The sequence below is a fragment of the Phascolarctos cinereus genome, unplaced genomic scaffold (genome assembly GCF_003287225.1).
Source record: "Phascolarctos cinereus isolate Bilbo 61053 unplaced genomic scaffold, phaCin_HiC Scaffold_9;HRSCAF=440, whole genome shotgun sequence".
NCBI lineage: Eukaryota > Metazoa > Chordata > Mammalia > Diprotodontia > Phascolarctidae > Phascolarctos > Phascolarctos cinereus.
The window spans coordinates 85,421,879-86,575,311 of NW_027556402.1; the positions used below are offsets into that span (position 1 = coordinate 85,421,879).

General features: G+C 38.3%; 3 protein-coding genes, 2 long non-coding RNA genes and 6 pseudogenes across 9 annotated transcripts; 6 read left to right on the top strand and 5 right to left on the bottom strand.

Moving 5' to 3' along the window:
• Nucleotides 1-7,498: 7,498 nt before the first annotated feature.
• SH3RF1 (SH3 domain containing ring finger 1) lies at nucleotides 7,499-226,169 on the top strand. Its single transcript, XM_020997840.2, is given in 14 exon segments — nucleotides 7,499-7,917; nucleotides 10,170-10,644; nucleotides 151,658-151,852; nucleotides 151,854-151,934; nucleotides 153,855-153,950; nucleotides 171,214-171,267; nucleotides 171,270-171,524; nucleotides 180,675-180,785; nucleotides 192,075-192,226; nucleotides 196,894-197,064; nucleotides 201,766-202,025; nucleotides 205,115-205,452; nucleotides 212,393-212,730; nucleotides 223,263-226,169. Coding segments are annotated over 13 exon segments (2,604 nt in total). The 5' UTR covers nucleotides 7,499-7,917; nucleotides 10,170-10,260; the 3' UTR covers nucleotides 223,432-226,169.
• A 108,083-nt stretch (nucleotides 226,170-334,252) lies between these two features.
• On the top strand, nucleotides 334,253-349,240 carry CBR4 (carbonyl reductase 4). 2 transcript variants are annotated; one of them, XM_078148102.1, is made up of 5 exons: nucleotides 334,274-334,589; nucleotides 342,274-342,395; nucleotides 343,170-343,306; nucleotides 346,224-346,358; nucleotides 348,954-349,240. In XM_078148102.1, the coding sequence occupies exons 1-5, from the start codon at nucleotides 334,449-334,451 to the stop codon at nucleotides 349,130-349,132; spliced, it is 714 nt and encodes a 237-aa protein (XP_078004228.1). In that variant the 5' UTR covers nucleotides 334,274-334,448; the 3' UTR covers nucleotides 349,133-349,240. The 2 variants fall into 2 exon arrangements, with proteins under 2 accessions (XP_078004229.1, XP_078004228.1); XM_078148103.1 differs by lacking the exon at nucleotides 346,224-346,358 and having other exon boundaries at nucleotides 334,253-334,589.
• A 20,060-nt stretch (nucleotides 349,241-369,300) lies between these two features.
• Nucleotides 369,301-373,419, bottom strand: LOC144455440 (ketosamine-3-kinase pseudogene; annotated as a pseudogene).
• A 7,858-nt stretch (nucleotides 373,420-381,277) lies between these two features.
• On the bottom strand, nucleotides 381,278-926,976 carry PALLD (palladin, cytoskeletal associated protein). 3 transcript variants are annotated; one of them, XM_020997845.2, is made up of 22 exons: nucleotides 926,839-926,976; nucleotides 901,318-902,364; nucleotides 689,522-689,700; nucleotides 676,091-676,157; nucleotides 672,008-672,113; nucleotides 668,757-668,831; nucleotides 665,398-665,539; nucleotides 663,961-663,984; nucleotides 637,601-637,720; nucleotides 633,494-633,836; nucleotides 442,540-443,232; nucleotides 421,848-421,983; nucleotides 418,219-418,317; nucleotides 417,249-417,302; nucleotides 415,578-415,799; nucleotides 408,476-408,625; nucleotides 395,969-396,063; nucleotides 392,393-392,525; nucleotides 388,334-388,541; nucleotides 385,635-385,800; nucleotides 384,971-385,104; nucleotides 381,278-383,496 (listed from the first exon to the last, which is right to left on the bottom strand). In XM_020997845.2, the coding sequence occupies exons 2-22, from the start codon at nucleotides 902,250-902,252 to the stop codon at nucleotides 383,324-383,326; spliced, it is 4,254 nt and encodes a 1,417-aa protein (XP_020853504.1). In that variant the 5' UTR covers nucleotides 902,253-902,364; nucleotides 926,839-926,976; the 3' UTR covers nucleotides 381,278-383,323. The 3 variants fall into 3 exon arrangements, with proteins under 3 accessions (XP_020853504.1, XP_020853505.1, XP_078004440.1); XM_020997846.2 differs by lacking the exon at nucleotides 417,249-417,302; XM_078148314.1 differs by lacking the exons at nucleotides 633,494-633,836; nucleotides 637,601-637,720; nucleotides 663,961-663,984; ... (5 more) ...; nucleotides 901,318-902,364; nucleotides 926,839-926,976 and adding an exon at nucleotides 502,956-503,085.
• Nucleotides 388,539-414,668, top strand: LOC110215993 (uncharacterized). The gene is made up of 3 exons (XR_002326663.2): nucleotides 388,539-388,770; nucleotides 413,238-413,291; nucleotides 414,210-414,668. It is a non-coding gene; the product is annotated as an uncharacterized LOC110215993 (long non-coding RNA).
• On the top strand, nucleotides 488,221-493,488 carry LOC110215980 (large ribosomal subunit protein eL13 pseudogene; annotated as a pseudogene).
• A 24,018-nt stretch (nucleotides 926,977-950,994) lies between the features above and the next one.
• On the bottom strand, nucleotides 950,995-951,781 carry LOC110215965 (ribose-5-phosphate isomerase pseudogene; annotated as a pseudogene).
• A 120,786-nt stretch (nucleotides 951,782-1,072,567) lies between these two features.
• LOC110216015 (PWWP domain-containing protein 2A-like) lies at nucleotides 1,072,568-1,082,716 on the bottom strand (annotated as a pseudogene).
• A 2,343-nt stretch (nucleotides 1,082,717-1,085,059) lies between these two features.
• The window catches only part of LOC144455441 (serine/threonine-protein kinase PAK 5-like), a 209,307-nt pseudogene continuing 140,933 nt past the window's right edge, over nucleotides 1,085,060-1,153,433 (bottom strand).
• Nucleotides 1,113,818-1,139,625, top strand: LOC110216049 (cytochrome P450 4V2-like; annotated as a pseudogene). The gene is made up of 9 exons (XR_013484039.1): nucleotides 1,113,818-1,114,593; nucleotides 1,118,788-1,118,900; nucleotides 1,125,699-1,125,784; nucleotides 1,126,934-1,127,124; nucleotides 1,127,504-1,127,573; nucleotides 1,134,225-1,134,351; nucleotides 1,136,463-1,136,642; nucleotides 1,138,572-1,138,674; nucleotides 1,139,594-1,139,625. The product of XR_013484039.1 is annotated as a cytochrome P450 4V2-like (transcript).
• On the top strand, nucleotides 1,139,798-1,143,314 carry LOC144454121 (uncharacterized). Its single transcript, XR_013483816.1, has 2 exons — nucleotides 1,139,798-1,139,999; nucleotides 1,143,037-1,143,314. It is a non-coding gene; the product is annotated as an uncharacterized LOC144454121 (long non-coding RNA).

A 1,153,433-nucleotide genomic window follows, 5' to 3' on the forward strand; every position in this document is an offset into this window, starting at 1 on the left:
CCACAAATTAAGGGGAAATGAATTGAGTTTTAGCTATCTGTTATCCTAGTAGTTTAACTTCATCTTAAAATAATTGATTAGTGGTGATTTATTAGGCAAGCTAAAAGTAATTAATATCCATAAAAAGTCATATGAAACTTATTAAAACTTATCAAGGAATCTTGATTAATTTGTAACATTTTGGTGGTATACCTGCAGACTGCAGAACAATACACCCAAAGTAAGCAAAGGGTGACACCCTCTGTACCCTTTCAGAGGTAATTATAAATCTATGAGACTGAAAGGCTTGTTGACTGAAAAGCTTGTTAAAACTTGGGCATTAATAAGGAAAGTTTGGTAGTAGTAGGACAACTGCAAAGTTTATCATCCATACAATAAATTATTTTTGTCTGGGAATATTTCTGACTAACAAGTTTAATAGTGTGATGAACAAAATTTGGCACATGGTAAGAAACATTCCTCCTTAAAGGATCATAATAGGGAAAATGGGAAATACTGATTTAATAAGACAACCATACCCAAATTCAAGCTCAAAACAAAGTTAATTATAGTTCTAAGAGTCTTTTACCTCAAGCAGTAAGTTTCACTGATTATGGCTTAAAGCCAGATACAGTTAATTATTTTCATAGAAGTGCAATAATCAATAAAGATTTACTAGGACTCACATGTATAAGAAATTTTACTTAACATCCTTTCTTTCCCACATTTAAACCTGTCTTGGTGAAAAAGCCAGTTACTAGAAAACATTTATATAAAGCTGCAATTTCTCAGTAAGCTAAATGAATTGTTTAGGAACTCAATAACATAAACAAATTCTTCTCTCAGAGCAGACGACCTTGACACAGTTGGTAGGAGCTTTTGGCAAGCTTACAAAGTTAAGGGAATTGCCTTGTGTCCCTCCTTTTCACTCAGAAGTAATTAAGAATTCTAGGTCTTAGCTTTAAAACAGTAACTTCAAATAACTTAGTTAACAATTTTGGTAATTTTCATGAGTGATAGTTAAATTATTTTAGCTCTAAGCTGTTCTTTTAATCATAGGTAAAGATAGAAATACCTGATTTTCTAAATGATAGTTATAAAACATCACAGAACAAGATTAACCGGACTTGATAAAATAATTTAGCTGGATTTACACAGTTATTTCACTACCTTTCAGTTTCTTTAGATTGTGTTCCAATAATTTAAAAACTTTTCTTTTTGATTTGAAGAGGAAAACTGTTCTCCTTATCTCCTCCTTCTTTCTCCCCCACCCCAACCTGGCCAGGGTTGGAATTCGAGAGAAAGGAAGAGAATATTTTTCAACATAATCTTTCAATCTTAAACCCAAAGCTTTGGCCAGAGCTTTAGAATGCAAAAAAGAAAGAGAATTTTTTCTCCAAAAGTTTCCAAATCTTTTACTCTCAAACCATCTATTCCTGCTATTCATGCAAACAGATTATACTATTCTTTCCACCCATACTTTTCTTATTCCTGTATGTTTAAACTTTCTTGCCTTTTATCAGATTATATAACCTAAGTAATGAAGAACTTTTTCTCCCATTCTCTCCCCCATCCACTCACTCCGGGAAATGCGGCTGGTATTAGGAAGAGGGAAGGGGAGAAAGTCACTAACAGCATTTCAAAATCCAGTTGCAGCCCTTGGCTGCCTGGCAGTAAAAGATTAAACAGATCACAGACATTAATCACAGACCATCATTCACACAGACACAGACAAACAGAAAAAAAATGACAGGGAGAATCCAAAAGTGAGAAACTTGTCAGAAATTCCCTACCAAACGAAATAATACTATTTTTATTTTATCTTTTCTTTTCATGGTATTCTAAAACCAGGCAAAATCTTTCTTAAGGTTTTGGTTTTCATAAAAGGAAACCTCTTCACTTTGTAATGCTCCACAATGTCTACAATATGGTGCTGTGACTACACGTTTCTTTTCTACTTCCCCTTGGGGATTTTTGAAATTCCTCATGGCACATGGCGGAAGCTTCTTTTGTTCTCACAGCTCCTACAAGCCCATTTTTATAAGATTATAGATAGTGAAAGTACCCAGAGGAACTGATTTTGGGCCTTTGGTGTTATAAAATTCTGTCGATTGTTCTCCCACTATTTTCCATTGTTCTAAATCTAAACTCCCTTCTCTGGGGTGCCACGGAGATTTTATATCAACAATATCTAGCAACTCTCTTATTTTCTTAGGAGTCACCGAGCACCCCTGTTCCTCGATCACTTTATATATTACTCTAACATTCTGTTCCTTATCTGAGAGTTTACCTAGATTTTGCCTCATGATAAGACTTTATCTTACCTCTCCGTAGTTTTGTGCCACGGGATATGATTCGGAGACCTCTCACAAGGAGGCTGCCTGGCTCCAACAGACCTCGGTGTCTTGATGTGGGTGTCGTGTTTTCTTGGTCCAGATGTTTCCCGACTGTTTCATGTAGCTGTCTTACTCTCCGTATCTTCTTCACGGCAGCAGTGCAGCCCCACGTTGGGCGCCAGTTTGTTGTGTACAACTAGCTCACTTGGCTATAGAGCCTACATAGGGCCTAGGATTTCCCAATCACCTGATGAATCAAGACCAGCTTGATTTTCTATCTTGAATGCGCATTGATGAGGCGGGAGACAAGATGGAAGCAACTCCGTTTATTTTTAGCAAAGCACTTACTTATACAGTAAAATAACAGGAACTCTTTCTCAAGTTACAACGACATATAGCCCATGCTGTGCTCAACCACAGTACATGCAAGTCCCGTGCACTTATCTGACTCCAATCCCAGAATAGACTGCTAATGACCATACAATAACTAGGGAGTTAAAGATTGTAAAGATCCATACAATGGAGCACCGCACCAGGCGACCTTTGCTCACAGATAGTCACCAGAGAGGGGCCTCTGCCCATCAGTGAGACCTCATGAACAGCCTGTGGCCCTCTACATCCTTACAGATCCCCAACACTTCCACGGCATAACTGGGCTAGCAAGGTCTGCACGTGTGGAAGTATGACAGAGAAGGGTCACTGTGTAGCTTATCAACATGTTTTTCTTTCTATAAATTTACAAAAATTGTTTTTGATATCTTTTGTCGAACATCACCTTCATATCCCAATATAATCTTTCCCTCCACTCCTTCCAGGGAGCCATCCCTTATGATAAGTCAGTCAGTAACAAAGCATTTATTAAGCACTTACTATGTGCCAACAAAAGAAGAAAGAGAAGTGGGGAAAGGCAGTTCAGCCAAACTAAGCAACTGACTAAATCACCCACAATCCGGGATCCATCTCTGCATAAAGTAGGAGAGCTAAGTTCCGTTCTCTTCCCCCCAGGACAACGTCAGTTACCATAACTAAGCACCATTCAGTTTTGTTTTCATTGTTGTTTTTCCTTCTACAATGGTGCAGTTGTTGAGTATATTGTCTTCTTAGTTCACATCACCTTACTGTGCACTAGTTCCTATGCCTTGCCACACATCTCAGAATTCTTCACAGTCCTCATTTCTTACAGTATAGCAATCTTCTATTTATGTGCATGGTGCATAACTTGTTCAGATGTTTCTTAACTGATGAATGACTTTATTTTTGGTTCTTTAAAACAACAAAATCACATCAACATGATTTAGTTAGTATCTATGCAATACCTGTATGCGGATTATTTTTTTGTTTATAGAATCAGACATAGAGACCAGTTGGAACAACCCCTTCATTTTACAGAAGAGGAAACTGAGATTGAGGGAAGTGACATGCCCCAGGTAGTCACAGAGGCAATATTTGAATCCAAGTCCTCTGACTCTGACTCCAGTGTCCTTTCCACTGTACCATGCCGTATATATACTCACGATAGTTTAGTCTAATGAAAAGAATGGGCATTCAGAGACTGGGGCTCCATTTCAGAGCGCATAACCTAATCTGTCTCTCTTTTTTTTTCCATCTGTAAAATGAGGATAATTATATCTGTTCTTACCTACTACTTCACAGAGATGTGAAGATAATATCTATTAAAGTGCTTTGAAGTCTTGGGAGGAAAGGAACTAAGTGAATCTCAGCCACCAATAGCAGCAGGTCACACAATGAGGCACCATCTTAAAGATATACAATCCTTTAAGTAAATCATACCATGGTCAGAAAAATAAGTTGATACTTTTCTTCATGTTCAATCTGTAGGAAAGAAGGGAAGGGAAATCTCATCCTGTGTCTCCCCCTTCCCTAGTTTTCCCTTTGGGTTATGAGACTGTGAGATCCTGGAGAGCTGGGACTGTCACCTTACTTTATATCACCAGATCTTAGCACTGTGCCTGCTACATAGTAGGTGCTTAATAATTGCTTATTTCTTTCCTTCCTTTTTCCTAACTGGGGGAGCTAAGTTTCAATCTATCCAATTATCTCCAAGAAATTAGCTTCCTTCATCTCTGGCAATAAATCACTTTTACAAACTGTTTATTGATTTCTGACTAACTTTTAGGAAGAAAAAAAGTATTGATCCAAATTTAGATTAAAAAGAGAATAAGCCATCTTCTACTATAAATCTGGTTCTGGGGTGACCTTTAACAGAAGCTGGCTCCTCCTGTTGTCAGTCAAAAAACAGTTATTACACAACTAGTATGTTCCAGGTACTGTACTAAGCACTGGGGTAAAGAAGAAGCAAAAAAAAAAAGTCCCTGCCCTCAAGTCACTGACAATCTAACTGGGAGACAAGCAACCAAATATGCACAAATAAGCTATATACAAGGTAAAAAGGAAATAATCGCAAGAGGTATGGCACTATATACACCGATGGGGATGAAGTCTCAAGGCCACACATAGCCCTCAAGGTCCTCAAGTACTACCCCCGGACCAAATCCACACTTCACGGAACAAATCTTAATAAAAGGATTTGTTCTGTAAAACTTAGATTCAGTCAAAAAGCTGAAAGCCATATGTGGCCTTGAGGCTGAAGGTTCCCCATTCCTGCAAGGGGTAGGGAAAGGCGTCCTGTAGATTTCAGTTGGGACTTAAAGAAATCCGGGGAAGCCAGTAGGCAGAGATGAGGAAGGAAGAGTTATTCCAGATACGGGGGAAGGCAGAGAAAATTCCTGAAGCCAGGAACAGTGTCACTAGATGGAAGCCAGTGTCACTAAATGGAAGATGGTATGGAGAGGAGTAAGGTGAAAAAGACTGGAAAGGTAGGAGAGGGCTAGGTTATGAAGGGCTTTTAATGCCAGAGAAAGGACTTTATATTTGATTCTGAACGCCACAGGTAATCCCTAGAGTTGATTGATCGGCAGTGGTGGCGGTGTGACTAGGTAGGACGTGCACTTTAGGAAAATCACTTGGGTGGCTGAGTGGATTGGAGTGGCTCTTTTCCTAGTCTCTGTACTCCACTATTTAATCCTTAATTCATGGGATGCTGATTCCGAAAAGTCCTTGGGTTGAGCAATCCCAAACAGAATCGTTCTGTTTTGAAGTTGATAGGATGAAGGAATCCCCTTCTCCCTCGTCCCCAACTCCTGCCTCCGTACTAAAGGCTATTTGCCCATTCATTTGCGCATCCCCTCCCCGCCTCCTTCTCTTGCGCTGGATGGGGAGGCGGTCTAACAGGTGTGTTCAGGGGGCCACCTAAAACAAAGAATGCAGAAAGCTGCTTCCTTGGCTTGGAAGCAACGGAACCTGTTTGCCAGATTCCCTCCTCGTCCCGTCCTTCCCCCCCCCCACTGTACTGGTCGGAACTCTACACTTTCTGGGCCGCATGGAAGGGCGTACCTTTCACGTTTCTGGTTTTTAACCCCACAGATGCCGCTTGTGTACCTGTATAGATCCAAGATCCTCCACCCCAGGTGTGTATTTGTGCTTATGCGTGCCCCTGCGCGCGCGCGCCTGTGCGCGTATGCGTGCGCGTGTTAGATGGGGAAGTAAATGGATGGGAAGGAAAGGTTGAGGGTGGGGGTGTGGCCCCAGGAATACTGCAGCGAGCAAGGGCTCTAGGAACTAACTGGTTTATATTAAAATAGTGTGCCACGTTTCCTCCTCGCTGACCAATGGAGTCACTCTTTCCCCCTCCCCCTTCCCCCCCTCAGTTTCCTGGGGGCCGGACAATTTAAGACCGCCCAGCAAGGCTGGAATTAGACTCCCATCTCGCTCTTTAGGGCGGCTCCCGACAGTCCTCCCACTATCCAAACCTAGGAGTCTAGCAGATCAGCTCCTGGGCTCTTGCAGGAAGAGGGGCTGGTGCGGCCCGTTGATGGTCCCTAGGCATTCCACGGTCTCCTGGCATCTGTCCGAAGGCATTGACTTATCTCGCTTCCACCTCTGCCTTTGCACCGCTGGGTCCTTCTGCAGACAGCCTTCTTCCAAATCTATATTGGGATCCTCACCCTAAAGCCTTTAGCGTAGAACTTCTCCCTACCATTCCAAGGCATGGTGGTGTCTCTGAACCGGGCCCTCCAGACACGCTGGAGTCCTTCAAGACTCAGCTTAAAGATGCTTTTTCCGATCTCACCGTTGCTAGTGTCTTCTCTCTGAAATCACCTCCCATTTATGTCTTGCATATATATCTTGCATATATGTAGTGATTTGCATGTTGTCTCCCATATTAAAATGTGAGCTTGCTGAAGGCACGTCTTTGCTTTTCTTTGTATCCCCTGATACAGAATCTGGCACACACTTGTTGACTGAGGGACATGCCAGAGTCCTTCAAGACTCAGCTCATATCTCACCTTCTACAAGAGGCCACCTCCTGATTCTCACCCCCTACTGCTAGTGACATCCTCTAAGACATCCCAGTGTATGTATCTAGTTTGTATGTAATTATTATTGTCTCAAATCCCATCTTCTGCAAGAGGCCTTTCCAGGTCCCTCCTGCATCCCCCCTGCTGACGCCTTTCCTCCGGGATTACATTCCATCTATTCTGTATCTATTAAGTGCCTACCTAGTCCTTTGCATGTTTTTCTACCATTACAGCGTGAGCTCCTTGAGATCTCTTGGCTTTTCTTTGTATCTTTAGGGCTTAGCCCAATGCTTGGCACACAGGAAGAGCTTAATGACTAAGGGTTAAGTCAGAGTCCTTATAGACTTTCCCAGTCCCCCCCCATACCTTGTATGTATATATTGCCCCCATTCCGTTGTATATATCTAGTATGTACATAGTTGTTTGCATGTAGTCCTCATTAGAAAGTGAACTGCTTGAGGGCAGGAACCCCTGTTTATACTTTCCTTTGTATCCTCAGCGCTTAGCATGTAGTTAGCACTTAATAAATGTTCATTGACTAGCCTGCTTGAAAATTCTCGCCCTGAACTGTCCCTTGGGTTCAGAGTCTTTGAAATGGCCTATGCATCCTAAGATTAGCCGGGTTGGGTAAGCTGCACCATCCTGAACCCCTCCAATTTTCTTCCCTGTAGGGGGAAGGCAGAAGCCTGCTCTGCTGGAGGGGCGGGGAGCGGCAGGAGGGGCAGCAGTAGCGGCGGCTGCAGCTGGCGAGCTGCCCCCCACCCCCCACCCGGGCCGCGCTAGGCGCCGAGGGGAGGCGCTGTGTGCTCACGGCCAGGCGGGGCTGGCCTCCGGGCTCTTGGTGCCCCGGCGCTGAGGTGCTGCCTCCTCCCTTCTCCCTTCTTCTTGGTTGGGAAAGTGGGAGGTGGCGCGCGCGCGGGCGTGTGTATGTGTGGGTGGGTGCAGGGGGCGCAGCAGAGTCTCCGCTGTGCCACCGCGTCGTCAGAGACAGACAGACAGACAGACAGACAGACGCACACACACAGAGAGGCAGCGGGGCTGGGGCGGCATCAGCTGCATCTGCTGTTGCCGTCGCACCCCCCTTCCCTCCACCGCTGCTGCTGCAGTGTCCGCGAACAAAGAGGAGGAGGCAGCTCCAGACCTGGAGCAGGGGGCCCCTGGACCCTGGACCCTGGCTCCTCCAGCCCCCCTTGGCCACGGAGGAGCCACGCAGGAACGAGATGGTGGGTACCTTCTCTGTTGTTCTCTCCCCGCCTCGTTCCCTCTCCCGCTCTTTCCCCGAGCCCCGCTCTCTCTTTCACCGGGTGCGGGGCGGAGATGTCTCTCCTTCCCGGGAGAGCAGGAGAACCAGCTCGCTTTGCCGGCTGGGTCCCTGTGGGTGCCCGGGGATTCAAGAGGGAATTGGCGAGGTCTGGGATCTGCTGCAGGGCTTCCGTGGCTCGGGCGCCAGACTTGGGGACGGGATCCTCCCTGGGATTGACTAGCTTCCACCCGATCACCAGGACCCCCCCACCGGGAGAAATCTGTTTCTGTGGGGACTGGTATCTCTTTATTTCTCCCGCCCCTTTCTTTCTCTAATAGGTTTTTCTTGTTTTGCCCTCTCATGCCGAGCTTAGTTTCCCAACTTAAGGCTACGCATTTATTTTTAAGCCTTGAAAACTTCCAGAGATCTCTCTAGCGCGTGCGTGTGTGTGTGTGTGTGTGTGTGTGTGTGTGTGTGTGTGTGTGTGTGTGCTGCCCCAACCGAAAGGCGCGAGCACAGTGGATTCTATTTAATAAAACCCATATTCCGTGGCTAGTTTCCTCTATACCCACTTCCCCCATTCCCTTGCCTTGGCTGCGTTAGCCCTTGACCTTTCCCACTTGGAAGTGGCCACGCTATGCCCCAAACAACCTTGCTTGTGGGCTGTGTCTGGAGAAAGACAGAGATATGGATGGGTTGCCTCTATATAGTATGTCTCTCCTATATTGAGTCAGAGTTAATAATCCGTAGAGATTGTCTCTTTTTGGCGTGAGGGAAGTGAGGAGATGAAGGTGGGTAATGACCTTTTTTTACTGAGTGGTCAAATTTCCTATTCTGCCAGCAGCTTTCTGGGCAAAGATTTCCTATTGTCACATTCACAATTATTTTTGCCTGTTGTCTTGAATGGAATTAGGGCAGGCGGTTTAAACAAACAAAAAATCTATGTACTTGAGAGTTTATGAATGACTGCTCAGGAGGTGGAGATTGGTGTAAATTACTGCTGCTTTTATATTTTAGAAACTTTCAAGTCAGCCTTTTTAGGGATATCTTTGAATTTGGTCATAGAATCCACAGTTGGAAGGTACCTTATAATCATCTAAGTTCCAGCCCCTTATTTTACAACACTGATTTTGCTTTCTTTTTTATAAGAAATATTACATCACCTCATTTTTAAGACCAGATAAGAAACAATTGATTTGCAGAGTTGCATATTGACTGGGTGTTAACTGGTGTTGGATTCACTAGGACCTGGGTTCAAGTTCAGTCTCTGCTACATACTGTCTTGCTCCTAAAGCAAGTTACATAGCCTCTCAGTATTCCAGGCAAACCTCTAAGACTAAAAGTTACAGACAAGTGGAAGATCTGCATCAGGGGAGGGAGTTTCCATCTTAGGAGTTCCCTTACTCATGAAGAAACATATCTGATACTGGAGCCAGTTTGCCACAAGTGATCACAAGCAGCAAAATTTATTAAACTCTAAAGTGTTTTGAAAATTGGGGCTTTGTTGGATGTTAACAGTAATTTAAGGTAAAGAAAACTTTAAATTGGCTTCTGTTTAGCTTTGCATTTGAGCCAAGTACGGCAGTTAACAATACTCTGATGGTCAAAGAAATTATCTTTATTTACTTTCATAAATTGCATTTATTACAGAAATCCCTCTGTAATAAGCACTTAATGACTATTACAAAACAGTATACTTCTAAATAGCTTTAGGGATTATTTTTGAATTGTGTAGAAATCTTTTAAAAAATGATTGACTCACCAGTGTAGGAACAGTGTTCGGGAGCAAAGCAGACTCTATTAAAAATATTTTTGAATATTTTGGTTCTTGGCCATTGTTCTATAGATCCATGTGTTGCTCAGGTTGGAAGGGACTTAGAGATCATCTGATCTGATGCTCTTATTTTGCAGATGAGGAAACTGAGGCTGGGGAAAGCCAATGAGGTTCCCAGGACCATAGTGATTTATTAATTTTAAATTAAACTAATAATGTAGTGATTCACCATAATTTAAAGTCAGCTTCTTTTATTCAGTTAAATTTCTTACAAAGTAAACACTTGACTAGTGAAGGAAAGTAAGCTTGTTAGAGCTAGGACATAAGTCCAGATCTTTGGACCATAGTGTTCTTTCTACTATGTTATGATGCTTATCAGTGAACTCATTTTAAAATTATTTCTCCAGATCGAAACATTAATTATGTATTTTTCTTTTTTCCCTACCCACCAATTCCAGAGGAGACTCTGAACAGGCATGGATGTTACGTGAATCACTTGAAGGGAGGTGAACAGCTATGAAGGCTTCTTTCTCAGTAAATTAGATAAAAATGGATGAATCTGCCTTGTTGGATCTGTTGGAATGTCCTGTGTGTTTAGAACGACTCGATGCCTCTGCAAAGGTCTTGCCTTGCCAGCACACATTTTGCAAACGCTGTTTGCTGGGGATTGTTGGTTCTCGAAATGAACTGAGATGTCCAGAATGCAGGACTTTGGTGGGCTGCGGAGTTGAGGAGCTACCCAGTAACATCCTGTTGGTTAGGCTGTTGGATGGAATCAAGCAGAGACCTCGGAAATCGGGCACCAGTATCGGGATTAACTGCACAAATGCTCTGAGGGCCCAGGGCAGTGCTGTTGTGAATTGTAATTCAAAAGAGCCTCAAGGGTCCCAAGGTGGACAGCAACGGGTGCAGGCCAGGAGCCCCCCAGTCCGAGTAAGTAGCCAAGAAACAACTGGTTGGTGAATCACATTAAGTGCATGGAGGACTGGATTTCTCTCTTTGCTTCCATGTATTCATTACTAGTACTTAAGAAAACAAGTGCTTTTGGAACTGGTGGTAAATTATCTGTTTCAAAATATCTCGATATTCTGTGTGTTCCTGGTTAAAGTAAGTTTTTTGGGGACAATTACCAAATTATTCAAATGTAATTTAGAAGATGGCAACTTGTGGTGATATGTAAAATGTTGGTTAGGGGTGATTGTGGTTTATTTTTTTGCCCTCACACTGATTATTTATGTCCAGGATGGAAAATCAGCCCAGTGGCATCATTTTTTTGCTTCTGGTTGTGGTGGTGTTTGGCTTTATGAAAGCATGCTACTGTATTTGCTGGTAGGAGGAGTTCTCAGCAGACCATAGCCACAGGTAGGTCAGTTTTGTTGCCATGGCAGCAAAAGGTCATTCTGGATTGTGGAAAATCTAATCGAGTGGGGTTTTGTTTTTGTTTTTGTTTTTTTACTGGGAGTGCAATGACATTAATTTAGTAAGATCCTTTATTAGAGATTGGATGTGGGCCTGAGTTGGGACTGGAAAAAAATTTTAAGGGTAACGTGTAATATGACTGCTCACCACCACTTGAAATCAGTGAACAGGTATTTATTAAACACCCACTGTGTGCCAAGCAGAGGCAGATGGATGACTCAGTGGATAGAGTGCTAGACCTCCAGTCAGGAAGACCTGAATTCAAATCCAGCCTCAGACACTTAATAGCTGTATGACCCTGGGCAAGTCACTTAACCTCTGTTTGCCTTAATCCACTGCAGAAGGAAATGGCAAACCACTTAAGTATCTTTGCCAAGAAAACCCCATGGCATACTCTGGCCACTGGCGTCATAAAGAGTCAAACACAATTGAACAGCAATGATGTGCCAAGCACTATGTTAGCCACTAGGAACGTAAAGGTGAAAGTGAGATTGTGCCTGCCTTTAATGAGCTTATGATCTGAGGGGATATAGGGGAGACTTGCATAAAGTACTGGGGTTTGGAGGTAAATTACCTGAAATTGAATCTGGGTTTGGCCACATGATCCAGTGTGACCTTGAGGAAGTCACCCTCTTTGTGCCTCAGTTTTCTTATATAAATTGAGAGTGTCTGACTAGATGACTTGTAACCTTATGCAATTTGATACAAAATAGATACAAAATAATTTGGGGGGAAGTTCTTGTGGGTTGGGCACCAGAAAGGCTTTAGGTAGAAGGTAGTGCTTAGCTCAGCCTCAATCTATTTTAATCAAATAGACTTCTTAGGAATAATCTATTTTATTAGGTAAGATCAGAAGTCAGGTCATGATATTATCTTGTAATAAGAATATAATATCCTTATACTATGTTGTGGTTTTTTCTCTCTTGCTCCTATTTTTCTTCTTTTTTTTGGAAAAGTAGGAAAAGTAGTTGTCAAGTAAATAGTTGCATTGTCATGGAGGAAGCTATTTTGGACATTGGCTAATTGTCCTGAATCCAGTTTTAATTAGTAGTTAATCTTGCTTAGAATATTTTTTCATCAGTTCATAGGATCTTAGATTTAGATCTAAGGGATCTTAGAGCTCCTTGAGTACAGCTATCTGATTTTGCTATTGAGCAAACTGAAGACCAGAGAGGGTTAGTGACTTGCCCAGTGTCACACAGGTGATAGGTGTGATAGAGTAAGTTCTTAGTGAGCATTTATAAACTCCCACTTAAGGGGCAGCTAGGTGTCACAGTGGATAGAGCACTGGCCCTAAAGTCAGGACAACCTGAGTTCAAATCCGCCTCAGACCAAACACTTGACATGTACTAGCTGTGTGACCCTGGGCAATTCACTTAACCCCAATTGCCTAAAAAAATAAAATAAACTCACACTTGAAGGTTTATAAGGCCTTTTCCTCCCAATAATCCTGTTAGGTAAGTAGTACAATTTTTTAAATCACTGTTTTACATATGAAACAACTGAGGCTCAGAGAGATGTAATGTCTTGACCCAAGTTTACGTAGGTATTAAATATCAGAGTAGACTTGATTTCTTCCTTTTTTTTTTTAAGGCAGTTGTGGTCAAGTGACTTGCCCAAGGTCACACAGCTAGTAAGTGTCGAGTGTTTGGTCTGAGGCCAGATTTGAACTCAGGTTGTCCTGACTTTAGGGCCGGTGCTCCATCTGCTGCACCACCTAGCTGCCCCAATTCCAGGTCTCTCTACTGGAACTCCTGTACTTTTCCCCCTACCAGTGCCAATGTCTATTATTATAACCTTCCACTGAAAAATAATGTGCTTTGTAGTTTTTTTGTAGTTTCCTTTGACTTAGTACAGGAATTCTTCATCTTGCAGGCATTAGATAATACACCTAGAGTGGATGAAGTGCAGCTGGGATGACTGCAGCTGGGATGATGTGTCTGTTACAAACACTAGGTTGCCTCTATATCCATCCCCCAGGGGATGGCCCAAGTTTAGAAAACTGATCCTTTGAACCCATCACTGGCAGACCATTTGATGGTCTTTTCTTTTGATTCACATTTAAAGATTTTTTCTTCAAGAGAGGGAGTGCTCTGAGAGGGTGATCCTTTTCAGTATTTGGAGCCCATGTGCTATGGATTAAATAAATACACAGGTCCCCTCAGCACTCTTCTTGGCCTTTGTTTATTTCCTGGACTCTTTTAAGAAACATTCCAAAGGAAACAGGGCATGGGAAATTTCACTCATGAATATTTTAACCGGAGAACCAGTCATCACATTGATCATTTCTGAGACACCTGACCCAGGTCGGCTTCCTTTAATGACAAGGGAGATTTGCTTCTTTGGAAAGGTTTTGTTTCATTTTTAATTAGACTAGAAGGATAGCTTCTGGCTGTCAATAGAAAGTATCTTTGTTGTTGACACATCACTTTACATGTTAGGAGGAATGCTCTGAGTGTTTGATCATTGGTAAAAAGAATTTGGAGGAGAGGGCTGAAGTATTCAACTCAACAGCCCTAAGATTTAGAGTTAATAATTTACAGCCTTGGTTTTCTTTGTAGGGGAGGAATCTGCTACCTACCTTTATTGATCTAGAGCTCAAAAAGACCTCAGAGGTCCTTTAGTCTAACCCCTTTATTTTGAAGATGAGGAAGTGGAGACTTACGGTGGTGAAGAGACTTGCCTGAGGTAACACTGGCAGAAAAGTGGTTGAACAGGTATTCAAATCCGAGTCCTTTGACTCTAAAGGAAGCATTCCTTCCAACTCTGCCTTGTTATCTCCCTACATAATCCACCCACACAATTCTTGAGTTTTTGAGCTGCTAAGGTATTTCAGGTATGCATCGCTATGTAAACAGTTGTTAGTATTTATGGCTGTAATACCGATAGTATTTTCCTAGATTTTACAGTTTTCTTATTTTATTACTGTCTTACTGGGAAGAGAATAGCAAAGGATCTGTGATTTCATCAACATAGGGAACTCCTGGTGTGGGAATTCCCTCCTGCAGAGCAGTTCAGAACCATATATAACAGTAAATAAATTCTATGGAGTTACTTGGTGCACATAGAGTTAAAATGACTTGTTTAGTGTCACAGAGGTAATAAGTGTCAGAGGTGATACCAGAACCCAAGGTCTTCCTGATTCCAAACCCAAGTGTTCTATTTAATATATTTACTTGTGATTTCTTTGCATGGAGAAAAATTATTTTTTTTTCTTTCAAATTTTTTTGTTTGTTTTTATTAAATTTTTTTTGAAGTTCACTGATCATCACAAAAACCCAGTAAATGCAACTAAAGATAAAAACAAAATGTCCAACCGAGATCTCAGAACCCAGAGCCATGGGGAGGCGTGACACCGCGCTGCACGGTGCACACATAGGGCAGAGTGACGCAGGCATGCAGCAGACAGCTGTGGACAGAAACAAGAGGAGAAGGAGAGTGTGTGTGTAAGACGATGGGGGGAGAGGGCAGGTGTTCTATCAACCGCTGGACAATGACAGTGTTGAGCAGGTTGGCCTCCTTCAAGGTCTGGAAAGCTCATGGCTGCCGTCGCTGGCCGGGCATCGACAATGAAAAGCTGGATATCGTGGATCCTGTGATGGTGGTTAAACTTCTGTACCAGTCTCCCGCCATTAGCAAGCCGGATTTGAGTATTGGTCCTGGGCTCTGACTCATCAGTTGCTGTGGAAGAACTGCTTTGGCTTCATTTTCTGCCTTCTGGGCTGGAGAGCTTGTGTTCAATAGCTGAGGGGTAGTGCTGCCCAGTTTCTGACCCTCGCCAGTGAATGCTTTGAAGGCTCCTTTGGGTTTTACAAAGTCCTCATCTCGATGGTCCTCCATGGCCAAGTTGACCTGTCCCCCACGTGATAACCTTCGTAGCTCTGTAGGTACTTCCCCACTGCGGATAGACTCCAGAAACTGGGCTTTAGATGGGTCTTGGTAGCTTTTCAGCTCACCACTGTCCAGGCTGAGTCCACTCGGAGAAAAATTGTTTTTTAAGAAACCCAGCTTATCTTGCTGCTTACTGTAATTTGGGTACTGTAGAGGTGGGTAAAATGGGAATAAAATATGTCGTTTATATTGAAGTAGAATTTACCCCGAGGTGGCATAGCAGATAGAACACTAGACGGGGAAAAGCCAAATTCAAATCCTCCCTCATATGCACTTACTGTGTGACTCTGGGGAAAGTCATTTAACTTCTCTGTACTTCAGTTTCCTCATCTGTAAAATGAAGATGTTGAACTTGATGGCTTCTAAGGTCTCTTCCAGCTCTAAATGTGTGTCTGATGATGCTAAATACTTCTTAAAAGGACAGCCTCTTCTGCTTAAAATAACTCTTCATTAGCAGTTAATGATACCTTTTACACTCAGAATAAATAGTGGTAAAAATACATTCTATTTGATGCATGTTTTCTAAGCATTTAAAAAAAACATATTTGTCTAGGAGATAATTCCTGAGAAAGAAAGAAATCACAGTTTGTGGATGGTACTGAGGTCGGCATACCACATTGAGAGTGTGTTTTACACACACACACACACACACACACACACACACATTCTTTTTCTTTAGCAGATTGAATGAGAAAGTGGCCATAATGACTGCCAAGCATTTATCCTTGTTAGTGATATATTTTTAAATGACAGTACTGTGCAGCATGCATTTTGCCACATGTTTTGGCACAGCTGAAAGTGATAACACATGGAACGTTGTTTTAATTTATTAGTTATGTCCTATTATGTACCAGTAGACTCGGGATCATGTGGCTTCCTTCTGCCCTGAGCTGAGGCAGAGTGAGTATTATCAGCAGATCTGAACATTTCCAATATGTTCTGCATATCTTGTTTCCAGAATTTGACTTACTAGCTCAGTCCAGAGACAGAATGAAGAGGGCTAAGGGTGATGGCTGCCTTGCCTCAGTCAGCTTTGGAAGCTTTCATTCTTGCCCTTAGGCGGAGAATTACATTGACTTGGTTTTAGGCTGAGAACTGACACCTGCATGGGCCTCAAGAGAAGGATGATCTTTGCTTATCCAGTCCTTTCCCTATCTTCTGTGTAATGGAAAGAGGACTGCCTTGGAGTGATCAGCCATGGGTTTTAATACTGCCTCTGTCAATTTCTGTGATCTTGGGCAGGTGCCTCAGTTTCCTCAAAACAAAAGGTTTGATGAGCTCTAAGGTTGATGAACTTAATCTAAGGGTCCTTCCAGCTCTAAACTTATATGATGCATTAGACAGAGTGTTGATCTTGAAGTGAGGAAAACGTTGACCCTGGTCAAGTCATTTAACCTTTGTCAGCATCAGTTTCCTTATCTGCAAAATGGGGGCACCAACCTCATACAGTTGTGGATCAGATGTGATAACGCATGTATGATCTACAGTGAACATACTGAGATGAAGCCTGGAGAAGGCATTGTGGATAGACATCTGGGCTTGTAGTCAGAAAGATCTGGGTTCAAAACCTGCCTCAGGGATTTTCTTACTGTGTGACCCTAGGTAAGTAATTTAACTACTACGTGCCTGTCAAGCTTTTGATCGCTTTCAGCCTGCCCTTCTGTATCTTATCATTACTGTTGAAAAATATTATGCTCTCAATCTTCTTGTGTCTTTGGAGCTCGAGTTCATTGGATTCAGGGTCAAATGAGACCTTGGAGATCACCTGGTAGAAAGATGTCAGACTCATGGCCCATCTGGGACCAGCAGGGAGGGATCCATTTCTATCTGAGCTCCACACAACTGTTCTAATCTAACCTTCTTGTTTTACAGATGAGGAAACTGAGTCCTGGGGAAAGTTAAAGGACATAGTCAAAAGTCTCACAGATAGTAAGATGTAGAATTAGGGTTCAGCTCCAGCTCCATGGACTGTGTGGTCTGCCCCAAAAGTCTTAGTGCAGTTTGTAAGCTTTCATGGGTTGGAGCTTTAATAATTTAAAACTGCCCTAAGAATTTGAAGACAGTGTAGAATAAGTATAGCTGTGCTTTTTGACTGTCCCACTGTGATAATTAACTGGCCTTGACTTCTTTCATTCCACAAGTATTGATTGCTGGGGTTGGAGGCAGGAAGACTCATCTTTGGGGTTCAAATCTGGCCTCAGATGCTTAACCTTGTTTGCTTCAGTTTCCTCATCTGTAAAATGGGCTGGAGAAGGAAATGGCAAGCCCCTTTAGTATCTTTGCAAGAAAACCCCTGAAAAAGGGGTCATGAGAAGTTAGATATGACTGTTTAACAACAACAAAAAACTAGTAAGGATCAGAAATTTCTTGGTTCTGGGGGAAGGGTGTGAGTAATGTAGTCCTTACCTTTCAAGGAGTTTACACATTAATATTTAAAGAATAATTCAGTAGTAAAGTATGTAAGACAACAAGAGGAGAGGTATTAGGAGGATATGACTGGGATGGTGAATTTGAAAGCATTAAACGTGGAGTGTGTGGGACCTAAATTTGAATCCCTCCTCTTCTCCCTATGACCTCTGTGACCTCGGGCAGGTTACCTAATCCATTTGGCTTCAGTTTTTCATCTGTAAAATGAGAAGGTTGGAATTAGATCAGCGACATGATTGTGAATGTGAAACAACCTGCTTTCCAAAATGCACAGGACACGCATTTAAGTTTAATCTGCATCATTAACATTTTTCCATCATTTTCTTAAATCTAGACAGTCACAAAACCAGAAATCAAGCATTCTTTTGTAGCATTTGCCAATTTTCAAGATGTAAATGCTCACACTGAAAATTTAACAATTGACTCTCAGGAGGAGCTGTCTCCAGCACACCCTGGGCCAGATGACAGTCAGAAGCTCTTTCAACGCTAAGTCTGTGGTTAAAGGCCAAGTAAGTGTTACAGTCAGCAATGATAACAGGGATTCATAACACAGATTGTGGTGATGGAGGACTTAGAAAGCGTGTTCCTCTCAACAGCTCTGTGACGTAGGTAAATATGAATATTATTATCCCCATTCTGTAGATGAGGTCACTGATCAAAATGATCGTCTCACATATGGATGCTAGGATTTTCAAGAGTAAATGATCAATTAAGGGGCAGCTAGATGGCACAGTGGATAGAGCTCTAACCTTGAAGTCAGGAGGACCTGAGTTCAAATTTGGCCTCAGACACTTGACACTTACTACCTCTGTGACCCTGAGCAAGTCACTTAACCCCGATTGCCTCACAAAAAAAAAAAAACGAAAGGAAAGGAAAGGAAAAAAAAGAAAAAGTGAGACCAAGATCTGGACTTTGAAAGATGGGATTTGGATAGGTCGAGGAGAGTTGGGGAGGCAGTTGGAACAGAGGTGAAGATGGTATTTTGCTCCCAGCTCTTAGAATCCTGCCTTTCCTCTATAGCCTACTGTAGCTTCTTAGCCTTTCATCTTAAATTACATTTGCCAATTCCATTCCACAAGGCAATGGAATTAAAAATGGCTACTCTGTACCAATGAAAAAAATGAGTGATACCCTAAAAAGAGAAATCCTCTTTCTCATTCTTACCCTCTGACTGCCCTTAAAGCTTAGGAATGTATGTAGCCGTCAGTGCCAGGACAAGAAGAAGGCAGTGTTTTGTTTCATGAATGGTGGCATATGGGTATGTGTAAATATAGCCATCTTAAAGATAGATGTGTGAGCGAGCTCTTCAGTGGAAGCTGGAAGGGAACGGAGGTGCCATTTCAGATGGATGACAGCAGCGGTAGGCAGTAAATTACTTGAGTTGTGAAACAGGGAAAAAAGTAAGCAGTAGGAGGGCTCGAAAATGAAATTTTCAGCTGTGTTGAATATAGTGCAGAAAGGCAAGGTCTGTCAAGCTTTAACATTTTTCTGTTACCCTAAGGAAATAATAAATATCCTAAAATACTTTTTTAAAAAAATCCCCCTCCCCCAGTGCTTTTTTTTTTTCACTGCTAGAGGTCCAGTAATTCATGAGGGAGTGCAGATTTTTGTTATTTTTATTGCTTAATTAGCAACTGTCTTCAAGTAATAAGGAATCACTTTTATCCTTTTATAACTTAGAAGTGAGTCTAATTTTAAGTTTGCAGAAGAGACTTCTCTGTTCAGTCATTTCCTTTTAATAGGCTTATGCTTGACTGCTTCTGGGAGCTGGGATTCGTGTGGGTATGGGGAGATGGCTAGATGGGGACAGTGGTCAGAGTGCTAGAAGACCTGACTTTGAATGCTGCCTCAGATGCTTACTAGCTGCATGGACAAGTTGCTGAATTGGCCTCAGGTTCCTCATTAATAAAAGCAGATAGTGATAGCTCCTACCTTGTTGGGTTGTTGTGATCATCAAAGTGCTTTGCAAACCTGAAAGCATCCTCTAAAAGCTCACTCACACATCTGCCTTTAAGATGGTTATATTTGTATACACATTTCTGATCTCACTGATGTGCGCAGACCCCTCCTTTGATATAGATTGCAACCCATCTATTCCTGCCTGGCCTGGTAGACTCTTGCTCATTTCTTCCCTCCCATAAGTTCACCAGGGGAGGTCCGTCCAAAATGCAAGGGCACTTTCTTTTCCCATCAGTGAGGATACTAATGCAGTACTTGGCTATCTCCTGATTTTCCTTCAGCAATCACCATGTGATCCTATCATTTTTTTCACTCATAAATTTCACTGATAGCGTCTTGACTGTGTACCACTTCTGTTTTGTAATGTACTATTTGTGGCAGCCCCTTCCATGAACTTCTTTGTGGCCCTACTGATTGGACAAATCTCCTCCACTCACTGGGCAGTTTAGTGAGTGGTGGGGGAGGACAGTTCTCATTTGGGGGCCAGCTTTCTGATGATGAGTCTCAGGACTTAGCTAGTTTGCTCCTCAGGGAAAAGACATACTATTTGTTCCCAGCGCTACACTTTGGGCCTTTCCAGGTTGATATGGCGGCATCACTTCTGAGAACACAAAGTCCTCTCAATGCCATGATGAGGGAAGAGCCATATCTAAGGTTTAATATATGTGAGGCATTTCACAGTACTTTTAGAGAGTGATCACAATTACTCTTTCAAAGACCAGTTCTATTTTAAAATGTTTAATATGTAGGTTTTTAACCTTTTTTTTTTGTCATGGATCCTCTTTGGCAATTTGGAGAAGCCTCTGTACCCCCTTTCTAGAATACTGTTTTTAAATGCATAAAATACATACAATTATAGTATATCGAAGAAGAATTATCAAAATATTCTTTTTTAAAAGTTCATGCATTTCAGGTTAAGATCCCCTGATTTGTGGTCCATTCCACATTCTTGCAGGGGAGGGTCAAGGGAGTCTGGGTCTCCTTATCTCACTCACACAAGCTGGAAATGCTTTCTCGCCTCACAGATCTAACCCCATTGCTGATCTTAAAGGAAGCTCTGATCTGCTCTGTTTCCAGCTGGGGCCAGTTCACCTCTCTTTAGGCAGCCTATGGGCACCTAGCTCCCAGGGGCTTACTATATTGGTGCTGGACCTAGTGAACTGTAGCTCATAAGGCCCAGGCTCCAAGGATCCACCAGGCTGAGTCTCCTGAGTAGCAGGAATTATAGGCCACACCCTTCTCAACTCACTTATTTTACAGATAAAGGAACTAAGTGCCAGTATCTTGTTCAAGGACACACAGTAAGTAAATCAGTAGCACAACTGGAATTTTCAAATCCAGCTTCAGCTCTTAGGGATGGATAACTACTTATATAGGTATTGTAGAGGAGATTTTCCTTCTGGTATAGGTTTGATTAGATGGGCCATGAAGGCCCTCCTGTTTCTGGGGTTTAGCTCTGCCTTCCATTTTACTTTTCTCCCACTACTTCTCCAATATCCAGCTGCACTCTGAGGAAATAAAGAGTTTTGTGGGGTGAGGAGAGAGAGGTAATTTTGGATTAAGGAGCACTTTGGGAAATAGGAAAGGCCTCCGGGATTAAGACAGCATGAAGGTACCAGAGGTCTTAGGGACAGAAGCACAGAAAGGGACTTGGGAGACAGAATTCACTTATCTCAAATTGGGGAAGAAACTCTCCTCCCTACCCCCATTTCTTCCTGTTCTTTCTTCTGCACTACTGGGCCCTCTACTAATAGGTTTCAGAACTCTGGCTAATAAATTAATGAAGATTAATTATATATTAAGTAAGCTTTTATGGGTCAGTCTGGGAGCTTAATTCCCATTAATACTTCTTTTTTGGGGGGTGAGGGGTGGGAAAATCTTCTGAGTACCAAATCCATTAATGAACTTTTGGGTGACAGCTCATTGGAAAATTGAGGAGTTCCTTGTTGTATGAAATGTATATTTTACTTATAGCAGCAAAAATAAAACTAGCTGTGTTAAGTTACATGTTATATATGTGAGAATCTTTTTTTCTTTAGTTTTTCTTTTAAATGAAATGTAGGAATAGATAATGTAATTCAAATGATCTGAACCGTAAGTCTTTCAGCTTGGTTCCTCTTTAGCTTTCAGAAGCTTTAGAGTGGACTCTTATTAATGGATGACGGATAGGGTTTGGAGTATTCTGAAGGTTAATTTTAGGGAAGGCAAACATATGTTCCTACTGTTGGTGAGAGAGACTTTTAGATCTTGTGTTATATTTTTATGGTTTTTATTGTTGAGAGATTTTTTTCTTCCCTGGATGACACTGAGAGGATCATAGTTCTTGAAGAAGGCATGATAAATTCCTGGTCCAGTTATTTATGTATTGAATATTCCTGTATTTAGAGAAACTCATGATCTTTCTTATAAGTGGGAAAGTGTATGTCTAATTATCGCATTCTCCAGCAAACACTGTATGTAAGATTTGGGGAATGAAAGGACAGTAATCTATTTTACCTCATTCTCAAGAGCCTAAATGTTTTAATCTACACAGAGTGCAGACTCATCATTTTGGCTTATCAAAAATAATTCTCCATAAGAAAGTATAAAGTAAGAAAGGAATTTGATGAAAGGTAGTCGTCTACTATATTTTTTAAGCATCTAGAAAAGTAGATTCCCAATCTTAATTGCTGCACACGTTTCAGTATCTCAGAGTTTTCTTAGCCAGAAAGTTTTTTCTCGTATTAAATACAAATCCCCATGGCTTCAGTTTAATCACATTTCCTCTTGTTCTGTTCGTGGTGGAAAAGAAGAGCTTGATCATATTCTATCCTTTCATGTCTGCAAAAATTCATATTAAGATTCTATCTCTCATCTCTTCTTTAGGCTAAATAACTCTTATTTTTCTTTCACATTTCCTCTTAGGACCTATAATCGTTTTGTTTGCCGTCCCTTGGACCCTCTCCAACTCTCTGCACATCTTGTTTAAGTTTCAGTCTGGTAGAGCTCCCAGGACTATAATGAAGTTCTGACCAAGGTTTAGGATTGTGGAAGGATTATCCCACTGCTCCCTTGTACTACCCCACTTCTTTTTATATCTTAATGTCATATGTGTGGCACAGTGGAAAGAACCTTGGATTTGGAATTGGAAGTCTTGAGTTTGAGTCCTGACACTTCTCAGACTGTAAGCTACATCAGCCTTAATGTCCCTATCTAAAAAATGGGTGGGTGGGTAGGAGAAATAATGTTTCCACTATTTATTTCACTGGGTTATTTACCCCTTTGTAAAGCTTAAAGCATCAGATGAATATGAGTTATCCCATTATTGTTATTATTATTATTATGTACTTTTTGAACAACTTTACTACATTGATGACTTATTCCAAGAGCTAGAAAGGACCCCAGGAGTCAGCTAGCCTAACCTGAATTGGAACAGCAAATCCCTATACAGCATCTCAAATATTTGGTCATCCTGCTCCCACAGGAAGACCTCCAGTGAGCAGGAACTCATTACTCCTTGAAGCTGCCCATTGCATTTTTGAACATTCCTCTATATTAGGAAGATTTTTCCTTACATTGAGCTGAAATTTGTCTCTCTGCGCCTTTCTTTCATTGCTCCCAATTCTGCCTTCTGGGTCCAAGAAAAACACATCTAATCCCTCTTACACATGACAGCTATCAAAGACCTGAGAACAGCTATCACATTTCCCCTTCGGTCTTCCTTTCTTTAGTCTAAATATTTCTGGTTCTTTGCACCTGTTCTCATAAGGGCATACTTTCAAGCCTCTGAAGAATCCTGGTCTTTCTCCTTTGTCCACTCTCCAGCTCATCAAAGCCCTTCCTGAAATGTGGCAGATAGGGCTGAACAGAATTCTGTAGATCTGGTCTGACTTGAGCCAAGGACGCTGAGATTTTGGACACTTCTTTTAGGAATTTAGCCCATGGTCACATTAGTTATATATTTTTTTTCTGGCACCCATTTACAGAGTTTGTAGTTCTCTAAAACCTCAAAATTTTTTTCCCACACAAACTGTCGCCTTAGCCATACCTCTCTCATCCTGTATTTATGAAGTTGATTTTTTGAACCCAAGTGGTGGATTTTACATTTATCCACATTGAGCTTTATCTGTTAGGTTTAGTCTGTCATTTAGGCCTCTTCAGAGATTTTTGCATCCTGATTCTCTTCTGAAGGGTGTTAGGTATCCTTTTATGGACTCATATTTGTTTGGAACCATGTATACATACACACATATGTATTTACACATATGTACATAAAATGCACAATCCCTCTATACACACATGATATAGTTGTTTATATCATGTGTATTTATATATACGTAAACATGTATAGGTATATCATAATATGTGCATATGTATTTATGTATATGTAAATATACAAACACAACATGTATGTGTATTTGTAAGCAGATTTTTGTGTGTGTATGTATACATGTGTATAATATATAAGAATATATACGTGTATGTGTAGATACATACGTGTAAAATTTGTACAAATCCAGATTTTTATATGTCATGTGTTTGGGAAGTTCATTTTTCGTGATCATGTTCCTGGCCTTGTGTTGCCTGGGGTCCTTCTCATGGCTGGGTCAAGCTATCATCATCACTGATGTGGACTGAAAACATTCTGCATCATAGTAAGTGATCTCGTGAATTGTGCATTGCCGACCCCCACCCCTGCCAACCCCAACTATGTAGACATTTACCTGGGGAACCCTCTTTCTGGTGATAAGCCTCTGTGAACCTCAAGGCTCACACTTGAAGCTATTTGGAGTTGGCATAGGACTTACTAGAGCTTGTACTACCTGACTCGACATAGTTTATGAATACTCAGTGCCCCCTCCATGCTAAGATGATTCATTGGAAAAGAATTTATTGGACAGTCTTGTCTATTCAGCAGATATTTGGAACTGTTTGGCCTCATAGACACTGCCTTTATCTTCTGATGCACTTATGCTCATCGCCATGGATTTTACTTTCTTTTTTGTTTGTTTATTTACAGTTTAATAGACATCTTGTTTATTTTATACCAGTCATTGCCCATCATGCCCCTAACACAGCCCTCTTGTTACAGAAAAAATAATTGAGCAAAACTGAAAATAATTGACCAGAAAAACTCCTTGTATGACATTGTATGCAACATTTTGTGCGTGTAGTTCCCCACCTTTTTGCAAAGACGAAGGAAGTATGTAAGTATGTTTCCTTGCCTATTCTCTGGGACCACAGATTTTTTATCATTTTATTGTAAGCAGTTTATTAATGCGCTTGTTAATTTAATTTTTCTAAGTAATTTTAAGTTCTTTGAAGATAGGCACTATAGGATGCAACACAGTAAAACAGTGGGTATAGCACTGGAAAAAGAGAACTTGGGTACAAATCACACTTGGGTCCCATGGGATCATCAGTAAATCACAACCTCCATGGGCTTCAGTTTCCTCATCTGTAAAATCAGGCAGGCCTCCTCCCAGCTCATGATCTTCTAATAGTATTTCAATCTTCAGTGGAACTGGCACTTGGTCCTAACTCTATAAAAACACAATTCATAGGCTTTTTCCCATTCTAATTGGTCACAGTCACTTTGAATTCATGACCTGTTTTTGGTAGGGTATTTGGGGGCAGTTGGGTGGTTGAGACTGGGCTTGGATTCAGGAAGACCTGTGTGACTTGAGATATTCTCTGTGTGACCCTGGGCAAGTGACTATTCTTCTGTCTGTCTCGGTTTCCTCAATAGTGGAAAATAATAATAGCACCTACCTGCCAGGGTTATTATGAGGAGAAAAATGAAATAATGTTTGTAAAGCACTTAGAACAGTGCCTGGCACACAATAAGTGCTGTAGAAATGTTAGTTATTATTATTGAATATAATTATGTATTCTATTATGATAATTATAATATACTTATTCATTATATAATATATAATTATACAGTTATATAATGGTAAGATTTTAAACCTTTTACATAAATATTAGCTATTATTATTAACTAGCTGTGTTTCCCTGGGCATTTCAGACTTTCCTCTGCCTCAGTTTCCTCAGCTGTAGAATGGTGAAAATAATAATAGCATCTATTTCTTAAGGTTGTTGTGAAGTTCAAATGAGATAACATCTGTGAAGCACTTAGCACAGTGCCTGGCACACAGTAGATACTTAATAAAACTTTTTTTAACATCTACAATTAATTTAGTATCTAGAATTTAACTGTAGTCTCCTTTTCATTGTCTAGCTCTTGATGAAAAGCTTCATCTTCCAAGTCCCATTGGAATGGTAGCTAACCTGTCAGTAGATCCTTTCTAATTATTCTTCTTGAGTGTTACTTTTGAATTTTTCCATGTGGTCTAAACCATCCAGCTTTTAAACAAGGGTGCCATATGGAATTTAGAAAAATCTTATTAAAGTCAAGACATTTTATGTCTGACATCTCCTTCTTATCTATCAAGTACACCACATGGTCAGTGCAGAAAATGAGATAAACTTGACAAGGCATGCTCTTCCTAATGCGATTTTGACTTTTTTTTTCTTTTTTTTACTGAATAGCTGGTGAATCCCTTGCTTTACTTTTACCCTTGAAAGATCACACAGGTATCACACAGGTACCAGAGTTGGGATTTGAATCCAGGTCCTCTGACCACAAATACAGTTTCTTTTCTATTTTGTCCAGTAGAATACAAACTCATTGAGGACAGGGACTGTTTTGGTTTTGTCTTCGTAGCCCCAGCAATTAGCACATACTTCCTCTCACCTAGTAGGTGCTTAATAAATGCCCATTGAACTTGAATCTGTTTAGTTATACCACTGGCCTTGGTCTTTGGGTCGGTCCATTTTGTCTATGCAGCAAATGGCTTCCGGGAGAATCTTGCCACTGAGGAAAATATGATGTAGTTAACAATGGCATCATTAAATTCTAGAGACATCATGTATTTATAAAATAAAATTAAGCCTACTGGCCGTGCATGTAAAGGGATGGAGGAATAAGAAAAATAGAAAAGGAAAATCATATGGTTCCTTTGCCTCCAGATGTCTCCTTCACCCCCTCCCCTCCAAAAAAAAAAAAATCACAGTGACCTAAGGTTCCATACATTCTGTATCTGTAAGACAAGGAAGAACAGGGTGTAGGGAGTTTGAGGTAACAGAATGTAGCATCAGTAAATTGGTCCCAAGAAGCCCTCTATAAATTTTTGTATCAGACTGCTGGCCATAAAAATGAGAGGGGGAAACAGAAGGTTATCAGCTTTATTTCCCTGTTCAGCTTACTCCTTAAGATACTTAATCCATAAGATAGTTTTGAATTCTTATAGAAATATTAGTGGGAAAATGAATGTTAAAATTTTTTATATGTAATTGAGAAATATTTAATGAAATAAATATATTTAAAATATTAAGGTAGAAGAATCTTTAGAATTTAGAATACTCCTTTACTTCCTTTAGAAGAGACAAGCTTTCTAATACAGACAAAAATATCAATAGAGGACTCAACTTTTTGTCATAGAGTAAACAGCATGGGAGAAAAGGAAATTCAAGGAAATGACTTTTTTTGTTGTTCTGAACCCGTGATTTTATTACTGTAAGGAGCTCTTAGTGAAGAAAAAGCAGTGCTAACTGATTCCTGTCAGCAGTCTGTCTGCCAGGTTGTCATCTTAGTGGCTTAGGCAGTAACATGGCTTAGATAGACGGCAGGACTTAGACTCAGGAAGAATTGAGTTTGAATCCTGCCTTAGGCTTTTAGCTGTATTAGCCTGGTAAAGTCACTTAACCTCTCTCAGTCTCAGTTTCCACATCTGCAAAATTGGGATAATAAGAGGGTTGCTATGAGCACATTGGCACCTTTTTTGCAACTTAAGGAGTTGTATGCGTCGAAACAGTCCTTAAACACAGGGCTCTTGATTGACTTTCTATCCGCTACTATGTCATGATCTCTGAGGGACAATTTAGTATGGTTTAGTTTAATTTAAAACAATTTTTTAAAATGTCACTGAATAATTTCAAGAATGAGAATGTCATTTGAATTTGGCAAATTTATATCTATTTTATTTTCCCTCTTTCACCGTAAGCATCATCTTTCCTTTGGAGCCCAAAATTTGTAGCAGCCATGCCCTAGATGATCCAGGATTCATGGCTGGGCAATTAGACACTAACCACCTTTCTCTTTCTCTGTTGCTTTAGGGTGAGGAGAATATCAATTTGAGTTTTTGACACTAGACTAATTTAAAAGTTGCCATGAAATTGCTTTTTAAAACTTTTTGTCCTTTGGACATTATGTTTTTGGATCAACAGTAGTAGTAGTAGTAGTAGTAGTAGTAGTAGTAGTAGTAGTAGTAGTAGTAGTAGTAGTAGTAGTAGTAGTAGTAGTGGTAGTAGTAGTAGTGTGGTGGTAGTAGTAGTAGTAGTAGTAGTAATTGTTGTTGTTGTAATGTTGGTGGTGGTAGTGGATGGTGGTAGCAGTAGTGGTGGTAGCAGTGGTAGTGGTTATGATGATAATAACGACAATAGCTAGAGATTTAAAGTTTGCTATGCACTTTACTTAGGCTATCTCAAGTCACAATACCCCTGGGAAGTAGATGCCCAAGGATGGGTAATTATTGACCAGTACTCTGAAAAGCAAAGTTACTGCGTTCACTCGGGGCTAACAGGATGTCACTACATCTCTTAAAGGAGGGAAGCACAATTTTAGCAGCTTAGTGGGAGAAGACTTATGAATGGGTTTTTTCTGTCCCTTGGGGGTAGTCTTTGCCTTGGACTCATTGTTTGTGAAAGGACGGCAGTAATAAACTTCAATCAACTGGAAAACTCTGCAGACATGGCCTAAAAATGTGAAAATGTAGAATTTATTTGGAACATAGTAGGTTTGGCTTGAAGTATGTGTTTAATCTCATCTCACTTTACACACACACACAAGTATATACACATGCACTCTTACTCTTCTTAAGCTTGTTTGTGGGCAACATAGCACAATCATTATTTATAAAGCTATATCAACCATAGCTTACAGTCTCCTACTGGCAAATGCACTTGTTAGGTACAAATGTATTCGATCAAAGGTCACGTGAACAGCATTTAAAAGAGAACAGTGACTATTTAAATGTTTTCCTTACTGTGTGTGCCACAAATATCATCGCAAATAGTAGTGATAATAAAGTAAACAGAAGAATGCAACTACCTCCAGTGGTCTGTGTAGCCCTGAATCATGGAGGGAAAATTGGGGCTTTATTCTCAGACAGATTGTGTTTCATTGTGAGGGTAGCCACTTTGTTCCATGTCACTGACGTGGCATTTCTTACAGGTGAGATCACTCCACACTGCTTAGATCCAGCCTCTTTCACAAAAAGGCCCACTCCCATTGCATTCCATTTCTCACCTTTGGTAAAATACAGTTTAAATGTACCTGTGCATTAAGAGCTTTTTGAGGGCTAAGGCTAACCATACAGGCTTTGTAAACCATGAATGGACAATAAAAGACAGTAGGCTTCTGTTTTTGAAATAGCTTGTTATGGACAAAAGGACTATTCACTCCTACCTGATTTTCAAATTGTTATAATAAAGAAAAGGAAGGCTGGTCACCCTGTTCTGTATATAGCTGTGAAAGCATGAACCTAAGAAAACTGGAGTTGACAGTTTCAGTGATGCCCCATGATGATAAAAGTCACTAGAGGATGAGTGCTGTCAGAGACCTTTTTATTTGATTTCTTTAAATAGGATGCCTTTTAAGAGCATGATTCCCCTTCATTTTTGAGACTTGGAGGGTGAACAAACTTGAAGAACGTGATGAAAATACCAGATTTGTTGGCTTGGCATAGGCAGGGTATCACTACTCTGAAAACTTATTTTGAATAGATATGGGTAAGAATGTTTCCCTGATAGAGTATAAGCTTATTGAAGATAGTAATTGCTCCATTGTTGTGGGCCAAGAAAGACTGCCTGATGCATAGTAAGTAATAAATGATCATTCATTCATTGATGAATTGCTTTGTTCTCTGAACCTTTACATTAGCAAGGAGAATATAGTATCCTGAACTCGGGACTTCCAGTGTAAGAATTGTCTTTGCTACTTCGGCAGTTCGATTTATTACCTGCCTACTCTGATGCCTACCTGCCAAAACACTGTGTATAACCTACTGCTGAGCAATGCTGATGTTTCTTGCCAACCCACTAGTTGCTTTAAAACATTTGACATGCCCAGGGCCACATAGCGAGTAAGGTCAGAGATGGAATGAAATCAGGTCTTCCTGGCTTCCTGCCCACTGCTCTAACCATTACACTTTATTGCTTTATTACTCATTATTTATAAACACAACTAATTTGGTGGTTAAGTGTTCTCTTTTTAGAAACAATTGAAAGAACAGCTTAAACTTTAATATTCTTTTTCTTTATGAACTTCATCTGGCTTTTTCCCCTGGAGATTAATTCTTCTTAAAATGGCTTTTCTATTGGCAGCAGCAAAAATATTTTAAGGGAGCTTGTAGAGATCAGACTTATTTAGCTAATGAAATACTTTAAACTAGTCCTGGGGACTCAGGAGTACAAGTCTAGGCAAGGGAGGTGTTTCAAAGGACTCTCTGGTTCAATTTTGGACTCATGGAGTCTGACCTAGAGCTTGTTTGAGGCACCATATTAATTTTAGAGTCTGTTCTAGGGTAGACATGATGGTACTAGGAAGGGGTGGAATATAGTTGGACTGGGCCTGCTGTGGAGTTGTCCAAACCTCTGTATTAGCCCTGGTCCAGGTAAGGGGGAGGCCCGTTGCAATCCATTTGGCCTCTCCTAAGAAAGGCCTTCTGGCTTCCTTCAGGTCCCTCTGGATCAGCGGTTGCATAAAGCCTCTAGGCAAAAGGGTATGAGACATCCTATCCCCAGCATTCCACATGGGTTATTGACCTTGCCATTAAATCCTAGCAAGGAAAGAAGTCAGCCTTTTCATTGTTACATGTAAGGCTTTTTCTCTAAGTTTGTGAAACAAATTACAATTCTTATTTAACAAGCAATCTGGAGTTTTTTGGAGGGTAGGGCCAGACCTGTGATTTCGTCAGCATGGAAAATTCTGGTTACAGAAACACCCTTCACCTACACCTATTAGCAGAGAGGTTGTAAATTATGTCTCTGAGGACATTAAGAGATTGGCAGCTAGGTGGGGCAGTAGATAGAGTGCTGGGCCTGGAGTCAGAAGACCTGAGTTCAGTCTAGCCTCAGGTACCTACTAGCTGTGTGACCCTAGGCAAGTCACTTAACCCTGTTTGCCTCAGTTTCCTCATCTGTAAAATGAGCTGGAGAAGAAAATGGCAAACTACTCTAGGATCTTTGCCAAGAAAACCCCAGATGGGGTCACAAAGAGTTGGAAATGACTGAAATGACTAAACAGCAGAATTGAGAGATTGTCACTTGCCCATTTTTACATAGTTGGTCCCTGGTAAAGAGGTGGGCTCTCTCTCTACTTCACCAGTGATGTCAGACTCAACAAGAATCCCCGTGGGCCAGATATTGACTTAGTTTTAAAGTGTGATGTTATCTATGTTTTATTGCACTTTTACATATTTTGTTAAAAATTTCACAATTACATTTTAATCTGGTTTTGCTTGGGGGGGGGTTATCCAGAGCGGGGAGGAACTGTGTTTCAATTGATATTTTTGTACTATACCAGTCTTCCTTTCTCAAATGAGCCTGTGCCTGTGAAAGTATCCTCTTCTAAAGGCCTACTCTTGTGTGTGGAGGTGGCCCGAATCATTGGATCATAGATTTAGAGATGGAAAGGACCTCAAACTCCATCTAGTCTACTCTCCCCCTTCTTTTATAGATGAGGACATTGCAGCCGAAGGTTAGGTGACTTACCCTAGATCACAGAGGTAAGATTTGAACCCAGAGCCCTTTGACTCCAGAGCTAGTGCTCCTTCCACTGAACTGTGCTACAGCTTTCTCATTTTACAGATGAGGAAGCCACGTCTCAGGTTAAATGACTTTTCTAGAGTCTCAGAGAATTTGAAGGCTGGTGTTCTCTTCACTATTTGTACTGCTTCTCAACAGACCATGTATGCAGTGCACTGTAAGCTCTGATAAACTTTTCCATTGTGGAAGAGTTTCAAACAGAGGTGTCAAAATCTCCCATCTGTGGGATCCGGGTTAAAATGTAACTGGGAAAATATTTAACAAAATAAATAAAAATACAGTTGAACATAGATAATGTTAATAGATGGTTTCTCTAAGTCAGCATGCAACCAGTAGAGATCCTTATATACTTGCAGTGTTCCTCAGTTTCTATTTGAGTTTTACAACACTGGTTTTAGAGTATGGATCTAGTGACTAGATATTGTCTGCCCATTAAAGACCAGCCTGCAGAAATGGATAAAGGCTCGTCCCTAGAAGCTTGGTCACCAGATTGATGAATTGGGGGAGGAATGGCGAGGGAAAGGGGGAGACAAGTAATTTATGAAATATGGATGGAGTATAGTCTCAGCTAATGAAGGGAATACCATTGCCAATTACATTTTTGATATTTCCAACATGTATGACTATGTATATTCATACATTTATACACATACGTGTGTGTGCATACATACTGTCTTGTCAGTCAACCAGCAAGCATCAGAAACAAAAATGAAACTTATATTCTATCAGCACATCAAGGATCTGTGGTTTCAGTGGAGTGATTAATTCCTCCATTGACACAAACCACATCCTTTCTCTGACTGGGTGGACAGTAGAACTTGAACTCAGGGTCATCTCTGTGCTATTGTGAGAGTCAAGGGATTGCTTTCTCTTTCTCTTTCTCTCTTTCTCTCTCTTTCCCTCCTGTCCTTCCTTCCCTCCTTGTCACTTCCTTCCTTTCTCTCCTCTCTCCTCCTTTCCCTTCCCCTCCTTTCCTTTCCTTCCCTTCCTCCCCTCTCCCCTCTCCTTTTTCCTTTCTGTCTCTTTCTCTGTCTTTCATTTTTCTAGAAAATTAGACATGTAGCATGGTCTCAAGCTCTTATCTGTGTAACTCTTTTTAGATTTGGACACAATTACTTAACCCACAGTATCTATACCCTTTGGCAAATTTACTTTTTCGGGTGTTTTAAGATAGCTTTTAATGATTTTACAGAAAAGAACACTTAAAAATATATTTTATTAAACTCTAGTAGTTAACATAATCTAAGTAGGAGAAACTGAGATTGACCATTCCTGACACAACTCAAGATATGGGCAGGACAAAGCTTTTTGATCTGGTCTGCTTCATGACCCCAAGAAATCGTTCTGTCTTTAAAGGTCCTTTTTCTCCTAACCGGTACTACCTAATGAACCTCCTCAGCCTGCTCATTGTTTTGTAAGGATTAATGAGAGCAAAACACTTTTCCCTTTGAGCCCTACTCTCTGCTAGAGATGGAGACTTGGTGTCCTAAAAGTCTTGATTCAGCTTGAAGCTTTAAACAGCACTAAGACATTTGAGACATCTTCTATGTTACAAGTAAAATAATTTGAAATATACCTGTTCTGAGACCTATAAACAGGACTACAGTCACAGCATCTCGGAAGTGACACCAGCCATGCTTAAATGTAGATATGCTTTCTTTGGCTTGTTGAGTCTGGCAGAGGAAGTAACAGCTCACTGAGAATTTTCCACCCTTTCCCCCACAGCCCCGTGAGAGGCTGATAGGTGAAGGAAGCCTTGGTGTTCTTTTACACTAAGTGCCTGAGAAACGTTATCCTGATCCTTTGTAGTTTCTTGGTAGCAGGTGGGGTTTCTGTGCACAAGGAGAGGAAAGTTATATTCATTGAATGATTTTACAGGAATCCCAGTGAGGAAAAGCCCTCTCCCAAAGTAGATCCACATCTCTGTGTCTGCAGTGCTCTGTGGCTGCTACTTAGAGCTAATAATCCTTGTCCAACATATAAATGGCCTGGAAATAAGCCCTTGTTCCATCTCAGTTACTGCTTTTCTTGTCTCACTCCCCTTGAATCATCCTCCCTTCCCCTCTGTCCCCCAAAGCTTATGTAGCCCTTTATCTCTCCTGGTGGGTGCTCCTGAAATTCCCTTTTTCATTTCTTGTCCCACCCTTCTACGCCCAGTCCCACCACCATTCCCACCACCATTCCTCAGGGCCACAAGAAAGTACCACACAACTAATCATCAGTCATTTAGTAAACACTTCTTATGTACTGGGCACTCTGCCAAGTGCTGGGGCTACAAAGTAAAAGGGAAAATAGCCACTGCCCTTAAGGAGCTGGCATTCTGATGGAAAGAAAAGAAAAATACTTTTTCCTCTAAGATAAATACAAAGTACATATGGATAACCTTAGAGGAAAAGGTATTAGCAGCAGTCAGGAAGAGGATACCAGAATGGGACCTATATAACTATGACATACTTCTATAGCTATATAATATAATTACATATATATATACACATATATATATAAATATATATAATATGATATACTTTCATAAGTATAAGTGGGACCTATCTAAATCCAGGCAGAAATTACATTCCATCTTAGAGGCTCATCCAGGTTGTCAGTCTCTTTTTTAAGTATATTCTCCTGTCTTAAAGTACCTTTAAGCCTTTTCCTACAATGAGCCTTAGGGCAGGGGTTCTTAACATTTTTATGCCATGGACTGCTTTGGCGCTCTGGCCTTAACAACAACAACAACAACAACAATAATAATAATGACAGCTAGCACCTATGTAGTGCTTTAATGTTTGCAAAATGCTTTTCAGATATCTCCTTTTATCTCTACAACAACCCTAAGAGGTAGATGTTATAATTATCCCCTTATTACTGGGGAAAACTGGAGCGGACAGAAGTTAAGTGACATGCCAGGATCACATAACTAGTGAATGTCTGAGGCCAGACTTGGGCTCTGGTCTTCCTGACTCCAGATCCAGTGCTCCTTCTGTTGCCCCTTGATCCCTTCCCCAAAAATATGTATTTTATGGTCTTAAAATACATAGAATTACAAAGGAAACCAACTATATTGATATACAGTCCGCAAAATCTTAAAGAAAACAAGCTCTTGGACCCCAGGTTGAGAATCTTTGCTTATAGGGCTCTTGGTTGTTAGGTCAGACATTCTTTTAGATTCTTCTCTCTCTGGCTTCCTGTTGCCCAAATTCTGTTTCACCATAGTCAGTAGGATTTTTCTAACCTGACCCTCTCAAGCCTGAGAAATCACTTCCTTGCCTCACCTCTCCATAACTGCCATTTACTATATTATCTAGCCCCCAAGTAAAGCCCCTTTCTTTGTTGTATCATTGGTTTCTAACCTTTCTTTTGCCTCTATCATTGAACATCTCCCCCACCCCCCCCACCCCATCCTCTTCCCCCCACGTAGGCTCTGGTTGCTATTGGTCTCTTTCCAGCCACCTGTGTCAGAAATTGGGTGCATTTTAGGAGCATTTATACTTTTGCCTTCAATTCTGTCCCAACTCCGGCCTATTAAATAGCTCCCCATTGACACCATGGGATCACATATCATCTTCTGACCAGGAGTTCTGAGGCTCTCCACAGGTTCTCCTCTCCTTACCTGAATCTGCCTGCTCTCATCCTGCACTCTCTACACTGGTTCAGCTTTCTTCCTTTTTGCTTCCTGGAAAACTCAGGCTCCATTTTCAGTCTTTGTCCTGGAAAATCCAGATACTTGGAACATCTTCCCTTCTCCCAGGTGACTGTTTTGTAATCTTTAAATTGGAACCCAGTGTGGCTACTAAGTTGTGTTTGATTTTGTGCGTAAAAACAGAAAGCAGAGTTAATTTAATAGCTTTCCTTCCCGACGCATAAACAGAGTGAAATGCTCACTTTTCCCACCTTCATTTTTAGGTTACTATAGGAACATTTAGTGAAATTTTCACTTTTAATGGAGAATTGTTTTATACGGGGAAGGAGTTTGGATAGGGTTCCTTCTAAGGGTAAATACAAGTTAGCTGATTTCGTATTAATGGAATAGACCAGGACTCAGGGGTGGGGAACCTGTGACCTCTGTGAAGTTTGGATTCAGTCAAAGGGCCGTGCTTGAGGACCACATGTGGCCTTGAGGCTGCAGTTTCCCCACCCCTGGACCAGGTTAATATCAGTTTTTTCCAATCCTAAAATGAAAATTGAAAAATTAAATTTGTTCTTTACTAATTTGATTGGTAGGAAGTAAGGAACAAAGGATTGCAAGCAGTGTTTTTAAAATCAGCTGTAATTAATTGCCTGTGTAAATGCATCAACCAAAATTGGGAAGCAATTAGTCTAATTATGTTGAAAATATAGTTGCTTGCTGAAATAGATAATGACGCCCCTCCTGCCCAGCCAGGCACCCTCCCCAGACATGTAGGGATTTCTTTGACACTAAGCATGACCTATTCAGTTTCTATGAATCACAGCAGTATGTCAAAATACCGAAGAGCTGAATTTGTACATACCCGTGGTTTCTTCGCATTTACTTAAATATTTACATGTCTCCCTGTCCCCCAATAAAGTATAAGCTTCTTGAGGGCAGGGCTAACAGTTTCATTGTCGTTTTTGTATCTCCAGCACCCAGCACAATTTCTGACACATGGCAGGTTTTTAAAGATGCTTGTTGAACTGAATATATACGTTAAAAGGAATGGTAATGTTTAACCTAGAAAAGACTTTGGAGTATGTGGGGGAACCTGATCGCTGTACTCAAGTATTTGAAGACTGTCAAGTGGAGGAAGTCTTGCTCTGATGGCCATAGAGGACAGATACAGGAGCAGTGGGTGGAAGATATAGCAAGAAGCAAATTTAAGCTTGGTGTCTAAATTTTCTCACAATTACTGATGTTTGAAAATGGAATGAGATAGTTTGAGAATTGGTAGATTTTCCCTCCTTGGAGGTTTGAAGACCTCCAAGCAGAAAGTGATGACCACTTGTTGGACAGTGATTCTTTTGGTATGTGGGTTAGACTAGACAGTTGTTGTTATTCCTTCCAACTCAAATTCTGTGATAAAATAGCTGGCTATTTGGGGGGGAAAGACAGTATTGTTCTTTTCGCCAAGTTTATTTAAAATATTTTTGGTTAGCTAGGCTTTCTTTTATTAAATGAATAAGTGCCTTTCCCTTCTGGTTTGAAATAAGATCACTGAAGTTCAGTCCTGTAGTGAAGATTGTAACCATTTTTAGTTTCAAATTATAATCTCAATAAGAATTTACATTCACATTCACATTTCAGGGTTTATAGACTGCTTTTTTTCTTTTTAGTACAGAGAGTAGATGCCCTGAGTGATTTATAACCTTGTAATTTTCCAACTATGTGTCATCATGTTTCATTTCTGGGCCTCAGTTTTCCCCATCAATAAAATGCTTACTTTGTGCCAAGTATTGTGCCCACCAGCTCTTGAAATATAAAGGAAAAGGGGGAAATAATTCCTTTCCCTCAAGGAGCTTATTACGTTTTAATAGACCTGTTGGTCTTAAATCTTAGGTATATAGTGCATGCCTTACTGTCTCTTTATTATTTTACAGATGAAGAAACCAAGGTTCACAAAGGCTAATTGGGAATGTATTTTATAACCACTACAATACTTAAAATTAGAATGAATGGTCACCTTGTCGGGTTTAGGTGTCTCAGAAAGTTAAGATAGAAGTGTTGCCTGCAGCTCTGCAGAAGTTTTTTGTCAAGTCTTAAGCCCCTTAAACTTCAAATGGATATCAAGTTCCTGCCAAAGTTGTGGTTTTCTTTCCAACGAAGGGGACCAAACAGACTTTCATAAAGGAGAGTGAACATAGATGTTTATGAATGACTCCTTCCCTCCATTAAAAATTAATATGACTAATTTTTCTATTCATTATTTTAGCTTTTATTGGCAGAATCCATCCAAGGTGGTCTTATATAAATATTCCCATGTTAACTTTCCTCCGGTTCCTGCTAGCATTAAAAGCGATTTACAAATTATATTTCCTTTTTATAGTGTATATCTGTCCTATAGTCAGAAGGCTCCAGGTTTCATTACAGACCCACCACAGTATGTCTTTTTTTTCCTTCTAATATATTTCTGTAATTCGTGTCCAAAGTGCTTTTAGGTTTGAAAAGTGCTTTACATATATGATCTTATTTGGGCCTCATAACAGTGCTGTAAGGTAGGTTCTACAGTTATAATTATCCTTATTTTACAAATGAAGAAACAGAGGTTCGGCAATATTAAGTCACCGTGTCAGAGGTGGGATTTGAACCTAGGCTGGCTTTACTCTTGGTCCATCAAGCTAGCCATAACATCATGCTGGCCCCATTGATTACAAAGTACAATATTCTGTTCACGTGACTGCATCTCACAGAGACCAGTAGGGAAAGATATTTAATCCTTCACATCAACCGAGGTGCTTGCTAAAATTATGCCAACAAGAACTTTGCTCTCTGGATCATTAGGTTGTTATTTGTGACACCAATTACTCTCTGAGATCTCCAGCTCAAGCCTCAATTAGTGATCAAAAACCCAGCACATTCTGTTCCCACCACCAAAAACCTCAAGTACAGATATGGTGAACTCATTCACTGCATCCAGCAGTTATTATCTGGATAATTCAGGTCAAAATAATTTGCTATTGAGAAATAAGAGCTTTTTTTGGCCCTAATCATTAGATCTAATCAAAGACCATGTCTTTGTAGCTTATTTGTCAACACAGCTTGAATTCAGTATTCAGACATTACAAGCAGAGACACACAGGCCCATACAGAGGTTGGTTTGGGAAGGGGGTAGGGAAGGGGTGGGTAGGGGAGGGTTTCCTATTTCATTTCCTGGCCTGAATTGTCATCCCCTCCCTTTTGGTCCACCTTGATACAAGTTTCATTTGAAAAAGTTTATTGTCACCTTAATCTCTACTTTAAAATGAACTACTCTTCTTAATTGAGGTTAACATGAGTAGATTTATTTTTAATCAATAAAAGCTTATGTCGTTTAGTTCTCAGTGACACAACCAGAAGAAGAAAAGACTAATTATTTTAATGGGAGTGTATTGAATGCCAGTCATCTCATTATGGACAAATTTCTGATTGTACTGGTCTGTTTATTCAGCTGCAGGTGCGTCTCTGCATCACAGGGGCCAATTTAGATTAAAATGTTGCTTCGATTTTTGTGTAACCTTTACAAAAAAAAAATAGGGAGGTCTCCTCTCCTATTTGTTATTGTTTTAGCATTTCTTTTCGACTCATGCCAGAGGCTGTGATTTTTTTTTTCTTCCAGTGTTATTTCTTAGGGTTAAAAAAATTAAATTGTTAAGTAAAAAACACACCCACAAGGAAATGAATATGAGTTACTAGAAGTGCTGGTAGGGGTTTGGTGAAAGCCAGCCCTAGGCAGGTTCCTTATTGTATCCCTCTAAATATATGCCAAATTTGCATTTTATGCTAGGGGGGATTTTGTTAGACCTGCTTCTCTCACCAGTTTATATTAATTGTTCTTTCGGGTAAAATAAGGCTAACTAGGTGTCTCTTGCTTCTTTCTCTTTAGTCTGGTGTTCATATTGGCTTGACACAGACTGACAAGCTTAGACTATTAACTTATAGAATGGGTGCATTTGAGAATGAGTGCCACCCTGGCCTCTATCACACTGAATTCTTGAGCCCTCCAAAGGATTCATTGTGAAAGACTAGACTAGGTTGGGGGTGGGGTGAGGAAGGGGGAAGGAGTAATGGAGGGAGGGATCTGCTGTGTGGTGGGCTTTAAAAACAACAACAACTTGAGAGGAACTTTTATAAAAGCAGCAGGAAGTACTTACTGAATCAGCACTGGCCCATTGTGTGGAGGAGTTTGCAGATTTTTAATTAAGCTCTGAATGCCTGCAGTTCTCAATTCCCATGGAAAATGTAAAAGTTGTAGTGTATAAAGAGGAAAAATAGAAACTGGGTAGAAAGCTAATGAAAGAAAGAAGACCGGGTACCTAAAATGATATAATCAGAAACACTGAAATGGAGGATGCCTCATGCTTTTTTCTTTCTCTCTTTTCTTTGAGAGGAAAAAAAACCCAACTTACTCCGGGCAACTTTGAGACTAGTGAAAAGGGTGGCCAGGGCATAATGAGAGCATGTAAAAGCCTGTTCCTAAATCAGAAACGAGTAGGCATGCGGGCCAAAACCTCATTTACTACTCCTTAGTCTGTTGCCCTAGAGACAGACCTAACATATTGACTTTGGCAGCACTGGCCCATGCTTGCCATGGCTGCAGTTATTGAAATTAAAAAAAAAATTTTGCTATTTTTTAAAGTTTATTTTCAAAGTTACTGTAATCGTTTTATGCAGTGTTTATGTCTGTTGGGAAGAAATTGATGGTCTACTCATTCTTCCTAAAAATGCATTGAAGAAGACAAGTCTTTTTTTAAATGATTTGTTATTTTACAATTTAAAAAAAATATCTAGGAGTGGAATATGGAAATAAGAACATGACTTCTTAAAAAGCAAAAACAAGATGTATTTAAAAGAATAATTTACATTTCAGCTATGAGCTGATGCATTCAGTGAGGTGTCACAGTGGGATGTAGAGAACAGAAAATTAATGTTAATCCAGGGTATGCCTAAGACATTTTTATCCCTAAGATCTCCATGTTTTATGATGTTTTTACTTCAAGGATCCATGATTATGTGAGTTGGGTACACCCTTTCTTGAATGCAGACTGAAGTTCCTCAGTGCCTTAGAAAATAGTCACTGTAAGTCATTGTGACCAAAAAATTTGTTAGTTTATAGTCAAGCTTGATGATAAACTGTTTATTTACCTAGGCTGCTCCTCTGATAATGGATATGCAGCCCATCCCTGAGTGCATACTCAAATCTTAGAAGCTTAGTATAACCTGCCAGGCAGAGTTGATAGCCTACAAGCACCCAGGGTCTCTTCCACTCCACAAGGCCCTGGAGTAAGCAAGGCTTCTAGGATTGCAAGGCAGAGTGAATAGAGCTCCTGACTTGGATCCACAAAATACTAGGTTGCAATGTTGCTTCAGCCATTCACCCTCTCTTTGTCTCAGTTGCTTCTTTTTCAAAATGGGGCTAATAGCATCTACCTCACAGGTTTTGTTGAGGTAATATGTATAAAATGCCATGCAAACTTTAAAATGCTATACAAATTTCAATTGTTTGAATTCTTTTCTCATTTAAAAGAAGGAAATGGCTTTCAGCTCATTTCCATCAGCATCCTTCGTTGCCTCTTGTCATTTTGAAGTAGTACTGAAAAATACATTCTACAAATTTTCATTAAAAAACGTGAACAAGCATGAAGGCATTTCTGAGGTGAAAGAATGCAGTGGAGAAAATGGTTTAATTAGCAGCATCCTAAACCAGTCTCAAAACACTCCACTTGGCCTGCTTTTTTGCTAAACCCAGAAACTTCAACTGAAGAAGATCCTGGCTGGGCAAAAAGTTCAATATCTGTCCATCTTCTGTTCAGGGTAATTTGGGGAGCAAGTGTTTAATATCTTTAAACTGGTTTACCCTTAGGCCTAGCTTGATGGGATTAAGCAGCTTTACCTTTGTGAGGTGCTAGAAGTTAATGCTGATGATTGAAGTCATTTTCAGGCAGAGGATTTTCTGTCATGCACTTTGGGGGTACAGTTTGTAGGATTTTTACCTTCTCAGTGTAAAACAAAGCCTTTTCATTAAAAGAGAAACTCCTTTGATTTAGAATTTGTAGGTCTGTCTTTCATCTTTATGTTTTTTCATCATCTCTCCTTCAGATCCTACTCAGTTTTGAAGCCAGTTGCCAGGTGGTCTTAAGCTGCTTCTTTGACCTGGCTTGAGTTTTTGTTGTTTTCCAAGCTTCATTTTCTACTGTCCAACTCTTGTTAATAGAGTTAAGATTTGGTCCCTTAAGACTGGAGTCTGGGAAGTCTCCAACTTGACTAAAATATACTATTTCTGGTCTTACAGGTGGTTGCCAGTTTTCCATTATTCACAGAAAACACTTTGTCTCTAGAGTCCAAGGTACTGTTACTGAACTGACATTTTAATGGAATGTCAGTGTGAACGTTGTTGTTTTTGTTTTTTAAATAGGCGTGTTTCCTTTTTGTTGTTGATATACTGATGGAGCACCTCAATTTTAGGCAGTATTTCAAAAGTACCAGGAACACTGGAAATTCGTTTCTGCTTTGGATAGCTCAGGTATACTTGTGTAGAGAGAGCTGGGGACCTGAGTCAAAGCATATTGTTTGGTCTACTGCTGAAGCTACTTTACTCCTAATACTTTAATTTCAATGGATCATAATTTTAAAAACAAACAACAAGCAGACCTTCTACCCCCCTCACCTTCTTGCTTCTGCCCCCTCCCCCAACTTGGGGATGAAAATTTATTCTATTTAATTTAGCCTAAGGGTAAATGGTTTTCTCATCAATAAGTTGTTTTTAAAATTAAAACCATTTTTCTTACATTTAGTCAATGCTACTTTACATGATTTTAAAACTCTAAGTTCATTTCCATTTTAAAATAGTCTTGAGGAGAAGTTTAAATTCTTGACCCCCCCCCCAGCAAAAGGTCAAAACAATGACCCTTACTTAAAAATCACAAAGTAAACACATTTCCAGGAGGGAACCCCTCTCATTCCCTTTCTTTCTGTCGATCCGCCTACAAGAGTTTACTAACTGTGAATGAGGCTCTGTGCTAAGCACCAAGAATGCTAATACCTGCCATCTAGGAACTTATATTCTCAAAGACTGAGGGCTCTCCTGTTGCAGTGCTTGGGATTCTTTTGAGATTCTTGGGCAGTAGTTACTCTCACTGCCAATATAAATGGATCAACTCTACTTTTGAGTATAGACTCTCAAGTGTAAGGTGGTTGCCTTTTTCGTAGTTGCACCTCCCAGGTGCCATGCTAAGACTGCAAGGACACGTTTACCTTTAGTTTAAAGAGCTTGTGGCCTGCTGTTCTCACTGGAGATCATGAAGTTTGTTTCTACTTGGCAGTTTCTGGTGGTGTTTCATCTGTTCTAGTGGGCTGTATAATTAACAGCTCAGTCATTCTTCACCTTTTGTAGAACAAGGTTGTTTTTCATGTAGGATGAGGTTATTGCCAAATGAAAAACAGCGTGCACAAGTCATTTACTCAGATTTGGGGTTGGGGGACCTAGTTTCAGTTTCAGCCCCAGCTATTTTGGTCATAAACCTGTAGAGTTCTTCACCTGTCTGGCCCTGGGTTTCTCCATCAGTGAGGCCAGTGGATGCATCTTTTTTTGTCTCAGCCCCTCTGGCAGTCTGGTAAAGTCTATGGACTTTTTCTCAGAGTAGTGGTTTTAAATAATTGAAGGAAATGCAGAATTTCAGTTAGAGGATAATGAAAATAACAGTAATTCCCACCCCCACCCCCCCAATCCAAGTTCAAGGTCCCCTTGAAATCTATCCACTGACCCTTTGGGGAAACTTCAAGTTAAGAACATGTAGACTATATGATCTCTGAGGTTCTGTTTAGTCACCCTAAGTTCCATGAGATTCAAAGCTGTTGTTTATGCATATTAGCCCTTCCACCTTATTCTGTATACCACTATAGCTGTTGAGTGCTTAGAGAGTTTTCAGCTTTAGAGCAGTCCTCCCCCCCCCCAGCTATTGAGTGGTTAGAGTTTTCAGGTTTAGATCAATCCTACACATATGCACCCACCCACAACCCACACCCACCCATGCCATCACCACCATGGACACGTGGCCAAATATAGGAAAATTGGACAGCTTTAGCCTATTAGTCTATAGATACAGGCAGGGCTTAGATAAAGAATTAACTTTAAACAATGGCTTTAATAAAAACAAGAATCATATAAATATACCAACAGCAGTGTCTAAAATTGAATATTCCCAGATGTCTGTTAAATTTTATGATCCCTTTTATTTCAGTATTCTCATTATCTTCTTATTGTTTCCCTTTCTGGTACTTGACCTCTCTAATGCCAACTTTCTGGGGAGAAGGCATATGGGCATATTCTGTTTTCAATATGCCTGTCTCATTTACTTGGTGTATTAATAAAAGCTTCCATTTTGCAAAGAGATGAGAAACATTTGCCTCCTGATGGGCAGAATCTTGGTAGACAACAGGGATATGCTTATAGTGGACGTCTGCAGATTGGAACAGGCAGTACATGAAATGGGAGGGCTGTGAAAGCCTAGCTTGTTGTGGGAGAAAGACAAGGGGCGGAGTTGGGAATAATGGCAAAGACTGATGATTATTACTTAAATGGACCAAATGTGCCCAAATCTACACTACTACCTAACTTATACAGTACCAGACTTCAGCAGCTGGCCAAGGTCTTTGCAGAGCTATTAAGCAGTCATTTTTGAGAATTCATGGAAGAGTGATGTGGTATCTGGGGACTGGGAAAAGTCAAGTGAATTAGAAAAAAGGTGGGGGACGCAACCTGAAGAGAGATTATCTTTGAAATTATTTGCCTGTCAGTTTCTTTTTGTTTTGCTATGGCAATCAGGGTTTAAGTGACTTGCCCAGAGTCACACAGCTAGTAAGTGTCAAGTATCTGAGGGCTGGATTTGAACTCAGGTCTTCCTGACTCCAAAGCCGGAGCACCTGGATGCCACAGCACTTGTGCTTTTTAAGAGAGTCACCAGTATAGTGAAAAGAATACTGGGCCCTGGAGTCAGGAGAGATGTGAGTACTGTCTAGCCATATGACCATGGACAAGTTATTTGTCCTCTCTGAAGCCTCAGTTTTCTCATCTGTAAAATGGTGAATAATATTTGGGTCATGGTATCTCTTTTAGATATTTCATAAAGAAGACACTTTGTAAAGTGTTGTATAAACGTGAGCTATTATTGAAGAGGTCTAGGACTTTTGGGGTGCTGCTAGGACCCCAAAATCACGGTACCAGGCCCTGCCTGAAAGAATTCAACTCAAATCTTCAGCCAGAGGAAAAGTTTATTAGTGATAAAACACTTAGGGCCAGGTGACACCGGTAAAGACTGCGGGAATGAGAGGTTCTCAGCCTTGTGGGCCTGAGATTGTCAGCATCTGAATGAGGGCCAAGGTGGATCTTAAATACTAAAGTAACTTTGGGTGGCCGGGAGAAGGGGGTTGGAAAAGGGTCTAGGTGAGAATTCTAATTGGGGAGGTCTGAGAGATTGAATAGACAATGGGAATAGCTAATGGAGGGAACTGGAAGGCAGAAATTTGAAAGGCATCTGCACAAAATCAAAGGCTGGGACTAGGACTTTCAAAAGGAGATAAGGGGAGTGGATAAGGAACAGTTTGAGACCAGAGAAGGCCTTTCTGGGGCCTATAGACAAAAGGGAGCCAGATTCTTTTAGGGCACATCTGAATAAGATTAAAAGGTAAGGCTAAGGCTTTCAAAGGGAGATGAGGGTCTGGGGCCTGTGAGTCAGATTCCCTTTGGGGCAAAGGGCGAAGATCTTGGCTTGGGCCCCGCCCCCATCATTATGCTTAGGGTTGGAAATAGATGCTATTGTTGGGGCTAGGACATCCTGTCTTCACCTACTCTGTTAAGGCAGAGATAATATTGGGTTTTACTTTCTCAGTGGGCTAGAAGAATGTACTAGTGGCATCCGTAACCACTTAACTTGGAGAGTGAGTTAGCCTTAGTTGAGGGATGGGGAAAGAATAAATAGAAATTGTCTGGATCAGCTGAACTCTGTAGAACTGATTGAGTCTAACCCAGTGTACTCTATAGCCTCGGTTCTCAATGTCAGCAACTTGTAGGAAATGTTCCCCTTGATAGAGAGACCGTGTTGCATTCTTCATGTCACAGCTCTCTCTGCCTCTCCTCAAAAACTTTCAGTGACTGCCTGTTTCTTATGGAGACAAAATACAGTGTCCCAAAAGTTTTATTGTAGTTTTAAGCTATTAAAAGCTTTATCTATTGAATTGCATCAAGTCTTTTGGGATACCCTGTATAGACTTTGTTTTCAAGGCTCTTTGTAGCCTGGCTGCAAGCTACCTTTCCAGTTTTTATTTCATACTACTTCCCTTTAAAGAAAAAATACAGGTTGCGTGAAACTATTCAAGGTTTAAAACTGCACTAAGACTTTTGGGACATACTTGTGGCTTATATTCTAGACAAATTGGATTATTGTTTTCCATCCCATTCCCATTCTGCCATTTCCCATATCATGTCCAATAAAATATCATAACTAATATAATAGACATTTGATAAATTGGGGCAAAATTATGAGCCCCATCTACCAAAATGACCTGAGTTTTCCTCATAGCTGTACCACTTAAGCATAAAGGCAGAGAATTATCTCCTATTGAAGACTGGGTCCAGGCTTCTCTCCCTTTCACCCCCTCTTCTCCTAGAGTGGTACCCTTTTTGCTTTAGCCCAACTCATCCATCATTTAGATGCTCAACCAGACTTTCTCATACACTACCACTCAACATTTCTGGGCCTTAGTTTCCTCAGTTGTAGCATGAGGAAGTTGTACTGGATGACCCTGAAGAAGATCCCTTCCAAGCTCTAAATCTGTGATTCTTCCATCCATTCTTTGCTAGTGTGAAGGTGAAGGCACACAAGAATTTCAACTGATGCAGTTAAGGTGTCTTCCAAGTGTAGTCACTTAGATTTGAACAAGGTTCAGACTCTGGATTTTTCTGCTGTTGGCCACAGGTAATGGATTACACAGGTTTCAAAGGCTCAGTAGACCTGTCCAGGTACAACCTGTTATCACTCCCCTTGAATTAGGAGGTTTTTCCTCCCTTCTACAGCCTTTCTGCTGATCTTTCCACTTCTACCCTTCAGTCTCCAGGCCCAGCCACTGCCTTTTGTTCTCAGCTTGGTCTCTGGAGGAGGATTGTTCTTTGTTCTCTGACTGCTATATCCTCTCTCTAGCCTTTGACAGAAGCCCTTTTTAGAGGATGTTATTTTTCCTGTCTGGATTAAAGCATACTGTATGCATCCTTTTCCTTCCTTTTCTATACCTGGCCTGCTGTTAGTGGGCTCTGTCTGGAGCTCCTGCCTTTGTAACCACAGTTCTTCCCAGCAGGAATCTCATGCTCCTGTCATCCCTGTGGCTTCTGTCTTTGTGCCCCTTCTTGCCAGAGGCTGTCATCCTTAGATTTTTTACATCTCCTTTTTAGTGCTTCACAACTCTTTCCCCTGGAAAGATCCTCCTCTGAGGATCATGAATTGAAATCTCTGAGAAACTTTAGGAATCATCCAGTTTAACCCATTCATTTTAAAGATAAGGAAGCTATGGTTCAGGGAACTGAATCTGGAAGTCACACATTTAGTAAATGACCAAGCTGAGATTTGAACGTGTGTCTCCTGTCTCCCAAACTACTACAACTTCCTACTACAAATGCTACACCTTCCCTCCACTAAATATCTGGTATGATCTGGGACTTTCAGATCTTGAATCTGGGATGTTTACACTGCTGCATTTTAAACGTATTTGCAACCCCCATTTGTATACTAATGGGTATCACTTCAAAGTGTTCTCCCTCAGATACTTGCTAGCTATGGGACCTGGGCAAACTACTTATCTCAGTCTTAGTTTCCTCATATGTAAAAAATATCACCAACTTCACAAAGTTGTTGTGAGTATCAAATGAGATAATATATAAATGCTCCTCAAAGCACTACATAAATGTTTGCTATTATTATATATAAAATACTTTGCAAACTTGAAAATACTATGCAAATGTTAGCTATTATAATTTGCATGGATTCCACTATAATTTGCATGGATTCTACCAGCCCTCCATACGCTGCCCTTAAATTCACAATCCCTTTATAATATATGTGTGTACATATGTATGTATATATGTGTATGTTATATCTATCTATACACACACACATACATACAGAGAGAGAAAGAAAGAAGTTTGTTTCACAGGTGAAACAAATACCCCTCCTATAAAGGGATGTTGTAAAGGGAGATCTATCTATCTATCTGTCTATCTATCTATCTATCTATCTATCTATCTATCTATCTATCTATCTATCTATCTATCTATATGTATATGTATTTGACATTTGTATGTATATATGTTTATGTATATACATGTATGTGTTTTTATATATGCTTATATACACATACATATATATCCCTTTATAACATTCCTATATAGGAGGGGGAGTCTTTTTTTCACCTGTGAATCAGATTTCTCCCCTCTTTTATTTAAAGTCCTCCTTACTTTTCCCCATTAAGATAATTTCTGATAAGGGGTGCAGAAACCTTCCTGAAACACTGATCTCTTAAAAATTCTGGTGGTTCCTATAAATTCCCATGGGCATGTAAAGTCTTCCTACTCCTTAAAATTTGTTGTATTTCTCCTCCACGTAAATACAGGGACCACAGCGAAATTAATCTTGAGTATGTGTCAGGGTCGGGGCTTCTTGAGTCCAAGCATGACCCTCTTTGGAGCTCCACTGCATGTCTGGGGACATTTTGCATTGCGATTTCACACCAGAAAGCTCCTCTTCAGTCTGGTGACCTTTTCCCCAGCTATTGGATGTCAGGTGTGTATTCATTTAGTAGACATTATTGTACATACCTTGAAGCCAATTGGCACTGGGTGCTTTGGTTCCTTGTGCTGAATCTCTTGTTTGCTGTCTGGCAGTTTAAATATTTTCATTGAGAAGGGAGTGTACAAGTATGCAGAATGGAGGACAGGAACAGAAACAAAAAGGGGGGGACCCTTTAGATTCAGTCCTTTTGTGTCCCTTTTTTAATTCTTTCTGTTCTTTCCCATTCTTTCTCTCTTTCTCAATCATTTGCTTTTTCTTACTTTCTCTTCCTTTTTTCTCCCTTCCTTCCTTCCTGCTTCTTTTTTATCTCTGTGTCTCTTCCTCTGTCAGTCACTTTTTTCTTGTCCTTCCTTTCCTTTGGTCCTTGAATTACTCAGGTATGGCTTCTGACTACCAGTTATTGGGTGCCTTATGAACCAAAAGTTATATTTAGATTCTTTATTCCTTTGAATATAAAGACCAATGACTCCATCATGTCAGCTTTGAGTAAACTTGTCTGATAGTATCAAGGTAGCCTTCAAGGCTTGTCTCTAATGTTGCTTCCTACGAGAGCCCTTCCTACTTTCTCCACTCCCCCCCCCCAACCTTGTTAGCACTCCTTTGAGCCCCCAAAGTAATGTTATTTATTTTGTGTATACTTCACATTTATTTATCACTGTATATGTTTTTCTCTTCATATAATGTAAATTCTCTGAGGGCAGAGACTGTTTAGTTTTTGTATTTGTATCCTTAGTACTTAGCACAGTGCCTAGGACATCACAGGCACCTAATAAATGCTACCTGAATTGAATTAGGAAATTTAATTGCTAAATTTAAATGTTAAATGTACTGGAGAATATAAGATGTTACTTCCCATAGTATTGTCCATTACTATGGAGAGGAAACATCCTGGAATGGAACCAGTTAGTCAATCAACAAGTATTATGGGCCTACCATGTGTTAGACACTTTGGTGGGTGCTGAGGATTCGAAGACAAACCTTTGTCCTCAAGGAACTACCGTTTTATCCAAGGAAACACAAACACATAGAAATAGAGACAGAATTTATGCAGAGTGCAATAGAATCCTATTGCAGCATAATTCGTGATCATGTGGGACTTGTTAAATCACATGCCAAATCACTTCCCCCCAAACTAAATAAGTGTGTGCAGAAAAAGACTAATTTGTCATTAACCTGTTTCCTCCTTAATGCTTCCATTATAACAGAATGTCACTTTACTGACAAGCCAGATTTTCATGCTAGGCCATTGTTTTTGCATTGACAAAAGGGCATTTGGTGTCCTTGGTCAGACCTTCTTCTCAAGATTGGAGCAATGTTTTGGACCCGGTAGAATGTAAGTTTTGTGAGGGCAGGAACTCTTTAGGATTTGTCTTTGTGTGCCCAGTGCTTTGCACAGTGCCCAGTCTGTAGCAAATGCTCAATAAATACTTCTTGAATGGAATAGAATTGGCCTTGCTTGTGCAATTGTCTCCAATTGGAGACATGGACTTAAAATGGCATCATTAACTAAAGGCATTCATTTGTAAGTTGGTAGACTGCATTTTCCCCTGGTCTCATGCTAGCCCAGACACCTGTTTTATTTAACTGATAAAATACCTGAACTCAGAGACTGTTTGTAACTGCTCTGGTGGCTTAGTAGACAGAGCCTTGATTTGGGAGTCTGGAGATCTGGTTTCACATTCACACTCTGCTGCTTACCTGTATGACTTTGGGCAGGCCTCTTGACTTCCCTGGCTCACAGTTCCCTCATCATCTGTAATATGAAGACATTGGACTAATGTGTTCCCTTCACCCTTTGATTCTATATATTGTAGAGGTCAAGATGGTGTGTAATGATATTTTTATGGGAAAAAGCACTCTAAGTTATAACTTGTGAATGCAGAACTGACCTCTCAGTCACTCTCCCACCTCCCAAGTGGTGGGAGCAGTCACCTTCAGCTTCAAGCTGTTGGTGATGGCTCCTGTAGGTATTTTTATCTCTCTCTTATAGATGAGGAAAGCAAGGGTCAGAAGTCATCATCTAGATAGGCAATGTTGGAGTTCATGGTTTGAACCTACACTTATCTCCAAGCTCATAATTCTTGCCACTCTAACAGTGGTAAAAGGTAGGGGCAGAAGGTCTGCTAGGGAGCTGTGGAGAGCTGGGGTGGGGGTGGAGTAGAGGGGGTGGTTCTTGTCTGTCCAAATAGCTTGGTTTCCTCTTTTCTTTTGCTACCAGAAGTTAGCCTAGCTATTTCCATTTTACTTCTGACCAGGATTTTTTCTTTCTCTGGCCCACTCTGGAATAATCTCCCTTTTGAGCTTTTTATGGGATTTTTATTGCTTCTGAGAAAGAGGATACAGATTGGGAGCAAAATTTCTCCAACTTTGTCACTTACCTTGTGTCTTTTTCAGGTGGACCTTGTGGGGAAAGACAAAGTAGGATGACTATATTTAATGATAAAAGAATCGGGTTATGGTGAGATAAAGGATATATATTTTGCAAAGCCTTTAAAATAACTTTTTTTTTTCTTGAAATGGAATTGACCCTAAATCTGAGACATATAGGTTACACACACACACACACACACACACACACACACACACACACACACACACACACACACACACACACAGAGTTAATGGCAGGTCTTTGTATACTAAAGTAAGATTTAAAGGGGAAAATTGGGTTCAGGTTGTCCTGAGCATTTCACTCTAAGAGTAGGGATTACCCCTTGGGTTTGGAGGTAAAAAGATGAGGCAGAGGCTACAGGGAGGAAGCACTCATGGGGTTCATTCTTCTCTCCCTGCTTCCTTTTACCCATGGTGGTTGTAGCTGTTGCCCTGGACATTGAACAGTAGTAAGTGCTTAATACCTATTTGTTGAATTGAGTTGGAAGAAGAGTCTAGGTGGAGGTTGAGAGACCAGTCCTAGGCAGGAGCCAGACCAAAGCAGGAACCTGTATAAGAGAATTCCAAGGACCTAGATTCAAATCCTTTCTCTGTAACCTGTGGAACTTTGGACATATCATTTAACCTCTCTGGGCCTCAGTTTCCTCATTTGTAAAATGAGGAGTCTGGACTGCTGGCCTCTAGGATCCCTTTTACCTCTAAATCTATGATCCTATATGAGACCGTAGCAATTTAAAGGACATGTAGGTCAGAGCAATCAAATATAGCTGTTTTTATAGCCTAATTTTGGGTAAGAATAAATGACTTAACTAAATCCAATGTATGAAGGTTGGGATTTAAAAACAGAACTCAGTGGCTGATTTTGAGTTTGACCGAATTCTCTTTTTTCTGTCCTGTAAGATTGTTTTCTGTAAGAAGGTTCCCTATTGTTTGACAAATATAGGTAGAATTTTGTTTTAATGGATTACCATTACTCATTCTATTTCCATGGTCTAGACAACAACTCACACAGCTTTGCTGATTGGATTGCAGCAAATTCTGTAAAACACAGTATCTCATATAACATACATTCACAAGTCCCTGTGCACTTAGCATTAATCATTTTAACAATGAGTTTATCTAGTTATCACAATATTTATAGTAATAGTATTTAAATAAAAGTAAAATATTTTAACTCTTTTTTTTTGGCTAGGCAGTGGGGTTAAGTGACTTGCCCAGGGTCACACAGATAGTAAGTGTTATGTGTCTGAGGCCAGATTTGAACTCAGGTCCTTCTGAATCCAGGGCCGGTGCTCTATCCGCTGTGCCACCTACCTGCCCCCAATATTTTAACTATTTAAATTAGATGTTGACCTTGCAAATAGGTATTTAATAAGTGTTTATATAGTTAAACTCAGCACATTTTGATGTGCTTGTGACTACATTGGTAACAATACTTTAAAATTTAGCTTCAACTTGTACTTGCTCTTCTTTCCTTCCTTTCCTTCTTTCCTTTCTTTCTCCTTCCCTATCCCTCCATCCCTCTCTCCTTCCTTCCTTCCTTCCTTCCTTCCTTCCTTCCTTCCTTCCTTCCTTCCTTCCTTCCTTCCTTCCTCTCTCTCTCTCTCTCTCTCTCTTTCTTTTTTTCTTTCTTTCTTTCTTTCTTTCTCCTTCCCTGTTCCTCCCTCTCTCCTAGGTTCCCTTCCTTCCATATAGGAAGCAACAGGACTGTGTTGGCACACTGTCTGAGGGCTTGGCATAGAGTCTGGTAGTTCTGTGATTCCTGCCGTAAGACAGGAATTATAGTGTACCTTGGACAAAGCTACTATCTACTACTCACAGAAACTATTCTAGCCTTTTCTCCTCAAATATCTTATATACTTCCCATTCTCCCTGCCTTCCTTCTTTAAATTCATTGAGAAAATTGAGGCCAGTTCGAATATATTCTCTCTTTGATCCTGAGACCCTTTGCTATCATCCTCTGCTCTTTCCTTCTTTTCTCCATTCTCTGATAATGAGGTGGCCCTTCTCCTTGTCCAAGCGTCTTCAATATGTACTTTTGAGCCCATTTCTTCTGCCTTCTCAAATAGATTACTTCTCCCATCATCTCCTTTCTATAAACATCAATTTTCCTCAGTCTACTTGTGTGTACCCTTCTGATTTCATAGATGCCTAAGTCTTTCCCACCTTCATCCTTAACCTACCATCCCTTCAAGCTAATGTCCTCCCTTTCACAGTCAATTCCAAGGGAGGTGGGGGAAATGGTTTATACTCATCTTTCAATACTTTTCAGTACTTCACAATCTGGTTTGGACCTTATCTTGCAACTGACACTGTTCTCTCTAAATTTATCAAAGATCTCTTAATTGACAGATCCAGTGTTGTTTTTTCCCCCTCAGTTCCCATCCTTCTTTACCTCCTTGCTGCATTTTTGGCACTGTTGACCACCCTGTCCTCCTGGTTACTCTTCCTTCTTTGTGCCTCTGGCAGTGGGTGCACCTTGTTTTGGATCTTCTTTGTCTTCTTTCTCTGTACTTTTTCAGTGACTTCCTCATCTCTTGTGGGTTTCATTATGATCTCTTTGCAGATGACTCATAGATCTATATCTCGAGCTCCAGTGTCTGCTGAGTTCAGTCCTCCATTACTATTTGCTTATTGCACATATCAAGTTGTTATGTTCTGGAGACATCTTAAACTCAACATTTCCAAGACAGAACCCATCCACTCCCATAAACTCACACTTCTACTGATCTACTCTATTTATAGAGTATTTACTGATACTCTATTTCTGTGGAAGGCAACACCATTCTTCCAGCCCCCAAAGTTTGTAACATAGGGATTATTCTGGACACCTGACTTGCCTTCACCACACATATCTAGCCCTACATTATCTCTTGCATCTGACCCCTTCTGTCTACTTATATAGTCACAGTCTCAGTTAAAACCCTCATTGCCTCTTGCCTGGATTATTACAATGGTCTCCTAATTGGTCTTCCTGCCTAAAGCCTTTTCCCATTCCAGTCTCAACTCCACACAGCGGCCAAAGTGATTTTCTTTAAGTATCAGTTGACCTACTCCATAAACTTCCAATGATTTCCTTTTGCCTCTAGGACAACATATAAACTCCTCTGTTTAGCTTTTAAAGTCCTTCACAACCTGCCACCAGGCTGTCTTTCCAGACTCCTTGTATGCTACTTCCCGTCCTGCACACTATGGTCCAGTCAGACAGGCATTTTCTCTGTTCCTTACACACAGCACTCCATCTCCTATCTCAGCCTTTGCCCTGGTAGGTAATGCCTAGAATGTACTCCTTCATGATTTTTTTTCCTCTTAGAGTCCTCATGTTTCCTTCAAGGTTCAGCTCAAGCACCATCTTCTACCTGAAACCTTTCCTGAGCATTTCAAATGTTAGTACCCTTCCTTCCTAACTGTGTACTGAGCTATCATGTATTTACATTTTGTATTTATTATGTGAGTCCTTATTATCTATTGTGTATGTCTACATGTACTATATATGATACTATTCGGGGTACTGTATTTACATACATATCTATCTTTCTATATCTCCTTCAGTAAACTGCAAGGTCTTTGAGAGCACAGGTTGTTTTGTTATTTTTGTATCCTCTTCACCTATCAGAGTTCCTGGCATACAGTAGTCATTTAATAAATGCTTGTTGATTGATAGAAGCAGTTGGTAAAAAAAACAGACAACTGGACTTAAAGTCAGGAGATCGGAGTTTGGATGCTGATCCAGATAGCCTTGTGATTATGGTCAAATCAGTTAATCTCTCAGAGCCTCAGTTTCCTCTACCTGTATAGGCATAATAATAGTGGTAATATTTACCCCCCAAACTGGTGTGAAGGAAGAACTTTGCAAGCTTTTGTATGTAGATGTTTGTTATTATTATCCCAGGCCAGTGTAGGTCAGAGAAGATGGTTAGACAGTGAAGCCTAAGGGGCAGGATACGTAAAAAGAGAAAGCTGAGATCAGGGTTATTTCTGGACTACTGGAGAGAGGTTGTCTTATCAGGATGGAGGACATTTGGTAACTTGGAGAGATGGAGAATGTGATTAATAGCAGCTCGAGGGCAGGGGGGGAAAAAGCAACCCAAAAAACCTAGAGAAATTGCTAGGGAAAAAAAAAAACCTCTCGACTTACCTGGAAGCTAGATTTTCAATTGTATTCCTTAATGAAATGTCAGTTCCTGGAGGGTAGAACTGACAAGCATTAAAGAATGATGGTGCTGGAGAATAATATAGTGAGGAAAGCGGTTGGCAGATTAAATCGCTCATTATTGAGAGACTATGGAGAAAATTAGTTACTGTCTTACCTGCTTCAGTCCTTCAGGGATCTATGGCACTTCCATCTCTCAGATGTAATCCTTCTCTGCCTTCATAGACTATGTCAGGAGACAAGTGGCTAGCATAGTTGCTGGAGGGTTGGAATTGGGGTCAAGAGAATGAGCCTAAAATCTGTCCCAAACTATGGGTGTGGGACTGAGGGCAATCATTTAACCTTTCCTAGCCTCAGTTTCCTCACCTATAAAATGGGGATAATACCTTCCCATAGTATTTACCTTGCAAGGTTGTTGTGATTCTCAAATGAGATAAGGTATATAAAGCTCTCTGCAACCCTTAAATCAATTAATCTATTTGTTAGATATCAGTTATTATTATTATTATTGTCATCATCATCATTATTATTGTTTTTATTACCCCAGAAGGATAGTAATTTTGTTGTCTTTGTACTTCTAGTACTGAGCCTAGTGCCTTGCACTTTTGTCATTTCTTAACAAATATTTGTCAAATTAAATTGTATTGGATTGAGCTTTCTGTGGCTGAAGGGATCACTACCTGGTGGGACCCCCCCCCCCCCCCCCCCCCCGCCTTTTGTGGTGATGAATCTGTCTGAAGTGCTTTGTAGACTTCAAAGTGCTATACTATATAAGTACCAGCTATCTTTTGGATAACAGACACATAGCCAGTCAAGAAACTTATACTTGAAGCGTCTCTCATCTGGTAGACTTTTCTTTTTCATAGCCTTCCATCATGCCATAAATGAGGCATCAGAGTGGTATCCAATGGCATAGTCATCATTCCTCAGAATCCCAGCTGCAACTCTGATCTCATCTATGAGCAAGTTCCTCTGCTGCTGTGAGGGGTGCGGTGGGGGTGGAGGGGTTTTATGACTTTTCTCCATATCATAATTTTGTCACATGAGGACCACCTAGGAGCCCTAGATGGCCTTCCTTTCTTTTTCTACACTGTCTCATCCCTCTAAATACATAATTTCAATGTATTCAGAAGCCAAACAACCAAAGACAATAAAAATTTTAAAAATTGTGTTTTTTTAAACCAATACTTGAAATAATAATTGATGTCCCTTTTTTGCATTTTTTGACTGTTTGCCGCGAGGGATCTGGGAAGACATCTTGGAGGAGGTAACATATGAATTGGGATTGGTGGGGCAGGTGGGAATTAGAGAAGTTAGGGCCCACAGGAGGTGAAATAACATTTGTGCCAGGTGGAGGGAGCAGCATGAGTCAGAGGCATGGAGGTGAGAATGCTTGGGTTGTGTCCCAGGAATAGGAAGTAGTCTAGTCTGAGGCCCAAAGTAGTAGCAGAGACATCTATAGCCCTTGTTGTTGATGAACAACTGGGCTTTGGAGACAAGAGAAAGACCCAAAAGGCCACATAGAATATGTGACTGAGCAAGGACCATTTCTCTCCTTTGTGATAGATAAGTTTTGTCCACTGTTTTTTCTTAGTGAATATTAAGGAGTACAAATTGGCCTTGTTTGTACAGCACACCCTCTTCTTCATAAAAGAGGTTCGTTGTACTTGCTTTTCTATTTTAAAACTCAAAATAGATTGTTCTATGGATTCTTTTTTAGGCAACTATAGAATTTTAATTGAAAAACAAGGTAAAAAGCTGTATTTATTTTAGAATAAACTTCCTATCCCTTCAGAGTGATGTTTTCTCTGTCTTGATTGCATGTCAGTGGATAAAGGTAACCTTTGGCTAACTGAGTGGGCAAATGAACACCTTTGAAATCTCTTTCGTCCATCTCAATGTTGCTTATAAATTGTTATTGGTGAGCTCAGACACTTTGTTTCCTCAGACATTTAGAATGGGGTGCAGTATCAAAGTAGACTCAGTGTTCTGTTTATTTTTGCATAGACCTTTTATGTTTTGCTGAGCCTAGCCCCATTGAGAATCCTGTAACATTAAACAGTTCTGCATGTAAGTGAGCTTGCCCATACAGCTTCTGGTCAGTTTCAGTGGTGTCCAACTTTTTATGACCCAGTTGGGGTTTTCTTGGCAAAGATCCTGGAGTGGTTTGTCATTTCCTTCACCATATTGTAATTTTGAGGAAACCGAGGCAAACAGGGCTCAGTGACTTGCCCAGGGTCACACAGCTAGTAAGTATCTGAGGCTAAATTTGAACTGGGGTCTTCCTGACTTAAGCCCCAGTGCTTTATCCACCGCACTTGTCCATATACAATCAATTAAAAACCAAAGGTCATTATCAGATTTGGGTTGTGTCAGAGAGTATGTAATCATAGTTGCTTGCATCTTCACTTTTCAAAGATTTGGAGCTAGAAGGGACCTTGGAAGTAATTTAGTTTAATTTTCATTTTATAGATGAGGAAACTGAGTCTGGGAGAAATTAAGTGATAAGATGTTTCATATAGGAGTCATTGACAACAATACCAGGACCAAAACCCAGCCCTCCTCCTAAGGGCTTTACTGTCCTTTTTATGAACTTCTCAAAGGTTAGGCCTGGTCTCCCCTTCCTGGTGCTTTTATAATTAGTAGAGGCTCCCCCTTCCCCCCAGCTTCTTAAACTCTGAAGTTAAATGAGGGATAGGCACTTATAGTCAGCACCTTAGATTAGGACAGTTAACAGATCTCCATATCTGTGACTAGAAATTTATAAGAGTTGGATAATATTAAATTTTAGATGATTTTTTGGGGGGGGTCTGGGCAATGGGGTTAAGTGACTTGCCCAGGGTCACATAGCTAATGGTATCTGTCTGACGTCTGATTTGAACTCAGGTTACCTATCTACTGAGCTACCTAGCTGCCCCTAAATTTTAGATGATTTAAAAAAAATTGTTTGGGGCTTTTAAATGAGTTTCTTACATTTGAATATTGGCGTGTCTGGTGTTTTGAGGGATTTATTTGACAAAAAAATCATGTAACTACTGATCTTTAGACTCTCTAAGACTTTTTTTAAATCTCAGTTGACATCTAGTTTATGTTTTTCTTTTTTATATATAATTTATTTATTTTTACTTTTCAACATTCACTTCCATAATATTTTGAGTTTTGCATTTTTTCCCTCCCCCTTTCTTCCCCCCTCCCCAAGATGGTATGCAGTCTGATTTTCACATTAGCTAAGATGTAAAGAAGAATTAGAACTGAGAGGAACCACAAGAAAGAAGAAACAAAAGAAAACAACAAAAGAAAAGGAAAACGAATAGTATGCTTCCATCTGCATTCAGACTCCAAAGTTCTCTGGATGTGTTTAGCATTTTCCATCATGAGTCTTTTGGAGTTGTCTTAGATACTTTCATTGCTGAGAAGAGCTAAGTATATCCAGATCAGCCATTGCACAATGTGGCTATTACTATGTACTGTGTTCTGGTTCTCCTTATTTCACTCAGCATCAGTTCATATAAGTCTTTCTAGGTTTTTCTGCTCATCATTTCTTATAGCACAATAGTATTCCATTACATTCATATACCACAACTTGTTCAGCCATTCCCTCATTGATGGATATCCCCCCAGTTTCTAATTCTTTGCCACCACAAAAAGAGCTACTCTAAATATTTTTGTACATGTGAGTCCTTTTCCCGTTTTTAATGATCTTTTTGGGATATAGCCCTAGAAATGCTATTCCTGGGTCAAAGGGTATGCATGTTTTTATAGCCCTCTGGACATGGTTCCAAATTGCTCTCTAGAATGGTTGGATCAATTCACAACTCCACCAGTAATGCATTAGTGTTCCAGTTTTCCCACATCTTCTTCAGCAGTTATCATTTTCCTGTTTTTCATGTTGGCCAATCTGATATGTGTGATGTGGTACCTCAGAGTTGTTTTGATTTTCATTTCTCTAATCAATAGTGATTTAGTGCACTTTTTCATATGACTATAGATAGCTTTAATAGCTTTCTCTGAAAACTGCCTATTCATATCCTTTGACTTATCAATTGGGGAATGAGTTGTATTCTCATAAATTTGACTCAATTTTCTCTATATTTTGGAAATGAGGCCTTTATCAGAAACATTGGTTATAAAAATTGTTTCCCAGCTTTCTGCTTCCCTTCTAATTTTTCTTGCATTGGCTTTGTTTGTGCAAAAAAATCTTCAATTTAATGTAATCAAAATTATCCACTTGGCATTTCATAATGTTCTTTATCTCTTGTTTTTTCATAAATTCTTCCCTTCTCTGTAGATCTTCCTTTCTCTGTAAACTATTCCTTGCTCTTCTAGTTTGCGTTTAGTATCAGTCTTTATATCTAAATCACGTACCCATTTTGACTTTTATCTTGGTGTAAAGTTCTCTTAAGACATTTTTCCCTGATCCCTGCAAACCTTGACAGTAGTGTTCCAGCCTAAGGGAGCTTGGAACTTCCCAGGATCAAGGGAGGTGATGGGGCATTTGGGTTCCAAAAGGCTTTCTCATAGACTATAAGCAAAGCAGGTTCAGGGAGCAAGGCATTTGGGCAGAGTCTGTGAAAATAAGTGAGTAAACTGAACAGCAAGATAAGATAACTTACAAAATGCTGAGTGGAGTAGATGTTGCTTGTCCAGTGAGTTAAGCTGTGGTTGATTAATCTAGCTGTTCTTTTTGTGGTTGTATATTTAAAGAGCAAATAAAACTGCATGTTTATTCAGCATGCTTATTAATTTGAGAGGAAATTACAAGAAATGGGAGACTGGTTTTTCTTATTTCGAAAATGATTCTTCTGATTGCTATTCATTTTGTCTGTGGAAAGTGATTTAATTTTGATGTGCAAAGCCTATGTAGAATAAAAATTACCTCACATCCAGCATTCCCTTTTGCACCAGCTGTCTCCCTGGACATGAGCCTGAATGGGCCTCCCCTTCATCTCTGACCTCATAGACTTCCTCTCTTCCTTCAAGATGTTACTCAAACACCACTTTCTATATGAAACCTTTTCTGGCCTCACAATGGCTATATTTATTCTCTTTATTATGTATGTACCTACAGATATCCTTGTGGTTTCCCCAGTTAGAATTAAGCTCCTTGATCAGAAGGATTGTTTCCTTCATTGAATTTGTATCTCTAGCACTGAGCACAGTGCCTGGTGCACAGTAGGTACTTAATAAATACTTGGTTGATGGATAAGTCATTCACCAAATTTGTGTGGAAATTTAAAAAAATCTTCTTTCATAAGTGTGAGATCATTGTAAAAGATAACATCATGGAAATGAGTCAATTTTCATATTGTTTATTTAGAAATTGAAATATTTTGACTTACTTTTAGTTTAAATGACAGTAGATGACAATTGAGCTCTGCCCTGGGTCCTCTCTTTTCTCTATTAGTGATCTCAGCTTCCTTAGATGCAAATATTTTCCTTCTGTGCAATTCACTTCCTCGTTGACATATATAGCCTCCATCTCTATCCAGAGTTCCAGTTCCACATCTCCAGCTACCCACTGAACATCTCTACTTGGATGCCCCATATGTGTCTCACCTAAATATATCCCAAACCACTCATTTTTGCCCTTACTCCCACTGTAAGCCTCCCTTGCTTCTGAAAGCTTCCCAGGAATGCAACATAAGACCTTCTTTGTCATTTCATCATTATTCTTGGTCATCTCCCTGCCCTATATCCAGTCGTGTCTGATTTACTTATCTACTTCCTCAGCACCATTCACATACGTAGATTTCTCTTTACTCTGTTACAACCATTCAAATCCAGAGTCTCATTACCTCTCTCCAGAAATTACTGCAAAAGCTTTCTAATTGTCTCATTGTTCTTCAACCCATCTTCAGCAAGACGTTCTTAAAGCGCTGGTCTGACCAAGCCACTCCCAATCCAATCTTATCCAGTCCAATAAACATTCTTTAAGCATCCACCTCAGTACCGGTCTGTGTGCTAAGCTATTGAGATGCAATTAATTAGAAACAATCTAAAGGGGGAAGCAACATACAAAAAGAGGAAGGAGGCAGGGGGAGGGGAAGGACAAACAGGTGCAGGACACAAGGGAGCAGCTAGTTCCATGGAGTTGAAACCTGGCAGGGCAGTAGGTAAAAAGTGGAGTGATCCAAGAGTTCAGTTTTTGCCCTCTATAAAGGAAGGCATTAGGAGGAGTTTGAATTAGCAATATGGTGGTGAGTTTAGAAGTTTTGAGCTTATCTTGGGAGGGGCATTTCATTTTTTGGAGTTGAAATCAGTCTGGGCAGCAGATATAAGACGGAATGACTCCTCTGTTCAAGAAGCTCTATGTGAGCTTCCTGAGGGCTGGGACCACACAGTGCCTGGCACATGGCAAGTGCTAAATCAGTGTTGTTGATTAATTATTTGATGGGCACCTGTAGTTAACTGCATAGAAGCATTAAAACTTCTGGAAAGCTGTCCAATTGTGAAATGTGTTAATGTGATGAAATAGCAGCACATGTACAAGGTTACACCTGCATATTGAAGAGTGGGTTATGGACAAGACCAAGTACCTAATAGTCTTGTCTAGAGTCAGCATTGAAATGAGATTCAGTAATTGTTAAGCCACTTTAATGTTAAGGAGCCCTTTTCTGGCTGGAAGAATAAATCCAGTTTTGTTATCTGTTAAAGGCCATTTCTGGTTTCTGCTCTCCAGAACACCTAACATTATTTTCAACTGTGTAGCATTTTAACATAAGTTTCTTTAAAATACAGAGTTACAAAGTTGATAAGAACCTTCTATGAAAGTACTTAATATATTTAATTTGTAGAAAATAAATAAAAATGGAGAAATCCAAAAAGGCCTGAATATTTTCTTGGTGTTTAGGTGAATGTATGTATGTGTATATGTGTAAAGTATACGTATATGTATATAAATGATGTGTCTACTTAATATATCTGTCATTATAGAGGCACTCAAACCTGTTTAGGTGGCTACCTGTTTTTGAAAATCGCCTGCTTAAAGTAGCAGAATTTTTGTTAACTCAAATTGTACTTCTGTTAGGAGGAGTTCATTTTAGATTGTCTTTCAAGGATGGGTGGCTTGATTTCACTGTAATTTATGAAGCAAAGTAATGAAATAGCCTTTTAAAGAAAAGCAGCAGTTGAACATGCATTACAGTACTTTTATAGGAAATAAAATTCTTAATAAAATTCAGATCAGGCTTCCGGGACTCAGGGTTGGCACAAGACATTAGAAGTTATATGGGTCCCATCAGGTCATTTCAGGACTATTATTTCATATCCACTTCTGTAGAATTTTTTATCTTTTATTATGAATTTAGTAAACATCAGCAAGCGTGAATCTTTTAGTATATAAAGAACCAAAAAAGAGAATTGTATATAAAACTAGGAATCTCTGAACTTCTGTTACGAGCAGTTTTTAAAAACTGCATATTAAGTTTGAGAGGCAGTGTGGCTGGCCTAGTGGCTAGAGACCAGAAAAATGGAAGCCTAAGTTCGATCCTGCCTTTGACACATACTATGTGATCCTGATCATGTCATTTAATTTCTCACTTCTATGGGTAACTCTCTAAAATGGTAAGTTGTAGAGAAGGTGCATTGGTAGAGAGAGGGAGATAGATCCCTATAGCAATGAAATAAATCTATTCACTATCCTTATCCCTATATTGAGTTTAGGGACAGCTTAGGTGGCACAGTGAGTTCTGGGGCCTGGAATCAGGAAAACCTGAATTCAAATTAGGCATTATACACTTACTAGCAGTGTGACCCTGGGCAAGTCACTTAGCTTTGTTTGCCTTAGTTTCCTGATCTGTAAAATGAGCTAGAGAAGGAAATGGCAAACCACTCCAGTATCTTTGCCAAGAAAATCCCATATGGGGTCACAAAGAGTTGGACGTGACTGAACAATAACAATAACATATTAGTTTTAACACAGTAATCACAAAATTGCACTGTTTGTGTCCCTTTTTGAATTTTTTTAGGTATATTTTAAAAAATATCTTATTTTTGCTTTTTTCCTTTTTCTTTTTTTCACTGCTAATGTACCCTTTCTAAACTTTCCTGTGTGGTAAACCAGTGGAGTCAAGCAAAACAAATTAACACATGGACTATGTTTGAAATGATAACAATAGCTAGCATTTATATAGTAAGGTTTGCACGAGGTTTACAAATATCTCATTTCATCCCCACAACCCCCCATGAAGTAGGTGCTGTTATTATCGTTTTACAGATGAGGAAACTGAGGCAAGCAGCTTAAATGACTTGCCCAAGGTCACACAACTAGTAAGTGTCTGACCTCAGGTCTTACTGACTCCAGAGGCACTATCTGTGGCTCTGCCTAGTTGTCTTTCTGCAATTCTAGTCCAACATTTCTCTGCCAAAAGGTGGGAAACCTACTTTATCATCAGGCTTCTGGAGCCATGATTGGTCATTGCTTTTATCAGTTCTCAGATCTTTCAAAGTTTTTTTTTCCCATTTCATTGCTATGGTCATTATGTATATTGTTCTCATCTGTTTTTTTTCCTCAAAAAAAGTTTCATTGTTGTTTTCTTTTAAACACAACTAACACTCCTCAATTATCCTCCCACCCAGCAGGACCCTTCCCTGTAACAAGGTGCAGTTAATAAAAAACACATCAACCCATTGTCTGTTTCTGGTAAGATTACCTTTCCTCCCCTCCTAGCAGTTAGAATTTGAATTCAGATCCTCTGATTCTAAATTTAGTACTAGATCAAGCTACCTGCTGTTACAAAATAGTGTCCACGAGTGTCTTGAGTGGATGCTTTTAAGGGGATCCTTTAAACTCTGCCTCATCACTTGAGAAGTTTCTGTTGGAAATCCAGCATGACTGAATCTTTTTTTTTTTTTAGGCAGTTGAGGTTTAGTGACTTACCCAGGGTCACACAGCTAGTAAGTGTCAAGTGTTTGGTCTGAGGCCGGATTTGAACTCAGGTGCTCCTGACTTCAGGGCCAGTGATCTATCCCCTGCACTGATACGCTTTTCATGAGGGATGCTCTGGCATTTTAGTATCCTAAGAATCCTATACTTCCCCATCATAATTACAGTAACCCCATTACTATGGTTTTTTTTTTTCTTCAGAATTATGATTCAGATTTTAAGCAAAGTAGCAGCAGTATGTTGCTCTAGACTTTAGACTATGTAGTGAAACAAATTCCTCTGCCACACTTTACATCTGTTAAGGAGGAGACTGCATTTTGGGGTGTGTAGCCAAGAGGATGATCTCCATAAATTATATTTTCTAGGTCTGACTTAGTAGAAGATGGGATATTTAGTGATGGGCATACACTTTTAAAGTCCTTTCTTCTCCTGAGCTTATGATCTTTCTTTATGGACAGTACCATTTTATATCAGTTTCCTCATCTGTAAAATGGGGATTAGTAATAACACTTACCTCTTAGGATTGTAATGAAGATCAAATGAGATAATAATTACAAAGCACTTAGCAAGTGCCTGGCACATAGCAAGCATTATACAAATGTTAGTTATTATTGTTATTAATTATTATTATATTCTGTGAGAGCATCAGATGTGTAGATTATTTGGAAAAAAGTTCACTGATGAGGTAGTCAAGTGACTTTTTTTCCTATTCCCATTTTCCTTTTGGAAAATGATTAAGCATTAGTTATTTTTTAAAAAAGTTTTTAGCCCAGCTGGATAAGGGAAATACTTCTTGTGTGGTTCTGTAGTGGGATATGACTGATGAGCTGATCACTTCTAGGCAATTACTAAAAGCTTGTGGTGCCACCAATATCTCTGACCCTGTATGAGGCAAGTGATGTGGATAAAGCCTCACCAGCTCCAATTTTACAATCTAAGACGAGTAATATCAGGGCAGTGAATTCTAAAAAAGAAATTTGCTCACACAGACACAGCTGTGTGCTCTGCAGAATCTAGATAGAGCCCAGTGGCAAGAGAGAGGAGACAAATGATGTGAGCATGGGAAATAACATGGAAGAATATCAATCATTTGTTTAATCCATTTAATCCACTTTTTATCCACCACCCTTATGTTCTTCTCCATTCAGATTTAGGTATAAGGTTTAGATACTCATAAAAAAAGGGAACTGGCTAATTAAGTAAACACCCAACACCTCCCCTTCTTCTACTTCTATTCCTGCCTCCCACCGCCACCAGCTTTTTATCATGATGTAGGTGGAAAGAATAGCTGTGCAACAAGGGGCAGCCACCAGCTCTTTATCATGATGTAGGTGGAAAGAACAGCTATGCAACAAGGGGCAAATCATTTAACTTCTCTCTGGCCCTCAATTTCCTAAGCTGTAAATTGGGGTTAATAATCCTTAGAATGATGTACTTTACAGTATTGTTATAAGGAAGGTACTTTATCAACCTTAAAAACACTATATAAATATGAATTAATGTGATAGATGGGTCTATGATTGCATCAATGTGGAAATTCTCCCCAAAGATGCAGATCTCTGCCTATCCAATCTATGAAACTCTAGTTAATTCCTCCCATTGGGTCCAGTAGGGACCTTACAATGTAGGGTTCTTAACCTCTTTTTATGTACTGGTCTACTTTGGCAGTCAGGTGAAGCCTTTGGACCCCTTCTTAGAATAACATTTTTAAGCATAGTCAGTCAATAAACATTTATTAAGCACTAATTAGGACATGGGAGTCCAGTCAGTTCATCTGCAAACATTCATTAAGTGCCTACTATGCATCAGACACTGTTAAGTGCTGAGATGCAAAGAAGACAAAAAGGCCAGCCAGCCTACTTTGAGCCTTGCTTTCTTCCTTTTTGTCCAGAGCTGTGATTTCTTCAGAATGGAAGACTGACTCCTCACGAAGAAGCTGCTGTCTTAGAGAGTTGTTTGGGGTCACTGAAACATCAAATGACTTGCCCATCCATAGTCACACAGCCAGTAATCTGAAGCACGACTTATTTGACCCTTTGTCTTTTGGACTTCAAGGCCACTCCTTCATTCACAATGCCTCATTGCTTTACTCAGATTTAATTGTTAGAGCAGTAAAAAATATAACTTAAAGAAAGCCTGTTTTGTGAATATTATGTTGGGCATAGAGTTAAGAAGACATGGATTCTTATCTTTGGGCTGACAGTTATGAGATATGCGATCCTGAGGTTAATCACTTAACCTTTACTCTGGGCATCAGTTTCCTTAATTGTATAACGGTAAAAAATAATAACATGGTTGTCAATACTGAGACTTTATGAAGTGTTATAGAAATGTCAGTAGTTATTATTATTATTGTTGTTGTTGTTATTTCCAGTTTCTCTTTTCCAGTTCAGTTCCAAACTGTTGTTGTTGAGTTGTTTTTCAGTTATGTCCGACTCTTCCTGACCCCATTTGGGGTTTTCTTGGCAAAGATACCAGAGTGGTTTCCCATTTCCTTTTCCAGCTCATTTTACAGATGATGAAACTGAGGCAAACAGGGTTAAGTGACTTGCTCAGGATCACACAGCTAGTAAGTGTCTGAGGCCAGATTTGAACCAGCAAGATGAGTCTTCCTGACTCCTGGCACCCTATTCATTGTGCCGCCTAGCTACCCTAATTCCAAATTAGTCTCCCTTTAAAAAAAAATCTTTGAATATCATTAAAATGTACTACCTACCTCAGAGGGCTATTATAAGGAAAGTGATTTATAATCATTAAACTACTATGTAAATATGATCTTCTGTTCCATCTAGATATTAAAATATACTAGAGAATCTATTTAAAAGAATCTTAAGGCAATTTATTTTCTTTAAAATTAATAATTAATCTCTAACTTAACCTGTTTTCCTTACTCTAGACTTTTCATTATTGTGTTTGCTTAAAGCAGAGTTTCCCTGTATTTACACAACTAACAGCCAGGGAAGAGGTGAATCTCAGTAATGATACAGGCTGGTCATAATAATCCTAAACCAGAAACCCAATTAGAAGGACTGTGCAGCAGTAGCAGCAAACATTGATATATTGCCTACTGGTATAGAGAAGAGCCCTGTGTTAAGTGTTGAAACTAGGTTTCCAGAGGGGCAGCTAGGTGGCTCAGTGGATAGAGCTCTGGCCTTGGAGTTAAAATCTGCCCTCGGAGTTAAAATCTGCCCTCAGACATGTAACACTTACTAGCTGTGTGACCCCGGGCAAGTCGCTTAACCCCGATTGCCTTACCAGGCAAAAAAAAAAAAGGGAAACTAGGTTTCCAGGCCTCAGACACCCTAGAGCATGGGATTCTTAACCTTTTTTATGTACTGGACCACTTTGGCAGTCTGGTAAAGCATTTGGACCCCTTCTTAGAATAACAATTTTAAGCACAGTCAATAAACATTTATTAATCGCTTGTTATTGTTGTTTCTTTGTTTCAGTTGTGTCTGACTCTTTGTAACCCCTTTGGGGATTTTCTTGGCAAAGATACTGGAGAGATTTGCCATTTCTTTCTCCAGCTTGTTTTACAGATGGGGACACTGAGGCAAACAGGGGTAAGTGACTTGCCCAGGGTCACACAGCTAATAAGTGTCTGAGGCTGGATTTGAACTCAAGAGTTTCTGACACCAGGCCTGGCACTGTATCCACTGTGCCACCTAGAACCTACTATGAGCTTGGTGCTGAGGATACAAAGAAAAGCCAGACAGCTCTTGCCTTCGAGGAGCCCACCAGGGCAACAACATGCAAATAACTATGTGTAAACAAGACATAAATATTCAACAGAGAGAAGGCACTCGAATTATGAGAGGTTGGGAAAGGCTTCCTGTAGAAGGTGAGATTTTAGCTGGGATTTGAAGGAAGCTGGGAGGCACAGATGAGGAGGGGAGAGCAGAGTAGTCCAAGCATGAGGGGGCAGCCAATGAAAAGTCCTAGAGTCCAGAGATGGAGTGTCTTGTTGGAGGAGGCTTGAGGAGGCTGGTGTCACTAGATCTATGGGTACATGGGGGTATGAGAAAGGATGTAAGGTGTAAGATGGCTGAAAAGGTGTGTGTATGGGTGGCAAGTTCTGAAGACCAATTAGATAAAAGAAACAGTTGTATATGAGGAAAAAAAAGCCCCACCAAGTGCACAGACTCCAGCTTGAGGACCTGTGCCGCAAAGGCTGTTAACTGGCAAAAATGAATCCCCCTCAGATCAGGAAAGTGTTGGAACATCTGGGGAAGCAGGTATTTTGATCATACTTTCCCAGCCCTTGCCAGCTCTTTTCAGGTATGGTGCCATTTATGGGCTCCAAATCCACCTGAAACAGAGATTAGCATCTTAAAATGTTTTGAAGAAAATAGCAAAGCTAAAAAGAAAACAGCTTTCTTCAGTTTCTAGGAACACATCCTGTAACCTATCGTTAGAAAAAGTTTCAAAGACATTTGTCTCTAAGGCTTTGAAGTGCTGATGTAAGACATCCTCAGTGATTTCAAGATGTGATTCTGAGCATTTTTGAAATTTGAGATTAATTTGGCATAAATTTAAGTTTAACTCATATTTAAGCTGTAAATATTAATGAAGTCAGTTAATTTAAGCATTTGGGGATAAATTATGTCCTTGCTTCTTCACTCGAGGATAAAATATTAATGGCAGAATAGTCAGTTTAATCAATTTGTCACCCAGTGGTTTAATCCCCCACATGTGGTTATAAAATTTTAACATACTGTGGGAGCTTGAACCTGTATCCAAAGTTGTGGTGTATTTATTTTTGTCTGTTTAGATTTTTATTTTCCTCCCACGATAAAAACAATACTAATTTTTACTGTAACTGATTGAGTAAATGGTTTTGCCATTGAATGGGCAGCTTTCAGTCTTTTCTCTGTAGTCTCATCATCCCTATTATACTATAAGTCTCCTTTTCATGATTTACTTTTCTCAGATATAAAAAAGTAGCATCATAGCACTTAGACTTGGGAGTTTAGAGATAATTCAGTCTAGCCCCTCCTTTTCTACAGATGAAGAAACTGAGGCCCAGAGGCCAAGCTTTTCTTTTCCAGGCTGTCTATATTAAGTGCTTTCATTAAACCATTTTTATTACTCATCATTCACTATTAAGATATGTAGGGGTTTTTTGTAATCAGATATGAACCAAACAGACATAATTTCAGTGAAAGGCAGAATAATTATTTTTAAGAATTTAGGTCTAACACATAACTCTCAAAGTGATATACAAAATCCAAACCATGTGGAGTTTGTTAAATTCTCTTTAAATCAGTGACATAAAATATGATGCTATTTCTCATTAATGTCGGTTTTGTAGAAATCTTGAAAGGTTCTTTGTTCTGTTACCAAAGCCGTTCAGCCCCTCACTTCATTACTGCCTCATTCAGCCGTTTTAAATGGTTTTAACTACCTTCTTCATTTTACCCTTCCTCTACCTTCTCTCTTTCTTGTTCCATCTAAGATAGATGCTGGCAATATGTCCATGTCCTCCCTGGTATGGATGGAATTTTTACACTAAGGAAGGTCCTGCCTTTAGTGACTGCTTCTGTGTGATGGGAGTATTGATAACTGGCTAGATAGAATTATCTGCCCTTCTCGGGACACTGTGAACTTGCCTCTTCTTAGGACTGGATGTTTGGGGGCAGCAAGCTGGGAAGTGTTTCTAGCCTATCTGCCTAAAGTCTACAGAGGACAAGGATTTTCTCTGTCATTCCATCCTGCTTGAGAACAGTCAGCTAAGTTTGACAGTTAAGCTCAGAATGCAAGGTGTTACAGAGTGACCTCACAAAATTGGGTTTTCTCATTTGAACTCATGCAGGGGGACTGTAAGGGGCAGGAAGGAACAAACATGCACCATAAAAGTTAAAATATACTGTGCTTGAGACTTGTTAATGTAAACTTTCTCACTTTTAATTGTAAAAGGCCTTTCAGAAGGTGAAAGATTAACAAGGGAAGTAATAAACCTGACTGAAACTTGCTCTCTAAATGCTTTTCCAGTTTGATTTGAACCAGAGCACTTACGATTGGGTTAATAATACGAAAAAAAAAATGCCAAGTCTAATGGTATTGCCTAATTGGGTCAAATCCTAGTATCTTAAATAAATGTTGGGAAGCTGATAAAGTGTCCAGGAGATTCAGTAATATGTGACTTTGCTGCTCATAATAATCAGTGTTGCTAGCTGACTGGCAAAATGTATTTTGACTTAGTAGGGAAAAAATACCAAACCTTTATAAAGCAAACAGAGCAGAGACTGACATGATAATGCCTAGCCATAATAAATGAAAAATGAAAACATTTTCTTTTGTGGGAAAAAAAAGTAGAGATATGCTTGAATCAGTCTGTGATCTCATTGTTACGGCCATAAGTTTTCTGTGGAGGGCTCCCCCAACATATTGATGTCTTGCTCAGTTTTTCTTGATGTCACAAGGATAGCAGTAGTGTATATGGGCTGCTGGTTGGTCATCCATTTTTATTTCTTTGTGACCTTTTCTGTCCATATACTTACTTTATGATGACTTTCACATTGTTTCTCCTTCATCATGTCTTTTTTTGAACATGTTGTAGCCTGTTTGTACCCACTATTCACCTCCTCATTGTGCTTTGAAAGGATATTGGTATTAAAAAAGTGAGTCTCCAAATTTGCAAAATGCTAAATCTTATAGTTGACTTTCTTTAGAACCCATCCATCCTTCATAGTAATTATATAACCTCAGTGGGTTTCATAGCAAGTGGTTCTGAAGTTGGGTTAGCTTTCTTTGAGGTATGGCACGGTAGAAAAATGACTCTGGAGTTGGGGACCTGGGTTTAGATCCCGTCTCAGATACCTACTACCTGTATGACCTTGGACAAATCAGTCAATCTCCCTGGACCTTAGTTTCCTTCCTTCTTCAGATGGATTGGGCCAAGTCTAATTTAGTGGTTTTAGATAGACAAGACACATATCTGCAACATAAAAATCTGTGTGATTTGAGAAGTTTCTTTAGTCTGATTCAGTACAGGCTTTTGGGCAAAGAAATTGTATCTCTTCATGGAGAAGAAATGTGGAGGGAAGCCTAAGTGAGACCATTTCCTAAGAGCCTGCAGTATTACTTGCGTGAATATATTGGGCTGTATGGCTTCCGGTGGCCCTTTTAGCTTTAGATATGTACTCTTAGGATCTAGTATTATGATAGGACCACTATGTATTTGTGTTCTCCCTTCCAATCCCTCCCCCAACTTGAGTGAGGCTTGTTTTCCCCTTAAAGGTGAAATAGCTGTCCCTCAGACTCGATCAGCAGGAGGGGACGAGGTTCAAACTACCTCATATTTGATTTGTCTTCCTGGTAGTCTCTGGCCTCATCCAAATGACTTCCTGGTTACCTGGGAACATAATGAACCCCACCTATGTGGAGTTAGGATGATGTCCCAAGACCCTGTGAGTTACCATACCCTGCCCTGCTGACCAGATGAATTTCCATATGGGAAGGAGGAGGACCACATCTACTCTAGTTAAGTAGTGGAGTGGTCTTGTTTAAAATCCTTCTTCTATTATGGCTAAGTAAACCTTTTGTTAATTGTTGAATGACTTACCTCATTTTGTTCTAGTATTGAACTTGAACTAACAAGGGGCCTATTTTAGTCTCATTTCTAACAAGTATATACATTGAAACTGTAGTCACAGAGAATGATATCCAGTTTCAAAGGGATGAAGCAGCCCCCTTCCTTTTCTCTTGTCCCACTGACAAAATACTTCTTTTTTCTTCAGTGGATCAGTGATTTCATCTGTGTGTATTTCTTTCAGTAGTGTAGCTCACACCTCTCATCACGTGCTCTTCTTGTCCATGGTTTTCCATGATTCCTCCATACGGGAACCACCCAACATGTGCTTCTCTTCATTCTTTTAATCATGCAGACAACATAATGTAAAAAAAAATTGCTTGTCAACCCTTCCAGGGAGGAGAATGCATCTTAAATAATTTACCAGCGATAATCTATAGGAAGATATAGTGGGTTGAGTGCTGGACTGGAGTCAGGGAAAACTAAGTTCAATTCTTGTCTTTGACCCTTGTCCAGGTACAGGTCACTAAATCTCATTAAACCTGTTTCCTCACATATAAAAAGGAGACAATAATACAACTTTAGTCATGACCCCACAGGGTTGTTAGAAAGCTCATGTGACATAAGATATGTACAAATATTTTGAAAACCTTAAGGAACCATGTAAACGCTAGATGAAAATAATAGCTCGCATTTATAAAATGCTTTAAAGATTTGTGATGTGTTTTGCATATTATGTCAGTGGACCCTCACAATAACCCTGTGAGAGGGAGGTGGTATTATTATTCTTATTAGGCAGCTAGTAGTGAAGTGGATACAGACTGGGCTTTGGGTCAGAAGCCTTGAGTTCAAATCCAGTCTCAGATGCTTACTAGCTAAGTGACCCATTTAACTTCTGCCTCAGTTTCTTCAACTGCACAATGGGGATAATAATATCACTTGTCTCACAGGGTTGTTCGGAAGATCCAATGGGATAATGTTTGTAAAATAACTGGCACATAGAAGGCACTTAATAAATGCTTGTTCTCTTCTTTTCCCTTTCATTTTTGAAGTAAGGAAACTGAGACCAAGAGAAGCTAAATGCCTTCGCCCAGGGTCACACAGTTAGTAGGTGTCTAAGGTCACATTTGAACTGCCTTCCTGGCTCCAAGCCCAATTTTTTATCTACTGTGGCACCTAAGAAAGCATGATATGAATGTAAAAAGTAAAAATTTCATATGTGTATGTTCCCGAATTCCGTTTTTGAATGTATATTTTCCCTGAAGTTTCCCATTTTTCTCAAAATATGGTTCTTACTCTAACTGAACATGACTTGCCTCAAGTTATATACTATATTTGCTTGGTGGGAGACCTGAAACAGCAAGTGTGGGAATTTTCTCTTTTGGTTGCTGTGGAAACCGGGTCTTGAAAGTAGTTCCAAACCCATGGCTGGTGCATGAGGGCACAGCTGGTTGATTGCCTGGCGTGATTCATCAGAAAGACCTATTTTTTGCTATTCACGTGCTGCACTTGGATACCCTACTTGGAGTTCCATTCAGAATAGCGTCAGAAGCTCAGAGTTGAGAGAGTTGGAGATCTGGCCCCCTCTCTGACACTATGTCAGAAATGTTCTTTCTCCTTAGATTTCACGTAATGCTTTGCTTTGTATCTCTTTGGCGTACTTATTGTGTAATATCATTTCTTACTATTATTGATATCTGTTCTATACGTCTGGGTCTTACTTAAGCTTTATATCTTCCCCAGGGCCTAGCCTGGGCAGCTTGGTGTTACAGTGGGTAGAGTGCTGGATTTAGGGTCAGGAAGATAAGAGTTCAAATGCTGATGCAAACACTAGCTGTGTGACCTGGAACAAGTCACCTAACCTCCCATACCTTCAGTTTTCTCCTCCGTAAAATGGGCAGCTTAGAGAAGATCTGCGTTCAAATGGGGCTTCAGACACTTATTAAATGTATGACCCTGGACAAGTCCCTTAACTTCTGTCTGGCTCAGTTTCCTCAACTGTAAAATGAGGATAATAATAGCACCTACTTCTGAGGTTTAATGTGAGGATCAAATGTGATAATATTTGAAAAGAACTTAATATCACATCTGACACATGGTAGGTGCTATATAAACGCTTATTCCCTTCCACTTACCCTTCTTTCTTTCTCCTTACCCTACAGTGGGGGGCAATGACAGCATCTACATTACAGAGTTATTATAAGGATCAAATGAGAAACAAATTTAAAGTACTTGGCAAACCTTAAAAGACTATATAAATGTTAGCTATTGTTATCAGCCCAGGGCCCTGCACATGGGATTTAATAAATGTTTGTTGAATTGAATTGATCTAAATCCTTGACTTTCAAGAAAAATGATTTGTAAAAAATCATTACCTGACTCATTTTATACTTAATTTCTTCTTTTGATTTCATTTAAGATTTTGCTTGCTCACTAGAGAACAGAGAATAATATTGTATCAGCAAATTGAAATACATACATATATGTTATTAGTGAGCTCTCATCAGTGATTAACCACCTGTCACCTTGCTGCTATGAAAGTTATTCTGTATTTACAATAGCTTGGGGTTTTAACTGAATTGCCTGCTTTAAGCTTATTTTACATTTGCCAAGCTTTAGCTCTTAATTAAGCGCTGTATCTTGCCCTCAAATTAATAAGGATTTAGATCATAAGTTCTTAATTTGGGGTCTGTGACCTTGTTTTCTGAATATTTTGATAATTGCATTTCAATATATATTTAATTTCCTTTGTAATACTGTGTATTTTATGCATGTAAAAACATTATTCTGAGAAAGGTTTCTTAAACTTCACTAGACTGCCAAAAGGGTACATCAGACTTAAGAACCCGCAATTTAGAATATGTGAAAATATATAATGTTATTCACATAAATTGTAGGAGAGGTGTTTTAAATGTACTGGTTTCCATTCTAGTTTCCATCATTTTACACTCAAGTTTTTAGGCCCTTTTATCCATTAGACAGGAGAGTTCACAGAGAAATTACTCAACCCCCTTTCAGGGCCCATGATGCAAGGCCTACAGTGAATTGTGCTGAGATTTTGTGGGTCACTTGTTTGACAAGCCACTGGAGCTGAGCATGGTAAAAGCCAAGCCTGCTGAAACAGAGTGCTTAGGTTGGTGGATGGTTTACAGGGTTGTGAATTTCTAAGTCTAAGGCCAGCCACAAGTGGTCCCTTGGAACCAGTGAATGTTTTCTCTTATTTCTCTCCCTTCCACTCCTAATCTATTCTCTTAAAAAAAAAAAAAAGGGTGTGTGTGTGTGTGTGTGTGTGTGTGTGTGTGTGTGTGTATTAGGAAAAAAGATTAGGGTAGAGCAGAGAAGATCAGCCAAGAAGCATGAATGAAGGATGAAAAATCAATTCATGTGGTTCCTTCATTTGAAATAGACAACAGTTGGGGTAGATTTTTAATCATATACAAGTTATGAAACAAAATGTTATTGAAATGGATTTTTTTCTCTTTTCAGTCTCAAGTGTGTGAAGAATTAATTTTTCATTTAGAACACTGAGATTATTCTCCTAACTTTTGAAAAAGCCTTGGGGGTAGTTAAGAAGGGAAACTCTGCCAGTTCAACTACAATTAGTACAAAAGATGGCAAATTGTTGGCCTTCAATGCAGTTTTCAACTAAATGTGCTTCTTTATCGGATTAGTTGCTTTCATTTTTCATTTATCGTAGAAATTTTTTATGTTTAAATATTTGAAACTTTAAAAATTTCTCTCTTTTGTTTTTATCACTGTCATTTCCAAATTTATTTTTCTCTCCTTCTTTGGCAAGCCATCCCTTGGAACAGAGAGGGAGAAAAAAGAGAGGGAAAAATAGAAATATTTTAAAAGTGACTTTTTAATGTTCTGTAATTGCCATATTGGTATGGATATAGATTGATTGTTCCCCTAAAATCTCTTCAATAGGGAAGAATATAGGTATACCCTGTACAGAGGGGGAAGGGCATTAAACTTAGGAGGCAGGAGACATGAGTTCGAGTGCTGACTCTAACCCAAATGGCATGACCATAATTCATTTCATCTCTCTGAGCCTCAGTTTCCTTATGAAAAATGAGGACAATGGTACCTGTACTACCTGCATTGTTGGCTTATTGCACAGAAAGAATTATCAGTGGAATAACATAAGGTGTTATTTTTGTCCAGACCTGTGATTTCATCAGTGTAGAGAGCTACTTGGTGAGAAAGTTCTCTCTGCCAATGCAGATCGGCAACTCACCCCTGATTTGTGGTCCGAGAAAGTAACTTGCCTGGGGTCACATTGCTAATAATTCTCAGAGGGAGGATTGAATCCAGGTCTTTAATCCAAGGCTAGCTGTCTATCCAAAGGACTCCTACCTTTGGTTTTTATCATTTCCTTGCTAATGCAGATTTATTTTGAGTTTTTGAACATTTCTTTCATTTAAGAGAAGGATATTCCATTCATCCTTCATCATCACGGCTCTCATCTTTGTCATGTTCATTGTTCTTTTCTTGCTGATTTTCTCTCCTTTTCCTATTAGCCATAGTCTTTCCTTTGAAAGGCAGTGTTTTTGAAACCTGGCAATAGATATTATTTCCCAGCAGTTAACATCCATTTATTTGCACAGGAGATCTTCAGACAGCTTATTAATTTTTCTGCCTAAGGTCAGAATATGCCCTATAGACAAAAGCCCATCAGAATCCTGCTTTTGAAGACTTGTTCAGAACCACTGTTGTCTGTAGCAGTTCTGGCATAATTGGTAATCACCAGTTTATCATTATTTTGTTTGTATGTACGTGTATATACATACCCCTACATAATGCATGGTGTACATTAGATGTGTATGTTATATAGAATGTATAATATGTATATTATATATAGTTATAATATATTTATTAGTGTATATTATAGGTAATGTGTATTATGTTATATACATGCATTTTATATGTGTGTGCACGACAACCTGAACTGTCACAAATGATTAATCTTTATATATACAGACACATATGTGTGTATGTGCATGTGTCCAATAGCACCTACCTATCTACCTGAGGAGTTGTGAGGATAAAATTTTATATACATTTTAACAGCAAAGTGAAATTAACATTTGCTTCAGTTAATGAATGTTGGCAGCAAACATGATTCTGAGAAGGGTCCCATAAGCTTCACCATAATGTTCATGGTAGGGGGGTTAACAAAAAAAGATTAAAAACTCCTAATCTAGTACAGCCAGATCCTTAGTACATTCTCTTTAAGAAAGGAACCAATCAGGCAGCTAGGTGGCACAGTGGATAGAGCACCTGGAGTCAGGAGGACCCAAGTTCAGATGTGGCCTAAGACACATAGCACTCACCAGCGGTGTGCCTCTGGGCAAGTCACTTAACCTCAATTGCCTTACCCCAGGGGAAAAAAAAAGGGTTGGTTAGGGAGGAAGGGGAGAGTTAGCTTCTCATTTCTCTCAGATACTTGACACTAGCTGTGTGATCCTGGGCAAGTCATTTAACCTCGATTGCCTCACCAAAAAGCAAAAAAAAGGAAGCAATCCAACCTCTGTCATGAAGCGCCTTGGTCTTCCATCTGACCAGCTTCTCAGGCTCTGACCTGGCCTTATTGATTGTTCGTTCCTCTGTCTGTGCTCCCATTTACCCGGCTTTGGTTCTCAACTCTGACTTTCTCCGTTGCCTGTTTCCACTTGCATCCTGCATTGGCTCATAACCTGATTTTGTCTCATCCCTGGCTTGGCTCTTTTCCCAAGTGTTGGCCGGCCTTATCTACTTTAATGCTTGGCCATGAGGCTTGACTCTACTGCTTAATTCCCGTATAATGATAAAACATAGGATCATAGATTTAGAACTGGAAGAGACCTTATACATCGTCCAATCCAAGTCTTCATTTTGCCAGTGACAAAACTGAGGCTCAGAGAGACTTGGATTTGCCCAAGGCCACAGAGCTAAAAAGTATCAGACAAGATTTGAACCCAGTTCTTCCTGACTCCAATTTCAGCACTCTCTCCACTGAACCTCTTTAAATCAGTTCAGTTCCATTCAGCAAACATTATCCATTCAGTCAATTAATTAATTAATTAGATTCAGTTCCACAAGCACATAGTGTTGCTATGTGCCAGCCACCATGTTGGGCAATGGAAATTTCAAGATAAAAATGAAAACCTTACCACGGTATAGTGTTGGGAATTGTTGGATCAAGCTCTGGTTTGTCCTGGCTGTTCTTGGCACAAGCCAAGCATGGGCCTGTTTGAAACATCACACGTTCTAAGAGCAGTTTAGCTCTCATCTTCCATTGACACCTCATATAAGTTAGGAATGATACCTCTTTTTTATTATGATTTCTCCAATGACCACAATTGTGTTTATTTCTGGATTTAGCTTTTTACTATTATTACGATGGGCAAGAGACCAGGAGAGCTTTGTTAATAAGTTATGCCTTCCTAGGCAAAGAATAGCTAGGACCAGGTCAGACCAGAGTCTCCGTAGGCATTCATCTAAGGACAGGAGTCTTTGACAGACTCTGTGCTCTGTATTTCTTTGCTGATGTTTGTAGGGCTGTGTGAGAACTGCTGATTCTATTTTGGGGAAAACATGGTCACTTCTGAGCATGAGAAATTGGAACATCACTACAAAAATAAATTCAACCTTTCCTTTTCCTATTTTTAAGTGGTATGTAGTTAGTGAAAGGAAAATCATTTGATTGAACAATTTGGTGAGTGAATTTCCATTCGGCAGCTGATCTTTCTGGAGCTTTTTAATGAGGTAAAGACCTTTGGTAACAAGCTAGTTAAAGTCCTGTTACTCTTTGATAGCTGATAAAACTAAAGCACATGCCTCATATTCTTAAAGATTATTCCAGTCACAAATAGATCACATATAGATTATGATCTATAAGGTCACAATCACATATAGATTATGATCTATAAGGTCATAAAGGAACACAGTCCTTAGTCTGAATCAGTCACGGTGTATATGGTCCTTCGGACTTTGGAGCTTTACCTTATTTGTTGTTTGTTGCTTCTTGGATCCAGGTTTGGTTAGATAGTATCTCATTATGATAACATGCTATGAAATAAGAGTATTAGTGGAGGGACTTCTTTGATGGAATGGAAATAGGCCCATACCGGTGATTTGCTTGATCTAAGGAACTCTTGGGTGAGGAAACTATACCGATGCAGGTCAACTCTGCAATTTATAGCTACAGAGAGTTGCTTGGAATGACTTGCTCAAGGACCTACAGTCAGTTATGTGTCAGGGGCAGGAAGTAAACCCAGCTACCCTTGGTTTCAAGGCCAGCTTTCTCTATCCCTTACACCATGCTACCTCTCTGAAATGCTTTAAAGGACACCAAAAATTAGATGGATGTTTGTATGTCATTCAAGATACTGGTTTTTTAGGTTATCTCTTCCTATTAAAAAGGCATAAATAACTAGGGAGAATAAAGGAGAAGATAGATTTCGCTTAATATGACTGTCTCTATCTACTTTAGAATCCCATGTAAAATCCTTCATTTTGTGTTCGCACACACATTCTGCTACTTCACATTTTTCTTAGGAGAAAGAAATGCATCCATTATGATACTAATACCAATGCATTTCTCTCTTAAGCTTTCCGTTCCAAGAATAGCCCTTGCATTTTGAGATATAGCTTCTTTAAGAACAGAAAGAAAAGCGTACAGAAGAAAATGAGGCCCTAGTGAGTCACAGTAGGTTATAAAAGGATGAATGAAATTCCTCTGGAAAACAAAGTAGGCGGCAAGGGCAGAGGTCATTTAAACTCTGGACAGTCAGTGTTATTGCTTGTGGGAAAAAAAATGGACAGCTAATGAAGAAAAAGTATTTTCCTTTAAGCTAAGAAGTTCTTCTGATACCTCTAATGAGCCAACATGGCATAAATCTTTTTGCAACTAAATGAGATCCTTTTAATTTAAGTGATGCATAGGCATAGGATCCCAGGCAAATGAGCTCCTCAGTCTGTGTTCCCCATGTTTATTGTCAGCTATGGCTGTTGTCTTTGGGGTAAATGCCTCTGGTGCTCACATTAATTCTAGATCTGGGGCCTGCTCAGCGGGAGGGTTTGCTCCTTCTGTGCCCTTTTGGAAAGTGGCACCTGTATAAACAGTCTTGTCTTTTTTGTTCTAATCAAATTAATCATGGTGCCTTTTAACTCAGTGGACAACAAGTTAAGGAGAAGTTAGCCCCAAAATGAATGTCTTCCACAGAGCCAATTTAGTTAGATGTAGGTCAAATCCTCAAGGGCTGTTGGATTCATTTACCTGACAAAGCTCTCTCCACCTGTTACCTCAGAGTCCTATGCCCTAGAGTTAGGAGGGTCCATTGATAGGTTGATCAAATTTACATGCTCTGTATTTTAATACTTTATGATCTAAAGACATAACTGTGAGACTTCTCTTCTTTCAATTGTTGTTCATTGTTCTTTTTCGAAGAGGACCAGTGACATTACAGGTGATGTCCTGTGAGTGAATTGGATTCAAGTGAGGCAGAGTTGCATAAAGTCATAAGTCTTACTCTCTCTTCTAGAGAGTTCAGTGCCAGGACAAAAGTCAAGATGTCTTGTTGATGGCCTGGGATGCAGATGACATTGGCATCTTTGATGTGTGACCAAACTCTAAGTTGCCCCATAGTGCCTACTTCAGCCACCTTCATAGCCATTGGAACATATTGTTCTCATTAGCTGATCTGCCAAGATGGTTTTACTGGAGTATGGCCACTGTGCATGCTGCAGTTTACATTTCTGGTTTATGAGTTAGAATCTGATCCTAAGCAGTTCCAATTTACCATTATGACCTTCCCAGGTAGTGTTTTGAAGTAAGAGTTCTAGTTTTGGAATCAGAGGACCTGGATTCAAATGTTATCTCTTCTACATACTACCCTGAGTGACCTTGGACAAGTCACTTAACCTCCTGGTCTCAATTTCCTCATCTGTTTTATGAGATGTTAGACTAGACAAGTTTCTTCTGGTTCTAAATCTTTGATCCTAATCTTTTCCTACTTTTTTCCCTTTTCTACCTTCTCTTTTCCTTTTCTTCCTTTTTCCCTTTCTTTTTCTTCTTTCTTTACCCTTTTTCTTTGATGCCACTAAACGCTTCAACACAAAGGATGGAAAAGAGGGAAACAAGATCCATAAACCATCAATCAGAGAGCCATTTGGCTAATGGAATATAGTAGTTTTGGGGAAAAGAAGAATTTCATTGCCGTTTACTGAGAAAGGTGACAGCAAAATGGTACCTACTGAATGTGAAGGTGGCTGTAAAATGAGAGTAATATGAATAATCTCTTTTACAAGCTGGTTGTTAAACAATTCAACACATTGATTTAGCACCAGCTATGTGCTTCGTGGGCAACTAGGTGGTACTGCAGATAGAATACCTGACCTGGAGTCAGGAAGATGTTAAATTCAAATCTGGCCTCAGTAGAAAGTCACTTAACCCTATTTGCCTCAGTTTCTTCATCTGTAAAATGAGCTGGAAAAAGATGGGTGGACAGTAGGCTGAGGTGACTTGGAGGTATGGGTGCCCCAGGCTAATGCCAGGGACCTGGGCCATGTGGAAGGTGTCTAGAAGGAATTAAGGTGGGAAACGATCGAGGGCCATCCAGACAATGAAGGCCTGGGCTAGGTTAGAGGTAAGGGAGAATGAGAGTTTTGGGGTTTGGGTGTAGGCCACAATGAAAGGCCAGTTGAAACAATTATAGCCTCAGGCAAAAACTAGAGACTTAGCCTTGTGGGAAAGTTCAGGGTTGGTCTGGGTTTCCAGGGCCTGTAAGGCATTACCTCCATTCCCCCAATTGCACTTAAAAGTCTTGGTAGACGTCCTTGACCCTCCCTTCTACACCCCAGATTTTATCTGATTTGTCCCCAGATACTGTTGTTTCTTCTTTCTTAGATTCTCTACTGTTACCATTCAAGTTACTCATCACTTCACATCTCCTAAATGTTCTCTCTGGATCTCAGGATCATACTCCCCTCCAAACCAACCCCTATACAAGTGCTAGATTAATCATCCTCATACGAGCTCTTAACTCAGTTGCTGTGGAAAGAAGCTAGAGCTTTATCAGGGATTGTGCAGACTAACCAAGGGTTTCATGAAGCTTTCCTGGACTATTTATTCTCTTCTGCATGGGTCTTGCCTTTCTCTGAATGGCTGTTGAGTAGCCATGGTCAGTATCACAAAGTTGAGCATTTTAATTTCTAAACAATTATTTTATGCAATTCCGTTGTCTCCCCAGTTAGATTTTAAGCTACTTCGAGAGGAGGTCTTTTGTTTCATGCTCTTTTTGTTCCCCACAGTACTTAGTAAATGACCTAGCTAAACTCCAGAGGCCTATATATCTTGAAAAGGCAAGTTTGGAAGGTTTACTACAGTGGATATGTAGTTTGTAGCCTATAATCTGTAATATATAGTATGTTTCTTTTCTGTTTAGTAAGCAGGTGTGACAGCAAATCTACCAGATGGAAAAACCCAATAAAAATATAGAAGTGGGAAAGCTTTGGTGATTTATTCGAGGTGATCAACTCCACTATCAGTACTGCTGCTACTAATATTATTATTTTCTGTTTGCAGTTTTACAGTTCTAAATTCTCTTGGATAGCTGCAAGTGGAGTAGGCTATGTTGTCCTATTCTCCACCCTCCACCCCCACCCCCCACCTTCCCTGGAAGGCAGCAATTGGTTTAATGGATAGAATGCAAGGCCTAGAGTTCAAATCTAGCCCCAGACACTTAATAGTTGTGTGACCCTGGCCAAGTCACTTCACCTCTGTTTGCCTCAGTTTCCTCAATTGTAAAATGGTCATAATTATAGCACCTACTTCCAGAGGTTATTGTGAGGATTAAATGAGTTATTATTTGTAAAAAACAAACAAAAACATTTAGCACAGTGCCTGGCATATAGTAGGTTCAATATAAATGCTTATTCCCTTTCCTTCTTTCTCTCCACCCCCTAATCCTTTACAGATGAAAAATTTAGGCCTTCAAGAGGAATAGACTCACCAAAAGTTATACAACTTCTAAGTGTAAGAATTGGGATTAGTACACACATCTTGATTCTCTGAGTGTATATACTTATTCAAATATAGTTTGCTGCCTCCCCATTATAATTTATCTTTGTTTTATATACATATATACACCCATGCTATTTATATGATATATGAGGTAGAAAGACTTAAGTATTTAAAATATGGCTAGAAGTATAAATGTTCCCCATGGACTATGATAGCTTTTAGGAAAGTTACTGTATTTGATAACTCCTTTGGATAAGGTTTGGTGTGAGAGTTTGTGTATTTAAGAAGTTCAAAGCATGCTTTTAAAAATTATTTTTATGAATTCTGGAAAAGATGGCAAGAAAGAAATGCCTTTGCTATTCCTCCTTTCTGTTTTTCCTTTTTCTTTTTTTCTGGATCAGTGGTTTCTTTCTTTGTCAGTTTTTGATGTTGGTAAATGCCAAGAATGAGAAAGGAATAATGTATTAGTTAAGTCCTGAATGTCTGTCATTGAAGATCTGATCACAGCAACTGCTTATATTACCAAGTTAAAAATCACACTCTTAAGGCTTTTCAGAAAGGTGGACATTTGTAAACACATAGAACCAGACAGTTTAAACCAGCCTGTGGCTCTTGTGTCATACTTTCTTTTTTATTACCTTCTTTAAGGTGGTGTTTGACATACTTGGAAAGGGACCCTTGTTTTAAAATTTCATTTTTTTCCCAAAATCATAATAGTTGGTGGCATAAAGAAAGTAATTTACTAGTGGGTTTAAGTTATACTTATTTCTGTCTTCTGGGGAGAGGTGGTCTTGTAGAAACAGAAAACAGATTTTATGATACAAATCTGAACAATTTTTCAAATAGAGACTCAGTTCATTTCTGTATTTGTCAAAACCCATACATCTGGTGTTAATTTCAGTCTGATTCATCAGTCCTTTGAATCCCTAACACACCAGCAGTATGTACAGACATCACTTTCTGGCATCAAATTTCCCACTGCTGTTGCCAGCTGAAGGAATATGATAATCCTGAATTTGAATCTGGTTTCAAAACATTGTCAAAATGTTAAGATTTTGGATTTAATGGGGAGTAAATAGGCCATTCAGTGGGGTATTTGTCATGATATTTTAAATGGGACTTGTGCTGATATTCCCATATTGATCTGTCAACACACTGAATAATTCTGGCTTGCCAGTGGATTACCTGTTTAATATATTTATTCCCACTTTGCCTTCTTTTTTCTAATGACCAATTAACTCATGAAAAGGAAATTCAGGCCTCTCATTTACCACGAGACCCATTAAGGAAGCAAGTCAGCCTCTAGACATTAGTGATGATAGGAAAATGCCAGATAACAAAATTAAGTATAGGTCCAGACTCTGCACTGGAGGAAATTGAAATTCAGGGTGATTAAACAAGGTTGGGCTTTATTCGTGCAAAGCAGTTGTGTATTCAGTAAACGACTTCCTAGGGTATGTGGCAAGGGGTGTCATTGATTAAAGTAGAGGTGTGTCTTGCAAATTTGAAATCAAATACACTTACTGTATTGAATGAACAGTTATCTGAGTGGGGAAGAAGGCATTTTACAAAAGTTGGAAACTATTTCTTCATCACTGTTTTTGAGCTGTGTGGGTTTGGTTTAAAAAAAAAAAGAATCTGGTTGTTCTTTTGACTTACCTAATCCCATTTAATAGCCTGGCATGAAATTTTATTCTTTTTCCTTAGGGCTTAAATGAAAGGAATATATGGAGTTTTGAAATGAAAGTACTAGATTTTTTTTTTAATTTTGATTTATCAACAATCACTTCCATAAGCTTTTCAGTTTTAAATTTTCTCTCTCTCTTTTTTTTTGGGTTAGGCAATGGGGTGAAGTGACTTGCCCAAGGTCACACAGCTAGTAAGTGTTATTATGTGTCTGAGGCTGGATTTGAACTCAGGTCCTCCTGAATCCACTGCGCCACCTAGCTGCCCCTTGAGTTTTAAATTTTCTCCCCCTCCCTTCCCACCTCCCTCCCCAAGATGGCATGCAATCTGATATACACTATACATATATATATGCCTATTAAACATATTTTCACATTAGTGAGGTTGTAAGTAAGAATTCGAACCAATAGGAGGAACCGCCAGAAAGAGGAAAGAAAACACAACAGAAGGAAAAAAAATAGCAAATAGTATGCTTCAATCTGCATTTGAACTCCATAGTTCTTTCTCTGGATGTGTTATAGCATTTTCCATGAGGAGACCTTTGTCTTAGATTCTTGTATTGCTGAGAAGGGTTAAGTTTATCAATATTATTCATTGCATAACGTGGCTGTTATTGTGTACAAAGTTCTCTTGGTTCTGCTCACTTCACTCAGCATCAGACCATACAAGTCTTACCAGGTTTTTCTAAAGTCAGCCTGTTCATCATTTCTTATAGCACAATAGTACCTCCATTACATTCATGCACCGCGACCTGTTCAGCCATTCTCCAATTGATAGGCATCCTCTCAATTTCTAATTCTTTTCTACCACAAAAAAGAGCTGCTATAAATATTTTTGTACATGTGGGTCCTTTTCCCATTTTTATGATCTCTTTGGGATAGAGACCTAGAAGTGGTATTCTTGGGTCAAAGAGTAGGCACATTTTTATAGCCCTCTGGACATAGTTCCAAATTGCTCTCCAGAATGGTTGGATCAGTTCACAACTCTACCAACAATGCATTGGCATTCCAGTTTTCCCACATCTTCTCCAACATTTAACATTTTCCTGTTTTTAGCCAATCTGATATGTGTGATATGGTACCTCAGAGTTGTTTAGATGTGCATGTCTCTAATCAATAGTAATTTAGAGCATTTTTTCATATGACCGTAGATGGCTTTAATTTCTTCATCTGAGAACTGCCTGTTCATATCCTTTGACCATCTATCAATTGGGGAATGACTTGTATTCTTATAAATTGGACTTAATTCTCTACATATTTTAGAAATGAGGCATTTATCAGAGATACTGGTTGTAAAAATTCTTTCCCAGTTTTCTACTTTCTTTCTAATCTTGGTTGCATTGGCTTTGTGCAAAACCTTTTCAATTTAATGCAATCAAGTTACCCATTTTGCATTTTGTAATGTTCTCTATCTCTTGTTTGGTCACGAATTCTTCTGTTCTCCATAAATCTGATAGGCAAACTATTCTTTGCTCTCCCAGTTTGCTTACAGTATCAGCCTTTATAAATCATGAACCCATCTTGACTTTATTTTGGTGTGTGGTGTGAGATTTGGGTCTATGCCTAGTTTCTGCCATACTCCTTTCCAGTTTTCCTAGCAGTTTTTGTCAAACCAGTGAGTTCTTATCCCAGAAGCTGGGGTCTTTGGGTTTATCAAATAATAGATTACTATAGTCATTGACTACTGTGTCTTGCATACCTAACCTATTCTACTCTGTTTCTTAGCCGGTACCAAGCAGTTTTCATGATTGCTTCTTTATAACACAATTTAAGATCTGAGATGGCTAGGTCACCTTCCCCTGCATTTCTTTTCTTTAGTTCCCTTGAACCTTTTGTTCTTCCAAATGAATCTTACTGTTTTTTCTAACTCTATAAAATAATTTTTTGGTAGTTTGGTATGGCGCTGAATAAGTAAATTATCTTAGGTAGATTGTCATTTTTGTTATATTAGCTTGGCCTACTCATGAGCAACTGAGGTTTTTGCAATTATTTAGATCTGACTTTATTTGTGTGTGAAAAGTGTTTTGTAATTATGTTCATGGAGCTCCTGGGTTTGTTTCAGGAGTTCGACTCCTAAATATTTTATAATGTCTACAGTAACCTGAAATGGAATTTCTCTTTCTATCTCTTGCAGTTGGGCATTGTTGGTAATGTATAGAAATGCCGATGATTTATGTGGGTTTATTTTATAGCCTGCAACTTTGCTAAAGTTATTTATTATTTCAAGTAGTTTTTTGCTTGATTCTCTAGGATTCTCTAAGTATATCAGCATATCATCTGCAAAGAGTGATTGTTTTGTTTCTTCTTTGCCTATTTGAATACTTTCACTTTCTTTTTCTTCTCTCTTGCTAAAGCGAACGTTTCCAGTATGATATTGAACAGTAGTGGTGATAATGGACATCCAAATTTCACCCCGATCTTATTGGAAATGCTTCTAGCTTGTCCCCATTACATATGATGCTTGCTGAAGGTTTTAGGTAAACGCTATGTATTGTTTTAAGGAAGATTCCATTTATTCCTATGCTCTTGTGTTTTTAATAGGAATGGGTATTATATTTTGTCAAAAGCTTTTTCTTCAAGGTGCAAGATTTTGTGAAGTCTAAGATCCAGTCCATTTGGGTGAATATGGAAACACAAGGCAGGGAATGATATTGATGTACCTTAAATTTCTTCCATCTTCAAATGAGAATTCTGTGAAGATACAAAACCAATTAGACCAGTGGTTCTTTTGGAGAAAATACAAGTACAAAATGTTTTGGACTAAAGTAGCATTGTTAAAAAGCTGACTTTGCACATTTCCTATTCACTCAAATAGGAAGTTTTCAGTGGATAGCAATTTTATGGAAAAGCTAGGAATGAAGCTTAGTATTCCTTCCTGCCTTTCTTCTCAGCCGAGAAGGCATTTTACTTTTTTTTTCGGCAGTTGGGTTTAAGTGACTTGTCCAGGGTCACACAGCTAGTAAGTGTCAAGTGTTTGGTCTAAGACCAGATTTGAACTTAGGTCCTTCTCACTTCAGGGCCAGTGCTCTATCTACTGTGCTACCTAGCTGCCCCTGGAGAAGGCATTTTTCAAAACTAACACCCACTGATACAAATATTGCACTTTCTTACTAGAAAGGATGACTTCTACATCTTAGGGAGCAAAACATTTCTAAGGGTTCACTTTCTAAACATTTGAAGTTTTGAATATTCTAATATATCTGATTTAAAGTATAAATTGTTTTTGTCATCCAGTCATTTTCAGTCATTTTTGACTCTTCATGACTTCATTTGTGGTTTTCTTGGTAACAATACTGAAGTGGTTTTCCATTTCCTTCTACAGCTCATTTTACAGATGAGGAAATTGAGGCAAGCAAGATTAAGTGAGTTAACCAGGGTCACACAGCCAGTAAGTGTCTGGGGCTAGATTTGAACTCAGGAGGATGAATCTTCCCAACTCCATGCGGGGCTCTGGCTACTAAGTTACCTGTCTGCCCCCAAAGCATAAATTTTGATTTATTTAAAGTATATTTACAGCATGATTTAAATTTAAAGTATAAGTGTTTAATTTATTTCATTAGTGTCCTAAATGGATTGGGATTTAGTTGTATCAAGACTACCTCTCTACTTGTTATAAATTGTTGGATTTTTCCCAAAGCATTAGGCAATAAAAAGAGGGGGTGTGTGTGTGTGTGTGTGTGTGTACACACGTATGCCTTGTGAATTTGAGTGGTTCTATGAATCGGAAGTCCTCTTGGTTCACATTCATATCTGACAAGAATTTATGTGACTCCATGTGTGCAAGGCACCAGGATGGAAAGTTGAAATGAGACACAGACTCTTTCCTCCAGGAGTTTACAGTGTAGTTAGAATTGCAATCTACTTGTAGCAGGCCTTGTATCTGGCATTCATGCCCAGGATAAGGAGCAGGGGCTTTATTTTTATTTTGAATTTTTTTGTAAGAGAGCCGTTCAGAAGTTTTGAAGTGTCAAACAGAGTCTGTTCTAAGAAAGAGATGAACGAGGGTAGCTGGGTGATGCAGTGGATAGAGAACCAGCCCTGGAGTCAAGAGGACCTGAATTCAAATGTGACCTCAGATATATAACACTCACTAGCGTGTGACTCTGGGTGAGTCACCTAACCCCAATTGCCTTACAGAGAGAGAGAGAGAGAGAGAGAGAAAATTGGGGGGGGGGTGTCCAAGGTTTAGTTTCTCTCGAGCTGGCTTGACATGCATTGCAAGGGAGTTCAGTCCAAAACTGGCCCCTAAGGGGACCAGAACTGTCTTGATTTGGGATTTTGGGGTGCATGATTATGCCAATCAACCTTGATTGGTAGACATACTGGAAGGTAGGCTATATTAAAATGAGGTCTTGAGTACATGACTTTAGGTCATTTAATCTTTGTCAACAGGGGCTGCTATCACTTGCCTTCCAGACAAAGGAAATACCACCCCCAGTCTTGGGATTCTGTCTCAACCCAAACCTGATAAAACCAATTCAGCCTGGGTTAGAGTTTGACCAGGAAAAGAAGATTCAATGCAATCTCATCAGTAATGTCCTTCTGAAGAACTTTGGACAGAAAGCTGGGGGAGGCTGGAAGCTCTGAGTCTCCAAGACACAGATTACCAAGAGAAATCATTTTTCACAGAAGTGACCAGATATAATCAAAAGTGTGCATTAGGAAGACTAATCTTGGTTTAGAATGGTTTAGAAGAAGAGAGCCTGAGTCAGGAAGGGAGATGGGTCTCATTTAGGGAGTTAGTGTCCCAGCAGAGAAATAAAAAAGGCCTGAAGAAAGAGGATTGAGGAGGAAGCCGTCCTCCATTGTTAAATGCTTCAAAGAAGTTAAGGAAGATTATTAATTGTAAGAAAGGCTGTTGGATTTGGAAATTATTATTGTCAGTAACCTTTATGAAAGTAGTTTCAGTAAAGTAATAGGGCATCCCAGATTAGAGTGAGTTGGTGAAAAGCAAGTGAAGCAATAATATAGATTAGGGCCATCGAATTCAGAGCTAGAAGGAACTTGGAGACTGTAAAGATTCTTAAGTTTCGATATATCACAGGTCAGCATAAGAAATTAAATGGGAATTTGTGGGAAGTTTTGTGGAAGCTGCAGACAACACAGAAAAAGTTTAGAAACTCAGAAATGCACTAAATATATTTATAGTATTGTATAATGTCAGCATATTTTATCTTTTAATACCATAATAATTCAGACTTCTTCTCTGGTACAAAGGGAGGGCCAAAAATTTTTATGCATATTTTCTAGATTGACGGGGTACTGCACCCCAATTCCTGCTACACCCGTAATCCCTGCTATGTGGAAGTGATAACTGTATAGTGAAATCAAAATGGGAAAATTGTTTAAAATATCAAAATCAAAACATTAAAATAGAGAAATTGAAATCAAAATATTAAAAAAGAAGTCCGCTGATTAATCCATAGTAAGGAGCTATCTAGTCCAGTTTCCTCATTTAACATAGGCGTAAACTGAAGTCCAGAGGAAGAATCAACAGAATTTGAGAGTTGGAAAGGGACACTAATCCAATCCAGTGATTCTCAAACCTTTTTAGTCTTAGGATTCCTTTTTATTCTTAAAAATTATTGAGGACTCCAAGGAGCATTTGTTTATATGGGTTATATCTGTTAATACTTAACATATTAGAAATTACAACTGATAAAATTTTAAAATATTTATCCATTTCAAAATAACAGTAATAAACCATAGCTTCTTAGTTACCTTTATAGTAAAGACTCTGTCTTACTTTTTAAAGAGCTTACTTAGAATCCTTGCACATAGTACTCAGGCTACATTCCCTCGATTTGCCTTGGAGGACAAAAAAGCAAACGTGGTCTTATGATTTCAAATGGAAAAGAGGAAGCAGCAGCATCAGAAGGCAATGTCAGAACATTCTGTTTGTGAATCATAGCCTGTTGCCATGGAAACAATGATGGCATTCTGTAAAATACTGAATCATAATTTCATATTTTTTTTAAAAAAAAGGCTGTAAAAGGAGATAAAATGCTGAGAAACATCATGCCAGCGTCCTGATTTCAGAAGGATGGGTCAGCAGCGTGAGATGTGAATACCTGGTCTCCAAGTAGCATTCCTTTTTTTTGTTTTGTTTTGTTTTGTTTTTAGGCAGTTGGGGTCAAGTGACTTGCCCAGGGTCACACAGCTAGTGTCATCTTTGGTCTGAGTACAGATTTGAACTCAAGTCCTCCTGACTCCAGGGCCGATGCTCTATCCACTGTGCCACCTAGCTGCCCTTTCCAAGTAGCATTCCTGAAACACCAACATTACATTTTTCTTTTAACTCTCGTCTTGTTAACATTTTAAGAACTTGTTGAAAGTAAAATAATTCCCGTGTGTGCGTGTGTTTTTAGTTTAGGAAATATTGTTTTTCACAGATTCCTTCCACACCTCTCCTGGCTCCCCCTTTCCTTTATTCCCAACTGAGCCAAGGTTCTTGGTTTTTGCATTAGTAGCTTCTTCCAGGTCTTAAGTCTTAAGGATTGGCTTATATTCATTGTTGTAGCTGCCACTGAGCAGAATGGGCAAAGATAAATGATGACTTCAAAGAGGAAAACAACATTATTTTCTCTGTAGGAACCATCATTTGATTTTAAAATGCTAGCATTCCTCTTACTCTTTAGTTTATGGACTTTAAACAAATTCTTGCAAAAAAATTAATTGTCTATTTAAAGAATAATAATAGGATCATAGATTGTGTGTTAGAAGGGATTTTAGAGATCATATACTTCTCTTTGGCTCCTCCTACTATACATTATGTGTTGCTTAACCCACATGAAAAGATCAAGAAAAAAAATGAGTTTGATTTTTTCCCAAAGAAAGCCTGTTATCTCAGAAAAGTCACAATTATTTAAACATTCAGTATTACTGTGATGCAGTAAAAATAAAAATTAAACAGTCCGTCTGCCCTCAAGGAGCTTACCTTCCCCTGGATGCTCTAATATTAATCATGTCAGTTTGTTCTCATATATACTTAAATTGGCATCATATGCACTACTGATATATCAGGGTTTGCCTCAGCTAGTGGGACAGGCTTATGACACTTTTCTACTGCCTGGGTAGGGCAGGCCTCTACAGTGGCCAGAGAATTGTCTCCTTCCCTTCTTCCTCTTATCCCATAGCTCTGGTGTTGCCTGTCACTGCTCCCACCCACCGGAAATGCCTCCAGTTTGGATCCAGCTGCTCTTATTTATTCTCTTGGGCTTCTGATTATATCCCAAGCAAAGCAATTTAATTAGATTCGAAGGAAAGTATGGTAATTTCATCAAATATTTCCAAAGTTAATATAAACTTCTCATCAACATTTTCACAATAACTGTAACTTATCATTTCCACTACTCATTCCCCTTCCTCCACCCCCTACCATCCCCAGGGTGGATTTCAAGTTCTCTCTCTTAAACTCTCCAGCTGCTTCTGAGCTGTGGGAGAGCAAACCCATAAGTTCAGAGGCTTATCTTAAAAATTCCTGGCTTTCTCTTTAGCAAGAGTGGGAATGATCGCAATCAGTCCTGGAATGGGGGCAGTACTAGATGTGGGTGCCTTGCAGAAGTTTCAGTGATTCTTCTAGATGTAGCTGCTGGCTGAATGATACTTCAGCACCAACCTTGTCCTGCTTTTCCTCTGGGGTCCAGTCAACTCTAGTTTTCCCTGCTGTTCCCATCTTCAGCCTTCCTAGGCATGGGAATATAAAACCTCATAGTTGGAGGGAACCTTTCTGTTCCAAAAGGGTGAGTGTCTAAGAAGGCTTCCAGAGTCTGTGGAATGAGAGGGAAATATAGGAGCCTGAATATTTATATTCCCAAGCTGGAGGAATCTTTAGGGTGGTTAGTATGACCATTAACCTTCCAGGCTCCCCATTTTCCTCTTCCCTCTCAATTTAATCTTGGTGAGTACCTACCTCTTTGGTAGTTTCTTCCCAGCCAACCTATCCAGATCATGCCATAACAAAGCCACACTGGGAATGTTCCAATAATAATGGAATCTTATGTTTAGAGATGGAATGTATTTCAGAGGTCATCAAGTCTAACCTTTTCATTTTGCAGAGGAGCAGATTGAGGCTCAGAAAGGTCACACAGCTAGTAAATCTATGAGTCAGGCTTCAGTCTCAGATCTTCCTCTGCCCCCAAGTCTGTCACTGGAGTTCACTGGGAAAACACCATCCAGACACACACCTTATACTGTTGTGTAATTCACAATTGATATGATATATTTTAAAAACTTAGGTTAATATATCAAGAAGCATTTATTAAAGACCTACTTAATTCTAGGCACTTTGCTAAGCACAGGGGATACAAAGCAAAACAATTCCTTTCCCTCCCTTCATGGAGCTTACATTCAAGTGGGGGAGATAACATGAATACATGTAATTGTTTTTTTAATTTTTAGGCAGTTGGGGTTAAGTGACTTGCCCACGGTCACAGAGCTAGTGTCAAGTGTTTGGTCTGAGGGCAGATTTGAACTCAGGTCCTCTTGACTTCAGCGTTGGTGTTGTATCCACTACAATTTTTTAAAAGGTAGTTATGGGAGAGAAAACAGTAGCATCTGGGAGAGCACAAAAGGCTTCCTGTATAAGCCTTGAGTTGAGTCTTGAGGGAAACCAGGAATTCCAAGAAGAGAGAGAGAATTCTAGGCATCTCTCTCTCTCTCTCTCTCTCTCTCTCTCTCTCTCTCTCTCTCTCTCTCTCTCTCATATATCCAATTATGAGGGGCTCTAGGGATACAATTCCAATGAATCAAACGATCGGTATTCCAAGCTTACATTTGCCTGGGGGAGACCACGTGTGTGTGTGTGTGTGTGTGTGTGTGTGTGTGTGTGTACATATAAACATATAGATGCAGATAAATACAAAGTAGTTACATAGAAGGTAGTTAGGGAAAGAAGACACTAATAATTGCCAAATCTTGCCATTTCTACCTTCGTAACATCTCTCAGATCTGACCCCTTCTCTTCCCTCAAATAGCTACCTCTAGGCAATCATCATTTCTCAACTAGATTTTTCAACAGCTTGGTCTCTCTGCCTTAAGTCTTTAATTATACAGTCAATTTTATACACTGATGCCAAAGTAATTTTCCTTAAGTGCAGATCTAACCACGTGACTTCCCTGTTTGATCAACTCCAGTGGCTTCCAGTTGCCTTGAGGATTCCATATAAACTGTTCTGTTTATCTTCTGAAGCATCATACCGGCCTGGTCCAACCTATCTTTCTAGCCACATTAGATGTTATTCTCTCTTCCCCCCCCCCCCACTGTGTGATGTAGCCAAACTGGTCTTTTCTCTATTGTTCACGTCTCCCATCCCTTATATCTGGAATACATTTCCAGATCCTTACCTCAGTCTCAAGGTCCCCTTCTCTCAGAGATGAAGCTGAATCTTCTGCATGAAGCCTTTCATGATTCCCCTGCTAGCGTCCTCCTTAACCACCTTGTATTGAACTATTTTGTGCATACTTGCATTTTTTGGTTTCTGTTTATACTCTGTATGTATGTGTGTCCATATGCATTTGTTGTGTCCCCCATTACAACATAAGCTTCTTGAGAGAAGGGGTTGTTTGATTCATTGTTTTTTATGAGTAGGTGCTTAAGAAACACTTGTTGCTTGTGTGATTGGTTGGAGTGTGGAGAGGGTAGAGGTAGGGAAGTCAGATAAAAAACTCTTACAAGGTTTAGGTGATATGGACCTCAACAAGGGAAATAGCTGTGAGTGGACGGGAGGGGACATACTCTCATAGAAGTAGAAACAAAATTTGGCACCTACTTGGACATGTGGGATGAGTGAGAATGAGAAGTTAAGTGAGATTGCCATTTTGAGATTATTGACTAGGAAAAGAGGAAAATAAGAGGAAAGTTCAGTAGAGGGCCTAATTTTTGGGAAAAGATCAGTTCTGTTTTGGGCATGTTAAGACTGAGATTCCTAAAGGACATAGAAACAGCCAGTGGGGCCATTGGGCAATTGCTGATGTAGGCCTGAAGCTTAGGATAAAGATTAGTATCTCTACAGGGAAAAATATGAATGCATGTAATAATGGTAGCTAACATTTATATATAGTTATTTATGGCTTACAAGGTCTTTATATGCATTACCCCATTTGTTTAGTAATGTCCATAGTATAAATTTTGAAATATACGTTGATTTTGCATGACGCTGTAGAAATTGTAGCATTATTAGATTTAAAAATTTTAATGACCAAAATGTTGACTGCATCACTAGAAAAATGAATAATTATTTTCAGTTCGTGGCATTGAAAGAGAGAACCAATAAAAATGACTGGCTGGGTTGATAGTCTTCCTTATGTCAATACCCTAAGAATTCATTCTTTCCATTATGGTTTGAAAACTGCCATAATCTGAAAATCAGCTTCTGGAAAATAGGAAAGTAAATGAAGGGCTGGACCGGGGGACTTTGTTTTAGACCTTTTCATAAGGAAATTCACCTTTTTCTCCTAGCCCAGCAGATTGACAATACTGGCAGAAAATTATCTGAGATAATTTATTATCTGAGATCATTTAGACCAATAGGTTTAAAAAAAAAAGAATCTTTATGAAATCCTTTCATTCTTCCTAATTAGAAAAAAATCGAGTTTTGAGTTCTAGTTTTATAAATCATAATCAAGAGTTTGTAATCTCAGTGGTGTTATATTGGCAGAGGAAGGAGAAACATTTAAATGTCATGCACGGGTGTGTATATGTTTAAAATACTAAGTATGATAAAAGTTAGAGTTTTGATTAAGATGAATGTTGTGTTGAGGGGTCACCAGCTAAAACCTCAATTTTTTTTCATACTCAGTATTTTAAACACGTATGTATCTCTAGTCCAGGGAGTCTTAACCTGGGGTCCTTGAACTTTTAAAAAAATTTTTAAAATTTTATATTTTGCTAACTGTATTATAATTAGTTGATTTCCTTTGAAATACAGTATATTTTATTTTATGCATTTAAAAACCAGGCTTTGCCAGATTGCCCAAATATTCCATAACACAAAAAAAGATAAAAGACTCTTGCTTTATACAGGTACATTCATGTACATACAAATATATAATTAATATTTTCAGTATGTATGCTATTTGCCCAACTACAAAGGAGAAATATGTCATTTCTTTATTATAATCGCTCTACTTCTGTCCCTCTGTGTTTTTTTTTAAAGCTAATTTTAGGTAATAGCCTGGCATTTCATTCTTGCCATGAGTTTATTTTATTGGATTAGACTGTAATGTCAATGAATTATTCCTTATTCATTTTGTTCCTCCCTTCTATTGGGAACAAGGTGTATAGTTAGATATAGATAGATTTATAGTGTGTAGATAGAAGTAGGTGAAAAGTATCAGTTTTGGATATCAGTCTTAGCATATAAATATTTTACATTTAAATTAAACAATATTTTACATAGCAGAGGGGAATGAGCAAAGAGTCTCAGAATACAGAGGACCTGAATTCAAATTCTAGCTTTGATACTTCTTATCTATGTGATGGTAAGTTACTTAACTTCCTTGGAACCTCTATTTCTTCATCTGTAAAATTAAGGATTTGGACACAGGGGTAGGGAACCTGCTGCCTTGAGATCACATGTGGCGTCCTAGGGCCTCAAGTGCAACCCTTTGACTGAATCTAAATTTCACAGAACAAATCCCCTTAATGAAAAGATTTCTTCTGTGAAGTTTGGATTCAGTCGTAGGGCTGTACCTGAGGACCTAGAGGGCCACATATGGCTTTAAGGTTGCAAGTTTTCCACCCCTGGTTGGAGTATATGACCTCCAAATTTCCTACAGATCTATATCTATGCTCCCTTGAGGGCAAGGGAGTGTGTTTTTGTTTTTGGTTTTGTTTTTGTATCCCTAGAGCTTAGCACAATGCCTGGCACATAGTAGGAGTTTAATAAATGTTTGTGGACTGACTATGATACTTTAAACCTAAAGAAGCCAAACTAGCCTCTCTCTCTCTTTGAAAGATCTATAGCTCCCTTTCCGGTGGGGAAGAATTTGTGTTTTACCTGATCAGACATGAGGCTAACCATTGGAATTCTTGTGAAAAAATGCCTTTCTTTCTTTTCTTCCTTTTTGTGATTTATTTGGGCAAGGATTTTATTTTTACGGAAGATGTTACACAGGTGATCTAGGAAATGGAAATTCTCTGAATTACCAGTAGAGATAAGGGTCAACAGCAAGCTGGTTCTCATATACTTATCATCCCTGAATTCTTCAGCTGTCTCATTTCTGAATCACCTATTTCCAGGACTGTGTTGAGGAGGGGAAAACTTCAGCTGACTCAGCTTTGACTTCTGCTGCTTGTGGCTTCACACTTGTGGCATGAACCAATAAATGCCCCAGGACTTGAAAGATGAATGATTAAATGTGGCTGAAAAGCACGGCAGAATATCAGCTATTAGGTGCTGACATTTTTATTGTCTTACGACGTCTGACTAATTGCAAGCAGTACTCTCTCAATTGATTTGGAGGGTTTGGTTGCATCAACTGGAAATAGATTGGAGAAAACCAAAATGTGCTTCATTGTAGACATCTGGAAAAGCTTTTACTTAGCTGGTAAGAGTATACTCTCTTCACAACAGCTGTTTAAACCAAAGCAATTTTTGCTAGAATAAGACAGTTTAATTGCATCCCCAGAAATGTATTTTTTTTGGCTCTGCTACCATATCTTAACTGTGGAAAAAATGTCAAGGTGTCTACATAATTCCATTGAAAAAGTCAGTTACAAGTGATACATTGATAAACTATTTCCTTAGCCCTATAGCCACCAAAAAGTTAGAGAAGAAAAGAGCATGTGTTTAACAGTCTGCTGAAAATTTGAAGCACATAAAAATATTGATGCAGGGAACATGGAAGAAAACTATTTTGCTAATTTTGGCTACTTCTATACACAAAGCCATTCATTTAGTGTTTCTTCAACCATGGCAGAGAGTTTTAAATGGTTAAATCAGCCTGAAAAGCTGTAAAAAACCCCTTAATTTAAAGATTTCAAATGGAGACTTTTAGATGTGGGCTATTACTCTGATTTCCTGTGATAAATATGGGACTTGTCTTTTGAATGGAGAGAAAATGGTTCGATGTGGGTAGCTTTGCCAACTTTGCATGGATTCTTCTGTTTTTATTGCTGGATTTTGTTTTGAACGTCAGGAAATAAGTTTCTTCAACCCTAAAATGAGGGGGTTGGACTAGATGACCTCTAAGGCCCCTTCCCCCTTGAAATCTCTAGTGTTCTGAAGTCTGACTTTGTGAGCATGACAGTGGGTAGCTCCATCAGATTAATGACTGAAATGTGAAGATGATGTGATCTTTGTTAACTCAAAGGAGGAAGGAGGAGGCACAGCATGCCCTGAAATGGGAACAGATATTTGCTTGTGTTCCGTATTTCCAGCTCCAAGTTCTTTTTAAAGAGACAGAATTTTATTTAGAGTAAAATTTCTATGTCACCTGAAGAATAAAAGACTCTTGGGGAAAATATCTTTATGGAAACACTTTATTCATTGTATCTAGATCTTACCTCGTACAAATTTGCTTTAATACAGCTTATAGATCTTAGATGCCTTAAGAGGTAATCAAAGATCTTGAAATTTTATTTGGAAAAATAAGACCTGTTTGCTTGACCTTTGTTCTGAAGGCTGTTTTGCATATTATGTGAACTGGTGATTTCAATCCTGGAGACAGTGGTTCTGAAAGTGATAAGAAGGTAGAGGGGCGCTTATTGGCCAGTGCTCTTTGTAGGACCCAGATTTCCCATGTGTGATGGTTACAAGTCTTGGAATGCTGCATTCCCCAACAACCTGAAATTAATCATCATCTTAAGGGCAATGGGAACATGGCACACACAAAGGGCAGTACAGGAGCATGGAATGTGTGAGCAGACTGCAACACCTTATGCTGTTGGTCAGCAAGCATTTATTAAGCACTTCCTATGTGCTAGACCTTGTACTAAGTGCTAGGGATATAAAGAAAGGCAAAAACACCTTGCCCTTCCTTTAAGGAGACCATGTTCTAATGGAGGAGGCCACATACAAAAAACTGTGCACATATATAATGTATATAGTGAAAATAGGAAGTCATCTCTGAGGAAAGGCATTAGCAGTAGAGGCATCATTTAACGAGTGCCATCTGAGAAAAGAATGACCTCAAAAGAAGATGGCCTAGTCAGGGAATGAGAGTGAGGGATGGTTCATGCACACATCATGTCCACTAATGTCAGGGTAATTCAAGGAAGCCTCCCCTGAATATCGGGTCATTCCCTGTGTGTTTGGTCAGGTTTGGTCAAATATGGTGAGGTTTAGATGGGCAAATGTCACAAATGAGTTCATGGAGCGACTGTGCATACTAAATAAACTCATTAAAACTTAGAAATTAGAAGGTAGAAATCTAGTTTCTAGTAGTCCTGACAAATTAAGATATGTAAGAAAAATAAAACCCTTATGTATGTATATATGTATGTATTTATTTATTTTGCAGGATACATGTGAAGCTTGAACTTTTAAAGGAATGTATTCATTTTGGGTTAGAGATAGAACCATACATAGGCATAAAGATCCAGATTAAAGATCAAGGCACAGCTCCCCTCATATGGATTTAGCACTAAGATAATTTAGGTCTTAAAATAATACTTTGAATTTCTGTACATTATACTGCTTTGGAGTGGGTTTTTTTTTTAGATTTTGTCAGAAATTTAGCATCGTTCCCTTAAAAGATGAGAAAATAGATGAATTTAAAGTGTTTAATTTTAAAGTTTCAAAATATCAAATATGGTTTTTCTAACTTTTTGGCACTATAAAGTATTTCTTTGTGGGAACATATGTTACCCAGAATTATCTTGTATTCATTTTATTTTATATTCATTTTTTGAAGAACTTCTTAGATGAAGTTATATAAGTAATAAATACCTCTCTTAACTCTTTTGAGTGGGATTGTGGAATGAGGGAAAGCATGCTGGTCTTTGTGCTAGGAAGAGCAAAGCTACAAGTCCTGTTTCTGATACATACTGATCGTGTGACCCTGGACACTTCATTTACCTCCTTGATACAGGCAGCTCTCTTAAGGCTTCAGTTGCAGAGAAGGTACTGATCAGCTTTGGTAGAAGGGGTCTCTCATCTGGGAATTCTCTTTCTCAATAAAATATCAAGGCTGGGCCCTATTCATATGAAGTCTTTTAAAAATTATTTTTAAACAGTTTTGTTTGTAAATCACCTTTTGTTTTCAGATTAAAACCATTTCTTCACCTCCACACATACTTATCTAACCTTCCCTTTAAAAAAGAAAAACAGATAAGCAGCACCAACCAGCACAGTGGCCACCTCTAACAGTCGATGTGGCATTAAGCACCTCTACTGAGGGGAGGGAGATGCGTTTGATTATCTGTCTTCTGGGTCCATTATTGATTATTAGAGTTATTCAGTTAGTTCCATGTGAATGTTCTTTTTGTTTAGCTGTATTTCTGTACCCAATATTCAGAAGAGGAGACAGGTGCTGACGTAGTGGGGTAGGAGTGGGGATGGGGTGGAATAAATCCCTTAATGTTATTTAGTAAGGAAAAAAAGTAATTTTGAGTAGAGTGACTTGAAAAAGATAGGACAGTTAACCTACTAACTTTAGTCATTTCCCCTATTCTGTTGAGTGATTTTACTCTAAAAGTTTTCTTTTATGAGAGCTGGCGTTGCCTTCTTACCCACTGCACTACTGATGTTGTGGTCCCTTTAAAATAATAAGGAAGGTACAAGCACAGAAGATATCATAGAGATCACATGTCCTAAGCACTTTATTTTTCTGATGAAGAAACTAAGCCTTCAGAACATCAATGACTTAAGTGCCCAAGGTCACATAGGAGTTAAGTGGCAGACCCAGGCTTGAACCTAGGCCTGCTGGCTCCAGATCCAATATTCTACCAAAACACCAGGCTAAGCTTTTAATTGAGAGGGAAAAAACAGCAACTTTTCTGTTTGCTCTGCATTTCCTAAATTGTTTCTCTTGATTTGAAGGGTTTTGAGTGAAAATTCACAATACACCCTTCCCCTAACAGCATTGATGCTTGTCTCTTAGCCATCCACAGTCACTTTGAATCACTGACGGTCAGTGATGGCCCTTCTGCAGCCTGCAAGTATGGATACAATGAGAGAGGCCTATCTCCAATCTCCAGCAGAGCTCTGGGAATTTCTGCCCTTGAAAACTTCTTTCTTAAAGGCAGACCACCTTTGGTCACTTGGGAGAGGTTCAGATACAGGAGGTCTTGGTTCTTCTGTCGAAAAACTTAATATTTAAAAGGAATACACACACATATTTAAAAGGAATATATATTACCTATTTAAAAGGAGTGCACATATATACACACACACAAACACACAAGTATTAAAGGAATAGCAAGTTGTACATAATAGATTTGCAGTTTCATATGCAGTCTTTTAAAATTATATTATGTTATAGAAATGCTTGTTTTATTCCATAAATTAAAAATAAAATACATTTTTAAAAACTGTGCTCCAGGGCCCATCATGAAAAGGGTTTCAGCAGTACACAGAACTTGAGAGGCAGCAAACATACAGACCTTCCTGCACAAGAGCAAGCCTGCCTGCCCCAGCTTGTTTTCTGTTTTGTCCAGTCTAAAGCCATACTTCTCAAGACATCATTTAGGCTGTATTCCCCTTAGGGCATGGATTTTGTCTTTGTAGGCTCAGCCCAATGTCAGACCCTCCTGTCAGTGTTCAATAAATAATAGCGCTGTTATATCTCAGGCATTTAGAAGGTTCTGAATCCTTTCTCCATTAGCCTTCAATATCCCCAGATGGTTATCTCCTCTTTTACTTTTTCTTTTTCTTCTTTTCCTTCCCCCCCCTTTTTTTCTTGAGGCGGGGGAGCCTCATAGCCCACTGTTAATTGATGGTTGCTGTGGTCCTCAGCTTTAACTCATATGCTTTGAAAAGTATTGTATTGTTAAATCCAGAAGGATCAGAGCTCATCATGTGGTTTTTGTGAAACCTTAAAATTTAACTTCAGCTGTTGATGTTTAGGCCTTTAACATGGTAACTTGGACCAGTTTGGGTTTATGAGTGGCTGATATGCCTAGTATTAATGAATAGCATAGGGAAGTCAGACATTCAGTTCAAGAAACATTTATTAAGTGTCTACTTTGGGTAAGGTATGGTGTTTTTTTGAAGGATAAATCAGTGAATTACAGGGTTCTTAGGATTCAGGCACAAAATGGGTTCCAAGATGTGTCATGTGGCCACATCAAAACCTTCTTCCTGGCCTTTTGCAGTAGTTTCTCACTCTCCTCCAATCTGTACTTGGCACTGCTGCCAAATTAATATTTCGTATGCATATAATCTTTCACATCACTGAAAAACTCGAGAATGTTTAATGATTCTCCATTACTTAACGCCCACAGCAAAAAAAACATAAACAAAACCTTGACCTGACATTGAAAGCTCCCTCTGATAGAACACCAGTTTGCCTTTCTAGTCTTATCACTTACTATTCATCCCCTAATGAATTTATTACACACTATAGCCAAATGGGAGTACTGTTTATCCTTCAAACATATCTTGAACTTTTCTACCTTCTTGTGAAGTAATCTCTCAATCATAGGATTTCATATGTATCTTCTTCATCTGAGTAGCTGCCTTATAAATCTTCCTAAATTGTATGCTCCTTGAGGGCAGAGTCAGTGCTTCAAATTTACCATTGCATCTCTACCCCTTATTTGCAAAGTTCACTGCAAAGGGGATACATAAATAAAAGTTGGTCAGAATAAGTGAATCTGTAAGCTCTGTGGAGATTTTATGATATTCTTTGTCTTTTAGCAGCCTATGCTCCCCTTAAGTGAATCCATTTCGTCGTTAGTCCAAGGTTGCTCCCTGATCAACTCCAACCATCCTCTCATGTGAGTCATCAGATGACAGAAGCTTTCACAACTTTAACAAGAGAAATGCACCCCAAATCAGCAGGCAGTCTGCTGATTTCATCTTTTTAGGCAGATGAGCTTCATCATGTCACAGAAATCCTCTGGGAAGTGAAATATTTGATCCCTCCAGTTCATCATTCTAATCTCCTTAGTAAAAATGAGCAGTTCTGTCATAACACATCTGCCTCTTTTAAAGTGGCAGTTTAGTGTAGTGAAAAAAACGCTGTAGTTAAGAGACAGAAGACCTGGCCTCTAATTCCACCTCTGCATTTTGCTACTGATGTGAAATGGAAGCTCCAGGAGATTGGAGACTGGAAAGGGAGAGATATAGGGGAGATTACCAAGGGCAAATTTCCATCACTTCATGCCTTGCCTTGCCTTTGTATTGTGTTTTACTGTACACAAAATAATTTTATATGTGTATCTTATATGAATTTTATCATCACTTTGTAGTGTAGATGGTCCCAGTTTACAATGCAAAAAACTGACACTTAGAGTCATACTATCTTTGCTCATAGTCACATTAGAACTCCCATCTGATTCCCCTGAACATAGAGTTGGCCTAATTGTGATGAGATAGAAGGTTGGGTAGCTCTGAGATGCACACTCAACAGCCAGGGTACTACCTTCTCATATTCTTCTTAGCCTGGATAAGTGAGTTTCATTGCATTGTTTTTTTGGGGGGAGATGGTGAGGGTGGGGGTAATGAAGCAGGGATCAGAAACATTTCATTTGTTCATAGTTCAGTGTGATATGTAAAGTTAGGAGGTTAGAGTAGATAGAGCATGGAAGATTTTTACTGGTCTACAAAACTTTTATTACAAGTCTTTACTTCTCAAAATCCATAAAGTTTAAAAACAGACTCCTCCTGCTCCTGCCATCTCCTCCTCCTGCCCTCCTGGAGCCAGGGAGAACTACAAGCTGAATTAATGAAGAAGAATAGAAGGGTGAAACAATCTCAAGTGATGAATTTAGCTGTCTTACCAGTCTGTCTTGGGTTGGGAAATGACCATTAAATGATCTGACATTAAAGTTTTCATAGAGCTGGACAGTTCTCTCATTTGACCCTCACCACAGTCCTGTGATATAGGTGGTGTTGTTATTTTATAAACTAAAGCTCAGAGAAGTCCTTTGGCTAGAGTCACACTGCTAGGAAGCGCCATAGGCCCACTCTGCTTGACAAGAGCCAATTGTTAAATTTTCGGTGTGAGCATTTGTACCTTAAAAATCTGCAGGTGCTACAAATCAGAGCTTGACATTGTTTTTTTTTATTGTTTAGACTTAATAAAGCAGTGAAATGTTAGTGTGTCCTACATCCATCCATCCATCCATCCATCTATCTATCCATCCATCCATCCATTTTTAGAGAGCTGGTTGTTACACATTCACCAGCCACCAGCAGACCCCTGGATTCAAACTGTTGAGCATTTACACTGCACTAGAAAAGCTCCCTTCTAGCTCTAGAATTCTGTGACTGTGACCTATGCCCCCAAACATATAAAGGAATGTACTTTGCCTTTCATTTTGAGAATTAAACACTCTTGTTAGAAGTGTCTAAGAACACTCAGGCTCCTGAGAGAAATATCCCTGATTGCTAGGGTTGGCCTACATTTCAGATTTAATTTATTTTACAAAGAGAAGAACATAACACCTCCTTGGTCTCTGGAGAGGGGGTAGAAGGGAGGAAAGGAAGGAGTAGCTGGTAGAAGAAACTCATCCTCTGGCTAAGGCTAGGAATGATAATCACTAGTTGTGACTTGTGAAGAATTTTGTTTTTATGTTGAAGTTTAAGAAGTGAGGGGGGGAAGATCTGGAGTGGGTAGTTTTATGCGCTGATAAATCTGACGTAAATGAATGTCTTTTTTCTTGTGACATAAAACACCATGCATATTTAAAATCTTTTGCAACTTAAAAAGAATTGGAACTAGCCAGAGGCTTGTCCAGAAGGATCAGAATCCTGGCTGCACAGTGAGTTCCTTATTACCCATTACATTTGTATGCCTCTGTCTGTGTTTCATTCTGTCTCAGTTTGTCTCCTTTCCCCTACTTCTCCTTTTCCTTCCTCCCTGTGCCCTTTCTTCTCTTCTCTTCTCCTGCTCCTTTCTCCTCCCCTCATCTCAATACATGTATGAATGGAGCTGGTGACAGCTAGTTCATCAGAGTAGTTAGAATTTCTCCAGTTATAGTGGCAGTCCATTAAGCCAGCGGTGCTTATTATTCTAACTGGATAATTATGTAATGTCAACAATTCAGATGAACTGGAGGATCAGTATTTATGCACGTATAGCTTGGAGCTAGAGTCCTAGACACTCCAGTATGAGCACATTTTTCCTCTGCAGAGATTTTCCATTTAACCTTTTTCCACTTGGGAAGGAATATGTAGAGTAGGAGAAAAGAGTGGCTGTTTTGGTGTTAAAAAAAACAGAAACAAAACCCAGGCTCCAGTCTCATCTCCCAGCTCTGCTATTCACTGATTGTGGGAGTGTGTAACGTATTATCTGTAAAGTGGTGATAGAGGTGCTTGCACTGCCTACTTTGGGGAGTAGTTTGTGAAGATCAAATAAAATTCTCTGTTTTACAGTGCTTCTTAACCTGGAGCCATGAACTTAAAAATCAAATTTTGATAACTAAATTTTGATATAATTTGTTTTCTTTATAACCCTATACATTTTTATACATTTAAAAACATGATTTACAGAAGGCATCCATTGGCTTCCCATGACTGTCAGAGGGGTCCTTGATACAGAAAAGGTTAAGAATCCTTCCCTTATGAATCTCAGCTTTTCTTCAAAGGTATTCATCCCTTTCTCAACAGAAAGTGCTGCCGATGACCTGTGACCTTGAGCAAGTTACAAGCTCTCTGGCCCTCATTTCCCCATCCCTGCTAGCTCTTCGTTTTTGAAACTATGAATCCAGAGAATGGAATGGAAAGGGCCATTTAAACAATGAATTCTGTAAAGGATGAAATATATTACTTCCCCCATTTCCCCACCCCCAATCATGGTAGCAAGATGGAGATTACAGGTTTTTAATGTCAGATGTTTATTTAAAAAAAGATTAAATTGAATGATATATCAGTGATTGTGACATTAAAAAACATAAAAGACACCAATAAAACATTTTTTTAAAAGAATGAGTTCACGTCCTCTTAGCCTATTGTTCGAAACCGTTGGCAGCTGTAAGGGATGGCCTATGGAGTCTTCTCTGTCTCGGGGCGCCTTCCGTTTGTTTTTTGTTGGGCCTCCGAGGGAGGGCCAGGCTAGCTGGGACCACGAGTTGGGGGGGGTAGAGGGAGAGGGGAATGTCAGGGGTTAGGAGCAGGAGTCGGGCGCCCTCCAGGGGGCACTGCGCCCCTCCCTGGGGTCTCGAGGCAGCCCTGTACCCCCGAACCTATGATGGGCCCATCTGCTTCTCTAGAAGCAGAGCTGGAAGGGACCTTAATCTCTTACCCAACCTCATACTATGGATGGAGGAACTAAGGCCAAGCAGGAATTTTGACTTGCAAAACAGATTTGAACCCATGCCCTCCGACTCAAAATCCGGTGCTCTTTCCCACTGTACGACCTAGAAGGAAATCTGGAATTCAGTCAACAACCGTATTTACTATGGGCCAGGCACCATGCTAAGTGCTGGGGATACAAAGGCCAAAACTCCCTGTCCTCAAGGAACTCACATTCTAATAACACATAAGGAACTGTGTACATAAAACATAGAGACCGAATGGATGGAAGGCAAATCTCTGGTTTAGATCATTTTTCTTAAATGGTCCTGGAAGGGGAAAAAATGGAAAAGGACTTTTCACTTATGGCCAGCAGTGGAAATGCTGACTGTCTGGGGGCTTATTCTCAGATAATGAGTTCATCTGCTTCTTGCATGTAGTGAATTCATTGAGCAGCTATTAATTGCAGTGAAGCTTATATACAGGTGACTGGGTGTGTCCTCTTGATGGAAACCAGCTATGTGAACAAGACCACTGTATTGAAAGAGTGCAAGTGTTAATTTGAATGACTGTTTAATGTTTGCAAAAATGGGTTTGTTTTTAGACTAGGCTTATTTCTTAATGTTTGGTAGAAAGGATATATAGAAATGGTAATGTGCCTTACTGATGAAGAAAAGCAAGGTCACTTGAATCATCCTGGTTTTTTTTTCTTTCTTTTGAATGTCATTACTTTAAGACAAATAAAATTTTATTAAATATTAAAAAAAAAAAGGAATGAGTTCAGACCTGTACTTTGCTTTTACTCTTCTCTCCCCACCATGTTCCCATCATGCTGGTGTTCTGACCTTGGCTGAATTTTTCAGCTCTTAAGAATTTCCTCTTATTTCTAGTCTCCCTCTGTAGAGTACATGTGGTTAAGATTTATACAGGTTTGTATAAGCATTTGATCCAAACCCTTTGATGCAATCGCACCTTCCTCCAAGAGGCTTAGTACAGAATGGAAATATAAGGGATATGCGTTAAGATGGTAATCCGCTGTGATCACCCAGATTTCTGGTAGTCCTTGTGGTAGGTAGAATGGATCTTGGGGAAGAATGCACATTTCTGACGATACATTTTTTTCAAAAGGATAGCCAGCTAACTGTTTGAAATGGAATTCCAGAAAACGGATTCAGAATCAACCTTGTAGTACGTGGGAAGTGTATGTCAAAGAACAAGTTAAAGTGAACAGTGGGATTTAATTTATCCCAAGTGTGCAGTGCTCTTCGTGCTGGTGGGTTTGTCAGTGCCTGGCACAGAGTAAGTGCTTAATAAATGCTTGATGACCAACTGTCTATGCTGGGGTGAATTTGCTGGTGGCATCCTGTATGTTAGGAAGTTTGGGGAGTCCCTTTAGAATGAAAATCCTGGTGAAGATCACTTCTTTCTGGAGGGTAGTCTGGGGCTTGAATTCTGGAATCTATTGATGGCTTCCTTTTGGTTAAATTTTGAAAAATTGCTTTGAATATAGGTGAAATGTACAGATAGAAAGGAATTGTTATGTAGAAGTTTGTTTAAAATTGCCAGAGTATTCCTAATTGAATTAAGTATCAATGAACTAATAGTATGACCTTCCTTTTGCTTAGAATAGCAATAGCTAACATTTATAGAGGACATTACAAATGTGAATTTCATTTGAGTTTCACAACAACTCTTTGAAATGTGTAATGCAGGTACCGTCGCCCACATTTTACAGAAAGGAAACTTGGGTTCAGAGAGGTAAGTAATTTGCTAAGGGTCAAGACTAGCTAGTGTAACAAGTTGCATTTGAATCCAGGGGTCTTCCTGTTCCAGATCCGTTGTTCTTTGCACTCTGTTACAAGCCCCTTTCTGACCCTTAAGGAATTATGAGGATATATGACTTTTTTTTGGTTTTCATGTTTAGTGTTTGTTTGCATATATCTATCTATACTTCTGTGAGTATGCATTCAGTACACGTGTTTAATTTATTTTCAAGGTACCCATAAACACAAATTCATGGTCAAAATATAACTTGGGAAGGGAACAAGCTTATCTTATTTGATCCCCACAAACAACCCTCTGTGGTCCTGTTATAACCCAGTATACAGATGAGGAAACTGAGGCTGTCAGTGTCTGAATATGAATTTGAACTCGGGTCTTTCTGACTCTAAGCCCAACACACTATCCACTGTGTGTAGTGCAGAGCTCTGTGCCATTCACAGGAGGCCCTTTTTAAGTGGTGATCTGTTAACATTCTCTGAAGGTTGAGTTGTTCAAACAGTTAGCAAATAGCCCTTGTATTTGGACTATATCAGGAGTATCTAAATCACCTTTGTTTTTTGCTTTATCACATTATGTTTTAGACTTATAGAAATAGAGCCTGACTTATAGGTGCCTTCTGCTTTTTCATTTTCTTAAATTACATGTTGACATATATGGTAGTTACACATTTATTTGACATTCAGTGAAATAATAGGATTTTCAGTGTTACATTTTAAACATTTTACTGTTTTTCTATTCTTCCAGGAGTTCTTCTTAGCTTAGTTAATGATTTATCATTTAATTAGATGGGGAAGAAAATCTCTTTGTGTGTATGTAACAAGTGGATGGTTATGAAATGATAATCCCTTAGGCTATAGTAGGCTGAGGAAAGCTTCAGGAAAAGACCTACATTTTTAAAAGAAATTAAAATGAAGAGAACAAGGAGAAGAGCATACCCCTAATAAATTGTACCCATGTGCCCAGCCATCATTGGCCATATGTAGGAGGAAAATAAAATCTATTGCTTTAAGGGTGCTATGTGCAGTTACTCCATACCTAAGGTTCAGGGTAGTATCTTATGGTCCCTTAAACTTGGATCAGCTAGGTTTATTTTGTTGATAATTGAATGTTGGCATTCAACCTCTTTGCTCTCATTAGGAGATTTTAAAGATACTATCTAAATATATATAATATATATTGTACACATATTACTTAATACATTTATGTTGAATATTATATCTGATACATGCATAGACACATCTATCTGTCTATCTATCTATCTATCTGTCTATCTATCTATCTATCTATCTATCTATCTATCTATCTATCTATCTATGTAAAAGAGCTGGAAAAGGAAATGGTAAACCACTCTAGTATCTCTGCCAAGAAACCCCAAAAAGAGGTCGCAAAAAGTTGGACACAACTAAACAACAATACTTTATTATGGAGAATCTTGGCAATTTCTTCATAGACCTGGAGCTGGTGGGAACTGTAGAAGTCATCTAATCCTAACCCCTCATACATTTTAGAAAGTTCTTATCAAATTGAACCAAAATCTGCTCTTCATAATTTCTACCCATTAATTCTGACTCTTTCCCCAGGAGTGATTCAGAGTAAAATAAGTTCTTTCTCTTATAGCCAAGGATATTTGAAGTGACTTATCATATCACCAGGCTGAGTCCCTGACTCATTCTTCATGGTACGTGGTATCCACACCCTTCATCTTTCTGTTTGCCTTCCACTGGACATGCCTCATTGTCAATAATGTCCTTTTAAAAATATTACCTCCAGAACCTGGATTAAGTGCTCTCTGTGTTCCCACCAGTGCCAACTACAGTTGGACTATGACCTCCCTTCACTTGAGCACTTCATTGAAATCCTGTAATTCTGTGAGAGTAACATAACCTAAGGTTTTAGTGGTCTACATTGAGTTTATGGTCAGCCAAATTCCCCACTAATCTTCCCTGTAACTTTGTTTGATCCAGGTCTCTCTCCTGTCTTACATTTCTCCATTTGATGTTTTCAATCTCCATATAAAACTTTTGCCTTTTATCTCTGTTAAATTTTATCTTGTTTGGACTCATCTTCTTGCCTATAGAGGCTCTTTTGAATCTTTTTTCTGTTATCCAATGCATTATATTCACTTTCTAACTTTGTATAATTTGCCAATGTGATATGTCTTTTTATCATTGATAAAAGTGGCAAATAAGATAGGGCCCAAATAGAACTCTGTTTCATCCCTCTAGAGACTTTTCTTCAGGTTATAATTAGGTGGGCTGTTAATTAGCACTCTTTGAAGGTTGAGTTGTTCAGTTAGAAATCTACCCAAATGAAACTATTCTCCAACCCATATTTCTCCATCTTATTTACAAGAATTTCTTGAGTTTCATGCTGTGACTCTGGGTAAGTTCAAATCTCGTTTCTAGCTAAATGCTTTTTTTTTTTAAACTTTCAAATCTGAGCCACCCTTATTTGGAGAGCATTCCATATTTTCTTCGGACACTGTGACCAAGGGCTGCTTATGAAACCATGACTTTTACCCCTGACTTAGATTTGGGGGTAGCCTATGAGTTAGCCCCAAATTCTTACTTTTGATCAGTAGATTTTCGTTGATGAAACTACAAGAGCTCACAGCCCTTTATTTAAAAATAAAACCATAACTTCTGAGTGGTTAGATAACTTATAATTCAGGATTGCAGTGTGAATTCTTTAGTTAAAATCATCGGTGGGTTTCGTTGAAGATTTCTTAGGAGAATTTTTTGTATTTCACAAATTCAGGAATTTGTATCCTCAACCTTGCAGATTCCCTTTGAGTATATATTACTGTGAAGTCCTGTGATATCCTACTGCACAGGGTTAGGAGATTATAGTCATGCACTCCACTAGTGAGATTCTTGTGATACCCTGAGAAGTCTGGAAGCCTGGAAGGAGAGAGAATTCACATGCCCTCCTTTTTCAAAAGGTAGAGTCAGTTTGTGAATGTTACCTTTGCCAACTTAAGAGAGCTCAACATTTATCTAAACTCTTTTTTAAATAAAAAGTTTAGGATATATGATCTGTGTAATTGTGTATATGAGGGAGAGAGAGAAAGAGAGAGAGAGAGAGAGAGAGAGAGAGAGAGAGAGAGAGAGAGAGAGAGAGAGAGAGAGAGAGAGAGAGAGAGAGAGAGAGAGAGAGAGAGAGAGAAAACAGGGAATAAAATACCCAATTCATCCCAATAGGCCTGGTGTATTGTTCAGCAAGGTTCCAATGTTAAAGTGATTTCATCCATGTGACACATGATTGCCCCTTGAATTGTAGCAGGAGCCAACAATTGAGTGCAGCTGAATGCCCCAGGCAGTGGTGGCAGACTGAGGACAGAGAATGGGGATGGCAGGGTGGGGAAAGGTTAGAGGCAGTTGTCAGGGTCTTTCCTCCTGGTGCTTGACCTGCATTCTTTCCCTTGATCCCTTTGCATGTACCAGGTGCAGTGGTAGCAAATGCTGGGGGAAGACAGAGCTCTGTTCCCTGAACTCTTGGATAATGCTAGCTCCATGGGGGTTGGAGGGGCTCCCTGCAGGGGACAACTCACTCAGACTTCCCTGGGAGTCCAGGATGAATCTTTGGTTTGCTCCTCAGAACAGTGTTGAAGCCCACAACCACACACAGACAGCCAGCTTGGAGAGAGAATGGAGGAGGTAGGGGCAGGGGTGGCAAAGAGGAAAATCTAACAAGATGAAATTTAACAGAGATAAAAGTAAAGTTTTGCATTTAAGTTGAAAACACCGAATAGGCCATTACAGGGTAAAGGAGAACTGAATCAAACAAGTCATGGAAAAAATATATGAGGATTTCAATTCACCGCACAATCAATATTAGTCAATAGAATTTTAGGCTGAATTGATACCACAGAATCTTAAAGTTCCTTCCTACCATTAGTTAATATATGGTTAGTTGTCGTCCTTTGTTCTGGAAGAGGCCCAAAATGATATCACTGTGCTGGAGCCAAGTTTGGAGTTTCTGACTGTGGCTGATCAGACCAATATTATTATATATTTAATTAACCTAATTAATATATAGCATGTACTAGAATGTCAAAATAGTAATAATTTATCACCATAGTATTGGTGCTCTGGTAATAATGTGAAAGCCCCCATAATAAATCATTGTCTTGTCCATCATTAAGATCTTTGAATTTTGAAAGAAAGCTGATTATTAAGTTCTGTTTCTCTTAATCTGGTAGTTGTGATTCTTATAGTTTCATAGGGAATGTTAGAGATCAGCTACTCCAAGCCCCTCATTTGACGGATGAGATAACTAACTTTTTCGATGAATTCACACAAAGAATAAGTAGCAGAGCCGGGACTCTAATGAAGACTCTTGCTGACTCCGATTTCAGTGGCTCTCTCCACTATAACCCCTTGTCCGCCATATCTTAAGAAGGTGTAAGGGTTTTTACATCACAGAGGTATAATGAAATATGTAATTATTATAATTGTATTCTTTCTGCCCTGAGGGAACAGATGAAATAGAGGTACTACCTGTTAGAGCCTTCTTAATGGATAAAGGATAAATGGATAAATGAAAATACACATAGGCCATGGAAAAGATGGAACATAGTAAATGCAAACATATGTATTTCTCCATGTTATTTAAAACAGGTCTGTACTTAGGTGACCTTAAATGTATGTATACATCTAAAAACACCTTTATTCTACTAATTGAAGCTTTGGAAAGGGTGATATTAGTTGTGAGGCCTATATCTCCCTGGTTGGTGAAATGATATAACCCTTGATGGTCTTTTTTCTTTTCTTCTCTTTTTTTTTGGCTAGGCAGTGGGGTTAAGTAACTTGTCCCCAGGGTCACACAGCTAGTAAGTGTTATGTGTCTGAGGCCGGATTTGGACTCAGGTCCTCCTGAATCCAGGGCTGGTGCTCTATCCACTGCGCCACCTAGCTGCCCGGCTTGATGCTCTTTTTTGGAATACTATTACTACCTGTGAGTAGTAGTAGCTGCCCCAATGGGGACCCAGCTGGCCAGTTCCAGTTGGACAATGCAGCTCCTTCCTTCTTTCCTTCCCTCTTTTCCTTCCTTCCTTCATTCCTTCTTTCCCCCTCTCCCTCCTTCCTCTCCTTGTCCACATACAGTATCATACACTTACCTGTGGATACTCTGCCCAAAGGAATATAAATTTTGATCTCTGAAACCCAGCAAGGTATCTTGGCGTTTACAGGCTAGATTTCTTTCCCCAGACCAAACCTCACTTGGTAATTGTTTGGGCCCCAGTGGCTCAGAGTGAGTATAAATAGCAGTTGTTTTCTGTTTTGGCCAGAAACCCTGAGAGTCTTCGCATCCCAGATGGATTTTTTTGACCAAATGGTCAAAAAAAAAAGAGGTCATTCCTTGCCTCATTTCTTACCTATCCTTAATCACTGAATGGGTGTTGCCTCAGTCAAAGTGAGACCTAGGAAAGACCTTAACTACACTGCATCCAGGACATCTCCGGTCATCCTGATATGTATCTTGCCTTTAAACCCAGATTGCTCCTGAGGAGAAAGTGAGGCTGGAGACTTTGTATAGCCCTTCCTCACTTAAATCCAATTGACTTGCAAGTCATGGCATCACTTCCCTGATGTCATGGTCCTTTTTGAGAATGAAGGACAAACAACATTACTATTAAGTATACCACCCTTCGCCCTGAAAAGAAGGCCACTTTAGTAACACATGTGTATAGCCAAGCAAAACAGATCATCATGTAGGAATTAGAAACGTGATTAGTAGAGATTGGGTTTTGACTAGTGTCTTATACCATGTATCATAATAAACTCCAAATGGATGCATGTCACATTGTTATGTTTTAAAAAAAAACAGTAACAGAAGGGAAGGAGAGTCTTAGCCCTCTTATTTTATAGGTCATATGGTTTGCCCAGAGCACGCAGATGCCACAGCTGTATCACTGATGTTTGAACTCAAGGCCTTTGATTTGAAACCCAGCCCTCTTTCCACTGTGGTATATAGTCAGTCCACAGTACAGCACAGATCTTGATCTTGAAGAGCTTATCGTTTGTTGGAGAAAGGGAAGGGAAAGACACAAAGGAGAATGTAGTACATGCAAAGGAAAGGTCTGCGCAAACTGCTGTAAAAAATGTGAGGAAGGAGAAATCATTTTCAGCTAGGAGTGTGGGGAATAGACATATGGGGTAAAACTCAGGAAAGAGACAGGCAGGAGAGGGGAGGAATAGCCTAGTTTAGCTAGTATGTAGAATGTAGTACTGACTTCACAAAAGAAACAGGACCTGAGTTGGGCCTTGAAGGAAGGGAAGTACTTCAGTAAGAGAGAAAGGGCAAAGCATTTCAGGATGGTGGGATAGCATAAGTAAAACCAAAGAAATGAGAGAAGATACAATGAGGGAGGGGAATAGTTCAGTTTAGCTGGAACCTAGAATGTATGAATAAGAAGAAACAATACTTTACATGTATGTGGTTCTTCCAGGTTTGCCAAACACTTTGCATATAGTATCTTATTTGTTCATCACAACAACTCTTTAAGATAACTGCTGTTATTTTCCTGTATTAAAGATGAGGAAATGAAGGCTCCAGTTAATGTACTGTCAACTTCCCATGGCTTGTAAGTTCAAGTTCCAAACCACAGTCTTCCTTTTTCCAAATCTAGTGCCACTGCACAAAGCCTCATTGAATTGTTGTCTAGTCATTTCACTTGTGTCTGACTCTTCATGACCCCATTTGGGGTTTTCTTGGCAAAGATACTGGAGTGGTGTGCCATTTCCTTCTCTAGCTCATTTTACAGATAAGGAAACTGAAGCAGAGTTAAATGACTTGCCTAGGGTCACACACCTAGTAAGTGTCTGAAGCCAGATTTGAACTCAGGAAGATGAGTCTTAGGACTTTAGGTCAGGCACGTTATCCACTGCCCCCCACCTAACTGCCCACATTGCCTTGATATGAGACTAAAAAAGTAGTTTGGATCTGTATTTATTGTGGAAGATTTTGAACATTGGGTTCAGGAGGCACTGAAGATTTATGAGTAGATGACCACAAGCAGTGCATTAAGAGGGAGGCAGCATGGAGTACTGCCTGTGTAGTCAGGTGACTTGGGTTCAGATCCCCCCAGCTCTTGACTGCTTGCTACCTATTTGACCTTGAGTAAATCACTTAAGTTCTTGGACCTCTGTTCCTCATTTATAAAATGAGGAAATTGGACTAGATAACTTTTAAGGCCTCCTCTAACTCTAATTCCATGATCCTGACTGTAAAGTTTGCAGCTGGATAACCAGAAGAATGAAATGGAGCAGAGCCACCAAGCTTGCTGCAGAGACATGTTTAAGTTCATATAGCCTAGGGTAACTGGGGATAGCACAGTGTTGGGAGTTTGGGGAAGGGAGAAGCAAGGAGGTAATACTAATAAATGTGGCTAAGAAAAATTCTGATTTCATGGGGGTCAATTTTTTTTTTGAATCTTGAAAGTTCTTTGGAATATTACCTTCATCTATTCTAGTATCATTCATTAAAGAAACCAGTTATTTCATGTTGCATTAACCAGTGTTCACAATACTTTGGTGAGGTAAATAGTAGTATTATTGTAGTTATTTTCTATATACAAAGGTATATGCGAGGTATAAAGGCTGACTTTGAACCCAGTTAATTGGTCACCCATGGATGATAAACCTGTTTTAACAAGCAACAAACCAGACCAGATTGCCATGTTTTGATGAACAAAGTAACTTCTCCCCAGTGAAACATTTCTATGAAATTTGTTCTTTCCTAAGAAAAAGGCCCCATATGTGAAAAAAAATATGTTCTGAGCAAAAAACTGAAAACAAAGTAGGTGCCCCATTGGTTGGGGAATGGCTAGACTAACTGTAATACGTGAATATAATGGGATGTTATTGAGCTGTAAGAAATTCTGAAAAGGATGGAAAAGACCTGGGGAGACTTGTATGAATTGATGCAGATCAAGAGGAGTAGAACACTCCTATTGGTTTTAATTTTTACTTACAACTTCACTAATGTGAAAATATGTTTAATGGGTATGTAAATGTAAAGCCTATATCAGATTGTGCGTCGTCTTGGGGAGGGTGGGGGGGGAGGAAGGGGGAGAAACATTTTCAACTCAAAAGCATATGGAAGTGATTGTTGATAAATCAAAATAAGTTAATAAAAAAAAAAGAGGAGTAGAACAGGGTACACAGTAGCCACAGTAAGGTAAAGGAAAAAAGAATTATGAACAGTGACCTCAGACACCTGATGGTGGAGCATGTCGCCCTCCTCTTAGCAGAGAAGTGGTGGATCTCTCAGTCAGCTGCTAATTTCATCCCCAGTCGCATCTCACCTAATTTATTGGAACAGCTTCCTCATATCCCTTCCTCCAATCTTTCTTTCCTCCAGACCATCCTCCACATTGCTGCCAAAATGACCTGACCATCTCATTCCCTATTCAGTCAATTCTAGTGGCTTCCTATTCACTCGAGGATAAAATATAAATTCCTCCTTTTAGTTTTTAAAACCATAAACAGCCTGGCCCCAGCCTATCTTTCCTGCCTCACAGCACGTTACTCTCCCACACACCACACTCCAGCCAAATTGTCCTTCTCTATATTCCTTAAGTGCAATACTCCCTCTCCTATTTCTTTGCCTTTATGCTGGCTGACCCCCAGGGCTGGTAAGCACACCCTATTTAACACTCCTTCCTTTTAGAATCCCTCTCTTTAAGGTGCTGCTCTCACATAAGGTCTTTCACCCATTCCCAGGCTACCTTCTAGCTAATTACTTTTATATTTATTCCTTTTACATTTATTCTGTGCAAACGTGTATGTGCTCCTCTTTGTGAGTATGGATCATTTCTCTTCATTGTAATTCTATTCCCTCAGACCTCATAGAGTACCTAGCACAGAGTAGGTGCTTAACAAATATTTGTTGATTGATTATATTGGTTTGTTCAATTGCATTTTTTTTTTGTTAAAATGGAGAATGTTTTTGGGGAGAGTAGTTACCTGGAAGTGTCAGCAGTACTTAAAAAGCATCAATAAAACATGTATTTTCTCATTCACTTTAGTGGAGATATGGGGGATGGTAGGACAAGGGGTAGCCTTTTGTCCTATGGACCCTCCCTGTGGTTTCATTTCAGGGTATCAAGGTGGCCACTGTTTTTGTTTCCGTCGCTCTGTCAACATCAACTGTTATTTTGTGATTTTAAAAAATTCTTCTGACTTCTTAATGTTGTTTGTCTCATTAACATGTTTTCTTCTTGTCTTTCTCTGTGTCTGTGTCTCACTAAGTCTCTTGGCCATTCTGTCCCTTGGGGGGCCATTATAGCCAACCCTGTTACTGGTTTGCTGCCTCTCCCAAAAGCTTTGGGTATGTGAAAATACCCGGTCACCTGTATGTATTCCTCTGTTGTCTTTGAGAGGGAAGCAGTGTGGTGTACTGGGAAGCGTGTTTGACCCGAAGTCCAAAGAGACCACCAGGTATTTGAAAGAATGGCACCAGGGAAGGATTGGATTTGTTCTTTGTAACCTTAAAGTATGGAACTAGGAGCACTGAGAGAGAGTTGAAGACATAGATTTATACTTGCAAACAACGTGCAGCTCCTTCTAAAATTGAATGGACTGACCTGAGAAGTCCATAGATTTATTGGGGTTTACCATTAGAGGTCTGCAAATGAAGGCTGGATGACTATTTGTTAGGTACATAGAGTCATATATTTAGAGCTGAGAGGGACCCTTGAGGTCACCAGATCCACACCTCATTTTGTACATGAGGACACTGAAGCCCAGAGAGGTTAAGAGACTTGTCTGAGCAAAGGCACTCTGAGGTCATACTAAGTCAGCAAGTGTCTAAACAGGACCTTCTGACACCAAGTCCAGCACTTAATTCACTAAGCCACTGAGCTCTAGTAGAGATTTTTTTCAGGTGAAGTTCTGACAAGATGGCTTCCAAGGTCCCTTCCAGCTCTGGGATTTTGTGATTTATTAAAAAAAAAATAAAGGAATGAAGAACTTTGTTCTTTCAGATGGATGTATTTTCCTGTTCACAAGAAATTCTTATCCAAAATACTTGGTGTTTTTGTTGTGGTGGTGGTGGTGGTTGGTTTTTTTTCCCCCCTTAATGTAGGTGGCAGACATCTCTAACTGTCAGAGAATCAGGGCTACCTGCAATTTGTTCATTTTAGTTCTCAGGGTATACAGCGTGAAAACAATCTGTTTGTTATTATGCAACATACAGTTAGTTATTAATAAAAACCTGCCTTTCATGTCTTCAAATGGGTTCCTACCCAGCTTTTGTTCTTTTTATATAGATACATTCTGATAGGATGGGAAAAACAAAAACCAGTGTGATTGTGTGTGTGTGTGTGTGTGTGTGCGTGCGCATGCGCGCGCACACACACACTCATGCCTTGTGAGTTTGAGTGGTTCTATGAATTGGAAGTCCTCTTGGTTCACATTCATATCTGACAAGAATTTAAGTGACTCCATGTGTGCAAGGCACCACGATGGAAAGTTGAAATGAGAACAGACTCTTTCCTCCAGGAGTTTACAGTGTAGTTAGAATTGCAGTCTACTTGTGGAAGGCCTTCTATTCATGCCCAGGATAAGGAGCAGGGGCTTTATAGATGTCTTGTAATCCAGATGAAGAGTAAGTTGCTTGAGGCCAGGGACTAATTTCTTTTGTCTTGGTATCCCCACTCGCTAGCACAATCTTGACACCTAGTAGGGTCTTAATATATATTTATTGATTGATGAACTTATAGGGAAAATAAAAACAAAACCCATTACCTGTTTGTGACTATATTATTCTTTTTTGTTACAAACACTCAGACAAACCATTATTTTGCCGTTATTTTGAGGACAGTGAAAAAATAATAACCCAAGGTTCCCACAGTTCTGCTAGTGAGGATGCCCTTCCTGTTAAAGCTTGTGCCTTTGTTTGGGAAGGTATTGTGCACAAATAAAGATGATGCAGATTAGCCTGTGTTAGGGGCAGAGAGAATTCATTTTCAGCTGAGGAGATCTGGGAAGGCTTTAGCTTTCTTATTTCATGAAAAGTCAATTTAGTAGTAGAATTTTTATCTTAATCATGGAATTATTTTGCCATTCAACTATAACTCCCAGTGAAGTGCTCTCTTGGTGATAGTTTAACAAAAGAAATTTCAGAGCGGCCCCACCAAGAGCTCTCAATGACAGCCATTTTGCGTTTAGGAACTAGGACTTATTTCCATGATTTTCTTTAAGTATCTCTTTCCAATTGAATCAGAGATTCAGATTCTCATGACAGAAATTTGAAGTAGACTGTGCTTTTAGTCTCTTGTTCTTATTTTTTGGGTAGCTGAGTTTCAAAGCAAGTACAATTTTTTTTTTTGCTGGTGAATAGATTTCTTTGTAATCAATGCCCTTGACTCCACCCTATAGGCTCTATAAGGTTGCTTTTATATTCTTGTAAAAGATTCTGTTTCAAAGGGAAAGGATGTTTTGCTGAAGTAATGTGACTCAGTCTTCACTGTATATTTGTGATATTAAATCGACCAGTGGTCAATCCCTTTGAACAATAGTATATATGTGTTATATATGACTTTTCATGCAACAAGCAAAAATAATGAAGTGAGAGGCAACATAATGGGATGAAAAGACACACATTTTAGGAAGAAGTCTATCATTTTATTACAAAAAATCTTTAAAGAAATGAAAAATAATTTCTCAAAAAGGAAACTACACATTAGCTCCCCCCCCAGAACCTTCACACTTTCTGACCCAGTCAGTACAAGTAAAAGACACCAATTAGTCAGGAAGAAAAAGAAAATGAAACCCTATTGAGGACTTTGTTGGCACCTGTGGTACTTAACCAGGAGATTGGGGCTCATAGGCCTCTTGAGTGAGGTATGTAGATGTATTTTATTCCTTGGCATGGAGGAAGCAACAGGGTGAACCGGCAAACACACACACACAAATGCCAAGATCATTGCTTTAGAAATGGAAAGAATCTCAGAGGACATCTAGTCCAATGCTCTCATTTTACAGTGGAGGTAACTGAGACCCAGAGAAGTTCACTGATTTGCCCAAAGTCACACAAATAGTAATTGACAGAACATGGATTTTAGCATAGATCATCTGATTCCAAATCAAGCATTCTTTCTAGTATATCAGGAATTACCAGAGGATAAACATACCTGATCTCTCCTATTAGTAAGTGGTGGTTTCACATGCACCATCCTGGGCTTAGGTTAGAGTGAATAGGTTACCCCCCTTAAATTACGTTCCAAAACACTGTAAGTATGGAAAATAATAATTCTGCCTTCAAGAATAGGATCCACTAACAGGAAGCTAGATGGTATAGAATAATGAGTGTGACATGGGTACAGAGGCAAAATCTCTCATCCTTCAAAAAATTCTTCTCAACTGTGGATTAGCATCAGGGGGACAAAGAAAGTCTACCCAATGAGATAGTGTGACTTATTCTTTTGTATTCCTTATTTTACCTTATATCAGTTTATCTGTGTGGGCTCCAAGGGTAATGGCTAAAGGGGATGGCCTAGTTTGCTTACTCAAAAAAAAAAAAAGAAAGAAAGAAAGAGAGAAAAGGGGATGGGAAGACCCTTGGGGTTTCTGGCCAGAGCAAGAACAATTGCTATTTCTCAGAGCCTTCAAAACCCGAACAATGACCAAGTGAGGCTTGGGCTGGGACTTCTTATTAACCAGTCAGTGAAAGCCAGAGTGATTTGGGTTTAAGGCATGGTCAAGGAGCTCCATTTAAATCTCAATGGGCTTTATCAAAGCTTAGTTTTCTAGAACTCAGATTCAAGAAATCATAAATGAAACTACCTGGGACAAAAGAGTTAAAAGTCCCAGTTTTGAAAAAAAATGATAGATTGTTTTTCCTCTTCTCTACTTATTTATTATATCCCCCAAACTCCAAGACATCTTGTGAGCCTTCAGTTATTAAAATTTATATTCCATGTAATTTATTTTTTTTATTAATTAAGTTTTCAACATTCACTTCCATAACATTTTGAATTCCAAATTTTCTCCACCTTTCCCCCCTCCTGTACCCCAAGATAACGTGCATTCTGAATACATATATATATATATGTATACATGTAAATAGGCAAATGGAAAAGGAGGTCCAAAAGCTCACTGAAGAAAATAATTCCTTAGAAATTAGAATGGAGCAAATGAAAACTAATGATCCTATGAGAAATCAAGAAATTATAAAACAAGACCAAAAGAATGAAAAAATAGAAGACAATGTGAAGTATCTCCTTGGAAAAATAAGTGAACAGGAAAATAGATCCAGGAGAGGTAATTTAAAAATTGTTGGGCTACTTGAAAGCCAGATCAAAAAAAGAGCCTGTCATCTTTCAAGAAATTATCAAGGAAAACTGCCCTGATATTCTAGAACTAAACATTGAAAGAATCCACCGATCTTCCTGAAAGAGATCCCCAAAGGAAAACACCCAGGAATATTATAGCCAAATTCCAGAGTTCCCAGGTCAAGGAGAAACTATTGCAAGTAGCCAGAAAGAAACAATTCAAATACTGTGAAAACAGAATCAGGGTAACACAAGATTTAGCAGTTAAAAGCTGCTACACATTAAGGAATTGGAGGGCTTGGAATATGATATTCCAGAGGTCAAGGAAGTTAGGATTAAAACCAAGAATCACCTACCCAGCAAAACTGAGTGTAATCAATGAAGGGGAAAAATTAATATTCAGTGAAATAGAAGACTTTCAAGCATTCTTGATGAAAAGACCAGAGCTAAATAGAAAATTTGACTTTCAAATTTGACTTTGACTTTCAAAGACTCAAGAGAAGCATGAAAAGATAAATAGGAAAGAGTGTAAGGGACTTATTAAAGTTGAACTGTTTACATTCCTGCATGGAAAGATCTTATTTGTAACTCATGAGACCTTTCTCAGGGTTAAGGTAATTGGAGGGAATATAAATATATGTGTGTGTGTGTGTGTGTGTGTGTGTATGTATATGTATATAGACAGAGGGCACAGGGTGAGTTTAATATGAAGGGATGATACCTAAAAAATAAAATTAAGGGGTGAGAGAGGATTGTGCTGGGAGATGGAGAAAGGGTAAGGTATAATAGGGTATATTATTTCACATAAATGAGGCAAGAAAAAGCTTTTATAGTGGAGTGGAAGAGGGGGGAGGTGAGGGGGAATGAATGAATCTTACTTTCATTGGATTTGGCTTAAGGAGGGAATAACATACACACTCAATGGAAAAATCTGTCTTACCCTACAAGAAAGTAGGGGAAAGGGGATGGGGGTGGGGATGATAGAAGGGAGGGTAGATTGGGGGACAGGGTAATCAGAAGCAAACACTTTTGAGGAGGGACAGGGTCAAAAGAGAGAATAAAATGGGGGGGGATACAGGCAAGATAGGATGGAAGAAAATATAGTTAGTTTTTGTGTGACTATTACTTTATGACATGACTATTATGAAAGTGTTTTGCCTGACTGCACATGTATAACCTGTATTGAGTTGCTTGCCTTCTCAATGAGGGTGGGTGGGAAAGAAGGAAGGGAGAGAATTTGGAATTCAAAGTTTTAAAACAGAATGCTAAAAAGTGTTTTTACATGCAGCTGGGAAATATGATAAACAGGCAGTGGGGTATAGAAATCTATCCTACCCTACAGGAAAATAGAAGGGGAAGGGGATAAGAGAGAGGGGGCAGTGATAGAAGGGAGGGTAGATTAGGGGAAGGAGTATTCAGAATGCACGCTATCTTGGGGTACAGGAGGGGGGAAAGGTGGAGAAAATTTGGAATTCAAAATGTTATGGAAGTGAATGTTGAAAACTTAATTAATAAAAAAAAAAATTAAAACAAATGGGAGGAACCATGAGGAAGAAGAAAACAAATAAAAAAAAAGAGAACAAATAGTATGTTCTTATCTGCATTCAGACGCCTTAGTTCTTTCTCTGGATGTGGATAGCATTTTCCATCATGAGCCTTTTAGAGTTGGCTTAGATCCTTGCATTGATGAGAAAAGCTAAGTCTATGAAAGTCAGTCATCACGCATTATGGCTGTTACTCTGTACAATGTTCTCCTGGTTCTGCTCACTTCACTCAGCATCAACTTATTTGATGATGTTTTTCTGAAGTCCACTTCCTCGTCATTTCTTATAGCATAATGAGTATTCCATTATATTCATATACCACAATTTGTTCAGACATTCCCCACTTGATGGATTTCCCCTCAATTTCCAATTCTTTGCCACCACAAAAAGAGCTGCTATAAATATTTTTGTACATATGGGTCATTTTCCTGTTTTTATGATCTAGAAGTAGTATTACTAGGTCAAATGTACTTCATTCTCAGAGGTCCAATGACATTAGGATGCTAGTGTCTTGACTTGCAAGTGAATTGGATTTAAGTGAGGCAAGGCTGTGCAAATCACCCCTATTTTCATAAGGAAGGGGAGCATCAGAGAAAGATAAGGGTTTTGGGAGGGAGAAGGATAAATACAAAACCATAATTCCTTGTGGAATATTGAAAGTTTTACCAAGATGACAAAAGAGAGAAATGGTAAATGTTGGAGTCAAGAAAGAAATGCAGCAAAGATTCATTTATTTATTTATTTATTTTGGTGAGGCAGTTGGAGTTAAGTGACTTGCCCAGGCTCACACAACTAGTAAGTATCATGTGTCTGAGGTCGCATTTGAACTCAGGTCCTCCTGACTCTAGGGCCAGTGCTCTATCTACTGTGCCACCTACCTGCCCCTCAAAACTAATTTTCTAATAGAATTAAAACTAATAGAATACTAATTCACTGTTGGGAGAATTGTGAAAGTGGTCCGATGATTTCATAATCTGTAAAACAGTTTGGAATTATGCTAGGAAAAAACTATACATAATCCCTTTGGCCTGGTAATAACATTACTACTTGGCATGTCAAAGATAGAAGAAAAGGTTCCATAATATGCCAAAATAATTATAGTGGCCCTTTATATATAGCTGCAAAGAAATAAAGTGCGTACCCATAGATTGGAGAATGACCAGACAAATCATGGAATATAATTGTGCCTTAAGAAATGAATCAGAAGAATATAGGGAACTTGTAAGAACTGATGCAGAGTAAAAGGAACAGAACCAGGAGAAAAACTAAGGAGATGGTATCATATAGAGGAAAAACTTCTGTGTCTAGAATGAAAGATCTTGGATTCAAATGCACCTCTGTTCAATTACTGTCTAGATGTTTTTGGTCAAGTCACTATGTTTCAGTTTTCTTATCTGTAAAATCAAAGTGTTGAATTTGATGGCTTGTCAAGTCACTTTTAGCTGTGAATCTGTGATCCTGTAATGTATACCATCACCACAGTGCTATGATGGAAAACTGTCTTGAAAGGCATCAGAACTTTGACCAATTGTGCCTTTAAAGAACTGTTGGCAAAGCCTGCCTCTCTCTTCTTAGCAGAGGTGGTAGACTAGGTGTGGAATGAGGCATATGTTGGCTTGTTCTGCCTCTTTGTTACAACGCATAAGTATATCTAGTGCATGGGCCATATGTACAGTATGTTTGCAAGGAGAAGTTCTGTGTGGCTGAGGAGGAAATATCAAAGAAACGTCTTTTTAAAAAAAGATAAAGAAAAAGAAAGTTGGTGGACGACCTTGGAGCACATCAGAGAGCGGGAAAAGATTGTGAGAATATGCCCGTTAGACAAAACCAAACCTAAGAGTCTCTCTTATGTCTTAAAAAGCTTTCCAGTGAGAGATTTCATAACCCACTCCAAAATCTAACAACCCTCAGTATTGGGAAATACTTTATCTGCCTTAAATAATTCACTTTACTTGAACTTGTTCCCTACTGTGCATCCTAAAATGGATGTGGAAACCAGCCGATCACCTTCTTCTGTGAAAGAGTCCTCCATTATAGTTGAAGATTTATTTTCATGCCCCTGGATTGGGGTAGAAAGAGAGAGGGGGGGAGCCTGACTGGGGAGAGAGTGGTGGTAGATAGAACAACATAGTTTCTTCAACTATTTCTCATTCGCTGTATTTTCCAACCCTTGAATCATTTTTGTGGCTTTTCACTGAATTCTCTCCAAGTTCCCTATATCCTTTAATTACAGGACTCAGAACATAATATTCTGTGAACCTAGCTTCCTGGTAAGGATCTAGGCAGTGCTGAGAATGGTGGGTAAAGTTACCTTACATTTGGTCTTTGACTATTTGTATAGTCAAATGCTATGCAAATTTTTTTAGCATGTATTATCCAGTCAAACTGGGCCTTCTTATTGTTCCTCATCCACAGTACTTCTGCCTGCTATCTTTTCTTGTCTTTGAACTTACAACTTCCCTGTGAGGTGGGTGTTCTGTATTATCCACATTTTGCAAATGAGGAAATAGAGCTTGAGAGAGGCTAAAGTGACTTGCCCAGGGTCGTAAATACAGCTAATAAGTATCAGAGGCAATTGTTGAACAAAGTTCTTCTACAGTCCTGGGAGGTCGGTGCTATTAACATTCCCATTTCACAGGTGAGGAAACTAAGATAGAGGTCAAATGACTGTCTAGGATCACACAGGGTCTGAAAAATGCTTACAGATCACTTCAGGATATAGACATCATTAAATGGGACTATTGGATAATAAAGAGGAATCTGGATAGATCACTGGGCCTAGACCTGAGTTCAAATTGGCCTCAGATACTTAAATCACTTAACCACTGCATGCTTCAGTTTCCTCAGCTGTAAAAGGGGATAGGACGTACCTCCCAAGATTGTTGTGAGGATCAAATGAGAAAATATTTATAAAGTGCTTAATACAGTACCTGGCACATAGTAGGACCTTAACAGATCTTATTTGTTTTTCCTTCGTTCCTTCCTTCCCTCCTTCCTTCCCTCCTTCCTTCCTTTCCTCTCTCCCTCCCTCATTCCTCCCTCCCTCCCTCCCTTCCTTCCTTCCTTCCTTCCTTGTACTCAGAGTTCATCAGTTCCTTCTCTGGAGGTACATAGCATTTTTTCATCATGAGTCCTTTGGAATTGTCTTGAATCATTGTATTGATCAGAGTAGTCAGGTCTTTCGCAGTTGATGATCGTTACAACATTGCTGATACTATACACAAAGATCTCTCAATTCTTCTCACTCACTTTGTATCAGTTCATATAGGTTTTGCCATGGTTTTTGAAACCATCCTTCTTGTCATTTCTTATAGCACAATATTGTGCTATAAGAAGTAGTACTATACATCACAGTCATGTGCCAGAACTTGTTCAGTCATTCCAATTGATGGCCATCCCTTCAGTTTCCCATTCTTTGCCACCACAAAATAAATAAATAATTACATAAATATTTTTTGTATGTACAGGTCCTTTTCCTTTTTATTTTATCTCTTTGGGATACATACCTAGTAGTGGTATTGCTGGTTCAAAGGATACGCACAGTTTTATAGCACTAGTTCCAAATTGTTCTCCAGAATGGTTGGACCAGTTTACAATTCCACCAACATTTTCATCTATTTATTTATTTATTTATTTATTTATCTATCTATCTATTTATTTATTTAATTTATTTTTAGTTTTCAACATTCATTTCCACAAGATTTTTAGTTCCAAGTTTTCTCGCCATCTCTCCCCTCCCCCCACTCCATGCTGGCATGTATTCTGATTACCCCTTCCCCCAATCTGCCTTCCCTTCTATCATATGTACCCCATCTCTTATCCCCTTCCCTTTCTATTTTCCTATAGGCCAGGATAGATTTCTATACTCCATTACCTATATATCTTATTTCCTAGTTGCATGTAAAAACAATTTTTCACATTTGTTTTTAAAACTTTGAGTTCCAAACTCTCTCCCTTCCTCCTTCCCCATACACCCTCATTAAGAAGACAGCAATTAGATGTAGGTTATATATGTGTAGTCATGCAAAACACTTCCATAATAGTCATGTTGTGAAAGACTAACTATATTTCCCTCCAGCCTATCTTGTTCTGTTCTCTCCTTTGGCCCTGTCCCTCCTCAAAAATATTTGCTTCTGATTACCCCCTCCTCCAATCTGCCCTCCTGTCTATCTCCCCCCACTCCCATCGCCTTTCCTCCTACTTTCCTGTAGGGTACCCAGTTGAGCGTACATGTTACTCCTTCTTTAAGCCAAATCCAGTAAGAGTAAGATTCATTCATTCCCTCTCACCTCCCTCCTTTTCCCCTCCACTGTAAAAGCTTTTTCTTGCCTCTTTTATGTGAGATAATTTACCAATTCTACCTCCCCCTTTCTTCTTCTCCCAGGACATTCCTCTCTCACTCCTTAATTTTATTTTTTAGGTATCAACTCACCCTGTGCCCTCTATCTATATATTCCCTCCAACTACCCTAATACTGAGATAGTTCTCATGGGTTACAAATATCATTTTTCCATGTAGGAATATAAGCAGTTCCACTTTAATAAGTCCCTTATGATTTCTCTTTCCTGTTTACTTTTTCATGCTTCTCTTGAATCTTGTATTTGAAAGTCAGATTTTCTATTCAGCTCTGATCTTTTCATCAAGAATGCTTGAAAGTCCTGTATTTCATTGAATGTTAGTTTTTCCCCTTCATTGATTACACTCGGTTTTGCTGGGTAGGTGATTCTTAGTTTTAATCCTAACTCCTGACTAATCTCTGGGAACCAATACTGTGGAATAAGCAGTAAGTTGCTGTCAGCCTTCCTTATTGACCTTGAAAAACCCAGAAAATACTGCCCCAGGAAAAATCCTGGAATAGTGCAGCCAGCAGAAAGACAAAGTGCAGCAGTTTAGCTTGGGAGGCTAGGGGGATTAATGGGAAAGGTCCCTCTTGCTGCGGCTAAAGGTGACCAGTACAGGATGGGAGTCATCCTGGCAAGCCCTACCTCAGCAAATCCGTGGGAGATCCTTAGCCCTAGGATGGTGGAGCAGGCAAGCGCTAACACCAGGCCCCTCAATGTGTCTTGGCACAGCCAGGGAAAGCTGCAGATGCCAGCGTAGAGGACCACTATGTGTGCAGGTCGACCTACCCATGCTCTAGCACAGCCCCAGGGGAGGAGGCGACTTCCAGTGGCCAGACCACTTCCACCCCACAAGCTTCAGTGTAACCCTGAGGAAACATAGAAAAACCCTAACTGGCCTGGGCACACACCAGCCACCACCACCAGCTCCAGCTCAGCACCAGGTAAGCTACCAGACTATAGCCTCCAGCTGCCAGAGTCCCCAGCATGAGAAGCATGGGACAGTGCCCCCTGTGCCCCAGAAGCAAAGATCACCTTTAAAAGCCAGGGGGAAAAAAGCAACAAAGAAAAACAAAGATCATAGATTCTTACTGTGGGGACAGGAAAAATCAAAACACAAATTCAGGAGAGGACAACATTGTCAGTATACTTACATCTGAAACCTCAAAGAGGAATATGGACTGGTCTCAAGCCCAAAAAGCCTTCATGGAAGAGCTCAAGAAGGATTTTAAAAGTCAAATAAAAGAGGTAGAAGAAAACTTGAACAATTCCTTTAAAAATACAGTTGACAAAATGGGAAAAGAAGGTACGCTGAAGAAAACAACTCCTTAAAAAGTAGAATTGATAAAATGGAAAAGGAGGTACAAAAAAACCTAACTGAAGAAAACAATTCGTTTTGGGCAAGTGGAAGTTAATGTCTCTATGAGACATCAAAAATCAGTCAAAATCAAAACAGTTCTCTCTGCTTTGACCTCTAGAGTATCATATTCTGAGCCCTCTGATCCTTTAATGTAGAAACTGGTAAATCTTGTGTTATCCTGATTGTTTCCACAATATTTGAAATGTTTTTTTCCTGGCTGTTTGTAATATTTTATCTTTATTCCTGGGAGTTTTCCTTTTGGGATCTCTGTTAGGAGGTAATCGGTGGATTCTTTCAATTTCTGTTTTACCCTCTGGTTCTAGAATGTCAGGGCAGTTTTCCTCGACAATTTCTTGAAAGATTGATGTCTAGGCCCCCCCCCCCTTTTTTTTTTTGATCTGGCTTTCAAGTAGCCCAACAGTTTTTAAATTATCTCTCCTTAATCTATTTTCCAGGTCAGTTGTTTTTCCAAGGAGATATACTCTTTTGCCATTTGGTCTAGTCTATTTTTTAAGGCATTATTTTCTTCAGTGCTTTATTGAGTCTCCTTTAGCAAGCCATTGACTTGTTTTTCATGATTTTCTTACATCACTCTCATTTTTCTTCCCAATTTTTCCTCTACTTCTCTTACTTGCTTTTCAAAATCCTTTTTCAGCACTTCTGTGGCCTGAGACCAATTCATATTTGTCTTGGAGGCTTTGGATGTAGGAGCTTTGACTTTGTTGTCTTCTGGTTGTATATTTTGATCTTCTTTGTCACCAAAGTAAGATTCTATAGCCTGAGTTTTTTCTGCTCTTTGCTCATTTCCCCAGCCAGTTACTTGATTTAACTCTTTGTTAAGGTAGGGCTCTGCTTCCAGTGTGGAGGGTGTGCTATACCAAGCTTCAGAGGTTTTGTGCAGCTGTTTTCAGAGATACTTGTAGGGACCTGAAAATTTTCAGTTCTTCCAAGGTGGTATGATCAAAGGAGAGGCGTTTACTCCTTTCTTGGCCTGTGCTCTGGTCTGTGAGTGACCACAAGCACTCTTTTCTGCCTTGGAACTATGAGGAAAATTCCTTCTCCATCACTGCCAGAAGTTCTGCTGTGCCCATGCTCCTCCTCACCCCAGGACTGGCACCCAGATCCAAGTAAGGGCAAAGCAAGAGAATCCTGCCTCAGTGCCAGCAAAGAGATCCCTGTAATCTCCTTCTGATCAGCTGCTGTTGCCACTGTGCTGGGGCCTGGGCTGGCCTGTGCTCCTCTTTCACTACTGACCTTCTAAGTTGTCATTAGCATTTGTGGGTTGAGAAGTCTGGAAACTGCCACAGCAGCCAGTGATTCAGTCCCCTGAGGCCTGCTCTGGGTTTGTTGGGGCCCAGTCTGTGCCTGCCCTGCTCCTCTCCCAGCCTGGTACAACAGACCTTACTTGTCAACTCGTCAACCATCCAGGTTGTCTTGGGCTAGAAATTTGTTTCACTCTGTCTTTTTGTGGGTTCTGCTGCTCTAGAATTGGTTTAAAGTCATTTTTACATGTATTTGGAGGGGTTTGGGGGCGAGCCCAAGTGAGTCCTTGCTTTTTACTCTGCCATTTTCTCCAACAACCTTTTATAAGTGTAATTATATTTTCACATTCCCTCCTACATTGTCATTTCTGGTAAATGTGAAGTGGTACCTCAAAGCTGTTTTAAGTTGCATTTTTCTAATCAATAATGATTTAGAGCATTTTTGCATATGACTGTAGATAGCTTTGATTTTTTCTGAAAACTCCCTGTTCATATCCTTTGACCATTATTGATTGGGGAATGACCTTTATTTTTATAAATTTGACTCAGTTTCATATGTTTTTGAGAAATAAGGCCTTTATCATAGAAATTTGCTGTAAAAATTTTTTATATTACGTCGCCTAGGTACCTGTTAGTAAAATGTAGTTTCCTTGATTGTCTCTTTTAATTAAGTCTGTTTTTGCTTTTGCTTTGTCTGAGTTCATGATTGCTACTCCTGCCTTTTTTACTTTACCTGATGCATAATAAATTTTGCTACAGCCCCTTATTTTGACTCTGTGTAGGTCTTTCTATTTCAAGTGTGTCCCTTATGAAACAAAACATAGATTCTGGTTTCTGATGCATTTTGCTATTCACTTCTGTTTTATGGATGAGTTCATCCCATTGACATTCATAGTTATTATTACTAACTGTGCATTTCCCTCCATCCTATTTTCTTCTGTTTATCTTTCTCTCTCACTGTCCTTTTATCCTGTTTCTCCTCAGAAGTCTCTATTTTGCTTTTGATTACTGCCTCCCTTTATCACTTTCTTTTTTATCTTATTCCATTCTACCCATCAGTCTCTTTCCCCCTACCTCTTGTCTTTCCTTATTGGGTAAGATTTGTATATACAACTGAGTGTGTATAAATGTTTTTCCCTCTTTGAGTGAGAGAAATTGAACTAATTTTGAGCATTACACACCACTACCCCCCCCTTCATTTTTCCTTCTACTGTAAAAGTTTTTCCTTCTGTGCCTCTTTTATGTGAGAAAATTCTTCCCATTCTACCTCTCTCTTCCTCCTTCTTTCAGTGCATCCCTCTTTCTCATCCCTTCATTTTTTTGGAGATCATCCCAACATAATCAACTTACATCTATGTCTTCTGTCTCTATAAACTCCTTCTAACTGCCCTAATTATGATAAAGTTGTTATGAGTTAAATGTATCATCTTCCTATAAAGGAATGTAAACTTTATTGAATCCCTTATGATTTCTCTTTCATGTTTACCTTTTTATGCTTCTCTTGAATCTTGTGTTCAAATGTCAGATTTTCTATTTAGCTCTGGTCTCTTTATCAGGAATGCTTGAAAGGTTTCTATTTTATTGTATGTCCCTTCTTCCCCCTGAAGGATTGTACTCAGGTGATTCTTGGTGGTAATCCTTGCTTCTTTGCCTTCTGCAATAACTTACTCTAAGCCCTCTGCTACTTTAATGTGAAAGCTGCTAAATCTTTTGTGATCCTGACTGTGGCTCCTTAATATTTGAATTGTTTCTTTCTGGCTGCTTGCATTATTTTCTTCTTGATGGAGTAGCTCTGGAATTTGACTTATAATATTCCTGGGAGTTTTCATTTTGGGATTTCTTTCAAGAGGGCATTGTTGGATTCTTTCACTTTCTGTTTTCCCCTTTGGATCTAAGCTATCAGGGTAGTTTCCCTTGATAATTTATTGAAATGTGATGTCTAGGCTTTTTTTTTTTTCATTTTTATCATGGCTTTCAGGTAGTCCAGTAATTCTTAAATTATCTCTCCTTGATCTATTTTCCAGGTCATTTGTTTTTCTGATGAGATAGTTCACATTTTCTTCTATTTTTCATTCTTTTGACTTTGTTTTATTATTCCTTGGTTTCTCATGGAGTCGTTTGCTTCTGCTTGCTTGCCCAATTCTAATTTTCAAGGAAATTTTTTCTTTAGTGACTTTTTGTTTCTCTTTTTCCATTTTGGCAGTTCTGCTTTTTAAAGAGTTCTTTTTTTCAGTGAATATTTGTGCCTCTTTTACCATTAGGCTAATTCTATTTTTTAAGGTGTTGTTTTCTTTAATATTTTTTGTGTCTCTTTTACCAAGATGTTAATTAATTCTCCGTTCATATACATATATTTATTTTTTTGCATCCTCATTTCTTCCCCCAATTTTTCGTCTAGGAATTCTTGTTGGGCTTGGGTCCAATTAGCTTTTTTTTTTTTTTGAGGCTTTGTAGCAGCTTTCACATTGTTGTTTTCTTCTGCGTTTGTGTCTTAGTCTTCCCTGCCATGGTAGTAACTTTTTATGGTCAAGTTCTTTTTTGTTTTTTGCTTATTTTCCATTGCATTTCTTGCCTTTATGTTAAAGTCAGGCTCTGCTCACCTGAACCAACAAAAGGTCAGGTTGCGACATTTATCCAGACTTGCTGTTTTCAAAGCTAGTTCTGGGTGTCTGCAAGTTTTTAGTAATTCCAAGGTAGAGAGATCAGGGAGGGGTGCATTCACTACTCTCCTGATCTGTGATCTGGTGTTTACTCAGGAAGGTCTCCTGTTCCTCTTTATCCTGTAAGTGCTAAAACTCCTCTTGGACTGGGAACTATGATAACCAAGGCCTCTGCTCCCTTGTGACTGGCCATAAACAGTCCTCTCTACCTGGGAACTGCAACATACAGCAGTAGAGTTGACAGTCAATGGTGATTGCACCCGGTGTCAGCAGAGGGTCCCCTGTAATCTCTTTTTGACCAGTTCTCTGACCCCCTTACCGTTTTTGTGCTGGGACCTCCCGAAGCTGCTGCTGCAGCTTTTCCTTTGGCCGCTTCCCAGGCTCTAGTGTCACAGAGCTATCCTACTGACCTTGTAGATTGTCTTAGTCTGGATAAATGTCTCAACCTGACCTTTTGTTGGCTGTGCCACTCCAAAATTTGATTTGAGGTGTTATTTTAATCTTTGGAGGGGAATATTGGAAGAGTTCTTCTGGTTATTGCCTCTAATCCACCATCTTAGCTCCACCAGGCTCAGCTTCTGAGAACTCATAGAAGGATAGGGAAGGTTTTCAGGATAGAGGTCAGCATTGTTGCCTGTATCTAGGGAAAAGCCAAACTGATTATTCTGGAATTATTCAAAATAATAGTTTTAATTTTTCAACCTGTCAGTTTAATTTCTGTAGATGTAAAACAAAGAAAGAATATTCTCAAATTAGATATCTCAACACCTCAAAGTAATATCCGCTTTTCTTATCTGTAAAATGGAGATAATAATGCCAGTAGTACAGTAGTAGTTTCTTCACTTATCCATTCCAGTTAGCATTTAAGTGGCTGCTATGAGAGGTTCAGCAAGTGCTCAAATGAGTCAGTATATCTAAAGTGCTTTGAACATTTCAAAGTAGCCTATAAACAGTTATTTTTTATGATTATTGTTGAACTTTTCTTTTCCAGTTTATGAATGCATTTTTGTTTATCTTTCCTAAAGGACTTGAAAGGGATGATATACCAATGTTAATTTGGACTTTGAATGCTTGGTGCTGGTCATCTCTCCTAATACTAACATTTGATGACTTTTGTCTAAGGACCTACAGGTAGTAAACACTGGAGGCAGAATTTGAACTCGCATCTTCTCACTTTGTAGCCGGTGGTAACCTTTGCATTGTACCGTTTCACCTCTAGACCTTAATCACTTAGTTACACATGTGTATATCATGGGAGAATAAAACTGTGATCAAAGAGAACTGTTAAAATATATTCAATCAAACTATATACATGATAATTAGGAAACAGTTAACAGAGAGGCAGGGCACTAGAATTAAAATGGTTTGGGGAAGGCTGCTGGTAAGAGCTGGAGTTTTAGTTGAGGCTTAAAGGAAACCAGGAAAATCAGTAGGTAGAGAGAGAAGGGAGAGTGTTTGGAGAAGGAAAGAATGCCAGAGAGAATAATTCCAGTTGGAAGATAGCCAGGAGGCCAGTGTCTCTGAATTGGGGAGTACATGGTCGTGGAGTAAGGTATGAGAAGACTGTTAAGATAGAAAGGGTTGGGTTGTGAAGGGCTTTGAATGCCACACGCAGAGCGTTTTGTATTTGATCCTGCAGGCAATAGGGAGCTACACTCTCTGAAGCTAGATACCATCTTTATAAACTCAGAATCTCCCAAAGTCCAGTGCTCTGCACACAGTAGGGCATTCAGTAAATGGCTTGTTGGTTTGGATTGAATTGAAGTTGATGCCATGCTTGGGTATTGTTGTTGAATTGTGTCCAACTCTTAATGACCTCGTATGAGATTTTCTTGACAAAGATGCTGGAGTAGTTTGCCATTTCCTTCTTCAGTGTTAAGACAAACAGGCTAAGTGGCTTGCCCATGGTCACATGGCTAGTGAGTGTCTGGGGCCAGATTTGAACTCGGGTCTGACTCTAGGTCCAATGTTCTATCCAGTGAACCATCTAGCTGCCTCATGCTTGGTATTATTTATTACTTATTTGTATTTGAGGAATTCAGACATCTATGTTGTAAATTTTTTCCCTTTTTTTTGCAAGTGTAGAAATTCAGTCGACTCCTTGAAGTAATAAAGTTAGTTTGAATATTTATCAGAATCATCAGTTTTGCTTTTTTTTAAATCCAGGCACAATGCTGACTGAGTTCTGAGAGGTGGTAATTCCTATTCATATAGAACCTTGTCCAGCAGACTGTCCTGCTGTCGCTAAGTTGCTGTCTAAGTTAATTTACATTTATGAGGCAGAAAACTGGGCTTTTGTGCAATTTGAAGCTTGGCTTGTCAGTATTTCACTATGGACTCTGTGTTGTCAGTGCATATTGTTTTCTTTCTAAAAATTTATAATTCCTTCATGGTTTTACTTAGATGCTCCATTCTTAAGGCTTTCCAAGGAGAAAATGATGTTATAAACCTTGTGACTGTTTCCTCACAATAGCAAGAGAGGTTAGACAAATATTAGTTTGTTTTAGTTGGTAGAGAAGCAGTAGTGATCTTTATAGAATGCCTCCATGGGCTTACTGCTAGCCCTTTTAGCACTGGCCCTGCATCGTCTTCACACCAATAGGAGAATCCGGTGAAGAGTGGGGTAGAAAGCAGGGATTGGCTTTCAGTGGGGTATTTTATTGAAGGAGGATGTGGCAGTGAACATGGAAGCCTGGAATAGCTGAAACAGAGATCAAGAAGAATAAGGATGAATAAAGAAAAGACAGATTGCTTTTTTGAGCCTCCTTGTAATTTAATTCTTTAATGGGTCTGTGAAATCCTTGAAATGGGTACTTCCTCCCATAGTCAAGATCTGTCAAGATCATAGCTTATCCTTTGCAAGTCATGCCCATGTTTTCACATGGATCTTCAACGGAGAGTTCAACCAAAATGGGTGGCCTGGCTCAAGGCCTTTGGACATTTCCTGAGTGCGGTGGAGCATATGTGGTCCTTCTTGAGGCACGAGTGGTCTTTCTGTGTCTTCAGTCACATGTCTCACTAATGACATCTTTTATACCTCTTCTGGTACTTGGTTCTTTGTTGGTAATGGGCTTTAGCCTACTTAGACCCACCATTCTCCATTATCCTTTTAGTTATCCACAATTTTAATTCTAAAGAGACCATAGTGTGTTATGATTCTTAGATATATAGCATCACCGTAACACCAATGGTGTTTTTAAAAAATTGGAGGTTTAGTTTAGTTTAATTAAAATTAGACATTAAAATAACATATACAATATCCCAGATGCAATTCAGCTTTCTTTCTTCTTTCTATTCAGTTCTCAGCCCAGAGAATTGTCAGACTGTGGTATGTATCTAGGTTATATGGACCATTCATAAATGCTAGAGGAATTGCTTGTGTGTTCAGTGTTTGGGGTTAGGGGAAAGGACAGCCCACCTTCCCTTATCTGACTTCCAAATAATAGAAGAAATGTTAAAAAAAAAAAAAGGAAAAAGAAAAGCCAGTAATTTAAAGAGAGGCTGAGTTGATACTTATCAGATGGAACCCCCAGTATTCTGTTCAACAAATGTTGAATGGATGGTGGGATTATGAGCTCAGCAGTCCTTTCATATGTTCAGTACCTTTGGCCTACTTTGTGCTGTAGCTAATCTGATCTATTCCTGATACCTTGAATGTCCTAATCCATAGTCTTACCTGTTGAATTTCTAGCAACTCATGTGCCATCTCCTCTGTGACACCTTTCTTGGTCCTCTTGGTTGGTAAGATTTTCCCTGCAGGATCTCACACAGAGCTTTAATGTATTTATTGTGGAACATGTGTCATCATAATATGTCTTCATCCTGATGCAGGAAAAGGAATTTATTTTTGGTGGCAGGGGTCTAACAGCAGTTCTGCCATTTTGGCAAGTTACTTAACTTCTGGGCTGCCATATCAACCTCTTTAAAATGAGGGGATTGGACTTGGTGACTCCTGAAGTCCCCTCTTGTTCTAAATTTATTATCTTATTACCTATGTCTTTTCTAGACTATAAACCCAATGAAGGTAGGGCCTTCTCTAAGCTTTTTGTCATTACCCTAGAGGCTTAAAAAATATTTGTTAAATGAAAGTCATAAAAATGTATGAGATCAAATACTTCTCATTTAAATCTCTTCTGTTGGGGTTGGTGGAGGAAGAGATGAAATCACACGTGGATTCCTGGTTCCCAGGGCTGGATTTGGAATTAAAGAGTCTGAGAGGTAGAATCCCAGCTCTGCTCTCTGAGACGCTATGCAAATAGAGTAACCTCTCTACTTCAGTGTTTCAAATGTAAAATGAAGTGGAAGACTTTCAAGGTCTTTTTCAGTTCTAAATCTGTGACCTTATGATCTGAAAGAACAGTTAGATCCTAGAAGCCACTGGATTATAGCTGTGATTGTATTTCATGTAAAGTTAGAGACTTGTCTGCTTTCTGCTTTAGAACTTTCTGTGAAACAATTATGTGCATACTTTGAGGAGAGTAATTCTCATTTCAAACCTCTTTTGCTGGCTATTAAAGAATCAATACTTTCGTGGAATTCTCTCATTTTTATCTTCTTTCATTATAGTATACTAGTAATGAATAGCCAATAGATTTCCCTTTGTACGAAAGAACGTATTTTAAAATCTTTTACCTTTTCAGAGGCAATTAGGTGGTATAGTGGATAGAACCGTGGGCCTGGAGTCAGGAAGACCTGAGTTCAAATCCAGCCTCAAACACTTACTAGCTGAGTGACTCTGGGCAAGTCATGTCACCTCTGTCTGCCTCAGTTTCCTCTTCTGTAAAATGATGATAATACTACTGCTACCTCCCATGGTTGTTATGGAGACAAAATGAGATAATACCTGTAAATTGTTATATAAATGCTAGCTATTATTATTAGCTCTACAAATTTCCCCTTTTCCTACCTCCTTTTGTGTGTTGTCTCCATGTTTAGATTATAAGATCCTTGAGGACAGGGATTAACCTTTTTTTTTTTTAATTGTATCCCCAGCACTTGGCACAGGTACCTGGCACAGAATAGGATTGGATTGGATTACAACCAAGCCTGGATTACTTCAGTAGCCTTGGAAAACCAAGGTGAATCCAGACAGGATTTAGTGCTTATGTAGTTGGAAATATCACCTCAGTTAAAAATCAGCACTATTAAATTAAATTAAATTATATCAAAGGAATTTAGAGCTGGAGGTCCAGCCCCTCCATCCTCTAGATAAGAGCACTGAGCCCCAGAGAAGTGAAATAACTTGTTTAAGGTCATGGAGTAAATAGAAAAAAAATCTGATTTTGATGCCAGGTCCTATTCCTCCAAATTCAGCCATATTCTACTATCTTTTCTCAATTCTACCACATTTCATCGTTCTGAATAAAGGCCACCTCCTTAAAGTGAGATTCGAGATCCCTGCGAAAGGAAAAACGTGTAGTGCAGGAATCCACTGAAAAGTAGCACTGGTTATAGGCCACACTTCATTCTTATATGTGCTAGATTGGAGGAAATGAGGCTTATGTTCAGGCCAACATGGTATTTCCCCCCACAGTCATTACCACAGTAACCAGATGTATTTGGGGAAGAAAATCTCAATTTTCTTTCACTAGTCTATTCTTGAACTCTTCCCTTCTATCACGGAGTGATAGGCAATGCTCGAAAGAACTTGGAGTGAAAGAGGCTGCCTTGCATATGAATCTGAGCATTGGAATTTGGAGGCTATAACGCAGATTGACAATGAAGTATATTTTATTTACTGGTAAGAATCCTAGATGGATCATCAGATTCATTCCAGCAGATCTTGCAATGCATCAGCCTCCCACTAATGGGACTTACTGAGACTAGGACTTATTTGTAATTCAGAACGTTTATTTTAAAATATTTGTGTTGGTATAGGTTTCCTATGCATATCTTAAAAAATATTATTTAGAGATTTTAGTGCCTATCACAGAAAAATACATTCATGCATATTTTATGGAATAGTGGCATTGGTGGCATAACAGATAGAGAAGATGAGGGGCTTTGGTGTCACGAGGATTTGTGTTTCAATCCTGACTCTGACACCTACTAGCTTTGTGATCTTGGGCAAGTCACTGAATTTCTGTGGGTCATATGAAAGATGGCAGTAGCAGCTGTTTGTTTTTGTCAAGAACAGGATGGGAGATAAAGAGATGGGTTGTTATATTACAGCATGAGAGTTTCCTGGGAGTATGAATTGTTTGAGAGAAGCAAGGTGACATAGTAGGTAAAGTCCGTGGAGTTAGAAAAACCTGTGTTCAAGTCCTGTTTCTGAGACATACCAGCTCTGTGATCATGGGCCAGTCAATCAGTTGGCAAGCATTATCAAGTGCCTAACTTGTGCCAGGTGCAGCTAGGTGGTGCAGTGGATAGAGCGCTGAGCCTGGAGTCAGGAAGAGGAATTCAAATCCAGTCTTGGATACTTCCTAGTCACTTAACCCTGTTTGCCTCAGTTTCCTCATCTTTCAAATGAGCTGGAGGAGGAAGTGGCAAACCACTCCAGTATCTTTGCCAAGAAAACCCCAAATGGGGTCATGAAGAGTCTAACAGGGGTGAAATGACAACAACAATTACACAACTGTTCCAGGTGCTCTGAATACAAAGAAAGGCAAAAGACAGCCCTTGTTCTCCGGGAGCTCACAGTCTAGTAGGGGAAGATGATATGCAGACAATTATGTGTAAATAAGATGCATGCAAGGTAAATTGGAGATAATCAGCAGAGGGAAGGCACTGGCATTAAGGGGAATAGGGAGAGGCTTCTTGCAGAAGGTGGGGATGTTAGCTGGGACTTGAAGGGAAGCAAAGGAACCCAAGGGGGTGGCGATGAGGCGGGAGAGAATTCCAGGTATGGGAAACAGCAAGTGAAAATGACTAGAGTCAATCAGGAGACTGCAGGGAACAACAAGGGAGTCACGGTCCCTAGCTTGCAGGGTATTGGAGGTGTAAGGAAACATGAAAAGTAGGAAAAGGCCAGGTTACAGAGGGCTTTAAAAACCAAACTGAGGATTTAGTAGTTGTTCCTGGAGGCAATAGGGAGCCACTGAAATTGATTGAGTGGGGATGGGGGTGGGGTTGACATGGTCAACCTTGAACTTTAGGAAGATTAGTTTAATAGGTGAATGGAGGATGAACTAGAGTGAGGAGAGACTTGAGGCAGGGACCTCAATCAACAAGCCATTGCAGTAGTCCAGGTGGGAGGTGATGAGGGCTTGCACCAGGGTTGGAATAGTTTTAGAGAAGACAAGGGGATGTATGTGAGAAATGCTGTGAGGGTAGCAGCAACAGTAACATTGAATATGGGAAGTGAGAGGCAACAAGGACTTGAAGATGACACCTAGTTCTCTTGACAGTAATGGAGAAAGTGAGGAAGAAGGTGGGGCAGGTGGGGCTGGAAGCTAATGAATTCAGTTTTGAACATGTTGAGTTTGAAATGTTTATGAGTCATTCAGTTCAAAATATCCAGTAGTCATTCAGAGGTACAAGTCTGGAGGTCAGGGCTAGACAAATAAATCTAGTGGATATGATAGTTTAAATTCAAACAAAGGAACTGATGAGATCACCAAGTCAAATAGTATAGAGGGAGAAAAGGTCCCAGGATAGAACCTTGAGGGGCACCCATGGTTCGTGGGCATGTCTGAATGAAGATCTAGTAAAGGAGACTGAGAAGGAGCAGTCAGACAGAGGTAGGAGGAGGACCAGGAAGGAGTAGTATCACAAAAATCTAGAGAGAAGAATGTCCATTAGTACCAAGGATAAGAGATAGATCCATAGTGTCAGAGTCAGCAGAAAGGTCCCAAGGGATGAGAATTGAGAAAAGTCCATTACATTTGGCAGTGAAGAGATTACTGGTAACTCAGGAAGGAACGCTTTCAGTTGCCAGACTGCCTAGAGAGTTGAGAAGGAAGTGAGAGGAAAGTATATGGAGGTATCAGTTGTAGAAGGCCTCTCAAGGAGTTTAGCCCAGCAAGGGAGAAGTGAGATAAGATGATTGCTAACGTCGGAGGATGGATCAAGTTAGAGTTTTTGGAGGATGGGGGAGATGTGGGCATGTTTGTAGGCAGTAGGGAAGGAGATGGAAGGCAGGGAGACTTTGCAGATAAGTGAAAGAGCATGATAGTGGGGGAAATTTGCTGGACAAGATGCCATTGAAAGGGATCCCCAGGGCAGGCAGAGACCAGTTACTTAATCCTTCAGTGCCCCAGGCAGTTGTCTAATGATAAAGAAACATATTTTTAAGCTGTCACTGGAGTGAGTTTCCACAGGGAGAATTCATCACATGAATGAACCAAAAAAACCCCTAAGCATTTATTATGGAGCCATTCCATACTCGGTTCACGCTTATCTTCCTGTGATTCTTTTTATTATTCCTATAGATAATTTCTTATGGCACAAAACATTTCTGTTATGTTAACAAACCACAACGTAGTTGTTTCCAAGTCTGATACTTTCTTAAATATGTTAGAGAAGGGACTCTTGTTTCTGGTATGGATAAAATTAAGTGATTTCCACCTTGGAGATTCTGTGATCCTGGGGAAATGAGATGGGCTTATTGTCATTACTTTTTAAAAAATAAGTAATATAACTAGTATTTATTTAAAGTCTTCTCTATTATAAAATCTTACAAATCGCGAATGTCTGATACACCAAACTTTTTTTTATTATCATTATTAAGAACTTAAGCAACTTTGTAAAACCTGAATGAATGTTAAATTCTCTTTACAACTCAAATATTTCTCTTTCAAACTTGAGACTAAGAATTTTGACTAGTGCTGGCTGGGTAAATGACAGATGCAGACCAGTAGGTAAGCTGCAGTGATAGGCTTCTCCTCCTCCCTCCCACCCCTTTCTCCGATTTTTTTTTTCTCCCTCCTCTTTTAAGCCTCTCTTTCATGTGTAGCCAAGTGAAAGACTCAGAGCAAAATATAAACTCTGGCTCAGCACATCTTGGGGCCTGGAGGCTGATGAGAGAGTTTAGAGGCCAGGAAACAGCCTGGGAAGACAGCCTGCAGGCACAGGGCAATAAGGCCCCAAGGCGGCTTTGGCTCTCAGATCTTTTGATGGAGGAGATGAATGTGAAGATAGTGCCCTGGTGGGCTGTGATGTATAATGCCCCGAAGAATAGTGAGGGGGGTGCTATCCAAACCAAGGGTCGAAGGACAAGGCATTTGTTTTATTGCTTTTCAGAGTAGGTTCACCATTCATCTTTAATCATTGGCTGCCCCAGATCGAATAAGGACTTCCTCCCCCTGAACTTTGTTGGTTTTAGGTTTTTTTTTTTAATTATACAGTAGAATCCATTTTTTTTTTAATGTGGAAATGTTCCTTTTAGATCCTTGACAGAATCTGGCTTCTTGGATTCTGACTCTTATGGTTTAATTGCAAAAGGAAAATTGCGGGAAAAGGGAGCCAGGTGTTTGAGTGTGGATTCACTTTCCGTGGCCTCTGTGATCCACTGTATGTTTCAGAATTGATTTTTGCCATACCCTCAATTGGCCAGCCAGCATTAATTACTGAGTGGGTGATAGTCACTGGAAGGACATGAACCCAGGCCAAGGAGAATCCTAGTGTTGTTGTAATAAACAATATTGTCCTCCACTATTCATCCTATCAAGAATACTTACTATATTTTTTTATATAGCTCATAATTTATCTTGGAAAAACAGGCCACCAGATTCTGGATGTGATTGTGTTCAGGGAATAAGCACTAATCTTCAAATGTCACACCAGTTTGTAAAGGAAAACCAGGTTGCAGTTCTTTGTAGCCCTGCAGATGTCCTTCAAAGATCAGCTCAGGAGAGGAAGATCCATGTGGGGTAGTGGGTGGGACTTGGAGTCTGGAAGACCTGGGTTCAGATCTCACTATAGACACTTCCAGTTGTATGACCATTTATAAAATACTGAGGTAAAGCAAACAAACAAACAAAACTTGCTGTGTGTTTTAAAATATTAAATACTTCTAGGAATATTGTCTGAGTTGTGGTGAAGTAAACGTTTTCAGGGTGTCATTGTGGCACTAATTCCTTCAGGACACAACCTCAGCTGTAGTTTACTTATCTGTATAATGAGGGTAATAAATGTACTAGCTATCTGACAGAATTTGTTGTGAGACTCACACTGGAAGGGGGAAAATGCTTAATAAATAATTCAGGAATGATCTCCCCTCCCCCACTCCCTTCCTTTTCTTCCCCCCCCCCTTTTTCCTGGATGATGTCAGTCAGCTTCTACATGTCAAGCATAGTGCTAAGGACAGGCGATACAAAAGGACAAAAACCAATCCGTTTCTTGAAAGGAGCTCACCGTCTAATTGGGAGACAACTTGCAAACGATATATAGAAGGAATAGTCTCAAAGGGAAGGCGCTGAGATTAATGTTTCTAGCAGAAGTTGGGACTTTAGCTGAGATATGGTGGAAGCCTGGGAAGTTAGGAGGTGAAGATGGGAAAGGAGAGTACCAGTCACAGACAATAGCCAGGGAAAATGCTTGGATTTCGAGAGGGAGTGTTATGTGTCAAGAACAATGAAGAGGCCATTGTCACTGAATTGCAGAGTTTTCTTTGCTGTTGAGCTCTGCCAATGACCATTGGCAATTACTACACAGTTCATACTCTTTACTCCTTTTGGATCTTTTCTGAGAAGTTTAATATAAGTTTTTGCATAAAGTAGGCTAGATATAACTAATGAAGATGGAGAAGGACTGGGGGAACTGGCCATCAGGTTGGACAAAATTATTTGTTACTAGGTTTGTGAAATATTTTAATTATCTTTTTTCCCCCTTTTTTGGGGGGGCAATGCAATCACTTTATTGTTTTTTATTTAATTTTTTTATTAATTTATTTTGAATCATCAACAATCACTTCCATAAGCTTTTGAGTTTTAAATTTTTCTCCCCCTCTCTTCCCACCTCCCTCCCCTAAAGGCTTGCAGTCTGATATAGGCTATACATATACATTCATGCTAAACATATTTTCACATTAATGATGTTGGAAGTAAGAATTAGAACCAATAGTAGGAACAACCAGAAAGAGGAAACAAAACACAACAGAAGAAAAAAAACAGCAAATGGTATGCTTCAATCCGCATTCAAACTCCATAATTCTTTATTCTTTGTGGATTGCATTTTCCATCATGAGACCTTTGGAGATGTCTTAGATCTTTGTATTGCTGAGAAGGTTTAAGTTTATCAATATAGTCATCGCACAACGTGGCTGTCATTGTGTACAACATTCTCTTGGTTCTGCTCACTTCACTCAGCATCAGACATGCAAGTCTTTCCAAGTTTTTCTGAAGTCAGCTTGTTCATCATTTCTTATAGCACAATAGTATTCCATTACATTCATATACCACAACTTCCAATTCTTGGCCACCACAAAAAGAACTGCTATAAATATTTTTGTACATGTGGATCCTTTTCGCATTTGTATGATCTCTCTGGGATATAGCCCTAGAAGTCCTGGGTCAAAATATGCAAGAGTATGCATATTTTTATAGCTCTTTGGGCATGGTTCCAAATTGCTCTCCAGAATGGTTGGATCAGTTCGCAACTCCACCAACAATGTATTAGTGTTCCAATTTTCCTGCATCTTTTCCAACATTTATCATTTTCCTGTTTTACCATGTTGGCCAATGTGATAGGTGTCATGTGGTACCTCGGAGTTGTTTTGATTTTCATTTCTCTAATCAATAACTGTTTAGAGCATTTTTTCATATGACTATAGATGGCTTTAATTTCTTCATCTGAGAACTGCCTGTTCATATCCTTTGACTATTTATCAATTGGGGAATGACTTGTGCTCTTATAAATTTGAATTAATTCTCTATATATTTTAGAAATGAGGCCCTTATCAGAGATTTCCCAGTTTTCTACATTTCTTCTAATCTTGGTTGCATTGGCTTTGTGCAAAAACTTTTCACTTTAATGTAATCAAAGTTATCCATTTTGCATTTTGTAATGTTCTCTATCTCCTGTTTGGTCAGAATACTTCTGTTCTGCATTAATCTGATAGGTAAACTATTCTTTGCTGTCCCAGTTTGCTTACAGTATCAGCCTTTATATCTAAATCACAAACCCATTTTGACTTTATTTTGGTATATGGTGTGACATTTTGGTCTATGCCTAATTCCTGCCATACTCCTTTCCAGTTTTCCCAGCAGTTTTGTCAAATAGTGAGTTCTTATCCCAGAAGCTGGGGTCTTTGGGTTTATCAAATAATAGATTACTGTAGTCATTGACTACTGTGTCTTGCATACTTAACCTATTCCACTGATCCACCACTCCGTTTCTTAGCCAATACCAAGCAGTTTTGATCATTGCTGCTTTATAATACAATTTAAGATCTGGAATGGCTACGCCACCTTCCCCTGCATTTCTTTTCATTAGTGCCCTTGATGTTCTGGACCTTTTGTTCTTCCAAATGAATCTTGTTATTATTTTTTCTAACTCTATAAAATAATTTTTGATAGTTTGATTGGTATGGCACTGAATAAGTAAATTAGCTTAGGTAGAATTGTCATTTTTGTTATATTAGCTCGGCTTACCCATGAGCAACTGATGTTTTTCTAGTTATTTAGACCTGACTTTATTTGTGTGAAAATGTTTTGTAATTTTGCTAATTTAATTTTCTGTAGGCTTGTGTATTAGCCGTTGTCAAAATAAGTTATGTCCACATCTGAAATGTCAGCTGCTACTAAGTGGTGTTTGACAATGAATTTCTAATTTTTTTTCTGAAATCATTCATACCTAAAAAATGTATGTTTTAAAATGCTAAGTACTTCTAGAAATATTGTCTGAGTTGTGATGAAGTAAACATATTTTCAGAGTGTCATTGTGGCATAAATTCCTTCCAGACAGAACTTCATGTGAGAGGATTAGCTATGGTGATGTCATATCCCATATAGTCAACAGTTAATAAGCACCTACTGTCTTACCAGGCACTTCACTAGATACTGGGGATACAAAAATTATACTATGTTATGATTAAAACAGTCTTATTAATGAAAGTTACAAGAATCTATTTATTCCACAGTATTTGAAAACTTGTCTTCTACCACAGGTTTTGTTGCATACTCTGTTGATGAAAACAAAAACAAAACAACTGATTTTTAACTTGACTTCATGGACTATTTTCCTACTTAACCATCTGTGGACACAACCAGAGGTGGAGCTGTACACAGGAAAGAGTGATGGTTTTGGCATCATAGGACCTGGGTGCAAATAAAGGTTCAGCTACTTCTCAGGCCCTCAGTTTCCTCATCTGTAAGTTGAGAGGTTTTGACTTAATGGCCTCCCATTCTGAATCTGGGCTCCTATGCTCTCCAAGAAGAAATGATAGACTTCTACATCATAATAGACTAACAGTGCAGAATGCTTCAGACCAGAAATGTCAAGACTAAATGAGGAATATTACCAACATTTACCAAATCCTTGTTTGACTTGTTCTTCAAATCCCAGGATAGAACTAAGAGATTTGAAAGAGAAAAAAATAGAAGTGAGTGTTACATTTACACAGCAGGCTGTAACTTAGGGAGGTCATTTCCCTAAGAAATAGTACAATCTGAAAATATAAATGATTTCTGACTTATGGATGGATGACCCATATTTGTTTTTGAGGGAATCTAGGAAAGTTCAAAGCACGTATTTAATCTTTTAAGATCAGTGTTACTGAGGGCCAGGATCCCCTCCGACCAGTGCCAGCATCAGAGATAGGATCCCTTACTGAGCTAGGTAACCTTGACCCAGTGTTGTGCTTCCTATAGTATAGGATATATACATCCATCCTTGGGGCAGCATGGTACATCGGAAAAACTTGATTTGGAGTTAGAGGACCTCTGTTCAAGTTGTTCCTCTGTGTGAACTTGGACAAATTACTTTGTCTTACTGTGCCTTAGTTTTCTCATCTGTAAAGTGAAATAATGGATTTGATGGGCTCTAAGGTCCCTTTAAGCTGAATGATGCCATGAATGCATAAGGTAGGATTATATCTATATATCTCTATATCAATACTTTCTCAAGTTGTAGCCTTTTGTCATGGCATTGTCTGTGTCTGTCATTAGGCTGCTCTGACCATCTCTTAAATCCTATTCTAGAAAAACCTAAGAACACAAAAGAATGAGTCACCAGATTGTTGTTCATCCTTCGTTTTCAGAGCAGCCCGGTAACATTACAGATGATGTCTTGACTTGTGCATGAATTAGGTTTAAGTGAGGCAGAGTTGCACAGTCATCAACCTCACTTTCTCTTCCCAAGTCATCAAAGTCCAGTGACAAGACAAAAGTCAGGATGACCTTGGTGTCTTTGATGTCTAGCCAAGCTCTAAGCACCCCACAGCACCTGCTTCAGCTGCCTTCATGGCGGCTGGAACAAATCGTTCTCATCTGCCCATTCCACTGAGGGAAATCTTTACATGCTTGGGTTAGGTATCCCCCTAACTCACTGACAGGTTTGAGGTCTATCTTTTACATTCAACCTTGTTTAGCCCATCTACTGAGATGGTTTTACTGGGGTGTGGCCACTGCACATGCTATAGCTTCTTAGAGCCACAGGTGAGAGTTGAGTGTCAGGTAGAGAACAAAGGTGGATGAGCAGCCCTGAAAAGAGCTTGGGAAGCACTCACACCAGAGAGGCTACTGCTCCTGAACATCCATACACCTTCACCAGATTAGGCCATTATTATATAATTATTATATAGATAGATAGATAGATATAGATATTATATAATTATATAATGAGACCAAATCAAATAAGAATATCAAGAAAAATGGCAGAATTTGTAGATTCATAGGAATAAAAACTCAAATTTGATTTTATAGTGTTGGACTTGGAGTCAGAAAAATCCTAGTTTTAATGCCACCTCAGACACTAGCTGTGGGACCCTGGTAAGACATCTAACCTTTCCCAGCAGCTGTTTCTTCATCTGCAAAATGGAGATAATAATAGCACCTAACTCACAGTATTGTTATGGATTAAATGAGAGAACATGTAAGGTACTTTACAGACCTTAAAGCACCAGATAAATACTAGCTATTGTTATCTAAAGCTATAATCCTGTGATAACTGCAGAAGCCCTGGTAAGGGTAGACCTGGACCTGTGATTTCATTGGTATGAGGGATGGGAAAAGAAGGGGAATAAGCATTTATATAGCACCTACTACGTTCCAGGCACTGTGGTAAGTGCTTTACAGAGATTGATCTGCAAGGTAGGTGCTATTATTATTATCCGCATGTTACAGTGGAGAAAACTGAGGCAAACTGAGGTGACTTCCCCAGGGTCACAGTAAGAGTTTAAGGCTGGATTTGAACTCACGTCCTCCTGACCAATGCTATATCTACTGCATCACCTAGCTGTTTCCTAGATTTGAGTTTGAAATACCTAGATTCAAAATATAGCTTTGCAGGAAATTACTTGTATGATCTTCGGTAAATCACATCACTCTGTGTGGACCTCATTTCCTTATCTGTAAAACAAGGGGGTTAGACTGGTTGATCTATAAACACCTTTTTGCTCTAAGTCCTTTTCCTGTGACTTAGGAACGAAAGTACAGCTTTAGGAATCTCACAGAACCTTGGATAGGACCCAACCTAATGAAATTGGTGTATTGCATTGAAAAGAGTGCTGGATTTGAAGTCAGAAGACCCAGGTTCAAATTTCCACTGTGCTTTTACTGAAAGCCACTCAGCCTTAGTTGAGGGCCTTATTGCCTCATCTGTTAAATGAGAGGGGACTCAATGACCCCTAAGTTGCCTTTCAGCTCTAAAGCTATGATGCTGAGTGATGGCGTTGGTATCTTTGGCTTCATCTTATTGTTTCACTCACTAGCTAATCACAAGAACTCATGGGTAGGACCTAGCAGGAGGCACCAGTAGGCTAAAAAAAGTATCCACCTTCAGGCCAGGGCTTGTGCTATCATTGCCTGTGGGCTAGACAAGGGGACTCAGTCCAGGGTGTGGGAAGAGACCCAGCAGACTATGATACTGGACATCCGAAACTATCAGCTCACATAGAGACTGTCTGTTAGAAATTCTTTGCTGTAGGGGGCGGAGCCAAGATGGTGGCATGAGAGCAGTGACTTGCTTGAGCTCTGCCCCAAACCCCTCCAAATACCTATTAAAAAAATGGCTCTAAACAAATTCTGAAGCAGCAGAACCCACAAAAAGACAGAGTGAAGCAAATTTCCAGCCCAAGACAACCTGGATGGTTGATCAGAAAGGTACATGGCACTGGGCTGTGAGAGGAGCACAGTGTGGCATGGGTATGCAGGCTGCAGCGAACTTGGAGCAGGCCTCAGAGGACTGAATCACGGGCAGCTGTGGCAGTTTTCAGACTTCTCAACCCACGTATGCCAGATACGACTTAGAAGGTCAGTGGGAAAAGTCTGTTTCTGCAGTGAGAGAGTGGTGGTCTCAGGTCCATTCCTAGAGGCTGCCTCCTGAGCTTCTGGCTGAGGGGGAGTCCAGTGGCTGATCAGAGGGAGATTGCAGGGTTCTCTTTGCCAGTGCTGAGGCAGGAATCTCTTGCTTTGTGCATGCTTGGATCTGGGTCACAGTTCTGGGCGGCGGGTGCTGGGGTGAGGAGGAGCACTGGTGGTGGAGGTTGTAGTGGCTGTGAAGAGGAACCTCTCCTCACAGTTACAGGACAGAAAGGACTGTTTGTGGTCACTAATAGAGCAGAGCACAGGCCAGGAAAGGAGTAAATACCTCCCTTATCATACCTCCTTGGAAGAACTGAAAATTTACAGGTCCCTAAAAGTATCTCTGAAAATAGCTGTACAAGCTCCCAAAACTTGGGAAAGTACATTCTCCACATTGGAAGCAGACTCTTACCTTCACAAAGAGTTTAAAACTCGAGTAATTGGCTGGGATCATGAGCAAGCAGCGCAAAAAAGTCAGACTATATTATCTTACTTTGGTGACAAAGAAGATCAAAACATACAACCAGAAGGAGACAACAAAGTCAAAGCTCCTACATCCAAAGCCTCCAAGAAAAATATGAATCAGTCCCAGGCCTTGGAAGAGCTCAAGATGGATTTTGAGAAGCAAGTAAGAGAAGTAGAGGAAAAACTGGGAAGAGAAATGAGAATGATGCAAGAAAATCATGAAAAAAGTCAACTGCTTGCTGAAGGAGACCCAAAAAATTAAAAAAAAAATTCTTTGGGTTAAGCATTTGGTCTTCTATTTTGGAGAAGTAATAAAATGAAAAATCTCCTTTAAGTTTTTTTTTCTTTCAAAGGTCTTTACACATTACAGTGATTTGCCGTTTGTCCTCTGGGAAATTGATGACTAAGTAGCAGCTTTACAGGAATCATGCTTCAGATTTCCAAGCTAAACTTCTCAACTAGACAACCTCTTCCTGTATTGTTTTGAGATTGTCATATTCACTCATTTTGGTTATTTACAAAATGGAGTCCTTTAAGATGAAATTGTCTATAGGACACTATAGAGGTATGAAACATGCTAATAAAAGCCATGAAACAAAGCAGCCACTGTTAGTGTCACTGATAGTGGCATATCAGTGTCAAAATGCTCACATCTTCGGGAAATCTGACTTGAAAGATTCATATTGTTAATGACTTGTGGAAGAGGGATCAGACTTGTTTTCCTTAGCATTAGGAGGCAAAACTAAGATGAACAGGGAGTTTTGATTCAGTATGAAGAAAAACTTCCCAATAATTAGAGCTGTCCAAATAGGAAGAACTGCCTTGGAAGACTGAGGATTCCCTGTCATCGGAAGAGAAGCAACAACTCGTTGGAGAATTTGTAGACGAAATTTATGGTTTACCTGTGTGTTCAGCTCAATGACCTCCAAGATCACTTTCCATCTGAGGCTTTGTGGTTCTCAGTGTGAATAAAGACCAAAGAAATATCAATCCATTTTTTCATGTTGTCTACTCCCTTAGAATGTGAGCTCCCTGAGAGCAGGGACCATATTTTTAACCTTTCTTTGCGTCAGTAATGGTTAACACAGTTCCTGGCACTTAAGTGCTTAATAAATGCTCCTTGTCTGCTTCACCTCCTTAACAGCTATAAAATGAATCAGTTGTGCTTTTATATTTTTATATGATAGGAAAAGCTAACATTTTTTTATATATATATATATATATATATATATTATAATATAAATATAGTAAATATAATGTATTAACATTATTTCAATACTCTTGGGAAGTGGGTCCCATTATTACCCCCATGTTATACGTAAGGAAACTGAGGCAGGTTGCCTTGACCAGTGTCACCCAGGCTAGTAAGTCTGAAGCTAAATTTGAACTCATATCTTTCTGACTCCATGATCACAAGGTAGCCAGATGGCATTATGGATAAAACATTGGACCTTGAAGTTCTGAGTTCAAATTTCACCTTAGATATTTAGTAGCTGTGAGACCCTGGGCAAGTAACTCAACCTGCGTATGCCTTAGTTTCCTCTTCTGTAAAAGGTGGGTAATAATAATAATACCCACCTCTCATGGTTATTGTGAGGATCAAATGAAATAATGTTAAGTGCTTTGCAAACCTTAAAGTGCTATAGGAAGGGTCACTGTTATTATTCATACAACTCTGATTCTGGTTTCTGTGTTAATTATTATTAATATTGATTAGAGCTATTAATATCAGCTCAAGTCATTATGTCATAATATTATTTGCCTTTTATAATAGTTTTATACCTGGGAGTGACTGTTCTTTAAGTGTAGTTAGTTTTGGAAATAGAAAGTTAGACAGAAGCACGTCTAGATTTCATTGTTGTTGTTAATACCACTTTGGCTGTTATTTTACTTCAAAATTTATCAGTGACATACATGAGTTTCAGTCATTTGACTTGTGGTTTCTTTCCTCAGAGCTCGAAAGTGTCTATTTCAAGGCTTTACTTTTTTTTCTAATTTTTTCAAAAAAAAGTTTTAAATGTATTTGTTTATTTTTAGCATTCAGCATTCGCTTTTATAAGATTTTGAGTTCTAAATTCCCCACCACCACCCCTCACCTCCCCAAGACAGCATGCAATCTGATGTAGGCTGTACATGTGTGATAATATTAAACATATTTCTACATTACTCATGTTATAAAAGAAGAATCAGAACAAAAGGGAAAAACCATGGGGAAAAAAACCCAACCAAAATAAAGAGAAAATAACATGGTCCAATCAGCATTCAGACTCCATAATTATTTCTCTGGATGTGGATAGCATTTTCCATCGTGAATCTTCTGGAATTGTCTTAGATCCTTGCTCAGAAGAGTTAAGTCTAACAAAGTCGGTTGTCACTGTGTACAGTGCTTTCTTGGTTCAGTTCACTTTGTTCGTCGTCAGTTCGTGCACATCAGTTCATACACGTCTTCCCAGGTTTTTCTGAAGTCTGTCTGTTCGCCATTTCTAATAAAACAGCAGTATTCCATTATATTCATATGCCACAAGTTGTTCAGCCATTTCCCAGTTGTTGGGCATCCCCCTCAATTTCCAATTCTTTGCCGCCACAAAAAGAGCTGCTATAAGTGTTTTTGTACCTGTGGGTCCTTTTCCCATTTCTATGATCTCTTTGGGATACAGCCCTAGAAGTGGTATTGCTGGGTCAAAGGGTATGCACATTTTTTTTTATTAATTTATTTTGATTTATCAACAATCACTTCCACATGCTTTTGAGTTAAAAATTTTTCTCCCCCTTCCTCCCCCCCACCCTCCCCAAGACGGCACACAATCTGATATAGGCTTTACATTTACATACCCATTAAACGTATTTTCACATTAGTGAAGCTGTAAGTAAAAATTAAAACCACTAGGAGGAACCATCAGAAAGATGAAACAAAACTCAACAGAAGGTAAAAATAAGTGATGGCGATTCAACTTCCATAGTTCTTTCTTTGGATGTGGACAGCATTTTCCATCCTGAGGCCTCTGGAAATCTCTTAGATCCTCGTAATGCTGAGAAGGGTTCAGTTTAACAGTCTTACTCATTGCATAACGTGGCTGTTATTGTGTACGAAGTCTTCTTGGTTCTGCTCACTTCACTCAGCATCAGACCATATAAGTCTTTCCAGGTTTTTCTGAAGTCATCCTGTTCATCATTTCTTATGGTACAATAGTATTCCATTACATTCATATACCACAACTTGCTCAGCCATTCCCCAATTGATGGGCATCCTCTCAATTTCCAATTCTTGGCCACCACAAAAAGAGCTGCTATGAATATTTTTGTACATGTGGGTCCTTTTCCTATTTGTTTGATCTCTTTGGGATATAGCCCTAGAAGTGCTATTGCTGGATCAAAGGGTATGCACATTTTGGGCATAGTTCTAAATTGCTCTCCAAAATGGTTGGATCATTTCACAACTCCACCAACAATACATTAGAGTTCCAATTTTCCCACATCTCCAACATTTATCATTTTCCTGTTTTGTCATGTTAGCCAATCTGATTGGTATGATGTACCTCAGAATTGTTTTGATTTGCAGTTCCCTAAGCAATAGTGGTTTGGAGTATTTTTCATATGACTATAGATAGTTTTAATTTCTTCAATACACCATTTATCAATTGGGTAATGACTTATATTCTTATAGATTTGACTCAGTTCTTTATATACTTTAGGATTGAGGTAAGGCCTTACTTTCTAAAGTACTGTTGGTGAGTATTCACATTTGCAGGCTTTTTTTCTCTCTGTGTTCTAGCATTAAAAACTCAGTCATGGTTTTCTTTCTTTTTAAGGGTGTACCTCAGTTACCATGTGCCAAAGCATTATACAACTATGAGGGAAAAGAGCCGGGAGATCTTAACTTCACCAAAGGTGACATCATCATTCTACGTCGACAAGTGGATGAAAATTGGTATCATGGAGAAGTCAACGGGATTCATGGATTTTTTCCCACTAATTTTGTGCAGATTATTAAACCTTTACCTCAGCCCCCCCCCTCAGTGCAAAGCACTTTATGACTTTGAAGTGAGAGACAAGGAAGCTGACAAAGACTGTCTGCCATTTGCAAAGGTAAACTTTCTCAGTTGGACATTTCTTTCTTTTTTTTTTAAAGTTATTGTTGCTTTGTGTTTTTAAACTACAGTCCTTAAACCATAGAACCTTGTAATTCACCCCCCCAACTACCTACTCCCCGCCAAAGAAACAAAGACATTTAAGCAAAACTAATATATATCACTATTATGTTTGTCAGAGTATACACCATTCCACATCCATAGTCTTCCACCTCTCAGTTGGGATATTGGAGGTGGGTTTTAATCATCAGTTAAGTAGAGTTCATTAGAGTTCAACTGCCTTTCACTGTTGTTCTATTTCCTCCCTATTTGGTTGACAAGGGTATGACTGAATGGGATAGATTCACGGCCATTTGTACTTCCTTCCTACTTCCTTGTACTGCCATTTTTTTTTACAAACCACTTTCTAACTTTAAATAGGTTCTTAATTTTTTAAAAAATAATAGTCAATAGAGAAGCAGCATGACGAAGCAAATAGAACCAGCCTCAGAGTTTCGAAAACATATCCTAGGCTGTGTGATCCTAAGTAAGACCCTTAACCTCTCAGTGCCCCTCAGGTGACTCTAAATTTCAGAGTAGTTGACAACCAGCATTGATGAGTTTCCTCATGGGGAGTTCTAATGAAATCACATGTGATCTGACAAAGAGTAATTATCATTTACCAAAAGCAGTTTTGTTCACGGGGCAGCTAGGTGGCGCAGTGGATAGAGCACTGGGTTTAGAATCAGAAAGACTCATTTTCATGAGTTAGAATCCAGCCTCAGACATTTAGCTATGTGACCTGGGGCAAGTCACTTAACTCTCTTTGCCTCAGTTTCTTCATTTGTAAAATGAGCTGAAGAAGGAAATAGCAAACCACTCCGGTATCTTTGCCAAGAAAATCCCAACTAGGGTCACAAAAACATTAACTTTTCTTCACAAACTATGAAGTGCCAATTAAAAAAAATCTCGAGTGGTTTTTTTTTTGTTTTTTCATTTATAATAAAAATTATATCTCTCCCCCAGAAAAAAACTCCCAGACCCTTCCCTTCAAGAGTGTATATGTCATGCCAGGATATGAAAAGTTGAATGAACTAGTGGGATTCCTAAGTTAAAGTCTGCTTCTGTGATTAAAAGGATACACAGTACCAGGAAAGTTGTCTGTTGAGTAGGCATTTTTAAGATGCATGTCACCTTTGTACATAAAGTTTGTAAAGCAATAGAAGCATTTAGTTTCATCTAAGAAAAGGTTTCTGTAAGAAAAGTTTGAGAGTCAATGTGACACTAACCTAGTCCCTTCCTATCTTTCCAGTCTTTTCATACCTTACTCCTCTTCACATACTCAGTGATTCAGTAACATTTACTTCCTAGATGTTTCTCTCACTAGACATCTATAGATTTGGGGTATTTTCTCTGGCTTCCACATACCTGTAACCTGCACTCTCCTCAGCTCTGCTACTCGGACTTCTTTCAAACAAACCCCAGCTAAAATCCTACCCTCTACAAGAAGCCTTTTCCTCTTTAATGCTAATGCCTTCCGTCTGTGGATTATCTCCAATTTATCCTGTAAAATCTTGTTGCTACATAGTAATCTCTCCTTTAGGTTCTGAGCTCCTTTAGAGCTTTTGCCAGCCTTTTGCCTCTATTTATATCCCCAGCACTTAGCATAGTGCCTGGCGTATCATAGGCTCTTAATAAATGCTTGTTAACTAAGTAACTGTCTGACTAAGATTCTATAAACTGAAGGGGGTGGGGGTAGAGATAGATTTCAACATCCTAATTATATAATATTGCAGCCAAGCTTCTTCACAAGGGTGCATATACAGACATACCCATCATTGAGTTTTTATTCACGTAGTCTGAAATTGTCAAAGGGCACAAATTAAGTAACGAGTCTTCATTAGAATGTGGAGACATCATCATTTTGGTATTCCTACAGGATGATGTCCTGACGGTAATTCGGAGAGTGGATGAAAATTGGGCTGAAGGGATGCTGTCCGACAAGATTGGGATATTCCCTATTTCATATGTTGAGGTAAGTTAAGCTGCAGCAACTTTGAGAAGACCAGTGATGGACCTGAGAAATAGACTTTAATTGTGAAATTTCAGTATTGGTCATGACTCCTAGCCCTCTCCCTCCCAAAGAGTGAACTACACCTTAATCTTATTTTACAGAAGGTCTAATTGTGAGATTGCTGAATGCTGAAATTTCATATGCTGTTTCCCACCCCTCCACATCCCCAAATTCATTATTTATTTATTAGCATTCTTTTCTTCTTAAATTTTGAGTTCCAAATTCTCTCTCTCCCTCCCACACTCCCCCCAGTAAGAAGCCAAGCAATATAATATCAATTTTGTATGTAAAATCATGCAAAACATATTTCCATATATTACCCATATTGAAAAAAGGTAAAAAAATATATATATTTCAGTTTACGTTCAGAGTTCATCAGTAGTTCATCTGGGGTAGTTGCCAGGTGTTTCAGAGTTGATCATTATTACAACATTTCTGTTTTTGTGCTCAGTGATCACCTGGTTCTTCTCACTTCATTTTGTATCAATTCGTGTTTTTCCAAGATCATCCCCTGCATCGATTTCTTTTTTTTTAATTTAAAAAATTTTTTTTCTCCCTCGTAATTTCTTATAGCATAATAGTACTCCTTCACATTCACATACCACAACTAGTTCAGCCATTCTCCTCCAATAAGTGTCGCAGGTTGGATTTGCACTCAGTACTTAATGATTTTAAGTCAAATGCTATATACACTCTGCTACCTAGCTGACTCTTTTCCATAAGAAGTTATGATTGTCTTTTTAAAAAAAATTTTATTTTCAACATTCATTTTTTTAAAAATATTGAGTTCCAAATTTTCTCCCTTCAGCCTCTCCTGTACCCACTAAGAAGGCAAGAAATATGATATAAATTATATGTGTGAAATCATGTAAAACATATGAATGAACCTTTTAAAAAATATGTGAGGGCCATATTTTCATGGCTCTTTGGGAGTGGTTGTGGAGGTGAGACAGAGGAGGCGATCTAGTTGATGCAAAGACAAATGATATCAGTAAAATCTATTTTTAAAAATATGTGAGGGGTCCCCAGTCCTACTGTAGCAGCTCATTGTGTCTCTTACAATATCTGTAAAACATTTAGCAAAGAGCCTGGTATGTAGTAGGTGTTAAACAAATGCCTGTTCCTTTTCGTTTTCCTTTCCCTTTCCCCTCTTAGGGATTTCACTATCATCAGTGCTTCCATCTCTGACTGACCTTAAAGTGTTTCTTCCCACAGAAAGAGGGACTATAATAGAATAATAGGACCACAGATTTTAGAGCCATAAGGGAACTGAAGAGATTAATTAGTTCAACCCCTATGTTTTTATGGATAAGAGAACTGACAGGCCAGACAGAAGACCCCTAATATGTGTCATCAGAGGATTTTAGAACTTAGAACAATTAGGTCCATAGAAATGAACTAGTCCAATACCTGTTTTCAAAATGAGGAAAAGGAGAAGAGAAATTACTTTCTGTTCTGGCTAGTAAGTAGGAGAACTGGGTTTAAGTTGGGCTGTATTTTTATTCCCAGAATTTAGCAACAGTGCCTGGTAAACAGTAAGGGCTTAATATTTAAATGCTTTATCTAATCTAATCTTTTTACTCCCCACTGCCTGGTCAAATATGTGACAAGAGCATGCTAATTCTAAATTCTAGGGCCTGAACCATGCCGGGATGCTGATTGATTGATTAAATGACTGATGGTAGAAACTTCAGGAGCATGGCTGGTTTGGAAGCCATTATGTCAGCTAGAGCCTCTAGGAGGACTGCAAATTAAAGGCTGTTATGTGTCGGGCCTGGTTCGGGCTGGTTCCGTGACTCGGGCTTGGGATTGGAATGAAATTAGACCCTTGTGCACTATATAACCTTTAAAACAAGAAAGGTCACTCAGTAATGGCATAGAAAGGATATTCAGCAAAGATACAGTGTTAGTTCATTTGGGTGTAGCTCTGCTTATCTCTACATTTGGCACAATGGCATTGTTGAGATTTTCCTGGCCAAAGGAGCACTGACTACTTATGCCCTGAACTTTAATGCCTTAGTCAACCAGGAAGCCATGTCAGCGAATAAGTCCCTGTTACTTGATGCCATACGATGGATGACACCTTGGGATTTGCATTTGTTCAGAAGTGATTGATTGATCAAATTTGACCTTATAAATTAGCTTCTATGAAATGAAAGTGGATGCCAAAGGAATGGTCTGTGTTTTTCTTAAACCTAAGGACTAAGAAGTTTTCATAGCCAGTGTTCATCTTATGATTGCTTACAAAACATCAACAGTCATGCTCCAAGTATTAGTTTCCAATTAGATACATCATAATAATCATGCTGCACTGCTAATCATAGATCATTTGATTGGAGGACAAATGCCCTCAAGCTCCTTGAATCCTGTATCTTGTAAGCAAGAGAGACAGCGTTACCACATTCTTTTTCCTAGCGATGTGACCACAAGCAAATCATTTAACCTCTCTGTTCCTCAGTTTCCTCTTCTGTAAAACGAGGGGGAGGAACAAACTAGATAAACATTTGCAAAGGGGGAATGAATTATTTTCATTCATATCTTAAATAAAATAAATTTATTTTTAAAAAAAGTTTTAAAAACTTAATAAAATTGGATTAGTAAACTTTGCTTTATTACTTTATTGATTGATTGAATGACTTATGGTAGATACTTCAGGAGGATTGGTATAGCATTTGGAAGCCATTACGTGATCTAGAACCACAGAAGAACTTCAAGTTAAGGGCTCTTTTGGGTCAGTCCTCGCTCAGGTTTGTCTGATGGATCAGGTTTAGGATTGGAATGATGTTTGGTATTTATATACTATATAGCCTATTCAAAATAATAAATAGGGTATGTTATTTTGAAGTAATTCATTTAAACCTACTAAAGCACATATGAGATCTTTGCAGACAAAATAAAGAAATTTCATTGATAGAAATAGGGAAGATCTGGGCAAATGAAGGGATGTGCCATATACTTGGTACATCAGTGAGTTGCCATCCTAATTCTAACCTGTACCCTCCCAATAGAATGTAAATTTTTTGAAGGCAGAGACTATTTCATTGTCCTCCCCTCCCCTAACCCCCATCACATGTTCAAAGACCAACACATCGTGTAGCACATAGCAGTCACTTAATAGATGCTGATGGAATTAAATTGAAGTGAACACAATTATTTCAGCTAAGAAGTTCTGTCATTTCATGCTCTTGTTTAGCCCCCCTGTATACCACTCCAACAGCACTGCGGAGCTCCTTTGTCATTGTCCTATTATAGACCTTAATCGAGCTTCTACCAGTATGCTGGCATAATTAAGAAAAGTTGTTTTCCATAATGATGTTTTATGTCTCAGAAGCTCCTCTAGAAAGATCTTTAAGCATCCTCCAAGTCAGGGATTCTTAACCTTGGGTTCTGTGAACTTGGTTTTTCAGTATTTTGATAACTATATTTCAAAATAATTGATTTCCTTTGTAAGCCTAAGTATCTTATTTTAGGCATTTAAAAACCATTATTCTGAGAAGGGGTCCAGAGACTTCTCCTGACTGGCAAAGAGGTTCATGACACACAAAAAATTAAGAACCCTCTTTCTGTATATGTATGTTTTGGGATCTTTTAAAGACTACTTCAAAGCTTTTGCAAAACTGGTCATTCTAGAGCTGAGAGGACATTTTAATTTGCATTTAATTAGCGCGTTATAAGAGGTGAAACCTTGTGACATGGAACAAAATATTCTGGTATTTTATGTTACAGTGGAATTTTGATAATTTAAAAAGATTGGTTGGAATGTATCTATCAAGATGGGCTTGAATAATCATTTTTGGTTATTTAGAGTATATTTAAATATTCATTTCACATTAAATGTGTGACTTCCCAAACTGAGCATGGGCAGTGACTCAGAATCCCCCTCTTTTTTTTTTCTTTCATTTTGCATAGGCTTTATTGGAGTCATTCGGGGTATAATTGTCTCTAATTTGCATATATACAAGCTTGTCTTATCCCCAATCAGAGTGCATTGTGTTTTGAGGGAATAGAGAGTTAGGCTAGGGGGCTTGGAGACCAACCTTGTTGCACAGGCGTATGGAAAAGCAGTGAATGAAATAAATTCACGTCAACAACCCAGAACTCTTTCTAATGATCACTGTATACCTATAAAGGTAAACAGTGGAGCACCCACAGTACTTTTGCAAAAGTTTACAAACCATAGTCTCATTTTTCCTTTGTAGTCAATCCTCAACATTTAGAAGCATTGAGTTTATATGCCAAGCGTAGTTTAAGTGCTGGGGATACAAAGAAAGGCAAAAAATCACAGAGAGCGAAATTTTAGCTCTTCTGTCTAAAGGAGCAAAACATACATGGTATTTGAAAGACAATTCTTAATTTCCCCATCCTTTTTATCCCAAATATCCTTTTTTGCAAGCTTCTGAAAATTAAAAAGCAGTTTGTCCTCATAGCCAATATTCAGTTTGCCTCCTGCAGTGTTGAGAACTCCCAAGGTTTTCATAGCAAATCAGTTTGTCCACACCCATGGAAAAGTGACTCAAAGCCTGTATTCACCTTGAATTACGGCCATGCCCTTTAGGGGTTTCGTTTTGCTGAAATCATCTTCCCTCCTTTGAAAATCACCACCCAAAAAATTTATATCCAGTAGGCTGGGGTTTCGTTATATCACTCGTGTATTCCAGTAGTTGTGCCAGGGAAAATTCTGAGAATTTAGTGGTCATATTTGAAAGCATGGCTAAGCATCAGACTAATGCTGAAGACCTGTCCTCACTTGCTAGGTGTTATCAATTTCATGCTAATATTTGCTTTGTGATACATCAGAGGAGGCTGCTCTGTTTTTGTTACCCTGCCCCAAACCAGAGAGATATATGCAGGTCTATTCAAACCTTTCATTTGGGGCCATTTGCTCAGACTTGAGATAGGCAGAGTAAGCAAGTCCCTGTCTAGGCAGGAATTACTATAATTCTATCACACTTCTTTTCATTTATAGGCAGTAACACAGAGGCCCCTATTCCCATAGGGGCCATAATATAAAGGCTATGGCTAATGACCAAATGTAACTAATCTGCTTAAATAGCAACTAGATCTTGTAGGGAGTAGTGAGGGCTCTCTTTCTGCCTAATTAAGAATATTGCCCCTCTCACGAAGGAGAGGAGAAACTAAACCAGTGTGTCTGCTGCCTTGCTCTGAAGTTCTGTACAGCTGGGGTTTTTACCCAGTCAGGCCAGGTAGATGGGATCAACTATTGCTGTTCAGCCAGCTGGGAAATTTCCCTGATCCCAGACCTCTGGACACTGCTTGGTCATGAGGGGGAGGAGAGTGGAGGTACTGCAGATTAAATTAAAAAGTGTATTATAAACACATATTTGGGGGGGGGAGTTGGGGAGGAGTGAAAAGATCGCCAGAGCAAGTTTAATTCTGATTGATGAAAAAATTAAGGATCTGGAAGCACAGTTCCTCCCTCAGTGATAAGAAAGGTAGGCAACCAGGTAGTCATGTAGGGCAATGTGGTCATAGTCAAATAGAAAGAGGGGGCCGCTAAACCAAATATAAGATTCCTGCAGGCTGTATGCTGTCTTAGAAAACCACATTTTAACATTATCTGTGTCTTATTGTATTTTTTAAAATTGTGTTAACTGTTTCCCAATTACATTTTTAGATGGCTTGGGGACACTTAGGAGTGTTGCAGTAGGGAATAGAATGCCAGACTTTGGAGACAGGAAGACCTGAGTTCAACTCTTTATGTTAGCTGCCTTTCCCAGTCTCCTCATTTTGAGAAATAGGGATAATTAGACTACCTCATAAGATTATTGTGAGGATTAAATGAGATAATGCATCTAAGGTGCTTTGCGAAACTTAAAAGCACTGTATAAATGTTAGCTCTTAAGTTTTGTCAGGCTCAGTCTACAGACTGAATGCTTTTGCTTAATTCTTTTTCTTTGTGACAAGAGGGTTCAATCTGGAGGGGGAGTGGGGAATGATGATTATGTAAAGACAAAAAGTTATGTAATTTAAGGATAGTGAGTGAACTTGTGATTTCATACTTACACTAGTTCAGGTCAGTGTGTCTCAGGGAGATTGTGACTGTAAGGATTATACAGTTTGTGGCCAAGGTATAATTCAAACCCTGACTCTACATAAATTTTAATTTCTTTATACCTTGGTTTCTTCATATGTAAAAAATGAGAGAGTTGTATTTGATGGCCCTCTAAGGTCTAAATCCAGCTCTGAATCTAGGCTTCCATGACTGTACATAAATAGACATAGTTTACAAACCAAAAAATATCTACTATATCAGACATAATCTTGCTATATTATAAGAGAAATCCATTTTTTAAAAATGGAGCCTTCCACTAAATCCTAAATCCCTCTTAAGTGGTCAGATTTTAATGAATAGGGATTTTTTTTTTTTAAACAGTGAAGAAAGAAAAAGCATACCTATGGCTGCCCAGGTTGTGTTAAAAGTCCAACAACTCCTGTTTTTTTGAAAATATTTAACCATTTCACCATTTAGTTAGAATTTTCCTTCTCTCTCCCTTTCTACCCCTTGCCTTCTCTCCCACTGTTTCTCAAACTAGATCCTTCATCTCCCAACACTGGCTGTTTTCACTATCTAACACCCCCCACCCCACCCCATCCCTGAAACTCTCTCCTTCCTTATCTCCACCTCCTGGCTTCCTTCAGACCTTAGTTAAAACGACACCTTCAGCAAGAAGCCCCATCCGCCTTAGTGTTTACCCTGAATACATCTGGTTAGTACATAACTGTTTCTTCCTTTAGACTGTGAGCTCCTGGATGGCAAAGGCTGTCTGTGTGTCTGTCTTTTGCCTTTCTTTGTTTCCTTGGTGCTTAGCATGGTGCCTGACACGTGGTAGGTGTTTAATAGATGATTGTTACATGACTGCCTGGTTGATTCCTAGATCAGCTTAAGAGAAAAATGTTTTACTTCTTAAATCATATGACTTTCATCATACTGAAGAAAGCATTCCTTTTTTACTCCCCCCCCTTTTTTTTCACCACTATCATACAGATTAATGAAGTTAGTTCAACCTTGCCTAATGGTCCAACCTATATTAGTCTGTAAATGACTCCCCAGTCAAACAAACCATCCATTCTTTTGTACTGCTCAAAGGCAAATCAGGCTACCTGCCACTATTCTTTTTGCATGCCCCCCCCCCCATAGACACTAAGCTTCTGTCATATGATGTTTAAGTTATTTAGGTTATATACTGGTGATTCTTCTGGAATATCATCTTCTTGATCCAAAACTTTTTGTTGCTTTCTGGAATTAGTAAAGGGAGAAGGAAAAAAATAAGATTGGTCTTTTCATAAAAAAAATTGTTAGATTGAATTGTCTAAATTAAAGTTTAATCAGCCTTTACTTTGAGTATTCTTTCTCTATAAAATGTAGGTATGATATTCAATTGAGAGAATCTAAAGCCAGCTTCAGTAAACTCATTTATATTAACAGAAGGGGATCATGAGTAGGTCTGAAGAGAATGCTGATAATTCCTAATACTCTTAACTTTATACCTTATAAAATTTGATCAGCTTGACACATTTATATATTAGAGGATGATTTTTGGTGCTGGAGGCTTTATTCCATGTTGGAAATTTGCATACTTTCAGAATTTTATCCTCAGATTACTCATCCTTGTAATTTTTAGGCACTTAGGCTGAAACCACCAAAAATAGCTCTATCTTCTCCCCAGGAACAATGGTTTAAAGTGTAGCTTGAGGTAGTGCTGGTAGTTGAATTGAAAACAGGGCATTTGAAATAAGTAAAGTATCCCCTATCACAGAGCTAGAGCTGGAAGGGACCTCAGAGGGTATTTAATCTGACCCCATTATCCTATAGGTAAAGAAACTAAAGCCAGGGAGGTTAAGGGACTTGACTTGAGGTCAGTCACATAAGTAGACATAAGAGATAGGATTTGAACCTTGGTTTCCTGACTCTAGAGCTAAAGTCTGTATACTAGTTTTAAATAACCTGGGGTCTGTAATTTTTTCTGTTCATTTTGATTATTATATTTCAGTATAATTTGTTTTCTTTATTATCTATGTATTTTCTGTATTTAAAAGTATTCTGATATGAAAGGAACTACCAGACTGCCAAAGGGGTTCAAAACAAGAATTCTTATTTTATCCTATCTGGCCTCTCTTGCTTCTTACTGGCCTATTGCTACCTTAGAGTTTCCTTTTGTTTAATTTTTATTAATTTGTTTGTTTTAAAAGTTTCATTTATGGGGCAGCTAGGTGGTGCAGTGGATAGAGCACTGGCCCTGAAGTCAGGAGGACCTGAGTTCAAATGCGTCCTCAGACCAAACACTTGATACTTGCTAGCTGTGTGACCCTGGGCAAGTCACTTAACCCCAATTGGCCCCCCCCAAAAAAGTTTCATTTATGACATTTGTTTCTACATCATAGTCATTTCAAGAGGTACCCTTCCTACCACTACCACCCAAATTTCTCTTTTAACAAAGAAAAAGAGTTTTATTAACAAGATCAGCTGACAGCAGGACAGCATCTAGCATTGTAGGCAACATTAAACACCCTTATTCCCCTATCCTCGATGAAATTTCCCTTTGTTCTAAATCAGATTATTTTAATTTCATTACAAGGAATTTGTATGACCAAGATTTAGTTAGTGCTTTTCAAGTATCTCCCTGGGTAAAGATGTAGGACCCATACTTGGAGTCATTTTCACAACCCAAGAAAGATGCAGAGCCTGTTCATTAAGTACTCGTGAAAATCTGACCAGGGAGTAGACCTTTAGGATTTAGTGGAAGGCTGTATTTTTAATAGCTTATAAAACAACAAGATTGTGGCTCGTGTTGTGTATGATCTTAGGATCCTAGATTTAGAGTTGGAAGGGACCCCATAGGCCATCAATTACAACTTTCTCATTTTTTACATATGAAGAAACCAAGGCACAAAAGTTTAAGCAAATTGCCCAGGATTTGAAGTCTCATCTTCCTTTCTCTCAGTCTAGGGCTGTACCCACTACACCATAATGCCTGCCTCTTCAGTGTCATATACCTTTAAAAAGGAATGTGAAGGGTGCAGATGATAGGTGAGTTCACTTTAGTCATAAAGCCCGAGTAAAGCCAATGTGCATAACAGTTCCCCTTTGCCTGCTGAACAAATCCTGAAATCAGCCTGGAATTTCAAACTGTACAGCATCTCACAGCATAGTGTGGAGCTCTCCTCCAAAGCTTTTCCTGAACCAGCCAAATTGGCTGACTCATTTACTCTTCTTCAAGCACACCTTCTTTGCCACATCTTGACTCTTGCCATTCCTTCCATGGGAAACTCCCCCTTCTCTAAGTCCTGCCCATACTTTGAAGCCCAGCTCAAACGCACCATCTTTGTTCCACAAATATTTACTGAGCTTCTATATCTATTACCTGTGGGAGGTTTTAGCCCCCCGTTTGGGAGAGCCTTCTTCTGGTATAATCACTTTGTTCATTCTAATTACTCTTCTCCAGAAGGAGACTCTTCTATTATACATGAAGCCTGGGTATTCTTTTGTCTTCTTGGCCATCTAAGAACAAAAACCACATTACCAAAATTACATCTAGGAATAAGAGATTGTTAAGAGGCACAGCTTGTGCCAGTGTTTCTAGAGGTTAGCCCTGGAGCCTTTACTGCAAAGGAGTACAATGGAAAGCATTTTAACCATACATACATACATACTCTGACCCTCAAAAACTCAAAAGCTCATTCACCTTTAAAATTCTGATCATGTCCTTCTTCCCATCAAAAACATTCAGTGGTTTTCTCTTTGCCTACCAAATAAAATTCTTGATCCTTGCATTCAAGGCATTCAGCAGGGTAACTTAAAACTATAACAAGTTGGTGCAATAGATAAAGCATTGGACCTCGGGGCAGTTAGATTTGAGTTCAAATTTAGCCTCAAATACTTAATAGCTGTGTGACCCTGGGCAAGTCATTTAACTTCTGCCTACCTCAGTTTCCCCAACAGTAAAATAGATTTAATAATAGCACTGACCTCATAGGGTTGATGTGAGAATTAAGTGAGATAATAGTTATCAAGTTCTTAGCACAGTGCCTGGCACATAGGAGGTGTTTAATAAATGCTTCTTTCTTTCCCCTTCTCTTTCCAACTTTATCTTATACCACTTCTCTTGAAATATACTGTGGTATAGCCAAACTGGATTACTTTCCATCCCCCATTCTTTTCTGGCAGTCTCTCATCTTTCCTTTTGCCATCCCTCACATCTGAAATGGATTCTTCTTCCTTCCCCTTCTTCTTGTCTATTGCATTCCTTTGCTTCTTTTTTTCTTTTTCCTTCCTTCGCTTCTTTTAAGGCCCAACTCTGGTGCTAACTTCCAGATGAAGCCTTCCCTGGAAGCTCTTCAGTGAAAGTGATCTTACTCTTCTTAAATTTCTGAGCCTCTCTTGTGCATTTCTGCCCTGCTCTTTTTCACATTCTCTCCTGAACTCTACTTACTACAGAGTTCACGGTGCATCTACCTTTGTCTTCTCTGTACCTAGTATAATGCCTTGCATGTCCTAAATGCTAACTTGTATTTCATGCAGTTCAATTCAAAAAATATTCAACTTGTCTTTTTAAGAGAAATTCCATACCAAACATTTTTGGTTCTGGAAATGTTTAATTTCAGCTTACAAAGGGCACACAAACACACAAAGCATACAAACATGATGATTCTTATTGTGCAGGGCCATAAAGCATCCCAAAATGATCTGTCACAATGGAAGCTGGCCTTGCTAACTGATTAATTCTAGGAGAGAGGAACTCTTTTGTCTATATTCAGACTCACAGGTGTGTTTATGTTCTCAATAACCTAGAATTATCAGCAGTGACTCATTCTGAGTCAAGTCTTTTGCAAAGGGCTTTTATGAAGGAGGGGCATTGGGATACAAAGCACCATTCTAAATGCTAAAAGTAAAGTCCATTTTTTGCAACAGCGCAGAGACTTTTAACTTTGATCCTAGCTCTTCGTCATTATCAAACTTAGCTCACCAGATGTATCCACGGAGGCATTTTGGGCTACTGAGCTACTTTGTAGGTGATGAGTGAGCCAGCACTAGTGAGGTAGCCACTTAAAGGACCCATTACTGTGCTCAAACATTTATAAATGGAGTTAATCCAAATTCCATTTAGCTCTCAAATCCTTGGTTTTTCATTTTTGCTAAAGCTCAAGGGTCTCATCAAAAGAAACATCTTTTAGTTTGAATGCAATTACTGCCACTGAGGGGTCATTACCATGTGTAATGTTGAGCCCCTTAGAGCGAGGGTTCTTAACCTTGGGAACCATGGATAGATTTCAGGGGGTCCTTGACCTTGAATGGGGAAAATGGCACCTTTATTTCAATATAACTGGTTTTCTTTGTAATCCCATGTATTTTACATTATTCATTTTAAAACATTTGGAGAAGAGGTCCACAGATTTTACCTGCCAAAGGGGTCCATGACACAAAAAAGATTGAGAACCCCACCCTGATAGAAAGCAACTCCCCACCTCCTTTCAGGAATTCTGAAGACATCTGGAAAGCTCAGCAAAGCCACACTATTAATAGTTAGTTGCACGTGGAACCTATGAGGTATATAACATATTCTGCAAACCTCAAAACTCTAGGTAAATATATCATCATCATCATCATCATCATCATCATCAATCATCATCATTATCATCATTATTATCATTATCACAAAATTACTGATTTTGAGCTAGAAGTGATTTAGACTTTAGAGGTGATTAAATCCACCCCCTTTATTTTATAAATGTAAAAATGTGTTCCCTACAATGAAGCAACGTACCCAGGGTCACACAGATAGTAAATGGTAGAGCTGAGATTCAGATCCAGGTCCTCTGAATCTGATGCTCTTTCCTCTGAGGTTATGGGGGGGAGAAGGATGGTTAAAGAATGATGATGGTCTTTTTATAAAGAGGCTATACACATATAGTTTTTGTTCTTTTGTTTTGGTCTGGACTTGTGATATCAGCAGAGGGACTTTCCAGTATGAATGTATTCCAAGCATATTAATTTCTCTTCCCCAACCTGATAAGAAAGTTTAAACTGAAATTTGAGGGGGAGGGAGTAAAAAGTTCCAGGAAAAAATGAAAACTCAGATATGTGTGAGGACATTAAAAAACTGGAGCACATCCAGGATAACCTAGGTTATTTGAGTATTTGAAACCAAATCATCTGAAGACCAGTTGAGGAGCCCTGAGATTGTTTAGACTGAAGAAGAGAAACCTTACAGTGAATATGATAGCTGTCTTTAAATATCCAAAAGCCTGTCAGGTAGAAGGAAGACTATCGCAGGGTGTTAGATGTAGAAGACACCTTTAGAGATCACCTACTTCAGCCCACTCAGATGGATGAAGAAACGGAGCCCAGAAATGTAAATTGACTTGTCCACAAGTCACACAAACCACCTGTGGCAGAGCCAGGATTGAACCAAGGTTTTCCATTATTATTGTGCTGATCCAAAGGGGAGAACTAGGAAAAGCAAAACAAACAAACAAACAAAAAAACCCAACCAGATTTATTTATTTTATTGGCTCAGAATAAGGGGCAGCAGGGTGGTTCAGTGGGTAGTGTGCAGTGCCTGGAGTCTGGAAGACTCCTCTTTGTGAGTTCAAATCCAGCCTCAGACACTTTCTAGCTGTGTGACCCTGGGCAAGTCATTTCACCCTGTTGGCCTCAGTTTCCTCATCTGTAAAATGAGCTGGAGAAGGAAATGTCAAATCACTCCAGTATCTTTGCTAAGAAAACCCCAAATGGGACACAAGTCGGACATGACTGAAAACGGCATAGTTGACAAAGAGTAACTTTCTCATTATTAGGAGGGTCCAACAGTGAAATGAGTGGTTTCAAAAAGTAGTACATTTCCCATCATTGGAACCTTTTTCCTCTATTCACTAGTCTACAATTAGACCTCATCTCCCAGGCTTACAGCAGATGGCCTAGACTTCTATTTCATTGAGATCAAGATCGCCCAACAAAAGTTCTGTCAAAATACCTCTTCCATTTCTCAGAACTTGTATTATCTTCACCTATTCTCCTTTCCTTCCTACAAAGATGGCTTTATTCCTTGCTGAGGATAATTTCCCTGGCCATGTCCTTAATTATCAATAATCCAAATTTCTTAATCTTTTTTTGCATCATTGCCCATTTGGCAATCTAATAAAACCTTATGGATTCCTCAGAATAATGTTTTTAAATGCACAAAATAAAATACATAGAAATACAAAGGAAACCAATTATATTAAATTTTGATTATCAAAATGTTAAAAAAAAAATTCATGCTTAACCGCAGGTTAAGAACCCCTGTTCTAGTACCTTGCTACATTAATCATCCTCACACTCATTCCTCTTGATTTTTTCCACTATACTGTCACTTTCCCATCTCCCTATAGACATTCTCTCTAAGCCTAAAAAATACCTTCCTATGACCTTTGCACCTCATCGAGACATCACCATCTCATCTCTCTCTTACATTTGACCACAAAGACTAAAAAAAGTCTATACTCTCTGTCTCTGTATTCTGACAACCACTCTTTATAATCTGGAGTCTGTGTGTACCATCGTTAATGAATCTGGTCTCTTATCAAAGACGGCATCACATCATCTAAAGGTCCTTTGCTCAATCCTCATCCTCCTTGACCTCTCCAGAACATTTGGCAGTACTGACCATCCCTGCTTTCACCTTTTTTGCCTTGTCTTGGTTCTCTTCCTGTCTTTCTAATGACTCCTCCCCTCTGATTTTCCAGCATTGTCTACTCTTCTTGACACTTTAACATGAGTACTCCCTAAGGTTTTTGACACAAGCACTCCCTCAGGTTTTTTTAGACTCTCCTCGCTTCTCACTCTTCAGTCTCCCCCTTACCAATTTCATTTCTTATCCTTTCAACAGTTATTTCCAAGCAGATTACTCTAGGACTCATATTTGTTAGCTTTCACAGTACATCTTGAACTAAGTGTTACACTAGTGTATTTTAAGTTCAGTGTGTCACATATGGAGCTTATTGGTTTTCCCTTTAAACCTGCTGTTCCTAACTTCATTGGTTCTGTCAGTGGTTGCCATCAACTTTATCTCCCATGCTTGAAACCTTGGAGTTTTCTTTTGTTGCCCCCTTCTTTTCACATCTCCTATGTGATAGGATGATAGCTCTAGATCTTGAAGGGACCACAGAAGCCACCTAATTCAACTCCCTCATTTTACAGAGAAGGAAACTGAGGCTCACGATGTTTAAGTGATTTGCCTTCGGTCATGACACAAGTTGTAAACATTAGGGGTAGCATTTGAACTCAAGTCCTTGCATTTCAGAGTCAGTGTCCATGCTGCCTCCCTAAGTCCACTTAATTTTTTCTTTACAACATCTCTCAATCTGTTCTCCTTTCTTTATCCCCACTGCTACAGTCCTTGTATAAGTCTTCATTGCTGCCTGTCTGGACCACCAATTTTCCATTCTCTCTTCACTCTAATCCATCCTTTACACTGTTGCCATAAAATGCAAATGCCTTCACATGGCATTCAATACTCCTACAATCTAGGAGTGTTCCTTCATTTCACTGTACTTCTTACCAACCAAAATACTCTTTGAGTTGAATTGAATTCTGTCCTAGCCAAATCAGTCCCATTGACCTGCAAATGAAAGTAATTAAAGCATTAGCAGATGCTGTTGCTTAGCCATTTTTCATTATCTTTGAGAGTTTGTTGGAACAGCTCAGGAAAGTATTGAGGCCTGAAAAAATGGAAATGTACTGTTCATCTTTGAAAAAGAATGACCCTGCTAATTATAGACCAGCTGGGTCAGCTGAATTTTAATACCTGGGGAGATTCTAGAACAAATCATTAATCAATTTGCAATTACCTAGAAGAGAGCTGGGTACGGAGCAGTAATTAGCATAACTTTGTGAAAAGAGAATTGTGGCAGACCAAGTTCATTTCCTTATGCTATTTACTGACAGCCTTTTGATTCTGTTCGACAAGGCATCTTCATCAAGACGCTAGGAAGACTGGGACTAATCCTTCCTTTCATGGATGGGTGAAGGCTCTCCATTGATTATTCTTCATCATCCCCACCATCATCATCCTTGGAAGCAGTTATTAAGTGGGGTATACATAATACTGTGATGAGGGTTTGTCAGTTTTGGTTTTGAAAGGTTCTTTTATCTTACATTAAAATATGTTGTGTCAGGGAATATTTTAATTTTTTTGATTCTTCATCTTTTATTTCACATGGTTCTAAGTTTGCCTTTTTATAAGATTAAAATAGCTATATGTTGGATTTTTTCCTTACTGCTTTATCTACCTGCTCAACAGAATTACAAGTTGTTGTAATGTTTGAGGATTTCAGGAATTTTTCTCCTGCCACCTGGCCTAAAACAAAAAACTCTTATTATTTACTTTTCTGCTTATGATGATTCCATTCCGAACACCTAAAGTATATGTAAGGCAGGAGACACCAGCCTTTGGCTCCTTGTAATCTTGGTTTTCTTCTGGTTATTTGCTTAAGAATGCTATAGGAAGTCCCCATCAGTGAGCCCTGAAATGTATGTTTGACCCTGTGCTGTTTTGAAAATTGAACGTGACTCAAGACAACTGATATAGGAACCTGAAAAAAGGATAAGCCTCAGACATATAGCTGTGTGAACTTGGGCCAGTCACTTAACTTCTGTATCTCAGTTTCCTCATCTATAAAATGGGGGTAATAATAATAAGGTCATTGTGAGGCATAAATGAGATAATAATTGTAAAGAGCTTTCTAAACCTTAAAGCACTGTATTCATTCACTATGTTCATTGCTTCTGCTGTATTATTATTATTATTATTCATGCCATTTTATCTCTGGGTTTCCTGTTCTATAATATATGGAGAGTAATTAACTATAAAAGGAAGATGCTTTTCATTAAGAATATCACTGCACTTTTGCCCATTCCAAAAGTCACCAACTTAGCTTTTGAGGCCTGATTTCTAGGGCTTTGTGGTAAGCTAAAATATAGCTCCTGTGAAAAGTAGAGTTTAAAAAATAGTTTAAAAGAGAGGACCACTGGTTATATGTTGCACCACAGAAATAGTGTCAGTGTTTATATCCAATGAAACCTCAGCCTTGATGGAAAATTATTTCAATGGGAAAGTATTTGTAGGTGTGTGTATGTATGTGAGCAGGTAGCTAGGTAGTCCATTTGGTAGAGCACTGGGTCTGGAGTCAGGAAAACCTGAGTTCAAATGTGGCCTCATACACTTATTACCTGTGTGACCCTGGGTAAGTCACTTAACCCTGTTTGCCTCAGTTTGTTCATCAGTAAAATGAGCTAGAAAAGGAAATGACAAACCACTCCATTATCTTTGCCAAGAAATCCCCAAATGGAATCACAAAGAGTCAGACACATCTGAAATAATTGAACAATAACAAATGTGTATATGAATGCCTTGTGCTAGGCCTTTAAAGTTTAAATGAAGGTGAGAAGCAGCATGGTAGAGGCAGTATGGTACAGCAGAAAGAATTCTGGCTTTATAGTTGGAAGACTTGGGTTTGAATCTCACCTCCACCATTTATTGTCACTGAGTCAGTCATTCAGCCTCAGTTTCCTTATTTGTAAAATGAAGGGTTTGGCCTGATGGCCTCCCAGGTATCTTCCAGGTCTCAATGTATGACAAGATTATAGAGGGCTTCAGAGTCAGGAAGACCTGGGTCAGTCTCACCTCTGATAGAGGCTGCTAAGTGGCACCATGCATAGAGCCCTGGGGCAGGAAGAGCTGAGTTCAAATCCAGCATTAGACAATTATTGGTGTGTGGCCTTGAGCAAGTTATTTAACCTCTGCCTCAGTTCCCTCATCTTTAAAATAGGGATAATAATGCCACCTACTTCTCAGGTTGTTGAAAATTGAATGAAGTAATATTTGTGAAGCACTTAGCCCAGCGTCTGGCACATTGTATAGACACTAAATAAATGCTTCTTGTTGTTGTTATTGATACATACTATCTGGATGACTGTGGCAAATCCCTTAACCTTGAAGTACCCCCAGGCCAATCTGTAAGACCGTAAGTTACCGAACAGTTACAGCTGGTGTTGGAAAAGGGTTACCTTCCCTGGGAGCTCTCTAAACCAAAAAAAATTATAACAATAATCTCTTGTGAGATTACACAGTCTAAGAAAGCACAACAAGGCAGTTTGTTATGAATAAATACATCTCAGCGTACCTGTAAGGTTTTTCTAAACTCGCATCTGTTGGTGGTCTTACAGTTTAACTCAGCAGCGAAGCAACTGATAGAACTGGACAAGGCTTTATTGTCAGGTCCAGTACTGACTCTGGAGAAGGCCCCTCAGGAGCAGTCCACAGCAGTGCAGTGGCCCCAAAGCCCAGCGACACCAAGAAGAACACCAAGAAGCGGCACTCCTTCACCTCCCTCACCATGGCTAACAAGTCTTCCCAGGCTACTCAGAACCGCCATTCCATGGAGATCAGTCCTCCTGTCCTCATCAGTTCCAGCAATCCCACTGCTGCAGCTCGAATCAGCGAATTGACAGGACTTTCCTGTAGTGCTCCTTCTCAGGTAAATGAATCATCTGAGGTTGGAGGGTAGGGGGACATACGGAGACTCTTGCACTGAAAACAAACCCTGTTCTCTTCCTAATAATAGGTGGTCATTTGGAAGTACAGTAGTGCTCTTAAGGCAAAATGGGATCATGGCTCCGTTATTTATTTTTTATCTGAACTAAAATTTCCTTGGTATAGCAAACTTGCAATAAGGAACCCCCACCGTTATAAATAAACATCTTCATTGCAAATTGGGCAGTACCATAGATGGAGCTTGAACCCATATCTTCCTGGATCTGAGTCTGACTCTCTATTCACTATGCTGCCTTGTCTCTCCCTGGTCCATTTTGCATGTGGGAAAGCAGAGGTTAGAGGGAAACTAACCTGAGTGTCTTTACCCAAGACCACCCAAGCAGTCCTTAGGAGAGGAAACATCTTGCCAACCCAGCCATTTGGGCCAAATTTCCCCCATAAGGATGGTTTGGAAAAGTTTGCCAAGTAAAACTTTGCTTTTATCCAGTCTTAGGATGCTGTGGTTGAAATGCTTTTTTATAAAGCTTTCAATTGCCTGTATTTATATAAGCCTACCTTCCTCTTTTAGTCTTTTCAGTAAGTATTACAGAAGAGGCAAAATAAGGTGAAGAAAGAGTTCTTTTAAAGGACCCACACCCAAATAGGCTTAAAAGATCTCAGATACCTCTCAGTTCACTAAGACTTGATGATTCTATAAGTGTCCTTCTCCTGTGTGCTGGTGCACTAATCATGATACCCCTCGAGATCATGAGCACCTGCTGTTTGAGAAAATACAGTCATGTCAGTGTTGGGTGTTATTTTCCATCTCTGTTGAAATGCTTCCTTTTCCAACAACCACTTTCATTTGCTTTCTTGCCCTTCCAGCTCTGTGCATTGTTGTGTGGCACAGACTTATTTAGCTTCTGAACAGTCTCTTATCTGTGATCTCATGGATTTCAGGAACTCCCAGTGAGGAAATTCCCTCTACTAATTGATCAGCACTTGCTTTTACAACTTGGAGTCTGAGAATTGCCTGGGAGGCTCTGAGAGGTTAAGTTTCATGCCCAGGGTCACATAACTAATTTGTGTCAGAGAGATCATCTTAACCCAGGTCTTCCTAACTCTGAGGCTGGAGCTCTGTTCATGACTGCCACTTGATGGGTCTTTTAGTAGGGCTAAGGCATTTCTAAGCCAGTCATTCCATTGAGCAAACATTTGTAAAGCCCCTACTCTGTGTACAGTGTGCCCACTTTGTTTTATGAAACACCCACTTCCCCTCTTGGAGCTTCTTGGATAGATTTTGGGGGATCCATGAACATAGGTGAGAAAAAATTACGTCTTTAATATAATTGGTTTCCTATGTAATCTTATTTTTTTATGCATTTAAAAACATTATTCTGAAAAGGGGTTCATAGGCTTCACTAGACTGCTGAAGGGATCCATGACACAAACAAGGTTTAAAAAAACAAAACAAAACTTTATTTATGTAGAGGAAAAAGACATGGGCTTGAAAACTTAATAGGAACAGGACAAAACATATAAAATATGTAGTAAAAAGAAACATGTTTATATTCCTTTGTTCAGCACAGTTTGAATCCAGGCTTTGCCACTTATTAGGTTACATGACTTTGGGCAAATGAGTCTCAATCTCCTCACCTCTGTAATGTGGGAATGAAAATAATTCTTTCTAATGCCCATACTTCAGGCCTCAATGGCATTGTTTGTGAGGGAAGCTCCATGAGCTGTCCAGGGCTGTGTACACATGATCTGCTGCTCTATTTGTATCCTGGGGTTTGAGATGAGATGCAGATCTGTATCCAACAGGCTTTTCTTTCAGGAAATGGATCTGAAAGGGCCATAGCACCAAGTCCCCTACCCCACCAGAGGCTGCTGTCCTTTGAAGGTAACCTTATCCTAAGAAGAAACAACCTTTAGCTCCTAGTTAGCCCCCCGGCCCAAGTCCTTCTTACCCCTGCACAAGGAAATAGGCTTGTGTGTCCCAGTGGAAAAACCTAGATTCAAATCCTTCCCCTGAGGTTACCAGTGTGATCCTGAATGAGCCACTTAACCTCTGTTTCCTCCTCTACAAAATGAAGAGGTTCTCTGTCAGTCTGAGATCCCCATAAAAAAGATATTTTTAATGAGATCTATAATGTATGATCAGATACACGAGGTTTATCCCTCCAGCATTCTTCTGTTTACTATGCTATGCTATGTTGAGAGGATTTTCTTGAATGCTAGGTGGTGCATTGGATAGAGTGGCAGGGCTGGAGGCAGGAAGACCTAAGTTCAAATCTAGCCCCAGATATTTAGTAATTGTGTGACCCTGGGGCAAGTCATTTGCTTTATTTTCACCATTCCTAAAATGGGGATAATAATAGCACCTACTTCCCAGGGTGGTTGTGAGAATCAAATGAGTTAATAATTTTAAAGTGCTTACCACAATGCCCGATAATCAATATTTTTAAAGTGCCTACTGTGTGCCAGGCATTGTGCTAAGTGCTTTACAATTATTAATTTCTATTTTTATCTATTTTCTATATCTATTATCTTATTTCTGTATAAATATTAACTGTTATTACTCCACTGCTTATTTTTATAGTGTTAAGAACAGGTGTGTAAGTTTTCTCCCTCCAGGTTATGACTGTGGTGAAATCTGTCTCTCGATGGAGATGTTCGTAGAATCCCAGGATTTGAGCTAGAAAGGACCCTAAAGATCAGCCCTGTTGCCTTACAGATGAAAAAACTAAGGACCAGAAGTGACTGGCCCTCACTCACCTGGGTAGTAGAGGTCAGAATTTTGCCTGGAAGGCATTTCACGTTCTATTCTCAATCAGATCACTTGATGTTTTCACTTGAAAGTCCCCCTTAGCACTTAACAACAGCCTTTCTTACCCCTCCCCCACACGCCGTGAATCATCACCTCCTCTTCTTCCAGGTTGGCACCTCAAATACAAAAGTAATTCATTACCATGTTAAAGACTGCTTCCACCATCTGACCCTGGGGAGGCCTAACGTTGTCTTCCTTAAAACTTTGGAAATTTATCACAGCAACCTTTGCCCCTTTGGACATAGGCAAGGGTGAGAAATTCCCCCACCCTGGCTTGTTCAAAGGGATGTCTGTGGTCTGAAAAGAACAGAAACCCAAATAATAATGGCTTAGTGATATTTATTCTTATATGTTTCTCATCTTATGGTGTTAAATATGCAGAGAAATGAGAGTACTGATTATTAGATATTGATCCATATAACTTTCCTTTGATATGGAAGGAAAACATGATTGTAGAGTACTTTATTTACTTATCGTTTTTCTGCTCTACCTTCTGCTAAGGTCCTACTTTGATGCCTCATCATGGTATTAAGGAGACCTTTGGGTTTTCAGGGTCTATATCATGGACAATGCACTCTGAAAGGCCCTGCTGAGATCAGAAGGCTTCAATGGTTGGTCATTTAAGGACTAGCCTGAGTATGTGAGAAAAGCTTATCACCAGGTTGGAGTTAGGCTGACAGATTTTTTTGGCCACAGTAAACTGTATCCTATGGTGCATTTTGGATCAGTGGAGTAGAGTATGTGTACCAATAAAATCACAAATCCTTGAAATACTAAAACATGATATATTAGCCATCACTATCCCTTCCACCTTTCCTGCTTCCACATAAGGGTTGAGATGGCTGTTGTTGAGTAACACTTATCTCTCTAGATTTTCTTTCATAACCATATGGAGTCTTATTTGAGACCTTGAAGGCATGCAATCACATCACCTCTCTGGGACAAAACTCCCACATCTGTAAGATGAGGATGGATCCTCTAAGGTTCCTTCTAATTCTGCATCTGTGAACCAAGATCGAAATTACACTGGATTTAATAGAAATGATCTTGTTGTCTCTAGAGACTCCACATGCATGTGCTGTTTATCTTACTGATGTCATTATTTAGCTGCTCTGTTGGCCTCCTAAACAAGTGATAACTGACATTGATGTAGCATTTTTAAGATCTGCTAACTGCTTTATACACATGATTTCATCTGAGACGCACAGCATCTTTGTGAGGAAGGTATAGCACATATTAAAAATCCCTGTTTCATAGATGAAGAAACTGAAGCCTGGTAAGAAGGTCCTGGCCCCACATGTAGTAAATGTTGAACCTAGGTCTTCCTGACCCCAAATCCAGCATTCCATCCATGATGCCATGCTTCTGAAATGGGCCTCATTGAATGCATATTATGTGCCTCACCTAGATATGTTTCTCTGTTTCTTTGTTCTAGTGTCTTTATTCATTGCTTCTGGTGTTTATTTTAAAATATTTGTATGAATGATTCATTTTTCTATGTGTATTTGGAGGCTGTTGTGCTTGGCTGCTGTTCAGTGAAAGATCAATTTCACAAACATAAATAAAGATATTTGTTTGTAAGATGTGTCATCCAGGTGAGTCAACAGAACAGGTGTGCACAGGTGTTTGTGACTGACAAGCTGTGTAGAAGGGATTTGGATTAGATGATCTCCAAGGCACCTTCTGGAGCTATAATTTTATGATTCTGTGGTAAACCTGTGGTAATAGATAAAAATAGCAACACAGTACAATGGATTTGGAGTCCAAAGGCCTGAATCTGAATCTTGTGTCTGCGCCTTACTAGATGTGTAATATTGATAGGTTACCACACCCTTCTAGTGCTATTTTACCCCTAAGATCCCTTCTAGGTCAAAATCCTAGAATGGGAGCTCACATATACTTTTTAGAACTCTTCCTTATAACAGTGAGAGAGATGTACGATCACCTCCAGTTTATAGATGCAGATGCAGAGGTTCCATGATTTATCTAAGGCTAGTAAGTGGCAGAACTGACACTCAGGTCTGTGTTTTTGAAAGAAACTAAGTCCAGCACTCACGATCTTTCCATTGCAACACATAATTAGTGGTTTTTGCCTGTTCACTAACCTCCTCTGTACAAGAACCTCACACACCAATGATTGACCTTGACCTCAGCTAGAAAGATGAGTCATTAATATTAGGCTTATTAGGACTGAGGGTATTTTCACTAGCCTCAGGGAGTGCAGAGAGCCTTCCATCTTCCTCATTCAACCTCCCTTTCACGTTGTCCTAGCCTAATCACCCTAATTTGTTGCATCAGGCAAAAGAAATGGGGCGGAGTAGAAGATCAACACTTTCCTTCCCAAGATAATAATATTAATTAGATTGATGTGCTGGTTAGTTTTGTAGAATAGCTCCTAGTGCCACCCCCCCATTTTTTATTTGTAATAAAGGATGTCTCTCCAACTAGGTATATATTTGGAAATGAAAATGTTATAAAACTAAAAATACCAATCATTTTAAAAATAATTTAATTATTTTCAGCCCACATTCTTTGTCTCTTTACTAGCATTCTCTTTATATAAGATTAAATAGATAATATTTGCAAAGTGCTTAGCACAGTGCCTGATATACAGTAGGTACTTCTAATAAAATACTTGTTTTCTTCCTTCCAGTTGTCAGTCTCCCACTTTTCCAATGATTAGGTTTTGGACATAATGACTGTTAAGAGTTGAAAGGGACCTGAGAGATCATCTAGTCCAGAGGTTCTTAATTTGGGTGTCATGATCGCCTTTGGGCAGTCAAGGAAGCCTGAAGAATAGTGCTTTTGCAGAATAATACTTTTAAATTCATGAAATAAGATGTGTAGGATCATAAAGGGAAACCAGTAATAGTGAAATACAGTTATCAAAAGATTAGAAAAAAAATTTCATGGACCCCAGATTGAGAAGTCTTGATCTAGTCCAACATTCTCATTTTACAGATGAATAATTGAAGGTTCAAGAGGCTAAGTGATTTGCTCAAGGTCACACAGGTAATAAATGACAAAGCTGATGCCAGGATATTCCTGGTTGTTTATTAATAGGTCCTGGGGGAGAGTCTAGGGTTCAGAGTGATGCACGGCTGTTTGGGCTGCGGTCCAAGGCCTGCAATTAACAGCACTCACTGCTTTTTGGCCCTCCTGGTCAGCACCTGTTCTCATTTTATCCCTGTAGTAAACATGGCTTCATTTCTCAATACAGGGCGTCCCAAAAGTCTTAGTGCAATTTTAATGGGATACTCTGTATTTGAAGCATGGAAGGAAGAGTAAATGAATGAATGAGCAGAAACTTTTCTAGTTAGAAAGTGGAAAATCATTGGGTTCAGTCTTTGAAAGGAAAATAGTTCACAACATGTGCTTTCCAAGAAAAGCTAATTGGACACAGGGTGTGTGTGTGTGTGTGTCTGTGTCTGTGTGTGTGTCTGTGTGCATGTCTATGTCTGTGTCTTTGCACAAGAAATATAGGAATAGTTGGAAATCTTACATTCCCTCAGAGGTACTTTAGTAGAAAATACTATAATAGAAGACAGTTAATTTTAGCTGTTCATTTAGAGTATCTTTAATATTTTTAAATCCACTTGCAGTGATGGGGTTTTCTGCACTGATAGTATATTAATACTTTTCAGCCTTAAAACCTATACATGTCCCAAAAGTCTTAGTGAAGTTTTGAAGTTTTAAGCTTTAATGGCTTAAAATTTCACTAAGATACCCTGGATTGATATGACCTGCTCCTGATGGGCTTCTGCTGTTGCTACTGCTACTGCTACTACTATTATACCAGAATTCATAGCAGTACCTAGAATATTGGAAAAATAAATGAAATAACTGTGGGTTTTGCCATAGAACTAACTGTTTTACTCAATAGCCTTTTTTCTTTTCTCACATAGATTATCTATCTGACCTATGGAAAATGTGTTATATTAGAATTTCCTTGTGTATGCGGTTGTCATTCTTCTTAGCCTGCCATTGTTTCCTTAGGGGGAAAAATTCCTCAAAATTCAATTTGGCATTTATCGAGAGCTTATTGAGTATAAGACAACATGCTAGGTTGTGGATACAATGGAGAGTCAGGGGACTTTGATCTAAAACTCAGCACTGATGTTTATTAGCTATGTGTCTTTAGGCAAGTTACCTAATTTCCTTGAGCCTCAGTTTCTCCAAGAGGAAAATGAGAAGTTTGGACTGGATGGCCTTGGAGGGGTTCCTTCAACTCTGTAATCCTTTGAAATAGCCTCTGCCTTCCTGGAGTTTACATTCTATTAAGGGGAGCACAAGCTCCCCTTAGTACATAAAAGGTCATTTGAGAGAAGAGAAAGTGCCAACAAAAGGGATTTGGGAAGGCTTCTGAGAAGAGGTGGTAAGTGAGCTGAGCCTTGAAGGAAGAGAAGAACTCACCAGCAGAGTTCTGTCTTCAGTTATGTAAAGACAATTTTGTAGTTGCATCCATATAATTTGCATGTGTATCTTGGTAGAAAGACTCCCAAATATTTTATATGTTCTATAGTTATCTTGAATGGAATTTCTCTGTCTCTTCCTAATAGGTATTGTTGGTAATATACAGAAATGCTATTGTTCATATGGCTTTATTGTACATCCTATAATTTTAGTTAATTTTAGTTAATTTTATGCTTGATTCATTAGGCTCCATTCTCTAGATAGATCGGGGTTCTTGATCATTTTTTCAGAAATGGACCCCATTTGACAGTCTGGTGAAGTCTGTGGACCCCTTCTCAAAATAATGTTCTTCTTCTTCCTTCTCCTCCTCCTCCTCCTTCATCGGGGTTAAGTGACTTGCCCAAGGTCACACAGTACGTGTCAAGTGTTTGGTCTGAGGCCAGATTTGAACTCAGGTCCTCCTGACTTCAGGGCCGATGCTCTATCCACTGCGCCACCTAGCTGCCCCAAAATAATGTTTTTAAATGCACAAAATAAAATACACAGGATTACAAATTAATTCCAATGTAGATATCAAAATATTTTTTGAAGCAAGTTCATGGACTCTAGATGAAGAACCCCTAAGATATATACCATCATATCATCTATAAAAAGTGATAGTTTTGTTTCCTCTTTGCTTTGATTTATTCTCTCAGTGTCTTTTACTTTTCTTATGTCTATAGCTAGGATTTCTTGTGTTATATTAAATAGTAAGGAAGGGAATGAACAAACATTTATTAAGTGCCTTCAGTGTGCCAGGCAGTGTACTAAGTGCTTTACAAACACTATCTCATTTGTTAACAGTAGTGGTAATAATGGGCATCCAAATTTCTTACCTCTGTGAGAGGCAGAATTTAGGAGGGTAGGTCATTTCTGACATGGGGGAAATCACCTGTTTGAATGCACAGAAGCAAACTATATCCCTTATCCTAACTATGAGGGAAGGACCTTTTCATTTAAAGAGAAATGGAATAGACACCTTTCCCAGCTTCAAGGCATCAGGTTGTGATCTGCAGCTTGAGTGGAACTGATTAAGTGTCTAGGCACTGGACATTGGAGTGAATGGGTCCTTCCCAGTGCGAGCGTTTCTGCTTGTATTGGTGCTGCTGACAAGGAACCTTTGAAGACAGATGCTTTGGCTGGACGTTGTCTCCCTAAGGCCTTGAAAAGTAATCACTTTCTGGAGGCATGTTGAGCTGACTGCATCTTAATCACAGGTGGAAGTTAGGGGTGGGGGTGAAGGAAATGATTGTCAAAGAGTGAAATGCCTTGTGAATGAAACCCAGATTTGACTTAGTGATAGCCTATGGAAGCTGAATCCTCAACAAGGTTTGAAGGGAGCTTGTGTGCAAATGATTGGGCTATTGAATCTGAGAAGCTGGTCCCGTGAAGAGCATCTTCCAAAAAGAATAAAGTTCTTGTATTGCTTCTTGTTGCTGTGAAAGCCAAGGGCCTAGAGTATTCAGCAAACCAGGAGCCATATCTCCTGCCTTTTACTGGTCAGCACAAAGAGAAGGAAAATACATACTGTCTTTTAAAATAAGAGAGGCCGCATATTAAACACTGCATGATTTGTTTCTCTGGAGGCTATGCCAAGACAATGTGTTTGTTACATGAAATTCACAGTCCAGGAGGGACTCAGAGGCCATCTAGCCTAACCCTTTCATTTTACACATGAAGAAACTGAGACCTAAAGAGGTAACATGACTTACCCAAGATCCCACAGGTCAGTAGATAGCACAGCTGGGATTTGACTGCACATTCAGAGCTCATTCCACTGTGACTACGCTACTTTTTCTTTCCAGGCTCATCATGCATTAAATTCATGGTTGGTTTTCTAATAACCCTTTTCATATATATTTTTCTTGACAGGTTCACATCAGTACCACTGGGCTAATTGTGACCCCACCTCCGAGCAGCCCAGTCACAACCGGACCTTCATTCACCTTTCCATCAGATGTTCCCTTCCAAGCTGCCCTCGGAGTAAGTATCATATGTTCCTCCCATCCTTAATGATTTTGTCCTTAGCTGTTTATCAGACCCATCTGTTGGCATTAATTTGGTTTTCTTAACTTCTAAGAAGCCCTAGTTTATTACTGATGCTTGTTCCTTTAGGTGGAAGCCTCACCAGCCATATCTTTCATCTATAGTGTTAGTCATCTAGAGTATTATTTCTGCCAGTTTTGCAGTTGAACTTGAAAAGTCTCTCCTGAAGTGTGCCAGTTTTTCACCTTCCTTTTAATATTAAACAAGCTTATACCTAACTGTATATCCTGTGCTGTGATGGTATAATAATAATAATAATAATAATAATAATAATACTGAAACACACCAGCCAAAATGGACTGTTTGTCAGATACATCATGTCCCATATAGGCTCCATGCTGAATACCATTTGCCCAGCTGCATCCATCCAGCATGACCTTCAAGGCCCGACTTAAATGCTTTCAATTCAATAAGTCTCTCTTGATGTCCCTAGCTGGAATAAATCTCTTTCTTTTCTGAACTAACTTTATCCATTCATTGATTCGTCAAGTGTATTTTTAAGCATCTGTTATAGGCAGACAGTGGAAGTGAAAGCCAATTTAGACAATCTAATTACTCTCATGGAGCTTACAGTCTGATGGTCTCAGAAAAAATACATATACATTCACATTCTGTTGTTTATTATAGTTAGGCAAGTACGTGTCTAATCTTTCCTACTACACTATAACAGTTGAGACTAGTGGTTGGTAAGTTAGGCAGCTGCCTACTTTTTATAAATAGAGGATAGAAAATGGACCTCAGAGAGCTAAGGATCATCTCCATACCATAATGATGATGATGATGAATATAACAATTATATTAATAATTTGAAATTATATATTAATATAAATATTATGAATTGCTATTATATGTTAATATAAATAATAGTTATAACAGTAGTAGTAGTAGTAGTAGTAGTAGTAATAATAATAATAATAATAGGATAAGGGATAGACCTCTGACTTCATTGATAAAGGGAGCCCCTAGATGAGGAAACTCCATCTACCGGTGCAGATCATCACTTTCCCTGCAATTTATAATAATAGCCAACATTTACATAGCACTTACTATGTACATTACAATTATTATTTCCTTTGATCTTTACAAAAACGTTGGGCAGTAGATATTATTATACCCATTTTACAGATGGAGGGCACTGAAGTAGACTAGTCAGTGTCTGAAGCCAGACTCTCCACCTTGCCACCTAGTGGCAGCTTTAGCATCTAGAGAAGGGAATTGATTTGCTCAGGATCGCACAAGTAGTATAGACAGCTCTGGGGCTTGAGCCCAGATCTCGCTGACTCCAAAGCCAGTGCCTCTTGGCGCTACATGAAACTGCCTCTCACTTTAATGCCAAAGAATTCCCTCTGTTTAGTGCAACACAATACAACGAGTGTTTATTTAGCATTTGCTCGCTGCTTATATTGTACTGGGAATGCAAAGGTGAGAATAAAAACAATTTATCCCCTCAAAGAGCTCATATTCTGCGTTTTGTTGTTGTTCAGTTATTTCAGTTGTATCTGATCTTCCTGATCCCATTTGGAGTTTTCTTGGCAAAGATTCTCGAGTGATTTGCCATTCCCTTCTCCAGTTCATTTTACAGATGAGCAAACTGAGGCCAACAGGGTGAAGTGACTTACGCAGGGTCCAGAGCTAGTAAGTGTCTGAGACCCGATTCGAACTCATGGAGATGAATCTTCCTGACTGCAGGCCCTGCACTCTATCCACTGTGCCACCTAGCTGCCAGATAGTCTACTTACACAGCTAGGAAAAGCTAAATATATAGAAGATAAATGTAGAGTATTAGGGAAGGGGGTCAACAACTGGAGGGATCAGGAGCGAACTTATGTAAGAGATGGCACTTGGGATTCCAAGTAGTAGGAGAAGGAGAACATTCCAGGTGTGGCAAATCTGGAGCATGTCAATATTTATTTTGTGACAAGTCATGTTGTTCTAGTTGTTGTTCAGTCCTGTCTGACTCTTCGTGACCCTATAGATCATATTGGTCATGAGATTTTCTTGGCAAAAATACTGGAGTGGTTGGCCATTTCCTTCTCCAGTAGAGTAAGGCAAACAGAGGTGAAGTGACTTGCCCAGGGTCACACAGCTAGTGAGTGTCTGAGGCTGGTTTTGAACTCAGGTTTTCCTGAGGCCCAGTGCTCTATCTGCTGAGCCTCCTAGCTGCTGTGACAAGTCATGTCACACGTTAAAATGAATCCTCGAAGTCAGAGTATAGCAATGTGAAAACAACTCACTTTCCAACCCTTGCAAAGGGGACACAAATGCCTTGTCTACCTGTGGACAATGTAGTGGAGTGATACTGAATCTCATTCTTCTTTGCAGTACTTACAGTGAATAGTACAGTAATAATAATTATTATTATTAATAGCTAGTAATAGCTAGTTAAGCTATTACTTTTGTAATTACTATTGTAATGTAATAGCTAGTCAAGAACTATGTGTTGTAATGACTGAATAACTTTGTTGAAGGTAGCCAGGATGGGCAAGTTGCTCCATACATACTAACTCAGGATTAGTTGAAGGAACTGGAGATGTTTACCTGGAGAAAAAAAAGACTTAGCCGGGTCTTGATAACTACCTTCAAGGATGTGAAGGAATATTGTATGGAAAAGGGATTGGGCATATTTTGTAGGACATGACTGAAGAAGAACAGCAGAAAGCAGAACATAAGCCCTTTAAGGGGATGGATTGGGACCCCAAAGGGCAGATTTAGGAGCCATGTTTGAAAGTTACAGAGAGGCAGATTTAGGTTTGTTTAAACGAAAAACTCCTAGCAATTAGAGCTATCCAAGAGCGTGACATATTTGGTTCTGGGCATCGTGGCTTAAATAAAACATTGATAAGCTGGAGAGTGACTATGAAAGGCCAAGCAAGAGGGTCTTGAGTCTGTGTCATCAGATGATAAGTTGAAGGAACTAAGCGTGTATAGCATCAAGGAGGACCTGAAGGATTGTCACTGGAGAATATGTTAGACTTGTTCTCTTTGGCCCCAGGAGGCAGAGCCAGGGTGGAGGCTGCTAAGAGGACAAGTTAGGCTTGATATAAAATTAAGGAAAAATTTCCCAGCCTTGAGAGCTGTCCCCAAAGTGTAATGTGCTGCCTCAAGAGGTGGAGGGATCTCCGCTACTTGTAGGTCCTGAGAACAGGCTGAATCGCCACTTCTGGGATGTGTGAATGAGCTGCATGGGAATTGGCAGATTTAGCCTCATTTGAGTTCTCTAAGTGGAGATTGAATGACCCTTCTTTGGGGATAGTATAGTGAGGATTCCTTGTCAGGTACAGAGTAAATTAGACAGCCTGTTAAGTTCTTCCTAGTTCTGAGATTTTGTGACTCTGTAATGCCAAGGAGATCAGTGGCATGAGATAATAATGTATTTTCTTTACATTTCTTGTTGTCTTCAGCCTGATTTCTTGTAGGCCTCACCTTTATTTCTTTTGACCTACCAGTCTCCTGCTTTTTTAGGTTGTTTTGTTTCTTTTTGTTTTTATGCCATTTCCCTTTAGCCACTATCACCCCAAATTCTCCTTTGTAACAATGAAAAATATTTAAACAAAACCAACCCAAGAACTATATTTGACAGTGCTTGACATATATAGATGGATGAACTGTATAGGCTGGGATCACCATTGTTTGTTTATTTTTTTTAGTTTTCAACATTCACTTCCATAAAATTTTGAGTTCCAGATTTTCTCTCCGTCTCTCCCCTCCCTCCACCCCAAGACAGTGTGCAATTGATGACATATGCATTCATATTGAACCTATTTTCACATTAGTCATGTTGTAAAGAAGAATTAGAACCAATGGGAGGAACCACAAGAAACAAGAAACAAAAGAAAAAAGAGAGAGAGAGAGCAAATAATGTGCTTCAATCTATATTCAGACTGCAGAGTCCTTTTTCTGGATGTGGACAGCATTTTCCAACATGAGTCCTGTGGAGTTGTCTTGGATCCTTGCATTGCTTAAGAAGAGATGAGTCTATCAAGGTTAATCATCACACAACATGGCTGTTACTGTGTACAGTGTTTCCTGATTCAGCTCACTTCACTCAGCATCAGTTCATTCAAGTCTTTCTAGGTTTTTCTGAAGTCAGCCTGCTCATCATTCCTTGTAGCACAATAGTATTCCATGACATTCATATACTACAACTTGTTCAGCCATTCCCCAGTTAATGGGCATCCCTTCAATTTCCAATTCTTGGCCACCACAAAAAGAACTGCTACAAATATTTTTGTACATATGGGTCCTTTTCCCATTTGTATTTTCTCTTTGAAATACAGACCTAGAAGTGACCCAGCAATAGCTGGGTCAAAGGGTTTTTATAGCCCTTTGGGCATAGTTCCAAATTGTTCTCCAGAACTGATCCAGGATCAGTTCACAACTCCACCAACAATGCATTAATGTTCCAGTTTTCCCACATCTTCTTCAGCATTTGTCATTTTCCTGTTTTGTCATGTTAGCCAATCTGATAGGTGTGATATGGTAACTCAGAATTGTTTTGATTTTCATTTCTCTAATCAGTAGTGATTTAGAGCATTTTTTTCATATGACTTTATGATAGCTTTAAATTCTTCATCTGAAAACTACCTGTTCATATCCTCTGACCATTTATCAGTTGGGGAATGAATTGTACTCTTATAAATTTGACTCAGTTCTCCATATATAAACTGGTTTTAAAAATTCGTTCCTAGTTTTCTGCTTCCCTCCTAATTTGATTGCGTTGGCTTTGTTTGTGCAAAAACTTTTCAGTTTAATTTAATCAAAATTATGGAATTGACATTGTCGAAGGAGACATTCACACTGAAGAGATTGCTTGAGCATGGATGAAATAGAGAAGAAAAAAAGGGAGGGAATTCAGGGGACATACAGAGGAGACACAAAAGAGGAAGAGAACAAGAAAAAAACCCTAAGTAGTGAAAAACAAGCAAGCACAACTTTAGAAAACAAAGAAATAATTGGCAGCATCTTAATTTCTTGAAATAAAAGGAAGCTGTTGTCAGGGTCTCAGAAAGCTGGGGAGAATCAATTTTTCATTGTGCCCAAGGCAAGGGGTGAATGCTTTAACAACTGGTCCTGAGACAATCATCATATTTGTTTTTAACTCTCAGAGGGATAAATTAGGCATTCTCCTATTAAAAAAAAGTGAAATTTGCTCTGATTAGATGTGGAAAAGAAACTTCAGGAAATTCTCTGGCATCTTACAGCTACAGTTGTTTATAGGACAGCTACTTGGTAAAGGAAATGTGGTAGTGCTTTTCATTCCTTTGGGAAAACATGAAGTACAATTGAGATTGAGTGAGACATGATTCCCATGAAAATGGGGTCGAAAAGGATATTTTGTCCAGAGACCAGTTCCATGAAAACCCTCCTCTCTGATTTCCTAGGTTGGAGGAGGGGAGAACAGAAAACTCTTCTCCCATCTTCCTTTCCCTGTAAACCTCTATCCCCAGCATCTAGCTGATTGATGCTTCTGTTGTGAGTGGCCCACCACACATGGAAAATACTAATTTCATTTCCTAAAGTGAAGGGGGAAAAGACTGTAATTTTTCTGATCTTGGAATAATTAATTAACAGAAAAAGCACAGAGGTGGCTGAGCTTCAATTCCCAGAGATTAAAATCTAAAAAATAAATATATGTCAAGCCATTTGTAATCATGAATTTACCCTAGGACAGATTGGTGAAAGTAAAGTCCTAGCACAGGATGGGTCCAGGAATTGGTTTACAGCAGATCATTTACTCTTAGGATTAGCTACTCAAGGCTGCGTGCTGGCCAGGTAAGGGGAGAGTTTATGAGTTAGTGTGAATACTATGACAGTAGCAGTCATTGAAACACTAAATTCAGTTTGGCTGGGATAGTAGACACATGTGCCTGACGTTATCTCAGGGGGGACAGATGACTGGAAGGCAAGGTTTCTGAAAACTTCACGTAAGCGTTTTGGATTGCAATGGAATGATCCAAGTTTCATTTACCCTGGATATCACATATTAATGCTATCAGGTGGTATGTTTAGAATGGGAAAGGTCTCTCAAGACTTATAATTTTATAGCTAGCACTTATATATAACACTTCAGGGTTTGCGAAGTGCTTTGCCGAAATTTCATTTTATCCGCACAATAATCCTGAGTAGGTGCTATTGTTATCCTCATTTTACAGATAAGGAAACTAAGGTGGATATAGGTTAGGTGACTCTCTCGGGGTCACATAGCTAGTAAGTGTCTGAGGCTGAATTTGAACTTGGGTCTTCCGTACTCCAAGCCTTGTACTGTAGCAACTACACCGTCTTGATGCTTTGAAGATATTTTGCTTTTCTTCGCTTGAAGTCTCCAAAGACCTCTAGTTTTCCGTTAGTGGAAGATGTTGCAAAGGGGGTTGTTATTTAGCTGGGATTGGGTTTAGCATCTGTAATGCCATGTCCAGTGAAAGTCTTGGGGGCTGGTTCCCTTAAGGAAAGACTTATGTCTGGTTGTGCAGCTTTTTAGACTGCAGATGCGATCAGAATGTGGACTGAAAATTATTTCTAGTATTTTTCAGAATTTGAGCTTGTTGTATATGTTTTACATAGGAGGTGGCTGTGAGAGTTCTTTTAAAGTAGACACCAGGAAGAATTGCCAACATTGCTTGTTAATAGATTTTGCTGGACCAATAAAGCAGTGGGTTTTATTGGACCAGAAATCTCCATGGTGGGTAATTTCTCAAGCTTCTCTCCATTTAGTAGGACTTAATCTATTTATTAGAGAAGTGATATTTTCAGAACGGTTTTTTTTCTTCACCTGTGCCTTTATTTGAATCCCTAGAAATATTTGTTTCATAGGTTTTCATGGCCAAAGAATGGCAACTAGGTGGCGCTGCAGATAGACTACCTGGCCTGGAATCAGGAAGATGTGAGTTCAAATGTGGTCTCTGATACTTACTAACTGCGTGACCCTGGGCAAGTCACTTAACCCCATTTGCCTCAGTTTCCTCATCTGTGAAATGAGTTGGAAAAGGAAATGGCAAACCACTCAATATCTTTGCCAGGAAAACCCCAAATGGAGTCATGAAGAGTTGGACACAACTGAAAAACAGCTGAACAATAGCAGCTAAAGAAATATTCACTGAGTTCACTAGGCCACCCTAGTAGTGAGGGGCATCTGTGTACTTAGAATGATCCTCAGAAAGCAGACTCAGTCTGTTCGTCATGGTGAGTGGGAACAGGCTGCAATAAATATAATTATGGACTTATGAAAAAGATCTAGAATAAAAGGATTTCATTATGAACATAAAAGAAGATGGTCTGTCCATGCAGTGTGAGTGAGGAACAAGCTGATGGAAAACTCATATGCTCCCATGATATCCTCATAATAGACAGCACATTGGGTAGACCTCCTTCTGGCAGAGTTTTGGGAAAACTTAGACTAGAATTGCCCAAGATGGTAATTCATGAATGACTGATGATATGTTTCCTTGAAGGGTATTCCAATATGAAAGAAATCCCAGTTCCATTGGCTCATTTGAGTGTACAGTATTATATTAAATGTGTTTAATAAAATTCGACAGCTTTAAAAGTGTTTTATTTTTGAAGTTTTAGAAACTTCTTCTTATTGTTGGTAAAGGGTGCTTGGGCTGGTGGTAGCTATAAAGTGAGTTTTGCATCCTTAAAGGGAATTCTTACACGGTTGAAATCCCAGCTCCATTGGTGCATTTGCGTATAGAGTATTATGTTAAATGTGCTTAGTGAAATTTGATATCTTTCACAATGTCGTATTAGTGGTCCTTGGAAATTATTAAAGTTGTTTCTGATTGTTAATAAAGGGTGCTTGGGTTGGTGGGAGCTGTAAAATGAGAGGGCTCTGGATCAACTGTGATGAAGCCAGCACACTATTGTAAGATGCTTTGTGAAGAGTTCAGATCTGAGGCAGCTAGGTGACGCAGTGGATAGAGAACTGATCCTGGAGTCAGGAGGACCTGAGTTCAAATCCAGCCTCAGACACATAACACTTACTAGCTGTGTGAACGTGGGCAAGTCACTTAACCCCACTGCCTGGCCCAAACAAATAAATAAATAAATCGAGCAAATAAATAAATAAATGGGGGGGGCGGTGGCGCAGCTTCATGGTGCAGTGGATAGAGCACTGGCCTTGAAGTCAGGAGGACCGGAGTTCAAATGCGGCCTCAGACCAAACACTTGACACTTAACTAGCTGTGTGACCCTGGGCAAGTCACTTTAACTCCAATTGCCTTAAAAAAAAAAGGAGTTCAGATCTTTGGGGATAGTGTATTATCTGAAGATCAATATTACTATATCACCTTGTGAACTCCCATTTCACCAGATAATTTGGGTTTGCCAATGGTCATTTACAAAACAAGTCATGGCATTTCATAGTCTATTATCTTCCTTGGGCACCATCATTTTATAATATCTACTAACCCAGAATCCTACTTCACATATCTACGTCTGTCTGGCTTAAGCCCAGCTCAACTGCTTCCACCTATACAAGCCTTTTCTTTACTCCTCCCCCCACTTGGTAATCCTGCCCCACCAAAATCCTTTGTTTTTACTTTATTAATGCTTTGTGTTTACTTATAAGCCTTCATGTTGTTTCACCTCAATGAAAAATATAAGCTACCTAAAGGCAGGGCCTTAGGGTTTTTTGACTCAGTGTCTCCAGTACCCCATAGGCATTTAATAAACATTTGCCTAATTTAATAAGATCATAGAACTGCAAATAGAAAGGCACCTTCAAGATTATGCATTCAACTTTCCACCCAATACAAGAATCCTTTGTATCACATGCCAGATAGGTGGCCAGTCAGCCACTCTTGGCTTAAATGCTTTCAGTGACAGGGAGTTCACTATTTTTCTATACTATTCTTACCATTTTTTTTTTCAAAAAAGCTTTAGTCATTATTTAATTCTTCTTTCTCTTCAGCCAAAAAAAAATGCCTTCCCTTATATTCTACTTGCTGGTCCTAATTCTGCCTTCTAGAGCCTCAGAGAATGATTCTTACTCCTCTTCCATGTAACAGCGTGGACCGTTATGTCTGTCTCTATACCTATGCCTCTATCCCCAAAACATCATTTGTGCATGTCAGAAAAGTCCAGTGTTATTAATAATTTATAAAGCATTCAAATACAGAAGAGTAATGCTGTAGTTACACTCTTGGGGACCAATTTCCAACCTGTCGGAACAACTGGAATACATCCTTATGCTCTCCCTTATCCCCCATCCGGTCACTGTTTGCGTAGTTACTATACACCTAGTGTTTGCTTTACATATATGCATTTGATATAAATGATTCAGTGTGCTTCTGCATGTCTTGGAGAGATTCTGAGAAGCTCAGAGATGGAAGGGTCCTGAGAGGTCCAACCTACCTCCCACCTACATTATTGATTTATGATATTTCCATATACACAATGATTTTCATTCACTTCAACACTAAATTAGAACTCTGCCTGTGTTTTGATTTGGATTTCACTGGATTAGAGCTAGCTCTTAGGTGACCTGTCATTATTTGGGTACATGGCATGTTCTGCTTTTGTCCTCAGTTAACAACCTGCTTTGAGAACTGAAAAATTTTAATGAAAGTAAGATCATAGGAGAATCAGATTTTAAACTATAATAGGACCTGAAAGGCCACACCTTATTTTGCAGATGAAAAAAACTGAAGCCAAGAGACATTAAAAGACTTAACCCAGGATTACCTGGGTAGCAAATGACTCTAAATCTAGCATTCTTTCCTAAACACCCATTTTATAGTTTTCTTATTGATCTTAATCTCTGTTCAGTCTGGGCTTGTTTATCTTCTCCTCCTCAGGCCATTGGTACTGTTCCCCTCCCCTAGATCTGGGTAGGAAGATATTTCCTAATTCAGCATTTTCCTGGGGGCTGTCTCCTTCCCTCCACTTTCTGTTTTGTCTCTGTTAGGAGTCAGATGGAGTGGGAGAGTGACCCTAGGCAGCTTACAGGTTTGGGGAGGTACTAAAAGCTTCAAGAGAACCGGATTCCAAAGCAGTGACTCACGTTCTGTCTGCCAGTTGGTGTAGTAAGAGTGTGAGAAAACTTTTCTCCGGAAAGGAGTGAAATTCTGTGAACAGCCCTGGTGCTTTCCTGGCCCCTGTTAGCACTGTTCTGCTCATGATCTGGTTTGTTCATTTTGTGCTTCGTAACAACTGGCATAAAGCTGCTGTGGCAGGGGTAGGGGAAGACTAACTACAAGTCACTTTGGCTTGAAATTAAAAATAATGTGTGAAACAGTTGCAGCATATGTCTAGAAATCCGAGCTCTTTCCCACCCAGCTTTGGGAACCACGTGTGTGCATCGACAAGCTTGCGAAGTCACTGCTTGATGAAATTTAAATTCTGATTCCAAGAACTAAAAATGAGATGGCTGTTTGTGAACTGTGGCTAGAAATTAATGGTTTGTTTTTATAATCATGCTGATGTATAGGAGCCAATTTATGCTTTCTTTAGGCCCTTCTTTATTTTTACCTCTCTTTTGAATCATTTCTTCCCCCGCTAGTGGTTCAAAGATGGTTTGGGGCTGACTGCTTTTGTGAGCCTGCTTTCCCAGGAGTGTCACTATACAGACCCTAAAGAATGATCTGGGGTTTTATAGATCAGAAGGTAACAATTGCCCCATTGATTTTCAAAAGGAATGGAATCCTGCAGGCTGGGCCCCCATTAGGCCGTGCCCATAAAAGAACCAGCAGCTTTTCACTGGTATACTTGTTAAAGATTACCAACCTTGATAGTGCTGATTTTCAAAAGCTGGCAAAGTTAAAAATAATTAGAAATGGCAACAATAGCCCAGTGGCTGTGTCCTGCTTTTATTTATGCTCATTGTAGGGTAGGCATCAAAGCAATTGTAGATTAAGTCCTATCAAGCAGTGGGGTATTAGAGCTGCCCCTTTAAAAGGTAGTTGGATTCTGCTCCAGGGGCTTATTTGAAAATGCTGTTTACCTTCAAAATCACCTGTGGCCCTTTCAATTTTTCCCCCTTCCCCTGCTGAAGTGAGATTACTTACCTGTTTGCTAAAAAGGCATGTGGGCCTTAAAGGAGAATCAAAAAGAGAGCAACAAAAAAGTAGAATTGTACAGTCAGCCCTTCCCAGGAAGCAGCCTCACAATTCAGCACCATGAGGAAGGCTCCATTAAAATGTTTACCCCTGATTTGTGGTTCCTTTTTTCCCCCACTCATTCACCCATCCTCAATAATTTTATTTCTCTGTATTTCCTCCCCAATACTAGAATATGAATCCTCCTCTACCCCCACCCCCTCTTCTGGCTGCCACTGTCGTCGCCCCACCATCTTCAGCTGCTGTGGCATCTGGAGTCGGACAGAGACCTGCAGGATCTGCTGACCAAATTGCACATTTACGGCCCCAGACTCGACCCAGTGTGTAAGTGGCCATCACAGCCAGCCAACCATGAAATATTTGTTTAAAATTAGGCCCGCAGTGTGGGGAAGATAGTTAAGGGGTAGGAGGAAGACTTGGCTATGGCTTGGGGACAGGCAGATGCCCAGTTCACTGGGTGGTTTGAGATTCAGGCTGTCCAAGATCTCTGAAAGGTTTCATGTAATCGTATATCTAATCGGGAAACAGCAGTGATCAAGTCTGTCTGATACTTAACCTCTCTGGAGGCCCTTCGTGTCAGGTACCACCATGGGTTAGGTCACAGTCCAGACAGCCTTTTGTTGCATTGGCTGCTCCTGCCTCTCCTGCCCACACACCTTCATTTTCATTTTCTGCTGTATTGGGATGCTGATGGACTTGGAAATAGTCCATCCAAGTATTCCATAACCAAGAGAATTAGTTGCAGGGAGGCACTGCTAGGGAAAGGGACTGAACATTAAGGAACAGTGGCTTGTCAAGATTGTTGTGACCAGATGCTGGGCTACAGCTGGATTTTGTGGAGTCTTCCAACAAGTTGAGTTAACAGCGTTTATAAAACACTACTTGCCAAGCATTATATTGAGTGGTGGGGATACAAAGAAAGGGCAAAAAATGCAATCCTTGCCTTTGGGGAGTTCACAGTCTAGTGGTGGAAACAATATGCAGACCAGTATACACAAACAAGATATACACAGGATAGATTGGAGGTGATCTCTGAGGGAAGGTGCTAGCATTTAGGAGGACTGGGAAAGGCTTCTTGGAGCTTTGGGGTTTTGGCAGAGACTTGAATGGAGCTAGGAGGTGGAAATGAGGAAGGAGAGAGTTCTAGGCTTGGGGGCAGCCAGTGAAGATGCTTGGAGTCAGGAATGGAGAGTCGTATATAAGGAATGATCAGGAGGCTAATGCATATGGATCATAGAGTATATATATGGAGAGGAATCAGGTGTAACAAGACTGGAAAGGTAGGAAGGGGCCAGGTGATGAAGGGCTTTAAAAGCCAAACAGTGGATTTTATATTTCATCCTGGAGACAATAGAAAGCAATTGGAATTTAGTGTGACTGTTGTAAAAGGCTAAGTAACTAATATTTTGCCTGCCTACTAGTAGCAGTTTGTGACCTTCCCTTTGTGACCAAGTGACTTAACCTGTATTTGCCTCAGTTTCCTCATCTGTAAAAGGGGGATAGTAATAGCAACCTGCTTCCCAGGGTTGTTTTGAGGATCAAAGGAGATAATAAAGTACACACAGTATAAGCACCATATAAATGTTAGCTATTATCATCATCATCATCATCATCATCATCATTGTTATGAAGGATGTTAAGTATGAAACTATAAAGTTTGTGTTTTATCCTGAAGACATTAAAAGATTTTTTAGTGGGGGAATGACATGGACAAACCTGTGCTTTAAGGAAGATTAAAGCAAAAGGGGTGCAGGATGGGCTAGAGAGTGGCTGGGACTGGAAGTAGTGAGTACCATTTAGAGGTGATTGCCAGGTAAGCAGTGATGGGAACCTGAAACAAGGTGGTGGCTGTTTGAGTTCAAGTAGGGAAAAAAGGGACAAGTGTAGGTGATTTTGAGGAGTCTACAAGTCTAGGCAACTGACAGGATATGGGGATGACAGAGAACAGAGTCAAGAATGAGAGTTTGAGAATCTGGGAAACTGGAAGGACAGTGGTACTTTCAAGAGAAATAGGGAAGTTTAGAGGAAATAATAATACTGCTACTAATAATAGCTGATATTTATATAGGATTTACTGTGGGCCCAGTTACTGTGCCAGGTGTTTTACAATTTTTATCTCACTTGATCCTCACAGCAGCCATGAGAGAGGTATTATTGCCTCCATTTTACAGATGGGGAAGCTGAGGCAAACGGGTTAAACAGCTTGCCCAAGGGCAGCATTTGAGACTAAATTTAAATGAGTCTTCCTGCCTCCAGGCCCAGTGCACTGCTTACTGTGCTACTTAGCTGCCCCAAGGAAAGGCACAGTTTAGCAGGGGGAAAACACAATTTGCTCCATTTTAGATGTGGGTGAAGACTAGGAGGAGAAATATCTAGTACTTGGTGCTATGGTACTGTAGTTCAGGAGAGAGATTAGGGAAGATAGATAGATAGATAGATAGATAGATAGATAGATAGATAGATAGATAGATAGTGACATACATGCATATAGACGCTTACATATGTACATACAGATAAATACATATATGCATGGATACAGGTAGATACATACAGAGAGATGCATGTATGTATGCATAATATAGACAAGTAGATACACATGTGCATATACACACATATATATATGTATTGTATATCTCCATATGTGTATATCTATATGTATGTAGGGGTGCCCACATGTGTGAATAATGGGGACTGATGAGATCTCCAAGAAGACTGTAGAGAGAAAAGTCAAGATAAGAGCTCAGGATATGGTTTTTGTAATAGGAAAGAAGGGATTTGACACGAGAAATGGGCCAAGGATAATTGAGGGAGTGGGGGGATAAGAAGTTTGGCATTACGAGTTCTCAGATTGTAATATAATGCTGTAATTACCAAAACAACATGATATTTGCTGACCCTCCCCATCCCCTTAGAATCTAAGTAAATTTATACATCAGAATTCTCTCTAAACTATAGCTCATTAGTCCCTGCCATTATGTTTAATTTTTTTTACCAGTCAGCCACAGAACACACTGAGTTGACAACAAAGGAATTTTAATTAATAGCAATATAAATAAATAAAAAGGGCAGCTAGGTAGTACAGTAGATAGTGTTGGACTTGGGGGCAAGTCTCCTTCTCCACTTCTTTTTTACCTGCCTTATCCTCTACTGACTGTGCTTCAGTATCTCAGTTCATCCATTACCTGTCCTATGATCAGAAACCCATTTTAGTTTTTAGGCCTCATTCTCTCTAGCTTAGGTAAATCTTCTCATGGTTCTACTTCCTTAAATAGAAAAGGAATTGAAAGAGATACTATGATAAGGAAAACTCATTTAACCTCACACTATCACGCCCTCTGGTCTTTGTAAAATAGTAACTGCTTTACTAACTAGAGAATTCTGAAAGATGCTGTGACTTGTGTCTCACTTCCCAGCAACAACACATCTCAAACTGATCTTTTTCTCTATCTCTCTATACTCAATAAAAAATAGAAAAGGTGATCAATGGACTTCATAGATTAAGCAAGCTTTGGAAGAAAACATATATGATAAGCGAGGCTTTGGGAAACCCAAGATCACAGTACTGGGGAAAGAACTCTTTATACTGTGAGAACTGTTAGTATTGGCGGGTATCAGTTTGGTGGAAAATAGGTAAATGTGAGCAAAGTAATCTTGCAACATGGGATATTTTGTTTATCAATATGCACTCTCTTTCCATGCCTCCTTTCCTTTTTAGATCCAGCTTAACATAGGAAACAAATTCTACTGAAGTCTCTGTATGTTTGTCCATTGAGTTAGCAACCACCATATGCTGTTCCTCCTGATAGTAACTGACACCACATATCTCCATTTGGAGTTAGAGTCTATTTCTCACAAGTGCCTTTTGGGCAGCTAGATTTGCCCAGGGGGATAGCTACTCCCTGAGAGCAACCTTGGCCTTCTTAGAGGCTGAATGAATTCTTTCACGACACTAGAGAACCCTCTGGTATGCCAGCTTCTCAAACAGTGGGAAAGTCTAGTTCAGTAATTCTTATCAGGAAGTTATTCAGCAGTTTTCATGGTTCCTAGACAAGCCATCAAAACTCTTTCACCTGACAGGATTTCCTGGCTCCATTTTGAGATTTAAAGCTTTTATCAAGTAGCTACATTTGGTTAAAAACTCAGCATCTCTAGGGAAAATTCAGGAGTATCCTGGAGATTTTCATAGGGTTTAGTCATAATTCATCCACGTTGTTTGTAATCTAATGTAGCACGTTGTGTTTTCACCGGGTCCACATTAAAATCATATATGACGAAGACAGTATAGTTTTGCATTTGCTGGTAAAGTAACTGTTCAAAGGTAAAGAGGTGCTTGGTAATTTTAGCTAAGCTGAAAATTCTGCTTAAAATGGTCATGGCTAGACTGAAGTTTAAAGAGGATTTTTAGAACATGTATAACCTAGAGAATGTAAATTTCTCTAGAAATGTCCAGAATGTCACAAGAGCTTCTTTCTCTCAGAAAACAACATAAGACACTGGAAGTATTCAAAGGAGGAAAACAAATGTGCTAAATATTGTAGAAAGGTCCTTTATAGACATTAAAGAACTACTGTATTTTGATATTGGGGTAGGTTTGAGTCCCTGTAATTCTAGACAACCATCCCAAAATATGGACCTCACTCTTTGTCCCTAAAATGGGTTTTCTGTCTGATGTGGGGGAATTGAATCTATACTTTGCCTGTCTTCAGGCTACAGAATCACATGTATGTTGCCAAATGTACCAATAGAAGTCCCCAAATTATAGATATATTTTGCTGATTCCTGCATCTTCTCTTCTTAAAAAAAGATTGGCATATATTTGAAGATTTGACAAATTAGATATATTTCAGATAAAACATGAAATTGTAAATGTTTGAATTAGGGGGTCATAGAAATTTCTTTATTGTCCTAGCTTTAATTACTGAATAAAAAGAATCAAACATTTCTAATATTATTTCTTTTAAACAATCTGATAACCTCTCTTTCCCCCCTAGGTATGTTGCTATTTATCCATATACACCCCGGAAAGAGGATGAATTGGAGCTGAGAAAGGGGGAGATGTTTCTAGTGTTTGAACGATGTCAGGATGGCTGGTTCAAAGGGACTTCTATGCACACAAGCAAGATAGGAGTTTTTCCTGGAAACTATGTAGCACCAGTCACAAGGTACGGTGTTAAACTGATGGTTTCAAAACTTCTAAACAATAGCTTTTTTTTTTCATTCACTGGCTGTATCACATTCTTAGTTATGGCATTCCTGCCATGCTTACATAGGACGGGGTGAGTTCTTATGACACTTTGGTTCAGAGAACTTCCAAATGAGGAAACGTTGTATGGGTGGGCATTTTCTCTGCAACTTAAAGTCACAGAGTTCCCTCAAGCACTGAGAGGTTGAGGGATTTGCCCAGTCACCCAGCCAGCCATATGTGGCCGCAGAATCTATCATCTGTTTTTCTGTTGACAATTTATACAACACAAGTTCTTTCTCTTTCAGTGTTTCTGCACAGATTCTTTTCACATGAGTATCTGAAGATTATCTGTGGATACATAGATCTGGCCTCATTAATGGACTGCTTTTCAGATTACATGCCTTGGTTTACACATAAGTAAATTTAAATGTGTCCTTTTTCAGTTGTCATTTAAATCCAACCTCCAGAAATTTTATAAGTAAGGGTCATAAATGTCAAATTAAAGATGGTGAGTGGCAAAGTGAAGATTTGAATCCCATTTCACTTTGTTTCATTCTTTTTATTTGTGTTCCCAGTGTGAAATACAGTGGCGCTGCAGTACACAGTGGGTGCTTTATAAATGCTTGTTGATTAGTTAACTCCAAATCTAGCACAGTTTCCTCTCTCCCACACAATAGACCGTAATTTGTTAAGCAATTCCTTAATCGCTGGATGTAGGTCTATGGTTTGTTGCTATTCTGAATAACACTGCTAAAAGATAATTTATTTCATTTAACAGGTATTTCAGTATGTACTCTAGGCCTACCAGACACAGGGTTAAAACATTGTGGGGGATGCAAAAGAACTGTGTAACAGTGTCCATACCCTGAGTATATTACTTATACTCTTAGGATCATAAAGTCTGAGATAGAATGGAAGAGATCTCCAAGAGCACAAGAAGAGAGTCTTAAACAGTGGAGAACAGTTAGAGAACCACAGTACAGAAAGGTTATAATTAAGGGTCAGATGAGAAACAGTAGCATTTTCCATCATCAGTCCTCAGAAATCGTGGTTGATCTTTTCTTCCCCAGAGTTCTTAATTAGTGTTTACTAAGCACCTACTATATGCTAAGGATAGAAAGACAAAAGTGAAACCATCCCTTCCCTCAAGAAGTTTAGATTCTATCAGGGGAAATACCATATACATATAAGGATTCCAGACTGGATGGGTAAAGAAAAATTATGGAGGGCCTGGAAAGACAGGTAGAAAAGTTTGAATTTGTTATACCAGGAATTAGGGAATCACTGTAACTTTTTGAGTCATTGTAATTTCCTAAGCTGAAAAAGGATTTAGTGATTTGGTCTTTCTTTGGTTCAGAATGTACTTCAAAATTATGCAGTGCCTAAGGGTCAGCATTATTTTGAGTTCACTATTTTTTAGCTCAGTAAAGGTAAATTGTTCTATTATTATCATCATCCACTAAAGACATGTTCTGGTGTGTCTCATCTTGGAAGTAACCATGGGGTTTTGGCCATGGGTTTATGCCAAAGGAAGGATAAACTCTGACAAGGCCTAGCAAGCTGAAAAGGCTTTGTCTACAGGCCTGATCAGTCAGTCAACCAGCTTTTATTAAGAACTTACTGTATGCCAGGTACTGAACTAAGGAGTGGGGGGTAGATACAAAGACAAAAATATGGTCCCTGCTCTCAAGGAGCTCACATTCTAAGGGTGAAAAGAAGAGTTACACTTATGTTCCTCCAAAATATGTACAGTACATATGGGAGGTCATATCAGAGAGACAGAACTTAGCAGTATGGAGAGGAGAGGAGAAAGAGGAAGTGAAAACCAGAAACACCTCTTCCAGAAGGTGTGATTTGAGCTGAGTCTTAAAGGAAGCCAGAGAAGATAAAAGGTAGAGGTGAATGGGGAGAGCATTCTAGGCATGGAAGGACCTCCAGTACAAAAACCTGGAGTGGGGAGATGTTTTGTTTGGAGAATGTTTTGTTCAAGGAACTAAAGTAGGTAGGTCTGTATAGTCATAGAATACATGGAGGGGAATATAGAGTAATAACACTGGAAATGTAGACACCCTGTATGTCTTCTCATCCACAGATCAGATTTTTAAGCTGAGAGAGCCTCATAACCCAAAAGTTCACCAGGGTGACTGTATTTTTGGCAATAGTAACCATATATATACTAGGTGTTGGAGGGTTGCAATCAACCTGAATTGAAAGAATAAAACAATAGTAGCTAGCACTTAGAGTAACTTAATAGATATTAATATAATATAATAACATGGCATATTAATTATAGTTAATTATATTAATAATATCAAAAACTTCTTATTATAATTATATTAACAATATTAATACTTAATATTTTTAATATTCTATGATGATCATATAATATACATTGTAAATCATATATATGATTTTATGTATCTTATATAATTTTATATTACTAAGTTGACATATTAAGTTAACATATTAATGTAATATATTAATATTATATAATAATCATAATATGATTGATAAAATTATATAATGATACTAATATATTCATACATACTCTACATTAACTTAACATTATATAAAACTTAATAGTAGCTAGTGCTTTAAGGCATGCAAAGGTCTTTACATATGCTGTCTCCTTTGATTCCCCACAATTCCAGGGAATAGGTGCTTTTAATTATCTTTATTTTACACACACGAGGAAACCAAGGCTGAGAGTACGTTAAATGACCTGCGAGGGTCACACATCTGGCAGATATCTGAGGCAGGATTTGCACTAGGGTCTTCCTGAAACAGTCAAGCACTCTGTGCACTGCAGAATACAACACTGATGAAATCAAAGAATTTTTCATGTGTCAAATAGAAGTAATCATGTAAGCTTATTAGAGTAAATAAAAGTGATGGTGAGCCTTGGCATATAATATGGCTGGGTTGTGAGGGGTGTGGTGGGTTGGAGAGGGACGTAGACTTATGAAATACCACACCTGAATGTTACTATCTTTATGTGACTGTGGGCACTTAGTTCCCTCATCTTCAAAGTGGAATTAATGATGGAGATAATCTCCAACAGTTGTTATAAGGTTTAAATGGGATAATGAATATAAGGTGCTTTGAAAATTCTAAGGCAGTCTCTGAATTGGCTATTCTTCTTTATCCCGTTGTTCTTATCTTTTCCTGTGGCATTTGGATAGAAATAATCTTGGATAGTTCACTCTACTTTTCCATCTTCCTTCTCCCTCTTCCTCCTCTGCCTTCCTAAATCTTCGTCCTCCTTCTCTTCCTTTTCCTCCCCTTCCTCATCCTATTTCTCCATGTTGTTATTATTATTATTAATGATTACCTGGAAGGTTATCATGTGTACTAAGACTTTGACTAGGTTGACATTCAATTTATTTTTTATCTGTTCCTGTGAGTTTGGAGGACTCCCAATTTGGAAGCTTTCTGTACCAATAAAGAACTCTTCCATAAGAATTCTTAAAGTCTTAGAGAATTGCCTGGGGCACTGAGAGGTCTTAAACCCAGGTCATCCTGACACCAATTTTCTAGCCACTGAAACAGCCTGCCTTTCTTACTGTCAAATATCATGATGATGATGATGATGATGATGATTTATTTGGAGGCAATTGTGGCACAGTGGAGCACTGGAATCGGAATCAGGAAGACCTGAATTCAAATGGCCTCAGACACTTATTCGCTTAACCTTTGTTTGCTTTAGTTTCCTCAACTGTAAAATGAAGACAGTAATAGCACCTACCTCTCCAGGTGTGGGGATCAAATTTGTATTTGTAAAAAAAAACATTTAGCACAGTACCTAGCACATAGTAGATACTATATAAATGTTTTATGAATGTTTTTCCCTTCCTCTTACCTCTTTACCTACTACTTTACCCTATCAGGACTCTTTCTGGTACATGGCATTACACTGTCTTCCTGTCTTTGCCTAGTCTCCTTTCAATTTCTACTTCTTCTCATCCCTAGCTCCCTTCAAGACTATGCTGAGTAGCTACCATGTCTGCAAAGCCTTTCCTTTTCCTCCAGCTCTCCTCTCAGCCTCTGAAATTGGGGGAGGGGGCGTGCACATGCGCACATATACAAACATTCATTTATGTGTATATCATACTATATTTTTCCTGTATGTTATATATAGTATTACATATCTACTGTATCATATAAATATAGTATTATATTTGCTATATATACCACATAAATATACAATATACTATATATATATTTCCTACATTTAGGTTATATTTACTTAACTCTGTACATGTTGTTTCTTCTCAGTAGAATGCAAGCTTTTTGAAGGCAGGTTTTTTGTTTGTTTGGTTTTGCTTTTGTTTTTTGACTGGGCAGTGGGGTTAAGTGACTTGCCCAGGGTCACACATCTAGTAAATGTTATGTGTCTCAGGTCGGATTTGAATTCAGGTCCTCCTGAATCCAGGGCCGGTGCTCCATACACCGCGTCACCTAGCTGCCCTAGAAGACAGGTTTTGTGTCTCAATCCCAGCACTCATCATAGTGCCTGGCATGTAATAGATACTTAGTAGATATTTGAGTTAAGTCGACTTGTGCAAATCAAGATTTATACTTGAGATCATTCTGTGTACAATTATTTACGTGAACAGGCCTTCCTCAACATTTATTTCCCTTTCCTTACTATTTAAATGTTATTTGTCTATTTTAACAGATCTGTGACAAGTGCTTCCCAGGGGAAAGTCTCTGTGTCTACTGCTGGCCAGTTGGGTCGCGTGGTGACCATGGTCAGTCCCTCCACTGCCACAGGGCCTTCCCAGAAACTCCAGGGTAATGGCATAGCAGGGAGTCCCAACGTGGGGCCCGCCGTAGAGGTGTCAGCGGCCCATATCCAGACAAGTCCGCAGGCCAAGGTTCTGATGCCCATCATCAGACAGATGACTGTCAATCAAGCTCGAAATGCTGTCCGTACAGGTAAAGAGAGAGCTGTGAGGGGCTTCATCACAATGGCCTGTCTGTCTGACAGTCATCAGAACACCCTCCCACTCCCATACGTGACCTTTAGAAATGTCCATGTGACCTTTAAGTCATGAATAACATTAGGAGGTAGAGACAGAGACAAGTCAATCAAATGGACTTCCACCTCGCCTCGCTTGGACTTATGCCAGGCATATATACATCAGTAACAGACTGACCGACAGATCTGAGACCCTAGAGGTATCAGACTGCTGTGACCTGGAGCTCAGACATCATTTTGTCTCCTGTCCCATCATACTCACTCCTCCCTGCTTCGTCAGGACTGAGCTTCCAATCAGTTTGCTGACTCTCTAGTGTGTATTTTTTCATGAATCTAGACCCAAGCTTGATTTGTATGCTAGCAGTGCAATCAGAGGCAGATTACTTCATCTCTCTGGGCCTTAGTCATCATCTGTAAATTGAGGGTGTTAGACTAGATGATTTTTTTTTTAAACAGTGTAGCCTTCCCCTCTAAGGGTAAGGGGAAAGGGGTTTAGAAGAAGGGTGCAAGCATTTTAGTACCTACTGTGTGCCAGACACTGTGCTGCTAAGTACTTTACAGATATCCCATGTGCATTTTTTAAAGAATAGATTACATAAAAGATAAAACTATTACCTCTCAAGGTTACTTTCCATCTCCTCTGTATATATCTTGTATGCATTTATTTACAAGTTGTCTCTCCCATTAGAATGTAGGCTTCTTGAGGGCTGGGACTTTTGGTGCTTTGTAAGCCCTTTATCCCCCAGAACTTAGTATGATGCTGGCACATAGTTGACATTTAATTAATGCTTATTGATTGACTGATTGATTGATTGAAAGTCCTATCTAGCTTAAAGTCCAGTGATCCTATGATTCTAACATAGGGGACAGGGATTGAACCTGTGGCTTCCTTGGTCTGGGGAATTCCCAAGTGAGGAAAATCTCTCTCCCATAATAGCCAAGAGAGATTAAGTGATTTACCCAGGGTCACCCAGATAGTATGCATCAGAAGGGGGACTTGAACCCAGGTCTTACTGACTCCAAGGCTAGCTCTCAATCCATAATGCCGGACTGTCTCTCATGATTCTGATACATGAATTACAAAAGAAATCGGTCTCCCCACCTTGTTATCTACCCTGCATCAAGAGAAGTCCTTACCACTGCCCAAGAGTGCTAGGGCCTACCAATGGGGCAAAACAAAACTTTTGAGTGCCGCTGAATAGCCGAAGTGTTAGAGTAAATAATGAAAGGTTTAAAAAGAATTGAAAAGAGGAAGAGTGGAAACCAGAGAACCATGCATTTAGTTGGGCAGTATATCAGCAATCTGTGAATTCATTGGTCTGGAAACTCCTGCCACCTGCATGTGTGCAAGCTGATTATACCTTAAAGTTTTAGAGACTTGCCCAGAGAGTGTTGGACTTGCTTGATAGTTGATAAGTATCAGAAATGTGTTTTGAAAGAGTTGATGGGACTTAAAAAGGGGAAGGACTGACCCAAGATCCCATAGTTAGTACCTATCAGACATATGTGGGCTTTCAGAGAGTGACCAGAGATGGAAGGAAGAAAATGTAGCAGGAGAAAGATGAAGTGACTGAGGAAACAAAGGTTCAAACTTGCAAGCATATTGATTTATTAAGCAATGCATGGCAATTGCCTAACAAAGCAGAAGCAGACCTCCTCAGTTTAGGCCTGGAATTCAAATACAGCAGGAGACAAACTTTTATACACTGAAAACCATCGGGGCAGCTAGGTGGCACAGTGGATAGAGCCTTGGAGTCAGGAGGACCTGAGTTCATTTATGCGACCTCAGACGCTTGATACTTCATAGCTGTGTGACCTTGGGCAAGTCACTCAACCCCAATTGCCTCACCAAAAAGCAAAAACAAAACAAAACAAAACCCAATCAAATAAGGCCAATTAATTAAAAGGAAACTACATTTGGTAATCTGATTTCTAATTGGGTCAAAGACTAGAAACTTTCCAAATTGAGAAGGGGAGAGCAAATAGGTGAAATTCCCCAAATTCAGAAAAAGAGGTATCCCACTCCCCCCAAAATGTTTTTGAAAAATCAAAGGAACATAGGAAATAATAAATGATTGATCAGTACAGGGCCAGTTTTTAGATAAGACATATGGGTTACTTGAGATACACAAATACAAGAAAATTCCTTGCACCAATCTTTGGATCCATCTTGGTTTCTGGTCAGCATAACCTAGGTCCTTAGTAAAGGGCCTCTAAGCAATAGGTAGAGGTGGTCCAGCCTCTTAGCCATGCAGGCCTAGGTTCAAACAATGCAATAACCTTTTGTCCCAAATCCCACAATTGAATAGAGTTTTCTTACAACACAGAAGTTGGATGAGACCCATAATTGAATAGAAAGGGAACTGAGCTAGCTCCAAAATTGAGTCACAAGATGGAGTCAGCTCAGCTCCCACAATTAGCCACTTGCTGTCCCAATCCCCCAGTTCCCTCAAAGGGGAAAAGAGTAAGCTTTTATTAAGCGCCTACTATGTGCCCAGCACTGTGCTAAGCTCTTTACAAATATTATCTCATTTGATCTTCACAACAGCTGTGGGAGGTAAGTGCTCTTATTATTTTCATTTTTACCATGAGGAAACTGAAGTGAAGCAGAGGTTAAGGGACTTAACACTGAGTCACACAGTTAGTAAGTGTCTGAAGTAGATTTGAACTCAGGTCTTTCTGATTTTCTGGCCCAGTGCTTGGAATACAATGCTATCTCTCTTGGTTAATAAGATGCCATAAAAAGTTGTCTCCAGTGGCACTGGTATCATGAAAATCCTACCCACCTTCCAGAGCATTGGACGTTAGCTGGACAGAGGGCCCCTGGATAAGTTAAAAAAAAAAAATCTGACCTCTAATTGGAAATACTCTTCCTAGTATTTGACTGAGACAAGACACTTTTGAAGCCCCCACCATAGAGCCTTATCGTGGTAAACAAAATAGCAAGCTTTTATCATGTTCTGTTACAATGGAGTGACTCATCCTGACAAGTAATGTTTATTAGAAAATTAACGTTTTGATTTGTGTTCCTTCCCCTCTCTACTAGTTGCTGTTCACAGCCAGGAACGCCCCACAGCTGCGGTAACGCCCATCCAGGTGCAGAATTCAGCCTGCCTTGGCCCTGCAACTGTCATGCTACCCCATCAGCAACCTCAGCCTCCGATTCCGAGCTCTGCTGCCTATGTCGCTGCTGCTGTCAGTCTCAGCCGGCCAACTGTGCCACTGGCCTGTGCAGCACCTACTTCCGTGAACTCCCCTGACATCCCTGCCACATCTCTGGAGACAGAACTGAGTGGTCAGGCAGGGACAGCCCTCCCTTCTCCTGAGAATGCATTATCTGCTGGTGCAAGTAGTCTGGCCACCAAATCAGACAAGGATAGCAAGGTGGGACCAGCATCCTCTTTCTCTCTCTTGTAGTGTCCCATGGTCAAGGACTGATTAGTTGAATCACTTATTTCTCTCTTCCTTTTCCCTTTTTTTTTTCCTGTTTGTTTCTCACTGCTCATCTTATTGGAAAATATTTCAGATTTATAGTTAGTCAGAGGTCATAAGGTTAAATTCTGATTCTGCTACATACCTGTCATGTGACACATTTTCCTTATCAGCAAAATGAAGGAGGTGGGCTAGGTGATCTTTGGTCTTAATGCAAAGTCAGCCTCATGGAGCCAATCCAGTGCAATCCAACAAGCATTTATGTGAGTTTATTTAAAACAGTCCCTGCCCTCAAGGAGCTTATATTCTACTCTTAAACATACATGATAGTATGAATGAGACAGTGTGTGTGTTGTACACACAGGACATGGGGGGTAGATAAATACAGAGGAAGTGATAACAGCAAAATGGGATCAGTCCAGTGACTCTTAATGAGCATTTCACAAGTTTACCCCAGTAGTATAGCTCACATCATATCAGCCTCAGGGCACAATTGAACTCTCAGCCATCTGGTTCCTTGCTAATGTACATGGATCTGTTTAAATTGTTAGGTATACCTGTAAACAGTAGTTTATGAGAGACTAAACCTTGCAGCCTACCTAAAAAGTTAATATTTAATTGTCAGGTTAACATGAAAGTTTATGAATAGAGCAGATCAGTATTGGTTTATAATTAACTGCATGAAGCAAAGTCCCAAGACTGATAGTTCATACTATATGAATACTTTTTAAAGAAGATTTATTGTTATAGCTTAAATTTGGAGGTTTGGAAAAAGCATTTCAACGTCTGTTGTTGCTGACTGGTGAAACCTAATATTGGCTTTCTAGTGACTTACCCTTGCAATGGAGACTATTTCAGAAAGCCAAAAGAAGCCCAGCCTTCAACAACTCCCTGGGTCTTCCATGATGTCGATTTCTTCTGGCATGGAATCTCTCCATGAGACATTTTCACCCAGATGCTTTTCAGTTCTCCCAGTCCTTTGTCCCTCGCCATCTAAAGCTGTCCTCTTGTCCCCATGACATATGTCACTGCTTTAATTCTCCTAAGGAAAGCCCACCCAGGCTGCCAAGTCATCACTGTCCCTCCCATGCCCCTATTAGCAGCTGTTCTTCAGACAGGGCATGTCTTGAGGATCTGGATTTTATATATGAGGAGGATGACTCTTCCAATTTGTTAGATGAGCAGAGTTTCTAGAGAAGGTGCCTTCTAGAGAATTATGGAGGGCACATACTTGATAAACAGAATAGAATGGATGGGCCTAAATGGACCTAAAGATAGTTTTGTTTGTTTGTTTGTTTTTTCCCTAAATCTAACATTAAAAAATGTAAATGGGAATTGAATTTAAAAAGACTGATGATCTCTGTTCAAATTTAGCAAATTTTAAATCCCTAGATCACCATCCTTGAGAAAAGGGACAAATTTTTTTATGTTAATAGGAAGTGCTGGCAATACCGGGCCATTCCCCCATCTATTCTGACAAAGCCTCCAGTTCTCTTTTGATGCTGTTCTTGGAGTCTGAAGGGGTTAAAATAGGTTTTTAAAAATCCATCTTAAAAGTTCATCAAGACCAAGGGAGAAGCGATGGGGGAGTGGTTCTTCTTCTTCTTCTTTTTTGTAATTTTATTTTATTTTTTTTGTTACATTTTAAGTTCTGAACTGTCTCCTAACCTCCCTTCCCACCCTGCACTAGAGAAGACCAGCATTTTGACGTGTATATATGTGTGTGCATGTGTAGGCATATATGTATGTGTGTGTAAAACCATACTGTGCATATAATTCTTTTTATCAGTTCTTTCTCTGGAGGTAGATAGTTCTTTTGTAGTTAATTTGAGTTTTAATAATACTCAGAATAACATAGTCTTTCACAGCTATTCTTCGAACAGTATTCCTGTTACTGTATACAATGTTCTCTTTGTTCTGCTCATTTCACTCTTTATTATTTCATTCAGGTCTTTCCATGTTTTCCTAAAAGCAACCTGCCCATCATTTCTTACCACACAGTAGTATTCTAGGGGGAGTGGTTCTTAACTTTTTCTGTGTCATAGACTCCTGGGGCAGTGTGGTGAAGCTAGAATAATGTTTTTACGTGCATAAAATGAAATACTGAGAATTATAAGGAAATCAAATTATATTGAAATATAGTTATCAAAATATTTTTTTAAAATTCATGGACCCCAAGGAAAGACCCCTCCCTTGATCTAGCTCAGTCTCATTTTACAGGGGGTAAGATTTTCATTGAACTGAATTGGCTACATTCTTCACTCAAATTTGAGAATTCTTGATCGTTTGGTGATCAGTTTCAGTGTAGAAACAGCAGTCCATGACTCCGGATTTCTGTCTTCTAGTTTTTCAACGTAGCTTGAAAGGAAGAAAGAAAATAAGAGAGAAAAATCAATAGTCCTATAAAATGCTATTGCTATTAACACTGATGTTAACAGTTTGAATTGGGGAAGGAAGAACAGGGACTTGGTAAAATGAGAGGTTTGGAGGGGCTGACTTCAGTTTTCATGCTGCCCTTTTTCCTTAGCTAATTGAAAGTTTGCTGTATTGGTATTCAATATTCCTCTTTAATGCATGGAAGGTACTTCCTCCCTAATGCTACTTTCTGTCCTTAATAGTTATTTTCATCTCAAATGCCAGTCACACCATTAAATCTCCTGCAGAAAAAACTTGCCTGAAAAAACATTATTTCATCTAGAAATAATTTCCTGAGAAATCCACAGAGGAACTAGAATTAGGAGGGCTCATTAAAAAAGATTTGTCCTCCTTTTCAAGGATAATGATCTAAGAGTTTAGAATTTACTTTGAACAGAGATCAGTCTTTTAAAATTCAGCTCCCATTTACATTTTCTAGTGTTGGATTTAGGGAGGAAACACACACATACACCCCAAAACTAAAAGTGCCCCTTAGTCATTTAATGAATTATAAATAGCTCAGTTTCTAAGACCATCTCTCCAGAGCAGCCCATTGCTCTGATAATAATGCCGAGTTAAAAGCCTGGGCCCTTGAGAACAAACACCACGTTTTTTCTATGACGTTCTTCATCCTATTCTGTATGTCCTGTGGCCCTTCAATATTGGTTCATGATAACAGGTCGCCTTAGAAGTCACTAAAGGAAGCCAGGCATAATTTGTATAATCATTGAAGATGCACCAAGCTGTCCCTCTCTATAGTCACTGGGCTTTGAATCTCCCCTAGCTAGCTGATGTCTTCCAAGGGCCCAGAACCAAACTTGTGAGAGATGGGTTTAACAGAGGTGTCAGTTTCCTGATGGGACATGCTGTGGTGCTAGGTGGATTGGTTGGGGATTAGAGCTGACTTTCCTCCCATTTAAGTAGTGATGGGAAGCTGCTGAGGTGAGTGGGCTTTGAAGTATAGGCAGCTATTTCACATATGTCTTGCCCAGCACCTGTTTTAAGCCCTGCGGACCTGAAGAACAGTGCCACAAGAGGGGCTTTGGCAGAATAGGTGGGGACCAGCGTTGCCTCTTAACATAAAAGGTCTACAGATCTCTTCTCTACTAGGCTGGGGGTAGTACCCTTTCTATGAACATTTAGGCTCGTTAATCAGCATTTGTCTATTCATTCATTCATTCATTCATTCATTTAGCATAAGCACATGGAGCAGCTACTGTGTTCAAGGCACTGTGTCAGAGGCTGTGGGAGTGACACATTGGAAGGCCTGACCCCTACCATCCCTGACCTTACGGTCTAAGGAGAGTTAAGACAAGTACACAAACAGCTACATCTCAAAGCAGAATGTGTTTTGGCTTGAAGAGTGCTGACCAAGAGCTCCAGGGATGGTGAAGTCACCCCTACTTGGGCTGATCAACATTTCAATCCAATCACCTTTTATTCAGAAAGCACCTACTGAGTGCCTAGCACTGTGCTAGTCCCCAGAATAACACAAAGATGACTGACATATAGCCCCAGTCCTCAAGGAACTTATAGACTAGATAAGTAAATAAGCCTGATAGACAAGTAAATAAAATACAAAATAGGTAAGACCTGAATTCAAATGTGGTCTCAGACAATTACTAACTGTATGATCCTGGGCAAATCACGTAACTTCTCTGTGCCTCCTTTTCCTCCATGGTAAAAAGGGGAAAAATAAGAGTACCTAGGTCTCAGGGTTCGTATTGAAGATAAAACAAGATCATACTTGTAAAGCTCTTTGCAATCTTTGAAACACTATATAAATGCTACCTGTTATCATTATTAACATCATCATTATTATGTAAATGCATAATCACATCTAATGTATTTGATCCTGGAGGTAATAGGGAGCCATAGGGGTTTATGAGTAGAGGGAAACTACTTGGATAGCTGACTGAATGATATATTGGAGAAGGGAGAGACTCGAGTCAGAAAGACAATCTAGAAAAGCCTGTTGCAATAGCCTGGGCATGAAGTAATGAGGGTTTATATTTATATAACGGTGATGGGAATGGGGAGAAGGGGGTTTAGATAGGAGAAATGTTGTGAAGGCTAAAATAAAATGACAGGATTTGACAACAGATGGAGTAATGCGAGCTAAGTACCTGTGAGGAATTGAGTATGACACCTGAATTGTAACTATGAATGATTTGGGAAGATGATGGTCCCTTAACAGTAATAGGAAAGTTGGGAAGAGGGAAGGATTGGGAGTGAGGGGGAGGTATTGAGTTCTGTTTTGGCCATACTGCATTTGAGGTGCATTATATTTATAAGCACTTAGTGTCGTATAAGTGCTTATAAGCACTTATGAGTATATTATATCATATGAGTATAAGCACTCATAATATCCAAAATGCAGTTAGTGATGAAGGACAAGAGCTAAGCAGAGAAGTTAAGGCTATATAAAGAGATCTGGGAACCATTTTCCGAGAAAATCATTGAACCCTTGAGAACTAATGAGTTAAATAAATGAAAAAGTATAGAGGAAGAAGAGAGTCCAGTTCAGAGACTTGGGCATGACGTGGAAGACTATTAAGTAAAAGAAACTGACTAACTCAGTCACACATCCCATATCTTTCAGAGGGACATTCTGCTGCCCTGCAATGCCTCTAATTAAAAAAAAATGGGAAAGGCAACTAATCATCTGGTTTATGGCTCACTTCCCTAATTAGAAAGATGAAAATGAAAGTTTTATTGTTTTTATTTTAATTCATTCATTTTAATCCAGGCAGTTTATGGGTTATGCATGATACGGTTTTTAATATTTTGCTTCCATATTTAATTTTGTCATTGTTTATATTTTTAAAAAGAATTAATAAATAATATAATCCAGGCAGCGACCTTATAAAAGCAAAAAGTTGCTTGTCCTGGTTTGACACTTCACTGTCAGTGTCTGTGAATGACAGAGCCAAGGGGTTATATTGTTCAGGTTTAGTAATAATAGCAAACTGTCGGGCACACCTTATGATAGGAGATAGAATGAGCATGGACAAAAGAAATCCATTGCTAATCTAAAAATACCTCCATCCTCAACAAGCCTGTAATGAGTGCTACTGCCATGACCGGTTTGTATTTCTGCTATCCTGTTCCCTTTGGAAGAATCTTTTTTTTGGGGGGGAGGGTGAGGCAATCGGGATTAAGTGACTTGCTCAGGGTCACACAGCTCATAAGTGTCATATGTCTGAGGCAGAATTTGAACTCGGGTCCTCCTGACTCCAAGGCCAGAAGTTTATCCACTGCACCCACCTAGCTGCCCCATCCTTTGGAAGAATCTAATGAACATTGGACAGAGTGTCAAAGAAATTAGATTTGATAGAGAAATGGAGAGAACTTAATGGAAAAATATGTGGAATATACATGTTTTAAATATCTGTGAACATTAACATTCTTAAAAACTGATGGTATTCTAGGTTGTAATCAATCAGAAGATCAGTTACCACACATTTATTAAGCACTTCTCTGTGTGCCAGAGAAGTTATAATTAAATTCAGAAAGACAGAAATTTTCAGTATCACATTTATAGATCCCCAAAAGGCCAAATGAGAAGTAAACAGTACAAATAGGATCAAGTACATGCAAGCCAATGTGGAATTTTACAATGACTTAGTGAATAATGCCTCAATTAAGGAGTACTTCCTAGGAATGAGAATCTAATGAGTAACCAGATGGCCAAAATCAGGAGAAAGGAGATGCAAAGGACATGGAAAAATCCCACAAAAAGACCATCAGTCTCTTGATAATTGATGTGTTTAAAACTAAATTAAACGTGGAGAGAGAGGGAAAGGGAGAGATCAGGGGCAAATAAATGACAAGATATATACATATATATTATATGTATACCACTATCTTGTGTGTGTGTGTGTATATACATATATATTACATACACACACACACACACACACACACACACACACACACACACACACACACGGAATGGGAACTAGAGAGAGTAGCAAATCCTGTAAGTCAGTATGATATGGTGGAAAATGCTGGAATTGGAGTCGGAGGACCTAGGTTCAAATCTCACCTCTGACATTGCCCCATGTGCCCTTTGGCAAGTCACTTAAACTTAGGCCTAATTTTCTTCATCTGGAAAGGGAGGGGATTGGACCAAATAAGCTCTGAGGTCTTTTCCAGCTCTCAATTTATAATTTTTTTTTGTTTTGTTATTGTTATATTGGTCATATCCAACTCTGTGTAACTCCATTTGGGGTTTTCTTGACAAAAGATACTGCAGTGCTTTGCTATTTCCTTCTCCAGCTCATTTTACATATGAGGAAACTGAGTCCAAAAAGGTGAAGTGACTTGCCCAGGGTCACACAGCTAGTAAGTGTTTGAGGCTGGATTTGAGCCCAGGGGGCCTAGCATTCTATCCACTGTTCCACCTAGCTGCCCTCAATGTATAATCCTATTATGCAAATATAATGCCAGACTAAAACTAATATGTCTGTTACAGAAGGAAAGGAGAAGTCTGCTGAAGTTGCTTTCTGGTGCCTCCACCAAACGGAAACCTCGAGCTTCTCCTCCAGCCTCCCCAACTCTGGAAGTGGAACAGGGTACAGCAGAGCTGGCCCTGCAGGGGGCCATGGGACCTGAGCTCCCCCCAGGAGGCAGTCATGGCAGGGCTGGGTCCTGTCCCGTGGATGGGGACAGCCCAACGTCAGCAGTCCTAGAGGCGCTTCACAGAAAGACGAGCTCACTGGATGCCAGCGTTCCCATCGCTCCACCCCCAAGGCAGCCCTGCTCTTCCTTGGGTCCTGTCCTGAATGAGTCGAGGCCTGTTGTCTGTGAAAGGTGAGTTTGTTACTCCAGAAGAAAGAGAATAAGCAGTTATTAAGTGTCTACTTACAGGGGTGGGGAACCTGTGGCCTCAAGGCCCTCAAGTGTAGCCCTTTAAATCCAAACTTCACAGAACAAATCTCCCTTAATAAAAGGATTTGTTCTGTAAAACTTGGATTCAGTCAAAAGGCCGCATCCAAGGACCTAGAAGGCCACGTGTGGCCTTGAGCTGCAGGTTCTGCACCTTGCTATGTACCAGGCACTTTACAAATATTTTCTGATTTGACCCTTACAATAACCTGGGGAGGTAGGTTGCTACTATTGTCCCCATTTTGCAGTTGAGGAAACTGAGGCAGACAGGTTAAGCAATTTGCCCCAGGTAACACAGCTAGTAAGTATCCTGAGGCTGGATTTGAACTCAGATCTTCCCAACTACTGACCTAGTGTTCTATTCACTGCACCACTTAGTTGCCTCTAGTAGCTGATAAAGAAGCGGTTTGGTTTATTTTGTTTTGTCCATTTTTTTTTCAATTAGCAAACTTTTACTTTCTTTCCCTCCTACCTTTCCACTCACTGGGGGAAAAAAAATAAAAAGCAACGTTTTAAAACAAATTCACAAAGTCAAGCAAAACAAATTCAGAGAAGTGCTTTGTAAGCCTCAAGGTGCCATATCAATCTGAGATTGTTAGGATTGTTACCCATAGCTTTTGCCTGGGGTATAAGGAGTAGCCATGGTTTGTATCAGTACCTACTCATTAGGAAGCAGCTGAAGACTTTTGCCAACCTGGAACGTTCCGTTTCAGTTATTTCTCTGCCAGAAGCATGTGGCTGACTTGCCATGGTTTCCCAGAGAATTTTATCTCCTCCCCCTGACCCAGTGATTGGGTTCAGTTATACTCAGAAGAAAATAAGGGCTGTTGGAACCACTCTGAGCTTGATTCATAGCTACAAGAATGAACAGTTTTCTTTTGACATAGCCACTAGTTGCACCAGAGTATGTTGGGAGATGAATTATTTTTAGGAAGACAAATATCCTCTACCAAGGACATATAAACTCCAAAATGAAATATTGTTGTTGCCCAGTGGGGGAAAAGCCAGCATTCTCTGATACCCTGAAAATAGGCACAACATTTACTGGAACACAAATACGCTCACCATATGTTGAGCTGTCATCTGTTGAGTTGCCTTTTGAAATTTTCTTTCCTCAGTACCTGCTTTTTTCATCAGGTATACATTCCTCATATGTGTAAAATTCACCTGTGGGAGTTCAGTATTCCTCTTTTATTGGTTCCAAATTATTTTCAGGCCTGTGGAATTATGAGAGGTATATTTATAAAAATAACTAGTATTTGTAGTATAAGTAATAATAATAACATTTATGTAGCACTTTAAGGTTTGCGAAGTTCAAATTTATTGTTGTCTAATCATTTTTCGGTCATGACTGATTCTTTGTGACCCCATTTGGGATTTTCTTGGCAAAGTTGCTTTAGTGGTTTTCCATTTCCTTCTCCAGCTCATTTTACAGATGAGGAAACTGAGGCAAATAAGGTTAAGTGACTTGCCTAGGACCACATAGCTAGTAAGTGTCTGAGGTCAGATTTGAACTCGAGTCTTTTTGACTCTAGGCCGGCACTCTATCTGTGCCACCTGTCTACCCTACTTTACAAATATTGTGTCGTTTTATCCTCATAACAACCTTGGGAGGTAGGAGCTATTATTATCTCCATTTTGCAGCTGAAGAAACTGAGGCAAAAAGAGGTTAAGTGACTTGTTCAGGTCACATGGCTACTAAGTGACTGAGGCAGGATTTGAACTCAGGTTTTTCTGACTCCAGCCCCAGCACACTATCTACCAGGATACCTAGTTGCCAATGTATAGTACATTGAGGTTTCCAAAATATTTCACATACATTGTCTCATTTGATCTTTGTGACAACCCTGTGAGGTACCAGGTGTTGTAGGATCATAAGTGTAGAGCTTTAATGGACCCCAGAGGCCATATGGTCCCGCTTCTTCATTTTACAGCTGAGGATATCAGTCAATCAACAAACATTATCAAATGCCTACCCTGTGTCAAGTGTTGTGCTAAGATAAAAAACCCCAGCCACTTCCCTCAAGGAGTCTCTGCTCTATTAAGAGAAACAACTATGTGTGTGTGTGTGTGTGTGTGTGTGTGTCTGTATGTATGTGTATAGTAAGTATAACATATACTGTTTTATGATAAGTATTGAGAGATAATTATTTCTCTCTTGTATTAATAGCTAATATTGAATTAGGACCAGGGTTTTTCCCCTTTTCTACTTCCTCTTCTAGAAATCAACCAGTCTGGGAAATCTTGGGCAAAGACTTAGCCTTTGCTAAGATCTAATCAAAGACAGTAAAAGAAATTCTAAATTTAGACAGATGGATGGATTCCTGCTCATTGTGTTTATTCAGACAGGTCTGGGAAAATGTGGATCCTCCCTGTTGTCAGACAGGTGATGTGGAAATTGATAAATCTTTTGACCAGTGTTTGGGTGCTCAGTGTCACATACCCCAAAACCCTCATTGTAATATAGCCCACCTCTTATTGTAGTACTCATTCTTTCTCATTAACTGTTAACCAATCAGAGTTAATTGCCACTCTTGGGAGCACCCACTCTTCCAAGGGCATATAAACTGTGAGCCATTAGAGGTCTTTGGCAATCAAGAGTGCCACTGACCTCTTTTATTAATAACATACTACCATTATTAATAAAAATGTTTAATTACCTAGAAACTGTCTCTTGAACTTTTTAAATGTCACAGTATAACTATGTATGTATAATAAAGTATAATTATAGCTGATAACTAGCATTTATAGATAAAGAAACTGAGGCACAGAGTTGAATAATACAACCTTTGCCCAAAGTCACACAACTAGTAAATGTCGGAGGCTGTATTTGAACTCAGATCTTCCTAATTGCAGACCCACTGCCCTATCTAGCTGCCTCATATAAATATATATATGTATATATATATATATATATGCAAAATATAGTCAAAATAAATATAATTTTACTGTGTGTTTGTATTTGTACTATATGAAGAGTGTGGTTCTTTGTTCAAAGGCACCCAACTTAATAGTGATTTGCCCATCCCCTTAATGGATCAGAGGACACAGGAACGTGTATGTGTATTTGGGCTGAAGGCAACAACTGACCATAGCTGTTTTATGGGCCTCCTGTTCCGAAGCATAAATCTGCGGAAAAGAGCTTGAAGGAAAAGTGCCAGCCGCCTGTGTGACTTGTTAAGTCGGGGTAGTGATTTACTAACATGTCTTCGATGGTATTCAGAGCGAGCAGTGTGATAGAGGGATGGGTGTAAGTCTAACCCTTGTAAAAACAATGGCCAAAAAGAGCATTATCTTCCAGTGTTCTTTCCCAGCAGGCAGAAATTTTGCCTATTTCCCTGATATATTATGCTTTTAATGGAACTCAGTGCAAGTCTACCCTGACTTTTTACTTTGCTGCTCGTCTCATCCCTTCTGTCTTCTGAGGACAAATCCTCTTGTTCCTGAACTGGCTGTGTCTTGTGGACATTCCCATTTGGCTGTGGGGAGTTTGTCTTTGTTTCATTCCTCGGCATTGGTCCATGCTATGTCTTTAACAACCTGGGATCATTGCTTCTTTTTTCTCTATTTTTTGTGGTTGTTTTAGGTGGTATGTTCCCATGCCCAGAAATCTCCTTGGATTCTGAGTAGCTCAAGCACAAATTCCTGTCCCCTTCCTCTTCTCCGTTTGCTTTTTTTGTTGCCAGATGTCCTGGATCTCTGCACTGCCTACATTTCATCCTATTTCCTCTCTTACCAACTCATGTCTGATATCAAGTCCCTGCTGTTTCAGTGTGCTGAGATGTAGAAATCTGTTACTCAGATAGGCAGTGGGGGAGACTGAGAGTCTCATCAGATGAGACACATAAATAATTTAATTATTGAACAGATGGTCATAGGCACAATTTAATTCATGGGCAAAATTTTTATATGACTATTTCCTTTTCTAGAGTGGCAAAGAGGACATTAGGGAAAATTCCTGCCCAATTTCCCGTAAAAAAAAAATATGTCCATTCAGTGGAGGATCTTTAAATAATATTGCTTTAATAAGTAACTTTTCAAACTTCATTCATACAATGATGATAATGAGCTTTAGCCGGGTGTTCGTTCTGCCTTACTGGACAAGACACCTGGGAAAATGTGGTGGGGAAAGGAACACTATAAACTGGTTGGGGGTGGGCCATTCTGGCAAACAGAAAGTTATGTATAATGATATTGGATTTAAATTTTTCAGAGAAATTTTGTTGTTGTTCAGTTCTTTCAGTCATATACAACCCTTTTTGACTCATTGGCAAAGATACTGGAGTGGTTTGCCATTTCATTCTCTAGTGGATCCATTTTGTCAGGCAGTCAGAGATTAAGTGACTTGCCCAGGGTCACACAGCTAGGGAAGTGTCTGAGAATGGATTTGAACTCAGGTCTTCCTTACTCCAGACCCAGTGCCTCTGGCTGCCTTTAACTGTTTCAAAGAAATAGAATATATGTTATAAAATGTTCTTACCACTAAAACCAAGGGAAGACAAAATTCAAGATTGGCATGATGATTTAGGAGGTGTTTACAAAGCAGCACGTATGGTTCAGTGGAAAGAATGCTAGATTCCAAGTCAGAGAATGTGGGTCAAAGCTGGGCCTTGCAAATTGAAGGAGGTTGTACTAGATGATTTCCAAAGTCCCTTCCAGCTCTAGATCTGAGCTCTTATGGCCTTGAAACCTAGGATATGATTCTATAATATTTCAAGGCCTCAGTATCATCAATATGCATATCAATTAGCATTATTTTAGCAAAGTATGGAATGCTAATGAATAGTTCTAATTGATAGAATTATAGAAAACAGAATTTGTCATATAATTCCTAGTACAATAAAAGACAATACATATAATTGTCATAACTAACTGACATACATATGGAATTTTAGGCTTGTCAAAGAGCATTGCATACATTATTTCAAAACAAGCCTATGTAGTAGGTAGGGTCATTATCCCCATTTTATGGATGAGGAAAACTAAGGCTCAGAGAGGCTAATTGATTTTCTCAGGGTCACAGCTACTAAAGTGTCTGAAGTAAGATTCAAACCCAGGTCTTTCTGACTCCATGTCTAGTGCTCTATATGCTATACTGTGCTGTGCTTGCTTGCTCTCTCTCCACCTCCTTCCCCCCCTTTTTCTTTTTTGATGACACAGTCAGGGTAAAGTGACTTGCCCAGGGTCATACAGCTAGTGTGTTAAGTGTCTGAGGCTGGATTTGAACTCAGGTCCTCCTGACTCCAAGGCCAGAGCTCTATCCACTGCACCACCTAGCTGCCTCTTCTCTTTCTCTTTTTCCCTACCTCCCCCCCCCATATTTAGATGTATGTTTGTATACAATACATGCATGTATGTGTGTATATATGTGTGTGTGTGTGTGTTATATATATATATATATATATATATATATATATATATATATATATATATATATATATAGGCATATATACACGTGCTGTATGTATGCATCATATGATATATGTTAACATGTATACATTATTGTATCTGATACCTATATGGTACTTTGAGGTTTACAAAGAACTTTTCTTACAGATACCTCTATGAGGTTAAAATTATGATTATCTTTTATTTTACTGACGGTGAAACAGAGCCTTAGAGAGGAAAGGTAACTTACTAAAGATCACACAGCTATTAAGTGGAATTCCAGCCCAGATCTCTGCTGATTCTAGGCTTTCCCCACTGTGACACACTGAATGAATAGATGGCTAGACAAAAGGATAATGAGAAAGAGTCTAATGTTTCCTCTTAGGTACACTCATCCCATAAGGCTAAGGTAAACAGGAAATGACTAAAGGAGGTGGCTCAGTCAATGAATTGAGAGGCAGGCACAAGGTGTAAAGGCTTAACCAATCTCATAATAAGGAAAGATGAACCTTGAAATGTGTTTGTGTCAGCTGAGAATTCTCAGAGTAACAAAAGGATTCCTTTGTGTTTGCCAAGGAGTCTGAGGGAAAAAGGCCTGAAATTGTTCTGTATCCCAAAGGCAGAAAAATGGAAAATTGATTAAAGCATAAAAGAGGACATTTGGACTTTTTAAAGAGGTATTGAGAAGAAGTAATTTAGAGAGTTGAAATGAGAGAAAGCTGAAACAAAATACTGTGGAACAAAGACAAAAAGGGGAAAAATTAGTTTTTACAGATTTACTTAGAAATAATTTTAAAACTTTATTTATTTTGTAGAAAATCATAAGGTGTCTAAAGGGTCGCCATACATAACAAATCTCAAACTCACATCCCTCCAAGTCTGCCTTTTAAATTTGGAAAGAACCTGTGTCTTTATGAGGAATTAAGCTAGAACTCTTGGGAATGTACAAATTGGTTAGAGATAGATTTACAGAGCGGCAGTCATGCTTAACCAGCATGAGTAATTTCTTTGAGGCAGTGACAATGAAATGACTGGGTCCAGCAATGGACATGATTTACTTGGACTTCAAGCAGGTTATAAAGTGAGTTAGTGCGGTATTGCCAGGGAAATCCTTAATTAGATATCAGATTGCCTTGGTAACCAGCTGAAACAGTAAATGGTTACAGAGCAAGCCAATAAGAAATGACAGGCTTGGGGACTTCCCCAGAGCTGGATGGAGGGCTTCTTTGGTATGTATATCCTGAATGAAGAAAAAGAAAAGTGTGTGGACCTACAGAGAAGATAAATATTAACTAACTTGTGAATACCAGAATGGTCAAAATAGTGATGTGAAAGAGAGGGGATGTCATCGTAGGAAGGAATAAGAAATTATATGCCAGAAGGAAAAATGTCTATAAACCATTTAACTCAAAACTAGATAGACTTAGCCCAAACCACTGAAAGATCAACTCAGGATTTTTAGAAGACATTTATTTCTTCATGAGACTTGCTATCTGTTTCAAGCCATCATGGGACTGTGCTCTGGTGGTGGCTAAAAAACATTTGGGCAAACCTTTTGAAGAAAAAAATAATAATGCTATTGTCTTTGTAGGTGGGTGAGTCTGGGAAACTGGTAACCACCTTTTTTTGTGACAGGGGGAGTCTTGTCTTTTAGCTACTATTGATCACCAAATCACACTTATGATTTTCTACTCTGTGAAAGCCATGTAACCTGACATCTTAAAAAGAGGTCAATTCTCTTGAAACGTGCAAGCATTATTAGAACGAGGCAAGATGGGACTGGAAGAATGTGAAGGGCCTTTGCAGCTGTGCCCACACAGCTGGTTGTCGGTCTGCAAACAACCAGCCTGCCAAAAACACAATCCTTATAATGTGGCATAACCGCTTATTTCCTTTTTTCCTGTCTTGTCATCTGCAGAAGGAAACAGTTGCCCTTCTTTACGTAATTCTTGATAATTTTCAGATCTTTTATGGAACAAGTAGAAGTTCCACAGTAGAAAAGAGCACTAGACTAGTTATTACATCAGTCATTTGAGTCTTGGCTATATCATTTATTAGTTACTTGGTCTTGGGCAAATTGCTTAACTTTGCTTTGCTTTAGAGTCCTTATTTGTAAAATGGGAAGAATAAAACTTGTACTGTCTGTCTTCATAGGCTTCTTATGGGGATCAAATGAGAAAATGTATGTGAAAATTCTTTGTAACTATAAAATTCTTTATAACTATAAAGAATTATACAAAATACAAGGTATGATTATTTAGTAGCCGGTCTCTCAACTTTCTCTTTCCCAGGGCAAATAATTACAGTTCAAGCCTTTCTCCAGAACACCCTTTTTCAGTCCTTTAATCATTCTCTAATTCTGCTAAATAGTTCCCAGGTTCCCTCCATCTCCCTCCATTTGAACAGGCAACATCAAATCATTAGTCCTGGTATTTAAGTCTGAAACCATTAGCATATAGAGACCTTAAGATCATCCAGTCCAACCCCCATAATTTTACAAGTCAGGAAAGAGAAGCCCAGGGAGAGAAGCTTTGCCTTGTATCATACAGCTAGTAACAGGCAGTGACAGATCTTGAATCCAGGTCCTCTCATTCCATTCCTTGTTTTCTTAACACTCTCTCATGTTGCCACAGTGTTTATAGATACTTAGGATCTATAAAGGAAAATGCTTGTGAATTGTAGCTTTCAGTTGGGTGCCTTTCAGATTTTTTCTTAATTTTTAAGAGTCTATGAAGGAAAATTCTACTTTAAAAGTAAGCAAAATAAATGTACATATCTAAGTGTAAGATTTCTATCCTTTTTAGGTTGAGGGTTGGACTAGATAATCTCTATGGTCTTTTCCAGTTCTTTAAAAAAAATTTAAATTGATTTTATCATTCTGTAAATATAAGCAAGTTCTTAAAACTAGAAGTAGCTAAGGAAATCAAAAGATATTTTACTGGCATACAGCGAACTATTTCAAATTTTTTTTTTGTTCCAAGTAAAATTTCAGAAGGAGCCTTCTTACCCTCTTTAGTTACGTGCACACGCACTCATGCTCACACTTGCGCGCGCACACACACAGAGACGTATACAACTTCTGCCATCATCCCATTTCGTAAGTTACTTGATAGTTTTTACAACTTTGGAGAAAATAAAGGGAGGCAGCTATTAGAGGCTGTCTCCCTTTTGATGACTAGCTTGTTCTCTGTTGCTTTTTGTCCTCCCACATGCTGTCTAGAGCCCCATAAATAATTAACTCTCAGTAAGCAAGGTGCCATGGAAAGAACCTTGGGTTGTTGGATATTTATAGCATTGGACAAGTCACTTAATCTTTCTAGGTCTCAGTTTCCTCATCAGTAAAATGGGATTGTACTAGAGGACTTCTGATGTCCCTTACAGCTCTAAATTTATGATCCAAAGAAAAATAACATGTTAAGCTGATGGGTAGCTGCAGTCAATCTAGAGGATTTAGCTGAAATGCAGGTATCATGTACATATGCCATTTTGTCCAGCCTTTGAGTAGTACTCTTATAATGAATATAGGTCATAGAATCATGACCTTAGAGTTCAGCTCCCTCATGTTACAAATGAGGATATTAAGAGAGGTAAATAAAGTCATTTGGCTAGTTATCACATGGGTCATGTTCTTCCCCAGTTCTTCTGAGTCCAGATCAAGATCTTTTTCCGTTCTGTTAGCCTGCCTCTTTGGTCAAATTTATGAGTCCATAGAGTAAGGAGAATAATATGGTTCTAGCCTATGATTCAAGGATGAGCTCTTGAGGCCTTTTTAGACTCTGGGCTCAAAATTTTTGCATGCATTCTCTGAGCATCTTATGCCTATCTTGGGGCCATTTTAAATGGACAGTCTGGTTTGATGCTCCTGATGTAGTCATTTCTTTAACTGAACTATGGTTTTATGTAATGCACATTGATGGGGCTCAAATCCTCTTAAAAAACAAAACAAAAGAGGTTTCTTAATCAGCAAACATTTAATTAAGTGCCTGCTGTGAGTTAGATATTGTGCTGCTGAGGACACACTTACAAAGAACAAAACAACTCACCCAGCTTCTATTTTAAGAGGTTTCATTTCTTAAGGGCATTATAGTGCCAGAAAGACCAGAAAGTTGGAATTAGCTGTGCTTGCCTTTTCTCGGGCTGTAACATTCTACACCTTGAGTGAGTGGTATCCGTGAGGATATAAAGGGTTTTTTTCTGTCTTGAGGGGAAAAAAAAGAGAAAGAAAAAACTCAATCCTTCCCCCCATCCCCTTTCCCTTTACAAATGACTGTCTCCCTTAGAAATAACTTGGGGTGAGTGTACATTGATGGCAGATTTTCTGTTCTTAATAACCTTTCATGGAAATGGCAAAGGGAAGGCAAGGGAAAAATAAATCTTTCATAAGGTGAATGGGGTAGAAACATTTTAGGAAAGCATGAAAAGGGTGGAAGTGGTAAAGGCACTAGGGCATCTAGGCCAGCTGCCTTATCCCTAACTATAGCTGCTGCTGTATTTCTGCCAGAACAGGCCAAGGAGAAGGAGGGCAAGACTCTCTGTATATATTGTACCAACAAGGCAGAGAAGCCAGTTACATAGGTGGGCTACTGTGCACATGTGAACTTTATTTTTGAGATAGTGTTATGTAGCCCTGGCTTCCCTGAGCATGCTTACTTTTAAAATGGAGCTAGATTTGAAGGGCTTTGAGCATGCCCCTTTGTCTGACATGGAACCTGCTGTGTGCCCTACCATGAATGAGAGTGGCCTCCTTTAATTGGCTGTCTGTGTCTTTAAAACTGGAAAGACCTATTAAGTTCATGGAGTCTGTGCTGCTCAGCTGAAAGATAACATAAAGATTCCTACTTTTAAAGACAGGCTGCCAATCAAAGGTAATGGACACAGCAGGCTCCACGCTAGACAAATAGGGCATGTTCAGAGAAGCCCAGGCTACAATTCTGTATACTCTATGAACAGCTTCATTCCCCCTTCTCATTCAGATATTTCTTGGAGCTCACAGACTCTGTGGAGTCTCCAGTTTTCAAGCTCCCTGCTTTGAAGGAAGCTTGACAAAAATGTCTCCGTCTTTCTTACAGGCACCGAGTGGTGGTTTCTTATCCTCCTCAGAGCGAGGCCGAGCTGGAGCTCAAGGAAGGAGACATTGTCTTTGTCCACAAGAAACGAGAGGATGGCTGGTTTAAGGGCACGCTGCAGCGCAATGGGAAGACTGGCCTTTTCCCAGGGAGCTTTGTGGAAAACATCTGAGAAGATGTAACTGTACTTAGAAAGCTGCAAATCCCATTACCTAATGAAAGAGCACAATGATCTTAGAGAGCACAGTCATCCATTTTCAGATGATCAAGGATAGAAACAGACTCCCAATAGCAAGCACGATTGCAGCATCAGCCAAAGATGATGGTGGCTTCATCTGTGGCCTTCTCCCTTTGGATTCTGATGTGTGATATGTGCCTTGTACTGTCTGATTTCTTCTACAAAACACACCTTTTTCTTTTTAAATTTGCAATGAAAATGGACAATTGTTTACAAGGCTGTAACTAATTTATTTGATTTTTTAAACTTGAATTCATGTTATAGACAAATTCTTGGGATCATGATTTTAACAGATTATTAATTTATGAAATGATAGCTAAGGAGAAGCTGGATTCTCTCCTGATGAGCAAGTGATTCTTTTGGACAGAGAGTACATTTCTGTTTCTTCCTTTTAAACTGTATGTGGCAGATTGTAACTTGTCTTTTTGAAAAGGGGTCAGTGTTGTGATGATGATAGTGTATTGATTAAGTCTCAGCAGGTAAAATACCATACTTTGTGCCCTAAGATAGAAACAGTGGTTATCTCCTTTGCCTCTCCCCTTTCTGAAATGACAGTCACATCCCAAACAATGCAATATTCCTGGAGGACTGAAGACTTAACAACCAAATCCACACCAACAAGGGTGTAGAAAAAAGGGAGAGAACCCAAGAAAGGAGCAGAAAGAGATTCCTGCTCAATCTCATTTGCTCTGGACATTTTGCCATGCAGGTTTTCAATCTAATTTTGTGGTTGGGAGTATGTTCACAGAACAGTTGTCATAATCAGGGAACTGTGAAGGAGAATTAAGCACAGCACTCAACAGAAAACCTTATCAAAGCACATTTGTAGAATCATAGAATGTTAAGAGCACTCATCTCATCAAACCCTTTCCCCCTCCCAGTTAACAGATAAGGAAACTGATGGAGAAGAGTGACTTTTTTTAAGGTCCTAAAGTCAATTAGTGGCAGAAGTAGGAGTAGAACCATGGTGTCCTGACTCCCAATCCAATGGGATAATGAATGAATGAATGAATGAATGAATGAATGAATGAATGAATGAAAAGACATTTATTAAGTGCTTACTATGGGCCAGACTTTGTGATAAGCCCAGGGAACACAAATACAAAATTCTCCTACTTGGTTTTATAAGAATAGCAGCAGCTTAGTCCCTTGGGTTAGAAATTAAGTAAAATTAAAACCATACTCAATGTCTAAGAATGGCTATTAAATATAATTTGCCCTTTCCCCCCTAAGTAATCTGCATGACCAGAAGATGTTAAAAATATGGTTGAGCAGTAATGGTAGTGGTTTACTTGTCTTAAAGTGAAAAAAAGAAAATTTAAAAGGCTGTTGGGCACTGTGAAAAGTTGACTAAGTTTTTAACCATGGAAACTTTAATCCATTGGGATTACCTCTCTCCCCCCACTGTCTTGCATGTATTACTGAATTCCCACGGTAATATAAATGGTGCATGGTGTGTGTATTTCATTGTCATTTCCTGTTGTGGCTAGTTTGCACTCAGAGTGGCCCCCTAGGGACCCTTAAGAATGCCCTTAAGAAATGAAACCTCTTAAATACTCTAAGACTATTCTTCTCGCCACTCCAAAGTCACTGCTGTGACCATATTTCTGACTGAACTCTGACTCAATGGGGAGGTGCCCATAATCCATTAAGTTGCATCGTCAGTGAGAATGCACCTTTAGCATCTGTCCATCTGGCTGGTGTGACACCTGGGCTCAGTGATACCCATTGTGTTCCGTTAGAGCCTGGACGAGCTCAGCATCAGCAAATGCGCCCACACCTTATGACCCTGGCAAGGATCTGGCTAGCCATCTCTTTTTTCTCTCTCTCCCTTTGATATCAGTGGTCTTCTCTGTTGCTCTCATTTTGATGCTTGTCATAAAGCGCAAAGAATTGGGATAGGCCTAAAGACATAAGGAGTGAGGGAAATCTCATGGTTGTGAATGACAACGTTGTCATGGTTTTCTAATGGAAAATGCCTTTTAATTTTTTTTTTTTATTCTTAAGAATTTCAGCTGGGAAGATAAAGAAATCTAATTTTCAAAAAAGGCTTCTTGAGGCATCAAGAAGTGCAAGTGAGTCTTAAAAATCTAGAGCAAGAGTTGAGAACAAAACCATTCCTAAATTCATCATTTTTAATGAAATGCTGTATATTCTGTTCTGTGTTTTAAATATTTTAAAAAATAGTTTACTTGGATATTCATGTAATATATAAAGGTTTTGTGAAATGAACTTTAGCTAGGAAAAAGCTGTTGTCAGCTTTCATAAACATATAGGTTGACACCAATGTGTCATAATATTTTTTATTTTGGGGAAATTAGCACATTTTATAAAATAAGATTTTAAAAAAGGCAAAAAGACTACTGCAGGTTAAAATTCTTTTTTCTACCTGTCCGTTTTCTCCATATCTTAAGCTATGTGACTAAGGTACCTCTGTGAATAGTTTTCATGGTGTAAAGTCAGTTAAGATATCTGTTAATAGTTCTGTTAGCTGATGTATTGTATGGCTTTTCTATCAGCTTTTTTGAAGATAGTAGAGTGAAGTTTTGAAACAAGAGTTTGTCACACAACAGTGCAGCAATGATACGATGACAATTTTTCCAGTCTTTCCATGTGAACTTGGGGGAGATGGATCCAAGTGTCTAAGATTAAAATTTGATGTTCAGTCTTTATGCTTGTCTTGTTTTATTTCGCAGTGTTACTTCTTTTTTAAATCAGAGGCATAGGGATTGCGGGTATAGCTTCAAGCTATTACCGATTCCTGGAAGAACCTAAAGTGGCTTAACTTCTCAGGGCTCTTGGCAACTCTGTAAAGACTGCAAGTTGCAAAGAAGGTGCCATCCTGCACTGGTAAAGGGAATTTCCCCATCTGGGACCATTGAAATCATGCATCCAATGTCTATCTCAGTCTTAAACAGAAGATCATAGAATCTTTGATCTAGGCTGGAAGGGACCTCAGAGATCATCTCATTCATCTCCCTCACAGATAGGAGGTGGGAGACAGAGAAAAAAGATTTCTGTTAAAAAAAAATATGTATTATAAAAAATAGAATGGGGATACTTTTAGATAAATCACAATATTATTAGTTTTGCTTAATTGTTTTACTTTGTTCAAGAGACCTCTCATTGGGGAGGAGAGGGTGTAAGCAAATTGTTTGTAATGTAAAAACACATCAATAAAACTTAAAAAAAAACCAGCCTAGGAAAATTGTCACTTGTCCAAGGTCACACAGGTAACAAACATCTGGAAGAAGATCTGAACACAGCTAGAACTCCAGACTCATTAATTTTCATTGTACCATGCTGTTTTATGATCATAAAATAATGGATTTTTTAGTGGGAAAGGCCCTCTGATACTATCTATTGATTAAGGGTTAGAATTGGAAGTGTGCTGAAGTTGGTTCATACTAGCCCACAGGGCAGATTATTAAATTTTCAGTGTGAGAATTTAAATCTGCCTTTGAAATCAGCACATGCGACGAAGGACTTGAATTGTTTTGTTAATTATCTAGACTTAAAATGATGGCTGAAATATTAAATAATACAAATTAGACTTAAAAGCCTGTTGTTCATTTTCAGAGATCCTGTTGTTAAACATTTACCAGCACACTCCTGGTAAGAATTCATTTCTAAGAAGAGCCTTTCTTACGTTTTAAACTGTGGCACAAGTTTCTGACTACATGCTACTTAAAACCAGTCAATAAACATCAAATGCCTACTATGAACTAGGCTTTGTGCTAAGCCCTCGGGATACAAAGAAAGGTAAAAAATAGTCCCTGTCCTCAAGGAGCTCACAGTGTAATGAGGGAGACAATATAAGCAACTATGGACAAAGTGGAAAGCATCAACAGAGGGAAGGCACTACAATTTAGGGGAAATCAGGAAAGACTTCTTGTAGAAGGTAAAAATTTAGCTAAGACAAAAAAGACCATTTTCAAACCAAAAGGAAAATTTTTTTAAAAACAGTATCTCATAAGGATCAACATTATTGGGAGAAAGAAATCTGCACAGGAGGGGACAGCCTTTTAGGATGTTAAGGTAGAGCTTTAATAATGACTTAAGAGCTGGCAAGGTTGTGTGCCAAGGGTCCAGTCAACTGGGGAGACAGTGGGAGGCTGGGCAGTGACAGTCACAGATGGTGAGGAAGAAGGCTGTGGCCTGTCAACTAGCCCAGGGAAAAAAAAAGCTTTAACCTGTAGGCTTGCTAACCCCTGGTTTACAGATGAAGGCTCCCATGTCTTTTGCAGCTCTCAGTGATTTGAGGATTTGGTTTCGAATTAGAAATACAGCCCTGCTCAGCTGTACTCATTTCTCATCTGCACGTCTGCATTGGCACTTTAAAAGTCATGTCCAAGTGCAGTCTGACATAGGCATTCTTCCAAACCCACTCGGCACACAGGTAAGGAAAATCACCATAAAGCTGAGCAGTGGAACTTACTGCATTAACCTGATAAACCTTTCCCCAAGATGAGACCAAGAGGAGAAACTGCACAGAAGAGGCAGAATTAAAAGGTGTCATCAGAGACATGGCTAAAGAGAGAGGGCTGCCTGTCATGTAGCAAAAACACAGGATAACTGATGTCTGTGTGCTACGTTTTTTTGTCTACAATGTCCAAAGACCTAGAGGTAGGCCCAGCATATTGGGTGGACTCCCTATAATGGATGTTTAGGACATAGCCATGAAGGAAGGGAGGGAGAGAGGGAGGAAGAGAAGGAAAAGAAAGAGAGAAGGAAGGAAAAAAGGAAAGTAGGAAGTGTATTTATGAAGTGTTTACCGTTGAGGCTTAGAGTTGGGAGAGCTGGTTCAGGTATGAAGGAATTCACTTAGGCCTTCTCTGTAACTACTGGGAGCTTTATTGATGCAAAAGCAGCAGACTAGCAACTTAAAGAGAGATAAGGCTTGTTTTATAAGGACAGGATGGGGGCAATGGTTGCTTACAAGATAATTTCAGAAGTTTCTATGGGGGTTAAAGATTAGAGGCAGGTCAAGGAAGGATTTTATGACATAGAATGAAGGAGATGAAGAGAATATGGTTTAAGAGTTTAAGGACAGGGCATGAGGGCACAGGTTAAAAATTAAAGGACATGGGGAACATAGGATAAGGGACACAAAAGCAATTCTTTTGGTACAGGTTCAAGATAAAGGGGCTTTCCCCCTTTAGGATGTCTTTCGAGTTATGGAATAAGGTGGGGTTTCACAAAGTACTGGAAAAGCAACATTAATATTCTCTTAACCCTTAGGGCACTGCGTGTCTCCTAATCATTTACTATATGTCAAGCAATGTGCTAAATGTTGGCATACCAATACCAAATAGAAAATTGATACAGTCCCTGCCCTCAAGGAGTTTATATCCAATGGGAAACACAGTACATATATGGAAGTGGTGGCCAGGAAGATGTTGTCATGGTATGTGAATCCCAAAGATGGTGAATGGAAAGGGTGTGCCTATTGACACACCCTTCCCATTGCCATAGCTAGTGTTGATTTAATTCAAGTTCTCTGAGCAAGAGGTAGAAAGAGAATGAGCAGAGAAGGGAATGCAGGGCAGAAAATAGGGTAAAGATGAGTCTGCATGTCTTGAGGGAGTGCACAGTTTCAAGTCGAGTCACACAAAAGAGAGACATGAATGGGTCACAACGTGTTCCCCCAGTGGTACTAACTGATGAGGTGTAGATTGTAGGGGTGCTGGGGACCCTGAGATCACGATACTTGCGTCCTGTCCAAATGAATTCAACCCAAGTCTTTCAGCCAAAGACAAAGTTTTATTAGAGATAAACCATATTCTTAAGGAATCTGAACATTAGTGACACACATAAGGACGAGTGGGCATGAGGAAATCTCAGCGTTTAAATGGGGGCCAGGATGAATCTTATATACAGCCAAGTAATTTTGGGGTGTTTAGAGGAAGAGCTGGGAAGGGGATCTGGGTGACTAGGGGAGGAGTTTAGGGAGACCGGGAGTGTCTGGGAGGTTACTTGGAATAGACAATGAAGGGCTAGGCTTTATTAGGGTGACAAAGAACTGGAAGGAAGAGGTCCAGTGGGGTCTGGATAAGATCAAAGGTGGGAAATATACTGGGATCAAAGACTAGGCTTCTTCATTTAGGAGATCAAAGGGAGATAAGGCCTTCAGAATTCATCCATCCATCAGAATAAGAATAAGAGATAAGGAAAAGCCAGTTGAATGGAGTATAGCCTCAGGCAACTGTTTGAGACCAGAGTGAGGTCGAAGAAAGTTTAAGGGTTTTCTGGGGCCCATAGACAAATGGGACCCAAATTCTTTTGGGGGCAAGAGACAAAAGTCTCGGCTTGGGCCCATACCCCATCACTAACCACATGATGACATTTGGAAATGATTCCAGCTGATTCCAGGATTTACCTCCCAGTGCTTCTTCCAGGGTCAAGATGTGAAAGTGCTTTGTAACCATAAATGCTACACCTAGTATAATTTTCAATGGGTTTCCCAAGGTATGGACTCTATGTTATTCCTTTGAACATTCCTAGACTTCCTTTTTCTTAAAAAAAAAAAAAGCATTAATCTCTTGTTCTTACATCACTTTATTTCCAAACCTATCAGTCCTCCCTTCCTGTCCTAGTGACCTTCTAGCAAAGAATTAAAAAAAAAAAAAGGCAAACATAGTTCAGCAAAAACAACCAATATATGAACATAATCCAACAGTATATGCCAGGGGTGGGGAACCTGCGACCTGGAGGCCACATGTGGCCTTCTAGGTCTTTGGGTATGGGCCTTTTGACTGCGTCTTAAGTTTTACAGAACAAATCCTTTTATTAAGGGGATTTGTTCTGTAAAGTTTGGATTCAGTCAAAGGGCTATACTTGAGGACCTAGAGGAACACATGTAGCAATATCTTAGCCATAGCTTCCTACTTCTGTAAAAAAGGTAGATTTATTTTCTCAACTTGTCTCCCTGATCCTGTTTCTTGGAAATTATGATTAAATGCCCTTAGGTCTCTTTTGTTTCCTTGTATTTCTATCCATTTATTTTCTTGTTTTTTTTGTTTTTTGGTTGGGCAATGGGGATTAAGTGACTTGCCCAGGGTCACACAGCTAGTGTTATGTGTCTGAAGCCAGATTTGAACTCAGGTCCTCCTAAATCCAGGGCCGGTGTTCTATCCACTGCACCACCTAGCTGCCCCTTCCATTTACTTTCTTGAAGGGTATATTATTTTCCTGGTTCTGTTTACTTCCCTCTCTATCTGTTCATATAAATCTCCCCATGATTCTCTGAATTGTTTCTATCATTGTAGCACAATAATATTCTAAAGAGCTGCCAGCAGGGGCAGTCTCTTCCATTCCTCTCCCCTAGTCTGATCCCAATCTATCCAGACCTCATCTGGGACTGCTGGGTGGCAAAAGCATCTACAATCCTTCTTGTGATGTGGAAGACCACTAGGTTTTACCTTCTGACCTTCAGTTACCCCCTCCAAACCTCTGGAAAATTCCATTTGACTTGCCTATGTATCCCAAGAATCTTAGACCTTTCTATCCTCCCTCCAACTGAATTCCTTTTTTAAAAAAATTTGATTAAAAAGATTATTTTCAAATCTACATTGTCTCTCTTTTTTCCAGCCCCCTCCTCCACCCACCAAGAAGGCCAGAGAGGTAGGGCAGGGACTGTCTTGATCTTTCTATTTGTATTCCCTGCACTTAGTCTAGTGCTTGGCACACAGTAAGTTCTTAATAAATGCTTTTCACTCATTCAACTCCAACATCTGTCTGTCTCATTTACCTCCATGGCCTGTTTCCCTGTTTACAAAGTAAGGATAATAATCCCTTCACAACCCTTCTCTCAGGGTTGCACTCTGAGAATAGCACTTTGTTAAACCTTAAAATGTGACAGACAAACTAGTCTTATTCTTAACCTACTGGAGAGCACCCAAATGAAGTGTGAGAGTAGTGATTCAGGTAGGTGCCAGTTCTTAACATATCTGAGGTAGCCAGGAGGTACGGTGGATAGAGCATTAGTCCTAGAGTCCAAGAGACCTTTGTTCAAATCTGACCTTGGATACTGTGAAGGGAATTATGATTTTCATAATAATCGATATGATATGTATACACATATCGATTACTTTGAAAATCACAATTCTCTTCACAATACTTACTAGCTGTGTGACCCTGGGCAACTCACTTAACATTTGTCTGCCTTAGTTTCCTCACTTATGAAATGTGGATAATACTAGCACCCACCTCTCAAGTTGTCGTAAAGCACTTAGCACAGCTTGAATATAGAAGGCACTTAATAAATGTTTGTTCCATTTCTTCCCCATATTGAGGGTTGGATTTTTTGCCAGTTTTTTTTTCCCCTCTCCCTATCTAAGGAAGAAAAAGAAGTTTAGGTGCTTAATTAGAATGTAAAATTATAGATCACTGGAAAAAGGTCATCTCAAGTTCAGGGCAGTGCTGTGTCACTGTGTCACTGAAGCCATTTTCATTTCTTTGCCAAGTGAAAATTAAAATCTTAATGGAATGACTTCCTGATTTTTTTTTGAAGCATTCAAGGCAGTTACAAGACATAGAATGAGACCTTCCTCAAACACATTTCCTTATCAGTTATGCCACAAAAGCATATTAAATAATTCCCCTAAAGACAGGAACTTATGGGGGGGTGGAGTAAGAGTGAATGCCTCGGCCATGATTCACCTCTTTTATCATTGCCAACTTGGATGTCTTGCCTATCTTCATTCTTTTACTGCCTTTTCACCCCAGCCTGGAAACCCCCATTCTGACTCGAGATCCCATTTTGCTTGTTACACAATCCCCATGTCCCCTTGCTGGAAGTCTAAGGAAGAGAAAGCCCTTCGAAGAGGAGCCCAAAAAGAGCAGCAAGGGATGTTTCCACAGCTCTTAGCCCAACCAAAAATCCATCCTCCTGACTCACTAGGATCCATTCCCTATAGCCAATCATCTTTGACACAGCTCCCTGGGGTGTACTGGTAAATGTTTAACAAAAGACTTCCTGAAAAAAAATGTATATATGTTCATGACACACAGTTTAATCCATATTATTGGTATTTTCTCTATCACTTGCTCAAGTCTACACCAGTGATGATGAGATAGAAAAAGTACTTGAGGCAGATGGAGCAAGCAGGATGCAGGAGATATGAGATAAAATGCAGGGTGTGACCAACCTAGAAAAGTGATCAAAGAAGACTATGCATTGAAGCCCCTCACCATCGACCTACTGTGTGCTTTTGCAAAGCACCCCCAATTCCAGAACAACTCTTCCCTTCTGCTTTCCTGTTCTCTTTGCTTATCCGTAAGATAAAGGTACCTTCAGACTACCTGATATCCCAGGCATTTTGGAGCCGTGATTGCTCCTCCCATTCTCTTGTCCCCTTTCCCCTTATTCCATAAAATTGTATTTAAACTAGACATGTAACCCCAATAACTGCCTTTGTCTCCTACAGGAAACAGGGTGTACTCTGCTTCCTTAGGGGAGTAGGACCTATGCTCTGTCTCTCCCATGTGGAAGCAGGCCCACTCCAATAAATGCTTTTCTTTAAGTTGGAGACTGTCCAAGTGAATTCTTTCAGGACAATAGGAACTGCACATCTATTCCTCATCATTTCAGGTGGTGCCCCAACATTCTTGAGGTGCATCCTGAACTCATCAATGTCAAACTTAAATAGAAACAAGGCCATTAAACCATGCTATGAAGATTTCTGAAGGCCATGTATTGACTTAGTTTTCTAAAGTAATATTATTTATGTTTTATTATATTTTTATTAATTTTGTTAACTCGTTCTCAAAGACATATTAATCTGGTTCAGACAGCACTTAAAGGGAAGCAGGCTGCTTGTTTGATACCACTGGTCTAGACAGTCCAGCACTTCTTACTAGTGTGACTTTAGAGAAGTGACTTTGCCTCCCTAGATGTGAATTTCCTCATCTGTAAACAATGGGGTTGGACTGGATGGCCTCAGAGGGTTCTTCTGCCTTTAGATCATCATTCCTGTGAGTCTATTATATAACTACCACTGTACAGCTACTTGTGTCACTGGCACAAGTCTGCCATCTCTCAGGTAAGAGTAGAAAGTTATGCCTCAGGAAACCTGGAGTGTCAATGAGGGCAAAGAAACTACTCCGTCAGCCCTGACTGGGTTAGAAGCTCAGTAACCCAGGGAGGAAATGTGGGGGTGTGAGAAGCTGTCTGCCTTCCCCTCCCAGCTCAGGCTCCAGATATAGCAGGGAATGCATGCTGTACTGGGGCAGCAGTTGTGGGTTCTCTGTGATGTGGTGATGGTGGCAGGAATCAAAGCCAGACTCAACGTTCTGTCCTTTTAACTGAGATTTTTGTTTCCTGTGATTTATGGACTCACTGAGAGAGATTTGTGGGATTGGCATATTATCAGTCAGTCCCTATAATAAAGCTAAAGTGAATGGAGCTTTTTAAGAAGAATGTGTGTCCAAAGTAATGCTTAACACAAGAAAAGCTGTAATAATCTCCTCTGCTATCTACAACTCACCCAGTGGCTTAACCTTGAGGGGAATAAGAGTTCAAATGTTTTTGGAAGTTCAGCATTCAGCCCAGGGTCCTGGAACATTCCTGGTGCCAGGACACATAAGATTTTTCTTTGTACTTTCTTCTTTAAAAGACAAACTTTCTCCTTTGATTCTCATTTGAAGTAGGTGTTATTATTATCCCCATTTTACAGAACAAGGAAACCAAGGGGACAAAGATTAAGTGATCACACAGCCAGTAAGTATCTGAGGCAGTATTTGAACTCAGGCTTACCTGATTTCAAGTTTTAACATCTAGCCACCGTTATTTAGCAATTCAGCACCCACCACCAAATTTGTTTCAAATGCCTCTCATCCCTCCAACCCTTCACCCCTGACTCCCATATATTTCCTTTCTTCTTTTCAACCCCCTCTGACTGGGGCCAAGTGGAGAACCACCAGGTCATCCACGTGGCCCAACTGTGAGTGCACTTATCTGGACTATGGACTTCCAGGACCAACATGGAAAATATTCAGCTGCTTCTCCTTATCTGGCCCATTGCTTTAGCTTCAACTTTACCACTGGGTGTCAAATGCTGGTTCATTTGTCAGGGGCAGGGAGAGACACACAGAGAAAGACAGTGAGAAACAGAAAGAGAGGAAAGAAAGAAACACAGAGAGAGAGGCATGGAGAAACAGACAGAGAAAGAGAGAACCACAGAAAGAGAGGATCCTTGAAGAAAAACTACCTGGCAAACACATGTAACACATATGCCCTCTACTTTATTGTAACCATCAATTAGCAAGCATTTACTGGGAATTTGCTGGGTACTGTGGGGGATAGAGAAGTAGTTTGTGAATCACGGTTCCTGCTCTTAGTAAGCTTACAATTAGGTTAAGGAATTACGATAGTAATAGCTATAATTTACATAGCACTTTAAGGTTTGCAAAGCATTTTATAAATATTATCTCATGTTGTTCTCACAACAGCTCTGAAAGGTAGATGTTGTTATTGTTTCTACTTTACAGATGAGGAAGCTGAAGTAAAGAAGTTAAGTGATTAAGAGGTTAAGCCCAGGGTCACACAGCTAGTAAGTACCTAAGGGTGGATTTGAATTCAGTCTCCCTTATTCAAGTCCAGTTCTGTCTACACTGTGCCATGTAGTCACCTCAACATAACACCCAAAATGAGCGTGGATAATAAGGACTAATGATAATGAAGCACCCAATTGTGTGGTATATATTATACATGCTATAGAAGTTCCCAAGTAATAATTTATTCAATTCATGGCAGCAGTAGAGAAGGAAGAAGGCTTCCTGAATGAAGTCGGTCTTCTGGAGGACGTGTGTGATCTGGATATGCAAATGGAAAAGGACTCAAACAACCAAAGAAGGGTCTACCATGGGCAAGGCTAGTCTTGAGGGCTACAGTTACAAAGAGAAGTAGTTCCTGCTCTGAAGGAATCTAGCTGGGTAGACTATTTGTACATAGATAGGGCCATACAAAATGTATGCAACATGGTTTGGGAGGTAGATGCTAGCCACTGAGGAGAACTGGAAAGGCCTCATATAGAAGGGGATGCTTGAGCTGAGCCTTGAGAGAAACAAGGGCTTCTGAGAACAAAGGCGAGGGGGGAGTGCACTCCAGAGAAGGGTTTCTAAATAAAGAGAGCCACATGAACAAGATCAGATGGGCAGGAAGGAGCCAGGTTCTTTTTTTTTTTTTTGCCAGGGAGGGGGCAGTGAGGACAGTGGACTGACCAGCAGAAAACACAAGGTGGGTGTGCTCAGATTATGGAGGGCCTCGAAAGCCATCATCTGAGTTTAGACATCATTTGGTCAGAAATCAAGAAGCAGTGGGTTTTCTAATAGAATGGTACAGTGGAAACACCACTGACGCCAGAGTCAGAATTTTCAAATTTTGACTCTGCTGTTTACTACCTCTGTGACCTTGGGCAAGTCACAAACCCCCAGCTCATGTTTCCTTTTCTATAAAATTGAGAGTTTGGATTAAATGGTTTCTCAGGTTCCTTCCAGCTCCAAAGCAATTATTCTATAAATTCTGATCAAAGCATTTTTTAGAAAGGTTAGTATAGGATAAACGCGATTCACATCGAGGACACTAGCTGGGACTCTGCAGTATTCAGTTATCATAAAATAAATGTAATTCAGGCATCATAAAATAAGTGACATTTATATACCCTTTCACATATAGTATCTCCCGTAATTCTTATAACAGACTTATACGGTTGTGTTATACAAGTATTATTACCCACTTTTGCAAATGGGGAAACTGAAAGAGGCAATTAAGTTGTTTTTCATTTGAATTTAATTTAACATCATTTCACTCTTTGTTTTCCTTTATTCTACATTTTTTGTGTATAATGCTAGTGGATCTCTTAGAAGGATGTTTACCCTGGGCCTGCTGACTGTGCCTTTTATACAATTCTCATTAAGCACTCACTCAACTAGTAAGTGCCAGAAGGAGGATTTAAAACTAGGTCTCTCCCTGACTGCTTTCCCATAACTCTTTGCACTATATTACATTGCTCTCTTAAGAAGGAGATGATACAGCCAGCATTAGCAGGAACAATGGGAATAGACAGAAAGGCATGGGTGCCAAAGATATTTTGAAGGAAGACTTGAGGACTCAGTGGATATATGAATTAGAGAGAGATGAGTCAAAGATGACTGAAGTTTCAAATCTGGGTGCCTAGAACAATGAAAGTACCACTGAAAAAATATGGAAGAGGGAAGGAAGGGATTTATTTTATTTTATTTTATTAACATTAAATTCATTTTTATTTATCAACAATCACTTCCATAAGCTTTTGAGTTTTACATTTTTTCCCCCTCCCTCCCCAAGATGGCGCACAATCTGATATAGGCTATACATATACATTCCTATTATACATATTTTCACATTAGTAATGTTGTAAGGAAGAATTAGGACCAACAGAAGGAACCACAAGAACGAGGAAACAAAACAAAACAGAAGGGGAAAAAAAGAGCAAATAGTATGCTTCAATCTGCATTTAAACTCCATAGTTCTTTCTTTGGATGTGAATAGCATTTTCCATTATGAGACTTTTGGAGATGTCTTCGATCCTTGCATTGCTCAGAAGGGCTAAATCTAACATAGTTAGTCATCGCACAATGTGGCTATTACTGTGTGCATTGTTCTCCTTGTTCTGCTCACTTCACTCAGCATCAGTCCATACAAGTCTTTCCAGGTTTTTCTGAAGTCAGCCTGCTCATCATTTCTTATAGCACAATAGTATTCCATTACATTCATGTATCACATTTTGTTCAGCCATTCCCCAATTGATGGGCATCCTCTCAATTTCCAGTTCTTGGCCACCACAAAAAGAGCTGCTGTAAATATTTTTGTACATGTGGGTCCTTTTCCCATTTATATGATCTCTCTGGAATATAGCCCTAGAAGTCTATTGCTGGGTCAAAGGGTATACACATTTTTATAGCCCTTTGAGCATAGTTGCAAATTGCTCTCTAAAATGGTTGGATCATTTCATAACTCCACCAACAATGCATTAGAGTTCCAGTTTTCCCACATCTTCTCCAACATTTATCATTTTCCTGTTTTATCATGTTGGCCAATCTGATAGGTGTTATATGGTACCTCAGAATTGTTTTGATTTGCATTTCTCTAATCAATAGTGATTTAGAGCATTTTTTCACATGACTATAGATGGCTTTAATTTCTTCATCTGAGGGAAGGGATTTGTTTTAAGAGAAAGGTTGTGAGTTTAATTTGGGATATGTTTAGTTTAATGGAATCACAGAGCAAACAAGTAGAACTAGTAAATAGGAAATTGGACACACAGGACTGAAGCTCAGATAAGAGCATATAGTTCTATGGATGGATGCAGATTTGGGATGCGACAGCCTAAAGACAATAGTTGAAAGCTCAAGAATGGTTGAGCTGTGAAAGGGAGGGAGAAAAAGAGAGAGAGAGAGAGAGAATATGTGAGTAAGACAAGGAGAGATAAGAAATTGCATTTAGAGAATATCCCCAGGAAGAGGAAAACTATCAGGACATCTGTTGAAGTGATAAGAACTAGGGTCTGATAATGCCATGGAAAGGAAGAGAGAGGAGTTTCAAGAAAATGGGGGTGTGATTAACAGTGTCAATGGAGCAGAAAGGTTAGGAAGGAGGTGGACCGAGAAGAGGCCATTGGATTTCTCAGTCCCTCTTCTTCATGCTCACCAAAAACAGATTTATTCCCTGAATGGAGGACTAGATTTAAGGTTATGAGTGATCTCTGTACCAGATTAGCCCTGGAACTGAACCATGTAATTCTTGGGACTCCCCCTGATTTCCCTGCCATTGAAAACAATATCCCCCATTCATCAAGGAACTTGCAAATATCTTGAAGACCTGATACAGAATTGAAACGAAATTGCTGTGTTGCTGTAATGATGTAATTGTGCAGTGATAAATCCTGCTGGCAGTTCATATGGGAATTGACGTATCAAAAGAGTGCCTTTAAAACCACATAAAAATCTCATCAAACACAGCATGACATCTGATGGCTAAATATGACATTGTTTTCCTTTACACTGAGCTTTTTGTGTAAAATAAAAGTGGATGTCTTAGGAGAACATTCATCCTGTGCCTGCCAACTGTGTCTTTCATGCAGTTGTCTTTAGGGAGCTTATGCCTTGGTTTGAGCAGCAATTTCAGCGAGAGCTTGCTGCTAAGCTGGCTTACGTGCCTTCCCCATTAGCGTCTGACTTCATGTTGTGGCTGCTCGTTCCCTTTATTCAGCTTTTTCCATCTCTGATCATTTTCTCTCCCTTTTTTTTCTTATTAAAGCCTGCCCTCAGGGCAAAAAGCCACAGAGGTTGAGGAAATAAAACAGTGGTACCTTTATTTATTCATTATTTGTAGTGCTTGAAATGGCTCTTAATTGAGTCTGCTGGTTGACTCTAGAGGACGTAGGTTGAAGAAACATACTGGGTGACTTTAACCCGCATATTTTTCCTGACAAGAAGAGTGGACAATCTGTTCATTTTTCTTCGCTGGAGGGAATAAGGGCAGAAGACGTTTGTGAAGAAGTAACATGTCTGTAGAAGATCAGATCAGATAGCAGACAGGACCAAATGAGAGAGCCAGTTTCTTGTGGGTTGGGATTATGTACTCCCAGGTGCCACATGGCAGAGTGTGTCCCATTCGCTCAAAGCTTGTAACCTAACGTTATGTTGTGGTATTGCCCTCTCCGTGTGCATGGGGAAATGGGATTAAAACAGCAAAGATCTGGATCTGTGTTTCCCAGGGAGTCATGCCCCAGCTCACTCCTCGAGTCTCAGCTTCTTGCTGTGGGTTAGTAGATTGTGACACTCAGTTTAGAAACAGGAAGGAGGCTCTTTGCAGGGGCCCTGGGAAGGGCCTGCCTGGAGTGGACTTCCTCACAGGCTCAATGCCCTAGAGGTTCTAACAGAAAATGGGAATGAAAATACTTGTTTTATGCTCCCTCACAAAGCTTTTGTGTAGGTTTAGAGGAGGTCGTTTATGGGAAAAGTTTCAACATAAACATAAGCTATAGCAAAAGAGGGGGAGGGGTGTGGAAGGTGGTGTAGGGATAGAAATAGAATAAAGGAACCATGTTTGAATCACTGCAAAATCCTGGGGAAATCACTAACCTCTCTGAGCCTCAGCTTAAGTAGGTCTCAATGGCAACTGAAAGGAGGAAGCTAAGAAATGAGAGGTATAATGAGCAAGTGGCGATGGGTTTCTACTCCAGGGTGCCATTTTCTGGGAAGCAGTGCTCTTTCTCCACAAAGGGGTTCTTCACCAGCAATGTGCCACCAGTGAAATTCCCCCCTGCCTTTTTTTGTCCCTGGGCCACTGTCCCCAGCCCTGAGTATCCCTTTTCTCAGACCTGCTCTTCTTCACTACCAAGGTGACTTCGTGGGGACTGGAGCAGGAAGAGGACAACAGTCTGCATCTGGGAGAGGGACTCGTACTGATGCTGACTCGTTTGGCTACTGGTTTAGTTTGCTGGAGCTTGTGAACTTGCATTTTCAGTTTTCTTCTCCCTGATGCCCATTTCTCCCTAGGTTTTCATGACGCTGCTCTCTCCTGCTTCTCCTCCTCCCTGGCTGACCACTCAGTCTCTTTTGTTGAATCTTGATCCAGGTCTATAGGAGTCTGCCAAGGCTCTGTCCTAGGCCTTTTTCTCTTATTCCTCTATATCCTTTTTGTTTGGTGATCTCATCTCATCTGCCCCCCTTCCTTCGATCATCATCTCAATGCAGATATCTCTCAGATCACTTGTCTTCTCCTGACCTCCAGACTCCTATCCCCAACTGCTTACTGGACATCTCAAACTAGATGTCACATAGACATAAACTCACTATGTCCAAAATGGAATTCGGTATCTTTCCTCCCCAAACCCTCTGCCCTTCCTAACATCCCATTTCTATCTAGGACATTACTATTCTTCTAGCCACGTAGGCTTGCAACTTAGGTCTCATCTTCCATAGTCAATCTAGTGCCAAGGCCTGCTGATTTTCTACCTTTGTAATACCTCTTGTACATGCTTCCTTCTCTGACATTGGTACCACCCTGGTGCAGGTTCTAGTACTCCACACCTGAACTGATCAAGAGCCTACTGGCTGTTCATCTGAAATCTCTCCATTCTTCTCATCCTCCACTTAGCTGTGAAAGCAGTCTTCCTAAAGCACAAGTCTGACCATATCACTTCCATTCAATAGACTTCAATGGCTCCCTATTACCTCCAGGATCATATATCAAATCCTCGGTTTGGCCTTTAAAGGCTTTCAGAATAATCTGGTCTCTTCACACCTTTCCAATCTTATTAGACCTCACATCCCCACCATATACTCTGTGATCCAGTGACATTGGCTTCCTCATTGTTCTTATACAAGATACTCCATGTCTTGACTCCATTCATTTTCACTGGGTTTCCCCCATGCCTGGAATGTTCTCCCTCTTTGATTTCTCCCAAGTGTCAGCTAAAATCATTCTCCAAGAAGCCTTTCCAGGTCTTCCTTTATGCTAGCACCTTCCTTCTGATAATCTCCAAATTTTCCTGCATACACATACACACACACACACACACACACACATACACACACACACACACAGAATTTCTACATAATTGTATGCATGTTGTTTCCCCTATTAGAATGTATGCTCCTTGAGGGTGGAAATTTTTTTTTTATCTTTTTTTGTTTCTCCAGAGAGGTGGTGCAGTGGACAGAGCTCTGGACCTGGAATCACAAAGACCTGAGTTCAAATCCAGCCTCAGACACTTAGTAGCTACGTGACCCTGAGTGAGTCACTTAACCTCTGTGTGCCTCAGTTTCCTCAACTATAAAATGGGGATAATAATAGCACCCTACCTCCAAGGATTATTAGGAGGATCAAAGATAGTACCATAAAGCACTTAGTGCCTGACACATAGTAGGCATTTAATAAATGTTTGATGACTTGACTTGACTTTATATCTGACCAGAGCAGACTGCTCTTGTCACATTGCTAGGTCTGGAAGCACCTGGCAAACAGTGGCAATTGTGACATGTGCTGGCCTCCAGCAACTGTCTCAGAGTCTCTGTCTGTCCTTCAACTGACTTGGTCCCAGGGGCCAAAAAATTCCTCTGTAAGGAATACAATTTTGTCATAGTTTCAAGAATTTCTAGAGATTGCTCTACCTGATGGCCTTGTTTTAACTAGCGTTAGAATCTCCTACAGGACAAACAGACATCATCATTGTCATCCTTTCAGAGAAGACAGCAGCTCATGTTTGTATACAGAAGGATTCAGTCCTGGAGACACTTTCTCCTATCTTGGTATGATGAGATTTGCTTTTCCTAATTTGTAGAAGAAACTGTCAGATACATTATCTCATTTGATTCTGGGTATTGCAAGTATTATTATTCTCATTGTACAAATGAAGAAACTAAGGCTCAGAGAAAGTTACAAAAGCAGTGGCCTCGTAGTGAGGGGATCTGGGTCCTAGGTTCAACTCTGACACTAAATTGCTGGGACCTTGGGCAAATCACTTAAACTCTCTGAATCTGGAAAGTGATAGAGATGATCTCTAACATTCCTTCCAGTTCTAAAATTCTGGAATCTATGTTTTACTATTTGCTCCAAGCCCCAGTGTAAATAAATGGCAAAGCTAGAATTCTGGAACAAGAGACTAAGTCCTTTGCCTAAAGTCTAGTGCTCCTCAAATTCCTACTTTTGCACTTTTCTACTTGGAAGAAAGGAATTACCCTTGGAGATCCTCTCTCCTATCTTGGCACCATGTGATTTGCTTGGCTTATTTTGTAGCAAAAGTTCAATCCTTATTTCTGCCGCGAAAAAATCAGATTAAACAGCTCATTTCTTACATAAAACTCAAATAATTAGAGTGTGTTTTTATTGCTTGAAACTACTAGGGGAGAACCAAATTAGAAATTCTGAAAACCAGAGGCAAGATTAATAAAATTGAAATTAAGAAAACTATTTAGATTAACTTTTGGTTACTTTGATTTAAAAAAAAAAACCAAATTAACAATATCAAAAATGAAAAGGGTGAATTTACCACCAATGAAGAAGAAATTAAAACAATAATAGAGGTTATTTTGGCCAACTGTATGCCAATAAATCTGACAATCTAAGTGAAATATATGAATATTTATAAGAATATAAATTGTCCAGATTAACAGAAGAGGAAAAAAATACTTAAATAACTCCATTTCAGAAAAAGAAATTGAACAAGTCATTAATGAACTCCTTAAGGAAAAATCTCCAGGGCCAGATGGATTTACCAGTGAATTCTATGAAACATTTAAAGAACAATTCATTCCAATACTTTATAAACTATTTGGAAAAATAGGCAAAGAAGGAGTCTTACCAAATTCTTTTTATGATAGAAATATGTAAACCAGGAAGAGCCAAAACAGAGAAAAAATTATAGATCAATTTCTCTAATAAATATAGATGCAAACATTTTAAATAAAATATTAGCAGAGATTACAGAAACTTATCACGAAGATGATACACTATTTCCAGGTGGGATTTATGCCAAGAATGCAGCAGGGCTGGTTCAATATTAGGAAAATTATCTGCATAATACATCATATCAATAAAAAAATTAACAGAAATCATATGATTATCTCAATAGATGCAGAAAAAGCTTTTGACAAAATATGATACCAATTCCTAGTAAAAACAATAGACAGCATAGGAATAAATGGAGTTTTCCTTAAAATGATAAGTAGCATCTATCTAAAACCATCAGCAAGCATTATATGTAATGGGGATAAGCTAGAAGCATTCTAATAAGATCAGAGATGAAACAAGATGTCCATTACCACCACTGTTATTCAATATCGTACTAGAAATGTTAGCTTTAGCTATAAGAGAAGAAAAAGAAATTGAAGGAATAGGCAATAGGAATAGGCAATGAAAAAAAACTATCACTCTTTGCAGATGATGTGATGGTATACTTAGGAAATTCTAGAGAATCAACTAAAAAACTGCTTGAAATAATTAGCAATTTTAGCAAAGTTGCAAGATATAAAATAAACCCACATAAATCATCTGCATTTCTATATATTACTAACAAAGCCCAGCAGCAAGAGAAATTCCATTTAAAGTAACTGTAGACAGTATAAAATATTTGGGAGTCTACCTGCCAAGACAAACCCACAAACTATATGAACACAATTACAAAACACTTTTCACACAAATAAAGGCAGCTCTAAATAATTGGAAAAATATCAGTTGCTTATGGGTAGACCAAGTTAATATAATAAAAATAACAGTTCTGCCTAAACTAATTTGCTTATTCGTTGCCATACCAATCAAACTATCAAAAATTATTTTATAGTGCTAGAAAAAATAATAACAAAATTCATCTGGAAGAACAAAAGGTCCATAATATCAAGGGAATTAATCAAAAGAAATACAAGGGAAGGTGGCCTGTCCATACCAGATCTAAAACTGTATTATAAAGTAGCAACCATCAAAACTACTTGGTACTGGTTAAGAAATAGAGGGGTGGATCAGTGGAATAGGTTAGATACACACAACACAGTAGTCAATGACCATAGCAGTCTACTGTTTGATAACCCAAAGACTTCAGCTTCTGGGATAAGAACTCACTGTTTGACAAAAACTGCTGGAAAACTGGAAAACAGTATGGCAGAAACTAGGTATACACCAACATCTTACATCGTATACCAAGATAAGGTCAAAATGGGTACATGATTTAGACATAAAGAGTGAAACTATAAGCAAATTAGGAGAGCAAGGAATAGTTTACTTGTCAGATCTATGGAGAAGGGAAAAATTTATGACCAAACAAGAGACACAGAACATTATGAAATGCAAAATGGATAATTTTTATTACATTAAATTGAAAAGTTTTTACACAAAGCCAATGCAACCAAGATTAGAAGGGAAGCAGAAATCTGGGAAACTATTTTTATAGCCAGTGTCTCTGATAAAGGCCTCATTTCTAAAATATATGGAGAACTGAGTCACATCTATAAGAATACAAATTATTCCCCAATTGATAAGTGGTCAAAGGATATGAACAGGCAGTTTTCAAATGGAGAAATTAAAGCTATCAATAATCATATGAAAAAATACTTGAAATCACTATTGATTAGAGAAATACAAATTAAAACAAACTCTGAGGTACCACATCACACCTATCAAATTGGCTAACATGACAAAACAGGAAAATGATGAATGTTGGAGAAGATGTGGGAAAATTAGAACACTAATGCTTTGTTGGTGGAGTTGTAAACTGATACAGCCATTCTGGGGAGTAATTTAGAACTATGCCCAAAGGTCTATAAAACTGTGCATACCCTTTGATCCAGCAGTCTTCTAGGTCTCTACAGCAAAGAGATCATAAAAAAGGGAAAAGGATTCACATGTACAAAAATATTTATAGCAGCTCTTTTTGTGGTGGCCAAGAATTGGAAATTGAAGGGATGCCCATCAGTTGGGGAATGGCTGAACAGGTTGTGGTATATGAATGTAATGGAATAGTATTGTTCCATAAAAAATGGTGAGCAGGCAGATTTCAGAAAAAACCTGGAAGGACTTGCATGAACTGATACTGAGTTAAGTGAGCTGAACCAGGAGAACATTGTACACAGTAACAGCATCATTGTACGATGACCGACTGTGTTAGATTTAGCCCTTCTGAGCAATGCAGTGATCTAAGACAACTCCAAAAGACTCATGATGGAAAATGCTAACCACATCCAGAGAAAGAACTATGGAGTCTGAATGCAGATCGAAGCATACTGTTTTCTCTTTTTTGTTGTTGTTTTTTGTTTTTTCTTTCTCGTGGTTTTGCCTTTTATTCTGATACTTCTCTCACAACTTAACAGATAAATGAGCCCAATAGTGAAGCAGCAGGGGTTTGGGACCCTCATTGCAGAAGGCAGGCCTGCAGGTAACCCCAAGGCAAGACTTTGAGGCTCTAATAAGGGACAAAGTACACCACCTAAGTGTTGGCACCCTGTAACAAAATTCCGTCACCCCACCCTGGTTACAACTCTGGCAATCTGAGCATTTTAAAGAATTAAACAGATTTTGTTGTTCAGGAACTAACATCTATATAGAGATCACATTGATGTATCCAAAGAAGTTAAGAGCATTCAAGGAAAGGTGACTGGAGGAATACCGATCAAATAAAGAAATGAAATATAAAAGATAAACACCTTCTATACAGTGAGTGGCCAGGGAAAGTGCTCCCTTCTCTCTACCAGAGTACTGTCTTCTGTGGAGATTAGCTAAGAAGATAAAAATAAAAAATAACCACAGTTTTGAGTTCAAATTGCTGGTTTGCAGTTCAGGCTTGTTTTGTAGGATTGCTGAAAATAAGGGTCTAGAATGAAATTGTTCCCTAGGCTCAAGCCCTTCTTCCTCGTGAGTTCTGTCTTTCCCATGTGCCCTATGCTTTCATTTTACACTCTCCTTTTGTGGCAGTTTTGCCCTCTTAACCCATCTTCTTGCCTAAATATTTTTGCAAGCCTCAAACTGAGAAATCACGCAAAGAGCACTTCAGACTTTAAAGTGGCAATTTCTACTTGAATCAGGATTCTCAAGCTGATGGTTTCATAGAGACAATTCAGGATAAGTATGTCATTGATGGGGTAGGCCAAGAAAATCCTATAAAATTTTAACAAGTGAGAATAAAAGACCATATTTAACAATGCTTGAATGAAACTCAGTTTGTAATAGAACCACCTTTCTCCAAGAGCTGCTTAATGATGTTCTAAGGAAAGTGTAATCAATCTGAGAAGAAAATTTTGTTGATGAGACAATCCATTTGGCATGCACTCTTAGGGAAATAGGCTTAGAGATTTGGTTTAGGTATTTGGTATTGACAAAGGATGAGGCTAGAGGACCCCAAAAGGACACTATTTATTCCTGCCAGAGGCCGGAATCTACCTCGATGATGTGTAACTACATGCTTTGACAGTGAGGGAATGTGCCTTTAAAAAAAAACAAACAAGCATATCAAAACATTCAATTCAGCAAACATTTATTAAATACCTGGTATGAGTATGGCAGTGTTGTAGGCTCTGAGTTTACAAGGGCAAAGATAGATGAGTCCTTGCCTTCAAAAGGAAGTTACATTCTAATGGGGGAATACAATCTTCACACAGATAAGTAAAGTATGCAGAATATAAAAATAAAGTACTTTTTTTAGGGGGTGGGTGGGAAGGAAGATTAATCACTGGGACAATCAGGATGGGTCTTATGTAGGAGATGACATCTGTTGCTGACCCTTGATTGGAATTTGTTAGAAGTGTTACAACTTAGGAGTTTTGTTTTTCAAAGGGCTACCAATTTCCAATTCTTGGCCACCACTAAAAGAGCTGCTATAAATATTTTTGTACATGTGAGTCCTTTTCCCTTTTTTATGATCTCTTTGGGAGAGACCTAGAAGATTTCTGGATCAAAGAGTATACACAGTTTTACAGACCTTTGAGCATAGTTTCAAATTACTCTCCAGAATGATTGGATCAATTTACAACTCCACCAACAATGCATTAGTGTTCCAATTTTCCCGTATCTTCTCCAACATTTATCATTTTCCTGTTTTGTCATGTTAGCCAATGTGATAGGTTTGATGTGGTATCTCAGAGTTGTTTTAATTTGCATTTCTTCAATCAATAGTGATTTAGAGTATTTTTTCATATGATTAGGTAGGGGCCAAAATTAAAATAGGCTGAACTTCTTTGGGCCACAGATAGGTTAGACTAGAGACAGACTGATGATGGTTGATTGCCATGGGTCAAATGACAAATAGGCAAAAGTGCACAGTGGCAATCCTACATTTTTCATGGACTGCCCAAAATCCTTTGGCAGGCCAATTGCAGCCCGTGGGCTGTATGTTGTGCAGGCCTGACCTAGACTATTTTGACAGCCTTCTGATTGCTCTTCCTCCGCAAGTCTCTGTCCCCATTCCAATTCATCTTCCACATAGTTTTCCTAAAGTATAGGTCCCACCATGTCACCTCCCACCTCAATAAACTTCAGTGATTCTCTGTTACCACTAGAATAAAATAGAAATACATATCTGGCATTTAAAGCCTTCACAATCTGGCCCCTTCATATCACTAGTCTTCTTGCACATGATTCCTTTCCATGCACTCTGTGGATCAGCCACACTGGTTCCACAGATGTTCCTCATACAGTGTTCCATCTTCCATCTCTGGACCTTTGCACTGGCTGTCCTCCCTGCCCAAGATGCTCTTCCTTCTCATTTCCTTTCAGAATCCCTAACTTCCTTCATATGCCATCTTCTTAAGGAGGCCTTTCTGTGTTCCCTCAGCTTCCCTCAGTTCCCTCAGCTACAGCCTGGCTCTCTCAGATAACCCCTCATCTACTCTGTATACATTTTGTCTATTTATGTACATGTTGCTTCCCCCATTCAAATGTAATGTTTTTGTTTTTGGTACCCCCAATGATTAGCATAATGTTTAGCTTATAGTAGTCACTGAATAAATGCTTGTCAATTTATTGATTGAAACTAATCCTCTTGGGAGATACAGTATTTACTCAAATGGTACTGTTTTGGTTCAAACCATTTAGGGAACTCCTCTCACAGAGTTGTAGCATATTCAACTCCAACTATAGTAGCATATTCAACTACAGTGAGTTCAAATGGAACTGGGAATATCTTTTCTCTCCAATAGTGGCAAATCTTTATCCTTCGAGAGTAGATTTTTCAGAAATAATCCCATCATTCAAATCCAAGTCTGATGATAAGAAGAGGGAAGATTGAGCAAGCTGGTCAATACAATTTTTGCTAAGAACCAAACTGTAGCTATTAAGTAATTAAACTAGTTTTCTTATTTAGCTTTCACTGAAGAAAATTCCAAAAGAAGAGTTTTTAAAATGTTTTAAACAATGACATCAGTGCTGGAACAAGTGTACAACCAACCCAGGTAGTAATTTTGAAGAACAACACTCATTTGGATTGTCTAAGTTTTGGAGTGTTTCTTTAAAATACAGTTATCCCTCCCACATCACGGGGGTTAGGAATGTAGTGCCCCCACGATCTGGAAGATCCGCATGACATATTTTGGCCCTCCCTTTATACCAGAGAAGAAGTCTGAATTTTTTTTCTTTTTCTTTTATGGAGTGTTTATAGTACCTTAGTGTAAATTTCGGGGTAAATATTTGGTCACAGACTATATGTAGGTCAATGTTAAGTAAAAATATATTTTCCATGTTATCTGCAGCTTCTGCAAAACTGCCCCAAAATTTTTGCTTAATTTCTTATGCTGACCCATGACATATTGAAACCTTGATGGGGAAAGTCACAATGTGGAAGGAATAATCATATTTTTATTAGAGCCATATTTCAGTGAAAGAAGACAACTCAACCCTATTCTTCCCCTTTCCCTCCCCTGTTTTCCTCATCTTCATCTTTTGTCTTATTGATCTTTTTGGTTTTATATCATGGTCATTTCCTGATATAATGCCATTCATAGAACCATCATTTGAAATAAAGGGAAAAAAAATTAGACAAAGCTAACCAACAGAGCTTGAAGTCCTATTCAGTGTATTCTCTCAGAGACAAAACCAGATTTGATAACATGAAATCATCAGTAAGAGTCATTTACTGTAATGAAAACAGGGTAGCAAGGTAAATCAAGGGCAATGAGATGAGCAGCCACATTCTGGGTACTCAAACAACATGCCTCTCCAAACCACATGCCTCCTGGAAGCAATAGTCCATTCCCCATTTATTTACCTCTGCATCCCAATCTAGCTGGAGCAGGATACGGTCAGTCTAAAGCCAAGGCTTGGGTCTTACAGCCTGGAATTACCAGCTGTCTTTCTATTAAAGCAAATTCCATCCTATTTCACCACAGTAGCAAATCTTGAGAGTACTGGTTTCTTTATGGGGATTCCAGATGAACCATTCTCACTGAGCACTCAAATAAACCTCTCTCAGGATAACAACTAATAATGCGTATAGTGCTACTGCTGTATCTACACTAGCACTGACTTGTAGATGCTTACAATCTTTTCTTATCTTTCTGTGTTCAATTCCAAAAGGCTTTTCCCCCTTGCACTTTCCCCACACCTCTTGTCTTGAGAATTTTTCATATTGCAAACTCATGTACAGCCTTCTGGGAGATAAGAGTTCTTTTTTTCCCAACCCCCCTGAAAATGAATTTCTGCTCAAACATGTTTACTTGCACAGAGAAATCTTTTCTAATATGATAGGTTCTACCAAAACTTGGGCCCCACTGGTAAAATTTTCAATAGCCAAGTGTCACCTCCCTGCTACATATGAAGTATTGGAGTAGGCTCTAGTGGAAGATATTAATGATACAAGAAAGAATGAATGAATGAAAATAAAAAACGCTTTTATGATTGTGATCTAGATCTATCTGGAATTCAAACAATATGACCCTTTCTAGAGAATAATTGTCATCCCTTCCTGAGTGATAGAAGCAGTGTGCTACAAAGGAAAGAGCACTGATTGTCAGAGTTCAATCCTGTTCGACCTTGGACAAATCACTGAAACTCCATGAGCTTCTGCTGCTGCAACTATAAAATGAGGGATTTGAAATTAATGGCCACCGGAGTTTTGTACACTTCTTGTACACCTTAGGGCCCCATGATCTTTAAAAATTAGATTTACATCACAGCATAGTGCCCATTACAAATTAAGTGCTTAATAAATCCTTATTGATTGATTGAATAACAATTTAGTCATTTTAGATGTCAGGAAGCTAGAAATAATGCTCACTCCCCTCCCTACACTGGACCAAGCAGAGCAACTTGGCCAAATTCTATGATATTAGGCCACCAAGCAATGGCCTGATATCTGTTTGGCTAGGGAGATGGAAGAATAAAGAAGCAATACATAATCCAGCAAGTATTTATTGATCATCTTTTATTTACCTCTTATCTAACTCTGGGGTACTTGTTATATTGGATACAAATATAAAAATTCTCTTTTCACCTTACTGCCTATTTCTGGAACCACTCAGGGAGTAGACTTATCTTCATTTGCCAAACTCTTCCTTTTCTAGAGCTGTGAAAAGCAGCCCAGAATTATTTGCATAACCCAGCCCAATTTCCCCAGAGGAAGTGGGAAGTAGAGAGATCAATGGGAAAAAAGTAAGAGTACCTTTTAAAATTCCCCTGAAAAGATTGAGGTGTTGACCAAGCAGGAGTTGAGGCTATTATATGAGCTGTTTAATGAGAGTCAGATCTTGGAGATAATTAGCATCATCTACTAAAGACTAGTAAACTAGAGGGGAGCAACTTGGTAGGGAGCCAGAATGAAACAGAGACGAAAGAAGGGAAAACTGCTGGGGAATAATGACAAGAGAAGCTGGCAAAGAAACAATGTTGCAGGGAGCTAGAGAGAAAAGTAATTATTGCTAGAGAAGGAGTAAACCTTAAATCCTTTCTCCTTACTGGGGCCTATTCTAGGTCATACTATAAGTTACAAAGACTATAAAGGTCCCTGGAAGGGAATTAATGGTCCATCAGAAAAGCCTATTGTTTGATATTATTATTATAATAGCAAACTGCTATTGTTTGACATGCTGGCTCTTTCTGTGTCCTTCACTGGTGAAAATAAAACTGTTCTATACTTTGAAGCCTTGTGAGTCTTAGTGCTTATTAGGTGAGTTGATGAGCACCCTTAGGGGAATGCAAGATACTAAAGATCCCAGCTTCCCCCCTTCCCCAATTGGGAGTAGTAATGAGTCATACTAATGAGAAGTCTCCAGGGCCTTTGTGCCTAGAGAAAATTTAGTGTTGGGGTGGTGTGAAGCAGCTTTTTGTGGCCAGAGGCATCTGTTCTCTTTCTACTCTTTTGGAAAAGTAGAGTTGTTTACAGGTCACTATAAGCATTTGCCCAAATCCCTCAAGTGCAGTTTAACTGAGGCCCTGGCCTAATAGTGCTTTGATTTGTAAGGCTTTACAACATAATATAAAACATCTCTCTTCGAAAGAGATTTTCCACACTCATGGGCGATTTGATCTTGGTTGTTCTGATGCTTTACTGTGCTTTCTCTTCCTTTTTGTGCTATAACATTGCGGCTGAGGGTTGTTTATCAGTGATGTGTTTCTGTGCAGACAAGGCTGGATTTTATAAATTTAATAAACAACAATCACTCGGCTAGGCCTTGAGAGGCAAACAAACTTGATCAGACTGGAGGGGTCTCATTGATGGAGGGAACTGCTGCAATTATGCTTCAGGGTACCATTTAGTTGCCTGGAAGAGTTAATGGCTTTTAGTTGCTACCAGGGATGAACTCACCAAAACTGGCTGTCTTATGGAATACCATCACTCCCTCGGTGCCTACATTGGAGCTCAACAGAGAAATAAGAAGCAGCTGCTTTACTACTTCCTTTTCCTTCTGACCCACAGCAAAAAGGAAAAACCACAAGGTAGCTCAAAGTGTTCAAGGTGGCCTCAATGTATGACAAACTTCTTCATGTAATCAGTGACATCAGATTGTCAATAGCAATATTTAAATGTTAAATTTAAAAAAGAGTGTGAAATTTAAAGTGAGAGGCTCTGGATTTAATTCCCAGCACTGTCTTCTTCCTACATGTGTGACCTTGGATAAGATCTGGGACTGTTCTGGGACTCAGTTTTCTCATCTGTAAAATGAGAGTTCTAGATTAGGTGATTCCAAAAGCTCCTTTCTAGCTGCTAATCTATGATCCTTTGATCTCATGAACCTTTTCTCTTCTGTCCTTTTTTCCTCCTCTTTTCTTTTCTGTCCCTCTCAAATCATATAAAATTTGGTGACAGAATTTTAAAATCTGGATTCAATGAAAAGTTGAAGGTTTAAAAAAATTTCAATTGATGCTTTTTGTTTTTAAAATCATATTAATTTCCAAATACATTTATTTACATCATGTTCATTTCTTGCTCCCTTCCCCCAGAGAGTCCCTCCCTTATAATACAGATTTTTTTAAAAGAAAGTTTAAAAAAAAGTCAGTTCATCAAAACCACTCAGAACCATATCACATATGATAGTATATGTGTGTATGTATGCATGTATGTATGTAATGTTTCATATCCATAGCCCCTACCTCTGGAACGAATGAAAGGAGGTTATTATTTTGTTTTTTACATAGCTATAATAACCCCAGGCTTTTAATGACTCTTTGTCCTTCTTACATTTTTCTTCTCAACCAACTTGTTTCAAAGTGTCCAGTAAAGCCAGAGCAAATAAAATGCTGGAAATACTACTGGTTTGCAGTCATCTGGCTGAAAAAAATTATCCATGTCTTCAACCTCAGAACCAGCGGTGTTAAGTCAGTGATGAGGGGGAGGGATGAGGCTGCCATGTTAATTTTCTGAGTCTAACAAATGAGAATGTCATAACATAAAGAAACACCTGATAAAAGTATCTCCACCCACCAGATTAAATGCTGTTGTTAAAACCTCTTTCGTTGACAATAAATGTTCATTACAATGGCCCATTTTGACCCTTCTTTAGGGCATGCCCTCCTTGGGTATTACAGCCTTCAAAGAAACCAGTAGACAAAGTGCAGATTCCCATAGATAAAATTGTCTAGATTCCCTTAGATAAAATAGAAAAAGGAGTAGGAAAAGGAGAATAGACTTTTTTAAAAGATATGGATGAAAAGGCTTAACCTAAAAGCCTTTTTACTTTTCTCATTTACTCATGAAATGTATTGAATAACATTTTGTTTCATTGATTAGTGTTCTCCCTCTCTCTTTCCCTCTTCCCATCCTCTTCCTTCTCTGCCTCTTCCTGCCTTTCTCTGTTTGCTTCTATATCTCTTCTTTTTCTCCCCCTCCTCCTTCATTTTCTTTCTCTCCTTCTACTTCTCTTCCTTTCCCTCATTCCCTCTTTCTTTTTTTTATAAATTAGTTTATTTTTAGTTTCCAACATTCACTTCCACAAGTTTTGAGTTCAAAATTTATATCTCCCCTCCCCCCACCCCAAGACAGTGTGCATTCTGAATACCCTTTCCCCTGATCTACCCTCCCTTCTATTACCCCCCCTCACCATTCTCTTATCCCTTTCCTTTCCTATTTTCCTATAGGGCAGGATAGATTTCTATACCCAATTGTCTGTATTGCCTTATTTCCAAGTTGCATGTAAAAACAATTTTTAACATTTCTTTTTAAAACTTTGGGTTCCAAATCCTCTCCCTTCCTCCCTCCCCAGCCACGCTCGTTGAGAACGCAAGCAACTCAATACAGGTTATACATGTGTAGTCATGCAAAACACTTCCATAATAGCCATGTTGTGAAAAACTACCTATATCTCCTTTTATCCTATCCCACCTTCCATTTAGTCTAGTCTCTCCTTTGACCCTGTCCCTCCTCAAAAGTGTTTGCTTCTGATTACCCCCTCCTCCAGTCTGCCCTCCCTTCTGTCATCTCCCACTCTCTTATTTCCTTCCCCTCTATTTTCCTATAGGGTAAGATAGATTTCCATACCTAATTGAGTGTGTACGTTATTCCCTCTTTAAGCCAGTTCTGATGAGAGTAAGATTCATTCATTCCCTCTCACTTCCCCCCTGTTGTCCTCCATTGTAAAAGTATTTTCTTGCCTCTTTTATATGAGATAATTTACCCCATTCTACCCTCCCTTTCTTCTTCTCTCCCAGTATAATCCGTTCTCACCCCTTGATTTTATTCTCCAGATATATCAACACTTCATACTTCAACTGTGCCCTCTGTCTATATATATTCCCTCCAACTACCCTAATACTGAGAAAGGCCTCATCAGTTACAAGTATCATCTTTCCATGTAGAAATGTAAACAGTTCAACTTTAATAAGTCCCTTATGCTTTCTCTTTCCTGTTTACCTTTTCATGCTTCTCTTGCATCTTGTATTTGGAAGTAAAATTTTCTATTTGGCTCTGATTTTTTCATCATGAACGTTTGAAAGTCTTCTATTTCACCGAATATACATTTCTTCCCCTGAAGGATTATACTCAGTTTTGCTGGGTAGGTGATTCTTGGTTTTAATCCTAGCTCTTTTGACCTCTGAAATATTATACTCCAAGCCCTCCAATTCCTTGATGTAGAAGCTGCTAAATCTTGTGTTATCCTGATTATGTTTCCACAATACTGGGATTGTTTCTTTCTGGCTGCTTGCAATATTTTTTCCTTGACCTGGGAACTCTGGAATTTGGCTACAATATTCCTAAGCATTTTCCTTTGGGGATCTCTTTCAGGAGGTGATTGGTTTACTCTTTCAATTTCTATTTTACCCTCTGTTTCTAGAGTATCGAGGCAGTTTTCCTTGATAATTTCTTGAAAGATGATGTCAAGATGATGTTTTATGATTTCTTGATTTCTCATAGAGTCATTAGTTTCCATTTGCTCCATTCTAATTTTTAAGGAATTATTTTCTTCAGTGAGCTTTTGGACTTCCTTTTCCATTTGGCCGATTTTGCCTTTTAAGGCATTCTTCTCCTCATTGGCTTTTTGGACTTCCTTTGCCATTTGGGTTAAGCTATTTTCAAAGGTGTTATTTTCTTCAGTATTTTTTTGTTATTTGTTATTTTCTTCAGTATTTTTTGGGGTCTCTTAGCAAGCTGTTGACTTGTTTTTCATGATTTTCTTGCATCACTGTCATTTTTCTTCCCAGTTTTTCCTCTATTTTTCTTACTTGCTTCTCAAAATCCCTTTTGAGCTCTTCCATGGCCTGGGATCAATTCATATTTTTCTTGGAGGCTTTGGATGTAGGAGCTTTGACTTTGTTGTCTTCTTCTGGTTGTATGTTTTGATCTTCTTTGTCACCAAAGAAAGATTCTATGATCTGAGTCTTTTTGCACTGTTTGTTCACGTTCCCAGCCAATTACTTGACTATTACATTCTTTGTTAAGGTAGGAGTCTGCTTCCAATGTGGAGAATGTACTGTCCCAAACTTCAGAGGTTTTGTGCAGCTGTTTTCAGAGATACTTCTAGAGACGTGTAAATTTTCAGTTCTTCCAAAGTGGTATGTTTAAAGGAGAGATGTTTACTCCTTTCTTGGCCTGTGCTCTGGTCTGTGAGTGACCACAAGCACTCTTTTCTGCCTTAGAACTGTGAGGAGGATTTTCTCTTCACTACCACCACAGGCTCTACCATGCCACCACTCCTGCTTGCCCCAGAACCACCACCCAGGACTGTGACCCAGATTCAAGTATGGGCAAAGCAAGAGAATCCTGCCTCAGTGTCAGCAAAGAGATCCCTGCAATCCCCCTCTGATCAGCTGCTCAATTCCCCCTCTGTTTTCTGTGGGTCAAGAGCTCTGGAAGCAGCCACTACCCTGGGGCTGTGTCAGTACTGGGGCCGGACCACACTTCTCTCTCACCCAGGTCCAACAGACCTTTCCTACTGACTTTCTAAGTTGTCTTTGGTTTTTGTGGGTTAAGAAGTCTGGAAACTGCCACAACTCCCCTTGATTCACCCCTGAGGCCTGCTCCCAGTTCTCTGAGGCCCTGTCTTTGCTTGCATGGCCCATGCTGAACTGTGCTCCTCTCCTAGGCATCGCAATAGACCTTTCCCATCAACCTTCCAGGTTGTCTTGGGCTGGAAATTTGTTTCACCCTGTCTTTTTGTAGGTTCTGCTGCTCTAGAATTTGTTTAGAGCCATATTTTACAGGTATTTGGAGGGGTTTGGGGTGGGGAGCTCACTCAAGTCACTGTTTTTAATCTGCCATCTTGGCACCCCCCCCCGCCTCCTTCCAGGAGGTTAATTTTCCCAGTTCTTCTTTTGAGCCAAGTTCGGTTATTATAATTACACAGCCCAACCTCCAGCTGTTGATTCTACACATTTAACTTTATTATTAGCTAATACTGGCAGAGGCTCATCTTGGAAAGACTGCAATTTTCTGTACCATATGAGCAAGATAAAACGAGGGAGAAGTAGTGTTGCTTTAGTTTTGTAAGGTTCTGGATTTCATTTGATACTGACTGGATCATAAGGCTTCTGGCCACTCAGCAGTTTCCTTATACACATCCTGTGAAGAAAAGATACTGTAATAGTGAATTATAATTATGAGATACTTTTAAATAATACTCTTTGGGTTTCCCATTCGTAAGTCTTCATTCTCTTTTTATTATTTCATTTAATGATAAATTTTGATCCCTCAAGCTCTATTTCCTCCTTGTGTTGCCAGTCATAGGTGTGCATAAATGGTGGTTAGAGACGGGGGGTGAGGAAGACAAAAAACACAAAGAGAATTAGAGTATGACACTGAATCATACCTATTTCCTTTTCACTTAACTATTAATAAATGAACGTTTATTAAGCACCTACTATGTGCCAGGCACTATGCTAAGCACTGAATGAACATTAACCTCATCCAGTGCTAAGGAATCCACTTTCTACACATTATAGAATTTCAGCATCTGATTCAACTCAATTTATCAAGCACTTATAAACTCTCTACTGCATGCCAAGCATTATGCTGGTTCAGGGAAAGGAGAGGGGGAATAAAAGGCCCCTGCCCTCATGGAACTTACAAAGTAGCAGGGGAATATGACATTACACAATAAAAGGTGCAAAGGACTATGTGAGATCCAAAGGGGAGAAAAAGAAGAGAATCCAAGAAGGTTGCATGAAGCAGGTGGTGTTTGAAAGAGGTTTTCTAGTAATTCTGCCATTTGTATGCCTTTGGACAAATCATTCTGCTTCTCTGTGACTCATTTTCCATGTGTGTAAAATGAGGGAGCTGAATTAGATGGCCTGTAGGGCTCTTCCAGATGAGAAATTCTAGAATCATGTTAATGATTTTCACTCCAAATGGAGGCAAGGAAGAGGCATTTCAAACAAAAGCAACAGAATAAAGAAAGTCGTGGCTGGAGGAAATCATGGGGGATAGCAAAAAATTCAGTCTGACCAGAACATAGGGCATGTGGAGGAGTTAAAGCTAAAAAGAAAAGTTGGTGCCAGATTGTAGAAAGCCTTGAATGGCAATACTAAAAGCTTCACAAATTGTTAGTGGAAGATTTTAAAATGCTACAGCCTAGCTGATTGAGTCAGGTGTCTAGCTGATAAGCAATGGTGTGCTGAAGCCAATTGATAACAGCTCTAGGATTGTTAAAACTTCAGTGTGAGCATTTACACCTCAGGAATTGGCAAACACAATAGATGAGGGCTTGATTTACTGTTTTGTTAGCTGTCTACACTTAAGAAAATGTTGATTGGGGGCAGAGCCAAGATGGCAGATTAAAAACAGTGACTTGAGTGAGCTCCCCACCCCAAACCCCTCCAAATACCTGTAAAATATGGCTCTAAACAAATTCTAGAGCAGCAGAACCTACAAAAAGACAGGGTGAAACAAATTTCCAGCCCAAGACAACCTGGAAGGTTGATGGGAAAGGTCTATTGCGATGCCTAGGAGAGGAGCACAGTTCAGCATGGGCCATGCAAGCAAAGACAGGGCCTCAGAGAACTGGGAGCAGGCCTCAGGGGTGAATCAAGGGGAGTTGTGGCAGTTTCCAGACTTCTTAACCCACAAAAACCAAAGACAACTTAGAAAGTCAGTAGGAAAGGTCTGTTGGACCTGGGTGAGAGAGAAGTGTGGTCCGGCCCCAGTACTGACACAGCCCCAGGGTAGTGGCTGCTTCCAGAGCTCTTGACCCACAGAAAACAGAGGGGGAATTGAGCAGCTGATCAGAGGGGGATTGCAGGGATCTCTTTGCTGACACTGAGGCAGGATTCTCTTGCTTTGCCCATACTTGAATCTGGGTCACAGTCCTGGGTGGTGGTTCTGGGGCAAGCAGGAGTGGTGGCATGGTAGAGCCTGTGGTGGTAGTGAAGAGAAAATCCTCCTCACAGTTCTAAGGCAGAAAAGAGTGCTTGTGGTCACTCACAGACCAGAGCACAGGCCAAGAAAGGAGTAAACATCTCTCCTTTAAACATACCACTTTGGAAGAACTGAAAATTTACACGTCTCTAGAAGTATCTCTGAAAACAGCTGCACAAAACCTCTGAAGTTTGGGACAGTACATTCTCCACATTGGAAGCAGACTCCTACCTTAACAAAGAATGTAATAGTCAAGTAATTGGCTGGGAACGTGAACAAACAGTGCAAAAAGACTCAGATCATAGAATCTTTCTTTGGTGACAAAGAAGATCAAAACATACAACCAGAAGAAGACAACAAAGTCAAAGCTCCTACATCCAAAGCCTCCAAGAAAAATATGAATTGATCCCAGGCCATGGAAGAGCTCAAAAGGGATTTTGAGAAGCAAGTAAGAAAAATAGAGGAAAAACTGGGAAGAAAAATGACAGTGATGCAAGAAAATCATGAAAAACAAGTCAACAGCTTGCTAAGAGACCCCAAAAAATACTGAAGAAAATAACAAATAACAAAAAAATACTGAAGAAAATAACACCTTTGAAAATAGCTTAACCCAAATGGCAAAGGAAGTCCAAAAAGCCAATGAGGAGAAGAATGCCTTAAAAGGCAAAATCGGCCAAATGGAAAAGGAAGTCCAAAAGCTCACTGAAGAAAATAATTCCTTAAAAATTAGAATGGAGCAAATGGAAACTAATGACTCTATGAGAAATCAAGAAATCATAAAACATCATCTTGACATCATCTTTCAAGAAATTATCAAGGAAAACTGCCTCGATACTCTAGAAACAGAGGGTAAAATAGAAATTGAAAGAGTAAACCAATCACCTCCTGAAAGAGATCCCCAAAGGAAAATGCTTAGGAATATTGTAGCCAAATTCCAGAGTTCCCAGGTCAAGGAGAAAATATTGTAGGCAGTCAGAAAGAAACAATTCCAGTATTGTGGAAGCACAATCAGGATAACACAAGATTTAGCAGCTTCTACACTAAGGAGTGGAGGGCTTGAAATATGGTATTCCAAAGGTCAAACAGCTAGGATTAAAATCAAGAATCACCTACCCAGCTAAACTGTGTGTAATCATTGAGGGGAAAAAATGTATATTCGGTGAAATAGAGGACTTTCAAACATTCTTGATGAAAAGATCAGAGCTGAATAGAAAATTTGACTTCCAGATACAAGACTCAAGAGAAGCATGAAAACAGGAAAGAGAAATCATAAGGGACTTATTTAAGTTGAACTGTTTACATTCCTACATGGAAAGATGATGTTTGTAACTGATGAGATCTTTCTCAGTATTAGGGTAGTTGGAGGAGGGAAAAAAAAAAACCAGATATATATACACACACATACATACATACACGCACACACAGACACACGCACACACAAATATATAGACAGAGGGCACAAGGTGAGTTGAAGATGAAGGGATGATATCTTAAAAATAAAAATTATGGGGTGAGAGAGGATTATACTGGAAGAAGGAGAAAGGGAGAGGTAGAATAGAGTAAATTATATCACATAAAAGAGGCAAGAAAAAGCTTTCACAGTGGAGGGGAAGAGGGGGGAGATGAGAGTGAGTGAACCTTACTCTCATCAGAATAGGCTCAAAGAGGGAATAATATACACACTCAGTTGGGTATAAAAATCTATCTTGCCCTATAGTAAAGTAGGGAGGAAAGGGATAAGAGAAGGAGGGGGGTCATAGATGGGAGGGCAACTTGGGAGAGGAGGTAGTGAGAAGCAAACACTTTTGAGAAGGGACAGCGTCAAAGGAGAGAACAGAATGGGGGGGGCAGTGTCGGGTTCGAATGAAGGGAAATATAGTTTGTTTTTCACAACATGGCTATTATGGAAGTGTTTTGCATGACTACAAATGTATAACCTGTATCAATGAGGGTGGGTAGGGAGGGGGAAAGGAAGAGAATTTGGAACCCAACGTTTTAAAAACAAATGTTAAAAATTGTTTTTATATGCAACTGCGAGATAAGATATACAGGCAATGGGGTATAGAAATCTATCCTGTCCTACAGGAAAATAGTAGGGGAAGGGGATAAGGGAAGCTGTGGGGTGTGATAGAAGGGAGGGCAGATTGGAAGAAGGGGTGTTCAGAATGCATGTCATCTTGGGGTGGAGAGAAGGGGGAGATAGGGAGAAAATTTGGCACTCAAAATCTTGTGGAGGTAAATGTTGAAAACTAAAAATAAATAAATAAATATTTTAAAAAAGAAAATGTTTATTAAACTTAAAAGTAGGTCATTCGTTTTCAGAGAGCCAGCTGTTGAACATTTACCAACACATCTCCTCCTTGCTGGAGCTAGTGCTGGAACACTTGCATGATGTTTTTTATACTATTAAAAGATCAATTGATACTCTTCAGAAATTACATTTTTCCCGGGGGAAGTGAGAAGGGAAATCCTTTTTAGAAATCTTAATATTTAGTGAAGATTTCCACATTAATGAATGATTTGGTCACTCTTTGGCTTTTAAAGACCTTTATAACCTGGCCACTTCCTACCTTTCTACCCTCCACCTACTGTTTGGGTGACACTGGTGTCTTTGCTGTTTCTCACATATCATGCTCTATCTCGCAACTCAGAGTGTTTTCATTGGCTGTTCTCATACCTGAAACTCTTTCCCTCCTAACGTCTGAGTCCTGGCTTCTCTGAAGTCCTAGTTAAAGTGCCCCCCCTTTTTTGTGAGACAGTTGGGGTTAAGTGACTTGCCCAGAGTCACAGAATTAGTGAGTGTTATGTGTCTGAGGTCGGATTTGGACTCAGGTCCTCCTGAATCCAGGACCAGTGTTTTATCCACTGTGCCACCCAGTTGCCCGTAAAGTGCCCCTTTTGCAAGAAGCCTTTCCCAATCCCCCTTAATACTAGTGCTCTAATACTCTGATACTATCCCTGCTTTATCCTGTATATATCTTGCTTATCCATAGTTGTTTGTGTCTTGTCTCTCCATGAGACAGAGGTCCTTGAGGGCAGGGACGTTTTTTTCCCTTTCTTTTTATGTCTAGTGCTTAACATAGTCTCTGGCATATAGTAGGTGCTTAATAATTTCTGCTTGTCTAACAATCACGAGTATCATGAATGCTAGGAACTAACTCTTAAATAGCCCTTTAGGGCTTACGAAGCACTTTCTTCATCATAACCCTGTGAGGCAGATGTGGTAAATATTATTATTCCTGTTTCTAGATGAGGAAACTGACATTCTAAGTGCAGAAGTGACTTGTTAATAGTCCCACTACTAGTAAATGTCAGATGTAGGATTCAAACCCAGGTCTCCTGATGTCACACATAGCATTCAAATACAGGCCTCAAATGTGTTGCCTCCTCAAGGCTACTGCCTAAATGAATGGACTGGCCAGGTAGGAGGCGTATTATGAATGGACACAACATTTTGGCAAAGGGAGGAGAGAGCCCAGGGACTCTTAGAAGTATGTCTATCAGGTAAGTATGTCAGATGTAGACTTCTTGAGGACAGGGATAATCTTGTTTTTGTCTTTGTGACTCTAATCTTTAGCATCGTGTTTGTCACATGGGTAACATTCAGTAAGTGCTCATTGAATGGAGGAATGAATGGATGAAGGTAAAGACAGCCAGGAAAAGGATAGGTATTCACAGTTAGGGAAACTGAGACCCACCATGTAACAATTTCCCCAAGGCCACACTGGGACCTAGTGACAGAAAAAAGCATGGTAGTCCTCAACTCTACAATAAAAGACCTCAAAAGCCCTTATTAAGTTACAATACTATGCCATAGACACCAGGCCAGGGAGCTAAAGATATGGGCTGTCAGGTGGGTTTTTAACTGACTTGGGCATTGAGGGAAATAATCATTTCACTTATCTCCCAGAGTGAAATTGAGAATTTTGCTCCTTGGGGTAATGGAGCAGACTTGAGGAAGTCTGGTTTCAGTGGCATGCCAGGAGCTGAATGTTACATTTCGTTCATTACAGGGAGTCCTGGCATCTTTGGGTGGCCAATTTGATCAGCTCCATCCACATAGCCTGTCTTAATGATGGGTTTTTTTCCCTGCAAAGCAGCTTGTGCTGGTGGGGGGAAGAACAAAAGGCATAGGAAGGAAAAACTAAGAGACTCTGAAACAGCTTCTGATTGTGCAGTGGGGGGGAAAAGGGGGAGAGCTGCCCATCAACTGTCTGCTGGGGCTGGCAGCGAGGTGGTTGGCAGGAGAAGATAATCCCCAGGAGCTGGCAGGCATTGTCCTCAAAAGCTATGTGATCTGACAGATACAGGCAGAACTCTGGCGGGGGAACAAAAAGGAAACTAGATATGAAGCCCCAAGAAAAATGAATTTGATTTTTCCCAGTTCAGAGCTAAGTTGTTGGGTTGGAAGCCAACAGAAGCTTTTCATGGGAAATAGGCGGAAATGGTCCCTCTATTCTGGAGTGGATGGAGTGTGAATGATACAGTCACTATTTTCAAAAGCTAAAAAGTCAGCAGCAGATTTGCTGCAGTCTGTTGAAAAATACTTTATCCAAGATTTGGATTGGGGTTCAGGTCAGAAGAAATACCAACTTTTTCTCTTATCGTGATTACCTCTCCTTGCAGAAATTGAAAGCTCTTACTTAGATCCCTACATGCACATTTCTGTGAAGGAGGATAAACTGTGGATTTGAAGAAATCCTCCTAAAGCTCTGATTGACTGCAATACTGCTGGCCCTGCAATTCTGGCAATGTGTATGTAATCAGCATAGCCTGTGTTTCTTAAACTGTGGACTTTCTTGAGTAAGGGTGTGTGGTAAAGGGGGAAGAATGAAAGTAAGAATTTAAATCAGAAGTAGAGGATGCTAGTCTGTTTCAAGTTAAACTAAGTGAGCCAACCTACAGTGAGGTACATAGAGTTGTAATTTGAAATTACTTAAGAATAGTGATTAAACAGTACATGATCTTTGACCCAGTGATAACATTATTAGAGATATACCTCCCATCCCCCCAACCCAAAAAAGATCAGAAACAGAAAGAAAGGTTAAATACATACCAGAATATTAATAGCAGCATTTTTTTTAAATCAGAGCAAAGAACTGGAAATAAAATGTCAGTTAGAAGAAGAATGGCTAAATAAATTGGTATCTGAATATAATGGAATATCACGGCATCTTGAGAAATTATGATGATAGGAACTTTAGAAAAATGCCTGTATGAAGTGATGCAGAGTAAAATGAGGAGAATCAGAATAATATATACAATAAGTACAATAATATTATCAACTAATAACATAGTTATTATTTGACATAAGTACAATACCAAGAACATAATAATATAATAATAATGAAATAAAAATATGAAAAGGGAAGTCAAATGCTGCATAACTATAATAACTTTTAGAACAGATGATGAAAGCTGTCTCCTTCCTCTTGGAAGACAGGTGAGAGACTACAGGTTAAGATTTTGCATGCATTGTCAAAAAGCCTCTATATTGATTTCGTTTAATTATTTTATCCTTCCTACATGCAATGGTTTGATTCCCCAGGACAGGGAAGAGCTTATAACTAGAAATTATTGTTTGTAAAAGCAAAAAGTATTTATTATTTTTTTTGTCTTTTGCTTTTACTTAACAGTTATTTCTGGTTATATTTCCCTCTCCCTCCTAGGAGATCTCTTGTGGCAAAGAAAGGCAGAAAACACAGGAGGCTGTACACAACCCTGGACAGGGGTGGGGAACCTGAGGCCTCTAGGCCCCACATGGCACTCTAGGTCCTCGAGTTCGGCCCTTTGACTGAGTCAAACCTCACAGAACAAATCCTCTTAATAAAAGGATTTCTTCTGTAAAACTTGGACTCAGTCAAAAGGCCATACCCAAGGATCAGGAAGGCCACATATGGCCTCAAAGCCTGACCTTAGGCATTCCCCTAGGTATGGTAGTGATGGTTCCGAAGGCTATACCAAATCAAATCACTTCCCTAAAAAGCATTAGACCTAAAAGAGACAATGATTCTGACTGTATGATCTGGGGTGTTATTCATTTTTCATTCTCAAAGGGACCGAATAACATCAAGAAAGTGATGTCTTGATTTACAGTGAATTAGAAGTAAGACGAAGCTGTGCAGAGTCATCAACCTCACTCTCTCCTTAGAGTTATCAAAGTCCAGCAGCAAGACATAGGTCAGGATGACTGGCGATGGCCCAGCTGTACTCCACACCTGGAATGCTGTCTCTCCTCATCTACACCCACTCTCTTCTCACAGTTAAGGGACAGAATATGGAAGGAAGCAGGAAGTGATTCAGTTCTCTTTGCTCCAAGAAAATGTATTTATTATCATGAGAGAACTGAGCTCACTGTCCTCAGCACTTTATCAGTGACACCTGAGTCTTGCATGTGACCTTAAAATGATCACTCTAGGCATTGAGTCATGGTCTACTATATGGAGAAAAGACTTGGTGCCTTCTTTGCTCACTCTTCAATTTAACCCTTAGTGAGACCTTTGACTATGTAGAAAAGGGTACCCTAAAGACGACATTCCCTTGTCTCCTGACTTGATCCAGCCTCACGATTTTAGCAGTCCTTGATTAGCATCCAACTTTGATATCCTAAGTCCATCATTTAGAACAAGATTTCAGCTTTTGCCAGCTGAGCCTCTTACTCATTGTAGCTTTGGCTTAACCAGAGCTGATTAATTTACAAATATTTTCTTCCCATAGCATTATGGGAATCTAGATGTTACAGTTGATAGAGCACTGGGCCTGCAGTCAAGAAGATCGGAGTTCAAATTCAGCCTCAGACATTTAGTAGCTGTGTAACCCTGGACAAATCACTTAACCTCTGCTGCCCCAATTTCCTGGGGATGATAAAAATAGCACCAACTTCCCAGGGTTGTTGTGAGAATCAAATGACCTAGCATTTAGGATGGTGTATAGCACATAGTAGGCACTTAATAAATGCTTGTTCCCTTTCTTCCTTCCCATAAACCCTGCCATTGTTTCCCAGTTATTCCAGTTAATATTTGTTTTGAATTATACTTTAAGGTGACTCTGAGGAAGTCCCTGTCCCAAATTTCTCTTCATCAGTCTATCATGTGAAGATTGGGGCAACTTCCATCCAAGCCAGTCAGTTTCCCTGTCACATATGGGGTACCAAAGCCCAAAGGGACTCTAAAAAATTAAGTCTGAACATAAAGAAAGATAAATTGAAGAACCCAAAGAAATATGGGAAAACATGAATGAAGTGATATAGAGTAAGGAGAACAGAACCAAAACAATAATATCTAGGCCAAGATGGCGGAGTGGAAAGGAGTCACTCTCACTCTCCCCTATCAACCTCTGAAAACCCAGAAAATATCACACCAGAAAAAAGCCCTGGAACAACTGAACTAGAAGAAAGATGGGGAGCAGCAGTGCAGCAGCGCAGCAAACAGGTCTCCCAGTGCCTCAGTAAAAATAAGGGAAGCAACACTACAAAGGGCCCCAGGCAGATAAGCACCCTGCAGCATTCACCTGAAAGGAGCTGAACAAAGTAACCTAAAGTCTTCCCAAAGCCCCAGCTTTGCTATTTCCAACCCAACATCAGGTAAGCTGTCAGAACTCCAGGAAGAGATCCTGAAGCCCAGGTGGTAGATCAGGCAAACTCCAACACCTGGACCTCCAAATGCCTCAGTGAGGGCGGAGGAACTGGTGGAAACCAGCTCAGAAAACAACCAGGTGCCTCAGCACTCTACCACAAAGGAATCTCCCAGTGCATTGGCAGAAACGAGGGAGGCAACATTGCAAGGGGCCCCAGGCAGATAAACACCCTGCAGCACCCATCTAAAAGGAGTTGAAGAAAGCTAAAGGAAAGGAAAAGCAGGCAACCTAGAATTGCCTGAAAGTGCCTTGCTGATTCCAGCCCAACCCAAGGTAAGCTGCCAAAACCCTACAGCCTCCAATTGCCAACATAAGAGGCCCCAGCACATAAAGAAAGTGACCAAGACCTAGGCTCCCAACACAAAAGGCTTGGATCAGTGCCCTCTGTTCCCCATCAGGAGAGTTCAATCTCTTTAAAGGCCAGGGAATAAAGACACACCATGAGTTAAAAGAAACGTACCATAGATTCATATTATGAGAAGAGTGGAGATCAAGACAGAAATTCTGAAGAGGACAACATTGTCAACAAACCCACATCTGCAACGTCAAAAGGGAATATGAACTGGTCTGAAGCCCAAAAAGCCTTCTTACAAGAGCTTAAGAAGGATTTTAAAAGTCTAATGAGAGAGGTAGAAGAGTGCTTAAACAATACAATTGGCCAATTGGGAAAAAAGTACACTGAAGTAAACAAGTCCCTAAAAAACACAATTGGCCAATTGAAGAAGGAAATACAAAAACTAACAGAAGAAAACAATCTGTTAAAAACTAGAATTGGACAAATGGAAACGAATGACTCTATGAGAGAGCAAGAATCAGTTAAACAGAAACCAAAAAATGAAAAAATAGATGAAAACCTAAAATACCTCATCGGTAAAACAACCAGCCTGGAAAATCAATTCAGGAGAGACAATTTAAAACACATTTGAAAAAGAGTGACACATACACGGTAAAGGTAAAAGGCTGGAGCAGAATATAGTATGCTTCAGCTGAAGTAAAAAAAAAGCAGGGGTAGCAATCCTCATCTCAGACAAAGCAAAAGTAAAAATAGATCTAATCAAAAGAGATAAAGAAGGAAACTATATCCTGCTAAAAGGCACCATAGACAATGAAGTAATATCATTACTAAACATATATGCACCAAATGGTATAGCATCCAAATTCTTAGAGGAGAAGTTCAGGGAGTTACAGGAAGAAATAGACAGCAAAACTATACTAGTGGGGGACCTGAACCTCCCCCTCTCTGCACTAGATAAATCTAACCACAAAATAAACAAGAAAGAAGTTAAGGAGGTGAATAGAACATTAGAAAAGTTAGGTATGATAGACCTCTGGAGAAAACTGAATGGGGATAGAAAGGAATATACTTTTTTCTCGGCAGTACATGGCACATACACAAAAATTGACCATGTACTAGGGCATAAAAACCTCACAATCCAATGCAGAAAGGCAGAAATATTAAATGCATCCTTTTCAGATCATGATGCAATAAAAATTATATGTAATAAAGGGCCATAGAAAGATAGACTAAAAAATAATTGGAAACTAAATAATCTAATCCTAAAAAATGATTAGGTCAAACAACAAGTCATAGAAACAATCAATAATTTCATTCAAGAGAATGACAATAATGAGACAACATACCAAACCTATGGGATACAGCGAAAGCAGTTCTTAGGGGAAGTTTTATATCTCTAAATGCTTACATAAATAAAATAGAAAAAGAGGAGATTAATGAATTGGGCATACAACTAAAAAACTAGAAAAAGAACAAATTAAAAATCCTCAACTAAACACCAAATTAGAAATATTGAAAACCAAAGGAAAAATTAAAAAATTGAAATTAAGAAAACTATTGAACTAATAAATAAAACTAAGAGCTGGTTTTATAAAAAAACAATAAAATAGAAACCTTTGGTTAATTTAATTAAAAAAAGAAAGAAGAAAACCAAATTACTAGTATCAAGAATGAAAAGGGTGAAGCTACCACCAAGGAAGAGGAAATTAAAACAATAATTAGGAATTATTTTGCCCAACTATATGCCAACAAATTTGACAATCTTAGTGAAATGGATACATATTTACAAAAATATAAATTGCCCAGATTAACAGAAGAGGAAGTAAAATACTTAAATAACCCCATCTCAGAAAAAGAAATTGAACAAGCCATTGATGAACTCCCTAGGAAAAAATCTCCAGGGCCAGATGGATTTACATGTGAATTCTATCAAACATTTAAAGAACAATTAATTCCAATACTATATAGACTATTTGGGAAAATAGGTGAAGAAGGAGTCTTACCAAATTCTTTTTATGATACAAATATGGTGTTGATACCTAAACCAGGAAGAGTCAAAATAGAGAAAGAAAATTATAGACCAATTTCTCTAATGAATATAGATGCAAAAATTTTAAACAAAATACTAGCAAATAGATTGCAGCAACTTATCACAAGAATAATACACTATGACCAGGTAGGATTTATACCAGGAATGCAGGGTTGGTTCAATATTAGGAAAACTATCAGCATCATTGAGCATATCAACACCAAAACCAACAGAAACCACATGATCATCTCAATAGATGCAGAAAAAGCTTTTGGCAAACTACACCCATTCTAAAAACACTAGAAAGCATAGGTATAAATGGAGTCTTCCTTAAAATAATAAATAGCATCTATCTAAAACCTTCAGCAAGCATTATATGTAATGGGGACAGGCTAGAAGCATTTCCAATAAGATCGGGGGTGAAACAAGGATGTCCATTATCACCACTGTTATTCAATATTGTACTGGAAACATTAGCTTTAGCAATAAGAGAAGAAAAAGAAATTGAAGGCATTAGAATAGGCAAAGAAGAAACAAAGCTATCACTCTTTGCAGATGACATGATGATATACTTAGAGAATCCTAGAGAATCAAGTAAAAAACTACTTGAAATAATAAACAACTTTAGCAAAGTTGCAGGCTATAAAATAAACCCACATAAATCATCAGCCTTTCTATATATTACCAACAAAGCCCAACAGCAAGAGATAGAAAGAGAAATCCCATTTAAACTTACTGTAGACATTATAAAATATTTAGGAGTCTACCTCCTGAAACAAACCCAGGAACTCTATGAACACAATTACAAAACACTTTTCACACAAATAAAATCAGATCTAAATAATTGGAAAAACATCAGTTGCTCATGGGTAGGATGAGCTAATATAAATAAAAATGACAATCCTACCTAAGGTGATTTACTTGTTCAGTGCCATACCAATCAAACTACCAAAAATAATTTTATAGAGTTAGAAAAATAATAACAAGATTCATTTGGAGAACAAAAGGTCCAGAATATCAAAGGAACTAATGAAAAGAAATGCAGGGGAAGGTGGCCTAGCAATTCCAGATCTTAAATTGTATTATAAAGCAGCAATCATCAAAACTGCTTGGTACTGGCTAAGAAATAGAGGTGGATCAGTGGAATAGGTTAAATATGCAAGACACAGTAGTCAATGACTATAGTAATCTATTATTTGATAAACCCAAAGAACCCAGCCTCTGGGATAAGAACCCACTCTTTGAAAAAAACGTGCTGGGAAAACTGGAAAGGAGTATGGCAGAAACTAGGCATAGACCCAAATCTCACACCATATACCAAAATAAAGTCAAAATGGGTTCATGACTTAGATATAAAGGCTGATACTATAAAACTGGGAGAACAAGGAATAGTTTACCTATCAGATCTATGGAGAACCAAAGAATTCATGACCAAACAGGAGATAGAGAACATTATAAAAAGCAAAATGGATAACTTTGATTACATTAAATTGAAAAGTTTTTGCACAAACAAAGCCAATGCAACTAAGATTAGAAGGAAGGTAGAAAATTGGGAAATATTTTTTACAACCAGTCTCTCTGATAAGGACCTCATTTCTAAAATATATAGAGAATTAAAACAAATTTATAAGAATACAAGCCATTCCCCAATTGATAAATGGTCAAAGGATATGAACAGACAGTTCTCAGATGAAGAAATTAAAGCCATCTATAGTCATATGAAAAAATGCTCTAAATCATTATTGATTAGAGAAATGCAAATCAAAACAACTCTGAGGTACCACATCACACCTATCAGATTGGCCAACATGACAAAACAGGAAAATGATAAATGTTGGAGAAGATGTGGGAAAATTGGAACACTAATACATTGTTGGTGGAGTTGTGAAATGATCCAACCATTTTGGAGAACAATTTGGAACTATGCCCAAAGGGCTATAAAAATGTGCATACCCTTTGATCCAGCAATAGCACTTCTAGGGCTATATCCCAAAGAGATCATACAAATGGGAAAAGGACCCACCTGTACAAAAATATTCATAGCAGCTCTTTTTGTGGTGGCAAAGAATTGGAAATTGAGAGGATGCCCATCAATTGGGGAATAGCTGAGCAAGTTGTGGTATATGAATGTAATGGAATACTATTGTGCTATAAGAAATGATGAACAGGCTGACTTCAGAAAAACCTGGAAAGACTTGTATGGTCTGATGCTGAGTGAAGTGAGCAGAACCAAGAGAACTTTGTACACAATAACAGCCACATTGTGCGATGACTAATATTGATAAACTTAACCCTTCTCAGCATTACAAGGATCTAAGACATCTCCAGAGGCCTCGTGATGGAAAATGCTATCCACATCCAAAGAAAGAACTATGGAAGTTGAATCACTATCATTTTTTTTCCTCCTCTGTTGAGTTTTGTTTCCTCTTTCTGATGGTTCCTCCTATGGGTTTTAATTTTACTTACAACTTCACTAATGTGAAAATATATTTAATAGGAATGTAACTGTATAGCCTATATCAGATTGTGTGCCATCTTGAGGAGGGCGGTGTGGAGGGAGGGGGAGAAAAATTTTAAACTCAAAAGCATATGGAAGTGGGGCAGCTAGGTGATGCAGTGGATAAAGCACTGGCCCTGGATTCAGGAGTACCTGAGTTCAAATCCGGCCTCAGACACATAACACTTCCTAGCTGTGTGACCTTGGGCAAGTCACTTAACCCCATTGCCTATCTAAAAAAACAAACAAAAAAAGCATATGGAAGTGATTGTTGATAAATCAAAATAAACTAATGAAATTTTTTTAAAAAGAATACTATCTATACTGACTCCAGCTGTTTAAGCAAAGACAGCAAAGGCAACACAACCTAGGTCAAATGCAATGGACACAGAATGTTTCCTGAAGGCAGAGACTATTTCCTTTTTGTCATTGTGTCAAATGACAAAAAGCAATCTACTGCTTGGGGCAGCTAGGTGGTGTAGTGGATAGAGAGCTGAACTCAAATCCAGCCTCAGACGCTTACTAGCTGTGTGGCCCTGGGCAAGTCACTGAACCCCTATTTGCCTCAGTTCCTCATCTATAAAATGGGAGAAGGAAATTACAAACTGCTCCAGTATCTTTGTTAAGAATACACCATGGACAAGCTCATGGAGTCACAAAGAATCAGAAGTGACTGAACAATATGATATTTAGTTGTTGTTCAGTTGTTTATAGTGCTATCCGACTCTTCATGACCTCATTTTGGATTTTGTTGGCAAAGATATTGAAGTGGTTTGCCATTTCCTTCTCCAGCTCATTTTACAGATGAAGAAAATGAGGCAAACAGGGTTAATGATAGGTGCATAATAAATGTTTGTTAAAATGAACCAAATTTAATTTAATTGGCTCCTTAATAAAATAAAGCACACTTTTTTCTTTTTTAACTAATAAAGTTATTTTTTTTTTAAAAAAGGGTAAATTACAAAAGTACACTAGTTGGTATGTACTATGAGTCCCAATCTTTCTTTTAGACTGTTTTGCTTAATGGTGTTTGGAAATATCCTTTGTTGGTGGTTTATGTGTTTATTTAGATTTATCTGCTGTCATAACAAAAGTAATCAATTAACAAGAAAAAAGACAGACCTTAAGTCAGAAGTCACAGAGAGGTAACCAAAGGCTCTGGTAATCCATTAAGAGACATTTTTAGAGTATTGTGTTAACCCTGAAATTTTTATAACAAAGCATTTATAAATAATATCTCTTTTAACAACTGTCTACACTTTCAGGAAGCGGTGTGGTACAGGTGAAAGAATACCAAATTTGGAGTACATGTGTGCTACATGTGTGACCTTGGGTAAATCATTTAACTTTTGAGGGGCCTCAGTTTCCACACTGGTAAAATGAGAGTGTTGAACTAGATAATATACCTTTAGCTCTAACTCTATGATCAATCAATTAATCAATGCTTATTAAGTGCCTACTATATGACAGGCACTGTGTTAAGATATCTTTTCATCTGCTTGTTGAAGATCAGTTCTTCAGTTTACTGAGGATATTGCACATGTATCTTTGATCTAAATGTGGAAAGTGGAAAAGGCAATGGGGACCATTTTCTTGAGTTGCTGTCTTGAATTCCAATCACCCTTCAACACTTAAAACTCAATTTGTCTAAAACAAAATTCATCATCTTTCCCTGACTCCAGCCCCACCTCTTGACTTACCCCATTCTTTTAAGAAAGAGAAGAGTATTACCATTTTCTCAGCCAGCTCGTTTCAAAACCTTGGATTCATCTTCTAACTCTGTTCTCTTTAATTTCTATATCTAGACTCCCAAATCTATATCTTGAGTCTGAAACTATCTCCAGAGTTCTAGTCCTATATCACCAACTGCTTCCTGGGCATATCAATCAGTCAACAAGCATTTATTAACACCTATATTCTAGGCACTATGGTAGAATACAAATACCAAAGCTATCTACCTGGATGTCCCGTTGGCATCTCAAAAATCAACAAGTGCAAAACAGAGTCATTAGCTTGTTCTCTAAGCCTGCCCTTCCTCCCACGTTTCTCTATTTAGGCTGAGGGCACAATAATCCTTCCAGTCACTCAGATTCATAATTTTGGAGCCAACACTGACCTTTTCCTGTCTCTGCTCCATCAATACCCAATAATTTATCAAGTCTTACCAATTCTACATTCACAACATCTCTCATATCCCTCCTCTCTTACCTAGACTAATAATAATAGCTCATTATTGTATTATATTAATATTATATTATCATATAACATATATAATACATAGAATATTATATTAATATAATATATTGTTTTATATTAATACAGCATTAAAGATATATATGTATGTGTATATAATGTATGATAAATATAAAATATATTTATATATATTATCATAATGTTATTTATGTGATGATTAATACATTGTATATGTATATGTAATCTAGTTTAATCCTTATAACAATGTCATGAAGTAGGTGCTATTAGTATCATTATTTTTACAGATAAGAAAATTGTGGGTAGAAGAAATTAAGTGACTTACCTAGGGTCATGCAGCCAGCAAGTGCTTAAAACAAGGCTTTTTCTTGACTTCAGGGACAGTGATTTTATCACTACAACATACTTTCTTGCCATTGCAACAGCTTCCTAATTTATCTCCTTTCTTCCAATCTCTTCTGTCCATACAGCTCCATGTTGTTGTTTAGTCATTTCAGTTGCATCTGACTCTTAATGACTCCATTTGGGGTTTTCTTGGCAAAGATACTGGAGTGATTTGCCATTTCCTTCTCCAATTCATTTCATGAATGAGGAAACTGAGGCAAATAGGGTTAAGTGACTTGCCCAGGGTAACATAGCTAGTAAGTTTTTGAGGCCAGATTTGAAGTCAGGTCTTCCTGACTCTAGGCCTGGCACTCTATTCACTCCACCACCTAGCTGCCCTCATACAGTTCCATACATACATAAATAAATATTCCTATAACACACATTTGACCATGTCACTCCCCTACTCCAAAATCTTCAATAATTCCCTACTACCCTTGGAATAAAATGCCAACTTCTTAGCCTGGTATGTAAAACCAAAGAAGTCTGACTTCTACCGACTGTTTCAAGCATTTCATTTCAGTTCCAATTACAGTGTATACTCTAGCTTAATTGGCCTGCTAGTTGCTCCCTAAACTCAACTTTCCAATCTCCCACCTCCATGCCTTTGTACCAGGGTTCCCGTGGCATGCATTTCTATCTCACCTCTGCCTCTTGGAATCTCTGGCTTCTTTTAAGGCTCACCTCAGGTGCCACCACATACACCAAGCCTTCCTTAATTCCCCTTTGGTATTAGTACTCTATACCTCTTCAAATTACCTTGTATCTACTTATCTGTGTACATTTAGTATCCCTCCCAGGATATTATGAGTTTCTTAAAGGCCAGGATGATTTAATTTTTTCTTTGAATTGACAGCCTCTGGCATAAGGCCTTGCACATAGTAGGCACATCATAAACGCTTGTCAAATTGAATTATCACTGAGTCCTATCAGTCCTTCTTCTGAAATATCTCTCTCATTCATCTATCCCTTCTCTTCCATTTACTGCCATCACCCTAGTTCAGGCTATTCTTACACCACATCTGAATACCGAGAGGTGTATGGAGTAATGAGTAGTGAACTGACTTCTAGGACCCAGTCCTGCTATGTCATTCTGAGCAAATCACTTGCTTTCAATATTCTGGGTAACTCTCTAAGGCTCTATGTTGCTGAGAAAGGACCAACCTATATTGGTGGAGGGAGTTTCCTTATTTGAGCATCCCATATACCAAAGGTTTCTGTTCCTCTTCAGATTTTCCCAAGGCACATTTTATTGGTCTCTCCTGTGCCCTTATCACATTCTAGGTTGTATTACACTAATCTGTTTTTATGTGATAGAGTCATAGAATTTAGAGCTAGAAAGAACCTTAGCCAGACTCATTAACTTTACTGATGAGGAAATTGAGGTCAAAGGAGATTAAGAAAGTGTCTAACGTAAAAACTGGTAAATAGCAGAGCAGGGATTCAAACCCAGGTCTTCCAATTCTAAATCCAGAGTTCATTCCACTACATGACATTCCCCCTGATATACGTTCCTTAACATCAGGAATCACATTATCTTTGTGTCTCCCAGTGTCTAAGACAAAAGCTTAAGCACCACAGGTGTTTTGTTTTGTTTTGTTTCAAAGACTTGGTCTCCTCATCTTGCCCATGCTGCAAATGCAGTTGTCACTGCTGGGTCTGATCCTACTACTGATGAGCATGGAAGCCTTGATATGATCTATTTTTTTCAGCCTGGGCTGGTTTACCCATCCTTAGGTAGCCTGGTGGCCTTCTGCTTCCATGGGCTCTTCATACTGGTGCCAGGGTTAATGTGGACACCCAACTAGCGTCACTCAGAACTCCTGAGCTCAAGAGATCCATCAGCCTCAGCCTCCCTGTAGAAGGAATTACAGGTATGTGCTACCCACCCAGGTCCTTAAAATAATCTTTTTTAAAAAATTTAAACTGAATGACTTCCCACCCCCCACACACACCTTCCACCCCATTAAACCTCAAGTCCAGTCAAATAGGCCTTGTACTTTCCGCTTTCTACACTCTTGCTCATTCTATTTACTCACTTTAGAATGCCCTCTTCCTCATTTATAGAAATCTCACCCATCTTTTGAGATGTACATTTAAATCCCACCATTTGCATGAGGCTTTCCCTGAGCTCCCTGAAGGCAGGAACTCTATCTTATATGCATTGCCATTTCTGCCACAGTGCCTTTCACAGTCCATTTGGCATGTGCCAAATAGATATTTATAAGAAAATAATCAATGAATTAAATGAATAAGTTCAAATCAAAACAAGGGAGAAAGCACCTATCTGCTTTCCCCTCTACCTGTTTCAAATGCAGAAACAATGCCCAAGAAGCCCCAGCATTTTGGGAGGGAGTTAGAAAACCTGCTATCTGCTAGTTAGTTACTAAAGAATAAAATAGTTCTTTCTTGAATTTTTATGACAACTTTTTAGAGATTTGGAAGTAATTTTATTCTATCATTTCATCGAATTACACTAGAACCAACCTAACATTGATGACCATGTAGAGACATAGCTAGGAATTTTGATACCCCTGGGAAATTCAATTTGGGAGTATGGTGGTGACATTGGAGTTAGAGAGAGAAAAGATCCTTATGGACAAAAGTGGGATCTGGAAGATGGGTGGGATTGTTTTTGTGGCACCTCATGGTATAGGGCCCTATACCAGAGAGTAAGGTATTATTGGGATATTAACACCATGGATTAAAGTTCTAGTTGCCTCACCTTAGTTATGGTTCTATTCCCATGTATTAAGGCAATCACTTCAGAGAAAGAGATTTTGGCCAAATACCTCTCTTTGGCATTGTGAGACTCAAGGAGAAAAATGAATAAAGGGATATACAAATGCTAAATATGGTATGATTTTTTTTCAAGACACTTGAAAAGAATGAATGCTCTTCTCTGCCCTATTCCCAGGAAGTAGCTTAGCAACCTTATTTCATCCACGGCTACAATGGAACACTCAAGTGATTTCCTAAACACTCAGCTAATACGTGGTACAGCTGCCTTTAGAAATCACCTTTCTTCACCTAGATAGCCCACTACAGCCTAACATTCGTTCTTCTCCTGAAGGGAAGGAGGTATAATTTCCATACATTTCCAACATTGCTATATCCCTGTTGTCTGTTTTTCACTTTCACCCCCCACAAAGCAGTTTTCTTCTCTTACATAAGTCAGTGAAACTTTTATTTAAGATTTAACTTTTTGGTGACCCTACACAAATATTGGCAGAAATTCTTGGAACGGATGACATTGTAATTGGTCTTTTGGGGAAGATCCATTGTGGGATAAGATTTCACACTGTTCATTTTTCCAGATGGGCCTTGGTCTCCAGAGTGGTCATTCCAAGGACCTTTTCTCAGCATTGATTTCATTCCAAGAAATAAAAATAGTAGCTTAAGGCCTGATTGCCTCACAAAAAGCTTCTCAATCTTGGTGCACAATGGGAAGAGGTGCAGCTGGGAAACAGGATGAAATTCTGATGCCTACAGTGACAGGAGAAAAACTGCTGGTCTATGTAAAGTGGAGGATGGGAGAACAGAGAATGCTGGCCTGAGGAGCCTGGGGTGGGAGGTAATGGAAAGAGGAAGGAGATCTCCTCCAAATGCAATATCTACTATTTACATGCCCTGAGTGGCAAGAAGTCAGAGCTTTACAAAGCAATGTGTCCTTCATGATCTGGTTAATAAGTGGCCAATTATTCATGTATCTTAGCTTTAGCACCCAGTAGAGCTAGTTCACTCCAGGGGTTAGGACCACGTACTAATGAAGACATGGTTCTAGGCTTGAACATCATTACACCGGCCAGTTAACCTGGAGCTATTCCATGACTACAGACTGTACATTGACCTGAATGCCTAAGGTTAGCTTCAGTATGAGACAGTAGATACATCCATCACTTTACCTGCATTGAGTGTGGTTCTGTGGCATTATTCTTATCAAAGACACGTTTACTTAGGAAGGACAATATAGATTTTCTTTGATTCTTTTAAAAAATTAATACCTATTTTATTGATGCTTTTTTGACATCACTCTCCTTTACCAATGTTGCCTCTCCATCACCATATCCTTCCCCACACCTCCACCCCTACCCCTGTCCCATCTCACTTCTGTGAATATGGTTACACAGAACAAACCGGCAAACCATTGGCTGTGTCTGACAATGTATATCTCATCAAGAGGTATGCCAGAAGTAGCACACCCCTTGTGTGCTTGGAACTAGATTGTTAAATTTTCAGTATGAGCATTTACATCTGGGGAATAGACAAATGCTGCAAATGAGGGCTTGACTTATTGTTTTGTTGGTCATGTAGACTTGGAAAGTAACACAAAATTTGAACAGTACAGATTAAAATTAGAAGTGTTGTTTGTATATTTTGTTTGACAGAAAGCTGGAGGTTAAACATTTACTAGAACACTACTGGCCTCATCCTACATCTTTCATCCACTTCTACAGTCTACTACCTCCTCTGCTGTGGGGAGGCATGCTTCTCCATGTGGAATTTCTCTCCTAAATATTAGTACTTTTTCTCCAGGACAAATTAATGTTAGCACCATTTTAATCTAACTAACTTTGGAAATCTACCAAAACATCTCATTTATGATGTAAATGAGTGAAATAACAAGAAGAGTCTACACATAGATCTTTTAGGCATTAAAAAAAAAAGAGCCTAGAATTATACTGGGATTCAATATAGGAAAATGTAGATCTGCGGAAAAATGGTTTCCAGTTTTATTAAGTACCTACTTATATGCTAGGCATTTTTAGACACTGTACATACAAAGATGAGGTGCCAAAGTGAATATATTGCTAGTCTTTGATTTGGGAAGAGCTGACTTGAAATCCTACCTCAGACACTAACTATATGACCCTAGACAAGTCATTTAGCATTCTCAGTCTCAATTTCCTCATCTATAAAATGGGGGAGGGGACTTTTCAGCCTCTAGGTTCCCTTCTAGTTCTAAAATGAATGATTTATAAATAGTCCCTTCTCTCAAAGAGCTTAGATTCTACTGGGGGAAATTGTTTTTGTTGTTCAGTTGCTTCAGTCATATTTGACTCTCTGTGACTCAATTTGGGGTTTTCTTGGCAAAGACAATGGAGCAGTTTTCCATTTCCTTCTCCGGCTCATTTGACAGATGAGGAAACTGAAGCAAACAGGGGTGAGTGACTTGCCCAGGGTCACATAGCTAGTAAGTGTCTGGGGCTGAATTTGAACTCAGGAAGATAAGTCTTCCTGATTCCATGCCCAGCGCTATCTATTGAGCCTTGGGGAAATAATATGTATATAGAAAATAAAGTTTATATCTATACACACACACAGGGGCTTCTAGGTGGCGCAGTGCGGGGCAGCTAGGTGGTGCAGTGGATAGAGCACTGGCCCTGAAGTCAGGAGGTCCTCAGGTCAAATCTGGCCTCAGACCAAACACTTAACACTTACTAGCTGTGTGACCCTGGGCAAGTCACTTAACCCCAATTGCCTAAAAAATAAAAATAAAAAAAATATACACACACACATAAATGTATACACACTTATATGTTTACACATGCATATATCTATGTATATGTGTATATATAATTTCTACACATAGGTAGATATGTACATATATAGTATTATTCTCAGTGCTTCCCCTCAGCCAGCCCCCTTCTGAAAAATTCTTCAGAAGGACATTACTAATAATAAGATTGTACTGATTCTTCTCCTAGTCAAACTCTAACCCTAAACTCTAGGCCTAAATTGATTTAATCTGCTCAGGTTTGGGTGGAAAAAGATTCTTCTGCCTAGATGGCCCAAGGCTGATAGTGGTCTGCTTGGAGGGTGGTCTGAGAGAACAGGTATTTCCTCTGTCCAGAGGTAGAATGATGTGATATCAGGGGATTTCCTAAGTCTGGGGAGTGGGGAGGGGTTGGTCTGTTATGTCTGAAACAAGATAGCTTAGGGAGTTGACGTCTATAGCTTGACCTCTGGATTGCGTATAGTAACTGTGGGTATCAGTATTTGATAGTTCTGCTGGTACAAACAGTGCTGTTCATACAAGGGAAATTTTACAGAGGTCAGCTTGTTCTTGTAACAGAGAGATAGTTTGCCTCACTGGGCCAACTTATGAGTCACTGCCAGAGATAGGATCCTTGGGCTGGAGGGAAAACTGTCAGGGATAGTGTTTCTGAGGCCAGGGAGAAATTGGGGTCCAAGCACAGGAACCCAAGTGCCACATTCAGAAGGACGTGGAACTAAAGAATAACTCGGAATTTTGACAAGTCTAATTGTAATTCTAAACTGGTTTATCTTAAAAACAAACTAGGCCTAAAAAGCCAACAAGGAAATTAAATCTGTGCACACTCTATCTTGTCATTCCATGTTTCTGTGTCTCTATGACTGTCATGTTTCATATTTATGGTGAAAGATTTAAAATGAAGGACAGAAAAACTTCTAAGGAACTTTTAAGGTCTGTAATTAGAGAGAACATTGGGAAAGAACTCCCACCTTAGGCCTTCAATGGGAGATGAAGACTTTTTTTGAGTGGGTCCCAACACTGGCCAAGTTGGGATACAAGAATAAAGTTAGATAATAAATAATAGAATTAAAAAGCAGGGTGAGAACCTCCCAGAAGTTAGTTGGGAAGTGGAATCAGTTAGCAGCAGCTTTTAGACTGATAAGAATCTAAACAAGGCAAGGGCTGCGAGAGAAAAAAAGCTGAGAGTTTGAATTCAGGTTTAATTAGATCATAAAGCTAAAGTCTGTAGATTATGTTTAAATTAAATCTAGAAAACTGTCTTTGTACCCCTTCTGCCAGTGTATATGGTATCAGGGCAATGTGTTTAAAACTACAAAAATAAAGGTTTTTCTGTCTTTTAAGCCATCACTTTAGCATTTCAGTGATTTGTTAAAATGCTTATTAACATTGCAAAAGCCATTTGTGAAGAGTGTGGGAGAAATACAGCTCTCTTGATTTGTAGATTGTTAGGCATTAATTCTCTCCAGATTCTAAAAGGTGAAGACAAGTGGGACGAATTGGGGTAAGTATGATTTTTAATTTGGAATGTAAAGGAAAGTGGAGGGAATCTGAGTAATGGCTTCAAAAGATTAGCAAAGAAAAATACAGGTTGGAGTGAAAATATGAAGGATAGAGAAAAAAACTGGTTTGGGGACAGAAGGAATTATATCCACCTGCTTTTCAGGATAAATCTATAGAAAGGTCTTGTTGACTAACATTACATAAATATTGGCTATGGTAAGGATATTGGTTATTGTGATTTGTGATTATTATACAAAATCTTAAAATTAAATTATCACTACATGTCTTTTTAAGGGAATCTATAATTTATGGATAATATTTCCTTTTAAAGGGCCAAGAGTATTACACTTCAAAAAAAATTAAAATGTTTATCATTAGCCATTGTAAATCCAGATTTGATTTGATTTAAATCAAAATCTGTCCTGAAGGAACAAGAATAGCATCTGAGAGTGCTCTTCCTATCAGGATTAAGCAAAAAAAGATATTGTAATTTGGCATTAAGAAATTTATTAACTGTATGGTCCCGAGAAAGTTCTATTTAGCTCAGTTTATCTGTAAGGGAATAATAATGGAATCTACTTCCCAGGGATGTTGTGAAGATCATGTGATCGTAAGTAAAGTGCTTGGCACACTGCTTGGTGTAGGGCAAATGCTATCTGAATGTTAACTGTTTAAATGTAATTACTTAAATTAAAGTCATCTAATTGGTAATGAATTGGTTTTATTTCAAGTTTAAATACATGATAATTGTTTATGGTATTGTTATATTTCTAAATTTCCTTATACTGTGTAATTTGGTAACAATTGTATCACCTATGTTGTTAGAAGAGAAAATTATAATCTTATAATTTATATTATTTAATTAAATTAATTAATTTAATCTTATAATCAAGATGTTGTTAGATTAAGAATTATACTCTCAGAGAAGAAGAAAAAAAGAATGGGTCAGGAAGCTGTTCGGTCATTCTATCTGACCATTTATTCTGAAGTACTATAATTTAAGAAATCATAAACTTCAAGTTTTGTCTATATTTTAGAAGGGAAGTTTCAGCTAAAATTATTTGGCTCTCACTTATGAAATTAAGACTGTTAGCTATTTGGAGTTATTGTTTAAATCGAGTATTTACAAAAGTATTTTTGTGAAAGGGATCTGGGTAATTATGCAAAGAAAAGACCTTCTAAAATCTCCTTTAATTTTTATCCTGTGCAAGAGGTTTTGTGTTATGGAATTCTTACTGAGTAAATGGGTCCTCATTGTAAACACCTTTTTGACTACAGAATTTAGGTATCTAGGCATTTTGTGGTGGTTAAGAATTAACAACATCAGGATAAATTTAAGCTGTTTTTAAGAAAGGGAAATACTTTTATGAAGAAATGTTTTGCAGAATCTTTTGGGTGATTTTTAGAAGGCCTCTTAAATTTCCATTTGCAAGCTAATTTGTTACAGTAATAATTTGGTATTGATGACAATTATGTCCAAACCTACTGTGAATTTTGAGTTTCATTCCTAGATTGTTGTGTCTGTGGACTGGGTCCTTTAAAGAATGTGTCCTTAAATGGGTCCTTTTAGAGAAATAAGAATCAGAGTCAGCAGCTCAATGGGAGATAATGAACTGTTAAGTGGGGAAGATCTTGCTGTTTAGATCTGAATTCATTCCATGGCTTAAACAAGGGTTAAAATTAGTACTTAAACTTATTACATGTATAAGATTCAATTCCTGAAGTGTCTCATTCTTTCAAATTAAATATGGTCAGAGAAGGACAAATAAGCTTGAGATAAAGAGATGCAAATCTATTAGAGTAATAACTTATGATCTTAACAGGAAATTCGATTTTACTTATGTTTTTTTTCAATCAGGAACCAGTATATGTATAGGAATGTAAACAAACTACTTAAGACTCACCTTAAGATGTTCCCAACCAATGTGAGGTTATAGTCACATATCTGAAACTCTGATTACTATAACTTGCTATTCAAGACTTCGTGGGACTGTTAACTGACTGTTATTCTGAGTCTGACTCCAGGTATAATTATCAGGTAATGCTACTGAGCCACTGATCCATGATGCCAGCAACCCTGTAGGGTCTATGAACTGCAGTTGAGAGAATGACTATTCTGCATGAACTGAGGGGGATTCTCCTGACTTAATTTCCCCACTATGACACCTGGCAGACTTTAAGCCTGGCTCAATGCACTTGGCCATTTGCATCACTTTTGCCTGGAATGTCCCTATACTTTTATGGCAATTTTCTATAATCAAAAAGTTTTGTAAGCACAATATTAAATCTATTAAACAACATATTGATATTGGAACATCTAAGGTTATTATAGTAAGATGGAAGTATAAGATTAAGCTATTTGGCCTAGAATTTTAGCCCAAACAACTAAGCATATTAGCCTTGATATCTGTTATTAGTATCTATTCCTGTATAAGTTAGGGTCCTTTAATTCCTCATAATGGTATGGGGATAGTTAGGTCAAGTACTTGTGAACCAGGACATTATTCTGTTACTTAGTTAATATCATACCTGTCTGTTTTGTTACACTTAGTTAATGTTAAAAAGAAGAATGGTATATAGTCTGTCTTGTAAATGCCTTAAAAGCAGCATCCACTTTAATTAGGGGTTATTTATTTGAACATGACCAGAAGTTGGAATTGTTTTATTACTTGAGATGTACTTTTTGAAATTGATTACTCAATGCATTATGTATGTATTGGAGTCTGTTATTAATTCCTTAGTGGAATCTCAGCCTCCTGATGGGGGAATGAATAATGAATTAATGCAAAGTATAAAAACTGGGTTTTAATTTTTCCGTTTTTTTTTTTTTGCAATTGGGGTTAAGTGACTTACCCAGGGTCACACAGCTAGTAAATGTCAAGTGTTTGGTCTGAGATTGAATTTGAACTCAGGTCCTCCTGACTTCAGGGCTGGTGCTCTATCTACTGCATCACCTAGCTGCCCGTTTCTTTTTCTTAATATGAGTTTCTTAGACATCGACATGAAAATTGGCCAAGGTTCTAATTTCGATTTTATAATAATAGACACATAATGGTTGAGTTAACTTTCAATATTTGACCTGATTATTGGCAAAGTAATTTAAAATTGTGTTAAGATCAATTTTGTAGGAGATTTTAACAAAAAAAGAGGATCTCTCTACAAGCAGTCTTGAGCAGATGGTCTGCTGGAGCCTATTTGAACCACACTTTCATCAGAGGACTTCATTGGATGATATTCCAAGTACCTGACAGCTGTGTGGGATGGGACTTCTGAGCTTTGAATGGACAATTTTGTTCCTTGTTTGCCCTTTCCCTTTGTGAATGCCCCCTTTTGATCTGTCAGTGTGTCAATCACTTTCTCCCTTTCCTCCCTTCCCATATTGTTCCCAAAACTGTTGATGAAGTGCTGAGCATCTCAGTTAGTGATTCATTGAGAAGGCTACTCCTCTCATAGGAATCAGATAGGGGAATGTGAAAAATGATTCTCAGACCTTCCAAGCCCTCAGGCAGCCCGCTTCTGAAAAGTTCTTCAGGAGGACATTACTAATAATAAGATTGCATTGAGTCTTCTCCTGCTCAAACTCCAACCCAGGCCTGAATTGATTTAATCTGCTCAGGTTTGGGTGAAGAAAGATTCTTCTGCCTAGATGGCCCAAGGCTGACAGTGGTCTGCTTGGAGGGTGGTCTGAAAGAACAGGTATTTCCTCTGTCCAGGAGGTAGAATGATGGCGGGTGGATATCAGCCCCTGTTGAAAAGGTATTGAACCAGGATTAAGTGACCTAAGTCACTTGTTCAAACCCTTCATTTTAATATAGCCCACCTCCCAGTGTGTTGACCAATCAGAGTTGATTGGCACCCCTTGGGAACACCTATTCTTTGAAGGTCATATAACACTGTACTCCCAAATCTCTAGTTCTGGATTGTAACTCCTGTGCAATGCATGTCAAGTTAGGTTGAGAGAAATAAAATGTGGACACACCCTGATTGGCTTGTCTCTTTCTTAGAACAAATTCTGGGTTTGGGGTTAACAATAGCACTGTTTTGGAAAAGCCTAAATCCTTCCATACTTATTCCTAGACACAGTGTGTAGTGGGGCTGGAATGAGGTTGTTAGAGGATAATCATACTGCTTCCCTAAGCTTGATATAATATTGAGACAGGATCTTTGTGCAATGCTGCCCTTTTGTAATCTGTTTGGTTAGCTACTCTAGCAGATTTGACCATCCCAGTGTTAAAACTGACAAGGAGAAAATCAGACTTTGTTTTTTATGTCACACATGAATTAGCAATTGCTTGGCAGCCAGCTAAAATTCATAATATCACCATTGTTAAGACTCAGCAGCTGTGGACATCATGCTGATCTAAGTGTGCTGTCCCTGTGCCTCCCTCCCTGGCTCCTAGCTATCTAGTAAACTACCTTCTATGTTTCCTGTTGGTGGCAACCTTATAGGTAGAGAATAGAGGTCAGTGAGAGAAAACGCTCAAAATGAATCTCCCTACTCTTATGAGGATTCATTGTTAGAAATACTAAATGGTGTTCTTTGCTACTGCTACCAGTGAAAATTGGCTCCAGTTGAAACATCTACATTGGCAGAGACCTGAAGAGACACCCTGCTTCTAGCAGCTGTCCTTTTGCAAGGGATACAATTAACCAAAACATATTACAAAATGGCTCCTTTGCACTAAGATCCTGTCTCAATATTATACTGTCTGTAATATAAGTTAATATGGTATGATATAGCATAATGTATGATATGATGTAATATAAACACTATCATATCATAGAATATACGTGATATGTGACGCTTTTATTAAGTTGTATTGTCCCTCTGCAAGGAACAAATTTGTAAGCAGAAAAATGTCCTTTTCTCCAGAATAAAAGAATCATCAATTAGTGTGAATTTGATAATATCCAATCCTGTGAAAGCATAAATCTACAGGAGTCTCAAATACCTGGTGCTTAGGCAACATTCCCCAGACAAGTATAAGTGGCAAATGTTTAACAAAATAAAAATACAGCATAACATAGATGATGTCAATATGTGGTTTTCCCAGTCAATATGTAGCCTACAAAAATCTTTTTATATGATTTATGGCTCTGATTTTTATTTGAGTTCAAAAGCACTGCTCTAGACATTTAGAAATAGCCCTACACCAGCCATCTTTGTATATTCATTTACAGTTCCCTTACTAACAACAGTCTTTGTAAGGATGAGAATAAGTCATCACTTTTGTCATTGAGCACACTTTACATTAGCACAGGATCTTAAACAGTGGATCCTCACACCTGTGGATCATCTGACAATAGTATTCAACCCTTCCTCAGCCCAGCAAGACATCATAAAGCACAGGTCTGGGGGAAGCAATTCTCTGCTGGAACTGTGCCTTGGTGCTCCTGGTAGCTGGAGGCCAAAACTTTTTTTCTCCTTGTCTTCAAGAAGTGACACGATGGGGAAGCAGAAACTGCTGCTGTGCTTTGTAAACAATACCTCAGGAACACAGATAGTCCTTTCCCTTTGCAAGGAATGAAGTCTGGGAAATGGGATGGGAAGCCTCCCCACCCTGTGTCAGTCAACCTTGAAGAGATTTCCCCTCAAGGTTTATTTGACCTTTTTCTTCCTGACCCATAGGTCAAAGCCTTATGAATTTTAACTGGCTGCCAAGTAATTGCTAATTCATCCATGACTTTGGCATAAAAAAAATGAAACGTAAAAAGAAAACAAACCCAACAGTTCACTAGGGAAAACAAAACCTTATGTGAGAACAGTTCCATGACTGCTGAAGGGATTTCTGAAGGGACAAAAGGGATTTGTAAATAAATATACTATTTTTCTGCAGCAAGTTCCCTGCCAGAGTTTTCCATTCCAAGAAGAAATTGAAAAATAGCAGGATTTACTTAAGTTTGTAAATCTTTTCTGCTGATTAGAAGGCAGCATTGCTACTGATTGAAAAAAAACTTACAATTTTAAAACTGGCCAGGCTTATTTTCATAATTTAGGGTCATAAACATAGAGCTGAAAGAGAACTGAGGGGTCCTTTGGTCCAACCCCCTTATTTTATAGATGGGGAAACAGAACCAGAAAGGTGAAGGAACTTGGGTGAATTCCCATAGGTAGTAAGTAGCAGGACCATGATTCAAACCTGATCCTTTTGCTTTATGTCCTGAGCTTTTTTCATTACTGCCTCAATTAGGTCACAAGGCAAAATGGTATGAGCAGAGATACTGAGGGGATGAGGCATAAGAATTCTGTTATAAGATTTGCTTTTGATAGATTGCTATATACTATAGATATGCATGTACTTTTGAAATATGCATGTGTTATATCCTGTATGTAGTTATCTTGTTGTCATTATAGCTGTAGTATCCTTTCAGGTGATATTCTATATAGCGCCATGTGTACTACAAGTACTGGTTTTTTTGTTTGTTTGTTTTGGTGAGATCAGGGTTAAGTGACTTGCTCAAGGTCACACAGCTAGTTAAGTGTCTGAGGCTGGACTTGAACTCAGGTCCTTTTGACTCCAAGGGGCCAGAGCTCTATTCACTGCACCACCTAGCTGCCCCCACTGCATGTGCTGTTAACATGCATTTGTCTTATTTCAGTTTTCTTTAATATAAATTTATTTATTTTTAGTTTTCAATATTTACTTCCACAAGATTTTGAGTTCCAAATTTTCACCCCATCTCGCCCCTTCCCCCATCCCAAGATGGCATGCATTCTGAATATCCCTTCCCCTAGTCTGCCCTCTCTTCTATCTCTCCCCCCCCCCTTCTCTTATCCCCTTCCCCTTCTATTTTCCTGTAGGGCAGGATAGACTTCTATACCCCATTTCCTGTATTTCTTATTTCCCAGTTGCATGTGAAAACATTTTTTTAAACATATGTTTTTAAAACTTTGGGTTCCAAATTTTCTCTCTTCCTCCTTCCCAACCCACCCTCACTGAAAAGGCAAGCAACTCAACATAGGTTATACTTGTGCAGTTATGCAAAACACTTCCATAGTAGACTTGTAAAAAACTAACTCTATTTCCCTTAATCCTATCCTGCACTCCCATTTATTCTATTCTTTCTTTTGACCCTGTCCCTCCTCAGAAATATTTGCTTCTGATTACCCTCTTTCCCAATCTGCCTCCTCTCTTTCATCCCCCTGCTCTCCTGTCCCCTTCTCTCCCTATTTTCCTGTAAGGTAAGACAGGTTTCCATACCCAACTGAATGTGTATGTTATTCCCTCCTTAAGCCAAATCCCATGAGATTCACTCATTCCCTCTCATCTTCCCCCATTTCCCCTGCACTGTAACAGCCTTTTCTTTTCTGCTTTTTTGTGAGATAATTTACCCCATTCTACCTCTCCCTTTCTTCTTCTCCTAGTATAATCCTCTCTCATCCCTTAATTTTATTCTCCAGATATGACCCCTTAATCTTCAACTCACCCTGTGCGCTCTATCTATCTATCTATCTATCTATCTATCTACATACATATAATTTTTTCCCTCCAACTACCCTAACACTGACAAAGGTCTCATGAGTTAAAAATATCATCTTTCCATGCAGGAATGTAAACAGTTCAACCTTAATAAGTCTCTTATGATTTCTCTTCCCTGTTTACCTCTTCATGTTCCACTTGAGTCTTGTATTTGAAAGTCAAATTTTCTATTCAGCTCTGGTCTTTTTTTTTTAAAGTTTAAATTAATTTATTGGATACTTAAGTCTAAGTTATGTAGACAGCTAGGTGGTGCAGTGGATACAGTTCTGGGCCTAGAGTCAGGAAGACCTGCATTTCAAATCCAGCCTCAGACATCTAATAGCTTCATGACCCTGGGCGAGTCATTTAAACACTGCCTGCCTCAAAATTCTGAGCTGTGAAATGAGGATCATAAAAGCATCTACCTTTCAGAGTTGTTGAGAGGATCAAATGAGATAATATTTGCAATGTGCTTAGCATAGTGCTTACCACATAGTCATCATTTAATGAATGCTTGTTCCCTTCTGTTTCTCTTCTCTAAAAGTGCTCTTTTTTGTATTCCAGAAGTAGAGAGCCTTGGGATATTGACATCACTGCTGTTATAATAATAATTACCCTTAGATGGTGACCTACTGTCTTTGTGTAGCAAATCCCTATCTGATGGATATTTCAGCAGAAGGTCCATAAATTCTTCATTTTCTCCTCTTTGATAATATTCTCCTATCCTTCCTCTCTCTGCCTCACTCCCTCCTACCACTGACTCCTAACACTGCTGCAAGAGAAGGGTTTAGGGATGGTATAACAGGTTGTAAAGAGAGAACATCTGGAACAGCTGCCGTTGAGAACACAAAGAATCAGAGACCTTTCATGTAGCAATAATGATCTGGTTGAAATTCATCAACATGAATTTGTATTAGACAACTAGCCTCCCTATTCTCATAGTCTGTCATCCCTGCTCTGACTCAACTTTATAGCTCCAACACTATATTTTATTTATTTATTTTGGCTAGGCAGTAGGGTTAAATGACTTGCCCAGGGTCTCACAGCTAGTGAGTGTTTTGTGTCTGAAACCAGATTTGAACTCAGGTCCTCCTGAGTGCAGGGCCAGTGCTCTATCCACTGTGCCACCTAGCTGCCCCCCCCGCTTTTTTGTGAGGCAATTGGGGTTAAGTGACTTGCCCAGTGTCACACAGCTAGTAAGTGTCAAGTCTCTGGTCTGAGATGGGATTTAACTCAGGTCCTCCTGACTCCAGGGCTGGTGCTCTATCCATTGCTCCACTTAGCTGTGCCTAGCTCCAACCCTTTAGTTGATCAGTTATGCATTACCTTCCACTTCTGAATCACTTGCTAGTTTTCCCAGTATCTATTCATGTCCTGTCAACACTAAATACTGAATCAGTCTCACCACTTGCTGCCTTTGCTTCTACTCCTAAATGGTTGACTACTCTCCCAAGAAGGCACAGAACCCTGGTCCCTGTTGTCTACTACAAATTCATGCCAAAGAACTTCAACCAGATTCCCACTGTTATATAAAAATCCTCTTATTCTTCACTTTCTCAAAGGCAGCTGCTTCAAATGTTCTCTCTCCACAACCTGTCATACCATCCCTAACCTCTTTTCTCATGGCAGGTGCCTTCACTTTCTACTTTCTTGAAAAAAAAATAAGGTTACCACTTGCAAGCTCCTTTTTTTCTCCCTCACCATACCACAGACCTCCTGTCTGTCTTTACCAACCCACTCTTCCTTTGCACCAATTGTTGAGGAAAAAGTGGTTCTCCTCCCTGCCAAAGCTAAGAACTCTACTTGTAACATTTATCTCATGCCCTCCAGTCTCAATGGAGCTTTACTTACACATTTTCATGGACAGTGACAATGACAATGATAATCTTTGTCTCTCAGTCTTTCTGTCTCTATTCTCTTTTCATATACAATCTTTTTTTATCTACCCTCTCCTTTTTTTTCCTTTTTTTTTTTTTTATTTTTTTTAAACATGTGTTCTTAAAACTTTAGGTTCCAAATTTTCTCTCTTTCTCCCTCCCCACCCACCCTCATTGAAAAGACAAGCAACTCAACATAGGTTATACATGTGCAGTTATGCAAAACACTTCCATAGTAGACATATTGTGAAGAACTCTATTTCCCTTAATCTTATCCTGCCCCCCAATTTATTCTTCTATTCTTTCTTTTGACCCTGTTCCTCCTCAGAAGTATTTGCTTCTGATTATCCCCTTTCCCAATCTGCCCTCCTCTCTATCATCCGCCTGCTCTCCTGTCCCCTTCTCCCCCTATTTTCCTGTAGGGTAAGATAGATTTCCACACCCAGTTGAGTGTGTATGTTATTCCCTCCTTAAGCCAAATCCTATGAGAATAAGATTCACTCATTCCCTCTTATCTTCCTCTGTTTCCCCTCCACTGTAACAGCCTTTTCTTTTCTGCTTTTTTGTGAGATAATTTACCCCATTCTACCTCTCCCTTTCTTCTCCTAGTATAATCCTCTCTCATCCCTTAATTTTATTCTCCAGATATGACCCCTTAATCTTCAACTCACCCTGTGCCCTCTATCTATCTATCTATCTATCTATCTATCTATCTATCTATCTACATACATATAATTTTTCCTCCAACTACCCTAATACTGACAAAGTCTCATGAGTTATAAATATCATCTTTCCATGCAGGAATGTAAACAGTTCAAATTTAATAAGTCTCTTATGATTTCTCTTTCCTGTTTACCTCTTCATGTTCCACTTGAGTCTTGTATTTGAAAGTCAAATTTTCTATTCAGCTCTGGTCTTTTCATCAAGAATGCTTGAAAGTCCTCTATTTCACTGAATGACCATTTTTTCCCTTGAAGGATTATACTCAGTTTTGCTGGGTAGGTGATTCTTGGCTGTAATCCTATCTCCTTGGCCCTCCGGAACATTATATTCCATGCCCTAAGCTCCTTTAATGTAGAAGCTGCTAAATCTTGTGTTATCCTGATTGTGTTTCCACATACTTGAATTGTTTTTCTGGCAGCTTGTAATATTTTCTCCTTGACCTGGGAACTCTGGAATTTGGCTACAATATTCCTAGGAGTTTTCCTTTGGGGATCTCTTTCAGGAGGAGATCGGTGGATTCTTTCAATTTCTATTTTGCCCTCTGGTTCTAAAATATCAGGGCAGTTTTCCTTGATAATTTCTTGAAAGATGATGTCTAGGCTCTTTTTTTGATCATGGCTTTCAGATAGTCCAATAATTTTTAAATTCTCTCTCCTGGATCTATTTTCCAGGTCAGTTGTTTTTCCAATGAGATATTTCACACTGTTTTCTATTTTTTCATTCTTTTGGATTTGTTTTATAGTGTCTTGATTTCTCATAAAGTCATTAGCTTCCAATTGCTCCATTCTAATTTTTAAAGAAGTATTTTCTTCAGTAAGCTTTTGGACTTCCTTTTCCATTTGGCCAATTTTTCTTTTTAGGGCATTCTTCTCCTCATTGGCTTTTTGGACCTCTTTTTCCATTTGGGTTAGGCTATTTTTTAAGGTGTTATTTTCTTCAGTGTTTTTTTGGGTCTCCTTTAGCAACTTGTTTTTCATGTTTTTCATGCATCACTCTCATTTTTCTTCCCAGTTTTTCCTCTATTTCCCTTACTTGCTTCTCAAAATCCCTTTTGAGCTCTTCCAAGGCCTGGGACTGATTCATATTTTTCTTGGAGGCTTTGGATGTAGGAGCTTTGACTTTGTTGTCTTCTTCTGGTTGTATGTTTTGATCTTCTTTGTCACCAAAGTAAGATAATATAGTCTGACTCTTTTTGAGCTGCTTGCTCATGATCCCAGCCAATTACTTGAGTTTTAAACTCTTTGTTAAGGTAAGAGTCTGCTTCCAATGTGGAGAATGTACTGTCCCAAGCTTTGGGGGTTTATATAGCTGTTTTCAGAGATACTTGTAGGGACCTGTAAATTTTCAGTTCTTGCAAGGTGGTATGATAAGGGGTAAGGTGTTTACCCCCTTTCCTGGCCTGTGCTCTGGTCTGTTAGTGACCACAAGCCCTCTTTTCTGTCCTGGAACTGTTAGGAAGATTTTTTCTCCAAGCCACTACAAGCTCCACCTTGCCAGTGCTCCTCCTTGCCTCAGGACCACCGCCCAGAACTGTGACCCAGATCTAAGCACGGGCAAAGCAAGAGATTCCTGCCTCAGCACTGGCATAGAGATCCCTGCAATCCCTCTCTGATCAGCCACTGGATTCCCCCTCAGTCTGTGGGCCAGAAGCTCATGAGGCAGCTGCCCCACCAGGGCCGCGCTCTCGGGGAACTGGAGTTGAGATCCCACATTCCTCTCTCAGCACTGCAGAAACATACTTTTCACACTGACCTTCTAAGTTGTCTTTGGCCTTCCTAGATTGAGAAGTCTGGAAGCCGCCATAGCTGCCTGCAATTCAGTCCTCTGAAGCCTGCTCCAGGTTTGCTGCGGCCTGTTTACCCATGCCGCACTGTGCTCCTCTTCCCACCCAGCATGATATACCTTTCTGATCAACCATCCAGGTTGTCTTGGGCTGGAAGTTTGTTTCACTCTGTCTTTCTGTGGGTTCTGCTGCTTTAGAATTTGTTTAGAGCCATTTTGTATAGGTATTGGAGGGGTTTGGGGGAGAGCTCAAATAAGTCACTGCTTTCACTCTGCCATCTTGGCTCTGCCCCCAAGAACTCTATTTCAGTTTTAATGGTACTTAAGGTTGGTTATCTGAGGGGTCAGGAAAATCACCCATGTTTCAAAGCAGTGATATTTGTATTCATGCTGTACAGTTACAAGTTTTGGACTTGCCCCAAATGACCTTTGCAGGGGACTGCAAAGTTTTAGCCCAGGGGAGGAACATAAGCCCAATCTCAAAGCCCATTGGTATGGGACTCTCTCTTCATTGGTGGAAGATGAATGGACTATGTGAAAGGCAGCATGAAATTGGTGAGAGTGGGTCTCTGTGTGTCTTTGGGCTCTGCAGTCACTTTTTTGGACTTATGGCTTTTACTTTCAAGAAAGAAGGTAGAAATATGTCAATCCAACTTCAGGTTGCTGAAAGAAAAGTCTCTGGAGAAGAAGCCAACATGAGAGGAGGTGGCAGCCTCCATCATGACCCTATCCCCAGTTGGTACACCAGAGACTTCAGGGAATCTTCCTTTGGGTGAGATCCAAGACTCTTCATTGAGCTGTTACCTTGTGCTCAGTGAGAGACCTCTTCACTCTGTATTGTCTGGTATATATTCTCTGATTTCTGTTTCCTATTGAATTGGTTAAACGAATTTCTTTGCTTTTTGCAAAAAAAAAAAAAAATTAAGCAAATAAATAAAAGAAGAGAAAAGAAAGAAAAGAAAAAGAAAAAAATGAAAAAGATCAAATTGAAAAAACAAACAATGAAAACCCTTAACTTTGTTTTGCAACAATATGAAGGAAAAAAAGAGAGATCAGAACAGGGGTGATGAGATGAAATAGAGAACATTTGATGAACCAGAGGTCTTGGTGAGGAAAAATTTCTTTAGGCCCATTTCCTAGGGCCAGTGACAGGAGTTTTGAAGAGCCTATGAATACTTTTTCTTGTTCTCTCCAACCTGAGTTTTTCCTTGACTCTAATTAATCTCAAGTTCATTTGTTTTTCCTTTCTTTTAGACCAAGAGTTCTTAACTTGGGGTTCACAGACACCCTTGCCCAAAGGGTTTGTGGATAGATTTCAGGGGAGTGTCCATGAACTTAGATAGGAAAAAAATTATATTTTAATTTTCACTAACCTGTAAATGAATTTTAGCATTTCCTTCAATTATTTAGAAACATTATTCCAGAAGAGGCCCATAGGCTTCACCAAACTGCCAAAGGGGTCAATGAATGAAAAAGAAGCTAAAAATCCCTGTTTTAGACCATGCCTATTACAAAGATGGCATAACATCCCAATCATTTTTTAATGATGTTATTTATAGTTTAATTAGGAAATCTAGATCTTTCCAGAGCTATAACTCCCAATTCTTCTGTCTTCAACAAAATCACCATAAAAGGCATGTGGTAAGTAGGAGAAATACCTAGGACTTTGGAGCACAGCTAAGGTTGTGCTGGTAAATTTTTAACGAGTGGTTTTCTGAAAAACAGAATGTACATGGGACATACTTATGCATTTAATTTGTATTATTAAAATTTTCTCCATTATTTTTTTAAATCTAGACCAGGGGTAGGGAACCTGTGTCCTTAAGGCTACATGTAGCCTTCTAGGTCTTTAAATGTGGCCTTTTGACTGAATCTAAATTTTACAGAACAAATCCTTTTATTTTTATGAATATATTTTTGTTCATCTTTTATATTTTTATTTTATTTTTAGAATGAATGTACTTTAAATACCAAGGAATAAAATAAGTTTCAGTGAAATAATCCTCCAGATTGACCAGCACAATTAGAACATAAGCCATAAGGGCTAAACTGATGGCTGATATGCTCATTATTTAGTTCTAACTTCCCCAGACTCACTGGTAGCACTACCACATGAGGCTGGTTGGCAAAAGTTTATGGGGGTCCAGTACACCAGTCTGTTATCAGCTTTTGACAACAGTGCACTATGTTTCTGTTTGAAGTGTAAGTGATAGTATTTTTTAACTCCATCTGCTTAACAGCCCATCATGTCAAAGAAGACCAAGAGAACACTGGAGAAAAAAAAAACAGATTTTTTAAAGAGGATTGGGAATTGCAATATTATCTTGTTTCTGCTAAAGATATGATGATTTTCTTACTTTGTGATACTGCAATATTAACATTAAAGAAATTCACTCATTAAAGAAATAACACTCACAAAGACTACAAATACTTTAAATTGAAAGGAGAGGCACAAAAGGTTGTATTACAGAAATTAAAAGATGAAAAGCAAAAGCAAATACAATTTTTTCAAGCATCAGTAAGACCTGGAAATAATGCTGTATAAAGTAGCTTACATACTCAGGAAAAAAGGGAAGCCATTCAGCAATGTAGAAATTGTGAAAGAATACATTGTCAAAGTTGTAGGATGCTTAGACCCTGATAACGTTTAGAAGTACAAATAACTGCCTCTTTCAGGGACAACTATACTGATCAGCAGCATGAATTAACCTTCGACTTAACAGCACAACTTGATGCAATATTTCAAAAGGAAGATATATATTACTTAATCATTTTGGATAAATCAACTGATGCTACTGACGGCACAGGTTTTATACTTCATTCAGGTCATAACAGAAGATTTTCTTTACTACGAAGAGTTACTTGCTTTGGGCACTCTTACAAACATACCATGGGGGATAGATATCTTCAACAACTTTCAAGATAAATTTCACGAAGTTGGACTGAATTTGGTAAATTTAGTGAGTATATATACAGATGGTGCACCTGCCAAGACAGGAAAACATGAAGGATTATTTGCATGAACAAAAAAAGTATTAACAGATCCAGATGCTCTCATTTCTTTTCATTATTTCTTGCATCAGTGAAATCTCTGTGCTAAAGCTACTATTTTAAGTGACGCTTTGCAATAAGCTATAAGTTTTGTTAACTATATTCGTGCAAATGCAACACTATGTTGTCAGTTTCATAACATGTTAAAGTTGAACAATGAAGTATTCAATGTAGATGTGTTGCATCATTCTAAAGTGTGTTGGCTTTTGCAGGGACAGGTATTAGCCAAAATTTTATCTTTGCAAGAACAGATATTTAAACTTTATGAAGAACAGAATCAGCAATGGGAATTATTGAAAGATTTCTTTAGGAATGCTGCTTTTCTGTGTGATATCATGTCAAATCAAAATGACCTGAATATTTCTTTGCAAAGTAAAACTGTCTATATATAATGTAGGGCAAAAAATCCAAGCATTTTGAAAAAAAGCTATCTTTTTTTCAAAACACTTCTTCCAAAGGAAATTTCAGATGAACATTTTCCCCAGTTAGCAAAGGTCACTGATGAAGAGGATGTCATATGTGAATCATTTGAAGAATATGCAGCATTTATAGACCTATTAATCTGAGAATACAATGAAAGGTTCACTGACTTTGAGAATTATGACATCACACTCAAATTCGCATGTCGGCCTTACCTAGTTGATATCACCAAGGCACCTAAAGAACCAAAGATGGAATTGATCGAGCTTTCAGTAGATGACATTTTAAAGTCATTGTTTGATGCTAAGAAATATTCAATTAAAATATGGAAAAATGCAGTCGAATACTCACAGCCTTTGGCAATTTTACACCTAAAAAATGCTTTCTTGCTTTTCAACCACTTCTTGTTGCAAATCTACATTCTTCCACCTAACCCAAATCAAGATGCCCTTAAGGTCACAAATGACATAGCTATCTAGGAGGTCAACTGAAACTTTGACCTCCTTGCTAGAACCAAATATCCAAATGCTTTCCAACAAAAAGCAGATAAAACAAAGTCATTAAAAGGTTAGTCATACAATTACCAAATAGTTTTCCTTTTTTGAAATTACTAAGTACATAGTAGTAAAATTTTTACAAAATAGTGTACATTTTTAAGTACATCTAATTGAAGTTTCTTGAATGCGGCATTATTTGATTACAGCTAAATATTAACTCGGCCTTCAAACATGAAAAGGCTCCCCACCCCTGATCTAGACAATCAACAGAATAATAAATGAAGCCCTGATTTGTAGCATTTACCTTTTTCTAAGGTGTAAATACTCACAATGAAAATTTAAGAATTGGTTCTCCTGAGCTAGTTTGATCTGGCTTCAGCATACTTTGAACAGAGATGGATAAAGACAGAATCTCTCAATCAGCGACCCTGGCCCTTGTGAGCAGAGTACCCAGGACTCTGTAAGGTCACTTTTAAGGTGATCACACAAGGGGAGGGAGTAGGTGGGGCAAGGTCAAAACAATTCGTCTAAGGTGTAGCAATTGGCAAGGAAGATGCAATTTGGTAGCTTCCTTTTTTAATTAATTATTCTTGTTAAGAGGAAGGTAAATTAAATTGTTTATACATGCTAAAGAAATTCAAATCTTGAGAGCACTCTGTAAATTCTGGAATTTCAGGGCAAAGCCCAAATTGCCTTACCCTAGTTACAGTGGCTGTGGAAATTCCTTGTAGTTTGGTGCACACACAGAAACACAGAAACAGTCTTATGAGGCTGATGGAGCTATTACACATAGCAAGTGCACATGACAACCCTAGCATGACAATCTAGGATCTTAGGTTGCAAAAATGTTCTATTTTTCTAAAAGTTCTACAGAGCATGTCAAGTTTAACTCTGCAATTTAATAAATTCCTGGGGAAGCTTGGGGAGGGGTGGATGATTGATATTTGCCAACACTTTCACAAATTTTGCATACTGATCAGAGCCTTGATTAGAATGAACACCTTTCCACATACCTTGCCTGTGAGTAGAATCTGCTTTCTAACATCAACTAGGAAGTCTCCACAGGGACTAGGTTTGTGCTGAAAAATTCTAAAGGGTTACAGAAAAGTTTAGGCTTAGCCACACATCTCATATTTAACTCTAAATCAGGGGTGGGGAACATGTGGCCTTGAAGCCATATGTGGCCCTCTAGGTCCTCAAGGACAGCCCTTTAACTGAATCCAAACTTCACAGAACAAATACCATTAATAAAAGGATTTGTTTTGTAAAACTTGAACTCAGGCTACATCCAAGGACCTAGAAGGCCACATATGGCCTTGAAGTGAAAGGTTCCCCACTCCTGTCCTAAATATAAAACCCTCATGTCTGTAGGAGTTCAAACACATATTTAGGGGAATAAGCAAGTGCTTAGGACTATGGACAGTAAATGTTTAATGAGGGAACCAGATATGCCCTTAAAAATTATTTTTTTCTAACGAGTGGAAGAGCAGCACACTCTCTGATCCAGTTCTTCCATCTCTCAGGCATCCAGACCCTGTGCGTAGCTGTCTGGCTCTTACTTTGGTTGTCCTTTCTTTCATTCCTTTTCTAAGCTCCTTTCCTCTTGGATCAGAGTATCAGACTGTCATTCTTTTTCTAGTTTCTTTTTCTAATGTAGAATGAATGTGGATCAACCTTAAGGTGCAATACTAGTTATCTGTCAGAACGAATCATTCTCAGTGGCTACAGGAGGTATTGTGGAAGCAAATGCAAAATTACAGAAGTTCTCCCCTTATGTTGTTTTCATGGGACCAAGCCAACAGCCTGTGGCTGGTTAGCTTAGTCAGTTGGAGCCCTGGGCTAAGAAAGCCAACATGATGGATGCAGTCTCTAAGTAGGCCAGCAAGGAAGTTTTGCTCTGTTCTGGTGTAATGACATGAGTTCTTGACTTGGAATTGAGAGAAAACTGGGTTTGAATGCTGTCTCTGGAACTTACTAGCTATGTGAACATGGTAAGTCACTTGATCTCCCTAAATCTGTTTCCTCATCTGTAAAAGGGGGCTAACAATGTCTGTAGATGTGATGTGTCATAAGGGATAGCAAGCTGACCTTGTGGAGAGTCCCAGCTGAAGCGAATGCTGGCTACATGGTTGGGGCAAAGTCCCTTAACCTCTTAGTGTCTCAAACAGTGACGACTGTAAGTTACTGATGAGTTACTGATCTGCTCAATACCAGTGAAATCATAGGCTATATGTATTGTAATTATGTGATATGTTATATTATTTTGTGTTATATTGTTATAGATTATATTATGTTACATTGATGGGGGCAGGGCCCAAGACAAGATTTTTGCCTTAGACCCAAAAGGAATCTGGCTCCCACTTGTCTACAGACCCCAGCTCTTATCTCCCCTTGAAAGCCCTAGCTTACCTTTAGATCTTATTCAGATGCACCTTCAACCCTTGACCTGAATAGAATCTGGCTCCTGTTGGTCTACAGGACCCAGAAAACCCTTAAACCTTCAAGTTTCCTAATGGACTCCCCTCATCTCCCTTTGAAAGCCTTAGCCCAACCTTTTAATCTTATTCAGATATGGCTCCCTTTTGTCTATAGGCCCCAGAAAGGCCTTCCTTTATCTTCTTTTGAAAGTCCTAGCCCCACCTTGATTTTGTGCAGATGCCTTTCAAGCTTCTGCCTTCCTGTTCCCTCCATTAGCTATTGCCATTGTCTATTCAATCTCTCAGACCTCCCCAATTAGAATTCTTACCTAGACCCTTTTCCAACCCCCTTCTCTGGCCACCCAAAGTTACTTTAGTATTTAAGATCCACCTTGGCCCTCAATCAGATGCTGACAATCTCAGGCCCACAAGGCTGAGAACCTCTCATTCCCGCAGTCTTTACTGGTGTCACCTGGCCCTAAGTGTTTTATCACTAATAAACTTTTCCTCTGGCTGAAGAAGATTTGAGTTGAATTCTTTCAGACAGGGCCCGGTACCGCGATCTTGGGGTCCCAGCACCCCAAAAGTCCTAGACCTCTTCAACATTATATATTATTATATATTATACTATACTTGCTATGTTTTACTATATTATGTTAAATATTAATCATATTATGTTACACTGTGTTATACTATAATATGTTATATTATACTATATTATGTTATATATCAATTATATTTGTTACATTATGTTGTACCATACTATTTTATGTTATACTATATTATGTTATGTTATACTATATCATGTTATGTTATATTTTATGTGTGTGTGGTTATAGTGCCTACCTTGCAAGACTGATATAAGGCTAAAATGAGGAAATGTATATAAGGCACTTTGTAAACTTTAAAAAATATAATCAGCTGTTAATATCATTACTTCTTTTCTTGATCACAGAGTACATGCCCAAACCTGTCCAACTCTGCTTCAAATAAATCCTATTAGTTGAAGGTAGAGGAGCAGAATGGGAAATTTTGATGAATTAATTCCCACCTATCATCACTTGTGGTCAGTAGATCAGTAAGTTTATCTTCCTGTAAAAGAGAAACAGACAGCCATCCTTCAGGAATGAGCTGAAAAACCTCCTCTTACTATGTATGCTCTGGCCTGTTTTAATAGAAAGTGACCATGAAATACACTGCTGAAATAATCTGCTCTTAGGAAAACACTGTCCACTCTTACACGCTCCCAGCGTGTTCTTCCCTGAAATGGAAGCTTGTCCTTAGAGAAACAAAGGCTACATGTCTCCAGACATTGTTTGCATTTTCACAGGATAAGATTGGCTGGATCTTATGTCATTGGACAGAACTGGTTTTCTAACCATTATTCATTTTTTTCCCCTACGGTAAAGTACTGCCTCTTTCATATATGAACTGTTTAGTTTCTGAAAGGGGCAGAAAAAAAACATTTGTGTAAGGAAAACTGATAAAATCAACTTGTGATAGATGATATAGATAGATAGATAGATAGATAGATAGATAGATAGATAGACAGATAGATAGCTAGAAAGAAAGAAAGAAAAAACATCTATTAAGCAGCACTTACTATAGGCAAGGCATTGTGCTAAACACTGAGGAAGAAAAAAATAGCCTCTTATATAAAACGTTGATGAAAGACACAGACTGCTTGGAGGAACAGATAGAGAACTGCCCCTCAGAGGAATGTACTAAGAGGGCCTATTTAAAGGCAGAACAATGATTAAGGTGATGATGAGTAGAAGGGATTATGGTTCATCTGCTCATTTGCATGTGACTCTTTTTTGAGTTTCAAAGTTTAGAACTGGCAAAATTGCAAATCAAATAATTGCTTGGTGACTATGAGAAGATTCTATAAGGACAGTGTGTTCAAACCTGACAGAAATATAAATGTTTTGAGTTTTACCTCATAAGGTAAAGATGATGTTCTGGAGGCTCTGGTTTGAGGCATTAGAAGGTATTAAGAAGCCAGTAAGAGGAACTTTGAGAAGAAGCTCTAAAAAGAGATAGAAGAAAACAGGAGAGTAAGCTGAGTATATGAGGAATACTCTGAGTCATAAGAAGTAGGGGACAGAATATATAGGTTTCCAGCTGAAAAAGATGACTTTTCAGCTGCTCTGACGGAGCTTCCTGATTAGAAGATAGGCACCACTTTGCCAACTGGCTGAAGAAAAGTTGGAGCAGTTGTTGAATACTCATAGGGAAGAGATAAGAATCCTGCTGCTATCTGAAGAGATATTGAGGCTTATTACTCTTTAATGTCATCTACAGTCGGAAAGGAAACCTCTCATTATGCCTGTATTAGCTTCTATTGTTTCTCTTGTTTGAGAGAGGAAAAAAGAGAGGGAGAGACAGACTTTGTATATGCTTTGCTGGGAACTGTGTTTTGCTGTATGTAATAAGAGGCTTGGATCTGATGTGAACAAAGCAGAATTTCTTACTATTTGTAGGTCTGGAGTTCGGCAGTTCTTTGCCTTGGGGAAACTACTTGTCACTGAAAAAAGCCTGAAACATTTTCTTTGCACTCTATCAAGGCTGGTTGTGTGCTAAAAGGGCTTGTCACATCTTGATTGGTTTGAAAGCAGAAGAGGAACTGCTTTTCCTAGCAGAAAAGCATTGAGGAGTCAAAAGGGAACAGCTAGCAGAGTAGTTTCATATGGTACAGATGTTAGTGATGGGACTAAGGACATGAAGGCCAGTAGTCCAGAGTTGTGAACAGCCTTGGGAGCATAGGCTTCCTGATAGGTTTCAATAAGTATATATATGCCCACTTTTCTTCATGAACACTGTATTCAGTGGCGGAAAAGTGTGATGTAGGTTAATGTGTAGACATATTTTGATCATTCCTGATTTTGGTTTTTATTAAGTAAAATTTATTATTGTTTTTGCTTTTGCCTTCTAATGAACAAATGTTGTGATTCTTATTGTTTTTATCTTATCATTAAGTACATATTTTATGTTTGAGGGAATGGTGTCCAACATCTCATACCATACACCAAGATAAGGTCAAAATGGATACATGATTTAGACATAAAGGGTGATATCATAAGCAAGTTAGGGAAGCAAGGCAAAAATTACCTGTCAGATCTATGGATAAGGGAACAGTTTATGACCAAACAAGAGATAGAGAGGATCACAGGAAGCAAAATGGATAATTTTGATTACATGAAATTTAAAAGTTTTTGCACAAATAAAACCAAGTAACCAAAATTATAAGGAAAGCAGGAAACTGGGAAAACATTTTTAAGCTATAATTTTACACCTATCAGATTGGCTGAAATGCCTGAAGGGCAAAGTGACAAATGTTGGAAGGGATGTAGAAAAATTGGGACACTGATTCACTGTTGGTAGAGTTGTGAACTGATCCAACTATCTGAGAGAGCAATCTGGAATTATGTCCAAAGAGTTATTAAACTGCTGACAGCCTTTGACCCAGCAATACCACTACTAGGTCTATTTCCAAAGATGATTAGGAAAAAATGAAAAGAACCTATGTGTTCTAAAATATTTATAGTAACTCTCTTTGTGGTGGCAAAGAACTGGAGATTGTGGGGGTGCCCATCAATTGGGGAACAGCTGAACAAGCTGTAGTATACAATTGTGATGGAATATTACTGTGCTATAAGAAATGATAAGCTTGTTGACTGTAGAAAAGCATGGATAGACTCGCAGGAAATAACGAAGAGTGAAATGAGCAGAAGCAAGAGAATGGTGCATACAGAAATGGCAATATTGTTTTAAAGACAATTCTGAGCAACTAAGTCATTTAGATACCCAAATTAACTACAAAGGACCTATGAAGGAAGACATTATCTGCATCTAGAGAAAGAACTGATAAATAGAAGATTGTATAGAATGATTTTACATCTAATGGTAGCCTGGGGGGGGGAGTAAAAAAAGTTATATAACTTTATTTTATATATATATATATATTATATATATATATATATATATATATATATATATATTTAATTTTGTTGTATGATTTATTTATTTATTTATTTATTTATTTTAAGGCAATTGGTGTTAAGTGACTTGCCCAGGGTCACACAGCTAGTAAGTGTCAAGTGTTTGGCCAGATTTGAACTTAGGTCCTCCTGACTTCAGGGCGGGTGCTCTATCTACTGTGTCATCTAGCTGCCCCACTTTATTATATATTTAAAAGGAATAGCAAGTTGTACATACTAAATCTGCTTTGCAAACATCTTTTTTTATTTTACTATGTTATGGAAATACTTGTGTTGTTTCATAAATTAAAAATAAAATTAATTGACTAAAACCACTTTTACAGCAAGTTTCTCTGATAAAAGCCTCATTTCTCAGCCAAATTTATAAAATAAGAGCTACTTCCCAACTGATAAATGGTCAAAGGATATCAACAGGCAATTTTTAGAAGAAATCTATGCTATTAATAGTCATATTTTAAAATGCTCTAAATCACTATTGATTAGAGAAATGCACATTAAAACAACTCTGAGATATCACTTTAAATCTATCATGTTAGCTAACATGAAAGAAAAGGGAAATGACAAATGCTGGAGGGGATGTGGAAAAATAGGTACAACAAAGCATTGTTGGTAAAGTTGTGAAGTTGTCTGGAGAACAATTAGAAATGATGCCCTAAGGGCTACAAAACTATATACCCTTTGACCCAGCAACACCACTACTAGGTCTGTATCTTAAAGACATTTTTTAAAAAGTAAAAGGACCTGTGTATAAAATATTTATAGGAATAGCTCTTTTTTGTGGTGGTAAAGAATCAGAAATTGACATGGGTAATGGTTGAACAAGTGGTATATGATTATGATGGAATATTATTGTGCTATAAGAAATAATGAGCAGGATGGTTTCAGAAAAACCTATTGTTTTTAGGAATACTGTTAAGTGTTTTGAAAGACTTATATGAACTGATGCAAAGTGAAGTGAGCAGAACCAGGAGAACACTGTACACATCAACAACAATAATTATAACTGATTAACTGTGAAATAATTAGCTACTCTGATCAGTGCAATACTCTAAGATAATTCCAAAGGATTCACAATGAAAAATGTTATCCACATCCAGGAAGAAAACTTTAGTGCAGACTGAAGCACACTTTTTTCACTTACTTTATTTTTCTTGCCTTTTTTTGCAACATGGCTAATATGGAAATATATTTTGCATGACTTCACATGTATAATTGATATCATATTGCTTGCCTTCTCAATGGATGGAGGAGGTGATAGAGGGAGGGAGTATTTGGAACTTAAAATTAAAAAAAAAAAGAATGTTAAAGTATATCTATCAATAGATAGATCTAAATATATATGGTGTTATGGTAACTGACTCCATGGAAATGGAAAGCTCACTGGTGGGAGCTCTAGGGCCAGAGAGACAAATAATAATAATATACAACAGGATTATCTCTAGTACCCTGAAAGAGAGTAGAAAGTTGTATCTCCTTGGTCAAGGCTGTGAATGGCTCCTTCATTCCAGAAAAATCCACACACCTTCCCTCAGGAGTTCAGGCTGGGGATGAGTGAGTAAATCCAGAGAAACAGAAGAAGGGTAAGAGTGCCATTTTGGATTCTATGCCAGGGTGAGTTGGTTCAGTGCTTTGCTTATGCCACAGCAGCATATTGTCTACACCTAGATTCTAGTTTGAGAGGCTTCATGGAAATGTGAATAGGGAATCATCCTGGAAATCAGGAGGATTTAGTTTCAGATCCTGCCCCTGACACATACTGGCTATGTGACCGCATATAAGTTACTTAGCTTCTCAGTGACTCATGCAGCTCTCTGAGACTATAAGTTATAGACAGAGGATCCCTATTCAAAAGCAGTTTTCAGTTTATGATTCTTGAATGTTTATTTAAAAAGGACATAAAATTGGTAAGTAATGGGAAGGAGAGCCTAATTGATGAAAATACTAGATGATGAGCTGTAAGAAAGCAAAGTAAAAATTGGTGATCAAATGATGGTCAAAAAACAATTCATCATTAAAAATAGGATAAGAATCTTTATATATAGAGATATGTACATATCCATGAAAGGTATTAATATTAAGGTATTAAGTTCTTCAACATTTATCTAATCTAATGAGAATCTTTGATTAATCTAAGCACTGATGTATAGATTATCAGAATTTTTAAAATTTCTGGACATTCCTTGCACATAATTTTTTTCTTGCAACCTTTCATAGTAGAAGTAATAGTAACACAAGGCAAGAATGGTTTTTCAATTATGACAACAATAGTTTTTATTTTTGCAGAGAGATACATAAGATAAGATACATAATAAGGTCCTAAGGATGCTGACATTTTTGTACTACACTGAATATAGTTGCAAACAACAGCACAGAAGGCATTGGCCATTCTAAAAATAGGCCAGAACATGCCAAGTTCACTATGTGCCTTTCATAGTTCCTGGATTTGTCCTAGTACTTGATGCTCTTAGTATCTGCCCTGGCCTGGTTCATCATCCCCTTTTAAAAATTCTATTTAATAAACAGTATTTATTCTATTTACTATTTAATAAATAGAATTTATTCTATTTATTATCTAATAATAGAATAAATAAATACATTCTCTCATAAGAGAAAATGTAAGCTCTTTGGGGGGCAGGTACTGTTTCATTTCTGTCTTTGTATCCCTAGTACTTAGCACAATACTTGATATTTAGAAACTAATTATTGATTGATTAATTGCTAGATGAGTCTCATCCCATAAATTTCAGTGATATCTATGATGTTGGATTTTTCTTCTTGTCTCAGTATCTCTAGTTCTCTTTGTTTGTTACTCATAATTTATGTATTTATATTGTCTTCTAATCTCTGATTGAGAGCCTCCATCTGCTGGTTGAAAATGTCTATCCTCTATTATCTATCCAGCTCAGCTTTACCTGCTATCATCCCTATCTTCCTCTGGTTTCCTCTTTCACAGTGCCCTCTGAAAGCCTCTTTATATCAGTAATAGACTTCCTTCATCCTAGTTCTCTTCTTTTCGCACTCTTTTCATCTTTTGGCATTCACTGGAACCTGGCTCTCCTCTTAAGATACTACATCTTTGTTAACCTCTTTAAAGTCGATTGTTTTTTCTCCAATCTTAACACCCAAGTAACACACAGTGGGCCAGGAGAATTCTCTTTCTCCAAGAAGCAGTTCTTGCTCCCCATTGATCTGTCCTTTGCCACTACTACTTAGCTATCTCTCCTGTACTTGTCCAGATCCTTTTGTTATCTACTAATCTCCAGGTCACCCTTCGATCCTGTAGAGACTTTGAGGCCTCACAGTCTTCCTTTATATCCCAATATCTGTCTTGGTGATTTCAATATTTGCTGATAACCATCTGACATTCTGGTCTCTCACTTCCTCAACCTCTTTAACTTCCATGACTTCCATCTCCAAGATCCTATATTCTGATACTTCTCTATCTGATCACAATTTTGAACTTATATGTGGGAGCACTGCTTCCTTCCTTCCTGAACCTGTTTTTTGTCCTCCCTGAGACTTCTAATTCCTCAGTCCATCCCTATTCTCTTAGTCCATCAATTGTGTTCTGGCCTCATCTAATCTCAATCAGTTCAATAAGCTATTAGATATCCACCCTTGAATACATTGTCCCCTTAACCTTTTGCTGTTTACATACTGCTATTCCTCATACCTGGATTACCCTGTCCTGCTCCTTCTCTGCTCCTTTTCCTAACACCTGGAGGAGATCATGAAATCATGGAGCTGGGACCACTATAAAATTCCCTTTACCCACTTTATCTGAGTTCCCACTTTTATTCACCTGTTTGATTCTCTATAATGGCTATTCAACCTTTGCTTCCTTCAAACTCCCAAAGCTACATTCACCCCTTGTTTCTCAGTAGATGACCTCACTTCATATTTTACTGAGAAAATCAGGGCCATCTATCATAAGCTCTTTTAGCCTCTCTTCCATAACCCCAAACCTCTTTATATTTCACTGTTCTTTTTTTTTTTTTTGGTGAGGCAATGGGGTTAAATGACTTGCCCAGGGTCACACAGCTAGTAAGTGTTATATGTCTGAGGCTGGATTTGAACTCAAGTCCTCCTGACTCCAGGGCTGGTGCTCTATCCACTGCACCACCTAGCTGCCCCACATTTCATTATTCTTTCCTCCTATTATCCAGTCCCAGAGAGAGAGGTAAACTTTTTCTTTACCAAGGGTAACCACTCTACTTATGCCCTTGATTCTACCTCATCTCTTTTGGAAGTCTATCCCATGGATCAATCTCTTTCCTTTCATCATCAATTTCTCCCTAGTGATTAGTTCCTTCTCCACTACCTACAAATATGCTTAGTTTTCTCCTAACCATGAAAACCTTCACTTGTTCCTATTGATGGAGTACAGGCCCAAGCCAATATCTTTGCCCCTTACCCCAAAAAGATCCCATTTATTTGAGGGGGCAACAGGCCCAAGATGGGCCCTGAGAAAACCCCTTCTTGAGCTTTCCTTGAACTCTCTTACTTGGTCAAGGAAGTCTCCGGCAGTTGTCTGAGGCTATAATCTTATCAACTGGCCTTTCCTTATTGCCTATGCCAAATCTCCCATTTCTTTGTTAGGGGTGACCCCTCCATTTCCTATCCTTGATCCTATCTAGACTCCATTCTACCTCCCAGGCACTCCCATCAAGATCTTAGACCCCTCCTCCAGTCACTCCAGTTCACTGTCCCTTTTCCCAGACCCCTCCTCCAGTTACCTCAAACTACTTGGCCACTCCACATCCATAGTCTTTCTGTACATAAGGTCCATCTTGTCTCCATTAAGGTGCTGAAATTCTTTAAGAGTCTAGCCAAGGGTTTAGATTCTTAAAATCTGGCCTGCTTTCATTACCAATGCAAATACTTACATTCCTTAAGAGTCTGGCCAATATGGCGGATCTTTAATAAACCTTGTCTTTGGCTGAAAGAAGGTTTGGGTCAAATTCATTTGGGCAAGACCTGCATGTCTTGGAGTCCCAGCATTCCTAAACCTCTAAACCTCAACACTACCATCCCTTCAAGTTAATTCTCTTCTGCCTCTCCTCACTTTTATTGCTTATAAAGTATTTTATTGTATTCTTGTCTCTACTTTTTCACATCCCAATGACTCTTTAGTCCTTTGCAAACCAGATTCCAGCTCTACTGAAACAACTCTCTCAGAGGTTACTAATGATGTGTTAATTCCAAAATGCAATGGCTTTTCCTCATTCCTCATTCTCTTGACCCTTTCTACAGATTTCAGCATTGTTGACCACACCCATCTTAGACACTTTCTTCTCTGACACTAATTGCTTCTGTTTCTCCTCCTCATTATGTTACTCTTCCCATTAGTTTCCTTTACTGATTTATTATTCATTTTCCAGCCCCTAAGGGTTGCTATCAGCAAAGGTTCTGTCCTAGGCCTTCTTTTTCTCTTTTTTATACCCTTTTTCCTGGGGATTTCATAAGCTCTCATGACTATACAAATGACTCCTTATCTATATATCACAACCTAACCTAGCTCCTACACTATAGTCTAGCATCTCCAACTTCCTCTAAGGCAACTTCATTTTATCACATTCAAAACTTATGTTTCCCTCCTCTTCAAAACCTCCCCTTCCTCAAAACTCTATTTCTAGTGAGAACCTCACAACAATGTCAAAAATTCAAAGCAAATTTTGACTCTTCCTTTCCTTCACCAGTCCCACCCTGCCAATATTCAATCAGTTGCTAAATCTTGTCATATCTCCCTCTATACCTTCACTCACATCTGTCTGTCATCTCCTTCTCATAGTGCCACCACCCCTTTTCAGGGACTCCCTTTGTCTGGACTTGAAATAGCTCTTTGTCTTCCTCCCTAGTCTCTCTCCTCTCCAATAAAACGTACAATTTCAATGTACATCCAACCATGTCACTCCCCAGACCAAAAATCTGTGGCTCCTTATTATGCATAGGATTTAATAAAAGCTTTTAGCGCTGTTTTGCACAAGCTCATTCTAACCTGTTTTCTACGTTGTCTTAGTTTATTTTACTCCCTGTCATCTACAATATGTTCTATCCATACTGAATTATTACCTCTTCTCTTATTTTGTCTTGATATCCTGCCTTCATGCATCTGCACAGACTGGACCTGGATTTCGTGCCTTCCTCATTACTATTTGTTGAAATTTTTTCTTTCTCCAAAGTGTAGTTTAGGCACTACTTTCCTATGAAACCTTTTTCCAGACTCCTTGCTGAAAATGTTCTCTTCTGTCTTAGATGGCTCATATCCTTCTCAGTAGTATAGGTATCCCCATAGGAGGCAGCAACTACACTTTTTCCATTTTTCTGAGGACTGTTTCTTGTTACAGTTATTGTTGTAAATAATAGCAAATTCCAAAGCTTTGGGTGAAAAAAAAAATGACAGATCTTTCAACGATTATATTCTTTTGGAATATCAACAGTAGAATGCTTCTTTTCTCCAATGAAACTGAACTCCTGTCTGATGTCCTTAGGTGTTATTTTAAATGTTCTAATCTAACAATGAAAAGAGGTCAATAGAACTCCTGGAGGCCAGGTGACACAGAGGGCCTCTGTTCTTTAAAATAACCCCACAATCAACTAGAGAGACCATCAAGATGGGCTCATGAGATTTTGTTTTAGTTATGCTGCCTGAAAGATAACAATACTTAGTTCTTTTCTGTTATTCTTCAGAGGAGCTCAAGGGGGCTTCACAGACAAATAATAATTATCCCAACATCATTTAGGAGTGACAAGTTACTCTTGCTCTCATTCTTCAGAAGGGTAAACTGAGGTTAGGTGATTTTCTGTTCTTAGCAGGATCTTCAGTTATTTACATTTCATCATAGCCAAAAGATTTTTTTTTATAAATCTTTTTTTCCCAATGTAAGGGTAATTGTTTGCTTTGTGAACAGTGAAAAGGAAACCACTTAATAAAAGGCTATGATAGACAGACAGACTCTTAAAGCCATCTCTTTCCTACAATCATTTTAAAAGGCCTTTTTGTATGTGGGTTTGCTTCTAGGTCTATCTTAGTTTTCTCACCAGAAGAATTCTGAAAGTGAGGAACTGGAAAGACAGATAAGCAATCTAGGCTAAGCCTAATAGGGTCAAGTAAGAGAGGCCAGGAACGGGACAAGTCAGGTAGCTGATTCCACACAGACTACGTAGAAGTATATAACTCAGGGATGATCCAGAGGCCACAACAGAAAACAGGGGCTGAATCTGTGACAGGATTTGAGTAAAATCAGTCATCTAAGCCACCTGCTATTGGACCTATCCCCCAGCTTATGGAGTCAGTTGGACATAAATATTTCAGATTTTTTTAAAAAATCCCATCAGTAGATGATACTCAGTAGCAAAAGCTCAAACTCCAGCCTTGCTGACTCATCAAATTTTTGTTTGCAATTCATAACAATTTTTTTTCCTTCTGTGGTAAATTCAGTACACCAGGGCAATCCGCTAAGGAATCAGATTAGGAAACACCATTGCACTTTGCCGCCTTTTTGAAAAATGTATTAATACCTTGTGTGTTTACATCACCTTCACTTCTAAATATATCTCTTTTCCCTTCCCTACCTAGCAAGCCCTCTTTCATACCAAAGAATAAAAAAAAAGTTCAGGACAGCCAACCAACACACCAACACAGCAAAAAGATAGCTATCTCTAGATGATAGAGATAGATTAAAAATAGATAGCTAAATGTTTAGATAGCTAGACAAAGCATTTATTAAGCATCTGTTATATGCCAGGCACTGTGTTAAGTGCTGGAGATAGCAAAATATTCTAAAGGAGTTTACATTTTAGTAGGAAAAGACAAAATACAAAAGGGAGCTGGAAAGGGACAAGGCAGCTGATGAATTAAGCAGGAAGTGAAGTAAGCAACATGGCTGGAGCTCCCCCAGTTATTATGGTAGTCAGGGCAAGGACTCACTCATCACTGAGGTCTAAGGGCACATGCAATAATCCACACCTGTTGTCCCCCCTACTTCTGGCTTCTCAAACTTTTAATGAAATGGTTTTATTCTAGAATTTGGAGCACAGGTCTACACAGCCATGCTTCTGAATTTCTAACAGGGTAGACAGGAAAACCCTTGAGAAATCCAAAATATATGTTCCCAAAGGTTCCTCTGTATCTCACTAGAATTTTAAGATCTTGTTATTTCTCAGACATGTGAATTCTTGGGTTCCAAGATGACATGTGCCACTGCATTCCTTTTCTCAAAACATTCCACCACATGACAATCATCAGTGGTTGGCAGTATCTAGAGGAGGATTGTTTCTGCTAACCCCCTGATGGAGGAAGATGCAGAAACTGGCTCTTTTTTTTTTTAAATTAAGCTGTTACCAGTTTGATTATTTAGAATGAGTCTGTCAGTTTAACCAAAGGATTGGCCAATTCTGTCAAAAAACTGTCTTGGCTGACCACACCCACTTCTCACCCCCCCCCCCCCCCCCCCCGCATTAAATTGTCTGGCTATTGAAAGGAAGCAATCAAATTCAATGGTTATGTTGCCAGCGTGTAGGCAGGAGTTCAGTTAAGAAAATCAGGAGGGGCTTTCTTGTAACTATAGGGTCTAGTTGTGGGCAATGCACTGCATCAGGCAAGAGCCCCATGGGGGAAATGTAGGCCCTACAATATGGCAATTTGTAAGCTAGTATGAAAAGCAGTGCTTTTATTAAGGAGTGCCTTAGGCCTGAACAGGTCAACCACTGCAGAAAAGTAAATTTAAAAGCAAGAGATAGTATTCCCAGGGAAAGGGGATTCAATACAGAAATTATGTAGTGGCTCCTTTTGTAACCTGGAACAATTAGGCATCAGAAAGTAAGATAGCCTTTGTGTATATGTGGATTCTGAATAGAGCAGGTGTAAGGAAGCTGAACAGTTCTTCTAGGCTCTTTATTTTCTGGGTGCTTGTCGCTGATCAGATGAACCAAAACCCTTGAAATGCAAAGATTTCATGTGATGTGGAGGCTGAATAATTGGATTTTTAGATGATATTACTCTTGCTAGATTCTACCCAGATATACTTCCTGGGGTATTTTCTGTCAAAGAAGGGGGAAAAAAAAATCTCTTCCCCTTTTGAGGTTAGAGGAAAGATAAGAGACATTCTCTTGAATGAAGGTGGGAGGTTTGGAGAAAAAAAAATCTTCTCATCCTCTAACCAATTTCTATTCTATAGGCTATAAGAAAGGGTTGAAGGAGTTGTGGGGGGAGGTGAATGAGACTACTTATTCTGTTTGTCTGACAGAAAGAAATATGAACTTAGACGTTAGTAGATCATCATCATTAAGCATTTGTAGGTGATACAGAAAACTCACGGGAACAAGAGAAGGAAGGGAGGAAGGGAGCAGTATGGACAGGCACAATGGACTTGATGTCAGGACAGACCTGGGTTCAAGTTCCACCTCACATACTTACTAGACCCTGGACAAGTACTTAATCTCTTAGTTACTCAATTTCCTTATCTGTAAAATAAAAATATTCAACAAAATGACCTTTCTAGCTCTAAATATACAATCCAAGTAAGGCAAAGGGGAAAAGAAAAGTAGAGGGTTTATTTATTAGTTTACCTAGAGAAAGATTAATGTTTTGATAAATTTGTAAAGAATGTCCTATCTTCCCTACCTTCCCTATTACTGTAGAGGGCAACACTATCCTCCCAGTCCCTCAGGCTCACAACCTAGGTGTCTTCCTAGACTTCTTACTACTTCTCACCCCTTCCTCCCCCTCCAATATGTTGCCGCGTCTTGTCAGTTTCACCTATACAATATCTCTCAAATATGCTCCTTTAGACCCGCATCATATCATGCCTGGACTATTACAATAGCCTTCTGGGGAGTTCGCTTGCTTCAAGTCTCTCCCCACTCCATCCATCCTCCATTCAGCTACTAAAGCAACTTTGCTAAAATGCAGGTCTGATCATGTCACTCAATAAACTCCTTATCACCTCCAGGATCAAATACAAAATGCTCCGTTTGGCATTCAAAGCCCATAAGCTAGCCCTTCCTACCTTTCTAGTCTTCTTACATTTTATTTGCTGATAGGCCCTCTTCAATCCAGTGACACTGACCTCGTGGCTGTTGCCCAAACAAGACATTCTATTTCTTGGCTCCAGGCATTTTCTCCAGCTGTCCCCCCATGCGGAGAACACTCACCCTCCTCCTCCAACTACTGACCTCCCTGGCTTCTTTTAAGTCTCAACTAAATTCTCAACCACTTTCTACAGGAAGCCTTCTCCAATCCCTTTTTAACTTCAGTGCCTTTCCTTTGTTAATTATTTCCTATTTACCTGTATATAGCTTGCTTGGTATATATTTGTTTACATGTTGTCTCCTCCATTAGAGGGCTGTTTTTGCCTCTTTCTGTATCCCCAGTGCTTTAGCATAGTGCCTGGCAAATAATGGTCACCTAATAAATGTTTATTGATTGAATTATTGACTGGGGTGGGGAGAATTTAATAAAGAGACTGAGTACAAGAGTTGGGGAATGTGACATCTACTCTAATTTGCAGGAAGAGGAAGATGTGAGAACATCAAAAGGTCAGAAAAAGAGCAAAAAATCTCCCTGCATAGAGAAGCCAGGCTATTCTTTGTTGCAAAATATTTTAATCACTTGTATAAACTAAAAAGTAAATTTGAGGCAGTATGTTACATTTAAATGTGTCTGAACAGGTAAATCTACTCGCACCTGAAGAAGGAAGTCCCATTTGTCTGAATATAAATCTTTTTCCAGCTAACTCCTTCTTGGTAGATAGTGCCAAGTACACATCGCCAGAATGTGCCCCTGAAGGACGTTGCCAGATGGGCTCTACCACAGTCATTGACAGGATGGCAAGGCTGCCAAAGCATATATGCACATTCTAGTTGGAGCAATTGCCCAGTCACACATCTTTAAATCTATCCAAAAGTACTGGCTGGCAGTTGGACCCAGTTACTGGCTCTAAAGATTGAGTGAAATCACCCATTTTAGGGCTTTACTAGGGGGTGTCAGACATCTCTTTGGGTGCCACCAAGGAAAATAAAAAATGTGTGTGGATGCCAATGACACTGGCATCAATCGTCAGTGGAAAAGGAAGAGAGAAGAGAAAGAAAGGGAAGGGTTGATGTACAAATGTGTTTGGGGATGTTACTTCTGCATATCACTCATCAGGGTGTGGATGTGACAATGCTATGTGACAGCACTGGAGTCAGTTTAAACTGGGAGGGGCTGTGAGAAATAGCTAGCTTTCATTTCCACAAAAGTCAATCTACTGGTTAGGTGGAAGTTCAACAAAGGAAGCCATAAAACAGAATAAGAAAACACTCTTAGTGGCTAAATCGGCCCAAAGCTGGTTCTGAGGTTAGGTATAGATTAACCTCAAAAGGGGTGTTCTCAAATAAGAGCCTGGGTCCCTGAACTGTGGGGAGTGGAAGATGTAATTAGAGGCAGAGAAATTAGGCGCTTTTCGGCTGTAACCTCTATAGTACCCAGCCAATGGGGAAACAAGGGACAGAAATTCAAATCCAGAATAGGAAATAAAAAGGCGTGTATCTGTCGGATATGTGTGCTCCCACATGTGGGACATCCAGCCTTCCCAGGCTGTTAATAAAGTTTCTTCTTGGTTCAAACAATGGCTTCGTGGAATTCATGGTAAAGCTAACAGTTGATAAGGGCAAGATGAAATAAGAAAGAGAAGATAAAGATGTGTGGAGATGGGGAATGGCTGGGTGCCACCAACACTATGTCGTGTGCCACCCAAGGCCACCCTACTGGCCAAAGTCCAAGGCAAGAGCCACAAACTGTGCCCAGGGCAAGCAGTATGTAATTCATTTTCAATTAAAGGATGGGACATAGCTGCAGCAGTGAGAAGGTCCCATGAAGGTGGGTGACTGACAGACTCCCGGAAAAACTACTAGAGAAATCTGGGAAAAGAACAGAGGAGCCTCTTCTCAGGTAGCTTCTTATTTCAGCTAATTATTCTTGTTATTTAGTTGCTGGGTTCTGTTTGTTTGTTTTTTTCCACTGCTAACACTTTAAATTCAGTGCCTTGGCATAAAGCTCTGAGGATGCCACCCTAGTTTTGCTCTACTGGGGGCACAGGTTGCTTATTCCTGTTTTAAACTACTCAAGTGGAATTAGTGCATATTATCTACATCTCATTAAAACCATGCAAAGAGGAAAAAAAAAAGAACCGTGTGAAATTCCACATTTTTCCACTTAGGCCAAATCCATATGGGAGTTTGAGTCACTTTGGCAACAAGAATGCTTTACAACCAGGAACAAACATGATAACCATTGCTTTACATAATTGTGTTACCATAGTTTCCTTGTCCAGGGTGAGCTAAAGTGCTTTTTTTTCCCAGTCTTCCTTTTCTCACAGATGTGCTTGATGAAACCACTGACTGATCCCAGGGGGAAGCCAGGTTTCAAACATAGCTGTAGCAGGCTGTGTAACTGTATTATAATGAACTGAGGCTGTCATTGGGTTTGAGATCTGTTTTAAACACTGCTAAGGAGGTGGTGAACAGAGAGTCCATGAAGAACACTGAGCTTGTCTATATCACCTGACTCAGTCGGAGAAGATGGAGATGCAATTATTCGACTTGTCTGAGCTTTCATGGGATGAGAGAGATCCACTCAGTCTTCTACTTTAATTCAATGGGAGGGCTTTTAAAAATCCCAAATTCCAGTATATCATTAAAAGCTGTGCATTTTTTATTATGTTCCACCAGCTAAAATTTCCCCTAATTTAATATTGTGTTTGATTCTCTGAACTATTTATGATGTGATCCAAATGGGCTAAGTGGGGTTTTGGACATCTTCAAAAAGAACTGAAAGCTTTTGATAACTTTCCCAAAGATGTATATTTGTTGATGCTAAAGGAATTAAAATTTGAAGCAAGCCATCACGTTAAAATGTCACTCCACTTCTCCTGCAGCCTACTTTGTGTCTCATTAAGCCAGTTGACTAGGTGTATTTAGACAATTCTGATCCTGATTTACTGCACTAATGCTCAATCCTTGAGGGGAATTGAAGGGTAGGGGGAGGGACACAACAATGAAGTCTTCTGTTTTCCCAGCAAAGACAGATGAAGTCCTCAGCCTCACAGCGTTAAACACAGAAGTGGAGTGAGGCAATGGCGGTAAAGCATTTTCACTGCTGTTATGAGATGAGATATAAAATGAGATGTATTTGTGGCAAACTGATAGAGAAAACTGAGTCCTGGGAATTGATGCCTTGGAAAGCCTTCTGAGTCTGCCAGGAGGTACTGGGGAGTACATGACTCACACCACAAACTGCAAAACGGTTGGAAAGGTGAAGAAAAGCCAACTGGGTTTTGACGTGAAGTTTGGCTAAAGGAATAAAGCAGTTTGCATGACATGAGTTACAATCACTACCACGGTCTTCTCCTGACCCGGTCACTGTTAACAGCCATATTCTCCGTGCCCTGAAATTGGTTCCATCATTCAGCCCATTGCCATTTTTTTTCCCAGGAAGCCCTTATTTTACAGGTATGATATCAAAGCTCCAATAAAACTTTTTCCTCCAATTTTAATACTTGTTTGTTCATTTCAAAGAAAAGTAATGGCTTAGATTATTGCATATAATAAAAACTGACTGATATATTGGCATTGCATTTGATAATGTAGAAATCCCAAAATTATATTTCCAGCTAGTGGTAGAAACTGGGAGGATGTGGTGTTGAGGGCCGATCTTAAGAGTCTGATAAGGGTTTAAGATCCAAGGCAGAGTTTGACCTCTGCTCAGGCTTTCACCCCAAAGGGCTCAGGGATTAAGTGGTACGGCTCCCCAATTCCTTCCTGATAAAGAGGTCTCTGAGACATCCCTTCTCTCTTTTTGAATCTTAGATTTACGTATTTACTCCTCTATGCAGGTGGCGCCAAGGCGCCTGGGAAAACCTTGGAATCTACAGCCCAATCTAGGAACCCTGATAAGGAGGAAATTCATGATTGTTACATCCTCAGCAGATGTTCTGGGGAGTATCTCATGGGGAGGACTCTTTGAAGTTAGGCTAGATCTTCCCTATATATTCTGTGCCCTCAGATGAATAAACTGAGTCAGTAAATAAGTTATTTCACGCCTCTCCGTTCGGTGTACAATCTGGTTGCGGGCAACAATGTGGCAAATTGTACTCCAAAATTGAGCACGAAGCAAATTCAGTTTTGGTGGTGGTGGTAGTGGTGGGGGGTGAGTGGGTGTGTTGTTTGTTTTTTTGGCAAGTGGAGTGGGGTTGACCATGCAGAAGACAGTAAAATGGGAAAGGAGGGACATAGGAATGCAGAGAATAATCTCTATCCTTGAGAGTCCTGTGGAGATGGTTGTACCCCACCACCTCTTTCCACAGGACCACAAGACAAGACTCAAAGATGGTGGTCACTGTGAGGAAGAAGAATAGAAGTGCCCTTCCACAGAAGAAGCATGCCCTCCTGGAAGGGAAACATATCTTCCCTGGAAGTTGCCACCCTGGAGCAAAACCCCATTTACTCAGTGCTAGTTATAGCTGTGAGATGTGGTCCATGTAGCTGTAGGACCACCTGGCTCCAATATGTATTTGCATTCCTATGTTCAACAGCATCTAATGTGCACAACACCATATCAGGCATACTGGATAGTACAGGGGACAGAGAGGAAATTACTGAATAATCCCTGCCTTGTTACAAGGGTTCCCTGGTTCAGGTTACATATAAAAAGAAAGAAATATGAGCTTCAGAAGTTCACTAGCCCTTATTGTATGAGGGTTTGACTCCCATCATCTGGAATTCTTAGTTCCTGATCTCTGATCAACAACTGGAAAAGCCCTTCAGATTTGTGATACCAGTACAGAATGTATGATACCACACCAGGATTTTATAAAAGTACTTCATTCCTCCCTTTGCTTCCAGGCAGACTTGAAGGTCCCTGCTTAGACATCCCAACAGCCTATTCTCTCAAAAACCTGATTCTCTCTCAACCTAATGATTCAACTTGATAGCTACAAACACTTATTAAATACCTACTGTGTACAGAGAGCACTGAGCAGGGCTGGTGTGATGGGTGAAATTGTAAATAACTAAGGAAACAAAGGTTTGAGCTTCTGAGCATATTGAACCATTAAGCAATGCATATTAATTGCATAACAAATCAGGACCAGGCCCCCTCAGATTAGCTCTTGGCCCTGAATAGAGGGGGAGATAGATTTTTATGCAATAAAAGAAAACAATTAACAGGATATAAACTAGGATATGAGATTAGATAATCTGATTTCTAATTGGAGGAAAGATTAAGGGCTTTCCAAATTGCAAAGGGAAGAGAAAACAGGTGCAATTCCCTGAAATCAGGGAAAGGGGTATCCCACTCCCTCAAAGTGTCTGTAAACAATCAAAGGAGCATGGAAATAGTAACTAATAGATCAGTACAAGGGCAGTTTTCAGATGATACATACAGGTTGCTTGAGATGTATAACTGTGAGAAAATTCCTTACATCAATCTTGGATCTGATTGGATTTCTAGTCAGCATGACCTAGGCTGTTAGGGGTCTCTAAGCAATATGTAGAGATGGTCCAGCCTCCTATCCACTCAGGGTCAGGTTCAAACAATGCAATAAAGTTTGCTCCCAATTCTTATAACTGAATAAAGTTTTCTCACAAGACAGAAGTTGGACTAGACTTGTAATTGAATAGAAAGGGAACTGAGCTAGCTCCAGAATTGAGTCACAAGATGGAGTCAGTGTATTTCACCCAAATCCCACAATTCCCACACTGGGAAAGACAGAAAATTTAAATTAGACTAAATCCTGCCCTCGTGGACTATATATTCTAGATTCAGATGAACAATAAAACACAGATAGCTATTTTACATAATATCATAAGTGCATTAGTTACAAAATGAAGCGCATGAGAGCCAGTAGATGAGAGGTGTCAAACAAGTTTCCTAAACATGCCTCCCAAAATGTAATTGGTAAATATTTAACAAAATAAATAAAATACAATAAAATGTAGATGTTAATGTTTAGTTTTCTAAGTCAATATGCAGGCAGCAGAGCTCCCTATGGATGCAAAGTAGTAGGCAAAGTGCTAGAGTTAGGAAGAGTTGCGTTCAAGCCCTACTGCTGACATACACCAAGGGTGTGACTATGGGTAAGCCATTTAACATTTCTATTCCCTATGCAACTTTAAAGTTTATCTGCTAAGTTATCAAACTATTATGATAGATTTTACAAGAGGAAGTTTCCAGCCTCTGGAATTAGTTCACTTATTGATATGTCTGAGGAAGATGACAGAGATGGTTATTAACAGAGGGTTAGGAATGGTTTCATGGAAGAGTTGCTGTCTGAGGTGGGCTTTAAAGAATGGGCAAGAGTTCAGCAGGCCTTTTCTAAAGTGATAGTGATTGAGCAGAAAGGCTGCTTGTCAAGACACAGTCTCTCTGGACCTCGTTTCTCCAGCAATGTATTAGCCCCAAAATCACCTATAAAGTCCCTTCTGCTATAACATTCCATGATTTACAGCAAGTCAAAATGGATTACATTTACAAGCACGATTCATTATATGATTTAGGAAAATTGCTTGACAGTTTTTTACTTGAGCTTTTTTATCTGTAAAATAGGTTTATCATCTTCATTAAACATTTATAGTGCTTGTTTACTACCTCCCTTCGACGTTTCTACACAGGTAAAGTCTAGTAAAATGAACATCACAGCTAGCCTTGAAGGGACAAAGAAATCACAAAATGATACCCTATAGCTCAGGGTTTGGGGTGAGGTGAAAGGGGAGAAGGGGCTGTTCTACCCACTTTGCTTTCGCCAAAATGGAGGTGGTGCAGTATTCTGGGCTATTTTATGTATATAAGTCTTTACTTTTTTTTCCCTCAGCCTTATATATGGTAGGACTTATAAACCTGGGATCTGTGAATTTGTTAATATTTTGATAACCGTATTTCAATATAATTTATTTCTTTGGTAATCCTGTATAGTTTACATATTTAAATACATTAAATGCAGTCTGGTAAGGTATTTATAGGCTTTACCAGACTGCTAAAGGAATTCATGACACACACAAAAAGGTTAAGGATCTCTGAAAGTTCACTTCTCCCCCTCTTCTCCTTCCCCTTCTAGCTGCCTCCCTAATTCTCTGCTCCATTGAAACCTGATACATAAGATCTCATGTGATTAACCCAATTCGTATGTTTCACTCAAAGGGTAGTGTAAGACAAAATCTTATTCTACCATGTATTTATAGCTTCCTTTGGAATTCATTTTGTTTTTATCCAGAAGATTTCTAAGAATAATATGCTTTTATTTCAAAGAATAATGTCTGGTAAGATTTAGACTATATTAATATATTGTGGGTAAGGTGAAATAGGATGATAAAATATAATTAACTCAGTCTGACACACTTCATTTCAATGAAAGGTTTGACACAAACTGCTGGATCCCAGCCACAAGTTCCCTTCAAACCACCAAATTGTACACTGCATTGTTCCCGTTTGGCTCTCCTATAGTTATTATAGAGCCAGCCTTGGCACTACAGAGCAAAATTTTTCCTTTTAGATTTTCAATAATAATAAAATAGCCCAGAAATCAAGAATAAAAGGAAAGATACTATTCAACTAAAGATTAGTATAAAAATGAGTATAATTTTAATTAATTAATTAATCATACTCATCTTAAGTGAAATTAAGAAAAAATAATTTGGTTCCAGTACAAAGGAGCTTATAAACATTCTGAGAGAGAAAGAGAAAGAGAAACCACCACCTCTGCCCGTTATCTATCACATTAGTTCAGACGACTGTAAAATACACTGTAGTTTTAGCTGCTAGTCTCTGGATCATCTACTTTTATGAGACATTAAAAATGGCAGAATAGTCCAGAGAGGTTTCTGGCCTATGAGAGGTTTATACTATTTAATAAGCTTGTGATTGGTGACATAACAGGTCAATAGTTTGTCTGAAATATGCAGGAAAATAAAAAAAGGGTCCATAATGACTATCTAGGTGGCACAGTGGGTAAATCATGGTCTTGGAATCAGGAATATTGCAGCTAAAATCTGGCCACAGATGCTTACCAGCTGTGTGACGCTGGACAAGTCACTTAACCTCAGCCTGCTGGTTTCCTTACGTGCAAAATCAGGATAATAATAAAACCTATCTTCCAGGGTTGTTGTGAGGATCAAATGAGATAATTATCTGTAAAGCTCTTTGCAAACCTTGAAGTGCTAAACAAATGCTAGCTATTATTATTATCTGTGCGCTGTGCCTCTGAAAAATGAGATGCTACCAACTTCCCCCACAGCATAAAGATATACTGTATGTCAGTGAAGTAATACTGTATTTTCTATTAAAGTAGGTCAGACAATACGTATCTTGAGGTAACTGGTACCAATTCATTTAAAAAAAACTTTTTTTTTTTGGTATAGATGAGCAGATTGTTTCTCCTTTCCTATTGCTGGCCACAGAGTATTTACTTTCTAGGTCCTTAGGAATCACCTATCATATACTATATGTGTGAAAATTAATCATGTTCTGCCTTGTGATGTTTCTCATGGTGTTGTCCTGTATTATTTAACTCTAGTATTGGTGGGAGGAGAAAGTGAGGCTGGTGACCTTGCACAGCTCTCCCTCACTTAAATCCAATTCACTTATAAGTCATGGCATCACCTTCTGGATGTCATAGTCCTCTTCAAGAACAAAGGACAAACCACAACTTGTATTGCTATATAACTTTTTGTTGGAGTCCACTACTTGGACTAAAAGGGGTTCATAGAAGATGAACCACATGACACTGAAAGGAATGGGACTATTTATTTGGGGCATTTGTGAACAAGCCTACAAAGGAAGGCCATGTGGATTAAGTGGAAAAAGACAAGGGAGATGAAGGAAGGAATGATGAGGAAGGGCACTAGAACAATCTCCTGGGACCCTCAGACTGAGTCCTGAAATAACACCTCCAAAGTAGGGCAACCCATCACTCTCCTTAAAAGAGTCTAAGATTAACATTTTCAAACTAGGATACTCTGTTTATCCCTCACACAGGGATTAGGACCAACACCTCCAAAGTACACTTGGATAGGAAAGGGGAACATCAGGAACCTCAGATATGATAGTCTAGACCATGTCTGGAAGAAGGAGTCCATGATGGTTTAGAATTCCTGGGCCCTTGCTTCAGGCAGCTCTGAGAATTTTGAGCTTAAGGTGGTTAGCTCAGTTCAGGGATCATGGTCACTTTGGGGATCAAGGAATTTCCTGGATCGAGGCTGCTTACGTGTTCTATAGGAAGGAAAGGGATTGAAGGAGAATTTGACTGGCTTTTTACCCCTGAAATAAGAGTCAAAGAGCTACCTAGCTTCCAGAAAATCACAATTAGAGCACTTTCAAAATGTAAGGAGGGGGAGAGGATTCCAGAAATAGGGCAAGGGAAAAAGAAGAGGATTCCAGGTAGGAGAGGGGGAATGGCTAGAAAATAATATTTTGGACAAAAATGTCTAGCTCAAGGGGGAGAATTCTTAACCAAGCAAGTTATAAAATAGATGATTTCACTCATATGAAATTGAAAAGCTTTTTCTTATACCAAAACAATAGTTCATATAAGAAAGGAAAGCATGAATTGAGGAAAAAAACTTTAAATGAAGTATCCCCAATGACGGTTTGATATCTGAGGGATATAAGGGATCAACATAGTATGCTCAAAAGAACTGCAAGCTATTAGCAAGGATATGAAATCTGGCTCCACACTACCACTAACAGGAGAAATTCAAATCAAAACAACTCAGTTTTCGCTTCATATCTAGTAGTGACAAAAAATGGAAAAAGCCAATGAAGAATGGAATATGGAAAGACAGACACACTAATACACTGCTGGTGGAGCCATGAATTGGTCCCATCATTAAAGAAAGCAATTTTGAAATTATGCAAAAGAAAAAAGTGACTAATATGCCCACATCTTTAGACTCAGAGATTTCTTAGAAAAATGCCTCATATAAATAAAAATATGCATAGTAATATTCTTTGTGGTAAGAAAGAATTGGAAACAAAATAGATGCTCATTGATTGAGAAATGGCTAAACAAATTGTGATATATGAAGACAATGGAATATTGCTAAACCATAAGAAATAATGACTATGAAGAATTCAGAGAAGTATGGAAAGACATATGATGTGATTTAGAATGAAGTAAGCAGAACCAGGAATATACATCTACATTCTGTGACTACAATAATTTAGATGGAAAAACCAAAAATATGAAGCTGACATATGATGTAATGACCAAGCTTGGTCTCAGAAAAGAGATTAAAAATTTACCTCTTTTATTCTTTGCAGAATTGGGGTGTGAATTGTATATGTGCGACACTACGTGTGATTTCATATATGCATTTGAGTGTGGAAATATTGCATATACTGAGTTTTGTTGTATTGCTTTTTTCTTTTCCTTTTTCATTCTTTGTTACAAAGGACGCCTCACTGGATAGGAAAGGGGAGAGAGATATACTCAAAAATGAAGGTCATGTAAAAAGAAAAAATATCCAAAAAAAAATTTTTTTTTAAAAAGAGGAATAAAGAAATGACACTCATAAAGGTTCTACAGCACTTTTTTGTGTCTTGATGTGCAGTCTCTTTACATGTAGACACCATATATCATTCTTTTTTGAACCTGCCAGAAAGCCTAGCATTTGCCTAATACAAATGAGGCACTCACTCAAAAATATTTTTAGATTTGGCTGATTTTTCTGCTTTAAGCATTGTTTAATACCTATGACCTTGCTAATAAAAGCTTTCAGAGCCATTAGTGAAAACAAAAGGATTATTAGATTGTGAATATGACTTTTATCACTATTTTGCCTCAAATCTATCACCATGTGCTAAAAAGGCTACATAGAACATAAAAAGTTTGTACTCTATATTGAAGGTTTTTACCTCTACAAAAATGACGTATATTCACATACATTCAAATAGTCTCTAGAATTGTCATTGCATTACAGGTGATACCAGGAGATATTAGCTCATAGAATTGAGACTCTGAAGTGTTTTGAAGTTATTTTTGTTGTTTATAGTGTGTCCACTTATCAATATCACCCTCCCCCCATATATACAATGAACCTTCCTTTATAACAAAGAAAATCAGTTAAACAAAACAAACTATCTCCAGAAGTGCACCTGGTAGCATATACAACATTCTGCCTCTGTAGTCTAAACATCTCTACCTGGAGAAGGGAAATATATTTCATTATTGGTCATCAGGAACTAAAACTGATCATGGCATTTAATATGAATTCTAATGTCTTTCAGTATTGTTTACATTTACATTGATGCACCTAGGTGGCTCAGAGGATAGAGTGCTGGGCCTGGAGTCAGGAAGACTCCACTTTCTGAGCTCAAATCTGGCCTCAGAAACTCACTAGCTGCATTACCCTAGGTAAGTCACTTAACCCTGTTTCTCTCAGGTCCTCATACATAAAATGAGCTGGAGAAGGAAATGGCAAACCACTCCAGTATCTCTGCCAAGAAGACCCCCCAAAAGGGTATATGACTGAAATGACTAAATAACAACAAACAACATTTACATTATGAGTATCATTCCACCTCACAGGGCACACTCCTCTTATATGTGGGATCCCTGAAAAGCTATCCCAGGTCAGAGACAACTCTCTGGGTTCTTCATCCAAAAACCATAACATACCAGCCCTCACTGATTTGATGACCTTTACTAGAAACCAAGGGGGGTTCTGCTTCCGGGAGCCAAGATGATAGAGTAAGAAGTAAGTTGCTCTCATCCTTCCTTATTGACCTCTGAAAGCCCAGAAACTGTTGCCCCAGGAAAAATCCTGGAACAGCTGAGCCAACAGAAAAACAGGGTACGGCAGTCTGCTAGCCTAGGAAACTTGGGGGATTAATAGGAATGACCTGTCTCACTTGTAGGGAAGGGGAGGAGTACAGGATGGGAGCCACCCCAGCAAGCCAGCAGCAAGCCAGCAGCAAGTCCCACCTTGGTAAACCAGGGAGAGATCCTGAGCCCCAGGGTGGTGGAGCAGAATGCCCCTCCAAGTGCCTCAGCACAGGCAGGGGAACCAGTAGCCAATAGCTCGGAAAACCACCATGTGCATCAGCGTTCTCTAGCACCCAAATCTCCCAGTGCTTCAGCACAGCTCCAGGAGGCACAGCCGGCAGACATCCTACAGCAGACAAACATTCGAGTGCAAGGCCTAGGTGAGCAGGAGACAAACATTCAAGTGCAAGGCCTGGGCGAGCAGGCATCCCCCAGGGGTCACACTCCCTACCCCGACCCCAAGAGCTCCAATGTTGCTGACCCCAGCTCAGGATTAGGTAAGCTGCCAGATCCCTACAGTCTCCAGCTGGCAGCACCTGAAGCCCCAGCACACAAAGCAGGTCCAGAGCTTCCAGCACAAAAAGCTTGGGTCAGTGCCCCCTGCACTACAGCAAGACAGCTCAACTCTAAAAGCCAGGAATTAGGCAAATACCAAGAGCAAAAAGCAGAAACGGACAATGACAATAGATTCTTCTTATGGGGAAAGGGAAGATCAAGGCATAAATTCAGAAGAGGACACTGTCATTATACCCACATCCAAAAATCTCAAAGGGGAATATGAACTGGTCTCAAGCTCAAAAAGCCTTCTTGGGAGAGCTCAAGAAGGATTTTAAAAGTCATTTAAGAGAGGTAGAAGAAAAACTGGGAAAAGAAATGAGAGGTATGCAAGAGAGAGTCAATAGCTTGGAAAAGGAAGGACAAAAATTGACAGTAGAAAACAAGTCCTTAAAAAGCAGAATTGGCGAAATGGAAAAGGAGAAACAAAAACTCACTGAAGAGAACTTAAAAAGTAAAATGGGCTAAATGGAAAAGGAGGTACAAAATCTACTAGAAGAAAACAATTTGTTAAAAATTAGAATTGGGCAAGTGGAAGCTAATGACTATGAGATATGAAGAATCAGTCAAACAGGAACAAAAGAATGAAAAAATAGAAACATTTTTTCAGTTTGGCATGAGAATATGAATTCTGGTCTCTTGATCTACTCATAGCTATCTGGAGGCCCATAAATATTTCTCACTGTTCTTCCAGGAAAAGAAAGTTATTTCTCTCGCTACCAGTGGTGACTCATTCTTATCCTTAATACCATTTGGTTTCTGATTCATTTCAACAAAAGACCCATATTGCCCTCTCCATCACTTCCTTTTCTACTTCTCAATAGTTTTAGACCAACTAATGGTTTCATAGAGCCAGACATTTACAGATTTGATATGGATCGTTGTGCTCAGTTATTCTAAAAGAGGAAAATACCAGGTTAGCAAAAACATACATTCTGTTTAAAACACGCTAGCTTAAAATAATGATAATTATAGCTAATGTGTATATGGTGCTTTAGGGTTTGCAAATTCTTCTATTTAGAATCTGTCTGGGACATTTTCCAATTCCAGAATTATCTAGTTTTTCTTGAAGGAGACAGATAAAGTCTCCTAATTTATTAGTGAGGCAGAGTGGTATTTGGAAAGGGTCTTTGGGTCTGGAGTTACTATCTGTGTTAGTTGGGGTAAGTCACTTGAACTCAACCTCAGTTTTATCATCCACAAAATGGGGATAACAATGCTTTTACTTCTAGATAGGACCTTGTTTAATGTAAAGTGTTTTCTAAACTTTAACATGATAAGTAAAAGTATTTAAGCCTAAAGCGTTAAACTATTATTATTGACAGAGAATTCCTCCCATTTAGACTCTTTGTAAGTATTTTATAGTCCAGGAGACCTCTGAATCCCACCTCTGAAGCTTACTACTTGAGTTACTTTGGGTAAGTCACAAAACCTTCCTGAGCCTCATTTATCTCATGTCATATACCTAGATAAGCTCCTAGATAAGATATAAAATGTCTTACCATAAACAAATTATAGGAGCAAGGAAGAAAATACTTTTCAGAGCTATGGGAAGAGTTTATTACAAAACAAGGGTTAGAGAAGGTAAAATGGGCCATTTTGATTTTCTTTGATAAAAGTGCCATATTGAAGATATATAGGGAATTGGTTCAAATTTATAAGATTAGCAGTCATTCCTCAATTGATAAACGGTCAAAATACATGAATAGGCAGTTTTAAAAGAAGGAAACCTAAGCTACCAAACACTAGATTTTAAAAAAGCTCTAAATCACTAATGATGAGGAAAATGCAAATTAACTCTTGAGGTTCCCAGCTCACCCATCAAATTGGCAATAATGACAAAAAGAGAAATGGCAGTCAGAGACTGGCAGGAAAATAGGCACATTGATGCACTGTTGCTAGAATTCTGAACTGGTACAGGCATTCTGGAAAGCAATTTGGAATTATGCCCGTAAAGTCATTAAACTGGGCATACTTCTTGACCAAAACCTACAACTTGTACTAGGTTTGTACCCCAAAGAGATCAAAAAAAAAAAAAGAAAGAACCCATATTTACAAAAATACTTATAAAAACTTTTTGTTATAGTAAAGAATTGGTAACTAAGGTGTCCATCAACTGCAGGAGCAGCTGAGCAAATTATGGTATATGAATGTAATGGAATATTATTGCAATTCATACCAAATAAAAAAACACTGGGAAGACATCCATGAGTGATACCGAGTACAGTGAGCAGAACCAGGAGAAAAAATATGTACAATAAGAACATTGTAAAGAAAATGACTCTTTAGAACAGTGGTGTCAAACTCAAAATATAAATGGGGGCCACTAATCCATACATAAGGATGTCAGTGGACAACATATTGATTTAGTTTTAAAATGTAATGTTATCTAAGATTTGTTGTATTTTTATTTATTTAGTTAAATATTTCCCAATTACATTTTAATTTGGCTTGGCCTGCCCTGGAGGCTGTGTGTTTGACACCTTGGCTCTAGAGTACTAATAATGAAGCATGGTACCAATCTCCTGACAATGAGGTGAAGAGTTCAAGATACAGAAAGAGGCATAGTTTTTTGGACATAGCCAATGAGAGAATTTGTTTGCTTGACTATGCATGTTTGTTATAAGAACTTTTCTTTCTTTCTGTACGTGCATATATAAAAATGTGTGTGTGTATATATATATATAGACAGATAGACAGATAGATAGATAGATAGATACATAAAACAGTGTGTATGTATGTGTGTATACATGTCTATATGTACATATGTTATGTATGTGTAAGTTGGGGTAAGTCACTTACCCCACCAGCAAGAAAAAATGGAAAGGTCAATGCAACAACAACATAGATCAAATATTTAGGCATTGAGTTATCCAGATACACAAGATCTACACAAATACAGCTTCAACATTATTTTTAATATGTATCAAAGCAAAAAAATAAACAAATGGTGTTAATATAATATTAATAATCAAAATGATGTTAACTCTGAACATATTAATACTTTTTTCATTGAACATATTTTACTCAATACTATAAATAGATCATTTTATAGATTTAGTTTTAAAATTAAAGTAATTCATATAGACACATAAATATGAAGAACTATGAAAAAATACACTTGGGATGATCAGACTCAGCTGGTTCTCAGGTCACATCTTCTGAAGATTCAGTTTCCCTACACGACTTTTCAGTGTTTCATGAGGCAATGTTGCTAACAATCTTTTGTCATCCTCCTCTGTAGTAATGTTTTACACACGAAGCTGTATTTTAAATTCATGTTGCCCTTAACTGCTATAGCAAGTAGAATAAGTATTTACTGGCTAACAGTTTCTGAGGTTTTTCAGCCTCCACGTTGTGGTGTCTTTTGCATCAGTATCACTTCTGTAACAGCTGTAAATAGAGCAAATGTTTTGACTTTTGTCACTCTTCCATTTTTCAGTGTTAATAACTCATGTATGTAATTCAAGCTGGAGTTACTATAATTACACTCACCTTTATCCTATCCCTCTACTTTAATTAAGTACACAAATTGATATTGAGATGACTATGCTGTTTGTAACCAGTAATTTCTTTTCTGTTCAAATATAGTCAATGTCATTCTCTTTTGGTGACATTGGTCGATGCTCTCCACACCTAGCACCAATTCTATTCTTAAAGTTATACATATTTATGTTGCACAGGTAAGAGGCTTCAGAGTAGTCTACAAGTTATTAGCTTTTTTATATCCTGATCCCCAACTATATTTTCCAAAGTAATTTTTGCCCACTTTTCTTGTGCGCAACTTGACATTGAAAGCAATGAGTATCAAGGTAAGTGTTATAATTGGGAGGTTCTAGTGAAGTTCTTTGTAGAATTTCATCCTGTGGATGCTGGGGGAGTCAGAAGAGAGTTGGGTTTGAATCTCATCTCTGTTGGGTGACCACTGAAATGTCACTTAACTTCTGGGCCTCAGTTTCCTCATCTATAAAATTGGGCAGTAATACCTTTGGTACCTCCCTCCTCATTAGGTAATCAAGTAAAATAATATATGTAAAGCATTTTGTAAACCTCAGTGTTATACAAATTCCAGCTAATATTATCCCCTTCATTGGAGTCTGCTTACACTGATAGTGTACCCTAGAAGGTCCCACAAAATATTCCTTGCTCCCTTTGGGTGCATAATGAAACCAACCACTTGCCTGAGAACTTGTGAGTCACCTTTCCATGCTTTTTTGTCTTCTAGTATTTTTGTTCTATTTATAGCAAAAATGGTAGTATGACTATGGCTTAGCTCCCGCAGTGGTGTATTGCCTTGTGGGTTGTTGGATAGCTATTGCACACAAAGAATATTAATAAATGATATAAGAGCTGGGAAATTCATAGCCACTCTCTGTTCCCTTTCTAAGCCACTGACCCTGAGGGGCGGAGGAAGGCTGTACAATACTGAGGGGCATTTTGTATTTTCATGTTTTATGGGTCACTATGAGGAGGAAAATATGTGTTAGCTGGTGGTCAGTCTTTTAGATACAGTCTTTTGCAAGAATCATATTCAAAGCTTTTTCCAGTTTGAAGAAGCATACTGGGTTTTAGATCCTTGGCATAACCTTTAAGAACTGGGGCCACAAGATCCTACAGCAGAAGTCAGTTACATTTTTTTTAAAATGTAAAAACTATTCTTAGCTCACTGGCCGTATAAAATGTGTTATGGACTATAGTTGGCCCATTGGCCTTGGTTTACTAACTTCGGTCTAGAAGACTGATGATGAACTATGCTATCAACTTCTTGGCAGGGAGGTAATGATTCAAAGTGCAAAATGAGACATGCATTTTTTAGACATTGCCAATGTCAGGATTTTTTTTGCTTAACTATGCCTATTTGTTACAAGGGTTTTCTTTTTTTTTTTTTTCCAATTTTGAAGGAAAAGAAAGGGAAGAGGGTCACTGATACAATTTTTTAAAATGTACAGAAGACAACAGGCCATGTTGTTCTTGTTCGTCCTTTGTTCTCGAAGAGGACCAATAACATCAGGTCAGCTTAGAAAGTTAACACGTTGAATTTATTATATACTTAGAAGGAAAAACAAGCTGTATATAATAGAGATTTAGTTTCATGTGCAATCTTTTTCTAGTCTACTTTGTATGTAGAAATACTCATTTTATTTGGTGTTTAAGTTCAGAAGTTTCCAAAAGTTAAAACAAAATAACAATGGCCACCTCTAAGCTATGAGGATATACAGGATGGGGCTTCTGTTATAAAATTATATTCTTTTTAATATTAATGCCCATCACAGTGCATGGTATCAAATGGATTCTCAATCAATATTTAATGATAATTACTGTCTTATTATAAAATATTTCCTCTTCAGGTCAGCATCAAAAGCTTCAATTACAACTAAAGCAATTGTGAAAAGTACAAAGCACTCAGAATTAGCTGTCAATTAATTTACATAGCAACCTTTTTCTCACAAAAGAAACTTTTCTAAAGTAAGACAATTTACTGCTTTAGTGTTTTTTGTTTTTTTAATTTTGGTCTCTTGTTTTTACATCACCTAATTTCCTCCCTATATCCCTTTCCCCAACACCTCCAAGAAAGTCATCCCACATAACAAAGAATTTCCTGCTTTAGGTTTAAATTAAAAAAAAAAAAGAGAGGGGAAGACGATTTAGTGATGAGAATCCTGTTACAAAAGTGACATTTAGGGTGAGGAAAGAAGGCTAAGGAAGGTTCATCCTGGTTGCTTACTCAGCTATACTGCTATACACAGTGGACCCTTTTTAATTTACAGAGTTTTCACTTAATTTTCAAGGGACTAGTGAGAAGCTTCCCATGTCAGTTTTTCTTCCAACTAATATAGAGATAATGGCTGATAGGGTGTGAAGAGTGTATCTTCAGTTAGGGCAGTAACCTGGATAGGGTGAGAGGAAAGGAATGAATAATAATAACCTTAGGGTTTTCACCAGATTATGGGACTAAGAAAAGCACCAACTCGACAGTTTCCTGTATATACAGAGGGATAAAAATTGCAAAAGCTAAAAGATTTTCACTGTCACCTCTTATCTTAGGTTAATGACCTCCCAGACACATGGAATAATTGCATAAAAACTATGTTCTTCAGCTATAACTACGTAAATTTCGGGGAGAGGATCAGGTAGGGGGTGGGGAAGGGAGCTACTCTAGAAAAAGGTGAGGAAACTGTTTTGTAAAACTTAAAAGTAATACATAAATCTGAGCCATTATTGTTTTTGCTGGGTAATTGGCAGAAGCAGCCCAGCTAGTTAGAGGTTTTAAGTGTGCTAAAGATGTCCTAAAAGCTGGGTCCACAAGGTCTGTCCATCTTTGTTGTCATCTCTTCCAGAATAAACAGGATAACGATTATCTCATATCCACTATAGCTACAAATGACTCAAAAAACAAGGGAAAGAAGTTAAGTTCTACACCACAGTGATTTTTAGTATTATCTCTTGTGAATTACAAAGCTTAAAGCACATATTTTTTAAATTTTGCTCTAACATTCTTAGATGCTCGGAAAAACAATGCTCAGGAGTTTCCCAAGCTCAAGAGTTTGAAACACACATGTTATTTGTTAGGTCTGCATCACCAGGTGGTTCATCCTCTCACAAAATGTGAATTCTCCAGATGATAACAGGCAGCACTTACATCGTTTGCAAAAGTGCTTTACACAGGTTCATCTCATTTGGTCCTTACAACAACAAAGTGAGGTAGGGGCTTTATTATTCTCGTTTTACACAAAAGGAAAGTGACTTACCTAATTAGTGTTTGAAGGATTTGAATTCAGGTCTTCCTGACCCCAAGTCCAGTTTCACTTTGACTTCAAATCAGGTGCTCTTTCCAGTATACTCCAGGTCACTCCACTCTTGGCTCTTTATCTTTCCCCTCCTCTCAAATCTTTTCCCCAGCTTTCCCATTCAAGACTTCTATGAAACATTGCCTGCTTGAAGGATGATGAATATGGGGGCTTACTTATTGAGTAGAAAATTGCTGCTATTCTGTACTGTATATTGTAAGTAAGGTGAATTTTAGTGTGAGTAAAGATTTTGTTATTCTTTTTAGATAATAGTTTTAGGATCCTAGATATTTCCCACGAATTATGGTTGAAACCATCTCCACCATGCTTGCATTGTGAGATATAGGGATAACATGATGCATGCTTGTGCTGTGCTAGATCATGATATTGCTAAAGTTAACTTGTGGGCTTAATGTTGGCAAGATGCTTTGTCTGCTGCCCTATAAAGCAAATGGGCACTGGTCAGTGAGGGGGGACCCCATTTTGGGATTTGGGTAATACATGGAAGAATGAATGTACCTGCTTGGTCAGCCCTCCTCATCAAGACTTGGGCGGAATCTGTGTTTACCTCAACCAGCCCCCACTGGGGCTTTGGGGATGAGGAGTTGTACTCCTATTCTCACTGGCTCCTGAGAAAAGTGTGCTCAGGAAATGCTGCAGGAGTTGGCGCTCCCAGTATCAGCAACCCTATTGAGAAGACTAGACTAGAATAAAGTAAGCTTACTTAATCCTCCGAAGTTGCCAAAAGTGAACCTGTGCTAGAATACCTGTTAGTGTTAGGAGCACTCCTGTGTTCTCCTACCCAACAAATGGTGTTATCTGTGAAACACATATTCAGCACTTTTACTTTCTAACTGGTATTCTCTCTTAAACATTAGATAGAATATGTTCCTAATCTTGCTGTAAATGCCTTGGGAGCAGGAATTGGACCTTTGGAAAAGAAATAAAACAATAACTAATATTTCCATAATTCTTTAAGGCAGGAGTTTTTGACCTGGAGGTCTATGAACTTAAAAAAAAAATATAAAAACTGCATTACAAGATAACCAAAATCCTATGTATTTTGTTTGGTACAATGTTCTGACAGTAGGATCTATAGCTTTTGCAAGAATGCCAAAGCAGGGCACAAAGAAGGGTAAGAATCCCTACTTTAAGGTTTCAAAGCTTTTCTCACAACAATCCTGAGAGTACTATTAGCTCACGTTACAGAGGTAGGTATTTTTATACACACATGTATATGTACGTATGTATGGACACACATGTATGTCTGTATATATGTATGTTGTTCAGTTGTCTGACTCTTCATGACCCTGTGGGCCAACTGTCCATGGAGTTTTCTTGGCAAAGATACTGGAGCAGTTTGCCATTTCCTTCTCCAATTTTATGCAGCCAGGGATTGACTTGCCCAGGTTCACACGGCTAGTGAGTGTCTGAAGTCAAATTTGAACTCTAATCTTTCTGATTCCAGGCATAGTGCTCTATCCACTGTCCCACCTACAACAAATGTGTATGTGTGTACATATGCGATCAGCAGAAATAGAGGTTCAAATCCTGTCTCTGACACTTAATAACTTTAATTTTAATTAAGTTACAAATATAGTATATGTATATATGATTATGACATACATATAATATGCATTATATATTATATATTATACATCTTTAAGACATAAGTACTATTGTATTTTTATATAAGACACATAAGTACTATTGTATTTTTTATATAATACACATAAGTACTATTATATAATATACATGATATAATGCAATACTATATATACATGTGTGTATATATATAATATTCATATGTATTTGTCACTTAGTTAAAATTAAAGTTAAGCATCAGAGACAGGATTTGAATCATTATCTCTGCTGGCCACAAGTTCAGGTTTCTTACTCCTGACCTTTCTACTTCTGGACATTTATTTTAATCCTGGTGCATGTTCTTATCCCTTTTGGTCTGTATTATTGACATAGCAGATGATGACTTGTTAAAATAGATAAATAAATAATTCACATTCATATTGTTTGCTGTTTTACAGATGCCTTCCTCACAGCAACTTTGTTCTTCAAAAGGTGAAAACTTTTATCCTCGTTTTACAGATGAGGAAACTGAAGTTCAGAAAAGGGTGCTTCAAATTCTTGGGGAAAAGGTCAAATTCGCTGTGGAATTTGGATAATGATATCTATGATTATGATAGTTATTATGGGGACATATATAGCGTTTTCTCTGTGCCAGGGAGTGTGCCCAGTGCTCTACAACTGATAGCAGCGACAACTTCTTCCCCTCTGAATGAGGTCATGGTCATCTCAGTATAGTGCCTGCGAGGCTAAAGATGGGGAAACCCTACGTTTACTTTCATAGTAGCAGCTTCCGGTCACTGCTTCCAAACTCGGCTCTAGCTCCCTAACGACAAGAATTGATGCCCTGCCCCGCCCCGCCCCGCCCCGCCCCAGATAAAAGACTACACATCCCATCATGCCACGCTCTCGCCCCCAGCTTGACTACATGTCCCGGCATGCAGCGCAGTCCCTTTCTCCTAGCAGGGCCGCTTCCTTCTCCACCTTGGAGAAGTCTTATTAGACCCGAGCCCGTATGCATGTAGGAAGCGGGAGCACGGCGGAGACAACGTCATCGCGCTGACGTAAGGGTGGGGCCTTGACCTTGCTTTTGACTTTTCATTCGCTGCTCTCCCTCCTGGGGCCGCCCAGCGCTCCGGAGCTCTGCCTCCTTCCCTCCGTTTGGCTCAGTTCTGGTCAGCTCAGCCCTCCATGGAGAAGGTTGGTGTCGTTTTCGGCGGCTCTCGGGGCATCGGCAAGGCGGTGGCCCAGTTAATGGCTGAGAAGGGGTACCGGCTGGCAATCGCGAGCAGGGACTTGGAGGTCGCCAAAGCCGCCGCTAGGAACCTCGGGGGGTAGGTATGGTGGGGGCTGAGTGCACGTGGGTCACGCGCCCGAGGGCAGAGAGGGCGGGGCGTACAACTAACTGGTCGCGCTTCACCTCCTGACCTCTGACCCCAGGCTGCCCCGCCCTCCTGCCCTGGACTTCTTATGCACCATGTGATAATGAAGCGCCTACTGTGTAGGCTGGTCATTTACCTCCTGTAACAAACATACCTCTTTTTCTGGAAGAGGCTGCCCTCCTCCCATACCTGCGCCCTTGGACTCATCTTTTGATTCCAGAACTCTTTCCGTTATTACAATCAAGACACAGGTCCTGTTCTCTTCCCTCTTCTTCACCTCTTTCCCCCACAACCAGTCCGAGTCTTGTCCAGAACATCTCTGGGGTTCGATCCAATAAACATTAAATGCCAACAAAGTGCCAGGTACTGTGCTAAGCCCTAGGGATCCAGTTAATTGAAAGACAATCCCGGCCCTCAAGGAGCTTACAATATAAAACGGAAACAACACACAAAAAGGAGCAGGAAAGATGTCTCCTCCATCCAGACCACAACTGCCTTGATTCAGACCCTTACCTTCTCTTTCCTGGACTGTTATAATAGCTTCCTGGTTGGTCTCCCAGCATCTAGCTTTTTTTCCTTCTTCCCTACACAGCTGCCAAATTGATGCCCCTGAAGCACAGGTCACTCTTCTGCACAGGAAACTCAAGCGGCTCGTAAGAGCTTCTACGATAAAATACAAACTTTTCTTATTTTTCTGTTTCTCATTTAAAGCTTTTCATAATCGGGCTTCAACTTTTCTTTCCAGAGGGGTTTCCATTGGAAGTGGTGAACCTCATTCAGCCATGTGCCCTCCCCTGCTTCCACCCTTTTGCACAGGTTGTATTCTCTGCCAGCAGTGTTTTTCCCCTTATCTATTCTTGGAATCCCTAGTTCCCTTCACAGTTCAGCTCAGGGACCACCAGAGGCAGTTCAGCTTGGATCCTGAGCTCCTTTGAAGGCAGGGATTATTTTCATTTTTATCATCTCATTTTAGGAGCCAACCACAGGGCCTGGCATATAGTAAGTTTGATATGTCCTTTTTGAATTGAAGGCACTGTGCTCAGAGTTGGGGATATAGAAATAATAAAAAATGACCCACCTAGTGCGGTCAGGGAGCTTACATTCATCACTGTTGGGGAATCCTTCCTGTGAAATCAGTGCGACAGTTTAGAGAGTGGAGAGGGAGATGTATTTAGAGCAGGAGGGGGGAAATCTGTGACCTGGAGGCCACATGTGGCCCTCTAGGTCCTCAGATTTGGCAGTTTGACTGAATCCAAACTTCACAGAAGAAATCCCCATAATAAAAGGATCTGTTCTATAAAGCTTGGATTCCCTTTTGAAGGCTGCACCAAAGGACCTAGAAGGCCACATGTGGCCTCAGGTCAGAAGGTTTCCCTACCCCTGATTTAGAGGATACAATTTGCCATTTCAACACTTGAGAGAGTCAGGTTGGTGTAGTAATAGGGGCAGCTAGGTGGCCTAATGCACAGGGTCAGGAACCTTGAGTCAGGAAGACCTGAGTTCAAATATTGCTTCAGACATTTAGCTGGGTGACCCTGGGTAAGTCACGTAACTGCTATCTGCCTCAGTTTCCTCAAATGTAAATCTAGTCAATAACAGCATGTTAGCTGTTCATCAAGGCAGTGTAATAGAAAGTGTAATTAGATTTGGAGGTAAGAACTGTGTTCATAGCTTGACTGCTACTAACTGTTATTCTGGACCTCTTTCATCTGGTTGAAGATAATCTGTACAGACCCTTGTACCTCTACATTCTGTGATTGTAACATTCACAGAGTATTTATAGCGAGAGAAGTTCAGATTTTAACTGCTAATTCATTTTGTACTTTTGGTGCTTTACTCACAATACATATATATCTTATGTGAAGATAGTGCAAGATAGTAAGAAGATATGTAAATTGAGGCCCCTAAAGATTGAGTGATTTACTCTAGGTCACACAGCTAATAAAAATCAGAATCAGGGTTCCTCCCCAGATCTCCAGAATTTAAGTCCAGAGTTCTTTCCATTATACTGTAATTACTGTATAGGCCCTGCCCTCACAAAGTTTAGAAGGGGAATAAAATTGGCCCAAAGATTAATAGGGTACACTGTAATGTATGGTAATTATATTAGAGATGAAAAATAGTATGATGTGTCAGTTTTAAGAGGGAAATCAAGATCTGTACCATACCAAACTACCAAAAAATTGTAGAGCTAGAAAAAATAAAAACAGAATTTATCTGGAAGAACAAAAGATCAAGAACATCAAGGGAATTAATGAAAACAAATGTAAAGGAAAGTGGCCTACCTGTAGCAGATCTCAGACTATATTATAAAGCAGTAATCATCAAAACTATCTGGTATTAGCTAAGACATAAGAATGGTAGATCAGTGGAATAGATTAGGTACACAAGATTCCGCAGTAAATGACCATAATAATACAGTGTTTGATAAAACCAAAGACCCCAGTTTTGGGGATAGTAACTCACTACTTGACAAAAACTTCTGGGAAAACTGGAAAGCGGTATGGCAGAAACTAGGTTTACCATATACCAAGATAAGATCAAAGTGGGTGCATGATTAAAACATAAAGTGTGATACCATAAGCAAATTAGGAGAACAAGGAATAGTTTACCTGTCAGATCAATGGAGAAGGGAAGAATTTATGACCAGGTGAAATAGAGAGCATTACTAGATATAAAATGGACAATTTTGATTTAAAATGCTTTACACAAACAAAAACAATGGACTCAAGATTAGAAGGAAAGCAAAAAGCTAGAAAATAATTTTTATAGCAAGTGTCTTGGATAAAGGCCTCATTTCTCAAAAACATAGAGAACTGATTCAAATTTATAAGAATACAAGTCATTCCCCAATTGATAAGTGGTCAAAGGATATGACCAGACAGTTTTCAAATGAAGAAATCAAAGCTATCTATAGTCATATGAAAAAATGCTCTAAATCAGTATTGATTAAAGAAATGCAAATTAAAACACCTCTGTGCTACCACCTCACCCTTACCACATTGACTAATATGACAGAAAAGGAAAATAATAAATGTTGGAGGAGATGTAGGGAAATTGAGACCCTAATTCACTATTGGTAGAGTTGTGAACTGATCCAACCATTCTGGAGAGCAATTTGGAACAATGCCCAAAGGGTAGTCAAATTGTGCATACCCTTTGTTTTAGAAGTACCACTAATAGGTCTGAATCCCAGAGATTTAAAAATGGGGGGGGGCTGGGGAGAGAATGGACGTATTTGTACAAAAATATTTATAGCGGCTCTTTTTGTAGTGGCAAAAAGTTAGAAATTGAGTGGTTGCCAATTGGGGAATGGCTGAACAAGTTGTGATATGTGATTGTCATGGAATATTCCCGCTATAAAAAATGATGAGTAAGCAGATTTCAGAAAAGCCTAGAAAGACTTATATGAACTGATGCAAAGTAAAGTGAGCAGAACCAAGAGAATATTGTATATAGCAATAGCATATGATGATCAACAGTGGATGACTTAGCTCTTCTCAGTAATACAATGATCTGAGACAGTTCCAAAGGACTAATGGTGAAAAATGCTGTCCACCTCTAAAGAAAGAACTGATGGAGTCAGAATGCAGATAAAAGCAAACTATTTTTCACTTTCTGTATTTTTTCCTAATTTTTTTTTCCTTTGGGTCTGTATCTTCTTTCACAACATATTGAATATGGTAATTTTTTGCATGATTGAACATGTACAGTGTATATCAAATTGCTCACTGTTTTGGGGGGAGGGTGAGGGAGAGAGAGAGAAAATTTGGAACTCAAATTTTTAAGTGTAACAAGAAAAATTAAAAAAATTGAAAAAGAAAATGTAGGGTAGAAAATAATAATGGTAATTTTTTTTAAATAAAGAAAAGAGGGAAATCATGGAAGACTTCATGTAGAAGGTGGTTTCTACATAAGGACAATTGAATCAGGTTTTAAAGAATAGGGAGAAATTTAAGGGGGAAGGGAAGCCATCTATTCTAGATATAGGAATTAGCATGACCAAAACATGGCAGAAAAGTACTAGTTGTTTTTAGAGTCACATGATGAAGCAGTGGATAGAGAATCAGAAAGATCTGAGTCAAATCACACTTACTAGCAGTGTGACCCTAGACAGGTCACTTAGCCTCTGCCTTAGTTTCTCCCACTGTAAAATGGGGGTAACAGTAACACTTAACTCCTAGGTAGATTGTGGGAATCAAATGAAATAATATTTTTAAAGCTCTTAACATGATGCCTGACACATAGACAAAAGTGCTCGTTTCCTTTTCTTCAAGACACCGAGGAATCCAATGTGGTTGGAGCTTGGAGAACCTAGGTGAAATTTGTGTATAGACCTTTTTGTATTGTCATGTCAACTTCAATGTCGCGTACAAAATTAGTGTTTGCTGTATTGAAGTGTTTATTGACCGATGTGGCCATCTGAAGAGACAGGAGGGGGGAAGAGTGTGCTAGAGCTAGGAAATCTCCAAGTTGGCAAGGACCGCAGAGGTAATCCAGTTTATCCCCTATCTGAACAGAAACCCCCTCTACAACAACCCAAGCAAGCTTAAAAGACCTCTTTATTTCTAGCCAAAATCTGTCTCCCAAAAACTTCCACACGTTGCTCGGAGAGATAATGCATGTAAGCTGTAAAGCTCTTTATAAATGTGAGTTATGATTCTGATTATTACTCCTGGTTCTGCTTGCTGGAGCCAGGCAAAACAACTCCAGTCCCTCCCTCTCTCAACCATGACCAGTCCTTTAGATTCTTTTTTTTTTTTTAAATTTTTAGGCAATTGGAGTGAAATGACTTGCCCAGGGTCACACAGCTAGTAAGTGTCAAGTGGTTTGGTCTAATATCAGATTTGAACTCAGGTCCTCCTGATTTCAGGGCCAGTGGTCTATCCACTGCACCACCTAGCTGCCCCCAGCCCTTAGATTCTTGAAGATAGCTCTTATGTCCATCTTAAGTCTTTTCTCCTCCAGGCTAAATAGAGACAGACACAAAAGACATTTGAAAGATTAGTGAAGAAAAAATGAGAGTGAAAGGCATAGACAAACAGGTAGAGACATATGCATGACCAAGAAAGAGGCAGAGAGAAACAGAGTAAAAAAGAAGAAAAGACAGAAAGCCATGGTAAGCTGGTCTTTAGTTGAATATTTAGGTGGTTGTTGTCTGCTTGTTTTAATCATGTCTTACTCTTTGTCACCACTTTTGTGATTTTCTTGGCAAAGATACTGGAGTGGTTTGCCATTTCCTTCTACAGCTCATTTGATAGATGAGGAAACTGAGGCAAACAGAATAAAATTACTTCTCCAGGGTCACACAGCTAGTAAGTATCTTAGACTAGATTTGAACTCAGGTCTTCCTGATTCCAGGCTTGATGCTCTATCCACTGCACCACCTCGCTGTCCCCAATTAAAATGCTGACATCTTGAGTGAGGATGAATTAAGCCAAGAGCAGTCTAGTTTATGGACTAATGGGGTTTAGTTTATCTAGTTATTTTGACTGCTAAGTGAGATGATGGCTTCTCCAAAGAGATACATTTTGGTAGGAAAGGAGAGATAAGATTGGTGAAGAGCGGGCATGTGGAATGTGGGTGGAGGGAAGGTAGCCGCAAGAGGATCCTGGGAGAATATGGTGGCAAGAGGGAGAGAGAGAGAGAGAGCACAGAAGTAGGTGTAGAGAATGATCCAGGGAACTGGGGAGGATGAAGACTGGACTTTAGTCTCAACTTTACCTTTGACTTGGGGCAAAATATGGTATATCTCAGAGCCACAGTTTCCTCATCTTTAAATGAAAAGATTGGCAATGTCATATTGACCTTTGTTTTCAACAAAATAGTCACTGCAATTCAGCATAATAAATAAGTAAACAGACCTTCTGTAAGACTAAATAAATACTATTTCTTGCACATGTATGTATTGCTGTCTGTAAAACATGTAGATGCCGTCGTGGTGAATAATGAACAAACTACAAACTCATTTGAAAGTATTGCTGAATTTGTAGCTTTTTGTTATGTGTTTCCTTAGTCATAAAACAGTATTTATTCAATTAAATGATATTTTGAGATATTCACTCGTTGCCTTGAAACAAGTACCCAGCAGCATCTATGGCCTATAATGGTCCAATCAGTCAGTCAATTGACTTCTTTTTATTTTGTCAGTTAATTTTTTGACTACTATATTTTGTCTTATAAGTACTGGGGATACAAAGACAAGAATGAAACAATTACTTTTCAAGGCCCCTACATTCTAATGGGGAGATAGCAAGTACATAGATAAATATATACAGAATAAATAGGTAATTAGGGAGAGAGGGCACTGGCAGTTTGAGGGAATCAGGAAAAGCTTCATGAAGAAGGTGGTGAGGTAAGGAAGGAGGGCCTCCTAGGCATGGGGGCTAGCCAGTATAGAGATAGAGGAGAACCTCACGTGTGAAGAACAGAGAGAAGCCAGTTTGGCTGGATTTAAGTGCCCAAGAGTAATGTACAATAAGGCTGGAAAGATATGTTGGGACCATGTTATAAAAGGCTATAGAAATTACACAGGAGTTTGCTGATTGCAGAGATGCTGTGGAGCCATGCGAATAGTAGAGTTGGGGGTCACCTTACCAGAGGCCTGATCTTTGGGGCTTAAGGGAAGTTACCTTGGCCATAGTGTGGAGGATGTACTGTAGTAGGGAGAGATTCAAGGCAGGGAGACCACTTAGGCTGTTGTAGCAATCCAAGGGACAGGTGTAATAGCCTGAACTAAGGTGTTGATCATGTGATTAAGGAGGAGGGGGTTGGATGTAAAAGATGTTGTGGATGTAGAAACAGCAAAATTTGACAGCAGACTGAATACGGGGGAAGAGGGAGAATGAGGAGTTGAGTAGAATACTGATCACAAAGCTGTGGCACAAGAAGGATGATGCCTTCAGTAGAAATAGGGAAGTCTGGAAGAGGGGTGAGTTTAGAGGGAGAAAGACATTGAGTTCTGCTTTGGATATTTTAAGTTTGAGATTTGTCTCACGTCCAGCTGAAACTTCAGTCCGGTAGGTTAACGGCTAGAGACGTAGGACTGAAGTACAGGAGGTGGTCCTAAATTCTTTAACTGAGTATGGGAAATTCAAAAATAACTATTACATTTTGATATGTTGAGTCATTTTTGTTGCCCTTAAACTCCATTTTTAGTATGTAAAAGAGAATTTTTTAATTGGTTGGAATTTTTTGAGTAAATTATTTACCTAAATTCTCCCCAAGCTTATTACCAACAACGCTAAGATAAGTTTCATGAGGGCAGAGTAGTGTCTCAATTGGTTCCTCCAGGATCTAAATGAGTACTTTTAGCATCACTTGGTGGAACTAGACATAAATTTAGAAAAATCTAGCTTATACATTAAAATATTATGATACAGAATATAAAAGTAGTAATAATAATTGTTATAAGTTGAGTACAATGGAACCAAGATGTCTAATTAGCTAAGATTATAAAATTAACTTTAATGATCTCTTAGTTTACCAGAAAGTACCATATCTTTTAAAAATATGCCTTATGATGAAGCAGAGACCGTGGATAGTGGTACCTTTAAGAGTTTCCCTTTTAAAAACATTGAAATACTTCAAAACTACAGAATGTTATCTTCAAAATGTCACTTTATGTTTGTGTAGGAAATCACTTGGCTCTTCGCTGTGATGTTGCTAAAGAGCAAGACATTCAAAGTGCATTTGCAGAGATGGAGAAAAAATTAGGTCGTGTTAATTTTTTGGTAAATGCAGCTGGCATAAACAGGTTAGTCTTTGATTTCTTTCAGAATCTAATATGTGCTTGGTACATGTTATTTGTACATTTAACATAAGTTTGATTTTGAATTAACAGTACATCTAATTCAAAACTTTGAATGTTGACATAGTGAAATTTTGATTATCCATGTTGATCATTTGTTGTCAGTTGCTCAGTTTGGCTTCTGTTCCACCATCACCTTCGGCATGCCCTGCCTAGAATAAACTCATCATCAGGATAATAATAATAATAATCATCACCAGGAAACTGATCATCATGGAGATTGTTTCAGCTTGGCTACTCACACCCTGTTGATACACTCAGTTGCTTTGGCCCCTCTGATTGGAAGGCTGCAGGGTGGAACAATAGCCTCCCTTTCTAGAGGGCTCAAAGTGTCAGCCATCTCTTCATTTGTTACCAGCTGCTCTGCCTGACTTGATTCCACCATCATTTTCCTCAGTCCCAGCTGAGTACCTTCTGGTGTTTTGCACCCCTGCCCTTTTCAGTTTCCTTTTGTGTAGATCTCCCCTCTAGATTGTAAGCTCCTTGGGAGAAGGGACTGTCTTATTCTTATTTGTATCATCAGTGCTTAGCACAGTGCATGGCACATAGTAGGTACTTAATAGAAGCTTGTTTCCTCTTTTCTTCCTCTCTCTACAGGGTAATGTAATCAAGTTCTAGCTATACTATCTAGATGACCAACATTGGAAGCTCTTATTTGAGAGTTATAAACCCTGAGTGAATCATATTTTACAGAAAAATTTTGTCTCTTGTTCTTTTTAGGGATGCCTTATTACTAAGAACAAAAACTGAAGATATGATATCCCAACTTCACACTAACCTCTTAGGATCCATGCTAACATGTAAAGCTGCTTTGAAGAATATGATTCAACAACAGGGAGGCTCTATTGTTAATATAGGTGGGCTTATTCATTTTGAAATACCACACATTACAAGAAAGTTTGAATCCTCACCCCTTTGATTTGAAGTAAATTTTTACATAGTTAGGCCTAAAGCTCATTTTTGTACTCTTTATGCAAGTAGAAGTTTGATAAATTAATAGTATAAGATTTGTAGGTCGTTTTTAGACTATTTCAAAATACAAATAAAAGGTAATATTGTTCAGAGAGCACCTTTTTTTACGTTATAATGGTAGTGAGAAACTTCTAGTGTATGGGGCAAGTTATCAAGCAGGAATATCATGAACACAAATTAATAACCCAAATCCAACAATGTGTGGGCTTTGAAATGCTATTACCTTGACAGTTGTAAAAAAAAATAGTAATGCCCTTCTCATAGGTGTTCCGAAAGTCTTAGCGCAGCTCTAATCTCTGATCCTGTGATCTCTCCCTACTCTGTTCCTATTATATCCTATCTCAGTTCCTGTCCTAGGCATAGTATTTGCAAAAACAAAAACACGGACAAATATTTATTAGACAACTGATTTGTATAATAAGGGACTGGGGAATACAAAGATTAACATAATGATTAATATAGTATGTTCCCTCAAGGAGCTTATAGGCCAGAAATGAAATAATATAATTTGTTGTTTTTATTGAATGGAATTTTTAAATTTTCTATTAATATTAGATTTTGGTGATTGGGACATTTTATATTTTTTCTTCTCATTAGTTTTCTTTTTCTCTCCTTCAGCATTTACTAGTACTTTAAATAATAGGCACCTAATCAGTGGTAGGTGAATAAATGTCAAATAATAAAGGTTAGGTTTCCTTTTTCCTTGGCCCTTGGACCATTTTCTGTGATTAGTGACTCTGGATAGAAAAACATGTTTTCTGCCTTTGCTTTAGAAAGATCTGTCTATATAGATATATATACAGTTGAAATAAATCCTTCATATCCAAATAAACCAGATCATCTGGAGACCCTGATAGGCAATACAAGTTATAATAGGTCCTTGGAAGTAATTGCTTCTTCTTAAAATATACTGCATTTCTTAAAAATATATAATTCAGATTTCCTATCTCTTGACATGTCTTGGCTGTGCGACCATCGGCCTGTCATTTAACCTGTCAGTCACCGTGAACCATTCTCTGAGACTTTAATTTGCAAATGGATTGCTGATCTGCACTGTTAGAGGGAATTTCCTTACCAGGAGTTCCAAACATTAATGAAATGACAGATCTGACCAAAACAACCTGAACAAAAGCTTAATGAACTCATATTAACCAATCCAAACTGAGATTTTTATGTTGATATAAGCCAGTTTCTACATCTAGAATTCCAGATGCATTAAAACTTCTTTAATTTTATAATTAAAGGCATTTTAATTAAACAATTAAATATTATAATTAAGAAAGAAAGGTATAACAGTAGATAGCACTGGGTCTGAAGTCAGGGAAATCTGAGTTCAAATTTGGCATCAGTACTTAGTTCCTATGTGATCCTGGTGATCCATTTAACTTGTCTGCCTTGTTTTTCTCAGCTGTAAAATGGGGGTGATAATAGTACCGACCTCCCAGGGTTGTTGTATCAGATGAGGTATCTGTAAAGTGCTTGGCATAATAGATACTTAATAAATCTATTGTCCCTTCCTTCCTTCCTGTCAAGAAAACCTGGGTTTGAATCTTGCCTCTGGTAACACTGCTATATGAACATGGGTTTTTGTAGGAAGTTTCTACGCTACCAAAATGACAAGACAGTTGCTAGTATGAACATACAATTAGTTAATCATCCAGTCTTTCACATCTATCTACCCCAGGCTGTCCTTCCTAGAATTTTTATTGTGTCAGCACTTTGTACTTAGAGACAGCACTTACGAGTAGCCTTCTTTTACCTTTTGAATCAAATCTCTGTAGCCCAGTTCTTTTCCTTCTTTCAAACCTCCATTATCCATACATTGGTGCCCCGCATTAAGCTTAAAATTCACTGCAACTTTTTCTCAAGTCTTTTTTCACACAGTCTGTTGTCTAAGCAACGTACTTACATAGCTGATGTTTTTGAACCTAAGTGTAAGACTTTAATATTTCTGTGTATTAAATTTCGTCTTATTAGGTTTGGAGCTTTGTTCTTTGCAGATATTTTAGAACTTGATTATGTTGCCCAGTTTATTATCTATTCCTCCCACCTGTTCAATCTTAAATAGGACAGGTCTAGGACATAGGAAGAGCGGTTACGTAGTTCCTTCTTGGTTGATACTGATTCATTAAAACACTACTCTTTGGTTCTTTTATTTTTATTGTCCTTCAGTTCAACTAATTGTTTTCTCATATTTTCCCACATTTCTCCTTTTTTGGCCTCAAGGATTGTAGGGCCATAGACATAGAACTGGGAAAGACCTTAGGGTCATCTGATTCAATCCTTCATTTTACAGATGAAGACACACTGAGACCTAGAAAGTTAAGTAGCTTGCTTAAGGTTGTTAACATCCTCCCCCTCCAAGGCAGTGCTTTTTCCATTCCAGCATACTGAGAGACTTAACAAGAGAGCTAATAGTATTTGGCTTAAAGTGATTGGCCAGTTATTCCCTTAGGTTCTGCTAAAAGGCAGAGCTATCTTTTTGTCAACCTCTGTCTCCATGGAAGTCGTTTACTGTCAGCTGTAGCTTTGTGGTCTCTGTTGTCCTTGCAGTCAGCTAATAAGTGAAACCATGAGAGTAAACATGAGCTTAGCAAGTAAAGTATTGGCCCAATAGAGCTGCCAATATTTACTTTAGAGCTGAATTGGACTCTCAGTTAATACTATTCCTAATGGGAAAAGTATTAGGATTTCTAAATGTTAAAGATACTCTAAAAATTCTGAAGTTTTCCACTTGTAGGTTAACTGAATTGACAAATGAATCATTAATTTTTAAAAAATATTTTCTTTCTGTTTGTGCAGGAAGTGTTGTTGGTTTAAAAGGAAATCCTGGCCAATGTGTTTACAGTGCTAGCAAAGGAGGATTAGTTGGTTTCTCTCGTTCTCTTGCTAAAGAAGTAGCAAGAAAGAAAATTCGAGTGAATGTCATTGCCCCAGGTCAGTGTAAGTTTTATGGATATCACACACACACACACACACACACACACACACACACACACACAAATGGTAATGGGAAGAAAAATACCTTGTACCTTTTTTCTTTCAGTCATTTTTTTTTAATCTTTGGAGGAATGTTCTATGTTTCTAGGAAGTGATGCTGATAAATAGAGTCTCCTTCAGATTTATTTTTATGGCATGAAAATATATAGGTTCTTTTGTTTTTGTCTTGATTTTTGTCTGCTCTCAGTTTTCCAGGTACTGGACATCTGATTTTTTTTTTTGTTGGTAAGGCAGTGGGGTTAAGTGACTTGCCCAGGGTCACACGGCTAGTAAGTGTTATGTGTCTGAGGCCAGATTTGAACTCAGGTTCTCCTGAATCCAGGGTCGGTGCTGTATCCACTGTGCCACCTAGCTGCCCTACTGATTTTTTTTTTATTAGACCTCTCAGTTTCTTTCTTTTTTCTACTAATACTTTCTTTTTAAAATGCTTATTCTTCTGTATTGACTGTACTGTATTGATGACTGTAAAGATAATATAACTTATAAAAAGTCCTTTTTATGGCTTATTAGGAAGTATACAAAGATTGGTAAAAGATTAAACTTTTGATGGAAGTTGATATTTCAGTGTAATTGTGTCACTTAGTCAAAAATATTTTGTTCTCAACTACTAAAGATAGTTGATATTGAGTGTATCAGATGTATAGGACAGCTATTGTTTTACCCACTGATTAGATTAGTATGAGGGAATAGACTTGTACTACTTTTCCTGTAGGAATTAAGGAATTCAACCATTCCTTAAAGGTTTAAGATTGAAGAGTGAAACTAGTACTCAGGATAGCATTTTAGTTGTTAAACTGGTAGGCCATAAGAGATTATTTGAAATGTTGTGTTTGTGGGGTAGAGTTCCCTAATTTTTATATATGTTTCTATTGGGTTAATCCGAATGTATATTATTTAGTGAGTAATGGGTCAGAATGATTAGTCTTTATAAGTGAGCTCATTCAGTAGATGCATTGCTACCATCTTGGTACTGCCTTCATTGCATTATCCTAAACAGGAAGGTTTATGTGTACTTCTGAAATCAAGCTGATTTTAGGATTAGATTAGACAAAATAGAATCAACAAAAAAAATTTACCCAAAGTCATATATAATATTACACTTCAGACAAATGAGTGATTGTGGATTATTGGCTGTTATAAATTAACTGTATTATTGTTTTTTGAAATTTTGGGGAAATCGATATGAACGTGAATTATTATTTACTAAAAATTGACTAATTATAAATCCATTATATGCTTTTCTCTGCTACTCTAAGAACATCTTCTATGATCTCAGGAGGTTAGTGGGTTCTCTGGAGATCGTTCCCTAATATTTGTTGCATATTTTATAATACTAATATTGCTGAGTACCAAGAAGTTCTGTACAAAACATGGGATTTGAGGGGCAGCCAGGTGGCTCAGTGGATAGACCACCGGCTCTGGATTCAGGAGGACCTGAGTTCAAATTTGGCCTCAGACACATAACACTTACTAGCTGTGTGACCATGGGCAAGTCACTTAACCCCATTGCCTAATGACCAAAACAAAGAAAAGAAAAAGACAAAACATGGGATTTGATTAGGAAAGTAGCTGAGGGTCTTCCTCTCCCAGTTTTTTTGTTTGTTTGTTTGTTTTATTAAAAGGGCCATCCCTTGACTCACTTCTTAAAGAGGCCTATTCACTGAATGGGCGTTGCCTCACTCAGGGTCTCCCATTGCATCCTGGGCCAGTTCCAGTTGTCCTGATGAATATCTGGCCACTGGACCCAGATGACTCTGGAGGAGAAAGTAAAGCTGGTGACCTTGCACAGCCCTCCCTCACTAAAAGCAAAGTCAGTTGCAAGTCGTCATCATCTGCTTGATGTCATGGGCTTCTTAGAGAACAAAGTACAAACACAACAAAACAACAACAACAAAAAGAAATGAAGTCATTTTGTTAAGAATTATTTAGTGTTCCCATATGTAAAGGCCCATTCTAATTTTATAAGATCCTTACTGCTTTCTGATTTCTTTTTTAGATATAATCATGTATCTGTGGAATGAGTATTTAAAATCTATTTAAATAAAGACTGAGCTTTGTTCTGCATAAAGATTTACTTTCCTGGAGTCTGTTCTTTTTCATAGTATGCATTTTTGTTCAGATTAGGTTGTGCAGTGCGTCAAGTTACAATTATTGCTTTAGTTGATGCTTCAGTTCAGAACGTGTGTTTTTGGAAACTGTTTTGTCTAATTCATTAAGTTACTTCATTATGAACTTTTAACTCTCCATGTTGAGACAAACAACATCACAACCAGTTATGATCAGAAGATTTTTTTTTTCTTTTATGGCATCGAAAGAATTGCATCAAGTTAGCCCACCAAATCTTTGTCATGTCTGATTCTGTTGCTGTCATAAAGACATAGGCTTATTTTGTAGCATGTAAATCTGTGGGTTTCCTGAACTTCTCTAATATGGAACTAATTAATTTTCATTAAGTACAATTTAAATTCATATCTTAGTAGACACAATTCAACTAAATAACACAAACATTTCTTTCTTTTTTTTGTTTTAAAGGACTTATCCACACAGATATGACAAAAGGGATGAAAGAAGAACAGTTAAAGAAAAATATTCCGCTTGGGAGATTTGGAGAACCTAGTGACGTAGCACAGGCTGTTGTTTTTCTTCTAGAATCTCCTTATATTACAGGACATGTTCTGATTGTTGATGGTGGATTACAGCTTGTTTTATAAAGTGGGCACTATTCAGTAATAATAGTGTTTTGAATTAAGATTATTTTTAATTTTGTTAGCAACTACTGACTCATACCTGAATGAATGATAATTAAACCCATAAAATAACTTGTTATTCCTTATTTTCAAAGTTCATTTGATGGTGTTTATGTGATCAAGTATGATCTAAAGGGACAGTGTTTGATCAGTAGCGCTTTCCACACTGTGCAGGTGTGAAATCAGTTCTTTGGTTGTCTTTTGTGCCATGAAATGCATAATTTGCATTTTCCAAAGGATGAAACCTTTACTGAGTTATATATAGGATTACGTTTACTGGGTTATCTGTGCATTTTTTTTTCAGCCAAAGACAAGGTTTATTAGGACATTTCTCATATTGGGCAGATTCTTAAGGGGTCTGAGCATTAGTAAGCTATTGGTTAGATTATAAGAATCTGAGCGGTGGCTAGATTTTTAAGAGTCTGAGCAGTGGCTAGATTTTAGGAATGTAAGCCCTGTTTGTGCATTTAAATGAGAGAGAACATATTTTTTAATCTTTTTTATTGACACCTTTTTTTCCTACATCCCATTCATTTTCAAATATGTCCCTCCCCCCATCCACTGAGCCATTCTTTGCAACAACAAATTTTTTTAAAAAGTGGAGGGAAAGTATGTCCAACCAACCATATCCATGCAACATGCCACACTCAGTTCCCTGTCTCTGCAATGAAATGAAAGGTGGCTGTATTTTCTTAACTTTTTAGAGCCACGTTTACTCATTATAATTGATACAGGATTCAATTTTGAGAAAATATGGTTTCTAGTAGTTATCTTTTTTTTCATACAATATTTGACTTTTCTTACAGTTAACCATTTTGGATGTTGCCAGAATAAGAAAGTAAAAAGCATATCTTGCATCTAGATTATTACCCTGACTGATGCCATTTTAGGAAGGAAGGAAACAAGCATTCATTAAGTGCCTACTATGTGCCAGGAACTGTGCTGAGGACTTTACAAATTGTGTCTCATTTGATTTTCATAACAGCAGCCCTGGAGCTAGGTGTTACTATAATTCCCTTTTTATAGTTTTGGAAATGAGGCAGAGGTGAAGGGACTTGCCCAGGGTCTCTCAACTAGAAAGTGTCTGAAGCCACATTTGAACTCAGGTCTTTGTGACTTTACCTATTAGAATTTTGTTAACTTTTTTTTTTCAATCAAATTCTACAGTAAGGAGAGAGCCCCTTGTGTACCATCTTCACCCAGTGAGCTGAATTCCACCCCCAATCCCCCTTCCTGCTTTTGGAGAATGACTAATTCTTCAGCCTCAAAGAGTTTTAAGGACCACAGGAGGTAATATTTGCAAAGCACTTTCAGGCAGCTGAATATTCCTAGGTCTGCCCATCATGTACCACTCCAGAAGCTCTGCTAAAGGCAGTCGCACTTGGCTTTTGAATACTTCTGTCCCCAAGGCTCTGCCCCTCCAGTTCTACAGGCCTTTCTGCCTCTTCTTCCCTTCTTCCTGAAGAGCCCTCCTCAGCCCTCCAACTAAGCCTGCCTCACTGTCCCTTCTGGGGCGCCACTGTTACACCTGAGGGGGTGTCAGCTCTAAGGATACTTGGCAATATTGAGAAAGTAGAAAAGATTAATTTTTGGTGCATTTTGATCTCCCATCCTGCACCCCTGCCTCAGTTTCCTCTCCCACCGCCCCAGACATATGGTGCCTTCATGCTGCCCTCTGTGTTTGGGGAAAGCAGTTAACAACATCAGATAGGCTATATCTATAGTGAAAGGTATTCATCAAGCAGGCCACAATGTTCCTTTTGTGAATGCCTAGAAAATACAGAGATGAAAAGAGGAGGAATAGTATTTATACAGCACTTTAAAATTTACAAAGCGCTTCCCATGCTATTTGCTCCTCACAACAAGGCTGTAAGGAAAACAAAGGCTGAGAGAAATTAAGTGACTCGACCAGGTTCACACAGCAAGCTATTGTCTGAGGGAGGATTTGAACCCAGGTTTCCTGCTTCAAAGTCCAGTGGTTTGTCCATATGAGTTAGGAGTTTTCAGATCTAGTTCAGGTTTTATCATTAACGACTGGCATGACCTTTAGCAAATAAGTAGGTGTAGTTCTAGAATTCCTTTTTTTTAATATAAATTTATTTATTTTTAGTTTTCAACATTCACTTCCACAAGATTTTGAGTTCCAAATTTTCACCCCATCTCCCCCTCCCCCCCCAAGATGGCATGCATTCTGAATATCCCTTCCCCTAGTCTGTCCTCTCTTCTATCTCTCTCCCCTCCTCTTATCCCCTTCCCCTTCTATTTTCCTGTAGGGCAGGATAGACTTCTATACCCCATTTCCTGTATTTCTTATTTCCCAGTAGCATGTGAAAACATTTTTTTAAACATACATTTTTAAAACTTTAGGTTTCAAATTTTCTGTCTTCCTCCCTCTCCACCCACCCTCATTGAAAAGGCAAGCAACTCAGTATAGGTTGTACATGTACAGTTATGCAAAACACTTCCATAGTAGATGTTGTGAAAAACTAACTTATTCCTTAATCCTATCCTGCCTCCATTTATTCTATTCTTTCTTTTGACCCTGTCCCTCAGAAGTATTACTTCTGATTACCCCTTTCCCAATCTGCCTCCTCTCTATCATCCCTGCTCTCTTGTCCCTTCTCCCTTTTCCTGTAGGGTAAACAGATTTCCATACCCAATTGAATGTGTATGTTATTCCTCCTTAAGCCAAATCCTATGAGAATAAGATTCACTCATTCCCTCTCACCTTCCCCCATTTCCCCTCCACTGTAAGAGACTTTTCTTTCTGGTTTTTTTTTTTGTGAGATAATTTATCCCATTCTACCTCTCCCTTTCTTCTTCTCTGAGTATAATTCTCTCTCATCCCTTAACTTTATTCTCCAGATATAATCTTTAGCTCACCCTGTGCCCTCTATCTATCTACATATACATATGTATAATTTTTTTCCTCCAACTACCCTACTGACAAAGGTCTCATGAGTTATAAATATCATTTTCCATGCAGGAATGTAAACAGTTCAATCTTAATAAGTCTCTTATGATTTCTCTTTCCTGTTTACCTCTTCATGTTCCACTTGAGTCCTGTATTTGAAAGTCAAAATTTTCTATTCAGCTCTGAAAGTCCTCTATTTCACTGAATGACCGTTTTTTTCTTCCTGAAGGATTATACTCAGTTTTGCTGGGTAGGTGATTCTTGGTTGTAATCCTATCTCCTTTGCCCTCTGGAATATTATATTCCATGCCCTGTGGTCCTTTAATGTAGAAACTGCCAAATCTTGTGTTATCCTGATTGTGTTTCCACAGTACTTGAGTTGTTTCCTTCTGGCAGCTTGTAATTTTTCCTTGACCTGGGAACTCTGGAATTTGGCTACAATATTCCTAGGAGTTTTCCTTTGGGGATCTCTTTCAGGAGGAGATCTGTGGATTCTTTCAATTTCTATTTTGCCCTCTGGCTCTAATAGATCAGGGCAGTTTTCCTTGATAATTTCTTGAAAGATGATGTCTAGGCTCTCTTTTTGATCATGGCTTTCAGGTAGTCCAGTAATTTTTAAATTCTCTCTCTTGGATCTATTTTCCAGGTCAGTTGTTTTTCCAATGAGATATTTCACATTGTTTTCTATTTTTTCATTCTTTTGGTTTTGTTTTACAATGTCTTCATTTCTCATAAAGTCACTAGCTTCCATTTGCTCCATTCTAATTTTTAAGGAAGTATTTTCTTCAGTGAACTTTTGGACTTCCTTTTCCATTTGGCCAATTCTGTTTTTTAAGGCATTCTTCTCCTCATTGGCTTTTTGGGACCTCTTTTGCCATTTGGGTTCAGCTATTTTTTAAGGTGTTATTTTCTTCAGTATTTTTTGGGTCTCCTTTAGCAAGCTGTTGACTTGTTTTTCGTGATTTTCTTGCATCACTCTCAGTTTTTCCTCTCCTTCCCTTATTTGCTTTTCAAGATCCCTTTTGAGCTCTTCCAAGGCCTGGGACTGATTCATATTTTTCTTGGAGGCTTTGGATGTAGGAGCTTTGACTTTGTTGTCTTCTTCTGGTTGTATATTTTGATCTTTGTCACCAAAGTAAGATAATATAGTCTGACTCTTTTTGCGTTGCTTGCTCATGATTCCAGCCAGTTACTTGAGGTTTAAACTCTTTGTTAAGGTACGAATCTGCTTCTAATGTGAAGAATGTACTGTCCCAAGCTTCAGGGGTTTGTACAGCTGTTTTCAGAGATACTTGTAGGGGGCCTGTAAATTTTCAGTTCTTGCAAGGTGGTATGATAAGGGGTGAGGTGTTTACTCCTTTCTTGGCCTGCGACTACAAGTACTCCTTTCTGTCCCGTAACTATGAGGAGGGGTTCCTCTCCACAGCCACTCCAAGCTCCACCACGCCAGCGTTCCTCCTCACCCCACCTGGGCCCAGAACTGTGGCCCAGATCCAGACACGGGCAAAGCAAGAGATTCCTGCCTCAGCACTGGCAAAGAGATCCCTGCAATCCCTCTCTGATCAGCCACTGGATTCCCCCTCAGTCTGTGGACCAGAAGCTCAGGAAGCAGCTGCCCCCTCCTCCCCAGGGCCATGCTCTTGGGGAATGGAGGTGAAACCCCACCTTCCTTTCTCAGCACCAACAGAAACAGACTTTTCCCACTGACCTTCTAAGTTGTCTTTGGCATTGGTGGATTGAGGAGTCTGGAAACCTCTGCAGCTGCCCGAGATTCAGTCCTCTGAGGCCTGCTCCAGGTTCACTGTGGCCTGTGTGCCCACCCCACGCTGTGTTTGCACTCCCAGCCCATCATGATACACTTTCTGATTGATCATGCAGGTTGTCTTGGGCTGGAAATTTGTTTCACTCTGTCTTTTTGTGGGTTCTTCTGCTTTAGAATTTGTTTAGAGCCATTTTTTATGAGTATTTGGAGGGGTTTGGAGGAGAGCTCAAGCAAGTCACTGCTTTCACTCCGCCATCTTGGCTCCGCCCTCTATGGTTCCTTTCTACTCAAAACATGAAATAACCCTAGATTTTTGGAGAACTAGTCGTGCTGTTCTTGATCGTGTGCTGGCTTGTTCTCTGATTATTCATTTTCTATAGCTGTAAGTGAACAGATACCTCCTTAGGCATAACCCTGTTTTAGAGCTGATTCAGTGTCATATATCCCTGTGCCTGAGGGACATGATATAGAAATACATGTGTATGTATATGTATGACTAGAAGACAGTATGTGATATAGGGAGATGATTTATTTCTTGAATATAGAATTTAAAAAAAGATTCTTATTATAAAAAAATTAAAAAGCAAGCACTTAAGTTGCTAACCACCCCAAGTAGGGTAAGCAATGAAAAGGTACCACACAGAATGAAACACCTTTAGAAGGAACAAAAAGACTTGTGTCTTAAAGGAAATATTTACTTGGGGTCAGAGATAAAGCCATAAACAAAATTTAAAGAGCCAAGCAACATAGTACCTCCCTGAGAGAAAATGACGTATTTTAGGATTTAATGTTAATTCAGATTCCCAATCTTTCCAGAAAATTATAATTTTTCCTTTAAATAAAGTTATTTTAAAAATCTTTACAGCATTCATTCCTAAGTGAGATTTTATAACTTCTTAGGGCTTATTTTTTTTCTTTTTAAATGCTTTTTGATGTTTTAAAAGATATAGCAATTTAAGGTCTGTAAAGTGTTTTACATATGTCACTTCATTTAGTCCTCACAATAACCCTGTGAGTCTAAGAGACAGTAATTTACTTTCCAAGGATCACACAGCTAGTAAATGGCAGGATTTAAACTCAGGTCTTCCTGGCTTCACATCCTATCCTCTTTCCTCCTAGATATCTCACTTCCCAATGATACCAAATCTCTGTGAAAAGCCTACTTCTTTCAGTGCTCTGGAAACATGTTTGTTTGGTTTTTTTCTCATGGAAATACATCTGTTTTTTAATGAATATCAGAGGGAATATATAGCTAGGTTTATAGATATGTGGTATGCAGTATTCCATAAACTGAGGTATACCTGCACTTACCAATTACTTTCATAGAGGTATGAAGTTTTATGAGCTCTTTGCATTTGTCGAAGGAGACCTCAAATAAAAATAAATGTACTTGAAAGGGCTCAGAGAAGCATCATGGCATAACAGAGAGAACACTGACTTGAGTCCAAAGACCTGACAAAGAAGAAGAATTCAGAGAAACATAGGAAGACTATATAGAGTAATACAGAGGGAAGAAAGAGAACCCAAAGAATTATATATAACCATACAATGTAACAAATATTAGAGAAGTAACAAAATTCTGGCTGTTTACAAAAGTTAAGTAATCTACTGTGCAAATAACACTTTGGTTCTTGGTCAAAACTGATAAATTGCTTTTTTGTGGGAAGTACTTTGTAAGAGGGTTTGGTCATTTGAGGGGAGGAGTCTGTTGTATTAAAACAAAGTGAATGGGCTCTGATTTTTATACTCTAGCTACTGCTGGGATTCTTATAATCTAGCCACTGCTCAGATTCCTAAAATCTAGCCACTGCTCAGATTCTTATAATCGAGCTACTGCTTTACTCATGTTCGGACTCCTTAAGAGTCTGTCCAATATGACAATGTTCTAATAAACCTTGTCTTTGGCTAAAAAAAAAAACCCAACCGAAAGTGAATGAAGTAAATTTTAAAAAAATCTTTACATGTCACTCTCCTGCTTAAAATCCTTTAGTAGCTCCCATTGCCCTTAGCTACAGGATAAATTATAGACTTCTTAAGCTTACAGTTAAGGCCTTCGTTGATCTGGCTCCCAATTATTTTTGAGCTTTATTTCATGCTTAGTATTCCCCTTCACAAATTCTCTATTCCAGCTACACTGGACTAATGGCTATTCCCCAAACCTGACAGGCCCTTTCCCTCTTCTCTGTACAAGCAGTCTCCATGCCTGGGATAGACTCCCTCTCGCTTCCATCACTATCTTGCAAGATTTATTTCGGGTGGTACTGCCTCTATGAGATCCCCTTGATCCCCACCTTCCCACCTGGTAAGTGCTCTCTCTCCTACCTCAAATAGACTCCTTGAAGATAACAGACTTTCATTTTTTGGTTCTTGTGCCCAGAAGTCCTAATCTAGTGCCTTACACATGGTAGGTACTTCATAAGTATCTCTTGAATTGAATTACCTTTTTAAGGATAATTTCTGCTTGGTATTAGATTTCCAGCCTCAATCTGTCTCCTTAGCTCCAGTCCAATATTACCAACTGCCTTTTGGACATCTTGAATTGAATGTCCTATAGGCATCTCAAACTCAGTATGCCTAAAATAAAATTATCTTCTCTTTCCTCCCACCCCCAGCCCTTTCCTCTTCCAAACTTCTCTATTAACTATTGAGCATATGTACCATTATCCTTTCAGATTTGCAATTTCAGTATTATCCTACCTATTTGATCTAGGTAGGATTGTAGGTCTGTAGAATCTCTTTCCTTTGAGTCATTAAAACTGCAATTTCTACAGCTGCTACTCCATCAATATTGTGCTATATGGCTACATGGACTGGGTGGCTAAGTTTTCTCGCAGTGTGACTAAAAGAGCAGATTAATATAATTACCAAGTCAATAGTGATTTTTATATAAAAATCTTAAAATAACAAATAAATACGTAATTTATGATTCAAATAATTGCAAGTAAAAGGATACAATGCAGAGCAAGATTTAAAGGATTATAAACACTCAAGTACAAATTAAATGTCTTCCACTATTCAACTGTTACTAATCACTGATTAAAATAACTTTTAAGTTTCCCTATCAGAGTTAAGTAGATAACAATGGACAAGTCTCTGTGTACCTTTTCTTAGAGTCTGAAATCTGGGGTAAAACTCATCCAGTTCTAATTTCTGTAGTGCTTCAGGCATAGAAAAACATACACAAAACCCCTAGCTTTGGTGTTTGTGATTACCATATCCAAAGGTCTTTCATTCAGCCTTTGATCTGGTCTCTTAATAGGACTGAGGTATTTAAGTAAGATTTATTTTATGGTGAGTTCTTGTCAGAAATTGACCCCATTATCTTGATGTTGTTTCTGTGGGAAAATATGTTACGTGCTGAACCATCTTGTTAAAAGGGTCTCTGCCCCTTTTTTCTTAGGCACTTTTAAAGACCTCTTTGGAAGAGCAGAATAAAATAGACTCTGCTTTTTGTTTCAGTGTGTACCTGGAATCTGGGTTATAAAGATCATATTCTCAAAGAAATACTACTAAAAATTAAAGCGTGCATTCTCACACAAGGATTGTGCATCAAAGGAACCAGAGATCTTTTTGTCATCTTCTCTCATCATTGCCTTTAGGAAAGGCTGTGTCTTGCCTTCTAAATTGTAAGCTGCTCAGTTTGATTTATGCCTCTATGGCTTTTGTTCTTGGACACTAAAAAAAAGCATATTGATGTGTTATGTTACTTACATTTCAAACATTTACAGATTATTCCCACTTCATGAGAGAAACTTGTAAAGTGGATCATATTTTATATAGTTATCATTGAAAGCAGTTAGGCAGTTTAATGGATAGAGTGTAGGACCTAGAGTCAGAATGCCAGACCTGAGTTCAAATCCTGCCTCAGACTAATTACATGACCTTGGGCAAATCACTTAATCTCTCTAAACCTAAATTTCATCATTGGTAAAATGGAGAAAATAATAGCACTTACTTCATAGGAATGTTGTAAGGGTCAAATGAGATAATATATGCAAAATGCTTTTTAAACCTTGAAGTGCTGTATGTTAGCTATTATTATTGTTGTCATTATTATTATGGTATAAGGGACCTATATCCAGGTAGGGACAGACTCCATGTTTCCTTTGGACCCACAGAGCTTTGAGTTTCCTTCATTCAGGAGTGTCTCTGACTTGCTTTTTCTGAAAGTGAGATATGGATTCTATGCTATATCTACATTTCCCAATAGATCCTGGTTGGGTAAGCCTGATTCCAATGCAGATGAATGTTAGTGGAGGAGAAGCTCAAAAATTGAAGGTGAAAAGAAGGAAACTAGGAAAAGAAATAGCTGTAGATCTAAGGGGCTTCCCGTGTGTTAAACTTCATGTCACTGGAGCGTGCAGACTTTCTTCTCTTCTCTTGCTGATGTCAGACTTCGGGGCATTGATGCTGTAACATGAGCATAGTCATTGAGGTTCCCCCCGCCTCCACATGCCCTTGCCAGACTTTACCCTTGTTTTGGTCATTCAGCATCAGCCCTTTGAGAACTCATCTGTTCCATAATAGGAACACTGACTAGAGAATCCCAAAGATGCACCAGTCTGGTGTCAGAAAATGAGAGTGATTTCAGCATTGAGACGGACAGACCTGCCACAGTTCTAATGGGCAAATTATGAACCTATGTTTTCCTGCTTCCCTGTGTGAGAAATAGCTAGTTTTTCATTTCCACAAAAGTCACGTGAAACCTAAGGAATGTAATCTAAGGGTTAGGTGGTTGGACAACCCAAATAAGGGCAAAAGTAAATAAGGGCCTTGGTCGCCAAATTGTGGGGAGTGGGAAATATAAACAGGGGTGGGGATCATAATAGGGAAATTAGGTGCTTCAGATAAGCTGTAACCTCTGTAGTACCCAGCCAATGGGGAATCAGAGGAGGGATTCAAATTTCTCAGGTTGTCTGACCCAAACTCTTAGCTAAGCTGAGTGATTATAGGTAATTTTAAGCTGTTTGTAAAGCTTATATGCATCAGCCTGAAGCTCCCACGTGGATGAAATGCGTAGGGTAGTTTTTTATCTGATAAGCCTCAAAAAAGAGACTTTTCAGTTCTCTTAAGAAAGTAAGTTATTCAGAGCCAGGAATTGTCACTCTTTTAAGGGAATATATGAGTTTGTGGAGAAGATTTCCTTGTAAAGGGCCAAGAGTATTAGATTTAAAAACAAAAATGCTTTTAAGTGTTTATCATTAGCAATTATAAATCTGGATTTGATTTGATTTAAGTTTGTTTACCTCAGTTTACTGTTCTGTAAAGGGGATAATAGTGGAACCCACTTCCTGGTGATGTTGTAAGGATCACATGATTGTAAAATGACTGGCATATGCTAGACATCACATTATTATTATCTCTCTAATTTAATGTAACTGTTAAAAGAACCAAAAGTAACACAAGGGAAGAGGCAGAGCCAAGATGGCTGAGTAAAAGCAGTGACTTGCTTGAGCTCTCCCCCAAACCCCTCCAAATACCTGTAAAAAATGGTTCTAAAAAAATTCTAGAGCAGGAGTGAAACAAATTTCCAGCCCCAAGACAACCTGGATAGTTGATTGGAAAGGTCTGTTGCGCCAGGCTGGGAGAGGAACCCAATTCAACTTGGGCACACAAGCAAAAACCAGGCCTCAGCAAACCTGGAGCAGGACTCAGAGGACTGAATCAAGGGCAGCTGTGGCGGTTTCCAGACTTCTCAACCCACAAATGCCAAAGACAGCTTAGAAGGTCAGTAAGAAAAGTCTGTGACCCTGTAACTTGGAGAGAGAGAAGCTCAGTCCCAGCCCCAGTCCTGGCAAAGCCTCAGAGTGGTGGCTGCTTCCTGAGCTCAGCCCACAGACAGAGAGGGAACTGAGTGGCTGATCAGAGGGGGATTTCAGGGATCCCCTTTGCTGGTGCTGAGACAGGAATCTCATGCTTTGCTCGTGCTTGGATCTGGGTCTCAGTTTTGGGTGGTGGTCCTGGGGTGAGGAGGAGTGCTGGTGTGGTGGAGCTTGTAGTGGCAGTGCAGAGAGAATCCTCCTCATAGTTCCAAGGCAGAAAAGAGTGCTTATTGTCACTAAGAGAACAGAGCACAGGCCAGGAAAGGAGTAAACACCTCTCCTTTAATCATACCACCTTGGAAGAACTGAAAATTTACGGATCCCTGGAAGTATCTCTGAAAACAGCTGCACAAAATCCCCAAAGCTTGGGACAGTACATTCCCCACATTGGAAGCAGATACTTACCTTAACAAAAAGTTTATAACTAAAGTAATTGGCTGAGATCATGAGCGAACTGTGCAAAAAAAGTAAGACCATAGAATCTTTCTTTGGTGACAAAGAAGATCAAAACCTACAGCCAGAAGACAACAAAGTCAAAGCTCCTACATCCAAAGCCTCCAAGAAAAATATGAATTGGTCCTAGGCCATGGAAGAGCTCAAAAGGGATTTTGAGAAGCAAGTAAGAGAAGTAGAGGAAAAACTGGGAAGAGAAATGAGAGTGATGCAAGAAAATCATGAAAAACAAGTCAACAGCTTGCTAAAGGAGACCCAAAACAATACTGAAGAAAATAACACCTTAAAAAATAGCTGAACCCAAATGGCAAAAGAGGTCCAAAAAGCCAATGAGGAGAAGAATGCCTAAAAAGCAAATTGGCCAAATGGAAAAGGAAGTCCAAAAGTTACTGAAGAAAATACTTCCTTAAAAATTAGAATGAGCAATTGGAAGCTAGTGACTTTATGAGAAATCAAGACATGTAAAACAAAACCAAAAGAATGAAAAAATAGAAAACAATGTGAAATATCTCATTGGAAAAACAACTGACCTGGAAAATAGGTCCAGGAGAGAGAATTTAAAAATTATTAATGATAAAAAAAAAGAGCCTAGACATCATCTTTCAAGAAATAATCAAGGAAAACGGCCTGATATTTTAGAACCAGAGGGCAAAATAGAAATTGAAAGAATCCGCTGATTACCTCCTGAAAGAGATCCCCAAAGAAAAACTCTTAGGAATATTGTAGCCAAATTCCAGAGTTCCCAGGTCAAGGAGAAAATATTGCAAGCAGCCAGAAAGAAACAATTCAAGTATTGTGGAAACACAATCAGGATAACACAAGATTTAGCAGCTTCTACATTAAGGGACTGTAGGGCTTGGAATATAATATTCCAGAGGGCAAAGGAGATAGGATTACAACCAAGAATCACCTACCCAGCAAAACTGAGTACAGTCCTTCAGGGGAAAAAATGGATATTCAGTGAAATAGAGGACCAGAGCTGAATAAAAAATTTGACTTTCAAGTACAAGACTCAAGAGAAGCATGAAGAGGTAAACAGGAAAGAGAAATCATAAGGGACTTATTAAGGTTGACCTGTTTACATTCCTGCATGAAAGATGCTATTTGTAACTCATGAGAGCTTTGTCAGTATTAGGGTAATTGGAGGGAAAACATTATATGTATGGACATATAGATAGATAGATAGAAGGGACAGGATGAATTGAAGATGAAGGGATGATAACTGGAGAATAAAATTAAGGAGAGAGATTATTGTACTAGGAGAAGGAGAAAGAGCGAGGTAGAATGGGGTAAATTATGTCACATAAAACAGACAAGAAAAGGCATTTACAATGGAGGGGAAATGGGGGAAGGTGAGAGGGAATGAATGAATCTTATTCTCATAGGATTTGGCTTAAGGAGGCAATACCATACATACTCAGTTGGGTATGGAAATCTATCTTACCCTACAAGAAAACAGGGGGGAAGGGTATAAGGTAGCAGGGTGATGATAAAAGGGAGGGCAGTTTGGGGGAGCGGGTAATCAGAAGCTAACACTTCTAAGGAGGGATAGGGTCAAATATGGGGTGGGATAGGGTGAAGGGAAATATAGTTAGTTTTTCACAACATGACTACTATGGAAGTGTTTTGAATGACTACACATGTATAACTTGTATTGAGTTGCCTGTCTTCTCAATGAGGGTGGGTGGGGAGGGAGGAAGGGAGGAAATTTGGAACCCAAAGTTTTAAAAACAAATGTTAAAAATTGTTTTCACATGCAACTGGGAAATAAGATATACAGGCAATGGGGTATAGAAATCTATCCTGCTCTGTAGGAAAATAGAAAGGGAAAGGGATAAGAGAAGAGGGAAGGAGAGAGAAGGGAGGGCAGATTAGGGGAATGGGTATTCAGAATAAAAAAGAATAAAAGTACTAAAAGTAATAAGATCAATAATTCCTATATGTGATAATCTGAAAGTGCAACTGATGCCATCTGAAGTTTGTTGTTTGTATTTCTAAATTGTATTGTATTTCTAAAACTGTCTCAGATTGTAAAAACTTAAGAGACCCTGATATTTGGGGGAGTTATGCTTATATAGAAGTTTCGAAAGGATGATATAGTTTTAGAAGTTTTTATGGGGGTTAAAGATTAGAGACAGGTCAAGGAAGGATTTTATGACATAAGATAAAGGGGACAGATGGAATCCTTTATAGTTTAAGGCTTTAAAGAACAGAGCATGAGGGCACAGGTTAAAAATTAAAGGACAGGGAACATAGGATAAGGGACACAAAAGCATTTTTTTTTGGTACAGGTTCAAGATTACAGGGAAAGGACTTAAGGATGCCTTTCAAGTTACAGAGTAAGCTGGGGTGACTGGGGGAGGGTCCTGGGAGAATCTTAATGGGAGTGAGTAAGAGGTTGAATGGGATAAATGTAGTTTTTTTCTTTTTCTTTTTTTTTTTAAGGCAATTGGGGTTAAGTGACTTGCCCAGGGTCACACAGCTAATAAGTGTCAACTGTTTGGTCTGAGGCCAGATTTGAACTCCGGTCCTCCTGAATCCAGGGCCAGTGCCTTATCTACTGCGGCACCTCACTGCCCCCCCCCCCAAAATCTTATATTGACAATGGATGGTTTCAAATTTTAAATACATTTTAATGTGTAAGGTATTATTACATTTCTAAATTGTGCAATTTGATAAACAATTGTATCACCTATTATGTTAGAAAAGCAATTTCTCTTATAATCTAGATGTTGTTAGATTAAGAATTGTACTGTCAGAGAAAAAGAGACAAATGAATGGGTTAGGAAGCTGTTGGATTATTCTATCTGACCATGTGTTGTAACATTTTGAAGTACTGTAATTTGGGAGGTCATGAACTTCCAAGCTTTGTATATATTTAAAGGGAAGTTTCATCTAAAGTTATTTGGTTCTCATTTATGAAATTTAAGATTGTTAACTAAGCTATTTGGAGTTTTTGTTTAAATCAAGTATTTGTAAAAGTATTTTTGTGAAAGGAAACTTGGTAATTATACAAAGAAAGGACCTTGTAAAATCTGCTTGTAATTAATTTAGCTTGTTATAATAACAGGATAAATTGTAAGAAAGAGAAATACTTTTAGGAAGAAATGTTTTGCAAAATATTTTGTGTGATTTTTAGAAGGCCTACTAAATTTCCATTTGCAAGCTAATTTATTGCAGTAATAAGCTGATATTGATGACAATTATGTCCAAACCTACTGTGAATTTCAAGTGTGTTTTCCTAGGTTTGAATTTCCTAAGCTTGTTGTGTCCTTGGACTGACTTTAATGGATGCTTTTTGAGAAACAGTCAGAGTCAGCAGCTCAATGGGAGCAGCACCAGAGGTATTAATACTAAAGCAATTACTGTAATGAGTTGTAAGTGGGGAAGATCTTGCTTTTTTGATCTGAATTCATTCCATTGCCTAGAATTAGTGTTTGAACTTCTCACATGTATAAGACTCAATTCCTGAAAGTGTCTCATTCTTTCAGGTTAAGTATGGTTAGAGAAGGATAAACAAGCTTGAGAAACAGAGATGGAAATCTATTAGAAAAGCAACTTATGATCTTAATGGAAATTTGATTTTACTCATGATGTTATTTAATCAGGAACTTGAACATGTATAGGAATGCATGCAAACTACTCAGGGCTCACTTTAGAGATGTTCCCTAAATGCTGTGAGATTGTAGTCACACCTGAACCCCTGATAATGGGAATTTGCTATCCAAGATCTTAGGGGCTGTTAATGAATTATTATTCTGAGTCTAACTTCGGTATGGTTATCAAGAAACTGATTGAGCTACTGACCCATGATGCCAGCAACCCTGTTGGATGGGGGTAGGGGGAATCTATAAGCTGCATCCATGAACTGCAGAGGGTACTCTCTTGGGAAGGTCAGGAGAATGACTATTCTGCATGAACTGAGGTAGGATTCTCTCAACTCAATTTCCCCACTATGACACCTGGCAGACTTTAAACCTGCCCCAATGCAGTTGGCTGTCTACATAACTTCTGCCTGGAACTGACATGAAGTTAGAGAACATTGTTCCCCTTACTTTAGTTATGTCCCTATTCTTTCATGACAAATTTTTATGATTACAAGTTTTGTAAGCATGATATCAAATCTATTAAATAATAGATTGATGCAGAAACATCTGAAGTTATTATAGTAAGATGCAAGTAAAAGATTGAGTTATTTGGCCTAGAATCTTAGAATTAAGTATTCAGCCTTGACATTTGTTATTAGTATATTCCTGTATAAGTTAGGGTCCTTTAATTCCTCATAATAGTATAGGGATAAATAGGCCAAGGACTTGTGAAACCAGGATATTATTCTGTTACTTAATTAATATCAAAGTTGTCTCAGTTTGTTACAATTAGCTAACGTTAAAAGAATGGCTTGTGGTGTATCTTGTAAATGCCTTAGGGTTATTTATTTGTACATGACCAGAACTTGGAATTGTTTTATTACTTGATATGTACTGTTTTTAAGTTGATTACTCAATGTACTTATGTATTGGAGTCTGTTATTAATTCCTTGGTGGAATCTTATCCTCCTGATAGGGGAATATGAATAAGAATGAATAGTGAATCAATGCAAAGTATAAAAACTGGGTTCTAATTTTTCTGTTACTGCCTTTTTTTTTTTCCTTTGCTTTTTTGTTGAGGCAATCAGGGTTGAGTGACTTGCCCAGGGTCATACAGCTAGGAAGTGTGTTTGGTTGGATTTGAACTGTGAGTCTTCCTAACCCCTGGCCCAAGATGTTCTATCTACTATGCTATCTGCTGCTCATAAGTCTCAGCTTCCTGAGAGAGTATAACAGTAGTTTACCGTTCCTGCGTCTTGTTTTAAGTCTTTGTTTCAGATAGGTAGTGAACAGCATAGTGCCTAGCACATAGTAGGTGTTAAAGAAATGATTATTGAATGGAATTAAATTGAATTAATTTCTCACTTCCCTTTGCATCAGTTCATATAGATATTGCCGTATTTTTTCTAAAACCACACCGTCCTTTTGTCATTTCTTGTTGGTTTTTCTTTTTGCTATTTATTTATTTAATTAATCTTTTCAATTATTTAATTTTTTTTGGCAGTTGGAGTTAAGTGACTTGCCCAGGGTCACACAGCTAGTAAGTGTCAAGTGTTTGGCCTGAGACCAGATTTGAACTCAGATCCTCCTGACTTCAGGGCCAGTGCTCTTTCCACTGTGCCACCTAGCTGCCCCCCCTTGTCATTTCCTGTAACACAATAGTACTCCATCACAATCACATGCCGCAACATGTTCAGCAATTCCCATTTCATGAGCATCCCCTCGATTTCCAATTCTTTGACACGACAAAAAGAGCTGTTATAAATATTTTTGTACATATAAGTCCTTTTCCTTTTTCTTTGATCACTTTGGGATACAGCCCTAGAAGTAGTATTGTTGGGTCAAAGAGTATGTCCAGTTTTGGAGCCCTTTAGGCATAGTTCCAAATTATTTTCCAGAATGGTTGGAGCAGTTTGCAACTCTACTAACAATTCATTAGTGTCCTTATTTTTCCCTTATCCCCTCTAGCATTTGTCATTTCTGGTAGGTGTGAGGTGGTACCTCAGAGTTGTTTGCTACTTCACAGTTTTAATATTTGACTATAAATAGCTTTGATTTTTTTTCTTCTGGAAACTGACTGATATTATTTCATTGTCTAGGATACTTTCCCAGCTTATCTTTTTTTAATTAGATCTATTTTTGCTTTTGCTTTGTCTGAGATCATGATTGCTACCCCAGCCTTTTCTTACTTCAACTGAAGCATAATAGATTCTGCTTCAGCCCTTTATTTTACCTTTGTGTGTGTCTTTCTGTTTCAAGTGTGTCTCTTGTAAACAATATATTGTCAGATTCTGATTTCTAATCCATTCAGCTGTCTGCTTCCACTTATGGGTTGAGCTTATCCTATTCACATTCAAAGATAGGATTACTAACTGTCTATTTGCCTCCATCTCATTATCTTCTGTTTTTTCCTCTCTCTTTTTCAAATCCTGTCCTTCCTCAGATCTGTTTTACTTCTAACCACTGCCTCTCTTAATTCACCCTCCTTTGTAATTCCCCCACTTTCTCTTATACCCTTCCCTTCCTATTTCCCTATTGGGTAAGATAGATTTCTATACACAACTGAGTGTATATATGTATTCTTCGTTCTTTGAACCAATTCTGATGAGAGTGAGGTTTCAAGCATTGCCTGCTACCCCCTGCCATTTTCTCCTCCATTTTAAAAGCTCTTCCTTGAGTACCTCTTTTATGTGAGAAAAATTTCCCTGTTCTATCTCTCCCTTCCCCCTTCTCCCAGTGCATCCCTCTTTCTGTTTCTTTCATTATTTTTGGAGATCATTTCAACATAATCAAGTTATACCTATGCCCTCTGTCTATGTAAACTCCTTTTAACTGCTCTAATTATGATAAAGTTTTTATGAGTTACAAGTATCATCTCATATAGGAATGTAAACAATTTCACTCTATTGAGTCCCTTACAATTATTCTTTCCTGTTTATCTTTTTATGTTTCTCTTGAGTCTTCTGTTTGAGTGTCAAATTTTCCATTCAGTGCTACTGATGAAAAGGGTTATCATGTAAATATATAATAATCATATTATTAGAATTATGGAATTACAATTCCATAATATTTGGAATTATGATATCAATCTTTTCATGTATATTGATATATAAATAATGATATTCAATGAATATAAACAGTTCAACTTTAATAAGTCCCTTATGATTTCTCTTTCCTGTTTACCTTTTCATGCTTCTCTTGAGTCTTGTATTTAAAAGTCAAAGTTTCTATTCAGCTCTGGTCTTTTCATCAAGAATGTTTGAAAGTCCTCTGTTTTACTAAATATCATTTTTTCCCCTGAAAGATTACACTCAATTTTGCTGGGTAGGTGATTCTTGCTTATGATCTTAACTTCTTACTTTCTGGAATATCATAATTCCAAATCCTCCACTCCTTTAACATGGAAGCTCTAAATCTTGGGTCATCCTGATTGTGATGCCACAATATTTGAATCATTTCTTTTTAGCTGCTTGAAGCAGCCAACTCTTTGACCTAAGAGTTCTGGAATTTGGCTATAATATTTCTGGGAGTTTTCATTTGGGGATCTCTTTCAGAAGGGTATCAGTGGATTCTTTTAATTTCTATTTTATTCTCTGGATCTAAGATGTCAGGGAGCTCTCAGTAAGGGGGTCCTTGATAATTTCTTGAAATATGATATCTAGGTTCTTTCTTTGATGGCATTCAGGCAATCCAATGATTCTTAAATTATCTCTCCTTGATCTATTTTCCAGGTCAGTTATTTTTCTGATGAGATATGTCATGTTTTCTTCTATTTTTTTCATTCTTTTGACTTTTTTCTAAAATTTTTTCTTGAAGTCTCATGGAGTCATTAGCTTCCACTTACGCAGTTCTAATTTTCAAGAAATTATTTTCTTCAGTGAGCTTTTGTATCTTTTTCCATTTGGGCAATTCTGCTTTTTCAGGAGTTCTCTTCTTCAGTGAATTTTTGTACCTCCTTTTTCATTTGACCTTTTCTGCTTTTTAAGGAGTTCTCTTCAGTGGATTTTTGTGCCTTTTTTTTTTTTGAAGCAAGCTGTTATTTTCTTTTCATTTTTTTTGATCATTCATGTCTTTTCCCAATTTTTCTTCTCCCACTCTTATCTCTTTAACTCTTCTAGGAATTCTTTTTGGGCTTAGGTCCAATTAGCATTTTTCTTTGAGGCTTTTTTGGTTGCTGTTTTCACATTGTTGTCTTCTTCTAAGTTTATGTCTTGACCTTTCCCTGCCACTGTAGTAGCTTCTTACAACTAAATTCTTTGTTGTTATTGGATCATTTTCCCAGCCTATTTCTTTTTTTTTCTTTTAAGAAACAACCTTTGTCTATTTTATTGTTGTACAAGAATGTTACAGCTATTATTTAGCCAAATTATAAGACAAATAACAAAAGTAAATACATTGTCAGATATCACTCACTGAAACAGTTGAAAGATCATTCAAATTCTCATGGCAAAAGGGTGATAAGCATTAACACCATTTATTAAATTTACCACATCGCTGAAATACTAAGTAAAGGAAGGAAGTTTAAATTTGTTTCAAAACTCTATGAAAATGAGATAACTGACCAGGTTTAGGAAAATGGAAGGACAAGATGGAGTAAATAAAAAAGCAAATAAATTACTTCACTTAGCCTGGACTACGTTAAAGCATTTAAAAGCTAATTTCAAGATACAGCAAAGGAAGCAACTGAAAAAAAAGAAATGTGTCTAGGTAATCTGGAAACCCCCTTTGCATGGTAAAATATAGACCCAACTCAGTAATTCCATTATGATAACATTTCTGATCTGTAAATCTTATGGCAACAGAGTGCAAATTAACATATTCTTTCAAAAGTACTCTGAAATAACTTCAGACCTGTAAGTAGCCCGAGAAACAATTTCATCTCCTTTATGCTCCTTGGTTCATGAACTTACATTTCTGCCATCAAAATGGAAATGCTTGATTTCTAATATTTGAAAAGTAGTTCTTGGATCAGTAAAGAGATTCTAGATCCTTCCAGGGACCTGAGTTCAAATCCAGCCTCAGACCAAACACTTGACACTTCCTAGCTGTGTGACCCTGGGCAAGTCATTTAACCCCAATTGCCTAAATGCAAAAAAAAAAAAAAGAAAGAAAGAAAAGAAAACACAAGAGGCTGCTGTACCTCTTTTTATTAGATTCAGTGATCCTGAATGTTATGAAGCTTCTAATTAATGATGTTCATTTCCAGATTTAGGCTATACCAATTAAAATGTGGAACTAACTACTTCTTGTGTTCTGTAATAGGAAGATAGCTAGCCAAGGTTAGGAAAACCTATTTCATACTATAAAGAGGGTTCATCTAAGAACTACAAAAGCTGAAAGGAATGTGTTTAAGTAATCAAGAAAGAAATAAGGGCATCTATTTATTATCAAACTTTCTTATTCACACTTCAAATAAACTTGATTACTGTCTTTTCCATTTCTACCTTGTAACATGATGGCTAAATGCCTTATTACTTCACAGTTTCTTTATCCCATTGAATAGCTTAATTTAGCATCTAGCAAAATATTCAACTTCAGAATAAATTTTTCTCCAAGCTGTGAGGTATTTTTCATGGCTTGTAAACATGCTACTGTATGTGTTTTTGGGTTCTGGATTAAGAAGCTCAATACTGAGCTACTCTAATTACCGGAAAAAGTTAAAATCAAACAACAAAACCCAGTCCCTTTGGGGATATGGTGATGATGTTCAAGGGAAGAGAAGACAGAACAAGAGAAAACCTAGACTCTAGGTGTTTGACTATAATGTTACATACCTCCTTAGAGAAATAATACTATGTTTGAATCACCAAAATGGGCTGAGGTCAGAACACTAAAAGAGAGAGCACTCATTTCATGAGGCTCCTCCTTACATTCAGGGAAGATCCTCTATATCCTGATCCAAAATGGTTCCAATCATTCAAATAATGAAAGAGCTGATAGAGCTGAAGTCGCTTCTCAAACCCTGAGGCTTTGGGGATTTTGCTGTGGTAAGCTGAGTAAAACGAGCTACCAAAGCCCCCAACATTCCAGCTGTGGCAAGCTCAAACTCTGAGTAGCCATAAAAGGAAGCTGGATCAAAAATAATTGGCCCGGACACATCATCTGCGACATTTCCTCCCCAAAGATCTCCATGGAGTAAGGCAGGTACAATTTCCAGGCCTTGGAACATGCCAGGTATCTTCAGCTGCAGCTGAGAGCAAAGTTCTCTTGCTTCTCTATCCCCAGACTCCTTCTCCACCATATCTATCTGGGGTTGAATTCGCTGCCTAGCATAGAATGTTACCCAGTCCTTCTGCCAATCATTCACCTGAGGGAGGTATCCACAGCAGGTTACCATATGAAACCCAAATTGGTCCACAAACTGAAGTTCTGCCTGCCCTCCTCCTTTCCCAACAGTTTTTTCCTCCTTCCTGAGAGTCTCACCAAGCTTCTTGTTATGAAGGTATAGATTGGCTAACTGCGATCCAAGCTTTGCAGCATGACTGTTTAAATATCTCATGTCCAAATGCTCCATCACTAGTAGATTCCCGCCCCCTGGCACATCTATCACTTTCATGGGTTTGGGTACTTTCGCTGTGTTTGTTTGCAGGATAGCAAATAAACTTGCCATTTCACCTTCAAACACTTTTTTGGCCTCTGGCTTGTCATTCACTTTCAGAAATACCCGGCCTTGGTCCTTATTGTAACTCTAGCCCTTGCTAATGCACCCGCCCTCTGAGTGGCCCGTGGCTTTGACTCTCCAGCCTATTTCTTACCTTTGAACGTTATGTTAAAGTTGGGCTCTGCACACTTTGGGAGGCACTGTCCCAATCTTCAGGCCTTTTCATGCAGCTATTTTCAGAATTAGTTTTGGGGGGGGGGTGTCTGCAAATTTTTGGTGCTTTCAGGGTGATGTGATCCTGGGAGAGGTATGGTTGCTGCTGTCCTGGTCTGCACTCTGGTCTTTACCAAGGACGTTCCCTGCTGTGACCAGGGCCCTTGCTCCTTTGTCACTGACTACCAGCACTCCTCTCTCTCTGGGAACTGTGACCCAGAACTGTGTACAGGCAATAGTGTCAGCTATACCCAGTGCCAGCAACAGATCCCCTATAATCTTTTTCTGACCAGTTGTCTGACCTCCCTTACTGAGAGCTCCCAAAGCTGCTACTGTTACTGCTGCTGCTGTGGTCACTGTTGCCACCTCAGAGTGTGTGGGCTCTGGACCCACTTCCACCCCAGAGTTACTGACTTCTCCTGCCTAATACTTAAGTTTTCTTAAGCCAGAAAAATATCTCACCCCAATTTTATGTTGGCTGTGCTGCTCTAAAATTTGATTTGAGGAATTATTTTAAAGTTGTTTCAAGAGGATGCTGGGAGAGTTCAGCTGGATGGCTGCCCATAATCTGCCATCTTGGCCTTACCCCTGACAGCACATCTCAAGGTAATCTAAGCAGGAGAGTAATGAAAAACCAGATTTACAGGGACACAGTTAGAAGACTAGCCATGATACATCCTTTACATCTTTCAGGTACATTGTTATATTCTAATGTGACCAATAGGGGAAATTGCCTGATTTGAAAATTTTGTTAAATCCTTAACAGTTATTAATAAATTAATCTAGCAGATATTTATTACAGGCTCCAGATAGACATCTGTGTAAAATAATATGCACTGTTTATCCACAAAAAATGTCACAGCAGACAGATGCCTCACCTCACTATGATGGCATTCCCTTTTGGTAGTACCAGGGTTTCCACACAAATTAGCAAATGCCCTACCGAAAAAAATTCAACTCAAGTCTATTTAGAAAAAAAAATATCAAAAGGCATCATTGATCTGATATTGAAGGTAGAAAGAGAAAATTTGCATTATAGCTAATTTTGCTGAAGTACTTATTCCATACAGCAAAGCATACCTCCATCCTTCTAATAGAGAGGACTCATGTTTTAGGGAAGAACTAGATTATGATTTCTGAGATTTTTTATTTATTGACACAACTATGATTCACCTGTCACAGTTGTTCAATATTTGTGTAGTAGATGGGAGTCTATAGGAGGGAAGAAAAAGTTAGAGTCAGGGGAGTGGGGAGTCAGGGTGGGAATCAATTAGGGAGAAATAAAAGGATTGCCTTCCCGTAGTGAAACTCAGTTGAGGTTGGATAACATGAAAATTCATGTACTCAGTCAGCATAGCTGTGGGATTGTCTCTAGCTTTGCTTAGCAGCCCAGGAGTAGGAGTGGAGAAAGTAGATCATGGGAGTGATCCAGGGTTGAGGTTTGGCAAGAGAAGAGTGGTGATAAGACAAAGGAGTAAGAAAATCCAGAGCAAAGGATGGTGTAGAATTGAAATGGCTAACTATCGGGCTGAGGTAGGAGAGGAAGGATAGTGAAGTCAGTAAGGGTAATAAATAGCCTGAGAAAGTACTGAGCCATCACAACATGTCTACTAAGGAAGTGTTTTGCATAACTGCACATGTACAACCTATATTGAGTTGCTTGCCTTTTCAATGAGGGTGGGTGGGGAGGGAGGAAGGGAGAAAATTTGGAACTCAAAGTTTTAAAAACACATGTTTTTAAAAAAAATGTTTTCACATGCAACTGGGAAATAAGAAATACAGGAAATGGGGTACAGAAGTCTATCCTGCTCTACAGGAAAAATAGAAGGGGAGAGGGTTAAGAGAAGGGAGGGGGGAGAGATAGAAGAGAAGGCAGACCAGGGGAAGGGGTATTCAGAATGCATGCCATCTTGGGGTGGGGGGAGGGGTGAGAAATTTGGAATTCAGAAACTTGTGGAAGTGAATATTGAAAACTAAAAATAAATAAATTTATGTTGAAAAAGAAAGAAAGAAAGAAAGAAAGAAAGAAAGAAAGAAAGAAAGAAAGAAAGAAAGAAAGAAAGAAAGAAAGAAAGAAAGAAAGAAAGTACTGAGCCATAGAGGAAATAGAAGTGTCAGTTATGTGAAAAATAAGTGTTGGAGTGTTGAAGCATAGAAAGAAGTAGAATGATAGGGGAATGTTAGTGTTTCTAATTAGGAAAGTGTAATACTTGTGAGCAATGGCAAGATGTAATGTATGACCTTCCCTATGTGTAGCCAAGGTGGAGTGGAGTAGGTCATGGGACTTAAGGAGGTTGAGGAAATGGAAGATTAGTGTTAGGGAGCATCTACACGAATATTAAGATCCCCTATTATGCAGGCAGGAGTTGAAGAGGAGAGAAAGATGGTGAGCTGTGTGTGCAACTCTTAGAGAAAAGGGAAAATGACCTGAAAGTAAATATACAACAGGTGCCATAATTTTGATTAGGTAGAAAATTTTAATTGTGTGGATTTCAAAAGAGTAAAAGTTACAGCATAAAGTAGAAAGTCTGGTAAAGGGACAGTCTGGAGGTAACAGTGGGGAACAAAGAATATTCTGATTCTTCCCCACTCCAGGTCCAGTGTGACCAGAGGGATATGAGAGAAGGTATAGCTTGAGGAGAACTGGGATTAAAGTGCCATCAGAGTAATCCACTGCCATCTTCATTTAAGATATGTTTGTGTATCTCCAAGCTGTAGGGTTACTGTTTAGAATGATATCTAAAATTTATAGAAGTCTTCTCAATAGCTTGGTATATTTTTGAGTTACAAATCACCATGAAGTTGATAATGGTAATTAAATTCCAAACCTCAATCCTGTTTGTTTTTTTTTTTAAGTGGGGCTCATCTTACCAAACTTCTTATTGTCAAAAAGATCCATAGAGGGAGAGAAAATAGGCCCTTAACCAAAATGGGGTGCTTTATTTTCATTGACATTAATTTTTTTTTCCTATTGGAAATTTTCTGTTTATTGAGAGTCCAGACTATAGAATCAAAAGGCACCTTTGTCCCATACTTAACAAGAGGATTTTTCTTACTCTGCTGTAGTCTGCTTCCAGTGTAGGGAATGTACTGTCCCAAGCTTCAGGGATTTGTGTAGCTGTTTTCAGAGATACTTCAGTTCTTCCAAGGTGGTATGATCAAGGGCAAGGTGTTTACTCCTTTCCTGGCCTGTGTTCTGTTCTTTGAGTGACCATAAGCACTCTTTTCTGCCTTGGAACTGTGAGGAGGATTCTCTCTACACTGCCACTACAAGCTCCACCACACCAGCACTCCTCCTCACCCTAAGACTGCCACCCAGAACTGAGACCCAGATCCAAGCACGAGTAAAGCAAGAGAACCTTGCCTCAGCACCAACAAAGAGATCCCTGAAATCCCCCTCTGATCAGCCACTCAGTTCCCTCTCTGTCTGTGGGCCAAACTCAGGAAGCAGCCACCACTCTGGGGCTGTGCCAGGACTGGGGCTGGGACTGAGCTTCTCTCTCTCCAAGTTACAGGGTCACAGACTTTTCTTACTGACCTTCTAAGCTGTCTTTGGCATTTGTGGGTTGAGAAGTCTGGAAACCACCACAGCTGCCCTTGATTCAGTCCTCTGAGTCTTGCTCCAGGTTTGCTGAGGCCTGGTTTTTGCTTGTGTGCCCAAGTTGAATTGCGTTCCTCTCTCTGCCTAGCACAATAGACCTTTCCAATCAACCATCCAGGTTGTCTTGGGCTGGAAATCTGTTCCACTCTGTCTTTTTGTGGGTTCTGCTGGTCTAGAATTTGTTTAGAACCATTTTTTTTACAGGTATTTGGAGGGGTTTGGGGGAGAGCTCAAGCAAGTCACTGCTTTTACTCAGCCATCTTGGCTCTGCCCCTCCATTAACATTTATTCAGTGAAGGGAAAAGATTTTGTTTGTGACAAGCTGGCAAGGATACTTTTGAACTGTGATAGTGGTTGGTAGTGTTTCCTAGAAATTCCCAAATCATACCTAATGTAACTCTGGCCCTGCTGGTGGTGATGGGTTAAAAGTAACAATTTAGGATATCTAGGTGAGTGGTTAAATGGTCTAAGGTATCTTTCCATTAACTGACCAATGACCTATTATTATTATTATTGCCTAATAATAATAACTGGCATTTATATAATGCTTTAAATTTTGGAAACCACTTTACGTGTGGTTTCATTTTTTTTTTTTATCAAAAATCCTGTAAGGTAGGTACTATTATTATTTTCATTTACAGATGGGGAAACTGAGACTGAAATGTTAAGTGACTTGCCCAGGGTCACACACTTAGTAAATTCTTGTGGCAGGATTCAAACTCAAGTCTTCTAGACTCCAAGTGTATCACTGTATCCATAAAATCACCTAGTTGCTTTGGTTAGCAAAACAATAAATATTGTCTCAGCTAATGCTTTTATTCTTAGCTAAAGTTGTATTTAATTCTTTTCATCTGTAAAGGATGTTTAGAAAGAAAATGCCCCCAGAATTGTTTATAAATATCCTTTATCACTATAAAGGATTCACAAATACTATTGTTGATAAGCTGAGAATCCTTAATTAAGACAATAACCATCAGTTAAATAGATCTGTAAGCTGAGGAAAAAAGTAACTTAACACAGATGTTCTATTAATTTGCTGATTGATGGACCTTAGTTTTGACTAATGGTGATGCTGAGACAATTTTAAATTTTATGTGTTATCTATATTACCTTGAACCCTGGGTTTAAATGATTCAACAAATTGCTTTGGTATAAGAAGTTTCCATAGTAGGGGCTCCTCTCGCTGATGAAACTATAGGTTCAAACTCTATCCAAATCCCAGCAAAACCAAAAAACTTACCTGTACAATGTCAAGATATTAGGAGATACCATGTTTTCCAGAGCTAAGACCCAGCAAGTAGGCTGTGCCCTGAGTTTAGCATAATAACAATCCTTTGTGCTCACCCTCAGGATAATCTCAGCCACAGCAAAATCCCAGAATTGTTTCATACCAACATCAGGTGGTCTCTGAGCTTGGACAAGCACCTGTAGTACTCATGTCCCACTCATGAAGTCCTACTATGAATCAAACTTGTCACATTGTTACTGTTACCCCTCATTGTCACAACTACAGCTCACTGCACAGCCATGGGTATAAGGACTAAGAACTCCCCACACTGTCTTGGCCCCCCTCCCACTGGGGGCGGGGCTCTGGCACACATATTTCTTGCTTGTAAACCATTTCCCTCACTTTGAAATTAAACTTCTGTTTGGTTCTTGACTCTTCTGTCTCTATCCTCCTTTGTTCAGCTCTGGCCACCCATAGGTTAGAGACTGGTTCCAGTCCGGTTTACAGTGATAGTCAGTTTTGTAGACAGATATGTCTTTTCAGCAATCGTGGACATCTCTTCTTGGCTTCCTAATGACATTGTGGACATCTCTTCTTGGCTTCCTAATGACATTCCCTTTCTTCAGTCATCTGTTGTATGTACCTTGAGGGTAGTTAGAACTCTTTATTCTACCTATGGAGGTCATTGGATCTAGCACTAGAAGGTACCTCACCTGCTGTCACTCTCCTTTCTTTACAGATTAGGAAACTGAGGTCCATGAAAGGTAAGTGATTTGTCCAAAGTCACTCAAGTAGTAAGTCAGAGGGCTGATTTGAGGCCAGGCCCTTTAATTCCAGAGCCAGTGCTTTGGTTTTTTTTTTTTCCCCTATTCTATCATATCATAGATGGATCCTAAAAGGAGGCCCATGACTTAGCCATGGTACTTGCATATCATATGCTATAAGTCAAATTAGAGGTGCCAAGGATCCTGTCCTTGATGGCTCTGGGATTGATTTTGTTCCATTTGTTTGACAAGGTCTTTTCATATGAATCTGTAAACAGTCAAGTGACAGCTATTCCAGAGAGGAATAATACTGAGCAATAAATATAAATTCTATAAGCTATACATTAGTGGCATAGTTATCACTTTCCATGATCCAGCCTTGTATTTTCTTTGTAATCATTTTCATGCGTTCTTGAGCAGGTTCTCCAAAATCCCCTCCTTTAGAAAAGTTTAAATAATTTGTGAAAATAATTTTTTTTAAATATCATAAATTCTTTATTCTAATTTTGCAAATGGACATGATTTTCCATGGTGTCATAGATAGTAAATATTTGGTGTAGGATTTGAATTTAACTTAATTCTTTAAATTTACATCTACGATCCATAGGTGTGCCAAAATAGTATGATTCTACACTCTGCCAGTGCTGCACAGTCTCTTCTCATGAAGAGAATGAAAAGACCCAATGTTATGGCACAGTGTATTTTGGAATGCTTCGAATGCTGCCTGAGCACACCTATGATCTTCTTGAGAAAGGAGTCAGTTTCTGTATATAGATCTTAACAATGGCATGTATCTATCTCCAAGGATTCAATTTGGATTACTGTTATTGGGAGCTAATCCATATCTCTGTATTGTGATGGAAAAAAAATCCTCTTTATTTGGTGTCAAAGACTCTGGGTTCAAACATTGCCTCTAACTCTTTGTCTGTATGTTGAAAAGGAGAAATAAGATTGACTCCATCTTAGAGCAATGGAACTTTGGTAATTAGAGCTAATATGTCAATCATATATTATTTTTAAAACCATAAACATGCTTCTAAAGCAAAACATTTTAGAATATAGAGAAATTGAAAAATGTTATGAGGTATTTAATATTTTTTCACTGTTATTTAACAGACTTACCACACTTATCAAACACCCTATCTCTCAAAACACTGGTGTGCAACTGTGCCATGTAAAATAGAAATGGTATTTAGAGCAATTTATCTCTGCTTCCTTTCGTAGAAACAAGTAAAACCTTGGTTGGATCACATGAACGTTCTTGATCCATCATTTGTTTTTAGAAAATATTCTTAGTGTCATTTCTGAGCCTTAGTTTCCTCTTCTATAAAAAGAGAGAGTTGGATTAGGTAACCTCTAAAGTCCCTGCCAACTCCAAATCTATGATTTCATGGTCCTCAGATCCTCTGTTTCTATGATACTTTGTATTGGGACTATAAAACAAGATTAATTAATGAAAGAGAATATTTTCATAATTTTATAGTTACAGTATATACTGTTGCTGCTCAATTATTCAGGGATAGATCATCTAGTTTATGCTCAATTAAGACCATGTTCTTCCTCGTCCTTCCTGATGTCAAACATTGTCCTGATATAATTTTGTTCAGGTGAAAAGGGAAAATGATGGAAGAAGATAATTTAAATGATGTATTCCAAGTCAGTAGTTAAAGTACCCTGCTGTTTTCCTCATTCTCTATTTAAAGTGAAAAATGGCTTTTGTTGGTATGTCAAATAATATCATCATTTTTCAGATCCCCAACCAGCCCTACGTAACATGCCTGAAGACAGTTCAGTTAGACTGGCTGTAAATTTTATGTTTATAGGATCGTTTTCTTTGGGACAGAACAATTGGATGATGCGTGTGTTTTGCTACATGACAATTTACTTTTCATGGGCAGAAATCTAGAGAATCCCAATTGTTTAGCAGTTGGACTCTGTCCAGATTTTTTTTTTAAGTGATCTTTGGAATGGGGTTTGATGCTTGTTTGGATTCCAGTGCACATATATGTAGGGCTACTCTACATACACAGTGCACAATCATTTGTGCCCTCTCTTCTCTTGTTTTATTGATGCCTTTTGCTTTTTATTTCCCTATATACTGTCCCCCCCATCTTGAACCCTCCCTTAGAGCCAAGAAAAATATTAAAAAACATCTGGAAACAGCACGTTTCTCACAGCATGTGCAATAGTTTACACCCATAGTCCTCCACCTTTCTTCTCTGAGGAGGGAGATGTGTTTCACCTTCTGTTTCTTATATTTAAGACTGGTCATTGCAATTAATCAGATACTGGCTACCTTTTAGCATTCCTTTCATCCACATTATTTGTAATTATGTATATTATTCTCTTAGGGGCAGTTAGGTGGTACAGTGGCTAGAGTGTTGGGCCTGAAGTCAGGAAGACTCATCTTCCTTAGTTCAAATCTAGCCTCAGACACTTAGTAGATATACAACCCTAGGGAAGTCCCTTAACCTTGTTTGCCTCAGTTTGCTCATCTATAAAATGAGCTGGAGAAGAAAATGGCAAACCATTCCAAAATTTCTGCCAAGAAAACCCCAAAGAGGGTCATGGAGAGCTGGACAGGTCTAAACAAGAACATATTGCTCCCTTGGTTCTATATTCTTCACTTCATAGTGTTTTTCTTACCTAATTTCCCCATTGTCTGCAATGTTTTCCTGTTCTATATTTTCATGTTAACTCATACTTTTATTTATGGCGCCTGTCCAAATAATTTTCTTAGAAATCTTATATTTACTCTATTTTTTCACTCTAGTGATCATTTACATACAATTTCTAAGGTTGCTGTTTTATTAGTCACATATACTTCCACCACTGCAAACTAAATATTGGATTCCCCCCAAACATTTATCTGAAGATCTCCAAGCACTTTGACACCACAAAAAGAAATTACTATGCACGTTTTAGAGATAGGAAAGGCAAAAATTGTTCTGAAGCCATCACTCAGTGATGGAATCAGACTTGGGACTTATACCTCCACTGCTGCACAAACTTGTATAGATACACATCAATGAACTCCCATGAAACTTTCAGTAAAGAGATACTCAGAGGAAACTAACAGTTGCCCAATTTTCTCTGAGTTCCTACTCACTGACAGGGGAATAAGCTTCATAAAACACTGCTTTGATCATTTCACTCTGTAGGCCCGCAACTTTTCTTTAATAACTCTTCGTTGCCTATAGGCTAAAGTCCAAACTCTTTCACCCTGACATTCAAGGCCTTCAGCAGTTTGGCCCTACTCTGTCTTTGAGTGCTTCTCATCAGGAAGCCTTGCCCCACCAAAAGATCACATTTATTCTTACCTTTGAACCATTACTCTTGGCCATACAAATTGGCTTTGGCCTTTAAGTCTCAGCTCAAGTCCTATTACTTAAATGAAGCATTTTCTGAATATTTTAATCGTCTAAGACTGTTTCATATGCTTATAACCATCCCCCTCAAATAAAATTTTCTTTTAAAAGATCTGGATTTTGTTCCTACTGTAAGTGAATTCCCTTTCCTCAGTTACGTGCTTCTTTAGGATATAAATTATTTCAAATTTTAATCACAGAAATTAGTAGAATTAGATTTTAGGTTGTTTTAGGGAAATGGGCAAAAACTTAATCTACAGTTCATACTCAAACACTGGTTTCTCAGAAAGCTAGGGACTCTGCAAGTGTTAATATAATTTTTATATAGCAAGAGCAAGGAGAAATTTGTTCTGGAAAGAGATTGGGAAAAAGAGGCACTGGGAAGAGAAACTTTCCGATAAATACTGCTAGTCCTAAAACATGAGCTCTCCTTGAAAGTAGAGACTTGTTTTTTGGCCTCTCTTTGTATTCCCAAGTGCTTAGTACAGTGCCTAGCACACAGTAAGTGCTTAATAAATGCTTGTTGATCGACTGACTGCTGTGCTGCAAGGACAGTGGGTGGGAGGACCCCAATGCTAATGTAAACCACAGGCCTAACCTAAGTGATCCACAGAATCTCAGTTGGAAGGGACATGAGGCCACACAGTCCAATATGTATCTTAATAAGAGCCTACATTACAACATCCTCCTTCAGTCTTTGTCTGACAACCTCACATGAAAAAGAGCACAGTATCTTCTGAGATGGCCCATTACACTGGAATAGATCTAATTGTTAGATTTTTCTGTACATCAAGCCAAAATAGACCCATCTTAAACTTGTGTAATTAGATTAATTAGTTAATATAATTAATTCTGTAATTCTAACCAGAATTAGTTTTGCAAGGCAGAACCAAGGAGAACAAGTTTAATCTTGCTTCAACAGGATAATCTTCAACTATTTAAAGACAACTCTCATATTCTTCCCTTAGTTTATTGTTCTCCAGACCAAATAGCCCAGTTCCTTCAGTGGATGCTGGCGTAACTCTCCAGGCCCTTGTCATACTGGTTTTCCTGCTTTAGACAGCCTCCAGTTTGTCAATGTCCTTTCTAAATTGTGGGGTCCAGTTCAAACACAATACTTTAGATGTGATTTGACCAGGTCAGAATACTTGTATTAACGTTGCCTCATGATTGCTTTTGGATCAGTTAGATGGCGCAGTGTTGAGTGCCAGCCCTAGAGTCAGGAGGACCCATGCTGAAATCCAGCCTCAATTATTCGCTGTATGAGCCTGGGCAAGTCACTTAACCCTGTCTGCCTCACTTTCCTCATCTGTTAAATGAACTGGAGAAGGAAATGGCAAAACACTCTGGTGTCTTTGCCAAGAAAGCCCCAGAAACGAGGTCATGAAGAGTCAGACATAGCTGACGCAGCTCAGCAACAAAACAAGACGATCGCAGTAGCTTTTTTGGCCACCGTGATATATTGTTGACTCCTATTGAGCTCCTTTTTCTGCCTGAATTGCCCCATCCTATGCTTGTGAAGTTGATCTTTTGAACTAGAAGGTATTATTTTGTGTTTGTCTATACATTTTGGCCCATCATTTTAAAGTGGTAAGATCTCGTCAGGTCCAGATTCTGTCACGTAGTGAGATCCACATCTTCCCCCTGCCCCAGTTTTGTGTTATCTGTAGAATGTTTACACAACTATTCCTTTGGATAAAATAGCTCTAGAATGTACTTTTGATGACATTGATGACATTGCACCTTTGCATTGAGAAAAAGACTGAAATACCTTGCTTCAGAAAATGACAACTATCTTACTTGTTAAATATTTATTGATGTTAAAACCACATGATATCAACACGACAATCCAAAGTAGTATGCTAGTACACTGTTTCTTTATAAATACAAATAAAAGGTGGCAAAATAATGCTAGTGAAGCTAAAAACCAGTAAATTAGCAAGTCACATTCAGAAAAATTTGGCAAGTGATACATGACATAATATTTCTAAAGTGTAGGTAGAATAGTTCCAGGACCGACCGTGTACTGCATCTTAAATTCATATTAGCCATGTGTATGAGCGTGGTCAGAAAACTGGCATCACTCTGCAGAGATCAATAGCTATCCTATGTGCGAAAGTTCATCAATCACTTAAAACCTGGTTGTTCTTACAAAAAGGTACAAAGCAATACATGTGTAGCCGTAATGCAAAATATATGGGGTGGTACACAATTATAAAATTCTTTAAAAAAACAAAACAAAGTAATAACTTGAATAAATGAGTTGAGATAGATTTCAATATTTTTATTATAAATAATGAAAGATATATGTGCTTTGTATAAGGAATACAGTGTTTTCCTTTCATAGCAAAGTACCATCAAAACTTCATGTTTTCTCGTTTGGCCTAATTATTTTTCCCTCATTAAAATGGCTTGGTTCTGAATTAAGACCTCCAAATATAGTCAGAATCTGCCCAGTCCAGTTTGCGGTCGAAGCAGCCTTTAATCTAACATCTTCATGTACTACATAGAACATAGTCCCTTCTTAGAGGAGGGTCACTGGGTTATAACATAGCAGAGAAGTAAAGTGATATTCACCACTTGCCATGACCACGTATATACCATGAAGTAAAATACATTATGACACAAGTCTGTTTTTGCCCCTCTCCAAGCTTTATTTCCTTCAAGTAGCCATGAAACCAGCTCCCACAGGTGCTTACTTGCCATTTCCATCAGTCTTACAGACTCGGTCCATTTCAACTTGCTCTATACTGTTCCAGTTCTCAGACGAGACAAAAATACCACACACACTGAAACTCCCTCCTTACACATTCTAGACTTCTAGCCGACCCCAGCATTTGAGACTTGTGAATGGTAGTGTTTTATTCAAATAAATTTGAGATTCATTCACTCACAACAACAAAAACAGACCTGGTCTTTACCATCTCCCTGTTCTTTCCAGTTCATTTAAATAAATGCAGTACAATCACAATGGCAGAACATTCTTGTATTCCACTACCTTCTTTCTCCTCCCCCATCCATCCTCCTAGAATAATATGCCATGGTTGTCATGGGGGCATTTGGATTCCTTCCATGGAACAGACTGTACTATACACTTCAGACCTTATTCAAAATACATTAAATTATTGGTACTTAAATTAGCCTTTTTCAGTATGGATTGTAAATAAGCTTCCAGCCCAGGGGGAGGAGGGGGCAGGAAGAGAAAAAATATTATACATAGGAAAAAACCCCCAAAAACTAAGGCATTAACCTTGCTAGAAAACTGTCGATATCAATGAAGATCTAAGGCAAGTAGTTTTTCTCTATGATATAACAGGAAGCAATTTGCAGAAGGAAACGTTTACTTGGATGTTTCTGTCCTTTTGGATTCTACCATATTGCACTTGTTCACTGTAGCTGTCTCAATGCATTGCCACTTTAGCATCATATTTTAGTTTTGACTTGTAGTCCAACTGCCTCCAATTAAGCATTTCACAGTATGCTGAAAAGCACTAGTGAGCTTGTGTTTAAAGGCATTTGGTGATACATGCAAACTGTGTTTGCTTTCACTCAATTGGTTTCCTTTAGTGCTTTGGCATTTCTGACAAAGATACTCAGCAATTCTCAAAATTAAAAAATTGGATGAATGTGAATTTTTGGTGCAAGGTGTACATTTCTATGAATACCAGCTACTAATACTCTCCACTGGGTGTAATAGTGAATTAAAAAAGTAAAGGTATGGTGTTCTTTATCTCTTGTATGTGGTCAAAGGTGTGTGTCTACCTTTTACATAAAGTGACAAAGGAATATGGTTGGTCAAGGCAATGGCTTTCAGTGTTTCTGTTTTGAAAATCACACAGGACCTACAGATCATCACTCTCTACCAAGCCTGAATTCAAAGTCAGGTGAGACGGGCTGGCTTCGGGCTGAAACGCTGCTTTGATGTCTAGTCCTTGGTCTGAAAGTGCTGCGTAGCGACTGGCTGAGGGCCGTACTTTTTTTGGCTTGGCGCTCTGGGGCTGTTGATGCCACTGGGCTATAGAAAGGCCAAGAGAATAGTTAGTGTTTAACCAGAGTGTGGATTCTCAGATGATCAAAGTAAATTGAAAAAGTTCTTGCTCAAATAACTTGGCCATACATTCTATTTTGAAAACAGAGAATGACCAACTCAACTAACACTGAGACTGGGTGATCTTCTGTTTTTTGTCCTCTGCCCCCTCTCCCTCCTACCCCTCAACCTAATCTTGCTTTATTTACAGATGGTAACTTCACCTACATTTGTTCCTTTCTCTAGGGTGCTTTGGCCATCACAGCCAGAATATATAAAATTTACCTTCACTCCAAAGGAAAGATTCTCAAGGAGAATATTCTGAAATATTCTCTAAGCAACATGGCTGTCTGCTCCCTCCAGAAATTTCCATCCCATTTTCTTTTCCCTCTCAAAGCCTAATCTCATAGGTGAGGTTGTGGCAAGGGCAATACTTTGTAAAGCTTAAGTTGTTGTGTAAAAATGAGTGTTATTGTAAAGTCAAGATGTGGTCACTTTCTCTCTCTCTCTCTCTCTCTCTCTCTCTCTCAAACCTGTTTCTGCTGTCCGTTGTCATGGATGTTGTTAGGTACCCTGACTGGGCATTTTAAAATTCCAATGTATGGAAAAAGGTTGGGTTGGGAGGTCAGTTTAAGTGAATCTTCCCAGGAGGGACTCCACAAAACTGTTTTCAATCCAAATTAAATTGAAAAATTGAAATAAAACAATCACACACAACACACATAAATATATACATGTATGTACATACATAAAGGCTCACGATCATATTGTGTTGGTTCAACAATTTTATAGGAACATTTTGCCTGGGCCTAGGGAACATTACTGCATTACTGGTTTGCTTACACAAATTCCTCCTATTTGAAACATAGGAATGGCATATTCTGGTGTGCATGCACACATTTGCACACATACACACACACACACACACACACAAATGTTGGTAAAAATCCACTGCTGAAGCTATATTAATACACTATGGCTAAGAAAGCAACAGAGTATATGCATCCTTGGCTCATTAGTGTGCATTTCTAGAGTGCACTATAAGATTATAATAGAATTATGATACAAGGAGACATTAAACGTTGTCATTTGCAGAGCCTCGCAACAACAAAAACATATGAAAAATGAATGTAATCAATCATGCCTTTCCCTACTACTACAGATGCTTAAGTAAAAAGGCCAGTTATATAGCTAACTACACAAAGAAACATTAGCATGCATATTTTGCTTTTAATATTTCAAAAATCTTGACTTATACTTTGACAGTGTATTTGTTCTCCTGGTGTGGATCACTATTAGTGTCGAGAAACTACAAATAGAAAGAAAGAGAGCAACATAAACCTTTCTGTGAATGGATTGCTTTTATAGAGGTTGATCAGGATACCTCCACGCTGACTAATGCAACATTTAGCTATCTTAAATTTCAGGACAGAATGAACACAAGAGATAAAGAGGCACTCACTATAAACATCCAGCCTGGCAGTGCATGACACGATCCCAGCTTCATTCTTTGCTGACACAGTATACCATCCAGCATCCTCTTTTGTAGCTCCTTGAATGAGCAGGCAGATGTAGCCATGATTATCCTGGTGCATGCTGATGAGAAGAGAAGGTCATTAGGGTTCTAAATAAAATTTTGAAAATGTCTTTCGACATGCAGCATTATTTTTAATTAGATCATTAGAAGCAGAATTTTTCAAGCTGCAGATAATGGGGTCTACTTATTCTGGAGAGACAGGCAAGCCCCATGAGATATAGGAGTGGACATCAAGGGGTGGAATAAATTTGTGTACTTAATTTCTAGCTAAGTTTTTGGCTTAGAAAAAAAAACACACCACTAAACATTTCCCCTGGCTGGCTATTAAAACAAATAGATTCATCTTCTAAAATACTAAGAAAAAGCTCTTTTTTTTTTTAAATATCACTGTTAGACTAAGCAAAACTTTTTTTTTCTCAGATCATTGGTAGCATCTCCTTCAAAGCTTGTGCCTCTTAATAAGGGACACTTCAGGATAGATTATCATTTTACTATGTTATATTACTAAATGTGAAAAGCCTTTTTTCTGGTTGAGTTCAGATTCAAACAGTTCTAATTTAACTTGACGGAATCACAGATTCAGGCCAACCTCACGCGGTCAGTGCTATAAGTGAGCGACTCATTTTCTTTCTTCCAGAATATCTGAGGTGGAGGAACTCCAGAAACACGGCATTCCAGTCGCACTGGGTACCCATCAGCAACTCCTGTGTTCTGCAGCTTCTCAAGAAATACAGGGGCTTGGTGTGCTTCCTTAGCTAGGAAAACATGAAAGAAACCATTTATCAGTATTTATTCTATGTTCCCGGGGCCATACTATGCAGGAGCGAGAAGCACTTTTAAAATATAGTCTGAGTACATCTTTTAATTTTCCGCTTTTGCTTTTCCTTTCTTTCTAATCTCCAGATCATTCTTTCACTAACCAAAGTGATGCGCATCCTCCCTTCTGCTAATTTATTTCAGCAGTTAATTCAAACCACTCAGCCCACACAGTCCATTGACCATCTGCTCCGTTGAATGCCTCTGTCAGGTGGGCTGTGTAAGAGTCTCCTAGTCCCAACCCTAAGCATCTGTGTTAGCCTCACTTGCTAATTTCTTTTGCTAGGAATTCATTGCTTCTTCCAGCTAACGCCACCTAGTGACATGGACAACCATGGCATGCTTGTTTCCAAGGCCACCACATTAGCTGAAGTCAAATTTATTCCAGTTAACTTTCCCCCGTTATCTTCTGTGCTTGTTCAACAGCCCTTGGAAGATATGGATATTATCATTACACAGCAGGAGAGCCCAGACTATTTTGGTTTCAGGATTTAAAGTAAAATATAAAAAATAGAATGTGGAGAATTTTGGGGATAGTCTAGACAGGTATGGATGGTTTGCTGTATGCATCATTGGAGAGAATGCTCATATGGGTGAGCTCACAGGTTCATGGGAGGAGTACAGTATTTATAATCACCTCCTGATCTAGGATAGCGTATAGGTGCTTGTGCCTTTCATAAATCTCTTAGTTTGATCAACTGGTTTGATCTGTGCTCTTTGAAGTATGAAAAATTAGCTTTATTTCCTTTGTCTCTGAAAATGGAAGCGCCAACTGATGTCTCTAGAATTAATGCCTTAACTCTTGCTATTCAACGGTGGTAGTACTCCCATAAAAGAAGGCCTAATGTCCTTCTTGAGTAGAAACAATTTTTGGATGTGTGCATATCCCTATCACCCCCTAGTGGTCATTCAACCAAAATGGAGCCACTGACAAAAAAGATTAGTGAACAGGGTAAGGTTCAAAATTCTCTAAAAGCTTAGAGAATTGTACTTTTAATAAGGCTGAATTTGGCTGGGTTTTGTCCTTTTTGGGGGGAACAGGATGTTAAGGGGGTGGGAATGTGGAGTAAGCAGTATACAAAAGTGTATTTGCCATTTTGGAAAGTACAGCTCATAAAATACACTATGTCTAGAAGTCTCACCCACTGACAAATATCTTGAGAAAGTCAAGACATTTGGCCCAAATCCTGTGGTCCCAGTATATGAGAACCAGAATGAACCAAATGCACATTTAACAAGAACAAAGATTGTTGTATGGCTAATGGAAGAACACTCGGAAGAAAAAAATGCTTTCTATTCAAATGTGAAGAATCATAGCATGTGTAAATTTTTCCAAAGGTCCGTACGTTGGTCTCATATAGTACCATAGTTCTTTGTCTGGGCCTAAGCTAGGTCCATATGATTATTTGGTTTTCAATAGAATGTATGCTCCTAATGGCAGGGACTATTTCATTTGCCTTTGGATTCCTAGTGCCTCATATAGTGTCATGCATATGAATAAGTGTTTAATGTATGTTTATTGAATTGAATTGCTTTATTTTTTGGGAGAGGAAAAAAATCAACATTCTTATTATGGTTTAGCTCATGAGAATGCTATGAAACTCCCCCTTAAACATAATATTGAGTTTTCATCTTAACACTAACACCAACATAGATGGCTTCCATTTATATAGTACTTCAAAGTTAGCAAAGTGCTTTACATATATTATCTCATTCGATCCCAATAAGAATTGTATTTTGACACAACACTTCCTTATTTTGCCTGCCATATTATCAATGAATACATTGCTTTGGTCAAATAAGTCACCACCTAATGGCCTGTGTACTAATATAATGAGGTGCAGACTATTCCAATAAAACGTTGGTAAATCATATGAGAATAAGAGTAAGGAATTTCATGTAGGGGATGTAGGACTGGGAAAGGAAAAGGCATATTGTTGGTGAGGATGAAAAATAATACAGCTTGAGATTAATTTGAATCTGGCAGCAAGACCCAGTCACCTCTGAAGTTAAATGCTATTCATTCATTCATATAATACAAGGCATGTTCTTCTGTAAAGGGTAATGCAAAGGTAAATTCTGGAAATGTAATGGCTAGACACAAGCAGGCAAAAAGCTATAATGGCAGCTTGTTGGAAGTTGTAGTTGTCACTCTCTTCCAGTAGAAAACAATCTTATATGCAGAAAGATGAATGAACTGGCAAAAATGCTGCTTGGAATTCTTTCTCCCTTAATTAGGCTGGTGGGAAGTAGTCAGGAAAGAGGAAAGAGACTGTTATAAAAGCAATGGCTGACTATTGGCTGGTACAAGTCATTTGCAAAGTCTTGTACCTGTACTGATTGTGTTGGCATTTTGACGGTACATAAAATGGTGATTGGATATGCAAATGGAATGGTGTGGCGAAACATACAGAAAAGAGTATCATAGAGTCTGGTGTTCTAAGAGACACATAGGTGTTCCAAAATAATTACCAGCAACAATGAGTTCCAGGCTAAATGAGTTCTGCCCAGCTCGGTTGGTGGCTACACATGTGTAGATGCCAGCATCTCTGGATGTGACAGGTTCGATGATCAAGGAGTGCACACCATTCTCACGCACCAACATCTTGTGAGCACTGTCAGGGCGAATTGGCTTTCCATCCAGTTGCCAACTTAAATCTGGTGTTGGTAATCCACTGACCTTAATCAGAAAAGTTATTAGTTAATGGAAACTCAGAATGCTTTGAACACACAATAGCTTGCTACTGTTCCAAATTAGTAAAACAAAGGGGGGATGGGAGGTTGGGCTAGATGGCCTTCAAGGTCCCTTAGGTTAAGAAATTTTCCTTGTGTAAGATAGCTTTTTTTTTTCTGTTTAGCAGTCAGATCTGTTGCCAAAGATTCACAGAATGAATGACAGCTTTGGAAAGGTAAGATATTCAGTCAATACACATTTATTAAGGCACCAGGCACTGTGCTAAGAGCTGGAGATACAAAAAAAGGGCAAAAAAAAAATCCCTGCCCTCAATAAACTCGCAATCTAATCAGGAAATAGGTGGCAAAAATAGGACTGAATAGCTTAGAGAAAAGAAAATTTTAAGTGGACATAATCATTATCTTCAAAATATTTGAAGCAACTCCCAGTTGTTATTTGAAAGAGAGATTACATTTATGTTGCCCAGAGGACACAACTAGGACCAGTGGGGTAGAAGTCACAGAGAGGCAGATTTTGGTTCAACAAAGAAAAGAACTTTCTCATAAGTAGAGTTCCTGAATAATGTAATGGGTACTTTTTGAGATAAATAAATTTCTTTCCCTAGAGAATCTGAATGACTGCTTGGGTAATTGGCCTACATCTCAGTGATTGAAAGCATTAATGCTTTCATAGGACTTGGTGAAAGGAAGTCCAGAATTTGGAATTAAGGGGAACTGAGTCCCAATCACAGCTTTGCCATTGACAATTTGTATGATGTTAGGTAAATCACTCAACCTCCCTGGGCTATAGACCATCAGTAAAATTAAGAGTTCAGAATAGGTGTTTTCTAAATTTTATGGTACTATCTATGACTTCTAAAGTTCCCTTCAGCTCTAAACATATGATCCTGTGATTCAAGATGACCTTTAAGGTCCCTTCTAACCCTTAAGGTTCTATGATCTTGATCTGGGATCCTATTGCCATTCACCATTTTTAGATTGATCTAGACCCCCTGAAGCTGTTCCAGAGCCATCTCTATGGCATGCAAATGTGCATGCCCTACTCCTCTTCCACCCTTGACTTTTTACCTCTTGCTCTGGTAACAGTAATGAAATCAGTACTACCATTCTCAGAAAGGATGTGCCAAATCATTTGCTCTGACTACATTTAATGTCCCTGTGACTTCCTTGGTCAAAAAAACCCTGCCACTATGCCAAAATATATAATTTTGTCTTCCCATATTAGAATGTAAACTTCTTGAGGGCAGGGATTGTCTTGCCTTTTCTACTTTTATCTCTGTGCCTAGCCCACTGTCTGGCATACTGTAAGTGCTCAGTAAATACTTTTCATTCTCTCATTCATGATACTATGACTTCCTTGTTAGCGAAAGTTTAATTTTCATCAGTGAAATGGTGATAAACAAAGTTTAAGGCCTTATGACCTTACTAGTATATGAGCATTACTGAGATGATGTCAGCTGAATTTTAGGGAAGAAAGATGCATAGCAATGACAGTAATGATAATGATGAATACCTTATTCAGCCCTCATACAGAAGAATCACTTCTTTCACTGTGGGACTGCCAAAACTATAAGAAATACTATTTAATATTTCAGTCAGTGCCAAGGATGATTATTTTAATAACACTGGAAACTGGGTAACAAAAGCAACTTGAGATTACCCAGAAAGCACTCTCCACAAACTAGAATCACAATGAAAACATCTTAATATCTTAAAATCCTGACAGTTGTGTTGACCAGAGATCAGATAAAAGCCATTTAATTGCTAATAACATGATGCACTGTGAAGCCAGAGGAGGGCTGCCATCTGTCAGCTCTTTCCAGTTTTGCCCTTGACTCAGAATGGGAGGAAAGTACCACTTAAAGGTACTTCCCAACCCCCTTCTCTTCTCTCATGGGAAATTCACAGACAAAAAAGATGTCAGGAAAAAAAAAAAGATGTCAGCTGGTTTATAAAACAATTCTCCCTTTGAAGACGCAACTGTGCCAAAATCTGTCACTGAACTTCCAAATTCCATTCTGGCTACATGTCATTCATTTAATCCTGCCTACAGTATATAGTGCTTTGAATTTAAATCCTTTGAATCAAACTCATCATTTTTAAAGGTGCCTCCTCACATGTAGAGAGCAGCATGGAAGGAGGATTTCTTTTCTGTAAGAATTTTTAAAAAATCAAATCAAATGACATTCCAATTATTGTAAAGCAGTCAAATTTCTCTTGGGGATCAGATCCACAGAGGAAGATAGCCAGAATGAATATGAAAACCTTTGGACATAAACAAGAAGTTTAGGCACTAAAGTAGCATGAATATATAGACTTGGAGAGGGATGTACTCCCTCACCTTGGTCACCTTTCCACCTGTACAATCACTACTTTCTCCCCATTTTCAGTGGCATAACTGACTGCCCTTGCATCACTGTCACCACCAGGGATAGCAATGTAGAGATGGGAATGGTGGAAAAATGCTTTAGGCAGGCCCCAGGCTTCTCTGAGAACTGCAAAAGGTGTCACAGCAGGTTGGATCTATTTTTCTCAAACAACAAGGCCAACCTACTTAGTTAAGTTCCTTTTCTAAGTGAGGAGAAATGCTTGGTGTTTTGTCTTGCTCTAACCGTCCAATTTATATTGGATCTATTCCAATGGGAAGAGTCACTCGTGTGAAGTAAAAGGAAAATACCCCTTCATTCCATTCCCTCAGCCATTCTTTTGTACTTCCCCCTCCCTTCTGCCCCCCAGGCACAGTAACATTGTATAATTTCCAGGGTTAAAAGTCATCTTTTTGGACAGTTTGGATTTTCAAGAAATGTGTGGGAATGGGGAATGGGGAAATACACACTTGCACTTAGTGGAAAGGAAAAAGCTTTCCTCAGGCTTAGTACCAAATCAAAGAGAGTCAGCTCCTAAGAATGTACCCAAGGGGTGAAAAGCTCATTTTTGGCATATTTCGAAGGAATAAAGCTTAGTGTGCAACTACAATGTATAATTGACATTTTTCCTGCAGCAGCTCCTATAGCATGTCATCATCTGGTTCAGTTTTCCACTAACATTTTACTTATCCTATTTTAGATCCTAGCAAGAAAATCAAAATAGAGATATTTGCTAATTAAAAAAAAATTTTTTTTACTTGTAAGTATGTCTTGTCAGTGATTTCCCTGAAATTATGTGGCTTAAACTGAGGGCAGAAAGTAAGACATTTGTATTTGTTGAATCTTAAACAAGACTGATTTTTTTTAAAAAAAGGTTTTTTGGGGGGTCTAACATCATTTTTACAATTAAAAGATCTGAACTATATTTATCTTGTTTTAAAGACCCCTTTGCAGTATAATGCAGTAGCAAAATAATAAAATACATCTAATACCTCTTGAACCTCTGAAAAAAGAAAAAGGCCTTGTTTCTCTTTCACGGAAAAATACGGTAAACAGATATTAATTTGTTTTCTGTAGTATGAAGAGAACCAGCAGAGGGCGCCCCAAAGATTTTAGAAATTAATAATCCAGTCCTTAAATGCTTGAAATGAAAATTTAGAGGCAAAGATCTTGAATAGGGCAGAAGATAATGGGACACTGAAAATGAGGCATCTTTACAATTTCTGTTAGAAATGGAGAATGGAAAAAAATCTGGACACAAAATAAACATAAGATGGGGGGAGGGATGGAGGATTTTATTAACATTTCTTATCAAGTTAACCAAATTCAACACCTCCACTCATATATTTATAGTGAATGTGCAGGGAAGGTGTTTTACGAATAATGAGAAACATATATCACCTTTCCACAAGAGAAATAAAGTAATGATATTGAGATGAAGTGAGAGAGGAAGTATCAGTTAGCAAATTACCTTGCAATCCATTCGGCATAGTTTTCCTTCCTGAACAGTGAGGTCTCCAGGTGCCTGCAAGAAGTGAGGTCTGAAAAATCGTTCTTGAATTGGTTCATTTTCATCTCCACTGTCTCGTGATCTAGATCGGGGTCTTTGAAACAGGGTACATAGATTTCAGCTCTCTTATTTTTTTTCCCCCACAATAAATTAATTGGTACATAGCTCTATTTTTTAATCTCAGTTTTTTTGACAACCAATAATGGAATAAAAAAACATTAGAAACTATTATTTCATTTGGGGACAAATCCTGAACTTAAGGGTGTATGCACTGCAGTAGGCCTTAAAATCAGCTGGAAGAAACCTTAGAGACAAGCTGGGCCAACCTCCTCCTTTTTACAAGTGAGGAAACTAAGGCTCAGAAAATTAAATGACTTGCCCAAAATATAAAAAAATTTTTTTGAACTTACCAAATAAAACCCTTATGTCCATATACATAATAGAACAGAAAAAAGATTACACATGAAATTACAGGTCTCTATTATGTATAGCTTGCTTTTCTTTTAAAGTATATAACAAATCCAATTTATAGCTTTCAAAGCTGACTTGCCTGTCTGTGTTTCTGTCTGCTTGCCCAGGTAAGTAAATTGGCACAGCTGAGATGGGAGCCCAGCCAGGTTTTCTGATTCTATAGATACTGCTCTCATAGTGTTAAATCTTGCTTGAACTTCTGACATCTTTGGGCTTTCAAAATTATTGCAAATCGAAACGAAGGTAAATGAAAAAATTGAGTATTATACAGGTAACCCAAAAGTCTGAGTACAATGTTAAAGTTTTAATAGCACCAAGACTTTTGGAACACCCTGTACACAGTAAAATTTTCTTTTTCCAAATGAAGTATTTTTTTCCCTTTAATTTTGTGTGAGAAGTAGCAGCAGCTGTTGTCTATTAATTTGCTTCCAACACTTTTCAACAGAAATTACTGTAACTTTCCACTGTATTCTTAGATTTGTGGGAGATTCAAAGTTAATATTTATTTTATGAAATCCTGACACATTTGCATTAAGGCTCATTTTGGATACGAAGCCTGGTCTTTTCATTTTTCTTGTTGTTTAGTCATTTTCAGTCATGTACAATTCTTTATGACCCCTTTTGGGGTGTTCTTGGCAAAGATACTGGAGTAGTTTCCCATTTCCTTCTCCAGCTCATTTGACAGATGAGAAAATTGAGGCAAACAAGGTCAAGTGACTTGCTCAGGGTCACACAGATACTAAGTGTTTGAGGCCGGATTTGAATTCAAGTCTTCCTGATTCCAGGCCCAACTCCCTACCCACTGTGCCACCTAGTTGTCCCTAGTCCTTTTCATACCATCTAGAAAACATACATACACATACATATACACAGAGCGCGAGACATATTTTCCTTTGACTCCATGATCACAATGACATTTACAAAAATGTCCTTTTAAAGAGAATATGAAAATCAAGAGAAATCTATCAGGTATGTGTGCTTTATATTCTTTCTCCCTTTGAAAAGTCTAGTTAGAGAACTCATCCTTAGGAGAAAAATAATTTAAACTAATTTCAGAGAAAACTAAAGAAGACAGCACAAGGAAAAATAAGGAGTCCTGCCAGGAGTCACAGTGAATTAAGTTTAAGAACACATAAATAGAGAAAGCAATAGTGGAACAAATTCAAAGTGTTCTTACTGTGACAGACAAATAATTGTCAGCCTGTTTATAATCCATTTATTCTTGCTCCAGGCACAGGTCTAGTTTAAGAGGAAAATATACTCTAGGGAAGCACTGAGATATATATATATATGTGCAACGATCTCATTTATTGGAATGCATATTTTAAAAAACCCCATCAAATAGCACAAATGAATGTAAATGACCAGGGGGTCAAAAATACATTATTTTTGCATGAATACAGGTGACTAAAGAAAGAGATGGAGAATAGGGTGAGCCTGAATTGAAACTAAAAGGTTGACTCAGGCACATGGTAAGTTTATTATTCCTTTGTGTTCATGTCCAGAAAAACAGGTTTTAATATAAGTTGTGACAGCAATTAAAAATAAATAAAAGGATTCCAGATGTTGCCAAAATGAAGTTTCAATTAAATTTGGACAGAGCAAACAAAGAGGGCTTTTCCAAATATCACAGACAAAGACACTGTGTCTGAAATATACACATCCATGGGTGGATCTGTAATTCAGTCTTGTGGAGGAAGTATATACATGTACATTGCCTGATATTTACCTAGGTTCTCCTCCCTTCTGTCACACTCTGAAAATTTTTTGCATCTGCTGTTACTCTTTTTACTGTATATTTATTTTTTCATAAAGGCCTGTAGACAAAATGCTTGTTGCTGTGGACTATGGCTTCCATTTAGAACTTTTTGAGGTTACTTTTCTGTGGCAGGGGCAATATCTGTTTTATAAGCTAGGCTATGGGCAGAGAGCACATTCTTGGTACCATTCTTGCTACCTGAGTCATAAAAGACCCATCCATTAGGGGATTGGTGTTGGAGGTTTCAGCATAATTCCCTTTGCTCTGAGGGAAAGCTTTTCTGACCTAGCCTGATTGCCCACATAAATGAGGAGATGGAGATGAATTATTATCCTTTATAATACCTTAGAAGCTTGTTCCCACTTATTGTGGGAAATGCTAAACAGAAGCCCTTGGGGTTGCCTGAAACATCCCATAATAATATTAAACAATACCAAAGGGGTGTGTTAAATATATTTCCTCTCCAGTATAATCATGATCAATGGGAATTCAACTGTAACCTCCAACACAAACTCCTTATAGGATGGACTTTTTTTTTTGCCAAGAAAGACAAAATCAGTGATGATCTTCAGAATGGCTTCTCTGTTCTTTTAAAGGGAAGTCACTTAACCTCTGTGTGCTCAAAGCAACTCCAAAGGACTTCTATACAAACTCATAGTCAGGCTTTAATTTGTACTGCTGGGAGTTCTATTCCTGATGTAATCAGGGATCTTTCCTGCATTCTTGTCATTAAATGAAGGAATCCTAAAAGAAGCACCTTATAGATGCATCTAATGACCAACTTCTTGGAGAGAAAGCTATGAACTTCCTCACTTTTTCAAAACAGAGTGACAAATACTTGCTTATGAGAATAACAGGATTGTAGCTTCAGAGCTGGAAAGAACCTAAAAGGATACTGAGTCCATTTTACAGATGATGGAACAGGCCCAAAGAGAATGTCCAAGGTCACATAGGTAGACACAAGAGGCAGGATCTGGACCTAGGTCCTCAAACTTAAAAATCTAGCACTCTCATGTATTGCACTCTGTACAAAATACGCTTTTTATTTGGAAACAGTGAAACTGTAAAGTCTCTTCTTCTCTCTACCAACCCCCAGGGAATTCTGACAGGCTTTCAACACTGGAAAGGTGAACTTTATCTTGACCCATAACATCCTGTAAAGAAATACAAGAAGGGTGTTGAATGTAAAAACACCTCCAGTATGTACTGACTGTCTTCTGAACATATTCTGTCTTGGAGTCCAACCATGATCCTGGCAGAATTTTTTTGCTGTTATAGTATCTATGCAAAGGAAATACATAAGATACCTTCTGACATGAGGCTGGCCGGACGGAGAACGAGGACTGCGGCCTCTCTGGTTGACAGCCTGTACCATCAGCCTTCCAGTACAACTCACTCGGCCCTGTCAGAGATAACAGGAAAATAAAAAAGGAGGAGGAAAATGATTCAAAATTGAATACTTTCAAAGCCAATTGCCTCTGTGTTTCTTGCCCAGTGCTCATCATTCTTGGTTTCAACAAGACATTTTATAGTGGATCAGCCTGTAACATTAGTAACAACTCACCTTTTCCAGAAAAACATTTCCCCCAGGGAGAAAGAAAATTTTTGAGCCCAGTGATGTAGTGAGTGCCTCCCCCCCTTTCCCTGAGGATTTGATAATATTGGCTGTTGATACAGATTTTCAGAGCAAGAAAAAAACACCATGTGCTTCCTGAGGGTCTTTTCTTTTTGTGTTCTGGTTCAGCATCTGGTATCTATTGTTACTGTCTTCCAGAGCTGTCTATAAGCATTAGGACTGCTTTTGATGATTCAGCAAACCAATTGCGACTATTGCTGCTTGGACTGTTGCTGATCGATATCTAAGCTAACCGATGGCACCAGTGGAAAAAAAGAAAGGGAGAGGTAGAAGGAGGGAGAAGAGCGACATCTTCCCTTTACATTTTTATGTGCCCTACAGTGATTTCTGAGGCCTCCATATGAAATATTTTGATATGATTTTGTATTGATGTTACATCTATGGCTTGTCAGAGATGCCAAAATAAAAACTGGAACGTTCTATTCCCTCTTCTACTCTTCCCAGGAGCACATTTCTCCAATCCCAGTAATTTTCAAATTGCATGACCAATGGCATCACTTCCAAAACTATTAAGTATTGGCATGGTGTAATTAACATTTTGTGAGAAGTGTCTTTGGCAAATGGTATTGTATTTGGAGTATAACATTGTAGTTATATATAATATAACACATATTATAACATCATAGTCTCATCCAAGAGCATAGCCTTGCTAAAGATTTTTATCACTAGGTGTTAAATAACTATAAAAATGGATCTACTTATAGATAATGGCCTAAGTACCAGGAAAAATAGTTTTTATTTGCTAAATTCTTTAGGGCATTCATAAATTTGGCAGAAAGCTTTAATGTAGCTACAAAAAAATGGTCCAAATAATATGGATTAGAAATCCCTAGCCTACCGTCTTCACCTTCTGTTTGAATTTCTTCCTCATCAAACTCTTATCCAGAGTAGTTAGCCAAGTTAACAAATGTCCTCTTTCTACCTTATGCCTGAGCCCCTTCCCTCCTCCATGAATATACACAGAATTCCAGTTTCATTTGATTGTGAGCTCCTTGAAAGCAGGGGTGTCTTTTACCTTTCTGGTGTCAGGAAGGTATTTTTCCTGGGTAGTTGACTAAGGGTCCCTAAGTGGGAGCAGGATTAAAAGTGGAAATGATTAGAGGGGCAATGCCAACTCTGACCAATAAGAACTTTGAAGGCTCTCTAGATCTGAACTTCCTTTAAGGAAACTGCTATAAAAGCAAAGGCACATTAAGATAACCACATAATACGTTTCCCAAAAAACCTTATGTCCCTTGTGTAACACTGAGAGAAGCACAGAGTCCAGAACAATGGAGGGGCTAGTTCTGTAAGACTGTCACATCATATCTGGAGGTGGATGTTCAATTTTGTGTACCACAGTTTAGCAGAGACATTGACAAGCTGGATTCCATCCAAAGGAGAATGGCCATGAGAGAGAGAGGGAGAACCAGTGAGAAATGGTTGATGAAATTAGGGATGTTTAGCCTGGAGGAATAAAAAAAAGACTTAAGGGAAACATGGTCATTGACTGAAAATGTGAAGGGCTGACATTTATAAAAGAGAATAGATTTACTCTATGTTGCTTCAGGGGACTAACAGGGAAAAGTTATAGGGAGGCAGATTTCAGATCAAAATGGCTTCCTTAAAATCAGAGCTGTATAAAAATGTAACGGACTGCTTTGTGAGATAGGAACCCACGATAACAAGTGTTCAAACCCATATTGGATAACCCAGTCTCATGAATAGAGCAGATGACATTCCCGGACTAGATGGAAGATCAGACCTCTAAGGTCACTTTCTACTCTGGGTCAGTGATTCTACAGGACTCTACCTGCTTGCTTTTTAGCCTTTTGAAAGATCTGTAGTTATGTAGTACTCTTAACAACACTTGGCCGTTCTGCTTTGGTTTGTAAAGACTATTTCATCTTCTGAAATTCCACCATAATACTTAAAAACTCAGAGGTAGTTGGTCATCTTGCTGTGGGGTAGAGCCTTCATTGTGTATAGCAAATGGAACTCTGAATACCTTACAGAAGCCAAACTTTGTGTATGCACCACAGAATTTCCTCAGTTGTATACAATCTAGATAGGATCTCCATTATTACATACTTGAGCCTCTACGTCAACCCTTCCAATGGGGAAGGACCCAATAGAGGGGGAAACCACTACTTTTCAGCACAGCCCATTCCATTTTTGAAGAGCTTCAATTGTGAGGTTCTCCTGGCATCAAGCACAAATTTTCCTCTTTTCAACTGCTACCCACTGTTCACAGATTTGCCTTTTGGAGCAAAAAAGTACAAGTCTGAACAGAGGTAAATTGACATAGTAGAAATAAAGCTGGATTTGGAGTCTGAGGATGTACTTTTGAATACTGGCTCTACCACATACTAAGTAGATGACCTTGGACAAATTACTTCGCCTCTAGGGGTCTCAGTTTCCTCACTTTTACTAGATACTTTGATAACTTTGAGCTCTAAATCTATGACCCTACATGTCTAATGCTTCTTCCATATTAACAGCCCTTCAAATACTTGGAGAGAGCTATCATATTTCCTCTCGGTCTTTCCTTCTCCAGGCTAAACACTCCTAGTTCTTTCAGCTGATCTTCATTTCATATAGATTCAATGCCTTTCTTCGTCATCCTGGCTATCCTTCTCTAGATGCTCTCTAGATCATCAATTTCCTTCTTAATCTCTGAGTTTGGTAAAGATACCAATATATACCAAGGATTGACATTCAATTTGTTGCACAATAGTGCTATTAACATAAATGTTGTTACAACTGATGAAGTATATAATATATTGTGTAAAAGACACATCTTAACTTTCTACAACTATTGACTCTACTAATTTTTTTGGGTACAGTAACTCATAAAGATTATCTAACAAGGTGTGAAGGGGTTACTATCAGTGGAAGAGTGTTCCTATTGATGAAATCAGGTCAGCTGATGCATACATATTTTCTCCATGCATGATAAAGAAGTATGGATTTTAGAATCTTGGTCATCTATTTCTACCAAGGCACTATCTTTTTTTTGGAGAAAGAGAGAGTATTAGCTCGCTCCTAAGGTCTGGGGGCGCGGACTATTTCATTTTTGCCTTTGCTATGCCCATCATCTCATATAACACATAATAGTTGCTTAATACATGCTTGCTGACTGCTGCAGAATCAGTCATCCAAACAATAAAATCTTATTGAGTGAGTACTATGTCCTAAGACAATGGTGTCAAACTCAAATAAAAACAAGGCCACTAAACTGTACATAAAGATCCCTGACTTATTTTGTTGAATATTAATTAAATTTTATTAAATTTAAAATAATTAAATAAAATTAAATTTCAATCTAGTTGGTCCTTATTTGGGAGTGTTGTGGGCCACCTGATTATTTTGACACCTCCATCCCAGTCATTATGCTAGGTGCTTTGGAAGATGCAAACATAGAAGACTCAAGAGATTGAAGAAAGTTACAATTTCATTGCAGGGACTAGACTAACCATCTTACTCTCCATGGGGAATAAGAGAATGCAAGAAGGTAGAAGAGAGGCATCACAGAGTAGCACAAAGAACCATGGAATTGGGAGTCAGTAGGCCTGAGTTTGAAATCCAAATGTGTCACTAACTAGCTGTGTTGCCTTGGGCCAGAGACTTCCATCTCTCTGGGTCTTGGTTTCCCCCTTCTAAAATAAAGGATTTTGACTTTAAAGATATCTAAGGTCTCTTACAAATCTTCACATTCTATGACTTCTGAGCATGAGAGAGAGATAAGTAGAGAGAGGAATTACTGGGCTGGAAGGAGTGGTTATAAGTGGAATCATCTCTGTACTCAGGAAGAATATCACATAAGGATACCAAAAATATGTGTGGCATATTCCTTACAGACTCTAACTAGCATTTAAAATGTTTCCTGTCATGACCACAGACATACTCGGCAGAATTCTCATAAAATCCTCATGAAAGATGAGGTGTAATTTTACTAATGGAAACCAGTTCCATTGGGGTTTACCTTATACTTATTTGTACCCAAAACACAGGCTGTGGGAGGCCAACTTCCCTCATACTGACCTACTGGTTAATACTTGGCATAAGCGTAATTGTTAAGCTGGTTCAGAGTCTCCTAATGAGGCTCATCTAAGCCTGGAAGTCTCCAACTGCAACAGGAAAGCCGGGTGGTCACATACTTAGAAGACCCCTATTATACTTTAAAATGCTGATGTTCTGCCAAAAGGCTGCATATGTTTGTTTTAATAAATAAACATGTAGAATCCATAATTGTTTTGGGGAGAGGATGGAGAATAGGAGTCAGTACATTTTGTTTTATGTGAATAGTTCTAATTGTGTAAATAGGTAACATGGCTTCCTCATTATAGGCTTTGACATTTTAGTGATTTTTTAAAAAAATCTGAACCTATGATTTCACCAATGTGTGGGAACTCACTCTAACAATGTAAATTGGTCAGTCTTAGAGATGTGCTTGAGGAATCGAGAGGTTAAGTGTATTGCCAAGGGCCACTCAGCCAAAACATGTTAGAGAAAGGAATTAAACCCAGGTCTTTCTGATTCCAGGGTTGGCCATACTTCCTCTCATTTCAAGGACAGAATTTTTGCATTTGTAGATGTTTTCATTGTGGCCAAAATCATGCTGGAATAAACTGTACCCCAGGATTTCAAGGACATATGATCCCACTCATGGGAGTATTCCCTCCCACGATACATATAAAAGGCACTTGATAAACACTAAGGCATTATATAAATGCCAATCATTAATAATTATAGATCCTAATACCTCCATGCCTCAGCAGAGAATTTGTGAATTTCTGTGGCAAAAACAAACAAACAAAAAAAAACCATCTGGTGCCTGACTTCCTAGTGATGAGTATCTCTAAACTTACTGAGGCTGGTCCTTGGGTGACAGGCAAGCACAGCTCATTGTGAGGCCTGTACCTGAAATCCTTCCAGTTGAACAGGAATTGCCAGGGCTTGTACTACCCTGGTAGAGCCTTCAAGACCTCAGGGTCACTTTGTTACGAGGAAAGGCTTTTGTGTGTGTGGAGGAGATGGATGTTGGGTAGTGATAGTGATGGAAAAAATAAAAGGGTGTCAATAAAACATTAAAAATCATACATACACAATAAAACAAAAAGAAATTCAGAAGGTGACATAGGAAGTCTATCAGATTAAATTTAATATATGTTTAACATAAAAACCTAAGCTGCACATTCATATCTTCATAGATAATCATCTTTTCAGCTCTTTTTCTTAAATTCGTATTTAAAACAATTAAAGATTTAAGAAAGGAATTCAGGGTCACCTACTACTACAATGTGGCATTATCTAGAAATCTAGTCAGTCATATTCTAAGGAAAAAAGATGGATTTAACTAGTAGATCTATGATGCCCAAAGACATCAAAGTAAGAGGGAAAAGACCCATATGTATAAGAATATTTATGGCACCTCTTTTACTAGTAACAAAAACTAGAAACTAAGAAGTTCCCTATGTATTGGGAAATGGCTAAAATCAAGTTACATGACTGTAGTGGAATACTATTGCACTGTAAGAAATGAGAAAATGGACAGTTTCAGAAGAAACTGGGAAGACTTCTATGAACTGATACTGATGCAGAATGAAGTGAGCAGATTCATGAGAACAATTTGTGCAATGACAAAACATTATAAAGAAAGGCAACTTGCAAAGCCTTTAGAACTCTGATCATTACAATGACAAACCACAATTCCAGAGGTTTGATGAAATATGCTGTCTGTCTCCTGACAGGTGATAAAATGCATTTTAAGACATTGGCCAATGGGGAAATTTGTTTTGCTTGACTATACATATTTGTTAAAAGAGCTTTCCTCCCTCCTTTCCTTCTTTTGTTCCTTCCTTCCTTTCTCAGTGGTGATAGTAGAGGAATAGGAGGGAGAGGAAAAAATGCTTATTAATTGGAAAAATAAAAAGCAATTTAAAAAAGAGAAAGGTGAGAAGACTTATACGAACTGATACGGAGTGAAGTCAGCATAATCAAAACAATTTTGCACACAATGGCCATAATATTGTAAAGGAAAGCAATACTGAACCCTTATCAATGCTACATCTAATAATAACTTTAGGGGACTGATGATGAAGCAAGCCTCCGGCTTCTTGGCCTAGAGGTGGGGAACTTTAGAGGTAGAATGAGGCGTATATTTGTAGACCTGGCCAACTGTTGTTTTGCTTGACTGCTTATTTGTTTTAAGTGATAGGAGTCACTTGAAGTAACAGTCATGTAAGGCTGTATGTTCAATAAAATATTAAAATACAGCAAAAACAAATCTTGGGTTTAGATTTATCTTAGTAGAAATGAGCTGAGGGTGCAGAAAGGAACTAACTTTTATCAGATCATGTTATTCTAGATAACTCTCTAACTGGTGAAATGTATGAAGTTTTTGAATAGCAGTACTCTCTCCCCTCCATCTCCAAAGCCCTTTAAGTGCACTAAAGTTACAAAACAGAAGAACCTCAGAAAGGTCCTCACCTGGCCTATGTTATAAGTAAGATTCCACTACAAAACACTTTATGAGGGTCTCCTAATTGGTTTGTTGAACTGAAATTTTGCTATTATAAGGAAGATATGTTAGATATGCTAAAAACACATTCTTTAGCTTTAGGACGTGGAGAGGAAACACAGCTGCCTGCAGTGAGTCAGTAAGTAAAAAGAAGTAGCTGTTGTGTAGTTTAAGAAAAAAGAAAAATATTGGATTTGGAGTCAGAAGCCCGGGAATTTGAATCCTGGCTCTGCCAATTAACTGTGTAACCTTGGGCAAGTGATTTTATGCTTCTGGAATTCATTTCCTCATTTGTTTGTTTGTTTGTTTGTTTTTTTAAAAAAAGGGAAGCCGAACTAGTGAACCTTTAAAATTCCCTTTCAAATCTAATGATCTAGGAATAAAAGTATATATATTTGATTACAAGAAGAAAATTCATCTTTCCCTTCAACCTCCTGGATCTCTGTTTTGGTAGATGAATTGGGAAGTTTTTTGGTTTCTTTCTTAGTAGGGGATGGTTGAAATATTTGAAAGGTAGAAAGAGTTGAAGGAAGCCGAGGGCTATATATAGCTCTAAAATTATTAGCCCTGAATCCACCACTCTCTAGAATAGTGGCTGCCTTTCCTGGACCACTTTTTCAGGAAAAGCCCCAGCTATGCTTTACTTCATTACTGACTCTCTGCCTTCTTCTCTTTGTCAGTTTGCCTTGGCCCCATGAAGTTACCCTTTCCTTCTTTCCCTTTCAGTTATGGACCGTGAACTATAATCATTCTCTTCTTGAATGGGGTGTGTTAATTTATTCCCTTACAATTCTGCTCATGAACTTTGTGGACCAAATTACTTTGTCTTGGTCAACACTCCCCTTTATGTACTGTGCTCCCTGAAGACAGGGACCATCTCCAGCACACAGCACAGTGCCCGACACACAGAAAGTGCTTAATCAATGCTTTTTCATTCACTCATTCATTAAAAAAAGTGTAACACTTCAAAAATTCTATTTTTAAAAGTCAAGGATCAGATGAAACAATCCTCTAAACTTTGTGGTCTCCCTGAGCACTTAGCATAGTTCTCTGACTACAGTAGGTATTTTGTAAGTATCTGAATAATGAATACACAGATGGATGAAACCAAAACTTGGAAGTATTAAAAGGTCAGATCCCCAAATTTACACTCTCTCATTTTTGTGAGAAAGTATCTAGTCCTAGAGAATTAAGGGCTATCCATTTTTTTTCTTCCTATTTTGCACAAATTAGCCCTAATAATCATGATCCTTAGTTGTTCCTGCTACTCCATTAGATGTTACTAATTTGTCCATCTCCACCATGACTGCATAGTGCTCTCTACACGAAGGGAAGGAAACTCTTGCCAGAAAAGAGCCCGGAAGCCTCTCAATACAAAAACTAAACATCATCAAGAAGACCACCTTTCTCTAACAAGCCCAGCTGTGTGTGACTTTCGAATTCTAAACAAGCCTGTAGAGCTCAATGCTGCACTGCCAGGGCTGTGCTGGAATATTTAACTTGACAGGGTTTTTTGCATTAAACCTCAGCCTGCAAAATTATTCAATATCTTGCATAAGGCCTGTTATTTATGCAAAGTGGAAATAACATTTATATTTCATGGTTTATCAAATTCAATTTGTATCACTCATGTCTATGCAAAAGCTTGCCTCTTGTAAGCGTGATATGCAACCATCGGAAGTTACCAACTGCTGGAGAATATTTCCAGAATCCAGGCGTGATGCAGCAGGGTCACTTAGCAACATGCAAACACAGAACACAACATTCGTGTTAAGATTAAATTGTGTTTTAAAGATAGGATTGGGCTCTAAAATAAACTCTCTCTTAGGTTTTCATTTTGGCCTCACTTTTGGTCTTATGGTATGTGATCCTTCATTGTTTTCACTGAACTGGGGCTGTTTCATTCTCCTGCAGCATACACCAAAAATGATACACAGGAGCTTACATGGTCATTGCTGCATGTTTTCTCCCAAGCAGAATTTGGACATTGTCAACCAGAATTTGAAAGGGCTGCTTACTCCAGAAAGATTAATTCAGGTGGGAAAATATCATTGAAAAGGGCTTCTACTTTTATGGACTATAAAATAGCCCTCATTGAACTTCAGCATCTTCCTCTTAACCTTGGTCCTCACCCTGCTTATCTGGCTGCTTACTGTAATCATTTTGCACTATTCAGGGAATCTTGACCATCTGGGTTTCATTAACCAACTAACTTTTCCACTCCAGCTCTCTTCTTTTCCCCTCTGGTCATTTCACATTATGGCAGGCTGCAATGTACCATAAAAGGGAGGAAGTCTCCCCCTGCTTTCCATTTCCAGCCTTCTTTTCTTTTCAGTAAACAAAGAAGCAAGATAGAAAATAAAAACTGTATGGTCTCCAGGTTCTTCCACAGCACTTTATAAAGAACTAACTTTCTGGGAAGCGAAATTCAGCTTAGCAGAAAAAGCTACACAACAATGCAAACCATCTTATGCTTTGGAAATTAAGAGAGCCTGAAAAAAAAGTTTAGGAACAGGGCCTACTTTTGATATGGCTCTTCTTAGAGTATTAATATTATAATCTGCAAAATTAAGAGCATAGCAAATGACTTTAGACTGACAGATGTTACCAGGTTGGTATGACAAAATACTCTGTTAGACAATTCTGTGGAGGTATGCTTGTAGCAGCAAAGCATAAAGCATGCCCGGGATTAGGCACAAAAATGGTTTGCCACCTGTCATTTCAAATACCACTCTGGATTCTAATTGGTGGTAAATCTCAACACAATTTCTATGTGGTGACTCATAAAACCAACATGAGGTTTGGCATGATTCTGGGTGGTTGGCAATATCTGCTAAATGAAGACCAAAGATTCAAAAAGCAGAAAATTTTGTACTCAAGATTAAGACATACTGGCAAAGCCTTGTTGAGAAGCTTGAAGAGCATCTGTTCAGGCTGCAGGGGGCATAAAAAAAATCTCCCATGGCAGTTTTAATGTGAGATAAATGTCTCTATCGAGCTAGCTGCAAGGCCTTATTATCCCACGTGAGAATGGCCAGACCTTTTGCTTCTTTACTCTCTTTATTTGACTATCTAGGTAGGTAAGGTGACTTCCAAGGAGTAGATTGTTTTACTACCTATATTCTATTCTAGACTGGTATGGTAGCCTTGGAGGTTATTTGGAGCCACAAGTGGCTCACGTCAGAATGGCCTCTGGAATTCTAATGACTTCACTTAAAAGCTAGGCCCACCCGGGGCTACCAAAGCAGGCATGTTGTTCTAATCTTTGTTGGAGAAATAGGCTAGGAAGAGCCAGGCTCTTTGCAGCTTGGAACAGATCAGTCAACAATTCAGCCTCTTTTCTTGTCCCACCTCTCCTCTTCCACTTGGTGGGGAACAGGCACTGAAAGGATTTCATAGGACTGGGGAGCCTCAGAGAAGGCTCTCTTAGAATTCTGTGACCTGTGATGAAGGTCCAATCATTGTTTAGTACAGCAGCATCTCCAGTGCCACAAACCACTCTCCTGTGGCCTATGTTATGGTCCTGATATCAGGCCCTCTCTCTTTCTGCAGTTGTAATGGTTATGGAAGCCTATGGCTGCTCCCTAAGTCCTTCTCTACGTGAATGGAAGGGAATTAGGAGAGGAAGCCATAAATTAGGGGGATCCCACACAGGCTGTATACTGTTTGGAAATTTTTCTTCCAAGACTATATCAAGTAATACTGTGGTCACAGTCTATCTAGAGATCTTCCTATCCCACTTTCACCCCGAGGGCTATTTTTTTGGCAAGGCAATGGGGTTAAGTAACTTGCCCAGCGTCACACAGTTAGCAACTGTTATGTATCTGAGGCTGGATTTGAACTCAGGTCCTCTTGCATCCAGGGCCAGTGCTCCATCTCCCACGCCACCTAACCGCACCTTGCCCCCCCCCCGGGGCAATTTTCAATCACAAGTGTATGTAAGGTAGCACTATATGGACGGGTTAGAAAATCACAGGATTTAGAGCTAGAAAGGCTATAGATACAGTTCCCTCATTTTGAAGATAAGGAAAGCAAATCCTTACAAGGGGAAATAATGTGCCCAACATATAAATAATAAGCAACACAATCAGAATCTATTTATCTTAAGCTCTCTGTTCTTCACTTTCTTCACCTGTAAAATGAGGGAGATGGACTAGATGACCTCTAAAGGCCCTTTCCAATCTAGATCAATTATCTTTCCTTTAAAAAAAAATACCCAATCCCAATACCCATCCTCTGACTTTAAGACATATAAACCACATCACAACAACATTCAGTTAGATGGGCAGCCTACAGACTTATTGAATCCTGGATGGGCCCTATATATAAATAATAAGCTGACCTTAGAATGACATAGAAGATTGATTTGGATTACATTTTGAAAATCATAGTATTTTTAGTGCTTCTAAACTGTCCATCTCCTTAATACCAATATTCTACTCCTAGTGATATAACTTCATATGTCTTAAAATCAGGGAATACAATGATCTTAGAATTAAAATTATATATAACTCTAAGGCAATGTAAAGAAGTGTGTAGGCTATGAGCAGGCTACAGCAAGATAACAACAATAATTTCCAAGAGTATGTCTGGTCAAAAAAAGCAGGTGAGCATTTATTAAGTACCAACTACATGTGAAGCACTGGGGATACAAACACAAAGATATCCTGGCCTTCAGGAAGCTTAAATTTTCAAGAATTAGAGAAAAAACCCTGTAATAGTACCCCCAAGTCAATAGAAGGAAGGCGATCACGGTAGATACTCTGTAGAGGGCAAATGCACAAAAACAGGCAAGAATCAAACAGAATAGGAAGACATGAAGAAGTTGAAATCTGCATTCCTAACAGTGTTTTATGGTTTGCAAAACACTTTACCACATTGTTGACATCAAAACTATCTTCTTCAATACCTATTTATTTCCTAGCCTGCCATGAAAGATCACAAAGAACATTCTACACACCACCCAATTGCCATAAAAGCTTCCATTTCCCATAACTGCAAGTTAAGCTTCTGACTTGCCATTGCATACTAAGGTCCTCCAGGTCTTACCACCTGACTTGCCTCAATTCCTTTAAGAACCTTGAGCACTGTGATAGATTTTCTGATGCAACTTAATGAGCTCAGACAATTCACCTCGCCACTATACCCTCAGTAATTCCAGGCTTTTCTCTCCACCCAGGGGCACAGCTTTCTTTTATGTGTTATCTTCCTTAATTATAGTCTGAGCTTCTAGAGGGCAAGAACTGTCTTATGTTCTCCATTTGTATCACAAAGGTTTAGCACAGTGCTAGGCACATAGTAAGTGTTGAATTAATTAGCTAATTAATTCACTTATTTATTCATTTAATGTATATTTCCAGGTCTTAACTAATTACATTTGTATTTCTTTCACCAGTGAATATCTAAAATTATTCCTTCAAAAGCATATCTGTTGTGATTAATGAGAAGTGATGAGTGAAACAAAGAAATTTTAATTAAGGCAAATGTTAAGGAACCTTTTCCATTAACTAAAAGGTTCTCTATTTTCTAACAAGGTAGCATTTGAAAAAACAAAATTTCACATAAGCCAAAGGATGACTTCACTTTTCAACTAAATAGTGGGACTGTCAGACTGAAGACCTGGTAAAAGAATTATGGATCAGGATGCCTGATTAGCCTGGAGTCACATCTCTTTACCTGGGGATTTGCAGCCAAGATAGTGTAATTTCCATCATCATCTAGGGTGGAGGCTGTGGTGTGGAGAGAGCAGGTCCCATCAGGATCTTTTTGAATGCTGTAGTGATCACTTCTAGCAGAAATTTGCTTTCCATCTTTGAACCAATAGATCTGCAAAGGGAAATTATAAATGAACAGTAAGAAGATGGAAGAACTTTCTTTCCAACCACTTTTTTCTAGTTTGTGATGAGTAAAGGCCTTTATATTATCTTTTGTTATGTACAAAACTTCCTGCACTAACACCCTGCACTTAAATGCTCATTGTTATGGTGGGGGGGAGGGGGATGATCCTTGTTTCTTGAAGGCAATGCCAATGGAATAGAATACCTGCCAGGGTTTGAATGTAGGCCCAGTGATGGACTGTTGGTCTTTTGTCTGAAGAGCAGTCCAGCTCAGTTCAGAGAACTTCATCATTAGATGTGGTTGGGTAGTACTTAATTTTTCAGGCATGGGAAATCTAGAGGACCATCTACTAAGGCATGAAAGGGCAGCAATCTGTTACTAGAGGATATACCCACACCAAATGAAATAAAAGATACATGAAGAATAAAGTATGTACAAAACATAGCTGTACGCCATAAGTTACTAAAATATAGTGTCAAACTAAGAGAAGAAAACATTGGAATAATTGAACTTCTCTTGGAAATTATTTCTTCTTTTAAAATAGGATTCTTAATTGAAATGGTGTCTAGTTTTTTCCTGTAGCATTAATCTTAGTTTCTGATCTGACCCTATTCTCTTTTACATTAAATGCCCCACTTTGCTTCATCACCGTGATTCACATCTTCCTGGGATCTCCTTGTTTTTGGTCACTTGCCCTACCTACCCCCTCCAAAAAAAACCAATCACCTCTCCTCTGTCATATACAGATATAAAAAGATAAATATTTATTCACAGTCAGTTTAGTCTCCCTCACTGAATTCTTCTTTGCGGCCTTCCTATATGCTTATCTAGTTTATATTAAGTTAATAAAGGGAACACACCGTGTCTGTTTCATTTTCTTCTTCACATGTAACGTAACTTCCAGGACATATGAGGTTTCTTTTTAACCTTTTATGTAATCTTAGACCCAAGTAATCATCAACAAGAAAGTCATTCAAATAGGAAAAAAGATGAAAGCCACATTGACTATGGGCAGCCAGGTGGCTCCATATTGCATAGAGTGCTCTGCCTGTAGTCAGCAAGACTTGTCTTCCTCAGTTCAAATCTTGCCTCAGACATTCACTAGCTCTGTGACCCTGGGCAAGTCACTGAACCCTGTTTGTCTCAGTTTCCTCATCTGTCAAATGAGCTAGAGAAGGAAATGGCAAATCACTCCAGTATCTTTACCAAGAAAACCTCAAATGGGGTCATGAAGCATCAGATATGACTAAAAAATGACTGAACAACAAAACTAGGAGTATCATTATCTGCAGTGTTTAATTTGTAAAAATACCCTGTTTACTTCTATTTCTACTTATGATATATTTTTTTCAAATTCTGACAGAATTCTGATTTCTTTTATATAACTGAAGTCAGATACATATATATGTGTATATGTGTATATATATGTAGATATGTGTATGACAGTTGGCATGGTGTAGTGGGTAGAAAGCTGGCCTTGGCCAAGGCTAGGAAAACCTGGGTTCAGGTTCTGCCTCTTACACACATTGGCTAGTTTACTCTGGGCCAGTCATTTAACTTCCCAGTGGTGTCAAAATCAAATAGAAATGGATCCCTGCAGGCTGCATGTTGACCTAGAAAACCACAAATCAACTGTCTCTATGTTGTATTTTTATTGATATTGTTAAAGATTTCCCCATTACATTTTAATCTGGTTCTGGCCTATATTAGGGAGTTTTGCTGAGTTGAGTTTGACCCCTCTGATCTAGGCAATTCTCTAAAACTTTCCATTCCAGAGAAGGTGCCAATCTGTATTGATAGAGGGTGTTTCCTCATCTCGAAGTTCCCTATACAAAATGAAAATCAAAGTTTCAGTCCTTATAATTATATACACCTCTTCCAATGCTTCTTTTCATTTTTCTTATCAATTCTTATGGAGAATTAATATTCCACTATGTTGTGTATCAAAATTTATTTAGTTAATGGTACATGTTTTAATTTTTTTTTTTGCTATTATGGACAAAGCTTCTCTGAATACTTTTTGTAGCTTTTCCCCTTTTGATAACATAGTATAGTATTAGTTGTAGGGTCATGGGCCCAGGAATATGTCTAGGAGTATGAATAGTTTTGCAGTTTTTATTACATATTGCCTCATCAAAAATTCTCCCTCTCTGGGGGCAGCTAGGTGGCGCGGTGGATAGAGCACCAGCCCTGGATTCAGGAGGACCTGAGTTCAAATTCAGCCTCAGACACATAACACTAGCTGTGTGACTCTGGGCAAGTCACTTACCCCAATTGCCTCACTGGAAAAAAACCAAACAAAACAAAACAAAAATTCTCCCTCTCTCTCCTCAAGTCTCTTGTATTAACTGTATCCACATATATGTACATCCCCCATTAAAATGTAAGCTACTTGAGGGCAGGAAATGATTTCAATTTTGTTTCTGTATCCTCAGTACTTGGCACAGTGATTGACAGATCTGACAGACAGGTGCTTGCTGACCGATCTTCAATCTCTCCCTACATACAAATCCGGCCTCAGGCATATAACACTTACTACCTGTATGACCGTGGGCACGTCACTTAACCCTCATTGCCCAACCAAAAAAAAAAAAAAGAATTTATCTTTCAAAATAAAACAAAAAAACTAGGTGTTTGCATATTGTCTCTGCCATTAGATGTGTGCTCTGTGAGGGCAGGGTCTGTCTTTTGCCTTCTTTTGTATCCCTAGCAATTAGCACAGTGCCTGGAACATAACAGGTGCTTACCAAATTTTTATCGACTGACAAGTGTGGTACAGAAATCATAAAAGCTAATGTGATCTCAGGCTATTAAGAAAGTCTCAGCTGCTGAGAGTAAGGAGGTGATAGTACCAATGTTCTCTGTTCTGGTCAGACCACAACTAAAGTATTGGATTCAGTTCTGGGCACCACATTTTTTGGAAGGACACTGTTCACTGGAAACTATCCCAAAGGCAATCGGGTATTGACAGTCCTTGAGATCATGACATGCAGTTCAGTTAAAGAAATTGGAGATGTTTAGCCTAGAGAAGAAAAGACTCGGTTGGAGGGTGGGGTAATAGCTATCTTTGAGTTTTTGAAGGCCTGTCATAGAGGCAGAAGGATTTGAGTTTTTCTCTTTGGTGTCAGAGGGAAGGACTAATTGCTAGGAGTTATAAAAGGGCAATTTAGTTTTGATTTAACAAAAAGATTCCTGACAATTACAGTTATCCCAAAATAGAATGGACTGCCTCAGGAGGTAAGAGGTTTCCCTTAATAATAATGATATGTAATATATATTATAAAATATATAATAATAATTCTCTTAAATAATAATAAAATAAAACAATAATTATCATCATCAGTCAAATAGTATATATTAAGTACCTCATGTCTGGCACTCTGCTAAACCAAAACCCTACAGCAAACAAAAAACAAACCCAACTATTGCTTGCCTTCAATATGGTTATATTTTATTGTAGGAAGACAGTATATACATTTAAGTATTTAAAAATTTAAAAGAAGGGGCACAGTAGATAAGAGTGTTGGATTTGGAGCCAGAAAGTCCCGAATTTAAAAACTGATTCGGACTCTTACTAGTTATGTGACTGGCCAAATCATTTAACCTCTTGGGAAGCAATTGTGAAGATGCATCCTGCCAACTGTTCCCACAGGTATCATAGCCACTGAAAACTAAGCTACTGAAGATTCAGAAAGGCAAGTTTTTGCCACCCACGTCTTTGACATTCTCAAATGGTTCAGTATCAGAAAAAGATATCATTTAAACAGTGGAAATGGCACATGTGCTTTGCTACTACATACGTCCTAATCTGGCTGCACTTGGGTGTGTTTGACATCTTTGGTCTAGATGACCTCTGAGGCCTCTTCCACCTCTAAATCTAGGATTCTGTGACCTCTTGCAAATGTGGCCTTCATAGCTTGTGAAAACTAAATGCATGAGCTCCTATGTGGGATTTTACCCCCTGACTGTGAGCCACATGCCTCCTGTATTCCCCAAGGCACCTCAAAGTTTCCTTGAAAGAAAGTAATTATTGCAGATATGATCACTGTCAGATATAGGTCCTTCCTCATTCCCTAACACTGTGGGAGAATGGAAAAAGACCTGAGTTCAATTTCACAACAGTTTCAAAAAATGAGCAGGTCCTTGAGATGTCAGTATGCGTATGCCCTACTAGGTGCTTATCATATCCCCAGTGCCTCATGGTAGCATCACATCCATGTTACAGACCTCATTTTTCAGCCCCAGTACTAAAAATGTGGCTCTTCCTCATTCAGACCTCTGGCAAACCTCTACAAGTACTTATGATAGGCCAAGAGCATATTTGAATCTGCCAACTAAGGACTTAGGGGGATGAATTATATATTTCCTCAAATAAATTACAAATGTAAGTTTGAACTCTGATGTTCTACAAGCTTTCTGAGGTTACTTAACATCTGCTTTGCTTACACTAGTTATCTAATTATTTTAACATATATATTTCTCAAAATGCACCTCCCTTGTTTTTTCATGAAACTGGAGGGATCATGAAGGTGGAACACTGGCAGACAGTTGAACAGGTTGGAGAATTTTGCTGAAATCATTTTTCTACTTTGTTTTTAAGGTACAGACTCCTGGGTAAAGGTGGAAGCAGTGGTGGATATGTTTGTAAATGAAGGTGATGTAAAAGCAAATATTAATTTTTAAATGTGCACTTTTGGTAAATGATCTGAAGATAGAAGATGCCGATAATGAGAGAAATATTAGTTGATTATTATTTTTTTTTTTGGTGGGAGGTCATGTGAATACAAACAGTAGTACCCTAGGGGTTAAGAAGAATATTAAAGGTTGCTTTTCCAGTACTTTGTGAGGCCCCTCCTGAGCTTGAGAGCATCCTAAAGTCCTTTTCCCCTTATCTTGAAATATCATAAAGCTTCTCTTTAACCTGTACCAAAAGAATTGCTTTTGTCTCCCTTATCCTGTGTTCTCCCTGTGTCTAATCTTTAACCTGTGTCCCCCTGTCCTGTCCTTAAATCTTTAAACCATAAAGAATTCCCTTTTGTCTCCCTCATCCTATATCATAAAATCCTTTCTTTTCCTGTCCTTAATCTTTAAACTCCATAAAAAACCTAAAATTACATCATTGTTCTGAAACCTCTATATAAGCATAACTCCCCCAATATAGTCCGCCATTCCACAACTTAGTCTTAAAGAGTTGTCTAGGGACATTGAGAAGCTAAGTGACTTGCCCAGAGTCATACAACTGGTATATGTTAGGAGGGGTACTTGAATCCCAGCACTGAAGCAGGCTCATTCTGTACCATTCCCATATTTCTCACATACTGTATTAAAAAGAACATCACCATCACTTCACCTTTGGTCAACAGGGGAAGGTAGCACTATAATGTTAATATCAGGATAATTTGAATTATTTTTCTTGACCTAGTTTTTTAATGAATGAAAAAGAGAGGGGGTTAATAACATAAATAATAACATGCGCTAGTAAATGTTCAACAACGGAGGGAGGGGATGTATATCTGAATACCCTTTTAAGTTTAATCTGTATTGTTAACATTTTTTCCATTATCTTCTTTAGCCTAATTAACAACAGATCGACAAACCAAGCCCTGATTTGTTCCATTCCTGGTGGAATGCCCAACGTGTGAATGCTCATCCTAAAAATTTAACAGTGGGCTTCCCTGTACGGTTATCAGCTAGCTCCAGGAGACCACTGTTGATATGTCCAAAGGGAAAGGAAGAATATTATTGTATCAATTACTATTCTCTCCTGAAAGAAGCTAAGGACACACTCTCAAACTTCCAGACCCTCACTTAACCTTCTACAAGCCTAGAACATTTAAGGATAAAAGATGGAGTAGAGGTTGTGTGGTTACCTCTGTTTAGGTTCCTGTAACACTAGACTGAGTTTTACTTTATTTTTTTTTCTCATTTCCTGAAAAGCCAGTGTGTAAGACTGATTGTAACAGGAATCTTTGAGTGCTAAAATACAGAGAAATGAAAGACCTTTAGGAGTTTTATGAAAGAGTTAGATAAATGATTGTATCTCCAACTAATTAAATTCTCCAGAGACCAAACCACCCATTGTGAGCATTTGGTGATGACAGTATTTTATTCTCTTTTATTCACTTATCAATTAAAAAATCACTTTCACAACATAATGAAGTAAGGTGAGTGAGAACACAGAAGATAGGAAAATTGAGTTCGTCAGGGGTTTTTAAACCATTTTTGGGTCACAGACCCCTTTGGGAGTCCAGTGAAGCCTATGGACCCCTTCTCAGGATAATGGTTGTTTTTGTTTTTTGGGTGAGGCAGTTGGGGTTAAGTGACTTGCCCAGGGTCACACAGCTAGTGAGCGTTATCAGTCTGGGGTGAGATTTGAACTCAGGTCCTCCTGACTCCAGGGCCGGTGCTGTATCCACTGTGCCACCTAGCTGCCCCAGGATAATGTTTTTAAATGCACAAAATAAAATACACAGAATTACATATGAAACCAACTATGTTGAAAATTAAAAAAAAAAAAGCTCATGGACCCAAGTTAAGAAGCACTGCATTAGCAGCACTAACGTAATTTAAAATTTCCCAACAAATTATTTTTCCTAAAGGAGCAAAAGGCTACATTTCTATCTTTGAATGTATGAATCCTCAAATATAGTTTTATTCATGCCCATTTTTCGGGCCAGTTAACTGCAAATTCACATTATACCTAATTCTGCTTACATTACGCTTTTTCTCTGATGCAATCAAGAAAAATGAAAGAAAATTTTAAAAGGGAAGACTTTAAGAAATGAAAGCATTTTCTTAGGAATCTCCAGAATACACAGGGTATCCTGCATCTTCTTTGCCCTTTCTCCACCCCCATCATGTATTACCTGTTGGAAAGGAAAGTCTTAATTCCTTGCAGTTAAGAAAATATTGTTTTAAAAAAAACATTATTCCAGTTCACCTTTGGCTTTGGATTCCCAGCCACTCTGCATGTGAACGTCACTGGCATGCCCTCAAAGATCTTGTAATGTTTCAGTTTCATCTCGAAGTATGGTGCCATTCCATTCTCCACCGGCCCATCTCCTTGCTGTGATTCATCACCTGAGTCATCTAGGGGAGACCGCTCCAGCCTATACTCTATTTCACTGATGAGTCTTTGCTCACAGCTGGAGACTTTGTACTCCTGCAGTACGCAAAGAAGGGTCATGTTAGCATCCAACAATCCCTTCCCATGTGGCACAATGTATCCCACAAGCTCTATCATCCTACTCCATAAGATATTTAAAAGATATTGGGCTCCTTTACATGTGGAAAAAAGGATGTTACATAGATGGAAGACATAATCTGGGCCCAAGTAAAGTTCCTTATAAAACAAAGAACATCTGGAAATGTGTATATGAGATTTCAAATTGTTTTCAAGTCCTATCATCCAAAAAAAAAATCTATGAGTATTGGTTTCTTTTTCTTTCTCTCAGAAATTTAAAAAAAAAACCCCAACAAAAACCAACAACAACAACAAAAAATCAAGGCCATCTATTTTTGAACAGCTCATAAAAATAAAATTCAACATAACACTGATTTCTTTCTTGAGGGTGAAAGCAGATTTAGGTTTGTGTGTCTCTCCAGAAGAGCAATAATACATATGGTCAACAGCTGTAAATCTACATGGAACTGTTACCACAAGGATTAATAAGAAAATGGTACCATGTCCTTGTCTGTCACTCATGGCAATTCCTGGCCTTCTTGCCCTCCCTCTAAGCTTTTCCTCCACACTGTCTCTGTCATGAACTGTTCTCCACAACCTCTTAAAAAAAGGCTAAAAAGCCAACCAAATTTTTGATTTAAAAGGGAACTAATTAAAATTAAATAGAAGACATATGTTGGCACCTTGCTGACTGTTAAACTAGGTCTTCTCATTTTCTAATTGTGCAGTATAACATTCACAAGGTGATCAATTTTAAAATATTCCTCCAGTTATTAGACCATGAGTTTAACTGCTGCTCTCTTATCTTAAATGGGTTATGTTACAGGAGGTAGGTCACACACAGAGGAACAAGAATTTTCCTGAGACTTACTACTGCCTTTGAGCAGCTTACATACTTCGGGGTGTGAGACTGTCATGTCCTTTTATTTTTCTTATAGACATACTAGTTTTATGAGATATTTATACTCTTTTGGGAGTTACTCAGCCTTGCCTCTTTACTCATGAAAAGAAGCACCTCACCAGCATTCAAGAAAGGAGGACAAAAAGAGAATAAATTTCTTAAAACAAACATTTGGCTAGCTTCTTTGTCTATGTCCAATCAAATTTCATCAGAAAATGTGATTACTCTTTTACAAAAAAGGCAGAACAGATTTAAAGGAGGCAATATTGGGTACCAAGCATCAGCTGATGTTAGAAGGACAGAATTACATTGGAATTTCTAATTAAATGACAGCAAGTCTGGGGTTGCAGTAATGTTGTTCATCTAAAATAATATTAAAATACAAACTGGTAACGCTATTTAGGATTAACTTGTGGCAGTGAAAGACAGCTATCTGCATAGAAGAGAAGGGGTAGGAAAAAGAACAGTAACAAAGACACTAGAAGAATAAAAGGTAGAAGAAAAAGAAGAAAGGTGAAAACGTTAACCTTTTGACCATCCTGAGAATTCACTATAGAAGAAGCATGAAGAGACTCAATTTCCTGTAATGGCAGAAAAAAATAAAGATGAAGACCAGTGGTATAAGTGAGTAGGACAACAACACAATTTCTGGAGGTTTACCTTAAATGGAATTGATGGGTTTAATACTTAACACAAGGGGGTAAAAAACCTTTAAATTTCTGACATCACTGCTGATGTCTAAATAGGACATGAAGAATAGTTAGTTTACTAGGCCTCCTGAAGAATAGTTTACTTGGCTCTTTAAACTTGTGTTAAAAGGCATTTTTCTGGTTTGAGATAATATCTGGAAAACCCAGATAGCAGAAAACGACATTTAAAAGATAATATAGCAATTTCAATGGGTTCAAAAATGTTTTCCTCAATGAAAAAAGCTTAAAACAGTACTTTCTCAAGTAGAATTCCCCAATTCTTATCTTAAAAAAAACAATACATTTATGCATTTTACATGTATTCCCCCAATTTTTATTAAGGAAGTTGTGTTTCCTTACTTAATGAGAAATTTCCATTAGACTAACCTCTTGGAGGAAAGGGAAATTTTTTTGTTTTTTTTCTCCCCATTTTGGGTTATCCCCAGTGCCCAGATAGTGCCTGGCACATAGGTAGCTCTTAGTAAATGTCTGTTGACTGAAGAATTGACTAAAGCATCATCACTAAAAGGTCCCTGGCCTGTAGGTTTCACAGATGAGTTCTTCCCCCTCAGGGAAAAATACTGAGCGAAAGGAGAGAATAAATAGAAAGATACTTGAAATGAGAAAAAATGGAGTGGTGAGAAAAGAGGGAGGAAAGGAAAAGCATGTGATGATCTCCACTCACTATTAGAGGGATGTCATGGTTTCAATACTTTGTGAGTCTTCCCCAGTCCTCGAAGAACTGATCCAAAAAGTCAAACATTAATGATTTTTCTATTTTCTCAGAAAGCCAAAAACAACACAGCACCTGTGTAGCAGGTTCCTCTTCAGGTTCATGGATATTAAAGACAGTGGCACTGTCGGCACCTAGCAGTCGACGAGCCATTCTTTCCTCATAGGTTAATCTCTAAAAAAGGGCCGCCAAGATGGAGAAAAGAAGATGAGATTAGAAATTATGCTCCTTCATGAAAATAACAGGAACAAAACAGGCATCTTTCTTACAACCTCCCCCTGCTACTTGCATCTACAAGAGGCTCTGGATTTCTCTCTTGTGCCTCAGTTGATCTTCCCTGTGCCTTCCTGCTGCTCCTGAAGACGTAACCCAATGCTGAGTGATAAGGTCATTAACTCTGAGAGCCACCCGGTGGGACACAACAAATTTAAGGTGAGTAAGGGTAAATGAGGCAGAAACTCACATGGAAAACACATGGGGGGGCAGTTTCATTGTTTTAATGCTGAAAGCAAATGCAGATATTCACATGGCAACAGGTCTTCAGTAAAATTTATTTCTCCCTGTTTTCCATGTGACCTCACAACAGTTCTTGGGGGCCCTGTAGAATGGAGCATTTAGACTAGTTGAGAGTGGTGGTGACTTTACTTTTTTTACTTTCACATGTGAAAGAATTTCAAAAGATTCCTATACTTTTTGGTATTTGAGGTGTGACATATATATGAATGGAATAATCATACAGACTCTCTGATGAGAACAGACAAGTTTAGACAGGACTTTGAAAAGACATTTGCCAGAGTGTCATCTGCCAACTTATTTTTCAATTTGAAGAGTGACTGGTTGATCAGTGGGCAAAGAAAAAGAGTCATATTTTTCAGTCTGGTATAGTGGAAAGACTACAAATTGGAGGTAGTGGATGTTGGGTTTAAAACCCACATCTTATACCTACTGCCTGTGTGACTTGAGGCAAATCATTTAACCTTTGTGCATTTTAGTTTCTTAATGTGTAAATCAAGAAGGCTGGAGGAGAGGGAATCTGAGGTTCTTTCTAATTCTTCATCTATGATCCTCTATAAATGAACATTTCAGAAATACATCTCCAGCCTATTATTGTAAGAGACTTGCCATATTACTATGCTGCCACTGAGCTCTTCTCTTCTCTCCTAAGCACCGCATGTTGGAAAGGCCTTATTATGGAAACACATCATTCTGATGGTCAACTTCAAAGGTCACCTTCATGAGTTTTACATTGTTCAGACAGAAATAAGCCCTTACTCATCCTTACCCAAATTCCTACTAAGTCTGTAGGTTCAATCCAGTTAAACTTAAAAATTCCTGAACATGGACCCAAAATTTATTGGAAGCCCTATGGTTAAGAAAACATGATGAGAAAACTTACAAAACTAGGACTTTCTTGTGATGTTCCCAGGATTGGTTGGTGCTGGTCTCAGTTATAACCAGGAAATGAAGCCAGGAATGTGCCAAATTAAAAACAGCCCCAAAGCTTAAACGATTTCCAATTTCAGATAGAGTGTGTTTGTGTTGTTTGTATGTGTATGTATATGAACGTAAAGGAGAAGGTAGGGGCTAGTAGGGGTAGTGAAGAGTGTTCAACAAGGGTGTCAAGTGTTCAAATAAATTCTTTCATCTCTAGAAAAAAGTTGGAATAAATTAATTGCCATGTCTTGCATAGTAAGTCTTGAACACCACAGCTACCTTTCTAAATAGCCACACCACTTCTATTTAAAGTATGTCAATATTAGTTCACAGTAAGACCACCAAAACCAACCTGAAATCCATTCATTAAGAAATAGGCTTTTAGACTAAACAGGTGTATTTTAAATTTTGTGTCCTGTGTCTGTGAGTCACTGAGGCAGCCAGTAGGCTTGGAGTCAGAAATACATAAGTTCAGGACCTGATTCAAACACTCACTAGCTGTGTGACCCTAGGTAAGTCACTTAACCTCTTCAGCATCAGTTTTCTCATCTGCTAAATAGGGACAATAATACCCACATCAGAGGGTAGTTATGAGGCTCAAATGAAATAATATACGTTAAGTACTTTGCAAGAAACCTTAAAATTCTACATAAATGTTAGCTATTATTATTACTGTGCCCCATGGAGATAGAGTTAATTCTTTGTATAAATAAGCAAAAAACAAACAAACAAATGAGAGAATATTATGTGATATTAGGGAAATTTTTTTCTTGAGAACATCTCCTTCCATATAGGGAAACCCTGATTCATTCGTTTTAAGCTAACAAATATGAATATTTCAGGGTACCTTAGGAATGCCATTCACTGCTAAACTGGGATGCCTGTGGACTTGCTCCAACCAAGAGACATTCCATATGGAATGTTTAAAAAAAATTGGAAAGGTGCCTTTACCTAGCTTGAAGAAGTTGACATTAAGTATTTGTTTTAGTATTTCAAGGGCTTTTAGTTGACAGAGCCAGGGAGTGTTTCCAGATCACGTACATTTACACATGTAAGCACTTATTGCAAGAAGTCAATATTTTCCTTTTGTGAAAAATCTTCTGCAGGCAGGAGAATTATGGGCATATTTTTATTTGTGTTCTATTTCTTCCTGAAGTGAAATTAGGATGCCCTCCCAATTAAAATCAGCATTCAATATCTTTCCTCTGCCTTGGCCACATTATGGTTCTATACTCTCACTTTCCACTGCCCTGATAATAAACATCCTTTGGAAATATGGCTAGAATGGAGATTTTTTTTGACCCTGAAAGAGACTCCTGACCAGGCAAGGTCATATCAAGAACCCTTTCTCCTTCTTCCATTTAAAAACCAGGTAATGATTCACGGTGCTCAGCCCAGGCAAAAAAAGAGGGCTTTCTCACTGCCTGGGAAGCAGCTGAACTCTCTAGTCCCACTTTTCCAACTGCCTTAGAGGACTGAGACCTACAGAGAGGAGGCTCAGCAGTGAACACTGAGGAGGAAATAGTTGTGTCTAGTGGAGCAGAGAAAACATCTTGTACTTTCTTACAAGACCCTGAGTTTCTTCATTTGGCCTTTCTGTGATGTAAAGTTCAGAGTTAATTTTTCTCTAGTTTTTTTTTTTGGCCTGGCTGCTTAGCAAACTAATAAGATAGCTGTGGGACTTCTGTTTTTAAAAACTAGCTTCACTCTTTCTAATTCCTGGGTCAGCATGTAGCTATGATCTGACACAACTGATTGGAATGGTCTGTGGAGGTGGGGAAAAGAAAACCTATACCGATGAGTATCACATAAAAAGTACACGTAGGAGCAATATTGAAGGCTGGGGAGGAATGAGTTCCTCTTTCAGAGGCCTTCATTCTAGCACATTCTAGATAGACATAAACCACTTCAGAACCCCCCTGCCACCTTCAACTTAATTTGCCTGTATCCCTGTCCTCTCCATCTTTCCTCATTTTGTCCTCAGACCCAATTCTGCCTCTTTTATTCCCCCTCAGCACAGCCCAAAGAGGCAAATGGTTCAGAAGAGTATATTGAGGGCTTTGTGGGGGAAGTATAATGTCATTCCAGTTCTCTCTCCCCCTAAGCCACTAATCCCAAACTCAAGAGTAAGCACTCTGAGATTTAAGGCAAAAGATAAAACCAAACCCAAAGGATGTTAAGAAATGTGCTAATAAAGCACATGCAGCAGTTTTCAAGCAGCTAACCAAGGGACCGTTTGAAATACAAGGCCCACATTTATAATTAAGTACCGGCTGTCCATTGTTCAGAAGGTCCTCTTTGAAGCGAAGCTTCCTTTCAAGGTCTTGAATGACAGCATCCTTTGTGCCTTGAATCTCTTCATCAGAGGCTATCCTAGCAGTTCTGCCAGTCTTCTTTGGAAATCCCCTGCAGGACAAAGCATAATAGGATTCCTAAGGCAGCATAGTGTCTTATGGTGCCTATGTGGCCTATGAAATCTTTTAGTTCTTTTAGTTCCAGTTCAAACAGAAAGACAGAGCATATAGTCCAACAGCTTGTCACTCTCATTCTTTTTCTCTGCTATGTCTGCTGCATAATGGAAAGAATCACGAAAAGGTATTGTTACAGTTTGAGTAACCTGCTTTTGGAATGTCTGTGGGCTGAAAAGTTGATGTGTTTTTTACAAAGATAACGTATTTCACTAGAAATAAGTAAGAGCCAGGGACAACTAGGACCTTAGTTTTAGGTTTTAGTTCTCTTTTGGCCACTAATGACTATGACCATAATCAGGGATACTTTTATTTTGCATAAAATAAAGGCCTGAGGTATTAGGTCCATTTCTTTCCCTAGTGTTAAATATTCCCTTAAAACCACATGCTTTTCCAGAGGCCCAGGAGATTTCAAATCTCATGAGGTGATCTTATGGCCACTTGGAATTCCAGGAGAAAATTGAATCCCTTTTCTCCACCCCCCCCCCCAAAATTATCTTTGCTAGGGGAAGAGATAACATTCTGAGGTTATGGAAGTAAGAAGTAAGAAGTCAATGGTGTTAGGTGTTTGGTATATAGAGATCTTACTTTGTCTAGGCCTCAAGCAAATTGCAGAACCTGTCTTCATTTTCTCTACCATGTCTTTCTTTTTTTCTTTCTTTTTCTTTTTTTAGGCAGTTGGGGTTAAGTGACTTGCCCAGAGTCTGTGTGAGCCAGTGCTCTATCCACTGCACCATCTAACTGCCCTATCTTGCCTTTCTTCTGCTTGACTTGGGCTACAATGAGGATAAGAAAGAGTAAATGAATGAAGTCCATGGTTCCTTGAAACAGCCACAATTCAATGCTTTAGTTACACAATAGACAGCCCTGGTAATAGCAAGACCTAGAAACATGAGAGCATACCATCTACAGCACCTGGTTTTGTGAGCATGTACAACAAAACTCTGATGGAAGCCAGGTTGGAAGTATTGAAATAAGTATAAAAAGGCTATACTGGGGCAATAGGTGGATAGAGCTCCAGCCTTGGAGTCAGGAGGACCTGAGTTCAAATCAGACACTTGACACTTACTAGCTGTGTAACCCTAGGCAAGTCACTTAACCCTGAACTGCTTCACCAAAAAGCAAAAAAAAAGCTATACTGCAGAATATTACCATTACAACTCCATGGTAAAACAAAAAAGATCAATAAACTTGAACGAGAAGAATAATGTTATGATGCAGGTTTTATAATTCAACCTTCCTACTCAGGCCACAATGTGGCCTCTTCCCAAATCAGTCCCTCAGGGGAAAATCGGCCTAAAAAAATCAGTCAAGGAACTGTGCTAAGCACTGACCATAAAAAGAGAGGCGAAAGTCAATCTTTGCTGTCAAGGAGTCTAATGGAGGCGACAACATGCAAACAGCTATGTATAAACAAGATATATACAGAATAAAGTGGAGATAATCAACAGAGAGAAAGCCCTAGAATTAAGAGGGGTTGGGAAAGATTTCCTACAGAGGTGGGATTTTAGCAGAGACTTAAAGAAAGTCAGGTAAGCCAAGCGATATGGCTGCTCCCCACTTCTAATCACTCTCGCAGGATGTTGGAGCTACATTTGGCTCAGAGTCTTTTGACTTTTTTGAATTCTAGCTCTTAGCACTTAATAAAGATTCTTGTAGTGACAGAGGTTCATACTTTTCTTTGCTGTAGAGCAAAAGTGGACAGTTAAAGCTTTTACAGTTAACATCCTTGTGAGAAGGAACAGGTAATTGATTTTTTATTTCAGTGACTCAAGCAATATAAATGAGTAATTTCAAATGTAGAAAACTCCAAAGGCCCAAAGTCATAAGGTAAATAGAGTTTTTAATTAGGGAGTTGGAAATAATGATCAGTAAGACCCTTCTTAGCTGTAAATCTAAGTTCCTAGGATCTACATTCTCATCATTATTCATGAACCATTACATAACTATGAAAGGGAGTGAAATAGTTCTCATATCAGAGCAATTCTACAATTCTACACTTCACACTAAGGACTATGTACTCTTCTCATGTAAAGAGGGAGAAAACAGATTATTTCAAGAGAATAAACCTAAATTATTAGCCAACATATGAGAGTATATCCCAAATCATCAATAAGAGAAATGCAAATTAAAACAACTCTGAGGTATCACTGTAACCCAATCAAACTGGCAAATATGACAGAAGACGAAAATTATAAATGATGAAGGAAATATAGGTAGATTGGAATATGAATGCACTATTGCTGGAGATGTGAACTGGCCCAATCACTGTGGAAAACATAGAATCATAAGTGACTTAAGTATCACTATTAAGCACAAGGATGTCAAACATAAATAAATGTCTCACATATTGAAAACTATTTTTTGTGGAAGCAAAAAAACCAGCAACAAAGTGTTCATTCATCAATTGGGGGATGACTGAACAAATTTCAATGTATTAATGTAATGGAATATTTTTTGTGTCAAAATCAACAACTATGAAAAATTCAGATCAATGTAGTATTTGTATGAACTGATACAGAGGGAAATGGGCAGAACCAAGAGAACAATTTTCACAATGGCTACAACTAACTTAAAAGAAAATTGCACTTATAGGACAACAGATAATCAATGAAACTGCCAATTTTGATTCTAGAGATTCAACAGTAAAATAAACCTTCCCTTTCTTTGTAGTGAGGTGGTGGAATACAGGAATATTGCAGTTTCAGATACGGCAAATATGTAGGCTTGTTTTGCTTAACTACACACTCTTGCTGGGAAATAGCAAGGATTCTCTCTGGCATATATATATATATATATATATATAATTTACTTATTTTATTTATCAATAATCACTTTCATATGCTCTTGGGTTTAAAATTTTTCTCTCCCTTCTTCCCCACCACCCTCTCTAAGACAGCGCACAATCTGATATAGGCTATACATTTACATTCTTATTAAACATATTTTCACATTAGTGATGTTGTAAGTAAAAATTAAAACCAACAGCAGGAGCCATCAGAAAGAGGAAACAAAACTCGACAGAAGAAAAAAAAATAGCAATTCAACTTCCATAGTTCTTTCTTTGGATGTAGACAGCATTTTCCATTACAAGGCCTCTGGAGATATCTTAGATCCTTGTATTGCTGGGAAGGGTTAAGTTTATCAATATTAATCATTGCACAAAGTAGCTGTTATTGTGTACAAAGTCCTCTTGGTTCTGCTCACTTCACTCAGCATCAGACCATACAAGTCTTTCCAGGTTTTTCTGAAGTCAGCCTGTTCATCATTTCTTATAGCACAATAGTATTCCATTACATTCATATACCACAATTTGCTCAGCCATTCCCCACTTGATGGGCATCTCCTCAATTTCCAATTCTTGGGCACCATAAAAAGAGCTGCTATGAATATTTTTGTACAGGTGGGTCCTTTTCCCATCTGTATGATCTCTTTGGGATATAGCCCTAGAAGTGCTATTACTGGATCAAAGGGTATGTACATTTTTATAGCCCTTTGGGCATAGCTCCAAATTGTTCTCCAAAATGGTTGGATCATTTCACAACTGCACCAACAATGCATTAGTGTTTCAGTTTTCCCACATCTTCTCCAACATTTATCATTTTCCTGTTTTGTCATGTTGGCCAATCTGATAGGTGTGATGTGGTACCTCAGAGGTGTTTTGACTTGCATTTCTCTAATCAATATTGATTTAGAGCATTTTTTCATATTACTATAGACGGCTTTAATTTCTTCATCTGAGAACTGTCTGTTCATATCCTTTGACCATTTATCAATTGGGGAATGGCTTGTTCTTATAAATTTGTCTTAATTCTCTATATATTTTAGAAATGAGGCCCTTATCAGAGAGACTGGTTATAAAAATTCTTCCCCAATTTTCCACCTTTCTTCTAATCTTACTTGCATTGGCTTTGTTTGTGCAAACACTTTTCAAATTAAAATTATCCATTTTGCTTTTTGTAATGTTCTCTATCTCCTGTTTGGTCATGAATTCTTCTGTTCTCCATAGATCTGATAGGTAAACTATTCCTTGTTCTCCCAGTTTGCTTATATCAGCCTTTATATCTAATCATGAACCCATTTTGACTTTATTTTGGTATATGGTGTGAGATTTGGTCTATGCCTAGTTTCTGCCATACTCTTTTCCAGTTTTCCCAGCAGTTTTTTCAAAGAGTGGGTTCTTATCCCAGAAGCTGGGGTCTTTGGGTTTATCAAATAATGGATTACTATAGTCATTGACTACTGTGTCTTGCATATTTAACCTATTCCACTGATCACCACTCTATTTCTTAGCCAGTACCAAGCAGTTTTGATGATTGCTGCTTTATAATACAATTTAAGATCTGGAATGGCTGGGCTACCTCCCCCTGCATTTCTTTTCATTAGTTCCCTTGGTATTCTGGGCCAATTCATTCTTCCAAATGAATCTTGTATTATTTTTTCTAACTCTATAAAACAATATTTTGGTAGTTTGATTGCTATGGCACTGAATAAGTAAATTAGCTTAGGTAGAATTGTCACTTTTATTATATTAGCTACGCCTACCCCTGAGCAACTGATGTTTTTCCAATTGTTTAAATCTGATTTTATTTGTGTGAAAAGTGTTTTGTAATTGTGTTCAGAGTTCCTGGGTTTGTTTCAGCAGGTAGACATTTTATAATGTCTATAGTAAATTTAAATGGAATTTCTCTTTCTATCTCTTGCTGTTGGGCTTTGTTGGTAATATATAGAAATGCTGATGATTTATGTGGGTTTATTTTATAGCCTGCAACTTTGCTAAAGTTGTTTATTATTTCAAGTAGTTTTTTACTTGATTCTCTAGGATTCTCTAAGTATATCATCATGTCATCTGCAAAGAGTGAAAGCTTTGTTTCTTCTTTGCCTATTCTAATACCTTCAATTTCTTTTTCTTCTCTTATTGCTAAAGCTAATGTTTCACCCCTGATCTCATTGGAAATGCTTCTAGCCTGCTTGCTGAAGGTTTTAGATAAATGCTATTAATTATTTATAGGAAGACTCCATTTATACCTATGATTTCTAGTGTTTTTAATAGGAATGGGTGTTGTATTTTGTCAAAAGCTTTTTCTGCATCTATTGAGATAATCATGTGGTTTCTGTTGGTTTTGGTGTTGATATGATTAATTATGCTGATAGTTTTCCTAATACTGCACCAGCCCTGCATTCCTGGCATAAACCTCACCTGATCACAGTGTATTATTCTTGTGATAAGTTACTGTAATCTATTTGTTAATATTTTGTTTAAAATTTTTACATTTATATTCATTAGAGAAATTGTTCTATAATTTTCTTTCTCTGTTTTGACTCTTCCTGTTTAGGTATCAGCACCATATTTGTATCATAAAAAGAATTTGGTAAGACTCCTTCTTCACCGATTTTCCCAAATAGTCTATATAGTATCAGAATTAACTGTTCTTTAAATGTTTGATAGAATTTGCATGTAAATCCTTCTGGCCCTGGAGATTTTTTCCTAGGGAGTTCATCAATGGCTTATTCAGTTTCTTTTTCTGAGATGGGGTTATTTAAGTATTTTACTTCCTCTTCTGTTAATCTGGGCAACTTATATTTTTGTAAATATGTATCCATAATCTGTCAAATTTGTTGGCATATAGTTGGGCAAAATAATTCCTAATTATTGTTTTATTTTCCTCTTCCTTGGTGGTAGCTTCACCCTCTTCATTCTTGATACTAGTAACTTGGTTTTCTTCTTTCTTTTTTTTTTAATTAAATTAACCGAAGGTTTATATGTTTTATTGATTTTTTCATAAAACTAGCTCTTAGTTTTATTAGTGCAATAGTTTTCTTAATTTCAATTTTATTAATTTTTCCAATTTGGTGTTTAATTGAGGATTTTTAATTTGTTCTTTTTCTAGTTTTTTTAGTTGCATGCCCAATTCATTGATCTCTTATTTTTCTATTTTATTTACGTAAGCATTTACAGATATAAAACTTCCCCTAAGAACTGCTTTTGCCGCATCCCATAAGTTTTGGTATGTTGTCTCGTTATTGTCATTCTCTTGAATGAAATTATTGATTGTTTCTATGATTTGATGTTTGACCCAATCATTTTTTAGGATTAGATTATTTAGTTGCCAATTATTTTTTAGTCTATCTTTCCATGGCCCTTTATTACATATAATTTTTATTGCACCATGGTCTGAAAAGGATGCATTTAATATTTCTGCCTTTCTGCACTGGATTGTGAGGTTTTTATGCCCTAGTACACGGTCAATTTTTATGTATGTGTCATATACCACCTACCCAAAATATAGCATAAACGCTGACAATACTCATGATGAAAGCAAGAATCAAAAGACAACTGGGTGGGAATAAAATGACCTGGTCTTATTAGCTTACATTTTTTTCTGGCTTGACTTAATTTACATGCTAACCAGAAAATGTTTAACCTTACATTAGATAGTTGGACCTCTCAAACACAGAAAAGCCAAGACAATTTTAGCCAGGGAACATTCTGCCTGGTTTTTGTCTCATTAATATGTTTGGCTTGGGCTAAAAAGATATTTGTCTTCCAAGGCTAGCAGAATGAAGCTGAGATGGTCCACAGGTAACACTGAACTGATAAAGCCTGGAGTCTGGCAGCAAAGAGGAACACTTAGAAAACACTGTTGGGTGAGCTTAATACCAATCCAAGACTACAGGTAACCAGCAGAGCAGAATGTTGCTGAGTCTATGTGCCTAGAAATACCAGGAGATAAGCTGAGCAACATACCCAATGGAAATACTTCCCCAAGTGGCAGCATGATGGTAATATCATGAGAAGATGCGGGTTATCTTCTAAGAGTTGTCCCTTCATATGTGTAAGCTGGCTACTTGTATATTCTGTTTCTGTAACATATGTGATGCCTGTTACACGTCCAATTTTTCAGTATATATATCTGTGTTGAAATGTTCCATATTGCCTTTCCTTACTGTCCTTTTTCATTTAATGCTTTTATTCTGATTTGTGTCCTCTGGCTAGTTAAAGAAAAAGGACACATCATCGGGGGCTCATTATAATTCAGAGCAGAAGTGGTTTCAACTCTAAAATCTGAATTGGTTATAACTTTTAAAATTGCATCATAGAGTTTCAACAAAATAAAACAAAATCACAATTTTGTATTCTCTTCTGAGTCTGTGTACTTAAAAAACTTAGTTGCTTTTATTTTATTTTTAGATATAGTTGTACATACACCTCCAGCATGTATATTCAGGTACTTGATAAATTGCTTGTTGAATAGAAATGAACTAGTTTATCTTCACTGAAAAAACAGTTTTAAGTATCTATCTTTTTTCCACACAATGGCCTGACTGCTTTGACATAAATGTCATTTGAAAACACTTCTAAGTCCTTCTTCACCTTCACACAGAATACTTGGTTTTCTTGGAAAGATAATTCTTGATTCATGATGTCATGCATGGTTTTTAATTTTATATACATTATATTTAATTTCTCCATTCATTCCTTGTCTCCTTGGAGAGATCTTCTATGATCTTGATTAACAATCCTTGGTCAGATTTATTTTCCTTCTTGCAGCTTGCAGGATTCCTTTCTTGTCACTGTTTTTGGAGTTTAAGATTTTCCATATCAGAGTTGTGTTACTTATTTGTATTTTTCACTTGCTTTGGATAATTTCAGAAAGGCTTCTGAAATGATTGCCTAGACCTCATTTCTAAAATATATAGAGAATTAAGACAAATTTATAAGAACACAAGGAATTCCCCAATTGATAAACGGTCAAAGGATATGAACAGACAGTTCTCAGATGAAGAAATTAAAGCCATCTATGGTTATATGAAAAAATGCTCTAAATCAATATTGACTAGAGAAATGCAAGTCAAAACACTCTGAGGTACCACATCACACCTATCAGAATGGCCAACATGACAAAACAGGAAAATGATAAATGTTGGAGAAGATGTGGGAAAACTGGAACACTAATGCATTGTTGGTGGAGTTGTGAAATGATCCAACCATTTTGGACAACAATTTGGAGCTATGCCCAAAGGGCTACAAAAATGTGCATACCCTTTGATCCAGCAATAGCACTTCTAGGGCTATATCCCAAAGAGATCAAACAAATGGGAAAAGGACCCACATGTACAAAAATATTCATAGCAGCTCTTTTTGTGGTGGCAAAGAATTAGAAATTGAGAGGATTCCCATCAACTGGGGAATGGCTGAGCAAGCTGTGGTATATGAATGTAATGGAACACTATTGCGCTATAAGAAATGATGAACAGGCTGACTTCAGAAAAACCTGGAAAGACTTGTATGGTCTGATGCTGAGTGAAGTGAGCAGAACCAAGAGGACTTTGTACACAATAACAGCCACGTTATACAATGACTAATATTGTTAAACTGAACCCTTCTCAGCATTACGAGGATCTAAGACATCTCCAGAGGCCTCGGATGGAAAATGCTGTCCACATCCAAAGAAAGAACTATGGCAGTTGAATCACTATCACTTATTTTCACCTTCTGCTGAGTTTTGTTTCATCTTTCTGATGGTTCCTCCTATGGGTTTTAATTTTTACTTACAACTTCACTAATGTGAAAATATGTTTAATAGGAATGTAAATGTAAAGCCTATATCAGATTGTGCACCGTCTTGGGGAGGTTGGGGGGGAGGAAGGGGGAGAAAAATTTTCAACTCAAAAGCATATGGAAGTGATTGTTGATAAATCAAAATAAGTTAATAAAATTTAGAAAAAAAATGGTTGTCTAGAATACAATGCTGATACTTTATTTTTCCATTACAGTAAACCTGAGATTGATTCATTTTGACCTATCTTCCATATCAGTCATTTCTATTCTATTTGGTCAATGCTATCCAATTTTTTTGACAGTCATGGGCCTACCACTGATTGCTTCTATTTTTTCAAAATTTTCATAATAGTCAATAAAATTATTTCTTACTGATCTTTTTAAGCCTATTAGAGCTTTTCATGATTTAATTTTTTTAGCAAAATTCTTCTTATGATTCTTTTTTCTTTTTTAATTTTATTAATTTATTTTGATTTATCAATAATCACTTCCATATGCTTTTGAGTTGAAAATTTTTCTCCCCCTTCCTCCCCACTACCCTCCCCAAGATGGTGCACAATCTGATACAGGCTATATACATTTACATTCCTATTAAACATATTTTCACATTAGTGATGCTGAAAGTAAAAATTAAAACCAATAGGAGGAACCATCAGAAAGAGGAAACAAAACTCAGCAGAAGGTGAAAATAAGTGATAGTGATTCAACTTCCATAGTTCTTTCTTTGGATGTGGATTATGATTTTCTTTATGTGTTAATTCTTACTTAATTTCTTTGTCATCTATCCATTTAAAATTATCTCTTGGGATATCTTAAATTGTTTATTTCTCCATCTTTGTGATTTCTAGTACCTTAGTTGTCTTAATTAACCCTTAGTTTTGTTCTGTTTTTTTAAATTTGTGCTGGCACTCTGCATTGCTAACTTTTTTAGCCATTTTTTTCTCCCTTTTCTTTAACATAGTCTTTTTTTTTTAAAAAAGGAAAATGTGAGAAGCCTGGTTATCTTGTAATCCTTCATCTTGTCATCTTAATTGGAAATCTATTTTTGGTCCTTAAACACAGGAGGATATTTCAATCTTCTGTGGATCTATCATCTTATCAGGGTGGTAGGCACTCTACTAGGATAGACTGAAACTTCCTTTGCCTTAGTTTACTTACTGTCTTTGTGGTTTGCTGTGGCTGGGGAAGAAAAAAAAACCCAGTCCCTGGGGAAAAACACCTTGTGAGGTACAAGGAGATACTACAGTGTTTTAGGGATTTTTAGTATGGCAATGTATAATGGGTAGATTGAGGCAGAATTAAAAGCAGGAAAACCTTTGGTTGCACTAAAGTGTAATCATGAGATGATGTGGAGCTGGATTAAAATGGTGGCAATGAGAATAAGAATGGAAAAGGTAGCTGAAATGATACATTTTGAAGGCAGAAATGACAGAAATTTGGTGACAAACTGGATAAAAGAGGATGAATATGAGGGAACAGTCAAAAGGATTCTAAGCTTTCTAGCTGGAAGAATACATTGGTAACAATAACAGAAAAATAAAGCAGTAGGGAATGAATATGGGAGCCAGAACCAGGGGGCATGGAGGAGAGGATGGTGCACATAGGATGAATGAGCTTTCCTCTTATAAAACTTCTGCCAAACACATTTGTTTGGACATTTAGTGATTGTTAAATGAAAGGTTAAACCATGCTAAGGCACATACAGTGCAAGCTGGCAAACTTTCTGCATGAAGTCCTTTTGCTATTCCAGGACTGAGCTTTTCTCTGTGCTTAGACTGACAACTATGCATGTTAAGGATCCCAGTCTCCCTGCCCTAACAGCCAAGGCTAAATGATGTTTCATGAGGGATCCAAGTGAAACTTATTTCTATGTTTAAACTCAGATCTCCAAGTGGAGAAAAGGATTATCTATCCCATTTTCCAATCCCAATTCACAGGTTAGAAGCAATCTATCAAAAAAGAAAAGGAAGAACTAGTCTACAAGTACAAGGGGATAACTCTTCAGAAAAGATCTGCAAAAAAAAGAAATTGGGTGATAGAAACCAGAAACCTGCACAAGACCTCATCCACAAATCCTATGCCAAAACAAATGCAGCTCATAAAAGACCTCACATAGTAAATAAATAGTAAAAAGAAAAATTTTTGCTCCAAATGAGCAAAATCTATTATTGACCTGTTTGTATTTGCTTCAACCCCATGTCAACTCTCTCTTTTTTTTTCAAAGTAACATTCATGTGGTTGGAAAAAACACACTAAACACATAGATATACAAAAACATCTGGAAAATAAAATCTTTCAGATGAAGCCACTGTCAAATCACAGGAGGTAATTTTTTTTTTTGGCTACTGAATCTTTCCTGAGAATATCTTTCCCTTGAAAGAGTATTCTAGGTCAATACTATCAGTACATATCAGGAACTCCCAAACCTCTGGAGCACAACTTGCATTTAAAAGACTATGCGAGTCTGTCTACTAATTGAAAAGTCAGGGTTTTTTTTTTCTATTAAAAATTCTCTTTATCTCTTATATGGTGAGACCTGCTGATAAGTCAAAATCAGGGACATAGTGGTAAGTTCATACAATCATAGATTTAGAGCTGGAAGGGATCTTAGAGGTCATCTAATGCAACTCCATTTTTTAGATAAGGAAACGGAAACCCAGAGAGGTTAAGTGAGTCATTGCCCAAGTTCTCATGGTTACTATATACCACAGGTGAGATATGAACCCAACTGCTCTTTTTTAAAATTCAACAATTGTTATTACACTGTGTTATAGATATTTCTTGACATGTGTATTAAAGGACTATCTGAAGGTGAATTGCTGCATGCAAGGTCTCCTTTTCCTGTTAACTTTCTTTATTAAGTTGAAGATGTGTCCCCTATAGAAATCAATTTGGCCAAGATGTAATTAAAAGCATAACTGGAAATGTAGCAAACTTTTAATCACATATTTAGAAGAAAAGTCAGCAACTTCAGAATTGATTCTGGATACTATGTCACCTAATAGGCTCTCTAATGAATCACCAACACACTCATATATGTACTTACTTTCTAATGCATTTAGTAAATGAAGCTTTGTAAAAAAAAAAAAAAGATTAAAATGTCCCAATACACTTCCTACCCTCAAAATTGAAAACAAACTCTGAGATATGCCACGACTTTTGAGGCTGAATTGTCTTAGAAGTAAATAATTAAATATATCAGGGTTTTTTTTTGTGAATACTGGGGAAAGCACCATGAAAAACAATATATATAAACTAATATACAAATACACAAAAGTTTGTATAGGAGCTTACATGAGAAAGAAAGCTAATCAGTGCACTGGAATATGTGTTTTCTCTTCCTTTGAATGAACTGCCTTAATTGGGTTAATTCTACACATTGGAGGTCAATATTTAGTCTAAGAAAGGAGTTTATCTTTCCTTTCCTCTCATTTCTCTTGTCTTCTGGAGGGCATTAAAATGGCCCACTGTTTGTGTTCCCATTAAATCCCTGTTTCAATATTAACTAGAACAAAATAAAATTCCTTGGACCACTTGGTGATCCCTAAAGTCTGTTGGAGAATCAGTCATGTCTAAGTACACACTAACATGGGGTGGCTAGTTCAGTCCTAGGCTAGCCCAGTCTTAGACAGTCTAGGTGATGGGGGTTTCAGGAGCATGTTATCTCTCAGCTTTCTGTTTGGCCAGTATGGTAGTAGGGGTGGGGTAAAGTAAGTGAGAGGGAAGCTAGTAGTAACTGAACTTCTTGGGAAGCTCCAAACACTAGTCTTGGATTTTATTGTAGGGGAAGCCTAGGGCAGAACCCCAGCCAGTCAGTATTCATTCACTCATTCATCATTCAGTATACCCCAATGGAAGCCCTAGTACATTTCAGTACAGTATAGATACCCTACTCTTGGTCACTTCAAAGCCAAGTGGTTCAAGAGTTCAAGGTCATTAAGTGGGGCAATGGATAGAACCCTGGGCCTAGAGTCAGAAAAACCTGAGTTCCTATGAGGCTTTTGACACCTACTAGCTTGAGCAAGAGACTTAACCTCTGTTTGCCTCAGTTTCCTCAACTGTAAAATGGGAATAATACCATACTAAATGTAAAATGTAAAATGAGGATAACAGTACCTACCTCTCAGGGTTGTTGTGAGGATCAAATGAGACAAAACTGCTGAAGTGCTTAGCAGAGTGTCTGGAACGTAGTAGGCACTAGCTTTTATTACTGTTAGTTCAGATTAAGGGCAATCCAGACCTTCTTCTGATGCTATATTCATTCTTTCACTTTGGTCCTTTCTGAGCTTTGGAAGTAGCCTTTTTTTTTTTAATATCAGAATTGTTTCTGCACTTCTTCCCCTGAGCCTTCCCTCCTATCCTACAACATCCTTTCAGAACGAAATCCTTTTATACAAAGAAAAAAAGAATTGCTAAACAAAAACAGTATCCGTATCTGATAATGTATAATGCAAGGTACAAACACAATATCCTGCCATGCTAGTCCCTGACCTGGTGGCTAAGATTAGGGAAACATTTTTCATTATTTCTTCTCTGGGACCATCATCAGTTTTTCATTTACTCAGAACTTATCTTTAAGTGACCTTTTTGTTTACATTGTAGTCAACAAGCAGTTACTGTATGCCAGGCACTGAGAGATGTTCTAGGAATACAAAGAAAGGCAAAAATATTGACCCTGCCCTCAAGGGACTCATAGTCTAACTGTATATGGTTTTTTCCCCTTAATTCTACTTATGTCATTCTCCACCCATATATACAAATCTTTCCATGTTTCTTTGAATTCTTTGTATTCACAATTCCTCACTGAAAGGATGTCAAACCCTGGACATTATTTGAACTCAAGAAGATAAGCCTTCTTGCTTCCCAGCCCACTGTTCTATCCACTGTACCACCTACCTGCCCAACAAAAATTTAAGAATGAGCTATTACTTCAGCAGACTCTGTTGGACTAGGACTCACTTCTCAATCAGATTTAATAAAGTAGAAAAAAATAGGTTAATATGCCACCATAGGAATGGCTACGGTGGTACACTGGATAGAACTCTAGGTTTGGAGTCAGGAAAATCTGAGTTCAAATTTAACCTCAGATATTTACTAGCTGTGTGACCCTGGGCAAGTCACTTAACTTCTGTTTGCCTCAGTTTCCTCAGCCATCAAATGGGGATACTAACAGTACCTACCTACCTCACAGTGGTTGTGAAGACCTAGTAGTACCTGGTGCGTAATAGGGACTGTATAAATGCTTATTTTCTTCCCTTCCCCCTGGAACGTAATGTAATATTACTGTGCTGGAAGAAATGACAGACATGACAAATACAGAGAAGCATGTTAAGACCCATGAACAAATGCAAAGTGAAATATGCAGAGCCAGGAAAACCACGTACTCAATGATGACTGCAATGGAAAAATGGAAAGAACAGCAGCATCAAAACAACTGAAACGGAATGTTACAAAATTACAAAAACCAAGCTTGGCCCCAAGGAAGAGATGTTTAAAAAAAGACAACTGAACCTTCCCCCCATTCTATTCCTTTGCAGAGGTGGGGGTCTACCAGTGTAGAACATTGCAAATAACATTAGACTTTTTCAGGGTGTCCTGTCTTCTTTCTTTAAAAAAAAATTCTTCATCATCATAATTAGCATCTATATGATGCTTTAAGACTTGCCAAATGCTTTACCTACATTATTTCATTCAATCCTTACAACAACCCTATGACATAGACATTATTATCATCCTCATTTTACTGATGAGGAAACAGGCTGAGAGAGGTTGCCTAGGATCACACAAGTGTCAAAGGCAGGTTTTAAACTCAGGTCTTTCTGACTCTAAACATAGCACCATCAGTTGCTTTGATATGAGATGGTTCAAAAAATGTCTGTTTTTAAAAGCATGCTACCGCACTACTCTTATCATACAAACATAATCTCAATTATGTGATCCTTCAAGGATCCTTTATCACAGTCAGTGCTATGAAAATAGCATGCATTCAATCAGTGTTCATTTGTAGCCTACTCAAATGCTTGAGTAACTTGAATAAAACAATCCAGCCATTTTTTTGTTTGCTCATTTTGAAGTTGTTATTTTGGTCCGGAAATACCAAACATCAAGTATGTGGGACCACATTAAAATGTGCACATAAATCCAAATCTTAAAAAAAAAATTCATTGTAGTGTCACTTGATTTTTTATTATGAACTTGACTAATAACACTCTATCTAAACATGAGCATATAGACAAAGAAAAATAGAAAAAGATAAAAAGATTCATAAAAGTTTGAATCTATGTTACACATAGCTTCTTTGCAAGGTTGTAACACTGCTTGCCTATGTCCCCTTCTAAACTTTATTTTTAAATGTTTCATTAATATTCTTCCTTTTTTTTCTTTTGTGACATCACTATTTCTATTCCCCCAAACTTCCCTCTCCATCAAAAACACAAAAACCCTAACCAAATAAAAGCCCTCTCTTGTTACAAACAAGTATAATTAAGCAAACTAAATGTACACATTAGATTTGTCTGAAAGTATATGTCTCATTCTGCATTGTTAGTTCTTCACCTCTCTGTCAAGGCAAAATCTTAAAGTCGGACTAGTTCCTCTTGGTAACTAGCATGACCACAGGCATATAATCCCTTTATCCTCTGTGTGACTATTTCTTTTAAACAGAATGACAATTTGGTTCCTCCTACCTATTCCCTATGAGAAAGGGAGAAGAGGGAGGAGTAATGAGATAATGTCTGCACAGTGCTTAGAGTTCCTGGATAATGCAAGTGATTATTAATACATTTCTGGGGAATGCAGGCTCTGGCTTGTGGAGGCTTTGGGGGTAACATTTCAAAGCCAAAGATCTAATTATATGAAAGGGACAATTACAGGTAGAAAGCAGTGTGTGGCACTCTCTTTGGCTATATAGCACTCCCTTATGATAAAAGATCGTGGGAATGTAAAGGTGATTAAGAAATCTGATGTAACCTTAGTGATGGTGGAAGTCTAGGTTTTACCCCCACAGACTTGGAGAAGGAGGGCAGGCCAGTTGCTTAGCCTCAAAGAGAAGTAGAAATGTTTCACTGTTTCCCAATGTGGAATTCCTTAATCCACTAGATTCCATCTACCTCCTACAGCTTGATTTACAGCACCAGAGGAGGCTAATAGCAAATGGAAGCTTTAAAATGAACCATCAACAATAGGGAGGGAGATAGAGGACATTAATTTTACAAGAGCGCAAAAAGATTCCTTCCTGAGGCTGTGTTCTCCTTACTACCCTCAACATCCCCCTGCGTCCCCCCACCATCTGAATGGTTTAGTTGACTTAACAGTGCTACGTTTGTATCTATCAACAGCTTTGGGTGTGGGGCAATATTTTCTCTGCCAGTGACCCTGGCAACATCAGTTAAGAACGTGACTGACAGCCTGAGGAAGGACAGCAGAAAAGCTGGACCCGCTGAAGTTTCCTGAAGCCACAATAAATTCATGGCTTGAGGCTGCTCCTAGTTTGAAGGAAGACTTGAGCCATTTAAAAAAATTGTATTATTCTTACTTATTTTCAATTTTTTAATTAGAAATTTTTAATAACTGGCTGGCATTCCAGTTTTAGTTGCCTGTCTTTTTGACTTCTGCTGCCCATATCTATGAGCTACAGGATTCCACCTCTTGCAGAATGAGAGTTCCAGCACATACAGAGCTATTGAAACCTGGGCTCTGCAAACTTTTTCTAACAAAGAATTTTGATCACTGAATTGGAATAATGGGATTTCTTTGTCACCTTATGCATTTTAATTTTATGCATTTAAAAACTACCAGACTGCCAGAGAGGTCCATGAATTGAAAAAGCTTGATAACCCCTGGGGTAGAGGAGGCATCTTTGGTTTTCAAGAGAAAAGATTTAATATGTATAAGCTTATGATGGAAAAACAGGTTCCTTATGGTTTAGAAATTGCATTATCTAAATTAAGCATTTGACTTTTTTATGTCCTAACCTCTACCTTGATATTTCCCCTGCTGTCATTCTCTTCCAAAACAAAAAGATCCCTAGAAACTCTCTGCACTATAGAAATATATATACACATGTACAACCACACACACACACACACACACACACACGAAATTGTTTTGCAAATTACAGTTGGAGAGATACCTGGGGCACTGAGAAGTTTAAGTGACTTGTCTGGGGTCACATAGCTAGTATATGTTAGGGGAAAGACTTCAACTTAGGTCTTTCTAATTTTCTGCTTTCTCTCAGGTATTTGATATTGGAGAAGAACGAATGGATCTGTTTGAAAAAGCCATTCTACACTCAAAGCCCACACTTCCTGCCTTTTCAGTTTCTTCTAAACCCTCTGTAATCTGACTTCTGACCTCATTATTCAACTGAAACTGTTCTCTCCAAAGTCATCAATTATCTCTTGTCAATTCTTTTTTTAATTTATTTTTTAAAAATTTATTTTTATTATTATTTTTTTTTAGTTTTCAACATTCACTTCCATAAACTTTTGAGTTTTAAATTTTCTTCCCCTCCCAACCTGCCTCTCTAAGACAATGTGTGCAATCTGATATAGTCTCTACGTATACATTCGTATTAAACATATAGCTCTTGTCAATTCTAATGGCCTTTTTCTTAATCCTCATCCTTAACCTCTCTGCAGCATCTGACATTGAGAATCAACTTCTGCTCCAGGATATGCCTTCCCTTCTGAGTTTTCCTGACAGCCCTCTCTTGACTTTCCTCCTACTCATTTGACTGTTTTTTCTTAGTGTCTTTACTGTGTCTTAAGTCATAACATGTCTACTAACTGTGGCTGTCTCCTGAAGGTCTGCCATAGGACTTTTCTTTCTATAATTTCTCAATTCCTCACCTCATAAGAGGCCATGAATCTGATTATAATCTCTACGATGATAATTCCCAGATCTTTTTATCCAGTCCTATTCTCTCTCCCAGTCCTGAGTCACTAACTGCCTACTGAACATTTCAAACTGCAAGCCCTGCTTAAGTATCTCAAACTCAATGGGTCCAAAACAGAATTCATTATTTTCCTCCCCAAACTCACCTCTCTTTTCAATTTCCCAGTTACTATATGAAGAATATCACTATCCCGTCAGATACCTAGGCTCTGAACTCTAGTGTCATCCTTGACTCCTTTCTCTCTGTTGACCACCCCACATATCCAATTAGCTGCCAAATCTTTTCATTTTTTTCTCTATAGCATCTCATATATGTTCCCTTCTTTTTACACATATAGTCATAACCCCTAGTTTGAGGTTTCTTCGCCTCTCATCTAGACAATTGTAACTGGATTCTTTACTCCAAGCCCATCCCCACTCCCATTCATCTCCCAAAAAGATTCTCCTAAAGTACAGTTGTGACAGGTAAGAAATGATTGATTATATTTTCATTTAAGGAAATTGAGAGAAAAGTTAGATCTAGGTGAGAGGTTCCAGAACTGGCTAAAAGTGGATAAAACTGGTTGTTTGGTTAAAAAGGCTGGAAGTAGGACAAAGGTTAAGCTTTACTTAAGAGTACACATGCATTAAGATGCCATTTTTTTTTTAACACGCATCATCTGATGGAGGGAGGGATAACATAGGGTAACATGTCTGTGACCTATGCTGACCCAATGAAAGTCAACTAGGAGGGACTGCAGCCAGGCATAGGGAGATACAGTTTATTCTCACTCCTGTAGTGTGTGTCCCTCTGAGGTACCACACACCTGCTTCTTGCAAGAATCATAAATAAACGCTTCCTTCCTTTGCTCACTTTGGTTTGGTTTCGTTTCTTAAAAGAGAACAGAACTCTGATGGTTCATAACTAGGGAAGCAGTGGGCTGCGACAGCTTGCTTGTACCTCCCTAACTCTACCAAGGAGTGTCTGAACCCTGTTTCTAACAGAGTGGTCCCCTTAAAAAACAGGATCAGACATAAATTCTTTTTCTCACTTAAACCTCTTTATAGCATGGCTACTGCCTCACTTTTCACTCTTTTAGCATGTTACTCCCTTTCACAAACTCCAGTCAGAATGGCCTTGCCGTTTGTCCTGTAGAATATTCCACCCCCCATTTCCATGCTTTTGTACTGGTTGTCCCCTGTCCCTGGAATGCTCTCTTTTTTAATCTTTGTTTTGTAGAGTCCCTGTTTTCCTTTAAATCTTAGCTCAAATGTCACCTTCCATAGGAGGCCTTTTCTGATGCTCCCAACTGCTAGTTTTTTCCCTTCCAAGTCTACTTTCTATCTGTATTTATTTTATATGTGCTACTTTATGTATATGTTATCCCCCATCTTTAAAATGGAAGCTCTTTGAGGGCAGTAACTATTTTTTGATGCCTGGCACACAAGTAAACACTTAATCAGTGTTCACTAATTGATTGAGGGATTGCATATGGAACTCCCAATGAGGAAATCTTCTACCAGCGCAGTTTTTCCCCTGCTCTGCAACTAGGTCATTAGGAGATTAAATGACTTACTCAAGATCAACACCCAGAAAGTGTAAAAGACAGGACTTCTTGACTCTATTCACTATACCAGGTTGACTCAGATAAGGTATTTAAGTTTTGGCTAAAATGAGGGAAGCTAAAGAATCTAATAAATTAACTTAGGGTCACCTTGCCAGACTACTTCATACACTATATCTCCAATGTTTGCAGCTAACACTTCAAGCCTATCTAGCTTGAGAAAATACTCATTCAAATAGAATTAGATTTGCCAGTTTAATTATAGGCTCTTCGTGAAAAATGTGGAAGAGTAGCATTGAAAAATCTTATTACACAATGCACTGGCACTTTTAAAGAGACCAAATGGATTGTAAGTCAGGTAAAGCTGGGCTCTAGTTTTAGCTCTGTTGCTAACTAGCTTTATAACCCTGGGGAAATAATTTCAAGCCAGACATGATGCTGCATGCCTAGAATTCTTCTAACTGGGGAGGCTGAGATTTGGATTGCTTGAGCTCAGGAGCTCCGAGGTGCAATAGCATTAAAGCTGATCAGATGTTCACACTAAATCTAGCAACTAGGTGGTATAGTGGATAGAGTGTTGGGCCTCGAGTCAGGAAAACTCTTTTTCCAGAGTTTGAATCTGGCAAGTCACTTAAACCTGTTTGTTTTAATTTCCTCACCTGTAAAATGAGCTGGAGAAGGAAATGGTAAACTATTCTAGTATTTTTGCCAAGAAGACCCCAAAAGGGGTCATGAAGAATCAAACATGACTGAAAAATGACTAAACATTAAACATGAGCTCAGGAGGTCATGTACAGTAGGGGTAAAACTGAGCAGATGTCCATACTAACTAGCACCAAGATGCTGAGCACTCTGGAGTAGGGCCCAAGAGGCTTTCTAAGGAAGGGCAAAATGGCCCAGGTCAGAAATGGAGGAGGTCAAAACGCTTGTGCCTATCATTAGCAGGATCAGGCCTATGAGTAACTGTTCCACTTCCAGCCTGGGCTAGAGAGGGAGACCAGGCTCACAAAAATTAAGAAAATAATAATCACTCCACCTCTACAACATTAATTTCCTCATCAATAAGAGGAAAATTTTAAATCAGATGACCTTGAAGGCTCTGGCATTCTATAATGTAGACTAGACAACAGGGGGAGACAGGGTGGTGAAGGGGGAGAGTACCAGTTTGGGAGTCAAGAAGGTTCAAAACCTGATTCTACCATTTTCTACAGAAATAGAAATATTCCATTTCTATTGACTCTGGGCAGATCATTTAAACTTTCTGAACCTCAGTTTCCCCATCTTTAAAGTCAGAGAACTGGATTAAATATCCTTCCAACTCTAGGTCTATGATGCTATAAATGTACCTGTTATACAATATCTTGAAAAAAGCTGTCTTCAATACAATAGAATGAGGTTAGTTATGAGGAAACAAAGTGGATGTGTGTGTAGACCTCCATGAACAAGAAAGAGCTGAAACAAAACTGAAACAAAACTGAAGGGCCATACTTACACAGGCGTAACACTTTTTGGAAGTCCTAATGCATTGACTGCGATGGGAGCCGGCTGGGACGGCAACATGGAGCTGAGGAAGGCTGCTGGTGTTTGATTGGAGTGTCCAAATCGAGCATTTGGAGAAGGGCAGTAAGAAGGTGAGGGACCTGACCCTGGGAGAGGTGGAGGAGGGGGAGGAGGGAGTGGAAAGGAATCAGACATGGGAAAAGCTGTGGTTGGACTGAAGACTGGGGGAGGAGGGGGAGGTGGGGAGGGTGAAGAAGGAGACCACAGATACTCCCCTTCAGAGGGAAATGGTTGAGGGAAGGGTGGCACAGGCACACGGCCGAACTGTTTCTGAGTAGCAGTTGGAGACATGGGAGATGGGAGGCTGGAGGTGGAAGAACTGGAAGAAGGAGTCACATAACCTGAGGCAGGGCTGATGTTCTGAGCAGCAATGAATTGTTTGGGCCTAGCATAGTTGAAGGAGCTGGAGGGCTGCATGATGGGAGAAGAGTGAGAGGTTAGAACATTCATCTGATCTGGGAAAGGGACAGATTGGCTAGCCTCAAGCTCTTGGAAAGATGGTGGAGGAGGGAAAGGTGGGGATGGGGGAGGGTTCTGTGGGGCGCTCGACTGCTGATGGTACCACTGGCTTCCCTCTTGTTCCAGTCTAATTTGGTTCTGCAGTTGTTGTATTTTCAAAGGGTCCCTGTGGAAAGAGCCGAAAATTAGAACAAGTCACTTAAGCTGTGAACAAATATATATAGATATAGATACAGATATAGATATGGATATAGATATCTATAGATATAGATATAGATATCTATATATAGATATATATATAAGTTCCAAAGTTCACAATTATTTGAATGAAATGTGATAAAAAGGAAGCAGAAATCACTAACTATTGTTGAAAAGGAAGCAGAAATCACTAGTTATCTGGAAACTTTCTTGAAGTTTACCTAAAATGATCCAAACCTTTACTTAGAACTTCAGATGGAAATTTTTCCAGACTTCTGGGGGTAAATTTCACTTTGATTCTACTAGAACCAGTGTGAGAAAAATCTCCTTTTCCTTCTCTTTCCGGCCATTAAAAAGTTAATGAAATAAAAAAATTAAAAGGTCAAAAATACCCAAACTTTTTTAGTTTGAATCAAGTTTTGTTGGAGAATGAGTCAATTTCAATTTGCCTTATTAAAGGTCTTTAACATTCCTTTGTATAAAAAGAAAAAAGACTTTCAGACTAATAACTAGTTTGTATGGAGGAGAAAGTCAAATTTGAATAGAAATACAAAGTGATGACTACTTGCTAATTGTTTTAAGGATTATAATTAAGAGAATAAGACTTATAAGAATAATTAAGAGAATAAGTTTGTCATGGAATTTTATTACTTCGTTTTTTCAGCAAGTACTAGATAATAATTTAGTTATCACTTTCTATCTTACAGCAAGTCACTCTAAAACCCTTAAATACATGCAGAGCATTAAAAATACTAAATTCTGTAATTATCCATTACTTATGTTAACTAAGTATCTGTTATCATTGGTAAGTAAAACACATGCAAATGAGCTGTGGCCAATTAAAAATGTTTTAAGTGTCTATAATAAATCTCTGAATGAGACATTTATCTTTAATATAAGTATGATCAACAAATAGTATCTTATTTATGAATAGTGCCCCAAACTCTAACAGATTCAGAACTGTTTTATTTGGAATTCCCATTATAGCTAACTATACAACCAGAGGAGTAAACTCCTATACTCTCAGTTGACTAGCTTCTATTTAGTATAATTATGTATCAACCATTTTTGAAATAGGGCACATTAGTGAAAAAGTACTCTAGTCCCCTGTGGCTGTTTACAAAAACTTCCAACAGAAGATGGCACTATAATATGTGTGAATAAAAGCTGAATAAAAACCACTTCATTTCATGGGAGGGTAGTTACATTTATTCACTTTTTCTGACAAAACTGTTCAGATACAGAAATACTTGCTTTCTCATCTTTAGCTGTTTAATTATAAAGAGACCCAAGAATTTCAAGAATTCAAGGAAATACACAGGAAGGGGGTTGGGAAGTGGGGGGAGAGATCTTTCAAAAGTTCTGAAAGACTTCAGGAGGATTTCATTAGTAAGAATAGAGGGGGAAATCAGCCAAGGAGGATGAGAAATCCTTCTTTCCTCTATAGTTTGAATCTTTCATTATTTAGCCACTTCAATAGTAAACAGTTTGGTCCTAGCTACTACTCTTATAAATTGGTATAAAAAAGCAGTGTAACAAATCAAGGTGGTCTTTTTATTTTCTTGGTAGCTGAAAAATGTAAGTAGAAGCAAGCTCAACCCTAGCATCAAAGAACCCATTAGCTGTAACTCTGTGTGGTCTTCATGTTGAAATCAATCTGAGTTCCTTCTTTATACAGCCATGTCACAGCTGGGAATTCACTGTCTGTGTGGTTTCAGGATGCTTCACAGCACGTGTCCTTTCAGGTTCAGAAATATAAGAAGCATCTACCCTAAAGCCAGGCCATTTATCTTCATAACTTATCCTGCAGTACTCCTTTCTCCTCTTACCTTCTCCCGTATACTCTTTTTGCCATGGCCTCTTAATCCTGGGACAAGGGCATTTAAAAATTAAAGGTCTACAGCTCAACCTAATGACTTATGTCTGGGCTGGATAGTAACCTGGTATAGCAAGACAGCCTCTTCAAAGCTACCTCTAGACAGCTGTTTTCCAGGGACAAGCTGGCTCAAAATGGTCAAAGTCAAAGTTATATTTTTAATCCTGGCCTGGCACCAGCCTACAGCTGTTATGTGGTGGCTACAAAGAGATTGTCATGCCACACTCTCTATCTGATGTGGAGATATTTTTAAAACTCTAGAGAGCTTCAAGACCCTTGCACCACCAAATTTAAGGAATATTTCCAAAAAGGCCTTTCAGGAAGCCATGGCATTACTTTTTTTTTCCATAGTCCTAGCTTTTTTCATTGGGAAATGGCCACTCAGCCAACCATGCAAGGCCACTCAGGAATCACCAGTCTAACTAGTCCTTCTAGCCAATGGCTAGAGGACTATTTCCAAGTGCTCTAATTTAATCAATGCTTTTGAAATTATAAACAACCTAGCATTTCATAAGATGACACAGTCGGCATATACTTCAGCTTATATTTACTGCTGTGAAATTAAGCTGACACTCTGTTTTCATAGGGGTCCCATTTTCAGTTGCTCAGTACTTGGGCATGGAAAAAAACATTCCCCAGAGACAGAGATAAAGTTGGGAGATGAGTAAGAAGAGAAAGGGGGAGGGGGAGGAGGACAAAGGAGAGAGGAAAGTTGAGGTAAGAGTACTATTTTGGGCCTGCATTTTTTCATAAGGGCAGTTAGGTGGCACAGAGCTCAGTATGCCTGGCTTGGAGTTAGCAGGATCTGAGTTCAAATCCAGCTTCTGACACTTACTAGCTGTATGACCCTGGGAAAGTCACTTAACCCTGCTTGCCTCAGTTTCTTCATCTGTAAAATTAACTGGAGAAGAAAATGGCAATCTATTCTAGTATCTTTGCCAAGAAAACCCTAATCGGGGTCATGAAGCGTTAGACATGACTGAAAAACTACTGAAAACCAACAATTTTTCATTCCTGGTTTCAGCACAAATGATAATTTCTGAGCTAAAACAGATTTGACCACTTCTGAGACGGTGAAAAAGACATTCCTATCCTTATTCTCCAATTGCAATGAAATAAAAAAAAAAAAGCTCACAGACCCCAGGTTAAATCTAGAAATTAAGTCTAAGTCTAGGAATTAAGAATGGTTTCAAAGTTGTAGGTAGTATTCACTCACTTATTCATTCACAAACATTTATTGAGCTTACCAATGTGAGATGCTATTCTAGGCTTGGAGGGCAGATACAACAGAGCAACAGGTAGAAGTTGCAAAGAGACATATAAAGATAATTTCCTACTAGTTAGAACTTTCCAAAAAGTGAGATTAAGCTGCCTTTGGTGGATGTGAGTTCCCCCTCACTTGAGATTTTCAATCAAAAGCTGGATGACCAGTTCTCAGGTAGGGTTCTGACTAGGTATCCATGGAAATCTCTTCCAATTCTGGCATTCTGGGGTCCTAAATCTACTCGAAATAGAGTACAGGCAGAAACAATGAGAGACTAAATGAAGGTGGCAGCAGGAAGAATGGAAAGGGGTAGATGACTGATGAATGACATCTATTTAGGAAAAGGAGGAAAGAAATCAAGAGAGTTGTAAGATTAAAACACATTGAAGAAGGACTATAGCACGTTGGGTTGAACTTTTGTGGCAAACTTTTGAGAGCCCGTGGATGAGAACTGCACAGGTTGGGCGGTCAGGGATAGACGGAAATATGCTTTAGTAGAGGCAATGTTCAAATGGATGAAATTAAAGATCCATTTGAGCAGCCAGACACTTGAGTAATCTTTCTCTCTTCAGAGTAGAGATACCACAGAAAAGAGAATCCATTAAATCCAGGAGGGGTCAACATGCTTTAGAAACTACCATTATGCATATGAATATACTGCCCTATCTTTATCTACCTAATACAAATTATTTTCTAGATGGGATTTTGATATATCAATAAAGACAAAAAGAGCCAATATACTAATGATGTTTCACTTTCATAATTTAAAAGTTGTTTCTTCCCTCACTTAGTAAACAATTGCTATTAATTTACTAGGTAAAATAAAATTGTACAACTCATGGAGTAATGCCACCCTAATTTAAAATTTGACAATAAAAAAAAATAATCTTCCCAAACCTTTCCATCCAATGGGGGGGAGAGAGGGGGGAAGAATGGAATAAAAAAAAAGTCTAGCTGAATGGATTATTTAAATTGTCCAGAAAAGATGGAGATTATTGGTTGGATTGTATATGTACATTTATTTCCCAAATGTCTGGAAGAAGGAAGCAATTTCTAGCTGTTTTTAAACTGACTGTGGGACAGAATACTTTTTCAAAATCCCAATCAATACTTTGCTCAGGGAATGTGGCAACATGTAGTTCTTGGATTCTATGGGGGGAAAAAAAAAGGAAAACCTAAGCTTATTTATTTTTTTAAAAAAGTAAGATTTATATCAGTGCCAAGAGTAATCGAAAAATAAAGCAATGTTAAAAATACAGATAGTCCCTGATACACACTATGTTTCACTTTCTATCACAAGTGAGGAATATGATAATAAATAACTTTGGGAGTGCATTTTAAGAAATGTTCTCCTGGACATCCCCCAAAGAACAAATACTGTGAATTCCTTCACCAAAGGCAATACATGCTTGCACTGGCAGCCACAAAATGTTAAGAGACCTACAGAAAGGTCTCTAGCATATGGAAAAGACCTTTTAGGGCTTTATGGAAGGACATGGACCAGAAGTAGACAGGCTTGGACAGGTCACAATCTCTACCCACAGAGGGAAGTACCCAGGCTAAACATGTCCCAGATTCACTGATGTATTAAAATCTTATTATTTTCTGGTATTATCATTCACCACCATCAGACAATCTTATGATTTACAGCTCAGGAACTACAGAGGTCATTTAGTCCAAATAGCTCACAGATGAACCTGAGGGCTAGAAAAATGAAGTAACCTGTTCATTATCACAATGTAATATGAGAAGCATTTATTAAAGCACTACCATGGGTCAGGTACTCTGCTAGGCATAGGAACACAAAAACCAAATGAGAACATTTCCTACCCTCAAGGAATTTACATTCTACATGGGGAAAATAACTTGTACGCAGATAAGTGAAAAATGAAATAGGTACAAAGTAAGGGGACAGGCTAGATGGCAGAGTGCTGGTCCTGGAATCAGGAAGTCTCCTCTTCCTGAATTCAAATCTGGCCTCAGACACTTACTAGCTGTGTGACTCTGGGCAAATCATTAACTCTGTTTGCCTCAGTTTCCTTACGGAGAAGGAAAAGGCAAATCATTCGAGTATCTCTGCCAAGAAAATCCCAAATGGGGTCATGAAGAGCTGGATGCGATGGAAATGACTAAACAACAAATATAAAATAAAGGTCAGGAAAGGTCTCTTGTAGGATGTGGCATGTGAGCTAAGTCTTGAAGGGAGAGCCTACCAGACATGAGAAACAGACTGTTAAAAAAAACCCACTGAAGTGAGAGGTTCGATGTAATGCCAGTTTTGTTAGCAGCAAAATAAGGCCTCCTGATTCCTCGCAATAAGAATCTCTGGGGGATGCACCTGGAAAATTCTCTAGAATTCATTTTAATAATAATGATAGAATTTGCTATACTGTAACCTCCACATACCGTCCTATGATGAGATATAGAAGTTACTTCGTGATGGTGCCTTCCAAGAACGCCACCTAAATAAACCCCACACTCCTCTGGGCAGGCCTGCCAGGAGTTCACCGAAGGCAGAGACGAACCCCACAGGAAGGAGATTAGTAGTTTCCAAAGAAGTGAAACCCTAACAACTAGCCTCAAGCTTCAAGTGAGGCTTAATTTTAAGGAGCAGGAGGTATAGGGAAGAGTGGTTAGGTCAAGCAGGTAAGGTATGTATTGGGGACAGCAATTAGGGTACCTTAATTACCTAATCTTAAATTCGTGTTAAGCCCTAACCTCAACTGTGACTGTACCCACGCATTTAGGGTAGGGTTTACTTAAGAACTTTTTTTTTTGTGAGGGCAGAGAGGGCTTTACTTTTGTCTTTCCAGTTGTCGATCAGTTGTGTCCCTATGCTTTGTGACCTCATTTGGGGTTTTCATGGCAAAGATACTAGAATCAGTTTGCCATTTCCTTCTCCATCTCATTTTACAGATGAGGCAACTGAGGCAAACAAAATTAAGTGACTTGCCCAGGATCACACAGCTAGTAAATGTCTGAGGTTAGCTTTGAACTCAGGAAGAGGAGAATCCCTGATTCTAGGCCCAGCACTCTATTCACTCCGTCATCTAGCTGCCCCATCTACTACCTAGTAAGTACTTAATGAATTGCTTGATTGAATTGCTTTGAATTTGAATTTCAATTGAAATTGAATAGATTGCTTGATTGTTTGCTCAGTCAAGGGTGGGATAAGAAAGAGTCTTGCGGTACTAAATTCAAAAGGGCCTTTAGGTCTGTTAACCGTTTACTATATGGAACCCAATGCTACTGAGCGTGTGAGAAAACTCTCTATTCTGGGTTAAATTTATTCTTATAGTTTTTGGTTCAGGCAGGGCAAATTAAAAGTTACATTTGTCTATTTACCACCTGTTTGATTACATCAATATTTTCTTAGCCCTATTCCCCCAACCCTTATCCTTAAGTTGAGTCTACTCAGAACATTAATCCACTGGTTGGGGATTGGAGCTAACATTTATTATACATATGGTGAACCATAATATAAACAATCTAAAGAATGATCATTATTACTAAAAACAACACAACAATAATAAAATTAATATCAACCAGATGGCATCTGTATTTCATTGGGTAAGGTATTCAGAGTGCCAGTTGTGGTAAATACAAACCAAACCAACTCAAAAATTAATTGCAAAGTTGAGGGTAGGGCAGAGAAGGAGAGGAAAGAGGAGGGACACAAATATTTTATGGAGTAATTGTGTACTTTTTCCTATATGGAACGATGACAAAACTTTACCCCTTTCCTCTGACACTTACTCATTCTGAACCATGCTTGATTCTTACTCTCCCAATTTTTTAAAAACAATACTTTGTCTAGGCCTCACCTTACCCTAAAGTGATCACAAAAATTCAAATGTACACTATTCAAGTTATAATTATATAAAATATGGTAATTGGTTCTAGCCCAATGGAGTATATTCTACCTTTATCTTATCTCAGCACAGATCTCAAACTTGATTAGACTGTAAGGTCCCTGAGGGTGCAGACTGTCCATTCAGGCCATTCAGATAGTGTTTAGTAAATATTTGTGGAACTAAAATTTTAAATCATGCTTCAACTTCAGATACAGCTTGAAATCAAAGAGCTGGAAGGGACCTTAGATCACCTAACTGAATCCCTTCGTGACAAATGGGAAACTTTCAAGTAACTCAGATAAAACACAGTTACATTAGGAGTAGGCAAAAGAAAACAGATCTGAATGAAATAAGCACAAGACAGGAGTCTACTCAGAAAAACTGGTCCTTTGTATTTAGAATAAAAGCTATACTCGGCTCACTGACTGAAAAACAAAACGAAACGAAACAACCCCAAACCCAAACCAGTAGTGCTCATCTGTCTTAGTACATTAAAGCAATCTGGATCTCAAATCATTCCGTGTATGGTGAGGGGAAAAGCAATTACTAACTAGTTTATAATCTTCTTGGGAACCAACATTCTGAATGTCACAATAAGGATGAGGGGAAATGCAGTGCCCTTAATTGACTAGCATGGGAACCAAGGTGTTTGGGAGGTAATGTACTGAGGACAATGAACTATTCCCCAGAAGTTAAATCCTATAGCTGGCTCCACAGATGTTGAGGCTTATCCTATAGTCATGATAGAGACAGCTCTCCTGGCGTAAATGGTAATTTTGGCTTTGTGCAGGATGTAAAGATGTTGTCCAAACCATTGGCAGCTGGGCTTTGTACACTGGAATAAACTGTATGTGATAAGGACTGGCAGTGCTCAAGAAAGCATAATGGACATCTCTCCCCCTGCTTCATGGAATTGAGTCAAATGAAGCACTGCCATACTAGGCTTAGCTTTTTCTTGTTTTTCTGGGCAGGGCTCATGGGCCAGTTTCAGAAAGAACAAATTCCCCAACCAAGCAAAATGTCTTCACTCATTTTTATTCTCATTGCTGTAAAAGGCTAAAGAAAAGAACAGGAAAGCATTACAGCTCATGACTATTAAAACCTATTTCAGTGAAAATAATATGGATTAATGTGGACCCCTGCCCACTGAAAAGATCTGGTATGAATTCCTAAAGAGTAAAACTTGTCTATTTTTGCTACATGCATTTTTCTAAAGTGAAAAAATTCTTTTTAACACTTTCCTTCAATAACTGAGCATAGACAACTCTAGCTGGGTCTCTAAAGAAACTCCGCATGACACAGATATTGAGAAATTTTTTGGCCTTAACCATACTATGTCAAAATTATTAGATTGCTTGAAAATTACATTATGTTTGAAAAGATAGATAATTAACTGTTTTGTCCCAAAGCTAAATGCAAAGAATGATTAATCTAATATTTCACAGCCAGGCACAGTGCAACCAAACTTTCTAAAGCTGAATTGCAAGTATCCAAAGGGTCTTTCTGCATCTTTGCTTTTATAATGAACAAAAGCAGGAGTAGTTAAAGTATCACATTTTAAAAGAAATGAGCATCACCTTCTTAGCCAAGTGCCTCCATTCCAACTTAAGAACTAAGAAGCTGATTTCCCTCCATTTTCCCCTGGTGTATTCCCCACATTTTTCTGCTGTAGAATAAGATTTTCTCTGTACAACTGTATACCAGGAAGAACTGCTTTATCTTCTACATGTCTCAATACATTATTCAAAATAAAACAAAAACCAACTGTTCCCCAGCATATGACATCTAGGAAGACTGCGCTCAACAAGTGGAAACAGAAAAATTCAGACATGAGATCCCAGGCTCCTCACTCTGGTTCTATACTCTAACTAGCTATGTGTCCTTTGACAAATCACTTAATCACTCTACTTTCACTGGCTACATTTGCTAATGATAATTCATATTTATCTAATATAGGAATTCTCAAACTTTGTTGTATTATAGATCCCTTTCGCAGTATGGGAAGCTTATTGTCCTCTTCTCAAAATGTTTTTAAATGCACAAATTAAAAAATACATATGATTATAAGGAAAATAATCATACTAAAATAGTTATCAAATTTTTTTTTAATAGCCAAGTTTATAGACCCCAGGGGAAGAACCCCTGATCTAGAGTTTGGAAGGTTTACAAGCAAAACAAATAAATTGGCTTATAATGGATTGTCTTAAAAAACAATCAGTCAAATCTAAGAATGATGCTGATCAACATATATATGTATATTGTTGTTCAGGTGCTTCAGTTGTGTCCAACTCTTTATAACTCCATTTGAGGTTTTCTTGGCAAAGACATAAAGTAGTTTTGTCATTTCCTTCTCCAGCTTATTTTACAAATTGAGAAAACTGAAGCAAACAGGATTAAGTGATTTGCCCAGAGTCACACAGTAAGTATCTGAGGCCAGATTTGAACTCAGGAGTATAAGTCTTGCTGACTCCAGGCCCAGCATTCCATCCAATGCGCCACCTAGCCTGCCCCCATATGTGTACATATAAATATATAATACAGATATATGCATATATTTCTATATATGCATATACACATATATTTTACCACATATGCATATACACACACATAAAAACACACACACTGATATAGATGAATTTTATATAATAGGACTGCTTCTCAAATTCAGCACAGCAGAGGATCTCTCTGATGAAAAGAATCCTACAGTAAATCCTCCTACAAAATGAAGGGTCCTCTTATGATGGAACTTAGGATGGATACATCCTCATTTGAACTGGTCCAGGGTAAATCCAGGAATAGGAGGAGGAATCCTGTGGCTTGTAGATATTTCCACCACAATTCCAAAGGGGAAACACACCTTTACTTCACAGTGTCAGTGCTCTTGTGGGAAAACTTCAGAACTATCCTTGGGTCACAACTGAGCTTGGGAGCTTCAACTCAGCCTCTAACCCCTTTACCATTTTAAACTTTTTTAGATTTCATAGCCCAAGGCAAACCCTATGCTCTTCCTTCCTTCTTCCCACCCTTCTTTTTTTTCTTTTTCTCTTTCTTTCTTCCTTTTCCTATGAAACTCATTTGAACTTAGTCTCTTCTCTCAAGAAGAGGGCTTAGGTTCCATCCAGAATTTCTTATCTAACATGCACCAACCTTCTTCTTGGTCCTTTCCTTTGCTATAGCAACATTAATTACTGACTTTATGTAGCAATTTACAGTTTACAAGGTCTTTTATATGTTTTCAGATTTTATTGTCACAACAAACTGATGGGGTTTGGCAGTATAAGTAATATCCTTATTTCACGGATAAGGAAACTGAGGTATGGAGAGGTTAAGTGCATCATACAAGGTCCCACAGCTGGTGACTGGCAGAGCATGATTCTGAACCCGGGTCTACTAACCCCCTGTCCTTTGCTCTTATTTGGCATTGTTCATGTTTCACTTTCTCCTTCTAAGATTAACTCTTCTTGTTTCATTCTGGTTCCTCTTTCTCCTTCTACTTGATAAAAGTGGGTGTTTCCCCTAAGGTTTAGTTCATGGTCTCTTTCCCTCCAAGAGCTCAATCATTCCTGTGCTTCAACTATCACCAATATATAGATGACTTACAACCCAATCTACATTTCTAGTACCTACCATGCTCCAGAGAACCAATCCCAAATCTCTACCTTTACAGGATTTAGAGCTGGGAAGGACCAAGAGAGACCAGCCAGTCCAAAACTTTTTTTTTAATAGATGAGGAAACTTCTCTGTAAAGTTTGACCCTCTCAGACTCCCAAAGATGAAGTGTCATGCTCAATAAGGTATCAGTAGTAAATGGCAGAGTCAGAATTTGAAAAGAGATCTGGGAGCTCCACAATTTTCTTTCTACTCTAATGATGCCCTACAACCTTACCTGATGCTTCTTTCTGAATACCCTGGATTCACTTCAAACTCAGTATGTCTAAACCCAAAATTATCTCCTCCCAAACCCTGACTAACTGGCTTTCTGCTCAACTTCTTATTAAAGGGCTCAAAAATTTCAGTATTATCTTTGACTTCTTCCTTTTCCCTGCTCCCCTTATCCAATTAGCCACCAAGTCCTATCAATTCTTCTTTCCCAGAATCTCTTGAATTAGTCCTATCTACTGTTTTACATTCCCATGGACATCAACCCAGTTCTATTCCTCATCGCCTCATGGACACCTAGTTTATTTTAACAGCCTTGTTAAAAATAGCCTCTCACTTTTAGTTTCTCTCCTCTCTGATCCAGCCTGTCAAATGCAGTAAAATAACTCTAACACAATCCTTTGTCACATTGCTCCTCTCCCTTTCTCTCCCTACCCCTATTTCCTACAAAATAAAACTGAAAATCCTCAAGCTGACATACAAGGCCCTACACAATTGGGTGCCATAGGCTTAAAGAATATTAAAGCCGTAAGGAATCATAGGGTCACTAATACTGAGCTAGAAGGAACCTCCCAGGACATCTGGTGTAACACCTTAATTTTGTTCATTAGGAAACAAAGATGCAGAGAATAAAGGATTCACCAATGCTCATGAAGGTAGGTAAGTAACAGAGTCAGGATTTGAACCTTGATCCTCTAACTCTAAATATAGTATATTTTAAACCCTGAGCCATGTTACAAGACTTTAGAGATAAACGGGCCAAATCACCTTCATTTTACAGGGGGGGAATGAAGAAGTTAAGAGACTTCTCCACCTATCACGTATAAGTCAGTAGGGAAGCTGAGATTTAACCCTGGATCTCCACTTGCAGTTCAAACTATAACCTAATTTTAGATGCTTCCTATCACTTCCCTTAGGGGCTTCTAGGTGGCACCATAGTGCACAGAGTTCTGGGCCTTGGAGTTAGCAAGACTCATCTTCCTGAGTTCAAATCTGGCTGCAGACTTTTACTAGCTTTGTAACCTTGGGCAAATCAGTTAACCTTGTTTGGCTCAGTTTCCTCATCTGTAAAATGAGCTGGAGAGGAAATGGCAAAGCATTCCAGTACCTCTGCCAAGAAAAACCAAATGGGGGTCATGAAGAGTTGGACACAATTGAAAAAGAATTCAACAACAGTAAAATCACTCCCTTCCCTGAATCTCTCCATACCAAGTAGACTGGTCATTGTTCCCCAAATACATTTTATACTTTCCTTCTTCCACATGTTTCCTCTTGTGTTTTTCCTCTTGGAATGCACATCTCCCTCCTTTCTCTTTGTCTTTTTGGGATTCTTCCTGTTCCCTTCAAGACCCAACTTCTATTTCACCTCCTCCATGAAGTCTTTCTCTACCACTTTCATCTGGGATGCACTTCCTTTCTCTGAACTCCAATAACACTGACTGTCCACTCATGTGCACTGGTCATTCATTGTTTGGTCTTAGTACTTATCTTTTCACCAGCATGTGTCCTGTAAACTGTAAGGCCAGGTCTAATGCTTCTTTGTATCCCATTAAATGCATAACTGAGAAAGGGCAAGAAGCTGAGATGTAATTAAAAAAAAACACCACTAGATTTAGACCCGAGTTTGAATGCCAACTCTGTCAATTAGTAGCTGTGTGATGTTGGATAAGTAATTCAACCTCTCTGAATCTCAGTTCTCTCATGTATCAAAACAAAACAAAACAAAACTACTTATACCTATAATGCCCACCTGACATTCTTATAAAGTGCTTTACAAACCATGAAATGGTATGTAAATGTCAGTTATTATTATAGTAGATGTACAATAAATCTGTTATTTGACATTTTTTCAAAATGGTTATAGAGCAGGGGATTGTGTCTCGGCCCAAAGGATGAAGAACAGGGTTTTAGAAATTTTCAGTCCTCATAAAGGCAGTCAGAACATTATTTGTTCTCTTTTGGACTCTAAGTATGAAACTCCCAACAGAACACAACAGCATTTGGGAACCCTGTAAGTAACCCAGCTCCTAATTTGGCATTAGCGAACTACTTCATCATGTCTTTGGCAATGCCAGCTGTACTGATGCCCATTTTCCGTTTGTTTGGTTATCAGTCAAAAGGCATCAAGTTTATGTTTACTTTAAGGAAACTGGCTTCAGTGAAACTTTCAGTACTTGGTGAGAACTTTAGTCATCTCTAAGCCATTCCTTTTCATTGACAGAGCTCATTCTCCCTATCACTGTAACATACAGTGGTCACTTTTTTTCCCCTCAAAGCATATACTGTACCACTCAGATAACAAAATTGGCCCTTGTACAGAATGAGGAAATGGTTCCCTTGTGTGGGTTCATTGTTTAGCAGGTCATAAAGACACAATGTGGTGCTACTAATAAGGCTGAACTGAATGCCTGTGTTGGGGCTGGAATCTAAGGCATTGATGTCTGGACTTGGAACTTTACAGGGATGTCTGGTTTTAGGGGGTTGCTTAAATCCTGCCACAAGTTTCTAATGATTATACACACAAATAAAAGAATGTGTAGGTGGAATCCATGCCTTGCCACTAAAGCAAATGTGTCACCTGCCTGGCCACATAGTAACAAGGATTAAAAAAAAAATTTCCTACCCAAGCAGTACCTGAATGCGTTATTAGGAGATGAAGTGTGGGGGCAGCTAGGTGGTGCAGTGGATAGAGCACCAGTCTCAGACCAAACACTTGACACTTACTAGCTGTGTGACCCTGGGCAAGTCACTTAACCCCAAATGCCTCAAAAAAAAAAAAGAAAGGAGATGAAGTGTGGTGTGGGGGAAAAAACACTGACTTGGGTTCAAATGCTGCCTCTGTCACATGGAGAAGTCATTTCATCTTCCTGGGACTCAGTTTCTTCCTCTCTAAAATTAAAGAATTGGACTAGACAACCTCCATGATCCCTTCTGTATCTATGATCCTCTGATATTTTGAGACAGTTTCTTGTATCTAAAAGTTAACACCTCAAAGATGATCTAGGTCAACTTTCTTCTGACCTTGTTTTTTTTTTCAGGATTGAAAACTGAATGTTCCAAGCATGGAGGTGGGGGTGGGGTGGGGTGGTGGAAAGACAGTCTGGGAGATATTAAGTGTTGTATATCTTGCCTTCATATAAGCAATTAAAAATAACTACACAGTATTTGCATGGGATAGGAGCTTTTACTTTTGCAGTTTTGTCCTTCACCTTCATGTGGTAGCAATTTTATCAGTAGGAAGAGCAAGGAAATAAACAGGAAAAAGAAACTGCCCTAAACAGCTGAGCCAGAACTTTCAGCAATGACCTTGATTTTTATATCACTAAGTACATTTGCCAGCATCAATTCCCACTACATGACAGTGTTTTCACTAGAGAAAAGCCAAGGCAACTCTGTCACTAGTTAAAATTATGTGACTCTGGTCCAGTTACTTATCTTTTCAGACTTCAGTATCTTCATCTGGAAAATGAGGGGACTGGCTCTAAGCTCCCTTCCACCTTTAAAATTCTATAACTAATTACTTTAAAACACCATAACCATTCTTTCTATCTTTCAGGGCAGTTAGTAATTCAGTTTTTATTCACTTAATTTATGATCTGTCCTCTAAAGATGGATCCTTAAAAATGCTTAGGATCGACTGAAAAAAAAAAAGAGTCATGGCAATATTAAAGAGCTCCCTATTTAGAGTTATAAGGGGCTTTAATTTCACCATGGGGAGGCTGAAAGAAAGGTGAATGGAAGGTAACTCAATGAGCCACAATTTGAACCCAGGTCTGTTCATTCCGAATCTAGTACTCTTCCCATTACACCATGATGCCTTATATTGAGTTGTAGAAAAGCAATGTCTTTTGTAGGAGGATTTTTCAGTTTCCTATTAATATAAAAGGCTCGAAGAAGTAGATTCTAGATTCCTGGCAATTTGCTAATCTGCTTAAATTACAACCAAGAAAGACTCCTCACCTAGACCAAACATGGCCTGTAATTAGTACTTCCTACATGGCCAGCTATCACAAAGGCAAATGTATTAGAGGAATGCACCATTGGACTTGGCTATTCAAAATTATTCCATTCCCCCTAAATGTCTGCCATTGATAGTTTAAAAGTTAATGGTTAAATAAATAAATCAAATTTTTCTGCAGTGTGAATCAGGCAATTGGCCAATTGCTGATTCCAGACTTTCAAAATAAGAGGAAAAGAGAAAGGAACTGGAAAGCAATTTTTTGAGACAAAATTCTAAACACTGCTTGGCAAATTCCAGAACCTTAGCATAACATCATGCATTAAGAACCTAGTGACTACAGAGAAGAGCTGCATGGTTTTTAATAGGTTTGACCTTTTTTAGGGCATGACCAACTGACCTTGACATTCCTTAGGGGCCAAATGATGCAATTCAAGAAGAAGGTGCCGAATGGCCTTTCACCTATGAGAAGCTAATCTGATGGATGCAACAATAAATGAAATCCATCCAACTCTGTCCTGGGAAGAACAACAATGAGTGAACTAGCCTCCCTTGGAAAAGAGCAACAAGGACAGCCACAATCATTCTTCAATAAAATGGCCCAATTATTCAGTGCAATTACTCTTCAGGAACATTAAAGACGGAGGGAGAGGGAGAAGGAGGGGGGGGAGAGAAAGGAGAATGGACAGAGAGGGAGGGAGGGAGGAAAGGAGGAAGGAGGAAAGGAGGAAGAGAGAAAAAGAGCGAGCACTAATGGCTGTCTAAAGCTTCCAACATGTTTATATATAGTACTCCATGCATGGTAAACACTCCAATAACTGGCTTGGGATCAATTGGAATTTTTGCTATTATTTGGCACTTCTGGACATTTATAGTATGATGATAAGTGATCTTTGTTATGATGACATTAAAGCATTATGAAATTCAGGCTTGCCTTCTGAACCAACGAAAGATTATGTTTGGGATAGCTTTCATGTTATATATTTTATTATATTCAAATCCTCTAAAAATGGGTAATCCATGTAAGGCAGTAAAATTAATGCTATATAAAATACATCACTCCCCAACTATACTAGATAATAGTTTTCCATAATACAATCAGGGTTCTTGATAATAATACTCTGAGCTCACATGGTAAACACTAGATAGATGATCTTTCAGCAAATGATGCCCGCTATAAATTTAGAAGTAATGACTATTTCTAGAATTTTTCAACAGTTTTAAAAATCCAAGCAATAAGACAGGCATTATGTCCATAAAAGGAAAAAAAAACTCAAAGGATACTCAGGTGAGTCAAATCCAAAATTCTTTTTCCTCTCATTATTCCTCCTTAACTTTTCTGCTATTTAAAAACTACGGAGCTCTTTCCTGGGCCTCTGCTAGTTTTCCTTCTATCTCTTTAACCAATCCTTCTTAGTCTTCTTCAACAGCCCTTCGTCTTCTGGCTGACCCCCACACGTGCCTTCATTCTACTGGCTGACAGAATTCTTTTAAAGCCAAACCCAAATGCTTCTTCCTCCAGGGAACTTTCCTTGATTTCCTCCTTTGATAACAGTAAGAGGGTCTATCCTTTAAAAAAATAACAATATAAGGCAACTAATATTGAATCTAGGGCAAGACTTGCTGAGTGTTTCAGAAAGGGAAAGCCTGAATGAGGGAGGGTGTGATCCAATGGGGCTGGTTTTACTTGCTTAGTCTCTGTTATAACTGGAGAGAAAATTCCTCCACAGATGTTAGGATTAGTATTGGATTTGAACAAGGCAGAGGATCAGGGTTCAAATTTGCTACTTATTAGTTGTGTGACCCTGAGCAAGTCATTGAAAGTCTTTGAGCCTCTTTCTCTGTCTATATATAAAGAACACTTGCCTTTCCCACTTCGTAGGATTGTAAGCTAAGTGAGTTACAAACCTTAAAGTTGTATAGAAATTTAAGTTCTTACTATTATTATTAGCTTCTTAAAGGGTAGGACTGACTGTTAGATGGCACAGGGGACAGAGTGCTGGTCTTGGAGTCAGGAAGACCTGAATTCAAATCCTGTCCTATTCACTTACTAGCTGTGGGATGCTGGACAAGTTCCTTTACCTCTCACATTCTCGGTTTCTTCATCGTAAAATAAGGATAATAATCACATCTACATCCCAGGATGGTTGTGAGGATCAGCTGAGAGAATATATGTAAAACATTTAGCAAACCTTAAGGCACCATGTTAAATGTTAGCTATTCTTCTTCTTCTTATTATTATTATTATTAATAAATGTTGGGGCATTAAGTGTCTGTGTATAAGGGTGCTTAAGATACAGATACCTAGAGGAAATAGACCTGGCCCTTAAGAAAGCCATATTGTACGGACAGAATCTAACCAATGGGCTATGCACATAGGAGATACTCAATAATTACTTATTGATTTGAAATCTATCAGTCATCCAAGGGTTGGTCATTTCCCTCTCTGGACTGGACTAAATAATTCATGAGTCTCTAGGAAGGGATAACCCCAGGAAGTTTTGGTGGCCATAGAAGAGGACCCATTGGAATAACTTAGTAATTATTTGGCTACATCAGCACAGAAGTTTTATACCCCTGAATGTGATCCCAAAGAATTTAAGCTTGTATTAACATGTCTTGAGTGGAGAAAAAATAGCTAGAAAAAGATTGTAAAACAAGCTGTCTTTCCTACTCTATTCTGCCAAGGTTTCATAGAATTTTGGAGTTGGACAGAACCTTAAATAACATCTACTCATGTCCTCCATTTTGACAAAGAGGATGAGAGATCAAATGATTACTCAAAGGAGGCTTGGTGCAAAAGTGAGTCTTACCCTAGTGCTTTCTCCACCATATTAAGGTGCCTTTTCTGGAAAATTCTGAGAGCTTATGGATCCCTGCTTACATTACCAGTCATGGTCCAGGGCAGAGGTCCAATTTCCTGCCTACCCTCATTAAAACACCAAAACAACCAGCTCATTTTCACTGTCTTAAGAACAATAAAAAACTCCTTCCAAATTGCAATGATTCCACTTCTTAAGAGTAAGTTCATAATTCCAACATTTTAATGAAAGCTCGAAGGGAGTAGTTTGGCACTTAGAAACTTATTAAGTCAGCAGAGGCCCTAGATACTCATTATGTCATCATATCTGGGCTGAGTGGTAACAGCAAAGTTATGTATTAATAGAAGATAATCTTAACATGGGAAGCAAGGTAAATGGGTTGAACAGGTGACTATCTCCAAGAATGCTTGGGTTTTCATTGTCCCAATAAGAGCATCAAAAGTCACTTGAAATAAAGTTGCATTCAATTATGGGTTAACATAAACTGCTCAATCAGCTTCAGTAAGATGTTAAATATAAATGTATCTTTGTAGCCCTCTTTATTTTCTCTTTCTCTTCTACCTCTTCCCTTCTTTAAAAAAAAAAGAAAGAAAAACAAAACTCCTGTAACAAATACACATAACAAATAAGCAAAACCAAATTCCCTACACTGGTCATGTCCAAAAAATATATGTCTCAATCTGCCTCCTGAGTCCATTATTTCTCTTTCAGGAATAAGGCAATATGTTTCATCATTGAGTCTTATGGAATTATGGTTGGTCTTGTCTTGATCAGGAACTCATTATTTTTCTCTCAAACTTTATTTTCTTCCTAGTTTCTCTATTTCTGATGAGGATACCACTATCCTTCTATTCACCCAAGTTTTCAACCCAGTAGCCATCCTTGACATGTTCCTCTCCCTTACAACTCACATTCAGTCATTTGCCAAGTCTACCACCATAATATATTTTGCATCCTTTCCCTTCTCTTCCCTCACATGGCCATAAGTCTAGTTCAAGCAGGTCCTCATAACTTTTCACTTAACCTCATTGCAAGTTTCCTAACTGGCCTCCCTGCCTCTAGTCTCTCCCCTCTTCAATCTATCTACTATACCCCTGGGAAATTTCTAAAGGGCATGTCTAACCATGTTGCTCCTCTGATCAAGCAATGACATGGGCTCCCTCTTGCCTTTAGAATAAGATATAAACACTGCTTCGTTTCTAAAGGCCTCACAATCTGGCTCCAGTCTACCTTTTCCAGGCTTATTGTATATTATTCCCTTCTACACAGTCTTCCATCCAGCCAAATTGACCTTCTTTCTGTTTCTTACATATAACACTCCACTTTCCACTTTGTCTTTGAAGAAGCTGTCCTCAGTAAATCACTACCTTTCTACCTCCATCTCTTAGTATCACAATCTTTTGTTTCGTTCAAAGCTCAGCTCAAAAGTTACATCCTTCAAGAAACCTTGTTTCTCTAGCAATTTGTCCTCTAATTGCCTTGCATTTATTTTGCATATATTAATGTGTTCATTTTCCCTCACCCAATTAGGAAGTAAGCTCTTTGAAGTCAGAAACTGTTCCTTTGTGTCTGTCTCTGTGTGTATTTCTATCCCCAGCACCTAGCATAATGTTCAGTACACAGTAGGAACTTAATAAAGGCTTGTTGATTAACTGATCATACATACCCTTGATGGTATACCTTATATACTACTTCTTGAAGTTTTAGTTCCAACACATACACTGATTTTTTCATGAAACTGTTGTAGTTAAATCTCCCTTTATCAAAACAATGCCATTTTTAAAGCAAAAAAAAATTATAATTCAAAGAGTTCCATTAATCATTTTTAGTAAGAATAGACTAATTAAAATTTCAAAGACAAATATGTTCCAAATCAGGCAAATTCCAACAAGGTCTCTTCCTATAAAGTACATTTTTGCATAATTTGTCAGAAACTTGATCATTGTAGAAGCCACACACAATTCATGGTAACCATATATTTAACATAGTCCCTCAGGATGATATAGTTACATTTGTGTACAACAATATAAACAATGAAAAAATACAGTCTAAGGCCATTAAAATTATTTTAGCTTGTCAATAGTAGATTCCAATATTACAAAATTGTCCATGATACCTGGTAGCATGGCATAGGAGGGAGGGTACTCAATTTGGAATTAGAGGCTCTAGCTTCAAATCTGGACTCTGCTGCCTTATCAATATAACCTTCAACAGCCTCAATTCACCTTCACTGGCCTCAGTTTTTTCTCATTTGTAAGATGGCAGAGTTGAACTAGGAGGGTCGTGACCCCAGATGGGGTCTTGACCCCCACAGTTTAAGAAGCACTGAACTAGATGATCTCCAAAGTTCCTTCCAACTCTATATGCATGATTTTTTTGATCTATAATTCTTCCATCCATGGTCTCAACCAAAGATCATTAGCAAATTAAGAGATTTGTTTATATTTGTATTCCTAAAATTAACTGGCTTTAAAAAAAAAAGAGTATAAAGCTGTGGGTATGGCCATTAATAAAAGACAGTATCTTACTACTTTCACAAATGCTTATTTCCTAAGTCTTAAATTTCACATTAGATTCTTGGAGAACACTAGAGTTAATTGAAATTTAATGGAAATAATAACTTCAGCAAAGTAGCAGGCTATAAGATAAATCTAAATAAATACTCAACATTCCTACATATAACCAACAAAATAGAATAGGAAGAGCTAGAAAGAGAAATTCCATTAAAATATTTTAAAAAATTAAAAAACAATATATAAAATATTTCGGGGTATACCTGCCAAGACTCACACAAGGACTATATGAATATAACTATAAAACACTACTTGAAGAAATAACAACAGACCTAAATAAAAAAACATTAATTACTCTAGGATTGGTTGAGCCAATATAATAAATATGACAATACTATCCAAATTAATTTACTTATTTACTACTATACTAAACCCCCCAAAATATATTTTATGTACCTATAAAAAAATAATAAAATAGATATAGTGGGACAAAAGATAAAGAAATCTCTAGGGTAATAACTGGAAAAAAGTGAGAAGGAAAGGTGTATATATAGGGGGGGTGTATACGTGTGTGTGCGTGCGTGCGTGTGCACCTGCATACATGTGTGTATCAGTATCAGACCTCAAATTATACTATAAACCGTCAATTATTAAAATGATTTGGTACAGGTTAAAAAAAAGATGTCAATAAACAGAACATACAAAAGTAAATTAACAGGGGCAGCTAGGTGGTACAGTGGATAGGGCACCAGGAAGACCTGAGTTCAAATCAAGCCTCAGACACATAACACTTACTAGCTGTGTTAACATCATGAACAAATTAGAGGAGTAAGGAAGGAATTACCTTTTAGATCTATGGATAGGGGAACAGTTCATGGTTAAATGAGAGGTAGAGAGCAACATAAAAGATAAAACAGACAATTCTGATTATGTAAAATTGAAAATTTTTTTCACAAACTAAAAATATAGTAAAAATGGGATAAAATATAGTAAAAACTTTGTAACAAGTTTTTCTTATAAAGATTTCATTTCTAAGATGCATAAGGAATTATGGCACAGTGACTAGAATGCTGAACCTCAGTAAGACCTGAGTTCACATCTGGCCTCAGACACTTACTAGCTATGTGATCCTGGGCAAGTTACTTAATCTTTGCCCTCAGTTTCCTCAATTGTAAAACTGGGATAATAACAGCACTTACCTCCCAGGGTGGTTGTGAGGATCTAACGAGATAATATTTTTAAAGCACTTAGCATGATACCTAGCACACAGTAGGCACTATATAAGTGTTATTATCAAAATTTATAAGACTAAGAGTTATTGCCTAACAGCCAAATAGACAAAGAACTTGAATACGCAGTTGTCAAAGGAAGAATTTCAAGCTACCAAGAAACACGAAAAAATATTCTGAGTTACTTCACACCTATCAGATTGGCAAAGATGACAAAAGAGGAAAACCGCAAATATTGGAAAGGCTGTGGAAGAATAGGTAGGTACATTAGTGTATTACTAGTGAACTGGTCTTGCCATTATGGAAAGAAATTTGAAACTATGCACAGAAAAATTACCAAAATTGTGAATACTCTTTGACTGGACATACTACTACCTAGGTCTATACCCCAAGGAAATTAAAGGAGGAAAAGGATCTATACATACAAAAATGTTTATTTATTTATTTTTTTGCCTCTCTTTCTGTGGTAGCCACAAATTGGAAACTAAAGGGGTATCTTCCTATTGGGAGAATGGCTAAATAAATTGTAGTATAAGCATGTAATACAATATTATTATGTCTAAAGAAATGACAAAATAGACAATTTCAGAGGAAACTGGGAAGATTTCTATGAATGGATCAGAGCAAAGCGAACAGAATCAGGAGAACAGTTTATACAATGACAATAACATTATAAGGAAGATGAAACTCATTTCCTGCCAGAAAGATGAACTTAAAATGCAGAAAAAGATATATTTTCAGACATGGCTAATATGGGAGTTTGTTTCATTGGACTGTGCAATTTTTCTTTCTTTTATCTTGTTCAGCAGTGGTGGGGATTAATTGAAATGTTTATTAAAACAGTAAAAATAAACTATTATTAAAAAAAAATTCACACCAGACAATGCATCATGGTTGTATCTTAATGACTTCAAAGACAGTCTAGTGACTCTAGCTCTCAAAGCCTATACTTTTTTTTATTTTAGTGAGAGGACTTCAGGAAATAGTTCATTATATTTGTAATTGCCTTACTTGAATTTGCCTGGTGGGTAGCTTTTCAAATATTTCTAGAAACTGACTCTGCAATTGAAATATTGTAATTTATCTGATGAGGTTTTAAAGAAAGCAAACATTTCAATCAAGTAAAAGATAAGAAACCATGGAAAAAATGAAAATGAAGGTAACTACATCAGACATTAAAAACTCCAACATGCTGTTGACAACTGAACTAATAATTTTGGCTAAGAAGAATCAATTTCTCAGTTAGTGGGTTAAAAAAAAGACAGTTCATGAAAATCAGTTTCACATACACTCCAAAATAGGCTTGACTTCTAGCTTCTCTTTTCTAAATTGGGCTTATACCCATAATTGCATGGAAATAGAAGCATAGGGTAAGGATGTTTCTCAGGCTGTTGATGTGCCAAGATGGTAACAAAACTTTCATATTCAATTAGCCTACTATATTATGTAATGTAAACAGAAAGGGTTGAACAAATGTTTACTGAATTGATTCACAGTATTTATCATTCAACACACCTAATAACTTCTGAGATCCATTTAAACAAGTATTAAAATCCCTCAGATAAAAATCTTGATTAAACCAAATAGTTTTTTAAAAAATGCCTTTTTGTTAAGTCATCAGTCTCACTGCATATTGTCTAATCAGTATTTCATCATTGAACTATGTCTGAAATTTTATCCTAGGGGAAGATTTGTAGTCATCTGTAGCCTAGTGGATTATTATTTGAGATGCCCACAGGGTCTATCACCCACGGAGGATTTACAGGGAGCCATGAAACAGAATGGCACAGGATAGGAAGACATGGTGGAATTTTCTCCCTGCACTGGTGGAATGAGGGTCTGCATTCATTCAATCACAGATCAATCAAAGCATCTAATGATACAAAATTACTTTATTCCACTTCCTTTCTGAAATCAACAAATGTTATTCCAAAGAAAGTTGAGACTTGATCAAAACAGCTTAATAATTAGAGGAAAAGTTTGTACCCTTGCTGACCTAAAATTAAACATAATCCACTTCCCTAATGAATGTTATGCCAGCTTTTTTTGTTTTAACAACTAAGTATGTAAGATGAATTCATGTGTCATTAATAAATCACAAGTATTTATTAATCATCTACTGTGTGCAAGGCATCATACTAGTTGCTGAAATCACAAGATAAAATGAGACAAAGTTCCTGCATTCAAGGAACGTTCCTGATTAAGAGTTTTATCACTTGGAGCACATTGTTTAACTCTTATTTTAGCCAGCAGCTTAGAGATATGAAGATTGAGTATTTTAAAAAAAGAATATTTGATATCAATAGAGCCAGAACAAGGCATTTCTGTATCCAAGGCAAGGCTCGAAAATTATATCCCCTGCGTGTTGCTTGTCCAATGATTTAGCAACGTGACTTACAACTAAATAAAAGTCATGGAGAGTGGACTTCTCTGGTATTAAAAACATGTTATTTAAATGTTCATTTAAAATACCCACGTTTGCGTGTCTCTCTCCCCTCTCTCTCCTACCTCAGGTATGTTTTGCACTCTGGGTAGCTGTCTATCTTGCCTATACATCTAGAGGCAGCTGGGTGGTTCAGTGCTGGACCTGGAGTCACGAAGATCCAAGTTAAAATCTGGCCTCAGACACTAGCTAGTTGTATGACCTCGGGCAAATCACTTAACCACTGTATGCCTCAATTTCCTCACCTGTAAAATAGGGATAATAATAGCATCTACTTTCCAGGGTTGTTGAGAGTACCAAATGAGACAATATTTGTAAAGTACTTTATAAACCTTAAAACCCTATATGAATGTTAGCTGTTATTATTATTATTACTCTCTAGTTGCTGATTAGTGTTTATGCTGTTTTTGCACAGAATACAGAACTTGTGTGTATGTTTTTTACCGGGCATGCCACTTTTAGAATCCTATTACCTCAGAGTTGGAAATGAAAAATGCACAAAAATGAAAGGATGGATTTAAGTGGGATGAATAGGCAAGATATCTCAGAGATTTGACTTAATATCTATCTTCTGGGGGAAGGTACCAGGGATGTAGTAGAATGTGTCCAAGATGTCAAACTTGACAGTTCTCACTTCTGGTGATTTGAATTAGAAGTTATCTAGTTCAGACCCTACCTACTCTATTGGGTTCATTTGCCTCTTCTCACTCTATATTACTTATTCCCCCTTTGAGAAAACACAAGTATTCACCATCTCTCCTGCAGTATATAATATAGAGGTATTACTATGGGCTATGATAGCAGTGAGTGTCCTCCCTCACCAACTCAAACATGGCCACCTCCAATCAGTGATAGACTTTCACCCTTTCACCAAGGGCTTTGTTTTTCACCTCTATAATCCATGTATTATGTTATTCTGTATTCAATTTCTCTGCACGTGTCTTACAGAGTACTAGATTGTAAGTACCATAAGGGCAGGAACCACATCTTAATCCTAATGCCTTCCTTCTCTTACTTATTTCGTACTTATCCTGTATATATATAGCCTGTTGCATTACTTGTTTTCTCCTCTATTAGACTGTGAGCTCCTTGAGAGCAGGGACTGTCTTTTGCCTCCTTTTGTATCCCTAGTGCTTAGCACAGTGCCTGGCACATAGTAGGCACTTAATAAATGTTTACTGACTGACTGGCATCTTTATTTACATTTTTTATTTTCCCCCAGTGACCAGCATAGGAGTACTCTGCACACAGACCATTCTTAGTGTTTACTAAATTGAATTCATGACAGTGAGGCAAGGTATTATTTGCTCTTGTTCAGCTGGTTCCTGAGCAAGTGATAAACAGACAAGACTCTAAAGCAATAACAGGCAACTATGTTTTAGATATCCTCTATGTTAACAACTTTCCCCAGCCATTGATAATATACGGAAAATCTTACCTCCAACATTGAAAACATTTCTTTACGCGTGGTAAGGGATAGTCCCTTTGGCAACAGGTTATGCTTCAAAAGAGAAGACTGAGATTTTACCTTCAACTACATCACTCAAGGTTACTGCACGGGTCCAATTTATATAGACACAGTCACTTTTGTCAGCAGCTTTTTCAAAGACGTGTCACTGGCAAAGAATCTTCTGATTGTTCAACAGTCAAGACATTAGATTGAAAGGGACCTCTGAGGCCATGTAGTCTAACTCTCTTACTTTACAAATGAGGAAACTGGGCAAAGGTTAAAAAAAAAAGTAGCTTGTCACTCATGGCATCGTGGAGCTAGAGGTAGAAGGGACCACATAGGCCATCTAGTCCAAGCATTTCATTTTACAAATGAAGAAACTGAGGTGACTTGCTCAAGATCATGTAATATATCAGGATTTGAACCCAGTTCCTCTGACACTAGAGCCAATGTTCTTCCCACTGCACCCAGCTGCTATCCTCCATTCAGATAATTATAGAGTAGGGGCTTTGCTTTTATATAGGAGAGGCAGAAAACCTAAATGTTTTCAGACTATGGTATAAAACTTCTGGGATAAGATGGTCTCGTAGCAAAAGTACAGCATAGTCCCAAACACAGCATTCCATCCTAAAACGCTAGAAGCATCCCTCACTGATCCCTAAAGTTAATATTCCTTATCAAACAGCTGAGTAAGAGTACCAGCATGAAGTATTTCTATCCTTTAACTTAGGCATCAGTATCTCAGAGAAAAATATCTAAGCTAAACATATTCTAACAGGTAATCACTTAAGAAATGCCATTTTTGCACTCGATCAACTGTGTTTTGCAAAAACAAGCTGCCTGGAATAGTATCTTACGGTGGGTGGATGAGTCTATAATAAACAAAGCCTCCTGGTATTACTAAGTTAGTTTGGCTAAATATAGTTAGCAGCACTCATGGTTTGTAGGGCATTTCCCCCTGGAATTCAGCTAATATAAATAAAAGAAATGGAGAGAAGCTGGCCACCCTCCATAAACATTACATCATTCTTCCTTATTAGGTAATCTTTTCCAAACCTGACATTTTGCTCTAAACAATCAAAGTTTGGTTCTCAATGAGGAACTTTTTTTTTTTTAAGATTACGGTATGCTCAGAAGAGAACCAACCTCTCTCTTCAGAGTTTTACTATATTGTACTGGTCTACATAGTGTTTGCTGTTGTTCAGTCATCTGGGATTTTCTTAGTGGTTTGCCATGTCCTTTTCCAGCTCAGTTTACAAACTGAGGCAAACAAGGTTAAACAACTTGCCCAGGGTCACACAGCTAGTAAGTGTCTAAGGCCAGATTTGAACTCATGAAGATGAGTCTTTTTGATTTCAGTCCTGGTACTCTATCCACCGAGCCCCCTAGCTGCCCCACTACACAGTATTACCACCATGGAAAATGTAAACAAAAATCAACATGAAGGTCATGGAAGAGAATGACTTGAGTTCCATGTTCTATATATTTTAAAGGTGTCTAGTCACGGTGACACATTGCCTTTCTTTGTATCCTAGCATTGAGCAAGCTCTTAATAAATGCTTGCACATTGAATAATTACTGAGTAGTAGGAGTTATAATGGGCTGGACTGGAAAAAGTACCATCCTTAGGGTCAAAAAATTTGATTTCAAATCTTGTAGCACAGCATTTACTATCTCTAAACCTCAGTTTACTCATCTGTAAAATGGGGATAATATTTTCACTACTTCACTCACATACCAGTCCTAAGAAAATTGTCTTATACACTGACAGGTGCTTTAAAATGAGTTATATTTATATCTACGAACACAAGATTTGCCATATAAGTTTAATCCAAAGTCGATTAAGTTTCACTATTCAGTCTCTGACTGACAGCAAACAATATTAGCAAAATATGATGAAGTTTAAAGACATATCTTTCCTTCAACTAGGTATTTCCATGTCAAAGTATTGATTTAGTTTTTCACATGAAATTTAAGATTTACAAACTCTTGTGAAGTACCTCACCAGCTATATGGTTGGGATGTATCTAAAATAAAACTATAACATTCTAAACTGCACCAAAGCTTGAAGATATTAAGAAAAATGTGGATGCTAACAAGAATCCTTTCCTCCCCCGTCCCTGAATGCCAACCCTAGTAGTGTTTTCTGAATGCTTTGATCAAAACCTTGAAAGGGATACTCCCCCGCACTTGAACTAAAAGCTCCTATTAGTGATTTTAGGACTGAGTGATTTTCTTCACCCTAGGATATACTGAGCTGCCTCAACACCAATGTTTCCATAACACCAAAACTATTCTCTTCTATCCTTTACTGTTTATTCCTCTTGAGCTCTTGTGATTACTGTAGATGCTTGGAAGAGTCTGAGAATTAGGGACAGCTAGGTGGCGCAGCGGACAGAGCACTGGCCCTGGTTTCAGAAGGACCCAAGTTCAAATCTGGCCTCAGACACATAACACTTACTAGCTGTGTGACCCTGGGCAAGTCACTTAACTCCATTGCCTAACCCCCCCCCCAAAAAAAAGTCTTAGAATTGAATCATGGTGCTTGGTTGGGAAATAGCAGTTTTGATAGTAGGCTCTCCACTTACCTCTTTAATTGTGGACTCCTAGTAAACCACTAATAAGTATAATCAAGGAATAAACTCTTCTTGAAAATATTAACCTTCTATAACTTAAGTGCAAAGCTAAGAACAAGCCACGAATATGCTGACTCCAATCCAAATGTAGCCTTTAGTCTTGGCATAAGTTCACCATTGTGCTTATTATGAGAAATGGGTGAACAGTAAATAAGCCAAAAGGTTCTCAATGATATTAATATAAAAATGTATTCCATGACTACTAATGGAAAAAAAAAGATCATAGATATACTGTGATTACTTGAAATTTGTTATTGTTTGTCCTTTTGTTCTTGAAGAAGATCGATGACAGCAGGAGAGTGTCTTGAACTGGATCTAGGTGAGGCAGAGCTGTGCAAAATCATCAGCCTCACTCTCTCCTTCCAGAGTCATTGGGGTCCAATGTCAAGTTATAGGTCAGGACAACTGGGAATGGCCCTGGTTGCAGTGGGAGAGCTTGGCCTTTTTAAGCTAAGCTAGGTAAGAATTGAGGCCAGGAAAAAAAAAAAAGAACTGAGGCAAAAGATGGCCTAGTTTGCCTTCACAAAACAGTCAATCTAGGAGGGGAAGACCCTTTGAGTTACTGGTCAGAACAGAAACAATTGCTATTTACACTCACTCTGAGCCATCAGAACCTAAACAAATAAGCTTGTTTGAGCAAGTAAGCCTTGGACAGAGACCTATTATTGGATAATCAACAACAGCCAGGGTGAACTTAACCACAGCAAATAATGCCTTCTTACTCATTTTTGCAAAGAGGCAGAAGAAAGGAAAGATGGGTAGTTTGGAGTGAGAAGACTCAGGTCCAAATCCTGGTTCTGTCATTTAATATTTTTATGATCTTGGAAAAAGTCATTTCTCTTGTCTCTTTTTTCTCTCCTTTGTAAAATGACTGCCCCTTCTAGGCTAAATCTTATTTTGGCACAAATAAAAGTTCTTAGTAGGTTTCCTTTTCCTACTTCTAGGTTTCCGTTCACCGAAACCTGGGCCTTACTTTGATCTTTTCTACAAAGGAAAGACAAATACGGCGACCTAAGTTGGGCTGTCAAAAGGGTCTTATTTTCACCTCTGTGGGATTCTAGCTGTCATGTCTTAGAAGGAGTGTGTGAAATAGCTGCACTTTGACACAAAGTTTTCTAAACTGTGGCCCATGCCCCACTTATCCCACTGGGGTGAACACAAGACCCTCTCATAAAGCAATGGTGAAAATTATTGAATAAGTACAATTTTCATACAAATCCATCTACATTTTTTAAATGAAAAGAAATTTCAAATTCAAGTCAAAGAAAGAAAGACAAAGCAAGAAAGCAAGGGGCAAATTTCCTCCAATTGATGGGGTATTGTAGAAAGGCAGTGGCAGGCAGCAGGGTTAAAACTTATTGATCCTTCTCTCCCTTTCCTTTGATCCCACTGTGGCACAGTCCTGGGTACCAGTCTCCTCCTTCCACTTTCTGTGGAATTCCTGTGACAAAGGAACTAGACTCTCCTCTCTCTTCCCACAAAGAAGGGAATGGCTACTTATGACTATTCTCTACCCTGGTGCCAATCAGAACAGTGTGGAGATGCAATGTGGTGACTTCTATAAGTACTACAGCCACAGCAACTGGGACACAGAAAGAAAGCTCTTCCTACCAAAGTGGCAAAATATATGGTGCAGCGGATATAGCACTGGGGCTAGGGTCAAGAAGAGTTTGTTGAAATCTGGCCTCAGACAATTATTAGCTGTGTGACCCTGGGCAAGTCACTTAACCACTGTCTTCCTTAGTTTCCTCAACCATAACCTTTCATCTATGCTCCAGCCTAATGGAACCATGAGCTTTCTCAGAACCCTTTCATGTTCCAGGTGCTGTGCCTATGCTACGCTCTTGACTTGAATACTTCCTGTTTATCTCTTCCCGTTAAAAATCCTAGATCCAGGGCAGCTAGGTGGTACAGTGGATAAAGCACCAGCCCTGGAGTCAGGAGGACCTGAGTTCAAATTCGGCCTCAGACCAAACGCTTGACACTTACTAGCTGTGTGACTCTGGGCAAGTCACTTAATCCCAACTGCCAAAAAAAAAAAAAATCCTAGAGCCAGCTCACTCAAATGCCTTAAAGCCTTTTCTGACTCCACTTCCCTCTTGCCCACCCCATCCTCCCAAGCTAGAAATAATCTCTCTCTTTCCTGTGTTTCCACCGTACTTTCTTTATAACTCACCTATAATACTTAAAATACTATACTATAATACCATATATATAATATATGTATATAAGATCCTATTCTAATCCACCTAATGCATTATTAAGCTTCTTGAGGACAGGTACTCTAGTTTTATTCACTCTTGTAGCCCCCATGGTTGCCTATTTGCTTAACTGAATGATTTTTGGCTATTATAGTCTACTTATGATATAAATGTCTCAATCTACCCCATCTTCCAAATTAACATGATGAGGCAATTTGATGCAGCGGAAAGAACCTTGGACCAGTTGTCAGGACCCTTGTGTTGGAGTAGTTAGAGGCTCTACCATTAACTAGCTATGTGATTTTGATGGCATAGTGGGAAGGGTCCTGGATGAATGAGAAGATGTGGATCCCAACCCTGGCTTTGCAATCTTTGATGAGTGGCTTTCCTTCTCTTGGGTCCAGTCTGCTCATCTGTAAAATAAAGGAGTTAGCCTAAAAAGTCAAGCAACCTGTGGCCTTGAGCCACATGTGGCCCTCTAGGTCCTCAAGTGCAACCCTTTGACTGAATCCAAACTTCACAGAATTATTTTAAAGCTTCATTCTAAGTATCCTCTTTGGATTTGTTCTGTGAAGTTTGGATTCAGTCAAAGGGCCACACTTGAGGACCGAGAGGACCATATGCGGCCTCAAGGCCACAGGTTCCCCAGACTTTGCCCTAGATGATCTCTAAGGTCCCCTCTTGTTCGTTAGTCCACGTCTCTGGGTATAGTTTCTCCATCTGTGAAACTGGGTTGGGCTAGAGTGCCTCTTGGGCTCAGTCCTTTCAGACCTGACATCATTTGAATTTACTTTTTCAGATGATTTTTTAGCAGCATCTTCATTCCTTTTTCCTTCTCCTCAGAAGACTGATTGGAAGGGGACTAGAGTGACACTCAATAAAATGGTGAAACCTTGTGCGATCACATTTGCTAAGCATAAATTAAGCTCAGGTCATAATGCATCTTGGCTAGAATTGCTGATGAGCACAGAATTCTATCACTGCTGCTCTGTAAATTGTTGTGTTGATTTGCTCCTGACTTGCAGGGCTGTCCCCAGGTACAATGTCATCTTAGAAACAGAGAAAACACATTTGTTAAAAATGAGGTTTTGTGGAAAAAATTCCACTGGCATTCTCTTTTGTACTCTCTCATCTATTCTAGCAGCATAGCTATGCAAGTTAATTTACTATATATAGAAGACAAGTGAGAAGAGCTTCCACTTGACCTAAGTAGTGGCATGTCGGGATTATGTCATTTCCTACCAGTGCATGCCTAGAAGGCAGTTTCACCTCATGAACAACATCAGAGACCAGGACCCAGAAATCCTGGACCTTCTGTTACAATACTGCTATCTCATTCCTTCTTGGTTCTCCCATCCTCCCCATTTATGTCAGAAATTGGCAGAAGACCTATTCCTGACCTAACTCCAGGGGCTGCCTGTAGCTCTGCAGAGAGCATCTGTGAAGCATTTTTTGGACTAGATAGTAGGTCAACTCATGATATTTAATTTTTTCTTTTCAAAGTACTTATCAGAAAACAGAAATTTTAAAACTTCATTCTAAGTATCCTCTTTGGAGTTCTATGCTCTCTTATTTAATTAAATCGATCAGTATAGAGGTTATACTCCTAAAATTCTATCTTTAAAAGGAAAATGTAAGGGGCAGCTAGGTGGCGCAGTGGATAAAGCACTGGCCCTGGATTCAGGAGGACCTGAGTTCAAATCCGGCCCCAGACATATAACACTTACTAGCTGTGTGACCCTGGGCAAGTCACTTAACCCCATTGCCTAAAACAAAACCAAAAACCCCAAAAAAACAAATAAATAAAAGGAAAATGTATAGGTACACAATGAAAAACAAATACAGGTTATAAGTCTCCACTTAAGCTTCCTACAAGAAGATAAGGGAGAAAAGCTCAACCTATATTAGGACCTGTCCAGTATTTGTAAAACACAATACAAAAGTATAATTAGGTCCGTGACATTGTTGACATGTTAAAAATGCAAGACATGGTCTTTAGAATGAAGGGAAGAGAGAGACACATAGGCCCTAATAATTCCACACACTCATTGCTTTTGGTAACTTCTCTTCCATAAGTAAAAATGAGAACTATGAGACAGTGTAGTGGTAGGGAAGAAACACCAACAGGGGAGTCAGAAAAGGCAGGTTCCAGCTTGAGCCCTGCCACTGACCTACTTTGTGACCCGGGACAAACTTTTCTCCTTTTTGATCCTCAGGTTTTTTTTTGTTTGTGAAACAAATTGGATTAAATGAGCTCTGAGGGCTCTTCTAGTTCTAAATATATGACCCTATCAGCTCTTTCCTCTTTTATACTTCAAAAATTGCACCATTCTGTCTATATATGTATATACACACATACACATTGGTAGAGGATAGAAGGCTAGCCTTGGGTTCTTTCTTGCTTCATCTGCCTCCTGGCTTCTCTGGCATCTCAGCTATATTCTACCCTCTGCTACCAGCTATTTCTGTTCCTCCTGACTGTTAATGCCTTCCTGCTGAGATTATCTCCAATTTACCCTATATAATTCTAGTTTGTCCATAGTTTTGTTCTCCTCTAGGTTGTGAGCATCTTGAGAGTAGGAACTGTTCTTTTTTTTTTTCCCTCTTCTTTGTATCCTCAGCACTCAGTGCAGTGTCTGACACTTAGTAGGGGCTTAATAAATGCTTGTTGGCTTGACTTGAAGTCAGGAATACCTGGACTTTTGTTATTGACATATATGACTTATGTCCCAAGTTGTTTAATCTCTCAGTGCCCCATGAAATTCTCTCAAATTATTGGTTACTGAGGAGGCACCAATCTGCGTGATTGGAGAGTCTACATAATGAAATCACAGGTCCAGATCATTTTTACCCAAATTACACACACACACACACACACACCACCCACACACACACACGAAAAAGAGGTTACTTATAGCACTTGAAAAAACAAGTTTGTGTAAATGCCCTCTGTACATTTTTAAAAATAAGATTACAGAGCTAGTAACAATAAACATAAATTACAGTAAACATAAATAGTTTTGTCAGATGTCACGACATCTGAACTCTCTATTTAATACCATTAGTTGACTATTGCTTTCTCCCTTTAAGAATGGGAAAGGTTTTTGCTATTTGATCAAAAGGGTTTCTGAAGTATGAAGGTGGCACAGTGGGAGAAGTGTCTGACCTGGAGTCGGAAAGCCACACTTACCAGCTGTGTAACCTGGACAAGTTACTTAACTTGTACTTCTTCAACTGTAAAACAGGGATAATAGCAGGACTGCTGTGAAAATTAAATGAGATAATATGTGTAAAGCACTTAGCAGTGCCTGGCACACAGTAGGCACTACATAAATGCTTATTCCCTTCCCTTAAGTCATGAAAATGAACATTAAAGAAATGTGAAAAAATGTGAAACTCTTGGCACTGCTTCCTTTGGAAAACATGAACAATTAATAAACACAATGAAGAATCATAAACTGAGGCCCATAGAAGTCAGAGTTCCTTCTTGCTCACGATCTTATATACATGACACGTCCAAGGTCAAGTAAAAGACAAAGAAGTAATTCTACAAGCACATTTGTTAATTGGCTCATGTTGAGGTCAATCAATGACAAAAAATAATGGAAATATGCATATGAACTCCCTAATAAATATGTAAACTATCTCCTTATAGATATTAAATACCTACTCTTCAATAGCCAGAGGAGGATTCAAATCCAGGTCCTGACTCTTCTTTATCTCTCTCCTCTTCCTGCCTGTCTTCCTTCTCTCCTCCCTCTTCCCTCTCTCTTTCTTTTCCTCCTTCTCCCTTATCCCCCACTCTCTGTCTTTCTCTTTCTCTGTCTCTCTATTCCCTTTCTCCCCACCCCCTTTGTCTGTCTATCCATCTGTCTCTGCCTCTTGCAATATCTAATTTGGGGGCAGGTAGGTGGTACAGTAGATAGAGCACCCAGCCCTGGAGTCAGGAGGACCCGTGTTCAAATCCTGCCTCAGACACTTGATATTTACTAGCTACGTGACCCTGGGCAAGTCACTTAACCCCCATTGCCAAAGTAAAAAAAAATCTAATTTGATCAGTTTTTCCATCTTAGGTGATTTTTTTTTCATACTCTGAAATTGTGCATCATCATATCTGTGGTATCAAGACGTCAGAATGTGGCCTTAAATAAACAAACATATCAGGTTTCTTTCTCCACAAGGATTATGGGAGGATAATGGTTCTCTGACCTCTAGCATAGTTCAGCTGCACAGTCATAATCTAATATACTTGGAGGCAGATGACTCCCAGATAAACTTCCCCAGTTAAGAATCTGGCTTCTACAATATGCTGATGGAAATTTCACTACACCAAGTCTCTTTACCATCTTCTTAACAAGACTACTGGAATAAGTTTTCAAGGTTTTGACATACAGTTGTGACTTACCTGGGAGGGTGGGGTGAAAATTAGATCATTATGCTAGATAGTCAGTGCTAGAGACCTAGAATTTAAAGATTTGGAAGTGCAAGCAGTTTTCTTATCCGTGAGGGAGAAAAGAGACTAGTTTCTAGACACTCTCATTAATGCCTATCAGGATGGTAGAGTGAAGTGCCTTCAGCAGTAATAGGCTTGGTATGAACAAAAAGAGCATAAAGAATTTAAATCATGGAGTTGTAAACCTGGAAAGGTCACACCCAACCATTACAACTCCCACTTCTATAATAGCGGACACTGCTATGATCAATTCAACAAGTGTTGATTATGTGGCTATTACACGTCAGGCACTGTGCTAACCCCTGGGGATACAAAGACATGCAAAAACAAGGCCCCTATCCTCCAGGAGCTCACAAAGGAATGGGAAAGACAACAAGCAAACAACTACGCATAAAGAAGACAGATACATGATAAACTGGGATAATCTCAGAGGGAAGGCATTGGCATTAGGGAGGGCCAGGGAAAGGCTTCTCAATGAGACTTGATGAGGTAGCCAGGAAGCAGTGATGAGAAGAGAAGGTGTGCCAGTATTATCATCCGTATTTTATGGAGATGGAAGCTAGCTACTAGTTTGAACATGGGTTTTCCGACTTCAAGTCTACCAGGCTTTCCATTTCTACTATCTCTGTCTTGCATATTCTTGACACTTTAGGAGGTTAATGTCTGTGCGTTTGTTTAAATATACTTGTTAGGCCAATGGCTTCTTGCATCACTGATGGGTCAACAGAAATAGAAGTGAGCAAGACAGGAAGGAGAAAAATGAAGGAAGGAAAGATTGGGTTAAGAGAAAGAACAGGGGGGAAAAATGTGGTACTGTTTATGTGGTGAAGAGGTGACAGAGTACAAGAACCAATTGTTTCTGATACCCATGGAACCCATGCAATTACTACTACCTAAAATTAGAATTTTATTCAGAAAGTATGTTAAAATAGGAAGAGAAACCCACCCTCTTGTTGAATTACAAGACTGAATTTTCTGGTCGTATTTTCTGACATAAGTTTAGTGGAGGCATTCTGAAAGATGCTGACGACCATCTCCCCATTTGTAAATGAGAATACTATTTTTGAGTCTCCTCAGAAGGGATAATTATAGACTTGTAGCTCTACAATATTTAAGGTCATCCAACAGAATATGGACTTATACAAAATATTATTATTGTTATTTCTCCTCAATCCATCTTGACAAGTATTAGAGAAAAAAAACATTTTTCAGTGCTAATAAGGGCTAAGTGGCCACCTACAGGCCAGTTAAGCTTTGCCCACAGGAAAAATTTGTTCCTTAGCCAATGATGACACCTATACCTCCATCAGATCATCCTGCAGACTGTTTGTCATGAGTTACAGGAAGGACGAGGCAGGAAAGTGTAAAAAGCTTTGTGTATTCCCTCTTCACAACTAGAAAAATAATTCAAGACACGTCCTACTGATTATGGCTGAGTGGCAACATTTTTTATATATGAAAGACCTATATATCAGACAACAGCAAGTTTTTTTGTTTTTAAGGAAAAAGGAATAGAGTATTTTAAATATTAAGATAGATCATATGGTATTGTAGATGGAGACACAGCCCTGAAGCCAGAAAGACCTGGGTTCAAGTCCTATGTCCAACACTTTGGCTGAGTGATCCTGGGCAGATAACTTAACCTCTTGGTGTTTGGGGTCAGAGGGATCTGAGGCAACAATTCTGAGTGCTCCTGGAACCTGATTAAAATGTAATTGGGAAATATTTAACCAATGAAAATACAACACAACATAAATAATATTAACATGTCACTATTTCTAAGTCAATATGTTTCCTTAGGCATCCTTGTATAAGGTTTAGTGGCCCCTGTTAATATCTGAATTTGATACCACTGATTGATTCCGAGACTATAAATTGCAGAGAAGGTGCTAATTGGAATTGAGAGAGGAAAGTTTCCTCCCTTGGGAATTCCTTACACCAATGAAATCACTGGTGCTCCCTAATCCCTATTCCCATATCAAAATGGATTTGGGCAAATGAACCTCAGTTACCTGTTGGACAGTAACTTATTGGATAAATGCAGGTAAATTACCTAATATCAAGAGATCCTAGTTACACTCTTTGCTGCCTGCACTAAGGCTCCCACCCTTATCTTCTTCCCACTCCCCATTTTGCTGTTTTGTCTTCCCCCATTAGAATCTAAGCTTCCTGAGGGTAGGAACTGCATTGCTTGTTCTTATTTGTATCTCCAACACAGGTTCCCAAAGTGGGTGATACTGCCCCCTGGGAGGCATTGAACAATGGGGAGGGCAGTGATAACCTTCAGTGCAACTGGGGAGCACTGAATAAAGATAAAGGTTAACCTAACCTTACAGGGTGTGCTGAGTAAATTTTTTTGAAAATGGGGTGGTAGGCCAAATAAGTTTGGAAAGCTCTGCTAGAAGACAGCACAGTGCCAGACACATAGTGTTTAATAAACACTCTTTTCAATCTATATAATTTGTAAAAGGCATCCTGAAATGGTATTAATTTTGTAATAAATGACAGAAAAAATAGACTTTAATTCACATATTAAGAACTATTTTAAAGAGATGCAAGTTTTTAACTTTGTTTCCATTGTAGGTCACTTACGGAAACATTAATCATCTACTATGTACAGAGAGGAAGCAGAGTGGAGTAGGGGACAGAGTACTGACCTTGGAGTCATGAAGACCCAATGGCTGAACAAGTTGTGGTGTATGGCTGTGACAGAGTACCACTATGCTGTAAGAAATGATAAGCTCAATAATGGTAGAAAAACGAGGAAAGATTTGCATGAAATAATGGGGAGTGAAATGTGCATAACCAAGAGAACACTGATACAATAATAGCAATATTGTTTTAAGAAGGACTGAGTGAAGAAGTTATTTTGACTATTATAAATATCCAAATTAACTGTAAAGGATATATGAAGAAAGATGCTATCTGCATCCAGAGAAAGAACTGATAAATAGAAGTATGTATAGGTCTGGATTCAAGGTCAGCCCCTGACACAGCCCATAGTAAGCAAATCATTTAACTTCCCACTGAGTGGTTGATCTTCAATGAGTTAGGGAAATTTACATACTTGGAAATTCCCCACACTGATTGAATCACAGGCTGGGAACAAAAAAAAAAAAAAAGAATATGAAGAGGACATAGTAGACTGCCAAATTAACAGTTTATTGTTAGTATTAAGTTGTAAATGAATTCATGGTTCAAAATAGTTTAGATATTTCCCCCATTAATCTTATCTATAGTTCTTTGGGCACATCCCCCTCTACCTTACTTAGAAGGTTTCCTCTTTCCTTAGTAGTTCCTCTGAGGAGGTTTACAAGGTCATAGATAAAAATCCTCCCTTAAGATCCTGGATCCTCTCAAGCTCTGAAGAAAGGACCTTGTTTACACTGTTAATTTGCTCGCCTTTTATTTTCCTACATAGTAAAAAAGTAAAAATTTTTTCACAGTCTATATCCCTCAAATCACTACAAATTCCAATTCAGCAAAACCAAAATTAATAAGGCTTCACTGTACAATTAAATATATAAAGCAACAGGTTTAGGGATTTGTGATGACTTCATAGGTCATAGGACTTCACGGGAAAGCCCACTCCACAAAGTGTCATTAGCAACTTCACGATCAGCTATACAATGGAGACATATTAAAATATTAATGAGCACAATATATACATCAAGATTTTTTTAATGAACAAAAAATAAGGAATTCTGAAGCCTTTATCATTTCATAGTAATAGTTGGTAATCAATAAATCCAGGTAAAGGTCAGTTGCAAATGTTAATTAACATTGACATCAGTCTAACTCTGAAACCTCAAACCTACATAAAGTTCAGTCCCTTAAAAACAGACACGAAGGCTTCTATTCTGGTTTGTCAATGAATGCATTGTTACTAGAAAAATTGCCAGATGCCAAAGTATACACTTTCCCTTCCTCCCTCTCTGTCTCTCTGACCAACCTCCTGTAAGTAAACTTGCTCAGCCACTCCAGAGTTCATCTTAAAACATTATCCTTTTCCCTGCTGCTGTGCATGCTGAAGAAAAATCTGATCTCTCTCTTTTGAAAAAGCAAACAACAACAAAACATCCTGAACTTAAATTAACATGACCCAGAGGTCTTAGAAGAAACTCTTGCACAATTGGCATCTTGAAGTCTGGAACCCATTACATATGAGCTCTGTCTCCGGGATTAGTTTATCTCCTTCTCAGATGCTATCTCTTGCCAAAGAACTTCAAAGACAAAAGTCAATTGTTACTATCCAAGTAGGGATGGACGTTAATGTGTAGAAAAATGGAGCAATATCACTTAGGTTAGGTCTAATTTATGTTTATATGTCAGCTGCAATTGTAAGGGTTTAATCAGCATATGCTGCTCCAAGTAAAAAAATTCTCACACCCTGCAGGAAGAGTTGGGAAACACTTCCACCCTCTTTTCTGCCCCCCCTCCCCACATCTCCTGATTAACTGAAACTACTCCCGGGCTGGAATTCCTGGAAGTTCAATTATGTCTGTACTGAAATGAAAAGTCAACCATACTTCAGAGTCTGAGCAGAAGAAAAGAGGCTTTAAAACTATCTTTGTACCCTTTGTCTCAGGTCAGAGTTCAAAGGTTTATTTCGAAGCATTGCCTGGCACATAATAGTCTGATTTTTCTAAACATTTAAAATGTCTATTAGCATATTTTTGTTTGATATTCTAATTAATATTTGGAATGAATTTTGTGAATCTAAGACATTCTTGAGAGGTAGCATAGTGTGGTGTTAGGGGTTCTGAATGCTTGGATTCTATGATGACTCCCCACCTTAGATGGGTTTTTTAGTTTTAAGATTTCTCTTCACACCCAGAAACTCATGCATCTTAAACAATGATATGGTTGGAGTGGTCACTTTAACTTTCTAAATGAGCTAATTGCACAGCTACTACTACTTTGCTGTTCAGTTGTGTCCAATTCTTTGTGACCCCATTTGGGGTTTTCTTGGCAAAGTTACCAGAATGGTTTACCATCTCCTCCTCCAGCTCATTTTACAGATGAGGAACTAAGGCAAACAGGGTCACACAGATAGAAAAGTGTCTGCAGCTGGATTTGAACTCATGAACATGTCTTCCTGATTTCAAACCCAGTGTTCTATCCAGTGTACCATCTAGTGCCCAGTTGCACAGCTGCTACTAAACAAAAATGGAGTTCCTGCTCCATAGGTTGGAGATACGTGATTATAGAGCAAGTCAAGCCTCTTCATTCCAGAGAATATACCTATTTCAACAAGTTTAACTACAGTACATGAAGTTGCCATGTCAGTAGCACTTCACTGACTTAACCCTGTGAATTTCTAGCACAGGTAAATGTTGACATACTGAATTTGACTAACGGACAGTATCCTAGAGAATGTTTATCAGTCATCTTAATTACTGGAAGAGATCCTTAAAAAATCCACGGCAGCACATGCTGCCATCTAATTGAATGGACATGTGTCATGCCAACCTCAAGCTACAGGTCTCCAATTGAAGACATATCAATAGGTACTCCTCTTGAGAGCAGTACCCTTAGTATTGTTTACAAAGGAGTCTGTCTTTATAACTTCATGGTGGCAAAAAAGTGAGAACTCAGAATAATATTTTAATTTACAAAGCTTTCTTCTCAAAAACTCTGGAAGTTAGGTAGTCAAAATATTATTACTTGTATTTTAAAGATAAGAAATTGAGATTTAGGGAGGTTAATTGAACCTCCCACAATAATTTCATATCTTCTTTCCATATTTAAAGGAATCCTTTATTTACCAATCAGATTTATTACAATAACTAAAGAATATTTTGTGAGAATGTCCAGGAGAATGGGCCAGCTAGGTGGCAAAGTGGATAAAGCTCTGGGCCTGGAACTCAAATCCTGCTTCAGACACATTAGCTATGTGACCCTGTTTGCCTCAGTTTCCTCATCTGTAAAATGAGCTGGAGAAGGAATTGGCAAAACCACTCCAGTATCTTTGTCAAGAAAACCCCAAAAGGGATCACCAAGAGTCAGACATGACTGAAACAACAACAGCAAACAGGAAAACAGTGTTTAGGCTACCTTGGAAGGGAATCTCAAATGTCAAATGTAGGAATCATAAAAATTTTTAGACCTAGATTAAACTTTAAGTCTTGTAGTCCAGCCCCTTCCTCTTATAGATGAGGGAAACTGAGGCCCAGAGGGATTGAACAATTTGTCACAAGTAGGCAGTAGCAAAGTGGGCAATGGAACCCAGATTTCTTGACATCAAATCTAATACTTTTAAAGGCAATCCTGGGGCAGCTAGGTGGCTCAGTGGATAGAGCACTGGCCTTGCCATCAAGACCTCAGTTCAAATCTAACCTCAGATACTTTAATAAGTGCTGGGTGACCCTGAGCAACTCACTTCAACTCTAATTGCCAATAAAATAAAGGCTATCCTTAAATATTAGGGAAGATCAAAACTATATACTTGCTTTTTTACTGAGGTCCTTCCTAAATAGTGAAGTGGAAAGATAGCTTGGTTTGGAGTCAGATCTCTGTACAAATTCCTGCTCTGCTGTTTACTTCCTGTAGGATCTTGAGCAATTTAATTGACCTCTGTGGACCTCAGTTTCCTCTTCTGAAAATGAGAGGGTTTTACAATGTAATGTCTGAGGTCTCTGCCAGCTCTATTTCTATGAACTCAAGTCAATTATTTATAACACTGAGAATTTCACGTGGCTCTTGGGGCTTTTAGAGCATTAAATGTGAATCCTTTAATAGCTGAGTTCGTATTATAGGAGTACCTACGTAATGAAATGGGAAAAAAAAATACAGCTAATAAGAAAAAGAAGCAATAAAATAATAAATCTTTGGGGGAAAGAGTATGACAATCAATCTATGACAATCAATCTGTGGTGGAAGTGTGTTCTCATAAATTAAAAGAACATTAAAATTTCCATTAATCAAAAATCAGTGATAATTTGAAGCCTTAGCTTTCTCTCCAATCTGTGAAAAAGAATTATAAAAGGAGGGAAAAGAAAATTTATAGTATAAGATTTCCAAAGGGTTTGCTTGAATGCAATTTGCAAGCAATTTAGAAACATTTGTTTATATGTAAACAACTGACACACTAATTTTTGAAAAGTTAAATAAGAAAAAACTATAACAATCTAAAAATCTAAATCTAGCATTCCTGAAGGTCTTGATTAATATTTTATAGTGACAATAATAATAATAATCATGGTCCATACAGTGCTTGAAGGTTTGCTAAGTGCTTTCCTCACAACAACCATTCCATAGATTAGGAAACTCAGGCACAGGGAGGTTAATTGGTTTGCTCAGTATCATATAGAAAGAGTCAAGGCCAGAACTTCCACAGATGAGGCAACCGAAGCAAATAGGGTTAAATGACTTACCCAAGATCACATAGCTAGTGTCTGAGGCCAGATTTGAACTCAGGAAGACAATCTTCCTGTCTCCAGCCCAGCACTCTATCCACTGTGCCACCTAGCTGCCCAGTTTGAGCTAGTAGAAAAAGTTTTAAAAATTAAAACTGCAACAAATGTTTTATAATTTCACATTTCTACTAATTTGAAATAACCATTTTCTGCTTTGTATGAGTTGGCAAGGCTTTAATGAAGAAGACCAGAGGATCCCCCAACATAACTACTTCTTAAGATATGTCATTTGACTTCCCAAGTGAAAGACTGATAAATAAGCAGTGAGAGTATCACGGCTCACTTGTGGAGAATTAACCATCTGCAAATAGGACTGTCCAGGTGTGAGCCACTTTCTCATCTCTCAATCAATAGCATTCCTACCACATCACTGCTGAGACAGAATTGCTTGCTTGCTTTTTCTTTTTTTAAACATTTGGAAAGATTTCCAAACTTTTTCTTTGCTTTTAAAAAAAAATATTGCTACATTAGCCAAGCAGGCTTGGGTGGGTGGGGTGCTTCTTGCCTGACTCCTAATTGGGAAAATTCCCCACTCACAGTTTAGATAATCTTATAAAGTTCAGATTAAAAAGTAGAATGCTGTGGATCTAAAAATACTACAGAATGATCACAGTAAGATCCAGCAGAGGATAGGGCAGGACTACATCCATAGCAAGAAGGCTCCTTCCTCTTCTGTCAGTGTGTTTCTGGTATTGATTTGTGCAGCTAGATACAACATGTATATCTTCCAAATGGCCGGGGTTTATCTGAGATAGTCCACTACAGGCTCATTTTCAAAGACGTTAACAAGAATGCCTACCCCTCATCATTTATACTTTCCCCTGTTTTTCACATATATCCTAACTATGCAAAGGCAGTCACTGCCTTCTCTTGAAAATTATTTTCTCAAAGGCAAAATCTTGTTTGATGTGCTCCAATTATTCTTTAGGCAATAGTAGAGATGCCCAGACCTTAGCAAGGTGTGGTAAATTTGGCAAGGAAATTCAATTTCCGTAACATTGTTTGCAGCACAGGAAATGTCTCAGGTGGCTGAGGCTCAGTAAGCTGTTGCCAGTTTTTCGGGCTCAGACTTGCTATATACTTAGATAAAACATAACTACAGTACATTCTTTAATTTTGTTGCTTCATAGATGCTTTCATTTAAATTTGGCCATATCTCATATACCAACTTCCATCTTGCTCTTCTGTAGGAGTTCTAAAATATTATATGAACTTCAACCCTAGCTATATCCCTTAAAAGATACAGTAGACCTGTAGTCTCCAGATGACAATAAAAATAGCTACTACTTATATAATGTTTTAAAGTTTGCAAAGCACTTTATAGATATTATCTCAATTGATACGCTTACATTCCCACTTCACAGATGAAGAAACTGAGGCTGAGAGAGGTTGTCACTCGCCCAGAATCACACATCCAGTAAATATCTGAGGCAGAATTCAAACTCAGGTCTTCCTGGCTCCAAATTCAACACTGTAATTACTGCACTGCCTGGTATGATGTAAGTAATAATAATTCCATCACATATATATATTATATGGGGCTGCTAGGAGGCATCACAGATTAAAACACAGGGCTTGGAATTAGGAAGACTTATGTTTGTGAGTTAAAATCCAGCCTCACAAACTTACTAGTTGTGTGACCTTGGGCAACTCACTTAATCCTGTTTGCCTCTCAGTTCCCATCTGTAAAATGAGCTGAAGGGGCAGCTAGGTGGCGTAGTGGATAGAGCACCGGCCCTGGATTCAGGAGGACCTGAGTTCAGATAACACTTAACTAGCTGTGTGACCCTGGGCAAGTCACTTAACCCCACTGCCTAACCAAAAAAAAAAAGAAATGAGCTGAAGAAGGAAATGGCAAACCATTCCATTAACTTTGCCAAGAAAACCCTGGGGTCACGAAGAGTCTGAAATGACTGAACAACAACAACATATGCTGTATGAGCAGCAAAAGAATTTTGGCACACTATAGGCACTTACTAAATGCTAATGTATTGACTACAGAATTAAAGGGCTGGCCCTGACACAAGGTTGTCTGTAACTAGGGGGCCTTTGAAGCATGCTTAAGAACTTTAAAAACTCTTCAATGTGTACATAGGACAGAGGGATAGGACTGTAATAACAACCAATCAATCAGCATGTATTTATTAAGTACTTACTATGTGCCAGGCACTGGGCTAAGCTCTGGGGACGCGAGGAAGAAGCAAACAGTCCCTGCCATCAGGGACTTACACTAAATTCTAATGGGGGAGACCACCTGAATCTGGAGAGGTACAGATAAGATACCTAGAGAGTGGATGGAAGGTAAGTTGAGCAGGAAAGGCACTAGCAGAGAGATGATCAAAGATGAGGTGAGCTGAGTTTTGAAAGAAGTCAGGGATTCTATGAGGGAGAGGTGGCTGGAGAGCATTTCAGGAAGGTGAAACAGCTTACTACAAGGATATGGAGACTAGAGATGGAGCTTACAGTGTGAGGACCAGGAAGCACCTATAATATGCAATCCAGGTACATAATGAGAAACTTGCATATTCAGAGTAGAACATCCACAAATAAAAACAGGATAAGAGTCCTTGGAAAGGAGATATGTGAATAGTTCTGATTTGAGTTAAACAGAGTAAATCAAAAGTTAGGACAGAAAGACCAGATTATGAGGTTTTGCTGAGAGGGTAGGGAAGGAGAAGAGGCACACAGGTCACCATACTTACTGACCTTATGGTCTGAGTGGCCAAAGGGGCTCTCCCATATTGATTTCCTAACCCATGCATGACAGCTATTCTGGAAAATGCTATCACTGTTACAGACTTCTCTTAGCCTGATGCCTCTCTGGTTTCTATATCCTTTGCAAAAGTGGAGTCTTTGGGCAGCAAATTAAAGGCATTGCCCTGATATTTGCACGATCTCATAAATCACCAAAATTTTTTCAAATTTCAGCATATTCAAGGGCCATGTGAAAAGACCCAGAAATGGTTATAAGGAAGCCTTTTATTAAGGTATGTGGCTTAGCAACGGCAAGCCTCACTCGATTTGGAATTTCTCCCTGGAAATTTAATTCTCCCCATCAATTTAATATCAGGCATGTTTTTTTAAAGCTAGAGACAAGTTTTATAAGACAGTCTTCATCCTCCTTGCCTTTGGATGCCGAAATGCATATGCCACAACGGCATATCTCTTGTACCACCTCTCTCAACAGCTGATGGGTAATGAGTATGTGGAATTTAAAAGAAAAAATGCTTTTAGTTCCTATAATTTTTCCTGATTTATACATTAGCCTGTAATTTAAGATTTTTAAAACTGTGCTTATTTGAAGAATGAGCAACATCACTCTAGTTTTTTTCTTTTAGGCTAGGGTACCATTTTCTGTATCTTTGGGAATGTTAGCCTCCTATAAGGCAAGAAGACAGGGAGGCTCTTCTTTGCAGACATGTAGATTATACCTAGATCACTGCCTTGTCATGGCAGAGGGATAGAGTCTGTAGCTCAATGATGGACATGTACCTAAGATGGACAGATCATAGTGGAGAGCTCTGACAAAAGGTGATCCACTGAAGAAGGAAACAGCAAATTGCTCTAGTATCCTTGCCAAGAAAATCTCATGGACAGTATTGCCTGGTGTCCACGGGGTCCCGCAGAGTCAGACATGACTGAATGACTGAATAATAACAAAAGCTGACTGTATGCTCAGAATAAGATGCATATTTCCATTCTGGCCAATATGTTGACTCATTTTGATTAACTATGCTTTTTATCAGTGACAGTTCTACTGGCAGAGGGTTGAGAAAATATTGGGAAGTAACAGCAATATGTTTAAAAGTATCAATACAATTTCTTTTTAGGAAATTGGGAAGAAGATAGTGAGAAATAAGAATTGGATGAGAACTCTTTTCTTCCTCTCCTTATAGCTTTAAACTGGAGGATCAGTAAGGGATAGGTTTGGAACCATATAATTTTATTGCTTCAAGGGTCCCCAGAGACCATATAAAAATAAAGACAATTATGACGGCTCATATTTATAATGGAGCTTTAAGGTTTACAAAGGAAATGTCCTAAGAGCTAATTCTCCTGACTCAGTAAAATATGTTGATATTTCAAGGCCTCATGATAACAGATTAAAAAATTCCAGAAAATACTGAGAATTCAGGTAGATCTCCAAGCTATAGGCGTATTCTCAAACTTTCACAGGATCACCCCAGGCACACATGGAGAGAGAGCTGGATTTCGAGGTGGTGAAAGTCAATACCAGACATATGGGAACCTTTCTAGAGGATGACCTTCAGTTCCAGACTAACCTGATATAAATATAAATGCATGAAAGTTTTATTTTCAGATACTTTCAAATACTTTAAACTTTGGTCTCTCTTCCCCAAAGCTTGAATGTCTTAAACATTTCAGTGGATACATGATTTTTTGGAATCATCTACATAATTAGAAGTGAAGAATTTAAAAAAATGATCCAAGTAGCAAAAGATAGAAGGGATATGATTATTACTGAAAGCTCAGCTACACTAAATGTTGAGGAAAAGCTGAGTTAATCACTTCAAAGTCAGAAGAAATTCCAAAAGCCATCACACACACACACATACACATACACACACACACACACACACACAAAGAGAAAACCACATGCAAAGAACATAGTAAAGACTACTGTATAGCAGAATTTCCTTTCATAGATATTGCTAATTTTACAAATGACTAGATGTTAACAATATAGCTACACAACTTTATGAATATTAGATTTTTTCAATGAAGTACATTAAACCATTTATTAGCAATCTGTACTGGATATTAAATCAATGCATATTAAGAATGCTACAGAAAAGTCAAGATTATCCATACAAAGTACAGGATTATGTTATAATGAAAACTCTAGAGATTTAAGTAAACATTTCATAGTAAACTGTGTGATTCAAATTTGATTGTGCTCTTCTTGAATATCTTTTCAGATCCTTCCCTTACTCCTTCCTTCCTTCCTTTTGCAAACCAACTATGAGACTAGTCTGCGCAAGGTACTTTGCTAAGTCCTGAAGGGGATGCAAAGATGAGTAAGACATGGCCCATGTCCTAACAAAGCTTAAAATTCTAGAGAGGATATGTACATCCCATAGAGATGTACATATGTAAATTTAACACAAAGTAGAATATGATAGATGCATAAAAGTGCTATGAGAGTTCTTCCAGATCAACATTCAATCAAGCATATATTAAGCACTTACTGTGTACCAGGTACCCTACTAAGCACTGGAGTTGATAAGACAAAAGCAAAACAGTCACTGCCCTCAAGGAACTTCCATTTTACAGGAAAAAAAAACACATCCACAGATGTAGGCGCGTGCAGGAGCAAAACAGATGTGAGGTAACTTTGGAAAGGAAAGCACCAGCAGCTAGAGGAATCAGGAAAAGCCTCCAACAGAAGGTGGCACTTGAGGTAATTCTCAAAGGAAAAACCAAGAATCCTAAGAGGCAGAAGAGGAGAAGGAAAACATCGTGGGCTTTTCTAAACCAGGGCTGTCATCAAGACTTTTCTCCAGGATCCACAGAACTAGACTGTATTTTCATGGACATGTATTTTACTTACATTCTAATAGGCCAAGGATCTTTTGAAATTGGCAATAATGTATACCCAGTAACTCACATATATATATTTCTCCTTGAAAACAAAGATACATACTTAGCAAGCACATAGGATTAAAATATACATGGATTACTTATGGGGAAATATTAACTCAAGGAAAAATATGCTAGTTTACCTGAAGGCTTCTTTATATGGAAAAATTTAAATAAGATTGTTAATAGCAATTGTTAATAGTAATTGTTAATATTAATATAATATAAAACCATAATGAATCTGAACAGTTGTTAGTGGAATTTTTAGTAGATCCCCATATAGCACAATCACTTATTTAAGTGATACACAAAAAAGGATATGGGACAGGGTAACAACTTGCCTTAAGAGTTTCAAAGAGTTTGGGGCAGCCTTTCTGATCGGCTGAGGTGCCCGTGAGGAGAGCTCTAAGCAGCCACGGCACCCAGCCAAATGGCATGATTCTGAAGCCCTATTTCCACAAAGAATGGCAAAGACGAATTGCCAAGTGGTTTAACCAGCCAGCCAGGAAGATCAGAAGGCGAAAGGCCTGTCAAGCAAAAGCACGTTAAATTGCTCCTCATCCTGCATCTGATCCTATCCAGCCCATGGTGAGGTGCCCTACTGTCCGATACCACACCAAAGTATGTGCTGGTAGAGGATTCAGCTTGGAAGAGCTTAGGGTGGCTGGTATCCATAAAAAAGTGGCATAGACCATTGGTATCTCTGTGGACCCTAGTCGCCAAAATAAGTCTAGAGTCTCTCCAGGCAAATGTGCAGTGGCTGAAAGAATATTGTTCCAAACTGATCCTCTTTCCAAGGAAGCCATCTGCACCCTAGAAGGCAGATAGCTCTGCTGAAGAACTCAAGTTGGCAACCCAACTTACAGGACCAGTTATGCCCATCAGAAATGTCTACAAGAAAGAGAAAGCTCACATCATCACTGAAGACAAGAAGAATTTCAAGGCATTTGCTAGTTTTTGAATGGCCCTGGCCAATGCCCGTCTCTTTGGAATCCGAGCAAAACAAGCCAAGGAGGCTGCAGAGCAAGATGTGGAGAAGAAAAAGTAAACAACCTTTGAGAACTTTCAATAAAATAATACAAAATTTGAAAAAAAAGAGTTTGGGGCAGTATGTCCTTAAAGAGGAAATTCTACCTCATCTTTCTAGGACAGAGATTAAAAATGGTAAGAGATTTAAAAGCATAGCAAACTTCTTGGGTGGTGGAGTATGTGGCAAAAATAGGGGTAATAGAAATGAAGATACTTAATGAACGAATGGACATCCTGAGAGACAGTGACCAAGGAAAATTTCTGAGATGTCTTTGATGTACACTGTCACTGTATATATTTCTCCATAGACCCTGTACCAGGACTGGTGGCCAAGCTACTAGCACAGGGCTGGCCCAGTGTGTCATTACTGGTTACCCATGGTAACTCAAATAGTAGTCTTAAATTGGAATAATTTCTTTGAAGCAAACTGATCTTCTGGGTTTTTAAATTTGGGCATTTATTCTTAAAATTTTTCTCCTGTTTAATGTTTGCATTTTTATAGTGACTGACTTGTCATCTGTGTTTCAGTTTTTGGAAAGTAATGCAATTGCCCTTTATGAAAGTTTTCAAGAGGAAACAACTGGTAGACTGACATATTTTTTCTTTGAGCTAAAATTTCCCCTGAGTAAAGCATATGCAGAGAGACAGCATGGGGTGCGAGCTAGAGTGCTGGCCTTGAAGTCAGACTTGGGTTCCAAGTCCTGCTGCTAAGAAATCCTAGCTGTGTATCACTTAACCTCTGGACCCCACCCAACTCTTTAAGACAAAAGTTACAGATGAGTTTTAAAGTTGATGACCAAAATCCATGGGAGGAGTTTCTACCCCAGACTTTCCTGGGGCGGAAATCAAAAGTTTGGAATCTCAATGGTGAGGACAAACACTTGATACTTAGGAAAGCATCTTTTATTAAGGGGCCTTGTTCTGTGAAGTTTGGATTCAGTCAAAGGGCCGCACTTGAGGACTTAGAGGGCAAAATGTGTCCTTGAGGTCATAGGTTCCCCATCCCTAGATTTAGCCATCTCTAAAACCCGAAACTTAAAATGTAGACATAACTCCCATTCGCCATCTCTAAAACCCGAAACTTAAAATATAGACGTAACTCCCATCCTATGATGATTGTGAGATTATCATTTATCATCCATTTGCATTCTGATTCAAGACAGTTTGACTGGGCACCGGGATAAGCAAGGAAAGAAAATGGCAGAGTCAGCTATTTTGGATTTGGATATTTTGACAGGGAACTATCACAGAGATAAATAGCATTGTAAAAGCAGGAATTAAATTCATGCTCCACAGAATCCTAAAAAGGCCAAGAGATGGATGGACTTGAAAAGTTGCCTTCTTGGGGCAGCTAGGTGGCACAGTGGATAGAGCACCGGCCCTGGAGTCAGGAGGACCTGAGTTCAAATCTGACCTCAGACATGTAACACTAGCTGTGTGACCTTGGGCAAGTCACTTAACCCCATTGCCTAACCACCCCCCAAATTTAAAAAAAAAAGTTGCCTTCTTAATTCTTGCTGATTTTTCTGCCATTAAGAGGTTTATAAAAATCTTTTGTACCAGCACTTTCAGATATTATTGATGGACAGATTCAGAATCCTAGTCAAATATTCTTGAGCTATTACTGAAAATGCCTAAAACATACTTGCCATTACTACTGCTGATAGTATAAGCTCAAATGATTTGCTGATAAATAAAAGTTTGACAAATACACTATATTGTGGAATATACTTGGACTCATTTACAACTCTTAAAAAGTAACCTAAACTAGAACAATTAAAATATAACTATCACCTTCTACATCAAATTCATTATGTTCTTAAGAGTATGAATAGACCCATTCTTATTCTGTGAAGATATGCAGGGTTAATGACTTTGTAAGTTTTCTGAGCCTTGTTTTAGAAATGGTTTACCATTTTGGAATTATACATACATACACATACACACACATATACATATATATTATCACTAATCTCATAACCTTTAACCTAGCAATCCTACTACTGGGGCTATAGCTGAATGAGAAGGTCAAAGTCAAACAAAGGTTCCATCTTTATGAAAGCAGTTTTTGGGGGTAGCAAAACAAACAATTTTAAAAACCACCTGGAAACAAAGTTGTGGCCCATTAGCTGGGGGAAGTGCTGAATGAACATTGGTATAAGAATGTAATAGAATACAATTACATCATAAGAATATAAGGAATTCGGAAAAGTATGGGAAGACTTGTGTAAACTGATGTAGATCAAAGCCATCAGATCCAGGAGAATAATACACCCAATCATTACATAATATAAAAAGGGCCACCAAACTGATTAATTGTAATTACCAATTTTGGTCCAAGATGACAAAATATACTTTCCTCTTTTGTAGGACAGATGTAGGAAAGGAGGGCAACTGACCATAGGTGTGGAATGTTGGCTACACTGAGATACAGTTGTGGTGGGTACCAATTTTGCTTAACTGTTTTCTTTGTTACAAGACTATATATAGGAGGGTTGTATACTGTGGTATAAAATCAGGAGACATCAGTAACACTTTGAAAAGAACTGGTTTCCCAAGTGCCTTTTATGGGATATGCTTTACTTTCACCTGACGGGCCATTTGGCAGTATCTGCCAACTACGACAGTGGTCAAATCAGGGGGCCACTACTCAATATTCCAACACTGGAAAAAAAAAACAGCCATAATTTTAGTTTTAAAACAAGTACAGTGAAAGGTGCTGACAGAAATACCAAATGCCTGGATTCCTCACTCATTCAGGAAGCAGTCTTGGTTTGTTTAAAATTGTGATGCCATGGTGATTCTAGTATATAAGACAAAAGTGGACTAAAATATTATGGTAGGTAAGCAATAAAAAAAAGAAAATCAGCTGTTTCCTAAAGCTACGCATAGGAAGTTCAATGATATATTTTCCTATTGGGGAAAAACAGACACCAAAAATAAATCTGAAGTTTTGCTAATAATCAAAGGAGGGATCCCAAAACTAAGCAGACTTTTAAGGGAAAGAATCTAGCCATTTTCATATATGATGGTAGACAGCTTGAATAATTATATTTTAGATCACTATGTAAATTCACAAGAGATTGAATTTGAAAAAGATTTAGCCTTCCTCCTTGTCAAGGCTAATCCTTTTCCACTCATGCTATCCTCTGATAGCTCCTCTTATACCTTGCTCTACCATGGCTTTTTATTCTTGTATGTCCAAGTTCTCCTACTTCATTGATTCCTTCCTTCCTAGTCTGGAAAACAGCACTTTATTATGTCTTGTTCTCTAACTTTCTTAGGTCTGTCCATCCTAGAGAACCTTCACAATTAATCTTGAGTCACTCTGCCTATGAATCCTTAAAAGTTTCTTTGAGAACAGTCTACACTGTACTCTTCCCAACCACTTGTAATCTTGCGTCTATCCCCATCACTCAAATCAAATAACTCTGTCTCTTTCTCAGGCCCTGTACTTCTAGATCTTCCTGCAGGACTCAACATTCACTCTGTGATAATATTCTCTATCACCTTGGCTCTGGATACTTTGCATCTACTTGTATGTGTACTTGTTTGTTTGTTTTTTTCTCCTCCATACATAGATTGCAAATTCCTTCAGGGCAGAGACTGATTCATGTCTGTTTTTATATCCCCAAAGCCTAGCTGGTTAGTAGGTGAATGAATGCTTACTGATTGGCTGATACATTATTACCCTGATTTTTTTCTTCCTAAATATCTGACTTCAACATTCCCTATCTAGATGTAGTCATTCCCTAAGTCTTGATCCTTGCTTAAGAAGTAGCATGGCATAGCAGAAAGAATGCTGGATTCAAAATAAAAAGACCTGGCTAAGACCTTGGGCATAATTTAACCCCTCTAGGCCTCATTTTCCTCATCTGTATACAGAGAGAAATGGACTGGTTCCTTCCATCTAAAGAATAATCTATATTTGCAATCTCTGTTTCCTCAACAATGATTCTCTCAACACACTGAAAACTGGCTTCTGGCTCTATTAATATTACTGAAACTTCTCTATCAATTTCGTCTTTAGCCCTCATCCTCTCTGGCTCCCTGCAGCATTTGACCCTATCAACCACTTCTCTCCTGCCTTACCTTAGGTCACACTGCTTCCTTCTGGTTCTTATGCACTTCTGAAAACACATTTACAATGGAACACATATTCATTGACTGAAAAATTTAAAAAGTCAATGAAATGTAGGGCTACCATAAGCCTAGCATTATGCTAATTCTTGGTGAAATGCAAAAGTATAAGACAATAAGTAGCCTGATGTAATGGAAGTAACTCTATTGAGAGTCAGAAAACCTGGGTTGAAATTCAGTTTTGCTCCCTCCTGTGTGAGGCATTGAGCAAGTAACCTTTCAGGGTGTCAGTTTTCTTAACTGTAAAACTTTGTGTTTGAAGTAGATGTTCTGTAAAGTCCCTTCCAATTTTAAATTATGTGATCCATTTACATCCTCAAGAAGCTTGAAATCTATTGGAGGAGATAGGACAATACATATAAAATTAAGTAGTACTACAAAAATATATACTTATATACATACACAATCCCACACATATACATCTATATGAATTCAGAGAATGGGGGAATGAATACAAGTGAAGAAAAAGACAACATTCATATAGAATAGAGAGGTTACCTGCTAAATGAATAGCTTGGTTATCAATGGTATTAAAAACAAAAATAAAAGGTCTTAATATTTTTTCTGGAGCTAGTATGACTTTCTTCTACTATTGAAGATTTGATTTTTAAAACTGAAGAAACAACTAATAATAATGTTTAACTTCTTAGTGAAAATTCAGTAAATAAGATTTAGTAAAGAAACAAAGCAAACTGCATTTCAGTAACATAACATGTTACTGTGACAAGGAAATCTCATTTTAAACTTAATGCCCTGTTTGGCTTTCTCATAGTGGGAAACAGCCAATCTTTCTGAAACAGTATAAGCTCCTTGAGGACAGAGACTGTTTTATTATTTTCTTTGTATGCCCAGCATCTAAGATAGTTTCCAGCACACAGAAAGCTAAAAATCTGCTTGTTAATTGACTAGGTAGACTTCATTATTCTGGAGAAGGGTCACTTGATCCTATCTCTGGTATTTCAGGTGTAAAGGGAAATCCTGTACAAGGAGCATAAGCAGAATTTCCGCTTCAATTTAAATTTCTGACTTGCTATTACATCACCAACTCTACTTGAATAGTCATATACCTTTTCTTGTGGATGTATTTTTAACACTATAAATCTGCAAAACAAATTCAAGCAGGTTGCTAAAAGAAACTATGAAGCTGTGACTGTCCATTTTCTTCTGGCTGACCTACCTTGTTTACAAATGACAGCTTCTCTTTCTGGAGGAAATCTTTTCCAGCAAAAAAAAAAAAAAAAGAAAGAAAAAAAATCCCAAACCCAAACCAGTCTTTGCTCTTTCCAAAGTACATGCCAGGGACGTATAAATTAATTGTCTTAGGTTACCACAGTGTTCAGGCATTGGCATTAGAGTGGAAATGCTTTAAGAAAGAAGGCTCATAATCAACATTATCTAAATATTCCACATTTTCAATTTGTTTCCTTCCTTGTCATTTTTCAAAATCCTTCAGTGGGACAGGCTCACCTAACCAGAATGGTTTCCATACATAATTATGGTTAACCCTAAACATAGAACTATAAATATTTTTTTCTCATTGATTACCTGTGTTATTGTAGAAGGCCTATTTCCTTCTCCATTTACAATAACAACTCACATTTATGTATTCCGCAGTGACTTAGTTACAGTGATTCTCACAACAACCTTGTGAGGCAGGTAGTAGTAACAGCAGCTCACATTTACATAAGGCTTAAACATTTACAAAATGCTTTCCTTACAACAACCCTGTGACGTGGGTAATACAAATATTTTCTCCATTTTTACAAATGAGGACACAGATTAGTTAAAGAGCTTGCCTGGTATCACAGTTAATAATGTGGTAGAACCAGGGCCTTGAACCCAGATCTTCTGACTTCAAGTACCCACTGTACCACATTGCTTAAAAAAACTATCTTGGTCCATTTAGAAACTTACAAATATGCTTCTTAACAAAAAGGCTGGCAGTGGATAGAGCACCGGCCCTGGATTCAGGAGGACCTGAGTTCAAATCCAGCCTCAGACACATAACACGTACTAGCTGTGTGACCCTGGGCAAGTCACTTAACCCTACTGCCTAGCAAAGAAAAAAAAAAGGTAAGCTCTTGCTCCAGGACATAAAGGACAATTGGGTACACAATGCTTTTTGTACCTAGAAGAACTTGGGGGGTATGGAAAGAGAGAAGGTATGTTGTAAGTTCAGAATATGCACAAGGTGACTGACACCACAATTTGGTTAGCATTATTACTTTTAAGACCCTTTTAGAGTAACACCAAAGGTAAGCATCCTTTTTCTACCTCCACTTCCCATTAGTGTTCCATTAATACCCCTAAACTAGAAGGAAGCAGCCTGGAGAGAAATTTCTGCCCTGTTGCATCTCAGTCCCTGATACAGATGTCCCATCAGTTTGTTAATACATTTCCCTTTCCTTTTTCGCTCACATCCAAATTTCTTTTTATCTACTAGGTAAATTCAAGGAGAGATGCCTTCTAGAGCCTTCCTGCCCCTACAGTTATAATTTTCTTATAAGAACTTGGAATATGCCCTCTAGTGCCTCTTTTCTCATCCATGACTTACAATTCTTCTCCCCCTGATTCAAAGCAACAAATTAGCAAACATTTGCTTAGCATGTTCTATGTGTACATCTTCTATATGCACACACAAGACAAAAAAAAAAGGCCAAATCAAAATAAACTAACAAAAAACAATCCATGCCTTCAAAAAGCTTAAGTTTTCTGATAGCATCTTTCCGAGCAGATGCTTTCTTGACAAAGATCTTTTAATTAGGGAAGTCATGTTGGGTTCACCACCATCCCAATTCCATAATAGTGGTTTGAATCAAAACACTAGGTTGTATCTTGGCTTTGTCCCTGCCTATCTTGGGACAAGCTCTCTATATTTCTCTGTCTTTAATATGGGAGCCAGGTCACCATTCATAATACCATTAGAATAGAGATAATATAATGTGCCTTGTGTGCTTCTGAAGACAGAAAGTGTCATTACTGGGAAAAGAATCAATACATCCTTAACTACTGCCTTTTAAAATGTAAGGTTATTATTTTGTCCAATATAACAATCTGTAAGAATATATGAGTATGGACATATAGGGATCCAGGAATATTCATACAATGCTCATCAGTCTCCAAGGAGCATGAACCCAAATCAGACAAAGTCATAGATCTACCAAAGTACCAGTGTGTTTTGCAAACACATTTTTAAGTCAGACTGTGCATTTACATGTAGGTAAAACAGAAGGTGTAGTAAAACATGGTTACAAACCAAAAAACTTTTGGTGCCACTTATATAGTATAATTATATATATGTAAATATATACCTACATGTGTATACTCCCACATGTATTATAGTGGCTGAAGATTATGACAGAAGCTCAGAAGATGGGGGGGGAGGAAAGTTGTATAATTTCTTTGTCAAGCAGCATGGAACATTGGTTTTGGAATCAGAGGACCAACGTTCAAATCTCATGTCTGACACTTATTCCCTGTGTAATCTTGGTTAAGCCACAACCTCTATAGGATTCATATTCTTCATCACTAAAATGAAGAGATTGGATTAGAATCGCATGGGTTCTAATCTGGGGTCCATGAACCTAACATTTTTTGATAGCTATATTTCAATATAATTGATGCTTTTGTTATGTATTTTATTTATGCATTTTAAGCCATTATTCTGAAAAGGAGTTAGGCTTCACCAGACTATCAAAGGGGTTCATGATACAACAAAGGTGGAGAGCTCTTTAGACAGTCTTTAAAGTCCCTCCCTTTAAATTTAGGAATATATTAATAGTATTCTGTAGAAATGATGAGTTGAGTACCTTGAGCAATGAACTCCTTGGTATTCTACAAATTTTTCTCCTGATGATAAGGATTCATTTAAAATAATATAGGGTATGATGCCTCCAATTAATTTAGAGGAAAAAAACTTCATAGAAAAAACCATACTAGAGACTCATTTGACCGGTATAACTATTGAGAAAATAAAACAATATAATCTCTTTCATAACTATAACATTAGCTTTAAAAGGCTTAATAGCAAGACCCTAAATATTAACATCAATACATTTTCCTTTACGTATGACATTAAACCTAGGGCTCTGTCATAAAAATAAATATAAACAAATATACTTAATAGGGCTAGAATCAAGCGTCAAGAGTGGTAGCATATGAGATGTTTTTGTTTATTAAGTCAGTAAGTGATTTACTAGGAAAGGCCTAATTATTCTGTTACTTCATTGTTTACAAAACCTGAACTAAAATACACCTTCAGTTGCCATTTTATACCATAAATCAAGAATTTTACTATTGTAAACCAAGACTACATTAGTCTTCCATCCTCCTCCTATGCTCCTTTTTATCAATCTTGTCCAGTTTTAATATAAAGTTTAATATTAAGTATTAACTGAAATATTAAATGTCTTAAGTATTAGCTCTTTTAGGTGGACAAATACATATAGCAGATGTATGGGCAACACCTTGTTAAGCTAGAATCAACAAGAGACCACAAAGTCATTAGAAAAAGAAATAACCACTAACCTCCTCTTGCATGGTATTCAGAGTTCTGTTAGCTGGAACAGCTCTGTCTAGTTAGTTGTTAGTTACTTTTATTATTTATTTATGGCACAGTGTGTATAAAATCACACTAAGATCAAAGATTTGCATCCCTGCCCTGAGGATCTTACAATAAAAAGGAGAAGAAAACCCAGACCTGCTGTAAGATCCTTTATTTTAGAGGTTGTGAAACAATCAAAGTTTTTTTTTAAATGCACCCAAACCTTTCACCACCAAATCAAAACCAAATTACACCAGCCAAAGAGGGAAAAAAGTCTTTTCTCCTTCAGGCACTGCTTTCTTTCACTCTTCCTTGGTAAGTGCCAAAAAGAGAAGCAATGTTTGATGTCATCATATTTTAAACTCCAAACACGCCCCCAAACCAAAATCCTCATTAGATGATGTAAACCACCATCCTTGAACAATTAATTAGTCAATTTCCCCTTCTATTTAGTGGCTGATCCTTGAGTGGTTTGGATGGCAGTCAGAGCTACTCTCCTAAAGAAAGCTAGGAAAACTTCAGTGATGCCAGACCACTTGGCTACTCCATCTCCTTCACTGGAAATGGAAAAAAAAAAAACAACCTAGTTATTCCATAGGCCTCAAGTTAAATGCCTTTGGGATCAGGGGCATTATTAGTTCTTTGGAATAGTCTGAAAAAGTAGACTCTCAATCTTGGTATAATACTCTCCTCTCCTAAGGCCTAGGCCAAACATTAAGTTTGACAGTCTTGTTAAATTATATGAGGCTGGGGAAGAACTGGACACTGGCAAAAATGCAAACCTACACAGCAGTATCTTGTAAAATGTGTTATAGGATTTGGCTTGCTATGGTCTGCAACTAGTGAGAAAGATGGGGCACAGGCAAGTGAAAAGGGGACTAATGTTAACTTTCTAAATGTTCCATAACCTACTCCTCCCTTCTCTCAATTCCAGCACCCTGCAGAACAGATGGGACACTTCCTATAGTCCATATATGGGGGCAGTGAATACAGTGTCCAAACTGTTAGAGACAACTGTCTGGTCTCTCAGAGCAACATTCCCATTCACATTAAGTGGGAAGAGGTTTCAACCATCATTGATATAGGGGTTTAAAGGCCCCTTAGGGGTCATCTAGTTCACCCCCAACATTTTACAAAATGAAGAAACTGAGGTGTAGAAAGGTTAAATGACTTGCCCAAGGTAAGGGGAATAGAATGACAGTCATTGAAACTTGAACTCAAGTCCTCTGGCTCCAAATTCAGCATCTTCCCCCCAAGCACTATGCTTAGGGTTTTTTTGGAGGGGAGCTGTCTTTACATTTCCTGCTCAAGCAGGGAATGCTGCAAACAAGTGTGGTGAGGGTGGAAGTGTGCAGGAGTGCAGCTTACTCGAGGTTTCTCTAAGCATATCCTTATGCAGGAGAGGCATTGCCGAGTCTAAGTCCTTTCTAAATAGCATGAAGCTGCCAGGAAACTTTCACTATTTTCCACTCCTACTCTCAGAAACAGGGCTTCAGAAACAGCTGCATCTGGGGGGCTGCTGCATCTTTGGGGTTGTATGCATACACACATGCACACGGATCTAAGTAGCTAATTCAGACGATCTTTCCTCAGGACATCCCGAGCACAGTATCAGCCTCTAGAGGGATGCCTTGGGCTTGACTGCTCCAGAAATTCCCAAAGTAACTTGCAAACTTTCCCTGTGTAGCACACAGAGTCTCAGGTCTAGGGGGAGCAATATAAAAGGAAAGAGGGGGTGGGGTGGTACAAAATCGCCTGGCTACATAGATCAGGACTCAAATCAATACGATTCTCCCATCCCCCTCCCCCCTCCCGAACTCTCCCACACATTATCCAGCTATGCTTTTCTCTTTTCCCACTCCCAACCCTTTCCCCCAGGAAGCAGTAGCAAAGAGGGATGGGAGGCAGCAGCAATAAAGAGAAGAGCCCTGGAAAGGAAAGATGCTACTTTTTCTTCAGGAACCTGGCTTCCATCCAATCAAATGGGAGAGAGGAAAGAAAGAAAAGAGGAGGAAGGAGAGGAGACAGAGAGAAGAAATGAAAGAGAAGAAAAAGAGAGAGAAAAAAGAAAGAAGAAAAAGGAAAGGAAAAAAGGAAGAAAGATAGAGAAGGAAAGAAGAGAGCAAGGAAGGAAGATAGCAAGAAAGAGGGAAAGTCAGAGATGGATATGGATAGGAGTTTACAGGCTACAAGATCCCGGGAGGAAAAATGTCCTATCCATTTCCCCAGTGGTTCATAAGACTATGTCTAGCCTGGTCGGCCTGCCCTCCTTCCCACCACTGCCCCCCGCAGCTCATCCCCACTGGAAAAAAAAAGCGTAAAGTTTGCAAAATTCCAAGGCACCGTTTATCGCCGCTGAATAACAGAATCCCCTCACCTTACCTTGCCAAATCCTTAGATCCTGGGACCACTCTAAACTTTTTCCTTTTTTTTGGGGGGGAGGAAAGAGCGAGAGAGAGACAGAGACAGAGAGACAGACGAGAGAGAAGAAGGGAGGAGAAAGAATGGGGAGGAGGGGGAGAAACCACCCACCCAGCAGCAGCAGCCGCGTCGAGAGCACTCCGGCCAACCTGGCACTTTGGGAGACTGCCTCAGAGCCTAGCAGGTACTCAATAATATATACAGATTAGCCAAAGGAGAGAACACCAACTTCGTGACTCAGTGATTCTTCATTAAAAGCTACTGTCTCTCCGGACCTTCAGAATAAAAGTCCTCCCTCCTCTGAGTGGTTGGAATCCCTTTCTCCCAGCTCCCGGCCCCAGCCAGGAGAAGAGGCGTTCCTTGTTCCCTCCGCCTCCGCCTCCTCCTCCCCTCTCCCCTTCCCGCCCCCCCCCAAGCCAAGCAATAGTCAGGTTTGCGGAAGGTTTGCCCTGCCCGCTTTCTTCCACACTTAACTCTGGCTGCATCACCGCCCCTCCACCCTCCAACCTCTCAATCCACAGGACCTCTTTCTGAGGCCACCTGGTCAAACAACGTTTAAATAAGTCTTCCAGAATTGCAAAGATTTTCAAAAAATCTTAGGTTTTGAACTTATCCCATTCTCCCCTGTACAAATAGAGCTCTTGGCTGCATCTCAGTGAATTCTTTTCTTTAGTCCCCCATTCCCTCCCCCCCCCCGCCCTTTTTTTTTTCCCAAGGGTCTTTTTTGGTCTGTTTTCATCACAGCCTGAAAAGAAATCAGTGGTAAACCAGGCAGCAGCTTTCTGTTCAGGGGGAAAGGAAACAGCTTGCATTTATTCGAATGAATGTAAGCCCTGAAGCAGCAGCAGTTAAATATTTTGCTTTTTGGCGGGGTGGGGGGATGGGGGGAGGTAACCTTTCCTTTGATTATTCTTTCAAGGGTGCGACAAAAATCAACATCTATGGTGTATAATAAAGTTATATCAGAACAAGTAACAAAGAACACAATAGGGAAATAGGAACTGTTTATCTTTTTAAATGAGAGAGAAAACAAAGTACTGTCGTCCAACCAGGAATTTACTGCGTTAATCATGTCATACAATACCTGAATTCAGAACCCCTTAGGGTAAAGAGTGTGTCTCAGTCACCTTGCAACGACTCAGGAATGTATTTTAGAATCCTACTCACTTCTTCAGTCATAAACCATCTGGAGTCTAAGTCACTGGCTTTAGTGAACCTCTCTGAGTTTTAGGAGGAAAGAGGTTCCTTTTCATTCATTGTCCCTTCATAGTGTTTCCCCAAAATCAAGTTAACATATAAACCCTAACCAGTTGGTTGCCACTACCACTACAATAAGACCACATCTGTAAAATTTCTTAAATTGGCATTGAAATGAATACAAATCAAAGTTGAATACCCAATGGAATATCTAGTTAAATAGAGAACCTTGCCCACACAGTGGATAATGGCACCTACCAAATGATGCTCTAGGATCACTCACTTGGAAAAACAGCATACTGACTAACAGCTATCTAGCCACTGAAAGTGTGGGTATTTGGCAGCAAAGAAATCACATACATCTCTAGGAGACAAGGGTAGTTGAAACAGTACTGACCCTAGGAGTCAGGAGACCTGGGACTGTCATTAACTCAATGTGTGATGTTGGGCAAATTACTTAATCTCTATGGATTTCAGTTTTCTCATGTGCAACATGAATTGTTTGGACAAGCTCTTAGGTTTCTCCCAGCTCTAGTGTTGTATGATTTTGTGATTTACTAATGTAATGAGGGTTTGGTGCTTGCCTAGATCACCTAAGGTGACACCCACTAGGAAAGATGCAGGCCCAAACCTCCATTACATTAACCTACCTTCCTTTAGGAGACACAGAATGAATAAAATAGATGACCTTTTTCCTAAATGGTAATCAGCGTTTTGCAAGATTTTTCAATGACAATAAATGACTTAAGTATAGTAATGGAAAATAAGATAAACCCAGTAAATGACATACATTTCTATATAGCACCACCAAGAATCAAGAAAAATGATAGAAGAATGACAAATTTGGGCATTAACTTACTGAAACATTCAAGAGACCCATGCAAAACCAATTTCAAAATGATCTTGATAGAAATCAAAGAACTGAAAAAATGGAAGGGCATCTCATGTTCATACTTAGGTTGAACAAATAAGTTTTTTTAAAAATGTTGCTTCCCAAGCTAAATTATAGATTTAAGGCAGCACCAATCAAAAACCCAACTGATTATTTTATAGAATCAAATGAAGTTATAACAAATAGGGAAGTGAACATGTGAATACTAAGAAGAACTAAGAAAAAGAAAAGTGCCTTTTCTGCTTCTTAAGGAGGTAGTAGATGATGGCCATAATGTGTTACATACTGATAGTTAGGGTCATTATATTGAAAATTTTCACTATTTTTTGGTTGCTTTAAAGGAGGTGCTATGGAGGTAGGGATCATTGGGAAAGTTATCATATAATATATTAATGAAATATTTAAAAATATTTAGGGTAAATGGGGACTAGCATTAACAGATCTCAAAATATACAATAATGACTTCCCATGATGGAAAAAATTAGTTCTACCCACTTTTCTTTGAGCCAAATATCACAGATCTCAGTCCAATCTCCCCACCCCCCAGCAAGAAAAATATGTAAAAGGTAATTTGAATTCAGATAGCTAGGTGGTATAGCAGATAGAGAACTGGGCCTGAAGTCAGGAAGAACTGAGTTCAAATCTAGCCTGAGATACTTACTAGCTGTGTGACTCTGGGCAAGTCATTTAACCCTGTTTGGCTCAGTTTCCTCATCTGTAAAATGAGCTAGAGAAGGAAATGGCAAACCACTCCAGTATCTCTGCCCAGAAAACCCCAAATGACAAAGAGTCAGACATGACTAAAACATGACTTCTTGTTCAATCATTTTTTAGTCGTGATGATAACAAAAAATCTGAATTTGGCAATATGAAATTTGTTCATGTTGCCCAAAGTCTGGGTTTTTTCAGGCTACTTAACATGTCATACTCTAGGTCAGAAGCGGTAACACTGGTTTTACAGGTCTTTCAATAGATATACCATGCAATAGCTCTTTTCAGAATATCTTAAAGCCCATGTAAAATTGCTTGCCAATAAGGAAATGGCTTGCCTATGGCCTCTAAGAACGAAAGCACTCACATGACCATGTGACTGCTAAAAGTTTTACTCTCTAAAGATTAAATTTTAGCGGTTTTCATTTAGCAGAACTCAGATTCAGGGGTATTCAAAGAGCTAACATAAGTCATTAAAGAAAATTTTCGTTCGGTGAAACAACAATCAACAACACTCACTGGGGAAAATAAGTTAGACATGGTACTTACCCTCAAGAACCTTATAGTACAGCAGGGAGGATAAAGTGATATGAGCATGGGGACTTTGTAACTGATAGATCTGGTAAAAACAATGAACTTGCCTTCTAAACTTACCTTTTGTTTGGGCTCAACTAATTTGCATCCTGAAGAAGAGAGGATCTTGGGAGTGCCTAACTGTACTTTAGATGGTAATCTGTAATTGAGGGTAGTCCTAAAGAAAAGATTTAATCTTAGCTTGGAGGCAATTTGCCTAGATTTTGTTAGCTGAGTATGGAGACTAAAAGACTAAAGGACTAAAGAGCTGTCCTTCATTCATTTCATCCATGTCCAACTCTTCATGATTCCTCTTGGGGTTTTCTTGACAAAGATACTGGAGTAGTTTGCCATTTCCTTTTCCAGCTCATTTTACAGATGAGGAAACTGAAGCAAACAGGGTTAAGTAACTTGCCCAGGGTCACACAGTTAGTAAGTGTTGGAGGTCAAATTTGAACTCAGGTCCTCCCGACTTCAGCCCTGGCAGCCCTCCACTTCATCATCTAACTGATCTGAAGAGCTGTCTGCCCTTACTGGGCACAGGTTGTAGTCACTCTGCCCTAACACACTCTAGCTAAAATGGCCTGCAAGTGGTGCAGAAGAGATGACCCAAAAGTTTGTCTTAGGAGGAGAGAATAGGAGAGCAGTGAAAACTTTAACACAAGATCACAGGCTCATTATGAGCTTTGTAAAAGCAGGGACAGTTTTTTTGTTTTGTTTTTGCCTTTCTTTGTATCTTTAGTGCTTAGCACAATGCCTGGCACATAGCAGGTGCTTAATAAATGCTTGCTGACTTAACAGACTGTCAGTCAGATGGGAGCTCAGAGACAATCTAAGTCATCCTGTGCCCAAACATCCCTGCTATGACTTCCCTGGCAAAATTGTCATCCTGCTTTCGCTTGAAGCTCTCAAATGACAGGGTTCCCACTTCTTACTGAGGCAAGTTCATTCCACTTTTGAATAGCTCTAATTGTCAGGTACTTTTTTGCTTTTTTTGCAGATTCTACCCATTGACCCTTTCTTGAGACCAAAAAGAATAAGTATAATAATCTCTCTTCCACACCCCAACCTTCCAGATACTTGACGATAACCACCATGTTCACTCTAATCTTTTCTTTCCTAGGAGGAACTTCTCCAATTCTTTCACTCAATCCCCATCCGGTATGAGCTCAAAGTCTTCCACCATTCTGGTTACCCTTCTCTGGATACTCTCCAGATTATCAGTGTCCTTTCTAAACAGTGGGAACCAGACTTAAATACAATGTTCCAGATATTATCTAACTAGATATCTATTGTTGTTCAGTTGTTTTCGGTTGTGTCTGACCCTTCATGACCCCATTTGGGGTTTTCTTGGCAAATATACTGGTGTGGTTTTCCATTTCCTTCTCCAACTCATTTTATAGAAGAGGAAACTGAGGCAAAGAGGATTAAGTGACTTCTCAGGGTCACACAACTAATGAGTGTCTGAGGCTGGATTTGAAGTCAGGAAGAGGAGTCTTCCTGAGTCCAGGCCTTACACTCTTATGTACCACCTCGGTGCCCACAACTGGGTATTTATCAAATCCCTATTCCTAGACTCTATACTTATCTTTTGTTGCTGCTCTAACACACTGTTGACCTGTGTAGAGCTTATGATCCAATAAAACTCTAAGATCTTTTTCAGACAAATTGCTCTATCTATGTCTCCACAATCTGGTACTGGTGAAGATGATCTTTAAACCAAAGTATGAAACTTTACATTAATTCCTCTTTAATTTCATCATTCAATTTGGCCCAATGTTCCAAATTGTCAAGATCTTTTTGAATCCTGATTGTCATCCAGCATGTTAGCTAGCCCTCACAGCTTTGCATCATCTGCAAATTTGGGAAGCATGCCACCTATGCCTTTTTCCAAGCCACTGATAAAAATGTCAAACAGAACGAGGCTAAGCATGGGTCTTCACAAAAGCATTGTGTATGATGTTAATAGAGAGACTTAAGGGATTTCCTATGGACTTACAATGTCCTAGAGTTTTTGGAGCATGGATTTTGCTGCCCCATCCCTAGCTAAAGGTCCATTCCCATTTGAAAATCCCATCTAGCTCCACTCCAAAGCTGGACCCTATACCTATGACTTCCATATTTATGGCTCTTCATGGCTTAAAATTGGTATTTTAACAAGGAAATGCTACAAATGTTATAAATTAGTATCTAGCATGCATTTTCTAGAGTAATACGTGCTAATCCTTTGCCCATTATTCTCTATGCATTGTTCTTTAATGTGGATAGTAAAGAGGGGTAAAAGATGGTCAAAGACTAAAACCAAATGATACTAATTATACAGAAGAAGGCCATGAAAGACTTGCAGCTGTTTGGTACCACACACCAGAGGAAAAACATCAGCATTAGAAATAAACATTTATAAAATCAGGTTTATTAAGGCAAACTAGAACAGGACAAGAGTCCTAACAATTACAAATCTCAACTGCTTAGAGTTTAATTTTGAAAAAAAGTTTCTAAGTATTATATAATCCTTTTTTTTGTTCTTTTTATATTGGAATATTTGCGTTTCTTGATGATTAAATTCATGATAAAGAGAAGAATCTATTTTTATAATAAGAAAAATGTTTCTGAAGACAAAGCATACTTCTGGAGAATTACTTTTGTTCAATTTTTGAATGGAGTTTTTTCTTAAATAAACAACGAGCATTAAAACCTGGAACTAATTGTAATGTTTCATGTGTAATATAATTATTTTGAGAACATCAGTGTCTAAATTATTTTGCCTCAATGTGGGATGCTTTACAAAATTTGGGAGCAGGATCTTATAAAGTAATTATATAAGGACATTATTTAATTTATTTGATCTTGAGCACTGCTTGTTAAAGGAAGAAAGAAAGGAACAACTTCCAAGTATAACCCATGTTTTCAAAGGAAAAACATAAATGTATCCCATCGGGACACCTCTTTGACTTGTATACAATTTTATTACAAGTAGGGAGAGAAAAAGAGAGAGAAGGAGGAGACAGAGAGGGAGGAAGGGAAGGAGAAAGAGAGAGAGAGAGAGAAAGGAGAGAAATGGAACTCTTTGTACTTGTAAATGTTACTGGAGTCTGAGGAGACATAAAACTATGTGCTGGGAAACTTGCAACCTGAACATCTTAAGTAATGGAATGTAAAGAAAGAAAAGATCATGAACTAGTAAACAAAGGGACAGTATTCCTGACAGTAAACAAGCAAAGAACCTTCAAAATAAGCTCTGGAAGAAAATTAAAAAAAAAAAAGAATAGATACTATGCTCTGATCTGAAATGTCAATTATCTACTGAACAATAAGGGAAATTCTTCCAACATATTCAATTCGGGAAAAGAGTGAAAAACAAAAGTGGGGCCCTTAAAAAATTAATTTTGCTTCAGTACTCAGATTCTACCTTTGTATGTATGTGTAGATATATGTTAAGGCAGAGTTGGAGGAAATGAGGTGTGTTATAGAAGTTTCATCAACAATTCTAGGCCAATAGCATTATTTATCAAACTATTCAGCAAACTATTGATTTTTCCATCTTCTAAATATACTGCTAACTTAGCCTTAAAATATTCTGTTCTGCCAAAGGTACTCACCCATTCAACTTGAGAGTTAAATAACTTTCAAAAATATCTAGCCTGCTCCCAATGGCTGAAGTTCCTTTTTTGAGTCCAGCTGTGTTGGATCGATTGAATCAGATGCCAATTCCATAAAAATTCCCTAAGAGGCAGAGTTCAAAACAGGAATTTGTTTTTCTATCTGACTCTCTCTGGATAAATGGTGAAATAACATTGTTCTCTGTCCATGAGTAGTATACTAAGTTTCCATAGCATCAGAGTCCATCTATTCAACACTCTTATTTTACAGATGAGGAAACTGAGACCCAGGGAAGCAATATGGCTTGCCCATTGTCACATGGTTTCAAGTGTGACAAGTTTTTAGAGTCAAGACAAATGTCTAGTGACTGACTTCATATTCTTCCTACTATCCCACATGCCAAAAAATTGAAATCATACTGTATGACAGTGACTGGCAAATAATATGCTAAAATAAGGTTTGGAGATAGACTGATATAAAGGAAAGAGCACTAAAATTTGAGTTCCATGACTTGGTCTGGAATCCCCATCATTCTTAATAACGTATGACTTTGTGCAATTCAGATAATCACTCTAGGCTTCAGTTTTCTCCTCTATAAAAGAAATGATTGTGGTTCCTCCTATCGGTTCTAATTCTTCTTTACAACATGACTAATGTGAAAACATGTTTAATAGAAATGTACATGTAGAGCCTATATCAGATTGCACACTGTCTTGGGGAGTGAGATGGAGAGTAAGGGAGAGAAAATTTAAAACTCAAAAGTTTGTGGAAGTGAATGTTGAAAACTAAAAATAAATTAATAAAAAAAGAGAAATGGTCTCCATGACTTCTAAGATTCCTTCTAGCTCTTGATTTTATGATTACTTAAAAAAAATCAATCTGTTATTTGCAGTGTCAGTTCACAAAATTGTAGGTAGTCACACATCAATAGAGTTTCTTAGACTTTATTAAGACTGTAACCTTTGGGGGCAGCTAGGTGGTGCAGTGGATAGAGCACTGGCCCTGAAAGCAGGAGGACCTGAGTTCAAATCTGGCCTCAGACCAAACACTTGATACTTGCTAGCTGTGTGACCCTGGGCAAGTCACTTTAACTCCAATTGCCTTAAAAAAAAAAAGAGTTCAGATCTTTGGGGATAGTGTATTATCTGAAGATCAATATTACTATATCACCTTGTGAACTCCCATTTTCTATTTAATTCCATCTAGTGACAAAAATCTGGAACAAAGAGGGTACTTATTAACTGAGGAATGGCTGCTCATAAGAATGTAATGGCGTACCATTGTGTTGTAAGAAATGACTAAGAGAGGGACAGTTTTCAGAGAAACTCAGGAAGACCTGTATGAATTGATGAAGAATGAAGTGAGCAGAAGTAGAACAATCCACATTACAATATAAGGATTGTTGGGGGGAAAAAGCTTTAGAAGACTGAAGAATTCTGATCAATGCAAAGACCAAGCACAATTCCAGAAAACCCATCATGAAGAATGCTAGTCACCTCTTGACACAGAGGCAACTATGAGATTAGAATAAGACATTTTTTTGGACAAGGCCAATGTGAGAATTTGTTTTGATTATGCATATCTGTTATAAAGATTTTTCATTTATTACTATTTTTTCTATCTCAATTGGGGTGGGAAGGGGAAAGGGAGGATGAAGATGAAATAAATGCTTATTAATTAAAAATAAAAAATTAATTAAAAATTGAAAAGTTCCACCCAGCATTTCTTTATCAAAAAAATAATTCTGTATCATTTCTCTGCACATCCAAATTTGAAAGGTCTTTATCAGTAATCTACCCCTAGGGAAAAAATATGGAAATATGTTTTCTGTGTTTCAGATGCTCTGTGATGGGAAGATAACAGTAATTATTAGCTCAGTGAGTGACCACAAAGGCTAAAGTAAGGAACTAGGGAAGTAATTGAAGCTATCTGTGGAAAATAAACAAAAACTAACACCCTCCCTCACCTCCAATCCAGAATCAATAACACAAAGGGAGTGGGGTGGGGGGGATGTTAGTAAATGGGCATGAAAAGCAAAATCAAATGATTTGGTTGAGTTACCTTAAACAACGACATTCTCTTAGATGAATAGCCACCCCACAAAGTTAAACCTTGGGGAAAAATAGGCTAGCATTAGCATTTTCAAAGAGGTATTTATAGCATGATAAATGAACCTTAAGTGATCGACAATTGAAGTTGTCTTCATAATACTGGTCCTTTCTATTATATATTCTCATGAAATGACATGATAAAGATTAATGCTTTTTTGCTTCTGTTGTTGGTAGCAGATTATGTAGTATAGGGTTTTAAGGGAAAAAAAAATAAAGATTATATCTATGATTTCCAGTAGCTTTAAGGAATCTGGTTATTGACAGGAGGAAATGAAGTTTTGGGTTCAGTATTTTCTACTTATCTCTTTGTTTCCTATCAAGTGTTGAGGGAATTCACGAATCATATATTTAGGGCATGTAGGGACCTCAGAGGCCACCAAATCCAATCCCTTTTTTTATAGATGAGGAAACAGGCACATAAAGGTTAAAGGACCTACTCAGGGTCATACAACTTTTAAGTACTGAGGGCAGTTTTTGAACCCAGGCCTTCTTGACTTCAAGTCCAGTGCCTTATCGATTATTCCAAGCTGTTTCAATATGATAAATGATTTTGGTAAAATTCAATTGATTACTAAAGGATAATAAACAGCTAAAAATCTACTTTTGTTTCAGGGATCTATGATGGCAGGGAAAGACAAGTAGGCAGGGATTCAAAAGACATGAGTTCTAGTTGCTCTGCAGTTAACTGGTTGTATGATTTAAAGCAAGTCATCTTACTTCTCAGAGCCTCAGTTTTTTATCTAGAAAGTATGGGTGGTAGATGGTCTCCCAGATTTCTTCCAGCTCTAATGCCCTATGGCTCTATGACTCCAAAATGAATTTCAGTGAAATTTGATTTGTAGGTAGAACTTACAGAGATTGAAAATTGCACAAAGTGAGGTTTACAATGAATAGAATCATGAATTTTGAGAGCATTGTGGTGTCTGGCCAGAGTGGCCAAATGAGAAGATTTTTTTTTTTAAAGAATTAAGTTTGAATGTAAAGAAAAGACAAAACCATGGAGAAAGAGTACAATTCCCTTCCCCCCACCCCACCCCCAAATCAGGTTCTTGGAAATTACTATCTCACACATACCCCAAAAGGGTATTCATTAGAGATTAGTTTTTTTTTTTTACAAATTGAATATGTATATGCTTTAGATTCTAAAGCATATACATTGCTGTATTTAGTTCATCAACTATGGATGTTGGTCAGTCTTCACATACAGGTGGTACAGATGATACAAAAAAAATTTTTGTGCCGTTGTACTAAAGCATACAGCTTTAATAAATCTTTGGCTGTAGAGATGGGCAAACTGGTTAAAGTATAAATATATATTCTACCTCTACCCATTTATTCCCATTTTAAAGAACAAAACTCAGCAGAATAACATTTTGTGGTTATGGGAGAAGTCCATTTCTGATTTGGTTGTCTTATTTGCCATCATTAGCTAACTACATTTAAGGAAATAGGCAGGACTAGGTAGCTATCATAGGATCTTAGATCTAGAGCTGGAAGTAACTCCAAAGGCCATCTGGCAGCTAGGTGATGGGGTGGATAGAATTCTGGGCCTGGAGTCAGTTAGACCTGATTTCAAATCTAGCCTCAGACACTTATCACCTGTGGGACCCTACTCAAGTCACTTAACCTCTGTTTGCCTCAGTTTATCCAACTATAAAATGGAGATAATAACAGCATCTATCTTTCAGGATTGTTGTGAGGATAAAATGAGATAATATTTATAAAATGTTTTGCATAATGCCTGGTACATAACAGGCACTATATAAATGCTTCTTCCCTTCTACTCCCTTCCCCCTATCTTATTAGATTCCCTCATTTTATAGATAAGGAAACTGAGGCCCAAAGAAGCTGTGACTTACTTGAAGTTCAAAAAAGTTTTGTAAACATCAGAGGTAGGATTTGAACCTAGGTTCTCCGATTCCTGACACTGGTTCAAGAACCTTTCCATTGTACCAATGAAGTGAAAATACTAGAAACAGAGAGGGACCAAGCATTCACATAAAAAATAGTCTCCTTCTGGCAGGGCCCTTTATAACCTGACCCTGCTCTACCTTTCCAGGCTTCATACACCTTATACCTCGTAATGAACCCTGTATCTAGTGACATTGGCCTGCTTGCTGCTCCTAAAACAAAATACTCCAGTTCCCAAATCTTTGCCATATTTGCTGGCTGTCCCTCATATTTGAAATGCTCTCACTCCTCATTTCTGCCTCCTGGGTTCTTTCAAGTCCCAGCTAAAATCTAATCTTTTACAGAAAGCCTTTTCCAATTCTCCTTGATTATGCCTTCCCTATACTGATTATTTCACATTTATTCTGTATATAGCTTAATGTTCCACAGTTGTTTACATGTTATCTTCTCCGTTAGGTTGTAAGCTTCTTGAAAACAGGGACTGTCTTTTTACCTTTCATTACATCACCATGCTTAGCACGGTGCCTGGCACAGAGTAGGCATTTAGTAAATGTTGACTGGCTGGCCCTTGAAACAATTCTGAATGACACGACTATTCTGAACTATCTACCTCACCTCTTTCTTCACTCTCTCTCACTTGCTTCCTCCTCCTTTAAGCCTTTCAATGACACGCAGTGGCATTGCTTAGCCACAGAGGTGCCAACAACAGAATTATATTCTGTTGCCTAAATAGTAACTAGGAAAAGAAAGGCTCCAATTGAGTAGATCCAGTGTTCTACTGCAATTTGAGAGGAAAATCTGGGAGGTATGTTGATTGGCAGAGATCATTTTGTCAATAATTTTACGTATCAGAACAGTTTTTGAACCTATTTTATTGTTTAACTGCAGTCTTACAATTCTGCATTAGTCTATTCTGAATTTATATAACCCACCCTCATCACTTTTCTAAGTGCCAAGGGCCTTCAAAATAAGAAGAAAACATGATCCCTGGCCTAAAAAATGCTTATAATCTAAATGAGGAGACAAAGTAAACTGTTCATAACAGGTGTCTTACAGTTGTTTATTCACTCAGACTGTTTATGAGCTATTACTCATAATTTCCTTGTGAATCAACATGGCACATCTGGAAGAACAAAACCTCCCACTACCAAATGAATTCCTAGAGTGTAGGTGCCACACAATCCTGCAGTTAATTCCTGTAGGCATCCTTTAGGGCTTTACAAAAAAAAACACCAGAAACATTGAGAAGTGGTGACTTGTGAAAAGTCGAAAGAGTCATTGTCAGGGTAAAGACTAGAACTTTGGAATTTATGATTCCTTTTTAGTACTTTTTTGCAACTAGATCATGACATTTGTTTAGATGACCCATTTGTTCATTAATCCTGTTTCCCAATGCATTGGCCAATTGTGACTTCAGAGGATTGATGGTGTAACTTCCTCCCACCTTTTAATGATGAATGAAAGGCACTCAGTTTGTCAGCCATGGCCATTTTGTTGGTTTATTTTGCTTAATTGTACATACTTCTTAGCTGTAGAGTTACATCTTTATGCTACTCATCTGAATTTCCTCAGAAGATTCTATTGGAGTGTCAAGAGGGAGAAAGGAGAGGAAGTTGATCATCAATCCCCAGAAATTTCTTCTTAGTGTAAATTCTTTCTTGGTAGCATATGTATTGCTTTCTATTCAAACTTGGGCAAGTCATGACTTTTCTGGGCTTTGGTTCTCTTACTCTGTAAGACAAGCTCTCTGAGTTTCCTTATAGCTTTGAACCTATACTACTATGGTGTACCTTCTCAACTACAAAAAAAACATTTCCAGTGCAATTTCAATTTTTTGATGGTGAGTGGATGGCATTTTTGTTACCAAAAATTTATGTATAATAAAAACATTTGCTATCCCAAGTAATAGCCAATGATTTCAAATCATATTCATTTCAGAAAATTCTAATATCACAAAAAGATATGCCCAACTTCTACTAAACCACTGTTCATCCTTGATGAACACCTTGGAAAAGAAATTTATTTCCATTTTTTTAAGCCTCATTTATTCTATTTCTCTATGTGGAGAGAATAATTTTAAGAAGCAGTTTAATACAAAGAACTTGATAACATTCTTTTAGTCCTCTTAATCAATCATTCTTGCAATTAGATCTTCAATATTGAAATATTTAGAGGTTCAATGACTTGCCCTAAGTTGGGGGGGGGTGTCAGTGACAGAATAGTGATTAGAATACTTAGCCCTTGATTTCAAATCATCAGGCTATGTAAATAACTCTTTGGGGAATTAGATCCTTGTAAAGATGTTTGTCTTTTCCCTCTTTTAATTGGAAATAATTACTAGTGGTGATTTTATAATCTCAAATAAAAATAGTTGTTTTTGAAGCCTTTGCTAATCAGGATATTTTAAAATTAATTAGTTAAATTTTAATTTATGGAATAAAACAAGCCTTTCCATAACATAGTGTAATAACTAAGATGATTGCACATGAAACTGCAAATCTATTGTCTACCATTTACTATCCATTTAAATGTACAACAAAGTTATGTAAATTTCTCTTTTTCCCTTTTTTTTTCTTCCCTCTCCCACCCCCATTGTAGAGATGGCTACCATTACCCACTGGTACATAAAAGGGTAACTGAGAAGTATCTCAGCGGCCTCTGTGCTTACATGGTTTTCCTCAACTTGGGTTTCCTTTTCTTCCTTTTAAATACCATTTGGCAATTCTCCAATTGTCCAATTATATGTTATCCAATTATATATTATCCAATTTTATCAGCAAGTAAAGATAACTATTTCAGCTTCAGACAGTGTCTTTCCATTGTTAATCAGAGATATATAATGAGAACAAAAACTGTGCTAGTATTTTGAAAGGGGTAGGGGCTGGACCTGTGATGTCATAGATGAAGGAGGACTCCCAGATGAAGACATTCTGGCTACTATTGTAATTTGACAGCTTCTCTGTAACTTAAAATCTTAGCTCCAGTTGTCTACAGTGGGGATATTGCATTCCCACTTCCCCTCTTCTTTCAATAAAACCTTGAATTTTCCAGCCTGTAGGATACCTCTTCTTGGGGATCTGATGTCAGGATTTCTTGACTCCAACTAAGGAGAAGAGATAGGGGGAATGTCAACCAAGGGCATATGAGTCCACACAATTGGACATAGACTTCCCACACCCCACTCAGCCGGGCGTTATGACGGTGTTATTACTAACATCACGACTCCCAAAGCAAAAGCAAGAACAAGCCTGGTGTTTATGCCTCTGCTTCCAGCGGTGAATTCTATGCTAAAGGCAAAACATTGTATTATCACTTATCCATCCCCAATTACTGAAATTGCCTTTGATTTAAGTATACTTCTGTTATTCCATCAAGGAATAACAGGGGATAAATGATTTGTCCAGGGTAACACAGTCACTAGGTAATAGAGATGGGACTTGAACCAGGTGAGATCTTTCTTATCCCAAGGACAACTTTCTTACTATTATATCACCTCACCTCTTTCTGAGATGAAGCCACATTTTTGAAAAACAATTTTGAAATGAAGTTTTGAATTTAAGCAAAATCTATATATCAACAAACTATATCATGCATAGGATCACAAATTTTAATCCTAAAAGGACCTCTCAGTAATTTCATCTAAAAATTCAGGTTTTGACACATTTGCCACATACATTTATTCTGGTGCCTGAGTGTCCTTCCCATCCTGTACCTCCAGCCCTTCCATGCACCTCATCCCTCAAGTATTTACTAACTGCATGAAGATCATCCCAGCCAGATCTGCCAAGTTTTCTAAGAAGACTGGGACAGACACTGCATTAGCAGCTGCTTAAATAGCAGTACCAAGAGGATTTCAGCTGCCAATATACTTAGACATGTATTTTGAGTAAGAATTTTTTTAAAACTTTAAATCACCAACTTATACCTCATGATATAAAGTAATGGTGCTATGAATCTTTGTGCCTAGATCCATTCACTTTTGTGGCTTCCACTTAGTTTAAATTTCTCCTTTCTATAGGTATGCTGTGTGCTTTTTTCTAATATCTCTCTGCTCAAGCATTGGGTTGACTGGGACCTCTCTGTGTCTCAGTTTTCTTGTCTATAAAATAAGAGTGATAGACTGTCTTTGATGAAATCTAATGTTCATTCTAGCACTAAATCTATGATCTTATGATGGGGGGTGGGTGAGTCATTCAACTCCTACCCAGGCTAGCTTTACCCTCCCCCATCATCCCTTGGTTCTACAAATTAAGCAAAGAGGAAGCAGTGTTAACAGTAGTAATTCTCAATCACAGCTTTGTGGTGTCTCTAATTTTCTCAGAAGACTTTCTGAAATTCCCCTTCATCACAAGCAAAAAAAAAAAGTGCCTCAATCTCAAAGCAGAATTAATTTACTTTCATATTAATGAAATATACACTATAGTCAGTGCTTTGGAGAATGGAGAGCAGGAAAGTTAGTTTACAGGTAGCAATAGTTTTCCTATACAAAGTGTTTCCTTTGATTTTTTCCTAATAATCTCTAACATGTTCAGATCCATTCTAAGGAATATTTTTTAATTCCTCCCTCCTCTCCCTTCCCCCCCTCATTCTTTCCTTCCTCTCTTCTTTCTATTCTTCTTTCTTCTCCCCCTTTCTAATGTTCCTTCTTTTCTCCCTCCCTCCCTCTTTTCCTTTCCTTTCCTTTCCTTTCTTCCTCCCTCTCTCCTTTCTCTCCTTCCTTTCTTCCCTTGGTACCTAACACAATGCTCTGCACTCAGTAGGTACTTAATATGTTTTTGGTTGTCCTTGGATCTTTTCAGCTCCAGTTGTTAAAACCAACATTTACTGTACCTAAAAGGTACTTACCACCTATTTTCAATTTCTAAAGTCAGCAGAAAAAAGACAAATTCACTCACATTTTTCACTCAGTGTAAAAAACTCAAGATGTCATTTCCCTTGTATTTTTGGTGAAAGCAGGCAAAGCAAAAATTCTTTACTATTTTTCTTTGCTCATTTTTTCTCTCAGCTTTCCTAAAGTCCCTAACGTGCTTCTATTCTGAAATAGTCCAGCACTGACTTCCTTATTTGGTTGCTGGAACTGTTCTTTGTCTTGTTCAAACATTCTGCTAAGGTTGCAGCCTCTCCCCTCTGCCCTCCCTCCTCCCCCTCTTTCTTCCTACATGCTCTCTATACACACACACACACACACACACACACACACACACACACACACACACACACACACACACACACACACACACACACACACACACACACACACACACACACACACACACACACGTCTGGCTTGAGCAGGTCACCATGACTCAGCCGCCTTTGTAATTCTCTTAGGAATCACACATCAGTTATGCCCATTTAAGGAGTATCTTTCCTTCTGGAAATCCTAAGAGTGCCAGGGAGTTTTCAGCTGTTTGAAAAGATTGCTATGTTGCATATGCTGTAAGGTCACCATGAAGCATGTATTTCACTCAATTATGTTTTTCATTTTGCAAAGTACATATTATTATTGCTGTTATTTTACATTAAAAAAAAAAAGAAACCCAATGTGCAGCTGCCTCATTACTGATTACTTTTATCGTCAGTGACAGGGAACTAAAATTTGTCAGAGATATAATAGTTTTTAACTGGCCAAAAATGACAGTGCACATTGATTAATCTAGAGGGTTTTTTTTTTAATGTTTGAAAAACATAACAGCAGTAGAAAGAAATGCCAAGAAAGTAAACCAGAGCTCTGGGGCCTTAATGAAAAGACACACAATTTTCAGTAAATGATTTCCTCTCGCAGGCTGCAGTTGAAACCAGCTAGGCATGCAGAAGTGCTAGTTATATTCATATTTTCTTGCTCAGCTGATCCAAATGTTCTGCTCTCTACATTCCCTATTTAAGAAAGGAGCTGTAATGGTTGCATCCCGTAAAAGAGACCAATGTTTCAGTCCATCTAAATCAGGGGTGGGGAACCTGAAGCCTTGAGGTCACATGTGGCACTCTAGGTCCTCAAGTGTAGCCCTTTGACTGAATCCAAACTTCACAGAACAAATCTCCTTAATAAAAGGATTTATTCTGTAAAACTTGGACTCAGTCAAAAGGCTGAACCCAAGGACCTAGAAGGCCACAGGTTCCCCACCCCTGACTAAAACAGAACCTTTCTCTGTGCCTAGATGTAGCATTTGATGCCTGGGATAAAGGAGACCATGATTTTATTTCAAACAAACACATCATTAACACTCTGGTGTGAAACCTGAAACAATAGTAAGATGAACAGAGGTATTTTTCTAGGTTCCAAGCATTCTGTTGTTAGCTTCAGTCTAGTTCAACTGAAAAATTAAGAATGGGCAGTTTCCTCAGACTTCCTTTAAATCAACAAATCCCCAAATTTCTTTCTTTAAAATAGTGTTTTGTGTATGGGAATTAGACCTACCAATTTAAACTGGACTGCTCAGTAAGAAAACTTTTTTTCCCTCTTTCTATAAAGACTCCCCTAATTCTCTAATGATCTTTTACCTCAGAATTCATATAACACTTGGTTTTTTATTTCCTCAATAAACTTATCATGTAACATTACATAATACAGTTGTTTGTATATATCTCTTATCCCCCCACTAGACTTTAGGCTTAATGAATTGTAGTTAAAACTTGTACTTTTTGTAGAGGCTAAGAAGATCATTACCCACTAGATGCTTAAGAAATCCTTGTTGAATTGGAGAATAAATGAATTATTGTGACTGGGTGGATCTGTGATTTCCAGATAAAGAATCTCTCTCTACTATTTGCAGGTCAGTATCTTCTCTATAACTTACAGTCTTAGAGAATTGCCAGTAGGTGTTAGAAATAAGACCTGAACCCAAATTTTGTTGGCTTTGCAGATGGCTTTCTACCTAGCACACCATTAGAAAATGACTAGAAAGGGCAATCTACTCTGACCTCTTCATTTGCCATAAACTATCCTTGCCTTTCTTTGCCTGTGGTGTTGGAGTATCTCCTTGGATCGAGAATAACCACTATTTTATGAGGATTTACTATGTGCAAGGAAGGTGCCATGCAAGGTTCACTGACTAACATTTATAGCCATCAGATCACAGATTTAGAAGTGGAAGGGATATTTTAGGTCATTAAGTCATATCTTCTCATTTTGCAGATGAGGAAATTCAGTCCTAGAGACCCTCTTTTTCTTTAGTTGCTTTTATAGTACTATGACTATAACAATATCCTTTATCTCTGATTCTAGAAACTCATTCTTTTTTCTTTATTCTCATGGAGAGACTATTTATTTAAATTTATCATAGTGACTGTGGTGCAAATAATATTTGGCTTACTTAATTTCCAAAGAGCTTGACTTTTCACATTTTGATCAATCTGGGCCAGCTTAGTCCCAGTCATAGACTTAGAATGTTAAAGCTGGAAGGTGCTTGAGAGTTACTGTCCTTTTTTTTTCTTATTCAATGTATTGGCTCATCAGATTTAGAGCTGGAAGAGATTTAGAAGTCATCTATAATGAGGCCCCTCATGCTAAAGAGTGGAATCTGAGCACCAGACAAGGAAAGTGACTCCATCCTACTTCACATTAACATCTCCCAACCAATTTCATTATAGGTTTCTTTTAGTCAATCCTAATAATGTCTCTGGTCTCCTTTCCCATTTTAAGTCTTTCTTTTGCTCTTCTGCCACAGATCATTCATTCTGTTCACTCTTCTCTTGCAACTGAAAAACTTATGTAGAGAAAATAAGATGACTAATCTCTGTTCATAATTAGGCATCTCATCTCTATAGATAATATAGATAGATGTAAAATATGTACAAATGGATGGATAAAATATGTATAAGTGGAAGGAGGAATATAGGAAGATAGAATGAGGAGGAATTTTAGGAGGAAAGGAAATCAAATACACACATATAGTTTTTCTCACAATCTGCTGCTGCTCTTTAGTACATTCAACTTCCTCCTAAATTCCCCACAAATCCCCTGTCCTTCTCTGATTTGGATTTTCCAGGTTACTAGATGGATAAGATTAGGGTTTAGAATGAACCAGGATATTTTTCCGTGCCTTCCCTTGCCAAAGACTAATTCTTATACTAGCCATTATTTGCTCTATCATAAATTTCTTCTTTTTTTAATTGCCCTTTCTGAAGCTTTCAAAGGTATGTATACACACACACACACGTATATAGTACACACGTATGTATATATGAACACATGTATGTGTTTTTACACAGAGAAATAAAAGCTACAATCTATATATCCATGCACATATACCCATATGTATGTATGTAAATACATATACCTGTATACATATATATGCATATGTGTACACACACACACACACATACACACACATCTTCCTGTCATAGGAAGGTGTCTTTAGCTAGACCCTACTATTTTTCTACCCAAAAATTAGAGCTGAGAAGAATATTAGAGATCATCAGATCCCCATTTTTGTTGCTATTCAGCCGTTTTCATTTGTGTCTGACTGTGACTCCTTTTGAGGTTTTCTTGGAAAAGATACTGGATTGGTATGCCATTACCATCTCCAGTTCATTTTGCAGATGAGGAAGCTAAGGCAAACAGGGTTAAGTGCCTCGCTCAGAGTCACACAACTAGTAAGTATCTGAGGCCAGATTTGAACTCAGGAAGATGAGTTTTCCTGACTCTTGGTCTAGCACTCTATCCATCTTACAGATATGAAAACAAAAGCTTGGTGAGTTCATGTGACATTCATAGGCCATAAGTGGCAGAGCAAGGATTTGAACCTAGATCTTCTGACTCCAAAATCCAGTTCTTTCTTTACTAATATTATGCTACCTCTGTGAAGTCTTTCTTTCTTTAAAAATTTTTTTTATCAATTTATTTTGATTTATCAACAATTACTTCCATAAGCTTTTGAGTTTTAAATTTTTCTCCCCCTCCCTTCCCCCCCCCTCCCCAAGATGGCACACAATCTGATATAGGCTATACATATACATTCCTATTAAACATATTTTCACATTAGTGATGTTGTAAGGAAGAATTAGAACCAATAGGAGGAACCAGCAGAAAGAGGAAATAAAACAAAACAGAAGAAAAAAAATAGCAAATAGTATGCTTCGATCTGCATTCAAACTCCATAGTTCTTTCTTTGGATGTGGATAGCATTTTCCATTATGAGACTTTTGGAGATGTCTTAGATCCTTGCATTGATGACAAGGGCTAAGTCTATAATGTTAGCCATTGTACAACGTGGTTGTTGCTGTGTACGATGTTCTCCTGGCTCTGCTCACTTCACTCAGCATCAGTCCACACACGTCTTTCCAGGTTTTTCTGAAGTCAGCCTGCTCATCATTTTTTTTTAAGGCAATTTGGGTTAAGTGACTTGCCCAGGGTCACACAGCTAGTAAGCGTCAAGTGTTTGGTCTGCTGCTGGATTTGAACTCAGCTCCTCCTGACTTCAGGGCTGGTGCTCTATCCACTGCGCCACCTAGCTGCCCCCTCATCATTTCTTATAGCACAGTAGTATTCCATTACATTCATATACCACAACTTGTTCAGCCATTCCCCAATTGAGGGGCATCCCCTCAATTTCCAATTCTTTGCCTCTGTGACCTCTCTCAAAATTGTTTCATCCCCTCCTCCCCACCATCTATCTTCTAGTGGCTAAATCAATGAGTAAATAAAATTTAAAAATCAGTTCTGCTAGACTTACTTTCCTTAAGCTTTCTCATTTCCATTATTTCTCTATTTACCACCTACCCATTGATGCTGTCAATAAATAAATGAGTACTGTATTTATTGAGAATTTGAAAATCATAAAATATTTGAGCTGAAAGAGAGCTTAAAAATTATGTAGTCTAGTCCCTTTGTTTTATAGATAAGGAAACTGAGGTTCAGGTTAAGTAATTTGCCAATGTCTGATGGCTGTTAGTGGAAGAGCTGAGAAAAAATCAAGGTCTACAGACACTGTCTAGTACTTTTCCCACTAAGCAGCTTGAAGTATAAGATGTAGTCTGGTCTCTAAGAGGTTATAATTTTTCCTCCCTTGTTAGTCCCTAATTAGGGACTAAAATTTTTATTTCATTGGTGTAGAGATTCCCAGATAAAGACACTCCCTTTACCAGTTCAGACTCTTAGAAAATTGCCTACAGTAGTGAGAAGTTGGGACTTGCCCAGGATCATGTGACCAATACTTGTTAGAGGCAACACTTGAACCCAGGATTTCTAGGTTTCCAGATAGACTTCTATCTACCATACCACCCTCTCCTCCCTCATTATCCTATGAATTAATTATAGAGTAACGAAGTCTTAAACTATGTAATATTAACCATAAAAGAAGTAAGATTTAGGAAAAGCAAAAGACAGGAGGAGTTAGGGTGGTTAGAGGAAGCTTCATGGAGAAAATAAAAATGGCCCCAGACCTAGTAATGTTTAGATAACATGAGAAAAAACAGAGAGGTGAATATGAGTATGGGTTGAGGGAACAGGGAGAAGATCTGGTTAGATTAGGGATTGCATAAGGGCATTCCAGGCAGAAGTATCTGGATTCCACAGGCAATAGAGACCCACTATAACTTCTTGAACAGGTGAAAGTGATTTAATTAAGAATGTGTTTTAGGAAGATTAGTTTAGCAGAAATATCTGGGATATATTAGAGGAAAGGAAAAACTAGAAGCAAGGAGACTAGAAAGAGTACCTTTACAATAGTCTTAGCATGAGTTGATAAGGATCTAGACTCTGGTGGTGTCAAGTGAAATAATGAAAGGACAAAAACAAGACAAATCCAAAGGGAAGAATGTATATTAGATATGGGAAAGGGAGAAGTCAAATATGACCTTGTAGTTTCTAGCCTAGGAAACTGGAAGAATGGTGATTCCATGGACAGAATAGGTTAGCTGGAAAGGAAAATCAACTTGGTATCTTGGACAGAAGATTCAATTCAACAAGCATGTATTGTGTTTTAAACAAAATGAATTCGTGATGACAGAGATATCCAGTTGGAGATGTCCTATAGGCAATTAGAAATATTATCTAGGGTATGTCAGCGCAGGAGATGTAGGTATAGCTGAAGTCATAATGGTGGGTGAGTTCATCAAAGAAATGAATACAGATGGAAAAGAGCAGAGTACTGAAATCAGAGTGTTGGGGGAGACATCCTACAGATGGTAAGACTAGGGGAACTAATTTTCCTTTTGTTTATGCTGTACAGAGAAAAATATAAATTTAGTTTGTAAGCATATAGAAAAATACAGCATTTTATATTTATTTTATTTATATTTATTTTATTTTATATTATGGCATAGCTTGACTACAAAGCATTTATAATATATTGCATATAAATTAACATTTGCTAAGTCCATGATTAAGAAACTAGAAATATGTGTGATCTAGTAAGCAATAAGGTAATTAAGAGAGATTCCCAGTGATTTAGGCAGTAACAGGGTGAAATTTCAGTTCACATTTTTCTTGGTCTTCCTTTACAGTATAGTTACTCAGAGTTGAGAACTACAGTAGGTGACATGATAATAACCAGCATTTATATAGTGCTTAAGGTTTTCAAAGTCCTTTTACCATAAGTGGAAGACACTGTTGAGATAATCTAATCCAATTCCCTTCATTTTATTGAAAAATGCTAGCAGCTAGGTGGCACAGTAGTTAGAGCACTGGCCCTGGAGTCAGGAGGGCCCGAGTTCAAATGTGACCTCAGACACTTTACTAGCCCTGTGACTCTGGGCAAGTCACTTAACCCCAATTGCCTTAAAAAAAACCCCTAAACAAAAAAAATGCTTATTGCTACATTTTGATTTGATGTCACCAACATTTCCCTCACCATACCCCTTCCCAAAGAGCCATCTTGAATAATAAAGAATTTTTTAAAAAGGGAAAAACAATATAGCAAAATTAACTAATATGGACGTGGTACCAAGATGGCAAGGTGGTACCGAGAAGGAAACAGAGTGAACTCCCCTCACCTGAAACTCCCCCAAACAGATCTAGAAAATGCCCCAGACTGGATCCTGATGGGGAAATCCAAGGCATAGTGTCATTTATCCAGCCAAGATTGGCATAGTGAGACAGAGAGGTCTGCGGACACCAGAAAAGGGGTCTGGTCAGGAGCTATTATGGATACCACTCCAGCACTCTGGAAGAGACTGTGCACTGGGGCCCCAGACCCATACCTGGGTAGAGCATAGTGACAGGCACCAACTGGTAGCTTTGTTGCCCACTTCCCAGTTCCTGGTGACAGATTCAGGGTGGACTGAGAAGGGGACCTATACTCAGGAATAGGCAAGTTCAGAACAAGCAGCAGCAGTATGGCTCAGTTTCCAGGAACAGAGTAAGGTCTCAGTTCTAGCTTGTAGTCCAGTATGAAGCCCGCAGAATACCTACGGCAGGAATCCCAGATCATGCCTGTCATGGTCTCCTTCCTCTTCTCTGCTTCCTGGTTTCCTTCAAGTCCTTGTTAAAATCCCCTTTTTACAAGAAGCCTTTCCAGATCCCTCAGTTCTAGTACCTTCCCTCTGTTGATTATTTCCTATTTATCGTGTACATAGCTTGTTTGTAGATAATCACACATTGTCTCCTCTATTAGACTGTGAGCTCCTTGAGACCTGGGGCTGCCTTTTGTCTTTCTTTGCAACCCTAGTGGATGGCACAATACTAGGTACTTTTTAATAACTATTTGTTGACTATTACTTATATTAGCTGTTTACAATGCTCTGTAAATGTGAGTTATTATATTGTTTCTGTGGCATTAAGTCTATCAGTTCACTTTCAAAGTGATCTGAGTCTAGAAACAGTATGGCAAAATATAGCAGATACAATCTGAGACTTTTGGTCAGGAAGAATGGCTTAAACTCTGCTTCAGACATTTATTACAGTGTGACCCTTGGTAAGTTATTTAATCTATATTGTCCCTCAGTTTCCTCATCTGTAAGACGAAGAGGTTGGACTTAATGACTGCCAAGATGTCTATGATCTTATGATTTCTACCACTTACTAGTTACATGACCCTGGGCAAATCACCTTAATTCTCAGTTCCCTCCTTTGTAAGTGAGGGGTGCTGGGGTCAATTGCCTCTGAAATCCTTTCCACGTCTAAATCTATGATCATATGGTCCTAGCTCTAACTGGTATGTCTAGATCTATGTACCCATCTGGGGCTGAGAAAAGAAGGAAATATCAGTGGTTGCCACATGCCTCTTCACATTAGATCAAAATACAAAGAGGCAAAAGCAAAAAAACAAGAACAAAAACAAAAAACCAAAAACTATCTCCCCTGAGTCCTTCAGAAAAATGGCACTTGATTACGAAACTTTAGGTGAAGTTCATTTGAAAGCAGATTTTTCAAATTTGTCTCTAAGCTCAAACACATATCCAATAGGCTTAATTGATTAAATTAAATTGCCATTAGCAGGGTCTGCAGCAGTCTCTCCAAAATGAGCAAATCCTTACAGTCCACTAAATTTGAGGGAGTCAATCAAATCCACTGGTTTTTTTGGGGGGTTGCCTTCCCAGAAACTCCAAGTATGTTTCTATTTCAGGGGAGTTCAACCCCTCAGGGTAGTACTATAGAGCTGGATGTATATATGGGTTTCTGAGACAAAAACAGCACTCATCAAAATGCTGGGGGTGGGGTGGGGTAGTTTGCCCTCATCAAATCCCCATGTTTGTTTCTCTTCAGAAGAGAATCCAAACCATAGAGTAGTGCCATGAGTCTGGGCAGCTGTATAGGAGCACCAGGGAAAAGTGGGACTCGTTGGAGAGGGAAGAGAATTGGATTATTTCCATTATATTGTTCTGTTTTTCTATGACAATTTTCTCTGCCAATAGTCCTCAAAGTGTGGTCCAGGGGCTGGTCCCTTAGACACTTTCAGGGAGTCTGTGAGGCCAAAAATGTTTTTATAATAATATTGACATTTAAATTTCTTATACAGTAAATATTGATTATTGTAACCTACATACACAAAAGGTCTTTAGGGGGTCCTCAATAATTTCAAGAGCATAAAGAGGTCTTGAGACCAAAAACCACTGTTCTATGCCATTCATTTTGGTAGGTAATCCTATACTGCTTTTCATGGTAGCTAGATAGTGTCTGCATCTTTTCTTTCTAGCTAAGTTGTAAACACCTGGACAAACTCTTATGTTTGTTTTGTATCCCCTTCAGACTTAGCATGTACCCGTACTAGGCTTCTCAGTGAATACTTGATGAATGAATAAAATATCCGCTGAGTAACCAATTCATCTCCTATTGATGGTGGTGCCCACATTAAGTCCTTACTCATCTAATATGGAATAATGACAGTTGATAAGTGCCAGTGTCCCCTTGCATTAGAAAGTCAGATGAGAAGCCATACAGTATACAGGAAAGAATACTGAACTTTGGAGTCAGGAGAACGGAGATCAAATCTTGGCAACTACAGACGTCTGAAAATGTAGGGGTTTTTTTTTCAGGGGAAGTTGGAAGGGTCACCAAGGTAAGAACACTGATCAATATTTACGTTGAAGATGGGAAAGTAAACTAAACATGTTGCCTCTTCACTGGGTTGGTTTTGAATGAATGAGTCAATTGAATGTTTACTGTTCTATAGAACAAGGTTCTAATAAAGCATGCAGGGACCTCTCTTTTAAAGTATGTGGGATGAGATAAATTTTGGATTAAGAGAAAGAGATAGGCAGTTATAAGCTATAATGCTACTGAGGAAGAATCAAAGAGACATAAATAGGATAGAGAAAAGCTTAGAAATATGTTTCAACCCTCATTCAATTTTGAGACATTTCACCCAGTTCACAGTTTAATGCTTGTCTGACTTTCTCTGGGAATAAGAAGAGGTTGGTTGATTAATCTTCATAAATTTTATCTTAAACCACAGAAATGATGATTTCATCAGTCACCCAATTCACTCTGGCATCCTTGTAGTGCTTTCCAGGAGACTGACATCTCTGTGTTAGTTTGTATTAATTCATAGAGTATATTCTTATTGTTATTAATGGCAACAACAATAATAATAATAGGGAGCATTTATGTAGCACTTTAAGATTTGCTGAGTGCTTTCCAAATAGTATCTCCTTTTATCCCCACAATAATCCTGGAAGTAGGTGCTATATTATTATGGTATAGTTTTATACATATATATGTGTATATATACACACACATATATATACATACATATATAAACTACACACAAACATATACATACACACTCTATATCATAATAATAATATAGTATAGGATATATTATTATATTATTTTGTTTTTCTTTACTCCTTTTCCTTTTTTTCCCTAGCCAGTCACAAAGTATTTGATCTCAGAAGTAAGGAAAGACCTTTTTGACCATTCTATTTGAACCCCCTCATTTTGCACATGGAGAAGTGGAGATCCAGAGAGATTAAGGTCACAGGAATTAGTAACAGAGTTGGGAGCAGAACCCAGCAGTGGTATTCCCAGTTCAGGATATCAAGTTCAAGTTTCTCAGGGGTAGTGACTTATTTTGTATTCCCTCCCAGAGTGGGCATCAACAAATACTGTAGATCTCTTCCAGATGGAAGGCTTTTACACAAAACATTAGTCATAGTTCAAGCATTCTTATCTTTATCAATTGCTTCTGTGAATCAACTTAACCCTGAAACCAGGTGGAGGACTGCTTATCAAAAGAGATACCAAGCCTCTAGTAGAGATGCTGAAAAGGAAGATTGGGATATGTATAGATAAGAATGACTTTCTCTTAGGGATTATTTATTTATGTAAAACTACCTGGGATGCTTTCCCTCCTCCTTTCTCACCTCTTTGTCTCAGAATCCTCCACTTCCTTCAAGACTGCACTCAAAAGCCACCTTCTGGCCTTTCCAGGTCAATGCCCAGCTTCAAGTACCTTCCTCTCTAAGGTTATACAGGCTTTAGAATATAAACTCCTTGAGAACAGGGACTATGCTTGCTTTTTCTTTGTATGCCCAGTGGCATTGTATAGTTCCTGACATGTAGTAACTGATAGATGTTTGTTGGTTGATTCTGACAATAATAAGTCCCTCTGCCTATTTGTAAAACAGCAACTCAATCTCTTCTCCATACTTATATAGTATAGGTTTTGTGACACACTTACTTAGCTCACATTTATTTAATTTGAGCTTTAAGATTTACAAAGCACTTTCCCCTTAGCAACACTATGGGTTTTTTTTTAAGGTAGTTGGGGTTAAGTGACTTGCCCAGGGTCACACAGCTAGTAAGTGTCAAGTGTTTGGTCTGATACCGGATTTGAACTCAGGTACTCCTGACTTCGGGGCAGTACTCTATCCACTGTGCCACCTAGCTGCCCCTCCTTAGCAACACTCTGAACACCAACAGAATTATATCTGTTTTAGAGATAAGAAAACCAAAACTAAGAAAGAATAAGTAACTACATATGGAATAAGCTAGTAAATGCATTTCAAGGCTGTCTTGGGTCCCTTTTTATTCTTACTCTACATTCTTCTTCTTGCTGACGTCATCAGCTCCTATAGGTTCAGTCATCATTTTTATACATCCAGATCTAATCTACCTCCTGAACTCAATCCCCTCATATTCAATTCAATGCAACCCAATAACCATTTATCACACAAGTGTTATATGCCAGTCATTAGAGATAGAAAGACAAAAACCAAACCGGGCCTTATTGGAGCTTACTTTCTTACTAAGTAAGTCATCCCAAGGAGTTACAGACTTAGATCAGAATAGAGATAAGGCCTGAACCTGTCATTTAATTGATCTAAGGAAACTCCAGAATGTGAAAATTCCCTCTAACAATGCAACCTAGCATATTCTCTGCAATTTTTATGTTATTGTTTGCTTGTTCAGGTATGTCTTGACTCTTTCTGTTCTTTACTATCTCCCCAAGTCTGTCCAAAGTCTTCTTCATTGATGTTGGACACTTTTTGACCTGAGGGGTTCACCAACAGAATTTTTATAGTCTTAGAGAATTTTATAGAGCAAGTTTATTGTCTTTTAAATAATGGTTCATAGCCCAAGTCACATTGACACTCTGAACTGAATGATAGTAGGGGTTGTGATTGTGCTAATATTCTTGAATTATAATTAAAGACTTAAGAAATTTCATCGTATCTAAGTAAAAGTGTTCAAGTGGTCTATGAAAGGTTAAGCTCACTAGGCCATTTCCATTTGTTAACCTATCAAGGCAAAAGATATCAAAATTTTAGTTTCTAACTTTTCCCAGCATAAGTATGCTAAGTAGTTAATAAACTAAGTAGTTTACTCATTATGATTGGCACTTTAAATGGTCAGGTATATTGTAACAATACATATTAAATAAATATAAAATATAAACTTAATTTCCTAGGGAGGTCATAGGTCTAATTAGAAGGACAGTTTATCCATGATAGAGCAGAGTTTAAGAAGGCACAATGGAAGGGGAGGGTAGAGTAGAGTGGATTGAGAACAGGGGAAGAATGGGGCTGAAGTGGACCAGCATGAAGGAGGGAGGCATGGTGGTTAGGGAAGGTAACTTGAACCTAGACAGACTAGAACTCAGAATCACAAGGACTCTGATTGCAACCATAAGTTGATTATAAGACCTTTGTAGGAGCAATGGCAATATGGATTTGTTTTTTAATCCCCAAGTAAGAAATGGTAGAGGAGGATGGAATGTTAGGGCATTGGTGCTGATTGAAGGTACCCACCCAGCAATCCCTCAACCAGATCAGCTGTGCCCCACCTACCTACTTGATAGCTTTACCTAATTGTCCCCATAGGCACCTGGAATTGAGTGTGTCCAAAACTAAACGAATCATCTTTTCCTTTAAATATACCCTTCCTCTAATAAGAAATACAGGAAATGGGATACAGAAGTCTATCCTGCCCTACAGGAAAATAGAAGGGGAAGGGGATAAGAGAAGGAGGGGGGAAGAGATAGAAGAGAGGACAGACTAGAGGAAGGGATATTCAGAATGCATGCCATCTTGGGATGGGGGGAGGGGTGAGATGGGGTGAAAATTTGAAACTCAAAAACTTGTGGAAGTGAATGTTGAAAACTAAAAATAAATAAATTTATATTAAAGAAAAAACAAAAAAAATACACCTTTTCTCTTAACTTCCCTATTTTTGTTGTGGGCACCAGCATCTGGAGGTATCTCTGGGTATTATGTTAATTTAAAAAAAAATTCTTAATTCAACGAACACCCAAAAGGTAACAATTCCTTATGCAAAGTAGAACAGAAAAAGAATTTATGTGAAACCATGAATCTCTATTACATACAGCTTTCTTTTTTAAGGAAGTATAATAAAATAAAATATATTCAGCATATTACTTTCAAAGCTATCCTGCTTGTCTTTAGTTCTTTTGGAACTTTTTTGTGTTTTTTCTGTGTATTTCAAAAATTCTCTCTCTCTCTCTCTCTTTCAATAGAATCACTACCTCATCTTTCTCCTTCCCTCCTTTGGGAAAACAAAAAAAATGAAACCCCTATTACAAAAATATTGAATCAAGCATAACAAATTCCTGCACTAACCATGTTAAAAAAAAATCTTAATCTGTGCTCTGAGCTCATCACTTCATCAGGAAGTAGGAAGCTTATTTCATTATGAGTTCTCTGAAATCATGGATGTTCATTGTGTTGACAACCATTAGGTTGTAAGCTTCTTGAAGGCAGGGATTGTCTTTTCCCTCTTTTATATCCCTAGGGCTTAGTACAGTGTTTGGCACATAATGCATGCTTAATAAATGTTTATTGATTAATCAATCAAAGTTCTCAAGTCTTTTAAAAGTTGATTGTTCTTTACTATATTGTTATGGTATAGATTGCTCTTTTGGGTCTGCTCACTTTACTCTGCATTAGTTCATACAAATCACCTTAGGCTTTTGTTAAAATCATCTCCTCCATCATTTCTTACAGCACAATAGTAATACATCACATCTGCATACTCACATATTCATATCATGTTAATTTGTTCAGCTGTTCCCCAATTGATGGACACCCTCTCAATTTCCAATTCTTTGCCATTGCAAACAGGGCTGCTATAAATATTTTTCTGTACAGATGGGTCCTTTTCCTCTTTGATCTCTTTGGGTTATATTTGGGTTATAACCTTGGTTATTAGATTCTGGATTCAAAGCTCTCATTCAATCCTATATCAATTCAGTAAACAAGTCTCATCCATTCTACCTCCATGACATCCATTACCTTCTCTCCATACACACTGCAATTATCTAGTCCTGTCTCTCCTCTCCTCTCACCTAGGCTATTATAATAATCTTCATATTGTTCTCCTTGATTCTCTCCCTTCTCTAATCAGTCCTCTACATAGCTTCCATATTGGTTATTCTAATGTACAAATCTGACCATATCGTCTACGCTCAAGAAACTTCAGCGACTCCTCATTGCCCTTAGAAAAAAATTCTAACTACCCTATTTGACATTAAAAACCCTTTGTAATCTGACTTTAGTTTGCCTCTACCTCATGCAATGTTCCACTAAAGCCCCATTACTTTGATGTATATCAAACTGACATCACACATATAAGAAGGGCATATATGCACACCCACACAGTAGTTAAATCAATGATGTTGAATGATTGGTTAAAAATCCCTGCAACTTTGTTGTTTTTCTGTCTGGAAAATTCTTTTGTGTGTGTGTGTGTGTGTGCTCGCAAGGCAAGAGGCTTTAAAAAAGTTAGGTGTGTTTTGAATTACCCTTCTGTATCTTCTTCAGTGCATTATAATAACTCTGTAACTGGCATGTTTCCCCTGCTTTAAGAGAATCCTAGAACCTATACTGTAGATAACTTAGAAAGCAGATAAATTAGTTCCACTTTCAAAAGATTTCCTGTTTTAATCACCATGATTGCCTTAAGAGTTTTTCTAATGAATATCAACTAGTTGACAGAGAGAGGAAATTTAAAGTTAAGTTAGTGTCAAAGTATAAGTGAGCACCAATTAAAAAACTACTAGAAAATAAAATGAGTGACCACCAATTGAGGAATGGCTAAATTGTGGTACATGGATGTAATTAAATGTTATTGCATTGTAAAAAGCAATAAATATGAGAGATTTAAGGAAACATAGGAAAACATATGAATTGATGTAGAGAGAAGTAAAGAAAATCAGAAAAACAATATACTTAATGACTATAGTAACACAAATGGGGGAAAGAAAACCAAAAAGAAGCTCAATGTTGCATAATTATAATGACCAGTGTTGGCCCTAAAAAAAGAGATGAAGAAAAGCACTTCCTTCTTTTTGCTGAAGAGGTGGTGGACTTGGGGTATGGAATGCTGCATATGCTTTCAGAGATGGTTGTTGGGCATGTTGGGTTTGCTTAACTTTTTTTTCTTGGTTACTATGGAAGGTTCTTTGGTGTTAGCACAGGGAGTATATTTGGAAATGACTGCAATGAGCAATAAAATACTAAAAACAATAATACTCCCCCAAATTTTGAAAAATTATCCCTGAAGGTAATGTCAACATAAAAACAGGATTGACCAGAATACATTTTGCATAATAATAATAAGGATTATAACTAGCATTTATATAGTATTTTAAAGTTTGAAAAGTACCTTACAAAATATTATCTCATTTTATCCTCACAACAATCCTGGGGTGCTATTATTATCTCCACTGTACATGTGGGGAAACTGAGGCAAATAGTGTTGAAGTGACTTGCTCATGGTCACACAACTTAAAACGTCTGAGGTCACATTTGAACTCAGGTCTTCCTGACTCTTGGTCCAGTGTTCTATCTACTTGTATCATACAGCATTTCAGGAATACAACTGCTATGTAAAACATACATTCAGTATTTTAACTCCTATTACTTCCTTTTGATTTTCCCCCATTCCATCATTTTTTCACCTTTTAAATGTAAATTAAAGTTTTTACAATCTAAAATGACAATGAATTGACAGGTATTTCTCTACGCAATAGGACTAGAGAAACAGACCCTTGTCTTTTATATCTAAGACATAAGTTAACATTATTGTTAGTGAATTTAATCTATGAGGCTCAAAACAGGCAGGAAGTACTTCATCTTAAGAATATGGACTGAAAGTTGCTTTTATCAGAGTTTCGATTAAGAAAGCTTCTTAGTATTTCTTGATCAAACTGCCCAGGATTTAGCAAACAAAGAAACAAAAACCAGGGCAACCAAAAGTGTTCTCTTTTTCTCTCCCACATTCCTTTGTTGTTGCTACTTCTAGTTATACTGCTGTAGCCACTATGTGGCAGTGGATAGAGTGCCTGGCCTGGATTCAGAAGGGCTCCTCTTCCTCAATTCAAATTTGGCCTCAGACACTTACTAGCTATGTGACCCTGGGCAAGTCACTTAACCCTGTTTGCCTCAGTTTCCTCATCTGTAAAATGTGCTGGAGAAGGAAATAGCAAACTACTTCAGTATCTTTGCCAAGAAAACCCTAAAAGGAGTCACAAAGAATAGGACACGACTGAAAAATGACTAAACAACCATAGTCGTGTATATTTTCCCCCTGGTTCTGTTTGTATCAATTCATATATGTCTTCCCATGCTTCTCTACATGCACCATATTGATCATTTCTAATAGCACAGTAATGTTCCATTACATTCATGTACCATAACTTGTTTAGCCATTCCCCAATTGATGGGCATCTATTTTACTTCCAGTTCTTTGCTACTACAAAAAGTGCTCATATATTTTGGTGAATGTAATGACTTTCTTTTTTTAATCATTGACCCTCTTGGGGTATATGTCTACCCATGGAACCTCTACTTTAGCACAATTCCCAATTGTTTTCCAGTTTGGTTGCATTTTTTAATAGATTTTTTTGAGTGTTTAACCCTGATGTGAATGATCCTAAGGGTGCAAAATACTGTATTGTGCCAACACTGAAGAATACTCTCATAGTATTATAGAGTTAAATCAACCTTCCTTCCATATAAAATTCATTTTTAATCTTCCATTCTCAGATGCAATTGTTGAGATTTATTTTCCAGCTGGGTTTATTTAGATAATTTTTATAATACTATAATATTATATTGTAGTAGCCTCCTTTTTAGGAAGCAAACATCTGTGCAAGGAATTCATCCTATGGTCATTATAGGCTGTTAGAGTTCCAGAAATACCAGCATCTGAAAGCCCGTTTAATATAATCTCCTGGAATCTGTCCTATGTTTCCTCATTTTGTGGATTCTCATTCATGGGCTCTAAAGAGGTGCTGACATCCACATAGCAGGTGACTGAGAAGACTCTGAGGGAGAAAAGTGGGACAGAAGCCTGGCCAACTCCAAACACCACACCCTTAACGTTCAGCATTTTGTCCACATTTGAGAACACTGAAGAGAGAGGAAAGGAAGCCGTTATAGGCTGTGAAAGAAAAAAAACAAAAACAACCCAGCACCTCCCAAATTCAAACTTACTTAGATGAACTAAGACTGCTGTTTTTCCTAGGACAGTTAGTCCACATATTAAAAGGTGGGGAAGAGGAAACAGGAGTGTTAACTTTAAGTATAACCATCTGTAGATAAGTTGGAACTAGGTCTGGGATGTGCCTGTGTATACCCTTGCTACGTTTTTGCCTTTATGAAATTTTTAGTAGTATGATTTTAGAAACAGATTTATCCTGCTATAAAAGCAACATACATTTCCATAACAACAATAATAATAACATGGTTATATGGTACATTAAAGTTTTCAAAGCATTTTACACATGTTATTTCATTTGATACTTCTAACAACCTTAGAAGGCAAGAGCTATTAACATCCTCTTTTTCCAGATGAAGAAACTAAGGCTTAGAGAAGTTAGTGACTTGTGCAAAGTTACACAGTTAGTAATTATCTGAGACAGAATTCAAACTCCTTCTTCCTGACTCCATATCTATTATTACCTAGTCACTTCTAGTGTTTTTTGTTTCTTCTTCCCAATTCATCTCTTCATAGTGAAACAGTAAAGAAAAATTTAATTGAAGAACCAAATTGCACAAAAACAAATTTACTCATCTTTTAAAGAGGGAGTTGGACTCCATGGCCTTTGATGTCCCTTCCAATTCTTAATCAATGATCTTATGATTTCAAGTGATCGAAGAGGCTGAGGAGAGTGGTCAGCAAGTTCAAAAATGAAGAAACAGACCAAAGATTAAGGCATACAAATGCAGAGAGTGTATGCTTTTTCAAAAAGTGAGCTATTTCCTGGAAGCTTGTGATTTATTGGACTATTTCTGTTCTAAGTTCTTAGGTCAAGAACTTCCTAGTAAGACTGCCTGGTGAACAGACAGATGACTAGTTCTGTTTAAATCACTCAGTGACCAAGACAGTTAACAAATAGTAAACTTTTGGATGAATCACACAATATTTCGACATAATAAGTTCTTAGTAACTTGGGACCACTCACTGCAAAAATTGGAATAAAAAGTCAATTTTTAAATGATGAGATTTGATCATTTAGTCCTGTCTATTTATATTCTTTCATTTGGTGGTAAATGGCTTTCCAAATAAATACTTACATGGTAACTAACCATCCTTATTAGGAAAGGGAAAGAAGGAAACAAATAAATGAAGTGCCTACTATATGCTAAGTGCTTTATTATCTCAAATAAAACATTATCTCACTTGATCGTCACAACATCCCTGGGAACGCCTACTAAGAAGTACACTCTCAAAGTCTCTCTTAAGAACTTTGGAATTGTGTGGCATAGGAGATACTGGCAAGCACTGCTCAGCGTGGCATGCCCTCATCACAGAAGGTGCTGTGCTCTATGAGCAAAGCAGAATTGAGGCAGCTCAAAAGAAATACAAGATGTGCAAATTTAGAGAATCCACCCCAAATGGTCGCATGGATTATTTGTGCCTAACTTGCTGTAGAACATTCAGTCAGATACATTGTAACTTGACTCTAGCATAGTGACTCATTTTGGTCCTCTTAGAGAATGAAGGATAACAACCAACCAGGAAAAGTTGATAGCACCTCCTCCAGAAACAGTGTTTACTTGGGAACAAGGTATTGCTATATCTATTCCAGAACTTTGAGCTTTGTGATCTTTGAACAAAGTAGTTGGTAATATGGGGCAAGAATGTGTGACTGGAACAATTTGTAATTGACTCAAAGTTAGCTAACAAGGGGAATATGGAGGGTCTTATTTATGGTGTCAGGTGCTATGCAGTTGTCCAGGACTAGAGACAAACTTATCTATTAAGTTGTTATTGGGGAAAGAAGAAGAGATGTTCTCAGCTGTTTGAGGGGCAAAAGCAAAGTTTACAACATAAACAACAGTGCACACTTACAGGATACTGACAAATTGATATGGGCATAAATTTTCCCAGGGGGTTTGGGAGAAGGACTTTGTGTTTTATTTGGTTCTTCCTCTTCTCCTTTCACTCTTAGAATTATAAATAGGAATGCTAACTTATATTCCACAGAGTGAGAGTGAAAGAAGGGAGGACAGAATAAATCTCCAATTCACAAAGATCCTAATAGGAAAAAGACTTTACTTATTAATATAGCTACTGATGTCTGTTCATGTTCTATAGTGGGCATTATTAATTTATTTACATTCCCCAGAGTGAAGGACAACACTTGTTATGAAATTCAAATTCTAAGAAGCAAAACTATCCTCATATGCATTACCAATAGGCAACACCAATGTAGAAACCAAATATTATAGAAACCATAGAAAGAGTTGAAATTTTGTTGGCCCTACCATACATGTCAAATAGTTTCCTAATCAAGGGAAGGGTCAAACAATAATCACCAGCTTTTCCATTTACTATCTGGAGTCCTTTGGCAAGTTAGTTCCCGTAGGCTTTAGTAAAATTAGGGATTGGACTAGATAACTATATCTATGATTCTATGATCCAATTATAAGTAAGTTATCACTTTGGTTAAATTGAATGCTTGTACTAACCTTTCAAATGTGTGAACCTCTTTTTAATATAAAAAAAATTTCATAGACTCCCCCTTCTTTTCTTTGTTGATTGAGAAAATATATAACTGGATTATAGATTCCTTTCAATAATTCCATGCCACTCCTCTCCGCCCCCCCCATGGGTGCAGGATTCACAGATTGGGAACCACTATGTGGTGGAAGCAATAAGGCCTTTCCCCATGAAGGGTAGTCTAGTTTTCCTTAAAAGATAGGGAAAACTTACTCTAGCACTAATTGGCTCAGGAACCTCAGGCAGATCCTGAATATAGCTTTCTGGGTCACAAAAGCCAGGGCATGAATGATCAGTCACCTGTCCTTCCCTCTGCCTGGTTGGGCCAGCATGGGGAACACAAAAATCAAGAAAGCTCTGCCCAACTGAATCAATTCTATATCCTTGTTAAATACCCTTCCCCTGCCCCAAATGTCCTTCCCTTACCGTGGCTAAGTAAAATCCCTGCTGTCAACTGTTGAATGATCTACAAATGTTTCATTTTGTTCCACTCTCAGAGCTGAGCTGCCCTGCCTGAGTCAGGCCTGGTCAACAACGAGCTGAATCAGATCTGCAAACTATAGACCTCACTCAGTGCAAGCTTCTATTTCTTTAACATTAGTCAGCCTTTTGGAAAATTATCATTGAACAAGCACAACGAATGAACCCTAAATGCCAGGCTGTCCGTCAATCAGTTAAACATTTACTCAATGTATTGTGTTAGGAGCTGTAAGAGATATGAGGGAAGTGTAAGCAATTTTTCTATACGTTAGATATTTGTCCAGACAAGATTTATTAAGAAGAAATCATTAGGTAACTCAAGAGCAGGGGAGAAGGGGTCTTGGGAACTGGAGAAGGGTCTAGCTCTTCAGGAGGCCAAGAAGATGAAATCATTTCACTTGCCTTTCTAGACATAAGACTTTAGACTAGATATTATCAGTAATTCAAAGTAAGTAAGATGATTTTTAATGGCACTTAGCACTTAGTGCTGACAAAGCAAAATTGTAAAGAAGTCATCATGTGTCTTCATCACCACCTTACCTCCCTTCTCCAAGCTTTCTCATGTACCTTAACAGAACCGGTTTGGATTATTTCAAAGGGCCTCTTTCAGCACCCTTTCCCCCTCAGACTATCTTCAAATGCAATGGACCTTAAACATAAATTACAATTTCAATCTAAATCTTTAACAAATGGAGTCTTCTAAAGAACAAGATGATGACAATAGAATATAGATTCTTCATTGTTTTAAGTTCCTAAGGAGTATCTAATTAATATGAAAAGCCTCAGTTTCCTCATCTATAAAGTGATAAGAATAAGTGTCCTTATTTTAGTGGGCCTTGAAGCCTGGCAGTTCTACTTTCAAGTACTATCTCTGACCCTTGCCAGCTCTGTGACCTTTAAGCAAGCTAATTATCCTCCTTGGATCCTACTTTACTCTTCCATAAAATTAGGGAGGTGGACTAGTTGGCTTCTATGGTCCCTTTCATCTTTAAATTTCTGATCCTGTTGTACTTAGACTCCAAAGTTTTTGTGAGGATGAAATGAAATAACACATGCAAATTGCTATATAAACTTTAAGGATATATATATATATATATTTGTTGTTGTTGTTGTTGTTGAGTCATTTTATTAGTGTCTGACTCTTTGTGATCCCATCTTTCTTGGCAAAGATACTGGAGTGGATCGCCATTTCCTTCTCCAGCTCATTTTACAGACGAGGAAACTGAGGTAAATAGGGTTAAGTGACTTTTGCAGGGTCACACAACTAGTAAGTGTCTGAGGCCAGTTTTGAATTCAGGAAGATGGGTCTTCATGATTCCAAGCCCAGCACTCCATCCACTACATTACCTATATAGCTGCCCCAGCTATATAAATAGGAGCTATTATTGACTCTGTCATTTTATGCTTATAGGACCTGAGCCTTCCCATTATTTCTAAAGCTGGAGCACTCATTCTGCTTTCTCAAGCTGCTACTTTCATCTGGTATTTAATCCATGGAGGGGGGGAGAAACATGAGACACATCCTGCATCCCTTGCCAACAGCTGGCTGAGGTGAAAGTCAGCATTTAGTCCTTTGCTGGCTGAGCTTGATACTGATCAACTCAGCTAGTCAATGACAATGGGGGAAAGTAAGAACAATCTCTTCCCCCTTACATTTTATGTATCTTTTAACATATTTGGGAGGCCCAAGAACACAAAATTATTCCAAGGTGCCCTCTTGAAGATGAGTTTAAAATGGTGACATGTATCTGACCATCATATAGATCCAACTTCAATTCAGGAAAAAAAGAAAAAGGGTAAGGAAAAGGTATCCATCTCAACTTATGATGGATGCCCCTTTACTAGGAAAAAGAAAACGTGATTTTTAGACCTTCCCCCAAGCTACAGAATGTGGATCATTGAAAGGGCTTTGGAGGTCAGCCAAGCCTAATCTTCTCATTAGAAGTGGCTTGTTCAGGGTTACACAAATCATGACAGAACCAGGATTTGAACTAGGTTTTTTGGTTCCTAATCCTTTACTCTTTCCATTTCCTAACTTCTACATCACATCTTGCTTCCCTGAATCTTTTCAACCTTAGCTCAGGCTTACTATGCTTGGTGCTTATCCTACCTTTGCTCTCGGCCATTAACACTTATCCTGTCAAAAGGCAGACCTGATAAATAGAGGAAGAAATCACAATGCAACTGGGTGGGTTACACTCTCTTCAGTTGCTACAAAGCCCTAGAGGTAACCTTTAATTTAGAAAGGAAAACCAACATGTACAAGTAGATATAAAATACATACATAGAAGCCTCCTGAGCCACTGTACTCTAAGTATTGCCAAAACAGATTTACATTTAGGTTATGACCTCTGGGTTACAGATACTTCCAGTGTCCTTAGTACCCCTGGAAACACTAAAAGCATGTCAGCATAGGAGGCAAATGATTTTATAGAGTACACTAATAAAATAATAAATCTAGAGCTGGAAGGGGGCTCAGAAGTCAGCTAGTCTGACCCCTTCATTTTATAGATAATGAAACTGAAGCCTAGGAAAGTTAAGTGACTTGCCCAAAGTTATACATGTACTAAGCATCAGAGATGAGAACTGAACTTAGCTCTTCTGACTCCAGAGCCAGGGATCTTTCCCACCAAACCATAAACAAAACAATGGGTATACTGTTTCCCCCAAATAGAATGTGAGCTTGAAGGAAGGGAAAATTCTTTGGGAAAAGCACTAACAGCTGGAGGAGTCAGGGAAAACTCTTATAGCAAGGTGATACATGAGTTGAGGGCAGTTAGGTGACACAGTAGATAGAGTGCTGGGTATGGAGTCAAGAAGACTCCTCTTCCTGAGTTCAAATTTGGCCTCAGACACTTAATAGTTGTATGACCCTAAACTCTGTTTGCCTCAGTTTTCTCATCTGTAAAATGATCTGGAGAAGGAAATGGCAGACCACTCCAGTATCTCTGCAAGAAAACCCCAAATGGGATCACGAAGAATTGGACACAACTAAAAATGACTGAACAACAACGTGAGTTGAGTCTTGAAAGGAGTGAAAAGTCCTAAGAAGCTGAGCTGAGAAGAGAGAATTTCAAGCATGGGGGGGTCTGTTGAAAGCCATGGAACTGGGAGATGGAACGCTATGGATGGAGGTATGTGTGTCTGTGTGTGTGGGGGTGGTGGTGGTAGTGGTTGTGACCACTGAGTAGACCAATTTGCCTAGAAGTAAAATGTATATAAGTAGTATGTAATCAACCTCAAAAGATAGGTTAGAGTCAGAACTCAAGGGTTTTAAATACTGGAGGAAGTATTTTATCCTAGAGGCATTTAGGTTTGCTTAGCTCTCAAAGATTTCCCGCTCTTACCCACTGACAGAGGCTTAATGGGCAGAAGTCTAATATACTCAACATAGTTTTGGGGCTCATCCTTTTGACTGAACTATAGAAACTCCATGGCTTCTACATGGTTCTCATTGGAGACAAGATTTGGTTTCTATTGTATTTCTAGTTAGTCAACATTGTACTTGCAAGAGGTGGAGTGGGAGGATTAAGGCGGTAGTTATCACATATTTTGTTCTGTTCCAATCACAACTTGATGCCATGCGAGGAAGTTGAAGGAACAATCCTGATCCTTTCTTTTTTTCCTAAACTTTTTTCACTCTACAAGAATTTATTTTTTTCTCTTCTCCATCTCTCCTTACCATCCTCCATCCCCTAAAGAAAAAAAAGAAAACCTTTGTAACAAATATGTATAATAAAGGAAAACAAATTCCCACATTGGCCACATCCAAAAAAAAATGCAAGTCTCATTCTACATTTGAATCCAGCATTTTTATATGTAGATCCTTTGTATCATTTTAATCCTGGGGACAACAGAAAAAGTCCATGTGTGACCTGACCTTGTCATTGTCTTCACATTTCCAGTTAATATTTAGAAATGGACGATGCTCCTTTTTAAAGGAGCCCCACAGACTGGCTAATTGATTCACATGTCTACTAACTCATTCCATACTAACTGCTTATATTAAAAGCTAACAAGACTCAGCCAGAGTCCCATTATATTTCAGTAGTAACCTTTTGAAAAAGAGAAAATGAGGGGGGTGGTAGGGAGGGTGGAAGTCTTTGGGATTCATTAAATGGAAAAAAGTCTGAGATATGGTCTTGTGGTACAAGCTACCCAAAGCCAAAAGCATTCCTCAAGCAGACCCCTGTGCCAAATCCTGTAGAAGCCTCTTCTTTTCTAGGCACATTAAAAAAATTCCCATAGGTATCCCATGACCAGACTTTATAATGCAACACTGCTTACCATTCTGCAGGGTCTGCTCTGGCCCAGGGAAAATCTGTTCTCAAAGGCTACTGGGCTCCTTTTACAACTTCACACTGTCATGTGGCAAAGCTTAAGCTTGGCTCTTATTCACAGAACTGGGGGTGGGAGGGAAGTGGGGAACAGAAGCCTTTCTCTTCCTTCTTCCTCTTCTCCTCCTTCCACCCACCCCCTCCTATCTTTTTGTGATGACAGCAGGCCATCCCATTAAACCATGGTGGGTATAAAGTTTACCACTCCATCTTGGGTTCTTTGCTTCTCTTTCTTCATGCTGTCTGTTTGTGAACTGATCATGTCATAAGGCTTCAGATCTTTTTTTTTTTAATGATCACAGATAAAAAGAAATTTGGTGGTCGATTTATTCCAAACTTATTGTTTGACAGATGAAGAAACTGAGGCCTAGTGAGGTTAACTGATTGTCTCAATTGTATTTTTTAAATCCCTAGTGCTTAGCACAATGCTTGGCACATGGTAAGGGTTTAATAAATGCTTTTTTCATTCCTTCATTCTTCCAGGTACTTAAACAATAGAGTGATAACATCACTGGGGTATTTTAGGATTTTTTTCACTGTTATTTTGTGTTTAATCATTTGCATAGCAAAAAGTACATTTAAATATGTGGGTATCAATGGCAACTTCTAACTTATTCTGTTTCTCCTTCTGACCCTTGTACACACGCACACATACACACACACATACACACACACAATCAATGTGGTTTTAATGAATTAGAACTCTTCATTGCAAAGAAAAGATTAGATAGGAGAGGGGGAAGGAGTATATTCAAGAATTAATATGATATAAAACCAAAATGCATAACTTTTTTGATTGGTACTTATAAGATAATGACATTATTAATGTTAAGATTCACAAAGCACTTTCCTCACAAAAATTCGGTAAGGAAATTAATAAGTTCTCATTAACTCTTGACTGAGGAAAACATGCAGTCCAATTTTAGATGTTGTGTCATGATTTTCCTTTACTACCCATTTTATATCTGGTCCAAAAAGTAAAAAAAAGCAAACTACAACCACATGAGTTTGTGCTCAATTATTGGATACATTAGATTTCCAAAATAAATGAAAAGGGGAAAATACTGAAGCAAGTTTCCCCAAAAGCAATTAAGACAAATTTCCTGTTGTCAGTTATTGGGTAGAAAGATTTTTTTTTAAAAATTTTGTCTCAAATGGCCAATGTTTGTTCCACGTTTGAGGTTAAAAATGGGATTGAGGTTAAAAAACAATATCATTTCTTAACAGAAAGGAAGGAAACTACAGAGTGGAACATATACAGTGTTAGTTATAATTAATATATTACATTTATACATTGATTGTAATACATGTAATACATTTTTAAAAATGGTATTATTTATTAGCAAGTGATTGTTTTATTAAAACAAAATGTAGCAATAAAAAATACACAGTATATTGGAAAGAGTATTGGTCTTATAGTGAGAAGGTCTTGGAGTATATGGCTTTATTTGTAAAAGAAGGGCAGGTAGGTGGCTTAGTGGATAGAGTGCTAGGCCTGAAGTCAGGAAGACCTATCTTCATGAATTCAAATCCAGCTGCAGATACTTACTAGCTGTGTGACCCTGGGCAAGTCACTTAACCCTCAGTTCCTTCTCTATTAAATGAGCAGGAGAAGGAAATGGCAAAACACTCTTTGCCAAGAAAAACCCAAATGGCGTTTGATGAAGTGTTGGACCGCACTGAAAAATGAGTGAACAACAAAACAAGGATACTAATACTTGCGATACCTACCTGATAGTGCTTTGGGAAGGAAAGATCTTTATGACCCTTAAAAAGTCCTATAGAAATGTGCTGTTCCTACTATTTTTTTTTAACATTAAAAGTAGAACATAGAGTGTCCCAAAAGTTTTTGGACCTTGCATAAAATTCAGTAAAACAAATGAGCAACCAAAAAAATTGCAATTTTGATAAAACCAGTTAATAATTCTGCTTGACTCCAGTCACTGACCCCTCTCTAGAACAGACAGCATGTAGGTTCAGTCAGCCATACCAACCTACAAGACAGAAAGAATGACTTCATCCTAATAAAAGGCTCTTTATTTTGGAAGGATAAAAGTAATAACTGCTAAAGAAGAAAGGAATGATTTCAGATTTACAATATGGGGGGAAACTATGTCAAGAGAACATAACTGTAGGTGGAGGGTATTGAAGAGACCCTGAATTTTTTCTCAGTTAACACTGACAAGCTTTTTTAACAAAAAGAAATGGGATTACTGGGGGTTGGTGTTAGGGTAGGGTTTGGTTGGTAGGACTCCTGATCTGAGCAAATTTATAGGTTCTTAAAAAAAATCCAAAATAAAAATGATAAGTACAACAAACTGAGGTAGGCATTGCCAGGTAGTTCAGCGAATAAAAGAGGAATGTTCTTGGATTTGATGATTAAATTATTTCTAGCTTAGTGAATATTACAGGCAGTCCTCACCTTTTTATTGCATTGCATTCCTGGAAACGGCATTGAATTTTCCCAAGGAAATAATGTTATGCTTGGGGATTTAATGCCTGATCAAAGACAGCAATGTTTCAGTCCCTCCATGACTGACCTAGCTCTACTGGCTGAAAGTACAAGGATTTAACATTGAATCTAATTATCTTTCCACTTCACTGGACGCCTCCCAGAATCCCTCAGGTTTGGTCTCCTAAAAGTCGTATTTGATCCTTCTCAGTTGTTAACGCTCTCTCCCATCTCAAATTCTCTTGGATTTACTTATTAGTATTCATGTTGTTATTTCCTCTCCTCCCCCTAGTAGACTAAAAACACCTTGAGGGCAAAGACAATTTCATTTTCATCCCTGTAAATTCAGCACCTTTTACATACCCCCTAGAGAGTGAGTTCTTAATCAATGTTTGTTTATTTTAATTGAATTAAAATTATATTATAAGCCCCATTAAATGGGCATGAACACATATATTGAAATATAGAGGTTCTCCCTTGGAATTCTTAGGCCTTAAGCCTAGGATTTGGAAAGGCTCTGTGGGGCATATTACATAGATCATCTCTTTAAAATGCTGTCCATTGGAAGACTGGAATCACTGTCTTCTTTTTCTCTAGATAAAACTCTGTAGTAAGTCAAGAGTCGAAAACCCGACTTTCTATTCCTTCGCCCTGGTGATGCTAGTGTTTATAGGATAATTGCATGTGAGACTTAAGGCTTTTTTTAGGACTAGCTTTCAGAACCAAATCCTTCTCTCCATTCCAGCTGGCTCCCTGAGTTATTGCCCAGTGCCAGGAGCATGGGCCCTGATGTAGAAACCTTGGAATGAATGTGTGGGGCCACCTAGAAGTGATGTATAGGAGTTAATTAGACTGTGTTGAATGAATGGAGCAGTGGAATCTCAAGTGTTGAAAAGCAAAGATTGCATATATGTTAACTACATTTTTGATAGTCTAGCAGGGGTGGGGAACCTGCAGCCTCAAGGCCACATCTGGCCTTTTAGGTCCTTGGGTGTGGCCTTTTGACTGAGTCCAAGTTTTACATAACAAATCCTTTTATTAAGGGGATTTGCTCTGCTACAGGTTCCTCATCCCTGTCAGCTCTTCATGGGAAGAAATCTCAATAAAACTGTTGGTAGAATATTGTGTTTTTCTGAAGATTTCAGGTGAAGAAAAATAAAGAAATAAATAAAAATGATGGGATTTGCTGTAGCTTGCATAACCTGGGTCTGCTGTTTTATCCTTTTATCCCTCCATTTTGTTTCTGCCTCCTTTTATCCAGCCACTGTCCACTGTGCTTTCACTGTGGGTTGCTTTCTCTTTCTTTATTGAAATTTACCTGCCCTTAAACTTGTCTTTTATTGAACTGGCTCAGAGATGGATTCTCTCTGCTTTTCAAAGTAGTAGCTATCTACTCTGATTAATTTATTGCTAATTAGACAATAAGACTTGGCTAGAAGTCTTTCCACTGCTCTCAGGCAGCATATGTGATGTTTCCTTGGACACTTTTGACAGTCTGCCCAGAGAAATATAACAGGTTTTTGATGAGAGACTGGATCATTGATTGACATGGATGCTATGGTCCTGGCTTAGGTGTGGTTGAGTATAGTTGACTTCTGCAGTTTCTGCCTGAGATTCTATTCTATGATTCTATTTTACGAGTGACTCTAATAGTGGAAATCTAAAGCCAAAGTCAAGTAGAAGGGCAGGAATGCACAATGGCAGTTCAATGGAGGTGGTGGTGGGGTATTTGGAGAGATGTAAGAGTTGGCAGTACATTTTGAAAGTATAATGCAATACTTTTGTCCTCCCTGAGTCTTCTGCTTTCCAGGCTAAACATCCCAAGCTCTTTCAAACAAATCATTGTTGGCTGCAACAACCATATTAATTTTGAGTCCACTAATCATCTTCTGGACATTGCCAGCTTGTCACTGTTTTTCCTAAAATATGGTATCTAGAACTGATTATAGTACTTTAGATTTGGTCTGAGTGAGAAAGAGTTCAGCAGGACTATAATTCCCCTTGTTCAAGGTACTAATTGGCTTCCCTATGACATTGCTGATTCATACTGAGTTTATGGTCCATTAAACCTCTAAGTCTTTTTTCATATGGGTGGATTTCTCTCTAGATGATTCCTGATTGTTCCTGATTAAGCAAACAAACATTTATCCCTCCTTACCTCTGCCTCATAGAATCCCCAGTTTCCTTCAAAACTCAGCTCCTGTCACTTCCTATAGGAAGTCTATCTTGGTAGCAAAGAATTAGAAACAAAGTAGATGCCCTTTGATTCAGGGAAGGAACAAATTATGTTACATGAACATTACAATGTCCTAAATCAGTCAGCTTGCATAACCTGGGTCTGCTGTTTTTTCCTTTTTCCCTCCGTATTGTTTCTGCCTCCTTTTATCCAGCCACTGTCCACTGTGCTTTCACTGTGGGTTGCTTTCTCTTTCTTTATTGAAATTTACCTGCCCTTAAACTTGTCTTTTATTGAACTGGCTCAGAGATGGATTCTCTCTGCTTTTTGAAGTAGTAGCTATCTACTCTGATTAATTTATTGCTAATTAGCCAATAAGACTTGGCTAGAATGACTCCAATTTTGGAGTCAGAATGACTCCAATATTGCCTCAGATTTACTAGCCATGTGGCCATGGGCAAATGACTTAACTAATCTGAGCTTCATGAGTTTCTTCATCTGTGAAATGGGGATAATAAATGCATTTACTTTTCAAGGTTGTTGTGAGGATCAAATGAAAAAAAATGTGCAAGCTGCTTTGCAACCTTAAAGTGTTATACATACATGCTCATGATGATGATGTGAACTGTTGCAGAGTGTGGTAAGCTTGGTGCACAGTATACATCATAACTACAACAACATAGGGACTGCTAGGTGGCAATGGATAGAGTTCGGGACCTAGAGTCAGGAAGACTTGTCTTCATGAGTTCAAATCCATCCTCAGGTACCTACTGGCTGTGTGACCCTGGGCAAGTCATTTAATCCTATTTGCTTCAGTTTCCTCATCTGTAAAATGAGCTGGAGAAAGAAATGGCAAACTGCTCCAGTATCTTTGTAAAGAAAACCCTAAATGCGGTCATGAAGAGTCGGATATGAATGAACAACAACATAAATGGAAGGACTAATAAAATGAAACTGAACACTGTGTAACCATAATGACTAATTTTGGCTCAGGAGAAAGGCTGAGAAAGTATACCTTCCTTACTTTATTGCAGAAGTGGGGACTTTATACGCAGAATATGTATTCTCATACATGATGAATGTGTTGGCTGGTTTTGCTGAATTTTTTCTCCTTTTTGAATCTTTATTATAAGAGATAGCTTGCTGTGTATGGGATGAGGGAGGGCTAGATTTAGATTTTGATGTGATAGAATGACAAAAGGCATTAAAAAAATTTTAAGCATATGATGATCTCTGAATTTACCTAAACTAGTGGCTCTTAACCCCTGGATATGCAGACAAGTTATAAGAACTCCTGACCTAAACCTATGAACTGAAGTTTAGTTTTCGCTAGGAAGAAAGGAAGGAAATAAGTATTTTTTAAGAGCCTACTATGTGGCTAAGCATTTTTTTAAATATTATCTCATTTGATCCTCACAACAACCCTGTGGGTGGTCCCCATTTTATAGCTGAAGAAGTTATGACTTTCCCAGAATCACAATTAGTTAGTGTCTGAATGTCACTGAGTTTTTTTTAACTCAAGTCTTCAGGACTCCAGGCCTAGCATTCTCATGGTGGGAACTGATCTTGAGGTGATGAAAAATCTCATCTGAATTCTCCTTTTTCAGTCTCTGTCATGTTTTCTTTGGTCTTTCCTACTCAGAAAAAAAGTATGAATTTTGATAATGGGTAAAAATCCTGTTACCACTGACTGCACAGGGCTTACTATGTGAGCTATGTTTTTCATTAGACATAGTCTGTTACATAGGGGGAAAAAAATCTAACAAACCAAGCTGAAAACCCACATCATAAAACATACCATGCCTATTTAACCCATAAAAAAAATAGTGACCTGAGGGGAGAGGCCTATAAGAGGTCATTCAGTTTGTGATGATAGGAACACTTCCAGGACAATAAGGAAAAGGAAATAGAAATGCTATGTAGCAAAACTGAAGTAAGTTAAGCAGACATGTATAAGAGCTGGAGTATCTAATGAATACTTCCTCCATGTGAAGGAGTGGGCAAACCCAATATTATCTGAAGCTGGGTGTAGACCTGTGACCTTTCCTGATTTGGGTGGGACACTAGGTAGAGAGGTTGAGGGTTGTCATTAAGACTGAAAAAGCCAAAATTAATTAGAAGGCCTAAGGAAGTAAATCAGCATAGAATTTATTAAAGGTCTTTCAGAAGTACAAACCTCAAGTTTGTGTTTCCACATGAATTGCAAGTTTACATGGACAGTTAGGAACCATAATAGGCTCTCTTTTTAGTTCTGCTTCCAGGTCACTATGTGCTAGTCAATAGCTCACAAGATCAAAGATACAGAGCTGGAAGGACCATCAGAGGCCCCTTCATTCAACTGCCTTGTTTTACAGATCAGGAAACTGAGGGCCAGAGCTTTTTAAGCAACTTTTAGGTTTTCTAGTACTTGGCTTGCTTCTGCTAGATAAGTGGTAAAGAATACAAATTTCACTTAATGCTTTCATTTTTCGAATGAGGCTGCAAACTTCAGATAACTGGGAAATGAGAGGCAAACAGTAAACAGAAATAGGCTCATTTTGAACCAAAGCATTGATGACAACCTAAGCTAATTGAATCTATGGATTTGAGACTTAGAAGGGACCTCAGGCATCTAGTCAAATCTATACTTCGGCATGAAACCCATTTGCAACCTTCCAAGTGGCCACCCAAACATTATTTAAAGGTCCCCAGTGATGGAAGTTCACTACCTCTTGAAGCAACCCATTCCACTTTTGGAGAATTCCAACTATTAGGAAGTCTTTTCTTACATGGAGCTAACGTAGATCTCTCTGCAAAGTCTACTCCAAGCTTCTCATTCTTACCTCTGGGGTCAAACAAGAATCTAAAGGCCCTGAGTCATCTCTTACTTAAATTGAGTGCTTTGACTTGATGAGTCTAATCTCTTTTCTACCAGATAACTTTTCAAATATTTGAAGTCAACTATCAGGTGCCCCTGAGTCTTCTCCTTTCCTGGCTAAACATCCCAAGCTCTTTCAACAAATCACTGTTGTCTGCAATGATGAAATTAATTTTAAGTCCACTAATCATCCTCTAGATATAGCCAGCTTGTCTTTCCTAAAATGTCATGACCAGAACTGATCATACTCAGACCTTCAGATTTATTCTGATGGTTGGAGAGTTCAGTGAGACTATCATTTGCTTTGTTTGAGACACTTTGTTTGCATAATTAAATCTCTATCACATTGTTGATCTATACTGAGTTCATGGTCCATTAAAGCTCCAAATCTTTTTTTTTATATATGGATTTCTGTCTGGTTCCATCATATCCTTGATTGAGCAAGCAAATGTTTATCCTTCCTTACCTCTCTGCCTTATAGAATCTCTTGTTTCCTTCAAAACTTAGCTCATCTCACCTCCTGTAGGAAGTCTCTCCTGATCTACCTGGTTGCAAGGCTCCTGGAAATCACTTTATATGTATGTGCATTTAATATTCTGTGCACATATTCGTCACCATAATAGAATGTAGGAGAAGGTGCAGAAGCTTTTTTTTTTGCACTTTGCTACTACCTTGCTATCTCCTTTCCTCCATTGGCAAGAGCTTCTTGTAGCAGAAACACATAGTTAGAATAGACATGCTTGTAAGATGCTTGAGAGAGGAATCCAAGGATATTGTTTCTTGAATCCTAATCTTTTGTGAGAGGTGTCTGGAAAAGAGAGAACTCGGTGCCTGGTTTCTAGATGTTACTGAGATTCTGAGGGAGCAGACCTGGGAAGGCTTCCCAGTGGGTTTCTGTGTAAGTGTGCTGGGTCTCCCTCTAAGCACCTAGTAGGATCAAGGTCTTGAGCTAAACCGAAAGTAGGAAGAGGTGGAGACTATATACTTAAGCACCCAGCCCTGATGTTACACCCAATGAGAAGCAACATAAGGATATCATTAGGAAACATTAGGGTCTCTGCAGTCCTGGAAATTCAAGTTGTGATTCTTTATGATGCTATCCCCAAGTGGAGAGGTCTATAGCATGAACTCTATACTTGCTTGGTCTCTCCATTACATTGATAATATGTATATTGATAGAGAGTGTACTCTAGGTTTTGGGGGAATGCTCTATTGTAAACCTTCTTACCATGATATTGTTTAAGTGCTTTTGCTTTTTAGTAACTGTGTCTTCTGATTGACTATTGAAAGATAAACATACTTGTGAGGGCTCATGAGCTACTTTAGGTATATGAACATTGCAGAGCTACACAGTACTTTGACTTTAGGTCAGCTGTCTGACCCTACCTGTCACCCAGAGTAGAGAAGGGGGAAAGATACAACATATATGCTAAAATCTAAAGCATCAAGGAGTCATGGTTGATTAAAGATGAAAGATGATAAAATATCCTTGAATTTTTTATGCATTGATAGTAAAATATTAAAACATCTATCCATTCTGGGATCTAAAACACATATTTATGCAATACTTTCCAATCCATTTCATGATGTGATCCTTTAAAAAATCTTGTGTGGAAACTAAACTAAACTAAAATTTCACTTGAAAACTAAATTTAGATTTCTATTTTAGACTCAAGTCTGCAGATAATGACCCCTGGATCCTAGTGGTGGTATTCAGTAAAACAGCTTGAGGACAGAAGGGTCAGTTTATTTTTTCACTTAATTTTCTTTTTTATTATAAACATAGCAAATATCTTCAAACATGGATATTTTAATAAAGAATAGAAAAAAGAGACTTGCATATAAACTTGTGAACTTCTGTTACATATAGTTTTTAAAGGTTTATTTTTGAATGTTGGTAATAAAATTACCCCTTATATATTCCCCCTTCTTAAATTCTTTCTTGTTATATTCTGTTTTTTTTAAATGTCACTGAAGCTTCGCTTCTTCCTTCCTTCCTTCCTTCCTTCCTTCCTTCCTTCCTTCCTTCCTTCCTTCCTTCCTTCCTTCCTTCCTTCCTTCCTTCCTTCCTTCCTTCTTTCCTTCCTTCCTTCTTTCCTTCCTTCCTTCCTTTCCACTATTACTTTCCACTAACTCTTCCCTATTCCCCAGTGAGCAGGCAATTCCCAAACATTCTGAGGAACGCTTTTCTTACAAGCACTAAAGATACCCAAACCACACAGTTGGGGAAAGGAAGGAGAGCATCCTGAGAATGAGGTGGCTCAGGAAGGGATATACCAAAGCAATCATGCGCCAGAAACCTGCACTGACACACTTATAATATGGTGTAATAGATAGTGTACTTGACTTGAAGTCAGGAAGAGCAGAGTTCAAACTCTGCCTCAGATACTTCCCAGCTCAGTGACCCTGGGCTAGTACCTTAACCTCTCTCAGCTTCAGCTTTTCCCATCCATAAAATGGGAAAATTAAAAACACCTACCTCACAGGGTTGATATGATATGTATTAAACATGCTTTGCAATATATAAAGTGCCACATAAATGTTAGCTAGTCTAAGAATTATTACATTTGCATATGTATATAAGCATACTGGAAAACAATCTAAATACCAGGACATTCAGAGGTAGAATCTGACAATAATAGTAGCTCACATTTATAAAGTTTTTTAAAGTTGACAAAGTACTTTCCACAAATTTTCATATTTTATCTTCCCAACAGCACTATGAGATTTGGTAATTAGTGGCACCAGTATTATGACCCCCATTTTATAGATAAGGCTTACTTACCCAGTCACAAAGTTTAGTGTCAAGGAATAGAATCAAATTTATCTTGTTTGGCTCCATATCCTGGGTTCCTTCCCCTGTCCTATACTGAGGTCTCTACTTCATTTGTTGCTTTAAGCATGTGTTTTTTGGTTTTTTTTGTTTTTTTGCTTAAGCACCTGTGATTCCATAGCTGTAGGAAAACCTAGAGAGGAACATCCTTTATCAGTATGTATCAGTACTTTTTCTTTAATTTATAATCCTAGAGGGTTGCCCCAGGGAGCTAAGAAGTGAGATGATGAGATGATCTGTCCAGTGCCACAGAGCCAATATGTGGTAAAGATAGAACTTAAAACCTGACTCTGAGGCTTCCTCTCATATTTGCATTTCTCTAAGTAAATGAGCTAATGTTGGTGTTGGGCAATCTTTTGGCTATAGGAAAAAATTTGTTTTAATGGGATATGACTGGTGTATCTAGGGGTGGGTGTCTTGTACCTCCTGTGAAGAGAGGCTACAGAAGATCATTTGGTTCAAAGACATCCCTGTTTCATCACAGCTGCGGCTGAGGAAAAACCAATTGTAGCTATATTTCCATCTGTCCATCTTTCTCATCTGGCTTTTGCTCTTCCTGAGTAAATCCTCTTTGCCAGTTTCTTATTTGTTGTTTAAAAAGTGTGTTGTATGTGTGCATGCACGCATACACACATACACACATGTGATAATTCAGGATGTGATCAAATTGATTGGTGTAAAAAGTTTGAAAAGTCTGTTCTATATTTTGTTATGCCTTTAATATTACTACAATAATACTACAATAGGAAGATACTAATGATTTTCTAAAAAAATTATATTTTATATACTTGGAGCAAGGACTCATGAAGCAGACTATTCAAATGTATTCTAACAGTATATGCTAATTATGCATTTCAAATAAAATATGAAATTTACTTTTTGCCAAGAACATGGAGACCTGGTTTGAAGGTGGGAATGTAGGGGTGTTAATTTGCAATACTGATTTCAGAGATGGACTTATGAGTCCTGCAACTTTTTCATTTGCTTTTGAAGGCCCAAAGTCCTATGGATTTCGCAGAAAATGTGGGCTGTCATAGAATATTGAAATGGCTCAAAGTGCTAGAGAAATACTTTGTGGTCACAGTAGGCCACATTTCCCCCTCCCAAATCTGGTTTGTATAAAACCTATTTTCTATAATCTGAGTTATTTTTTAGTGTGCATCTTTATCACTTTTTTCTTTCAAAGAGTTCTCAGTTTATTACTGTGGCTTACATTTGGAGCATTATGGTACATATCCAACAATTTGATTACCGAGCACTTAGTAAGTGCCTACTATGTCCCTACTATGAAGAAGCTAGGTGGTGTGTAGTGAGTAGAATGCCGAGCCTGAAGTCAGGAAGACTCATTCTCCTGAGTCAAATCCAGCCTCAGACACTTACTAGCTGTGTGACCCTGGCAACTTGATTAACCCTGTTTGCCTCATTTTCCCCATCTGAAAAATGAGTTGGAGAAGGAAACAGCAAATCACTTTAGTATTTTTGCCAGGAAAATCCTTAATGGGGTCTCAAAGAGTGGAACACAACTGAAAAACTACTGAACTGAATGTTCAGGAGCTATAATAGGTACAGGACGCACAAAGATAAAAACAAAACAGTCCCCTGGCCAGAGGAAGTTTAATTCTACTGGAGGGAGGTGGGGAGGGAACATGGTGTAGCTGACATTAATAGAGCTCTTTTATATTTGTAAAATACTTTACTTTTCTCCTTTCAATCTTATAACTCTTCTGCTTGGTATTCGAAGTCTGAAACAATCTGGCTCCAAAGGTTTCATCTCTATTACTTTACTCTTTCTCACACACTTCAAGTGCTGGCCGAAGTGACCTACTTGGCTGTTTTTCCAAAAGGACATTCCATCTTCTACCATGAAATTCCATCTTCTATCTCTATGCTGAATGCTCTTTTTCCACACTTTGACCTCTGGGAACCATTAGCTCCCTCCAAAGCTCATGTTCCCCACACTCCATTATTATCCTAATTTTTAATATGCTCATACTGCTATTAAAACATTTTTATTTCAGGGCAGCTGGGTGGCGCAGTTGATAGAGCACCAACCCTGGAGTCAGGAGGGCCTAAGTTCAAATCTGGCCTCAGACACATAACACTCACTAGCTGTGTGACCGTGGGCAAGTCACTTAACCCTAATTGCCTCACCAAAAAACCCAAAAAAAACCAAACAAAAAAAACATTTCATCTCTCCCAACTGAAGCACTGGACAACTTTGAGACAAAATGAGGGAAAATGAGGCAGAAGTGAAGTGACTTGCCCAGGATCACGAAGCTAGTGAGTGTCTAAGGCTGGATCAGGCCCAGCACTCTATGTATTGTGCCATAATTAAAGTATTCTAATATTTCATGAATAGCCATTCCAGTAAATCATATGTTCTTGACAAATAATTCCCTTCCTTATAGAAGATAAACCTCTCAGGAAAAGTTTAAAAATTAACCTTGCCTAATTTTTTCCTTCTGCTAGTCCAGCTCTGAAGATAAGCACAGCATTCAGATCTATCAACCTGACATCTTTGTAGGATACCAAACATTAATCGCCGTTTAAAAGCGCAGAGTGTATTCAATTAAATGGTAGTTTATTGATCATTCAGTACATGTTTTGCTTAGTATTAGGTAGTTAAGGACAAACACAAAATATATGTATGATTGATCCCTGGCCTCGTGAAGTTCATAATCGTTTGGAGGAGATAAGACTTATTGTGGACTGACAATCAGCTATCATGTACTTCAGGCTGGAAAAAAAGTAACTAAGTTCTCCAACAACCACACTTACAGGTAAATCCTGGCTCTAATTCGTCATGAATGGATGCTCAACTCAAATGGCCAAAGGCATGTAGACCACAGACCTTATAACTTACACACCAGGAATAAATTATTCAGGAAAAGAAATCACATCACAAAAAATGAACCTGATTATAGTTTGACAGATAGGATTGATGTAGAAATCATTCCCTATCAGCAGGGTACAACCAGGCCATTAACTTTTTAGAGTGAAGATCAAAATTAATACAAAACTGGAATAAAAAAAAGGCACGGTGAGCAATTCAAACAACTCCAACCTAATTCATTTGAACAAGTCACTGATGCAATCTGAACATTTTCTTGATAAATCTATGTTGTGAATTATACAAAGACTTCATTATAATTAGTCTTTTTTTCTGTATTCTGCAAACACTTCTTGTTCAGCTGTTTCCTTCATGTACTACTCTTTGTGACCTTATTTGGGGTCTTCTTGGCAAGATACTGGAGTGATTTGCCATTTCCTTCTCCAGCTCATTTTATAGATGAGGAAAATAAGGCAAACAGGGTTAAGTGAGTTGCCTAAGTTCACATAGCTAGTAAGTGTCTGAGGAGGGATTTGAACTCGGGTCTTCCCGACTCCAGGTCTGGCACTCTGTCTAGTAAGCCACCTAACACTTTCTCTACCCTGTCCTATCTGATTTCCACCCTGGCTTGCTGATAATACCCCTACTCCTCCATGTCCATCCTCCCCAATACATTTTGGTCTCCCACAGAGATAGTCAAACAGCTTTAAATAAGGTAAGACTATTTTGGATTCAGGCCTGTTCTTTCATGAATGTTTCTGAGAGCTCAGCACATTGTGGGAAATTTGTTCACTGCCTCAGTTGGGAGAGATGAAATGTTTTAATAGTAGTGTTTATGTTCTTAGTTCATATATAACTAAAAAATAGCAAGATTTTATATCAGGCTTTGAAATGAAAAATGTGACCCACTCAATATAAATACAAATTTCATCCATTTCATCCTCCCTCCCTTCCCCCCCTTTCCCCGCCCCAACCCTCAGGCTCTCTTAATATTATTAGTCTTCTTCCAGCTTTTCCTTCTCACTCCCAGATTTCTGAGTCACCAAAGAGGGAGGGAGACCCAGCAGGCTGTCTGGCCAAGTTTTGCAGGTTTAGCTTTCTCACGAAAAGCAGACTTAAAAGGTTTCCTTTCAGAAGTCCCTGAGGCTCTTCAGATGGTCTAGAGTAGAAATTGTCTTGGGATCCATGATAAAGCAGAGACCAAAATTGTAACAGGCAGGGGGAGTTCAAAAGGGTAATGTCTGCCCACAAGTGTCTTTTAGACCAGCAAGCCTTTGCTTTGGGCCAAGTCTGCGAAAGCCTGGTCTTGTAACAGACTTCTGCAGAAAGAGCAGCCTCTGAAATGCACATGGGAAAATATGTCCAGGACTCTCAGACTCCAAGTTTGATTTTAACCTTTAAAGTTTTGCCCTTAGAGGAATTAAATCCTAAAATTCTTTCCCTTTAAAGATAGATGTTCACCAAAAAAGCTTCAGTGATTTTTTTTTTACATTAGAAAAAAAATCCAACTTTAGGCCAGTTTTGACTGCTGTCTGTTAATACATGACCATGTGTATAAACCCACATGGACCTCTAAACAGTGTATGAGCTTTTCTGGAACACTTGATTTATGCAGTCAGAAAAAAAGCTCATTAAAACAAAATTAGTGAGGGCAAAACCTAAGTATGGTGCTGATCAACAATAAGCAGTGTCACAAAACAGGTAATTTCACTTTCAATCCTGGTGCTGCTACTTGCTGTCTGTGTGATCAGGGACAAGTCACTTCTCCCTCTAGGTCTCAGTTTCCTCATTGGACTACATCAGAGGTTCTTAATCTACGATTCATGGGTCATGGATAGATTTCAGGGAGGGAAAATGTCAATGATCTTATAAGGAAAACAAAAATTATATCTTTCTTGCAATGTATTTTGTTTCCTTTGTCATTTCCTTTGTGTTTTATTTTATGCACTGAAAAATATTATTTTGAGAAGGCCTCCATTGACTTCACCAGAGTACATGATGGGTTAAGAACCCCTAAACTAGAAAATCTCTAAGGTCTCTTCTAGCTCTAAATTCTATGATGATCCTAGTGGATAATACTTTGGGGGTATTTATTTTTCTTTGCTGATTTATTCTTCTCATCAAAAGAAGACAGCTCATTTTCCACATTCCTAATAAAAATTAGTTTAATCAGCTGTAGCATACATTGGAATTTTGTAGGCTAGAAGGTAATGACAATCCCAAAAGAACTGTTGACCCAGTGTTCTAGAGTGAAAGGTACTAGGTAGGGGGCAGCTAGGTTGCGCAGTGGATAGAGCACTGGCCCTGAATTCAGAAGGACCTGAGTTCAAATATGGCCTCAGACACATAACACTTACTAGCTGTGTGACCCTGGACAAGTCACTTAACCCCACTGCCTAGCCAAAACAACAGCAACAACAACAACAACTACAAAAGGAAAGGTACTAGGTACTAGGTGAGAGACAGAACCATCACAGTGAAGGTAGGTACCTGCTAATCTATAAGAGAAAACAGCAGAAAAGAGAGAGGCAGGAACAATATTTATGGTCTCAGAGGGCCAAGCACCACACACAGAATATAGGTGATAAAGTGAACTGAAAACATGAGCATAAGCTGCTACATGTTATCTTATAAGTATCCCTGAGGCATGCTGGGATAGAACTCATGATGGAAATAAGGCAAGGAAAGGGTATACCTTATGCCAAAGAAATAGGTCCAATAGGAGAGGAGGGAGAAATAGCACAATGTATGTTAAGAATAAAAATTCAATAAAGATTTATTGCTGATTGGCCATGTAAAAGGCACTGAGCTATGCATTCAGGAGATGGTCCCTGGCCTTAAGGAGCTTATTATATAAGAGAAATAAGGAAATATGCACAAACCACTATAATACAAGAGTGAAATGGTCAATGCTATAGGAAGGGCACAAACAAAATGTTATCATATTTCTCACTCAGGGAGGGGGAGATTTTTTTTTCTGGCTTGTGGGGAGTAGAAAGAGAAGAAAAAGGAGGAATGAAAGAAGGTCACATGGAGAGGAAATATTTGAATTGAATGCCTTGAATGATGATAGTATTTTGATAGGTGGAGATGGTGGGGGAAGGGGATTAAAGAATGGCACGAGCAAGGGTTTAGAGATAGATTTTAGCAAGGTATTTGCAAGTCTCTCATAATATCCCTTCGAATAATGAAATGCGGGAAAAAATGGCTTGGATGACAATACTGTTAGGCAGATTTGTAGCTGAAAGGCATGATGGTGTAGGTGATAAAATGATGTCGTTAGTATCAAGAGAGACTTAGGTTTGAATTCCATCTGTGAGACCACAGGTAATTCACTTAAACTCTATAAAACTCAGTTTTCTTAGAATAGGTATGCCAATTCTCTCAAAGGGTTTGTGAGGATAAAGTTAGATGAATGCATGTAAACTGCCATATAAAAATAAAAACAGCATGTAAATGTCCACTACCATTTCTATTATAGTTGGTTGAGCAATCATATCCAAAGACCTTTGATTAATACAGGATTGTAACTCTGGATAGAGGTCCTTAGCAAGGTGTCACAGGACTCTGTTCAACAGTTTTTTTTTCCCTGATGACTTGAATGAAGGCATAGATAGCATGCAAATCAAATTTTAGGATTATGCTGATTCCAGAGGGATAGCTAATATACTAATTGTCAGAATCAAGTTTGAAAAAGGTTGTGATAATTTTCATCCCAGAATCACAGCCTAAGAAGGTGAAAGATAATATGAATAAATGTCAAGATTTGCTCTTATATTCAAAAATTCAATTATATTCAGATAATTCTGCAGGTTTGTGAAAAACCTGGGGATTTTATTTGGCTATTAGCTCAATATATGTAACTGATAAGATGCACACAGATATCGTATCAGCTACATATACCACATATCATATCAGCTACATATAGTGGGTTTACAAGCAAATAATATATTTATAATTACAAGAATTACAATTATAAAATTATGTAGTATTTATATTATGGCGTTAATATTATAATATTGATATTATATGGTATTAATATGCATTATATTGTATTTATATATTATATACCAATTATAATATAAGTATTTTATGTAAATGAACAATATTATAAAATGAACAATTTTGAAGACTTTTATAAACTGATGAGGAACCAGGAAAATGATTTATGCCACAACAATATCACTATAACAACAAATAACTTTGAAAGCTGTAAGAACTATAATCAACACAATGACCTTCTGTGATTTCAGGGGACTGAGAGAGAGGTGATGGATTCAGGGTGCAGAACAAACTACATTTTAAAAAACACAGCCAGTGACAGAATTTGTTTTGCTTAATTATGCGTATCTCTTACAAGGAATTTGATTTTCTTTTCTTTTCCAGTGCAGTAGGGGGTAGAAAGGAGAAATGTCCAAGGCCAGATTTAAATTTAGGAATATGAATCTTCTTGATTCCAGGCTCTGCCCTCTATCTACTGTACCACTTAGCTGGGTAGATTTTTTGGATGATTTTTGAGGTTTCTTCCAACGCTAAGATTCTATGATTTTCTGAGTTAAAGCCTCCACTCAGACACTTATTAGCTGTGTGACCTTTGGTATGTCGTTAAACCTTTTTCAGCTTTAGTTTCTCATCTGCAAAATGGAGATAACAGCCCCTCCCTCTCAGGGATATTATGAAGATCAAATATTATAACATATATAAGCCATAAAGTATTTATATTATTGTTTTTACTACTATTACCATTATTATTATTATTATTATTCTGTAATTGTAAGTTACAGATCAGTTGCTGATGACCAGAGGTTCCCAAAACTTATTTGGCCTAACACACCCTTTAAAAAAAATTATTCAGCACCGCTCTGGAAATCTACTTTCTTTAACCCTTTAAAGTTGTTTTAAAAAAATTTGTGTCATTCTAAACTACTATAGCGCCCCCCAGCCCCGATTGTTCCAGCACCCCGCAGGAGGCAGTATTGCCCACTTTGGGAACCTATGCTAGACTCTCCAAAAACTGCCAAAAAGAGAGATCATAGCGTGTTAAATAAAACATTTGTTATGGAGCTACCTAGAAACCATGGAGTAGAGAATGAGAATAGAAGGGTGGGGAGAAGTGCTTATGACTGCTCCTTCTTTACTTTGCTTCAGAACTTATTCTTGTACTGCTTCTTCCTATCACACCCTTGCATCACACTGGGCAGATGCCAGGGGTGCAGTAGTTGAGAAAAAGTCATCTGTCTGCTTTTGTCCCCAACTTGCCAACAGTTAACGATGATACCACAGTGGAAAATGAACATGACTGGGCGAGCCCTGAGCAGATGGCAGAATGCCAACTGGAAGTAATTCCAGAATAGATTAGAATGGAACCTCAAAAGCTTTCATTCATTTTGACCTATGCCAAGAAAGCACTGCCTCCCCCTGATAAAAAAAAAAAAAGAAAAAAGAAAAAGAAATCCATTTAGCAATTCAGCTGTTTATTTGGCTTACAATCATAGGAAAAGGCAGAATTGCTTACCTCACTAGTTGCACTTCCAGATCCTGAATCTGCACTTAAAAGAATATACAGTACAGTATTTCCTTCATTACTAGTGACTTGTAGATGACAAATTCCTTAATTAAAATCCATTTTCTAGCTTGTAATGTGACTTTTTTTGGAAGCAAGATCAAAATCTGCAGTACAAAACAAGGCAAACCTATAGCAGACATGGTTCAACATTCTGAGCTGCCTGTCTAGGACCTGACCTACTCTGAAAGGATCTGATGACAGATGACAGTCTGTGTTAGCCATTGACAGAACGGTCAAATAGGCTAAGCTGTATACCTTTCCCGTTGGTATCTTCTGTACAGTTCCCCTGAACCTGCCTTCCAGGACTTCTCCCCACTTACTTCTCTCCCTCAATGCATCTAGGGCTAGTCACTCTTAACCTCCTACCCCATTTTTCCTTATTCATTCATTCATTCATTCATTTATTTATTGTTTTAAAAAATTTCCCCACTTAATAGCATCCCTACGCCTATCCATTGGATCATGAATTTAGAGATAGAAGGGGACCTTACAGCTAATTTGGTCCAACCCCTTCATTTTATAATGATAGTAAGTCTGATAACCTCTATCCTCTATTAGTTCTGAAAGGTCAGGTTGGTGGGAAAGCTATCCATTGGCACTACCTTTGCACCTTGTTGTACAGCTCTGGCCCTTTGCCACTATCTTCCTTGGGCCTCACTCTTTTTCAGTGAGGAGAGATGGGAGCCCTGGGTTGAGCTTGTATGCAGACAGGGATAGTGGTAGTGGAGGGGAGAGGTTGGCAGGCTGGGAGAGAAGGGTGTCAGAATTCTCACCTCTTCCTACCATCCTCAGATAGCAAGGCATGGTTTAATTTGAAATGCAAGAACAGTTAAATAGGAAGCTAGAAGACTTTGCGCAATGGTGAGCATCTTCCAGCATCTGTGTCTGTGTTTTCCTACCACTGGTATCCCAAGTTTCCTATCCCCCAACCTAAAAGACACTTTCTTGCCTCCTCCCCCAGATGTGAATATTCCTAGTTTTATAGTTCTAGAGCAAAGAAAAAGGGGTGGGTAGCAGTGCAATTCATTGGTACCCATGTGATGTCCAGAAACCTAAAGGAAGCTGCCTAACACATTGGGTGAACCCCTGTTGAGGATTTAAGGGCCAAATAATTTGGACAAGTTGCACTCTGTTGGAGGAAGAATGCTCATTAATGACATGACGGATCTTTCTAACACCATGAAATTCAATGTGATACAATTAATTAGGATAGTTTAAAGGCCTATAATGTGCAGAACGATGGGTTAGGTCAGTTGGAAATTCTAAGATAAAGACTAGAAATGGGTCCCTGCTATCATGGAGCTTATACTTTAATTTTCCTTATCTCCTTCTTTACTTCACATTTCTCTATTGTCCCAATCTGAAAGGTCTGAAAACCTCATCTAAACTCCCAAACCAGTTACCCAAACTAAAATGCTACAAAATTCTGTTAAGACTGGTCTTCATGACCTCTTGATCTCATGAAAGGTCACTTAGCCTCTTAGCTCTCTTGACTTCAGTTTCATTTTCCATAAAGTAAGGTTAGGCTAGATGATTTTTAAGCTCATCCATTTCTAAAATTCTAGCATCTATGATTTAAATCAAATGAGATCATTCATATGAAAACATTTCAAAATCTTATGTACTGTTTACTATTATTGTGCTCCAGAAGGATTAAGGATGGTGGAGTGTCACTAGAGTCCTTCAAATTTAATACTGGACACTAAAGGCCTCAGTGGACCTTAGCCTTGGGGAAGCAGTAGAAAGTTTCCTCTTTGAATTCATTATTTGGTCTGTTGGATTCTCCTCCTTACCTAAATTACATGAGACCATAGACACATTGAGCTCTATAAGTGGGACAATAATTTCATCAGATCAGACAAACATTGAAAGCTTAATAGAGTGTGTTGTAACCTTTCTTACCAAATTTTCTGTCCAATTCTACTCTCCTAATATGCTGAAAATCTAATGTGCAAATGGATTGATGAGATACTATTCTGTCTTTTGTCATCGAAACCAATTTTTCCAAAGTACTGTCTGCATCCTGAGGGCTACTGTATGGAGTTTTAAGACATAACCCCAAAGAATAAGTTAAGTTTTATGAGACAATGATTTAAACAACCAGGAATGAACACATATTTGATCATGAAGATAAACAATCCCCCAGTGCTCATGAAAGCTATTAAATCAATTTCTCATAACATGTCCTATAAAATTATCTTCCTTTCTTTCCATCCTGAACAAAGGTCATGGTGAAATAGGACTTGCAGTTTGGGAATTGAACCATTACAAGTTACAAAACCTAAGCCTTGTTTGTGGAGAAAGAATGATCAGAATTTCAGCCCTTAGAACATACAGTCCTTTAATGACTGAGGGTGATGAGAGCTATGATAGGGAGAATATTTCCTAGTCTCTTCTCCCTTTACCACCCTCCAAATAAAGGTAATTGAACTGAGCTGGGAATTGAGAATCCTCACTTTTATTCTTGGTTTTGCTGAGATAATAGCTTATAGTCATACAGCACCTTAACTCATTTGATCACTCTAATAACCCTGTGAGTCATGTAGTAGCCACACACATACACAGAGTTTCCTGTATCTTGTTGGGAACTCTCACTGTGGAAATTCCCTCTACCAGATACTGATCTGCAAATTTTCTGTAACTTATAGTCTTAAAGGAGTGGCTAGGTGGCACAGTGCATAGGGCACCAGCCCTGGACTCAGGAGGACCTGAGTTCAAATGTGGCCTCAGACCTTTACTAGCTGTGTGACCCTGGGCAAGTCACCCCAGTTGACTCTGAAAAAACCACCACCAACAACAAAAAGCTTATAGTTTTAAAGAGTCATTTAGGGCACTGATGGGTAAAGTGATTTGCCCTTTGTTACATATCTAGTCTGTGTCAGAGGCATGATTTGGACAAAGGTCTTCTTGTTTCCTAGGTTGCCCTTTATCCATCATTATCAAGCTGCCTCTCAACACCCATTTCTCTGAGGCTCAGGGAAATCCAATGACTTGCCCAAGGTCACATACATGGAAGAGTCAGGACTTGGACACTTATGGCTCTTAGTCCAGTACTTTGGTAATGAGTTATATGACCTTGAAAAAATGATTTCACCTATCTGGACTTCCATTTCCTCATCTGTAAAAGGCAGAGGTTAGATGAGAAGGTACCTAAGGTCCCTTCCAGCTCAAAAAGTCTATGATTCTATAAGCCCTATGGAAAGTGAACAAGAACGAGTGTTGCCTTCTGGTATCCTAGAATGGGTATATTGGGAGCACCACCCAAGACAACAGTGTAAGAACATGAAAAATCATCTCTGTTGCTCCATTGCAGTTCTCTGGACTCCTGATTGGGGAAATACTGCTAAAGATGAGTAGGAGACAAAGTCATTTTGAAAAATACTGTGGGAAAAACAAACCTGAGTGAAAAGCATATCCTGAAAACCTTCTTGATGTGAAAAGGCAAAAATAATTTGTGGCACCCAGCAGTATCATATGATAGCTAAATGGTGCAGTGTATAGAATGTCAGGCTTGGAGTCAGGAAGACCCGAGTTAAAATATGGCCTCAGACACTAGCTATATGAACCTGGGCAAGTCACTTCACCCTGTTTGCCTCAGTTTCCTCATTTGTAAAATGAGCTGGAGAAGGAAATGGCTACCACTCCAATATCTTTGCCAAGAAAAGCCCAAATGGGGTCACAAAGAGTCAGACACAACTGACATGACTCAACAACAATGTATCATAGTTTGGCATGTAGTTTAAGGAAGAAAGGGGAAGAAAAACTCCCAAGTTCTCACCGTAGGTGTGATCTTGATTCCTGCAAACCTCTCTGTCCTAGCTTTTGTTTATGGGCAAAAACAAGGTCATGAAAGATAATCTATTGTTTGAAAAGCATTAGTGACCTATACATACGGTAGAAGGTTAAAAAAAAAGTCACATGATAACACTGGCAATATATGAGATATAATTGGAATGAACTAGAAAATAAGAGTCCTCTGTGGATGACTAATAATATTTTAAACTTGATCATGAGGAAAGGGGAAGACTGGCGGTGAGGTCATTATAGCCCAACCTGCATAACTTCTGTACTTTCAGTTTAGGAAATAAGTTTGCATAAGCCTTCTTCACCGATCTTTGGTCTAGCATTTATTCTGTGGTAAAAGAAGCTAGGGATTTAAACTATGCACAAGTTGGGGATGTGAGGGAATAGGGAAAAAAAACACATTAAAACCTTTTTAATTTACTGTTCATGGTTACAAGTTTCCTTAGGGGACATAATATTTTTTTTTCTTTTGGTTGAAAAAAAAATAATTTGAACTAACCTTAGAAAAGCCAGGTTTAGTGTTTCCCAGTCTGTTTCCAAGCAGACTAAAATACTAACAAATTCATATCCACAGGGAGAGGTTTATGGTTCACCAAGTTTGTATGATTCATACTGCATTGCTTATGTGCCTCAGACATCATGGTGGGACTTCTGAATGCAATATATGGCACATATATGTACCAAGTTGAATTGTTTTTTCCTTTTAAAATTTTGCCTATGATGGACTATTACACTTGTGACAGTAAAGTCACTGTTGTGATTATTAAAACAAGAAAACAGGCAATGGAAAAACAAGGAAAGAGAGAGGTTAAATCCTTGTTCTGCCACTAACCAACTGTGTGACCTGGGACAAGTAATTTTTCTGGACATCATCTTCCTCACTACAAAATGAGAGTATTGGATTAGATGATCTTTAGGTTTCCTTGGCTTGATCATTCTATGGTCTGTGACAATATTTTATTTTCACTTTTCTTCTTCAAGGGAATGTAGCACCTAAGCCTAAATTTTGACTTGAATAGGTACTAGAACCTATTGGTTAGAATGCTCTTTTGATTTTTTTTTCAAATCAAATTTGAACCCTAAGAGTTGAGTAGCAAATTCTTTGACCCATCCAGGAAGGGGACAGATTCTTATATTGAAAACCAAGATAAAACAACATCACCACTAATAAAAGCAACAGACTAGAGGAGGTTAAATACAACAAATATTTAGTAAACATTTACCACGTGGTACCGTGTATACTAGGTGCTTAGAACACAAAGATAGTTTGCCTTCAAAGTGATTACAATCTAATAAAGGTAGTTTACCAAGCACTGAACAGTTCAGTCCAATTCAATCCTAACTAAAATGAGACTAGGGTCCTAATGCTAGCTCTACCGGGATCGCTTTTAGTTTCCCCATTAAAAAATGGAAACAATAATCATCTGACAAGAATGACTGAATTAGCCAATGAATGCAATATGCCTTGAAAATGCAAAATTCAAAACTCCACATAATGTTTCTATTATTACTGCATAGCATCTCAAGGGAAATGTGAGGGACAAGCATACTACCACAACTGCCAAATAATCAGTCTGGTTTCTTCTTCATTGAATACAACGAGCAGGTAAAGGACTATTCCAACAGTTTGGCTTCTCATACTTTTGTTCCTTGGGATTTTTCTTTGTCTTTGAATCATATAATTTTAAAACTGAAAGAGACCTTAGAGATCATCTAGTGGAGACCTCCACTTTGAAGAAGGGGAAATTGAGAGATTTTAAAGGAAACAAGCTGAATGAACAGAACAAATCAGGTTTTCGGAAATGATACCACTTAATACAAAGTACTCACTGACATGTTGGCTATCTGAACTACATTTCACACAATTGTTTTTCTTATAACCATTCCCATATGAAAGTCAGAACCATGTAATGAGTTTAAGAGGCATCGGAATGGAAAGTAATAGTCAGCATAATTTAATAGTATTTGGAAAGCCAAAAATGTGATCTTATCTCAGGGCTGTTCTGAGGCTACTAATAATTTTACTGGTATAATAGCAATGGTGTTTGCCTGTAGTTCAGCAGGACTGAACTTAAATAAATTTGCATAATAGATATCCTTAGCATGATGATCTCCCATAAGAAAATACAACAAAAGGAAGGTGAACTAAAAGGTAAGTTTAAGATGTTATAAATCTTAGTGGAAATAGTTTAACTTTTTTTCAACATATGAAGACATTATTTCTGAAGGATGGATGCAATAAGCAAGAGAAAGAAAGGAACCATAATTTAAAGATGTGGAAGAAGCTTCATTAACTAAAAGAGACCAAGTATTAATCTCACCATTCTACCCTCCGGATTCTTCTCTTCCTCATCTTTCTCCTTTTTTTTTTGTAATTGTGTCCCACAGAGTAAGCAATTGATGTTTTAAAATACATTCATTCGTGTTGTTCCCTAGGGGCCCTTCCTTCTTTGAGTTCCAAAATTTTGAAAAAAAAATTCCATAGAACAAACTTTTAAGGGTTTTTTGTTTATATCATTTTGTTTATATCTAAAAGCTGGATTAGTAAAGTTTTTTGCTTTACGAATCCAGCTTTTAGATATAAACAAAATGAATTTCACTAATGGAATAATGGGGTAGAATTGTTCTACCCTAAATGTACACCAGACAGTCCTATAACCTGGAGTTCACTGACTCCCAAAGGGGACCACGGATAGATTTCAACAGGTCTGTAAACTTGGCTCAGAAAAAAAAAGTTACATCTTTCTTTTCACTAATCTTTTGTTCCTTTTTAATCCTACACATTTTATTTTATGCATTTAAAAAAAACATTATTCTGAGAAGGGGTCCATAGGCTTCACCAGACTGCAGAAGGGGCCGTGACATAAATGACATAAAAAAAGGTTAAGAAGCCGTGTTTTAGTCTCTCATGCTAATTGCAGAGCGGAGGCTGCTTTTCCCCAAGACACTCTTCACTGAGAGATTTCTTTCCCAGTCACTGAGAATCATCCTTTAAATCTACTTTCCAAAGCATGCTTTCTTTTAACAGCAAACAATTCAGTATTTCTTTGAACAGATAAAGACCTAATGACTTGTAAATAAGCCCCTTGTTTTCTAAATAGTTATGTCTTGTGATATGTGACCCCATTCCCAAAGCCCATTGGTATGGTACTCTCTTCATTGGAGGTGATGAATATCGAGTACCATACCAGTGGGCTTTGGGAATGGGGTCACATATCACAAGAGTGAGAGTTGAGAGTGAGAGTGTTGTGAGTGAGAGAACTCCAGTCTCCTCAGTCTCTTTAGCTGTCTTGAGTCCCTGAGTTTCTTCAGACTTTAGGTGCTTCCAACTTGGAGAAGGAAGATGGAAGCAACCAACCCTGACTTCAGGATGCTGGAGGAAAAGACTGGGAAGAGGCCAACATAATGGAAACTGCCAGCTCCTCACGTGTGGGCTTCTTCCCAGAGTCTTTTCCTTTAGCATCCTGAAGTGGGACTGGCCTCTTCCATCTTCTCTCTTAAAGGTCAAAGAATCTAAAACCAGAAGAGGCTCAATAACTCAAAACAACTGAAGTGACTTAAGACTCTTGCTATCCACAACTCCACCTCCTTCCTCATGCAAGGCATAGCATTCATTGCCATGAATGAAGAGAAAGTCCCATACCAATAGGCTTTGGGACTAGAGTTACAGATAACAGCTGACTACTGAGGAATTTATAACTATAATTACTGCAGTTTGACAGGATATACTGGAAAGAGTAGTGGTTCTAGAATCATATGACTCTAGAAAATTCAAATCCCACCTCCAAATGTTCCCCCAACAGTTAGTTTATCTTCGAGAAAGTCACTTAACTTCAGTTTCCTCATCTGAAAACATGAAAGTTGGAAAATGGAATTATTTCTAGGCTGGAAAACTCTTGCTATCTTCAATTTTTTAACAACAATTTAACAATTTTTTAACAAATTTTAACAATTTAAAAAATTTTCTAAAGCCTATCTCTCTTTGTTGTTGTTTTTTGTTTTTTTGGGGTTTTTTGGTTAGGCAATGGGGTTAAGTGACTTGCCCAGGGTCACACAGCTAGTAAGTGTAATGTGTCTGAGGCCAGATTTGAACTCAGGTCCTCCTAAATCCAGGGCCGATGCTCTAGCCACTGTGCCACCTAGCTGCCCTAAAGCCTATGTCTCTTTTCCAGGACAAGGAAGAGATTTTAGACTAGGATGTTCTTAACCTCTGTCCTGTGAATTTTTTTTTAAAAAGGAAACATTTTGATAGCTACATTTTAATATAATTGGTTTACCTTGTAATCTTTTGTATTTTCTTCTATTTATCTAAAAACATCATTCTGAGAATGGGTCCATAAGCTTCACCAGACTTCTAAGAGGTCCATCATACAATTCCATCCTAATTTGGGACCACAATGGATTCTATCCATTTATATCCACTATATATTCTATCCATTATATTATCCATTATATCTACTAGATCTATATACAGTGATATTTTTCCAAGAAGCCATGTCTATTGAGGGAATTAGTTGGATACACACACACACTCATACATATACACATGCAAAACTGCCGCACAAAATGGGTACCCAGGATCCTAAAACTTAAAGGGGAAAGTTGGAAAATGTAGTTATTTTCAGTAGTCAAGTGATTATTAAAATCTCTTTGACAAAAAAAAAATTACTTTTGCCTTAATATGACCTTTGTATTCTCAAATCTCCCTTTGTTTGTTACAGAGCTATAGTCAGATATTTTGACAGTTGTTTTTTTTCTCCTAAGAAAATTTTGTTTCTCATAAGTAGACTGTTCTGTGTTGTTATTGTTATTTTTTCCTTTCATAACTGAAGAAATGCTCTCACAACCAGTTTTAAAGTAAATTAGGTAGTAGAAGTATCAATTGTCCATTTTGATAACATAAGCAGTTTTAAAATCACCCCAAACTGGCTCCTAGTTGTAGAGGTCATTAGTAAATATTAGTAATAGATATAAATATTTTTTAAAAACCATCCTTCCTTACCCACATCTGAAACTCCTGTCTAAAATCCAATGATCCTGGATCAAATGGTCTGTAAGGAACATTCAGCAGAATTTGGTAGACACGTCACAATGAATCAGCGAAGAAGCCAATACCAAAAGTAAAACACCAGTTTTATTAAAACTGACCTCCAAAAGATTATACTGTGGCAGTATCACATACACACATAACACACATACACACTCAGGAGGTTGGCCCTTACAATCTCCCATGTTTAAAAAAAAAAACTTCAAAAATTAGGCCTGTGTTTACTCCCCTTCCCCCATAAAAAAAAAAAAAAAAAACCCAAACCCCAAACTGGAAACTGAGTGGATTTGGTGCCAGGAGAACAAAAAAATAACAACAAAAAACCACACAAAAAAACAACCCAACAAACCCTCTTGCCTTGTATTCAATAAATCTACTTTTAAACTTGTATTTGACCTTGTAAATTCAGACTGTCGAGGCCATGGGATAACATAAGGGTTACTATATGTACCAGAGATTACTTGGTTACATTCCAATCCGTCTCAGTGAAGCTGCTCTTGTTATTCTGCGTAATCCTAAAGGTAATGTTTTGGAAAATGCATTCATTCTAAATCCATCCTCATATAGGAAAACACCAACTTTACCATTTAAGAAAAATTAAAGGGCATAAGCTTTATAAGATATTTATACAGTTTCCACAAACTATTCTCTCCTCATCCCCAACTCTGACCTAGTTATTCAGACTTATTAAAGGCATCAATGATAGCAGATTTTTCTTACAAGTTAGAGGCACAATATGGCTATTTGTCCTGTGTGTGCTAGCACTAGTACCATCCCTTTAAGTGAATATCATGTATATGAAAATGCATGAACAGCCTTGAACATTTTAAAGTCTTAAGTTTTACTGTTCAAACCATAGAGTTCTTAGCCAAATGTATTATTGGCATTGGTAAGAACTAAAAAATATTAACTTGATATCCTGTATTCAAAAAAATTTTAATATATAATTTTAAAATGTGTGCTTAGGTCCCTAAAATGAAGGAAAAATGTGATTGTATTAAAATTTCAACCTTGAAAAAGATTTCTTACCACATATCATTACACAGAACACGTTACAATTCATTGTCTTTTGTCTGTCTTGCTAAGACTTTACTTGTAATCAGTTATAGTACTATTATTGTTCAGCCAGGCTGATTTTTATTGATTTAAAGAAAAATACATATACTGGTTTGTTTTGATTCCTTTCAATAAGGTTCATTCTCTATGAGAAATCAATAATACTTGTTGGGAAAAAGATTAGACCAACGTACTCTCTGCTCAAAAATGACAGAGCAAACCTAGTCCAGAAAGCCTTTGAAGTCTGATTCTTTTATATTTTTTTGTTCATTCTCTCTTTCTTCTATGACAGTTTAGAATACACACACACACACACACACACACACACACACACACACACACACACACACACACATATATATTTCACCTGTGTGACCACTGGCCAATCACTTAACTCCTTGGGCTTCAGTTTTCTCATCTGCAAAAATGGACTTGGACTAGATAATCAAAAGGTTCCTTATGACTTTTAATCCTATCATTTTATGATAGGTGCAGCTGATATAATTATGTGGGTGACCTCTCACTCATATATGTTTCTCCTAGCTAGTTCCATCTCATGCTCCAAATATTTCACTTTCATTTTTAACACTGAGCATTTAAATGGAAGGCAGAAAATCACAATTCACCGAATTCTGGAAAGGCAAAATATCTTAAGCCAATGTGTCAGGGTTATCTCAGGGGGTTAGAGTTCTTATGTAATCAGACAACTAGTATTTTTTTTTAAACACCTACTGTGTTCCAGGCGCCATGCTAAGCACTAAGCATACAAAGAAAGGCAAAAGACAATCTCTGCTCTCAAGGAGCTCACAAATGGAACAGACAACATGCTAACAACTAGGTACAAACAAGATATATACACAATAACCTGGAAGAAGTTTCAGAGAGAAAGGATTAAGATTAAGTATTGGGAAAGGTTTCTTGCATAAGGTACGACCCTAGCTGAGACGTGAAGGAAGCTAGGAGGCAGAGATGAAGAGGGAAAGAGTTTCAGGTAGTCGGGACAGCCAGTGAAAATGCATCAACTTGGGAGATGGAGGAACATGTCATTTTATCTTAGAGAACATGGAGGGAAGTAAAGAGTAAGGAGTGTGAAAAGGTAGGAAGGAGTCAGGTTATGAAGGGCTTTCAAAGCTAAACAGAGGATTTTGTATTTATTCTTGGAGGTAGGAAGGAACAACTGGAGTTTACTTAATAGGGGAATGATATAGTTACCCTTGTACTTTGGGAAAGTCAATTTGACAGCTGAATGGGGGATGGCTTGGAGTGGAGAAGAGACTCAAGGCATAAGGAGACCAACTAACTATGAAAAATGATTTCTAGACTCAGAACTCCCACCCTCAGCCCCCTTCTGTCAATGAAGGACATTACTGATGAAATTGCATTGAATCTTCTCATCCTGGTCAACCCCCCTCCCTCCCAAGTCTGAAGTGATTTATTCAAAGGTCTGCTCAGGCTTGGGTGGAGACAGATTCTTCTGCCTAGATAGCCCAATGCTGGGAGTGGTCTGGTATGGTTGGGGGGTGGTCTGATAGAACAGGTTTTTCTTCTGTCCGGAGGTAAATGATGGCAGGATGATATCACTCCCTGTTAGAAAGGTATATAAAGTGGGCACTTCAACTCCCAAATTGATCCAGTTCTGAACTGTAACTCCCATGCAATGCATGTTGCCAGCTTGAGAGAAATTAAAACGTGGACATACAATCTATTTCGTTTGTCTCTTTCTTAGAACAAACTCTATGAAAGGTTGACACAGCTGGCTAATACAATAGTCCAGGTGTGAGGTAAGAAGGGCGGTAGCATCAAGGTGGTGGCAGTATTAGTGGAGAGAAGGGGCCACACACAAGAGATGTTAAGAAGGTAGAAATGATAAGCCTTGATAACAAATTGGATATGGGGCATGAAAGAGACTGAAGAATCAAGGATGACACTTAGATTTAGAGTCTGGTGACTGGGATGGTAGTACCCTTGGCAGTAACAGGGAAATTAGATAGAAGTGAAGGTTGAAGGAGGAGAAGATGATGAATTCAAATTTGGGCCCATTGCCTTTACTAGGACATCTAGTTTCAGGTGTCTAATAAGCAGTTGGAGATTTGAAACTGGTAGTCATGAGAGAAGTTAGAACTGGATGAGTATTTGCATGGAGAGGAAAGTTGAAACCCTAGGAGCTAAGGTATATTTTTCTTCTGCTTAGTAATAATTAAAAGTAAAATTAGGAAGACAGGTGGAAGAAGAGTATGACTCTTACCCCATATTGCAATGGGGAGGAAAGAACCTGGTATATTACTGAAAATAGAAAAATGCCCCTAGCAGAAATATTTATTCCCAGGACTCCAAGGATACACACACACACACACACACACACACACACACACACACACACCCCTCATAAATCATTAATTAGTTCAAAGTGTTAGCATTTCATTGATGGTTTTCATAAGTTGCTAAGCTCTGTAAAAAGCCTGTAATAAAGTTAGAAATAAATTTAGACAATTTATTTAACCTCTCTGGACCTCAGTTTTCTCATATATAAAATGAAGATAAATTATAATCCCTTCTCTGAAGTTCTATGGCTCTATGAAATGGATGGCCTTGGCTCCTTTGTGAACATATACACAGCTTTCCCCATTGTCTTCTAGGCAGTTTACTTTTAGTAGTCAAATCTAGAAGAAGGATTAACCCAGATACTCTCTCTGACCTCAATTGACCCCCCCTTAATTTCTGGGCCCTTCCTGAATAAAGACCTTCTTGTTCTAAGACATTTGCCCAAAATGCCAAAATAAAGGTCCTTTGTTCACCATTGGTTATTTCTTCTGCACTTTTGTCCTCTCCTGTTCTTCTCTGCCAGTTGGGTCATCAGAACATCCATTATACACTCAGTCAACAGGTGTGAGGACAAGATTGATAAAATATCTATTGAGAGCCCTAGAATCCAGCCTGGGCTGGCTGAACATATACATCTGACTTATGGTCTTAAGTCTTCTTTCTTTCACCTCTACTAGTAGAAGCTGTTCAGTTGTTTTTCAGTCAAATCTGACTCTTCATGACCCCTTGTGGGGTTTTCTTGGCAGAGATACTGGAGTGGTTTGTCATTTCCTTCTCCAGATCATTTTACAGATGAGGAAACTGAAGTAAACAGGGTTAAGTGACTTGCACAGGGTCACACAGCTAGTAAGCATCTGAGGCCAGATTTGAATTCAGGAAGATGAGTCTTCCTGACTCCAACCTGGAACTGTGCCACCTAGTTACCCACTAGTAGTAGACATTTGCGAAATTGGTGTGGTCTCTCTTACTCCTTCTCCTTGAGGATTCTAGATGCTTTCTTGCTGGGCCCCAGATGTCAATCCTAGTTCCATGTTGAATCTGGTTTCCCTGAATTCACTTGACAACACAGATAGGACAGTTGGTTCCCTGCATTCCTTATCTGGAAAAACATCCACAGTTCTCTTTTTGAAGGCTCTTCTTGTTCAAGGAATTTCCACAAATAGCTTAGAACTTGACCTGGAAGGGACTTCACAGGTCATCTAGTCCAACATCCTTATTTTACAGATGAGGAGACTGAGGCCTCTGGAGGCTAAGTGATTTACCCAATATCACACAGGCACTAAGCAGGGATCAGAAGGATTGGAACCCAAGACTTCTGTCTCCAGAGTCACACATATTTTAAATTATAAACAGTAACATGATTATCAGCAGCTTTTAAAATGGGACTGTTTTAGTTGAGATTGTTAAATGTACAATAAAATCATTTCAAAATTAGCATACCTTATATAACCAGTTACATATAACATTCTTAAGATAACTTTTGCTTTCCTTCAGAAAGAGGTTCTCATACAATGCATATCTATTTGGTGAGGGAGAGTTTATCATTGTTATCATTGTCAGAGCAGCTAAGTGACATAATAGATAAAATACCAGCCCTAGAGTCAGGAGGAGCTGAGTTCAAATGTGACTTCAGACATTAGCTTGTGTGATCCTGGGCAAGTCACTAAATCCCAAAGCTTCCCCCCCCAAAAAAAAAAATCATCACTGCTAGTAGCTTCAAGCCCTTGCCCTGGCTTGACTAAGGTGGCCTAATCACCAAACATATGTAATAATAATCATTACAATAATTCCTATGGTCTTTTTGTTTTTGGTGGGGGGGAGGCAGGGTGATATAGTGTGTAGATAGCCTGCTTCTGCACCAGGAAGACCCAGGTTTCAATCCAGCCACTGATATATATATCTAGCGAGGGAGACTCAGGGCAAATTGCTTAAATTTTCAGTGTTCTAGACAACTTTGTAATAGTCTGACTTGCAAAGAAGGTGCTGATATGCATTGGTAGAGGAAGTTTCCTCTTCCGGGAGTTCCCTATACCCATGAAAGCACAGGCCCAATCCCTATACTTTATCCCTTTCCAAATTCCCATTTACACAGCACTTGCAGATTTATAAAAACTAATCAAATATCCCTGTGAGGTGGGTAGTACAAGTATTATCCTCATTTTAGGCATGAAGAAACTGAGACTTAGAGAAAAAAAGTAGTGCCCCAAGGTCACATGGTGGATAAGCCAGCCTGCCAAGCATGTGAAGATACTGTTATACTCTTTCCTTATAGGGACAGGAGGAAAAAAGGAAAACTAGCCCTCTTTAAGTAAAGGATGTTGACCCAAGCTAGTAAAAAAAGAATAGAAGTCTAGGAAGAGGGAAAGTCATTCTGGGATTGAGGCGGGGCTCACTTCTGATTTTATCCTGGACACATGATTTCCTGGCTGTGGCCCAGTTGTGATAAGGCTGGATGTAATGAACAAATCTGTTGGATCAGATACAACATTCCTGGGCACCTGTTTAGCAATAGGTCAGAAATTTTGCATTCAGTTCATGTCTTGTGAAATATAGACCAGTTTTTTTTCTAAAACATACCTTACTTCAGATATCTTGTTGTGGACTGTTGAGACCACCAGTGTGTATGATACATGAAATAGGAAAATCAGCAAGAATGATCTCTTGCCATTAGTAAATAATGACCTTTGGACAGGCATCTGAACCTTCACTAAATAATAACTTGGAGGTTTTTTTTTTTTTTTGCTTTTAGGCAATTGGGGTTAAGTGACTTGCCCAGGGTCACACAGCTAGTAAGTGTCAAGTGTTTGGTCTGAGGCCTTATTTGAACTCAGGTCCTCCTGACTTTAGGGCCGGTGCTCTACCCACTGCACCACCTAGCTGCCCCGAGGTTTTTTTTTTAAGTGGAAGTAGGGTGACTTAGAAAGTTCAGTGAGAACATGGGGAAAAGAAAGGAGAGAGGTAGAGAGGTTGCTTAGTTAATCTATAGTGGAAAAAATTAAAATATCACACTGAATTAAGAATTATTAAAATATTATAAAGCAAGTAACAATGAAATGATATTGATAAAATATGTAAGTAGAATACTAATGATGTAAGTCCTACAAATAATACATAGAAACAAAATTGAGCATTAGAATATTACCTGGAAAGGAAACTCAGGAAACATACAGTTTGACCCTTCATTTGACGCTAAGGAAACTGAAGCCCAGCTTTTACTAGAAAACTTCCCCAAACCCTCTTAATTCTAGTGTCTTCCTGTTATTAATTATTTCCTCTTTCTCCTGTATATAGGCTGTTTTGTATATATTTGTTTGAATCTATCCCATTACATTGTAAGCTCCTTGAAGGATTGTTTTTTGAGTCTTTTTTTGTCCCCAACACTTAACACAGTGCCTATAGGTATTTAATAAATGTTTTTGATTGATTAATTGCCTAGAGAAGTGAATCAACCTATCCAAGGTCACATGACTAGTAAATGGTAGAGGCAGTATACTTATAGCCTACCTAATTTTCCTTAAGACTTTGGCATACACTACTTTTCTTTAAAGCATCTAAAATATAAACATTATCCTTCCCCCACCCCATCCTGCATCTGCATCAGAAGAACAATTTATCAAAGGTCTAATTGTATGATATCCCCCTAGTCTGTTGCTTTCAGTAATGAAGCTATGAGACCTTTTAAAACCAAACTAATAATGATAATAGATTGTATTATCTATTGCTAGGGAAAAGGATTAGGCATTTATATAGATCCTATATGTGCAAGGCACTGTGTCAAGTGGTTTACAAATATCTCATGTGATCCTCATAATGACTTTGTAAGGGAGGTGCTATTATCCCCATTTTATAGTTGAGGAAACTGAAGCAAACAGAGGTTAAGTGACTTGCCCAAGTCACAGCTAGTAAGAAGAACTAGGGTCTCTCCGACTCCAGGCTTGATGCTCTATCCACTGGGCCACCTAGTTTGCCTATAGATAGACACATAGATAGATAGAGAGATGGATAGATAGATAAACAGACATGCTTTAAGGTTTGCAAAGCAGTTTTGTGTGTCATAAATAGGATATGAGGAGGGCTTAAAGGCAGGAGCTACACAGCTGACCCCTTAGCCTAAAATGCTTTCCATCTTCTCTTCACCTCTTGGAACCCTAGGCTTCCTCCAAGGCTTAACTCAAATGCCATCTCCTTCAAAAGATCTTTCCTGAATATCCCAGTTGTTAAGTGTTCCTTCCTTCTAACACTGTGTATATATTTTGTATATATACTATCTTTGCTTATCCATGAACAAATTGTGTCCTCTTAAGAGAACTTAAGCTTCTTGAGGGCAAGGACAGTCTCGCTTTAAATCTGTATTCTCTAAGCCTAACACAGTGCTTAGCACACAGCAGGTGTGTGATAAATGCTTAATGATTGACTGGAGGCTGGATTCTAGTTCTAGTTCTGCTTCTAACTATCTAGGACCTTGAGCAAATCATGGGAATCCTTTAAAACCTTTGTTTCCTCATCTGTAAAATGAAGGAGTCAGCCTAGATGACCTCTGAAGTTCCTTCCCCTTACAATGTGCTATGACTCTACCAACTCACTCTTAGGAAGGCATGCATGTGGAATGGTTTTTATTGTTCACACTGAAGGGGTATAGTTTAATGAGCTTTGCATCTGGAGCCAGAAGACCTGGGTTCAAATCTTAGCTCTGTTACCATTTGGATGACCTTGGGTAAATCACCTGACTTCTTTGTATTTTGCTTTTCTCATCTATGAAATGTTAAGGAAATGGACCAGACCTCTAGGGTATCTTTAGGTTCTAAATTAACATTTTCCCCCCTTACCACCCTCCATATCTACCAGTATCCACTACATCTAACCAGTTTCCAAGTCTTATCAATTCTGTCTCAATGATATCTCCTGTATCTGTACTTCTCTAAACTTACATGACCCTAGTTCAATCCCTCACCACCTCAAAGGTGCTAGAATTGTTTGCCTAATCTTGTCTCTCTTACTTTTGTGGTCCATCTTCCATACAGCTGCCAAAGTAATCTTCCTAAGGTAGAGCTGACCATGTTGTTCCTATGCTCAAAAATCTTCCTTGGCTCCCTATTGTTCCTACTTCCAAAAAGATGGTTGAAGAATTAGAGGTACAGTCTATAGCCATGGTGCAGAAAAAATAAAAAGTGAACCAGCATCCTTAGGAAGTCCTTGGTCTTATCAGCACCATGTTGGGCTAACTGTAGTTTAGCAGAAGCACAAGGAAAATAAGAATCCAGGAAATAATTATTTTCCTCTGTTTGAAGCTTTCTAAAAATCTTAATTAGATGCACTCCAGATGGGTTGCTTTACTTCATTATCTCATGAGGGAAACACTTTATTTGGGGAGATTTTCTAGGCCTCATGTGGCTATCCAGAAGTGAGTGTTTCTCCATTGAGAATTTTTTTCCCCCAAACTAGAACTTGGAAAATTGACTGGGCTGCCTAATAGGAAGAAAGGAAGGAAAGAAGCATTAAGCTCCTACTACATGTCAGTCACTAGCACTTTACAAATATTATCTCATTTGACTATCACAACAATCCTGGGAGGTAAGTACAATAATATTGCTTTGTCTCTTGGCCTCCTTAGCAGGAAGATCAAAGGTAAAGAAATCAGAGGATCATGAGAACTTAAAATTTTCATCTGGGTTTTCCCTCTCTCAGAGGAACAGTGTGCTTTCCCATGAAGACAGCCAGTTCTCATTCTTGAATTCCCCTTATTCAAGACAGGTCTTATTTTGGAAATTCTAGAAGGCTCCCAGTGATGATCCCAGGTCTTCTGACTAGCATGTTTAAAGAACTGCCCATTACATACCTACCGAAAATTGAAAATCGGGCTGCAAGCAAACTCCTCTCATGAGTCTTTTTTGCCAGAATTGAGTGAAAGAAAGGAACAGAAAGTAAATAAGGGCAGCCTCTGAAAGGTCTCAGTCGGCAACCTCTCTGAAGCTATTTCTCTGCTTTGGAGTTTGGAGTGAATATCTCTACTTCAAGTTAGAAGTTTAAGAAGTTGGAAAACAAAGACCCATTTCCAGACTGAAGCAGCATGTGTTGCCCCTCTTCATTGCCCAGTGGCTCCATGCCTCTCACTAATTTCTTCCATTACAGTCTTGGCTGTGTTGACAAGGCCTTTACTGGGATTTGCAATGTTCCACATTTTGACCCCAAAGTGCAATAGATTTGGAGCCAGAGTATCTTGGTTTGAAACCAGGTTCTGCTTTTAGTACCTATTATGACCTTGTGATGAGGATGGGATCTAGGCCCCAGAAAGGAAAGACCATGGACTTTCCCACATGGCCAGGTTTCTGGCAGCCACCTGAGGCTATAATCCCATCAACTGGCCTTTCAGTGCAGCTACACCCAATCTCTTTTCCATTGTCTTGCCTCATTATGGCCCCAGGCCACTTCCCACCCTAGGTGCTATCTAGGCCCTATTTCCCTGGAATTCTATTACCTCATAGACAACTTGGCCACTCCTAGATCCCTCCCACAGTCTTTCTGTATATAAGGTCCATCTTGTCTCCATTAAGATGCTTAGATTCGTAAAATCTAGCCACCAGTCAGATTCTTATAATCCAGCCAATAGCTTGCTAATGTTGAGATTCCTCAAGAGTCTGCCTAATATGATGGATGTTCTAATAAACCATGTCTTTGGCTGAAAGAAGGCTTGGGTCGAATTCTTTCAAGCAGGACCCGCATGTTGTGATTTTGGGGTCCCAGCACCCCTGAACTCCTAAATCGCATCACTTGGGCAAGTGACTTTTCCCTTTCTGGGCTTTATTGTCTTCTTCTGTAAAATTAGGGGGTTGAATTCATTGACTAATATCCCTTCAAGCTGTAAATCTATGTGAATGTGCTTTTTAAACTTCATGTTAATTTGAGGGTGGGGTAAGAAAGGAGGTTTTAATGCAAAAAAAAAGCAAAATCAATCAATATACATTTATTAATTGTCTACTATGTACCAGGCACTGAGCCTTTAAGTACTAGGGATACAAAAAAAGGGGCAAAAGAATCAGAATCAGCCACTTGAGTTTTCTGGGCATTGGAGATAGTAGAGAGTGCTTGGTGGTGGGATATATTACCAGGCTAGAAACACATCTCTAACTCTAAAAGTAATTTATTTGAACCTACTAGTCAAAATCAGTGATTCACCAGAATTAAAGAGAAATATCTGAGAACTGCTTAACCTAGGGCAGGAAGGCTAGGTGGGCAGCACTCTGGATATGAAATTAAAAGACCAAGGTCAGAATTAGGAAACCTTGCATTATCCACTCACATATTTGCTGTTGAGTAAAGCATTTTGTAAATCTTAATACATATACAAGTTTTACTTGTGTCATGCTGTTATAATAATGAGCTCATTTTAAGCTTAGGGGGTCATATAATGGCCCCTTGGGTCTACATTGTTCCCTCTACTAATGGTAGGCTAATAATAATAGTAACTAGCAGCTGTACAGAGCTTGGAAGGTTTGCAAAGCACTTTGCAAAGTGTTTTAGGGAGTTCATATTAAATGATGAGTTAGGATCACAATTACTGTGAGCCCTCAGTTAGGAAAATTCTACTATTTTGGCAGTGGCCTGGTTCTCTTCCTTAATTTATGTGCCTATGTACCTCCTGCTAACCCCTGGCCTCTTTGTGATTGAGGCAAAGAGGTTTCCAGAAATGTATGAGTAAAGAAGTAGAAAAGTATATTACAGTATCTGTTAATAGGTAAACAATAAGGGGAGAAGTTGGGGACAGGGCAGAACGTTTCTTGGAATTTCCCTCACTCCTTAGAAAGGTAGTATAGGGGGTGGCGTAGGCTGAGTCTTTTGCTCTAAGATGCACATAGAGCTGATGGCCCTAGTTGACTTCTTCCTTAATAATAACAGTAATAATTATAATAATAATAGCAAGAATTTACATACCTTTTTGCATGTTATCTCATTTCATCATCACAATAATCTTGTGAGATAGGTGCTATTACTAGCCCTATTTTACCAAGAGGTTCACACAGCTAAGTAAGTTTGTGGAGCAAGATTTGAATGAAGGTCTTCTTGATTCCAAATCTAGTACTCTATCAACTAGACCATCTAACTGTCACAGCTCAGACCTGTACTCTGCTACAGCTTAGTCCTACATTCTCAGGTAGGATGCTCTGGTAGTTATCTGGAGGCTCCTGTGTTGCCTATTTTTTCTGGCTCAGCTCTTCACTGGTTTCTTTCAGCTACCATTCCTTCAAAATACCTCCTCAGTTCTGAACTATTTCCCCCTTTTATAAAGCTCCTCAATACATGATCAAGCCCCTCACCTAATTAGAACAGACTTTTTGTCATATTTGATTGAAATATCTTTGATTTAAGAAGGCATGCAGACCTTGTTCACACCTAGTGAATAATCAATCACAATGTCTTCTCACCTGATCACAAGGTCAAGGCTAAGTCAGTTCTCACCTGATAAATGTATCAGGGCCTAGCATCTTGAGACTTAATTTGAATTGGGTGAGATTTGACTGATTCACTGAAATCACTTTCTGACCCACCCATACTCATTATAGTTGTTACCATGGATTTTGGAAGAAAGAAAAGAGAAGAAAAACAGAAGACAGACCTGATTTGATCTTGGTTACAAGGACCTGGGCTAAGCCATAGGCTCTTTTCTAGTAAAATTCTACCTTGTCTTCTACTTTTTCTCCAAATTTCAATAGTGACATGATATGGCTGTGGTCATACTCTAGATGACTAAAATCACCTTGGATCGAGGCTAATTCAGAACAAAATCTGGGAGGAAAGAAGGTAGAAGCTGACTTAGGAGAGACGTCTAGAATGATGAGATTCTGGGGATAGTATCTGGGGTGGTTGCTGAGCATATTGGCCTTGTCTGGGAGACTTCTTTCAGCCTGAGATTGAAGGTTGTACTTTGTAAAATCCAGAGGCTATAGAGATCACCTGGCCTCCTGATCACCTGGCATTAAGAAGAGCCAATGTATTTTTAAGCTGAACTTTGTTATCATACTTCATACCCATACCTTGCTTAGAGATGAATCTTCTGATATAGTAATACTTTATTAGGGGACTTGATGCATTCCAATGACATACATCATTGTTAGAAACATCTTCAGTGGAGGTAAGAATAATGGAGGATTTGTTCTAGGATGTGGTTGTCACATGCTTCTGGGTATCTGCCCTTCCTTCCAGGGGAGGTGGGCTGTGGCTTCTTGGCCTCCTCAGCCCACACAAGGAGTATTCCTGACATTCAGGGGATGATCTCTGGCCTCAGCTCAGGTGCCCAGGTGACTGCACAATGGGTACCCCAGCATTATAGCTCTTTCTTCAGGCAGCCCTAGGCTCTGAGTTGTATCTGAGACAATGAACAGCACTACCCATTTCCTAAGCTATTACATCCCCACAGGACCAAAGCAGAGCTTCTCCCAGTCTGTTCTGTGCCCAGACCCACTTTGCTTAAAGAGACATTGTTACCAGAGGATTTGTTAGGCAATGTGTCATTGTTAGTACTGCAGCAAAGTAAAGGGATTCTAGACAGCATCCCAAAGCTGTGCAGTTATAATGACCAATGTACAGGAGGAGAGAGGGTGTGGAATACAAGGAAGGGGCAAGGTTTTGGTTCCAAGGTCAAAGTCTCAAGACTCTAATAATTTGAATTGTGACAGTGGAGAGGGTTAGAATCAAAGAAGAGCTTTCTCTCTGATCATGCCCCTGGTATTTTGTGACTCTACCAACCACCTTTTTTCTTTAAAAGCAGAGTTGGAAACTAAGACTCTTCTCCCACTGGATCCTTCTGACAAATGTTATTTCATTTCCTGCTATATCCTCATGCTTAGAATTGACTCTTCTCTCCTCTCTATCTTTGATGAAATTCTTCCCTTGCCATCTCCACTCTGAATCTGAAGTTTTCCCCGGTACCCAAGGGAAAAGCATATTTTTCCTGTATGCTTCCGTACACTTATTTAATTTTCTCTTAGATCATGGCTACGTATGTACTTGGTCTCTCTACTTCTCTATCACCCCAAATTCCCTAATATAAAATGTCTCCTTGTGGTCCTGAGTTCTTGAAGGATGGGGGGGGGAAGATATTCTTTGGTAGGTCCTACTAAGTTTGGAAGGCTTTGCATTATAGTCTACTGATGAATTATATGCCTCTTATCTGACAATAAACCTAGCTAAACATAAAAGAGTATAGTAGGAACAATATCTACTCCATGTAGGCTTGGTTAGTTTTTTCTCAAAAGACAAGAAATATGTCTGGCCAGATACTAAATCTCAAATCTTTGACTCCTTTCTGGTCATCTGAGGCATAAAAAGCTCAACTAAAATGAAGCTTGAGTGCTCCTCAGGATTGATATAAACTGCTGATCATGGCAAATGTGGAGGCAGCCAAACCGTACTCAACTGAATCAGTGCTATGTACTATCTTGCTAGGCATTAGGGTAAGGTAACAAAATTAGATATGAAAAGGCTCTCGGAAAGCAAGAGCTTACATGCTAAAAAGAGAAAGGAATTGACATTGATACTTAAAAATCTGTAGTTTTATTGATATGCGTATTCCTTCCCCTACAGCATAATGTTTTATATAATTTGTGTCAATGGGTCTTGATTCTATGGTTAAGTGGACAACGGACCACTCAATAGTATTGAAGTCCATGGCATGAAAAAAAAGTTAAGAACTTCTGAGTTATAGAAAAATTTGAGGACAGAGAGAGTAGAAAAACCCAGAGGCAGGTTGAATCAGAGCCAGATTCATGAAGTAGAGCTTAGAGAGGATGAGATCATGGACACAAATAGAGGGAAAAGGGCAACTTCTTTGGAAACTAAGGCAAAGGAGGAAAGGACAAGTGAAACTATAGAAAACTTTTAAGGAATAGAGTAGGAGACATGAGGGAGTTCATGATGATTGGCTTTTTCATGGCTTTTTTTGGTAAAGTATGAGGGAGAATTATAGATTAAGAAAATTTCCTTTAACAATGCAGGGTAGTACCTTCTTTTCAACTGCACAGTGGCAGCAGGGTGGCAACGGAGATTAAGGATAATACTGACTTCTTTCCCCCCACCCCACTCTCCCCACCCCCCCAGGGCATGTGGGAAGAAGTAGACAGCAGTGGAGGGTGGCAAGGAAAAAAAAAGAAACTTCCAAGAAAACTCCAATTTAAGTGCATGTCAGAAGGGAATGGGAGAGATAAAGGAAGAGATCTAAAACAAAGGGACATTTGCTAGTGATAGAGTGGATATTCCAGGACTTGCAATAGTAGATGAGGGTAAGCGAATAGGGATGGGTTGGGGTAAAGCTGAGCTACAGAAGGATGAAAATTTGGAGAGAAGTAGAAGGAATAAGATGGCTTACTTTGGCAGATTACAACTCTGAATCATAGGGATTAGGGGAGCAGGAGATCAGAGTTTGTTAGCCAAATGGTTAGAGGAAATACCAATTGACTGGAGAATGGAATGGGAGGGGGAATGATAATGGTGGTCAAATGATCATAGGGGACAGCAGGGGCAGCCAGAGCACTGTTCTGTTCACTTTCATCATAATTCCATTGAGAGGCAAGGGCTGGATCGGGTAAGGTTGATGGTAATAGCTAACCACAAGGTAAGCAGTTTGATAAGAAAGTTATCTTGAGATCTGGATTGATTGTTCTCCAACAATCAATAAGCCAGTGTAGATTGTTTGCTATGTAGAAATACTTTGTCAAAATTAAATGTCAGCAAAATATCATGTATTGCTTAGTAGTCATGGGCCAAAACATGGATTAACTGTTGGAGTATAAAGCTTGAAAGGAAAAATAGAGAAAACCCAACTATTCTGACCAGAGCTAATTTAAACCCTTCCCCTCCCACCTCTCTTTCATTCCCACATCTATAGAAAATCCTGGAAAAAAAAAAAGACTGGCTATGTGGAATACATTTTTGGAACAAATCCTTACAACCAATGGTCTTTAAAATGCTTATTGGATGGAAATTCCCAAATTAAAATCCCCAAGGTAAGTATCACAAAACATTTTGAGCCCCAGATTTGAAACTGAAGACCATTCACAAGTATTATATTGAATTAATTTTTAAAAGTTTAAACGCTGCCAGAATCCTCCTTTTCCTATTCCTCCCCCTCACTTTATAAATCTTGCCTCTCATCATTCATAGTAGAAGGAAACATCTATTTTTTGAAAGCCCTCGCTTTTCTCCATACTACCTCCCTCCAAACCCACACTAACAAGTGACCGCATACTATAATTTGGTGTTCTGTTTCCTCATCATAAGCCTACATTTTACTGATCTGACTTGCAGAGTCACTCCTAAAACGGGTTTGCTACGACTGTAATTTCCACCACTGGCACTACCCAATTGCCATAAAAAAAAAATTTAGTATGTCATTTGACTGCAAAGCAGAACTTTGAAACCAGAAAAACATTGAATGGGCCCATTCACAGTACTTGCTCACAAAATTCTCATAACCACCAGGCTTAGTTAATTTTTAATATTTACTTAGTGTATTACCCTCTCCCAATTTGAATAGGTGTTTTGAGGAGGGATAGAAAACAAAAAGGTAGCATCATGTAGCAGGCAGAACACTGGACCCAGAGTAGGGAGAACAAATCTAGAGTAAGTAAGATCAAATACCAGTCTTATTAGCTGTATGACCTTTGGCCCATCACTTCAACTCTGTGTCACAGTTTTCTCATTTGTATAATGAGGAGTCGGGCACCCGGTCCCTGCAGCTCTAGGTCTTTGGTCCTATAATTTTTGCCCCCTTAAAAATCCCACTTGCCTGGAACTATATTCATATAAAAATAAATATGAAAAATAAAAAAATGAATCGTGACCATGTATAAAAATAACAGAAACATGAGAGCCTATACACAAAGAGTTTATTAGATAGAGAGCAGACACACAGGGAGTTCTCCACATCAGTGAAGTCACAGGTCAGACCAAATGAAAACAAGTAAACAGGTATGAGAATGAAGGGATGAAGCGTATTTGACTGAATGATGGAATGTGTGTTGTGTTCTGAGCTTAACATTCCATTTCTGCTCCTTTGGCCTAATTGTATATTTGCACAAGCCCTCCTCTTGGCTGCGATGTAATCCCATGTCATCTTTGCCATTTGGAATCCTTACCTTCCCTCAAGAAAGATAGGTGCCTAGGTGACACCTCCTCTAATCACCTCAGGTACTCTCTCCTCAAATTAACTTGTATTATACTTACTTGGATTTGAAAGGATCTCCACAATAGTATGTGAGCTTCTTGAGGGAGGAGACTGTTTCATTTTTATCACCACTTATTTTGTTGTTTCAGTCATTTTTTAGTTGTGTCTGACTCTTTGTGACCCCATTTGGGGTTTTCTTGGCAGAGATTCTGGAGTGGTTTGCCATTTCTTTCTCCAACTCATTTTTACAGATGAGGAAACTGAGGCAAAAAGGGTTAAATGACTTGCCCAGGGTCACACAGCTAGTGAGTGTCTGAGACCAAATTTGAACTGAGGAAGATCAGTCTGCCTGACTTTAGGTCTAGCATACTCTCTACCATGCCACCTAGCTACCCCCCTATTTATTAGGCCCCTATTGATATTTGTTGAATAGAATTGGGGGACTAGCTAGGACAGAAATTTTGGAAGATAGACATCTTTAGGAAAAAGAAAGATCGGGGTTCTTAGTATAAGATCATAGATTTAGAGCTGGAAGGGACATTATAAGCCATCTAGTCCAACCCCTTCCTTTTACAGAGGAGGAAACTGAGGCCCACAGAGGCAAAAGGCTTTGCTTAAGATCACACAGGTAGTGACAGGGCTAGGATTCAAACAAGGGCTAGAATTTGAATCAAAGTCCTTGAACAAGACACTCTGTCTCCTGACTCTGGGGATTTGCTCTGGCTATTCCCCATGTATGGCAGCTAGGTGGTGAGTGGATAGAGCACCAAACCTGGAGTCAGGAAGACTCCTCTTGCTGAGTTCAAATCCAGCCTCAGACACTCATTAGTTATGTGGTCCCGGGCAAGTCACTTAGCTCTGTTTACCTCGATTTCCCCATCTGTAAAATGAGCTAGAGAAGGAGATGGCCAACCACTCCTGTACCTTGGCCAAGAAAACCCCAAATGGGGTTACAAAGAATTAGACACAACTGAAAACAACTCAACAATAACAACATTCTTCATGTCTGGAATGTTCTCTCTCCTCGTATCTGCCTCCTGGCTTCCTTCAGATCCAAGCTAAACTCTCACCTCTAATTGGAAGTTTTTCCTAATTTCCCTTATACTTTCCCTAATTTCTTCTTATGCCTCTGTTGATTATTTCCATTTTATCCTGTACATAGCTTGTTTATATATAGTTCATGTTGTCTCCACCATTATAGACTATAAGATCCTTGAGGGCAGGGACCGTCTTTTGTCTTTCTTCGTGTCCCTAGTACATAGAACAGTACCAGGCACAAAGGAGGTGCTTACTATTTATTGACTGACTCAAAATCCAGCTGGGCAGCACAGTGGATAGAATGCTGGACTTGGAGTCAAGGAGATCTGAGATCGAATATGACTCCACATACCAAGTGTGTGACCCTGGGCAAGTCACTTAACTTTGAACTACCTCAGTTTCCTCCTCTGTTAAATGGGGATACTATTGGCACCTACCTCCCAGGGTTGTTATGAAAATAAATGAGATAATATATTTGTAAAGTACATTGCAAACCTTAAAGTATAGTCCTTTCTACTATACTACAATGTCTCTCATGAAATAAATGTATGCCTTATTTATTGCAGTCACTTCCCATGTCCCTTAACCTCTAGTCTTTCCTTTTTAAAATCCAACCTGTTGACAATTACCAGAATAATTTTCCTAAAATGTCTCTTCTGTTTAAGCATTTGTGATCACTCACAATCGTCTGTCAGATAAAGTCCAAATTCCTTAACCTGACATACACATCTATCTCCACATTACCTAGCCTCTGAGACCCTCTGCTCTTGTCAAGTCAATCTGCCCACTTACAGCATATCCTCATGAGAGCCGCTATCATATAGTTGGTGATTGCTGAACGAGAGGCATGCTTCCCTGGACTTAATTCTCTGACTTTGTTCAGACACTCAACCTCTCAAGGGCCTCAATCTGCCACTTTGCAAAATGAAGGGGTTGGAATACACAGGTAGTATCAAACTCAATTAGAAACAGGGGCCCTGACATGAGGATCCCTGCAGGGGCATAATGACTTAGAAAACTACATATTAATGTTACCTATGTTATGTAGTATTTTAAAAAAAATAATATTTACCAATTATATTTTAATTAGGTAGGCCACCCTCAGGAGTGTTGTGGGCTGCATGGAATCCACTGGCTGCCTGTTTGATACTTCTGGCTCAGACAATTTCTAGGCTTCCTTCTGCCTCGAAATTTTACTCTCCTGTATTGTACACCATCTCTTCAACATCATCACAAACACTGGCACAATACTTTAGTAATAAAAAATAAAAAAAGGGATCAGAAAAGGTCCCTTCTCTTGAGAAACTTATGATTTAGTTAAGGATAGTTCAATAGTTCAAATAACAAGTCAGTTCTGAATGAGTGACGTAAGAGTCTGGAGGAAGGCTAGCTCACTAGCCTTTCTGAGGGTGGTAATAGTCCATTCAGTGAGAAATGTCCACTTTGGTAGGTGGTTGAGCGTGCAGTGCCTCCTGATGCTGTCTGCTGTACTCAGTTTAAACAATAGTTGATTGTTACAAGTGAATTGGGTAATCTTCATGGGAGTTCTGTGTTGATGCCTCACTTTGGAGCGGAGGTAGCCCTAAAGACAATGTCAGCAGAGCACAGGCTTTGGCAGGTCTTACAGCTCTGGAAAGCCCTCTAATGAGGGCCTATCAATGACAGGTTATATATCTGTCATCTGAGGAACCGCCTAACCAGGTTTGGAAAGGATCATCACCTATAAGGTGGATACCAAGAGACAACTGTCTTTGACCACATTAACTCATAAAACTGGTCCCCTGGGGAGAGGTTGAGACCTGTACTGGGTGGTATAAACAGAGAGAGAGAGAGAGAAAACAGAGGAAGAGGAGAAGAAGGAGGAGGAGGAGGAAGAGAAGGGGGGAGGAGGACAGAAAGGAGGAAGGGAAGGGAGAGAAAGGGAGGAGGAGGAGGAGGAGGAGGAGCAGAGAGAGAAAAAAAAATTGGCCTAAGACTGTGTTATTGATGATCCTGAGATCATAGCCATAAAGGAGAAATCAAAACATGGTGGCAGACAGCTTGTTCCGTAAGCGATACCCTTAACCTTCCTTTCTACCAATCCAAATCTTGTTTTTGTTTTGTGATTTCCTTGGTTTAAGGAGCTCCTGGTGACAACTTCCTATACCAAGGGGCATTTTCTGTGCAATTTATAACTTTAGAGAAGTTCCTAGACCACTGAATGACAGAATCTGAGTTGGAAGGGATCTCAAAGCCACCCGGTTACCTGTAAGAGAGTCTCCTCTCCATCCTATCTGACAAGTGGCTGTATAAACTTGGCTTACAGACCTCCAGTGAAAAGGAGGTCTTTTCCTCCTACACTCCTACCTGTGTATGCTAGAGCCGACTGCCAACTACTACTGGCACTAGGGCCTACTGTTAAATTTCCAGTGGGAGCACATGCTATAAATCAGGGCTCAATTTATTATTTTGTTGATTGTCTAGACTTAAGAAAGTGAGTCCCTCCCTCTGATTGGATGGCTCTTCCCAGAACTTCATTTTAGGAGGGCAAACAGAATACAATCTATTCTTCTCTGTATACCCATTCCAGAAATTTCTTCCCCCACCACATTCAGCTTCCTTTTATACACTGTCTCCTCCCCTGTTAGAATGTAAGCTCTTTGAGGGCAGAGACTTCCTTTTTGCTTGTAATTATATTCCAAGCACTTCATACTATGTTTGACACATAAGAGCTTAATAAATGTTGAATGAATTATTGACTCTTTTGAATGAGGTTAGGACAGGCTGAAACATGGCCAGTTCCCTTTAGCTAACAGATCTCTGGGCATTCAACATTTGGGTGCTTCAGAAACTGTTAAAATAAAATATGTTATCAGAGGAGTAGGTTGTACTCTACCAACCTCCCTTCAATGGTTCCATTTGGCTTAAAACATTTATTTTATGGTCTAGTATAAGCTTTCCAGTACCACACAAAAGGCAAATAGACTAATTACCTAAATTTCTAGCTATCTTAAGAATTTCTAACTTTTTTTCTTAAGACAGAAGACAATTATTATTATTTTTTTTAATGAAATATACACATACACACATGGAAAGGACCCTTTCCAGGACTTGGACTTCCTTACTAGCTCAGCAGCCAGGTCCTGCATTGCAAAGTTTGAAGACAAATAAAAATAATTTTCTAGATTATCCTGCTTGGAATTTCTTCCATTTTTGGTCTCCAAGAAATATCAGCAGCTACAATTGGATCAGAATTATTTGCCACCCAAAACATGATCTGGTTTTGTAGAAATGAGCTGTCCATTGGAATAGATCTTCAAACTATTGGGAAAAATTTTAAAACGTGGGATGAAATTCATCAAGCCCAAGTTATACTTACCATTCTTCTCTATTATATAGAAGTTATTTCCTTGGAGATGCTATTTTGGGTGAATTGATTTGTATAGTTCTGCAAGACTGATGCTGATTAAATAGATTGACAAAATGGAAAACAGATGTCACAGAAAATTTTAAACAGATTTTAACGGTATTCAGTCTGGTTTTTTTGAACACATTTTCAGTTACTATCATTCCCTGTTTGAGAGTTGTTGGAAAGAAATGATTTATGTCATCGGCACAAAAGAGGCAACAGGAGAGCAGCTTATGGGGATATACAGTTGAAGATTCCTCGTATATTTGAATGCTATAGCAACCTGACCAGCTTTTTAATTTTTTTGTTTTATACTTAAATGCTAAAAGTTAAATACACAATAAGAAACATTATAAACTTAAATATTAACACTTAAATATAAAATAAGAAAAGAGAAATATGTCATGTGAACAGCAGAAGGTAAGAGAGGATTCAAAATATACAACAATGAAGTTCCATTTCAAGAAAGCCTATGTATTAAATACTATGCACTGTGTTGAGAGCTGTCCATCTTTGCTTCCTTGTAGGTTTTCTTTTGTTCTCTGCTGTACAGTTTTTACTTTGTTCTTTTTCCCCCCCTTCTTCCCCACCAGGCTACAGTTAAGCATAGATATATTTATATGTAGGTATAAATATATGCATACACATATACATAAACACATACTTTCCCTAACAGATCCTAATCCTAATCTTTGTTTTTATGTTTGTGCACATCTCTTATTTCCTATCCCTCCTGACTCCTCTACTTTACTTCTACCTGCTACCTTGCCCTCTTATTATTTAACCTACCCCCTCCAACAATCCCTCCCTTAACCTCCCATTCCCATAAATCTAAACACCCTTTTATACACCCCTTTGATCTATTCCCTCCCCTGTAAAGATCCCTCCCTTGTTCTCCTAAGGATCCCTCCCTTATCCTCCCATTCCCATTAATCTAAATACACTTCTATATCCCCCCTTTAATCTGTTTGGGGGTGTGGGGAACCTGCAGCCTTGAGGCCACATGTAGCCCTCTAGGTCCTCAACTGGGAAGTTTGGATTCACTTAAAGAGCTGCACTTGAGGACCTAGAGGGCCACATGTGGCCTTGGGGTCACAGGTTCCCCACTCCTGATTCCTCATTCTCCCCTCTAAAGATCTCTCCCTTATCCTCTCCCCCTCCCTATTCCCTCAGCATTTTATTTCTTTCTAAATTTGGAAGATTTTTATATTCTTCTAGATGTATATGTATTGTTCCCTCTTAAACCCATTCTGGATGAAAGTAGGTTTCCAGAACAAACAGCTCTCCTCCCCCATTTAATTCCTCTTTATTGGTTCTTCCTTTTGCATATCATTTGTATCCTTTTGCATATCATTTGTATACAATAATTACTCTTTTTAGAGGTTCCGGAATGGTTTTACTTTTCAAAGTCATATCATGCTCAGGTCTACCCCAATCTTTCTTATGAACAACTCAATTACTAATAATAATCTTAGACATACATTTTACATACATAAAAGGTAAACAGTCTGTCCTTATTGAGTCCCTTGTAATTAATCTTTGGTATGTATCTTATATTTCTCCTGGTTCTGTTATGTCAAATCTTCTATTAAGTTCAGGTTTTTTTTTTTAAACAAAATCCTGAAAGTGTGACAATTCATTAAATGTCTATTTTTTTCATTCAGAATTATGCTTAGCTTTGCTGGGTATAATATTTTCCAGCAGAAGCCCAGTTCTTTTGCTTTTCAATATATAGTGTGTTCCAAGACCTGTGGTCTTTGAGTGTAGCCACTGCTAGGTCTTGCATGATTCTAATTGTGGTACCACCATATGTAAATTTTTTTTCTTGTTGCTAATAATATTTTATCTTTGAGTTGGTGGTTGTGGAATTTGACTATACTATTCCTGTTGATTTTCCTCATAGTATCTTTTCCAGGTGGTGACTGGTGGATTTTTTCTACTTCTACTTTCCCCTCTTGTTCTAATGCTTCAGGATAATTTTCTTTAATTATTTCTCGTATTGTTGTATCCAAGATTCTCTTTTTCATCATAGCTTTCAGGTAGTCCAATTATTCTTATGTTTTCTCTTCTTGATTGTTCTCCACATCAGTTGTTTTTCTTATGAGATGTTTCACATTCTCTTCTATTTTTTTATTCTTTATATTTTGTTTTATTATTTCTTGATCTCTTATAACTTTGCTGGCTTCCCTTTGCCCAATTCTGATTTTCAAGGAGTCATTTTCTTTCTTAAGGTTCTGGATCACCTTTTCTAATTGCTTGACTTTCTTTTCATAATTTTTTTGTTTTTCTTGGATTGTTCTAATTTTTTAAAAAAGTTTCCTCAATCTCTCTCACTTGATTTCAAAAATCATTTAAAAGTTTTTCTATGGATTCTTTTCGGATGATGACCATTTGACATTACTCTTTGGGGTAGAATAGGGTGTCTTTACTTCAGTATCCTCCTGTGAAGACGAGCCCCAGTCTTTTTCTATTCCCATAGTAACTCTCTATGGTTGGATCCTTTCTCCTTTGCCTGTGCATTTTTTTTTGTTGTTGTTATATATAATTGCTTAATTTTTGTAATCACTTCTAGTCCTGGGGTATGGGAGATGGTGCCTCTGGCCTCAGATCGTCCTTCAGTTCTCCCCTCTGACCTTGAACCCAAACCAAGACCTCCAGCCTCCACTAAATGCCCACAGTCAGTGGTATCTCCACTCACTGCTTCTGCACTCATAGGGTATGTGCTGGTTCCTTCTTGCCCTGGCTGGGCCACCTCTCCACAGCACAGCTGGATCTGGCATTCCTTGTCAGCAGAGGTTCCTCAATCTTCCCTGGCTCAGGGGCCCAACTTCCTTCACTGTCCCGGGTAAAAGTTACTGTGGTTGCAGTGGAGGTAGCCTCCCAACACAGCTACCCCCAAGGCTTTCTACTAGTTGGTTAAGGGGTCTGTTGCCTGGAGATTACTCTTTATAGGGACCAAACCTCATCTTGGGATTTTTCTTTAGATCTTTGATTGTCCCCCAGCGGCACCCCCTCCACCTTCTGCCCCTTGTCTTATTTATTTTGAACTGCTCTATGTTTGCCCTGAGGCGCTGTTTTATCTCTTTAGTGGAGGAGAATCTTGGAATTTTCTGACCATCAACTTCTTAACTCTTTCAAATGAATTTTTTCTTCTATTGTTCCACCCCACTGATCTGGGTTCTTTAAAGATTTTTAATCACCCCATCCTGGTAGTTTTACACCTGTTAGGCTGACAGAGAAACCTAGTATGTCATCTCCAACTGAGAGAAATCATATTATTTTGTTACTGGCTGTGAAAACCAGAGGAGGTTAGTCTCTGTCCACAATTAAATCTCATTTTGAATGGGTTACCTGAATGTATATGAAAACTTATATTGCCTTTTCTCATTACTTATTCAATTTCTGATTATCACTGTTTTCATTTAGGTTAAGCAGGAAGGGTTATATTACAGTGACTGGGTGGAAAATAAAGAAAGAAGAAATTAGAAAAGAATTCATGGGCATTTTTCATGTTCTCTATATTATTTTATTTCTTTTGTGAATATTTCCCAATATTCACAGCATACTTGATGAATGAATCTTTAAAATTAAGAAGTTTCATTTTAGACATCAGTAGAAGCAGGAAAAAACAACCAGGAAAATATTTTCTATGGTCTTCTCAGTTCTGTATGGAAACACAAACGTGACTGTTCAAAGTTCTTATAGCTACAGTAAAGAATAGATGATGCTCACATCAGACACTAAACCCCAATTGCCTTGCCAAAAAAAAGTAGGTGATGTAATAGTTTCTTGATATTGCTTGTTATCTCTCGTTTAACATCTCTACAGGTCTGACTATACCAGTCTCCAGCTCAAGAAACTTCCTAAGGAAATCTACTAAGTGCTAAATGTTAAATGTCTGAGGCCAGATTGGAATTGAGATCTTCCTGACCCCAGGCCCAGCACTTTATCCACTGAGCCACTTTGCTGCCCTCTTGGAACCTCTAGTTTCTCTCAGTGGTTATGTCAAGAGACCTTTGGGTGTTAGTGCTCTTCCTCCAAGTTATATTGTATTTACTTTGTACATATTTTGTATTTATTTATCTATACCTATTTATCTATCTGCCTATTTATCAATTTATGTATCTCTACCTATCTATCTATCCATCCATCTATCCTCTGTCTCTGTCTCTCTGCTCTGTATGTCATATCCCTCAAGTAGAATGTAGGCTCCTTGAGGTCAGAGACTGTTTCATTTTTATCTTCATATTCTCAGAGCTTAGCATAGCTCCTTGAACATAGTAAACCTTTAATAAATGCTTGTTAAATTAATTAATACCACTAGGTTTTCCACAGCTTTGGAGGACTTTTAGGACAATACTCTATTGTTTCCCCCATCCCAGGGAAGGCCTGAACCACAAATATAGGAAAGCCAGTATTTTACCGTAGGCTAGTGTTTGCCCTCATTCTGACCCGTGATGTTCATTTTTAGTGTGGAATGGGGAACAGGGAAAAATTGAGCAGAAAGGCAATATAAGACAAAATACAATACAGAACAAGAAGAATAAATACAAGACAAGAAATACATCAAGTGGGACTATTTATCAAGTTTACACAAGGAAAAAATCCTCAATCTTCAGTGATTTTTTTTGAAGTGATGGGCACAGAACAAGTCTCCCTTAACCTATTCCTTCTTAAAAAGGTGCCTGACTTAAAACTTCTTCCTGACTCAAAACTTGTGCCAGAACTGGTATACCATTCCATGTAGTTAGGTAATTTATTTCTTCTACTATTGTTTAAAAATTACCTGAGAAAGCTTTCCTTTTTAAAATAATCATTCAATAAAAATAATATTTAGCAGCTACCACTAAATGCACAGCTCTATACTAAGTGCCATGTAGAAAGAGATACTAAGAAATGGAATGATGAAAGTAGTATTTTAGGGATCACTAAATTTAGATTAATCTGCTAGCACTGGTATGTGTTTGTGTGTATGTGTGTGCATGTGTGCATACATGTGCATATATGTATGTATGTGTGTGTGTTGATTAGATAAAGGACAGACCAGAGGCAAGGATTAGCTGGGAAACTAAAGGAGTAGTTCAAGGATGGAGTGTCTAGGACCATAACAAGGTGTTGTCAATGAGAAAGGAAATATGGGGAAGATTGAGTATTAAACAAATTAAATCTAAGCTATCTAATGCTTTGGACTAGTCTACCTTTACAAGTAACTTTTCTCCATTTCATAAAGCTGAAGAGACCTAGATCTCCAAGTTGGTGCATAACACTTTCAGAGAACCTCTCTCAGCCTGGAATCCTAAGGTTGAATCCCACTGGCAGCTTGGATAAGTCACCATCTCCTTAGGCCTCAATTTTCTCAGTTGTAAAATGAAGGAGCTGGGCTTACTGATGAGCTCTAGACTGAAGATTCTATAATCCCTGCTCTATGCATGTCTTTTAGGAGCCAGAACTCAGCTGAACAAAAAGAATGGAAAATAGAGTTTTAGATATAGTTTTTTTTTCCTTCGCTCTTTCCCATATTATTGCTTGTCCACAAATCAGGGAAAGATGCAAAAATGAAACAATCCTGAACTGGTGGGGTAGGACAAAGGTGGTGTGGTAAAGAAATGAAAGAGAATGATCAGATTCTTTCCATGCTTGGAATTTACTGATTGTATTCCTCCCAATAGATTTGCACAGTACAGGAAATGAATTGTCAAACAGATGAGCCACATAGCTGTTGCCTTCTCTGGTCATAGTGCTAGGTGTTTTTTTTTTTCCCCCCCTGTTCCATTGAAATTGGTCTTATGGTACCTAAGAAGTCATGATGTCCTTACTGGAAGGCAAAACCACCAACAAGAGGCTGCACACTTCTGAACTGCTTTTCCAATCAAGGTGCTGGGTTTGTACTGAGACCTTATGTTATGACTTCATGTCTCTATGACTGGATTCATTCAAATATTTGAGGTTAAGAATTTAATATGCATTTTCCAAAAAGAAGTTCTCTTTTTTTCCTCCTTTCACAAAAGGCAATATCTAACATTTGGGTGGTGCTTTAAGATTTACAAAACACTTTACATTATTATTTCATTTGATTCTTACAAAGGTCTACAGTCAATGGACATAGACTTTGTTACTAGTAAGTATACTATTACTAGTATAAAAAAATGTGCAGTTATGAATATTTGAGCATATATGGGATTTTCTCACCATTGACCTCCTTGGAATATAAGCTCCATAGCAGTATTTCTGGGTCAAGGGGTATGAATAGTTCTCATGTAATTCTGTACTAAGTAAGCTACCCCTGCTGGCTTTGTGCAAATTATTTCATTTTTCTAGGTCTCAATTTCTATATCTGTAAAATGGGCCAAAGTTTGGAGTGGCTGGCCTAAAGTTCATTTCAGCTCTAAATCTATGGTCTTCTGGATGTTAGTGTCTTCTTTTTTCACAGAGGAGGAAACTGGGGTTTAGAGAAGTTAATTACTTGCTCATGGTCACACTGCTAAGTGCCAAAAGTAGGATTCAAACCAAGATCAACCTTACTCTAGCACCCATTCCACTGCATCACCCTGCCTCTCCTAACTGACTTTTTTGGGACCCAAATGACTTCCTTTGGCCATCATTACAATCATGTTCTAATTAATTGGGCTAGCCAGGGCATAGTGATTGTTATACAGAGAAAGACTAGGAAAGTAGAATAAAAATTTATCAGACACTAACAGTGAGACCCTGGGCATGTAATCTCTCTTTGCTTCAGTTTCATCTGTAAAATGAGTATAATAACAGTACCTACTTTGAGGGCTGCTGTGAGGATCAAATGAGATAATACTTGTAAAGTGTTTTATACAACTCCTGGCATACGGTAGGTGCTATATAAATATTAACTGTTATTATTATTATTATTGTTATTATTGTTATATTTGGGAGTGGGAGCCATGAAGGTGGCTTCTTTTTGCAAAGACTCTTATTGTGGAAGGAAATTTTCTTATTTTTTCATGTAGCATCTTTGATTTGTGTGTTCCATTGAGTCTAAGTAAAATGAACACAGTGTACATAGAGAATTCTTTTCCCCAAACTCCTCATTACTAACATAAACCAACAACTTTCTTAAAATGTCTTAATCTTAGAAATCTGTTTTTTAAAAATCTCTCACTCTGTAGATGTCATCTTCATTTGGCATAAAAAAAACTTGAGTATGATTTTATTTCAGCATCTTTTCCTTTTAGATAAGAATGACAACACAAATACACTAGACATTAATGTTCTACTGTTGTCTTAAGAACCAAGCCTTTTGCTTTGGTTCTCACTTCTAGTTATAGGATTTTGAGGACTATTGGTATGCATATAGCTATTCCAGCCCAATTCATTCAATAGGGCAGGTAAGGTCTTGGCTCTTAAAAAGGAATAATGGAACAAAAATATGCATCCCCATTTGCAGGCACAGAAAATTCTTGTAGCCAATTTGCACATCTCAATTGTGCTCTCTCAGGCACCAGAATTTGTGGACAAGCTTGCCTCCCCATGAATCTCACAGCTGATCTGAAAGAATAAGACTGTAGAAACAAAAAAAGGGGAGACAATCCCTCTCAAATCTCCAGGTACACTTTTACACATAGGCAGATCAAGTGTCTGGGTTCCTGTCTGTAAACATTTCATATTGGAAAGTGTTTTGTTCCAGTTCTCCATGCGGATTCCCATTCTCTCTTCCAAGTGCATGATCATAAGACTCAGAACATTTTTAATCCATTATCTTTAGTACAGAAATATGTGTTAAATTTTGAGGAATTTTCTGAAATAAACTTTGACGCAGACACTAGAACCATAGATTTTCAGAATCAGAAGGGAACTTAGGGGTAATATGTAGGAGAGATTGAAAGATCCCTGGATTGAGAGTCAGGTGGCCAGGGTTCATATCTGGGCTCTGAGAACATGCTAGCTTTGTGAACATCATTATGTCATTTCACTTCTTTGGACCTCAGTTTCTTTACCTTTAAAATGGGAAAAATAACATTTGTAGTACCTACCTCATTAGGTGGTTGTGAAGAAATTGCTTTGAGTCACTAAACTTGAACTAGCATTTACATTACTAGGTATATATACCCCCAAGAAGGACCAAAGAGAAATGTTTCACAGGTACAAAAATATACCAGCACCTTTTATAGTGGTGAAGAACTATGCAGAGCTAGGTATGTATATAGCAGTACTCAGAATAATTCTAAAAGACTAATATAGCATGAAATGCATAGAGAGAGAGGATTATGAAAGTGTGGGTTTATTGCTAGAATTAGAATAAGCCCAAGCACAGGTCACAGAATCAGACTCTTAGGAGTCAGAAGTCCCAAATAAACAGGAGCTACTGTTATGTTCAAACTGAGGGAAAAGGAAGCCTGAATACTCATGCAGAGACATATGCTCTAGTAATCTCTTCCTACCTAGGTTTTCTTTTTCCTGTTTAACAACAGCTTTGGTCTGTGGCCAATATGCTTGATGTCGGCATTTAACTTCTGCTGTCAAATGCTGATTATCTCTGTGGAAGCAAGATGGAAGGCTGGTTCTCTCTACCTACTGAAGGTCAGAACATAGATAGCTTTTACTGCTAAAAAAGAAAACTTTTTTTTTCTTTTTAATATATTTAACAGGGGCAGTTAGGTGTCCTGGTGGATAGGGTACTGGCCCTAGAGTCAGGAGGACCTGAGTTCAAATCCAGCCTCAAACACTTACCAGCTGTGTGACACTGGGCAAGTCACTTAACCCCAAATGCCTCCAAAAATTTTTTAAAATTAAAAAAAAAATTTTAATATATTTAACTCCAGAGTTGCAGCTACTGCCTTTTTAAATAAATGGAAGTTATTAAGGATAACAAATCATTGAACTCAACAGATTTTCACCTTAGCACTTAACATATTCCTTGGTTAGGATTCAGGAAAAAAAATATATATATATATATATATATATTTTTTTAAAGAAGACTGGAGCAGCTAGGTGGCGCAGTGGAGAGAGTACCGGCCCTGGATTCAGGAGGACCTAGGTTCAAATCCGGCCTCAGACACATAACACTCACTAGCTGTGTGACCCTGGGTAAATCACTTAACCCCATTGCCTAGCCAAAAAAAAAAAAAAAAGAAGAGATATCAAGAGGCCATTGAGTCTGACTCTCCCACCCCCACCCCCATTTTGCATATGAGGAAAATGAAGCACAGAAAGATTAAATGACTTGATAAGGGTTAGACAACTATTAAGTATCTGAGGCAGGATTTGAATCCAGATATTTCTGACTCTAAGTCCAGTGTCCAGTCTATTAGATTTGTTGCCTATTTATATTGAAGCTCTTCATATACTTGTGTAGGTCTTATCTTGATTACATTTCCTTCAAAGTTTCTCCGCATTTAGCACTTAACTGGTTATACCTAAATCAACCAACTAAATACTTGACAGTAATTGGAAGGAGAGGAAAAAGAAAAAGTGGAAATTTTAAGGAGAAATCACCCTCAGTCCTCCCAGAATTTTGGCAGGTCTCTGTCAATTTCTTAGCCATATGATACCTCTCTATAATCAAGTGGAACAGAGATCTATCACTTAAGACCCAGTAGGCTAGAGGTATGTCCTGAGTATTTTTCATTTTGCTCAGTTCTTAATGACAAGATGAGACACATCCAGCTTCCAATGAATTGAAAAAAAAAATCTCTCTAATCATTTCTCATCCAGGTTGTATGACTACACTGACATGTCAAAGCAAAAAACATGAGAAAACATTAATTTTTAGCTCTTCAATCATCTGTTACATGTATCACAAATTTATCTTGTAGTAGTGGACATTTATGGTTCACAAAGCAGTTTCACGTATTATTTCATTTGATTCTCACAATAATCGGGTGAGGTGAGTAGTGCAGACATTATAACTCCTTTTTACAAATGGGGGAACTGAGGCAGGGGGTGGTTAGCATAGTATAGTAGAAAGAGCACTGAACTAGGAATCAGGGGAAATGGGGGTTTTAGTTCCGACTCTACCACTAACTAGCTATGGAATTAACAAGTAAATCACTTAACCTATTTGGACCTCAGGATACTCATAAATTTGATGGAGTTGAACTATCTATTTTCTAAGGTCCAATCCATTTTTTGACAGTTTGCGAGCTATATACTCAACTGAGTTCTCCAAGACTGTACAGCTAGAAATGTCAGAGCTGACATTAAAACTCAGATTTTCTAAGGTCAAACTCTTGTGTTCTCTCTTTCCTATCCAGTCTTAATAGTGACCTGCTATCACAGCTTTCCACACTGATGATACCTTAGATCAATCACATGACCAAGCTGTTATTCCTTCGTAACTCATATCTTTACTCTGCCCTCATAATCATTATTGTCCTTTTCTGATATTTAGTTCTCAAATAATCCTTTATAAAAAGTTTTAAAAGAAGTCAATTTTAAGAAACACTTTAAAGGAGTGAGAATGAAAAAAAAAGGTACTCGGTAGATAGCAACCACTGCCATTTCTGGGGAGAAGGAATACAACAGAGGAAGAAGATATTGCTATTCTCACTGCTTAGTACAGTGCTTGGCACACGGTAAGAACTTTACTAAATGCTTGCTGACTGATATAATAAGGAACCCCTGGAGTTTATTGGGTGGGTTTCTTTTGGAGGCAAGGGGAAATGGGAAATGATAGAGTCAGAACTTTACATACAAAAAAGCCTGAGAAAGAACAGTTAGACAGGCAAGAGGAAAAGAGATCAGTGTTATGAAAACCCAGAGAGGTGGAAGCAGAGGTATGCTGGAGTCAGCTATAGGAGCTGCGCCAGCTCATCCTGACTTCCATCTCACTAGCTGTGTGACTTTTGGCAAGTCACTTAACCCCTATTGCTTTCCAAGGCAGAAAAATGAGCAAACACTATAAATCAGGGTTTGAATATTGTTTTGCTGATTGTCTAGACAAGAAAGTGATGAAGAAAATATTAATAATGCAAGCTTAAACTTAATAATGGGTTGGTCATTTTTTCAGAGAGCCAATTGTTAAATATTTACTAGCACACTCCTGGAAGGAAGGACCTCAGAGGTAGTCAATCAGTCAACACACTTTGATTAAGCACTTACTAAATGTTAGACCCCATGTTAATAATAATAATAATAATAATAATGATAATAATGATAATAGTTAACATATCTGTATCTATGCCTATATCTGTGCCCTAGGTTTATTGTATCACTGATCTCCCTTTACAGTGGTATTTCCTAAATGTTCCTTGAAAGCAAAATCTCATGTTCTGGGATTGATGGGGTAAAGACCCTGGAAACTCTCCCTCTTCAACTTCCCCTGAACTCTCCCTCGTGGCCCTGGCATTCCCCTGAGGCTATAAATCCTTTCCAACTGTCCATTCATCCTGGCCCCACCCCCAAACCTCCAATTCTCTGTTGCCTCTGACCTAGCCCAGCCCTTCATTGTCTGTTACCTCTTAATTGCTGTCCCCACACTGCCACTTCCCACCCTTAATTCCATCTAGACCTCTTCTCTGTTCCCATCATCTTCTGTATAAAAGATCAATCTTGCCTCCATTAAAGTGCTCAGATTCTGAAAGTCTAGCCAGTACTGTAGACTCACTAGGAATCTTGCTCACTCCAATTGGTGTTCTAATAAATCTTGTCTTTGGCTGAAAGAGGCTTGGGTCGAATTCATTTGAGGCAGGACCTGTGCCACTTGTCCTTGAATTTTGGGGTTCCCAGGACCCCTAGATCTAAAAAGAATGAGATTAGAATATGTTTAAGAGGCTGCATGGTACAGTGGGAAAAGTTCTGGATTTGTAGGAAGAGACCTACCTCTGTAACTTACCAGCTGTGTGAACTTAAGCAATTGACTTTACCTCTCTGGGCCTCAGTTTCCTTATCTGTAAAATGGGATAATAGTACCTACCTTGCAGGGTTGTTGTGAGGGTCAAATGAGATAATAATTGCAAAGTGCTTAGCACAGTGATTGGCATATAGTAAGTGCTATATAAATGTTAAGTAGTATTATCATTAATACTAACTATTATTATTAGCAAAGGGTCTGGCATACAGCAAGTGTTTATTCAAAGCATGTTGATTGATGGACCATTTCTAAGGGCCTTTCCAGGGGTGTGCTGGTAAATATTTAACAACTGGTTCTCTGAACAGTATGCCCAACACAGTATTAAGTTTAATTTTAAAATTAAGTTTAATTTTCTCTATCACTTAAGTCTTTGTTGTTGTTGTTCAGTCATTTTCAGTTACATAAGACTCTTCATGACCCCATTTGGTGTTTTCTTGGCAAAGATACTGAAGTGGTTTGCCATTTCTTTCTCTAGTTCATTTTACAGATGAGGAAACTAAGACAAACAGGGTTAAGTGACTTGCCCAGGGTCATACAGCTAGTAAGTGTTTGAGGCCAGATTTGAACTCAGGAAGTTGAGTCTTCCTGACACCAGGCCTGGTACTTTATTGACTGTACCATGTGGCAGCTCTACTTAAGTCTAGACAATCAATAAAACAATATTGAAGCCCTGAATTATAGTATTTGCTTATCTATACCTGACAATCTGTTTAACAGAGTGGAATATAAATAGCCAAATGATTATTTTATTTTTTTTTCCAGTGTTCTCCCAACTCCCAGAATAGTGTCATAGATTCTGATAACTATTATCCAGATGGACAGGCTGATAATTCTTCTTTTACTTTGAAATTAAGGTAGTTTCATGGCTGCCTTAGAAATCTAAGTATGACAAACTATTTCAGCCCAGCATCTTTTAAGAATTGCCATAAAGGAAATCCAAACCTCTGGGTTCCCCTGCCATAAGCTTCCCCTGTATATTCTAGAGACTCTGAAACTTTTGGGAGGAGTCAGTTCAGAATGGAATGGGTCTCTCTCTCTCTCATCCAACCTCAAACTAGTTTTAAACTTTGGCCCAGGGCTGAAAATGAATAGGGTGCTGCATATTTTTTTGCCTATGTTCATGTTGGCTTACATATTCAAAACCATAATGGCTTATACAAGAAGACCTGGAGGAAAATCTATTAAATGCAATGCCAGGACACCAAATAAAAGCAGAGCACTTAACTGTAAAGTATTACATTTGGTAGATAGTATCCTCCCATCTCTTGCTCTGTTATACTAGCATGTGGAGTTGTACAAGTATGTGTGGGTACACTTTTATGGAATAGGTACAGTGGAAAGGGCTCTGAACTTCCAAAAGACCTAGGTTTGTATTTCAGCTTTTATCTGCATGATCTTGGTCAAGGGAGTCTGTGTGATACAGTGGCAAGATAACGGACTCAGTCAGTAAGCCCTGGTTCAAATCCTACTTCTGATACTACCTTTTTGACCTTGGACAAGTCTCATAAACTCTGAGGGCCTCGGTTTCCTGTTCTGTAAAATAAGGGGGTGATTAGATGATGTCTCTAGTTCCCTTCTAGCTCTAGAGCCTAGGAATTAATTGGAAACAAGAATATTAATGAAAAGGTATATCAAATGGGGATTTCTTGTTTTGTTTCTAGTTTTGAATTCTGTTTCCACTATCTACTAGAATCTTTTGGACTTCAGATAATAATATTATCCAAACAGCTTTTAGTCCTTGGTTACAATGCAAAGTAACATAACAAATCCTGTTCTTCTTTTGGCCCCACAAGTTGGTAGTAAAACTATTACCTCCAGGCTGAATCATCTTTTTATTTTTTTAAATTTTATTTTATTTATTTAGTATTTTATTTTTCCCCAGTTACATGTATAAACAATTTTAATATTCATTTTTAAAACTCTGAGTTCCAAATTCTCTCCCACCCTCCCTCCCCCATTGAGATGGCAAGCAATTCAATATATATGTAGTCATGCAAAACATATCCATGATAGTTGTGTTGTGAAAGAAAACATAGGCAAAAAAATCAAGAAAAATAAAGTTAAAAAAAAAAGTATGCTTCAATCTGTATAGTGTCTGTACCATCAGTTCTTTCTCTAGGGATGGATGGTATTTTTCATCATAAGTCCTTCAGAGTTGTCTTGGATCATTGTATTGCTGAGAATAGCTAAGGCATTCGTGGTTGATCATCTTACAATATTGCTATCACTTTGTACACAGTACATTTCACTTTGCATCAGCCCATGAAAGTCTTTCCAGGTTTTTCTGAGAGTATCCTGCTCATCATTTCTTACAGTACAATAGTATTTCATCATAATCACATACCACAACCTGTTCAGCCATTCCCCAATTGATGGGCATCACTTGAATTTCTAATTCTTTTAGAACTAGCAGAAAAGAGCTGCTATAAATATTTTTGTACATATAGATCCCTTTCCTTTTTGTTTTTTACCTCTTTTGGGATGCAGACATAGTAGTGGTACTGTTAGGTCAAAGGGTATGCATGGTTTTATAGCCCTTTGTACGTAGTTCCCTATTGCTCTACAGAATGGTTGAGTCACTTCACAAGTCCACCAACACTGCATTAATGTCTCATTTTCCCCAAATCCCCTCCAACATTTGTCATTTACCTTTTCTGTCCTATTAGCCAATCTAATAGGTATGAGGTAGTATCTCAGAATTGTTTCAATTTGTATTTCTCCAATCAATAGTGAGTTAGAATATTTTTTCATGTGGCTATAGATGATTTTAATTACTTCATCCAAAAACTTATCATATCTTTCGATCATTTATCAGTTGGGGAATGGCTCTTACTTTCATAAATTTGACTCAGTTCTCTATACATTTGAGAAATGAGGCCTTCATCAGAGAAATCTGCTTCATAATTTTTTCACAGTTACTATTGCTAACTATATTTTCCTCCATCCTATTTTCCTCCCCCTGCCATTTATTCTATTCTTTCTCTCCTTTCATCCTGTCCCTCCTCAGAAGTGCTTTACTTCTGACTACCCTCACCCCAATCTACCCTCCCTTCTATCATCCCCCTATACCTTCTTTTATCCACTTCCCCTACTACTTTCCTGTAGGGTAAGATAGATTTCTATACCCAATTGAGTGTGTATGCTATTCCCTCTTTGAGCCAATTCTGATGAGAGTAAAGTTCACTCACCCTCCTTCACCTTCCCCCTCTTCTCCTCTACTATAAAGCTTTTTCTTCCCTCTTTTATGTGAGATAATTTACCCCATTCTACAACTTCCTTTGTCTTTCTCCTGGTACATTCCTCTCTCACGCCTTAATGTTCTTTTAAATATTATCCCTTCATATTCAACTAATACCTGTGCCCTTTTTTTTATATATATACTCCTTCTAACTACCTTAATAATGAGAAAGGTCTTGAGTTACAAATACATAGGAATATATATTTCTATATAGGAATGTAAACAGTTTCAACTTTTTAAGTGTCTTATGAGTTCCCTTTTCCATTTACCTTTTTATGCTTCTCTTAAGTCTTGTATTTGAAAGTCAAATTTTCTATTCAGTTCTGATCTTTTCATCAAGAATGCTTGAAAGTCCTCTATTTCATTGAATATACATTTTTTTCCCCTGAAGGATTATATCCAGTTTTGCTGGGTAGGTGATTCTTGGTTGTAATCCAAACTCCTTTGCCCTCTGGAATATATTCCAAGCCCTCTAATGCTTTAATGTAGAAGCTGACTGTAGCTCCATGATACTTGAATTATTTATTTCTGGCTGCTTGCAATATTTTCTCTTTGACCTGGGAACTCTAGCACTTAGTTATAATATTCCTGGCAGTGTTGATTTTGGGATCTTTTTCAGGAGGCGATTGGTGAATTTTTTCAATTTCTATTTTACCCTCTGGTTCTGGAATATCAGGGTAGTTTTCTTTGATAATTTCTTGAAAGATGATGTCTGAGCTCTTTTTTTGATCATGGCTTTCAGGTAGTCCAATAATTTTTAAATTATCTCTTCTAGATCTATTTTCCAGATCAGTTGTTTTTCCAATGACATATTTCACATCATCTTCTATTTTTTCATCCTTTTGGTTTTGTTTTACAATGTCTTGCTTTCTCATAAAGTCAGTAGCTTCCATTTGCTCCATTCTAATTTTTAAGGAATTATTTTCTTCAGTTTGCTTTTGTGCCACCTTTTCCATTTGGCCAATTCTGCTTTTTAAGACATTCTTCTTCTCATTGGCTTTTTGGATCTCTTTTACCATTTGGCCTAGTCTGTTTTTTAAGGTATTATTTTCTTCAGTATTTTTTGTGTCTCCTTTACCAAGCTGTTGACTTGTTTTTCATGATTTTCTTGCATCACTCTCATTTTTCTTTCCAATTTTTCCACTGCCTCTCTTACTTGATTTTCATATACCTTTTTTGAGCTCTTCTCTGGCCTGAGACCAATTCATATTTTTCTTGGAGGCTTTGGATGTAGAAGCTTTGACTTTGTTGTCTTCTTCTGAGTGTGTGTTTTGATCTTCTTTGTCACTATAGTCACTTTGTATAAACTGAAATTTTTCCATTTTTTGCTCATTTTCCAGCCTATTACTTGACTTTTAACTCTTTGTTAAAATAGGGCTCTGCTTCCAGGGTGGAGGGTGCACTGTTTCAAATTTCAGGGAGTTTTTGCAGCTGTTCTCAGAGATACTTCTAGGGTCCTATAAGTTTTCAGTTCTTTCAAGGTGGTATGATCTAGGGAGAGGTGTTTACTACTCTCCTGGCCTGTGCTCTGGTATGTGAGAGACCACACACACTCCTTTTTACCTGGAACTGTAAGGAGGGTTCTCCCTCCACTGTGGCCAAAAGCTCTGCTGTGATGGTGCTCCTCTTCACCCTGGGACTGTCACCAAGGACTACAAACTGGGCAAAGCAACAGAGTCCTACCTCAGTGCTAGCAAAAAGACCCCTGTAGTTTCCTTCGTATCGGTTTGACCCCCCTCACCATCTATGGGCTGAGAGCTCCAGAAGCAGTTGCTGCCACTGCCACTGCTGATTCAGTCACTCCCAAGGCCTGCTCCTGTGGCTGGGGCTGTGCTGGCACATCCTGCACTGGACTGTGTTTGACTGTCACCCAGGTGAGACAGACCTTTCCTGCTGACTTTCTTGTATGGCATCTGCAGGCTGAGAGGTCTGGAAATCACCACTGCTGACAGTGAGTCAGTTGCCCCAGGCCTGCTCCAGGTTTGCTGGGGCCCAGTCTGCAGGCTTGCAGCTGGACTGCACTCCTCTCTCACCGTGGTGCAACAGACTTTTCCTGCCGACCTTTCAAGTTGTCTTAGGCTGGGAATTTGTTTCACTCCATCTTTTTGTGGGTTCTGCTACTCTAGAATTTGTTTAGAATCATTTTTAAAGGTATTTGGAGGTATTTGGGGAAGAACTCAGCCAATTCCCTGCCTTTACTCTGCCATCTTAGCTCTGCCTCCTTGAACCATCTTTTTAAAGTGATAGGTCTTCCAGGGCCCATCAATTGCATTTAGAAACATTTTTTGGAAATTCTCGGTTAATAAAACAGCTTTGAATATGTCTCTCTAGAGTAGCACCTGTTTAGCATCAGGAAACTAAAGAAACTGTAGTGGTGACAGGCAGCCAAATGTAATTTTCCTCTCTAGAAGTAGAATAATCATAACAGACATGAAGTGAAACTTGTTTTTAGTCTATGTAACCCCAGATCTCCCCAGGAAGATGCCCTGGGTTTTAGACACTTCGTGAGTCAAAATCCTCTTGAAACCATAGGTAATGAGCCCCCATCAATGACTTCACTTTTACCACTCAGTCAAAGGACTCATGTAGTTCTAAGTAAACACATCTAATGTAATCGCAATAATTTAAAGCCTATTCTTTCTCTACATAGAAAGTTAGTTCATCTTCTGCAATATGATTAATCATGTCCTGTATTTGCTAAGTTGCTGTTAATAAAATGAAAATGCACTTAGATGTTTCATTTTGAAAATTAATGATGCCAGCTGACAAGAACAGTGAAGATAAAGGAGATGAACATAACAGGTTGGAACAGCTGTCCCCAGGAAGAGACGGAACTTACCAGCTGCAGCTGAACTGTCCCAACTAGAAATGACATTTCAGAAACAAGGCAATAGAACTTTAGGACAGAAAAGTTTTTTTTTCTTTTTTGGTGAGGCAACTGGGGTTAAATGACTTACCCAGGGTCACACAGCTAGTAAGCATCATATGTTTGAGACTGGATTTGAACTTATGTCCTCCTGACTCCAAAACCAGAGCTCTACCCACTGTGCCAGCCAGCTGCCCCAAGTTTTTTTTTTAAAACCACATAATGCATTGTATTCTTAGGCCACCTTTTATGGTTTTTGTTTTTCTTGCTATAAATATTATCACACATAATGCTACATCTATGGAACCAGATGGCATATGAAATATTTCAACAAACAGAAAGAAATAAGGAACAGAAAAACATATTTGTGGTCTTTCCAGAAATCTTTCACAACCTTCACATTTGATGGCAATTATTAAGAGAACAGCAAGTTTGAAATTGTAGCCGAGGCATATAATTACCCATATTTGACCTATTTATAAGCTCCCACAAGGGTCGAGAACACTAGATCTTTGCACCTCCTTGTGCATGGTTCTTGACATATTTGATGAAGTAAGAACATGTTAGCCTTTGCATGGTTAGACAAGCTTCTATCTGGAGGAATAAACAGCTGGGATGTCTCAAAAATATTAAGAAAGAAAGTCACCTACTGCTGAAACATATATCATTAGAGTCACAAAAAGAAATATGCTTAAAGAACACCATACAATGTCCTATATATATATTCACCATTGGGAATTATATAACAATGTAGTTGAAGAGAAGCAGCAGAACTAAATGTAAGTATAGGAGTTACAGAAACAGAGTGGGAGTATAGATGCATAAACCAAATATATACGACTGGGATTGTACTATGTTTGATTAAAGTCTACAATTGATTTAATTACATTTTAAATTAAAAATTCCCACCCAGGGCAGCACCGTTCTGTGCAAAGAGCAGAGGGATTTAGAGTCAGAGGACTTGGATTTGAATCTTGGATCTACAATTTGTATGATCTTGGGTAAGTCATTTATTCTCTCTGGGCCTCAGTTTCCTCATCTATAAAATGAGAGGATTTGACTAGATCAGGCCTGTACAACTTGCCGCCCACCAATGCTGCAGGCCAAAGGATTTCCTCTACATACAAAGGACGTTTTCTTCTACATTTTTTGTGGCAGCCTGAAGTTGGTGCTGCAAGTGGCCTGAGGGCTGTAAGTGGCTGCAGGCCACTAGTTGTACAAGTCTGGACTAGATGACTCCCAAGGTCCCTTCTAGCTCCAAAACTATGATCCTCCATGTACACTATGTCACTGTTGTCCCAATGGTGAATCTTCTCCATCACAAGGTCAAGTGATGTGAGTCAGTCATGGTTACTTTGGCCAAATGTGTGGTTCTGCAATTAATTTCAGTCTCCTTTAGAAGGAGGAAGCAATTTCCACTACAGGCTCAACTCTTCATACAATTTAGGAAGCCACTTTGCTTCATGAAAAGAAATGCATTTTATCCACATAATTCAACATGTTCACCATTTTTAAAGTTAAGTAAAATACTTAATCCCTTGCCACATATGGAATAGGCTTTCTTAAAAGCTGCATAGAATTCAGCCTGATCCATGAGGTTTATGTATCTCACCTTTTCCAAAGTAAGGAAATGTTCATTCTTAGATTTTTTTTTTTTTTGAGGAACTGCTTTTCAAATATGTAATAGAAACCAACTAAAATAAACCTCCCTGTTACTAATGTTCTCACCATCAGGTGATATATTAGTTTGAATGAAAAACTTGAAGACTCCCAGGAAAGAAAAACAAATCAATGGCAAAAAATCTGGCAACTTAGGCTATTTGAGACAACGGAAGACAGGAATAAATGTCCTACTAGTAAAAGTCATAGACGGGGAAATTCAATAAACATGAATTAGGGGCTCATTAATTGAGAACAATAGCTTCAGAATATTCTCTTGTAAAGGACAGACCTGCTCAACAAAACTTATCTTGAAGGATCATTTGTTTATAAGAGGAGAGTGACCATAAGACAGGTGAAGGGGCTGAAGCATAATAGAATCAAAGAGTGGATTACCTCTTTGTGAAAGGAAACTTGATCTGCCCCAGAAATAGCTCAGTCAGCGTCCAACTCTTGATTACCTCACACATTGGTCAGGGATCAAATAGCCCAAGTGAGGAACCACCAGAATAAAGTCCTCAATCATACAATGCTGGACTCTCATCGGGTCATCAACTCAGTTCTCCTTTCTATTGTTTACAAATAACCCAGCCAGTTGAGATCCCATTCAATTGTGTACAGACTCCCACAGACCTTAAATTTGAGATTTCCTTTTATTTTCACATCTTAATTAAAATCTGACTTTCCTCTGAAGACATTATGTCCCTTTAAACTCTCTCCAAGAAAAAACTAAGTCATCTCGTCCCTATGATTCCCAGGCCCAGAAGTAAGATCTAGTACCTTGTTACTCTTTGGTGATTCATCCATATCTTCACCTCCAACCTATCACTCAGAAGCCTCTGTTACAGCTTTTTGTCTGACATCTCCATTTGGCATTTCAAGTGGAATACATCTCAGACTAAGCACATATTCCCTCCCAGAACAATTCTTCCTCTTGACTTTTCTATTTCTGTACTCCCTCTCAGCCAAGACCTAAACTTTGGAGTCATATTTGCCTCTTCCTTCTCCTTCATGCCTCACATCCATTAGGTCCCCTTTAGATTGAATACAATCTAATTAAAAAATATTTTCCCCAAATCTCATTCATATTATCTCCTCAATCTCTTTGGAGCATACCATCTGCTCGTTTCCATTTTCAACAACACTATCATATTTCATATTAACTCTTGTTTGGCCTACTGTAATAACCTCATTGTCTCCAGGCTCTTCCCCTTTCAATCAATTCTACTTGTCTTTGCTGGAGTCATTTTACTGAAGAATTCCTCTGGTTACGTAACAACATTCTTCCCTTTTTTCCTCAGCTCAGAAACATTTCCATTGTCTATGTAATTAAGTCCAAACTTCTTATTTTGATTGTTAAATCTTTATGGTTTGGTTCCTTCCAACTTTATCTTTCACAACTCCCACTATAACCTATATACTCTATACACTACAGATCAGCCAAACTTTACTTCTTGCTGTTCTGTGAACATGATTGCTCTTTCCCAAACTTCTTTGCTGGATTATCATCTATATTTTACCTTCTAAGGCTTTTTCTTACCTGAAGGCTATGTCTTAAGCTCTCTTCTCTTCTCTCTTTAATCTTTCCATTGATGATATCATTCACCATGGGCTCAATTATCTCTACCATGATGATTCCCAATTCTATCTATCTAGCGCCATCTCTCTCCTGAACTCTACGCTTGAATATCCACTGCATCCTAAACATCTCTACTTGGATGTCTTGCTGGTTTCTTAAACTCAGTACGTCCCAAATACCATTCATTATTTTCTCCCCTAACTACTCCCCTCCTTCAAACATCCTTATTTCTGTTGAGGGAGCCATCATCTTCCCACTTATCCATGTCTGTAACTTCTGAATCATCCTTGACTTTGCCCCCTCTCTTTTAACCCAATGGTTGCCAAACTCTATTGATTCTACCACCATAGCATCTTTCTTATCTGTCCTCTTCTCTCTACTACATAGCTAATGCCCTAGTTAAGGCCCTCAACATTATAATTACTTCCTAATTAGTTTTCCTGGCTCTATTCTCTTCTGTTCCAATCTAGGGTCCTTTCTCTTGTTTGTAAACTTTCAGTCTCCCTCTAGAACAAGATACAAAGTCTGAGGGCCTTATGTGTTCTTGTTTCAACTTATCTTTGCAGCCTTAATTCACATGATTTCCCTTCACAATACACAGCTACTAGTTTTTCACTCAGCACAACATTCTATCTCTTGCCTCTATGCATTTCATATTTTAAATAAGTTTTTATTGCTTTATTTTGGTTTTTTTTAACATCATCATAGTTTCTCCCTTTCACCTCGCCCCCCCCCGAGAGTCATCTCATATAACAAATAGTATTTTTTGAGACTAAAAAAGAAAAAGAAAGAAAAATCAGTTTAATTGATCATTTAAGTGACCAATACATTGAAAAAGTCTGAGAATGTGAGAACAACACTTGTGGAACTCTCACCTCTGCAAAGTGTTGGTGTGAAAGTATCTTCTCATAGGTCTTCCTTCAAGCCATTATGTGTTTTGTATTATATTTTTTAGGTACATTTTGTATCCCTGCCTCTCGGAGGAAAGGAAGCTCCTTGAGGGAAGGTACTATTTTATTAGTTTTTTTTCCTTACAAGGCAATCAGGATTAAGTGACATGGCGTAGGGTCACACGGCTAGAGTCAAGTGTCTGAGGTCAGATTTGAACTCAGGTCTTCCTGATTCCAGGGCTGGTGGTCTATCCACTGCGCTACTTAGCTGCCCTTTATTTTTGTTTTGATATCACCAGGACCTTGGCACCAAATAGGTCCCCTGCTTTTTCCTTTTGTTTCATACTATGCCTGGATTGCCTCAATCCAACTAGAGACTTGTAATTCTACCTATCTCTCTAGGCCTAACTCAATTGCCATCTCATTTCTGTTCTCCCAAACTAGATGAAATCTTTTTCTTCTCATGAGGGCCTCCCCTATTCCACATAAATGGTATTCTGTTTGTACCTCAGTTCTGGAACATTTTTCCAGGAATTATATGAACTTTTCTCCCCTTGCCTTGAGGGCAGGAGTAATTTTTGGTCATTTTTCATCTTTGCTAGACTCATCAGAGTCTAGCAAATGGCTTTGCACATAGTAGGAATTCAATAAAGATCTCTTGAATGCATGAATTCAATGAAGCAGGAAAAAAAATGATGGTGTGGTTAATTACATCTCAGTGTTATAAACCATTCAAATAAGGCTCTAAAGGTCACAGTGGAAGCAGATCCACTTTGCCAACAAGAAACTGTTAAAGGTCAGACTGAAGGGAATGTCTTAAGTTATTGCAGTACTGGAGAAGTTCCTTTTTTGGAATAGTCCTGAACACAGAATAGATCTGGAAGTGAAACCACACACACACACACACACACACACACACACATCAAGGAACTGGGACCTAAACAATTCAATAAACCCGGCAGAGAAAATTCAAATGTAACTAATGCAGTTATTGGCCCCAAATCATCAGATCATGAATCTGATATCAGCCTTATCTCCATCTTTGTTGAGAGGCAGTATGATATACAGAAAGAACATCAGGTCTGCACTCAAAGGACCCAGATGTGAATTCTGATTCATTCCACTTACCACTTACGTGATGTTGGGAAAGTTGCTTAACCTCTTTGTGTCCCATTGTCATCATCTATAAAAAATGAGGGAGTTGGACTAAGTGGTCTCTTAAAGTCCCTTTCAGCTCTGAGTCTTGATTTATCTTATCTGAGGAGATACAGAGCTGATCTTGGGGTTAGGAAGAGCTGGCTTCGACTCTTGCCTCTGATACTAGCTATGTGACTCTGGCCAAGTCATTTAATCTCTAAATGCTTAATAAAGACAGGATATGATTATGGTTGAAAAAAGAAGCTGTTTTGAATTCGAAAGACTTGGTAACTCTGATTTGGCGACCCTCCAGATAGAGAGGTAATGGACTTAGAATGCAGACAGAGGAATCAATCAATCAATACATACATACATACATACATACATATATGTACACACGTATTCATATACAACACATACATATGTGCATATATTTAGATGTAGCTAATGCAGGAATTTGTTTTGCTTCACTTGTTATGCTTGACTTTGCATGTATAATAGATTTTGTTTTTCATGCTTTCTCAATGAGGGGAGGTAGAATTGGGAAGGAGAGAATTAAGACCTGAAAGTAAAATAAAATTGAATTAAAATATATAGATTAACTAGAAAATAAGCTCTTTTCATGCATTTTTTTCTTTTTTTGTTTTCTTTGCTAGGTATATGACAGGCAGAAATGGGCTCCTGTAGTTGGAAGTCCTATCACTTATATATTTCAAGTTACATTTCTATGTATAATGTAGGCTTGCCTAAATGGATATTTGCTTACCATTTGAATAAAAGACTCAAACAATTTGTCCTTGAAATGCTAATTAAAACATTATGTTCACCAAGAAATGAGCAAAACACTATTATCTTTATACTTAGGAATGTATCCCTTTGCCTGGGCCAAGTCATGAGGAAGAATATATCAAAATGTTATTCTGTACATCAAGTTTCATACTTCAGGAAGTGCCTTGATTGGACTTTGAATTTCAAGGAGGGGTTGTTTTCAATGGGATCCAATATCAACACATTAAATATAAAGTCACCTTCACATAATATTTATCAAGGGCCTCTATCCACCTAGCCAAAATCTCCTCAGAATAAGAACTTTGATTGATTCTAAGATTTCTCTGTCATTATCCTCTGGTATCTGATTTCAAAAGATTCACTGTCTGTATATTTGTATGTAAGTATGTTTTTTTTTAAAGTTTTAATTGATGTGGTTTTTTCTCTCTTTCTTTCTTTCTTTCTTTCTTTCTTTCTTTCTTTCTTTCTTTCTTTCTTCTTTTTTTTTTTTTGGCTAGGCAATGGGGTTAAGTGAGTTGCCCAGGGTCACACAGCTAGTAAGGGTCTGAGGCTGGATTTGAACTCAGGTCCTCCTGACTCCAGGGCTGGTGCTCTATCCACTGTGCCACCTAGCTGCCCCTAATTGATGTATTTTGTTTTTATATTGCAATCATTTACATTTTGCCCCACTCCATGAGCGGTCCACTGTACCAAGTAAAACAAGTAGGCAAAACTAACAATACATTGACTTCATTTGAAAGCACATGCAATACTCCACATCTGTAGCATCACTCTCTCTATTAAAAGTTAACTAAAGGAAATTTACTTTTTTTCCTTCCCATCACCTGCCCACCAAAAAAGAGAAAAGAAAAACAAGTTCCTAGTAACAAATACGCAGTTAAGCCAAGAGATTTTCCTCATTGGCATGTATGAACACACATATGTTTCATTCTACACTATCACTTCTCTGTGAGGAGGTGGATAGTATATTTCATTCTTGGTATTCTGGAATCACAGAGTCACTGTACTGATTACAGATAGTTCTTAGAGCTTCAAAAGTTGTTTATCTTTATAATATTGTTATGACTGTATAAGTTGGTAATCTAGTTCTGCTCATTTCATTCTTTAACAATTTTTAAAAAATCCTCAAAATTGTTCATTTTTGTAGTATTGATGTTAAAGTATAAATTATTCTTCTGGTTCTGTCCATTTCACTCTGTATCAGCTCATCTAAATCTTTCCATGTCTCTTCAAAAGAATCAGTTTCTTTGTTTCTTACCATACTGTTGTCATATGGGCTCTTTGGCTTCAAAAGATTCATTGTGTATATATATATATTATTTTATATCCACATATTTTTTTCATGAAGGATACTATACATGAAGGATTTTGTTTCCATTTTTAAATTAAACTTACCAACCATTAATAAACACAAACGTTCAAATACACTAATAGGTCCCTTCTAGTTCTTAATTTATGATCCTATGATCCAGAAAAACAACAAAAAAGATTGTACATGAAATTGTAAAACCATTATTTACCATTTTTAAAAAAAGTGTATATCAACTTTAACAAGGTAGGAACAAAATCATCTTGTTTGTTCCCATGTCATTTCCTTTCTTTTCTCTTTGTCTTTTTTCTCTGAACTTGTTGCTGTTAAATACCATCGAGCCTATTTTCCCTTGGCCTATAAATGTCCCCCCCCCCCCCGCTGTTTAATTACTTCATACATTAGCTAAAACTAAAATTGTTTCATACTGAAGATCATTTAACTAAAATAGTCACACCCTTTAAAGGCAGATAGTTATAAGTAAAATGTTTCTTTACTTTATAATTAAAAGTTTCTGTGGTATTCAGTGCCATTGGAGATTCACATCCAATCTTTGTCACTTATTGCCTCTGTGAACCCTTGGGGAAGTTGCTTTTTCTCTATGGGCCTCAGTTTTCTCATTCGTAAATGAGGATGGGTAGATAATCTTTAAGGTTTCTTTCAGCTCTAACTCCTAACATCTTCTAAACGTTGGCTCTTCAGGAGAGGTGTTGGGCAGGGTTCAAAGCCTGAAAAATTTGTTGTCTGTGAGACGTATATAACAAAGACATGAAAATGGGTTGAAAGGTAGGCAACAATTAACCTCCCAGTTTAGCTTGACTTTTGTGCCTGATTAGGTTTATTTGTGTGGCAAGATCCAGAAGATATGGGTGGCTGACAGAAGGCATGGTGCCTCAGACCCCATAATTCTATGGGGTTTGTTGGAATGTAGACCTATGAAATGCTTTGAGTAGGAATATCAATTAACAATTAGGACCTGACTGCAATTAAAGGAGACTTTCTGACCCCAAGTCAGATAGAGATTTGGCACAGAAGTGTTGGGAGAAACGAGTTCAAAAGACAGACTAAATTTTTATGGGCTCTAATTAGTTAGTAGTCATTCCAGAAGAGTTTAGTCCCTGGAGGATAAGTCTCTAGGATCTTAAAGAGTTCCTTTTCTTGGGTGAGTAAGGGCCCTGCCTTTCTAAAAGAGCTGACATTTAATATATGGACCTTAAGCTAAAAGAAATATAGGAAGTCCCACGTATCTTCTGGGCAAGAGGTAGTACTTAAACTAAAGACTTCAGCTGAGGCCAAGTACAGAGTTTGAGAAAGAGGCAAGGAGACATAGAAGCTTAAAACAATGTCAAGCAGGGAGTGATAGCGATGTGTAGGGTCAGCAAAGAACAATGCTCAGGGGGGGAAACAGGCCAAATGACAGCAACATGATTAAATACAAGACATCTCCAGTACAATGCAAAGATGTGAGTAAGTATGCTCTGACAACATGAGCCTTACCACATAAACCTGATGTGAGTCAACCTTTCACATCCACTATGTGAGTACTTGAGGCAGAATACTCCCAGGTTTGTGGAACAATGTTTTATTGCTACTTTTATTACTATTTTATTTGTCAAATGTCTTTGTTCTGAATTAACTTTGCCCTCTGGCTATCTAGTAAAAGTAAGAAAGTTGCTTCATAACATTTGCTATTTTTCCCCAGTGGGTTCAAATGTCTTCTTCCTGTCTTGTCTACCTCTTTGATTTTAAAAGAAAATCTCTAGGTCCTACCAAACAGAAATCAGGAAGCCATTAGGACTTGGGGTTCAAATGTGGTAACCATGGAAACATTTACAAGATCTTGAACTCTGGGCAAGGAAGTGTGGGAGGAGGAGAACAATTAAAAATGTCCTTTTGCTAAGTACTAACACTTTCAAGTTATATGTACCCAGCTACAGAGACTAAGTTCTAAATGGGATGTTGAGGAACCATCCAACATAAACAGAGAGGGAGTAACACAGAAGCTTTCAGCCCTTCATCAGAAATGCTGGCAATGGATGGGTGTGTTAACATGTCCAGTAGACACATCTTGATCTGATAGTTTGATTGTATCAGAGCCGACTGACAATGTGGGGATACCCAGGAGATTCGGACCATCTGAAGAAAAAAAAATTGTCTTGTGAGGGAGGTATTTGAAAAGGTCTCAAAACTGAACAGCTTATATCAGCTTCTCCAAAGCATGCACACCCTCAGTGACTATAGGCTAATCACCAGTGTCCATTCAGTTTCTGACAGAAAGGATGTGAGTAATGAAGGTATTGTAAAGTGGGAAGTTCAGAGCTAGGGGCTGAGGCCAGGCAGGAGGTATAGGAAAACTGAACATGGAAGAGCTAGGGTTACTTCTGGGTAAAGGGTTAGCCAGAGATGTCAGGAGTACTCTTAACAGACAGCAGAGAAAGCAACAGCTTTCATCTCTCCTCTTTTTTTGTTGACTTCTCATTGCTTGTACTCAGATTTGAGTCAAGCATTGTGTTGAAAATGCTGGATTTGCTGACTTCTGGGAACCAAGATGGCAGGGTAAGCAATAAATTGATTTCACTCTCCCTTATTGACCTCTGAAAAAACAGAAAATAGCACCCCAGGAAAAATCCTAGAACAGCAAAGCCAGTGGAAAGACGAGATGGAGCAGTCCTTTAGCCCCGGAAATTTGGAGGATTGGCAGGAAAGGTCTGCTGTTAAAAGGGGATTGTAGTCCAGGATGGGAGGCATCCCAGCAATCCAGGAGTAAGCCCTCTCTCAGCAAACCAGCAGGACATCCTCAGCCCCAGGGTGATGGAGCAGGTAAGCACCAACACCAGGACCCCCCACATGCCTTAGCGTAGCCAAGGAACCAGCAGACTCCAGCTCAGAGAAACACCATGTGCCCTGAGCAGGCTGGCATCCTCTAGCAGCCGGACCTTCCCAGGCTTCAGCACAGCCCCACATGGGCAGGTATCTTCCAGCAACCAGACCTCCCTGTGCTCTGGTGCAATCCTGGGCAGGCAGTCTCCCTCCAGCAGTGGACCATCCCATGCTTCAGTCTAGCTGGGGGCAGGTGGGTTTCCTCAGTGGCTAGATATGCTTCAGTGTAGCCCCAGGGAAACGCAGAAAAACCCCACCTGGCCAGATACCATCACTAGAACTGCAGCTTAGCCCCAAGTAAGCTGCCAGACCCCTAAGCCTCTAGCTACCAGCACCTGAAGCCATAGCACACAAAACTAGTGACCAGGTCCTTGGCCCCCAGCACAAGAAGCTTGGGATAGTGCCCCCTGTGCTCCAGCAGGAAAACTCATCTTTAAAAGTCAGGAAATAGGTAGATATCATGAGCAAAAACCAAAACAGAACCTTGACCATTGAGAATTACTATGATGACAGGGAAGATGAAAACACAAATTCAGACGAAGACAACATTGTCAATATTCCCACGTCTGAAACCTCAGAGGGAAATATGAACTGGTCTCAAGCCCAAAAAGCCTTCTTGGAAGAGCTCAAGAAGGATTTTAAAAGCCAATAAGGGGCAGCTAGGCAGCACAGTGGATAGAGCACTGGCCCTGGATTCAGGAGGACCGGAGTTCAAATCTGGCCTCAGACACCTAACACTTACTAGCTGTGTGAGCCTGGGCAAGTCTCTTAACCCTACTGCCTAACTCCCCCCCTAAAATAAAAGCTCAATTAAGAGAGGTAGAAGAAAAATTGGGAAAAGAAATGAGAGGTATACATACATGAAAGAGTCAATAGCTTGTAAAAAGGAAGGACAAAAATTGACTGAACAATTCCTCAAAAAATACAATTGGTGGGCAGCTAGGTAGTACAGTAGATAGAGCACTGGCCTTGGAGTCAGGAGGACCTGAGTTCAAATTTGGCTTCAGACACTTGACACTTACTAGTTGTGTGATACTGAGCAAGTCAGGAGAGATAATTTAAGAATTATTGTTCTACCTGAAAGCCATGATTTAAAAAAAGAACCTGGATAGCATCTTTCAAAAAATGATCAAAGAAAACTACCCTGAGGTTCTAGAACCAGAAGGTAAAATAGTCATTGAAAGAATCCATCAATCACCTCTTGAAAGAGATCCCAAAATGAAAACTATGAGGAATATTATAGCCAAATTCCAGAATTAACAGGTCCATGAGAAAATATGCAAGCAGCCAGAAAGAAACAATTTAAATATCATGGAACCACAGTCAGGATTATGCAGGACCTAGCAGGGCTTAGAATATGATATTCCAGAAGGCAAAGGATCTTCGATTACAACCAAGAATCAACTACTCAGCAAAAGTGAGTGTAATTTTTCAGGGGAGGAGAAGGACACTCAATGAAATAGGTGACTTCCAAACTTTCCTGAGGAAAAAAACCAGAGCTGAACAGAAAATCTGATCTTCAGGTACAACAGTCAAGAGAAGTATAAAAAGGTAAACAAGAGATAGAAAAAAACCCCAAATGTTATTCAACAAGGTTAAACTGTTTACATCTACATGGGAAGATGATACTTGGAACTCTCGAGAACTGTATCTTTATTATGACATTTAGAAGGGGTATACATAGACAGAGGGTGTGGGTATAAGTTGACTTTGATGTGATAATAAAAAATAATTAAGGGGGGGAGGAGGAGGTAGAAAAGGGTTAATTACATCACATGAAGAGCCACAAAGGCCTTTTTCAGTAGAGGGAAAGAAAGTAGGGAGGTGAGCATTGTTTGAACCTTATTCTCATTGGATTTGGCTCAGAGGGAATAACATACATACTCAGTTGGGTATAGAAATCTATCTTACCCTATAGGAAGTAGGAAGGGACAGGAGAAAGAAAAGGGAGGAGAGCTGATAGAAGGGAGGGTAGATTGAGGGAGGCAGTGGTCAAAAACAAAATACTATTGAGGAGGGAAAGAGAGAAAGAAGAGAGAAAAGCATAAGTGGGGTGGGGAGAATAGGATGGAGAGAAAGACGTAGTTAGTAATTATAATTGTGAATGTGAATGTGATGAACTCTCCCATAAAATGGAAGTGGGTAGCAAAGTGGATTAAAAACCATAATCCTACAATATATTGTTTACAAGAAACACATTTAAAGCAGAATAAAGGCGAAAGGCTTCAGCTGAAGGTAAAAAAAAAAGCAGGGGTAGCAATCCTGATCTCAGACAAAGCAAAAGCAAAAATAGATCTAATTAGAAAAGATATGGAAAGAAACTACATCCTGCTAAAAGGTACCATAGACAATGAAGTAATAACAATACTAAACATACATGCACCAAGTGGTATAACATCCATATTCTTAGAGGAGAAGTTAAGTGAGTTATAGGAAGAAATAGATAGCAAAAGTATACTAGGGGGATACCTCACTGTCCCCTTCTCAGAACTAGATAAATCTAACCAAAAAATAAACAAGAAAGAAGTTAGGGAGGTGAATAGAATTTTAGAAAAATTAGATGTGGTAGACCTCTGGAGAAAATTGAATGGGGATAGAAAGGAATATACCTTTTTCTCAGCAGTACATGGAACCTACACAAAAACTGACCATGTACTAGTACAGGGGTAAGGAACCTGTGATCTTAAGGTCACATGTGGCCTTTTAGGTCCTTGGGTGTGGCCTTTTGACTGAGTCCAAGTTTTACAGAACAAATCCTTTTATTAAGGGGATTTGTTCTGGGAAGTTTGGATTCAGTCAAAGAGCCACACTTAAGGACCTAGAAGACCACATGTGGCCTCAAGGCTGCAGTTTCCCCATCCTTGTACTAGGGTATAAAAACCTCACAATCCAATGCAGAAAGGCAGAAATATTAAATACATCCTTTTCAGATCATGATGCAATAAAAATTACATGTAATAAGGTGCCATGGAAAGACAGACTGAAAATTAATTGGAAACTAAATAATCTAATTCTAAAAATGAGTGGGTCAAACAACAAATCATAGAAATAATCAATAACATCATCCAAAAATATGACAATAATGAGACAACATACCAAAACTTATGGGATGCAGCCAAAGCAGTTTGTAGGGGAAATTTTGTATCTCTAAATGCTTACCTGAGTAAAATAGAGAAAGAGGAGACCAATGAATTGGGCAAACAACTAAAAAAGCTAGAAAAAGAGCAAATTAAAAATCTCCAATTAAATACCAAATTAGAAATTCTGACAACCGTAGGAGAGAGGAATAAAATTGAATTCAAGACAACTATTGAACTATTGAATAAATAGGAGTAAGATCTGGTTTTATGAAAAAAAAAACCCCAATAAAATAGATAAACCTTTGGTCAATTTGATTTAAAAAAAGAAAGAAGAAAATAAAATTACCAGTATCAAAAATGAAAAGGATGAATTCACCACCAATGAAAAGGAAATTAAAACAATAATTAGGAGCTATTTTGCCCAACTGCATGCCAATAAATCTGACAATCTTAGTGAAATGGATGAATATTTACAAAAATAGAAATTTCTCAGGCCAGGTTAGCAGAAAAGGAAATAAAATACTTAACCTCATTTCAGCAAAAAAAAAAAAAATGGAACAAGCCATCAATGAACTCCTTAAGAAAAACTCTCCAGGGCCAGATGGATTTACAAATGAATTCTACCAAATATTTAAAGAACAATTAATTCCAATACTATATAAACGATTTGTAAAAATTGGCAAAGAATCCTACTAAATTCTTTTTATGATATGAATATGGTGCTGATACCTAAACCAGGAAGAGACAAAACAGAGAAAGAAAATTATAGACTAATTTCCCTAATGACTACAGATTTAAAATTTTTAAATAAAATATTAGCAAAGAGATTATAGTAGCTTATCATGAGGATAATACACTATGAACAAGTGGAATTTATATAGACAAATGATGCAGGGCTAGTTCAATGTTAGGAGAGCTATCAGCATAATTAACCATATCAATAACAAAATTAACAGAAATCATATGATTATCTCAATAGATGCAAAAAAAGCTTTGGATGAAATACAGCACCCATTTATGATAAGAAGCAGCTATCTAACATTATATATAATGAGGATAAGCTAGAAGCATTTCCAATAAGATTGGGGGTGAAACAAGGGTGTCCATTATCACCACTTTTATTCAATGTTGTATTAGAAACGTTAGCTTTAGCAATAACAGAAGAAAAAGAAATTGAAGTAATTAGAATAGGCAATGAAGAAACAAAGCTATCACTCTTCGCAGATGATGTGATGATATATTCAGAGAATCCTAGAGAATCAGCTAAAAAACTGCTTGAAATAATTGACATTAACAAACACAAAAGCCCAATCAGTGCCTGCCATTAAGGGGCTTAATTGCTATGTAATTTACATCTTTACTTTTTTATTAGGACTGACTTATTTCTCCGAGGTAGTGTGATTTCCAGCCGCCAACTGGTTATTCGATTAAATGCAGATCCCAAACCTTTTTGTATTGGGAGCTTTTCTTTACTCATCTTAGGATTTCATGGGTTTATCAGAGAGTTGTCTAGGACACTGAGAGGTTAAGTTACTTGCTCAGGGTCACATAGTCAATATATGGCAGACAGATATCTTTTGAATAAAGATATTCCAGACTTCAGGCCATCTCTGTTTCCACCACTCCACAGTGCCTCTCCTGACTCTGATGACTACTTACTTATTGTGTAGAAGCCTACATTCTATTAAGAATAAGAAAGAAACAAACATTTATTGCCTGATCATCAACTTTCTTGCATTAACAGAGATAGAGCTTGTAGCTGTAGTGAAAGCCTTTCTGGCATGGTTGGTCATGCTAGAGAGAGGCAGGTGATGTAGCAGACCCAGGGCTATCCTTGGAGTAAAGAAGCCCCAGGTTCACATTATGTCTGTCCTATAGGCTACTTGTATTGCTACAGTCAGTCACTTAACCTCATAAGGTCCCAAGAAATTCTCTAAGACTAAGTTACTGAAAGGTTACCATCTGCAGTGGTGGAGGGAGCTCCCATATCTGGAGTCTCCCATATGGATGAAATCACAAGTCTGTCTCCATTTAAAGCTTGCATTTCACTTTTAAAATCCTGTCACCAGGCCCTACCCCAACCCTCCCCCCCTCAAAAAAAAGTCTGTACTCTTAATGTCAAAAATTGTCTATATGGTGGAGTTCTTCCTTTGGGCCAAACAGTTTCCTCTGTGAGGTTTTAAAGTGCAAACACAAATGAGAATAAACACGAGTCCCTCTAACACTTTAGTGTTAATGAGTTCATCAGATGAATCCTTGCTGACAACTGGAGTGAAAATGCCCTGCAAAGGGAGGGAAAGGAGGACACTGAAAGGGAAAGTGGAGGAGGCACATAAGACAGACTTTGTCTCCCTTGAAGGGCCAGCCCTTCATTCTGAAGTTCAGGAAGAATGGGAACATTTTTCTCTTGGAGTTGGGAAGATAGGAAATGAAAAGAGGGGAAAGTAGAAAAGGGCTTACACTCATACCTCTCTTAGCTGCTGATTTAAATGTGTGGACATGTGTGCATTTCAGGACAAGTCTCATAGACTCCAAGGCATGACCTATGTAGGCTTCTTTCCCTTTTATGGTGTTGTATATGTTATTGTCAGTCAAGAGATAAATAAGCATTTTTTAATCTGCAATCAGTTATGCTCCTGGGAGTACAAGAACTTAACTCTATACTGCTCTTTCTCTAGTTCCTGGCTTCCCTTTTCTCCCATTTTTGTATCTTTCTACCACCCACTCACACAAGAAAAGAAGAAATGAGAACAAACTTTAAGATAATTATCATGATTCCAGTCAGCCCCACCATTTTGTGTGTGTGTGTGTGTGTGTGTGTGTGTGTGTGTGTGTGTGTGTGTAGAATTGTGTGGGTGTGTAGCATACCACAGGAGACTCAGGTATACTTATATAAGTGTAAATTCTATTTGATTTTTGGGGTAAACCACTAACCTAATCCAAATTCTCTCATTAAATAGATGAGGAAATTGAGATCCAGTGAGTTGAAGTGATTTACTGAAATTCACACAGGAAGTAGTCAGTCAGTCAACAAACATGTATTAATTGCCTGCTATATGCTAGTCACTGTGACAAGTACTGGGGATATAAAGAAATGTAAGACAATTCCTGCTTTCAGTTTCTCAAGGAGCTCACAATCTAATGGGGGATTCATCATGTACAAAATTATGTACGTATAAGTCACAGAATAAATGGGAAATAATAAAGTTTGGGAAAGGGGCATTGTAGAAGGTAGAATTTTAGGTAAAGGATCTAGGGAAGCCAGGAGGTGGAGAAAAGGAAAGGGAACATTTCATGCATTGAGGATGACCAGTGAAGACACCTGGAGTCAGGAGATGGAGCTCCTTATTTTAGAAACAGCAAGGAGACCATTGCCACTAGATCAGAGGTTCCAAACTTATTTGGTCTACCATCCCCTTTTAAAAAAAATTAGTCAGTGCTCCTCTAGAAATCTACTTTCTTTAATCCTTTAACAGTTTTTTCCCCTGAAATATGTGTCATTTCAAGAAAATATATACATTTTTTTTAAATGATGCATCTTAAATTTAATAATTTATTTTAAATTTGTGGATTTTTTCTTGCATTGAAATTTTGATGATGCAATATTGCATCATGTAACCATATAGTATTGTATTTTAAACAAGTCATTACATGCACATATTCCTGCCAATGCATGCTGGATTTCCCGACAATGCGTAATATACTTGACTGCTAACACTTGCTTGTTAAGAACTGTCAGCTGACTTGACCATTGATTGGTTATAACTTGCATTTTGTGTGGAAAATAATGTAATCACTATGACTTTAACTCTGTTACACAACAGATGAAACATGTATGAAGTTTTTCATAATTTTCTTGTCTTCTTTCCTTATGCTTCTATCATCTCCTTATTTTTATTCAATGCCCCTCAATTGCACCAGAGGCTACTGCCATTTCCTCCTCTCCCCCAATCATTCCAGCATGTGTCCCAGGGAGCAGTATTTCCCACTTTGGGAACCTGTACACTAGATCATAGAGTATGCGGGGAGGGGGGAAGTAGAGGTGCAATCTACCTTTTCATCTTCAGATGCCACACCCTGTGTTTTCTTCAATATACTAGGTTTTTGTTTTTTCACACTGTAAGCTCCTTGAAAAATAAGACTTCTATCTTGGGCATACTTCATTATGCCTGCATTATTTGATTTTTTCCTACTATCTTAATCCTGGAGCTCCTATTAGTATTTCTGCTCTCCAGTGCTATCATTCAGTAGGAGGAAAAAGTCAAGCGGATGTTCTTAGTTGCTGCTACATTAAGCCCTGTATTACTTATTATTTTTATATATATATCTATATATATCCATATATAGATATATCTATATATATCTATATATATATCTCATATATATGATATATGACACAGATATAGATATAGATATTTATACATAGACACTTTAACACTTTCAATAGATCTCATGAATATATGCATTTCATCCACTGAAGTAGATCCCAATCTATCCATGTTTTCTTAGGATGAGTGATTCTTGTCCATATTCTTACACAGATCCTCAAGAGGACTCATTTAATGTCCTAGAGGTCATTTCTAAGTCTTTTTACATTTTGAGGGTAACAACAGAATGCTAAGGTTGTCTATCTGTTATCCCTATGTGACTAGTATGCCTCATTTCCTAATCATCCATTACCTCATGCCATTTTTTTTAGTGTAGGCCATCACTGGAAATGAGCTAGAGCCTCTTTGCATCCACAATGCCTCTCTCTATTGCCCTTTGGTTCAACCTTAATTCTTTGGAGTTGATAGTATTCCAAGATTTGCAACAAAAGAGCACTATTGAGAGAAAAATTTTTTTTTGTGTCGAAAAGATATGTCTTTGTACCAGGGAATAGCTTGAGATCATTAAAAGTTCTGCATAATTTCCCCAAATGTGATCTGCCTATTCAATTCTGGGCCTAATTCACTGTCTATCTGTAATGCCTGACTCCCAAATATGGAGAAATTAGAAAAATTAGTTAGTGTATTACAAACTACGATGTTTTATAAATTTAGATTATGATCCAGAAAAAGTCGCATTTAGGCAAACGGAAGGCAAACTGTGAGGGAAGGTGTATAGGGCTAGGGTGATGACAGTGGCTAACATAAATAATGCTGATACATATATTTCCTTGAGTGCTACATGTAACCCCAACCTGTGGTCCTATTTCAGGTGGCCAGCATTCTAGAAATCCCAGGTTAGGGTTGCTAGCTAGCATTTGTGTAATGGCCAAAATTTCATCACATTTAACTCAGATTTCAAGGGATAAGGCCAAGTAAAAAGACACTGAGTGATTAAATAACTGAAACTGACTTATTCCCTGACAGCTTGCTAGGAAATGCATCATCATACACTCATGTAACATGTATGATATGCACCAGTTGCATGTCTGCATTTGTGGCCAATCCACTGGCTCCATATATCTTCTAGTTGAGAATGAGTCAGGAAGTTGATCTAAGAATATATGATTCTTCCTTCTTCTTTAGTTTTTCCTTATTTCTTAATTTCCTGACATCTTTATTAAAGTGGTGTTTTAAAAAATCATTTATGAAGTACCTATTATGTGCCAGGCGCTGCACTAAGTGCTTTTGAAATACTATTTCATAGTGCATAGAGATCTATTCTTAGAACAGGGAGGGCTGGGATTTGAGACTCAACCCTGACTCATACAAGCTATGTGATTCTGGGCAAATTCCTCAATCTCTCAGTGCCCTAGGCAACTAAGACTATAAGTTGCAGAAAATATGTTGACCTCCATACTAGGAGCTTCCTACACTAGGAAATCAAAGATCTACTTTTTTAAAGTTGCTTTGGGAAAAAAAATGACAAAAAACTTTAATGAGCTTTTTTTTTTTTTAAGAGGAGTGACCATTTTCAGGAACATATGAGCCAAATTCCAGGTTTCTTGGTCAATTCCCTAAATTTTTCTGTATTTTTTTAGGAAAAAAAGTTTTAACCCCATTTATCTCTGCTCTTCATTGCTACTTTCCATTAGTGTGATCATCAGAGGTGAAGATGGCTAAGGTGGCAGGTGCCCTGCAAGGTAAGGTACTGATCTTACTGAGGAAGAAAGAAAACAGCAACAGCATTATTAAGGAAAGAAAGGTTACAACATCATTCTTTCTCACTTCATGTGTCCGTCAAATGGCAAATTTTATTTTGTAAACAGTTGAATTAGCAATCAATCACTGACAGTTTTGTAGCTATATTTCAGGAGTATTTTTCCTACCCATAGACAGAATTTTTAAGAAGATAGACTCTTTCTTGAGGATGTTGCTACCAACTCTCATAAAACATCTAAGAGATCTTAGAATAAAAATGATTATAGCTAAAAAAGACTTTAATTCCTTTGAATAATATTCTAAAAATGAAAATAAAGAAATAACAGGTGCTAAGCCTGTGAATGAATGACAATTTGAAAGGAAATATTGAACACTGAAGCACATTTCACAGGAGTCATTTCTCTGACTCCTGGGCTTTATGGGGTTAATAGCACCATTTGGAAATTCAGTCCAGTCCCTTGAGGCGAAGTTTTTTTCTTTCTGAATTTTCATATAAAAATGTTAATAGCTACTTTGGAAATTGAAGTCTCATTTATCTGTACCTGAATACGTGTTTAAAATCTAGGTCATAAGCAACTCATGATGTCATTCTAGAAACTTGTATCTAAGCCACTCATCCTTCTCTCTTAATAATCACAAAATTGTTTTGTCTGCTTTTCATAGACATAGCAAAAAAATAAAATAAAACACTCAGAAGAAAGAAATCACATCCACATGAACATCCCCACGATCAGAACTCAAAGCCAAGCATTTTTGAACTCTGGAGATAAGAGGGACAGTTAATGCCTGTTAACAACTTCCAATGTTTATGCTCCTGTGATTTATGTTCAATTTAAAACAACTAAGGAAGACATATTTCATTTAATCAAAAACACAGGCAAGGCTGACTTATTAAAATGCATTAGTCCTTCTTCCTATGCCAGATCAGAACTTCCCTCAGAAAATCATGCAAAAATATATACTTGAAACACAATCATGAAAGAAGCTTCATTCTAGCGGCCAGCCCCCCTGTGTGCAAAGTCTCTTCTTAATATGGTGAACCAGAAAGTATATCAGCTCTGGAGATCTGCATTGATCTTCAGTCAATTCCCTCTTTTCACACTTTACCTGTGTGAATCAAGCAAGTCATTTGACTGGCCTGGGCCTTTGTGCCTTTATCTGTAAAATGAGGGGCTGAACCAGTTGGCTTCTGATGTCCCTTCCAGCTCTAGGCCCAGGATTAATGAGAGATTAGTCCACTTGTAAGTTCATCCTCCCTTAGAGATCATATCCCCTAGTCTCTTTACCTAAGATTATGTTGGATATTCAACACTGAAAAGTGTTTACAGGAGTATACAAAGTCACCCACAGGTTATTCAAAAAATTTGACTAATACAACCCAAGTTCTTGGCAAGCCTCTACTGTATAACAGTATGCTCAATAGCTCTTTAATCTGAATTTCCATTGAAGGGTGAATATGTATTAAGAAGAAGATGATTAGCTTTTGGAAACTGTATACCTTTGGGTGGGTCTGCAACTAATTTTATTTTAAAATGCATCTTATTAGTGCCTTTTGTTTTCACATTAGAGTCATTTCTGCATATATCTCTGTCCCCTTCCCAGTTTGAACCCTCCTTTGTAAAAGGAAAAAAAAACTGAGCAAAAACAAGCAATGGCAGCGATTGACAATATTTGCAACTGTCTGCCCTAGTAGCCCCCCGTTTCTCTACTGAGAGGAAGAAGTTACATTTCCATATTTGTTCTCTGGGACCATTATTGGTTTTTCAGTTACTCAAGGGTTCAGCCTCCTTTCACTGATCTTTTCCTTTACATTGTTGTATTCATTCTGTACACTATTCTTCTGGTCCCTACATTTTATTTTGTAACTGTCTACCTATTTATTAATAAAAGGAAGGTGTTCTGACTGCTGGTTTGCATACAGCTTGACCAGTTTGCTGTATCACTTCCTCATGGCACACCTCAACGACTCAGTGATTCTGAGCTCTCTTGTATTCTTAAGAAATGATTGGTGCTTGAGTCCAGTGATAGTCTGGGCTGTGGAATATCAAGGGGAAGAAAAAAAATGAAGACCAAAACAAAACAGATATAAAACCAAGCAAAAGAGTCTTGTTTTCCAACTTTCATGGCATGAAAAGCTGGGAACGTTTAATAGTTTACTTTCATGAAAATGTGAGCTCATTCAAGTATATGCCCATATTGAAGGAATCTTATTCTTTCCACTGACCTACATCAGATTAGCAACTAGAGGTTGCTATGCTTTGATGGAAGATTTACTGTGACCTTGTTCCTTCATTTATTTCTTCTTTTCTCTGGCCCTAGAATGGCTTCATTTCTAACAGCTCTTGGGTGAATGGTGCCAATGGAAACAGCTCATGCAAAGTTTATCATGTTAAGAAAATAACAGAAATTAAAAGTGAAGGTGGCATTTGGGGAAAGACTCAGTTTAAGGATTTCCTAAGCCAGAGCCACCACTTGTGAAGGAGCTATATGGACTATTTATAAAATGCTAAGCACAGTGCCAGGTACAAAGTACACACTGAAAAAATTCTTGCTTGTTCCCTTCCCCTATACATCAGTAAAAACACAAACAGAACTGGACTTGAGGCGGCTGTAAGGTTGTTGGCATGCTGGAGGTGTGGTGAAAAGGGCACTGGTTCTGGAGTCAGAGGATCTAGGTTCAAATCCTCTGACACTAACTACCTATGTGATCTTGGGGAAGTCATTTAACTGAGACTCAGTTTCCTAATCTTCACAATGAATGAGGGAGTTGGACTAGTTGGCCTTTAAGGTCGCTTCCAGTTCTAAATTTATGATCTATGACCAAAGTGAGTATTTATCCCCCTAAAATATAGCATTTCTTGAGAAGCATGATGGCATAATGCACAGAGAACATACCACAGTGACAAGAGAAAGCCTGCATTCAAAGGGACATATAGGCTGAGGGACCCTAGGCAAGTCACTTAACCATGAGATGTTCAGATTTAAAGAATCCACCCAAAATGTTCCCATGGGCTATTTGTGCCCAACCGGTGGTGGAGCATTCCTAGCTCATACTGGTCTGATCGGCCAGCTGGACACACTGTAATTTGACTCTGACATAGTGATGTCATTTTGGTCCTCTTTGAGAACAAAGGACAACAGCCAACCAACCAGTGTCTCCCGGAGGTGCTCTGAAACTCTAGGTTGTAGAGAAGAGGCTGAATTGTTTAGGTAGACGAAATTCTTTAAGCAGACCTGCCCACAGAGATGAAGTCATAGGTCCCATCCAAAAACATAAGAAAAGATATACTGTTAAGTTGGCCAACACGTTCTGGCTCCTCAACACATCATGCCTTGGGCTATCTCCAGGTCTGCCACGACCTTGGCCAGGCCCTGTACTCTTGTCCGAGATCCAGGGCCGTGCTGTATTTCTAAGCCCTCCTTTCATTCTTTAGCTGATATTCATATTCAGGACACAATTTTCTGATCCAAATGATTAAGTTTTCCCCTCTGCCTCTCATTCTTTGGTAGAATATTTAGGTCTCTTCCCAGTTGCTTAATTCTGGACGATTTATAATTTATAATAAGCATGGGAAGGTTCAAAATCATCTTTGCTCCATGGATCACACTTTTGCCTACGAGACAAAGACACCAGGCCTATACCCCAGCATGCACAGCTCGCTGATTCTGCAGAAGGAATGATCGATCACACTTTCTGGTCTTTTCAGGCAAAAAGGCAGAGTAATCCCCTAGATTTTTAAGCCTCCCATTTAAATCCCTGTTTCAGTTATTTGTTTTGTTTGAATTGTCCCAGACCTTCTGCCCCTTGGCGGAGTGGGAGAAGTAGTGGAAAGACTCCCTGGCTTGACAGCCAAAGAAGAGACTATTCTGGCCAACTGGTTCATTCACCAGATAATTGCTTCCAGGCAGTTTTAGTTCTAACCAGGTAGAGAATTTAAAATGAGGAGGATTTTATAAAACCACGCAGAAAATACTCACAGTTTTGGTTTGGCGAGCAGCGGAGGTGGCTCCTTTGTGGGTGAAAGCAGGGCAGCTGGCTTTGGGGCAGATTTCTTACTGTTTGCTTTGCCATTAATCAGTCCATTTACTCCGTGGCTCAGATGGATGCCATTGGTTTCCCTCCTGGCAGAGTTGAGTTGCAGTTGAAGGCCTGCCATGCCTAGTCCAAGCTCAGGGTGGGTCACTGGCTGGCTCTCTGGAGGTTTCTCTGGAGTCATCTCAAAGGAACTGATCTCTAAAGGTGGAGGGGGAGGTGGATCATGTTGGAAATCATCACTGTTGGATTGTCTTATGGAGTCAGGGCCACAGTTTTCTATGTTGGCTAAGGAAAGGAGGGAGGAAGAAAAAAAGAAGAAAGGGGAAAAAATAAGACACTCCAACTCCAAGAAGTTATTTTCATACTATACAAGATCTTTTACAAACATTGAGTGCTGTTAATCCATCAAAAGACAAGTGACTACAGTGCTCCTGCATGATGTCCAGACAATGCCAGCTGGATATTTCTTCTGAAGGACTTTGCTAACTTCCACATTTGCTTCAAATGACCACTGACCACTAGAATTCAGATTATGTCTTTGTAAGGGGAAACCAGCTACTGCTTATTTAGCAGCAAGAGAGCTTGCAGAAATTTCTAACAAAGGATGAAAACAGAATTTGATCAGTGTTGAATATGCTAATGAATCAACTAATAAACTTTTATTAAGGACCTACTATGTGTCAGGCACCATGCTAAATGCTGGGAATATATACAGAGGCAAAAGACAGTCCCTGACCTCAAAGAGCTTCCAATGTAGCAGTGGAGACAACAAACATATACATCCAAATAATCTATAATATAGGATAAATAAGAAATAATTAAGAGAGGGAAGACACTAGAATTAAAAGGGGTCAGGAAAGGCTTCTTGTAATAGAAGACTTTAGTTGGAATACAAAGGAAGCCAGAGAAACCAGTTGGCAGAATAGAGGTGGGGAGCATTGCAAGCATGGGGAACAGTCAGAAAAAAGACCCAGAGCCTGGAGAGAAAATGTCTTGTTTGAGGAAGAATAAGCAGGTAGTGTCACTGGATAGAAGAATACTTAGTGAAGAGTAAGATGTGAGAATATTGGAAAGGGAGGTGGGGTGGGTTAGGTAATGAAGGGCTTTGAAAGGCAAATAGAAGATTTTGTATTTGATCCTGGAGGTAATGGGGAGCCACTGGTGTTTCTTGAGTTGAGGAGGTGACATGGTTAAACCTAGACTTCAGGAAAATCATTTTAGTGGCTGAATGGAGGATGAATCGGGTTGTGGAGAGACTTGTGGTTGGCAGTTAGGTGGCAAAGTGGACAGGATGCTGGACCTGGAGTCAGGAAGACCTGAGTTCAAATCCAGCCTCAGATACATACTAGCTGTGTGACTGTGGGCAAGTCACTTAACCTCTGTTTGCCTCAGTTTCCTCATCTATTAAATAGGGATAATAACAGCACCTACTTCAACAGGGTTGTTATGAGGATCAAATGATTGTAAAGCACTCAGCACAGTGCCTGACACATAGTAGTAAGTGTGATATAAATGTTAGCAAACAATACCCACCAACAGGCTATCGCAGTAGTACAGGCTTGAGGACCTGCATTATAGTGGTGGCAGTGCTGGAGGAGAAAAGGGGTCGTGTTTGAGAGATGTTACAAAGTTAAAGCTAGCAGGCCTGGTAACACTGCTTTTGTGCATCTGCATTTTACATGGGGGGAAGTTGAAGAATTCAGTTAAGGGACCTGCTTGAGATCTCAGATCTCAAAGCAAACCTAGTCCATGCAGTTGGAACATCTGTGTTTGGCCACGGTGTTGTATAGACGTTGATTGATTGCGGCAGTATGTAGGAGGGTCACATCAGGTCAAGCACAGGGAAAGGCCACAGAGCTCATAACAATAATTCCATTAGACATTATATTCACAGGACCCTAAGGCAGGGACACTGGGGCTTTGCCCAAGAGCGTCAACATCCATGGAGGGGAGGGGGAATATAATTCCTTCCCACGGTGCTCTTTCAGCTTGCTTCTCCATTGCTTTATGGCCAGCCGCTGGCCCTGAGCCTTACAGTGTGATTGCCTCCCCTCTTCTGTTGGGCTCTGGACCCTGCCAAGGGTCTAGTCATTGTCATATCCCTGTCCCAAAATTTGAGCATGACCTCATTCAACCTGGTCAGACTGTCCTGTTTAACTCTCACTGTGCTGGGATACCCTGGCCTAACCTGGCTGGACCATGTTCTGTTCCCTCACTCAGTAGAATCCTTCTATCTCAGTAGACCCAGACTATCTCCAAGTCTCTGTTTCTGACACCACTGAGTTTACTCTAGGCACTGGAATTCCTAGCTGTGGTTTTAATGTCACATATTTCTCTGACTCCCTGAAATTGAATTAGTGATTCTTGCATTATTGCCGAGGCCATCCTGTAATATGCCCAGTATGTTGGTGGAAGAACCTACATTCAGGCTTCTTCCTCAACTCTAGCCCTTACATCAGGCTTTACCCCTGCATTGAAGAATGACTCATTCACATCAGCTCTTCGCATGCTGTGCTGGGCCTTGTTTTTCTGCTCTTAATTGGGAGGAGCCATGGGAGCCCACAATCACCATTCTCCTATCTCTTTACTTCTTTTTGTCTTGCCTCTGCTGCCACCTAGCACCAAGTTCCCACTCTCCAGGAATCAGAAAAGGATGTCCAGTGCAACTCCAGTTCATCAAACAACAAATCTTGATTGATGGCCCGCTATGTACAAAGCACTATGCTAGGCAGGTACTGTAGGGGAGACTGAGAAGTATTGAAGAAGTTTTCAGAAAGGTAATGACTGAGAGAGGAATGTAATGAATACTCAGGCTGAAATAAAATACTAAGAGGAGATAATCATTTTCACATTAAACTGCTTATTTGTGAGTTTATATCAATAACATTTCCTGCGTCTGTTTCCACCCCCATCTTTCCTCCCGGAGAGAAATCTTCTATAAGAAAGGAATTTTTAAAGGGGGGGGGCAGTTCAGCAAAACTAGCCAACAGATTGAAAAAGTTTGACATTATATTTAGTGTTCCACACCCGCACTCTCACATCGGAAAAGAAGTAGGGAAATGTACCTTCTAAAATCTCTTCTTAGGTGCCAAGTTTGGCCATTTGAATTGTTTTTTGGCATCCTTCTTTCGAGGTAGTGGGGGTTAAGTGACTTGCTCAGATTCACACAACTAATAACTGTCTGAGGTCATATCTGAACTCAGGTCCTCCTGACTTCAGGGCCAATGGTCTATGCACTGCACCAGCTAGCTGTCCCCACATTCATTGTTGTTTTTTCCCCAAACAGGAGCAACAAACCATGCTGCTCTCTTCACAGAATGGCTGTGTGTAGTTGCTGTGAAGTTTAATTTCATAGATTAAAAAAATCATTTCTCTTTTCTCATATTAGCTCCCTTCCTGTGCTTCCCTTTCTGGAAGCTTCACTGATGACCAACTACACATATGTCTGGATCTCCTGCGTGGCTGTTTCACTGTGTCCTGCTGCCTCAGCTTCAGCTGTTAAACATTAGCAGGATCTGATCCATTAGCTTCTGAGCTTCTATGATAATTTTCTATGATGCTATAATCCTGGAATACGTTTCTGGAGTATTTTAAAGATTTGTGAAACATGTTCCTCAGAACTAAGCACAAGACAGGTAGAATGAGAATTATTATCCCCTTTTTGCAGTAAGGGAAACAGAGGCAGAACTGGAAATCTGTGGATTCAAAGAACACTGGTAATACTCTTTTCTGTGATACTTTACAGAGTTTTTATCTCTGTGTGTGTGTGTGTGTGTGTGTGTGTGTGTGTGCATGCGCATGTGTGTGCCTAATGCTTACCACATGGCCTTGAAAGCTCCTCTCCTATTTCTATGCCTCCCCATCAAAAATGGCTTTTGTTTCCACTTCAAAAAGTTGCTAGTTAGGAGAAGTGAGCAAGACTTAGAGAACTATTTCTTGAAGTACAGTAGTTATCTTCTGAAGTAATTAGTTAGAATTCTGCATGCTGCCACAGGAAGTGATCTAACATCATGGTACAGAAACTCTGCATTTCCCTATTGGTCGTGTACCTGAGTTGACAACTAGCTCTGCGGTGCTGGTTACAGATCCATATTCATTTCTTGCAGAGCAAGTGAAGACTCCTGCATCCTCAGGAAAAGTCTCTGCAATGACCAGGGTACAAATCTCCTCTGGAAAAGAACAGAGATTATTAGGTCAGCCCACAGGAGTGAAATGAAGGCACTCTGTTAAAAAACTGGAAAAAACCCATTCTAATTTGTAAAAAAAAATTATCAGAGAATGATAATTAGTCGTACAAAAGGATCTTTTAATTTAAGAAGTTTTCAGTCAAATTCTTAAGGGATATTTCCCCTCCTGCCTATACTTACATATTCCAATGATCAGTCAACAAATATTAATTAAGCACTTCCTATGTGCCAAGCATGGTGCAAGGGACTGGGGTCACAAATAAAAGGAATGAAAAAAGCTTATATTCTAATGAGGTGAGATGATAAGTACATATCTAGATATATATGTACTCTACATCTCTGTCTCTCTGTCTCTGTCTCTGTCTCTTTCTGTTTCCAGTATCTTAAACTATTTAGCAGAAGAGTTAGCAGGAGCTTCTCTCCTCCACAACTCTGAACTGCTTTTTATTATCAGGCATCTCTTTCTTCTCCCTTCCATACAGACAGGACAAGATGGTGCCCTTGCCAAAAATAACCCTTAATCCTTTGTCTCATCCTGTACCTTGATTTATTGATCATCTCTATTCTCTTTGGACTCTTCAATTTCTCCTTTACTGGCTCCTTCCCAACTGCCTACAAATATGCTCAAGTTTTCCCATCCTAAAAACACCATTTTCCTTTGACTTTGTCACTGCCTCAGGCTAACACCCCTTTTCCTTCTTCCCTTTTTCCTTTAAACTTCTAAGTATGCTTCATATTCACTGTTTTTACTTCCTCACCACCCCCTAAACTCATCAACCTCTAGCAATCAATCTCCTATGCCTACCACTCTAGAGAAACAGCTTTTTCCAAGGTCACTACTGACCTGATTTAACTTCCAAATTTAGTAGTCTCTTCTCAGTCCTCATGTTCCTTGGCCTTGTTGCTACCTGACACCACTGACTACAACTATTTCTTAATACTCTCCTCCTTTAGCTTCCATGATGCTGTTTCATACTAGCTTCATTTCTACCTCGATGGTCATTGTGTTGCCTTTTCTGATGGTGGTTTCTTTTCCTTTGTGAAGCTTCTTTCCTGGGAACTCATCTCTTCTTTCTCTACGTTTTCTTCTTTGTTAATTTTATTCACTTCCCTAGCTATTGTGATGACTTCCATTCAGATAATATTAACATTTATCCCCAGCCCTGACTTCTTTTCCCAGGTCCAAATACATTTGTCTAGCTGTCATGTCTTTAGCAGAAATGTCTCACTGCAACTTCAAACCTGGCCAAAACTGACCTTGCTCATAATTTGCTCCTTTTGATGTCACTATTTTTTTTTTTATTGTCAGTAGTACCTACATTTGCATAATAAGCAATATTCAAAAGGTCAGCATCACTTTTTGGAATCATTTCCCTCACCTCTCATACCCAATTAATTTGTTGTGGTTGTTCAGTTGTTCCAATAATATGCAACTCTGACCCCATTTGGGGTTTTCTTGGAAAAGATACTGGAGTGGTTTGCTATTTCCTTCTCCAGCTCATTTTACAAATGAAGAATTGAGGCAAACAGGGTTATGTGACTTGCCTAGGGTGACACAGCTAGTAAGTATCTGAGGCCACATTTAAACTCATAAAGATGAATCTTTTTGACTCTACTGTACTACCTAGCTGCCTTCCAATTAATTACTAAGTTCCATAAGTTTTATCCTCTGAAGTTTTCCTCATATCTATCCTCTTCTTTCTGTTATTGTGGCCATTACAGTAGTGGCTTTCATTTCCATATATGTGGACTACTGCCAAAGCCTTCTAAAAAGCTTCCCTTCCTTCATTCTCTTCGCTTTTAAGCCACCCTTCATACTGATGCCAGACTTAACTTCCTTATTTATGAATCTGGCTATGTCTCTCCTTTGCTCAAAAGTCTTCCATGGCTCCCCAGTGTCTACTGAGTAAAGTTCAAACACATTCACCTCATATTCAAGGCCCCCTACCGTCTGGTGTCATCTTACTTTTCGAACTTTATGTCATATTAGTTTTCTCCATGGTCTTTGTACTCTATTCCAAATGGACTAATTTACTCTCTTCTGAAAATATCCTTGAGTTCATAAACTTCCATGATTCTGCTCATGATTTTCCCCATAGCGGAAATATCCCCTTTCCTACCTGTTGATGTCTTACTTATGAAGCCCAATTCAAAGGCTGCCTTCTTGAGAAAGATTTTCCTGATTGCCTCTCTCAGGAGTGACCTTCCCGCTAAAGACCTTAGATAACTGTTTTACAATTCTTTAATCCATGTAACCTTACTCAATGTCCTATCAGCAGGTCTGATACTATGTTAGCTATGGAAAAGATGGGATTTGTTGGTAAAAATGTGATTTGCACATAATCTTCCTAGAAGACACAGGGGAACAGAAAAGCAGAGTGGAAACAATACTGGATTTAGTTAGAAGATCTGGGTTTGAGTACTGGTTGGCTATCTATTTAGCTGTGTTACTAAGTCTAGGCAAGTCACTTATAGTCTCTGAGCCTCGCTTTGCTCATCCACAAAATAGGGAGGATATTTGAAGAGCCAACTCTATAAGGTTGTTGTTAAAAAAAAAAGAACTTTTAAAAACTGTAAAGTACAATATAAAATCAAAGGAGGATGGTAAATAAAGATGATATCTTTGTGTTTTATAACTTCATCTAGAATTAATAATGTTTGATCTTGGCTTGCCATTCTTAAGTGATGTTGTTAATTATCTGTCAATGACCATGCTGCATAGGAGAGTGCCTGGAAAATTTTAGTATTCATTGATGAAACCTTTGAAAAACAGAGTATTCCTCCTTCCTAACTTTTAAAAAAAATGTACTGTTTGTCATGGGACATTATCATCATCATAGCTAGCAGTCACATAGCACTTTAAAAGTTTGCAGAGAACTTCACATATGTAACTCATTTGATCTTCACAACAATAGCACCTAGTGTGCTCCTGTTGTTGTTCCATCATTTCAGTTGTGTCTGATTCTTTGTAACCCCATTTGGGGTTTTCTTGGCAAAGATACTGGAATGTTTTGCCATTAATGTCCTTCTCCAGCTCTTTTTACAGATGAGAAAAATGAGGCAAACAGGGTTAAAGTGGCTTGCCCAGGGTCACACAGTTAGTTAAATGCTTGAGGCCAGATGTGAACTTGAGAAGATGAGTCTGTCTGACTTCAGGCCTAGCACTCTGTCCACTGTGCCATCCAGCCAACAAAACTACCCATGGTTAGTTCTTCAAATCTCCAGTGAGGAGGCCTGGTATTAACTTTGGGTAAGTGGAAAACTATTTTCTCTTTCTTTTGGTGTCCTTTTGTATGATTTTGAACTTTCAGAAATCAGGGATAATTTTTGATGTACAATTTTGGCAATACCCAATAGAACAGACACATAATGATGATGTAATGATGAAGGGGACTAAAGTATATAGATGAGTGAAGAGGAGACCAAGACAGATATCTGCACATGTTAAACTATTGATTAGGGCCTTAAGATATTATTTACTAAATTTCATGCCTTATATAACTAAATGAAAGATCAAGAGTGAATAAATGGTACACAGAAAGGCTAGGAGAAGAGGGCTCTCCAGTGAGCCATAAACTTTGTTCATCATTCAGTGGCTCCCTCAATGAAGGCATTTTCAAACACCTCCAGAGAAAAGTGCATACTTTGGAAATGTTTGTTGAATTGGATTCTATCACTTAATGTGCTTATATCTCCCCTGTCTTAAAAGAGGATCACAGCTTAATCAAGATTCTCTTGCCCCAGTTCCTCTTTTGGGCTGTTATCCTTGATCTCTTCTTGTCTTTATTGGCAAATTTCTAGGAACAGTAATCTCTATTACCTCCACTTTCTCAACCTGTGCACTCCACAGTGTTACCTCCTCCTCGATTCTACTGAAACTGCTCACTCCAAGATCACTGATTGCCTCCCTCCCTGCCAAAACTGCCAAATCCAGTTAGTTTCCTCAACTCTAAAAAATGGGGATGATAATAACCTTGCAGTGTTATTGTGAGGATCAAATGAAATAATAATTATAAAGCACTTAGCACAGTGCCTGGCATTTAATAAGCAAATATAAATATCAGCTATCATTACCATCATTATTACTACTATTGTTGTAAATTTCAGTTCTCATCCCCCTGTGAGCTATCTGATGTACTTGACATTACTGATCATCCTCTCTCTCCTTTATATTTCAGAGATCCAGAGAGTCTAGATTTTCAAAATTTGGTGAGATGTCTCTTAAAATTAGCCAAATATGTAGAGGAAATCATTACATTCAAAAAGTTCAAGAGACATAATCTCTGGGTGGGTAATCATTTTATTAATAATACTAGCATATTATTTGTCATTGTGGGCACGGACTGTCTTGCCTCATTTTGTATCCCCAGCATTTAGCACAGTGCCTGTCACATATAGATACTTGGTAAATGTTTATTGAATTGAATTGGTAAACAGATACAGACACATATAGCTATGCAGCAAGTAGTTCAACAAAGCAAATCTATATGAAAAGAACAGATGAGTCAGTAACATTCTCAAATGCCAAGTGTGAATCATGGTGGCGAGCTCACAGTTTAGATGCCCTTGGAAGAGCAGGTGTTCCTGAAGGTGGCAATCAACTCTGATTGGTTAACAATTAATGAGAGAGAATGAATATTATAATGACAAGTGGACCTATTCTAATGAAGGATTGGGGGAATGTAACTTGGATCATGTCATTTACTTCCAAATCACCCCTAACCTTAGGGAAATCTAGACAAAAGGTCTATATCTCCCTCTACCACCACCACACAAGCCTGAGCAGAACACAGTGGGCTGGGAGTTTCACCTTAGATAAAATTCCTTGTAAGGTTGGATGGGGTAGCATATCTAGATTGAGGAGAATATTAATCCTATCTGCTATCATCAGTCTTGTCCCTCAGAGGCTGAGCCTTAAAATGAGGACTTTGTAAAAAAGTGGGAGAACTCTGGATCTCCCCAAATCATTGGTTATTAATAATCATTTCTTTTATCATCAGTCAACAAGCGTTTACTAAATGCCTACTGAGTTCCAGACACCATGCTGTGTGCTGAGGATACAAAGACAAAAATTAAATAGTCCTTGTTCTCAAGGAACTCACAGTATGGCATACAAAGGCAATCAGCTCTATAAATATATCACCCCCACCTCCATATGGTACCTTTGTAACTATTCTTTTCACACAGATTCACTTTGTTGAACTACTTGCTGCAGAGCTGTATGTGTCTGTATCAGTTTACCAATTCAATTCAATAAACATTTACCAAGTATCTATATGTGACGGGCACTGTGCTAAATGCTGGGGATACAAAATGAGACAAGACAGTCCCTGCCCTCAAGAAGCCTACAATCTACTGAAAAAGACAACATGAAAACAAATATATACAAAGCAAACTGTACACAGGGATAAATAGGAAATAGTTAACAGAAGGAAGGCACTAGAATTAAAAGGTATTGGGAAAGGCTTTCTGTAGGAGATGAGATTTTGGTTGAGACTCAAAGGAAGCCAGGGAGGTCAGGAGTCAGAATGGAAGAGGGAGAGCATTCCAGGCATGCGGGACAGCCAAAGAGAATGCGTGGAGCCAAACGATGGAGTGTCTCATTCACGAACTAGCAGGGGGCCAGTGTCACTAGATCAGAGAGTATGTATTGGGGAATAAAGTGTAAGAAGACTGGAAAAGTAGGAGGGGCTAGGATATGGAGAGCTTTGAGTGCCAGAGTACTTTGTATTTGCTCCTGAATGCAATAGGAAGCCACTGGAAAACGTTTACTGAGTGGTGCGTGTGTGTGTAAGGACAATCAGTTCAGTCGTTAATAGGAGAATGGACTAGAGTTGAGGAAAGACTTGAGGCAGGCAGACCCTCCAGCGGGCTATGGTAGTAATCAAGACATGAGGTGACGGTTGTGCAGGGTAGAATTTTAGGGGGAAAGACAAGGAGTTTTGTTTTGGATATGTTGAGTTTAAGATGTCTGTTAGTCATTCACTTCGTTATATCTGAAAAGCAGTTGGAGATGTGAGACTGGAGGTCAGAAGAGAAATGGGCAGGAAAGGTAGATTTGGGAATCATCAGCATGGACATGGTAATTAAATCCATGGAAGCTGCTGAGATCACTAAGTGAAGGAGTATAGAGAGAAGAGAAGTTGGATCAGGCCAGAACCCTGAGGGACACCTATTGTTAGAGAGCATGATCTGGAGGGGGATCCAGCAAAGGAGGCAGAGAAGGAGCAGTCAGATAGGTAGGAGAAGAACCAGGACCTGAAAACTTAGAAGAGCGTATCAGAGGAGAGAGTGATCAACAGTCTCAAAAGCTGCAGAGAATGAGGACTGAAAGAAGGATATTAGTTTTGATGGAATGATAAGGTCAGGAGCCAAATTATAAGAAGTTAAGAGAAGAGTGAAAGGAGAGAAAGAGAGAGAAAGGAAAGAAAGTGAAAGGAAAGAGAGAAAGGTTTTCTACCTATTGTAGGAAACCTTTTTGAGGAGTTTAGCTATAAAGGGCAGAAGAGAAATAGGACAATAGTTAGCAGGGATGGAAGGATCAAGGGTTTTTCAGGATAGGGGAGACATGTGCAACTTTTAGGCAGTAATTTATGAGCCAGTAGACAGAGAGAGAGACAGAGACAGAAGGAGAGACACAGAGAGAGAGAGAGATTGAAAATAAGTGAATGAGTGGGTATGCCAGAGGTGGCAATCTGTTGAGATGGATGGGATCACATGAACTAAGGTTAGCCTTAGTAAGGAGTAAGATCACTTCATCATATGAAAAATGGATGAAAAAGGAGAGAGTGGCAGAAGGTACTTAAGTGATAGAGGAGGAAGAGGGGATTCAATGTGAATGGCCTTAATTTTTTCTGTAAAATATGAGGCCAGGTTTTCAGCTTTCACTCAGCCAGTCAGTCAACAAGCATTTATTGGGCACTTTTTATGTGCCAGGCCCTGTGCCAAGCAATGGGAATTTAGAAAGATAGTCCCTGCCCTCAAGGACCTTACATCCTAAAAAGGGAAGACAACACATAAAAGGAAGCATGGCATAAGGATATGGTAGACTGAATTTCTAGAATGAAGAAGTTTCTGGGGCATTCTAGAGAATCTCCAGAGTTTTGGAGAGGAATGAGGGTTCTGTATATTATTGTATTATTCTGTATATTAATTACATTATTAATATTATAGATTATCCTCTACTCTTTCTTCTCCTCCCAGTAAATAAAATAGCATCACAGAAAACTGTGGACAAAATCCACTTGCTATGCCATTCTGAAAACCTTGGTTTATCTGCTTTTAGCCTGATCCTGGGCAAGTATAATTTGCAGCAAATCAATCCCAATGGCTCACATTTATAGAAAGTCAGAAGGTTTGCAAAATATTGCATACATCATCTCATTTGGAAAAATAAGACAATATAAAGCAAAGTGAATAATGACATGTCTAGTTGAATAAAGGAGTGACATTATTTCATACTGTTTCTCCTCACTTGAGAATCAAAGTGTGATGAGAACAAAGGAGTTCAGCTGCCTAAGTCTATCTCAGTGGAGTTTCCTTAATTCAACCACAAGGCACTGGGAACTCTGAATATTTTGTTGAGAGCAGCACATCTGTGTCAATTAAAACTGGATTAATTTTCTTTTTTGAAGTCATTGTATGTCTAAAGACTTCCTGTTCTGGAAAGATCAGTCAGAAATGAGTGTCTAATTAAAAGCTCAGCCCTGGTTCTCTTCAGACTGAAATACTTTCTTTGGCAAGCTGGTTCAACAGCTCTGAGTAGCACACATACAGCAGTCAAGGCATTTCATATTATTGGAGTATGTTGGGTCTTAGTGGACCCATAATGATGACAAACAATTCATGAAAGACCCTACCAGACAGTACTGAGAAACACACTGGATTAGCAAAGCAGGACAGGACAGTCTTTGCAAAATCTCATTCTGTCTTTGGTATGTATGTTAAAATGCATATCTATTTGCTTAACACCACACAAATGCTCTGGCTTTTACAACGCTCCAGTGGTGAGGTTAAAACCCTCACTAGTTTATCACAGTTGCTGTGACACAGTTACTCCCAGTTGCTGCTGAAATGATAATAGCAGATAGGTGAAATTCATGTCTTCTCAATTCTCCAGACATGGTAAGTACTATCCTATGTACTTCGTGGTGATTTCTAAGCAACCAATCAATTCATCAACCAAAAAGCATTTATTAATTAGCTAATTACAATTTGCCGGGTAGCATGCTAGGTCCAAAAGAAAGGAAGACAAAAATGAAAGTCTCTGCTCTCATGAACTTTACATTTTATCTTCTATGACAAATTCTTAAGTTAGGAAGATATCAAACCCAAAATACCATTCATGTGGGTTATTTTTACTTAAAAGATAACAGCAAACCATGGAATTATGGAATTGAGAGCTAGAAAGGATGTTGGAATCATAGAATTTCAGATTTGGAAGGGACCAAGGTCTTTTAGCTCAACCACTCTGAGAAAAGTCTCTTATAACAAAGTAAAATAACTAAGCAAAACTAACAATACATTGACTTTACCATGCTATGCACATAGTTTGAAAGGTTGAATAACTAACTCCTCACCTGTGCTACTATGTTATCATAATAAAATAGATCTTTTACAAAAATAAATAAAATGAGTTTTTTTCACACGTATTTTAGAACTAGAATACTCTCATAGATAATTTAGTCTAATTCTCCCCCCTCTTTTACAGATGAGGAAACTGAGGCATGGCTAGGCTTCAAATCTAGGTCCAGTGATTGGACTAGAAGCCCCAACAAACCTAATTGATACTGCTTGGCCATATTAATAAAGATCCAGGAAGAACTATCTGTACCGATCATGATTCCAGAATCTGAGCACTTTGTGGGTTTATTCTTGTGTGTGTATCTCTTCAGTTGTTCTGTGTACAATGGTGCTGGGGGATGACACTTTAATAACCTTCACTAACTCCTTATCCCCACCTTCCCACAACAGAAGATATAGGGCCAACCCTTCCTGGAAGTGTGAATTGTCTGGAGGATCTGAGCAAAGCCTGGACTTTCTAAGCTTCTGAATATACAGCCCTGTGCCTGGCACAAAATAAGCACTTAAATGCTTTATCTCTAGGCAGCTAATGCATAATACCTTGGACTTGGAGTCAGGAAGACTTGAGTTTGTTTCCTGCCTCAGACATTTAGTAGTTGTGTGATCCTGTGTTGCTTCTCAACCTCAGTTTCTTCATCTTTAAAATGGGGTAAATAATAGCAGTTTTGTGAGAATCAAATAAGATAGCCTGTGCAAAATACTTTACAAACTTTAAAGCACTATGTAAGTGCTAGCAATTGTCTATCGACCAATCTATTATCTATCTACCTATTGTCTACTTACCTGTTCTATTATCTATCTGTCCATCCTATCTACCCACCCATCTTATCTGTCATCTACCAATCTATCATTTATCTCTACGTATTATCTATCTACCTCTTCTCTCTCTCTCTCTCCCTAGCATCTATCTTTATCTGCCCATGCTATCTATTTTTTCTATCACCTATCTCTATCTATCATTTATATATCAGTACATAAGGCACCTTGCAACATGAGCACAGATGTCTCAATGGCTAATGCAAAAATGCCATGATTTAATTCTGGGCTTTTTGCAGTTGAAAATTGGGGTGTCTACAGGATAAATACTTATTACTACTACTAAGAGCTAGCAAATTCTGAGGATATCTTAGTTATGCATATGTTTTCTCCTTTTTTTGATGTATAGGGTACTTGGGATATCTTAATGGTGGGTCACATTTAAAAGGATGGATGGCTTGGCTTAATGTCATTTGACGTGAAGATGGAGTGATCATACTTATGGCTTTTAACAGGTCCATTTTCAATTCACCATTTTGCAAGCCTTTGTTGTAGGGTTCCTTAAACTGTGACTACCACGATTCATTTCATAGTATTTGATTTTGTGGTTTGTGTCCCTTTTTATGTTTCTTTATTGTGTGGTTTCCTTGAGCCTTCTTGTGCAAAGAAATAAGCATTTTATTTTTGCTTCTTAGAATTTTGTAACTGCAAGTGTCAACCATTTTGAGGAATGTAAGTGAACTGATGTTACTTGCAAGAAAATACATACCACATAAACACATTATACATAGCTATATTCTCCCTTTGTCAGGATCTCTGTGTACTAGAAGACTATAATCCCTTCCTTGTAGGATCTGAGTTAGCATTCGCTTGTAGAATCCTGAGAGGAAAAGCCATAAATATCTTCCATCATTTGAAAGAACAACCCAAGGCCATCTCAGTTCTGGGCATTTTTTCTGCCTGTGCCTCATGCCTGGAAGGCTCTCTAATTTTCATTCTAGGTACTGACCTCCCTAGCTTCCTTTAAGTGCCAACTAAAATCCCATCTGCTACAGGAAGCCTTACCTAACTCATCTTAATTCTAGTGCCATCTGTCTGTTAATTATTTCCTGTTAATCCTGTATACCATTTGTTTTGTATATATTTATTTGCAAATTGTTTGTCATTTGCATGTTGGCTTCCCTATTAGACTGTAAGCTCCTTGAGGGACATGGACTATTTTTTGGCCTCTTTTTGTACCCCCAGCACTTAGTATAGTGCTTGACACATAGTAGGTACTCAATAGATGTTTATTGATTAATTAATCCAATGCCAAAAAATTTAGAGGCAAAACTCCCTGGGAAGATCTTTGTCCATTTTAATTGGTCACTATCCTATACACTTGTGCAGTTTTAATTGCTTAATATTTCTCCCCCCCTCCACTTCTAGAACCAGTTAAAAAATCTCCCTCTATTTCCCAATTATAATGCCATAGACAAATATCCGCCTCAGCCCAAATAACCCTAGGAACACAGACAGAGATCATCTTCAATCTTCTCCTCAATCAATCTTGAGTAAAAACAGGTAATATTCCAAGCCCCTCAACTAATAACTACACTCAAAGACCCCAAAGTGTAGATTGTAATACATCTTTCTCTCAAGCAGTCACCATCCTGGAACTCCTAGAAGGATTCTGAAGTGTCTAACACATTCCAGAGGTAAGAGGCCATTTTCTATACAAAATGGAAGGCTGGAAAGCCATCTTTGGAAGACATCACCTCTTATCATCACTCTAATCTGGACATAGATCTGGAGGATCTCGACACCCCCTTCTCATCTCCAACCAGCTGTTAATAAATCTCTTTTGCATATGTGTCATGTGCATATGACTTAACACTTAACACTTAGTAACACAGGTTACTAACTGAACACTTGTTTGGAGAGACTTTGCTACGAAATGTAGATCAAGCCCTCTCATTTAGAAACTCCTCAAATTCACACAGAGAGCCCTAATGCTAACTGAATCAGTGAGTGGTCCTAATTAACACTCTATAAGTCCTTTAAGTAGCTCTCTTAAAGTATACAAAATTATGAAATACAAAGTATAGTGATTGCTCTATTTAAGGATTGTTTTCCCAAAAGAATTTAAAATAAAGATTGTTTTAAATAGAAAACTTCCTCATTGCACTTAAAATTGAACTAAACAGGGTCCCCTTTACAAATTGTGTTTTTTTTTTCCCTACTGCATAAAGTGAGACATACTTCTGCACCAGGTTTCTGAGAATCTCAGTTTCCTTATCTGCAAAATGGAGATGATAATACTGTGACATCAAAGGAAGTCATGAGATCCTAGTTTTAGAGGTGAAAGGGACCTCAGAGCATCTAGCTCAACCTCTTCATCTTACAGATTAGGAAAGAGCGAGGCCCCCAGAGGGTAAATTATTTAGCCATAAAGTGGGGAGAATGTATGCAAAGAGCAAACTGCTGTACAAATATGGGTTATTATTATCATTATTATTGTAGGATCAATACACAGAGGCAATACTGAAAGGGAACTGAAGTAAAAGAAGGCAGAACAAAAATTTATGGTGACATCTTGACAGAGTAATATATAATTTTCTTGTGATAACTCATATATATATACATATATATGTATATATATGTGTATATATATATATATATAACTCATGAGGTTCACATTTTGTCAAAGGTGAAGGTATGTTACCTAGTCTTAGGAAATGAGATGAGATATTTATTTCCTTCCAATAAAGATACTTAAGCTTCTGCAAAATAAAATTTGGGAATGTGTGGAAATCAGGAAATTACACCTTTTGCTAAATGGGGGTGGGGGTGGAAATGTTAAGGCTTAATTGGGCAGCTAGGTGGTACAGAGGGTAGAGTGCCATGAGCCATGAAAACTCATCTTCCTGAGTTCAAATCCGGCCTTAGACATTAGCTGTGTGACCCTGGGCAACTCACTTAGCCCTATTTGCCTCCATTTCCTCATCTGTAAAATGAGCTGGAGAAGGAAATGGCAAACTACTCCAGTATCTTTGCCAAAAAAACCAGAGTCAGACATGACTGAAAAATAACAGAAGGGCTTAATTAGTGTCCACCTCATATCATAACTCTGGGGTGTGGTTACAAATGGGGAAATCATTTATTTTTTCTTTGTAGCATTTTCTTCTTTTCAATTATCTACTAGATATTTAACCCTAGCAGTGTCTCTAGGAGGGTAGTTCTGAAATGCTGTTTAAAGGCTGGAACACATTTAACACTTTACCGAATGAAAACAAAAAGGCATTTTGCTCACTGACTCTTTTGTAACTCTGAGGAATGTGAATACCATATAACTTAGGTCTCTTAGGTAACATGAAGAATTTTTACAGATGTCTTCATTCCTAGTTTTTGTGCCCTGGCATGCAACTATGAGGAGAATTGGCATGTTAGATAAAGGGGCAGCTAGATGGTCTAGTGGATAGAGCGTCGAATTGGAAAGGCCTGATTAAATCTGATCTTAGATACTAGCTGTGTGACCTTGGGCAAGTCCCTTAACCTGTCTGCCTCAGTTTCCTCATCTGTAAAATGGGGATTATAATAGCACCTACCTCTCATGGTCACTGTCAGAGTCAAATGAGATAATAATTGTAAAATGCTTAGCATAGTACTTGGCACGTAATAGGCACCATATAGATATTATTATTATTAATAATAATAATATTGTTATAAAAGAATAGCCTTGGAGTCAGGAAGCTCTGGCCTTAAGTTCTGCTACTCATCCATAATGGCTATATTATTGGAAGTTATGTTGACTCAGTGATCCTTTGTTCCCAGTCCTGCTTGTCAATCAGTGTTGGGGAAGGTGATATAAAATCTGCGGCTTTTTGAATTACTGGCTTTCTCAGCTTCTCCTACCTGGAAACTGTCATGCTTTTGCTACCTTGGGGAGGAACTGAGATGTAAGGGCCCAACCTCTTTTGCTGATGTGGACCTATCAGAATTGCCTTTAAAGTTATCAATAAAAGCTGGCTGTACCTTGAAGCCATTGCTGATCTTCATTGATCAGCCCATCAATATACCTGACACAGTCATAATAAACGCTTTTAATTCTCTTTGAACTGAGTTTTGCCTCATTAATCACGGTTAAAACCCAACTGAAGAATTTTCCTTGTAACACTCTAATCAAGGACAAGTCATTTATCCTCTCAGTGTCCTGAGAAATTTTCTAGGATGAAGAGTCACAAAAGAATTCCTGATCTGCATTGGTAAAGGGAATTTCCACAGAAGGAATTCTCCCAACTAGATAAAACCACAGGTTTACCCATGCCCCTTAAATAACTATAAGACGTCTTAGTACTGTCCTTAAAACTATATATGATGGGGCAGGTAGGTGGTGCAGTAGTTGGACTCTGGCCTTGGAGTTGGGAGGACCTGAGTTCAAATCTGGCCTCAGACACTTGACATACTAGCTGTATGACCCTGGGCAAGTCACTTAACCCCAACTACCTAGGCAAAAAAAAAATCCTATATAAGAAAGATTTCTCATTCCAACCCATGATTTAGTAGCGAAAGTCTAGGGAGTTCATTGACAAACAATGAGATTGACTAGTCTAGGTTTGCATAGTTATTAAGTTAAAAGCAAGACTGGAACCCAAGCCTTCCTTACTACAAGCCCCGTAGTGCTATATCTACTATATCTCATTGCCTCTATCCTCAAAGCCCTGTTGCCTCTTGGAATCAGAACCTTCTCTTTCCCAACACAGAGTCAGGAAAACAGAATGCTGGGTTTAGTGCAACAAGATAAATTTCAATGCTGTGAATGTGTCACAAAAGTAGAATGTGAAATTCTACTTTTAGACTAAAAATAAAATCAGGTAAACAAATTATAGAGTGGGGGAGACCTGGCTTAGCAGCCATTTGGGTGAGAAAGATGAGGGCTTTAGTGGACCACAATAGTCACCTATGTGAGTGATATGGATGCTAAAAAGGGAATGTGATCTTTAAGTACAATTAGTATGGGAACATGGGAAGTCAGTTGTCTGATCTGGAGGACCATGTTTGATTCTGGATATAACATTTTAAGAACAACAATGAAAAGCTATAGTATATTCAGAAGAAGGCTGCTATCATAGCAAGAGGACCTAAAAACTTATCAAGAGGAAAAGCCTGAAGGAAAGAGGAACACAATAATAATAGCATTTATATGATACCTTAAGGTTTGCCAAGTGCTTTACAAAAATCTCATTTTATCCTTATAATAACCCTTCTAACTGGCTTACTAAAAGGTTACACACCTAGTCACCATCCGAGGTAAAATTTAAACTCAGGTCTTCTTGACTCCAGGTCCAGCTCTCTATCCACTGTGCTATCTAGCTGCCTCTGCATATAGAGTGTCCCAAAAGTATTCATGTGGTTTTAAGTTTTAATAACTAAAAACTTAAATGATAGCTTTAATAACTTAAAACCACATAAAGACTCTTGTGACACCTTGCATATACTTATCTTTCCAATGTGAGCAAGGGAAATAATCCCACTGCTACATTTGTAGACTTCTACAGTTATCCCTTCCACATCATGACTGCCCCAGTGCAGTTTCGATATATCGCGGCTCAGCATAAGAAATTAAATGGGAATTTTTTGAGAGTGCTGTGGAAGCCACAGACAACATGCCAAAAAAACACAGAAAAAAATTTAGAAACTCAGAAATGCATAAAATATACATATGTGATTGCATAATATCAACATATTTTATCTTTTAATACCATAGTAATTCAGACTTCTCTGTTCGAAGGGAGGGCCAAAGAATTTTAGGTTGGATTTTCTAGGTCATGGGGCCATTCTCCTAACAATGATGTGGAAGGGATAACAGTAGGCTCCTGATAGAAATCCCCACAGCTCTATTTAGGTAGGATGTGGAAAGGAAGTCATTCAAAGGCTTTCTGGAAATTCAGTTGTGTCTATTATTCCTTCAAGGGTTCTGAAGCACTAGTGTACACTTTATATCCTTAGCTGAGTCTAGCATCTGAGATTCTCCACAGTCTGGATCTCCTCTATTTTTTCAGTCTTATTTAATTTTATTTTCTTTTGTGCATTTTCTGCTCCAAACTGTCCTACAAGTTGCTCCCCCATGGGACAATCCATTCCCATCTCCATGGGTTTTGCACAGGTGGTCCCTAACCACTATGTCTGGAATGCTATCCTACCTCAAAGACACTTCATTGACTCCCTAGCCTCCTTCAGAGCATAGCTCAAGTGCCAGTGCCTACAACAGGCCTTTCCCAATTTCCCCAGTTGTTAATGCTTCTTCCATTTGATTCCTTTGGATGCACTTTTATATTGAGGTCCTTGAGGAGAATGTGAGCTCCTTTAGGGCAGGGGCTGTTGCATTTTTGTGTTTGTATTATCAGTATCTGACATTGTATTGCAAATACCAAATACTTAACAGGTGTCAGTTAAATTGAATTGTTGGAATTCATCACATTAACAGAGAGGATAGGTAGGAGGAAGATCTGTCTAGCAGCCTTCAACCATTTCTTCATCTTCTAGTTCTAGGTTGGGTTATGATAAACATTAGATCAACTTTTGGTGCTATAACAACCAATCAAAACCACTCCTCTCCCTCCCTGATGACCCTGAGCATTAGATAGATAAAACTTAGATTAGATTAGATAAAACTAACTTGGCAATGTCATCATGGGGATCCAGTACCTTTCTCCTTCCCTTGTAACTGTTCATAATAATAATAATTTGTCTTCAGAAGGCTGAGATACATTGGTTTCATTTTGTTTTGTTTTTATCAAAAATATCCACTAGAATAGTGCTTTTTGACCTGGGGTGCACATACCACTAACAGGTCTGTGGATAAATTGTTATGAACTTTCATAACAAAAATCCCTATATCTTTATTTTCACCATCTCCAACTGAAATTCAGCATTTTCTTCAATTATGAGAGTTTAAAAAAAACCCCACCATTATCCTGAGGTTTTGCCAGACTGCCAAAGGGGTCCATGATGCAACAAAGGTTAAGAACTCCTGATTTAGACTTTCTAGCTCAAAATCTGTGCTCTTTCCTTTAGAGTTTTTGAGGGATAATTTAAGTGTATTCTTTTCAAATGAAGATTAACTTTTAAAAACATTTTTCACTCCAGTGATCCTTTTAAAAATAGGTCCATTGAATAAATCTATATTAAAAAAACTGTCTATTTAAAACAATACGAATACCTTTGATTTCTTTAACACTTTAAGGTATATAAAATACTTCCCTTACAATTACCCTGCATATTAGGTACCTGTGATCCTTTTGTGTCCTGAGGCCTCCTACATCTTAGTGGGAACCATGATGGGTAAATAGAGATTACTTTCAGAAGACAAGGTTAAATCATGGTGAAGTAGGTTGCACAGCTAATACGTGTCTGGGCCAGGATTTGAACCTAGGGCTTCCTAACTCCAAGTCCAGTGCCCTATACTGTATGCCACATGAATTAAAAGAGTGTATGTAAAGCACTTGATACTTTAAAGCACTATTGTGTATAGGAGCTTTGATGATCCATTATTATTCCATGCTCCTTCCCACATTCATCTTGTTTCTCTCCATCTGGTTCCCTTCCATATGCCTCTCCAAAGCCTACCCATCCTTCTAAGTCCAGTTATGATTAGAAAGGTAGTGCCAGGAGTTGAAAAGTTCAGTTTCTAGTCTTGGCCCTATCCCTTATTAATTGGTCAAACACTGTACCAGTCATTTACTTGAACTTCTTTGTCTATGTGTAAAATGGACTAAGTGATCTCTGAGGACCTTTCTGCCTTTAACATCCTATTGTTTTCAGTCTGTCCTCCCTTCTATCAACTCCCTTTTCTTTTCCTTTCCCCTTACTACTTCTATCCACTCCTCCATCTTCTTTCCTCTTTCCCTTTCTATGGGGTAAGTTAGATTTCTATACCTAACTGATTATGTTATTCCCTCTTTAAGCCAAATCTGAATGAGAGTAAGGTTCAAATAATGCTCATCTCTCTGCCTTCTTTCCCTCTCCTATAATAGTTTTCTTGCCTTTTTATGTGTTGTAATTTACCCTTGTCTGCCTCCTCTTTTCCTCTTTTCCCAGGACAATCCCTTTTCACCACTTAATTAGATTTTTTTTTAATTATCACATTAAAGTCAACTTATATCCATACCCTCCATGTATACCCCTTTTAAACGGCATAATAACAATACAGTTCTCACTTGTAGGGATGTAAACAGTTTGCCCTTATTAATAACATGTTGTTATTTTCTTCTTTCCTGTTTACCACCTTTTTATGCCTCTCTTGAGTCTTGTATTTGAAGATCAAATTTTCCATTCAGCTCTGCCCTTTTCGTCAGGAAGGTCTAGAAGTACCCTATTTCATTGATTATTCATCTTCCCCCTGAAATATTATGCTCAGTTTCCCTGGGTAGTTGATCCTTGGTTGTGATACAAGCTCCTTTGCCTTATGGAATATTGTATTCCATGCCCTTTGATCTTTTAATGTAGAAGCTGCATGGCCCTGTGTAATCCAGACTGGGGTTCCATGATATTTAAATTGTTTCTTTGTGGCAGCTTGCAGTATTTTCTCTTTGACCTGGTAATTTTGGAATTTGGCTACAATATTCCTTGGCATTTCCATTTTGGAATCTCTTTCAGGAGGTGATAGGTGGATTCTTTCAATGACTATTTTACCTCCTGGTTCTACGACCTTAGGGCAGTTTTCCTTGATGATTTCCTGAAAAATGATGTCCAGGCTTTTTTTTTTCCCAATCATGGTTTTCAGGTAGACCAATAATTTTTAAATTGTCTCTCCTGGATCTATTTTCATGGTCAGTTGTTTTTACCAATGAGGTATTTTACATTTTCTTCTACTTTTTCATTCTTTTGTTTCTGTTTGACTGATTCTTGATCTCTCATACAGTCATTAGCTTTCACTTGGCCAATTCTTATTTTTAACAAATTGTTTTCTTTTATTAAATTTTGCATCTCCTTTTCCATTTGGCCAATTCTACTTTTTAAGGACTAGTCAATTTTTGTCCTTCCTTTTCCAAGCTGTTGATTCTTCTTTTCATACCTCTCATTTCTTTTCCCAATTTTTCTTTTACCTTTCTTAATTGACTTTTAAAATCCTTCTTGATTTATGGAAGTGAATGTTGAAAATGAAAAATTAATAAATTAATTTAAAAAATTTAAAAAAACAACAACAAGATCTTTCTGGAACTCTCCCAAGAAGGCATTTTGGGCTGGAGACCAGTTCATATTCTCCTTTGAGGTTTCATATGTGGGTGTATTGATAATGTTGTCCTCTTCTGAATTTGTGCCTTGATCTTCCCTGTCCCCATAATAAGAATCTATGGTCACTGTCCATTTCTGCTTTTTTGCTCATGGTGTTTGTCTAATTCCTGACTTTTGGAGTTGAACTCTCCTGCTGGAGCACAGGAAGCACTGACCTTCCTTATTCTTGAACTTTTTTGTTTTGGGGGCCAGGGGGGCCTTGTGTGCTGAGGCCTCAGGTGCTGGCAGTTGGAGGCTTTAGGAGTCTGGCAGCTTACCTGGTCAGCAATACTGGAGCTCTCGGGGTGGGGGTAAGGAGTCTGGCCCCTGGGGGATGCCTGCTCACCCAGTCCTTGTACTTGAATGTTTGTCTCCTGCTCACCTGGGCCTTGCACTTGAATGTTTGGCTGCTGGAGGATGTGTAACAGCTGTGCCTCCTGGAGTTGTGCTGAAGCGCTGGGAGAATAGCTGCTGGAGAACACTGGTGCACATGGTGGTTTTCCAAGCTGGTGACTACTGGTGTCTACTGCCTGTGCTGAAGCACTTGGTGGGGCAGGGGGAGAAATGGGGTAGGGGGAGTCCTGGTGTTTGTGTTTACCTGCTCCACCACCCTGGGGTACAGGATCTCCCCTGATTTGCTGGGGTGGGGCTTGCTGCTGGATTGCTGGGATGCCTCCTGTCCTGTATTGCTCCCCCTCCCCCAGAGCTAGAGGGGCCTTTCCCATTAATCCCCCAAGCTTCTTGGGCTACCAGACCGCTGTAACCTGTCTTTCTGTTGGCTCAGCTGTTCCAGGTTTTTTGCTGGGGTGATATTTTCTGGGCTTTCAGGGGTCAATAAGAAAGTATGAGAGCAACTTACTTCTTGCTCCACTATCTTGGCTCCCAGAAATAGAACCCCTCCAGTGTTCTTTCTACTGCAGTATCATACACACATACAAATTGTATAATTCTTTAATTTTCTTATATGTAAGTCTTAGTGCCTCTTCCTTAAGGGCAGGTCTCACTCTTGTTATTCTCAAGAGAATATGGTGAGTCAATAATAGTTCACTGTGCTTAGAATAAGGAAGACTCAACTTTATGAGTTCAAATCCAGCTCAGACACTTACTAGCTGTGTGACCCTGGGTAAGTCACTTACTCTGCTTCATTTCCTCCTCTGTAAAATGAGTTGGAGAAAGAAATAGCAAACCACTCTAGAACCCCAAAATGGGGTCATGAAGAGTCAGATATAACTAAACAACTCTTATTTAATGGTTATTTTTGATAATGACATCCCCTTTCCATCCCTTTTGCTAAACCTGGGATTCAGTCTTGCTGTGAGTTGCTATATCATTTCAATAATACCGGCAGCTCACATTATCATGTACTTTTGAGGTTTCCAAAGCTCTGTGAGGTAGGTGAAGTATTATCATCAACTTTTTTACAAATGAGGTTATTAAGGCACCAAGTGGTTAAATGACTTATCCAAGGTCATATAGTTACTCAGTATCAGAGTTGGGAATAGAACCTGAGGTCAATTCTAAATTTAGGGTTCTCTCTTCTAGGTCTAAAGAAGATAGATCTGTAATTTAATAAAGGTAGAGCAGTCCAAGTATTAGGAACATAGATCTAGAACTGGAAGAGACCTTAGAAGGCATTTAATCCAAAACTTGCGTTTTACAGATGAGTAAACTGAGGCCCAGAGAGGAGATTTGAATTGCCCAAGGTCACAGCAGAGGTAACATTTGATTAGGTCCTCTAACTCTAGAGTCAATATCTTTTCTAATGTATGACATTGCCCAGTAAGCCCAAGACACAACACTAGGGTGTACCAGGGTGTCTGGTGATCTTTCCCTTTTCACAACACAACCTTGATACAATGACATTTGCTTGCTCAGTACAATTTACCCATTGCACAGTGGTTATTTTCTACTTTGTAGTTGCAGACCTAGAGTCTAATCAGCAAAGTCCAAGGCAAGCAGGACTAGTCTCTAGAGAACTGCCCTGGAAGCAGAAGACATTATGCTTGCATATGTATGACTCCCTGGCCAGTTAGGAAAAGTTATTTTTGACATTTTTCTTTTTCCATACCCTTAGACAGTGGCAATGTAGTAACTCAATACAGTTTGTGGCTGTATCCAGACAGCTGAGTAATAGCCAAGGCATCAACAGCTGGCGAGTGGGACACTTGCCTTATTCCTTCCCCTGAGCAGACTATTCTTTGAAGGATTCAATCAGTATGAAGTTAGAATGTCAAGGCAGCAGCACAGAGCAGGTAATCTGACAAACGGATGTTGGACTCAAGTAAGCTGACTAGCTATTAATTCACAAAACATTTGGAAAGATTTGTGATGCAGGCTGACTTCCGTCTAGACAAGAAGGGAGTGTAAAACCCATTAGACAGATAAAATACAGCAGTGACAAGAAAAACCTGTTTCAACATCATATCAAGGCTTCATGAGCTCGTGGGGAGAAACTTGGCTATTGCTTTCCTTCACCCACATTTGTTAACCTATAGAAGCTGCATCATGGTACCAGTGAATCCCAGTCAAGGAATAATTAGAATATCTAGAAGTTTATAATAATCTGTGTACTACTGTGTAGGGAAGGAGAGAGTGAGACAAGGAGAAGGGGGGGGAAAAAGAGGGTAGATAGGAGGGAGGAAAGGAGAAAGAAGGGAGGGAAGAGAGGGAGAGGGAGAGGAAGAGGGAGAGAGGATGAGAGATAGAGAGAGAGAAAGAGACAGAGAAAGAGAATATGAAGAAATACAATATATTACTAATGGTGAATCTTTTATGTAATTCTTGAAGCTGTCTGCATTTAATTTTTTGAAAATAACACTGGCCCAGGCTTTTCTAATTCACCATCTGGCAGTCTTCTCCATTTTTCTTTTTTCCATGCATCTAGGATATAACTTACAAGGGATCTTATGCTTAGAAATATATTAGTTGGTTAAATTTAGACAATATTATATTCTCTAAAACATGGAATGCCTTATTGAATATATTTATCAGATGATTTAAATAAAGGAAATACATTAACATCTTTTTTATTTTGTATTTTTGGTTGACAGAGTAGGGGAAGGAAACATTTGACTATGTATTAAAAGATATCTTTGGTTTTGTACAGTGTGCTGGGGATATTTCTTAAATATAAATTTGTATTAATATCTGGGTTATTCTGAAGACCATGTGCAACATTTGACATAAGTAATGTGCATCCACATCCCTTTGTTTATTTTTTTTTCTTCTCATGGATTTTCTTTTTATATAAACATGGTATCTCCACCATTAGAATGTAATTTCCTTAAACTGGGCAAGGACCATTTCATTTTTGTCTTTATATCTCCAGTGCCTGCTCTGGAACGTAGTAGACACTTAATAAATGTTTGCTAATTGATTAATGTGGCATTCTTGTCACTGAATGCAATACTGTATTTCCTTATTTTTAAAAGCACCTTTAAAAGCATTAAGTAATTCACCATAAAAAAAGGTACCAATTTGGAAAAGTATGCTAAAAAATTACATATAGGTAACAACTTAAGTCAGAGTGAGGCACTTTGTATCTAAGTCCCTATTGATTATAAATTATATTTAGTGTGCATAAAAATGCGTCAAATATTTCTAGCACCAACTCTTGCTAATTCACAGAGATTATTATTGCTATGATTTAAATGGAAAATTGTTAAAAGAAATAATTCTCTCTGAAATGTTTTCAGACCAAATAGAATAAAAAACCTTAAGTAAGAAAGTATAGAGTATGGGAAAGGAGATACAGAATTCAATAACTCAATCCAAGTCAACAAACATTTATCCTGCACCTACTTAAATAAAAGATAGGGTTGGCTTTACTTTGCTGACTGGAAATTCAAAGACAGATGTGACATGGATCTTGCCAAGGTTCATAAAGGAGTTTAAAATCAAAGATAGGAAAGATAAATACACATCACTGGGATATAGCAAAAGGACAAGTTCAAGGGAAAAGCCCAGGTAAAGAAAAACCAGAGATGGAAAAGATCTCTTCCAGCTGAGGCAGGAATAGGGGTAAAGGAAGTGTCAGAGAAATAGGAGGAAAAGATGGCAGGAGAGTTGGGCCTTCCAGAAAAAGTGGGACATTTAATAAATGGATTGGGTGGGTGGGGGAAGGAATCCTTTCTAAGTATGAAAGCATTAGCAAAGGTAATGAGAGAGAAGACAATGGCACGAGAATGGTGGATGGAGAATAATCCCATTTGGCTGGAGTGTAGAATTTATGAAGAAGAATGGTAGGCGATGAGGCTAGAGATTTAGGGCCTCCAAATTCTGGAGAGCCTTAAATATCAGAATCAGCAGTTTATACTTTTTTTTCAGTAAGCAATGGGAACCAATGGTAAGTCTGGCATAGAGGAGTTATGTGATCAGTTGTACATTAGGAAGATTTTTCAGTCAGTGGGGTGAAAGATGGACTGGAGAGGAAAGAGATTACTCATAGAATAGCTAGTTAGGGGGCCATTACAAAAGTCAAGGGCTGGAACTTAGGTGATTGTAGTGGAAGTGGAAAAAAAGAAGAAGAAGATGTAAGAGAGACACATGAGAAAATACTTCATAAATTACTCAAAAGCTATTGCTTGCAAGCCTTTTACGACATGTCTTTTTCTACATTATTGTGTAACTTCATGCTGAAAGCAGTTCCTTATATGGAAGCAGTTTCTGAAAGGCAGGCTATTGATATCTTCTGTGTGGTTTGGGGCTGAAACATACCAAGAGAGTCACTTTGAAAACTCAATGCCAGAAGCTTCAGAAATCCTTCATTGAAAGAACGTCCAAGACTGTGGACATGAGCAAGGGTCCCTTTTGGTGTGAAGCTCTCTCTGTGATCACCATCTGCGAATTGCTGTACAGTCTCAGAGCTGACAGAGATCTCTGCGGCTTTGTGATTGACCCTTCACCTCTATGGAAAATTCCCCCTCCAACATTCCTGACAAGGGTCTGCTTTGAAAACCTTCTGTCAAAAAGAACCCACTACTTCTAAGGCAGCTCACTTTATTTTAGGACAGCTCTAATAGATAGGAAGTTTTTCTTTTTCTAGACTCTAACTTTGGGTCCTTACAATGTTTCTAGTTCTGAGGTGTCTTGGGCCAAGTACAATAGATCTAATCCCTCTTCCACCTGACAGTATTTCAAAAACTTAAAAACAGTTACTGTGTCCCTTTTAATTCTTCTCTTTTCCAGTCTAAATATTTCCAGTTCTTTTAGTTGCTCCTCATGTGGTATGTTTCTGAGTCCACTCATTATCCTGGTTGCCCTACTTTGCATGATCTTTTGCTAATCAATGGCCTTCTTAAAATGTGGTGACCAGACCAGTACACAGCACTCCAGATGTGGCCTGATTTTGGCATCAGAACTATAACTTCCTTCATTCTGGACACTATTGCTTTTGCTGATGCAACCTAGAAATGCATTAGCTTTTTTGGCTGCCAAGTTTTCAATCCTGACTCACACTGAACTTCCAGTCTGCTAAAATCACTGTTTCTTTTTCACGTGTATTTTTATCTAGTCATACTTTCTCCATCTTAAAAGTTTGCATTCATTTTTTGAATCTAAGCATACAATTATGTTTATCTGTATTAACGTCATCTCATTAGATTCAGTCCATCATTCTAATCTGTCAATTTTTTTTGTAGTCCAATTCTGCAGTCTGATAAATTATATCTACTGCTCTATTTGGCATCGCCTATAAGTCTGAAAAACCTGTGCCATTTATACCTTGATCCAAGTCACTAATTAAAATGTTGAAAAGAAAGGAATTAATCCTATTTGAATGTCAGATGCTTGCAAGTAGATATTGTTTGGCTGTATGTAACTGTATCACAGTTCTTGGCACACAGTAGGCACTTAATAAAGACTTGTTGATTAGAAGGACACAGCATTGTGTTCCTCCACTGAAACCTCACAAATCCCTATTGATAAGATTCTTTGAGTCTAGTTGTTCTATCAATCCCAGATTTATACAACTGTACTATCATCTAGCCAGCATCATTCATTATTTTCAGGGCATTTTTCTCTTCTCTCCTAAATCTACTATTTCTTACCCAGTTTTTAGATTGTTTTTATTTCAAAACAATCACATCTATTGAAACCAAGGTTTGAATTTTAAATGAGTAATTTGAGTTTACCAACTGATTGTTGCCTTGCAATTTTTGAGCCAAGTTAATGCATCATCAACAACTGTTCCCAGAACACCCACACAAGCAGAGATGGCTACAAAGGATAATAATTTTATGAAAAAAAGTAAACACATGGCTCTGTTAAGAATCTAAAAAATAATATCAGGAGTTGGCTTAATTAGTCCCAGTAGCAGTACTCACAGGCCAAACATTTTAGGTTTTTTTTGTATACAGACAACAAAAGGACATAAAAGTCTAGCTAATTCTCTCTCCTTCCTCTTCCCCATTAAAATAATCCCCTAGGGAGCAATGGGAGTATTTGGCTTCTGCTCTGGAATTTATCAAACTTTAAGAGTTCATTTAAAAGCCATTACAAACTTTATATAAAAGATGCCTATATAACCACTCCTTGTAGGATTTTCCATATTAGATCATGGATCATGGAGTAGATGGTACCCCAGTGATTAGTTCCATATAGTAGAAAAGTGTTTTGTAATGCCACAATTTGAAGCTTTGTATATTTATATAATTTCATAAATTCACAGCAGCACTTGATGTAGTGACTGACACATAGTGGGAAGATATGCTCTATCTAGTTGGGTCTTGGGACAAGAAAAAAGGATCAATTTCAGCTTTTTCCTAAGGCTATTACTTAGCATGCATTAATGTTTACCTTCTGAGCAGCAAAGACAGTGATTTAAAAAACCAAACCAAACCAAACATAATGCTAAGATGTTAGCATTTCAGGCATCTACTGTAACAATGTATCTGAGGGGTGAAGTTGAGAAAGTGAGGATGGAAGGGAATAAGGCAAAAATAAAGTGCATTTGAGAGCTACAAACTCTTGGAACCTTTAGGTAAAATCTTCCACACTGTTTTGAGACTTTTATCCCTAGGGGATAATTATGTGATCTGTTACGGATTAGGCATTGGATGCCTAAGTTTCTGAACTAAATGCAGTAGGACAGATACCCTAGATCTCTAATGAGGTCCAGTGACCTAGGGGTTCAAAGAGAACCCTGGGGCAAGAAGACTTTTTCACAGTTGTGGAATGGTAAGAGTTTATAGAAATATGTACTGAGAACACACAGGCTGGGCATGCTAGCTCTGCTTGCATTTGAGAAACATAAGTGGGATGGGGAGACTAGCACTTAGCGGTTTGGGTTTATGAAACTGTAATATAATTTTTGCACAGGAATTTTCGGAGGATTGTTTTTCATCATTAGTTTAATTAGCTTTCTAAATACAAGGATTATTATCTTTTTTAAAAATTTTAACACTGTTAATTTGCTGGACTCTCCCCCTTGTCCAAATGAGACTCTTTTAAAAAAAACCAATAACACAGTTGATGTAAAACACAGTGTACCAACCCTATGATAATAAGATTATCTTTAAGGGGTTTCACATTTTTCACGTGTAGCAAAAACAGTATTCTCTTTACATCTTCAGTACAGATACAAAGAACTATTGAATGTGGAAAGCCAATTTAAGAAAACTGATTCTTACCAGGCTCAGCTGTGGATCGAGGTTCTGCTTGCCACATCAGGGAAAAAGTAAGAGAAGAAAAACTATTAGAATAGGTTACATTTATATTAAGCACCCCCAGCCTTTTGATGACCTTTACAATGCTCAAAATGTCTTTCTTTCTTTCTTTCTTTCTTTCTTTCTTTCTTTCTTTCTTTCTTTCTTTCTTTCTTTCTTTCTTTCTTTTCTTTCTTTCTTTCTTTCTCTCTTTCTCTCTTTCTCTCTCTTCTCTCTCTCTCTCTCTCTCTCTCTCTCTCTCTCTTTCTCTCTTCCTTCCTTCCTTCCTTCCTTCCTTCCTTCCTTCCTTCCTTCCTTCCTTCCTTTCTTTCTTTCTTCCTTCCACCCACCCATCCATCTCTTTATCTATCTATCTGTCTGGAAATCTCAGAGAAGATGCAGATCAGCAATTGTTCTGCAACTAATATATTTAGAGCATCCATTCTTAGCCTTTTGTGTGTCATGGACCCCTAGGTAGTCTGGTGAAGCTTATGGACTCCCTTTTAGAATGTTTTTAAATGCATAAGATAAAATACATACAATTACAAAATATACCAATTATATCAAAATAGTTATAAAAATATTTCCCCGTCCAAGTTCACAAGCCTGCTCAAATCTAACCACAGATGCTTTGGGGTCCATTGACTTTCAGGTTAAGAATCTATATCCTAGGGGGTGGCTAGGTGGCAGTACCGGCCTTGGTGTCAGGAAGACCTGAGTTCAAATCAGGCCTCAGACACTTGACACTTCCTAGCTGTTTGACCCTAGGCAAGTCACTTGACCCCATTGCCTAGCCAAAAAAAAAAAAAGAATCCATATCCTAAGAGACACTTGAGGGCATAGAGAGATTGTTAAGTTCACACAGTCAGAGACAGAAGTTGTACTCAGGTCTTCATGACTCTGAGATCAGTTTTTTAGCCATGATACTATGCTGCTTTTCTTCCTACACATACACATGCATATACACAATGCACACACACATCCACACATATGCACATGAATACACGGAATACACAAGTGTTGTTGAAATACATTAGTTGCAGAACAATTGCTGATCTGCGTCTTCTTCTCTGAGATTTCCAGATAGATAGATAGATAAAGAGATGGATGGGTGGATGGATGGATGGATGGTGGATGGGTGGATAGATGGATGGAAGGAAGACAGACACGCAACACAAGTATACAATGCACACAGCTCACATGAGCATGCCTACATATGCACATATATGCACACAGATATCTGTGAAGCATACACATGCACATGCATATAGCACATAGTTCCTGGAACATACTAGATGCTTCATAAATGTTGGTTGACTCACATACATATGTATGAGTCTTCCCCCTAATTTTTATTAGCTATGGTATGCTGGACATGTCATGTAACCTGTCATGTACCTCATGCAGTTCCCTTTCACTTACTTTTCTGTAAAATCCGAAAGTCTGGAGAGTCCTGAATTTCGATACCTTCCCGAAACCATGTGACTTGCAATGGGGGTACTCCTCTGACCCGGCACTCCAGGACAACTACTTGTCCCTCTGAAGCTGTTATATTTTGCAGTTCCTGAAATTTTAAGGAATGCTCCCAATCAAACTTTTGTCCTCCCCCCTCAATTAAACAGAAGAAAAGAAGCAATTATAATACAGAAAAATGAAAAAAAAATTAGGTCACAAAATAATAACTGGTGAGTCAAGTGGAAATTAAATCAGCAGATTATCAGGTTTTTCTAAAAACGAATTTACTTACATTAGCAAATTGCTTTTTCAAATGGTTTTTGAATACCATAAACCATGAAAAAAATTGTATTTGTTCTGGCTTTGTAATTTTCACTGCATTTTGCAAAACACACATTTATTAATTCTATCCTTATCTTTCTAATTATTCCTCTCATCCTATTGCTCTTCAAGTCACTAGGCAACTAGAATACAAACTTCTTTCTGTAATGAATGCAGTCAGAGTTAACAGATTCCCATAAAAACAAAATATAAAGTTTATACAACAGAGAAGTCAGTTTAGTTTTTAACAAGCACAATTCTTTTTTTTTTCCTCTTCCTTCTTCCTTCTCTCCTCAGTATGTACTCTCCACCTCCCAGCTCCAGGCTTCTTGAGGAAGAGGGTAATTTGGTATAGTTTTGTTTTCCAGGTTTCAGTAAGGCAATAATGCACTGAACTGTGGGACCACCAGAAAGAAGTTTTAGAAAACCTTACCTAGATAAGAAAGGAAGTTAATTCTGAAGGTATAATAGAAGAGGTAGATCTTTTGTATGTGATATCAAAAATCCAAAGGTGCAAAAAAACATACACCCTTTCCCCTTACTTATCTATCTCTAAGGTTAGTTAACAACTTAAGGAAAATCTGAAACTCTTAGTCCATAGATTGGAGTCTACTTAAACTTTTGGAAATGTAAATGGTATTAGTTTCATTACTTAGGCTGGACAAAAGGTTACCACACCTTATAAATGCCACTGAAACATGAGGAGTCACTGAAAGGTAGGCAATGTTTTTTGGGGAAGAACATTGTATATAGACCAACTGGAAGACTTTGTATTAAGAATTGCACTCTTATTTACATCCTGGAGAAAGGAACCATTTGACAAATGGCCTCTCTAGTTCTGTAAGTCTTCTGGGAATAAGAACCTTTGAACAGTGTGTTCTGGAATGCTAAATCTGGAAAAGGTGTGTGGTGGTGGTGGGGATAGATCAGTGAAATCTTTGGAAATGTAGATCAATTTGTGAGACTTCTAAGTGAAAGAATGCATTCTTATTCACCATTTCTGGTTATTCACAAAGGTGCATTTATATAAAATTTCCATAACTTCTGACTATCAGAGTCTTGCAACCTCTGGAACAGGATTACGGAGGACTCAGATTTGTCAATGATGAAGTTGTCAAATGACCTTGTGACAATGTTGTCATTGCCCAAACCTTCAATATATCTTATTCCTTAAGACTTACAATTGATAGCCCAGAAATATATACAAACAAGGGAACAGAGACACCAAGGATAGTCATCCAAAAATCAAACTTCTGAGAGCTGCACTATTTTTTCGCAGAGAGATGTCACCTGAATGATTTGCTCTCTCTTCTGATGATTCTACGGTATAGCGCCAGTTTAGAAATACTGGCCCTGAAGCTTCAGCTTGCTCTCCTTTTAGAAGCTGGCCATGGACTCAGTGTTAAGCTGACTGATTGTCTCTGCTGTCTTCCTGCTCTTCGTCTCTACCTATCTTCCAACTTGTGGTAACACTTTCTGTTTCTTTCTTGCTTTCTTTTTTTTTTTTTAGGCAACTGGGGTTAAGTGACTTGCCCAGGGTTATACAGCTAGTAAGTGTCAAGTGTTTGGTCTGAGGCTGGATTTGAACTCAAGTCCTCCTGACATCAGGGCCAGTGCTCTATCCACTGCGCCACCTAGCTGCCCCAACACATTCTGTTTCTTATGGGAAACCTCTTGGTTTTACTAAATTTTATATCTGGGGGACAGGTTCCCTAGAAGAGTGTCTTCAAAGGATTATTTCAGGGTAAGTGCTGATCGTGGGGCTTGGACTATCAAGTGGGAGGCAGCATGGTGTGGTGGAGAAAATGCTGCTATTTCAGGAGTCAGAGCTCCTGGGTTCATATCTCTGCTCTTCTACTTGTTATCCTTTGTCCCTTAACATTTGTTATCTGTAAGATGAGAGGGTTGAGTTAGATGAGCTCTATAACCCCAGATCTAGTGTAGATTTTATGTAAGAGGTAAATAATTTTAATTTTTGAGTCTTTTGAGGCACTAAATAATCTTTTGAGGTCATTTTAAGAAGATAGATATTCATTTGGCTTAGGAGATATTTTATTAAAGAGGCACAGATTCCATAAACCTTGGATGCATTCACCCCAGATTCCAAGGCATTGAGGCAGTCAAAACATTGGTTAAAACTTGGCTCCTTGGTAAGGGAAATGGTTTTTCTTTCTGACATAAGCTATAGCCAAATGCATGAAGCTAGTTGGTAAGGCTTGTAGCGCTGGAAGAATTTAGTGCAGGACCAAGGGCCAATCTCACCAGACTGATTCTGGAAGGCAGACCAAGAGACCACAGAACTGACTCAGAATCTACTGACATGCACAGCTTTTTGATTGATCAGAGAGATTTATTCTCTTCCTTGGGAGTTGCTAAATCCTAAAGAGTCATCATGTTCTGCTTTCTTGATATGGTTGAAAGATAGGGAGCTAGTTTCTTTAACCAAGAGCCAATTCTCTAAAATTCCTTTTGTACTTGTAGTCTGTGCCAAACAATTTACCACACAATTCATGGGCAGTGACTTAGTGGAAATAGCCCTGGATTTGGAGCTACAAGCCCTAAATTGGTTTGAATCTTCTCTTTGTTTTTACTACCTGGATGACCTAGGGTGTGTCAGATAACTTTCTTTGGCCTCAGTTTCCTCACCAGTATATAAGTGGGTTGTACTAGGTCTTTGAGGTTCCTTCCAGTTCCAAATCCTTTGGTCTCCTATTGTTCTTCATATATATTTTTCTCCATATGTCTTATTTCCCCCCAATTATATGGGAAATACTTCCATGGCTGCTGCTTCTTCCTTACACTTCTACAGTACTTGACTATAGTAGGTGCTCAATAAATACTGGTGGACTTGGCTACAAAAGAGTCATTAGCATATACATCAAGCAATGTCCTACTAAGATACCATAGAGCTGTTTATTTTACTTTTAAAATTCAGTGTTATCCTATATCCAACTTGTGCTAGGGACAAAAACAAACACAGAGAATGAACATAGCAGATCTCAAACCTTTGTAAAAATGGGAAGAGTGTATGAAGAATTGGCTCCATCTAGTCGGCAGAGATACGAAGTAGGACTTTGAACCTGAAAAATCAAAATCCTTTTGATCACAATGTTAAATACACATATAATTGAAGATGGGGGTTAGGGGGAAAGGAAGGGCAATGCTTTGATCAGGCAATCTAGCCCTCTGAAAGAAATCCCTGCTATAGCCAATGCTCCTGAGCTGCTCAAAGAATCCAAACCTAGTACCTTTTCCCTATTATACATCTGTTATACTCTAATAATCAAGATAATATTTACAGTAAAATATTTTTCCTTAGGGGAATTGTATGTTTAAAAGCTATTTCCAAAAGGATTCTGTGTCTGGGACCCCGTAAGAACTTTATTTCCACAGTTCTCAAATGTGTGATACTCTATGTGCATATATGTTCAAATAGGGTCTGAAGTTGGTTATTAAAAATAATCAAGTTCATTGCATTAGCATTAGAAAGGAGAGTTAATTACCTTACATTCAATGATCTGAAATGCAATATTCACTATCATTGTTAGCCCGTATTAGAGGCAAGAAATGGAGAGAAGGATTTTGTTATTGTTGCTCGAGAAAAGGAGGTGTCACAACTTCCACTGAGTGGTAATCCCCACAAGGAAAAATGGTGTGATTTCTGAATTTGTTGAAAAGAAAGACCAGAAACTAGTATGTATTTTGCATTAGCCTAACTTTCTCAGAATCTAGATTTCGGATATGTATTGCTAAGCTTAATTACGTACAACTTACTTAAGTTGTTATTCAGCTAAATGTGCCAGGGAATCACATAGGTGAAGCCAACAGATTCAGGCACGATGTTGAAAGGAAGAAAGTTTTGATTTAGGAGTCAGGATAACCCAGGCTAGACTCCTGCCTCAGACCCTACAGAGGGCTCTCAAAAGTCTTAGAATTCCAAGTTATCAAGGTTTCCACCTGCACTAAGATTTTTGAGAAGGGAGGAAGTAAGGAAGGAAGAGAGGGAGGGATGAAAAGAGGGAGAAAAAAGAAGTAAGAAAGGAAGGAAATAAGAAAGAAAATTAGGAAAAGAGAGAGAAATGAAGGGAGGGAGAGAAGAAGGAAGAAAAGGAGAGATGGAGGGAGGAAGGAAAGAAGAGAAGAAAGGATGAAGGAAGGAAGAGAAGGAGGGAGTACAGAAGCAAGGGAGGGAGGGATGAAGGGAGGTTGGAAGGAAGATATTGCTATTCACAACTGTACTAATACTTTTGGGACACACTATACAACCTTAGGCAAGTCTCTTAACTTCTCAGGGACTTTGGTTCTTCACCTGCAAAGTGGTGAAAATAATAGCACCTAGTTCCAGAAAATGCCTTTGAAACTTTAAAGTGTTCAATAAATGCTAATAGTAATAATAATAAGAATGATCTTTACTTGGTACAATAGACCACTCTCTAAGACCCTAAATTTCTGATCAATTACTAATCTGCAATGGTAGAGTTTCCTCACCAAGGACTCCCCATATTGATGAAATCACAGATCTAAGATGGAGGGCATATTATTATATTGAACATTAGTTGTAACAGATGTAAGATCGGATTAAAATTCCGAAGAATCATAGGATCAGAAATCTAGAGCTGGAAAGGACATCAAAGGCCATCTAGTCCAAACTCTACTTTTACAAATGATAAAACCAAGGTACATAGAGGTTAACGACTTGTCCAAAGTCACATAGGTCATAAGTAGGAGAGCTAGGCGGTGAACTCAGGTCCCATGACTCTAACTTCAGGGCTCTTTCCAATGCCCCATATTGATTTCTATGTAGGAGTTTGGGGGTGACTTCTTAAATCTCCTTCTCAATCAACAAATTAATTAGTAAATGAACTTTTGAGCCCATGCTAGTAAAACCTAATGTACGTGTAGATTTGAAGCTTGTGGAAGAAAGCTCGTGAGTACTCTGTGATCTGCAAATCTCATGTATCATAGAACGTAGCCATCAAGCACCTAATGAGTTCTCAACAAATGAAAATGCCCTGCATGGATATAATTCTGTCTTTTGTAGACAAGCCATGATGAGGGATGACTTTACAGCTTAAGAGAATAAAGAGAGACACTTTGTAAGAAATGGCAGATCATCTTTAAAAGGGGTATTCATCATGGTGCCCTGATACTTTGATTTTATATTATCTATTTCTTTTAAAAAGTAAACTTACCATCTCTTAGACTGGCTGTAATTATAAACAGTTTAACCTTTTCCTCACCATTGAAAAAGTAATGAAGTAAAATAAAAGTTAGAATTGCAACTAGGGATTCTTTGAGGAAAGGAGGTTGGAAAGGGCAAGAAGGGTGGACAGTGAGAGTGAGGGAGATGGGGTATTAGAGTCCCACAATGGAAAAGAGGAAGGGTGGTGGAATAGGGGAAAATCCAACAGTGGTTGAAGATGTGCTGGAGAGAAAGTAGCCCTCACATAGCCAGAGTCAGGAAGGCAAGTCCCCAGGAGAGAAGCATCTGGATTATGGTGGGGTAAGAGAACAATGTCATGATACATGAAGGTTTATGGAAGACTAAAGGAATGTGTAGGAACAGTAATCTCCAAAAAGTACAAAGCCAGTTGACTTTCCTGGGAACAAAATATATCATCCTGGATATTAGAATCTTGAGCCAAAATCCTAATGGCCTAATCCTAGTTACAACTTTGGTAAAAATGTACAACTTTATGCAAGGAGAAATTGTTGATTGCTAATTTTACTTATTTTATTGCTTGTGTAGCTCTTTGTGGAGGATGGGGAAAATGGTCATGTGTACATATACTTTTGGGATTCATATTTGTGAGATTCAAATAAATGCTTTATGCAGTTTGTGAAAATTGTTTGTTTAGGAATGCATTCCAGTTTTTCAGGTATCTTCTGGTTGAGAAGAGGAGCTCCCAATGGAGAAAATGTCTAATGAGTAACATGTTTAGGAATTAAGTGGGCTGAAAGGAAGGAGAATTATTTCCCTTTCGCTTATTGCTGCTATTCATCGTATTAGGTATTTCATCTTCAGGGTATGTTCATTTCTCTTCAGTCTTATTTCCAGTTAGACAGTGAGCAGATTAAGGGTAGAGGTCTAGATCTGTAAGTATGTTAATAGTTATTAAATCTCAGTACATCTTAAATAGAATGTCAGAATATCCATTATATTATATTAAGGGACTAGTTATAACTATATACAAATTACAACTAATATAATAAGTTATATTGCTAGTGGATGACTGTGGTTATAGAATAGACATACCTGCTGAACAGGAATAGAGATGGGCTGAATCACAGCTGTAGTCACTCCAGTCTTCGGGGAAGATGATCCTATTGTTAAGGAAACGGAGGTTGTTTTCTTTTGGGCTCTGAAAATATGGGAAAACAAACTGTCAGTCATAAATTTTTCAAGGATTCACTGCATCAAAATGTGTTTTTTCCTAACTTGTCTTTGTTGGTAATACAGTAGGATGAGCTTAAATTTCAGTTTATACATTGAAAATGAAGTGTGCCTCAGCAATGGGAGTCTGCCAATCAAATTTTTAAAACTTAATAAAATTTAATAATAAAATAATTTGATAAAATGTAATGAAATTTTAATCAAATTTCAATCATTGGTATATAGTTTGAATAGATTATTGTAGACTTTTAACACAAGAGACACAGTAGAGAGAAGTAAGATGCAGACAACTCAGCTATTCTCAAAAGAAGAGTTAATTGCCTTACAAATCCTAAAGGATGAGAAAACACCTGGCAGAATTCCAATCTCCATCAGTGAGCAAATGTTTGGAATCATTAAGTTTGGGTCTCAAAGTTTTGGTTTGTTCTTCTAAATCTTCCAACAGCTGGTCATTGTTCCAACTGCTAATTTTGTAAAGATGACAGTATTTCAGGATCCTTATCTTTTTTCCTCATAAGAGAATAACTCATTTTTATAGTACTTTAAATTTTACAAAACACTTTATATAAATTATTTTATTTGAGCTTCACAAGTACCCAGTGAGGTAGTCCCTTGAGGTATGTTATCCTAATTTGACAGATGAATAAATTGAAACTCGGAGATGTTAAATGACTTCCCAAACATTACACTGCTAGGAAGTATTTGAGACAGGATTTGAAGGCTGATCTTCCTGGCTCAAGGTCCAGCACTTTATATCATGTTGCCCCTGCTTATTAAAGCTAGTAAATGGATATGTTGGTTGCTTCTTTGCTGATAGCTTCAAGGTTTTATTTGAACAAACTCTGGAAGATGCAATGCTTTTTACCCAAATCTTCTTATGGTTTCCTTCCTCCTTTAGGGAGGTGAGCCTCTCTAAAAAAGACAGCTAGAGACTATGAAAGCAATCTGTATCTATTTATATAGTACTGTCTTTGAAATGGTTTTAATAGGTGATACACTTGACTTGGCTCCTTTAAAAATAAACTATTACCTCTTACCTTCTTGAAAACTCACTTCATGTTCAATGACTATTTTTCTATCTACAATATATCAATTAAGAAGCATTAATTAATGAGCAAAAGGTCAAGAATATCAAAGGAATCAATGAAAAAAAGGTGAAGGAAGGTGGCCAAGCAGTACCAGATCTCATACTATATTATAAAACAGTAATCATCTATTTGTAACTCATGAGACCTTTCTCAGTATTAGGGTAGTTGGAGGGAAATATACATACATACATACACACACACACACACACACACAAACAGAGGGCACAGAGTGAGTTGAAGATGAAGAGATGATATCTAAAAAATAAAATTAAGGGGTGAGAGAGGATTATACTGGGAGAAGGATGAAGGGAGAGGTAGAAACTATCTCACATAAGATAGACAAGAAAAAGCTTTTACAGTGGAGAGGAAGTGGGGGGAGGTGAGAGGGAAAGAGTGAATATTGGATTTGGCTTAAGGAGGGAATAACATACACACTCAATTGGGTATGGAAATCTATCTCACCCTACAGGAAAATAGGGGGGGAAGTGGCTAAGAGAAGGGGCGGGGATGATAGAAAGGAGGGCAGATTGGGGGAGGGGGTAATCAGAAGCAAACACTTTTGAGGAGGGACAGGGTCATAGGAGAGAACAGAATAAAAGGGGGACAGCATACAATAAAGGGAAATACAGTTAGTTTTTCACATGACTATTATGGAAGTATTTTTCATGACTACACATGGATAACCTGTATCTAGTTGCTTGCCTTCTCAATGAAGGTGGGTGGGGAGAGAGGAAAGGAGAGAATTTGAAAACCAAAGTTTTAAAAACAAATGTTAAAAATTATTTTTACATGCAACTGGGAAATAAGATATACAGGCAATGGGATATAGAAATCTATGCTGCCCCACAGGAAAATAGAAGGGGAAGAGAATAAGAGAAGGTGGAGGGGGGTGATAAAAGGGAAGGCAGATTGGGGGAAGGGGTATTCAGAATACACGCCATCTTGGGGTGGGGGAAAGGGAGAGATGGGAAGAAAATTAGGAACTCAAAATATTGTGGAAGTGAATGTTGAAAACTAAAAATAACTTAATAAAAAAAACCAGTAATCAAAACAATCTGGTACTAGCTAAGAAACAGAGGGGCACATCAGCTGAATAGATTAGGTATACAATACACCGCAGTAAATGACATAGTAATTTAGTGTTTGATAAATGCAAAGATCCAAGCTTTCGGGAAAAGAACTCTCTATCTGACAAAAATTGCTGGGAAAACCAGAAAGCACTTTGGAAGAAACTAGGTATAGACCAACATCTCACACCATATATCAAGATAAAGTCAAAATGAGTACATGATTTAGACATAAAGGGTGATAGCACAAACCAATTAGGGGAACATAGAATAATATACCTGTCAAATCTACAGGTAAGGGAAGACTTTATGACCGAACAAGAGATAGAGAATAGAATATTAGAGTATATAAAGTGGATAATTTTGATTACATTAAATTTAAAAAGTTTTTGCCAAACAAGACCAATATAGCCAAGATTAGGGAAAGTAGAAAACTGGGAAGTTTTTTTTAATAGCAAGTTTCTCTGATAATGGCCTCATTTCTCAAATGTATAGAGAATTGAATCAAATTTATAAGAATATGAGTCATTCCCCAGTTGATAAATGGTCAAAGGAAACTGGCAGTTTTTAGAAGAAGAAATCAAAGGTATCTATAGTCATATGAAAAAATACTATAAATCATGACTGATTAGAGAAATGCAAATGAAAACAATTCTGACATACTACTATACCACACCTATCAGATTGGCTAATATAACAGAAAAGGAAAACAACCAAGGAGATGTGGAAAAATTGGGACACTAATGCACTGTTGGTACAGTTGTGAATTGGTTCAACCATTCTGGAGGGCAAATGTCACTACTAGGTTTGTAGCCCAAAGAGGTCAAAGAAAAGTGAAAAGAACTAATTTGTACAAAAATACTTAAAGCAGCTCTTTTTGTGGTGGCTAAGAACTGGAAATCCTCCATCAATTGGGGAAATGGTTGAACAAATTGTGATATAGGATTGTGATGGATACTATTGTGCTATAAGAAATGATGAGTAGGATGCTCTCAGAAAAACCTGGAAAGACTTACATTAACTGTTGCAGAGTGAAGTGAGCAGAACCAGAATATGATGAAAGCAATATTGTACAATGATTGATTGTGAATGATTTAGCTATTCTCAGCAATACAATGATCCAAGACAATTCCAAAGGACTTATGATAAACAGTGCTGTCTCCAGAGAAAAACTGACAGAATCTGAATATAGATGGAAGCATACTTTTAAAAACTTTACTTTTCTTGGTCTTTTTGGCTGTATTTTCTTTTGCAACATGATTAATATGGAAATATGTTTGGCATGATACACATGTATAGTCTATGTCTAGTTGCTTGCTGTCTCAAGGAGGGGGGAGGGGAAGAAGAAAGGAGTTGGAACTCAAATTTTTTTTTTAAATGAAAGTTACAAATTGTTTTTACATGTAATTTGAAAAAATATATAAAATTCATATAAAAGAAGTATTCATTAAATTATATATGTGTATGTATACACATATATGAGATATAAATATATATAAAATAAATATGAACAAAAGTATAGTTTTTGAAGGGTAGAGGACACTGTAAGCTGGAGGGATTAAAAAGCTATATTAGCAGGGTTTTAAAAGATACAAGAAGTTCTAAAAGGCAGATTCCATCCCATCTCCTCCAACAGATTTGCCCTTCTCTGTCATTCCTACTCTATCACTTATTTTCAATCTCTCCCTTTCTATTGACTGATATTTTTCATTACAGAGATTATCTTCATATTATTAATGGAATTAATAACGGTGGAGATGGGAAGGCTGTAGTGGGGAGGAGTTACTTACTGTGGCATATCTCCAGCTTTTGATTTGAAAGCTAAACTTTCACTGTCAGAATCTGATGAACTGGCTCCTGGAAGAAAAAAAATTTAAAATGCATCTTAACAATAATAAACAATAGCATTTATATAGTGTTTTAAGGTTTAGAAAGGAATTTACAAGGATCTTAATTGAGCTTCACAACAACCCTGGGAGATAAGTCCTATTATTATCCCAATTTTAGAGATGAAGAAACTGAGGCTGAGAAAAATTAAAAACTTGATTAAGCTAAGTCACTCCTACTCACACAACTAAATGTCTGGGGCTGAATTCAAACTCAGGTCTTTCTGCTAAAGAAGTCCAGCACTTCATCCACTGTACTACCTAGCTGGCTCTATATCTTTTTTTTTTTTTTTGCTTAGGCAATTGGGGTTAAGTGACTTGCCCAAGGTCACACAGCTAGTAAGTGTCAATTGTCTGAGGCTGGATTTGAACTCAGATCCTCCTGACTCCAAGGCCAGAGCTCTATCCATTGCACCACCTAACTGCTCCTGCCTCTATATCTTACTGGCTTTTCTGTTTGTCTCAGGAGCGTCTGTTACCTTGATGCTTGACTACTAAGTTTAAAGTATCATTTCGGCTTGCTTATACAGTAAGAGAGATGATGTTTCAGACTGCTCAGAGTTGAAGAGTTCTTTTAGAAAACAATTAACATATAGAGTTGGTTTCACTAGTTTGGAAATTATAAAGAAGAAGGATATTAGGGTTTAGATGTATAATCTTTTACAAATAATCTGTTATTTTCACTCAATATACACATGATCACATATAGATATTTAAAGTTTACTGAATGCTTTACATAAATCACTTCACTTGAGAACAAAGTAGGCTAGTAAATGTTTAACAAACGGCTCCCCCACCAAATGCATGACACACTTTTAAATTTAATTTGCATTGTTAACATTTTCCCCATCACTTTCTTAAGTCTAGATGATTTTAAAAAACTCACAATAAATTAAACCCTGATTTGTAGTATTGCTAATTGCTGAATAAATGATCACACCAAAAATTTAACCATTAGCTCTTAATAGTCTGTATGAGCCAGCTCCAGCACACACCTGCCTGAGGACTAATCACAACCTTGTGAAGTAGCTTCTAGAGGTTCTAGATCTATGATCTACCTTATGATCATAGATCTAGAGATGAAAAGGACCTTAGGGAAACATCTAATCCAACTCCCTCATTTTACAGATGACCACATTGAGGTCTGGTGTACTCATTGACTTATCTAAGGTCATACATAAAGTAAATGTTAGAGGTGAGGTTTGAATCCTGGTCCTCTCTCTCCAGAGGCCTTTTCACCACACTCCCTCCTTGTACTACAGTTCTATTTTTATGTTTAAAATGTAATAGCACATTTTAAAAGAAAGTTCACTTTCTTAAACTTTCTTATATTAAGTATCAAATCTGCTAGAAATTTGTCAACTAAACCAGTTAAAATTGATCCTTCAACTATTAAATGATTACTCTGTGGAAAACACTGTTGAGGAAGATCTAAAGTTTAATTAAGGTGCTGCACTATTCTGGAAGGGCTTACATTCTGTTTGGGGGATAGGACACGTAACTGAAATGACTAGATTACAAAGCATACATTTGATCTTTTTTCATTCTACAAGTAAGGAAATTGAGGCTCTTCAAGAATGAAGGATGACCACCAAAAGGCCTTTTCTGGTGCCCCAAGGTACAAGTGCCTTTCCCTCTGAGATTTCCTCCCATTTATTCAGCTACATTTTGCGTATTTGTATATTTTGAATATGTATTTATAAATTTTGCATGTTGCCTTCCTCATTAGAATATGAACTCCTTCGGGGGAGCATCTATTTTTGCCTTCCCCAGTGCTTAACATAATGCTTGGTTCTTAATAAGTGCTGGTTGACTGATCTACTGGTTCTTGGGCTTGATATCTGCATTTTTGGAAGGAGCATCCAAAATAGGAGTTTCTCATGCTGATGAAATCATAGTTGCCTGTATGTATCATGTAAGAGAAGTATCGTAACATATAGTTGGCCTTAGAAGCTAGAAATATCTGGGTTCAAGTCCATATAAGACTATAAGTTGCCGAGATGGTGCCAACCTGCAATGGTAGAGTCAGTTTCCAAACCTAGGAGTTCCCATCATTGACATCCTCCATATGGACAACACCAGGATGCTTCTCTCTATTGATGACTGAGCCAGTTCAATCTAAGTTAGCACCACTAATCACCATATAGAGGTAACCAGTAATAAACTTCAAGCCTGTAATTGTTTGTAATCTAAGTGTATCTGTATGGTGTCATTCACTTTGAGAGGATCTGAAAAGCATGAGCATTGTGAGTCTCTATACGGATGCTGTCTTTTTTGCACTGACAAAGATCTTTCTCCCTTCATACAACTTATACTTTGCCTCTTCAGATGTGATCTATGAATAGCAACGGAGTCCTCTATGTCATACACAGCAGATGGAAATGTTCTCCTGTCTTCTCAGTGCTTCTTAGAGCCACAAAATCTACATGGCAGATAAGTGCTACGGTGGCTAGAATGCTGGATTCGGAGTCAGGAAGACCTGAGTTTGAATTCTGCCTCAGACACTTCCTACCTGTGTGACTCTAGGCAAGTGACAATTTCTTTTACTCTCAGTTTCTACATAAGTAAAATGGAGATAATAGGGCTATTGTATGGATCAGATAAGATATGCTTTGTAAACCTTAAAGTGTTCTATAAATGTTAGTTATTTAGTATCAGTGCAGACCTTAGCTTCAACTTTTACAAGGGTGTACTTGAGTTTATTCCTAAGGAAGATGATAAGCAAGAGGTATTCTCTCTACTTGTACAGCAGTCCATGCATAATCCTGGAGCCAAAACTCCTGTTAATTTATCTAGTACCCAGTACTTTGGTGCTACTACAAACTGCAGATGTACCACAAACAATATAGGGAGATACGTAAGATTCTCATAGCTAAGGAAGAGGGAGATTAACAGCCCAGGTAGCGATAACAGAATGACAGTCATCAAAATGAGTCTTCATTGCCTTTGACCTCTCTGAAGCCTTAGACACAATTGATGATTTACTTGTAGCTTCCCTGGCACTGCATTATCCCGATTTGATGCCTACCTTGGAACCATTCATCTTTTTTCTCTTGTTCTCTAAATGGAGGAATTTTCCAAGATTCTATCCTTAGTTTTCTTGTCTTCACCGTGTTTCCTCCCTCTCTTCTTCCTTCCTTCCCTCTACACACACATACACACACACACACACACACACACACACGCATACACACACACGGTACAGTGAATGGAGCTTTAAATATTTTTTAGCTTTCTAAACCTGGACAAGTCAAGTAATCTCTTTCTCACTTTCCTCATTTGTAAAATGGGGACAATAATAATACCTACCTCCTAGGTTGTTGTGAAGATAAAATGTGATAGCATTTTTATAGTGTTTTGCAAATTTTAAAGTGCTATATAAATGCTAGCTGTTATTACTAGAAATTGTATTAATATTCATAGCTTCAATTAACACCTCTATGGGGTAACATGTATCCTTAGCTCAATATTGAGCTCAATATCCATATTTCCAATTACAGACTTCTCTATCTGAATATCCTACTTGAACTAATTTTTCCTCCCAAACCAGCTTTTCTCCTGTCTTGGTTATTTCTGTGAATGGTATCTTCATTATCTGAATGACTTGAAACCAGGGAATCCTTTTTGAATTCACCTTCACCCTTGCCTCTGATATCTAATCAGTTGATTGTTAAATAGATTTTTCCTTTGATATACTTCATATCTGTCCTTCCTTTGTACTTACATTGTTCCTACATGAATTTGTATCCTTAATACTTCAATTATAATTATATTATAATATAGCCTTTTAATGTTATAATAGCCTTTTAAAACTTTAATATCTTAAAATTTACTGATTCTTTAATCTTTAGGGGAAAAAAAACTTGCCTAAATACTTGTTCACCTGGATGGAGTACCTAACATGTAGCATTAAATGTAAATACAATTAATAACAAAATAAATAGCAAATATAAATATCATAATTGTTTTATAGAATTACTTTTGCATTTCCTTTAGCTAATCCTGTGTTTTAGGAATAAAATCTATCTGCTGAAACTTAGGTGGTAAAATATAAAAATTATGTCCATTATATATATTATTAATGGTTCTTAAAAAAATACCACTTTATTTTCCCAATAATCCCTCCCTTCTTTCTCTTGCCCTGGCCTCCCCTGCACACTTTGCAAATGAGGAAAAACAATTAAACCAAATAAACTACAACACTATCTAGCAGGCCGTGACTTATTCTGTAAATGTAGTCCCACCACCTTTGTAAAGAGAAAAGGTAAGTAGGTGTATTCATCAGTCCTGGGGAGCCAAGCATGTCATTGCAGCAATATGAATTCTTAGATTTTCAGTGTTATTTCCCTTGACATTATGGTTCTAGCTGTGTTCACTGTTCACTTAGTTTTGCTTACTTTACTCTGCATCAAGTCATACAAATCTTTCCACATGTCTCTAAATTTTTTACATTAGTTTCTTATGATATAATAATTCATTTCATTCATATATCACAATTTATTTAGCCATTCCCCAACAATGAGCACCCACTTTATTTCCAGTTTTTGGCTACCACAAAAAAATGCTGCTTTAACTATTTTGGTATATGTGGGACAACAATAGTTCTTCCTGAATCTTTCCTCCTTCAATTCATTCTGGATACTGCCCTTTAAGTCTTGTAGCTTTGCTTTGAGATCATGACATTCTTGTTTATAAGTCTTTGCTGGATTCCCAAAGCTTACTGAATAAGAATCTTAAATCTTCAGTGTGGCATTCAAGCCCCCTCCCCCACCCCATCTTTCCCCAAATACCTTTTCTAGACTTAATCTCCACTAGCCTGAAGCTAGGTAGAAGAGTGGTTAGAACCTAGGATTTGGAGACAGGAAGATTTAAATTCAATCCTTCCTCAGATACTTATTACCTGTGTGATCCTGAGCAAGTTACTTAACACTTCTCAACCTCATTTTCCTCATGTGTAAATAGATAAAAACAGCACATACCTCTGAGGGTTATTGTGAGGATCAAATCAAATAATATTTGTCAAGCACTTTGCAGAACTTAAAGTGCCATATAAATATGTTAGCTTATATTAATAAAAATAATTTATGATTCTAGCAAATTATTCCTCATATACACCTTATACTTTCCCACTCTTCCCAACTTTACGCATACTGTTCTTTTGACCAGGAATGCCCCAGTTTAGCTGCTTGAAATTCAATGCATTCTTTAGGGCCTATTTCCAATGCCATCTTTTTCCTGAGGCCGTCTTGAATTACCCCACTGGGAGGCAATCTCTTCCTTCTCTAAGCTCTGACAGCCCTTGGTACTATTCCTGTGTTACTTGTCATATGCTGCCCTGTATTTGTCTTCCCTCGCTTACATCCTCTATGGATTATAAATTCCTGGAAAAGAAGGACCATATCTTTGTATCACTCATAGCATCTACCATGAATAGATGGAGTTTGGAAAGTGCAAGGCACCTGGGGGAGTCAGGGAGTAGGCCAAATGGGTTCAGCATTCACTTGGTTTAGGAGAAGTGGTAAATAAGGCCAGACAGGTGAACTGAGGTCCAATTACTGGAAAGCCGGGATACTGAGTTTGTCCTATATGTAACTGAAGATTTCTGACCAGAGGAGTGACATTATAAATACGGTGTTTTAGAAAGATTTATGTGATGATGATATGTAGGATCAATTGGGTGGGTGGGAGGAAAAGGCAGAGAGATCAGGCAGAAAACTAGGTCTGTAATCCAGGCAAGCAGAAGGAAATAAGGGAAATAGTAATGAAAATAAAAGAGGTCAGACATCACAAAGGACAAAGAGGACAGGATTGTTTGTGGCATGGCAAGTAAAGATGATGAAGGAGTCGATGCCTCAGGTTTCTAAATTGTGTAATTGGGGAAAATGTTGATATCTTTAAAGCTACAGGGGAATCAGAGAGGAATCAAGGAAGATAATGTCTTTTATTTTAGACATATTGAGTGTGCAGTGTTAATGGGACATACAAGTGGAAATGACCAGAGGGAAATTGGAGATGGGTGATGGGACTTCAGAGAAAGGTTGAACCCAGACATATAGATTTAGAGATCATTTACATAGACAGGGTAGTGGTCACTGTGGGAATGGGTAATATCACCAAGGGAATGAACGGATAAAAAGAAAAGAAGAGGGCCTCAGGGAAGGCCTGTGAGGGTTGTGGGAAAGAGAAAAAGATGGCAGCAAAAGGACCTGTGAAGGAACCATCAGAAAGGTTGAGGAAAAACCAAGGGAAGAGAGGGTGTGTCTATGTGAACATAATAGAATATTATTGATCAGTAAGAAATGACTGGGAGGGGGAATTCAGAGCAATGAGGGAAGATTTATATGAACTGATATAGATTGAAATAAAGAGAGCAAAGAGAACAACATGCTCGATGACTACAATCAATCCCCAAGCATTGATTAAGCACTTAATGAGTGCTAGGAGCTCTACTAAGTGCTAGAGAGCCAAGTATAAAGAATGAAAAATCTTACTCTCAAGGAGCTGACACTCTCAAGCAAATGGACAGGTAGCTAAAAAGAAGTTGAACTCTGAGTTAATGGAGGTTGCAGAGAAGAGATAAGGAAATTTGCCTCCTCCCTGATGGCAGAGAGATGGGGGGACCACTAGGACCAAATACTGTATTCATTGCCTGGCTAGGATGTGTTTAGCTTATTACTTTTCTGTGTCACAAGAGAGGGTTCAATCTGAATGGGAAACGCCACTGGTCAGATAAAGACAAAATGTATCAATAAAATGTATTTTTTTAAAAAAGGACTGAGGAAGTAGTAAGCGGTAATGAATGTTGCAAAGATCAGGGAAGATGAAGGCTTGGATCAGATCACTTCTTGGAAGCAAACCTAGTCTGATAAATTATCTGATCTTTGATCTTTGATTGCTGGGAAGTCATTGGAGATTACTAAGAGACTTTATTAGGGTGGTTAGGGCTGAAGCCCAGTGGATATTGTGATAGCTATGGCCATCTCTTGCTGTTGACATGGGCACACAAATAAATTAGTCTAATCTGACATCAAATATTTAAAACATACACACTTGTAAGGTAGCACTGGAAAAAGAGGTGTCATTTTGCATATATTTTAAGAGTCATTTCTGCTTCTTTTTATTTCTTGAGAGTCACAGCAAAAGCTGATACATAGAAACAGGCCATACTTGGTAATTTTTTTTGGAGCGGGGAAGAAAGTAGAACAAACAGGGCTTCAATAGGCTTTCCACACACCTGCCCACCCCTGGTCAAAACTCAATGTTCATCTCAAGTGACAAGGCAGCTTCTGTTGGAGGTGGTGGATCGAATCCCTTTATCTGTGCCAACACTCTCACAGGGCGATTTCTTCCTCCTCCCTCATTCTACCTTATCCCTTTTGTCATCTGCTTTGCACCTGCTGTCCAGGGCAACATCTCAGGTGTCAGGCTAACTTGTTCTTTAGTATACGTACGTCATCCCTTGAGCTTGAGGAGGGAAGTACACTTGTTGGAAGGCTTCTAGCTTCTTTCACTGGGGCCATTATATCTATGTATTTATGTGACTGATACTAGAATATGTTAAAACACTGTTTTCCTGCAGTAAAACAGAAACTTTGAAGCATATTTTGGTGCTCTTTTTTTTTCCTTCTACATCATAGTTATTTCCTAATAAACTCAATTCCCATAGTATCCTTCTTTGGAATAAAGAAAAACAGTGAAGCAAAAAATATGCAACATTCTATACTCAAAGGTTCCCTCTTTCTCCCCTGAGAAATGGGAAGTGTTTTTTTAAGTATATTTTTAAAGCTATTAGTTATTCAAGATGCTTTCATATTTAATTAACTATAGATTTATAGCTAATTGACACCTTAGAGTTAATTTAGTCCAACCGTCTCATTTTACTGATGGCCATAAAAACTGAGGCCCAGAGAGATTAAACAATTATCTCATGGTCACAGAACTAGGTAAGTTGAAGAGCCAGTGTTTGAACTGAGATACTACAAACTGAGCACTCTGTCCACTCTACCTTATTATTGCTGACAAAATGGCCACAAAGATGGAAAAGGAGTCTGGGGCTAGACTATCTTTGGGGTATTGGTGCTTAGTGGAGAATAACATTCCTTTCTGGTAAAGGAGTGCTAGAGACAAGTGTTAACAGACTGTCTTTTCCTTAGCTTTTCAAGGAAGTATCTAATATAATAAAGGTCAGTCACCTGGTTGCAACCTGAAACAATAACACTAAGTTTTTCCTCAGGATCACTGCCAAGGAATTGTTTTTTTCCTCTCTCATACTTTTGCAATACCAAGTATCTAGAAAGACAGAGGACTGAATGGCATTCTTTTTCACTTGAAATTTATTTCCTTTTGTGTATATTCTCTCCTCTCAGTTTGAAGCAGTAAGTATAATTTCCTGTTCCCCTCATTCGTATCATCTGAGAGTTTCTCTTTATTCTCTAAATGATGTCAAAATTTTCAGAAGCATGGAAAAACATAAATGGTTACTCTTAGTAAGAGCATTTATCATCAAATAAAATTAATTTATATTATTATTAATATAAATAATAACCATTAAACAATCTTTTTTGACTGTTCTCCCTAAGCTTTCAGGCTCTACAGAAGGGCCACTGTGGTCCAGGGGAGCAGTTTCATTGGTACCAATTTGCTCCACCAGCAATGGGAATGATTTAAGCCATATAATCCCATCTCATGATCCCAGTTTGAGTGGGAAAATAATTGCCCTGGAAGGAGTCAACTTCAGTGCAAGTAAATACAATTGTTAGAAACCCATAAATTCATTCTTTCTCCATTGATGCCAACCAACTTGTTAATTATCATAGGTTATATACCCCTTGAATTGTTCTGCCTTTGCACCTTTCTTCATGTCATACCATATCAGTTCATCTCCTTAAGTCTCTGAACCTCTCTGGGTCTCATTTTCCTTGTCTGTAAAATAAGGGGTTTTGAATAGATGACATTTTATGATTCCTTCTAGTTCTGAACCAGATAAGCCTCTTATTCATCTGCAGTGTCATCTTTGCCAGTCCAAATCTGACCTACTCTACAAGACTGGACTCAAATCTAACCTCCATGAGACCTTCCTTGAACATCCTAGCTTAAAATGCCCTTCCTTCCTTTCTTGTGTTAACTTTGTATTTGTTTGGCATATATCAGTTCTGTATATACTTATACATACACATGTTTTCTTCCCTAATCAAATATACTAAAAATAAGGACTGTCCCTTTCTTTGGATTTATATCCCCAATGCCTATCTATCACATAGCGACTGTGTCTATCACACAGAAAGTGCTTAATAAATACTTGATTAAAGTAATGTAACTTGCCTCTGAGTGCCAACAGCATTTACTGTCTTCATACTTTATCTGGTAAATGATCACATACAATCTCATAATTTCTATTGTCTTGATCTCATATAAATCTTTTAGTGTTATTTAACTTTTGCCATATTAATATTGTGTCCAGTTTTTTTGGTTTTGTCTCTCCAGCTAGACTAGTCTTATAAGACAATATCTTAGGGGCCTTGCATTTCTTTGTGGAGAGTTTCTATTTAACACATTTTTCTTAATTTGATTTGAAAAAAGGAGTTGAATTTTTTTCTAAGCACTGTGGTTGGCTTTGCAGTAATATCTATTGGTTCCCCAATCTTTCATTGCATTTTGTTTCCCTATCATTTAACTGCCTGAATTTTATACTACAGATATTTAAAGATCTATGATTACTTTGGCCTAGGTATTCTTTCCATCTATTCATAAAGCCACCCCTTCACACCTTAGTCAACTGTTTAATGGATTTCTGTAGCTAAAACAGTTCATCACATGGTGGTCAAGTATTGTCAGTGATCCCCTACAAACTTAGCTAGGTTGGTCCTCGGAGGACAACATGGAGCTGGCAGACATGCTGATACCCCAAGCCTTTTCAGCTTGGGGTGTCCTGGCAGAGCTTGCAATTCAGTTCAAGAACCTTCAAAAGTACCAGTATTTAAGAACCCAGGATTCCTTCCATTTAGTTATGAGACACTGAAATAGGGCTTAAGTAAAGTGACTTTTATAAGTAGAGCAAAAATAAGGTTTCTAATGAATTTGACCTGTTAGAGAGTTTTTTGAGTTTTCCAATTCAAAAGGCACACTTGATACTCTCTGATGGATTTGGTGCAACTCTATGTTGACACACTAATGGTAGAGGTGCTTTAGACAGTAATTCAGTGGTAATAGATCTGAGTCTAATTTAGCCCTGACGGAAATGAAACATGAAAATTATGGCAAAGTAGGTCTTCACTTTGAGTGATGGGGCAGAACTAAGAGAAACATCAATGCTTCTCTCACATTTCACATAATTGGACTTGTAGATTCTAACATGCTAGCCTTGTCGGCTGTCTAACATCATTTTGCATATTTTGTAAGACCAATTAAATCATTTTTCTAAGGCATTTAACCTTGGTCCTGAGAGATGTGATGGATTGTTCAATCTCCCTCTCCTCCTTTCCCTCCCACTCTCTTCATACTCAATCTGTCTAAACTCAGTATACAGTGATTAGAGCCACTAACCCCTGATGGTCGTTTGGCAACTGCAGTCAGATCAGTGCTTCCATGTGGAAAAGAGCACATGGGAATACTTTTGTTGGAGGACCACAGGAGGTATGGAACTGACCCAACACATAGATGGACAGGAATGGACTTTTCCAAGTCATCATAAAACAGACTGTCTTTAGCTTTCATTTAGAAGTACTAGATGCAACAATGAAAAATGCTCTGTGCTTAGATTCCCTGAATCTACTTACCAATACTGGATGCTTCAGGATTATAGAAGAAGGCAAAAAATAAAAATAAAGAAGTTCAACATAGCAGGTTTGCAAATGAATGAATAAAAAATCAGTTATTAGGCACTTAGTATGTGCCACGAATTTGTGATAAGTGCTGAACATATAAATACAAATAGAAATTCAGTTCCTGCTTTCCATGAGCTTATGTATAAAGGAGTGGTAGCCATGAAGTGTGAGCAGCTAGATGATTCAATGGATAAGAGTGCTAAACCTGGAGTCAGGAAGACCTGAGTTCCAATCCAGCCTTAGACACTAGTTGTGTGACCCTGGGCAAATCACTTAATCTCTGTTTATCTTAATCCACTGCAGACGGAAATGACAAATGTGGGGTCACAAAAGAGTAGGACACAACTGAATAACAACAAGCCACTGGAGTGGGGTTTTGGATTGGTGATAGTAAGGATGGTGAGTGGAGCCATAGGACAATTGATTAACATATACATTCTAGGAATGATAATATTGCTATAATTATTCTTACTAAAAGTAGAAGTGGAAAGTAGCCAGGGCCAGAAAGGTACACATGCCATGGCATGGCATGAAGAAGACAGTAGAATCAATTTCAGCCCAAGAAAGTCTACTGTTGGTATATTAATATGCTTCCATTTGACAGCTGTGGTATAGAGGTGTCTTTTGGTGCATTTTAATTCATTAGGCAACTGGTCATACTATGTATGATTTCAAGACTCTGTCCTTCATATCTGCTCTTGTCGCAATATGAGAGTAGGAATCTTAGCCATTTTCAGATAAATCTCACTGAATTTCAGAAATTGGAAGGGCCCTTATGGGTCATCTTCGGAAGCAGTAAATAGACTGTTGGATGGAGAATCATAGGTAGGATGTGAGTTCAAATACCAGTGCTGCCACTGTTTGGCCTTGAGCAAGTGACTTCATCTCTTTAGGACTCAATTTCTTCCTCTGCATAATAAGGGGATTGATTTAGGTGACCTCTAAAATCCCCTTGTGGCTCTAAATCTATGATATCCATGATTCTATGACTTAGTATGATTCTTCTCCCTTTCCCCTCATTTTACATCTGAGGAAACTTAGGTCAAGAAAGGCTTGACTTAGTCGAGGTCACATAGCTAGTTAGCAGAAAAGTGAATAAAACTAGATCATTACTCTTGCAGTTGAGGGCTCTTTCTGCTACATCATATTGATGACTGACATCAGGATAATAGGATTACAGATCAAGAGTTGGAAGGGACCCCAGACACCAACCCCCTCATTTTAGGAAATAGAGGTCCATAGAGGAAAGTGACTCTCTCAAAGTCACTCACCTAAGAAGTGGCAGAGCCAAGATGTGAATCCAGGTTCTCTACCTTCTCTAGCATTCTATAATATACACTATAACAATATTTCAAGCAACTTGAATTAATATAATTTAGTTCATTTTATCCTATAGAACTCTCAAGGCCAATACCCAAGCTATCTCTCAACCTCATGTGTGGACTTCATTGATAGTACATGACATCCACTCTCTGGTTTCCCAGGACAAAGCTAAAAAGTCTTTTATTAAAGGCGCAACGCACAGGCCAAGCATAAACGCTGGGCAAAGGCAGTTGTTATTTCTAGAAGGAAAATATTTCTTGCCTGACCTTAGAAGGCTAGTATTAGAGGATATACAAATGAGGATATTAAATAAGTTCATTTCTGAATATTTGCTATTCCTTTTTTTTTTCAAAAGAGAATGAAAAACTCTGAGGGCAATTATCTGGTGAAAAGTTCAAAATTCAAGTAATGGTGACTTTAGGGACTTCCCTTTTCTTCCTGAACTTTAACTATTAAATTTTATAAGGCAACCAATTACCAGGCAAAGGACCAATCTATGTGGTGGATTTTCCTGATTTCAGGAACTTTTTAAGTAAGGCAGTGTTTCATGCTTTTCAGAGAGGTCAGTTACAAGTGTTTTGAATTATATTGTTGTTGATAAAATGATATAATAAATTTAATGGACCACACTTTGCCTTCAAGGTTATCACCCCCTCACTACTTTACAAATACTAAGCTATGCCAAAAATGATGTTATTTTAGAGAACAATAGAGCCATAATTGAAGAGAGGAAAATGCCTAGGGTTTAATGAAAATATAGGAAAACCCATTACAATATTCCATCTAATGGTGAATTCTTCTGCCTATCCCTAGAATCCTCCAACTCCCTACCCCTTCACCAAGCATTCTATAATTTAACATAGTTGATAGACATTATGTTTTAAGTATGACCTTGTTTTGAATTCACTAGAGAAAGATCAAAAGAACTCCTGATATTTTGTAGTATGTACATCCATGGGAATGTTACCAAAAATGTTTCAAATTATGAGGATCAAAAGGAGGAAAATAGGACACATGTATTGGGCTTTCAAAGGCATTCTCTTGGGTTACATTTGTTTGCTTGGTGGAAATAGATTTAGATCACAGAGTGCTAAAATGGTCATAGTTTAGAAAAGTATTTGAGCCTGGAAGCTGTAGGATACTGAGGCAGTCTTAACTTGGAAGATTTTAATATTTCTCTTCCCCTTACCTTCAATGAAGACTTCAGCAGATGTTGTGTCTGAACCACTAGGATTCGTAGCCAGGCAAGAGTAACGTCCTGTATCGTCCTCGAAAGCCTCTGTGATGACTAGAGTATGGAGACCTCCGTTCTCACACTGGATCTGGATGTCTGGGGAGTTCTGAAGCTCTTTTCCTTCACAGAACCATCTGTAGGTCATATGGAATATGAGGGAGACAGCAGGAAGTAACAGTTATTTTAAAAATAAAGTGGAAGTGAAAGTCCAGATGCCATGTGATGAGATACTAGTTTGATATAAAACTACAGATATGACCAATGAGCATATCTGTTCTGGACTGAACTCTTGTGTAATTGGGTCTTTTCTGAGAAAAATGTGTGCAGTCTTTTCCCAGAAAACACCTTTTCTTGTAGACTTTACTTGTCAGTCAATATCAATTTAAAAATAAGGGATAGCAAACTCCCAAAACAACTCAGTCTTACAGAATATTAACAAAAATTTAAAAGGTTTTACAAAAAAAAGAATTGTCTTCTCATCATTAGAAAAAGAGAAACTAGAAAAAAAGAAAGTAAAACAAATATCTCCTATCCTAATTACAATTTAATCAACTATGTAAATGAAAATAATTAGGGGGAACTAATGATAACCTTAGCATTTCTTTCAAAATTCAGTCATTTTGAACATTTTCTACTAACACTTGGCTACACAATCAGCTTAGAAATACCAGATGTAATTCCTTCCACATTTCTGTTACTTTAAAAAGTTTCTAGTAGGTGAAATGGCCTTGGAGACTCTATATAGGCACAGAAGCTGAGTTGTAATTCACTCTTACTGCTCAGCTCTTTTCCTTTCCCAAATAACCAGGAGGCTTGTGGGGCTGCCTCTCAAGGGCCTCAGGGTTTTGTTTTTTTTTAAATATGGTCTCTCTCTCTCTCTCTCTCTCTCTCTCTCTCTCTCTCTCTCTCTCTGTCTCTCTCTCTCTCTCTCTCTCTCTCTCTCTCTCTCTCTGTCTCTCTCTCTCTCTCTCTCTTTCTCTCCTCTTCCCTATCCCTCCACAATTTCCCAATTTCCAACTCTCTTCTCTTTTTTCTTCATTTTGTAAAATGGAAAATGGAGTGGTGACCCTAAAAACATGCCAAGTCTAATTTATTTTAAAAGAAATATGTAGGAATTTCCCTCTTGACACAAACAGGAGAGCTAAAATCCCCTTTGACAACATTGTCCATTTAGTTCCTAATCACTGCTTAGAGATTTACCCGGAGTAATCTTCTAAGACTGAATTTTTTGGTCTTGGAATCCTTTCCTGGAAATTCAGCACTTAAGACTGAATCTGTAGCCTTCCCTACATTCAGGGAAGTATAATACAAACACACTGTCTTCATTACACTAATAATAGAGTATTCTTAATAATAACAATGGTAATAATGCAAAGGACTTGATAATATGGTACTTCTACTTGGCAGAAACTTTATAGAGATATTACACACACACACACACACACACACACACACACACACACACACACACATAATTTTTGTGAGGCAATTGGGGTAAAGTGACTTGCCCAGAGTCACACAGCTAGTAAGTGTTATGTGTCTGAGGCTGGATTTGAACTCAGGTCTCCCTGATTCCAAGGCCAGAGCTCTACCCACTACACCACCTAGCTGCCTCTAGAGACATTCTTAAAGATGAATATTTGCCTCTTATAGGAGAGAAGAATGAAATATGGAAGCTAAGGAGCAAAGCACAGCCAGTTATCCTTTTAATAATGTGAAGTTTTGATATATACATTGTACATATTATGATACATTTTGGTGTCAACTTAGAAGACTGTACTTCCAGATTTCAAGGTCTAATTCAAGTTGTCTTTCTTCCAATCCTGTATTATTTTTCTCTGCCGTTTCTTTTCCATTCCCACTGCTACCATCTCAATCCAGCCCTCATTATCTCATGCTTGGACTATTACAACAGTCTAACTGACCCCTTTGCTTTCCATCTAAACACCAAATGTCAGATCAATCTGCCTAAAATATTCTCTCACACATATCATTCCCTTGCTTGTGAGCTTCCAATGGCTCCCCATTGGCTGTAGAATAAATCCTAACTTTTTCATTTGGCCTTCAAAGATCTCCAAAGTCTGGCCCCAACCTAAATTCTCTTTCTCACAGGTATGTTCTGCTCTAATCTACTCATTGTCTTTTAAATATCCTATGGGATTGCACACATCCCTGGAATACCATTCCTTTCCTTTCCACTTATATAAATCCTACCAATCTTTCAAGGTACAGGACAAAGTCCACCTTGGCCAGTGAACCGTCTATCTTCCTCAACCAGGCCAGAGTTTTATATCTTTTCTCTGAAGTCCTAAAGCAGGTATAGTTTTATTATTCAAACATTTGTTTGGTAATTAGCATAACTTTATATATTTAAGTATATGTACTGTTTCTGACAACAGATTGTAAACTTCTGGGGGGGGGAGAGGAATAATATTTTATACTTCTTTGTATCACCAATAACTAGCTCATAGTAGGGCTGTTAATTTTTGTTCTTGTTGATGATGACAATGATGACAATCTTGTCTCAGAACTTGTAATACTCAGTTTCTGTTGCTTTTTGGGCAATGATTTATGACATTTACCTTCATACAGGATAACACAAGAGATGGTCTGTGATTTAATCCTTGCATTGTTATATAATATTTCACGGACTTACGGAAGGTGTTCCCAACTATACTATACATTTCCTGAAGTTACTAAACTTTGATAAGGAAATTATTAAACTTCTTTGAACCTCCCCTAATAGAATATAACCTCTGTGACTGCAGGAATTTTTGTATCCGTTTTTGTCTTCATATCCCCAGTGGGGCTTAGTACCTGTCATGTGCCATGTCATTTAAGAAAAGCCCATTGAATGAATGAATGAATGAACTGAAGGCAAATACTGTGTCTTACACTTCTTTGTTTCCCCCACAGTCCCTAGGATAGTGGCATGCATAAGACTCATAATTAATATTCCTTGCTTGCTTGATACTTCTCATCACAAGGAAATCAACTATCCCAATAGTATTTCAAAGTATTCAACCTTTGTGGTTGTAATGAATTAGGACAATTACCACCTGAGCAATGAAAAAACTAAAGAAAAAAAGAGGGAAAGTATAGGGTAGTGGGTAGTGTTGGACTGGGAGTTGGAATAACCCGTTCAAATCCACCTCCAATATTTACTGGCTATGTCATCCACTCCCCCCTCCAACAAGTCCCTGAACCTCCATGAGTTTCTTCCTCTGTAGAATGGAGATAATGGCACCTGTAGCTCTTACTTATCAGGGTTGTTGTGAGACTCAAATAAGATAAGTAAAACACCATGTGCAGCTTAAAACACTTTATAAATGTGAGTTATTATTATTAGTTAGTCAGTCAATAAGTATTATTAAGTGCCAGGCACTGTGTTAGGTGCTGGAGCAAAAGCACAGTTCCTCCCCTCAAAGAACTCCAAATCTAACGTGGGAGAAAACATGCAAATAAGTATGTACAAACAAGCTACATAGAGGATAAATTAGAGATAATCTCAGAGGAGAGGCATTAGCATTAAAGGGAATCAAGAAAGGCTTCTTGTAGAAGGTGGGGTTTTAAAAAATTATTTTTTATTGCTTTTTTTTAGAAGGTGGGGTTATAATTGGGACTTGAAGGAAATCAGGAAAGCCATAAAGAGGAGATCAGGAGGGAGAACATTTCAGGTAAAAGAGACAGACAGTGAAAATGCCTCAGAGATGGAGCAGTAAGGAGGCCAGGTGTCCCTGGATCACAGAGGTGTGTGTACATGCCTGGGTGTGTAAAGGGATTGTAAGGGATGGGGAATGTAAAGGGTAAGTAGACTGGGAAAGTATGAAGAGGTCAGGTTATGAAGGCCTTTAAGAGCCAAAGGACTTTATATTTGATTTAATATGACCAGCGTAACATACATACTTGGTGTCATACTTGTGTAATAAACATATTAATCATCTATTTTGTACAGAATACAATGCTAGGTCCTATGTAGCAAACTAGGCATTCTTATTTCTGTCCTATGGGGACTGACATAGCATAGGCAGGAGAGGCAGTGTGGCTAACACAATCATAGAGTATAGCTGGCAAGGATCTTAGAAGGCCATCGAGTCCAACCCCTTCATTTACAGATGAGGAAACAGACTCGGGTGAAGTGACTTACTCAAAGTCATACAGGCAATAAGTGGTAGAGCTAGGATTATTACCCAAAGGCCTCTAACTCCACAGCAAGCACTCTCTTCATTGTACCTTCTCTAGGCTATTACTAGTTATGTGACCTTGGGCAAGTCATTTTACTTTTCTTAAGCCCCCAGTTTCCTTACCTATGAAATGGGAATGAGAGGTGGCAGAGCAGAGTGGCTAAAAAGCCAGCATTGGAATTAGGAAGACCTGGGTTCATGTCCTACCTCTGACATATGCCTGTTTCGAGATGATGGGCAAGTCACAATCTCTCAATACCCTGGGCAACTTGGGAAGGTTGTAAATTATAGCCCAGTGAGTCAGGGCAGCTGGGCAGCACAGTGGATAGAGCACCAGCGCTGGAGTCAGGAGGACCTGAGTTCAAATCCGGCCTCAGACACATAATTCTTCCTAGCTGTGTGACTCTGGGCAAGTCACTTAACCCAATTGCCTCAATCAATTATAGGTCAGTGGCTGATCTCCATAAGTGAAGGGTGTTTCCACATTGAGAATTCAGACTTAAAGATGAAATAACAAGTTCACATCCCACATACAACAACAACAACAACGAATACTGCTACATGTGCTAATTACCTCACAGGACTGTTTTGAGAGGAAGCCCTAAGTAAATTGTGAAGTATCAATATAAACAGTTCTTGTTACTCTCCCTAAGCCTTCTCAACAAAGACAGAAGAGGTAAATATTTCTGTATATCCATGTATCTCACAACATCCCTGTAGGACAGATACTAAAGGTATTAACCCCCTTCATTAGATGAAGAAACTGAGGTTCAAGGGGGTTAATTGAATTGCTGAGGGTCATTTATCTTCATTCTTAGTCTGGTGCCTCAAATAAGCAAAAAGTCATATACCAAGGCAGACAAAAAAATTAAAAAAAATAATACACACAAGACATTTATGTTCATTGCAAACTGTAAAACTGAAGGATGACTTTTATTGGAAAGGCAGATTGTAATGGATCATTAAGTTCAGTAAAAGACCCAGTTTTATACCATTAAAACTTGAGAAGATAAGGTATGACCTAAGAAAAAAGAAAACAAAAATCTCAAACGATAAATGTTCCAACAAATCTGAACATAAAAACAAAAAACAGTTATTCTGTGTCAAACTGCATCAGCTCAGCCAATGTTCCTGAGATAAAACTGCACCCAATTTTATAGCTATAACAATGCAGGGTCATGCAATAGGAAGAGGGTTCCATTTCCCCTCTGGAGATCTGTGTTCTGCTTTCCTCTGTGCTATTGCCTACTTTTTCATTCTTCCACCATAGATTTTACTGTCTTTAGTTGTACAATAACCGTATCCTTCTTGAAAGCAGGAACCATGTTTTATACCCCTTTGTATCAACTGTAGATAGCATATAGTGCTAGATACATAGACAACTAGGTAACATAATGATTAGAGCATTGACACTGGGGCCAGGAAGTTCAGAATTCGAATCAGAGCTCAGACGCAAGTTGTCATTTAGCTTGTCTGTCTCAATTTCCTCTTCTGTAAAATGGAAGATAAAGTGGCACGTCTCTACCTCCTTAGGTTTCTGTTAAGATAAAATGATATAATAGCTATAAAGCACTTTGCAAACCTTAAAAGTGCTACATAATTAACTATATAGTAGGAGCTAAACAAATATTTGCTTTGTTAACATGGTGATAATGATGATGATCTTTCTTCTGAATTATGGTTTATATAACACCTCTACCTCTACCAATTTAATCCTGTTGCAACTATATTACTGCTTTATATAATCTCTGTGGTTCTTTCCAATTTTAGTATTCTCTTTTCTCACACTTGGGTTCAAAAATCAACTTCACCAGTACAAGACATGAGAGATATAGTTAGCAGTTTGGAAAAAAAAATCTGGGGATTTTGATAGATCACAAGCTTAACTTGAGGTGAGTCTGTGGCAGTCAACAAAAGTTAATGTGCTATTGGGCTGCAGGAAGACAGGCAGAGCTTCCAGGAGTAAGGAAAATATAGTCTTCCTATATTCTACCCTGGTAAGAGCCTATGTGGTGCACTGTGTTCAATTCTAGTGGCTACTATTTAGAAAGGACCTCAACAAGCTTGAGAATATCCAGAGGAAGACAACCAGAATGGTAAAGTCCATGCCATAAGAAGAACTATTGAAAGAACTTGATATGTTTAGCCAGCAGCAGAGAAGACTGGGGGTGGGGGGAAGGTGCATGACAGCTATCAGACTTATTCTGTCTGGCCCTAGGGAGCAAAATCAGAAATGGGGTGTGCGTATGTGAATGTTGGTTATAAAGAGCCAAATATAGGAAAAACTTTCTGCCAGTTAGAGCTGTCCAAAATTAGGGAGGGCTGTCTAAGGATACAATGGCTTCCTCCTAACTGAGGTCCTGAAACAGAAGCTTTTTTTTTTAAACCTACAAAGTGATATTCCAAAAGAAAGAATAAAGGGATTCTATAGTATAGAAATAAGGTTAAGAGAATATGCAAGATAAAGTGGAAGTCAAACTTAACTAATTTCTCACCTGGTAAATTAAGGATGAAAACCTAATTCTCATTCCAAGACACCAACAAATTTAGACTCCACAATAATGTTGGTGGCTTTTGTTACAATCATGTTGTTTAGTGAAATTTCTTGATGGTCCTATTTCTATCAGTTTTCTGGTAAGAGATTCAAAGTATTTAATACAAATTTCTTAGAAAAGAAGTGAAAGTTGTGTCTTGTGATTATATGTATGACTGCCAGGAGTTTTTCCTGTACTACATTCTTGTTGCTCATTTAATTTATTTTTAATGCATTTTTTTAATAAAAGATTATTGAGTTTTTATACTACAGGCATTTCTTGACATCTCCTGTGCCCTGACTAAATCCTCCTTCATACCAAAGAAAAACAATTAAGCAAAACTAACTGACCAAATAACCTCATCTGACAACAATTCCACATGTCGCATCTGTAGCTGCTCATATTTTCATTGAAAGAAAAGAGGGGGAGAAACCAACTTTGGTTATACAATAAGGTGATATGGGTTCAAATAGCAGTTCTTTTGCTTGCCTAGATAACCTGGTGTAAATCACAACATCCTTGGGCCTAAGTTTCCTACTCTGCAAGATGACAGGATCAGAGTAGAAGGCTTCTGAGGTAGCAGAAAGAAAGAAGCTGAAGGAAAGGACCAATAAACTTATACATTAGATAATAAGCCTCCTGAAGAGTAAAGAGTTGGTGATATTGAGAATGAGTTTGTTAAGGCTGATGTTAGGGATATAAACCTAATAAGAAAGTAAACAAACACCAGCTGAGAAAGAAAGATATAGATTTGCCAAAGGAATTCATATTTACAGTCTAGTGTACAGGGAAGAACACAGAGATTCTTGTCTGAGAATATTAACAATATTGAGCAACATGGTGACTAATATGGCCACCTTGAGAAACAATCCAACATTTCCACTGATGTACAATCTGGCTGTACTGTGGGTATTTGCTTAAAATCACTAGGAAGTGGAAATAGTTGCTTTAGAACTGGAATTGAAGTTAAAGTAAGGAAAAATTTAAGGAGAAGAAATATGATATGACCACTACTAGAATAAAATAAACTGCTTAAAAACAGGCTTTTGTGCTCTATATAATTAGTTAGAAAATATTTTAGTTTTGCACAGTAACCTTGATATGGTTATTGAGCACCCAGGTCCTCTATAATTTAGTCACAGATTACTTTATAATTTTCTTATGAGAGTTGACTATGGACCTAGCTTGGAAAAGCAGAAAAATACAATTTTGTGTTTAATCTCTAAATATTAATCTTCATTTCTCCAGAAATTTTATTATGAATAACATCTGATTTTCAAAGTCTTTGAGTAAGTAAATAATTGATTTTAAAAATGAAAATATCCAGGAATCTAGAAACATTCAATCTAGTCTCATTTATTACCAAATAAGGGACCCTGGGCAAATGATTTAACATTTATAGCCTCAGTTTCCTCATTTGTAAAATAAGGAAGTTGAACTAGATATCTGTAAGGTCTGTTATAGCTAAAAAAGGAAGGGTGATTTTACAAGTTCAGTGGTAAGGTTAGATAGAAGGGACATAAAACTTGGACTACATGGCTTCTGAAGGTCTTCTGACTTTAAGATTCTGTGACTTTTTTTGTGCAGTGATTATGGAGAAGCAGAAGAAACCACATTACCTAAAAGCTTTTAAAAGCTTAGTCCTCAAAGGAAGAGATCATTGTATTGTCTTTTTATCCCCAGCACCAATCACAGTGTGTTGTATATAGTAGGTACTGAATAAATATTGGTTGTTGAATTGACTTCTCTTCTCTTTTCAGTAAAAATGGGTACATTTCCAAAGAAAGATGACAAAAAATAGAAATACAAAAGATTTAAAATTTTCAAGAGAATCATTGTCTTTTTTTGGACAGGGCACTATAAACACTTTAATAAGAGATGTTAAACACCACAGAGTCTTGGTATGAAAGTAGCTGATGGATTTAATCGACTCTTTCATCTATTGTTATCAAACTGGTAAAAAAGGGATTAAAAGTTTTAAAATTTTAACTAATAAATACATTTTGAAATGTGCTTCAAATCAATTTGGTAGATAAAAATTGATAATCTTTTTTAAAGATTAATTTATTTTTAGTTTTCAACATTCATTTTTATAAGATTTTGAGTTCTAAATTTTCCTCCTCCCTCCTCTTCCCCCTCCCCAAAACAGCATGCAATCTGATATAGTGCAATATACTAATATATGTTCAATCATGTTAAACATATTTCCACATTAGTCATGCTGTGAAAGAAGAATCAGAACAAAAGGGAAAAACCATGAGAAAGAAAAAACAAGCAAAAGAGAAAATAATATGCTTTGATCTGCATTTAAACTCCATAGTTCTTTCTCTGGATGCAGACAGCATTTTCCATCATGAGTCTTTTGGAACTGCCTTAGATCACTGCATTGCTTAGAAGAGCTAAGTCTATCAAAGCTGGTCATCATACAATGTTGCTGTTTCTGTATACAATGTTTTCCTGGTTCTGCTCACTTTACCTCAGCATCAGTTCATGTAAGTTTTTTCCAGATTTTTCTGAAATCTGCCTGCTCATCATTTCTTATGGAACAGTAGTATTCCATTACATTCGTAATGGTATATAACTTGTTCATTCATTCCCCAATTGATGGGCACCTCCTCAATTTCCAATTCTTTTCCACCACAAAAAGAGCTGCTATAAATATTTTTGTACATGTGGGTTTTTTCCCCTTTTTTATGATTTCTTTGGGATACAGACCTTGTAGTGGTATTGCTGGATCAAAAGATATGCACAGTTTTATAGCCCTTTGGGCATAATTCCAAATTGCTCTCCAGAATGGTTGGATCAGTCACAATTCCACCAACCTTCTCCAACATTTATCATTTTTCTGTTTTGCCATGTTAGCCAATTTGATAGGTGTAATATGGTACCTCAGAGTTGTTTTAATTTTCATTTGTCTAATCGATAGTGGAAAAAATCAATTATCTTTACCAACCATTTATGAAGTACTTACAGTATTGTGTTCCAGTCACCATGCTAAGGGCTGGAGAAACAAATAGAAAAACAATACAGTCCTGGCTTTCAAAAAACTCACATTCTAAATTATGGGAGATAACCTGCAGAGCATGTGAAATGAAGTAATGTGTAAAAAGGCTCTAGATGGTAAATGGCTTTATATTTTGAACAGTGTTTGTATTTGATTCTATAAGTAATAAAGATCCACTTTAGCTTTTTAAGGAGGAGGTTGATGTAATCATGCCAGTGCCTGAAGAATATCATTTTGGCAGATATATGGATGATAGATTGGACAGATGAGAGAATAAAGGTAAGTAGACCAATTAAGAGCTTGTTACAATAGTCTAGGTGAGAAGTGTTGAAGGTTTGAGTTAGGGTGGTGATATATAAGTAGAAAGAAGGGAACAGATTCAAGAGGGATTATGAATGTAGTGACAAGACTTAGCCAATGATTGGTTAAAACAGAAGAACTTAGAGCTAAATGGTCTAGTGTAACATAGCACCATTTGGCTGGGTATGGTGGCACATGCTTTTAATCCCTACTACTGTGGCAAGGCTGTGGCAGGTGTATTCCTTGAGACTGGGAGTTCTGAGTTATGGTAGGGCCAATGGCTGTTACATGTCCACACTAAGTCTGGAACTATTATATTGACTGCCCAAGAGTGGAGGGCCACTGTGTTGCCTAAACAGAGATAAATTGGCCCATGTTTAAGGCACCAGGCAAGTTAAAACTTCTATGCTGATTAGCATTGTAATTGGTCCCATGAACGGTCACTTCCAGCAAGACAGATGGTCACAGTTTCAGAATACAATAAAATAGACCTTTTCATGTGTAACTACATTCCCACATTTAGAACTGGTTTAAAATGACCTATTCTTTTAGAATATTTGGTGAACATAGAGTTCTGGAATGGAATTCCAGAGGGAACCTCATTCCCCTTCATCTTCTTCTTCTTTACTTCCATTGCAGGAGGTTTTTTTCTCCTCAGGAATTTAGTAGCTATAAAGGTTTTTGTCCCCTTAGGAATTTAGTCGGTATGAAAGGTCATGTGCTGGTCTCACAATAAGATAGTGGTATTTCCTCAACTAAGATATTCCACTAGGGTATTGTAGGGTGGAAATATGAGAAGCTATTGTATATGTCAAGTGCAAAATTTAATTCCTAGCTTTCCACATTCCAGGGACAGACGAAGAATAACAGCTGACTTTGGTTTGCCTCAAACTGGCTTAGATATGTGAGGCCAAGGCTGACTGAAAACCAAGGAGTGATTTAGTTTAGGAATTAAAAAGTTGCTGCAGAATACCAAAAGTTAGGGACTGCAGCTGTTTGAAAACCTTGGTATGTGATCAAGGCAGCACTTGGTTCCCTTCTTGGGCATTCTTAAGGTTATGGAAACTTTCTTTCAGGGATATCTGTCCCTCCACCCCATGACCTTGGGAGCAGGGTTTCAGGATGGTGTGATAGGACTGAAATATGCATCTGGTAGAATTCAAAGCATTAAAATTACGTAAAGTCACTGCTAAATAGTGACTCATTTTATGAAATACAAATCAATTTGTAAATGGAAAAAGACCCATTCTACAGGCTTAGCACACATAGGTGCTATCCATTGTTTAGTTACTATTTTTTATGCCAAGAAAAAAAAAGAAGCATTGACAGAATTATTTTGGTTTACAAATTGATCAGCAAAATTCATTCTAATAAGCAGTATGGTAGAGTGGATAAAAGACTGGCTTTATAGGTGAGAAGACCTAGATTCAAATCTTATCTTTGATACATACTGGTTGCATCACTATGGGCAAGACACTTAACCTTTCACATGCTCTAATAATATGCTCTCCAAGACCATAAAGAGAAGAGGAATTGCTTGTTTATATCAGTGAAGGGAATTTCCCACAAGGAGCTCTCTATACCAGTAAAATCATTGCAAATCCCCCCTCCAATGTATTCAAATGGTAAGTGCAGATCTTATCACATCAGTCCATCTTAGTTTTAAGTCATACCACACTTGAGTTACATAAAATGGTGTGCAGAAAACTTTAATATGTTATTTCATTTGATCTTTACAGCAACTCTATAGGGTAGGTGCCATTGGTATCCCCATTTGAGCAAACCAAGGCTGAGAGAAGTTAAATGATTTCTAAGGGTCATGTAATTAAAGGAAGTGTCTGAGGCAGGATTTGAACTCAGGTCTTCCTAATTCCTAGTCCAATACTTTATCTCTGTCTATGGTGCCACCTAATTGCTCATTACTGTTATGTTATTTTATTATAAAATCTTTTGTGAATTAGAATTTAAACACATCATCATAATAGAACAAAGTTTAATAGCTATTTTTAATGGCTAAATGTTGATGAACATTTCAAATGAAGAAATTAAAGCTATCTATAGTCATATGGAAAAAATGCTCTAAATCACTATTGATTAGAGAAATGCAAATCAAAACAACTCTCAGGTACTGCATCACACCTATCTAATTGGCTAATGTGACAAAAAAGGAAAATGCTAATTGTTGGAGAAGGCGTGGGAAAATTGGAATACCTAATACATTGTTAGTGGAGTTGTGAACTGATCCAACCATTCTGGAGAGCAATTTGGAACTATGCCCAAAGGATTATAAAACTGTGCATACCTTTTGATCTAGCAATACCACTACTAGGTCTGTATCCCAAAGAGATCATAAAAAAGGAACAGGACCCACATGTACAAAAATATTTATAGCAGCTCTTTTTGTGATGGCCAAGAATTAGAAATCGAGGGGGTGCCCATCAATTGGGGAATGAATGAACAAGTTGTGGTATATGAATATAATGAAATACTATTATGCTATAAGAAGTGATAAGCAGGTGGACTTCAGAAAAACCTGGACTTACATGAACTGATGCTGAGCGAAATGAGCAGAACCAAGAGAACATTGTACACAGTAACAGCAACATTTTGTGATAATCAACTTTGATAGACTTAGCCAGTCTCAGATCTCTTCTACAATGATCTAAGACAATTCCGAAAGACTCATGATGGAAAATGCTATCCACATCCAGAGAAAGAACTATGGAATCTGAATGCAGATTAAAGCAAATATTTTCTTTTTTTTTTCCTTTCTGGTGGTTTTCCCCTTTTATTCTGCCTCTTCTTTCACAACATGACTAATGTGGAAATATGTTCAATATGACTGCACATGTATAGCCTATATCATATTGCTTGCCATCTTGGGAAGGGAGGAGGAGAGAGGGAGGGAGGGAGGGAGGAAAAAATTTAGAACTCAAAATCTTATAAAAGTGAATGTTGAAAACTAAAAGAAAATATGTGATGAACATTCCCAAACTATGCTAATTAAGAGATAACGGTATGGGAACATAAAGGTTTTAAAAATTTTTTTGAAGGCCAATAAATCTTTCCCCTTCTCTTCTCCTCTCCCCTCCACCCCAAACCCTGCCATTAGCTCTCTCCTTGAGAAACATTTTGGTTTCAAAGGACAGTCACTTATGCTCATAAAGAAAAACAAAATAGTATGTAAAAAGATTTCTGTCTATACTTTTCCTGTAAAACTGATGATTTGTCATTTCTGGAGAGGTTCATCATCATGCTAGCTATAATGAAAAGATGGCAAATTTCAGGACCCAATTTCTCCCTCGCCTTCCCTATCCCTACAAAACCAGCAAACACATGGCTTCATGAAACTTCATGAATGAGACTAACTCCAGAAAAGAGTGCCTTGAGTGGTATTATAATGGAACAGAGGGATGGAAAGGAAGGAACCCTAGAGACCACTGATGAAGCAATGCAATGTTTATATATGCCTTTGTCTCAAAGGGATAGTACTACTATTCTAGTAACAGCATGAGTTTTGAGAAACGCAAGAAGAAAATGGCAGCTTGTGCCAAAGATGGATTTGCTTTTGCTTAAGATCAAATGAGAGCCATCTGCAAAAATAGCATCTTATATACCCAAAACTAAACATAAATTAATTTGTTAATTAGTTTAGTCTTCATTATCTTTCTACCAATGACTCCTTACCTTTTTACATGTGTTCACATTAACCACAGGACACACCATGTTTATTCTGTCATCTGAATTTACAGGCAAACTGAAACTAGGTCCCTGTCTAAATTTACTGTGGCTGTAACTTGAGTTCTTGACTTGAAGACCAATAGCAAAATCTGTATGGACAACAGATGTACTTTGACCTTGATGTCCATAAGAGACCAATAAAGAGATCAACTATTTCAAATCCAAAGACCAGGAAATGTTGAGAGAGATTTTGGAACCCAAAACAGACTCATGGCTAACCAGTTTTTCTCTTGATGTTCCTGTTATCAACTTTATTCATGTCATCACCAAATTCATGGACCAAATTTTGGTCATAGCAATCCACAGAGTTTATATTATCTACTAAGGAAGAAGAAAGGACAAAAACATATCTAAAATGATCACTAAAAAAGTGGTCATTGTCTACTTATGTAACATTGGTACCATATGTCATGCCTCATAACATAATTCTCTAATGGGCCCAGATTGTATGACTCTTCTGTTCTGTTCTATTCAGTGACAACTACGCAAGTTATCACCCCCAAGGTGAAAAAGTGACAAATAGAAACTATGAAGTGAGTGAAGCCCATAATAGTAGAATGTGATTTTCCTGAAGGCAGGACCTACTTCATTTGTGTTTGTATAACCAGGACTAACATAGTGAATTCTATATACTCAAATATTTAAATGGATTTATGATCTTAGGGATGAAGATGATCCTTTCCGTAATGCAGATCACAGCCCATCTATCCTGTATATCATTTGTCTATTTCCTCCCAGAATCTATCCACAGTGAGTCTATCCCAAGTGTTGGGGCCTTCCTCTCTTTTCTGTTGCTGTGAGAATAACAAATGTACCCAGAAACTGTTCACAGCATTCATCACAAGACTAGTCCATCATCTTTTTTTGATTAGAGGTTTATTCGGCAGTATCTTTTACTCTAGTTTCTATTTGTACTTCCTTATTAATGTGTTGTATCCTGCTCATACCCATCATACACAAAGCAGATGCTTGATAAATGCACACTAAAGTTGCAAACTAAATTGCTATGCTGTATGAACTTGTTTAAATTTGGGATGATTTCTTCAAGTTTTCCATATTCCAAATAGATATATCATTTCCTTAGAGAGGGATCAAAGTTGGAACATATAGCACCTCATTGCAACCTCTCATTCATCCTTGACTGTTCATTGTAACATCTTATTATGTTTTTTGATGCACCATTTTGCCATAGTAGAGGACATTCCTCCCCTTTGAGGCAGTTAGCTCACTGCAAAAGAAACTTAGGAAGGCCTGGTTTTGGCTTAAGTAGACTTTTGAGACCATTTGCAAATGTAGTTCAGCCTCATAAGTAGGTAAGAGTAATTTCAGGAGTGCATCGGGGAAAGAGGTAAACAAACTCTTTATTTCATCACTCATTCCTGGGCTCTTTAAGGAAATAATGGTTAGAATGGAGATTCCCTACCAACCACTTTCTGCCAGAGAGAAACAAGAATCATGGCAAGTCCTGACAAGTGGCACTTCAAAGTTACCTCGATGTCATGAAAAATGTGCTGACTGCTTCCAAGTCATCAAAGAATGGGGAGAAGGACGGTTTATAGATACACAGGATGAGAAACTGCAGCCATAAACTAGCCAGAGGTGTGCATTTAGCTATTCTGCTGCTACAGTTACAGTTGCAGATGGTTATTAGTTATTGTTGAAACTTGGATTGCACACAAAAGAAGATAAAACGGCCAATGTTTTATTGAATAATGCTGTCAACCTTCCATGCTAATGCAGATTTTGCAAGAGATGGGATGGTTATTGAGAATTATGAAGCCCTGGAGGACTCCAGTCTTAACTAGGAAAAAGAGGCAGCTGCTACATATGGTCTCTCCACTCAATAGAATTAAGAGAAAACCATGTGAAACCCAACACATGAACTCTTCGATAGCCCAGCAGTAATGTCTTTGCTCTTGACAGGTAATTAAACTGAAGGCTTTCTTACAACTTCCTCCTCATCAGTGGAACATCTTACCCTTTAAGTCAACGCATGGAAGACTTTATCTAAATTTCTCACTAATTCATTTGTCGGGACCTCAAGAGTCCCTGTACTCCCATTAGCCTTTTTTTGTTGTTCTGCCAGCTAACCATGATTTATTTGATAAGGGGGTTGAGAAGGGAGGGAGGGAGAGAGAGGGAGGGAGGGAGGGAGAGAGAGAAAGAGAGAGAGAGAGAGAGAGAGAGAGAGAGAGAGAGAGAGAGAGAGAGAGAGAGAGAGAGAGAGGAATAAGGGTGAAAAATTCATATCTTTTAAAATAAGTTGGCACTTAAGCCTTCCCAAGATTCAATTTAATCCACCTTTTGGCCTACATGACTAGCTAAAGTCTCCACTGAGGCAATGCCAGCCAGAGTTTATTAGGGCAGGGAGTGGAGTTTCTGTCTTTTAGATCTGGATGGTGTCTACTTAAGGATTGAAGAAAATTTGGCTGAATTTGCTCTCCTCTGCCTGGCCTTCTCCCCAAGTGTTCTCAGGCTCAAAGGTGAAACCAAATGGCTGCAAACATGAAGTCATGGCATTGGAACACAGCTAGTGTTGTCCTTCAGGAACCACAAAGAAACTGGACTGTTAGAGTGAAATGAGCATGGTTAGCCAATAACCATGGGTAAAGGGAATTTTTCCCTTTTCTTTTTTCAAACTAAGGTTGAGACAACCCCTTTCTCAGGCCATGACTTCTCTAAACAGTTTCTTCTGGTTTTTAGTTCCTTTCCTTTCTATTAATGTATACACCCAGGGTTCAGCACTTCAGGGAGAACCAAAATAATTGAGATGTAAGGGCAAGAATAAATGGTTCCAATGAAACTTTAGTAAAGGAATTATGGTGATGTGTTGGACCCTTAAGTATGGCCCAGACTAGCCCACCTAAAAAGGGAGAGTACTTTCATTTAACTTTTTTTTTTAATTTTCAGAATATATTCGAGTACACAAAGAGTAATGGGATGAACACATGACTTCAGATATTAAAAAACCCTAGGAGGACATGCTCTTCCTGCTGCTTGAGGAATTGGTCTTTTGGAAAGGCATCTTGACTGTGAACACAGATCATTTCAAATCAACACATATTTATTAAGCACCAGGTACAAGGTAACTCACAGGATGATTTCCTTTCCCCTCCCTGAAATGCTATAATCAACTACTAACTTTTTAAATGTATAGAAAAAGCAAATCCAGTCTGCCATGACAATTGGCTAGGTCAGTGCACTTCTCTCCTGTGTGTGCAGAGTTCAGAAAGGAACTAGCAGGAGGAGCTATGTGGTGTGGTGAATAGTGAGAAACAGGTCTCTTTCCACAGTTGAGTTTTAAGAGAATATATCTAAAAGCATTTCTCAGCTCATTTTTCTTATTTTGTTATATTTAGCATTATGACCACATAATGGTGCTTTTCCCCTTGTGGTTGAGAAATTAAATGGCAGTGAGGAGCAAAGGAAAGAGAACAGGATTTAGTTGCAGAAGATTTGGATTTGAACCTTAGCTCTGCTATTTACTACCTGTGGGAACTTGGGCAAGTTACTTGACCTTTCTGGGCCTTTATTTGTAAAATAATGTGGTTGGACTATATGACCTCCAAACTCCATTTCAGCTCCAAATATATAATCTCAATTATCACATGGATTTCATTATGACAAAATAAAATTTTTCTGCATTCAGATCACAATTAGAAGCCCTATGTTTCGGATCAAATTCCGTCCCTTTTTATCTATGCCATTCATCCCCAAAAGACATTGGGAGTTCATAAAATACAAGCATTTCAACTTGGCTTCAAAATTATCTTTACCACTTACAAAATCCCCCTCCCTCCTCAAAACAGAACCAACAACAAAACATGGAAACCCATCAAATGCCTTCTCAGGAGTGCCAAAAAGAAGCAAAAAAAGTACATTACTGATTGTGTGCTTGAGTATTTTCTCCCCTTGTTTACCAGTGGTATGCTGTTTGCTTGCATAACAAATGAAAACACACATCTGCATGTATCACTCATTGTCTTTTGGATCTGGAGTTGATGCCACTGATGGTGATGGCTATATATGTAGGTATAGGAGAATATATGTGACATGAGATTTAGAGTTACAGGGGGTCTTGTACATCAATCTTGTTCAACCTTCTCATTTTTTAGTGGAGGAAGGTAAGGTCTTGGGAAATGAAATGACTGACCCTAGTTCATTCAGGAACTTGGATTTGAACAAAGATCCTCTGGCTCCAAATTTGGTGCTCTTTGTACTATATCAGCTCGTATGGTGTTTTTAAAACCACGTTCCATGCTTAGAGCTTTGTGCTGCATATTATAATCCCCCAGGTAGCCTGAAGAATATCGATAGCTTTAAAAGTCTCACCTGACCTATTTCCATTGCCTCACCCTCTCTCCCTTGCTTTCCTGTGGCTCCTGAGAGCATCCCTGGGGGGAGGGCAATGTGGCTAACAGATGTCACCAAAGTCTCCAACCCTTACTCTACCATGAGAAATGGAAAGGGAGCTGATGACTAATATGGAAGATCTAATTCATAAATCATAGATTTAGAGCTGAAGGGTCCTTGGCAATCATCTAATCCAGCTTCCTATGAATTCCTAGTGAAAAGACTGAAGACCCTGCTAGATAATGCTGCCACCAAATCATGTTTCTTTCAATTTCTTTGCTCAAGAAAAATTATCCCAACTCTGATGATCTGTATGGCATCAAATAATATTTGCAGAGCCCTTAGCACAGTGCCTGGCACATAGCAGGTGCTTAATAAATGCTTGTTCCCTTTTCCCTATATGGCACTATTAATTTTCAGTTTTAGTTTATCATTTGAAATTGTGTTGGGGGAAAAAAACTCACCAAGTTTAAAATTATTTTAGTCAGTTTTTTAAAAAAAAAGATGTAAAACATTTCCTGTAGCTTCTTGTGATCACCATACAAAGTAGTATTTAGTATACATGTGCTTTTATTTTTTACTATTTTATTATTCAAAAGATATGTGATTTAAGTGATATGAGAACTCCATCCACTAGTACTGATTGTGACCTTTTGAGTCCTTAGCACATGATTTCATGAGTTGTGGTGACCAAAAAAAAATTCCCAACTTCATGGTGGTTATGGTAATGAGTCTCTCCATTCTTAGCTTGGCTGGGCTCAAAGAACTGAGTTTATTAGGTCCTGTCAGAGTTGTGCTCAGTTGACCTAGTTTCCAATAGCCCAGAGTCACTTCCATGGCCTCTTCCTGTCATGTCATCATCATCATTATCATCATCATCATCATTATCATCATCGTGATAGCTAGCACTTATATAGCACTTTAAAGTTTGCAAAGTGTTTTGTTTTGTTTTTGCAAATATATCATTTGATCTTCACAAGGGAGAGAGGTGCTATTATGATCCCCATTTTATAGATGAAGAAACTAAGGCAGACAGAGATCAAGTGACTTGCCTAAGGTCACAAAGCTAGCATGAGTCTGAATCAGGAGTAGAACTCAGGCCTTCCTGAAATCAAATACAGTACTCTAAAGAACTATGATAATAAAGAATCAATAAGGAACTGGTAAATTACTTTAGTGGCGGATGCATGATCTCTCTGCAGTATCTGCCAAAGGTATATTCGTTGACTGACCAACTCAAAGTGACCATTCAACTGTCTGCCACCTCCTAGACAATATGATAACATGGCAGCATCACCTCAGAGGAAATCCAAGACAACAAAAGAGGCCTAGCAATCTCTAAAAAAGATGATGCGCTCGCGTGCACACACACACACACACACACACACACACACACACACACACAAATCACCCACATCTGACTAGAAATCATAATCTAACCTGACTTACAAGAAGTCAGACCTGTAGCCTAGCAGCTTTCTGTTCTAGGTTCTGGATGAGAAAATATAAGAATTATAGCATCATCCACACCATGTTGTTTTTTAAGTAAAATTCAACTGCTTTTTAAATGACCATAATCTTATGAATCACCACATCAAACAACTCAATGAAGAGTTAATATAAAACAAATTAATATTTCTTCTGTGTTTTAGGTGTGGTACAAGATACAAAAGACATCAGAGAATTTACTTTTTTAAAAGGTTTGGGAAAGAAATTAAAGGACTACTTTTTAAGTCCTTTAATGGCACTTCCTCCCATTACCAAGTCCCAAAAGCGATTCCCTTGTATTAATCCCATCTCTCTCAAGGAGAGGACAGATTAGATGATTTCTAAAGTCTCTTCCAGCTCCAACATTCAATGAACCATGGCCATGATAGAAAATTACTTCATCATTTACTATAACCATAACTGCTAGATTTTAATGACATTGTCATTTTTGTATTCTATTGCTGTCATTAATGTTTTCTTTTCCTTAATTTGCCTTGGCAAACAAATGACAATGGACGCTTGAAGTTAAACTTATATATAAGTATGTTAGATGGGAAGTGTTTTGTGGTGCATGGAGAATCAACCATGGCATCAGGAAGCTGTCTCTGATACATAATGGCTATGAAGCTGTGACTGTGACTGTGGACAAGTCACAATATCTTGGTGTCCCAGGCGACTTTCTAATACTCTCATTTATATATCATTTGCAACAAGTAGAAGTTTCCTTATGTGAAGGAAACTTCATCTAAACCAATGAAAGCATAGGTCTTGAAATTTAAAAAAAATCTATTATACAAAAACCAAAATGCTTGTACACACAGTTGAGATAATTCTGATGCATTTACTAGATCAACCTATTGAAACAGAGAGAGCTCTTGGGATTTCAAATTAAATCTTAATTGAGATGGCTCAGCTACATTTATTTACTGTTAAATGTAGCTTAGGCACAGAATACAATCAGTAGCAGTATCCTTATGATGAGATGAATTTTGGTCAATGCTTCCTAACATATAATTATATAATATTATGTCTCTGTGTGTACACTTATTTTGTGGCTTCAGTCTACAGTTATCTCTTCCACATTGTGAGGGTTAGAGGTGCACCTCCTCCCCCATTGTGGGATCTGGAAAATCTGTGTAAAAGGTTTTGGCCCTCCCTCAGTAGCAGAGATAAAGTCTGAATTTTTTTCTTTTTCTTTTATGGGATGTTTACAGTACCTTACTGCAAAATTTGGGTTGATAGTATACATCAGTGTACATATATCTTATGCATTTCTGAGTTTTTAAGCTTTTTCTGTATTGTCTGCTGGCCTTCGCATGTTCTCTGCAGCTTCTACAAAACTCCCCCCAAGTTCCCATTTAATTTCCTTTTTTTTTGATGAGGTAATGGGGTTAAGTGACTTGCCCAGGTTCACACAGCTAGTGAATGTTTTGTATTTGAGGTCAGATTTGAACTCAGGTCCTCCTGACTCCAAGGCTGGAGCTCTATCCACTACAGCCACCTAGCTGCCCCCTAATTTCCTTTTTAATGATCTATTGAAAGCATGATGGGCAAAGCTGCAATGTGGAAGGGATAAGTGTATATGGAAGCCTTGGTCAATATGTCTTTGGGGGAAAAGATCCAGTGAGTATAAAAAAAGGATTTCCTCAGTGTGAAAGGACATTTGAATTTAGCATTTTTCATTAGCATACACCACTTCCTATTTAAACTTCTGTTATTCTTGTTCAGGGCTTATATTTCTTTCTAAGAATTTCTTTGGACAAGAAAAGAATAAAATTAAATTTGGAAACTCCTGCTATAGGTCATCAGGTGCCAGAAAAGTATGGTAACAACAACCACCAGCACCACCATGACTACTCCCTATAAAATGAAAATGAAGTGTAATATTTTTGTTCTTTTAGAAAACATGGAGCATTTTAAAGATGTCCCACTTGAATATTTATTACCCCTAATTAAATTTTGGTTATTCTTTCATTTACATGGGTTTGTTCATCTCATTTTGCTCAAATATGATGTATCTTTCCAAACACTGGTAATCAGTGACTAAAACCAAGTCTTATGTCCAATTTTGGATCGGAGGCTGCCAATTTTGATCTTCCTTCTTGGGTAAAGTTCATATTAATTCCATAGGCATAGAAGTGTCTGCCATAGTTTCTCTTTAGGGTCAAGTACACTGAAAAGTAATTACTGGAGCATAGATGCAGAAAGAAGACTGAGAGTCGCTGTAAGCTTTTGGAAGAGACATCAGTTACTAATCTGGCTTGAAAGTCTTACCCCTTAGCTACAACCTTTCCCTCAGGGTAAGACACTCCTACCTCAAAAAAAAAAAAAAGACAATTCTTTGCCCCTTGCTCCACCAGTTCACAAGACTCTATCATTCTTCCTGTTGAGGTGACCAAAATCTAGGTAAAACTCAACTTTGTTGGAGATGTGGAATTATTATTCTCCTAACCATTCACCTTATCCTAAACACACCTTTCTTAAACAGATATTAAACTTCTATTTTTGACCAAGTACACAAAGCTCTGAGAGGCTGATTTCCCACCACCCCTTACCCTTTCCATTTAACTGCACATTAATTAAGGAGAAATGGAAAGACTGTTTATTTTTCTCCTTTGGTAGGTGGGATTTGGGATCCCAAATCCTACAATGAAGTTGCCTGGCTGATGCCTAAAGAGTTAAACATGGATTTTGAAGGGCATATGTTAAATCAATTGCTGGGGCATTTATTGCAATGTCAAATTTCAAAAAGAACTATTTACCCAAAACTCTGGAGCCCCATAATGCAATTTCAACTGGCAGACTGGAGGAGATGGAACGGCTTTGTAACATAGCTTTAGTTTTCAGGAAAATGATTTATTGCTCCCCATGCAATAATTCTTCAAAGATCTATACAACTAGACTTTATAGATATATTCCCGACTTCAGGAAAAATCTATTTTATACTTGAACTCTAGCCTCCCTTCATTAATCTATGAATTATAATTAGCAAAGTTTAATCAGACGTGTTTGACTTTTTTTTTTTTAACCCTGGGGAAAATATCTGGTTTCCAGAATTTGGTTTGGGTAATTTGAAATAATTTTCTTTTATTGCCTTACTCAGAAGGACTTCATTAGAAAAATTTTCTATTTTTAGCAAATAATGTGACTAGGATGTTCACTGTACTGGAGAGAGATGTTATAACTATGCTTACTGTAAATTAGAAAGGTCAGAAAAAAAAGGCATTTTCCAAGGGCAGTCCAGTACGTTACCACATTGCTACATAAATGTGATTTCTGATCATCTGAAGGTTTTGGAGGAATTCTGTGATAACAATAACAACAATAAGAGTATTGATAACATGTAACTTTGAGGAGCTATGATTTTCCTTAGGTGGTTATGACCTCCATCGAGGCTAACTGCAAGTTTTTTGTGTCTTTGTTCCATGAGGTTCAGTGACTGAAAACATCATTCCCTGGTAGTAATATCCTAACACTGGGGCTTTGGAAACCTAATTAGTGAAGCTCATTAACAGATAAAAGATACTCAGTCCATGACTAGGCCCAATACAGCTCATATTTATAGGATGTTTTATGGCTACAAAGTATTTTATATACATTCCTTATAAGGAAGGCATGGTAAATATTATTATTTACCTTTTGCAAATCGGAGGCTTGCAAGATTAGAAATGTAAGACTCAGTGGGCATCTAGTCTAAGCTCCTTATTTGCAGATAAAGAAACTGAGGCCAAGGAAAGTTAACTACTGAAGGTCACATAAGTAGTCACCAGGGTAGCATTTGAACTTAGATCCTTCCAACTCAAGAGCTACCATGCTTTCCACTGTTATCAAACTACTTTTTATGATCAGGTTGGCCAGAGGGTGCTAAATTTCTTGGCCATGTTAGCTCTTGAAGACCACAGAGTTATAAAAGGGTTATGATCTGCTCTCAGTGGTGGGAATGGGAAGGGTACCCCACACTAACAAAACTATAGAACCTTTAAGTGTTGAAGTACTGGTGAGAAAACTGACTTTGCCCAAGAACAGAAGTAAGAATAATAATAATAACAGCATTTATTTAGCATTCTCAGGGTTGCAAAGCACTTTAGGTATGTTATCTCATTGGGTCTTTATGACAGCTCTGAGGTAGGTGTTATCATTATATCCGTTTTACAGACAGGGAAGAGGTAGCTGAGAGAAGGTTAGTGACTTTCCCAGGTTCACACAACTAATAAATGCCTGAGGCAAGATTTGAACTTTGATCTATCCTGATTTCAAATTCAATACTTTATCTACCAAGTTTTCTGACTTCCAATTCAATACCCCAACATGGCACTGAGATTGCCTAAGAGGAAGAGCTTTTAATGGGGACTGGATGATAGCTAAGCAGAGAAACAAAAGATCTTAAAATGAATGCTAAGGCTTAGACACAATGCATAAACTGTGCTTTTTGGGTTCATTCGATCATACATTTGGAGCTGGGAGGGACCCCAGAAGCCTCCTCTTACAGAGGAGGTGCCCAAGGTGATCCAGGCAGTATGTATGAGAGCTAGGATGAATCCAGGTGTTCTGACTCCAAACCCAGCATGTTTTTTGTTGTAACATGTTGTCTGTACGTTGAAGGGAATATGTATGTATGTATGTATGTATGTATACATATACATATATATGTATATATATACACATATAATTAGCACTTGTTCATCTCTTGTTAAATATATCCTTCATCAAAATGTAACCATTCATTAGCCACCAGGGACCTTTTAAATTCATATTTGGAAAATATTCTGGCCATTATTAAAGCTACCATGCAGGAACAGTCAAAAATAAAAGTCACAATTACTACTACTGCGTTATTTTAAATAATGTGAAAGAGTTGGACTCTAGTAGCCGGCCACAAGGCAGTCAACTTCAATCCAAGTTTTATATAGTGTCTGTCACTTTTATCAACTAGAAATTCCAGCACAAAGATCTATATGGGCTTCATCACTAGAGAAATGTTTTATGATAAATAAGCCTTCAGGGGAAGACTTTTATATAGCCCCTACTATGTGCCAGGCACTGTGGCTAAGCACTTTACAAATATTAACTCATTTGATCCTCACAACCCTTAGAGGGAGCTATTATCTCCCCCATTCTACAGATGAAGAAACTGAGACAGAGAGATATTAAGTTACTTGCCCGGGGTTACACAGTTAGGAGCTACCTGAGGTCATATTTGAACTCAGGTCTTCCTGACTCCAGAACCAGTGCTCTACCCATTGCACTGCCTACCTACCTCTTTTTGATCATTTGGATGAGGATCCAAATTACTTACTCAACTTAGAATCAATAAACCTGAGATTACATTCTTACCCTGCCACGTATTATCTGTATGGCCCTGTATGGTCCTCAGGCTTCAGTTTCCTCATCTGTAAAATGTGATGCTTGGACTAGCCAACTGCTAAAATTCCTGCTAGCTCTAGAGCTGGGGTCTGCATACTATTTATTGTCCACTGGCTAAATTTGGCCCTCCTGCCTCTTTTTGTGTAGACTCCAGTTAAGAATGTTTTTATATTTTTAAAATAAAGTTTTATTATATTTAAAATGCAAAAACCGTTATTACCTCCCAGACCTTACAAAAACAGGGAGCTGGTGGGATTTGGGCAATAGTTTGCTGACCCCCTGCTGTCTAAGCTGTGAGCTTATGATTCTCTTTCTCGGCATACTCTTTAGTTGTAACCCATTCCCTACAGAATCCTGTTGCCACTAGGCAACAGAGCAGGAAAAAGGCAATTTTTTAGAAACAGGGTCACAATGGGCAGCAACCTGGTCAAATCTTTTTCCTACCCTCTCTGCTAAAAGAGAAGATTAGGACATTGGTTCTATATATCTGTCTTAAACCAAGATATGGAGAGATGAATGGGTATTCATTTTTTGAAAAAAATCACATCTGCAAGTGAATTCCTTAAGTTGCTGAAAAATACCACATAGCACCATAAATGAAAACATGTAGAATGTGTCAAGTTAGATTGAATTTTGTTGCTGACTTTCCTTAACTACAGGCAATATTGTACAGAACATGAATACACAGAGTCCTAGACTCACAGCCAGACAGGGCCTCAGTTCATTGAGTTCAACTTCCTCATTTTGCAGATAAGAAAAATGAGGTTCAGTGAATGTAACACTAGTAGGATTTCTTGAAGTCAATTTGCTGTAAGTCAGAGTAGTCTGAGCTCTGCTCTTCCAATCAGTAAGTCTTGGGTAGAAGGTTCCATTCAGCGGCCCTTGAAAAATCTTGGCAAAAGACGTCAATTGCACTAGAGATGAGACTCAATCAAGAAGAGATTGAGGAGGGGATCATAAGAACATAGATTAGAACTAGAAAATCCCATTGAGTTCAAACCCCTCATTTTACACACAAGGAACCCCTTGCGGCCTAGATTGGTAAAGGGGCTTGTCTGGGGTTCCACACAGCCACTAAGTATCTGAGTCAGGATTTAGAGCCAGGTCTTCCTGACTCCAAGTCCAGTGACCAATCCACTGAGGACTGGAAATGGGGAAAATGAAATGTTTGATGTTTCCGAGCGCTTCATGGAGAAAAACAATATAAAGAGGGGTCTGTATAAGAAGCATAACATTATAATGAGGAGAAAGTTGATGTCAAACCTTACAGAAAAAAGGACTGGTACAAGTCTCCAAGGTAACATAATCATCAATAATGAATGATAAACCAACTCAAATAACATCTTTTCTCCATAAAGCCTTTCTGACCATCTTTGCTGAGAGTGATCCTTCATCTCCCAAACACTTTGACAGCACTCTATTTATCTCTCTCCTATATGCTTACATTCTACTTTACATTTTACTTTTTTACCCCTTTTCATTTGATTATAAATTCTTTGAAGGAGAGACTCTGCGTTACTTATGTTTATAGATTCTCAAGTGCCTTATATGAAAAGGAATTAGGGGAAGGGAATAAGCATTTCTATAGCACTCACTGTGTCAGGCACTGTGCTAAGCACTTGACAAATATTATTTAATTTGATTCTCACAATAAGGAGCCTGTGAGGTAGGTGATGTTATCACACTATTTTTTTACTTGAGGAAACTGAAGGAGACAGAGGTGAAACGGTTTGCTCAGGGTCACGTTCGGTGTCTAAAGCCACATTAGAACTTGGGTCTTCCTGACTTCAGGCTTGATGCTCTTTCTATACGAATATGGCAGATGCTTAAGAAATGCCTATTAAATGAATGGATATCATATCACTTCCTCAAAATAAGTCCCTTCTATAACACAGACTTTATTCCTTAAAACTGACTGCTGGTATTTCTGTTTTCTGGGTACCATTATCAGTTTTCCTGGGAGCAATCTTTCATATTAACTTAGGTCCACTAAGGATTAGCCTAGACCAGAAAGCTTTTACTTATGATTAATACAGGATTTGTATCCCTGTCTCTAGGGGTGTATCCCATCTACTTCCTCCTTTGTGCCATCGAGGCTCCTATTTATCCTCTCTCAAGCTGTAAAACATCTGTTGCTAATGAATTTGGCCAATTTTCAGGATTAGAGCCTCTGCTGCATGAGGGGATCTATTTGGTAAAATGTCTTTGGGGACTGGCCTATATCTGAAATGACTGGAGGTCTCTGATAAGTAGGAAAAAGTAGAAGCTAGTCTAAAGATTGTTTGCTAAAAACAAAACAAAAAATGAAACAAAATAAGAAATGCTCTAGTTCTCTCTAAGAAAGTAGAAATAAGAAAAACATTCATGCTGGATCATACACTGGTATCATCAATAACTTGACAGATATGGCTTAGTGGATTCAAAGGAGAAAGGAAGGGAAAAGAGACAGAAAGAGAAAAGGAGGGAGGGAGACAGAGACAGAAAGGGAGAGAGAGAGAGAGAGACAGAGAGAGAAAGACAGAGACAGAAGGAGGGAGTGAGAGAGGGGGAGGATATGGCAATGTAGTCACTTGATTTTTTGGGGACAAGAAAAAATTTTAGATAAGCTTTCATTTTTCGTAAATGAAAAATAAACTAAAGTCCTATAGAAGCTCCTGATCCTGTGGGATCCTCTGGAACACAGGGACTGACTACTTGGAAAACCTGTGCGGAAATGCCAAGGACTATTTTTTGTGGTGGTTACATAAAAATACTTATACCAGGCAGCTGGTGATACAGTGATAGAGCACTGGGTTTGGAGTCAAGAAGACCTGAGTTCAAATTTGACCTCAGATAGCCCCTAGCTCTGTGACTATGGGCAAGTCACTCAATTTCCATTTGCTTCATTTCTTCAACTGTAAAGTAGGATAATAATAGCACTTACCTCAAAGGATTGCTGTGAGGATCAAATGATATAGTATTTGTGAAAAAGCTTAGCAGAGTTTGGCACATAGTACACACTATATAAATGCTTATTGTCTTCCCTCCTACCGTTTTTTGGAGGGAGGGAGGGATGGACTTTGTTTTCTTGGACGTTTCACATACGTGTACAAATTTATCATTTATGCGTATCTTCCAAAAAGCTTGATTCTTTCTCTTTCCTCTCCTTAATTAAATGTTTGTAGCTATGGTACTGATCTTAAAAAGAATTGTGGAAAAGATAGACAATATCAGTGGAATAAATGGGACAAAGAACCTTTTAAGAATCATAAGGATCCCCCTAAACTTTATGAAGAACTGAATAAGTTAACCTGATTAATTTTACCTAGATTCTTAGAAGAGTGAGAGGTGATCTATGCTATCCTTCATGCCCTGTCTACCCTTCATCCAGGTTCACAAAAGACTTGCATTTTCTATCTGGTGAGAGTTCTCTTTAGTTAATCTCCATTTCATATATCTGGCATATGGGGGATTCTTTGCTGCTAGAGATGATGTTTCTTTCCATTGGTGGACTTTTTTTGACTTCTCAGATTATATGTGTTGAGTCAGCTGATGAATCAACCTTTTTTTTTTTTATTAAGTAATTGGGGTTAAGTGACTTGCCCAGGGCCACATAGCTAATAAGTGTCAAGTGGTCTGATGCCCCCTGAATCATCCATTTTTGACAATGCTTAAACAAGCTGTGCTAGATACTATCTGGTAAACTTCACAAGAAGGTACAGAAGTCTTTAGAGATGACCTGCTCTATACTGTTGACATAGATCTATCAGCACACTATTTTTCGATTCAGCAAATGGCATCTATAAAGTGCTTAAAAGAACAAGGTTCTAAACAATGAAACCATAGCGTATGCTCTAGAATAAAAAGAAATAGTGCTGAATTTGGAGTGAGGACCTAGGTCTAAATCCCAGATGTGTTTAATAATAATAATAATGTCACAATAATATAGTGCTTTAAGAAGAGGAGATAGTGTAGCATAGTAACATGAATATCACCTTTGGATCCAGAGGACCTGGATCCAAACCTGAGTTCTGCTACTAACATGATGATAGCTGTCATGTATGTAGTGCTTTAAGAAAAAGAGGCAATGTTTCCCCTTTTGGAAACAATACTGCCTCTGGAGTGAGAGAACCTGGTTGCAAATCTTGTCCTTACCATGGATTACCTGTGTGACCTTGGGAAAATTATATAACCTCTCTGGGTTTTGGTTTCCTCATCTAGGAAATGGATGAGGGGATTGAACCAGCTACTATTTGAATACCCTTTCAGTTCAATGTTGATAATAAGATGTACAAAAGGTTTTATATATTTATACATATTATATTTCATTTGGTTCTGAAATTTCCACTTACATGGCTTTGGGCAAGCTACCAAATCTCTCTGTGCCTTATTTTCATCACGTATAAAATTACTGTGGTTGGGCTAGATGACTTCTGAATTCCCTTTCAGCTCTAAATCTTTGAACTTATGAAGACATGACCCCCAACTTCTAGGATTTTATTACCTAAGACATATCACCAGTAATGGCCTATTTATTATGGGTACAAAGGGTATGTGAACCTTTCTGATTTTTTTTTTGGCTTGGAGGACCAGAAATTAAACATGTGCCTTAAGAAGACCAAGAATCTGATAGCCATATGCCACACTTTTGCTTTCAGGATTCTGCCGGTACCTATCCACCATTTCTATAATGGAACCTGGCATGAGCAATTTACATTTGACGTTAAAAAGTATTCTGGAGAGAGGAGTGTTTCAGGAGTGGGTGTAGTAGGTAGAATAGGGACCAATGGACTGGGTTGAAATTGGTGTCTCCAAAATATAGACCCATTTCTTCTCTGTGTGCAAGCAAGCTATGTTGCTTCCAGCTTGGGCCAGAGCCAAGGAGTTATATGGTGAAGAGACAGGCATGAGGAAGCAAAAATGCAGTAGTCTGGAAGTATTTGGCACCTGTGCCAAAACAGAATTCACCAAAAATTGTCTGTGTAGGTTATGGCCTCTGAACCTCTCCTAAGGGGCATGGGGTGGAAAGAGTAAGACAGGAAATAGTACACTACCAGGACTCTTCTTCCTCCTTCTCAATCCTTATTAAGTTTGTATGGGAAAGTTGAGCTGAATGCAGCTGGTAAGAGATCATTACTGATGGCCTGGAAGCTGTATTTGAGAAGTTATGTGCTGGCTTCCCTTGAACCCCTTCCATGAGACTACTTTAGTCACCTGGTGATGAAGCTGGCTCCCCTTCCCATATTCCCCAAAGTGCAACACATGTTTCTCTCAAAGGAAGTTGTTTTTGCAAGGACTGAAAATCCCTGTGAGATCTTCTCCCAGTTTTTAATAATACCTTGTATTTACAGTACCTTTTCTGCTTTCCCAAGAGCTATGAGTTTTCCATATGTTATTTCAGTAATCCTCATTACAACCCTCCATCTAGGTTAGTTATGAAGCCAAGGTCATGCTTTTAATTCCCCTCTGAATGAGGCTGCTCCATATAGGGGAAAAACAACCCAACAACCCTGTTTCGTTGATTCAGAATACACCCCAACACTAACTCATTTATTTCTCAAATATTTAGCAAGGGTCAAAAATGAGCCTGGGTGAGATTGTGGATGGAATACTATAATAACAACTACAGGTATGTAAACGGCACATTAAACTTTACAAAGTACTTTACATATATTATCTCATTGGAGCATCACAACAGCCCTGGGAGGAAGATACTGCATGTGGTATTATCCCAATTTCATATATAAGGTAACTGAGGTTTAAAAAGACTAAGTGATTTGCTGATGGTTTTGGAAGTAACAAATTCCAAAGGTGGAATTTGAACTCAGTTATTTCTAATTCCAAATACAGTTCTCTTTCTCTTATAGAAGTAGATCACCAACTATTGGAAAAAAAACTTGTGGCCAATTGATGGTGAGTCCATAGCATTGCCTTTATACACATACACACACATATATGTATACACACAAATATATGTGTGCATATCTATCTATCTATCTATCTATCTATCTATCTATCTATCTATCTATCTATCGGCAGATAGATGATGCAGTGGATAGAATGCTAGACCTGAAGGAGAGAACTGAATTCAAATCCTGCTTCAGACACTTCCTAGTTATGTGACCCCGGGCAAGCCACTTAACTTGTTTCAGCCTCAATTTTCTTATCTGTAAAATGAGTTTAATAATAGCATCTACCTTGTTGTGAAGATTGTTGTGAAGATCAAAGTGCTTTGCAAACCTTAAGCTGGTATATAAATGTTAGGTATTATTATTGCTGGAACCCTGTAAGTTACAACCTGGGCTCCCCTCTACTTAGTCAATAAACTGTTATTAGCCCCTGCTGCATACCAGGCACTATGCCAAATGCTGGGGACACAAAGAAAGACAAAAAGACAGTCCCTGTCCTCAACAAACTCACAATCTAATGGGGAAACGGCTTGCAAATAGCTACGTATGAATTATATACAAGATAAATTAGAAAAAATCAATAGGGGGAAGGCATTAGATTTAAGGGAGATTGGGAAAGGCTTCCTGTAGAAAGCAAGATTTTAGTTGGAACTTGAAGGAATCCAGGGAAGCCAAGAGGTGGAAATGAGGAGGGGAAAATTCCAAGCATGAGAGAAAGCCAGTGAAAATTCCCAGAGCCTAGACGGAGCATCAGGAACATGAGTGCTGAAGAATAGCAAGGAAACTCATGTCAGATCTTAGAGTATGTGGGAAGGTATGAGGTGTAAGAAGATCGGAAAGGTTGGGGCAGGGGGAAAGATTATGAAGGGCTTTGTACACCAAATCAAGGATTTTATATTTGATCCTGGAGGTTATAGGGAATTATTTAAATATTACTCTGATACTCAATTGTGGTACAAAGTTGCAAATTCCTTCCTCTTTGAGGTTACTTTCCATTTAGTCTGTATATATCTTGTATGCATCTATTTATATACATGATACCTCTTGCATTAGAATGTATGTTTCTTGAAGGTAGGGCTTGATCTTGCTTTTGCTTTGTATCCTGAATGCTTAGCACAGTGCCTGATGCTCATAAATGTTTAATAAATGCTTTTTCTTCCTTGATTGAATGCAATGTGCATTCTTAAAGGCTATGCCAATGGCATATAACCTCTGGCAATTCCATCATGAACTGGGGTGAACATATTTACCTTTACAGGTGGGTGATGTGTGAGGAAAGAGGCATGGTTGAGACTGAAGGAGTCACCGTGAATGATGGAATCTAGTCCAGTTTCCACAATGCCTGACTTCCATTCTTGTGCTCTTTCCTAAGTTCACCATCAGGCCTCTACTGGACTGGTCTGGCCAAGGTGAGTCAGTGAACCAATAATGGACTCGTAGCTAGAATACACGTGCAACCATTAGCTCTGTGCTTTGAGACTAGGGGAATGAATGTCATCTTTGGAAGGGCTGGTGGATTTGGAAAGATTTGGGAACCTTACACCAACAGCTCAGAGAAATATATTCAATGTTTCTTTGGGTCTATCAAACCACCTGCAACTGGATGATCAGAAATCCCCTTTATTGTCATGCAATTGCTTCAAACATGCTCAGCCAGCCTGCCTTTCTAAACACATACATTAGTGGAGGGGAATTGAGACTTTTCAGCAGATATAATTTCGAAGTGCACTGGTGGGCATGGTGGTGATTAATGGCTCAGTAGATATTCATATTGGTAGTAATAACTAGCCCATGTGCTATGGCAATTATACACCACAAACTGTTCACATCACATTAAAATAAACAGCAAAGAGAGCTTAACCAGGGACACTCTGGATGTTTAGCTATGATAGCCATTAACTAGGAAGATGCCAACTCCAGGACTTCAAGCTCCTTACAGATATAAAACCCAAAGGTGGAGGTGGAGGGGGGGAGAGGAAGAAAAAGCCAAACATTTTCTTTCTTTTTTTCTTTTTTTTTTTGGTTAGGCAATGGGGTTAAGTGACTTTCCCAGGGTCACACAGCTAGTAAGTGCTATGTGTCTGAGGCCAGATTTGAACTCAGGTTCTCCTGAATCCAGGGCCAGTGCTCTATCTACTGTGGTACCTAGCTGCCCCAAAGCCAAACATTTTCTGTGCATTATTCAAGCCAAAGAACTACATGGGAAAGAAAAGGTAATATTTATATAGCACTTTAGGGTTTGCAAATTGTTTCTACATATCTCATTTGATTCTTACAACTCTGTAAAGCAGGTGTTTTTATTCTTCCCATTTTACAGATGAAGGAACTGAGGCCCAGAGAGTTTAAGTAACTTGCCTAAGTTCACACACCTAGTAAGTATGTGAGGAAGGATTTGAACTAATATTTTTATGAATCCAAATCCCACAATGTATCCACTGTGATATTAATATTAATAGAAAGCAATACTTCCACTGTGGTTTGAAAATTGAAGTGCATAGGCTTAGAGCTAGAAGGGACCTCAGAGTCCATCTAGTCCAAGCCCCTTATTTTACAGAGCAGAAAATTGAGGTCAGAGTGGTTAAGTGCATGAGGTCATACAAATAGTGACAGAGATGGGATTTGAATCCAGGTTTTCTACTCCAGAGAGAATGCTCTTTCCTAGGTAGCAAGGATTCTTTCCTTCACTATCTCTAGAGCACAGGGACAGAGACAGATAACTGTCCAATAATGTTATGAGATTTTTTTAAATGGCCATAATGTGTTACTATCATTCAGTGACTTGCCAGATGATAACACAGACAAGTTTACCTTTATGAAGCAGCAGCATCTATGTCAGGCTATTGCTCCAAAGACTAAGGAGCTGGTTATCCAAAAGTCAGATGATTTAGCTCAAAATATCTCCCTGCTCTCCCTTTTCCAAACAGTCTTCACAGATGCTCAAGATGTGGTATTTTAAAAAGAGAATTCCTTGGAGAGACACTGAGGCATAGGGTGCTAGATAGCTAGCCTCTGGGTCAGAAAGAACTAGAACCCATATTGACTATGTGTCTCTCAGCAAGTAACTTAATCTTTCAGAACCCTCAGACTAGTTGCAGAGTAGGTACTGACCTATATCAGTAAAGGAGAGATTTCTCATAAAAGTTTTCTAAGTTAATGAAAACACAGTTCTGGTTCTCCTTTCCTTCCCCCAAAAATCATTAGAACTCATATCAGGAGATTTTTTTTGTCTGGAAAAATGTTATTGAAAATATCTCAGGAAAAAAAAAGAAAATATCACAGGAGACAGAGTAAAAAGATTGGAATTAGCTATAGTGTTGCACCTTTGCCCTGCTTTTTCCCTTGTTGAAGTGGGGTATTTATTGGCTTGGTCACACAGGTAGTTAAGTGTTAGAAGCAGGATTTGAACATAGGTTCTCCTAACTCCGAGGCTAGCATCTCTTCCTAGTACACCACATTTCCAGTTGGAAGGGTTCTGAAAAGTTACCTAGCCGGCTCTGATCATGGAATCCTCAGTCTCTTCAGTGTCTTCTTTGCTGGTGGGGACCTATCTGGCACTCAAGTGTCCTCATGTAGGATAGTAACCTCAAATGTACCAGAGTAGCCATTTATGACCCTATTTTCAAGTTATACCATCACAAAGGATGCTGTAACTAGAAAGTAAATAGAAGTAGAAATCAATTAATAGTAATACATAATGTTTATATAGCAATTAAAAAATGAAAACCTGTGATTTCATTAATTTCCAAGTGAGGAAACTCCTTCTACCAATCCAGATTAGCACCTCTTCTGCAACTTGGGGTTCAAGAAAGTTTTCTGGGGTCACCAGGATATAAAATAACTAGCTCAGGATCACACGGTTATTAGAAGTCAGAGGAAGGACTCCAATGAGGTCTTCCTGGGTCAAAAGGTTGGCTGTCTATCCACTATGCCACCATGTTAATTTACAGTTTCCATTTCCACTTCTACCAAATAGAGATAAAAGTTTCTATTAGTGAACTCTATCAGCAAGTTGAGGATGAATCACTAAACAAGCATTTCCAAGTGCCACTACATGCCAGGCACTGAAGAAAGGGTTAAAGTACTTTCCAATGTTTAGGGGGAAATGATAGAATATAGGTGAGCTCTTTTGGATAGCTTATGTGGTATAACAGAATTTTGCTTGAACTCAACTCCAAATAAGTCTCTCTTTTGTTGTTACAAAAGGATTCAGCTCTATTGCAAACAATTTGAAGTTTGATAGGGCTTCAGGCAAAAAGGAAAATGCTTAGCCAACTGTGTGGGCCCTAAGAACTAAGAGAGTTCTGGCTAGAGGGAAGAAGGATATGGATTTTCCTCTTGGGAAATTTACAAGTAACACAAAGTCTGGAGGAAGAAAGGCTGAGTTGAGAGCCCTAAAATGAAGTTTTACATCCTACGCCCCCAAAAGTCCAGCAAATTCCAGATAAGCTCTAGAGTCCAGGTCTCCTCTAAGGGAATAGATCTTATGATCATAGAAAATTACGGAATCACAGACCTGGAAGGAACATCAACTTCATTACAATCCATTTCCTACACAAGAGGAATCTCCACCGTAATCTAACCAACAAATAGTCAGCCATCTTTTGCTTGAAGACCTTCAAGGACGGTGAAGTTACTATCTCTGGAGGTGGCACGAATTGTTAGGAAGGTTTTTTTTCTACATCAGCTCAAATTGCTCTCTTTGCAACTTTTATCCATTGTTTCTAGTTTAGCCCACTAGAGTCTAAAAGAGCTAATCAGATTCTTCTTCCATAAGATAATCCTTCCAATACTTGGAGACAACTATCATGTTCCCCTTGAATCTTCTCTTCTTCTAACAAAACGTGCTCAATTCTTTCAACTAATCCTCATATGACCGGGCTTAAGGCCCTCCAGAACCCTGTTTGGCCTTTTTTGAATGCCCTCCAGCTAATCAATGTCTTTCTTAAACTGTGGTACCCAGAACTGAATACAATACTACAAAAAAAAAGTCTGAAGAGGCCAGAGCGCAACAGGGTGGTTACTTTTCAAGTCTGGAAATTATTTTTCTCAATACATTATTAGATGAAATTGTATAGCTATGCCTAAAACCCTAGAGAAAAAGATGGAGATTCTCACAATGAGCCTGAAACAAGTACAGACCTTCTTTTGGGGTGGGATTAGAGAGGCATCTCAGAGCTGTGATCACACGAGAAGTTTCCTAGAGGATACCCCAGTGGTCTGTTTTTTCATAGGTAAGAGTTACAGCTATTGACTGTCCATCAAAGTTCAAGTGAATTTCCACTATGGCAATAATACCCTGGAGAGCCCCATTTTCTTGATTCTGAAGTGATGAATATGAATGACTAATTGGACTTCAAAGAACCATTAACCCTTGCAAAATCTGCTTCCAACCCAAATGGATTCCAGGGTTTCTCCAAGGGTTCAAAGCCACTGGGATAGGACTGAGATTGAACATAAGAGATAGGAGTTCAAAATTCCCTTGGTAAGTTGTGGAAGTGGTCATAAATGAAAAGAATAAAATTCAGTAGGAATCAATGCCAGACAAATACACAGAGGAGAACTCGTCTTCTAAAAAATAAGCTAACTTTTACGTCCAACTCTATAAAAATATAGCTGAAAAAAGTCCATGGTCATAGTGGATGACAAGCTGAACATGAGCTCACAATGAAGGGCTATTATTTTAAAAGTGAGCATATTGGGATGCATAAATAGCAACACGGTTTACAGGAATGATGAGGTAATCTTCACTTATCATACCTTTATGAGAGTATTTTGTCCATTTCTGGATTTCACAGCTTGAGAGACATGAGGAACTTGGACACAGTTCAGAAGATAGAAACAAAGACGATGAAATAGTTGGAGGATAAGACCTATGAGAAAAGACTAAAGGATCTGGTATTGTTTAGCCTAGTGAAGTAAAAGTTAAATAGAAATTTAACTTTTTTATGTCCGTGAAAGGTCACCATGGAGGTGGCAATCTTTGTCTTTTGCTGTGGACAAAAGGGGAGACTGAAATTGTAGTACAAAAGATTTAAGTGCGTTCATACTACATTTCTTGATAATTACAGTTAGAATACAGAATGTGTTCTAATGTGGGCACACACATTAGCACAAGGGCACACACAGAATGTGTTTGAAAATGTGTCCAAAAAGTGATTGTGGATCAAGGGGGCAGCCCCAGGCTAGCAAGGAGATAGACTGTGGATGTTGCACCACTAATAATAGTAATTACAACAATAATAACCCCCAAACATTTAGGAACAATGTTCTTAATGCAAACTACAAGGAATGAAAAGTTCTCAAAGTATAGGGACATAGTGAAAGATATAAAAACCATACAGAAACAGAAAGAAGTACATATCATCCCTGTCATCCTGTTTGCTAGTAGAGTTGTCCCAAAGATGCTTTGGGTGAGTCTACAGAAGATTAATTTGCATCCCAATAATTCCATTCAATTACAAAAAAGCCAATCATTCTATCCATCTCTCCAATTGTCTGTTGAATGCTAAATATAAAAGAATAATAGCAGGATGGAGATTTGTACTAGGACCACTTCTCTCTGAGCTCCATGGAACATTAAGATGATAAGAATGAAGATTAATAATAAACATCAGCAACAACTGATGATATTTATATTGCTTTAAGGTGTGTAAAGTTTGCAAAGTACTTTTATTATCCCCATTTTACAGATAAGCAAAATGGAAGTAAGAAAGATTAAGTGATTTCCATGATTACACAGCTACTAAGTATGAGACAATACCCAAACACAGGTCTCTTGGTGCAGGTCTATTGCTCTATTGACGGTGGGTCTCACGTATTTTCATTGCTTTAGGGACTTCACAGATTTCTTGGGGCAAGACGGTAGCTGACTTCAATTAATATCTTCTTTAGTTATACTTCTCTCTCTCTTTAACCCTTTGAGGTTTGGCTACTCACCTCTTCATTCAACTGACACCTCTCTCTCCAAAGTTATTGATGACCTTTTAACTGTCAGATATGATGCCCTTTTGTCAGGCCTCACCCTTCTTGATATCTCTGTTGCATCTGAGGTTACTGAGTAACTTCTCCCCCTGAATACCCTCTCCTCTCTTGGTTTTCACAAAACTTCCCTCTCTTGGTTCTTTTCCTATATGTCAGACCTCTCCCTCTCAATCTCTTTTTCTGGCCTGTAACTTTGGGTATTTCTCAATTCTGTGTTGGGGGAGGGGAATCTATTCTCTTTCTCTCTCCCCTGGTGACCTCACTAGCTGCCATGGGTTTAATTAATTTCTATGAAGATCATTTATAAATCTATACACCCAGCCCCAGTCTTTCCTCTGAGCTTCACTCATGTATTACTAATTGCCTATTGAGCATTTTAAACTGTATTACCTAGAAAAATCTCAAATTTAACATGCCAGAATTGAGGAGAAAGAATTCATCTTTGGAGGGAATAACATACATACTCAATTCCCTAGAGGAAAATAAGGGGGGAAGGGGATAAGAGAGAGGGGGATGATAGAAGGGAGGACAGATTGGGGGAGGGGGTAATCAGAAGCAAACACTTGAGGAGGGACAGGGTCAAAGGAGAGAATAGAATAAATGGGGGGTGGGATAGCATAAAGAGAAATATAGTTAGTTTTTCACAACATGGCTATTGTGAAAGTGTTTTGCATGACTATACATGTATAACCTGTGTTGAGTTGCTTGCCTTCTCAATGAGGGTGGGTGGGCAGAGAGGAAGGGAGAGAATTTGGAACCCAAAATTTTAAAAACAAATGTTAAAAATTGTTTTCACATGCAACTGGGAAATATATAAAAGTCTATTCTGCCCTATAGGAAAATAGAAAGGGGAGGAGAAAGTGTGGGGTGGTGACAGAAAGGAGAGCAGATCAGGGGAAGGGGTATTCAGAATGCACACTGTCTTAGGGTAGGGGGGGAGGAGAGAGATGGGGAGAACATTTGGAACTCGAGATCTTGTTGAAGTGAATGTTGAAAACTAAAAATAAATAAATTAATTATAAAAAAAAGAATTCATCTTTCTCCTCAAAACTACACCTCTTCTAAACTTTCCCATTTCTTTTAAAGTGGTCACTATTCTTCCAGTCTTCCTCACTACTATAATCAATTGCCAAACCTTGCTGTTTCTACTTCCATAATAACTCTTGAATTTGATCCTTTCTCTCTACTCACACAACTACTACCTTAGTTCAAGCCCTCATCACCTCTCACCAAGATTGTTGAAATGGTCTCCTAAATGCTGTCCCTGCTTCAATCTAACTTTTAAAGTGATTTTCCTTAAATGCAGATATGAAGTCACTCTCATACTCAATAAATTCCAGTGACTCTCTTTTGCCCCTAGGATAAAATAGACACTTTTCTGTTTAGTATTAAAAGACTTTCACAGACTGATCCCACTCTCTTTCTAGCCTCATTATATACTGCTCACCTTTCAGTATTACTTCAGTGACCCTGTCACTCTGGCCCTGGCTCTATTTCTCACATATGACACTCCAGTCTCTCATATCTGAGGGATCCCTTTGCATCCCCCACCCCTGGAATGCACTCTTTCGTCAGCAACTTAAGTACCACTTTCTTCATGAAAGTTTTCCTGATTCCCTACAATTTATAAGGCTCTCCCCCAACCCTGCTGTCTTGTATTTAACTATCTTGGATTTATTCTGTTTGTGGTGATGTGTATAAATATATACATATAAATATATATCCATATACACATTCATGTTATCTGTAATACAATGTTAGCTCCTTGGGAGTCAGGATTGTCTCTTTTTGTGTATAATATTTGTTACCCTGTCTGCCAAGGACATACATATCTGAGAACCAAAGTTCTCTGGTTCATGATAGAAATCTGTCAGTCTATTATGACCTTCACCTTGAAAGAGGGGAGAGGGAAGGAATAAGCATTTACGTAGCACCTACTATGTGCCAGGAACTGTGCTAAAATCCTTATAATTTTTATCGCATGTGGTCCTCACAACAACCCTGGGAGTTAGGTGCTAATATCACCCTCATGTTACAGTTGAGGAAACTGAGGTACAGAAATGTCAAGTGACTTGTCCAGGGTCACACTGTAAATATCCAAGGCCAGATTTGGATTTAGATCTGACCTGACTCCAGTTCCAGCATTCTATCCACTGAGCCTCTCCTGGGAGAAGAGTGGAAATCTGCCAAGAGTGAGAAGTAAAAAATGAGTAAGCGTGCAGGCTTTGGACAAGGTTTCTCTACTGCATGAGAAAGATGCTTCAGAGGAAACAGAAGGACCAGGTTTCCCTCATTCCTATGGCTGCTGCTGAAATGGCAGTCCATTTACTCAGATGTGCAGGGTCAAAGAGAAAGAATCTGAGCGTGCAGTTTGATGGGAGAGAGATGAACCCTGAAGATAGAGAATAAAGATGGGTGACAGGCTGTGGCTGGTCTTGAGAGCTATTAGGCTTTCCTGTGACTACTGCCACCTTTATCTACTAAGTCCAGGTCAGATTGAGAGGTGGTCTGATCAATGGCGGATTTCCCTCACTGAGGATTCATACATATAATGAAGTGCTTCACCTTATACTTCATTCTTTTTACCTTATTCCTTTCTATTCACTAAGATAGAGATCTAAACTAAAGTTTGGTTTGTTTTCATTTTGCTTTGCCTGTGCTCTGGCATCTTCTTATCCCTTTCTCATTGGAACCTGGACTCTACCTCTGGAACCTGGACTCTGATAGGTAAGTGTTTGTGTTATCTTGCCTGGAACTAGGCTTCCATATCACTTCCCAGCTATTTCCAAACCATGCCAACCATGGGAATTCCCTACCCCCACAACTCTTCCAGCTTCCTTTTATATGCTGTCTTCCTCCATTAGAAAGTAAGCTCTTTGACAACAGGGCATGTCTTTACTTACTTGTCTGTATCCCCAGTGCTTAGAACAGAGCTTGGCTAATTGCAGATGCATGATAAATGCTTGTTAGATTGATTGACCAGGAGGTAGTGAGTTTCTTATCACTTGCCTTTCCAGGGAAGGTTTGGAGATCATTTGTCAGGGTGTGTTGATTGTTAGGCAGGTATGGGCTGAATTAGATGACCTTAGAGATCTCCTCCACCTCTGAGATTCAGTCATCCTCATTTCCCGGTGAATGAGGACCAGCTCCTCTGTTCCTCTAGGGACCTTACGGATTCTTTGAGATCCCTGCAGAATCACATCTTACTATTTTCTCCTAGGTCATCTTTCCTGATAAATCTATTTTCTAATCCTTAAGTCATATTTATGGCTTTTGTGAACTATCTTCAAGTTGTGTAAATCCTTCTTGAGTTGTTTAGCCCAGAACTAGCCATAGGAAAGTAATGTAGACCTGCCTAGTCATTGCTGAGCAATATAATACAATTAGCTCATGGGGCTGCATCTTAGCCACCTTACACTATTAACAATCCACCCGTATATCAATTGTGGTTTCTCTGTTTTTGGGGTGTGGTCTGAGATTTTAAAAAAACCAACAACTAAAACTTAAACTAAATTAACTAGCAGATACAAAATGAGGCAGACTCTGACCAGCTGATATTTCTCACTATATGGACAAACTCTGGGCAATGTTCAGGTCCATCTGGATCTGTGAAAGTACATTCTCTTTTATAATATGCTGGTAGGTGGCGCAGTAGACCTGAATTCAAATCTAACTTTAGATACTAGCTGTGTGACTCTGGGCTAATCACTTAACCATTATTTGCCTCAGTTTCCTCATCTGTGAAATGAGAAAAAGAATTAGCACCTACCTCCCAGGGTTTTTTGTGAGGATCAAATGAGATAACTGTAAAGCACTTACATAGCACAATGCCTGGCACATAGTAAGCACTGTATTAATGTTAGCTATTAAAGTATTACTATTATTATTGTTACTATTATTATATGGTTGAAATCAAATCTAAGAGTCACCACTAGTGATGGAAATCTGGAATAAGAATTGGGACTAAATAGATTCACTATTTTTCAAGAACCATACTTTGTTCAACACCCATATCCACAGACTTAATCGAAATTGATCATTAATTAGCACTAAACATATAACTATGTACCTTTATATGCAAACAAGTTTGTTACGTTATATTTAAGAAATCAGTGATATCATTGATATAGGTGATTCCTTCTGCTGGTACAGATTGCCTCTCATTTATACCTTCTCATTCTACGCTATTTATGTTTCAGTGTATCCCCTATAGATGATTTATCCAACACCTGAGGCCTTCTCTGAAGTCTTTTAAAATTCCTTGAGTACTAATGCAACACTTGAGGTGTCTCATTATTTCACTATCACCATGTGAGCAGCCCTCTTCCTATCCATCTTCATCATGCTGCCTACAAATCAGCCACCATCCTCATCTTGCCTCTGCCACAACCTTGGACTTTGACTCTTGGGTCCCAGGCTCTAATAGGTGAGCTGTTATTTTATCTTGCTTGGAACCGGGTCTCTACACCACATTCCAGCCATCTTTCACCATATTGCCTGTGGAGGAGAAAGGGAGAATTGGAAAAGTCTAAGAAAAGGTGAAGACAGACTTTCCCAAAATCTTCAGAGCTTAAAGGAGGTAGGTGATCATAGACATTGAACAAAATTGCCAGAAACCAGATTTGCAGCTTCTGTAGATAAGACTTGGGAAGATTGAGAACAATCTCAGAACATTTTCCTAATTCAAAAAGCCTAGCAGACAAACTAACTCACCCATGAATTTGGGCAGGAATTTAGAGAAAAGTGTTAGCAACCAAACTGAATTGGGAATGATTTCAGTATGATGTTTCACAATCTGAGCAATTGTCATGGTTGATACCCTCTACTGCAACCTTGGATTCCACCCCGGTTCTATTAGGTGAACTGTTAACTTATCTTGCCTGACCTAGGATTCCAGGGCATCTGACATCCCCGACATCTCCATACCATGGTGCCACTGGAGTACTGCTCCCTGACCATTTCAGTTTCCCTTTAGAATATAAAAGTCTTTTTTTTCTTAAGGCAATTGGGGTTAAGTGACTTGCCTAAGATCACACAGCTAGTAAGTGTCAAGTGTTTGGTCTGAGGCCGGATTTGAACTCAGGTCCTCCTGACTTCAGGGCCGGTGCTCTATCCATTGCACCACCTAGCTGCCCCTAGAATATAAACTTCTTGAAGGCAGGTACTGTCTTGCTTATTTATATATGTATGCTCAGAACTTAGCATAGTGTATGGCATATAGTAAGTGTTTAAAATATGATCTATCTATCTTTTATAACAGTTCCTGCTCATCTGACATCACTGTCATTGTGCTGCTTTTGTGTTACTGTTAAAACAATCAGAATTTTAAAATAGTCTACTTCCAAAAAAAATATTCATGTGTTTTATAGCATCATGGGCAGCTAGATGGTACAGTAGATAGAGTGCCAGGCCTGGAGCAGGAAGACTCATCTTTGTGAGTTGAAATCTAGCCTCAGACACTAATTAGCTGTATGACCCTATGCAAGTCCCTTAATCCTGTTTGCCTAAGTTTCCTTGTCTGTAAATGATCTGGAGAAGGAAAAGGCAAACCATTCCAATGTCTTTGCCAAGAAAACCTCAAATGGAGACATGAAGAGTTGTATACAACTGAAACGACTTAACAACAACAAATAGCTTCATGTGGCCCATTACAGAAAAAGCTTAGCCATCCTGGCAATATTGACTGTAACAACTTAGAGTTGCTTTCTGCTTTAGGACTCTCTGAAAAGGGCAGAAAATTATCTTTCTGGGATGATTTAGCAGGTAGTAAAGGAATAACTATGCTCAGAGGATATTCTTGTACATTCCTGAGCAGCGTTAGTAGAAAATACAGCACATCATTTTACTTAAAACGACCTGTTTGCCCCTGTGTGGGCAACCAACAGTACCTACTTTTTCAGAAATTTGCCCAGGATTATAGAGATATCCCATCACATTAGAGGCAAGGAGTATAAGAAATCATTTTGTTGGAAGCTATTTGGGACTAACTGAAGGGCTATGAGCACAGTATGGAAGAAAGTACATTGGATTTGGAATGCAAACAGCTGGATTGGAATTGTACCTGCTACTTAATGCCTGTGTGACCTCCAACAAGCCACTTCTCTGGACTGCAGTGTTCTTATCTATAAAATAAGAGGGCTGGATGACATGACATCTGAGGGCCTTTCCAGCTTTAGATCTATGATCCTAGCTAGAAAGCTGAAGAAAAGACTGAGTGAACTCTCTAAATCCCTTCCAACTAGTGATTCATTAGATAACCATTAAGAAGGGAACTTAATCATCTAGTTTAACTTCTTCATTTTGACAGGGAGAAGTCTGAAGCCCAGAGGTTAAGTGATAAGGTCAAGTTTAAAGACAGCTACTCGGCTGTACAGCACACCAAGGTTTAATAACCATTCAAATCTCTACAGCATGTTTAGGTTTATAAAGGGCTTTCCTCAACAACCCTGGGCGGTAGTTTATGCAAGTATTATTTAAAAGATGAGGAAGTTAAGGGTCAGGGAGATCACTTATTAGTGGTAGATTCAAAACTAGAAATCATATTTTCTGAATCCTAATCTAGCACTCTTCCCACTATACAACACTGCCTTCCAAAAATCCTTCCCAGCCTTGGCATTTACATGCAGGCTGAAAAAGAGATAGAGTATTCTCCATGACTTTAAACTCATGAATGAATACATTAGGAAACCTCACATGGAACACAGACCAGCAGTGAAAAGATTCCTGAAGTACATCTTTCCACACACAATGACAGAATATTAGACATCAGCCATGACTCTTCAACTCATAGATGGTTAGCTGATAAATGTTAGGGCATACACATAAGATGTCACTTCATAGTTTCATTAAGCAGTTTGACAATTCCAATAGAAGATCGCTCAGTGATATGAAGCTCTCCAGGCAGCAGAGTGAAGCAGATAGAGTGCTACATTTGAGAATCAAGATGAGCCGGATTTGAATCCTGATCAGCCATTGTGACTTTGGATAAGTCACTTAATAATGATAGTGAGCATTTATAGTGCTTTAAGGTTTGCAAAGAGCTTTAAGTCATTTGATCCTCACAAAAACTCAGTGAAGTAGGTGCTATTGTTCTTATTTTACAGATGAGGAAACTGAGGCTGAGAAAGCCTAAGTGACTTGCCTAGGCTCACATAACTAGGGCAGAGTTTGAATTCAGGCCTTCCTGACTCTAAGTCTAGCACTATATCCACCATGCCACTTAGCTGCCATAACCTCTCTGGACCTCAGTTTCCTCATCTGTAAAATAAGTGGGTTGGACTTGATGATTTCTAAAGTCCCTTCCATTTAAAAATCTTTGCTCATGTGATATTTCTGTGTATTTTTTATACCTCATGTTCAGTAAATGAAAACAGCATGGGACAGAGCCTTAAAGGTGAAGTAATACTAACACTCAATGCTTATTGTCTGGTGATACCATATTGTACGTAGTGAATGAGGTAACCTGGAATAGTGGAAACAGCGGGAGTCAAGAGGACCTAGATCTGAGTCCTGCTTCCAGCACTTTTAAACTATGAGATTCTGGCTAAGTAGCCTAACCTCTCTTGAGCTGCACTTCCTTCACATGTGAATCAATATTAAAATCAGTCAGGGACCTGTGATTTCTTCTAGGTGGCAACAATTACCCTGTAGCCTGTCTACCATACTTAGACTTAGTTGCCTGAGTTTCATCAAGGCTAAATAAGTTGGTTAGGGTCACAAAGCTCATTAAGATTGAAACCCAGCTCTTCTTGCCTTCATAGCTGGCATTATATCTCTGTCTCATGTTGGTTCTTTCCCTCAGCGACGTGGGGAAAATAACATTTGTTTTCTATTTTTCCAGCGTCATTATGGAAAAATACATGGTAAAATGCAAAAAGAATTGTGACCCACAACCTCTGGTTAGTGGGAATAAATGTCTTTAACCATTTTCTGGTAACTCATGTAGAAGAGGCTATCATGGAAACAACATTAATTTTTAAAAATCGCATTTCATAATGCATAAGGTTTGTGAAGCACTTTACAAATCTCATCTCATTTTAGCCTCACAATCAACCTGGGAAGTATAATTGGTTACCCCCATTTTACATATGAGGGAACTGAAGGTGAAGTTATTTAGCCAGGGTCACACAACTAGAAAGCATCTGAGGCTAGATTTCAGCTCAAATCTTCCTGACTCTAGGTCCAGTGTTCTATCTATTGTAGATCATAATAAAGTTTAAAAAGACTTTAGAGGCCATCAGTTCCAGCTCCCTAATTTTATACAGGTTGAAACAGAGGTCCAGGGAAATTAAGTGACTTGTTTAAAGTCACCCAGGCAGTTAGCATCACAGGTATGATTTGAACCCATGGCCTCTGAACCCAGTCTTCCTACTGAAAAGTAGAGAGCCAGAGGTAATGCTTTTCTGTGACTCACAGAGGAAAAAGCATACCTAAACCCTGTTAGGAGCCTACAGTATTAATACTTTGGAAAAGATCTACTCCATTTCAGTTGGCTGCTCCACTGTGCTGCCAACATATACAACATTCAGGATACTGATAAAACTCATCTTTCAAACCTATCACTAAGAATGCTGATACTTGGTAGGCTCTCCATTGCTGCCAAGGAGAAGAATATTCTCTAGAATAGATTACACCCTTTTTAGCCCTTAGAGGTTATTACAATGAAGATACTTTCCTCTGCCACTGAATAGTTAGCTCTCTACTCCTCACTATATGAGTCTTTTGAGTCCAGAAATAAACCCAAGTAATCTTTTCTTCTCTTGTCTTCCTGAACATAAAGGACTTTGTAAAAACTTTTCAGCAGTAACTGTTAGGTTGAGCTTAAAATAAATAGTGAGTGCAGTTCTTTGCTCTCAGCAATAAAAAAGAAACAAAGAAAAAAAAATCACCAGTCAGTCCAACCAATGATTTTCATGTTAAAAAAAAAGTGCAAGTTGGAGCCATGTGGTCTCAATAAAGCAGTAAAATGTATTTTCTTTACTGTATACTTCATGTGCCTATAACCTTCCTTTTAAATCATCTTTAACCAGCCCCAAATCACTCTGACCACAAATCATTTGGTGGCTTTGGTCTTTAGGCAGTGGAATGTGCCTGAGCAGACGGGGAGTCGCTACCAAGAGCACTTTGAGACAGGACCTCCTTCTCTAGTTCTGGAACATAGACTCCAGCAAATAAGTCCTTAAAGGTTGGGCATCAGAGATAGCCCATGACATCATACTCAATCATTCAGGAAAAAACTGCAAAGGTTGCAGAATAAGACAACATGCCACAAACCACAGTGGGCAGATAAAGCAAAGAACAGCTTTTCTTATGAAAACATACACAAATACCACAAGCAGCTGGCAGAAACCCCTTTGATTGCATTTACAGAAACTGATTCTCTCGCCATCAATCCCCACCATATTTGGAAAAGACTAACAAATGGGAAGGTCATTGAAATCAAGCTTTTAAATGGGAAAGCCAGAGTAACTTGCAGCAAATGCCACTACATTTCTTAACATGGGTTGCCATGGATTTGGACCAGTTGCTATGTCATTTGATAGGCTTTGAAAGGATTCCCAAATGCACAAGACCTCAGCAGTAAACTATCCTTAAAATTATGGATGGAGAAAGAGTGTCCAGTGTGTGAGAAATCAATTATTCAATCAGTGAATTATTTAAGAGACACCTAGCTTGTCTCAAGCTTAAACAAAGGTCTCCAGCAGTACCATCTGCTATCACACCACAGGATTCAGCCCTCATAGGCAAGTGCCAGTGGGCTTTTTTGTTTATTTTTTTTTCCCAAGAGACATTCAAAGAGTTAAGTAAACAAACTTTAAAGGTGAGATAAGTGAGTTGGGTATGCCTTTAGCCACCCTAGAGAAGAAATGCATTAGTGAATAAAGATTAAAGCGGACAACAAAAACTGCAACTGAAAGGAAAATAATATGATGTTGCTGACAATATGTTAAACCTAGTTTTTGCTAAACTGTGTATCTGGAGAGGTACTGAGGATGTCCCTAAAAAGTCCTATGTGCCCTTCTAATTTTAACTCTGAGGAGTAGCTCTGCTGCCCAATTCTAACCTGTCATTTCAGCCAAGTGAAGGGAACTTTATTAATAGAAATACACACAACACAACCTCAGAACAACAGTGGCCAAAGTGAACACATCCTACTGGAGTAAGAAGAAAGATTTTACACCTCTAGACTTTGAAGTCTAATAGCTTATCACAGTTTCCAGAAGAGAGCTATTGGGTAGGCTGATAATTTATCTGGCCAGAATCTTTCTCTTCAGATACTCATGGATGTTTCATTTTCATATAGAGGTTGGGAAGGAAGAAGGTACAATCTACGGATATTCTTGCATTCCCCATCAGTATTGGTAAACTGGTTTAACCAAAGTGACCTTTTTGCATCTGTGTGGGTAGTTGGAGTTGGGTCACATTTAAAAAATAATTATTGTGTAGAAAAACAGTGCAGATTCCCCATTAAATCATAAGCAACAGGAACAAAATAAGATTGCACTAAAAGCCACTTGGGAATGTTGGAAGGATTGTAATACCTTTATCTGTATTATATGGACAAGAATTCAACTTAAGCCAACAGCACCTTGAAAGAGAGTCTAGTCATGAGTTGATTTCTTTAATTACGAAAAAGTTGAAAAAATGGACCAAGTCTTTAGGAAACAGCCCTCTTCTTCTCTTCCCCTCCTCCTCCCTACCTCCTCTGTGCAAAATTAGACAGCTCCTTCAGTATCCTTAGAGCTAAGTAGCTCATTTTGAGAGTCAAGCTATATGTGGGAAAACAAACTACTAAAAACAATCCTGGGCTATTGGAGGGGGCTAGAGGAGAGCAGCTTTAAAGACCACACCGATATTGACTATTTCTAAAACAACAGCAGCAGCAGTTTCCTTGAAGAATAAATAATGTGGAACACGGCTGCCCCAGTTTATGCTTTCCATGGTAGACAAGTCGCCAGGAATGCATTTCTTTCTATTGTACTATGTTCAACACTTGTTCTCTGAGAGGTCAGCCTACTGGAAGGTAACATACGGACCCACACCTGAGGGCTCAGCGGAGAAAAGGGGGCCGGCGGGAGGAGCAGAAAGGCAACAGTTCGTTCTTGAGACAAAGGGTTGGAATCAAGGGAAATCCACAAACAAGCAAACGATCTCCAGCTCCTAAATTTCCACAGGGACCAAATTCCCCACATTCTTCATGATATCAAAGGTAGATGAGGGTATTCGTCTGCAATTTGACAGAGCTATCAGCTCACTAAGTCCCGTAGTAAGAGGTCAGTCAGAAACTCCTTCCTTTCTGCAGTCAGGAGCCGGACAGGGTAAGAAATTGGCTTCTTTCAAACTCTCTCTTTTTCTTAAAACAAATCTACCAGCCTGCTTGGGGGTGGGGTAAAAGAAGGGGAGAGAGGGGTATAAGAAACCCGGGGTGGGGGTGGGGGTGGGGAGGAACTCAGCCTCCCCCCACCCCTCCACTATCTTTGTCTCTCTTGTCTCTCACAGACTTTGTTTCACTGGAGTGCCTACAAGCTCCTGTAAGGAAACTCTTCAAAGTATTTCTTTCCTCCACCTCTTTCATTACCGATGCTGCCACTTACCAGGGAAAAATGGGAGCACCCCCTGCCCCCCAAAGAAGCCAGTCCGCGGGCTCTTTTTCGTACTTCACTATTCCCAGCTCGCTTCGCAGCGTCCCCTGCTCTAAATTCAGCCTGGTTTGCAGAATATCACAGAGGAAATTAGCGGGCGGTGAAGCTGCCAATCCCCTCTCAAACACTCCCAAGCAGCAAAGAAAGCGTTCTCCCCGTTCTGAGAAAGTCCCGACTCCTGGCAATGCGGAAGCAGTGTCAGTCTGCTGGATGCAGCCCAAGGCTTGTAGTTTTGCCTGGATGTAGCGTTGTTTAAGAGAAGGGGCTATGTTTGAAGCAGTGTGTGTGTGTGTGTGTGTGTGTGTGTGTGTGTGTGTGTGTGTGTGTGTGTGTGTGTGTGTGTGTGTGTGCGCATTGAAGAGAAAGATTGGTGGGGAGGGGGGGAAAGGGTGTGTCTTGGGGGAGGAATGCCTCCAATGTCCAAAAATAACATTTAGGAAAGAGGGAGGGCCATCCATCTCCCCTCACTTTTCTCCCTTATTGCATAGAGGGAGGTTTTATCTTTGTCCAGGGATTTCAATATCCGAAGAAAAAGGTAAAAACTTTAAAAAAAAATTTAAAAAGCCAATTCCTCAGACGATGTCTACAAATCACTTTTCTTGTTCAGCGGGAGTTTTAAGCTTCTTAAAGGTGGGCCCTTCTTGAAAACCGAGCTTTTCAAGATACTTTGGCCAAGTCCTAGTATTCATTAGGAGTGGATTGCTTTTAATCTACCTTTTGTACACCCGAAACACATAAAAGTTAGGTTGGGATGAGGCCTCCCACTTATGTTCTCATGATTTGAGCTGTTACTGCCACTGCCACTGATTCTCCTTATTACAAAGCCACTACTACAAATGGGACCTTCACCATCTCTCTTCCCGCTCCACCCCCCACCTCCCTCGGCCCCACCCCCAGTTAAGTAAGTGCTAAGAATAAATCTGGCCTTTGTTCTGCAGTTGAACAAGTCTGCCGTAAATCAAGTCATTCCATCAACATCTAAGTGACAGAACTAAAGCTACATCAGAGATTACCATGTGAACATGTCTAGGACCTTTCAGGTTTTTTTTTTCTTAGTATTATGTCATTGTGACTCAGTTACCACACAGACTAAGGAAGAACACGGGAAATAAAACCTATTGCTTAATGAAGACTTTTTTCCTTGCTAATGATAACCACGTGGGAATGGTAAAGAAGCCAGGATTCTAAAGACGTTCTTAGTAAATATTATATTCCAAGGATGATTTCACAAGTCTCACTTTTCCCCATCTTTAATTCAGAAGAAAATGTCTAAGGACAGCCTGTTATTGGTCAATCTGAGAAACAAAATCCAAGAATTGGATTTGGGAATTTAAATAAGAAAGTCAGAAGAGACCTATGAAGCTATTAATTTTAATGGACTATATAAAGTATCAAAGACTTGACAGATTCTTGAAGACAATTGGAAGCCATATCAGAAAGTATTCCAGGAATAGTCATCTAAAAAGATTCTGTTGTTGGAGATAATGAAGGAAAAGATATTCAAATGCTAATAAAATGTTAAGCCTAAATCAGAACCTCAGTTGTTTTTTTTTATTGTTATTATCCTAAAGAAGTAACGGGTCATGAAATATTGAATTTTTCTCTCCTTATTAAATCTCTTTCTTCACTTGAGAATAAATGTGCAGCTAATAAGAATCTAGTTTATTTTAAAACTGAAACATCCTGAACTTGCCAGGTTCAGCTCCCTTTTGGATGTCATCCTTTCTCCCTTCCTCCCTCTCTTTGTCTGTCTCTCTGTCTCTCTCTCTCCTCACACATTAGCTGGAGAATTTTTACTACAACTAGTGAATAGTAGCATCCAATAGTTCTGTTGGAAAGAAAGAAAAGTCTTTTTTCCTTTTCCTGTCAAATTGTTTTGTTGCTGTCATGTCGGCCAGCCAGTCAGTGGTGTCACCTGAGAATTAGAACAGTGCTTTCCCTGAAACAACCCTGTGATGATATAGTTCATGTATTGTTGGTCCCATTTTACAGATGAGAGAACTGAAACTCAGAGAGCTTAAATGCTTTTGCTTGAGGTCATAAAGTTGCAGAACTAAAACTTGAACCTAACATCTCAGACTCCCACTCCAGAAGGCCTTTCTCATTATACAAGACACCTTCTCAAAAATATGTCGAAATTTCAAGACAGGGTTATGGAGGTACTGAAATTGAAAATAGCTTAGCAGATGTTGCCTAGAGAGGAGGCAGCCATCTGAACATAGTGCCTTCAATATAGGAGTTAACTATGCCTCCAGCTTCTTTGTGTTCCCTTAGTACCTTGCTTAAACAAGAATAACTAACGTTTATATATAGCACTTTGAGGTTAATAAAGGGTTTTGCATACACTATCTCCTTAAAAACTCACAACAACTGTGTCAGATATTATTATCCTCATTTTATAGAGGAGGAAAACAGGTTTAGAGATGTTGAGTAGTTTGCCTGTAATGACACACTTAGGAAGTTTCCAAGGTGGCATTTTTAACTGAGGTCTTCCTGATTCCAAGTCTGGCATTCTTAAATTCTATGCTACATTGTCCTGAGTAGGGACACTGAACTAACTGCCTGTTAATTTGATTTAAAGATACCTCTCTAGTCTTAGATGTGGACCCATTGGTAAGTCAGTACCTTCTAGCAGGGAGAATCTTCCTCAGGTGCTGGGAGGAAGCCCAGGTGAGGGTGGGGTGAGCTAGATGCCTTAGCAACTCAGATTTTAAAATTTTGGTCCCTCTTTTCCCCTGCCCCACTTCTTCCTCCTCCTTTCTGTGGTTTTATTTCTGAATGTTGGGAAATGGGCCTGGTTATTAGGGTCCTAACAGTTGGCTATTGTTTTTTTCTTAGAAGGCACAGAATATTGCTATGATCTGATGCTGTTTTTTGTTTGTCTTCAAAGCATTTCTTCTGCTTCTCCTGGTTAAAGATGCTCCACTCCAACTCATTATATATAATACAGCAACTTGCCTATCCTTAAGCTTTATTTGTGCATATAGAACTTGTCAGTACAGTGTTACCACAATCATGGACAGGGAAATCAATTTTCATGGGAGAAGAAGCAACCGCTGTTGCCAGTCATTTGAAGGAGAGCACTAACTTCTTTTCCCTGATTAATTTGCCTTTGGGTAATATATAAAAACATCAAGAGGCTAGGTGTTTGAGCTGATGTTTAAGCTAGCCTGTTAACAGTGCTGCAATCCTGCCATGTTTTGGAAGAGAGAGAGCTCATGAAAGCTAGGCAAGACTTGTTAAAGGTGTCAGAGCAGTGTGGTTGTGGATGTCTGGTGTTTCTGAGTGCCTTTCCCTGGGTTCCTATGCTGAGTGGGGAAGTCTTTTGCAATATCTTGTGCTAAAAGTTGTCTGAGGGATCTAAATAATTGGAAAAACATCAGTTGCTCATGGGTAGGCCAAGCTAATGCAATAAAAATGATAATTTTACCTAAGCTAATTTACTTATTCAGTGCCATACCAATCAAACTACCAAAAAATTATTTTATAGAATTAGAAAAAATAAAAACAAGATTCATTTGGAAAAACAAAAGGCCCAGAATATCAAAGAAACTAATGAAAAGAAATGCAGAGGAAGGTGGCCTAGGAATTTCAGATCTTAAATTGTATTATAAAGCAGCAATCATCAAAACTACTTGGTACTGGCTAAGAAACAGAGTGGTGGATCAGTGGAATAGGTTAAATATGCAAGACACAGTAGTCAATGACTATAGTAATCTATTATTTGATAAACCCAAAGACCCCAGCTTCTGGGATAAGAACCCACTCTTTGAAAAACACTGCTGGGAAAACTGGAAAAGAGTATGGCAGAAACTAGGCATAGACCCAAATCTCACACCAGATATCAAAATAAAGTCAAAATGGGTTCATGACTTAGATATAAAGGCTGATACTATAAGCAAACTGGGAGAACAAGGAATAGTTTACCTATCAGATCTATGGAGAACAGAAGAATTCATGACCAAACAAGAGATAGAGAACATTACAAAAAGCAAAATGGATAATTTTGATTACATTAAATTAAAAAGTTTTTGCACAAACAAAGCCAATGCAACTAGGATTAGAAGGAAGGTAGAAAATTGAGAAAGAATTTTTACAACCAGTCTCTCTGATAAAGGCCTCATTTCTAAAATATATAGAGAATTAAGACAAATTTATAAGAATACAAGCCATTCCCCAATTGATAAATGGTCAAAGGATATGAACAGACAGTTCTCAGATGAAGAAATTAAAGCCATCTATAGTCATATGAAAAAATGCTCTAAATCATTATTGATTAGAGAAATGCAAATCAAAACAACTCTGAGGTACCACATCACACCTATCAGATTGCTCAACATGACAAAACAGGAAAATGATAAATGTTGGAGAAGATGTGGGAAAATTGGAACACTAATGCATTGTTAGTGGAGTTGTGAAATGATTCAACCATTTTGGAGAACAATTTGGAACTATGCCCAAAGGGCTATAAAAATGTGCATACCCTTTGACCCAGCAATAGTACTTCTAGGGCTATATCCAAAAGAGATCATACAAATGGGAAAAGGACCCACATGTAGCAAAATATTCATAGCAGCTCTTTTTGTGGTGGCCAAGAATTGGAAATTGAGAGGATGCCCGTCAATTGGGGAATGGCTGAGCAAGTTGTGGTATATGAATGTAATGGAATACTATTGTGCTATAGGAAATGATGAACAGGCTTGACTTCAGAAAAACCTGGAAAGACTTGTATGGTCTGATGCTGAGTGAAATGAGCAGAACCAAGAGGACTTTGTGCACAATAACAGCCACGTTATGCAATGACTAATATTATTAAACTGCACCCTTCTCAGCATTACGAGGGTCTAAGACATCTCCAGAGGCCTCGGGATGGAAAATGCTGCCCGCATCCAAAGAAAGAACTATGAATTGCTAGTTTTTTTCCTCTTCTGTTGAGTTATGTTTCCTCTTTCTGAAGGTTCCTCCTATTGGTTTTAATTTTTACTTACACCACTACTAATGTGAAAATATGTTTAATAGGAATGTAAATGTATATAGTCTGTATCAGATTGTGTGCCGTCTTGGGGAGGGTGGTGCGGAAGAAGAGGGAGAAAAATTTCAAACTCCAAAGCATATGGAAATGATTATTGATAAATCAAAATAAATTAATAAAATTTAAAAATAATAAAAAACAAAAAACTATTCCCTTTAATGTAATCTACGATTCAGCAAAACTACCTACTCAGGGTTCCCACTACGCAATACTCCAGTCCCTGCCTCTGAATCTTTGCTCATGTTGTCCCCTAAGCCTCAAAAAAAAAAAAGGGTTTCACCAATTACTCTCATTTGTTAATCACCAACCCCATTGCTGTGTATTATACACACCCACCCCACCCCCCACACATACCTACATACATATATAAAATAGATAGGTAGACACACATGCACACATATATATGGTATATCCTGTATTAACTTATCTGTGACTCTTTTGTATCTTCCTGGTAGAATCTGAGCACCTTGTAGGTAAGGATTGCTTCACTTTTGTATCCAAAGAAACTATGTTTGTATCCACAGAGACTAGCACAGAGTAGGTATTTAATAAATGTTTGTTTGCTGTGTCTTATAAAAAAAGAAAAAAAAAGAAAAGTTGTCTGAGGTCTTGGGGCTGTTGTCATTTCAGTTATGTTTGACTCTTTGTGACCCCATTTGGGGTTTTCTTGGCAGAGATATTGGAGCAGTTTGCCTTCTCCAGCTCATTTTACAGATGTAGAAACTGAGGCAAACAGGGTTAAGTGACTTGCCCAGGGTCACAGAAGTAGTGTCTGAAGCTAGATTTGAACTCAGGAAGGTGCTTTTTCCTGACTTCAGGCCCAGCACTGTATCCATTGAACCACTTAGCTGCGACTACTAAAAAGTTTAGGTGATGATGACCATGTTACAGGGCTGGCAGTTGTTGCAACTTTTTCAGCTACTTTTCCTAGACTCTTTGGCACCGGAAGTCCAGGGACTCTACATAAAAGGTCTGAATCTATTTGAACCTGGGCAATTCTGTCTTTTCAGAGTCCAGAGGAGAGGGTGGGGATCATCTGAGAATTATTGCCTTTAAAAGCTATGCTGGCAACCATTTCTATGCTAATGAATTGGCTACATTTCAAGACCTATCTTGTCACTAACTTTGTACTTCATGCTTAACTGCATGAAGACTTCTCAGTATGATAGCTATAAATAACAACTAGAAGAAGATAAAGTTCTAGAACAATTTGATGAATCCAATGATAGAGATTGGCACCAGTCATAAAATCTCTCTTCCCACTCTAGAAGGCTAGGTCCAAAATTTTGTAGGAATTTGACTGGTATTGTTTAGGAAATTCTCCTCTTCCTCTCCTTATCCACTATATAAGAGGCTGAGGTTCAGAAATTCTTGACACTCCTCTGGAAGGCCAAGCTTCAGAAACTCCTACCTTGGCAAACTGGTTCCCTTCTTGATGGCTGCCATCTCTCCAATGGGAAGCCTCAGCAACTTCGATCTGACCTATACAAGCAGGCTATTGAAGCCTATACATGGGAAGTGGATGAAGGAAAGAACATGGACTTGATATAATAGGTATTTCCTATAGAAGTTTAACTGATATAAAACAATTGCCACAACAAGAAAGACCAACTTGATCTCATTGCTAAGTGGAGAGGGGGGAAGGAGGGAGAAGAGGAGAAGAAGGAGGAGGAGGGAGGGAGGGAGAGGGAGAAGAGAGAGAGAGAGAGAGAGGGACATGACAGCCAAGGGCAACACCAGTTTAAAATATAAACTCATTTGCAAAATCTTATGGAGCAAGATGGCTGCTTTGTTTAATAAGTAGTGAAGAGTGGTGGAAGAAACAATAAATCTATAGAAAATTTGACTTGAGACCTGGTTAAGTCAGATATTCCTAAAAATGCTTGAAAGTGAAATTGAAAAGAGAACATGAAAAATTGAACATATCTGTCAGTATTTCTATAGTAAACTACTTTTTATTATTTGACAGTTGAACAACACCTTTTACTGCTTAATGCTTCACAAATGTTTTTATCATTGGAAAAAAAATTAGGGCCTTGCACATTCTAGGCCCTTACTAAATGTTTGTTGAATTGAATTGAAAAGTATATCTTTAATTATGATCCATATACCTACTTTCTCTACAAAATCTTTATGAGAATGATCATTATCTGCATTTTAACTATTATTGATCAAAACATCAGAAGGGAACAGCATTTAACAAACTGCTTTCTACAGAACACATATTTATTCAATCAATCAACTAACATTTATTACCATGCAGAAGACATTGTGGCAAGTGTTAAAGATATGATGACAAAACATTCAATAGTCCCTGTTCTTAAGGAGCGAGTTTTCTTTTAGGAAAAATAATGCGTCTATCTCTCCATCTCCATCTCCATCTCTATCCCTAACACCTAGGGGCAGGTAGGTAGCATGGTGGATAGAATGCTTGGCCTCAAGTCAGGAAGACTGAAGTTCAAATCTGGTCTTAGATGCTTACTAGCTGTGCAACCCTGGGCAAGTCACTTAACCCTGTTCGCCATAGTTTCCTCATCTATAAAACGAACTGGAGAAGGAAGTGGCAAACCACTTCAGTATCTTTGCTAAGAAACCCCAAATAAGATCAAGAAGAGTCATACAGGACCGCAATAACTGAAGAGCAACAGTCCCTATTTGTACACACACACACACACACACACACACAGAGAAATGTGTGTATATATGTATATGTGTATATGTATATGCATATGTATATATATGTGTATGTATATGTATATATATGTATATATACCTACTCATACATATACATACATACATACATATAGTGAGATCCTACAGGTGCTCCTGTTTCTAGATACCATTGTGCTGACTGCCTCAAGTCCTAGAAGACTATAGAACTTCCATAGAAAAGGCTCTTTAGCCATTCAAAAGATTTCAGTCTAACAATTCATAAGAGAAAAACCAAGCAAATGAAAAATGATTGGTATTACAGTTGGACAATGAGCTGGACCCAGAATTGAATAGGAGAAAGAGGCAGATTGCCTTGGGGGAATTGTGAGAAACTTTCAACTATCCCAAGAAACTACTGCCGGAAACAAAACCCCCTATTTTAAGCACCACAGTTTTCTGAAGAAGTCAAATTTTGGGTGAGTCAAAAAACAATGGACAGTCATATGCTGGGTATCATTAAGTTCCAGAATGTTACCAAAGCACTGCATTAGAAGTTGTATAAAAGATATTCAAGTAACATATAAAGGGGGAAATAAAGAGGGGAAAGAAGAAAAGGAATAAGCATTTGTATAGCACCTACTGTGTGCCAAGTACTTTTACAAATATTATCTCACTTGATCCTCCCAAGAACTCTGCAAGGTAGGTTCTATTATCCCAACTTTATAATTAAGGAAACTGAGGCAATAGAAGGTTAAGTGATTTGTCTAGGGTCATAAAGCTAGTAAGCATCTGAGGCTATATATATGAACTTAGGTCTTACTGATTTCAGGCCTATCTATTATTCCACCAACTACAAGGAAAAGGAAGTGGGACAATTATATAGCAAGAGTGATTGATATCAGATGACTGTCTTGAGAACTGTATGGAATGTTGAAAGACCCAGGGGAATGTCTGCATCATATTGTATGGGATCTTTTATAGGGAATTCATGGTAGGACAAGGACTAAATTTGCACAAGATAGGAAGAGAGGAATGGGGGAAGGAGAAAAGATGATTTTGGCTTTAGACATGTCGCATTTGTGTTGTTAGCAAGACATCCAACAACCAGCTGAACTAGAAATGGACTAGACATGAATACAAGGAGTCAGAGATGGAAATAAAGGTCAAAGAGATGCCCAGCACTAATATCAAGACTTGGAAGGAGTCACAGCACCTCTCAATAAGAGCCAAATAATGAATGACAACAGTTTTCACCCAACAAATCCGCAAGGCTCCCAGAGCTATGCCTTCAGCCACATATTAAGTTATGAGTCAGACAATATGAACAGCAAAAGAAAAAAATTGTTTCAATACATGAAATATCTCTAAGTGGTGCATTTTGAAGGATGTGTTAAATTCTTCTGTCCAGTTTTGTTATTTAAGTATGACTATTGTTAAAAATACTCCTGTTAACTAACAAAGCAGTTTATCATCTCGAACTTAATACATGTCAAGGAACTCACTCAGATTTGCTACTGGAATTTTTCTTTGTAATTCTTAGATAAAAATCATCTAGAATTAATTTGATGTAGCATTCACTTCTTTCAAGAGTCATTGACTAGAAAGTGTTTGTTTTTTAAAAAATGATTCTTCGAACAAGCAAGACTATTCATCAGATTTCACCTTCCAAACCCCTGGGTAGAGCTGGCCATAGTATCAGGAAGACCTAGGTTCAAGTCTTACTTGAACAAAGACTGTGTGACCCTGGGCAAGTTCCTCAGTACCTCAGACAACTCGAGTAGTATTGTCAGGAAACAAAATACTCACTAATTTAGGCTGTGCCCTTACTTCAGTGGTCCTTCATAACAGGTCAGGGCAAGAATGACTTAGTCATCTATTTAGACATTAGGTATCCATGATAAGGTTTCAAGTATGTGCTAGAGAGCAAGGGTAGCTAGGTGGCACAGTGGATAGAGCACCAGAAAACATTTTAGTTGCATCATTCAAAGACCCATTCAGAATGACTTACCATAATTAACCTCAATTTCATAAATTGGCTAGTATATTTGTCCTTGTTTTATGTTTCACCTGTTACTGTCAGTCTTTTAGCACAGTTATCTCTATGGTTGCATCCATTAAAGAATCTCTTATGATCTCAGAATGATGGAGTGTGGCCCCTTGCCCCAAGGGAATCTGACTTCTATTTGTCTACAGTCTCCAGCCCCTCATCTCCCTCTGAAAGCCTTAGCCTTACCTTTTAATCTTATTCAGATGCACCTTTCCCCTCCCCTAAAAGAATCTGGCTCCCTTTTGTCTATGGGCCCCAGAAAGGCCTTACCCTGGTCTCAAAAGGTTCCTTATCGACTCCCCTTATCTCCCTTTGAAAGTCCTAGCCCCACCCTTTGATCTTGTGCAGATGCCTTTCAAACTTCTGCCTTCCTGTTCCCTCTATTAGCTATTCCCATTGTCTATTCAATCTCTCAGACCTTCCAAGTGGAATTCTCACCTAGACCCTTTTCCCAGCCCCCTTCTCTGGCCACCCAAAGTTACTTCAGTATATAAAAATTCCACCCTGGCCCCCATTCAGACACTGAGAATCTCAGGCTGACAAGGCTGAGCCTTTCTCATGCCCACTCATCCTTACAGACATCACCTGGCCTATGTGATTAGAGTTGAATTCATTCAGGCAGGACCCGGTACCGTGATCTTGGGGTTCCCAACAGAACCCCCAAAGTCCTAGACCTCTGCAAGAATATGCCTGCAAAAATTCATCAGGGTCATTTAAGGATGCTATACACAAAATCCACAAAGAGGGATTCCCTAGAGATGACAAAGACCTCTAGATGTCCCTGTTTGTAAATAACATTATGTTGATTGCAGCAAATCTCAGAACACTCCTTCTCAATGAGCTCTACAGTCATTCAACAAAGGTTTACTTAGGAATTCTCTCAGGAAAAGTAAAATGTAAAAAGCCTTTTGTCTAGACTGTCATATGTAGTTAGATGGGTAACTCATTGAGTCAGGCATTAGTATCTGCACTTTGGAGATGTATGGCAGATGTGCAGTGAACTGGGCCTAGAACTGATTTGGAAGAGGATCATTGGTCTAGAACTGGAAGGGCTCTACATCCCACCTAGTCCAATCCCCTTCATTTTATAGATGAAGATACTGAGGAACAGAGAGACTTGCCCAAGATCACACAGATAGTATCAGAGGTATTATTTGAATTGATACCCTCTGATTATAAAGTTAGACTGTGGTGTTCTTTACCCATACCAAGGATGGTTTCTTCCTTTAGCTTTGGAGAGCAGGCTAGAATATATTTGGGAAAACATGCAATGTTTTCAATGATGCAAAGGTGTCCCCTGCCACAAAAACACATCTTTTAAGCCCCAGCATTCTCTCAATGATGCAACGTGGCTATGATCTGTGCAATACTGTATTTCACCTCATAAAATTGTCACCACCACATAATTGGCTTACCCTGTTTTTTCAGTCCAAAAATTGGTTTATAACCTTCCATCGTGTGATGGCTGCATGGTATAATTCTCTGTCACACAGCTTAAAAGGTAAATAGAACAGCAATGCATTCACCAGTAGCATATGGATACACATTTATCTCTCTGTCAGTATTCAGTTTTAAGGTATATTCATGAGTGTTCTGTGCATCCTAATCTTACACCAAAGACAGTTTACAAATAAATGGTTTTTAAGTAATGCTGACACAATTTTTTTAAAAAGATGCACATAATGGTTGCATTCCACTTTTTGGAAAAAAATTTGGCATAAATTCGGTAACAATTATGCAGTGAAATATGGTAAGAAATCTCTGGACTATCAGAATTGCAGGTGAGGCAAAGGTCAACGGTGAATTGCCTGATGGGGATAAATAGGCTGTTACCAATAATGGCTTACACTTGAGAAGTGGCTATATTAAAGCTATGTAGGACCACAGAAAGAGGCAGCCAGATCAAATAGGGATAGGAAGGCATGAAAAAACATGTGGACAGCTTGAACACTAAATTGACATCCTTGAAATGTTAAAAGACACCAAGGAAGGCCTTTCTGAGAATTAGGTAGGTGCCACATTGACGATTTATGGAAGGAAATGGACAAAAAGTGTCCAAGATAAGATGTTAAGGGGATTGCAATTTGTGCTGGTAGAAGGCATGACCCACATAATGAGACCCACAGAAGTGTCTTCAGACTAAATATAAAAATCTGTGGAAGCAATTTCTTGATAATTGTACATCACTTTACTTATGCACCATTACTAGGTAGCTATCTGGCTTAGTAGATAGCGTATGGGACCTGAATTTAGGAAGATATTAGTTCAAATCTGGCCTCAAAAACTTAGTGGGTGGCCCTAGATAAGTCATTAAACTGCTCTTGGTCTTTTCATCCATAAAATGGAGATAATAATAGCACTTATTGTTGTTGTGAAGGATTACAAACCTCAAAGCACCATATAAATACTAGCTATTATTATGACTAGTTACCACAAGTCATCTTAGAAGACAAGAATTTATAAAAAAAAATGTTTAGCAGACTTTGGATGACAATTTGACACATACAAAGTTAATTAAAAAAAAAAAACAACACAGAGGCAGCTAGGTGGTGCAGTGTATAGAGCACCAGCCCTGGAGTCAGGAGGACCTGGGTTCAAATCCAACCTCAGACACATAGCACTCACTAGCTGTGTGACCCGGGGCAAGTCACTTAACCCCACTGCCTAGCCAAAAACAAACAAACAAACAAAAAACAAGAAATGAAGGGCTTTTATAAAACAAACTCTGCTCCCTTGCTTCACCTTTCTTTTCTCTTTCTTACCACATTTTCAATCACTGGCCTGTATTGCTTCTAGTACACTGCTATATAAATACTTACAGCTAAAAAATGGAATATTACCACTAGTTATCCTATAGAATCATCGTGAGGAAAGCATGTCAACAAGGACTTGACCTGTGACTTTATTGGTGTTGAAAACTAGTAGGTAAAGAAGCTCACTATCCAAATAATGGTAGCACCTTCTCTGCAACATAGTCTTAGATAGCTGCCTATTGCATTGAGAGGTTAAGAAAGGTCACACATTCACAATGTGCCAGAGGTAGGCTTTGAATCTAGAATTTGATCCCAGTCAGCTCTTTTATTTAACAGTACCTCTCAAGTTAATATTAATAAATGATAAAGAATAAATGTACCAGAGAAGATGGAAGATGAATCTAGAATATCTTACATTATTTCATGTATGGTTTAGGAATGACTTGAGAATCTGTTTGGAATGTAATTTATGATTGTAACCAATTCAAGTCAATAGACATTTATTAAACACATACTATGTACAAGGGCAGCATGATATAATAGAGAGCTGGCCTCAAGGCTAGGCAGACCTGGGTTCCAGTCCTGCCCATGACACATGCAAATAATTGCCCATATCTCTGGACAAGTAATTTGACTTCTCAATACTATAAGTAACTAAGACTATAGGTCATAGACAAGTTACTCATTTCCATTGCACGAGGGAGTTCTTTGTGCTGCTGAAATCACAAGTGCAGGCCAAAAGAAATATACAAAGTGCTATAGGAGGCATCAGGACGAATAACATGGCATCTGTTCTCAGATAGATTAGAACTTAATAAGGGACAAAGGTTAAGAGCGCTCAAATAAGGAGAATGAAAAAAGGAATATGGTCTATATCAGAAGGTATAAAGTACTGTGAGGATGAGAGGAGGAAAAGGTTTAATTCAATTCCGAGACATTTATTAAGCAGCTACTTAGCAAGTCACTTTGCTAAGCATTGTGGTTGTAAAGATAGATAAGACAGAGAGACTTTGTTCTCAAGGGGATTATAATTGTATGGGATGGAAGGTCTGCACATAAAAGTTATGATGTAAGGAAGAGTGAGAAATACAAGAGAGGACCAAGCCAAGGGCCATAAGAAATGTGAGGAGTGAGAGATAATTTCCAGTTGATGGAGATCAAGGGATGCTTCACGGAAGAGTGAACATTTGAGCAAGGTCTTGAAGCTGGGCCACAACTATTTTTTCCCCTTAAGTCTCCACTAATGTTTTCCTCTCTTCTGTGCATCATTTAAATAGCTAAATCAATTTGCTCTCTAAGTTTCAGTTTTTGAGAGTACAATTTTGGCCAAAGATATTAAGATCTTTTCTTTTTATCATCCCATAACTAACCTTTTAGGCAGGGTACTGAAAGGCCCTCCTGTGAAGAGACAAGCATTTTCTAGAGTTTGAAATATTTCTAGCCCTCTCCCTACTTCCCCCCTACCCCACCTCAATCTTTCTACTAAGGAAAGAGCCAGGATTTAACTTTTTTTAAAGAAGACTCTGAGATGTGTTTGTTAAAACAATGGATGATTTACCTAAAGAGGTAGTCCATGTCTTGGGGGAGAGAAAGGTAAGAAGAGTCTCTTTAAAAATAAGAGAAATGAGGCAGCTAGGTAGCACAGTGCCCTGGAGTCAGGAGGACCTGAGTTCAAATCTTATCTCAGACCAGACACTTAATCCTTATTAGCTGAATGACCCTGGGCAAGTCATTTAACCCCAGTTGCCTCATACACACCCCCAAGTAAGAGAAATACTCAGCTTTAAGATAATGGTTTAAGTTTGGTTCTGCTGGAATGCTGAAGAGGACCTTCATAACCATTAATGCCCCTGTATGATCCTGTATGTGGCTCGAGGCCACAGCTTCCCCAACCCTGTCCTAAACAATCTGGTATAGTGGAAAGGACATTGAGTCAAAAAACCTGGGTTCCAGTTCTGTTTTTTCTACTTACTACCTGTATGAGCTTGGCAAGTCATTTCCCATCTGTGGGCCTAAATTTTCCCATTTGCAAAATGGGAGGATAGGACTCAGGTACCTCAAATGTTCCTTCCAGCTCTCAAAGTCTAGGCATAATAGGATGTTGGGATGATTCACTTTAAAATTATGTATATACTAGGAATATGCTGTGACTGTATAACTGCTATGCAGACTTAAGGACATAAAATTACTATGCAACTAGTCTATTATATAATAGAGCAACTTAGGAAAGATTCCATTTAAAAAAAAACACCATACACCCTTGGGAAGGTTAGAAATAGGAACATTCTAGCAATCCTAAATGTCCTCATGTTGAAATAATTGTAAGATAGCTATAGTATCCTCTCTTGCCTCCTTTTCCTCTCTACCCTACCCTCTCAATCAAAGAAAAATGGGGAATAGGTAAGAATCCCTTTAAGGTTCTTTTCCAATAAGTTCAGGGCAACATTTACATTTAGCCAGATCCCAAGCTTGTGCTTAGACTTAATCACGATAATGAAGCGTTGTCTCAGGAAGTCTGGAATTCAAAAAATCCTTCCCCTGCTCTTAAAATCAACAAATGATGGACAAGTACTTATATTGTGGTCCTGTAAAGAAAGCCCCCCTCAAGGTTTGGGATGGAGCTTACTCATGTTATATTTATAGTACTGTAGGGTACTGAAGGAATGTAGATTCTGGAAGGGGGAATAAGTGGAGGAATAGTGGGAAAAGAGGAAGAGAGTATGTCTTCCTAGGGAGAAGAGGGAGGGGCAGAGAGTTGTTTATTCAAAATCAGGCTCCCCCCCAAGGCTCCAAGGCTGGAGAACAACTGGAAAGGCTGTGTTATTTTTCTTGCTAGCAGCCCCATCTGCTTACGATGAAAACTTGGCTCCTTTCTTTGGCTCACATGAGGACTTGGGGTTGCCCATATAAGTCAAACAGCTGAAGTATGTGCTCACAGACTTGAAGAATCACCAGTGTTCGCCTGTGCTGAAGTTTTACAGTTGATTTATGCAGCTCCTCATGCCAACATAAATTCATGAGGTTGGAAGCTTCTGAGATACAAAGGTGAATCAAATGACAATGGGATTTCACAGCCCAGGTGTCTCCTTTTAGGAATCACTCAGTGATGAACTCTGGAGGTGATCCTTGCCCAGATCAATGTTGGAAAGTAGCAAATAACCACCTTTCACCATTAGTTGTCAGTTCCTTTGGGTGGTCTCCAAAGGCCAAGAAGGGGGACAATCACCAACATTGACACCAAGGTCATGGATAAAGCAGCTCTTTCTGGGGTAGCAAAGAATTAGAAGTTGAGGGGATGCCCATCAATTGGGGAATGGTTGAATAAGTTGTGGTATATGAACGTAATGGAATGCTATTGTGCTATGAGAAATGATGAGCAGGTGGACTTCAGAAAAACCTGGAAAGACTTACATGAACTGATGCTGAGTGAAGTGAGCAAAACTAGGAGAAAGTTGTACACAGTAATAGCCACGTTGTGTGATGACTAGCTTTGATAGACTTAACTCTTCTCAGCAATGCAAGAATCCAAGACTTTTCCAAAAGTCTCACGATGGAAAATGCTATCCACATCCAGAGAAAGAACTATGGAGTTTTAATGCAGATTGAAAGCATACTATTTGCTCTTTTTTTTTCCTTCTGTTTTGTTTTGTTTCTTCTTTCTTGTGGTTTCTCCTATTGGTTCTAATTCTTCTTTGCAACATGACTAATGTGAAAATATGTATAATAGGAATGTATATGTAGAGCCTATATCAGATTGCACTCTATCTTGGGGAGGGAAGCAAGGAAGGAGGGAGAGAAAATTTAAAACTCAAAAGCTTATGGAAGCGATGGTTGAAAACTAAAAATAAATTAATTAAAAAAGATTTTATAGTAATGAGGATTTTAATAACTATTAGTGATAAGATACTTTACACACATCAGCCTGTGGGGTAGGTGTTACAGATATTATTATATGCATTTCCCAAAGAAGAAACTGAGACCAAGAGAGGCTAAATGGGTTTGTGATGCAGCAGAAAAAGCTTTGGATTTGAAGTCACAGGCTTGAATCCCAATTTTGCTGCTTATTACCTCAGTGATCTTAGTCAAGTCACAACCTTTCTGGGCCTGTTTCCTCATCTGTAAAATGAGGGGGCTATACTCCTTGGACTCTGTGGTCCTTCCACCTGTAGATTTTTAATCCTATAACCTTCCCAGGGTCATACAACTAAACTAGTATACATTATAATGTTGAGTTGTTTCAGTCGTGTCTGACTCTTTGTGACCCCATTTGGGGTTTTCTTGGCCAAGGTACTGAAGTAGTTTGCCATTTCCTTCTCCAGCTCATTTTACAGATGAGGAACTGAGGCAAACAGGGTTAAGTGACTTGCTCAGGGTCACACAGCTGGTAAGTGTCTGAGGCTGGATTTGAAGTCAGCTGCTCCTGATTCCAGGGCTGGCACTCTATCCAATGCACAAAGTGGCTACCCCCAACTAGTACATATATAGCCAGCCCTCAAACCCTCAAACAGGGGTATGATGATAATGGAGCAATCATGTACACACATTTTAAAGTAGATTTACATATATATGCATATACATATTAAAATGTATAACACATCCCAAAGTTTAATCTCTATTATTAGTATTTTCTCTATTACTTTCTTAAGTCTAGACAATCAACCAAACAGTCAAACCATGATTTGTAGCATTTGCTGATTTCTAAAGTGTAAGTGAAAATCAATCAGCTCTTAAGAGCCAGTTCATCATACTGTCTTTGAACAGCCTAACTGCATGCACTAACACACACTAGCCTGACTTAGCTGACAACACTAGTGATGGTTTTGTTCTTCTTCTTCAGGTGTAGCAACTTAGGAAAATGTTCCACTAAAGTGGAAGAAATTGATATAGGCAGCTATCTATCCAATCCAAGCCAATAAGCATTTATTAAATGCCTACAATGTACTAAATGCCATGCTAGACATTTAAAATAGTTTCTGCCTCAAAAAGCTTATATCCTACTGAGCTCCCAAAGAACTGAAGAATACAGGACAAAAGAAATAACAAATAAAATTGTAAAATTAAGAAACAACAATGGATGAACAAACATAAATCTAACAGTACTGCTTTGCTAATCATTTACAGCTATACACAACCTGAACTAAAAGGGATAGGTGGAAATAAGGAAGGTAAAAATGACATAGCAATGGGGCAACTAGGTGGCACAGTGTAGATAGAGCACTGGCCCTGGAGTCAGGAGGTGTTGAGTTCAAATCTGCCTCAGACACATAACACTCACTTGGCTGTGTGACTCTGGGCAAGTCACTTAGCCCCAGTTACCTCATCAGAAAAAAAAAATGACATTGTAAGAAGTGCTACCAGATACCTAAACTGGGATTATGGTTGAATTTCGTTTAAATGAATAGGATCAAAGTTAGTAGAGTTGGAATAATTTACATTTAATAGGTTGTAGAGGATAAAGTACTTGCCTTTTGGTTAGGGTGGCTTCTAAGGTCCTTTCTAGCTCTAAATTGATAATCCTATAACCCCTAAAGTTTTTCTCTTCCCCCCACCTCTATTTTAGCTGTTTGGTTTGTCTTATGCCCCCACTCCAGAGATGGAATAGGTACATATTGATTCAGTTCACAAACAGTCTACTTTATATAAACAACCAGCTTAGAGGAATTTGCTTATGGTGATAAGGGCTGATTGTCTATTTAGGAGGAGCAGATAATTTTTTTTTGTGATCTCCTTTCCCTATTCACTTTCTTTGGGTGTTCTTATCAGATGATCTAGAACAGAGGTTCTCAAACTTTCTGGTCTCAGGACCCCTTTACACTCTTAAAAATCATTAAGAACTCCCCAAGAGCTTTTGTTTATGTGGGTTATACCTATCAATATTTACAATGTGACAAATTAAAACGTCTTTTTATTTATGATAATAGTTTTGACATCTTGCATCCCCTGAAACTGTCTCAGGGACCACATTTTGAGAACCACTGACCTAAAGACAGCAGCAAAGGGGCCCTGTCCAGCTCAAGGCAAACAAAGGAGAAGAGTTTGTAGATCCCCTGGGTCTCAGGGTGAGTATCCCAGGAGAATGATCCCAAGGATCTGATCTACAGACAGGCACCAGTATATAGTGTGCTGCTGAAGAACAACAGGAACAATGAATTCATTGCTCATCATGCAAGCTCACCTTCTGAGAACTTTACCCAGAAGTGAAAGTTTGGATAATTTCAGTGAATTGCAAGTGAAGGTCTTAAGTTATCTAAAGTTACAATTTCTCTGCTTACCCCTCCCCCTTTCCCTCCTTCCTCCTTTTCCCTCTTTCCTCCCCTTCCCCTGTACCCACCAGTAGCCTGCAGTCAGATAAGAGCAAAACATTTCAAAAAGTCCCACATACAGCTTGTGGAAATGTCTTCCATCCTAACTTAAAACCAGTTAGAGTTGTAAAAAATCAGGGGGAGGGGAAGACAAAATGAAGGCAGACCATCTTTGAATACAAACTCTTCTCTCACATCATAAAAGTTAACATCTTGAAATAAAACCAAGTTTCAACTCACAGCCAAGAAGAGGTATCAAACAAAAGATACCAGGGCAGTGATTTAAAAAAAAAAAAGCTGGGGGGGGAAGAGGAGCTGCTTCAGACAAAATCTCCTGATAACACTAGCAACCCCTCTTTACTTGTCACTTTATAAAATAATCATCCCCAGCAATCCACAAATTCTTTTCATCTATAATTTGATGCCCAGACCTTCTAAATTTCACTGGGGTATTCATTTCCTGACTTACCATTAAGGGAATGATCACTGGAAACCAAAAATGATCCAGGCTGATTTTCTTCCCCCCAGAGCAAGTCCCAGAAAGCATTCTTATCATTTGACTTTTGTTGACAATGTACATAGAACAATGACCACAAGAGGAAAACAACATTGGAAGACATCAGAACTCTGATCCATGGAGAAGGTAGAGAGTGAAGCATGCTTTCCTCCACGTTGCAGAGAAGTGGTTGACTATGGTGAGGAGTGAGGCCCAAGTTTTCAGACAGCAGACATGTTAGATCATAGATTTAGAGCAAGAAAGGACCTAAGAATCCATTGAGCTTGACTCCCCAATTTTACATATAAAGAAATTGAGGCTCAGCAAGTTTATGTGCCTGGGGCCACACTGCTAGTAAAGTGTGTAAGCCAGGATTTCAGCTGAAGTCTTCCTAACTTATCTACTATGACACTTCATTGTTACTAGGCAGGACTTGAATGGAAGTAGGGATAATTATTGGGAAGTGAATATGATATTTAAAAAATCAACACTTTTTTAAAGAAGTATTAAAGTAGCTTACAAACCTTTAAGTGGTACATACATGGGACCTATTATAATTGTTATTTTCCTCCTAATGGACATCCTAAAGATGATATGAGGGGAAGAAAGCAAGTGATTCTTTTGTTCATAACTATTGCAACAAGGTCCTTTGCTGCAGATAGCATCATGGACATCTTTGAAATTTGGCCTGAGGATCTCAGCATATCTGTGCTTTCAATCTGCCATGAGCATAGCTGGTAAGTTGTGGGTACATATGTTTTCAATTATACAGGGGGAATGAATATTAAAAATAAAACCTAATCCAAGAAGGAATGTAAAAGCCATTCTCTTCATGCCCTGTTGAAATGTCATGTCAGTACTTAAGAATTCCTTTTGCCACTAAATAGACACAAGCCAGCTAATGAGGCAAGAACCCTTAGCCCTTTTGTTATCATTGCTTTCCCTTGTGAATCTGCAAAGGGAATATAGCCACAGTTTTCCGAGGTAGAGATGGTAGAGATGATAAACAATTTCTGCATGACTGACAGCAAAGCCTCTCATCGCTAGGGCAGGACACACTGCAGTCTTTATGTCCTGAGTTTATAGGATATGTTTTGACAGAAAGTGGATAGCATGTAAGCACAAACACACTTTCTGTCTTTGGATTCTTTTACATGAATGAAAGAAGAAGATATGTTTCATAGTTGTTGCTGTTTTTTTTCCCCTAGAATTTTCCTGCTGGAATTAGGACAAAAGGAGTCAAAATATGTATTTTAGGAACCATAAGCCAAACCACAATCTGCACCACAATTCATTGTGTATTCTTTTAATCATCTCTCCCTAATCAATCAGGCTTATAAAGTCCATGCATTCATTCTTCACCATCTCTGTCATTCCTTACTTTTAAGGATGTGCCCCCCCCCCAGTTTTTAAATACCCACATAGTTTCTTATTCATTTATTCTGCCTCTGACAATTCCAATTGCTTATTGAGCCCTATGGTCCTTATTGATGTGGTTTACTCTGCAATTCTGTGGAAGAACATGTGCTTTGGGGAAAAGAGCCTTTCTAAGTTGGATTGATTTCCTTCATAGTACTATTGGCTTCTCTTCTCAGCATTCATTTCTTTTACTGTGATCTTGTTTTAAAAATTATTTGTGAAAAATGTGCCCAAGTTGGTGGAATGAACAAGAACTTGGACACATCTGGAAGTATGGATGAACCATAAATAAGTTCAACATACATGAGCTAAGACAAAAAGAAACCATTTGACAAATACTGTAAAAGCAGGCATGACACTCGTAAAATGTTTTCCACTAAGTGCCCATTTATTTATGGTTGCTTTATAGAATTCCAAATTGCATAAAGCTATTTCAAACATGTATGATACACATATGAGCAATTTCCAGATAAGAAAAAAATCTTTGGCAAAAAGATTCATTGGGTCAGCCAGGGGAAATGCTCCCTCTAGTCACTTGGTTTAGGGGCTGCTGCCTCTGGGCTGCACAGCTTGTCTTGATGTTCATTGTCAGGGGCCTCCCATTAATTTATTACTACTATTACTTTTTTAAAATGAGTAACAGAGTTCACAGTGTCTGTTTTAATAATAGTAAAGTCAAGCGCTCTTAAGAAGAATAGTTGTGGGGCCAATATACTGCTCATGTGATGGGGACGAGACAACAGTAGCACAGGACCCTGGCCAAAAGGTAAAGGGTCTCTTCATTTTCTTAGTTAGCCTGGAGATCCTCTGCTAGAGTCAAGGTGCCATCCACACAGACAAGGTTACATCTGATGGACATTACTTATGATAGTAGTTATGAAGAGAAAGAAAAGCTGAAACTAGATTCTCCAGCTTTTAAAGCAATCTCCAGCTACAGATTCAGAAAAACAGCACTATTAGGTCTTCAGGGCAACTAGATCACAGCTCTGCAACTCAGAGTATTGGCATGCATTTGTAGTGTCATGACTCCCGGTTTTGAAGAATCTGTGGAAGTAAGCCCATATGTCTGTTTAATCTGATTTTTGCTTTTTAAAATTTTCTTTCCATAGTGAATTATTTCACCATGCCACCCTGACTTGAAGTACATTCCATAGTTCCTAGAATACTTGAGGTCATCTCCACTGCTCATTATTTCTGAATGTTTGATACCTAAGTGTGTAGGGCTGAGCTCATTCCAGGCATCAGCCAGAGGAGATGGGATTTTTCTCCCTTCTCACTCTGCTCCTTTCCTTCCCCTAAACAAATATGTAAGTTACACAATCAGTTTCTTGTAGCCAAAGCTTGAAGCCTGAATCTATTCCTGAAGTTTGGTATTATTATCTGGAATACAGTATGCAGCTACATTAATGATGATGATATTGTTGATGGTTGGGACACCTGAAGATTAGGGAAAGGGAACAGATGGTAGTGGGAGGTATGGAGGAGAAATGATAACTGGTTCTGACCTAACTACTCAATTCTCGTGATACTTCAGTATCTTCAAGATAGTTCAATTTATTTTTTGGTCAAGGTCATAGTTATCTGTTTAGTGGAGATGATCAGGGGAACACTCTGATTTGCTGGCCAGGGATACCTCCTGGAGCTGGATTTGAGTTATAAGCTGCTGATGGATAGTAGTGGGCCTTGATGGTATAGCAAGGGCAATCAGCATATCCTGGCAAGGATGGTGCAAGGAACTCCTAATTACTTTTGGGACATCAGCATGGCTCACAGCCATCAGTACGAAGCCTGAGTAGCTCCGTGGGAGGTTTTAAAGTAAAAAAAAAAACAAACCAAACAAAAAAAAAACAACTCAAGAGTTTTCCTTGATAACTCCTCCTAGGCCTGTTAAAGCACACAGACATGGCTCAGCAAGAGAGACTATGGGTTTTAAAGGTTGGTGACGGCAATTTTTTTTTCTTTTTTCTGGTTTGCTACTCCATAAATATTCTTGTTGCTTGAGGGAGTTGCTAGGGCAAAGGCATAAGCAGAATCCCTCAGTATTTGCCCTAATAAGATGGACGTCATTACTCCAATCATTTTGCAAATGGCTATTAACCACTGGGCAAAGCATGAATAAGAACTCACATTTATTTAGGGCTTTTAAAGTACAAAATACTTTACATATGTTTTGTCCCTTTTGATCACTAAGACATGGCCCTTGCTCATAAGGGGCTTCCATACTTGTAGGGAAGGATAAGATATGGATGCAAATAAATACAATACAAAGTAGAATGTGGTAAGTATATGAGAGCATGTGATATGGGGAAAGAACCCTGGCTATGGAGACAGAGGATCTGAGTTCAAATCCTGCCTCTGATGATTACTACCTGTGTGACATTTACCAGAGACTTCAGTCTCTCTAGGCTTCATTGTCATCATGTGTAAAATGGGAGGATAGGCTTGTACTAAATGGCCTCTAAGGATTTTTCCATCTCTAAGTATGTGATCCTATACTAAATAGGCACAAAGCTATATAGTGTGTGCGTGCAAGGAGAGGGGCGATTCCTTGAGGATTCCCTATTTTATCGGTCTGCCATTCTTATAGCTGTTAAATTGTGAGCATGTTCATTTTCTATTATACACATAACCTCTAGACTGGGGTAAGGGAAAGTCAAGGAAGGCCTCTGGAAGTAGATTACACTATATCACCGCCTTGAAGGTTTGGAACAGTTTCAATGGATGGAGATATGGGGCTAAAGAGGAGATTTCTGATGAAAAAATGGCATCATCAAAGAGACATGGAAAGATAATTTTAAGATAGGATAATATTGGGCAACAACAAGACATCAGCATGGGCTTGAATATTCTAATGTTACAAATGAAGTTATAACATGTTGAAGTCTTTAAAGCCAGAAGGATGTGAATGGTGCTTTCATTTTCTTTCTAACCTCAGTATTTCCAAGGACTCCTTGGGGCATAACTGATATTCAGCAGACAGCACCAAATACTGAAGAGAGGGGAGAATATAGAATAAGAAAGAAATAGTTGGCCAAGTGAGGGGTCACCAAGTGGCCTAAGCAGAGGCAAACCCAATGTCTCTGTTGATTGGCAGTAGAGTTGGGGTGGGAGAGGCAAATGCTCTTTCAGCCTAGGTAAGATATGGAGAACCATTCTTTAAAAAGGAAAGGAAAAGAAAGGAGAGGAGAAGAGAGGAAACAAGAGGGAGAGGGGAGAAGGAGAGGAGAGAGGGAGAGGGAAGGAGAAGGAGGGGAAAAGAGAAGAGAGAAGGGGAAAGGAGAGGAGAGAAGGGGAGAGGAAAAGAGAGAAGAGGGAGAGGAAAGGAGGGGAGAGAGAGAAAAAGAGAGAAGGGGAAAGGGAAATGAGATAAGAGCAGAGGGAGAGGAGGGGAGAGGGAGAGGAAGAAAGGAGGAGAAAAGAGGAGAGGAAAAAAGCTGGATATGAATTTTACATTTTCCTTCTACATTTTTCCATTTTTCCACACTTAATTATGAGGTTTTTATCTACATAAAAACACACCCAAAAACATGTCTGTTGGGGGTGAGGTGGATGCACTTTTGAAGGTAAAAGTATCTCAGATGCTTTTTTTGGTTGGGTCTGAACCCAACCAAAACCAGTAAGTCCAGCCCAGGGCAACACTATAAATTTGCTAATAAAAAGCTAGCTAAGAAAACTGATGGTGAACATGGTTGGTTAGAGCCTTCTAACTAAGGATCAGGTTGGCTAGGCAAGTCAGAGTTGAGCTAGTCTCAACTCACAGTAACCAGGCTGCAAAAGTAGCAGAAGGGATGAGATTCCCAGCTGGAGTCACAAGGGGAAGAAAGCTCTCCTGCCTTCTCCTGCTTGAGAGTGCTCTGAATGAAGTACCACCCCCTTGTAGCCTTTGGGATCATGACTTCTCTGTCCTCTCAGCCTTCAGTAGAGTCTTCTGTGGCTGCCTTGCAAACCTGCCTTCATAGACACAACCCTCTGTCCAGCTTGCTTTAGTTTGGGCAATTCTTTCTATTTAGCTCTGCTCCCCAACTGTAGGTTTGCTGGCTGAATCTCTGTTTTTCCCTGTTTCATCTGCCCTGACAATGACTTAAAAAAAAGTCTATCCCAATTTTACCAGACCTGAAGCTAATAGCAGGCTTTGGAGAGCTCTCCTTCTGTATAGATAACTAAGCTCAAGTCAAATCAAAAAGCATTTTGTCTACTATGTGCCAGGTACTGTGCTGAGCTCTGGGGATACAAAGAAAAGCAACAACAACAAAGACAAAGAAAAAACCAAATCAGTTCTTGCTCTCAAGAAGCTCAGAGTATAATGGTGAAGACAACATGGCCAGAATCCAGGGAGCTCATGGATTAAATTTCATGGACTTCCCTGGTAACACTTTCCTCTAGTGAAGTTTCCAGTGGTCTGCTGAAACCCTAGAGACATCAACTTGCTACTCTCAGTTTTTCCCTTCTTTAAACAAAACAAACATATTAATATTCATTCTCCTAACATGTTTTAGTGGAAAGAACCCTAGATGAGGTGTCGGAAGGCTTACATTGAAATTCTAGTTCTGTTGTGGGTAATTTTGGGCAAGTAATACAACTTTTCTGGAACTCAGTGTCCTTATTTTTATAGTGGGAATAAAAATGCTTATATTATCTCATAGGCTTGTGAAGAAGGTAATGTGCTATGTAAATGTGGTTATTAGTAAACTAACATTCTATTAGAAGAGTGCTAGTAAATAAAAATCAAATAATCAACAAGTATTTATTGAATGTACCAGGCCCCTTCTGATAATCTGTTTGCCAGGTGGCAAGATTGTAAGGTAAAATAATTTTTTCCACTTTTTACTCTTTAGTGTCAATGACTATTTGTCTTAATTGAGTGCTAATCTGAAATTACCATTGCCTGTCATCTGACATGTTTCAAATTCACTAATATTCCTATGTCTTAGTTATAGAACCCAAGGTTTATTAAAAGTAGTCTAAACTAACTAAAGTTAGTTTATATGAACTAAATTAACTAAAGATAGATTTTCTTTTGTAAGACTTTTTGTAAAACTACCTAAATATTGGCTGATCTCTCTAAGGGAGGGGTAAAAACCTTCACTCTGTCCTCCACCTGGCTCAAACTGAACTGATTTCTGGCTGAGGTTTCTGAGAAGGAACATGGCACATTATAGAAATGCAGATCCTGTCATGGCTGCTAAGTGTCTCCTAGCCCACTGCGTTCTTTACTTCTGTGAAATTCTGCAGCCTGGGTTACTGAGTCCAAGAATGAGGTTATTAACTCAGACCTTTCTGTTAAAGCTATCAGATAGATTAGCTTTTTTTCCATTCTGATCCCTTTTCATTCCTTCAGCCTGTTTCTTTTCCTCTTTTCTCTTTTCCTCTCCCCCTTCTATTCCCTCCCCTACCTCTCTTCCCCTCTTGATGTCTTTATCTTATCCATGCTCCAAATGTAGTGGCCGCTCATGGGCCTGATTCCCCTGCTGATCAGCATGGAACCTTTGACGTGCTCTGTTTTTCCAACCTGGGCTGGTTTGCTACTTCTTAGGCAGCCTATTGGCTCCTATGCCTCCCTCCCCTCACAGGGGACTCTTTATATTAGTGCCACATTTAGTGTGGACACTAGATCAGTTTAAGTTCGACTTAGCTCATAATTCCTGAGCTCAAGCCATCTACCAGCCTCAGCTCCACAGCAGCAAGGACTATTGGTAGGAACTGCAACACCTGGCTTCCCCAGCCTGTTTCTTTCGGAAATAGAGGAAAACTTTTTCTTTTGGACATTAAAACCTCTATAAACTATAATAAAACCAGTTGAATAGTTTCTAAGTCTTAAAAAAGAAAAACGTTGGGGCAGTTAGGTGGTGCAGTGGATAGAGCACTGGCCCTGACGTCAGGAGGACCTGAGTTCAAATGTGACCTCAGACCAAACATTTGACACTCACTAGCTGAATGACCCTGGGGAAGTCACTTAACCCCAATTGCCTAACAAAAAAAAGAAAATGTGGAAGAACTGTCCTGTTATGCTGGCCTATTTGCTATTCCTCACATGTGATGCTCCCTTTCCTGTTTTTCCATTGGCTGTCTGTCCCCTCCCTATGGGATGCTGTCACTTAGCTCTGGCTTCCTTTAAGACTCAGCTCAGCAGCCTAAGGTTACCTTGTAACTACTTCATGTCTATCTATCTATGCACATATCATCTCCTTCACTAGAATGTAAACTCTTTGAGAACAGGGACTGTTTTAACTTTCTTTTAACTACACACTTGGAGAAAATTATACAGCTGTTCTGACTGGGTCGGCTACGAATTTATGTTACACAGCCTCACCTGGCTCCTCACTGATGCTAGGTAGTTCTACTACACCTACCTTAATGATTAACTGTACTACTCTCCGCAGTGGCTTTTCTAAACCCTTTATTCTCTCCTCAACTCTGCTATGGCTTCCTGTCCCCATATTCTCTCTGCTGAGGACCTTGACTCGTGTTTTACAGAAAAAACTAAAGTCATTTCACTTACTAGCTGTGTGACCCTTGGCAAGTCACTTAACCCCAGTTGCCTAAAAACAAAAACAAACAAAAAAACCTAAAGTCATTTGCCCAGAACTCCCTCTTCCTTCCTCTTCATTTCTTATCATTCATGTGCCTTCTGCCACTCTTTCCTACTTTACCCCTGCCTTACATGATGAAGTAGTCTTATTCCTTGCCACGGCTAACCTCTCTACTCGTTCAAGTGATCCTATTCTATCCCATCTCCTCCAATAGATTGTCCCCTCAGTCATCCCCACTCTTGACTTATTTGCTTTCTTTTTTTATTTTTAATTTTAATTTTTTTTATTTTTCAACATTCACTTTTATAAAATGAGCTCCAAATTTTTTTCTCCCTCCCTTCCCCCTTCACCAAGAGAGCATGCAATCTGATATAGGCTATACATGTACAATCATATTAAACATATTTCCATATCAGTCATGTTGTGAAAGAAGAATCAGAACAAAAGGGGAAAACCACAAAAAAGGGGGAAAAAAAGAGAAAACACTGTGCTTTGATCTTAGGTCTTTCTCTGGACATGGACGGCATATTCCATCTTGAATCTTTTGCAATTGTCTTAGATCATTGTATTGCTGAGAAGAGCTAAGTCTATCAGAGTTGGTCATCACACAATGATCTGGTTCTGCTCACTTTACTCAGCATTAGTTCATGTAAGTTTTTCCAGGTTTTTCTGAAATCTGCTTGCTCATGATTTCTTATGAAACAATAGTATTTCATTACATTTATATACTACAACTTGTTCAGCCATTCCCCAATTGATGGGCATCCCCTCAACTTCCAATTCTTTGCCACCACAAAAAGAGTTGCTATAAACATTTTTGTAGATGTGGGGCCTTTCCCTTCTTTTATGATTTCTTTGGGATACAGCCCTGTTGCTGGGTCAAAGGATGTGCACGTTTTTATAGCCCTTTGGGCATAGTTCCAAATTGCTCTCCAAAATGGTTGGGTCAGTTTACAACACCACCAACAATACATTAGAGTTCCAATTTTCCCACATCTCCAATATTAACATTTTCCTGTTTTGTCATGTTGGCCAATCTTATAGGTGTGAGATGGTACCTCAGAGTTGTTTTAATTTTGTGTTTCTCTAATCAATAGTGATTTAGAGCATTTATTCATATGACTATAGATAGCTTTAATTTCTTCATCTGAAAACTGCCTGTTCATATCCTCTGATCATTTATGAATTGGAGAATGACTTGTATTCTTATAAACTTGACTCAGTTCCCTATATATTTTGGAAATGAGGTCTTTATCAGAGACACTGGCTATAAAAATTGTTTCCTAGCTTTCTGCTTTCTTTCTAATCTTGGCTGCATTGGCTTTGTCTGTGCCATTTTTTTAATTTAATGTAATCAAAATTAACCATATTGCATTTCATAATGATCTTTATCTCCTGTTTGGTTATAACTTCTTCCCTTCTCCATAGACTGGAAAGGTAAATTATTCCTTGCTTTCCAAATTTGCTTATGATATCATCCTTCATGTCTAAATCATATACCCATTTTGCCCTTATCTTGGTATACAATTTAAGATGTTGGTCTAGGCCTAGTTTCTGCCATACTCTTTTTCAGTTTTCCCAGCAGTTTTGTCAAATAGTGAATTCTTTTCCCAGAAGCTAGAGTCTTTGGATTTATCAAACACTATGTTACTATAAGTCATTGACTGCTGTGTCTTGTGTACCTAAGTTATTCCACTGATCCACCACTCTATTTCTTAGCCAGTACCAAATAGTTTTGATGACTGCTGTTTCATAACTCTATTTAGTTTTAGATCTGGTACTGCTAAGCCATCTTCCCTTGAATTTTTCTTTCATTAATTCCCTTAACATTCTGGACCTTTTGTTCTTCCAGATGAATTTTGTTATTATTTTTTCAACCTCTATAAAACAGTTCTTTGGGTTCCGGGAGCCAAGATGGCAGAATGAAAAGGTAGTAGCTCTCACTCTCCCCTATCAACCTCTGAAAACCCAGAAAATATCACATCAGAAAAAAGCCCTGGAGCAGCTGAACTGGAAGAAGGACAGGGAGCAGCTGTACAGCAGTCCAGCAAATGGGTCTCCCAGTGCCTCAACAAAAATAGGAGAAGCAGCACTGCAGAGGGTCCCAGGCAGATAAGCACACTGCAGCATTCATTTGAAAGGAGCTGAAGAAAGCAAGCTAAAGTCTTCAAAAAGACCCAGACTTGCTGATTCGAGCCCAGCACTGGGTAAGCTGTCAGAACCCCAGGAAGAGATCCTGAAGCCCAGGTGGTTGAGCTGGCAAGCACCAACACCTGGACCTCCAAGTGCCTCAGTGAGGGCTGAGGCAACGGGGGAGGTGGGCTCAGAAAACCACCAGGTGCCTCAGCACTCTACCACAAAGGAATCTCCCAGTGCATTAGAAGAAACTAGGAAGGCAGCATTACAAGGGACCCCAGGCAGATAAACACCCTGCAGCACCCATCTAAAAGGAGCTGAAGAAAGCTAAAGGAAAGGAAAAGCAGGCAACCTAGAATTACCTGAAAGTTCCAGCCTTGCTGATTCTAGCCCAGCACAAGGTAAGCTGTCAGAAACCTACAGCCTCCAACTGCCAACATAAGAGGCCCCAGCACACAAAGCCAGTGACCAAGACCTAGGCTCCCAACACAAGAAGCCTGGGTCAGTGCCCTCTGTTCCCCAGCAGGAGAGCTCAATCTCTTTAAAGGCCAGGGAATAAAGAAACACCATGAGTAAAAAGAAAAGAACCATAGATTCATATTGTGAGAAGAGTGAAGATCAAGACAGAAATTCGGAAGAGGACAACATTGTCAACAAACCCACATCTGCAACAACAAAAGGGAATATGAACTGGTCTGAAACCCAAAAAGCCTTCTTAGAACAGCTCAGGAAGGATTTTAAAAGTCAAATGAGAGAGGTAGAAGAGTCCTTAAAAAATACAATTGGCCAGTTGGGAAAGAAGTACACTGACAAAAACAAGTCCCTAAAAAACACAATTGGCCAATTGAAGAAGGAAGTACAAAAACTAACAGAAGAAAACAATCTGTTAAAAACTAGAATTGGACAAATGGAAACTAATGTCTCTATGAGAGAGGAAGAATCAGTCAAACAAAAACAAAAAAATGAAAAAATAGATGAAAACGTAAACTATCTCATTGGTAAAACAACCAACCTGAAAAATTGATTCAGCAGAGTCAATTTAAAAAATCTTGGGTGGGGCAGCTAGGTGACTCAGTGGATAGAGCACTGGCCCTGGATTCAGGAGAACCTGAGTTCAAATCTGGCCTCAGACACATAACACTTACTAGCTGTGTGACCCTGGGCAAGTCACTTAACCCCATTGCCTAAAACAACAACAACCCCCCAAAAATTAAAAAAATAAAAAATAAAAATTATTGGACTACCTGAAAATCATGATGAAAAAAAGAGCCTGGACAGTATCTTTCAGGAAATCATAAAGTAAAACTGCCCTGAAGTCCTAGAACCAGAAGGTAAAATAAGCATAGAAAGAATACACCGCTCACCACCTGAAAGAGATCCCAAATTGAAAACGCCAAGTAATATAATAGCAAAATTCCAAAATTACCAGATGAAAGAGAAATTGCTGCAAGCAGCCAAAAAGAAACAATTTAAATATCATGGAACCACAGTCAGGGTTACACAGGACCTTGCAGCTTCTGTATTAAAAGACCACAGGGCGTGGAACATGACTTTCCCTAAGGCAAAGGAGCTTGGATTGCAGCCAAGGATCAACTACCCAGCAAAAATAGCATGATTTTTCAAGGGAGCAGATGGATGTTCAACAAAATGGGGGACTTCCCAACCTTCCTGATAAAAAGACCAGAGCTCAACAAAAAATTTGATCTGCAAGTACAAGATTGAAGAAGCATATAAAAAGGTAAATGGGACAGAAAGATATAATACATTGTTAATAAGGACAGACTGCTTATATCCCTACAAGGGAAGATGAGACTTGGAACTCTCAAGAACTGTATTGTTATTACACCATGTTAAAGGAGTATACATAAAGACGATGGATATTAGCTCACTTTGATGTAATGATAAAAAAAAATCTAATCAAATGCATTAAATGGATCCAAATAAGTGGATTAATCTGATGTCAGAAAATGTTCTAAGAAAGGAGGAGTCAGACAAGGGTAAATTACATTACAGGAAAAGACAGAAAATCCTATTACAGCAGAGGGAAAGAAGGGAGGGGAGGTGAGCATTGTTTGAACCTTACTGTCATCAGATTTAGCTCGAGAAGGGATAACATAATCAGTTAGGTATAGAAATCTAACTTGCCCTATAGGCAGTAGGAGGGAAAAGGGGAAAGAAAAGGGAGGGGGAAGAAGGGAGGGAAGAAGCAGTAAGGGTAAAGGAGAAGAAAAGGGAAAGGGATAATAAAAGGGAGGAGGGACTGAAGGAGGTGTGGTCAAAAGCAAAACACTAGTGAAGGGGGAAAGGAAAAAGGAGAAAGAAAAGCATAAATGGGGGGAAAAGGATGGAGAAAAAGACACAGATAGTAATCATAACTGTGAATGTGAATGGGATGAACTCTCCCATAAAATGGAAATGGATTGCAGAATGGACCATAATCCTACAATATGTTGTTTACAGGAAACACATTTGAAAAAGAGTGACACATACAGGGTAAAGGTAAAAGGCTGGAGCAGAATATATTATGCTTCAGCTGAAGTAAAAAAAGCAGGGGTAGCAATCCTGATCTCAGACAAAGCAAAAGCAAAAATAGATCTAAAAGAAAAGAAGGAAAACATCCTGCTAAAAGGCACCATAGACAATGAAGTAATATCATTACTAAACATATATGCACCAAATATAGCATCCAAATTCTTAGAGGAGAAGTTCAGGGAGTTACAGGAAGAAATAGACAGCAAAACTATACTAGTACCTGAAACCTCCCCTCTCACACTAGATAAATCTAACCACAAAATAAACAAGAAAGAAGTTAAGGAGGTGAATAGAACATTAGAAAAGTTAGGTATGATAGACCTCTGGAGAAAACTGAATGGGGATAGAAAGGAAATACTTTTTTCTTGGCAACATGCACATACACAAAAATTGACCATGTACTAGGGCATAAAAACCTCACAATCCAATGCAGAAAGGCAGAAATATTAAATGCATCCTTTTCAGATCATGATGCAATAAAAATTATATGTAATAAAGGGCCATGGAAAGATAGACTAAAAAATAATTGGAAACTAAATAATCTAATCCTAAAAAATGATTGGGTCAAACAACAAATCATAGAAACAATCAATAATTTCATTCAAGAGAATGACAATAATGAGACAACATACCAAAATATGGGATGCAGCAAAGCAGTTCTTAGGGGAAGTTTTATATCTCTAAATGCTTACATAAATAAAATAGAAAAAGAGGAGATTAATGAATTGGGCATACAACTAAAAAAACTAGAAAAAGAACAACTTAAAAATCCTCAACTAAACACTAAATTAGAAATATTGAAAACCAAAGGAAAATTAATAAAATTGAAATTAAGAAAACTATTGAACTAATAAATAAAACTAAGAGCTGGTTTTATGAAAAAACCAATAAAATAGATAAACCTTTGGTTAATTTAATTAAAAAAAAGAAAGAAGAAAACCAAATTACTAGTATCAAGAATGAAAAGGGTGAAGCTACCACCAAGGAAGAGGAAATTAAAACAATAATTAGGAATTATTTTGCCCAACTATATGCCAACAAATTTGACAATCTTAGTGAAATGGATACATATTTACAAAAATATAAATTGCCCAGATTAACCGAAGAGGAAGTAAAATACTTAAATAACCCCATCTCAGAAAAAGAAATTGAACAAGCCATTGATGAACTCCCTAGGAAAAAATCTCCAGGGCCAGATGGATTTACATGCGAATTCTATCAAACATTTAAAGAACAATTAATTCCAATACTATATAGACTATTTGGGAAAATAGGTGAAGAAGGAGTCTTACCAAATTCTTTTTATGATACAAATATGGTGTTGATACCTAAACCAGGAAGAGTCAAAATAGAGAAAGAAAATTATAGACCAATTTCTCTAATGAATATAGATGCAAAAATTTTAAACAAAATACTAGCAAATAGATTGCAGCAACTTATCACAAGAATAATACACTATGACCAGGTAGGATTTATACCAGGAATGCAGGGTTGGTTCAATATTAGGAAAACTATCAGCATCATTGAGCATATCAACACAAAACCAACAGAAACCACATGATCATCTCAATAGATGCAGAAAAAGCTTTTGATAAAATACAACACCCATTCCTATTAAAAACACTAGAAAGCATAGGTATAAATGGAGTCTTCCTTAAAATAATAAATAGCATATCTAAAACCTTCAGCAAGCATTATATGTAATGGGACAGGCTAGAAGCATTTCCAATAAGATCGGGGTGAAACAAGGATGTCCATTATCACCACTGTTATTCAATATTGTACTGGAAACCTTAGCTTTAGCAATAAGAGAAGAAAAAGAAATTGAAGGCATTAGAATAGGCAAAGAAGAAACAAAGCTATCACTCTTTGCAGATGACATGATGATATACTTAGAGAATCCTAGAGAATCAAGTAAAAAACTACTTGAAATAATAAACAACTTTAGCAAAGTTGCAGGCTATAAAATAAACCCACATAAATCATCAGCATTTCTATATATTACCAACAAAGCCCAACAGCAAGAGATAGAAAGAGAAATCCCATTTAAACTTACTGTAGACATTATAAAATATTTAGGAGTCTACCTCCAAACAAACCCAGGAACTCTATGAACACAATTACAAAACACTTTTCACACAAATAAAATCAGATCTAAATAATTGGAAAAACATCAGTTGCTCATGGGTAGGCCGAGCTAATATAATAAAAATGACAATCCTACCTAAGCTAATTTACTTATTCAGTGCCATACCAATCAAACTACCAAAAAATTATTATAGAGTTAGAAAAAATAATAAGAAGATTCATTTGGAAAAACAAAAGGTCCAGAATATCAAAGGAACTAATGAAAAGAAATGCAGGGGAAGGTGGCCTAGCAATTCCAGATCTTAAATTGTATTATAAAGCAGCAATCATCAAAACTGCTTGATACTGGCTAAGAAATAGGGAGGTGGATCAGTGGAATAGGTTAAATATGCAAGACACAGTAGTCAATGACTATAGTAATCTATTATTTGATAAACCCAAAGACCCCAGCTTCTGGGATAAGAACCCACTCTTTGAAAAAAACTGCTGGGAAAACTGGAAAAGAGTATGGCAGAAACTAGGCATAGACCCAAATCTCACATATACCAAAATAAAGTCAAAATGGGTTCATGACTTAAATATAAAGGCTGATACCATAAGTAAACTGGGAGAACAAGGAATAGTTTACCTATCAGATCTATGGAGAACAGAAGAATTCATGACCAAACAGGAGATAGAGAACATTATGAAAAGCAAAATGGATAATTTTGATTACATTAAATTGAAAAGTTTTTGCACAAACAAAACCAATGCAACTAAGATTAGAAGGAAGGTAGAAAATTGGGAAAGAATTTTTACAACCAGTCTCTCTGATAAAGGCCTCATGTCTAAAATATATAGAGAATTAAGACAAATTTGTAAGAATACAAGACATTCCCCAATTGATAAATGGTCAAAGGATATGAACAGACAGTTCTCAGATGAAGAAATTAAAGCCATCTATAGTCATATGAAAAAATGCTCTAAATCACTATTGATTAGAGAACTGCAAATCAAAATAACTCTTGAGGTACCACATCACACCTATCAGATTGGCCAACGTGACAAAACAGGAAAATGAAAAATGTTGGAGAAGATGTGGGAAAATTGGAACACTAATACGTTGTTAGTGGAGTTGTGAAATGATCCAACCATTTTGGAGAACAATTTGGAACTATGCCCAAAGGGCTGCAAAAATGTGCATACCCTTTGATCCAGCAATAGAACTTCTTGTGCTATGTCCCAAAGAGATCATACAAATGGGAAAAGGACCCATATGTAGAAAAATATTCATAGCAGCTCTTTTTGTGGTGGCCAAGAATTGGAAATTGAGAGGATGCCCATCAATTGGGGAATGGCTGAGCAAGTTGTGATATATGAATGTAATGGAATACTATTGTGCTATAGGAAATGATGAACAGGCTTGACTTCAGAAAAACCTGGAAAGACTTGTATGGTCTGATGCTGAGTGAAGTGAGCAGAACCAAGAGGACTTCGTACACAATATGCGATGACTAATTTTGTTAAACTGCACCCTTCTCAGCATTACAAGGGTCTAAGACATCTCCACAGGCCTCGTGATGAAAAATGCTGTCCACATCCAAAGAAAGAACTATGGAAGTTGAATTGCTATCACTTATTTTTACCTCGTGTTGAGTTTTGTTTCATCTTTCTGATGGTTCCTTGTATTGGTTTTAATTTTTACTTACAACTTCACTAATGTTAAAATACATTTAATAGGAATGTAAATGTAAAGCCTATATCAGATTGTGCACCATCTTGGGGAGGGTGGAGGGAACGAAGGGGAAGAAAAATTTTGAACTCAAATGTATATGGAAGTGATTGTTGATAAATCAAAATAAATTAATAAAATTTAAAAAACCCAAAAAAACCCAAAAGCAGTTCTTTGGTAGTTTGATTGCTATGGCACTGAATGAGTAAATTAACTTAGGTGGAATTGTCGTTTTTACATATTAGTTCGGCCTACCCATGAACAACTGATATTTTCCCCGTTATTTAGATGTGAGTTTATTTGTGTGAAAAGTATTTTGTCACCGTGGTCATATACTTCCTGAATATGTCTTGGCAGGTAGATTCCCAAATATTTGATATTTTATATATGTTAAATGTAATTTCTCTTTCTGTCTTTTGCTGCTGGGCTTTGTTACTGACATATGAAAATGCTGATGATTTATGTGGGTTTATTTTGTATTCTGCAAGTTTGCTAAAGTTGTTAATTTTTCAGTTGGTTCTCTAGGATTCTTTAAGTATACTATCATATCATCTGCAAAGAGTGATAGCTTTGTTTCTTTGCCATTCTAATTCCTTCAATTTCTTTTTCTTCTTTTATTGCTAAAGTTAATATTTCTCATACAATGTTGAATAACAGTGGTGGTAATGGACATCCTTGTTTCACTCCTGATGTTACTACAAATGCTTCTAGCTTATCCCCTTTGCATATAATGCTTGCTGATAGTTTTAGAGAGATGCTACTTAACATTTTAAGGAAAATGCCATTTATTCCTAGGCTCTCTAGTGTGTGTGTGTTTTAACAGTAATGGGTGTTGTATTTTGTCAAAAGCTTTTTCCTCATCTATTGAGATAATCATATGATTTCTATTAATTTTGTGGTTGACATGGTCGATTATGCTGACAGTTGTCCTAATATTGAACCAATCCTGCATTCCTGGTATAAATCATACCTGGCCATAGTGTATTATCTTCATGACAAATTGCTGTAATCTCTTTGCTAATGTTTTATTTAAAATTTTTGCATCTATATTCATGAAGGAAATTAGTCTATCGTTTTCTTTTTCTGTTTTAGCTTTTCCTGGTTTAGGTATCAGCACCATATTTGTACCATGAAAAGAATTTGGTAGGACTCCTTCTTCATCTATTTTTCCAAATCATTTACATAGTATTGGAACTAGTTGTTTTTTAAATGTCTGATAGAAATCACTTTTAAATCCATCTGGCCCTGGTTCTCGGGGAGTTCATTGATGGTTTATTCGATTTCTTTTTCTGAAATTGGGTTATGTATTGTATTTCCTCTTTTGTTAATCTGGGCAATTTATGTTTATGTTTATAGTTATATATTTATGTAAGTATTCATCCATTTCACTAAGATTGTCAGATTAATTGGCATACAGTTGGGCAAAATATCTCCTAATTATTGTTTTGATTTCCTCTTCATTGGTGATGAATTCACCTTTTTCATTTTTGATGTTGGTAATTTGGTTTTCTTCTTTGTAATAATTTTAAATCTGTTTTTTCCCCATAGAACCAGATCTTAGTTTTATTTATTAGTTCAATAGTTTTCTTAATTTCCATTTTATTAATCCTTTGGTTTTCAGAATTTCTAATTTGGTATTTAATTGATGATTTTTAATTTATTTTTTTTTCTAATTTTTTCAGTTGCACGCCCAAATCATCGATCTCCCCTTTCTCTATTTTATTTATGTAAGCATTTGGAGATATGAAATTTCCAATACAAACTGCTTTGGCTGCATCCCATAAGTTTTGGTATGTTGTTTCATTGTCGTCATTCTCTTGGATGAAATTATTGATTGTTTCTATGATTTGTTGTTTGACCCATTCATTCTTTAGGATTAGATTATTTAGTTTCCAATTAATTTTTAGTCTGTCTTTCCATGGCCCTTTAGCATATGTAATTCTAATTGCATCATGATCTGAAAAGGATGCATTTAATATTTTGGCCTTTCTGCATTGGATTGTGAGGTTTTTATGCCCAGGAACACAGTCAATTTTTGTGTAGATGTGATGCACTGCTAAGGAAAAGGTATATTCCTTTCTATCCCTGTTCAATTTTCTCCAGAGGTCTATCATATCTAACTTTTCTTAAATTCTATTCACCTCCTTAACTTCTTTCTTGTTTATTTTGTGGTTAGATTTATTTATTTCTGAGTGAGGAAGATTGAGGTCCTCCACTAGTATAGTTTTGCTGTCTATTTCTTCCTGTAACTAAATTAACTTCTCTGACAATTTGGATGCTACACCACTTGGTACACGTATGTTTAGTATTGACATTACCTTATTGTCTAAGGTACCATTTAGCAGAATATATCTCTTATTTGATCTCTTTTGATTAGATCTGTTTTAGCTTTTGCTTTATCTTGGATCAGGATTGCTACCCCTGCTTTTTTTTTTTACTTCCGCTGAAGCAAATATATTCTGCTCCAGCCTTTTACCTTTACTCCGTATGTATCTCTCTGCTTTTAATCCACTTTGCTATTCGCTTCCATTTTATGGGAGAGTTCATCTCATTCACATTCACAGTTATAATGATTAACTATGTCTTTCTCTCCATCTTATTTTCCCTCCTGTTTATACTTTTTTCTCTCCTTTCACCCTTTCTCTCTACAGCAGTGTTTGCTTCTGACCATTGCCTCCCTTCTATCAGCCACACTCCCTTTTCTTTCATCTTTCTCCTCCTACTTCCCTATAGAGTACCATAGGTTTCTGTAACAAACTGAATGTGCGTTATTCCCTCTTTGAGCCAAATCTGATGAGAGTAAGGTTCAAACAATGCTTGCCCACCCACTTCTTTTCCTCTACTGTAATAGGTCTTTGTGCCACTTCCTGCGATATAATTTACCCTATTCTGCCTCCCCCTTTCCTCTTCTCCCAGTACAATCCTTTTTTTTTACCCTTTAATTATTTTTATCATGACATCAAATTCAATTTATACCCATACCCTTTTTCTGTGTATACTCTTTCTAAATGCCAAAATAAAGATACAATTCTCAAGAGTTACAAGTATTATCATCCCATGTAGGGATGCAAACAGTTTAACTTTAACCTTATTGAAAACTTATTTTTGTGTTTACCTTTCTATGTTTCTCTTGAGTCTTACATTTGAATATTGAATTTTCTGTTCAGTTCTGGTGTGCTGTTTTTTTTTTAATCAGGAATGATTGAAAGTCCCCTATTTCATTGAATATCTATCTTTTCTCCTGAAAGATTATACTCTATTTGGCTGGATAGTTGATTCTTGGTTGTAATCCAAGCTCCTTTGCCTTCCAGAATATCATATTCCAGGCCCTCTGATCCTTTATGTAGAAGCTAAGTCCTGTGCAATCCTTACTGTCATTCCACAATATTTAAATTGTTTCTTTCTGGCTACTTGCAGTATTCTCTCCTTGACCTGATAATTCTGGAATTTGGCTACAATATTCCTTGGAGTTTTCATTTTGGGATCTCTTTCAGGAGGTGATCAGTGGATTCTTTCAATGACTATTTTGCCCTCAGGTTCTAAGACGTCAGAGCAGTTTTCCTTGATAATTTTTTGAAAGATGCTGTCTTTCTTTTTCTGAGCAAGGCTTTCAGGTAACCCAATAATTCTTAAATTATCTCTCCTTGATCTATTTTCCAGTCAGTTGTTTTTCCAATGAGATATTTTATATTTTCATCCATTTTTTCACTCTTTTGATTTTGTTTGACTGATTCTTTTTCTTATTCTTTTTAGTTTTCAACAATCATTTCCATATGCTTTTGAGTTTTAAATTTTCTTCCCCTCTCTCCTGGCCTCCTCCCCAAGTTGGAGTGCAATCTGATATAGACTCTACACACACATTCCTATTATACATATTTTCACATTAGTCATGTTGTAAAGAAAAATTAGAACCAATAGGAGGAACTGCAAGAAAGAAGAAACACAATAAAACAGAAGGAAAAAAAAGAGCAAATAGTATGCCTTGATCTGCATTCAAACTCCATAATTCTTTTTCTGGATGTGGATAGCATTTACCATCATGAGACTTTTGGAGATGTCTTGGATACTTGCATTGCTGAGAAGAGTTAAGTCTATCAAAACTAGTCGTCGCATAACGTGGCTGTTACAACATCCTCCTGGTTCTCCTCACTTTACTCAGTATTAGTTCATGTAAGTTTTTTCCAGGTTTTTCTGAAATCTGCCTGCTCATGATTTCTTATAGCACAATAATATTCCACCCTTGTTTAGCCATTCCCCAATTGATGGGCATCCCCTCAACTTCCAATTCTTTGCCGCCACAAAAAGAGCTGCAATAAATATTTTTGTACATATGGGTCCTTTTCCCATTTGCATCATCTCTTTCGGATATTGCTGGGTCAAAAGGTGTGCACATTTTAATAGCCCTTTGGGCATAGTTCTAAATTGCTCTCCAAAATGGTTGGATCAGTTCTCAACTCCACCAACAATGCATTACTGCTCCAATTTTCCCACATCTTCTCCAACTTCCATCATTTTCCTGTTTTGTCATGTTAGCCAATCTGATAGGTGTGATGTGGTCCCTCAGAGTTGCTGTGATTTGCATTTTTCTTATCAATAGTGATTTAGAGCATTTTTTTATATTACTATAATTTTAATTTTTTCATCTGAGAACTGCCTGTTCATATCCTTTGACCATTTATCAATTGGGGAATGATTGTATTCTTATAAATTTGACTTAGCTCTCTATATATTTAGAAATGAGGCCCTTATCAGAGACACTATTTGTAAAAATTCTTTCCGAATTTTCTGTTTCCCTCCTAATCTTGGTTGCATTGGCTTTGTTTGTGCAAAAACCTTTCAATTTAATATAATCAAAATAATCAATTTTGCATTTCATAATATTCTCTATCTCCTGTTTGGTCATAAATTCTTCTGTTCTCCATACATCTGACAGGTAAATTATTCCTTGTTCTCCCAGTTTGCTTATAGTGTCAGCCTTTATATATAAATCATGAATCCATTTTGACTTTTATTTGGTATGTGGTGTAAGATTTTACTCTATGCCTAGTTTCTGCTGTACTCTTTTCCAGTTTTCCCAGCAGTTTTTGTCAAATAGTGAGTTCTTATCCCAGAAACTGGGGGCTTTGGGTTTATGAAATAGTACATCATACCTAATGTATTCCACTGATCTACCACTTTATTTTTTAACCAGTACCAAGTAGTTTTGATGATTGCTGCTTTATAATACAATTTAAGATCTGGAATGGCTAGACCACCTTCCCTAGTATTTCTTTTCATTAGTTCCCTTGATATTCTAGACCTCTTGCTCTTCCAAATGAATTTCATTATTATTTTTTCTAGTTCTATAAACATTTTTTGGTAGTTTGATTGTTATGGCACTGAATAATTAAATTAGCTTAGGTAGAATTGTCATTTTTATTATATTAGCTTGGCCTACCCATGAGCAACTGATGTTTTTCCAATTATTTAGATCTGACTTTATTTGTATGAAAAGTGTTTTGTAATTGTGTTCATAGAGTTCCTGGGTTTGTTTCAGCAGTTAGACTCCTAAATATTTTATAATGTCTACAGTAACTTTAAATGGAATTTTTCTTTCTATCTCTTGCTGTTGGGCTTTGTTGGTAACATATAGAAATGTGATGACTTATGTAGGTTTATTTTATAGCCTGTAGCTTTGCTGAAGTTGTTTATTATTTCAAGTACTTTTTCACGTGATTCTCTAGGATTCTCTAAGTATATCAGCATATCATCTGCAAAGAATGATAGCTTTGTTTCTTCTTTGCCTATTCTAATACCTTCATTTTTTTCCTTCTGTTTTGCTAAAGCTAACATTTCCAGTACCATATTGAAGAACAGTGGTGATAATGGACATCCTTATTTCACCCCTGACCTTATTGGAAATGCTTGTAGCTTATCCCCATTACATATGATGCTTGCTGAAGGTTTTAGGTAGATGCTACTAATCATTTTAAGAAAGACTGCATTTATTCCTATGCTCTCTAGTGTTTTTAATAGGAATGGGTGTTGTATTTTATCAAAAGCTTTTTCTGCATCTATTGAGATGGTCATGTGGTTTCTGTTAATTATTTCCTATTTATCCTGTAGGTAGCTTGCTTTGTATATACTTATTTGCATGTTGTTTCCACTATTAGTGTGTAAGCTCCTTGAGGGCAGGGACTGTCTTTTGATTGTTTTTGTATCCCCAGTGCTAAGAGCTTTTGAATATATTTAATCTACACAACAACCCTGGAAGGGAGGTTCTTTAATTATTCTTATTTTATAGTTGAGGGAACTGAGGTAGATAGAGTTTTAGGGACTTGATCAGAGTCACGAATCTAGTATCTGAGGCTGCATTTGACCTCAGATTTTCCTGATTCCAGGCCCAGTACTCTATCCACCTTAATACCTAACCGCCCATTGGAAAGAGGAGAATCTAATGGGAGGAAGGGGAAATCAGGAAAGGCTTCATGTAGAAGCTGGTACTCCATCTGCTTCTTGAATGCTGAGAAAGTTGAGGCCCAGGAAATGAAGGGAATTTCCAAGGTCTCACTATAGATGGTGGCAGAGCTAGGGTCCAAACCCTCTGATTCTAATCCATTCCTCTTTCCCCTGCACCAATCCAATCTCCTTCTTTTTGTAGTGAAACTGAAGCTGAGCTCAGACAGGATTTGAACACTTACCTCTAAATGTAGAACTTTATTCACTAACTACACTTTGCTAACTTGAAGGAATTGGATTTCTGTTTAGCAGTTTTCAGCCCCCTTATGCTTGAGATTTCTGAATGTCATATCTATATGCAGGATTTTATATTTTTTTAGTGCCACCCTATGGAGACTCCCTATACACCTTTCAATTACAGTTTCCTAGAGTCTTGTTCTCTAAGTAATTTTATACGTGTTTTGCCTATAGTGTTTGAAACTGCTCCATCTGCAAAGAAGCCCTCACTTATCATACAGTAAGAGCAACTGAGGATCTGATGAGGAATAGAGCTGGAATGTAGCCAGATTAACATTGGAAAGAATAGCACCTGGTTTCCCAGTGAACAGAGGTTATAAGTGACATCCCTGGGAATAGAGTCAGACTACAGCAAGCCTAAGCAAGACAAGGAGAGGAGGCTGTGGTCTGAAATGTAATTGGGAAGATTGGTATGAGCCTAAATCCTCCCTAATGTGAGAGAACCCCTAAGAACCTGAGCTTATACCGAGGTCCCCATCTCAGGAGTTTAGACCTCCCCCGCCAAGGACAATTGTAGGGATCTGGTTTGTGTTAAGATTTGTGGACTTATCTTCAGGGTGGCCCTCAAATTAGACTAATCTCCTAGAGGTTCTGTGGACTAAAGAAGTCCAGTAACCAGATTAGTTTTCAAGAACTCCAGATAAAAATTTCTATGGACCAAGGTCTGTTTTTGATCCTCAAACAAGCCAGCCATATTATACAAATAAAATGCGGGGGGGGGGGAGTTGTAGGGGGAAAGTTGTCCCTCTGGTGTTTACGTTTCTGAATTAACTGTTTTCAGTTTTCGTTTTCTTTTTCTTTTTCAAAGTAAACAATAAAAAGGATTTGTTAAAAACCTAGATTTCCTTCTGGGATCATGCCATTAACATCTCATGGCAAATCCAAACTTGTTCATTTGAAGACACAGAGACATAGGGAAATAATGATAAATCATTGATTTCTTCATGTCCTTGCATCATTTGGAAAAGTATTCTGAAGAGGCAGCACATAGCAAGTCCAAGCAGTTTGGTAATTGCATCACAGGTATCCTGTGCTTAGCTCTTCCCTTTGTTCAGGAAGACACTCATGACAGTATGCCAGACCATACCTTTCACTATTGATCGATGGCAGACATTTTGAGTCGTCATCATCCTGCATTGGTAATGTGTTTGTGTGGTTACTAAGAGGTTAGTTTTTCTTACACCGTTTTATAGCTGTTGGATGGATATTTCACTAGAATTAGTATTGCGGTTTCTAGTTTACTGGGGTGGCATGACCTATCTTTCTCCCTTCATAACATTTTAAATTTAGAGATACAAGAGACTTCTATAGCTTGATGTCAAAAACTAATTTTACAGAGAACTGAGACCCAGAGAGATTAAAGAATATTCCCAAAGTCACACAGCTAATATCTTTCCAACATACTATGCTGTCACTCCATGTACTACAAGAAGAACTACAGTGACTCTGAGTTAGCTTCCTCTTGTTTCTCTGGATGAGACATGCCCAATCAGAATCATGTGCGTCATTCTGGCCAAAGTGCGTCCATGGACTAGCTAGCCAAATTCTAATCCTGATCTGGAAGTTCCCTTTTTGATTGCTCCTGGGCATTCATACTTAATGCTCACTTGCACACAGATCTATACAACTAGGCACAGGCACTCAGATGATAGAGGGCATTATTGTAATGCTTTGAGATCTATGATAGGCTTCCAAACATTACCTCATTTGAGCCTCATCATAACCCTATTCAGTAGATATCATTCCCATTTTGTAGATGAGGAAAGAGAGACCTCAGTGTGGTTAAAAGACTAGCCCAAGATTACATAGCTAGTCAGTGTTAGAGGAAACATTTGAAGCCAAGCCTTCCTGTATTTAGTTTCAATCCCACTCTGACTTGGTGATTCTTCCATTATTCTAATAAATACATACAACTAACATCTGGCTTCCACAATGGAAATAGGATGCATTCATACTGAAGAATGCTTTGTACAACATTCAGATGAAAAATGTAGAGAATACTTATGTCTCCAAAAAGCTCATTAAAGAGAAGGCATGTATGCCTATGGTTTGATAGAATTACATTTTCAGCTTTATTCATTCATTCATACATTTATTGGTGAGGCAATCAATGTTAAGTGACCCAGAGTCACACACCTAGTAAATGTCATGTGTCTGAGGCCAGATTGGAACTCAGATGCTCCTGACTCCCGGGCTAGTGCTCTATCCTCTGCACCACCTAGCTGCCCCCTGAGCTTTATTTTTCAGGAGGGAAAGGCATACAGTTGAAAGTAGGTCAGTATTGTTGGTAGACTACATTGTGGTACAGATGTATTTCTCATTGTATTTGGGTAGAATGTGTTGATAAGTGACATCTAAGATACTCTGAATTTCCTGTGGAAGCCAACCTTACATAAACGCACTTTAAGTTATTATAAACATCTGAAGGAAGGGATTTTTTTAGAGGGGGAAAGGGGGAAGAAGGGAATGGAATCAGCATTTATTAAGTGCTTACGATGTGCCAGATACTATGCTAAGTGCTTTAAAATATTATTTAATTTTGGCACAAAAATTATAGCACATTCACTTGAAAATAAAGGTCAGTCATGTAATTATACATAACATGAATACTGGACAAAAACCTTCAAAGGTTTTAAACATTTTTGGTAAATGATGTGATCTGCTAAAGGCAATAGGACCCCAGGGAGGCTGCCATTCTCTATGTGTTGTTGGAGCCATACCATCTGTTCGCTATATAATGCAGATCTTCCCAATAAGTTCGTGCTTTGAAACGTGTAAGTTTCTTATTTATTTTTCCATGTTTGCCAAAACAGAGAAGTTTTGAGAAAGTTAGAACAGCACAATAGCTAATTGTTGCTAGGCATGCACTTTTACTTTACTCGTATTGCCAGAGAAACCAAAGTTCAACATTGACTCAATGAAAATAGCAAATGACCTTAGGCCATATTGTCATTTGTGGTGTTTTGAAAGTCAAAGGCAGATGAACATACAATCTGTGCTTTGAAATGCAATACTGTAATCTTAACCAATCTGTAGGGCTTTACCCATTACCAATTCTCTTGGGAAAACTACCTAGACTTGTTGGTACAGTTAGATTTGCTTTCTCCTTTCCAAAAAAAAAAGAGTGTTCACTTCTAAATGATAAATTACTTTCATAGAAGACATCTTTAACAGGAGCTTTCCCAGTTGGGGTTCTGAAAGTCACACATCCAATGAATGTATTAAAAATTATTAAAAATTTTATATAGGTTTAGCTATACTCTTGGTCTATCATCTACATGAGCAGTAATTTAAATCAATTAAAAAATCACTGCCATTTTCCCTGGCTAAACCAACTAGTCTTATTTGCAGGTGAAAATAACAACAATAAAATATCATGGAGGAAAAGAGAGGTGACTTATATATTGCTGTCCCATTAAATGACCGATAATGGATCATAGGTATGGAGCTGATAGAGGTCTTAGCGTTTATTAAGTTTAATCTTTTATTTTACAGCAGAGAAAACTGAGGCCCAGAGGGTTTGTAGTTTGTTCAAAGTCACATAAATAGCAAGAGGTAGAGGCAGATTTTGAACCTAGGTCTTTTGACCCCAAATCCAGTATTCTTTTCACTACACCATGGCCTTCTTTAAGTTCCTCCTAAGGTATGAACATTCAACTTGCAAGTCTTATATATCCATCAAAGCCAGTTCCAAACTGCCAAAGCTTTGCTTTTCCAGTTTCTTTCTGACAACAACCAAGCTGTTTTGACCTGACAGTGTCACCTGGCGTCTGTCAATGGGAACTATAGTACCCATTTTTTTTTGCCACCATTTCCTTTTCTCAGATTGCCTTCATTGCCCTTAAAACCTCCATTTCTTTAACCACTTGAAACTTAATTCATTCTACCTCAATTCCACATGCATACATAAACTTCAATATGTAAGAAGCTGTGATTTCCTGGGTTTATGTTCTCTTTCTACCAATACAGATTACAACCCTGTTTTTATCTAAATGATTTAATGAAATGCTGTGGCAAAAAAATACATAAGTGGGGCAATTAGGTGGCGCAGTGGATAGAGCACCAGCCCTGGATTCAGGAGGACCTGAGTTCAAATCCAGCCTCAGACAGATAACACTTAGCTATGTGACCTTGGGCAAGTGACTTAACCCTATTGTCTAGCCAAAATAAATAAATAAATAAAATCTGGTGATCAATATTTTGTTAATGAGCCCTTTACAACTTAGGCTGGTACTTGGATGCCAGACTAGCAGTCTGTCTCTTGGCCCATACTTTAATCCTTTCTAGCTTGGTAGTATTTACAGAACTCCTACTCTACTGGACTTGCTATTGAGGAACCAGGGTTACTTCCACGCTATGATGAGGGATCCTTTGTAACTTCACTTTCTTAGCTCTTTTTCCCTATTCTAACTCTTGTCCACTAACTATGAAAACTATTACAACCATACTCATCTCAAACACTGTAACAGCATATGACTCTACTTCTGAGAACAGTCTCACACCATTTAGTTCACTCAGCCACCAAACAAAAGCTCTTTTCAGTACTTCCCTTCCAACTCTTCACAAAATAACTGTTAAAATGGTTCCATGAGAAAAGAAGTCCTTTTATCTTACTCAGAACAATCTCCATCTCCCTCCTTTCTCCTCCTTTCTTGCATTTGTGAGTCAATAAATTACACTAGATATGTCTGATAAGGATTCCAGTAGTGCTACTGACACATTTAAGGAATTGGAAAGCTATGAATTTTCAAATGAAATTAGACAACCACAAATGTGTTTGTACATATGAGTATACACACACACACACACACACACACACACACACACACAGAGTGTATAGTACAGTATAGTACAGTGCCCAGAAATCCCCTTTACAAAAGTACATTTCTACTTTTTTATTCTCCTCTAATTAAATTTACCTTTCTCTAAAAGCCAGCATTAAAGGTAAATACAAGACTATTGTTTTGTTGCTTTTGTAATGTTAACTGTGATTACTAACATTAAAGCAACATTTTTTCTATTTTTCATTGTACAGACAAAAAATTTTACCTCATAAGTAGGGTTTTAGGAACTGGCAAGAAAACTATCATTTATATCATTCCAATGAAACAATATTTTTAGATATAAACAACAGACTTACAAGCCAACCTTTGAAATACAATCCACTTCTAAATTGGGAGTTACCTGTGCTCTTTTTTAATGTAGGTATATAGATTATCTATGAGTGGAGGATTTACAGAGTGTCTGTCTGTGGTGACTCAGGCTTACTCTCCTTCCTCTAGCTTCAAAGATAGGCAGCATTGGGAAGAAGTTTGGGTTGGGCATGGAAGTGCTCAGGAATTTCTCTCTTGTTGTTGTTCAGTTGTTACAGTCATGTTACTCTTCATGGCCGCATTTGGGGTTTTCTCAGCAAAGATACCAGAGTGGACTGTCATTTCCTTCTCCAGTTCATTTTACAGATGAAGAAACTGAGGCAAACAGTGTTAAGTGACTTGCCCAGGGTCACACAGCTAGTAAATGTCTGAGGCCAGATTTGAACTCGGGTCTTCCTGACTCCAGGCTCTATCATTTTGTGTATATCATCTTCCCCTTCCACCAGCACTGTAACTGACAAGATATTTTTAGTAAAGTCCCTTTTGATGAAACAAAATCCTTTTCTTGACTAGAATAGATGTAAGAAGTGAGAATGGAGTTGAGGGATCTCTTCTGATCTATGCCACACTAACCAGAGCAGATAAATTAGAGAACAGTTGGAGAATAAACAAGTTGGATAAATTCAGGAGTTGAGGGCTTAATGAGAGATTAGGTAGAGGAACAGAAAAAGAAACCATCTGAATTAAGATAAATGATTAACAAGTTTTTTTAAAAAATGAATATTATGGTACTTGTGACCCTACCAGATGATATGAAAGAAAAGTTATATAATACTTTTTTTTCAAAAGCATCTGGTTCGTAGACTATAGTTATGGTTACTTTAGCTTTAAGAAGCAAATGGAATATTATTGAAATGGTAGTTTTTACTGGTTATTTTGGAGAGATTTCTAACAGTGAGGATTTGAGAGAATCTGAAGATACTTTTTTCTTGTCATAACTAGAGAGGATAGAGAGGAGGAGGATGGAGAGGACTTCTTTCCTCATAGAACTGTTTTAATAATTATTTTGTGAAGATTATTAAGAAAATTATTGAAAAGAGATTTTGCTAGGTTGCTGAATGAGCTAAATGGTGTGAGACTGTTCTTAGAAGTAGTCATCTGCTGTTACAGTGAGGGTTTGAGATGACTATGGTTATGATGGTTCTTATAGCTAAAATGTCATATAATTATATATCTTCCTTATTTATTAAATTATATATTTTACTTTAATATTTATTCAGTAACTTTAAAATATAAGTTATATATTCAGTAATTTTAATATTTGTTTAAATTTAGGAGATTAAAGGATAGAGATAAGTAATACTGTTGGGAAAGGAGGTTACTCCAATTTCTTACGTAAAAAATATTTGATGAACAGTTGGGTGCTTTCAGTTTAGTTGATGGAGTGATTTAGAGATGTAATGAAATTTTATTAATTAATGAAGAAACGTACAAAAGTAGTCATAGATCACTCTAGAGCTCAAGATGGTAAGATTAAATATAGGATGACACAAGTAAGGGATACCCTAGAAGTTGATGTAGGAGTCAGTCATTTTTGTGTGTGTATTTCATTGAATTGCCTTTAGTGATTTTTTTTTTCTCTAGATGAAAGTTTCTCAAAGAAAGGGAATGATTTTGTTACATTTTTTTTGTATGTGTGTATGTGTGGAACTCTGAACCTCAAAGTAGCTGCTTTTTTAGTATAGAGGCCTCTGCTAATTTGCAAAGTTTGGTATTGTCAAGACAGGGCCCCAGATTCCCCAGATTCAAGTTTGATCCTGTGTAGACTACATCATAAACCCACATATAATAACACTATTCTTTATAGCTTGGCTTCTAGACAAAATGGTAAACTCAAGTCAAGTGAGATATAGGCAATTTTAAAGAAAATACTTTAAATTGCTATGTCAATAGGAGTAAATGTAATATTTACCATATTAAAAGAAAGAGTTCGTACTCAAATGACCAAGTAAAACAAAATGTTTTAACTTGATCCCTCAGCCTAGTTTGGTGTCCTCCACATGGTGATCCCTGAATTTAGGAACAGAAGATCAATTAAATAAAAACTTTACTCTGTTTCAAACAGGATCCATCTCAGAGGTTTCATGTCTGGATGACTCCAGTTATTCTTTTTTTTAGGCTCAAGGTAAAAAGCAACATCAATTTTTTATGATCATAGAATCACAGATGTAGAGTTCAAAGGGACCTCAGAGGTCATCTCTTCCAATCTCCTCATTTTACAGATGAGGAAATGAACATCCAGGGAAGTCAAGCAACTTGCTCAGGTCACACAGGCAATAAGTGGGGCTTGAACCCATCCACAACAGGAACCATCTCTGAGGGACATCAGGGAGAGACCTCAATAAAGTGAGGCTGTTAGGAAATATTTTTCGACAACTTGGATCCTTTTATGAATGGAATAAAATCTTTGACCTTGCTACTTCTCACTTACCACTGTATCAGTTCAATTCAGTAATAATTTCTTAAACCCCAAAATTGGTTTGCTCATTTAACAAGGTGAAGTTAATGGGTTTGATTCCCACTTAGGGCAATTATTTTTGTTGAATTGTCTTGTAATAGACTCCATCACTAACCCCAGCCAGTTGCCACTCAGGGTGTGAATTCTTGATAACTATAAGAAAACCAACTCAAAATGGCATTTCCTAATGATGATGGGCCCCCATCCTCTTTAAATAAGAAGTACATTTTTATCCTTGTGGAAAGATTGACAATGAGGTCTTTAAACAGCCTTAATCAAGCTCCTAATCTCTCTATCCTTTTAATATGGAAGCCCTGGAAAGCTGATTCCTCCTTTCTTCTTCTTGCCTGACTCCATCTTTACCTGAGGACATTATCCAATTCTGAGGAGACCAGAAGGGTCCTAATTCTCTAATTGATTTCAAGTAGTAAGAAGCCTTTACTCTAGTGCGAGAGAAGCCTTGCCAAAATATAGCAACTGATAATCCTGGGAGGAGGGAAGTGGTAAGACATCTCTTTGCAAAGGATGACTCACAGTTCAGACTCAGACGGATGTATGCCAATTTGTGATCTCATTTATGGGACTTCATGAAACACCTGGGCTTTCCCTAGAGGTCTCCTACCTAGCTGGTGACCTAGGACACACCTGCGTAAGTCTAGAGGGGACAAGCTGACAAGAGCACTGCCCCGGGTGGAAATCAATGTTGCCATAAGATCAAACATAGATTATAACCATCACTTTTTTTTTTAGAATAGAATTAACTAATGATAAAGTCTCTATGTGGTAATCACCAGACATCTGTTGTTGCTGAAGAGAGAAGTTTTACAATTTAAGCCATGGGTTGCAAAATGGAACAAAATGAACCTAGTCAAGTAAGAATTAAGTAAAAAACAAAACCAAACCTACCAAGCCTCCCTGCCCAAAGAGATAACCTTTAGGAGTCTGTATGATACTGTTTGATGGATGCTTCCCTTGTCCTGGAGTGAAATCCCATTATTATTGTGTTTCTCAGAGTATAATATATTAAGTAACACTGACTCAACTTCAATTTTTAATTCAACCTTGAAGCTCAGTGTCAAGAAACAAGTGGAGCCACTTATGAGTTGAGAAATTCATGTTCTCTCTCCTCATCTTATAATATGTAAGTTGACTGTTAGTTTCAGAAAAGGGGGCTCTTAAAACAACAGGCCAGAGAAAGAGGGGTATAATTCAAAGGAGTTCTTGATTGCATTTTCTACCTTTTTTTTCTTTTTTTAAAAGGTTCTATGTTTTACATTTTATTGATTTTTAGAAATGGGAAAGACCTTGGAGATTATCTAATTTAGCTATCTCATTTAATAGATGAAGATACCTAAGGCTGAGATAGGTAGTTTTCCCAAGGTCACAGGGGTCAGGTCTCAAACCCAGGTCTTCTGACTCTTAATCTATTTTTTTTCCTCTACTGTACCATACTGCTTCTTGTTCCTTTAATTTAGTCCAGTAACCTGAGAGAAGATCTTTGGCACAGAAATATTTCTTTACCCCACCATCTTCCTCCAAGATCTGGCAGACCCTGGGAAAACTACGTGTTTTCTAGATCCTTCTACAGTTTATTGCTATTGACTGTGGGCAAATAAATTGCTTATTCTCCCTGACCCTCAGTTTCCTCATCTGTAATGTGGATAAAGATATTTACATTTTCTCTCTCTCTCATAGGGTTAACATGAAGAAAGTACTCTGTAAAATATAAAGCACATTACAAATTATAACTACATGCTATTATTATCATTATGACAAGACTAGACTATGCTTATGACTAGATCATAAGCTCTTTGAAGGCAATTATTGAGCCCTAATTGCATTTTTATAGTCCACAGTGCTTAATGTGCAGCACACCTTTGATGAATGTTTGCTAAATTTGTGGTGTTGCTAAAAGTATCAGAGAGGTTCCGCTTCCAGGAGCCAAGATGGCAGAGTAAAAGATAGTCGCTCTCACTCTCCCCTATCACCCTCTGAAAACCCAGAAAATATCACCCCAGAAAAAAACCCTGGAACAACTGAACTACAAGAAAGATGGGGAGCAGCAGTGCAGCAGCCCAGCAAACAGGTCTCCAAGTGCCTCAGCAAAAGTAAGGGAAGCAGTACTACAAGGGGCCACAGGCAGATAATACTGCAGCATTCATCTGAAAGGAGGTGAAGAAAGCAACCTAAAGGCTTCCTAAAGCCCAGCCTTGCTGATTCCAACCCAACACCAGGTAGCTGTCAGACCCTGCAGCCTCCAATTGTGAAGAAATCCTGAAGCCCAGGTGGTAGAGCACGCAAACACCAACACCTGGACCTCCAAGTGCCTCAGTGAGGGTGGGGAAACCAGCTCAGAAAACCACCAGGTGCCTTGGCACTCCACCACAAAGGAATCTCCCAGTGCATTAGCAGAAACAGGGAGACAACTGCAGGGGCCCCAGGCAGATAAACACCCTGCAGCACCCATCTAAAAGGAGCTGAAGAAAGCTAAAGGAAAGGAAAAGCAGGCAACCTAGAATTGCCTGAAAGTTCCAGCCTTGCTGATTCCAGCCCAACACGAGGTAAGCTGCCAGAAACCTACAGCCTCCAATTGCCAACATAAGAGGCCCCAGCACACAAAGCCAGTGACCAAGACCTAGGCTCCCAACACAAGAAGCTTGGGTCAGTGCCTCTGTTCCCCAGCAGGAGAGCTCAATCTCTTTAAAGGCCAGGGAATAAAGAAACACCATGAGTAAAAAGAAATGTACCATAGATTCATATTATGAGAAGAGTGAAGATCAAGACAGAAATTCTGAAGAGGACAACATTGTCAACAAACCCACATCTGCAACAACAAAAGGGAATATGAACTGGTCTGAAGCCCAAAAAGCCTTCTTAGAAGAGCTCAAGAAGGATTTTAATAGTCAAATGAGAGAGGTAGAAGAGTCCTTCAAAAATACAATTGGCCAATTGGAAAAAAATACACTGAAGAAAACAAGTCCCTAAAAAACACAATTGGCCAATTGAAGAAGGAAGTACAAAAACTAACAGAAGAAAACAATCTGTTAAAAACTAGAATTGGACAAATGGAAACTAATGTCTCTATGAGAGAGCAAGAATCAGTCAAACAGAAACAAAAAAATGAAAAAACTAGATGAAAACGTAAAATACTCAGTAAAACAACCACCTGGAAAATCGATTCAGGAGAGACAATTTAAAAATTATTGGACTACCTGAAAATCATGATGAAAAAAAGAGCCTGGACAGTATCTTTCAGGAAATCATAAAGGAAAACTGCCCTGAAGTCCTAGAACCAGAAGGGAAAATAACCATAGAAAGAATCCACCTCACCACCTGAAAGAGATCCCAAATTGACAAACGCCAAGGAATATAATAGCAAAATTCCAAAATTACCAGATGAAAGAGAAGGTGCTGCAAGCAGCCAGAAAGAAACAATTTAAATATCATGGAACCACAGTCAGGATTACACAGGACCTTGCAGCTTCTACATTAAAAGACCACAGGGCATGGAACATGATATTCCTAAGGCAAAGGAGCTTGGAATGCAGCCAAGGATCAATTACCCAGCAAAAATGAGCATCATTTTTCAAGGAGGAGATGGATATTCAAAAAAGGGACTTCCAAACTTTCCTGATAAAAAGACCAGAGCTCAACAAAAAATTTGATCTTCAAGTACAGGAAAGAAGACTTAAAAGGTAAATGGGACAGAAAGATACAATATGTTGTTAATAAGGGGCTGTTTAAACCCTACAAGGGAATATGAGACTTGCAACCCTTGAGAACTGTATTGTTATTACACCATGTTAAAGGAGTATACATAAAGAGGGTGGATATTAGTTGACTTTGATGTAATGATAAAAAAAATCTAATCAAGTGGGTTAAATGGATCCAAATAAGTGGATCAATCTGATCTTAGAAAATGTACTGAGAAAGGAGGAGGCAGACAAGGGTAAATTACATTACAGGAAAAGACACAAAATCCTATTACAGCAGAGGGAAAGAAGGGAGGGGGGTGAGCATTGTTTGAACCTTACTCTCATCAGATTTGGCTCAAGAAGGGATAACATAATCAGTTAGGTATAGAAATCTAACTTGCCCTATAGGCAGTAGGAGGGAAAAGGGAAAGAAAAGGGAGGGGGGAAGAAGGGAGGGAAGAAGCAGTAAGGTAAAGGGAAGAAAAGGGAAAGGGATAATAAAAGGGAGGAGGGACTGAAGGAGGATGTGGTCAAAAGCAAAACACTAGTGAGGGGGGAAAGGAAAAAGGAGAAAGAAAAGCATAAATGGGGGAAAAGGATGGAGAAAAAGACACAGATAGTAATCATAACTGTGAATGTGAATGGGATGAACTCTCCCATAAAATGGAAACGGATTGCAGAATGGATTAAAAACCATAATCCTACAATATGTTGTTTACAGGAAACACATTTGAAAAAGAGTGACACATACAGGGTAAAGGTAAAAGGCTGGAGCAGAATATATTATGCTTCAGCTGAAGTAAAAAAAGCAGGGGTAGCAATCCTGATCTCAGACAAAGCAAAAGCAAAAATAGATCTAATCAAAAGAGATAAGGAAGGAAACTACATCCTGCTAAAAGGCACCATAGACAATGAAGTAATATCATTACTAAACATATATGCACCAAATAGTATAGCATCCAAATTCTTAGAGGAGAAGTTCAGAGTTACAGGAAGAAATAGACAGCTAAACTATACTAGTAGGGGACCTGAACCTTCCCCTCTCTATACTAGATAAATCTAACCTCAAAATAAACAAGAAAGAAGTTAAGGAGGTGAACAGAACATTAGAAAAGTTAGGTATGATAGACCTCTGGAGAAAACTGACCAGGGATTGAAAGGAATATACTTTTTTCTTGGCAGTACATGGCACATACACAAAAATTGACCATGTACTAGGGCATAAAAACCTCACAATCCAATGCAGAAAGGCAGAAATATTAAATGCATCCTTTTCAGATCATGATGCAATAAAAATTATATGTAATAAAGGGCCATGGAAAGATAGACTAAAAAATAATTGGAAACTAAATAATCTAATCCTAAAAAATGATTGGGTCAAACAACAAATCACAGAAACAATCAATAATTTCATTCAAGAGAATGACAATAATGAGACAACATACCAAAATTTACGGGATGCAGCAAAGGGTAATTCTTAGGGGAAGTTTATATCTCTAAATGCTTACATAAATAAAATAGAAAAAGAAGGGATCGATGAATTGGGCATACAACTAAAAAAACTAGAAAAAGAACAACTTAAAAATCCTCAACTAAACACTAAATTGGAAATATTGAAAACCAAAGGAAAATTAATAAAATTGGAATTAAGAAAACTATTGAACTAATAAATAAAACTAAGAGCTGGTTTTATGAAAAAACCAATAAAATAGATAAACCTTTGGTTAATTTAATTAAAAAAAAGAAAGAAGAAAGCCAGATTACTAGTATCAAGAATGAAAAGGGTGAAGCTACCACCAAGGAAGAGGAAATGAAAACAATAATTAGGAATTATTTTGCCCAACTATATGCCAACAAATTTGACAATCTTAGTGAAATGGATACATAGTCACAAAAATATAAATTGCCCAGATTAACCGAAGAGGAAGTAAAATTCTTAAATAACCCCATCTCAGAAAAAGAAATTGAATAAGCCATTGATGAACTTCCTAGGAAAAAATCTCCAGGGCTGGATGGATTTACATGCGAATTCTATCAAACATTTAAAGAACAATTAATTCCAATACTATATAGACTATTTGGGAAAATAGGTGAAGAAGGAGCCTTACCAAATTCTTTTTATGATACAAATATAGTGTTGATATCTAAACCAGGAAGAGTTGAAATAAACCCACATAAATCATCAGCATTTCTATGTATTACCAATAAAGCCCAACAGCAAGAGATAGAAAGAGAAATTCCATTTAAAGTTACTGTAGACATTATAAATATTTAGGAATCTACCTACCAAAACAAACCTAGGAACTCTATGAACACAATTACAAAACACTTTTCACACAAATAAAATCAGATCTAAATAATTGGAAAAACATCAGTTGCTCTTGGGTAGGCTGAGCTAATAGAATAAAAATGACAATTCTACCTAAGCTAATTTACTTATTCAGTGCCATACCAATCAAAGTACCAAAAATTTATTTGATAGAGTTAGAAAAAATAATAACAAGATTCATTTGGAAAAACAAAAGGTCCAGAATATCAAAGAAACTAATGAAAAGAAATGCAGGGGAAGGTGGCCTAGCTATTCCAGATCTTAAATTGTATTGTAAAGCAGCAATCATCAAAACTGCTTGGTACTTGCTAAGAAATAGAGTGGTAGATCAGTGGAATAGGTTAAATATGCAAGGCACAGTAGTCAATGACTATTGTAATCTATTATTTGATAAACCCAAAGACCCCAGCTTCTGGGATAAGAACCCACTCTGAAAAAAACTGCTGGGAAAACTGGAGAAGAGTATGGCAGAAACTAGGCATAGACCCAAATCTCACACCATTTACCAAGATAAAGTCAAAATGGGTTCATGACTTAGATATAAAGGCTGATACCATAGGTAAAGTGGGAGGACAAGGAATAGTTTACCTATCAGATCTATGGAGAACAGAAGAATTCATGACCAAACAGGAGATAGAGAACATTATGAAAAGCAAAGTGGATAACTTTGATTACATTACGTTGAAAAGTTTTTGCACAAACAAAGGCAACGCAACTAAGATAAGAAGGAAGGTAGAAAATTGAGAAAGAATTTTTACAACCAGTTTCTCTGATAAGGGCCTCATTTCTAAAATATATAGAGAATTAAGACAAATTTATAAGAATACAAGACATTCCCCAATTGATAAATGGTCAAAGGATATGAACAGACAGTTCTCAGATGAAGAAATTAAAGCCATCTATAGTCATATGAAAAAATGCTCTGAATCACTATTGATTAGAGAAATGCAAATCAAAATAACTCTTGAGGTACCACATCACACCTATCAGATTGGCCAACATGACAAAACAGGAAAATGAAAAATGTTGGAGAAGATGTGGGAAAATTGGAACACTAATGCATTGCTGGTGGAGTTGTGAAATGATCCAACCATTTTGGAGAACAATTTGGAACTATGCCCAAAGGGCTATAACAATGTGCATACCCTTTGACCTAGCAATACTACATAGAAGTATGGCTATATCACAAAGAGATCATACAAATGGGAAAAGGACCCACATGTACAAAAATATTCATAGCAGTTCTTTTTGTGGTGGCCAAGAATTGGAATCGAGAGCATGCCCATCAGTTGGGGAATGGCTGAGCAAGTTATGGTATATGAATGTAATGGAATACTATTGTGCTATAAGAAATGATGAACAGACAGATTTCAGAAAAACCTGGAAAGAGTTGTATGATCTGATGCTGAGTGAAGTGACTAGAACCAAGAGAACTTTGTACACAATAACAGCCACGTTGTACAATGACTAATATTGATAAACTTAACCCTTCTTAGCATTACAAGGGTCTAAGACATCTCCAGAGGCCTCATGATGGAAAATGCTATCCACATCCAAAGAAAGAGGTATGGAAGTTGAATTGCTATGATTTTTTTTCTCTTCTGTTGAGTTTTGTTTCCTCTTTCTGATGGTTCCTCCTATTTGTTTAATTTTTACTTAGAACTTCACTAATGTGAAAATATGTTTAATAGGAATGTAAATGTATAACCTATATGAGATTGTGTGCCATCTTGGGGAGGGTGGTGGGGAGGAAGGGGGAGAAAAATTTTAAATTATGAGGCACATACTGCCCCTCCTAAAGCTCAAAACTAGAGGGAAAGAATCCACACGAATATATTTATTATAATAAAAGACTGGAAACAAAGTGGGTTGGAGATCCAGTCTCTTGTTTGGAGAATGACTGAACAAGTTATCATATTTGAGTGTAATGGAATATTATTGGATCAGAAATGATAAAAGGGACCACTTCAGAGGAACCTAAAAAGATTTACTTGAACTGGTTTATACAATGATCATAACGTTGTGAAAGAAGACAACTACGAAAGACTTAAGAACTCTGATCAATGCAATGAACAATCATGACTTCAAGAGACTGATGATGAAGCATGTTTATCATCTCCTGATGGAGAACCAATAGTCTATGGGTACAAAATAAGACATTTTCAGATATGATCAACGCAACACAAATTCGTTTAACTTATAAGAACACCAATGAAACATTTGAAAAAGTAAAGATAAATAGCACATTGCTGAAGGAAGTTCAAAAGGGGATACAAGGCAATGTTGGTGTTTATATGTCACATTTTATACATATGTTTTAAAAAATGAGATGTGTGTAACAGAGTCATGGTTTCACATACACTCCACTTTTTCTGGTCTTTTAAAATGGAATTGTTTATGTTTGTTGGTGATCTTCTAGTTTATAATTTTGTTAATGAAAGGTTAGAATATTTAAGGAACTTTTTAATTTTAGAACCTATGATCTTTATCCCTTCCAGTAGTGTTGTAAGGCAATGAATCATGGGACAATATGAACACTATGGCAGGTAATCCAAAGACAGAGGTACCCTGCAGTTAATTCATACCAGCTTTAGAGAGCCAACTGTTAAATTTTCAGGATGAGCACTTACACAACAGAAATCAGCAGATGCTATAAATCAGTGGTTGGTTTGTTGTTCTGTTGCTTGTCTAGACTTAAGGTGATAGAGAAAATGTTGATAATGCAGATTAAATGTAAAAGTGTGCTGTGCATACTTTTTTTTCTGTTTTTAAACATTTACCAGTATACTCTTGACCAAAGGGCAATGAAAAGATAAAAGAAGGATGAAAATAGCTTGCAGCATATTATAAATAACAACTTGCATGTTAGAAGTTATTGAGAATGTATCATCAAGCATTTGAAGGGCTAGAAAAGAGGGTGGATAAAAAAGAGTAAGGGATTTAATAGCCCCAGTGCTGGAATGGTATACGTGAAATACTGATGGAATTATAGGAAACTTCAGTATTGGGTAGATCCTCTCTGCAATATTAATGGAAAGACATAGACAAAATTATCATATGATAAAGTGTGGAAGGGTTGTAAATTGTACTAGTGGAGAGAGTATCTACACTAGTGAGATCACAAATTCATTGAAGTAGGTTCATAGAATGGCAGGATTTTAGAGTTGGAAGGGACCTTAGAGATAATCTAATCTAACTCCCTTATTCTACAGATGAGGAAATTCAGGTGTACATAGGTCAAGTGAGCTGCCCAAGATTACATTGAAGGTAAGGTAGCTGAGTTTTGAATCCAAATGTTCCAACCTGAAATCCAATGCTCTTTCCATTATACAAATCTGCCCTCATAACAACTTGCATTTACATAATGCCTTATAGTCATGAGGATCACAATATCCCTGTTAGGTAGGCAAGTCAAATATTAAGCATCAAAGTTTATACTTTTCTTTTGGATGTACCAGTTACATATTGAATAAAGGTGTTTTAGGTCCTTTATTTAGTGCATAGTCAGGCTGGGATTAATGAAAATGTCTCTTCTGGGTGAAGAAATTTGAATTTTCATAAAACATACTAATTAAATTAAACTTTTTATTCCACTTAATATGTACCTTTTTTAGCACTGATTGTTTAGAAGTCATATGAGAAAATTAGCAAACCAGAGTATAGATGTATGGTGGAAAGCATTTGGGTGGGGATCAATAGAAGGAAAAACAGAATTAATATTGTCATGGGTGTATACTACAGACCACCCGGTGAGAAGGACGAAACAGATGAGTTTGAGAAACACCCCAAATCTAGCATGGAGGTATAATGACAGGGTGGGAGACTTCAACAATTTAGACATCTGCTGGAGCACTTTCTCTGCCAAAATTAGAGCAGCTAAGAAATTCTTGCCTTTCCATAATGACAATTCCATTTTTCAAAAGGTAGAGGGAACAATGAGCAGAATTACTATTCCTGACCTGATTCTAATATGGACTAAGTGGTTCATGAAGTGAAAATAATGGGAATCATGGGAAGAAATGACTACTCCATCTTAGCATTAGTGAAAAGGAAAAGAAAGCCAGTCATGATAGTCTGACACAGGTCTTAGATTAAGAAAGAGTGATTTTCAAAGAATGCAGAGAAATGTATTTAGGATTTTAGAGAAGAAATCAAAACAAGAAAGATGGGAAGTCCTCAAGAAAAAAAAATGAAAACAAATTATTCCAACGAGGAAGACAAAGGGGAGCAGTCTAACCAATGTAGATTAAAAAAAAACACATATAAGATAGAAGCAAGGGAAGATAAATGAAGATAAACATAACATAATATTTTGTAAAGAGTATTAAAAAATCAGAATGAGCTAAATCTGGCAATGAATCCTAAGGAAATCACAAAACATTTAAAAAAGATATTCTGGTATCATGAAGATTAAAGAAGAGATTAGAGTACAGAGGTTGATGATGACAGATGATGGAGAGAAGGCAGAGCTGACCAAGTCTGTTTTCTTCTACCTTCTCTACCAAAGAAAATGACCTTTAGAACAAGAAGGATAGAACAAAAACTACTAATGGCAAGTACACACCAAATAGGTGAGGAGTTGATCATAGGGCACATAGCTGCTTTCAATGAGTTCTAGTCACCGGCTTGAAGGAACTACATCCAGGGTTTTTTAAAAGAGCTGCTAGATGTGAATTCTGAATCATTTTTAGTAATCTTTGAAAAATCGTAGGTAACAGAAGAAGTGCTACAGTACTGAAGATGAGCTTATGTTCCATTGTTTTTTAAAAAGGGAAGAAAAGGGAGCATTCAAACTATAAGCCAGTGAGGTTGACTTTTATTTCTGATAAAAGGGTGGGTTTCGAGCATTTAGAAAAGAAGTAGCGATCGCTAAGAACTAGTACTACACACACACACACACACGCATTTATATCATTTCAACAAAGTATTTGACAGAGTTTTTTATACCATCTCCCTAAGATGGAAAGACATGGTCTAAATGATAGGATAGCTAAGTAGAATCTAAACGGTCTAAATGACCAGACCTGAGGAATAGTCATTAATTTAATTAATGTCCACTTGGAGAGAGGTGTTTTATGTAGTGCCCTCAGGAATATGCCCTTGAATTGGTATTATTTGACGTGTTTTATCAATAACTTGGATGAAGGAATAAGGGAATCTTTTCTAAATAGACAAGTCTGAGAGGGATTGCTATAAGATAAAGTCAGGATATAAAAAGATTCAATGGGCTAGAATCAAGGACTGCCTTAGGAGGTAGTGTATTTCTTATTTCTGGAAATCTTCAAGTAGAAGTTCAATAACTCTGTCAGGAATGCTGGTTAGTCTTATTTAGGTATGAGTTGAGCTACTTGAGGTTCGTTTCCCAGTTAACTCCTAGATTCTGTGAACCATTTACCATTTCTCAAAACTATCTCTTATTTAACTGATTTGGATAACTTAGGTCAAATCAAATCAAGAAGCACTTATTAAGCTCTTACTATGTGTCACTGTCCTAATATGGGTTATATTTTTTAAAGGATATTTGGAGAGGAAGTTCAGAACTATCAATTATTTCCCTCTTTTTATCAATTTGGTTAGATTTCTGGAACAGATAGCTTGATTTGTCTCCTGATTTGAATTTCTGTCTCTTAGTTGCTGGAGTATATGATAGTAGTACTGGAACTGGATGAAAATATATTACAATAGAAGAAAAAATATATTCTGTGGGAATTTCCAAGTGGTTTGTTTTTCCTTAAAAAAAAAGCATCACCTGAAGGAATGGTAATACTAAGCATAGGGTTTTTTTTTTAAATTTTTTATCTTTAGCCCACTTCTCAATTTGATCCATGGAAATACCTTAAGGTATGTTTGAGGAATCCTTGCCCCACATGGCCAGCATTTGAAAATGCACACTGTGAAATACAGCTGGATGTTTCTGAAGTTTACATATTTGGAACTGTAGAAAACAAAAACCACAGATTGAAGTAGAAGACATTTAAATGATGCCTGTGACATGTTCATGGTTATAGGAGAAGCCAACTCCTTAGATGTTTGGAAAAAAGACATCCATCTTATATCCCCCACTCTTCATTAAGCAATGAGCTCTGGATAATACAAGCTAAAAGTGTTAACAGCCACCACAATTAGAGAGTAACTCAAAATCAAAATAATGAGTGACAAAATGCAAAAAAAAAAGGTTGAGATCCAGGAAAGATGTTTCATAAGCACTCTTCCTTACTGACATTTTTTTTCCTAATGGAAATAAGGATAAAAGTACTTGCTTCAAAGTTATCAGTCATTCTTTCTTCCCTGGGGTCTCATGCCATAGGACGATGCTATGTCTTGGGCATGTCCCTCTCCTTTTTTTCCCACTTCAGTTTGTGACTCTGGGGGCTTGTGGAAACATGGAAACTAGACCGTATGCTTATGAATGCTAATTACATTTTCCTAGCAAAGCAAATAAAAGGACATTAGAAATGGGGAATGCTGGGAGTGACTGCTCATTTCACATTCCTTCTGGACAAGGGAAGTTCAACTGTTGGAATTCTGCTCCACAAGTGAAGACTTAACACTGGTGAGGAATGGTCCTTAGCCATTACTAATTACAAAACACTGAATTGAAAAGGACCAGCTGTGAGAAATTTTAGAGTGCACGAGAGATTCCATGCCTAGTGTAGTGAGGAAGAATCAAGTCTTCGACAAATGACTGGCCCTACTGGAATTATGGATGAAATATTGGTTGGGAACTGTGTTGTATTTTTTGCACTCCTTTGCCTGCTAGCAGAAGGAGAGGCAATGGAGAATGAAATAAATAAATTTCCTTCCCTATATCTTCTGAGTTGAGTAGCCTATGGGCTTCCTGAGAGCTTTCTGGGTCCAGAACAAGTGAGATGCGATAAATTAAAGAATAAGGTGCTGTAAATGATATCTAAGCATGTTTTATTCATTCCTGTGGGGAAGAAGACTCTATTATGCCAAGGCCATGTGACTACAGCTCAGTGAAATATTACAAGTCCAGGGAAGAGGTAGAGTTTTGAAAATAGGACGATGCCTTGGAGCTAATTCTTATGGGGATAAATCCACATTAACTACACCCCCCCCCCAGTAGTTGGTGGAGTTTGAGGAAGGAAGGTTGGCCATGTTTTGAGACCGAAATTGAGCTCTGTACTTCCCCAGAATTTCCTCTCAGTGGGGATAAAGTAGGCAAACCTTTGCCTATTTTAATTTTGTATACTTTTACTTCTTTGTTTCTCTCTTGGATTATTTTTCCATCCGTCAGGATGCTCTACATATTCTCTGGAGCATGGAGAGATTCACATTTTTTCTGCACTCTCCTCCAGAAGGGAGACCAAGGTTGCATTTAAAATATTCCTAGTAGGTAAATGCCTTCAGTAGGAAGTCAAATATAGCATAGTCCTATCCAGTCACTGCTATTACTTCCTGATATAATGGTGCAGTTAGGATGAAGGTTCTCAAGTACAACTACAGCCCATCGAGTGTTCCATTGGAAATTCCCATTGCAAATTCCCTAGAAATTCCCACTGTTAACTGTCCTCCTCAAACTGCCCATTTGCTGACCTGGATAGCTTTTGCAAAACTTCCAACAATGTAACTGCTATTTGAAGAGGCCTAACCACTTTCTTCTCTGATATTATTGTTTGACAGGGAAGGGGACAATGAGGTCAGTTAACCTATGCATTCTTCTTCCCAGAGGAGGTCCAGGTATATAAACTAAATGGAAGGTGTGAGTAAAGTACATAGGAAGCTATTTAGAGAAACTGAGAATCAGAGGGTTGCTTAAGGATTACTTGATATAACTGGGGATAGTAGGCCTGGGGAAAGGATGTCTAATGGAGAGGCATGTTATAAGTCTTCAAGTAACTGAAAGGTTGTCATGTGGAGGAGTTTTGATTTGTTCATGGTTCCTTAAGGAATAAATGGAATCAGATTTTGAACTAGAAGTATTGGAATATTATCATCCCAGGCACTCTGCTAAGCACTTTATAAGTATTATCTCATTCGACCCTTACCGCAACCCCAGAAAATAAGTGTAATTATTATCCTCATTTTTAGAGTTAAGAAAACTCTGGTGGGCAGAGGTTAAGTGACTTGCCTAGGGTCTCACAGCTAGAAAGGGTCTGAAGGCAGATTAGAACTCAGATCTTTCTGACTTCAGGTCTGGTGCTCTATTCATATGAACATGGTTAGATACTCAATTGAATGAATGAATATCACATCACTTTCTCAAAGCAAGTCCCTTCTATCACACGGACTTGGTTAATTAAAACAAACTGGTGGTATTTCTATTTTCTGGGTGGCAGTGCCACCTTGGCACACAGCAAATGCTTAATAATGGCATGCTGTTTTTATTGTTGGTGGTGTTCAAGGGAAGGCTGTGGTAGGGAGGTTTCCTATCTAAGTATCAATTGGACTACATGACTTCTCTAGTCCCTTCCCAATTTGAGATGCTTTGACCTAAGATTTCATTCATAAAATGCTTACAGGACCAGCCACAAAGTAATATATTCATCCTACAAGGGGCAATTGTACTAGATTATGTCTGTGAATGTTTCCTTTTGGGGAATATCTTGCCAGAGGTGGCATGTAGTTGCCCAGATAAAGGGAAATGAGAAGGTGTGGTCAACCTCTCATGCTTCAGTAAGAACACAGATTTACCCAGGGATGTGCTGCGGTCAGATTGTGCCAGCTAAAGCCGATTGTTATATTTTCAGAATGAGCATTTAGAAATCAGCAGATGCTACAAATGAGGGCTTGATCTTATTTTGTTGATTTCTTAGATTTGATGAAGAAAACACAGAAAAAGTGTGTTGTGCTTTTTTCCCAGTCAATTATTAAACATTACCAGCAAACCCCTGTATGTATCCCACAGGGCTTTGAATGTTGCTAATTGGCATAGTAGACAGAGTGTTGGGTTTGAATGTAAGTCCTGCCTCAGAGAATTGCTATGTGACCCTGAGCAAGTCATTTAACTTTTGTCTGCCTCAGTTTCCCAATCTGTAAAATGAGGGTAGTAATAGCACCTACCTCACAAAGGTTGTTATGAAGATCAAATGAGATGATATTTGTAAAATTCTTTGCAAAGTTCGAGGTGCTACATAAATGCTGGCTTATTATTATTTCTAGCTTATTGTTGTTGTGGTTGTCATTTCAACTTGTCTAAGGACCGTTGTCAAACTCACACCACACCCTTCTCAGTCTTCTGGGATAAGGACACTCTGCCTGACCTGGATCCCATCTCTTTGCTTGTGCTCAAATGCCATTACACTCTTGTACCAGCTCCTGTTTCTGATCCATATTCCACTTCATTGCTCTAGCCCCATAGCTTTAGCACTTTGGGTCTCTAGTCAGTGAACTTTTGCTTTTCAAGATCAACCCAATGCTTCTGGATCCCTCTGGAATGGGAATTTCTTGGCCTAAACCACATCACACCCTTCTTCACAAATCTATGACTCCCTATTACCTCCCCAGGCAAGCTCAAACACATTAGGTTGTGAGACAAAGCCCTCTGCATTCTGGCACTGCCCTACACTTCCAGCCTTATATTTATTCTGTTTATAGTCCAGACAAACTGGATTACTTTGCACCCTCAGCATGCCCTCTGCCCTCCTAGTTCATGGTTTTTCTCATGCTCTTCCCTGCATCTGGAAGGCTTACCTTCTTTTTACCTTACTGAATCCTACTCATTCTTTAAGGCCCAACTTAAATGTTTCCCCTGGGAATCATAACAAGTTCTACCTCACCCCTCACAAAGCACTTTGTCTAATAGACAAAGTCTATCGTCTAATTGTCTAATAGACTTACCACCTAATATTGTGCACCACTGTGATCTCTATATTGGTCTCATCCTTCTGACTATCAAACAGGTTTGACCATGTCATACGCCCTACTCTATAAACTCCATTGGCTACCTATCAACTCCAGAGTCAAATATGAAACTCTCTGGCATCCAAATTCTTTCATAACCTCCCCTTACCCCCCCTATTACTTTTCCAGTATCTTATACCTTACACATCTCTACATATTCTTTGATACAGTGGCACTAGCTTTTTTGCTATTCTGCCTCCTCATCTCTGCCTCTCAGGTTCTTAATTCTAGTATCTTCTCTCCATCGATTATCTCCAGTTTATCCTGTATAAAACTTGTTTGTATGTAACTCTTTACATATGGTCTTCCCTATTAGTATAGATGCTCTTTGAGAGAAAGTGCAGTAGATAGAACACTGGGCCTAGAGGCAGGAAGATCTGGGTTCAGATGTGGCCTTAGACACTTGCTAGCTGTGTTAACCCTGCTTGCCTCAGTTTCCTCATCTGTACAATGAGCTGAAGAAGGAAATGGCAAACTACTCCAGTATCTTTGCCAAGAAAACCCCAAATGGGACTCATGAAAAGTCAGACATAGTTGAACAACAACAATAAGAGGGAATTTCTAGGTGAGGAAAATCCCTCTAGGATTGGATGTGGTGAGGTCTTCTAAAGACCTCCCAGCTCCTATGACCTAAAGCAGGTAGGTACCATCTTTGCAGCTTATAGCTGGAACATTGAGAAATAAAGTGACTTGTCCAAAGTCACCCAGAGTCAGTAAGTGTCAGATGTAAGACTTGAACTCAGCTTTGAGGCCAGCTCTCTACCCACTATGTCATGTTGCTTCAGCACATAGTAGGTGCTTAATAAATGCTTATTGATTGATTGAGATAGAGACCTCTTGACCATCAATTTTCTCTCTAGGACCATCTCTCATGGAAAGCATATACGTAGGAAGGTTGGGAGAGCTTTGAGCCTCTGTGAAATCCTACTAAAATGAAGATGGAGCATAGTGATAGATTGTAGCTAAAGATGGAAAAGGCAGGGAGAATGGGAGGAAAGGGAATAAGTATGTATATAGCACCTACTTTGTGCCAAGTACTGTGCTAAGTGCTTTTAAACAAATATTATCTTGTAATATTGTGTCTGACCTGATCCAGATATACAAAATGGACACAGAAATCCTTTAATTACTCTAGGGCCATCCAAGGAGAAGCAAATATTTGCTTTGTCTGAGAGCTGGATTTGACTCACTAAAATAGGGCCCAGCTTCAAAAAGTTGATAAATCATAGGGATTGCATTAGCAAAGGGGGAAGAACTAAACCTGGGTCGCTCTCTGATTGCTTTTAGGTATTTATGTGGTGGCTCAGTGGATTAGGGATAATAGGCATTCCCCCTGAGCAGGTCTAGTGCTCCTTGTGTTTGGATACAAATAGGTCCATGTTAAAAGGGGAATGTACTGTGTTCAACTGCCTTTTGCACCTTAAGAATTTTTTGAAGATGAACCTTTTGAATTTGGTGCAGACTGTATTTAGGCATCTCTTCATTAAGACAAAATCCAAAACATAATACTTGATTGTACCCTTTGGGATATCTTTCAAGCCATACATAAGCTTAATCTTCCAACATAAGTGAACAATATTTTATTCTATATAATAAAAGATAAACAAGAAAATTTTTTGTAAAGATATGAAAATAAGCATATAGTTTAAGAGCTTTCAATGTTCCTGTGGACCACATTAGGGATGGGGGGATGATATTAGCCAATCATTTTTCCATTTTGTGTTATCTTTCTCTCCCTGAAATATATTATAAAATATAATCATCTTTTCAACACAAATGTTCTTCCAAGAATCATATGTGTTTAAAATCTTGGAACACCTTGATCTCTGAAGAATCAAAGTTTTGCAGTAAACCCTGGGGCAAATAAGAGATTGGTAGTGGGAAAAAGTATGCCTATTTCCACTAATGGTTTTATGTAAGAAATGGTGTAAAAGGGAAAACTATGATGGATAAGTCGTGTAGGGAGTAACAGGGAGTAACAGAAAGACAACACAAGTGATGTCCTGGTACCCACAAAATGTAGAAAGCAGACAAGGTCCTCTAGCATACTAGGTAGCTATGTGGAGAATCTCTATGAGAGACCACAGAAAAGAATCATAGGGGAAGTGCCAGTACAGATGGGTTACTATCAGCACTGATAGAGGGAGATCATGGATTGATTGAAGTGTTGGGAGAATAGTAAACACTTTAATAGTTAAGGAACCAATAGTTGGCCAAAAGAAACAACTCATCCTAAGATTTTCACTTACGTAATTTCTAGAACAAATCTGCTGCTTGTATATTAAACCTGTTTTTTGGCTTCTTAATAAAATAATTTTTTCATGTTAACAAAAAAAATAAATATTATCTTGTTTGATCTTTACAACAACCCTGTGGAGGTAGGTGCTATTATTATCCACATTTTACAGTTGAGGAAACTGAGACAAACATAGGTTAAGTGACTTGTCCAGGATTATACAGCTAAGGAGTGTCTGAGGCTGAATTTGGACCCAGGTCTTCCAGATTCCGGGTCCAGTATTTTCTGCACTGCAGCATCAGCTGCTTAGGAAAGAAGAGGTTGATTGTTTTGCCTTGGGGACTAGAAGAAAGGACCTTCAGGTAGACAACTGTATTTATCAGTTGTGTTCATTGTGGTAATGCAGTCTTCTCTTTTCTCCAGGCTACAACCCCTGGTAGCTCCTGTTTCAGCGATGGCAAGATTAGGACGCTGATTTGCTATTCTTGAGTACAAAGGTTCTCCTCTCAGACCAATAAGAAATTTCCTTCCTCCTGCTGGGTGGGGGGAGAGAGGAGGGGATGCTACAAGCCAAGACCAGCATCCCTGAGGGATCTGCTGCATCGACCTTTTGAATAGAGAGGTCATGACTGAGTCAAGAATTTAAGTGTGCTGGAAGACTTTTCAAGAGCTACAAGAGCTGTTCAGAAGGCACACTGTCATCTAAGCTGTTATGAAATATGTGAAACAATCTCTCAGGTAATCACTAGTTTCACTCATTCATGTAGCAATTTGCCACATGTACAGAGTGTAGGCATAACTCTATATGGAGTACTTAAGTGTGCTTCAGAAAAAGACCAAAAAACCCTCCCAAAACAAACCTCCAAATACATCCTCCTCTGTCTGCCAGGTATAAACCAGTGTTTGTGAAAAGTACCAACTGCTATCTAGGAAAACAGGAATGTAGAAATTGTTGCTGCTTAGTCATTTTCAGTCATGTTTGACTCTCTGTGACCCCATTTTAGGTTTTCTTGGCAGAGATACTGCAGTGGTTTGCCGTTTTCTTCTCCAGCTCATTTTACAGATGAGGAAACTGAGGCAAACAGTGTAAAGTGACTCAGGGTCATACAGTCAGTAAGTGTCTAAGGCCAGATTTCAATTCAGGAAGGTGAGTCTTTCTGACTCCATGCCTGATGCTCTATCCATGGCACCACCTAGATGCCCTGATGAAGAATCAGTCAAGAAGAAATAGTATTCGATGGCATGTCAGTTACAGAGGGTTGTTGCAACCCAGTCTATGGAGAGCGCTGGATTGGGAGTCAGAGGAAGGACCTACCGTTCAAGCTCAGTCTCTGACACTGACTCTCTAAGTGACTTTTTTTTTTTAAGACAATTAGGGTTAAGTGACTTAGGGTCACACAGTAAGTGTCAAGTGTTTGGTTTGAGGCTAGATTTGAACTCAGGTCCTCCTGACTTCAGGGCTGGTGCTCTATCCACTGCGCCACCTAGCTGCCCCTCCTTGAGTAACTTTGGACCAGTCCACCTAGCCTCCCTCTGTCTTCTCATTGCCTTTGGAAACAGGACTTGGGTTCAAATCCTGCCTTTGATACTTCCTACCTGAGTTTGTCTGGAGCATACAGTTTATGAAAGGCAGTAGCTGCAGGTTGACTACCACTATAGCCCACATAGGTGAGGACTTTACCTCTCTGGGCCTCAGAGATTTAAAAAGAGAGGCTTGGACTGGCAGGGCCCTGACGTCCCTTTTAGCCATTAGTTCTAGAATCCTTTTACTATATCTCAGTGTTTAAGGTTGATGGATTTTTAATCTTCTTGGTTGGTATTGTCATTAAAAATATTATACTGAAGGTGTACCCAAAGGCAAAGTATATCATTACTAGATTAGCAAATAAAACATTAGCTTTACATTTACTGGAGTAAGTTGACTGGTCACCTGAAGGATTTGCTTCAAGGAAAGCAAATTTAAACAGCCCCCTTAGAATACTCCAGGATGCTACTCCATCACACCTTCTACTCAGAGGTCCCTAGGTGGCTCAGTAGATGGAATGCTGGATCTGAAGTCAGAATTACTTGAGTTCAGATCTGGCCTCAGACACCAGCTGCAAGACCCTGGACAAATTGCTTAACTCTGTCTCAGTTTCCTCAATTGTAAAATGGGGATAATAATAGCACTTACCTTATAGGGTTGTTTTGAGGATCAGATGAGGTAATATTTGTAAAGCTCCTGGCACACAGTAGAATAAATGCTTATTCTCTTCCCTCATTCTTCACTCCATAGTTATAAGGATTCATTGAGGATTAACAGAAGCATTAAATATCAAAATTATATTAAAACACATGCTCCAAATATATGAAGTAAAAGTCAAGGAGGAAGTACATAGTGGAAATAACTATAAGCTGAGCTATAGAGGGCAAAGTAGAAAAGGGAAGAGCAGGTTAATATGAAAGAAAAAGAAAAGGAAGCAACATGGTAACACTGAAAGAATGCTGGATTTGCCATGAGAGGACATGGGCTGCAATTCCAATTTTGTCGATGTGACCTTGGGCAAATCACATTTCTATTGCGGGTCTCGGTTTCTTCATCTATAAATGCAAGGGTTTGATTATAAGGTCCTTGAAAGTACATTCCAGCTTTAAATCTATGATCCTCTGAAATATTCCTAGTCCAGCCAGCCGTAATGATAAGAAATGCTGCCTCAACCTTCTACTGAGATTTTCCTTAAAGGGACATTTGGTGATTTTCTGTCTTGACTTTCATTTCAGAATCCAACAGAAGTACCATCTTTTGGAAAGAGACAAATTACAAAACAAAACCAGGTATAAACTCCTTTCGTGAATGGGCTGCTAGTGTATAACATACAATGTAAATATTTCAATTGTGTTTTATTCAAAAAATCCAATCTGAGAAGAAGAAATCATCTGGAAAAGAACTTTTTCCTGTGTTTGAGATATTTCTAAATGTTAGAATTGATCAATGTTTGAAAATTAACCAGGAGTGTCAAACCAGGGCAAAAATTCATAGGAGCAGCTGTGTTTCACAATCTGACCTCAGGACATTGGGTCTTTGGTATTTCCATAACATGGTTGTAAAAAAATATGTCCCACTAGTCTTATTTGCTTTCCTTAATGGATAATGCTTCTGGCTTGGATCTTCATGTGGAAAAAAAGCATCTTTTGCCTCATAAAATGTTACAGATGCTGCTGTAGTAACGCACTTTAATTTTATGCTGATCTCAAAAGACATATGTGGAAAAATCCAAACATGCAGTTGGATATTTACTGTCAACTTTAAATCCAGGAAACATTTGGATTCTAAAAACGAATCTTCCCCTAGCCAAGCAAGCAGCTCCAATACCCCAACAATTTGGTCCTTTTGCTAACATGCTGTAATTAGTTCTGATAAGGCAGTTTGTCCCAGCAGTATTTGAACACAGCCAGCCTGGCCAAGTTTGAAAAACCCCCAGGGAAGGGAGAGCATGCTAGTCCTATGTCAAAGCTTTTAGGTGGCCAGAAGGAGTTTGTGCTTGCTTCTGCTTTAGAAACAAAAAGCAAGCATCTCTGCTTTGATGAAATGAGCCCCAGGTCCATTTGAAATCCAATCCATCCACTCAGTAATGAAATAAATGTCAGAGTTCCAACTTCCTCATTTCTTTTTTCTGTTAGCAAACCCAGTAACACATTCCACTCAAACCTTTGACATTCAAGCAAGCTGTTTTCATTGCCAGCAGTCAATAGTCAGGTATTGCACCCTGAGGATCTAATTTGGAGCCCCAGTTCACCGCTCAGTTATATCAGTATTCATTTACATTGGGGGTAGGAGGCTCCATGCCCTCTTGGGTTCAGGTAAATGAGGAGGAAGTGGAAAAAAGAGAGGCAAAAAAATTGGAAAGACAGAGAAAACATAATTTATACGACCCTTTAATGTATGAATTTCCATTTAGAGAAATCGAGTGAAGAATAGCAAAGCCCAAACCTGTCTGAATATCTACAAGCTCGTGTGTCTGCCGGTGCTCTCACTTCACAATTTTATGAGTTTTCCTTTCCTGGAGTGTAAAGCCAGAAGAGCCCAAGAGTTGATGAAGGGTGTGGCCAGCTCACACACACTTTCAATTACAAACTTGGGGTGAAGGGTGGGAGCAATGTTTGCCTTTCAATCACCATATGCCAATCTCTTTCCAGAGCATAATCTGACTGGGTAGTGGAATCACAGACCTTGTGGATTCATTCATTTAGGGATAGAGACAGAATTTTTTAGCCTTCCTTTCCCTTCGCTGCCCTTTAAGCCAATTCCTCCTAGGATTATTGTGGCTCCCTCATTTATCCATATATACAATATTATGGTCAAATTTAAGTGCCCTGAATGAAACCCCAGCTAAGGAAGCCATCTACTTCTTGCATAATCTGGCATATACTTACAGGTTGTTAGTAATTAAAGAGAAATTCCTACCTAAGTTGCTCTTGAAGCAAACTTCAGCACTTTGTAATATTTTCCTTTCATAAAAGTCCCCAAGTATTTACAGTCTGCAAATGAGATCATACTCTTGAAACAGTAAAGATTACATGAGGGAGGGAGAGAGAGAGAGAGAGAGAGAGAGAGAGAGAGAGAGAGAGAGGGAGGGAGGGAGGAGGGAGGAGGGAGGAAGGGGGGGAGAGGAGGAGAGGAGGGGAGAAGGGAAAGGTGGGAAGAGGGAGAGAGGGAAAGAGAGAGAGGGAAGAGAGGGAGGGGGGAGAGGGAAAGAGGGAAAGAGGGAAAGAGAGAGAGAGAGAGAGAGAGAGAGAGAGAGAGAGAGAGAGAGAGAGAGATTGAGGTTGTGCACTCTAACACTGCTTCCATTGAAAAGGAGCCCCACAAGTATCTTGCTCCTCATTCGTCACTTAGCAGGCTTGAACAATATTTGCCTAGTTGCTATGTAGCTAGAGGAGGCTGCCAATTCAGCCCACTAATAAGTCTGAACCTGGCTTTTGCAGATAAGAATAGTTATTGTTTGAGCAAAATGCCTCTGATAAGATGCTCTTCAATTCGTATAAAACAGCTCTGTTTCTTTGGTTAAGTTCAGCAAACGAAATGGTCCAGGCATTTTGGGCCACTACTTCTAATTCTAACAGTTGCAACAGGCCATAAGCTAGGAGAAACTTTTGGCTCTTTTACCAGCTTTCTTCCCTGCTCCACCCCTTAAGAATGTGCATTGAAAATAATCACACTTCCATGTTTTCTTAAAAGGAACACACTGCCTTAAAAATGAAAGATGTTGGAATAGGTGAACAATTTCCCTTTCTTAGACCCCTGTTAAAACTATATTTAACATATTCCAAGAATCCTTTCCCCCCTTGCCCCATTTTAAATAAGGACTTAACATTAGCGTTTTCCTTCCTTTCTTCCCAAAAGAAACAGTCTAAATGGGATCAGTGTAGGTCCACATGCCCTATCACCTAGCTGTTCGCACAGCTGTAGAACGCACACATGTACATCTATGCAAGTTTGAACATTATGGGACTAATGCAAAGCACATGCCAATTTTTAGGCAGCATAGAAAAAAGAGCAAAACAGCAGATGTTTTACTTTTTGCATTTAGTGAAACACCCAAATCATTTTTCCCCTCAACTAATGTCTGTGTGCATTTGGAGACAATACATCTCCTATACTGATTTCATGTAGGGAAGAATGGAACACGCAGAGAAACAGGTTCTTAAAGTGGGCGGGCCTCCCTTCCTTCTAACTCTTCTACCCTCCCTACTTTAAATAAGGACCTATAAAACCCAAGAATCGGGAAGCTAGGGAGTGAAGTGGGTAGAGTGCCAGACCTGAAGACAAGAAGACTCATATTTCTGATTTCAATCTAATTTCAGCCACTTACTAGCTATGTGACTTGGGGCAAGTCACTTATCCCTGTTTGCCTCAGTTTCCTCATGTGTAAAAAGAGCTGGAGAAGGAAATGACAAACCACTTTAGTATCTTTGCCAAGAAAACCCCAAATGGGGTTGTGGAGATCAGACAAAACTGAAATGACTGAACAATGACAAACAGAATCATAGAATCTTAAGAGTTTAACAGAGGTTCTCAAACTCATTTGGCCTACTGCCCCCTTTTTAAAAAAAATCACTCAGCACCCCTCCGGACACTTAACTCCTTTAGTGTTTTTTTTTTTAAATTTGTGCCATTTCAAAATTATTTTTTTGAAATGACATCTTAAATTTAATAATTTATTGTAAATTTATGGGGTTTTCCTGCATGAAATTTGTATGACACAACATTGCATCATATAACCATATAGTACCATATTGTAAACAAGTCATTATATGCACATATTCCTGCCCACACATGCTGGACTTCCTGACAATGTGGGAGATCCTTGCCTGCCAACACTTGCTTGTTAAGACCTGTCTACCAAATTGACCACTGATCAGTTATAGCTTGCTTTTGTATGTTTATTTGGAAAATAATGTAATCACTACGACTTTAACTCCGTTACACAACAGATGAAACATGTGTGAAAGGTTTTTCAAAATTTTCTTCTCTTCTTTCCTTATGCTTCCACTGCCCCCTTATTTTTATTCAATGCCCCCCAGTAGCATTCGAGGCTACTATACCTCCTTGGATCATGCCAGTGCTCCTCAAGGGGCAGTATGGCCCACTTTGGAACCTCTGAAAGACCTTTAGGGCTTCTCTAGTCCAATCTTTCACCCAGTGCAGAAATCTCATCTATTTCACATCTGATAGGAAAAAGCTCTCCCAGACTCAGATTGAATAATTCTAGTGATGTTTATGTAGCTCATTACCTCAACAGGAAGCCCAGTTTTTAGAAAGATCTTTCTTCATAGCAACTTACTCCCAATAACTTCTAACCATTGTTCTAATTTCTGTCCCCTGGAGTTTCACAGCTTCAACTTGTATTCACATGCTATACATGATTGTTATTCAAATATTTGAAGACAGCTATCATGCTCACCTTACATTACCTCCTTTCCAGGCTAAATATCTTTATTTCCTTCAACCTATGACCCTGGGCAAGTCACTTAACCTCTGTCTGCCCCAATTTTCTCATCTATAAATGAGGATGATGATAATGATAATAGTATCTACCTCTCAGAGTTGTTATGAGGAATCAAGTGGGCTACCGTGTAAAGTGCTTAGCACGCCTTAAAGTACTATATAATATTAGCTCTTTTTATTGTTATATGATATTTCCAGGCAGAGACTTGACCATCCAGGTTATCCTGCTCAAGATAAGCACTAGTTTGTCAAAGATTGGAAAAGTAGTTTAAGTGAGGCCTCCTTTAAGGACTTTAAGGACAGCTTTCATTCTTTGGAGAGGCACAATGTGAAGTAAATGAAGGCCTTATACAGAGGGGGCACCTGAGCTTAGCTTCCTTCAAGATTTAGCTCCCACACATGTCCTATCCGGATCCTTCTCTGGTTATTAGGGCCTAATCCCTCAGAAAAAAATGTTTTTGTTTTTTGTGTTTACTTAACTGTGTTCATGCTGTGTTTCCCCAGTAGAATGAAAGCTGCTTGAGGGCAGGGGAGTATTTTGTTCTGGGCTTCATTTCAATAAGGCCTAGATTCATAGTAGGTGTTTAATAAATATTTGATGAATAAATGAATATCTCTTTTGTATTTACTTATCCACCTACCTGTTTTTACCTCTTTAGAGAGCAGGACAGGGACTGTTTTGTATTTTGTCTTTGTATGTCTAAGGGCCTAGATCAGTACACACAGTAAGCACTTAATACAATGCTTTTTCAATTTAATTAAATTATATTAGTTGAAGGCCTGATTATAGAGGGTCTAAAATACCAGATGAAGGATAGATTTTTACCTTGCTTAGTATTGGAAGGGTACTATTTGATGTTTTTTAAATGTTAGCAAAAATGGTTCCAGTTCTGCCTCAGAAACTTAATAGCTGTGTGACCCTGGGCAAATCACTTAACTTCAGTTTCAGTTATACTACAAAAAAAATTAAGATAATAGTAACTAATACCTTCAAGAGTTGTTGTAAAGCTCAATTGAGATACTATATACGCAGTGTTTTGTAAATCTTAAAGCACTATACAACTGTTTGCTATTATTACATTATTATTTCATATTCACTTAATTAGTCTTAACACAATTGATCTACATATATGTACCTGTAAAATTGTTTACATATTCATTTCCCATCAGATACTCCTTATGATAATAAACCCTTCAAAAAATTGTATTGGTATGCCCAATTCTTTGTCAAGTCAGGAAGAGATTGGACCTAAATGAACTCTTCAGTTAAGTAGAGAACATTTTGATTTCCTAAAGTGATAATTTACTAGGTGGCATATTGTTAGTGGGAATGTTTCTACTCATTAGATTTTCACTTTATCATAAACTAGATAAGGCTGAATTAAAAATATCTATAATAGATAGAGTGTTGTGAGTATCGTACTCATAAGTTTCTAAGACAGAAAACTGTATGGGGCAGAAGTGTCTTAGAGAAACTACTTACATAGATTGAAAGATGTAGAAGGGACCTTGGAGATTACCTCACACCATTCTGTCATAATGCCTTGAAATGATACCATGTATGAATGAAGAGTGAATTAATGCATTAACAAGCATTTATTGTGTCTACTGTGTGCTAGGTACTGAGGATATAAAGGCAAAAATGAAAGTCTCTGCCCTCAAGGAACTCATATTCTATAACATATGATAAAAGTATGCATAATTAATGACAAATTCAACTTTCATTTAGGGTATTTTTCTGTATTGCAATTAGAAGAAAACTACTACTGGTCAATTGATAAAATCCTCATTAGGTTATTTCTAACAGATATAGTTTCTGTTATTTCAAAAGTTTTTGGAAATTCAATAGATCAGTGATACAATTTGTACTAAGTGCTTTTTTTTTTTGAGAGGTGTGGCTATAAAGCTTCTGCTAGGGTTCTAACTCAGGGCCTTGTTGTGACAGGAAGCTTGTCTTAGGTTCTCAGAAGAACCTATGCCAGAGAAGCACATCTCTGATACGCATATTCTCTCTCAGAAGAGCCTAAGTCCTACTAAGGTAGAAAGGCTTTATGTTCTAATGACTAAGCTAGCTGAGATAGGAGAGGCTCATCACCAGAAGTCTAGGCAATGAATGGGTAATGGAGTCACAGAAACCCACAAAGACCACTGATGCTGGAGCAGAGAATTTGCAACCTGCTTCTGTGAAGGGAATGACCACAACAATAAAATGTACTGAAGTTAATGATAGGAATAGCCACAAGGGAAGGTAAAGGATGAATATTACAGTAGAGAATGTTAGGCCATGCTCCTTTTCCGGGTATGCCTTTTCAATTAAGACAATGTGTTTTAGGAGGGAGTTTCAGTGGAACAGTTGAGTAGAAACCCAGCCATAATCCATTTGTTGAGGGCTCTCTGTTCAGACCTAGCCAATCTAAGCTATTGTAAGACCCTTTGTTTCCTTTCCATGAAAAACACATGCATAGCTAATAACCGAAGTCCACAGCAATTTACATGTTTTTCTTGGCTTGGCACTTAGATTGTAATATCTTGTTAAGAATAAGTCTAGAAGACAGAAATGAGATTGGTAATATTCATGTCACTGTGGAAAAAACATGGTGAGAAGTTGGGCCCTTAAAAGCATTAACGGATGTCACCTGATGAACTTCTCCAAAATCTGTCTACAAGAGAGCGTATTTGGATTTTCATGGATGTTCATAAGTGTATCATTTCAAGGCATTATGGTGGAAGGGATGAGGCAATCTTAAAGGTCCCTTCTTCCTCTTTCAATCCATATTGAAACTCTAAGACATGATACTTAGAATTATATAATTATAAATGAGGGTGATAGGGGCGGGGCCCAAGCCAAGATCTTCGCCCTTTGCCCCAAAGGGAATCTGACTCACAGGCCCCAGACCCTCATCTCCCTTGAAAGCCCTAGCTTACCTTTAGATCTTATTCAGATGCACCTTCAACCCTTACCCTGAATAGAATCTGGCTCCTGTTTGTCTACAGGACCCAGAAAAACCCTTAAACCTTCAAATTTCCTAATCGACTCCCCTCATCTCCCTTTGAAAGCCTTAGGCTCCCTTTTGTCTATAGGCCCCAGAAAGGCCTTCCTTATAGACTTCCTTTATCTCCTTTTGAAAGTCCTAGCCCCACCTTGATTTTGTGCAGATGCCTTTCAAACTTCTGCCTTCCTGTTCCCTCCATTATCTATTCCCATTGTCTATTCAATCTCTCTGACCTCCCCAATTAGAATTCTTACCTAGACCCTTTCCCCAACCCCCTTCTCTGGCCACCCAATGTTAACTTTAGTATTTAAGATCCACCTTGGCCCTCATTCAGATGCTGAGAATCTCATGCTCAAAAGGCTGAGAACTTCTCGTGCCCGCTCATCTTTACGGGTGTCACCTGGTCAATGTGATTTATCACTAATAAACTTTTCCTCTGGCTGAAGAAGATTCAAGTTGAATTCATTCAGCAGGGCCCGGTACCATGATCTTGGGGTCCCAGCACCCCAAAACCCCTAGACCTCTTCAAGGGTACCCTATAAAATGATCACAAAATTATATTCCTGGATTTTGACCCTTAAGTATGTTGCATTAAACTAAAAACAAATGTAATCATTTTAGTAATGACTATTTGCAAACTGGAAGCATTTTACTCTTAGTTAAGAGGCTTTAATTTCAGAAAGCAGTGTGTGCTAAATCTAGTGTGTCTAAAAATATATTACTTTTTAGTAACTGATACCATAGCTCTCCCAGAGAAAATTTCCTGTCCTGGATGATGGCCAAGGAGATTAACTAAATGCTAAGAGGCCATATCCTTTTTCTTACATTATCTCAGATCTATTTCACACTATTATAATCAAAATACTCCTTTGTATTCAGAATTTGATCCTGGGACAAGTCAACATTTCTATAGGTATTTTAAAGAAACATTTAATAGAAGAAAAAGAAAGTCCTCTCCATAACAAACATTATACTCTGTTCATGATACAGGAGTCAAACATTATTTTGTAGTTACAGATGAGAAAAGGGGTTTCAAACTCTAAGATTTCCTGGAGCATGAAATTAAAAATAGGGCAAAAGTTACAACATTCAGAATGTAAGACTCTTTTCTCTCTCAATAAAAAGATACATACCTAAAGAGCTATCGGGGTACAGGAGGGAATGTTAGCAGAAATAGGGGAGCTGCCAGTAGTAGGACAGAATGGACGAATAAAGAAGAAAGTCAACCATAAGAAGTAGAAATGAAGAGGGCCTTAAAGATCATCTAGCCTATTTTCTTAATTTTGCTGATGGGGAAATTGAGGTCCAGAAACATTAATGTTATACCTTTCCCAAGGTCACAAGGTCTTGTATCTCCAAATTCACTAATCATCATAAGATTGAAATGTATAAATTAAAAATGGCCTTCCTTCCAGAACCAAATTTTTTCTTGGTCTGAAAATTAAAATCCAAAGGAAAGTTTTATCAAAGTTTACAGAAATCTTGTTTTGAGAAAATGTGCTCTCTCTTCACCAAAGTATTGGTAATGGGGGCTGGTTTGGTTTCTTACCTCCCTAGAATCTAATTGCATGATATTAGCCAAAATACTTGAGTTTACTCCTCAGTTTCTTTCCTATAAAGGATACTGCCCTTAAATTAAAAACTTAAGGCCCAACTAAAGTCCTATGTTCTACAGATAGCCTTTCCTAACTCTTCTTAATTCTAGTGCCTTCCCTCTTTTAATTATTTACTATTTATCCCAAATACAGATTGTTTGTATATATCTGTTTGCTTGTTATCTCCCCCACTAGAGAGTAAGCTCCTTGAGGGCAGGAACTATTTTTTGCCTCTTTTTATATCCCCAGTGCTAATGCACATGCATGGGACATAGAAGATGTTTAACAAATGCTTATTGACTGACTGACTAAATTATATATCCTACATATATTATTTTTATTATTAATTATGTATTATATAATTTATATATGTATACATTTATAGTATTTGATATTAAAGGTTTTATTTTTCATTTGTTTCCATTGTCCCTCTTTCCCACTTGTTTCTTTTGCAAACACCATTTAATAGATATTGGAATGGAGCACTAATGTTTTTATATGGCGTTATATATTCCCTCCTTGACTATAGGTAGGATAATCCCATTGAATTTGGGCTCAAGTGATCAAATTTAAGTTTTTATTTTCAAATATGTTTATACGAAGTAAGTCATATTTTCCTGGTAACTTCTTCAGCATCTAACACAGGCTTGTGAACATACCATCACATAACAACTCATATCTACTTAGTATCAATAGAATTTAGTGCAGTACATTGGTTTAGAAATTGCTTAGGAGAGCTGGACACTAACAGAAACTTGTAGAACAAAAATGCCTCCTAGTGCTAAACCCTCTCCATCCCCTGCTATCACTAGCAATACACACTTTATATACTCTATTTTTTATCAATATTCTTCAACTGACTATTTTTTTTTTTCAATGTGCCTAGGAGGGAGAGAGGACTACCTGGCAGCTTCCATCAGCACCATTCTCTTGTTTGTATATATACCATTATCGATCCTATTTATTGTCATGTCATCACACAAAGAGAGCCTGGTCTTAACAGAGGCTCTTTCCTAAGAAAAACAGATTGTCTAGTCCAATGAGGCACCTCTAAGTGCCAATGGGGAAAAGGGGAAAGAAGAAAAGGAAAATAGCTCTGGGTGGTCTGAGTAATTCTATCTTCTTCCCATTCTTAGGGAGGTTTCACCTGGAACTCTAGTTATCTTCTACTTAATCTAGAAATCCATTGGTTTGGAAAAGAAGTATGCTTGAACAGACTACTTTAATAAATGTTTAACCTAGGAAACTCAATATAACCCCATTATAGTTAGAATTTTGCTTAATGCCAGGTCTGTGTTGGGTAGGTAGGTGGTCCAGTGGATAGAGCACTGGCCCTGGAAGCAGGAAGACCCGAGTTCAAATCCAGGTCTCAGACACTTAGGAGCTGTGTGACCCAGTATCTCTGCCAAGAAAACCCCAAATGGTGTCACAAAGAATCAGAAGTGACTGAAAAAATGACTGAAAAACAACAGGCCTGTGTTGTGCTCTGTCTCAGAACTTGTAACTAGGACAGGGCAACAGGGCTTTATATCAGAGAATTAAAATTTAGAGGGCTTTGCGGATCTCAGCTAGAAACAATTGAACTTAGCACCTATTTAAGAAGAATAATTAGTTTAAAAGGGGAAGCTATCAAATGTTCTCCTTCCCTCTTCTATGTAACTTCCTCTCTGGCTCAGCCCTGTTCTGTTCCTTCCCCCTCCCCAATTAAACTTTTCTATAAAATTTTTGCTTGAGAAGCTCATTTGTGTCCACTTGCCCTCAGGGAAAAATTGCTAATTAGAACTGTTCTGTGGGGGCAAATTACTACAATACTAAAATAATCTAATTATAAGGCATAGACTTTAAAGACAGCTATGAAACAATATTATACTATCGTATGATGAAAAAACCCAGGGCCACTACTGACTGTTGTCAATAGTGCTCTCGCCTTTGTTATCTAACCCATTAATGAGAAAGAGGTAGAAAGAGGCAGAGACCACCATGGAAGACATATTTGGGGCAAGTGACCTTCCAATCGAAGTGCAGGAATAGTCTGCTCTAGGGCTACCTCTTTCCTCAAGATTTGACTTTCTGTGTTGAAAAGACATACAGTTCTGGAGAACTTGTCATATTATAAATAAAGAAGAGGCCAGGTCATGCTTCACAATCAATATCATACCATTATTGCTTCCTTTGGTTTTTCTTTGTAATGCCAATTACTATGAACTCTTGGTTTGGTTGAGACCACCCTAAGCCATTACAAAGGAATTCCATTGTCCCTCAGAATAAACTAATAGATTGATTGCAAAGTTAGTTGCCCATACCTAAATAAAAAATAAGGAGGATGGCAAGGCCTTGAACCAGAGAGTTTTTCCTGAGGGCAAGATCCCAAGTAGAGAAATAACAAGTTGGAATATCAATCCAGAACCCATGAACACTGACATTTCCCAGAGTAGCATAATTATAGAAACACCTATACTGCCATTCTCTGATGTTTGTGGTTTGTGTTACTCGCAAGAAAGAGTGGACTCCCTCCAGGGACCTGGACTTTATTTATTTTTAGAATCAGGTGAGAATGGAGTTGCAATGATCTCTTTTGCCCAGAAACTCAACTGGGAAGACTAGGAGCCTGGCTGAAAGGGACTTTGCCTAGACTCTTCTGTGGAGGTTTTCCAACTGTCCTTGCAACACTTATTCTTCCTTAGTAGTTGAGAGGAAATGTGGTACCGGATAAGAAGAGAAATAACAAAGGTAGGGCAATAAGAGCTTTGTCCCAAGGTACCAAGTTTAGAAGGCACTAATAACACTTTCAGTGATATAGGAATATAGAGACTACAGAGTTTAGTAGCTATTTAGCAATAATAATTAGTCACACTAGGAAGGTACTAGATAGTGAGATGGAGGTACCCCTATCCCTCACTCCCCTTCTCATTAATGGCCTCTTCAGCAGTAGCTTTATGTAAACTAAGATCTTTCTCTCTCTACAATAGTGATATTCTTGTTTCTCCCTTCACCTCAACTGAGCACATGCGTTTTACTGCTTGACCCTGGTGCATTTTGTGGTGCTTCTGCTGGGGCAGAAAAAAATTACTAGTCTTGGATCTGATTAGGAGTAGGGAATCATGGGTTGAATTCCAGATATGGCCCCTGTGGGCAAGTCACTTGCCCTCTCCAGGCCTCAAATTTTTCATCTGTATAATGAAGACCTAAAATTAAATTATTTGTAAGGTCTCTGTAAATTCTAGCAATTTAAAATGTTATTGTTGCTCATTATGTATTAGAAAAAAACAACTTATAGAAAGCTCATTCCCAAGCACATGGCATCCTACCCTCCCTTCAGTGAACTTTCTTTTTTTTTTTGTCTTTTTATTTTTTAATAGCTTCAGCATGTTTACTTTTTGTCCTCTTTTTTTAATTTTAGACAAATGGTAAAACAAATACATTATAAGAAAAGAAAAAGAAACATCATAAACTTAAATATAAAATAAGAAAAAACAAAAAAGTCATATGCACAGCAGAACATAGGAGAAGATTCAAATTATATAGCGATAACTTTTCATTTCAAGAAAGGCTATATATTAAATACTGTTCATTATGTTGAAAGCTGTCAATCTTCTTTTTGCTTCCTTGTGGGTTTTCTCTTGTTCTCTGCTGTATACTTTTTACTTTGTTCTTTTTCCCTTCTCCCCCACCACCTATCACCCCAAGGCTACAGCTGAACACTGGACATATTTATATATAGGTATTGATATATACATACACTTATATGTATGTATGTATATATACTTTCCCTAAGAGATTCTACTCCTAATCTGTTTTTATGTTTGTGCCTATCTCTTTATTTTTCCTATATCTTGTGACTCCTCAATTTACTTCTACCTGCTACCTTACCCTCCTATTACTTAACTTACCCCCATTCCAGCAATCCCTCCCTTATCCTCCCAGTTCACTAAATCTAAACCCTCTTCTCTATTTCCCTTTTAACCTATTCCCACACCCTCCCCTCTAAAGATCCCTCTTTTCTCATCTCCCCCCTCCCTATCCCCTTAGAGTTTTATTTCTTTCTAAATTTAGAATACTTTTATGTTCTTCTAAATGTATATGTATTTTCCCCTCTTTCTTTTTCCTTTTTTTTTGCAATTGGGGTTAAGTGACTTGCCCAGGGGTTACACAGCTAGCAAGTGTCAAGTGTTTGGTCTGAGGCCAGATTTGAACTCAGGTCCTCCTGACTTCAGGGCTGGTGCTCTATCCACTGCATCACCTAGCTACCCCTATTTTCCCTTCTTTAAACCCATTCCTGATGAGAGTAGGTTTCCAGAACTAACAGTCCCCTTCTCCCCTCTAATTCCTCTGTATGGGTTCTTCCTCTTGCACCTCATTTGTAAAAGATAATTACTCTTTTAGCTGTACATAAATGGTTTTACTTTTGGAAATTATATTATACTCAGGTCTACCTCAATCTTCCTTGTAAGTTACCTAATTACTAGTAACAAACTTAGAGATAGGTTTTACATTTTTCATATATAAAAGGTAAACATTCAATCCTTATTTAGTCCCTTGTAATTGGTCATTGGTATGTACCTTATATTTCTCTTGGCTCTTGTATGTTAAATCTTCTGTTGAGTTCAGGGTTGCTTTTTTGTTCTTCTTGTTGTTGTTTTAACAAAGACCTGAAAGTCTGACAATTGATCAAATATCCATTTTTTTTCCATTCAGAATTACGCTTTGCTTTGCTGGGTATATTTCCAGCCAGAAGCCCAGTTCTTTTACTCTTTGATATACAGTGTTCCAAGACCTGCAATCTTTTAGCGTCACCACTGCTAGGTCTTCTGTGATTCTAATTGTGTTAACACCATATGTAAATTGTTTTTTTCTTGTTGCTCATAATATTTTGTCCTTAATCTGGGGGTTTTGAAATTTGATTATAATATTCCTGTGAGTTTTCCTCATAGAATCTTTTTTAGGTGGTGATTGATGGATTTTATCTATTCTACTTTCCCCTCTTATTTTAATGCTTCAGGACAATTTTCTTTAATCATTTCTTGTATTATTGTATCAAAATTCTTTTTTTGATCAGAACTTTTAGGTAGTTCAACTAGACCCATTGTTTTTCTTATGAGATGTTTCACATTCCTTTTCTTTTTTCATTCTTTACATTTTGTTTTTTTATTTCTTCATCTCCTATAACTTTGCTGGCTTCCCCTTGCCCAATTCTGATTTTCAAGGAGTCATTTTGCTCCTTAAGATTCTGGATCTCCTTTTCTAATTGGTTGACTTTTTTTTTTCATAATCTTCTTGTTTTTCTTTTATTATTCTTATTTTTCTTTTTGGTTTTTCCTCACTCTCTCTCATTTGATTTTTGAAGTCTTTTTTAAGTTCTTCAATGCATTCTTTTTGGGCAGATGACCATTTGTCATTACTCTTTGGGGTAGAAGAGTGTTTCTTTGCTTCAGTATCTTCCTCTGAAGATAAACCCCAATCTTTTCTATTCCCATAATAGCTCTCTGAAGTTGGATTCTTTCTCCTTTGCCTGTGCATTTTTTTTCTTTGTAGTAGTAGTTTAGTTTTTATAATCACCTCTAGTCCTAGGGTATGGGGGATGGTGCCTCTAATCCTCTTCAATTCATCCTTCCGATCCCAAACTCAAACCAAGACCTGCAGCAGCCTGTGAGTGCCCACAGCAGAAGCGTCTCCACCCCATTGCTTCAGCACTCACTGGGTGTGTGCTGGTTCCTTCTTGCCCCTACCCCATCTCTGCAGCACATCTGGGTCTGGCATTTCTTGTCAGCAGAGGTTCCCTCAATCATCCTGGGCTCAGATGCCCAACTCTCTCACTTTCCGGGGGCAAAAGTTCCAATGGCTGGGCCGAGGCAGCCTCCCAATCCAGCTAACCTCAGGGCTTGCGGCTTGTTGTTTAAGCAGCTTGCGGCTAGTTGTAGAAGGGGACCCTAGCCTGGAGGGGTTTAGTTTTCACAAGGAGGAAATCTTGTCCAGGATTTTTCTTCAGATCTTCTCCAGTTATCCCAGGAGAACCCCTCTTCTTATTTGTTTTCAGGGCTCTATGTTTGCCAAAGGTCCTGTTTTATCTCTTTTGTGAAGGAAAATCTTGAGAGCTTGAAATTTTCTGACCTCCTCTACCATCTTCCCACAATCTTCCCCCCTTCAGTGAATTTTCCATCCATACCTACATGATAAACTCAGACTCAGAAAGTCCCTTCACAAAAGCTGCTACTTTAATCCAAGAAATATATGAGGGCAACGAACATGTTGTGCCAAGTGTTTTTCTAATCTTCCCATAACTTAGTCCCACCAAATAAATCAATCCATTTAAATATTTTACACTAGTAATTTTGTAGATGTTTAGCTTGGTTATGGCAATGCAGCATTGTTCCTGTAGTGTCAGAGGAAGAGATCCAAGACCTTGAGAGACAAAAAAAGCTTTGAATTTGGAATCACAAGATAGAATCTTGACTCCATCTCATACTACCTAGTGTATTCAAAGGCTTGAATTCTCTCTAAGCTGCAGTTTCCTCGTCTGACGGACGAGAAGTTTGGAAGGTCTAGTTCTAAATCCTATAAATTATATGACACGATAAAGTTGAGAGAATAATGCTTTCCAAGATTGACAATATATACAAATGTCAAGCAAAGATTCAGCTTAATCTTTTAAACCAAGTTAGTTTATACCTGACAAAAGCATCGGCATGGTTCAATGGCAGAAGTATTGGGCTTGGTATCAGAAAGACCTGGGTTTGAATCTCATCCTGACATTTACTAGTTGCATGATCCTGACCAAGTCACTTAATATCTATGTGCTTTACACAATTCCCTAGATCTTTTCTCCTAGGTCAATGATATCAGACTGAAAAATGGGGGTGCTGCTCATCCATAAATGGGCAGTTAGGTGACATAGTAGAGTGCTGAAACTGGAGTCAGAAGGAGTTGAGTTCAAATCTGACCTCAGGCACTTCCTAGCTTTGGGACCATGGGCAAGTCACTTCACCCCATTTGCCTCAGTTTCCTCATCTGTAAAATGAGTTAGAGAAGGAAATGGCAAACCACTCCAGTATCTTTGCCAAGAAAACCCCCAAACAGGGTCATGACTAATCAACTAAGCAACAAGGACAATTCATAAATAAGGATATCCCCACAGGTTGCATATCGACTTAGTTTTAAAATTTTATGTATTCTATGTTTTATTGTATTTAAAAATATTTTTACATATTTTCTATTACATCTTGATACTCAAGAGGGTTGTGGGCTATATGTAGCCCACAGGTTGTGTGTTTGGCATAGTAAGTGTTGTATGTTTGTGTGTTTTTCCTAGGTCCCAGGACATTTCTGATCTGCATTAGCTAACTGAGAGAGTTCCCACACAAGAACGTCCCCACACAGAAAAATTCACAGATTCAGCACTTAACATAATGCTGGGAATATAATAAACCTTAATAAATGCTTGCGGATTGACTGATTCATCCTTAGTGCATTCAAGCAAATATTACCTGAGCTTGAATTCCTTTTGTGGTTAGGATGCCAATGGGCAAAATAATGTTCAGGACCATTGAACATTCTTTTGCTCGTTGGCATATCTGGATAATCAAAGACAATACAATATTTAAGATGAAATAAGGGATGTAAACTCTGGAATTATTTCAGCCAGGGGTATAATCATATCAAATCTTTGTTGAATTGAATATGCAAAATCCTTTGCAAATGTCAAAGTGTTATATAAATGTTAACTATTGTTATATTGTTGTTCAGTCAATTCAGTTGTATCTGGCTCTATTTGACCCTGTGGACTTTGTCCAAAGGGTTTTCTTGGCAAAGATACTGAAGTGGTTTCCCATTTCCTTTGCCAATGTGTCCCCATTTTACAGATGAGGAACTGAGGCAAACAGGGTTAGGTGACTTATCCAGGGTCATACAGCCAGGAAGTGTCTGGGGCTGGCTTGGAACTCAGATCTTTCTGACTCCAGGCTCAGTGCTCTATCCACTGTATCACCTATGCACTATTGAATTTTTAGGTGAACAATGACAGTTTCAGGATCCCATTAGGTCGAGATCCCTGCATATAGCTCTGATGCCAGTGAAAAAGTTTTATGGTCTTTTGTCTTTCTTCATATGTGTGTGCATATGGAGCAGGGAGGAAAGGTTGGGAGTAAAGTTGGATTATCTGGCTGATTTGTTGTTCAATCCTTTCAGCTATGTCTGAGTTCTCATGACCCCATCTGGAGTTTTCTTGGCAAAGATACTGCTGTGATTGGCCATTTCCTTCTCTAGCTCATTTTACAGATGAGGAAAATGAGGCAAGCAGGGTTAAGTGACTTGACCAGGGTCACACAGTTAGTAGATGTTGGAGGCCAGATTTGAACTCAGGAAGATGATTCTTCTTGCCTCCAGTCCTGGGACTCTATCCACTATATCACCTAGCTGTTCCTAGCACCACAGACAAATCTTTTATGGCATTATAAATTTAGAGCAGGAGGGGACCTTAGAGTCCAATCCCCCTCACCAAATTTTACATACGAAGAAACTAAGGCTCAGAGAGATTAAGTCACACAACTATTCTGTATTGGGGTGGGGCAAAACAAAACTTTTGAGCGCCCCAGAATAGCGTAAATGTTAGGCTGAGTAAAATAAAAATAAAGGGGAGCTATAAGGGATGCGATACTTATTGTCCGCATCCTGAAAAAAGAAAAGGGAAAGACTAAAGACCTGTTACTAAAGATTTACAAATCTCCTTTGTATCCTTTTTCAAGGATGCTCGCAAGGTCACTTTTTTTTTTAAACTTGGACACGGGTTCTCTATCTATCTCTGTATTTTATTACAACGTTGCACATGGGCTTCAAAGGTTTCAACCTTCCACTAGTCTGTTCTAGCTTGTACAAACTCTCACCTCAGGTAGTTCTCCTGGGCTTAGCTTCCTATTCTTAGCTTCCTTCTTCACATATTACTATTCTCATAGCAGACTTTCTTCCTGCATGTCAAGGCAATGGCTAACCCAGTTTCTGTGTGAAATGGTCACACATCAAGTTGGAATGCAATAAAGCACTAGTCCCTGTCCCTTCATCTCCCAGCAAAACTCTTTTAGTCAGTCAATCAGTCAGTCAAGCATTGAATGAAGCAGTTACTGTTGTTAAGTACATTGTTAGAGATACAAAAAAAGGCAAAAAACCCAGTTGCTGCCTTCAGGGTCTCATATTATAATGGGAGAAACAACATACCAATAACTCTGTGCATGTGAGTTAAATATGGTGCAAATGGCCTTCCTATAACATGCCCTTCCTATACTACGCCCTTCCTATATACCTTCTTCTTCATTCTAGTGCAATAGTTCTTTCCCTTCTGGTTTTAAGGAAAGAAATAGAGAAAGAAAATACATGCTTCAGCACTTTTCTACTGAAAATTCTTGTCCCCATGTTACCTGTCCTTTTCTGTGTGGGCTGTAGCTTCAGCATGAGCATGGACAGTGTGATTTGGAGAGAGGATGAAGAGCTGGACAGGGACATAAAAGAAACCATGATTTCAGACAACACTGATCAGGGACTTGAGAGGCAGCAGGGCAGAGTGGATGGGGTACCAGCCTTGGATTCGGGAAGACCGGGGTTGAAATTCTGCCTTGGACACTTATTAGCTGTGTGATCTTGGGCAGGTCACTTCTCCTCTCTCTACCTCTGCTTACACTTTCTATAAAATGGGAGAAGGTGTAGTGGTGTTGGACTCAAAGCCATCTCAGGTCCCTTCTAGTTCTAAATCTATGAACCTGTGTTTTGGGCTTTCCTGCACAAAGCCAGCCCTGGGGAAAAGTTTCAAAGACAGTTTTTGGAGAGCAAGTGCCAGCTACCTGGGCTGTTGCTGTTCGAAGTCTGGTGGCTCCTTCTTGTGATTTGGGAACATGGCCCCACCTAGAATATGCAAAGAGAGATGAAGATAGGACCAAGGTGGGCACAAAGTATGGGACTGATTGCCACACTGATAAAGAGGTTGGATGGATTATCTAGCAGTTTACAACTTTAGAGACATTATTGATTTCCTTGATCTGGATATCTTAGCATTCAAGCCATCTGTTATCTGTAGTAACAGATTCCTCTGATCAATCATGTTTCTTTCTGTACCATTTCATCAGTGTGAGAAACTCTCAGTGCGGAACCTGCCTCCCCACCAAATAGCATCTAAAACCCAACTACACAGTTTTAGAGAATTGCCTAGGGGTATTGACAAATTAGGGGAAGCCAGATGGCAAGGTGGAGAGAGTAGCTGGCCTGAAGTCATAAAGATCTGACTTCAAATCTGTCTTCAGACACTTGCTGCACATAGTAACACCTGTCTGTCTTAGTTCCTCATCTGTAAAATAGGGACACATTGGAGAAGGAAATGGCAAACTACTCAGGTATTTTTGCCAAGAAAACTCCATTGACTTGTCCATGTCACACATGACTGAACAACAACTGACAAATTAAACTGCTTGTTCATCCACATAAATCATTGGCATTTCTATGTATTACCAATAAAGCCCAACAGCAAGAGATAGGAAGAGAAATTCCATTTAAACTTACTGTAGACGTTATAAAATATTTAGGAGTCTACCTACCAAAATAAACCCAGGAACTATATGGACACAATTATAAAACACTTTTCACACAAATAAAGTCAGATCTAAATAACTGGAAAAACATCAGTTGCTCATGGGTAGGCTGAACTAATAAAAATAACAATTCTATCTAAGCTAATTTACTTATTCAGTGCCATACCAATCAAACTACCAAAAAATTATTTGATAGAGTTAGAAAAAATAATAACAAGATTCATTTGGAAGAACAAAAGGTCCAGAATATCAAGGCAACTAATGAAAAGAAATGCAGAGGAAAGTGGCCTAGCCATTCCAGATCTTCAATTGTATCATAAAGCAGCAATCATCCAAAGTGCTTGGTACTGGCTAAGAAACAGAGTGGTGGATCAGGGGAATAGGTTAAGTAGGCAAGACACAGTAGTCAATGACTATTGTAATCTATTATTTGATAAACCCAAAGACCCCAGCTTCTGGAATAAGAACCTACCCATTGAAAAAAACTGTTGGAAAAATCGGAAAAGAGTATGGCATAAACTAGGCATTGATCAAAATCTCAGATCACATACCAAAATAAAGTCAAAATGGATTCATGATTTAGTTATAAAGGCTGATATTATAAGCAAACTGGGACAGCAAGGAATAGTTTACCTATCAGATTTATGAGAACAGAGGAATTCATGACCAATTATGAAATACAAAATTGATTATTTTGATTACATTAAAATGAAAAGTTTTTGCACAAACAAAGCTAATGCAACTAAGATTAGAAGGAAGGTGGAAAATTGGGAAAGAATTTTTACAACCAGTTTCTCTGATAAGGGCCTCATTTCTAAAATATATAGAGAATTAAGTCAAATTTATAAGAATATAAGTCATTCCCCAATTGATAAATGGTCAAAGGATATGAATAAGCAGTTCTCAGATGAAGAAATTAAAGCCATCTATAGTCATATGAAAAAATGCTCTAAATCACTATTGATTACAGAAGTGCAAATCAAAACAACTCTGAGGTACCACATCATACCTATCAGACTGGCAAAGATGACAAAACAAGAAAATGATAAATGTTGGAGAAGATGTGGGAAAATTGGAACACTAATGCATTGTTGGTGGAATTGTGAAATGATCCAGCCATTTTGGAGAGCAATTTGGAACTATTCCCAAAAGGGCTATAAAAATGTGCATAGGGCTTTTGGGATAGGGCTATATCCCAAAGAGATCATACAAATAGGAAAAGGACCCACATGTACAAAAACATTTATGGCAGCTTTTTTTGTGGTGGCAATGAATTGGAAATCGAGAGGATGCCCATAAATTGGGGAATGGCTGAGCAAGTTGTGGTATATGAACGCAATGGAATACTATTGTGCTATAAGAAATGATGAACAGGCTGATTTCAGAAAAACCTGGAAAGACTTGTATGGTCTGATGCTGAGTGAAGTGAGCAGAACCAAGAGAACATTGTATACAATAACAGCCATGTTGTACGATAACTAATATTGAAAAACTTAACCCTTCCCAGCAGTACAAAGATCTAAGACATCTCCAAAGGCCTCGTGCTGGAAAATGCTATCCACATCCAAAGAAAGAACTATAGAATTTGAATGAAGATTGAAGCATACTATTTGCTATTTTTTTTCTCTTCTGTTGAGTTCTGTTTCCTCTTTCTGGTGGTTCCTCCTATTGGTTCTAATTATTACTTTCAACATCACTAATATAAAAATATGTTTAATAGGAATGTATATGTGTAGCCTATATCAGATTGTGCGCCATCTTGGGGAGGTTGGTGGGAAGGAAGGGGGAGAAAAATTTTGAACTCAAAAGCATATGGAAGTGATTATTGATAAATCAAAATAAATTAATAAAAAAAAATAAACTGCTTGTTCATGATCATGTAGTAGGGGCATCAGAGGCAGATTTGAATCCACATTTTCCTGATTTTGAGATCAGTCATCTATTTATTATACTACTCACCTCTCCAGCTAGGTTTTATTTATTTATTTGTTTATTTATTTATTCATTCATTTATTTATAGGCAATTGGGGTTAAGTGACTGGCCCAGGGTCACACAGCTAGTAAGTGTGAAATGTTTGGTATGAGGCCAGATTTGAACTCAGGTCCTCCTGATTTCAGGGCTGGTGCTCTATCTGCTGCACCACCTAGCTGCCCCTCCAGTTAGGTAAAATAGCAGTTTTGCCTCACTTAGGGACATAAACTTAGCCAATATTTATTAAATATCTACCATGAGTAGAACAATGTTCTAGGCCCTGCAGAAGATATAAAGGTTATACAAAACATGTTAAGTTGTGGTCCCCTGTCCTCATGGACCTTATGGTCTAATAAGAGATACAGTAGAAATACAAATAATTGTAATACACAATGATATGCTAAAAGTGCTTTAGAGAATTGCAAACAATGTAGTCTGGGATGCTCTTGGCGAAAGGAATGAATATAACCATGGGGGGGGTGGAATCAGAGGCCAAACCCAAAAACATTAAGAATCCTTGCTATAAGGGGTAACAATCATGCTGTGCTTTATTTTTCCCCTTTTTTCATATATATTTTATTTTTCCCCAATTACATGTTAAAACAAATTTTTAATATTTTTTTTAAAGTTTTTTTTTTTTAGACAATTGGGGTTCAGCGACTTGCCCAGGGTCACACAGCTAGTAAGTGTCAAGTGTTTGGTCTGAGGTTGGATTTGAACTTGGGTCCTCCTGACTTCAGGGTCGGTGCTCTATCCACTGTGCCACCTAGCTGCCCCTTTTTTTAAGTTTTGAATTTCAAATTCTATCCCTCCCTCTTTTCCCTTCCCCCTCCCTGAAGTTTCCTAGGATAGGTGTCATTTATTTGACCAGGGCTTTAAAGGCTAGTTAAAATTCCTCTAAGTAAGAAAGGAAGACTTTCCTAGTACAGTGAAGTCACATCATATGTGCATTTAACTAATCTAAATCCAAGTATACACAGTTAGTAAACGTCTGAGACTAGATTTGAACTTGGGTCTTCCTGACTCCAGTCCTGGTGATCTATCCACTTTGCCATCTATCCGTCCTAAGAGAGAGAAGAGGGAATGCTAACTTCCAAGGTTTTGAATTTTGAGAAAACTTTGTGAATGATAGTGCCATTGATAGAAATAGTTAAGTCAGACAGAAAAGCAGGGAAGAAGGCAGATGACGGAACTTTTGCATTTCTAACCTTGTTCTCTATCTTCCCTTTTCTCTTTTATACCTTTTCTGCTTTTTAAAAAGCAGAAAAGGGTAAACTCAGGAGTTTTCTGCAAGCCCAGTGTCTCACAGGGAAGACAAAAGATCGAAGTTTTCTAATACCCTGGAGTCAAAAAACCTGAGTTCAAATATGGCCTCAGTTACTAACTGTGTGACACTGAGCCAGTCATTTACTGTCTGTCTGCCAAGGTTTGTCATCTGTAAAATGGGAATGATAATAGCACCTACCTCACAGGGTTATAAGGATAAAATGAGATAATTCTTGTAAAGTGCTTTGCAAACTTTCAAGTGCTATAGCTTTAAATGATAGATATTATTTTATTTGAAATATTATCAAAATGGTCTACCTTAAAAATGTTAAACTTTAAAATGTAAAAAAATAAAAGTTTAATCAGCAAGAGCTCTGCCTTAAAGTAATTTCTTCCTATGACTAGCAAGTTGATGTCCAGAAAAAAAGACATTTGCAAAACAGATGCAATACCTTTTCAGGTCTGTTTTGTCATTTGTTAAATAATAGTGGTTGTTTTGGAATTTACAGACTTCAAAAGATTCACTTAAGACCAGCTTTGATAGCTATTAAGTTATGAATGGCTGCAGATAAGTGCACTTTAGATGAAAGTGAAATACACAGAAGTCTTTAAAGCCTTTTGTTCCAGATTTATGTCTCCAGAAGTTTCTCATTTTTCACATGAAATAACTTCCTTACTGCAACGCTGTTGGTGGAATTTTCTTCTAATTGGGAGGTGACATGCAGAGTAACAGACAAACACCAGAAGGATGCTGTGGAAAGTCAGAGCTGGGCCAGATTACCATTGAGGAGTTAAAAGAAATACTAAGTACTGAATTGAGGGGGAAAAACTCAGCAAAGCCAAGGGAAGGAATGAGTGGTGACCTAATAATAGTCTTTGAGAATATGAAAGATTATACAAAAAGATGATGGCCAGATGTTCTCCATCTCCATAAAATAGAGATAATGGGGTTAAGCTGCAACATGAAGGATTTAAGTTGGATGAAAGAAAGGATGTACTGATAAGTTAGGTCAGGGTACTCAAGAGAGTTGTATAATCAGCCTTGGAAGTTTTTAAAACATTATAAGTACATAAAAAATTCCAAATTAAGTCCAGTGCGGCTCATGGTCCCATGAACCCAGAAGTCTGTCTCCAAGAAAGTCACCAAGAGATATGTCATGTATAGATCTTTTTTTATTGTTGAATCCAAAGGTTAAGAACACAGATGAAATTAACTCAATAATCTTCATAATCCATTATGAATCAGTCATCAATAAATTCATCTAATTCTTTTTTTAAAAAATTCTGGTACACTTTTTGGTGTTTCTTCCCCTCCCTGGAACCTGTGATTTCATCAGCACACAGAACTTCTGCTGTGAGGATTCCACCCACTGCTGAAGATTGACAATTTATTTGTTATTTATAATTTTAATAAATTGCCTGGAGGACTGAGAGGTTAAGATTACATAGGCAAAGGTATGACTTAACCCCAGTGTTTGACTTGAAGCTATCCTTCCATCCCTACTTCATGCTTCTTCTTTACTTCTTGGGTTAATAAGTCCCAAAAATTTACTACCTGGCTTTTTCATTTGATCATTGACTCTGGGTGCAAATGCCAACTCTGATGCTTATTACCTGTGTGGCCTTGGGCAAGCCACTTAACCTGCTTGTTTCTCAGGTTCCTCATTCATCAAATGAAAGGGTTGGACTAAACAGACTCTGAAGTCCCTTATAACTCTTGATCTATAACCCCATGATCTCATGGGTCCCAAGTTTATCTCTCTCAAAACGTCATTCACAATTAGAACTAAATATTCAGTAAGTATCTTCTACGTGCAAGACATTGTACATGACAACAACTACATTAGCTCACCTATTTATATGAGTTATCAAAACCCCACTGTGGAAAATGGATAAAAGGAAAGACATTGATTCTTATTGCCATTTCAAAAACAGATCTTTCTCTCCAAATTCTCCCTTCTCTCTAACTTCCTTATTTTTGTAGAGGGCACCACCATGATTCAAGGTGCCCAAATGCACAATCTCAGAACCGTCCTGAACTCTTCCTTTTCCCTTGCTCCTCATTTGTGTGTGTGTGTGTGTGTGTGTGTGTGTGTGTGTGTGTGTGTGTGTATATATATATATATATATATAAAACATCTCTTGTATCCATTTCCTTCTTTCTACTCACATGGATATAGCCCTTGTCTCTCATTTGAAATACTGTAATAGATTTTCAAGTGTTCTCCCTGCCTCCAGTCTTTCCCCTCTCCAATCTATTCATTCTGTACATAGCTGCCAAAGTGATATTCTTAATGCTGTAACTTATTGTAGAAATATCCAATATAATTTCATTTTTGAAATTATTATTGCATTTCGAACAGAACGGTAATATGAATTTCATTCAAAAAAGCCACAATACCTAGAAGAACTAAAAAAAAAACCAAAAAAAGCCAAAAGGTTTTTTTTTTTACCATGTCACTTGCTTGCTCAAGAAGCTCTGGTGACCTCCTTCTTGCCTCTCAAGGATAACTAAGTACTCTGACATTGAAAGTCATTCATTCACATTTTGGCTCTGATGAGGGCGGGGCCCAAGCCAAGATCTTCCACCCTTTGCCCCAAAGGGAATCTGACTCACAGGCCCCAGACCCTCATCTCCCTTGAAAGCCCTAGCTTACCTTTAGATCTTATTCAGATGCACCTTCAACCCTTGCCCTGAATAGAATCTGGCTCACTCTTGTCTATAGGCCCCAGAAAGGCCTTCCTTTGTCTCCTTTTGAAAGTCCTAGCCCCACTTTGATTTTGTGCAGATGCCTTTCAAACTTCTGCCTTCCTGTTCCTCCATTATCTATTCCCATTGTCTATTCAATCTCTCAGACCTCCCCAATTAGAATTGTTACCTACACCCTTTACCCAACCCCCTTCTCTGGCCACCCAAAGTTACTTTAGTATTTAAGATCCACCTTGGCCCTCATTCAGATGCTGAGAATCTTATGCTCAAAAGGCTGAGAACCTCTCATGCCTGCTCATCTTTATGGGCGCCACCCGGCTGAGAATCTCAGGCCCACAAGGCTGAAAACCTCTCATGCCCGCTCGTGTTTACGGGCGTCACCCGGCCTATGTGTTTTACCACCAATAAACTTTTCCTCTGGCTGAAGAAGATTTGAGTTGAATTCATTAAGGCCCGGTACTGCGATCTTGGGGTCCCAGCACCCCAAAACCCCTAGACCTCGTCAGCTCCAGCATACCCTTCTAGTCTTACTGTACATCTTCCTCCGTGACATATTCTACATTTTAGGCAAACTTGCCTACCTTCTCCTAATCCTCCCCTTATTTGGTACAGTGCCTAGCAGCAGCAGCAGTGGCTGCGGTGGTGGTGGTGGTGGTGGTCTTAGTTGATTTTCACAAGAGCTGTGAGGTAGGTGCTATTATTATACCCTTTTTACAGATGAGGAAACTTAGCCTGAGAGGGGTTAAGTGACATGTTCAAGGCCACACAGAAAATAAGCGAGTGAGGCAAGATGCAAACTGAGGTCTTCCTGTCTCATTGCAACACCAGGCCACTTGATAGATATTTATTGAAAGAATGCCATTTGACTTCTTAAAAACCTTGAATCATTCTTTACTTCCTACTGCTTAAAATTAAAACTATTCTTCTTAGCATTCAAGACCCCCACAATTTGGTACCACCCTGACTTTATAGTTTCATTTCATAGTACCACTTTCCCTGTACTCTGCATTTTAGCCAAATTTTACTCCTTACTGCCCAGAGGGTATAGTGGGAAGAGAAGGTAGAGGCTAATGGGGAGTAGGAAAAGATTAGGCTGATTAGGCTGAGAGCCGTGCTGAGGTTGCAGGGGAGTGTGGAGAGGTTTTCCTCTCAACAGAAGGCAGGCCAGAAACTCTAGGGTTAGAGGAGCTGGAGATGGGAATTTGCTAGCTATTGCACATGGGGAGTATAAAGAAGCCCAGTCACTTCCAAGGTTCTAATTAGCATGATGTGCCATAAGTGTCTCTGCAGATCCTGGCTCTGAGGTGGACCCCTGATTACAGCAGGGAGGAAGAAGGGGTGGATCATTTGTTTGACAGGAAACACATCAGCTCTTATAACCATCAGACAAATGTGCTGTGGAGCTAAAGGGAGAACCATGAGACACAGTGTCTGCCTCTAAAGAGCTTATTATTGGGGGTAAGGGATACCTGGCATGTGTTGCCTCTGATGATTGATGACCTCTCCTCACTCATCCTCTGCTGATTCTCAGGTGTGCAATGGGGACAGTTCACTTTAATGAGAAGGTTACTCTGGGGAGTAGTAGATGAAACCCTTGAGGGTTAGGACCAGGGCTGGTAAAGTGGCTGGAACTTAACTAGGAGAGGAAGCACATCCCTTTCCCAGATGTAGATACTTTTGACAAAGCCTCCATCACCCCATGCTAGTTCCAGTTCCACATACATAGGTAACTATAGCATTATACAAATAATAAATTCAATGAATTGAAATATAAATATAATTTTCAAATGCAATTTCTAGTTTTTGAAATTAAAAAGAGCAAAGCTTTTTGTTTTTGCTGGCTATTGCCAGGGTAGCAGTTTTATAGGAGCAATCCTGTTAAACTGTCATTACTTCTGTCTCAGTCGTAGCAATGAGGACTAGATCAGTATAGGGAATTCTCTGTTGAGGAAACTTTCTCCCAATACACATCTTCTTTGCAACTTAGAAGTCTCAGAGAGTTGCCTAGAGCGTTTGAGAGGTTCAGGGAATTGATCAGGGGGATACAGTTAGCCTGTCTTGGAGACAGGACTTTAACCCAGGTCTTATTGGTTCCAAAGCCAGCTTACTAGTTACTATTATATATTAACAACAAAGATTATGATTAACAAAGATTAGAATCTTTAATTTCACCAGTACTAATGAGATATTTTGAGTTAGTCTTTAGTAAGCCCTGTAACATAAGATCTATAAAAATCCAGAGAGGCAGCAAGAATTTAGGGTCTGAGCAAGTCACTAAACTTCTCAGCGCTTTAGGAAGCCAAAATTTTTAAGTTTCATAAAATGAGTACTACACTGATAAGGATTTTCTCAAAAGGAGAATGCTATAACCAGTTAAAATCACTGGTCCAGTCTTTATCCTTACAGTTCAGAGAGAGTGAGCTCAGTTGATTCTATAAATATACTTTCTCACAAGTTGAGTCTATTTTTTATTTGTCTGAATATCTATATTTCTTACAGTTTTGTGCCCAAACATTTTTTTTACATCCACTTACTAAACCACCAACAACTATGAAATTCATCCATTCATCCATTCTTCCATTCATTCAATCCTTACCAAACATCTAATATGTTTAAGGTATTTGTTATTAAACATGAAATCAATAAATCAACAAGTATGTGTCAGGCACTGCACTAGGACTAGGCACTGGGAATAGAAGAGCAGAAAATGAAATGATCCATAATTGAGTTTATATTCTAAACTAGAGTTTACATTCTAAAAGGTGAGACAAGTACATACAAAAATACATACAGCATATATAAAGTATATGCAAAGACATCAAAGTGTGATTAATACAAGGTAGTTTGGGAAGGAGAACATTTTCATTTGGAGGAATCAGGAAGTACTTCATGGAGAAGATGGTACCTGAGCTGAGGACTGAGTTAATTTCCTAATATGGTATACCAGGAAGCATCTCAGAGTTGGAAAGATCCTCAAGGGCCATCTGGTTTAGCCCATACCTGCCTGAAAAGGAATCTCTACTCAGAAACTCAGAGGTATCCTGTAGTTGAAGAGCTCTAGTTAGAAGGAAGCCAATATTTCTATTGGTAACCCATTTTACTCATAGACATCTCTAATTCATTTTTAGGAAGGCTTTTTTTTTCTTCTTCTTGAATCTTGCTTCAAAATGTCTCTCATTTCCACTTATTGTTTCTAATACTGCCCTCTTTGGCCCAGTCTAATTCCCTTCCATATAATAAATCAACTAATATTGAAGACGGCTATCATATATCCTCTTCTGACATTTCTTCAAACTAAAAGTTCTTAGCTCCTTCAATTTGTCCTCATACAATATGGTCTCTTGTCCTTTCATCATCCTGGTTACTCTCTTGTAGATGAGCTCCAGGTTATCACTCTTTAAAAACAGATTCAGTTTTACTACAAAAATTACCTACTGAGTCCTTCTCCATTGGAAACACGAGTATGGGCGTCTCTCCAAGAGCAAAAATACTACTTTGACACTGAGGTTGTGATTGTTAGAGTTGGTAGCGGAGAATGAAAGCAAACAAAAGGTGGATGGCTTTTCTGTTTCAGAGTATTGGAGAGGGATTTGGTTCATGTAAAATATTGCTTTCTTTCCTGAATAGAGGAAAATTATTTTTTCCTTCAAATAGGAAAGAAGAATAGTATCCAGGCCTGATAGTTAAGTGACCTAAAATGACCATGAACACAAAAAAACATGGGGAAAAAAAGGTTGTGGAGACATAGTTCACCTACAAGAGGTATCACTAGCATTTAATAAAATTAATTCTGTTAACAAAGGTAGACTTGAGCTTAACATTTCTTTTGTGACAGAGGGAAGAGGCCCTTGTGTTACAGAGATTAGTACCCGGAAGTTCAACTCAAGCATTTATTGAGTACTCGCTATTTACACAAGTACTCTGAGGGTTTCAAAAGTTGAGGCCCTGGTCCTCAAGGAACTTAAAAGATAGTTATGGAGGCAAGATATATACATGAAACAGTAAAATAACAAGGCAGAAGCCAGCATATGATTAGGTAACAGATGATTGATAAGTGACAGTAAGTGCTTTAGGGCATTCCAAGAAAAGGGAGGTCAATATGAACTGGTAAAAGTATGATTAAGGAGACAGAATTCAATAAGGACCTTGGGAAATGGTTAAGATTTAGGTACATAGAAAGGAGTGGGGATGACATTTCTGTCGTGAAGAACATGGCAAGTTCTCTGTAGTTTGATGATAAGGCCCAGTAATGGAAGGCCCTGAAATTCAGTCCAGGGAGTCTGGAATTTATTCTGAAAGCATTAGGGTATCACTAAAAAATTTTTTGAGCAATAGAGTGACATGACAAAAACAGAGTTTTTGTTAGATTATTCTTTTGCTGTGCAGGATGGATGAAAAGAGGAAGAAACTTCCTTCAAGTCTTTGTCCAATTCTACCAGAATTTATTAATCACCTGCTATATTCTAGGTACTGTGATAGGCACTGGATTAAAAAAAAAAAGATACACCCTCAAGAAACTTAGAATCTCCTGCGGGTAACAACATGTGCCTAGCTAAGTAAATATAAAGCATATGTAAAGTAAATGAAAAGTAAATTGAAATAGGAGGAAGGCCAGTGGCAACCACGGAAAGGAAATCAGGAAAGGTCTCCTGGGGCTCCTCAGGCATGGAGCACAGACTGTGCAAAGGCAGAAAAATAAAAGATGGACTATTTCATGCAAAGTTCATCAAATGGGTCAATTTGCCTGGAACATGGCGTGAGGGAAGGGGAACAAGTTGTAAGAAGTATAAGAAAAGCACTTTGTGCTTGAAGGAAGCTTCGATGGCATTGGATTCTAGAGGAAGCTACTCTGTTGAGGTTTTGAAAGACATCTACCCTCCCACTTCCCTCCATGTTCTTTTTTAGCCATTCCGTGACACGAGCTTCCAAGGGGAATTCAAACTTAATCATCTCACATTGAGTAATTGATTCCTGTATAGGCCCTACCTATCAGGATTGGACTTGGCCACTTGGGTGATTCCATTAGTCTAGATCTAGATACACTCGAGATTCTATTACTAGGTTCTTAGGGAATAAAATTTAAGTTTAAGGCCCACAGAATTCTGGGCCTTCCCCCTAAGAAACTGCTCCAATGATGCATAGATGGTGGAAGCTGACTTTCATCAATACTATTTCAGCAATTAGATAAGATGGTCACAATGTTTGTTTGTTTGTGGGAAAGACAGTTTACTGCGACTGGGCAATGAGATTGTTAAAGATCCAGTTCCTATTTTTTTTTTTTGCTTTACATTTAATTTATTCAATACTGAATATGACATTAAGGAACCAAGATTTTTAGTAACAATATTCCTTTTTCTTTGAGCTGATGAAACTATTCCAGATGGGAATAGAAATTAGTGAAAGTTAGAAATTAGTGAAAGAGACAGAAAGGGAGGAAGGGAAGGGGAGGGAAGGGAATAGGTATTTATCTAGGGCTTACTATGTGCCAGGTACTGTGCTCAATACTTTTTACAATATTATCGCATTTGATCCTCATGACAACCCTGCAAACCAGGTTCTGTTATTACCCTCATTTTACAATTGAGGAAACTGAGGCAAACAGGTTAAGTGACTTACCCAGGTCACCCAGCTAGCAAACATACAAAGCCACATTTGAACTCAGGTCTTCCTGACTCCATGTCCAACTCTCTATCCATTGCACTGCCAGCTGCCTCAGGAAGAGTAATATCAAGAAGTGAAAGAATAGAGCAAGAGGGGATGTTCATGCATTTCTTTTAAACTCCCTGCTACAACTTTCCCTCCTCCATTCTACACCTAAATCCTTCAGGATAATGGAATGAGCTGCTCTAATTGTGAAAACATAGGTAACAATGCATAAATACATCTTTGTAAGCTATGGAGTATGTTTGTACCACATTTTTCATTATTTTCTTTCAAATTTGAGGTGGGTTGGACTCATGATGGGGAGAGACTGTGAAATCTACTCTGTCCCTGGAGAATGATGAGACAAACTGCAGTTCTGAGACAAGTCAACAATGGAGAACACAGTTACAATGAGTACTTTTGCAAAAATGTAATGGGAAATAACAAATACAACTCAGTGCTATCAGTCACTAATAGCATAGTGCAAACATGATCCCGTCTTGTTTCAGGAAGAAAACAAAAGGATTTTGTCCCACCTGCTGAGAGATATGGTTTAGAAAGCTCTTGGTGGTGGTGGTAGTGATGGTGGGGTGGGGGTGGGGTGGCAGGCAGAGACAAGATGGCAGAGTAAACGCAGTGACTTGCTTGAGCTCTTCCCCAAACCCCTCGAAATACCTGTAAAAAATGGCTCTAAACAAATTCTAAAGCAACAGAACCCGCAAAGAGAGAGTGAAACAAATTTCCAGCCCAAGACAACTAGGATGGTTGATTGGAAAGGTATAACATGTTGGGCAGGGAGAGGAGTGCAGTTTGGCGGGGCACGCAGGTAAAACTGGCCTCAGCAAACCTGGAGCAAGCCTCACAGGACTGAATCACAGGCAGCTATGGCAGTTTCCAGACTTCTCAACTCACGAATGCCAAAGACAACTTAGAAAGTCAGTGGGAGGGGCAACTAGGTGGGGCAGTGGATAGAGCGCTGGCCCTGAAGTCAGGAAGACCTGAGTTCAAATCCAGCCTCAGACCAAACACTTGACACTTACCGGCTGTGTGACCCTGGGCAAGTCATTTAACCCTAATTGCCTTAAAAAAAAATTAAAATTAAAAAAAAAAAGAAAGTCAGTGGGAAAAGTCTATGACTACAGTGAGAGAGCAAATTGATCCCAGCCCCAGTCCCCGAGTTTGGCCCCGGGACGGCGGCTGCTTTCAGAGCTTCCAGCCCATAGACTGAGGGGGAATCGAGTGGCTGCTCAGAGGGGGATTGCAGGGATCTCTCTGCTTGTGCAGAATTCTCTTGCTTTGCCCATGCTTGGATCTGGGTCACAGTTCTGGGTAGTGGTTCTGGGGTGAGGAGGAGTGCTGGCATGGTGGAGCCTATAGTGGTGGTATAGAGAGAATCCTCCTCACAATTCCAAGGCAGAAAAGAGTGCTTGTGGTCACTCATAGACCAGAGCACAGGCCATGAAAGGAATAAACACCTTGTGCTCGATCATACCATGTAGGAAGAACTGAAAATTTACAGGTCCCTAGAAATATCTTGGAAAACAGCTGCACAAAACCCCTGAAGCTTGGGACAGTACATTCTCCACACTGGAAGCAGACCCTTACCTTAACAAAGAGTTAAAAACTCAAATAATTGGCTGGGATCATGAACAAAAAAAGGTCAAAAAAAGTCAGACCGTAGAATCTTTCTTTGGTAACAAAGAAGATCAAAACATACAACCAGATGAAGACAACAAAGTCAAAGTTCCTACATCCAAAGACTACAAGAAAAATATAGATCAGTCCCAGGCCATGGAAGAGCTCAAAAATGATTTGGAGAAGCAAGTAAGAGAAGTAGAGGAAAAACTGGGAAAACAAATGAGAGTGATGCAAGAAAAACATGAAAAACAAGTCAACAGCTTGCTAAAGGAGACCCCCAAAAAAATACTGAAGAAAATAATAGCTTAAAAAAAATAGCCTAACCCAAACGGTAAAAAAAGGTCTAAAAAGCCAGTGAGGAGAAGAATGCTCTAAAAAGCACAATTGGCCAAATGGAAAAGGAAGTCCAAAAGCTTACTGAAGAAAATGCTTCCTTAAAAATTAGAATGGAGCAATTGGAAACTAGTGACTTTATGAGAAATCAAGACACTGTATAACAAATCTAAAAGAATGAAAAAATAGAAGAGAATGTGAAATATCTCATTGGAAAAACAACTGACCTGGAAAATAGATGCAGGAGAGACCATTTAAAAATCATTGGACTATCTGAAAGCCATGATCAAAAAAAGAGCCTAGACATCATCTTTCAAGAAATTATCAAGGAAAACTGCCCTGAGATTCTAGAGCCAGAGGGTAAAATAGAAATTGAAAGAATCCACTGATCACATCCTGAAAGAGATCCCCAAAGGAAAACTCTTAGGAATATTGTAGCCAAATCCCAGAGTTTCCAGGTCAAGGAGAAAATGTTGCAAGCAGCCAGAAAGAAACAATTCAAGTACTATGGAAACATAATCAGGATAACACAAGATTTAGCAGCTTCTACATTAGGAGACCTGAAGGCATGGAATGTAATATTCTGGAGGGCAAAGGAGATAGGATTACAACCAAGAATCACCTACCCAGCAAAACTGAGTATAGTCCTTCAGGGGGGAAAATGGTCATTCAGTGAAATAGGGGACTTTCAAGCATTCGTGATGAAAAGACTAGAGCTGAATAGAAAATTTGACTTTCAGATACAAGACTCAAGTGAAATACGGAGGTAAACAGGAAAGAGAAATCATAAAAGTCTTATTAAGGTTGAATTGTTTACATTCCTGCATGGAAAGATGATATTTGTAACTCATGAGACCTTTGTCAGTATTAGGGTAGTTGGAGGGAAACAATTATATGTATCTATATAGATAGAGGGCAAAGGGCGAATTGAAGATGAAGGGGTAATATCTGGAGAATTAAATTAAGGGGTGAGAGAGGGTTATACTGGGAGAAGGAGAATGGGAGAGGCAGAATGGGGTAAATTATCTGAAATAAAACAGACAAGAAAAAGCTTTTACAGTAGAGGGGAAATGGGGGAAGGTGAGAGGAAATAAGTGAATCTTATTCTCACAGGATTTGGCTTAAGGAGGAAATAACATACACATGCAATTGGGTATGGAAATCCATCTTACTCTATAGGAAAATAGGGGGAAAGGGGACAAGAGAACAGGAGGATGATAGAGGGGAGGGCAGATTGGGGGAGGGAGTAATCAAAAGCAAACCCTTCTGAGGAGGGACATTGTCAAAAGACTGAATAGAATAAATGGGGGGCAGGATAGGATGAAGGTAAATATAGTTAGTTTTTTCACAACATGACTACTATGGAAGTGTTTTGCATAACTATACATGTATAACCTGTATTGAGTTGCTTGCCTTTTCAATGAGGGTGGATGGGGAGGGAGGAAGGGAGAAAATTTGGAACCCAAAGTTTCAAAAACACATGTTAAAAAAAATTGTTTTCACACGCAACTGGGAAATAAGAAATATAGGAAATGGAGTATAGAAATCTATCCTGCCCTACAGGAAAATGGAAGGTGAAGGGGATAAAAGAAGGGGGGGGAGAGATGGAAGGGAGAGAGGATTAGGGGAAGGGGTATTTAGAATGCAAGCCATCTTAGGGTGGGAGGAGGGATGAGATGGGAAGAAAATTTGGAACTCAAAATCTTGTGGAAGTGAATGTCAAAAACTAAAAATAAATAAATTAAAAAAAGAAAAAAAGGAAAAAAAAAGAAAGCTTCTGATAGAATACAGAGGATGCGTACTGCCTTTTAGCCATAAGTGACTCATTTCTCATTCTTACATGCTAGCTATTATGTTTTGGAAGCTATGAACAGAAAAACAGACACAAAAAAATTAAGCATGTCTTCTGCTTTTCTGTCATCATGGGATAAACAACCTCCATTAGCCCCCTCAGCTTGTATAAAATTGGCCAAGTCTGTTCATATAAAAAGTCTCCTGGTTCTTGTTTGAGAGGTAAAAAATGGCCAGCATTTGACACAACCCTGATGGATTTTCAGGACAGGAACACTGCCAGTAAAGTCACACACATCTGTAGCGGAGAGGAAGAAAGAGAGGGAAAGGTAAGTTTAATAAGAATGAAGGTATGCATTCACTACTTCATGGAATCATAATTTCCTTAGTACACCTTCATGAATGTAACCCAAAGCATGCTGGGTACCCAGCATTTTAATGATATAGCTCTCTAAATTTAGCTAACAAAAGTATGCAGACTATAGACATACAGAGATCATGAGGCTATTAACTGAAGCTTTTCAATCTTGATAGGACCTCTCAGACCTTAACTTTCACTGTAATAGTCTGGGAGTTCAGAAGAAGGTTAGCAATAGTCTGTAACAAACATAGACACAAAAATAAACAAACAAAAATGTGAGATCTTTCATGGGATCATATGCTTAGGACAAGAAGAGGCCTTAAAAACCAAATTTAGGGACAGCTAGGTGGCGCAGTGAATGAGAGCTCTGGCCTTGGAGTCAGGAGGACCTGAGTTCAAATCCAGCCTCAGACACTTAACACTTACTAGCTGTGTGACCCTGAACAAGTAACTTAATCCCAAATGCCTCATCAAAAAGCAAAAACAAACAAACAAAAACCCAACAAAAAAACCCTCAAAAAACAAAAAAACAAATTTAACCCTCTCACTTTATAAGTGAAGTAACTGAGGCCCACAGAGATTAAGTGACTTTCCCAGGGTCACATAGGTAGTAAGAGGGCAATCAGGATTGGATCCCACATTTTTCCTTTCGAAATCTAATATTGTTTCCGCTATACCACACTGCTTTTCTGAACTTTTCTGTTTACTTATTATTTAGCCTTTGTAGTCTGGTTGAGAAAAAACCACACGGCTAGTCTATGAGAGTAGTTAACTGGAGGGAGGCTCTTTATGAAAATTTGGTGGACTCCATAAAATGTCATATTCTAGCACAAAGCTATTATTTATAACAGGCTTAACTGCCAAAATTGTATTCCATTTCAGGTACCTTTGAAGTGACTAAATTATAATATGGTTTCTTTCATGAAAAGACTGGAAATTTAAGTGTGTGAGGCTGTGTTTAGAGTCAAGCAAGGTGGGCAGCTAGGTGGTGAAGTAGATAGCATGATTGGCTTGGCATCCGGAAGACTTATCTTCCTGAGTTCAAATCCACCCTCAGACACTTACTATAACCCTGGGCAAGTCACTTAACCCTAATTTGTCTCAGTTTCCTCATCTGTAAAATGAGCTGGAGAAGAAAATGGCAAACCACTCCAGTATCATTGCCAAGAAAATTCCAAATACAGCTATAAAGAGTCAGACATGACTAAAAAAATGATTGAACAACAATAAAAGCCTTGTAAGGCTGGCCAAGAGAAATATTTTAAAATATTGGAACATCCAAATAGTAAAATGAGATGTATCTCTTCTGATACCACTTTATTATGTGGAAAGTTTTTGTAGCTAAACTGACTGTAAATAAGGAGAGAAAAGAATGTTAGGTTTTTTTTGTTTTAATTGATCCTCATTTTAAAGCAAAAGACAAAAATTTAAATACTCAAAAACATTGAATCCCATTGAAAAATAGAACCCAGTGGGAAGACTGATCCCTTATCCAGACAGGATGGTTGGGGGGTGAGGGAGATACCATTGGAGTGAGGAGACAACCAAAAGATTGGAAGATAAGTCTTTACAAAGACAAGCCTCGTCACTGAATGCCGCCATAAGGCTAGGATCCCCTTTAGCACATTAATCCTCTTTTTAAAAATAAGCATTTATTAAGGTCCTACTATGAACCAGTAACAACAACAACTCTATGAAGTAAATGGTATTATTGTCCCCATTTTGCTGTTGAAGAAACTGAGTCACACAGTGATTTACCCAGGGTTCTTATTGTTCAGTTGTCTCAGATTTTCAACTCTGAGATTCCATTAGGAAAGATTCTGTTATTGAGTTGTTTTCAGTCAAATCTGATCCTTCATGACTCCGTTTGGGGTTTTCTTGGCAAAGATACTGGAGGGGTTTGCTATTTTGTTCTCCAGGTCATTTTACAGATGAGGAAACTGAGGCAAGCAGGATTAAGTGGTTTGTCTACCAGTAAGTGTCTAAGGCTGGATTTGGACTCATGAAGTTGAGTCTTCCTGATTCCAAGTCCAATATTCTATCCACTGTGCCACCTACCTTGTCACACATACGTAAGTGCTTGAATCTGAATTTGAACTCAGGTCTTCCTGATTCCAGGTCCAGCAATCTAGCCATTGCACCACCTAGCCGCTATTTGAGCTTCACAGGCTGAGTGCTACCAGTTTTGCTCCCTATGGAGACATGGCAATTCTGACCAAGGGGAACATAGATCAGGCTCTATTCTTGCCTAGTAGTAGCCATCATGTTAGTGACTAGACTTTGCTGTGCATTGTTTGCTCCTTTTTTTCCTTCCCTTCCCTGGGAATTTATGCCATTTTTTCCTTTCAATGAAAGCAGAATTCCACCAGATTTGGAATCAAAACGCATGTTTCAGTCCTGGCTCCAACACTTCTCATCTATGAGACGAGCACACAATCCCTCTTGAGTCCCAGCTTTCTCAGCTATAAAATGGGAATAATACTTGCTCTGCCTTCCTCGCAGAGCTGTTTCAAGAAAAATAATTTGAAAGCTTAGTGTGTCATACACATATGATATTATCATTAGATCCAGTTGCCAAGTTCTTTTATTTCTTTCATTGGAATGCTGTAGTTCAATCAGGACATATTAATATTATAGTATTACATGCGCTTATGGTTTAGTTTGGGAAAAAAATACATATGAAAAAATTAGTACAGAAAAAAGATATTACATAAATATGCAAATATACCTAAATGGATAAGAACTAAACCTGTCATTTCCAGAACTCCCAGATGAAGAAATGGGCAGCTATGCTGATCCTAGAATCAGGAAGAACTTGAGTTCAAATCCAGCCTCAGACACTTACTAACTGTGTGACCCTGAGCAAGTCACTTCACTCTGTTTGCCTTAGTTTCCTCATCTGCAAAATGAGCTGGAGAAGAAATGGTAAACCACTCCAATATCTATGCCAAGAAAACCCCAAATGGGGTCATAAAGAGTTGGACATGACTGAAACAACAACAAGAACAACAAAAGGTGAAGGAACTCCATTTATCAACGCAGGTGAACATCTACTCTGTATCTTCTAGTTCTAAAAGTCACTAAATATTTATTTAGCACCTACTACATGCCAGGCACTGTGATAACTGCTAGGGATATAAAGAAATGAAATAAGTCCCTGCTTTCAAGGATCTCACGGTTTAATAAGAGAGAAACATAAAAACTATGTGCAAACAAGATATATACAGGATAAATTGGAGGCAATCAATCATTAAGGGGTATCCAGGAAAAGCAAGAAGACCTGCCCAGGGTCTGCTACAAAGTCACTATATTTCATAGATAGCACTTAAAGTGTGGTCTTTGTGGTTATGACAATCCTCTACTACCCCATGATGCTTTCCATGCATACCAATATAATATATAATGTCTTCAAATGAAATATATATATAATATATATACACATATGTACAAATATATGGCTCTCTATTACATGCATATGTATATATGTATATACATACATTATACATACACACATGCATACATATGTACACCTACATACAGACACACACACACACACACACACACACACACACACACATATTTGAATATTTCCTCTTCCTGTCTTGTCCAGGCTAGAAGTACAGTGGCCACTCATGCTCCAATCCCACTGTTCATTGGCATGGAAGCTCTGTGGTGCCCCATTTGGACTTGGCTTGGTTTATCTCTCCTTAGGCAAGTCCATTCCTTCCCCACCTCCCCCTCCCCTTGAAGAGCACCATATTGGTAGTGTTATATTAAGGAAACTTGACTAACAAAATGCTTCAGCTCAAAACTCAGAAGTTCAAGTGATCCAATAGCCTGAATCTCCCTAGGATCTGGGGTTGCAAATGTGTGCCATCATGCCTGGCTGCAATAAACATTTAAGGAAGGGGAAATCAGTGGGAAATTAGAGTAGCTGGAAAGATTTTACAGTGGAGGTAGGAATTGAATTGAGACTTGAAAGATAAGATAGAACTTGAAAAGACAGAAAAAAGTGGGTAAAGATATTTCAGAGCTAGAGGGCAGATGAATAATAATGCAAAAAATAAACTAATATGACTTTTTAAAAGAGTGTTCATTAAACAGACAGAGAGAGGGGTCTGAAGAAGTATGTTCCATGAATAGATGATGAATGAGTAAAAAAGAAGGAATGATAAAAATATTAGAGAGAAAGGTAGCTTAATTTGGCTGGATCATAATATATATGAAAGAAAATAGTATGAGACAAGGCTGCACAGATAAGCTGGAGACTGACATGGAAGGCCTTGAAGAGTTAGAAGTATATTCTTTAGTCCATTGTCAATGAGGAAGCTCAGAAAGTTTTTGAGTAGAAGAATGATCTTTGAATGTCATATTAGGAATTTTAACTGAGTAGGGTTGTGGAGAGGTGATAGGAGAAGGGAAGACAAGTTAGGAGGCTATTAAAATAATTTAAGTGAGAGAGATGAGAAATGGAACTAGAGAGTGGCTGCAGTGGTGATGAAGAGAAGAATGCACATTTCTGAAGTATTGTGGAAGGAGAATTATCAACTATTTCCAAGTGATTGGATATCTGGGGTGAGGGAGAGATTCTACAGTTATAACTTGGCATAGTATAAGGATGGTGGTGCCATCAACAAAAACAGAGATTTGGGGGGGGCATGTTAAGGGGAAAATATGATGGGTTTCATTTTAGAAATGTTGTATTTGAGATGTCAGTAGGACATCCATGTAGAGATTATCTGTAAAGATGTAGATTCAGGAGCCACCCTGAATATAAATAATAAATATGATAAAACCAACATTTGAAGCCAAAGGAGTGGATGACAACAATAAGAGAGAGAATATAGAGAAAAAAAGAGAGCACAGAAATTGATGAGAACGCACATATGTAAAGGGCATGAGGAGAAAAAGCCAAGAAAAGAAACAGAAAGGAGAACTATAGGACTGCAAAATCAGGAAAGCTACAAGAAGAGGAGTTATCAAGGAGAGAGTGATCCGTTGTGTCACATGCCAAAGGGATGCTAAGGAGGATGAGGAAATGAAAAAGTTTGGTGATTAGAATGTCACCTGTGACGTTGGCCAGAATTGTAGAGCATTGAGAATAGAAGCCAGAAAAAGAGTTGAGAAATGAAGGGTTGGTAGAAGAGAGTAGACTGTGTGTACATATTATTTTTTCCCCTAGGAGTGGCTCCTGTTGGTTTTGTATAGTAAATTCTTCACTCACACATAGGGAGGGGGAGACAGAGGGGAAGGAGTGGACTGCCTAAGACATAGAGCAATAGTCACATATCTTTAGAACTGGATCTTTTATGACTTCAAATTATCTCTTACTAAAAATCCCTGATAAGTTACATTTCTGTCACTTGAAGTAAATTTGATTAGAAAAAAATGCTAGAGGCAGCATGGTGTATGGGATAGAGAGCAGGCCTTAAAACCAGTGTTAGAGTTAGAAGGGCTTACGTTTCCACAGGTAGAATAATGCAGAGATTTAAAGAACAACAGCTCCAGGAAGTAGTACACTGCAGGTGGGCTCGGGCTTAGCCAATAAAAAGTAAGTTGACGGTTCTAAAAAGACCCCAAAATCAAGATAAGGGTTGAGTCAGCTCAGACCAGTTAGGGTCAACCAGAGGACACCTGAAAAATGTTAGTGAGCCTGCTTAATGAGCTTCATTACTATTATCTGACACCCCGCATAAAAGTAGAGCCTCATTAACGAGTATAACCAAGGGAGGGGGAACATACTTAAGTATATCAAGGGGAAACATGTAAGGAAAGGTGTAACCTGGGAAGAGATGGACCAATCCCGGCCTGGGAGATTTCACGCTGAATTCAACTGCATAAAAGCACACTTGTCCTTGCACTCTGGGCCCACCCCTCAGGGGTGGAGCCTACTTCTGGCCAGAAACTCTAAATCCTCTGGACTTTCTCTGTAATAAATTTTCTTGATACTAAATTTTTGGTGTCAAGCCTGTTTCTAACAATTTGGCGCCCAACGTGGGGCTCGATCTAGATTTCGGAGGGGACAAGGTAAGACATCCCGGGAAGAGCGCTCCCGCTGTATTTCATCGGTCTCGGTGAATTGAGCCTTTCCCAACAGAACTCCTGATCTTGGACCAGGTGGGAGAAGTCCAGGGGACTGGGAAAGCCGCCAGCAGACCACAAGAGCCAATATATTGGGCAAAGGTAAGAAACAATCTTTGCTGGTCTCAAACTCCCAAGGTCCGGGGAACTGATCAGTTAGCCATGAGCTAGGAACAGATTCGGAGATGGGAGGGGCAAATTCAAAGGTACCTGGAAGAGGGAGAGGAATTCCCAGGGACGACATTCCTTCTGATAGCCCTCTGGGGAGGATGTTAGAAAGTTGGGAGGATGCTCCCAGGACTAGAGGGAAGAAAATGATTAAATATTGTTGCCAGGAGTGAACTAAGGAACCTGTCCTGGCACCATCAGTGTTTGGGCCTAAATTTTGATCAGATGAGGATTGGATTTGTCAACTGCTAAATTTGTGTGTAAATGATAAGAGAGGGCTCTCAAGAACAAAAAGGTCGTGCTGTGGCCCAGGGGCTATAACCCCAACAGCGACAGGTATATTCTTAAGTCAAGTAAGAGGAAAAGAAAAGGAGAAAAAAAGAAAAACCTTGGAACCCATTCAAAGGGGACCCTGGGACAAAATGAGTTTCTTTTGACTGGTGAATGTTAGAAGTAGGATTGTGTGCACCATGTCTGTCTGTCTGGATGTTTTGTGTCTGCCAGAAAAATTTTGGGGTAACTTTTGAGGTCTGAGATTGGAAAAGGAACAGTGGGAAAGACCTCCTGCCTCAGGCTTTCTGGGGGAGATTGAGATTAGAATAAAAAAAAAAGGAGAGAATCTCTCAGAAGTTAGTGGAAGGCCAGCAAGCACCCTTTAACTGATAAGGAGCTTGCAGCCCAAGATGGGAGAAGAAAAAGGTTGAGGATTAGAATTCAGGTTTAATGGGATCCCAAGGCTAAGAGTTTGAATGGCTGTCTTTATCCCTTCCACCAATGTGTCTGGTATAGGGGTAATGCGTTTAACATTACAAAAATAAGTGTTTTTAACATTATAAAAGCTATTTGGGGAAAGGCTGAGAGAGCTTTTCTCTGGGTTTTTTTTTTTGCAATTCTTATGTCCCTTCTGAGTCCAAAGCTGCCCAGCCTTGATGGAGCGGTGGGAGATGGGTGTTTGTTTTGAGGTAAGCCACCCTTGGATATTGATTCTGGCTGCCTTCAAGGTGTTTTAAAAATGTGAGGAAGTTTGACTCTGCTTTGGGTAGAATTGAAGTGAAAATTTTGCAGATCATTGTGATTGGAGATTGTTACATAAACTGGGCTGTTCAATTACTTATTGGAACTCTAGAAGCTTTCTGCCTAAGGGGAGAAAATTGATTAGGCCTAGTTAACATTGAAGTAGGAAAGAAAAAGGGAGATAATTGTTTAAAGCAGGAATTATTTACACGTGTCTTTTTAAGGGAATATATACATTTGTGGAGAATATTTTCTTTTAAAGGGCCAAGAGTATTGGATTTAAAACAAAAATGTTTTTAAATGTTTATCATATATAGCAATTATAAATTAGGATCTGATTGGATTTAAGTTTACTGTTCTATAAAGGAAAAACATAATGGTTATTATGGAAAAGAAAATGAATGATGATTGTAGAGTGCTTAATACAATGGCATATGTTAGAAGTGGCACTATTATTTAATGTAATTGTTAAAAGTACTAAGAGTAATAAGAGAAAATTTCTATATATGATTATCTGGAAATTCAATTGATGTTATCTGAAGTTTATTGTTTAGTTATTACTGTATTTCTAAATTGTATTTCTAAAACTCTTAGATTGTAAAATTTGAGGGACCATTGTGAGGTAGAAATGGTGTTAAAGTAACTCTTGGCCTAGAATGGGTCTTTAGTGATAAAGAGTGGAGATGTATCTTTATCTTTAGTGATGAAATTGAGATAATTTGAAACTGTTAAATACCTAGTGAGGTATATTGGGTTTTAAGACTATGATAGTAGATTTTCATTTAAAATCTTGACTATTATAAAAATATATGGTGGTTTAAAAGTTATAGTCTCAACATATTAGTGATGAGATGAATGATTTTCTGTACAAAATGACTTAGAAGAACATCCATCTAAATTGATAATGGGTCGTTTCAAAGTATATTACAATTGTGGAAATAAGTTTATAACGTATGCCCTGTGGTACAAACATATTTTATTGTGGAAAAGCTTATTGATATGTATTTGGAATTAATGAGGTATTCTCTCATATCAGGGCCTCAATTAGAAATTAGAAAAATAGAAAAATATATATGTACATATATGTTTTTCAAACCAGGCCTTCTTTAGGATAATTATTGGGTTTGTTGGGGGATGGGCCATTGAAGTTGAATCTGGTTGTGGCCCGAGGCTATCAGACCCCATAGATAATAAAGAAAAGCCAGTCTAGTGGGATGGGAGTGGCCCCAGGAGACTTGAACCTGGTGAAGGGGTTCAGAAAGAAAAGGTTTTTTTAAAAATAATAATTAATTGGGTCTGGTCCAAGTTTTTAATATACTGCTTACATTTCTGAATTTTCTTATGTGATGTAATCTGGTAAGCAATTGTATCAGTTATGTTGTTGGAAGAGCAATTCATTTTATAACCTAGAATGTTAAATTAAGAATTGTGCCTTCAGAGAAAAGAAAAAAAAGGAATGGGTAAAGGCTGTTGGGGTATTCTATATGACCCTGTTCTGTAACATTTCCTTTTTAAGTACTATAATTTGAGAAATGAGAACTTAAAAGTTTTCTCTGTTTAAAGGAAAGTTTTAGCTGGGATTATTTGGCTCTCACTTATGAAGTTTAAAATTGTTAACTAAGCTATTTGGAGTTACTGTTTAAGTGAATTACTGGTAGAAAGTATTTTTATGTGTGTGTAAAGAAACTATGTAATTATGCAAAGAAAGATTTTGTAAAATCTCATAATTCTTATCAATCCTGTGCAGGAGTTTTGTGAGGTGGAACTCTTACTGATTAAGTGGCCCATTGCAGACACCTCTGGACTAAAGAAATTAGGTAACTAGGAATTTTATGGTGATAATCATTTAAGATCAATTGAGCCCCAATAAAAAAAAACCTGAAATGATCTTTTCTTCCTGAGTGAGCTAAGAATGCTGATCAAGAGCATTGAGACGCCTTTAACCCAGACACTACCTTGATGGTGGTAAAGGAGACCCAGATGTCCTGACATTTGCCTATCTTATTTAAATTTCCTTTCTCATGCTTAGGTTAAACATTTGGAGACCATGAAACTGAGTAACCCAGATGTCCTGAGTCAGGGTGGAATATCACTTATCACTAGCTTGTGGTCTCTTTAACCAATGTTCAGGTTGACAATGGTAATTAGGAAATTGTAAGCTGTTTTTAAGAAAAGGAGATACTTTTATGAAGAAGATGTTTTGATGAAGTCTTTGATATTCTTTTAGAGGGCCCACTAAATTTCTATTTGCAAGCTAATTTGTTGCAGTAATAATTTATTGTTGATGAAAATTATGTTCTATGTGAACTTAGAGTTTCATTCCTGGGTTTGTTGTGTCCTTGGATTGGGCTTAACTGGGTTCTTTTAGAGAAACAGTCTCAATGGAGCAGTCAGAGATCTAAGGCTAGTGATTAATACTAAAGCATCATATAAGCTGTAAGTAGGAAAGATCTTACTGTTTTGATCTGAATTCATTCCACGGCCTAAAAAGAGCTGAAATTACTATTTGAACTTATATGTATAAAATTCGAGTCCTGAAAGTGTCTCATTCTTTCAGATTAAGGATGGTTATCTAAGGGATAGATAAGCTTGAGAAACAGAAAGGCAAATCTATTTAGAGTAGCAACTTGTGATCTTAATGGAAATTTGATTTTACTTAGGATGTTATTAGGAACCAGAACATGTGTAGGAAGTTATGCAAGCTACTCACTTTGCAGATGTTCCCTAATTAATGTGACACTATAGTCACACCTGAAACTGATGAGGGGAATTTGCTATCTAAGACCTTGGAATCTGTTAATGAACTATTATTTTGAGTCTAACTCCAGGTGTGGTTAACAACGAACTGATTGAGCTACTGACCCACGAAGTCAGCAACCTGCAAAGAGGTTTGTGAGCTGCAACTATGAGCTGCAAGAAGGTGTTCTCATGGGAAGGTCAGGAGAACGACTTTTCTGCGTGGCTGAGGTGGGATTCTCCTGACTCAACTTCCCCACTATGACACCTGGCAGACTTTAAACCTGGCTCAATGCAGTAGGTCATTATGTAACTTCTGCCTGGAGTTGACATGAATCTAGGGAAGCATTGTTCCCTTACTTTAGTTATGTTCTTTTATGGCAAATTCCTGTATTCATAAGTTTGTAAGCATGAATCTATTAAGCAATAGATTGATGCAGGAACATCTGAGGTTATTATAGTAAGATGAAAAAGATTGAGTTATTTGGCCTAGAATTTCAGAATGAAATATATTCCTGTATAAGTCAGGATCCTTTAATTTCTTATAATGGTTATAATGAGGTCTGGAGGTTTGGGGGTGAAGGAGTTCAGCCCAGGTCTTTCAGCCAGGGGGGAAGTTTGTTGGAGATAAACCATATGTAGGCCAGGTGACGCCCATAAGGAGGAGCAGGCATGAGAAAGTCTCTGCATTTTATATAGAGGTCAGGGTGGAGCTTACATTCACTAAAGTAACTTTGAGTGACCAGAGGAAGGGCTGGGAAAAGGGTCTAGGAGAGAATTCTGATGGGGATGTCTGAGAGACTGAATAGACAATGGGAACAGATAATGAAGGGAACTGGAGGAAGGAGGTTTGAAAGGCATCTGAATAAGATCAAGAAGTGGGGCCAGGGCGTTCAAAGGAAGTTGGGGAGCTGGGGCCCTTAGACAATGCGAGCCACGTTCTTTCTGAGGCAAGGGGCAGGGGTGGACTTGGACCCTCACCCCATCATTAGGGGATAATTAGGCCAGGAGATTGTGGAACAGGGATATAATTCTGTTACTTAGTTAATGTTAAAGTTATCTCAGTTTGTTACAGTTAATGTTAAAAGAGGAATAGCTTATGGCTTATCTTGTAAATGCCTTGAAAGAAGCATCTACTTTAAGGATTATTTATTTGTACATGACTAGAAGTTGGGATTGTTTTGTTATTTGATACGTACTGGTTTTAAATTAACTACTATGTACTAGAGTATGTTATTAATTCCTTAGTGGAATCTCATCCTCCTGATGGGGAATATGAATAGGAATGAATAATGAACTAATGCAAGGTATAAAACTAGAAGTAATGAAAAATGTAAGGCTAGGTTCTAATTTTTTTTTTAATTTGAGTGTCTTGAAACATGACAATTGGACAAAGTTCCAATTTTGATCTTGTAATGGTGAAGACATAAGGGTTGAGTTAATTTTCATTATTTGCCCTGGTTATTGGCAAGGTAACTTAAAATGGTGTTGAGATCAATCTTGTAGGAGAGTGGATACAAGAAGGAGGATCTCTGCAGGAGGACAGTCTGCTGGACACTGTCTGAATAGCACCTAGACAAGAAGACTTCACTGGATGATGTCCAGAGTGTCAGAGAGCAGTATGAGAAGAGACTTCTGAAGCTTTAAATGGACAATTTATCATTACTTTTGGGTCTCTGTATCTGTACTTAATAAGGGGACTTGCCCCCTTTTTAATTTGTCAATGGGTCGGTCAACTCTTCCCTTCCTTCTCTCATTTTGTTTTAAGTCCCCAAAATCCCTTGATGAAATGTTGCCCAGCAGCACAGTCCCAGGTAGAACCATCACTAAGGCATTGAAAGTGATGGTTAGAATCCTGGTTTGGCAAATGGAAGGGAATAGCAGCATCCATAATCGTAGCAGCGGGAGTTTTAACTGCAGTAAAGTGCTGCATCAACCCTTGTATCAGAGGACTAGTGCAACAATTAATAGAAACAGCACTAACTAAAAGTATCCCAATAGGACTGGCTATGGGAATTCAGGTAACAGGATCAGGTGGAGGTAGGATGATGATTGAGAGAGTTAATGATCATTCCTCCCCCTCTGATGAAGAATGCCAACTAATGTTAAAACACTTTGAGGAAAGACAACAGGAACAAAAAGTGTGGAAACGTAATTCTTATTGAGAAGAAGAGGAGGGAATTGTTAGAGTTAGAAGGGCTTACTTTTCCACAGTTAGAATAATGCAGAGATTTAAAGAACATCAGCTCCAGGAAGTAGTACATTGTAGGTGAGCTTGGGCTTAGCCAATAAAAAGTAAGTGGATGGTTCCATAAAGACCCCAAAATCAAGATAAGGGTCGAGCCAGCTCAGACCAGTTAGGGTCAACCTGAGGACACCTCAAAAATGTTAGTGCACCTGCTTAATGAACTTCGTTACTATTATCTGATACACCCTGCATAAAATTAGAGCCTCATTAATGAGTCATGGGACATATGACCAAGGGAGGGGAAACATACTTGAGCATATCAAGGGGAAACATGTAAGGAAAGGTGTAACCTGGGAAGGGATGGACCAATCCAGGCCTGGGAGATTTCACGCTGAATTCAACTGCATAGAAGCACACTTGCCCTTGCACTCAGGGCACGCCTCTCCTGAAGAGGCGTGGAGCCCGCTTCTGGCCAGAAATGTCTAAATTCTCTGAACTTTCTCTGTAATAAATTTTCTTGATACTAAATTTTTGGTGTCAAGCCTATTTCTAACACCAGGAGGCTTTGGTCAAGTTAAGATGGTAAGTTCAGAGAAGGTACCAAACGGCGTTGGTAGAGGGAGAGTTTCCTCACTTGGGAATTCCCTATACCAATCAAACCATAAGTCCAATCTCTTGTCTCAATCCACTGTTTGAAAGAACCTAAAGGAACTTTTAGCCTGTAGAGGGTGAGAGATGGCAATTTTCTGGTCCAGTAGTCTGAAATGTAATTCTGCTAGCCATTATGATCACCCAAAGGAGATGATAGGGGAGATTATGCTTTAGGAGTTAAGAATATGGAGTCACAGAATCTCAGATGTGGCAGAAATTCCTTTGATATATGTGAAGGCAGAAGAGAGATCATGGTGTTAGAAACTTTTTTTTTTTAAGCTTCTAAAAAGTGTGCAATAGCATGCCTTGTACCAAGATCAAGTAGAAATTGAGACTGGCAATGTATTCACACCTTCCTCATGAAAAGTTTTTTCTTTTTTAAAGTTTCAAGGTTCTGGTTGGTCTTGTTGTTCTTGTATTGTCATCTCCCAATATTTCCCACAATATCAACCTCTCTCATGACAAAGAAAAAAAACCAAACCAATAAAGTAACTGTGATTGGTAGCATATTCAGCAATGTAAATCTGTAGTCTACCACCTCTTGATCAAAAAGAGTCAACTATGTGTTTCATCATCATTTCTTTGGAACCAAGAATTAGATGCAGTGGATAATCTGGTTTTTCATGGTTTTTATCATTTTCTAATGTTTTTATTTAGAGTGTTATAGTCATTGTATGTTTTATTCTCCCATTACTGCTTGTTTCACTCTCAAACTTCATAAAAGAATTTCTGTATTTCTCGGAATTCCTCATATTTGTTCATTCTCATGGCACATTATTCACTGCATGTATTTTCCATCTATTCCTTAATGAATGAACACCTAGTATATTTCCAGGTTGTTGTTGTTGCTGTTGTTGCTTTTTCTCCAGTCAGTACAACAATCAGTGTTTATGGCATATACGGTCTCTTTTTTCACCAAAAGTTTTCAGGTTAGCGTATGTGTATTTTTTTTTTTTGCCAAATGAACACATCTCTATTTTGTAGTGAAAGATAATGAGTACACAGGGTTTATTTTACAGCTTTTAAAAAAGAAGAATAATAGTTCACATTTAGAGTGTTCACTTTTAAGGATTAAATTATGCTTTACATATATTTACATTGTATTCACAGTAGGAGTATGGGAAATAGCCTTGACTCTAGATTCAGAGGACCTGTCTTCAAACCTCACCTCTAATACTACCTCTGTAACCTTTGATAAGTCTTTTAACCTCAATAGGCTTCAGTTTCCTTATCTATTAAATGTAAAAAAACAAACAAACCCAAAACAAAACAAAAAAAACCCTTCCCAAACTGAGATCTATATCTAGAACTTTCTGAATAATTCACCCCAACAAACTTAATCAAGAGATGTTAAAAATGTGAAATGTTCTAAGTAAAATTGGTCATAACTGCAACATTATATTTTATCACCCTGTGATAAATCCTGGTTAAAAACAACATGATTTTAGGCTCCAAAACAACTATCCTCTTTACACCTGGTCACATCTTTCTGTTTTACTTTGAATTTTAATCCTCTCCTTTCTGAGATACAGAGAGCATATTATTGCTATTTACTTGAAGGACAAAAGGGAATAATATGGTAACTTATCCAAAATAAATAGATTCCCCCAAAAGAAGACTTGGGATGGACTGTGTTCTACTCTGTTAGACCAGGTCACCTCAAACACATGCAACATTGGAAGGCTTTTCAACAGTTTTTGGCTCTGCCTCCCAGAGTCATTTCTTATCTTCACTTAAGCAGTTATGTACATATGATACCTCAAAATAAGAGCAAAGCAAATTAAAACAAGCTTTGTTTTGGTATCACCTTCTCTTGTGTGTTAAAGCTGGGATAGAATCCAAGGACATAAAATGTCTTTGAGAGCATCTAGAACTGTTATTCTCTTTTGAAAGGGTATACACTAAAATTTATTGCTAGAGTTACATGTTAAATGTGAATGTGACATTGAGTATAAGTTAGGGACATGTAAGCTGGTTTAAAAATCATATTCCTTCTCTCCCATCTCTCTCCCTCCCACCCTCACCATGAACCCATTTGAAGCTCTGAAATATTTGGATACATTTTTTTTCCTCACTCATTTTCATGTGCCTTTGTACTTAGATATGTGAGCCAGGACTGGAAGCAGACGTACTTACTGAGGCTCTTCTGAAAAAGCTTGTTCCCACAAGATTTCTAGCCAAATTTTGCAGACTCAAGATGTTTCGAGAATTTGGGTAAGCATCACAATTTTTTGGATGCTTATCTGAAGCACACATAAATGTCAAACCTTGAGGGTCTTATTATTAGGATAAACATGATTCAATAGGAAGTATTTATGTTCTGGGCTAGTTGACGTGATAATTATAGTGTCTCTTAATTGAAATTTAATTGGTGATACAAAAAATAGTGCTTGTCAGTTTATAAAGCATCACTGACTGCTAAGCAGTTTGCTCTAATCTACTAGCCAAGCAGTAAACCAAAGAACACATCTTGTGAATTATTGAGAAGCAATTAAAAGGAATAATTGTTTCAAACATTTTAAAAGTTTTTATATTGATTGATCCAACCAAAACCTTGTTTCTTCACAGAATTATCCATTTAAGTGACAAATGAGGAGTATATTTAAAAAAAATTAATTCGTTAAAATGAAAGTACTATAGTTGTTTCTGTTTTTAAACTCCTTAAAATCATTGTGATACTTTGTGTAATTTTGATTTCTTGTTTTAGCAAGAAAAGTAAAAAGAAGTAATAATACTTCATTATGGCCAAGTGCATGTTTATGCCTTAGAAGGGAAAAGAAAAAAACAAGATGAAATGGAAGTCAGTAACTCTGACAGAGCCATTCAATGAATGAGTGGTAGCCTGTATTAAAAATGCATTGCCAGTTCTTGCTATTGACTTGTTTAGTGCAGGTTATTAAGGACTCTGTGATCTAACTACTATGTAATTTTGTTTAAAAAGACTGGGTGTGTTCTTTTCTATTTGCTTGAGTTTTAAAATGTTTTCCAAATCCCTAAACACTCTACCCTAGGCATATTCCTTTAAGAAAAAGGTCTCTGGAATGAAGCAGATTCTACAATCTAGTGATTAGTAAGGAAACCTCTTTCAATACTAAAACAAGCATTGGCAAAGAAGGTAGGGAGGTAGATGAGTGAATTAGTAACTTCAATGCCGAAATAACCATACTGATGGGGAAAGGGATTGAATGCAGACTAAGGGGAAAATTTACCCCAATATTTCCTTTTTTTTTTTAATTAGGTTTTGTTGAGTGGGAGAAGATGAAGTCAGAAAGGATGAAGGGAGTAAAATTGTGAAACATGGGAGACCCAGGTTTTCTTTCGAGAAGCTCAATTTAGTAGATTACATCTATAGATAAGGTCCTGATAAGTACAATAAAAGGTAAGGAATTAATTGTGATGCCTGAAGTGCAGAGTTGGCTAAAGCCTTAAGCTTTCATGTGCCTGTTCCAAAGCTCTGAAATAGGGGCAGCTAGGTGGTGCAGTGGATAGAGCACCGGCCCTGAAGTCAGGAGGACCTGAATTCAGATCTGGCCTCAGACCAAACACTTGACACTTACTAGCTGTGTGCCCCTGGGCAAGTCACTTAACCCCAATTGCCTGAAAGCAAAAAAACAAAGAAACAAAAAAAACCAAAGCTCTGAAATAGCATTGCTGTAGCTGGTTTGTTCTGGAAAGCTGAAAACCCTAAAAAAAATTCAGCTTGAATTCAATTGATCTCTATTATTTTTCTTGCTAGGTTGACTGAACCAATAACTGATAACCATTGAATTGTATTAAGGTGTTTATATTTCCTTAAATCTAGTCATGGTTTATAACTGAAATGGATCTGAGACGGTATATGTGAGGCTATTTCCTCCAGGGATGCAGTTTGAAACCTATCTTTGCTGACTATCCTTTGTGTCTTTTGTCTATATTCTCTCACGTACGTGTGCTTAGAGCATGGGCTTACTGTGGCCAATGGTATTGGTCACACCAGGCTTGCTGCCTATGACTACCCATAAATTTTGGGTGCCAATCTTTAGTTTTCCCTGACATCGTGAATATACTAATGCAGCACACAAGCTGGTCATCTTTGTTCTCCCTGTAATATGAGAGTAAGAGAAGCAAGGTCCTATTTTTCCCCCAGAGCAATGAAGCCCTATCCTTTCCCCATATGCTGAGTAGGCAATCCTTTCCCCTCTGCTTAGCCCTTTCCTCCTATGCTGAGCAGGTAACCTTACCACTCTGTGTCCTACCTTATCCCCAGGGTCCTTGTGGGTAAGGGACTTTCCCAAGATGGTGCAAGTTCAATGAAACTCCTCAAGGCCGGGTAGTAACTTAAGAGATGGCAAAGCCCCCCATTAACATCTCATGAATATGATAATGAAAGACTCTCAAGAGTGAAAGTCTAACTATTTCACAATAGCCACCAGAAAGACCCAGTAAAGCTAAAGCGCTGGAGCAAGTTTTTTTGTTTTTGTTTTTTGCTTGCACAGCACAAAGATTATGTCATTGCAAATTTCCATAAGTCACTTCCCCTTCATCTCTGATATAACCTAGTCCCCATTCCCTTCCCACCCAACCAGCCAGTGTCCTGACACTGCTTGGTTGCAGTTTACTTTTGTGACAATAAAGCTTCTTCACCCATTGAGAAACAAATCTGGCTCTTGGGTAATTTTTACTCTTTTGAACTCACTCTCCCACTGCAATACTATTGAATCACACTGTTTTTGAAATAGATGCTAGTAATTAACCACTAACATCCTGTTTTAAAATACAGGTTAAATCTGATTTAATTGAACAGGCATTTATGAACCCCTAACTACATGCCAGGCACTGTGCTAGGTACTGGGAATACAAAGATAAAAACAAAATCATTCTTATACTAGAAGATAGAACATTCTACCAGTGGAGAATGTATACATAGAGAAATATACTGAAATAGATACCAGATCAATACAAAGTAATTTCAAAGGGAGAAGAAAGCATGAAAAAGTGGTGGTGAATCAGGAAAGCCCTCCTGTGATTGGTGGTATTTGAATGGTGGCTTGAGATCTCAAGAGGTGGAGGTGCAGCATTTCAGGAACAGTCAACATCCTATGCAAAGGCATAGTATGTAATGTTGTGTATGAGGGTTCCCAAGTCAGCCACTTTGATGGAAATGTAGAGTGTGTGAGTAGGAGTAATGGGAAATCATCCGTTACTATTTTTAGGGAAAGAAAGCATTAAAAAAAATAAAAGCTTGATTTTATGCAAAATCCTCACTTTCATTTATTTGCTAAAATAATTTTCTATGTTCACATACAATGCATATGCCAACTTTCATTTTTTCAAGTCATTGCTTTCCCCTCCTCATCATTTAACTTCTCTCTTCTACCCTCTCTTCTGGAGATTTCATGCCCATCAAGAAGTGCAAAAATTCTTGGATAGTATTTGGAGAGGTGCCTATCAATCTCTGTTTGGGGTAGTATTGATGGACTCAATCCACTGAATTACTAGGGCTGCAGAAAACTAAGTATAGTGGAAAGCACACTAGGCAAAGTATCTGGAAATCTGGATTCTGGTCTTGATTTTGCAACCTTGGCCAAGTCCCTCTCACTATTTGAGCTTTAATTTGTAAAATGGAAATAGTATCACATGGATAATAAATATTATTTGTATATACAAATAAAGTTTAAAACTGCACTAAGACTTTTGGGACACGATGTAGTTATATGTCTTTTTTTTCCCCAAAGTATGAAATGTAGGGCTGTATAGGGGTCCCTTGAACTTGTCTTTCTGAATTGCCATGTTTTCCAGATACACTATAGGAGGCCCTGAATGTATCAAGGATAAAGCTCCTCTGAGCTGACATAATTTGTTGTTGCACCCCAAGTTGGACTCCCTGTGTGCCCTTGGGAGGCAAGACAGGCGCTAGCCAGTCTGTGCCAGGCTGGGATAATGCTTGTGCAGCTGGGGTCCTTTGCAGAGAAGCAGACCCTCTTATCTTCTCCGTCTAGCAGCTCCCAAGGGAGAAGAATGAGGCTTTTGCCATCACCTTGCTTCTTCCGGTGGGGAGTGGTCTTGCCCTTTTTCCCAACTTTGCCTCAGCGTTCCTCCTCCCATGTCACATGCCTTCCTGTTATCCCCTCCTCTCTTTGTCCTACTATTATAAAAACGTAAACTTCTGTAAAGACTGAGAAACCTTTGGGTTCCCCATGCATATTTATTTCTATTGTAATAAGCATGGTTTTCACATAAGTCTTGTGATGCTGTGATTGTTGACATGTTAGAAAGTAAATATTATTTAATAGATATTAAAGTTAAAACTGCACTAAGACTTTTAGGATAACCTGTTTAATGGATTCCAAGAGGTGGGAATGAAGTATTCCAATAATCAATAGTAATTCATTGTTTTTATATCTATCACCTGTGGGCATGATGTAGGCGGCTGGTGGTACAGTGGACCTGGAATCAGGAAGATCTGAGTTCAAATCCGGTCTTAGCCACTTACTAGCTGTGTGACCATGGGCAAGTCACTTACCCTTTTTCTGCCTCACTTTCCTCATGTGTAAAATGGGGATAAAAATAGCATCTAGGTCACATGGTTTTTTTGATGATCAAATAAGTACTTTTTTTGTAAATAAATATTATCTTAGCACAGTGCCTGGCTCTTAGTAGGTGCTATATAAATATTTATTCCCTCTGTCCCTTTCCAAAAGCCTAAGAAAACACATCTTATTTACCAGTCCATTAATATACTGAGATAGGCTCTGTAGGGGAAGAAATTTAATGCTGTGGTTCTTTTTATCAAGAAGGTCTGACTTCTCTTTCTTCCTTCTAATCTTGACTCTGTGGCTAACTAGCTCCACTATTCACTAACCTAAAATCTTTTGACCTCTTATCCTACCCCAGATTGTCCTCGTACAAATGTCAGTCCTGAATATCTCTACGATCTGCCTTCTCTTCGCTTACTGGTGTGCAACTGAACTCTGCTGCCTGGCTCATCTACAAATTTATGCTATATATTCTCAACTCATCTCTTACTTCATTCAAGTCCATCCTTCTACTCTGCCCTAATCGACACTCTATCCCAATCCCTTACAGCAGCTGTTCTAATATTTTCTTGAAATCACTAACACTTGACCCTATTCCTTCTTCCCAGAATAGAACTTTACCTCATATATGACTTAGAAAATAGAGGCCATTTACCATGAACTCCCTAATTCTACATTTCAGTCCTCTTTATCACAGCTCCCTACTCTTTTCTCCTTTGCACCAATATCTGATGAAGCAGTGAGGGCAGCTAGGTGATACAGCGGATAGAGTGCTGGGCCTGGAGTCAGGAAGTCTTCCTGAGTTCAAATGTGACTTCAGATGCCTACTAGTTGAGTGACCTTAGGCAAGTCACTTAATCCTGTTTGCCTCAGTTCTTCATCTGTAAAATGTGTTGGAAAAGGAAATGGCAAACCATTCCAGTATCTTTGCTAAGCAAACCCCAAATTGGGTCATGAAGAGGTGGACATAACTGAAAAATGACTAATTAAAAACAGAATAGCTAATGAAGAGGTACCTTTTCTCCTCTACAAGGCCAACCTCTCTATGTATTATGCCCTTGATCCCCTCCCATCCAGTAGCTTGCTCCACCCAGTGATTCTCCTCCCCCTACCTCTGTATTGGTGTTGTTCAGTTGCTCCCTGTATACTACCTTTTGTACTGCATACAAATAGACTCATGATTCCATCCTTAAAAATAAACAAACAAAAAACCTTCCAATGGACCCTATAATCCTTTCTCGATGTTGTGCTATATTGTGTCTATCTTCACTGACAAATTTTATATTGTTTGTATTACTGGCCTCAACTTTGCCCAAAGCATTCTTTAACAAGATAATGACCACATGTCATTATGACTAAACTAAAAATCCTCTACCTCTAATATAGGCTTTTTCTAAACGCAAATGAGCTTGATTTTTTTTTGCACTACCTCTTTAAATTTCATGAGTTTCATAATAAATTTCCAACTGCCTGGCTGCTTTTCACAATTTCTTTTGGCTCTTCCCCACCCTCACTCCTAACAAAAGTATATTTGGGACCTGACACTCCTCTTGGACAGCTGAAGCTTGTGCTTTCTACAAGTATGCTCATAATGAGCTAGAGTGAAGTCACCATGAAGACCTTAGATCTAGTAACTAGAAAATTTAGTCCAAAGAAATATGTTACAGTGGAAAAGAGCACTGATTTTGTGGAGAGGGATAGAATCAGAAATGAATGTAGTGTAAAAACGAAAGACATAAATAAAAGAAACCAATCAAAAGAGCTCAGCACCTGATGTTCCTGATGGAGATAAAACATCTTCCAGCCAAGACTATACAAAGGAACAGGCAGGCCCACTCAGTGATGGAGAAGAAAAAGTTAAGAATTTTTTTTCCCCTGAGAGAAGGATGTTACTTGTCTTGTAGTTGGTTTTCTAAAAAGACTTATGAAAAAAGCCTCTGGCTTTTGAATTAAAAGAATACAGCAGAACTCGTTCTTCTTGTGAGGAAGAACTAAGATTATGACCAAAGACTTCAACTTAAGTCAGAAGTAGAAAACAGAGAAGCTCTATAGTCAGTCTTGTGTCTACTCTAGTGGGACTGTGTCTGGTAGTGTCCATCAAAGCTGTGTGAGGCAGAGACCATGTATTCAGAAGTTGGTATTCATTTAAGCAATATCCAGTAGAATAGTATCCAGTGAACACACTTCTTATGTGTATACCTCCTGAGAGAAGCTTGTTGGCCAGAAGCCTTCTTGATCTCCTACCAGCAATGTGGAGGCTCTCTACTTTCATATGGAGCATAGAGATTTGACATTAGATTCTCTATCTCCTGCTGCTCCAGTTCCTTGAGGGAACAAGAAGAGCAGAACTTCTATCTCCTAATGCACCATCTCTTGCCTAATCTCCAGCTTTCAGAGGAAAGAGGAGTAGTAAAACGGGACCTCCCCTCAGATCATCTGACTGTGCATCATCCAACTCCTGAAATACTCGTCTCCTGCCTCAACTCCAGTCATCTTGGGGAAGAGGAGTGATGCCTTCCACTCAGTGGTGAACATGCTCACACTTGGTGATGTCATCATCCAAATACTAATCCCCATTTTCCACATCCTGATTCATTATTTCTATCCTCCTTCAACCCCCTCGTCCCAAAGTCCCAACCAAATATGACTCATCCCTTCCACTATGCCCTCTGGAATGCCTGTTTTATAGGTAACAAAGTTATCTTCATCCTAAATCGTTTCCTCTCCCATTCATTCCGTCTTTTACCAATCACTGAGAACTGATTCCCCCTATCGCCCAATGACACAGTCCTCTTGGTCACCCTTTCCAGTACTGGCTGCACTTTCATTGTTTCTCTTTGGCTCGCTGGTTGAGTTGGAGGTGTTGGAACACTCCTTGCTCCGTGTTGCCAGACCCTGGTTCTATCCCTACCTCTATCACTTGTTAACCTTTCTTCCTTTGAGGTCCATGATATTCACATCTGTCGCCCAATCAAAATCCCAGTAGCTGTTGTGAATAGAACTCCAGGTCACTCCCTTTCCTTCCTCAATGAGTTTGGTGCCAATTTTTCTCTTTTCTCCAACTTTTACCCTCATACTAGATGACTTCAACATACATATTGACTCTCCCTCAAACACTATAACCACTCAGTTCTTCAACTTACTCACTGCCCATAACCTATTCTTCCATCCTACCTGAGCCACACAAAGATGGTCTTACTCTTGATCTTGCCATCCTCACAAATGCACTCCATCCAAGTTCAAGAATCCCCAGATCGCCTTACCTGACCATAATCTGTTGGCATTCTACCTTTTCCTCTACATTCCTTTACAAAATCCTCCTCTTTGTCTACATTGTGACTTCCAACTCCTCCACCCTTCTGTTCTCTCCAAGGCCATCTACCATGCATTAGCTACTCTCTCATCTTTTCTTCATTTTGACCCCTGAGTGAACCAATTCAACTCTACAGTCAACTCCCCTGTGCCTTGGCTATGAACATTTTCTTTGACTGTCCCCCATAACCAGAATGCCCTTCTTTCTTACCTCTGCCTACTGGCTTCCCTGGCTTCCTCCAAGTCCCAAATAAAATCTCATCTTTGACAGGAAGCTTCTGCTAAGCTTTTCTCTCGTAATTCTGGCACCTTACCTCTGTTAATTATTTTCTGTTTATCTTGCATGTGACTTGATTGTACATATTTGTTTGCTTGTCTCCCCACTTGATTGTGGGCTCTGTGAGAGCAGGGGCTATCTTTTGCTTCTTGTTATATCCCTAGTAGTTAGCACAGTGTCTGGCATATATAGTGGGCATTTAATACGTGCTAATATATGACAGACAGCAGAGATCACATGTTCAATACAGCAGCATCCAGTGGAACAATCTTCAGCAGGGGCCACATGTTTTCCTATATCATTAGGGAGCAAACTTGACAGAATCAAAACGATGCATTGCTAGAAAAAAAAAATCAATGGTCCTGCAGCATCAGAGGCAAACATTATACTTCTATTCCTACACCCAGACCACATATGTTACCTATTTGCTTGCCTCTTCACACACATTCCCCACAATATGTCCATAATTTCCACTGACGTAGTAGGGTTTGCTCCAGGTTTATGGGCAAGATGTCTTCTTTTTTACTTTTTTTTTTTTTACTATGTCACTTAAAAAAAATCCTTTGCTTTTAACATAAGGTGTCCTTTAGCTGTTTATTAAAGATAAACACGTTGGTGCAGGTTTAAAAGCTTAGATATATTGGATGTGAAGCCACAGAAGAGTTTAAATCTGGGATAGATTTCTCTGTGGGACCAACCCTGCAAGTGGGGGGGGGGTGACAAGATAGAAATAAGCATTTTTAAAGTATCTTCTCTATAGCAAGTAAGGTACTAAGAGCTTTACAAATACTATTTCATATAATGCTCACAACTCTAGGAGGAAGGTGCTATTATTATCCCCATTTTATAGTTGAGGAAACTGAGGCAAACAGGTTAAATGACTTGCCCAGGGTCATTCAGGTCTCCTGGATTCCAGACCCAGTGCTCTATTCACTATGTCACCTAGCTGCCTTGGGGAGGTTCCCTAAAGCCCTACATCTGGAATGCACTCCCTCCTAATCTCTGTCTCACAAAATTCTTGTTGTTCAGTTGTATCAGACTTTTTATGACCCCATTTGGGGTTTTCTTGGCAAAGATACTGTGGTTTGCCATTTCCTTCTCCAGCTCATTTTACAGGAGAGGAAACTGAGGTAAACAGGGTTAAGTTACTTGCCCAGTATTACACGGCTATAAAGTGTCTGAATGATTTGAACTCAGAAAGTCTTCCTGACTTCCAGCCGGGCACTCTATTCACTTCGCCACCTAGCTGTCCTTAGTGAAAATGAAATCCTTAGCTCCCCATAGGGGGCCTATCTGACCTACTCCAGTAGACCCTCACAGTTGCTAGAGTCTGCCCAACTACTTTGTATTCACTTTAATATTTAGTATTTATTAATTTACTTACATTTTGCGCTCCTTTTTAACTCTACCTTCCCTCTCCCCTTTAAACTCCTTGAAGTCAAACACTGTCTTTGTATTCTGAGCACCTAAAATACTGCCAGGCACACATGCTTGCTGAATGAATTAATGAAAGTTACAATTCAGTTGAAAAGATAACACTTATGAAAAGATAGCACTACAAGAAAGTAATTGCTTAGTATCAACTGAGGAATTGAGATAATGAAATTCAACAAAGATCTTTTGAGCAGGGATTATATACAAGCCATTGTGGGGAATACAAAGAAAAAGGCTCAGTCTTTGTCTTAATGGAACTTTTATAATGTTGGGCAGGGGGAGGTGGAAGAGGAGAAAAGGCAGAGAGAGAGGTTGGAGCTAATACAGTACATAAATGTACAAATAAGGATAATAGAAGCGATTCAGGAGTTGAGAAAAGGCATTTCTAGGTAAAATGGTAAAAAAAAAAAAAGCTCCATAGAGGAGATAATATTTGAAGTGGGCTTCAAAGGATAATTAAAGTGGAGAGGAAGGAATGAAGGGGCATTCCAAGAGGCAGAGAAAAACATGCAAGTGGGCAACTTAGGGCCCAGAACTACCATAAATTAAGTATGGATGCATGAATGCAATCAAATTCCATCCATTTAAATATTTTCTAGAAACTAGCAGGAGATATCCACATAGAAATGCTCTATTATGAGTACATAGATGGAAAATATGGAACTCTTTCACTCTAAGACCCACAAGAGAAATAATACTCTTCTACATAGGAACATCTTTATTTGTTGTAGTCCATCCAAGTGTAGGCAATCCAAGTGACCAGTGCTTACTTTTTTTTTTTTTTTGCTTTTTGATGAGGCAATCGGGGTTAAGTGACTTGCCTAAGATCACAGAGCTAGTAAAGTGTCAATTGTCTGAGGCCAGATTTGAACTCGGATACTCCTGAGCCACAGCTCTATCCACTGTGGCACCTAGCTACCCTTAACCAGTGTTTATTTTTGAGAAGAAATCTCAGATGGTCAGTTCTGATTAATTTTGTGGACAGAATCCTAGTAAAAGGAATAGGTCTTATGTACATGCATTAATTTGTCATTGTTAGCGGAAGGCCTTAATAAGACGTCTCATGAATGATCCTGAATATTTATGTAATGTTGCTAGTCATGTTAAAATATTCAATTTTAACTTGATAATTCGTTTTGCTCATCTGACCATTCAGGTGCATTGGAGTTAAATGCGTCACTTTGTTTAGAGTGCTGGAGTCTTTAAAACTTTATGTTAAATGATTTGACTTGGGTTTTATTTGAAACATTATATTTCAATACTTCAGCAGTCAAGTTTGTTCACTGATAATTGTGACCTACATTTGAGGTTTGAGTGCATTGAAACCTTAACAGAACTCAAAGGGTTTAATATAAATGACTTCTTGAGGGAATTCTCCTGCACTATGGGCCAACTTAGAAATGATTTTTAAAAAATGACCATTTCACTACATTTGGAAATATTTCAATTTTTACCCACTTAAGATAATTTATAGACTCATAGTGTCTTAGTATTAGAAGGTACCACTGGGGCCATCTAGTCTAACACAAGTCCAACACAACAAAAATAATCTCCTTCACCACATACCTGAGGTCATCTAACCTCTGCTTAAAGATTTCCAGTGAGGAGAACTCACCACCTTATTACTCGGTTAATTCTACTCTTGGTCTATTGTGGTTATTATGCTTTTCCTTATATCAAGACTAAATTTGCTCATTTGCAACTTCTTTAAGCTGAATCCCTTCTTTCATATGACAGCCCTTCAAAGAATTAAAGACAGTTATTATATATCTCCCTCTCCCCCCAAGACTTCCTATTCCCCCACAACAAAGAATTCTCTTCTCCAGATGAACATGTAAGTTCCTTTAACTCATTCTCATATGTCATGATGTTAAAGTGACATCCAAGTCGTCCTCCTCTGGACACTTTTCAGATTAAAATGTTTTTCCCTAAAATATGGTGCCCAGAACTGAATACAATGCTCCAGCTGTTCTCTGACTAGGGGGGAGGTAATTCCAGCGAAACCATTGCTTCTTTCATTCTAGACATTGTTTCCCTTAATGCAGTTTAAGATCACATTATCTTTTTTGGTTGCCATATGTGATTTGATGACAATAGCACTGCTTTGATAACTTAGAGAATCTCAGAGAGTTGCCTGAGGCTCTGAGAAGTTAAGTGATTTGTCTGTGGTCATAAAGTTAGTGTCAGAGGTTGACTTTTGACCTAGGTCTTCCTAACTCCATGTCTAGCCCTCTGTCCATTGTGCCATGTTAGCCTTAATATGAACAATTAAACACTTGAAAATATTATTTACAATCATTTTGCTGTTGATGTCTTTGAAATTAAAGTGTTAGATTCCCTTTATCTCCTTTATCACAAATAATCCAGAGTTAGGTAAAATGCTCCCTTTCCTACAAACCACATAGATTGTCTGTGTTTGGAGTAACCTGTTTTAAAGCATCTGCTCCAACTCTTTCCAATAATTTTTCTCGGTAAGAATACCAGTGGTATACCATATTGAGGCAGTAAAATACTTGTTGCAGGATGGGACTGGGTTGTATTTTTATTTAGAATAGTGGGAAGTTCTAGTTGAGAAACCTGAAACTCAACTATGTTAAGCTTACACAAATTGTATATGGGCTAGGGTTCATGCACATACAAACACGCGCACACACACACACACAGAGCATAAATATCAAGTTCACCATTCAGGTGCATTGGATTAAATGCTTCACTTTGTTTAGAGCGCTGGAGTCTTTAAAACTTTATGTTAAATGATTTGACTTGGGTTTTATTTGAAACATTATATTTCAATATTTCAGCGAATCTCTGAGCCCATTGGTGTGTATATCCTGCTAGTGATAAAGATAAAAGTCCATGCAAACCTTTTTATATTATGTGACTCTTATCCATGTCCTCCCATTAAAAATCCATAAAGGGGGCAGAGCCAAGATGGTAGAGTAAAGGCAGGGACCCCCCTGAGCTCTCCCCCAAATACCTTTTAAAATGATTGTAAACAAATTTTAGAGCAGCAAAACCCACAAAAAGACAAAGTGAAACAAATTTCTAGCCAAAGGCAACCTGGAAGGTCGACATGAAAGATCTCTTGCACCAGGGATAAGAGAGGTGTGCAGTCTAGTATAAGCCCCAGGAAACCTGGAACAGGTGTTGGGGTGACTGAATTACTGGCAGCAGTGGCAGTTTCCAGACCTCTTAGCCCATGGATGCCAAAGACAACTTAGAAGGTCAACAGGAAAGATCCACTGGACCTGGTTGAGAGTGGAATGCAGTCAAGCATGGACCACACCAGCATAGCCCTGGCCCCAGAAAACCAGAAGCAGGCCTTGGGAGTGACTGAATCAGCAGTGGTAGTGGTTGTTTCTGGAGCTCTCAGCCCACAGACAGTAAGGGGGTCAAACAACTGGTCAGTAGGAAATTACAGGAGTCTCTTTGCTAGCACTGAAGCAGGACTCTGTTGCTTTGCCCATACCTGGATCTGGATCTCAGTCCTGGGTAGTAGTCCCAAGGCAAGGAGGAGCACTAGCATAGCAGAGCTTGTAGCAGCAGAGAAAGAGGGACCCTCCTCACAGTTCTAGGGCAGAAAAGAGTGCTTGTGGTCACTCACAGACCACAGCACAGGCCAGGGGAGGAGTAAACACCTGTCCTTAGACCATATCACCTTGGAAGAACTGAAAACTCACAGGACCCTAGAAGTATCTCTGAAAACAGATGCACAAAACCCCTGAAGCTTGGAACAGTTTGCCCTCTACCCTGGAAGCAGAGCCCTACCTCAACAAAGAGTTAAAAAGTCAAATAATAGGTTGGGAAAATGAGTAAACAATGGGAAAACAAACCTCTGACTATAGAAACCTAAGTTTCTCACAAGGAAGATCAAAACACACAACCAGAAGAAGACAGCCAAGTCAAAGCTCATACATCCAAAGCCTTCAAGAAAACTATGAATTGGTCTCAGGTCATGGAAGAACTCAAAAAGGATTTTGAAAATCAAGTAAGAGAAGTAGAGGAAAAATAGGGAAGATAAGTGAGAGTGATGCAAGAAAATCATGAAAAACAAGTCAATAACTTGGTAAAGGAAATAAAAAAAAATACTGAAGAGAATTTAAAAAAAACCAGACTTCAAAAAACAGACTAGCGCAAATGGTAAAAGAGGTCCAAAAACTCATTGAAGAAAATAATTCCTTAAAAATTACAATGGAGCAAGTGGAAGCTATTGACCTTATAAGAAATCAAGAAACAATAAAACAAAACCGAAAGAATGAAAAAATAGAAGGCATTGTGAAACATCTGATTGGAAAAACAGCTGACCTGGAAAATAGATTCAGATAACCAGATAAGAGCTATTCACAAACAACAGAACTCAATAACCCAGTGTTTGATCAAGAGTAAAGCGTTGGGGCAGCTAGGTGGTGCAGTGGATAGAGAACCAGCCCTGGAGTCAGGAGGACCTGAGTTCAAATTTGTCCTCAGACCAAACACTTTGACACTTACTAGCTGTGTGATCCTGGGCAAGTCACTTAACCCTAACTGCCTTAAAAAAAAAAAAAGTAAAGCGTAAAGCACCTAGGGAAAAAATTCCATATTTGATTAAAAAAAAACTGCTAGGAAAACTTGAAAACAGTTTGACAGAAAATAGACTTAAATCAGCATTTTACACCATACCCCATAATACATTCTAAATAGATATCTGAACTTAACATTAAAAATCATACTATAAACGTTTTTTGGGGAAGGGAAACAGATCATATGCCTCTCACAGCTATAGGCAAGGCAAATTTTCTTAACTAAACAAGATTCCAAAAGATAAAATAGATAATTTTAATTATATGAAACTGAAAAGCTCCAGCACAGAAAACCTAGGATAAAAAGAGAAGTGGTCAAATGGGAAAAAAAACTCTATCAAATTCCTCTGAGAAGAGTTTGATATCCAATATACACACACACATATACATATGTGTTACATTGTATAGAGACTGTATTATATATGATATATAATATATAACTAATACATGTGTATATATAATTATATATACATTATATATGATATATAATATATAACTAATACATGTGTATATATAATTATATATACATATAACTAATGTAGCATACATATAACTAATAATAACATAACTAATAAGCATGCATACATATATGTTATATATTATACATAGTACATAAGATAGGTACTATATATAACTAATATGTGTGATGTATATAAGGGTATATGTATATATGTAAATACACATATGTGTATATATGTACACACATGTACAATGCACACGCGCGCGCACACACACACACAGACACACACACACACACATCAGCTAGGTGCACAGTGAATAGAATGCCAGGCCTGGGGTCAGGGAGACTCATCTTCATGAGTTCAAATTTGGCCTCAGATACTTACTAACTGGGTGACCCTGGGTAAGTCCCTTAACATGACTGAAACAACTGAATAACAAAGAAAGTGTATGTAATTATATTTATATATATGTGCGTGTGGGTCTAATCTGTTTATGTATATATAGGCACATACACATGTAATCTACATACACACATATACACACATACATGCAGATAAATGGTCATGAACAAATAATTCTCAAAAGAAACTGCAGAGTTTTCACAAATACATGGTAAAATGGTCCAGATCACTAATAATAATAGCAATGTAAATCAAAACAACCTTGATATTTCACCTCAGGCCCTGCAAATGGGCAAAAATGACCCGAAATATGGCAACAGTCAATGTTGGAGGGGTTGTGGAGCAAAACAAACTTTTAAAAAGGAGAGAGAGAGAGAAGGATAAACATAAGAAAATAGGAAGGAAGGAAATACACAGTTAGTAATCACAACTGTGAATGTGAATGGAATGAGCTAACGAATAAAATGGAAGCAGATAGAATGGAGAGACCAGATTTCAACAATATGTTGTATACAAGAGACATGAAACAGAAAGACAAATAGCTAAAATAAAGGGCTGGAAGAGAATCTGTTATGCTTCAATGGAAGTAAAAAAGGCAAAATTAGAGAATATAATTTCAGCCAGAGCAAAAGCAAAAATAGACCTAATTAAGCCTCATTTCTCAAATATATACTGAGTATAGAACTGAGGCAAATTTATATACATATGTACCATTCCCTAATTAATAAATGGTCAAAAGAAATAAATACACAGTTTTCAGAAGATTAAATCAAAGCTAGCTATAGTCATATAAAAAATGTTCATAAGAACCCACTCTTTGAAAAAAACTTCTGGGAAAACTGGAAAAGAGTATGGCAGAAACTAGGCATAGACCCAAATCTCACACCAGATATCAAAATAAAGTCAAAATGGGTTCATGACTTAGATATAAAGGCTGATACTATAAGCAAACTGGGAGAACAAGGAATAGTTTACCTATCAGATCTATGGAGAACAGAAGAATTCATGACCAAACAAGAGATAGAGAACATTACAAAAAGCAAAATGGATAATTTTGATTACATTAAATTGAAAAGTTTTTGCACAAACAAAGCCAATGCAACTAAGATTAGAAGGAAGGTAGAAAATTGGGAAAGAATTTTTACAACCAGTCTTTCTGATAAAGGCCTCATTTCTAAAATATATAGAGAATTAAGACAAATTTATAAGAACACAAGCCATTCCCCAATTGATAAATGGTCAAAGGATATGAACAGACAGTTCTCAGATGAAGAAATTAAAGCCATCTATAGTCATATGAAAAAATGCTCTAAATCATTATTGATTAGAGAAATGCAAATCAAAACAACTCTGAGGTACCACATCACACCTATCAGATTGGCCAACATGACAAAACAGGAAAATGATAAATGTTGGAGAAGATGTGGGAAAATTGGAACACTAATACATTGTTGGTGGAGTTGTGAAATGATCCAACCATTTTGGAGAACAATTTGGAACTATGCCCAAAGGGCTATAAAAATGTGCATACCCTTTGACCCAGCAATAGCATTTATATCCCAAAGAGATCATACAAATGGGAAAAGGACCCACATGTAGCAAAATATTCATAGCAGTTCTTTTTGTGGTGGCAAAGAATTGGAAATTGAGAGGATGCCCATCAATTGGGGAATGGCTGAGCAAGTTGTGGTATATGAATGTAATGGAATACTATTGTGCTATAAGAAATGATGAACAGGCTGACTTCAGAAAAACCTGGGAAGACTTATATGGTCTGATGCTGAGTGAAGTGAGCAGAACCAAGAGGACTTTGTGCACAATAGCAGCCATGTTATGCAATGACTAAGAATGTTAAACTGAACCCTTCTCAGCATTACGAGGATCTAAGACATCTCCAGAGGCCTTGTGATGGAAAATGCTGTCCACATCCAAAGAAAGAACTATGGAAGTCGAATTGCTCTCACTTAATTTTACCTTAAGTTGAATTTTGTTTCATCTTTCTGATGGTTCCTCCTATTGGTTTTAATTTTTACTTACAACTTCACTAATGTGAAAATATGTTTAATGGGTATGTAAATGTAAAGCCTATGTCAGATTGTGCGCCATCTTGGGGAGGGTGGGGGGGAGAAAAAGGGAGAAAAAAATTTTCAACTCAAAAGCATATGGAAAAAAATTTTTTTAAAAAAAATGCTCTAAATCACTAATGTTAGAGAAATGCAAATTAAAATAACACTGAGATACCACCTTATATCTATCAGGAATTACAAATGTGGGAGGGGATGATGGAAAAATAGGTACACTAACGAACTGGTAGTGGAGTAGTGAACTGGTCCATTCATTCTGGACCAGACTATTTGGAACTATGCCAAAAGGCTGCAAAACTGTGCATACCCTTTGACCTAGCAATACCGCTACTAGGTATGTATCCGAAAAAGATCAAAGGAAAAGGAAAAGGACCTATATGTATAAAAATATTTATAGCAGCTTTTTGGTATGGTGGCAAAGATTTAGGGGATGTTCATCAATTGAGAAATGGCTGAAGAAGTTGGAGCACATGGTTGTGATGGAATACTATCATGCTATAAGAAATGACAAGAAGGGTGGTTTCAGAAAAAAACATGGAAGACCTATATGAACTGATGCAAAGTGAAGTAAAAAGAATCAGGAGATCATTGTGACGAATAACAGCAATGCTGTAATAATGATCAACTGTGAAAGATTTGGCTACTCTGACCAATATAATGATCCAAGATAATGTTGAAAAAACAACAACAACAACAACAAAAGGGGGCAGCTAGGTGGCGCAGTGGATAGAGCACCGGCCCTGGAGTCAGGAGGACCTGAGTTCAAATAAGCCCTCACAGCAAACACTTGACACACTTACTAGCTGTGTGACCCTGGGCAAGTCACTTAACCACAATTGCCTAAAAAAAAGGCAAAAAAAACCCCACCAACAAGAAAATGTAGAAGGACTCATGATGAAAACATGCTATCCACCTCCAGAGAGAGAACTGATGAGCTCTGAATGCAAATTGAAGTATAATTTTCTCACTTTTTTATTTTGGAAATATAGTTTCTATGATTTCACATGTATAATTGATATCATATTGCTTGCCTTCTCAGTGCGGTAGGAGGTAGAGAATTTGGAATTCAAAATTTAAAAAAATGTTAAAAAGTAAATAATAATGTTTTAAAAAGTGAATAGCAAAAAAAGATATGTTTTTCTTTATATTGGGTTTGTTTGACTTTCTGAAATTTCCACTTATTTGTCCTAGTCTGCCTTCTGGGATCAAGCAAAAAAAATGAATGAATACATAAATCAGATCATTCTTCCGTGGAAAAATGTTAAAAATGTAAGGATTACAATTATGTCTTCCTCTGCTTTCTTTCCTAGACTAACCATTTCCAGTCCCAGTCCCTTCATCAGATCCTAGTATAATATATATATTCACTTGACCACCACCTTGATCATCTCTTATTTGGACTACCACAAGAGTTTCTTAATTGGCCTCTTTTCCCTGTATCCAAATAATTCCCTGCCAAAATAGTCTTCCTAAGATCCAGGTCTGATCATGTCACCATGCTATATAGCTCATCATACAGCCCATTGAGACCTCGCTTCTTGATGGGCCCCAGAAAGCTATCTCAAATTCAAAGTATTTCATGGGTCGGAATCTTTTCCAGACCACAGCATGAGTTTCAAACAAAATGTTTACTTTTACTTGTCTTGCAGAGGACACACTTAGTTCAAAGCAAAAAGATTCAATGAAATAGCACAACAGAACCTTTCTCCTCTAACCATTGAGCTCACTCTCCCACAAAAACAGATGCTCAGTGGGAAGAATGAATATGTATGGTGATCTTATGGGGTGTATATATTTGAGAAACATATGTGGCAAAACGGTATACATAGGGGACATATTTATCCTGTGTACATACTTGGATGCTTCTATCAAAGGATCAGAAGGATCAAGTATGCCTAAGTTTAACAGCTGCCGTTTGCTGGTTCTTTAAAGTTGGCAAAACACTTTATGTTGATATCCTCACAACAACTCCCATTATTAGTCCCATTTTATAGATGAGGTAACTGAAAGTTAGAAAAGTTAGGTGACTTGTCTAAGTGAAGATCTACTTACTAACTGGACCCATCTTTTCATTTCTAAGATTGGAGGTTCTTGTAGCATTCTTATCCTGGGACAACAGGAACTTGACTAATTGACAGATATCTAACTGTTTTGTTTTAGTTAGCCTCACAGCCCCATTTGTCTGACCACCAAAGGGTCCCTCAGGTAGCTGGTTAGGAGCTCTTGACTCAATTATCTCAACTCATGATTCCTAGCCCTCACTCCTAGTCAAGTTAGGGTGACTGAATTCTGTTCACTACTCTCCTGCCTCAGGTGTATGGTCAGTAGCTCTCTGTGAGTCTTTTGGGGCTGCAAAAATCATTTATATTCTCTTTTCATTCCCCTTTTCTGATTCCTGTCATACCTCTTAGTGATTAGGACCATGGCAACTTGGAGGAACCTCAAGAAAGCTCTTGAAATATCATGATAAGAAAAGCTGAAAAGCTGAAGGCTATTGCCACAATCCTGTCTTAGTGACAAAGGTTCATATCCCTATTACATTATTGCCCTGTAAAGTGATTAATATAAATATTTTCATAACCTATTTTACAGAGCAGGAAACAGGTTCAGAGAATATACCAAGATTACATGGTGACTTTGGAAAAGAGCCAGGACCAGAGGAGTGGGAAGCAGAGTGATGGAGGAAGAAGTGGAAAGCATGCAACTAGAGGGACTGCTTCTAGACTCTTAGTATTATAGGCCCAGAGACCAGGCAAGTCCCTGTTCTGGTTTTAATAACCTGAGAAAAGGAAGTCATTGACAACAGGGCGTATAGAAAAGCTTCAGAAGTTATTTTTGTTGTTTTCTTTCATTTGACATCAATTACAAAAGGCATCAAAGGATAATTTGCCAAAAGGAAGGGATAATTTCTTGGTTTGGAAATGGACCATTTCAGGGTATAATGAAGGGTATCACATTAAAAATTATGTAACACCATTTTCCCAAAGGGTTGCCATGCTGTATTAGGCCAACGAGACAAAGGCATCTCACATTTGATGTTATTTCCCCCCAGAGTTAAGAATAGAAATAGTTGATATATGGACATCATGGCAGTCTTTTGATTTTATCTTTTCCACCTCCCTGCCTTTCTGTCTCTTATCTTCTGAGCCTTTCCTTTGTCTCTTTCTTACTTCTTTCCCTCCATTCTCTTGTTTTTATTTTTTCAAATGTCAAGCTTATATTTTTTCTCCCTTCTACCTCCACTCCCAATTGAAAAAGAAAAGAAACAACAAATGTAACAATTATGCACGGTCAAGCAAAGCAAATTCCCACATCGGCCATGTCACAAAAAAAGTGTCTAGTTCTATATATTTAGTCATCATCTCTATGTCAGCTGGTGGATAGTATTTTTTTTAATCATTGTTCCTGTGGAATCATGGTTGATCATTGTGTTGATTAGAGTTTTTAAGTCTTTCAAAATTGTTCTTTTTGTTTTTGAGTCTGTCTTCAAGAATGCTCAAATCTTTGCCGTACTGAAAAGCTTCACTGGATGTGGCCACCCAACTGATATATTTGCATAGGTGGAAAATTAGAGAGAATACTCCAGGCACCAAAATCACCTATAAGAATTTTTGTGCCTTCCCCCACCACCATAATGTGGGCGGCAAACATCATTTTAAGATGATTACTACAGGGGTATCGTCATATCAGAACACCGGAAAGGAAATAGACCAGTCAACAGGATGCCCCCAAATGACCTAGAACAGAGTTGGCAACAGATTGGTACTACCAAGCCTCCCAAAAATAACATGAGAAATAGGGGAATAATCTGATGCTAATTAGAGATGAGTAATAGCTGGAGGAGGAGGAGATGAGCTTAATTTTTTTTCTTTTTGGAACTGAAACCTAGCCTAATTCCAGGAGTGTTAGCCTTTTCAACATTTAGACCAGATCAATCTAGAAGTTGGCTAGCTTTTGTAGCACCCCCCCCCCCTCCAAGTCTGTCCAAAAATCTGAATCTAAGTAAATTATAGGAATGAGGAGCAAAACTGTGACAGTTAACATATTGAGAGAGTGATAATTACAGAAGCTCTATCAGTTTATTGAATTCTAGCTTTGGAAGGCTTTTGCAGTTAGGGCACACACGACATTCTTGGACCCGCAAGAAAAGCAAAGCTTTCAAAACTGCTTTGGTGCAGTGGTTAGCTGAACTTGGTACTGGAAGGCAATGAGGCCTTTCCCCCTATAAGATACTCCTTTAAATTTGAAATAAAAATTAATGCAATCTATGTAATCTTATGTTTCTTTTTTTTTTTTTAATTGAACAATGGATCATTAAACGTAAAGAGTTGGAGATTTCCAGATGAAAGAGAGTAGGTAAATGTGAAACGTCTGTTTTGGCAGCAGGAATATTGAAGATATATATGATGCATTGCTCTAGTCACTTTGATTTAAAGTAGGATAGACACACCCTGTTTAGTTGATTCTTCCTTATACTTGTTTTGGCCTGTAGGTTGTTGGAAAAACATCGTCTAACTCATACACATCCACCCTCTCAATAAGGTGATTCTACTTATTAATTTTCAGAAGAATATCAGGTGTTAAAACTCCCTTTCCCTCCAGCTACCAAGAGTGATATCACCTTCAAAATTGATGTAATACTTTGGTATGCTTTTACCAGCAATCAGTGAATCAGACACGGTCTTTAAAAGGAGTAACACAAAACTTTTCCATGATTAGAATAGTTCTTTACAACATTTTCTAAAAGATGTCAAGTAAACTTTTGTTGTTTTGGGGCACAGTTTCTATGATGGAGTATCACATATATCCAGTATATACCACTGACCCACCCCTTGTGTCATAGAGTGAAATTTCTCTTTCCCCTCAAATCTTGTCATCATCATGAGGCCAGGCTGCTCTGGGACCAAGAGTACCTACCATTCCTCTGAACACAGCCGAATCATCCCTCAATTGAGCTGGCCACAAGCTGTATCGAATAAGGATAGGGGCTGGGCCTATGGTGTCATTGGTATAGGGCAGGTCTGCACAATATATGGCCTGAGGGCCTCTTGTAGCCTGCCAAAGGATTTTAGGCCACCAGTGAAAAATGTAGAGGATGTAAAAGAAAGTAAAGATGTAAGGAGTGCTTTGTCTTTGCCCCACTTCACCCTCCTTCCACTGGTCACTATTGTATCTGTCATGTAACTTGGAGGATGGGTTGCCACTGTGCACTCTCTCCTGTTTGTGGTTAGTCTGTCTAGTCTGAGAGTAGCAAGTGTCATACTTTTTTGCTGTCTTTTTAGTTGCTACTGGTGTTGAACAGGGACAAAGTGAGTGTAGCCAGGAGCTGATGCCTGCTATGTGATGAGTGGCAACAACACGAGGGCTTCTTCCCCTCCCTCTCTACATGGCCTCCCTCCAAGTTACATGAAATGTCTGGTGCTCTCTCCAAGGTCAGACACTCAGTTCAGTATTTCTTTGTACGTGAGCATTTGCTGTGGAAATTTTTTGGTTCTAACATTAAAATTTTTGGGGTAACTTTTTAAAATGGGTGATAAAAAGAGAAGGAAGATCAAATCAGAACACAGTGTTTAGTCTGGAGTGGATAAATAGATACTTGTTTACTTACATGAGAGACAAAATATTGTGCCTTGTGTGTTGAGAAGTAATAGCTGCTCTGAAGAAACACAATCTTCGTCACCATTTTGAATGAAAACATCCTGACTTAAGCAAATTGGACACCAATGAAAAACAAATTAAAGTGTCCAAATTGTTGAAAAATCTCAGTGGGGAACACCAGTTTTTCAAGAAAGTAAACTCAGAAAATGAGGCGGTTACTAAGATTAGTTTTCAGATTTCTAAAGAAATCGATTTCAAATGTCATTCTGGAGTATGATAAACTCATTGCTAACAATATGTCCCATTAATTAAATGTAAGGAGTAAGAAAACCTGAAAAATATATTAAAACTTATGCCTTTGAGTATAGTAGTTTTTTTAAACATTAATGTTATTACATGATAAATAAAAATCTCAAGTTGTGCGGATCTAGTGTAGGGAATTCCCCGTAACAATGCTGGTTGGCCCTTTCTCTGCAATTTATGGTTTCAGAGTGTTGCACAGACCACTGAGAGGTTAAGTGACTTGGCCAGGATCACGTAGTGAATACGTGTCAGAAACAGGACCGGAACCAAAATCTTCTTGGTGGGATCATGGTCTGGTATACTGCAGTTTCTTTCTATAAAATATATGCTCTTAAAAATACTTGGTATTGGGGCAGGTAGGTGGCACAATGGATAGAGCACTGGTATTGGAGTCAGGAGGACCTGAGCTCAAATCCATCCTCAGACACATAATGCTTATTAGCTGTGTGACTCTGGGCAAGTCACTTAATCCCAATTGTCTCACCGAAAAAACAAAAAACCAAACAACTCCTGACAACTTGATATTTTCATTTTACTATCGACTTTTCCCATTTTAAAAACAGCTAATAATAATTTGTTATTGTTCAGTTGTTTCAGTCATGTCTGACTCATCATGACCCCATTTGGGGTTTTCTTGGCAAATATACTGGAGTAGTTTACCATTTCTTTCCCGAGCTCATTTTGCAAATGAGGAACTTGAGGCAAACAGGGTTAAGTGACTTGCCCAGGGTTAAGGGAGTCCCAGTTAATCAGTGTCTGAGCTCAGCTATAAACTCAGGAAGACGAGTCTTCCTGATTCTAATCCCAGTGTTCTATCCACTGCATCATCCAGCTGCCCATTATCTAATAATAATAAAAAACTAATAATAATGGCTAACATTTCTGTAGCTCTTTCTATGTTCCAGGCACTGTGCTAAGTGCATTACGATTACGATCTAATTTTACCCTTAGAACAACCCTGCGAGATAGGTGCTTTTATTATCTCCATTTTACAGATGAGGAAACTGAGACAAAGAGAGATTATATGACTTGCCCAAGGTAAGATTTGAACTGAGGTCTTCTTGATTCTAGTGTTCATTGAACCACCTACCTGCCCCATTTTATAGATGAGGAGACTAAGGCTCAGATAAGTTGTGATTTGACCACTGCCATCACAGTCAATAAATGTCAGAGGAAGGGTTTGAATCCAGATCTTCTTGACTCCAGGTCCAGCCCCTTCCACCATGATTCCACATTGTTTCCATTATCTAGCACTGCTACCTGTGTGGTATCTACCTCATGGGGCTGCTCTGGGGCTCCAATGAAAGAATGAAAAGAAAATTAAAATGTCAGCAATTATTTTGCTTGGCATCTTTATTTTGGGAATTGAACCATGGGGACTGTGATACACAATCTTATGACACATTTATGGAAGCCATTGAAATAAAAAAGTAGAAGTCAATAACTCTTCCTGCTTCCAAAAAAAAGTCAGATAAAGCTGTGCTTCTCCCTCGTGCTTGACCCGTGGAAGACTTCCATGTGTCAGGATTTTGTCCTATGTGTGCCAACACATGCTTAATTACAATGCTGGGTTGCAAATCATATATTGATTACACTCTTTCTGAGACTACTACTCTCTTGTCTTGATAGGGGAAGTTGTGTCTGATTCCTTCATGGGGCACAGCCCAACCTCTCTCCTTTCTGTGAGTGATCCTTTCCCTCCACCTCAGCAGGGCAAAGTGGGCTGGGATTTTTGCGACCAGCAGACTAATTGTTCATGCTTATTTTCTGCTGTAATATCTTCTAGGAAGATGAAACAAAGTCTTAAGCCTTTCACAGAAATAATCCCCAAGTTTACTCCAGTCAGGGTCTGGTAGATCCGGACTATAATCATTAACTTTGAAGCCTCGTTCTACAATCTAATTATCCACATCCTTTCATATTGGGTCAGGGATAGAAAGAGCATAAACTGTAATTGGGGACTGATAGCTCAGAAAACAATCTCAATTTTCAATGCCGATTAGCAATTTTCCTGCCATGCATGGTCATTTTCTGACTTAGTCCTTAGGTACTCAGTCCCTGTTGTAGCTACATTTGCATGAAATTGTTTCTCAGTTCAAACAAAGGCCTTTGGAAATAAAAGAACTTCCACTAATTTTCCTGCCACAACAGCTCGTAAATAGAACACATCAAACAGTTCAGAATTTTTAATTTTGGTCAACACAAAATGCTCTGAGCAAAGAGTTTCAGACTTACAGTTGCATTTACTATAGTCGGATTTATAAAGCCATTCTTTCTAATCATCAAAAGAATGCAAGTTGTTGTAATGGTGCCTAAACAGATCCAGGGATCCCAGAGACAGTACTGCCCAAAGGCAAATGAGCAAATGTGGCAGACCCACAAGCCTCTTCCCAGAAAGGCCTTGAAACAGCTTAGTGAACACCAGAAGGATATTAATAATCAGTCACTCTGGAGCAACCGGAGACATCACAGCCAAATCATGTTGAGAAAAAAAGAATCTGACCTGTATCTGCCTATCCTGAATAAAGTCTTCCCATAGCCCTTCAACTGTGTACTTCTGGAAGCAGCTTGGTTCTATAAAGTCCTTAGTGGAAGAAAAGTGATGATTGAAAACATTGAGCTCAATGGGTGTGGGGGTTGGGAGAAGCTGGTATGTGATGTAATGCCAGAATCTGTTACTCAGATTGTCTGTTGAAGCTTAAGTTGAAAATGCAATTGCTTTGTGTCCTTGCTTAACAATGCGAAAAGCTGCAAAGAGACAAAAGACAAGGTGTTTTCAATGTGAAAGACTTTCCACAAAAGAACTTTCCACAAAGAGCAATGTTCTCCTTTCCTAGCAATTAAGGCTGACTTTGACAGTTTTGGGAATTAGGAAAGGAGGTGGAGTAGGATAATTAGGTCTACCAGCCCGTGGGGTGGGGGGGGGAAGAAAGGTGCCAAGTGAGGAAAGGGTTTCCTGGGGATCGAAGGGAAATGCCCCACCCACTCCAGGACAACAGGTGTAGAAGCTGGGAACACTACTCACAAAGAGAAAGTTCATCCAGTGCTCCTAGGCTACAAAGAGGTCAGAAGTACTTATTAAGAACTGTGCTATTCATGCTTAGCCTGGGAAACATAGAATGGAAAATATGCATTACATGGCATAGGAGACCATTCCTGAATACCTGAAGACACAAGAGACCATTTATGAATACCTGAAGACAGAAGAGACTATTTTAGAACTGAGGACTCAAAAGCACTTTTTGAGAGATGAATGAATGAGCAACCAATGTAAACCCATTTAAAGCTGAATTCCATGTTTATGTTAAAAAAAATTAGGAACTGAAAAGCAAAAACAGTTACCCCACAAGTACAGTTGTTATTACAAAGCCTTCTGAGAGGATTTGTTTGTTTTGAAGGCAATTAAAAAATTTTTTTGTAATGTCCTCTGAAGTCTAAATTGAAAGTGCAGTGCTACTTTCTTTGAATAGCTCTGAGGTACAAATTGGGCTGTTACTATCCCACAGCTAGCTGCAAACAACTGACCAGAAAACTTTCAGTCCTATCACCATAATATCTTTCACAGCTATCACATTCTTTCTATGCAACTGGCTGCTTTTCTAGTTTAGGCCCTTGTTACCTTATACCTGTATGATTTTAATAGCCTTTTAATTGGACTTCTAATATATGAAGTCTCCCATCCCCAGTCTATCTTTCACTCAGTTGCCAAAATAATTTTTCTTTTTTTTTTTTCGAGGCATTCAGGATTAAGTGACCTACCTAGGGTCACACAGCATCAGACACTTACTAGCTGTATGACCCTGGGTAGGTCACTTAACCCTGAATGCCTCCCCCAAAAAAGAAGAAAATTATTTTGGCAACACATACATGCATACACACACACACACACACACACACACACACACACACACACACACACACACACACACGGTCTGTATGTTGAAGAAAGCATTCTAATTCGTGTGTTCCTATAGACACTGATTTAGATAAGACTTGTTGAGACCAAAAGGCTAGCATTTCATCAATTAATTAATCAACAAGCATTTATTAAGCATCCACTCTGTGCCAGGCACCATGCCAGGCACTGAGGATACAAAAAAAACCCAAAACAACAAAACAAAACAAAAAACAAATGTGAAGCTGTCCCTACCTTCAAGAAGCTTACACTTAGAAAACATGTACATACATAAGAATGTACAAATCTATACAAAATGAATACAAAGTAATTTGGAGTTGGAAGGTGCTAGTAGTGGGGGAAGGGAGGACGAAAGATAAAGGAAGTGGGGATGCAGAAAAAAGCTGCATATAGAAAGTAACGTTTGAATGGAGTCATGAGACAAACCAGGGATTCTAAAAGATGAAGGTGAGAAAGGAGTGCATTCCAGATTCTGTCTATGGCATTTTTTCTTTGAAGTGTCTCCTTTGAATATGTCATCTACTCTACTCTCTTCACCAATCACCTCTAGGTAAATATGTTCCAAATTTATGTACTCAGTCTTGTTGTCTCCTATGAGTTCCAGTTCCACATCTCCAACTGCCCATTGGATATTTCCACTTGGATGTGCTATTGTCACTTTGTTGAGGTTTAGGGGCTTACGGGCGCTGGAATCCAGAAGTCATGACACATACAGGTCCTGTCCGAATGAATTTGACCCACACCTTCTTTCAGCCAAAGTCAAGGTTTATTAGAACATCCACCATATTGTCTAGACTCTTAAGGAAACTGAACATTACTGAGCTATTGGCTAGATTATAAGAATCTGAACAGTGGCCAGATTTTAAGAATCTGACTTTAATGGAGACAAGACGGACCTTATATTCAGAAAGACTGTGGGAGGGATCTAGGCACAGCCAAGTAGTTTGGGGTGACTGGAGGAAGGGTCTAAGGAAGATCTGGATGGGAGTGGCCAGTAAGTTGGGGTGAACAGAACGCCAGAGATCTGAACCACTTGGCCAAGGGAGAATGGAGTCTAGATAGGGTCAAGGGTGGGAAGTAGCAAGGGGTCATAGGGAGGTAAGACAATGAAGGGCTAGATAACAGAATTGGTAGATTGGGCCTAGACCAGAATGAAAGGCCAGTTGATAGGATTATAGCCTCAGGCAAACACCAGAGATTTGGCCATGTGGGAAAGTCCAGGGTTTTTCCTTTTTGGGGGTCAGATCCCATTCTCATCAACTTCAAACTCAATGATTCTCAAACTGAAATGAATATAGAAAGGTTTAGATATAGATAGATGAGCTCTATAGATGTATCCAACACTATTCTCTCCTTTGACACTGCCACCACTTTGATTCAGGACCTTGTTACCTCACATCTCAACTATTACAATAGCCTGCTGGTAGATTTATCTCCATTCTCCAATCAGCCATGAAAGTGATTTTCCTAGAGTGAAGGTCAGACCATATCACATCCTGCCCCACCCCCCCCCCCAACCTGATAAAGGCCAGTGGTTCCCTACTGCCTCCAAGACCAAATACAAAATGCTCTATTTGGTATTCAAAGCCCTTCATACCTTGCTTAGTCTCCTCCTATTTTTCTAGTCTTCTTACCCTTTACTCATGTGCTCTTTGATCTAGTGACACTAGCTTCCTGGCTATTCCACAATGAAGATACTCCATCTCTTGGCTCTAGGCATTTTCTCTGGCTGCCCCACAAGCCTGGAATACTTTCCCTCCTCTACCCCACCTACTGACCTACTTGGCTTCCTTTAAGTTCCAACTAAAATTCCATCTTTTACTGGAAACTTTACTCAACCCCACTGTTAATTATTTCCCATTTATTTGTGTGTGTGTGTGTGTGTGTGTGTATGTGTGTATATACATATATATACACACATATGTACATATATATACATACATATACATATACCCACATACATATATGTATATATATATTTGTGTATGTGTATATATATATATTTGTATATGTGTATATATATCTATATCTATATGTATCTATTTGCATGTTGTCTCCCCCATTAGACCATAAGCTCCTTGAGGACAAGAACTATCTTTTGCCTCATTGGAGATAGGGGACTTAGGTTTGAATGCCAGCTCTACCACTTACTACCTCTATCTTTGGGCCTTGGTTTCTTCAACTACAAAAAGTGAGGTTACATTAGATAGCCTCTAAGATTCCTTCCATCCCTAAATCTATGAGTTTAGGAACTTAATATCATAGTCTAGACAATAGACATTCTTCATTCACTTGGTTTTTGCCATGTGCATGCTTAGGTCACACTTTTGGGTGTTTGGGGATTTCTTCCTGGAGACTCTGCTGTGTTACAAAGACTACAGTCTTTGAAGGATTAAAAATTAATATCCCTCAGAAGGCAATCAGTAAGTACATGGAAGGTAGGTTCAGGTTGCAATCCATAACAAATAAGGAAATATGAAGAAAAGATGCCATAAAAAAAAGATCAGTGATTGAAGAAAAAGATGGGTGGTTATGCTGTGACAACACGGGTAATTGGTGGTTAGCCTGTGTGCTACACTGGTATCCTGAGACATCAGGAGAAGGCAAGAAAGACCCCTGGTAACTTAACAGACTCCCTGTAGGGAACTTTTTGTAGGGACATGGACAAGAGTTACCCAGATTGGGCAGACATGAATGGGACGAATTCCATTTCAGTGGAGGGAATATTGACGTTGATAAAATCACAAGTAACAACAACAACAATAATAATAATTAACATTTATGAAGGCACATTGCTAAATGGTTTACTATTATTGTCTCATTTGATTCTCGCCACAATCTGGTGAGTAGAGGCTATTATGTTCCTACATTAGTGTTGAGGAAACTGAGATAGAGATTTAGTGACTTTCCCAAGGCCACACAGCTAGTAAGTGCCTGAAACTAGATTTGAACTCAGGTCTTCTAAACTTCAGGCCCAGGGCTTTATGCACTGTACCATCTAGCTGCATGAGTATTTTATTTTTGTTCAGTTGTTTTCAGTCTGATTTTCATGACCCCAATTGAGGTTTTCTTGGCAAAGATACTACAGTGGTTTATCATTTCCTTCTCCAGCTCATTTTAAAGATGAGAAAACAGAGTCTAAGGCTCTGGAAATGAGTTTTCCTGATTCCAAATATGGTGCTCTATCCACTCTGCAACCTAGATGCCTGTTTTGAGTATATATAATAAGTAATGCAGAGCACATATTTATATATTCTTAATCTGTGATTTTGTCATGGGTGGGGGAGGTGCAACCTTCATGAAGGCAAGTGAATTTGCATCTGTCATTGTCTTCCTCTTGTGCATCTTCAATTTTTTCTCCATTTTTCTGTGTCAGTGGACAAGCATTTATTAAGGGACTGTATTAAGAAGTGGAACTATGAAGACAAATGTGGAAAAGAATTCCTGTCTTCAAGGAGTTTATATTATATTAAGGATGATAGTATGTAAACAAATGATCTTTAAATTACTTCTTTGGGAGAAAGAATAGGTTGAAGAATGGTATTATTCCTGTAGGATTTAATAGGTGTTTGAGAGTTGCCAGTACAATAAAAAAACCAAATAAATAAAATAAAAGAAGACTTGAGGATCATTCTGGTGATGAGTCTTTCAGAATTTAACTAGGTTAGTCCTTGAATGATAGTTATACATTTAGCTGGCTGACATAGCTTTTGGGAACCTAGGGTCACCTCCAGTCCACGATGAAGCATCCAAGAACTTTATTGGAGAATCACACACACACACACACACACACACACACACACACACACACACACACACATAATATGTACATATACACACACATGTAAGATAAATTATAATCTACATCTACATCTCTCTGTTGATGCCATAAAGATTATATGTATGTGTGTTGTGTGTGTGTGTGTGTGTGTGTGTGTGTGTGTGTGTGTGTGTGTGTGTGTGTGTCTGTGTGTATGTATATACACCCCTGCCAGGCTTCTGACCAAAGTTCTTCAGAATGATATCTCTGATAATGAGATTGCATTGAATCTTCTTATCTTGGTCAAACTCCAACCCAGGCCTGAATTGGTTTTATCCTACTCAGGTTTGGGTGGAGACAGACTCCCAAGGCTGGGAGTGGTATTTCCTTTGATGGCAGGCAATATTGGCTCCTATGGGCTGAGTGATCTAAGGCCTGTGCTGTGCTCAAGACCTCATTTAGAAATGACCCACTTCCTAGTTCGTTGACCAGTCACGGTTGATTGGCATCTCTTGGGAATGCCTACTCTTTGAAGGACATATAAGGCTGTCCTAAACCCAGCCAGTTCTGAACTGGCCCCTTTAGGGGGGCCCAGTTTTGTCTTAACTCCCATGCAGTGTATATCAAGCCAGCTTGAGAGAAATTAAACCGTGAACACATGTGCCCCAATTTTGTTCGTCTCTTTCTTAGAGCAGACTCTGTTTCAAATTGGGGTTTGGAGTTCATAATACTAACATATGTATTAATATATATCATATACTATAGTCATATGCATATATGTATTTAAAGAGCTGTGATTATCATAAACATCTGTCCTGTTTTATATATTTGTATTATGGCATTTAATCATACAAGTTGATGCAATCCATTTCTGGAATGCTCTCCTTCATCACCTCCCTCTCCTAGAATCTCTAGCTTCCTTAAAAGAACAGTTCAGGGACCCTCTCCGACATGATGCATTTCCTGATTTTCTCTCCACCCCTGTTGTTAACACTGTTTCCGTCTCGAAATTACTTTGTTTTTTCAGATACTTTGTTTTCAACTTTCTTCCATATGTGTCTCCTCCATCTTCCTCCCCCACCTTAGAATGTAAGCCACTTGAGGGCTGTTATAATTGCCTTTTTGAGTTTGTAGCTTACTTGCAGCACAATGCGCTTTGTAATAGTAGGTGTTTAATAAATATTTGGCAGCTAGGTGGTGCAGTGGATAGAGTGCTGAGCCTGGAATCAGGAAGACTTGTTCAAATCCAGCCTCAGACTAGCTGTGTGACCCTAGGCAAGTCACTTAACCCTGTTTGCTTCAGTTTTCTCATCTGTAAAATGAGCCAGAGAAGGAAATGGCAAACCACCTTTGCCAAGAAAACACCAAATGTGGCCACAGTCAGAGTCAGATATGGATGAAAAGTGACTAAACAACAAAAACAACAACATGTGTTTGTTCAATTGGATTACGAGATACTAACTCTATACAATCTTATTATAATATGGAGATGGCCCTGGGTTTTTGAAGGCAATATCAGTGTAGCATGAGCACTGATAGGTCCTACCAAGTAAGAAAGGGTCTGTAGAGACTTCGTACAGAGAGAACATGAAATAGTCGGATGAACGTTAGATCTAGAGGGCATGGGTTGAAGTCTTGGCTCTTCCATTCACTGTTAGTTTGTCCTTGCACAGATCTCTCTTTGGCTGTCTTTCCTTATCTATAAGACTAGATGCTACTAGACCATTTCTAAAGCCTTTTCAGTCTCAAAATCCCTTGTTGTCTGAGGCTTAGCTAAGCGTTTAGCTTAGAGAAGAGATCTCATCACTGAAAAGCAGGGCTACCAGGCGACAAGTTATTTGGGCACAGCAATTGATGAAGTTATCCACTGAGGAGTTGGATGGGATTACAATCTCTGACAGTGTATCCACAATGATGAAATCATTCCTAGATCCTTTGAAGTATTCAAGGGGTACAAATAACATTTAAAAAAATTGTCTCCCGAGATCTTATGGAAGTGAATGTTGAAAACTAAAAATAAATTAATTAATTTAAAAAAAATTGTCTCCAAAAGGCATTTGTTATAATGTATATGTGTAGCCTGGGTGCTAGAGGAAGAGCCTTTACAGCCTTCTCCCATTAATGTTGAGGTTTAGAGGTTGAGGGGTGCTGGGACCCCAAAATAGCGAGAGCAAGAGATGCATCTCTTGCCCAAAACAGTTCCACCCAAGCCTTCTTTCAACCAGAGACAAGGTTTATTAAAGATCTGCCATATTGGTCAGACTCTTAAGGAATCTGAACATTTGTGAGCTGTTGAGCAGATTATAAAAATTTGAGCCCTTGGCTAGGTTCTTAAGGAATCTGAGCACCTTTGGAGACAAGATGAATCTTATATACAGAAAGATTATGGGAGGGATCCAGGAGTGGAGAATCTTGATGGGAGTGATTGGGAGGTAGAATGGAGTGTAGATAGGATCAAGGGTGGGAAATGGCCACAGGTGATAGACAGTGGAGGGCTAGGCTAAATTAAGGGCAATGGAGAATTGGCAGATTGAGCATGGGCAATAAAGAAAGACTAGTTGATAGGATTATAGCCTCAGGCAAATGCCGGAGACTTCCCTGATCAAGTGAGAGAATTCAAGGAGAATCCTGTAGACCAATGGGACCCAAATTCACCCCATCATTAGCCCATTAGTACAATAAATTTGTTGGATTAGATAATTGTCACCTTGGGAGGAAATAAAAGTCTGGCCCTGTGGAGATAAGGTATGAGATCATAGGAAGAGAGAAGCAAGGCAACTGCTGGATAAGGCAACAAGGAAAGAGAAAAGACCCAAGTGATCCCTTAGTAAGGGCCATGTGCTTTGAGCTAGGGAGAGAGGGAAGCTTGATAATGAGTGATCTGACCTGCAAAGTTCACTATGCATAACAAGGTTTTTGTCGGTTAAGACGTCAGCCCATGGCTGCAGACTTAGGTGAGTTCCCCCCCCTCCCCAAAGAGTCATAGCTAGGTACTTAAAGAACTGTTCTAATGGAAAAAAATAGATTTTGATTCCTGTTCTGCTACTAACTTTGTAGCTTTGGGCAAGTAACTTAACTTCCCTGGGCCTCAGTGGCCTCATCTCTAGAAGGGGGAGGATTCCTCTTCTGCTTGAGGGCCAAGTACCCGATGATTTCTTGAGATTCTTCTCATGGATAAGATTATGACCTGGGTTCTAATCTTGGTTTTGTCGCTAATTATCTGGTTGATGTTGGGCAAGTCACTAGACCTCAATACAGTTCTTTGTGCCTCTGTAAACTCAGCAATGAACTTGCACTGTCTTCTTTCTGTTAGGCTTCATGGCACTAATGACTGTGACTGCTGGTCAGAGAGGCATGAAGTCATGCATTTACATCTTGCCTCAGACTTTTCATAATTTTGTGATTACGTGTAAGTTGTTTAAAATCTTTGAGTGACACAGAACTTTCAAAGACTATTTACAGGTGAGTTGCTATCTGATTTGGTGGAAGCAGTTCTCATAGCATGGATGTATTGAAGACCTCCCTCATAAGATTGTTTTGAGAATTAAATAAAATGCCAGATGTGGGAGTACTTTGTAAACATATCAAGAACCATATAAATGCAAATTATTTTTATTATTGCAGCTATGGGGTTGCTAAAAGTTACTAACTTGTTTACAGACTATGTGCTCCTTGAGGACAGGAATTCTTTCACTTTTGTCCTGGTAGTCCCAGAACTAGCACAGTACTAGGTATGTAGTAGGCACTTAATAAAAGCTTGTTGATTGATGCATCTTTGTAGATTTTTCCTCCTAATCACATTTTTTAAAAAAGACAGTTGGAAAGGATGAGAAAAAACATAAGCAAGGAGTCTATATACTTGAGTCCATGCATGAAAAGTTAGCAAATGGGTGCTTAACTAGCAAACAGAATGAGAAATCTAACTCCATTTTGTTTAATGACTCTGGAATGATATAATGGATTTGAGAGAGCCTTAAAGCACTACAGAAATGTAATCTTTTTCTGTCATTTGCATATCATTAGCTACTGAATAAGTTTTGTGGATAAGACTTCTCGGTAGGTCCTGAAGCTTACTTTGAGGAGGTTGGGAAAAGGTGAGAATAAAGGAGACAGGCTGAGTTTCCTCACTGCGCAGTTGTTCTTAGAGTAAGGTTAGAGCACATCCGTGACTAACTGTTGTACTTCAGGGTTGGCCTAGTATAGAATGCTCTTTCCCATTTAAATCTTTCAAAGTAGTACCTCTGGAAAGGTTTCCTGAGGCAGTGTTTTGCGTAAAACCTTAATTAGAAATTCTTTTATGTGGTACAAAAAACATTTAGGAGGGTCACAGGGGTGGTGGCACAGGATGCAGTTGTGTTAGGGTTGGTCCATCCCCTAGAGAGCCTACTCTCTTGGGGGAGGAGGAAGATTGGCCTGGGAGAAGGAAGACATGGCAATAGCACTTTGGATATTACCCCAGGGTCCTGCACATAGGTGTGGGGTCCCAGCAGAAAACTCTGAGGTTTGGAGATCTCTGGGAAGGAAGTATACTGTCCCTATCCTCTTCTCTCTCCCCTCCTCCTCCACAACTGTCTTTTCTAGTCTTGGCTTTGGCACTAGCTACCTGGGTGAATTGGGGCAAGTCAGTTGATCTCAATGTAGCTCAGTTTCTGACAGGTTAGACTTATTCACCCTTAGTAGTTCACTGCCTTGGAAGTTTGTTTAAGGTAAGGATTCTTAACCTTTTTTGTGTCTAGGACCCTTTTGGCAGTTTGGAGAAGCCCAGGCATCCCTTCTCAGAATAATGTTTTTAAACAGATAAAATGAAATGAAATATAAAGGAAAACAATTATATTGAAATATAGATATTTACATATGTGCATGTGTGTATACATGTATATATTATATATAAGCCTATATATATAATTTATATATATTATATTCAAATACATACACATTTGTATATATTATATATAAACAATTATATTGACATATAGACACACATGTACACACACATATAAAGTTTATATATACATATGTGTATGTGCATATACATATGTGTATATATGTATGCATATGCATACACACACACACAGAGTTAAAATGTCTCAGCTAAGGTGGTCACAAAAGCTCAAGATTCTGACCTAAGGCTGTGTTGTTTCTCAGCTACCCTTTAGTAATTGAATTATTGCTGTAACAAGGTGGTAGAACCTGAAGGGAATCATTTGGGTTTCTTAAAGATCTAAAGCTGGCAGGGAATTTAGAGTCATTTTGTCCAACCCCTTCATTTTACAGATGAGAAAACAGGTTCATCCAGGTAAAGGGTCAGATGAGTAGTAAGGGGCAGAGTTAAAATTTTAACAAAGGTTCTGGCTTAGCACTCTTTCCACTGCACCAAAGCATTGATAATCTGCTCCGGTAGTTTTTGTCTATTTTCGGAGTCACATTACAGTTAACCCAGCTACAGCAATCCATCCAAAAGGGGCTGAATCTCAGTGGTAAATAGTGGCAATATAGGTTTCAAAGTTCTTAAGGACTCTACTATCATTGAGTATTACATAAATGTAGCCTCATATAAAATCAGTCATTTAGTCTAATCCAAGCTCATTTTACAAATGAGGAAGCTGAAGCCCAGAGACTCTTTGCATGTTCACACAGATTTTAAGTGGCACAGCCCATATTGGAACCTAATGCTTTTCCTGACCAGAGTGACTTTTGTTTAGGTAGGTTCTGAAAGAAACATTTAATTTGTTTTGTAACCTAAGCAAACTTGAAAAACTTCAGCAGAAATAGACATTCAGGCTGCATCTTATTGTATGAAGGCATTAAAGAGCCTTCTACTGCCCTCTGGTGTCAGCTTGCTTAATAAGAAAGGCACATGATGGGAACAAGCTCCTTAATGATGAATTTATGCTTGCTAATAAGAGTCCTCTTGACCTTGCCATGTAGAAAATGAAAATTATACAGTATTTCATTAAAAATTACTAAAGCACTTAAGATCATAGATCTCAGAGTAGAAGGGACTCCAATCTTCTCGTATTACAGATATGGAAACTAAGGCTTGAAAAGGCTATTATTTGTTCACACAGGTAGTAAACTTCCAGAAGTAGGATTTGAACCTAGGTCCTATGACTCCAGAACCAGTGCTTTTTCAATTATATTATACTGACTCCTGTACATTTCAATTGTACTACACAAAAATTGAAAGAGCCAATTGTTAAATTTTCAGTGGGCAAACACTACAAATCAGGGCTTGATTTAGTATTTTTGTGTACTGTCCAAACTTTAAAAAGTTGATGGAGAAAATTTTAATAGTATAGATTAAAGTTAAAAGTATGTCATGTATAAGTGTTTTCCTCCCCTCCTGAGAGCTGGTTGTTAAATATTTACCAGCATGGCCCTCCTTAAACAAAACCAATTTACCATTATTCACAAATAAAATTAATTTTCTATGTTATGTATGTCAATAACTAATTATTTGTGCCTTGCTTAGTATCTTCTTCCATCTTGCCAATATAATAAGACACACTCACCAGAAAAAAAAGTCACAATAGCAAAGGAAAACAATGCTTGAGCTAAATTTTGGCAGTAGCAGAAGTTCCAGGACTTTAGTCATTGTCAAGCTCATTTTGACGTTTGATTCTTTGTGTTTGAATGGACAGAATTCTTTCACATTCCCTAGAGTCTTCCCAAATCAAAGGAATTATCAAGAAATAAAATTGTTATGATATATAAAGACACTGAGTAACTCTTTTTAAAGAAATGATTCATAGTAGTAGTATAAAGTAAAGTTATAAACTCTGTTTGTATTATTGTTAAACAACTGTGTTGTGGAGTAAGTAATGACACAATGCCTGCCTTCCAGAAACTCAAGGTGTAACTTCAGAGCTGTATCTAGGAGAGAGTCACAAAGGTTTCATTTTTTAGCACCAACATTTAGAAGGTGCTGTCTCTGTAGTTCTCCAACAATACAGAACCAACAGAACTTTGAATTTAGTTAGCAAGAATCAGGAAGCTTCCAGATAGCATGTTTCTTTCTCTTTGGGACTCCATCCTGTTCCTCCTCATTTCCTGCAGCCTCACATTACACTGAGGTTTCCACTCATGGGAGGTGTGACCTAGCTTCTTCCTGTATCTTGATATTTTCTTAAACAGTTGACTTGATGGTATGCCACTGAAGTTGATCAGGTGTTTTGCCCCTTATTCCAGGCATAAAACTTGTTAGTTACAGCTCTGTACTAAGCTGACATCACCCTCGAGGTTTGTTTTAGCTCCTGCTACGATTCTGGTTTGGTTGGACCTGGGCAAATCCCAATAAATTTTTTCTTTCTTTCTTTCTTTCTTTCTTTCTTTCTTTCTTTCTTTCTTTCTTTCTTTCTTTCTTTCTTTCTTTCTTTCTTTCTTTCTTTCTTTCTTTCTTTCTTTCTTTCTTTCTCTCTTTCTTTCTTTCTCTCTTTCTCTCTTTCTCTCTTTCTCTCTTTCTCTCTTTCTCTCTTTCTCTCTTTCTCTCTTTCTCTCTTTCTCTCTTTCTCTCTTCTCTCTTCTCTTCTCTCTTTCTCTTTTCTCTCTTTCTCTCTTTCTCTCTTCTCTCTCTCTCTCTTTCTCTCTTCTCTCTCTCTCTCCTCTCTCTTCTCTCTCTCTTTTCTCTCTCTCTCTCTCTCTCTCTCTCTCTCTCTCTCTCTCTCTCTCTCTCTCTCTCCCTCTCTCTCTCTCTCTCTCCCTCTCCCTCTCTCCCTCTCTCCCTCTCTCCCTCCCTCCCTCCCTCCCTCTCTCTCTCTTTGGCTAGGCAATGGGGTTAAGTGACTTGCCCAGGGTCACACAGCTAGTGTTGTGTCTGAGGCCAGATTTGAATGCAGGTCCTCCTGAATCCAGGGCCGGTGCTCTATCCACTGCACCACCTACCTGCCCCCAATTATTTTTTTCTAAGACAGATCAATCTGTTTAGACACAGTCTAGCCTGTAGAATGATGAGGGAGAAGAACTATTAATTAAGTATTTATATTAACTATTACCAAGTAATGATTGGTGGAGAGTTGAATTATAAGGCAAGCCAAGTATTGCAGAATTGACACTTTCAAATTGTAGTGCTGGAGAAGAATTTTAAGAATCCCTTGGACAGCAAGGAGATCAAATTGGCCAATACTTAAAGAAATTAATTCAGACTATTCACTGGAAGGTCAAATACTGAAGCTTAAGTACTTTATTGACATAATGAGAAGACAGGACTCATTGGAAAAGACTTTGATGTTGGGAAAGATTGAAAGCAAAAAGAAAAGGGGATGGCAGAGGATGAGATGGGTAGACAATGTCATAGAAGCAACAAAAATGAGTTTGGACAGACTTTGAGAGATAATGGAGGATAGAAGAGCCTGACATTCTATGGTCCATGTGGTCACAAAGAGTCGGATATGACTAAACAACAAGAAAAATAATTGGTGAACAGAACTGGAACGAACACTTAGAAGGAAGAGAGAAGTTGTGATTAGAGTGCTAGACTTGGACTCAGAAAGACCTGATTTCAAATCTAGCCTCAGACACTTATTAGCTATGTGGCTCTGGCAAGTCACTTAACTTTTCTCAACTCTCAGTTTCTTTATCTGTAAAATGGGGATTATAATATCACCCATCTCCCATGGTTGTTGTGAGGATAAAGCAAAATATTTATAAAGCACTTTGCAAACATTAAAACACTATATAAATGCTAGCTGTCATCATCTGTTTTTATTATTATTGTTTGTTAAGTGGCTTGCAAACGTTAACAAGGGGTATGCTGGAGCCAGCTCTAACATACTTGAAAGTACCAACTGTTAAATTTTCAGTGTGAGTATTCACACCTTGGGAATTAGCAAACACTACAAATGAGGGCTTAATTTAGTATTTTTGGTTATTGTCCAGACTTTAAAAAGTGGTGGAGAAAACATTAATAATATAGATTAAAGTTATAAGTGTGTCATACATATATCCCTGCCCCCTAGGAGCTGGTTGTTAAACATTTACCATCACAACCCTGCTTAGTGTTAAATATAAATCCTAGCTAGTTATTACATCTCTTTTTGAGTCAACAGATGAAATATTTCTTCCTTTTCCTCACCTCATCCTTTTCCCCATGTTCTCATACAGTTGTCTGGCACACTGTAGGCACTTAATAAATGCTCTTTGACTTGATTTGTCTGGAAAACTTTGCTAAATTGATGTAGATATTATAAAGCTATACTATCTCATCTTTCCTACTATGAGACTGAAGCACTAAGTTCCACGCATGCTATGTCACTCTGAGTGTTGGGGAGAGAACTCCATTTAGCCTCTAGTTTTATGTTCCATCTACATGATAAAATAGGACTTGTGGTTAAACTCCTAGTTGCCTCATCACATTCTTGAGGCTAGTCTATTTTAGGCTGTTGGATCCAGGCTAGAGACAATTTGACTCAGTGTCTCTTTGTTCTTATTGCTGGGTTTCTGTGAAGTCCCTACTGATTTCAGACACTCTCCAGTCTGAAAAGTCTTAAAAGAGTGAGTTGGGTTCATGGGATGACATGCAGAGGTCTTGCAGAGGAGATCAAACACCAACTCCTCAAATTTTCATTTTAATTGAAGAAGACGTGATTAAAATTAGGAAAAATGAAGAAGTTTCTGCTTTCTGATAAAAATCCTGTTGATCTTGAATTATTAGTGAAAATTATCTCTCATTTAAACACCAACAAACTACTAAAGCACCAAATGAACAAAATGCCAAATTCTCATTCACACATTAAAATAATATCGAACAATCATACGTATCAAGGATTATACATTTAGAACTAGAAGGTACCTCAGAGGCTATATGGTCCAATCCTCTCATTTTAAGTGACATCTAGGGTGGCTAAGAGGCTTACCCATTGTCACAAAATCATCAGAGATAGGATTGAATCCAAATACTTTGGCTCTAAACTCAGTGCTCTTTCCACTGAACTCTTAATATTCACAAAAATTCTATAAAATAGGTACCTTTATTATCTTCATTTTGTAAATGAAGAAATAGACTCACTTGGGTTAAATGACTCAGCTAATAAATGTCTAGGGTGAGATTTTATTCTATCCACTATATCATGCTGCCTCTCTATAGTATGAATCCAATCCTGAAACAAGCCTGGCATTCGACAGTATAGATTTCAGACTGAGAAGGTTTCTTCATGGTAGGGGTAGGAAAGATACAAAGAAGGCTATTGCTATGATTCTTATTCCTTCTGAGAACCTGTAGGTCCCTTACAGGCTCAGCTCAAGTGCCATCTCCTACAAGAGTCTTTCCTAATTACCTCTATTGTTAGTGCCCTTCCTCCTGAAATTACTTTGCATTAAAAAAATTTACTTCTTTGCATGTATGTTATTTTCTCACTAGAGAATATAAGCTCTTTGAGGGTAGGGAATGTTTTATTTTTGACTTCATACCCACAGCACTTGAGCTAGTACCTCATCAGTCCTTAATAAATGCATGTTGAATACATCGAACTAGAACTCAGTATTCTTTTTTTTTTTTTGCATGTGTTGGGGGAGAAGGGCTCATGATCTATCTTTTTTTGCTTTGCCTCTCTTCAGTGCTTCTCCTTCCCAATGAGATAGGAGCACAGGGGACTGTGTCAATAAATACACTTCCAAGAGGAGGGAGAAGCATAACTGGAATAAAGTTACTGTGGGAGACTCTCATCAACTAATTCCTTTTTTTCCCCCATTGTCCTAAGATCTCCAAGCCTTCTGTTTCTCAGATGACCAAAATGCCAAGTTCTCATTCACACTTTAAAATAAAATTAACCATATGAACCAAGCCAAGTCCTTACCTGACCCGAGGAGTTGGATTGCCCATGACTCGGCATTCCAAGTAAACTCTGCTCCCTTCAGCTACTTCTTGACTTCTCAATTTCTGTGTGAATCTAGGGGCAGCTGGGAGATTCATGGGATCACAAAGTGGTTTATGTAAGATGCCATTGCCAGACTGAGCAATAGCTTGGCTCTTCTGGCAGTAGTCATTGATGTGGTTAGCTGCTGATAATTTAACTTCTGTCTCCATTTCTGGGTGGTCTTCAGTCGGGCTCTGACTGGCTGAAGTGTTTAAGGTTGATGGCTGATTCTTTGGAGACAGGTACCCACTATCTGGGGATAAGGACTCTCCATTTAGATTTAGATTTCTTGGCTTTGCTGCCTCTCTAAATATGGAAGAGAGCTCTTCAATCAGATTAGCTGCCTTGTCACGGAGTTGGCTCTGGGACCCAAGGGCTCCCTGATATACCGATTTGGACCTAGCACTTGAGGTTACTGCCTTTGGACCACGTCTCTCAGTATTCCGGAGGCTCCGAATGTAGCTAGGACTGGCAGCCAGCAAAGGTGAGCCAGTGGGTTTTCTCTTGGAAGTAGGTGTAGATATGCTCCTGTTTTGGAGGACTAGGGATTCTTGTTCTGGTAAAGTCTGATTTCGAGTTGGTCTGTTTTCCTGAGGCATTGCTGAAGTCATCTGCTCATCCAGTTTGGTCTCTTTGTGAGTTTTTTCATAGAGGCTTGATGGAGAGGTTTTTAAAATGTGAGTGATCTCCTTTTCTGAGTCAAAATCTTCTGATTCAGAGTTAGCTATAGCTTCCCTAGCCAGGTCAAGACTCTTGTTTATCTCCTCCTGGCTGAGAAAGGCAGACAGCTCAGGGAAGAACTCAGCATTCTTGGTGTCTTCCTGAACATCTGATAGGGAATCATAGAAAGATTCATGGGAAGATGTCTCTGACATTTTTAGAATAGCTCTAGTGCAATGTGTTGTCTACAATGTAAGCCCCTTTCGGGGGGAGGGGAGAAAGGGGAAGTTCAGAGATATTGGCAATTCACGGCTTCGTTCTTGCAGGCTGGAAGATAACATAATCTTTGTTAAAAATGTTACAGTAAAATAAATACTTTCTTCATTTTATCACGGAATGATTGCTCTTTAGCTACATACCACTGGGCACTAAGTTGGGAAACACATCAGAGTGAGATAAGGAATGTTCAATGCTCGCTTTTTTTTTTTAAAGAATGTTTTTATTTTTTCTTCAATTACATGTAAAAAACAATTTTTGACATTCATTTAAAAATAATTTTTGAGCTTAGATCCCTCCTTCTCTCCCTTCTGCCTTCCTTGAGAAGGCAAACACTCTGATGTAGATTATACATATGCAGTCTTAATGTTCACCACTTACCACTGTTTTTGATTTAGGATGTATGTGGCTGATGGCAATCCAAGAGTCAAACCTAGCTGGTTCTGAAGAGATTGGGAAGAAGATTTCCATAAAGGAAACACTCCAGTAGAATAGAACATTTAATGTTTCCTTTTCTTTGCTCATTAACTGGAATAAGTACCACTCCTTAAAATGCTACCTGGCTGCTAAATGAAGAGCACTCTGTCTAATATCAGGTTGCCAGAGTCCTATTGATTGATTTAGTGGTGTTACATTCCTCATCTGAGCCCAAACCACAAACTGTACTACAGTCATCCCAATTCTCACCTTCTTTTGGGGTCCCATATAGTTTTTCTATCTGACATTTCTTTTTGCTCTACATTTTGATGATTAGCAAACAGAGCTTCCATTTGATAATGATTATTGCTATTAAAAATGGATGGATGTCTTGGGAGGCAAGGAGCTCTCTCTTACTGGTGATCAGATGCTCATTTGTCAGGAATGTTGGAGAACGAATCCTTGTTCTGGTTTAGATTAGAGTACATGGCCTTTCAGGTCCCTTCCAACTCTGAGGTTCTGTGATTAAGAGAATGCCCCTATATAGTCTACTCATCTGTGGCTGCTTGAGATATCTAGTTCCTTTACTAAGTGCATTGAATGCATGAATATGTGTTATTTTAAACTCTCACAAATGATTGGATAGCAATTTGAAAATGAGTGATAATTGAGAGAGTTCTCTACAAGTTCTCTGACCTATGGATGCCTTTACTGCCCTAAACAGGTATTTGCGAGGCTTAAAGACTCAGAGAAAGAAGAAAATCCAAATGATAAGCACGCTTAAAGCTGAAGAGATAAGAATATATGCAATGCAATTTCAACGAAATATGTTTATTTATCCATTGTTAGAAAAATAGGATACATTCAAGAAGCAAAATAAGCATTTTTAGCAATCACATGCTATGTTCAGAACACTTGTGTTAGGCACTGGTAGAGATAAAAAATTCACGTAACGAATCAGCAAAAATTATTAAGCACCTACAACGTATGAGATGTTATGCTTGGTGCTAGAGGTACAAAGATAAAAATGGAACAGACCTTTCTCTCAAGGGACTTGAATTCTATTGGGGAAGAAATATAAGTAGATAAGTATATATTATTTACAAAACCAACACAGGGTCCTGGGGGAACAGGGCTACAAGTAGCTAAGAGGATAAGAAAGGCACCATATAAAAGGTGACATGAGCTGAGTTTTTAATGAAACTGGGGATTCAAAAATGTAGTAGTGAAGAAGGAATGAATTCCAGGCATGGCTTACAACCAGGGCAAAGTCAGAGAGCTCAAGGGATAAAGTGTAATGTGTTAGAAACAGCAAGAAAGCTGCTGGGTTGGGCAAAAGTGATAGGGAGTCACATGCAATAAGTCTGGGCTGGGAATTTGTAGACAGGTTGTGAAGGCTTAATAATGCCATACAGAGGAGTTTAAATTTGATTCTAGAAGGAATAGGGAATCCTGGAGTTTTCTTTTTGGAAAATTTACATGACCAGACCCATGCTCTAGAAAAATCATTTTAAGATATTCAAATGGAGGATGGGCTGTAGAGGGGAAGATACTTGAGTCATGGAGACAAATTAGGAGGGTTCTTAAAAATAATCTTAAAGAAAATGGATGAAGGCCTGAATAATGGTGGTAATTGCTTTAATAGAGAGAAGGGGATGGATGTAGGGAATATTGTGGAGATAGAAACGATACAATTTGGGAACTGATAGGATATGTGAAGTGAGTGAGAATGATGAATCTAAGATACCACTGAGAATATGAACTCGTGAATAAGAATGGTGGTGGTAGCCTCAACAGAAATATGGAGGTTCAGAAAAGGGACAGATTATTGAGGAAAGATGATGAGTTCTGTTTTGGACATACTGAGTTTGACACATCTATTGACATGGCCTTTCCTATGTTAATAAATATGTCAAGTCAACAAATATTTAATAAGTGTTTACTATATGCCAGGCACTATTGATGATGTGGTATTAGAGCTCAGCAGAGACTAGGGTTAGGTATATAGACCTGAGAGGCATCTGAATAGAAATGATAATGAAATCTACTGGATTAGGTGGCTAGTTAGTACTGCGGGTAGAATGCTGGGCCTGGATTCAGGAAGACCTGAATTCAAGTCTGACCTCAGGTATTTCCTAGCTGTATGAACCTGAGCAAGTCACTTAACCTCTGTTTGCCTCAGTTTCCTTGGCTGTAAATTGAGAATGATAATAATAGCACCTACTTTCTAGGATTGCTGTGAAGATCAAATGAAATAATAATTATGAAGTGTTTAGCACAGTGTCTGACATATAGTAAGAATTATTTAAATGTTAGTTATTATGACATTTTAAGAGTTTGAGAGACTTACTTCTGGGTAATTAATCATTTTATTAATATTAATAATTATTAATAATAAAAGGAATGTTTATTTGGCTGTCTCTCTCTTGCACCAAAGATGACTCATGGTGGTGGGCTCATAGTTTATATGCCTTTGGAAGGGTGGGTGTTCCTGAAGGTGGTAATCAACTTTGATTGGTTAACAATTAATAAGAAAGAATGAATATTACAACGAGAGGTGGACCTATTCAAATGAGGGATGTAACTTTGATTATATCATTTACTTCCAAATCACACCCAGCCTGGGGAAAGCTTGACAAAGAATCTATATCTTCTACCTAAGCCTGAGCAGAAGACAATGGTCTGGTAGTTTCACCTTAAATTAAATTCCTTTGTAAGGTTAGGTGGGATAGCAATGTTTTAATTGAGGAGAATGTTAATCCTATCTATTACAGTTCTGTCCTTCAGAGGAGGATCTGCAAAATGAGGACTTTAGAAAAAAGGAGAATTTGCATATCACCAAATGATTGGTTATTAATTATAATTTCTCTCATTGTTATTATTTTTTTATTGGGGCCTCTGAGGTCAACAAGAGAGAAAAGAACCTAGGGCAGAGTGTTGGGTTACACCTGTTGTTAGGGAGCCAGATATGGATGACAATCCAGAAAAGGAGATAAGACACAGTCTCTCCCCTTAAGGAATATAGTAAAGGGATTAGAAGCCAATGAATATACTTATAATACAGAATATGACAGGATAAATACATCTGAAGGTTATGTGAAGCTCAAGGAGGTGGCATTTGATTGAGGCTATAAAGAATAGGTGGCAATTTGACAAATGGAGAGAGGGGAGGGAGGCATTACAAGCTCAGGCTACAATCTAAGCCGAGGCACAGAAATTCAGATTTTTGGGGACCATAAAGTTGTCCAGTTTGGCTGGAACTGGGAGCAGAGAATATGGAGTACAATAAGATAAGGCTGGGAAAATAAAGCAATGCTAAATGTGGTAGCCCTTGAATGCCAGGCAAATAAGTCTGAACTTTACTCAGTAGGCACTAGGGAGTTACTAAAGATTTTTGGAGCAGAGGAGAGACATGGCCAGATTATTAATTAAAAAGAAAAAGATTACTCTGGAGATAAAATGAAGAATTGATTAGGTAAAGTGGGGTTGAAGACCTTAAAGGAGACTATTGCAATAGTCCAGGCAGGTGGACTATATTAGAGGTGTCATGATGTAGTGGTCAGAACTTTGAATTAGGAGTCAGAATGGTCAAATTCTGCTTTATTAATTACATAACCCTGGGCAATTCCTTTAACCTGTAGTGCCTATCTTGCGGATAGGATAAAATAGGCTAAAGTAAAATAAAAAAGGATAAAATAAGGTATTACATAAGTGATAGTTATTATTAAGGTGGTATTAGTTAGGACAGAGAGAAAGGTATGGCCATAGAGGTTATTTCAGAGAGGTATTTTGACAGGAATTGGTGATATGTGTAAGAGGTATGAGGGAGAGGGAAGGGTCAAATAAAATCCTATGGGAAGTGACACGAGCAACGTAGGTGAGTATTGTGTCTATGAAAGTAAAGGATGAGAGGGCCTCTATTGATTATGAAAATGAAGTTATAGATAAAGTACTATGTGAGATCTATAGGACACAGGCTATTTCCAGCTGAGAAAAATCAGAGAAAGTTTCAAACGGTACCAAGCAAACCAATCCACCAAGAAGGGGTCAGCTAGTCTTTTGCTATTGTGTGCACAGGAGTGAACTCTGTCTGCAAAAGATGGTCAGGTGTCAGTTAGCAAAGGACAAACAAGTTGGGGCTGTGAGCTACCCTCCCCAGTGATTCTCTCCACACCAGTTTCTCCCTGGTCTCTATAGAAATAATTAGAAAGATTGTGTGGCCAGCGTTCAGCCATGCCTATAGCAGGTTTATGGTGACTATGATAGTTGAGCTATCTTATGAGCAAAGTGTCAGTTATAAATACCTAGGACTGTAGTGAATAAGACTACTTGTTCCAGGAACATATCAGTACATTTAGAATTTCAAAGGGAGTTCTTGGTGGAAGCAGCTGCCTTGGTGTGCCTAGACCTAAGTGGTCTTTTTTCTGTATTTCTTGCTTTGATTTGGACCAACTCAGGCCTCTTGCAGTTATTCCTCTGACCATTTGAGTGCAGAACCTTATAAGAGGACATGTTGTCCCAGAACACACTCTTTCTGCAATAGAAAGTAAGGGACAGGACTATGAACAAACAGTATTAGCTCTAGTATCTAATGTGCAATTTGGACCATCCAGCTGGGAGACTGAGGCAGAATAGTTGAGTGAAGCTCTCTTCTGCATAAGTTTATAGATAGTTTGAGACAACCATGGAATCTGGGTTTGTAGGAGATTAGATTAAAAGTATATTTGCTTGTAGAGTTGCTTCATGAATGAAGAGCTGGCAGAAGGTCAGGGCAAGAAATGAAGGTACCTAGGCAGGGAGGGAGGGCAGTTGGGTGGATCCCATGTCCAAGAGATGCCCTAGAACAGTAATGCTTCTTTTCAGACTCATCTCCTTCCTATTATTTTAGTGAGAGAGTAATTATGTCAAATAAAGGATAGAGAGGATCACAGAAGATAAAGTAGGCAATTTTGAATCCAATGTAGTTAAAATTAGAAGGGTAACAGGGAAAAAAATATTTGTATTGTTTCACTGCTAAAGGTCTTATGTTCAAGATAGATGAAGAACTGATTCAAATGTATAAGACTAAGTGCCATTCCACAACTGATGAATGGACAAAGGATGAAAAGAAGAAATCCACACTATCAATGATCATGTGATAATTTACTCCAAATCACAAATAGAAAAATGAATAATAAGGCAACACTGAGGATCCTTTTCATAGCCACAGGACTGGCAAAGATGACAAAAGAGGAAATGACAAATGTTGAAGGGGATGCAGGAAAACAGACACATTACTGCAGTGTTAGTGAGGATATGAATTGGTTCCGTTATTCTGAAAAGCTATTTGGAACTATGCCCTGTGAGTCACTAAAGTGTGTACAGGTATACCTTTTACCCAGCAATACTATTATTAGGCCTATACTTAAAAAAAAATCAAAGAAAGAGGGAAAGGAGTCAAATGTAAAAAAAAATACAAACATACACATATTATATACATATATATATATATATATATATATAAAATGTATATGGCTATGTATTAATGCATCAGTGTGTATATATGCATTAATACATGTGTATACATACATACATATATATATATACATATATATATATATATATATATATATATACACACACACACACATATATGTGTATGCACACATATATGTTTTCATTATAGCCCCAAACTGGGAACCAAGGGGATATCCAACTCTTAAGGGAGTGGCTAAACAAATTATGATATATGAATGTAATAAAATATTATTCCACCATAAGAAATTAAGAAACGGATATTTTCAGAGGAAAATGAGAAAACCTCTTTGAACTAATGCAAAGCGAAGCGAGCAGAACTAAGAACAAATGTGCAATGACACCCTTGTGAAGAAAAAACAAGCTTGTGTTCATTCTATTGGCATAACCTTCAACAACACAGGGTCATCTTTATGCTATAGGGGATAAGAGTAAGACTTTAATGAAGGTTTAGGGTCATATAGCTAGTGAATGGTAGAGGATGGTCTAGAACTCAGGTCTCCCAACTACTTCTAGCTCAATGATCTTTCCACAACATTATGTTCTTTCCCTGCTATCATTGTTGAAATCTTACATCCATTACTTTTGCTGATGAAGTCTGAGGTGTAATGGAATATATTCAGGAATTCTGGTTTACAATTCTAGTTCTGCTTGCTGAGATAAAGACATAGATGTCATGGTTATCAAATTTGCATATAATGAAATTTGAAGGGATGAACTTTCACATTCTGTGAAACAATCCATAGCCAAAAAGATCTCAACGGGGTAGGCTGATGGGCTGAAATGTACATGATGACATTTAATAAGGATGCATATGTCAAGTTTTGAGTTCCAAAAGTTAACTATACAATATAGTCTGGAGAGAGATCTGGATATTTAAGTGGACTACATATTAAGCATGATTAAACAATATGGGCAAAAAAGGTAACCTCTCCTAGGCTGCATTAAGCGAGGAAGAGCAATACTTCCATCACATACTTTCTTGGACAAAGCATATCTAAGTTACTGTGTTCAGCTCTTGGCATTGAATTTTAGGAAGTACTACTGCTACTGCTGCTGCTGTTGCTGCTGCTGCTATTTGGTATGTAAATAACATTTTAAGGTTTGCAAAGTACTTTACAATTATTAGCTCATTCTATCCTCACAACAACCCTGGTAGCAAGGTGCTATTATTATCCTCATTTTATAGTTGAGGAAACTGAGGCATACAAAGATTAAACAGCTTGCCCATTTAGTGGCTTCTGAGGCTGTATTTGAACTCAGGTCTTCCTGACCTGACTGGGACCCCTCAGACTGTTTACTGAGACATTTAGCTGCCTGTAGAGATAATCTGAACTATAATCGAGGAAGGCAATCGGGATGGTAAAGGGACTGGAGAACAAGTTGTACAACTGATTTAAGAACCTGAGGAAGAGAATACTTAATGGGGCGGGTGGTAGGCATGAGGCATAATAGATATTTTCAGCTACTTAAAGGGCTATCACTTGGGAAATGAACTAGATTTGCTCTGTTTCGGGTGAGGGGGTGGAAACTGCAGAGGAGAGATTGTGGCTTGATGTCAGGAAAACCATCCAAACAATCAGACTTGTTCAAAAGTGGAATAAGCTGCCCCAGGAGACACTGAGTTACCAGTCTCCTTCTTCTGCCTGACCTACATTACTGGAGGTCTTAAAGGGAAGACAGGACAACCATTTATACAGTCTCAAGGGATGGATTCTTGGTCAAGCAAAGGTGGAACTATATCGTTTCTGAGGTCTCTTCTAGCTCTAAGATTCCATGGTTTTATAATTATAATGTTTGTGGACACACATTACTGAACCCTGAATAAATGAATAATAAATTGAATAATAATAAAATGAATAGAAATCCATCAGAAGCCTATCACATCAGTTCAAAGACACCCTAGACTACCTGCTAAGTAGGCAGAAGTCTTCAGTTTTGAACCTTTACTACCAGAAACAATGGATCAACATTGCTAGGAAGCCAAGATACATATTTAGACAGATTGAGGACTTTGTGAGTTAATGGAAAGGAAAGCTGTGATTCTTGAGAAAGTAATCCCTCATGAGTGATCAAAAATCACAATGCTGATTCCCTGCAATCTGAGATGGTCTGCAACATGGCCTAGACTTGGGACAGATGCATAGGGCAGAGGAGAAGATCCTGGAAAACTTCTGACCAGAAGAAGCAATTAAGTGGTGCTTCAGTCTTGAATAACTATCAGAAACATTTTTATAGGGATTGTATAGAAAGCCAATTGCTTTTATTTGGGGCTAGGGACAAGGATTAGACCTATGATGTCATTAGTGCAGAGAACTTCTGAATGAGAAAACTTCCAATGTAGATTGAAACCTTCTAACTTTATAGTCTTAAAAAATTGTTTAGATTACTGAAAGGTTAAATGACCTTAGTGTCACTCTGCTAGTATGTGTCAGAGGTTCCTAGGCTCCTGTTTTCTTACATCTGAGCCCCTTCTGTGATCCAGTGACAGTGGTCTCTTTGTTGTTCCTCTCACAAAAACACTCCATCTCCTAAATCTGGGCTGTCCTCTATGCCTAAAATTCTTTCCTCCTCTTCTGTGTTTCCTGGGCTCTCTGGCTTCCTTTAATTATTAACTGAATTCTATCTGGTAAGCCTTTCCTGGTCCCCCTTAATGCTTGTGCCTTCCCTCTGAGATTATCTCTGATTTATCCTGTATGTATCTTGTTTGTACATAGTTGTTTTAGTGTTGTCTCTTACATGAGGTTGGAACTCCTTGAGAGCAGGAACTGTCTTTTTGCCTGTCTTTGTAACCCTAGTGCTTACCATGGCTCCTGAAACTTTAGTAGGCACTACAGAAATGCTTGTTGATTTTCCAAGAAAATGTACCACAAGCTCTGAAGGTAGTTTCAAAGGAGGGCCCCACAGATGTTTGGAGCAAAATAAGTGGGTGCACAGCCTTCCAAAAGCACTTTTTGGAAGAGTGCAATACTCATTGATTTGGAAAACACCTTGCATTTTTAAGAAGTCAGGCTTTATTTATTGACTAAACTCATTAATCTCTAATGTGAAAGGGAAAGTGAAAAAGGACAAGGAGAAGAATTAGCATGGTTCAGTGGGGTGAGGACTAGATTTGGAGTCAAGAATCCTATGTTTGAATTCTGTCTATGCTACTAACTACCTATTTCCCTTAGGGGCAAGTCACTTAACTTGTTTGAGTTTCTTCGTTTGTAAAATAAAGGGCTTTTATTGGATGATCTTTAAGGTCCATTTCAGTTTTAAATCCTATGAAGGGAAAAAAGGAAGGGAATAAACATTTATTAAACACTGACTGTGTGCTGGACACTCTGGTAAATGCTTTTGATGCTCCCAACAATCTTGGAGGTAAGTGAAATTATTATTCTTATTTTATAGTTGAGGAAGCAGAGGTAGACAGAGGTTAGATTTGAACTTGTCTTTTTTGACTTCAGGTGGAATGTTGTATTCATTTTACTACCTAGCTTGCCTACAGAATATGAGGATAAATATGAAAGAATCAACAGCATCTTTTGAAGGATGTATTTCCTAATTACTTAGGTGATAAGTAAAGGCAAAGCTGGAGATGAAAAAAAAAATTAAATGAACAAAGTATAAAGGGAATTTCCGTGGTTTTTTTTCCCTCTTATGTGGTCTTCATTTTTCTCAATACAACATTATATTGATCTCTTTCCTTGGTTCATTTCTTCTTAGTTTGAATCCCAACATTGCTATCATGGTATTTCAGAGTTCCAGTGACTAGAACCAGAAGTTTGTTGTGTATCTTGGATGTGAACCTTATATAAAGAGAAGAACTGGGACTGTGGCTTCACTCTCCAAAGTAACTGAGATGAGATCAAATGAAATAATATTTGTAATGCACTTGGCATATAGTAGGTATAGTAGGTGCTAACAAATGCTTATTCCCTCCTTATTTGTGGCTAGATGACTCCTAACATATAGAAAGGGTTAATTTTTGTTTTCATCTAATTCCATAAAAATGGGAAAAAAATACAAACCTGGTTGGTCCAATCATCAAAGATAAGAATTAAAAAAAAAATCAAAGTGCTTTGTTTTCAGGCATGCCTTTTTTCCCCCTGTGGCTTTTCAGAGTAGTGTGGACTATAGGAATAGATTTTTGCCAAAATCAATATAATAATAGTTCACATTTATCTTAATCTGTATGCAATCTCTTTTAGAATAGGTATTGTTTCATTCTTTGTATTACTATCCCCAGTACTTAGCAAATGGGATCATAAGGTCACAGATTTAGAGTTGGAAGGGAACTTGGAGGCCACAAAGTCTAATGCCTTCCTTTTACAGATCAGAAAACTGAGGCTAAAAGTACTTAGGTAACTTGCTTAGGGTCATATAGCTAATAAGCATGTAAAGCATGATTTGAATCCAGTTCTTTCTGACTTCTACTATAGTAGATTCTCCCCCATCATATATTAAATCGATAAATGATTGTTGATTTATTGATTGAATACATAGTTTCACCTCTAGATACAATAGAAGTAAATATAAATTAACAAAGTTCATATTTCTATAGGCCTTGAAACATTGATGCTAAAATATTTTAGCACCAATGATATAATTAACTATCATATATCACCTAATAATATATCTTGTGTAGTAGGTATTATTATCCTGTTAGGGTAGGATTTGAATTTAGAACTTCCTGATTCCAATTCAGCACTCTTGTCACTCCAGCACCTGGCTGTTAGTCATTAAAAACATTGTCTCTGGTTAATTTAAATTGAGCACTACACTTAAGGCAATGGTGAGGTAGCTGCATGGTGGGCTTGAACAGACTTCAAAATACTACAAACTGGCAATTATACAGATGAAATCAATATAAGAGATATCATCAGAGGAATGTAGGGATGAAGACAGAGGGATCACATAATGAGACTGAAGAATAAATAATGGATAACACACGATGAATTCATTTGTATCTGTGTAATGTCAGGAAAAAGCAATTAAGACCCCATTTGTTGGATAAACACCATGAAGAATTTATAGGACGCATATGGGCAAAAATGTGTGGCAGCTAGATGGCGCAGTGGATTGAGTGCTAGACCTGGAGATAGGAAGACTCATTTTCTTGAGTTCAAATCTTACCTTAGACACTTAACTAGCTGTACCTTGTTTCACCTTGTTTGCCTCAGTTTCCTCATCTATAAAACGAAACTGGAGAAGGAAATGGTAAACTACTTCAGTATCTTTGTCAAGAAAACCCCACATGGGGTCACAAAGAGTTGGATGTGACTGAATAACAACAAAAATGGGCAAAAATTGCAGGATGGTTAGATATGCATGAGCTATATTCCACAGCCTTTGGAGGGATTACCCACATGAATATCACAGATGAGATCACAGATCCATTAAAGCAGTGGCCTACTAAACATTATTTCAGGGGCTGATTACCATTGATCATAGTGACATGCAGCAGGTCAACATTCCTTTCCCAAGTTTTAGCAGACAGAATCCTGATCATATGCTTTGGCATGCTGGTCCTTCAGCAACACTTGGATTGTAGACTAGAATTCCTTATTGTATTCCATTATGCCTCTGTCTTCATCAGCAAAAGCAGAAGTGTAAGACATCAACAAAGACAATTCAGGGAAAGAGCATAGTGTGGTGGAGAGAGCATTGCACTAGAAGTAGTTAGGAGACCCAAGTTCTAGAGCAGGTTCTACCATGCACTAACGGTGTGACCCCAGGCCTTCATTAAAGGCCTGCTCTGATGCCATATTGCATAAAGGTGACCCTGTGGCCAATGAGATATAAGCTTTGGCTGGGCCTACACACAGGAAAGTCTTGAAATACAAGACTTAGTATGAGTTATCCAAGAATCAATCTATTTATTCTGTGTCCAGAAAAGCACATTACTGAAAGTAATAAATTTTTTTTTGGCTATAGTAACTCAGGAGCAATGGACTGGGAGTCAGAAGACCTTGCTTTGAAACTCTGCTCTGCTATTTACTTCATATATGATCTCTCTGGGTCTCACCTATAAAATGAGGGAACTGTCATAAATGGTATTCAAGGTCCCTTCTAGCTCTAAGTTCTAATAACTTGAGAACTCACGATATTCTTGTACTGAGGCCATGATTTTCAGGAACAATTCCAGCTAAGAAGCATTTATCAAATACCTAATATATGCTTAGCAATTGCTAGGAAGTTTTAGATAGTAGATAAAGTGCTAGACTTGGACTCAGAAAGACTTGAATTCAAATCTTGCCTTAGACACTTAATAAAGTGTGACCCCTGGGTTCAGTCACTTAACATCTCTGTTTTTCAGTTTCTTCATCTGTAAATGGGTTAATAGCTCATATCTCACAGGGATACTGTGAAGATTAAATGATAGGCTTTTTTTTGGGTAAAATTTAAAGTACTATATAAATGCTAGCTAGATTTGTTATTATTTGATACTAGAGATACAAAGACAAAAAAGGAAATATTTGAGGTCTTAAGGAGCTTATCTTTTACTGGGAGTAAACAAGTCCATAGATAGGTAAATACAGATTTATGTACCAAGTGAAAGTGAAGTAATTGGAGGGAGGAGGGGAATGACAAGAGGAAAAGAACTCAGTACCAGGGAATAGTTGTATGAATGAAATCATAGAGCTTTTTAAGTATTCGAGTGACCTTGGGCAAATCACTTAACTCATTTGGCCTTCAGTTTTCCTAGGTAGATGAGATGATCTTCAAGGTTCCTCTAAGCTCTAACAGTTTATGATTCCAGGGACCTTAAAATTGACTTTTGAAAGGCAAATATTTTCAAACTTTATTTTTAAATGTGAAAGGTAACCTGCCTCTGGCAGTGAGATCCATGAATTTATTGTTGTTTTTAATAATGGTATTTCAGTAATCGTATTTGTAATATGACTTTGTAATCATATTTTTTTCTTTTGTGCATTTAAAAGCATTATTCTGGGGAGTCCAAAGGCTTTACTAGACTCCCAAAGGGTCTCACTGCTTGTTAGATTATACTTCATGTTTTGAGAGGAGCCTTATAGAATCCAGTCATCAGGATTAAATACCATTTATAAACTGCTTTTACAGCAAAAAATAAATCACAGTCCTAGAATTTATAATGTATGGGTTCAATTCATAGCCCAGTTATTGTTGCTGAAACTTGTACATGTTCTAGTAGGGAATGTTCATTCCATTGAATGGAGTAGGCGTGTTTCCCAGGTGTGTCTAGCATCACTGGAAAACTATGCTTTTTGGATTTCCGTGTCACTCAACACCAAAACCTAAAAGACAATCATCACAGGAGCTGAAGAACCACTGGAAAAGTTTCTGTTCCTTCCCTGAAGTTTCATGCTGAAATGGTTATAGAGCTTTTGGTGAGTCTGTAGTGGTGCTGGAGAATGGGAAAATGAAATGTGCAAGGAGACCCAGATGGGCTCTGTAAAGTGAGTGTGGTGTATGTAATACAAAATTATAAAAACATTAGGCAGTTTTAATTTTAAGTAAGTACCATTATAATATAATATAATATAATATGCTTAATATAGGCAGAGGACCTCAGGAGTTATATACTCCAACTTGTACCTGAATTGCAATCCTCTCTCCCCAATCCTTGACAAGGGGTCATTTAACCATCACTGGAGGGAAACTCACTAACTCCTGATGCAGCTTATTTCACTTAGGACAGCCTGAATTGCTTAGTTTTTTTCTCCCTGATATCAAGCCTAAATCATTCTCTCTGCAACTTATAGGATCATCAGATCATAGATTTAAACTGGGAGACACTTTAGAGGCCATTGAGTCAACCTTTTTATTTTACAGATGAGGAAACTGAAGCTCAAAAGATTAAATGACTTGCTCATAGTCACACAGCCTACTGCTGTCGTCTGTGGCCAGGCAAAACACTTGGCTCCTTCTCTACAATAAGCCTTTAAAATACATAGACAGCTATCCCTTGTCCTAAGTCTTTTCTTCTCCAAATTAAACATGCCCGATTCCTTCAGCTAACTTTCGTATACGATAGCCACCAGGCCCTTCACCAGCCTGATCACCCTGCTCTCTGGATGCATTCCAGCTTGTCAGTATTCTTCCTAGAATGTGGTTAGAACACAGTATTCCAAATGTCTTCAAGGAGGGATGTTAAGATGAAGCTTCCTAGACTGAGTTGTATGATAAGGGAAATTTTTCTTTTCAATCTTTCCCTTTCCACCCCACACCACTTTGCCTCTCTATATTGTCTAGTTTTTGGTGACCATACTCAAACTTTTCCTTTCCCCCATCACTATTAACTATTGAGCAGGCATTTGTAATGTGTGTATGTGTGTGATGGGCCCCTTTGGGAGTCCGGTGAAGCCTATGGACTCCCCAGAATAATGCTTTTAAATGTGCAAAAGAAAAATATGATTACAAAGGAAATTAATTATACTGAAATATCATTATTAAAAACAATAAATTCATGGATCTCAGGTTAAGAACCCCTGCCATAAAATTTTAGAGGTAGAAATGCATCTCGTCCAGCTCTCTCCTTTTGCAGATAAGGAAACTGAAGCTAAGAGAAGAGAGTTAAATTCAAGAAAGTCCCACAGGGAGACTTGATTCCCATTTCAACATCCTTTCCATTTCCTTCATACTAGTTATTTGTCCTTTGTTCCTTCCCCCAGTGCTTTTCTCTGATAAGGATCTGATAAGATAATTAGTGCTAATGTGTTAATGGCTATTAATAGCACATGTCTTTGCAACTTAATTGGTACCTTGTGATTTAATTCCAAGGAATTAGACTAAGTGGGAATAGTGACAGTTCTGGAAGGAAGAAATGTTTCATCAAATCCTTCTCAAATTCACAGAATCCAAGATTTGGAAATGACCCCTTTAGGCATCACCCAGATTGAGCACTAACTGAAAAATGAGCCCCTGTACCATACTGGGTTAGGAGCGGCAGAGGCATTGCATTGCTAGCCATGCAGATGTCCCCCAGTCTCTGTAAGCAATCATTTCTGATTGAATTCTGTTAATTAAACACTTTCCATTTACTCAAACTCAGCACTACTTTCTGCAGTTTGAATCAACAATAATAATAGCTATTTTTTTTTTATCACCCTGAGAGCCCTTTCTCTTAGATGGCTTGTTCCCTTAAATTTACTTTTAGAACAAAGAAGATGAATGCTCTATTTTCAGACTTTGCTATTTGGTTGTCTCTTTTAGGTGGTACACTCAAGGGAGTACTGGGCCTGGAGTCAGGAATACTTAAGTTCAAATTCAGCCACAGACACTTAATAGCTGTGTGACACTTGGCAAGTCACTTAACCCCTGTTTACCCCAGTTTCCTTCTCTGTAAAATGGGGATAATACCATTGCCTTCCTCTGGGTGTTGAGAGCATCAAATGAGGTAATAAATTCCAGTGTCTGGCACATATAGCAAGCATTATACAATGTTGGCTGTTATTAATGTTATTATTATGATTAGAGAACACTGATCAGTTTTCTAACTTCTTTTGTTGAGATAGTGCAACACAGTACGTAGAGTGCTGGATATGATGTAAACATCTTGTAGTTCAAGTCCTGCCTCCAATACTGACTGACTGTGTGACTCTGGGCAAGACACTTAAACCTGTTTCTTTATCTAAAATTTGATGGTTACGAGGCTCAAATGAGATAATATATGTAAAATGCTATATAAATCTCAGCTCTTATGGCTTATATCTTTTCTAAAAATGCATATTCTACTGGAATAAATTCTTTACATAGCTGTTGTATAACTGGGAAGACCTCTGTTATATACAATTCACTCAAACAAAACCCAACTGTTTTCTGTCCTTCAATGCCTTTTTTCTTTTCCTGGAATGTTCTGGATTCATATCTATCCTTTAAAACCCAATTTGTAGGGACAGCTAGGTGGTGCAGTGGATAAAGCTTCAGCCTTGGAGTCAACAGGACCTGAGTTCAAATTTGGCCTAAGACACTTGACCCTGGGCAAGTCACTTAACCCCAATTGCCTCACCAAAAAAAAAGGTATAAAAACAAAGTATGAAGACTAATTCAAATGTTCTCTCTTCTGTGAAGTCTTCTTGGATTATCCTGACTAGTGACCACCTTCCCTCCCAGAACTCACGTTGCACTTTGTTTTGTATCTCTCTAATGTACTTATCAGTGCGTAGAGTGCTGGGACTGGAGTCTGGAAGACTTGAGTTCAAAATCAGCATCAGACACTTACTAGCTGTGTAACCCTGGGCAACCGTCACCTGCCTCAGTTTCTTCAAGTGTAAAATGGGGATCATGTTAGCACCTACCTCCCAGGGTTGTTGTGAGGTTCCAAGGAGATGACATTTGTGAAGCTCTTAGCATAGTGTTTGGTACACAGCAGTCACTTAATAAATATTTGTTCCCTTCCTTTCTTTTGTAAAGTAATAATTATCTGCATTTGGATCTTAGTGCTATTCTGGTGGTTAGTTCCATGAGGGCAGGGATTGTCTTTTGCCTAAACCTTGAGCCCCGACCTCTAGCCCTTCAGCACCTACCATAATGATCTGCATGGAGTAGGCACTTCATACAAGATTAATTGAATTAAATTAATTTAGCATGTCATAGAATGATCCTTTTTATCATTGTTGTAATCATACTACTCTAAAGTAAAGACATGTGACAGTGAGTAAATACTTCCTCTGTCTCCCAAACATCTAGCCAAGGCTTCCCTTTTCATCTTATTAAACTGTCTAGTTAGGAGGAAAAAAAGATAAACCATTGTAATGTAGATGGATTGCATATGTCAAGAGTTTGAAGAATTTGGAAAATTTTCTGAGATATTACAGTCTTGCAGTCAATTTCTAATTACATGCAGGGAAATTATATGCATTTTGGTTTATCAGGAACTAAAAATGGCTCCCAATTTTAATTTACATTGCCGCTCCCTTTATTCAGTTCTCTTGATTACGTATTTTCCTTGCTCACTAATTTTAATACTGTTTCTTCAACTCATCTAGCAGCTTGGATTGAGTGCTGAGCCTGCAGTTAGGAAGACCTGAGTTAAAATCTGACCTCAGACACTGTGTGACCTTAGCAAATCACTTAACCTATTTGTCTTGGTTTCTCCAATTGTAAAATGGGAATAAAATAGTACCTACATCACAGAGTTGTTAAGATCAAATGGAATAATATTTGTAAAGTGTTTAGCTCAGTACCTGGAACATAGTAGGTGCTTAACAGATGCTTGTTTCCTTTCTTCCCCAATTTTGTTATCTGCCAACTCTTGAATTCCCTTTCTACTAAACAATATTGTCAAAGACAACTTGGCTACATAATTTGCTACAAATTCTGACATATCCAGAGTGTCCCAAAAGTCTTAGTGTCATTTTAAATGTTAATAATGGTATTAATGCTTAAAATGGCACTAAGACTTTTGGACATCCTGGATGGTTCCTCCTCTCAGCCTATTTTGCTAAAAGCAGGTTATTGGGAAAACTCTTTATTGTTAGAAAAAAGGGTCAAAGAGAAAATAAGGAAAAATTAGTCTCGCCTAAACTAATCTAACTGAAATCATGAGTCATGCCTGGTGACAGAGCATCATAAAATTTGGAGACTAAAAGTAACTTCAAAGATTTTTTTTGTCCAGCTCCCTTATTTTACAGAAGCTGGGGTCAAGACCCGGGTAGAATAAGCGAATGGCGATGACAAGAAAGTAAGAGATACATGTGAGACTAAAACCCTAGGTCTTCAAGCTTCTAATGTTCTTTCCACTTCACCATATTACCTTGTCCAACTCCCTCTTTTTATTGCTGTTACCATTTTAGAAAAAATTCTATTAAATATGCATTAAAAAGAGTCTCTTCTGTCCCTCCACTTAGGTCTGAACAAAAACCTTTCCCCAAACCTTGCAGATATGAGATACTTAATAAATGTGTGTTGTGTTGGATTGGAGCTTAGGTTTCAACCCAGGTTCTCCAAATTAAACTCTAGCCATCTTTATGCTGCACTATGGTGAAAAACAGATCCTATGTTTAGTAGCTGGAAGGCCCCTTAGAGGTCATCTAGTATAGCCCTTTCATTTTATCAATGAGGAACCCAAAGTACATGAGGTGAATTGCCTTGGCTGAGGTCATACAGCTAGTAATTAGGAGAGCCAAGATTTATAACCAGGCCTTCAAACTCCAAGGTCAATATTGTCACATCATCACAGATTCCATTAGTAGGCTCTATGAGCAAAGCAGAACTGAAATAGCTCAAAAGAAGTTGGAGATGTGCAAACTTAGAGAATCCAACCCAGATGTTCACGTGAACTATTTGTGAACAACCTGTGGCAGAGCATTCTGAGCTTGTATTGGTTTGAGCAGCCACAGTTGGATACACAGTGACTTGATTCTAACATAGTGATGTCATTTTAGTCCTCTTTGAGAATGAAGGACAATGTTCAGTAGCTACTAAGCACCTATTAGGTATCTAGGCACATTATTGGAGATACAAAAGAAGTAGGAGATTTGGTCCTTTTGGTATGGATGTTTGTGATCTCACTGGGGAGAACAAGATGAAACAAGGAGAGAAGAGTACCTGGCGGAAGACAACCAAGTACTGGGCCCCATAGTACAGTAAAACCCCAAAGCTAGGGGATTCAGAAGAAGGAAAGGCCTGAGTTAGTAAAAGGGAAATTTTCCTGGAGGAGGTGAGACTTGGCCTGGGCATGTCCAGTTATCTTCATTCCAGCAGAGCCAGAAGACAAAGATGGCTGATGATGTCAGGAGGGATTTCCTACTGTCAGCACATTGGATGTGCCAGACAGCCTGGAAAGCTCTGAGCATATGGTGGTATTTATTTCTCACTTTGAGCATTAGCTAAATATAGGATGGCTGTTGCCAAGTGGCCTGGACCTGGAGAATGGGGGGCCACCCCACTTCACCCTCAAACTTCTTATAGCGTCATAGAGTTTAGAGATGGAAGTAAGCTTAGAGCTCATCTAATATAACCAGTTCTTTTATTTTTACTTTTTTTTAGATATGAGGAAATTGAGGCCCTATGACCTTATATAGGCTCATAGATGTAGTTAGAAGTCCTCTAGTCTAAACCCATCATTTTACAAGACCTAAAGTGAGTTGCCCACAGGCATACAGATAATAAGCACAGGAGCCAGGACTCAAATCCAGGTTCTCTGTCTTCAGATCAAGTGGCTGTTTCAGAATTATCCCTCCTTCCCTGAACCTCTTCTCTTCCAAAGCAAGTAATGCAAACCCCTGCTGGACAGTGTCTGAGTTTTTGCTGCCACCTCTTCCCCTGGTTTTCATGGAGTCCTCTATTACCAAGGACCCATGCAGGAGAAGATCATAGGGTTTCCTCCCTTCTATTACTCCTCCCCTCATAATGGAGGTCCTAAGCACCTACTATGGGGCATTCTTCCTCTGCTTCTTATACTCTTAGCTCTGTTCTCGGTCTTGAGAGTCACTTAGGTCAAATACTCATCCTGCAGTTCTGACTAGCCTAGCTGCTGGGTCGCAGCCCTACATAATCTGCTTCTCTGGCTCTCAACTGGGGGTTGAAAACTCTGGGTTTTAGGCAAACAATTCTCTTCCTACAACCCTTCCCCTCCTTTTTCCCTTAGCTCAGGCATTATTGGATATTTCACTCTAGATCTTCTGGTCAAGGCCTGGGAGAGTTTCTCTTGATCCTTTGACTCCAGAAATGGATCCCAAATCTACCTCTCACTCAAGTTCTAGGTTTTAATTGCTCCGTCACCCTCCCTTTACCTGGAGATATCCATGCTTAGGTCCTGAAATCAGCTCTCTTTCTTTTCTCACTCACTTTTCTCAGTTTCTGTTTCTTTCCCAGTCTCCCTCTGCCTGTTTCTCTGACTCTGTCTGTCTCTAGGCAGGTAGATGGCACTGTGATGTGGAGTCAAGGAGATCTGAGATCACATATGGCCTCAGATTCTGGCTGTGTGTGATGCTGGGCAAGTTGCTTAACTTCTCTTTGCCTCAGTTTTCCCAACTACAAAGTAGGGATAATAATGACAAGTTATTTCTCAGGGTTATGCGGATAAGATGAAATATTATCTGTGAAACACTTAGCACAGTGCCTGGCACCTGGTGGGTGCTAAACAAATGCATGCTCTTCCTTCCTTCCTTCCTTCCTTCCTTCCTTCCTTCCTTCCTTCCTTCCTTCCTTCCTTCCTTCCTTCCTTCCTTCCTTCCTTCCTTCCTTCCTTCCTTCCTTCCTTCCTTCCTTCCTTCCTTCCTTCCTTCCTTCCTTCCTTCCTTCCTTCCTTCCTTCCTTCCTTCCTTCCTTCCTTCCTTTCTTCCTTTCCCTCTCATTGTAAGGTTATCTCCATTCTGGCTGATCTATCAGAAATGAAGTTCTAACCAGTCAGATCCAATCAGCAGATTTGACCTTTTGATGGCATATTGCCTCTTTCACCTGTTCTCTACTTCAATCTCTGGCCACAGGCAAAGGCCCATATGCTTTATGATTTTTTTGCTTCCCGTAGTTTGGTTTCTTAAATGTTGCTTCCCAAAAGGACCACTGTCCCAAACTAACTTATTTTCTAGTTCTGACCCTGTGCACCTTTGTGGTCCTTCTCTAGCACCCCTGTTCACTGAGTTGAGTTGTGAGACATATCCCAGAGCAAAGGTTCTTAACCATTTTTGTGCCATGGACCCCTTTGGCAGCCTGGTGAAACCTATGGAACCCTTCTCACAATAATTTTTTTTTGCACAAAATACATAGAATTACAAAGGGAACCAATTATGTTGAAATATAATTAGCAAAACATTAAAAAAACATAAGCCCCAGTTTAAGAACATTTGTTTAGATAATGGATACTTTTCCTTGCTTGAAACTATGGGATCCAACTTCTTTTAGGAGGACAAGTAATTGTGAAGGCTTGTGCCTCTTCTCTAGGAAGTGTGTATGTGTATTTGTAATGATTACAAACATAATTCATAGACCTACAGCAATGTTAACATAATTTCACTGCCGCCCTTTTATAATTTGACAACCTTATTATAGCCACATGGACAATTTCTGAGTTTTATGGTCAAGGTTTTGAATATTTGTAATGTGTTCTGGGAACTCACCATGATGACACTTTGTTCAACTGGGGGCCATGAGATGCAGAGCTCCTTGTGGAGATAGGGTATGGATAGCATGGGGTTGCCTGTTAATTTTCTCTATGAGGGCTGTTAATGCTAGGGCATCCTTGGGAAGGCTGTCGACTTCATCACCTCCCAGCTTAGACTATTATCTCCTTGTCTAGATATTTACCTCTCCTACACTGAAAGGATGGGAAAGGGGAAAAAAAAGCCATTGAATCTCAGGGTATGAGAAGAGAAAAGTGGAAGATGAAGAAGGAGAGAAGGTAGAGAAAAAAGCAAGAAGAGCATAGATCTGTATCTCTTATCACCCTTTGCTCTCTTTTTTCTATTGTCAGTATGACTGGGTGAGGAAGTGAAAAATCCATGTAAAAAAGAGGAATATTAGCTGAGAATTTATCTATTTGTGTGCAGTTTGGTATAATGGAAAGAGTACTGACTTTGGACTCAAAGGACTGGGGTTCAAATCCCATCTCTAACACTACCTGTATGATCTTGGGCAACTAATTTAACTATCCTGGGCTTCATTTTCCCCAACTTTAAAATGAGGGGGTGGTCCAGATAGCCTCTGAGGTCCCTCCACTTCTACATCAATGATCCTAGAATCTCTGAAATGAATTAATTCCGCAGAAGTGAAGAGAGCTATCTTAATCATCCACCAAAATGGTCAGGACCATTCCTAACAGTGGATAATCCAAATATCAGTCACATTGGCACTGGGCTATACTCCTATATTTTCATTAGAATGTATTTGTCAGATGTTCTGAGAATTCACTCTACAAATTTAACTGAATAATGAAACTTTAGCCTTAAAATCTGTTCCACATCTTGTCCCATTCCTCAATATCTATCTCCTCGTTCTTCACTGGAAGATTGCCACAGATGGCATCACTTCTCAGACTGATGCAAAGCACCAACCCAATTTGTCTCTTCATGTATGTTATTTCGTGTCCCTTCTCTGTCTCCTTGACCATCCCAGAACTAAAGGATTTAACTAAGCCATAACTGCATTAGCCTAAACTAAGATCCTAAATGTGTAAGTGAAAGAATGAAGTAGTTCACCATATTAAAAAAAACCAGCCCATCCTAAGACACAAAAGGAAAATAACATTTCTAAAAAGCCAAAATATAAATAGTTAACCTGCTGCTATTGGAGAAATCACTGTAAGATCAGAGTCAATATCTTACAATATTTACTGAACCATTCAGTGCCTTTATGTCCTGACTATATTCAGTAGGAAAATATTTGCTATATTCCTTATTCTGACCATTAAATAGCCCTGAATTGTAATCAGAGCAACTTTACTTGACCTGAATGTTAATTACCCTTATTTTCTTTTCTGGCCTTTGTCCAGTTAAGTAGAAAGAGATAGCTTGAATTCCTTATTGGAACTCAGTTATCTCAATATCCTTTGATATTGTTCCCAAACCCATAAAAAGAAAGTAGAGGGCATCCAAACAGATAGTCTTAACCTCTAAGATTTTCTTTGATACCTCTTAAAGAATCTGACAGACTTATTATTTGGTAAGGGCACCCTTTTCCTCTGTTTTATGTGGTAACAAATCATGGCATCCATGACTGTCCATTGTAATTCCAAACTACAAATTGAGCAGGGATGGATTGTGTATCTGGCTTCAGCATTACACTTTCAGTAATAAAGCTGAGCCCCAAAGAAAATGCTGCTAGAGAATCATAGAGTCATAGATGGCAGAGGCTCAGAGATTTGTTCTTATTTGGTGTCCTAGCAGTGCAAAGTAATTTTTATAGCATTTGTTACACTTGTCAATCATCTTAGGTAAACCTCTCTACAACCAGGTCTGTAGTCCCAGATGAGATTCATGTGCGCTTTGAACTCATAGAATTCACCAGTCTAGATTATCCAGGCTAACACTTTTGCCTTTGCTTCAGTTTTCTGACAAGAGTGTTTTGTTGATTTCAATGATCTGAGTGGTTGTAGTTATGTAGACTAGGTCCCAGAATTTCATGGGAAGTTAGGAATTCAGAGTAAGGAGGATATACTTTTAATGTAAACATTTTATGCAGTGTGCGCTAGTAAATGTTTACTAATATATGCATTTCATGCTGGTAAATGTTTAACAACTGGCTCTCTGGAAAGAGAATGTATATACCATACAAATTTAAGTTAAACCTGTATTATTGTTTTTTCATTACTTTCTTAATTATGGACAATCTATAAAAACAATAAATCAAGCTCTGATTTGTGTCATTTGCTGATTTCTGAGGTTTAAATGCTCACACTGAAAATTTCACAATTGGCTCTTGAGAATACCATGATATGAACTGGCTCCAGCAATCCCCACTTTTGTTCTATTGCCAGGGTTCAGGTGTATGGAATACCACTTTTATACTAGTACAATAGGAGCGTAGATTTTTAAGCTGAAAGGGACATCAGAGGACATCTAGTCCAAACTCCTCATTTTACAGATGAAGAAGTCACACAGTTAGTCAAAAGTATTCATGTTTTAAATACAGGTTTTCTGACTCCAAATCTTGTGCTCTTTCCACTACATGACAATGATTTTCAACAGATATTAAAACATAACTGAAACCTGAAATCATAAGAGCTATATTTAAGACTAGAAGAGGTCTTAGAGATCATCTAATACCACCTCCCCCCATTTTACAGGTGGGAGAACTGAGGCCCAGAGAGGTTAAGTAATGTGCCCTAAGTTGCAAAAATAGTAAGTGGCAGAAGTGGGATTTGAACTCAGTTTCTTTGACTCAAGTTAAGTGTCTTTTCCATTGTGTGTTGCTGCCTCCACTCTGTGCTGACCTCATTTGCTAGATATAAAGCACTAATTTAATATGTAACCTAAAATAACTCATTATAGAATTGTACTGTAATGCCCTAACACAAATGGAATCTAGAGAATATACAGTAGCCTTCCTGTAGTAAGGCATTTCTTTAAACTGCATGTAAGCACAGGGCACATAAGTCACATACTTAGAAATATGTCACAAATATTCCCAGCTTAGCTGATTAAATGATCTCTACTGATGTATTTATACCATTTACCTAAACATCTAACCAATGACTTAAAATGCACTAAAAGTATCCCAGTATCATTTATACGCCATCTGTTTTTAGTTTATTAAGTAAAGTTGGGAGGATAACTATTATTTTATTTAAAGGTAGACCACAGACAGTCTGAACTGTGGGAAGTCCTTTTCAAGGGTAAAGCAGAATGTGGAAAATTTTGAAAACTATGAAATGATTGAATAGGATGGCCCAGATTATTACAGAAAATAGTATCACAGACCTCAGAAAGCACAGATGGGAAAAGAAAAAGAGCATACAGGGTATATATCTTAAGAAGATTGCAAACCTCAGCCTCCACAAATAAAAAAAAAACCCTCTTTGCCCCTCTCCAACCCTAGGGCAAAGCAAAAGCAAGTATGTTATAAAATATCATCACAGCATATGGAAACCTGTGCTATTGAATTATCAGCTGCTCAGGATGAGCCTTGAAATTCTCCTATTGTTTAATACATTTGTAGACATATATACATACATACATATATGTTACAGACCTTATCAATGGCTGGCCAATTTGAAGTCTCCAAAAATATGAAAAACTTCAGATGAGCTTTTTCCTCTTCTTCCTAGGAAAGGCTAAAATTTGGCTTGCCTATTTATTAAAATTTGCTTGTTCCGCAGTGAGTTTTGAGCAACTGCGGCCTAGGAGTTGCAACTGTCCTCTCTGAATATGTCATTCTTACCTCTCCCCTCCCCATCTATTTTTGGTAACTGAACTCATGTTTCAGCAGAGGGCCACTATCTGGCATTCCAGTATCAGGGCCCTTAGGCTTGGAAGTAACTCTGAGCTCTGAGAGTGTGTGGTTCTTAGAAACTCAGGGCAGTTGGTGGAGGGAGAAAAGGTCTCTGATGCAAACAAGATAGTATTTAAAACATGTGCTTTTGCATTTTAATCTTGAAGGTTACCTACCACCACCTTTTCATGGAGTTCCTAATTAATGCAAGACACTGCAAGCAATTTGTTAATGTGGGAAAACGGACTCCTTGTAAGGAATTCTCATCTTAACATTTGAGCCCCCAGCTTTCTTCTGCTACCTCAGAAAGGACAAATTTGAACTTTTTTCTTTTACTTATGTGATAATCTACCACAGATTCGTAAATCAGATTTCCTTTAAAAAAAAAGTTGACTTCTTTTCAAATTAAAGCTTAGAAGCCTGACATAGCCTCTTCCTGTAAAGAATGACTGTATTTATAGCTACAGGACCAGAAACACTGAGGAAAATATGAAAAAGTAAGCATTTATAGCGCTTTCAGATTACAGGAGCACTTTATATATTTATTTCATTTAACTCTTAAGAAAACCTTCTGAGCCAGCTAAGTTTGGGCTTCAAAATGACCATGAGCAAATGATGGGTATTTTTGGTAGAGTGAGAGGGGGCATTGTTTTCCCTGTTTTCCAGATGAGCAAGCTGAGGCTCTAGGTTGTTGAGTGACTTCCCTTAGGTCATAATATGAGAAAGAGTTAGAAATAGGTTTAAAATAGAGGTCTCTTCTGACCCCAAGTCAAAAGCTTTTTCTGAATATTAAGAGTAGAGATGCATTCTTTTAAAGGGTCAGATAAGTATTCAACAAGCACACTGAACAATATTTTATAAGAAATGTCATTACCCTTTTATCAGGTGCTTGAACTCAGTTGTTTTCTACATAGTTAAAATAAACAGCTGAGGCAGCCATCCAGATGAATTAATTTAGTTTTCCATTTCATTTTATTTTTATAGACAGAACCAAAAATTAAGTCATGATGGATACTATGACTAACAGCACAAGCCTGACCCATGTGGGTGGGGATTTTTTTTTTTTACATGCAACAGAACTAGGCTGTAAATGAATAAGAGCTGTCATATTGCTATAAAGAGAAAGGCTATTCAGAGGTGGTTTGTGCATTCATCCCTACAGGTGCAAACTGTTTTACAATGATTCTGTTAGTAATTTTGTAAAAGCATGCTAATGCATAAGAGCCAGAAGATAGGCAATATGGTAGTGGAATTATCTCTCCATAGACTTGGAGTAAAGAAGTATCAAGTTTGAATCCTGACTCAGACTTGGTTGTGCGATAGTAGGAAAGTCACAACTTTTCTGGGCTTCAGTTTCCTATTCTGTGAAAAAAAAAGATTGGATTTATGATCTCTAAGGTTCCTATATACTCTTAATAAACTTTTTTTGTAATTACATGTAGAAGCAATTTTTAATATTTATTTAAAAATTTTGAGTTACAACTTCTCTTCCTCCCTCCCTCCTCCTTGAAAAGGAAAGTAACTTGCTAAAGGTTATACATAGGCAGTCATGAAAAACATATTTCCATAATATGTGTGTTGTAAAAGAGAACATAGACAAAAAAAAAAGAAAAGAAAAAGAAAGAAAGTAAGAAATAGTATGCTTTGACTAGCACTCAGACTCCATAAATTTTTTCTCTGGGGATGGATAGCATTTTTCATTATAAATCCTTCAGAATTGTCTTAGATCTGTGTGTTGCTGAGAATTAACTAAGTCATTCACAGCTGATTGTCATTCAGCCTAGGAAAGCCTGCTGTTACTGTGTACAATGTTCTCCTGATTCTGATCACTTTACTTTACATCAGTTCCTGTAAGTTTTTACATATTTTTCTGAAAGCATCCTGCTTGTCATTTATTATAGCATAATGGTATTCCATCACAATGATATGTTAGAACTTGTTCATTCATTCCTCAATTGATGGGCATCACCTCAATTTCCAATTCTTTGCCACCACAAAAAGTACTGCTATTAATATTTTTGTACATATTGGTCATTTACTTTTTTTTTTTAAATCTCTTTGGCATACAGACCAAGTAATGGTATCACTATGTCAAAGGGTATACAAACAAAACAAGAGACAGAGAACGTTATGAAATGTAAAACAGATAATTTTGATTATATTAAATTAAAAAGGTGGTACACAAATAAAACCAATGTAACCAAGATTAGAAGGAAAGCAGAAAACCGGAAAAATTTTTATAGCATGTTATCTCTGACTTCTCATTTCTCAAATATATAGAGAACGGAATCAAATTGATAAGAGTACAAGCCATTGAGAAATGAGGCCTTTCCCTGCCCTCCCCCTCAATTTTATACTTTCCTTCTAATTTTGACTGCATTGATTTTGTTTGTGCAAAAACTTTTCCATCTTTCCTTCTATCACTCTGCCCACCCTTCCACCCCCCCCAGTCAATGTCCCTTTTCTCCCACGCCCTGTAGGGTTAGATAAATTTCTATATTCAATTGAGTGTTTATGTTATTCCCTCTTTGAGCCAATTCAGATGATAATAAATTCAAGGGTTACCCACCATACCCCTCCACCTTCCCCTCCACTGTAAAAGCTCTTTTGTACCACTTTCATGCGAGATAATTTACCCCATTCTACCTTCCCTTTCCCCTTCTTCCAGTGCATCCCTCTTTCTCACCCCTTAATTTTATTTTTTTGGATATCATCCCATCATACTCAACTCACAGCCATGCCCTCTGTCTATGTATATTTCTTCTAACTGCCCCAATAATGATAAAGTCCTTAGGAATTACAAGCATCATCTTCCCATGTAGGAATATGAATAATTTAACCTTATTGATTCCCTTATGATTTCTAGTTCATGTTTATCTTTTCATGTTTCTCTTGAGTCTTATATTTGAAAATCAAAATTTCTGTTCACCTCTGGTCTTCATCGGGTATGACTGAAAATTCTCTATTTCATTAAATATCCATTTCCCCCATGAAGGACTATACTCAGTTTTGCTGGGTGGGTCATCCTTGGTTGTACTCTAACTCCTTTGCCTTCCAGAATATAATACTCTAAGCCCTGTGATTGTTTAATGTAGAAGCTGCTAAACACCGTGTAATCCAGACTGACTCCACAGTATTTGAATTGCTTCTTTCTGGCTGCTTGCAATATTTTGTCCTTGACATGTGAGCACTAAAATTTGGTTATAAAATTCATGGGAGTTTTCATTTTGGGATTTCCTTCAGGAGGTGATTGGTGGCTTCTTTCAATTTCTATTTTACCCACTGGTTCTAGGATATCAGGGCACTTTTTCTTGATAATTTCTTGAAATATGTTGTCTAGGCTCTTTCTTTGATTGTGGCTTTCAGATAGCCCAATAATTCTTGAATTATTTGTCAATCTGTTTTCCAGGTCAGTTGTTTTTTCTAATACAATATTTCACATTTTCTTCTATTTTTTCATTCTTTTGATTTTCTCTTTTATTCTTGATGTCTCAAAAGTCATTAGCCTCCACTTGCCCAATTCTAATTTTTAAGGAATTATTTTCTTCAATGAGCTTTAGTACATCCTTTTCCATTTGGCCAATTCTGCTTTCTAAAAATTTATTTAGTATATTATTTTCCCCCAGTTACATGTAAAAAATTCTTTTAATCTTCATTTTAAAAACTTTGAGTACCAAATTCTCTCCCTTCCTCCTTTCCCAGCCCCTCCGCATTGAGAAGGCAAACAATTTGATGTAGTTTATACATGTGTAGTCATGCAAAATGCTTCCATAATAGTTATTTTGTGAAAAAAAATAGGGAAAAACCTCAAGAAAAATAAATAAAGTAAAAAAAAGTATGCTTCTATCTGCATTTAGACACCATCAGTTCTTTGGGGATGAGTAGCATTTCTCATCCTAAGTCCTTCAGAATCATTGTGTTGCTGAGAATAGCTAAGTCATTCACAGTTGATCATCCTGCAATACTGCTGTTACTTTGTATGCAGAACATTTCAGTTTATATCAGCTCATATAAGTCTTTGCAAGTTTCTTTGAGAATATCCTGCTTATCATTTCCTATAGTATAATAGTATTTAATCATAACCACATACCACAATTTGTTCGGCCATTCCCCAATTGATTTCTAGTTCTTTGCCCCAAGAAAAGAGCACTATATTTTTGTAAATACAGGTCCTTTCCTTTTTTTCAACTTTTTGGGATACAAACCCAGTAGTGGTATTGCTAGGTCAAAGTGTATGCATAGTTTTATAGACCTTTGGGCATAGTTCCAAATTGCTCTACAGAATGGTTGAATCAGTTCAAAACTCCACCAACAATGCATTAATGTTTCATTTCCCCCACATCCCCTCCAGCATTTGTCATTTACCTTTTCTGTCCTATTAGCCAATCTGATAGGTATGAGATAGTATCTCAGCATTGTTTTAATTTGCATTTCTCTAATCAATAGTGAGTTAGAGTATTTTTTTAAAATGGCTATAGATAGCTTTGATTATTTCATTTAAAAACTGATCATATCTTTTGATCATATATCAGTTGGAGAATGGCTCTCATTTTTATAAATTTGACTCAATTCTGTATATGTTTGATGATTGAGGCTTTTATCAGAGAAACTCGCTTCAAAATTTTTTTTCACAGTTACCATTAGTAACTTTATTTCCCTCCATCCTATCCCCCCATTTATTCTATTCTCTCTTTCCTTTCACCCTGTCCCTCCTTAAAAGTGTTTTGCTTCTGACTACCCCTCCCCCCAATTTTCCCTCCTTTCTATCATCCCCCTTCTCTTATCCCCTTCCCCCCTACTTTCCTATAGAATAAGACAGATTTCTATACCCAATTGAGTGTGTATGTTATTCCCTCTTTGAGCCAATTCTGATAAGACAAAGGCTCACTCATTCCCCCTCACCTGCCCCCTCTTCACCTCCACTGTAAAAGCTATTTCTTGCCTCTTTTATGTGAGATAATTTACCCCATTCTAACTCTCCATTTTTCTTTCTCCTAGTACATTCCTCTCTCACCCCTTAATATTAATTTTCAATATCATCCCTTTATATTCAACTCACACCTATACCCTCTGTTTATATATACTCCCTCTAACTACCATAATAATGAGAAAGGTCTTATGAGTTACAAATATCATTTTCCTGTGTAGGAATGTAAACAGTTTAACTTTATTAAGTCCCTTATGATTTCCCTTTCCTGTTTACCTTTTTGTGCTTCTCTTGAATCTTGTATCTGATAGTCAAATTTTCTATTCAGCTCTGGTCTTCTCAACAAGAATGCTTGAAAGTCCTCTATTTCACTGAAAGTCCTCTATTTCACTGAATGTCCATTTTTTCCCTGACAGATTATGCTCAATTTTACTGGGTAGGTGACTCTTGGCTGTAATCCTATCTCTTTTGACCTCCAGAATATTATATTCCAAGCCCTCCAGTCCCCCAGTAGAAGCTGCTAAATCTTATGTTATCTTGACTGTGGCTCCATGATAACTTGAATTGTTTCTTCCTGGCTGCTTGCAATATTTTCTCCTTGACTTGGAAAACCTGGAATTTGCTAAGTGCTTTAAAAATATTATCTCCTTTGATTAAGCTCTTTGTGGTGCATGCCTTTCCTAGATGGAATCAAGGGAACACCTTCAAAGAACCACTGGTACTTTAAAATAGATAAACCATGGGTACAATAGTTAAGTTCTGAGGTAGTACCAAAATGGGAAGATACATTGACTGAGGAGACACCATTGGGTTACGGGTGGAATTGTGAAGAGTTGTGAGTTGCCTTTACTACAGATGATTTCCTTCTTTGGCAAATTTTACTTCATGTCTGCTTTTCCAAGGAGAGAATACCACATCATTTCTCATTACCTTTGTTCAACTGACAGTTCCTGGAATTATTAAACAGTTATCTACAGTTACATCATACCAACCCCATTGTTAAGTGATATAAGTAATTCTGAAAAAGTTAGGTGATCTCTGGCCTTCTGTACTCCACATTCTTAGCATATTCCCATTCCCTTTCCTTCTAATTTGTTTTAAGCCCTCGAAGATCAGTAAATATTGAGGGGCATTGGGGTTAGTGGAAAGAATGCTACCTATGGTTTAGCCTTTGGGAACTGATGGAATCATCTCTTTGTTTCTTTTTTTGTTTTTGTTTTTTAAATTAATTTATTTTTAGTTCTCAACATTCACTTCCACAAGATTTTGAATTCCAAATTTTCTCTCCATCTCATCCCTCCCCTCACCCCAAGATGGCATGCATTCTGAATACCTTTCCCCCTAATCTGCCCTCCCTTCTATTTCTCCCCCGCTTCTCTCATCCCCCTCCCCTTCAATTTTCCTATGATCAAGGGCAAGGTGTTTACTCCTTTCTTGGCCTTTGCTCTGGTCTTTGAGTGACCTCAAGCACTCTTTTCTATCTTGGAACTGTGAGGAGGATTTTCTCTTCACCACCACTACAAGCTCTACCTTGCCAGCTCCCTTCCTTACCCTAGATCCGCCACCCAGAACTGTGACCCAGATCCAAGCATGGGCAAATCAAGAGAATCCTGCACCAGCAGAGAGACCCCTGCAGTTCCCTTCTGATCAGCCACTCGATTTCCCCTCAGTCTGTGGGCCATAAGGTGAGGAAGCAACCGCTGCCCCACCCCTGCAGCCAGGGTTGAGACCAGGACCACGCTTCTCTCTTACTGTAGACACAGACTTTTGCTACTGACCTTCTAAGTTGTCTTTGGCATTTGTGTGTTGAGAAGTCTGGAAACCACTACATCTGCCTGCGATTTAGTTCTCTGAGGTCTGCTCCAGGTTTGCTGAGGCCTGTACGCCCTCACCAGACTGCACTCCTCTCTCAGCCCAGTACAATATACCTTTCTGATCAACCTTCCAGGTTGTCTTGGGCTGGAAATTTGTTTCACTCTGTCTTTTTGTGGGATCTGCTGCTTTAGAATTTATTTAGAGCCATTTTTTACAGGTATTTGGAGATGCCTGGGGTAGAGCTCAAGTAAGTCACTGCTTTTACTCTGCCCTCTTGTCTCCACCCCTCATCTATTGCTCTTTGTTTCTGTTTTATGATTACAAAATAAGACAATATGTAGACAGTGATTTTCAATCTCCAAGTGTCATATAAATATAACTTGTTATTGTTATTATTACTTGTAACAACATCCCTAAAATATTGAGAATTCAATCAAAATCTATTGCCTAACAGGCAGTAACTCAGGGAGGGATCTAGTAGGGGAAAAAGAGATAGTTTGGCCAACTGGTGCTGTATCAGACCTGAGACTTATGCACGTATATGTTAATCAGTTCATAAATGCCACCCATTCCCCTTCACTGTCCTCACAGTGATGCAGAAAGGCCCTTGGATATGGAGTCAAGAGAGGCATGAGTTTGAATTCTGCCTCTTTACTTCACTAGCTATGTGACCATGGGCCAGTCATTTAATCCTAATGGACTTCAGTTTACCTTATTTATAGAATGGAAATTATAATGGCATCTATCTCACAGGGGTATTGTAAAGATCAGACAAAATGATGTTTGTAAACTTCTTTGCAAACTTTAAAGAATTGTAAGGAACTTTAGTCACACCTCTTATACTAGAACCCATAATACCCCAATAGTTTCTTCCCATTAATAGTGATCCAGTAGATAGAAATAACTCTTAGCAAAGACATTTACTACAACAGCATAGTAAAAATAGCTACAAATTGCAACAACTGCTTGTTAGTTATTATCATTGAAAAGTATTTACAGTTGAATTAATCATTATTTGACCATAGATATTTTCCTTTCTGGTCATTTTTTGGGTAAGTCCTCTATGGTATGTTAATTAGCCTTTATAGGAATGCATATCATTTTCATAACTTGAACCATTAGAAGTCAATTACTCTAAATGTCATTGATTTGACATTAAGAAACTGGTATGTTGGCTAAACTTCCTAAAACTCAAATAATGTGATGTACTACCATGCAAAACATTTAGGCAAATTAACTTGATTTTCAAAAGAAAAGTAACAGTGATATTCATTCAAAGTAAGGTCAAGATTTTGTGGTTCTAGTCAGCTATCTTTTACCTTTGACACTGCATCTTGCCATCAGTGTTCTTAACAAAAACAAAATCATTCTTGCATGCAGAGTGATTGGTGTGAGACAACTGTAGACAGCTGTCTAACAACTCCATTAACTGCCAGCTAAACAAAGAGTAATGAGAAAGAATGTGATATTCCCTCCTTGGGAAAGCAAAGAGGAAAGGAGAATATGCCAAAGGAGGAAATCATCTGTCCAATCAAAGTAGGATTTAATAGTTTAAAAAATGCTAGCTATTGTAAGACAGTTGGTGTGCCTGTGCAAAAATGCTGAAGACTGCCAATCATTTACTTCTATTCAGCAAGTGATCAGCTTGGGACTATTTTTGGAAAGAGTTTCCACAGAGTTGGAGTGTCTTCAGCCCCCATGATTTCCCCTGATTGACTGATAAACAGGTGCTGAAAAAGGTTGTGACAGAAATATCACAGACCCAGCTTCTTCCTTGGAATTCTGTCACTAGTATCCACAGCTTTGTTTGACTGCATTATGTCTGGAGCAAATGGTTCTGGGGTTTCATTTGAATTTGCAGGAGGGAAGAAAAATTGAATTATTTGTGATACTGTTAATTCCTCTTCTATAGAAATAGCTTGTGTATTTACTGATATAACTGAATTAGGATTTATAAATTTATGAGTTTTGAAATTATATAATTTATAAATGTAAAAGTGATGGGTCATATGAAGACAGAACAATATAATGTGTGATAAGGTGGTTTTTTTTAGGATAAGTTGTCAATGGATTGTGAGACCTTTTTGTAGTATATGAGATTAATTTCACATTGAGGTGTGGAGAAATAAGTCATATTATAATTCCTTTGAAAAGCAGAATATTGGAGGGGATTTTTAGAACAATTTTTATGTCAGAATAAGAAAAAAATTCCAGATCACCATATATTTAAGGAATATCATTACTTTATCATCTTCTGAAAGATTTTATTCCTGTAAAAAGTTGAAAGAGAAGTTTTTAACATGTTTTAATTTAATTTTAATATATACATTTTAATATATGACTTGTTCACATTTTCAAATAAAGGTTTTGATCAAAATAACTAGGACCAAAAGTCTGTATTTCTTTGAAAAATCATGCACAGAAAAAAATACCTTGGAATATATTTGGCTTTGACCCTGCCCACCCTGTCTCAGGACAAGGCTTTTATTGCTCCCATCTGCTATTAAGCTCAGAAAAGAACACTTCACCTAGTACCCCATTGAATTTTCTTGGCAGAAGCACTGTAGTGGACTGTTGGATAAGAGGTCATTGGGATTTCTGTCGGCTTAGAGAAGTTACTCAACCCTTCTGGGGCCTTAGTTTCATCATACATGCAAACAGGAAGTTTAGCTATAATTGTTAAATATTCTCTCTCTTTTTTTTTTTTTTGGCTAGGCAATGGGATTAAGTGACTTGCCCAGGGTCACACAGCTAAGTGTCAAGTGTCTGAGGCCAGATTTGAACTCAGGTCCTCCTGACTCCAGGGCCAGTGCTGTATCCGCTGCACTACCTAGCTGCCCCAGTAGTCTTTAGGCTCTAAGTCAGCAACAAGCCAGCAAGCCTTTATTAAGAACCTACTATGTACCAGACCTGTGTTTTAAGAAGATCAATTTGATAGCCTATTGAAGCAGAGGAAGACTTGAGGCAGGGACACAACCCAGAAGGCATTGCAATAGTCCAGGTATGAAGTGATGAGAACCTACATGAAGGGGGTGGCTGTGTCAGAGGAGAGCAGGGGCATATATGAGAGATGTTATAAAGGTAGAATTGATATGAATTGGCAACAAATTGGATATGAGGGGTGAGAGAGAGTGAGGAGTTGAGGATGATACTTGGGTTCTGAGTCTGCGTGACTAGGAGAATGGTGATGCCCTTGACAGTAATAAGAGAAGTTAGGAGGAGAGGTGTTTTTTTTTTTCCTGTGGTGGGTGGTAAGGAAATGATTTCAGTTTTGGACGTATTGAGTTCAAGATGTTTATGTGTCATGCAATTCAAGATGTTCAATTAGCAGTTAGTGATGTATGATTGGAGGTCAGGAAAGAAGTTAGGGCTAGATAAATAGATCTTAGAATCATATGCATAGAGCCAATAATGGAATCCACAGGGGCTGATAAGATTGCAAAGCAAAATAGTATAGAGGGAGAAAAGGAAAGGGTCCAACACAAGCTGTGAGGAACATCTGAGGTTATTGGAAATGACTTGTATGAGGAAAAGCTCTGGTGGTGAATTGATTAGGGAAATGTAAAAGACTTGTCTGTATTAGTGAGAGTGCAATTTAGATCATGTAACATAAATTTGTAGAGGATCCAGTCAGTATGGTTTCATGAGTGTCTCAGCTTTGTTTAGCAGCATATGGGGAGAAGTGAGTCCAGTAGATGGTGGGATTGATTCAAAGCTGAAGCTTGGGCAGGTAGTATCTTTGATGGGATAAGAGGACTAGGGGAAAAAAGACAATTGAGAGTTAAACTGGTATTGTTATTGTTGTTCTTCCTTGTATGTGACAGGTAAGGAAGGAAGAGGTGGTCAAAAAGGGGAGAATCTTCAGAAAAAAATGACATTAACTTTTTCTCACTAATATAACTGAGCTATTAAAAAGTATAAACTAATGATTATAAAACATTGTCCTGTTTTTGTTCCTCCTTCATTCTGAAGAGGACTAATGACATCATGAAGATGATGTTTAGACTTGTAAATGAATTGGATTTAAGTGAGGCAGAGCTGTGCAAAGTCATCAGCCCCATTTTCTCCTCTAGAGTTATTGCAGTCCAGTGGTAAGACATAGGTGAAGACGACTGGCAATGTGCCAGCAATACAATGATCCAAGGCAGTCCCAAAAGATTCATGATGAAACATGCTGTTCGCCTCCAGAGAAAGAGCTAGTATTATCTGAATACAAATTGAAGCATCCTATTTTTTCCTTCCTTTCTTCCTTCTTTGAATTTTCTTGTACAAAATGACCAACATGGAAATGTTTTACATGAATGCACACATATACCCCATATTAGATTGCTTACTGTCTCAGGGAAGGGGGAGGGGATGGACAGAGGGATGGATAGAATTTGGAATTCAAAACTTACTTTTCCAAACTCTTTCTGTGTTACAAATCTGGTTTACATGCTTTCTCTGGCCAAAGACTTAAGATAGAGAGAAGAGGTGATCTTCGCTAATTTAAGTAAGATGAACTAGAAAGAACTGAGAATTGGAGGGACTGAAGATTATGATAAGGATGAAGAACAGAGTTTGAGGTTGCAAGGGAGAGGTGGAATAACAGGTTATGATCTGACAAGGGAATTCAATGATTACTCTATTTTTTAAGGTTAAGTCATAAAAAAGGAAATTGAAATAAAGGTATTTTGTGTTGTCTTAATCTTCTGTCATAGCTTTTAGTCTATTTATATATACTCATAATTACTTTTGAATTTTCAAACTCTAATATTGGTAATGCAAGATACATTGTATATATCAGAATCACTATTCCTTCAAAAATATAATAACAGATGATTTAGTTTAGTGACCTTCTGGTTATTGTTAAAGGCAGACATAGTGGATAGAGTGCTAGATCTGAAATAAGGAAGGTTAGATTCAAATCCAATTTTCAATATTTCCTGGATGTGTGACTGTGGGCAAATCACTTAACCTCTGCTGGTTTCAGTTTCCTGAACTGTAAAATGGGTATAGTACTAGCACCTATCTCCCAAAGTTATTATGAGGATTAAAATGAAATAATATTTATGAAGTGCTTAGCACAGTGCCCGACACATAGCAGGCACTTTATAAATGCTTGCTTCCTTTCTCCTTATTAATATCAAGGGAAGCACAAAACAGGTGGACACCACTGTCATTAAGTGTGTCCAGTGTGACATCCAAGTAGAAGGGCTTCTTAATAGATTGTGAAGTTCTCCATATACTACTATTTGTGAATGACATTGTGCTGAGGCATCAAGCCTTGGAGCCCTTCATAACCTCCTAAATAAGAGGATTAAAAATGGATTAAGAATGCCTATGGTCCAGGTTATGCAGTTGGACAAACCTGTAGAGTTAGTCCATCATTTCTAGGAAAGACATTGCAAATGACAATGAATTGGGCCTAGAAATGAGCAGCATGAGAACAGTCTCTGAGGTCTTTGGGAAAATGCTCAGAGGTTTTAATCATCCTTGACTTCTCCATGAAATAAAGATCAATTTAAAAAATATAAGAATAGGCTTCTGGTTAATTATCTAACCAACTTATTAAACTTTTAAAAAATGGAAAGTGGGTGACTGAAATTACATCAATGTGATCCTAATAATTTTATTCAGAAGTTAACCTAATGTAAAACTAATTGCCAAAACAAGGAAATGGGAGCAGAGCCAAGATGGCAGAGTAAAAGCACTGACTTGGATTGAGTTCTCGCCCAAATCCCTCCCAAATTCTTGTAAAAATGGCTCTAAACAAATTCTAGAGCAGCAGAACCCCTCCAAAAGGGACAGAATGAAACAAATTTCCAGCCCAAGACAACCTGTATAGTTGATAGGAAAGGTCAAGACCAAGCCTCAGCAAACCTGGAGCAGGCCTCAGGGGACTGAATCACGGGCAGCTGTGGTGATTTCCAGACTTCTCAACCCACAAATGCTAACGATAACTTAGAAGGTCAGAAGGAAAGGTCTATGACCAAGGTGAGAGAGAAGCTAGGTCCCAGCCCCAGTCCTGGTACAGCCCTGGGGCAGCAGCTGCTTATGGAGCTCTCAGCCCACAGATAGAGAAGGAATCAAGTAGTTGATCAGAGTGGGGATTGCAGGGATCTCTTTGCTGGTACTGAGGCAGAAATCTCTTGCTTTCTGCCCTTGCTTGGATCTAGGTCACAGTTCTGGGGTGAGGAGGAGCACTGGTCTGGTGGAGCATGTAGTGGTTGTGAAAACTGAATCCTCCTCACAGTTCCAAGGCAGAAAAGAGTGCTTGTGGTCAGTCATAGACCAGAGCATAGACCAGGAAAGGAATAAACACCTTGCTCTCGATCATACCATGTTGGAAGAACTGAAAATTTACAGGTCCCTAGAAGTATTTCTGAAAACAGCTGCACAAAGCCTCTGAAGCTTGGGACAGTACATTCTTCAAACTGGAAGCATACCCCTACCTTAACAAAGAGTTTAAAACTCAAGTAATTGGATGGGAATGCGAGTAAACTGTACAAAAAAAGTTAGACCATAGAATCATTCTTTGGTGACAAAAAAAGATCAAAACATACAACCAGAAGACAACAAAGTCAAAGCTTCTGCATCTAAAGCCTCCAAGAAAAATATGAATTGGTTGGGGCAGCTAGGTGGTGCACTGGATAGAGTACCAACCCTGAAGTCAGGAGGACCTGAGTTCAAATCCGGCCTCAGAACAAACACTTGACATTTACTAGCTATGTGACACTGGATAAGTCACTTAACCCCACTTGCCTTAAAATAAATAAATAAATAAACAAAAAATAAGTAAATAAGTAAATAAATAAATATATATGTGTGTGTATATATACGTGTGTGTGTGTGTGTATAATGTATGAATTGGTCCCAGACCACAGAAGAACTCAAAAAGGATTTTGAGGAGCAAATAAGAGAAGTAGAGGAAAAACTGGAAAGAGAAAGGAGAGTGATGCAAGAAAATCATGAAAAACAAGTCAACAACTTGCTGAAGGAGAACCCCCCCTAAAAAAAATGAATTAAATAACATCTTAAAAATAGAGTAACCCAAATGGCAAAAGAGGTCCAAAAAGCCAATGAGGAGAAGAATGCCTTCAAAAGCAGAATTGGCCAAATAGAAAAGTAAGTCCAAAAGCTCACTGAAGAAAATACTTCCTTAAAAATTAGAATAGAGCAAATGGAAGCTAGTGACTTTATGAGAAATCAAGACATTGTAAAACAAAACCAAAAGAATGAGAAAACAGAAGAGAATGTGAAATATCTCATTGGAAAAACAACTGACCTGGAAAATAGATCCAGGAGAGACCATCTAAAAATTATTGGGCTGTCTGAAAGCCATAATCAAAAAAAGAGCCTAGACATCATCTTTTAAGAAATTATCAAGGAAAACTGCCCCGATATTCTCAAACCAGAGGGTAAAGTAGAAATTGAAAGAATCCACTGATCACCTCCTAAAAGAGATCCCTAAAGGAAAACTCCTAGGAATATTGTAGCCAAATTCTAGAGTTTCCAGGTCAAGAAGAAAATATTGCAAGCAGCCAGAAAGAAACAATTCAAGTATTGTGGAAATACAATCAGGATAACACAAGATTTAGCAGCTTCAACATTAAGGGACTGGAGGACTTGAAATATAATATTCTGGTAGTCAAAGGAGATAGGATTACAGCCAAGAATCACCTACCTAGCAAAACTGAGGATAAACCTTCAAGGGAAAAAATGGACATTCAGTGAAATAGAGGACTTTCAAGCATTCTTGTTGAAAAGGCCAGAGCTGAATAGAAAATTCAACTTTCCAATGAAAAGAAGAGAAGCATGAAGAGGTAAGCAGGATAGAGAAATCATAAAGGACTTATTAAGGCTGAACTGTTTACATTCCAGCATGGAAAGATGGTATTTATAACTCATGAGACTTTTGTCAATATTAGGGCAGTTGGAAGGGGAAAATTATATGTATGTATGGGTAGATAGATAGCACAGGAAAATAGGGGGGAAGAGATGGGGGGGTGGGATGATAGATGGGAGGGCAGTTTAGGGAAGGGGATAATCAGAAGCAATCACTTCTGAGGAGGGACAGGGTCAAAAGAGAGAATAGAATAAAGGGAGGGTGGGATAGGATGAAGGGAAATATAGTTAGTTTTTCACAACATGACTATTTTGGAAGTGTTTTGCATGACTACACATGTATAACCTGTATTGAGTTGCTTGTCTTCTCAATGAGGGTGGGTGGGGAGAGAGGAAGGGAGAAAATTTGGAACCCAAAGTTTTAAAAACAAATGTTAAAAATTGTTTCAACATGCAACTGGGAAATAAGATATACCGGCAATGGAGTATAGAAATATGTCCTGCCATACAGGAAAATAGAAGGGGAAGGGCATAAGAGAAAGGAGGGGAGATAGAAGGTGGGGCAGATTAGGTGAAAGAGTATTCAGAATGTACACTGTTTTGGGGTAGAGGGAAAAACAAGATGGGGAGAAAATTTGGAACTCAAAATCTTGTGGAAGTGGATGCTGAAAACTAAAAATAAATAAATAAAAAAACCCAAACAAACAAGTAGATGAAAAGATCCAAAAAGGTGTCTTAGTCAACAAACATTTGATTTGCTTGCCAAATGGCAAAAGATAGCTGCCAAAGGCAACATTCAATTAGAATATAAATTCATTTATAATGTAGTTGAAGAACTGTCCAGTATATCTATATCTATATCTATATCTATATCTATATCTATATCTATATCTATATCTATATCTATATCTATATCTATATCTATATCTATATCTATATCTACATCTATATCTATATATGTGTGTGTACATATATATACATATACACACATGTATACATATGTGTGTATGTGTGTGATAGTTCTTCAAGCATGCATAGTATCCTCTGTCTTTTGCCAACTAACATTGAGGCTTAGGGAGTCTGTTTCTGAAAATTCATGATGACGTGTAATAGAGGAGCTCTGTTTCATGTAGAGCATGCACAGGTATTCTGTGATTGTTTCCTGACTCTTTATTGTATTTTGATTAGGAAGTAGAATATATTGAATGGGTAATGGCTGGAACACAGAATTTTTGAAAGGCAGTAAGGAGTAATAAGGTTAGCAGTTGGCTAACTAGTAAGGTTCTGAAGCAAAAAAAAGAAAAGATTGTATTTTATTCTAGAGATAACTGGCAGCTATTGAATCTTCTTATTCAGTAGAGTGACATGGTCAGATTAGGTCTTTTTCATAGTGGTGTCAAACTGAAATAGAAATGGGGACCACTAAACTATGAGGAAGGATCCATGCAGTAACATTTTGACTTAGAAAATTAACATAGTCATGTTGTGAAAAACTAAAAACTAAAAAATAATGTTTTATTGTATTTTTATATATTTTGTATTGTCAAATATTCTCAATTACATTTTAATCTGGTTCAGGCCACACTCAGGCTGCTTGGGGACCTCTGCTTTAGCATTATCAAATTGGCAGATCTGTGGAACAAAGAATATAAGTCATATGGAGTTAAAAGGGGTGCCAGTACACTTGGTTACTCTGGCATGCCTAGATATGAAAGAATTTTTAGTTTAATATGGAAACGGGTGTGCTCACTTACAAAAGAAACAGAAAGAGTAGGAAAAGGAGAGACTAAAATAAACAACACATCCAGAATGTGTAAAACATGATTTGAAAGCAGAAAATATAATGAACTAACTACTTTGTGTTCACCTTCCCTCACCCCCAAAGTGAAATATTCAATCGATACAGAGAGAAATGAGCTATCAGAGGATAGAGCCAGTCTTGAGTTGCAAGAAATTTGTTTATTTGGAGATTCAAAAAGCTGAATGAGAAGACCAAAGTCCAGCATGAGGAAAATTAAAAGAATTAGATGGGATTAAATGGGAGTTCAAAGCAGTATGACTACAAAGGTATAATTTCTTTATTTTATGGTTAGATTTACCTAGTTCTAAAAATGGAAAGTTGAGCTCCCCTATGAGAAAAAATTCAAATACGGTAGAACCTCACTCACATGAGACTTAGCTTCTTCCACGTTAAAGAAGTGAAGGGCTTGGAATTTCATATTTTTGAAGGCAATGTAGCTATAATTACAACCAAGAATAACCAACCCAGGGGCAGCTAGGTGGCGTAGTGGATAGAGCACCAGCCCTGGATTCAGGAGGACCTGAGTTCAAGTCCGGCCTCAGACACATAACACTTATTAGCTGTGTGACCCTGGGCAAGTCACTTAACCCCATTGCCTAGCAAAAAAAAAAAAAAGAAGAAGAAGAATAACCAGCCCAGTAAAACTGAGCACAGTACTTCAGCAGGGAAAGTAGATATTTAATAATACAGAGAAGTTTTGAGCATTCCTGATGAAAAGACCAGAGCTGAACAGAAAATCTGACATTCAAACATAAGACTCAAGAAAAACATAAAGAGGTAAACATGAAAGAGAAATTATAAGAGACACAATAAAGTTTAACTGTTTACATTACTATATGGGAAGATGATATATGTAATTCCAAAGAATTTTAACATTATTGGGAAAGTTAGGAGAAGTCTACATGGATAGAGTACATGGGTATTAGTTGATTATGTTGTGATGATTTTAAAAAAATGGAGTGAGAAAGAGGAGAACGTAGAAGGGAGAGGTAAAATAGGGGAAATTACCACACATAAAAGAGGTGGCAAGGAAGAGCTTTTACAGTGGAAGGGAAAATGGGTGGTGATGGTAGTGGGCAGTGCTTGAAACTCACTCTCACTGGAATTTGTTTAAAGAGGAAAGAATATATTTATACATACATACATACACACATACATATAAATACACACACACACACACACACACACACACACACACACTCATTTGGGTAGAGAAAACTATCTTACCCAGCAGGGAAAAAGAAGGGCAAGGCAATAAGAGAAAGGCAGGGCATGACAAAAGGGAGGCAGATAAAGAGAGGTAATGGTCAGGAGCAAAATAGACTTTTGAGTAAGGACAGGAGAAAGAGAGATAGAGAGAGACAGAGAGAAAGGGAGAGAAAGAGCCAGAGAGAGAGAGAGAAAGAAGGATAAACCTAGATGGAGGGAAATGCATAGTAATCATAACTGTGAATATGAAAGGGAATGAGTTCACCCATAAAATGGAAGCAGTTAGAAGAATGGATTAGAACCAGGATCCAAGAACATGTTGTTTACAAGAGATACCCTGGAACAGAAAGATATATGGGTAGAGTTAAAATGGGAATATAGAATAGAATCTGTTATTCCTTGACTGAAGTAATAAAGGCAGGGGTAGCAATTATGATCTCAAACAAAGCAAAAGCAAAAATAGGCTTCATTGAAAGAGATGATAAGGGAAACTACATTTTGATTAAAGGTACCATAGACAGTGAAGTAATATAAAAATTCTAAAATGTATAGGGAACTGAGTCAATTTTATAAAACTAAGAATCATTCCCCAATTGATAATTAATCAAGGAATATAAACAGGCAGTTTCAGTAGAAGAAATCAAGCTATCTGTAGTCATATAAAAAGTGCTCTAAGTCACTATTGATTGAAGAAAGGCAAATCAAAACAACTCTGACGAGCCCTCTCACAGCTATCGGAATTGACAATTATCAGAAATGATGAGGGAAAATAGGTGTAACAATATATTATTGTATTGTTGTTGCAGTTGTTAACTTTTCTAACCATTTTGAAGAATCATATTGAACTTTGCCCAAAGGACTATAAAACTGTGTATACTGTTTAACTTAGCAATATTCGTATTAGGTCTGTACCCTAAAAAGATTAAAGAAAAGGACCAATATGTATAAATATTTATAGCAACTCTTTTTGTGGTGGCAAAGAATTAGAAATTGAGGCAGTTACCTTCAATTGGGAAATAGCTGAATAAGCTGTGGTTTGACTGTGATGTAATAGTATTGTGCTATGAGAAATTATGAAGGAGTTTCAGAAAAGCCTGGGAAGATCTATATAAACTGATGCAGAATGAATTGAGCAGAACCAGGAGATCATTGCACTAACAGCAATATTGTAATGATTATCAGCCTTGAAAGTAACTGTGTTACTCTGATCAATGCAATAATCCAAAACAATTCCAAAGGACTCATGTTGAAAAATTCCCTCCACTTCCAGAGAGAGAACTGATGAATTCTGAATGCAAATTTAAGTGTTGTATTTAAAACTTTCATTATTTTTCTTGCTTTTTGTGACATAGATAATGAGGAAATGTTTTGAGTGATTTCACATGTAAAATTGTTATCAAATTGCTTGCCTTCTCAATAGGTGTGGTTGGGGCTGGAGAGAGAGAATTTGGAACTCAAAATTAAAAAAAATAATGAATTTGAAAAATGAAAGAAAATAAAAGCAATCCAGAGGTTTTTAAAAAAAAGAGGGTTAATTATTTCAATAAAATTGAATCATTTATTTCAACATAATTGGTTTGCTTTGTTATCCTATACATTTTATTTATTTAAAAACATGCTTCTGAGAAGGTGTCCATGATCTTCACCACACTGCCAAAATGAGCCACAACACAATTAGCCCTACCTTAAAGGAATAGTTTATAAGCTTGTTAGTTTTTTTTTTTTTCAAAAGAGTGGTAGAGATGCCATGGTAAAAGGATACTGTGGGCAATTTGCGTGCTCCATCAGTGTAAGGTGTTGCAAGCCCGGAACAGCAACCTTCTGGGTGACCGGGTTCCCTGGAGTCTAAGCGGAGACATCTGTAAGACCTCTGAGGGAACCGAAGTCTCATGAGGGGAAGCCCTATGAGCCCACCTAGACTCTTTGAGTTGGTAAAGCAGCCATCCAAGAGGATGGGGAAATCAAATTCAAAATTGGGTGGAGACGAGGAAAAGTTACTAGATGTGCCAGCTGATAATCCCTTGAGATCTATACTTAGTAATTGGGAGGAACTACCAAAATATAAAGGGAAAGATAAAAAGAAAATGATTAAATATGATTTGAGGATTCTACAGCAATTTTTTGTATGTCTGTTTTGTGTTCCTGTTTGTGTCTGTGGTGTGAATGAGTGTTAACAATGTGAATAGAGGGTTTGAGAATAAAAAATTTTGGAAAAGAAAAATAAAATGAAAAAGGGGAACCTTTTCCCCCTCAGATGAAAAAGAAAGGCAGATTGAGTAGCACCTAATCTTTTCTGCCTCACATAAAAGAGGAAAGTTTTTGTGTATCAGAACACAAACAAAAGGTAATTTACGGGCAGCTGGGGGCTGTGCTGAGGGCAGCGGCTTGTTGGGGGTGGCTGGGTTTGGAGGCTGCCGAGGCCATGATGTTTCCCCACAAGACCCAACTCATTCAATTTGGTAAATATATTAAATGAAATGTGATGTTCATAATTTCAGAATTTATTACACTGTTTGGCACTAAGGTAAATTAGGAAAATGTAAGGATCTGAAATTTGTTACCTCAGTTTATCTCACATGATTGGAAGATGCCTAACACAATACCTAACAGAGGGCAGACACTAAAAATGTTAACAAGTATTCCTTAATTAGATGTGACCAGTCGGAAACACAGTCGACAGAATTGGAGCCACCTGATTGGTAATGTGTCTATTTCAAGTTTTAAGCCTCTAGCATTGTTTCAAATTGGTAAACTTTTATATTGTTATGTCGAGTAGCTTTTCATAATTTGGATGTTATGAAAGTAAACTGAAAGAAACTAAAGGTTAGTGGAAAAATTGTGTAAGACCAATTATATTACATTGTCAGCCTACTAACTCTGTCTTATAATGTTTGATAACTGCCATTTAGAAAACCAGGTATTTCCCACCTTTACCTGTAATTAAAGAAGGGGTTATAGCTGAAACAGTTTGATTGTTAACTGAATTATTTGAAGTTACTGTTGTAATGTTAAAACCTGGAATTGTTAATTGATTACTGTGTGAAAAGGAGTAACTGCATATTCAAAACAGTCCTCCTTAGTATATAGGGGTCAGCAGGTGAGGACACCACTCCTTGGAGGACCTTATTGATCTTAGGGAGGAATGGTAGCAATATTAGATATCTTATTCACAGGGGAAGAACAAGACCAGTGAATACTTTAAAATGCATAGTAAAATTGTAAAAGCAGTTTGGGAAGAGAGAGGGGGAGAGGGAGAGTCCTATTCAATTATCTTCAGATTTGCAAAAGAAGTAGTAGTCTTGGTGAGTGTAATTTGGGTGGGTGTCTTAAGTTCCTTACCATTGGATGGGGATAACCTCTGGATAGCTTTAGATAGTTTAAGTAAGTTGAGAAGGTGTGAGGAAATGGTCTGTTTTAAGTAGAAGGATGGAAGAATAAAAAATTTTTTTAGCTTAATTTGAAAACCAATAAAGTGGAGATGGTTATGCCCTGTTCAAATTGCTGAAGCCTGAGATTTTCAGGAGGGTGCTTTCATCTGATAAGCCTCTAAGAAGCAGAAGGGACTTTTTCTTAGTTCCCTTAAGGAAGTAGGAAAGAAAAGGAGAATTTAGAGCAGGAATTGTCATCACGTGTCTTTTTAAGGGAATATATAAATTTTTGGAGGATATTTCCTTTTAAAGGGCCAAGAGTATTGGATTTAAAACAAAAATGTTCTTGTTTATCATTAATGATTATAAATTCGGATCTGATTGGATTTAAGTTTACTGTTAAAAAATGGTTGTTATGAGATGTGGCATTATTAGTTAATGTAATTGTTAAAAGTACTAAGAGTAATAAGAGCGATCATTTCTATATGTGATAATATGGAAATGCAATTGATGTTATCTGAAGTTTATTGTTTAAATTATTACTGTATTTCTAAATTGTATTGTATTTCTAAAATTCTTAGATTGTAGAATCTGAGGGACCATTATGAGGTAGAAATCGTGTTAAGGTAACTCTTGACCTGCAATGGGTCTTTTAGTGATAAAGATGAGATAATTTGAAACTCTTAAATACCTAATGAGGTATATTTGGTTATAAGACTATGATAGGAGATTTTTGTTTAAAATCTTGACTGTCATAAAAATGTATGGTGGTTTAAAGTTATAGTTTCAATGTATTGATGATGAAATGAATGATTCTCTGTGCAAAGAGATTTGGGAGTGCATTCAAGTAAATTGTAATGGGTTGTTTCAAAGTTTATTACAGTTGTGGAAATAATTTTATAACGTATGACCTGTGCTACAAACATATTTTATTGTGAAAAGCTTATTGATATGTATTCATTTGGAATTAATGAGGTGTTCTCTCATATATCAAGGTTTCAATTAGAAATTAAAAAAAAATTTTTTTCTTTTTAACCCAGGCCTTCTTAAGGCTAACAAACGGTTTTGTTGGGGGATGGGCTGTATGGGCTAGGCTCTTAAGGCAGGGACTAGTGGTCCTGGGGAACTGTAGGCCTTGAAGTTCCTTGATTGGGAGTGGCATTGAGGTAGAATCCAGAATCTGGATGTAGCCTGAGGCTATCAGACCAGTAAAAGACAATGATGGGTTAGCATAGATAATAGGGGAAAAAAGGACCTGGTGAAGGGGCCCAGAAAGAAAGAAAGAAAGATTTTTTTTATTGGGTCTGTTTTACGTTTTTAATATATTGCTTACATATTTCTGAATTTTCTTATATGATGTAATCTGGTAAGCAATTGTATTAGTTATGTTGCTGGAAGGGCAATTTCTTTTATAATCTAGAATGTTGTTAAATTAATTGTGCCTTCAGAGAAAAGAGAAAAAGGAATGAATCTGGGCTGTTGGGGCATTCTATATGGTCCTGTTTTGTAACATTTCCTTTTAAGTATTGTAATTTAAGAAATGAGAACTTCCAAGTTTTGTCTGTGTTTAAAGGGAAGTTTTAGCTGGGATTATCTGGCTTTCATTTATGAAGTTTAAAATTGTTAATTAAGCTGTTTGGAGTTATTGTTTAAGTCAAACACTGGTAAAAGTATTTTGTGTTTGAAAGGAAACTTGGTAATTACGCAAAAAAAGAGGGAGAGATTTTGTGAAATCTCATAATTCTCATACAGACACCTTTTGACTACAGAATTTAGGTAACTCGGAATTTTATGGTAATTAGGAAATTGTAAGCTGTTTTTGAGAAAGGGAGATACTTTTATGAAAAAAATGTTTTGATAACATCTTTAATTTTTTTAGAGGGTCTCCTAAATTTCTATTTGCAAGAAAATTATGTCCAAACGTACTATGAACTTAGAGTTTCATTCCTAGGTTTGTTGTGTCCTTGGACTAGACTTAACTGGGTGCTTTTAGAGAAAGTCTCAGTGGGAGCAGTGTCAGAGATCTAAGGCTAATGATTAATACTAAAGCATATAAGCTGTAAGTAGGAAAGATCTTACTATTTTAATCTGAATTCACTCCATGGCTTAGCAAGAGCTAAAATTACTGTATAAGATTTGAGTCCTGAAAGTGTCTCACTCTTTTAGATTAAGGATGGTTAGAGGGAGATAAATAAGCTTGAGAAGCAAAGAGGGCAGGGAATGATGAACCAGAGGTAGAGAAAGATCAGATATTAGTTTTAATCCCCACCTTCCTTCTAAGGCTAAAAGCTCCACCTCTATCTGAGAGAGAAAAACTGCAGGCTCTGGAATTAGGAGCCAAACCAGACAATAGTGGATGATGGAGAAGTGGTCAGTTGAGCAAGTATGAGGCAGATTTTGCAGCACCTACACCAGGGTAGCCATTGGGATGTCCAGAACCTGTGTGATAATCCCAGCTAAAACTTCCCTTGAAACACAGACAAAACCTGGAAGTTCTCATTTCTTAAATTACAATACTTAAAAGGAAATGTTACAAAACAGGACATGTTAACAACTTCTGAGAAAATATCATCCTTTTAATCCTATGTTGGGCTATAGCGATGTTGAGTTCCAATTCCACTTTTCTGATTCAACTAAAGAGATATCTTTTATTTATTCTATCTCATGCATTAAGATTCACAGTCTCTACATATTACAATAGAAAGAATGCAAGGAATGTTAACAATTTCTGAGAAAATCCTATTATTTGAATCCTATGTTGGGCCATAGCAATGTTGAGTTATAATTCCACTTTTCTAATTCAACTAAAGAGATATATTTAGTTATTCTGTATCATTCATTAAGGTTCACTATCTCTACACATTACCACAGAAAGAATACAAGAAATTTTAACAACTTCTCTATTTCATTAAAAAAAAAAGTAAAGCAGCATTCAACACTTTCAGGAGACCCCCAAGCTTTGACTGGCTATCTTGGGGAAATTACGATAAGGAAAAGGCTCTTAGGCTTCTCTGCCTCTGCGACCCATGAGGTCTCAGTCAGTGAGACAGCCTCTCCTTCACACTGACAGAGCCATCTTCCATGCCAAAGTAGATTCTTTCAGCTATGTTAATAAGGAGATCTGTGTCCACAACTTCTGTTATCATTTTGATGGCTGTGTTCTCTTCACTCCATTTATGCACTAAGTCAAACTTCCAGTCCAGCAGAAAGTTTCCATTATCTGTCACCACAGGGCCAGCCTTGAGGTGGGCCATCCACAGCTCAGCCAGTCTGCTAAACATCTAGGACAGGGCCCTGGTCACAGGGACATATGCCATTGGGATGACTTCAATGGGAATTACCTTCACCCAGTGGTCACCGAGGTTCTTTGAATCTTTCCTATAATCAGCAATATAGATCAAACATTTGGCATAGACAGCAACAGTCTTCTTCTGAGTCAGACAGCCTCCACCACCTTGGATGAGATTGAGGTCAGCATCTACTTCATCATCACCATCAATAGCAAGATCAGGCTCTGAGTGGCGGTCCAGGTCACTTAGGGGTAAGCCATTCTGAAGAGTTAGCTGCCGGGTCTGAAAGGACATAGAAATACAGACATCATTCAGGTTTTCTTGTTTTACTCTTTCAGCTATTCTCTGTGTGGCATGGATGGATGATGGTGGAGCTACTGCCAGTCTCCAACACTTGATTATTCTTCATGTGGTTCTCCACAGCCACATGGTGGGCCAGACACTTGGCTTCCTTGGTCTTGGACATTGTCATGAGCATGAGTAGCACCAAAAAATTATCTCTTGACAAGCTTAGCTAACAGTGAAAGAAAGATAAAGAAGAAATGGAATACATATTTATTAAGCACCTATTATGAGCCAGGCACTGTGCAAAGTACTTACACATAATATCTTATTTGATCTTCACAATAATTTAGGTGGTAAATGCTTTATTATGCCCATTTTACAATAGAAGAAACTGAGATAAACAGAAGTTAAGTGACACGCCCAAGACAGTTAGTAAATGTCTTAGGTCTGGATATGAACACAGGTGGAGCTAGATGGCTCAGTGTATAGAGCACTGGGCCTGAAGTTAGGAAAACCTGAGTTAAAATCTGGCCTCAAATATTAGCTGTGTGACCCTGCGCAAGTCACTTAATCCTGTTTGCCTCACTTTCCTCATCTATAAAATGAGCTGGAAATGGAAAACCATTCCAGTATCTTTGCCAAGAAAACCTGCAATGGGGTCTTAAAGAGTCAAACACAACTGAAATGACTGAACAATAACAGCATGAACTCAAGTCTTCCTGGCTCCAGGTCTAGTACTCTATCCACTGAAGAGGAGGGAAGGGAAAGAGAGGGAAGGATAATTTTTACTGTTATCTCTTACAAGATGAATTAAATATAAATATGACCTGTTCATACATTATTTGTGCTTTTACTAAAACACTCAAATCAGTGATCTCAGAAATGTTCACGTTCACTCTACTGGTGCCTGCTTATCCTATACCACTCTTGCCCATAGCAACCCAATTATGCTTTTTCTCTATGTAAATTTAAAATCCTGCAAATAGCAAATTCTGACTTACTCTGTGAGGTATTCAGGGTTACTGATGGTGGCAGAAAGGGCCAAAAACGGACATTAGATCATGGCCAGAAGGTGTTTCCAAATTTCTGCTCCAATTTCTCTCCCAAGACAATGGACCTGGAAGAGGGAAGAAACAGACTCAATTTTAAAACTCTAATAACATTTCAAAACTTTTTCATGTATTTCCAACTACTTGATATTAAATCTGGCCTTCTAAAAGTAGAAGCTATTCAGAGAAAACAATATTTTGTAATCCCTTGTTTCTCTGCTTATTCCAGCACTTGCCTTTCTACCACTAAAGTAGCAATATGAAATGCTGCCTATAAAATATATTATCTGAAATAAAATGGTCTGAGGTACAAAGTTTTTAAGCATAATTATTTATTTGCAAAGCTAGCCTTTACAATCAAATCAGGCCTACTGTCTCCTCAGAGGTCATAGACAAAGTAATGAATTTACAGAACTTATTTTAATAACAGAAAAAGAGGAATTAAAAATTACTGCAATTTTAGGAAACTTTATATGAACATGATTCAATTGGACAAGGCAGGTCATCTGACTAGTTTACTTCTCTTTGGGCTTTCCTAAGCCAAATTTGTACTGTTGCCAATGTTTGGAATGTGGGTTGTGGCTGGGCATAACAGGGAGTTTCTAGGGTGGGACAACTATTAAATCCAATATTCTATTGGATTGGGGCCTGTATCTATCAACCTGTCAAAGTAAGATTGCCTTAGAAATCTTTGTGTTGCAGCTGTAACTTTAAACTTTTAAGGGTACCTATAGATTCACTAACAGTTTTTCAGGTACTAAAAAGGGGAACTTACATCAGGGAGTTCAAGAAAAGGGTAACTAAGACTAGAAAGAGGAACTTATCCTTTAGAATCTTATAATACATAACTTAATACTGTGCTTACTTTATTTCTCTAAAGATAAATATGTACTTTAAATGATCTATCAATTGTTACTAATAGAGCCTTATCAATCTATTAATTCCTTCATGCCTGATTTTTTAAAAAGGGTTGATTTTATACTTTTCCCACTTATTTATATGGCTTACTACTAAACTGTCTTGGTAGCTTGCATAATACAAAGAAAACAAGCCTGATATGTATTCTTTTAGTATGACTGGACCTGCAGCAGTTGACCTTCTCAAGGGCTAAGAGAAGCTGCCATACCAGAAAAAGTAGCTCTCCCTGTGCTGTGAATTCCCTCATGGCTGCAGAGTATGGGAATGAAATAAACACTTGTGGAGTGAACTGAGGACTGAGGACATCTGGAAATCTCAGAGAGCTAAAGACATGCCTTTTATTAGGGAGGACAGGCCACATCATGTTGCCATGCTTCAGGAGCCATGCCAGTTGCAGCCTTAAGGTCTCTGTCTCCTCCCACCATGTTTCACTAGGTACTAGATTTTCTAACATACTCTAAGTAGCATTAAAGGATCACCAAGTGCTCTCAAATCAAATGACCTAACATGAACTCTTGACCACTGAGAGCTAAAGCTAAGAAATAATGATCGAGTGTCATAATGGCAGTAGTTGGTTATGTATTCTTATATCAAATGAAAATGGATGTGAACAAAGAGACAGGAGTATAAAAATATGAAGGAAAATGAAAGTTCTACCAGTTTATGACAAAAGTAGAAAGAAGTGCTGCATTTATGTTTCCCAGATAGAATATTTGGGGACTCATTACAAATGCAATCCAATGAGATCATGAAAGTCAAAACTTTTCATTCATTTAACATTTATTGATGTGAGATAATTCAGGTCTTGTTTCATTGAAAATACTGTAGATATTTTCTACCACTTGATTTACAAGAGCCTTGAAGTAACAGATAACAGATTGATAATCAGAGAATTGTGACATTGTAAATCTAGCTCTGATGAACTGCTGCCTAATGCATTTTACATTTGCTTATGACTTTGAGATATTAGAGGTTAAGTGATTTGCCCGGGGCTCTATTATTGATGGTCAAAGACAAAATGTGAACCCAAATATTCCTGATTTCAAGCCTAGAGATCTACAATGCTATGCTGACTCTGAAATTAATGAGGGTATGTGTGAAAGAAAGGTGAAGGCAGCACTAATTTATATAAAATTTGTCCACTAATGTTCTTTGTAAACCTTTTCTTAATTTAGAGTAATTATAAACATACATCACATAATACTCATTGATGTCAATGACAGATGGAGGGGCTGGGATTAGGTTCTAGGCTAGTGATTGTATCCAGGTAAGGAAATTTTATTAAACATTTATTATTCTCTTGCTTTTGTGCCAATCCCTGTAGGTGCTGGGGATACCATTTCAAAAGTGAGACAGCCTTTGCCCTCAAGATTACTTTGCACATTCTCAATGTGCACCAAGGAACATCATCTAATCATCTGTAACTCAAATTCTCAGAGACACTGAATGGTTAAGTGATCTTTCCAAAGCCACATAACCATGGCGTATCAGAGGCTAGCCTTGAACCTATGTCTCCCTGAGATGCCTCTCACACAGTTTTTCTCCAAAAATGATGAGAAATACAAATTCATCTTAATCATTATTATGTTTACTTATAGGTAATACACGTATGTATGTGTATGTTTATGTATTGACCACATCGTTTTAGTGAAATTATTTGTGTATATAATGGAAGGTCTCACTGGTCTAAGTGAGGGTGTGCTAGTAAAAGTTTAATAACCTGCCCTTGGGGCAGGGAGTGGGGAGAGTATGAAAAATACAATTTTAAGTTTAATCGTCATTATTAACATTTTCTAAACTGCTTCCTTAAATCTAGGCAATCAGCTAAACAATAAATCAAGCCTTGATTTGAAGATTTCCTAAGTGTAAATGCTCACACTGAAAATTTAAAAATTTGCTCTCTATTGAGCCTGCATAAGCTGGCTTTATCACTCTCCCTAATCCTAACAAACAGAATAAGTAAGCATCATTTCAATCATTTCCTTACTTCCTGGGTTAGGAAGTTAGGGCTTCTAACTCAGGATTCCTCTAAGTGTAGCCAAGGGAATGAACACTCAGTGACATTTCTAAATGAAGAAGAAAAAGAAGTAGGTGAATGACAACCTGGGCTTACTTTGTCCTTGTTTCAGTGGAAAGAGGGAAGCCCCTGATTATCTCTGTGATTATTTCACTCCTGTACCTAGCAAAGGGCTCTGCAGGAGCTTACTGCATTCATGTTGGATGGAATCACACAGAACTTTGTGTGTTCCTGCAGTAGAAAGAATGCTGGATTTAGTCAAAAGACTTGGACTGGAAGCCTGGCTCTTAGACTGTGCTTATTTTTGTGACCTTAGACAAGTCACTGAAACTCTTTAGCCCTCAGTTTCCTCAGATCATGAACAGTGGAGTTGGACTAGGTGGTCAGTATGGTCACTTTCAGCTCTAAATCTATGTTCCTGTATTCTACAATACACCAGAAATGAGAAGTGAGAGATGCAATTGCCCAAGCCAAGCTGAATGTTACCTCTAGGGCCCAGTTACATATACCTTGCTAATAGATAAGCAGTCCAGGCCCAATTTGCACATGCTTTTCTTTAGCCAGATTCTGAATGGTGCCAAGCCTCATTCTTCACAATCAAATAAATGGATGGCTCCAATCAGTTCTTAGAGATTATTATGCAGGCCAAGCATACATTTCAGATACTTTTTCTTTGCACAAATTCTCATCAGATCTAAGTTTTGTCTTCATAATAAGATAAATGTTTAGGAAATGTATCAAGTGGTTCCCCAGAGTCAATGCACCTCTCCAAGCATCTAAATTGCTATGGGTCAGTGGAACGGGGTAGAGGAAAAAAGAAAAAGTATTTAGGCAGTAGAGAAAAGCAAAAGGAAGTCACTTAGACAGCTAAGGACACAAAATTGTTGTAGAGAAAAATTGGATAGACTGAAGTCCCAGCCCATAAGTGTTTATACCATAACTTTGTAGGTGAAACATACACAATCACCCCTTCATCACTGGTTTTCAAGATTTTCTCCATGCAGTAATAACAGATGTACATTTTGCCTGATGAAGTTGGAGCAACAATCACAGCTGACTCATTATTATCTACAACATTGAGAAGCTCCTGATGAGAAAGAACAATTTATATTTTGTGTTGAAAATACGTCTGTCACAAAAGTTCTACTTAAAAAATGATTTATTAAAAATATTATCATTCTGCTCCTTTAATTTCAATAATGCCATGGACTGGTAATTGCTATTCTGCCCAGCACTGGCAAACATTTAAGGTTATAAAAATACATAGGGATCATTTGTCAGGATTCCCTAAAACACTCACTCTTCCAAGTTCCTTCTCTCCTGCAACCAGCTTTGGCTCAAATCCCAACCCTGACACACAAACAAATTGAGAAACACTATTGATTAGGTCCAAGAATGAATCTTATGAAGTGATTGCATTACTTGAATTGGCACTTCATATTTCCACTGGGTTGGAACCAATTATCATATTTTATGTAACTATAGTTCAAATAGTGTGAATTTGAAAACATATGGCCATTTCTGAGGATTCAATATTCTCACTAATCAGGACCTAGCTATAAAGCAGAAGACCTTTGGAGGGAGTGGGGAAGCCGTAGAAAAGTTAATGTCAAACTGGATTTTCTTGACGTTAATGGCAATTGTTTACTATTATTACCAGTATGAGATTAATCATTTCAGCCAGGAAAAGGAAGAGAACAAAATGTCTCTTAGCTTTCTGTCATTTTTCTAGCAAGAGTGATTTTGATTATTGAAATTATTTATTCCAGAAACACATATATACATGTGTTTTATTGTAACCACTTCCTAACTTAATACATTAATTTCAATGATTTGCAAGCTTTCTAAATCTGTTAAGAAAACAGTTTGAGTACAACAATAAAAAATCAGTTCATTATGCTTTGTATGATGACTTGCCCTTAATTAGATATGATCCCATTGAACTTGTATCTCAAGAGTATAGCATTAAATAACCCATACATAGCTCATTAAGTATGTAACAATTTTCATTCTATTTAATTCTTTTGAATAGAAAAAAATTGGGAAGACACTTCATGGAAGCACTTTAAACAATGTTAACATTATATCAATTTTGTATTCTGGAAAATACCAGTACTGCCTATCTTGATGTTCAATAATCAACATGTAGAACTGAATAAATGATATGAGAATATTAAAGTTAAAACATTTATCTATGAAAAAAGAATATTTACTAAAGTTATCAACTCATCCTTGCAACTTAACTTTTGGTTTAGTTCATTTGGGGTTGGAGGTGGAGTTTGTCCTTGGAGAACACTGAAAAAAGTTGGTATTTTAAAAGATTCTAAAACCAATTTAGTCAAAAGGTAGTTCAAATACCCCCCAAAAATAAGAGATCCAAAGTCTTCTGCTCCAAATGATACAGAAGTAATACCCCCACCCAAAAAATAACCAGAGAAATAATAGAAAACAACATCAAAATATCTGGGAGGAAAAAAATAAACAAAATCTGAGTAGCTGTCATATCCAAGCTTTACCCCAGCAAACAAAACAGACTCTTTTCTTCAGCGAGGCAAAAGATAATGGAAATGCTATCTATCCATGTTCCATATATTGTCAAATGCAATAAATATGTTGTTTTTGTTTTCCTAATCTTTCTTTTTTACATATGAGGGTTCAATTCCATCAAGAGAGGAATGGAGGGAAAAGAAGTAGAAATATATACCAAAATTATTTTGATGTGCAAAAAAGTATTAATAAAATTTGTTTTTAAAAACAATCTTTGAATTTACTGTTAACCAACACTGACGAGATCAAATAGTACAGCAATCATATATTGCAAAGGAACATGAAGACAAAAAATGTCAAATATATTCAAGTTTTAAGAAACATTAATCATGGGGCAGCTAGGTGGTGCAGTGGATAGAGCATCAGCCCTGAAGTCAGGAGGACCTGAGTTCAAATCCGGCCTCAGACCAAACACTTAGCACTTACTAGCTGTGTGACCCTGGGCAAGTCACTTAACCCCAATTGCCTAAAAAAAAAGAAAGAAACATTAATCATTACAGTGAAAAAATTTATTTGGGACACTAATTGGACAAGAAACTAAAAGCAAACGGTCTGTTCTGCATGGCCATTAATCTGATTTGTGCTGACAAAAGAAATTCCTACATTGGCCATGTCCAAAAATGCAAATAAATGTCTGTTAATTGAAAAAAAGATACACACACACACACACACACACATATGAAGAAATCTCCAAAAAAGAGTTATGTTTAATTAGTTTGGCTGAAATTTTTTCCAAGTTCAAACTTTTTGTATTTGGTATTTTATTGGCACATCCTCTTCCTCGCCATTGTATTGTATTTTAAAGAAGCTTCTATTTCAGATCTAAATACAGTACCATGTGGTCCTTCTTCATTGCTACCACCAAGATTCTGTCACATTTCCTGAAATGCATCACTCTAGGCTTCAGAACTTTTTGACAATTACCTGCCACATGTCTGATATAAAATGATGCACTCTGGGATCTGGATCACTTCTTTCTTCTAGGAATATATAATGGCCCATATAGTTTAGTTGAAACCAAGCTACTCCCATCTGAATTGAATACTTGGAAATGTCCTTAGTGCCCAAATTCTTCATCTATAATCATTCAAATTCCATTTTTAAGTTTATTCATATATTTTACAAGGATAATATACATTTATAGAAAAATTATACAATAGCATTATACTATTTTCATGCAGAATAAAGATCAATTATTTATAATTTTAATTTCCGTATGTTCCAGTGAGTAGCTGCCTAGATGATTTAGACATCTATGAAGCTTTAAAATCTGTGCTTCAGTATAGAATAAAGAAAATAAGAATATTATTTCTGCCTCTTTGTTTTCTAATGATACAATATTCCATACTACAAGTACTTTAACCCTTCTCAAGAATAGTATTTTGGATAGTTTTATGAGTGGTGGTGGTGGTGTTTCAGACACATGAATTCATTTGTGTGAGGAATGCCTACTATGGAAATTGTCTTCACCTCCACCAATGCAAACCAACAACTCCTCTGTCACTCATTGTCTCTATAATTTATACACTGATTTTCCAGGGAGCACTGAGGATTTAAATGACTTGCCCAAAGTCACACAATCAGTATGTGCTAGAGTTAGAACTTGAACCCAATTTCCTCAGCTCCTGACTTGGAGACCATGCTATCCACTAGTATTCTTAATAGATAACATGTAGCTATGTATTATGCTTGCCTGAAAGGCTATTTTATGGAGAATTTCCACAGGGCAAGCACTCACATGGTGGTCAGAAGAAAGGATACAAGAACACTCTCAAAGTCTCTTTTAAGAACTTTGGAATTGATTGCGTGACAGGGGAGACACTGGCACAGGATCACATGGCACAGTATGCCTTCATCAGAGAAAGGGCTATGCTTTATGAGGAAAGCAAAATGGAAATAGCTCAAAAGAAATGCAAAATGCACAAATTTAGAGAATCCTTTCCAAAAGTTCCCAGGGACTATTTGTGCCTGACCTATGGTAGAGCATTCTGAGCTCATTTGGTCTGATCAGTCACAGTCAGATGTGTTGTAACTTGACTCTAACATAGAGATGTCATTTTGGTCCTCTTTGAGAATGAAGGACAATGACCACCAGAACCAGAATATAAATATATTATGTTTTGTATAATATATAATATTTTAACATAGATATATGTTCAGTGAACATATACATATGTTCAAGGTTCTTATATATGTATAACATATAACATACGGTATGATGTAATACAATGTAATATAATTTAGAGTTTCCAGATGACATATGGATATATACATCTATATATGGTTATAGGTAGCAAGTGGCACAATGGATAGAGTGCTGAATCTGGAGTCAGGGAGACCTGAGTTCAAACCCAGTCTCATACACATGCTAGCTGTGCGACCCTGGGAAAGTCACTTAATCTCTAGTTGCCTCAATTTCCTCAGCTACAAAATACGATATTAGTATATGTTAGTAGTTATGAGCTGGGATACATGGTTAGTAGGATAGATGGTAGGATCAAGAAGTTTTTTTTTTTTAACAGAAATCATATACATGAACCAGATATTAAAACAAATATGGAAAAGGCTGGGTTTGAGGATTTCTGCTTGTTTCCCCTAATTTGAATGCTAGGTATGTCTCCTTATGAAGGTAGCAGGTTATCAAAGAACATACAAAGATATGAGGAAACCTTGAAGGCCTTTACAACCATTCTAGCTCTTCGTGCAAGAGATAACTCAAGTCCCCTCTCATTAAAATTAATATTCATTCAACAGAAGAGAAATCCAAGGATATGAACCTTGCTTATACTTCACAAAGTTGTTGTGAGGAACAAATGAGATGATATGTATGAGAAGTGCCTGGCACAATAGGCATTTTATAAATGTTTATTCCCTTTCTCCCTCCCTTCTCTTATATTCCTCAACAAAACTTATAAGTAGCATTAAAGTGAATAGGGGAAAAGAAATAGACCTGAGAATTTATTTATATCAGGTGTTCTCAAATGAGGAAACCACCTCTACCAAAGAAGATCAACATCTGTTTCACAAATTATAATCTTAGCTAATTGCCTAGAGCACTGAGAGGAGATTAAGTGACTTTGCCTGGAGCACACAACCTATACACATTTGAGATGAAACTTGAGCTCATGTCTTGCTAGATTTAAGTACAATTTTCTCTGTAGTATGCCACACTGACATGTGACATTCAAACATTTCAATGATTAATTTTCAAAGCTTGGAGAGACAAACATGTTCAATCTTGGGAAAGTTTTAAATTTATATGCAGAAAAACCTTAAAATGAAATCATTTAGTTTAGAGTTTGTTTTTTTTGTTTGTTTGTTTACAGCAATCCATCAGTCGATCTAATTAGGCATGAAAGAATTTCCATCTGCAAGTAGAAGATGGGCCTTCCCTGAGGTTCTGCCAAATGATTGGAAGCACTGGGGCAAAAAATTAACCCGGAGAAACAGAGTCTACCGAATTGTCAAATCCAAGGTATTTTAGGTATTTAGCTAATTTTTCCCACTGTTTCTTCTCTATGAGGTGTGAGTATTTTTTGTGGATTATGTGGACCCTTTTCATCAGCTGAACAGTGATACTTATGTCCTTGGATTTCTCTTCTGTTGAATGAATATTAATTTTAATGAGAGGTACTTGAGTTATCTCTTGCACGAAGAGCTAGAATGGTTGTAAAGGCCTTCAAGGTTTCCTCATATCTTTGTATGTTCTTCGATAACCTGCTACCTTCATAAGGAGACATACCTAGCATTCAAACTAGGGGGAACAAGCAGAAAGCCTCAAACCCAGCCTTTTTCATATTTGTTTTAATATCTAGTTCATGTATATGATTTGTTTAAAAAAACTGTTAAAAAAAAAACTTCATGGGGCAGCTAGGTGGCACAGTGGATAGAGTGCCGGCCGTGAAGTCAGGAGGACCTGAGTTCAACTCCGGCCTCAGACCAAACACTTGACACTAGCTGTGTGACCCTGGTCAAATCACTTAACCCCAATTGCCTAGAAACAACAACCACTTCTTGATCCTACCATCTATCCTACTAACCATGTATCCCAGCTCATAACTACTAATATATACTAATATAGTATACTATTATCCTGTAGGATATACTAATATCCTATATAAATTATGTTACATGGTATGATAAATAATAATAATAATAATAAGTACTATTAGTATAGCTATCATTTATATAGTACGTTATAGCAAGAACCATGCTAATGACAACATTGAGGTTTTCTAGGGAGTAAGGGCATGAAAATTGGAGCTTTTCTACATTTTTTAAATGGTAACTATAATGGTTCTAGATGATCCTTAATGGAACTTAAGTATCTAATTCCTTCTTACTCTACATACATTAAAAAATTCTAGCAGAATTACAGAAATTTCAGGGCATGTCATTCATGTTGGCATATACAAGCGACTAAAATGTTACAATTAAACTCAATAAAAAGTAATCCTTTTACTTTTTTAAAGTTCACAGGGAGTTCCAGGTACAAGTATACGGTGGGAGCATCTGAGAGTGTGGCCAGTAATATTTATTTGCTTCTTAACTACTTAGCTTTTCATTCTAAGAACCAAAATTACGAATTCACTTACCTAGATTCAGGTAATGTTCTATCCATGATATAGAACAGGCTTCCTTTCCTACCATTTCAGCCAGAAATTTTACAGAATTACTTCTGCAAGTCCTGAGAAAATCCTCTAGGATTTTTATTCCATTACCAACATTTTTAAAAATGTCATTTTCAGTAGACACAGACATGACATTCCATCTGTCCTGTACTTTTTTTCTATTTCTGCTTGCTTTCTCTTTATGTTTTTTTTTAATGATTTTATCTGCATTACTCCTCATGAAAATAAATAAACAAAAAACCAAACCAAACCAAAGTTTGGTTTGATCAGATTTTTACAGATCAAAGAAAGGCATATAACTTGGAAGTAAATTTGATATTTGGGGAATCCACCTCAACTGTTTCAACCCATTAACTTTGCATACCAACTAAATTAATATAAGAAATAGTCCTTCTTGGAGTCTGGATGAATTAAATGCAAATAACTATGTCTTATTCTGACAGATGATTTAGAATCCCTCCCCACACTCTGTCTCTACCAGGTAATATTGCTCTCAGTACCCATATCTAATAATACCAGACGCACAAAAGATCTGTGAATCCAAACCAAGCCAAAATCCACCCCCTCCCATCATAGGATCACAGATAAATCAATCAACAAATACTTATTAAGTACTTACAAATCATATATCCAAAACAAAACTCATTGTCTTTTCCCCTAAACTATCTCCCACTCCTAAGTTCTTTATTTTTATGGAAGGCAACACCATCATCCTGTCCCTCAGGTTCACATCCCAGGAATCATCCTGATTTCTTCATTATTTCTTGCCCCCTCCCCCTATACAAGCTGATGCTAAGGCAATATGTCCCTTTCTTTTCTCTGACACTGCCACACATCTCTCTCATCACCTCCCATCTGGATTATTACAATAACCTAGGTTTGCTTGCCTCAAATCTCTTCCCATTCCAATCTGTACTTCATTCAGCCACTAAATTGATTTTCTTAAAGCTCAGGTCCAATCATGACACCTCAATAAACTCCAGTGGGTCCCTATTTGCCTCCAGCATTTGATATCAAGTGCTTTCTGTCTGGAATTCAAAGCTCTTCAAAACTCAGTACCCTCCTACTTTTCCAATCTTCTTATACTTTACTCCTTGATACATCCCTTTTGATCCAGTAACAATGACTTCTTCACTGGAACAAGATATCCCTTGGCTCTGGGCATTTTCTCTGGCTGTTTCCCATGCCTGGAACATTCTCCCTCCTGTTCTCTGACTAATGAGTTCCCTGGCTTTAAGTCCTAACTATAAAACCCCATGTCCTACAAGAAGCTTTCTCCAACCTCCTTAATTCCAGTGCCTTCCTTGTGTTAATTATTTTCCATTTATCCTGCATATAGCTTGTTTAATATATATTTGACTGATTGCTGTGTCTATCATTAGAATGCATACTACACACTGGTGGTTGATGGGATCAGGAAAGGCTTCATACAGAAGATGGTGCTTGAGATAACTCTTAAAAAAAGAGGGAATTTATGAGGTGGTAATAGGGAGAGAGTCCATTTTAGGCATGGGGTACAGCCAGTGCAAATGTGTAGAAGTGGTAGATGGAGTATCATTTATGAGAAACAGAGGCTGAATTATAGACTATAGGGATCATAGAGAATAGTTTGCGGAGCAATGTCTAATGGAAAGGTAATTTGGGGTCAACTTCTGAAAGGCTTTACCAGATAAACAGAGGAGTTTCTATTTTATTCTAGAGGCAATAAGAAGCCACTGGGATTGATTGAATAGAGGAGTGGCATGATCACATTTACACTTAAGGAAAATCTTTTAGGCAGCAGTATTTAGGGTTGACTAGAAAAATAAGAGACCTGAAGCAAGAAGATCAATTAGGAAAACATTGGAATAATCTAGGAAAGAGATGATGAGGGCCTGAACCAAGACAATAGCTATGGGAATAGGGCAAAAGTGTAGGATGCACGAGATGCTGCAAGGTAGAAACAATGAGATTTGGCTAATGTTTGGGGATGTGTGATTAAGGGAGAATAAGGCAACAAGGATTGTGCTGAAGTTATGAACTAGGGTTACTAGAAGGATAATGGTGTTTTTGACAGAAATAAGAAAGTTTGGAAGTAGAGAGAGTTTGGGAAAAAAGATAATGAGTTTAGTGTTAGACACATGGAGTTGGAGATGTCTCTGGCTATCCAGTTTGAAATGTCTAAAAAGCAACTGGAGGCATGAGACTGACGGTCAGGGGATATGCATGTATGTATTATAGGTGGTATAGTGGTATTAGAGTGCTGAGCCTGGGGTCAGGAAGACCTAAGTTCAAATCTGGCCTCAGATGCTTACTGGTTCTATGATCCTAGGCAAGTCACTTAACCCTCTTTGCCTCAGTTTCATCATTTGTAAAATGAACTGGAGAAGGAAATGGCAAACCACTCTAGTATCTTTGCTAAGAAAACCACAAATGAGGTCATGAAGTGTTGGGCATGACTGAAATGATTGTACAACAAAATTATGTGTAAACGTATAAATATAAACCCAAATGTGTATGTATTTGTATATATACACACCTCCATGAATGTCATCTTCATAGAGGTAATGTTTAAGATCTATATAGGTAATGGTACAGATCTAGGATCTTTAGCAAACATCTAGATTTAGGTGTCTCATGTGGGTGATGAGTCAAGAAAGGAGACTGAGGAGTATCAGAAAAGTAGTATATAACCAGGAGATACTGCCATAGATTTAGAACTAAAAGAGATCTCAGAAGTCAAGTTCACCTCCCTTATTTTACAGAGGAAGAAACTAAAGCCAAGAGAAATAATCAGTCAGCAAGTATGGGCTATGTGACAGTAAGTCTTGGGAACCTTTTTATTTTACAACAATTGAGGAGGCTTAAAGAGGCTAAATGTCTAGCTTAAGACGCCCTCAAACATCTGCCCTACTACACTGCTCACATAGTAAATCTTACACACATGTATGTGCTCATATACATGTATCACACATTGACCCTGAAATGTTTCATTCATACAAACACAGATACATGTTTGTATAAAATGTGTATGTATACATATATATATACATATATATATATGCATACGTGGCATTATTGCATGGAGGTAATCCTAGCTTCTCGAAGTCTCTCTGGGAGGTCCTAGCTGATAAGGTTTCATTTACAGTCCCCTGAAGGAACTGTGTAGTTATTATTTGAAAAATGGCCCAGCTAAGCTTGAAGGAACTCTGTAGTGTGATAAATTTTTCAGACACAGAAACAAACCTAAGTTTAGTTAGCAGTGTAATAGTTAACATATACACATGCATGGTACATGTATATTTATTAGCATTGAGTCAATACAAACACGTGTGTGTAAATGTACATGTAGAAAACATGCAAGAATCATAACAAATACTCCCAAAATGATATACCTGCTTAGAAAAGGTAAATTTCCCAAAATGTCGCCGGTGTAATCTTCCACAAATTGATATTTCAATGGGATAAGCCCCAATTTAGGAATCTCACATTTGTACGCTTGGAAAAATTGAGAAATAAAGTTGATGTTATCAATGACTACAATAACATGGAAAGAACAAAAAAATGGAACTTCTGTGTGAAATTCTAAATCTCAAGCTTAGCTCCAAAGGAGAACTGATAAAACATACTTACATTGTAGTCAAGAGGGACTATGGGTATAGAATGGTGTACATCTTATTAGACATGGTCTATATGATAGTTTTGCTGACCTTCTCTTGGGAAAAAAATCTTTGCTACAAGAGAAAGGTTGCTGGGTAAGAGTGGAGGAAGGGAAGACATAAAAGACAAAATTCAGAAATGAATGCAATATGAAATAAGAGGCATCAATAAAGATAAGATAAAATTGAAAAGATAAATACATAGTTATAACTGTGTTTTCAGAGAATATAGATAATCCAAGAACTTGAAGAATAAAACAGGTTCCTTTGGATTAAAATAGCAAGGGTTTGGGGGTTCCAAATGCAAACTGTTTGAAGCAATGGTAGACATTCTCATCATCTTTGCTCACAAAAAAGGTGGAGATGAGAAAAGGAAGTCCAGATTTGGTGTTTCTGCCTTAGAATAAATACCCCAAGTCTAGTTAAGAATTATAGTTGAACTGATACCTGATTTCTTCTGATTTAAGTGAGATTTGATTTTTCTATATAGTTGTTATCACCTCTAGAAGATCTGGTTTCTGCATGAGAAAATGTTGAGAAGTTCTTCTCACAGGAATAGATTCTCCAAAATTATAACCTTCTGACATGCCTAATACTGTATTCCATATTTTCTCATATTCTTGCATGATTTTATCACCTACTTCCAGATTTAACCCTCTGTTAGAAAGAAAAAATCAAAGTTCACATTTGGGTGAAGTGGTCATTTTTTTAATGCTTTTGGGACCTAGAGATATTACTTACAAACAACGTTATCTGCAAACTGAAAATAGATTTAGACACTATTATCTAAATTTTCTTTTTTAAATCTTCAGCCTCTCTATAAAGGGCAAATTCCATCACAAAAGCCTGGTTATTCATAGCATTACACCAGAAATCCAATTGCTTTTGTTTGTAGCTTTTGCTTTTTGTTTTACATTTGGCAATTTAAAATTCTGATTTAACACAGTAAAGTAGATTTTCCTTGAAAATTGTTATAATAAGCCCTAAGCTTTGCTCATTCCTATAGATTAGTTCATATTCAAGCCGTGGAAATGAACCTTGAATGATCTACTATAAGTTAATAAACTACAGCTCTAGTTGATCTAAAAAAAAAAAGAGGGGAAGATGTATTCTAAATCTAAGAATCTTTCATAAAAAGTTACCCTGACTATAGTTTTCTAAACTAATGAGGAGAAATTTCAGCTAACATCCAGTATCATGAGTTTGCACAACAAGGAACACAAACCTCCTTTCAGATTTGGAACTCAGTGTACTGTAATAGAAGGAGAACAAGCTCTTGAGCTGGAGGATCTGGATTCAAATTTCACTTCTAATACTAACTACCCATGTCCTTGGACAAGTCATCTAGCCCCCCTGAGTGTTAGTATTCTCGATTGTAAAGTGAGGCCATTGGACTAGGTTGCCTGTGAACTCCCTTCTTCCTCTAGATCAGAGGGAGACAGGTGGCATAGTTAGAGTGCTAAGCCTAGAGTCAGGAAGACCTGATTTCAAATCTGGTCTCAGACCATAGCAGTGTGACCCTAAGCAAATCACTTAACCTCTGCCTGCCTCAGTTTCCTCAACTGTAAAACATGGGTTATAACAGCACCTAGCTCACTGTAAGGATCAAATAATATATTTGTAAAGCACATAGCAAAGTGCAATATTCAATTCTTTCCCTAGATTTATGAATGCAAAGCTAAGTCTGTCTTAACTTTACATAAGCATCTATAACTTCTCATTCTATAGACCTTACCTTGAAACTGTTGCCAATAAGAAATTGGGAGCAAGGGAGCCTAGTGAAAATTATTTGGGGAAAATATGGTTTATGATCATGTAGTAAAAATAATAAATATAACTGGATGTAATAATATGGATACAATATAACATAATACAGGCATAATTAGGTATCATGAGACTGGTAGATATAAGAACCACAGTACTGTATTGCTGCTCTATAGGATACTAAATTGATAAGGAACCCTCTGTGTTGCCAAGTAGGTGGTATGTGGAGTATTTATGGAAAGGAATGGATACAAATTAAAAGAAACAAGAAGTCATGGAGTAGTTTCTATTTTTGTTGGTAGAGAAAATACTCATACTGATGAGGTGTGAAAGGTATAGTAAAATACTGTATCCTGGGTCTCTAAGAAGAAAATGTTTGCCCACTAGTCACAAATGTGAATATTTACAGTTCCTTGTGAATCAAAAACCTTTTGGTTCAAGGGCTCCTGGGCTCTTGTAATTTCCTGTTAAGTCACTCCTATTCCTTAAAAATGTTGGCTTCAGTGACTATTATAGTGATTGGTACATAGTTGCATGATAAATGTGAATTAAATAAATGAATGATTATGGAGAGAAATAAATGCAATTTGTATAACAGGCTATTAAGGATTGCTTAGCACCTCCCAACTCTCCGTGACACCATTTGGGGTTTTCTTGACAGAGACACTGGAGTGGTTTGCCATTTCCTTCTCCAGCTCATTTTATGGATGAGGGACTGAGGCAAAAAGAGTTAAAATGACTTGCCCAGGGTCACACAGCTAATAAGTAACTTAGGCCAGATTTGAACTCACAAAGATTAGTCTTCCTGACTCCAGGCTCAACCTTTCTACTGTGCCACCTAGCTGCCCTTCTAAGATGTATATCCTCCCTTTAATAATTAATAGTTTATAGGATAGTAGATCTATAGCTGGCAGAGACCTTAGAGGACATTGTTTTTCAACCCATTAATTTTACAGATGAAAAAACTGGAGCCCAAGGAGGTTAAGTGACCAAAATCATAGAGGTAGAAAGAGAGTCAGAGGTTGAATTTGAATCCAGCTGCTATGCCTCTCTAGAACCAGTTCTCATCCATTATACCACAATTCTTCCTCTCAAAGGGAATCAAAATTTTGTTATTGATGTTAATGTGATATGAGGTGCATCAAGAATCTTTTGTAAAACTTTAAATTAAGCAGCAAGTACTGATATGCATTGTAGAGAAAGTTTTCTTACTGGGAGTTCTCTATTCCAATAAATCATAGGTCCAGGCGAAAAAGCGGGGCAGAGTGGATGGCACTGTTGAAGTCTGAGATGTTGAGACACCTCAAGGACTGGAGTCATGGGGTCATGTGGAATGAATTCATAGACTCAAGCATTCTTTAAATAAAGGTGGCAAAGATTTGTTACACTATACAGTGGGCAGAGGTCCCTGAGGAATTCTGCCGTGGTGGGCAGAGGCCCTTAGGGAACTTGCAACCTAACAAGAATGGTGCTAAAGCTTATATAGGAAAAGTAGTAAATTATGTGGTAAGTATGCTAATTAGGTGATAACATGCAACTATGTCATTTATTACTGGAAACAGTGGGGGGGGGGTGGTTTCTAAGAGGTATATTTTTGGTCTGTTATGTCTGTAACAAGATAATTTCGGGAATTGATGTCTATAGCTTGACCTCTGGATTGTATATGTAATTGTGGGCATCAATACATGATAGTTTTGTTGGTATAAGATAGTACAAGGGAAATACTACAGAGGTCAGCTTGTTCTTTAACAGGGAGAAATAGTTTGCCTCACTGGGCCCACTCAAAAGTTATTGCCAGAGAGTCCTTGGGTTGGAGGAAAACTGTCAGGGACAGCGTTTCTGAGGCTAGGGAGAAAGATGATCTTTGAAGTGGGGTCCAAGTAGAAGCACCCAAGCATGCCATCAGCACCTAGATACTTTCTGAAAGTAATTTGGGAAGGAAATTAAAACATCTGGTCCCTTAGGAAAATTCTACTTGTGTGCTGGCAATAAGGAATTCTCTAATGACTACTTATATAATTCCTTACTGAAGAAATTAAAAAGACATTAAGCACTATTCCAGTTGGACCAAGGACTTGTATGTGACTTCCACTAAGTAGTAATTTCAACTCCTCTATAGTTTAGAGTTGACTGCAACTCAGAGAGGTTAAGAATATCCCCATGGTCATATAGCTATTTAAATATCAGAGAGAGAATTTGAACCTAGATCTTGCTGACTCCAGGCCCAGCTCTTCATCCAATACATTGGGCTGCTTCTCTACCAGCTTATGTAGTGTTTAATTTCTTCAACTGATATTTCCCCACTACTTGCAACAGACCTTTCATGTTATTTTGGACAAATCAATTAACCCTGCTGGGTCTCAGTTTCCTCATCTCCGAAATAAGGGTATCTGATTAGATAGCTTTTAAGTTACCTTACAAATTCACCTCTATGATCCTACAATCTATGAGATATAAAAACTATAAAAGTAGGGTCTTAATGCTATAATAATGAAAAACAAATACCTGTGAAATTTTCAACTTCATAGCAGTACACAGTATTTTTCCACAAAGATTGTCCATCAAGTCAGGCAGGAAGGTGAAATTTATTTTCCACTCATTTGTAGTTTTTATTTCTTTTAAAATGAAAAATTCACATCTTTTCAGCTAGAAAAAAATTTTTTTTAAATGTGCATACATAGGGGCACAGCCAAGATGATAGGGTAAAAGCTGTGACTTGCTTGAGCTCTCCCCCAAACACCTCCAAATATCTGTAAAAATGACTCTAAACAAATTCTAGAGCATCAGAACTCACAAAAAGACAAAGTGAAACAAATTTCCAGCCCAAGACAACCTGGAAGGTTGATAGGAAAGGTCTGTTGCACTGGGCTGGGAGAGGAGTGCATTTCAGTGTGGGCTGCGCAGGCAAAGGTGAGGACCCAGCAAACCTGGAGTAGGTCTCAGGGGAGTGAGTTATCATGCACTTGTGGTGGTTTCCAGACTTTTTAACCCACAAAATCTAAAAACAACCTAGAATGTCAGTGGGAAAGCTCTGTGGGGCCTGAGTAAGAGGAGAGTCCTAGGTGGCTATGGTGGTGGCTGCTTCTGGAGCTCTCAGCTCACAGATAGTGGGAGTATCAAACAGTTGATTAGAGGGGGATTGCAGGGATCTCTTTGCTGATGCTGAGGCAGCATTATCTTGCTTTGTCTGTGCTTGGATCTGGGTCACAGTTCTGGGTGGTAGTTCCGGGCAAGGAGAAAGGCACAGGTTGTGGCAGCAGTAAAGAGGGCACCTTTCTCACAGTTCTAAGGCAGAAAAGAGTGCTTGTGGTCACTCATAGACCAGAGCACAGGCCAGAAAAGGAGTAAACACCTCTTCTTTGATCATACCACCTTGGAAGAACTGAAAATTTACAGGCCCCTGGAATTACCTCTGAAAACAACTGTACAAAACCCTTGATGCTTGGGCCAGTACACAAGCCATACTGGAAGCAGAGCCCTCCCTTAGCAAAGCATTTAAAAGTCAAGTAATTGCCTGGGAACGTGAACAAATGGTGTAACAAAAACTCAGACCATAGAATATTACTTTGGTTATAAAGAAGATCAAAACACACAACTAGAAGAAGACAATTAAGTCAAAGCTCCAAAGCCTAAAAGAAAAATACAAATTTGTCTCAGGCCATGGAAGAGCTCAAAAAAGATTTTAAAGATCAAGTAGGAGAGGTAGAGGAAAAATTGGGAAGAGATGTGAGAGTGATGCAAGAAAATCATGAACAACGAGTCAACAGTTTGCTAAAGGAGACCCCCCAAAATACTGAGGAAAATAACATCTTAAAAACAGAGTAACCCAAATGGCAAAATAGGTCCAAAAAGCCAATGAGGAGGAGAATGCCTTAAAAAGCACGATTGGCCAAATAGAAAAGTAGGTACAAAAGCAACCTGAAGAAAATACTTCCTTAAAAATAAGAATGAAGCAAATGGGAGCTAATGACTCTATGAGAAACCAGGAAATCATAAAACAAAACCAAAAGAATGAAAAAATAGAGGACAATGTGAAATATTTCATTGGAAAAACAACTAACCTGGAAAATAGATCCAGGAGAGATAATTTTAAAATTATTGGACTATCTGAAAGCTATGATCAAAAAAAGAGCCTAATTAGAATAGGCAAAGAAGAAACAAAGCTATCACTCTTTGCAGATGACATGATGATATACTTAGAGAATCCTAGAGAATCAAGTAAAAAACTACTTGAAATAATAAACAACTTTAGCAAAGCTGCAGGCTATAAAATAAACCCACATAAATCATCAGCATTTCTATACATTACCAACAAAGCCCAACAGCAAGAGATAGAGAAATCCCAGTTAAACTTACTGTAGACATTATAAAATATTTAGGAGTCTACCTCCTGAAACAAACCCAGGAACTCTATGAACACAATTACAAAACACTTTTCACACAAATAAAATCAGATCCAAATAATTAGAAAAACATCAGTTGCTCATGGGTAGGCTGAGCAAAAATGACAATCCTACCTAAGCTAATTTACTTATTCAGTTCCATACCAATCAAACTACCAAAAAATTATTTTATAGAGTTAGAAAACAAAATAACAAGATTCATTTGGAAAAACAAAATGTCCAGAATATCACAGGAACTAATGAAAAGAAAAGCAGGGGAAGGTGGCCTAGCAATTCCAGATCTTAAATTGTATTATAAAGCAGCACTCATCAAAACTGCTTGGTACTGGCTAAGAAATAGGGAGGTGGATCAGTGGAATAGGTTAAATATGCAAGACACAGTAGTTAATGACTATAGTAATCTATTATTTGATAAACCCAAAGACCCCAGCTTCTGGGATAAGAACCCACTCTTTGAAAAAAGATGCTGGGAAAAGTGGAAAAGAGTATGGCAGAAACTAGGCATAGACCCAAATCTCACACCATATGCCAAAATAAAGTCAAAATGGGTTCATGACTTAGATATAAATTCTGATACTCTAAGTAAACTGGGAGAACAAGGAATAGTTTACCTATCAGATCTGTAGAGAACAGAAGAATTCATGACCAAACAGGAGATAGAGAACATTATGAAAAGCAAAATGGATAATTTTGATTACATTAAATTGAAAAGTTTTTGCACAAACAAAGCCAATGCAACTAAGATTAGAAGGAAGGTAGAAAATTGGGAAAGAATTTTTACAACCAGTCTTTCTGATAAAGGCCTCATTTCTAAAGTATATAGAGAATTAAGACAAATTTATAAGAACATAAGCCATTCCCCAATTGATAAATGGTCAAAGGATATGAACAGACAGTTGTCAGATGAAGAAATTAAAGCCATCTATAGTCATATGAAAAAATGCTCTAAATCATTATTGATTAGAGAAATGCAAATGAAAACAACTCTGAGGTATGACATCACACCTATCAGATTGGCCAACATGACAAAACAGGAAAATTATAAATGTTGGAGAGGATGTGGGAAAATTGGAATACTAATGCATTGTTGGTGGAGTTGTGAAATGATCCAACCATTTTGGAGAACAGTATGGAACTATGCCCAAAGGGCTACAAATATGTGCATACCCTTTGATCCAGCAATAGCACTTCTAGGGCTATATCCCAAAGAGATCAAACAAATGGGAAAAGGACCCACAAGTACAAAAATATTCATAGCAGCTCTTTTTGTGGTGGCAAAGAATTGGAAATTGAGAGGATGCCCATCAATTGGGGAATGGCTGAGCAAGTTGTGGTATATGAATGTAATGGAATACTATTGTGCTATAAGAAATGATGAACAGGCTGACATCAGAAAAACCTGGGAAGACTTATATGGTCTGATGCTGAGTGAAGTGAGCAGAACCCAGAGGACTTTGTACACAATAGCAGCCACTTTATGCAATGACTAAGAATGTTAAACTGAACCCTTCTCAGCATTACGAGGATCTAAGACATCTCCAGAGGCCTTGTGATGGAAAATGCTGTCCACATCCAAAGAAAGAACTATGGAAGTTGAATCACTCTCACTTATTTTTATCTTCTGTTGAGTTTTGTTTCATCTTTCTGATGGTTCCTCCTATTGGTTTTAATTTTTACTTACAACTTCACTAATGTGAAAATATGTTTAATGGGTATGTAAATGTAAAGCCTATGTCAGATTGTGCACCGTCTAGGGGAGGGTGGGGGGGGGAGAAAAAGGGAGAAAAAATTTTCAACTCAAAAGCATATAGAAAAAACAATTAAAAAATTAAAAAAAAAAGAACCTAGACATCTTTCAAGAAATTATGAAGGAAAACTGTCCTGACGTTCTAAAATCAGAGGGTAAATTACAAATGGAAAGAATCTACTGAACACCTCCTGAAAGAGACTGCCAAAGGAAAACTCCTAGGAATATTATAGCCAAATTCCAGAATTTCCAGGTCAAGAAGAAAATATTTCAAGAAGCCAGAAACAATTCAAGTACTGAGGAAACACAATCAGGATAACACAGGATTTTGCAGCTTCTATATTAATGGATCAGAGGGCTTGGAATATGATATTCCACAGGTCAAAGGAGCCAGGATGAAAACCAAGAATCACCCACCGAGCAAAACTGAGTATAATCTTTCAGGGGAAAAATGAATATTCAATGAGAGAGAGGACTTTTAAGCATTCTTGATGAAAAGACCAGAGCTGAATAGAAAATTTGACTTTCAAATACAAGATTCAAGAAAAGCATGGAAAGGTAAACAAGAAAGAGAAATCATAAGGGAGTTATTGAAGTTGAACTGTTTATATTCCTACATGGAAAGATATTTGTAACTCATGAGATCTTTCTCAGTATTAGAGTAGTTGGAGTGAACATATATAGACAAAGGGCACAGGGTGAGTTGAATATGTAGGGATAATAGGTAAAAATAACATTAAGGGGTAAGAGATAATCACACTGGGAGGAGGAGAAAGGGAGAGGTAGAATGGGGTAAGTTATCTCATATAAAAGAGGCAAGAAAAAACTTTTACAGTGGAGCGGAAGAGGGAGAGGTGAGAGGGAATGAATGAATGAAAGTTACTCTCATTGGATTTGGCTTAAGGAGGGAATAACATACACACTCAATTGGGTATGGGAATCTATCTTATCCTGCAGGAAATAAGGGAAAAGGGAATAAGAGAAGGGGGGATGATAGAAGGGAGGGTACATTGAGGAAGGGGGTAATCAGAAACAAACACTTACAAGGAGGGACAGGGTCCAAGAAGAAAACAGAATAAACAGGAGAGTAGAATAGAATGGAGGGAATTATAGTTAGTCTTTCACAACATGAGTATTATGGAAGTGTTTTGCATGACTACACATGTAAAACCTATATTGAATTGCTTGCCTTCTCAAGAAGGGTGGGTAGGGAGGGAGGCAGGGAGAAAATTTGGAACTCAAAGTTTTAAAAATGAATGTTAGAAATTGTTTTTACATGCAACTGGGAAATAAGATATATAGGCAATGGGGTATAGAAATCTATCCTGTCCTACAGGAAAATAGAAGGGGAAGGGGATAAGAGAAGGGTGGTGATAGAAGGGAAGGCAGATTGGGGGGAAGGGGTATTCAGAATCCATGCTGTCTTGTGGCGGGGGAGGGGAGAGATGGAGAGAAAATTTGAAACTCAAAATCTTGTGGAAGTGAATGCTGATAAGTAAAAATAAATAAATAAATAAATTTTTAAAAAAGCAGAACGGGGAAAAAAAGTAGGTTTGGAGAAGCTGGAACTTTACCTTTTTCTCCCATCAAATCATGAGTCATTTAAAATGTGCATACACTTGAAAGAATATTGTTGCTTTGGTGATATCAGAATGAAATATGTATCTCAATAACTACTTGATTTTACTTTATTTCTGTATGTGGGCATTTGAGTGCCTTAGAGCAGTGATTCCCAAATTCTGAGCCCTAGACTCTGGAAAGGCAATAGACCTTATTAGGATTACATAAATCCATATCTGAATTCATACCAAGTTAATGCACTTTCTGTAGACTAGACATGTTTCATGTGTTACTACTACTTTTAAATGTATAAAGATGTTATTATAAAATATATGTATGTGTATATATATGTGTGTGTGTATACATACATCTATCTATATGTATATGTATGTATATATGTATATGTATATGTATATGTATCTATCTGTCTATCTATAGTCAGAGGGACAGCCTGACATAACAGTTATAGGGCCAACCTCATTGTCAGTGACATGAATTCAAGCCCCACCTCAGACATCCACTGAGTTTATAGTCCTGGAAAGTTACTTAACTTCTCAGTAGCCACAGACAGTTTTCTAAGGCTATAATTGTTGCTTTGTTTTGTTAGAGGGAGTTTCTAATCAGGAGCTCTCTACCCTGATGAAATTATAGGACTGGACAAAAAATAAAATAAAATCAGTTAAAATCATCCTCATAGCTTCTTGTTACTCTAAATTTTCTCAAACCAATATGAATGGTACAAGTATGATCGCATGGGAATCCAAGAAGTTTGGGAATGTTAAAAAAGAGTCATATTTGAAAAGAGAAGAACAACCATCTTGAATTATCCGCTCTTGAGTACCTTTCTTAGTGCCTTTTTCAGCTGCAAGACTGAAGTCGGATCATCTGCCCAAACCAAAAGAATATTGTGTGTACTTAAGTTGCCAGTTCATCTGGTAGACTAATGAGGAAAATAAATTTTCCTCCTGCGCAGGTCTGTCAAGAGTAATGTGATAACGATAAAAACATCAGGACACTATCTCATGTAACTCAAAAGATACATTGTTCTTGGCACAGATGTCCACTAGTTTCAAAGAGAATGGGGCAAGAGATTGGAGCATTTGGGATCACTGATTTAGAGCTGGAAAGAAACTCAGAGATAATCAAGCCCAAATGCCACATTTAACAGTTGAGGAAACTGACGCTCAGAGAGTCAAGATGACTTTCCCAAGGTCACACAGGTAGTGAGTTGCTGAGCTCAGGGTCCTCTGACTCCAAGACCAGTACTTAATGATCCAAACTTCTTTTCACTATGTTAAAAGAATGGTTGTTATGGATTCTTTGTGATCTTAAGTCCCTAGGGAAATACAACTTAGAGGGAAACTTAAAAAATTTTTTTAATGTGGATGAAGATAATAATAGTGTATTCATTAATTTCACTGCCCTTGCTCCTAGAGAGTTACATTTATAAGTAGCAAAACTTAAAAGGGAAAACAAAAAGTAAAAAGAAGGAAAAAAAAGATGGCCTACTGCCAGGAGCGCCTGCGTCCCTGGCTGTCGTCTGATGCCGGCAGAGTGTGAAGAGAGAAAGAATCACGGGCCAGGTGAGAGCAGTGAAGAACAAACTCTGTTTATTGATCTGAGGGCTCAGGCTTATATAGTACTGGATCAAGCAATAGTAATATTATTATTCATGAAAAGCACAAATCTAATTAAATGATTTCCTTACTTCCTTGTTCCTTGTCTATTACGTTCTTTCCTGCATCAAGTCCTGTACCCCATCCATTTCCTCCCTTCCTGCGTCCTGTTCTCAAGAGATGGAACAGGGGGGTGGTGAGCCGACATCCTGAGTTTCACAGCTGTCAGGCTTAGTACAAACTACAGGTAAGACCTGGGCTGGCCTAAGCCCTCCAACTCCCCAAAGCCGGCCCTCTACAGCCTACACCTTTTTACTTTTTTACCCTCAGTTCAAACTGGTCTCACCAAAATAGATATTCTTTAAAAAGCAGATGTATAAATAATTTATATTATAATAACTACAATGTAATAACTCAAATTCAATAACTACTCAAAAACAATGCTTAGAAGTTTGCAAAGTGTTTTCCTGAGCATGAGAATGATTTACAAATTAGTATATAAATGTTTATATATAAAATACTTGTTCCAAAGTATTTAAGCAAGCTTGAAAAGTTTTTTCTTAATTATTTTAAAAATTGCACTTATTTTATTTAAAGGATAAATTAGTTGCTTTATAGGATGAAAAGACTTGTTAAGCACAAAGCTAACTTCAGAGTGTAGATGAATGATCAAAAAACCTTAAACAGCTCACATTAATGTTTTATTATATTTCTTTCACAAATACATTTGTGTTATGTATGTATGTATGTTTATGTGTATGTTATGTTTAATATGTATTTAAATTTAATTGTAAGCAAAACGAATGTGTTCATTCATCGTGCTTTTAATCTATATGTTATGTCTAAATATAATGCATTTAAATATAATAGTATAATATAGTTAAAATAATATAATATACAAAGCTTTGTATAAGTTGTATATAAAGTGATGATATATTAATATAATTATAGTACTTATTATATTTATATATAATGCGTAAATATATAACTAGAAGCAGCATGACTAAGTGAAGAAGAGTTAACATTTATATAGCGCTTTAAGATTTGAAAATCACTTTACATAGGTTATCTTATTTGACTCTGACAACCTGAAGATGTAGGTGCTATTATTATCCCTATTTTACGGATAAGGAAATTAAGGCACAGTTAAGCAAACTGCCCACAGACAAATAGCTAGCAAGTATCTGAGTTACATTTGAATTGAAAAGTCTGCCTTACTCAAGGTCCAGAACTCTGTGCACTAAACCACCTAGTCACCTCAAAAGAGAGCTAACCTCTGAGGAAGAATGGCTTTGATTCTCACATATGATACATTACAGACTCTAAAGAGTACCCCTTCCAAATTTGGAGAAGATCTTCAATCTCCCTGATTCCAGGCCCATTAATCTCTCTTTCTACTGTATCACCTCCTTGCCTTTACTGTTCACCTCTTAACACGGAAAGAGAAACAAAATCAATACTATTGTGAAGAACAATCATTAAATTTAGATTAAACACTAAAATATCATAAAACTATATTTATTGAAGGATTTGAAGAAGTCATTTCAAGGACTGGTATAATTCAAATTATTTAGACAGCTAACAAAATATGAACAAATAGTTCTCAAAGGAAAAATTGCAAACTGTTTACCATTTGAAAAAAAATCTCTCAAATCACTAATAACAAAAGAAATGCAAATTAAGAATTTGTATAAATACTGTTTGAATTATCATGAGTTGCCACCAAGTGTTACCTACCATTCTTATAAATAGTGAAAGTTTCTTTTCCCAATGGCAAATTCTACTCTTGGCTCCTCAAGAAAGAAGCAAGAGTTAGAAGAAAGCCACACTCAAACATAACATCTTGGAAAGGTCAGCTGCTTCCTGCAGCATTAGGGCTTCAGCACAGCCCTATGAAAACAAAACACCACTTTGGGGTCTATGTGTCAAACAGAGAAATCTTCATTAAAATATTCCCACTACACACTTTTTTTTTCCTTTTCTGTCTTCCCGCTTTCTTCGATGGAGTAAATGAGTCAAGGGGAAGTTTTGTTAGGATTAGGCAAACCTAAGATTGTTTACAGTCACTTGGGAGAGAAAAGTCAGTGAAGAAGAGGAAATTGAAGATACATGAGAGATAAGAGATGGTAGCTGGGACAAGATCCTACAGAAGGCAGAAGAATATAGCCTCAAGCACACAGAAGGACTAGCTTTAGGGAGAAATATTGATACTGTCTGTAAATAGGAAGGAGAAGGGTAGTTGATGAGGCTAAGAAATTTTGTGGAGTAGAGAAAGGAGTTTTAGCAAGTTCAAATTTGAATTCCAACACTTATCAAGTCACTTAACATCCTTCAGCCTCAGTTTCCTCATTTGTAAAATAGAACTAAAACAGCACCTTTCTCAAAGGGTTGTTGTGAAAAATTAGTAAGAATACACATAAAGTGCTTTGAAATGCCATATAACTTCTATCTATTATAATTAACTGTTAAAGTGACAGACCATGGGATGCAAGTTGGATATAACTAGTCCCCAGGGACTTCTAGCTTCCATGACAAAAGTTTATGAAAGAAGTAGGAGAAGAAAGAAGGAACTATGGCCAAATTAAAAGGAATGGGGAAATTGTGCAGGTGATTTGGAGGTGTTTGGGCTAGTGAAGAAACTTGAATTTGGGGGAGAGAAACTGGGAGAAATTTGAAGGAGAAAATCCCCATCTAGGGATACTGGTACACTTTCTACTTCCTGTTCCCATGAAAGAAGGTTGGAGGAAAGGGAGCAGGGTTGAAAAGGATTAATATGAATGCAAAGCCATCTTACCCTAACCTGCAGAGGTCAATGGCTGTTCTATTCTCAGAATGCCAGTGGGAAAGCAAAACTGGGCTCAAGTAACATCAATGTTGACACAATTTATGTTGCTAGTGAAGTCACCACAGTCACCTGTGTGGTTTGCTGCTACCCTAAGCCAAGCCACAACCCTTCATGATTTCTCTATCCATTTGCTCAGCTTCTTGATAGTAACCATCATCAAGGCCTAGATGGTAAAGTGAGTTACAGAGCAACTCCATATAGCTGGTTGTAGCTTTTATCATTTTGTGAAAGTCCTGTTATCATTTGGAGAACTGTTCCAGGATGTTTCAAAAATATGGAATGTCATGAAACTAAGCATACATTATAAAAAAAAACTAATTTAAAACATTTATGGAATATATTTCATAAAGGTTATTGCATAATCAATAGAAACCCTTCCTGTGTATTCTCTACTTCAGTGCCTTCCCTGTTTCCCAATGGTTTCTACACTATCTAGCATGTTTTTGATAGGGTTTCAATACCAACGAACATGAGAGAACAGATAGCTCTTCTGATATCAGTTGCTTCTAGCCACATATTCCTAAGAACAGGCATTGTCTGATGGGCCTAAAATTAAAAAAAAAAACAAGCAAAAAACCAAACAAACCAAAAAAGCTTTCTTAGTCTATTAGACAGTAAGAACAAGGAGAAAAAAGATTCAAATTCCAAACTGGAATTTTATCAAAATCTGATAAAATACTTGTGCTTTATTTTATATCAGCCTTCCTTGATATTAACGATAAGAACTATCTTGGAATAGTAGACACAAGGGTGGACCTCAGAGTTAGGAATTTTTAGTGACTTGCCCAGAATCATACAATCAATAAGTGTCATCATGCTGTGTGACCTCGGGAAAATTATTTAACATCTCAGTGACCCCAATCAGCTATTTAAGATTATAAATTCCATAATAGGAGTTGATTCCCTTTGGTAGAAGCACTTTTTTCAGCAGGAATTTTCCCCAATAATAAAAATCACAGGTTCAGTTCCAATAATAACAACAATTATGATACTTAGTGGTTGCGTGATCCTGGGCAAGTCACTAACTTTTTTTTAACCTTGTTTCCCCGTCTATAAAACTGGGATAATAACAGCACCTATCTCACAAGGTTGTTGTGAGGATCAAATGAGATAATATTTGTACAGTCTTTAGCATAATGCCTGGCACACAGGAGGTACTAGTTAAATGCCAGCAATTATTATTAACACTTTTCTTTTTTTTTGCTTTTATTTTCTTTTTTATATTTTTTACTTTTTAATTAACATATTTTGAATTATCAACAATCACTTTGATAAGGTTTTGAGTTTTAAATTTTTCTCCCCCTCCCTCTCCACCTCCCTCCCTAAGACAGTGTGCAATCTGATATAGATGCTACATACATACATATAATATATATATATTCCTATTAAACATTTTCACATTAATGATTTTTTTTGTTAATTAATTTATTTTCATTTTCAACATTCACTTCCACAAGATTTTGAGTTCCAAATTTTCTTCCCATCTAATCCCTCTCCCCACCCCAAGATGGTATGCATTCTGAATACCCCTAATCTACCCTCCCTTCTGTATCTCTCCCTCTTCTCTTATCCCCTTCCCCTTCAATTTTCCTGTAGGGCAGGATAGATTTCTATATCCCATTTCCTGTATATCTTATTTCCCAGTTGCATGTGAAAACAATTTTTTTAACTTTCATTTTTAAAATTTTGGATTCCAAAATTTGTCCTTTCCTCCCTCCACACCCATCCTCATAGAGAAAGTGAGCAACTCCAAACAGGTTATACATGTGTAATTATGCAAAACACTTTCATTGTAGTCATGTTGTGAAAAATTAAGTAATGCTATCCTGCCCTTCCCCATTTATTCTATTCTTTCTTTTGATCTTGTCCCTCCTCAGAAGTGTTTACTTCTGATTACTCCCTCCCCTAATCTGCCCTCACCTCTATCATCCTCCTGCTCTCTTGTCCCCTTCTCTCCCTATTTTCTGTAGGGTAAGATAGATTTCTATACACAACTGAGTATGTATGTTATTCTCTCCTTAAGCCAAATCCAATGAGAATAAGATTCACTCATTCCCTCTCACCTTCCCCCTATTTCCCCTCCACTGTAAAAGTCTTTTCTGGTCTGTTTTATATGAGGCAATTTACCCCTATTCTACCTCTCCCTTTCTCCTTCTCCCAGTACAATCCTCTCTCACCCTTTAATTTTATTCTCCAGATATCACCCCTTCATCTTCAACTCACCCTGTGCCCTCTATTTATCTGTCTGTCTGTCTATCTATCTATCTATCTATGTATCTATCTATTTATCTATCTACATACATACATATAATTTTTTCCCTCCAAATACTCTAATACTTACAAAGGACTCATGAATTACAAATCTCATCTTTCCATGCAAAATGTAAACAGTTTAACCTTAATAAGTCTCTTATGAATTCTCTTTCCTGTTTACCTCTTCATGTTTCACTTGAGTCTTGTATTTGAAAGTCAAATTATCTATTCAGTTCTGGTCTTTTCATCAAGAATGCTTGAAAGTCCTCTATTTCACTGAATATCTGTTTTTTTTTCCCCTTGAAGGTTTATCCTCAGTTTTGCTGGGTAAGTGATCCTTGGTTGTAATCCTATCTCTTTTGACCTCCAGAATATTATATTTCAAGCCCTCCAGTCCCTTAATGTAGAAGCTGCTAAATCTTGTGTTATCCTAATTGTGTTTCCACAAGACTTAAATTGTTTCTTTTTGGCTGGTTATATTATTTTCTCCTTGACCTGGGAACTCTGGAATTTGGCTACAATATTCCTAGGAGTTTTTCTTTGGGTATCTCTTTCAAGAGTGGTTGGTGGATTCTTTCAATTTCTATTTTGCCCTCTGGTTTGAGAATATCAGGGCAGTTGTCCTTGAAAATTTCTTGAAAGATGATATCTAGGCTCTTTTTTTGATCATGGCTTTCAGATAGTCCAATAATTCTTAAATTATCTCTCCTGGATTTATTTTCCAGGTCAGTTGTTTTTCCAATGAGAAATTTCACATTGTTTTCTATTCTTTCATTGTTTTGGATTTGTTTTACAGTGTCTTGATTTCTCATAAAGTCACTAGCTTCCAATTGCTCCAGTCTAATTTTTAAGGAAGTATCTTCTTCAGTAAGCTTTTGGATTTCCTTTTCCATTTGGCCAATTTTGCTTTTTAGGGCATTCTCCTCATTGGCTTTTTGGACCTCTTTTGCCATTTGGGTTAGGCTATTTTTTAATGTATCATTTTCTTCAATGTTTTTTTGGTCTCTTTTAGCAAGCTATTGACTTGTTTTTCATGATTTTCTTGCATCACTCTCAGTTTTTCTCTACTTCTCTTACTTGCTTCTGAAAATCCTTTTTGAGCTCTTCCATAGCCTGGGACCAATTCGTATTTTTGTTGGAGGCTTTGGATGTAGGAGCTTTGACTGTGTTGTCTTCTTCTGGCTGTATGTTTTGATCTTCTTTGTTACCAAAGAAAAATTATGTGGTCTGACTTTTTTGTGCCTTTGTTTGCTCATCATCCCAGTCAATTACTTGAGTTATAAACTCTTTGTTAAGGTAGGAGTTTGCTTCCAGTGTTCAGAATGTATTGTCACAAGCATCAGGGGTTTTTGTGCAGCTGTTTTCAGAGATACTTCTAGGGACCTGAAAATGTTCAGTTCCTCCAAGGTACTATGATCAAGGGCAAGTTGTTTACTCCTTCCTGGCCTGTGCTCTGGTCTATGAGTGACCACAAGCACTCTTTTCTGCCTTGGATCTGTGAGGAGGATTCCCTCTCTACCGCCACTACAAGCTCCACCATGCCAGCAGTCCTCCTCACCCCAGCACCGCCACCTAGATCTGTGACCCACATCCAAGCACGGGACCAGCAGAGAGTCACTGCAATCTCCCTCTGATCAGCCACTCAATTCCCCCTCAGTCTGTGAGCTGGAAGCTCCAGAGGCAGCTGCCGCCCAGGAGCCATGGTAGGGGAATGGAGCTAGGACCCCCCCCCCCACACACACTTCTGTCTCACTGCAGACAGACTTTTCCTACTGACCTTCTAAGTTGTCTTTGGCGTTTGTGAGTGGAGAAGTCTGGAAACCGCCACATCTGCCCTCAGTTCAGTCCTCTGAAAGCTGCTCCAGGTTCACTGAGGGCTGTGCACCCACACTGAACTGCGTTCCTCTCCCAGCCTGACGTGACATACCTTTCCATTCAACCATCCAGGTTGTCTTGGGCTGGAAATTTGTTTCACTCTGTCTTTTTGTGGGTACTGCTGCTTTAGAATTTGTTTAGAGCCATTTTTTACAGGTATTTGGAGGGGTTTGGGGAAGAGCACAAGCAAGTCACTTCTTTTACTCTGCCATCTTGGCCCCGCCCACCAACACTGTTTCTAGAGAAACATACAGTTACTTCTTTTTTCATATTTCCTAAGTTCAGCTTCAAATACAAAAGCAATTCTGTAGCCTGGGACACTTGAAAACTCTTAATGATGGCCTTATAAGCTTGATATAATTCTTTCTCATGCTAAAAAACAACCCCTCCCAAAAGAAAACCAGAAATAATTTCATGTTATAGGTAAATTAAAATTATATAATTTCTAGCTAAATGTTATTTTTTAAGTATAATGTCACAAATTGTGTTACATGAAGTTTAGTTTTACAACCGGTCAGTCAAAACAGACCAAAGTTCTCCTTTATGTTTTGTGTTCCTCTATTGAAAGAAACATGAGATATGAAAATTTAGAGACATCTCTACTGAAAAAGTTCGTATAGATTATTTACTAATCCCCTATTAGAATGTATGCTTCTCGTTTCAGTATGTGTTTGCGTGTGTGTGTGTGTGTGTGTGTGTGTGTGTGTGTGTGTGTTGTTTTACCTCCAATTCTTAGCACAGTGCCCCGTTTACAGTAAATGTTTAATAAACTATCTATTTATCTTAATAAATTCTCTCTCCCTCTCTTTTTTCTTTCCCTTTATATATATACACATATACAGATATATATGCACACACATATATATATCTACATACACATATATATGCACACTTCCACCATACTTACTGAGATTTTGCAAGACTATTTCAAATAAAGATGGACAGTTTCCTCAGAAATTCTTTACATTCTGTTAATCTTTTTTAAAAAAGGACATTAGACATTAAATTTTAAAATAACATGATGAAGATAATAAGACTTTCTTCAAATGTTAAACAACAATAATAATATATAGTATTTGAATAGTGCTTTAAGTTTGCAAAGTGCTTTTAATATGTTAATTTATTTGGCCCTCACAACAACGCTGTATAAGTACTATTATTATTCTCATTTTACAGATGAGTAAACTGAGGCACAGAGAGATTAAATGATATATCCAGGGTCACAGAGCTAATAAGTGGCTAAGGCAACATTTGAATTCAGATCTTCTTTCCTTTCAGTCTGGAGCTCTATCCATTTTGCCAACTAGTTTCCCCTATACTGTAATAGAGTCTCCTATACAAAATGCTAAAATCAACAAGAATTTATTAAGTACCTATTATGTACCAGGCACTTCACTAAGTACTCTGCGTTAGTCTATACTATGCTAGAGCCCTTTCTGTATCTGCTCTTTGGAAGAAGAAAAAAGTAAATTCATTGTGCAGGAAATGTTAAACTAAATGTTTTTATATGGTTTACTCTAAGAAAAAATTATGGTTGAAATAAGCAAAGACCAAATCTTGTCCCACATAGTTTGAATGATTTCATGAAATTATGCAGTATCCAAATAATATGGAACTATATGTAGATGTGTATGTGTATATGTATATGTATACATATATGTATATGTGCACACAGACATGTATGTATATACACACTTGTATGTGTGCAATATACATCTGTATATGCAAATTGTGAACTGTATATATTATTATGCATGTGCAGATCCTTGAAAAATGTGCCATATTTACCATTCATTTGAATATAGTGGTTGATAAAAATAGACTTCGTCTTTCAAATATTCTTGATAAAGCTAAACTCTTTTTTTCTATTTTTTTGATCCTTTATTAATTTATTTTGATTTATCAACAATCACTTCCATAAGCTTTTGAATTTTAAATTTTTCTTCCACTCCCTCCCTTCCCAAGATGGCGCACAGTCTAACATAGGCTATACATATACATTCTTATTAAACATATTTTCACATTAGTGATATTGTAAGTAAGAATTAGAACTAATAGGAGGAACCACCAGAAAGAGGAAATAAAACACAACAGAAGAAAAAAAATAGCAAATAGTATGCTTTGATGGGTACGCAAACTCCATATTTCTTTCTTTGATGTAGATAGCATTTTCTATCTTGAGAGTTTTGGAGATGTCTTAGATCATTGTATTGCTGAGAGGGGTTAAGTCTATCAAAGTCAGTCATCACTCAATGTGGCTGTTACCTGTGTACAACATTCTCCTGATTCTGCTCACTTCACTCAGCATCAAACCGTACAAGTCTTTCCAGGTTTATCTGGTCTGCTTATTCATCATTTCTTATAGCACAATAGCATTCCATTATATTCATATATCACATTCACTATTATGATAACTATCTGTGTTTTTCTCTTCATCCTTTCTCCCTTCTGTTTATGCTTTTCTTTCTCCTTTCTCCTTTTCCCTCCTCACTAATGTTTTGCTTTTGATCACCCACCTCCCTCAGTCCTACCTCCCTTCTATTAGCCCCCTCCCTTTTCTTTCCCCTTTTCCCTCCATCTGCATATAGGGCATGTTAGGTTTCTGTACCTGATTATGTTATTTCCTTCTTAAGCCAAATCTGATGAGAGTAGGGTTCAAACAATGTTCATCTCCCTCCCTTCTTTCTCTCTTCTGGAATAAGTTTTTGTGCCTTTTCCTGTCATGTAATTTACCCTTGTCTGTCTCCTCCTTTCCTTTTCTTTCAGTACATTTTCTTAGATCAGATTAATTCACTTACTTGGATCCATTTAACCTACTTGATTAGATTTTTTTCATCATTATATCAAAGTCAATTTATACCCACCCCCTTTATGTATACCCCTTTAACATGGTGTAATAGCAATACAGTTCTCAAGAGTTCCAAGTGTCATCTTCCCTTGTAGGGATATAAAGAGTTTGTCCTTATTAATAACATGTTACTTTCTGTCCTGTTTACCTTTTTATGTCTACCTTGAGTCTTGTATTTGAAGATCAAATTTTCTGTTGAGCTCTTGTCTTTTTATCAGGAAGATATGGAAGTCCCTTATTTGGTTGAATATCCATCTCCTCCCCTGAAAGATCATGCTCATTTTTGCTTGGTACTTGATCCTTGGTTGTAATCCAAGCTCCTTTGCCTTACAGAATATCATATTCCACACCCTACAGTCTTTTAATATAGAAGCTGCAAGGTCCTGTGTAATCCTGATTGTGGTTCCATGATATTCAAATTTTTTCTTTCTGGCTACTTGCAGCATTTTCTCTATGACCTGGTTGTTTTGGAATTTGGCTACAATATTCCTTGGCGTTTCCAATTTGGCATCTCTTTCAGGAGGTGATGGCTGGATTCTTTCTATGGCTATTTTACCTTCTGGTTGTAGGACCTCAGGGCAGTTTTCCTTTATGATTTTCTGGAAGATACTGTCCAGGCTCTTTTTTTCATCATGATTTTCAGGTAGACCAATAATTTTCAAATTGTCTGTCCTGGATCTATTTTCCAGGTCAGTTGTTTTACCAATGAGATATTTTACATTTTCATCTATTTTTTCATTCTTTTGTTTTTGTTTGACTGATTTTTGCTCTCTCATAGAGTCATTAGCTTCCATTTGCTCAATTCTAATTTTCAACAAATTGTTTTCTTCTTCAATTCTAATTTTTAACAAATTGTTTTCTTCTGTTAGATTTTGTACCTCCTTCCCCATTTGGCCAATTGTATTTTTTAGGGACTTGTTTTCTTCACTGTACTTCTTACCAGTTGGCCAATTGTGGTTTTTTAGGGACTTGTTTTTTTCAGTGTACTTTTTTTCCACTTGGCCAATTGTATTTTTTAAGGACTTGTTTTCTATGGTTAATTTTTGTCCTTCCTTTTCCAAGCTATTGACTCTCTCTTGCATACCACTCATTTCTTTTCCCATTTTTTCTTCTACCTCTCTCATTTGACTTTTAAAATCCTTCTTGAGCTCTTCTAAGAAAGCTTTTTGGGCTTCAGACCAGTTCATATTCCCTTTTGAGGTTCCAGATTTGGGTTTATTGACAATGTTGTCCTCTTCAGAATTTCTGCCTTGATCTTCATTCTTCCCATAATAAGAATCTATCATACATTTCTTTTTGCTCATGGCGTTTGCTTATTTACTGGTCTTTAAAGAGATAAGGCTCTCCTGCTGGGGAGCAGAGGGCACTGACCCCAGCTTCTTGTGCTGGGAACCTAGAGCCTGGTCAATACCTTTGTGTGCTGGGGCCTCTAATGTTGGCAGTTGGAGGCTGTGGGATCCTGGCAGCTTACCTGGTATTGGGCTGAAAACGGCAATACTGAAACTCTAGGGGTAGGATTGGGTAGTGTGGCTCCTGGAGATTTTCTGTTTAGCCTTTCTTTCCTTTTGCTTTCTTCAGCTCTTTTCAGATGGATGTTGTAGGGTGTTTATCTGCCTGGGGCCCCTTGGAGTGCTTCTTCCCTTAGTTTTGCTAAGGCAGTGGGAGAACTGGTTGCTGTAGAATGCCAAGGCACCTGGTGGTTTTCTGAGCTGGTTTCCACCAGTTCTCCTACCCTTAATGAGGAACTCTGGGTCCAGGTGTTGGTGTTTGCCTGCTTCACCACCTGGGCTTTTTTTTCCAGTTTTCATCATGAGTCCTTTGGAATTGTCATGGATCATCATATTGCTAAGAATAGGTAAGTCATTCACACTTCTTCATAGAACAATATTGCTGTTACTGTGTACAGCATTCTCCTGGTTCTGTTCACTTCACTATGCATCAGTTCATGTAAGTCTTCCCAAGTTTCCACCTGCAATGTCACTATAGTTTTTAATATCATCTTCTGATTCATCAAATGATGAGAACCTGTGGTTTCACTGTCTTCAGTAATATCATTTTCACTATCAGTGTTCTTGACTTGTGGTCCACAGAAGCCATGACCTAAAAAATAATGCTGCTTATTGCCATCAATAGTGTTATAAAGTTACAGATTTTCATATTGTTCATTCCAAATTCTCAATTAGTCCAATGCTCCCCTAGTAAATAAGGAATTTAGGGATCCTTTTATGAAAGCATGAATTCAATATAGACTTTCAAAGAGGGTGATGAATTGGAACATATCTAAGACAGAAGAGATAGTCACTATATGACTATATAGAATTCTCCTGATAAGTAACTATGCTACATAGTTTAACACAAGGGAATTTTGCTTTACTGTCTCTACCTTGTGTATCTCTCCTGAGGCAAAAACAATTCAGAAGTGAAACAACTCAGGTGAGAAGAAGAGGGGATTCTAGGAATCATAATGAAGTTAATGAGATAACTTGTCAACAGATCATGGAATCTTTCAAGGGATCTCAGATGTCTTCTGGCCCTCCACTACGTGCTTAGCAGGTAGTCATCTAGAACAGAAGTGTCAACCAACCAACCAGTGAGTCAAATGTCACTGCAACATGCCAGAGAGCAGCCAGAACCAGATTAAAATATAATTGGGAAATACTTAACATAATCTATAAAAATGCAAGAAAACATAAATGATGTTAACATATGGTTTTCTAAATTAATGTACAGCCAGCAGGTATTCTTATGTAAGGTCCTGTGACCCTCATCTCTATTTGAGTTTAACACCACTGATATTAGGAAATATTAGAAGATTTTCAGTGGTGGAGCTCTTCCATTCTTCTTTGAGACAGATTTTATATGTCCTCACCCCCTTTATTGAACCCAAAATTATTTCCCTATATTTCCTACCTAGTGCTACTAGCTAGGTCATAGAATTACAGGATTTAGAGCTAAAAAGTTGCTACAGTATGTTCAAGTTTAACCCTTTTGATTATCAATCTGATATTTGTGAATTTGTATATTCTCTTTTCTCTTATTATAAAACAATTCTCAAAATACATTCTTGCAGTTTAGAGTGTGGGGAATTAGTAAGTATAATGGAAAGATGCCAGATTAGGGCTAGTTATCCCGGCAATAGATGAAAAAGGAATGTAGATTTCAACTCAGAAGTAATATTATAGGCCATCAGGTCCAAATCTCTGATATTATAGAAACAGAACCAAAGAAATGAAATGACTGGCCCAGGAAGAATCACTAGAATCATAGATAGGACTCAAACATAGGTCTTCTTGATTACAAAGCTGTTACTCTACCTGCTACCTTTGGATTAGGGGTTAGGTATAACAGATCTCTGAAGCCAAACCTTCTTGGGAACAAAAATTATACCATAGCCCAGTTTAGATTTATACCAGCAATGCAAAGTTGGTCCAGTAATAGGCAATCTATAAATGCAATATACCATGTTAATACTAAAAACAATAAAAATCAGCACATGAATACAAAAGCTTTGGAAACATGTTATATGTTTAAAATTATTTTTTAAATCATAAATATAAATGAATCTTTTTTTAATGTGGTAATTAGAATCCATCTAAAATCAATTTTTGTAATGGAGAAACACTATGAGTTTTCAATATCATTAGGGGTAAAACAAGGTTAAACATTGTTACCGCTATCATTTGAGAAAGTTCTAGAAATGCTGGAAGTACCTGTAAGACAAAAAAATTAATTTATCCAGTGCATACCAAACCAACAAATAATTACTTCTTAAAATTAGGAAAAATAGGAGGAAGAAAAAGTGAAGAATCTGAAGGGAAATAACAAAAAAAAAGTATCAGATGTCAAACTATATTACCACATAGTAATCACCAAAACTATTTAATATTGTTTTAAAAATAGAAAAGTTGATCACTGAAACAAATTAGATACATAAGGCCCAGAAGCAATCAAACATAGTAGCACAGTGGTCAAAGACTCCATCGATTAGAGTAAGTATTCATTATTCAAGAAAAACTTCTGGGCAAACTGGGAAATAATTTGGCAGAAATTGGTTCTGTATAAATATTTCATATTAGACACCATAAAAAGCCCCAAAAGACATATGACCTACCCATAATAAGACGTATCACAAACAACTTAGAGGAGGAAGAAAGCAAATATCTTGCACAACTATGGAAATAAGAGTTCTTGAAGAAAAGGGAATAGAGAAGATTATAAAAAATAAAATAAATATTTTTAATTATATAAAATTTATTTTAGCACAAATAATGGTTAAAATTCATATCAATCTTCACAACAACCTGTGAAATGAGTACTGTTGTTCTCCCTGTTTTACAGAGATGAAATGGATGCTAACTGAGTTTAAATGATGTGCCCAAAGTAACACAGCTCATGCTAGTAAATGTCTAAAGCAGGAACTCAGGACTTCCTCATGTCAAGTCTAGAACTCTATGCACTGCACCACCAGCTTAACTATCTGTTAGAATCGTTAGAGTTCCTGTTGGAAGGGGAAATTAACTGGCTAAAAATATCTTTGCCATGAGTTTCTCTGATAAATTTCTAGCCTCTAAAATATATGAGAAGTTGATACAACTATGTAAGAACAATAGTCATCCTCAAATAGATCAAAGGATATAAACAGGCACTTTTCAGAAGAAGAAAGACAAACTATCAATAATATAACTATTTCAAAGTCTGAAAAAAAAAAGTGTGTTTTTACTAAGGATTCTCCTTTTAATTCAGAGAAAGGCATCCAAAAATCAAATCAGGCTATTAGCACTTTATCTCCTCATTATCTTTGTTATCCATTCTTTGCCTTCTGTGACAACATTAACCATCCAGGCAAATCATTTTAGGAAGGCCCTAGACAGGATAGAAGAAGACTATTTGGATAATGAAAGGACTAGAAACTGAGGCCACATGGGAATCATTTAAAAGGAAATGGGAAAATTTAACCTAGAAAAGAAAAAAAACCTTCCCCACATTAACATGATCATCTTCAAGTATTTGAAGGACAATCGTGTAAAAGAATGATTAAAAACTCTTTTGCAACAATGAATGGAACAATTCAATTCAAATACTGTTTGTGAACGTTACAGAACAAATTAGAAGAAGTTGTAAAGACATAGAGTTTTAATATCCCAGCAATGACAACAAAAATCTCCTAACAATCAGAACTGTCCAAGAGGTTTTCCCTCCACTGAGAATAGTCAAGCTTGATGAGCCCTTACTAAGAATTCTGGGATGTAGGATGGAGAATGGCTTTTCAGTTATAGTTTGATTAGGTATTTAAAGTTTTAATCCATATCTAGATTAAATTATTCCTTGAAGTCTTTTATAGGACGATCCTTTAGGGGTCATCATCAGTCATCCTGACCTATGTCTTGCCACAGGACCCTGATGACTCTAGAGGAGAGTGAGGTGGACGATTTTACGTAGCTCTGCCTCACTTAAACCCAATTCACTTGCAAGTCAAGACATAAACCTCCTCATGTCACTGATCCTTTTTCAGAATGAAGGACAAACAACAACAGGATAATGCTTAATGCTTAATAATTATTATTTTATGCTTGTTATAGTTCAGCTATATTAGTGAGACAACTACGAACAAAATTGAAAAATTGTTATTTTTTTTTCTGAAAATCCTCCTTTTTGATCACCTCTTCCTTCTTTACCTGTCACATACAAGGTCTTCTAATTCCTCAAATTACAGAAGTTCTAGAATTGGTACACACATTCATGGGGGCCCTAAAAATAGGGAAAGCTGTTTATTGGACCCAGGTAGCCACTCTGTGTATACTATAAAGCTTGTTCTAAAATATAGAGTGGATCTTTTCATAGTATGGTAGAGCCAGCTAGCCTTAGAGCAAAGAGCTAAGTTCAGTCACATTTCTAAGCCATTGTTAGCTGTGTTACTGGCTAGGTATCCCCCAGGATATATACCATTAGAAGGTAAGCACCTTGAGGACAGGAACCGTTTCATTTTTGTCTTTGTATTTCTAGAGTTTAGCTCACAGTCTAGAACATAGTAAGCATTTGATAAATGCTTCTTTATTGATTGGCATTCTCTCAGTGGCACAGACAACTCTATAAGATTGTAAGTGTCAAAGGCAAGTTCTGTTCCTGACCTCTATTAGTAGAGGAGCTTTTGTGTTTGTTTTTATTTTTTGTTTTTTTTTTCCCCATACCAATGAAAATTCAATTCAAATGAATAAGAGCATGGAGTAGCGGGAAATTATTTCCTACTATGGGTTTAGGAAACTATGTGAAGAGGGCAACAGTTGAACTGGGTTTGAAAGCTGCATAAAGGGGCAGCTAGGTGGTGCAGTGGATAGATCACTGGCCCTGAAGTCAGGAACACCTGAGTTCAAATCCAGCCTCAGATCAGACACTTGACACTTACTAGCTGTGTGACCCTGAGCAAGTCAGTTAACCCCAATTGCCTAAAAAAAAAGAAAACCAAAACAAAAAAAAATGAAGTTGAGGAAAGCTGCATAAGATCTTCAACAATAGTGGTAGAAAAAAGGAAACAAGCATTTATTAAGTGCCTTCTGTATGCCAGATGCTTTACAAATATCATCTTATTTGATCCTCACAAGAATCATTGCAGGTAGGTACTATTAGTATTCCCATTTTACAGTTGAAGAAACTGAGGAAAACAGAGGTCAAGTGCTTTGTCCATCCATAGTCACATAGTAAATGCCTGAGGCCAAATTTGAATTCAGATTTTCTAGCATTCTGTCTTCTGTATGCTTAGCGTGAGATATGATTCATTAGGACCCCCATGCTATTCCAATCAGTATTAATCATTTTGATATGATTCTATAGGGGTAGTGATTATAAAATATGTATATTAGGCCCCAGAGCTGTGACCTGCAGATTGCAAGTTCACCTGCTTATTCATAGGGAGCTAACTAGAGGCCTTTCACCCTTATTTTTCTTTGTTATGGTGACCTATTCTAATGTGGCGGTGGCTTCATTACATGAAAAGTTCTCCAACTTATTTTTGTACCTCTGGACCACTCTCTCTTGTTCAGCATGACCACTTATGGCCACTTAGTCATTCATTAATTGTAGGAGGTGTTCTCTACCTGAGCCTCAAGATAAAGGATCAACAAAGAAGCCTGAGAGTCTGTGGCTGCCCAGTAGTTTCCTAAAGGCCTCCCCAGATGCTTGCTTTCTTAGTCCCTCCTCTTTCCTCAAAGGGCCATTTCTCTTGGACAGATGAAGTTTCTTTTCAATTTCTTGAATACACCATTCATCATAAACTAAGCTACCCAGATATCTATTTTCTAGAATACCAAAACTGAAGTTATCTCCAATTTAGAATCTTCCCCTGTCCTCTCTCACCTGCATCACATTCACATCTGCTATTCCTTATGCAGGGAATGAGCTCCTTCCATATTTCTGCCTGTAAACTCCTTCTCTTACTTTAGGGATCAGTTCTAGAAACCTTCCCTGGTCCCTCCAGCTAGAAATGATCTTTCTTTAAATTTCTCTAACTGCTCTGACGTCCCATATCCATCCAATTATACTCTACTACTTGTAATAATTAAATCTTTTTAATTTCATTTTTATTAGGAACAAATATCAACATGCATGAACATTTCAATCTACAAATAAAAAAGTGAATTGTACATGAAACTGTAAACTTCTGTCATGAAGTTTATATTACATATATATTAAATCAAACACAATAGTAACAAAACTGTTCCGCTTGCCTTTATTCCCGTGTGAACTCACTGCTTTCTTCTGCGCATTTTTACCATTTTATTCCTTTTTTTGCATCATTATCAGTACACACCAACCCATCCCCCATCCCCAACCTTAGAAGCTCACCCTCTGCCCACAGAAACTGTCCCTTCTAGCCAATAAATTTAGTCAAGCAAAACGTATTAACATTTTCTGCATCTGCAAATGTATGTCTCTGGGCAGCTTTTGTCTTTCACCTCTCAGCCAAGACATAAGAAGCACGCTTCAGCATTATTCTTCTGAAGTTATATTGGTCAGAGTTCAGAGGTTTTTTTAAAGTGGTTTTTCTTCACTAATCATCCATTAAAACTCTTTTCACACACAATGAAATGAGATATAGGCAGTAATTTAAAAGACAGGTCCTAATGCAGGTCCTCTGGGCTTGAACTCTCCCCCAAATGCCTCCAAATACCTGTAAAAATGGCTCTAAACAAATTTTAAAGCAGCAGAACCCATGAAAAGAGTGAAACAAATTTCCAGCCCAATACAACCTGGATGGTTGATCAGAAAGGTATATCGCACTAGTTAGGGAGCGGAGCGCAGTTCAGCATGGGCACGCAGGCAAAATAGGCTTCAGTGAACCTGGAGCAGGCCTCACAGAACTGAATCACAGGCAGCTGTGGCAGTTCCCAGATTTCTCAACCCACAAATGCAAAAGACAACTTAGAAGGTCAGTAGGAAAAGTCTGTGACTCTGGTGAGAGAGAAGTACTCTCCCAGCTTCAGTCTCTAAGCACAGCCTCTGGGTGGTGGCTGCCTCTGGAGCTTCTGGCCCACAGACTGAGGGGGAATTGAGTGACTGATCAGAGGGGGATTACAGAGATCTCTTTTCCAGTGCTGAGGCAGGAATCTCTTGCTTTGCCCATGCTTAGATCTGGGTCACAGTTCTGAGTGACGGTCCTGGGGTGAGGAGGAGCACTGGCATGGTGGAGCATGTAGTGGTGGTAAAGAGAAAATCCTGTTCACAGTTACAAGGCAGAAAAGAGTGCTTGTGGTCACTCATAGACCAGAGCACAGGTCAAGACAGGAGTAAACACCTCACCCCTTATCATACCACCTTGGAAGAATTGAAAATTTTCAGGTCCCTAGAAGTACCTCTGAAAATAGCTGCCAAAAATCCCAAAGCATAGGACAGTGCATTCTCCACACTGGAAGCAGACTCCTACCTTAACAAAGAGTTTAAAACTCAAGTAATTGGCTGGGATCATGAGCAAACAAAGACACAAAAAAGTCAAACCACATAATCTTTCTTTGGTAACAAAGAAGATCAAAATATACAACCAGAAGAAGACAACAAAGTCAAAGCTCCTACATTGAAAGATTCCAAGAAAAATATGAATCGGTCCTAGGACATGGAAGAGCTCAAAAAGGATTTTCAGAAACAAGTAAGAGAAGTAGAAGAAAAACTGGGAAAAGAAATGAGAGCAATGCAAGAAAATCATGAAAAAGAAGTCAACAGCTTGCTAAAAAAGACCCCCCCAAAATATTGAAGAAAATAACACCTTAAAAAATAGATTAACCCAAATGGCAAAAGAGGTCCAAAAAACCAATGAGGAGAATGCCATAAAAAGCAAAATTGGCCAAATGGAAAAGGAAGTACAAAGGCTTACTGAAGAAAATACTTTCTTAAAAATTTGAAGAGAGCAATTAGAAGCTAGTGACTTTATGAGAAATCAAGACACTGTAAAACAAATCCAAAAGAATGAAAAAATATAAAACAATGTGAAATATCTCATTGGAAAAACAACTGACCTGGAAAATAGATCCAGGGCACATAATTGAAAAATTATTGGACTATCTGAAAGCAATGATGAAAAAAAGAGCCAGATATCATCTTTCAAGAAATTGTCAAGGAAAACTGCCCTGATATTTTAGAACCAGAGATCTAAATAGAAATTGAAAGAATTCACCCATCACCTCCTAAAAGAGATCCTCAAAGGAAAACTCCTAGGAATACTGTAATCAAATTCCAGAGTTTCCAGGTCAAGGAGAAAATATTGCAAGCAGCCAGAAAGAAATAATTCAAGTATTGTGGAAACACAATCAGGATAACACAAGATTTAGCAGTTCTACATTAAGGAACTGGAGGACATGGAATATGATATTCTGGAGGGCAAAGGAGATAGGATTACAACCAATAATCACCTACCCAGCAAAACTGAGTATAATCCTCCAGGGAAAAAAATGGACATTCATTGAAATAGAGGACTTTCAAGCATTATTGATGAAAAGACCAGAGCTGAATAGAAAATTTGGCTTTGAAATACAAGACTCAAGTGAAACATAAAGAAGTAAACAGGAAAGAGAAATCATAAGAGACTTATTAAAGTTGAATCTCTTAAAGTTGAACTGTTTACATGTCTGCAGGGAAAGATGATATTTGTAACTCATGAGACCTCTGTCAATATTAGGTAATTGGAAGGGAAAAATTATATGTATGTATAGAGATAGATAGATAGACGGCACAGGGTGAGTTGAAGATGAAGGGGTGATATCTGGAGAATAAAATTAAGGGGTGAGAGAGGATTATACTGGGAGAAGGAGAAAGGGAGAGGTAGAATGGGGTAAATTATCTCACATAAAACAGACAAGAAAAGGCTTTTACAGTGGAGGGAAAATGGGGGGAAGATGAGAGGGAATGAGTGCATCTTATTCTCATCAGATTTGGCTTAATGAGCGAATAATATGCACACTCAATTGGGTATGGAAATCTATCTTACCCTGCAGGAAAATGGGGAGGGGGGAAGAAGACAAGCAAGCAGGGGGATGATAGAGGGGAGAGCAGATTGGGGGAGGGGGTAATCAGAAGCAAACATTTCTGAGGAGATGCAGGGTCAAGAGAGAATAGAATAAATGGGGGGCAGGATAGGATTAAGGGAAATAAACTTAATTTTTCACAACATGACTACTATGAAAGTGTTTTGCATAGTTACGTATGACCCGTTTCAAATTGCTTGCCTTTTCAATGAGGGTGTGTGGGGAGGGAGGAAGAGAGAAAATTTGGAACCCAAAGTTTTAAAAACTGATGTCAAAAAAAGTATTATCTTCACATGCAACTGGGAAATAAGAAATACAGGAAATGGGGTATAGAAATCTATCCTGCCCTACAGGAAAATAGAAGGGGAAAGGAATAAGAGAAGGAAGGGAGAAATAGAAAGGAGAGCAGATTAGGGAAAGGGGTATTCAGAATGTATGCCATCTTGGGGTAGGGGGTAGGGGCAAAATGGGGAGAAAATTTAGAAGTCAAAATTTTGTGGAAGTGAATGTTGAAAACTAAAAATAAACAAAATTTTAAAAACAAAAAAAATAAAATTAAAAATTAAAAAAGCAAATGCAGGTACTCTGATTTCAAATGTAATACTCCTTCTACTACCTCCAAATTGATCTCTCCACCCTACCATTCCAGACTGTTATTTAAAAGCTCAAGGCAAAAGGGGATGAGCAGTAACAGGAAATGGAGCATTTTTCATCAATTCTTCCTTTTGTCAGAGCCTTCTGAACTCCACCAATGGTTCCTATACTAGGCTTCAGAGACAGCTTCACACACAATAATGATAGTTACTATTTCTTTTCCATTGTGTTGAAGTGCTACAGAAACAGTCTTAATTATTTCAGGGCTTGGTAATTACAAAACTCAAGTCAAATCACCATCAACAATCTAACTGATAAAATATAAGGAAATTGAACTCCAGAAAGGCATTACTAGGGCATGAAGACCTTGTGCTAAAGGTTGTCCCCAATTTACAGCCATAATTACCCTCTCTATACAGTAGCTCTTTTAGGTTTTGTTTGTAGATATTTGGGGCCTACGATCCTTGTAATCAGGAATTTATGTGTCCTGTTAACAAAATCCTATAAAGTAGAATTATTAAAACGAGAAATACAAAGTTTTGATGGAGTTAGTGGGTATATGTTGAATGTACCATTAAAAAACTGAAAAATACTCTGTGGAAAACTAAATTACATTACTACTAAAAAGAGTTCATTGATTCCATTTGAATTTAAAACTCACTTGTAGAGCCAAGAGGTTTCGCTTCTGGGAGCCAAGATGGCATAGTAAGAAGCTAGTCGCCTCTCAGCCTCCTCTATCAACCTCTGAAAACCCAGAAAATATCACCCTAGGAAAAAAAAAAAGCCCTGGAACAGCTGAACTAGAAGAAAGATGGGGAAAATTTAATCAAGTGGATTAATTGTATCCACGTAAGCGGATTAGTCTGATCTTAGAAAATGTACCGAGAAAGAAGGAGGCAGACAAGGGTAAATTACATTACAGGAAAAGACAGAAAATCTTACTGCAGCAGAGGGAAAGAAGGGAGGGGGCAGAGCATTGTTTGGACCTTGCTCTTATCAGATTTGGCTCAAGAAGGGAATAATATAATCAGTTAGGTATGGAAATCTAACTTGCCCTATTGGCAGTAGGAGGGAAAAGGGAAAAGAAAAGGGAAGGGGGATGGAAGGGAGGAAAGAAGAGGTGGGGGCAAAGGGGAACAGGGGGAGGGGGATAATAGAAGGGTGGAGGGACTGAAGGAGGATGTGGTCAAAAGCAAAGTGCTGGTCATTAGGGGAAGGGAGAGGAGAAAGAAAAGCATAAGCAAGGAGGGAAAAGGATGGAGAAAAAGACACAGGTAGTAATCATAACTGTGAAAGTTGAATTGGTATCTTTTTTTTCTCTTCTGTTGAGTTTTGTTTCTTCTTTCTGATGGTTCCTCCTATCGTTTTTAATTTTTACTTACAACTTCACTAATGTGAAAATATGTTTAATAGGAATGTAAAGGTATAGCCTATATTAGATTGTGCGCTGACTTTGGGAGGGTGATGGGGAGGAAGGGGGGAGAAAAATTTTCAACTCAAAAGCATATGGAAGTGATTGCTGATAAATGAAAATAAATTAATAAAATTTAAAAAACTTCCCTTGTAACTTGGAAAACATTGACTTAAAAATGAACTTTTCTCCTTTAAGAAGGAAACTGAAGCCCCAAATGAGACTTGGATTCTTACCTGCCTGCTTCACCTTCCCATTAAGTCCCTAAAGGCGTCGCTTTGTTTTCTAACTAGAGCATTCTTCTGGTAATCAGGGAAACTAGAGAAAAACTGGAGGGCTGGTTCCGTCTATGTGTCCTTCTTGCCTCTTGCAGTATATGTGCTTCTTTTTGCTCTCTACTGAAAGCCAGAATAGGTGGGGGTGGATGAACTCAGTGCCTCCTTTATCTAGGTGCTCTAAGAGAGCACTGACAGTGAAACTTGTAAAAGTTTTGCAGCCCTCCAGGGCAGTAATGATCCTTCCTCTTTTCTGACTTGGCAAGTTCTCCTGAGAAAATTAAATTTTGTTTCCTAGGAATGATAAAATAATAAGCCTATATTCTACTTTTATCAGTGCCTAAGTTGCCCATTGATCTCTTTCACTTAATCATTGAGCTAAGAGGAAGGTGACACTGGCAAATGAGGCAGAGAGGGCCAAGATCACCCATGCTGTCTTATTATAATCTTGGTGAGATTGTCACTAGCTACCACTAGCACTTAATGCTTCCATTGCATTTAAATTTTTTTTTCGTTTTTTCATTTTATATTCTGGAAATATTTGCAAACATTTGATTTCTTTGTGGTAATAGGATTTTGATCTTTCATGGTTTCCCAAAATGCTACCAAAATGCTATTACTACACACAGTAAAATTTGAGGCAAGGGGACAACTTTTGAACCTTCAGCTCATAAAACAAACTCAGAAAGATCAAGCTGGATGGAGCCTAAAAGAGCATCTACTCAGGAACATTTGACAAGACCTTAATTGGTTACCTACCACTTCATAGTACAACATTTATTATCCAGAACAGCTCTTTAGTTGGTCTAACTCATTTAACCTTTAAGTCCTTTCAGCAGAATAAATGTAGGAAACAAGTGGAGGAAAGACTAGGAGATTTACCAAAAGTAGAGTACTAGAAATATATCTTCAGTGAGACAAGAGAATATTCCCCAGGGACCAGGAGGCGGTATGTTGAAAACAGTCCTGGATCTGGAGGCAGAAAACCAAAGTTCTAGTTCCAGCTATGTCTTTTGTTATCACTACGACCTTTGGTGAAACACCTCCATCATGGGCCTCAATTTTCTTACATAAAAAATTAGGGAAATGAACTAGATAATCCTTAGTTTCTTCTAACTTTAACATTCTGCGATTCTGTTACCTATGACTATCAAAACCACACCTCTGTGAGAGTAATTTACACATTCAATATTTATCAACTACCACATGTATACTAAGTGCTGAGGACACAAATGAAATACCTGCCTGCAAAGGTAGGTATTGTATAAGGGAAAAAATATGCACATAACTAGATATGAAAGACATGCAAAGTAAATATAAGGTAATTTTGAGTGATGAGTGAAGGCATATAGAAGGTGGCACTAAGGCTGAGTATTTAAGAAACTGAGGTGAATTATCTCACAGCAAACAGATAAGAAAAAGCTTTCAGAGTGCAGGGGAAGTGGGGGAAGGTAAGAGGGAATGAGTGAATCTTATTCTCATCGGATTTGGCTTAAGGAGGGAATAACATACACACTCAACTGAGTATGGAAATCTATCTTACCCTACAGGAACATGGGGGGGAGGGAGTAACAGAGGGAGGATCATAGAAGGGAGGGCAGATTGGGGGAGGGGGCAATCAGAAACAAATACTTCTAAGGAGGGACAGGGTCAAAAGAGAGAATAAAATAAACAGGGGTGGGGGATAAGATGAAGGGAAATATAGTTAGTTTTTTTCATAACATGACTGCTGTGGAAGTGTTTTGTATGACCACACATGTATAACCTGTATCAAGCTGCTTGCCTTCTCAGTGAGGGTGAGTGGGGAGGGAGGAAGGGAGAGAATGTGGAACCCGAAGTTTTAAAAACCGAATGTTAGAAAATGGTTTTACATGCAACTGGGAAATAAGATATACAAGCAATAGGGTATAGAAATCTATCCTGCCTTACAGAAAAATAGAAGGGGAAGAGGATAAGTGAAGGGGGGGAATGACAGAAGGGAGGGCAGATTAGGGGAAGGGGTGTTCAGAATGTATGCTGTCTTGGGGTTGGAGGAAGGGACAGATGGGAAGAAAATTTGGAACTCAAAACCTTGTGATGTGGAGGCAAAGAGTGCCCTGGAATTAAATATAATATTAAGGGTTACTTTCCCAGGCCCCTGAGGGGGTTGAGGTTTGCTCTTTAGCCCATCCTGTACCAAAAAAATTGCTTTTGTTTCCCTTATCCTGTCATTTATCTTCCTCATCCTGTGTCAGGACAATTTTTCCTTACCTTGACAACCAATTTCCTCACCTTGTTTGTTGTTATCCTATCCCTAATCTCCAACTTCCATATGAAACTCTAAAAATACATCATCTTTCTACAGGCTGTATCGCTTTCTGTCTGTATAAGCCTGGGTCTTTTCTTATGTCAGTGCCCTTTGTTTAGGTCCTTGCTAACCTTAGGCCCATGAAGCTTTGACAAAATAAAGCTCCCAATGGCTACAGAGAAGGTCTAAGTGAATTTTTTCACACGTGAACCAACTGTCCCAACTTTAAACCTCAACACTTGGAAGTAAATGTTGAAAACTTAAAATAAATATTTAAATAAAAAAATTTTTTAAAAAAAGAAACAGAAGTGAAAAGAGAGTATATTTCAGACACTAGAGACAGTTTATGCTGAGGTATGGAGGTGGGAAATGTAATTATTACATGAGATATGATTCATTAGGACAACTCCTCTATTTAAATTAGTATTAACCAGTTTGATATTTTACATAAATCATGTATGGATGAGTTGTGCAAGATTGAAGGACGCTTGCTGTTTCTGGAAGCCAGGCCTAGTTGTACTGATCAGACGTGATCTTGGGCTGTGGTTGTGGGCAAGGAGGATCAAGCACATGATGGATGATTACAGTAACACAGGGAGCAAGAATATTTTTGGAACAACATAGCTAGAGGTCTAAATGTAGCCTTAGGGAGGAGAGGAGTGCCTTGGGTTGAACCCTGGACAGAATTCAGAAAATAACAGTAAGGAGGACCTGAGGCCCAGGACAACATTACCCACAACTCAGGATTTAAAACCTGACCGTAGTAATAATTATTATAACAATAAGCTGCTAAAAATAAAATAAAAATGAGTAAGCAAAAGAAAAAGAATCATAGATAGCTGCTTTGGCATGAAAGAAAATCCTAGGTTCATAAGGGGAAAATAGTAAGGTTAAAAAAAAACCACTCCTCTCCGAAAGAGCAACATCAAAAGGTTACTAGCCCAGAAACAGTTCTTGGAGGAATTTTAAAAGAAATTCAAAAATCAAATAAGAGAGATCAAGGAAAAAATGGGAAAAAAATAAAAGCACTTCAGGAAAATAAAGAAAGTTAACCAACTGGAAAAAGATACAAAATCTTAAGGAAGAAAATAATTCCTTGAAAACTAGAAGTGGGCAAGGCAATCAAATGACATTATAAGACACCAAGAAATAATAAAACTAGAAAAAATAGAAAAGAATTTGAAACATTTCATTCAAAAAGCAACTGATCTGAAGAACAGATAGAGAAGATACAAAATAAGAATTATTGGTCTTCCTAAAAATTATAATAAAAAAATCTAGATACAATATTACAAAAAAATTATTAAGGATAATTACCACGAAGTTCTAGAACAAGAGAGTAAAATAGAAACAGAAAAAACCTACCATTCACCCAAAAGAGATACCAAGAGGAAAAATTACAAGAATGTGATAGCCAAGTTTCAAAACTCCCAGGTAAGAGAAAACATTGCAAGCAACAAGAAAAAATCATTTAAGTACTGTGGAAATACATTCAGGAATTCACGGATTGTCAAGGGCAGCTGGAGCCTCATGGCCAGACCTCACTCCTTAAATTGTCCTCCCCTCCCCCCATTTTCCTTCTGAATATATAAAAACCTTTCTATAAGCTTTTTTTGTTGTTAATATTAATTTTATTTTTATTTTATTTTTTTAAATTTTTAAATTTTTTAAAATTAATTTATTTTGATTTATCAACAATCACTTCCATATGCTTTTGAGTTGAAAACTTTTCTCCCACTTCCTCCCCCCCTACCCTCCCCAAGACGGCACACAATCTGATATAGGCTTTACATTTACATTCCTATTAAACATATTTTCACATTAGTGAAGTTGTAAGTAAAAATTAAAACCAATAGGAGGAACCATCAGAAAGATGAAACAAAACTCAACAGAAAGTAAAAATAAGTGAGAGCGATTCGACTTCCATAGTTCTTTCTTTGGATGTGGACAGCATTTTCAATCACAAGGCCTCATGGAGATGTCTTAGATCCTGGTAATGCTGAGAAAGTTTCAGTTTAACAATATCAATCATTGCATAACATGGCTGTTATTGTGTACAAAGTCCTCTTGGTTCTGCTCACTTCACTCAGCATCAGATCATATAAGCCTTTCCAGGTTTTTCTGAAGTCAACCTGTTCATAATTTCTTATAGCACAATAGTATTCCATTACATTCACATACCACAACTTGCTCAGCCATTCCCCAATTGATGGGCATCCTCTCAATTTCCAATTCTTTGCCACCACAAAAAGAGCTTCTATGAATATTTTTGTACATGTGGGTCCTTTTCCCATTTGTTTGATCTCTTTGGGATATAGCCCTAGAAGTGCTATTGCTGGATCAAAAGGTATGCACATTTTTATAGCCCTTTGGGCATAGTTCCATACTGTTTTCCAAAATGGTTGGATCATTTCACAACTCCACCAACAATGCATTAGTGTTCCAATTTCCCCACATCTTCTCCAACATTTATCATTTTCCTGTTTTGTCATGTTGGCCAATCTGATAGGTGTGATGTGGTACCTCAGAGTTGTTTTGATTTGCATTTCTCTAATCAATAATTTAGAGCATTTTTTCATATGACTATAGATGGCTTTAATTTCTTCATCTGACAACTGTCTGTTCATATCCTTTGACCATTTATCAATTGGGGAATGGCTTATGTTCTTATAAATTTGTCTTAATTCTCTATATATTTTAGAAATGAGGCCTTTATCAGAGAGACTGGTTGTAAAAATTCTTTCCCAATTTTCTACCTTCCTTCTAATCTTAGTTGCATTGCGTCACCCGCAACCAGATTGTACACCGAATGGAGAGGTGTGAAATAACTTATGACATGGGCCAGGCGGAGTAGAATTACTGACTCAGTTTATTCATATGAGGGCACAGAATATATAGGGAAGATCTAGCCTAACTTCAAAGAGTCCTCCCTGTGAGATATTCCCCAGAACATCTGCTGAGGATGTGGCAATCATGAATTTCCTCCTTATCAGGATTCCTAGATTGGGCTGTAGATTCCAAGGTTTTCCCAGGTGCCTTGGTGCCACCTGCATAGAGGAGTGAATATGTAAATCTAAGGTTCAAAGAGCGAGAAGGAATGTCTCAAAGATCTCCTAATCAGGAAGGAATTGGGGAGCCGTACCACTTAATCATCGAGCCCTTTTGGGTAAAAGCCTGGGTAGAGGTCAAACTCTGCCTTAGATCTTAAACCCTTATCAGACTCTTAAGATCGGCCCTCAACAGCATTGGCTTTGTTTGTGTAAAAACTTTTCAATTTAATGTAATCAAAATTATCCATTTTGCTTTTCATAATGTTCTCTATCTCCTCTTTGGGCATGAATTCTTCTGTTCTCCATAGATCTGATAGGTAAACTATTTCTTGTTCTCCCAGTTTACTTATGGTATCAGCATTTGTATCTAACTCATGAACCCATTTTGACTTTATTTTGATATATGGTGTGAGATTTGGGTCTATGCCTAGTTTCTGCCATACTCTTTTCCAGTTTTCCCAGAAGTTTTTTTCAAAATGGGTTCTTATCCCAGAAGCTGGGGTGTTTGGGTTTATCAGATAATAGATTACTATAGTCATTGACTACTGTGTCTTGCATATTTAACCTATTCCACTGATCCAATTCCTTATTTCTTAGCCAGTACCAAGCAGTTTTGATGATTGCTGCTTTATAATACAATTCAAGATCTGGAATTGCTAGGCCACCTTCCCCTGCATTTCTTTTCATTAGTTCCTTTGATATTCTGGACATTTTGTTTTTCCAAATGAATCTTATTATTTTTTCTAACTCTAAAAAATAATTTGTTGGTAGTTTGATTGGTATGGCACTGAATAAGTAAATTAGCTTAGGTAGGATTGTCATTTTTATTATTAGCTGGCCTACCCATGAGCAACTGATGTTTTTCCAATTATTTAGATCTGATTTTATTTGTGTGAAAAGTGTTTTGTAATTGTGTTCATAGAGTTCCTGGGTTTGTTTCGGGAGGTAGACTCCTAAATATTTTATAATGTCTACAGTAAGTTTAAATGGGATTTCTCTTTCTATCTCTTGCTGTTGGGCTTTGTTGGTAATATATAGAAATGCTGATGATTTATGTGGGTTTATTTTATAGCCTGCAACTTTGCTAAAGTTGTTTATTATTTCAAGTAGTTTTTTACTTGATTCTCTAGGATTCTCTAAGTATATCATCATGTCATCTGCAAAGAGTGATAGCTTTGTTTCTTCTTTGCCTATTCTAATGCCTTCAATTTCTTTCTTCTCTTATTGCTAAAGCTAAGGTTTCCAGTACAATATTGAATAACAGTGGTGATAATGGACATCCTTGTTTCACCCCCGATCTTATTGGAAATGCTTCTAGCCTGTCCCCATTACATATAATGCTTGCTGAAGGTTTTAGATAGATGCTATTTATTATTTTAAGGAAGACTCCATTTATACCTATGCTTTCTAGTGTTTTTAATAGGAATGGGTGTTGTATTTTATCAAAAGCTTTTTCTGCATCTATTGAGATGATCATGTGGTTTCTGTTGGTTTTGTGTTGATATGCTCAATGATGCTGATAGTTTTCCTAATATTGAACCAACCCTGCATTCCTGGTATAAATCCTACCTGGTCATAGTGTATTATTCTTGTGATAAGTTGCTGCAATCTATTGCTAGTATTTTGTTTAAAATTTTTGCATCTATATTCATTAGAGAAATTGGTCTATAATTTTCTTTCTCTATTTTGACTCTTCCTGGTTTAGGTATCAACACCATATTTGTATCATAAAAAGAATTTGGTAAGACTCCTTCTTCACCTATTTTCCCAAATAGTCTATATAGTATTGGAATTAATTGTTCTTTAAATGTTTGATAGAATTTGCATGTAAATCCATCTGGCCCTGGAGATTTTTTCCTAGGGAGTTCATCAATGGCTTGTTCAATTTCTTTTTCTGAGATGGGGTTATTTAAGTATTTTACTTCCTCTTCTGTTAATCTGGGCAATTTATATTTTTGTAAATATGTATCCATTTCACTAAGATTGTCAAATTTGTTGGCATATAGTTGGGCAAAATAATTCCTAATTATTGTTTTAATTTCCTCTTCCTTGGTGGTAGCTTCACCCTTTTCATTCTTGATACTAGTAATTTGGTTTTCTTCTTTTCTTTTTTTAATTAAATTAACCAAAGGTTTATCTATTTTATTGTTTTTTTCATAAAACCAGCTCTTAGTTTTATTTATTAGTTCAATAGTTTTCTTAATTTCAATTTTATTAATTTTTCCTTTGGTTTTCAATATTTCTAATTTAGTGTTTAGTTGAGGATTTTTAAGTTGTTCTTTTTCTAGTTTTTTTAGTTGTATGCCCAATTCATTAATCTCCTCTTTTTCTATTTTTTTATGTAAGCATTTAGAGATATAAAACTTCCCCTAAAACTGCTTTTGCATCCCATAAGTTTTGGTATGTTGTCTCATTATTGTCATTCTCTTGAATGAAATTATTGATTGTTTCTATGATTTGTTGTTTGACCCAATCATTTTTTAGGATTAGATTATTTAGTTTCCAATTATTTTTTAGTCTATCTTTCCATGGCCCTTTATTACATATAATTTTTATTGCATCATGATCTGAAAAGGATGCATTTAATATTTCTGCCTTTCTGCATTGGATTGTGAGGTTTTATGCCCTAGTACATGGTCAATTTTTGTGTATGTGCCATGTACTGCTGAGAAAAAAGTATATTCCTTTCTATCCCCATTCAGTTTTCTCCAGAGGTCTATCATACCTAACTTTTCTAATGTTCTATTCACCTCCTTAACTTCTTTCTTGTTTATTTTGTGGTTAGATTTATCTAGTGCAGAGAGGGGGAGGTTCAGGTCCCCCACTAGTATAGTTTTGCTGTCTATTTCTTCCTGTAACTCCCTGAACTTCTCCTGTAAGAATTTGGATGCTATACCATTTGGTGCATATATTATTTCATTGTCTGTGGTGCCTTTTAGCAGGATGTAGTTTCCTTCCTTATCTCTTTTGATTAGATCTATTTTTGCTTTTGCTTTGTCTGAGATCAGGATTGCTACCCTGCTTTTTTACTTCAGCTGAAGCATATATATTCTGCTCCAGCCTTTTACCTTTACCCTGTATGTGTCACTCTTTTTCAAATGTGTTTCCTGTAAACAACATATTGTAGGATTATGGTTTTTAATCCATTCTATAATCCATTTCCGTTTTATGGCAGTGTTCATCCCATTCCCATTCACAGTTGTGATTACTGTTTGTATCTTTTTCTCCATCCCTTCCCCCCATTTATGCTTTTGTTTCTTCTTTTTCCTTTCTCCCCTTCACTAGTGTTTTGCTTTTGACCACATCCTCCTTCAGTCCCTCCTCCCTTTTATTATCCCTTTCCCTTTTCTTCCCCTTTACTCTTACTGCTTTTTCTCTCAGTTCTTTACCCCCTTCCTTTTCTTTCCCCCCTTTCTTTTCTTTCCCCTTTTCCTTCCTACTGCCTAGAGGGCAAGTTAGATTTCTATACCTAACTGATTATGTTATGCCCTTCCTGAGCCAAATGTGATGAGAGTAAGGTTCAAACAATGTTCCCCCTCTCCCTTCATTCCCTCTGCTGTAATAGCATTTTGTGTCTTTTCCTGTAATGTAATTTATCCTTGTCTGCCTCCTCCCTTCTTAATACATTTTCTGAGATCAGATTGATCCCCTTATTTGGATCCATTTAACCCACTTGATTAGATATTTTTTATCATTACATGAAAATCAACTAATATCTACTCTCTTTATGTATACTCCTTTAACATGGTGTAATAACAATACATTTCTCAAGTGTTGGTCACTGGCTTTGTGTGCTGGGGTCTCTTATGTTGGCAAGTGGAGGCTGTAGGTTTCTGGCAGCTTACCTTGTGCTGGGCTGGAATCAGGCAAGTCTAGGTCACCTGCTTTTCCTTTCCTTTAGCTTTCTTCAGCTCCTTTTAGATGGTTGCTTCAGGGTGTTTATCTGCCTGGGGCCCCCTGCAGTGTTGTCTCCCTCATTTCTGCTAATGCATTGTGAGATTCCTTTCTGGTACATTGCTGAGGCACCTGGTGGTTTTCTAAGTTGGTTTCCACATTTTCCCTCTACACTCACTGAGGCACTTGGAGGTCCAGGTGTTGGTGTTTGCATGTTCTACCACCTGGGCTTCAGGATTTCTTCACAATTGGAGGCTGCAGGGCTCCAACAGCTCACCTGGTGTTGGGCTGGAACCAGCAAGGCTGAGGCTTTAGGAAGCCTTTAGGTTGTTTTCTTCATCTCCTTTCAGATGAATGCCAAAGGGTACTTATCAACCTGGGGCCCCTTGTAGTTCTGTCTACCTTATTTTTGCTGAGCTGCTGCACTGCTGCTCCCCATTTTCTTCTAGTTCAGCTGTTCCAGGGTTTTTTTCTGGGGTGATATTTACTGGGTTTTCAGAGGTTGACAGGGGAGAGTGAGAGCGATTACCTTTTACTCCGCCATCTTGGCTCCCGGAAGCGGACTGTATAAGCTTTCTTGGTGGATACTCATGTACTCAGATAAATGGCAATGTTCCAGGCTCATGAAGACTCCTTTTCCTCCATTTAAGAATTTATTTTAGTATTCACCATTACTTGATGGTAGTGGTGGGATTCATCAGAGATTACATCTTGTTTGTTCCTGGGAATGAGCTTCTGGATGCTCTGTGTGAATCGGCCTGAGTCGCATCCCCTCCCCCATGCCAAACCACCTGAAAAAGATAGAAACCCTGGACTGGCCAGTCAGAAAAAGCACATTTTGGGCCACTCTGAGTTAATATACCATAATCCTTTGAAGCTCTCTGAATGAGCCCAAAATCCTCCTGCTAGATCAGAGGAAGCTGACCAGGAGCATTCTCCTGTTTGTGACTGATAAGGACCAGGTGCTGTGCACCAGATGCTCTCTTGATTAAGGGCACTTCTCTTATCTTGATGTTTTAGAGACACTATTTTGTTATGATGGCCATGTTTTATGACATTCCTATGTTTATGGCTGATAGAACCCAGCATCCTGGGGGTACCCTCTTATGGTATGGAAACTATAATTTTCACTGACTCAGACATCTTGAGTCTAGAGGGGGTGGGGTATTTCCTTATATAATCTCCTTCACCTAACTTTTGTGGAAGTCCAGTTAATCTGGCTCACATGCATGCATATTCCACTAGCTCACAGAGAATAAATAACACATATGCAACCTATGTCCATTTGTTTATTTTTAGACCAAACTCTGAAGGTTGACATCTGGTACCAGTGTGGACCTAATGGTGCCTAACTCCCATTGAACCTGTAAGTATTACTTCCACTTGAATTTGATCTCCAATAATTTTTATTTGAGTCATCTCTTTAATCCAGAATACTGGTAAAAACTCATGGGCAAATAGGGGTCCACTTTGTCTGTCCTGCCCTTAAGGGAAATGCATCCTATCAAATGGCTTTGCCGCATAGTTTGGTTGCTTGCAAGTTATTGGATCTGATCCCCCAAAACTGCTGCCACAATGGGATTCCTTTGGTAAGGATAAAATTAACTGGAGATGTCCCTCAATAAGGCAGGGTCAAAAGTCAAACACCTTGAATGGGTCTCCTTTAATTAGTGGCTGTTAGAAGCCATTAAAAGGGGAACAGAATCTAGGCTTTCATCCCTCCAAGAAAACATTTAAAAAAACCCCCAAAATTGAAAATGAGGCTAAAACTAAAATATTTCTCCTCCAAGAAGGATTAGGCCAACTGGACTCTAAAAAGACAAAAAATAATGAAACTAAAATAGAGTCTCTCAGGAGACATGAAAGAACTGAGGGTGGCACTTAAGAATCTGAATAATCTATGTTTCTATATTAGTCTACTCAATATGCGTGTATACACACATGTGCACAGAAGTATCCCAGAATTTAACCTAAATAAAGGACTTTACGTTTCTTCACAATGAATTATTTTTAAGAAGTTGCACTCTCTTGTCTGTACTTTTCTTTCTTAAAGAGCAGACCACCCAAGTCTCAATTGTGATTGATAGTCTTCCATTCATGCTAAACCATCCAGCCTGAGTTAAAAATTAAACTGAAAGATTTCAGAGTAGGTCAGCTTAAGAATTTTAACATGTAATGGGAACTAAGAATAGCAAAAACAGTACAGGCAAATGGATTCCCTTAAATGAGCCAGAGAAAATAGAAAATGGGAAAGCAGTTCAGTCATCTAAAACTTCTCCCCTTTGTCTAATCAGGAAAATGTGATTTTTATTAGATGATACAAACCTTTTGCTCCTTCTGACCTCTCCACCTGGAGGATTCAAGAAGAGTGTGAGAATCCAGATCATTTTTACAATAGTCTATGCAAAACTGTTACACTGTAGGTGAGGCTAGAGCAGACCCTTTTAGTCCACAAGATACTCATAATATCTTTACTCATTTGTTAATCAATCCATGCCAGAAATACAAAAATATTTATATAAAAATATCCTAGTTGATATAGTATGCCTATCAAATATATTGCTTTAACCCCAAAACAGCAGCTAAAGTATATGTTCTCTTTCTGCTTTTAAGGCTAAAATTTTAATTGGAAAATTGTCTCAAATACTTTACAAGCTTTTGCTTCAGAAACACAATTACCCAGTCCAAGTGACCCCTGGTGGAACCCTTAATTAGGGTTCACTTGTCTCTGAGGAAATGGTCTACTAGCCACTCTTGGTGAATGGACACTTATTACCCTCTGCCTTGTGATCTTTTTTAGCCTTTGCATTTGTTGCTATATTGAAGCTTGTTCTAAAGTTGTACCAGAAATATTTATTGTCAATGCCTACTGCTAAGAATACCTATATTAAAAATCTTATAGAATTATCATATACTATACCAGACACTGAAGTCTTTTTTCAGATTAAACTGCCAAGCATTCTTATGAATGAGTGATCTATTAAGGACATACATGTTTCTCATTGATCAAAGTGGGGAATTGAAATAATCAGATTGATTCTGTGTCACTTTTAATTGCCCCTATTTGCAACTGGATCAATTTTGTCTTGTAAATGCCTGAGTCACGTTCTTTGTCTCTAAACTTAGTTCAGAAATTCAGCTAACTTGTAACAAGTTTAGAAATCCAGTACTGTTGTTAATCATTATTCTATTCTTGTGTCAAGGATTTCTGGTTGTTATTCAAAGAAGTCTGATTTGCTATCTCTCTCTTTGAAGATATAGCTGGATTCTAACAATGAATATCTCCTAGTCACAGGAGGGAAGGAGGGAGTTGTTTGTTGCTAGCCCTATTTCCCAATTTCTATCCAATTGTATTTTCTTCCACCTATTATGCAACCTTCTTACTTTCTATACTCCCTAAAACTATAAAAGAGAGCTATGCTTTTCATTTAGGGTCTTAGCTTTGCTAGGGAAGCTGAGATATTATTTATTGGTAAATTCATACTTTACTAATAAATTTGATGTGCTTGGTCCTTTGTGCCTCAGTTTTTCTTAATTTCAATTACAACATATGTAGGATACATGTGTGTGCACATATATACAATATATAAAATTGTAAGGAAGAGGCACAAATGTATAACATATAAAAGACAAAATAGGACAATTAGGAGATGTTTGATAACTTTGAGGAGAGTAAGTTCAGTTGAATGATGAGATTGTTAAGTTAGATTTCAAAAGGTTTAGAATTGAATGAGAGGAGAAGAAGTGGAGGAAAACATTGTAGTCCAATTTCTCAAGGAATTTAGCTGAGAAGGAGAAGAAAGATATTGTAAGATAACTGACAGGGATGGTCATAGTAGAAATGGGTATGCTTGTAGGCAGCAGGGAAGGAGTTAGTAGAAAGGGAAAGACTGAATATTATAGACAGTTTGCATGACAGAAGGGGAAAATCTACTGGAGGAGAAAGAAGAGGATGGGATGGGATGGCATGGGATGGAATCAGAGGGATTTCCCTTGGTCAAGTCAACTGCCACCTCTTCTTCTGATACAGAGTGAAGAAGGTGGAGAATGGGTGGATGAATTGATTATAGAAGTAGGAAAGGATTGGCTTGCTAGAGTGAGGACCCATGAGTGCGTAACATAAATTTGTAGTAGACTCATTCATCATGATTTTCTCAAGTCAAGTCAGTAAGGATCTATTAAACATTTACTATGTGCAAAGCACTATGTTAAGTGTTACAGATACAAATGTTGGCAAAAAAGATAGTCTCTGCTTTCAAGTCACTTATATTTTAGTGGGGAAGACAATACGTAAAATGGGGGAAGAATAGGGGATGGAGAGCATGATGACAAAATCTCAAAAGTTGGAAGTGGAGCTAGGAGAGGCATGCAGGATGTCCAATCTGGACCATTTCTGAAAATGGAAATTCCAAGAAGAACTCTCCAATGGGAGGAGAAGGACAAAGGGGCAGATGTATGTTTAAGTGTGAGAAGGCTAAGGGGAAATGCTAGGGTGAGGAGGCAGCTAAGGTATGGTGAAGTCTTGAGAGTCTAAGAGGCAGTGGGAGAATTATTTTCTCTAGATACATTAATTAGAATGTGAATAAGAAAGAAGTATATGGGGGCAGCTAGATGGTGCAATGGATAGAGCACCGGCCCTGAATACAGGAAGACTGGAGTTCAAATCTAGCCTCAGACACTTAATAATTACTAGCTGTGCGACCCTGGGCAAGTCACTTCACCCCATTGCTTCACCAAAAAAAAGAAGTATATCGTGGGAGTAATAAAGGGAAGTGATCTTAAACCAAAAGCACAACAACTTTTAGGGGTAAGAGCTATTATTATCATTCTCATTTATAAATGAAGATAAAACTGAGGGAGATATAAGCTAATGGACTTGCCCAGTAACACATTGCTACTAAGTGTCTGAAGTCAGCCTTGAATACCTGAGTCCAGCTCCAGTGCTCTTTAGCCATTATCCTACCTCGGTCTTGAATTCTGGGCTGACTTGGGAAAGTCATTGAAAGTGATCAAGAATATCTTGATCAAAGCTATGTTTGTAGACTCATTTAATCTTAATTAACTAAGATTTATTAGATTTGTGGGATAAAAAAGATGTTAAAGATATACTAAGAATCTGAAACCTGAAAGAATAGAAATAAGAAAGCTAGGAGGAAAAGCAAGGAAAAATAAGAATGGATTTAGACATAAGAATGAGATGCCAATGGGTCATTAAGATGAAAGGTAATTCTATATAAGAATGATGGGCTAAAGAGAGAAAAGAGATTAAATCATTTTATATTGAGGTTGGCTATTTTCAAAGTTACCTCTCCTACCCTGAGGGTGGGGTTGGGGAGCTGGGCAGGGCAGCCAGAGGAAGGGAGAGTTTAGATCAAAATCACTTTATTCCCTTCAACAGCCTCTAAGTTTAATGATTCCTCTGAATTAGATAATTTTTAGAAGCTAGACTTTAGACACACAGTGTCTTAAACTTCCAACCAACATAGTAAGGGACAAATGCTGATGATGGTAATGGACAGAGATGTCAGGACCAGAAGATGGATCATAAAAATAAAGCTTACCTTCCCATAGTTTCCAGTTCATAGTTCCATAAGCTTTATAAGGAATGCTTGCAAAAGTGGTGGTATTGATAGAATAATGAAATTTGGGTAGTGAGAGACAGAGCTAATGATGACCACATCAGGTCTGCAAATAAGTCTGAAGTTATGAGTACATGAATTGGGAAAATTATGATGGGAAGAAACTAGAAAATACTGCTACAGCTCCTAGGCCTTGGGTAAAATCACTCATTCACTAAAGTCTCACTTCTTATGGTATGACTTCATGTAATTGTACTCCTCTTTTCCTTTAGCCTGCCCAACCTGATCCACCATGCTCCCACTCAAGGTTAAATTGTCCTTAGCACAGTGCCTGGTACATAGTAGGCATTTAATACATGTTTATTGACTAGTCACATGTATTGCCCAGTCACATTTCTAAAGTGCTGAAATGGAAAAGCATCTATACACAAATAGCCTCAGAGTAGGGGAAATATCCATTCCATAGAACCTAGGAAACTGAACTGCAAACAATTCTAGATAAATTTATTTAAGCAGTTAGAGAGAGCAAATGGATTCATTTCCAACTGGCTCTACAAGCAAATTGGTATTTCCTCCAGGCTTCACAAATTCTTGTCAACCAGGCAGTGAATGAACCCTTAGTGCTTTGGTTAAAGTACTGATTTGAAACTGATTGAAGAAGCCTAGGTTCTGGAAACAACTCTGGCTAGAATGAATGAGATAGAACAAAAGAAGCTGGTAATATACATATCATGTTACATACTCCTGCACAAATGGATATGGTCCTTTTGTTGTAACAGACTGATACCAGATAATTTCTTAGACACATTCATGAAATACACCTAAAATACAATTAAGCATCCCTATTTTTTGCATATTGTCAATCACTTCTTCAATAAAACATAATTTTCAAGAAAATTCAAGTCCTTGACCAAAAAAAAAAATTATCCAAAACACCCCTTACAGTGAAAATTTAGCTAAATGAGATTTAACTTTAAATGCTATTTTATGTTACTTATATACAGTCAGTAGCACATGAAAACAGTTTTTAACATTTGTTTTTAAAACTTTGGATTCCAAATTTCCTCCCTTCCTCCCTCCCCACCTACCCTCATCGAGAAGGCAAGGTTATACATGTGTAGTCATGCAAAACACTTCCATACTAGTCATGTTGTAAAAAATTAAAAAATATTTCCCTTAGTCCTATCCTGCCCCCCATTTATTCTGTTCTCTTTTGACCCTGTCCCTCCTTAGAAGTGTTTGCTTCTGATTACTTCTTAGACGTGATTGCTTCTAATTCTGAGGTTTTAGTGCAGCTGTTTTCAGAGGTACTTCTAGGGACCTGTAATTTTTCAGTTCTTCCAAGGTGGTACAATCAAGGGTGAGGTGTTAATTCCTTTCCTGCCCTGTGCTCTGGTCTATGAGTGACCACAAGCACTCTTTTCTGCCTTGGATCTGTGAGGAGGATTGTCTCTCTACTCCACTACAAGCTCCACCATGCCAGCAGTCCTTCTCACCCCAGAACTGCCACTCAGAACAGTGACCCAGATCCAAGCACAGGCAAAGCAAAAGAATCTTGCTTCAGCACCAGCAAAGAGATCCCTGCAATTCCCCTCTGATCAGACACTCAGTTTCCCCTGGCTGTGGGCCAGAAGCTCCAGAAGCAGCTGCCGCCCTGGGGCTGTACTGTGACTAGGGCTGGGACCCAGCTTTTCTCTCACTGTGGTAACAGACTTTTCCTACTGACCTTCTAAGCTGTCTTTGGCATTTGTGGGGCTGAGAAGTCTGGAAACCGCCACAACTGCCTATGATTCAGTCCTCTGAAGCCTGCTCCAGCTTCGCCGGGGCCTGTTTTGCCTGTGCGCCCACACTGAACTATGTTCCTCTCCCAGCCCATTGTGATACACCTTTCCAATCAACCATTCACATTGTCTTAGGCTGGAAATTTGTTTTACTCTGTCTTTTTGTGGGTTCTGCTGCTTTAGAATTTGTTGAAAGACATTGTTTACAGGTATTTGGAGGGGTTTGGGGAAGAGCTTAAGCAAGTCACTGCTTTTACTCTGCGATTTTGGCTCTGCCTCCCCCCAGTCTTTCTAGTTTTAAAAACATTGAGAATGGGTCCATAGTCTTCACCAGACTACCAAAGGGGACCATGACATATCTCCTACTCTACAGGCAATTTTTCATTAGTCATACAAATCTATCTACTATCAGGCCTAGCTAATTGGAGAATAAGCTTATCTCTTACTGCCCTGTCATCTACTACCCCTGGATACTTTTGCTCCAATGACTGACATCAATAAAGTCACAGGAGGTTTTCTTATAGTAACTCCTCTCTTTGTCTTTTGTTTCTGGATTGGATATGCTCTTTAGCAATACCAAGAGTTCCTGCAGCTACTTTCTGTCTCTATATCTCACCCCTCTTTCATCTCTCCCCATCCTCTTAAGAGAGTCATGGAAACACTCCCCAGGAAATTTCCCAATCTCCTCATGCTCCTACCCCCACCTTCTAGGTTCAATTCTATAGCTATCTCCACACTATCAAGCTGTTCTAGGTATAACAGTTCCCAAGAATCCTAATTACAAAATTCCATTGGAATAGAAAGGGCATTCTTTCACTTTTGACTAAGTCCCAAATTCTATCCACCACCACCAGCCAGTCTTGCAGAATTCAAATACTGAGTTCTGCATTAATGCTTTGTTCCATCCTAACCACTCAACTTATTTTGAACTACCCTCTGTACAGAGATCATCTTATAGGAAGCATATGTAATTTCATTTGTATCATGTGAGAAAATGGTAGTAATATTCACTTACCAATTTTTGACAAGGGATGCTGATGTTTGTGTTTCATGTCAGTAAACCTAGAAGCAATAAGTAGGAAGTGGCTAAAGTCTCTTATCACTGTTGTGTTAGACTCAAATAATAAACTCAAAATCTGTAGGGAGGTCTTCAAAGAACTCCTAAAGACAAGAGAGAGATGTGACAAGGTTGTCCATGAGTCTGCTGATGAAATACTGCTGCTGATCAGTAAGCAATGGTACAGACATGGAGGAAAACTGTAGTTTATTACTGTCAGGATGCAGGCACTGAGCACTTACCAGTTAGTGAGCTTTGAGCATCAGTTTTAAGCTATATTATATAGGCTTCAGCTACATATGCAGGATTGGTACAATTGAATTTCAAAGAGCAGTAGGGGAACAAAATGTTTTACACATCAAAAAAAAATAGATGATAGAAGCAGAAGATTGAGAAGAGGAAACCACGTGGTTAACACTAGCACTAGCTGTAGTTGATATCTCAAGTTTGATTTTGCAGAAACTACATGCTGTAAGACGTGTTCATCTTAAGTAAATGGTAGTAAGAAAGTTACCCCAAAACTCTCTCATCACGGAGATTCATGTATTATTTGCTCTGATTCAAGTAGCTGTATGATTCAGAGACAGTGGGATTGGCTCAAGGTACAAAGAGAAGATGCAAAATTCAAAGGCAGAGAGGGGAGTAAGGAAAAGAAGGTTCAAATACTCTCAAATCAACACATCCTCCATGTATGGTGTATAGGGTGTCTCTTTCTCACAATGATATAAATGTCTGCCACATGGGCACAACCAGCATTATAAAAGAAAGTACTAGTCTGGTTTTAGTTAATGATTAATGACCCATACCCCTTCCTGATGCCACTGAATAATGCCATGTGTAACAGTAATGTTAGTTGTTTGGGGATTTTTTGGAAGAGGACATTCAGTTCTAGAATTTAATCATCTAGTCAGCTAGGTGGCACAATTAACAAAGTGCTAAACCTGCGTTCAAATCCTGCTTCAGACACTAGTTGTGTGACCTTGGGCAAGTCATTTAACCTCTGCCTCAGTTTCCTCATCTATGACATGCTAATAATAATAGCACCTACTCTACAAGGTTGTTGTGAGAACCAAATGAGAAAATATGCAAAGCACTTTATGAACATTAAAAATACCATATAAATGCTAGCTATGATAATAACTATTATCAGTGTAGGAATGCCTAGTGTAGTAATCCCTCTATTAATGCAGATAGATGACTCAGTTTCAATTTGCAGTCTTAGATAATTGCCTGGGGCACTGAGAATTTAAGTAATTTTCCCAGAATTACACAGCCAGCATATGTCAGTGGTAAAGTTGAAATGGTTCTACTTGATTCAAGGTGCAGACAGTAAAATGAAAAATAAACAACGCTTTTTATTTGCAGTATTCTTTGGAAAAATGTGTAGATGTCTTTTTTAAATTTTGTTTTTAATTTGTGGAATAAAATAAGCATTTCTATAGCAGTTCAATAAAGGAAAAGGAGATTGCACAAGAAATTTCAAATCTGCTATGCACAACTTGCTATTTCTTTCAAATATGAAACAAAATTATCATGGAAATTTTTTTTTCTTCCCTTCTGCCTTGCTCTAGAGATGGCTACCATTAGACACAAATAGGTATATGTATGTATGTGTGTGTGTGTGTGTGTGTGTGTGTATGTATATAGATATATATGTGTGTATATATGTGAGTGTGTATATGTATGTGTGTGTGTAAAATTATTCTATATACTTCTTTTTATCAGGTTTATAAAAGATTTTTTTTAAATTTTGAGATCTGCTTTCTCACTCTTTCATCTCCCCTTTACCCCTTATTGAGAAAACAAGAAAAACAAAACCATGACATATGTAGTCAAGCAAAACAAATTTCTAAATTGGCCCTGTCCAAATATACTCATACATACACATATATGCCTATGTGTTGTGTATATATCTACGTGTGTATACTTGAATCTGCACTCTGAGTCCATCACTTCTTTATCAGCATGTTTCATTATGATTCCTCTGGAATTGTGGTTGGTCATTGGATTGATGAAAGTTCCTAAGTCTTTCAAGGTTATTTATCTTTATAATAGTGTTATTACTGTATAAATTGTTTTTCTGGTTCTGTTCACTTCACTTTATGTCAGTTTATATAAACTTTCTCAGGTTTCTCTGAAACCATGCCTTTCATTATTTCTTATAGCACAATAGTATTTCATTATATTCATAAACCATAACTTGCTCACTTGTTCAGTCATTCTCTAATTGATAGGTACACCCTCAGTGTTCAATTCTTTGCCAACACAAAAAGAGCTGCTATAAATTTTATTGTACATAATTTACCTGTTTCTATGAATTCTTTGGAGTGTGGATATAGTAGCAATGTTGCTGGGTCAAACGGTATGATTTTGCAGACTCTAGACAGTTTAATAGATGCTCATAGTTCCAAATTGCTTTCCAGAATGGCTGAACTAGTTCATTGTTCCTCCAACAAGGCATCAATGTCCTTGTTTTCCATAGTTTCTCCAGCATTAGTCATTTTCCCTTTTGGTCAACTTTCCCAATCTGATGTGTATGAGGTGGTTCAGGGTTATTTTAATTTGTATTTCTCTAATTATTAGTTATTTAGATTGTCATATGGCTATTGATGACTTGTATGTCTTCCCCAAAAAACTGCCTATTCCTATCCTTTGATCAGTTATCATTTGCAGAATGGCTCTTATTCTTATCATAAGAAAATTGCTACAAATTTTTTTTTCTTACTCAGCTTTCTGCTTCTCTCCTAATTTTAGTTGAGCTCGTTTTGCTTTTCAATTTTATGTAATCAAAACTGTCCATTTTATCTCCTATAAAGTTATCTACATGTTGTTGGGTCATGAATTCTTTCTCTACTCAAAACTCTGACAAATATTCTCTTCTACCTTCCTCTAATCTGTTTGTAATATCACCTATTATGTCTAAATCATGTATGCATTTGGAGCTTGTCTTGATATACAGTGTGATATATTGGTCTAGTGCCTACTAAACTGCTTTCCAGTTTTCCCACCAATTTTTGTCAAATGGTGAATTCTTGCCCCAGTAACTGAGATCTTTGGGTTTATCAAATACTAGGCTGCTATTGTCTTTTGCTTTGGTACATTATGTACCTAATCTGATACACTGATCAAGCTTGATATTTTGCTCTGTGTACTATATTGTTCTGATGATTATGACTTTATTATGTAGTTACAGATCAAACTAAAACTAAAACACATTCCTTCCCCCACCCTTTTTTTCTTAAATTCCACTGAAATTCTTGTCATTTTGTCCCTCTAGATGAGTTTTATTCTTTCTTACTCTATAAAGTAACCTATTGGCAGTCCACCTCTGGGAGCTAAGATGGTGAAGCAAGCAGTAAATTGCTGTCACTCTCCCATATGTACCTCCAAAAAATCATAAAATAGTGCCCTAAAACAAATCTTGGAATAGTGGAGTAAACTGAAAGATAAAGTGGAGTACTCTTTTATTCTGGGAAACATGGAGGTAGGCAGTAAAAGTCCATTTCACTTTGACTTTGATGTGATAATTAACAAAAATAATTAAGGGGTTAAAAAAAGGATTGTACTGGGAGAAGATGAAAGGAGGAGACAGAAAAGGGTAAATGACATCACTTGAAGAAGCATACAGACCTATTACAGTAGAGGGAAAGAAGGGAGGGAGGCAAGCATTGTTTGAACCTTACTCTCATCAGATTTGACTCAATGAGCAAATAACATACACAAGAGTTGATTATACAAATCTATCTTCCCTTATAGAGAAGTAGTAAGGGAAAGGGGGAAGAAAAGGGAGAGGACTGAGAGAAGGGAGGACAGATTGAAGGAGTTGGTGGTCAGAAGCAAAACACTGTTGAGGAGGGAGAGGATGAAAGGAGAGATAAAAGTTTAAAAGGGGGAAATAGGATGGAAAGAATGATACAATTAGTAATCATAACTGTGAATGTGAATGGGATGAACTCTCCCATAAAACAGAAGCGGATAGCAGAGTGGATTAAAAACCAGAGTCCTAAAAATGTTATTTACAAGAAACACACATGAAGCAGAGAGACATACAAAGAGTAAAGGTAAAAGGTTGAAGCAGAACGTATTATGCTTCAGTTGAAATTTTTTTAAAAAGCAGGAATGGTAATCTGATCTCAGACAAAACAAAAAAAGAAGGAAACAACATCTTGCTAATAGGTACCTTAGACAATAAAGTAATATCAATACTAAACCTATATGCACCAAGTAGTATAGCATACAAATTCTTAGAGAAGTAAAGTGAGTTACAGGAAGAAATAAACAGTAAAACTATACTAGTTGAGGCTCTCAACCTGCCCCTCTCAGAACTAGATAGATGTAACAACAACAACAACAACAAAATAAACAAGAAAGGGGTTAAGGAGGTGAATAGAAATTTAGAAAAGTTAAATTATGGTAGACCTCTAGAGAAAATTGAATAGAGATAAAAGGAATATACCTCTTTCTTAGCAGTACATGGCACTTACACAAATACTGACCATGTACTAAGGGCATAAAACCTCACAATCTAATGTAGAAAGGCAGAAATATTAATTGCATCCTTTTCAGATCATGATGCAACAAAAATTATATGTAATAAGGGACTATGGAAAGAAACACTAAAATTAATTGGAAACTAAATAATCTAATCCTAAAGAATGAGTGGGTCAAACAATAAACAAGAGAAACAATCAATAATTTCATCAAAGAGAATCACAATAATGAGACAACATAACAAAACTTATGGGATGCAGCCAAAGCAGTTCTTAGGGGAAATTTTATATCTCTAAATGTTTACATGAATAAAATTGAGAAAGAGGAGATCAGTGAATTGGGTATGCAACTAAAAAAACTAGAAAAAGAACAAATTAAAAATCCTCAATTAAATACCAAATTAGAAATCCTGAAAACCAAAGGAGAGGTTAATAAAATTGAAATTAAGAAAACTATTGAACTAATAAATTAAAGTAAAAGCTGATTTTGTGAAAAAAACAATAAAATAGATAAACCTTTGGTTGATTTCATTAAAAAAAAGAAAAAATTGCCAGTATCAAAAATGAAAAGGGTGAATTCACCATCAATAAAGAGGAAATTAAAACAATCATTAGGAGCTATTTTGCTTAACTGCATGCCAATAAATCTAACAATCTTAGTGTAATGGATGAATATTTACAAAAATATAAATTGCCCAGATTAACAGAAGAGGAAATAAAATACTTAAATAACCTTATTTCAGAAAAAGAAATCAAATGAGCCATCAATGAACTCCCTAAGAAAAAATCTCCAGGACCAGATGGATTTACAAGTTAATTCTATCAAATATTTAAAGAACAATTAATTCCAATACTATATAAACTATTTGGGAAAGTAGGCAAAGAAGGAGTCCTACCAAGTTCCTTTTATAACACAAATATGGTATGGATACCTAAACTGGGAAAATCCAAAACAGAGAAAGAAAATTATAGACCAATTTCCCTAATGAATACAGATGTAAAATTTTTAAATGAAATATTAGCAAAAAGATTACAGCAACTTTTCATGAGGATAATATATTATGACCAGGTAGAATTTGTACCAGGAATGCAGGGTTGGTTTAATATTAGGAAAACTATCAGCATATTTGACTATATCAACAACAAAAGTAACAGAAATCATATGATTGTCTCAATAAATGCAGAAAAATCTTTTGATAAAATACAACACTCATACCTGTTTTAAAAAAAATTAGAGGGCATAGGAATAAATGGAGTCTTCCTTAAAATGATAAGTAGCATCTATCTAAAACCTTCAGTGAGCATATCCAATATTGTACTAGAAATGTTAGCTTTAGCAATAAGGAGAAAAAGAAATTAAAGGAATTAGAATAGGCAAAGAAGAAACAAAGCTATCACTCTTTGCAAATTATATGATAATATACTTAGAGAATCCTAGAGAATCAAGCAAAAAAAATTACTTGAAATAATAAATTACTTTAGCAAAGTTTCAGGGTATAAAACAAACCTACATAAATCACCAGCATTTCTATATATTACTAACAAAGCCCAACAGCAAGAGATAGAAAGAGAAATTCCATTGAAAGTTACTGTAGATATCATAAAATACTTAGGAGTCTACCTGCCAAGACAAACCTGGAAACTATATGAACACAATTACAAAACACTTTTCACACAAATAAAGTTAAATCTAAATCATTAGAAAAATATTATTGGCTCATGAGTGGGCTGAGCTAATATAATAAAAATGATAATTCTACCTAAGTTATTTACTTTCTCAGTGCCATACCAATCAAACTGCCAAAAGCTTATTTTATAGAGCTAGAAAAAAATAACAACAAAATTCATCTGAAGGATCAAAAGGTCCAGAATATCAAGGGAATTAACAAAAAGAAATGCAAGGGAAGGTAGCCTAGCCATACCAGATCAAAACTGTATTATAAAGCAGCAATCATCAAAACTGCTTTGTGTTGGCTAAGAAATAGAGTGGTGTATCAGTGAGATAGGTTAGGTACACAAGACATGATAGTCAATGGCTATAGTAATCTACTGTTTGATAAAGCTCCAGCTTCTGGGAAAAGAACTCACTATTTGACAAAACCTGCTGGGAAAACTGGAAATAGTATGGCAGAAACTAGGCATATACCAACATCTTACACCGTATACTAAAATAAGGTTCAAATGGGGACATAATTTAGACATAAAGGGTGACACCATAAGCAAATTAGTAGAGCAAGGAATAATTTACCTGTCAGATCTATGAAGGATGGAAGAATTTATAACCAAACAAGAGATAGAGAACATCATGAAATACAAAATAGATAATGTTGATTACATTAAATTCAAAAGGCTTTGCACAATTAAGGTAATACAACCAAGATTACAAGGGAAGCAGAAAGCTGGGGGAAAAATTTACAGCCCGTATCTCTGATAAAGGCCCCATTTCTGAAATATGTAGAGAATTAAGTCAAATCTATAAGAACACAAGTAATTTCCCAGTTGATAAATAGTCAAAGGATATGAACAGGCAGTTTTCAGATTAAGAAATTAAAGCCATCTATAGTCACGTGAAAAACTGCTCTAGATCACTATTAATTAGAGAAATACAAATTAAAACAGCTCTGAGGTTCCACCTCATACCTATCAGATTGGCTAATCTGACAAAAAATGAAAAATGATAAATGTTGGAAAAGTAGGAAAATTGGAGCATTAATGCATTGTTGTTGGTAGTGGTGTTGTGAACTGATCTAAGCATTCTGAAGAGTAATTTGGAACTATGCCCAAAGGGCAATCAAACTGTGCATACCCATTGATCCAGAAATACCACTACTAGGTTTGTATCCCAAAGAGAGCATAAAAAATGGAAAAGGAGCCACATGTACAAAAATATTTATAGCAACTCTTTTTGTGGTGGCCAAGAATTGGAAATTGAGAGGATGCCTATCAATTTGGGAATGGCTGTACAAGTTGTGGTATATGAATATAATGGAATGCTATTGTTCTATAAGATAAGATGAACAGGCAGATTTCAGAAAAACCTGGAAGGACTTACACGAACTGATGCTCAATGAAGTGAGCAGATCCAGAAGAACATTATGCATGGTAACAGCAACATTGTGTGATGACTAACTTTGATAGACTTAGCTCTTCTCAGCAATACAATGATCTAAGATAATTCCAAAAGATTCATGATCGAAAATGCTATCCACATGCAGAGAAAGAACTATGGAGTCTGAATGCAAATCAAAGCATACTATTTTCTCTTTTTTTCTCTTTTTTCTTTCTCGTGGTTTTTCCTTTTTGTTCTGATTCTTCTTTCACAACATAACTAATGTGGAAATACTTTAAATGTGATTGTACATGTATATTCTATATCAGATTGCATGCCCTTTTGGAGAGGATGGAGAAATGAGAGGTGAAAAATTTGAAATTCAAAATTTTATAAAAATGAATGTTGAAAACTAAAAATAATTTTCTTTAAAAAAAGTAACCTTTTATTAGTTTGTCTGTTATGGCACTGAATTAGCAAATTAATTTGGGTAATATACATCAACTTGGTCATACTATATAACTTTTTTGATACATTACTGTAGTCTCCTTGCCAACATTTTATTTAAAATTTTTGCATCAATACTGATTAGGAATATTCATCTATTGTTTTCTTTTTCTGTTTTGACTCTCCCTGACTTAGGTGTCAAGGCCATTTTTGTGTCACAGAAGCAACTTGGGAGGATTCCTTTTCCTATTTCTTCAAATAACTTATGCAGTGTTGGAATTATTTTTTTTCTTAAATATTTAATAAAATTTACTTGTCAATACATCTAGGTCATAGGGATTTTTTGGTTGTCCTTGGGAGTTCATTTATGGCTTATTCAATTTCTTTTCCTGAGATAATAACATTTAACTATTCTATTTCTTATGTGTTAATCTGTACCATGTATATTTTTGTAAATATTCATCTATTTTGTTTAGAATGTCAGTTTTATTGCCATACAAATGAGTAAAATATAGATGCCTTTTTGAACTAAGAATGGGTGGAGTTTTACTTACAAAAGTACTGGATACCATCTTAAAATACCACAAACAATAATTCTCATGACTACCTTATGAACTAAGCAATGCAGACAGAATGATTCTGCCCTCAGCAATGAAGGTAGACATTCATAAATAAAGAGAGTTGCCCAAGGTTCAATGGCCAGAAGGTGGCAGCAGTGAATTAGCATGCAGGCCTTCTGATCCTGGCCAGGCAGGGATCTCTAATCTTATTGTTAACATCTTGGCAAACAAGCAAAATGTCCCTGCTTTATATAAATACTATAGTAGGAAGATTTTTTTCCACATGGCTTATTTAATCCCATTTAGGATTAAATCCTTATAATGTCTAAATCTTCTTTTAGCCATACCTTGGACTGATAAAACTTTAAATTGCCATCTAGGAGATGTTGCTGGAGCATATATTCTTCCAAACAGATTTGCTAATACTAATATAAGTTTTTCCATCACATCTTGAGAAAAGTGTTTTGAGCCTATACAAAATAAAAATACTTGGTTTAGAGAGATGTATCTACTTACATAATGGGATTATAATTTAAAATTAAATTGATTATGTGCCTCTTCTGAGGTCTCTTTAAAATTCCTAATTATTTAGCTTAACTGTTTTCATTACAGTGTGCAAATAAGTTCCAAACATCTCCCTGCCATTATGTTCTGTAAACCTGGCCCAAGAAGCTAATCAACATCTTTGAGCATTAAACGTATCCAAAATGTAGTCTCTGCCCTATAAAAGTTTCATTCCAATAGGACCAGCAACCACTGTGCAGTAATGGATAAGGAACTGTTCTTACAGGCAGAAAGAACTGGGTTTAAGACTCACTTCTGATACATGCTGGTTCTGTGACCTTGAGAAAGTAATTTAACCTCTGTGTTGTAGATAAATCTCTAACTATATAAATCACAGAGAAAGTTCCATTCTTCATTGGTAGAGGAATTCCCTCACTATTAACTTTCTAGATCAATGAAATCACAGCTCGGGGGGAAAAAAATGATAGAACTAGTGTATTTGAGGAGAGAGACAGAGAGAGAGAGACAGAGAGAGATTGAGAGTTACAAATCAGTAGGCTTAGAACTAGAAGGGAAAACTGGTCCAACCTCCTTCAGGGAAGCTGAGACCCAAAGGGTTATGTGAATTATCCAAGTTCAGACAGGTAAAAATGTCAAATTCACGATTTGAACCCAGTTCTCCTTAATCCAAATTCATCCCTCTGTTCCATTGCATCATAAATATGGGAATAAAACTATCATGGTAAAACCTTAGCTACTCACTAGGCCAGCTTTTCTACAGCCCTTAGGCTACCAGAATGACTTCAGTCCCAAAAGTAATTCACCCACTCCACCAAAAAAGAAACGTTTTAGGTAGAAGGCAAAAAAAAAGTCCCCTGCAATCAGCAACAAATGCATATCCTTAAAACATACCAAAGAACTGGAAATTGCACCCATTCATTGGTCAATTTTCTGCCCAAAAAGAAAGGATTAATTAGCTGACAAGAGTTACAAAAGGCCAGAAGAGATAGGGAGAAATAGAAAGCCCAAGTGTTAAAAGATCCAGAGGAAACCTGCCTGCATATAATAGATCCTTCTGTAATGCAGAACATTATTTTGCCATTTAGGTAGTAGGGCCCTTTAAGCCATGAAAAACAGAAATTCCTGCTTAATCTTGCCCCAGACCTCTCTCCTCCTAAATCTAAGCAATAGTGAAATGTACTCTTGCATAGCTCAGCATAACCCTTATCTCTCTCCCTGGTACAGCTACACAGAGCTGGACTGCTCAGGCCCCAGCCCTCAGATCATGTCTCTGGAAGCCTCCCAATTCCTTAGTAAGTTCCTGTCTTGTGAGAAAGCTTTCCTTTGTTGTAGCCCATTCTCTCATTTAGACAGAGGGAGAGGGGGTGTCCTTGGCCAGCCCAAGGACTCTTCCTCCTCCCAGACTCCAAAGATCCATCCCTCCCCCGTCCAGGATACTCCCTGTACTTTCCCATCCATAGCCCCCCCAAAGACACCTGCACCTTTGGATTACCTCATCAGTGTTCCTGGCATTTCTTTCTCATGTTCCTTTCCATATAAACCCTAGCTTGACCCCTGATCGTGGCTGCTTGATTTGGATGTGCACACCCCTTGCAGCCTCATGCTAATAAATCCGCATTTTAAATTACATCTGGGTCTCGCTCGCTGATTTCTTGGTACAACACTTCATTAATAGACCGAGACAAGAACTACCCAGGAGGAGTACTACTGGTCAAGTGAATACCAACATCCACATTTATTAAATTGGATTGACCTACTAAATTGAACTCATAAAAACAGAGCTTCATTGATGTAATGAAATATTTTCTAGTTGCTAAGAACTTTTATTTTATGTACTTAATCTATTAATTCCTTACCTGTTTTGTATCTCTAAGTACCTAAGTCAATAGTCATCAACAATCACATATGTTTTAGCTATGGAATATGGAAAATAAGATTTATAGGTGTTGGGTTCAGAAGGCAAAGAAGATTTAAAATGAAGTGCTACTCTTGAAAGGAATTTATACAGGTCTGGCTATCAGGACCAGCCAAATCATTTATTGGTTGATCTATCTATTGTAGATCAATTCAACATCTTCAAATACTCCAAGTTCTATTTTTGTGTTTAAAAATAGATTTTAAAAAAATAAATCTAATTCAATTCAACAAAAATTTACTAAGTAGCTACTATATAAAAGGTGTTGTGGTAGGTGCTAATGATACAAGGCAAAATAAAGAGACCCTACAGTAAAAGACATTTACGTGGAAAAAATCCTGCTGTGTGAGACAGTAGAAAGAGGGCTAAACTTGTAGTAAAGAGCTTTGAGTCATGCAATGGAAGTTGGAAACCAAACTCTGCACATTACTTGGGCAAAGTCATTCTAACTCTCTGAGTTTCAATTTCTTCATCTGTAAAATAGGAGTGGGTCATACTGTGGGATCTCTAAGGTCCCTTATAGCTCTAGATATATGATTCTATGACTGGATGTACATAGATAAATAAGTACAAATAAATGTGAAGAAAGAGAAGGTACTAAAAGGCTAAAAGGATCAGGAATGTGAAAGGATATGACGTGAAATCTGAACTGAGCACTGAAAAAAATTCTAAATTCCAAGAGGTAGAAGTGAGAAGGGAATGCATTCCAGGTATGGGAGATAGTTGAACGGTACAGAGGCCTAAGACCAATTTGGGGAAACAAGAAGAAAGCTAGTATGGAGTTCAATAAGTGAAATAATTGAAAAACTTGGTCTCCACATGTGGCTGAATTTATCTCACTAGAAATGACACTGACATTTCTTCAGTCTCCTCACTAAACCTCCTCTACATATACATCTCCAATTTCTTTTCTAGCATGTTATTTGTTTACTTCCCATATTAGAATGTAAGCTCTTTGGAGGCAGGAATTCTCTTGTTTACTTGTATTTATATCCTCAGCACTTAGCATGTGCCTTACACTTAGTAATGTTCTATCTATCTTATATCTACCTATCATTTATCTATCTACCTATCATCTCTCCTCTGTCAGTCTGTCTGTCTATCTCTCTATCTAAAACACAAACTGGAAGCAAATTGTAAAGGGTTTTACATGCCAAACTAAGGTATTTGTATTTTATCCTAAACATAATAAGGATTTTTGAGTGACAATCAGATATGTGCTTTAGGGATATGATTTTGGAAGCTGTATTGGAAGGTGAATTGGAGACTGAAAAGACTCACAGCAAGACCAATGAAGAGAATACTGTAATAGTCTAGGTAAGAGATGATAAGGGCCTGAAACAGGTTGATGGCATGACAGTGAAAAGAAGGGGACAGACACCAGAGATGTTGTGGGTGTAGAACTCCGAGACTCTGTGGTAGTGAGGGAAGCAGAAGGACTAACTATTAACTAAGTAGTTAGTTTAGCTATGTCACTGCTAGTAAGGATTGTTTCATTCTTCATATCTTTACTTCAATGACTGGGAAACAGTAGGAATTTAATAAATATTTGTTGATTATTGATTGATTTTTGGCATCAAATTTTGGTGTAGGTGAATCCAGGCAAGATATCTATAAGTTACTGTTCTAGATATGTGAAATGCAAACTCATCTTTTTTTAGTTGGTTGACATAGATTATGGAACAGCCCAGCAAAATCAATTGAATTTCCTTCACAGTTCAAATATTTCTAGATGGTTAACACAATTTATGAATTTTCTTTAGCTCTAAATGCATGTAAACCCAAAAGCAGTCAATATCCCCATTGTTCTAAATTGGGTTTAATATTACAAGATGAAAAGTTAATTTCTAGGAAAGTAGCTACTTGCCATGAGTTCTCCTCCTTCTCAAATTCAATAAACACTGACTAAAGGTCTACTCTGTACAAAGCACTTTTACTACATACTTAGTATATACAAAGACTTTTAAAACAAATATGATAAGCCAAATCCCAGATATCATCTGTGAACCCAAAATAAAAGCAAAATTCATCTGTTTTATTGTTTATTTTTTTGGTAGAGACCTGGAAATCCATTGTTGTAAAAAGAACTTCCTATATGGAAACTCTCTCCTCTTATTCAGCTCAGGAGCTTGTCTATTATTTATAATCTTAGTGAGTTTCCTGAGGCACTGAAAAATTGAGTCAGTAGCCTATTTCCACATAGTTGGTAAATGTTAGTGATAGAACTTGACCCTCAGCCACCCCACTATCTGCTATCCCATATTGCTTCTCCATTTATCTATCTGGTGATAAAGACATTTATGTCATCATTAATATATCATGATTTCATAATTTGTTTTTTTTTTCAGTGAAATCTTACCAAGTTTTTCACTGCTATAATCAAGTCTAAAGAAAATGATAAATCCCATGAGAGATGTAGTTGAATGACCTCTCAGCTATATAAAAGTGCCCAAGCAATTTTCATTCCAATAAATTTCTCAAAAAAATTAAATAGTTATTCAGCATATCTCATATAATGCACCATTTCTAAAACTTCCAGGGTTCACTCCAAAAGTGACATCTCAGTCAGGTCTTGGTTTGGTCCTGTCGTCACAAATCTTATCCCTTGGAGTTCCAGTTTAACCTCTATCTTGAGGGTTTCTAAAAGATTATTTCAGTTTTGTATGTGCATGGGAATTGAAGTTACTTAGAGTGAAGTTGGGAGCTCTGATTTAATTCCAAGACCCTACAGACCATATCCCAGCTTAAGAAGAAAATGCAGTACTTTAGGGGACTATGAAAAGTTTAAGGTTCTGGATTGAAGTCTTCAAACTAAACATGGTATTGCAAGTTGAAAGGGACTATACACATGTCTGTACTCTGTCGGGGTGTAAGAAGGATATTGATAAATGGAAGAACATCCAAAAAAGGTCAACCAGTAATGGTAAAGACCCTTATTCTATATGAGAAATAGTTAAATGAAGTAGGGATGTTCAGGCTAGAGAAGATTCAGGGAAATACAACAGCTACCTGAAACTAATTTAGGATTGTTCATGTGTAAGAAGGATTACACTCATTCTCTTTTGCCCTCCAGGAGCATAACTTAGAACAATGAGTGCAAGTTGTAAAAAAGACGAATTTAGACTTGATGTCAGGAAAATCTTCCTATTGATTAGAACTGACCCAAAGTGGAATAAGCTGCCCCAAGAGGTGTGTGGGGCACAAAGAGGTAAAATCCAAGGTGATAAGTCAACTAGTAGAAAAGTAAGAATTCAAATGAAGAACTCTCACTATAAAATCAATGTTCTTTCTACCAATCATATAACTAGCATAAACTCTGGCATATGAAAGTGAGAATAAAGAAGTGACTGGGAGCACAGCAAACTCCAGGCTTCAGTGATTCACTATCCTATTGTTAGTTTTTTAATTACTACTTTATTTTTAGTTTTCAACAATCACTTCCATAAGCTTTTGAGTTTTAAATGTTTCTCCTCCTGTCTCCCCCTGCTCCCCTATGGTGGGCAATCAGATATAGAGTATTAAACACATTTTCACATTAGTTATGTTGTAAGGAAGGATTAGAACCAAAAGAAGAAAAAAAGAGCAAATACTATGCTTCGATCTGCATTCAAATTCCAAACTCCATAGTTCTTTCTCTGGAAGTGTATATCATTTTCCATCATGAGACTTTTAGAGATGTCTTAGATCCTTGCATGGCTGAGAACGACTAAGTCTATCAAAGTTAATCATCATAAAACGTGGCTATTACTGTGTACAATGTTCTCTCCTGGTTCTGCTCACTTCACTCAGCATCAGTCCATTTCCAGGTTTTTCTGAAGTCCACTTGCTCATCATTTCCTATAGCACAATAATATTCCATTATATTCATATGCCACAACTTGTTCATCCATTCCCCAACTGATGGGCATCCCCTCAATTTCCAATTCTTTGCCACCACAGAAAGCTGTTATAAATATTTTTGTACATGTGGGTCCTTTTCCCATTTGTTTGATCTCTTTGGGATATAGCCCTAGAAGTGCTATTGCTGGATCGAAGGGTATGCACATATTTGTAGCCCTTTGGGCATAGTTCCAAATTGTTCTCCAAAATGGTTAGATCATTTCACAACTCCACTAGTGTTCCAATTTTCCCACATCTTCTATAACATTTATCGTTTTCCTGTTTTTCCATGTTGGCCATTCTGATAGGTGTGATGTGTGACCTCAGAGTTGTTTTCATTTGCATTTCTCTAATCAATAATGATTTAGAGCATTTTTTCACATGACTATAGATGGCTTTAATTTCTTCATCTGAGAACTGTCTGTTCATATCCTTTGACCATTTATCAATTGGGGAATGGCTTGTATTCTCATAAATTTGTCTTAATTCTCTATATATTTTAGAAATGAGGCCTTTATCAGAGAGACTGGTTGTAAAAATTCTTTCCCAATTTTCTACCTTCCTTCTAATCTTAGTTGCATTGGCTTTGTTTGTGCAAAAACTTTTCAATTTAAAGTAATCAAAATTATCCATTTTGCTTTTCATAATGTTCTCTATCTCCTGTTTGGTCATGAATTCTTTTGTTCTCCATAGATCTGATAGGTAAACTATTCCTTGTTCTCCCAGTTTACTTAGAGTATCAGCCTTTATATCTAAGTCATGAACCCATTTTGACTTTATCCTGGTAAATGGTGTGAGATTTGGGTCTATGCCTAGTTTCTGCCATACTCTTTTCCAGTTTTCCCAGCAGTTTTTTTCAAAGAGTGGGTTCTTATCCCAGAAGCTGGGGTCTTTGGGTTTATCAAATAATAGATTACTATAGTCATTGACTACTGTGTCTTGCATATTTAACCTATTCCACTGATCCACCTCCCTATTTCTTAGCCAGTACCAAGCAGTTTTGATGATTGCTGCTTTATAATACAATTTAAGATCTGGAATTGCTAGGCCACCTTCCCCTGCATTTCTTTTCATTAGTTCCTTTGATATTCTGGACCTTTTGTTTTTCCAAATGAATCTTGTTATTATTTTTTCTAACTCTATAAAATAATTTTTGGTAGTTTGATTGGTATGGCACTGAATAAGTAAATTAGCTTAGGTAGGATTGTCATTTTTATTATATTAGCTGGCCTACCCATGAGCAACTGATGTTTTTCCAATTATTTAGATCTGATTTTATTTGTGTGAAAAGTGTTTTGTAATTGTGTTCATAGAGTTCCTGGGTTTGTTTCAGGAGGTAGACTCCTAAATATTTTATAATGTCTACAGTAAGTTTAAATGGATTTCTCTTTCTATCTCTTGCTGTTGGGCTTTGTTGGTAATATATAGAAATGCTGATGATTTATGTGGGTTTATTTTATAGCCTGCAACTTTGCTAAAGTTGTTTATTATTTCAAGTAGTTTTTTACTTGATTCTCTAGGATTCTCTAAGTATATCATCATGTCATCTGCAAAGAGTGATAGCTTTGTTTCTTCTTTGCCTATTCTAATGCCTTCAATTTCTTTTTCTTCTCTTATTGCTAAAGCTAAGGTTTCCAGTACAATATTGAATAACAGTGGTGATAATGGACATCCTTGTTTCACCCCGATCTTATTGGAAATGCTTCTAGCCTGTCCCCATTACATATAATGCTTGCTGAAGGTTTTAGATAGATGCTATTTATTATTTTAAGGAAGACTCCATTTATACCTATGCTTTCTAGTGTTTTTAATAGGAATGGGTGTTGTATTTTATCAAAAGCTTTTTCTGCATCTATTGAGATGATCATGTGGTTTCTGTTGGTTTTGTGTTGATATGCTCAATATGCTGATAGTTTTCCTAATATTGAACCAACCCTGCATTCCTGGTATAAATCCTACCTGGTCATAGTGTATTATTCTTGTGATAAGTTGCTGTAATCTATTTGCTAGTATTTTGTTTAAAATTTTTGCATCTATATTCATTAGAGAAATTGGTCTATAATTTTCTTTCTCTTTTGACTCTTCCTGGTTTAGGTATCACACCATATTTGTATCATAAAAAGAATTTGGTAAGACTCCTTCTTCACCTATTTTCCCAAATAGTCTATATAGTATTGGAATTAATTGTTCTTTAAATGTTTGATAGAATTCACATGTAAATCCATCTGGCCCTGGAGATTTTTTCCTAGGGAGTTCATCAATGGCTTGTTCAATTTCTTTTTCTGAGATGGGGTTATTTAAGTATTTTACTTCCTCTTCGTTAATCTGGGCAATTTATATTTTTGTAAATATGTATCCATTTCACTAAGATTGTCAAATTTGTTGGCATATAGTTGGGCAAAATAATTCCTAATTATTGTTTAATTTCCTCTTCCTTGGTGGTAGCTTCACCCTTTTCATTCTTGATACTAGTAATTTGGTTTTCTTCTTTCTTCTTTTAATTAAATTAACCAAAGGTTTATCTATTTTATTGGTTTTTTCATAAAACCAGCTCTTAGTTTTATTTATTAGTTCAATAGTTTTCTTAATTTCAATTTATTAATTTTTCCTTTGGTTTTCAATATTTCTAATTTGGTGTTTAGTTGAGGATTTTTAATTTGTTCTTTTTCTAGTTTTTTTAGTTGTATGCCCAATTCATTGATCTCCTCTTTTCTATTTTATTTATGTAAGCATTTAGAATATAAAACTTCCCCTAAGAACTGCTTTGCTGCATCCCATAAGTTTTGGTATGTTGTCTCATTATTGTCATTCTCTTGAATGAAATTATTGATTGTTTCTATGATTTGTTGTTTGACCCAATCATTTTTTAGGATTAGATTATTTAGTTTCCAATTATTTTTTAGTCTATCTTTCCATGGCCCTTTATTACATATAATTTTTATTGCATCATGATCTGAAAAGGATGCATTTAATATTTCTGCCTTTCTGCATTGGATTGTGAGGTTTTTATGCCCTAGTACATGGTCAATTTTTGTGTATGTGCCATGTACTGCTGAGAAAAAAGTATATTCCTTTCTATCCCCATTCAGTTTTCTCCAGAGGTCTATCATACCTAACTTTTCTAATGTTCTATTCACCTCCTTAACTTCTTTCTTGTTTATTTTGTGGTTAGATTTATCTAGTCAGAGGGGGAGGTTCAGGTCCCCACTAGTATAGTTTTGCTGTCTATTTCTTCCTGTAACTCCCTGAACTTCTCCTCTAAGAATTTGGATGCTATGCCATTTGGTGCATATATGTTTAGTAATGATATTACTTCATTGTCTATGGTGCCTTTTAGCAGGATGTAGTTTCCTTCCTTATCTCTTTTGATTAGATCTATTTTTGCTTTTGCTTTGTCTGAGATCAGGATTGCTACCCCTCCTTTTTTTTACTTCAGCTGAAGCATAATATATTCTGCTCCAGCCTTTTACCTTTACCCTGTATGTGTCACTCTTTTTCAAATGTGTTTCCTGTAAACAACATATTGTAGGATTATGGTTTTTATTCCATTCTGCAATCCTTCTGTTTTATGGGAGAGTTCATCCCATTCACATTCACAGTTATGATTACTATCTGTGTCTTTTTCTCCATCCTTTTCCCCCCATTTATGCTTTTCTTTCTCCTTTTCCTTTCCCCCCACTAGTGTTTTGCTTTTCACTGCCTCCTTCAGTCCCTCCTCCCTTTATTATCCCTTTCCCTTTTCTTCCCTTTACCTTACTGCTTCTTCCCTCCCTTTTCCCCCTCCCCTTTCCCTTTTCCCTCCTACTGCCTATAGGGCAAGTTAGATTTCTATACCTAACTGATTATTATCCCTTCTTGAGCCAAATCTGATGAGAGTAAGGTTCAAACAATGCTCACCCCCTCCCTTCTTTCCCTCTGCTGTAATAGGATTTTGTGTCTTTTCCTGTAATGTAATTTACTCCTTGCTTCCTCCTTTCTCAGTACATTTTCTAAGATCAGATTGATCCACTTTTGGATCCATTTAACCCACTTGATTAGATTTTTTTTTATCATTACATCAAAGTCAACTAATATCCACCCTCTTTATGTATACTCCTTTAACATGGTGTAATAACAATACAGTTCTCAAGAGTTGCAAGTGTCATTCCCTTGTAGGGATTAAACAGCCCCCTTATTAACAACATATTGTATCTTTCTGTCCCATTTACCTTTTTATGTCTTCTTGAGTCTGTACTTGAAGATCAAATTTTTTGTTGAGCTCTGGTCTTTTTATCAGGAAGTTTGGAAGTCCCTATTTCATTGAATATCCATCTCCTCCCTTGAAAAATGATGCTCATTTTTGCTGGGTAGTTGATCCTTGGCTGCATCCAAGCTCCTTTGCCTTATGGAATATCATGTTCCATGCCCTGCGTCTTTTAATGTAGAAGCTGCAAGGTCCTGTGTAATCCTGACTGTGGTTCCATGATATTTAAATTGTTTCTTTCTGGCTGCTTGCAGCACCTTCTCTTTCATCTGGTAATTTTGGAATTTTGCTATTATATTCCTTGGCATTGTCAATTTGGGATCTCTTTCAGGTGGTGTCGGTGATTCTTTCTATGGTTATTTTACCTTCTGGTTCTAGGACTTCAGGGCAGTTTTCCTTTATGATTTCCTGAAAGATATTGTGCAGGCTCTTTTTTTCATCATGATTTTCAGGTAGTCCAATAATTTTTAAATTGTCTCTCCTGAATCGATTTTCCAGGTAGGTTGTTTTACAATGAGGTATTTTACGTTTTCATCTATTTTTTCATTTTTTTGTTTCTGTTTGACTGATTCTTGCTCTCTCATAGAGTCATTAGTTTCCATTTGTCCAATTCTAGTTTTTAACAGATTGTTTTCTTCTGTTAGTTTTTGTACTTCCTTCTTCAATTGGTCAATTGTGTTTTTAGGGACTTGTTTTCTTCAGTGTACTTTTTTTCCAATTGGCCAATTGTTTTTTAAGGACTCTTCTACCTCTCTCATTTGACTTTAAAATCCTTCTTGAGCTCTTCTAAGAAGGCTTTTTGGGCTTCAGACCAGTTCATATTCCCTTTTGATGTTGCAGATGTGGGTTTGTTGACAATGTTGTCCTCTTCAGAATTTCTGTCTTGATCTTCACTCTTCTCATAATATGAATCTATGGTATGTTTCTTTTTACTCATGGTGTTTCTTTATTCCCTGGCCTTTAAAGAGATTGAGCTCTCCTGCTGGGGAACAGAGGGCACTGACCCAAGCTTCTTGTGTTGGGAGCCTAGGTCTTGGTCACTGGCTTTGTGTGCTGGGGCCTCTTATGTTGGCAATTGGAGGCTGTAGGTTTCTGGCAGCTTACCTTGTGGCTGGAATCAGCAAGGCTGGAACTTTCAGGCAATTCTAGGTTGCCTACTTTTCCTTTCCTTTAGCTTTCTTCAGCTCCTTTTAGATGGGTACTGCAGGGTGTTTATCTGCCTGGGGCCCCTTGCAGTGCTGCCTCCCTAATTTCTGCTAATGCACTGGGAGATTCCTTTGTGGTAGAGTGCTGAGGCACCTGTTGGTTTTCCAGCTGGTTTCCACCAGTTCCCCTGCCCTTACTGAGGCACTTGGAGGTCCAGGTGTTGGTGCTTGCCAGCTCAACCACCTGGGCTTCAGGATCTCTTCCTGGGGTTCTGACAGTTTACCTGGTGTTGTGCTGGAATCAGCAAGGCTGGAGCTTTATGAAGACTTTAGGTTGCTTTCTTCAGTTCCTTTCAGATGAATGCTGTGGGGTGCTTATACTCCTGGGGCCCTTTGTAATGCTGCTTCCCTTATTTTTGCTGAGGCACTGGGAGACCTGTTTACTGGATTGCTACAGTGTTGCTTCCTGTCATTCTTCTAGTTCAGTTTTTCCAGGATTTTTTCCCAGGGTAATATTTTCTGGGTTTTCAGAGGTTGATAGGGGAGAGTGAGAGCATCTACCTGTTTACTCTGCCGTTTTAGCTCCCAGTCACGGAAGTCTGCCATGCTATTTTCCAGTTTTCCCAGAAGTTTTGTTAAATAGTGAGTTCTCATCCCAAAAGTTGGGGTCTTTGGGTTTACTAAAAACTAGATTACTATGGTAATTTAGTACTGTGTCTTGTGTACCTAATCTATTCTACTGATCCACCACTCTATTTCTTAGGCAGAACAAGATAGTTTTGATGATTCCCATTTTGAGATCTGGTGCCTAGGTTGCCTTCATTTTGCATTTTTTTCATCAATTCCCTCAATAATCTCATCCTTTTTATTTTTCCAGATGAATTCTGTTATTTTTTTTTTACAGTATAAGACAGTTTTTGGTAGTTTGATTGCTATGGCACTGAAGAAGTAGATTAATTTAGGTAGAATTGTCATTTTTAATGTATTGGCTCGACCTACCCATGAGCATTTAATATTTTTTCCAAATATTTAGATCTGACTTTATTTATGTGAAATGTATTTTCTAATTTTCTTTATATAGTTCCTAGGTTTGTCTTGGCAAGTAGACTCCTAAGTATTTTATATTGTTGACAGTTATTTTAAGTGGAATTTCTCTATCTTTAGCTTCTGGGATTTGTTGGTAATACATAGAAATGTTGATGATTTATGTAGGTTTGTTTTATATGTTACAACTTTCTGAAGCTGTTAATTATTTTAAGTAGTCTTTTTAGTTGTTTTTTTAGGATTCTCTATGTATACCAACATATCATCTGAAAAGAGTGACAGCTTTGTTTTCTCATTGACTATTCAAACTCCTTCAATTTCTTTTTCTTCTCTTATTGCTATAATTAGTATTTCTAGTACAATATTGTATAATAGTGGTGATAATGAACATCCTTGTTTCACCCCTGATCTTACTGGGAAGGCTTCTAAAGCTTATCACCATTACAGATAATGCTTGCTAATGGTTTTAGATAGATACTACCTATCATTTCAAGAAAAGCTCCATTTATTCCTATGCTCTGTAGTGTTTTTATAGGAATGGTGCTGTATTTGTCAAAAGCTTTTTTCTGCATCTATTGAAATAATTATAAGATTTCTGTTGGGTTTGTTATGGATATGATCAATTATGCTGATATTGGACCAGCCCTGCATTCCTGACAGGAATCCCACATGGTCATAGTGTATGATCCTAATGATAAATTGTTCTAATCCCCTTGCTAGTATTTTTTTTTAAATTTACATGAGTATTCATTATAGAAATTGGTCTATCATTTTCCTTCTCTATTTTTGTTCTTCTTGGTTTAGATATAAGCATCATATTTGTGTCATAAAAGGAATTTTATAGAAATCCTTCATTACCTATTTTCCCAAATGGTTTATATAGTATTGGAATTAATTGTTCTTTAAATGTTTGATAGAATTCGCTTGTGAATCCCTCTGGCCCTGGGTATTTTTTTCTTTTTTTTCAGCCAAAGACAAGGTTTATTAGAACATTGGTCATATTGGGTCTTAAGGAATTAGAACATTACTGAACTATTGGCTAGATATAAGAGCCTGAGCACTTTAATGAAGATAAATTCAACCTCATATACAGAAAGACTGTGGAAAGGATCTAGGAGTAGCCAAATAGTTTGGAGTTACTGGAGGAAGGGTCTAAGGAGAATCTGGATAGGAGTGGCTGGCAAACTGAGGTTTACAGAACACCGGGGACCAGGACCACACCACTTGGCCCAGGGAGAATGGAGTGGAGATAGAATTAAGGGTGGGAAGTGGCCAGGGGCAATTGGAAGGTAACAGAACAGAATTGGGAAATTGTGTGTAGCCACAATGAAAGGCCAGTTGATAGGATTATCGCCTCAGGCGAACACCAGAGATTTAGCCAGGTGGGAAAGTCCAGGATTTTTCCTTTTTGGGGTCCAGATTCTAAAGACATGATCTTTTCTTTTCAAGGGTTCAGATTCCATCCCTATCATTCCCCCTTCAAACAAATAGGACCCAAATTCTTTTGGGATAAGTGATAAAGGTCTTGGCTTCTGAAACTGCTTCCTGCTGGCAAGGGAAATAGAGCTGGCTCTACCTCCCAAAGAGGAGGTTGACTGGAACTGAGCATAGTCTGCATCCAGGAGACAATGGGGGTACATTGGCTGGTATTAGCTGTTTGCTACCAACTATAGGTGAATGGCCTGTAGTCTGGAAGACTCAAACCCAAGAAGACTGCAGACCCCAGATATAAGGAGAAGTAAAAGTGTAAGAGCCACATTAAAATCATTTACATTTGACTTGCAAGATTATTTGATATTGTTACATTTTTTAATTGTAATTTTTTTTATTTTTAAAATTTATTTTGATTTATCAACAATCACTTCCATAAGCTTTTGAGTTTTAAATTTTTCTCCCTCTCCCTCCCCACCTCCCTGCCCAAGATGGCTTGAAGTCTGATATAGGCTGTACATATACATTCCTATTAAACATATTTTTACATTAGTGATATTGTAAGGAAGACTTAGAACCAATAAGAGGAAGCATGAGAAAGGGAAAAAGAAAACAGAAAAAAAAATAGCAAATAGTATGCTTTGATCTGCATTCAAACTCCGTAGTTCTTTCTTTGGATGTAGATAGCATTTTCCATAATGGGAGCTTTGGAGATGTCTTAGATCCTTGCATTGCTGAAAAAGGCTGTCTATCAACCTTAGTCATTGCACAACTTGGCTGTTACTGTGTACAACACTCTCCTGGTTCTGCTCACTTCACTCAGCATCAGTCCATACAAGTCTTTACAGGTTTTTCTGAAGTCCACCTGTTCATCATTTTTTATAGCACAATAGTATTCCATTACATTTATAAATAACAACTCATTCAGCCATTCCCCAATTGATGGGCATTCCCTCAATTTCCAATTCTTGGCCACCACAAAACAAGTGGCTATAAATATTTTTGTATATGTGGGTTCTTTCCCCATTTTTATAATTTCTTTGAGATACACACCTAGAAGTGATATTGCTGGTTCAAAGGTTATGCACAGTTTTATAGCCCTTTGGGCACAGTTCCAAATTGCTCTCCAGAATGGTTGGATCACTTCACAAGTCCACCAACAGTGAATTAGTATTCTAATTTTCCCACATCTTCTCCAACATTTATCGTTTTCTTGTTTTGTCATGTTGCCAGTCAGATATGTGTGATGTGGTACCTCAGAGTTGTTTTCATTTGCATTTCTCTAATCAATAGTGATTTAGAGCATTTTTTCATATGACTATAGACGGCTTTAATTTCTTCATCTGAGAACTGCCTGTTCATATCCTTTGACCATTTATCAATTGGGGAATGACTTGTATTCTTATAGATTTGTCTTAATTCTGTATATATTTTAGAAATGAGGCTCTTATCAGAGAGACCGGTTGTAAAAATTCCCAATTTTCTACCTTCCTTCTAATTCTAGTTGCATTGGCTTTGTTTGTGCAAAAACTTTTCAATTTAATGTAATCAAAATGATCCATTTTGCTTTTTGTAATGTTCTCTATCTCCTATTTGGTCATGAATTCTTCTGTTCTCTACAGATCTGATAGGTAAACTATTCCTTGCTCTCCCAGTTTGCTTATAGTATCAGCCTTGATATCTAAATCATGACCCCATTTTGACTTTATTTTGGTGTATGGTGTGAGATTTGGGTCTATGCCTAGTTTCTGCCACACTCTTTTCCAGTTTTCCCAGCAGTTTTTGTCAAATAGTGAATTCTTATCCCAGAAGTTGGACTCTTTGGATTTATCAAATAGTAGATTACTATAGTCATTAACTACTGTGTCTTGTGTACCTAATCTACTCCAGTGATCCACCACTCTGTTTTTTTAGCCAGTACCAAATAGTTTTGATGATTTCCACTTCATAACACAATTTAAGATCTGGAATGGCTAGGCCACCTTCCCTAGCATTTCTTTTCATTAGTTCCCTTGATATTCCTGATCTTTTGTTCTTGCAAATGAATTTTGTTATTATTTTTTCTAGTTCTACAAAAAGTTTTTGGTGGTTTGATTGGTGTGGCACTGAATAAGTAAATTAGCTTAGGTAGAATTGTCATTTTTATTATATTACCTTGGCCTACCCATGAGCAATTCATGTTTTTCCAATTATTTAGATCTGACTTTGTGTGAAAAGTGTTTTTTGTAATTGTATTCTTATAATTCCTGGGTTTGTTTTAGCAGGTAGATTCCTAAATATTTTATAAGGTCTGCAGTAACTTTAAATATAATTTCTCTATCTCTTGCTGTTGGGCTTTGTTAGTAATATGTAGAAATGTGGATGAGTTATGTGGGTTTATTTTATAGCCTGCAGCTTTGCTAAGGTTTTTTATTATTTCAAGTACCTTTTCATTTGATTCTCTAAAATTCTCTAAGTATATCAGTGTATCTTCTGCAAAGAATGATAGCTTTGTTTCTTTTTTGCCTATTCTAATACCTAGAATAGTATACCTGGAATATAGCTAAAGCTAACGTTTCTAGTACCATATTGAGCAACAGTGGTGATAATGGACATCCTTATTTCACCCCTGACCTTATTGGAAATGCTTCCAAGTTATCCCCATTACAAATGATGCTTGCTGAAGGTTTTAGGTAGATGTTACTTATCATTTTAAGGGAGACTCCATTTATTCCTATGTACTCTAGTGTTTTTAATAGGAATGGATGTTGTATTTTGTCAAAAGCTTTCTCTGCATCTATTGAGATGATCATGTGGTTTCTGTTAGTTTTGTTGTTGATATGATCAATTATGCTAATAGTTTTCCCAATATTGAACCAGCACTGCATTCCTGGTATAAATTCTACCTGGTCATAGCGTATTATGCTTGTGATAAGTTGCTGTTATCTATTTGCTAAATATGTGAAATCTTGCTGCTTTCAATCTGAATGTGTAGTCATCCCATATCCCAAATAGTTGGGTAAATGAGTACTCCTGCATAGTCATGTGAAAGATTAAATCCCTGGAACAGAACATTCTTTCTGAATGATATGGGAATAATTAGACAAAGTGAAAAAGTTTGTGAAACAAAGGTACAAGCAAAATGTTGAACCATTATCCCAAAGACTAAGGCTGAGATACATCTGAGCTACTACATTAAAGTATGTATTTAAGATCTGAGCTATTCAGCCTAAGATTATATTCCTTTCTATTTCTTAAGCAACTTAGGAAATAGGTATTGGCTTAGACATCTGCCTATTACTAGATATATGTCTGTATGGAATAAGGTCTTTAAATGTTTCAAAATAAACTTGACCAGTCAAAAGAAGCTCATTTTGTCCCAGGGGCCCCTTTGAATGGGTAAAAGTTTTTCCTGAGTAGTCCCACTATCTGAATTTGCTAGCGAGTGTTCTCTCCAGTGAGCTATCCCTGGAAGGGGCTCCTCGAGTCCCTTTCCTGGCGCCTTTTCCTTTGAATTCTTCCCTCCCATCTCTAAGTCAGGTGTATTAACCAAGGCTTGGTTAAGCTAGACAAAATGACTCCCAGAGATAAGGGATTCCCTGATCAACAAAGGCAGAATTTTGCCACTAATTTTGTACCTTTGTTCCATATCAACTTGAGTGATCCTCAGCCATTTTCCTCTCCCGGCAGCAACTGCTGTTGTCTTAGGGATTTCACAAGCCCTGAGGAAAGTGAAATCTAAGTACCGGGACCATTAAAATCAACCTGAGTGATCTTCCCAGCCCACTTAGAGCTCACCTTTCTCAGTGGTCAATTGGATTCCAGACGAGTCCCCAGTTGTTATAAAGAAGACCCCAGACTCAGTTCTGAAGACCAGTGTCTCAAAGATTTTTTTTTTTTAGTAAAGAAGTTGAAGTGTGTTCCTTTCGATTCTCGAGAGAAGCAGGCACACCTCCTTTGAAGGGGAGACTGCGCCGAGTACAGGAGAAGAGCAAGCTTTATAGTTAGTAATTGCCTAACTCATCCCTTTCTGGATCAGGATTGGTCCTAATCCTTCTGGGTTACAATCTTCCTTATACGCCCTGTTCATATATTTTACATACATGTGATACCTACCGTTTAACATACATTTTGTGCATAGAATTGCTGTTAGTACCACTCCCACCCTCGGGGCAGAGAAGTTAAACCTAATTATGCTTGTGCAGTAGCAAAAGGCTGCTGACTTGGAGTTAACCCCAGCTTTTCAAACTGAATCATCTGGGGTCCCTGTTTGTGATTTCTTATCATCCACTTTCTATTTCCTGATTGATTGGCTTTGAAGTCGTTTCCTGTCTTTTTACAACTGTCCTGATTTCTACCTATCTACTTAGGTGGAAACTTAACTCTTTTATTTCTCACAGAGGGGAAGAGAGGACAGGTAAGAAGGAATGAGTGAACCTTACTCTCACTGGAATTGGCTTAAGGAGGAAATGTATACATTCAATTGGGTATGGAAATCTATCTTACCCTACAAGAAAGTAGGGGGTCAGGGGATAAGGGGGAGGGTGATAGAAGGAAGGGCAGATTGGGGGAGGGGTTAGTCAAAAGCAAATAATTTTGAGGAGGGACAGGGTGAAAGGAGAGAATAGAATAAATGGGGGGGTAGGATAGGATGGAGGGAAATATAGTTAGTCTTTCACAACATAAATATTATGGAAGTATTTTACATGAATACAGCAATATAAACTATAATGAATTGCTTCCCTTCTCAATGATGGTGGGTGGGGGGTGAGGAAGGGAGAAAATTTGGAACTCAAAAGTTTTAAAAATGAATGTTAAAAATTGTTTTTATATATAACTGGGAAATAAGATACACAGGCAATGGGGTATAGAAATCTATCTTACCCTACAAGAAAATAAAAGGGGAAGGGGATAAGAGAAGGGGGGGGTGACAGAAGGGAGGGCAGACTGGGAGAAGGGATAATCAGAAGCAAAACACTTTTGAGGAGGGACAGGGTGAAAGGAGAAAGAAAATAGAATAAATAGGGGCAGAGGAATAGGATGGAGGGAAATACAGGCTTGCTTTCTCGATGAGGGGGTGGGGATGGGGAAGGAGAAAGGGAGTGACTTTGGAAATCAAAGTTTTAAAAACAAATGTTAGAAAATTGAAATAATAATGATAACAAATATTAGTTGGCCTTGACCCTCTGGACATCTCTGAGGCACAGAAGGCCCTCCTGAATGTTGGAGGGGACCTTCCCACTTCTTCCCTCAGCAGCCAGAGTTTCAAGGTGCTGGGGACATCTCCACCCTTAGAATAAGCTCCAAGTCAGCTCCAGTAGCAGCCACAATAGGGGCAGGGTGGGCAGGAAGGAAGGGCCGCTGGGTGTGGAGGGAAGAGGGAGCAGCTGCTCCACCCACATGGTGAGGGACACCCCTAACCAACAGGGGACTTCATCAACATGATCCTGAGCAAGCTGAAGGCCCCCACCTTTAGGCCAGAGTGAAAGAGGGAAGCAGGGAATTCTCTAGAATGCACAAAGCCAACTCCAAGGGAGGAGCTACCCCCAAAGGATTGGAGGATGGACTCCCTCTGAGGCTGCAGAGCTGGGGTGAGGAGGAAGGAAGAAGAGAGATTGTCTGAGGGGTGGGCATAAGGCCAGTCTAAAGCTCTCCAATCAACTTGAGCCTTATTTTTTCAGGGGAAGGGGGTAATAGAAACAGAGAAAGTAGTGAAGGGGATGAAAATGTCCCTTCCATTAAAAATAGCAGAAGTGAATGGCTGGAAAGTCCTACATTGGTGGCTACCTGGAAGGGCTTTCCCCAGCACAGGTCTCATTCTTGCTGCTGCACTTGGAAGAGAAGGAATGCCTTTCCATCTCTCTCTGGGATAAAGTCTGGTTGATTGTAATAATGGGTGTGTGTGTAAGAGAAAGAGAGAATGTGTGTGTGTACCTGTGTGTATTTGGGGAGAGGTAGGGCTGGCAACAGTCCTGTGCCCAGGGTTGACTCACCTAGTTCCCTGGCCCCAGGTGCTCCTCTTGGCTCCCCAGAAAGGGGCTTGTTACTCCCTCTATGCCCGGGCTTGGCTGGGCTCATCCTGCCAGTGCCAGAACCCAGCTGCCTTCTAGCAAACCCTCTAAAGTAGGGCAGCCCTAGTCCAAGGATGATCTCCCAGGATGAAAGCCTGGCTGCCCCTAGTCCCAGCTCATGCCCCCTTTGTCTTTGCAGTCCTGGTGCATGCCCAGCATTACCTCAGTAGCCACCAAGGATGTGGACGGGGCAATTGGGCGATGGACGTAGCGGTCTCAGCAGGTACCCTGTAGGACCACACCCTGGCATAGTGTGGCCAGGAGAAAAGGTGTTAGAGAGGTGGAGGGTCTGAGCTCGGTGCCCTCCTCTGTGCCACGGCACAATGTCTGCATGTTGTCTTGTCTGCCCACCTTCTCAGCCAAGGAGCATCTGTGCCACCCCCCCCCCAAAGTGTTGCCTGCTGTGCACAGCTACCTCTGCTCCATCATCTAACCTCTCCCTCCAAAATCCCCAGGAATACGGGTGCCCATGATTTAGTGAAATCTCTCAGTGCCAGACCTATCTGCCCTGGCCCTAGGTGCTCCTCTTGGCAGGCCAGAATAGGGCTTACCGGGCTTGGCCAGGCTCATCCAGCCAGTGCCAAAGCCCAGGTGCTCTCAAGAAAACTCTCTAAAGTGGGGCAGTCCTAGTTGAAGGATGATCCTCCCAGGATGAAGGCCCGGCTGGCCCTAGCCCCAGCTCATGTCCCCTTTCTCCTTGTGGACCCCATGTCCTTCCTCCCCCCCACCCCCACATTCTCCCTCTCCTCACCTGGGTCCCTGACAAATGACTCAGCCATGGACGCCAATGTGAAAGGGGCGGCAGGGGTAGGGCAGGAGGAGCTTGCCCAGTTATGGGGGCCAGCCTACCATGCTAGGATCAGGGTGTCAGAGGAAGTGTGTGGAGGTGGAGTGTCTTGAGCCCTGGGCGGGGTTACGATTTTCTCCTCTGTGCCAGGGCACAGTGGCTGCCCCTTCTCTTGTCTGCATACCCTCTGTGCCAAGGCACATCTATCTCTGCTCCATCCCCTAACTTCTCCCCCACAAAATCCCCAGGTACAGAGGTGTCCATGATTGAATTGAGTCCCCCAATGCCAAGCCTGGTTGCCCCCCTACTTCATCTTCCTCTCCCACAAACAACCCGAATATCAAGTTGCATAGGCCTTGACAATTTAGAAATTCCTGAGGAGGCACTGAGGTTAGAGCTCAATGAGCAGGCAGATGGAAGGCCCAGGGTCTACCTTGAAGACTCTTCCTGGCAGTGTGGGGATTGGGGTGGGGTGGGGTGTGTGTGAGCTTACCACTTGTCTATTTACTTATCTGTAATAGGAGTTGGATAATCCTTAAGAGTTGTGATGATGAAATGAAGAAAAACAAAAAACTTGTCCTTCCAGCACTGTTACTCATGAAGCCCATTGCCTATGGGTCAGGGTTAGAATCAGCTGGTTAGCTTTGACCAGGACAGAGTTCTTGTATATGACTCCTTCTACCCTCCACAACAGGGTTTTGGGTGGTGGGGGGAACCAAAGACAGCAAAGAGAAGGCGGTCCTTTCCCTCAAGCTTACAATCTGTGGGGAGAAGAAAAAATTCATGCTCGTGAAGCAACCTGAGAATAATCACAAGGTGAGTGTCAAAAGCCCAGATTCCATAAAGACATGATAAGGGGGAGATCCAGAATGGAGGCAGCAGAGAGTGAGGGCTACACTTCACCAGGGAAGCCTCGTGCAGGATCCTTTTGAGTGAAGACTTGGTGGCCAGGCTGAGCCAGGGCTGAGCTCAGGCATGAGACTGGTGGGCTTGACCCTGGTAGGCAGCCATCATCAATGTGCCTTGGAGCTGCTTCAGAAACACTTTAGGAGAGCCTCTCTATCTCCTGCATTAAGCTTCACTGTCTTTACATATTTCAAGAAAGAATACAAGGAATGTTACCTACTGCTGAGAAAATCCCATCCTTATAATGCTATGTTTCTCTACACTAGTGTTCTGCTAAGACTACATGGCTCAGAGAAGTTTGGAGTTATACTCCCACTTTTCTGTCTCAAAGCAAGAGATATCTTTAAGCTATTCTATCTCCTGCATTAAGCTTCACTATCTTTACATATTGCAAGAGAAAGAATACAAAGAATGTTACTCACTTCTGAGAAAATCCCATTCTTACATGCTATGTTTCTCTATACTAGTGTTCTGCTAAGACTGTAGATCCAGTAGACAAGATGTGGCAGTAATTGGAAATTGATACTGTGGTTATTTCATTCCCATTGTTCAGACTTCCTGTTCTTTAACCAGAAATCATTGGGTGTCATCTACCTATTCTTCTCCCTCTACCCTGAAACCAGATTTAGAAAGCCAAATGCTGTACATTCTGGTTTTCAAAGACAACATACAACTGAAAGGTTCCTAAAAGAGAAAGTTTTGCCAAAACAGTTGAACTTCTGGTTTTTTCTTTTGAACTTCCTTATTTATTCTTAACAATTTGTATTGGAAACTTTTATTTTTAACAATACAACCAAATAAATTTTGTTTATATCTTGGCAGCAGGTAGTGGGGGAATGGTCTATCCTTTTGGTTTGATCGGTTTAGAGGCCTTCCAATGAGGAAATTCTCTCTACTGATATAGACCTGTGAGCGCTGTGTACTTTTGCACAGTTCCCTGAGGCACTGAGACATTAAGGGAATTGCCCACAGTCACAAAGCTAGCATATGTAAGAGATGATCCCCAGGATTTCCTTACTCTGAAGGAAGTTCTCTCTCCACTATAACATGCCATGTTGCCTCTCCTATTACCTTGACGGACTACAAATTCCCGTTTCTCAGCATTTAAGTTGTTTTTCAGTCTTGGTAATCACACATAATGCTGACGTGGAAATCCTCCAACAGATGGCTTTTTTCATTTTGGTTTTTGCTGATACTTTCAGATTCTATTCCTAACAATGGCATTATGAGTTCAAAGGCTAGGATGACTTTTTTAATGGTTAATGTGCACTGCCATGTTGCTGTCCAAAATGATTCTGCGACATAAATTCCACAACCCTGCCAGCATTGAGTTTTGATGTTCTGAATTATTTTTGCTTAGCTGGTGATTACGAGGTGGTGCCTCAAAGTTCCTTGTAATGTACATCTCTTCAATAGCAAGACTAAGATTTCCCAAGGAATAATTCATGATTTTGGATGTCATCTTTTGAATATTATCTTTTTGTATCCTTTGACCATCATCCATCTATGTCTAAGGTGAAAAAAAGTATCAGAAATGTGTTCTTTAGAATGTGACACTATTTTAATTTGACTCTCAGTCTACTAAGAGTAACAGAAGTATAAGTATCCTATTGTTTCGCCTTCACATAAAGCATTTAAAATACTGTTTTTCTGAAGTAGAGAGTTTGAAGTGTTCTGTTATTTTGACAATCTCTTTTAATTTGTTGAATACTTACTGTCCGCCAGCTGCAGGGGGTAAAAAAGGTTCTAGTGAAAGCAACAAACTTTGGAATGCTAATCTGTACATTTGCTTTGGTAGAATATTATTGATGAGCTCTACTTCCTTACAAGGGCCACCAGAAACCTTCATGAGAAATTAGATTGTTTTCTTTAGGATAAACTGATACTTAAATGAAACCTCTGTCTAGAAATATATGCTCTGAAAAATCTCCCTCAGTTTATTATTGATGAATCATTTGTGAATTACTTGATTTCTGTAGGCAAAATAAGTACTTCAGAATGACCATTTCTCCCTCACCTAGTAACCTATCAACTTGATAAAACAGGTGGATATCTGGTCCATGGGAATAGTAGTCATTGAGATGATCGACGGAAGATCTCCATATTTTACCCAGAACCCATACAAGGCAATGCATAAAATTTATGATGGCTTGCGTCCAAGACCAAAGGCCCTACACAAGGTGATGATGTGTCTTATTCAGTATCAAACAATTCTTAATTAACATGCGACGTTGGCATTCTGGGACCAGGGATATTACATGGAAGCAGTTATCAACTATAATATTAATTTCAACTTGCAATGGATCTATTGATTAGGAGAGAATCCCAGAATCTTAGGAGGGGCCTTAGAGATTTTGTAGCTCTTCCTGAACAATGAATACTCCTTTAAGTTCCTTTGTTTGTGTGTGTTACTATTATACCCTATATTTTCTGTCTGAATTGATGGTTCCAGGATAAATTATTTCTAGTAATGGAAAGCAATGCTCTTTTGACTTCCATGTTCCCATCAGGGTTATTTCTCAGAATTAATTGTTTCGACTAAGTTAGTTTTCTGATGACATATTTGAGAAACCAATTCATAAACATCTGATAATTATCTATGAAAAACCAGTATAACAGAAGGGAAAGAAATACTACTATTAGAGACAGAAGAAAGTCCGAGGGTAGAATCCCAGCTCTGGAAATTACTAGAGATCTTGGTCTGCTGACTTATCCCCCTCAGCCTTTTTCTTTCTACACAAAATGGTGATAAGAATCAATTGATTACCTGTCTCACAAGGTAGTAGTCTGAATCACATTTGATAATATAGGGAATGGATTTTTCTTACCCAAAAAGGACTTTGTCAAAGTCAATTGTTGTTGGGGTGTGATGATTTATATTTTCTTATTTGTGATGCCTGTGTGATGTTACAGGTTTCATCAGGGCTTCAAGGCTTATTACAGTCTATGTTAATAAGGGAACCCTCCCAGAGAGCAACAGCGGAAGACCTGCTGGAACACCCATTTTTGGGAACTAGCAGGCCCACCGGAATGCATGCTGCCTCTCCTAAAAAAACCATATGCACCTCTAACAGGTAGGCCCTGTACTTCAAGGTTTGAAGGAGGATTTCCCAGGTGAGATTTGGGGACAGCATGAAAACCATGGGGAAGTCTAAAAACCTGTCATTTCCATTATTTTTCTGAGCCCTTCAGCCAGCAAACCTGAAAGACTTCAGATAAAGATTTCTTTTTGAAAAGGTAATAACACATTGCACATGTAGGATAAGCCACAGGAGTTTACTCCAAGAGGAAAAGCTTTCTTAATTACTTGAAGTACTGCTGAAAATATGAACTTAGATTTGAAAAAAAAGAACAAGTATCTCTGGTTACTCTAGGTAACATTAAGGAGGTTGTCTAATTAATGGGTTTCTAATTAGATTTATATTATATATTCATATAGCCATATTGAAAGAACAAAGAATTAAGTGGAAGATTACTTGCTGTGGTTTGAATATCCCTGTTTCTGTAAATGGAAAGAGATTCTCTGTGGCAAACAAGATTAAAAATTTCATAAAAGTCAGCAAAAAATATGTGTTTCTGCAAACAGACATATATTTATGTAACATCTATGTGGGATTTTAAAATCCAAAGCACAAATGCTAGCAAACTAGAGGCCCAGAATTTCAAGGGAAAAACTGTCTGCCTTAAACTGGAAGATACAGATGTTTTTTCAAATAATCTTTTTAATAACCAGATGAACTGCTAATAACCTTTGCATAAGACAGTAAATTTTGGATTCCAAAGTTTTTCAACAGTAAAATAAACATTTTTGTATAATTTTCTTATCCTAGATTTTTGGAAAGGATTCATTGAGTTTACAGAACTTGTCCTGAAGTTGTAGCTTAGGAGGTTTTCTGAGCACCAACTACTGAAAGAAAGAAAGCTGCATTAGCAAAGACAGAGAAATGTTTGCATTTTCCCCGTTATGCTTTTGGGAGGCTGAACTAATTCACTAAATGAGAGGATTCTTTGAGCAGGGAGGAAATATCCCTTCATGATCTTGCAGAAGAAAAGTGAACAACACTCAGTAACTAATGAAAGAATACCTCTTAGCACTTGTGATTACAAGCTACCACGTCAGCTAGAAGAGGCAATATGTGATATTTTGCTCTAAAACAGAGATTCAGATGGTCTCAACCTTACACAAACCACTGCAGATTCATGAGTAAGGAGAATTTCCTCAAGGGAATACATTAGAAAAGTCATTACAGACAAGTAAATAAGCTGGTTTGAGCTATTACCTATCTACATGTGTCATGTTTCTTTGGAGAAAATAATTCTATAAAACTAATCAGTTACAAGAGGTAAAGCTATCTAGAAAGTGTGAGTTGGTTCTTTTGTGGATCAAATATAGGATATATATGTGTTAAAGTGAGATTTAAGAAGATGTGGGTTGGAATGGTGCCTCTCATGTTTACGCACTCTATCACCATGCACAAGTAAATTAACCTCTGTGAGGCTCAGTTTCCTCCTTTGTAAAATGAAGGAGGTCTAACATCCCTTCTAGTTCAAAATCGATGATCCTATGATTCAAAGACAAAATGATTTCTTATTCTGAAAGAGGACTAAAATACAAGCACTTTGGAAACCCGGTTCAAAGATAGAGGTGCCACCCTTCTTACCTGTAGGGCTGTATTTATAGAAACCCACGCGTAGATGCTTCACTGGCAAGAGTCAGAAAACCATTCTCTCAAACTGTAGCACGTAGTGTCATGCTGCTCCATATTTAAGGTTTAGATAGCAAAACCTGTGTGTCGTTGTGACCCTAGCCTAAGATTTAGACTTTAGGTAGAGACATCATCTGGCTCATCCCCTTTCCTTCTGGTAAAGTATGCCTTATGATGCAGCCAAAAGTAGTCCAAAAACTTGTAGACGAGACCTGGGATGGAATTCCAATGTTTATATTTACCAACTCTGTGACCTAATCTTTCAGACCTTCAGTTTCCTGCAATGTGGGCATAAACCTGCCCATAATGAGAAACAGCTTGATGGAATGGTTAGAGCCCTGGCTTAGAGTCAGAAAAACTAAATTCACATCCGATCTCACGTAATTATTAGCTGTCCAACATTCGAGAAGTCATGTAGTGCGCTCTAACTACCTTGCAAGCTTGGCAAATGGTGTTAGATGCAGAGGAATGATAAGTGGCAAAAGCTAACTAGAGATGGTCATTTGACTGATAATCGCAAATGGTGCTAAATCTCAGCTTCTCACAGAACCCACCTTGATAGAATAAAGGGCTGCTTCATAAAGCCAGTGGTGATTGGGACAAGAAACTAGAAAAGCAAGAATCCCTTGGGGCTTAATTCTTCCTATTCAGGCTGGGTCCCCTCACACAGACTTCTTTGATGGGAGTCATTCAAAATTATCAACCAAAACATTTCCTATGTGCCAAGAAATAATGCTAAGTTCTAGGGATAAAATGGCAGAAGTAAACTACCTTGAGTTATGCTCAAAGAGCTTACATCCCAACCACACACATTTGTCGAGTCAGCCTTTCTGAAAAGAAATCATCTTCGTTGTGGCCCACTGTATTGTAATTTTACCCAGTGCTTTCATGGACAACTTCGGGTTGCTTTTGCTTGTTCTAGGACATCGATTGTGACAGAGAATGAAAGGCAATACTTGAACAATTGTTTGCTTTAGCTTCAGCTTATAGAATGCCCTTCACGTGTATTGACTGTTTTTTGGTTTTTTTTTTATCAGCACAACAGTTGTGGTGTAAATAAAGCCAAAGAATATCATTTTTGCACTAGGATCATTTTATCCTTTTACAATTTATGGCACTTAGCTTCTTGGTTTCATTGCTGCTTCATGATTGTTCAACTCTTCCTTTAGTAACCCCCTATTTCATTCCCCACAGTTACTGCTCAAACCCTCAAACGCTCCACCATAACCCCATTCTGATGCTCACAGATTAGATAATTCCTACTTAGGAATGGGGTGGGGAAACGGTGGCCCTCTAGGTCCTTAAGTGCAACCTTTTGACTGAATCCAAAATTTACGGAGCAAAACCTTGCATTTTTATTAACACATTTTCGTGCACCTTTTACATTTTTCTTTTATTTTTTAAATGAATGTACTTAAAATACCAAAGAAAAAAAGTTTCAATGAAATGATCCTCCCAGGTTGACTGCCCCAATTAGAACATTAGTAAGCCATCAGGGCTAAACCAAAGGCTGCTAAACTCACTATTGAGTTCCAACTCTTCCCACCTCCATACCCCCACAACTGGCCCTACTACCACATCAGGCTGGTTGCTGAGAGTTTATGGGAGTCAAGTATGCCAGTCTGTTATCAGCTTTAGACAAAGGTGCATTGTGTTTCTGATAGAAGTAGAATGTGTGAATGGTTGCACAACTGGACAGTATTTTTAAATTCCGTCTGCTTAACAGGGCATCATGTCACAGAAGACCAAGAGAATGCTGAAAAAAGAAAAAAGGTTTTTTTTAAATTTAGGATTGGGAATGGCAATATAATCTTGTTTCTGCTAAAAGATAAGACTTGCTTATTTTGTGATACTGCAATATTAACATTCAAGAAATTCAATGCTCGTCAGCATAATACTCACAAGAACCAGAAATATTTTCAATTAGAGGGAGAGGCACCAAAGCTTGTATTCCACAAATTAAAAGATGTAAAGCAAAAGCAAGGACAATTCTTGCAAGTGGCAAGAAGACCTGGAAATAATGCCACTGAAGTGACTTACTAGGTACATTATATACACGGGGAAAAAAGGGAAGTCATTCAGTGACGTAGAAATTGTGAAAGAATACATTGTCGAAGCTGTAGGATGCTTAGACCCAGGAACGTTTCTGCCTCTTTCAAGGACAAGCATAACTGATTAGCCGCATAAATTAGCCTTCAACTTAACGGAACGACTTCATGCAATACTTCAAAAAGAAAATGTATATTATTCAATCCCTTTGGATCAATCAACCAATACTACTGACTCAGTGCAGGTTATATATACTTCATTTGGCTCCTACCAGAAGATTTTCACTGCTACAAAGAGCTACTTGCTTTGGGCACTCTTGCCAACAGAATCCAGGGAATGGATATATGCAAATCATTTGAAGAACATGCAGGTGTTACAGACCTATAAATTGGAAAATACAATGAAAGGTTCACTGAATTTGAGAATCATGACATCACACTCAAATTAGCATTTCAGCCTCATCTAGTTGATCTCACCAAGGCACTGAAAGAATTACAGATGGAATTGACTGAGTGCTCAGTAGATGACATTTTAAAGTCATCCTTTGAGGCTAAGAAAGATCCAAGTGAAATATGGCAAAAATGCAGCAGAATACCCACACCTTTGGCAACACGCCCAAAAAATGCTTCCTTGCTTTTTAGCCACTTCTTGCTGGGAATGTACATTCTCTGACCTAACCCAAATCAAGATGCCCTGAAGGTCACAAAGGACTGATACCCATTTGGAACATCACCTGAAACTGTGGACCTCCATGCTGCAACTAAATATTCCAATGCTTTCCAACAAAAACTCATTAAAAGGTTAGTTCACTTCAAAATTAACAAATACTTTTCATTTTTTGAAATGAAGTACATAGGACTTCCATTTTGACAAACTAATCCACATTTTCAAGTATCTATCTGGAGTTTCTTGAATGTGGCCTTATTTGATTGCGGCCTTTTAACATGAAAAGTTCCCCAGCGCTGGCTCAGGAGGTGGAGGCCAGCTCCACTTCCCTCAGCCCTCAACCCTGTCAGTGTTATCACCCATCTTCTCTCTTCCCAGAACTATCCTTACTCTGAATCCTCCAGATCCCACATCCCAACCTGCCCGCCAGATATCTCCATTTGTCTACTGATGAACCCATTAAATGCAACGTGTACAAAACCAAACATTATCTTTTGCCCTAAACAATCCAGACCAGTCTCCCGTGCTCAAAACTTTGTTTCTGGACTCTTCCCTCTCCTTCACCTCTCATGTTGAGTCATTAAGTGCTACAGATTGCACCTCTGAAACACCTCACATTTGTCTCCTTCTCTCTCTTCCCGCTGCCAGCATCTTACAATAGACCTTTATCACCACCATCGTGGACTATGATAAATAGCCTCCTAACAGATTTTTCAACCTCTCCTAACTCCCCACTGCAAGCCCTCTGTCAAACCAATCTTCTTTATTGCTCTGCTCATAACTCTTCTGCTCAAATATGTTCAGTGCTTAACCTGTTTCCTACTAGTTCAAGTTCAGTCTCCTCTGCCTGGCATTCAAGACCCTTCATAAAATGAGGCCACCTTGTGCTCCTTTGTCCACATGCTCCGATAACAGCCAAAGTGGACTACTCTATGCTCCTGAAAAAACCCTCCTCCAATTGCCTCTGTGTCTTGGTAATACTCATCGCTTTGCCTACAGTGACCTCTTCAAGCTGTCACCAAACACCTCTTCCTTGAAGCTTTCCCTCTTTATTGTCCCCTGTAGGTTGTAACCTTTCCATTGGACCTCACACATCTTTAATATGACTTTCATTTGGACCTCTGTAATACAATTTTTCATGGTATGTTGTCCATTATAGTGGCCTAAGTGCCTTACTTCTGGACTAGACTATACATTCCATGAGGCCTTCTATTTCCCCCCAGCACACAAAACAGTGCTCTGCACAGAGTAGCTACTTAGGAAGAACTTGGGCAATTTGGAAAAAAGAGAAGGGGGAATCTTCATCACCTCATGAAACAAGATTTAGAATTCAGAGTGATATGTGAACTGTACAGAGTGACCAGTTTGGAAGATATCATTCAGTAGTTAGCACACCTCCAAGAGCCTCCCAACTGTTTTTTGTTTGGACTATGCTGCTGCCAGGCTTGCATTTAGGTCATTGTTCATTCACTTTCAATCAAGGAATATCACAATAGGAAGGGACATCAGAGGTATATTGTCTGAGCCATACTTGAATGAGATCTTCTCTCTAACTTTTGGACAAGTATTATAGACACTACTTGAAGACTTGTAATTGAGTGAAATTCTACTCATGAGGAGCACTTTCTAAGTTTGAATATCTTTTATTACTGGCTAATATTGGGTAATGCTGTATAATTAGAGATTTCAACAGATTTGAGGCTCTTTCCAAAGATGAGGCACTAGCTGTTCTGATGAGGAAGCTGTTTCTCTTCAAAAACTGATACAGTAGAACTATTAGATTTATCCCAAGGAAGAAGAGAAGAGTACTAGGGGTTGTTGATTCCTGCATAGGAGTACTGAGGCACATATTTTTGAACTAATAGCAGTAATGGAGAGGTCTTTTGTCTTTTAAGCTATAGCAGAGACCTTTCCAAAGGCTTATCAAAATAGATGACAGCTACTCATTTCTGGTGATTCATGTGGACACAATTGGTATTAACTGGAAGAAATCTAAACAGAATTTCCAATCATTATGAATTCTTGGGCTAGAAATTAGAAATTACGTGGCCACAGAATGTATTTTTTTTTCTGACTATATAGAGCCCACTTGAGGCTAGAGATGAATAAAACACAAGGTGATGTGGGTAGTGAACAGGCGACTTCGCAGGTGGTGTCTCAGAATAGGATCTGTATTTCGGGACCATGGCTTAGAATATAGTGTTAACAAATTTCTGCCAAAAGATGGAGTACATGAAGAAATTTCATCCTTTAAAAGAGAGAGGAACCCTCCAAGGGGGAATTCTATTCTCTGTCTGTCTCACTAAGAGAACCAGTGGCTGCTGTGAACATGATGGAAACCCTGGAAGGAAATAACCATTCCCTCCTAGAATTTGTGACAGAGGAGAGAGAATCCTAGAATATCCTGACACATAATCGAGATTTTGGGAGTGGTGAAAGGAAAAGATCTGATACTATAGACTAAAATCTACTAGAAATCATCCCAGGAAGAACTCTTACAAGGGAACTTACAAACGAAAACTATTCCAGTGAGGAAAGAAAGCATTAGTTTGAAGAGACCCATGTGGATGCACTGGAATCTCATCCACCAATAGAGATTTGCTTTCAAAGAAACTTTCAGAAAATGGTAACAAGGCCAGACAACTGAGGGAGAATAGAAGAGCATCATATAGTCCTAAAAAAGCAATGCCAGGAGAGCTCAAGTTCATAATGACCTGAGACTGGTACAGGAAGGTAAAGGCAGCCAAATGTAGGTGGAATGGGGAAAAAAGGATAAATAAGAGATGGAACCTTTGATTGGGGTGGATGAAATGATAAGTGACAACAGAGAAAAGGCAGAGATACTCAAATCTAATGTGGCTCCTATTTGCCAATGAAAATGATCTTTGCTCTGGAAATGGCAAAACTAAAATGACTGATACGGAGTTGATGCCCAAGGTGTGGAAAGAGATAGAGTACAACAGTACCCGGTTCACTTTGACAAATCCAAAACATCTAGCCCAGATGAACTACATACTCACATACAAAAAGCAAAACAACACCAACAACAGCTAAACAAGCAAACAATGAAATCAGACACTTGTATTTGCTGAGCCAGTAGCACCTGAAGAAATATGGAGGGAAAGAGAGGAACCACCAAACTGGAAAAAGATGAATTTAATAATTTTCAAAAGAGAAAAAGAGCAAAATGTACAAACTACACACCAGAGAGTTTTAATTGCTCAGTAAAGAAATGGTTGACAAGTACTACGAAAAGGAAGTCATGATTATTACAGAGAGACAGTATGGCTTGAAGTATAGATCATGCCAGATGAACCTCATTTCCTTTTCTGACCAAAGGACTAAACTAGTAGATCAAAGGATTTCTGTTGCCCTGGACTTAGCAAAGCTTTTGATAAAGTATACCACACTTTTTCTTGAAGAGAAGATAGAGAAATATGGGCAAGATGATAAAGTAATTAAATGGATTCAAAACTGGTTGAATGACTGAATTCAAATTCCTACTCTTTCAGGAATGGTTCAAAGTTAACCTGGAAGGGAATCTTCACCCTCTGGGGTACCCAAGTGTTCTTTTTTTTTTTTAGCTTTTATTCAGCATTGTATCTTTACCAGTTACATGTAAAAACAATTTTTTACATTTCTTTTTAAAATTTTTGAGTTCCAAATTCTCTCCATTCCTCCCCTCACCCCCCTCCCCACATCCCCTTTGAGAAGGCAAGCCATTCTACATAGGTTATACATGTGCAACCAGGCAAAACATAACCATGATATTCATGGTTTTAAAGAAAACACAGACAAAAATTTTAAAATAGGAAGTAAAAGTCTTAAGCCCAGAAAATATCACCCCAGGAAAAACCATGGAACAGCTCAACCAGAAGAAAGACAGGGCACAGCAGTCCAGTAGCCCAGGTAACTTGAGGGATTAACAGGAAAGGCCCCTCTTGCCCTGGGGAGCAGTACAAAATGAGAGGAGTCCCAGCAAGCCAGTGGAAAGCCCCAGCTCAGCATACAAGGAGGAGATCCTGAAACCCAGGTGGTGCAGCAGGCAAACACCAACACCAGGAGCCCCAAGTGCCTCAGTGAGGGTAGGGGAACCTGTGGAAACCAGCTCAGAAAACCACCAGGTGCCTGGGCATTCTACAGCAACTGGGTCTTCTGGTGCCTCAGCAAAACTAAGGGAAGCAGCCCTGCAAGAGGCCCCAGGAAGATACATATTCTGTAACATCCATCTGAAAGGAGCTGAAGAAAGCAAAAGGAAGGAAAGGCCCAGGTCAGCAGGAAATCTCCAGGGGCCACACTACCCAATCCTACCCCTAGACTTCCAGTGTGGCTGATTCCAGCCCAACAGCAGGTAAGCTGCCAGAACCCAATGGCCTCCACCTCGTAACATTGGAGGCCCCAGCACACAAAGCCAATGACCAGGCCCTAGGCTCCCAACACAAGAAGCTTGAGTCAGTGCCCTCTGCTCCCCAGCAGGAGAGCTCAATCTTTTGAAAGCCAGGAAATAAGCAAACACCATGGGTAAAAAGAACACGTTCCATCCATTCTTATTATGGGAACAGTGAAGATCAAGGCAGAAATTTGGAAGAGGACAGCATTGTCAACACACCCACATTTGGAAACTCAAAAGGCAATATGAACTGGTCTGAAGCCCAAAAAGCCATTTTAGAAGAGTTCAAGAGGGGATTTTCAAAGTGAAATGAGAGAGGTGGAAGAAAAAATGGGAAAAGAAATGAGAGGAATGCAAGAGAGTCAATAGCTTGAAAAAGGAGGGGCAAAAATTAATTGTAGAAAATAGTCCTTAAAAAATACAATTGGCCAACTAGGAAAAAAGTAAGCTGAAGAAAACAAATCCCTAAAATATACAAGTGGCCAAATGGGGAAGGAAGTACAAAATCGAATAGAAGAAAAAGAAAGTAAAAAAGAAATTATGCTTCAATTTCTATTCAGATACCATCAGTTCTTTCTCTAGGAACAGACAGCATTTTCATCATAAGTCCTTCAGAGTTGTCTTGGATCCTTGTATTGCTCAGAATAGCTAAGTTCTTCACAACTCCTCATCTTACAATATTGCTGTTACTTTGTACCTACTACATTTGACTTTGCATCAGCCCACACAAATCTTTCCAGGTTTTTTCTGACAGCATCCTGCTCATCATTTCTTATAGTACAATAGCATTCCATCAGAATCACATACCACAACTTGTTCAGTCATTCCCCAATTGAGGGGCTTCCCTTCAACCTATAATTTTTACCCCCCAAAAAGAGCTGCTATAAATATGTTTGTACATAGAGGTCCTTTCCCTTTCCATTTTTGACCTCTTTGGGGATACATTCCTAGTAGTGGTATTGCTAGGTCCAAGGGATGCAAGGATTGCTAGCCCTTTGGGCATAGTTACAAATTGCTCTACACAATGGTTAAATCAGTTTACAACTCCAGTAACAACAATGCATTTTTTCACACATCCCACATTTTTAGGCTAACAATGGTCCTGGCCCATATGGATGACCCCAAGATAACTGCCTCAGTCGTCTCCAGTACTCCAAGTTCTTAAATGTTAACAAGTATGCCACTTCACCAGCTGAGAAACTTCATTTGGGTTTACAAAAGGGGCAGAAAACAGCTTTCTCCTAATGGCCACAAGTCAAAATTACTGAGTCTTGTTCTATAGGTACCTTTGTTTCTGATCATAAGTAGGCATCCTGCCCACTCCAGGATAACTTAGGGGACAAGAAATCAATTGTGAATCTTGAAGCAAGAAGACCAGAAGTAATGTGGCAATGAATAACTAGCCTACTGTCTGATGACAATGTTTAAAAAAGAGGATTTAGTTCAGGGGATAGAAATGAGACAACACTTGGCCAAGTCACCGTAGCTCATCTATTTGGGCTGAAGGTGTCTTCAGTCTCCTCTCCACATGGAGAAAGGTATCATTCCTTAGGGTTTTAAAAATGTCATTCTGTTAGACTGCTCTGAGCTATGAAGCAAGAGCCAATCCTGTGGTGATACACTGTTTACTTTGAAATAGGACAACCGTAAACTGTCCTCTTACATTATACATTGAGGAACATTAGCAACCAAAATTCATTAAGGCGATTTTGCCAGTTTGCATAGACACTAAGGAGATCTGCACACTGAACGAACGGCATTAAGGAATTCTCATGTGGCACTAAGAAGCCCAAGTGTGCCGACGAAAACATTATGTACATATGTATATGTATGTATGTGGGTGGTTATATGTACACATATATGTATATATATACACACACATTGTGTGTGTGTATATGTGTATATGTGTGTGTGTGTGTGTGTGTGTATTTATCGCTAATGGTATTGAGTCAGTGACTTCTTCATTGTAGAAACTCCCCACTTGAAAACACCCTCATGCAGATGTCCAACTCATCTGCAATTTCTAGCCATTGTTCTTTCCATGTACTTTGCAGTAGTCACTGTGTTTGTGTGTTTGTGTGTGTGTGTGTGTATGCATGTGTGTATTCCAGAAAAATGAAATGATAAATGAACTCCTGATGTGCAGTACTGACTGATTTCTGAGGTGCTGATTTTCTGAACTCACACTGAAACTCCTCTGTAGGGATCTGAGGAGGTTCCAGCTACAGAAACCTCGGTCAAAACCTATGGCTGTTTGAGTGATTTTTCATATAGTACTAAATTGTTTGAAGAATTCACATTTCCACCAGCAATGTATTTTTGTACCTGTCTTTGCCAGTCATTTCAATATTGACTATTGCCATCTTTGTCAATTTGCTGAATGGGAGGTGAAACTTCAGACATGCCTTGATTTGCCTTTCTCTTCTTATTAGTGCTTTGAATCACTCATTTGTTGTAAAGAGCTTGCAATTCTCATTTCCAGAAAATATTTTTCATATACTTTTTATAATTGCCTCCATCCAACAGTTGGTTCATCATTCACTCCCTACCCATAACTTGAAGAGGCATGGGGGAAGGGAAGAGAGAAGGGAATAAGCATGTATTCAGTGCCTGCTTTGTGCCAGGCACTGTGGTTTGCTTTAGATACATTCTCTTATTTGATTCTCTTTGTTCCTAGTTTTTAATATATTTTCTTTAATATCTGGTCCCCATCCATTTTAAAGTGATTACAGTATATAATATAAGATATTATTCTAACCTAATTTGTGCCAGACTTTTCTAATTTTGCCATCAATTCATATCAAATAGGGAGTTCTTTCTGAGGTAATTTCTGTTTGCAGGTTTATTGAACACTGGGATATTTAGTTCAATTATTTCTGATTTTTCCATATCTAGTCTGCTCCACTCATCTCCATTATTTTAAACCTAACAATCAGTTTTAAGGGTTACTGTTTTACATTGCAAGTCTGGAAGTGTTGTTTATCAGTTTTCCTGCTTTTTCATTATGTCCCTTGATATTCTAAGATCTTTTGCTATGGCAAAGGAATTCTGTAATTATTTTTTCTAACTCTGTAATGAATTCCTTTCATAATTTTCTATTTATAGCACTACATCTGTCAATTGATTTGGTAATACTGTCACTTTCATGATATAAGCATAGCCAGGCCATGAAGTCTGACTACCCACCCCTCCCTACCGCCACTTATTCAAGTTCCTTATTTTTTCAAGGATTATTGACTTTCCAATTATTTGTTATGCTTTGTAGTTATGTTAAATTTAACTTTCCTTTCTATTAATGTCTCCTGTATTTTGCTGTGACCAATTGCAAACGTTGTTGATTAATATTTGCAGGAGGTGACAGTGACGGATGGGAGGTTGGAGATGGCAATTTTTTTCCAACTATCATCTTAACAAGTTTGTTTGAGGTTCCCATATGATTTTCTAAGGAAACTATCATGTCATCATCAAACTGAAATAATTGTATATCCACTTTGTCTTTTTTCTCTTGTGCTCTTAATTTCTCTCTCTCTCTCTCTCTCTCTCTCTCTCTCTCTCTCTCTCTCTGTCTCTGTCTCTCTTTGTTATTGCTAACATGTGTAGAATTTTTTGTTTTAAAGATGAGAAAGGGGGCTATCTTAATATTTATTAGGAAAGCTTCTAGGGTTGTCCCACTGCTAAAATGGTAACTTTTGGTTTCATATATAATGATAAGAATTAGACCTCTGATTACATTGCTATAGAGGATTCCCAGGTGAGGAAACTCCCTGTCCCAATGCACGTTGGCACCTTCTCTGTAATTTATAATCTAAGAGACTTTCCTAGAGTACTGAGAGGTTGGCTAAGTGATTTGCCCATATCACACTGTCAGTAGATATCAGAAAGGGAAGTTGAATCCAGAGCATTAAAGAAGTGAAGGGAATCATGGAGGCCATTGGTTCTAAAACTCTCATTTTACAGATGAGGAAACTGAGGCAAAGAGATAAGTTATTTGTCCTTGATCAAACAGTTGATAAGTGTCAAGGGTAGGATCTGAACCCAGCTCCAATGCCTATCTCTCTTTCCACAGTACATTTGGCCCAAGTGGAAAAATTCCTTGTTGAAATTTTGTGTAGAGCAGTTCTTATCGTCTATCACATCTCCTTTGGGAGAAAACATTAACTTGGCAGTTCAGTTGCATTGACGGAGGTGGGGGAAAGTGTTGATTGTAGTAGAGGGAGATTTGAGGCAGGGAGACCAATAGAAGGCTTTTGCAGGAGTCAGCAAGAGAAATGATGAGATCCTGGAATAAGGGTTGGGTTTCAATGAATGAAAAAGAGAAGATATGTGTGAGATGTTATCAAGTTAGAAATGATCAGTGAGGACAGACCTTTCATTGGAATGACAGGATAAGTAATTGCTACAAGAATTTCTAGACTGCAAGATTCCATATTTCTAACTAAATTTCTGTAGTTGGTGAGCATATTCCCTTAAGATTCCCTAAATGAAAGATCTGCCTCACTCAAAGTGAGAACCTGAAAACACCTTAGCTCCAAAAGGCCAAGGTCTCCCACTGCATCTCCAGTCACCCTGATTGATGACATCTGGGTCCACTGGACCGAGATGTCTCTGGAGGACAAAGTGAAGCTGTGCTATTCAAGTGAAAGCCATGTCATCATCTCCCTCATGTCATGGTTTTCTTCGACAATGAAGGGCAAAACCACCACAAAACCAGTGCTCTGTCTACAAATCACTCCATGCTGCCTCTAACATGAAATCTTCCTGACTTTGAGGTTCCTTCTCTACCCATTCTTCAACCCCTTCTCTTTCTTTAGAGAGATACTTTTAAAATATTAAAAATGTCACTCTCTGACTATACTCTGTAAGGATTTTTTGGCAAAAATTATTGCTGTACTTACTGTGTCATGGGCTTTTTCTGCAAATACTGACAGAATCATGATTTTAGATGTCTATTGTTTTTGTATGATTAACTTTGTTAGTTTTTTTTTTCTGAATCTTGAGCATCCTGAGAACTTTGGTATACATCTGTTTTGATCAGGGTGAATAAATTTTTGGATAAATCATTTTAATCTTTTGGCCAGATTGTATTTAAAAATTTTAAAGAAATATTCATTTAGACACTAGACTAAATTTTTCTTTCTTTTCTTTAACCTTTCTCAGATGAGATATTGGAATGATACTTGTCTCAGAAAAGCAGTTTTAGAGAATACTTGCTATGTCAGTTTGGGGCATGAGAGGTGTTGTTCTTTAAAAGGATGGGTAGATTTTTCCTGCATATGCATTTGGACCAGGGTTTTGGTCTTTGTCTTCAGTAGTTACGTTAGAGTGAGTTCAATCTCTTTGTCGGTGATTGATCTTTATCTGTTATTCTATTAACTTGAGTATTTTATATTTTGTCAAAAATCTCCTATTCCTCTTTAATTCTGATTTGTGTTGGCATATAGCTGAATGACGTAATATACTTAGAGAATCCTAGAGAATCAAGTAAAAAACTACTTGAAATAATAAACAACTATAAGATATGAAACAAACCCACATAAATCACTGTCATTTCTATATATTACCAACAAAGCCCAACAGCAAGAGAAAGAAAGAGAAATTCCATTTACAGTTACTGTAGACATTAGAAAACATTAAGGAGTTTACCTAGCGAAACAAACCCAGGAACACAATTACAAAACAGTTTTCACACAAAGGCAGATCTAAATAATTGGAAAAAACATTAGTTGCGCATGGGTGGGCTGAGCCAATCGAATAAAAATGACATTTCTACCTAAGCTAATTTACTTATTTAGTGCCATCCCAATCAAACTACCAAAAATCATTTTATAGAGCTAGAAAAAATAATAACAAGATTCATTTGGAATATCAAAAATTCTAGAATATCAAGAGAACCAATGAAAAGAAATTCAAGGGAAGGTAGCCTAGCCATTCCAGAGGTTAAATTGCCAGTATAAAGCAGCAGTCATCAAAACTACTTGGTACTGCCTAAGACACACAGTGGGGGATCAGTGGAATAGGTTAGGTATGCAAGACAGAGTAGTCAATGACTTCAGTAACCTATTATTTGATAAACTCAAAGACCCTGGCTTCTGGGATAAGAACTGTTAGAGAAAAACTGCTGGGAAAACTGGAAAAGAGTATGGCAGAAACTAGGGGTACACCAAAATCTCACACCATATATGAAAATAAAGTGAAAATGGGTTCATGATTTACACATAAAGGCTGATACTAGAAGCAAACTGGGAGAGGGAGGAACAGTTATCTGTCAGATTTAAGGAGAATAGAAGAAGTCATTACCAAACAGGGATAGAGAACATTATGAAATGCAAAATGGATAATTCTGATTACATGAAATTGAAAAGTTTTTGCACAGAAAAAGCCAATGCAACCGAGATTAGGAGGGAAGTAGAAAACTGGGAAAGATTTTGGACAACCAGTGTCTCTGATAAGGGCCTTATTCCTAAAATATATAGAGAATTAAGTCAAATTTACAAGAGTACAAGTCATTCCCCAATTGATAAATGATGAAAGCATATGAACAGGTAGTTCTCAGATGAAGAAATTAAAGCCATTTATAATCTTATGAAAAAATGCTCTAAATCTCTATTGATTAGAGAAATGCAAATCAAAACAACTCTGAGGTACCACATCACACCTATCAGATTGGCCAACATGAGAAAACAGGAAACTGATAAATGTCGGAGAAGATATGGGAAAATTGGTAACACTAATGCATTGTTGGTGGAGTTGTGAAATGATCCAACCATTGGAGAGCAATTTGGAGCCATGCCCAAAGGGCTATGAAAATGTGCATACCCTTTGACTTAGCAATAGTACTTCTAGGGCTGTATCCCAAAGAGATCATACAAATGGGAAAAGGAACCACTCCTACAAAAAGATAGCAGCTCTTTTTGTGGTGGCAAAGAATTAGAAATGGAGGGGATGCCCATGAATTGGGGAATGGCTGAGCAAGTTATGGCATATGAATATAATGAACTAGTATTATGGTATAAGAAATGATGAGCAGGCAGACTTGAGAAAAACCTGTAAAGACTTAGATGGACTGATGCTGAGTTAAGTGAGCAGAACCAGGAGAATGTTGTACACAATAACAGCCGCAGTGTGCAGTGACTAACTTTGACAGACTTAACCCTTCTCAGCAACACAAGGATCTCAGATATCCCCAAAGGTCTTATGATGGGAAAAGCTGTCCACATGCAAAGAAAGAACTATGCAGTTTGAATGCAGATCAAAGCGCAGTATTTGCTCGGGTTTTTTTCTTGTTTTATTTTGTTTCCTCTTCCTTGTGGTTCCCTCTATTGGTTTTATTTCTTCCTTACAACATCACTAATGTGAAAATATGCTTAATAGGAATGTAGATGTAGAGTACTTTATCAGAGTGCATGCCATCTTGGGGAGGGAGAGGGAGAAAAATTTGAAACTCAAAACCTTATGGAAATGTTTGTTAATAAATCAAAATAAATAGGCAAAATAACTGAATGTATTACATTCTAATATTTCTTTCATTTCTTCTCCACTCATTGTGATCTCACCTTATTCATTGTTAGTGGGTTAATTAGTTTTTCTTCTTGCTGCTTTTTTAAGAAGGTTGGATAAAGATGTATCAATGTTGTTAGTATTTCAAGGAAAGTTTTTAATTTTGTTACTTTCATACTATTTTTCTTCCTAGGTTTTCTATTTCCCTCTAGTTTTTAATATTTTCTCATTTGTGTTTACCTTAGACTTGGTTTTTGGTTGGTAGTCTATTTTTCATCATATATTCTTAATTACAGTATGTCTTCATTTTCCCCTTTCAGTATTGAATATTTTAATGATACAGTGTGTGTGTGTGTGTGTGTGTGTGTGTGTGTGTGTGTGAGTTTGTGTGTGTGTGTGTGTAGGTATGCATATTTTTTTTTTCCTCCCAGGAATGACTGAGTTGTATCTCAGAAAATCGATTTTTATGAAATGTGCCTTGTGGTCATGAGTAATACGTATATTCTTTAACCATTCCATTGAGAAGGTAGCATATTTTTTAAGGTCCAAATTCTATGAATTTCCAATCTTTTATCTTTCTGTTCGGTATAGTTAAAAAAAATTAGATTCTCTTTTTCTGTCCCTATCTACAATTTTTTCCTGTTCAATGTATTGTTCCTTTAGGAAGGAGAAAGAATGCCCTATGGGCTAAAAAGCAAGCAAACAAACAAAAACTAAAAATCACCAAGAACTTTTTAATCACCTTAAAAATGAATTTTTTATAAGAGGATATCTTTTTTAAAAGGAGGGACTGACTGTATTTACTTATTCTTTTGGAGAGAGAATATTACTATCATACTCTGTGCCTGCAGACAAAGATTGATTTATAAAATTCTGAACTCCAGCTACAGTTGATATCTGTTCATCTTGGGCAAGTGAAATTTACTAACTGGTATTTTGTCGTGTGCAAATGGGGTATGGATGAGGAGAGTAGGAAGAGAGTTCCTGGAGTATCATGGATTTAGAGGTAGTCATTGAATCGAATCCGTTTAATTTTTGGATGAGGAAACTGAGGTGCAGAGAGAGTAAAAGTGATTAATCTTGGATATAGAGGTAGGAAAGCCAGAATTTGAAGTCATATCCTCCTGACTCCCAAACTACCACTTTCTACTGTGCCAGGCCTCAGTGTCTTTCTTAGATGGTTCAGACTAAAGTAGAACTTTATTATTCCTCTAATAACTTATAAAACATTAACTAATAATGATGAAATTATTCTGTACTTTATTAAACTCAGAGCAAAAGGAGGGAGAAAAATCACAGTTTAAGTAAAGCTTTTATGTCTGGTAGGAATAGCATATATATACCTGAAATTTGAGGACTACCATTGCATTGTGATATAACTCAATGGCATAACTCCATTGTGATGTAATTCAGAGGTAGAGACAAGGAGAAAGATGACAGCTAATAACTTGGGAATAAGAGACAGCTCTGTTTCCAGCAATGGTTACCAGTGGTATTACTACATCTACACACAAGCCTTTGCAAGTCGCTGATGTAATACTTACCACGTGTAATTGTTTTTATGAGATTTTGGTGCGAAAACATGGTTTTGCACAGGAAATGAACTAAAATTCAATCACTTCTGAGATTGGGATATTTTGGGGATATTGTGTGGAGGGTCAAATAAAGACCAAAAATGGCAACTACTACCAATGACAAAAACTAACAACTAATAATGATGGTACAACTCAGTGATACAATTCTGTTGTGATATAGCTCAAACAGTAAAACAAGGAAAAACGTCAACTACTAACTTATAAAAGCAAATAATAACTAACAAGTAATAATAATGACATAACTCTATTGTGATATAGCCCAAATGCCAAAACAAGCAAAAAATGGTAACTAATAACTGATAATAACAAATAACTAACAACTAATAATGATAGAACTCAAATGCTAAAACTGAGAAAAAATATCAACTAATAACTAATCCTAACTAATACTAATGCAACTATTCTGTACATTCTGAAACTCAGACTAAAGAGAGGGAGAAATATAACAAACAAAGCTTCCAAGTCTATTGGGAACAGCACGTAGAAGTGAAGTTTGATTGCTGTGCTCATGTTGTTTTATAACTCCATGGAGGTATAGCCCAGAATTCAACAATCAGAGGAGACTCTCCAGGTCACCTGATCCAATTCCTTGCCTGATGGATAAATCCATTATTCAATATCATGAGGATAAATAGGCATCCAGCTTCAGCTTCCCCTTCTCCAATTGCAGAGAAAACACTGTTTCACAGAATCAATCATGTCACTTTTGTACAGGTCTAATTCTTAAATTCTTAGTAAATTCTCTCACTGGGTTGAAATCTGTACCCCACTGGGCCCACTGAAGCCAAGTAGTACCATGGTATTCTCTCTGGCTTGAGACCATCTTTGAAAGATTTGATGGCCACTTTCATGTCTCCCTCTGATTGGTTGTATTGTTGAGGCTAAGCAGCAGGAAGTCCTTGAATCCCCATGTGGCATGGTTTCAAATCCCTCCTGTGAAATGGAAGCTGTTATGTTTTTTGTCATTTACCTAGGTTAAATGCTTGTTAAAGTGAATGAAATGTTAAAGGCACGTGAGTTTCTCCTACGCAATCCTGAATTTTAGAAATTCTCTCCCCCTGTGAAATGAATATTTTAATTAGAGAAGCTCCTTTTCTAATATTTACCATGTCTAACTGTGTTCATAAGATGTCTGGTGGAAATCATGGTATTCCAAACTAAATGAAGTAAAATAAATCAATTCTGGAACTGGGATATTAAGAATAAAACATCTATTGTGTTGAGGTTCAAATGAGATGTGCAGAGATAAGCTCAAAATGGGCAACTATTAACTAATAATAACAGATAATTACAACTAAAAGCTAATGACAATGGCAGTATTCTGTTGCTTCATGAACCGAATGCAAAGAAGGGAGAAAAATCACAGCTTAAATACAGCTTTTGTCTCTGTTAGTAATAGCACATGTATAGATGTGTCTGCAGTTGAGGAAGCTAGCTTTCCAGATCTAGGGCATGAAATTTCTAGCTCAAGGGGAATAGGAAGGAAGGAAGGAAGGAAGGACAGATAATGGATAGAGTACTTAGTCTTTTATAGAGTTACCTGAGGTCAAATCCAATGTCAGACAGCTGTGGGACCCTGGGTGAGCCACTTCACCCTGTCTGTCTCAGTTTATTCAACTTGAAGAAGTGGAACACCAATATTGAATTATTTACAACAGAACAAAATCAAGTAGAATGAGAGTCCATCTATTCTGATTGTTGTTGTTGGGTCATTTCAGTGTTGTCTGCCTCTTCATGACCCCATTTGGAGTTTTCTGGACAAAGATACTCGAGTGGTTTGCCACTTGCTTCTTTGGGTCATTTAACAGGTGAGGAAACTGAGGCAAATAGGGTGAAGTGACTTGTCCAGGCTCACACAGCCAGTAAATATCTGAGGTCAGATTTGAGCTGAGGAAGATCAGTCTTCTTGACTCCAGGCCCAGTGCTCTATCAATTGTGCCACCTTGCTGCCCCTCCATTCTGATAAGTTTTAACAATGAAAACACCCAGAAGACCACATTATATGACAGGAGGAAAAGCCAAGATCTTAGGAATAGCTAGGGTGGAACCACAAGGCGCTTTGCTGCCTACATGGGTAGAACACAGTGACTAGCATATAATAAGGACTATATCAATGCTTGTTGACTGATTGATGGAGACAGAACATCTAGTTCACTGTCCTTGAACTGCCCAGGACATGTGGGTGGAACTTCCTCACTCCCTCAACAAACTCAAAATCGCTAGTGTACCATTGCCATAGCGCCCCTCTACTCTGGCCTGCTTTACCTCACTGCCATGTCTCTCTGTCTCATAACGGTAGGTTTGGGGGACCATTGGCCATTCCATAGTGGCTCAGGAAGGACTCTTTTATGGATAGGTTGCCCCTTTTCTAAGTGTGTCCTCACCAGTGGACTCTCCTGTGTTCCCTTCTCCACCCATCAATTGAGCTTTCTTTAAGCATAACAATTTCTAGCTATGGTTTTCAGATTAAGTCAATTTTAGTTACATTTTTAGTACATTTCAGAGCATTACACAATTAGATTTTCTTTTTTACTTTCTGAACTGCAAACAGATACCTGAAATGGAAATAATTTTTCCCAAAATTATGAAATTAGGTATATCCAAAATGCAACAATTGTTGCATGACAAATAATAGACAAAGTGTAATTCACTAGTATGTATCCTGAAAATTTAGGAACAGCCAGTCAGGAGAAAATCTGACCAATTTGGCAATCAATTACTTACAGTTTTTAAAACAAACCTCTTTAAACACCCAAGTAAGAACCTTGCAAGAAAAAAAGGAAGTTATGATTTATAACTACGAAACATTGACAATCCTTGATCGCAAACTCTGGAGCAATTTTGCAGCCTACCACTGAACTGTGAGCATCCATCCCTTTTTCAGCTTGTCAGAAACTGAAGTGTAAACCTTGTGGTCTTGTGGGCAGAGAAAGGCATCTGTGTTCTTTAATTTAGTAAAGAAAGAAAGAAATAACAAACAAACAAGTGATCACTAAAATCCCAAATGTTCCTACTGGACCACCCAACTCACAGCTATTATACTACCTTCCCACACAGCTGTAACCTGTGTCCCATAGTATTAGGCTACATATTCAGAAGACACTGATGCATATTCCCTGCATAAAAATGCTCTTCAGTTGAGGCTGTGGCTCTTATGCCTTGGGGGAAGGCTGAGGAATTTTAAAATGCAAGATTTTTACTTGAGAACATTGTGAAACTCTCATGTTAAGAAAGAATTTGATTGTATGTTCAATTGGTTTAGTTTGCCTGTCAGGAAAGTTATCAAAGAGATCCATTTTAAGTATTTAAAAAAAGCAGCCCAGTGAGTGCAATTTTTTTTTCTCTTCCCGGTTTGGACCAAGTGTACTGTGAACAAGTTATTTCTAACCACCTCATAAAATCGTGTGGAGCCTCCAAACTTTACTTTCCTACCTCACTATCCACATTCACGTTTCAAAGTGTGTCAACAGGGCCCCACTTCCAAAGTCAGCTACTTTGCAGCCTTAGCTGCCTCTGTGATAGCCTTGGGATCCAAGGCCTTTCTCTTCTTATTGAAGCATTGCAAGCTTTCTGAAAAGGGAGACAGTTGCAGTAGTGCATGGAAAAATGTTGTTGGAGGCTCAAACCATGAAACAGGGGCCTCCTGTTGGACTAACAGGCCATTACCTTTCTGGCTTACAGTTACAGGAAGAATAAAGGCTGGCCACCATGGGAAGCCATAAATCTTGGCTCAAACAACGGCCCGACATATACTGTCATGCCATCTGGCGTGATGCATTTAGAGATGTTTTTGGACAAGACTTTCATTTTCAAGGAATTATGGAGCTTTTTTCTCTTCCTCTGAAGAGGATGAAGTGAGAGAGGTGGAAAGTACATGCATACAGCCTGGAGGAAAATCAAAGCTTGGAGTAGAACTACATTGGGAATCGGAAGATTTCAAATCACATGTCCTATCACGGCAACACACTGATGAAGAGTCAGATGTCTTTTGATTTGTGGTCATGTAAACAGTGATGCGGTTTTGGCTGCCCTTTTTGCCCAATGTCTGGTGTTCATCCTACTCATCAAGCACATGAACTTCACTGTGGGCCTCTTCAGGACATAGGGATTCTGGTTTTCTGAAGAGGCCTCATCTGCTCAGCTGCTGGAGGAGCAGGGAGATTGGAGTCTGGCTGCCATCTTACCACTCTAGATTTTCTCAAGTCTAGCCTTCAGGGAAGAGTCAGTTTTCTTCATTCCTCTCTCTTTGTGGCTTCAAATGCAACTGGGCTGCAATGGCACCTGAGCTGGTGCTCTGAAACCAAGGGGTGAAGTTAACCTTACAATGTGCGGTTTTGGAAGCAGAAGTTTCACTCGGGTTCTTGGGAGCCTTTTGTTTGGTCATTTTCACACTTCCTGGCTTCTGCATGATCCATTTTTTTTTAACTACTCAATTGAGTTTTACTCTGCCTCTGCTTTGAGGGCTCTTTGAAACTTTGACTGCAGCATTTCTTTTCAGGCTGTCATTTTGGTTTCTCCCATCCACTTCAGGGTCAGTTTTCAGTTTTATATTCACAGCAGTTACACTTTCATCGCTACATTTTGTGTCATCTTCCTATTTAGAAGAGTCACCGGCATTGCCACCCATTTATTTATTTATTTATTTATTTATTCATTCATTCATTCATTCATTCATTCATTCATTCATTCATTTATTTATTTATTTATGTATTTATGTATTTATTTTCTTTGCTGTAACACCACTGTTTTCACATTTGTCACATAGTACTTCTCTGGGTCTTAGTTTGGGAGCATTCAGTATAGACATGGGCTTTTCCCTGTACCTTTTCCTTTGAGGTCTTTCAGTTTTCCAGGGAGGAGGCTGAATTGGTTATCTGTGTCCCTGATAAAGGGGGAGGACAAGGTGCTCCTCCAGGAAAGAGAGGAGGTGGTTTCGAAGTGCACAGGCTTTTAGAAAGGCTAGGTTCTGGTAGCTGAATGGGAGAGTGGTCATCAGCACCGGCACAATGCAAGTCTCCCTTGATTTCTGTTCCTTCTCGGAACGATGTACTGGGGAGCAGCGTGACTTCACGGGGCCCAAACTGCACATAATTCCCATCAAAAGGGCGGCGAGTGCACCAGGGTCTCTTTCGGATAGATCCCTGAGGACCCCGAGAAAAGCCTCTCCCGGTGGCGGAAGGACACCAGGAGCACGTCCTGGGTCAGTGGTCTAGAGTGACCCACTCCTCCGAGCCTGGGATCAGCAGAGCTAGGGCCGAGTGCCAGGACACCAGAGCGGCTGGGGCCGGAGCCTGGACCGGGGACGGAGCCTGGACCGGGGCCGTGCTGGGGGCTCCTCTCATGAGCCTGCTCTTTCTCTTCCGGCAGCGGCCATGTCAGGGGCTCGGTCCCTGCGAGGCTGTTGTTGCCTGCCCCTTCTCCTGCAGTTCTCTTTCTCAGGACGCGCGGTCGGGAGGTTTCTCTTGGACTCCGGCCTCGGAGAGTCGGGCTTCAGCCGGGGCCCAGGCTCGGGCCAGGCCGGCCCTTCGGACACTCGGGGTGGACTCCTCCCTGAGGCAGCGGCTGTGGCTCAGTGGCCTGAGGGGCGTGCTTGTGGAGCACCTCCTGGAGACCCTGGTCTCGGGCAGGGGATGGGTGCTGGCCTGGCTGTGGGGGATGGGGTCAGTGTCTGGCCCGGCCTGGCAGCCTCCCCTTCCCCCCACCTGGGAAGCCTCAGTGGTAGCTGCTATTTTCTTTCGGGCATCTCCTCCTCCTTGACTTTGGGCTGCTGCAGCATAGGCCTAGCTGCGCTCTGTTAGGATGGGGGCCACATGGAATACTCTAGCCTTTCCATGCTGCAGGCAGAGAGAATATTCAAGTGGGCTATCAGAGGACTGAGAAAACTATGAGTGAAAGGTGCCTTGGGAGGACTGCCTCCCTTAAGCTGCCTTCTCCCTTAATCTGGGAGGTGGCTCCCTTAAGTGGCCATGTCCTTTGGGGGAGGGCCCTTTCCCTTGACTGGCTGCCATCCCCACCCTCTTTAAACTAGGGGGTTCCCCTTTAAGCTGCATCTCCGTTAAGGGATGGAGGAGCCTGCCTAGTGGGTTTGTTACCCACAAGAAATGTGCTTACTGGATTTGGAGACAGCTTGAGAGAATACTTTTGAGATGACTTTGCCCCCCAGCATTTTGGGATGAGCTTGAACCTCATCCTTTCTGGCACCCAATGTGCTTGTCTGTCTCAGTCCCTCTCTAAATACATAGAGGTTAAGCCTGGCACCCCAGTCTGACTGGAGGTATTTAGGGGTCTCTATCCTTGCAGGTTCTTGCTAAGTGGAGAATGCTCTGCTTGGCAGCTCTGTGGTGCTTTCTTCCCCGAGACACTGGTGGAGATGGGTAGGTTGGCCCTTGTGCCTGCTTGGGGTTTCTGTGTGTGGTTTGTGGGCCTCTGTTTCTGATTTTGGGGACTCTGTTTCCTGTGGTAGGTCTCTGCACATTGTTTGTAGGATCTGTTTAACTGGGTGATGCCCAGCTTGAGAACCTGGTGCTTTTACGAGATGCACGTGGAGGTGGGGTGGCTTCAAGGGAAAGTGACTTCTTTTGGCCTTACACAAGAAGGGCGGTCCTCCCAAACCACTGGAACTGCTACTATGCTGCCTCTTCAAATTAGGGACAAATTCTGCTTAAGTGAAGTTCATTTGAGTAAAATTTAAAAAAAAATTCTTAAGACTCTCCTCTCTGGCTCTAGCCAGGCTGAAGCTACAGTGAAAAGTTAGAACAGTTAATATATCTTAACAGATTTTTGAGGTTTTGAGATTAGTCACAAAGGAGCTGATAAATTGGCCATTTGAAGACTGCAGGAGAAAACTCCAGAGACTTTAGGTTAATCCAGGAGTCACCCCATTCTGAAACACCTGGTCAGAATTCTGGATCAGACTGGGGATGGTGGTTGTAGAGAGTTGTGGGGACTTGGGTCACCTTCACCTGCATGGTGAGGTGCCCTCCCTGTTCATACCTGCCCTGTAGCCCTGGGGGCCCTGCAGCACGACCTTTTGGGCAGGGCCTGGAATGTCAGCCTATTTCACTTCGTCCTGGCTACCCTCCCCAGCAGCTGCAAGCAGCCCAAGCCTCAAGCTGCATGTGCAGCTGTGGTAGATGGGAGAAGGGAAATGTGCCACTGGACAGCACAGACAGAGCAGAAATTTAGGCTGGCAATGCCTAGCATAGGCCACCCTGGCCTTAGGCAATGCCCAGCTGGAAGTAAGAAGAAGCCAGCCAGCCTGTACTTGGTAAGCCCACCCTTCTATGAATAATTTTCCTATGTGATAATTTGGAAATGCAATTGATGTCATCTGGTTTCTTGTTTGTGTTTTTATTGTATTTCTGCATTGTACTGTAACATTCTCTTATATCACAAAATTTGAGTGACCATGTGAGCCAGAAATGGTGGTAGAGAAAGAAAATTTTTGATCTGAAATTTGTATATGAATTGGGTTTTAAAGATGTGGTAAAAAATTACATGATTTCAGGGCAGCTAGGTGGCACAGGATAGAGCACCGGCCCTGGAGTCAGGAGGACCTGAGTTCAAATCCGGCCTCAGACACGTAACACTTAGTAGCTGTGTGACCCTGAGCAGTCACTTAATCCCCATTGCCCCCCCAAAAAAATTATATGATTTCAAAAGTGTGAAAGTTGCAGTTGCAAAATGTTAATAATCAGATGATTTTTTTTTTGTACAAAGCAATTTGGACAAGCTGGTTCATGCATTCAACAGAACTGAAGTCAACTAATTGGTAATGGGTTTGTTGTATGTTTCAAACACATAATACTGTTTTAACTTGGTAAACTTTTCTATTAGCTGCAGAAGGTATGGTTTACTATCAGTCCAGAGGAAAATCTCATGGGGTAGACAGGCAGATCAGGCCCTTAGTCCCTGTGATTGCTCATATTTTGTAAACTTGACTCCATTTCCCCAATAGGAACATCCACCCGCTGAGTTTAAGCCTGGCCCAGTGCAGTTGGTGGTCTTCGTAACTTCTCTGGAATTGACATGAAGGTAGGGAAGCATTATGCCATTACTGTATAGTGATGCCTCTCTTACTTTATAGCAATTTTCTATAAGCAAGAAGTTTTGTAAGCACAATACTAAATCTATTAAATGATTGATTGATTCTGGAACATCCCTGAGTTACTATAATGAGATGCAAGTATAAGATTTCAAGTTCTTTTCCCTAGCTCCTTATCCTTGTCAACCACCCAAGCTTGCAAGTAATTGAATCCAAAGTAGGGGAGCCCATTGTGTTCTACTCAAGCTTGGGTGCAGACAGATTCTTTTGTCTAGATCACCCGAGGCTGGGACTGATGTGATTTATTTTTTTCCACAAACTTCTTCCTATATTGGGATCAGGAATAGACCGTGCAAGTTTATGCAGATTGATGAAGAGAATCTCCTGGGTTGAAATTAACTGCATAGCTTGAGAAAGTAGAGTTTGAATAAGACATTCATTTTTAACAGTTAGGAATATGGTAGAAATGTAAAGGAAGGTTGAGTAGTCTGAGGATGGGGTTTGAAAGATTTAGAAAGCGAAATGAGGTTTGATCAAAATGTGGAAAGCAGATAAGTAGGTTTGGGGACAGATGGGGCACATCCAATCCCCTCTTGTCCCTGGAAAGTGATTCTGTGTACCCTTGTGCCAGCTTCAGATGGTTGAAGCATGATGAGAGAGTGAGAAGAAGTTTAAGAGGAAAGGTTGATCATGAAAATGATGTCGCTTGATTATGAAATTAATAGACAAAGGTATGAAAGCTAGGAGGAATTAAAATGGAAGGTGCCACATGTTTGAAGCCCCTGTTGTTCACAGTTAGGAAGGGGGAATCTGTGCTCTTGTTAACACATCATGCTGTGTTTATATTGAGAATTCAAAAGCAGGATGAGACACATATTACACCCAACTAGCAAAAGCCAAGGGATGAGGAAGTCTCCAGCTATCTGCTCCCCTCTGGATCACGGAGCTGAGGTTTCTGGTTTTCACTGTAACCTTTTCACTCTACTGTCCCCTTTCCTGACTGCCTCCCCTCCTTCCTATCTCATTGTCTTGTTGCTTCTCATGTGGAAACCTTGCCTTTTGAACCTTCTAACAAGTTTGTGTCCTCCAGGCTAACCTCAATCAAATTTCAGATGGCACTGTTGGAAGGAGACCTATCCATAGCCACCCGTCATTCCCTGGACTTGGCCTAGGCTCCATTCCAGTCAGTCTTGTCCCCTTCCCCTCCCCCTCCTTACCCCTACCTTTCCCCAGGATCCAGTGAGGCAGGGACAGCTCTCCACCCCTTGTCAGCCTGAAGTAGTTCCAGAAGATGAGACCTCCGCCATGTCTCCAAAGAATTTGGGTCCCCACTTATTTGAGGGAGAATTGTTGAGGAATGCATGACACTCTCCTTTGTTCCCAAATGAATTTGGGGTCCTACTTCTTGAGGAGGCAGATGAGGAAATTCCAAAAAGAGGGGTCAGTGAGAACTCCATTATCTCGAATAGCACTTAAAGCCATTTAGGAGCAATGAGATTCAAGTAGGCTGGTGTATGAAACACAAAATCTAAGGAGGAGAGCATGCCCTGCGAAATAGGCTGAATGATGGAATAATGGTAATGTGAGAAACTCAGAACTCCTGTCCTGAACTACCTCATCTCTTCACCCACTGCAGATTTTATGGTGTAATAATTGCCAAGCCTCTCCTGACTCATGGGACTCTTTCTGAAGTGGGAGAGCGGTGTGCCCCTAAGCAGGCACCTTCTTAAGCAGTCATCAACCTTGTAGGGGCCCTCTCCTTTGGGGGCCTTTAACCCCCCTCCCCTTTAAACTTGGGACTCCCTGAAGCTGGGGTTCCATTAAGATGTGAAGGAGCCTGCTTGGGTGTTGCATTATTCCCAATAAATGCCTTTACTTGATTTGGATACAACCTGAGAATTCTTTTGTGATGACTTTGCAACCCAATATTTTAGGGTGTGCCTGAACCTCATCATTCCTAATGTCCAGTGGGCTTGTCTCTGCTTCAGGTCCTCTTCAAATCAAGGTAAGGCCGGCACCCCAGTCTGACTGGAGGTCGTTTTGGGCTCTCTGTAGCCCATTTGCAGGTTCTTGCTAAGTGGGTGATGCTCTGTGTTGTTTTCTTCCCTGTGACATTGGGGGAGGTGGATAGGTTGGCCTGTGTATCTGGTTGTGGTCTCTCTGCACCTGACCTGGGCCTCTGCACCCTGTTTTGGGGCTTCTGTGCCTTGTGGTTCATCTCTGCCCCCTGTTGGGTTCTCTGCACCCTGTTTGCAAGTTCTCTCCAAGCGGGGGTCACCCAGCTTGAGAACTGTGTGTTTTGTCCCCTCCTGTGGGATACCATGTGGAGGTGGGGTGGCTTAAAAGGAAAGTGACTTGTTTTGGTCTTATAGCAACAAAGGAGCTCCATAGCACTGGACTCTGAACTAGGTGGTCTTCTGCAAAATGGGGACAATTTCAGCTTCAGTGAAGTTTATTTGAGTAAAAGTTCTAAAATAAATGTTCTTAAGACTCTTCTCTCTATGGTCCCAGCTCCAGCCCGGCTGAGGCTAGAATGATGATTCCTAGGGATATTTCAGATTAGAGTACTCTATTTGCTGTTTATATGAATGTGTGTTTTCTCCATTTGCTCTTCCTCCTTTTCACTAAGGAAAAGTGTTCTAACTTAAAGCATTAATTAGTCTCCTTTGAAAATTCACTCTTTAATGCTTAGGAAATTTTAAAGGAAATATATACCTGTTATGTGGCACTAGTGTTAGAAACATGGTGATAAGACAACAGCACTTTGTACTGCTAAAATACCTTACTTACCTGTTGTGAGTTACTATCTCAGTCAAAGCCCCACCTTCTAGGAACTTTATCACAGCCCAGAATTCAAGACCAAGAAGACAGTTGTACAAGTCAAAGACATTGTGCTGATGGTACTCCCTCCTTGTCAAAACCTCTGCAAAAGAAAGGGAAATTATCTGGCTGTTAGTTGTAAAGAGGTGACCTTGAACAACAAACATGGTTTTGGATTGTGGGCCAGGAAGACCCGGGTTAAAATTCTTCCTCTCACATCTACTAGCTATGTCCCCTTCGGCAAGTTAGAAAACCTCTCTGTATATCAAGAGATTCTCTAGGACTTATCCACTAAGCCATAAATGGAAGACCCTGGTATCACATACTGATATCACAGTCATAAGTCATAAATGGGAGCCCCTGGTATTACATACAGAGTTGCAAATCCTTCACATATTTGTTTGCATGAAGAGTTAAAATCCTATTTTTTTTTCTGGAGACAATTCTTGTCACTATTAGACTGACTGTTAGACTTGTAAAACTTTAAATGTGTAAGGGCAGGATTCTATTCTCTTCACCGTAATCAATTAATCAATACAATGAAGTGGGTATTAAAGAATTTCCTTTAAAAAGTCCTCATAATAGGTGGACAAGTCTTTAATCAGTTTGAAAGATCCATGGGATTTGGGGCCATTGGATGAAACATGGAAGATGTCACACAGGAAATATCTTGTGATTGGTTCTCAAGGTAAAGTCGTATCATCACACTTCTTGGACTATTTCTAAAAAAAATATTGGACTATTGATAAAAATAGCAGTTCTGGTGAACAAATCTGTCTGGCAAGTGGTGAGCCTGATTCTTCCCCAGAAAAATTGGGAGTGGTAATGAGCACATTAATGGTATGTAGACAGGATTCTTAGAAAATCAAATCAGTTTCCATAGTTTTTTTTAAGATGACTTATGCATTTCTCTTTAATTCTGTCTATGATTTCATAGCTTCTAATTCTTGATCAATTAATCTCCAAGAATTTTTGAGAAAGTCCTAAAAGAGAGGGGTAAAGATGTCAATAACTTCTGGGAGTTGGGTAATGGATGGTTTAGAATTGTGATTATTGCTATTAATATTTCAGCCAACACTTTCAGTGATAATAACATGCCTGTAGATGGGGCATTGACAAGCATTTCCTTACTTGTAACATATTGATTGTCAAGACACTGTATCTGATGGGGAAAAAAATAAGTTAATTAACCAGGGTCTTTGAGTGACCTCCAAACACTAAATACATTTATTTAGCAGGGGTTTATCTGTCAAAGAATTACCTTCTAGAAACTCCATGAAAACCCAGAGCTCATCATCAACAATTTCCCTTTAGAGTGGGCAGGTGATTTTACTGACAAGGAATCTCAGTTTTCTCGGTAGTAAAGAAAGAGTATTCCTTCATAGAATTATAAGGTTAAGAGGTGCATGGAACCACAAAGCATATGGAGTCTGGCCCCTTGATTTTGTTGATAAGAAAATGAAGGCTGAGGAAGGAAAAAGTAAACGACTCAAAGTCACTCAGATATTCAAAGCAAAGCTGGGATTTGGTGTAGTGGAGAGATGGCTGTATTTGGAATCAGACAGTCTTAGTTTGAATCCTGACCCTGCTACTTCACTACCGTTGTGATCTGGGAGAAAGCCCTAAACTTCTCTGATTGTCATTTTCATCCTCTCTAAAAGAAGGGAATTGTATTAGATGCTCTGAGGCCTCTTCTAGCTCACAATCTATGACTCGATGAGCCCATGTCCTCTGAGCCCCAATCCAGTGCTCTCACTACTAATATACTTGTAGGATCTCTCATCTCCTTCCCTGAGACTTCACCATTACTTATTATGAGGTTCAATTAGAGAACATGCCTACATTGTTTGTGCTCCCCAGACATTGGTGCTTAAAGAAGATGAAGACTGTTGATCCCCCCTTGCCCTTTTCTAGCTTCGTTTAACACAGCTTCAAAAATTTGTCAACCAGGGGGCAACTAGGTGGCCCAGTTAATAGAGCACTGGCTCTGGAGTCAGGAGGGCCTGAGTAGAAATGCAGCCTGAGACACATAACATTCACTTGTGTGACTCTGGGAATTGTATAACCAAAATGTGTGTGTGTGTGTGTGTGTGTGTGTGTGTGTATGTGTATGTGTATGTGTATAAGTGTATATGTGTATATGTGTATATGTGTATATGTGTGTATATATGTATTGCCAGCCAGAACATCTGAATCATCACAGGGCTCTTACCAGCTGACCAATCTCTTGAAATACATATTCCAGAACCAATCACCCTTTCATTCAATAATAGAAAAGTGTAAAGGGTACATGGTTTACCTCATTAAAAAGCATCTAAGGCCTCTGTTGTTTCTTCAGGTCCATTTTTTTATGGCTACTTCTTTTCCTGTGTCTACTGTGGTGGCACGGTCCACTAGTTGACCTTTCTCCAATTTGAATAAAATTTTCAAGGAATTCCTGAGGGTCACAGGGGCTAGCCCTGATCTCTTCATGGGACACCCTAAAGGGCTGCTGGTCTGTAGTTGAAGCCCCCCTAGGTGTGGGGTAAGCACATGAGCTGGCCTGGGGACCAGCCTGATGGTAGTGAGCAGCCTTTTGATAACCACTTGATGAGCAGTTGTCATTACTCTGAGTTTTAGGGAGCATGAGTGGGCCAGGAGGGTGAGACAGAGTTGTGCTGACAGCCATCTCTGCTTGATCGTCATTCACTTGGGGAAGCAAATAATGATAGTCATCATTGGTAGTCTTCATATCAGTACTAGCTAGTCAGTTTAGAACACTGGTTGAATGATGAATATGTGCAAAACGTCATTATGCTGGGCCTAAGCTGGGCAAAAACGAAAGTAAGCCAAGTCTGTCTTGGGTATCCCCAAGTCTGGAATTTTAGTCCCCTTGACACTCATACACATACCCAGTGCCTTTAGGTTGTCTTTCTTTCCTCCTATCAAAATCTCATCTCAGCATTGGTTATTTACACCTTATTTTTGTACCTTATGTTATTAGTCTTTTATACCTGAGTATAAATTTCACTAAATATATTCCCTCTCCTTTGATAGTGATATTTTAGGCCTTGTCTCTTTGAAATGAAAGGCTTTGTATTGCTAGAGCAATTGAAAGCATCAGGGGGCAGGTGAATGAGTACTCTAGAGGAGATGGTCCTTCTCGGTGCCCTAGAAAACATATTATATAAGAAGCTGTCTACACTGCTTTCCCACAAGGTTGGCTGTGGAGCTCCTGATGAACTCGAGGAACTCGAGAGTGTAATGCAAAAAGGCAAATTTGACCTCATAAGTATTTGAGACTGAGTAGAATAAGACTCAAGACGGGAACGTAGCTAGCTTTGTAAGGGTATATATCTTCTTTAAAGGAAATATGATAGATAAAGAGGGATGGAACACATATAAATATATCAGTGTCAGGATATCTGTAAATGGAGTGAGACCCATGCGAAACATGGTGGAGATCATTTGGGGAAGTTTACTGGAGTGAAAAATAGATGTGATATTTTCATTAGTATACTCTCCAGACCACTTGGACAGAGAGAAGATATAGAGGAGTAGTTTTGAAAATAGACCTGTCACAAAGTATCATGTATTGTATTCTTTACGGTGGCCTTCAATTTATGCACTGAAGCTCCAGACAACAGTGAAATCACAGATCGCGGTAAAATAACTCAACTCCCTTTTAGACTTTTCTCAGTCATTCAACCAACAAGATTTTCTGAAACTTTCCTATGTGCAAGGCACTGTGCCTTAGCACTGAAAATACAAAGAGAAAGAAAATACAAAAACAAGACATGCTGGAGCTCTCTCTCTTCCCAAAACAGAACAATTAATAATTTTGTCATTGCCTTAATGATAAATTCATATTACAAAAGAGAGAGGAAGCAATAAGGTGGTTACTCTCTATGTGGTTTGCACCAATATGGAAGAATTGGTTGGTGGAGTCATGTGATGAGGAACTTGTGAAAATGTAATCCGCTTCATCTTAGGAACACCATTAAAAGTATAGGTGACAGACATAAGGATTACTATGGACACTTTGAAAATTGAAGGCGATATCTGGTCCAACCATGGTTTTGTTATACCTGTAAGCATCAGGAAATATATCCAGCCTAGGAGAGGTTCTGAGGCTGAAGGTTAGAATTGGCAAGTGTCCACATTGGGCTGGACACGACAGATATTCAGGAAAGATTTTGACACTCAGAAAAGCAATTTTGCCTTCTCTTTTTTTTTTCTACAGGAAAATCCTATGCAAAGAGCATATTTCTCAGCTCACATTCCATAAGGGAGTTTTAGAAACTAAATTAATAATTCCCCTTTATCTGTAACAATAACTATGGTTTTTCACAATAAACACAATTACAGGTCTCTTTAAAGACTGAGGCAATTTTAGCATTAGCTAAGTCAATCAAGACATCTAGAAATTTGAATAGGCTAATCAGTAATTAAAATACATACGCCTAATACCTATCAATTCATGTTCATTACTCACTCTCTTCAGGAGATGGTTCAAAACTCCCCCCTCCCCCAGGAAACTTTCTCACATTTGTCCCTTTACATTATGTTGCTCTGCATCCTCATGACATTTAAACTTTGATTTGCCTTCATGGATAGGTTGCAAATAATTGTTCCTGGGTCACTTGTTCTGCCAAAAAACATTCCTACCATGATACCTCATTATATTGTAAAAGTGACCCTCTTTTCATGAGGGCTGTGCCTTGTTAATGGACTAACATGCACACACATACATATATACACACATGTATTCATTTACTACTGTTTCTACAGCATTGTCTTAGAATAATGATTAGGTAAGGCAAGGAACATGCCCTTGTAGAGCTTCCAGTCTAGTATCAAAATAAGAATCCATCATGGGTGTGAATGTGATCCAGTACTTCTTTGTAAGTCTCATTTCTCATTTTATTGCCTTTTCAAAACCATGCCTATATGAAATGTTTCAGGTTTGCTGGCTGAAGGGCTGGAAAATAAGGGAAACGACAGGTTGTTTGTACTTCCCCATAGTTTTCATGTTCTCTCCCAAATCACTTGTGAGAAATCCTACTTTGGATCTCAAACCGTGAGGGACTGCCATTTAGCGGGTAGCTGTGTTGTGTGATGAGTGGTACCATGCAAGCAGGTTGACCTGCCAGTTTGAAGAATGGATGTTAGATGGGTTTTTCTGCTGTTGCTCTCTGGGAGGTTTCCCTTACCAACATAAAGTGTAGGAACTCCTGAAGCATTAATGAAACGTATAATATCACACAGAGACAATCAATGAGAAAATATACATCATCACCCAAACAACAACTGGGTATTACAAAATCCTTTTTGTATTGCCTATTTTATCTAATGTGATTCAGACAACTACCTTGTGGGATAGGCAATCAATTGATTACTATCTCGATGTTATGAAGAAAGAAACTGAGGCTGAGAGGGAATAAGTCACCAGAGCAAGACCACATCACTAGTCATTTCTACAGCCAGGATTCTCATCTAGGACTTTCTACTATCTCTGAGATTAGTACTTTTTACCTTACACCATACTGGCTTTTCATAGATGTGTACCAGAGTTTTGTAAATCAGTTTCTCAAATATGTGCTCAGAAAACAAACTTGGTCTAAAACAGTTAATTCTAAGAAATAACCCTAATAGGAACATGGAAGCCAAAAGAGCATTGCTTTCCATTACTGGAAATAATTTATCCTAGAACCATCAATTCAGGAAAGAAATAGAATGTGTTTATCATTGTAACACACATGAAAAAAGGAATTTAAAGGAGTATTCATACTTCAGGTAGATGTTGAAAGACGAAATTTCTAAGACCCCTTCTAAGATTCTAGGATTCTCTACTAATCAATAAATACATTACAAATTGAAATAAATGAAGTAGTTCATTACTGCTTATATGTAATATCCTTGGTCTCAGAATGCCAAGGTGCCATATTAATTATCAATTTTTTGACATTTGATAAAACAGACACATTGTCACCTTGTGTAGTCTCTTAGGTCTTTGAGGTAAGTTGTCAAAGATTGTATACATTGCCTGGCATGGAGTTTCATTAAAATGAAGAGGTTGTCCATCTATCACTTCTACGGCCACAACTCCGAGGGACCATATATCCATTTGTTTTATAGAGTTCATAGCTTAATATTGAGGGGGAAATGATTGTTTTAAAGTAGAGCTCAGTAATAATATTCTACAAAGGCAAATGTATAGAGATTATCATTCTAGAGTTTGTTGCTTTCATTAGAACCTTTTTTACTCCCTGCGCCTTCCTGATTGTTCCATACAGTAAGTGTTCAAAAAATAAGAAGAGGTTGTGAAAATAACAGCATACTTGTAACTCTCTACTTAAGAAAAACTCTATTTAAAATTGTTTATGTACAGATGAAACAACAGTATATTTATACTTCCATTACTGTTTAGACTAAGGCTAAAGTTAAAATAGTGTCACATTCTAAAGAATACATTTTGGATAATTTTTTGCCTTACACATCAGGTTTAGATGGATAATGTTCAAAGGACTGTGAAATTATTATGAATCATATATATGTGTGTGTGTGTGTGTGTGTGTGTGTGTGTGTGTATGTATATATATATATATATATATATATATATGTATATATATTTGTGGAAAAATTGTGAATTATTCCTCAGGAAATCTTAGTCTAACTATCAAAGAGATGTACATTACAAACAACTTTGATAATGATAATCACCAACTTAGCAAAACTATTTAAAAGCATCAAAACTCAATGCTAGCAGGGTTGTGGGGTACATTGCAGAATCATTTTGGTGAGCAATATAGCAGTACACATTAATCGTTAAAAAATGTAGTCATAGCCTTTGAACTCATAATTCCATTGTTAGGAATAGAACCTGAAAATATGATCAAAAAACAAAATGAAAAAGAACTGTCTCTTGGAGGATTTCCACATCAGCATTATGTGTGATTACCAAGCCTGGTAAACAACTTAAATGCTGAGCAACAGGGGAAATTGTAGTCCATTAACATAACAGGAGAGGCAATATGACATATTATTGTGGATAGAGAACTTCCTTCAGAGTAAGGAAATCCTGGAATCATCTCTTACATATGATAGCTTTATGACTCTGGGCAATTCACTTACTCTCCCAGTGCCTCTGGGAACTGTCCAAAGTACAGGGTACTCACAGGTCTATATTAGTAGAGAGAATTTCTTCGTTGGAAGTCCGCTACATGAATCAAACAAAGTAACACAGCATTTGCACACTACCTGCTACCAAGTTATAAAGAAAATTTACTTGGTTGTATTGTTAAAAATAAAAGGTTTCAATACAAATTGTTTATAATAAATAAGGTGTTAAAAAAAATCCAGAGTTTCAATTGTTTTTGGCAAAACTTCCCTTTTAGGAACCTTTTGGTTCTATGTTGTCTTTTGAAACTAGAATGTGCAGCATTTGGCTTTATGAATCCAGTTTCAGAGTACAGGGAGAAGAATAAGCAGATGACGCCCAATGATTTCTGGTTAAAGAACAGGAAGTCTGAACAAGGGGAATGAAATAACCACAGTTATCAATTTCCAGTTACTGCCACATCTTGTCTGCTGGATATATTCCTAGCATAACCTATTCAATGGCCTGTATTTACAGTTTTTATCTCAGGGCGAAGAGGAAAAAATTGAATTGAGTAAATCATCCAAGGTTACACACGGTGCAACATACACATACATTCTCAGCTTTCATTCAGGCAGTTTGCTCCTTTCAGTGATTCCCATCACATCTTCATATTTAGTCTGCAGCTATACAATGAGCGTGATTCTTTAACATGCACATATATTGGATGTTACACGTGATAAATGTGGATAATTTATTCAGAGTAGACTCCTTGGGAAACTGGACACCTCTTCAAACAAAACTTAATAAGTATGATAGAAATCTTTTCTCCTTTAAGTGTAGATTCAAGTTTTAGAAGAGAGCAAAACATAATTCACATTCAGTTATGACCCCAGGATCTGAGATTTAAACCTGTGTGGGATTTTAGAAACTGATGCTCTGTCTCCCCTCACACCTACTGCCCCTTCATTTTGAAGATGAGGAAACTGAAGTACAGAGAGATTATGGGTTAAGTGAATTACCCTGGGTCATAAAAGTTATGAATATTTGAGGAAGGATTTGAATCCAGTACCCCCGACTACAATTCCAGTGTTCTGTCAATTATGCTATGTTGCCTTTCCAAATCAAGAAAATCATATGACTGGGTAGTAATGCCATTTTTTTTTAATTTGGAAGGAAAAAAATGAAACATGTAAGTGTAGAATAATGAAAATAGTGAGAATATGTTTCCTTCTGTGGCTCTGAAGACATCAGCATATAAATGTATGTGTATATATAGGCAAAGATATAGGTATATTAATGTACACATACATTCACTTATATAATGCACATAAACATATGTACATAGAAATATACGTATACTACACATATATTTTTATATACATTTTTATATACCTATGTGTGTATGTATAGAAATTTATTGAACTCTTTCAATCTTCGTGGTCTTATGATATACCAAATGCTTTCATGTATTTTGTGATTGCAGAAAGGATGGATTTTTTTTCCCCTCACCTCATTTCCATAAGGTATTCTTGATATAACCACTGGTGCCGTGCAGGAGGGAGTGTCAATAAATGATGTCCTTTTGGGGACTTCTTTTGAAAATTGGGCACAGAAGACAAAATCAGCTAACTTTATCTGGAAAACAAGAGATACAACAACATGTCCCCTTGACCATGTTTCCTGCCATTCCGTATAGACATGAATGAAGTAAGATACAAAGTTAAAAATTAAATGAGTTGTCATATGCTGTACATTAGCAGATAATATTTGTAGTACTTTAGCAGATATTTTCATCTCCCCTATGATGCCTGGAATAGTATATCTCAATATATCTGATTTTCTTTTGAAATGATGTCTCACTCATGAGGCAGTTAGGTGTCCCAGTGCATAGAGAGCTAGACTTGACAGCCTCACATACTTGCTAGCTGTGTCATTTGCTGAGCAAGTCATTTAATAAACACCTTTCTGCTTCAGTTTCATCATCAGTCAAGTCAACACTCATTGGTTAAGCATGTGTCAAGCACTGGGATAAGCTCTGGAGAGACAAAGAAAGGCAAAACATAGGTCGTGTTCTGGAGGAGCTCTTAGTCTAATTGGGGAGAGAACATGCAAACAACTATGTCCAAACAGGATCTGTACAGGCTTCACTTGGGGGAAGTGTCAGAGGAAGGGCACTCAAAAAGAGTAAGGATGATTAGGAAAGGCTTCTTGTAGAAGGTAGGCCTTGAGTTGAAACTTGAAGGAGGTCAGGGAAGGCAGGAGCTACAGATAAGGAAGGGGAGCATTCCTGCCTTAGAGGAAAGCCAGTGAAAAATGGCGAGAGTCAGGAGGAGATGGAGCGCTTTATTCAGGGAACAGAAAAGAGGCCAGAGTGCATAGGGGGAACTGCAGAGTATGTAGGGGGGAGTAAGGTTCAAGAATGTTGAAAAATATGGAACAGGACTGCATCTACCTCACAGGATTGTTGGAGGGCATCTTATAAGTTAACATATGAAAAGTGCCTTTTGAACCATGTGATATACAAACTCTGTTGTTATGGTTGGTGTTTTTGTCCTTAATGTATTGAACTGAGTGCTTCAGATCACACCTTGCATTCTTTCCCCTGATGAAATGTGAGCTTTTTGAAAACAGAGAAGATTAATTGTTACCGTTATCTCTTGTGGCCAGCACTGTGCTTGACACATAGTACATGCTCATTAGAGGCTTGTTGACTAATTGTACCATCATGGCTTCTTCCCCAATTAGTGACTGTTGTGTTTCTTCTGGATTTCTCAGAGCAGAGCCATAAATAAGTAAGATGTTAAAGAAGAGGGAAAGAACTTGCAATGCAGTGGTATAATAAGATTTAGAGCTAGAAGCCACCTTGGAGATCGTCTAGGACAAGTCGAGCATTTTATGGATGAGGAAAGTGAGGTATGATGGTAGAAATGAGTTACCTAAGGTTGCGAAGTAAGCAAGTAACAGCTAGGATTGGAACTTCAGCTACATGACTACAAATGTAATGATTTCTTCTATACCAGGATGGAAGAAAATTGAGCCTCCCGAGTGAAACAACTAGCTAGGGCATAAAAGCAGCTTTTTTGGCCCAAAGAGTAGGAATGATGAGGTATTATCCAGGTATGAGAGGTCCCAACTGTTTTTCACTACTGCCTGATTTTGACAAGTTACTGAACTCTAGGAATCTGCTTTGTAATTTGTCAAATGGGCAGGATGCATAAAGAGGGGAAGAAGGACTGGGCTGGACTAGAGTATCTTTTGAATTTCTCCTACGTCTTCAATTATTCTATGCGATTTATTCTGTGTCCTCCTCTCACTACAGCTCTTCATGAAAGAGTGAAGATAGTCAGTTGTTGTATCTTCTCTTATTTGTGTATGCATTGGACTACATGGTATAGGAGATGTTTTCTGACTTTGCATTTTCTGTGATTCTAGAACCCTTTCTGATATGGGCACTAATGATAGCTGTCCTGGCCTTCAGGCTTCCTTAGGGTAAAGTCAATGTGGAAAAGAAAGTGATGATCTCACAGGGTCAACTTGGCTTCATGTTGATCATTTTATGCCCACAGTCATGAGAGATTAACATTATTTTTAATCCTGATGTGCTGGCTTTGTAGACTGTAGATCAGAGGAATCTTGTTGGCCTCCAGTTTTAGCAAAACTTTTGACCAAGTCCCTTGATATCCTTGTGGACAAGAAGAACTGATGTAGGCTAGATGAAAGAACATTTAGTTGCATTTATAATTTCTTGAATGATTAACTTTGTATTGGGTACTTTTGAAGGAATAAAAAAAAGAAAGTGAAAAAAAAATAAAGAAAAAGATATTCAGTCCGCAGATACCCCCAAAGTCTAATAAACTGGAAAATCTTTGGTAAAACTGAGGCAGTAACAACTATTATATGAACACCTTAAATAAGACTATTCTAATCCCAATCAATCTATTTTATTTCTTTACTTTCATACTTTTTTTTAGAGCTATAATCTATCATCTTATGACATGGACAAGTTGCCAGATCGTCAATAAGCATAGATAAAGCAGCTATTATGGGACAGAGACTTTGCTCAGAGCTAGGAATAGAAAGAAAGGCAAAGATTCACATATTCTCTCGCATAACTCACAGACTAATGGGGAGACAACTATGTACAAACAAGATAAATATATAGATATATGATCACAAATTTTATATGTATAATAAATTGGAGAAAGTAACAGAGGGAAGGCAGTAGCATTGAGAAGGATCGGGAAAGACTTCTTATAGTAGGCGGAGTTTTAGCTGGCATTTGAAGGAAGCCAAATAAGCCAGGAGGTAGAGATGAGGAGGGAAAGAATTCCAGTCAGTAAAACTACTCACGAATCTCAAGATAGAGTGGCTTGTGGTAGGAACAGCAAGGAGGGCAGTGTTACTGTATGGCAGAGAACAAAATTAGGTAAGATGTAAGAAGGCTGCAGTGGGCCAGGTTACTCACTTTCTTTTTATGTGAAATGATGATAAGAAAAGCTGGGCCTACTCCGTGTATTTCACAGGGCATTCAAAAGTATAAAGTGGGGCATCAATGAAACATACAAAATGTTAAGAACACTTTTTTCAGTCAATTTATACACGCAGCTGGAAGTTATGAAAAAATGAAAAAAAAGTTAGAAAATGCTAAAAGATATTACTGTAGATAAATCTTTTTTTTTCTTTTCTTACTAAGCAAGACCTGGCTGGACTGGCATTGAAGGATACTCAATGAACACAGTCTTCCTGGGTCTCTAGATTCGCCTCGACTCTGAATCATTTCTGAAAGAAGTCTGATCCAATGCCAAGATATCCAGACAATTATAAATATGCTGCATCAGGAAAAAAAAAAAAGAAGTAACATCTAAGAGAGATTTTTTCCCCATTTATTGGTGCCATGCCCCTCAGTGGCAGGGAGACAGGTCAAGTAGACCAAATTGGTCACATTCTATTTTACAAGCATGCTGCCAATCCAGATTTCCTTTGAGGGTTCAGCTCTTCTTTCCTTCCTTCACTTCTCTATAGTAATCTTCTAAATTGTAAAGCAGCTGATGCATTGAAGGAATATATCAAATGGCTACCCTGACCACTTGTCCAAGCAGGTAGCCTCTCTGGAAATGCCAACAATAGCTGGGCTTCTGTCCTTTAGAGAGCCTAGCCAGATAATGGCTCAAATAGGTTTACCTTCAATTAAATTTGGAATAGAATCACAAGAAGTATTTTAATTTATAGGAGTAGAGGATAGCTAATTTTCATTAGGGTTGAAGCAGTAAGGGGAAAATTAAATTTCTACACTCCCTAAGTTTCTGTAGTCACTGTTGCAGCAAAGAAACACACCTTAAATTTGGGCCCTAGCTTAAGGGGATGCATAGGATGACATTTTCAGTATTATGATCATAGTACATGATGTCTTTCTTGGTAAAGCATGTGCACGTGGGAGGCAGCAGAGGCACTAAGTTGGGGAGTTCAGAGTCTAGAGGAACAAATATCTCCAGGACAACTGTCCTCTGAGACTGATATCCCCAGCTGGTGATTACATTTTATTGTGCGTTTTTCCTAATGGTAAGGAAAATCTTAATATCTTACCCGGCCATCACTTGTCAGAAGGATGGAGTCACCCTTAAATGGACAACCCCTTGGGTGTGTAGATAACAAAGAGCCCTCAGGACTGATAAACAGACTGTAGCTATTTTTTCTTCATTTGTACAAAAGAAAAGAATATGTTTTAAAAGCAAATTAAAGGATTAAGGTTATGTTTTAAGTAAAATTAAATGAACAAGTTTAGAGTATGTTCAGGTTCATTAGTTGTAGCTAAAGCAGATGCAAAAATGTGGCTTCAGAGTGACTATTTCATATTGAAAAGTTTTTGTTGGTAAACAATAAATTTTTGCTACAGCCCTTCGGTAGCCTGCACTTGTCAGGATATACTTAGAATAGCTTAGTCATTCACACTTATTCTTCAAACATTATTGCTGTTACTGCATACAACATTCTGTTGGTTGTGTTGGTTTCACTCTGCATTATTTCATGCAAGTCTTTCCATATTTTTTTTTCAAAAATCAACCAGCTCATCATTTCTTATAGTACATTAGTATTTCATTACATTCATGCACCAGAGCTTGTTCAGCCATTCCCTAAATGATGGGCATCCCCTCTATTTCCAGTTCTTTGCGACCACAAAAGAGAGCTGCTACAAATATTTTAGAACCTCTAAATTGTTTTCCTTTCCCCCGATCATCATGGTTAATAGACTTACTAATGGTCTCATTGACTCAAAGGTTACATCTACAGTTGTATAACTCTTTGGGCATAATTCCAGACTGCTCTCCAAAATGGTTACATTAGTTCACAGCTCCACCAACACTGAATTAATGTGTGAATTTTTTTTCACATTTCCTCTAACCCTGTTATTTCCCACTTCTATCATTTTGTCCAATTTGATAGGTGTGAGATGTACCTCAAAGTTGTTTTAATTTACATTTCTCCAATAAATAATGATTTAGAGCATTTTTCCACTCAATTATATTTAATTTTTTTCCATTTGCAAAAATAGTTTTCAACATTCACTTTGAGAAGATTTTGAATTGTAAATTTTTTCTCCCTCCTTCCTTGATCCCCTCCCCAAGATGGCATGCAATCTGCTATAAACTATTCATGTATGATAATCATACTAAACATGTTTCCACATTAGTCATGTTGTGAAAGAAGAATCAGAACAAAAGGGAAAAACCACAGGAAAGAAAAAATAAAAGAGAGAGAAAATAGTATGCTTCAATCTGCATTCAGACTCTGTAGTTCTTTCTGTACATGTGGACATTTTCCATTAAGAGTCTCTGGGAATTGTCTTCTATCATTGCATTGAAGAGAAGAACTAAACAAATCAAAGAGCATTTCATATATAATTTTTAAAATAATTTCAGTTTATTTCCTTTAGAACACCATGATTTGGAGCCAACCTCTCAAGACAACAACTGAGACTTGGAAAGTATTATTTCCTTGATTTGAAAAGGTTTGTGTATTGGGGTGGTGATGGAGCTATCCTAATTCCTGAGGTATTAGTGGCCATTTTTCCTCTTGGTCTCTACATCTGATTTACATCAGAAATGGATTTAAGTCACTCAATTTTATCACAATGGGATCATAGCCATAAAACTTCAGTTTTATGTGCTACTACTACCAGAGTTAGAAGATTTATAAAAACTGTGCTAATTCTCTTAGTTTATGCAGCTACAGAATACTATCATAATTATTTGTTATTAGTTGCCCTTGTTGAGCTTATCCCTGCACATCTTATTTGAACCCCGACACAGTAGATAGGTATCTCCTAATATCTCAATTCTAGAGTGATTTATTTTAGTTAATTTTCATTGGAATACCATGACTTCCAGTTTACTTGTCACAAACACAAGTAGGTATGGTAAGTATTTAGAAAACTAGTGTTAAATCATACACTGAGCAGGTAGAGAGAAATTTGAAGTTCTGGATTTCAGAAGAGTAACTCATGTGCCTTTATCATTTCAGTCATTGAAGCAAGCATAACCTAGGTGAATGACTAAAATGTAATATCAGCTTTATTTTACAGAAGGGATTTGAAACCTTGCCACATGGGGATTCAAGGAGTTACTACTGCCTAATGTGCCTCAAGAATGTAAACAATTAGAGGGAGACATGATAATAGCCATCAGATATTTGAAAGATGGATCCAGACTAGAGGGAATTCAGTTGTATTACTTGGCTTCAGCGGGCAAGAATAAGTGTGGTACAGATTTCAACTCAGGGAGAAACCTCACTAACAATTTACCAGTTACACATGCACAAAACGGGCATGGTGTATTCTGTGAGAAAGTGTTTTCTCCCTAATGAGAGGTGGGCAAGCTCAAGCTGGATGCCTACTTGTCCTCATGCTATTGAGTTATGGATTTATCCATCAGGGAAGGAAGTGGATCAGGTGACCTGCAGAGTCCCTTCTGATTCTAGAATGCTGGGTTATATCTCCATGGAGTTATAACACAACAAGAGCATACCAATCAAACTTCACCTATCCATGCTGTTCCTAATAGAAGCTTTGTTTAACTGTTATTTTTCTCCCTATCTTTAGTCTGAGTTTACGAAAGTATAGAATAGTTGCATTAGGATTAGTTATTAGTTGATATTTCTTCTTAGTTTTAGCATTGGAGTTTTATCATTATTAGTTATTTGTTATTATCCATTATTAGTTATTTGTTATTTGTTATAATTGGTTATTAGGTATTTGTTATATCATTGCTATTAGTTGTTATTATTTGTTATTAGTTATTAGTTGCCATTTTTCCTTGTTTTGCCATTTGAGTTATATCACAATAGAGTTATATCACTGAGTTATATCATCATTATTGGTTGTTATTTTTTTTTTTGCTAGTAGTTGCCATTTTTGTTCTTTATTTGAACCTCCACACAATATCCCAATCTCAGAAGTGATTGAATTTTAGTTCATTTCCTGTGGAACACCATGTTTTCGAACCGAAATCTCATGAAACAATTCAGCGTGATAAGTAGTACATCATTGACTTGCACAGGCTTGAGTGTACATGTGGTCATAGTAGTGGTAACCATTGCTTGAAATAGAGCTGTCTGTATTCCCAAATTATTAGCTGCCACCTTTTCTCCTTGTCTCTACTTCTGAGTTATATCACAATGGACTTGTGTCGCTGAGGTATATCACAATGCTGTGATAAGCATACAATTTCAGGTATATGTGTGCTATTACTAAAAGAGATAGAAGCTTTACTTAACCTGTGATTTTTCTCCCTACTTTTCACTCAGTTCATGAAGCAACAGAATACTGCCATTCTCATTAGCTCTTATTTGTAAGTATCTGTTATTATTAGTTAATAGTTGCCCACTTTGAGTTTATGTCTACACATCTCATTTGAACCTTAACGTAATACATGCTTTATTGCTTATATCCAAGTTCTAGAATGAATTCATTTTACTTCATTTAGTTTGGAACACCACGATTTCACCAGACATCTTATGAACACAATTAGACGGGGTTAAGTATTAGCAAAGCAACTTCTCTAATGAAAATATTCATTTCAGAGGGGGAAAGAATTTCTAAAATTCAGGATTTCATAGGAGAAACTCATGTGCCTTTATCATTTTAATCCTTGAAACAAGCATAACCTAGGTTCCATTTTACACAGGGGGTTTCAAACCATGCCACATGAGGATTCAAGGAGTTCCTGCTGCTTATGCTCAAGAATGCAACCAGTCAGAGGGAGACATGAAAGTGGCCTTCAAATCTTTGAAAGATGGTCGCAAGTGAGACAGAGAAAAATACCGTGCTATTACTTGGCTTCAGTGGGCAGGAATAACTGTGGTATAGATTTCAACTCAGGGCGAAACCTACCTAACTATTTACCAGTTACATGTGCACAAAAGGGGCATGGTGTATTCTGTGAGAAAGTGTTTCCTCCCCAATTAGAGATAGGTAAACTGAAACTGGATGCTTACTGATCCTCGTGATATTGAATAATGGATTCATCCATCAGGGAAGGAATTGGATCAGGTGACCTGCAGAGTGCCTTCTGATTCTAGAATTCTGGGTTATATAGGAGATCCCACCTGTCTTTCTCTGAGTGCTCTGCCATCTGGTTTTCCAAAAATCAAAGTCACAATTTTCTACTTTCCTTCTAATCTTGGTTGCATTGGCTTTGTTTGTTTGTGCACAAACTTTTCAATCGAAAGTAATCAGTTGTATCCATTTTGCTTTTTGTAATGTTTTCTGTATTCTGTTTGGTCAAGAATTCTTCTGGTCTCCATAAATCCTATAGGTAAACTATTCCTTGTTCTCCCAGTGTGCTTACAGGATCAGCCTGTCTCTCTAAATCAGGAACTCCTTTCCACTTTATTTTGGTATAGGGTGTGAGATTTTGAGCTATGCCTAGCTCCTGCCATATTCTTTTCCAGTTTTCCCAGCAGTTTTTGTCAAACAGTGAGTTCTTATCCCAGAAGCTGGGGTCTATGAATTATGGGGTTTATGAATTAACTGATTACTATAGTCATTGACTTCTGTGTCTTGCCTACTTAAACTATTCCCCTGAACCACCACTCTGTTTCTTAGCCAGTACCAAGCACTTTGGATGATTGCTGCTTTATGATACAATTGAAGATCTGGAATGGCTAGGCCACTTTCCCCTGCAGTTCTTTGCATTAGTTGCCTTGATATTCTGGACCTTTTGTTCTTCCAAGTGAATCTTGTGATTATTTTTTTCTAATTTGATCAATAATTTTTCGGTTGTTTGATTGGTATGGCACTGAATAAGTAAATTAGCTGAGGTAGAATTGCCATTTTTATTAGATTAGCTCAGCCTACCCATGAGCAACTGATGGTTTTCCAGTGATTTAGATCTGAGTTTATTTGTGTGAAAAGTGTTTTGTAATGGTGTTCTTACAGTTCCAGGGTTTTTTTTGGGAGGTAGACTCCTAAATCTTTTCTAATGTCTACAGTAAGTTTAAATGGAATTTCTCTTCTTATCTGTTGCTGTTGGGCTTTGTTGGTAATAGATAGAAATGCCGATGATTTATGTGGGATTCTTTTATAGCCTGCAATTTTGCTAAAGTTGTTTCTTATTTCAAGGAGTTTTTCACTTGCCTCTCTAGGGTTCTGTATGTATATCATCATATCATCTGCAAAGAGTGATAGTTTTGTTTCTTCCTTGCCTATTCTAATACCTTCAATTTCTTTTTCTTCTCTTATTGCTAAAGCTGACATTTCCATTATGATACTGAACAACAGTGGTGATAATGGACATCCTTGTTTCACCACCAGGCTTATTGGAAATGCATCTAGCTTGTCCCCATTAGATATGATGCGTGCTGAAGGTTTTAAGTAGATGCTATTGATTATTTGAAGGAAGACTCCATTTATTCCTATGTACTCTAGTGTTTTTAATAGGAATGGGTGTTGTATTCTGTCAAAAGCTATTTCTGCATCTATTGAGATGATCATGTGGTTTCTGTTAGTTTTGGTGTTGAGATGACCAATTATGCTGGTAGTTTTGCTAATATGGAACCAGCCCTGCATTCCTGGCAGAAATCCTACCTGGTCATAGTGTATTATTCTTGTGATAAGTGGCTGTAATCTATTTCCTAATGTTTATTGAATTTTTTTACCTCTACATTCATTAGAGAAATTGGTCTATCCTTTTCTTTCTCTGTTTTGACTCTTGTATCATAAAAAGAAATTGGCAACACTCCTTCTTCACCTGTTTTCCCAAGTAGTCTATGTAGTATTGGAATTAATTGTTCTTTAAATGTTTGATAGAATTCACTTGTAAATCCATCAGGCCCTGGACATTTTTTTCCTAGGGAGTTCATCAATGGCTTGTTCAATTTCTTTTTCTGAGATGGGGTTATGTAAGTATTTTACTTCCTCTTCTGTTCATCTGGGTAATTTATAGTTTTGTAAATATGTATCCATTTTACTAAGATTGTCAAATTTATTGGCATACAGTTGGGCAAAATAGTGCCTAATTATTGTTTTCATTTCCTCTTCCTTGATGGTGGATTCACCCTTTTCATTCATTCATTCATCTGTTAATTTGGTTTTCGTCTTTCTTTTGGTAAATGAAATTAACCAAAGGTGTATCTATTTTACTGTTTTTTTCATAAAGCCAGATCTTAGTTTTATGTATTAGTTCAACAGTTTTCTTAATTTCAATTTTATTGATTTTTCCTTTGGTTTTCAGTATTTCTGGTTTGGTGTCTAATTGAGGATTTTTAATTGCTTCTTTTTGTAGTTTTTTTAGTTGTACGCTTAATGCATTGATCTGCTCTTTTTGTATTTTATGTATGTAAGCATTTAGAGATATAACACTTCCCCTAGGGACTACTTCTGCTGCATCCCATAAGTTTTGGTATGTTGTCTCATTATTGTCATTTTCTTGAATGAATTTATTGATTGTTTCTATGATTTGTTGTTTGACCCACTCATGTTTTAGGATTAGATTATTTAGTTTCCAATTACGTTTAATCTCTCTTTCCGTGGCCTTTATTACATATAATTTTTACTGCATCGTGATCTGAAAAGGATGCATTTAATATTCCTGCCTTTCTGCATCAGATTGTGAGGTCAGTATGCCCCAGTACATGGTTGATTTTTGTGTATGTGCCATGTACTGCCAAGAAAAAAGTATATTCCTTTCAATCCCTGGTCAGTTTTCTCCAGAGGTCTTTTAATGAGGAAGGTTTGGAAGTGCCCTATTTCCATGCATAAACATCTCCTCCCCTGAAAGATCATGGTCATTTTCTCAGGGTAGTTGATCATTGGTTGTTATCCTAGCTCCTTTGCCTTATGGAATATCATGTTCCACTCCCTATGGTCTTTTCATGTAGAAGCTGCAAGGTCCTAAGTAATCCTGACTGTGGTTCCATGATATTTCAATTGTTTCTGGCTGCTTGCAGTATTTTCTCTCTGACCTGGTAATTGTGGAATTGGGCTGCTATATTCCTTGGCATTTTCAATTTGAGATCTCTTTCAGGAGGTGATCAAACTATGGCTATTTTGCCCTCTGGTTCTGGGACCTCAGGGCGGTCCAAATGGTCTGGAATGTATTCCAATGCCAATATCACATCTGTTTCTCAGACCAGTAAACTTCTCCAAATGCTCTCCACCATGCTTCTCATATGTCTCACTCCATTTACAGATATCCTGATACTGATATATATTCTTCCTATACAGCGATATTTGTTCTCTCCCTCCATCTTTATCTGTCATATTTCTTTTAAAGAAGATATACCCTTACAAAGCTAGCTACTTTGCCCTCTTGGGTCTAATCTTAGCAAGTCTCAAATATCCCAAGGAGGTCCAATTTGCTTCTTTATATTGCACTCTCTAGTTCATCTTGATTGTCGCCCACAGTTTGTTCATTTGTGTCCGGACATCTGAAACCACGAGCTTTATTTGTGGCTCTTGGCTTGGAAGATTTCCTATAAAATCCTCCATGCCTTGTTATTCTTTTTATACCAGCCATGTAGGGCATCCTGTGAAGACATCAGGGGTGCTCTGCAGCTTGTCTGCAGCCTCGGTGACCCTCGGGAATTCCTCAGAGATTTTATGCGGCTGTGAGAAGGGGCAATGGGAATAGTGGACTGAGCCACAGTCAAGGACACAGAAAAAAAGTGGCCCTCAAAAGAATGACCATAACACAACAAAGGAGGCCTGAGGTACTTTTGAATGAGGTAAATCATGTGCCCTGAGCACTTTTCTGTTGCTTGATGAAAGGGGGATTGGCCCTGGAAGATGTATTTCAAGAGATTGGTTTTATGGAAGAGAGTTGTCACCATTCTGATGTTCGGGTTGACCGATTTTAGAAGCTGTGTTCAATGTTAGCCAGAAAAGGGGAGGAGAGAATCAATATTCTTAGTCTTCTTTAGGCACCAATGTCTGGGGAACACAAAAAATTTATGCACATTGTCTAATTAAACCTCATACTATCTGACGGTGGAGTCTCAAGGTAGGAGTTTAGAGAACAAGTGTATTAGGTGTGGGACCACTGGATTGGGTTGCTCAGGCCATCAGGTCATAGATTCTGATCTAGAAGAGGCCTCAGAGCAACTGATCCAGTCCCCTTGTTTGAGAGAGGAGGAAATGGGGGAAGGTGAGAGGGAATGAGTGAATCTTATTCTCATAGGATTTGGCTTATGGAGGGAATAACATACACATTCAATTAGGTATGGAAATCTGTCTTACCCTACAGGAACATAGGGGGAGAAGGGGACAGGAGAACAGGGGGATGATAGAGAGGAGGGCAGATTGGGAAAGGGGGTAATCAGAAGTAAATACTTCTGAGGAGGGACAGGGTCAAAAGAAAGAATAAATGGGAGGGCAGGATAGGATTAAGGGAAATAGAGTTAGTTTTTCATGACATGTCTACTATGGATGTGTTTTTATAACTGCACATGTACAACCTATATTGAGTTGCTTGCCTTTACAATGAGGGTGGGTGGGGAGGGAGGAAGACAGAAAATTTGAAACCTAAAGTTTTAAAAACATATGTTTAAAAAAAAATTGAAACCCTATGTGTTACTTGTATTACGAAACTTCTACATTCAGAAATCTGGCTACTTAAATATCAGCCTTTTATTCTCCCTGTAATAAGGAAATATTGTTCACACATGAGAGTCAAAAATATTTGCTGTCACAAAGGAGGTTATGACCTTTGCTTCCATGTAGATAAATCAACCTTTGAAGGACATGCTAGGGTTCAGCTTTATCCCCCCACAAAGAGTCTAAGCAGATTTAGAATTCCATCAGTGGCTGGAATTAGTCCTGTTAATTAAATAGCACATTTAACAGGCTTATCCAAGTTACCCAACCAGCAGTGGGTAAGTTATTCTCTGTTATCTAGGGCAAGCTGAAGAAGGTGGCAAACCTTTCTTTTCATAAGCTATAAAATGGCATTTATCATCTTTATGTTGCGTATACTCTTAGGAAGATTTGCACTTCACCCTAGCCACCTTCTTGCCATGGCACCTTGTAGGTAACCCTTCTTCAGTCTTTTGTGCTTTAAGTCAGTAATCACATCAACACTTCTATTCTTGGGAAGGACAGGTGAAGCAATTGCCCCACAATACCATTCACCACTTTTGTGTCTTGCCAGAACAAATCATTAGAAAGTAAGTTCATTGAGGGAAAGCGACTGTACCTCTCTTATATTTGTTTGTGTAGCACTTAGCACAAAGCCTGTCATAGAGTAAGTATTTAATAATTTCCTTTCTTTCTGGCTTCCTTCTTGCCTTCCTTCTTTCTTGCCTTCCTTCCTTCTTTCCCTTTTTCTTTCCTTCCTGTCTTCCTTCCTTCTTGCCTTCCTTCATAATGCTAGTAGTTTGAATAGTGCTAGGTACTGGGGATACAAATGTAGTAATGGGATGGGATTATTACCTTCCCTGATCAATGATATGCCCCTTAAGTCACTCTAAATTATAGAAGGGAAAGATAACAGAGACAATAAGGTGGTAATGTGTTAAAAGGAAGAGCAAAGATGCATTTCTACTCTGTTACATACATTCTCCACTATCTCTTTACAAGATATGAAGTATTCTTTAACAGAAACAGAACAGAATGATAGAATTATTTTCTCTAGAAATTGTAGGAACATTTTGGGTGCAAAGGATAGTTTATACCCCTAGTGGCATTTAGAAAAACAGAAGATAGGGGCAGCTACGTGGTGCAGTCAGGAGGACCTGAGTTCAAATCTGGCCTCAGACCAAACACTTGACACTTACTAGCTGTGTGACCCTGGGCAAGTCACTTAACTGCAACTGCCTAAAAAAAAAAAAGAGAAAAACAAGAGATATCTCCTAAAGGCAAATAGCAGACAAAGAATAACATCTGGCAGTCTAAAGGAGAGTCAGCTCTGGATGGAAGAACACAGTTCTTGAGGGAAAGCACTCAACTCACTGCCCTTCTCTTCATGCCTCTGAGAGGGAGAGGAGGGTTCTCTTTCCTTCTCCTTTTTATCAGCCGTGATGTTTTGTATGGAGGCTAGTAGGACACACTCTACCCTGAAGGGAGCTCTGAAGCAAGTGACCCTTGGCAGTAGAGAAGAGAACCATCTACTAGTTGGAGAGTGAATCAGCTTTGGCAGCGGGGAACCATGTTGCATGGAGTCCATCTGAGCCCGGGAAGTATGGCGTCCAGCAGGGAGCAGTATAAAGGGAAAGAAAAAACACAACTACTATGTGCCAGGTACTGCGCTAAGCACTCTTTACAAATACTATTTCACTGGGTCCTCACAACAGCTCTGTAAGGTAGGTGCTAGTATTACCTCCACTACACCGTAGATAAAACTGAGGCAAACAGAAGTTAAGTGATTTGCCCAGGGCCACATAACTAGTAGTTGTCTGGGGCTGGATTTATGCTCTTGTCTTCTTGACTCCAGGCTTGTGCTGTGTCCACTAAGCTTCCAGGTGCTTTGTTGCATGAGGACACTATGGGAAGAGAAAGATCCCTGAGGATATCAGGGCCCTGTAGTACTAGGAGCACGAGTTTCCCGAACACTTGTGTTCCTACATGTGGACCTCATTATCAGTACATCCTATACATATTTCTGTTCTTGCCATTGATGCTGTGTGGATTTGTGGGAGAGTGAACTCTGGGCTTACAGTGTGCGGGGGGATATTTTGTAATTACTGGACTTACTATGCCATGTTAATAAATGGAGAAAGTATACCCTGGGGTAGGGGCTACAAAAAGATGAAAAGCAAACTTTTGAAAGCTGTAACAACTGTGGAAATGCTTGTTTTACTCCATAAATTAAAAATAAAATAAATTTTAAAAAATAACTGTGATCAATGCAATGACCAGTCATGATTTCAGAAGATCTACAATCAAGTATATTATCCAGCTGCTGACAGAGAAGTCATTGTATTCAGGGTGCAGAATAAGATACTTTTTGAACCCAGCCAGTGAGGGAATTTATTTAGTTTGACCATACATATTTATTTACATAGAATTTGTTCTTTTTTTCCCAATGTGGTGGGTATGGGAGGGAGAGAAAATAGATTTGTTTTAAACTTCAGATCCATTCAAATACAAGATGAGAAAAATGTTCTTTTTTAATGGAAGGAAAATAAATACTGGTTAAGAAAAGCATGAGTAGTCTAGTATAAGGGGTAGACTTGGAATTGGCATCCCTAGATTCAAATTTGGACTCTGACCTTTTAAGCACCACAGCCTCTGCAAAGGTACAATGTCTTGCATTTTCACTTTTCTTATCCGTAAAATGGATAGATATTTGCATTGTAAAGAGTTGTTGGGAGCAAAATTCTATATAAACATGAGAGTACTCTAAGAGTACTGTAAGCTACTTAATCCTGTCTTTCTTAGTTCATTTGTAAATAACATTTTATTTCCAAACACGAATTCCGACCCTTTACTCCTTAAACTTTCTTTTGCCTATAATTTGAAGGCATGCTCAAATTAAGCCAAATGGTTTTGAATCTGGCCACTTGGCCACTAACGTGTTATTGAGTTGCTGATATGAAAGTAATTCTAGATAGAAACCTGCTTATATCACTAATCTGTTAGAGGATCTCGTTGCTGTGCTGTGCTCTCCATTGGTAGAGAACATAATTTATCCATACCCTCTCATCACAGGTCCACGTAGCATGTAGACCAATTGCACTGCCACAGAGAGTATCAGGGAATATTCCCAGCATGTCCTGATGGGAAGAGGCATGGCCAAGGGGCACGATTCCCTCAAAGAAAGGCAGCAACCTGGCCCTTGTTCTTTGCCTGCCTGGGTTTGTCTTCCTGCTCTATTCTTCTTACCCATTGTCTTCCACTGAATTTTAATTACTGTTGTACTCTTCTGGGTTGCCTTTCAGTCTACTTGTTTCAGTAACTTTCCTCATAATTCAAGGACAGAAATGCTCATTTTAATGAGGAGGGGGGCCCCTCTTACATTTGAATCAGTGGAGTTCTTGATGAGCATTAGCAGGTTCTGACTTCCCATTTTGAAAATAATATACAAAAAAGCTAATTCAAAGTGAATAGATTTTAAAAATTATCATGACCTCATAGATAGAATATATTAAATATTATATATAATAAAAACATAAAGTTAGAAGGAAATCATGTGAAGTGTTTTTATGCAGCCTCAGAAATACTTGTGTGCAAGTGCTCCCTAGCACTAAGGGATGATGATGATGATGATAGCTCATATGTTAATTATTTAATTAATATGTTAATAATAGCTAATTATTAATAATAACAGTTAATTATTAATTAATAATAATAGTTAACCTGCTACCATATGGTGCTTGGAACTTACTATGCACCAGGCACTATGCTATGCACTTTACAATTATTATCCCATTTGATCTTCATCACAACCCCGGGAGGTAGGTGCTATTATTATCCCCATTTTACAGATGAGGAAACAGAAGTTAATCAGCATGCCATGCCCTGGGTCGCTAGGCTAGTAAGTGTCTGAGGCCAGATAAGAACTGAAGTCTTACTTTCTGCCTCCAGGTTTGGAGCTCTGTACTGCTTTTGTGGGAATCCAGGAAAGGGTGTTTTGTCAGAGTTCACTGGGAAAGAATAAAGATCACTTCGTCCACAATGAGTTGGAATTCTTCACACTGAATTCTAGGAAGACAACCCGGGGAAACATTTACAAATTCCAGCATCATGAAGTACACGGCTCAGCAGTTCAGCAGCTTGTTTCCTCATCTTACCAGTTCCGGAGCTCAGGGAGGACTCCCTTAGATCATGTAATTTAAGCTCTCCCAATATAGTGATTCCATGGGCTGTCCAATGGTTCTGAATGTCATGTGAATCAGTTAAAAGTGAGAGGCTAGTACAGACTGGCTTTCCTTTTTATCCTCCCCTTGATTTCTAAAATATTCCACTTGAAGGTTAAATACTGAATTGTTGAGATACAAAATGCCTTTCTCATAAATTACAACTCCAAATAGAAATGCCTGGAGGAGTATAACGACAAAGGTATCACAGCACTACAAATGTCAGTCTATGAGCAAGTCATACAGCCACTGACTCAGGGACCATCTGTTTTCATGGGGTTGAAGTACAATGGGATTGAATTTCCATTGCACAGAAGGCAAAAGCAAAATCTATGTAGAAAATCCACATTAACCTAGATGTGCAAGAATCTTAATGTCTTAGAAATCTGTAATTTCTAATTTGTAATAGTGGGTTCTATTTATTAGCAGGCATATAGAAAGGTCCTTGAGGACATTTTTGACCTTTAACTTCTCAGTGGCATTGCTAGATGAGATTAGATATTCAGGTGGTCAGCCGGCTATGGCCCTAAGGGTACATTTTTTAAAATGTCAAGACCAGTCTTAGTTCACAGGTTAGACAAAAATAGGTGGTGGGCTGGATTTGGCCCTCAGGCCATAGTCTGCTGACCCTCTGAAATAGCTAATTAGTGGCAAAACTTGGACTAGAACCCAGCTCTTCAGATTTTTAGTCTAGTGTCCCAGGGTAAAAGAGCTCTAACATTCTTATAAAAATAAAAAAGTGAATGGAAAAAATAGAGAAAAAAAAAGGTGAAACAGGAGAGCTGTGCAAAAGTGGTTTTGAAAATGAGACATGATTTAAGCCAGCTAAATTTAACAGGGCCTTCGAGATTGAAACATTGATGGTCATGGCAAGTGTCAACAAGACACTTTTGTACTTAGATATTGTTTTTATTTTCACTTGTTCCATGAATTCATATAACTTATTCAATTTGCTTTTTTAAACCTCTGGTTCATTTAAATAACTTAAACCCCCCACTGGGATTTTGAAACTTAAAACAGTCACTTTAAGGCGAGGGCAGTTAGGTGGCACAGTGGATAGAGCACTGGCCCTGGAGTCGGAGGACTGAGTTCAAATCCTTACTCTGACCAAACATTGACACTTACTAGCTGTGTGACCCTGGGCAGGTCACTTAACCCCAATTGCCTTGCCAAAAGGAAAAAAAAAACTTAAAAAAAAAAAGGTGTTACCTGATTTGTTTTATTCAAATGTCCATTAGTCCCTTAGCTTCTCCCTGGCAAGTTTACTCTTAAATCAGAAGTAGATAGGGGGTGGGGACAGGAGAAACAGATGAACATATATACTGCTTTTCTGGGTAAGTTTAAAAATAATTTTTAAATTTTCAGGCCATTAAAAAAAAAGCAGTTACATAGTAAAGAGTGTCAAGGTTAACTGGTATCTAAATTATGTATCATTTTTACTTTCTTTCAACAGTTCATTGATACTTAGACTAAAAAATTTAGTTTAAACAAAATGGTGGTGAGAGAAACAGAGTAAGATAGAGTTCATAGTACATGGATTTAGAGCAAGGAGAAACCTTAGAGGTCATCTAATATAATCCCCTCATTTTGCAGACAAAGAAACTGAGGCCCAGTGAAGTGACTTGCCCTAAGTCACATGTGCAGAAAGGAATATCAGTGACAACAGTCATTTATATATCACTTTAAAGTTTGTAATGCTTTTTATCTAATATTACCTCCTAAACACCCTATGAGGTGTTATAATTTCTATAGCTGAGGAAACAGGCATATAACTGAGAAAACTCAAGGGTATACTGTGAAGAAGGTATTGGGACTGGACCTGTAATTAATTTCATTGACATAGGAAGCTTCTAGGTGAAGAACTCCACCTACCAATGAAGGTTGGCACTTTGGTTGGGACTTAAAGTTTGAGAGAGTTGACTACAGCAGAGATGTCAAACTCATGACTTGCAAAAATCCCAAGTGCTGCTCGAATCAGATTAAAATATAACTGAGAAATGTTTAGCAAAATAAAATACAATACAACATAAATAACATCAATTTGTAGTTTTCTAAGTCATTAGGTGTGGCTCACTGAGATCTTTTTCTAGTTGAGTTTGATGCCACTGGACTAGGGCATTTAGATGGAAACGCCTTGCCCAAGGTCACACAGCCCATAGATGTCAGAGGGTGTACTTCAACCCTGGGCTTCATGGCCCCAAGGCCAGTTCTCTTTGTACTATGCAGGGCTGCTTTCTGCAAGGAAAGAGCTTCATAAATATTAATGCTGTCCACAAATGTCAGGCATTCTTACTATGTTCTCAGAAAGTGACCAGACACTAACTGGAACATAGAATAAAAAGATGATTATTTAGTTAGTTTCCTCCATTAGTGGGAGGCAAGGTCTCCTGCAGGTTTCAAACTCCAGGTGGCATCCAGGGAACTGCCTAGCTATAGCCCTTTGAAAGCTTCTCCCTCTTCTCTCCCCAGCTTAAGCTTTCAGAAGCAAATACTTTCTTTTTTAACAGTTTTATCTTGATTTTTTACATGTTACTTTCTTTTTAATTTTTAAGGAGGACATCACGCAGAGCAAATAGAAAAGAGAACATGGAGGAAAATATTTTTATTAAAAAATAAAACCCAACAAATCCCTACATTAAGAGGGGGGAAAACATCTTTTCCTCCCTGAGTAATATTTATCCTTCACTGCCCCCCACAATGGTCATCTTGGCATATAGATTGGACTTTTTATGGGAAGAACAAGATAATTTAGGGTAAACTTAAATTTATGTTACACCTGCATTGGCACATATATCTGTAAGTGATGACTAAAAAAAAAAAAACAACTTGAGGAAGTCATATAATGAAGCAGCCAGGTGGCTCGATGGATGGAGCTCCAGGCCTGGACTCAGGAAAGACCCGAGTTCAAATCCAGCCTTAGATACTTCCTAGCTGTGTGACCCTGGATAAATCACTTAACCTTGTTTGCCTCAGTTTCCTCATCTGTAAAATGAGCTGGAGGAGCAAATGGCAAACCACTTTAGTATCTTTGCCAATAAAACTTCACGGACAGTATTGGTGTGCTATGGTCCACAGGGTTGTGAAGAATCAGATATGGCCAAACGACTAAATAACAGTAGTTATATAATGTCTACTCTCAGGTTCAAAGTAATTGACAAAGGTACCTAAGATAAAAAAAGAGATTGGGAAAATCTAGACCTGTGATTTCACTGGCCAATCCACTGTAGAATGTCCCTCCATTGATGCAGATGGGCTGCTCATTCGCAGCTTACAGTCTTACTTAGAGAGTTGCCATGGTCACAAAGGTGATGTGCAGAATTTGACCTTGATCTTCCCAACTACAAACTCATCTACTATACTCTGCTGCCTCTCTAAATAAAGTGATACATTTTGAAAAGGGAATGTGTGATGCTCAGGGCCCCAGGCATAGAGGAAGGAAAACATGCCGATGCATTTTCTCTTTACCTTCTTTTAGACTATCTGACCTTCCTATGTTTTCTTTTTATATCTTTTACATCTGCAATGTTGCTCCAAGCTTTAAGGCATGCATTTTAATAAGCATCTGGAGGCCAACAAATGGTTTATTGGATCTTGAATGCCGCCACACACTTGGACCTCCCAGTCTGGGGTCCAGTCCGTCCTAGCCGATGCGTTCCATGGCTCACAGTCTATAGCTGCCCTAGCTATGCTTTATATTCTGCCCTGACCATCTTCTCTCTTTTTCTCTTCTCTAGACTTCCAGAGACCTTGCCCTGGGTGACTGAATCAATTGGCTCCTGCCCTGGCCTTGCTATCCTGGTTAGTGAGGTTACTGAGCACAGGGCCCACTAAATCTACCTGGCCTCAAACATGCTTCACACCCCACCCTAGCCAACTTCTTGCCTCCCCTTGATCCACAATCAAATCAATACTGTCACTGCTACTGAAAAGGGCATGCAAACGAACTCCTCTATGGGCCTATTTACCAGGCCTTTGGCATCACAAACCAAAACACCCGTCCCTGGGACCTGACAACTATATGTATTGTTTCCCTCTATTAGAATATTAGCACTTTGATGCTTGCTTGGATATTTGTTTTCCTAGCATATACTCTGCTTGGCATGTAAATGCATTTTCATTCATTCATTCATTCATTTACATATGCAAAGGAGCCTAAAAATTATCTGAAAGTTCCTTTCCATCTTATTGAGTTCTCAGACCCTGAAAGCATAAATGATATTTTAACCTGTTGACAGTAGCATGGCGAAATGTATATAGAATGTTGTACTTGTAGTTAAGGAGGTCTGGGTTCAAATTCTCTCTCTGACACTAGTAATGTGACTCTGGGTGAGTCACTTACATGCCTTAGCCTCATTTGACAGATCAGAAAACTGAGGCTCAGAGTGTTGAGTTATTTGCCCCAGGTCATAGTTGGTAAGTGGTTAAACCAGGATCATAACCTAGGTATCATGTCTCCTGGACCAGTACTCATTCCATTGTATCATGCTGTCTTTCCAATTGTCTCTGTATTCAACTATGTTGGCATTTAACCTTGTTCTTTCATGAGTATATTTAATATAACTTTATTGGTGTATAATTACTAGCATGACTACATAGAAGGGAGTGTTATACTTGGAGTCAAGAAGATTCAAATCCCAAATGACTTTTACAAAGTGTAAGACCAGAGGCCAATTACTTAACCTCTGAGCCTCAGGCAACTCCCTGATTTGTCTATTAGGTTGTTACTGTTAATGGTACAGGGGATTTTGACAATAACAAAGCTATGTTTCCTTGACATATAATTGAAGAATACCATGAATTAATGTTTCTAATCACAAGGAAAAATAGTCAAAATTACAATTTTAATTACTAGAAAATTAGAGTTTTGACTAGGGCAATTTCATTCTTATCTAATATGATGCAGAACAAGGAAGCATCATTTAGCACTGAAGTTCCGAAGTGGTGAAAATACCCTTGGACTTCATTTATATGGCTTAATATTACATTATAGGGTTTTCTGCTGAAAGGTGCCTTTGGAATAATGTTGCAATAATTGCAACTCCCTAATTTACTGATGAAATAAATAACCAGAGCTTAGAGAAGTCTCAGGGGTTATGAAGAATAGAGCCTGAACTCAAGGCCAGCTCTTCTGACTCCCAAGTCCAATAGACTTTCTATTATACAAATCTGGAGACATTAGGAGTCCAAAAACACTTAAACAAGGTTAAGTGTGTTGCCCAAGGCCACCCAGCTAGTAAGCGTCTGAGGCCAGATTTGAACTCAGAAAGATGAGTCTTATTGATTCCAGGTCTGGCACTCTGTGCACTATGGCGCCACCTAGCTGTCCTGCTTAAAGCAGGTCTCAACAAGTCAGTCATGCAGACACACTGCAGTGGCTCCCTATTTTTCCCCTAGGATCATATTATTCTATCCTTAGCTCATCATTTAAAATTTTTATATTTATGTGTAAGATGTATAATTGATATTATTACCAGTACACTAGTACTAGTACTAGTAATTTATAAATAAGTAAATATATACATATGGGGGGGGTGTTTTTTTTTAATGGCAAGCATGGGAGACAAAAAAAAGCTTGATACAGAGCATTGGTGACAAACTCAAATACAAAGGAGCTATTAAACCACATAATAAGGATCCCTGTGGGCTGCATTTTGACTTAGAAAGCTACATATTAACATTATCTATGTTTTATTGTATTATTGTTTATTTTGTTATATATTTCCCATTACATTTTAATGTGGTTTGGGCTAACATGACAGTGTTGTGGTCTGCTATCTACATGTTCAACATTTCTGGTATACAGCAACTGAAGGACCCTTTTATATATAAAACATACCCCCTCCAAATAATAGAAACTGTATTGTTACTACTCATTGACTGAGAAAATATATAGTACCAAAGAGCTATTATGAATTGAAAATTTCTTAAAATGACTAATCACATCTATATCAATCAGTGAAGAATTTAAGTGCTTGCCATATATGTCAGCCACTTTGCTAATTTCTAGAGACAAAGAAAAAGGAAAAATAGCTCAAGCCCTGGAGAAGTTTACATTCTAAGGGAGATCACATGCATAAACCAGTACATCAATATACAACTGAAAAATGGTATTATGTGTATATGTAGAAGGCATTATTCAGCATACAAAAATAATTTTTTTGGGGGGGAAAGGCTTTTACTTGTGACATTTAAAAAAGGTTCCAGAGAGAATTTTGGGTACTTTAATCATTTTACTAATAATGTCAGTATTTAAATAAAAGGATGGTCATTTGGCCATCTTCTTCTTAGACCAAAGACAATCATGGGTGGAGCGGGGCAGGCTCACAGCTTAATTGCTCTTTTGGTGGAGGAGTGTTCTTTCCCCTCCCCCTCGGAACAATCAACTTTGATTGGCTAACTATTCATAGGAGAATGATTATTACAATGAGGGGCTCGACCTGAACTTTGATTATGTCATTTACTTCTAACTCCAACTTTGGGCAATCTATTCAGAGAATTTATCCCCACCCAAACCTGAGTGGAACGCAATGGCTGCCTCACCTGGGTTGGGTCTGGATAGAGGACAAGGTTAGCTCAACCTTCAGAGACATGTCTTGAAATGAGGATAAAAGAAAAAGGGGGAAATCTGAATCTCCCCAAATCATTAGTTATTAATAATCATTTCTCTCATACTATACAATATATGTGGTATAGTGGGAAAATTCTGGATGTGAAGTAAAACAATCAAGCAAACAAGACTGGGTTTAAATCCTGGATCTGTTATTAGCTGTGTGGCCAAGAGCAAGTACCTTAATCTCTATAAGGCTTTTCTTCCCCTCTAAGATGGGGAGCAATGATAATACTACTTGCCCCACAATATTGAAAGTGCTGTCGGTGAGCTTTTGTTGAAATCATGTTACTTTTCTGCTTAGAAAACGTTCAATGGCTCCCACTGTCTTCAGGATGAACTCCAAATTCCCTAGCCTTAAGTGTTTTGGTCCCAGCCTACCAAATCCAACCTTTTCACCACTGGTTTCCAACTCAAACCCTGTGTTCCAGCCTTGGTGGTTGTTTTCATTAAGGTCCCCAGAACCCAACATGCTCCCCATTGCCTTTGCTTTTCTTCAAAAATACTACAGTGATTTGTCATTTCCTTCTCTAGATCATTTGATAAATGTGGAAACTGAGGCAAACAGGGTAAATAAAGTGATTTGCCCAGGGTCACAGTACTAGTAAGTATCTGAAGCCAGATTTGAACTCAGGAAGAAGAGTCTTCCTGGCTCTAGGTCAGTGTTCTATCCATTGAGCCACCTAGCTAAGGTTATCTAACTTAGAATATTAGTTTTTCCATAATCAGGACCCATCCCTTTTACTCTTTTGTGTTCCTCCAAAAATAGTCTTTATTTCTGTAGGCCATATCCTTTCCCTAACGTTTAAGTTGTTGCCTTAAATAAATACATATGTATATATTATGTACTTGAATCTCAAAAAGTTGAATGTGGGATCTGCCTACAAGTTATGTACTGCAGTGACTTGGATAAAGACAGACCTAAGTTCAAATGTGACTCTGCCGCTGATTCTAAGCAAATCAAGTCATCTCTTAGAACCTCACTTTCCGTAATTGTAGAATGAAGGGATTAGATGTTAACTACAGTGCCTTTAAAATTAATCGATCAATAAACGTTTATTAAGTGCCTACTGTGTGCCTGGCACTATGCCAAGAACAGAGGATACAAAAATAGGCCAAAGATAGTCCCTACCCTCAAGGAGCTTACCATCTAATGGCTGAAGCAACTGCAGACAAACATATACAGAGCAAGCTATATACAAGATAAATAGGATATAATGAAGAGAGAGAAGGCACTGGAATTGAGTGGGTGGAGAAGGCTTCCTGTAAAAGGTGGGATTTCATTTGGGACTTCAGGGAAGTCAAGGAGGTCAGTAGTCATAGAGTGGAGGGGGGGGAGAATTCCAGGCATGGAGGACAATCAGAGAGAATGCCTGGAGCAGAGAGTTGGAGACTGTTGTTCGTGGAACAGGTCAGCGTCACTGGATGGAAGATTATGTGTCAGAGAGTAAGGTGTAAGAACACTAGAAAGATGGGAAAGGGGCTAAGGTATTAAAGGGTTTGGATGCAAAGCAGAGCATTTTGCATTTGCTCCTGTAAGCAATAGGAAGCCACCAGAATTTACCGAGTAAGTGGGTGAAATGATAAGATCTGCACTTTAGGAAAATCACTTTGGTGCCCAAATGGAGAATTGTCTGGAATGGGAAGAGCCTTGAGGGAGTCCGACGCACCAGCTGACTGTTGCAATAATCAAGGAGTCCTGCACTTGAATGGCGGCAGTGTCTGGTTTCGCTGAGCCAGAGGGTTTCAAAAACCTTTGAAACATGTGTTTGTTGATGACGCAAAATGCCACAAAATTCGCTCTTTCTCTCCCCGCCCCGGGGGCTGAGTCCCCGCAAAAGTAAATAGCTTTTCCACTTAAGAGTGACAGGGTCCGCAAACTCCGCAGACGGCAAGCTGGCTTCTGAGCCCCAGCTGTTGCATTACTGGCCGCTCAGAGCCAGGCTAGCCTTGGTCTTCCACCCTTCCAAAACGAAAGTCGGATCTTGCGGACCTCGACTTCCACTGCAGCTGCACCGCAGTGGTGCTGAGGGTTTGGGGCACAGAGTTCAGCTTTCGAAAACGATTGCATATTAGACCTCTTTTGTTCTTCCCTCCCTCCCTCGCAGGATCGTAACCAGAGCCTGGGGAGCAAACAGAAACCCCACTTAACGCGGCCTGAAGTTCCCGTGACTCCTCCTTCCTCGCTGGACCCACCTGCAGTGCCCCGCCTTGCGCAGATAGTCTAGCTAATTAAGCCCTCGGGAAGCCTCTGCCCCGAGCACCCGGGCCGCCTGCTTGGGCTCCCTGGAAAGCACAGCTGGCCGGCTTGCCAGACCAGGACGGGGCTGGCTGACCTATAAGCGAGCCCTGGCTGTCCACGGAGAACTCTCTTGCCCCTGGCAGCGTTAGTCGGCCTGAGAATATCTGGCGACCACGATGGGAGGAGACATGTGGTTAGTGCCCGTTGGGCAGAAGCTGCTCTACTGGGGTGCCACGGGCGCGGTTACCCTGCTGGTCAACATCCTCGCGCTGACTCTGGTGCAGATGCTGGTCGCTGATGTCCGGAAATGGAATCAGATGAAAGAGATCCCCACCACTGGCATCGCGTACCCTCTGGTGGGACACTGTCTGTATATGAAATCTGATAGCCAAGGTAAATAAATGAGCCGGTCTGGCGCAGCTGGACGACTATCGCCTCTTTCCTTTCCGTCTCCAGGCAATCTGACTCGATTTACTCACCTTTCCGGTCTAGGGTGAACAATTCAGAGAGAGTGCGGACGGGAAATCTCCATCCTCAACGGGAAATCTCCATCCTCAACCGGCTCTGAACTTTTAGTTTCGCTCATTCTCCTTTCCCCCTTTCCGAATCCCCTCTTTCCCTCTTTTTTTCTTCTCCCTTTTCTCTCTCCCCTTTCCTTCTCTCGATTTTTCAAATTCTCTTCTTTCTTTTGTTTTTCTCACGCTTTCCCTGTCTCTCTCCTCTTTCCCTCCTTCTATTTTCATCCTTTCTATCTCTTCTTTAGATAAGCTAAATTATATCCTGGCTGCCTGCCAATCCTTGCGGTCTCTAACTCTTCTGATATGCCAGCAGCAACCTCCAAACTTTGCAGCAACTCCCTGCTCAGCTTCTGAGATTTGGAGTGCCCCGCACTGATGATTTGGCTCTCTGACCCCTTGCGCTGAGTTCCTCCTGTTCTTGATGCTTCCCGATGTGAGATGCAATTAGAGTCAGAAGCCAGTTCTGGTCCTGGATCTGACAGTTCTTGAGGTTTCTTTCAGTGCCTCAGCCCTCTCATCTACAAAATGAGGGGTTTGGACTGTCAGGAACCCTGGAACTAGAGGAAAGCTCAAATCCCAGGAGTGACATTCACATATGTGGCAGTGGGCAAGGCACTTGACCTTTCCAAAATTCACTTTCTTCATCTGTAAAATAGGAAAAATAATACTTGCACCAACTCCCTCAGTTGCTCTGAATACACTGTGAACCATAAAGCCTTTAAATTGTGAGTTGTTGCTGTCTGAGATCCCTTCTGACTAACGTCCTTCCTTCAAGGAGTTATTCAGTCTAGTGAGGGAAATAACAACCATCCTCATCACTGATTTTCTCAGCTCCTGAGTTATAGTTGGGAAACTTCATTAATTGGATTCACTACAAATTTAGACTATACGTTCTCTGACCTGCCCTTACTTCCTCTTCCTCTCATTTCCCACATACTCCCCTGCTCATCTCAGAAAAAGTTTCATTTTCATTACTCAGTCTTTCCTTCTTTGTCACAATAATTGATTAAAACCGAGAAAAGATCTGTCACACAAAACAAGACAAATACTCTGACTTCTTCCGCATCCCCATATAACAAGGGCTCCAGTATAACTTTGAACTTAAAATATAAAGTTATGTAGGATGGTTTAGGACCTAAGATGTAACATTTTAAGCCATGCTCCCTACTTTTCTGTGTTGGTTCCCCTTTCATTGACACTTAAACTCCTATCCAGGGGGTTACCCAACAATATTCCTTTCCTTCAGAGACCTAGTCAACTCTGAGGTTAGCTGACTGAGGCTTCCAGTTGAATTCTGGGGGAAATTTGCAACAAAGTTGTTTGTTAATAGCAGATGTCCTTGTTTCTGTTTCTAAGAGCTGGAACATCTCAGTCCTATTTTAATAGAAGTAATGTATCAAATGTGGTCTTGTGCTATTAAGTTATAAAGCTCTTGTAAATCTAGTTTGCATAAATCTTTAGAAGTTTTTGTTGTTGGTATCCTTAAAATGCTTGCATAAGGTAGGTGGGACCAGTTTTGTTTTTCATTTCTATGAGTAGAAAAATTTAAGATCCTTGAAGTTATAGACTCCAATAGTTGGATTGCAAGTGGAAACTGTAGTGATAAGATCAGGGCAAGAATGCCTTGATTACTTTCTAGCTTTCAGGCTCCTTTAAAGCTCTCCAAACTTCACTGTTAATAGTTTAATATAGAAAATGTTTATCTTGAATTCAACTTCAGGCTGGAAATGCTAGCTGGCCACTTCTAGCTTGTTTCTCTGTATGAAAATACTGTCAACTTCATCTTCTCATTAATCTTTAGTCAAAAGTGTATAAAGTGAATTTTTATCAACTCAAGACTGTCTTAAAGTTAGTATGATTGATACTTTCCATGATGTATATAATATGTTGAGATTTACAGAAAACATTTTTGGAAAGAGAAAAGGAAGTTAATACAATAACACATCCAGAAAGCATCCTGGCTCTGGAATGAAGACCTGGATGAAAATACTACTTTTGACACTTAGTACTATGTGACCTGAGTTCACTGTGTGGACAAGTCAGTCAATCTCAGTTTCCTCATCTGTAAAATGAGAAGATTGGACTAGATGTCTGCCAAGTCCCTTCCAGTTCTAAATCTGTGATTCTTTTCCAGATTTTGTGGCAGTATGTAATAAAATAGGCGTGTAGAAATACAGTTTCCACACCCCTCTCCTCCTCCCTCATCATAAGTTTTGAGCTAAGAAGGCATCTTAGTCTGTAGGATAATTGTTGGTATCAGAAATTTAGCCTCTAGTGAATGATAAAGTTTTAAAATAAGGAATGAGCTGATAAAGTATCCAAAGCAGTTCTGAACAATTGTGTGTGTGATGGGAACATGCTGGCTTCCTAAGAGCGACTTTGCTATCAATCAACAATTATTTATTTATGAATACTCAGTATGCACTCAAAGTTCTAGGGTCTTTTTGTCACTGATGAGGTTTTTTTGTTTAAACTAGGTACTCTACAATTATTACTTTTTGGGGGGCTATCTTAGGAATAGTGCCTAGCCAAAGCTCTAAGCTTAGGCACTATAGGGGATATATAATTAATGTCAGACCTACTTCCTACCTTCAAGGATCTTTCAGCCTGATGAGGGAAGTAAACATACAAACATCATCACCACCACCACTGGTTTTCTCAACTCCTAGGCTACATGAAGTTGTTAATTGAATTCACTACAGATTTAGATTACATTATCTCTGCTCTGTGCCCAACACTCTTTGACTCTATTCATAGGAGCATAGTTGCAGAGATGGATGGGACTTCACAGCCTTTCTAGTCTAACCCTTATTTTATAGATGAGGAAACTGAAGCCCAGGAAGGATAAATGATTTGTCCAGGGTAACACAGATCAGAAGCAAAATATGAACACTTGTCCCTTGACTCCAGAGCAAGTGCCCTTTCTGGGCAGCTAATAGGTGCAGTGGATAGACTATAGGCCACAAGGCAGGAAGAAGTGAATTCAAATCTGATCTCAGACACTTACTAGCTATATGATCCTGGGCAAGTCACTTAACCACTGTTTGTCTCAGTTCCTCATCTGTAAAATGGGGACACACTGGAGAAGGGAATGGAAAACCACTCCAGTATCTTTGCTAAGACAATTCTATGGATAATGTCCACGGAGTCGCATACAGTCAGATACGATTGAACAGAAACAAAAAAGTGCCCTTTCAACTATATCATCCCTCACCAACAGAAGTAACTATTTGAAAATTTTTCTACCCTCCTCATAGGATCTCCATTTTATTTTCATCTGCCCTATTTTTATTGAGGGGAATAAGTCTTAAATCATGGACTTCCTCTGTTCCACTCCTCTATATAACTTCATTAACTGAAATTGCATTAATTGGATTAATTATTTGATTGAAATTAATTGGAAACTTTATTAATTGGATTCACTGCAAATTTTGATTATGTCTTCTCTGCTCTGATCTTACCTCCTCTTCCTTTTCTTTCTCACATACATCCTGGCTCATCTCAGAAAAAGTTTAATTTTCATTGTCTGTCTTTATCCCCTCTTTTTTCCATCTCTTCTCTTTAAGGGGAAGAAATATGCTTCCTAAGATATTCCCTAAACAAAACAAAACAGGAAAAACCAGAATAGTGGAATAGAATAGAAACTGTAGAAATGACTGAACACATACAAGAACTTAGTTTTTGATGAGCTTGTAGCTAGTAAAATGAGGAAAGTTTTAATTAAGGAGTGTTTGGAGAAAGATGGCTAGCAATGTGGAAAAAAGTAAAACAGATTCTCACTTTGTACCATATGAAGGTACTGAAAATATAACACAAACGTTAAAAAATTTTAGATTAAAAAAAATCAAATATCTTTTAGCACAGAGGCTCTTACAGAAAATTTGGTTTCTATTTTTAGTTATCATACAGGAAGTCATTCTTCCCATTCCTGTTTTAAAAATTGAATCCTAAGAAGTCTGAATGTTTCAGAAAGCTAGAGGTATTTTAAAAAATGCATGATTTTTACAAACATTTAATTACCCAAATGCTCATTTTGACTGAATTTTAACTGAAAATATTTATTTCCCAGAATTTTTTGAACAGATCAATTGCTATGTTGAAGAATACAAACAGGAACCACTGCTAAAATTGTGGATAGTACCAGTGCCAATGGTGGTATTGTATCACGCTGATAATGTGGAGGTGAGTTTGTATTTCATATAGAAACATACAATTTGAAGAACTGTTGAATCCTAGCGGAATACCTATCAGAAATGCTCCCTGCTACTTGAGTCATTACTTAGGGAAATAGTAGGAGTATTTTAGGTTTTAAAAGGTACCTCTCAATACATTGCAATGTTGATATGGGGATATTGGGCAGCAAATCTACAGCTAGATAGATAGTAAATAATACTAGGAAGTATTATCTACTACCAGCTAGAAAGTATTATTAGAAATAATGATAGTACCCATCAATATGGCACTGTGAAGTTTCAAAAACTTTATCTTATTTTGTCTCACAAGTGGAGGTAGGTGCTATTACTTCCCTCATTTTACAGATGGGGAAACCAAGGCTCAGAGATGTTAATTGACTTGCCCAAGGTCACACAGCAAGTAAGTGTCTACAGTTGGGTTTGAACTCAGGTTCTTTCTGACTCCTGATACAGAGCTGTATTCACTGCACCATCTAGCTGCCTATATTATAGGAAGAATTTTGACACATTTTTTAACTCAAGATTTAGTACTTTTTCTTCTGTCATACTGTCCTGCCCTATACATGTGTGTGTGTGCATGTGAACATCAGTCATAATGCTTATGATTAGAAAAAATTTAATTGAAATATTCCAGAATGAGATTTCTTTATTTATAGCCTGTGCTATGATCAGTTTTCTTTCCTACTATGCCTTTGTTTTATTGGCATACAAATCAAAGGAGACCATGGTCAATAATTTAAACAGAAAACCTTTAAAATTGTGTTATTTGTGTTTTAAGACTGGGTCTCTTTATCCTGCCCAGACCAGAAGTACAGCAGCCATCTGTGGCCCTAATCTCACCCTGATCAGCATGAAAGCTTTGTTGTGTACCTTTTCCAACCAGGCCTGCTTCAGCCCTCCTTAAGCAACCTGGTAGCTCCTCAGCCATTGGGGCTTACCACACTGGTGTTTTACTTAATTCAGCCACCCAACTGGCATAGTTCACTTCAGCTCAGGAATCCCGAGGTCAAGAGATAGCTGGTATTACATGGCTATACCACCATGCCTGTTCAGAAAGCGTATAAACAGTGAAGTCTTTGTCTTGCCTCTCCTCTCTCCCTCAGAATTGGCTCTATATTCCTTCCTCCCTATTTCAGTTCTATCTGTAATAATCTTCATCTGCTTCTTAAAACTTTTGCCTTTTTAAAGATAGAGAAAGAACTTGTTGTAAATACAAATTAGAAATGTTATTTATTAATATTATGCTAATTATTTTAATACAATTACATAGAAATGTATAACTAATTATTAATATTATACATATCATTTCATGAGAATCATATCAAAATAATTCTTTACTATAATTAGTAAGTAAATAATCATTAATTAAGCACTTACTGTGAGTCAGGTACTGTGCTAAGAACTTTACAAATATTACTTCATTTTATCCCCATAACAACCCTGGGAGGTAGGTACTAATTATTATTCCCATTTTACAGTTGAAGAAACTGAGGTTAAGGGATTTGACCAAGGTCACACAGCTTAGCTGGATTTGAACTTGGTCCTTCCTGATTCCAGGTCCCATGCTCTATCCTCTGTATCACCTTGCTGCCTGATTTTAAAGAGCTCACAGTCTGATGGGGAAGACAATATGAAGTATTTTTTACAGGAAGAAAAAGCGATATAGTAAAGAATACTACAGAATGAGAATGAGGAAATAGAGGTTTGTGACCAAATAGTTCAAGTCTCTGTGTAACTGTAGCTTTATTTCTCAGAAGCTCACTTTTCTTCAACTACAAATTAAGTTAATTATACCTATTAGCAGCCAACTGAAAGATTAGTGGAGTACTGTTTCTTAACTCCCTTAAACCAGAACAGCCATATTTGAAAATATTGCCTCCTATGGAGGCAATTATCTTCTATAATGAAGCAGTATCCCACATTCTTTATGGAGTAAAGCAGAAGACGGAGTACAGTATTTGGAGTTGGGAACACCAGTGTTCAAATCTCATCTCTGGTAATACAGGCTGTAAGAGTGGCATAGAATCTCAAAGGTGTAAGGGACTGGAGCCTGAGAACTTATCAAGTCAAACAATTGGCATGTGTCAAGCACCTACTATGTGCCTGGCATGATCCTAAGTACTGACGATACACAGAAAAGCAAAAACACAAACAAGCAAAAAGCCTACTGTGCCCTCAAGGAGTTCACAGTCTTACAGGGGAAATAATACACCAACAGCACCAACACGGCATATCCAGGATACAATGGAGATTATCTCAGGGAGATGGTACTAGCATTAAGAGGGACCAGGAAAGGCTTCTTGAAGAAGGTGTGGTTTTAGCTGGGATCTGAAGAAGCCAAGAGGCAGAGAAGAGAAGGAAGAAGATTCCAGACCTGGGAGATAGCCAGTGAGGACGGATGGAGTCAGGAAATGGAGTGTTGTATGTGAGGACTAGCAAGGGGGGTAAAGGTGCTTTTAAAAAAATAACTATTTCAATGTAATTGTGTCCTTTGTAAACCTACGTGTTATATATCATTCTGAAACTGCCAAAGGGTTCTTTTATGGAGTAAAGAAGATCTGAGTTCAGATCTGGCCTCAGACACTGACTAGCTGTGTAACCCTAGGCAAGTCACTTAACCCTGTTTGCCTCATTTCCTCTTCTGTACAAGGAGCTGGAGAAGGAAATGACAAACCACTCCAGTATCTTTGCCAAGAAAACCCATATTTGGGTCATGAGAGTCAGATATGACTAAAATAATTGGATAACAACAAGAATGAAACAAAAAGTTTAAGATCTTTGATCTAGTCCATGGCTGGGGAACCTGCAGCCTCGAGGCCACATGTGGCCTTCTAGGTCCCTGGGTGGGGCCTTTTGACTGAGTCCAAGTGTCACAGAACAAATCCTTTTATTAAGGGGATTGATTTATTCTGTGAAGTTTGGATTCAGTCAAAGGACAGCACTTGAGGACCTAAAGGGCCACGTATGTCCTCAAGGCTGCAGGTTCCCCAGCCGTGAAGTCTAACCAATACCCAAACCGGAATCCCTTCTCCAGAATATTCAAGAAGTAATCATCTAGTCTTATAAGGCTTGAAGACCTATATTGAGGAGGAACCTCTACTTCTGGGCTGACCTAAGTTTTACAAAGATTTTCCTAATATCAGGCCTAAAGCTACCTCTTTGCCACTCTCTGCCTTTGAGAGGCAAACAGAGTAATTCTATTCCCTCTTCCATATTATGCGTAGACAATTTTCATGTCCCGCCCCCACCCTTCGGTCTCCTCTTCTCTTCCTCAGGACAAACATCCCCACTTTCTTCTTGTGTCCCTTTGCCCCCTTATCGTGTCACTGAACTTGGATGAGTTCCATCTGCTGCCTTTGCTCAAAAAACATGCTTCTGTATGAAGCTGGACATCCCACAAGACCGTTCTGACTGGGTCCACTATGAATTTATGTTACATGACTTCAGGTGAGCACTCACTGTTGCCAGGTAATCCTTTTGCTATCCTCCTCATCATAGCAGCTCTTCTAAACCTTTTTTTTTATCCCTCTCAAGCCTCCTATGACTCCCCAACCCCCACTAACTCACCTGAGAAACGTACCTCATATTTTACTGAAAAAATGGAGGCCATTTGCCAACAGCTGCATCTTTTCCTCAACTCCTTATCACACATAGCCCAGATGCCTTCTTCCATTACCTTTTCCTTTATGCCTCTCTCACATAATGAAGTGGCCTTTCTCCTTGCGAAGGCAAGCTCCACCCACAAATAACCCCATTCTATCCTCTCGTCTTCAGCAGATTGCCCCCTCTATCATCTATGCTCTCACTTATTATCAGTTTCTCCCTATTGGGCTGCTTTCTTCCTACCTACAAACATACCCATGTCTTCCTCATAAAACCCTTGCTTGATCCATCCATCCATCCATCTGTCCATCCATCCATCCATCCATCCCTGCTAGCTTGAGTTCCATGTCCGTCTTCTCTTTTGTGGTTAAACTCCTTGAGAAACACAGTCTACAAGTGCCCCCCACAGCCTTTCCTCTTGCTCTCTTCCCCACTCTCTATAGTCTGGTGTCCAACTCATTCGACCAAAATTGCTGTCCTCAGAGTTACCAGTTCTCTCTCAGTTGCCCAATTTAATGTCCTTTTCTCAGTCCTCATGCTTTTTTACTTCTCCGTAGGCTTTGACATGGTTAATCACCTTCTTCTCCTTGATACTCTCTTCTTTCTAGGTTTTCAGGTCACCTCTCTCTTCCGGTTCTCCTCCTACCTATCTGACCACTCCTTCCAAACTGATTTTCAGAGTGGTTGGATCAATTCACAGCTCCTCCAAGACAATTATAAATGGCCCAATGGTTGGTCTCTTAGCCTTAAGGCAACAAGTACGTTTTACACTTCAAGAGTGCCTAAAATCTACCTGTCTTGTTATATGCCCTATGACATTGCCTATTCCCATCTTTTGTCATCTTTGCCAATTTGCTGGGTATGAGTTGAAATTTTGGAGTAGTTTTGATCTGCATTTCTCTTATTATTAGTGACTTGAAGCAATCTTTCATTTAGTTATTTGCAATTTTATGCTTTGGGGAACAGCATGACCTTTTCTTGCAGAAGCTTTCCTGGATTCTTTTCTGGTTGTTCATTATTCATCCCTCTAATAATATTTTCTAAAAATTTCCTAGGAATTGGTGCTCCCTTGACTAGAGTTTTACAGACTCTGTCCTCTTCTCTGTTTTTGGAAATCTGGAGATTATTTGACCTCTCTGGTCCCCCAGTACCCCTCCTGTCCTCCAGGATCCATGAGATCCCTGACAGTGGCTCATCAGTCTCATCTGCCAGTTCTCTCAGAACTGAAACTATCTATCACTCATCACAGCCTAATAATTTGAATTTACTAAGGTCAGCTAGAGGTTCTCTGACTTTCTCCCTACTTTCACTTAAACTCTATACTTCCAGTTTTCTCTCAACCATTGTACTACTTCTGTCAGAAGGAAAATGCTTTGTAAATCTTACAGTACTATTTATATATGAATATAAATTGTTATTGTTTTTATTTTTTTCTCCCATCACCCCCCAATAATGAGGAGCTGTCCAACACACAGGAGCCCTTCTTCCTGTTCCCTTAGTATCTGTGGGGTAGCAATGTGCCTTGAAGCTAGAGCATTTATTTATTTGTTTTCATGCTACATGATTGACCCAACTCTTCTTTTTTTTTGAGGCAACTGAGGTCACATAGCTAGTAAGTGTCTGAAGCCAAATTTGAACTCAGGTCCTCTTGAATCCAGGGCCAGTGTACCACCTAGCTGCCCCTAGGCCCAACTCTTGATTTTAATTCTGGAAACTTTAAAAAACAAAATAAAACTTTCTTGTTTGCATTTTATTTCAGCCCCCTTAAAGCACCAATCTGGTTAAAGGTTTGGTTTTCCTCATTTAGGGTCCACATTTTATGTGGGTATAATCAAACACTTAAACAGGAAGGTTTCTCCTTTCCTTTCTCCAAGCCTGTTCACTGAGGAATTTTTGACCTAGGTGGGAAGATTTCTTCATGAATGAATGAATCAATATGCCTAATCATGGCAAAAGAATGGAGCTTTGGAATGGACTTTGAAATTGTTGTTTTAGATCTAAATTTCCCTATGTAGGCATTTTAATATTTAGAATAGCTTTCCTGTTTTTTCCCACATGTGTACATATAATATACATTATATATGATGATATATATTTGTAATTATATGTGTATATATATAGAAGTAGAGAGAGGAGAGAAGGGAAGGAGGGTGGGGGAAAGGGGGGGAAGGAAGAGGCAAAGAGAGAGAGAGAAGAGAGAGAGAGAGGGAGGGAGGGATGAAGACAGATTGAGAGAGAGAGGGAAGAGACACAGAGAGAGAGAGAGAGAGAGAGAGAGAGAGAGAGAGAGAGAGAGAGAGAGAGAGAGAGAGAGAGAGAGAGAGAGAGAGAGAGAGAAGAGACACAGATAGAGAGAGGGAAGAGAGACAGAGAGAGAGAGGGGGAAGAGAGACAGATAGAGAGAGAGAGGGAAGAGAGACAGATTGAGAGGGAAGAGAGACAGATTGAGAGAGAGGGAAAAGAGACAGATTGAGGGGGAGAGAGAGAGAGAGACAGAGAGAAGGGAGGGACAGAGACAGACAGACAGAGATGGAGACAGAGAGTGACAGAGATAGACACAGAGAGAAGATGGGGGTGGGGGGAGACCAGTGTAGTAAGTCAGTGTAGTGGACAGCCTCCAAGCTAGCTTTGAAGTCCAGAAGGCCTAAGTTCAGATCCTGCTTCTGACTCATACTAGTCATGTGACTCTCAGAAAGTCACATCCTCTCAGTGATCTAGGCAACTCTTTAAGACTATAATTGCATAATAGTTATGGTCTTGTATTGGAAGAAGGACTTCCACACCTGGAGTTCACTATACCAATGAATCCACAGGTTTGATTAAAATCAGTTTTAAAAATAATCTATTGTCTGTACACACACACACACACACACACACACACACACACACACACACACACACAGGGTGTGTATCAGTGTATAATTTTGGTTTGGGTCTACAGCTTCACTCATGTAAAGAATTCTGGGTGGAGAAATTCCCTCTGTTGACATAGGATAGCAGCTCCTGTGTCATTTATAGTTTTACAGAATTTTCTGGGAGCGATGAGAGGTTAAAAGACTGGTCACATGGCTACTATAAGGGAGAGTTTGTAGTAAGGGCTTCCTGATTCCAAGGCTGCTCCACCACACTCTGTCCAAAGGTTTCCATAACCCGAAGCACACACTTTTGTTTTTCCTCTCTAAAGGCACTTTTACCAAGTTCAAAGCAAATAGACAAATCCTGCCTTTATAAGTTCCTGCAACCCTGGCTTGGCCTCGGACTCCTTACAAGGTATACTAATGTAAAGATCTCATCCTATTTCTTTTTAGAATTGAAGATTTCAGAAGTTACTGTTATCTACCTTAAAAGTTTTTTATACTATTTTATATTGTTAAGAAGAAAGTATTTGATAATATTATATAATTTTGCATTCAACTTCTCAATATATAATGATATTGCTACAATGTGTTAAAAAAGCATCCTATTTTTATAGTCTTATTCTATAGTTATTAATCTACATTAAAATGTGTTTGGGGCTTCTGATATTTGGGATACTTTTTCCTTCTCAAATTAAGGAGTCTTTTCAATGGAGATTTACATGAAAATATTTAAGTTGTAATATTTCCATGGAATAACACTATATTAAAATTCAACAGACATTTATTAAGTGCCTACTATATACAAGCCTCTGTGTTTGGTATTGAAGTAGATGAGGAGTTCACAGATTGCTTCTCTGCCCTCATAGAGTTTAGAGTCTAGTAGAGGCAAAGACCAGCCACTGAGAAATATAATACACGGTAAAATATGTTATTTGCCAGAGAGGGACAAAATCAGGTCCTCTCTGACATCAGAGAGGGGAGGTAGTTAGCAGCAGGGTAATCATGGAAAGCTTCATGGATTTGGTAGCCTGGGGGTTAGGTTGTTTTTTTTTTTTAGTGAGGCAATTGGGGTTAAGTGACTTGTCCAAGGTCACACAGCTAGTACGTGTCTTGTGTTTGGTCTGAGGCCGGATTTGAACTCAGGTCTTCCTGACTTCAGGGATGGTGCTCTATCCAGTGTGCCATCTAGCTGCCTCTGGGGTTAAGCTTTTAAGGATGGGTAGGGATTTAACAAGGGCAGGGCATTCCAGGAATAGAGAAGTTAGTGCTGATGAGACAGCAAAGCCTTACATTTCTGCAGGCTCTAGAGTATCATATTATACTCAGAATCTTATGTATTAGGGTTCTAAAATAGGTTTGTTATAACTTACTCATTGAAATTCTTACAAAAAATTTAAGAATATATAGATTATTGTGATTATATTATTAATAATATTTATATATAATTTATATTAATTATAGAGTAATTATCAAATTTGTATTTCAGATCAAAAAGTTAAAAAAAAATTAGATTCATCGCTTTTTTTTTCCCTTCTGTTTCTTATTTGTAACAAATTTCTAGTACTGGAGACAAGTGGCGTTCCAGGAGAAAAATGCTAACCCCAACCTTTCATTTCACAATTCTGGAAGAATTCTTAGATGTCATGAATGAACAAGCTAATGTTTTAGTCAATAAGCTTGAAAAACACATTGACCAAGACAGCTTTAACTGTTTTCGTGACATCACTCTCTGTGCCTTAGACATAATATGCGGTAAGTTCTAATTATTATTTATGTTAACCAGATATGAGAATAGTATGGGAGAAAAAGCCTCGATTACTGGACCTAGCATCAGACCGGCACAGAACTGGGTCCTGTAGTAGCAGCTCAGTGGGGGATCCTTCCCCACTTTACATCCACTCCTGGGACAATGGTAGGATAGGGAAGGAAGGATAGAAGAAAAGACAGAAAAGAGGGTGGAGTGGATAAAGGAAGGGAAGAGAAGGGAGCATGAAAGATGGTGGCCAATTGAAAAACATAATAAACATTATACAGTTTTTAAAAATAGTAAATCATCAAACTACCCCCACTTCCCACCCAACTGATGAATGTTCTTATGAATCTAACTCGGGCTTTTTCTTTTGTTTTCTAGAAACTGCTTTGGGTAAAAATATTGGTGCCTAAGACAGTGGTGATTCTGAGTATGTCTGCTCAGTTTTTAGGTAAATAGACATCTTTGAGGTTTCAAAGTAGTATTATTCATTTAGGTTTTTAAAGTTAGTGCCAGCAGTGATATTTAATCACATATATGACATTTCTTTTTCTATGGTTCTTACAGGCTGTTAGTGTACCTGCATATTAAATTAATATTTTAAGCGGACATGAATTAATGTATGAAATTGCCCAAGTTTATGGCATCTACCATTTCTTCTCTGAACAATGTATTATATTTATGGCTTTGACACCCCCCCCCAAAAAAAAGAAAACAACCTTCCTTCAATGTCTCCTTCTGGAGTAGGGGTGACCCTGGCTTCTCAAAGGTTGTGCCCAAGGAAAGTAAGCTCTTTCCAGTCTTACTAAGCTGCAAAACCTTCCAGTGTAGTTCTGAATTTGGGCTTTTGTGTTTTATTTCTCTTGTTTATTCACCAGCTTGGTAAAAAGTGGGGGAGTCTTCATAGCAATTTCTGACCAGGTTGGGATTTGCATCTACCGGGGAGAGTGGTACACACATCAGTGAAGTATTGGTTCTCATAGAGCTTGCTTTCAGAGTTTCATCCTAGGCTTAGGAGTAGGAAGGAGATTAGTTTTAGAAAGGGCCAGACAAGATCAGAAGGTGGTGAGTAGTCCATTCTGTATGCAACACAGAATAAATCGAGGGGAACAGTGAGGAAGGCTGGTGAGGAAGGTTGCAGCCAGATTTTTGAGGGCCTTAACTATACGCTAAGGAATTCATTCTCTCTTTAGTGGACAGAGGGGAGCCAAGAAGGTCCTTGGGCAGAAGAGTGACCTGATTAGAATGATGGAGTCACAGGAGGTTTTTGAATAGGGGAGGGGGGTTGGTAAGAAAGCAAAGGATGGCCGGGAGAAAGGAGATATTAGAGCAGAGACAACATTTCTGTGTCATGGTCTCTTTTGGCAGTCCAGTAAAGCCTATGGATCCCTTCTCAGAATCATGTTTTTAAATGGATAATTTGGAATACATAAGAGTACAAAGGAAGCCAATATATTGAAATACATTTATCAAAATGGACATTTTTAAAAATTCATAGGCCCACATTAAGAACTTCTAGGTTAGAAGTCTAAGGAGGGAACCTTTTTTTTGGGTTCTTTTTCTTTTCTTTGGTTAGGCAATGGGGTTAAGTGACTTGCCTGGTGTCACACAGCTAGTAAGTGTTATGGGTCTGAGGCCAGATTTGAACTCAGGTCCTCCTGAATCCAGGGCGGGTACTCTATCCACTGAGCCACCTAGCTGTCCCTAGGAGGGAACCTTGGAAAGCATACTCATTTAAAGAGCAGGAAAGGGAAGGAAGGAACGTACTAAATACTATTAAGCTGTAAGCTTTTCTGGCTTGCCAAGTGATGGAACAAATTATTTCTCCTCATTGACAGAATAGCTGAGCTCAGAGAATTTTCTCCCATTACTGGCTCTGTTAAATGAATCCTGTTCATGTATAGCTTGAAGGTAAGAAATGGGCTAAAGATCTTAGAAGACCAGTGGTTATAAGAGTGATCACAACAACAACACATATAGTACTTATTGCGTGCCAGGCACTGTGCTAGCACTTTACAAATTCATCTCATTTGAGCTTTACAACAAACCGGGGAGGTAGGTGCTACTATTATCTCCATTTTACAGTTGAGGAAACTGAGGCAAACAGCAGTTAAGTAACTTGTCCAGGGTCACACAGAGCTCATAAGTATCTGAGGCTGGATTTGGACTCATCTTCCTGAAGCCAGGCCTGGTGTTCTACCCATGTCTATCCTTTCCTTAGTAACTATAAGTTAGTAACTATAGTAACTATATACCTAAAACCTAGTTATAACTGAGTAACTATAAGCAATTATATCGAATGGGCCAACTGAGTACCTAGCAATAGAAGTTGTGATACAAAAAGGACTCATTAAAAAAATTCCTAGTTGGGAAACTGAATGGACCATATTGAAGTCAGTATGGTGGTTACATGACCTTAGAGTCAGGAAGACCTGGGTCAAGTCTTGCTTCTGACATATGTTGCCTATGTGGGCAAATCATTTAACCTTTTAGTGTCCCAGGCAAATTTCTGTGTTGCAGAACATATGCTGATGTTCATTGGCAGAGGTATTTTCCTTGTTGGTAGTTCACTATGGCAATGCAATGGGTATCTCCAAAATGGAAACATTAACTTTTTAAAGATGATTTTTCTTCTTACCTCAAAAAGCTGTAACAACAACAAAAGCACATTTGTCTTCTTAAGATACTGCAATAGCTTATCCAGAATTTTCATAGAAAAGGCCATTTTGCAACGTAAGACGATGACATGAAGAATGGAAAGGGTATTGGGCTTGGCATCAGATGGAATCCATGGGTTCAATGACTGGATCTGATACTAACTAGCTGCTGACATAGCATATTGCTTAGACTCTCTGGCCTATAGTTTCCTCACCAGGGAAATGAAAGGGTTGGATTAAATGACCTCTCAGTTTCCATCTTTGTCTGAATTTCTTTGGTTCCCTGATTCTGTGATGTTTCAAGAAGTAAACGTTGTCCATGACATCTATAGAGTGGGTAACTTGTTTATACTTGCCGTTGCCATTGCCCCCTCAGCATAGACAAGTGAGTATTACAGTGAGTAGAATGAGTTCCAACTAGGTGGTCATTATTCTTGCCCTTTGGGGTCTCTTTTGAGTGTCTGCTTAGCAAAGTAGAACACGGGCAGAGAAAACGGAAGCCACTCAACCCAAATCCTATCCAGGTCTGTGATCCATTGTATCCAGGGGAAGATTTGAAGGTTAAGAGATTAATTGGTACCACTCTAGTGGTGGTGGCTATGATGGGGGGTGGGGAATAGCACCTCAACTTTTCTTGACTTCTCAAATCTTCCAACATCTCTAGAACAGTGAGGCAGTGATGGTTGTTGAGAGAAATAACCTCAGAGTAGCTGGGTTTGAATCCTGGTTCTCACACCAGGTTACACAAAATTACGTCTGTTGGCCTCTCTAGATCTCAGTTTCCTTAGCTATAAAATGAAGGGATTGGACTAGATGATTCAAGGTCCCTTTCTGCTCTAAATATATTAACTTGTGAAGTTCAGGCAGATGGCAGATCTTGATCCAGCTTCTTACATGAAATCCTACTCACCTTACCTTTCCCATTGATTCTTGTGAACTCTCTGTTTCAAAATGAATAAACCTGTAGACCCTTAGCCTCATTTCAGGATTATATAATACATTGGTTATACTATCAGCCACAACCCTAAAATAAGCTGTCTTTGAAAGGCACGTACACACATACATACATATATACACACACTTAAAATCATCGTATGTAATTAATGTATAAAAACATTTACTGTGAAAGTTAGTTTTATGTTTATTTCCACGTAAGTGAAATTGCCTTATTTATTTCTATCATATCAGTAGATTCAGATGTTTTCTCATTTTACTGAGACCAAGAATCAAATGAGTTTTTGTCATGATTTTATTAATAATAATAAAAATGATAACAATAACACTCAATAGGGTGAACATAAAGTGAAACTAGCTTTAATGCACACTTCAAGAACTATAAAATAAACAGACAATAGCAGATTGGGATAGGATTTGAAAAAATATTCTAATAAAAATCTGTACAATATTAAGAAACCCAGAGCCCCTCATCCTAAGGCAGCTCTAGAATGAGTAACCCTTCCTCACCCAAAAAGAAGAATAGTATTGACAGATTGTCCCAGAGCATATGATAAGCAGGTCAAAAACTCAAAGAAATACTTTGGGAACAAGCAGATATCACTTAATTGAAAAGGCTTACAAATGGTACAAACATTTTAATTTTATATAATCAAAGTTATCTATTTTATATTTCATAATGTTCTCTGTCTCTTATTTGGTCACTAATGATTACCTTCTCCATAGGTCTGACAGGTAGACTATTCCTTGCTCTTCTGATTTGCTTATGGTATCATCCTTTATGTTTAAATCATGTAGAGGGGCAGCTAGGTGGTACAGTGTATAGAACACAGGCCCTGAAGTCAGGAGGACCTGAGTTCAAATTCGGCCTCAGACCAAATACTTGACACTTACTAGCTACGTGACCCTGGCAAGTCACTCAACCCCAATTGCCAAAAAAGAAAAGGAAAAAAAAAAGGAAAAAGTAAATCATGTACCCATTTTAACCTTATGGTGTAAAATGTTGGTCTTTGCCTAGTTTGTGCCCTACTGTTTTCCAGTTTTCCCCGCAGTTTTTTGTCAAATGGTGAATTCTATCTGCTTCCATTTTATGGGAGAGTGAACCCTATTCATGCTCATAGTTATGATTACTAACTGTGTATTTCTCTCCATCCTATTTTTCCTCCTCTTAATCTTCCCTCCCCCTTTCATCCTTTCCCTCCTTAACAGTGTTTTGCTTCTATCTACCACTCCTCTGGTCTGCCCTCTCTTCTGTCAGTCTCCCCACCGCCACCACCATCATTTGCTTAATTTTCTCCCCTCCTACTTTACTCTTGGAAAAGATAGATTTCTATATTCAACTGATTGTGTGTATTATTCCCTCTTTGAGCCAATACTGATGATAGTAAGGTTCAGGTGATGCCCATTGCCCCACCCCATCTTTCCTTCCACCGTAGTAGGTTTTTTGTGCTCTTCACGTAAAATAATTTATCCAGTTTTGCCTCTCCCTTCCTTCTGCACCCAGTGTACTCCTCTTTCTTGTCCCTTAATTTTTTGTCATTCTTTCAGTTTGCACCCTCTCTCTATGTATATTCCTTCTAGCTTTACTAATAGTGGTATAATTTTTAAGAATTATGAGTATCATTTTCCCATGTAGGGATGTAAACAGTTCAACTCCATTGAATCCTTTGTTTTCTTTCCCCTTTTCACCTTTTTTAGGCTTCTCTTGGGTCTTGATATTAGAGATCATTTTTTACAAGTATTATACTTAATTTTGCCAGGTAAGTGATTCTTGGTTGTAGTCCTAGCTTCTTTGCTTTCTAGATACCGTGTTCTATGACCTCCAGTCCTTTAAAGTTGCAGCTGCCAAGTCCTATGTAATCCTGATTGTGACTCTCTGATATTTGAATTGTTTCTTTCTGGCCATTTGTGGTATATTTTTTTCCTTGACCTGATAGTTCTGAAATGTGACTATAATGTTCCTTGGAGTTTTTATTTTGGGATCTCTTTTCTGAGGTGATTGATGAATGCCTATTTTGCCCTCTGGTTCTTGGATATTTCGGCAATTTTCCTTGATGATTTCTTGAAAGAGGCGGTCCAGGTCCTCCTTTTGATAATGACTTTCAGGTAGTCCAATGATTCTGATATTGTCTCTCCAGGATCTATTTTTCCAGCTCAGTTGTTTTTTCAATGAGGTATTTTATGTTTTCTTCTATCTTTTCATTCTTTTAAATTTGTTTGATTGATTCTTGATGTCTTATAGAGTTATTAGCTTCTACTCGTCCAATTCTAACTTCTAAGGAGTTGTTTTCCTCAACTAGCTTTTATACGTCATTTATCATTTAGCAAATTGTATTTTTAAGGAGTTATTTTCTTCCGTGGATTTTTGTATTTCCTTTTCCATTTGGCCAATTCTGCTTTTTAAGCAGTTGTTTCCTTTTTCCAAGCTGTTGACTTTTTTCCCATAATTCTCTTGCATCCCTCTCATTTCTTTTCCTAATTTTTTTTCTACCTCTCTTTTATGACTTTTAAGCTCCTTTGTGAGCTCTTCCTTGAGTTCTTTCTGGGCTTGAGACCACTTCCCATTTTAGTTTGCGGCTTTGCCCATAAGTTGTCTTCTGAGTTTGTGCCTTGATCTTCCCTGTCACCATAATAACTTTCTATGGGCATATTTTTTTTTGTTTTGTTTTTTGCTCATCTCTTTTGGTCTTTTTTTCTTTCTTTTAAATTTGAGCTCTGCTTTTGGGGTGGAAAGGACATTGTCTCAGGCTTCTTATGACAGGGGCTGCAGCCCTGGCTGGTAACCTGGTGCTATACTGATGTTGCCCTGAGGCCCACGAGAGACCCTACTGGTGCTGTGTTGAGGAGGTAGAGTGGGAGGGAGAGTTGATAGCAGGCACTGCTGGAGCTCATAGGTGTCTGGCAGCTTACCTGGCCCAGAGCTGGGGTCCTAGTGCTGGTGTGTGGTGTGTACTGAGGCCAGTGGGGTGTTTCTTCATTTCCCTAGGGCTACATTGAAGCACGTGGTGCTCTGGCTGCTTGAGGTTGCCTGTTTGCCCAGTGCTGAAGCATATGGCAGTTCTTGGACCTGGAGTCTGCTCCTTCCCCTGATTATGCTGAGGCATGTGGGAGTCCTGGTGTTGGTGTTTGCCAGCTCCACCACACTAGGGCTCAGGATCTCCCACTGGTTTGCTGAGGTGGGGTTTGCTGCTGGCTTGATTGGACACTTTTTGTCCTAGACTGAGCCCCCTTTTACCCAAGTGAGACAGACCTTTCCTGCTGATCTCCTAAGTTTCTGGGCCTGGAGCTCTATCATGTTTATCCTTGTCTTAGTAACTATAGTAACTGCATACTTATAACCTAGTGATAACTTAGTAACTATAAGTAATAAGCATTCAATGTCCATATGGGAATGTGATGATAATGCAAGATGGATACTACTTTGAAGGATTCTTGTTGGAGTTCATTCTAATCTCAATCTTAATTCATTTTTAAAAAATCTTCTATTGTAGGATGACTGATACAATATTTTGTAGAATCAAGATGCCTTGGCTTTGGCTTGACATGTGTTATCTTCTGTTTAAAGAAGGATGGGAACACAAGAGGAATCTAAAGATCTTACATGATTTCACAGACAAAGTATGTTCCTTCTCCCTTCCCCCTCATCCCATTTTGATAGCATCCTGAATTGTATAGGATATGATAAAAATTAAGTAGAATAAATTAAATAGACATTCAAATTAAAATCTTTGGCAAGGGTTAGTATAGACAGAAGTTTTCAGAGGCAATAGAAACTGGGTTTTCTGGTTATGTTGAGCTATCTGAGAAAACATTCAAGTTCCAAAGTGAAATACCTAGTAGTAGCCAACTAAAAAAAATAAGAGAAATAGTGACACGTGTTAAATGTACTTCACTTTATGTAAAATGTATGGATCTGAAAAATTGAATGTTAGTTGATTTGGGCGGGGTAAGGAAGAGGTGGTATATCAAGTCACATTTTAAATACCACAGGAAAGATATTTTAAAAATTTTATTGGGAATTCTTACCTAAAGTAAGCAGTTGCCATCTTGATTTATGTTTTGTATAAATCTATCTTTTCATATATTTAATTTGCTGATGGTTTCATTCATCCATTTTACTGTTACTAGATCAGCTGCCTAGTTAACCAGTTAACAGATATCCTACTGAAGAGCTATTGATTTTACCTGCTTAGAGTGAACTTGTATTATTTAATATCATCTTACTAACTGTTCCTGGATATGATCATTTCAAGGAGGGAAGGAAGGGAAAAAAAGAAAGAAGGAAGGGAGGGAGGGAATAAGCCTTTATTAAGTGCCTATTATGTACCAGGCATTGTGCTAAGCCTTGAGATACAAATAAAAACAGAAAGAAAAACAGTGCCTGTCCTTGTGTAGCTTTCATTCAACTGGGGTCAGTGTCTATTAGGGGAAGTCAACACGCAAAAGAGAAAGGGAGAGAGAGAGACAGAGACACAGAAAGAGATAGAGACACAGACACTGAGAGAGACAGAGAGAGAGAGAGAGAGACAGAGAGAGAAAGAGATAGAGAGAGGCAGAAACAGAGAGATAGAGACACAGAGAGACAAAGAGAAAGAGAGAGACAGAGACACACAGAGAGAGAGAATGTAGGGAAATAGGAGGGGAAATAGAAAGGGATCTGGTTTAGGGCCATGTTTTTGAAGTCCAAAAAGTCAGGAATAGGGTCAGGACAAAATGGAAGACCCAGGAGGAAGTGGAGAAGGCCTGGTGAAGGAATAGTGCAGGGTGAGCAGACTGCGGGGTTGGTAGGTTCCAAGGCAAGGTGGCACCAGTTGATGAGGACAGCTCCAGGATGAACCATCAGTAGAGAAGGCATGCTATTGTAATACAGAAAGTCAGGGATAGGGCTTGGAAGAGAATGAATGAACTTTAAGGTCATTTTAAAATATTTATTTATATCTTTTATTTTTATATCATCTTCATTTGCAAATAGATTTCCTCCTCTCCTCTCCATTTTACCTGCTTGGAGTGAACTGTCAACTAAGAAGGGAGATTTTCTCCTTTCTGCTTCAGGGTCAGCCTTGATCATTGGAATTATTGTGCACATGTGCATACAAACACAAATACACACAAACAAAACTGTGTGCATGCCTACCTGAGTGAGAATTTTAAAATTTACAAAATGTTTTCCTCATAACAATCCTGTGAAATACATGATATACAATATGAGTATATATAGTATATAGTTTAATAGATTATCCTTATTTTATAGATGAGGAAACTGAGGTACAGAGAGTAAAGTGCCTTGTGGGCTGTCTTATAGTGTCAAATCAAGACTGAGTTTAGATTTCAAGACTTGCTTGCTTTTGACTGGATCATGATTACTTTTTATGAAGTCACATTAACATTTTTGTGGTAATTTTTGTTCTTTCTCCTTAGTAAGATTGAAAGTTTGCTGAGTACAGAGACTGAGGGATCTTTTTGTTTTTGTCTGTTTATGCCCAGTGCTGGTACATAGCTGATGTTCAGTAATGCTTATTGGACTGCATTGAACAATACATTAGAGCTGTAGCCCCTTGGTGGGGAAAATGGTACATGCAATGAGATCTAAACATTGGGTTTTTTAGACAAGTCTCCAAGGAAAAGCTATCAGATGCTCCACGGCTTTCTGAAGCCATTGTTCTTTCTGAAGGAAAATTGTTAAACTGCAGAATGTATAAAAATGAAAGTTTTTTTCCTCCAATGTAAAGGTTATTGAAGAATGAGCTAGACAAATGAAGGAAAATAAGGCACAGAAGGAATGGGATATGAAACCAAAAAACATCAGACGGCTGGCTTTTCTAGACTTTCTTTTAAATACAACCGATGAAGACGGGAACATGCTAAGTCCTCAGGACATTCGAGAAGAAGTTGATACTTTCATGTTTGAAGTAAGCTGTCATATCATGGGGCTTTCCAAATACCATTGAAGAGATTCTTAGTATATGTAATAATATTCCAAACCCATAACTACATTTTTCTGGAGTTTCTTATATCACTGGGATAGAGACTATATTGAATTTTTTGAAACAAATTTCCCCACTAATTTGCTTCTTTATATTAAAAAATATAAAATGATATGAGCCTTTGATAAATGTGAGCCTTGTGATATAGACACACTCACACATATATACATACATATATATGTGTTTTTGTGCATATATATATATATATATATATATATATATATATATATATGCACATATATATGTATATATTTTTGTTGTCACTTCAGTGGTGTCTTACTCTTTGTGACCCCATTTGGGGTCTTCTTGGCAAAGATACTGGAATTGTTTGCCATTTCCTTCTTTAGCTCATTTTATAGATGAGGAAACTGAGGCAAACAGGCTTAAGTGACCAGGGTCGCACAGCTAGTAAGTGTCTGAGGCCATATCTGAACTCATGAAGATGAGTCTTCCTGATTTCAAACCCAGTGCACTATCCACTGTGCCACCTAGTTACCCATATACATATATACACACCTATGTGTGTGTCAACAACAGATATGTGTATATATGCACGTATGTATATGCATATAAATGTATGCATGTATATGTACAACAAATATGCATATATGTGTATGTATGTATGTATATGTGTGTGTGTGTGTGTGTCTACCTATCTATATCTTTATATCTCAAATCCATTTGTATTCTGACTTGGATCAATTTCCCTGCCAAATCCAGGCAAGTATATTAAGGAGTATAATGTCAAGATGCCTTCCCTAAAGAAGTAGAAAAGGAGCCAGATATGATTGCTTCTCATTTGAGTTCCTAGTTCTTTGGTCAGAGGATAGCTGCTGTGCGAAATATCCAGAAAAGTCTTGAACTCAATTACATAAAGATATAAACGTAGGCTGACTCAGCAGATTCAACATTTTTTTTGTCATATGCCCACCAATCTTCCTCTTTTAGAGGGTTAAGCTTTTAAAATTTGAAATGGATCTATCATTCATCCAAAAAAGGAGAGGAAGAATTGTCTTCTTTTTTTTTTCTTAATCATATATGTATTACATTATCTTAGATTGATAAAATAAAGTGTTTTTTTTTTCTGAGGAATTTAAAAGTTCCTTCCTATGTGTATAATTGTCCTTATTTGATAGTTCTGAAAGTAGTGGATGGAGTGTGGTATTGATGATACTTCCGATGAAAGATTGAGAAAGAACTGTCAGATAGGGGGAGAGCACAATCTGAGGGAGGAAAGAATATCTTTAAGGGTCAGCGGTGTCAGGTGTGTGGTAGAAAGGTAAAGCAGAATGAATACTGAGAAAAGGCTATCAGATCTGGCTATTGGAAAGGCCATTGGTAACTTTGGAGAAAGTATTTTCAATTGAATGATGTGGTCAAAAGCCAGATTACAAAGTGTTGAGAAGTGTGTGAAAAGAAAGGAAATGGAGGCAGTGAATGAGATTGTTTTTTCTGAGAGCTCAACTCAGAAATAAAGGATAATAGCTAGAGGGGATGCTAGAGTATGGTGAAGGTTTATAAAGAATGGTAGAGAATGGGCAAGTTTGTGTGCATCAGAGAAGAAGCCATTAGGTAGATGAGATAATCCTGGGGGTGGCCTGCTAGAGAAGACAGGGGATGGGATGGAATCAAGGGCACTTATAGGAAGGATTGGCCTTGGTGAGAAGCATTACCTCTTTATCAAAGACTATTCTAAGTCATAGTGTTAGAGTTCTTATTGCTTTGTGCATTTAATTATATTTTATTCTTTTCCTTGTCATGCTCCATCTGAAATAACATAAGACAGTTTTTGTGCTTCTGCCTTCTGTCTTCTCCCCCTTGTTTCTCCACCATCATTTTAATTTTTTCTCTTAGGGTCATGACACCACAGCAACAGCTATGAACTGGGTCATCTACTTGCTAGGTTCCCACCCAGAAGTCCAGCGCAAAGTACACAATGAACTGGATGAAGTCTTTGGTATGTTAGATTCACTTATTAATTGATCCAGAAGTATGAAGTTGATATATATATATATGTATACTTCTACTTTGACAAATGAATGCCATACTTGTATGACATGATCACAGATTTAAAGCTGGAAAGGACCTTAAGGTCCTTCTAGTTCTTCCCCTTATTTTACAGGAGGAGAAACTGAGGAGAAGAAACAGATGGTCCACTTCATGAGGATTCCTGATGTAGCATGAGCCACAGATCTGTTCTGACAACTGGTCTCATGGCCTCTAAAGGAGGCATAATTAAGAAAGTAGGAGAGCTGTCAGATAATGTTGTCAGGAAAGCAGCTGAAACTGACTTTACCGTGAAGAATTATCATCCAGCCCTTAGGTGTATTTTGTGTCTAGACCTCAGGTAGTTTTCAGCCCAACATAGTGCACAAAGGCTTTTCTAGAAGAGTAGACAGGAAATAAAATCCAAGATGAAAATTAACCCAGAAAACCAGAATTCCCTGAGCCACAAAGAGACTTCACTATTTCCTTCCTCTCCATTCTTCCAACATTGGCAGCTATACAACCACAATATAAGACCAAGCTAAAGAATGCTGGTCTTAAGGCCTTTATCAGCTATCAATCAATAGGCAGTCTGGGAATAGGAGAGTGGGCCATCATAAGTTAGTTTTTTTTGTCAAACTGCTGTCTTTTCAAAGATGACTATCCTGTTCCTGATTATTTAAACATATATTATTCCTATACACATCTGATTCCATATAATACCTATACTGATTTCTGTATAGGTTTTATTACCATGTCTTATTCTTTATCTGTAAATTAAAACACATATTAATATTATATTTAATTAAATATTAGTCTTATGTGTTAGTTAATTTATGCTTCTTGATGCTTTCGTTTTCATTTTTTTTTTGTTCTCCTTTTTAAATAAGGAAAATCCAACCGCCTGTTACAGATGATCTGAAAAAACTTAAATATTTGGATTGTGTCATCAAGAGATCCTTCACTCTTCCTTCTGTTCCTTTTTTTGCCCGCACTCTCAATTCAGATTGCTTTATTGTAAGCATCTCATGTTTAGCCAAGAGGAACTGTATCTCTGAGCAGTTTGCTCCTGTTGTAGTAGACCATTGCTCATGTCTCTTTGGCTCTTCCCATGTAGCTGGTTATAAGGTTCCAAAAGGGACAGAAGCAATTGTCTTACCCTAAGCCCTGCACCAAGATCCCAAGCACTTTCCAGATCCTGAGGACTTCTAGCCTCAGCGATTCTTCCCTGAGAATGCTCATGGACACCATCCTTATGCTTATGTTCCATTCTCTGATGACCCAGAAACTGTATTGGTATGTACACTATCTGAATTAGAATGAAACTTGTGAAAAGCCTTTTTGTGGGCATCATACCATTATTCTGTCAACTCACCATGCTAAACACCGGATCTGAAATCTAATAGTAGTAGTAGTAGTAGTAGTAGTAGCAGCAGCAGCAGCAGCAGCAGCAGTAGCAGCAGTAACAGTAGTAGTAGCAGTAGTAGTAGTAGTAGTAGTAGCAGTAGCAGTAGTAGTAGTAGTTATAAGGAGCAGCAGCAGCATTTATATAGCACTTTTTTGTTATTGTTCTGCCATTTCAATTGTACAACTCTTTGTGACCCTGTTTGGGTTTTCTTGACAAAGATACTGGCATGGTTTTCCATTTCCTTCTCCAGATCATTTTATAGATGAGGAAACTGAGGTAAACAGAGTTAAGTGACCTGCCCAGGGTCACACAGCTAGTAAGTGGCTGAGGCCAGATTTGAGCTCAGGAAGATGAGTCTTCCTGACTCCAGGTCCAGCATTTTATCTACTGTGCCATCTAACTGCAAATTGTTTTATAAACATTACTTCATTTGATCCTCACAATTCTCTTGTGAGATAGGTGCTTTTACTTTCCTCATTTTACAGATGAGAAACTGAGGCAGGCAGAGTTCACTGACTTGCCCAGGGCCACACAGCTAGTAAGTGTCAGAGGCAGGATTTGAACTCATGTGTTTTGACTCTAGGCCTAACACTATCCACTCTACTACCTAGCTGCAATCCAAAATCAGAGTGATTTTTTTCCCCCCATAGTGACCAAAAAAAGCAACAAGTATCATAATTCAGCTTGGCTATCTGCTATACATTAGTATGAGAGCATGGCTTTGAAATATAACTTTTAAAAAAGTTTGGTCAGTGTGATAGCATTTAATAACTCCACAATATGTGATTTCATTAGTGCCTGTACTGCACTGACAGAGGTCATAATCCTTCCAGACTTTAATAATAGTAATAATAATATCTAGCATTTACATAGCTCCATAAGATTTGCCAAGTGCTTTCCATATGTTATCTTGTTTCATCCTCTTTATCCTCATTTTACATATGTGGAAACTGAGGCTAAGAAGGATTAGATGTTCATTTCTGATTTAATGCTCATTCCTATTTAAAAATGAGACTAGACTAAAATGGGCCAATAATGTTATACTCATTGATCTGATCAGAGGTTAACTTTAGGGTTCCAAAGAGAAAGTCAAACTTAGGTAGAACTATAAATTTACGAGGAATGGAACTGAAGAATTTCTTTAACTTCTTTTAGTGCTAGTGGCAAAATTTGTTTTCAAGGGCTTCATGTTAAGGCTTTCCTCTGTCACCAGGAAAAAATAAATTTCTTTTTTTTTCCTATCTGGAATATTGATTCTTTCTTCTAAATTCTGAATTGCTTTAGAAAGGAAACTATTATTTACTTAGGATGCTAGAGCTTTGTGGGAAAATGGGGGGGGCAAGGAAAGACGTCTTCTTGACTCCAGGCCTGGCACTCCATTCACTGTACCACCTAGTTGCCCTATATACTGAATATTATATGATATAATTTAATCTAATTGACATATGTAATACAATATAACAATATAATATAATATAGCATATCATGTTACATTATAACATGCATAGCAGAGCATAGCATGGTATAGTATAGGTAATAAAATTCTTAATTGTACTATATCATTTAGCTCCAGACATTGTCTTCTATTTCCTCTGTGTCTTTAATGCTGTCTAGCACTATGCATGTGTATATTCAAGAAGTATGCCTTAGTTGTCTACATGGACAACATTCATTAAGAAAGTCATATCAGAACACAGTAGACTAATGTGATTCAGTTCAATAAGCGTTTATTAAATGATTCTGATGTGCTAAGGGTGAAGGTGACTGGATCTCTTCTCTTATGGAACTTCCAGTCTAGCATGGAGAGGAAATATACAAACAAAGATAGTTATGATATATAATATTTCACGATGAGTATATCAACATCAGAGAGTTACAAAGCTAAATCCTGAGGGGAAATATTTTGTCAGTTGGGAGGATTCAATCAGTTAGGTAACAACCATTTACTAAGATTTACGTGCCAGGACTATGGGCCGCTGACTGGGAAATGCATTCTGGAAGAGCTGGTGAAGGAGTCTCTTTCCCTCCTCTACAAGGCTGCCAGACTATTTCCAAACACATTCTGGATATCCTCTTTCTCAGAAAGGCTCTAGTGACTCCCTGTGGCCACAGTAATCAAATGCAAATTCATCAGCATGGCAGTTAAGACTCTGCCCACCTTCACTTCTACCTGCCTTTCCAAACACATTTCATATTATTTGCCTTTGCGGATTCCATGTTCCATACAAATGGGAAGAACAGTCAGCTGTAGCTTTGATTTGATGTCCCATCTCTGCGTCTGTACAGGCTGGCCCCCTCACACCTGGATCGTGCTCACTTTCTTATCACCATGTCTTAGAATATGTAGCCTTCTTCAAGCTTGACTTGGCTCAGCTCCTTCTTTACCTTTCCTGATTCCTGTAGTTGAAACCCCCCTCTGCCTGTTCCCTTTGTAGATCTCTCCTCCCACCTACCTTTAGGACAGGAAGGTGGTACAGTGGGTAAAACTCTGGACCTGAAGTCAGGGATACTTGAGTTCCAATATAGCCTCAGATGCTTACTAGTTGTATGACTGGGTGAGTCATTTAACCTCAGTCTGCCTCAGTTTCCTCATCTATAAAATGGGGATAGCAATAGCACCCATCTCTCAGGATTGTTGTGAGGATCAAATGAGATAATATTTGAAAAACAGTATCTGGTACATGGTAGGTACTCTTCCCCGCTGTTTAGTTTTTGTCCCCGGATCCATACTTTCTAGCACATTGCATTATACATAGTAGGCACTTTATAAATGATTATCGAATTGAATTGAAATATATGTAGGGAGTCAACAGGTAAGATGAAGGGAAGACATTTCAGACGTATCAAACCTAAGATCACAGATATCTTTGAAACCTCTGTCTGGGAATAAACTCTGAAGTGGTCATGTGTCTATTAAATTTTAAGGTCAGAAGTTTGCAATGATGGAAGAAAAGACTGTCATTTCCTGGGTGCTAAGGCGGTTTTGGGTCGAATCCATTCAAAAAAGAGAAGAACTTCACTTGGTGGGAGAGGCGATTCTTCGGCCAAAGGGTGGCATCTGGATTAAGCTGAAGAGGAGAACATAGGAGGGAACTTTAAATTCGATCGATTGTATTGGCAGTTCATCATCTAGCCTGAAAGATGAGAGAGAGAGAGAGAGAGAGAGAGAGAGAGAGAGAGAGAGAGAGAGAGAGAGAGAAAGCTAGCTTACAAAATTCTTGAAGATATATTTGAAATGTAAATCCTCTGGTAGAAGGGAAATACATTTCAAAGGTCTGATCTGTCTGCTTTCATTGGCTTCAGAATTAGAGCTATGAAAGCAAAGTTTGGGTATATCAACTATCAATACAAAAGTTGGTAGTAACCACATCCTTGACACATTTCATCAGATGGTCACTGATGTCAATCACAGGATGAGCAGGTAACAAGTTTTCCAACCTGGAGGATATAGATCAATTTGTTGTCCTGTGTTTATAGACCCAAATAAATCAAGGAAATCAACTTTTTTTAAAAAAAGAGAAATACCAACATTTAATTTTTATTCCTCATAAAAGCACAGATGCTTAAGAAACCCCTTTTTCTTTGTCAATTATGCTCTCATTGATAGGATCTATCCTGAAGAATAGCTACAATTCCTTTGAGATGGAAGATGTATTTTGTTTTGATATTTAAAAAGAAAAACTAGTATTTTGTTCTTTTGACCTAAGAGATTTAAAATAATTTTTTGAATTATAATAACACGCTTGCAGTAAAATTATTTTAAAGCACTTTATATTTTCAAAGCACTTAATAATCTTTATCAGTTATTTGCAATTTACATAAAGAAGCAGAATTTTTAGAGCAAAGGGGATCTTAGAAACTTCCAGCAATCTTCACCCCCCAACTCCCAAAGAAAGCCATTACCTGAAAGGGAGCAAAAGGGTTTCTGAAGAACCAAAAACGAATGTCATAAAACAGATGCCTTAAAGCCTGTGTACTTTTTAAAAAGCTTTATTGATTTTTACTCAGCACAAAATTCTAATAAAATTGTTTTTCTAGCTTCTTAATCCACAAAAAATCATAAAGTGTGTGGTGTAGGAGGGGAACAATCAAAATCCTAGTGACAGATGCATTGATAGTATATGAGAGTAAAGCTAGGAGGTAGACAAAAATACGCCAGATTGCCCTGAAATTAGAAGGGAAATACTTAAACCTTTTCAGCTTGCAGAGGTAGGATTCAGTTAGTGAATGTGTATAGATAAAATATAAGTGGAATGGTTTTGTTTCTCAGTCTAACATGGTCATGGTTATTATTTACTTACTGGGCTGTCTAATAATCATGTATGGGATCTGAAATATTGAAATCAAGGCACTGACTTTTGAAAATAAAGTTTTGGTTTTTTTAAACTACTAAACAGTTCTCTTCTCTTTATCCCACCTCCTCCACTTACTTAAAGAAAAGGAAAAAGAAAAGAAAAAGAAAACCTTTGGAATAGATAATAATAGCTAATATTTACATAGTATCTACTATGCCAGGCATTGTAAGTTCTTTATAATCATTAATTCATTTGGTAATGGGATAATAACAACCTCCCAATAACACTGAGAGGTGGGCACTGTAATTAACCACCATTTTACAGATGAGGAAGCTGAGGCAAGTAGGTTAAATGACTTGTCTAACATCACGTAGCTAATAAGCATCTGAGGCCAGATCTGAACTCTTGACTCTAAGCCCAGTGCTCTATCCACTGTCTAGCCTAGCTCCTCCAAAACACCTGCACACATACATATATACACATATTTCCTTAGGTGGCCACTGATGCCAATCACAGGATAAGCAGGTAACAAGTTTCCTACCTGGAGGATATAGATCTATTTGTTGTCATCTATTTATAGATCCAAATAAGTCAAGGAAATAAAAGTTGTGGTTTTTTTTTTTAAGTATTGACATTTAGTTTTTAAATCATAAAGGCATAGATGCTTAAGAAACTCCTTTTTCTTTAAGTCTGGAGATACTGGAGTGGTTTGCCATTTCCTTCTCCAGCTTTACAGATGAAGAATTGAGACAAACAGGATTAAGTGACTTGCTCAGAGTCCCACAGCCAGTAAGTGTCTGAGGCTGGAGTTGAGTCTTCCTGACTCCAGGCCCAGGATTTTATCCAGTCCAACACCTAGCTGCTCTAGACTGGATAACAGGCACTTCATATCTACTTCTTTTCTTTCTTCCTTTCTTTTTTTAAATGTGGTTCATTTTTCAGAGAGGCAGAGTGGAACAATGGAGAGAAACTAGGTCTCTCTTGCCTTCCTATTCTTTCCAATGCTTTGCCTTCATCTCTTTGCCATTCCATTCAATATTTATTAAGAGTCATGTACTGAGCACAAAGACAAACATGAAACAGTTCCTGTCCTTAGAGAGCTTACATTCTAGTGAGAATGGAGAAGATACAAAAAGATAGATATGTATTAATCCACAAGCATTTATTAAGTGACATAGGTGAGGCAGAGCTGTGCAGTCGTCAGCCTCACTCTCTTCCGGAGTTAGCCTAGCATTTGAGACCCCCTACAATCTGACCCCAATGTGTTTCTCCAGCCATATTGTATATTATTCCTCTTCACGTACTCAATACCCATCCTGGATGACTGGTTGGTTTTTGGCAATATTATTCTCCCTTCTCTTGCCTCTTTACTCCTGTCCAAACTGTTCTCCCATGCCTAGTACACACTCTCTTCTGATCCCAAGGTGGCAAATTCCTTCCCTTCTTTTAAGACTGAATCCAGGTGTCACTTTATTGATATAGCCTTCTCTGACATGCACCCCTCCCTTCCCTTGCTGAAATCATTCTCTTGCCTTCCTATTCTTTCCAACACTTTGCCTCGATCTCTTCTTTGCCATTCTATTCAACATTTATTAAGAACCATGTACTAGGTACTGAGCACAAAGACAAAAATGAAGCAGTTCCTATCCTCAGGAACCTTACATTCTAGTAAGAATGGGGGAGATGTAATATGGACAGATATGCATTAATCAGCAAGCATTTATTAAGTGTCTACTATGTGCCAAGCATTTTCCTAGGTGTTGGGAATGCATATACAAAGAATGAAATAATCCTTCCTCTAAAAGAGACTATACACTATCAGATATGTAGATAAAATATAAGGTAATTTGAGAAGGGACACAGAGATAGCTACTGTAGTATAATAATGATCATATAATTGGTAGCATTTATATAGCACCTACTATGTGCTAAGCACTTTACAAATATTATCTCTGGACAATCACAACTATGGAAAGTTAGGTACTGTTGATATCCCTATTTTATAATTGAGGAAACTGAGGCAAAAAGGTTAAATGAGTTAGTAAGGATCATATAGAAAGTAAGTGCTTGAGGCTGGATTTAAATTCAGATCTTCCTGACTCTGAGCCCAGAGCTCTGTACTTGGCACCACCAAGCAGCCTGACAAAGAGCCATCCAATTTAGTGACTAAGAGATGGAAAAGGTTTGAGAGGCTGGAGGAAGAGAAGGAGAGGCAGCAAGTACAGATGCCTCGAGGAGTTTTTCTGGGAAATGAAGACAGAATATTGGACCATGACTTGAGGGAGATGAGACAAGAGAACAGGAATGATTAGTCATGTTCATAAAAGAAATGGAAAGGGAGGGAATCAAAGGCCCAAGGAAGGGCCCAGGGCCCTTGGCAAGATGAAGGGCCACATCTTGCTCACATACTAGAGCAAAGGGTTTAATAGAGGAGTGGAGCAGGACTATCGCCTCTCTTATTCTGGATGCTATCACTGTTGTTCATTCATTTCAGTAGTGTCTGATTCTTCATGACCCCATTTGGGGTTTTCTTGGCAAAGATACTGGAGCAGTTTGTGATTTCCTTCTTCAACTCATTTTACAAATGAGGAAACTGAGGCAAACAGGTTCAAGTGACTTGCCTAGGGTCACATAGCTAGTAAGTGTCTGAGGCTAGATTTGAACTCGAGTCTTCCTGACTCCTGGCCCAGTGCTCTATCCACTGCACTATCTAACTGCCCCTGAACACCATACCTTTATTAACTCAGTCTAAGACTGCACTGGATATTTTACTGATGTGTTATAGTGTTGTCTCATATTAGATTTATAGCACACTAAAACCCTTGTACTATATAACTGATCCTGTTCTTGTGAGGTTGGTTATTTGAACCCAATTGGAGGACTTTACATTAATTCTTGTGAGGTTTCATCTTATTACATTTGATCCATACAAAGAGATTGGTAAAGCAGAGGGTCTCATCCACCTTGTTGTCTTGGACTTTCCTGTTTAACATCAGGGATCACTCTCACCCCCTGGGCCATTATACTCTTGAGGTCCTCTCTGTTACCACCAGGATCCTCCTGCCTGACTCCAAGTCAGAAGTCCAACAAGAAAAGGTAGCACAGACTATGAAGGAACATCAGGGAAACTAGGCGTGTTTGGCCATGAAAACCAGATGAGTCACAGCATGAATACTGTCTGCAAATATCTTAAGGGTGGTCATATACAAAAGAAAATGAAAAAAAATTTGGAAGAGAGGGCTTCTAGAGAGCATATCTCAGACCAGTGGGCAGAACTTATAATGAGGCACATTTTGGTTCAACATAAAGAATAATGTTCTATTAATTTACATTTATTTGGTCTATAAGCTTCACAAAGTACTTTCCTCATGATAACCTTTTTAGGTAGGGAGTATAAGTATTAGTATTCCCATTTTATAGATGCAGAAACTGAAGTTCAGAGAATAAAGTGACCTGCCCAGGCTCATATGATTAGTAAGTATCTGAACCAGGACTTTAACTCAAAGTCCAGTGCCCTTTTGATTGCATAATGTTGCCTCTCTACCACAAAAAAGAGCTGCTATGAGTATTTTAGTACATATGTGCTCTTTTCCTCTTTTTTTTTTCCATCTGTTTAGGGCATAGACCAGTAGTGGCATCATTGCACCAAAGGTATGCATAGTTTAATAACTTTTTGGGCATAGCTCCAAATTGCTTTTCAGAATGGCTGGAATTGGCTAGTTCATAGTGCCACAAACAGTACATTAACATACTTGATTTCCAACAATGTTTGTGAAATATGTCATTTTTATTTTTTTTCTAACTTTGCCAATCTAATGGGTATGAGGAAGAACCTTAGAGTTGTTTTAATTTGCATTTCTCTAATTATTAGTGTTTTAGAACACTTTTTAAATATGATTATTAATAGGTTAGATTTCTTCCTCTGAAAACTTCCTGTTTCTATCTCTTAACTGTTTATCAAACGGAAAATGGCTTCTATTCTTGTAAACTTGAATCAATTCCGTATGCATCTAAGAAATGAAGCCCTCTCCTCATTTATCTGATTCTTTTCTAATTTGGGCAGCTAGGTGGCACAATGGATAGCATGCTGGGCCTAGATTCAGGAAGACTCATTTCCCTGAGTTTAAATCTAGCCTTAGACACTTACTAGCTGTGTGACCCTGGGCAAGTCATTTAACTCTACCTCAGTTTCTTCATCTGTAAAATGAACTGGAGAAGGAAATGGCAAACCATTCCAATATCTTTGCTAAGAAAACCCCAAATGAGGCCACGAAGAGTCAAACATGACAGAAAAATGACTGAACAGCAACTTCTAAGTTTGAATGCATTGATATGCAAAAACTTTCAAATTGTATGTAATCAAAATTGTCATTTGTACCTTTTGTGATCCTTTCTATTTCTTATTTGGTCATGAAATCTCATTTTATCCATAGATCTGACAGATAACGTCTTCACTGTTTCTCTAATTTGTTTATGATAAAATCTTTTATATGTCATGTATCTATTTACAACTTCTCTTGGTACATAGTATTAAGATGTTAGCCTAAACCTCCTTTCTACTAAATTGCTTTCAAATTTTCCCAGTAGTTTTTGTTTAATACCAAGTTCTTGTCCTAATAGTTGAGATATTTGCATTTATCAAACATGAGGCTACTGTGCTCTTTTGCTTCTATATATTCTTTCTAATCAGTTCCACAGATCAGCTTTTCTATTTTTTTAAACCAGTATCAAATTGTTTAGATGAGTATTTCTTTATGATATGGTTTGAGATCTGGTAGTGCTTGGACCCCTTCTTTCCTACATTTTTTTCATTATTTCCCTTTAAACCCTTGACCTTCTGCTGAGGTGTGGCGATTTCTCTTCCATTCCAATGGAATTCCAGTTTCTTGGGCAAGAGGCTACTGTACTCATGTCACATTTTAAAGTTTACACAGCACTTTATAATTCATTGTCTCAAGCCCCACCAAAAACATGTGAGGTTGGTACAACAGATGGCTTGATCTCCATTTAACAGATAAAGAAACTGAGACTCAGAGACATCAAGTGAATTCCATAGTACTTGTGAGGGTACTATTATGTTACCTAGGTCCACACCTTGGTGTTTTCTTTGACATCTTACTTGTGCTTACTCAGCATATTCGATTAGTTCAGAAATCTAGTTGTACCAATTTCCACATCTCCCAAATATATGCCTTTTCCATTCACATAGCCACAGCCCTTGTTCCAGTCTTCATCATCTCTGGATTGTTGCAGTTGCCTTCTCACTCACCTCCCTGACTCAAGCCTTTCTTTACTCCAACACATCCTCCACACAGCTGCCAATGTAATTTTCCTAGAGTGCCAGCTCTGATCATGTCACCCTCTCCTCCTATCCAATAACCTACATTGGTTCTCAAATACAAATGGAGTCAAACATGAACTTCTCTGTTTGCCATTTAAAGCACTTGGCAACATTGTCTCTTCCTATTTTCATGCATTTCTTAAACATGCTCCCCCTCTAAGCACTCTGAGTTAGTCATATGGGCTAAATGTTTTGTTCCTCACTCACAATGTCCAGTCTGCTGCATCTGTGCCTTTGAAACATAACTGAAATATAGCCCCTCATTGACTCTACCTTTAGGATCCCTGGCTTTCTTCAACACAAAGCTCAAGTACTAATTTCTTTAAGAGACTTTTGCCAGTCACATCACCCCACTCTCTCCTGTTGCTGCTAATGTTTTCCCTTCTTGAATATATTTATTTATGCATTTGTTGTTTTCCCTTTTAGAATATAAGGTCCTTTGCAGCCAAAGTGTGTTTCCACTTTTATTTTTTGGTATCTCCAGCATTTAGTCTAGTGCCTGGTAAACAATGAATAAATGCTTGTTGATGGTTTGATTCCTCACCCACGACCACACAGTCAGAGGTGAGATCTGTACCCAGGTAGCAGGATTCTATAGAAATATCACTGGGTCCAAAGTCAAATGACCTGGGTTCAAATCCAACTTGAACTCAATTAGTGAGCCAGCTTTAACTTGTTTTTGCTAGGGAGCCAATTGTTAAGTTTTCCAGTATGAGTATTTATGCCTCAGAAATGGGCAAATGCTACAAATCCAGGCTTGATTTGTTTTGTTGATTTCCAGACTTAAGAAACCAATGGGGAAAATGTTAGTTATGCAAATTAAACATAAAAAGTGTGTCATAGGTATATTTCTCCAAAGCACCTACTGTTAAACATTTGCCCACAAGCACACTGTTATCCAAATCCCACCGGTCTCTTGCACCCTATACAGCCTTGACAAGCCACTTATTAAAAAGCTTTGGACTAAATGAACTCTGAGGTCCTTTCCAGCTTTATAATTCTATGACTCTCAATCTAGCTCTATGGACTCTATCCACCATGCCCGATCCTCTCCATTCTGCTCCAATGGAAAAAGAACACTCCAACGTCGGCAATTTGCTTGCTCTAAAATGACAGAGAATGTTGCAAAACATAAAATTATCCAATCCCAGCCCTGCATTACACAGTCACAAAGCAAAATAGCTGACATATTAATGAGGGAGGTCGCTGAAACCCAGGAGGGCTGGACATTTATGAAAGATGTTGACAGAGAAAAATGCTGACAGTCAGTTGGCAGAGAATCAGAGTCAATGTTAGAGCTAAGCAAATACATGCTGTGTCACAGTCCTCTATATGAAGGGACGACCATCCAACTTTTCAAGTGGAAAGAAGAGCCAACCCTTACCTCCAGAACCATCGAAGCCTGCAAAATTTCAGGTAGAGAACCTCTCTTATTCTGATCACTTCTCCATAGCCCATTGCTTGAAATGGACGATGGCTTTTTGTTTTGTTTTGTTTTTAACTCGATAAAGCGATGGTTTGATTCTAAATCACTGCATATTTAGGAAGCCAAAATGAGCCAAGTGTAAGTGGGAAGATGGCATATAACTCATCTTTTTAAATAAAATGTGTTTTTGTTCATTCCAAACTTGTCATTAAATAAATTGCGCATTTTCATATACGAAGTAGAACAGATAAAGAGGATTGTATATGAAACTGCAAATCTCTACTATGTGTGTGGAAATCATTTTAAAGCTCCCATCGATACGATTAAAAATCAAGCCTGGGCAGAAGTCACCTAAGCTGTTTCCTCACTATGAGATCACAAGATCTATTACTGATAAATAATAGGTATAAACAGTTACATGATAATATATATATATGTATATATAAAATATACATTATATAGATTTCTCTCTCCATACATACATACATACATACATACATACATATATATGTATATATATATATATATATATATATATATATATACACATTTCCTTCTGTCCTCCTCCTTTTCTAAGCTGTTTCCTCACTATGAGATCACAAGATCTATTACTGATAAATAATAAGTATAAACAGTTACATGATAATATATATATGTATATATAAAATATACATTATATAGATTTCTCTCTCCATATATACATATATACATATATATACATATATATGTATATATATATATACACACACACACACACACACACACATTTCCTTCTGTCCTCCTCCCTTCCCCACCAATACTAATAACTAAAGCTATATTGATATAGCTATATCTACATATATATGTATTATATAAACATCTATATACTATGGCATACTATGATATAATATAACATAATTTTTGTTACATTATGTTATGTATCATTTTATAATATATCATTTTATAATTTAACAATTGTAACATATTTTATAATTTAATGTTTTACAATATTATACAATGTAATATAATGTAGCTAGAGCTAATGTAGAAAAAGCTAAATGTAGACATAGATATAGACATATATATGGATATAGATATATAGCTATGGTTTAGATATTTGGGAAGTAATGACCCTAAAATGTCCTTCAGAAACATGAAACTAAGAAGGTGGAGGAGGGGGCTGCTATCAAGTTAAGTCAATGAGCATTTCTAAGTACCTACTATGTGTCTGGCATGGTGCCAAGAACTGGGAGTTGTTAGCTGCTGTTATACTCCATGTTTTTCAACGTGCACTGAATTTTTTTTCCCCAAGTGATAAATCACATAAAATTACTGCTCACCCGTCTTCTCAATACCTGAGATTCTGTGCTCAGAATTCATAGCTAACATCTATCAATGGGGAAAGGATAAACAACCACATCATTGATTTGTTAGATTACTTGGTCACCATAACTCCAGGTCATGATTTCTTGGGAGATATCCTAGCTCCTAGACTTGTTTATGTATTTTATCATTTTAGGATGGATTTCCCATGCCAAGCAGTTTATTTCCTTTTCTTCTTTGCTACGGTGACCAGTGGTAAGTTCAGCTTTAACATCTATCTTATCCAAAGAGAATTTTACTGTCCTTGTTTTTTATCATGAACCAGGGGAGGGACCCAGAAGTACAGAGTCAGATTGGAGGGGAAGGTCGTTGATCCAAGAAACTAGACCTTTGAAAAGAATAAACAATATAGGCTTCAAAAACAAAAACAAGAACTATACTTGCAGAGCTATACCTATTTTTAGGAGTCTAAGTTCAAATTTTACCTCTGATGCTTCCTACCTGTGTGACCTTGGATAAATCACCAAACTTCTCTTGGCCTTGGTTTCTTCATCTATAAAATGGATTAGAACCTATTCAATAGCTTAGATGACTTTTGAGATCCCTTCTAGATCTACATCTCTGAAAAGATGAGCACTTATTTTTACTACTAGAAGGTGCCAATTTGAATCTGACTATACTCGAGTAGTCCCCAAACAAACATCTGTCTCTCAGGGAATAAGAAATAATAAGATCCTTGGTGGATCTATGTTGTCACCCACATGGATACTCTCTCAGTTACTCAAATCATACCCCCTTTATGTCATCTTATTCTGTGAAATTCTTATCTGTGTTCGAGGGCTTCCTCTTTCAATTCTCAATCTCTGTCTGTCTGTCTCTGTCTCTCTTTCTCTGTCTCTCTGTGTCTCTGTCTCTGTCTCTGTTTCTTGTTCTGTCTCTGTCTCTCTGTCTTTCTCTC

Excerpts from the sequence above, each read along its gene's own strand:
- CBR4 (XM_078148102.1), top strand. The coding sequence starts at position 334,449 with ATGGAGAAGGTTGGTGTCGTTTTCGGCGGCTCTCGGGGCATCGGCAAG. Across the intron at positions 343,307-346,223 it reads AGGCTCTATTGTTAATATAG|GAAGTGTTGTTGGTTTAAAA; the intron begins GTGGGCTTATTC and ends CTGTTTGTGCAG. Across the intron at positions 346,359-348,953 it reads AGTGAATGTCATTGCCCCAG|GACTTATCCACACAGATATG; the intron begins GTCAGTGTAAGT and ends TTTGTTTTAAAG.
- PALLD (XM_020997845.2), bottom strand. The coding sequence starts at position 902,252 with ATGTCAGAGACATCTTCCCATGAATCTTTCTATGATTCCCTATCAGAT. Across the intron at positions 672,114-676,090 it reads AAAGCTGGAGATATGCCACA|AGCCCAAAAGAAAACAACCT; the intron begins GTAAGTAACTCC and ends CCATATTTTCAG. Across the intron at positions 663,985-665,397 it reads CTTTCGGATTTTACAGAAAA|AACCTCGATCCACAGCTGAG; the intron begins GTAAGTGAAAGG and ends TGTGGCAAGCAG.